Genomic DNA, 1,153,433 nt, shown 5'->3' with positions numbered 1-1,153,433 from the left:
AGTGACCCCACCACGGGCGGCAATAATCATTGCCACAGGAAGAGACTTCATATCTACATCTGGAGCATCTCAACTAATACCGCTTCAATGCATGCGCAAAGTTCATTCGTGATGGCTCTGGGTGTCCTGTGGCAGCTAGTCATCGTCCGACCAACAACCACATCTTTTTCGATGGGAGAGAGAACTGGTGAATCTGGTGAAAACTGGTGAATGTGCAGACCAAGGAGGCAATGTGATATAGTGTACGTCCAAAGACTACTGGATGATTTATGCACATATGGTCAAATAATGTTCTGTTAGTACAGGACCCCACGCTGGCCCTGAAGATATAGGATAACAGCAAGTCCCAACACCTCCATGGTATAATGGTTGCTTGTCAGTTTACCAGCAGTACGGACGAGGCGTGTGGGATTGGAAACCAATGGCACCCGATACCATAACTGTAGGTGCTGAGCTGATATGACTGCACATAATCAATGACTCAGCCAAGCGTGTACCACAGTGCTGCTAGAAACTGATATGGCTATTGTAGTGTTGGAAGCAGAATCAGATTTTACAAGTGACTATTTTCATTTTGACTGTATTGAAATTCAATATGTTAAAATTTTTACAATTAATTTACTGAGAAGCACCAATTCAATATGACAACCACCTATTCAATACTTCAAAGTATTGCAATACTCAATGAATCAGATTTTGTCGACGAAGACAACTGTATGCCATCCGTTCCTTCAGCCTCTGTGTTCCACTCACCAACGCAGCTGTAGTAGTGGATGCCTCGACAAGGAAGTTCAATTGAACTCCTGTTCTCACCCTCACTGGTGGGGCAGGGCCATTGGTTTCCCTAGCTCAGCCCTTCCCTCACTGATCCACTGATCCCATTCACTTTGCTGCAGTTGCATTTCTTCCAATGCAAGAATAAATTTTGCAGCAGGATAATCTACAATCCTGAGAGCCCGTGATTCCCCTGCAGTAAAGGCAGAAACTTGTTGAATGGTTGTCATGTTCTTTGACACAGCATGCAAAGTTCATCTGTGCACACTACTGGCGAGAAAACACAATGCCACTATCCCTCAGTAGTTCTCCTATCTCCACTTGGCTGAACAATTAAACACCTATTTTCATACCCCGCTCTACGAATTTCCCCCAATTAAGGGGTGCATGGAGTGCTATCCTCTTCATGGTGCAATTTTAATGGCCAGCAGTTTATATCCTTAATTAGTTAATTAGTAATATGGATATAATGAATGAAAACCTACAACCTGTTTTCCAGTCATTGACCGGGTCAGGGATGTAATGAATGAAGCAGATATAGGCTGTTAGTACGATGGGGTTGCCACTCCCAAAGTGATTTTTTAATGAATGATAGATGCTATGAAATGAGAATGGAAATGAAAGATGACAGGGAAAACCGGAGTTCCCGGAGAAAAACCTGTCCCGCCTCCGCTTTGTCCAGCACAAATCTCACATGGAGTGACCGGGATTTGAACCACGGTATCCAGCGGTGAGAGGCCGACGTGCTGAGTAATATGGATAATTAAATAAATAATAATTGTACCACGCATATGCAACTATCACTATACATGACACTCCCTCTGTAAGAGCAGTTGCTGAGGAAAGACTTGACAGGGTTATGATGATGATGATGATGATGATGATGATGATGATGATGGTGGTGGTGATCGGCATTTAAGGCAGTCGCCCAGATGGCAGATTCCCTATCAGTTGTTTACTTAGTCTTTTCAATAATTTCAAAGAAGTTGGAAATTTATCGAACATCTCCATTGGTAAATTATTCCAATCCCTAACTCCCCTCCCTATAAACAAATATTTGCCCCAACTCATCCTCTTGAATACACACATTATCGTCATATTAATGATGATGATGCAGTAGATGAGGGTGGATTTACGAAAAATCGTTCTTCATCGTCTTGAAGTTTGTTCACCCTCTAAAGGTCCTGTTCATTTTGTTTCACCCAATTTTCAACAGATATGTTGGCAGGATAGCCCTGTTACATAAAATCAGCTTCATGGTCCGTATCGCACTACAATAGATTCACAATTAAGTATTTATTTTCCACCTAGTCGATACAATGATTGCTTAAGGCTGAAGATGTTGATAATATACGAAACATGTACCACTTTTGACCATTAAAAATTGCCTTAAGCAATCATTGTATCGACTAGGTGGAAAATAAATACTTAATTGTGAAGGATAGCCCTGTGTTATTAATGTCTCCATATCTTTGGACCTGAGACATCTGTACAACTTTAGTTGCACCTATATCATTTCAAGAGAATTGAGATCACAATGGCCTGCAGGTAAATGAAACACAATAATACAACCCACACTTTTCTTGCCATTTCTTCAAGTTTTTTCTATATTTTCTCCTACTCAATCCTATGATGAGCAACAACTTACCCTTTATCATCCTATCCTCAGGAACATAGTTTTGTAAAAGGCATTGTTTAATGCGCCCCACATTCCAACTTTGAACTGGAGGAGGTTCAAACAACCTGGTGTAGTACAAGGCATCACCTAAAACAATAACCGCCCCTTTTGGCACATTAGATAGTAGCTGTTTCATTTCATCATGGACGTCAGTATGTTCTTTCTGCACAGAGTCAAATTAGCACTTTCAACAAAGTAATTCTCATTACCTGCAAACACGAAAGCAAAACATTTGCCTTATTTCTTAAGGAGTTGCAGTCCTGAACCTAAGGCCAAAAACATGTTGAAGTTGTTCACCTCGTCTTTCATCTTGCCGTATGGCGATGAGGGAACAAACTAAGTAGGAAATGACTCGAAACACACTGAAACCGGACACCTCGCCATGCATCTTGCCGTGCACCTTGTCGTTCACCGGGAATCAAATTGGTTTGATAATTCAGGCTGCAGCTACCTGGAACTAGCATCGTGATTGGTTGTCTCAAGGTCACCCTATTCTCTCCTCTATACGATCTCTCACTGTTGTGATATCGCTGGTCGTGCTGACATGTTGTGTCATAACCCTGACACCATGGATAAGAAGCAATTAATAAGTGAAATTTTCCGAAAGACTGCTATATGGGACCAGCGTCACAAATCGCATCATAATAGATGTGTCCTACATAAATGTTCAGAACAGGTTGCTCCCAATTGTGGGTCCAGAGGTAAGAATGATAAATAGCTACGGTATACTGACTTGCATGTATTCCATTCTGTTAACTACTGCATTAAATTAATAAGGAATGAAACAAGAAACTGTGTAAAAATATAAATTAAAATTAATCTAACTGAATGATCAGTTATAATGATACAATCCATTATACCATACTATTTCTATAGTAGATGCATCAAGCTTTTTCAAAATAATGTAATTATTAGTGACTTACATAATAACATGCATATTTGTCTCGGTAATACTGTTGAACACAGAAAACTGTAAATGGCTGCAAAAACATTTTTATAAGGTTTATCAAAATTCTGCCTGATAATTGTAACTTTCACACAATGGAAAAGAATAGATGAACTAAAATACATTCAATGTGAATTCTGAACATTCATTTAGAGTTTCAATGCATCACATCACTACTGGTGCGCAGCGAAGTAGTCTTTAAACGTGTTCCTCACTCATGGTTTTGTTCTCTAAACTTGCGAACGTGAGGCATCCCACTATCAGACGGAATCTCTGCAATATCCTGTGTTATATACTGAACCATTCCGTTCATTGTCTTATTGTCATGATTTTAGCCTGCAATATTTGGAATATTCGAGACCACTCTGAGAACCCTTGTACACTAATTTATAACATGAGAGAAGTGGAGTATGAGCAGTTCTCGTGGGAAGAAAGCAGCTATATAATTATGAAGTTTCTGGAATCTCATAAGATAAATTATTACCCAGCGAAGCTCTTAAATGTAGGCGGAGGACGCCAAACACGTCACCTATGTAGCGTGTCAACAAAGGATTTGGAGCGAAAACAGAAATTAATTTATATCTTTGAGGACAGAATAGATGCATTTGATTTGAAGAGAAAATTGCAACCTCCGTACTTGGCTCAAGATTTTGATATGTGGCATGAGCATAGTGAGAAGTGCATAAGGGAGATATGTATTTGGCGCGCATTATGCATGCAAGCCGCGAGCGGAAGAATGTCGCGGGTAAGTCATTAGCGTGGGTAAGCGAGCCGTATCATATATATGGAGCCGCAGAGCGCTTGAGACTCATTCTTTGATTGTCTTGCTGTCGGGACTGCGTGATAAGACGCCGAGCGAACATTGAGATTAACATCTGAGCTTCAAGCCGCAAACACCAGGCACGATTGATTCGGGAAAGAAATTTTCCCTTCACGGACCCAGCGGGAGCAATGACACGCTGAGAACAAGAAAGAAGTACGGCAAGTTGGAGAAGGCAGGAGCTGTCAAGACCCCAAGCATCGACACGGGAACACCAGGAAGGCGGGCTCATCAAGACGCCGAAGGAGACACCTCACCACCTTCGAGGAAGCTGCAGGAGAAGCCTTCATCAGCCATCATGTATCCAGTAATCTGCATACGTGTGCTGCCAGCGGTGACAACTGCCAACATGGAATAAAATACAGGGGTCCACAGAGGGGTGCCTCGCAATGCCATCGATACGTCCAGGTTAGATCGCTCCAATTGGTTCTAAGCATGTAAATTATGGCAGTTAGGTTCAGGGGGGCCGTAAGCCACAACAATAGCTGTCTGATGTAAATAACATATTGCTAGAGTAGGCAAGTACAGACCTCGAACTCGGGACTGTAGGATAGGCAGTAGGTTGTATATTCCCACTTGTATAATTTTGATTTTGTTTTATTTCTTTATGTTGTGGTATCTGTTCCGTCTGGGCCATGTTTGCTAGGTCTGTTAACCAGAGACGGTAGTTAGTGCAGCGTAGCTTATATTTATTTGTGATTGTACGTAATTTAGAGGAGATCTAGACTTACTCCTTGACTCCCAATGGGAATGGGGCTGGGTGTGTGTGCCCTGTTGCTTGAGAAATCTTTACATTAACTTCTAGGTGATTGCACGTATAGTTATTGTAATGCCGAGCGCAAGTAAATGTTGAATATTGTGATGTGAATAATATGCATTAGTCTGGCCATGGTAGCGCCAGGGAATTGAGTACTTGTATACTTATGGATAAGCCAGTGGAGGCAGATGTAAGAGAACATGATTTATGAATAAGCCCAGTGGAGGCAGAGCTAAGATAGTGATTGTATAATTTTGGCGCTAAGAATGGCATCTCATGTGATTATAGAAGAGAATTGAGGAACACGGCAGGTATGCTGTTATCCGATCAGCTGAGCGCTCCCAAAGGGAACGGGCCTGACACACATCCCGTTTTTTTTTTTCTTTCTTTTCTTTGTGGGGTTGAGGAAGTCAAGTTTTACGTCACCGGCTAGGGAATGTAATTTAGCTGTCTACGCTAGCAAGTGTTAGCAGGGAGAGCCTCGCCCGGCCTTGAAAGGATGTAGCCAGCCGAGATCGCATTTGGTCTGCATGGCTTTGTTTTCCTTCGCCTTGTCACTTGTTTACTTAGCTACCTGATGACGGAGCTGTAATTTCCATGATTTTATTGATGAGTCTAGGTGCCTTATGTATGACGGACTGCGAACCTCCATTCAGTCCAGGCCATGTAAAGTGTAGTTTGTTGTTTGATGATCTTGGGTTCGAGGTACTGTGACACGATAGTTTTCATGTGGAGGAGATGGCTTTTCTAACGTGTTTTTGTACAGAAAATTACCCTTTCTCGTTACTTTTGACTTATTCCGTGATTCATGCCTGTTCCAGCCTGGCGGTACTATCAATAGGTGACCTGGAAGTCTCCTGCCACAAAATATTGACAAATTTATTTAGCTTCTTGTAAAGATTTGGATAATTTTGCTATTGTAATAAACCTTTTTATATTAACTGTGAATGCAGCGTCGTTTCCTGTATTTTCATTTATATATATTTTTTTTTGGATTGTTTTTACCTTGCCTCTTGCATATCCACGTGTTTAATGTATCTAGCCCTTTTGTTTAACCCAATATCCCTGAGACATGTGCGACTGAGTTGCTGAGCAAGGATATGTAATGCAGGTAAGAGATGTGCATGAGCCCACGCTGGTGGGAGTTTGTTCACTATGGTGTGCTTGGTTCAAGCTCAGGTTTTGGCCTGATCGGAACCAAGGGCATTGTAGGGCACAATACCCTTCATCAATTATTGCATTATGGAGAACACAAATAGCTTTAACAATAGCTTCTGCAATTTCAGGACGTGTTTCTACGTCTTTGTGCAATATTCTCTACTTCGAAGATAATATTCTGAAGCTGCATTCCACTGTTTTTCAAGCCATTGACAGTTTCTTATTAAATAGCTCTTTCTTTTCATCTAGATGTTTGTGAGCATATGGTTTTAACAAAGTCTTTAACAAAGCGTACACCTCGTCACCAATGAAAACATACGGCATTCTTACATTCAAACCCAGAGAAATTCTTCAGCAAGGATATTTAGTGCTTGCTTTTCCATTAATTTGTAAAGTACTGAGCTCCAGAAAGTTCCACCATCACACTGATTTCCATGTGCTTCAACTTCAACAAAAATAAATTTACAATTTGCATCACTACCTGCCTGCAGAACAATCGAAAATTATTGTTTATAATTAAAATACATTGTTCCTGACCAAATCGGGCATGTAAGTCAAATATACTTTCCATCAATTGCACCCAGGCAGTTCAGAAAACTCCATTTATGATAAAATACTTTTGCAATCTCCTTGATTATCTCTTCAGTGGGTGGTTTCATATGCCATAGCAAATATATTAATTATTCTCACAAAACTGCATTAACTATCTTTTAATGTTATTCATAGGAATCTGAACTAAATGAGATTAGCAAGAGTTTCTGTGGTGGGGGAGGAGGATTACTTGCATTGAGGGATCAACATTTTATATTTGTCTTTTTTTTTCCACTAAGGATAATAAGCCAGGGAATTTGGAAACAAATCAAACAGGGTCTTCCTTAAAGTTAACGTCCCAACATTTGCACGCAGGTCAAAGCAGGAAAGCTCGATAGACTATTTCCAGGGCCTCTGACATGGAGTTCTTAACCACTGTCTCCCAAGTCCACATTTACAAGCTGGCACCTGAACACTTGTAACCTGGTCGCTGAGACTAGAAAGAAAATCTTTTGTACAATGTGTTGTATACTAAACTTGTATAAACCGAGCAAATGGCTATGCGCTTTATGTCATGTAGCTGTCAGCTTGCATTCGGGAGAGTGGCTTCGAACCCCACTGTCGGCAATCCTCAAGATGGTTTTCTGTGGTTTCCCCATTTTCACGCCAGGCAAATGCTGAGACTGTACTTAATTAAGGCCACGGTCTCTTTCTCCTCACTCCTAGTTCTTCTACCCCATCGTCACAATAAGACCTATCTGTCTCGGTGCGATGTAAAGTAAAATTGTAAAAATAAAAATTGTATACTAAATACTGTAGATTTAAATTTAAAATCTATCTATTTTATTTTTTCAATTGAACAAGATAAAAAAATTTGGGAAGTTCTGAGGCAGCAGTTCAAGGTTTACTTCAACACGTTACCCGAGCCAAAATCCGGCAATCCCGCACCCAAAGGAATGGTCCACTGGCCTTATTTCAAGAGTATGATGTTTCTGGAGGATATATTTGAAAAGCGACCAACTAGTAGAAACTTAATTATTAACACAGCGCAAGTATCTGAAGATGAAGACAGTTTTGAAATTGACAATGTTCAGAGCACTAATGATCATGACGTTATCCCCTCTCCTGGACCATCTTCAGAATCCACACCTGTTCTCCCCTCTTCATCCAGTACAAGCGATGCCCCTTCTCCATGACCTTACAGGCTTACAGGCAACTGATGCAATCAAATGACTCAACAGGCAAGAAGCTCTTGGAAATAGAGGGGGACAAGATAAAGATGATGAAAGAAAAATGTCTGGACTGGACAAAAATGAAGATGATGTTGCTATTCTTTACGTCTCTGTTACCGCACATTAGGAAGTTATCTCCAGTTGACAAGATGATGTTCAGACTAAATGTTCAGGAAATGCTTTTGGAAAAAATATATGGGGTGTCCAATACACAAACAATGCATTCAGCAATTCCTCAATGATCCCTAGTGCCTTTCCAGGGTCCATCAGAAGGAAATAACTCATACAGAAACTTAATAAATTAATGAAGCTATCAATGGCCTTAGTTAATTTCATGTTGTTCTAGTGCCAGAGGTTTATTAATTTTTATTTTTCATACTTTTTATTTCTCATTTTATTAACCTAGTTCATTTTAAACCTATCTAACTATATTATTTGAATTTAATTTGTCAGTTGCATTGATAGCTGCAGTATTTTTCATTTGCAAAGCAAATGTTTCTTCTGACATCACATTGTTTTTGATACACTGTAATTATTCATCACAGAATTGCTATTTTTTTATCCAGTATGATGGGGTCATGAGTGGAAGATTTTTGTTATTAATAGATTTCCTTTGTAATAAATTATGTTACAGTAAGTAATGTTATGTTACAGTAAATAATCATAACTATGAATTACCTGAGAGTCACCACCAACCTTTCTTCATCACTGACTGGTTGCTTAAGTACATTTGTGTACACTTTTTGAACTCTAGGTTCTAGTAGGTTTAAGATGTAATTATACATCAACTGAGATATTCTTAAATATTCATAAAATCTGTCCGGGTACATTTTAAGCTGTTGACACAATTTACAGAACTCTCCTTGTTCGGTCCATTCACTCACTCCTCTCAAAATTACGTTAGTACTGTCATCTGTACTGTTCTCTGAAAGGAGCTCACTCAATGAATATTACTACTCCATGCATTTAATGACTGGAAGTGAGGTGAAGAAAAATGCTTCAGTATGTTCTCCTAAGGCAAGGTGCGAAGGTGCATGGTGAGATGCATGACGAGATGAACATGTTTTTGGCCAAAGACTTCAATGACTGCCTGACAAGCACTTCTAATTTTTGTGTCTTTCCATTCTTTACTGACACCAAGTCCCAAATTTACCCACGAATCATCTGTGGAGATAATTGGCCATTCCAAATTCCCAATCTTTTTCACTTGTCTTAGAGATTTTTTTTTTTTAATTTTTAATTTTTTTTATTTTTTTTTACAATTGGCTTTAGGTCGCACCAACACAGAGAGGTCTTATGGTGACGATGGGACAGGAGAGGGAAACCACGGGAAACCATCTTCAGGGCTGCCAACAGTGGGGTTCGAACCCAATGTCTCCCAGATGCAACCTCACAGCTGAAACAAATAAGCTACAAAATGGTAAGATTTTTAATGCTCTCTGAGCCAACTCGCCTGGCCCTCATATGAGTATGGTGCCAACGAATGATATGATCTCGTCCTACAAATGCAGCTTTATTTCACCTTTTTATACAGTCGCAATGATTTGTCAATGTTAATTTAGCTAAATATTGCATTTAAAGTGTGAGGAATACTGTCAACGAAGAGGGTGTGAACAGTACCCTCTAACCCACTTTTTACAATACTGTCGTTAGTTCTCTGTTGTTTTTTCTCTTTCCTTTTTTGGTTTTACTTTTGCAGGCATTCTTTAATCACCTAGTTTTGTTGTTCCTACCTAATCTTACAAACAGTCTTTTTTTTGAACACGCTGTTGCACTACAAACTTCCTTCATTGCATTACTCACATCCATGGTGTTATGAAAAATATTTAAAAAATCTTTTAACACTATTTGTCTTTCCTTCTTTCATAGCCTACTAGTACTCCATATTTTATGTGATTCACCTTCCATAGTTCACTGTCCATTTAATAAACATTCAGATTAGAATGTTATAATGAAACAACGAAGAATTAACATGAGCAAAATTGATCATGTACATTCTGGACACGCCACTGTGAAAGACTGTAAACATTTTTTTTTTTTTTTTGCTTTACGTCACACTGATACAGATAGGTCTTATGGTGACGATGGGAAAGGATGATGATGATGATGATGATGATGCTTGTTGTTTAAAGGGGCCTAACATCGAGGTCATCAGCCCCTAATGGTACGAAATGAAATGACAACAAAAAGTTCAAAAAATCCACTGACCAAAATAAAAAAAAATCATGAAAAATAAATGGATGGACATGAACCCAAGAAAAAACAAAAACAAACAAGAAACAAACAAAAACTGGATCCGAATCAAAAAAGGTCATAAATAACACTATTACTGACCAAGAGACCACTTATAAAGCACAGTCCTGAATCGAGGGTGCTTGATGACTAAAGGGGTCCAAAAGTACTTGTCGCGAGTAAAGTAGAACCATGGTATTTGTCATGTTGGGATACTAATCAAAAGTAGAGAAGACTCACGGTGTTCCACACAAGATGGTACTACTCACAAGTATTGCACTTCGTATAGGTAACGCAAACCTATGGTGTTTCTCACACAATGGCGCCACTCATAGCCAATGCAAACCGATGAGGCACCTCACCTAGGTGTACTATCCCGAGGTGTTTCTCACATAGTGGGTACTAATCAAAAGCAACGCAGACCCACGGTGTCGCTCATATAGTGGTACAACTCACAGGCAATGCCCAGACCCGCGTTGCTCACATGGGTACGACGCACGGGTACTGGAAACCCACAGGAGAACTCCCTCTTGCTGCTACTAATCACAAACCTATTTCGTACCTAATGTAGTGATACTACTCGCAAGTACATGCAACCCATGGTGTTCCCCGCATGATGGTACGAATCAAAAGTAGTTTCATGGTCCTAATTCAATCATCCCTTGGTCGCCCCTTTTAGTCGCCTCATACGACAGGCAGGGGATACTGCGGGTGTATTCTACATGCGCGTCCCCCACCCGCAGGGGGTAGTGTGTTTGGTCCGCGAGAGGTATTTTATTTCCCTCAAGTCCGCCGGCAAGCCGGTTAGGACCCCCTATCCGCCACCTGGGATGGATGGGAAAGAAAAGGGCTAGGAAGTGGAAGGAAGCAGCTGTGGCCTTAATTAAGGTACAGCCCCGGCATTTGCCTGGTGTGAAAATAGGAAACCACGGAAAACCATCTTCAGGGCTGCCGACAGTGGGGCTCGAACCCACTATCTCCCGATTACTGGATACTGGCCGCACTTAAGCGACTGCAGCTATCGAGCTCGGTGTAAACAATATTAACCTTAACACTTTTCATACAGATCACACCACAGGGCATGCAACAAACTAGTTGAAAGAATGTTGTAGCAGAAAATATATATGTTCCCTAAATTATTATCATATCTCCAATATACACGGCCTGCAAATTAACATAAGCAGACAAACAAATCACTACTGACACAAGAGCGAGGAGTATGAATGCTGTGAGCATCAGTCCTTACTTCTTCAGGGCTACTAAAGCTACTGGGGCTTTATCTATAAATAAATTCAAGTCAATCAGAATATTTTTCACACTTTCATCCAACATTTAAAATGTTTTTTACAAAATCTTAGCAGAGTAACTTTTTGAAGTATGGGTTTGAAAATTGTTTTTATTTTTTAAACTGTGACAAGTTTATCCATTATATTTCTCTAGTTTCTCTTGTTATTATGAAAGTTTCAACTGGATGTGACAGGTAATTATGATGTGATATGTATTAGTATATGTATATATATTTATACTTTTTTTTTTTATGTGCAAAATTTCCTTTCCTTCAATTTTTCTATCATCCATTTGAACAGACTTTATGGCCTGAAAATGGCCTCATCAGATGTGACTGTTGGTGTTGTACTATGATATAATTTTATTCACTGATAATTCAATATTTGACATTTAAAGGAGAACACAACACAAAAACACATACTTCATTATTTATTACTAAATATAATTTGGGAATTTAATAACAATGCCGTTAATCCGGTGCCTCTACGTCCAACCATTCTCATGTTAACTGCGGAAGAAGTAACTGCTTGTGACGTCACCATGCTGTAGAGTCTACCTGGTAGCCTTGACACTGTGCATAAACTCGCGTGGTCTTTTCCTCCACACCATCAGTTACTGCTGTGTTCTTCTGTTGCCATTGTTAGTGAGCTTATTTTGACTTATACTGGATGGAAATAACATTCATCCGTATCAGTTCGAACAACGTTTGCCGATGTTCATTCATATAGCAATCTTGACATGGATAAACTCAACTCTACAGGCCAAGCCGGCACGCGAATTTGGTTTACATGTAATGAGTGTACCATCATGGATACAAATGAAAAAGTGTACGCTGTTGTGAATTAGGCAATGTAAAAGCAGTGAAATTGGAGAAATATATGTGCATAACAAGAAATCCCTTGTTTACAAGGCTTATTCTAGACCGTGAAGAGTTGACAACAACAAGGCATAACATGAGCTTAAAAACAAAGAACAGGGCAAAGAAACGTTTACTGAAAACTTTAAATCCATCAAATAGAACTTGGCATTTTATTTGTTACAAGCAGTTCACTTTCTGGGTATATTCATGGACTGCGTTTGGTAAAAAGAACAGAGTTACCATACCACCATGTGTTGTCAACATCATTTCCGTTACCCAATGGCACCTACATGGGATTCAAGCTGTAAATTAAAACAGAAAAATTATGTGAGAGTTTCCTAAGATTGTTAAATGTATGATAAATATACATAACTAGCAAGATACCCGTGCTTCGCTACGGTATTATACTGAAATTTATAATTGAATGCTTATTGTTTTATATATAATCCGCCGAAATTCGCGATCTGACTGGTTATCTGAGAGAATCCGCCAAAATTCGCGATCTGACTCGTTTTCTAATAGATTACGGCAAATTCCCTCCCATTTTACAATCTTTCTTTCCAGCAATCGATTTCGTACTTGCCGGGCTAGGTCCAGGTATTCCACCCGGTCAGTTGGGTCCCTAAATCTTTGCCATCTTTTCCTATAAGAATTTTTAATATGGATCAAATCCTTGAGGAGATCCGGCGTGGTGTCCTCTTGGGTGCCTTGGCGGTACTGAACCCGCGGCTGGACTGCATTCTTAGTCATTACCCGTCCAGGACCAGTTTCCAGCGCGGTCTGCACATTTGACGACGTTCCAGAACATTATTATTATTATTATTATTATTATTATTATTATTATTATTATTATAGATGTTCTGGACCCCACAGCAAGGTGCAAGACCGCTACTTGGCGGTAAATTACATCTGCTGCCACTGTCGTTGTGACCAGCACCATTGTCGCGCATAGCCAAGTGTGCGGGATTTCTGGTGATACGAATGACACATTCCGTGCATTAATACCTTATTATAAAGGTGAACAATTGGACGGTCAATCTCATTCCTATCGTTTGTTTCAAAGGTGTTTAAATTTGTATTTATATGCCATGAGAATGTACTGTAATCTAAGAACGTTCTCCGAAGAATAAGATGGTTCTAGAAAACGAACCCAGGAAAGATAAAAAATGATCGGTTTATGATCAGAATAAGTACATCGGAAATCTACAGCCTGTTTCCAGTCATTCGACAGGGACAGGAATGGAATGAATAAAGCCCCCATCTGGCAGCGGCAATAGGAACTGTGCCGGCTGCCGAACCCTGTCGCACTCCTCTGGGGCAATGGATAATGAATGATAAATGAAATGAAATGATATTGGACAGTGTTGCAGGAATGAATGATGACAGGGAAAACCGGAGTATCCGGAGAAAACCCTGTCCCGCCTCCGTTTTGTCCAGCACGAATGTCGCATGGAATGACCGGGATTTGAACCACATAACCCAGCTTGAGAGGCAGGCGCGCTGCCACCTGAGCAACGGAGGCTCCTTATAAGTACATTATGAACAGTAAAATCAACTATTCTCACCTCCTTTTATACCCCACCGCCGTTAAGTTTATTTACCCCCCCCCCCCACAAAAATAACAGAAAGGCATGTTTCTTTATGTTTAAAGGGGATTCCAAATACCAATGTTCACGTCTGTTACCTTCAGTTTTGAGATATAAGTATCCCCATAAAAATAATTCACTTTTTTCACTTCCTTTCACACTCCTACCCCCCCCCCCCCCCTAAAGAAAACGCGTTTTCTTTGTTTTTAAAGGAGATCCAAATACCAATTTTCACGTCTGTAACAACTTTAGTTTTTATTAGACGTAAGTATTCTCATACAATTAAGTCAATTAATTTTTCAATTCTTTCACCCCACCCCCCACCCCCTTCATTGGATTTTTCGAGAATACGTGTTTCTTTACTTTAAAGCAGAATCCAAATATCAAATTTCACGTCTGTAACATCTTCATTTTTGAGATATCAGTAGCTTAATTAAAATAATGGCATTCAACCCATTATTCACCCTTTTACACCCCTCCTATTGGGATTTTCCGAAAACAAAAAATACATGTTTCTTTATTTTTAAAGGAGGTTTTGAATACCATTTTTTACATCTGTAAACTTTTCAAGTTTTAAGATGTAGATACACTCATTTTAAAAATTCACCCCCCTTTTCACCCCCCATATTTGGATTTTCCAAAAACGAAAAAATACCTGTTTCTTTATTTTTAAAGTAGATCCCAAATACCAATTTTCAGGTCTGTAATATATTCAGTTTCTGAGATATAAGTATCCTCATTAAATGCATTCAACCCATTTTTCACCCCTTTCCACCTTTCCTATTGGGATTTTCCGAAAACAAAAAAATACATGTTTCTTTATTTTTAATGAAGATTCTAAATACCAATTTTTACATCTATAAACTTTCAAAGTTTTGAGATATAGATACACTGATTTTAAAATTTCACCCCCCTTTTCACACTCCCATTAATTGGATTTTCCACAAACAAAAAAATACATGTTTCTTTATTTTTAAAAGAGATCAAAAGCACCAATTTTCAGGTCTGTAATACCTTCAGTTTCTGAGATATAAGTACCGGTATCCTGATTAAAGGCATTCAACCCCTTTTTTTACCCTTTTTCACCCCTCCTATTGGGATTTTCTGAAAACAAAAAAATACGTATTTCCTTATTTTTAAATAAGATTATAAATACCAATTTTTACATTTGTAAACTTTTAAAGTTTTGAGATATAGATTCACTCATTTTAAATTTTCACCCCCCTTTTCACCCCCTTAGCGACGGAATATCCAAATATCCTCTCTTAGCGAGCACCTACATCTTAATATGAATGTATCCCCAAAATTTCATTTCATTATGTCCAGTAGTTTTGGCTCGGCGATGATGAATCAGTCAGTCAGTCAGTCAGGACAAGCTATTTTATATATATACATAATAAATAATAATGTTATTTGCTTTACATCCCACTAACTACATTTTTACAATTTTTGGAGGCGCTGAGGTGCCGGAATTTTGTCCTGTTCTTTTACGTGCCAGTAAATCTGCCAACATGAGGCCGATATATCTGAACATCTTCAAATACCACCGGACTGAGCCAGGATCGAACAGGCCAAGTTTGGGTCAGAAGGCCAGTGCCTCAACCATCTCAGCCACTCAGTCTGGCATTATAAATATATATAATATATTATTTTGATATGCCATACAGTACCCAATTTACTGTTCCAAGTGAAATCATGAGAAGTGCTTGCTGATCAGGTCGTACTTGGACGGTCAAGGTATTGGTGTGATGCTTTTAGGCAGTGAGAAATCCATTGCTTGAGCTTCAGCTTCAAGTTAGCCTCTACTATAGTCAGTGTGTAAGAGGTTTATTTTGTTCATTACTGCCTTCTTCCACTCATCGCTTGATGTCTCATATTTCTGTTTTATCATCCAGGCTTCTGTTGATTTTGAGTACTGAGTTTTGAAACCAGCTTTCAATTTATTGATGTTTCAATTACAGTCCAATGCAGCAATCATTGCCTGAGCCTTAAGCTACAGTATGAGAAATGAACTCTTTTAGGAACATATTTCAAACAAAGGTTGTAACAACTTTCTAAGCTTCCAGTGTGAACGCAGTGTTTTATATGATCCACATCTTTTAAAAAAGATTTATCTGAAATGATTTTCTTCAAAGCTTCATATGCACATGAATTTCCTTTGATCCAGATTTTCTATCTCTCTTCCTCCTCTGATAATGTTTCCTCTTGCAAAATTCTACCAAAATGCTAGACGTACGAGGCAACTTACTTTGATCTGGAAATCTATGGAAATGTATTTTTCTCTCTCTATAGGCCTAGTTTAAGTTTCTACTCATTGTGTTGTTGCTGCCGTACACACTAGAGGTAGGCATTTCGACAAACAGTCATTATATTCGATTATAATAAACAACACTTGAAATAAATGGAAGAGTTGCAGCGCGCGTACTGTAACAATCAGCTAGATGGAGCAGTTAGCTCGTTCAGCACTTACAGTAGAGTGACGTCAGAGTTACTCGCGTTTCCTTGGTTTACCGGCCTGCAGAGCAGTGCACAGCAAAAGCAAATATATAGTTGAACACTGTGCGAATCACTCTTTGTTTTTGAGGCTATTTGAGTTTTTTTGTTTTGGTCTCTAAGAATGAATGGGAGCAGTGTGCAAAAACACAATGCTAATGATACAATACGAATATTGGAAAGAGATATTGGGTAACCATTTAAGTGCATAGAGCAATCTAACGCAGAGATGTGCTGTAGCATAAAGACATGTGGCAGGAAAGTTTGGTATGCAGGAATAAAGAATGTTAAACAGCTCCTGAGGAAAACTGTGCCACAGCCATAGCCACTGACATACCAAAACCCTTGTATTTGAAACTGTTAGAAGGTATGGGAACTATAATTGCCAAGAAAGCATGCTGATATTTATTATGAAGGCAGTTGAAATACACCTATGCTGTGTGAAGATGGGCATTATCCTGTTGGAATATGGGATTCTGGAGCTGCTGCAGAAGGGGAAGCACATCCAGTTATAAAATTTCCCGATTTATCTTTGTACTGTCAGCATTCTATGGATCACTACTAGTGGGGGAAGATATTCCACACCTTGAAACTATTCATTCTGGTGGTATGATGTTCTGCAATGAACTCTGAACTTGTATGCATTTCCATACTCAGATTCAAAGGTCATCATCAACTATATCCAGACAAAACATGGCTTTAGGAGAAGCAGTAATGAACCCATTGCTGATGACGGATGCTAGAAGACAGCACATTGATATCAGTCTGATCTCCAAGAGATTATTCAGAAATGACTTGAAATGTGTCTTTATGATGACCAGAGTTGTCTGTGGATGTGTCACTGCTTGCTGGGGGGGGTAGTCTGACAGTGCCCTCATAACACTGCTGCACAGTGTAATTAGAACAGCCCAAGTGGTGACTCATTCACCTACCTTAGTCCGGTGATTCAGCCTCTCTTAAACACTCCTAGTTGTCGAAAACAATGTCAAAGGCACCTATGAGCATGTTGCATTCTAACCCACCTTCACTTTATCACAGGGTCCCACTGATAAGACTGCCTTCTCTCGTATTTCACAGTAGTTTACAATACTCATTCTGTAAGAAACTTACACCTCTGGTGGAGCTCTGCAGGAAAAGTCATTACCAAAACTGAATCAGTGACACAACTATCTATGACAATAATGTCTGCCAACTTTCACTGCTGTTTTACCTTTTGTTCTGGACATGCATTCTATTTTTTAAGTGAATGCACTTTGGTAAACAGAGATTATGGGGAAAGTAATGTTTGTGTGGGCTGTGTTAAGGGCTATAATTATCTGCCTGTGATAATACATCCTCATATGAAAACTTCTGTTGCTTTATTTACTGAAATCTCGCTAGAAAGAAATTCTGTAAATGAAATCCCATCATGATAACGTGTAACTTTGGAGAAACTAAGAAAAGCAAGGTAGACTAGGGAGATAACTGATCGAGCAGACTATCAGAATGCTAGAAAGGAATATAAATTTCTAATCAAACAAAAAAAGAAGTGAATACGAGAAAAGGCAAAATCTTGAACTAATAAAGCAAACTGAAGAAGATCCATATAAAGCACTCCGCACAAGACAATTGCGCTTTCCAACGGACATACCGGTGGAGGTTTGGGAAGCACACTTGGAACAAACACTATGCTACAATAACACAACACCTACAGTACAACCATTACAGATGATGAAATAGAACAGCGCATGCCCTTCTCAATAGCTGAAGTAAAAAAGGTTATTGAGGCCACGAAGAACCATAGAGCTGCAGGTCCGGATTAAATATTTAATGAACATCTGAAAGCCTCAGCACCACGCGTAGTGCTACTATGGACAGAGCTGCTGAACAAATGTCTAGAGACAGGGAAGATTCCATCATCTTAGAGGAAGTCAACCATAAAGATGCTCTATAAAGGGAAAGGAGAGGTGAATAGACCTGAGTCCTACAGAGTAATTGCACTGGAACAAATCGGTTTCAAACTGCTTACAAGATTGCTGACCAACGCATAGGCACAGCAGTAGATCCACTTTTACCAGAAGAAAGTATGGCTTTAGATCAGGCAGATCAACTTTGATGGCAGCTGGAAATCTACTTCAAGACATCCACTGAGCCACTGCTGAACAAGGGAAGATGTATGTAGTTTTCACTGACTACACCAAGGTCATTGACAGAGTAAACAGGACAAAGACGCTGAAGAAGCTCGAAACTTTAATTGGCAGAACATGGCTAACAAGACTAGCAGTAAATATATTAACAGAAAATTTCGTACAAATAAATGACAACCTTTGCACATCCAAATGGAACAGCCAAACTATTAGAGTGCTTCAGGGCAACCCACTGAGTCCATTACTATTCAATGTCCTAACGCATGATGTGACAGCCAAGATCAAGAGATCCACTAAGAGTGTAAACGCATACATATATGCCGATGACATGGCATTGGCCTCAGAGAATAGAGATGAATTGCAGACTGCGATGGATCTCATCACAGATTGGGCGGATGAGAATGAAATGGCGCTAAATATAAACAAAACTAACTTAGTAGTATTCAGGAAAGGTGGTAAATTAGCAAAACAGGACTTTATACAGTGCAAAGGACAGAGGCTCAGGAATAGCAACCCTACAAATACCTCGGAATCACAATTCAACGTCTTTCTCGATCACCTGAGGGAAAGAATAGCCGCAGCAACTGGGAACATCAACAACATCAAGCAGCTGCCACACCTGCCCCTGGAGACAGCCATGCGACTTTTCGTAATAAAGGTTGTGCCTATAGCCACATATGATCTATAATTAGTATGGAGAAACAACTACAAGAATTGGAAAGTCTGAAAGTGAGGTTCCTCAAGTGAGTTCTAAGCATCTCGAAATACACTCCATCTCGACTAGTCTATGTATTACATACAATTTACAAAATATTTGTTTAATGTTAACCTAGTCAATACTTACAAGGCTTAATGCAAGGCCAAAAATGAGGTAATGACTTGTAAAATACTCATGTATTGGCGAGGGAAATGTTTTTAGTGGAGGATGTAAGACTTCAACTACTGGTACCATCCACAACAAATTATCGGGAACTCTTACAAGAACTGAAAGAAAAAAGCAGATATTGGGATGGCTTTCTTCGGGACAGGCGCCATGATCAACCGTAAATGGATGCGCATAGGATGTGACTTACGGCATACAGTTATTGCCATACATGGGTTTCACCATAAAGTATGCCAGACCTTGAATTACCATAAACCAGGCCCGGATTGCATGTGCAGACTCTGTGATCAACACTGTGAGAAACATCATGCCTTACAGTGCAAGCATAGGCAACAAACAATCACCCAGCTTGCCAATGAATAATGGACATGACAATTATCAAAAGTGCAAACAAACTTGGTGACAATAAGTGGAAAGATATTATATTTACCATTTATATGGCCATTGGCTGCAATAAAATTCTTATAATGTGTAACATCAAAAGTGTAAAGAATTACTATCCATGAACAACTCGATCACTGATTTATAGGAGCAATCCTCTTACACCCACAAATACCTTGTTAAATCTATGCAACTGCTTCGTATCCTATATCATACGAGAATTTCCGGTTTGAATATTACGCATGGCAGTATTGCTGGGTTGCTGAGCTAGCTGGCAGGATGTGGTGCAGGATGCAAAATTTTTCTTGCTGAAGCCATAGCAGGGTGAGCTGGATGTGAGAGTGAAGAGCATGCACTTCAGCATGTAGTTTATGGCAGGATCGCTTCTGCAGACAAAAGCATCAAGCAATTAACAGCGTGGTTTTCCTTCATTAAAAAAATAAAATAAAAGGCTTTCTTAATTCTTGTGAAGATAATGTGCAGTGCAGCAATTGCTAGCAAGTGCAACGTGCAACTTAATGCAATAACCTCCAACTTCCAACCTCCTGTTACTTAGGTAGGCTACTGTGCCACTCAATATGAATATGTTAAATATACAAAACAACAACTCAAATATATTATGATTGTCTCAATATAGTATGATTGAAGAATATGAGGAATTTAGTGATTAAGAAACTGAACATTCGCTACAACATTCTTGAACTTCAAGATAAAGTACCTCAATAACCTTTTTGCAGTTTTCCAAGAAGTGTTGAAGTATATTACGGATAATAATTAATGGAACTTCCTTCAGTGCAACTGAAATTAGAAGTGATCTTGTACATAGTTTCAAAATATGAGTGACATCCAGAAAGTACATTCTGACTGACAATTTAAGACAGCAACAAATATTTTCAAAGGATTCTTTCAGTATATCTTGTACAACATCTATAAATGATTTACACCATTAGAAACACACTTTTAATACCAAGGCAACACTTCAAAATTGACACTTATGTCCTTGCAATCAAGAAACTGATGTAAGATCCTGTTACTTAGGTAGGCTACTGTGCCACTCAATATGAATATGTTAAATATACAAAACACCAACTCAAATATATTATGATTGTCTCAATATAGTATGATTGAGGAATATGACGAATTTAGTGATTAAGAAACTCAACATTCGCTACAGCATAATTACAGCACAGGAACCTTATTATTTGTATGTGGAACCTACTTTCTGGATGTTCTACAGAAATCTTGAAGCTCTACATCAATTGTGGTTCCTCAAGTAATTTTGAAAAGAACTGTCCAGAGATTTTTTATTTACCAAGGATTTCCTAAAAGACAAAAGTGTAAAACCACCACCAAAATCTAATGCCTCTTTCTTCCTAGTCAATCAAGATCCAGGAGTGAATGTTCTAAGTCCAACCTGATATTTAAAATCCTTTTCCGAGCAGGTCTAATATAACATCTCACTTGAACTAGAATTTTCATAATAGTAAATAATAATAATAAACATATGGCCTCGGCTATCATGTACTGCCTTTTTATTCTGATGCCTTTTGGCTACCTGCTCGCAACTTTGATATTCCCTTTTTTCTCTAGGCCCACTAGATGGTAGAATAAACCGAACCTCTCTTGGGCATCCGTGGCTGAGTTTTAATAAATGTTGTCACTTTAACACTTTACATGTCACATCGTGCGACATGGAGTGTTGAATGGACCTTTGAACTTCAAAAAACCAACTACCGCTGCCGGGTTTGGACCTGCTATCTTGGAATCCAGAGGCCGGCAGTCTACCACCAATCCACGGAGGCAGCCATTTTCATGATGCTCAATGATAAAATTCAAATTCTGTAAAATACACTGTGACTCTAGAACACAACTGATAAGGATACATATGGCTACCCCAACCCAACATCATCTAGTGTTCTATTTTTCAGCAAAGGCAGAGGGGGAAGAAACTCCACCAATTCCCAATGAATGGAGGCATGAGAAGAAAGCTTTACAGGACAAAGAAAAATATATTTTCTAGGCTTCATTTCTGAAAGGATAAAAAAAAAATTAAATGTGGAATAAAAACTGGCAAAAATATGTTGTTGATCATTTTTGGGGAACTTTGCATCATCTTTGGCTATCAACCACATGTATGGGTATTTTGCAAAGGCAGTTTGATAAGCTGTATCATGTGGGTTTAGTAGTAATGTGTAATTATTTAAGGCCTAGGATTGAGATAAGTGTCCTGAGATTTAAAACTAAGGTACAATCTCAATATTACTATAGAGCAAGGGAGATTAAAATCACGCTCAGGACAGACAGTCAGTGTTGGAATTCAAACCTTGATTCTATGAAATGTATCATTCTATTCATGAGGATGAATCTGCTAGGCAATGATAAAATAAGAAACTGCCCATTTATAATTGTCGATTTATTTACAAGTATGTTATAATGATTTAAGTATTACATTTTGTGTTTGAACAGACTGAATAGCTTATTAATTCTATTAACTGCATTGGAAAACAAATGACTTCCTTCTGAAGAAATGACTTCATTATAAACAAATTATTTTCACTCTTAAAAACAACCATTGCAAAATGTATGGAAATTTGGATAAATTTTTTTTTGTGTGAATTGTTAAATATTGAGACAGACAGCAGGAAGGAGGAGTTGTAAACAGAATGATACTATTCACCAATGAAGCATTTGCTGAACAACTGTTCACAAGAACACTAATCCCTCAACCCAGCATGTTATATGATAAAAACGCTGCTAATAGAGAAGCGAGACAGAAGAGATCATATTATACTATCATACTCTCTCTAATCATAAAAATCAGTGCAGATAAAAGCAAGACCATAGTGATATCAAGTAGGGAAAGACAAGGGAAAGGCATTTTGAAAATTGGTGGTCAAAGCCTCACAATTATTGACAGTTTCAAATACCTGAGGAGTGAATTAATGCAGAATACAAGGCTGGACATGAAGATTAGAAAGAGGGTGCAACAGGGGAGAGTGTAAGAAATCTGGTCTGGAATAAGTATCAAGGAAGTGTAAAGAGATAATGTAGAATGTATTGATTCATGTGACTGGGACCCGGACAATGACAAGTAGGGAGGAGAGTAGGTTTCAAGCCAGAGAAATGAAATACTTAAGAAGTATGATAGGAAAGACAGATTGAGAAACAAAGATGTGAGAAAAGAGGTGTGAATCAAGAAACTAAATGAAAGAATTGAAAGATGGTTTGGACGTGTAAAGGGGATGGAGGAGGAAAGAATACCAAAACAGATGGAGATAAAGTTCGAGGGAAAAAGAGTGAGAGGGAAACATACAACAAGGTGGATCGATTCGACAGAGAGGAGTGCAAGAAGAACAAAGACAAAATGATGAAAGAGGAATGGTGGAAGATAGAAGTGCCATAAATATCCCGACCCAGCAGAAACTAGATAAGGGGAAAGGAGGAGGAGGAGGAGGAGGAGGAGGAGGAGGATGACTCTGTCTAATAGTCACTAATTTTAATAAGTAAACCAGGGATTCAAAGCCAGTCATAGAAACATTGGTAAATACATATATTTTCATGGCCTTCACCTCAGATTATGCCCAATATTACTCTACACTACTGTCATATTACACCGAAGATTAATCACAACAAAACACTATAATACATAATAACAACTCACAAACTAGCACACGAGACACTAATTTTTGCAGGCCAAACCTGGGAGAAACTTACCTCATAAGATAAGCCGTTAGCCTCTGAAAATTTGGCTGAAACAGATAACATATGGTTAGAATCACTAAACACCAAAACTAAAACACTAATAAACATAATCAATTTTTATAGTGGTACATGTGGGAAGACTATTTCTGAGAGAGAGTACTTGTTTAAAATGTATTAAAGTTATATTATATGGTGAAACACAACAAGATTAAGAAAACTGAAAAAGAAAATGTATTAACAGAGCACAAGTGGTCCAATTCAAAGGTATATAACCTTTTATATACAGAAGAAATAAGCTACTTTCATATTTATTCCATTATTTTCATAACCATTTAGGTCAACAGGTCAGTCTGCTTGTTCTTACTGATTCAGTTCATAAGGCATTCACATTATGGTCAGTAGGACCATGGCTGAAAAAAGGAATTTAGAAAACAGTTCTAATATCTTGAACAATGAATATGTGTGGTGAAGGAAGAAAAAACACTTCAAAATTAAGAACACAGAAAAAACTAGATTGTGCAAACATAATATTAACAAAATCAGAAAAGAAAAGGAGTTAAAAATTGATAGTTGGGCAGAAAAGATCAAAGGCAGGAGCCTAGAATAAGTGTAAGAAATATCAGCTCAGCTGGGGTTCTGTTACTGTCATACATGTCAAAAAATGTGAGCACCTAGGAGGAGAAGCCAGGCCCAGTTGGTGGCAGAATTCAACCACCTTCCTCTTCAGTATGGAGGAAAGAATGGCTGTAAAAGTAAAAGGATTGGCAATAGAGATGAAATACAAATGCAAGGATTTTACACTGTCTAGTGAAAATCTCTTTCACAAATGTAGCACAAAAATTGGGGATAGAAAGAATAAAAAAAAGACTGCTGAACCTCTCACGCTACTTCAACGTAGTCCATATGAACCCAGCAATCACCTCTCAGGGGTGGTTCGATGTACAGTACACGCTACTAGCTCTGTGTATAAAATGTTTGCTTTCCTGCCATCTGTTGGCTGTCCATGCAAACTATTAGTACAGTTCAAACCATAGGATCTGTGTCCTTGGAGTGAAACTTCTTTCAATGGTATAGTGTTATTGGGTAGCAAATAACAGAAGTTATTTCATCAAGTTCACTTTGCCACCTTACTGTCAGCTGACAGTGACCAGCACAACCGGGACACTGCAAGGTTTACACTTCCCTGAGAACTTTGGTGAAGATATTCGCTAAAAGTAGTGATGAGACTGATTTTTTTATTTTTACAATTGGCTTTATGTCGCACCGACACAGATAGGTCTTATGGCGACGATGGGACAGGAAAGGGCTTGGAGTGGGAAGGAAGCGGCCGTGGCCTTAATTAAGGTACAGCCCCAGCATTTGCCTGGTGTGAAAATGGGAAACCACGGAAAACCATTTTCAGGGCTGCCGACAGTGGGGTTCGAACCTACTATCTCCCGAATACTGGATACTGACCGCACTTAAGCGACTGCAGCTATCGAGCTCGGTAAATTTACTATCAATCCTAATAATTTTGCTAACAACTGCTAGTACAACTTGAATAATTTCCCTCAATGTGGGAAACATCCTTCTGTAGATGATAATAACAATGTTAACAGCAAAACTACAGAATCTCAACTACAGCTTGGCGTTTGTTCCACTAACTTGTAACACAAGCCTCTGCCATCATCTCTGTTGTCTGACCTCTAAATGTGCTTGTTGGTCCTGACAAATGAGATTTTGCAGTATGGAGACTCTTTTATTGCTGTATTTTTCCCATCCTGATAGATGCAAGTGATATTAGGTTTCTTAAATGGGGGCGGGGGGGGGGGTCAGATACAAAAAATCTTTCCGTGGTACTGGTATTTTAAGAACCATTTCAGAACAAAATTCTTACATCATTGAATTTCTTAAGATCTATGGGAAATAAACAGTTTAACATAAATATGATTAACTAGATGTTAATGAACCAATTAAATTTTCACTTATTTTCACTGTATACAGAAAGGATCCTTCTCGCTATTAATTTTTTTTTACCTATCACCACAGTATGTTTTTCAGAATCTAACATCCATGTTTGAAAGTAAAATGTGTGTTGATGAGATATAATCTTCTCATACTCGTGGCATAAGATGATGCAGTTCTACCGACATTAAAATACCCCGACAAAGTCATACCAAGTTCACTGACAATGGCATATGGGCAAAGCTTTGGTAACAGTGAATTCACATTTGTTCCAACTAACATAAATTATCATCTAGATCATTAGCTATTGATACTTTCAGCAAACGTCATGTTGCTTATGGTAGGTAGGCCTATATTCTGAATTGGCTAGCAATGCTAAACATCTGCAAGACAATACAATGCATTGCCATAAAAGCATTCTTTCAATGGTTATATTAAATATTTACAATAATTCTGAGGAGAATCCATATGTTTACCTAAGCCTCTCCTAAAAGAATAAATCCAAATCTGCATTGACATAAGGACAATTATGATGACTACATTAGCCATACCATAGCCTACTCACGATTTGCTCTACATCACTTCATGCATATATTAATCAACTGATTGATGAAAACTGCCAAATATTTGTCTCAGTACGTATTAATCGTATAATAATAAATTTACTTCTTTATATCAAATAATCTAATAATTACCTTGCAACACACCTGCCAAAAATCCAACACGTCACTTTTCTAACCAATAGTTACTTTGGAGCTTTGCTTTGAAGTAATCAGACTTAATGAATATAAGATAAAACAGTTTCCTTAGGACTTAATTTCAACACAAACATCGTGATATATACAATAGAGCGAATTAAAATGTCAGTAACTGTGTTCGCGAAGCTACATGGCTATACGCAGGTTTTATAAACACAAAATAAAAACAACTCAGTAGGAACATCGACTTTTCCAAAGACGTTGTCTCCTACGTAAACAACTAGTAGTCGAATAATAACAGTATCCTCTCAGGCAATAAAAAAAATACGTACTGTCATACGCGACACGGCTTGAATTTGACAGATACGCCCACATGCGAACACCTCATGACATCCAGAACCACTGTGTTTTGACTGTCATTTATGATGATTTACGACAATAACACGCTTAATTCTTTTTTAGAAAAGAACAGGAATTCCTTGCATGTGACTTTTGCAAAAACTAACGTTTCTTTTCGTATACATACCACGCAAAATAGTCTAGGGATCAACAAATGCTTCGAAAGGGTTCACATACATCGCCATATTTGTGTTTATTGATTTTGAAATGCGTAATGATGGATGCGCATAAACACGTATGAGTCTATAGAGAAGTGACAACTGACAACTGTCATCCGAAGATGTAATATAAAAATGATAAATCGCACTACCGGTAAAAATTGACTTCCAAATGGCTGAATATATTTCGAAAGCTCTCACGAGTAGATATAGAAACATATGTACGTCGAAAATTCTAAGGATTTATTCATGGCAAGGAGGATGTTCATGGAAAGATGAGTCGGTTCTTCTTTGGTCAGTCCAGTATCAACTTCTCGCCATAGTTTGTGAAAGAGTTCGCCGCCATATTTGTTCCTAAGTTGGCATTAACCAATAGAGTAGCTGTTGCACCGCCATTTCTGAATCCACTTGAACGCCGTGTCTGCCATATTTTAAGCTGTCAAAACAAGTGGGCGTGGTGATGAAACAAGTATTCTACACAGGTTGCGGGAATCAGTCACGCAGTGACAGTGGTACGGTACACTACTCTACTTGTGCAAGTTCGAGGTGCAAGGTAGTGGTCATCACTTGTGTGTCCGTTCGCGTGTGGTGCGGGAATGCCAAGCAATGGAGACCGACAGTGGAGGAACATCAGTGGTAAATGGGACTTCCTTACGAGTGGAGCGTGAAATCGTAGTACCTATGGAAGAAGAACCCATAACCAATTCATCCAGTAATACGACACGACAGCAAGATTCTCAGTCCACTGCGTCTGACGTTCAGGGAAGTAATACCGAAGTGGTAGACCGGTCTAATTCTGAACAATCTAACAACCAATCCGAGACGCTCCAAGTGGCTCCTACCCCGGAATATTATAATCGATTTCATCACGGACCTTTCTTTGTCTTTGTTGAATCCCTAAACGAGCAAAACATCGGCAATTTGCATCCTATGGCACTTGGTCGCCGTTTTTATGAAACCAAACTCAATGTCAAGTCGATTCAACGTAAAGGACGTAATCGACTACAAGTTACCTTTCATACGGCTTCTCAAGCAAACGCATTTCTGAGTAATCCCATGCTTGAAACTCTCAAAATTAAAGCGTACATCCCATCCTCACAAGTGTTAAGAGTTGGCATTATTCGCGGCGTTGAAAAGAGTTTATCGAATGACGACATATTAAAGTACTTGGAATCCGAGGCACCCGTGAAAAGTGTGCAACGACTTAATCGCCGTGCCGTCCAAGATGGGGAAACCCAATACCTGCCTACGGGTTCAGTAAAAATTGTTTTCAGATCACAAGCATTACCCTCCCATGTCGCCTTATATAAGGTGTACATGGAAGTAGAACCCTACATCTTTTCACCGATTCGCTGCCGCAAATGTCAGCGATATGGCCACACCATTCGACAATGTCAAGCGAAAACTGCTCGTTGTGGGAAATGTGCTCAACATGAAACCCAAGCATGTACGGAGCAATTTACGCAATGTGCGTACTGTAAAAAAAAATCATGTCACAGGTTCATCAATTTGTCCAGAACATAAATATCAGGTCACCATTAAAAAATTAATGAGTACTGAGCACATATCCTTTCCCGAAGCCAAAGCCCGAATCGCCCTCCCCATTTATCATTCTGAGCAACAAGACCTTCAGTTCCCTCCTCTACCGACAAATCCCCCATCCCCTTCGACTCCCAATCTGCGTAAGCGCAAATTCACCCAAGTAATCATGCAATCTCCCCCTCCTACACCTGAACCCGGTTTCGATCGTCAAGGATACATGGCCATTCTGCGAAACGAACCGTCAGTTCCAGTACATTCGATTCCATCCACGAGTGCCATGCAACAACCCCTGTCAATAGCATATCCTTCCAGTGCGCCCTCATCTGCTAGGCAGCCACCCTCTGCAACCCCTCAAGATACACACTATCCTCCTTCCAAGGAACGCCTACAACACGAAATCCAGCAATTGCTGGTAATGTTAATTCAAAGTATGGGTCACGAGCCTCAACTTCACCATGTCTTATACAAGCTACGAGACTCTATCATGAATATCCTAGCATGATCACTTTACTTCAATGGAATTGTCGAAGTGCCGCCTCTAAAAGACATGAGTTACAAATTTTGTTGAATGAAACACGAGCTCATTTGATCTGTTTACAAGAAACGTGGTTTCAACCGCATATCCCTTTTCGTTTACGAGGTTATCAAGTTCTCCGACATGATGGTAACGGCTTTGATGGAGTTGCCACATGTGTACATACTTCCTTATCAGTTACACAATTATCTTTGCAATACATCATCCCGCACACTTATGCTGTAGGAATAGTACACCATAACACCTGTTTCATTAACATCTATTCCCCTCCCCACATTTACATCACTCAGAACCAATGGATGCATTTTATCCAACAATTTGACACATTTCCACATCTCTTTCTTCTCGGAGATTTTAATTGCCACCATACTGAATGGGGATGTATGGTAGATACAATCAAAGGTTCCAACTTACTTACTATTTCAACTCATCAGAATTTGTTTCTCTTAAATGACGGCTCTCCGACCCGTTTGACTCCGCCTGGATCTCCACCTAGCGCAGTAGACCTTAATTTCTGCCGCACCACTATGGCCCCTGTTACCACCTGGCATACATTATCTGATACGCACACTAGTGATCATTTCCCCATTATCATCACCTATGGTGTTCACCCACCACATTCCCAATTTCTTCCACCCTCCTGTATAAGTAACGTCCGATCTTATAAAAACTTCAATGTCTCTACTTACCAATCATACCTCAATTATATCTTGCAGCAGAAACATAAGTCCCCTCTTTCCTTTTCCCTTTTACTCCCTTATTTAACCCAATATTTAAACATGTTTCATCCGTGTCGACCATTAAAAGTGACGACCCATCCACAGCAATACGAACTAAAATGGTGGGATAAAGAATGTCATGATCTTATTCACAAGCGCAAACAATTATTCAAACAATATCGCCAATCGATGACGCAGCAGCATTATTTTCAATTGCGAAACCATATCGCGAAAACAAAACTCGTCTTTAATGCAAAAAAGCGAAAAGCTTGGCAATCTTTTATTTCTCAATTAACTCCACAGCTCCCAGCAACGAAATTTTGGAACGCGATCCGCATGATCACGAGAACTTTCCAATACCAAACTTCTTCTGCTTATCCGCGACAAGTTCTAGAAGATTTTTTATACACCCTTGCCCCTGTTACCGTAAATCCCCTCTTTCTACCCACCTCACAGAATAACTCTTGTTCTTTTCTTTCCCTTTTGAATCCAATTACATATAATGAATTACGCTCTGTATTATGTACCGTCAATAGCTCATCACCAGGACCTGATGCAATTACTTATCAAATGCTCACGGCCTTACCCCCCCACGTTCAAATTTACTTACTCAAATATTATAATAGTATTTTAGAGACATTACATGTACCAGCATCTTGGAACGAGTTTTTCATCACCCCCATCCTGAAACCAATGAAACGACCTACTGAACCTGATAATTTCCGAGGCATAGTTCTGGGATCGTGTATACGCAAAGTTTTTTGTAAAATCCTTATGAAACGCATGGCGTGGGTATTGGAAAATCACTCGTTATTACCCAAGTACCAGTTTGCCTTTAGACGGGGTATCAGTACACAAGACCCTATCATTATTTTCTTACTTGACATCTTACTTGCAAAATGGCGGAAACAATCTCTCGTAGCAGTGTTTTTGGATATTAAAGGTGCCTATGATGCTGTATTACTGTATATCCTCTGGGAGAAATTATTTAGTGCTGGAATCCCTTTCCAATTCATCTCTATTTTAAATCAACTATTTACTAACCGCCGGTTAACTATTAAATCTCATCAACACACAATTGATAGCCGTTACACATCACAAGGTTTACCACAGGGATCAATACTCAGTGGAATTTTGTTTGCCCTTTACATGAAAGAACTCGAATCTCTTGTGCTACCACACGCCCGTATTCTAGCTTACGCAGATGATTATGTTATTTATTGTGCTGACTCCCACATTGACTTTTGTAGAGACAAAATATCTCAGGTTCTAAGTTTAGTCATTCAGTGGCTAACGGCCCATGGACTTTCCCTTTCTCTACCTAAATGTGCAGCAATGATCTTTACACATAAACGGACCTTTGATAAAACCCCTATTAACTTTGACACCTATAGCATTCCCTTGGTTTCACAACATTTATATTTAGGAATATATATCGATCAAAAACTCACATGGCAACCTCATATACGACACCTGATTAGGAAATCTGATCGTTATATCACCATTTTACGAACGGTAACGAAACGTGCATGGGGTGCTGACCCTTTGTCAGCACTACAGCTATATCATGCAACCATTCGGTCCATACTTGATTACAGCGCCCATATTATTGATTTAACCTCTAAACATAGTTTATTAGCGTTGGACCGTCTCCAATTTTCAGCACTACGTATCAGTGTGGGTGCCCTCCGCACAACACCTACTAACGCTTTATTAGTCGAAACTACGGAAGAACCACTGTACATCCGCAGGATAAAACTTTCCAAAAAATTCCTACTTAAACATATTAGTAGAACGAACTCCCTTATTGTCCCTAAATTACAATTATTATATGAATATTATCAACAACGTCCTCCTCCCAATCATCGGTATCCTGCCATATATATGGCTTATGCTGAAATCCACCATCTTACTGAGACTATATTTCGTACACCACGTATTAATACGTATTCATACCACTATGATATTCAAACATTTCGTCCTTCTATTATCATTGCCCCTTCTGATGCATCAATCCAATCTATGTCTGCACCTTATCCCACATTATATGCTCATAAGAAATTTAAAAGTCCCATAACTACACCAGATTACCACCTATTTACCGATGGGTCAAAATCCGATACTGGAGTCGGAGCAGCATTTTACGACCCCCAACTACTCATCAGCTTTAAATATCCGTTACCTAATAATTTAACTATTTTTACAGCAGAATTATATGCCATATACCAAGCCCTTGTATATGCTCAACAGTTGCAATCCAAAAAATAAATATATTCAGCGATTCCCAAAGTGTTTTACAAGCTCTGCATTCACTCGCCCCTCATACAAATACATATGTCTACGAAGTCAAGTCTCTCCTATTTCGCCTTGAAACATCCGGTTTTGTTATAACGCTAATATGGATTAAAGGGCATAATCGGCACGTAGACAACGATATGGCCGATATAGCAGCGAAAGATGCTAGTGCAGATACCGCGAATATATTACAAATCAAAATCCCGATTCCCGACTTCTTTCCAAATATCAAAGCTGCAGCTCAACACACATGGTGCACACAATGGCGATTATCTGCTCATACGAAAGGACAATATTACTACCAACTTCAACCGAGTATTCCCACACTACCGTGGTTTGCAACTGGTACGTATACACGACGTCACATTACTAATATCATCCGACTACGATTTAATCATGCCTTAACCCCAGTATATTTAACTCGATTTCACATTACGAACGACCCAACTTGTTCCTGTGGAGAATCTGAGTGCGATAGTGACCACCTGTTCTTTCATTGCCCCCAATATGCACATCACCAGACCATTTTGATGCAGAAATTACTTAAAGTTCAAGTATCTTTCCCTACACGACTTTCAGTTTTGTTGCACCAACCTTCGCCTACGATCATTACTATTTTAAATGAGTACCTTGATAACACTCGCATAAAATTATAATCACGATTTAGTTTTGCAGTTGGTTTTGTTCCGACATGTTTGTGAGGTGGCACTTCTCAATGTCCCTGGTGAGTAGATACTGTTTCAAGGTTCTTATTATTTTCTGATCTCGTACAGCGTCACACGTTACTCCTATTCCAGCTTACTAAGTTCTTTGTGTCTTTGCTCAGTCCTGAATGTACTACCTCCATAATCCTCCTCATACCCGATATAATCTTACTTCCTTAAGTGCATCTATCTTCGTGTGATCATGCTACAATCGGACATTCGTGTTGTAAACGTGTGTTTTTGTGATATAAGTGTACCATATTACTGATCTTGTGACTGGGAAAAAGTCTTTTGAATCCCAAATAAATATCCGCAAGACAAGACAAGACAAGGTTGCGGGAATAAAGACCATTTCACAGTTTTCTTGATTAGGAAAGCACTCAGTGATGCATGATATATATTTTTAAAAGAGCATTAAAAGTACAAGATATAGGCTATGTCATATATCTTACGGTTAAGCAGTTATCAGATATCCCCTTTATCCTTTTTATTTAATCTATACTTTATTATTCCGTCCCATACTATGTGAACAGATCTTCAAAATACAAGTTTTTATTACAAAGAAGATTACACACTAGCTCCTCCCAAAGAGGTCCAAGAAGTACAATTAAAGTTCTGTGATACACGCTGGTGCTGCCACAACCTCCCACCTAATTTTCTGAAATGAAAATGACTAAACATAGTGATAATGTATCTTACTTTTCTACAAGTCTAAACGATGCGGCGCTTTCACCAGTTTTCCAGATCGAGTAACTTGAGGGTCAATACTAAAACCTGGCGGTACCTAAATGGCACTAGTGACTCAGTATGATCACAAGAATCTGAAATAGAAGCCGCAACAGGGTCCAACACCTCTTCACTATCCTTGTTAGACTGGCCTTCGATTGCCAAAGGAAATACACGTTGTAGCAGGCAAGTCATTGTTCTCTTTTCAGTTCTCAACCGAATAACTTGTATATTACCATCATGTCCCTGAATTATATTTTCTACTCGTGCAAGTGGCCAGTAGATTCTTTTGGTATCATCTGAACCAATTAACACGATTTCTCCTACTGAGGGCAGACGAGTCTTCTTGCGATAAATCCACTTCAGTGAGCCTAAGTATTCTGAACGGAACTGACCCTCAGCTGCTCCCTGAGTTTGTGTCGATAACGTAAACGACACTCCAAATGGTTCTTTTCAATTTTGTCGATATCCCCTGTTCCACTATTGTGAACAACTTGTTCATATTTGCTGAAGTAGCAATACAACCAGGCCTGGTCCTTGTGCGCAACGAGGAGTATAGTAGTTTCCTTAAGCCTTTCACTGATCACTTCTTCCTCAACGTATGTACAAGATGACAAAGGCCAAGAATTGTGATGTTGTCTCAACCATGGGGGCCAATCCCACCAATGTGAAGCAACAAGATGCTCAATTGCACATCCTCTAGAAGGGAGGTCAGCAGCATTCAAAGGTCCAGGAATGTACTTCCACTCAACCCCCTGAGTAAATTTTCGTATCTCCTTAACACGATTCCTGACAAAGACTGACCACTCTTCTTCTCTTCGGATCCAGGCAAGCACTGTGCTCGAATCACTTCATGCATGAATAGGTTCGGTGGTCCAACCAATGGCATCTTGAACAGAATTCAGCAATCTTGCCCCGATGGTAGCTGCCATCAACTCTAATTGTGACATTGCAAGTTTCAAGGATGGCACAACCCTCAACTTAGACAGCACCAAATTGACCTTTACATCTCTCCCTTCAGTTTCACTGCACAAAAATATGCACGCAGCATACACCTTGTAACTTGCCTCAACGGAAAGGTGCAGTGAACGATTGTGAGAAGTCCCAATATTTCGAGAGATGTTTATTTCTTTGATCAGAGGAACTCGTAGAAGCCAAGCTTTAAAAATATTTTCGTTTTCATCATCTATAGGGTCATTCCTGTCCAATTTCTTCTCCCATAGGTTCTGTAACATCAGCTTCAAACTCAAACTTGCAGGTCCACTAAAGCCAATTGGGTCGAATATTCTCTGTGTTGTGGAGATAACGTTCTTCTTTGTAAAGACAGCCCATCTGAGTAGCTTTCTCCCACCAACTGATGTTTAGACTGAGCTTGTCACTCTTACGATCCCATTTCAGTCCTAGCATAGGAGCCGACTCTTCAGAAGAGTCACCTAAGAACTGCCACCCTCTGAGATTAAATCCTGCTTTATCCATAACACATGTAGCAAGAGTTCGCAGATACTCAGCCTCTGAAGGACTAGCCACCGTATCTAGCCAATTCCAACTTCGGTAACCTAAGCCGATGTCTTCCCGAATCACATGACTTGGAAACAGATTGTGCCACATTTACTTGGGACTTCTTCAGTTCATCAACCTTGCCTTTCAGTGTACAATACTTCTCTTTATACTCACCAACACTGTCTCCAACTCTTGTAAGATTTCCTCGTTGGTACACTCGCTTAAATAAAGGTAATCCTGTATATCATTATCGAGAGCCACAATATCGTCATACCTGACCTCAAGTACAGAAAACTTAGGGACAGCTTCGTCTACAGTGACTTTCTTACTAATCAATTTTATGATGGCGTAATAGTGCTTCGTGAATACTGACCTTAAAATTCCACGCTTCTTCACGGCCGATTTCCAAATGTCTTCTTTTTCCACAGTCGTCATCGCGATGGCCGCAAAAGGAAAACTACTCCGAAAGAATAGACGATAGTCAATAACAACCGAACCTGAAGGCACAAACAAGGTTCAGTGAAACATCAACTCCAATACAACAGACATGTCCTGTCACGGTCGCCAAATGCCATACATCCTACGATTAAGCAGTTATCAGATATCCCCTTTATCCTTTTTATTTAATCCATACTTTATTATTCCGTCCCATACTATGTGAACAGATCTTCAAAATACAGGTTTTTATTACAAAGAAGATTACACACAGAAACAAAACACACTAGCTCCTCCCAAGGAGGTCCAAGAAGTACAATTAAAGTTCTATGACACACGCTGGTGCTGCCACAGGCTACATGCCTACATACGTACATATTGTATAAAGAAGTGATTACAGCGATGACAAAAGAAATCACAGTTCCGTACATTACCATTAAAGAAATGTGGCCTATTTACAGAGAATGAAAACATAGAACAGAAAAACTTGAACAAAATAATGTAACAAAATGGCAAAATTATTCATATCACTTGAGTAGCAACAACAATTATAATAATAATTTTCATACTGTAATGTAATTTCTTAAAGTACCATAAGTATTCTAGAGCCATGGAGTAAAGGTTTAAAGTGAACAATGGTGTAAAAATTACCCTAGAAGAAGAAGAAGAAGTTGTAGGAAAAACTATTTTAAATATTTTTGAAATAGGGGACAGTCCTTCTTGTGTTAATGATCTTAACTCTGACACTTACCTGAATAATTCACTTCCATATTTTTGGATGAAGATTCTGGTAATGCCCATTCTTTTTTATTTGCCTTATATTGCACCAACTTAGATATAGAAACATATGAACGTCAAAAATTCCAAGGGTTTGTTCAGGGCAAAGAGGATGTTCATGGAAGGATGAGTCGGTTCTTCGATGGTCAGTCCAGTATCAACCTCTCGCCATAGTTTATGAAAGAGTTCGCCACTATATTTGCTCCTACGATGAGATAGGATAAGGCTAGGACTGCAAAGGAAGTGGCAGTGGCCTTGATTAACGTACAGCAGCCCCCGATTTGGCTGATGTGTGAGAATCACAGAAAACCATCTATCAGGGCTTTCAACAGTTGGATTCAAACTCACTATATCCCGAAGTAAGTTAAGTCAAGGGGGATTGTATTGTATTGTATTGTATTGTATTGTAATTTATTTCGTCCAACTGATCATACAGTGATATGGGACACGTCAATAATCATATTTACAGTAATAAAGGATAAAACAGTAATATACATGCCATGATAAATAAAGAGAAATATACAATGTGGTAAAGAGGCACAGATTAAAAAAAAGTGATACATAAGTTAATTTTCAAGAGCTAAGTATTCTTCAATAGAATAAAAACAATGGTTAGAAACAAATTTGAATAATTCCTTCTTAAATTTTGAACTTGGTTTTATCTGATTAATGTAGTCCAGTAATTTATTAAATAAATGTACTCCTGCATAACTCAAACTTGACTCATATAGCTTAGTTTTGTATGGTTCTATGTGCAGACTGTGTCTATTTCTAGTATTATACCTATGTACATCAGAGTTTATGGTGTAACTGTTTACATTCTCCTTCATATATACAAGTGTCTGGAATATATAAAGGCTAGGCAATGGCAAAATAAAATAAAGTTTAAAGTATTTCTTGCAGCTTGTCCTCCTGCCGACACCGGCTATTCCTCTAATTATTTTCTTTTATAACTTAAAGATGACTTCGCTCTATCGTGAATTCCCCCAGTAAATGATTCCTTAGGTTAGTATGGGATGGACATATGCAAAATACATAATTTGGCAAGCCTCTAAATTAAAACTATTTTTCAAAGATATTATCATGAAATAAATTCTACTAAGCTTTTTCCCTATAAACTCTGTATGTTTTTCCCAGGTTAATGATTCATCCATCCACAAGCCAAGAAACTTTGTTGATGATGAGTACTCAATTATGGTCTCTCCAAATGATATTGGACTAATTTCCATATTTAAATTAATCTTATGATGAAATCTAATCACAGAAGTTTTCTGTTTACTTAAAATTAATTTATTATCTTCAAGCCAGCTCAGGATATTACTCACTATATTGCCTGCCTTTAATTCTAACCCTTCAGAACTTTCATCAGCTATAAAAACAGTAATATAATCTGCAAACAAAGTTAATTGCACTCCTTGAATATCATCAACAATTTGGACGATATCATTAATAAATACTAAAAATAATAATGGTCCTAAAACTGACCCCTGTGAAACACCAAGATCTATGTTTCTGGCACAGGAATACACATTCTTAATTACATTTTTACTCAAATCAGGACCCGTATATGATATTTCAACAATCTGTCTTCTATCCCCTAAAAATGATTTGAACCAGTCATAGGCCATTCCCCGAACTCCATACATGTATAACTTTTCTAAAAGCAAGCTGTGGTCAATTGTATCAAAAGCTTTTATTAAGTCCAAGAAAATATGCACCCTTCCCATCTAGTGTGTCATATATCCGTTCAATAAAGTTAATGAATGCTGTGGCAGTTGATCTATTTTTATGAAAGCCATTCTGGCAACCAGCTAATATATTATGCTTTTCTAAGAATGATAAGTCTGTCGTACATAATTATTTCCAGTATTTTGGAGAATACAGAGGGGAGGCAGACAGGCCTATAGTTACCAGCATCTTCTTCACTACCCTTTTTATGTATCGGAACAACTTTGGTTACCTTGAATTTGTCTGGAAATTTACCAGTGGTTAGTGACAAATTTATCAAATAACAGAAAGGCTTGATTATGTATTGGTAACAGCATTTAATAAGGTAGTTTGAATAACCATCTAAACCAGAAGACTTCTTTTTACCCAATCTGTTTTATTATCTTATCTATCTCTTGCTCAGTCACAGGAGTAAGAAACATGGATGATACATTCCTGTGAACTGTATTCAAGTTTGTTCTTGTTACTGATGTTTGAAAATTTTCCATTAACCTCAAAACTGCTTCTAGAAAATAGTTACTAAATATTTCTGCAACTTCTTCTGGATCACTGACTTCTTTCCCTGCATTTGTAAGAGTAATATTATTTTTTAATGGAACTAGAGTACCTTTCTCCCTTTTTATAATGTTCCACATACATTTAGACCTGTTTTTAGAATGTTTTAGCTCATTCTCGTTATGCAATCTTTTGGCAGCCTTCAAAAACTTCTCGAAATATATTCTTATATTTCTTATAATAATCCTTCAATTCAGATGAGGTGTTACTCCCTTTCACACATTTGCTTAACCCTCTTGGAGCCAGGAGCCGATCTGGTCGGCCGCTCACTAGCAGCTGGAAGAGGCCAGAGCTCCGCCTGCACTCTACTACTGTAAAGTGCCAGGCCGTTCTTAGTAGAATTACGTGCATTTTAACATTCGCGTATATCTACCGGTGTATGTCAAATACCGGCAAGAAATTTTCTACACGTCAACTACATAAAATAAAAAACTGATTTAGAGTGATATAAATAATTAAAAAGTATTATTGTTGATATTATGGTTGTCGATAACGTTTACTTTTAGGAAGAGAAAAACATTTTTGCACTTTCTCTCTCAATATCTACTTTGAAAATATCATCTACGATACAAAAGAATATACGTCTAAATGCAGAATTTATTTCCAAATATAATTCTATAAAATAATTATTTTGAACGCGAAAAATAAAAATATAAAAAATTAAAATTCAAACATATGTCCCTAATGAAAATAAGACAATTTTACTCACCGATAACATTCATGTATATATCGATGTATGGCAAACACTTAAGATAAATTTTATATATGTGGTGTAGATTGTATAAAAATAGTTCTGAGTTACTAAAAAGTAAAAAATAATACTTGAGATTATAGTTTTTATTTTATCGGAAATCCTCTTTTCTAGTTTTCTGTTTCAGTATCTATTTTTAAAAACATCTTACAATACAATACAATACAATATACGTAATTAAAACATCTATGGCACTAAAGCCCTGATGGGCCTTGGTCTACTAAGCGACCGCTGCTCAGTCCGAAGACTTGCAGTTTACGAGGTGACGCATGGTCAGTGAGACGAATTCTCTCGTTCATTATTCATGGTTTTCTAGACCAAGGTAGCTCTCTTAGCCTAAGATCTCTCCTCGATTGTCATCACATAGTTTGAGTGGACCTCGAACCAACACCCAGACCCAGGTAAAAATCGTTCACCTGTCCGGGAATCGAACCCATGACCTCCGAGTGAGAGGCAGGCACACTACACTTGACCCGTGGGGACCGGCATTTACGTAATGATAGAGAATTCATTTATGAACAGAATAATTGCTCTGAACGAGAAAAAGAAAAACAAAAAATGCAAACACAAATTTACTATGTCACTAGTAAAAAAGAAGGAAAATGACAAAATAAATTTACTCACCGAAAATTTTTGAGAAGAAGACTCGTCGCCGCTATATAATGTTGTTCAAAGTTTGAGACCACTGTTGAAGCACTTAAGGTTATTTACACTAACACTAATCACTTATCACTAACACTAATAGGAACAATAGAAAGCGTAACGCAACGTCATATAAAATCTCTGTTTTTTGTTCAAGTAGAACTTTAAATATATTTTGTTTATTTAGGGCATTTATGAAGAGCTGCACATTTAGTATGCAGGCCTTTATCGCACTTGATGCACACAGTTCGCGACCTCTTTCTCTGTTGCGGAGAGCTACATACAACGCACCGTCTTTCTAATGTACCTGACAAAAGTTTTACGCCACACACGGGAATATTCGTGATAATCTTTTGTCTATTCTCAAACCATTCAGTACTCAGAGATTCAATTATACTGGGGTAGAACTGGAGCCTAGTCATTTTCTTTCCGTTACAGTTTTCTAAATACATCAAATAAGCATTTAAGACCATTCTCGAAATTATATTGAATGCAACTTTTTTCCAGAATTTCAAAGTTCTACGTTCATCTAAATAAAAATACACCATCATGTCATTTGTATCAATGCCACCCATATAACGATTATAGTCTAAGATCACGTTAGGTTTCCTCTTGGGTTGATTAATGTTTCTAGCAGTTGCAGGCACTTCTGTTTCTATTGCAGCTCCGCGTGTACTTATAAGCACCACCTGATTTTTCTGAGATTTTTTCTGTTTGGATCCCACTAGTAAAATCGGCCCCTGTCTGAAATATTTATTACAAACTAATTTAAATGGCTTTTTCACAGCATCTGGTAGTCCCTTCCTGTTTCTTCGTATAGTGCCGGTAATAAATGTTCCAAGTGAGTATAAATGTTTTGCAAGGGGGATTGACGTAAAATAATTATCTGCGTAAACGTGAAAACCTTTCATAAAATAATTCCCTAGGGACATGAGTTTGGTCACTACAGTGTAGGCCAGTCCATTAATTCTGATTTCGTTTCTGTCTTCAGTGGATCTTGCTCCTCGGTAGGTATAAAAACCAACACAATACTTACTAACTGCATCACACAACATCCAAAATTTTATCCCCCACTTGTGATGGTGCTTATTCGGCATGTATTGGAGTAGTTGTGTATGGCATTTAGTTCCAACTAAACTTTCGTCTATGGAAAGTTGCTGATGAGGAGTATAATGATGTCTAAATAGCCTATTAGCATGATCTACAAGAGGCTGGAATCGAGCACAGGGATCGTAGTTTGGAGAGCCAGGAGGAGAAAGCTTACTGTTGTCAACTAAATGAAAAAATTTCAAAATAAGCTGGAACCTATTCCTTGAGAACATTTTACCAAACCAAGGGGTAATGAAATGGTCTACAGTACTCCAGTACGAAACAATGGTAGGTTTTCTTATTAGTCCCATATTCATGAAGACAGCTATGAACGCCCTTATTTCGTCAATTGTAGTGCGTCTCCAACATCGAGAGCGGGAATTAGGTGACAGTTCATTACAAGTAAGGAGTTGTTCAGCATAGCGATTGGTCTCGGTGACTATAAGGTTTAGCAGAGAAAAAGTGAAAAATAAATTGAAGTATGATATGGGCGGAGAATCAGGCGCAGGGGCATGTTTAGGTCCAGGAAGTTCCATGAACGAAACAGGAGACTGAGGGACGTTGTCAGGTTCATTGGGAGAAATTTCCACAAAATGTTCTCCAGAGACATCATCATCATCATCACCTTCGTCATCACTAGTTTCATCAACAACAGTATTCACAGTAGCCTTACTGCCATTAGAAACAAATAAACGCCTCTTCTTTAGCTGTGGTGATCCCGGGGGCGTGTCTGGTATAATTTCATCACTACTCTCTGAACTAAATTCACTATCGCTATCCGATAAATCATCCGCGTTCACTTCGCATTGTTCCAAATATTCCATTAATTTATCGTCATCAATACCTGCTGAAAATATATCACGTGAACTACTTGCCATTCTGCTGTCAAGAATCCACTCACTGCAAGGAGCAATCTTGTACTGACCGGTTAGCGGTATTTCTAAACACAGGAAACAACTCTTGTGAAAGCTAGAACACCCTCTTAGAAATTCCAAAGCAAGGTCAGGCACACAATAACTTGTAGCCCATTTACTACAGGTTGTCACAAAAGTATGCACGTCACTATAGACTGCCAAAAAAGTATGTATATCACAGAATTTCCAGCCGGCCGATGTAATCGGCTCTGGCAACTTCCGCACGGATATTTAAAGGCCGATCTCATCGGCTCTGGCAATTTAAAGGGCGGACGCTCGCAGTACCGCCTGGCTCCAAGAGAGTTAAAAACCTTAATCGTCTACTTGAATTTCTAATTCCTGTTGTAATCCACCCATTCCTATAATTCTTTACAATTACCCTTTTGACTGGTATTGCCACTTGATAATAATAATCGAACAAACCCAAAAACTCACTGAAGGCCTCATTAGTTGAGTTATTTCTATATACACTCTCCCAAGTTTCCTTGGCCAATAACTGGTTAAAATATGAAATATTTTCCTTGTTACACATTCTAGTTTCCCTATAAATTACATTGTTATTTTTTAAATTATGGTTTCCTATTACCCTAAAATTTAGATGCACAATTTGAGCTAAATGATCTGAAAAACCTGTATCATAAACTTCTATTTCATAGTTCCACTTTTCCTCATTCAATACAACTTGATCTACTGCTGACTTTGTATCCCCAGATATTCTAGTTGGTTGATTTACAACTGCCTTTAGACCGTACAAGGAAAACAACATTTCTAGCCTTTGCTTATCTCGCCCACCATTATCCCCTAAAAAATTTACCGGTACATTAAAGTCGCCCATGATTATTACATTTTTGTTCTTATTCTGTAGGTCATCTAAAATAATTTCAATATTATTATAAAAAGTTTCAACATTACTAGAAGGATTTCTATAAATGCATATAAGTATTAACTTATAATCCACTAGTTCAACAAAGCTAGCCTCGAAATGCTCCTCTACCTTCAGATACTCAAATTTATCCAACTGCTGACATTTCATATTATTATTCACATATATACATGAACCTCCACGCTTCATTTTCTTTCTACAAAACTTACTTGCAAGAGCATAACCTTCTAATACAAAGTTTGAAACCTCATCCTCTATCAACCAATGTTCAGTTAAGCATAAAACATCATACCCTTGTAGGTTATCTGCCAACAGAACCTCCATACTTAGAATTTTATTTCTTAAAGATTGAACATTCTGGTGGATCAAATTTAGCTCTCCCTTTAGATTATAACTATTGCTACCTTTTACCTTAAAAAATCCTGCTCTAGTAACACTGGTCATTTCCTTGTCCTACTTGACGTTCTTATTTCTGGTTGTTTAGCTTGCCCTCCTTGAGTTCGTCCTGATGGTGCTCCAACATCCAACTTCTCCAGTAACTCCTCTCCTTGTTCATCCAACTGACTGCTACTGACGATCTCAATGGTTTCCTCACAAGTTTTCCCTGAGTACTCGGTGCTTTCTGGTATTGCTGTCTCTGATGATTGTGGTAGAATCACATTAATCCCTTTCAGCTGATTTTCTTCTCCTAGGCATCCTTCTTTAGTGGTAGCACTCACCTTAACTACTTCCTCAACTCTTCTTACTTTCATTACCTGCAAATGTTCTGCAGCTTCCTCATCTTTATCAAACAACAATGGTATGGCATTATTCATGATATTTGCTCCTTACATAGCTGCTTTTTCCCTCTTCTGCTAAGATGCATGCCATGATTTGTGAAATATCCTCAATCCATATTGCTCATATCAATTATTTCTGTATTTTGAAAGTATTTGACAATCTTCTGTAGCCGCCTGTTTGTATCATCAACTAACTTATTTACACAAGACCATTCATTTAAATCATTTCGATGTGGAATATTACATAATATTACATTGGTGGTCTTTAATTTGCAAAGTGCTTTCTTCACCCCAGAAATCACATTTGATGCTTCATTTCTAGCAATATCATTCGTCCCTGCCATAATAACCATGTAGTCATTCTCATTGAGTGTTCCCATCTCTTCCATATCTGACTGAAGAACCTCTTTGAACAGAGCACCTGGCTTGACAAAACCTACAAATTCAGTCTCCGGTAGCATATCACCAAGTTCAACAGCAATACCCCAACCATGGCTATACCCGTACACAACTACCTTACATTCTTTCTTCCTCAACCCCAGCGCAGGCTTCCTTGTAATGGCTGGAACGTTATTAATCTTTACACATTCTTCTTCACTAGAGGTAATTGATTCATAGACCTGGAACTTATTCCTTAATTCAATACCTGGGCCTACGCCCCGATCATGATTAGTTTTAGGCCTACTGTTGCAACTCCTCGTAATAACATCCGACCCTGTTTCAGTTTTCACTTCAGTCACACCATTTAAACTAAGTCTATTATGTTTAATACTTTCAATGTCTTCCCTTAACATTTGAATAATTTCATCCCTTGAGGCCAATTCGGATAATAAATTAACACAGTCAACACACTTTCCCTCTTCCGCATGCACGATGTGTGCGTCACATACACAAACACTTCGCGAATTATTTTCCCTGTGGCCTATGATCTGATCCACACTTCCACTGGTATTTGACACCTTCTTCTTCCCGTCGATAAATTCTATGCACTCACTACTTTCCATTAAACTATTACATTTCTCAAAATTCTCAACAGCTTGAGGAGCAACACGACCCCAACTCGCTAGGTTGTAGTGGTGATATAGGATGAAAGTCCTCATATTACTCCATATCATAGGCAGAAGGGATGAGATGACAGGGAAATTCAAATGACTGTAGGTGTAGGGAATATCACTGTTGTTCACTATATGTTTATTTTTAAATGGCGAGGGATCTGTGCTCTGCAGAATACCATTTAATAGTATATAATGTTATTCGTTCTTCATCCTAAAAAATATTTTTATGGTTTTGAGAAACATTGTGATGCCAGATTGCTGTCCCACAGGCTTTCTTTTACTGCCCGGTAATTCTACTGATACAAGGCTGATGTATCTGAGTACCTTTAAATTCCACTGGACTGAGTCAGGATCAAACCTGCCAACTTGGTCTCAGAAAGTCATTGCTCTTCCCTCTGAGCCACTCAGCCAGACAGGACACATTCTTACATTGTCCATTCTTACAAGAAAAGTAGGTCTACTGTCCGCATGCTGGATTGTGTTACAAGCACAGGAAACGTAATTCTGCTAATCGCCGAAAAAAACTGTGTACTGGTACTTGATTACAAAAGTCTTATTTGAAATATGAGACATCCTTTGAGTTTTTTCTATGATTTGTGCAATTGCATGCATTCACACAGAGGGCATAATTTATGCAGTTAATTTATTCAATTTAATCTATTGAAAGTCATGCACTATAAGCGGAGGGAACTGTATGGATGTCATTTAAACGATGGCATCACTATTTCGCCTTGGCACCACCCAGACCGCTGTAGCCGTCACCTTAGACACTCTATTGTCTTCTTTCTAGCTCCTTGGCATTAACCCATTATATCAACGACCTATATTATACTATATAGACTGGCTGGACGGGCTCATACAGCACTCCTGGATGAGGAAAGTTGCAACACGTCCACCATGTCTTCTCAGGACACTCGCCAGCTGTTAGCTGTGAACAAGAGAAAGATGCCCAACTTGTGTTCTTGAATTCATTTCATGAATAGAGTGAATACAACAAGAAATATGTGTTCCTTGTTCCAAAAAGAATTAACTTCTATTCCATATCTGTTTAAATTGGTAACCATGTAAATTAATGCAACATGTATCTTAACAGAGCTTAATGGAAATACATATATAGCTTTTGTAGACCTGGAAAAAGCCTTTGACAATGTTCAGTGGAAAAGACTGTTCAAAATTATGAAGGATATTCATTTGGACTGGAAAGACAGAAAAGCAATACTAAACCTCTACATCAATCAAAGAATAAACATTGAAAGTAATGAAAAAGTATGCAAGGTGAGGATCAGGAAAGGAGTAAGACAGGGGTGTTCCTTATTGCCATTTCTATTTAATTTGTACATTGAAGAGGCCATGAAAATGTTTAAATCAAAGACACCTGGCATTAAAATAAATGGATCAACTGTACACTGTATTAGATTTGCCGATGATATTGCACTTCTGGCTGACAATGAGAAAAACATGCAGATCATGCTCAACAAATTAACATCCATCTTAAAAGATTTCCAACTTAACATTAATGTAAGTAAAACTAATGTTATGGTTGTAAGCAAATCTAAAATGAAACCAGAGACACATCTCAGAATTGGAAATATTTTAATAAAACAGGTTCACAAGTTCTGCTACTTAGGAGCAGTTATTACCGATGACAGCAGATGCACTGTGGAAATAAAAAGAAGAATTTCCCTGTATAAGAAAGCCTTTGAGGAGAAGAAGCAGCTTTTAATTAATAAATCCTTAGATAATGAACAAAGGAAATTGTTTATCAAAACATTCATTTGGAGTGTGCTGCTATATGGCTGTGAAGGATGTACTCTCTTGAAGGAGGACGTGAAACGACTAGAGGCAGTGGAAATGTGGCTATGGAGGAAGATGACAAGAACTAGTTGGATTGAGAAGAAAACTAATGAAGCAGTGCTTAGAGAAATAAACACCCAGAGACATTTAATAACAACGATAAAAAGGAGAAAAGCGTCAGTTTTTGGTCACATTCTCCGGCATAATGACTTCATAAAGAACTTGTTTGAAGGCAAGGCGATGGGAAAGAAAGGCAGAGGGAAACCACGGAAGAAGATCATTGAAGAGGTAGTTGAGATGATGGGATGCCAAGGTTATGGAGAGATGAAAAGGATCACAGAGAGAAGAGATCAATGGTTGCAGCGACAAGGCACAGCCTTTAGATAATGATGATGATGTATCTATGTCCTAACCGTTGGAAGTTAAATAAAGACTCTCTCTAGTTTGATGATAAAACTGGCACTCTCTGTATTATTGTATTCAGATTTGTTAACCCTGATCATTACTGTTCAATCCTTTCTACTGCCAGTAGTCGTAGAGATCTTGATCAATGTTTCTGTGTAAATTGTATAAAGTCAAACATGACAAAAACAAATGTTATTAACTTCAAAACTGTGTAGAACTAAAACATATTTGACAGCTTATTAAATAATACACTTACTGTGGTTAAATGTACCAAATTATAGTCATCATCATCATCATCATCATCATCATTATCATCATCATCGTTTCCCTTTATCCAGCTGTAGCTGGGTAGGGGCAAATATGGTTCCTCTCCACTTTCTTCGGTCTTTCCACCACTCCTCCTCCAACACTGTGTCCCAGTCCAGGTTTCTTTCTATAATACTGTGTTGGATTGTATCCTTCCATCTCAATCATGGTCATCCATGGCCTCTCCTTCCTTGCATTTGCATTTCCATCACCTTTTTTGGCATTCTTTTGTCACTCATTTTGCTTTATGTGCCCAAACCATCTTAGTCAACTCTTCTCTATTCTATCATTCATTTTTCCTACTCCAATTTCTTCCTGGATTTTCTCATTCCTTATTTTGTCTCTTCTACTCTCCTGTATCTCTTCAAGAACTTCATTTCAGCTGCCTGTATTCGACTCTTATCCTTCTTTGTCACTGTTCCGTAAGTTGTTATGGGTATGTAATACATCTTGTTCATAGTTTCCTGTGCTTCCATTGGCACATCTTTGTACCATTAAAGTATTAGAAGTAATTGTTGATGAAATCTTGAGATGATCTGACAATATTCAATATCTCAGTAGGAAGCTGGATGGTGCTTTATTTAATATGTCACGTATAGCTCAGATGACAATCATGGAAACCAAAAAGGTAGCAGCTATATTGTTTAATCATAGCATATGTCATAGCTATCTTTGATGTTACTACAGGATGAGAATATACTTTTAAAATCCAGAGGAATATTTTACATATAATGACTCATACACATTAGAGAACATCATCATCATCATCAATGCCCCACTCCAGTCGCCCGGGTGTGGTTAAGAAGCCTCCTTCACTCCTTTCTGTCCTTCCACTTTTCCTGCTCCATTACTTCCGCCACATCCAATCCAATCCACCTTCTCTAATGTCTTTCCAAATCTGATCCATCCACCTTTTTCTCGGTCTTCCAACTGGTCTCTTTCCCTTAACTTATCTTTCCAATTCCCTTTTTGCTACCCATTCCTTTCCCATTCTTTTTACATGTCTGAACCATCTCAGTCTTGCTTTCTGTATGTTCTGTACTAACAGTTCTATATTTAGCTCTTCTCTGATTCTAATACTGTATTTTGGATTCTATCTCTTGTCTTCTTAACCAATGTTCTTAAAAATTTCATTTCTACTGCTTGGATCTTACTATCTTGTCTCTTATTAGTTACCAGTGTTTCTAGATTGTATGGTACAATTGGTATGAAATACTGTTTATATAATGTTAATTTCGTTCTGTTGGTTACTTTGTCATCCCATAAAAGCTCTCTGACTTGATGATAAAATGTTGTACCTTTACTTAGTCTGTTATAATATTAATTTCAGGTTTGATTTCATTACTTCCATTAATAATGCTACCAAGATATGTAAACTGTTATACATTCTTTAACCGTTCTCCATCTATGTTCACTTGACTTCTCTTTTTCTCTTTCCCACAGTGCAAGACTACAGTTTTCTTTTTACTACTTATCATTCCAAACTCTTTCAGATTTTCATTCCCAATATCCAGTCTCCTTTGTACTTCCTTTTCTCTCTTTCCCCAAATCACCACATCTGCAAATACCAAAGCATTCACTTCATCACTACCGATACTCTGTTTTACACGTTTTATGATTTCATCCATCAATATAATAAACAATAATGGCAACAGTGCACTTTCTTGCTTGAGACCTTTTCTTGTATAAAATGTTTCAGAGTCAGCACTCCCCACTTTTACACTACTTTTACTCTCATGATACAAGATTTTTATTTTGTTAATTAATGATTTTGTACATTCCTTTTCCATAGGCATTCCCATACATGTTTTCTCTTAACTGTATCATAAGTTTTTTCCAAATCCAACAATACGAAGATGATTTCCTTGTTCCTTTCCAGTTGTTTTTCCATAATCGTTTGCACTGTAAATCATCATCATTATCATCAATGTGCCACCCCAGTTGCCTGGGTGTGGTTAACAAGCCTCCTCCACTCCTTTCTGTCCTTCCACTTCTCCTGCTCCATTATTTCCGCCACATCCAATCCACCTTCTCTAATGTCCTTCTAAATATGGTCCAGACACCTTCTTCTTGGTCTTCCAACTGGTCTCTTTCCCTTAACTTCTCTTTCCAATTCCCTTCTTGCTATCCATTCCTTTCCCATTCTTTTTACACATCTGAACCATCTCAGCTCTTCTCTGATTTTAATATATCTCATCTTGTCTTCTTAACCAATGTTCTTAAAACTTGCATTTCTACTGCTTGGATCTTACTATCTTGTCTCTTATTAGTTACTAGTGTTTCTAGTTCATATGTTACAATTGGTATGAAATACTGTTTATATAATGTTAATTTCGTTCTGTTGGTTATTTTGTCAGCCCATAAAAGCTCTCTGACCGGATGATAAAATGTTGTACCTTTACTTATCCTGTTATTAATTTCAGGTTGGATTTCATTACTTCCATTAATAATGCTACCCAGATATGTAAACTGTTCTACATTTTCTAACCATTCTCTGTCTATGCTCACATGGCTTCTCTTTTTCTCTTTCCCACAGTGCATGACTACAGTTTTCTTTTTACTGTAAATATCAAGTCTACTATTGATCTATTTGGTCTAAAGCCATATTGTTCTTCCTCTAACTGTGTTTCTATTATATCCCTCAGTCTTTTGTCTATGACTTTCTCCATTATTTTTAGCCCATGTGATAATAGGGTTATACTTCTATAATTTTCACTTTTCTTCCTATTTCCTTTTTTGAACAATGGTACAATGCTTCCTTGTTGCCAATCCTCAGGTATCCTTTTGTCCTTCCATATGGCATTGAGGGCTCTGTATAGCCACTGTAGTCCACTGCTTCCTGCTGCCTTAATCATATCAGCATTGAATTCGTCTTTTCCACTTGCTTTACCTTTGGTCATTGCTTTCACTGCCCTTTCAAGTTGAAAACATGTTATCGGGTTCTCTTCTTTTTCTCCATTTATTATTTCCATTTTCTTACCTCCCCCTTCCTCCGAGCAGTCATCCTCATTATAAAGGTTTTAAAAATACTTTGCCATCACCTTCTGAAGACCGTTTTCATCATGTACTCTACTATGGATCCATCTTCTCTCTCTAATGCCTTGATTTTTTCTTGATTTTTTCTTTTCAATTTTATTACTCTGTATAATAGTCTTTGATTTCCTCGACTACCTTGCTCAATTTTGTTTGTAAACTCTCTCCAACATTCTCCTTTTCTTCCTTTATACTCCTCTTTACTTATAGTTTCATTATTTTGTATTCCATATGTAACCTTTCTATTTTATTCCCATCCGATACATTTTTTGCTTTTCCTTACCCATTTCTTCCTTTACCTTGTTCCTTTCTTTTATTTCTTTTTTAATTTGTCTGCCCACCACCATGTCTCCTTTTCCTTAACATTTGCTTTTGTTTTCCCACATACATCAATTGCTGCTTCCATAAATGTCTGTCTTAAATTGTCCCACTCTTCTTCTCCACTTCGTATTTCCACGTTAGGCAACTTCCTTTTTATCCAATCTTGGAATGCCATTCTTTTATCCTCCTCCTCCAATTCCCAAATCCTGAACTTTGTTTTCTTCTTCAGTACAATTTTAGGGATTTTTACTTGTTTTAATTCCACAATTAATGATCTATGATCACCTTCCATACTTTCACTGGGGATTATCTTCATATTCATATCATGACGTATCTTCCCCATTCTCGGTCTGTTATTATAAAATCGATGAGTGTTCCATACTGTCCATCCCAGCTATATTGGCTGATCTTATGGCTATTCCTCTTCATAAATCATGTATTCTTTATTATCAGGTTATTTCTGATACAAAAGTCCAACAGTTTCTCTCCACCTTCATTTCTATCACCATACCCATGTGGGCCCAGAACATTCTCATACCCCATTCTATCAGTTCCCACATGGGCGTTCAGATCTCCCATTATCATGATCCCATCTCCAACAATATGTGTTTCCAGTTCATTGAGGAAATCTTCTTTTTCTTCAATGCTACATCCTGTCTGTGGAGTGTACACCTGAACTCTCTTCAGTATTTCCTTGTTTACATGTCTGTGCATTATTATAATTCTTTCATTTACATACTCAAGAGCATCAAGCAGACAATTATTAAAATATCTAGAAATATTCACTTTTGTATCTCAGTATCTGTATGCCATAATTATGAGGACGGTTTGAAAAGTTCTCGGAATCACGGCTAGATGTCAGTGCTAGAGCAACGAGGTTCCCGCGCAATAATCACACATCCTTTGTGAGTGAACGCGTGGCGTATCAGTGCTCTAGCTGCAGGAGTCTGGTAGTGACGACTCTTTGTTGTTGTTGTTGTTGTTCCCGCATAGTGATTTGTGACAATGGAAGAAACTGAGATTCGAGCAGTGATTAAATACTTTGTAAAGAAAGATATGAAAGCAAAGGAAATTCATGCCGACTTTCAGAACATAATACCAATATAATGGTCCGTTATTGGACATTATAAATTTTCCAGCTAACTCATACTTGGTTGCCCATTTTCAGTGCAACCAACAAGATTTTTTGCACCGGTTTGTGACTGCAGATGAAACTTGGGTCCACTACTATATCCCAGAGACAAAACAGCAGTCAAAGCAGTGGAAACATGCTGATTCACCACCACCAAAGAAAGCAAAGGCAGTGCGTTCAGCCGGAAAGGTCATGGCCTCAGTTTTCTGGGATGCAAAAGGCATTCTGCTGATAGATTATCTTCCTACTGGCCAAACAATTATGGGGCAATACTATGCAAACTTCCTGGACCAACTACAGGAAAAGATACATGAAACAAGGCCTGGTTTGGCAAGGAAAAAAGGTCATCTTTCATCAGGACAACGCTCCGCCGCACACAAGTGTTATTGCCATGGCAAAACTTCATGAACTGGAGCACGAATTGTTGCCACATCCACCTTATTCACCTGATTTGGCACCGTCAGACTTTCATCTATTCCCCAAGCTGAAAATTTTCCTCAGTGGACGGAAATTTTCTACAAGGGACGAACTGACAGCCGAATTGGAGAGGTATTTTTCAGGCCTGCAGGAATCTCATTTTTGAGATGGGATCAAGGCACTGGAACATCACTGGACCAAATGCATTAGTGTACAGGGAGACTATGTTGAAAAATAAAAGCAGTTTCACCGAGGTAAGATACTTAATTCTAGTACATTCCGAGAACTTTTCAAACCACCGGCATATGTTTATGACAATCGTGATAGCTATACCATCAGCCAGGCTGAACATGCTTTAGGCCTAACACAAGAAATAAACATTCATTGAAATATAATATGTACAGACTCTTGCTGTATGAAAAGTCTCCACATTACATGTCCTCCACCCAAAGCTGGTTGGAACCTCAACAAATTCACTATCAGCTGTCATAAATAGCCTAGGTGTTAATGAAGAGCTGTTACATGAAAATGAAGAGTGAGGTGGTTTCCTGTTCCTTTCCTCACAGGGACAGAAGTTGCTGTTTGTCTGCCTAGCCCACTGGTATCACCATAGCCATCAGTATCAATTTTAACAGACGAAGGATACCGGAGAGTCAAATCATTTTGACATAGCTGCACCAATCTGTGATCTCTTTGTAGATATGTTAGTGATCTATCCACTTCCATAGGGCATAGCAGTGCTCAGATGGAATATCATATATGTTTGCTATACTCTTTTAACAGTGTTGGGTCAGTAGTGAGTCCATATTAGAAATGGGCACTATCAACTGATAACCATCGAACTAGTTGATAGTTTAAACTATTGTAACCGTCGACTACTCTAGAAAACAAGTCGACTGAATTCAGTCGCAGTCCGCGTCATGGATCTCTCCATGTTTCACTGTCCATTCACCACAAAACAAGTTGACTGAATTCACTCACATTCTCCATCCCGAATCTCTCCATGTTTCACTGTTCATTCAGAACAAAACAAGTCGACTGAATTTGCTCGCATTCTCCACCACAGATCTCTCCACATTTCACTGTCCAGTCAGCACAAAACAAGTCGACTGAATTCAGTCGCACTCCCATCACAGCGATGCAGAAACGAACGGAACCATCGGTTTATGGTCACTTCGAATATGTATGTATGTTAACTTTATAGGTACCTACTTGATATGGCAATTTTCTCTTGTTCTCTTTGTTTTGTTGTATATTTGTTTATATTAATTACGTCATTAATAAATAAGACATAACTACAATAATAATCTAGAAAATACAGCAGTAGTGTCTTTGGCTATTTTCATATATATCCTGATTGTGTCCTACAGCAACAAGTTTTATACATTATCATTGTCCGGGAATAGAGCCTCATTGTCATCTTTCTATGTTTCACCGTCCAGTTAGCACCAGAAAAGGCCATTCGCATGATATGGTTCATATCAAGGGCACCACTCTATTTATTAGCCCCACGTATGGATGAGTGCGTAAATTGGATTTTAACCTGTGTAACTGTGAGTTCCTCGATAGTGTCTGGGATTGTGTCAGTGAATGGAATATGAACCTGAGATCTCCAGATGGTGCAACTTCTTATTCCTCATGTGGAGTGGAGTGGACTTCTCGGCTGCCAATATGGGTCCCTTTGAATAAATTTGGAAGTCACTCAATATAACATTTATTTTGTTCTAATGGGTCTCCATACAAGAGATTTCTAATTATTTGTAAATTGTGTTTAAGAAAAAGTCAAATTAGTGAAAGTACGACTCTCCATTTTTGATACAGAGAGTTTCGACTGGAAAAATTCGACGTTTTTCATGGAAGGACTGACTACTTGCATTATATGAATACTTTCATTTGACTGAAATCCTTTGATTATTCATTTCCCTCAACAGGAAGTAATGAATACTTTCGTTCAACTGAAATCTTCTTCTTCTTCTTGCTTCCGAATTTGGCCAACTGTGGACTGCGTGAAACTTAATGCTTTCTGGCCAGTCTTCTTCTTTTCTCTTCCCAGAACTTCTTCATTCGTTCACTCCTTATTTTTCTCTGCTCATCAGATATTACAAATTTGGGCCTGAAATCATTTGAGTATTCCATCTTCTCGGCAACTTTCGTTTGACTGAAATCATTCGACTATTCCATCTTCTCGACAACTTTCATTCGACTGAAATCATTCAACTATTCTGTCTTCTCAATAGGAAGTAATGAATACTTTTGTTCAACTGAAATCATTCGACTATTCCATCTTTTCAACAGGAAGTAATGAATACTATTCAATGATAGTTCAAAGGGACTACTGTCTGACTAGTTGATAGTGCCCATCTCTAGACTATACACGTGACACTCTTCAGCAGGAGATATCTTTGATTCAAAGAAAGCCAGTCTTGATCATCTGCTAAGTATTGTAATCTTCAAAGAGATGTTAGAATTGTTTATTTTTAGTGTAAATATGAACTTATCTGAAAGAAACTGCACGCTGATATTCAATGGCATTTATGTGGCTTCTAACAGAATAGCATTAGTTGGCGTGGTTTTCACAGATCCAAGGCAAATGTGAATGCAATGAAATTGAAGACCATCCAGTTTATTTAGTAGGCATTTATTTCCAATGAAATAAAACATGCTTCCATATTCCAGCTTTGAATGAATCAGCATGCGATATAGTACTAATAGTATAGATGGATGTGTTCCCCACCAAGTTTGAGTTAATGTGGATAGGATATTAATCCCTTGTTCAATTTTGAAATAATATGTTGCATATGAGCAGTCCACGTGAGTTGGGAATCATAAAACAGTCCGAGGAATTTGGTTTGTGATTGAACCAAGGTGTTGTGTGATCCCAGGATGAAGTTGTAAATTGGTGGTTAAATTCTTCTTCATGTGAATATTACTGCTGAGGATTTACTTGCAGAGAGGTCTAACCCATGTTGATGTAACCACTGATTTACAAGTTGCGTAGCATCTGCAAGATGACATTTGGCAGCAGGTATTGTCGTTGCTGAAGTAAAAATGCATACGTCGTCAGCATACTGAAGAATGTTAACTCTAGGAGGCAGAATATTTTCCAAATCTCAGGTATAAATGGTACATAGTAGGGGACTAAGTACTGCACCTTGAGGAAGTCCGTAGGTTGATTGTCGTGGTCCAAGAAGTGTATGGTTATGGCGAAAATAAAGCCATCTAACATGTATCATTTGATATAAACATGGCACAAAGGTTGGAGGCAATACAAGAGCAATCAGTTTGTCCATTAGCATTGGTATTTGTACATTGTCATACACAGCTGATATGTTCAAAAATCGAGTGGAAAGGTAGTGTTTATTTAGAAAAGCTGTATGAATTGCTGTGGTTAGCATGGCATGGTTATCATATGTGCCATGACCCTTGCAGAATCCATTTTGAGTTAGAAGGTATCAGAGATTGTGATTCTAGCCAACATTCCAAGTGATTTTTAATCATTCTTTGCACTGTTTTACCAATGCAGGAAGAAGGCAATAGCACGATATCCTGCTGGATCTCCCAGCTTTTTTCCTGGCTTGAGGATAGGTACTATAATTTGTGTCTTCTATGACTCAGGTATGCATTTTTGAAACCAAAGTTCATTGACAATCCTGAGGAAAAGCTGCGATGTTTCATCAGGAAGGTGTTGTAACATGGAGTATCGGATCTCATCTATGCCTGGTACTGTATTGGCAGAATTCTTAATGGCCACTCTGAGCTCGTTGATTGTAAAAGGAGAACAGAGAAAGTGTTCAGATTGCTCTTCATTAAATGTACACGGTGGATAACTAGGTGATGGTGGCATAATTCTATCAGCAAAATCTTCTAACCAAGAGGTAATCAGGTGATGAATCCTGAGCACTATATTTCTGTTGCGCAAATGTTGTATGCAATGCTATACTTCTGCTATTGAGATTTCCTTATTCAATGTGGAGCAGTATTTTTGTCAACTCTGTTTCTTAGTTTTCGTGAGAAATCACTTAGTTTGAGCAGAAATCTTCTGATAATGTAGGTATGTTTCTAGGGTAGGGTGTGTTCAGAATTCCTAGAAAGGAGAAAGGGATCTGCGCTCGGATGGCCTTCATTTAAACCGCAGTGGTACGTATAAGTTAGGAAATTTGTTTGGAAGGGTAATAGGGAGGTACATTCAGGGAAACGGGATGGCCTAGGGAGCGGTGATAAGGGAACAGGGAACTGGAAATCAAGTAGGGATGACATAAAATTGTTAGTGTTGAACTGTAGAAGTATTGTAAAGAAAGGAATAGAATTAAGTAATTTAATAGATATATATTTACCAGATATTGTAATAGGAGTTGAATCATGGCTGAGAAATGATATAATGGATGCAGAAATTTTCTCACGGCACAGGAGTGTGTCCAATTAATTGAAGGAACAAGAATCCACCTGATCGATACTTTCACTTTTATTTAGCCTTAGGCTATTTCAATAGACATTAGATTAAAAGTTTAGAACATGTTTCGAATGCGTTGCATTCATCATCAGCTGCTTGCATTTGGCAAAAGTAAAAATTAGCTAAAAACAGTCTCACAATTTTCTTAAAACCTTAAAAACAAGTGTTAGTAGTGCGTGTGTGAATGGATGGGGGGGGGGGGGGACTACTAACACTTGTTTTTAAGGTTTTAAGAAAATTGTGAGACTGTTTTTAGCTAATTTTTACTTTTGCCAAATGCAAGCAGCTGATGATGAATGCAACGCATTCGAAACATGTTCTGAACTTTTAATCTAATGTCTATTGAAATAGCCTAAGGCTAAATAAAAGTGAAAGTATCGATCAGGTGGATTCTTGTTCCTTCAATTAATTGGATCTTATAGTCGATACGGATATGAAGTGGATAGTATGTAACACAGGAGTGTGTATCGTAGAGATAGGATAGGAAAGGTGGGAGGGGGAGTTTTCATTCTGGTGAAAGAAGAATTTGTAAGCTACGAAAAAGGTAAAGATGAGACACATGAAATTCTAGGTGTAAGGCTCATTTCTAAAGATAATAGGCAACTTGATATATTTGGAGTGTACAGATCGGGAAAGGGTAGCTAGGATAGTCAGCTATGTGGGAAACGACATGGAAAGAAATGTGATTGTAGCGGGAGATCTGAATTTGCCAGATGTCAATTGGGAAGGAAATGCGAACGACAGGAAGCATGACCAACAAATGACAAATAAGTTAATATGGGAAGGACAGCTGATTCAGAAAATGATGGAACCAACCAGAGGGAAAAATATTTTGGGTGTGGTGCTGATAAAACCAGATGAGCTCTATAGGGAAACTGAAGTAATAGATGGTATTAGTGATCATGAAGCTGTTTTTGTGGTAGTTAAAAATAAATGCGATAGAAAGGAAGGTCTTAAAAGTAGGACTGTTAGGCAGTACCATATGGCTGATAAAGCAGGTATGAGGCAGTTTCTAAAAAGTAACTATGGTCGGTGGAAAACGGTAAATAAAAATGTAAACAGACTCTGGGATGGGTTTAAAGAAATTGTTGAGGAATGCGAAAACAGGTTTGTACCTTTAAGGGTGGTAAGGAATGGTAAAGACCCACCTTATTATAATAGAGAAATAAAGAGACTAAGAAGGAGGTGCAGACTGGAAAGAAATAGAGTTAGAAATGGCTGTGGAAGTAAGGAGAAATTGAAGGAACTTACTAGAAAATTGAATCTAGCAAAGAAGGCAGCTAAGGATAACATGATGGCAAGCATAATTGGCAGTCATACAAATTTTAGTGAAAAATGGAAGGGTATGTATAGTATTTTAAGGCAGAAACAGGTTCCAAGAAGGACACTCCAGGAATAATTAATGAACAAGGGGAGTGTGTATGTGAGGATCTTCAAAAGGCAGAAGTATTCAGTCAGCAGTATGTAAAGATTGTTGGTTACAAGGATAATGTCGAGATAGAGGAAGAGACTAAGGCCAAAGAAGTAATAAAATTTACGTATGATAACAATGACATTTACAATAAGATACAAAAGTTGAAAACTAGAAAAGCGGCTGGAATTGATCAGATTTCTGGGGATATACTAAAGACAATGGGTTGGGATATAGTACCATATCTGAAGTACTTATTTGATTATTGTTTGGCCGAAGGAGCTATACCAGATGAATGGAGAGTTGCTATAGTAGCCCCTGTGTATAAAGGAAAGGGTGATAGACATAAAGCTGAAAATTACAGGCCAGTAAGTTTGACATGCATTGTATCCCTTTCAGACCGAGTACGCACAATTGTGCGGGTTCGTATTTTCGTTATCCCTGACCGTATTTGATATTTTTTCGGTGCTACACCGGACTGCAGTGATTGTGCAGGACACGTGGCGTGTATTTCAATTGATTTTAGTATACGCTTGACCGCCAGGGTGAAGGAAGAAGAGTTTAAAAAGCACAGTTGATCGGCGAGATGGCAAGAAGCAGTAGTGCCGAAAGTAAGTATTTATTTACTGCGTTTATATTAATCTAGAAGCTTTACTGAATACCGGAATATATTCAATGAAGTGTGTACATTGGTTAGTGAATGTAAATTTTGAAGCTACACCATCGTACGTGATACAACGAGGTTTTGAATTTTGATACGCACAATTGTGTGGGTCCTGTTTTTCGGATGTTAGTTTTTATTTTGTAAAATAAACTATTAATATGTGTATTGAGGAGCATTTTAGTCAGTTCTTGACGTACAAACAAAAATTCACACCTCCAGTTTTCTTTCCGGTCTGAAAGGGGTATGTAAGCTTTGGGAAGGCATTCTTTCTGATTATATTAGACATGTTTGTGAAATTAATAACTGGTTCGATAGAAGGCAATTCGGTTTTAGGAAAGGTTATTCCACTGAAGCTCAACCTGTAGGATTCCAGCAAGATATGGCAGATATCTTGGATTCTGGAGGTCAAATGGACTGTATCGCGATTGACATGTCTAAAGCATTTGATAGGGTGGATCATGGAAGACTACTGACAAAAATGAGTGCAATTGGACTAGACAAAAGAGTGACTGAATGGGTTGCTATATTTCTAGAAAATAGATCTCAGAGAGTTAGAGTAGGTGAAGCTTTGTCTGACCCTGTAATAGTTGAGAGGGGAGTTCCTCAGGGCAGTGTAATCGGACCTTTATGTTTTCTTATATATATAAATGATATGAGTAAAGGAGTGGAATCGGAGGTAAGGCTTTTTGCGGATGATGTTATTCTCTATAGAGTGATAAATAAGTTACAAGATTGTGAGCAACTGCAACGTGACCTCGAAAATATTGTGAGATGGACAGCAGGCAATGGTATGTTGATAAACGGGGCTAAAAGTCAGGTTGTGAGTTTCACAAATAGGAAAAGTCCTCTCAGTTTTAATTACTGCGTTGATGGGGTGAAAGTTCCTTTTGGGGATCATTGTAAGTATCTAGGTGTTAATATAAGGAAAGATCTTCACTGGGGTAATCACATAAATGGGATTGTAAATAAAGGGTACCGATCTCTGCACATGGTTATGAGGGTGTTTAGGGGTTGTAGTAAGGATGTAAAGGAGAGTGCATATAAGTCTCTGGTAAGACCCCAACTAGAGTATGGTTCCAGTGTATGGGACCCTCACCAGGATTACCTGATTCAAGAACTGGAAAAAAATCCAAAGAAAAGCAGCTCGATTTGTTCTGGGTGATTTCCGACAAAAGAGTAGCGTTACAAAAATGTTGCAATGTTTGGGTTGGGAAGACTTGAGAGAAAGGAGAAGAGCTGCTCGACTAAGTGGTATGTGTCTCAAGTATTATTACAATATTATAAGTCCACCTGTTCAATACAATACAATATGATCCACTATTTCATATGGTCAAATATTTTTTATACATAATACATAAAAATATTTGACCATATGAAATAGTGGATCATATTGTATTGTATTGAACAGGTGGACTTATAATATTGTAATAATACTTGAGACATACGTTAACTTCAATACGGAACCAAAATGAGAATAGTTACTTGTAAGTGGTATGTTCCGAGCTGTCAGCGGAGAGATGGCGTGGAATGACATTAGTAGACGAATAGGTTTGAATGGCGTCTATAAAAGTAGGAAAGATCACAATATGAAGATAAAGTTGGAATTCAAGAGGACAAACTGGGGCAAATATTCATTTATAGGAAGGGGAGTTAGGGATTGGAATAACTTATCAAGGGAGATGTTCAATAAATTTCCAATTTCTTTGAAATCATTTCGGAAAAGGCTAGGAAAGCAACAGATAGGGAATCTGCCACCTGGGCGACTGCCCTAAATGCAGATCAGTATTGATTGATTGATTGCCAGAGAGCAATAGCTCGGGAATAATCAGCATTCCACCATACTGTTGGAGTGGTCTTCTTCTTCTTTTTTTTTGGTTGCTAGGGGCTTTATGTTGCACCGACACAGATAGGTCTTATGGTGACGAGTGGTCTTCTTCTGACCAGGAGGTTTTCTCAGGGGGACAGATATATGAGCAGCACATTCCATTCATCTCCACAAGGGTATTATAATTATCCATTGCAGATGTCTGGGTCGGGAAACAGCATGTTTCCTCAAGTATTCTATCTGTAAAAGGCGTCCAGTCTGCACCATTGATATTCTACTTGCTTGATGGATATTGTGTGTGGTTATTCGTATGAGAAATATAAATGTTAAAACAGTCAGTACAAACAATTAATGCTGATCTGCATTTAGGAGAGTCACCCAGGTGGCAGATTCCCTGTCTGTTGTTTTCCTAGCCTTTCCTTAAATGATTTCAAAGAAATTGGATATTTATTGAACATCTCCCTCGGTAAGTTATTCCAATCCCTAATTCCTCTACCTATAAACGAATATTTGCCCCAATTTGTTCTATCAAATTCCAACTTTATTTTCATATTGTGATATTTCCTACTGTTAAAGATACCACTCAAACTCATTCATCTACTGACGACATTCCACGCCATCTCTCCGTTGACAGCTTGGAACATACCAATTATGATAAAGATGTTGATTCTAATTAGTCAAACAGTTCATCTTCTTTCTCCCAGCTGTTCCCAGCCCAAACTTTGCAACATTTTTGTTACGCTGCTCGTTTGTTGGTAATCACACAGAACAAATCGAGCTGCTTTTCTTTCAATTTTTTCCAGTTCTTGAATCAAGTAATTCTGGTGAGGGTCCCATACACTGGAACCATACTCTAGTTGGGGTCTTACCAGAGACTTCTATGCCCTCTCCTTTACATCCTTACTACAATCCCTAAACACCATCATAACCATATGCAATGATCTGCACTCTTTATTGGATAGTAATTTGAACCAAACGGGTCTTTAAATGCATTGCAGTGAATGATTGTGGTAATGATGGGAGAGCACATTTTTATATCAACTACTGATGGACGGTGATATAAGAACAGAACTTGTGTTGGTGAGCCGTCATTCAATATGTAAGTGTCGACTTTCTCTAAAATATTGCAACCCTGTCGGTCAGTGAAGGCACACCCCCAGGTGGTACTATGTGTGTTGAGGTCTTCGCACATATGGTAGGGTGGTGCTAATTTGATTCCAAACTGCCGGTGTTATAATTCTGCCTGGTTGACAATATATTGAAAGACATGTGAACTCGAGCGCAGGTAAATGGATACGTGCTGCAACGAGTTGTAGACCGGGATCTACACCCGACTGTGACAGGCAATACCTTAAAAGGAACTACATTATGTATGAAAAGTGCTGCACCTCCTTTCCCATCAAACTGATCATCTCGTAGAATATTATAATTTCTAAATCTTATAAGTTTTGATTCGTTGAACCACGTCTCGGAAATTGCTGCCACCTTGATATCTCTGTGACCAAGTTCATGCTCTAAAATTTCCTTATTAGTAATGGAAGACCTAGCATTCCACTGCAGGACCTTAAAAACCCATTGAATTTATTTAATAAATTATGTATTAATTCCTGAATGACAAGGGGATTTTCTATGGGTGTTGTCTGAGATGAGGTGGTTATATGCATGATAAGTTTAATTAATTCTTCTATAATGAAGTTATTTTGATTGGTGGAATGATCAACAATGTTATGTTGATGAGGAGGATATGGGTTTTGTCTAATAGGTGTAATTGGTTTGGTAATTGTTGAGGAGCAAACACTCGTTGGTGTGGGGGAGGGTAAGCTGAGGAGGGAGAGGGAGTTTCATGGCGGCGAGTAGGACATAGAGTGGAAAGGGAAGGAGGTTATCGTTGCAAAGGTGCAGCACCATGCGATGAAAGTAGCCATTGCTCCTTCTATCCTTGATATTCTGGATGAGATAAGTGTTGTGATGATTGCATTGATGGTGGAGCTCTATGATACTGAGTGTTTATTACAGATGAATTTTGTAGTGGTTGTGTTGGTAGAGGAGGAAATTCTTTGTGACTATTGTATTGTGGTACAGTAACAACCACCTTAGAGTATCCCTGACTTTGCTGCTCAATTGATGAATGCATAGGAGGTGTGTTATAAGCATTTGCCCTTTTCATGTCACACTGTCTAATGTGCACCGGGCAGTTCTTATCTGAAGCAACATGTTGACGTCGACAGAAAGCTCAACAAACTTCCGTGGTATTATCACAGTTTTCTGTTAAGTGTGGTCCTGCACATCTATTACATCGTGCTACTCTTGACTTACATTGTCATTGACGATGGCCCAAACGTAAACATATGTCACACTGCACTACCGGGGCAACATACAGTTCCACAGCACAGCGAGTTCCCAATATAGGTATATGAGTAGGGAGGGACTGCGATCGAAGAGTTACAAGACACACTGGGATTGCTATAACTTGATCTTGGTTCATATGTGATCTTTTGGTATATCTCTTCATACGCACTGGATATGGAGAAACAATTTCTTCTAAAATTTCCTTCTCGCTTAACGTGGTGTTGACATTTCTGATTATACCCTGTTTATGTATTAGGAAGTTTGGATTGTATGCTTCTGAATTCCTTTGTTTAAAAACATAACATTGTATAATTAAAATTGCAGATCCTGCTGTACGAGCTTCAATTTTTAAATGATTTTTTTCCAATAGAGATGATGTTAATGACTTCCTTTTTAAAGGCATTGTTATGTTGAAAAAGCAGTTTACCTATCAACATAGGGTGTAGTTGGCCAACTTTACTGACCAAACTTTCCACAAAAATATATAATACGGGCCTATGTCTGTGCGACCATATCTATTTCTTTACTTTGATAGGTAGGCGTTCTCATATCGTAGCTTATTTGAACTTGATTGATTAATTACTGTCATGTCTTGGACCAAGGGATTACTAGATGTAGAAGTACTGGCGTCTGACATATCCATGTCTATCAACTTTTCTACTTCGTTTATGCTACCATTCAACTCTCCTACTATTTGTCCACAAAATTGTTTAGCTGGTTCATTAGGTACATCTACACTATTATCCAGTAAGTCATTTCCGTGATGATGATACGTTATTACCTTCAGATGTGAATCTCTCTTGTAGTGAGGGGGTATTAGTGCCTGTGTTCAGAACTCTGTGATATTTTTGTTGCTGCTGCTGCTACTGTTGTTGTTGTTGTTGTTGTTGTTGTTGTTGTTGTTGAGAATAGCATGCTAACTCTTGGTGATCATAACTGGCAGGTGCTGGCTGAAGTTGTGATGTTTCATTCGAAAGAGTATGGTTCACTGAGTGTAATTGAGGTAGCGAGTCATTCAGATAACATATCTCTAATGCCAACTTTATGGGCTGCCCCATATCTAGGGGTCACCCATTGTATAGTATAAACTAACTGATACTAAACTTGTCCATAATTCACCGTATTAAACTATAAACTATGATTATTTCACTAATGAATTGTTTATGTCCGAAGATGGTTTCACTGCCGCACTGACAAGTCCCACTAGCTATAGCGAAGTTGAGCTATGTTACAACCTGCCTGTCTGGCTGCTCACCATGAACTTTTCAACGATGTTCTTCCAATACCAATATGTCACCCATGAGTTACATCATAAAAAATGCAGCTTATGTCTGGGCAAGAACGACCTAAAGCCCAATAGCCTCGTGTTGAAGCTTTAGCTCATCGCCTAATCATCCCTTGGATGCAATAATATCTCTGTAGAAGGGATTTCTAGAGATTGTGATACTGAACAGACCTCTCTGATGACATATTACAACTGTGACCTGATTTATTATCCCCAGTCTTGAGGTCTTCCTTCATGACTGGAGTGTACATTTATTATTGTACACATCCGTAATACAGGCACAATTCATGATTTCCTTCCAAACTGCAGAGACCAGGGTTATATTTGATTCTTTTTCTTACATTTTTCCACTAAATTGTCTAAAAGGAATTACCGGTTCCCACTGTTAGTGGAAGATGATTTACGGGTAATGATAAAAGAAATGTTGGAATTTAGTGCGGAGAATAGTGATCTTAGTGATGTAAGATCTGCTGAAGGGGAATTGGTAACTGACAGGAATTTACCTGGAATAAGTACTGCAGACTCAAATGTTCAGGGTTCAGGCCCAGCTGATGCGAATGTTCAGCAGTCGCGGAAGAGACAACACGTGTTTGATTCCAGTTCAAGTAGTGATCATGTCAGAGACAGTGGTGATGACAATACTGATAACTTTCCAACCAGTGGAAGTTCTTTGTCAATTTAAAGTGAAAATTGACAAATAAGGTACCGCTTTGATCCAAAATTCCAATATGATGTAAAGGGAGAGTTTTTAGGGAAAACAAAACTGAGCGAAATATTTTAATTATTTTTTGATGACAAGATATGCCAGAACACAGCTGGACAGATAAAAGATGCCCAGCAGAAAATTGCATGTAAAACCCAGTTTGGTAAGATGAAACGAAGGAGTTGAGGTGAAGATTGGGTCCGGACAAATAAGGACGAAATAAAGCTTCTTATGGCCATACTGTTGCCACAAGGGGATTGTACAGGAACCTGAATTAGGATACTATATTTCTCGCAATCGCTTGTTGGCTACGCCTACTTTGTATGAGCTGATGACACAGAGGAGATTTTTCCTCGCTGGGCTGAGTGACTCAGACGATTGAGTCGCTGGCCGGCCTTCTGACCCCAACTTCTCAGGTTTGATCCTGGCTCAGACTGGTGGTATTTGAAGGTGCTCAAAATATGTCAGCCTCTAGATTTACTGGTGTGCAAAAGAACTCCTGTGGGACTAAATTCCGGTACCTCAGCATCTCCAAAAATTGTAAAAGTAGTTAGTGGGACATAATGCCAATATTATTATTATTATTATTATTGTAGGTAGCAGGTAGGGACCCTCTTCGGAGGCAGCCCTACCCAGGGAGTGGCGCCCCTGCCTATGCGAGTCCCAGAGTACACTGACCCGGTGTGTAACATCTGGTATGGGTCCCAGCTCAGGGTTACGAGTGAAGACCTCAACGGCATCTACGGCAGAGAAGGTGGACTTCGGTACGGCGGAGATGGCGGAAGCGGCATACCCGTAGCGTCTGTACTCCAGAGGAGCGGCTACGAAAGGCGTCTGTCTCCATGTTAGGGGCGGCCTAATTTTGAACCTGGCAGTAGGTATAAAATACCTTTGGGTGTGGCGAGCCCATCGTAACAATAGCCTATATGGACAAAGCAGATATGGTGCCTCGGAAAAGTTTAGGGCGTCCCCTGCTAAAAGCAACGCGCAGCTCTTCAGGTGCTGGGGGAACTGTGAAAAATGGGCAACCAGCACCAAACTACATCAAAATTGCAACAGTTAATGTACTGACACTGACGGGAAAGACAGAAGAACTGGTTGACTTCATGATAGAAAAAGATATAGCCATACTTGGACTGTGCGAGACCAAGAAGAGGGGTACAGGGGAGATCCCTCTGAGAGAAGGATACAGGCTGTATTACAGCGGAGGACCTGAAGCAAAAAATGGAGTGGCCATCATACTTAGAAGAGAAATCCAAGAATATCTGGAATATACAAAGTACATCAGCGATAGGATGATGATGATGAGACTCCAGTTTGAAAATGGTGTGAAAGATCTATTTCAGTTGTATGCCCCACAAACTGGTTGCATAGATGAACATCTAGAGGACTTCTTAGAGGAAGTGGAGAGACAGATAAGGAAGTACTATTGATGGGAGATCTAAATGCACAAGTTGGAATGGAAAGACAAGGAAAGGAAGATGTTGTAGGGCCCTTTGGATATGGAAATGTAAATCCAGAAGGCGAGTTGCTGGTGGATTTTTGCATGAGGAATCAATTGATTGTTGGAAACACCTGGTTTAGGAAGAAGAACAGTCAGAAGATTACAAGGTATGGCTGGGGAGACAGACGGACAAAGACCATGACTGATTATATAATCATAGAGAATGAAAACCGGAAGAACCTTGTAGATGTAACAGCCATGCCTGAAGAAGCCTTTGGTGGAGATCATAGAGTTGTGATAGGAAAATTGAAAGTTGGAAAGATTGAAAAACCCCAATTAAGAAGAGAGAAAAGAAGTAAAGTATGGAAGTTGAAGGAGAAAAGCATACAAGAAGAATTTCAAAGGGAAATAATACCCTTGGTACCCAGGACAGAGGTGGGGAATGTTGAAGAGGAATGGAAAAGATTTAAGGAAGCACTGGTTGGATGTGCAGAAAAGGTGTGTGGTAGAACATCAGGAAATGTGAAAGACAAAGAAACACACTGGTGGAATGATAGGGTAAAGATTAAAGTGAAGGAAAAGAAAATGGCATGGAAAGCATGGAAAACATCTAAGACTGAAGAAAGTAGAAGAAAATATGTGGAGGCAAAGAATTTGGCCAAGAAAATAGTGGAGGAAGAAAAGAGGAAAAGCTGGGCCTTATTCACACAGACATTGAGAGATGATACGCAGGGCAGCAAGAAATTACTGTATGGTATCTTAAGAAACAAAAAGAGAGATCAAGTAAACACCAGATTAGTGAAGGATGAAGGTGGCATAATTTTAACAAAGCCAGAAAAATAAGAAATAGATGGAGAGAGTATTTTCAGAAGCTGCTGAACATAAGAACGGATGACAGTCATTCAATGGACGACCAGGAAAGGCAATTAGTTGATGAGGAAATGGATAAAGAAATTACAATGAATGAAATTGAAATGGCAGTAAGAAAGATGAAGAATGGAAGAACTGCTGGAATAGATGAAATTTCAGTGGAGATGATAAAGGCAGCTGGAGCTGTAGGCCTGCAGTGGACATATCGGGTTCTCAGGAATGTCTGGGAGAATAAGGAGGTCCCTGAGGATTGGCAAAAAGGAATAATCATCCCAATTTTCAAGAAAGGTGATAATAAAGTTTTGAAGAACTACAGGGGAATTACTCTAATATCCCATGTTGCTAAGATAATGGAAAGGATACTGGAAAGTAGAATAAGGTTGAGGGTTGAGAAGCAGATACAGGAAAATCAGTTTGGTTTCAGAAGTGGAAGGTCAACAAAAGAGCCCATTTTCATTATGAGACAACTATGGGAAAAGCATTGGGAGTACGGGAATGATATGGTGATGACATTCATTGATATTGAAAAGGCATATGACAGTGTCCCTAGGACAAAAGTTTGGGACAGTCTGGTGCAAAAAGGAATTGGACAGGGATGTAACTTCTGAAATTATTGAAATACTGAACAGATAAACGTTGACTCAAATAAGTGTAAATAACAAGGATAATGGGCGCCACCTGCAAAACAATTGCAGGAATATTTAATTATGTAGAGCAACGAGCCACTCCCTCTCCCAAGGCGACGGTCATCAGGCTGACGAGGCTCCAGACTTGCTTTGTAACCTTACCTGTTGCTATATAACCCCTGAAATTAAATTTGGGTAACATGCCAGGTTCAGCCTCACTCCACTGACAAAAGACTCACTTAAAGTTTGATTCTATGACTTTACTCCCAGAATAAGAACGAATATGTGACAAACACCAACAAAAATAAACACTTATGCAACCCACTTAGTGCTTGCTGTTTACATAGAGCTAATATACACAATACTACCCAACAAAATCATCTCTTCACGAGATTTATTCGTTTGCCATCTACAAAGGCAAATTACACATCATTAAACTCACCCATAAAAATAGAACATCGAATAAGAACTAATATGTGACAAACACCAACAAAATCAACACTAATGCAACCCACTTAGTGCTGGCCGTTTACATAGAGCTAATATACACAATACTACCCAACAAAATCATCTCTTCACTAGATTTACTCGTTTGCCGTCTACAAAGGCAAATTACACATCATTAAAATCATCACTAAAAATCGAACATCATTATACTTTTAACATACCTCCAGGTAAGAGCCCCACTGCACTCCACTGTTACCGTGAATCCTAATCTGGTAGAGAAAAGTACGACGACTATTTCTCTACACATGGATGCAACCTTCTTTACTAACAGCATCCCTAACCTTATTTACACTTCTTCGTCGTCTTGAATTCTTTACAATTGCTGGCTGGACAGAAAGCGTTACATGTCCGGAGGCAACCAAACAGCAAAATTCTCCACCAACTGAAGCTGCATACTCGGGTGACAAGTTCCAAACAAACACTTTCTTTTACAGAAAGTCCACTGCAAAGCCGGTAAGTCGTTGAGATTATACCATGATCACTCCGTAACAGATACTCACGTACAATAGCAGATCGTATAGCAAACTGCGCAAATACGTCGCTTCCGCAGACCAGTACAAATGAGAAACACACAGTATCAGCATCAGAGTCAGAAACACAATGAGAATCAGAATCAGAATGACTCTCCGCTTTTTTTTTTCTTCGGGGGGGCCCCCGAAGCCCGCTCCCCCAGCGTGACCAACGACTCAATCTACATGGCCTCCGACATGCTATTATTTCTAAGAAGAAGAAAGAGATAGCAGGGAAGAGTGGGAAGTGATACAAGGAGTATCTGCCGGTTTCCGAGTCAGACTCGCTACCACGGCAAAGTTTGTGTTGGTTGGATAGTGTTAAGGTATGGTATTGAAGGGTCAGGGAAAAACCACATAGGCAGAAAGAAGAAAGAGCCTACATGTAAAACCTGACATCTTGTGATAGCACATGCAAGGATGTGGGCTGGAAAAAGACCAGAGGTTGTGTTAGTTAGGAACAGGTAACATGCACAAAACATAAACCAATTCCTCGCCATTCCATCGCCTGGGGATCAGTCCGTCTGGGCACTGCTGGGACTAGCGCGGTCCTTGCCGGCTGCGGAGCCATGCGTCAAGTACCACTAGGGCCTGTCGCACGACTCCACCTCCTTGGGGTACCTCGTACCCAGTCTCCGATCCCGGAGAATGAGGCCAAGCCCGCCGAGGCGGGGGCCTCCTGGAATGGGGTGGGTCATGGCGCCGGGCCTCCCTCCTCTCTGCCCGCGCCATGGCCCTGTAGACTGGGCAACTGCGGTGGGAGGCCGGGTGGCCCCCCGCGCAATTGGCGCACACCGGCGCCTCCTTAAGTGTTGCGCAGGCCGTGTAGTGGTGATCACCACCACAGCGGTTGCACTTCACTTGGAGTCCACAGCTAACTTGACGGTGGCCCCACCTCAGACAGCGGAAACACTGCAAGAGCTGCTGAGGGGGACGTTTGTCTCTCACCTGACTGCCGCTACCCGCTGAGGTCCTCTCCTGATTGGCTCCTCGGTTGACTGCTGTCCTGGGAGCAGTCCTGGGTTGCGGCTTGGCGGTCCTCTCCTGGTGAGCCAGCGACGCCTTCTGCTTCCTGGTGCGGCGTCGTCTTCTTCTTCTTCTTCCCGGGGGTTGCTTCTCGGCGGGGGAAGAGGCCTCGTCCTGGTGGCCCTCCTCCCGGCCTGGTGACCCCAGGGTAGCTGGTGGTTCCGCTGCGTCGCCATCTTCTTCCTTCTCCTGGCTGGCAGCGGCGGCGTCGGTCGCTGCTAACGCTTGACTGCGTTCCCTGTCCTGTGGGGCGCACATCGAGGTCTGCAGCTCGACAGACGTGCTGTCAGGCTGGGCCTGGACAGCAACCTCAGAACGCCAGGGGGCGTCCTCCTCCACAGAAGTCGCACAGTCGCGACGCCAGGGGGCGTCATGCCCCACCTCCATGGTGGCGTCGCTGGTCGCCGGCTGGGTGGCCAGGACTAGGTCGGTATTAACCGCCCTATTCCTTAGCCTCCTCGGCGTCTCCCTGGTCTCCAATTAAAAATAGGAGAGGATTTCCACCAATCAATACTTATTTATTGTACACATTAAACTACAGGACCGGTTTCAACCTCATATTCAAGGTCATCTTCAGCTGAACCATATATACATATTAATATAATGAAGCTTTGATTAAGATTGTGGTGTTGAAGGAATGCCATATGATGATGATGTACATTTAGTTACATACAAATGGGGCACGTCTTAGCGTGAGCTGGCGTATATGTCATTCTGTGCAATATTGCAACTGTATGTCTAAAATGTTGAAGGTCTTAAAACTAGTGTATAAAACACGTCTTTTCCTAAACTAACTTATGTATATGTACAAGATAAAAACAATACATAAAAACACTTCATGTACATGAACATTCGTTCTTGCTTGGTGGTCAATACATAGACTAACTTCCGTATTTAAGTCTTATTCACAGTTGTACACTTCAGCTGCTATTCATAGAGTTTGTAAAATTGCATGGATAAAAGTTTTGTCTTCCTGTGCGTATGTGAGATAAAACACTTTCAATTTAAAAAGGGGGCCAAATGTATGGATGAAATTCAAGTAAAATATGTTCAGCTCTGCTGTGTGTGTTGCCCTTTTATAAGAACCAGTTCATGTTTACTTATTGGCGTCCGTAAATCTGGGTGACATTGGTTTCAAAGTAGTGGCTCCTTTCCCATTTGTAGCTGTGCAATGATGTTGTGTTTATCTGTGGAAGATAAGATTGAGTTATAAATGATATTGTGCGGAGGAATGTCTAAGGGTTATGTGTGTGAATTGGAATATGTACTTACTGTTGTTGGTGTAGCTGAGTTGTGTTTGACATGCGAGCTTGTAATGTACTACTTCATGTTCTTCTTGGGCTTATGCTAGCTGCTGTGAGGGGAAGGAAAGGAGAGGTAGGGAGAGTTGTTGTTGTAGGGGTAGGGATGGAGCTGGGTGTGTTGTTTGGTGTTTTTCTGTTGCTTGTTGCATTGTGTTTATCGATTAACTTAAGGTAAGGGTTTTTTAAGGCGGGGATAACTGTATTGAAGATGATGTTAGTTTTTTCTGTGATTTCATTTATGTTGTAATTTGGATTGGTGTACTGATCCAAAGTGATGTAGAATTCTTCTGTTATGTTGAGCAGGGGGCCTTTGGGGTTTATGTTTAGGATTTGCATATCGTTATCGATGTTTGTGAAACTGTGTTTATAGTCTGCGACATGTTGTCCTATTGAGGAAAAATGATTGTGTTTCACTGCATTTATGTGTTCGTTATATCGGGTTAGGAAGTTTCTACCGGTACGTCCGATATAGCTGGTCTCGCAGTTATTACATTTGATGCGGTATACCCCTGAGTGGTTGTATTTGTTGTTGCTGTTGATTGTCCTGATATTGTGTATGATGTTGGTACTATTGTGTGTAGTTCTGAATGCTATTCTTAGGTTATGTTTTTTAAAAATGTTAGTTATGGGGTATATGTGTACATTGTTGAAAGTGAATAGTGCATAGTCTTTCTTGGGTTCGTTTACTTTTGTTAGTTTGGTTTTGGGTTGGGATTTTATTTTGTGAATGATTTTGTTAACCATGTCTTTCTTGAATCCATTGTTTTTAGCTATGTCATGAATTAATTGTAATTCTTTGTTTAGATCTTCTTTTGTTAACGGTATATTGAATGCTCTGTGTATCATGCTATAGTAGGCTGCTCTTTTGTGTATGTTGGGGTGAACGGAATCCATTTTAATTGTATTTGAGGTACGGTATGCGTGGGTTTTCTGTATATTCTGTAAGAAAGGTGGTCATCATGTCTAGTAGTCGTTATGTCCAGGTAGTTCAGTTTGTGATTGTTTTCGGATTCCATGGTAAATTTTATATGGGTATCTATTGCATTAAGTTTATCTAATATATCAGTTTCATTTGTGGACCTATTGTCGAGGATAATAAAGATATCATCAACAAATCTACACCAAAAAAATATATGGTCTATTTTGTTGATGAATGTGTGCTCTAAATAGTCTATGTAAATTTCGGCAATTATACCAGAAGCGGGAGATCCCATTGGTAAACCCTGTTGCTGATAGATAGTATCATGGAATTTAAAGTAGTTGTTACTAATGGCAAAATTAAGTAGTTTAATGAACTCTTCTATTTCCAAAGTGCTTAGATTGCTATGACTTTTTAGGTTAGATTCAATGATTTCTATTGTTCGTTTTGTGGGAATATTTGGGTACATGTTTATTATGTCAAATGATGCGAGTTTGTGATATGGTTCAATCTTTAATCCTTTTGTCCTATTACAAAATTCTATTGAGTTCCGTACTGTTTTATTAGCTAAGAATACGTAGTGCTTTTTGAGAAATCGTTGAATAAATTGCGAAAGTTTATAGGTTGGGCTTGCTCTGTAGTTAATAATGGGTCTCATTGGAATATGTTCTTTGTGTATTTTGGGATAAGCTTTAGCAGTAGGTATTTGAGGATTCATTGCTATAAGTTTAGAGGATTCTACTTCTGTTAAAAGAAAGTGTGTATTTTTTAATAGGGTTTTGAGGTTCCTTTGTATGTTATTGGTCGGGTCTTTACGTTTGATGAGGAAAGTGTTATCTTGAAAACATTCTTTGGTTTTCAATATGTATTGGTCTTTGTCGATAATAACTGTGGTATTGCCCTTATCGGCTTTCGTTATTAGTAGATTATTCTGTTTTATCTTGTCTTTGAGTTTGTTTATGTGTACTTTGTTGGTTGATTTATTATTTTGGGAGTTACTGTGAATTTTGTCAATATATTGTGGGAGCCTTTTTTTAATATCATATCTGACTTCGTCTCGTAGCTCATGTGGGATTTTCTGTATGGCGTTTTCTATTTCGGTGATAGTAGTTGTAATGTTCTGGAAAGTTGATGTGTTACCCCAATTGTGCTTGGGTCCCTTGCTCAAGATAACCGTTTCCATTTCGTTAAAAGACGTATTTGTGAGATTTTTTACGGGTGGGTGGAATTTGTGTTCAGTGATTTCATTGGAAAAGGTGGCAGAGTTCGTGTTCGGAGTTTCGGTTTTTGGGTTTGGTTTGGATGGTTGTTTAAGTGCTTCTAACTTCTTATTTAGTGTATTCTGTTTTTTGGTGGCTAAGTTCCTGATTTTTTCTGAAAATTATCCCAATAGCTATGTGGTAACTCGTTAGATGCCTTTAAATGTATTCGGTATAGTTCGTTGTTAAGATGTTGTTTTTTACGGTATAAAAACTTAATTTCTTCTTTCAGCCAGATTTTGTTTGTTCTTTTTTGCGTATTTTGAGTTTGTTTAGTGTGTTTGTGTTTATTGTTATATTTTCTCAGGAATTTAGGCGTTAAGTCATTTTTTAGACATTCCTTCAGAAAAACAATGCTCTTAATCGCATTCGTTAGTTTGATCTTTAAGTTTCGAAATCTATGTGCGCTCCATTTTGCCTGGTTGGCTACGATATCGATATGACTTAACACCTAAATTCCTGAGAAAATATAACAATAAACACAGACACACTAAACAAACTCAAAATACGCAAAAAAGAACAAACAAAATCTGGCTGAAAGAAGAAATTAAGTTTTTATACCGTAAAAAACAACATCTTAACAACGAACTATACCGAATACATTTAAAGGCATCTAACGAGTTACCACATAGCTATTGGGATAATTTTCAGCAGATCACGACAGAAAAAATCAGGAACTTAGCCACCAAAAAACAGAATACACTAAATAAGAAGTTAGAAGCACTTAAACAACCATCCAAACCAAACCCAAAAACCGAAACTCCGAACACGAACTCTGCCACCTTTTCCAATGAAATCACTGAACACAAATTCCACCCACCCGTAAAAAATCTCACAAATACGTCTTTTAACGAAATGGAAACGGTTATCTTGAGCAAGGGACCCAAGCACAATTGGGGTAACACATCAACTTTCCAGAACATTACAACTACTATCACCGAAATAGAAAACGCCATACAGAAAATCCCACATGAGCTACGAGACGAAGTCAGATATGATATTAAAAAAAGGCTCCCACAATATATTGACAAAATTCACAGTAACTCCCAAAATAATAAATCAACCAACAAAGTACACATAAACAAACTCAAAGACAAGATAAAACAGAATAATCTACTAATAACGAAAGCCGATAAGGGCAATACCACAGTTATTATCGACAAAGACCAATACATATTGAAAACCAAAGAATGTTTTCAAGATAACACTTTCCTCATCAAACGTAAAGACCCGACCAATAACATACAAAGGAACCTCAAAACCCTATTAAAAAATACACACTTTCTTTTAACAGAAGTAGAATCCTCTAAACTTATAGCAATGAATCCTCAAATACCTACTGCTAAAGCTTATCCCAAAATACACAAAGAACATATTCCAATGAGACCCATTATTAACTACAGAGCAAGCCCAACCTATAAACTTTCGCAATTTATTCAACGATTTCTCAAAAAGCACTACGTATTCTTAGCTAATAAAACAGTACGGAACTCAATAGAATTTTGTAATAGGACAAAAGGATTAAAGATTGAACCATATCACAAACTCGCATCATTTGACATAATAAACATGTACCCAAATATTCCCACAAAACGAACAATAGAAATCATTGAATCTAACCTAAAAAGTCATAGCAATCTAAGCACTTTGGAAATAGAAGAGTTCATTAAACTACTTAATTTTGCCATTAGTAACAACTACTTTAAATTCCATGATACTATCTATCAGCAACAGGGTTTACCAATGGGATCTCCCGCTTCTGGTATAATTGCCGAAATTTACATAGACTATTTAGAGCACACATTCATCAACAAAATAGACCATATATTTTTTTGGTGTAGATTTGTTGATGATATCTTTATTATCCTCGACAATAGGTCCACAAATGAAACTGATATATTAGATAAACTTAATGCAATAGATACCCATATAAAATTTACCATGGAATCCGAAAACAATCACAAACTGAACTACCTGGACATAACGACTACTAGACATGATGACCACCTTTCTTACAGAATATACAGAAAACCCACGCATACCGTACCTCAAATACAATTAAAATGGATTCCGTTCACCCCAACATACACAAAAGAGCAGCCTACTATAGCATGATACACAGAGCATTCAATATACCGTTAACAAAAGAAGATCTAAACAAAGAATTACAATTAATTCATGACATAGCTAAAAACAATGGATTCAAGAAAGACATGGTTAACAAAATCATTCACAAAATAAAATCCCAACCCAAAACCAAACTAACAAAAGTAAACGAACCCAAGAAAGACTATGCACTATTCACTTTCAACAATGTACACATATACCCCATAACTAACATTTTTAAAAAACATAACCTAAGAATAGCATTCAGAACTACACACAATAGTACCAACATCATACACAATATCAGGACAATCAACAGCAACAACAAATACAACCACTCAGGGGTATACCGCATCAAATGTAATAACTGCGAGACCAGCTATATCGGACGTACCGGTAGAAACTTCCTAACCCGATATAACGAACACATAAATGCAGTGAAACACAATCATTTTTCCTCAATAGGACAACATGTCGCAGACTATAAACACAGTTTCACAAACATCGATAACGATATGCAAATCCTAAACATAAACCCCAAAGGCCCCCTGCTCAACATAACAGAAGAATTCTACATCACTTTGGATCAGTACACCAATCCAAATTACAACATAAATGAAATCACAGAAAAAACTAACATCATCTTCAATACAGTTATCCCCGCCTTAAAAAACCCTTACCTTAAGTTAATCGATAAACACAATGCAACAAGCAACAGAAAAACACCAAACAACACACCCAGCTCCATCCCTACCCCTACAACAACAACTCTCCCTACCCCTCCTTTCCTTCCCCTCACAGCAGCTAGCATAAGCCCAAGAAGAACACGAAGTAGTACATTACAAGCTCGCATGTCAAACACAACTCAGCTACACCAACAACAGTAAGTACATATTCCAATTCACACACATAACCCTTAGACATTCCTCCGCACAATATCATTTATAACTCAATCTTATCTTCCACAGATAAACATAACATCATTGCACAGCTACAAATGGGAAAGGAGCCACTACTTTGAAACCAATGTCACCCAGATTTACGGACGCCAATAAGTAAACATGAACTGGTTCTTATAAAAGGGCAACACACACAGCAGAGCTGAACATATTTTACTTGAATTTCATCCATACATTTGGCACCCTTTTTAAATTGAAAGTGTTTTATCTCACATACGCACAGGAAGACAAAACTTTTATCCATGCAATTTTACAAACTCTATGAATAGCAGCTGAAGTGTACAACTGTGAATAAGACTTAAATACGGAAGTTAGTCTATGTATTGACCACCAAGCAAGAACGAATGTTCATGTACATGAAGTGTTTTTATGTATTGTTTTTATCTTGTACATATATATAAGTTAGTTTAGGAAAAGACGTGTTTTATACACTAGTTTTAAGACCTTCAACATTTTAGACATACAGTTGTAATATTGCACAGAATGACATATACGCCAGCTCACGCTAAGACGTGCCCCATTTGTATGTAACTAAATGTACATCATCATCATATGGCATTCCTTCAACACCACAATCTTAATCAAAGCTTCATTATATTAATATGTATATATGGTTCAGCTGAAGATGACCTTGAATATGAGGTCGAAACCGGTCCTGTAGTTTAATGTGTACAATAAATAAGTATTGATTGGTGGAAATCCTCTCCTATTTTTAATTGTGCAATTGTCAATACGGAAATGAAGATTATAGATTACGATATCCCTGGTCTCCGTCGCGGCCCTGACTGCGCCGGTGTTCATCCCTGGCACTCCGTCCCTCCCTGGTAGACGGATGACCTGGAACAGAGAAGAAAACTCCCTCTCTGCGTCGCGCGTCCGCTCCTGGTCGTGATGCCTGATGATGAGGCCTCCTGGTAGGAAGCTCTCGACGGCCATGGTTGTCGAGATGATCCTGCCTCCTCGGCGAGGGCGCCGCATTCTGTCCAGGACGAGGCCCCGTTCAGAAGTTACAGGGCGCCCCGGCCTGTAGTACACGAGCAGCGCTTCGTGCGCCGGGTCGGTGTAGCCTTCGGAGAAGAAGAAGCCGTTAGGGGGGTCACACCCGTCCCTGTAAGGCTCCGTCTCCACCTCGATCTCCGGGTCCTCCTGTGGCAGCTCCGGCACAGGTTTCAGCGTCTGGGGCTCCGTGTTGCTCTCCGGTGTCGGTGTCATGCCGGTGAAGAGATCTCGGAGCAAGTGCCCGATCGCCACCGCCCGTTCCTGGGTCGTCATCGTATCCGCCTGGTTGTCCATCCTGGTCCTCCTGTAACAAACTCTGAAAGAGAAAGAGCGAGCACTGAGAAGTGCTCAGCTCAGACAATGCTCTTTAGAAGATGTACTAACAAGTACAGCTGCCTGACTAGTACTGGGAAAGTACAGAGCGCCTGGCAAGGAGAGAGAGAGCGAGCGGGAGGAACACGTCCTTCCACTACGGCTGTCGAACTCGTCCTTATGACTCTCCGCACACGCGTACCCACTTATATGTGCTTGCTACACGTGGTAATCGCGTCCTGAAAAGTTTAGTGGTAGCAACGCTCACACCGGCACTTCTTCCCGTGTCACTCTGTCAACACAAACCTCGCTCAAAACAAAGCCCTCGCATTGGCTATCGAGTATATGATGTGACATAGACCGTCCACTCATGTCCACATTGATTCACTCCAATTCTTCAACCGATACAACCTGCCGTACCCCGTGTTTTCAAGCCACCTGTTGCAACACATCCAACTGACTTCAACCGTCCTTCCCGATATAGTCGCAGTTTTCCCGGTTGCACAATCCTTACGGCTAGGCCATATTTACAGACTCTTACCCAAACGGAAATTTATACAAAATATAATGATGAACATATGCAATATTCCCTAACTATACATTCTTCTTATAATATTACGTTTTTACATGGTAAATAAACAAAATTACATGATTTTAACCTAACAAACTATATACGAAAATTTCCTAACCTAAAAACTCGGGGATCGTACATACGTACGGTTACGGGGATTAATAAAAATGATCATGGCATTGTATAAGGAATGTTGTAGTTGCGTGCAAATACAAGTTGGCAGGACAAGTTGGTTCAAAATAACTAGTGGGCTGAGACAGGGAAGTGTTCTATCACCAATCCTGTTTACAATAGTAATGGATGACATCATGAGAACGGCAAAAGCAGCATATGGAGGAAGAGAAATGAACATGATGTTATTTGCAGATGATATTGTGATTTGGGGAGAAGACGACAGGAAGGTTCAAGAACAGTTAAATGTGGTGAATGGGAAGATCGAAGAATGTGGATTGAAAATAAGTGCAGAAAAGAGTAAAACTCTTGTTATGACTAGAGGGCAGAAAGAAGGGAAAGGTCAGATTAGACTTGCAGACAAGCCCCTGGAAGTAGTGGAAACGTTTAAATACCTGGGGAGTGAATTAATGGAGAATGCTCGACTGGATGCTGAGATTAGTAAAAGGATTCAAACTGGAAGTTGTTTCTATCATAGTGTAAGAAATATGTTATGGGACAAAGATGTGCCAATGGAAGCAAAGGATACTATGTACAAGGTGTATTACGTACCCATAACAACTTACGGAGCAGAAACTTGGACAATGACAAAGAAGGATGAGAGTCGAATACAGGCAGCCGAAATGAAATTCTTGAGGAGTATGATACAGAAGAGTAGAAGAGACAAAATAAGGAATGAGAAAATCCGGCAAGAAATTGGAGTGGAAAAAAATGAATGATAGAATAGAGAAGAGCCGACTAAGATGGTTTGGGCACATAAAGCGAATGAGCGACGAAAGAATGCCAAAAAAGGTGATGGAAATGCAAATCCAAGGAAGGAGAGGCCGTGGACGACCACGATTGAGATGGAAGGATACCATCCAACGCAGCATTATAGAAAGAAACCTGGACTGGGACACAGTGTTGGAGGAGGAGTGGTGGAAAGACCGAAGAAAGTGGAGAGGAACCATATTTGCCCCTACCCGGCTACAGCTGGATAAAGGGAAATGATGATGATGATGATGATGATGATGATGATGATGATTATTATTATTATTATTATTATTATTATTATTATTATTATTATTATTATTATTATTATTATTATATTTTTCCTCCATAGATTTTTACATGAGGCTTATAATGGACAAATTCTTCCCAAAATATACAACATAAAGCCAGTATTTGACCATCTGTTAGCAATATTTTTGGAAGCTTATAGCCCTGATGGCAAAGTGTCAATTGATGAGAACCTCTTTTTATGCCCCCCTGTGGGTGGGGGCGGTAGAATAACACCCACAGTATCCCCTGCCTGTTGTAAGGGGTGACTAAAAGGGGCCCCATGGGCTGTGAACTTTGGAGCGTGGGTTGGCACCACGGGGCCCTCAGCTGAGTCCTGGCATTGCTTCCACTTACTTGTGCCTGGCTCCTCACTTTCATCCATCCTATCCGACCTCTCTTGGTCAACTCTTGTTCTTTTCCGACCCCGACGCTATTAGGTTTGCGAGGGCTAGGGAGTCACGCCCTTCATGGCCCTTCTCTTCCTTTGGCCGATATCTTCATTTCTTGAAGGGTCGGTCTCTTCCATTTTTTCTCTCTGATTAGTGTTATATAGAGGATGGTAGCCTAGTTGTACTTCCTCTTAAAACAATAATCACCAATCACCACCACCTCTTGTTATGGAAATGGCGGCTAGGGTGGAAAGTTTGCATACCAAGAAAACGATCGCATTTCAGAATGGAATCACACAAATTATGGGAAGCTGGGACAGGGTATGTATAAAATGATGTGCTTCTGTGCGTATCATAGTGAACACCTGTAAAACACATAACACTGTGGAGACGGTAAATACTGTAAATGTTACCTGTAGTGTAGTGTAATATAGTCTGTGTGTATCACTTATGAATTGTAGGTATATAAACTGGATTCCTCAAAAGCGCTAACCAACATAACAGAAAATTTGCGAGTATAATAATTTATTCCATTATAAATCTTTTAAGTACATGTAAACTTAATAAATCTACAATTTACACATACAAAAACATTTATTTCCAGGCAGAGATTGTAAGTAAATTGCCTAAAATATTCAGGTAAAAGTTACTGTATAAATGAAAACCAGAGCTTTGCTATTAGGAAGAAATAGGCTTGGTATCACAGTGTGAAAGCACTTAGTACATTCTTGCACAAAGTATAGAAAAATTAAAATAATGGGATCTTTCAACAATTTTTTTTGTTTTTTTTTTGCTAGGGGCTTTACGTCGCACTGACACAGATAAGTCTTATGGCGACGATGGGATAGGAAAGGCCTAGGAGTTGGAAGGAAGCGGCCGTGGCCTTAATTAAGGTACAGCCCCAGCATTTGCCTGGTGTGAAAATGGGAAACCACAGAAAACCATCTTCAGGGCTGCCGATAGTGGGATTCAAACCTACTATCTCCCAGATGCAAGCTCACAGCCGCGCGCCTCTACGCGCACGGCCAACTCGCCCGGTTTTTCAACAATTAAATACATCATATTTCTCTTAGGATCCTTGTATAGTGTACCAGGAAGGCATAGGCCCTGGCACATCAGATTATAAAATCTTTAATTATGAAAGAATGGCCGAGTTGTGACATAAGGAACAGCTATCTGAGGGAATGTTCTCGTCTCTACTGCTCCGTGTGTGTGAGGGAGATAGCAAGAGAGGGGAGCAAGGCCAAGTGACGTCAGCACCACATGTATCTCACCTCCCCATGGAAACGTCTAGAAATGATTTTTATAACTTCTAAAAGACTTGACGGATAGAAACGAGACAAACACCAACATGTAGCCCACATTTCAAATGCACAATGTTAAAAATTTGAAATCAATCCACCTAGTAATTCAAAAGATATGACGAGTAGAAGTTTGGAATGCATAACCACCCCTCTGTCACCTGACCCAGTGAGCTTGTTTACAGCAGAATATAAATAGGTCAACGACTCAAGGGTATAGTCAGTTGAAATCTAGAACTCGATCATGGCTAGAAGTCATACTGCTCTGTCGCGCCTCGTGTGAGATGTGTAAGTCTAAGTTGGGTAATTTGGCCTCACATCTTTAACCTGCTCTGGCCTTGGTGACTGAGGCTTGTCGATGATTATTTTAATTATCATTTTACTTTTAATTTGCCACTAGGGCTAATATGCAAATAAAGTAAATTGATTGACTAATTAACTGATTTACTTTCTGGGGTCTACAAGCACTTTCAAACACTTTCAAAGTGTAAGGCTAATTATATTTTGGGATTGCCCCAAATTTTCATACTTACTAGCACTGACGGTCAAAGAGTTCCCCTCCCCAGTGGTGACTCATGGATTCATGTGGTGGGGAGGCCAGAGATAATAAAATAATAATTAAATAATAATAATAATAATAATAATAATAATAATAATAATAAAAAAATTAAATTCCATAATACTGTTGAATGGTAAATTAAACACTGGTATCCTCGAGATTCATTAACTCAGTGGATACAAGCACCATTATTAAATATTGAACATTAACCAGTATTGAATAGGTGGTTACAATAAATTAATGTTCAACATTTAATAATTGATTTTCAATACGGTCAAAATGAAAATAATTACTTGTAATACAAGCACCATGTCGTCCGCGTATGCATACAATTTGACCTTTTCTGTTGCAATGCTCCAAGTTATGTCTGCAGTTATTTTGTTAAATAGGAGAGGGCTAAGCAGATCACCTTGTAAAACTCCATTAGTTTGTTCTATTGTATCTGATATTGTAGCCAACAGGGCATGAACCAAGGACTAATGGTCAAGTTTAATCATCTAAGTCACAGAGGTACTGCTATTTAGGAACACAAACTTGAAATAAATAACTCTCAATATCCTAGCATCAATAGGAAGAAAACCATACAGAGACAAATAAAATGATTGAGGAGAATTGCAGTGAATTAGCAGAGAAAATTCAGACGGTCCAGCAACAGTGCGAGAAAGGGGCTTAGGAATTAAGCAACAAAATAGATGCAGTTTCGGAGCTTAATGCCATAGTTAAAATGAAAGTAGAGGGAATAGTTGAGCGATTGAATCAGCTTGAGACCAGGCGCCTCATGTCCATCGTGATGGTCGCTGATTTCATATGCTGACTGCAGTGGTTAATCTCCATCGTCCTTGGCACTGGAAAAACTTCAGTAATCTAGGCACAGATATGCATAGAGTTAATACACGTACCACACGACTGCTTCAACACGCACAAACCGACGCGGTCTTTGATTGAAACCGATGACGTTAAAGATGATATGAAGCAGGTCAAGATTCAGGCAGATAACCATGAAGCTGGAATATAAATGAAATTTTTCAATAATTCCACTAAATCTTGTTTACCTGTCAGTAAAGGACTGTCACATTGTATTTTTAACTCAAACTACTATTTTAGTTATAAGATGGTTTAATACAAATGTATCAGGATCCTGATGACAATTGATTCTGAGGCTGAGAGATAGGCTGACAATGCCCAAAACAAGGGTGAAACATGCCCCAATTTAAGTGTCATGCTTAATTTATAAACATTCTCATGAATGTATTGTATTGAGTAGGTTGACCACTTCAATAAAATTAAATGTTTCAAATTAATACACAATTTTCAATATGGACCAACCATGAAGATTATTACATACAGTATCCAGTATTCGAGAGAAAGTGGGTTCAAACTCCACTGTCGGCAGCCCTGAAGATGGTTTTCTGTGGTTTCCCATTTTCACACCAGGCAAATGCTTAGGCTGTACCTTAATTAAGGCCACGGCCACTTCCTTCCCACTCCTAGCCCTTTTCTGTCCCATCGTTGCCATAATAATAAAGTTACCTGGGCATAACACATACAGACTTCAACCACTTGATATTTCATTTTGTTTTGTGCCTCTTTAAAGGTATTTCATTCAAACAGGGGACAAATTGTTACATGAAAGTGTAGCAAAAATGATAATGCAGATAATGCAGTTTCAGACAAAGCCTATGGTTGAGCAGCTCAGTTCGGGCAGCAGGGGGCTGCCTTCTGCTCAGCAGGAATTTGGCCTGTGAATAGGAATGTGTTTTCAGATCATTATTTTCCACCAGGGGATTGCTTGACATCTGATGAGAATTTGATGCAAACAATAGCAGGGAGGAATCTTCTTTACAAGATATTTCAAGTGATTACAACTGTACAACACCTAGCAAGTAATTCAAGAAGATTGTAAAGGTGACACCCCCATCCATGTGCAATCAAGAATCCTAGTATTTGAGATAGACGAAAAGCACAAAATGACACTGTAATCATGAGCAACGATTAGAACAGTCAAAGGGTCACTTTAAAGAGCAAAAACCTACTAAAACAGCTTTATTCCTCAAAGAACAGAAGAAAAATGACAGGTCTAATTCAAGCTAGTTCTGGGTTTTGTGTAAGACATGATTTATTGTATCTGCTATAAATTATGGGTTCACACATGGTGTGCCAATGTGAAGTCATCAATGATCTGCATTTAGGGCTGCCCCCATGGAGTAGTTTCTCTATCAATTGTTTATCTAGCCTTTTCTTAAATGTTTTCAAAGACTTCGGACATTTATCAAATACCGGTACTTCCCTTAATAAATTATTCCAATCCATTAATCATCATTAAAAAACAATTAATATTTGCCCCAATTTGTCGATATCATATCAAGTGTGGGTCGCATACACTGGAACCATACTCTAGTTGGGGTTTTACCAGAGACTTACATGCCCTGTCTTTTACATATTTGCTACAATCCCTAAATACCCTCATAACCAAGGGGCGTATTTTAATGACATGTCATATATTTGCTTGAAAAGCTATACATTATTTTGGACAAATTTAAGATATTGGTCATATTTCTGCTTGACAAGCAATAAAGTCATATTTCCTGTCATATGCTAAAAATTTTCATATTGAGTGAATTATTGTGGCAAGCTATTCAGCGAGGGGATCTCGCTGTATATGTAGTTAGGGAATCTATTTGTGGACTGAATATTACTCTGTATGCAGGAATGGCCAGGTAGCAGGAAACTAGAATTATAAACAAGGGATCTTCTTAGAATTTCCTAATGAGGAGTACATAGTGATTGACAATACTCAGGAGAAAGGCATCCTGGGGTACATATGTAGCTAATGAACTGGTATTTCTGTTTCCTAGAAAATAGAGATCTGTCCAGCTTGTTATTTTGAGGCCACTTCTTCTGTGTAGTTTCAACATGCCTAAACCAAAGTGTTCAGAGAGGGTGAAATTAAGGCAGTTTGTTAAGGAATTTGGAGAGTAGAATTTTAGTAGTGATGGTGTTATTTTATAGGTAACAGGTAGGGACCCTCTTAGAGTCAGCCCTGCCCAGGGAATGGCGCCCCTGTCTATGTGAATTCCAGAGCACACTGACCCGGTGTGTAACATCTGGTAAAGGGTCCCAGCTCAGGGTAACGAGTGAAGACCTCAATGGCAGCAAAAGTGGAGAATATGATTCGGTACGGTGGAGCTGGTGGAGGAGGCAACCCATTCCTCTGGATGTAGTACAGATGGAACCCACTGCCTTTTGGGATGAGAAGGGATCCTCAAAGGCTAAGGGTGTAAACCCCAAAAGAATATCCTCAATTGCGTTAGGCCTAGCAAGCCAGCGAAAGAGCTTATTTTTAGCTGCTTTTAAAACACATAAGAGCCTTGGAACGCATTTATCAACTAAATTAAGATGCCAGCATGAGCAGACTTATTGCCAAAGGATGACGGTTTATGCCTTTATGATAGACAGGGTCTTGCAAAAATGCAAAAATCCTTGAGGAGACTAACATGGATTGGGACCATTAACTTATTCAGTCTCACAGGAAAATGTGAAGAACTAATGGACCTCATGGAAAGGAAGAAATTAATGATACTGGGACTGAGTGAGACCAAATGGAGAGGGAAAGGAATGAAGAAATTAAGAAAACAGTATACACTGTATTGGCATGGAAATGACAAAGAGATGAGGAATGGTGCTGGTTTCATCATGAGTAAAGATGTAGAAGGAGTTGCTGACATTTAGTATGTTAGTGAGATAATAATAAAGGTGATTGTGCAGTTAGGGAAAGAAAAACTAACTTTGGTACAGGTGTATGCACCTCAAACTGGATGTTGTCAAAGGATAAGAACCAGTTTCTTGATGATTTGGAGAAAGATATTGGTAAAGCGAGAGTAATCATTATAGGAGATCTGAATGCACAGATTGGGATAGATAGAACAGGATATGAGAATGTAATGGGACCTCATGGATATGGTGGACGAAATATAGAAGGTGAACATCACCTTGACTTCTGTATGAGGAATGGGTTGGTGGTGAAAAACAGTTGGTTCAAGAAGAGACAGAGCCATAAGATAAAACAATACAGTTGGGATGGACTACAAAAGACTGTAATTGATTATGTCATCTCAGATGAAGAAAGGAGCAGAATGGTAACAGATGTCAGAGTAATAGCCTACCCAGCAAAAGCCTTGACAGTGACCACCATCTATTAGTAGTGGACCTGAGAAACTTCTATGTGCCAAAAGTTCAGAAGAGGAAAATGCCAAAAATCAAAGTATAGGAACTCCAGAAAACAGATAAGAGAACTGAGTATCAGAACCGTATTAAAACGCTGCTACCAAGAGATGAAAGGAAAAATGGAGAGACAGAATGGACCAGACTAAGGGGTTAAGGAAGCAACTGAAGTTTGTGGAAAGACAAGTATGAAAACAAGGGAGAAAGAAACACCTTCGTGGAATGAAAGTGTGAGAGCAGCAAACAGGGAAAGAAATCTCTTGCAGAAAGAAAGGAATCAGGTGAAAAATAAACCAGATCTTACTAGAGATGAGGCACCACGGTCACACTACGTACAGGGCTTCGGTGACCACTCTTTTTCACATCTCCACGCTCTTTTTCCAGCTGGGTGGCGCTCTTCTCCGCTCAGTCGGCCCAAGAACAATCAAACGGGCAGACGCCTAGTTGGCTGTCGCCCCCCCTCTCCACGATGTACTCTTGCCTCATCAAGGGCGTGGACACATCTTATTCTCTGACTTCCATCCGTGAGGAAATCTCTGCTACTTCCCCATCTCTCCTACCATACCTCCCATCGTTACCCACTCCACCCCCACATTTACTACTACTACCACCACCACCATCACCACTTCTGACAATTCTGCTCCGTCCACTTCCACCTGCACTGTTTCGTCCTGTCACCCCTCTTCGATCATGTCTGCCCCCGTTCTCTCCCTCCCTGCTCACTCCCAGCCGCCCCCTGCTCACTTCACTGATGCCACTGTTGCAGCTCCGCCACTCTCACCCACCACTGAAGACTCCTCCGTACCAGCTCCGGACCGGCCTCCATCATCGAGCTGTGTCATCCGTGGCCTGGACCCAGCACTCACCGAGCATGACATCCTGGCTGAACTGACCTCCGCCAGCGTTCCAGCCCGTCGAGCGCTCCGCATCTTTAACTCCAGCGGCCCGACCTTCATGGTTCGTCTCCAAGTCTCCTCCACAGCCGACGTCGACCACCTCATCGCCACTGGCGTCCGCTTTCGCGGGCGAACATATAGAGTGGAGCCTTCTCGCTCCCCGCCCTGCCCCGCTCGTTCACCGCCTCTTACCACTTCTCATAGCCCACCGTCCGCCCCGCCACCCATGCCGCCACCGCAAGCAGTCCTCTTACCAGCTCCACAACCTAACTTCTTCCTACCACCCCTCCCGACCCTGGACCTCCTCCGCCTTCTTGCCACCTCCCTTACCAACATTACCACCTCCCTTTCCTACCTTCTCTCTCAATCCTACCCCCCACCTTACAACCAATTTCTCCCCACACCGTATATGTAATCCGATTATGTACAAATCTGTAAATAAATGTCATTCTCTGTAACGCGCGCCCGAGATACATCAGTTTTCAATAAAGTTAATAGTCTCCGTTTTACCCTGCTGTTCGTAGGGGTTTGCCTGTGCGGGGTGCTTTGCGGGTTCCGCCCTGGATTCCAACTTGTTGTGCCGGTGCCCTTACGCCAGATTCATTCATTCTTTTCCCCTTCTGGTGTGTACAACACACACCCCCTACATTTTCTCTTTTCTGTAACAATTTTTCCTCAACACGGCTGAAGAGCTCCTTAGTTGAGCTGATGGCCCGCCCCTCCTCGTCTGAGGAGAGGGAATGAAATAACTTGTTTTGACTTCGCTTCGAGATGAGGCAAAGATCAGAAACCTCGAACAGTTATACCAAAATAGGAAACTGGACATTAAAAGAACAGTTACAGAAGAAAACACCAAGGTGTGGAATATATTCACTCAGAAACTGGAGGAAGACAGCAGAGGCAATCAGAAACTACTGTGTAGTGTTATCAGAGGCATCAAATTGAAATGTCTGCACACGGTAGCTGAGGCCATACGATTATTATTAGTATTAGAGGTGAAAGGAAACCAATGAATACCATAAAGGCACTTGAAGATGAAAATGGAAATTTGGTTAGGACAGAAAGTGACATGAGAGAAGTCCCGAAGAACCATTTCGACCACCTACTGAATAGAATAGTTCAAGAACAAAATACAGAACCGGAAATCCAAGCCTACAATGAAGAACCTCCCATCACCTGGACAGAAACAGAGAAAGCCTTAAAATCTATGCCTATAGGAAAATCTTCAGGTGCAGATGAAGTGAATGCGAACATGTAAAAGACAGCAGGCATCCAGGGTATACAATGGCTGCACAGAGTATGAAATGCTGTATGGACAGACAGCAAAATACCTGCAGATCAGAGCAAGAGCATTTAAGAAAAGCAGCAGACAGAAACCCACCAACTACAGAGGAATACCACTGCTGCCTCATTGGCTAAAAATTCTAGAGAAGATCATAGAAAAGAAATAGAGAACCACAGTTAGAGGAGGAGCAATATGGATTCAGAAGTAACAGATCAACAATGGATCTAATTTTTAGTACCTGCATGCTGATGGAGAACTATTGGGAGAAAGGCAAGAACCTGGTCATTGTATTCTTGGATATAGAAAAGGCCTTATGATAGTGTTATAAGAGATAAGATCTTGGAGTGCCTGAGAAAAAGAAATGTGCCTGAAGGACTGGTAAGGAAAATTCAGATGTTGTACAAAGACTGTACTAGCCAGGGGTTTGTAACTCGCATAGATCCTATGCTTTCAAGGTTCCCGCTCAGACTGAGTACTTCAACCCTCCACTTGCCATGCGCGCTGTTGTACCTCACGTCACCTCACCGAACTCCACGTGACAAATACAGGAGCTCACAATTGCTATTGGTCGATTTCGAGTTTAGAATTCCTGGTCTATTGGGCGGTTTATTGCTTCGGTTTTCCGCTTTGATAGTTTGTATTATGTGTTTTAAACTTGTCAACCCATTTTTAATTTCAATTTCACTATATGCGAGTATGTTATTAATAACAATAACATGTGTATCATACATATTTATGTCACTTTATGGCCTTTCGGCTGAAATAAATTCTTAATTAATTTACCTCCTCTGCGAACCATGTGACCTTGCCATGGTGGGGAGGCTTGCGTGTCCCAATGATGCAGATAGCCGAGCCGCAGGTGCAACCATATCGGATGGGTATCTGTTGAGAGACCAGACTAACGAATGGTTCATCGAAAGGGGGGTAGCAGCCTTTCGGTAGTTGCAAGGGCGGCAGTCTAGATGATTGACTGATACGGCCTTGTAATAATACTCAACATGGCTTAGCTGTGTTGATACTGCTACATGGCTGAAAGCAACGGGAAACTACAGCCGTAACTAACTCCCGAGGACATGCAGCTCTCTCTGTATGAATGATGTACTGATGATGGCTTCCTCCCGGGTAAAATATTCCGGAGGTAAACTAGTCCCCCATTCGGATCTCCGGGTGGGGACTACACGAGAGGGGGCGATCATCAGGAAGATGGATACTGACATTCTGCGAGTCGGAGCGTGGAATGTTAGAAGTTTGAATCGTTGTGGTAGGTTAGAGAATCTGAAAAGGGAGATGGATAGGCTAAAGTTAGATGTAGTTGGCATAAGTGAAGTACGTTGGCAGGAAGAACAAGATTTTTGGTCAGGCAACTACCGAATTATCAACACAAAATCAAACAGAGGAAATGCAGGAGTTGGTTTAATAATGAATAAGAAAATAGGACAGCGGGTAAGCTACTACGACCAGCATAGTGAAAGAATTATTGTCGTCAAGATAGACACCAAACCAATGCCCAACACAATAGTGCAGGTCTATATGCCTACTAGTTCAGCGGATGATGAAGAAATCGAAAGAATATATGAGGAGATAGAAGATTTAATACAATATGTAAAAGGTGACGAGAATCTAATTGTGATGGGAGACTGGAATGCAGTGGTAGGCCAAGGAAGAGAAGGTAGTACAGTAGGAGAATTTGGATTGGGACAAAGGAACGAAAGAGGAAGTCGGCTGGTTGAATTCTGCACTGATCATAATTTAGTCCTTGCCAATACTTGGTTCAAACACCACAAACGATGGCTGTATACGTGGACGAGACCTGGAGACACTGGAAGGTATCAAATAGACTTCATTATGATTAGGCAGAGATTCAGAAACCAGGTGTTGGATTGCAAAACTTTCCCAGGAGCAGACGTGGACTCTGACCACAACTTGTTGGTCATGAAATGCCATCTGAAGTTGAAGAAATTGAAGAAAGGAAAGAATGCAAAAAGATGGGATCTAGACAAGTTGAAAGAAAAGAGTGTGAGGGATTGTTTCAAGGAACATGTTGCACAAGGACTAAATGAAAAGGCTGAAGGAAAGACTATAGAGGAAGAGTGGAGAGTCATGAAAAATGAAGTCAGTAGGGCTGCTGAAGAAATGTTAGGAAGGAAGAAAAGATCAACTAAGAATCAGTGGATAACTCAGGAGATACTAGACCTGATTGATGAACGACGAAAATACAAGAATGCTAGAAATGAAGAGGGCAGAAAAGAATACAGGCGATTAAAGAATGAAGTGGATAGAAAGTGCAAGATAGCTAAGGAAGAATGGCTGAAGGAGAAGTGCAAGGATGTCGAAGGCTGTATGGTCCTGGGAAAGGTAGATGCTGCATACAGGAAAATCAAGGAAACCTTTGGAGAAAGGAAATCTAGGTGTATGAATATTAAGAGCTCAGATGGAAAACCACTTCTAGGGAAAGAAGGCAGAGCAGAAAGATGGCAGGAGCATATCCAACAGTTGTATCAAGGTAAAGATGTAGATAATTTGGTTCTGGAACATGAAGAGGCTGTTGATGCTGATGAAATGGGAGACCCAATTTTGAGGTCGGAGTTTGACAGAGCTGTGAGTGACCTAAATAGGAACAAGGCACCTGGAATTGATGACATTCCCTCTGAATTACTGACTGCCTTAGGAGAAACCAGCATGGCAAGGTTATTTCATTTAGTGTGCAAGATGTATGAGACAGGAGAAGTCCCATCCGATTTTCAGAAGAATGTTGTTATACCTATTCCCAAGAAAGCCGGTGCTGACAGGTGTGAAAACTACCGCACCATTAGTTTAGTATCTCATGCCTGCAAAATTTTAACACGTATTATTTACAGAAGAATGGAAAAACAAGTTGAAGCTGAGTTGGAAGAAGATCAATTTGGCTTCAGAAGAAATGTAGGAACACGTGAAGCAATCCTGACTTTACGTCTGATCTTAGAGGATCGAATCAAGAAGGACAAGCCCACGTACATGGCATTCGTAGATCTAGAAAAGGCATTCGATAATGTTGATTGGACCAAGCTATTTATGATTCTGAAGATGATGGGGATCAGATACCGAGAACGAAGAATTATCTACAATCTGTATAAAAATCAGTCTGCAGTGATAAGAATCGAGGGATTTGAAAAAGAAGCAGCAATCCAGAAAGGAGTGAGGCAAGGCTGCAGTTTGTCCCCTCTCCTTTTCAATGTTTACATAGAACAGGCAGTAAGGGAAATCAAAGAGAAATTTGGAAAGGGAATCACAGTCCAAGGAGAAGAAATCAAAACCTTGAGATTTGCCGATGATATTGTTATTTTATCTGAGACTGCAGAAGATCTCGAGAAGTTGCTGAATGGTATGGATGAAGTCTTGGGTAAGGAGTACAAGATGAAAATAAATAAGTCCAAAACAAAAGTAATGGAGTGCAGTCGAACGAAGGCAGGTGATGCGGGAAATATTAGATTAGGAAATGAAGTCTTAAAGGAAGTAGATGAATATTGTTACTTGGGTAGTAAAATAACTAACGATGGCAGAAGTAAGGAGGACATAAAATGCAGACTAGCACAAGCAAGGAAGAGCTTTCTTAAGAAAAGAAATTTGCTCACTTCAAACATTGATATCGGAATTAGAAAGATGTTTTTGAAGACGTTCGTGTGGAGCGTGGCATTGTATGGAAGTGAAACATGGACAATAACTGGCTCAGAAAGAAAGAGAATAGAAGCTTTTGAAATGTGGTGTTACAGAAGAATGCTGAAGGTGAGATGGATAGATCGAATCACGAATGAAGAGATACTGAATCGAATTGGTGAGAGGAGATCTATTTGGCTAAATTTGACGAGAAGAAGAGTTAGAATGATAGGACACATCTTAAGACACCCAGGACTTGTTCAGTTGGTTTTTGAAGGAAGTGTAGGGGGTAAGAACGGTAGGGGTAGGCCAAGGTATGAATATGACAAGCAGATTAGAGCAGACGTAGGATGCAATAGTTACGTAGAAATGAAAAGGTTAGCACAGGATAGAGTGGCATGGAGAGCTGCATCAAACCAGTCTATGGACTGATGACTCAAACAACAACAATTAATTTAATTAAATTCAGTTGATGTAATGTTATATTATTTCTGATAAGCCACTATTGTTTTGATGGTATTGAAATTAGCAGTAAAAATATAAAATGATGACAGTGCCTTTAATTATTTTCTTCTATTTCTTTTTATGTCTCAGACCATGCATGGAAAGTGCCAAATTTGTGGTATATACACCGATAGCAAAGAGGTCCGGCAGCAGGGAATCTTATCTTATTTCACCATTTCCCTGTTCCTAGACGTGATATTTGCAAAGAGTGGCTGGACACTATGGGAATCCAAAGGTTGCAGCAGCTTTCTTCGCAGCTGAGGAACCACACTATTTGTTCGAGACATTTTTGCCACTCTAGCTATCCAGGACCTCTATCAAAAGATACTGTCCCAAATAGAAGTAAGTAATTATTATCATTATTAATATTATTAATGTTCACAGTACTATGAGCTATCAAATTTTTCTGTGGTTCATTTAAAATTGCTCTCCAGAGGTAATTATGATAAATTCATCAGTGGCAGACAGGGTGAATCTTGCTTCTCATAATGAAAGTTACTGTGATGCCCATCATACCTAGTCTTGCCTTACCTACTAAGGTGAAATTTGTACATCTCTTAGAGGCAGAGTGTAGCTGAAATTCTGAACATTTGAATGTACCTTTTTTAATTTTTGTCCATGTTCCTCTCAGCATGTATGGACCTATTTTTGGAGTCAGTGAATATCAAATTTGCAATAACAGTAAGATTTTCTTCATAAATTTCAACCAAACATGAACAGAGCAAAATCACTCCTTTAATATCCCTCAATACAGTCAAGTGCTTAATGAATTTAGGTGAACAATGTGCTCAATGTAATTTTATTCCTGTTTTTCCTACCTTGAGAACTGTGGGGGGACCATAACAACCATAGATGTTTATGAATGAATGATGATGTAATGAGACTTGAAAATCAATACCCTACATTCACTGTAGTAGGGGAGGAAAAAATTCATACCTTACTGGTCCTTGGTCAGGTCCTTCAGCTGCTACGAGTTCTGCTGCTGCTGCTCCCACTGTCTCCACTCCTGCTGCTACTTCTACCACTGCGACTACCACTTGTAGTATTGCTGTTTCTACTATTACTGCCAATAGTGATACTGTTGAACCTTTACCAAAATGCTTTTCTTTTCCTACAGGCATTGGCAAGTCTTTCTTCAAAGAGTTAGAATCTCAAGACAGAACTGTGAGTAGGCTACTGATCAAAAAGTTTGGTCCCTCATTTTTAATGAAGTTTCTTTGTCTGCTGGATTTCATTATAATGTGACTTTGGATTAAATTGATGGGTACAAAGACTATGGACACCTAGGACATACCAACAGATTTGCTGATCATGCCTTGGTGTTCATGGTTAGAGGTCTTCTCAGAAAATGGAAGTAACCTGTTTTGTTAAAGGATGTCATTCGTGCTTTGTAGAAAACTGGCTAGGAAATTATGGCAAGTGTGTGCTACCAGGGTCCCACAAACAGCAAGGTAATATGAGAGCTGTGCAGTGAGACTTGCTCTGGCCATTCTGGTCCATTCTTCATAGTAGGAGGGAAGGAGATTGTTACAATATTTGATCCTCCCCACATTCTGAACACGACAGGAAATAACCTGTTTTGTCATGGAGTGTTTTATGAGCCTGGGAAGAAAGCGGAATGGAAACATCTAGTCAGATTGTTCAAATATGACTTGCAGAGGACGTTCTGCTTTTGTCACAGGCTCACAAAAGACCACATTCACTCCACAGGTTATAGGGCCATGCGAGTGAAATTGGCAGCCTAAGTATTCAGTCATGCAGTAGTAGCTACTATTGAATCATTGTTGGATGTCCAAGCCAGAGTCCAGGAAATATGTGTTATGCTCTCTTCCTCTATTTGCAGTTTCTACACAGTAGTATCTGTTCAGTTTCCAAGTAATTTATGTTTCTGAATTTTGTGATGGTAAGTCATTCATATCATCTGATGGAAAGAGTTGTACAAACTTCAGTACCTATCTATATATATATAAAATAAGAGTTTTTTCTGTACATTGCCCAGAATTTAAAAAGAATGGTATTTCTCTATCGGTCATGTCCACAGTAACAAGGAAAGGCACTTTTTAATTTTCCTTAATTTCTCTCTGTCTGTCTGTATGTATGTACACGCATCACGAGAACACGGCTCAAGAGAATTGAAAGAAAATCAGTATGTAAAGTCAGGGAAAAGTCGCTACAATCTAGGCCATAAATAATTTTAATCACAATGTGTGAAATGGTGGTTTAGGGGAAGGCCTAAAATGTAAATCTCAAATATTTATTTTATTGATAAATACTACATATATAAAGTTATATAGTATTAAATTTCCAATAATTTATGTCTTATAAATTTTTACCGTACTGGCTATGATAACAGAGATATTGATGAAATTGTATTTTTGTTTCTAAGTCCGTATCAGCCCCGAATCATGAGAAAATGGGTAAACAGAATTTAATGAAATGGTATGTAAAGCCAAGGAATAAGGAACTACAGTCTACGCCATAATTTTATAAGATGCCCTAATATCACAAAGTCGGAAGAAAACTAAATGTGAAGGCCTACAATATAGAAAGCTCATAAAATTGATCAACAGTAACATTACATTGACCATTGTTTGTTGTGATGTTTTCATCTCTTATGGTGTCACTCATCTCCGATAGATGGGATTACTGCTGTGTACCAAGTATAACAGCCTGCCTGAATATTGGTGGCAAGTAGATGGGGAGTTAGATCTTTCTCTTCTTTAGCATGCCATTCCTCTGGTTCATACATTTTCTGATACTACTGGTATGTAACACACTGGTTCATCATAGTATTCCAGCTAATCAATCCCTACTCTGAGGCACTGATTGGAATGACCAGTGTACACATTTAACGGAAAAATGTCAGAGTAGTGTTCACGGCTGTCTGTGGTCTGGTCATTCCAGCACTGGAACTATGGACTGTTAGATCAGCACCGTACAATTGTTTGTTAAAGGTGAGAAAATGTGCACTTTTCATTTGATCGAGTATTTTATATGATGGAAATTCTTAATTCCCATGGAGGGAATTAGATATTTTTCCACCGATAGAGCATATCAGAGTTATCAGACTGTGCCTCATAAATAGGCTTCTGATAAGTTCACCTGCATACACCCCAGCATCAGTGGGTAGGGTCTGACACATCCCACTCTGACGAGTCTAGTGTCAGACCTAGGACGAAATGCTGGTTAATAGAGCAAACGCCTGATAAGCCATACATTTATATGATAACATTGATTTTAATTGCTACATTCCTCCTGAAGTCATTGTAATGACCTATGATGACTGCAGTTGAGAAAACCACAAAGAACAGTCTTTCTGAGAATTCCGTAACGAAGCACGGGTACATCAGCTAGTAATTACATATGTCCAAATTCATTCATGATGTATGCAGTGTTCTCCTCAGAAATTTTCATTACCTGTGTGGCAGGAATGAGTAGCCAGGCAGGGAATACTACGTAAAAAATAAATATGATAAAATTTCAACTTATTTCCCTCAGGCCATTAACAATAATATTAGAGAGGTAAACATTAACTGCAAAACTCAGCTATTTTAGTGTTATCACAAAGAAGACTTAACAGAGTAGTTTGAACTTCTAGTGTTCTACTGCTCGTTCATAATCACTCGGTTGCTGTGGAGAGGCAAATGGGTTTGTTATGTCCCACAGAATCGAGTGCTCGCATGTGATTCCACTAGTGAAAATTTAGATTTTATAATTCCACCTTTACAATACTGTAATTGTCTTTATTACAAAGACTACATTAAATTACACTCGTGAAACATGTTTCGTCCTCTTATAGGACATCTTCAGTCACAAATACAAATACATAACATTAAAAATAAAGCGAGGACACATTAAAATAAGTAAAGGCAAAGTCTTTGTATATTGTGACGCGGCGTGATAGCGTCTTGTCAATCTTCAATGTTAAAATGGTGCGGTGTGAACTTGATATGAAGCATGAAGTCCAATTAAAATCATATGTTAAAACTGTTGTTCAAAACAACGAATTGTCAATTATAAAACTCTGCAAGTGGCTATGCAAATAAAATTATGTGCATATTGTACATAAAACAGTGTTCTGGTGATGCCACATTGTGATAGATTTCTTGATTAGGAGGTGGAGTTATACTGATGCAAGTTGAACTTGATTGTGTGTTGACAATAGGGGCCTAAAAAGAGAAAGAAAATATGAATGAACTGAAGAATAAAATGCCGTTAAATGTGAACTAAGTGCCCATCCCGTCACTCACCTCCTTGCCCGTCCTACATCGACCACTCCACCTCAAGTGCTAAGGCTAACTGAGTGACGTCCTCGAAGCTTGTTGATGACTGACTGTGAGGGGAGGTTGAGAGGAGTTTGACGTAAGGGGAGAGGCGTGAGGTGACGTATTACTCACGCGCCTTCGTGAAAAGAATTTATTGATTAACTCCTCGAAAAGTATATTGATATCCTCCGATATCTCACTAACATTATAAATCGGGTTGCATTTTTGATCAATATTTATAAAGATGTTTTCTAAAATATTCAATAGATTTCCTTTCTTACATAAATGGAGAATTTGTATTAATCATTGCCCTAGAGGAATGCATCAGGCTTCTGCAGCCGGCACAATTCCTGTCCTCGCCACAAGATGGGGACTCACTCATTCCATCCCTGACCCAGTCACTGACTGGAAAACAGGTTGTAGGTTTTCAGTGACTGAAATATGTTTTAATATTATGTAAACTGAGTGTGTTAGGAGCGCAGAGCTGTGAGCTTGCATTCAGGAAATAGTACGTTCGAACCCCACTGTCGGCAGCCCCGAAGATGGTTTTCCGTGGTTTTCCATTTTCACACCAGGTAAATGCTGGGACTGTACCTTAATTAAGGCCATGGCCGCTTACTTCCCACTCCTAGCAGTTTCTTATTTCATCATCGCCGTAAGACCTATCTGCGTCGGTGCAACGTAAAGCAACTTGAAATATCGTGTAACTAGCAGATATCTAGGTCATGATAGCCGGGTGGTCTGTGAAAGGTCCTAGGGAGAACACTGTGTATGGATTAAATATTGTTGAAGACTTCAAATTCAACAATTTCAATTTGTAAAATCCTAATGATTTTTGGTAAAGAGACAAAGTCCCTCATAGTGCATTGGCACTGCCGGTGGCTCCAAGTAGCTTACGCAGTGGCCTCCACGGTATGCACTATCCAGCGTCTTGGTAGGTGTGCTAGGTACCAACTGATGAGCCCAACCTAGCACATGAGGGCAAAACGCTGGCAACTAGGAATGAGTTAGCTGGAAAATTTATAATGTCCAATAATGGACCATTCATATTGGTATTATAAATTTACACATTCGGGACATATATTTCAGATTCCCTATGGGAATCAACATCTATATCATCTGATAGCCAAGCAGGCATCAATTTTTAGTAAAGAGACAACGTCTCTCAGAGTGCATTGGCACTTCCAGTGGCTCCAAGTAGCTTACACAGTGGCCTCCATTGTATGCACTATCCAGCGTCTTGGTAGGTGTGCTAGGTACCAACTGATGAGCCCAACCTAGCAAACAAGGGCAAAATGCTGGCAACTAGGAATGAGTTAGCTGGAAAATTCATAATGTCCAATAACGGACCATTCATATTGGTATTGTAAATTTACTCATTCGGGACAAATATTTCAGATTCACTATGGGAATCAACGTCTATATAATATCTTTCTTTATTTCAGTCAATAACACACTGGCTACTCCATCAATAAAATAATTTTGTATTTGATGTGAAAGACCTGTGAACACCGTTGCTTTCTGCAAATGATTTGCCAGTGTGTCGTCATACTTGCTCAGCACCGTTATGAGTTCTATATAATTTCCACGATTTAAGGAACTTTTATCTTCTGCATCCGCTCTGAGAGGAAGTTCTTTTCTTGCAAGGTACATTACAATGTCAATCAGTCATTGGATCACCTTTCTATTCTGTTTTACCAACTCATTATGTTTTATTGTCTCCAGTTTTTGCTGCTGATTGAGTTGCAAATCTATTCTGGTCGTTCCAAAAGTTGTTAACAGAATTTCAGCTCGGATATGTGTTTGTGATTGCTGATGATGCTGGGATGCTTTAAGCAAGTTATTCATGTCATCGAAGCCTACACCGTTCCACACCCCCTTTTCATTTGAAAACAGAACGCAAGGCCAACAGTAGAGTTTTGATGTTTTTTGACAACCACATAATCAGCCTATTTTTCCATACTGCTAAAGTGTCGAACACAATGTTTCGTTTTAGTTTTTACACCCAGTAAATCAGGCATTGTTCTGACACAGGAAATTATATTACTCTTCTCTTGAAAAGCCCTTGAACTCATGCCCTGGATTAAGAGAGATTCTAATACGCATTCACACTCCCCTCCGCTCTCCTCACTCGAGCCATAAGTTGCCATGCTTTAGAGACTCAAAGCGGGGAATGAGCACAGTCAATGCATTCCCTCCTAAGCCGGCAGATTCACAGTATTTCGTGTAATTTTCACAAATAACTCAAAGTAAATTAAATGGTACAACTCACTGTACGATATTTCACGTTAGTTGAAAACACAAGCAAAATTAAACCTTTTTTCCACAAGTTTTATCATATACAAATACTCTTGAATGGAATGAGTAATCAGATGCATTCCCTTAGCTCGCCCCTCAGAGCTTCCCGAACCCAAGCGAATAATAACAAAGGGACCAGAGTGAAGCCAAGGTCAAGTCTGGCAAGCCACTTGCCTGATGAACGGCTTTGATAGCACATCCTTGCGTAGTTCATGGAGACAGACATATGTTTGCAACTCTCAACTGTCCATGCATCACTGTCACATTAAAATAAAGTTAATTATATATTATATAAAACATCACAAACAAAAAATAAGTACTGGCTGCAATAACATGCTTACATATATTTTTTCTTTGTGTAATAATTTTTAAGGGAATGACTCATTCCCTTCATTCCATGGAACAACCGCCCCTGTATGCGATCCATATTGACAGCCTTAAACATCTACTGGACCACAATAATAATAATAATAATAATAATAATAATAATAATAATAATAATAATAATAATAATAATAATAATAATAATAATAATAATAATAATAATAATAATACCGGGCGAGTTGGCCGTGCGCGTAGAGGCGCGCTGCTGTGAGCTTGCATCCGGGAGATAGTAGGTTCGAATCCCACTATCGGCAGCCTTGAAAATGGTTTTCCGTGGCTTCCCATTTTCACACCAGGCAAATGCTGGGGCTGTACCTTAATTAAGGCCACGGCCGCTTCCTTCCAACTCCTAGGCCTTTCCTATCCCATCGTCGCCATAAGACCTATCTGTGTCGGCGCGACGTAAAGCCCCTAGCAAAAAATAATAATAATAATAATAATAATAATAATAATAATAATAATAATAATAATAATAATAATAATAATAATAATAATAATAATAATAATAATAATAATAATCGTATGGCCTCAGCTACCATTTGCAGACATTTCGATTTGACGCCATCTGGCTGTCTGCTCATCAATTTCGACGTTCCGTTTTACTCTAGGTCCGCTAGATGGTAGACAGAGTAAACCGGATCTCTCTTGGGCATCTACTGTATGGCTGAGATTTAATTAATTTTGTCGGGTAAATACCGAATGTATCACGAGAGATCTTTTACATGCCGACATCGTATGACATGGAGTGTCGAATGGACTTTTTTCCGCCCTTCAAAAAACCAACTACCTCTGCCGGGTTTGAACTTGCCATCTTGGGATCCGGAGGCCAACACTCTACCATGGATCCACAGCGGACCACAATTTCCACTGCACTAATCCATAGATTTCCCCCTCAGCTAATTTTTAATTTTACTATATATTGTCATTACAAGTTACAGTATAAATCAAGATTAAAAGTAATTCCACAATGTGACCGGTACAGTGCTACTAATTTAATAAATATTTCTTCTGTTTATCATTTTATGACTGATGGACATGGTGCCAAACTTCAAGATATATTTCACCACAGACTCATTTTTAAAGTGTTTTCCTTTTTAGATGTTTGATTTGTTTCAATGTTTTCAATGTGCCAGTTTGACTATGTAATTGCTGAAGATGACCCAAGCAAGGTTGAAACTAGTACCATGAATTAATGTCTTAATGAGAATATAAACGATTTTAAGAAATATAGTTATATTTGACATTAATAATTATGTACAGAATTAGAGTAGAGTAGAGTACAACGTAAGAACCACTATTACCTGCCGCATTAGACAATCAACAGTGCAGTCAAGCACGTTAAATTATATTTACTACTGTTTTATTTTGCTAGTCATTTGTTTTATTGAACTATCAACATGTATATTTCTACATTTAATGTAAATTATTGTTAAAACGGCTATAATACTGATTATTTCCAATTGTTCAACTAAGTTCATTTCATACAGGACTAAATATTCATAAGATTAGAGATCAATTAAACTGACTAGGCAAATGCCTATGTGTAAAAATACTCCGACATACTCATCACACTAAAGAAAAGACAAATTCATATTAGATTCTTACATATGTACATTGATTGTATAAGAGCAATTAATTTTTGTAATTGTATAATATTGAATTCTCAACATGGGTATAACCACTTTAAAATCGTTGAATTCTAGAGTATGTCATTAGCTCTCAATATGAGGCATAATATGTAAATGCAATTCTAGTGTAGCTGAGAATGACCTTTTGAGAGGTCGAAACCGGTCCTACATGTGACAACAAAATAGTATTGATTAGGTGGAACTTTTCTTTCATTTATGACTTATGGTGATGGTGACTATCAATACGGAATAAAAGTGAAATTTATCAATCCAGTGTATGGGACCCTCACCAGGATTACTTGATTCAAGAACTGGAAAAAATCCAAAGAAAAGCAGCTCGATTTGTTCTGGGTGATTTCCAACAAAAGAGTAGCATTACAAAAATGTTGCAGAGTTTGGGCTGGGAAGAACTGGGAGAAAGGGGACAAGCTGCTCAACTGAGTGGTATGTTCCAAGCTGTCAGTGAAGAAATGGCGTGGATTGACATTAATAGACAAATAATTTTGGATGGTGTCTTTAAAAGTAGGAAAAATCACAATATGAACATAAAGTTGGCTTACAAGAGGTCAAATTGGGGCAAATATTCATTTACAGTAAGGGGAGTTAGAGATTGGAATAACTTACCAAAGGAGATGTTCAATAAATTTCCAATGTCATTGAAATCATTTAAGAAAAGGCTAGGAAAACAACAGATAGGGAATCTGCCACCTGGGTGACAGCCCTAAATGCAGATCAGTATTGATTGATTGATTGCATCATTATGAATTTTAAGTCCTATGATGAAAATCCATATCATGCTTCTGGAAGCTTCTTTTCCCATAGCTATTCTGCTTAAATCAGTCACTACTGATCTGCATTTAGGGCATTCTCCAGGTGACAGATTCCCTGTCTGCTGTTCTCCTAGCCTTTTCTTAAATGATTGCAAAGAAATTGGAAATTTTTTGAAAATCTCCCTTGATAAGTTACTCCAATCCATAACTCCCCTTCCTCTAAATGAATATTTGCTCCAGTTTGTCCTCTTGAATTCCAACTTTATCTTCATATTGTGATCTTTCCTACTTTTAAAGACACCAATCAAATTCATCTATTAATGTCATTCCACGCCATCTCTCCAATGACAGCTCAGACGATACCACTTACTCAAGCAGCTCTTCTCCTTTCTCCCAAGTCTTCTCAGCCCAAAGTTTGCTACATTTTTGTAACGCTACACTTTTGTCGGAAATCACCCAGAATAAATCAAGCTGCTTTCCTCTGGATTTTTTCCAGTTCTTGAATCAAATAATCCTGGTAAGGGCCCCATATATTAGAACCATACCAGAGACTTAAATGCCCTCTCCTTTACATCCTTGCTACAATCCATAAATACCCTAATAACCATGTGTAGTGAACTGTACCCTTAATTTACTGTCCCATTTATGTGATTACCCCAATGAAGACTTTTCCTAGGTACTTACAATGATCCCCAAAAGGAACATTCACCCCATCAATGTGGTAATTAAAACTGAGAGGACTTTTTCTAATTGTGAAACTCACAACCTGACTTAACCCTGTTTAACCCTACTGTCCATCTCACAACATTATTGAGGTCATTTTGCAGTTGCTCACAATCTTGTAACTTATTCATTGCTGTACACAGAAAAACATCATCTGCAAAAAGCCTTACCTCTGATTCAACTTCTTTACTCATACGATTTATATATAAGAACACATAAAGGTCCAATAATACTGCCATAGGAATTCCCCTCTTAATTATTACAGGATCAGATAAAGCTTTGCCTACTCTATTTCCTTGAGTTCTACTTTCTAGAAATATAGCCACCCATTCAGTCATTCTTTTGTCTAGTCCAATTGCACTCACTTTTGCCAGTAGTCTCCCATGATCCACCCTATCAAATGCTTTGGCCAGGTCATTTGCCCTACAGTCCATTTGACCTCCTGAATCCAGGATATCTGCTATATCTTGCTGGAATCCTGCAAGTTCAGCTTCAGTGGAATAACCTTTCCTGAACCCAAACTGCCTTCTATCGAACCAGTTATTAATTTTGCCAACGTGTCTAATATAATCAGAAAGAATGCTTCCCCAAAGCTTACATTCAACTGTAGAAGTATTGTAAAGAAAGGAATAGAATTAAGTAACTTAATAGATATATACTTGCCAAATATTGTAATAGGAGTTGAATCATGGCTGAGAAATGGATGCAGAAATTTTCCCACGGAACTGGAGTGTGTATCATAGAGATACGATAGGAATGGTGGGAGGGGGAGTATTAATTCTGGTGAAAGAAGAATTTGTAAGCTACGAAAAAGTTAAAGATGAGAAACGTGAAATTCTAGGTGTAAGGCTCATTTCTAAAAATAATAGGCAACTTGATGTCTTTGTAGTGTACAGACCGGGAAAGGGTAGTGCTGACACGGATTCAGAATCATTTTTTTTTTTTTTTTTGCTAGTTGCTTTATGTCGCACCGACACAGATAGGTCTTATGGCGACGATGGGACAGGAAAGGGCTCGGAGTGGGAAGGAAGCGGCCGTGGCCTTAATTAAGGTACAGCCCCAGCATTTGCCTGGTGTGAAAATAGGAAACCACAGAAAACTATTTTCAGGGCTGCCGACAGTGGGATTCGAACCTACTATCTCCCGAATACTGGATACTGGCTGCACTTAAGCGACTGCAGCTATCGAGCTCGGTCAGAATCATTTGATAAGATAATCAGCTATGTGGGAAACGACATGGAAAAGAATGTGATTGTAGTGAGAGATCTTAATTTACCAAATGTCAATTGGGAAGGAAATGTGAATGACAGAAAGCATGACCAACAAATGGCAAATAAACTAATATGGGAAGGACAGCTGATTCAGAAAGTGACGGAACCAACTAGAAGGAAAAATATCTTCGATGTGGTGCTGACAAAAGCAGATGAGCTCTATAGAGAAACTGAAGTAATAGATGGTAATAGTGATCACGAAACTGTTTTGTCGTAGTTAAAAATAAATGTGATAGAAAGGAAGGTTTTAAAAGTAGGACTATTAGGCAGTACCATATGGCTGATAAAGCAGGCATGAGGCAGTTTTTAAAAAGTAATTATGATCGGTGGAAAACGGTAAATAAGAATGTAAACAGACTCCGGGATGCGTTTAAATCAATTGTTGAGGAATGTGAAAACAGGTTTGTACCTTTAAAGGTGGTAAGGAATGGTAAAGACCCACCTTATTGTAATAGAGAAATAAAGAGACTAAGAAGGAGGTGCATATTGGAAAGAAATAGAGTTGGAAATGGCTGTGGAAGTGAGGAGAAATTGAAGGAACTTACTAGGAAATTGAATCTAGCAAAGAAGGCAGCTAAGGACAACATGATGGCAAGCATAATTGGCAGTCATACAAATTTTAGTGAAAAATGGAAGGGTATGTATAGGTATTTTAAGGCAGAAATAGGTTCCAAGAAGGACATTCCAGGAATAATTAATGAACAAGGAGAGTGTGTATGTGAGGATCTTCAGAAGGCAGAAGTATTCAGTCAGCAGTATGTAAAGATTGTCAGTTGCAGGGAATATGTACAGATAGAGGAGGTGACTAATGCTAAAGAAGTATTAAAATCTACATATGATAACAATGATATTTACAATAAGATACACAAGTTGACAACTAGAAAAGTGGCTGGAATTGATAAGATTTCTGGGGATATACTAAAGACAATGAGTTGGGATATAGTACTTATTTGATTATTGTTTGGTTGAAGGAGCTATACAAAATGGATGGAAAGTTGCTATAGTAGCCCCTGTATATAAAGGAAAGGTTGATAGACATAAAGCTGAAAATTACAGGCCAGTAAGTTTGACATGCGTTGCATGTAAGCTTTGGGAAGGCATTCTTTCTGAGTACATTGGACATGTTTGCAAAATTAATAACTGGTTCGATAGAAGGCGATTCGGTTTTAGGAAAGGTTATTCCACTGAAGCTCAACTTGTAGGATTCCAGTAAGATATAGCAGATATTTTGGATTCTGGAGGTCAAATGGGCTGTACTGTGATTGACCTGTCTAAAGCATTTGATAGGGTGGATCATGGGAGACTACTGGCAAAAATGAGTGCAATTGGACTAGACAAAAGAGTGACTGAATGGGTTTCTATATTTCTAGAAAATAGATCTCAGAGAGTTAGAGTAGGCGAAGAGGGGAATTCCTCAAGGCAATATTATTGGACCTTTATGTTTTCTTATATATATAAATGATATGAGTAAAGGAGTGGAATCAAAGGTAAGGCTTTTTGCAGATAATGTTTTTCTCTATAGAGTAATAAATAAGTTAAAGATTGTGAGCAACTGCAAAATGACCTCGATAATGTTGTGAGATGTACAGCAGGCAATGGTATGTTGATAAACGGGATTAAAAATCAGGTTGTGAGTTTTACAAATAGGAAAAGTCCTCTGAGTTTTAATTACTGCGCTGATGGGGTGAAAGTTCTTTTTCTTATGCTAGTTGCTTTACGTCGCACCAACACAGATATGTCTTATGGCTGTAACTACCGCAAACTACTGAAATACTGAACAGATAAACGTTGACTCAAATAAGTGTAAATAACAAGGATAATGGGCGCCACCTGCAAAACAATTGCAGGAATATTTAATTATGTAGAGCAACGAGCCACTCCCTCTCCCAAGGCGACGGTCATCAGGCTGACGAGGCTCCAGACTTGCTTTGTAACCTTACCTGTTGCTATATAACCCCTGAAATTAAATTTGGGTAACATGCCAGGTTCAGCCTCACTCCACTGACAAAAGACTCACTTAAAGTTTGATTCTATGACTTTACTCCCAGAATAAGAACGAATATGTGACAAACACCAACAAAAATAAACACTTATGCAACCCACTTAGTGCTTGCTGTTTACATAGAGCTAATATACACAATACTACCCAACAAAATCATCTCTTCACGAGATTTATTCGTTTGCCGTCTACAAAGGCAAATTACACATCATTAAAATCATCACTAAAATCGAACATCATTATACTTTTAACATACCTCCAGGTAAGAGCCCCACTGCACTCCATTGTTACCGTGAATCCTAATCTGGTAGAGAAAAGTACGACGACTATTTCTCTACACATGGATGCAACCTTCTTTACTAACAGCATCCCTAACCTTATTTACACTTCTTCGTCGTCTTGAATTCTTTACAATTGCTGGCTGGACAGAAAGCGTTACATGTCCGGAGGCAACCAAACAGCAAAATTCTCCACCAACTGAAGCTGCATACTCGGGTGACAAGTTCCAAACAAACACTTTCTTTTACAGAAAGTCCACTGCAAAGCCGGTAAGTCGTTGAGATTATACCATGATCACTCCGTAACAGATACTCACGTACAATAGCAGATCGTATAGCAAACTGCGCAAATACGTCGCTCCCGCAGACCAGTACAAATGAGAAACACACAGTATCAGCATCAGAGTCAGAAACACAATGAGAATGAGAATCAGAATCAGAATGACTCGCCGCTTTTTTTTTTTTTGTACGGGGGGCCCCCGTAGCCCGCTTCCCCGCCGTGACCATCGACTCAATCTACATGGCCTCCGGCATGCTATTAATTTCTAAGTAGAAAAGAGATAGCTGGGTAGAGTGGGAAGTGATACAAGGAGTATCTGCCTGTTTCCATGTCAGACACGTTACCAGGCGAGATTGTGTTAGGTATATGGTGTTGAAGTATGGTATTGAAGGGTCAGGGAAAAACCACATAGGCAGAAAGAAGAAAGAGCCTACATGTAAAACCTGACTTCTTTTGATAGCACATGCAAGGATGTGGGCTGGAGATAGACCAGAGGTTGTGTTAGTTAGGATTATGTGTCATGCAAACATAACCATTTCCTTGCCATTTTCTGTTATTGAGGGGATCAGTCCTTCTTGTCACTGCCTGGTGCGGCTCGGGTCTGGTAGCGTCTGGGCTCTGGGCCACAGGTTCGTCCCATTGCCCAGCAGCCAGCAGTCCCTGGTGCCAAGTCTCCTTTTGGAGAGGGGGGAATAAAGCCAAGCCTTACGTAATGCAAGGGGCTATCTTCTTCCGCCTGTCGATGTCCCTCTATGCGGTGTTATTGGAACACACTTGTCTCTGCAACAATTTGTACATATATACATTTAATACTTAAAACTTTAGAGTGCGGGCCGCTCTCCTCCGCTCTCGTGTCCTGTGAAACATGTACATCGTAAATTAAATGATATTATCAGGGGTGGGTTATCTGTCCACTCCCTTGTCGCTGGCTGGGGGCGGGGGTGGATTGGGTCGTCCCTTATTAAGGCTGAGTTGCCTTCGTCTAGATGTATTTCTTATCTCAATCCTCCCTCGCTTGATTACCGGTGGTGGCTAGATCTGTAACATAACATAGCAAAAACATAACATAGCATAGCAAATATTATTAGTATAGCTTAATCTAGGATATAGGTGATCAGGTATGTACATATATACAGGTGCTGCAGTGTGGTGTGTGGGCGTAGTGTTAAGTGGAGCGGTGTAGTGGGTAGGTGTCAGCTTAGGGGCGAGGGCGGCTTTGGCCCCCCGGCCTCCCAACCCTGTGGCTGAACAGAATGTGTTTCGGCGTGGGGTATTTTGTGTATAGGTCGACGTCATAGCGTCCGATTCCACTAACAAGTGGGTTGACCTTACTACCCCATGACTTCTTGTACATTCGGAGTGTTTGCTTTCGAATGTGTTGCCTTATCGAGCTGACTTTCGCAATAGAGCGTAGTTGGCGTATTGGCGTGTCGTACGGGAGTCTAGCCGCTGCTCGAATGCATTTGTTTTGTATTAGCTCCAGCTTATCCAGATTTGTCTTAGCAGTGTACCCCCAGGCGGGGGCTGCGTACGTTATTATTGGCCTAATTAGGGCCTTGTACATGTTGATTGCTACTCTTTTGTTAATACTGGATCTTTTGTTCAGTATGGGATAGAGCTGTGACAGTCGTGCGTGTGTTTTCCGCTGGATCTCTTTAATGTGATATAGCATGGTTAGTTTTCTATCTAGGACTACACCTAGATATTTGCCCTTGTCGTGCCATACTATATCTCGATTGAACAGTTTGAGCGGTTTTATATTGGCTGGCATGTGTGTGCATCTGTTCTTCCTAGTGAACATTACAGCTTGGCATTTGTCTACATTGACCTTGATACGCCATTTGGTTAGCCAGGGCTCGAGGGTTCGCAGTGCTACTTGTAGTCTCTTTCGGGTGCATGCTAGTTGAAAGTGTTGTACTGTGATAGCAGTGTCATCCGCGTAGAGGTGCGTGGTAGTGAGTTCCGCTGTCGGCATGTCATTCGTAAATAGAATGAACAGGATTGGTCCTATTAGTGACCCTTGGGCTACGCCCGCCCTGATCGGTCGCGTGCTTGACAGTGTGTTATGAACGTCTACTTGGAACTCTCGGCCTTCCAGGTATGATTTAATTAATCTTATGTACCCTGGGTGGAATTCGAGGTCTATTAATTTCGCTAATAGGCCTTCGTGCCAAACTTTATCGAATGCCTTCTGGATATCAAGGAATACCGTGCCTGTGTTCCTCCGCTTGTTTAGTCCGATGGTCGCTTGTTCTAGGACCCGGGTAAGCAGTTGTGGGGCGGAGTGGCCGTTCCTGAAACCGAATTGTTCGTTTCGAATGATTCCTCTTTCCTTGATATGTGCTATTAGCCTTTTCAGCAGTATTTTCTCGAATACTTTGCTGAGGGCGTCCAGGAGACTGATGGGCCTGTAGTTATTAGGGTTAGATTTGTCCTTGCCTGGTTTGCCAAATACAAGGATTCTCACCTTTTTCCATTGTTCTGGATAATACTGCAATTGGAACATTGCGTTGTATATTTTAGTGAGTAGTGCGAGGGCTTTCGGAGTTAGCTTTTTTAAAATTATGTTCTGTATCTCGTCTGGGCCGGGTGCCTTCTTCGGGTTAAGGTGGTCTATTATCCACTTAATTTCGTGGATATTAGTCTTCTTAACCTCGGGCTTAGGTGCGTTTGCTAGGAATTCCGCTACCTTGGCCTCTGCTTGCCTAATGAAGGCGGGATCTGATGGTTCGTCATTGGGCGAAAAGGCCTCTTCCAGTGAGTCGGCTATCACCTCGGCTTTATCTTGGTTTTCGTATACTGGTCCGTTAGGTCCCTTAATTGTTGGGATCACGTGTGGTTCTCGCGTGAAATATCTCGCTAAGTTCCACACCGGTCTGGTATTAGTGTCAAACGTACTCAGTTTGTTATTCCAGATCTGAGACCTATACTCCACTATTCCGGTTTCGATTTCGACCCTGAGTTCATTTTTGCGTATCCGGTCTTCATCGCGGTGGTATCGGGCCCAGTTGCGCTTGTGTCTGTTGCGCTGTCGTATTAGATCTTTAATGTGGGCCGGTAATTCGATGTTAGTGTTTTGCCTAGGTTTGTGAACCGGAATACTCGCAGTTGTGGCTGCCTGGATCGCATTTATGAGTGTTTTTAGGGATTCATCCGTTTGGGCTGGGTTTACTATTTGTATGTCCTCAGTCCCCTGTAGGAGTGTATCGAGTTTTCTTTCAAATTTACCCCATTTGGCTGCTTTATAGTTGAGTCGGCGCTTGGGGTTATTCTCATATTCCTCCGGGTTCGCTTCCAGTGTAAATATTACTGGTTGATGCCTCGACCCTAGGTCGTTAATGACCTTTATGGTGTGTCTTTGAGGAATATTTCGCAGTAGGGCTATGTCTAGAATATCATCGACCTGTTCGTTTGGCGCTAGGAACGTGGGTTCGCTGGGGGCTGTTACCACATAGTCCTGGGATAGCATGTGGTTATACAGCCTTGTGCCGTCTGGGTTAGGTTTCAGGCATCCCCAGCTGGCGTGTTTCGAGTTTAGGTCGCCTCCTAGTATCGTGTTTCGATTTAGCCTTAATACTGATTCTATGTCTTGTGCGTTTAGATGTTTAGGTCTGGAGTATGCCGATATGACATTAACGAGTGTTCCTCGCACTGGCATGGCAATTCCGCATGCCTCCAGCTTGACCAGTTCTGGTAAGTCAATTTCCATATGTTTAATGTCCTTCCTTACCAGAACTGCCACTCCTCCGACTTTGTTTGCCTTGTCGCTACGGTGTATTTTATAGCCTCTTATGGTGAACTTCTTCCCCGGTGGGAGGAAGGTTTCAGTTAGGAGGGCTACGTGTATGGTGTTCGCGGCTAGGAATGCTTCGAGTTCATATTTCCTAGACCTGACGCCCTGGCAGTTCCATATTAGAACTCGAAGCTCCTGCGTGTTGTTATTATTATTATTATTATTATTATTATTATTATTATTATTATTATTATTATTATTATTATCTTCGTTGGGTTCTTCAGCCATCCGGGGTTAGGAGTTCGGAGATTGCATTAGCCAGGTCCCTTAGCCAGGGGTAGGGGAGCATGTTGGCCATCATAACACCAGTGGTTATGGCTACCGAAAGGTTCAGGTTCGGAAAGAAGGTTTTCAGGATTTCTTCTATCTTTTCCCTGAACGCCTTCACTGCCATGTTCCCCGCTGGCTGTTGTGCTTGTAGCTGTGTAGTTGGTGAGATTGGTGTGGTGAGAGGGGGGGCGAGGGGGGTGGTGGTGCGGATGACGGCTGACTATCGGCAGGTTCTCTGCGGGGGGGTGGAGCTGTCTTGGGGCGGGCCCTCTAGCAGCTCGGGAGGTGCTGGCGTGGACTTAACCTGCCTTTGTTTATTTTCGTGGGGCTGGGCCTTCCTGTTATTGTTGTTATTTGAGGTCTTAGTTCGGACGGTGGTGGAGACTGGTTGGGCTGAGGGCCCGGGGTTGTGTTTACCTACCGTCCATACGGGCTTGAAATTTAAGATGCCTCCGCCTGATGGGCGCTGGTTGTCTGAAGGACCTAGTTTTCGGCCCTGTGTGCCTGACGGGCCTGTGGGACCTGAAGGGTCCTTTTTACCTGAGGGGCCTAGGTTCTTTTTGCGTGAAGCGCCTGAGCCTGAAGGGCCTGCTTGGGCCTTAGGGTTGCCACGCTTGTTACCCCTTGGTCCTTTGCCTTGATGGGCGGCTTCGTAGTCCTTGCGGCTAGGACAGTCTTTAAAATTGGCCGCGTGTTTTCCCCCGCAGTTAGCGCACTTGGAGTACGCGGGGTCGTTGCCGTGGGGGCAGTCGCGGGACAAGTGGGAGGCGGCGCATCTGCGGCATCTGGGCTCCAGTCGGCACGCCGCCCCTGGATGGCCATGCCTCTGACACACTCCACATTGGGGGCCAGCGGCTGGGGGGCGGTATGGCTCGACCGACACCAGCATGTTCGCGAGCATCCGCATTTTCCGCAGATTGTCCGCGCCTGGGGTGTCCGCCACGGCAACTAGGAATAGGTTGCCCTTGGCTGGCCTATTTCCTGCTCTCATCCGCACAACGGAGAATGCGGGGATATCCTGAGCCTTCAAGGCTAGCTGGATTTCGTCCGCATTGCTTCCGTTAATGGGGGTCCTCACTACGAACCGCCTCATAGTGCTATTGGGCAATACTCTTACGAAGTTAATATTTAACCGTCTTAGCACCTCGATAGCGGTTTCATAGCTCTCAAAGCTCGTCATATGTAGCCGGATCGCTTCATGTGCGTCTACTCTCGGCCTGGAGAAGTAATATTTTCTCTCTTCATGCGGCAGCTTTTTGAGGAGCTCCATTTCAAGTGTCTTCGTGTCTTTGGTGTATACCGTAAGGGGTGGGGGGGTTGACCCCTTACGGGTGACCTGTTTCTTTTGTTGTGGTGGTGGAGGTGGGCTCTGACGAGTCTGCCTCTTGTGTGTGGAGTGCTGGGGTTGGGTTGAGCCGATAGATGTTTCGGTGCTACTATCGACTCGGGTACTTGGCTTATTTCTCCCACCTGCCTGGGCCTTGCGGCTCGGGGGCTGGGTTACTTTCCCTTTCCCCTTCCCCCTCTTCCTCCCCTTTGCCTCCCTGAAGCCGTCGCCCTGGTTTCCCGGCTGGGTGGCTGGGACCTCGGGTTCGGTCACCCCGTGCTGGCTGGGTCTCTCTCCCTCGGAGCTCTCAGATTCGGCCTCCTGGGATGCGCCTGTAAGGTCGATCACCAGTGAGGCCTCGTCCGACTCCGAGTCCGAGTTTCCCGCTCGCCCGGGTGGGGGTTGGACTTTAATTGGCGCCATTCGCCGAGTCCGCTTCTTCATCCTCCTCCCTCCCTTGTGCGCTGATGCCTCTACGCTCAGGTTGGCGGAACTGGGTCCCGCTTTCCCGGCGTCCGGCTGGCTGACCACTGGGTTGGGTGTGAGGGTTCGGTTCTTGTTAGGGGGAGAGGTAGCCTCCAGTTTGTGTTGGTGTTGCTCCACAGTCACTGCCTCAGCGGAGGCATGTGACTGTTCCTTCCCGTGCTCGGGTTCCGGCACTTCGGGGCCTAGCTCCGGTTCCCGTTCGACCGAGCACAACGTCACGCACCCCAGCTCAGCTTCCAGGCTTCGCCTGCTCTTATTTCGGGGTTCAGCCCTGCGGCTGGCCGACCGAGTGGGGAGCGGCTGCACTGGTATGTGCGAGCTGGCCTGTGCTGACGGGGTGGTTATTGGAGATGTCGTGGTGGTGGTAGTGATGGTGGTGGTGGTGGTGCACGCATAGTTGCGCATAGCTTGCCCCGTCAGGTAAACGTTTCCCGTCAGGTTTATTAGCTGTGAGTCAGGGGTAAAGTCTGCTCTCAGCTCCTGCACTTTTCGTTCCCTGCTCTCGGAGCACGCTAGGCGCTGAGTCATCCCCAGCTGTCGCTCGGCCGGGTCATTGACCGGAGCGAGGGCCGGTAGCGTGACGCTATGCGCGCTGGTAGTGTTGAACCCTAAGGACGTGTTCAGTACATTGCTACTGAAAAATAATATATTGCCCGTGGGTGTTATTGGCGGGGGGGCAGCGCTGTGAGAACTGCGATTTGCCCTCCGCTGAAGAACTGTCGGCCGTAGAGTGAGAGCGCTGTGAGAACAGCACTTCATTCACGACCGGCGAAATGACGCCCGCTGTTTGGGTAGAGTGCTGTGATAACAGCTGCTCCTCCTTAGCGGTCATCTCTGGACGTTCTCGGCGATCGATGAGTGTCTGTGTGGTCCCAGGCTCATCGACAAATTGCTCTTTCGAAAGATTGCTCTTTTGGAAAGAATGAACCTGGTCCCGTGTGTGTAGATGTGGGGAAGAGCTAATACGAGCTAGTGAACGCGGGGTGATCCGACACGAACGGGCCCCTGGCTCACGGCAATCCCTGACTAACCCTAGGCACCGAGAGGCGGTAGCCGGTTGGGGCGAATGTGTGTCAATCTCGAAGTTCTTGACGGTCTCGATGTGGGGCGAGTAGTGCATAGCACTACCCGCAGCCGTTGAGAGGGGAGAGAGAGCGGAGCGATAGGCACGTAGGTCCTCTCGCTAGCGCAGTCGAACTCGTCCTCATGACTCGCCGCTTTTTTTTTTTTTTTTTCTTCGGGGGGGCCCCCGAAGCCCGCTCCCCCAGCGTGACCAACGACTCAATCTACATGGCCTCCGACATGCTATTATTTCTAAGAAGAAGAAAGAGATAGCAGGGAAGAGTGGGAAGTGATACAAGGAGTATCTGCCGGTTTCCGAGTCAGACTCGCTACCACGGCAAAGTTTGTGTTGGTTGGATAGTGTTAAGGTATGGTATTGAAGGGTCAGGGAAAAACCACATAGGCAGAAAGAAGAAAGAGCCTACATGTAAAACCTGACATCTTGTGATAGCACATGCAAGGATGTGGGCTGGAAAAAGACCAGAGGTTGTGTTAGTTAGGAACAGGTAACATGCACAAAACATAAACCAATTCCTCGCCATTCCATCGCCTGGGGATCAGTCCGTCTGGGCACTGCTGGGACTAGCGCGGTCCTTGCCGGCTGCGGAGCCATGCGTCAAGTACCACTAGGGCCTGTCGCACGACTCCACCTCCTTGGGGTACCTCGTACCCCGTCTCCGATCCCGGAGAATGAGGCCAAGCCCGCCGAGGCGGGGGCCTCCTGGAATGGGGTGGGTCATGGCGCCGGGCCTCCCTCCTCTCTGCCCGCGCCATGGCCCTGTAGACTGGGCAACTGCGGTGGGAGGCCGGGTGGCCCCCCGCGCAATTGGCGCACACCGGCGCCTCCTTAAGTGTTGCGCAGACCGTGTAGTGGTGATCACCACCACAGCGGTTGCACGCGTACCCACTTATATGTGCTTGCTACACGTGGTAATCGCGTCCTGAAAAGTTTAGTGGTAGCAACGCTCACACCGGCACTTCTTCCCGCGTCACTCTGTCAACACAAACCTCACTCAAAACAAAGCCCTCGCATTGGCTATCGAGTATGTGATGTGATATAGACCGTCCACTCATGTATGTCCACATTGATTCACTCCAATTCTTCAACCGATACAACCTGCCGTACCCCGTGTTTTCAAGCCACCTGTTGCAACACATCCAACTGACTTCAACCGTCCTTCCCGATATAGTCGCAGTTTTCCCAGTTGCACAATCCTTACGGCTAGGCCATATTTACAGACTCTTACCCAAACGGAAATTTATACAAAATATAATGATGAACATATGCAATATTCCCTAACTATACATTCTTCTTATAATATTACGTTTTTACACGGTAAATAAACAAAATTACATGATTTTAACCTAACAAACTATATACGAAAATTTCCTAACCTAAAAACTCGGGGATCGTACATAGATACGGTTACATGGCGATGATGGGACAGGGAAGGGCTAGGAGTGGGAAGGAGGCGGCTGTGACCTTAATTAAGGTACAGCCCCAGCATTTGCCTGGTGTGAAAATGGGAAACCACGGAAAACCATTTTCAGGGCTGCCGACAGTGGGGTTCGGACCTACTATCTCCCAAATACTGGATACTGGCCGCACTTAAGCGACTGCAGCTATCGAGCTCGGTAAAACTGAAAGTTCATTTTGGGGATCATTGTAAGTATCTGGGTGTTAATATAAGGAAAGATCTTCATTGGGGTACTCACATAAATGGGATTGTAAATAAAGGATACAGATATGAGGGTGTTTAGGGGTTGTAGTAAGGATGTAAAGGAGAGGGCTTATAAGTCTCTGGTAAGACACCAACTAGAGTATGGTTCCAGTGTATGGGACCCTCACCAGGATTACTTGATTCAAGAACTGGAAAAAATCCAAAGAAAAGCAGCTCGATTTGTTCTGGGTGATTTCCAACAAAAGAGTAGCGTTACAAAAATGTTGCAAAATTTGGGCTGGGAAGAACTGGGAGAAAGGAGACGAGCTGCTCGACTGAGTGGTATGTCAGATCAAAAATTAGATGTATGGTTTTTCAGGCGTTTGCTCTATTAACCAGCGTTTTGTCTTAGGTCTGACACTAGACTCATCAGAGTGGGATGTGTCAGACCCTACCCAGTGACGCTGGGGTGTATGCAGGTGAAATTAATCAATCAAAAGGAAGAGAGTTGTGAGAGTGAAATATACTTATATACATATGTATGTCTTGTACATACCGTAAAAGGAAAATTGATATATATGAAACCTGTAAGCGCACAGGGATAGCCGTGACAACAGAGCGGACCCCAAGGGAAGCCCACAGAGCACCCCACCCAGGATATAGACCCGCAAATACCCCGTTTATTGATCAGAAAACACAATACATAATAGACATGAGACAATATTTACAAACAGAGCATGGGTATGTAAAAAAAAAAAAAAAAAAAAAAAAAAACAGAGGATTGGTTGGCCTTGATCTTGCTGTGGCCATGAAAACAAGTACTGAGTCCAGAAAGTAACGTAAACAAAGAATGAGGTCATTGACCACACTGCACATAAGTTCGTAAGCGTCCTTTAAAGCAGATACATCACAAGGTCAAAACGGAATAAATGTACAGAAACTGAGATTACGCGGTGACACAGAATTAAAAACGGCTAATACACTGTACCGTAGGAAAGTAGCCTTGAGGATGGACATGAGCACAAACACCGTGACTAACACGTACTGTGACGAAGATAGTCAAGAAAAATCACTGTGTCACTTAAGGTAAATAAGTAATTGAAATGAACGATAAATACAGTAGATGGTTTAGCCTAAAAACTAAGAAAAACTAAAAGAACGATAACTGTAAGAGTAAGTAGTAATAACAAGAGAAACAATAGGATAAGAAGTAAATAGAAAAGTAGGAATAAAACAGGATGAAGATATTGAAAGTAATAATAATAATAAGAGTAAGTAGTAATAACAAGAGAAACAATAGGATAAGAAGTAAATAGAAAAGTAGGAATAAAACAGGATGAAGATATTGAAAGTAATAATAATAATAATAATAATAATAATAATAATAATAATAATAATAATAATAATAATAATAATAATAAAAAGACGGGCACGATTTTACGGTCATCTGAAAAGAATGGACGGAAGAAAGTTAACTAAAGAAATCTTTCACTTTTTTGATTCAAACCCCAAAACAACAATTCCCTGGTTTAGAAATACCAAAGAAGACCTGCAAATGCTATATACCTCAGCTGAAGACGCCCTTAATAGAGATCTCTTCCGCAAGAAAATATTGACGAATGGGCTAAACCAAGATGAGCAACCGAAGAGAAGACACGGTGCCCCTTGGACAGAGGAGCGCAAGCAGGCCCACTCACAAAGAATGAGGGAAATTTGGGCTCTAAGGAAGGCCAAGTTCAGTGTCAAATGCAACAAGACTTAACGTGGTCCTTGATGGCCCCAGCGAATTATATATAATAATAATAATAATAATAATAATAATAATAATAATGATAATGATAATGATAATGATAATAATAATAATAATAATAATAATAATAATAATAATAATAATAATAATAATAATCCCGTGTGGGGATTTACCGGTTACCTCCATCGGGCACGTCCCAGTGGAATTGGGGAAGCTCGCTGGCTCCGCCGCCAGCAGAGTCAGAGGGTAGTAGGGAAATAAAATACCACCGTGGAAAAAAAACTGGTCCCTTGCCAGGGTTACGGCGAAGACTGGTAAATGACCAGAAGCCAGAAAACATCTTGAGGCAACCTCTAGGGCTAACAACCCTAGTTGTAAAAGGATGGGTACCCGTCCAAAGCAAAGTCAAGTCAAAAAAGCATGATGGCATAACATTTCAAGAAATATACCCCAGGGGGTAAATCTTCGGATAAATCCCTCGTCGTGAACGCCACGGCGCACGAGTCTCGTTCAGATTCTGGGGGAGTCTCAGGCCAAAATCTAAAACCTTTCTAGCAACTTTCAACATAAATTCACTTACACAAACTGGCAAGCTGAAAACCTTCACCAAAGCTCTTAACGAAAATCAGATATCCATAATGGCCCTACAGGAAACAAGGTACCCAGATGAAGAGATTTTTGAATCCGAAGGCTACCGATTTTTCAAGACCAAAGCGCAAAGAGGAATCCTCAATGGAGCTGTGATGCTTGGAACCGCGTTTGCTGTTAGAACCAAGATCCTTAAATCGGTTGCAAATTTCGAACCTGTGAATGACAGATTGTCTATACTCACAATTAAATGTGCAAAAAAAACCTACACAATAGTTAACGCACATGCTCCTACAAACGATAAGAACAAGTCTGATCCAGACGAAGTTGACAATTTCTGGGACCTACTGGATGAAAAATTAAACAAAATCCCCAAACACCATGTCAAGCTTCTTTTGGGTGACTTCAATGCCCATCTAGGTCGTGAACAGAAGTACAAGAAAGTTATAGGAAATTACCCTGCTCACAAAAGAACCAATCCCAACGGCAAAAGACTGGTGTCCATTTGTGAAAATCACAACCTGCAAGTCATGTCGACCCTCTTTCGCCATCTACCTAGAAAGCAAATGACTTGGCGTTCTCCCGTCCAAGCTCTCGGAGAGTTCCAAATTGATCATGTTGCAATCTCCAGGAGAAACAGCCCTGAGATTATGAATGTCAAGGTAAAGAAAGGCATCAATGTGGCCTCTGATCATTATATGTCTCTTATCAAATTCAAACAAATTTCCGCAAACACAAGGAAGACAACCAAACAGATCACACGCTTCGACAATGATAAACTTTGGCAAAGGGTCGAGGAGTTCCAGGAGAAGGCTAGACCAAATGACTGTGACTTTAACAACGCCAAAAGTCTCCTTGTTGAGGCCGCCAAAGACGTTGCAGAAATCACGAGAAGCAAAAAGCATGCCTAGCGGAATAGTACCTGCGAATCAGTCCTCCAAGAAAGACTCAATGCGTGGAAACAGTACTACTCTATGAAATCAGAAAATGATTGGGAAACCTACAAAACCCAACGTGCCCAAGCAGCTAGGGTGTTCAGAACTGAGAAACGTAAATACGAAAAATCTCTCATTGAAAAGATAGAACAAAACTTTAGGAAGAATGAAAGCAGAGAGTACTACAGAGCCTTCAAACGCAAACTCACTGGCTATAAACCACCATCTCTATGCTTTGAGCGAAAGGACGGCACACTGGTGACATCAAATGAAGAAAATTGCAGCATTCTGGCAGATTACTTCAAAGAATTTACTTAATTGCTCTAAACCGCAAAGCGCCATCGAGACCAAGGAACCCTTACTCAGGTACCCAGATTCCAGACCACCCGACAGAGATGAAATCACCCATCTCAAAAATAACAAGGCACCGGGGGAAGACTCAGTAGTAGCAGAACTATGGAAATATGCCCCAGAGGAATCACTTGATATCTTGCAAAAGCAAATAGAAGAAATTTGGAACAAGGAGACCCTACCCGATGATTGGAAAATAGCTTTGATCCATCCATTGCACAAAAAAGGCAGGATGAAGGACATCAACAACTACAGAGGAATATATTTTCTATCCGTGACTTACAAAATTCAATCACTTGCCATCCAGGAGCGTTTGGAAGCACAAGTCCAACATCAAATAGGTGAATACCAAGGAGAGTTCAGAAAAGGCTGCTCAACAGCTGAACAGATCCAAAATCTCAAAACAATCATCAGATATTGTACACTAAGCTCCAAGCAGTATGTGTCTGTCTTTGTGGACTTTCAGAAAGCATACGACTCCATTGACCAGGAAGTCCTGCTAAACATCTTAAATGAATTTGGAGTTGATTTGAAACTGCTGGCATTAATTAGAGCCACCCTGACTGATACAAAATCCAATGTGAAGTTCCACGGATGTCTCTCGCATTCCTTTGACATCAAAACAAGAGTCCGACAAGGTGATGGGCTATCCCCGATACTCTTCAACTGTGTTCTTGAAATGATCATCAGAACCTGGCGGGTGAGATTACAGGAAACCAACTACAGTACATTGAGAATAGGAACCAAATACAAGGGGATCGCAACAGACTGCTTAGCATTTGCCGATGATATTGCTGTTCTCTCAAACGACATAGAAACTGCTAGAGCTCAAGTTGAAATTTTAAAGGAAATTGCCGAACAAACTGGTTTGCAGATATCGTTTGAGAATACAGAAGTAATGACTAACATCAAAGAGGCTCCACCAAAACTCCATACAAAATACGGGGACATCACCCGAGTAGACAAATTCAAATACCTGGGTGAGATCATCATGAAAAATGGACTGGACAAAGAAGCACTTCAGGAGCGAGTACGCAAACTGGAAATAGCCTACCAAACATCCCGCACAATCTACAACAAAAAATGCCTTTCCCAAAACACCAAGATACGTCACTATGAAACAGTTCTGAAGCCAGTAGTTCTATATGCAGCCGAAACCCTGTCTCTAAATGCCAACAAAGGACTCCTTGAAGAACTGGAGCAAAGAGAACGCAAAATTCTGAGAGGAATATTGGGATCAAAGTACAGAAATGGAATCCATCCAAAGTGATCCAACAAGGAAGTCTACAGCAAAATAGAGAAAATTACCGACACAATCAGAAAAAGACGGGCACGATTTTACGGTCATCTGAAAAGAATGGACGGAAGAAAGTTAAGTAAAAAAATCTTTCACTTCTTTGATTCAAACCCCAAAGCCACAATTCCCTGGTTTAGAAATACCAAAGAAGACCTGCAAATGCTACATATCTCAGCTGAAGATGCCCTTAACAGAGATTCTTCTGCAAGAAAATATTGACAAACGGGCTAAACCGAGACGAGCAACCGTAGAGAAGACCCGGTGCCCCTTGGACAGAGGAGCGTAAGCAGTCCCACTCACAAAGAATGAGGGAAATTTGGGGTCTAAAGAAGGCCAAGTTCAGTGTCAAATGCAATAAGACCTAACGTGGTCCTTGATGGCCCCAGCGAATATAATAATAATAATAATAATAATAATAATAATAATAATAATAATAATAATAATAATAATAATAGAATTAAACAGAGTATTGAAATGGAAAAATTAATAGGAATCAGAACAGAGTTGGGAGAATAATAATAATAATAATAATAATAATAATAATAATAATAATAATAATAATGACAATAATAATAATAGTTAAAGAAATGAAAATCACGCCGTACTACAAGTGTGGTGTGCACCACTGTACTCAGGAGCAGAGACAAGTTGATTGAAAAGAAATCTATATAAATATAAAGTGACAGTGGTGGGAAAGTGGGGAAGCTAAGTAATAGGAGGAGGGAAGAGATGTAAAGTAGGAGGGATATGGGTGTCGTTCAAAATAGCCATGGCAAAGGGGGAAAGGGATAGTGATTCGGTGATGAGAGGGTGGTTTTGAAGTCGGTCTGTGGTGAGGTATTTCAAACGAAGAGAATGAAGATGTTCGAGAATGGTAGGAAAAGAGTGAATGGGTTGCTACATTTCTAGAAAATAGATCTCAGAGAATTAGAGTAGGTGAAGCTTTATCTGACCCTGTGATAATTAAGAGGGGAATTCCTCAAGGCAGTATTATCTGACCTTTATGTTTTCTTATATATATAAATGATATGAGTAAAGGAGTGGAATCGGAGGTAAGGCTTTTTGCGGATGATGTTATTCTCTATAGAGTAATAAATAAGTTACAAGATTGTGAGCAACTGCAACGTGACCTCGAAAATGTTGTGAGATGGACAGCAGGCAATGGTATGTTGATAAATGGGGTTAAAAGTCAGGTTGTGAGTTTCACAAATAGGAAAAGTCCTCTCAGTTTTAATTACTGCGTTGATGGGGTGAAAGTTCCTTTTGGGAATCATTGTAAGTACCTAGGTGTTAATATAAGGAAAGATCTTCATTGGGGTACTCACATAAATGGGATTGTAAGTAAAGGGTACAGATCTCTGCACATGGTTATGAGGGTGTTTAGGGGTTGTAGTAAGGATGTAAAGGAGAGTGCATATAAGTCTCTGGTAAGACCCCAACTAGAGTATGGTTCCAGTGTATGGGGCCCTCACCAGGATTACCTTATTCAAGAACTGGAAAAAATCCAAAGAAAAGCAGCTCGATTTGTTCTGGGTGATTTCCGACAAAAGAGTTCGTTACAAAAATGTTGCAATGTTTGGGTTGGGAAGAATTGAGAGAAAGAAGAAGAGCTGCTCGACTAAGTGGTATGTTCTGAGCTGTCAGCGGAGAGATGGCGTGGAATGACATTAGTAGACGAACAATTTTGAATGGCATTTATAAAAGTAGGAAAGATCACAATATGTAGATAAAGTTGGAATTCAAGGGGACAAACTGGGGCAAATATTCATTTATAGGAAGGGGAGTTAGGGACTGGAATAACTTCCCAAGGGAGATGTTCAATAAATTTCCAATTTCCTTGAAATCATTTAGGAAAAGGCTAGGAAAGCAACAGATAGGGAATCTGCCACCTGGGTGACTCCCCTAAATGCAGATCAGTATTGATTGATTGATTGAGAGTATAGGGAAGTAAAGTTGGTGGAAGGTGTATCAAGAGGAAGGTGATGAGCAATGCGTAGAGCGTGGCGGTCAAGTTTTTGTAGATGGAAATACTGTGGTACGTCAGCTGTGATCCAAGTGAGGGAGTCGTATGTAATGATGGGACGATTAAAGGATTTATAAATATTTATGATGTGAGTGGGTTTGAGAGCAGGTGAACTTATCAGAAGCCTATTAGGTCTGACACTAGACTCATCAGAGTGGGATGTGTCAGACCCTACCCACTGACGTTGGGGTATATGCAGGTGAATTGCTAAGCGGGCATTAATTCCATTGTGGAGTTTTATCTCCCGTTTGCAGTTATCAGACTGTGCCTCTTAAATAGGCTTCTGATAAGTTCACCTGCATACACCCCAGCATCAGTGGGTAGGGTCTGACCTGTCCCACTCTGATGAGTCTATTGTCAGACCTAAGACGAAACGCTGGTTAATAGAGCAAACGCCTGAAAAGGCATACATCTAATTTGTGATATGGTCTATTGTTGGAATAATATCTAAATCCCTCCATGGGAACTTAGAATTTCCATTGAGTGGTATGTTCCGAGCTGTCAGAGGAGAAATGGCGTGGAATGACATTAGTAGACGAATAATTTTGAGTGGCGTCTTTAAAAGTAGGAAAGATAACAATATGAAGATAAAGTTGGAATACAAGAGGACAAATTGGAGCAAATATTCATTTATAGCAAGGGAAGTTAGAGATTGTAATAACTTGCCAAGGGAGATGTTCAATAAATTTCCAATGTCATTTAAATCATTTAAGAAAAGGCAAGGGAAACAACAGATAGGGTATCTGTCACCTGGGTGACTGCCCTAAATGCAGATCATTGATTGATTGATTGATTGATTGATTGATTGATTCAATGCGTGTCAAACTGACTGGCCTATCATTTTCAGCTTTATGTCTATCACCCTTACCTTTGTACACAGGGGCTACTATAACAACTCTCCATTCACTTGGTATAGCTCCTTCATGCAAACAATAATTAGAAAGTATTTCAGAAATGGTACTATATCCAAACCCATTGTCTTTCGTATATCCCCTGAAATATTGTGAATTCAAGCTGCGTTTCTAGTTTTCAACTTTTGTATCTTTTTGTAAATGTTGTTGTTGTCATAGGTACATTTTAATACTTCTCTAGTATTAGTCACTTCCTCTATCTGGACATTATCCTTGTAGACAACAATATTTACACACTGTTGATTGAATAATTCTGCCTTTTGAAGACGCTTCTTACTTGTTCTGCACAGCTTCCATTCCATGTTAACACACTTCCCAATTATCTGATTGATTATACTCGTTCCAATTTCTTTTCCTCTAGTGTTATATTAACTGCAGTTTCCTCTTTTCCTGTTCTCATCACCTTAGTCTTGCGAATGTTGATCTTCAAACCTTTTGCTCACTCTTGAAATATTTTCCAACACGACTTGTAGATCTAACTCTGATTCTGCTAATACTGCCACATCATCTGTTTGTTTTATGGCATTCAGTGGTTCTATAGTCTTTACATTCATTAGCATTACATTTCTTTGGTAAGGGAACCATACTGGCCTTAAGAACATCTTCTAGCCAAAAGCATATGTCAAATATTGTGTTCACTACATCGTAAGAAAGGCGTCAAATTTGAGTGGGGACCTTATTAACAAGCTGCTTTTGAAGACCTGAAATTAGCTCTTTGTAACGCCCCCGTCCTTGCTATGCCTGATTTATCGAAGAAATTTATCATTCAAACCGACGCCTCGTCGTCGGCGGTGGCTGCTGTACTTCTTCAAGAAACGGAACTCAGAAGGCGGCCCATCGCTTATGCATCTAGGACACAATCGGCTCAAGAAGCCAAGTATTCCATCTATGAACTTGAGGGTTTGGCAGTCTTATTTGCACTAGAGAAGTTCCGCCTCTATCTGGAAAATGTCAAGTTCGACTTAGAAACCGATAACCAAGCCTTAAGTTGCGTCTTAGCTAGGCCGCGTCGTACGGGTCGTATAGCCCGATGGGCCATCAGGATTTCTACCTTCCATTTTGACGTTAGGCATATAAGAGGATCTGAAAATGTTGTTGCGGATGGATTAAGCCGCATGTTCGCTCAGGATGTAGAGACCTCCGAATTGGAAGAGAGTTTTCCCTTCCCACGCCCATACCTTCGGGCATTAATGCCATTCTAACAGATGCCCCCATGTTGTTCAGGGATATTGAAAAATATAAACGTGAAGATCCTGTGCTGGCCCCTATTATGGAAACCCTTTCTTCTGGGGAACATGTCGTCCCTTATGTGTTGAGGAATGGGGTTTCATGTTGCCCGTCGAGGCATGATCAAAAGATGAAAGTTGTGGTTCCAGCTGTTCTTGTACCTATGATCTTCAAGTACTACAATGAGACCCCATTAGGGGGGCATTTAGGCATCTTCAAAACTCGAGAAAAGATCCAAGAGATGTTTATCTGGAAAGGTATGGACGGTGAAATTCGAGAATTAGTAAAAGCTTGTAAATCTTGTTTGCTCAGTAAACCCACCTTGTCCACTGAGCTCGGTCTATTATCTTCTCATCAAGCATCGCGCCCCATGAAGCATCTCTATATCGACTACGTAGGACTCTGTAATTAATCTCATAATAGAACCGTATTGAGGACAATATATTAAAATTATAAAATCCTTTTAATAACAACCTCCTACTCAATACATTATATTATTCATTGAATTATAAAATAATCATGAGGTGTCTTAAATAAAGGAACATGTTTCGTTCGACATAGCGAACATCATCAGCCTTAATTTACAAAGATTAGGTCAGGGCCCTGAGCTGAATGATAAAAATTGTTAAAAGAGTGACAATGCCATAATAAAAAGTAAAATGATAACATTAGACTTGAAATTATAACAATATATACAGATTAACAGCAAGTATTTGTAGAGGAATACTTTGAACGATGGTAGTCTATAAAGTTAAAACAAACATGAGGTTGTTAAAGTAAAAAGATATAGATATAGTGGATCTTAATATATCCATAGTTTGGGAATAGCCCCTGTTTCATCGGCCTAGTGCCCCTTAAGTTTTCAGACTTCATATCTTGGAGTGCAGATACACGCCTCCATTCTATTTGTGTTTTGGGCCATTTACTTAACCTGTTCTTTTCTACTACGGCCCAATAGGTTGGGTACTAGATACCCCTGTTTCAAATTTTGCTGTGCCTTGATGGCAAGTAATTGTAATTTTCTGATATCGCCTTGCATAGGCTTGAAAAAACTGAGAGCACTTCTGCTCTTTTCTAGTGTTGTAAAAGTGCCTCTGGAAGGCTTGATATTGTGTGTTGGGAGCAAGCGCTCCAGGTATTTTTGGGATTTCTGTCCTTTTGTAAATTTATGCCCTTCTGTAAAGTTTGAGCTGGAAGCTCAAAATTGTAAAACTATGGGCTTGTAGCCCAAGTGTGTTAAATTTTTTTGACATCTTGGATTTTTCTAAGTCTTGTTTCAAAATTGCTATGTCATTGTTATCTCACTAAGTGAGAACTTGTTAACTTGTTGTTTACCGGGCGAGTTGGCCGTGCGTGTAGAGGCGCGCTGCTGTGAGCTTGCATCTGGGAGATAGTAGGTTCGAATCCCACTATCGGCAGCCCTGAAAGTGGTTTTCCGTGGTTTCCCATTTTCACACCAGGTAAATGCTGGGGCTGTACCTTAATTAAGGCCACGGCTACTTCCTTCCCATTCCTAGGCCTTTCCTATCCCATCATCGCCATAAGACCTATCTGTGTCGGTGCGACGTAAAGCCCCTAGCAAAAAAAACTTGTTGTGTTTTGAAAATATAACCTTCTATTTCAGTTTAAATTCTTTCTTGGCTTAGTAGTTAGACCCATTCACCCCGGCACCTTCTTTCACCTCTGCTGGTCCACGGGTAACCTCGTAACAAGTGGTAGCAGAGCGTGGTTGAATGGGTCTCAATTAAGTCCCTTTTGACGGCTAAACATTGGATTCGATTTGTACTCTAACAATTTTCTCAGTCGCTGGAATTTTCTTTTCCTGTTTTCTAAATTTTTAAATTTCTGTCATCATGTCCGGTCCTCGCGAAGTCCTCCATCCCGGCTACTTGCGCAAGGAGGAATTGATTTATGAATTAGCTATTAGAAATTTTCACTCTGGAGGCATGGTTGCAGCAGATACCACCAAACTGAAAGAGTCATTAGAATTACCTATTAGCATCCCAACGTTGGGAGAGAAGGACATAGATGGGCTCGAGCTATGTCATCACTAATTCAAAGGTACTAGTACAGAGTACAGCGACTGGATGAAAATCTTGCCGACTTCATCCAGGACATTAAGTTCTACACTAGGGTATTTGCTCTTCATTTCCCTGATGATCAAACTGTGCAGGCCATTGTTGAAGGTATTTCACCGCCTTATCGGTCATATCTGTGTTTCGCGTCACGTTCTCAAACGTTTGCTGAATTAGAGGCTATGGCGGTCTCAGCCGAAGGAGTTAGGTATGCCGACACATTAAGACTCGCTAAGGAGCCCCCTCCGTCTTCGAGTAACTTTCGGCCTGAACCTCGCCGAACCTTCACAACCCGTAAATGTTATGCTTGTGGGTCGGCAGATCATCTCCGGAATAAGTGCCCTTTGATTAAATCCAGTGGGACAAAGAATGGAGCAGGGTCATCCCAAGGCTGTTTTAAATGTGGCTCGTTTTCTCATATTGCCAAGAATTGCCCTAATGCTAATAGCACCCCCTCCTGTTCAACTTCTGGTGCAACTTCCACCAACTCGAATAATCGAAAGTGACTAGTGGCAGCGGCTGAGTCGGCAAATTCATCTTCCCAAGGCTCAGTCCCAGTTAAAACCTCCGAAAGCTCGGAACAGGGTAGAAATTCTTCCAACCTCGCATTTGAATGCCCTAAAGAATGTCTTAGGATTGCGGTGGAGACCCCCGCACTTGTATCTTTTCTCGAAATTAAGTTGAGCAATGAACCGATAACGGCTCTATTAGACTCTGGGAGTGTTTGTTCTATATTTCGGCTGACTGGTATTCTAAATTAAAGTCTGTTTGTAAATTTTCTGATTATTGTTCGTCTTCGGTTCTATGCGTTTCAACGAACTCATCACCATTGGAAATTTTAGGTTTCATCTTTATCAAAATTCGGATTTCTAAATTTACCTGGAAAGTGAAATTGTTGGTGGCTAAGAACTTGTCTTGCCCGGTAATATTGGGAGCGGATTTCATGTCATCTACTGGCCTAGTGCTTGACATTCAGAGCAAGTCGTGCACCTTCAAATTTGCTAATAATTGTAACATTCCCTTGCTAAAATGTAATTCTGAGTCATATTCATCTGTTTCGCCTACCCAGGATGTGATATTGTTAGATCTTAGACATCTACCTGAGGAGCAGGCTGAATGTATTCGTAAGTTGTGTCAGTCGTTTCCAGATGTTTTCTCCGATACTCTTGGTGTTACTGACCTTATTGAATACAAGATTGAGGTTACTGATTCGATCCCAGTTAGGTTTCAACCTTATACGCTATCTCCTCCTAAAATAAAGGCCCTCAAGGAGATCATCGATCAAATGTTAAAGGATGGTTTCATTCGATCCTCTAAGTCGGCGTATTCATCGCGAATTTTTCTGGTTCCGAAACCCCAAGGTGGCTTCAGGCCTGTGATTGACTATAGGGCTTTAAGTCGGAAGGTGGTGATACAATCTGTGCTTCTCCCCGACCTACACTCTTGTTTTTCATGGTTTCGGAAAGCTAAGTTCTTCACCAACTTAGACCTTAATCAGGCGTACAATCAGATCCCTCTAGCCGAGGAATCAAAACATCTAACAGCTTTTGCCACAGATTGGAACTTGTATGAGTACAACCGCATGCTTTTCGGGCTCCCCATGGGAGCAGCTGTGCTTAACAGATAGGGTCTTCTCTGACATCAAGTTTGAATACTTATAGCATTACCTTGATGATGTCGTCGTATTTCCTGAGACCTTTGAAGAACACTTTGATCATTTGAAAGAGGTCCTTAATCGCCTTCGTAAGGCAGGGTTAACTGTGAAGTTATCTAAGGTAGCCTTTACTAAGCCTTCCATGTCATTTCTAGGGCATATTGTGTCACCCGATGATGTTTCCATTGATCATTCTAGAACACAGGCCATCCGTGATTTCAAACCTCCTAAGGACATCAAAGGTATTGCCAGATTCATAGGCATGGTGAATTTCTTCAGAAAATTTATTCCTAACTTTGCTAACAGAGCGGCGCCCTTGTACTTACTTCGTAGGAAAGGCGTCAAATTTGAGTGGGGTCCTTATCAACAAGCCGCTTTCGAAGACCTGAAATTAGCTCATTGTAATGCCCCCGTCCTTGCTATGCCTGATTTCTCGAAGAAATGTATCGTTCAAACCGACGCCTCGTCATCGGCGGTGGCTGCTGTGCTTCTTCAAGAAACTGATCTCGGAAGGCGACCCATCGCCTATGCATCTAGGACCCTATCGGCTCAAGAAGCCAAGTATTCCATCTATGAACTTGAGGGTTTCGAAGTCTTATTTGCACTAGAGAAGTTCCGCCTCTATCTGGAACATGTCAAGTTCGACTTAGAAACTGATAACCAAGCCGTAAGTTGGGTCTTAGCTAGGCCGCGTCGTACGGGTCGTATAGCCCGATGGGCCATCAGGATTTCTGCCTTCCAGTTTGCCGTTAGGCATATAAGAGGATCTGAAAATGTTGTTGCGGATGGATTAAGCCGCATGTTCGCTCAGGATGTAGAGACCTCCGAATTGGAAGAGAGTTTTCCCTTCCCACGCCCATACCTTCGGGCATTAATGCCATTCTAACAGATGCCCCCATGTTGTTCAGGGATATTGAAAAATATAAACGTGAAGATCCTGTGCTAGCCCCTATTATGGAAACCCTTTCTTCTGGGGAACATGTCGTCCCTTATGTGTTGAGGAATGGGGTTTCATGTTGCCCGTCGAGGCATGATCAAAAGATGAAAGTTGTGGTTCCAGCTGTTCTTGTACCTATGATCTTCAAGTACTACAATGAGACCCCATTAGGGGGGCATTTAGGCATCTTCAAAACTCGAGAAAAGATCCGAGAGATGTTTATCTGGAAAGGCATGGACGGTGAAATTCGAGAATTAGTAAAAGCTTGTAATCTTGTTTGCTCAGTAAACCCACCTTGTCCACTAAGCTCGCTCTATTATCTTGTCATCAAGCATCGCGCCTCATGGAACGCCTCTATATCGACTATGTAGGATCATTCCCCCAATCAAAAGGGAATGCCAACAAATTCATTCTTGTGTGTGTAGATGGATTCACAAGATTTTCCTGGTTATTTCCGACTAAGCTTTCAACCGCTCAGTCCACCATTTCTTGTTTAAATTCCATCTTTGCTTCTTTTGGTCCGTGTCAGTATTTGGTTTCTGATAATGCTAAAGCCTTTACCTCCAATCTCTTCCGTAAATTCTGTTTTGATCTGTCCATCTCTCATGTAACTACTTCAGCGTATTATCCTCAATCATCTCTGGCTGAGCGGATCAATCGTAATCTGAGATCGGCGCTTACCACATTTCATCATGAAGATCATTCCAGGTGGGATACGTCCCTGCATTGGTTGGCCTTTGCTTTGAATTCGGCAGTTCATGAGTCCGATAAGTTTACTCCTGCTTCTCTGATGTTTAAATTTGTACCTAACACGCCGCTCTCTAACCTTTGGTCACTTAATGATATTCTATCAGAGACAATAGATCCCGATAATATTAGAGATCTGTAGAAGAAGGCTAAGGCCAATCTTAAAGTTTCTCATGAAAAGGTGAGGGAAAGATATGATTGTGGACGGAGGCCTACCAATTTAAAAGTAGGAGATCAAGTCATGGTAAAAAAACTTTGTTCCCGCGGGCAAGCTTGCCCCCAGATTTCATGGGCCGTGCATCATTTTAGTTTTCCTGACTCCTGTCACATTATTGGTGAGCAATACAGCCACCGAGAGAATCTTTAGGGTCCACATCTCCCAGGTGAAACCTGTGTAATGTCATTGTTAACCTTGCCAGCAACGTTTAGTAGCAGTTCGAAGGTTATATTTTTGAAAGGCCTTCTGCCCCAAATTATTTGATTTTGTGATATATATTTTTGTATGTATGATCTTCCTCACTGATTTTCCTGCGATCAGTTACCGAGTGGCCATTACCAAGCCCCCGTCTCCTACAAATCCACACAATTGGCAAATGCTTTCCACGCCCCAAATTATTTGATTTTGTGATATATATTTTTGTATGTATGATCTTCCTCTCTGGTTTTCCTGCTATCAGTTACCGAGTGGCCATTACCAAGCCCCCGTCTCCTACAAATCCACACAATTGGCAAATGCTTTCCACGCCGCAGGCCCCTCAGCATCACCAATGTTCTCAAGTCACCAACAACTCTTTTGTGTCGCCGAGATCTTACTGTTTCAGTGTCCCCGCAGCCGTGCGTCGCCGTACCACCACTGAGGTGGGGTACGGGCCCACTCCACTCCCGTTAAGTCTACTTGTGTACGGCGCGCCGGAGTCCATCTCCCTGCAAAAGCTGATGTGCGGCGCCCCTTCCGCCAATTCATCTGGGGACCGGACATATACTTCTGATCTGCGGCGTCCTTCACCACGACTACACCTCTCATAGTAGCGGGAGAAGTGTATCTGAGGGTATTTGAGGGGTCCAGGCGACCTCAACTGGATATCGGCAGCGGCGGCAGTACTTCCCGTCAAAATGATCAACATGTATTCCACATGCTACGGCAACAAAGACACTCTTAAGCTGGAGTTAATCTACCTTCCACCTGTCTACTTCAAAAAGTTAGAAACATTTTTTCTTCAAAGTTTAATAATATTTTTTTCAAAATTATTCTGTCTCACCCTTTCGAAGGAAATTGGGGGGGGGGGGAGGTCTGTACCGGAAGGTACAACTCTACGCTGCACATTTAAATCTTGCGCCTAAAAGAACTCCTCTACAGGAGAAACAGTGAACTTGAAACTAGACCTACTTCAACCATTACTCTGAAGATGTCACTACAGTAATTGGACGTAATTTGGTATTGTGAAGTTTCCAGTACTGTGTAAACTTTAACTTGTTTTTGTTTTCCGTTCATCAAGAAGTTTGAACATTCTCTCATAGATGTCACTGCTAGAAAACTATGATCATGCACCCTGGTGCGAAGTGAAAGAACTGTTTTGAAGAAGTTTTGCATTCATAAGTTATTTTTTACTAAATTATGTTCATTCATTTTTGGGTTGGCAATGTTGATCTTGTCTTTCCGCCAGTTTTAAGTCCAGCCAATCCCTGATTTTTGTAATTAATTTCCAACCAATCCCGTATTTCTTCTTCGATTCTGAGTGTCACTTTAAATTTGACCAATAAAACCCTGTGGGTGTGTCTTGATTATTCATGAAAGGTTTCGAACTTTCCCCGAGGATTTATAAACTGCGGATTTTCACGTCTCTTGGCCAATTGATTGTCATCTAACTAAGTGTATGTGTCAAGCAGGAGGCGGGAGGCGCCTCTTTCATCAGGCAGCAGTTCTTCAGCAAGGTAATGGCCATCTAACATCTTACTTTTTTGCTAGCTCCGCAGTTTAACCTGAGGGAAAGGTCCGAAACCTTAACTAAGTAACCAACTTCTCTAAAATGTAAGTTCTGCCGGCTAATGTATAATCTTCATAATATCTTTAACTGTAAATCGGGGATAGAGTGTGATGCACCCTCTCGAGCTCCCCTTCATACTGGTTTGAGGTGACTACGTTTTGTAACCGGTTTTCTTCCTTTCCGTAATGTCTTAAATTATTCTTATACGAGTCACCTCCATAGTTTGGGAATAGCCCCTAATTCATCGGCCTAGTGCCCCTTAAGTTTTCAGACTTCATATCTTGGAGTGCAGATTCTCGCCTCCATTCTATTTGTGTTTCGGGCCATTTACTTAACCTGTTCTTTTCTACTACGGCCCAATAGGTTGGGTACTAGATACCCCTGTTTCAAATTTTGTTGTGCCTTGACGGCAAGTAATTGTAATTTTTTGATATCGCCTTGCATAGGCTTGGAAAAACTGAGAGCACTTCTGCTCTTTTCTAGTGTTGTAAAAGTGCCTCTGGAAGGCTTGATATTGTGTGTTGGGAGCAAGCGCTCCAGGTATTTTAGGGATTTCTGCCCTTTTGTAAATTTATGCCCTTCTGTAAAGTTTGAGCTGGAAGCTCAAAAATTGTAAAACAATGGGCTTGTAGCCCAAGTGTGTTAAATTTTTTGACATCTTGGATTTTTCTAAATCTTGTTTTTAAATTGCTATGTCATTGTTATCTCACTAAGTGAGAACTTGTTAACTTGTTGTTTTTTGAAAATATAACCTTCCGTTTCAGTTTAAATTCTTTCTTGACATAGTAGTTAGACCCATTCACCCCGGCACCTTCTTTCACCTCTGCTGGTCCATGGGTAACCCCGTAATAATAATAATAATAATAATAATAATAATAATAATAATAATAATACATATTAAAGTTCTAAATACAAGTTAGGCAGCGAGTGGTTTAGGGCGTGCATTTTTGACGCTTTCTTTGTTGCAAATTCGTCGATGGGAGAATACAGTAGTTGCTGTACATTTTATCTGTGCTCCACATCTGCTCATAATCGGTAATTACCACACATGAAGAAAATATCAGTGCAGTTTTTCATTCTTTACTTATTCTTTTTTCGCTTGCTGTAGGAATGTATGTATCATTTTGGCCATACTGTATACTGTTAACCATCCCACCTTTACCGCACACTGATATCTTAAACTGTCTCCGACATTCTGTCTTTGTTCACTTCCGGATGGTACCTAGTTACGTATTAATAGCCCCAAACTATAGTAGCATATAACAAAAACTATAATATATGCTAGCACTGCATTATTTTAGTCAATGAAGTTTTGTCCTCGTTTGAATTACTTCTAAATCTGCGCTGTAGCTACTCAGGCGCAGCAAACTACTATCCCTCTGGTAACATTATTCATATAACGAACTTGCCGAGCTTTTACGAGAAATACGGTGATTTATTACATGGTCTTAATATCTGAAAGCAAATTACCGGTAGTTGTTAATTACAAATTAAATAGTACCTTCATCTCGTTTACATCGGGCGTGGTGATAACAGGCCCTAATGGAGGAGGAAAGCATCGAAATTACTCTGACTATTGGAAAATAAATGCTTTCAAAGATTATGTGATTTCCTTTCTTTCCTTTTCTTCGTTTTAAAGTCGATTAGACTAAGCTTTCTTTTCGAAGCCAGCCCCACAAAGTTAATAACATGTCCTCAAGTTTTACACTCCCTTTGTGTTCTTTCTGCGGGTTAGTAAATGAGTTTTGCCTTGAGGGATCTTATTATTTATAAAGTACATCAAACGAAGGACGGGTGAAGGGGAGGGGAGGGTGAATATTTTAAGTAGATGGATAAGAACTTTAGCTGAAGAGTTTAATGCCCGAGCACTTAGACTCCCTGTCCGCTAATACCGTACGTCTTTCTTTGAAAGCGGCTGCCATTCAGTCTTGGTTTACACAGTCTAGACTAACACAGCCCCAGAGTCCGCTCTCATTTTCAGTAATGTATTTCTCCAGGTGTTCCCTTTCGCTTACTTTTCTTCTCGGAGCTAAAGAAGATAGTTCAGAATAATGTACTAGTTAAGCGTTTTCCTATAGAAATTACCTGGAATACTTGGCAATTGCGTCACATAACGCTGCAATCGTTGTAGTACTGTATATCACTTACGGCAAACAACATGACGGTCTGTTGTTAGTATTAACTGGTGAAGTTTAGTCTTAAGATGTCTTCTTCCAACATTAGTGTGTGCGGGTCGAAGTTTATAAATGCAGTCTTATTAAGCCCTTGAATTACAAACCCTGAAACCGATATGAATACGCATTCATTTTAATTTTTGACCCACACGTTTTCAAGTATCAGAAGAAAAGTAGAGTGGAATGTCGATTATCCGAACCTCATTCTTTCCAAACCTGACTATTGTTCATGGTTATCAGACTATTTAATGAAGATGAAACTATAAAATGTCGGATGCTACGGATAAGGAAAGAAATGGACGAAGATGGATGTGATGGTGACGATATTATGAATCTAATGGTTGCAGATGGTCTTTCTGCCTTGGAAACATTGATGATGTGGTATGAAAGACAACCTCAGTACTGCTCTACTTAACTTCTTCTGCTGAAGAGAATTAGAGACCTCGCCGCTACAAAACAGAGGACTACGTTCAAAAAACGAAAGTTCATTTCTATTAATGACCGCTTAGAACTTAAGTTTACGGTACAGTATTTTTATTTTCTTCACAGAACATCTTCATACGTAGGCTGATCACCTGCCTCTGTTCCTCCGATAACACTCTCCGAGGTTGACATCGAATTTGCAAAAGCGAAAAACGCGCAGAAGCGATTTGTCGCCGGATAGCCACCCTGTTATTTATAATGCTACGTGCACGATCTTCAGTCTTTGTAGATCCCGTCGTATCTCTTCCAGCCACCCGGTGGTGTGTATTAATTTGGAGATGTAATAAAAAAGCCTGTCCTCGTTCATTCTGTGAAAGTGTCCATAAAATTGTAGTGTTCGTCTTTTAATTGTGTCTGTAATTTTCTCTATATTGATGTAGAAGGCACACTAAAGAAGTATTAAAATTTACCTATGGTAAGGAGGACTTTTACAATATGATACGAAAGTTGAAAACTAGAAAAGCAGCTGGAATTGATAAGATTTATTGGAATATACTAAAGACAATAAGGAGCTATACTAAATGATGGAGAGTCACTGTAGAAGCCTCTGTGTATAAGGGTGATAAGGAAAGGGCATTAGACATGAAGCTGACAATTACAGGCCAGTCTGTTTGACATGCATTGTATGTAACCTTTGGGAAAGCATTCTTTCTGATTATATAAGACATGTTTGCAAAATTAATAACTGGTTTTATAGAAGGCAGTTTGGGTTTAGAAAAGGTTATTCCAGTGAAGCCCAACTTGTAGGATTCCAGCAAGATATAGCAGATATCCTGGATTCAGGAGGTCAGTTGGACTGTATCGCGATTGACCTGTCTAAGGCATTTGATAGGGTAGATCGTGGGATACTACTGGCAAAAATGAGTGCAATTGGACTTGACAAAAGAGTGACTGATGGGTGGCTCTGTTTCTACAAAATAGAACTCAGAGAATTAGAGTAGGTGAAGCTTTATCTGTCCCTGTAAAAATTAAGAGGGGAATTTCTCAAGGCAGTATTATTGAACCTTTATGTTTTCTTATATATATCAATGATATGTGTAAAGAAGTGGAATCAGAGATAAGGCTTTTCGCAGATTATGTTATTCTGTACAGAGTAATAAATAAGTTACAAGATTGTGAGCAACTGCAAAATGACCTCGATAATGTTGTGAGATGGACAGTAGGCAATAGTATGATGATAAACGGGGATAAAAATCAGGTTGTGAGTTTCACAAATAGGAAAAGTCCTCTCAGTTTGAATTACTGCGTTGATGGGGTGAAAGTTCCCCTTTGGGGATCATTGTAAATACCTAGGTATTAATATAAGGAAAGATCTTGATTGGGGTAATCACATAAATATGATTGTAAATAACGGGTAGAGATCTCTGCACATGGTCATGAGAGTATTTAGGGGTTGTAGTAGGATGTAAATGAGAGAGCATATTTGTCTCTGGTGAGACCGCAACTAGAGTATGGTTCCAGTGTATGGGACCCTTACCAGGATTACTTGATTCAGGAACTGGAAAGAATCCAAAGAAAAGCAGCTCGATTTGTTCTGGGCGATTTCCGACAAAAGAGTTTCGTTACAAAACTGTTGCAAAGTTTGAGCTGGGAAGACTTTGGAGAAAGGAGACGAGCTGCTCGACTAAGTGGTATGTTCCGAGCTGTCAGTGTGGAGATGGCGTGGAAGGACATCAGTAGACGAATAAGTTTGGATGGTGTCTTTAAAAGTAGGAAAGATCACAATATGAAGTTAAAGTTGAAATTCAAGAGGGCGAATTAGGGCAAATATTCGTTTATAGGAAGGGGAGTTAGGGATTGGAATAACTTACCAAGGGTGATGTTCAATAAATTTCCAATTTCTTTGCAATCATTTAAGAAAAGTCTAGGAAAACAACAGATAGGGAATCTGCCACCTGGGCGACTGCCCTAAATGCAGATCAGCAGTGATTGATTGATTGATTGATTGATTGATTGAATGCTGCCTTTCCGCAGATCTCACACTCCTTGTTGTACCAACCATCACCTTCCATTTTGTCCTTCTGCTGCGTTCGACTGCCCGTGCCACTCTCCTTATAGGATATTCTATTAACTCCAGTGCTCTATCTATATTCTTTCCCTCCAACGCCCTTTTCCAACCAGTTGTAATGAAATGTATCCCTTAATCCACAAGTGCGTCTGGCTCTCGTTTTGAGTTCTCTGTCCATATACATGCTCTACCTCATGGGTGACGGACGTGCGTAAGATCGGCTCCTCAGTTTAAGTTAATTAGAAGGTGTAATTCTAAAGGGAGGTATATAATAAGTGGTACACGAGTGTGTGATACAGTATTGAGTCAAACCAGCGAGTATCAGTCATTGTAACATTCAGTTCACCTGATTCAGTTCGCCTGATTTCTCAGGCAATATGGGCCGCAGCAAGCGCAACACCAGTGACTCGAGCAGTAGTGCCAACCGCAGCAGTGTCAACCCTGTTGAAGAGGCAGTCACCAAGATACTAAACGAAACCATCAGCTCTGGTAAGTTCCTTGAAAAGATAGTAGCCGCCATATCGGAGCGTGTGACAGAACTCGTCATAAAGGAATTAGAAAAATCTCTCCAGTTCAATCCTGAAATTGTGGCAGAATTGAACGCAAAACTCGAGAGCAGGGATAAAGAATTCCGGGAGATGAGGGAAGGCTTTGCTGCAAGATGTGACTCACTGGAACAATACAGTAGAAGAGCTAACGTTAGAATTTGGGGGGAACAGGAAAGTGTAAGTGAAAATACGAACGAACTTGCGGTAAATGTTTTTAGGGAGATAGGTGTGAATATGAATTTGCAAGACATTGATAGGAGTCACCGAGTCGGGCCTAAATCTCCAGGGAAACCTCGGCCAATCATTGTCAAAGTCACATCATATCAAACAAGGCAGGAAGTGTTTCGCAATAAGCGAAATCTGAAAGGTACCCCAGTAACTATTCGCGAGGATCTAACCTCCACTAGATAGTCAATTCTTAAGGCTGCTATTCTCCGCTTTAATCGGAGCAATTGTTGGACCTCGTGTGGAGACATCATTGTTACCGTGGTTTGGTGGATTAGCAGAGGTGAAAGAAGGTGCGGGGGTGAACAGGTCTCAAAATACGAAATTAAAGTTAAGATAAAATTTAACAAGGTTATATTTTCTTTTCAAGATTAAGAAATAACAAATAGAACAGGTACTCAGTAGCCGAAACACAATTCGAAAATGTACAATTACAGTGATTACAGGATTTGGGCTCCGAGAGCCAGACACACAATTCTTGAGCTATAAGCCCAACCTTACGATATACAGAATTCAACAAAGGGCCAGAAGACCCCAATCATGCCTAGGAGCACTTGCTCCTCTTTACACGGTAAAGCCTCCTCGAGGCATACAACAACTCAATTTTCAAGAAAGAGCAACTCGCTCTCAAAATTTAAGCCTATCAAAGGCCACACCAAACTCCACATTCAAGTTGTCCTCCAAGGACATGAAAACAGGGGTAAAAATACCCAACCTACTGAGGCCTATAAAGTAAAGAAACAGGTAAATTACATGGCCTCTAAAATACCAACTTGAGAGGAGGCGTTCTTGCACTCCTAATACACTTTATATAAAACCTACTTGGCACTAGGCCGTTACTGCAAGGACTAATCCCATACTAAAGAGGTGACTTTTAGAAGGAAACAATTTACATTACGTTAAGGAAGAAACGGTTGTGAAAATAAGTTCACCTCAATGCAATATGAGTGGGAGCTCGAGAGGGTTAAGCACTCTCTATCCCAATACGTAGTTTAAAAGATAGAATTGATACTAAGTGTCTTTACATTTTAGGGGAAAAGTTACATGGTGGAAAGGCTTCGGACCTGCCCCGAGAGTTAAACTGCTGAGCTGACAAGAAAAGAAGTTATTAAACGGCCATTACCTGGTGGCTGAACTGCTGCCCGAAGAAAGAGGCGCTTCCCGCCCCCTGCTACATAATTTACACAATGATAGGTGTTACTGAAGTGGCGCGGAGACTCGAAAATCAGAAGTTTATATACCCTCGCGGAACATTCGAGACCTTTCATGAATGATAACACCCGCCCACAAGCATTTTATTGGACGACCAAAAGATTACATGTCAAGACTGAAGAAGAAAACCAGGATTGGTGGAAAATTAATTACAAAAATTACTCATTGGTCGAATTCAAAACTGGCGGAAAGAGAAGGGTTATACAGCCAACCTAAACAATGACTGAAAGAAATTTAACAAAGAACAAACTTATGAACACAAAATTTCTCCAAAAAACAGTTCTTTCACTTCGCACTAGGGTGCACAATTATAGTCCTTCAGTAGTGCCATCTAGAAGAGAATGTTCACACTTCTTACTACAGGGAAAACAAAAATACATCGAAAACGACCCAGTTCAGAACACTTCAAAATTTACAAGTAGTGACATCTTCTGAGAAACTTGAAAATTAACACAGTAGATAAAGTTCAGACTTCCTCCAGTAGAGGAGTTTCAACTGGCGCAAAGTTTGAATTAGCGGCGTGGGGGTGTACCACCCGGTACAATCATTATTAAGAAACCAGATGGCAGTAAAATTATAATTAACCGACTAAGTGACATTCCTAAGGACAGTGACAGCAGCTAAATATAACAAGTCACTGAACTGAGTGCACCGAACTGAGTGTTTATATTCCTAGATTAGTCCATATTTATTTCTCTCAAGATCGTTGAATTTTATCTTAGAATAGTTTAGTGAATTATCATTTATTTTCGTTTAGCTTAGTTAAAATTTCCTTTTGCAATTATTTATCTATATATTTTACTAAATAATTGCATTTACTTTCTTGTTTCTTTATGATTAATTATTCATTTAACAACTTTCATTTTTAAATACTTTTAATTTTTATTTTATCAATTTAGCCGCACTTTAAAATAATAGGTAATTCTAGGCACAGTTGATTATATTCCTGCACCCCACTACTTCAATTAACGTTAAATTCCTCCTAGCCCTTTGTGTTTACTGTACATTTTGTTAACTTTCATCGTTCCAAGCTGGCAAGCGTTACAAGTGACAAAACAAATTCCTCTAACGTCACTAGTCGATTTCAACAGCTACCTTATGTCGCCTCAGACCAGCTACCCTCTCCCGTATTTCTGCTGTCCCCACTCCCCTCACACTCTAGCGCAAACCTTGACCAAAGTACCGCTAGTATCCTCAAGAATTTTGTCTTGCAACATCCCAGAGCCTTACACGTCTGTCATATAAACGCGCAAAGTATATTAGCAGCCAACCGAATGGACGAGGTTGTAGAAATATTCACTCCACCTATTTTCCATGCCCTGCTACTGTCTGAGTCATGGTTAACAGTTAATAGCTATTCTTCTTTGTGTCATCTTGAAGGCTACTCGCTTCTGAGAAATGACCGCATTCACAAACGGGGGGGGGGGGGGGGTATGTGGCTATTTCCTAACCAGCCTCAAACCTAAGTTGTTAGTTAATTCACCAGACAGGTATGAGTGAAAACTAGAATACATGTTCGTAGAAATAACAACGAACGGGATTAAAACCCTTGTAGCAGTAGTTTACAAACCTCCGAATACAGGTCACTTAGAAGATTTTGAAGCTGACTTAACTAAACTACTGCCAGACTACAGTCTAGCTTAAGCCAGTGAGGAGGACGGACGTGTCGTGTGGCGTGCGCCTGCTGAGTGGAGTGGATTAGGAGTGAGGAAGCGGTAAGGTCAAGCGGTCGGCAAGGAGATAGATACGATGAATTGGGTAGACGTAGAGGTTATGAGGAAAGTAGTAAGAGAAGTAATACAGGAGGTATGCCCGTTTGAACAATTAAAGAAAATGCTTCAAGAACAAGTCCAGGAGCAAGAAAAGACGAGACAGTGGATCCAGGATTATATGAAAAATACGAAGGCGATGATAGAAGGCAGCGAGAAAGAACTGGTGTCACTAAGAGAGAAAATAAAAAATATGGAAGAAGAGATGGTAAACCTGAAGAAAGAAATTGAAGTCTGCAGACAGGAGCGCAAGAAGAAATCCATATTTATTTATGGGGTGGAGGAAGAAAAGGCAGGATCTAAAGTGGACATTATTTACAAAGTGGTAGATGTTATACAAAAAAAAAAAAAAAAAAATAAAAAATAAAAAAAAATTTCAGTGAGGTAGATATAGACAATGTGGAGAGAGTTGGTAAGTTGGGAGGGCACAGGCCCATAAAAGTGTCGCTGCTATCTTCATTGATGGCAGATATAGTGATAAGGAACGCTGGTAATCTACAGTGTGAGAACATTAGAATTAAGAGAGATTTCGGAAGAGAAGAGAGTAGAAATTTTAAAATTCTTAAGAAACATTTTGTGAAAGCAAAAATTCAGGGATTGATTGCGTATATTAGTGGTCAGATACTTGTGGTGAGCGACAGGAATTGGACCCGAAAGTGGACAATATCGAAACTGAAATTAATGGATGAGAGTTTGAGGCAAGAAGAAACTAGCAGGGCTGAGAGTTCGAGGCAAAAGAGTTTGAGGCAAGAAGAAATAAGCAGGGCTGAGAGATTGAGACATGAAGAAACTACCAGGAATGATGTGAGGCAAGAAGAAAAAAGCAGGGCTGACAGTTCGAGGCAAGAAGAAACTACCAGGGCTGATGCACATACTGTAAATGAAGGAACACTGAGTAGATGGGGTTCCTGGGAAGAGATCATGAAAAGAGCTGAAGAAAAAGGAAATGCAAGGAGGATGGAAGTAGCCAGGAAATTAATGGACGAACTAGTGTCGGAGGTCTGCGCGAGGGAAGAAAAAGAATCACAGGGGAAGACAAGTGGACAGAATCGGAGCGAGAATAATGGATTGAGGGAGGAAGCAGAAGTAAGAAGTGCCGTGATCAAAGGGAGAAGCTTGAGTTTGAAGGACCTATGGGACAAAAAGGGAAAAATGGAAGGAATAATTACGAGAAGTAAAAAGTCAAGTAACAGTAGTAAGTAACATAGTTTGCCTATGATGGAGGACAAGAGAGGAAGTGTAGTTTATGGTGATGTCTGTATGTGTGTACTTATTCAAGTAATGGTGCCTGTATGTGTAGTATAATTAGAATTGAAGTGATGGTGTCTTTAGGTAAAAGATGGATGGATTAATTATATGGTATTCATTCAAGTGATGATATGACGACTGGATTTGAAGTGTTAAGAATGGAAGGTGATGATGAGGGATGGATGATAAGAGAGGTAGCGAAGCTTAAATGGTATTGATGTTAAGAAAGGTAGCGTAGTTTAGATGGTATTTATTCAAATGATGGTGCCTGTATATATGGATGAAAGATAAGAGAGGTAACGAGGTGATAAGGTGTTTATGTGTATTGTAATTGTATGGTATTCATTTAAGGTCTTTAGGTACAAAATGGATGAATTGTGGAGTCGATAGATGGATGATAAGAGAGGTAGCGAAGTTTAGATGAGGGATGGAAATGAGGAGAGGTAAAGAAGTTTAGATGGTATTATTCAAGTGATGGTGTCAGTATGTGTATCTAATTGTTGAAGTAATTGTGGCCTGGAAAATGATGGATGGCTGTGGAGTTCGATAGATGGATGATGTGTAGTATAATTGTTATTGAAGTGATGGTGTTTTTAGGTAAAAGATGGATGGATTAATTGTACGGTATTTATCCAAGTGATGATATGACGACTGGATTGGAAGTATCAAGAGGGATGATGATAAGAGAGGTAGCGAAGTTTAAATGGTATAGATGATAAGAGAGGTAGTGAAGTTTAGATGGTATTTATTCAAGTGATGGTGTCGGTATATATGGACGAAGGATAAGAAAGGTTACGAGGTGATAAGGTGTTTTTAAGTGTATTGTAATGGTATGGTATTTATTCAAGTGTTTTTAGGTATAAGATGGATGAATTGTAGAGTTCGATAGATGAATGATAAGAGAGGTAGTGAATGTTTAGATGATGGATGGAACGAAGTTTAGATGGTAATTATGCAAGCGATGATGTCTGTATGTGTATGGTTTGTGGAGTTCGATAGATGGATGATAAGAAAGGTAGTGAAGTTTAGATGGAGGACTCTAATTGAAGTGTCAAATATGAAAGGTGATGATGGATGGATGATAAGAGAGACAGCACAGTTTAAATGGTATTGATAAGTGATGCATTAATTAAGGGTAGATTGGTAAGCAAAGTTGGTTGTATTTGATTATTTAAATTAGACTAAGAATGGCTGTATAAGACGAGCAGGAACAGATAAGTAGTGCAGTGATAAATTTGCAACGTGTGCAGAGTACGTTGTAGCAGAATGTGTGTGCAACGGAAGTAAGGAATCAGCAACTCAGAGGGAGTCAAGTAGAGGAAATGTAGGAGGAATGGAATGTGCAAAGGTTCGCGTGTTTACTCAGCAGGGGCACGAAGGTCTGTGACATACATAATACAGCTTAAATTGCATATCCTGGGAAAACAATAGAAATATTGTTCTATTCATATTTGTTCATTCCGTACATTATTTTTTTTCTTTTTCTGTACAACACACAGAGTGTGATATGTTTTTTTTACAGTTCATAGAGTGTGATTCTGGGAAAACAATAGAAATATTGTTCTACTCATATTTGTTCATTCCGTACATTATTTTTTTCTTTTTCTGTACAACACACAGAGTGTGATATGTTTTTTTTTACAGTTTATAGAGTGTGATTCTGGGAAAACAATAGAAATATTGTTCTACTCATATTTGTTCATTCCGTACGTTATTTTCTTTTCTTTTCTGTACAGCACATAGAGTGTGATATGTATTTATTTTTTACAGTTCATAGAGAGTGAATTTTGGCTTAGGTTGGACATTGTTATTTTCTCTTTAACGGATCAAATAGGTATTCTTACTGTAGATCTGAGAAAATAACAATAAATAAATTAAATAAATAAATACTGCCAGACTACCTTCACACAATAATTATGGGAGACTTCAATACAGACTTAACTGACGCAACTTCTTCCACACGACTCAAAACATTGTTTCAAGCCAATAATGTGGAAATCTTACCTCTCCAACTCACCATACATCTCATTCGCACACACTATTAGATCTTATAGTTACCAGCAACTCAGACAGAGTTCTCAATGTTGGTCAAACCTCTGTACCAGATATATCTGCACATGACGCAATATACATCTCGTATAACCTCCGGCCACCGAAACCCTCCCAGAAATTTATCACCTATCGACCATTGAAAAATATAAATGAAGATAGACTCTTGGAGGATGCAGGCAAAATACCCTGGCATGACATAACCCACTATAACAATCTAGACGACAAAGTTGACTTCTTTAAGAGCACAGTAACGGAACTATTTGACAAGCATGCCCCAAAGAGGTGAGCGAGAATATCGAAAGGACCCTCCCCGTGGTTAAATGAAGAAATTAGACAACTAATGAAACAAAGAGACCGCGCTCACAGACAGTACAAAAATGACCCTACCGTACAAAACTTTGACGAATATAGGAAGTTACGAAATAAGACAACACAACAAATACGAAATGGTAAACTGCGACACGCTTACAGTTTAATTACGCCTGACGGTAGAACAGCGACGACATTTTGGAAATCTATTAATAAGCTTGGACTTACGAAGAACAAGAACAGAGAAGAAATTACAGTACCTCTGGAGACTCTTAACGAGTACTTTACTGCTTATTGCTCCGCAGTATGACGTGACGACAAACAGAGACTTATGAATTATTACGGTACACACCCTACCCCTGACAGAGAGAAATTCTATTTCAGTCACGTGACGCCTCTCCAAGTCATAAAAGAACTCCTCAGAATAAGCACGAAAGCAAAAGGAATTGATGACATTGGGACTGAGATGGTCAAACTAATTCTTGATTGTATATTACCAACCTTAACTCATATAATCAATTTCTCTCTTCTATACTCCACATATCCAACTCTCTGGAAGAAGGCTATTGTGCTACCTCTTTCGAAAAGTCAAATGCCTTCGAACGAGGGAGACTATCGTCCAGTCTGTATTTTATCAGCTTTGTCTAAAATCTTAGAATATGTAGTCCATGCACAAATGTCTGAGTACTTTCGAACGCACAATCTCGTTAATCCTCTCCAGTCCGGTTTCCGACAAGGACATGCTACAACTACAGCCTTACTTAAAGTGACTGAGGATGTTAGACAAGCAATAGACAGAGGACGATTCACAGTTCTGGTACTAGGTACTAGATTACAGTAAAGCTTTCGACAGCGTAGACATTGACATTTTGTAAAACTGAAGGCTCTACATTTTTCTCAGAGTACGATTGTTTGGATGCATTCTTATCTTCACGGACGTCAACAATGTGTGAAAGGTAATAATGGAATCGTTTCCTCGTGGCGTCACGTGAACAGAGGAGTTCCTCAAGGCTCTGTACTTCGTCCTCTTCTTTTCGCACTCTTTGTGAATGACATATCATCGAAATTAAGACACTGCAAATACCATATGTACGCTGACGATCTTCAACTCTATACAGACTCTACAGCACGAGACCTCCAAGAAAACATTGACTACCGAGCTCGATAGCTGCAGTCGCTTAAGTGCGGCCAGTATCCAGTAATCGGAAGATAGTGGGTTCGAGCCCCACTGTCGGCAGCCCTGAAGATGGTTTTCCGTGGTTTCTCATTTTCACACCAGGCAAATGCCGGGGCTGTACCTTAATTAAGGCCTCGGCGCTTCCTTCCACTTTCCAGGCCTTTCCTATCCCATCGTAGCCATAAGACATATCTGTGTCGGTGCGACGTAAAGCAAATAGAAATAACATTGACTTACAGGCTGTTAGTGATTGGTCTGCTGGACACGGCCTGAAACTGAACCCTACAAAGTCGCGAGTAATCCTTCTTGGCCATCAAACTCAAATAACAAGTATAACTAAACGTCCGTTGCCAAGAGTAATCCTTCAGGATGTTCCAATTCCTTTTGTATCGCAAGTGAAGAATCTCGGTGTTATCATGGATGAACGCATGACTTGGTCTGCACATGTCTTACATATCTGTCAAAAAGTTTACTCAGCTTTACATTCTTTATATAAATATAAACATATATTTCCAAAAAAGCTTAAAAAGAAATTAATTGAAGCTCTTGTAATGCCACATTTTGACTATTGTGATGTTGTTTTCAATGACGTGAGGTCGCAATTTCCCTAAGGCTACAGCGTGGTCAAAATGCATGTGTGAGATATATACGCAGTTTAACAAAATATGACGACGTGTCACCATCTTTCCTAAAATTAGAGTGGTCGCGACTCCATGTTCGTCGTAACCATCATCCTTTGTCTCTCTTCCATCGAGTTCTTACTACATCTTCCCCATCTTACCTTTCTTCGCGTTTCCATTACTTCTCAAATTTTCATGACAGACATACAAGGGCTCAAACATCCAACCTCCTCATGATCCCTCACCATCGAACTGCCGCATATAACAGCTCATTCTCTGTGTTTGCTGCACGAGAATGGAATCTTTTACCGGACGACGTCAGAGATATACCAATTAGAGTGTCATTTAAAAGAGCGTTAAGAGGTAGAGCAGGATGCGAGTGACCTGTGCATTTCTGGCCTTTCAGTGATCGTGCTACTACAATATCATTACTAGCTATTATTATTATTATTATTATTATTATTATTATTATTATTATTATTATTATTATTATTATTATAGTTTCATCATTATCATTATTGCTGTTGTGTGTATGTCTCACTGCTGTGGAATTTTATTTCATTTATATTTTAATTGTGTTTAAATTGTGTCTTCCAGTATTAATTACGGTAGTATTACTTATGACTTTAATGTATACTAATTGGTTTAGTGTAAAAGAAGGCCCAATGGCCTTAACTACGCCAATAAAGACATTTATCTATCTATATAGTAAAACGGCTACACCCCTCTACAAGACTTTTTCTGCCTTCATTCATACATTCCTCTCTCCTTCTCACCAGTCTAACCCATAGCGGAGCGTGGTGCGATTCGGTCCAGGCCTCCACCCGTATCATTTTGATGTTCTCTAGCAAGTCTTCCGAACTCATTACTGCGTCAATAACACTCCTCTCTTTTTCAGTAATATACCGGTAGGTCATTTTGCCTTCTCTGTCCCCCTCCCAGTAACCGTTCAGGATGAAAAAATTCCCGACTTCACAGAATTCTAAAAGTTTTCCACCGCAGTTCACTCGCCTTCTTTACTAAACCTTGGGATTCGCTCGCCTATTCTGGCATTTCAATCTCCAAATAATAATACTCCGTCCTCCTCATACCTCACTCTAACGATACTGGCTTCTACTAGTAGTTCCTCAAAGAACTTATCGTTTGCATATGGAGTGACAGTAGGCAAAAGCCAAGCACACATGTTTCTCTCTCCCTGCCTCTCTCCTCATGTTATATCTTATCCACATAACCCTTTCAATGTCGATCTCAATATACTCTATAAATTCATTCAAAGCACCGCTATTCCTCATGGTGAACGACCCACTTTACTTTATCATTTTCTTGACTTGTGCCTCACTGTAAATCCCCCCCCCCCCCAAGTTATCTCCCTGCCTACTTCTAGCCATGTTTCCAAAAGTGCTACGATGTCAAAACTTCCTATTAAATTTTTCACTTCTATGTTACCTATTTTACCCAATAATCCTTCAATATTAACAAAGCCTATCTTCCAGTCTAGTTACAACCTTTTTTGCCTACCTTCCCACCTGCCATCTTTGTTCTTGCTTCTCGTCACTCTCTCGCTCTCTCCTTCTGCCACCATTCTATCATTCTTTGACGTTTTATTGTCATCCTTCCTTTCCTTATCTTCTAAACCTTTATTTCCTTTTCCCCAAAGGTCCTTCAGGCTTTTGCTTCTCCCCTTGATCATAGAATCTATCCCTTTCGTATCCTCCCTCAGGTCAACAATCACTGTATCTGTTTTTTCTTTCAGAACACTATCTGCTAGCCCTTCCTGAACCTGCAAACCTGATTTTTCACTCACACTACACTGCGCTGATTTCTTGCCTCGACGCCTCAGCCAACGTAACCATGTGTCCTCCCTCCTCTTGGGTGTTCTCCTGTCTGTCTTTTGGCCGCTTCGTCCGTTCCTCTTCCTGTTTGAGCTCTTCCTCTATGCCTTTTAGTTTTGTTACAACCAAACTCTCCACCAGACACCATTTGGTACCACCAGCCTTTGATCCTTAATAAATGTTCCAAAGCATTGGTGTCTAGCTCGACCTAAATGTTTTTTCAGGATTTTCATGTTCTCGATCTCTTCTCTTCCCAAGTCTTTGTTTACCCAAATCCTTTCACCTTGTAAGTTCCTTGCGTTTTTAAACACTATTTCCACCATTATGGTTGACATTAACTTCACTTTACTTGGTCTCCTACTTTTCAGTTTCCCTACTCTTTCAACACCGTCTATATCAACTTCACTGAAGTTTATTTTCAATTTATTTTGGACGAGGTCCACCACTTTATATATAAGGTTCACTCTGTTTTCACTCTGTTCTTCCTGTAACCCATAAATATATATACATTTCTTCATACTTTCTTGGTTAACGTTACCTAACTCCTTCTTTAGAGAAACCACCTCCTTTTCCAGATTTTTCAACTGCTCCCTTAGCTCTCCAGTTGCGCTCTCATTATTTTCTATATTTTTTGGTGACTCCCCACTGTTCCTTGAACCATGCCTTCATATCTTCAAATCTGTTAGCTTGTTCCTTTCCCATGTCCTTTACCAGTGCATCTCCAGCATTTGCTTTAACAGCGTCCCCTATCAGCTCCTTAATTCTCTTCCAGTCCTCTCAGCTCATGTCAGGGCCCGGATTCATCTCCACTCCTCCTGTAATTAGTTGCATGGTTATCACCGCCGCTACCAAGATAGCCTCGCCCATCTGCGTTTGCTGCCAGCTCCCGATCGCCGCCCGATATTGCTCAATGCCTGTCATGTTACACCGCACTCACCATTCGACACGTCCACTGTGGTTGCTTGCTCAAGTTGTACTGATGTTAGTAAACAGCAGATGACTTGACTTAACACTTTTGTGTAACGTGGTTGCCTTGACATTTGTTTTTTTTTTTTTTGCTAGGGGCTTTACGTCGCTCCGACACAGATAGGTCTTATGGCGACGATGGGATAGGAAATGACTAGGAGTTGGAAGGAAGCGGCCGTGGCCTTAATTAAGGTACAGCCCCAGCATTTGCCTGGTGTGAAAATGGGAAACCACGGAAAACCATTTTCAGGGCTGCCGATAGTGGGATTCGAACCTACTATCTCCCGGATGCAAGCTCACAGCCGCGCGCCTCTACGCGCACGGCCAACTCGCCCGGTCCTTGACATTTTTGTGGAACGTGAAGTGTGGTACATCCTACAGACTGTGGAGTGTTTAGGCGCTTGGTATAATGTCACTTGTGGCACTTTGGTGTCTTAAATCACCAAGTGTCGTATATGTTGGTGAAAGCTATGGAGTACTGCATTTCAGACTTTCTATTATTTATGGTCTGGAACAACAGGCGTGTGTTGTTTAAGTGAAAGTATCTTTAAACTAAGTATTAGCATCAGTGAACACTGAATTCTAAAGGTTCAGTATCAGTGTGATATAACAAGTTCCGATAGTGAGAACCTGCAAGTTGTGTTGATACACAGAGACAGTGAAGGGCATTTATCCATATATATATATGGATATATATGTGGATAAATGCAGTTAGTGCTTATCGGGCGAACTACAAATGGTAGCTTGGTCCTCGTTTTCTGTTTCTCCACTGTTTTTTGTTGTTGTTGGATAATTGTGTAAATATGGCGTCTTCCAGCAGTATGTTGTGAGTGTATTCTATGTGTAAGTTGGTGTGTTGATGAGGTGCTCATGCACGGATATCATTCAGAATATATTGAATTATTTTAGAATCAATGGAGTTATTTATGAACTTAGGTGCAGTTCCTACCTATTGAGTCTTTTTCAGAAGGTTAGGTAAGGCCTGAAGCAGATGCACCAGTATGCAGCTTTATATACACGCCCTGGGAGAGAGAATTATCATGCTCTATTAAAATTCGAGAGATCCATTTAAGTGAACTCTGGTGCCCATATTACGGACATTTCGATTGTTTTATTTATTCAGATGTCTTATATATATATATATATATATATATATATATATTACAAATGACGCCCGAGGGTGAGGTGATTTATTGTTTTATTCATATTTTATTATTTTAATCATATTTCAATTGACACCCAACAACGGGGAAATGGTTATTAATTGTTATTTTAGAAATATTTCAGCGTGTGCCCGGGGACACGATTTTATTAACTGTGGGAGTGCGTAAATACATCATCCAAACATACATACAATCTTAAGTCATTATATGTACAATAAAATGTGGCTAAGTGACAAATACAATGCTTATAAAGTTAAAGGTTTCCACCTATTCAATACATTAACATAATAATTCAATTTAAAACATCACATGTTTATTTAAAGTATCATGGTATACATTATGGGACCGGTTTCGGCATCCAATGTGCCATCATCAGCCATTGAGATATTGATTGCAAGGTATATTCGAAAAATAAAAATATAATACTATTAGTGCAGTGTAAAATGTATGCTTATAATACTATACTAACAACAAATCTTAAGTCATTATATGTACATTAAAATGTGGCTAAGTGACAAATACCAATTATCCTGTAGAAAATAATATGTCTTAAAAACACAATATTATCTTGTGCGTCCAAAATTATTGAGGGTGATTAAAAATGTCTATAATTTGGCCTAGCGAAAATACAAGGATGTCCATATAAAACTGATTATTAGTTCTTCAAAACATCTGTCATGTTGATACACAATTTCTAGAATGTTGTATTATGAGGAACCAAAGAACAACATTCTAGAAATTGTGTATCAACATGACAGATGTTTTGAAGAACTAATAATCAGTTTTATATGGACATCCTTGTATTTTGCTAGGCCAAAATATAGACATTTTTAATCACCCTCAATAATTTTGGACGCACAAGATAATATTGTGTTTTTAAGACATTATTTTCTACAGAATAATTGGTATTTGTCACTTAGCCACATTTTAATGTACATATTGTACCGGGCGGTACACCTCCACGGCGCTAATTCAAACATTGCGCCAGTTGAAACTCCTCTACTGGAGGAAGCCTGAACTTTAACAACCACATTAATTCTAAGATTTCTCAGAAGATGTCCCTACTGTAAATTTTGAAGTGTTCTGAACTATGCCAGTTTCGATTCGTTTTTGTTTTCTCTGTAGCAAGAAGTGTGAACATTCTCTTCTAGATGGCACCACTTAAGAACTACAATTGTGCACCCTAGTGCGAAGTGAAGGAACTTTTTTTGAAGAAATTTTGTAGTCATAAGTTTGTCCTTTGTTAAATTTCTTTCTGTCATTGTTTGTGTTGGCAATGTTAATCCGTTCGTTCCGCCAGTTTTGAAATTAGCCAATCCCGAATTTCTTAAATTAATTTTCGACCAATCGGGGCTTTCTTCCCCAACCTGCTCTGTAACTGTGTTCGGTAACCAATAAAATTTTGTGGGCGGGTTGTAATCATTCATGAAACGTCTCGAATCTTCCACGAGGATATATAAACTGCTGATTTTCTGGTCTCGGTGCCACTTCAGTAACATCTATCCTAGTGTGATTATGTAGCAGGGGGCGGGAAGCGCCTCTTTCTTCGGGCAGCAGTTCATTCATAAGGTAATGGCCTTTTAATAACTTTTCTTGCTAGCTCAGCAGTTTAACTCTCGGGGCAGGTTCGAAACTTTTATCATGTAACCTTCCTTTAAAATGTAAAAGACACTTGATATACACTGACTGACAGAGCAAATGCAACACCAAGAAGGAGTGGTCAGAACTTTATGCCAATTGCAGGGTAGACTGACGTCACTGAGGTATGCTCATGATGTGAAATGCGCCGCTGTGCTGCGCACGTAGCGAACGATAAATGGGACACGGCGTTGGCGAATGGCCCACTTCGTACCGTGATTTCTCAGCCGACAGTCATTGTAGAACGTGTTGTCGTGTGCCACAGGACACGTGTATAGCTAACAATGCCAGGCCGCCGTCAACGGAGGCATTTCCAGCAGACAGACGACTTTACGAGGGGTATGGTGATCGGGCTGAGAAGGGCAGGTTGGTCGCTTCGTCAAATCGCAGCCGATACCCATAGGGATGTGTCCACGGTGCAGCGCCTGTGGCGAAGATGGTTGGCGCAGGGACATGTGGCACGTGCGAGGGGTCCAGGCGCAGCCCGAGTGATGTCAGCACGCGAGGATCGGCGCATCCGCCGCCAAGCGGTGGCAGCCCCGCACGCCACGTCAACCGCCATTCTTCAGCATGTGCAAGACACCCTGGCTGTTCCAATATCGACCAGAACAATTTCCCGTCGATTGGTTGAAGGAGGCCTGCACTCCCGGCGTCCGCTCAGAAGACTACCATTGACTCCACAGCATAGACGTGCACGCCTGGCATGGTGCCGGGCTAGAGCGACTTGGATGAGGGAATGGCGGAACGTCGTGTTCTCCGATGAGTCACGCTTCTGTTCTGTCAGTGATAGTCACCGCAGACGAGTGTGGCGTCGGCATGGAGAAAGGTCAAATCCGGCAGTAACTGTGGAGCGCCCTACCGCTAGACAACGCGGCATCATGGTTTGGGGCGCTATTGCGTATGATTCCACGTCACCTCTAGTGCGTATTCAAGGCACGTTAAATGCCCACCGCTACGTGCAGCATGTGCTGCGGCCGGTGGCACTCCCGTACCTTCAGGGGCTGCCCAATGCTCTGTTTCAGCAGGATAATACCCGCCCACACACTGCTCGCATCTCCCAACAGGCTCTACGAGGTGTACAGATGCTTCCGTGGCCAGCGTACTCTCCGGATCTCTCACCAATCGAACACGTGTGGGATCTCATTGGACGCCGTTTGCAAACTCTGCCCCAGCCTCGTACGGACGACCAACTGTGGCAAATGGTTGACAGAGAATGGAGAACCATCCCTCAGGACACCATCCGCACTCTTATTGACTCTGTACCTCGACGTGTTTCTGCGTGCATCGCCGCTCGCGGTGGTCCTACATCCTACTGAGTCGATGCCGTGCGCATTGTGTAACCTGCATATCGGTTTGAAATAAACATCAATTATTCGTCCGTGCCGTCTCTGTTTTTTCCCCAACTTTCATCCCTTTCGAACCACTCCTTCTTGGTGTTGCATTTGCTCTGTCAGTCAGTGTAAATTCTGTCTCTTTAACTACAAATTGGGATAGAGAGTGCCTAACCCTCTCGAGCTCCCACTCATATTGTTGTGAGGTGACTACATTTTTATAACAGTTTTCCATCTCTTCGTAATATAATAAAGTTTTATTTCGTGTCACCTCCGTAGTATGGGATTAGCCCTTGCATAAGCGGCCTAGGGCCAAATTAGGTTTTAATAAAATGTATTAGGAGTGCTGAGTACGCCTCCACTCAAGTTGGTATTTTGGGGCCATGTCATTGTCCTGTTTCTGTACTGAATAGGCCTCAGTAGGTTGGGTATTTTTACACCTGTTTTTATGTGTCCGGAGGACAGCTTGAAGGTGGAGTTTGTTGTGGCCGTTGATGGGCTTGAACTTTGAAAGCGGGTTGTTCTTTCTTAAATTTGGTTTCTGTGTGCCTCGAGCAGGCTTTACTGGGTAATTGGGAGCAAGTGCTCCTGGGCATGATTGGGGTTTTCCGCCCCTTTTTCAAACTTTGTATTTGGGTAAAGTTGGGCTAATTGTTCAAGAATTGTGAGTCTGGGGCTCGAAGCCCAAATCCTGCAGCAAACTGTAATTATACATTCTTAATTTGTTGAAATGCTACTGAATACCTGTTATACTTGTTATTTCTTGATCTTGAAAAGAAAATATAACCTTGTTAAATTTTAAATTAACTTTAATTTCGTAAGTTGAGACTTATTCATCCCAGCACCTTCTTTCACCTCTAACTACCACGGAAATCTCCGTAACAAGTGATAGCAGAGCGTGGTTGAATGGGTCTCAATTTAGCCCCTTTTGACGGCCAACCATTGTTTTTGATTCGAACTCTAACTATTTTCTCAGTTGCTGGAATTTTTTTTTATTTTTTCAAAATTTTTCTGTCATCATGTCCGGCCCTCGCGAGGTTCTTCATCCTTTCTATTTGCGTAAAAAGGAATTAATTTATGAACTATCTCTGAGAAACGTTCAATCTGGAGGCACGGTTGCGTTGGATGCCAATAAACTTAAAGATTCCCTTGATTTGCCTATTACCACCCCAATGTTGGGAGAGAAAGAAATTGACGATGCTCTCTCCACGGTCAATGACAATATTACTGTGCTAGCATCTGTAGTTAGTTTTTTCGAAGAAGGGAATCCATCCCCTAACCAACTTAATCGGGTACAAGCTCGACTATTCCATTTTTACAATAGGCTCAATGATTTATTGTCTTTAAAGTTGAATGACATTCAGGGAAAGGAGGCTAGTGCCCTCATTGAAAATATTTCTAAATTGTCCAGTACTGTCGGTCAATTGTTATCGGGGGTAACGAGTTCCAAGGCCGACCTGCCCAGGGCGGTAAACACTGTCAGTGAGGAAACTTCTTCCAAAGGGGAAGAAAATGGCACATCTGCAGTTGCTCAAAAGACTCCTGCCCATTTAGAATCCGGCCCTGTTCGTCGGCCCTCTGTTCCGCCTTTCTTTTTGAATAATGCTCCCTCCGAGCCTCCGTCACCCCCTAGGCAAGTACTTACTATGTCACCTGGGTTCAGTAGTTTGCCTCACCCATTAGCCATGTTACTTAGGGGTATTTCTAAGTTTTCGGTCAACTCTACCAGTGATGTAATTTCTTTTTTGAGATTCTTGGTCGAATTCCAGGATCATGCTCTAGTGTTTTCCCTCTCTGCTTCGCAAATCCTTCAGATTATATATCCATATGCCATAGAGGTCCTCTCAGACAAGATAGTTAGGGCAATTGCTGAACAGTCATCCATAGAAGACTTCCACGCCCATTTGTTAGCTAATTTTATTCCGGCTCGAGCTAGGTCATCTCTACTTCAGAAGTACTGCTATAGAGTGCAGCGACTTGATGAAAACCTGGCAGACTTCATACAAGACATCAAATTCTATACCAGGTGTTTCCTCTTCACTTCCCTGAAGAGCAGATTGTTCAGGCGATTGTGGAAGGGATTTCACCATCCTACAGGTCATACTTGTGTTTTGTGTCGCGTCCTCAAACTTTTGCCGAGCTAGAAGCATTGGCTGTGTCATCCGAAGGAGTCAGATACGCCGATACCTTGCGTGTCGCTGAAGAACCCCCTCCATCCTCTAGTAGTTTTCGGCCTCCACCTCGCCGACCCATCACACCCCGTAAATGTTACGCTTGCGGGTCGCCCGACCATCTTCGCAATAAATGTCCATTGATCAAATCTAGTAGGACTAATAATGGACCAGGTTCATCCCAAGGCTGCTTTAAATGCGGCGCGTTCTCCCATATTGCCAAGAACTGCCCTAATACTAACAGCACCCCCTCTTGCTCAACTTCGGGTGCAATTTCCGACAACAATCAAAAGTGACTAGTGGCTTCGGCTGAGTCAATCAATTCTTCATTCCGAGGCTCAGCCCCAAGTAAAACGGCCGAATTCCCAAGGAAAACTCAGGCTTCAAATTTATCTTTTGAAGGTCCCAAAGAATGTCTTAGGATTGCGGCGGATACCCCCGCACCTGTGCCTTTTCTCAAAATTTAATTAAATAATGAACCTGTGACTGCTCATTTAGATTCTGGCAGTGTTCGTTCCATTATCTAGGCCGAATGGTATTCGAAATTGAAATCTGTTTGTAAACTTCCTGCCTATTGCTCGTCTTCGGTTCAATATGTTTCGGCTAATTCTTCTCCATTAGAAATCTTAGGCTCCTTAAATGTCAACATTCGTATTTCTAAATTTACTTGGAAAATTAAACTGTTAGTGGCTAAGCACTTGTCTTGCCCCATTATATTGGGAGCAGACTTCATGTCTCACACTGGTCTGGTGCTCGATCTTCAGAGTAAGTCGTGCACGTTCAAATTTGCTTCTAATTGTAAAATCCCCTTATTGAAATGTAATTCTGTATCATGTTCATCTGTTTCGCCTACCCAGGATGAGATGTTGTTAGACCTTAGACATCTACGTGAGGAGCAGGCTAATAGTATTCGTAAGCTGTGTCAGTCGTTTCCAGAGGTGTTCTCGGATACTCTCGGTGTTACTGACCTTATTGAATACAAGATTGAGGTTACGGATTCGATTCCGGTCCGTTTTCCACCTTATGGGCTATCTCCACCTATAATGAAGGCGCTGAAAGAAATCATAGAGCAGATGCTAAAAGATGATATTATTCGGCCCTCTAAGTCGGCGTATTCTTCGCCTATTTTCCTAGTCCCGAAACCCCAAGGTGGTTTCAGGCCTGTAATTGATTATAGGGCTCTCAATCGGAAGGTGGTGTTACAATCTGTGCCCCTTCCAGACCTTCACTCGTGTTTTTCATGGTTTCGTAAGGCTAAGTTCTTTACTATTCTAGATCTTAACCAGGCTTATAATCAGATACCGTTAGCAGAGGAATCTAAACACCTGACGGCTTTCGCCACTGATTGGAATTTGTATGAGTACAACCGCGTGCCTTTCGGGCTCCCCACGGGAGCAGCTGTACTTACGAGACTGCTAGATAGGGTCTTCTCCGACATCAAATTTGAGTGCGTGTACCACTATCTGGATGATGTCGTCGTATTTTCGGAGACCTTTGAAGAACATCTAGATCATCTAAAAGAAGTTCTCAATCGCCTTCGTAAGGCTGGGTTAACTGTGAAGTTGTCCAAGGTCGCCTTCGCTAAGCCTTCAATGTCATTCCTAGGGCATATTGTGTCGCCCGATGGTGTTGCAGTCGATCACTCTAGAACACAGGCCATCCGTGATTTCAAGCCTCCCAAGGACATCAAAGGTATTGCTAGGTTCATTGGTATGGTGAATTTCTTCAGGAAATTTATTCCAAATTTCGCCAATAGAGCGGCCCCCTTGAACCATCTTCGTAGGAAAGGCGTCAAATTTGAGTGGGGACCTTCTCAACAAGCCGCTTTTGAAGATCTCAAATTAGCTCTGTGTAATGCCACTGTTTTGGCTATGCCCGATTTCTCCAAGAAATTCATCGTCCAAACCGACGCGTCGTCGTCGGCGGTAGCTGCAGTCCTTCTTCAAGAGACTGAACTAGGGAGGCGACCCATCGCCTATGCATCTAGGACTCTATCGGCTCAAGAAGCCAAATATTCCATCTATGAGCTCGAAGGTTTGGCAGTTTTATTGGCTTTAGAAAAGTTCCGTCTCTATCTGGAACATGTCAAATTTGACTTGGAGACCGATAACCAAGCCTTAAGTTGGGTCTTAGGTAGGCCGCGTCGTACTAGGTGTATAGCCCGGTGGGCCATCCGAATTTCGGCCTTCCAATTTGATGTTAGGCATATCAGAGGTTCTGAAAACGTAATTGCTGACGGACTAAGCCGTATGTTTTCTAATGATGTAGAGACTCCTGATCTGAATGATAGTTCTTCACCTCCCGTGTCCATACTATCTTAGGTTAATGCCATCTTAACAGATTCTCCCATGCTCTTTAGGGATATTGAGAAATATCAACGTGAACATCCGACGCTGGCTCCGATCATGGAAACCCTTTCTTCTGGGGAACATGTTGTCCCTTATGTTCTGAGGAATGGTGTTTTATGTTGCCCGTCTAAGCATGATAAAAAAATGAAAGTTGTAGTTCCAGCTGTTCTTGTGCCAATGATCTTCAGGTACTATCATGAGACCCCATTAGGGGGGCGTTTAGGCATCTTCAAAACCCGAGAAAAGATTCGTAAAATGTTCATTTGGAAGAGTATGGACGGAGAAATCCATGAATTGGTAAAATCTTGTAAATCATGTTGGCTTAGTAAACCCACTATGTCCACTAAGCAAGGGCTTTTGTCTTCGCATCAAGCGTCGCGCCCCATGGAACGTCTCTACATCGATTACGTAGGACCCTTTCCCCAGTCAAAGGGAAATGCCAACAAGTTTATCCTTGTATGTGTAGATGGTTTTACAAGATTTTCTTGGTTATTTCCGACTAAGCTGGCTACCGCTCAGTCCACCATTACTTGTTTAAATTCGATCTTTGCTTCTTTTGGTCCGTGTCAATATATTGTGTCTGACAATGCTAAGGCGTTCACATCTAATCTATTTCGTAAATTCTGTTTTGATCTGTCCATATCTCATGTAACTACTTCTGCTTATTATCCGCAACCATCTCTGACTGAACGGCTCAATCGTAATCTGAGGTCGGCGCTGATTGCCTATCATCATGAAGATCATTCTAGGTGGGACACGTCCCTGCATTGGTTAACTTTTGCTTTGAATTCGGCGGTTCATGAATCTCATAGGTTTACTCCAGCTTCGTTGATGTTCAAGTTTGTTCCTAACACGCCGCTCTCTAACCTTTGGTTTCTGAGTGACATTCTACCTGAGACAATAGATCCAGATAATATTAAAGATCTTTGGAAGAAGGCTAAAGCCAATCTTAAAGTGTCTCATGAAAACGTTAGGGAAAGATATGATCGTGGACGGAGACCCACCAATGTGAAGGTAGGTGACCAGGTGATGGTCAAAAATTTTGTTCCCGTGGGCAAGCTTGCCCCCAGATTTCATGGGCTGTGCATAATTCTAGATTTTCTTACGCCGGTTACGTTGTTATTAAGCAATCCAGCCACCGAGAGGATATTTAGGGTTCACCTGTCCCAGGTGAAACCTGTGTAATTTCCGCACTAACTTAGCTCGTTTTTATTTTATTTTTTATTACGTTTGGAAAGAAATATGAAGGTTATATTTTGGTTTCAGTTTGAGGCCTTCTGCCCTTGGAATTATGTTCTTTTTTTCCTAATGTTCATTGTACAACCTCCCCCGACCAGCTAAACCGCTATCCTGTCCTTGCCATGGCCATTACCACGCTCCCGTCTCCTGCTCAACAACACAAGTGGCTAATTAAAATGAAATACATATTTCCACGGCGCAGGCCCCTCAGCTCCACCACGAGTACTGTACCCGAAAGTCATTATGGTCCAACAAATTCTGCCGCCGAGATCTTAATGTTTCAGTGACCCCGCAGCCGCGCGGCGCCGTGCCCCTACTGGAGTAGAGCACGGGCCCGATCTACTTCAGTGAGGTCAACCAGTGTACGGCGAGCCGGAGCCCTCCTCCCGGCTAAGGCTAATGTGCGGCGCACCACCTGCAATTTGCCCGCGGTCTGTAAACGTTCGCCGCGTGTGCGGCGTGCTTCAGCATCACTACCCCTCTCATGGTGCGGGAGAGCGGTATCTCAGGGTACTTGAGGGGTCCGAGCGGCCTCATCTGGACACAAGCAGCGGCGGCTGGTCTGGCCGTCAAACTTAATCAACATTTAATGTACTTAATCAGCTACATGGACATTTCATATCAACAATTAGTACATTTTGGATTCAACTGCTATATTTGGTGGACTTAGAAATTTTTTTCCTTTCAAGAATTAAAAGTTTTTCCTTCTGAATTCAACTACTACATGCATAAAGACATTACATCAAAAGTTACTACAAAAAATTTTGAAACTGGATCCCATCAATTTAAGAAAACTTGTTTGAAAATCCTTCTGCAATTAATTTCTATATCAACATCATAACTTGGACCTCATTTTAAAACAAAAGTTTGTGTTCTTCTGTGTTTCCCCTTGGCGGGATTTTTTTTGGGGGGGGGGAGGCTGTACCGGGCGGTACACCTTCGCGCCGCTAATTCAAACATTGCGCCAGTTGAAACTCCTCTACTAGAGGAAGCCTGAACTTTAACAACCACATTAATTCTAAGATTTCTCAGAAGATGTCCCTACTGTAAATTTTGAAGTGTTCTGAACTATGCCAGTTTCGATTCGTTTTTGTTTTCTCTGTAGCAAGAAGTGTGAACATTCTCTTCTAGATGGCACCACTTACGAACTACAATTGTGCACCCTAATGTGAAGTGAAGGAACTTTTTTTGAAGAAATTTTGTAGTCATAAGTTTGTTCTTTGTTAAATTTCTTTCTGTCATTGTTTGTGTTGGCAATGTTAATCCGTTCGTTCCGCCAGTTTTGAAATTAGCAAATCCCGAATTTCTTAAATTAATTTTCGACCAATCGGGGCTTTCTTCCCCAACCTGCTCTGTAACTGTGTTCGGTAACCAATAAAATTTTGTGGGCGGGTTGTAATCATTCATGAAACGTCTCGAATCTTCCACGAGGATATATAAACTGCTGATTTTCTGGTCTCGGTGCCACTTCAGTAACATCTATCCTAGTGTGATTATGTAGCAGGGGGCGGGAAGCGCCTCTTTCTTCGGGCAGCAGTTCATTCATAAGGTAATGGCCTTTTAATAACTTATTTTCTTGCTAGCTCAGCAGTTTAACCCTCGGGGCAGGTTCGAAACTTTTATAATGTAACCTTCCTTTAAAATGTAAAAGACACTTGATATAAATTCTGTCTCTTTAACTACAAATTGGGATAGAGAATGCCTAACTCTCTCGAGCTCCCACTCATATTGTTGTGAGGTGACTACATTTTTATAACAGTTTTCCATCTCTTCGTAATGTAATAAAGTGTTATTTCGTGTCACCTCCGTAGTATGGGATTAGCCCTTGCATAAGCGGCCTAGGGCCAAATTAGGTTTTAATAAAATGTATTAGGAATGCTGAGTACGCCCCCACTCAAGTTGGTATTTTGGGGCCATGTCATTGTCCTGTTTCTGTACTGAATAGGCCTCAGTAGGTTGGGTATTTTTACCCCTGTTTTTATGTGTCCGGAGGACAGCTTGAAGGTGGAGTTTGGTGTGGCCGTTGATGGGCTTGAACTTTGAAAGCGGGTTGTTCTTTCTTAAATTTGGTTTCTGTGTGCCTCGAGCAGGCTTTACTGGGTAATTGGGAGCAAGTGCTCCTGGGCATGATTGGGGTTTTCCGCCCCTTTGTCAAACGTTGTATTTGGGTAAAGTTGGGCTAATTGTTCAAGAATTGTGAGTCTGGGGCTCGAAGCCCAAATCCTGTAGCAAACTGTAATTGTACATTCTTAATTTGTTGAAATGCTACTGAATACCTGTTATACTTGTTATTTCTTGATCTTGAAAATAAAATAAAACCTTGTTAAATTTTAAATTAACTTTAATTTCGTAAGTTGAGACCTATTCATCCCAGCACCTTCTTTCACCTCTAACTACCACGGAAATCTCCGTAACACATATAATGACTTAAGATTTGTTGTTAGTATAGTATTCTAAGCATACATTTTACACTGCTCTAATAGTATTATATTTTTATTTTTCTAATATACCTTGCAATCAATATCTCAATGGTTGATGGTGGCACATTGGATGCCGAAACCGGTCCCATAATGTATACCATGATACTTTAAATAAACATGTGATGTTTTAAATTGAATTATGTTAATGTATTGAATAGGTGGAAACCTTTAACTTTATAAGCATTGTAAATCTCGAGCCAATAGCACAAAAAATGAAATTCTTAATATTAAATACATACATACATACATACATACATACATACATACATACATACATACATACATACATACATACATACATACATACATACATACATACATACATACATACATACATACATACATACATACACTAAGGTTCGTTAAGGTTCATTTTCCTTTACACATAAGCGTAAAAATATGAACACAATGGAAATTATTTTGATGGTGTGCATATCCATATGTGGCTGGGAGGCGTGAGCAGCCTTAAGGAAAATAATGGATAGGAAGGGCATTGTGAGGCACGCGGCATTCTTTCTTCAGCGACCATTTACTTTCCGTCGCGAACTATTTCGTGGAATATTAAAGGAATGCCTACACAATTATTGAATTCACTACGAATAGTGTACTCATAGTGGAGACACGTAACTTGCCTAAATAGGCTATGCTGTAAACCTCCTTTGGTGTCCTCCTTGAAGTAAAGTGGTGGTATCCACTATAACTATATTGTTCGGGCGTTATCGGGTGTTCCAGAATCTAGAAATGCCGTTCGTGCATAGGCCTAAGGTGTAGGCTTTATATCCTGAAAAGTTACTCTCGGGATGGGGCATTCTGAAATAAAAATAACCCGGAGACATACGCTGAATTGTGGGGCAATATTACATGTGACAGACATTTGAAATTACAATAGGCCTATGTGCTGGCATTATCAATTGCCCCTAAAAAATTTCCAAATTAAGTTATTTCTGATCCGTAGTGAAACATGGATACTATAGCTAGTCCGGTATTATTTAAGTGAGAGTTGATTCGGTGGCTCAATGCTGGTGTTCCACTAATGATTCCAAATTAGCGGGTTCGAACCCGACCGAAGTCATTGATTTTTGATGGGGCTAAATAATCTTGGTATTCCATAAAATTGTTGACGTCATTTCATTGGTTATATTATATTCTCAACTCTCTTTATTGACGACGTACTGAATTAAAATTAGAACGGATAAATCTTCGCCCATTAGAACATTCGGGGGATATGGTTTTAATGCATTCAAAATGCGAGAGAAGCCTGGGACTCGTCTGAATTGGCAACACTGGAAAGCAAAACACTAACATTTATCATCAGTCCTAATAATCACCACGGTTTGATTTTATAGCAGTAATTAAGAAATAAGCCACCTTTTTGATGTAGTGCTTAGCGTGATTAGCTGCCACCCCTGGAGGCTCGGGTTCGATTCCCGACTATGCTACAGTTATTGAATTCACTATGAATAGTATACTCATAGTGAAGCCGCGTAACGTGCCTAAACAGGCTATGCTGTAAACCTCCTTTGGGGTTCCCCTCATTGAAATAAAGTGGTACGAGGGCGGAACGCGGTCTACTCAGCCTCGGGAGGTCAATTGAGTAGAAGGGGTTCAATTCCCGCCTCAGTCATCCTCGAAGTGGTTTCTCGTGGTTTCTCGCTTCTCCTCTAGGCAAATGCCGGGATGGTACCTAACTTAAGGCCACAGCCATTTACTTCTCTCTTCCTTGTCTATCCCTTACAATCTTCCTATACCCCACAAGGCCCGTATACAACATACCAGGTGAGGCCGCCTGGGCGTGGTACTGGTCCTTCTTTCGAGTTGAATTCCCCAACCCAAAGTCTCACGTTCCCGGACACTGCACTTGAGGCCGTAGATGTAGGATCCTTCGCAGACTCCGAGGGAAAAACCAACCTTCGAGGATAAACGAATAAATAAATAAATAAATACCTTATTTACGCGAATAATCCCCGCATATTAAAAAAATGAGCCACGAAATTGGGGTGCGGGTTTTATTTGCGTCAAGATTGGCAAGTTTTCGATGTTGGATGTACAGTTATGCTTTGTGTAACAGAAGATGAAAGAAAACTGCCCCCATATGCCATATTTAAATGGAAAACAATTCAGACTTTTAATTTAAAACTGCAGTGGAATCGGAGGTAAGGCTTTTTGCGGATGATGTTATTCTCTATAGAGTGATAAATAAGTTACAAGATTGTGAGCAACTGCAATGTGACCTCGAAAATGTTGTGAGATGGACAGCAGGCAATGGTATGTTGATAAACGGGGTTAAAAGTCAGGTTGTGAGTTTTACAAGTAGGAAAAGTCCTCTCAGTTTTAATTACTGCATTGATGGGGTGAAAGTTCCTTTTGGGGATCATTGTAAGTATCTAGGTGTTAATATAAGGAAGGATCTTCATTGGGGTAATCACATAAATGGGATTGTAAATAAAGGGTACAGATCTCTGCACATGGTTATGAGGGTGTTTAGGGGTTGTAGTAAGGATGTAAAGGAGAGGGCATATAAGTCTCTGGTAAGACCCCAACTAGAGTATGGTTCCAGTGTATGGGACCCTCACCAGGATTACCTGATTCAAGAACTGGAAAAAATCCAAAGAAAAGCAGCTCGATTTGTTCTGGGCGATTTCCGACAAAAGAGTAGCGTTACAAAAATGTTGCAATGTTTGGGTTGGGAAGAATTGAGAGAATAAGTGGTATGTTCCGGGCTGTCAGCGGAGAGATGGCGTGGAATGACATTAGTAGACGAATAAGTTTGAATGGCGTTTATAAAAGTAGGAAAGATCACAATATGAAGATAAAGTTGGAATTCAAGAGGACAAACTGGGGCAAATATTCATTTATAGGAAGGGGAGTTAGGGATTGGAATAACTTACCAAGAGAGATGTTCAATAAATTTCCAATTTCTTTGAAATCATTTAGGAAAAGGCTAGGAAAACAACAAATAGGGAATCTGCCACCTGGGCGACTGCCCTAAATGCAGATCAGTATTGATTGATTGATTGATTGATTTACATTTTTAAATAATAGTAATTTACAGAGTAAATTAAATTCAAAATTTCTGCATGTCACGATAGAATGCGTCTTCCGGAACGTGCAGGGGTAGATTTCCGCACTTTCTTTCACTTCGGTTTATCGACAGTATGTCTCATAGTTGCTAAGTTCGAGTGAAATCATCATTCTTTTGTATTCAGCGTTTCACGGAACGCCACAATATCACGTAACAAGCAGTGTGCGGAGAAGCAGAATCCGCGAACACTGGCGATGCGGACAGTTGGCGAAAAAGCGTGACTCATAATTATAATCAATTCCTACGCACCGAACAATACTGTCAATGCCAATGAAACTGCATTTGTTTATGCCTACCCAAAACGGATGTTTGTAAAGGAGATGGGGTCACTGTACTGTGTTGCAATGCTCCCCTGGTCTTGGGAAAGCTCGGTAAGCCACGATGTTTTAAAGGCGTCGAGTACTTTCCATGCAAGTACAATGCTTCTAAAAACGCAAATAGTACTGTAATCCGAAAAATAAAGCACTTGCATAGGGGAGCCAGCATAATTTGTCCTCGTCTTGAATCGTGTTTGTTCTTTCGTTGCGTGAGGTTATGTGTACCACTGATTTATCCAAGTGCATTATTTGAATACTGTAAATGCACCTTGTTGGATTTGGATGTTTTTTTTATGGCATTTGAAAGGTTTAAACTGTGAATCAATGTCAGTTGCATGCAGTAACGGGTCTTGAATATTTTGTGACGTGGCAAGGGTTGGCATTTCTGAAGCACGAGTTGGCAGTTAATTCGAAATCACGCAATTCGAAGTCAGATTTTTGCGTTCCAAAGAGTTCGAATTAACGAGGTTTTACTGTATCAAAAAACTAACATCAGTGTTCGCCGGTGTGTCTGTTTCAAGTGTTTACATTTCACGAAAAGAATTATCCACCATCGGTCGTGTTAATATACGAGTAGAAAGAGACCGCGTGTGTTTTAGATGTGGAGGATTCTAGTGATGTAAGAGACATCGATTTTTCCGATCTACAGGGAATCGAGACCATTGCAAGTTCAGATTAATGAAATACCTAGGCCTACTTGCTAATTTTTATGGCAAATATATTTTATAGTAGTGATAATGTATTTTTATTATCTCAAATGTGTTCAGGCAAAGCACCTATATCCGTAAATTTATACGTTCATACTTGCGTAAAGACCACGTGGACCTCGCGGTGTGATATGAAATGTTTGTTTATGCCTACTTTACTCCTTCGATGGGAAGAATTTTAATTCATTTCACTTTTTTCAGTATGATCATTCCTAAAATTAGGGTGCGGAGATTATTCGGCGGTAGGGATTATTCGCGTAAGTGCGGTAAATAAATAAATAAATAAATAAATAAATAAATAAATAAATAAATAAATAAATAAATAAATAAATAAATAAATAAATACTTTACTGGTACTTAGCTTTACTTTTAAAGATGATATCGTCCAAAGGAGACAGCTGTCTGAAGGTTCCACTAGAAAAAGAAATCGTATGTTTCTAAGATTGAAACAGTGGCTAAATTCCATGTCTTACACTCGCCTCCCAAGACTTCGATTGTTCTTTCTGTCGCACGTGCCCGGAATTGATTCTCTCGTGTATCAGTGGAGAACGTCGTGAATTCACGGGATGACGGTACGACATATTACATCCCAGCTCATCTTTACCAGTCGTTAGTCATTTGTTTCAGTTGCCAAAGTATCTCAGTATGAGTAAATATTATACAGTGAATTTACACGCCTCACTCCATTCCGTGTGCAATACGTCCTTGGATCCTGAGTTTCAGCAGCTTTTAGTATTTTACGGATAATTCTAAAATTACAACCGAGAAATGCTGGTTTAACACCTTCATTCAAAACCGCAATTCTAAATACAACTAACATAACGTATAGAAAACAGGCTGTATTTGTCGGATCAACAGATGTAACCGAGATGGGTTACTTTTGTTAAGGTTAAGATCTCTCAGCTTGACGGAGTACCTCCTCGATCGTGACATGGGATCTTGCGATACATTCACATTTCAAAGGCCTCCAGGCGGTTCACTGACGAAGCCCATAGCGCCCATACTTGGACACCATAAAGCAGCACTGGTAACACAACACATAACGAACTGTGAATCGGAGGTCACCATTGCACACAAGATGTTTTACTTTCAGAAATCACTCCTCGATTTTAGTTTTGATTTCTACACCTGCATCCCATTTTTGTATTAGCCAGCCCCCTGGGCATTCTTTTTACACATTGCCTGCAACGACAATTGAAGTTAGGTTTCTCCAGGGGCCATTCTCAACGTTTACTTGTAATGTGACAATATGTTACTTGTATAATTTGGGCAATATATATATATTATTTGTAACAATGTGATAATAAATATGTTACTTTATAATTTCTACAATATTATTACATCCGTAAAATTTCTGGTATATTTTCTTCTGTTAGCCATGAGGGATCACGAAAGTTCTGCCAAGAAGCTACATCTTCAGTCTGCAAAGTGAAATACCCCTAGTCAGCAGCCAAGTGTGATTGACAGGCTTTCCCTGAAACGAGAGTGTCTGTCTGATGTAGCTTAGCAATAATACACCGAGCTCGATAGCTGCAGTCGCTTAAGTGCCCCCAGTATTCACTATCTATCAATCAATCAATACTGATCTGCATTTAGGGCAGTCGCCCAGGTGGCAGAGTCCCTATCTGTTGCTTTCCTAGCCTTTTCCGAAATGATTTCAAAGAAATTGGAAATTTATTGAACATCTCCCTTGGTAAGTTATTCCAATCCCTAACTCCCCTTCCTTTAAATGAATATTTGCCCCAGTTTGTCCTCTTGAATTCCAACTTTATCTTCATATCGTGATCTTTTCTACTTTTATAAACGCCATTCAAACCTATTCGTCTACTAATGTCATTCCACGCCATCTCTCCGCTGACAGCTCGGAACATACCACTTAGTTGAGCAGCTCTTCTTCTTTTCTCTCAATTCTTCCCAACCCAAACATTGCAACATTTTTGTAACGCTACTCTTTTGTCGGAAATCACCCAGAACAAATCGAGCTGCTTTTCTTTGGATGTTTTCCTGTTCTTGAATCAGGTAATCCTGGTGAGGGTCCCATACACTGGAACCATACTATTCGGGAGATAGTGGGTTCGAACCCCACTGTCGGCAGCCCTGAAGATGGTTTTCCGTGGATTCCCATTTTCATACCAGGCAAATGCTGGGGCTGTTCCTTAATTAAGGCCACGGCCGCTTCCTTCCTTCCTTTCTTATCCCATCATCGCCATAAGATGTATCTGTGTCGGTGCGATGTAAAACAAATGGCAAAAAAAAAAAAGCAATAAAACAGTGGCACCAATTCCACATGACTGACGTGGCGGACAATGGGTAAAATGCTGAGGCCACACAGAACACTACGCTACGTTCGCTACTCCACTGCTCAGTCTTGGCTAACAGTGCGTATTGCTGAGCAGCGATGACCCCAACGATGGACTATTGTTGTTACTTTGCGTATGTAAGCGTAAAAGGAAGTGGATGTATGGTGTGAACTTAGATAGCGAAGTTTCGTGAATTTCATCATTTAATAAAGCAGTTACGTAATGATGAAGTTAAATTTAAAAAATCATTTAAAGGATCATTTTAAAATACTGTAAGCGAATACTACGCTAAATGAGGGGTAATAACTCGAGTTGTAAGTAGAGTGGAAAATAATAATATGCACGCAATGACACCTTGCAGCTATATAGACCAGAGCGCATGCCCTTCCAAATATAGCTGAGAATCATACACTGTGTGCTCTTAACATACCGAACAGCACCCTGTTTCGCCACACGCCACAATAACAGAAATTATTAAAAAGGTTCGCAAATGAAATAATAATAATAATAATAATAATAATAATAATAATAATAATAATAATAATAATAATAATAATAATAATAATAATAATAATAATAATAATAATAATAATAATAATGGGAGAACAAGAGAAATGCACAACAAAAATGTATGTCTCTTCATGTTAAGATTAAACATTACAATACTGTAATCAAACCTTAGGCGTTATATGCAGGGGAAAATCTGACGCTTCATAAAAAGGGCGAGCTCGAAAATATCCTGAAAGAAGAGCGAAAAATCACGAGGAAAATTTTAGGACCAAGACACACGAAAGAAAGGTACCGCTTCCAATCTCGAAAATCCACGGAAAAGTTATCTAATATTGCGGCAGACCTCAGGAAATGAAGGCTAAAATTTTATGGACATGTTAAGAGGCTTCCAGAAATCAGACTAACCCACCAAATTCTTGAAAGAGTTGATAAATCGAAGAATTTCCCTTGGACACAACAAACAAAAGTGGACATGAAGAACCCACAAATTGAACCTGAAGAAATTTTGAATCGAAATAGATGTAGAAAGAAAATGGACGTTTGGGAAGTTACTCCAGAGATTGAAGTACCAAAAGGAGCAGGTACTAAGTGGACGCAAGAAAGGAAGAGGATATTTAGTGAACAGATGAAAGCATCCTGGATCCTCCGCAAACGAAATCATAAATAAGCTTCGTGTGTTCCGAAAGGGACCATTCACGCTTAATAATAATAATAATAATAATAATAATAATAATAATAATAATAATAATAATAATAATAATAATAATAATAATCTAGTAACATCATTCAGTTTTTTTTACAATTTGCTTTACGTCGCACCGGCACAGATAGGTCTTATGGCGACGATGGGATAGGAATTGACTAGGAGTGGGAAGGGAGCTGCCGTGATCTTAATTATGGTACAGCCCCAAATCTTTAATCATTACGGGTAAGACATTTGGGTACCGATTCCGACGTTCCCTTTTTTTTTTTTTTTTTTGCACAATCGTAGTTCGTGTTCGGTTTGGCGCTCTTTGTAGTGAAACTACAGACTCAAGGTACACAATTGCAAATACTGACAAATGAAATTAGTTCAAGAACACCTAAGGTATGTATAACACCTTTTCTCAATAACGGCAGACTTAATTAGTACGTCACGACATGAACATCTAGGTGGCGGATTCCCTAGTCTTTTCTTAAATGATTTCAAAGAATTTAATAATTTATGAAACATCCCTCTTGATAAATTTATTGCATTCCCTTAATATTCTTCCTATAAACGAAGATTTGTCCCAATTTGTCCTACTGAATTCCAAATTTTTCATTTGCACCACATTTCAAAGCTTCACTCTAATTATTTTTCTACTAAAATGTTATCCCAAGCCATCACGTGATTTGAACAATGCCGCGTACATTTATGCATGCGGAGTATGCAGGTTTTATAAAAAGAAATGGTCTTACTGCTTGCAGAGAATATCGTAGACGGTTTTCTAACCGTACACTTTCAATACACTTCCTCAGAGTGGTGTATTCTCCAGTCATCGCATTGTCGCAGTGAGCAACTTGTGGATGCAGAAGACGAAGACTTCTTTAGACGGTCGAACGTAGTCGTACCACTACAAACATCTGAAGAATGTCTGCACGTATGGGTGTTTAACATACACAGATGTAACTGTTTATATCCTTTTCATCAACGACTGGTGCGAAACCTTGACGCAGACGTGAAGCTACTACAAAGAGCGCCAAACCGAACACGAACTTCGACTGTGGAACAAAAAGGGAACTTCGGAATCGGTACCCTGTCTTACCCGTAATGATTAAAGATATTCCGTTCGTGGTTTCCCAGTTTCCCATCAGGCAAATGCTGAGGCTGTACCATTATTTATTCCATTAATGCTGCTCACCTATTAAACTATCGGCAGCCCTGAAGATGGTTTTCCGTGGTTTCCCATTTTCACACCAGGCAAATGCTGGGGCTGTACCTTAATTAAGGCCACGGCCGCTTCCTTCCAACTCCTAGGCCTGTCCTATCCCATCGTCGCCATAAGACCTAGCTGTGTCGGTGCGACGTAAAGCCCCTAGCAAAAAAAAAAAAAAAAAAAAAAAACCTAATTTTACTCATGATGGTATCAACAATCTATATATATACAATAACTTGTCCTGACTGACTGACTGACTGACTGACTGACTGACTGACTGACTAACTGACTAACTGATTCATCATCGCCGAGCCGAAACTACTAAACATAGAGAAATGAAATTTTGGGGATACATTCATATTAACATGTAGGTGCTCGCTAAGGGAGAATTTTTGGATATACCGTCGCTAAAGGGGTGAAAAAGGGGGTGAATTTTTAAAATGAGGATATCTATATCTCAAAAACTTAAAGGTTTAAAGTCATAAAAATTGGTATTTGGAATCTCCTTTAAAAATCAAGAAGCACATACCTTTTGTTTCCGGAAAATCCCATGAAGGGAGGGGGTAAAGGGGGGTAAAAGGGGGGGAAAGGTTGAACACCTTTTATGAGGAGACTTATATCTCAAAAACTGAAGATGTTACAGTCATGAAAATTTAAATTTGGAACCTCCTTTAAAAATAAAGAAACCTGTATATTTTTGTTTTTGGAAAATCCAAATAATAGGGATGAAAAGGGGGAGGGGTGAATTTTTAAAATGAGTGTATCTATATCTCAAAACTTTAAAAGTTTACAGATGTAGACATTGGTATTGTAACGGTTCAAATCCCGTTACAAGATGATATCTGTATTTTTATTATTTTATCTGTATTATTATTATTATTATTATTATTATTATTATTATTATTTATTATTATTATGTCCGTATTATTATGTTATCTGTGATATTGTTACTATTATTGTAATTATCCGTTTTATTCAATTCGATTTTGCAATTGCCTGTTGCTTGCAAGATTGTACTTAGATGTATGCATATATACGTATGTGTAGAGTAACACTCAATACCTGTACAGTGAGAATTGTTGTATATATCAGAGATTGGAAGTGACGTTCTTATATTGCTAGACCACTGGCGATTCTGCCAAGTCATCGCCGCGCCATGGCTACGGCATTGTATTTATTTAGATATGCGCTCACGGCTCAGTCGCCGCGGGGCTATTTCACCACTGTATGTAATAGCTGTCGCGTAGGTGGGAGTATGTCAGTGTTATTTTTGGAGATTACGTAGCTGTGTCAACCAACGTCTATATAAGGTGGATGCATATTGTAGCGTCAGTCATTACTTATACGGATGCAGTACAGTGAAGTAGTCTACTAGATCAAGAGGCCTTAGTTGGTCAGTCAACCAGTGTGAACGAGAGATGGTGAAGACTCAGTGAGCCATTATTGGTCATTGAGAGAGTGAGACCAAATGGTTGGTCCGTCACTTAGTGGAAGACGCGGACGCAAGGCTTACCAAGGAGTCAGAGAGGGCAACCCTGGACCTGCCAAGAGGTCATACCATATTGACTTACAAAGAAGTCAGATGATATGGAGAAGAAGCAGTCGCAAGGATGTATCACCACGTTAGGCGTGACACATCTACAGTAAACACCAGAGCAATGGATTACGTCGTAATTACACTCAAAGTGTTGAAGGTACAGTCAAGTGAATCAGTGAGGAAAATATTTCGTATAAATTGTTAAATGTCCGGTCAAGAAGAATTCAAATTCATGCCTAGTTTCTTTCAGTTGCAATGTCATAATTTCATATTCTCATCTGTTTTATCGCAACAAAACTCACTATTTTTTGATATATTATTTAAAGAATATATATTGTTCTATCAAACGAATTCATAGTTTCATTTCATTGACAGTAAAATATCTTAACCTCAAAATTAATGGGGAAACCGAACGCCAATATCCTTTTCCCAGAACTTATATGGTATGTTGTCAAACGTAAGCTTATTACCCCACACCCTAGAGATGGTCAAGAGTCTCATTCTATTATTGCTGTACTGAGTGACAGCTGGCGCCCTTCAAATAATGTATGTGTAAGTAAGCAGGTAACAAGTAAGTGTGAGTACAAGGTTCAACAAGTGTGTATTTTATTTAATGAATGTTAATTTTCATATTTTCCATTTTTTAAATGCAGTTTGATATAATATTTGTAAAGTTAGTCAGCAATTCAGGAACATGCTCACAAAGTGGCGCCCAACGTGGGGCACAAAGAAATTCAGAATTTGTTCTGAATGGCAGCATATCATAGGTTAATTTTGAGAGGAGTATGCACAATTTAAGCCAACAGAAATTATTACCGGTAAATTTCAGGACTATAATTTTGTGATATACATTTGTATTTTGGGTTATGTCAAGGGATTTGAAGAGGGAAATTAATTTGAGATCGCGTACTATTACTAGTGAACCAAAGATGGACAAGGAAGACAATAACAAGTCATGTGACGACGAGGTCATTGCTTCTGCGGACATCCAAGGTAAAATTCAGAGTAGGGAACAGGTGAATACGATGGAAGCTTCTGAGTTAATTCAGGAAAGTGCAGAAATTGAGAAGCAAACTGAAACTCAAAAGGAAATCGCGGGGGGAATGACCAAAGAGCTTTTGAATTTGTGGATGACCAAAATGACCGAGTTTAGCGAAAATCTAAGCAAACAGATAAGTAGTAGAATGGAGGAAAAGATTGATATGAGTAACGAAAATAGTAAGGAAGAGATGAAAGAATTAATTAGTACCGATAATGAAAATTGTAATACACAGATTAACGCTATAAGTAGTAAAATCGAAGAATTGATTAATGGTAACAGTGCGATTAATGATAAATTAGATAGGTTAAGTAAATCACTAGATTCTAAAATAGATACTAAGATAGTAGAGGTAACTGGTCAAATATACAAGTTAGAAAATAAGTTTAATAAAGTGTGTGTTGACCTTAGAGGAGAAAGGGAGTTGAGTCGGAGCGGTTTTCATACTCAAATTGAGCATGTCAAAGGAACATGTACAAACAAGATCGTACTGTTATGTAATAAAATTTCGAGTAATAGGGAAGAAATTCATGAGGTAGTCGAGAAGAGATTGGACAAGAGTTACAATGCAGTTGGGGAAGATACGAGGGAACAGATTAGTAGAAATGAGCAAGTTGAAAGCAAACTTGTGGAGGTCACTGAACTACGGAACGAACAGGAAATGCTATCACAGCAGGTGAGAGAGAGAGAGGAAGAATTGCAGGAAGACGTGAGAATAGTGGAAGAGAATTCTGAGAGAGCAGCGGAAGCAGAAGAAGAAGAAGAAATTTTGAGTTGCCAGGAAGTGATACGGCAAGAAGGTACAGGTGAGATGGCGAGAGAAGTGGTAATAGCGAGTGGTTTGTTCAGTAGGGATCGTGATTTAACCAAGTTTTCTGGAGAACAGTTCAGTTCTGTAGAATTTGTAGAAGTAGTTGAGAAAAGATTTGCAAGTAAGTTGAGGAATAATATTATTGAAAGGGAATACGTGCTGGAAGTCTTGTCGAATGTTTTTGCCGGTGAAAATAAAACATGGTTTCGAGTGTACTGGGATAATATGTCTAATTTAGGAGAATTGAAAGACAAGTTCATTGATAGGTTTTGGAAGGAATGTGTGGAAGGGCGCGCGCGTGAGAGAGAACGCATGATGTCTGGGGAAAGTAGTATAGTAGAGAGAAGGGGGGAAATGTTGGCCGTGTATCAGAGGAGAGGGGGTGATCATGATGAGCAGAGGATTAATAGTTGTGTCGATGGTGATAAGGGACAGAAGAGTAACCAGAGAGAATCGGAAGATGGGAGGCGTATGGATTTGAGTTATGAGAGAGAGGATCAGAGGAGTAATCAGAGAGAATCGGAAGATGGGAGGCGTATGTATTTGAGTTATGAGAGAGAAGGTCAGAAGAGTAATCAGAGAGAATCGGAAGATGGGAGGCGTACGGATTTGAGTTATCAGAGAGACTATGATAGTCTTAATATGAATGTTATCAAGGTGTCGTTATCGAGCCAGAGTATTTCAGATTCACAGGGAATCGGGTAAGTTAAGTGGACAGGCCGAAGGTAGAAGATGAATAGGTATGTAGTATAAGTAGTTATGTAGTGAAAGTAGATTTAAGAGTATAGTGTGATTGTGACCTAAGTAATGTTAAGTGAGATATTTAAGTAATGACGTAGTCGAAATTATGAAGTAATTAATGGTAGTAGTAAGGTAGACGTAAGAAGTGTTCTGTTAAGTGATGTAAGTACTTGTAATGCCGAGAATATGACGTAAGTAGTGAGATAGTAACTCCGATGATGGAAATTGTGATATGAAGAAGGTAAGTGAAGTTTCTATTAGATATAATAAAAGCTGTTGGGTAAGTCACAGAGAGTGAGTAAATAAAATGATAGCGGTACCAATCATAATTGAAGATAATTGTAAGTTTCAGCCACGCCTTGTTGTACCAAAACTTGTGTATTCGCTTATTTTGGGGGCTGACTTGGTTGCAAATCATGGAAGTAGAGTAGTCTTTAATTTAGGTAGTGTGTGTTTGTTCTATGAGGAAACTAGCAAAGAAATATGTGTTAATTATGATGGTCTGAGGTAAGTGTGTTGGTGACGTGTGTTCTTTGAAATATATGAGAGGTAAGTGAAGTTGTTCCTAGTGAGAGGAAATGTTTTGTTGGGTGAGTTACGTGCCTGTACGACCAGTATCCGAGGGATAGTCGGTATGAGGCAGTGACGTGAGGTAATTTGGGTGAATTACAGGAGGAGTAATTGTGTTCGATGTTAGGTAAGCATCGAGATGTATTTAGTGGTAAGTGAGGAAGAACACGTATATAAACAAAAACTTGTAGTACGTGACCATTCATCGTTTGTGGGAGGTAAGTACCCCATTCAACTTAAAAATGCTAGTGACGTCTACGAACAAATAAACATTATGCTGGATTACGGAATAATTGGACCATCTTGTAGCCATAGTATTGATTCTTTATTTATTGTTGCCAAGGAGGATGTGATCTATTGTGATATGTAAGTTAATGAGGGCAAAATTGATTCAGTTTGAGTGACAGAGTGCTACTCAGAGTTCCATTTTCATCATCTGCAGAGGCGGGAAATATGTTGAAGTTATTATTTTGTATCAGGGGTAGTTCACTATTGTGAACCGTATCGGGAAGTGTGCATATTCCTTAAAAGATCAGGAAGGGGATATTGTCGGTATTTGTAGTATTATATATATAAAGAAGTATTTCACGTGAGATTTGTTGAAATAAGAGTAAGATGATTAAACTTTGTGAGAAACTGGCAAAATAAAACTAACATCTGCGATTTGCGTGTGAACCAAGTGTCATATTGGTGTATTGGAAGAATAAGTGCTACATTGTCATGTACTGTGTGACAAAAAACGGAGAACAGGACATTGGACAGTTATCTACGATAACAATATGCGAGAAAAGTTCTCATATAAGTGAATTTTCACAAAATATTTTGATATGTTAAAAAAGGAGAAGAATGTTGTATATTGATTGAAAATTATTTGTGTGTGTTAAATTAAGGGCTATGCTCTTGTGAATTGTATGAGAATGGGACACTGAACAGTTATCTACGATGGCAATGTGCGAGAAAAATTCTCATATGTGATGTATTATAAAATGTATGGATGCTGAAAAAGAAAATTATTGTTGTATACTTATTTAAAGTGTTTATATGTGTCAGTGTTACATTTATATTATGTTGTTCATAAATCAATCGATTCTTTGTTCTTCGATTTATTTATGAGGGAGGCGAATTGTAACGGTTCAAATCCCGTTACAAGATGATATCTGTATTTTTATTATTTTATCTGTATTATTATTATTATTATTATTATTATTTTTTATTATGTCCGTATTATTATGTTATCTGTGATATTGTTACTATTATTGTAATTATCCGTTTTATTCAATTCGATTTTGTAATTGCCTGTTGCTTGCAAGATTGTACTTAGATGTATGCATATATACGTATGTGTAGAGTAACACTCAATACCTGTACAGTGAGAATTGTTGTATATATCAGAAATTGGAAGTGACGTTGTTATATTGCTAGACCACTGGCGATTCTGCCAAGTCATCGCCGCGCCATGGCTACGGCATTGTATTTATTTAGATATGCGCTCACGGACTCAGTCGCCGCGGGGCTATTTCACCACTGTATGTAATAGCTGTCGCGTAGGTGGGAGTATGTCAGTGTTATTTTTGGAGATTACGTAGCTGTGTCAACCAACGTCTATATAAGGTGGATGCATATTGTAGCGTCAGTCATTACTTATACGGATGCAGTACAGTGAAGTAGTCTACTAGATCAAGAGGCCTTAGTTGGTCAGTCAACCAGTGTGAACGAGAGATGGTGAAGACTCAGTGAGCCATTATTGGTCATTGAGAGAGTGAGACCAAATGGTTGGTCCGTCACTTAGTGGAAGACGCGGACGCAAGGCTTACCAAGGAGTCAGAGAGGGCAACCCTGGACCTGCCAAGAGGTCATACCATATTGACTTACAAAGAAGTCAGATGATATGGAGAAGAAGCAGTCGCAAGGATGTATCACCACGTTAGGCGTGACACATCTACAGTAAACACCAGAGCAATGGATTACGTCGTAATTACACTCAAAGTGTTGAAGGTACAGTCAAGTGAATCAGTGAGGGAAATATTTCGTATAAATTGTTAAATGTCCGGTCAAGAAGAATTCAAATTCATGCCTAGTTTCTTTCAGTTGCAATGTCATAATTTCATATTCTCATCTGTTTTATCGCAACAAAACTCACTATTTTTTGATATATTATTTAAAGAATATATATTGTTCTATCAAACGAATTCATAGTTTCATTTCATTGACAGTAAAATATCTTAACCTCAAAATTAATGGGGAAACCGAACGCCAATATCCTTTTCCCAGAACTTATATGGTATGTTGTCAAACGTAAGCTTATTACCCCACACCCTAGAGATGGTCAAGAGTCTCATTCTATTATTGCTGTACTGAGTGACAGCTGGCGCCCTTCAAATAATGTATGTGTAAGTAAGCAGGTAACAAGTAAGTGTGAGTACAAGGTTCAACAAGTGTGTATTTTATTTAATGAATGTTAATTTTCATATTTTCCATTTTAAATGCAGATATTCAGATTTTTCAAGTTAAATGCAGTTTGATATAATATTTGTAAAGTTAGTCAGCAATTCAGGAACATGCTCACAGTATTTAGAATCTCCTTTAAAAATAAAGAAACCCATATTGTTTTGTTTTCGGAAAATCCCAATAGGAGGGGTGAAAAGGAGTGAAAAATAGGTTGAATACCTTTAATGAGGGTACTTATATCTCAGAAACTGAATATTTTACAGACCTGAAAAAAAGTATTTGGGATCGCCTTTAAAAATAAAGAAACGTGTACTTTTTGTTTGTGGACAATCCGAATAGTGGAGGGTTGAAAGGGGGGTGAATTTTTAAAATGAGTGTATCTATATCTCAAAACTTTAAACGTTTACAGGTGTAAAAATTGGTACTTAGAATCTCCTTTAAAAATAAAGAAACAGGTATTTTTTTTGTTTTCGGAAAATCCCAATAGGAGGGAGTGAAAAAAGGGTTGAATGCCTTTAATAAGGATACTTATATCTCAGAAACTGAAGATGTTACAGACCTGAAAATCGGTATTTGGGATCTGCTTAAAAATAAATAAACTTTGTTTTTTGTTTTTGGAAAATCCAAATAGTAGGGGGTGAAAGGAAGGGGGGGGGGTATTTTAAAAATGAGTGAATCTATATCTCAAAACTTTAAACGTTTACAGATGTAAAAATTGGTATTTAGAATCTCCTTTAAAAATAAAGAAACAGGTATTTTTTTTGTTTTCGGAAAATTCCAATAGGAGGGAGTGAAAAAAGGGTTGAATGCCTTTAATAAGGATACTTATATCTCAGAAACTGAAGATGTTACAGACCTGAAAATCGGTATTTGGGATCTCCTTAAAAATAAATCAACTTTGTTTTTGTTTCTGGAAAATCCAAATAGTAGGGGGTGAAAGGAAGGGGGGGGGGGTATTTTAAAAATGAGTGAATCTATATCTCAAAACTTTAAAAGTTTGCAGATGTAAAAATTGATATTTGGAATCTAATTTAAATATAAAAGAACACGTATTTTTTGTTTTCTGTAAATCCCAATAGGAGGGGTGAAAAGTGTGGATAAAGGGTTGAATGTCTTTAATGAGGATACTTATATTTAAAAAACTGAAGATATTACAGACCTAAAAATTAGTATGTGGGATCTCCTTTAAAAATAAAGAAACATATTGAACCCATGACCTTTGTGCCGCAAGAATATTATGCATAAATTGACAAATCATTTAGAAGTTCGATTCTTGATAGCATGGATTTGACACGTGACGAGGGGGTGATTACCTTCGGTCCCACGCTCTGGGGTACGTGACGTCAGCCACACGTGTCGTTGGCGGAAGAATCTCAAGTCATTTTTGTGAACTATTTCAAAGCGCGTGTACATGGCGTGACCCAAGCCAAGTCAAAAATATATAGTGCCTATCAAAGGGGGTCAATCATCTCACAAATCGAACCCCGTATAAATTTTAAATGTCCATGAACACTACCGCCAGAAATGTAGCAAGCATGTAGTCACTTTCAAAACTCTTGAAATTACAGTTTAGTTAAGTCGGAAAATTTATAGAAATTTTCTTGGCGGCAAAGGGAGATGCCCGAAGAGAGGGGGTAACTGCTATAAATATGAAGGGACGCCATGACGAAGTCTCCTTCGCCGGCATTTGTGATACAAAGCGGACGAAAAATTGTTGAGCTGCTCTGCGAAATCAAACAACAAAAGTAGACTGAGTTCAACTGCAGATTTTAGCCATTGTGACTAGGTCTTGACTCCATGAGGAGATAGTTTTCTTGAGTGAAATAATTGTACCAGATAGGACGGTCAAAGTACTGAATAAATTCTAATGTGATTAAGTAATTCGTGTGCGGAAGTAATTCCCATCGTGTGCGCTCAGCAAACAAGTGAAGGGTATTTTCTTTTTTTTAATGCTTTATTCCAGGAAACCTGAAGAAATATAATAATGATCTGTAAAGCCATGAATGTAAAAATGGCTAAATAAAATGCCAGGGTCACAGGTGAGCCCTATGACGACTACATGAGGTAGGTGACTTTCCATCTTACTACCTATTATATCTTGTTTCATGATCTCTAAAAATGTATTTGAATGGGGATATACGACGCAGTGGTCACCCCTACTAAGTTTTGTAAATGTGAGAATACGACTAAAAGAGTCATTTGTTTTATTTTCCACTTGGATAAATTTTTGAAGTCTTGCGAGTGCCGTATAATGTTGTAAAAAGTTATTGAATAGGGTTCCGAAGTGATATCACGTCCAATGCAGATCGTCATCGGTCTGAGTGTACTGCCTATATTTTGTGATGTCAAATTAAGATGTTCATTCGACGTAAAATTTTTCTGTCTGCAATTTGACGTTAATAATGTAGGAATCCATGGTTACTCATTTTCAATCGAGTGGAAGCGCGCTGTCGGGTGAGAATCTAGGGTGATGAATTTGGTCACGGAGAGAAACGTTTTTCTAGGCCCATTTTAAACTGTGTCTGACTGACAATAAAAGGATCTAGTAGAATGTTTCAGTCATTTTTTTCGTAAAAATCAAGTTATTAAATACGATATCATTTATGCGAAGTTATTCATGATTAATGCATTGTGCGATATTAGACGTCGAGATTTCTAGTAAGGATTTTATTCCAGTTCTTTGTCGATGATAGTTGTGGAGCTGGGAAACAGAGGTTAGTTTTGTTGATATGAGATTTGTGAATCAGGTTGGACCTGTCATTGAAGCCGGGACACGATAGCCCGAGGAATATTTTATAATGTTGGGAATGGAAAGAAATACATAGAAATCCATAGCGGCATTAATTTGCGACGCGTATAATTAGTGTGGGCATCTTGAAGCATAATCTGTGCATTTTTGGTGGTTAGAATATCGTATTTGTTTAATTATGTCGGCAGAGTTTAAAGGTGAGCATTTTGAGAAGCCAGTCAACTGGAACAAACCAGGTGTTTCATGTTACTGCCAAGCGACCTTGGGGACGAGAGGCCTCAGCTGTGAGGGTTACACCACATGATAACGGGACAGGCGTGGAATTGAGATTGTATTCTCGGCCGGGGAGAACGTTAAAATGCTGGATTTAGTTGAAATTCATAGCCGGTAATAATCTGAGTATTGTGGAATACTGTAAAATTTGTTTAATTGGGGACGTAATGAACATTTGAAATCACGAACTTCGAGTATAAGGAACAGTGTAACCAAATTCAAAGTTGTCCAAAATATAGAGCGATGGTTGTGATGATTGGTTTGTCTGTGAGGGGTGCGCAAAATTTATAAATGGTATGATGAGATATGACATCGTAATTATATGGCGAGTTGTTTGGTTTGTACGTAGATTATTAGGATATCCAAGTGTTAATAACGGTTAGGACTAGATTAGATTTAAAGTGTGTGATCATGAGACAAGATATATAACTGGACATGAATTATGTAAAAATTCTTTTCCAGCCAGATAAATATCACAAGATTGAATTTACATCACAGCTGCGTAGGAATTTGTGAAGAAACCAGAGTCCGCGGAGATAAAATTTACTGTTCTTTAACATTTCGTTAAATCATTTAAATTTATTTAATTATTAAATTCAGTGAAACCGCATTTGAAATAACTTTAATCAAGCGAATAACTTGGAGATGCATTCTGAAAATTTTAGTTTGTTTTCTGGGGAATATTTAAATGTAAAGTAACGATTAAGGGGACATATCCGAAGGAAATGGATTTTACTGCCACAAAGTTTGTGAGCACTGCTATTGTTGTAATTATTGAACTTTGATTGATTGAGCAGTGAATGTGCTGGGGATAGTAAAGTGGAAACTTTGGTCATCAACCGATGTAACTTAATTGTGTTTAGCCTTCAGCCTAGAAACTTGGATGGTCAGGGGGTCATCAACCTCAGTGACTTAGTTTAGGGCCATATGCCATTGTAGCATCATTTCCTTGCGGTCATCATCCACAATGACTTTAAAGTAACTTAGAAGATTAGATGTCGGTCCATGACATAGACGCAGGTCACATCGATTCAATTAGGGGTCCATGCCGTAGAACCACTGTGTGGCACACACCGATTGGACGGCCTTAATTATACCCAGAGTCCAGAGTTCGTGTTACGAGGGCTGGACCATAACGAATCACTATGATGGTACATGTGGTCTCACATGGAAGCCGAATTTAAGGATTTCCAGACTTTCCTTTCTTAAATTATTAATAATTGAGACAATGGTTTCTAGTATGAATGCCCGTCAGGCAGTTACGTTAAAGTCTCACACCAGTGTTCTGACCTTTATGTAAAAATGATTGTGGTGTCCAGTGGACACAATTGACTATGACACCGTTGACATATCAGATTGCTTCAGAATTTTCCTGAATAAATAGGAATCATTTAAATAGACCTTTCATTCCAGTAGATAGATTAGAATTACTGAATCCTACCTTTACTTCAGCAAGTGACGAAGAACCCGATATGACCCAAGAGACAGATCTCATGAACTTTGCTGATAGGTAAGAAAGGTAGGTATCCCTCAATATGGACCAAAGGGTTCAATATATTTTTTGGTTTTTGAAAATCTAATTAATAGGGGTTAAACAGGAGTAACAAAAATTGGGGTGAATTTTTAGAAAGACTATATCTACAGTATATCTCAGAAACGTAAAATGTTACAGACGTAAACACTGGTATTTGGAATTTCATGTTAAAATAAAGAAACAGGTATTCTCGGAAAATCCAGTGAAGGGAGGGGGGAGGTGAAAAAATGGAAAAATTAATTGTTACGGATGTAAAAATTGGTATTTAGATATTCTTTAAAAGTAAAACAACGCGTTTTAGGGGGAATAATCATTTTTTAGGGGCGGGTGTGAAAAGGAGTTCAATTCGTTTCATGACTACACATATCTCAAAAACTGAAGATAATCGGTATTTAGAAGATCCTTTACTATTAAAGAAACACATATTTTTTGCCTAAAATTCACTTAAGAGCGTGGGGGTGGGGGGAGTGTTAAATAAGTGAAAAAGTTAATTATTTTTATGGGGATACTTATATTTCAAAACTGAAGGTAACACACGTGAACATTGGTATTTGGAATCTCCTAAAGAAACACGCCTTCTTTTTTCGGGGAGGTGAGACCAATTGATTTTACTGTTCATAATGTACTTATAAGGAGCCTCCGTGGCTCAGGCGGCAGCGCGCCGGCCTCTCACCGCTGGGTTCCGTGGTTCAAATGCCGGTCAGTCCATGTGAGATTTGTACTGGACAAAGCGGAGGCGGGACAGGTTTTTCTCCGGGTACTCCGGTTTTCCCCATCATCATTCATTCCAGCAACATTCTCCAGTATCATTTCATTTGTCATTCATTAATCATTGCCCCAGAGGAGTGCGACAGGCTTCAGCAGCCGGTACAATTCCTATTCTCACCCCTAGCTGGGGGCTTTATTCATTCCATTCCTGACCCGGTTGAATGGCTGGAAACAGGCTGTGGATTTTCACTGTACTTATTCTGATCATAAGCCGATCATTTTAAATCTTTCCTGGGTTCGTTTTCAAGAGCCATCTTTTCCTTTTTAGATTACAGTAGACTCTCCTGGCATATAAATAAAAAATTAAACACATCTATATATATATAAAATAAGAGTTTTGTCTGTACATTGCTCAGAATTTGAAAAGAATGGTATTTCTGTATCGGTCATGTCCACAGTAACAAGGACATGCACTTTTTACATTTCCGTAATGTCTGTCTGTCTGTCTGTCTGTCTGTCTGTCTGTCTGTCTGTCTGTCTGTCTGTCTGTCTGTCTGTACACGCATCACTAGAAAACGGCTAAAGAGAATTTGATGAAAATCGGTATACAAAGTCGGGGAATAAGTCGCTACAATCTAAGCTATAAATAATTTTATTCACACTGATAGAAATAGTAGTTTAGGGGAAGGCCTAAATTTTAATTTTCAAATATTTATGTTATTAGTGGACCTATCTTAATAAAATTGGTATGCAAAGCCTAAGTCGCTACAGTCTAAGCTATAAATAATTTTATTCACCCTAAGTGAAATTGTATTTTAGGGGAAGGTCTAAAATTTAATTCTTAAATATTTACGTCATTAGTGGCCCTATCTCATTGAAAACTGGTATACGAAGTCGGAGAATGAGCCACTACAATCTAGGCTATAGATTATTTTATTCACGCTGAATGAAATGGTAGTTTAGGGGAAGGCCTAAAATGTAATTCTCAAATATTTATATTATTAGTGATCCTGTCGATAAATACTACATAACCAAAGTTATATAGAATTAATTTTCCGACCATTTGTGTCTTATACGTTTTTATCATACCGGCTATGATAACACAGATATTCATGAATTTGTATTTTTGCTGCTAAGTCCATATCGACACCGAGCCACGAGAACATGCGTTAACAGAATTAAATGAAAATCAGTATATAGAGTCGGGGAATAAGAAACTACAGTCTAAGCTATAAACAATTGTATTCACTCTGGATGAAATTGTAGTTTAGGGGAAGGCGCCTAAAATTTAATTTTTAAATGCCTATGTTTTTGGTCCTATCGAAAAGTACTACATAACAAAAGTTGCAGGAATACATTTTCCGATCATTTATGTTTTATTCAGTTTTACCGTACCGACTATGATGAGTGGTATTTCAGAGCCGGAAGAAAATTAAATATGAAGGCCTGCAATGTCGAAAGCGCATACCATTGATCAACAATAACATTTACATTGACCATTGTTTGTTGTGATGTTATCTGTCTCTTATGCTACCTCTCAACTCCGAGAAATGGGATTACTGTTATGTGCCTGGCTGAATATTGGCGGAAAATAGCCTGGGAGTTAGAAAACTTTCTTCTTTAGCATGCCATTCCTCTGTTTCATACATTTTCTTATACAGCTGGTACGTAACACACTGGTTCTTCATAGTATTCCAGTTATTCGATCCCTATTCTGACACACTGTTTTGAATGAGCAGTGTGCATACTTAAGGCAGAGGCTGACTTAGTAGTAGTAGTAGTAGTAGTAGTAGTAGTAACAGCAGCATAGCCTGGTCTAGAATAACAAGGCCTATTCCAAATTATAGCACCACAATTCACTAAATAACTCAAAATTCAACCCTGAAAAGAGCCGTTTCTTAAGAAAAGCTTCTTCCTCTTCACTTTTATTAAATTCTACGTTCATTTTATTCCAAATTTTCAGTGAAGAGGGGTTTTATCCTCTGGCTTGGAGGAAAAATTTGCCTCCAAGTCAGATATATTTTTCCGCCACCAGTGTAGTGAATTGATATTTTCCGACTCATCGGGTAATCCTAGGAAATAGATTAGTAAAAGGGCATAGTTTTTGCTCCGGCAGTCTCCATTATTCAATCCCCTCCCCGCCGAAAAATGACGAAGAGTGTTCACGAATCACGGCTGTCTGCGGCTTGGAATTCAAGAGGACAAACTGGGGCAAATATTCATTTATAGGAAGGGGAGTTAGGGATTGGAATAACTTACCAAGGGAGATGTTCAATAAATTTCCAATTTCTTTGAAATCATTTCGGAAAAGGCTAGGAAAGCAACAGATAGGGAATCTGCCACCTGGGCGACTGCCCTAAATGCAGATCAGTATTGATTGATTGATTGTCATTTCAGCTCTGGAACTTCGGACTGTTAGATCGGTAGTGTAGTCCTGTTCGTTAAAAGTGAGAACATGCGTGGTGTTTCATTTGATCGAGTATTTTATATGAAAGCATTGCCTTGTAATCGCGCCATTCCTACTGACGTCATTGTAATGTATGTTCATTTAAGTTGGGAAAACCACTAAGACAGTCTTTCTGAGGATGTAAAAAGGCAGGTGGAGAGTGAGTGTCTACCATTATAATGAAAACTCCCCAACCTGATTGTGACTGATGGTATGCAAGCGGGTCTACCATTACAGTGAAAATTCCCTAACTCAGTCTTCATATGAGAAAAGATATTTGGTGACTTCCCCGTCACGTTTCTAAGGTAAAGTTAAGAGCTATACAATTTAATACAATCTTGCTCATAATGTGTAAACTAGATTTTCGTATACAATGTAGAATTCGGTAGGGAAGCACGGGTACATCGGCTAGTATGAAATAAACGATAGGAATGAAATTGACCGTTCAATTGTTCACCTCTATAATAAGGTCAATAATGCACAGAAGTATGTCATTCGTATCGCCAGAAATCCTGCGCACTTGCCTACGGGCGACAGTGGTGCTGGTCATATTGTCATCAGTGACAATGGCAGCAGATGTAATTTACCGCCAAGTAGCGGTCTTGCATCTTGCTGTGGGGTCCACAACATCAATACTAATACTAATAATAATAAAATAATAATAATAATAATAATAATAATAATAATAATAATAATAATAATAATAATAATAATAATAATAATAATAATAATAATAATAATAATAATAATAATAATGTTCTGGACCGTCGTCAAAATGTGCGGACCGCGCTGGAAACGGGTCCTGGACGGGTAATGACTACGAATGCAGTCCTCCCGCGGGTTCAGTACCGCCAAGACGACACCACCCCGGATCTCCTCAAGGATTTGATCCATATTACAAATGCCTATAGGAAAAGATGGCAAAGATTTAAGGACCCAACTCACCGGGTGGAATACCTGGACCTAGCCCGGGAAGTACGAAATCGATTGCTGGAAAAAAGATTGAAAAATGGGAGGAACTTTGCCGTAATCTCTCAGAAAACGAGTCAGATCGCGAACTTTGGCTCTATCTCTCAGAAAACGAGTCAGATCGCAAATATCGTCGGATTAGATATAAAACGTTAAGCATTCAATTATAAATTAAGTTTTACTATGCCGATCAGTAAACGAAAATGAACCTTACATGCTTTATACACTAGGAGTGCGTAAATACGTAATGCGAACGTACATTCCTATAATACGGTACAGTAAGGTTAATTTTCCTTTACACATGGCCATAGGAAAATGAACACAACAAAATTTGTTCTGATGGACTGCATATCCATATGTGGCTGGGAGGCATGACCAGTCTTAAGGAGAATAATCGATAGGAAGAGCTTTGTGGAATACAACGTTTTACTGGTGAAGCGACGATATAAATTTCTCCGCTTCACGAAAAAGTATAGAATCATGGATATAGTTTTGGGCTTAGAAGACGAGAGACTGAGTTACATGGTCTTTGTTTGCTCCCCTTTTAGTAGCCTATTACGACATAGAGCGGTACATCCTTTCACTCTTCCCACAGGGGAGCTAAAGAATTCCGATAAATCGAAAGAAGCATGTATCACCATGATCTATCCAACAGAATGGTCACTGATTTAGAACAAAATTCTTGGGCTAGAAATGTTCACAAGAATACGTATTATGAGAAAAATTCTGCGGATTTCGATTACCTTACTGTATTTAACCTGTTCGCTGCCACCATTTTCTAAAATATCTTTCTCAGGAACTGTTTTGGCAGTATCGGTCAATCCTAATAAATGGCACTAAATTTTATCGAAAACGTGTCCATCGAGTTAAAAAATAAATATTACGCATTTTGAAACAATATTTATTTTTTGACGCTTTAAAGCGTCAAGCAGTACGTTTCTTTTGTACAGATTATTTGTATTTGTAATGCACAACGTGATGGGTCAGAGAGCAAATTATTGTAAATAAACATCCGTTTGTCCCAAATTGTGACGAAATATAGTTTGTTGATTGCACATTTTTACGAACACTGTCGTTTTCATTCAGCGCACTGTTGTCAGTTTCACTTTCACTACCAGAAGTCTTCCACTATCGTCCTCACTACCTTACAGTATATCAGATTCGCTGTCAGAAACCTCTAACATTTTAATTAAATCTTCATTAGTATAAAATTGTCTCTCATACTTTAATACTGATTGTCACCTAATTGCACAACAATGGAACTGCGCACAGCAAATTGTTCTAAAGGTAACCTTCCTGCAGTGCCGACATAACCACAAGCATCAATAGCCAAGCCGGGGTCTTTCTGTGTAGCTTTAGAAACATAGGGCTCTGGACACTTTAAAGCGACAGCGGCATTGCAGCATAATATCACCTTGACGCTTTAAAGCGTCAGTGGCAGTGAACGTGTTAAGAGGCTTTGCTGTGATCTAGACGAAACGCTGGTAAAAGACAGTGGAAAGTCGTTTAAAACAAGGCGCTATTTGTACCTACTGTGTATAACGCGAGGAAGACGATGACGAACACTGGTTGCTACTGTGTAGGTTTCTGTCCACGCAAATTCTCTACTATAAATTGATGATGCTAACTCCATATCTGAACCCCAGCCCAAGAACACACCATGTTAGGACAGGTTCTTGTTGTACTGAAATACTCAACTAATTTTTTAATTGCTGATTTACCATGATGGAAGACGTTGGCATAGTTTACGCATCGATAGCCTACTTGTAAAGGTTGGATTTAAGAAGAAATCGTTTCGAGAGTAACATTTCTTTGTATTGTGACATTTCGTTGGCTTCCACCAGCAAAATATTGATCAGCGTGGAATTCAACAATCCAAAGCATAATCTGATGGTCTGATGTTACAGCATATCTTACATACTAAAGACACACTGTGGCGCATTGTTGAAGAACAGAGCGATCATCGCTCTATAGGCCTAAGTGCACCTGTCATCTGCGACAAACAAATCAAATAAGATTCATGGTTCGTGTAACTTTCATTAAGAAATAAGTGATACAGGGTCTCCATATAACGTTCTTGTATAGCCTACATGCATTCCAGTAATTTTGTTTTGGGCTGTAGGCTATAGGGAATGAAAATCCAATATATTGTTGGTAGTATGTACCTTAATTTCTTGTGTGATTACACTATGAAGGAAGATTTATTCCGTGATTGGTCAGGACCAGTTAGGAAGATCAACCGAGCGAGTCTTTCTGTGGCCGGACTATCCAAGAATTTAATAATAATTTTATTGGCTTTACGTCCCAATAACTACTTTTTCGGTTTTCAGAGACGGCTTGCTACCGGAATTTTGTCGCGCAGGAATTATTTTACGTACCAGTAAATCTACCGACACGAGACTATTGTATTTTAGTACCTTCAAAAACCACCAGATCGAGCCAGGATCGAACCTGCCAAGTTGGGGTCAGAAGGCCAGCGCCTCAATCGTCTGAGCCATTCAGCAAGGCTATCAAAGAACTTGAAGACGAAGCATAAACCCACTCAAAATCTGAATAAGAACTTTAATTGATAGAGGAAATAATTTAGCTACTGTAAATTCACTACATAGATCTCGCGGTAAAGAGGACGTGGTATGTAACCTCGAGGAGCCCTTTTTTTACTATCCATGTTGTGTTGACATCGTTCATTTACAGTCCATTGGCACTGTACGTTGTAAATGAAGGGAATATCTCCTTCAGGGAGAGCTAGCGCTTGCGATTTTCTGCGAGTATCTATTTGTTCAACGACATTATCGTACATTTCACAAATATAAAAAAATATACAATTAAGTACGCAATTTCGCACGTTTGCAGAAATTTAATAATAATTTGAGAATTTCAGGAAGATGAGAAGGAAGCAACACGACGTACGTCGTCGGAGGAACAGAAATTACAACAGTCGATTAAAATGAAGAACTATTCGGCAAGGAGGAAAGTTCAACGAATGTTGATTCCGCGTGCTCCTAAGAGAGCCATTCGCGCAGAATAATAATAACAATAATAATGTATAAAGAAAGGAAAATTCTCCGGAAAATGTATGGGCCCACGAGAGAAAATGAAATGTGGATGAAGAGGAGAACAGCGGACCTCTATTCATTAAACGACAGCTTCACTGATGCCGTAAGCAAGATACGACTGAAATTCTATGGCCATATCTATAGAATGGACAGCGACAGACTCACCAAAAGATTATTTAAAGTAATCAACTCAAAGAACGTCAAAATAAACTGCCTAGAAGAAACTAAAGTGGACCTCCAAGGAATTAATATCACGGACGACATCACAGAAGATTGTGGAGCCTTTAGTGCAACAGTAGCCAAGTACAAATTCGTGGAGAAACTTAAAAAGAAAACTGGTAGGAAGTGGTCCAGAGAACGCAAGATGGAACACAGTGCAATCATGAAGAGATTTTGGGAGCATAAGAAGGCGAAAACCATCAGGCCAATGAACAAGTTCAAACACGCTCTTTGAATGGGCAAGGTTATACATTCCACTATTGACTTTTGCAGTTTTTGAGACGCTTCGACTTAGTCTAGGATTTTAGTTGCATCTAGTTTATTGTTATTTATTCTGGAATGACGAATATAAGGACAAGTGTGAGGATTCAGCCATTATAGCATGGTAGTTTGTGGTCCCGCAACTGCAAGCACTGCAAGCGATGATGTCCAACGCCGTGGCCCAGCAGTTCCGGCAAGCCGGGTATACAAAAGTGCGGGAGACGTTTTACTGTGCGAGATATTTCAGTTAATAAGTTGAATTTTCTTTGCTTTCAGTTCCTAAACTCAGTTCATTGTGTGCTGTGTACTTCAAGCATTTATCTTACATGGCGTGATTAATTTAATAATTCAGCATGCCGTCTGTTTTATGCCTGGCTGTAAGTCAGGTTATGGTAGAGTAGTTGATGATATGCAATTTTTTTTCACCACCGAAGGCCCGAGCTATTCCACGGAAGGATACTGAGTTAACGCGTAATGACAGAATTTGTCATGTTCATTCCTCTGGTGATTTGATAGTAAAATTATAAAATTTTATAGTGAATTGTGAAAATGCGGATATATCTCTTGAGAGATGGAATTACATCCAGGAGCAGTGCCTCACATTTTCCCTGATTCGACGAAAAACCTTTCAAGTGAGATTACCTCCCCTGAAAGTTCCAACAGGAAACAATAACCTAGACACCATCAGGAAAAGAAGAAAGAAGATTGAAGACGGGAGTGCAGCAGCGAGTGGGGAATTAAATGGTCAGTCTAACGTTGATCAAACTTTGTGATGCCCAAAAGACAATATTATCGTTGAAACGGCGCCTGAAAGAATGCTAATCGGAATTTAATTCGAACTAGGTCCAGTCTCAACTCAGCAAAATCGAGAATTATTTTGCTGGAGAAGCAGGTTAGAAATATACAGGCATTTAATTATAGAGATAACACACACCTTAGCAAGAAGGAAAAGATGATAATCGTCACCAAGAAGAAATGCCAGGTGAAATCTTCTAATGGAATGAGGTACAGCAACGGATTCACTTTAGAGAGTTTATAGTTGAGAATAAAATCACGGAAAGTATTCCGTCATTGTCGGCAACATAACCTCTTGTCTCTGTCCTCAGTAGAGTATTACCTTTAAATAGGTCATGGGTGTTTGTTTTAATATGCTGGGAGTTATGTGCTATTTATTTCTATATGTACCGCAACATGTGATGAAGGCCATATTTCTTATTTGCATGTATGATTTTTCCATTGTACCCTGCCGTGGTATTTTGATTGTAATCTCTCATTGTTTTTTAAATGCAGTGTATATATTTATTAAAGGCCAATTGATCGGTACTGTGGAGCTTGTCCACTCTAGCGCTGCCTGGCGGGGCGCGCTTGGACTCGAGGAGTCCTCACACTAACTTGTTCTTATATTCTTCATGATTCTGGTTTAATTTTTCAAATTATGTACTCGATTACATCACACCACCGACCACGACAGAAACATACAACAGTGAATTGGTGTCATATCCTACCACATATAATACCCCATCAAGGTGTGGGAATAACTACAGAAGAGGGAGGAGAAAAAGAAAAAGATTCGCAGTGTTGGAACATGGTTTTGGAGATAAATAGTTGCTGTGACATACGACGTCTTGTTTCTACGGGTTAAAAGGAGAACACTTGTTATTCTTTTTTAAAAAATGATTATGGATATTTCGTACCCCGTTGGTCTTTTAAGAAATTATGTTTTTTTGGATTGCTCTACCGAATGGCCTTGCACTCCTGTCACTATGCCTTTCCTTTCACTATTAGACCTAATCTCACCCAGGATCGCATATTAGTGAGTTCTTTAAATTCGATCAGTTCACTGCACAGAAATCGCTTGTATTTCCTTTCAGACTTAGAGGACCATACATTTTTTCGTCATCTCCTACAATGGAGGTCGGAGAGGCAACCCGGATTTCCGCTCGTTCTTTTATATTACACACAATAGCAATTGGACCAGCCAGCTCTGCTAGGCTCTGAATGGGCGGGCTCTCTGCTCAAAGGGGGTTGGAGGACATGCTCTTTGTTCGTGAAGTGTTCAGACTGTGAAATAAAGTTCATGAAATACCATTTAAAATAATCGAGTATGGATGATAGAATAAAGTGAGAAATAGCTAAAAAAGAGAACAAATACAATGGACGGTTCACTTTCATATGTTACCATGGTATCTGTTAGCAGCGGACCAACGGTCTGCTTAAGATATTTTCTGTTCCGGCCTATCTTTGAACTCATCTTCATCTCATCTTCGCTTTTCCCTCAGGGTTTCTCAACTAACACACCAAGGAGAGGCGACCAAGAGCTGAGTGTGATATTACTTTTACTTACATGTATCGGATCGTCACTTTCCAATGTGGCCTCCCAGGGTCTTCCGACTTCCGATGGTATTGTGTTTGTGAAGCTTAAAGAATGTTTACGGGTAATAATAATAATAATAATAATAATAATAATAATAATCGTATGGCCTCAGCTACGGTGTGTAGACATTTCGATTTGACGCCATCTGGCTGTCTGCTCGTCAATTTCGACGTTCCGTTTTACTCTAGGTCCGTTAGATGGCAGACAGAGTAAACCGGATCTCTCTTGGGCGTCTATGGCTGTGATTTAATTAATTTTGTCTGGTAAATACCAAATATATCACCAGAGATCTTTTACATGCCGACATCGTACGACATGGAGTGTCGAATGGACTTTTTTCCGCCCTTCAAAAATCCGAATACCTCTGCCGGGTTTGAACCCGTTATCTTGGGATCCGGAGGCCGACACTCTACCAATGATCCACTTCTTTTAACGATACCTTTATTCTTCGGAGGGCAGACCTCTTTCACCTACAATAAGAGAGGTCACCTCTTAAATCAATGATCACCACCACTACCAAAACTCCACCTTCTCTGTAGTTCAGAGGAAATGTCATTAGTCTAGGGAGCTAGATTCCTCATAGTTTTGTGATTGGAATCTTAGTGAATACCACCAGCTACTGTGCCATTTTCCTCAGATTTTTCAACACTGCAGGGAAATCATCATTTCAGGACAAGTTATTCTTTCCCAGATCCATCTTCAAACTTAGTTTACAATTCTGTACTCCGATACAGTTTGTTGTCTGAGTCATTTTAAGGACATATTGCCTTAATTTAAGTCAAGCAGAAGACCTGCGGGGTGGATATGTTAACTGGAAACAATTACTTGTTGATAGAAATTGCCTCTAGTTACAACACAAAGTGATCGAGTGAGTTAGCTAAGCTGCGTTGTAAGTCCATATTCGGGAAATTGTGGGTTTTGAACTCATGCCCGTGGTGCTTCAGGCTGTTGTGCTCGCGTCCTGAGTTGTTGAGTGGTCGACGTTTCGCCATCGTTACAGCAGGCATTGTCAACGTCGACACTGCCGTGAAAATGTAACAATCACGCCCTGAAGACGATTTTCAGTAGTTTCCAAATGTTTAGTTACTGGCCGACTTGTCAAAGCCTCCTTCTTATTCAACACCGAGTACGGTAGGCTTGGTCTTAACACCGGCTATGCAGCTCTATATTCGGGAGGTGGAGGGGGTGCTCCACACCATCGGCCGTCCTGAGAATGTTGTCCGTGTTTTTCCACTTACCAGCAATAAGGTGGAAGACGGGACGGCCACGGCCGCACCCGCCTCACCTTCTCCGTACGACGATCATCACCACAAATCTCATGGGCTGGGAGAGGGTTTACCTGTAAGACACCCGCCGTACGCATTCAGGGCATGGCAACTTTTGTAATTAGTTAGTTAGGAATCGTGTTACAGGTGTCTAAAATTGGCTCCTATATTCAATGTCTTCTCAGTGTAGACGATTTTATTAAGTGATATGCCCTGTTTAATTTTCAGCCTGAGATTGCTCGCTTTCAGTTCTATATTATTATTATTATTATTATTATTATTATTATTATTATTATTATTATTACACAACGTTTTGCCGAACTAAGGAGCCCGATTGAACTTACTTAACAGATGAATTTGCTTTCTTCTCTTCCCAGAATCTCTTCATGCTCTCGCTGCGTGTTTCCTTCCGTCCATGCAATCAATCAATCAATCAATCAATCAATCAATCAATCAATCAATCAATCAATCAATCAATCAATCAATCAATCAATCAATCAATCAATCAATCAATCAATCAATCAATCAATCAATCAATCAATCAATCAATCAATCAATCAATCAATCAATCAATCAATCAATCAATCAATCAATCAATCAATCAATCAATCAATCAATCAATCAATCAATCAATCAATCAATCAATCAATCAATCAATCAATCAATCAATCAATCAATCAATCAATCAATCAATCAATCAATCAATCAATCAATCAATCAATCAATCAATCAATCAATCAATCAATCAATCCTGATCTGCATTTAGGACAGTCGCCCAGGTGGCAGATTCCCTATCTGTTGTTTTCCTAGCCTTTTCTTAAATGATTTCAAAGAAATTGGAAATTTATTGAACATTTCCCTTGGTAACTTATCCCAATCCTTAATTGGGAATGTACTGAAACCAAAGCAATTACAATGAACGGTAATGCCATCCCCGTTCGATCTCTCCCCGGAAAGACCCATAACACAGGAGATGCGACCAGTTCGAAACCTTACTTCAGGTATAGATTTCTCAATGTCCTCGTTAACGATCGGCGACTCAATCGTTAAACATAACCCCCCCCCCCCCGCCGACAGTAACCAGATGTATGCCTGTCTACAGTCGCCTCTGTTGTGGCCAACAGCAGATGGCTCTTGACCAATAGCATTGCTTGGTTTGTCAGCCACTGTCCACGTGGAGTACTTCAAAATCGTACCGGTCCTGAAGCCGGTTTACTTGTCAGGTCTCCAGTGCTGCACACCTGCACACAGTTCTGTCCAGTCTCGCTGCTCGCTCATAGAGGCTGAGTAGTTGACAACGCTGTGTCTCAAGTTGGGGAAACTCTGGCACTCCACGGACAAGGAATATAAACACAGCCGGCCAGCTAGGCTTCAGAAGCTTGCCGCTCGTTAACGAGGAAATTGCAAGAACTATATCCAATGGCGTAGCGTGAGCTAAATAAGGGGTTACACAGAGATTTTTAAAAATTTAAACTATTTTATTCATATTATATATGGAATTTTATTTTCGACGCATACAGATCTGTATTCAATATTATATTATTGAATATGAAACTAAGACAAATCCTATAACAACCTACAACCTTACGTGCACCCGATTAATTTCTAAATATGGACTAAATAGGCAGCGGGAGTTGTAAAATAACAACATACTTTTAGAATAAAAAATAGCGATATATTTCATTATCTGTTAGTTCCGTCTTGAAGTCAGGCGTCTTGCTAAGATGCCCCAGCAGTTCCTTCTCTATAGCTAGAGTTCCCAAGTTGGGTAGTCTCTGGTTGGTCATTGAATTCCTTAAATAGGTTTTAATTCGTTTGAAGGCACTCATAGCGCGTTCACTAGCAACTGACGTTAACGGAATATACAGCATCAAATTAAGCAATTTTGTTGTTTCCGTATGCACACACTGGAGTTCATTATTAAGAATGTAAGCCAATAGTTGTTGGGATTATAATACCGTAACTAATAATGGCGGAAAGATAATAAATGTACTTGAAGGGTTTTGATGCTCTTATTCATTTATTAGGTGTAAGTTTGCTATACTTCGTATTGCATATTATTATTTTATTTTTAGATGTGTCTTATAATAAAGTAAATTCAAATCAATTACATTAAAAGCATGTCTGATATGTTAGCCAATAAGAACACTTTTATAACTGAGGTCCAAATACTAGACATTGAGAGAAAGAAGAGACGCTGGTAAGTCTGTCTACTGGGCTACAGGCTATAGAAAAAAGAGTGACTGAATGGGTGGCTATATTTCTAGAAAATAGAACTCGAAGAATTAGAGTAGGCGAAGCTTTATCTGACCCTGTAATAATTAAGAGGGGAATTCCTCAAGGCAGTATTATTGGACCTTTATGTTTTCTTATATATATATCAATGATATGTATAAAGAAGTGGAATCAGAGATAAGGCTGTTTGCAGATGATGTTATTCTGTACAGAGTAATAAATAAGTTACAAGATCGTGAGCGGCTGCACGGTGACCTCGATAGTGTTGTGAGATGGACGGTGGGCAATGGTATGATGATAAACGGGGTTAAAAGTCAGGATGTGAGTTTCACAAATAGTAAAAGTCCTCTCAGTTTTAATTACTGCGTTGATGGGGTGAAAGTTCCTTTTGGGGATCATTGTATGTACCTAGGTGTTAATATAAGAAAAGACCTTCGTTCGGGTAATCACATAAATGTGATTGTTAATAACGAGTACAGATCTCTGCACATGGTTATGAGGGTATTTAGGGGTTGTAGTAAGGATATAAAGGAGAGGGCATATAAATCTTTGGTAAGACCCCAACTAGAGTATGGTTCCAGTGTATGGGACCCCCACTAGGATTACTTGATTCAAGAACTGGAAAAAATCCAAAGAAAAGCAGCTCGATTTGTTCTGGGTAATTTCCGACAAAAGAGTAGCGTTACAAAAATGTTGCAAAGTTTGGGCTGGGAAGACTTGGGAGAAAGTAGACGAGCTGCTCGATTAAATGGTATGTTCCGAGCTGTCAGTGGACACTTGGCGCGGGAGGACATCAATAGACGAATAAGTTTGAGTGGTGTCTTTAAAAGTAGGAAAGATCACAATATGAAGATAAAGTTGGAATTCAAGAGGACGAATTGGGGCAAATATTCGTTTATAGGAAGGGGAGTTAGAGATTGGAATAACTTACCAAGGGAGATATTCAACACATTTCCAATTTCTTTGCGATCATTTAAGAAAAGGCTAGGAAAACAACAGATAGGGAATCTGCCACCTGGCCGACTGCCCTAAATGCAGATCAGTAGTGATTGATTGATAGGAAAGTCACAGTTGCACAGTCAGCACCTACAGATAGCGTTAGTGTTGCTCTATCTGAAATCTTTGAAAATCAAAGGGAACATACACAGAATGGACAGCGTCTACTTTCGTCTACGTGCTTCGTGTAACTGACGCGAGCCCTAGCATTGCCGAAGGGAGACGAAAATAAGTAAATCGGAGAATACAATAATGTCATGAATGTGGAAATAATTAATGTTCTAAAAATAATTGAACTAACTAGACAATATTTATTTCACAAAATGTTAGGGGTACATGCTGTCTACCCTGTCTCCCCTGACTATATCTCCTCGTTGGAGACATGTTCTAGCCACAGGATCTGGAGGAATCTGCGATACATCTCCATTTCAAAGGTCCGCAGGTAGTGCATTGATGATGCCTCCAACACTGTAAAGCAGTATCAGTAACACATAACACTTCACGACATGCCAATGAGTTTCAAATAGGAGAACACGCTTACACCCGAGATGATTCAGTATCAGAAACACACTTCCTCCAGTGCCGATTCTGGTTTCAGTGTGTACATTCGTGTTAGCTAACATCCTAGGTGAGTACTTGAAACATGACCCTGTTTTGAATGGAGATTCCGTCCGAGGTGGTACCAGCGTTTTTGACTTTCTGCTTGCTGATAAACAAGAATTTGGTTTCTTGAATGTTCATTTTAAGGCCAAACTCCTTTGCTTTCTTCGTTAATACTGCTCAAAGGGAGTTGGAGGTTTCCTCTTCTTTTATATTTTTCACAACTTGCTTTACGCCGCACCGATACGAATAGGTTTTATGGCGGCGATGGGATAGAAAAGGGATAGGGGAGGAAGGAAGCGTCCATGGCCTTAATTTCTCTGGTGTGAATATCGGAAACCACGGAAAACTATCTTCAGGGGTGCGGGCAGTGGGGTTCGAATCCACTATCTCCCGGATGCACGCTGACGGTTACGTGACCGAAACCGCGCAGCCAATCGCTCGGTGAAGGTATTCTAATTTGTCAGCCAAGTATCACGGTATCATCAGCATAGCGGATGGTGTTTATTTGCTTCCCGTTCATTTAGATCTCTTTATCAACTTTACTAAGTGGATTCAAAAATATCTTCAGGGTATAAATTAAAAAGAAAGGGGGTGGTCAGAGGATACAGTATTGGATCAAAACTTTTTTATTATTATGAGGAGATAATTAAATCATGATACTTATTTGTTATCATTATTGGACCTTAAGTGTCCGATTCCTTGGTTGAATGGTCAGCTTACTGTCCTTCGGTTAAAAGTGTCCTGGGTTCGATTCGCGTTCGGGTCGAGGTTGTTAATCGCTTCTGATTAATTCTTCCGACTCGGGGACTGGGTGTTTGTGTCTGTCCCAACACTTTCCTCTTCATATTCATACAACGCAACACACGACCGACCACTACAGAAACACACAATAGTGATTACATCCCTCCATATAGGGTTGGCGTCAGGAAAGGCATCAAATCCACAAGTGCGACGCAGTTCGCATCCGTGACCTCACATGTATGGAAAAAGCTGTAGAAGAAGACGAGACCTTAAATGAAGAAGAGATAGTGATCATAAATGTATAAAACGCAACTTGAATGGAATGCGAAACATGTAAACTCATGTTCTTAAAAAAACAGAACAACACCTTGAAAGACTAGAGGTATTAAGTTCATATTCATAGGACAAGTTCATTAGTATGTTTTGCAGAAACGATTAGCGTTTCAGTCACCTAGGTTCAGCATATGACCTGTTCCCTAGTAGGCACCGGGTCCTCCATGGGCACTGATAACTTGTTCCATGCGTGATGTCATCGACGCTTATAAGGCGCGAATGGCGTCATGGGGTATAGGCATCCATGCTGCATTTACCTGGTCCCACAGCTGTTCATCTTTGGTGGTTGGCATTAGGCCACAGCGCTGCACCCGTCGATTCACCATATCCCACACATTTTCGATTGGCGACAAGTCCGGTGATCGGGCGGGCCAGGGCAAGAATCTGGCATCCTGTGACAACAAGAAGGTACGTGTTCGTGCAGTAACATATGGTCACACATTGTCCTGCTGAAATATGGCGTCTGGGGTGTCGTAGAGAAAGGGTATGGCTACGAGTCGCAGGATGTCATTCACGTAGGTCAAACTGGTCACAGTGCCCTGGACACGAGCCAACTGTGATTTGTGGTTGTACCCAATAGCACCCCACACCATAAGGCCTTGATTTGGCGCTGTATGTCTTGTGCGAATGCAGTCAATGTTATGCCTCCTCCTCCCCCCCCCTCCTCCCCGTCTGCTGCGAACCAAAATGCGGCCATCATTTTCAAACAAACAGAACCTGGATTCGTCCGAAAACACTATCTGCTGCCATTCCTGTCCCCAGTGACGTCGTTCCGTACACCATCGCAGACTATCATGTTTATGCACATTAGTCAAAGGTAGGCGGAGAAGTGGACGACGCGCCGGTAAACCAGACCGTAATAAACGGCGACGGACTGTCACTCCTGATAGTGTACGATGTGTTACACTGTTCCACTGTTGCGCCAGAGCCGAGGAGGACGCAGATCTGTCCTGCAAGGCCGTTCGGATGTATCGATCTTCTCAGGGGGTTGTCTGGGTGGTGCGACCAAACCCATCTCGTCGCCTTCTACGCCCTTCTGTGAACCATTATGCACACACCCGTTGCACTGCCGACACTCTTTGTCCCACACGAGTAGGAATTTCCCGGATGGATGCATCACGTTCTCTCATGCCAATAATGCACCCTCCTTCAAACTCACTAATTTGACGGTACGTTTCTAGCATACGTCTGCGAGGCATCCTGCACCTATGCTCAACTCGCACTGATTCATTACCTTCGGTTTATAGCGATTAGAGCCGCAGGCACATGTTACCAGTCGGTGGTTGTGCGCCGAGCTATCGATGTGGACCTTGAACTTGAGGGCCGACATGGTTCAAATGCTAATCATTTCTTCAGAACATACTAATGCACACGTGCTGTGGATATGAACTTCCCATCTCTCGTCTTTCAAGGTGTTCCGGTTTTTATGAACATGCGTGTATTTTGGCCTACGTGCGGGAGTAATTTCGCCGTGTTATGTGAAAGCTATTGAAAAATGACGGATCTTATGAGTTACTACGGTCGCTATACATATTTCTCTTCTGTGTGACTGTTTGTCCTCTCTGTTAATGTTTGAATGACTGACTTTTAATATATACGAACTTCATACGGTGAAAGAACTGCTTGCAGACCTTACAAGTTCATGAAGTTTAATTAATTCTGTGCTCTTAACTGTAAATTAACACTGCACTATTTCAATTTCAGAGTTCTCATTGAATAACTTGCCAATAATGACTCAATTACCACAGGAGGAAGAAAGTTACTCAGAGCCAGACTTTTGAAATTACCATTGCTGCGAAGGACAAATGGAGTGAGTATGAATTTTTTCCATCTCTCTGTGAATAATTCTGAATTTCTGGTCAGATATTGATCGACATTTGCTGCTTATATACTGCGAAGGGCTAAATATACCTTATATGTATCGTGTGGCAATATGCACAAATATTTACGTTGTTGAATGATAATGAGGACTTATTGCCTCAGACCTAATGTACGGATCTACTCTAGGGTCAACAGAAAATCGGACATTTCCCTTTGATGTGCCTTTTCTAAAATTCAGACACAATATGCTGAATAGTCTGTGTGGGAGTAACACAGTTATACTGACGAGTTGGAATTTTACCCCACCTGTAGATCAGTTCAACACAGATTCCCTCATTGGTCAGAATCCTGTTAAGAGCAGTCCGTATTTTCCTTGGCAGATCCAAACCCGAGTCCGGCGCTTTGACTGAATGGTCAGCCACGGCCGACTTGATGCGTCGCTCTAGCTAGGAGCGCAGCGAGGGGTCCAGTCGGCCGTGGGTCAGCGTACTGGTCTTCAGTTTAGAGCAGAGATGCTCACGCTGGGCATTCCGTACATTCAAGTGCTGACCCCAAATAATTGGGAAATGGTCAGGAAATAATAATAATAATAATAATAATAATAATAATAATAATAATAATAATAATAATAATAATAATAATAATAATAAAAATCAAATTTACACCACGTGTAAGGCTGTTTCTATTTCTGTCTCTTATGTCATCAGCCCGGGGGGGGGGGGAGGTAGTTGGATCCTCGAATAGCACCACCAGAGGTTTTATCTCTATAATAATAAAAAAGGAAGTGTTTGTTTGTCTGTCTGTCTGTGCGCGATGCACAGCCACATCTACGGCACGCAGAGATCTGAAATTTTGAACATAGATAGATGGAAGGCGGTCCGAATGCACCTCGAAGGTGGATTTTTAGTTTTCGCTTTCTTTGGTGAGTTATGAACGGAAAACCGACGGGAAACGTGTATTGGGATATGACAATCCAACGTGCTGTCACCAGGATTAAATGAATAGAATCACTGTTGCTATGCAACGTAGGTAAGATAGGTAGAGGACACAAGTCAAGGAGCCTTTTAAGTCTATGGCATTGGAAGCCATTTTTGGTCCCCGAAACGAAGATTTATATTCAGTATGTAAAATCCGAAACTGTTTGTGTGTATGTGTGCGACGACCAGCCAAATGCACAGCACGCAGAGATCTGAAATTGTTAACAGAGGCGTATTCTTAGATAAATTTTTATGCCTTCATTATTTTAGTATTTTTATCGTTTCAAATATTTATTTCATATTTATCTGACATTCAGTTATCTTTTAGTTGCAACGACACAGCAAATAAACACTTGGAATTGCATGTAAGGGCAAGGCTCAACATTCACTCGATATTCTTTTCATTCACTTCACGCATGGCTGTCAGAGATCAATTCTTGCCCCGAGAAGTGAAGCTGTAAACGTCATCAACAAGCAACTTTTACGTGTGTAAGTGCGCGATGCCCAGCCAAAACTACGGCAAGCAGAGGGTTAATACAGGCTTATTCGTAGATCAGTCTTTATACAGGTAAAGGCGTGCCTTCATTAATTATTCTACTATTGTATCGTTTCAACAATGGGTCACGACTTCCGGTCAAGAAACTGATGGCGAATATTGTTGGAGGCTAGACATGCTGCAGGTGAAGTATTATTCATTCCTGGGATGCAGATCAAACTTTCGGGTATACCATTACAATTTAGACGTTCCCCGTTCGTTTGGGTTTCCCTATACGCATCGAGGTACAAGGACAATCGCTTAAAGTTGTAGGACTCGATCTTCGGAAACCGTGCTACTCCCATGGTTAACTGTACGTTGGTTATTCAAGAGTTGGAAAGACAAACACACCATACACCATACACCATACACACCATAGTTTGTCCGGAAGCTGTATAAGGCCAAATTAGTTCTTTTATTCAATATGGTCATTTATATTATTTTAATATTACTTGTGCAATCCACAAACCCGGTTTCTTAAGCAGTGAAAGTAACAATATAATTGAAAATAATGTAATTAATACAATTTATGCAAAAACCATGTGTGTAATTAAATTTAATGCTTTTTTATTTTGCTTTCAAATAAATGGTTTAAAACATCTAACGGTTGAATTAATAAACGCGGGCGAAGCCGCGGGTACATGCTAATGCGGGTATAAAGAAACTGAAAAATCCGTTGGTGGTGCCAGAAAGAGGCGTACACGCAAGAAGAGGGGTATAGTTTGCCATTGCCTTCCTCACTGGGCCAGACACCGCTATTGCAACACTACTGACCGTATGAGCAACACCTCTCATAACACTCAGATACACTCGTTGCGCTCTGAATGTCACCACCCCCACGTCAGCAGCTTCCACATTGTCACAAGCATGGATCAAACTGGGACTTCGGTGGAAACTGTATTTTATTTTGGTCTGTGCCAAGATAAAAGAATAAACATTAAAATGCCGGGCTGAGTGGTTCAGACGGTTGAGGCGCTGGCCTTTTGACCCCGACTTGGAAGGTTCGATCCTGGCTCAGTTCGGTGGTACTGTATTTGGCGGTGCTTAAAGACTTCAGCCTCGTGTCGGTAGATTTACTGGCACGTAAAAGAACTTCTGCGGGACAAAATTTCGGCATCCCGGCGTCTACAAAAATCATAAAAAGGAGTTAGTGGGACGTAAAATAAATACCATTAACATTAAAAATAATGCACCCATAAAAAGAAGGGCAACAGGTGGCTGTTTCTATTTAAATAAGACAAAAGCTAAGGGTTAATGTTCAATTTCCTTTCTTCTCTCCACTGGACATTTGGATCAAAATGGGTCTCTTTTAAACTCTTAGCCATAAACGATTAGCGCGTATTTGGACTTCAGCCGATTTCTGTTGAGATCAGGATGTCGACATGAATAGGCAGGTGTGGTTTTCGTACGATTTTTTTATATTCTCGATTCAGAGAAACATTTCCTCGGAAATGTAGTGGTATGATATCAAGGACTGGAAGGTAGTAGGTGGGAGTCAGTCTGAATAATTATGACTAAATACGAGAGCTGTTGAGTCAAACTGGCATGGCGCACAATATTCAGCCGTAGAGAAGACAAATTTTAAAGCAGAACACCTTAGAGTTGCTGTTGCTGCTGAAACACCTCTAATTGTACCATAAAGCTTCTTCTGTATTCACTACGGGGAATTTTTCAGCAGTCTGCGATGAATCCGATCATTGCTGGAGAAATTTGGCGTGATGAAAAATAAAAACAAAAATTCTACCATGCCTAATATCGTCAGCAACTGGGAAGGAGTGATTAGTTCTTTATCGAGGTTGAGTGAACCTCAGGTGCTTGTGCGATGGAAATACCACTTCTACATTTGTCGACTTCTTAAAGGTGAATCGAACCAAGGACCTTGCGGCTGAGCCAAGTAAACCTTCACCGCTTCAGCTAGGCAGTCCATTGAAACCCACCAAGGGACGTTCGGTTAAATTTTGTTTGAAGTTTTCGTGACATTACGATCAAAACGTTCACTGAGTGTTTCTTATACAGTAGACTTTCATTATCAGTGATATCACATCTGTCAATATCTATAATAGGCCTACACAGCGACATTTGAAGAGGCAATAGAATTCCAATCAAACCTCTGTCTGCCGATTGATAGACGTGAATAAGGACATAACCTGCAAAATTGCTGAGAATTTCACTGAAGCTAGTTGTCTACAGTTGACGAACATTTCGTTTCGTGGATTGACCATTTTTCTTGATCATGCATGGAAAGTTCTGGTTTATGCCCGGAAGATATTGGGTTCAAGCTCCAAATCTGCCATAAATTTAGACTGGAAGAGGGGTAGGTAAACACAGCCCCTGAACGGAAAACGGCAGAGCAGTGTTCACCGGATCATCCCAGCTCTGGGACTTAGAATTGCTAGAACGCCAGCATAGTACTGTTGGTGAAAAGTGAGATACTGTGCTGTTTTTGTTCGATCGAACATTTCATATGATAATATTGCTGTTAACCGTAACGTTCCAATCGGCTAATATTGCATTCTGACAAAAGTACATAGGTCATTGTAATGACCTATATCGAGTTGAGTTTAATATTTGTCTGTGTCTCTTACAGCACGGGTAAATGGAAGAATTGGTCAATCGCGCTACAGTCCATTTGACCTCCAGAATCCAAGATATCTGCTATATCTTGCTGGAATCCTACAAGTTGACCTTCAGTGGAATAACCTTTCCTAAAACCGAAATGCCTTCTATCGAACCAGTTATTAATTTCACAAACATGTCTAATATAATCAGAAAGAATGCCTTCCCAAAGCTTACATACAATGCATGTCAAACTTACTGGCCTGTAATTTTCAGCTTTATGTCTATCACCCTTTCCTTTATACACAGGGGCTACTATAGCAACTCTCCATTCATCTGGTATAGCTCCTTCGGCCAAACAATAATCAAATAAGTACTTCAGATATGGTACTATATCCCAACCCATTGTCTTTAGTATATCCCCAGAAATCTCATCAATTCCAGCCGCTTTTCTAGTTTTCAACTTTTGTATCTTATTGTAAATGTCATTGTTATCATTCGTAAATTTTATTACTTGTTTGGCCTTAGTCTCTTCCTCTATCTCGACATTATCCTTGTAACCAACAATCTTTACATACTGCTGACTGAATACTTCTGCCTTTTGAAGATCCTCACATATACACTCCCCTTGTTCATTAATTATTCCTGGAATGTCCTTCTTGGAACCTGTTTCTGCCTTAAAATACCTATACATACCCTTCCATTTTTCACTAAAATTTGTATGACTGCCAATTATGCTTGCCACCATGTTGTCCTTAGCTGCCTTCTTTGTTAGATTCAATTTTCTAGTAAGTTCCTTCAATTTCTCCTTACTTCCACAGCCATTTCTAACTCTATTTCTTTCCAGTCTGCACCTCCTTCTTAGTCTCTTTATTTCTCTATTATAATAAGGTGGGTCTTTACCATTCCTTACCACCCTTAAAGGTACAAACCTGTTTTCGCATTCCTCAACAATTTCTTTAAACCCATCCCAGAGTCTGTTTACATTTTTATTTACCGTTTTCCACCGATCATAGTTACTTTTTAGAAACTGCCTCATACCTGCTTTATCAGCCATATGGTACTGCCTAACAGTCCTACTTTTAAGACCTTCCTTTCTATCACATTTATTTTTAACTAAGACAAAAACAGCTTCATGATCACTAATACCATCTATTACTTCAGTTTCCCTATAGAGCTCATCTGGTTTTATCAGCACCACATCCAAAATATTTTTCCCTCTGGTTGGTTCCATTACTTTCTGAATCAGCTGTCCTTCCCATATTAACTTATTTGCCATTTGTTGGTCATGCTTCCTGTCGTTCGCATTTCCTTCCCAATTGACATCTGGCAAATTCAGATCTCCCGCTACAATCACATTTCTTTCCATGTCGTTTCCCACATAGCTGACTATCCTATCAAATAATTCCGAATCCGCATCAGTGCTACCCTTTCCCGATCTGTACACTCCAAATATATCAAGTTGCCTATTATCTTTAAAAATGAGCCTTACACCTAGAATTTCATGTGTCTCATCTTTAACTTTTTCGTAGCTTACAAATTCTTCTTTCACCAGAATGAACACTCCCCCTTCCACCCTTCCTATCCTATCTCTATGATACACACTCCAGTGCCGTGAGAATTTTTTTGTATCCATTATATCATTTCTCAGCCATGATTCAACTCCTATTACAATATCTGGTAAATATATATCTATTAAGTTACCGTATTCTATTCCTTTCCTTACAATACTTCTACAGTTCAACACTAACTATTTTATGTCATCCCTACTTGATTTCCAGTTCCCTGTTCCCTTATCACCGCTCCCTAGGCCATCCCGTTTCCCTGAATGTACCTCCCTATTACCCTTCCAAACAAATTTCCTAACTTATACGTACCACTGCGGTTTAAATGAAGGCCATCCGAGCGCAGATCCCTTTCTCCTACCCCTCCATTAGGATCTAAAAATTTCACTCCCAATTTCCCACATACCCACTCCATAGTCTCATTTAAATCCCCAATCACCCTCCAGTCAGTATCCCTCCTACACAGTATTCCACTAATAACAATCTCCGCTTTCTTAAACTTCACCCGTGCTGCATTTACCAGATCCCACACATCTCCAACTATGTTGGTACTTATATCAGCTTGCCTTACGTTGTTGGTACCAACGTGAAACACTACCACCTTCTCCTTCCCCTCCTCCCTCTCTTCTACTTTCCTCAACATCTGCCTCAACCTAATTCCTGGATAACATTCTACCCTGGTTCCCTTTCCTCCACACACTTTCCCCACGTGTCTAACGATGGAATCCCCCATGACCAGAGCCTCAAACCTACCCACCTCATTTGATCCCCTCCCCTCCTGGTCAGTCCTATCTTTCCTGATAGCTGCAGAAGCTACTTCCTCCTCCCTTTTCTCCTTCCCATGACCCTGTTCCACCTGTCTTTTCCTATCCTCTACTCTACATTTCCCTTTCCTACCTTTTCCCTTCCTCCCACTTCCACGCATCTCAGCAACAGTTCCCTGTCCCTCATCTTCCCTCTGTTGTTCTACCTGGAGTGACTAGTACCGATTTCGCACAGACACCTGTCCTGAATTCTGATCCTGAATAGAGCCCTTGGCCTGCAATCTCCTTCCCCTTAGAACATTAGACCACCTGTCTTCTACAACTCCTCCCTTTCCTTCCCCTCCCTCTTGTACACCTACTGTAACCTGTACATTGTTTGAGGGAGTCCTATCTTCCTTCCCGTCTTCTGTGAGAATCCTAATTATCTCCCTCAAACTTTCCAACTCCTCCCTCATACCCCTCAATGCCTCACCACACCCACAATAAGTACACTCGCGCTCCTTAGCCATTCTTTACGGGGGGAAAATTTTAAATTAAAAAATAAAATAACTTATTTGCAAAAAAAAATAAATAAATGAACGGAGGGATATATTGTCTGGGATAGTACACAACAATAAGGTAATTAATATGCGACTACACTACTACACTACTAGTCCTGTCCTGTCCCGTAAGTTCCCCAGCCAAGAGCGTTTCCTTCGACCGCGACCTCCACGTCCATCAGTTTAAGTAGGTTGTACTATTGATTCCTCATTAGGTAGGCTGACTTTCTTTTCATGATTGTACACATCAATATTCGTTCCCTCCTCATGCGTCTGTGTACGCCAGCATTGGAGACGTGGTCAGTCCTCGAGATCCATAACATCCTTCGGAACACCCACATTTCAAAGGCATTTATTCTCCTAATGGTGTTTCATTTCAGAGTCCATGTTCCAGCGCCGTACAGAAGCTCCGAATGTACACAGCATCTGATGAAGCTGTGATGTGTCATCAAGCTGAGGCTTCTGTCATGCAGTAGATTCCTCATTTTCAGAAAGATCGCACGAGCCATTTTTATGCGTACGCCGATCTCTAAACCCAGGTCTAAGTCCTCAGTAATCACCTGCCAAGGAACTTAAACTTCCGTACTTGTTCGGCTTGTTCCCTATACATAGTCATAGGAATGTCAGCATTTTTTAATATTAACCCGATACTCGGCTTTCTTGCGTACCGGAAGGAAGTGATCAAGTCAAGATAATAAATAAATAAATAAATAAATAAATAAATAAATAAATAAATAAATAAATAAATAAATAAATAAATAAATAAATAAATAAATAAATAAATAAATAAGGTACGTTCAGATTGGACAAAAGCAGTAAATGCACCTATCTATAAGCAAGGGAACAGGAAGGATTGCAACAACTATCGAGGTATCTAATTGATTAGTATACCAGGCAAAGTATTCACCGGCATCTTGGAAGGGAGGGTGCGATCAGTCGTTGAAAGGAAGTTGGATGAAAACCAGTGTGGTTTCAGACCACAGAGATGCTGTCAGGATCAGATTTCCAGTATGCGCCAGGTAATTGAAAAATGCTACGTGAGGAATAGGCAGCTGTGTTTATGTTTCGTAGATCTAGAGAAAGCATATGACAGGGTACCGAGGGAAAATATGTTCGCCACACTGGGATACTATGGAATTAAAGGTAGATTATTAAAATCAATTAAAGGCATTTATGTTGACAATTGGGCTTGAGTGAGAATTGATGATAGAATGAGTTCTTGGTTCAGGGTACTTACAGGGATTAGACAAGGCTGTAATCTTTCACCTTTGTTGTTCGTAGTTTACATGGATCATCTGCTGAAAGGTATAAAATGGCAGGGAGGGATTCAGTTAAGTGGAAATGTAGTGAGCAGTCTGGCCTATGCTGACGACTTGGTCTTAATGGCAGACTGTGCCGAAAGCCTGCAGTCTAATATCTTGGAACTTGAAAATAGGTGCAATGAGTATGGTATGAAAATTAGCCATTTGAAGACTAAATTGATGTCAGTAGGTAAGAAATTCAACAGAATTGAATGTCAGATTGGTGATACAAAGCTAGAACAGCTCAATAATTTCAAGCATTTAGGTTGAGTGTCATCCCAGGATGGTAATAGAGTGAGATCGAATCAATGTGTAGTAAAGCTAATGCAATGAGCTCGCAGTTGCGATCAACAGTATTCCGTAAGAAGGGAGTCAGCTTCCAGACGAAAGTATCTTTACATAGGTCTGTTTTCACACCAACTTTGCTTTACGGGAGCGAAAGCTGGGTGGACTCAGGATATCTTATTCATAAGTTAGAAGTAACAGACATGAAAGTAGCAAGAATGATTGCTGGTACAAACAGGTGGGAACAATGGCAGGAGGGTACTCGGAATGAAGAAATAAAGGTAAGTTAGGAATGAACTCGATGCATGAAGCTGTACGCATAAACCGACTTCGGTGGTGGGGTCATGTGAGGCGAATGGAGGAGGATAGGTTACATAGGAGAATAATGGACTCTGTTATGGAGGGTAAGAGAAGTAGAGGTAGACCAAGACGACGATGGTTAAACTCAGTTCGTAACGATTTAAAGATAAGAAGTGCAGAACTAAATGAGGCCACAGCACTAGTTGCAAACAGAGGATTGTGGCGACGTTTAGTAAATTCACAGAGGCTTCTACACTGAACGCTGAAAGGCATAATAGTCTATAATGATAATGTAATAAATATATAAATAAATAAATAAATAAATAAATAAATTAAACTGCAGAGGGCCACAGAGAGCAAGGAAGAGAGTACGTCACGACAAGCCGCTGACAGGCGTGTCTGGGGATGGGGGTGGACAAAAATGTCACTATGCACGTGCTAAGTGTTTGTCCCATTAAGAGCAGGTTCTACAGCTGGTCCAACATGAAGCTGGAGAATTACGTGTTTTATGTACTTATTTGCTTTACGTCGCACCGACACAGATAGGTCTTATGGCGACGATGGGATAGGAAAGGGCTAGGAGTGGTTAGGATGCGCCCGTGACCTTAATTAATGTACAATCCTAGCATTTCCCTGGTGTGAAAAATGGGGAAGGATTGAAAACAATATTCAGGGCTTCTGACAGTGGGGTTTGAACCCACTATCTCCTGGATGCAAGCTCACAGCTGCGCGCCCCTAACCGCACGGACAACTGGCCCGGCGGAGAATTAAGTATGGCAATATAACGCACATGAATTCGCTGAAAAGACATATTTCTTAACTTGGCTTTAATGCTCGAGGAGTGCAAGATTGAAACCCGTGTGCTTTTGCAGATGCATTAAAACTTACCGTTGTTCAGATTTTAGACATAGAGACGTTTATTTAAAAATATTTTAAATATTCCATGATGTTAGAAATATAAAACAAAATATTCAATATTCAATCTCTGTAACACGCCTGTAACAACTTCTAAATAACTAAAGAAGAGTTATTGGAAATATCGATGATGGATTGATTCTTCCAGTGGTAGAAAAAGAAAGACGCAAGAACAGAAAGGTAATGTGCAATATTCCACTTATAGGACATCTATAGTTTTAAAATAGAACTGAGTGGAATAATTTACAGATACGACCCGGGACTTGGCCAGAATTCCCAGTCAAATCCATTATTCACTCTAGTATACACATGCTGTTGACGAAGCTCAAGGTTTCGCACTAAAAGAACGCGGCGCCAACTGGGAAAAGGGATTAAGCTCTCAGATTCTGTTCTTAGTGGGTTTGTCAAATGTCAGAGATTATCTCTGGAGGAACAAAGTCTCAGCTCGGATCTGTTTGGGATGATTAAAAATGAAAAGGCACTGCTGTAAATTCATTCCGAGACTACTGCCAAATACAATGAAAAAAGAAAAGAAAGGGAAATACACATTATTATGAAATTTTTGTAGCCGATCCTTGAACGTTCAAGGAGTCATATTCTACATGTTCTGTAAACAAAGTAGACTCAGAATAAATCTTGACGTTGAGTTTTCTCAAGGATGATCCTCATTGTCCGTTCCCATTCACACAACCATTCATTTATACCTGCTACCATACGTTCTTGAAACTCAATACGAGCTGGAATAGAGATATAATCAATCCGAGGCTATTCGAAAGAAAACTATAAAACTATAGAAACTCTGTTTCAAAAATATATTACATTTTTACTTATCAGTAAGAAATATAAAACTGTAGAGAGTTTGTTAATGATATTTAGAAATATGTTTGAACTAAAGATTACAGTATTTTATAAATTATATGTCGTTCATAGCCAAATTCTCACCGTATAAATAAATAAACAAATAAATAAATACATAAATAAAAAATAAAAAAAGTGAAGATCACAGCAGAACAGGGGAAAGGATGCCAGAGAGAGAATGGAACAATACTGGGCTGCAAAGAATGCTTCTAAGAATGTGCAAGTGTTGTTTATTGTGGTCTCTAACGGCCGTAAATAAATTAAATAAAAAATAAAAATAAAGAATGCATACATTCCAGCAGTTCAATACCCATCCTCTCTCTCTCTCAAGTGTGCTGACAAGAGCGGCACTTCAATCAATGTGCACACCCCAATTAACTAGGACAATAGGCGGAACCTGAAATAATGGAAAACTTATGGGAAGATCTGAAGGGTATTCTCTTCAAAATTCAAGTGAGACTTACTACCATACTGCTGGCGACTTCAATGCCCAGTTGAGGAGAACGAGAAAGTAGTGGGGTTAGGGCGCACAAGCGAACTAACCGCAACGGAGAACAATGTGAGACTTTCGGCCTTCAGACACCTACCTAGTGAAAGGTAGATCTATCTGCCCCAATACTATGTTGGTATGTAGAGGAAGTCCCAAAGGGAAATACAAATATTCAGAGGTACTGAGAGAAGCCGACCTGGATTGGGATCACTAGCTGTAAAAGACGAAACTGACATTTCTTCCCAGAAACACCAGACGGCATGACAATCAAATTCTACACAGAACGACTTAAGAACAACCAAGAAGTAGTGTAAAAGGTTTAACCACGCAGATTTGAATCATTGGTACCATCTGAAGGAGGTCCTAGGAGAGACGACAAGTCAAATCGCCCATGCCTCACAAGAAGAAGGAAGCATATCAGTGGCGAAACGTGCTAGTATCCACTGTTACAACTGGTAACAGTTTGAAAATATAAAAGTCGAATATTCTTTAAAATATTTAATATTTTTTTCTTTGCCGGGACGTGTCGCGAGAACTCTATTGCAGCAGTCTGCCACCGTCAAAGCTGAGCGAGAGGCTGTTACCACTGCATGCAGTGGTTACGCTTTGAATCTCTTCTAACTGCTAGGCGAGTATTACTGCGCCTGCGCCAAGCAAGGCCCCTTTCCCCTCGACAATGACATGTATCCTGCTACGTTCTCCGGTCGTGTTAGCACAGTGGAAAGTGGAAACAAAAGCTTATAACGTCGGTGCTGAACTATTCCGTCGCGCTCAACAGCGCAATGTTATATTATTGTGTTATTATTTTCTATTATAATACGATGTAACTTCCCTAGTTAAAGTGTGAATTTATATTTAATTTATGTTAGGTAAGGATAGCCTATAGGGCTGCACAACGTATTAAACGTTAAAACGAGTACTGTCGCTTCCACCTCGAAAATAAGTGAGTTGGCGGGCCCAGAATGTTCGTGTATAATAGAAAGCTTAATGAATGCGCCATTTTCGTTAGGAACTTTTAGCATATGTTGTAGACTGAAAACTATGACTACACAAGAGCCCAATGACAACCAGAGTGGCTGAGATGGAACTCACAGAACAAGGAAAAACTGAGATAAATTCTCGGAGTAGAGGAAGCTGGTGATGAAGGTAATCCGAGGAACGGAACGAAACTTCACACACAATCAACTGATCTAGATCGAAGTGAACTTCACTAATTATAACTCCAGAGCAGAGCTTTTAAGCAGAGTGTAAGTAAATGCACTCCACGGAGCCTTCAATTCAGAAACTCACAGGGCAAGCTGGTTTACTAAAACAAGGACAACTGCCATCTCCTAGCCGAGTACTTTAAGAGCCTGCTCAAGTGTGATCCTCCGAGCGAAGACTGATTACCAGCAGAAGACACCAAACTACGACTCACTACCTCTTTTACTGAAGAAGTTAGACAAATCATCCAACTACTCAAGAACAACAAGGCAGCTGGAGAGGACTCCATTGTTGACGAACCCTGGAAGCGTGCCGGTAGCAAGGTAGTGAGAAAGCTCACCGAGATCATTCCGAACATCTGGGAAATGGAGTTGCCATCTGATTGAAACTCAGCTTAGGTCCACCCCGTTCATGAAAAGATGGAGGTCTCCCATGGCAATGATCACTGAATCTCTGGAAGAATTTGCAATTCAGGTCAATTGTCTCATAAGACAGGCGGCCAAAGTGGGACTCTAAGTGTCACTGGCGAAAAACCAAGTACGATACCAACAGCAAGTCGTGAATACTTATCGAGAGATCTCTCTCTTCCTAGTAGCGTACAGGATCCTGAATAAGACCTCACTAACAAGGACAGAAAATCAATTGGGGAACAAATTGAGGGAATAACAGAAAGGGCCGATTCTGTGCTGAGCAAATTCTCAACCTGGAAATAGGACTACTCTACTCCACGATTAGAAGCCACCAGGTGGTAGTTACCTTCGTTGATTTCACGAAGACTTAAGACTCCTTTAATACAATTCTCTGAGATCTAGGACTAGACAACAAAGCCTGAAGAATCATTCCACAGACCCTAACTGACACAAACTCCAAGGTTACATTCAGAGGCGAGATCTTAGAAAGCTTCTAGAATAAAATAGGTGTAAGATAAGGTTACGGAATGACTCCGTCTATCTAAGTGACAAGAGGGAAAGGTTGACATGAGATCGTATGGACTTTGCAGAAGACATGGCAATGATCGCTGAACTCTGAAAGAAGCTGTAATTCATGTCAATCGTCTCAAAATTCAGATGACCAATGTAAGACTCCAAGTGTCACTGGACAAGAGACAAGTGTGTTATCAACAGGAAAGAGACCAACAGAGAGATGCGACTAGAAGAAGTAAAGTCAAGCTAGTGGAGAAATATAAGTACCTCATCGATTAGATTGAAGCCAACTTGTCGGAGAAAGCAGGCCTTACCACGAGAGTTAACACGCTAGAGCTGGTCTATCGACTGATTGATAACACCTACAACAAGCGATGTCTATCACGTAGTATCATCAACAGCCATCCTCCCGGAAGTCCTGGGCGCCATAGAGTGTCTCTCACAAAGTAGAAAAAGTCTGATTGAGAAAATGGAAATAAGAGAAGAATTTCAAGAAATCCTAGGCCCGGTGTTTACAGATGGGGAATACCTGAGAGCCACAATTCAGAGCTCTACTTCAAGATAGAGAGGCTCTATGACTATGCAAGGGAAAGACATTGTATGGTCATGGATCAAGATTGTCTCCCAATAGACTGAACAAGCGCCTGTTCACCTTGTGACGAAACAAGAGTCGGCACCACCTGGCTGAGAGAGACTGAAAATGACGTAGAAGAGCTGGGTCCGACAGACGTACAAGACGAACAGTTTGCGAGGTACATCCTCAAAAAAGTCCGTGATTTACACGAAAATCCTCCGCTGAAGACAGGTACTTCTTAGTCAGTAGAAAGAAAGGAGCCATATCGGGAGAAGATGCGACTGGTCAAAGATCAAAGTACAACGGTTGAACAAACGTGGTCCTAAGTATGCTCATTCGAAAAAAAATAAATAAATAAATAAATAAATTAGTTAATAAATAAATAAATAAATACAGAGCTTTTACAGAACTGCAGGAAATACTGGCTTGAAGGTCAACCTACAGAAGACGGAGTTTACTGCTAATATAGAGCAAACTCCTTCTACAGTCCCACTAGGAAAGAATACCATAATTAAAGTTTCTGCGATCGAATTCTTAGGAGAATGGATCTCAGCAAGCTAGACCAAAACTTTGGTCATAGACACCAGGTGCACCAAGTTAGAGAGGGCCTATCATTCCTATAAAAGCATCCACACCTCCAAGTACCTCTCCAAGAACCGAAAACTGAAGCACTACAACTCAGTAGTGAGACCCTCTGTGCTCTACGCCTCTGATTGCCTCTTGGTGAATCGAAAGGGCCCACTCAGGAAACTAGAACTTAAAGAGAGGAAGAATTTAAGAAGGATACTAGGATCCGTAAGCGAGGAGGATGACACCTACAGGATCAGGCACAACAACGAGCTCTACGAACATCAGGAAGACATAGTCACATGTACGAGGAAAAGGCAACTGACCTTATATGGGGATATAGCCCGCATGAAGCCCTGCAGGCTCACCAAAAGAATCCTCACAGTGAGAAGTAGGGGAAAGGCTTCCAAGACCAAGTGGATCTCAGTAGAATCAGACTTAGAGGGACTTCAGATCCCATTAAGGACCATAGAGAACCGATCTCAGTACCGATAGGCAATCCTACATGGAGTCTTTCCACTGCCCCGCACAAGCAAAAATAGTACAGGGGCCACCAGACCAAAGTGGATGAATGGGAGGAAGTAGGCACACAGGCAGAAAATGAAAGCGTACTGGGCCAAGGAAAAGCAGAAGACCATAGTTAAGAGATAACACGAGCCCCGTGGTCCCTGGTAGGACAAAACAAACCGAAAAAAGAGTATAAATGAGGAAAATATATTACTTTTTCGTGTAATTCTAGAAAATCAATAATTAAGTGTAAATTAGGAAAATACATTAATCTTACCTGTTATCCTTGAGAATTTCTGCAGTTCCGATCTCGATGGTAAAAAATACCAGTAATGTTCCTGAAAGACAGGGTTAAAAATACATTTTCAATTATACATAACCCATTTATTTACAAAACGACTCTTCCAAATTGCACATGTGCTATCATTTTCATAAGTGGATGACAAAGATATATTTTTCTCAAGGATGATAATGTAGCCCGAATGATTTTCTTCACTGAAAATTGTGGAAGATAAACACTGTCCTCGTATCAGAGATTTCCTTCACTACACAAGGTTCATGACGAAATAGTTTCATGCAAATCCACATACTGTTGACTGTCCGCATCGAGCATGACTCTGGCTAAGGTCCAGTCTCAGTAATGTCATGTTTTTTTCTATACAAAATGAAATGAAAGCAAATTATACTTAGTCTGCGCCGACGGCGACAGTTCATTTCACCATTCCACTATGTCTTTGTTATTTCTCTGAAGTGATCAATCACATATCAAGACACCGTTTGTTCAGGAGGATACTTTTTATTTTTATGCTTTAAGTCAATCTTTCCATTGGAGGAAATTTAAAAAAAAAGTTGGAACTGACCTGAAACTTTCTTTGGACAGTCTGATATAAATTATTTATCTGTCAATATTGTCTACCAAGCCCGATTGATTCGTGATGTCTATTTGAAAGGCGCTAGATTTCGATTTTTGACTGATAAAAATTTAGAATAAAGTTCAGAAATTTAAAATAATTTGATTAAGATTAATGTAATTTCGTACTTGCTTTACTTATAGCATGAAAACGTTTATATTAAACCTGATATGATAATATGATTCTTCAAGGACCTGTGTTATCCCCGTTTCTATTTACGTTGGTTGACCGAAAAAAAAAAAACATTAAATAATTCTGTGACAACGGGAGCGTGAGAGTAAAATATCATTAAGATCTCGATACTCTCAAGTATATCTTAGATGCTAGAATTTGTTCACTTGCCACTACCTCATTCTGTCAATGATAATTTGCAATACAGATTATTTTCAGCTGTCATAACCAGTGTTTATTCCAACTGCCTTCGGAATCGGAATATTATACAAGACGAGCCGCATTTGATAATTGCGGCGATCGACGTAAAAAGGGCAAGTAGGTGCAAACTCCTTTTGGAGAAAAACTGAAATGAAATATTTCTTTGTTTTTCTTCGGTGTTTAATTCTTTTCCATACTGTAGTGTTTGTTATTATTTAGAATATTTAATTCAGATATGAATAATTCCCGTAAAATACGACTTAAATGCCTCATGAAATAAACAAGAATTTTTAAATCAATATTATGAGCCATTTATACGCAGAGAGCTTTTTCGGTGGTAAAATTCAATAAACACGACTTAAATACAATCTTTTAAATTCAATGTAATCCAATATTAATATCAATGATTGAGTTTGTAGAAGTCCGCCTCTGTGGTGTAGTGGTTAGCGTGATTAGCTGCCACCCCCGGAGGTCCGGGTTCGATTCCCGGCTCTGCCACGAAATTTGAAAAGTGGTACGAGGGCTGGAACGGGGTCCACTCAGCCTCGGGAGGTCAACTGAGTAGAGGTGGGTTCGATTCCCACCTCAGCCATCCTGGAAGTGGTTTTCCGTGGTTTCCCACTTCTCCTCCAGGCGAATGCCGGGATGGTACCTAACTTAAGGCCACGGCCGCTTCCTTCCCTCTTCCTTGCCTATCCCTTCCAATCTTCCCATCCCTCCACAAGGCCCCTGTTCAGCATAGCAGGTGAGGCCGCCTGGGCGAGGTACTGGTCATACTCCCCAGTTGTATCCCCCGACCAAGAGTCTGAAGCTCCAGGACACTGCCCCTGAGGCGGTAGAGGTGGGATCCCTCGCTAAGTCCGAGGGAAAAACCGAACCTGGAGGGTAAACAGATGATGATGATGATGATGATGAGTTTGTAGAAAAACTAAGTGGCAACAACAGATCGGTATCGTCAGAGAATATAATTTTCTGTTCAGTCTTGGTTTATTAACATTCTCAGAGATTAATACCAAAAGGCCCTGCATCATTTACTGGTCAGTCTTGGTTTATCATCCCCTCAATAAACGCAACATCGTTTACAGACAACAATTTGTCCAGACTTCTTATATCCTTTACTTTCTTTTGGTTGATGTCCGGGGAGCGGTCTTTTCATGGTGAAGTTTTGTTCATTGTATTCTTTGTATTGTTCGTTTTTTCAGTTAATATTTAGTAGTGTAATTACGGTATTAATTGTACTGTACTGTATATTGTGAACGTTGTAATTGGGTGAGAGGCTGTTATATTCCTCGTGCAATAAATAAATAAATAAATAAATAAATAAATAAATAAATAAATAAATAAATAAATAAATAAATAAATAAATAAATAAATAAATAAATAAATCACCGGCCAAGAAGTGATATTATGGATGCGAAACTTTTCTTTCGGAACTGGAATGTTTATCGTCCAGACAGGATAAATCGAAAGGATGTGGAGTATACATTCCGGTGTAAGACAAATCTTTCAGCTGTAAAAAAAATGTTAAGGATGAGAAACATGAGATTATTGGTGTAAGGCTCATTTATAAAGATGATAGATTTTATATTTTTGGGGTGTCCAGACCTGGATAGGGTGACGATAATGTGGAATTATTTGATAAGGTGATCAGATATTTGGGAAGTGACATTGAAAGGAACATGATTGTAGCAGGTGATTTATCAAATGTTTATTGTTACGATAGGCGGCCTCGTGGTGTAGGGGTAGCGTGCCTGCCTTTTACCCGGACCCCCAGGGTTCGATTCCCGGCCAGGTCACGGATTTTTACCTGGACCTGAGGGCTGGTTTGGGGTCCACTCAGCCTACGTGATTAGAATTGAGGAGCTATGTGACGGTAAGATAGCGGCCCCGGTCTCGAAAACCAAGAATAACGGCCGAGAGGAATCGTCGTGCTGACCACGCGACACCTCGCAATCTGCAGGCCTTCGGACTGAGCAGCGGTCGGTTGGTAGGCCAAGGCCCTTTAAGGGCTGTAGTACCATGGGGGGCTGGGGGTTTATTGGGACGATATTGCGAATGAACGAAAGTATGACCAACAAATGGTAAATAAGTCAGGGAAGGACCGCTTAATCAGAAAGTGTTAGAACCAAGTAGAAGGAAGAATATTCTAGACATTGTTCTGATAAAACCAATTGAGCTCTATAGAAAAACCGAAGTGATAGATGGTATAGGCCTAAGTGATCACGAAGCTGTTTTCGTCGTAGTTAGTCGGGCTGAGTGGCTCAGACGGTTGAGGCGCTGGCCTCCTGAGCCCAACTTGGCAGGTTCGATCCTGGCTCAGTCCGGTGGTATTTGAAGGTACGGAAGGCAGAAATATTTAGTCAGCAGTATATATAGACAGTTGTCCGACTCGTTGGCTGAATGGTCAGCGTACTGGCCTTCGGTTCAGAGGGTCCCGGGTTCGATTCCCGGCCGGGTCGGGGATTTTAATCGCTTCTGATTAATTCTTCTGGCTCGGGGACTGGGTGTACTTGTCCGTCCCAACACTCTCCTCATCATATTCAGACAACATACTACACTACCAACCACCACAGAAACACGCAATAGTGCTTACATCCCTCCATAGAGGGTTGGCGTCAGGAAGGGCATCCGGCCGTAAAACAGGGCCAAATCCACATGTGCGACACAGTTCGCACCCGCGACCCCACAGGTGTGGGAAAAGCGGCAGGAAAAGAAGAAGAAGAAGAAGTATATATAGACAGTTGCATATAAGGTTAATGTCCAGGTAGAGGAGGTGACTAATACTGGTGAAGTAGTGGAATTTTCCTTTCATAATAAAGATATTTCGAATCCCATCGTTGACACCCCTTAAGATGATTTTATAGTGGTTTTCCGTTTTCAGACCAAGCAAGTGATGGGGCTGTACTTTAATTAATGCCAGGGACGCTTCCTTCCCAATCTTAGCCCTTTCCCATCCTTGCGTCGTCGTGAAACTTCGATGTGTTAAACCACTAGCAAATAAATAAATAAATAAATAAATAAATAAATAAATAAATAAATAAATAAATAAAGCCAATGACTTCTTTAGGACATTGCAAGCTGAGTACAGTGCCTGGAGCCCCTGGTAGACGTTGGCAGTGATGTGATGGTGATGCTTGTTGTTTAAAGGGGCCCAACATCTAGGTCATCGGCCCCTAATGGCACGAAATGAGACGAAATGTAAGGACAATTAAAAATCCATAATCCTCCACTGACCAGAATTCAAAACGTCAGGACGAAGAATGATTCGTTGGCAGTGGAATACAACCATAGAATGCCCTGACAGTAGTGAGATGTGACTAAAAGAGGATTCCGGGGGCTCTTAAGTAGAAGCCTCGGTTAGCGATCACGGGACCCTTAGCTGAGTTTGACGTTGCTTCCACTTACTTCTGTCTTATTTCGTCTTTCCTATCTGACCTTAAACGGCTGATTCTCTTTCGAGCACAACGTGTCAGGTCTAGGGAATATTTCATTCATCCCCTTTGTGGCCCTTCTATTGAATTTTCACATACCTCCATTTTTCGAAAGTTTGGACCTCATCCCTATTTCCTTTGATTAGTGTTAATAGAGGACAGTTTCCTAGCTGTAGCTACAAACCGTGCTTGAGAGGGAGAGAAGGTGGCGAGACCGCGGCGCTAACTTAAAGTTACTGCAAGTTCGTAACTGTCAGCTGTGCTGTAAGTCTGACGGTACGGAAAGCTTTGGAACTACCGAAGAGAGAGAAGGGGCAATTTAATTGAAGGTGACAGCATGGAACGGAATGTCCGTTAGTGATTAAGTAATCAAACCGAAAAGACAGAGTTTCGACAGATTCAAGAACCTTCATACGAAGTTTGGAACTTAAATAGTGGCAACTATTTATTTACAACAAATACAAAAGAGTTACATGTTAGCACCTTTATTGTCGTCCAATATAGTCACCAGCGTTGTGTATAACCCGTTGCCAACAATGTGGAAGTCGTAGCATGACGAATAGAATACCTATTCTATTCGTCATGGTCGTAGTATACCTTTAGCAGAGCCTGTTCTGTTGATGGTGCGGTCTACTGCCTGTCGAATCTCTGCAACAGTTCTGAAGCAAATGCTCACGAATCGTCTGGTTTCGATCACTGTCCAGTAACACGGTGAGAGCATGCACTTCTTCTTCACTCGTAGGACGACCTGCCCGATGAATGTCCGCCATAGTTTGCCGACCATCGTTGAGGCTTTTACCCAACGTGCCATTGTTCTGTAAGACAATGCAGATTCCCCGCAAGCCTCTTGAAGACCTTGATGGCACTGATGTGCTGTATGACCTCTGGCACATTCAATCTTGATCCAACTCCGTTGTTCCTGTTTGGAAAACAGAGTGGCAACGTTACGTTAGACCGCTAGCTCACAAGTGACTTTCTCTCGCTTGGGCGCACGCAGGTGATGTGGGAAGGTCGAGTACATTTGCTCTGAGGTAGGGTAGGTACGTAACCAACGTGTGCTATCAGCGACAATATGAGATTCCGTTGCACAGCTTCTCCACAGCAGTGTTGCCACTATTTAAGTTCCAACCCTAGTATTTAGAGTATACTCATCCAGGAACAGATTTGATGATGATGATGCTTGTTGTTTAAAGGGGCCTCGAAGGCCATCAGCCCCAGGAGCAGATTTAGATACGCATCTGATTTGACTGAATTGACTGGGGGTTTACAGGAAGACCAGAACAGGCTTTTCAATTTTCTCTTGTACTATTGATTTTCTGTAAAACTGAGGACTATATGTGAAACTTCCTTTCTTAAAAAAAAAACAAAAAAACAACCTTTTATTATGTACATAATTTCGCTTACTCTTCAAATGAAGGAGTACTATTTTCTGCGGGTTTCATGCTCTGCATTGAGTGACCGACAACGAACCTGCCGGTTACCATGGCAACGTCTCTGGCTGCTTGCCAGCCGGAAAGTGACGTAATGCCGTTTTCGTCGTTATTCCTGTAAACTCGTGGTTGTTCGTTGGGTAGAAGGCAAGAGAGACGCCAAGCTGCCATTCTACCGTGTTTTTTATAATGAAAACTCCCCGTCTCCATTGTGAATGGCGTTAGGCAAGTGAGCCTGCCGTTATAGTAGAAATTCCCGAACTAGATTTTGAATAGCAGTAGGAAACGTGGTCTGCCATTATCATCAAAACTTCCCACCGCGCACTGTACATCGGAACAACGTTTGCGGTCCTCCCCGTGGTGTTTCTCGGACAATGCCAAGAGACATGTAATTTAATATAATCTTTCTCACTGGGTGTACAGTAATTTAAGTAGAAATCTTTACATAATGTAGAATACCGTAGCGAAGCACGGGTACATTTGCTAATGGAAAACAAAAAACATGAAGACTGTAGAATTTCTATGAATCGATTCTCTCGTTGTTTCAGGGATACTATTAAGAGGGACATACGCCTTCCAGGGTGAAATAGGGTAAGTTTAAATTTTTACCAAATTTGACAGAAAATACCTTCGCCTACATATCTGTGAAAATATCATCTCTCAAGCTGTCCTCTTGCATTTGAGCCTGAGCAGACATTGCTGTCATCCGAATCGCGGACTCGTTTAGACTGCATCTGCACTGCTCGCTGCGGAGAATCATTTCTAACGCACTGTGTATGTATATAAATAATTGGCACAAGTATTAATATGCACCCCCATATAATCCCAGTTAGTGGACAGTCTGCAGCCAGTGTTTTCAGCAGTCTGTAAGTTTACATTTTTTTCTCAAAGCTGTATTTCTTGAACCATTTACATTATAACTTGTGCAGTTTTCAAGATGAAGTTTGGCATGGCTGCCCTTCAGTTCTCTGTAGTCAAAACTTTAGACTAAAATTAGCAGCAAGATTGTTATAAAATAATTTTTGACGAATGTCGTAATTTCAGAGTTCAAAAATATATTTTCTTCTCTTTACAGTGCAAATATCTTAAACATTGACGTTCAGGTTGACTTTTAGTTAAAAAGAAATAACTACAGATTGTTAAGATCCATGGAAGTAATTTTTAAAATAATGGTTTAGTGCAATTTTTACAATGAGAATTTTGAAAATCTAGCAATCAAAAAACTTTAAAATGTAAAGAGTAAGATTCAAATATAAGTCTGACCGAATGCCATTGTGATAGGGTTTATAGAAATGGTGGAACAAAATTGATAAAATGTTCTAATTTTCAGCGGTGGTGCCCCCTTAAAAGGAGTACAGTGGGAAGTAAATGACTACCTGGTATAGTCGGGAAAGGTTCATCCTACAGGATTCCTCATCATAAACGGGGTTAAAAGTCAGCTTGTGAGTTCTACACATAGGAAGAGTCCTCTCAGTTTTAATTACTGCGTTGCAAAGTTCGGGCTGGGAAGACTTGAGAGAAAGGAGACGAGTTGCTCGACTAAGTGGTATGTTCTGAGCTGTCAGTGGAGAGATGGCGTGGAATGACATTAGTAGACGAATAAGTTTGAGTGGTGTCTTTAAAAGCAGGAAAGATCACAATGTGAAGATAAAGTTCGAATTCAAGAACACAAATTGGGGCAAATATTCGTTTATAGGAAGTGGAGTTAGGGATTGGAGTAACTTACCAAGGGAAATGTTCAATACATTTCCAATTTTTTCGCAATCATTTAAGAAAAGGTTAAGAAAACAACAGATAGGGAATCTGCCACCTGGGCGACTGCCCTAAATGCAGATCAGTAGTGATTGATTGATTGATTGATTGATTGATTGATTGATTGATTGATTGAATCCAGCATAATTCTGAGAGTGGTATCCACAATGCGTTTTTCCGTAGTTGGTGCTTGTGTGGCGATATTAATTATTTACACTTTTGTGTTATTATGTCCACTGAGACTTCCAGAAAAAGAAAGTCTTCGTAAAGCATGCGTTCCCGAGTAAGCAATGAAAATAAAAGAGGCATGAGCGAAGAAGTGTTTAAACTTCATTGCTCCGAGTAACCAAGTATGTTTACCGTGCATAATGCAAGTTAAAGCATTCACGAGGAGAGCGGCAGTTCTAGCTTCGAAATTTTACTTATGTGTTACAGCCTTAAGGCCCGATTTTAAGTCTTTATTGAACGCCCTGACAGCATGGCAACTGAGACCATACGACTTTTATTTCAATTCGGCCGCTTATGGACACGCCACTTCCACTGGATTTTTCTTCTTCTGGAGCCTTTTTCCGGAGTTCATGCATTCTTGTTGGCTGAGCAGTCCACTCCTTGCTTGTTTTCAGGTTTGGAATTTGTTTTGATGAAGATAAAAGTTAAATCATCTCATAAGTCCAAGATTTACACAACCTTTCGTCTGTAGGCTTGCATAAAAGTTAATGATAATAATAATTTTATTTGCTTTACGTCCCACTAACTACTTTTACCGTTTTCGGAGACGCCGAGGTGCCGGAATTTTGTCCCACTGGAGTTCTTTTACGTGCTACTAAATATACCGACACGAGGCTGACATATTTGAGCACCTTCAAATACCAACGCATTGAGCCAAGTTGGGGTCAGAAGGCCAGCGCCTGAACCATCTGAGCCACTCAGGTCGGCTGCATAAAAGTTTATCCTCTGGTTTATTATACTAAAATTCCCCCTCGTGTGTGCTTCTAGGGGGCTAACCCTGGTTACCCTCTTCAATTGAAGATCCTCTTCGTGGTGAGGGGGACTAGTAGCTCCTTTCTTGCGATGCCGAATGGAGCCCCTTTGGGTAACCGTTCGGTATACAAGGAGGAGGAAGCCAAAGCACCGCCCAACCCTAAGGTGTAATGCGACCCGTGCCGATGGGGTGCATGGCACATGGGAGATGTGTCTTGAACGGAGCCTTCGAGATACTTGGCGCCCTCTCGAAGTAAGTAGCCTTACTCAGGTACGCGGGGCTCTGCCTGGGCGGACATATATTTCCCTAGCTACTCGTGGGACTTTAATGAATACGGTAGCCATCCATAAACCAGAGAGCTCTTCTGGGGCCTCCGAGAGAAACATTACAACAACAACAACCGAAGGTGACTCTTCGGAGATACCCTCGGATAGTTCATCTTCGACAGTTAGAGGGCTCACTGAAGAGGTGGGCAATCTACAGGTCCAGAAGAAGAAGAAGAAGAAACAGCGCTCTGGCGCTGAGAAGAGGAGATATAAGAAGGCCTTAAAGGCCCGGGAGCAGGCCAAAGAGGGCTTAACTCCGGGAGCTGAAGGGCCTTCTAATACCATGACAGTAACAACTGGGGGGGGAAGGGATCCAATGGGCACAAGAGGCGGGACCCTGAAAAGGGCTCTGATTCTAGGGCACAGAGGACCCCACCCACCAAGATGCCAGCGGGGAAACGACTTCTGTCGGGGGCAACCCCAGAAGAAGACTTGCAGACCCGCAAAAAACCTAAGGTAGAATATGCTAGGATAGCTAAAGCTGGGATCAGGATGGCCATAGTACCTGTAGGATATCCTGACCAGCAGCTAACCGAGAAACAGGTGGAAGCTGTGGAAGAGGCTATCACCAATCTGATAGATGAGCTTCCGGAGCAGGGGCCCATTAAGCCTCAGTTCCTGGACTGCTATCTGTCGAGAGGTACGGCCGTCATTATCGCAGAGAATGATGAGACTGTAGCATGGCTTTCCAGTCTTGTTACAGGTATACAACCGTGGGAAGGAGTCTGGCTCACAATTGTGGGCATGGATAAACTTCTTTCCTACAAGAGAGTCATGGTCTGGATACCAGGACAACCAAAGGACAATAATGTCCTTTTGGGAAGAATGGCACGCCAGAACCATGGCTTAAATCCCACTATCTGGAGGGTCTACGACCGCAAGGAGGAGAAGAGAGGTGTCCGACTTGTGATCAGCATGGACTCCAGAGACGTGGAGAAAGTGGTGGGGAAGAAGATCTTCTGCAGGGTGCATGTGGCTACCTTCACCTTGGTGGAGGGCAAGCGTGATAAGCAGAGGACCAACCCCACCACAGACAATACCGAGACTAACAGGGGCGAAGAGCGGGAGCCCGGACAGGAACCTGGGCCAGCCAAGCCTCAAGACACATCGCGGGAAACGGAGCAACACGTTCCGGAGACCGCATAAGGTAAAGTATTGCATGAAGGTAAGAATGATTACTTTCATACAAGCAAATATACAACATTGTATAGCGGCCTCTAGGGCACTTATTAGAAGTATCCAGAAGGGCAGGTTTTCGGTCGCCCTGATACAAGAACCCTGGCTCAGACAGGGGCATATCATGGGACTAAAATGTGCATGTTTCACTTTATTCAATGGAATAGCAGAGGAGAAGCCTAGAGCATGTATATTAGTTAAAGATCACAACGCCTGGGCTATACCAGGCTTCATTACTAGAGACCTGGTGGCAGTCCTAGTGAGATATGAAGAGGGCGGACAGCCAAGAGACTTGGTTGTCTGCTCTGCATATTTCCCAGGAGACTCTGAATCTCCACCCCCGCTGGAGGAGTTCAAGAGACTGGTGATATACTGTAGGAAACAAGGATTAAACCTCATAGTAGGATGCGACGCTAATGCTCATCACAGCATTTGGGGAAGTAAATATACAAACCGAAGGGGAGAGCACCTCATAGAATTTCTATGTACAACTGATCTTGAGATCATGAATATTGGTGATACTCCTACCTTCATTAATAATAGGAGTGAGGGGATCATAGATCTTACCCTGGGTTCCATGGGAATCATACAGGAATTTAAAGACTGGAAGGTTTCTTTGGAGCCTTCCTTGTCAGATCATAGACACATTGTGTTTTATATAGAGGGCTCCCTCGAGGTCCCGTCTTATAGAAACCCTAGACGAACCGATTGGACGTCTTTTAGGGAGGATGTGAGGAGGGGACTGGAGGGAGGACCCTCAAATATAATTACAAATAAAGAGGAGCTGGAGCTCAGTGTGAGTTTTCTCACACGGACACTGGTTATCTCTTATGAATTAAACTGCCCTATTGTTAAGGCAAAAAGAGTAACAGGAAGTTTCAAGTGGAATAGTTATCTTGAACACTTGAGGAGAAATACACGAAGGCTCTGGAATAAATACAGGGAACTTCAGGATCAAGAAAGCCTACATTCTTACAAAGAATCACAAAGAAGGTACAAGTCAGAAGTCAAAAAGGCTTCTAGGAAATCTTGGAGACAGTTTTGTGACTCCATTGAAAGTCAACATGAAGCGGCAAGGCTTCATAAAATTTTAACCTTGGATAGAAGGGCAAGGCTGGGCTCACTGGAGTCTCCTTCGGGTGGATATACATCCACAGAGAGGGAGACCCTAAACTTACTGCTTGATGCCCACTTTCCAGGTTCAGTAGTCACGAATAGTGAGGTAGAATTGAGCGGATCCTTCAGACCCGATAAAAGTGGCTGGAAGGAAGCGGCAGAGATTGTTACCCCAAGAAGGGTCAAGTGGGCATTAGAATCCTTTGCCCCTTTACAAAAGCCCAGGGGTGGATGGGATCTTCCCGGCACTTCTTCAAGAAGCGAGGGGGGGGGGTATCCTCATACCATACCTGGTCAGAATATTTAGAGCCTGTCTCACTATGGGGTACGTGTACTCCTTGTGGCGTCAGGCGAAGGTGGTGTATATACCTAAACCCGGAAGGTCTTCATATACTAGACCTAAGGATTATAGACCCATTAGTCTAACGTCTTTTCTACTTAAGACCTTGGAAAGACTGCTGGATAGACACATCAGGGAGAAAGTATTAAGAGACTTTCCCCTGCATTCTCATCAACATGCATATCAACCAGGGAAGTCGGTTGAGACGGCACTACACCAGCTAGTTTCTAGGCTGGAGAGTGCCTTGGATCAGCAACAACTTGCTATGGTTGTATTCCTAGATATAGAAGGGGCCTTTAATTATACATCTTTGGGCTCCATAGAACGTAGTCTAGAGAGAAGAGGAGTGAGCAGTATGCTCATAAAATGGATTATGGCCTCACTGCAGGGCCGTCAAGTTCTGTTTACCCTCAACGCTGTAATGTTGAGAGCTAATATAGACAGGGGGTGTCCACAGGGAGGAGTATTATCACCAACATTATGGTGTCTGGTAGTGGATGAACTACTTACCAGGTTAAATGTTGGAGGAATATACGCCCAAGGCTATGATGGCGGTAGGAAATTTCCCCAGCACGGTTTCCGAGCTCGTACAGAGCTCTCTACGTAGGGTGGAAAGATGGTGCCACGAGACAGACTTGTCGGTTAACCCCGATAAGACGGAGCTCGTGGTATTTACCAAGAGGAGGAGGCTAGACGGACTGTCAGAGCCTTTCCTATTTGGGAAAAAAACTAGCTAAGACAACCTCAGTTAAGTACCTAGGGGTAATCCTTGAGGCAAGACTGAGCTGGAAGAAACATATAGATTATAAGGTGGATAAGGCTCGCAAGATTATGTGGGCCTGTCGCAGGGCCGTCGGGAAGACTTGGGACCTAAGACCTAAGATGGTTCAGTGGCTCTATATCTCTATTGTACGGCCCACGATCACCTATGCATCTTTAATCTGGTGGCCAGGTTCGGAGAGTAAAACTGTGACCACCAAGTTAAACAGTGTCCAAAGACTTGCGTGTCTAGGAATAACAGGGGCATTGGATACTACACCATTATGTGCAATGGAGGCCATCCTAGGTTTTCCCCCCTTACATTTATATGTTAAGGCAATAGCGGGAATGAGTGCCTATCGCCTCTGGTCACTCGGAGGATGGTCCTTCAAAAACCCGAATAGAGGTCATGCCTCTATTCTTACAAGGCTTCACCAGACTTGCCCTATGACAATGACGATCGGGGATCTGATGAAGCCTAGCTTTACTTTGGATTATAAATTTACAGTGGTGATACCCACAAGGGAGGAGTGGGCCGCGGATGCTGGGGCCCGTCTTAAGTCTGGGGGCTGTACATGGTACACAGATGGCTCGCGGACGGAGACGGGCACAGGCGCCGGGGTCTGGGGGCTTAAGACAGGGCTCTCCCTTCCTATGGGTAAATATGCTACTGTTTTCCAGGCTGAAGTATACGCAATACTAGCCTGTGCTGTATATATATGGAATATGCCTGGACACAGAAGACACATCACTATTTGTAGTGATAGCCAGGCAGCACTAAAAGCACTTTGTGCAGTTAAAACAACATCAAAACTGGTATGGGAATGCCAAAGGATGTTAGATCAGCTGTGTGAATTTAGCTCAGTTACCCTATTATGGGTCCCTGGGCACACAGGTATCAGTGAAAATGAAGAAGCTGACAAACTAGCGAAACAAGGCTCAAAAGGTTCTTTCACAGGACCAGAGCCTTTCCTGGGAGTGTCACTCCGAAGCATGAGACTGGTAATATCCCAATGGACAAACCAGTCTCACTTAGATATTTGGAAGAGGTTAACTATAGCAAGGCAGGCACGTGAACTTATCAAAGGGCCTAGCCAAAGTTATAAAAAGGTCCTAATGAATTTGAATAGGACCAGAATGAGAATGGTAGTTGGACTGCTAACAGGCCACAATACCTTACAGAGACACCTACACATCATGAAAATCACTCAGGATCCTATGTGTAGAAGATGCGGTAAGGAGGAAGAGACCTCCGCGCATGTGTTATGTCAGTGCGAGGCTCTTGCTAGCACTAGATATCGATACCTTGGCTCACATTTTGTGAGCCTGGAAGACGTCAGGAATGCCAATATCCGGACACTGGTATCCTTCATAGGAGTACTAGGGCTGGACTAGGCAAACCTGTTTAAGGGACACAAAGGGTCTTCATAGACCTACGTGTGGAGCTCTGCGAAGACAGGGCTCGCCCATTTCTTATCTATCTATACTAAAATTATGCTAAAATCTTCACGTAATATTTATACCCAATTAAGCATATGTTATAATCATGATAAAATAAAAAAGCCATCTTAGTAACAGTGCTGATGGTAGTAATTGTAATTATTATTATTATTATTATTATTATTATTATTATTATTATTATTATTAATCACATACACTCGTACCAGCACACTAATTTTAATTCAAAACCGGTCTTCGGACTCTATAATCCATCTTCAGTGTCAACATTTAAAACATTTGAGATGAACATAGGAAGGGCTGACTTTTACTCGTGCTCAGGCTGTACTCGAGTGGAATTGTTCCCCTGCCTCCAATCATCAGACCCACTATGTCGATTTATTCTAGCTGGTATTTCTCCCTGTAGTAAGGAATTGTTGGTAGGTAAATATTCCTCTTCTCGAGGTTAACATCTGAAGGCTGCGACTTATGGCTTTCAAAGCGAACTGTGAGGTGAATATGCAACCTCTCTTCTTATTCTTGAAAGCAATAATGTCGATTCTTCTGCGGCTTTCGTTGACCGCTAAGCCATGAACCTCTTCAAGTACCTGGAAACCATGGTCTTTCAGCGTTTCCGCAGTTGACGAGCGGATGTTATGATGACGCGTATTCCTCAAAAGTTCACCATGAGTACAAGATCCTAGAACATGCGCAAGAGTTTCAGTCTCCTTAAGGCAGCGCCTACAAAGGGAATCGTTCTAAGATCTTCCTGGCACTGATCTAATTGCTGAAATGTTTGCTGTCATCTTAATTGCGTCACACCATTCACTACATGATAAGCCTTGATGGTATCGAATCCAGGAGGTGGCAGGAGTATATTCATTGTATAAACATACCACCGCCGTCTCAATCCTGAGACGGCGGTGAAACATACACATCTTCCTTTCTGCTGCAAGCTACACCACTCACTGAATGCCCTTTCTCTCAGTACTCTTCTCACTTTTCTGGCATCAGTTATTTCTAAGCGAAGATGTAGCAAATCGTCAGATGAAGGGACACTGAGAGATTGTAGTGAGAGTTTTTCTTCTTTCAGATTTCTTGTAGCATGGATGTATTCGTCACCTCAGCTTAATAGTACCTTAAAGATGTTAATGTTAATGTGCTCTTTCTAGATTAATGTTCCTTAATTAGCAATTGCTCACTTCGAGCTTCTATGCCATGAGTTTACGGAGTTCACTGCGATCTTTACTTATCATTCTGACGATGATTTTTGATTAAGAATTCTTTTTGCACTGACAGTAATATTTCCAGTGTGACATTGACAATATCAATATTTACAAAGTGGGATTGTGGACGAGTAATCCGGGGAATTAAATGAAAAAGTTTGCAAACGAATTTCCTCTGCGGGTAGTGAATAAATGAACGTTGACTGAACCACATATAAAGGTGTGGTTATCAAAACGGTACAATTAAATTTAACTGTGCAAATCCCATAGCGCACTCGAGATATCTAGTCCTGATTTATTTATTTATATGTGGTAAACTGTCGAACAGTAGAGTAGTGGTCGTCGAAAGTGTTTAATTGGTTTTTCGATGGGATTACTGAGCCTGAGGTAGTGACATTTCTCCGTTGTCTGTGAACTGTCATGTTCTAGTGAGGCCATTGAACGCCTTATGGTGGTTTTCGATGTGGTGAGAGGTTTAGGACGTATGTACTTCATGTTTGTACTTGATATTTGAATTGAAAATTCAACTCCGAGTTTCAGGTGTTCGAACTCATGTTAACTCAGACTAGTCCATTGTTCGATTACTACCCAAAAAAGATCACCTGTTAGTTAATAATGAGTAAAGGATCATGAATGTCGACGTGTACGTATGCTTCATCGACTATCGAAAGGATTTCGATTGCTTACCTCATTTCAAAGATTTAAAAAAACTAGTGGTGTTGATGCTGGTAATCTACATATCATCACTCGGTTGTACTGGAACCAAACAGCGCGGGTCAAAATATAGATTGCCTTTTGTCTAAAGGAGCCTAACATCTAGGTCATCGGCTCTCAAAATAGAGCGAGACGCAAATGAGCACATAGCTATACGGAGAGGCGTGGGCAGGGCTATGCCCTGTCCTTTCTCAGTTTCTAATATCTACTCTGAGGCTCTTTACAGAGAAGCTGTCGAAGATGTTAACCTAGCCAATAGGATCAATGGTAATGCCATAAATAACATCCGCATTGTTGATGATACGGTTGTGTTAGCCAGTGACCTTACCGATCTCTGAATTATTATTAATAACATTGTAAAGATCAGTATAGCACTTGGTTTGTTCATGAATATTTGCAAGACCAAGCTGATTATATTTTTGAAAACACCTAAGCAGGCCTCCCCGCATGTCAACAACACAATTGTTCAAAAAGTGACATCCTTCTAATGTAAGTTTTTATTGAACATAACAGGCATTTAGCCCGGATACATGTTCACAATGCCCGGTTACATGCCCAAACAACTTACAACGAAAAGAAAAACACGAGAATCCTTGGCCATGCCATGAGGTACTTCAGATACTCCGGAAACGTGACACTCCCTACGGAGGGTCACCACAGTAGCCATCCTCAGTCCCTACATGCCACGTCCATCGTCTCCACTGCCATCCTTCCAATATATTGCGACCATACTGACTGAGCATTGCGATCCCAAGAATGAAATCGTATCTAGGATTGGACAAACCAGAAAGTTGTTCAACAGCATGAGGGCCCTATTCACCAGTAGAGACATCAACTTTCAGGTCTACCGAGCTCGATAGCTGCAGTCGCTTAAGTGCGGCTAGTATCCAGTAATCGGGAGATAGTGGGTTCGAGCCCCACTGTCGGCAGCCCTGAAGATGGTTTTCCGTGGTTTCCCATTTTCACACCAGGCAAATGCCGGGGCTGTACCTTAATTAAGGCCACGGCCGCTTCCTACCAATTCCTAGCCCTTTCCTATCCCATCGTCGCCGTAAGACATATCTGTATCGGTGCAACGTAAAGCAAAAAAAAAAAAACAACTTTCAGGTCTGAGTTCGGATGTTGCGGTGCTAGGTTTCTCCTGTCCTTCTGTATGGTTTTGAAGGCTGGACATTCAGCCGTTTGCGCGAGAGTAGATTGAAGCTTTTGAAATGTACCCTACTTGTACAGAAGAATATTTCGAATATCGTGGGCAGAAAGGAAGGCCTCAACTTGTTCAGTTAGATCGGCCACATCGTGAGAGGTGAAGGATACGGAATTCTCCAACTCAACATCGAGAGACCAATTGAAGGACAACGATCTGTGGGTAGAAAGAGAGATTTCTGGCTTAAGGACTTGCGCCACAGGCGTGGATGAACTTGTACTGAAATCCTTCGAGCCGCTGTTTCATGAGTAATCAATTGGATCGCCAACCTTCGTAGAGAGACGGCATCCAAAGAAGAAGAAAAAGCCATACACAAGAAATCAGGCACTTTATTGAATAGTAGGCTATATTTACTTGTAAACCGTAGGTACAGGGACACATGGAGTTGTTCATCACTTAAGAAAATTTTGTGTAGTAAATTAATGTTTCTTTCACTCAAAGTTCGTTGAAACCCCTTGTAACGGGGACATTTTCATGCATGGTCCATTTAGGTCATCCCGTACTCTAATGAAACTTTCCGGCTAATAAAGGACAAGATACGAATGAATAAATGGAAAGTGTTCGGATTAGTATTCTATTTAGAACAGTAATAATTCCGAAGTGTCCAAAACGTTCCTTTCACCTTGCTTCGGGTACATTGGGAGCCCTGTTTGTATTTTGACGAATTATTCGAGCCAGATATAACAACGCATCATTTTGCCAAACTTGCTTTATGACTTACTTTCCCCACAGGCAAAACAACTGAATTAGTCGAGGAGACAAAAGTAACTGAGTTCTCAGGAGTCAGATCCGTGGTGTTCGGGTAGCATGTCTGTCTCTTAACTGGTTCGAATCTAGGTTCTTCTAAGGTAAAGAAAGTTAACAATAAGCCGAGGATGCCGTGAAGCTGACAGTGTGACAACTGCAGGCCATCACCCAGTACCACGAGTGAGTGGGGACTCGGAATATGGTGAGTTGAATGATGAAGTACTGACATTGCAATTAACGAACGTAGACCGGGAATTGGGGTGTTGGAAACTTCCACAATATTATCAATTAAGTTATTAGGAGATGAATAGGGGAAGTATGATACTGTATCTGAATTACCCTTGTGCCCAACACATTTGATAGACCATGGTCGGTAGCTGTATTTACAAACCACAGAAGCATGAAAAAACACAGCAAAACAGTTTGTGAAACTTTTGACTTTTGACAGGAGCCTGTTGAAGAAGAAAATAATCACTGGTTTTTCTTCAAGTCCACTCAATCCGTGGAATTTTGTAATAAAATATCATGCTTTTGTGGCTTAGATTTAACGCAATACTGGGCTTCTATCAGTTGACCTGAATGGTAGTGTAGTGTTCATTAATATAAAAGAGTCTGTTTGTTAAGTCATCTGATCAAAGGCAGACGTGAACCGTAAAGAGTACCACCTACGAAATAAAAATCCCCAGAAATTAAAAAATGTACAATAAGGATGCATACTGAGTAAGGTGCTATTCTCAATAAGACAAAAGTGGCTACTGCAGCACCACGCACTCAATGAGAAATTTCTTTCAAAATGTCCACAGGCATTGTTTATTTTCTTTAATGTCATTACTTAGCATCATTCATATCTCTGGAGCTTCCATTTTACCACATCCATTAATGAGAATGAAACATTATATTTATGTCAGTCGACAGATGTGAAAGTACTGCTATCATTCAAGAGACGGTGTCAGGCTTGAGGAGGACGAAATAGAAGTTATCAGCGCACAAAACGCAATTATTCCACTCAAATGCTACACATGATCTCATAATCTACCATTCTGTATTACACCTTGAGACAATAATTACCGGCACAAGGGGCTAAAACACGTTCTCGTTTTCTTTTGATAACAAGTTTAGTTATGTTTCATTATTTGCAAGCAATCAAATCGATAGAAATATTTTCTTAAATCTAGATCTAGTATGTATGTTTAAGATTTGATGTTCTCCAGGTTTATCATGCGATCTTACTAATGAAAATTCCACCCTCAAAATCCCGAGATTCCATTCAGTATAAAGATATTTTGATTAAGCATCTGGTTCTAGTCCACTGTATAATCCTACCCACAAATAAACAAACAAATAAATAAATAAATAAATAAATAAATAAATAAATAAATAAATAAATAAATAAATAAATAAATAGGATAATGTTTGCAAGTTAACATATTCTACAAATGTAAATACTCCATTAGTTGTTAATTAGTGGACGAAAATGCGGACATTTATTGGAAGTTTTACTGAATGTTAATATAGTTAAATATTGTTAAAGTCAAATTGGCCGTACCGACAAGCTGTTAGGGAGTAATTGAGAATTATGTCTTTGTGGTATTATACGATGGGGCCATAGCGTATTTCAATTTTGGCGGACAGGAAACGATCCAATGAAATCCTGTATCAGGAATATAAAATTGACTCACAAAGAGAGCTTTAGATAAGTATTATTTGAAATCTGGTGAGTGGACATAGAAAACGGTTGTCATTGATATGTGATTGATTGATTCATATGATAAACTTAAAGAATCGCATACATTCTTTACATTCAATGTCAATGTGACAGTCCTCACAACGGGTAATTAGAATTCACAATGTTAACGATGATTCCATGGGAGTTTTCATTTATTTAGAAATAAAACATTCGAAATGTTTGGAGCCGTGCATTCACAAATACTTTTGCTCTATTTAAATTGTAACAAATATTGCAGTCTTGTGTGAATTATGAGTATTAAAAATTGACTAAACTGGTCATAATCATATTGAGTCGACGTCTGTTTGAATAACTGATACACAAATGCAATACAACATTTCTCCTGTACGATACATACTTCAACAAACGTTTTTAAAACCAGCTTTTGAACAGGGTCTTCAATATTGAATCAGCACATCAGAGTTGACTTCAAGGGAAAATTGTGGGAAGAGAACTTGGTCTCGCTTCTGTTGAACACCTGATTTTAGGGAAACTGGAAACACGCTTGTATAAGTATTCTAAACGTTTGTTGAGGTATCTAACAACAGTGTGTATCGCGCGATGAGTACATTTACACATTTACGTGTGGGATTGCCACAATTAAAAGAACGAAGTATTGGTGCACAATTTGCTTGTTGCGATTGGATTATACTAACATATTTAGGGTGGTCGAAACATAATGCGCATCGTTTAAAGGACATACTATTTGTTTGATTCTGCATCGGTTTAACTCATCCTTCTTCAAACAGTTACTTGCTGGTAAGATGTTGATATTTTCTGCTTAGTTGGAAGTTCACAAGAACCAAACTGGCCGTCTCAGAAGGCAGAGGTTTGATATTGATGCCAGTCCGTTATTTTTAGTGGCTGGAGGTTATCAGTGCCATATTCCCTTACTGTTCATCAATATTTCGGATATACTACTGTATGTTATTGTGGTGCCTATTCTAGCTTGTGTACCTGTAGTTATATGGGGTAGGAGAAGGTGGTCTACAATTTATAAAGGCTAAGAAGTACCTACCAATTCAAAGTTCTTTTTCAAGATTTTTTTCCATGAGGGGTGAAATACCCAGGAGGAAAACTAGCTCCGCTGGTATGGTCATGTCAGAGGAAGAAATGAACACCATTTGGTACCGAATGACACCGAAGATCCGACGAGAGGGAGCGGGCATCCTAAGGCAACATGGGAACCAACTGCTGAGGCTGTCTTAAGGAAAAGTGAATTGCCATTTGTTCTGCTGCAAGAACGTCGGACATACTCTCTCCGATTCAGAACAGCTGACCCGTTTTATGGGTACACATACGGCTAGGAAAGAAGAAGTTGAAATCCCCGCTAACCGGAGTAGTATATTGCAGCGATAGATTCTTACTTCTTGCAGCCAGATATGAAGGAAACTTGCTTTCGAGGCAAAATTTGACAGTTAGTTATAGACAAGAGGATGAAGTATTATGTTTCTAGATATAGCTCAGGTGTAATATTTTTCTTGGGATTCCACATCTTTTTCTGTCAGATCTGAACACCTTTAACAGCAGAAGAAAATATAGTTGCACGACTAAACACCAAGGAGTGTTTATCTAGCTGTACTCAACGTCAACTCAGTGTTTGTATACGAACTTCCTAGCTTTAAGTACATGTGTTAATGATAATGTTGTCTGGACCTCCCTCCCCTATAAAACAACCAAGGAACCTTGAGAAATGTGCAGCTCAAATCTTCGTTCTCATATTAACATTGGCGCTTTCACGGTCCGTACTTGTAGACATGTTATGGGCTTTTGGGTTTATGCCTTGTCAAGAAAATAAGGTGAAACTCTTTACGTTTCGCAGAGAACTTTGCTCTGCGTCTTCAGAAGAAAGTCTTGACTGTTCACGAGGAAGACTTCTACAATAATGAGGGTTTGAATTTAGACGTTAGTAATAGAAGTGTAAATGGTACGTTCATTCGTCACCAGATGGCTCACCGTACAGCGCTAGCATTTGAAGCGGAAGCTGACGGCACCATCAGAATCGGTCTACGAGAGAGGTATAACTGGTATACACACAATCTCTGACACAATCCTGGAATGAAACATCTGGCGATAAGGAACGTACAAATTTGGAAAACTACCTTGGTAGTTCTCTTCCTGTCCTTTCACTGTCGTTATTTTGTTTCGGTGTTTTCCAAATTCATACGTTCTTCACCACCAGATGTTTTCATTCTAGGATTGTGTCGGAGATTGTGTGTACACCAGTTATACCCCTCTCCTAGACCGGTTCTGATGGTACCGTCAGCTTCCGCTTCGAATGCTAGCGCTGTACTTCGTACGGTGAGCCATCTGGTGACGAATCAACGTACCACTTACACTTCTATTACTAACGTCTAAATTCAAACCCTCATTATTGTAGAAGTCTTCCTCGTAAACAGTCGAGATTTTCTTCTGAAGACGCAGAGCAAAGTTCCCTGCAAAACGACCTAGTTTTCTTGACACGGCATAAGCCCAAAATCCCACATCCTGTCTTAGTTCTCATAATTCTTTCACCGCGCGTCATTTGAAGACTGCTACTCAGGAAACAAATTGAAATTAAATTGAAGTGTGAGGATAATTCATCCAAGACTGAACAATATTTGGGAGTTTCTGAGCTTCTTGGCCACACTGTACGTCCGGCGCTGGTCAGTAGGAACTGGCGCGCGTTTCGCCGGCGCTGGCGCCGGACGCATAATGCTATACCGAAATTTCTTGGATTTGCACTCGCTTCTTGATAGTGCCACCGGGATTGCTGGACGTGCGAACTGGCGGTACAGGAGCCGAGCCGGGAGAGTGTTGCTTGTGCTTAGGGGGTGGTGGGGGATCAGGGATGGAGGGACTCTTAGTGACTGTCGTGTAACAAGGAGGTGGCTCGTGAACTTTGATGACGTGCGCCGTGGCTGTTGGGGACGGGTGTGACGACGTGGCAGCACCACCAGCAGGTGTCTGTGGTCGGTGGGAAAGTGGGATGCCTTCCGATGATGATGATGACGATCCTGAAGATGTAGCATGACGACGACGGTCACGGTCTCGCTGGTAGTAGATACCGGCAAAGATTAGCATGTTCAGAACGAGCAGCAGGCAACCGACTCCAACAGTCACTCCTAGAGCTGCGGTGTAGCTGTAGTAGTGGCGGGTAGCCAGGCGCTGCAGTAAGCCTGCCTCGTCCTCCATCTCGTCCTCTCCGTCTAGGTCACCTTCGTCATCAACTCCTATCACATCTTCGTCTGTTGTCGCGTTCGGGATACACTCAGTTGCTGGTGGAGAACCACTAGATGTCCTAGGAGCAGTTGGAGTGGCAGGGTGCAGAGGAGGAGGCAGACGAGTGAAGGACTCCGCCCGAACGATACCTGAAACAGCAAGCATCTTCATGTTACAGTGAGTTCTACTGCACATAGTAAACATTTGTCTAACAGCGAATTAAATCCAAAGAAGTATACGTTGCTGGGGCAGAATACAGGTAGGTATCAAGGGCGGTGAGTGGTACTGTTGCAGTTTTGCACAATTCCCAATCAATTTTTACTTCATTTGTCCTGTTTTATTCTATTTTTTTTAGTTTAACAAACTAACATATACTCTAAAATATGTTCAAACCATCGTTTATCGTTCGGTGAATTAATGCTTAGTAACGGTCCATAAACGCGCCGGCTTCGAATCAACCTCAGAGGGTTTGCTTTCATACGGCAACTCCCAACCGGACAGCGCAGCGCAATGCACTTTCAGCAGGGACGAGGCTACGCCTGTACGTAGCATGCTCGCCAGTATCGGTCCTTGAGTGTTGCAGGATATCAGCACGCCCCCTATCGAGAAACAATTCCAAATGTCCCCTGCAGAGATGACGTCATTCCTGCTTTCTCTCCTCTCCTTTTCCACGTCACTAGGGTACGCCGTACCACAACACCCACAATGATGCCAACATTGGTATTTCATCAGCAGCCATAGTCATACTTTCAAAATAATGAAACATTATTAAAGAGCTCTAGGACCTAGGAATTATTGTCGGCCTTTGTCTGTGATCGCAGACTTCAATCAACGGGTGACTGACAAGTTTGCATGAATGAAAAACAGGAGGGAAAATGTTCAATTCAAGTGAGGTAAGAATAACTGTAGTTGTACTGTATAATTTTCCTCTTATTTCCTGTGTTTGAATTGCTGGATATATTTCAGTTTAGAGAGGAATACAGTTCATTACTTAACGATAGGGTTTCTTGTTATTTATGTAAGCTTATCATATAAAAATGCGACATTGAAAATGTTGGTGCAACACCCAGCTTCAGATCCCACCAGCCGCCACTGGTAGGTGTAGAGAATAGCGGAAGACCGACAACAAGAGATTATTACAAGCTGATTGCATTACTATACAATGCTGTATAGCAATCTGAGTGGCCTAGAGCTGATTCTTATAAGTGATGTATGCAGCCGCGAGGTTGGAGACCTACATACGATAAATTCTAATGTTGAAGACGACACACGCCCAAGTACCAAACCCAACGGAAGTAATCATTTAAGGTTAAAATCTTCTTTCCAGATGGGAATCGGACCTGCGACCTCTTGCGCCGAAGGCCAACACGCTAAGCATTTAGTCATACAAATTCGTGCCTTCGTCCAGAGGTGGTGCAGCTTTTTTTCACGTGCACACCAAATGGCGGTTAGTTTCATGTGCCTTTTTAACCATTGAATATATTTCCTTTATATTAACACCTAGGTAGTTACAGTGATTTCCATGAGTTAGCGTACCATCACCCCATCAACACAATAATTAAAAGTGAGAGAACTTCTTTTCTAACATGTCCCCATTTTTTTCATAACATTGTCTGCTGTCCGCCTCACAACTTTGTCGATATTTTTTTGCACTTGCTCACCTGTTATAAATGCTTTACTTTGACATAATTTAATTTCACCCATTGAGAACATATTACCAGAAATAATTGGTGAAAGTATTCAAGCTCTTCAAGATGTCTTCAGTCGTGAAATTACCGGCCTTTATATGCTTCATGATTATTCACCAACTGAGTGATATGGAGTTCTAGAAAAGATCTGGCCGATCTCCCGCCGATATATTGCTTGATGCCCGCTTTAGGGATGGGGCTGGGATGGGGTGCATTGAACACTCCAAAACAACAGAGGCTCTATGGAAGATCTTTTACGAGTTACAGACTTGTCAACTTTGTACGGTAAGTATTGGTAATAGCCTCTCCTGGCACATCCCATGTAGAGCAGCTGTTGGTGTACCAGCAGGAATACTGCATTCTAATAAAAGAAGCGCTCAAAATGTCCACCATGCGCTTGAATGCAATCCTAAACACATCACCCCATTGGTTGTCGGAGACGTTCGAACACTTCAGGCATATATTTAATTACGTATGTATGTATGTATGTATGTATGTATGTATGTATGTATGTATGTATGTATGTATGTATTTATTTATTTATTTATTTATTTATTTATTTATTTATTTATTTATTTATTTATTTATTTATTTGATTTTAGCAGTGGCGTAGTTAGGGCTCGTGGCTCTCTCTTACACTTAACCATGTAAATTACATTTTATTACATATGTAAAATAGATGTTCTATTCTATTATAACATCAAGAATAACTAACCTAAATAACACATACGGAAAACATATAAAGGATACAGATCTCTGCACATGGTTATGAGGGTGTTTAGGGGTTGTAGTAAGGGTGTAAAGGAGAGGGCTTATAAGTCTCTGGTAAGACCCCAACTAGAGTATGGTTCCAGTGTATGGGACCTTCACCAGGATTACCTGATTCAAGAACTGGAAAGAACTGGAAAAAATCCAAAGAAAAGCAGCTCGATTTGTTCTGGGTAATTTCCGACAAAAGAGTAGTGTTACAAAAATGGTGCAAAGTTTGGGCTGGGAAGAACTGTGAGAAAGAAGACGAGCTGCTCGACTAAGTGGTATGTTACGAGCTGTCAGCGGAGAGATGGCGTGGAATGAAATTAGTAGACGAATAGGTTTGAGTGGCGTTTATAAAAGTAGGAAAGATCACAATATGAAGATAAAGTTGGAATTCAAGAGGACAAACTGGGACAAATACTCATATATAGGAAGGGGAGTTAGGGATTGGAATAACTTACCAAGGGAGATGTTCAATATTTCCAATTTCTTTGAAATCATTTAGGAAAAGGCTAGGAAAACAAAGAATAGGGAATCTGCCACCTGGGCGATCGCCGTAAATGCAGATCAGTATTGATTGATTGTTTGAATTCCTGCATGGTTTGTAAACGTCACAGCTCAAAGAGGCTGGCAACTCGTCCTTCACCATTACCTGAGAATAGAGTGCGTGACGCAAGAATGTTTGAAGTTACTGGAGTTGGTTTTGCTGGACCTCTCTACATCAAGGCCAACTGGTGTCTTAGTTATCCACAGACAGCTTTCTACAAGCCTTCAGAAGTTTCTGCAGCAAATAAGGAAGACCTGTCATTATCTACAGTGACCAAGGGAAACATTTTGTTAGGTTTTAAGAACTGCTGTCACAAACTTCATTGGAATGTAATCTCACAGTACAGTTCAGCGCGGAAGACAGTTTGGCGTTTTAAGCCTCCACCTTCGCCATGGTGTGGAGGTTGGTGGGAACGACTAGTGGGAATGCTCAAAACTATTCTCTGTCGAGTGCTTGGTCGATCATCTGTCAGTTATGAAGAGATGCAGACAATCCTCTGTGACTGCGAAACCGCCATAAATTATCGGCCGTTAACCTATTTGTCTGACAACCCATCAGATCTGGCTGCTATGTTTCTATACGACATAGAAGGAGATGAGTATCTGAGTATGACCTGCTCGAAGCCACTGATCTTCGGGAAAGGCTGCAGTATCGCCATCAGTTGAGAAACAATCTTAGAGAAAGATTTCGTACTGAGTATTTACGTCAGTTGGAGGTATTTGCCAGCAAGGATACGCCACATGACCTCAAACTGGGATAAATTGTTTTGGTTGGCAACGATGACACTAGACGAATGGATTGGCCATTGGAACGAGTTGTTGAGCTTGTTAAGGGAAAGGATGGAAATGTTAGAGTAGTTCGTGTCGTCACTGCTTCAGGCGAGCTTTCTAGGCCAGTTCAAAGAATCTACCCATTAGAACTCGAGTTTCAGCCGCCTGAGGATACCCAGGAAATCCGAAACCACCTAAGGAAAGACTTTGTTCCAGGTGAAGAAAATATAAAGGATAATCACGAGGCAGGAGCATGTGACTCTTCTACTACTCCTGAAGATGGTCCTCAAGTTTCAGAGCAGGCAGTGAAAGTAACTCGTCTAGGATGATTGGTTCACAAGCTCAAAAAGTTAAATTTGTGATGTGTGTGTTACTTAGCATATTTCTTTGTGTTCATGTTATTGAATTTTATCATTTTGTAATTGTTTCAGGACTATGATAGTGGAAAGGTGTAGGTCAATTCATGTCAACAATCATTTGACTTAGGTGAGAGGATGTGGTGCGAGTTCGGTGAGTGTAATCTCTTTTATTCTTTTGTAACTTTTAAAATTTGTTTTCGAGGACTTTGAAATAAAAAAAAGTAACGCACTTTAGGAGAGTAGATTGGGATATTTTGTTAAAAACTAAGAATCATTGTACGCTGCTAAATTGAAAATAAATGCATATTGATATTGTAAGTATTAAGGAGTGTTTAGTAGCAAGAATATATGTAGTTTCTTCCCACAGGGAGAACAGCATCAATAGTATTGCGTATAAAAGTGATAGGAATATCATCGACCCCACTCGTCCTAGATTTAATAGAGTACAGGACTTTCTTTACTTCATTAGTGAACGAAAGGCAAAACAAGGGCGATTTTGAGGAACAACTGATGGGCCGTTATCTGTTTGCCATCTGTTAAGAGGATTAGACTGAATCATGCCTTCTCTGAAATACGCGTTCATCTCGTCGAATGCTTGGTTGTTTTACCTAGTTCTACCATTGCACATAGCTCGGAGATGCTTCCAGACACTAGCCGTATTTAAGTTACTTACAGAATCATGAACGTACCGTATTTACGCGAATAATCCCCGCCGCCGAATAATACCCGCACCCTAATTTTATGAAGGCTCATTTTGAAAAAAAAAAAAATATGAACGAAATTTCTTTTCCGTTGAAAGAGTAACATAAGCATGAAAATGTCATATCACTCCGCGAGGTCTACGTGGTCTTTACGCAAACATGAATGTGTAAATTTACGGATATAACTGCTTCGGCTGAACATATTTGAGAAATACATCATCACTGCTATAAAAATCCGGTTCCATGGCTGAATAGTTAGCATGCTGGCCTTTGGTCACAGGGGTCCCGGATTCGATTCCCGGCAGGGTCGGGAATTTTAACCATAATTGGTTACTTCCGCTGGCAGAGGGACTGGGTGAATGTGTCGTTTTCATCATCATTTCATCCTCATCACGACGCGCAGGTTCGTCTACGGGCGTCAATTCAAAAGACCTGCATCTGGCGAGCCGAACTTGTCCTCGGACACCCCCGGCACTAAAAGCCATACGCCATTTCATTTAATGCTATAAAATATATTTGCCATGAAAATTATCAAGTAGGCCTAGGTATTTCATTAATCTGAACTTGCAACAGGCTCAATTCGCTGTAGATCGAAAGATTCGTTGTCTCTTGCATCACTAGAATCCTCTCCTAAATTGCTTACAAATTTGTTATATTCCACGTCTAAAACAGTCTTTTCTTGACGCGGATATTAACACGACCGTGCAGTGTCAACAGTTTAAACAGACACGCCGGCGAATTCGTCTGTTAGCCTCGTGATTTCGGATCGTTGCTTACGCTATTATACAAGGCTGGGAAATGAACCATGAGAAGTGGGGGCACCGAATTTAGTTTTCAGTTCTCCCGCTAGGATCGCTTTTCTTAGACACAAGTTTTGAATGTCTTCCTATGTTCAGCATGGATTTTATGACAAGTGCTTGTGGAAATTCGCTAATATATAGCCAGTTATGATACTTACGGAGAAACCAAGTGTTTTGAATGTTGCTCGCGATCCATTTCTGTTGTAGTGCAAATAATCCCGTCAATATGATATTAACGTGTCCTGTTGGAAACTCATTTACATCAGTATCTTGAGTTTATGAGTCGTCGTAGTATGGACCCACACTCAACACGAATTTATACATATTTACAAATGTGTTTTACAGTGTTTGGGAAATATATAGTCAGTTTATACTAATGTAAAAGCTATTACTTAAAATGTAGCATTTGTAATGGGTCTCCAGTTCAGAGTCACCATTTAAATCTTACATCACTGCCTAACCTAACTTAAATTTAACGCTTTTCTGTTCAAAGGTTTTTGGTCCAGATTCGGAATATTTTCGCACTTTGCTGAAATATTCCTTGCAATATTGTCCAACAAAGGCTTGAGCAATTTCTGTAGCAACAATAGTGGCAATGTTTCGTTATTGCAGGTCCTGTACATGAGTTCCCTTAAAAACCTGTCTTTCAGGTAGTGGGTACAGATCAGTAGATAGTGTTTTTTTTGGGAGATAGTGTACTGCTTCAATAACAAAATCGTAACATATTTGTATCAAAGCCCTGAAGAAAGTGTTAGGGTACCTTAACCGTCCCCTGTCTTGAAAACGGATTAAGCATGCTGCAGGACTATCAGTTGCAGGTAAGGATATTATCTGTAGACAACTGTCACAGCTAGTTTCTTCTTCTGCTACATGTATCAAATATCCAGCTATCGTTGCCAGTGAAATTGATGACAGAGTAACTACAGACTTTGAAAACAGAAAAAAGTAATTATCACTGCTGAGTTAAGGATCAAATCATTTGTCAGCTCTTTTAAAAATGTTTGTTAAATTAGCCTGTTGGACAGTAATATGCAGACCGTTATAGTGTCCTCTCTGAATTTACACTTTTGTTTACAAAAAGCCTGAATCTGCTCAATCAAGAAATTTGCTTTCAAATCACCTTGTTCAGCTAGTCCTGTAAACTTATTTAGTTGACTGTCAAGTCCATGTTTATTTTTTCATTTTTGAGTTGATGCACCCTTTCTTTTAAAGTTGTAATAATTTGTTTCTGCTTTGCTTTAAGTGCTCTTTGTTTCCTACATTTCCTGGCTATTGTTTTTCAGTTTCAAACCTAATTTAGTGCAGTATACTGGTAGTTTATGTTTAATAGAACACTGTGTGGCTGTGGTTTTATATAATGGTTCACTGATAAGTACAGGTGGAGGGTCATTCTCTTCACCTTCCCCTTAAGTGGTCTTCCTGTATGTGATTGTGTTTGTGTGTGTCCGGGAAAGTCTTGAAATACGGATGGAATGACGTTCGGAAGTAGGATTTTTAGTGCTGTGCTCACACTGTAATGTGAGTCTTTGAAATGCCTACTGCAAACAGTGGAATGTACACTAGGTTTCCTCAGAGATCTCAGTCTATTTCCCTGACGAGAAATTGCCAAACACTATTTAGTTTTAAGTTCCTCGTCTTTCGGAAATCTATGAAATGAAATACCACACCTTTTTGAGATCTTTGATTTGCAATAAGGAACACTACAGTATTCCATTTTTTTTAAGTTTATGCGATGTTCACTTTACGTAAATACGGTCATTAATTTCAATCGCTCAGTTATAATCACCTGCACTAGCAAAATAAAGCTCATAAAATACAAAAATACGTCTTGACACGCTTGTGAATGTTTGAATGAGTACCTCACCCGCGCAATTTTATGTCTAAGATGCGCGCACCTAGCGGCAAAACGATGCGATTCGCAAGCCCATGCGGGAACCAGTTTCACGACCAGCGAGGCCTTGTATTTCCCAGCCTTGTATAATAGCGTAAGCAACGTTTCGGATTCACGGCCAAGTCATAATTCAGAAATGCCAACCCTTGCCGCGTCAAGGAACTATATAATGTTTTGCCGAACTTCTTGAATAAGTCCCTCTCGATGGAACTTCCAAAAATTATCATTTTTCGCTATCTATGCTTTCAAGTGTTCTAAAAAAACATTATCGATAATGTCAAAATGTATGCCATGATATTCGCCATAATGTTGGGAGTAGTAATATCGGGATTGCAAATACATATAATTTATTTAACCAATTTAACTTCAGCATTCCTCTTTTTATATCGCAAAAGATTTTCTTCACCATTACATATAGTCAGTTTACTCAGTGTATATTATACAGTATCACAGATTTCTATGATCGAGTAAACACGGCACCGACACAATAGAAATCAGGCCATTGTCCTCTACTCAAGGATGAGGAAACTAAGAGGTGTGGACGACTGCGATCACCGCGTCATCTTGCGATGAACATTTTTATCTTCAGCTGTGTAATGGCGGAAAGGGGCGTGTCTTTGAACAGATGTTTTCTAACAAGCGTCTCGGTATAACCAAGACCAACTACAATTACATCAGACCGTAATCCAGGAAAAACATGGCGGACATCGGTGGGCGATATGAGAGGTTGAGGGTAAGGTTATGCGTGTTTATTCCGAGTCACCTAAAGAAAAGATCACAAGTCGAACGTCATGAAATGCAACTCATTAACTCGAAATGTGAATAATTAAACACCAAAAGTAGCGTTATCGCGTATTGTAAGTCTAAATGTAATTTCAGAGGGTAAATTAACGAAGGGAGAAGTATTGTATCAACGTCAGGTTGAAACAGACACAGGGTATTGTATAAAAATATTTCACATATGAATCTCCGGTCAGCAAATACGATATATAGATGTCAACAAAGAACATTATTAACCTTACATGAAATACTATGTAACACCACCATTAACCACCGCCCATTATGTAAAACACGCAAACAAATTTCTCCAACAATATTTCAACCCTCCAAAATCCACCTGTGTTGTTGAGTAGGTACAAGCGATATTTGTATGATACACTTGACCATCTAAAGAGCTCGTTACCTTATAACTCACCAGAATTGACGGCAAAATTGTATATTATATAAAAAAGAACATAATCCTCATGTTCACTCACGGGAAATGGGGTTAGGTTTAGTTTACGCACGTTCATTGTAAAACGTTGAAAATTAATTACGTCATTCTTGCACCACCGTTTAATTTCGTCTCTAAATCATAAATCTTAGTCATGATTTTCCGGATGTTTCTGGGACTGATTTAATTTTCTTTGTAGTAAGGTACGTTAGCTGATAGGGCAAATGCTAGGATAGGCATCATTAGTTTTAACTTCGGAAGTTTGCGCGGCACTCGAATTAGATCACCACCTTGTATGGGTATATAATGTTTTCCCTAACAATACATTTGATTTCAAAAATGATAAAATGATTAATGTACACAGCATTATTAGGCCTATGATTCGGTTCGAAGTTTTCCTTACGAATGCTCTTAACCCAATTTTGCCTTAATATTAGGTCTTTTGGAAACGGGAACACTGAAACTCTTACTTACATCCAGGCACACAGCACATTAAACTATAAACATATTGCATAGGTAACTAAAAATGAAGAAAACACTTTGAGAGAAGGACACGAGAATGAACGTTAACCTAATCACCGCCGATATTGTTGGAATAAATAACCTCTTTGGGAACAAACAGCTTCTTACGGCACTAAAAGAGGATCTATAACCTTCTTAAGACTATAAATGAATATAATGTACGATTAATAATATTCAAATTTCCGTAAATATTTGGTAACAACACGACTTTCACAAATCAAAACAAACGCATGCTAGCACTCCAGCTGCCGCCATTATGGACAGTTTCGATAGGTAGGTTAAGGTCTGAGATATTGTAGTTGGTCTTGGTATAACCGTTGCCTACGTTAAGGCCTCAGCATGGCAGCTTACACTACACGTTCTAGTTCCAGACTCGCCGCTAGACTTCGTGTTAGTCCTCCACTGTTTAACACAGACTTACACGATAATAGTGGAGCAAAATGTTAAGTTAGTGAGTTTTTAGGCGAGGTTGACCATAAAAATATTTATATAAGTTGTTGATTTGTGTATTCAGCTTGTAGGAAGTATGTAGTTCCTATTTAAACGTAAGTTTAAGATAATTTTTGGTGCATAGTTATAAATATGCGAGGTTTTGTATTTACCGCCGATGAAACGTCTGATTCCTTGGCTAAATGGTCAGCATTGAGGCCTTCGGTTCAGAGGGTCCCGGGTTCGATTCCTGCGCGGGTCGGGGATTTTAATCGCGCATTACATATTACATTCTTCTGGCTCGGAGACTGGGTGTTTGTGTTTGTCGCAACACTTTCCTCTTCATACAAAATACCACACTACCAACCACCATAGAAAACACGTAATAGTGGTTACATCCCTCCATATAAGGTTAGCGGTAGGAAGGGAATCCGACCGTAAAACAGGGACAGATCCGCATGTGCGACACAGTTGGCGACCCCACAACTGTGGGGAAAAGCGGTAGAAAAATAAGAAACATAATATTTATTGTAAACATTCTATTTACAGGATGGTTATTGCGCGTCCTCAACAATTGTTTATTGCTGTGAAAAATTATGCGAAAGTAAACTTCACAAAGGTAGCGGAATTTCTTTCCACGAGTTCCCAGAAAATACAGAATGACGAGAAAAATAACGTGTGACAACCTTCCTCGAAATCTGTAGTATGTAGTGAACACTTTGAAAACACGAACTTTAGCATTTGCTAAAAGCAGACGATTTTTTCCAACTTCAATTTTAACACTTCTTTCAGGGTATCCATCGTATTTGCATAATAAAACGCGTAAGCTGCCCAAGAAAAGAAGCTATGGAGATGCATTCTCGCAGGCAAATACAAATGTTTCAAACGACGTACAAGTAGAGCGAAGAGAGTGGTGGTGGTGATTATTTTAAGAGGAATTACAACTACGCAACCATCCTCTATATAACACTAATCAGAGAGAAAAATGGAACGTAAGGACACTTCGAAAAATGAAGGTATCGGTCAAAGAAAGACAAGGGCCACGAAGGGCGTGAAAATGAAAGACGCCCTAGGCCTCGAATACTCTAATACCGTCGGGGGGAAAAAAGAACAAGAGTTGACCAAGAGAGGTCGGATAGGATAGTTGAAAGTGAGGAGGCAGCGCAAGTGAGTAAAAGCAATGTCAGGATTCAGCTAAGATCCTCGTGGTTGCCAACCCACGCTCTCGAATGTAGAGCCCCTTGGGCCGCTTTTAGTCGCCCCTTAGGACAGGCAGGGGCTACCGTGGCCGTTATTCTACCGCCACACCCACAGCGTTTACTACCCGAAGCAGAGAGGAATGAAATTTAAGAAGGTGATAATAGAAAGGTATATACAGACATGAAGAAAAATGAGCACAGACACCTCTCAGGTCACCTTGTTAGTCTGGCCCTACTTTCCAGTCGCAACTGTATGATCAGTCTCGTATGGAGCTCTTCTTGAATTACTGTGTGATATATTTATTTTTCTTTATTAAACGTCATAGAAATATCACTTTTCTGGTCAAAACGCAATGTTTTATCTTTGTAATGTGCTTCTATGTGCAAGTTATTCTCGTAAACGCCAATTGGAATCGTGCTGAGGAATGGAGGGCTAGCCTGACATCTGGCGGCTCTATTTGAACTACTGCTACTCTGCCAATTTAATACTTGAAAAGACCGCGCATGCAGAGGCCTTTACTTATCTCGTAGGCAACGGTATAACGAAGACCGACTACAAGGCAGAATACGATTCCTTTTGCGTTTTACTGTGAATGATTTCAGGTATAGTTACTCAGAAAACCGTGGCTGTATTTTTATTGTCCACGTTAATAATAATAATTATTTTTTTAGGTTGTTACACAGAAATCTGAGTCAGTACTTTAATTTGTCCACGTTTAAAACTACAGTACGTAACCTTTAGCTTTGCTTAAGGTGTTAGCTGAAGATATGAGGATTAGGGGCGTTGTTTTACTCATTATAATACAATTGTTGAATTATGAAGGATTCTATGAAAGCAATGATCATTGATCTGCGTTTGGGACTGTCTATACTTCGAGGAATTCATGTCGGTGCTTTCATTATTCACATTTAAAATTACATAACCTGTAGTTTTGTACAAGTTATTAGAGTTTTCAAGGTTTTTTAGAAGAAAGAATGAGGATTACGGGTGTTCTTTTACGTGTTATAATATCATTGATCTGCAATTAGTGCTGTAGCCAAGTTGGCAGATTCCCTATCATTTTACCTAGTTTTTCCTTCAATGATTTCAAAAGAACTTGAAAATCTATCAAACATTTCCTTCGATAAATTGATCCAATCCGTAATTCCTCTTCCTACAAATAAATATTTGTCCCAATCTGCCCTCTTGAACTCCAACTTTATCTTCATATTATGACGTTTCCTACTTTTAAAAGATCCCCTCAAGCTTATTCGTTTACTATTGCCATCAGCGTATGGGAGGAGACTTATAGTTACAAAATGATGAGAGATCATAATGAAGGTGGTTGTGCGTGTGCGGTGCACGCATGCATGAGTGTCGTCATAAAGACATTAATAAAAGGGAATTATGTTGATATTCAGATTGCAGTACACTACAGAATATTACATAAAATACAGAAGAACAATACGATCAAGTTCAACAGTTTTACAGCGAATGGTCTGTTCAGTTTACAATATAAAATCCAACTTTCGAGGCTTCTTGGAAAATAGATTCAAGAGATCTGCTGGTTTTACAATTGTGTCTGTGTGAATGTTCAAAAGAGCCTTTCACTTGTTTATTGTCAATTTCTGTTTACTTCCTTTTATAAAATTTCCATTTGGAGGGGCGAGGGGTTCCACACCCCCTAGTATACCCGCCCCCCCCTGGCTACGCCCCTATTACACGCCATCTCTCTTCTGATAGCTCAGAGCATCCCGCTTAGTCGAGCATCTCGTCTCCTTACTTCCAGGTCTTCTTCTTTGCAACGTTTTCGAAAATCTTCTCTTTTGACGGAAAACATTCAAAAGAAATTATGCTGCTTTCCTGTGGATCTTCTCGAGTTCTTGTATCAAGTAATCCTGGTGGGGTCTTACCAGACACTTACGATATATGAACTCTGGTTTACCTCCTAACCACAACCCTCAAATACCCTCGTAACCATGATGTACTATTTCATTAATGAATGAAGATCTTTCCTTATATTAACACCTAGACCGTGATCCTCATGAGGTACTGTCACCTGATCAACAAAGCAAAGGAGGAGTTTTCCTCTTCGTGGAAATTACAAACTGACTTTTCATCCCATTTGCCACCATACCCTCGTCTGCTGTCCGTCTCACAATATTGTTGATCTCTTTTTGTAGTTGCTTTCAATCCTGTAACTTATTTAATATATACTGTATAATATCATCAGCAAAAAAGCCTTATCTTTGATTACAGATTACCTTTTCAGGATCAGGTAATGCTTCAACTACTCTAATTCTATGAGTTCTTTCTAGAAATTTAGCCACCCATTCAACCACTCTTTTCTCTATCAGCCCTTATTTTCGTCAGTAGTCCCTAATAATCCATCCTTTCAAAATCCTTGAATTGATACTTCCTGTGGGTGAGGGCGGTAGAATACGCCCATGGTATCCCCTGCCTATCATAAGAGCAACTAAAAGGAGCCCAGGAACTCTCAACTTGCAGGCATGAATGCATGCATGGGTTGGCGGCCATGGGGACTTTGGCTGAGTCTTGGCATTGCTTCCTTTTACTTGCACACCAGGCTCTTCACTTTCATTTATCCTATCCGATCTCCCTTGGTCATTTCTTGTTCGTGATGACACCAGGGGTATTACGTTTTCGTGGTATTGAAAGACTTTCACTTTAACAGACTTCCTGGCCTTCATCTTCCTTCTCTCTTCGAAGTGTCAGACCTCTTCATCATCATCATCATCATCATCATCATCATCATAATTACCCCTTCTCCAGCTCCTGCCAGGTCGGGGTATTTATGGTACTTCTCCATCTTCCTCTTTCCTTCCACCATTCCTCTTCCACGATCTTGTCTTTTTATGCCGCTCTTCACTTATTCAATCAATCTTGTTCTAGGTCTTCCTCCTGCTCCTTCCTGGAACTTGTACCTGCCTTAAGGTACCTGTACATTAGTCCCTAAAATTCAAATGCCTGTCAGTTATACTTGCCATCATGTTAACCTTAGCTGACTTTTTTTTTTTGCTAAATTAAATTTCCTAGCAAGTTATTTCAGTCTCTCCTTACTTCCTCATATAATCCTATTTCGGTTTCATTGGCATTGCCAATTGATTATAATTATGAGCCACGCTTTTTCGCAAACTGTCGGCATCGCCGAAGAGAATTGCCAATGTTCTGCTTCTCGGCACACTGCTTCTTACGCGATACTGTGGCGTTCCTTAAAACACAGAATACAAAATAATTATATTTCACTCGAAATTAGCAGCTATGAAACAAACTGTCAACACACCGAAGTGAGTGAAAGTGTGGAAAGCTACCCCTGCACCTTCGGGAAGACGCATTCTATCGTGACAAGAAGTTTTGAATTTAAATTACTGTGTAAAATATACTTTTTTAAATGTAAAGGCAGTTTATCTTAAAAGTATGAATTGTTTTCCGTTTCAATATGACATATGGAGGCAGTTTTCTTCCATTTGCGGTTACACAAAGCATAACAGAACACCCAACATCGAAAAATAGCCGAGCCAGGAGCGTGTTTCCAACATTCACGCAAATAAAACCCACACCCCAAATTCGTGCCTCAAATTTTAAAAAATGCGGGGATAATTCGCGTAAATGTAGTATTTAATTTTAAGATTAAGTATCACTTGTTTAGTTGTATTCCTAATTATTCCCTACTGCATCCGGGAGATAGTGGGTTTGAACCCCACTTTCGGCAACCCTGAAGATGGTTTTCCGTGGTTTTCCATTTTCACACCAGGCAAATACTGGGGCTGTACCTTAATTAAGGCCATGGCCACTTCCTTCCTACACCTACGCCTTTCTTATCCCATCGTCGCCATAAGACCTATCTGTGTCGGTGCAACGTAAAGCCACTACCAAAACCAATTCTGTAATTTTTGTAATCAGTTTGGTCACAAGTACATTTTGTAGCGCTGAGAAAGAGAATCGCGCTGGGACATCATGTTTTTAATCTAAGAGGTTAACCATGGATTAGGTTTCCGGGAGAGACTAATCGGTGCAAGTTTGTTATATAGGCTATGCATTAATGAATTAAATTGATTGATTTTTGTGTCTATATCGTCTAGATTTATGATGCCATGCCACGGAAGGTTGCAGGCATCATATCTTATCTGATTCATGTCGATGTCTTTCAAATTCCTGCGTGTTACATAGCTAGGTTTATATTCTGGAATACGAATCGACTAAGCGAGGAATATAAGGTCATGGGTGGACACGGCCGGCACTGAAATTTGACCATGAGTTACAACTTTCTGGGTGTTATTAGTCACGTTTAGATCAATTAAGATATGCGAAATGTAGTCAGAAATATACACTTGGTTAGTCGGTTGAGAAAAAGGGTCGTCACATCACATATCGAAAATAGGTCTACTAATCTAGCCATTGATGCTTTCACGGCCCGTACTTATAGACATGATACTGTACAGGCTTTTGGGCTTATGCCGTGTCAAGGAAATAACGTGAAATTCTGTACGTTTCGCAGAGAACTGTGATCTGCGCCATCACAAGAAAATCTCGACTGTCCACGAGAAAGGCTTCTTAAACAATGAGCTTTGAAATTTAAATGTTATAATAGAAGTGGAAATGGTACGTTCATTCGTCACCAGATGGCTCCCCGGACGTGGTACAGCGCTAGCATTCGAAGCGGAAGCTGACCGAACCATCTGAATCAGTGTAAGAGGGTCAGATAACATGTGTACGTAACATATGACATTGACAGGTGTATGACATTGACACAAGCCTGGAATGAAACATTTGGCGATGAGGAACGTACGAATTTGGAAAACACCGAGACGAAATAACAATAGTGAAGGGACAGGGAAGGGAACTACCTACGTAAATCCTTAATGCCCGGCAACCAGGTATTACTTAATTGGTAGCCAGTGTCCCTGTTGAAATTGTTAGGATTTCTACGTCTTTCCACAGCTTCCCATATATACCTGGACTTGTAGTGTCTAGTGTGGGTAAGAACTCGAGCATCTTGGAACATGACATCATGACCCGACGATAGAGCATGCTCAGCTATTGCCGATTTGTCTGGCTGGCTGAGATGAATGTTACGTTCATGTTCATTGATACGGGTACCAATGGACCGGCATGTTTGGCTGATGTATACCTTACCGCAAGTACAGGGAATTTCGTATACCCCCGGATGTAAAAGTGGGGACAATTTGTCCTTGCTTTTACTCATACTGTGAGCAATTTTAGTGGCAGTGCCAAACACGACTTTTTATATTGTGTTTGCGGAGGACCTTGATAATTCGATCTGTGGTGTTGTGAATGTAAGGCAAGTAGGCAGTTCCTTCACTTCTTCCTTCTGTGAGCTTAGCTTCATCGTTTCTCTGAGATGCAGGGATCTATGAAGCTGCAAATCAAAATCAAAAATTCGTCTCGCCATCTTGGCGAGTGTCGTGAGAATGCCTTGTTTTTTGTGCTGGATGGTGGTGAGAATCTGCATGAAGAGAGCGATTTGTGTGGGTAGGCTTACGATAAACGGTATGTCGTAAGGAGCCGCCCGGTTTCTTTCTTCCTAGAACATCCAAGAACATTTCCATAGTGAATTAAATTGAAGGATGTTGCTGATTTAGGTGGTTTAGAATTAGATGAAGTTTCTCAGGACCTTCTTTCCAGACCACAAATGCATCATCAACATACCTCCACCATATAGGTTTGACGGGCGCCGAAGCAATAGCCTCCTCCTCAAAATGCTCCATAAAGAAATTAGCCACTACGGGTGAAACTGGACTTCCCATAGCCACTCCATCCGTCTATTCGTAAAAATTCCCACCCCACAAGAAATAGCTGGAAGTCATGCAGTGATAAAATAGCTTAGTAATGTCCTCAGGAAACAGGTGTTCAATGAGGGACATGACAGATTCAATCGGATACTTAGTGAACAAGGACTCCACATCGAAACTCACCGAAAGTGCATTAGATTGAAGGGTCATGCTTGACACCTTGTTGACGAAATACCGGGAGTCGCTGACGTATGATTCAGTGCGTCCTATGTGTGGCTGAAGCAATTCGCTTAGGTATTTAACCATAGCATACGCAGGAGAACCTATCGCACTAACAATAGGTCTGAGGGGAACAACTTTTTAATGGATCTGTAACCGGGGGATGCAGTGCCACCTAGATTATATGGACTGCCTAAGATCCATAAAAAGATGTTCCCCTCAGACCAATTGCTAGTGTGATAGGTTCTCCTACGTATGCTCTGGATAAATACCTAAACAAATTACTTCAGCCACACATAGGAAGTACTGAATCATACGTCAGGGTCTCTCAATTTCGTCAACAAGGTGTCAAGCATAACCCTTCAACCTAATGCACTTTTGGTGAGTTTCGATGAGAAGTCCTTGTTCACTAAAGTGCCGACTGACTCGGTCATGTCACTCATTGAACACCTGTTCCCTGAGGACATTACTAAGCTATTTTAACACTGCATGACTTCCAGCTATTTCTTATGGGGTGGGAAATTTTACGAACAGACGGACGGAGTGGCAATGGGAAGTCCACTTTCGCCCGTAGTGACTACTATCTTTGTGGAGCATTTTGAGGAGGAGGCTATTGCTTCGGCGCCTGTCAAACCTATGATATAGTGGAGGTATGTTTATGATGCATTTGTGGTCTGGACAGAAGGTCCTGAAAAACGTCATCTATTTATAAACCGCCTAAATCAGCAACATCCTTCAATTCAATTCACTATGGGGATGGAGTCGGACGGATGCCTTCCTTTCTTGGATGTTCTAGTACGGAAGAAACCGGACAGCTCCTTAGGACATACCGTCTATCGTAAACCTACCCACACAAATCGCTATCTTCATGCAGATTCTCACCACCATCCAGCACAAAAACAAGGCATTCTCACGACACTCGCCAAGATGGCGAGGAGAATTTATAAGCCATCAAATATCCAGGTGCAGATGGGCACGCTCAAAATCTCGTTCAAGGGTAATGGTTACAGCGATTTGCAGATTAACAGAGCCCTGCATCCCAGAGAAACGACCAAGCAAAGCTCACAGAAGTGAAGGGAACTGCCTATTTGCCTACATTCACAACACCACAGATCGAATTACCAAGGTCCTCCGCAAATACAATATAAAAACCGTGTTTGGCACCGCCACTGAAATTGCTCACAGTATGAGTAAAAGCAAGGACAAATTGCCCCCACTTTTACATCAAAAAATCAAAATCTCTTTATTTGCAAATGAGGTGTCTACCTCGGTGGCAAATGGTACACTAAAATACATTATTGTCAAGCACTAAATTTTAAATTAACAGGAGACGAAGAAAATTTTCCTAGAATACAATATTATACAATTTACGCTAATAATTTTTTCTATTGAACACACACATCATCCTTAATAAATTTATATTGTTTACAAAATTCTACTTATAATATCTTACAAACATAGTCATCTCATATACAGTACGGTATGTGAAATTACTTCTAATAATACTATACAACTGGTATAAGATTAAAATTAACACTGAATTTATTTACATATTTATATTTTACCCATTTTGGAACCTAAGTAGCATAACGACCTGCTGCATCTTAACCAGAGCCCCTTTTGCCACTACTTTTCAGAGTTCCTGAAGGGCCTTCACAGCTACTGTAGCGGTCCCAGGGCCCTCGAAGTCCCCACTGTACTTCACCCCTACAGGCAGTCCCCTACTTGGGCTGTCCAAACTCCTTAGACCAGGGGATGGAATTAATTTAATCACACACATTTATTATTTACAATATCCTGTACTGGTCGAATGCCCTCTAACATTTAATTTATTATCTCTGTTGTTGTTTATTCTCTTCTTGAATATCTGTACAGATTTTGGAAAAGGATCAAACACTACCCCTGGTAAACTGTTCCACTCCTTCACGCCCTTCCCAATGAAAGAAAATTTACCCCAATCGCTTCTGCTAAAATTCCTTCTAATTTTGTACTTGTGGTCAGTTCTACCAATATAATTATTTTCCAACTGAAGCCTCTCACGGATATCTCCCCATGCTTCTTCTCCTGTATAGGCTCTATATAATCCTATAAGTCTAGTTTTCTCCTTTCTCTTACTTAAAGTTTCCCACCCAAGTTCCTTTAACATTTCTGATACACTACTCTTTCTCCTGAAATCCCCTGTTACAAACCTTGCTGCTTTCCTCTGCACACCATCTAGTTCTTTTATTAGGTATTCTTGGTGAGGATCCCAAACACTGTTTGCATATTCCAATAATGGACGAACCATACTTAAGTAACTTTTTTCTTTTAATTCTTTGTTGCATCCTTTAAGTAGTCTCATTATGACATGTAACGATCTGTATGCTTTCTCAACAATGTCATCAACATGACCCTTCCAGTGCAAATTACTTTCAAATCTCACACCTAAGTATTTGCACTTGCCATCTTTTGGGATAACTACCTCATCCAAAGTATATTCAAATTCAGTTTTAAAGCTCCTGTTCGTAAATGTTGTAACAGTTGATTTGCCTCCATTAATCTTCATACTATTTTCTTCAACCCATTCTTGGATACTGTCAAGGTCCCTTTGTAATTCTGAACAATCCTCAATGTTATTTATTTCCCTATAAACAATTATGTCATCTGCATACAATCTTATTTTCGATGTTATATTGTTCCCTAAATCATTTGCGTATATTAAGAAAAGTAACGGACCGATTATACTACCCTGTGCAATTACCTACCAGACTTTCTCTTCCTGTGATATATTATTTCCTACTTTGACTTTCTGAACCCTTGAATTTAGAAATGTTCTTATCCAACGTATAACCCTTACATCCAATCCTATTCCCTCCAATTTCTTTAATAATATTCCATGTTCCACTCTATCAAAGGCTTTGGAAAGATCTATGGCTATGCAATCTAACTGGCCTCCTGAATCTAACTGATCTGATATGTCCTGCTGAAATCCCACCAGTTGTGCCTCGCAAGAAAATTTCTTTCTAAATCCATACTGGCTCCTCATGAACCAATTTTTATCATCACATATCCCTCTGATGTACTTTGCTAATAAACTCTCCAGTATTTTACAAACTATACTGGTCAGGCTGATTGGTCTGTAGTTCTCTGGTTTCCTTTTATCACCCTTTCCTTTATAAATTGGTATTATTATAGATTCCTTCCATTCCTTTGGTATCACACTATTATTTATGACATAGTCAAAGAGAAATTTTAAATAAGGCACTATATACCACCCCATTGTCTTTAATACCTCCCCAGTAATTTGATCACTTCCTGCTGCTTTTCCTTGCTGAAGCAGTTGGATTTCTCTGAAAATATCTTCATTTGTGAATGAGAAGCTTCTTGTTTCCCTCTGTGTCCCTCCCTCTCTATCTTCTGTTACGGTTTCCAAGTCCTGACAATCTCCTACTGAATCTCGGAATTCCCTACTAAAGAGGTTTGCTTTCTCAGTATCTGTTAAATAGTGTTCACCCCCTTCTCCCACCATTGTAGGAATTTGGATTCCTTTTCCTTTTTGATTCCTAATATATGAATACAGCTTTTTCCATTTCCCTTTGTGGTCATTACCCTCTTGAAGAATGCCATTCATATAATTCTCTTTTGCTTCCTGCGGTATACGAAATTCCCTGTCCTTGCGGTACGGTATACATCGGCCAAACATGCCGGTCCATTGGTACCCGTATCAAGGAACATGAACGTAATATTCGTGTCAACCAGCCAGACAAATCGGCAATAGCTGATCACGCCCTATCGTCGGGTCATGATGTCATGTTCCAAGATGCTCGAGCTCTTACCTACACTAGGCACCACAGGTCCAGGATTACACGGGAAGCTGTGGAAAGACGTAGAAATCCTAACAATTTCAACAGGGACACTGGCTACCAGTTAAGTAATACCTAGTTGCCAGCCATTAAGGATAGTTCCCTTCCCTGTCCCTTCACTATTGTTATTTCGTCTCGGTGTTTTCCCAATTCGTATGTTCCTCATCGCCAGATGTTTCTTTTCAAGCTTGTGTCAATATCATACACCCGTGAATGTCATATGTTACGTACACATGTTATGTGACCCTCTTAGACTGATTCAGATGGTTCGGTCAGCTTCAGCTTAGAACGCTAGCGCTGTGCCACGTCCGGGGGCCATCTGGTGACGAATGAACGTACCATTTCCACTTCTATTATAACGTCTAAATTTCAAAGCTCATTGTTTAAGAAGCCTTCCTCGAGGACAGTCGAGATTTTGTTCTGATGACGCAGAGCACAGTTCTCTGCGAAACGCAAAGAATTTCACATTATTTTCTTGACACGGCACAAGCCCAAAAGCCTATACAGTATCAGGTCTTCTAATCTATTAGTGTGATAGGTCTTGATAAGTAAACTGAGTCCCCTAAGATCATAACATACCGGGCGAGTTGGCCGTGCGCGTCGAGGCGCGCGGCTGTGAGCTTGCATCCGGGAGATAGTAGGTTCGAATCCCACTATCGGCAGCCCTGAAAATGGTTTTCCGTGGTTTCCCATTTTCACACCAGGCAAATGCTGGGGCTGTACCTTAATTAAGGCCACGGCCGCTTCCTTCCAACTCCTAGGCCTTTCCTATCCCATCGTCGCCATAAGACCTATCTGTGTCGGTGCGACGTAAAGCCCGTAGCAAAAAAAAAAAGATCATAACATGTTCATACGCTGGTAGTAAATTACGGAGATACGTCTCAAATTAGACGATATCAGATATTTTAGGTGGTCGATAAACTGCTCCAATAAGTATTTTCTGTCCACCCGCAATTACTTCAACTAACATGAATTCTGTCTCGGTACCTCACCGGTCGATGAGGTGCAAATAACACTGCTCTTGAGGTCGTCTCTACAGTAAAGAGCGAGATCTCCATCCCTCTCATTTGTACGATCATGGCGATGGAGCCGTCAAGGTGAACCATACTATTTGAAACTGAGAGAGACAACCAACTTTCACCGATACCTCTCAAATGGACGCAATTTTCGTGAAATATACCCTTAACTTCGTCCAAGTGTGCGAGTAATGCCTATTGCTCACGGTAAAATTTGTTGTACAATTAATTTTATAAACATTTGGTGAAAACAAGTTGTGTTGCGCACGGTAAAATTATTTTATAAAATCCGTGGAAACATCAGGATGGCCATCTATGAACGTACTTCTGAACTAAGATATGTATGTGCTGCCATGTATCGATAAACTTTTAAACCAAGAATCAGCTGTTCAACTTACAATGTTTTTGAGAGTGTGGCTCCAACAAACAAAGAAAAACTTGCTGCTTTAGCTGCAATTATATGTTGTACAGTGGTAAAAAGGAAGAAAAGAAATGCCAGGAAATGCTGGACACGGGATTGGTTCAAAAGAAGAGAAGAAGGTCCTTGGTCGAAAATTAATTGAGGTTAGAAGACCAGTATTCATATAGGAATTTGCCGATTGTGTTTTTGCCTCTCTTCTTGTATTTCTGTTGTGGTTAAGTGGCGTTTAAACTTCGAACAAACAAGGATATTTCTGGTATTCGTCAGTAAAACACTAACAGCTTCCTTAGTCCACCCGGATCCTGCCATTTTAGAAAGAAGTCTTTGTTTACAGTCGAGCTTCGCAATCTTCTCACGACGTAGCGCCACTATCACCGTGATGTCAGCTTCGCTGATTGGTTAGTTCCGTAAAATTTACGGAATAGAACATGTCCTATTTTATAAGAAGTTTTAACAAATGTTTTATAAAACTTGAATTTGAGCGTGAGCAACAGAAATTTTATAAAATTAAATAATTGTACAATAAATTTGACAGAAAATTTTACCGTGAGCAACAGGCATAAGCTTAGATTGTTCAAGTGACAACACTGTAGAGCGTGAGGATACAGAGGTTCAGAAGGCTACGGGCTGGGATGGAGCTACGGTTACTGTCGGAGGGTGGTTCCGGCCATGCTTGAACTAAGACAGAAATCTTACCTAGATATCCCAGGGATACTGTCTGGAAGGTGATCGTGGATTTAAATGAGATCATGGAGTGGGTATGTGGGAAACTGGGAGTGAGCTTTCCAGATACTAATGGGTAGGTAGGAGATAGGGATCTGCGCTCAGAAGGCCTTCCCTTAAACCGCAGTGGTTCGTATACGTTAGGAAATTTGTTTAGAAGGTTTATAAGTAGGTACATTCAGGGAAACGGGGTGGCCTAGATAGCGGTGATAAGGGTCCAGGGAACTGGAAGTCGAGTAGGAGTGACATAGAAAGGTTTGAGGCCATCTGTAGAAGTATTGTAAGGAAATGAATAGAATTAAGTAATTTAATAGATATATACTCACCGGATATTGTAATAGGAGTTGAATCGTGGCTGAGACATGATATAATGGTTGCAGAAATTTTCTCATGGAACTGGAGTGTGTATCGTAGAGATAGGACTGGAATGGGAGGAAGGGGAGTATTCATTCTGGTGAAAGAAGAAGTTGTAAGCTACGAAAAAGTTCAAGATGACAAACATGAAATTCTAGGTGTAAGGCTCATCTCTAAAGACAATATGCAACTTGATATCCCTGGAGTGTACAGACCGGGAAAGGGTAGCGCTGACGCTGATTCAGAATTATTCGTAATGATAATCAGCTATGTGGGAAACGATATGGAAAGGAACGTGATAGCGGGAGATCTAAATTTACCAACTGCCAATTATTGTGATGGTAGTGGGAAAGACAGGAAGCATGAACAACAAATGGCAAATAATTAATATGAGACGGGCAGCTGATTCAGAAAGTGATGGAACCAACTAGAGGGAAGAATATTTTGGATGTGGTGCTGGTAAAACCAGATGAGCTCTATAGAGAAACCGAAGTAATAGATGGTATTAGTGATTACGGGGCTATTTTCGTAGTAGTTAAAAATAAATGTGAAAGAAAGGAAGGCATTACAATTGGGACTATTAGGCAGTACCATATGGCTGATAAAACAGGCATGAGGGAGTTTTTAAAAAGTAATTATGGTCGGTGTAAAACGGTAAATAAAAATGTAAACATACTCTGGTATGGGTTTAAAGCAATTGTTGAGGAATGTGAAAATAGGTTTATACCTTGAAAGGTGGCAAGATATGGTAAAGATCCACTATATTATAACAGAGACGTAAAGAGACTAAGAAGGAGGTGCAGGTTGGAAATAAATGGAGTATGCCTGTGGATGTAAGGAGAAATTGAAGGAACTTACTAGGAAATTGAATGTAGCAAAGAAGTCAGCTAAGGATAACATGGTGGCAAGCATAATTGGTGGTCATACGAATTTTAGTAAAAAATATTGGAAGAGTATGTATAGGTACTTTAAGGCAGAAACAGGTTCCAAAGAGGATATTCCAGGAATCATTAATAAAAAAGGGGAGTGTGTATCTGTAGTGTACTATCGATATATAGGAGATCGATGTGTGTGTTGTAAGATCAGAGAGAAGAGAATTGTTGTTTATGCTTTGGATGTAATGGCGACGGTCAATAAAGAGGTTGTTTATTTCGTATAAATCGCTAATTATTCAGTACATTGGCGCAGTCAGTAAAATCCATTGGTTAAAACCGTAAACTAAACCTTCATAAGATATTAAAATGGAAAGAAGCAGCACTAGCCCTATACCGATTTTCGATGTAAATGGAGATGTCACCAGCCTTGCTTCTAGATGGAAAAAATGGAAACGTTCGGTCGAACTGTATATTGCCGTGAAAGGAATAACAGATTCTGCTAGAAAACAGGAAAATTACCTACATTCGGGTGGAGAAGGCTTGCAAGACATATTTTATTCCATCCCTGAACACAACACTATTTTTTTCCGAAAAGCAATCCGCTATTTGAGCGGCATATTATGAAGTCTATGAAACAGGATGCTAGTGAAACATCTGACGCCTTTATATCTAGGTTGCGTCAACAAGTTGTCAAATGTGATTTTAAAGATACCACAACAAAAAAAGAATTAGAGAACATGTTTATATGTGACCAGTTCGTAGAGGGTTGTAAATCAGCTTAAGTCAGAAAGAGAATATTGGAAAAATCCTCTGTCACAGTAGATGATTTGGTTGACATTGGACGGGCTCACGAAATGATAAACATACAGACATCACATTTTAGTAAGGAAGACGGTTCTGAGCAAGAGGTGTATAGTATGTCGAATAGGAAGAAATATGGGATTTCACAAAGAACTATTTCCAATAGTGGCAAAAAAAAAATGGTGCTCCGCCAAAAACTAGTTATAATAGTTATCAAAATAGACGAGAAAGGAAATGTTATCGCTGCGGGGAAACAAATCACTTAGCAAGTGACCCCCAGTGCCCTGCAAGAAACAAAGTTTGCCAGGCTTGTAATTTAACGGGGCACTTTCGGAAGTGTTGTATAACAAAAAGGATATATACGTTAGAATTGGGGGAGTCAAATGTTGATGACGAAGTTTCTTACGTGGGCAACGTCAAATATGAAGTCGGCCCTGGATGTAGTAGTGATTTAGACTACACCTTTCTTACAAATAACGAAAACAACGGGAGACAACGGGGAAGACCACTTGTCTATTGTCAGGGGTACCCTTCGTTTTTATTATTGACTCAGGCTCTACTTGCGATGTTACTGACCAAGAAACTTGGAAGGAATTTGAAAGGAAACAGGTAACCGATAAAGTAAAATTACTAAATAGTTCGAAAAGACTTTTTACTTATGGTAGAACCGATCCGTTGGATATTTTAGGAGAGTTCGAGGCGGACATAACGCATTCCAATAGAAAAATTAGTACCACTGTTGTAGTTATTAAAGGTAGGGGACCACCTATTTTGGGACGTTACTCGGCTACAAAACTAGGAATATTACAAATTTCTGAGCATGTTAACCAGACGGTGGTTTCTGACACATCGAGGGTGGGCAAAATAAAGAATTTTCAGCTTAAATTACCAATCGATCCGAAAGTCCCACCAGTTATTCAACCTCTGCGGAGGGTGCCATTGGCATTGAAACAAAAAATAGCAGAACGTATCCTTGAGCTGGAGCAAAATGACATAATTGAAAAGGTTGAAGTACCGTCAAGATGGGTCTCCCCTCTTGTACCAATTCCAAAAGGTGACAGCGTTAGATTGTGTGTCGATATGCGAATGGCAAATAAAGCTGTACTAAAGGCTAGTCATCCATTACCAACCATGGAAGACCTACACCCTGAAATTAGTGAAACAAATACTTTTCAAAGTTGGATGTTAGGTCAGCTTTTCACCATGTGGAGTTGCATCCAGACTCACGGGAGATTAGCACATTTAGCACACATTTAGGCTTATATAGGTTGAAGCGGCTAATGTTCGGTTTGAATCGGGCAGCTCCTGAGTTCCGAGAGATAATGGAGCATCTGATAAGGAACAAGAGGAGTTTACGTATTTATTGATGACATTCTGGTGTATGGGGAAACTAAAGAAATACATGATTCAAGATTAAGAACGGTTCTTGAAGTTTTTCGCGAGCACGGTATTGAACTGAATGGGGAAAAGTGTGAATATGGTAAAACTTCAATCAAGTTCTTGGGTCACACAATATCAGCTAATGGCATTAGGCCTACCGAAGACAGAGTGGCGGCTCTGAAGAATTGCAGAAGACCACAAAATGTGTCTGAGCTGAGAGGTTTTCTAGGGCTACTGAACTATGTAAGTAGATTTATTCCGAGCATATCAACCATGACAGAACCACTGCGACAGCTTACACATAAATCTGCACAGTTTTTATGGAAACAAGTACACCAAGAAGCTTTTAATCAAATAAAAAAGTACTTACATCTAGTTGAGTTTTAGGATATTTCAACCCCAAGGACGAAACGATAGTGATGGCAGACGCTGGCCCAAAAGGACTTGGTGCGGTGCTGATACAACGGAACAATGAAGGGATCCCACGCATAATTTGCTACGTTAGTCGCAGCCTGTCGGATGTCGAACAAAGGTACTCTCAGACGGAGAAAGAAGCATTTGGGATTGTCTGGGCGTGTGAGCGTCTAAGGATTTTCCTGACGGGTAAGCAGTTTTGCCTGTATATGGACCATAAACCACTAGAGGTAATTTTTGGGCCTAGATCAAAACCCTGCACGAGAATTGAACGTTGGCTCCTGAGACTCCAATCTTTTGACTTCCAAGTGAAGTATGTAAAGGGGAAAAATAACATAGCATATCCTTTATCACGGTTAAGTGAGAATTCAATCGGTGAAGCCGAGAAGGACAATTATCCGATGCACTTGGCTACGTATTTGGCACCAGTCGCATTATCTTTGGAAGAAATAGATAAATGGGATCGTAATGACGTTGACCTCCTTCTATTTCGGGCGATGATGTCGCAATTATGCGTCATGGACAATATATTACTGAAAGAAACTAAGTTGGTAATTCCGAAAAGTTTACAAACTAGGGTCCTTAGTTTGACACACGAGGGTCATCCGGGAATTTTGGAAATTAAAAACAGACTCAGATCTAAAGTATGGTGGCCTGGAATGGACAAAGCAGCGGAACGGACAGTGAGAACATGTCTGGGTTGTCAGATTACCAGTAAACCCGAGAAGCCCGAAAAACTATCTCCGACAATAATTCCTAAAAAGCCTTGGGAACGAATAGCTGCTGATATTCTGGGTCCTTTCCCTAATGGGGTACAACTATTGATCGTGACAGATTATTTTAGCCGTTTCATGGAAGTAACAAAACTAAGTAGTACTGACTCTAAAAGCATAATAAAGGCCCTAGATGCTATTTTTGCAAGATACGGGTATCCTGAGGTTCTCTCAACAGATAACGGCACGAACTTCGTTAGCGCAGAGACAGAAAATTACCTACAACAGTGTGGAATTCATCACCACAGAGTTACCCCGTTACACCCACAAGCAAATGGCACGGTGGAAAGACTGAACCCAGGGATAACTCAACGACTACAGATTGCCAATGCCATGAAATTAGATTGGGAGTTAGAGTTAAACAAGTACCTACTGATGTACCGGAACCATGAGCACCAGACTACAGGGGTTAGTCCGGCGGAGTTACTTTTTAACAGAAAATTGAGGGACAAAATTCCCGGTCTGGCCCCATAAAAGACAGAAAAATTATTAGAGGAGGTGGTGGAACGAGACCTTATTCAAAAGTTTAAAAAGGGAGAATACGCGGACATTAGACGTGGGGCCAGAGAAAATAAATTATCAGAGGGCGACAAGGTTTTGATGCGTAACCCCAAAGTAAACAAATTTTCAACCACATTTGGACCCGCACCCTTGAAAGTCGTCAAGAAGAATTGCAACGCTGTGACAGTAGAGACTTCGGATGGTAGACAAATAACTCGCAACTCTACCTTCTTCCGGCCTTTTCATGAGCTGTTGTCTGAGGACGAGTCGGAGAGTGTGAAAGAGCAACCAGAGGAACCAGAAGAAGAAGAAGAAGAAGAATATCAACCAGAGAAGAAAGAAGAAGAAGGGAGTCAAGAATCGGGACCGAGATGAAGTCAACGGGAGAGGAAACCACCAGGATTTTTGTCAGACTACGATTTAAAGTTAAAAAAAAGAAAAAAAGAAAAAAAGAAAAAAGGGAGTGATGTAGTGTACTATCGATATATATGAGATCCATGTGTGTGTTGTAAGATCAGAGAGAAGAGAATTGTTGTTTATGCTTTGGATGTAATGGCGACGGTCAATAAAGAGGTTGTTTATTTCGTATAAATCGCTAATTATTCAGTGCAGTATCCGAGGTTCTTCAAAAGGCAGAAGTATTCAGTCAGCAGTATGTAAAATTGTTGGTTACAAGGATAATGTCCAGATAGAGGAGGTGACTAATACTAAAGAAGTATTGCAATTTACAGTACCTATGACAACAATGACATTTAGAGTAAGATACAAATTTTGAAAACTAGGAAAGCAGCTGGAATTGAAAAGGTTTCGGGGTATATACTAAAGACAATGGGTTGGGATGTAGTACCATATCTGAAGTACTTCTTTGATTATTGTTTGCATGAAGTAGCTGTACGAAATGAATGGAGAGTTGCTATAGTAGCCCCTGTGTATAAAGGAAACGGTGATAGACATAAAGTTGACAGGCCAGTCAGTTTGACATGCATTGCATGTAAGCTTTGGGAAAGCATTCTTTCTGATTATATTAGACAGGTTAGAAGGCAGTTTGGGTTTAGGAAAGGTTATTTCACTGAAGCTCAACTTGGAGCAATCCACCAAGATATAGCGGATATCTTGGATTCAGGAGGTCAAATGGACTGTATCGCGATTGGCATGTCTAAGGCATTTGATAGGGTAGATCATGAGAGACAACTGGAAAAAATGTGTGCAATTGTACTGTATAAAAGCGTGACTTAATGGCTGGCTATATTTCTAGAAAATAGAACTCAGAGAATTAGAGGAGGCGAAGCTTTATCTGACCATGTAATAATTAAGCGGGAGAATTTCTCTAGGCAGTATTATTGGACCTTTACGTTTTCTTATATACTGTATATCAATCCTATGTGTAAGGAAGTGGAATCAGAGATAAGGCTTTTTGTAGATGATGATATTCTGTACAGAGTAATAAATAAGTTACCGGATTGTGAGCAACTGCAAAATGATCTCGATAATGTTTTGAGATGGACAGTAGGCAATGGTATGGTATAAACTGGGTTCAAAGTCAGATTGTGAGTTTCACAGGTAGATAAAGTCCTATCAGTTTTAATTACTGCGTTGAAGGCGTGACGGTTCCATTTGTGGATCATTGTAAGTACCTAGGTGTTAATGCAAAGGGTGTATTATTTTACAATTTACTTTTTATACGTTCGGGTATGGTACACATTTCACTCTTGAAGGTGGTGACGTCACGGGTAACGTCACGGCCGACTTGATGCGTCGCTCTAGCTAGCTCCTTACCGGCCTTGACAATCGGGTCCACGCACTGTAATCGGAGTAGTTACACAACTCGACACGTGGCGCTGGCGGCCGACCTATTTGCTGTAGAAATGCATACTTCTTTATGGAAAATATATTGACTTTGGTTGCCGATTTATCGTAATTTAGAGTTATGGAGAATATTACATGGATTAATACTGTTAAACTGATTAATCCTAAAGGTTACTTTCCTTGATATTTTCCAAAATGATGTCGTGAAATGAAACTGCGGGGAGATGGCTTAGTCGAGCTGACGTTCTGATATTGACTCTGATTGCCGATGTATCTTAATTTAGGGAATAAAATAGTATGTTACATTGACTAATATTGTTAAAATGATTAATCCTAAAGGCTACTTTCATTGATATGTGCCAAAACAACGTCGTGAAATGAAACTGCGGAGGATGGAGTAGTCCAACTGACGTTCCTTAATTGTGAGGAATAATAGTAATCGTTTTTATTATCATGGCATTTAGATACATAGCAGAAATTACCACAATGCTTTTGTCTTCTGATGCTAATATTGAAATTAAGAGTCATTGTTCAATTAGAGTTTTAAAATTCTTCAAGCGCTGCTCTCAGGAAGGGGGCTGGACAAAACATAAGAGTCTTACTTTTCCATATTCGTTGTATGCAGGACATAAATATTTTGACTCAAACATGTTTAAATGTTAATTTCAATATATATAGTTTCAGATTACATTTCATTCATACCTTTCACTAAAATATTAAATACCGGGCAAGCTGGCCATGCTAAATGCAGAAAATAAATTTTACTTGAAATGCAGTAGGGTGGAACAAGTTGGCCGCGCGGCGTGGAGCTGTGACCTTGCATCCGGGAGATGGTGGGTTCGAACCCCACTGTCGGCAGCTCTGGAGATGGTTTTCCGTGGTTTCCCATTTTTACATTAGGCTGTACTTCAATTAAGGTCACGGCCGATTCCTTTCCACTGCTAGCCTTTTCCTATTCCACCGGCGTCATAAGACCTGTGTCGGTGCGACGTAAAACAAATAGCGAAAGAAGAAGAATTTTAAATAAAAATTCAGTGAGAGAAAAGTATTTTGAGTAAATAAAATGTAAACTGTTCTCTGCTCGATGATGATGATGATGATGATGCTTGTTGTCTAAAGGGGCCTAACATCTCGGTCATCAGCCCCATTGCTCAGGTAACAACACTTCATACGCTGGCCTTACCGTTATAGCAGTAGTGATTCTTACTTGTCAATGTTTAAATGTTAAAGTTCAGATTATCTTGAACAAAAATGTGTTGTGTTGCTGTCATATGGCAAATACGACACCGCCTAAAGGATTTTCTATGAAAGAAAATTCATGGGTAAAAATACCTGATTAGCGTGATTAGCGGCCACTCATGGAGGCCCGGGTTCGATTCCTGGCCCTGCCACGAAATTTCAAAAGTGGTACGAAGGCTGGAACGGGGTCCACTCAGCCTTGGGAGGTCAACTGTGTAGAGGGTGGTATCGATTCCCACCTCAGATATCCTCGAAGTGGTTTTCCATATTTTCCCACTTCTCCTCCAAGCAAATGCCGGGATGGTAACTAACTTAAGGCCACGGATGCTTCCTTTCCTCTTCCTTGGATATGCCTTCCAATCTTCCCATCCCCGACACAAGGCTCTGTTCAGCATAGAAGTTGCGGCTGCCTGGGCGAGGTACTGGTCATCCTTCCCAGTTGTATCCCCCGACCCGCAGTCTCACGCTCCAGGATACTACCCTTGAGGTGGTAGAGGTGGGATCCCTCATTGAGTCCGAGAGAAAAGCCAACGCTGGAGGGGTAAACAGAGTAAGAAAAGAGAAAGAAAGAACGAAGGTAAATACCCGACATAGAAACGGAAAACTAAGACGAGAGTGTCACCTGCTTTTAGCCACTCCGTAGTTTTGTCCTGGTCTACAGAGAATTTGTAAAATGATAGTGTCCCTTTGCTTTTATTTCCTGTTCGAAATACAAAAAAGGCACACAGCAATATATATTCGAATATTTCCTAACACAGTTAAAGAAAAGCAAATCAACACAATATTAAAAAACGAATTAGCACATAAATTAAAATCCTTGTTCAGGACGAAGTTACAGCGAGAAATCACGTTGTTCTTGTTTCCATAAAATTTCTGCTCGAAGTTCAAAAAGGTGCACAAGAATGTCTCAAAATCCAAGATTTGTAAACACAATTTAAAAAATATAATCACCACACTACACAATAAAAAATAAACTCACTAGCGCATAACTATCAGAATTCACTATCAAGCCAATAAGCACCTCACTGCGAACACATTGCCAACATTTACGACAGCAAAACCAAAAAATAAAACTGGAAATGCGGCAATTTGCGGTATACAGCTTCCTGTCAGTGGGTAGTAGGCCAGCGCTCCAGCGGCATTATAGTGAAACTTTCCAATTACACCTTTATGCTGGGCTTCACAAGCGATTGTCAAGGCCGGTATAAGGAGCGCAGCGAGGTATCCAGTCGGCCGTGGTAACGTGTAACTAGTGTCTTGTTCCACCGTTTGGTAGCAGCACACGCACAGGGCCGAAAAGGGGGGTAACACTTCATAGGGAGCGTTAAAGCTGTTCCGAGATGGGTGCCTGAATCTCCGCCAACTAGTGAAAAATAAAATTCCCTTTTGGAAGGTTAATTTAGAAGGCAGTGGTTGGCATTACACATGCAGTTGAGCACGGTACAGGAAATTCAAAACACCGTTATCCTGGGGAACTTGGTTGTACAGCAAGTAATAGGGCTCACCGTGCTTGTTAGACGAAAAATTGTTGTGATTCTTTCACATTGAACGAGATGTTTGATCCAGTATGCCACATCATAAACGGTGTGTTGCTCCAGGATGTCAAGAATACGCTGACAGTTAAAAACTACAACGCCTTTTAGATTTCCGAAGGACTCTGCTAGGTAAGCGAGTTTTATTTAAGATACAATTTAAGAAGAATTTTGAAGTCAATTACAATATTCAGGAGTCAAATTATTTCGTACATTGAATTGAAAATAATTCTGATAAGTTGTCTGAAGACAATATGTACTATTTTGAAGTGTACTTTTCTTAGGTGCCGCACATGGGTCCAAAATTGTGGAAATAGGGAATTATTGCAGCTCCCTGTGAAGAAGCTTTATGGAAATCAGAGGACAACATTGTCATCTTCAACTTTCTTCCGAATGTAGGGAGAAATCATTCAATGAAGTGATTTCATCGACCCCAGGCTGCGGGGTATGTATGATTCAGTAGTGTAATTACATCTGGATTCTTTTTTGTTTGTATTGGATTCGTTTGGTGCGATGTTATCTTTATTTTATATAAGGCTTATCTGCCTAACATCTTACTGGATTTGCTATCCTCGATGCCAGTTTCACACAGGGAGAAGATTCCCAGCTATCTTCCACTGAGAGTAAGTTTCATTGTACATCAGGAGGAGCAGGAACTATGGTCATTTGATTGTTATCCGTACTGTTATTTTCTGTATTAACTTCAAGGGACAACATTTTATTAAGGGTGACAGAATGTAATGTAGCCTTGTCTAAAACTTTTGAGATGACTAGTGGGTTATTGATGCTTGTGTTACTGCTCTGGATGTTTTGTTTTAACAGGATTAGCTTTCTCATTCCTGAATGTATTTTTGATTCAAATGAACTGTTAGAGAGGTAGCAATAGGCTTTTCTCTGAAGTAAATCCACTCAGTTCCTTGCATTAATGTCAAACATTGAATTCAGCATCCAGTGGTCCAATGGGGTATTTAAGAGTAACTTTTTGTATCAGAAGAGGAAAATTGAATCCTGGGTTTCAAATACTTAATGGGCAATTGTATAAATTATATAGCTCTACCTGTAGGGCAAAAATATAATATCCCTGCTGGGCTCAGTGGCTCAGACAGTAGAGTGCTGGCCTTCTGAGCCCAACTTGGCAGGTTCGATCCTGGCTCAGTCTGCTGGTATTTCAAGGTGTTAAAATATGTCAGCCTTGTGCCACTGGCATGTAAAAAACTCCTGTGGGACAAAATTCTGACACCATAATGTCTCCAAAAACCAAAAAGTACTTAGTGGGACGTAAAAACAATAACATTATTATAATATCCCTCTATCTCTTCAAATCTGTGGTGACTGGTTTTGCAAGTTTTTCATACATGAATTAGGCTATTTGCAAAGTAATTAATCAGCATTATGAATGTTGTCCTTTCATTTGCATCAGTTTAAGGACCTGTTCCTGAAGAGGTTCTCAATTTAAAGGATAGGGCACAGCTCTAGGTATTAAAAGTCAAGTACACAGTCTTGTTATTTGTAAGAGAACATCTTTATGACTCAGATGTTTAATTATTTCATATAATGCCTCTTGAGCTCTTTTGAATAGAACACCCACTGCCCCGTCATGATCTTGATGGAACTGCTCTCGGTAACTGGTGCAGTAACCACCTTGACATCACACGCTGTATCCTTTGGCACACAGTGTTGTCAGGGCTGCTGATGGTAGAAATAAGTGTGGCCTATGTTTTATAGCATTATAATGTATTTGAAATATGTAGTGCTAATTTTATGTTGAATACCTTGTAGAGGAGGGATGTGTTTACTGCAACAGCCAGGGTCCCACCTGCCAACCCCCTTAAGTACATTTACTTTTATAACTTAATGTAATTTACAATGCGCCATTCTCCATAGCTCAAGCACACAGTACCATTTTTGATGGCTGAGGTACAACAGGATCATTCCATTCAGTCAAGTCAAATACATTCCATTACCAACCCACGCACAATATAAACAAACTAAATTCAATCTGTCACGAAACAATGTACAATACAGAACAGTAGCGGAGGATATAGCACACTCACAGCCTTGAAAAATTTGTACACAGTCGTGTTGTCAGGCAAGGATGTCTTGAAGAGGAATTCCGCCAATTACCCTGCAAAGTACGCTTTCTTCCTGCCAAATCTCGTAATGGAGTACATGCCGTGCTTTAAAATGTCAGTGTCAGCTGTTCGCCACTGTCCAACATAGAATGTACTATGGAATGATAGAGGCCTGGCAGCTGCTTATGCCTCCACACCCTGTTTACTACATCACAGACCAATGGTTTTGTCGCTAACAGTAACCTAACCAATCCAGACCAATGGCTTTGTCACTAGCCGGCATGATAAATTAATTCACCGCTGTTCAACATTGAATGCGCTGCTGTACGATCGTTTCTCAAGTTCAAAATTTGGCACTGCGCTGAAACAAAGGCCACATTAACTGAACATATGCCCTACCAACAAGTGATGATACTCCCTGTGTGACCCATTGGTTGCTCCATACTGTAGTGCTTTAATGGAACCTGCCACTCTCAATAATTTTGTCATTAATTCATCCAACCCTCCCTATCAGTAATTTTGATACTGACAACGAGTAGGGTACACTGCTGCACGACCTAAACCAACATTGTCATTAAGTGATTTCCGATGAACCAGAATCTTAGCCTGTCACTACCAGTAACCATGGGAGATGGCATTAGGGGGCCTACGGCCACCTAGGAGACATTGTGACTTAACAGTAACACTAGCCAACATGATATTGCGGTAAAATAGAAAATATGTAATTCTTATAGAAATCGCTGCCCTGATTCCGAAAATGATGCTATTTTATTCCTATCACATCTAGTTTTGACGCAATTCGGTGTTTTAGTATCTGCATGAATTCGTAAGATGTAATGTTGAGAGATGTTCTCGCGCAACTTTTTTTAGAATACAATTATGTGATTTGATTTGTTATTGTTTGCATTTTATTATAGGTTTATTGCTGTCTACATTTTCATTTTGTAGTTGGGGATATCCTGGTAAATTCATAACAAACTCCCCCAGATACGCAATAGACCGCGAGGTATGTAGGATTGAAGATAAGACAGTTGAGAGTTTGTCTTTCATCTCAGACCACTTGAATAATCAGACGTGTTAAAAGCCCCAGCCCTTATGCAATGTTTATGATGGACTAATAAAGCAGTTTCCTTTCAAAGATAACTGTCCGAAAGTATTATAACTTACTCAAGAAGATGAACTTGTATTTTGTACGGATATTTCAAATCTTCTACGTCGATTGGAAGAGAGAGAGTATGATCCTAGTAACTGGCGTGTTTTTATTGACTCTTCCAAAATAAGTTTAAAGGCTGTTTTGCTTCATAATACAAATGTTCTGGCATCCATCCACTTGCACACTCCACAAAAATGTCTGAAACATACGAGACCTTAAAGTTGGTGCTTGAAAAAGTTAAATATCATGAGCATGGGTGGCAAATTTGCGGTGATTTGATCATTGGATTGTTGCTGGGACAACTAAAAGGCTATACAAAATTTCCCTGTTTCCTATGCGAATGGGATAGCAGGGCACGGGATAAATATTGTGATACAATGAATTGGACAGAAAGGAAACAACTACAACCAGAATCCAAAAATGTCTTGAATGTAAGTCTTATTGACGGTGAAAAAATTATACTTCCACCCTTGCACATCAAATTTGGATTGATGAAACTGTATGTCAAGGCATTAGATAAAAGTAGCCTATGCTTCCAATATTTATCCACTAAATTTCCCTCATTATAACATGCAAAAATCAAAGAAGGCGTATTTGATGGACCACAGAAGAAGGATAAAATTTTCACAGACACGATGACCAAAATTGAGAAAGAGGCATAAAACGCATTCAAAGATGTAGTGACTAAATTCATTGGCAACATTAAGGACCCTCAATACAAAGAAATTGTAAGGAAAATGTTGGTAAAGTTTAAGGAACTCGGTTGTAATATGAGCCTTAAGCTTCATTTCTTAGCTTCGCATCTGGATTATTTCCCTCTAAATTTAGGAGCTGTCAGTGAAGAAGAAGGTGAAAGGTTTCACCAGGATCTAAAAGATGCAGAACGACGCTATCAGGGACGTTGGGATGTGAATATGGTGGCCGATTACTGTTGGTCGATTTCACGAGACGACCCTTCTATAGAGATCATTCAAGAACTTCAAAAACCCGGAAATTCCACGGAAAACGGGAAAAGACGGAGGTGTGAATCTAACCTGCACATAATGTAACAAAACTATGTATGTTTAACCATGTAATTTTTATTCAAGGTACGGTTATATTAATTTAAAAGTAACTGTACAGTCGAAACTAAATAGGCGCTTTATGCTTCAGTTTCACGACTTTCAATATACATTAAAAATATAATACATACTATCTACTTGCTTACAAACCAGCATTTTATGTGTATTCAATGCATGAAAAATATGATTACGTTTTGCAAGCTGAAATTTACATTAATACATCAAATTTAATCAATACTAAGTATGAACAATTTTACGTACGAACAAAATAATATTTTGTAAAATTGCCACCAAACCAGACGTGATTCGCCAAAACTAATTTTTTTCTCGAATTCTGCGTTAAGACATTCATAAAACCCACCTAGTTTCGTTTTCACCGCACAAAAAAGTTTTAATTTGCAGGCTAGTGTAATATTTGACTACACCATGGTTAGTGCTTTTTTACACTTGCTTATACTGCCAACTATGCTGAACCATTGTCAGTTAACAGCCACTTCCTTCCAACCCATAGGCCTTTAATATCCCATCATCGCCATAAGACTTATCTGTGTCGGGTATGACGTAAAGCCACTAGCAAAAAAAAAAAAAAAAAAGAAAAAAAGAAGACTGTTATGCCTTTCAGTACTCATTCTGCAAACCTCAGTTAATTTAAAACATCTCCACATTCCTCTAGTTGTGGCCTCGTTTACTTCCATGCATCTTATAAATCATTACTAACTGACTGCACCGCGCGAGTTGGCTGTGGGGTTAGAGACGCACAGCTGTGAGCTTGCATCTGGGAGACAGTGGTTTGAATTCCACTGTCGGCAGCCCTGAAGATGGTTTTTTGTGGTTTCCCACTTTCACACCAGGAAAATGCTGGGGCTGTCCCTTAATTAAGGCCATGGCTGCTTCCTTCCAAATCCTAGGCCTTTCCTATCCCATCGTCACCATAAGATCTGTGTCGGTGTGACGTAAAGCCACTAGCAAAAAAAAGCTGACTGTAACCATAATCGTCTTGATCTTCCTCTACTTCTCTTACTCTCCATGACAGAGACCATTATTCTCCTGTGTAACCTATCCTCCATTCGCCTCACATGACCCCACCAACGAAGCCAGTTTATCTAACTCTCAGCCATTGATTGCACCTTCCCTTCCAAAATGCCTGTGAAAATCTTACTGGGTATAATGATCCTAAACCTTTTTAGTCTCTATTGCTTGGAACGTTTCTTAATTATATCTATGTTCTGTATAATTTTTTTGACGGGGAAATTCTGTGCTCTAATTTGTCTCCAGACCAGAGGTCACTTTCTGTATAATATTGCTATCCTAGGTGTACAGATGCTTAGGTCACTACAGGTCAGATAGTGGTGTATCAACAAATTCTAAACAGAATAACCAAAGGATCATCCATGCACTAACATTTCCAGGCCCACTTCATGACTACGAAATGAATGTATGCTTTTTTTTTAACACTTGTCTTTTGGGTTGGTACACTGAATATTAATTCTTATTCCTTGGTTTCTATCACTGAGGATCAAGTCAAGAGACGGATGAAGCGGAGAAAGGTCTGGCCAGTGCTGCAGAATTAAAATGAATAAAGATTATGTAATGGTTCCACCTTTTCAATACATGTAAGCTTAGTAATGTAAGGTTACATCACTAGATGATCATAAACGGTACTGGTTTCGACTCAAATTCTGGGTCATAATCAGCCCATCACTTAAAAACAGAAAAAACAATGCACAGATTAATAACCAATAATATATAATTTATTCACCAGACGTAAGTTCGAGTGGAGCAGTATAACGTATGTGACTGTGACACTGTGTTTTAAAAGTTTCTATAATCTTGAAGAGAAGAATAAATATCTCCAGGAAACAATCTGGGAATCGTTACCAGACGTAAGTTCGTGTGGAGGAGTATAACCCCCTGTGAATGTTAGTACTATTTTGTAAAGGTTTTTAAATCTTGAAAAGGAGAAGAATAAATAGCTTGAGGATCAATCTTGTAAACGTTGCCAGACGTAAGTTCGTGTAGACCAGTATAATACGTGTGAGTGTAGCACTAGGTATAATTTTACCTTCCGCAACCCAGAGTTTAAAACATTATAAGGAAGCGAAAATAATGCAATTCTTACTTGGAATATCTTTTAGAGGAGGGATGTGTTCATTGCGATGTCTAAGAACCCACCATTCCGCCGCAAGAAGTACATCTACTTTTATAACCTAATACAGAACAGCACCTGCCATCGGCCATGGCTAAAGTAGCTTCTTGTATTCCCATTGGTCAACGTGAACAGAATGTGACGTCATTGCCATCAGTGCTAATAAATACATTGCGTTACCCACCCCGGCTGAATAAAACCACAAACAAAAAACACCATGTAAAATAGCAATGTGGCTTGTAACAGTCCAGACCAATGGTCTTGTCCAGGTCCTGTCCTAACCGTCCGCACGGCAAGCACCAGTCTAGACCAATGGTCTTGTCCAGATCCTGTCCTAACCATCCGCACGGCAAGCACCAGTCTAGACCAATGGTCTTGTCCAGATCCTGTCCTAACCGTCCGCACGGCAAGCACCAGTCTAGACCAATGGTCTTGTCCAGATCCTGTCCTAACCGTCCGCACGGCAAGCACCAGTCCAGACCAATGGTCTTGTCCAGATCCTGTCCTAACCGTCCGCACGGCAAGCACCAGTCCAGACCAATGGTCTTGTCCAGATCCTGTCCTAACCGTCCGCACGGCAAGCACCAGTCCAGACCAATGGTCTTGTCCAGGTCTTATCCTAACCGTCTGGCAAGAACCAGTCCAGACCAATGGTCTTGTCCAGGTCTTATCCTAACCGTCCGGCAAGAACCAGTCTAGACCAATGGTCTTGTCCAGGTCTTATCCTAACCGTCCGGCAAGAACCAGTCCAGACCAATGGTCTTGTCCAGGTCTTATCCTAACCGTCCGGCAAGAACCAGTCCAGACCAATGGTCTTGTCCAGATCCTGTCCTAACCGTCCGGCAAGAACCAGTCTAGACCAATGGTCTTGTCCAGATCCTGTCCTAACCGTCCGGCAAGAACCAGTCTAGACCAATGGTCTTGTCCAGGTCTTATCCTAACCGTCCGGCAAGCACCAGTCCAGACCAATCGTGTTTCTACACAAAACTAGGGACCTAGGGCTGCTTTGCGGCTGAGCATGTACACAAACGACGCGCTGCTGAACGTAGTGAGTACTGGGCTGCGGAATGTAAAATTATAATTGGCACTATGTTATAAAGCTTTTAAAATCTTGAAGAGAAGGGAAATAATACCTCGTGGATTAGTATTGTAATCGTATGATTGATGTATGAAGATGTCGTTGATTAGTCTTCTAATCACCTTGTGTCTTGTGTCACCTGGAGTGTGGTTATTGATACAGGGCAAACTCCAGAATTTTTGCTTTGCTCACATGATGTTTAGGAATTAATTGAACACCCTTTTCACATACTCCCACACAATACTTCAAACACCATATAACATTCCCCGAAAAATTCAGGTCTTAGCGTGTGTTCCAATATTTGGCAACTCGATGGAGGTTAATTCTTTTTAATTTCGTGTGGCTATTTCTAGCCGAGTGCAGCCCTTGTAAGGCAGACCCTCTGATTAGGGTGGGCGGCATCTGCCATGTGTAGGTAACTGCGTGTTATTGTGGTGGAGGATAATGTTATGTGTGGTATGTGAGTTGCAGGGATGTTGGGGATAGCACAAACACCCAGCCCCGGGCCATTGGAATTAACCAATGAAGGTTAAAATCCCCGACCCAGCCGGGAATCGAACCCGGGACCCTCTGAACCGAAGGCCAGTACGCTGACCATTCAGCCAACGAGTCGGACGATGGAGGTTAGGTACTGTATATTTTCAGTTTTGAAGTATCATTTCATTGATCCCGTTTGTTGCGCCTTCTAGTTTGTTCGTAGAGTGCAAACATTTGCAGTTGGTGCTGTTATATATATTTTGAGTTATTTTAGTTATTTTATGCGATGTGAGTATCCTGCTTGTACAAGATGAAATTATTTCATTCCAGGTTTAGTTTTTCAAGTTTTACTTGCTTTTTGACAGTATAGAGTGAATTAGAATTATACGCTTTTTTATTGTGAAGAAATAGTATTATGATCATGAACTTACCTCACACTGAACTACCTAGCTGTTGTGAGTAAACTTGTGTGTGTGTGTTTGTGCTTCTTACCTGTTGTTTGGAATAAATAAACTCAAAATATAAACTGTGTGCATTATGCTGTGTTTTACTTCCTTTCCTTCTCCTGTTTTCCATTCCCATACATAAAAGAAGGGTTCAACGAACGAGCAAAAGAATGAGGTTATGTTATGTCGTGATTTAGGTAAGTATGGTGGTTTTGGGGTTTTATATGAATTGCACTAACTATGTCGTGATTTAGGTAAGTATGGTGGTTTTGGGGTTTTATATGAATTGCACTAACATTTTAAGTAATCAATGTTGCATTTATTGTTTAATAGATGCAAATTTACATTAAAATGCGAACGGTGAAACGACGATACAAGCTAGCGTAATAAAAGGATTGCCAACATACAAATACGGTAATTGCAATTTACTTTTCAAGTAATATAGGCTACACGACAAAAGCTCGTGATACAACTTTCCTACCGAAATGCAATCATTATCTCATATCACAATTAAAATTTTAACAAAGTAACAACGGTCATGAAGTTAATTACGAGGTGCTATCGTGGTAGGTATTTATTACCTTATGTTGGCGGAGAAACAAGGGCCACTATAGCTTCCATGACCTATTTTCTCAGCGTACTTTATTATACAGGAGTGACAGATCTATTTCTCCTACATGATCCTTGGGGCTGAACGAATGCACTCGTCATAGCCATTTCATATCAACACTGTCAGCTTAGGAGCAGACAACATGGAAAGCATCCGTCAGGGACAGCGCTATTCGACTTGGTTCCTATGGAAAGAAGGCGTGACCACTGCAGACACCCAACTGACGGCACTGTTCGGTATTTCTTTGGCGGTGGGCTGCCCCTATGCTTCCATTGCATCGATTGTTGTTTCGTTTGTGGCTCAGGGTTATGGAGCGATGTCTTATCACCAGTTACAAGCCTAGCAATGAAGTCGGCTGGATCTTGATCTTGGCGTTGTAAAAGTTCTCTGCACATGCCCACGCGCCTCGGCTTTTCGTCTGCAGATTCGAGGCACCCACGTGGATAACACCTTCCCCAACTGTAAGTGTCCGTGTACGATCCTCTGCAGAGTGTTTCGGCTGATTCCCGGGGCTGCCTCCATTTCCGTAAATGTGATGCATTTGTTTCTTTGGATGGCATGTTTAACCCCGGCAATGTTGGCTGGTGTTGACACTGTCATCTTCCTTCCAGAACTGGTTCCCTTGTCAACCGGTATGTGCCCTGTTTTCCAACCTTGCACACAGTTGTAAACTGTTTTCCGTGACGGCGCATGTTCTGCCACCAAGCGCTGATGAATTTCTGCAGTGATCAGGCCTTCTTTCCGTAGGAACCAAGTCGTATAGCGCTGTCCCCGACGGTTGCTTTCCATGTTGTCTGTTTCTACGCTGACAGTGTTGTTATGAAATGGCTATGACGAGTGCATTTGTCGGCACCTGTGCGTGTGATGCTACCAAACGTCACCACGTCACCACCTTCAAAAGTGAAATGTGAACCATCCCCGGATGTACAAAAAATTAAGTGTAAAACAATATAGTATAAGGTAAGATCCTCATTGGGGTAATCACATAAAAATGATTGTAAATAAAGATCACATGGTTATGAGGGTATTTAGGGGTTGTAGTTAGGATTTAAATGAGAGGGCATATAAGTCTCTGGTAAGACCCCAACTAGAGTATGGTTCCAGTGTATGGGACCCTTACCAGGATTACTTGATTCAAGAACTGTAAAAAATCCAAAGAAAAGCAGCTCGATTTGTTCTGGGTGATTTTCGACAATCGAGTAGCTTTATAAGAATGCTGCGGAGTTTGGGCTGGGAAGACTCGGCAGAAAGGAGACGAGCTACTCGACTAAGTGGTATGATCCGTCAATGGAGAGATGATGTGGAATGACATCAGTAAACGAATACGTTAATATTCGTTTATAGGCTGTTCTGTTAGGGATTGGAATAACTTACCAAAGGAGATGTTTAATAAATTTCCTATTTCTTTCCAGTATTTCATACACACGTCCGTGCTCCCTCTAGGAATAACAGGCTCTTAATTTGAATGATGCACTGACTCAGCTCAACATGAAAAGTGAATCCTCCTTTTATACTTTAAAAGTCGGTAAGGTCACAATATGAAGATAAAGCTGGAATTCAAGAGGACAATTTGGGGCAAATATTCGTTTATAGGGAGGGGAATTAGGGATTGGAATAACTTACCAAGGGAGATGTTCAATAAATTTTCAATTTCTTTGCAATCATTTAAGAAAAGGCTAGGTAAACAACAAACAGGGAATCTGCCACCTAGGCGACTGCCCTAAATGCAGATCAATAGTGATTGATTGATTGATTGATTGATTGATTGATTGATTGAAGTGGACCACTGATTGGTTAACACTTCACACACACATAATAAACCTGATAAAAACAATAATATTGTGAGGGCACATCGCAACGGTTTCTTCACTCCGATAATCCACCTAGTCGCCTCAAGTGTGAATTTAGTTCACAAGGGGAAATAGTCTGCAGCTTCTTTCCATCGTCTAGATCAGGCCTTTCCAATTCGAGCACTTTGTGCTGGGGCGCACCAGCGCTGCACCCAGCAGCACCGTTCCCCTCCTTTCCCACATACTGTGCTCCACGCAGTACATTGTATTTTTCATCAAGAACAATTACGTACAAAAAACTTCCGCAACTTTAAATCTGTTATGGATACTATGTCAAATTGTGTAAAATTCTGAAGAAAGTAAGGTTTGAATCATCCGCAGTTCAAAGAATTTTTAAAAGACCTCGAGGCAGAATGTAGCGACATTCCTTTTTATTGTATTGTGCGCTGGTTAAGTTGGGCGAAAGTGCTATCAACCAACCTCCTTTGCAATAATTGAAGAAACTGCTCTGTTCATGGAGATGAAAGGTTCTCCACAACCAACTTTGCGGAATAAACAATGGGTAGCTGACCTCGCTTTCTTGGCGGACATAACGTCTTATTTTAATGATTTAAATATTTCATTGCAAGGGAGAAACACATTGATTAGCACCGTGTGTGATAGAATTATGGCTTTCAAAATGCAGAGTTTGTTATTGAAAAGTCAGCTTGAAGCTGGACATTTTAACTATTTTACGTCATTAAAATCATTACATTTGTCTACTTACAAACATCTTAGAGACTATCAGACGTCGTTAGAGACTTTGCACCATGAATTCAATTCCCAATTCAAAGAAATTAATTATATGGCACCTCAACTTGAAATAAGTATGGCCCTATTTTCAGCGCGTCCTGAAAAACCATGATATATCCAAACAGAGCTGATAAAACTACAGTGCAACGCAATCCTAAAGGACAGGTACTACCACTAGAGCGGTGATTTAATTTACTTAAAATTTACGTCAATATTCGGTACAACTAATACATGCGAACAGATGTTATAATTCTGAATTTAAATAAATGGAGAACTAGGACTTCTCCGTCTGAGGTTGTCTTAGAGGCTATGCATAGAATTTCTACTGCCAAATCCATTGTACCCATTATTGGTAAATTAATGAATAATGTTATTTGCTTTACGTCCCACTAACTACTTTTTAAGGTCTTCGGAGACGCCGAGGTGCCGGAATTTAGTCCTGCAGGAGTTCTTTTACGTGCCATTAAATCTACCGACACGGGGCTATCGTATTTGAGCACCTTCAAATACCACCGGACGGAGCCAGGATCGAACCTGCCAAGTAGGGGTTAGAAGGCCAGCGCCTTAACCGTCTGAGCCACTCAGCCCGGCTATTGGTAAATTAATTGCCGCAAAACGATGTCAACAATCGACTTAAACGCTAAAATTACATTATGGCAAACGCAATGTATGTACAGAATAAATTGTTTGTTTATGTGTTGACAGAATTGTCATAAATAATATTGTTTTCGTAAGCTGCACGCTGACTTGACGACCTGTGGTTCTGCCTCTGCCACTTCCCCTCCACCTCAACGGGGCTACAGCACAGCACCGGGGCTGCTGCCGGGGCCGGCCGGGGCCATGGGAGCACCTCAGTTGGAATCGCTCAATCAATCAATCAATCTAACAATACTGATCTGCATTTAGGGCAGTCGCCCAGGTGGCAGATTCCCTATCTGTTGCTTTCCTAGCCTTTTCCTAAATGATTAGTAAACTCGTGTCCTCATCCCGAGGTGGTGCAGCTCTTTTCAGGCACATCCCCATTGGAGGTGAACTGCATGTACCATTTTAAGCACATACCAGCCCTCCTGCCATTCTTAAATTTCTGGCAGTACCGGGAATCGAACCCGGGCCCCCGAGTACGGCAGCTAACAACACCTACCGTTACGCTACGGAGGCGGACAACTCGGCCATCCTGGGTCGAAACCCGGCGCATACCCCAGAAGACCCGTGCTTTAGCAGTTCCTTCCGTGTGGACGTCAGGGATTCCATGATGAGCAGCTTTTGGCACGCCAGATGCGGTCTCGTTCTTGGTACCTGAGGAATTATATCATCATCATCATCATCATCATCATCTGTTTACCCTCCGGGTTCGGTTTTTCCCTCGGACTCTGCGAGGGATCCCACCTCTACCGCCTCAAGGGCAATGTCCTGGAGCTTCAGACTCTTGGTCAGGGGATACAACTCGGGAGAATGACCAGTACCTCGCCTAGGCGGCCACACCTGCTATACTGAACAGGGGCCTTGTGGAGGGATGGGAAGATTGGAAGGGATAGGCAAGGAAGAGGGAAGGAAGCGCCCGTGGCCTTAAGTTAGGTACCATCCCGGCATTCGCCTGGAGGAGAAGTGGGAAACCACGGAAAACCACTTCCAGGATGGCTGAGGTGGGAATCGAACCCACCTCTACTCAGTTGACCTCCCGAGGCTGAGTGGACCCCGTTCCAGCCCTCGTACCACTTTTAAAATTTCGTGGCAGAGGCGAGAATCGAACCCGGGCCTCCGGGGGTGGCAGCTAATCACGCTAACCACTACACCACAGAGGCGGAGGAATTATATTATAATAGGTATATTCCCCGCAGACACCACCTTAGCCGCCATCCTCTTCATACGGCCCAGTCAGTGACACCGATCTATGCTGTCCGTAGACAATTGAATGTTCAGCTTACATTTCAAGGTTTCTAACACCGCAGCATAAGTATCCTCGCTGGGTGTTTCTCTTACGCCGTGAAGGAGGAGGCAGTTCCTTCTACTGTACTGTCATGCCTCCTCAAGCGGAATATCCAGCCGATCTAGATGTTCTTGTAGCTGGCCTACCTCCTTTTTCATGTCGCTCAATCCGCAGATATAATTTCTCGGAAGTCTCATGAAAGGCCGGTTAGAGTGTCCCTGGGGTTTACAGCACTTGGCGCACCAGCAGAAATCAATCATTCAATACTGATCTGCATTTAGGGCAGTCGCCCAGGTGGCAGATTCCCTATCTGTTGTTTTCCTGGCCTTTTCTTAAATGATTTCAAAGAAATTGGGAATTTATTGAACATCTCCCTTGGTAACTTATTCCAATCCCTAACTCCCCTTCCTATTAATGAATATTTGCCCCAGTTTGTCCTCTTGTATTCCAACTTTATCTTCATATTGTGATCTTTCTTACTTTCAAAGACGCCACTCAAACTTATTAGTCTACTAATGTCATTCCACGCCATCTCTCCGCTGACAGCTCGAAAATGAAATGGCGTATGGCTTTTAGTGCCGGGAGTGTCTGAGGACATGTTCGGCTCGCCAGGTTCAGGTCTTTTGATTTGACGCCGTAGGCGACCTGCACGTAGTGATGAGGATGAAATGATGATGACAACACATACACCTAGCCCCCGTGCCAGCGAAATTAACCAATGTTGGTTAAAATTCCCGACCCTGCCGGGAATCGAACCCCGGACCCTTGTAACCAAAGGCCAGCACGCCAACCACTTAGCTATGGAGCCGGACGACAGTTTGGAACATACCACTTAGTCGAGCACCTCGTCTTCTTTCTCCCAATTCTTCCCAGACTAAACTTTGCAACATTTTTGTAACGCTACTCTTTTGTCGGAAATCACCCAGAACAAATCGAGCTGCTTTTCTTTGGATTTTTTCCAGTTCTTGAATCAGGTAATCCTGGTGAGGGTCCCATACACTGAAAACATACTCTAGTTGGGGTCTTACCAGAGACTTATATGCCCTCTCCTTTACAGCTTTACTGACTTGTTCCAAGTGAACTTGAAAATCGGACATCCGTTTTTCAAACTTCGTCAGACGTTCGTTCACGGCCTTCAGCGTCATAGCACTTCATTACTGTTCAACCTGACAATTAGAATGATACACTGGAATATCCTTGTAATATAATATGATGGTGTACTTGCTGATATGGTAGGTGAATTGCGGAGATCGTTTACTTGTGCTGTGCGGCGCGCGCCATCTTGAAACAGACGAATATTCCCTGGTTTGTTATAATGGCCGCTATATTCTATCACGCCAGGAACTATACCACAGTCCAGTATTTCGTACACATATTAGTGCCCACTCTAGGAATAACATGCTCTTAATTTAAATGCTGCGCTGACTCAACTCAGCATGAAAAATGAATCCTCTTGTACATGAAACTAAACGTGTTCGATGGTAACCTTGTTCCACAGGCTGGTGAAGTACTGCAATGTCCTTAATGACATGCCTGACTCTACACTTCATCCTAAATACAAACTCTCTGCCCCATTCTAGCTGGTATCAAGAACAGGTTTAACTGATAAATGATCTACATAGGACATGTTTTTAGGGACTTTTCATGTTGTTTAAGGGTGTACTAAGAACCCCGCTGTTACTTTCCACATGTTTAGGAATATCCTATTATAAGAGATCAGTTATAACGGAAGGACTGAAATTAATTCATCTAATTATCATTTTATATGAAATATGTACAGTTAATTACGGAGAGCACTCTACTCGTAATCTAACAAGGTGTGTGATACAACTAGCTGTATTTTTATAGCATTAATAAAGCTCTGAAGGTGGAAATCAAAGCAGAAATATATGGAGCTAGGTAGTTGAATAATAACAATAAAATGATGATCTTTTACGAGCAAATGTTGTCAGTAACTATGCGGAAAATGACGAAGTTCACCATAAAACATTGTCCTATAACGTCGTAAAATTCTCATTCAAGCGCAATATACTGCGCCAAACTGCTTATACTTCTTATTCATAGCAATGAATCCATTTCACGGGTGTATTACACCATACCTATATGCAAGGAAAAGGATGCACATTTTTCAACCTAGTGTTTACAGTGCATTATGTCTTTTGGTATAGGCTAGACCAATTTTGTTACTTTCATTGACCTCTCTCAGTCTCATCCTTGGCTTTATATTTTATTAAGTGCGCAAAAATTTTGCATTACAAAATCGAATATTCACAGATACTTTTTGATTGTAATATACAAATTAAAATGTGCTAGCGTTTACAGCGTCCATTACAAAGTTCATACACACAATGACTGCTGGGAATGTGATACTTCTTATTTATGCACAATTTGGTATGAAACACGTGCACCGCCATCCTCGTCCCCAGGTGTCGTAAAATCTGGTTTGCTTGTCTCCATTTGGTAGTCGTCACTGCTTCTGTTGTATGTAAGTCTTCCCATATTATTTTGATCTTCCTTCTCCCGTCTGTTCCGCAGAGCAGTCTTCACTGCAGGTGTCTTTGGTAACAAAAGTTAGATCATCTAACAAAAATGTTTCTTTTGCCGTAACATAAACTAGTCGAGACGGTGTGTATTTTGATAAGCCCATAGTTCTTTTCAACAATGTGGCTTTTAGAGCCTCGATATATTGCAGTGTTTTACAGTCAGATGTTCCCAGATGATCTCTGTTCCGTATGTTAACGTGGGTAGTATTTTGGTATCGAACAACTTCAAGGCAGTTACCAGGGAGAGAAACTGTAGATCCTTTGCTTTGACAGCATGAAAATGACTGAGGTATGAGCGATGCTAGTAATGCCATTTTTTATGCAGCCAGTCCCTGTTATGAACGATGTGAAAATGTTGCTCAGTTGGCTTGGCAGATTGATATGTAATAGCAACTGTTGGCTCAGTGAGGAAAGTAACGGGAAACTGCTCATTTCTCATTACCCTAGTATGCCTCTTCAGTGGTGCCTAGGCCATCTATGACAGGTAGAGTTCGTGGTTTATAGCATTTAAAAATCAGATATTTAGAGTTGATTTTCAAATTTAGCGTTTTGTAGCATCTATAATTCTCAAATTTAGCGTTTTGAAGCAAATTGGTTAAAAATAGGCATACTTTGATTGCAAAGTCTACTCATCAATATATCAGTATCGCTTACATAAAAATGTTGCGATTTGTTACTCTCGGCACGCTGTTTGATTAACACTTCGCTTCTACCCACGGCTACCAGGCAATAAATCGCTGCCGTACTTTAAAACAGAAGTAGTACTCAACACCTACGTCAAGAATAACCGTATGATCAAGGGTCAACACAAAGTAAATGAACGCTTGTGTTTGAAAGTGTATTAAGCTGTGTGATTGGTTGTTCTTTGCACTTCTCTTTGGCCGTTGAAAGATATTCCATACATTGAAAGATTTAAGGAGCCGTAATAATTCTTTCCCCCGAAATAACTAACAACACAGCCCATATCTTATTTTTCTGTCTTTCTTAATCTGTTTATTGTCTAGGGTTGGCTTTTCCCTCGGACTTAGCGAGGGATCCCACCTCTACCGCCTCAAGGGCAGTGTCCTGGAGCTTCAGACTCTTGGTCGGGGGATACAACTGGGGAGTATGACCAGTACCTCGCCCAGGCGGCCTCACCTGCTATGCTGAACAGGGGCCTTGTGGAGGGATGGGAAGATTGGAAGGGATAGGAAAGGAAGAGGGAAGGAAGCGGCCGTGGCCTTAAGTTAGGTACCATCCGGGCATTCGCCTGGAGGAGAATTGGGAAACCACGGAAAACCACTTCCAGGATGGCTGAGGTGGGAATCGAACCCACCTCTACTCAGTTGACCTCCCGAGGCTGAGTGGACCCCGTTCCAGCCCTCGTACCACTTTTCAAATTTCGTGGCAGAGCCGGGAATCGAACCCGGGCCTCCGGGGGTGGCAGCTAATCACGCTAACCACTACACCACAGAGGCGGACTATCTTATTTTTAAGAAATATATATGTTTATTTTGCATAAAACCGAGTATTTTGCATCTATTTCGCATAAATGATATAATTTCGCATTTTATCGCTAATTCGAAATCGCTAAAAACCACTCGCAGGGGTCATATAAGTTGAAGGCACATACACTGACAGAGTTTCAACGTATTTCGCTTTTATTGGAAATGCTAAATACCACAAACTCTAATGACAGGTAATGGTGGAACTGTTGAGGATCCAACCAACCTTCGGGCTGAGGACTGAACATACACAGAATGGTGTAGCCTACTGCAGCCCCTGTGGTACGAGTTGAGACGAAATGTCATGAGAAATAAAATTCCGAAATTCATCCACTGACTGAAATTTAAAAAAAAAATCGTCGGTGAACAATGGTTATGCACTTAAAACAATAAGTGGATCCGGCCCACTACGCACCTTCTTCATTACTGTTGACACTAGATGTCCTTTACACACAAAATAGGAAACATGATTACTGGGCCTGCATGATGTTCGCCAACATTCTGTGAGGAGAAGACAGAAGAAGAACAAGAAGAAGAAGAAGAATAGGAAGAAGAAGAAAAATAATATTATGAAGAAGAAGAACGAATCTTCAAGTACTTTTGGGAAAAGAAATCAACCACCACCTGGATTCAAAAATCAAAAAAGACCTGGAAAGGAACAACATACGAGAAGAAGAATTATTGGAAAGAAAGATTGTTAGGAAGAAAGTCTTACAAATAGAAGGATTCGAAGGGAGGAGGAAAAAGAAAACAGGTACAAAGTGTACTGAAGACAGGAAAAAGAAGCACAGTGAAACAATGAAAAATTACTGGAAGAAAAGGAAAGAACAACTAAGGAGGAAGAATTGAATTTGCAACGTGGTCCTTAGAAGGCCGGAACGCAAGACAAGAAGAAGAAGAAGAAGAAGAAGAAGAAGAAGAAGAAGAAGAAGAAGAATTCTGCAGGGCTGAGTAGCTCAGATGATAGAGCGCTGGTTTTCTGAGTTCAAGTTGACGGGTTCAGTCCTAGCTAAGTGCAATGCTATTTGAAGAGGACCAAATAATACGGGAGCCTCATGTCGGTAGACTTACTGACCCGTGAAAGAACTCCTGTGGGGCAAAATTCTGCCACCTCTTAAACTGTATAAAGGTTTTACTTGCTAGCTCGGTCTCCGGATACTAAGATTCGAAGACGTACTCTGCTCTCAGGAAACTTTTAAGCCTACGAAAACTAAGGGTCATCAATTTGGAAAAAGTCCCACTAGTTGAAACAATGCTTACGCTAGAGGACTTGTACTGTTTTGCTTCTGAGCCCCTAATTTAAACCCGCCAACTCGGATCCCTCACGGAGTACTGGGACTTTTTCTAAGAATATTATGGTTATCAGCTTTTCAGCTACAAAGCGTTTCTAAGTTATCCTATTAATTTATGTCTGTTTTAATTTGTATATATACCTTTACTTAACGCTACACTTCGACTGCCATTTACTAACCTTTGATCGGGCGCAACTGATAGGTACGGTAATCTTCACCACCACAACCACTTTCACACTCGAACTTCTCTCTGCTTTCGAAGACGACAGTGCCACTAGTGCTACTGAATAGCTGTGAATTTCTTAGTACTTTCTGCGTGTATTTTGATCAGTTTTAGATTTTCTTATTGCATTTTGTCAATCTTTTGTATTACATTTTTATATTATTTCATGTGGATGCCCAAATCTCGCAAGAGTTTTAGATTGATATTGTAATTAACATACCATTGTTTTCAATAAACTATACATATTATTTCTTAAAACACCTGCAAATGTTTTTTAAGTAAAGGGTAAATGAATTGTGAGGGCTTTTGTGATCATAAATAGCTTATTTTTAGAACGTTTATACTGTATTTTTGGTACTAAGGCAGAACCAGATATGTCCAAAAACCTGATTTTTCAGGACACGCATTTTAAAGTTTGCGAGATTACCCAAAATTGGTTTTAATTCCTATTAGCTCGTAATTGATGGGGAGCGAAGATACTTTCACTCATTGGACATATCGTGCTTTGTCTCCGTATATTCAATACAGATTGTTCATTGTGTTAGCGACATATACATTGTTATCCTTATAGGGTTTTGCCATCTTAAACCTCGTTACTCTATGTACATATTGGTATCAAAAAGAAAAAAAATCACGTTTTTGTACATCTGGTTCTCTCTTAGTACCGCATATATTGTGCTCATTGTACTGGTTGATCTGACTTAAGTTACTCCGCCCGACCGAATGGTAGGAACTTCCATTGTTCCCAACATTAAATGAAAATGAAATCAAATGACGTATGGCTTTTAGTGCCGGGAGAGTCCGAGGACAAGTTCGGCTCGCCAGATGCAGGTCTTTTGATTTGACTCCCGTAGGCGACCTGCGGGTCGTGATGAGGATGAAATGATGATGAAGACGACACATACACCCAGCCCCCGTGCCAGCGAAATTATCCAATTAAGGTAAAAATTCCCGACCCTGCCGGGAATCGAACCCGGTACCCCTGTGACCAAAGGCCAACACGCTAACCATTTAGACATGGAGCCGGACAACATAACAAAATATGTCCGTCTATAGAATACGGTTTCCTCCGGTCATTTCGGTGGACAAAATACTGCTTGAAATGAGTCACTTATCAAGCCTCATTTACACAACGAAAACAAACGGTTTGACATATTTGATTTCGCAGCATGAAAAACATAATGTGAAAAAAACTACACGAAACCGCATTGAATGTACGTGGGTGAACATACAGTTTGTAACGCTAGTCCTCGGATACCCTCAATTAACTTTCACATGGACGCATTCATTTCTCTTCCTGTAATTATTCGATACATCACATACATGTGGGTGGCGTTCGCCACTCTGCTGTACAGAGTATTGTACAAGGATGTAGTTATTACAATCCTATACGAGAGGATCAATAAATTTCATTAAATGCGCAAGCCGAGGGATGAATGCTCCACACGAGGATGAGTTTGACCCGCAGGCTTGGCGAGATTTTCATAAGTTCGGAATTCCATGAGTATTGCCAAGCTTGAAGTATTGAGCTCTAGGGAAATATCCCCTGTTTTATATTGGAACAGAGAGCCATCATCAATAACCGTGTGAGAATGCATGTGAATGGTCGCATGGGACAGAAGTTACCCATGCGAGATGGGAGACACGCATGCTGGGAATACTCCAGTTATCATGTGCTATTGCAGGACACGGGGCAGTGGAGTATACAGCAATTTTTATCCCCCTATTCGTATTTAGACAATGTAACACAATAAACTCAGGGTTATTCGTTCTAATAAAGGGGGGAACAAAACGAAAAATAGAAAAAAAAAAGGAATAACTTGACTTTCTCTGTATATATTGTACTCAGAATTACCAAATCTCAGGGTTGGATCCTGACTCTGGTTGTCTTGATTCCTCATATTTGGACTCCAGATTCAGCAGTAATTTCTCCGAGTAAAATGTTCCAACGTCCGCCTCTGTGGTGTGGTGGTTAGTGTGATTAGCTGCCACCCCCGGAGGTCCGGGTTCGATTCCCGGCTCTGCCACGAAATTTGAAAAAGTGGTACGAGGGCTGGAACGGGGTCCACTCAGCCTCGGGAGGTCAACTGAGTAGAGGTGGGTTCGATTCCCACCTCAGCCATCCTGGAAGTGGTTTTCCGTGGTTTCCCACTTCTCCTCCAGGCGAATGCCGGGATGGTACCTAACTTCAGGCCACGGCCGCTTCCTTCCCTCTTCCTTGCCTATCCCTTCCAATCTTCCCATCCCTCCGCAAGGCCCCTGTTCAGCATAGCAGGTGAGGCCGCCTGGGCGAGGTACTGGTCATTCTCCCCAGTTGTATCCCCGACCAAGTGTCTGAAGCTCTAGGACACTGCCCTTGAGGCGGTAGAGGTGGGATCCCTCGCTGAGTCAGAGGGAAAAGCCGAACCTAGAGGGTAAACAGATGATGATTATGATAATGATGATGATGAAAATGTTCCAACAATTTTCAAAGACTTTACACCGGGCGAGTTGGCCGTGCAGTTAGGATTGCGCAGCTGTGAGCTTGCATCTGGAAGATAGTGGGTTCGAACCTCACTGTAGGCAGCCGTGATGATGGTTTTCCGTGGTTTCCCATTTTCACACCAGGCAAATGCTGGCTCCATGCCTTAATTAAGGTCGCTTCCTTCCCACTCCTAGGCCTTTCCGATCCCATCGTCGCCATAAGACCTATCGGCGTCGGTGCGACGGAAAAGGAAAAGCTTTGCAGTACACACGTGACCTCAAGTTTTACGTAGAATTCGAACCACTGGTACGTGACATTTTATTCCAGAACTCTCAAATGCATTGGCAGTGGTTGTAACCGCGGCCATCTTGGTGCCAGCACTAACAAGCCCGCAGCTAATACTGCAGATACTTTCGACACTTTGGTACGGTGCATCATCCTTGGTTTCATTTTCTTCCATCTGAGGTGTCTCAGCCACATGCGCTCTTTTTAAACAAAGGAAAGGCTATGAAGGTCCCTGAAAAAGTAGAATATACATGTTTCTATTATTCTTAACCTTGTGGTGCACGATAACTGAGTGACACCGCCTTTTCTTCTTGATACTTCTTAGGTCACCTTGGAGTTGACCTGGGTTCAATTCAAAGAGGAATACCAACCCCCAAGCTGTTATACCATCACACCCCACTAACGACAACACGCATACTAAAATAAAGTTTGTACCTTTATAAGTTGCTGTACCTGAATAGTAATGTTCTCCTCTTTCATGGAAGTGATGATGTCGCATGCTGACGTCGTCATCTCCTGGCTGGTGTAGTTGTGGGATGAGATTGAGCCAGACCGCCATTTTGTGTCCTCTGTAGTGGCTCTTCATCTTGGGTTTTAGCGCTGTAACAAGAGAGAACCCCATGTACAATGTCAGTTGAGCAACCTCCCTCAGCAAGTTATACAGGGTGAACAAAAAATGCCGCACTTGGAGGTTGGCATGCGATTCCTCATCCCATTGCAAGACAAAAGTTTCTATAGCCAAATCGGAACTGGTGCTGTTGGAAAACAAGTCGAAAACGAGAAGCTGGCAAAACTGTCACATACTGCAGTGCATCGGAATGTAATAGAGAAACGTGCATCATCCCGCTCGACCGTACCCGCCATCGCAGCTGCCTGAGTAGACGGCTGGGTTATCAAACCCACATGCAACATGGAGCTACGGCTCGAATCTACGTCAGTTTTTGTGTATGTGTGTGTGTAACGTCAGGTACCTAGTTCCTGTCGTGTAACGGCTTTTGTAAGCATGGAATCCTGTTATCACATGACAATAGTCGAACGCATGACAGTGTGATCCATTCAACTGAATGGATGAGTCGACTATCCACGCAGTGCACAACCATAACTGGTCCTGTCAAGTGCATGTAGGGGGGCTTCCTGATGGAGTACATAAACGGCGAATACGTCGATATGCTTTTAGTGTTGGGTGCATCCGATAAGCAAGCTTCTGCTGCTGCTCGTGAGTATGCAGCACGGTACCCTCAAAAGCGCTATCCCGATAAAAATGTTTTTCGTCGCCTTGAGCAATGCCTGCGGGAAACCGGTAATCTTCGTTCACAAGTAGTGGACAGAGGTCGTCCAAGGACTAGACGTACTCCACAAACTGAGGACGACATTCTTGAAGCCGTTCACCAGTCACCTCGGCGAAGTACCCGTGATATTGCAAGGCGGTTCCAGGTATCTCAAACACTGGTTGTTGACGTGTTGCACGACGAAAAACTGCATCCATATCATTACACGTTAACTCAACACCAGCGGCCAGAAGACCGCATTCAACGAGTACATTTCTGTGAATGGCTTTTGCAACAAGTTGAAGATAACGAATATTTTATAAAGAATGTATATGGAGTGACGAATGTAACTTCACTCGGGAAGGTATTTTCAACCATCACAACAGCCGTTATTGGTCTGACCACAACCCACATGTCACCCGTGAACGTGGCTTTCAGGCACGCTTTGGCATAAACCTGTGGGCTGGAATCGTGGGAGGAGTGCTTTTAGGCCCTTACCTATTGCCGGACAAGTTGAATGCGCTCCTCTATCGTACGTTTCTGGGTAATACTTTGCCTGACGCTTTAGAAAACGTTCCACGACAGCTATGGTTTCAACATGATGGTGCACCGCCTCACTTTGGAATGAATGTGCGTAACTGGTTAAATGAAGCGTTTACAGGGAAATGGATTGGTCGTGGAGGTATAATGTTCTGGCCTTCACGTTCCCCGGACCTTAATCCACTAGATTTTTATTTGTGGGGACACTTAAAGGAACATGTTTATAGTACTCCACCCATGGATGTACAAGACCTAATAGCTCGCGTGCATGCTGCATGCAGGTGTGTTGCGCAGGGTCCGGTTCTTGTCACGACATAAGCCCCAAAGCCCATATCATGTCTACAAGTACGGGCCGTGAAAGCATCAATGTTAGTCATGAAGTATTCAGTATATTATGTTATGATGAACAGAATTAAGAATCTTCGGAGAGCATTGAGTTTCGTTATTGTCCATTAACATATCATTTAGAGGAATTGTACGTGTCGTATGATATTTATATGTTGGTGTTAGGTCAACGTCAGATTGTTCAAGGAATGCTAGGGTCATCCAGGTAAAATAAGTACGTATGAGATATGGTTTACCTACGTAGATCAATTTGCTTATAGACAAGTTATCCGTTTATGGGAATGATTATGAGTGTGATGAAAGTGCAATTGTACAGAACATTTGATCATCAGCGAATATGAATGAGATGGTGGAAGAATTCGAACATCTTGAATCCATCATATACAGTATGCTGCCCATTGTTCTGCAGACACATTCTTTTATTTCTTGTTGTAACTTACATGAATATCAACGTTGGAATGCGATTGTTTTATTTCGGTTATTTTCCCTACTCAAGTTAGGGGAGGATAGTCTGTGATTTGCTATAGTTTTAAATAATACTGAATTGATTAAAGGAGGAATGATGTGAAGAGAAATTAAAGAGGGTCCAGTGAATTACATGTAAATATTGCATGAAAATCGATAAATAAAATGACTGTGTTTTAAAGTTAATTTGATTTAATAATTGTTTTATGAATAACGTAAATTAGTTCAGAATTACGTTCATCTCTGTGGTGTAGTGGTTAATGTGATTAGCTGCCACCCCCGGAGGCCCGGATTCGATTGGCGGCTCTGCCACGAAATTTGAAAAGTGGTACGAGGGCTGGAACGGGGTCCATTCAGCCCCGGGAGGTCAACTGAGTAGATTGGGGGGAGGGGGTTCGATTCCCTCCTCAGCCATCCTTGAAGTGGTTTTCCGTGGTTTCCCACTTCTCCTCAAGGCAAATGCCGGGATGGTACCTAACTTAAGGCCACGGCCGCTTCCTTCCCTCTTCCTTATCTATCCCTCCCAATCGTCACACACTCCTCCCACCACAAGGCCCCTGTTCAGCATAGCAGGTGAGGCCGCCTGGGTGAGGTACTGGTCTTCCTCCCCAGTTTTATCCTGACCCAAAGTCTCACGCTCCAGGACACTGCTCTTGAGGCGGTAGAGGTGGGATTCCTCGCTGAGACTGAGGGAAAAACCAACCTTTGGGGGTAAACGGATCAAGAAAGAAAGAAAGAAAGAAAGAAAGAAAGAAAGAAAGAAAGAAAGAAAGAAATAATTATTATTTGTTTTTACATTTGAACATTAGATAATCTGCAACATACATAATTTGATCGTAGATTTGAACAATACCTTTGTGCTTGGTTCGTGACATATTTATGGAAGTCACGAGATTGATACCAGGCTATCACTAAACAGAGACACACATGTTACATATCGATATTGTACGGACGACAATGTATTTGTTTTATACAGTATATGTGTGATTAATGTCCGTGGAAGTTGTATCGGGCGAGTTAGGGGTTCGAACCCCACTGTCGGCGGCCCTGAAGATGGTTTTCCGCGGTTTCTCATTTTCACACCAGGCAAATGCTGGAGCTGTACCTTAAAGCCCATGGCCGCTTCCTTCCCATTCCTAGGCCTTTCCAATCTCATCGTCGCCATAAGATTTATCTGTGTCGGTGTGGCGTAAAGCAAATAATATATCCAAGTTGTATCTATCTTAGAATTGCGTAATTTGATTTAAATTTAGGTATCTCTCGAAGCATAATCACTATCGTGTTCTCATTCAAATGCAGTCAATTGAACTCATTCAACATACGATATAACCACTACGTAAATGAGCTACATATCCGCAAACACATCCACAGGAGTGCGACAGGCTTCGGCAGCCGGCACAATTCTCAACAAGTGATGGTCACAGAATGGCGCGACTATCTTGACGCGCGTTTTTCAGCAGATCACAGTGCAGCAATGAATGAAGGAAGATTATCGTTTGAGCAACGCAAGGCAGTATTGATGTGGTACTGGAAGTACGAAAACATGATGGAGGTACAACGGCAATGGCGTAATGTGTACGGAACTCAGACACCAACACGTACAATTTATCGCATTCGGAATAAATTTGTAGCCGACGGCACTGTTCAGGATGTGCATAAGAAAAGGTCTGGCCGACCAAAAACATCAACAAGGCCAGCTTCCAGCACTGGTGTGTTGCAACACTTTACTAGGTCACCTCAAAAATCTGTGAATCAGGGTGCACGTTGAAGCGGGGTAAACCGATCAACAGTACGACGAATTCTGAAGGCTGCAAGGTGGAAAGTGTACATTCCAAGATCGCTGCACGCTATGAACGAGGACGACCCGGATCGAAGGATGGAGTACTGCGAGTGACAGTTCAGCGGCTGCTAATGGGGGTCACTTTGAACACACACCCGTGCAAGAATTGTAACGGTATGTCATTTTCTTCCATTAATACCATCAAAGAGTGTCTACATTTTTCTGGACCCCTCTGTATAGACCTGTTTTTAACATTTTTTACATGTCATAACTAGTCAAGTCAGGCTCCTTGGCTAAATGGTTAGCGTGCTGACCTTTGGTCACAAGGGTCCCGGGTTCGATTCCCGGCAGGGTCGGGAATTTTAACCATCACTGGTTAATGTCGCTGGCACGGTGGCTGGGTGTATGAGTCGTCTTCATCATAATTTCATCCTCATCACGACGCGCAGGTCGCCTATGGGAGTCAAATCGAAAGACCTGCACCTGACGAGCCGAACTTGTCTTCGGACTCTCCCGGCTCTAAAAGCCATACGCCATTTCATTTCTTACTTGTCAAGTGTATATAATAACTTTTGCCTGAAGTAGTCTTACGAAATCGAAACTAGTCCCAAATTAATGTAGTCCTTATATAATAAAAAGTATTGAATAGGTGGAACATTTTAGAATTTTGCTCCGGAAAAGAACTATAGTTGAGAAGCGGAGGTCAAATACGAATGATTAAAGCGAAGAGACTGGCACAAGTAAGTGGAAGAAATGCAAGACTGAGCTAGGAGCCCTGTGGTCGTCAACCCACTCGCCCAAGTCCCTTGGTTCCACTTTTAGTCACCTCTTACGACAAGCAGGGGATACCGTGGAAGTATTCTATCTCACCCACCCTCAGGGGGAATGTTCTTTGAGGCGCCAAAACTATGTGGTGATGATGCCCTCACTATTACGTGTTTCTATGGCGGTAGGTAATGTAGAGTGTTGTGTGTATACGAAGGTGAGTGTGTTAAAACAGACATCAAATTCCGGGTCAAAGGAATAAACCAGACGCGCTTAAAATTCTCGATCCCACAGCGAATCGAACACGGCATCCTATATTTTGTCGCTGCTCCAAGAAAAATTGCTGTGTGAAATAGTTCAGCTTTGGAGTCTGGCCAAAAATGTTCAATATTGTACGAGTATGTTCAGTCCTCAGCCCGCAGGCTGGTTGGATCCTCAACAGCTCTGCCATTAGCAGTCATAGATGGTCTAGGCATCGCTGAGGAAGCGTACTAGGGAAATGAGGAAGGAGATAGTTTCCCGTTGCTTTCCTCACTGAGCCAGAAGTTGCTATTGCATATCAGTCTGCCAAACCCACTGAAATGCATGCACCAACCGACCCTATAGTAACATTTTCACACCATCCATGGCAGGAACTAGCTGCTTGAGGAATGACATTACTAATATCGCTCATACCAACGTCACTTTTATATTGTCAAAGTCAAGGATAAGACTGTGACAGGTCAATGGAAGTAACAAAATTGCTCTAGCCTATACCAGAAGACATAGTACACTGAGAACACCAGGTCTCGCCAGCAGAGGAATAGCATAGCTACTGTTTTCGTTCTTAATTATGTGTATGGTGCGGGTAGGTACTTGTTCGACATCATCATTACAATGCACTATTTTCAGGCACAACGGCGATTCGTTTTCGTTGAACTTATGACCTTTTTGCCTTCCTCTTGTTTTCCTTTCTAACCATCACTGATTTACATTGCGCTTGGTGCTACACATGTCAGTGTGTGCCATACAAGGAGATGTGTACGCCTGCAGACATCCTCGGACCTTTAGCTCCTGAATTATGGATACCTTGTGATCGATGATCTGTCTGTCACAAGTAGGAGACGTTCAGTCTTCACTTTCAACAGCTTCCGACTGTAACGAGGAGGAGGATATCGCTATGGTGAGCAACAAAAACACTGCAAATGACTGTTTAATTAGAACATGACGCTTTTAAAGCTGTCACTTGATAAGGTGAACGATGTCTCTTTCCCGAAATAGCATGAACCAAATTCACAGCCTGGTAACATCTTTGCTCCTTAAATTATTGTTTAATTAATGGGTGGTGTTATTTCCTTTTTGCGAAATATCATACTAGCCACCAGTACATGCAGTAAAATCACTCCAGAGAAATGATACCACGGTAATGTATTGCAAATCTCCATGTATTTTTGTCAATCCTCCATTTGAGTTCAAAAAAAAAAACAAAAAAAAAACCATAGTTCTAGACCTTCAGGCAAGCAACTCAATGTTGAAAACATCGTAGCGATATGAGCTACGAATTTTAGGTAAGTAAAGTAGAAGACTATATTCTTTATTTAACCTTAAAAAATTACAATCCTTTTCTTAATCATCGTTATCCGGTCGATTAGATTAGCAGTTTGCGTTTTCATACCACTACGAGCGCTAATGTGAGTCAATACATTGTACCACTTAAGCATCACTACGAGCGCTAATGTGAGTCGATACATTGTACCACTTAAGCATCACTACGAGCGCTAATGTGAGTCGATACATTGTACCACTTAAGCATCACTACGAGCGCTAATGTGAGTCAATACATTGTACCACTTAAGCATCACTACGAGCGCTAATGTGAGTCAATACATTGTACCACTTAAGCATCACTACGAGCGCTAATGTGAGTCAATACATTGTACCACTTAAGCATCACTACGAGCGCTAATGTGAGTCAATACATTGTACCACTTAAGCATCACTACGAGCGCTAATGTGAGTCGATACATTGTACCACTTAAGCATCACTACGAGCGCTGATGTGAGTCAATACATTGTACCACTTAAGCATCACTACGAGCGCTGATGTGAGTCAATACATTGTACCACTTAAGCACCACTATGAGCGCTGATGTGAGTCAATACAGAGTTTCACTTAAGCATCACTACGAGCGCTAATGTGAGTCAATACATTGTGCCACTTAAGCACCACTATGAGCGCTGATGTGAGTCAATACAGAGTTTCACTTAAGCCCTTGTAACCACATCTGGTGTGGACATTTAAATAAAAAGAGCCTCAGGGTATTGAACCAAGGAACACATTACAGAAAGAATTATGTAAATTGATTTAGCTAGGATTTGAACAGAAAAAGAAAAGGAGTAAAGAAAGAAGCGATTTTACGCTGATTTTCCAGAACTACAATTTCAGCCGGAAGTGATCTGAAATTTGCATTTTTAGTTTGATAGAGCTATTTTTCGGGCCCTTTAGCCCTTCAAGTTTTAGTTGAGGAATTTGCTTAATTTTACGCTTTTCGTAGTATGTGGACCCCTACTTTTGTCTGCTAAGAAACATTTTCAACATGAAAACAAACGCTATTCCGGGAATTAACCGGAACGACTTATAGTTCTTGATTACTTCATTTTGCATATGTGTACAACGTTTAATTAGAAACACTTTTGAGAATGGATGGACACTTCATCGACGAGGGCGGTCGTACGTTACAGACAGGTATTATGGCGACGATGGGGTAAGAGTGGAAAGGAAGCGTCCGTGGATTTAATGAAGGTACAGCCCCAGCATTCGCCTGGTGTTAACATGAGAAACCATAGAAAACCCATCTTCAGGGCTCCCGAATGCAGGAAATTTTAAGAGGATGATAGCTAAAACCATCTGGGAATGAAGATAATCTATTTTAGATTTTTTGAACACTATTTTCTTCTTTTGAACTCGTATAACATAAAGATCGTAATAAAATGAAAGGATATTAAGGGGAGGAAAGTGAAGCATTAAAAAAAATGCGGATACCCACGCAAGTTGGAGAACAACACTAAGCAAACATGAACTTGTCTCTCGAATTGTAGTTCTGCTTATCACAGGCCGTACGAAGTCCGTTAAGGTGCTATCAGAGCCACCGTGGCTCAGGCGGCAACATGCCGGCCTCTCACCGCTGAGTTACATGGTTCAAATCCCGGTCACTGCATATGAGATTTGTGCTGGACGAAGCAGAGGAGGCACAGGTTTTTCTCTGGGTACTTCGGTTCTCCCTGTCATGTTTCATTCCAACAACACTCTTCAATATAATTTCATCTGTCAGTCATTAATCATTGCCCCAGAGGAGTGCGACACGCTTCGGCAGCCGGCACAATTTCTATCCTCGCCGCTAGATGGGGCTTCATTCATTACATTCTTGACCCGGTCGAATGACTGGAAACAGGCTGTGGATTCTCATAAGGTGCTCCCACCTCTGTCATAGTAGATCAGATTCCAGTCGATGGCTGTCGCGATTAATCACAGTATGGTGTAGAACTTCAGGCAAAAGTAATTCACACTTTTCTCATTTTCTAATACGCCAATACCACCACGTAGTTTGCGCACCGTCCAAGTGCGACTAGCGCCATGCGGTGACACGATGTACGACGGTATCTGTTCCTCCACAGTGCCGGCAGATTTCGTCCTCAGCCAAGTGGCACTAGCTGCTTCCACTGTGTTGGTAGGCTGCAGTGACTAACATTAATTAGATTAATTTCAATTGCCTTTGCAGGGATTAGCTTCCTGTCGAGGCTCCCTTTGATCATACAGCATGTACTTGTAAACGTTCTTTGTTATACACTGTATGATTTTTGTTGCTCTTTCTTGTGGTATAAAAACTCCGAGTAGAGTGGGCTTTGGTTAAACAGCGGCCAGTTAAGAACTCTGTATTCGGGAGGTGGTGGGGCTGGCCCGACCGTCGACTGTCCTGAGAATTGTTTTCCGTGGTTTCACATTCTCCTGTACTCGGAGAGATCCGCCACCTCGCACCTGATTCGCATCTCAAATCACCGCTTTCAATTCTCCTCGGCCCTAGTCAGGGTGTAACCCTCTGGAAGGCCTACCGTACCACTCTAGGCTACGGAATGAAGTCATTTGAGTAGTAGTTTGTTTGTTTGTCCAGTTCTTGTCCAATTTCTCTACGGGGTCGGGTATGAGGTGAGATGAATCTGTCGTGGCGGGTTTTTTGTGACCGGATGCCCTTCCTGATCAACCTCATCAGAGGAGTTAATAAGATGAAACGATCACGTGATATATGATAGTAGGAAGGGAGGGGGTGAAACCCGGTGCCGGCACACAGCTTGCTCCTGTCGAATAGTACCCAGGGGTCTGCTCAAGGCTTAATGTCCCCATACGACGGAGAAATCACCATCGACAGCGTCATATGCTTCACTCCATATGAGCACTGTGGAGAGGTTTGGGATTTAATCCAGGCTTTTGACTGGCAACTTAGTGATTAGAAATTGTATACCACCATCTCCCCTACCCTGCCGGCTAAAATTCTGATGGTGAAAATGTTGTCAGACCGCTTAGACTTCAACGCCTGAGCGCACGGACAACTCGCTCGGGTAGTAGTAGTAGTAGTGGTAGTAGTAGTAGTTTTCTTGTGTGGCAGGGGGAAAATCTTTCAAAGACACCACTTTGTGTGGTAGTTGGATTTCCACCAACTAAAACCCCTGCCCTCTTCACTCAGCCCACTCTACAAGTACTTGATGGCATGACATCAGAATGGAGTGATTTATATTATTATGCTCTTCCTTTCTCTCCTTTCTCCTTCGTCCCCATAATGCATGTCGCCATTGCCTTTACTGTGTTCCAGGCAAGCGGGCTCTCCGACATGATCTGAACCAGATTCCCTGGCGTGAGTCGTCGACAAAGTTGTTGGCAGGCTTTGCTTCGTTCTTCTTCCCATCGAACACAGTAGAACAAAGTGTGTTCTACTGTATCCCTTTCAGAACGGTACCAACAACCATCTCCCTGAGTCTTTCCCATCTTCATGACGTATATGCCAAATCCTCCATGTCCTGTCAGGACCTGCGACAGGAAGTAATCTACCTGCCGATGTCTACATTTAAGCTAGCCTCCTATGTCGGGTATTAGCTTTTTTGTCCATTGGCCAACATCGGTTGTGCCATCGCATCGGCCTTGCCAGTCTAGTAAGAGTTGGTTCCTCAAGGCTTTCTTTTCTTCAGCAGATATATCCGCACTCCTTTCATGCCAAAGTTTTCTCTACCACGAGCAGGTTAATGGGAATACTTGGAGCTACAACTTGTAAAGCTGATGTCGAAACAGTTCGATATGCACAGATATCTCTGAGCAACATTTTCCTCTGTACTCTTTCCATAGCTCTTCGGTGAATCTTCCTCCTGAGTGCATTGTGCCAGATAGGTGCAGCATAAAGTAAAATGGAATATACTGCAGAGCACATAATCTGTCTCTTAACTGTTCTTGGTCCTCTAATGTTAGGCATAAGTCTGGCTAATGCCGATGCCTTCTTCTCTGCCTTTTGAGTTACTGCCTTCACATGTGCTCCAAATGTGCAATTCCTATCAATAAGAACCCCAAAGTATCGTACAGACTTCCCTGGGTCAATGTCTGTATCATTTAATAAGAAGCGGACACCCTTCCAATTCCTAGAACATTTCAAAATTACAACCTCAGTCTTATGTGGTGCCAGTCTGAATTTATTATTTACCATCCAAAGATGAAATCGTCTCAATGACGCGGTTACTCGGAAGAGGTAGATGCCATGGCATTATACCGGAGTTTTCATCACGACTTTAACAGAGAGAGGGAGAGAAGGTGTGATAAACCGCGAATCCTATGTATTTTGATTAATGGCCACGCATAATTAATATAAACTATTAGATTATTTGTTTTGCCTATGTCGGCCTATGCGGCCTTTTGATTTTTCTCTCCTTAATAAAGTTATGTTTGTGCCCTTATTCCTGTCCTACCTTAATTTCTTTGTCTCTTTTACATGTGTATTATCTGTCTAAGAGTCTTTGGCAGTCTTTGCCAGTTCTGACCAAATCCAATGTATTGGGTCTTCGTTGTGTTCTTAGTGGTAGTCCTAGCAAGCAGCCAGATGGCGTCAAATTCAAATGCTTGCACACTGTAGCCGAAGCCAGCATGCGGTTATTATTATTATTATTATTATTATTATTATTATTATTATTATTATTATTATTATTAGACGCGAAAAAGACCAGAAAACTGATCACGCAAAGCTCACTTAGAAGTTGTGCATTTGCTTCTTTGCCAGGCAGCCTTCAATTTTTCTCTCATCGTGGTTCTTCGTTCTTCTGTCCACTTAGCTCCTGTCTTCTTCTTGTGGTTTCTCTCTGACTCTACTTCCCACTTGCTGATTTTCGTTCTATTTGTTTTGATGTTTTCTGTTGCCTCAAGTAAGATTCTTGTCAGTCTGTTTTCTGGAAGGTGTTTGATGTGTCCGTAACATTTCAGGCGTCTTTTTCTGATGTCGGCCGCAAGGTTTGAGAGCTCCTCGGTTTTTGTACGAGACTGCAATCTGTATCCTTCATCAGTCCGTTTTGAGCCCAGAATTTTTCTGTTGATTTTACGTTCCTCTTTCAGGATGTCTTCGAGTACTGTTTTTCTGTGGAGATCCAGTGTTTCACTCGCGTATAGTATTTCAGATTTGATCATAGTGTTGTAATGTCGAATTTTGGAGAAGATTGAAAGGCATTTTTGTTGTAAATGTTTTGCGTTCGGCCGAGGGCGCTCTTCATTTTCTGGATGCGGACCTCAAGGGCCTTCTCTTCTTTTCCTGTTGGTACTACAATTTCTCCGAGATATCGGAACTCAGTTACTTTTTCGATTATACCAAATTTCGTGTTCAAATTCTGGAGGCTGCAGTGGTTGCACATGACCTTGGTTTTTGAGAAGGAGATTAGTAGGCCGAATTTTTCTGAGCATTTCTTGACGGTTTCGATTTGGCTGATTGCCTGTTGTTCCTTTGTTGCGAGGATAGCGAGATAATCTGCGAAAGCGAGACAGGAGATTTTTACATGTTTTCTTGTCATACTTAATGGTTGCCAATTTCCTTGAGCTTTTAGATCTTGTTCCCACTCTCTCATGATTTTGTCCTGGGCTATGTTAAATAATAGTGGGGAAAGCCCATCTCCTTGTCGGACACCGGTTTTTATCTGAAAATTTCCAGATATATGTCCCATGAATTTTACTTTGGAGGTTGTGTTGGTGAGAGTTAGTCTGATGATTTTTTGAGTCTTGTTGTCCAGTCCGTATTCACTCAGTGTTTGGAAGAGGGATTGCCGGACAATGGAGTCATATGCTTTCTGGAAGTCCACGAAGGTGAAGATTGTGGGTTGTTTTCTTGTGTGTCGTAGTTTCACGATGGTTTTCATATTGAGTATCTTTTCTGCACAGGATCTGTGGGGCCTGAAGGCCGATTGGTATTCGCCTATGAATGGTCCTAGTTGTTCCTGCGTTCTATAGAGGAGGTCTGCAGAGAGGATTTTGTATGCGACTTGCACCAGGGAATTCGCCTGCAACTGTTCACATCTGTTCGGTCACCTCTTTTGTGAAGTGGAACGAGGAGGGCGTTTGTCCTATTTTCTAGTAGTTTTTCCGTTGTCCAAATTTCTTGTATGATTTAAGAAGCTCTTATACGATGCCGTCGTCTCCGGATGCCTTGTTGTTTTTCAGTCGCTGAATGTGTCGGTGTATTTCCTCTTGTGTAGGTGGGGATGAGTCTGGGTTTGGGTTAGGGTGGGGTTTATGTGGAAACCTTTCTGTTGGTTCTGGGCAGTTGAGTAGTGACTCGAAGTATACCGCGAGTTCCTTGGTGTTTTCGGCATCTGTAAGTGCCAATTTTCCGTTTTGTTTTCTGAAGCAGAGTTTCTTGGGCGTGTACCCATTTAATCTGTTGCGGAAGACGCTGTAAAAATCTCTGGTGTTGTAGTTTCGGAAGTCCTGTTCGGCCGACTTTAGTTGGTCTTCCAGGTATTTCCTCTTGGTTTGTCTGATGAGTTTAGAGGTCTGTCTGCGGACTTCGCGGAATTTTGCTTCGTTTTCAGGTGTACGGTTGCTGACGAACTTCTGGTATGCATTTTTTCTATTCAATATGGCCTGGTCACATTCGGTGTTCCAAAACAGGTGTCTGCTCTTTTTCTGTAGTGGGATTTACTCTGATGAACTCTTCATGATTTTGTCGTGGAATTCGTTCCAAGTTTTGGCTGGGATTTATTTCCCACGTTTCTCTGAGATTTGATGTTTTTATTTGTGTTGTGTCCAATTTTTTGTTTGCTTTGGATTTCTGGTAGAAGCGTTTTCGGGTAAATTTCACTTTGATTCTCGTTAGATGATGGTCCGAGTCAATGATGGCTCCTCTGTGGACTTGGACGTTGTGTACTTCTTTTTGTGCTGGGAAGGAGATGGCGACATGATCGATCTGGTGTTTGCCGCAGCAGGTGTTGGGTGATTCCCATTTGAAGAGCTTATTGGGGTTTTTCCGTAAAGATGTTGACATGATTTTCAGGTCGTGCTATTGACAGAGCTCGATGAGGCGTTTGCCGTTTTTGTTGGTCTTTTCGTGTGCTGAGAATCTTCCTGCGGTTGTTCTGTAGCACTTTTCTATATCAATTTTACCGTTGAAATCGCCGAGGAGAATGATTGTGTTTTTTCGGGTATTTTGATGAGTGTGGTTTTAAGTTTGTTCCAGAAGTTTTCTGTTTGTTTCTGATCTTTGCAGTCGTTCGTGGGTGCGTGGGCATTTACAAAAGTGTAGTGGCGATTTGCACAGCGAAGTCACAAGGTCATTAGTCTGTTGTTTATGGGTGTGATCTCTTCTGCGGAGTTCACGATCTTTTTGTGTACGAAAAAAGCCATGCCTAACATTGGTGTGGCTTTTCCTACTGTTCGTGCAGTTTTGCTCTTGAAAATGTGGTAGTTACCATATTCTGATGTCTCCGACTCAGTGAGTATGGTCTCTTGTACGGCGAGTAGCTGGAATTTTTGCTGATGTTAATCTGAGAAGCTTGCCTACTTGCAGGAATGTGTTTATGTTTAGCGTGCCGATGTACAAGGGCGTTTTAGTGGGAAGTTTGCCAGAGAGCTCCGACTCTGTCTTTCGTGTCAGCCCGGCTCCTCCAGAATCCGAGTGGCCAGTTGCCGCCTGCATTTTCAGTTGGCGGGTGGATTGGTTACCACCTGGAGTAATGTTGTTCTTACTTGCATGATTCATGGTGTGCTTATTCTCAAGCGACTGGGTTGATCCCGAGGGATCGGAGTACAATCAGATGGGTGGGTTCCTGAAGGTTTTCTGAGGCAGCCGCTCCGACTCGGAGTACAGACGCTGACCAGTTACCGCACCAAATAGGTGAACAGACGCTACTGGATTTATTATTATCCTATGCCGTAGGCCATCTAGTGGCTCTTCCGCCGTTAGGGGCAGTTTCCCACCCCAAGGGCAAGAGAGTGCCCTGAACCTCTACCCGCTCATCCGCCCTCCGAAAAGGCCGTTGGCACTTGGTAGAGGAGGACCACTTACACTGGTGGTCACTCGGTTTGTGGACGCAGTTTAACGTCATGCCCGGGACATGCCATGCGGTTATTATTATTATTATTATTATTATTATTATTATTATTATTATTATTATTATTATTATTATTTACACCTTATTTACAATTACCGTAACGAGACTAACGATCCGAGCAGGGGAAACAAAATCCGAGATATCTGTCATATTTCTGGACTTTCAAAGACCCTGTGAATCATTCTTTCTAGGGGATATTGCTGTAGTCACCCTAGTAGTATAATTGGATGGTTCGGGCGCCACCACCTCCTCCGGCTCCCAGATGCCTCCTCCACCATCACCACAGCCAGAGGCCTCCCAGAGGCCTCCTCCACCACCACCACAGCCAGAGGCCTCCCAGAGATCTCCTCCACCACCCGCGAGAAATTTGAATTTGTAAACAAAGCCACGTGCTTTTTGACAGCTATCATCGACAACAACGCATCGCTAACCTCACTGCTGCCATCTTGACGGGCCTAAACCTCAGTAGTACCAACTTAACCTAACTAGCGCGAGATTTGAATTTGTAAACAAATCCACGTGTTGTTTTGACAGCCACGTGTTTTTTGACGGACAACAACGCATCGCTAACCTCAGTACTGCCATCTTGACGGGCCTAAACCTCAGTAGTACCAACGTAACCTAACTAGCGCGAGATTTGAATTGGTAAACAAATCCACGTGCTTTTTTTGACAGCTGTCATCCGCCATCTTTAAACTACAGAGCACCGTGCTGCCCTCTTTATCGCAGCAGCTGCAAATTCGTCACCTGTCATCGGCAGTGCTGCCATCTTGGCGGGCCTAAACCTTAGTGCTACCAACTTAACCTCACTAGCGCGAGATTTGAATCGGTAAACAAATCCACGTGCTTTTCTGACAGATGTCATCCGCCATCTTCAATCTATAGAGCACAGTGCTGCCCTCATTAGCTACTTACCTTTGAAATGTGGTGGCGGATAATTTGAAAAATGCTTTTTGACAGCAGCCATCTTTGAGCACCGTGCTGCCCTCTTTAGCTAGATATCTTTGAAATGTGGTGGCAGACAATTCCACGTGACAGCAGCCATCTTTGAGCACAGTGCTGCCCTCTTTGTGGTGGCGGATAATTTGAAAAATGCTTTTTGACAGCAGCCACCTTTAATCCAGAGAGCACCGTGCTGCTATCTTGCGGGTAATTTTTACGTCACAGCTGTCATCCGCCATCTTGCATCACAAACATCAGTGCTGCACTCTTTAGCTAGATACCTTTGAAATGTGGTGGCGGCAAATTATATGTGCTCTTGTTTGGAAACAAAGCCACGTGCTTTTTTCTGACAAGCTGTCACCCGCCATCTTGCATCACAAACCTCAGTGCTGCACTCTGTAGCTAGATACCTTTGAAATGTGGTGGCGGCAAATTCCACGTGCTCTTGTTTGGAAACAAAGCCACGTGCTTCTTTTCTGACAGCTGTCATCCGCCATCTTTAACCAATAGAGCACTGTGCTGCTATCATGCGGGCAATTTCGTTAGCTGTCATCCGCCATCTTTAATCCACAGAGCGCCGTGCTGCCCTCTGTAGTAGCGGGCAATTTGAAAAGTTCTGTTAGCTGTCATCCGCCATCTTTAATCAAGAGAGCACCGTGCTGCCATCCTTAGCTAGATACCTTTGAAATGTGGTGGCGGCAAATTGAAAAATTCCACGTGCTCTTGTTTAGTAAACAAACTCACGCGCTTTTTGTCAGCTGTCATCCGCCATCTTTAATCTATAGAGCTCAGTGCTACACTCTTTAGGTATGGTGGCGGATAATTTAAAAAGAAAAATTCTACAGCAGCCATCTCTCGACGCTAATTGCACAAGATGGTGGCTATATATGATTCCTTAAAGGTGCTTATGCAAGATGGCCGCTATACATAGGTTCTTATGAGACGCCCTTGGGATGCTTGCGCAAGATGGCGGTTATACAAGGCTCCTTATGAGACGTCCTAGGGATGCTTGCGCAAGATGGCGGTTGCTCTTATGAGGCGGCTTAAGGGTCCTTGCACAAGATGGCTAGATACGCCCTAAGGATGCTTGCGCAAGATGGCGGACGCAAGATGGCGGCTACACACGACTCCTTATGAGACGCCTTGCGGGTGCTTGCGCAAGATGGCTGCTGCTCTTATGAAGAAAGCTAGCTTAGTGGCTAACGTGTCATGCTAGTTCGATTCATTAAATTTGGGGCTTAAATGCAAAATGTTAAATATATCTCGAAAACGGTGCATCGTAGAGCAAAACGGACAAAATTTTTCTGCCCAGTACCTCTGTTCGCAGTATAAGGAACATGATAGCATAAGAAAAACATAGTCTAATGATGAGATCAACGGTTCGGTTCCTACTTAGGCCCTTTGGCATTCGCTCTGTTTTAGCTTGTATTGAAGCAAGTCTTCGTAACATGATCAGGTCTAGCTATGGTAGAGAGTATAACGTACCGTGCAGGTTCGATTCATTAAATTTGGGGCTTAAATGCAAAATGTTAAATATCTCGAAAACGGTGCATCGTAGAGCAAAACGGACAAAATGTTTCCACCTAATACCTAGGTTAGCAGTATCAGGAACATGATAGCATAAGAAAAACATAGTCTAATGATCAGATCGACGGTTCGATTCCTACTCAGGCCCTTTGGCATTGGCAGCTATCTAATTCTACAAGATGCCGGCTATACATAGCTTCTTATGAGACAGCTTAAGAGCGCTTGCACAAGATGGCTGCTGCTCTTATGAGACGCCCTAGGGGTGCTTGCGCAAGGTAGCAGCGATAAGACTGTGACTATACACAGCTCCTTATGATGCTGCCTAGAGGTGCTCACACAAGATGGTGGCTGCTCTGATGAAGAAAGCTAGCTTTGCATCGTGCAGGTATCTTTACAGCACTAAACCTCATACCTTTGAAATGTGGTGGCGGTTAATTTGAAAAATTCTACGTGTTTTTTTCTTAACAGCAGCTATCTTTAAACAATAGCGGCTATTCATAAGCTGTTGAGGCCTCCTCTTATGTCAAGGCATAGCTCTATCGAACAAGTTTAAACCTGCATCGGGAGAGCTAGAGTAAGTACGTGCTGCAGTGATGACGTCATTATGCATGTTTAGACTTGCAAATCACTAAAGAAACATAACAAGACTAGAATCGAACACTGCACTCTATCCCGTTAACTTTATCATGTGATCGGAACATTGATTGAAGTGTTTAGAACACTAAATAAGTGATAAAGACTAAAATAAAACACTGTACTCGATACAACATGTGTTTAGAACATGTCAGGGGATACCTTTGTTCTAAGAAGATTAGATTACCGCACATTCCTTGTAGGGCTAATAGGCTAAAGGGCTAATGGGCAAAAGGGCTAAAGGGCTAATGGGCTAAAGGTCTAGGGTGCCTCTCCTCTCTTTATCCGGGCTTGAGACCGGCTCTACAACTAGAGGCGGAGTTAACACCCTAAGGAAGGGAAATGTTGGGAAATAATCTATACGAATATAGCTACTCGATCGACTATATACTACAGATGGATGACTTAGGTGAGGGTAAGCGCTTCCTTAATAATACCTGCACGACGTAATTCATGCTCTATTTCAAAAATATCTTCTTTGTACTGTGTGTAACCAGCATCATGATAGGCTCTTAGCAATTGTAAACGTTTTACGAGTACGTTGTTTTCTTTACAGTATCTTATATCTACATAGGGTAACAGAGGCTTGTTGTGAACTTTGAGTCTATATGCAGACAGTTGATATGTAGGGACTTGTTTTGATGTAATACGTGCTTCAGCAGTAGTGTTTCTAGGTACAAACTTAACTTGTTTCGATAGCGATGAAGCGTTGAAATTTCCTTCTTCTTTACCTTGCATCTCTTCCTGAGATGTTTGAACTGCGATAGAACGTGTAGTAGGCTTAGGAAATGAAGTAAAATCATCAAGCTGTAATGGCAATGAAACATTAAGATTTTCTTCTTCTACTTTCCCTTTACTACTGTTTTGATCAACATCATTATCCTTATTATCATAATCATGATCTTGCCACTCTTTATCTTGAAGTTTGTGCTTAGTAACAGAACTTGTACCAGGCCTAGACAACAAGGGTGAATTAAAAATCTCTCGCAGAGGTGTACTTTTTAAACATAAATCAGCGTTCGCTTGAATATGGTTGAGCTCTTTGTATTTTGTTCCCGATGAAGCTACATTACACGTGGCTTCATGACGTTGAACGTTGTATGCGTTCTTCAACTCTCTTCTACAATGTTTGCATTGAAAAATTGTCCTAAATGATATCTCATGACGTCTCTTGTGATAGCTTCGGGAAAATGCTTTTCCACACTCTTCGCAAATATACCTAGGAATAGGTTTTTCCATGACGGACTTTTATCTTCTGCTAACATAGTCTTCTTTAAATCTACTTGACATTTGTTACTCTCTACCTCGATGATGCGAACAGCTTAGCGATTAACAGTAAACTAACACAAAAACGTATTGCCAAGGTAGCAACAGTAAGGTTTAAGCCCATCAAGATGGAAAGAGTGAGGTTAGCAATGTTCTGTTGTTGGATTTTAAATTCCGCACTATAACGTGCATAAGGTGGCAGCCTTGAGGTTTACCGCCGTCAAGATGGCAGCAGTGAGGTTAGCGACGCTCTATTGTCCTTCAAAGTGAGGTTAGGGTCCGTCAAGACGACAGCTGTCAAAAAAGCACGTGGCTTTACAGATTTTAATAAACGCTCCAGTGACAGAATTTTGTCGTAAGGGACTTCCTTAGCGAGCTCTAAGCCTAATACACAGACAGAGTTGTCGCACTTAAAGCACCCTCAAATTCCATCGGCCTCGGACAGGGTTGAGTTCGCTATCTTAGGAACAAAATGACACCTAATCAGCTGCGTCACTGAGGTATGGTGGCGCAACAATCTTAAATTATGAATAAATGTCAGCATTGCAGATCATCATCACCACCACCATAATTTTGTGGAGAAAACAACAATTTTGTTCAATCATATCCGGCTGGAACTAGGATTTATTATTAAATTATCATTTTATTATTAAAAAGCAATCTGTACAAGCCTTGTTGTCGTATCTACTAATTATTTCCATTATTTTCTTTAATTATTAACAGAATTAATGTCGTTCGTCGCGGCTAACCGATTTGTATAACGCCACAGCAAGTAATAAAGATTTTGCATTTTCTGTGAGAAGGGTAGCAGGGGTATACGTTTTTGCCTTGGTCATGGACACTGGGGTATGATTCACCCGCTTATCGTGCGCATTCTCTTTAGTGTTTGTTAGTTTCTTAGTATGTAGTTAAATAACTTACTAAATTATTTTAATTGTATAATCATACCGTACTTCTATTTAATTGTAATGCATGTGTAATTATTATTCCATAGGTGATAGTTTTATTGTATAATATTGAATCAAAATCTCAAGAAACTATTATCGCCGCACTTAAGTTGGCAAATTGTCAACCTTTACTTCTCTGTCAAAATTCGTTCCGAGAACATCTAAACGATTACCACGTTGTAGTTTTTTTCTTCAGTTTTGATTTATATAGCCCTCCCCCCCACCATCCGCCAGCTATATACCTGAAATTCGGCTACTTTTTGCTGTCTATACATTTTTGCCCCACCTGCCCCAAACTTATAATTCCCAATCGCCACTACTTTAGTTCCATTTCAATAATCAAGTCTTTCATTGTAGACAAAGCCATGAAGTAGAATTATCTGCTTCTCTTAACTGAGAACAGAATACGGTACTTCGTAAAAAATAACATAACTTAAGTTTAAAATTTTCTTGTACTCCGTTCAACACATTTCCATTACATATTTTTTGAAATAAACATAATGTCTGTCTTAAAACCATGAGAGCTTTTTTTTTTATATTCTACGTTCCGACTGAACACAATCCTTTGCCTTCTGTCAATTTGAATTATCATTATTATCAATACACGTGCGAACAATTTATTCTGAATGGTACGGTGTGCGATGTAATGCAATAATAGGTAGTCATGCAGGGTGAGCAGTGCCATGTGAAACCTAATAGGAGCACGGAAGCCTGGGAATGAGCTGTGATTACAGCCAGTCTTTTGTGGGATTACCTTAATCTGCACCAGATAATCCGCGACTCAATGGCTCCATTCGAATTCCGAACAATCTATTTTCATTTCATTAATCGGGACAGGAGAATTATTGATGTCAACAGAGAGTGTTCCGCGTACACGCACTTCCACAAGTCAGAGCGGAAGTTTCTAATTTCCAGTCGACGAACATACAAAAGAAAAACCTACAATATATTTAAAAAAAGCGGAAATCTATAGAGTATTGATGTAACTGATTGACATTACTACACTTTTAAATTAATTTCGTAATTATGGGGGCCAATGACCTAGATATTCGGCTCCTTCAAACAAAAAGCATCATCTTAATCATGGAATAATAATAATAATAATAATAATAATAATAATAATAATAATAATAATAATAATAATAATAATAATAATAATAGCGCAGGTATACCAACTCCGTACATTCAAACTAAGCGCCCTTTAGAAGGTCATCTGTTATATGAACAGTGAAACTCATTTTGGAAGAAGTTTGAATGTTTATCGTCAGATGTCTCTAATGTCGTCTGATGTGCTCCCTCTGGTGCGAGGATGAACAATGAATTTTCGAAGTAATTTTGTTGTGTCAAGGTCTTAAAACTGAATTGTTTGTATTTTGTTTTTTTACGTTCTAAGGTTACTACCACTTGTATCTCTTCCCGCCCGCTTAAAATTGTAACCAATCAGGAATTTTTGAGATGTATTGAATCAACCAACAGAAATTGAGGGTGTATGCAGGGCTCCGGTCCAGATAATTCTGGAACCTTCTTCTCCGCTGTAAAAGCTTGGACCTTTTGGGCGATGTTGTCTTTCGATTGCTCCAGTTAAGAGGTTTAGAATGTGTTCATAGATGAGGCAGGGTCTTGCGTCGTCCATCTCCGGAAGGCCCACCAACTCAAGGTAATGGCAGACATCTTTTAATCATGTGGTAGTCTCAGAAAGCTGACCCGAGGGGAAGGTTTTGAAATCCTTTCTTCATATAATCTTTCAATCTAAATTTTCAATCAGGTCTAAGACCTTAGCCTAACCTAGGGAATAAAGAGTGTGATCCCTACTGTATTCCCCTTCAGCTTGGTATTGAGGTGACTATAATTTCGTAAACTTTAAACATTTCCTTTCTCTCCATGTAGTCACCTCCGTAGTATAGGCTTAGCGTGGTGTATTTCAAGTGTGGTGTATTTCAAGTGAACTTCAAAGGAGTGCAAGTTCGCCTCCTAACATTTTGATTTTCGGCCAATAACTTTAACCTTTTCTGTTTCACTAAGGCTATGTAGAATGAGTACTTATTGCCCCTGTTAAAGTTAACTTCTCTTATTCAAGTCCCTATTTAAATGTAACTTGGAGTGCTGAGCGCACAAGACAGTGTCTACTCTGTGTGTTTTTTGTTAGACTGTCCCTAGGGGAGGCCTCAGGCTTGTCAATTTTGGAGAGTAGTCTCCTAATTAAGTGTGTGGAACAAAGACGCTCTTTGAATGTAGTAAATTTTGGAGGAGTGGTGTTCTTGTCAAATTTGTAACTTGGGAGCTTGAAGCTCATTCTGTTAAATCGTTGTTGTCTGATTGTTCTAGGCTTTTCTAAAATTGTTACTCGAGCTTACGAGCTAATATTATTCTATCCTATTGTTATTTGTTATTGTCTAACAAAGTTTAAAATATGAAAAGAAACAAAAAAAATAAGGAAATAAATAAAATTTCTAATTTTGGAGTTTTAAACTATACTCTGGTCTTTTCTCTGTCCGCCCATTCATGACCGCACCTTTTTACACTTCTGCGTGCCACAAAATCCGCGGAATAATAATAATAATAATAAAATTACTTGTAGGAAAACATGTTTAATAAGGCGAGAATTAACTTGGAATATAGAAAGTACAATGTACACTCCCAGACATAAAAACTCAGCGGATTATTGTATAGCACTTGTCACGTAAGACTGTACACTAAAAGGCAAATATCGCCGCCCTATTCTCTCTCTCTTTTTTTTATAGCTCATCACTGCTGCCAACTTGACTAGTTACATATTGAAATCACGAGACATATCCATCAACAAAACTAACCTCAATGTAAGTATCAATAATGGAGGATCCCTTACCCAAATAGATGATGATAAATGATCAATCAAAATATTCATAATTAAGTCGGTTTTTCTTGCTAGTTGTTTTACGTCGCACCGACACAGATAGGTCTTATGGCGACGATGGGACGGCGAAGGGCTAGGAGTGGGAAGGAAGCGGCCGTGGCCTTAATTAAGGTACAGCCCCAGCATTTGCCTGGTGTGAAAATGGGAAACCACGGAAAACCATTTTCAGGGCTGCCGACAGTGGGATTCGAACCTACTATCTCCCGAATACTGGTTACTGGCCGCACTTAAGCGACTGCAGCTATCGAGCTCGGTAAGTCGGCTTTCAAGCTTAATGAGGAATTAAGGAAATGCACACTCTCTGACCCTCATTCAATTTAGCGTTACATATTTCCGACTTTATTTTGATACCCGTATTACTATAACCGTATTCTTCAGTGTTTGCTTCTTGTAAATAATTCAGCTGCCTTATTGAAATTTGCTGTTGTTTGTCGTACTGAAGATAAACCATGCTGTAATAATACACACAAGCAAATATATTACATGTACTGTACATATCCCGTAAATCAATAAGAATACACAAAGGCTAAGTCTTCAAACCGTAACAAAATCGTGGCAAGACAAGGTTAGGTTAAGTGAGGTAGATGACGAAATTTCCTTCCATTTGAACTGAACTGATTTTTCCCTTTTAGGAGGAGTTCTTGCAGTTTTTCTTGCTTCTTAGACACCCTAATGGAATTCTATACGTAAGTATTGGATAAGACCTCAATTAATAAAATGCTGCGTTCGTCATTTCAAACCAACTACGTTATTAAGTGCATAATTCGAACATACTACAATTCCAGTTACCTGCTATTATCCAAACAGATTTACAATCCTACAGAAAAATAATATATGCTTTAATTACACCCACAAATCTAACACTAGCGATTTTAACAATACGGCAGTGACAATACGTAATTCTCGAAATCACGGAATAGTCCTTGACTGTACAATGCCAACGTGCCACGTTAACAGTTACTGTAGGATCTCCAAACTGTACGGTTAGCAACACTGAATCAAACCCAACAGTTAGAAAATAACTACCTTCGGTATTAACAGGGGAAAATAATGAAATGGTGTATGGCTTTTAGTGCCGGGAGTGTCCGAGGACAAGTTCGGCTCGCCAGATGCAGGTCTTTTCATTTGACGGCCGTAGGCGGCCCGCGCGTCGTGATGAGGATGAAATGATGAAGACGACACACACCCAGTCCCCGTGCCAGCTGAATTAACCAATTATGGTTAAAATTCGGGACATCGCCGGGAATCGAACCCGGGACCCCTGTGTACAAAGACCAGAATGCTAACCATTTAGCCATGGAGTCGGACATTAACAGAGGAGAAAGAGTAAAGTTGTACCTTAGTGTGTAGGCTTACGTGGCAGGGCGTATAGGCAGCGTCAGCCATTACAGACCTCATCCCGTGCTATCGTCTTTCGTAATTCAAACATTTCTTATCCTACTCTTTAATAGAGAGTACAGTTGTTCAGTACGCACTTTGCCAATAGACTTGCGTTGTTCTATTGTGTTAGAAAAAAATAATGACAAGTGGCATTTAGCGCAATATGTAGCGAATGTTTTCATTAGACTCGCTCTAAAAGCATACACATTAGTGAGTGATTTGTTAACAAAATGTAACAAAATCTCTGTGTTTTAAACCTTCTTCGATCGCGAGCCTCCAGATTGGTGCAAGAGGTTATGGCGAGAACAGTCATGAAGCAGATATTAGCTGAATTTGTAATGTGTTGGCCTGCTAGATAGCACTGGAGGAACGTGGTGGTGACATAAATTCCCATTTTACTCGATATATTGATCCAGTAGTCCCACGATAAGTTTTAATTTAATTTTCGAAAAATAAAATAATTTATGTTCGGCACATCGCAGGGTAGTTCGAAGTTGTCAAGGAATGGATGTTTTTTCTTGCTTAGGATGACATTAATTTATTTTTTCTATGGATTTAATTTAGAACTTTGTTTCATTTATATTCCATGTGTTAGGAGTTTCTCCCTGAACAATAATCTATGTAAGTTCTATACAGGGGCGAATTTACCTACTTTGCGTCCCTCGGTAAAGGAAAACACTCCTGGACCTTACCCCTTATTCCGACAGGAATATAAACTACATCAACAATCACTGAATTTACCACTACTTCTACTGAATACATGCATATTGTATTGGACTCGCCTGATTCACCGACCACTTGATTTTCTCAGTCTGCGATGAAAACTTAAACTATGTGTTCGGCTCAGTTGAGCTTCATTGCTATTCCCGCCCGCAACTACACCTAAACACTTTTCTAACCTTGCTTTTTGCCTATGGAAAATTCTCGATCTATCTCGTGCTTGTGGCCAAGCACTCGTCACCTGACATGTTCTCTCGACGTTTCCAATGACGAAACCAGTCTGGATTGGCTCTCCATGTGCCCCGCTTTCTCTATCGTTTATAACTTGAGCCTTGAACTCTGCTCATCGTTCATTCTCTGAGTGTGCTATGGTGATTTAACATCGTATCATCTGCCTGCTTCTAAGATAGGACACAGTCCAATTCCTTATTTCTATTCTCTTTGGAACTTGTTTCTGCCAGGCTATTATGGATTCCTATACTTTTGTACTTCTGTGAGCTTAACTGATTCTTCTGTCTTCATGTAGAACTTTCTGCCCTGTCATGTTTTTGAGGCTTATTTTTCATTGAATGCGGACGGGATAGCGCGGTAGTGCGTGATGTTCCCTAACCAGCAAATTCTTTCTTCATTAGTCCTACCTTTGGAAGTTACAACATGCTTGTTTTGCACTGTGGCTATGGGACGAAATCCTGCGACTTTCACTTGTTTATGTCGTGAATGCATGGAGTTAACTTAGCCACATTGACATTTTCTAGTGAGCTGGACTTCCTTGTACATAGAAGATGTAAGGTGCTAGTATTAACATTGCTGCTTTCACGGCCCGTACTTGTCGACATGATGTGGGCTTTTGGGCTTATGTCGTGTCAAGAAAACAAGATGAAACACTTTACGTTTGGCAGAGAACTTTGCTCCACGTCTCCAGAAGAAAATCATGACTGTTGACGAGGAAGACTTCTACAATAATCAGGGTTTTGATTTAAGAATGCTTTACTGTTGGAGCTGTAGTGGTACGCTGGTTCGTCACCAGATGGCTCGCTGTGTGCCGGCACAGCGCTCCAAGCGGGAGCTGACGACAACATTAGGCTCTAATTAAGATGTTCTTATCATATCGTGCGTGCGTGAGACGTGTCAGAGAGGCATCAGACGAATCAGGGACGAATGTGATGGAAGAAATAAAATAAAATAAAATAAAATAAAATAAAATAAAATAAAATAAAATAAAATAAAATAAAATAAAATAAAATGCAACGAAGGACACCAGCATATAATATAACAGAGCTGAAGAATGGAAAGAAAGTGTGTGGAGAAAACCAGAGGATGATAATGATGTCTTGACTGTATGCCAGTCCTCCAGTCCAGCGTCCTCTTGGGGGTAGCCAGCACGCCTCTGGCAATAAGATTCATTTACTTCATTTGTTAATTTGGAGATTACCTGCAGTAATGTTCGCATTGTCATACGATTGACCCCTACATTAGGCATGTGATCGTCCACATAAAGAGTACCTGCTGCACTGCTGTGCCCTGTTTCTACTCTCAGAACCTGCTGCTGTTGCGACATCAGCTCTGAACTTCCACACTAGCTGTGTATGCGTTATGGTGGCATTTGAACCTGCTATAACCCATTTGGATATGAAAATTCTATATAATCTAAGAGCTATTTCGGATGTTTGGAGTTTCGAATGTTGTCTGAATATTACAGAAAACTAGGATCAGGTGGTTTAATATTAACTTTGTGCAGGAAAGTGAACTTATGACGTAATAGCAGCTGTTTTCTGTGCTCAGCTAATCGAGATTAACCTGTAACTACGTTAAATACATGCTGCAGTTTTGACGGGATATCAATTAACAGAGGCTCGTTGAGAGAGACGACTTGTGCTCAACGTGCTTTGTTGTTAGTCAATCACTCAGCGTAATTGCTTCCGACAGAAATAATTAGTTTGGAAAGCTAGCAAACTTAACGCTTATGTATCTTCACGTACAAATTGAAGTGCTGTTCCATACCTTGAGACCAGGTGAAGCTCCTTTCTTCCTTCCTCTTCTTCTTTAGCTTTTTAGTTTAACACAGTGGTTGTATTAGAATTCCTAATCAGAAACACGAGCGTTCACAGCTCCACACTCTAATCGCTCGGCAACTCGTTCGGTGCCAAAACATTACTAATCTATGTCGTGGACACTAAATGTTAGCTGGGTATTTAAGGTCATGATCTGCAAATGTACCACTATCGTACTCTATTTCGTTACATACTTTTCCGGACTTAAAAATGGGTATGGACGCATAATAAAATAAAATAATCAATTTTCCCCAGTGAGACTCCATTCCAACGTAATGCGAATTAAATTCCCTGCGTTGAACATGATATTGCTCTGCCGTGCATACCAATCTAATTTCAGTGCATATTAAATATAGTTCATTTCCATTCAATCTCATTTTCATGATTATCAGCGGATGTTTATGACCCAAAATGTTAGAAATATGTAAGCATTTATGACATAAAAGTATTAAAATATGGCAATAAATATAACTTCAAAATTTGTTGGTAACGTTCTCGAAATCTTCAAAATCTTGCTGCTGTTTAAGTTAACATTATATTTAAAATATACGTTTAAAATCTAACAATTCAATAATAATAATTAATAGGCAAAAAGCAAAACAAAGTCGTCTCCGTACAGGCTATGGAGGCCCTTGGAGGGGTGGAAGGTAAAGGCTTCCACTATCCGTAACCTTGGCACTTGATGGTGTAGAGTGATTAGCTCTACGCCCGCCCGCTTTTACCCCTGGCACTCATTTTTGGTGTAGGCTGAGTGAACCTCAGAGCTATGTGTACCTCCAGAAGTGGAAATCTCGTTTCTTACATTTTTCGACTTCCTGACGGTGTAACCGTACAACAGGGTTACAGATTCCATTCTGTATTTATTATTATTATTATTATTATTATTATTATTATTATTATTATTATTATTATTATTAACCCGATTCATTAGATTTTATATATTCTGTTTCTCATCACTTAGACTGTAATAATTAGGTATCACGTATATTATTATTAATCATAGGTTAAGTGAAATTTGTTTGTAATTATTCTGTATTGTAGTAAGTGAGATTTGTTGGTTTCATATTGTCATGCTGTGGCTTGTAACTCTGGCTAGATGAGCTGGCATAGTATTTTGCAATCGAGGCTATGTTTAACTGGGAATGTTATGTGCAAGTAGATTTCCCGGTGACGCATTCAGCATAGTCATCCTCAATCCGCTTGGGCACGCTTAGACAACACTTGACTGATGACATCGGTGCGTGGGCTCGTGATTGCGACCAAGTGTCAGTATTCGCCAGCTACTGTATGTTGAAGTGGAAGGGATGAACAGATGGTAGGGTGATGAGTCGTCATCGCGAGGTTGTAAAAGTTGATGCGACGGTGGTGAGAGGTATAATATCTTTCAGATCATATCGAGTCAGATCATATCTATCAGATCATATGTATCAGTCAGATGTATCAAATGGAAGAAGTGGTCTTAGAGTGATGGTCAGAGCTAAGAGTAGTGTTTGAAGAAGTAATAATCGAGAAGGTCTACAAATGGTGGTTGTATCCGAGCAGAGACGGGTACTATGCTGATAAAGAAACATCATCTTTTTGTGAGGATGGACTTCACAAGATGTTTCAATAATATTTTCCAATTTCTTATAATATATTGAGTGGACGTAATTACATTGGAGCTCCCTACACGCGCACATGGTATGTAGGCCAACTCCTTGTTATATAAGAATATAACAGCAGACGGCTCCCGACTTCAGCTCATAGGTTTTCCCAGGAATTTCAAGTTCAACAGCGGTGTATGCAGACATCAGGTAATTAAAGCATCAGACATGTTATGCATTCATAACATGAAGAAGAATGTAATCAGCGGCGATATCACATCTCACTTCAAGTTCATGCCAATAGCTTTTTTTTTTGTGTAGATTAAATTTTCTTTTTCATATTACCGAAAATCTCACTAGATATATTTTTTGTTAAATTAAAAGACGTCAATGCTTGTTCATTGTGACGTAAATTATAGTCATAAACTCAGTTTTATTTTAATTATAATAAGTGATTCCAGCTCCATGTACAATCCTCAATTGTGGAAATGCAACAGTAATTTAATATTGTCCAGATCCATATCCCTGTATATTGCCAGATATGTGAGTTTATCACCTCACGCCTTGAGATAATTGATATAAGAGGTATGCTCTACCGAATTTTGTTGTTTTTCTTAAAAAAGCAACTGGCGCTCAAACAAATGTTATTTATATTGTGTGGAAGATATGAAGGTATAAGAGTAGTGGTTGGAGTAGCAACAACGGGGAATCGATCCCACGTCCTTCTGGGTGAACCGAGCATGCCTTTACAGCCTCAGCCAGGCAGCTCGTATAATAAATAGGCCTAAGTAATAATATTAATTTTAGTATACGGTTTTTTGAATGTATTCAATTACTCAATTCCAGAGGTAACTCTCGACTCTGCACAGAATATAAATGTCACATTTTGATGGACGATCAGAAAGCAACTTACATTCATTTTAAACTTTTCAAATATGAACGATATTCTATTTTCACGCAACATCGACTTGTAACGGGAAAAGACCGCCCAACGTTGGAGGATGTTACTGGGCCGGATTTGAAGTACGTCAAGTCATTAGAGTTCAATTGACGCTCAGCTTTCTGTCACTTTCTACTCATCTGCCTCTTTCTCTACAGCTTTCTCTCCTAATTCACATACATATATATTTCTAAGAAAGATAATTGTAAGAAATTACAGCAAACGAGTAAGAGATGTGAAAAATCAGTCCTTGAGACGAGTGCAAGCAGGAATGCGAAAATTGAATAAAAAGATAAAAATACGACAAAAATACGAAAATTCACAGGGAAAAATTACAGTAATATGAAAAAATTGCCGGGAAATGACAACAAATGTTAAAAACACAAAATATGACTTTATATGACCCATAAAAAATAATAATCGTACGGCCTCAGCTACCGTGTGCAGACATTTCATTTTGACGCCATCTGGCTGTCTGCTCGTCAATATCGACGTTCCGTTTTACTCTAGGCCCACTAGATGGCAGACCGAGTAAACCGAAACTATCTTGGGCGTCTATGGCTGAGATTTAATGAATTTTGTCGGGTGAACACCAAATGTGCCGACATCGTACGACATGGAGTGTCAAATGGACTTTTTTCCGCCCTTCAAAAATCCGACTACCTCTGCCGGGTTTGAACCCGCTATCTTGGGATCCGGAGGCCGACACTCTACCACTGATCCACAAAGGCAGCTTATGTAACTCATGAAAATTGCATAATATTAGTCACCGAAGGGAAAATCATGCTTAGGTTGTATTTTCCATGGAAAGGATATAAAGAAAAAATGTGACATGTTGTAAACATCCGGGCCTCAGTCATGATCTACACCGACTAAACGTTATTTATTCATATACAAAGGATTAATTCACTGGAGATGGACACAGATTAGAACCTGAACATACTGGCTTTGAATGAGCAACCTTGCGATGAAGACCGGGGGTGAATTAACTGCTGGTCACTTCAGTTCTGTAAGTCAGTGGCAGCAGGTGTGAGTCAAATGATTACTGACTTCTGATTGAATCCGAAGGTCAATCGAGACATCATCAGTGTATAAAGTTTCATAATAGGAACAATAATGAAGACTCTGTGCCAAGTCTTGAAGGAATTTTTTCCTCGGTCGTCCTCGGCCTTTCTTCCCCGTGATTTTTACTTCCTGCAGATTGGTAAAAAGGTGTTGTGTCGCAAGATGTGGCCAATGAATTTAGCTTTTCTTCTCTGTATCGTAAGCATCAGTTCTCTTGCCTTGAATTTCTTGCAGAAGGCTTTTGTTTGTTCTCTTTTCAATCCATTCAATCCGTAGCATTTGTCTCCAGACCCACAACTCAAACGCTTCTAATCGTTTTCAATCCTCATCTCTGATTGTCCAAGATTCAAAGCCATACAATAGTAATAGTAATAGTAATAGTAATATGTTTTATTTATCCTGGCAAAGTTAGGGATGTACTCCCTTTCTTACACTTAACCAGTCTTAACTTAGAACACTTAATAATAACTACTGATGACAATAATATGATAATATGGACAATAGTAACAGTAATACCATTAACAAAAGTAACCACACTTTAAAAAAAAGATCATATCATCTATATAATATAAATCGTACGTAAAGTCCAGAATATAATTATGAATAATGAGTACTAAGAATATAATTATGAATAATGAGTACTAAGAATATAACTATGAAAAATGAGTACTAAGAATATAACTATGAAAAATGAGTACTAAGGATATAATTATGAATAATGAGTACTAAGAATGTCATTATGAATAATGAGTACTAAGTTATAACAACTACTTAAGAAAAAGTTTAGAATATATATACATTTCTACAGTACACCGAAATATCGCCTTCAGTTGAGAGGTGAAGAGAAGGATTAGTAAGAAGTAGAAGAAGAGGAAGAAGAAGAATATCTGTGAAAGGAAGAGGGAAGTGATGATGAAGAGGCGGTAGGAGTAGGTGTTTTCAGGTCATAATTTGATGATTCATGCATGTTTACCTAGTATTTCGACACAGGCATGTTTAAAAGCTAAGCTGCTGGACATGCTTCTGACGTCCACTGGTAAGAGATTCCATTGTCGGGCTGCGGTAACGGTGAATGATTTCGTGTAGATTGCTGTTCTGTGTACAGGAAGGGATAAACACATGGTGCTGCAGGATCGGGTATTTTTGTTATGGTCTGTGGAGAGGAGCTTCATTCGATCACGGAGATAGGCTGGTTGAGAACTTTTAAGAATAGTATGCAAGAAGCAAAGAGTATGAAGTGTGCGTCGTTCTTGCAGGCGAAGCCACCCGAGCCGCGTGTAAGACGGTGTGACGTGGTCAGCGTAACGAAGTCCACAGATAAATCTTACACAGGCATTCTGAGCGCACTGTAATTTCCTTCCCCAGTCTACTCCTAGGTTGTTGTAAACTATGTCGCAATAATCAAAATGAGGTAATGCGAGTGATTCAACAAGAATTTTCTTTAGTTTAAAAGGGAAAGTGAATTTGAATTTACTGAGACAGCGTAGCGTTCCGTATATTTTCCTACACACAGATATAGTTTGGGCAGACCAGGACAGATGTTCGTCAAATATTATGCCAAGATTTCTTAGATTTTGGCTATACTGTATGGGAGTACCACTTATGGACAACTGTGGTAACGCTGTTCGATTGAGCTTGCAAAGTAATTTAGGGTAACCAATAATTATTGCCTGGGATTTTGATGGGTTTAATTTTAATCCGTGATTTCTGGCCCATATATCTATGGTCATCAAGTCTTCATTCAAGTGACGTGTTTCTGAGTGTAGGTTTTCGGGTTTGCTGTGTATATATATCTGTAGGTCATCAGCGTATAAGTGGTATTTACAGTGTTTTAATCCGGATGATATGCCATTTATATACAAAGAGAAAAATAGGGGGCCCAGTACAGATCCTTGTTGTATTCCTACGTCGACCGTACGCCAATTTGAATATTCATTGTTGTTGTTAAGTACACACTGCTGGCGACCGGTGAGATAGGATCTGATCCACTGAAGTGCACTCGCGGAGAAATTTAAACTATTTAATTTGGATATAAGTATGTCCCTGTCAACAGTGTCGAAAGCTTTACTAAAGTCCAATAACGCTAGAACTGTCAGTTGTTTGTTGTCCATAGCTTGCCTTTTGTCATCAGTCACATGTGTTAATGCACTGCAGGTGTTGTGTTTCGATCTAAAGCCGGACTGGTGGATATCAAGAAGATTGTGTTGAATAAGATAGTCGGTAATTTGCTTGTGAACTATGAATTCTAAAGCTTTTGACAATATGCATAAGATGCTAATCGGCCGATAGTCACCGACATCCTTCGCCAGTCTTATTTTCGGAAGCGGGCGAACTATGGCCATTTTCCATATTTCCGGATAAGTCCCCTGTTGCAGTGCGTAATTAAAAATATTCACCAATGGATAAATGATGTGGTGGAGAATTTTCATGAGCATTTCATGGCCTATATAGCACACTCCATACAAAAGAAATCGCAAATTTCTTCCTAATTCCAAAATCTGAGTTTACACTGAAATGCATCGAGGCATGGAATTTGAGAAGTGAGGAGGAAGAATTTTTAATGCCTAAGAAGGTTTTACCTGCGTCCATGTCGACAGGTCCTGTGAATCAAAGCAATTGTGTCGAAATAGATTTGAATAAAATCTTGTAAACTTCGACTGTCAGATGTTAGAGGAAAATTTCTGGGAGCTAATACTTTCAGTGTTGACTTACGTTAAAAATACGCAGCTGTTTTTGTTTGAGTTTGTTTGTGTCACTCATTGACGAGATATTATATTTCCGAAAATATAGAAGTTCGAGTATTATATTATCAGCTTTCATATTACACCAAAATAAAATAGGACAATATGATCCACAATAACAATTGTTATGGGAAACCTTGCAAATACATAATGTAAACAGACTCTTTCAACATTAATTAGGTGATTTAACGGCTACTGTGAAAACAATCTAGTTATAGGTTTCTTTGTAAAATTTAACCAATTTATGAATGTATACTTCGAATTAACCTAACATAAACCAAATATGTATTATGTACAACACTTGATAAAACTGGAATTGTAAATATCCCAAATGAATAGGAATAAAATAATAAGAAATACAGAATAAAAGAGAAAAAAGGACAAATACGATTATCCAATAGGCCAAACTCCTTCCATCTCATTATTTCCACAAATCCCTTACCCAATTCTTCAATCGTTCACTTCAGGTTTAACTCACCCGAATCTTTTGGTCAGAGAGAAGGCGTTGCCTTTAAAGTGGCCTACCTTCCCCTTCAGCGGAGGAATGAAAAATTGCTTAATAATAAAATATAATATTATAATATGACATATAATAATAAAATATTATTATTATCATTGTCTGAAATTTATTAATATAAACTTTAGTCCTCGTCTCCACTTGCATGAGGAAAATGATTCTGCCCCCGTCATTACTTTGAAATTGATTAAAACTAATTTGGTTCACATAAGCGAAGTGGTGGGAAAATGGAGCACACACATGTGGTCATTTATTTATAAAATGCTGTTTGTTCGGGGCGTCGGCCTATGAAGTTTTTTACCCCTACTTGCACCATATGTGAGGACAAAACTATCCTTTAGTCTTCCCTAGTCCAATTTTGATATTTCTTTACTCACTGGAGGCGTTTCTCGTTTGACGGTTTGACAAATATGGGACGAGAGTTGAATCATGGATGGGAGTTCCTGAAAGTGCCAAATCTTTCTAGGAAACAAAACTACTCGTCTGAGGGTCAATTCTACTCGTACTGAACAAATACGAGTCATCTTTAACTGTTGTGGCTCGTTTCGTCCACATTATTCTTTCCTTTGAGAAGAGACCGAACCTGTTTTATTCTTCATCGTAACCATATTACAAACACTGAGTTCAGATGTCACCTCACGCATTGTCACAATAGCCCGTGGATTTCTAGGATCTGTATCCAATCTTCAAATGCTCAGTAAACAGATTGAAATAAGTTGTTTTTACTGAAACGTAAAAAACGCATTGTCATCTCCGTATAGGTCACGAAAACCCTTCGAGGGGTGGAAGGCAAAGGTTTCTACTATCTGTAACCTCGGCACTTGTTGGGGTAGAGTGGTTAGTTGTACGCCTGGCCGTTCGCCAGCAGATATTAACCGGATACTGATTGTTGGTGTAGCGCCATGTGCACCTCCGAAAGTTAAAATCCTGTAAAATATTAGAAGACCTTAAAAATAGCTAAGCCACAGCATAGACAGTAAGATTAAAGTTAGTTGAAATAATTAGTATGATTGCAAATCAACTGATTGTAGCAAACGGAGTGCTGCGAATAGTATGACCAACTACGAAGAAAAAAAAGGAGAAATTTACTCATTTGATTCCATTAATTTGCACCAGGTTGTAGGTCTCAAGAGATGATTCACGGAAATGCATGATTGTGTAGTGCAAAACAACTGTATTAAAATTGGTAAAAAGACCATTTATAATATATACGAACTATTTAGCCATTTTATTTTCTCAACAGATAGCTAATACAACACCAAGGCAATAATAATAATAATAATAATAATAATAATAATAATAATAATAATAATAATAATAATAATAATAATAATAATAATAATAATAATAGTAATAATAATAATAATAATAATAAATCCGGGAGATAGTAGGTTCGAATCCCACTATCGGCAGCCCTGAAAATGGTTTTCCGTGGTTTCCCATTTTCACACCAGGCAAAATGCTGGGGCTGTACCTTAATTAAGGCCACGGCCGCTTCCTTCCAACTCCTAGGCCTTTCCTATCCCATCGTCGCCATAAGACCTATCTGTGTCGGTGCGACGTAAAGCCCCTAGCAAATAATAATAATAATAATAATAATAATAATAATAATAATAATAATAATAATAATAATAATAATAATAATAATAAAACCGAGTTTGATAGCTGCAGTCGCTTAAGTGCTACCAGTATCCAGTATTCGGGAGATAGTGGGTTCGAACCCTACTGTCGGCAGCCCTGAAGATGGTTTCCCAATTTCACACCAAACAAATGCTGGGGCTGCACGTCAATTAAGGCCACGGCCGCTCCCTTCCCACTCCTACCTCTTTCCTGTCTCATCGTCGCCACGAAACCTATCTGTGTCGGTGTGACGTAAGGCAACTTGTAAAATAATAATAGTAATAATAATTAAACATCCAACGAACTAACTACTTTTACAGATTTCGGGGGACGATGAGTTCACAGAAAATTTGTGTTTTATTATTCAGACTTTTTAGCGATCTTCGGGCTGATCCGGGTTCGAGTCACGAATGCCATCAAATTTTCAGACCTTTCACTGTTAAGACCACTCTTTGGGAAGCTAACCTTTAAAGTAATATTTTAAGCCCGACACGTATTAACAGACGAGAAACTATAAGATTATAATAAAAATGCTATAAACTTCCAATATTTTTCACAATGATCCTCATGATGATGATGATGATGATGATGCATATGCTTCTTCATCGAATCCTACGCATATTAAACAAAATACACGAGTACTAAATATTGAGCAAGTACAGTCAACTCGCTATTACTCTTTTTATGGAGGGTGTTTCAAAATACACAGGTCAGGGTTCGATTCCTCACACACAAAGAAGGAAAATATCTATATAAACTTGGGTTCGGTAACTCGTACTTATCGAGATATCAGACTGTCGTGGGCTAGAACCTAAAGTGTTGTGGCTATCGTGCATATAATGGTCGTTACTTCACAAGAGGTGTACAAAATGCCCGCCTACAGTACTACAGACTTATGTTAGACATCACATACAGTTGCCAATACACTCGAATATATCCAATCAATCATCAATCAATCAATGTTTGAAAGGACCTTACAATACTTACAATTTCATGAGTCATTATAGTTGCCTATAAAATACCAGTAGATGAACTAATTCTGTTTCTGTAATATTTATGGTGACTACAGATCACCGTGCCTCATGGTTACTTCTATTCGAGAGAGAGTTGTGCTTCCTTTCTTTTGTAGGTAATTTATTGTGGTTGTGAAGTTTCTTCCAATTTGTATTGCTTTCTTACAAAATGCATTTATTCTCTTCCCACTGGCATAAGCCGAAATAAAAAAAGCAAAAATAAAATAAAAATGGCAATATTAAAAATTATGCGGGATTTTAGAACAATGCTATTTTTTCAGTTTCACGTTTTCACAAGTATAAAATATACTACGTGCTGCAGATCTGATGCTTTTTTCTTGTAAATTAACATGCATGTTGCTTAATACTTTATCAATAAACATATTATATTTAGGATTGCAGTTTCTGGTTTGCCAGTAAAAGATTTTCAAACCATAAAAATGTCAAGAGTTTCACAAAAAAAAAAAAAAAAAAAAAAAAAAAAAAAACTTCGATGTGGGAAAAAATTTCTATCTTCATTGTAAATAATACAATCTCAAAAAGGATGCACCGTTTGATTTACATAAGAATACAGTTCTAGCTAATTATTAGAAAAATGTGTTCTCTGTATCGGTTTGGAACACTTGACATTTAGAATATTTGAATAAGTTGCGTATACGTATTGGAAAATAATGAATATCTATAAAAGTAGTAAAGCAACATTGTTGAAATTTGATAGATATATGCATACTGCCACTTACTTTAAGCCATGGTGTATTGGTATTTACAGGAATTAGAAATTTCAGTCCCATTGTCCCTTAAGTTTGAGTGAACTGCGTTCAAAGTAACAGTGGTTGTAAACCTTAGTGGCGCTGTTGGTTATTGGTTGGCCTTTAATTCCTCTGATAGTGGGTTCGCTTCTGGATGAGGCGGATAGCCTTTGAGGTTGTTCAGGTGCGACATCTCCAAATTGGCAGCTTTCAGAACGTTAAATAACTTATGGGACACCGCTTCGTATTATTATTATTATTATTATTATTATTATTATTATTATTATTATTATTATTATTATTATTATTATTATTATTATTATTATTATTATTATTATTTCTTCGTTATGCCCGTTTACAGAGCGCGTTGGAACTTGTTAGCTTGATGATGGTTTTCCTTTCTTCTTCTCCTCCCAAAATCTCTTCATGAACTCGCTATACTGTTTCTTGCGTTCTTCCGTCCATTGTTTCCCTGTGGTTCTTTCAGCCTTTTCCGTGAACGTGTGCTTTGCAACCAGATTCCCAAAAGCCTTGCGATCTCTGATGATATCTTCTGTGATATTAATTTCTTTTAAGTCCTGCTTTATTTCCTCTAACCAGCTTATTTTGACTTTCTTTGATTTAATTATACCAAGCAGATTTTTTTTTGCATACCTAGTGTCGTCCATTCTACAGATGTGGCCATAGAATTTCAATCGTCTCCTGCGTACGGTAACGGAGAACTTTTCGATTGCTTTGTACAAATCTACAGTTTTCCTTTTGATCCATACACCATTTACATGAACGAGGCCATACATTTTCCAAACAATTTTTCGTTCTTGTTTTTCAATTTCATCAATTTTAGAGTGGCTTCCTAGGGATGTGGTTTCCGAGGCATACAAGGCTCCCGTAAGAACAACAGTCTTGTAATGCCGAAGTTTTGCATTTCGTGACATCACTCTTTTATTGTAGTGGTTCCATGTTATTCGGTATGCTTTCAGGAGTTTTATTATTATTATTATTATTATTATTATTATTATTATTATTATTATTATTATTATTATTATTATTATTATTATTATACTTGAATCGAACGGACGGCCTAATGTAGCCTATAGCAGTTGGCAAAGATAGTCAGAAGATTGTAATGACAAAAATACTGAGCATATAATTTAAAGTTTATTCCATCTACTCAATACTGTACAATAATTGCAATGTGTATAAATACATTACAATATGTTATCAAGGTACTAGTTTTGACCCTATGTGAGTCATCATCAGCCTAAGATACACTTATGGATTTGTCGAAGTCCTAAGACAAAATTACATTGTGGAAGTAAAATTTTAAAAAATGAACTGTGTATGTAATGCGATAATGTGCATATAAAATGGTGGAGTGATGACATGTTATAGATAAAATAATGTATTGATCAAAGACAAATACAATTTTCAGAATTTTCGACAGTTACATTTAAAGAGTAGGAATAGTATCACGCAATTTTTACAATGATGATTAAAATATGCCTTTGTTAGTGAGTACTCTAAAATTGCACTGAGACATAGAACGAAACTTCTCCTTCAAGATACCTTGTCTCTTGATGAGATATAACTGTGCAAGCGAAAGAAAGAAACTATCACCCATTCTTCTGAGAATTTCGCTTTACCAACGGCAAGAATTGAAATAAATTTGTTGCGACATAATTAATTACTTTTCATTTTCCAGTTCTAGGAACTCATTTATTTCTACAAGAGCGAATTATTTCAGTGTGCTAATTAAGTCGTGCTTTTCTTGCCTGCTTGTCTGTATTCGCTGCTCTCTTCGTTGAGTTGACGAGTTCAGTTTTTTGGGATAGTAGAGAACGAAAAGTAGCCTTTTAACGATTTCCTCTGTCTTAAGACACAGTTCCCTTTTGGGCAAGTCGAAACTTGGCAGAGCGGGAAAGTGTTAGTGAGACAGTCACGAAGATGTGTACTGCTGGCTAGTTGTAGGCTGTGAGGTTGGGGGGAAGAAATAAAATATTGATGGCGGTTCTTGTTTTTGTTTCGGTCTTCTATGTCTCGCCCTCGGAGCGTTAATAAAATAACACGCTGCCTAGCACCGCGCCAGCCTTCTTCAGTGTTAAGCCCTACTGTTTCTTTCATAATACAGCCTCGTTTGAACTGCAATTAACACTCTCTGCTTCGCTCACGTACATCATATATACAGTTGGTCTCGGTGGTGCGGTCGCAAGAACGCTAGCTAGAACCCGATAGAGAGAGAGCTGATACTTTAATGAGAACTGACCTGCTTTAATAATAATAATAATAATAATAATAATAATAATAATAATAATAATAATAATAATAATAATAATAATCTCTTCTACATGTATGAAGGAAGTAGGAATTCAGTGGAAAGGTAGGAGGCTCATCTGGATAATTTACAAGAACCAGTGTACAAACGTAGTGGTGAATGGATGTACAAGAATGGAAAGAATTAAGGAAGGGGTGAGGCAGGGTTGTTCACTCTCACCATACGTTTTCAATTTGTTTATTGAAGAAGCAATATGTGTTTTAAAGGAAAGGACTAAGGCAATATAGATAATGGGAATTCACAGTATTAGATTTGCTGCTGACATTTACATAGCAGCAGACTCTGAGAAGGAATTAAATAGAATGTTGACCGATCTCTGTGGTACTTTGAAACATTACAAACTTAAAATCTAGGTAGTTTCTTTACGTCGCACTGACACAGATAGGTCTTTTGGCGACGATGGGACAGGAAAGGCGTAGGAATGGGAAGAAAGCGGCCATGGCCCTAATTAAGGTACAGCCCGAGCATTTGCGTGGTGTGAAAATGGGAAACCAAGAAAACCCATCTTCAGGGCTGCCGAAAGTGGGGTTCGAACCCACTACCTCCCGGATGCGAGCTCACAGCTGCACACTCCTAACCGCACGGCCAACTCGCCCGGTAAACTTAAAATCAATAGTAAGAAAGCCAAATTTTAGTTGTGAGCAAAGATGGCAGCGGAGTTAATACAAACATTAGAATAGGAAATTCCAAAGTAGAACAAGAGCAACATTTCTGTTACTTAGAAAGCATTAAAACTGAAGATGCACCGAGCGAGTCTAAGGTCTTACTAAACAGGCATTTCAAAATGAAAGAAGTCTTTTAACAAATACCCCTATAAGTTTAGAAACAAGAAAGGCATTTTGTAAAATCTTTTGTCTGTGAGAGCTGAAAAAAAGGAAAAGAGATTCATAAGAAGCAACTAAAATGTGGATTTCGTGGAAAATGACGAGGACATGCTGGACTGAAAAAAATACGAGTCGAGATATTCTAAAGGAAGTGAATAAGCAGCGGAGACTGATAAAGGATGTGGAAAGAAGGAAGTTAAAATTCGTCGGTTATATCCTGAGACATAATGACTTCCTAGTAAACGTCTTTGAAGGAAAAATGCAGGAAAGAAAGGAAGACCAAGACCAAGTAAAACATACTTGATGGGATGTAAAAACTACAAGGAAGTGAAATGAACAGCAGGATTGAAAGGAGAATGCTTGTAGCGACAAAGCTTAGCTTTTAGTGCATGATGATGGACTCTTCCAAAGACCTTCATGATATGTACTGTTACTACTCCTACCATTACTCTTACTATTAATCTCCTTCACACAATATACTATTAATTGGTTGAGCGCCAGTTGCTGTAATAAGCAACAGAATTGGGAGAGCATGCCTCTTATCTCAATTATTCTTAAGGCGTAAGGTGATAAACTCACATATCTGGCAATATACAGGAATATGGATCAGGAAAATAGTAGATTACGATTGCATTTCAACAATTGAGGATTGTACTTGGAAACATAATCACTTATTATTATTATTATTATTATTATTATTATTATTATTATTATTATTAAAATAAAACTAAATTTATGACTATACTTTACGTCACAATGAACTAGCATTGCCGTATTTTAATTTAACACTTAAAAATTACCCTGTGAAATTTGTTGTTATATATACAGAAAATTTGATCTAAATAATAAAACCTATTGGCATGTACTTGAACTATGATAACCCCACTGATTACATTCTTCTTTATGTTATTTATGCATAACATGTCTGATGCTGTAATTAAATTACGTGTAAATTACGTGATGTCTGCACACATTACTGTTGAACTTGAAATTCTTGGGAAAACCACGGGTAGAAGTCGGAAGCCGTCTGCTGTTATCTTCTTGTAACCTGGAGTTGACCTACATTTCCTGTCCGAATGCAGTAAGCTCCAGTGCGGTTACGTCCACTCAATATTTATTGTTAGAAATTGGAAAACTTAATTGAAAGAACCTGTAATATCCAGGCATACTATCTAGTTTCACACGTCCTGATAGCTAATATGGAGACTGTTGAAATAAATACAACATTTCTCTGCGATGTTAGATGTATCTACGTTAGATTCAATTCTCGAACAAAGTTCGCGAATTGCTGAGTAGAATTCAATAAATAATTCGAAGTACCATGGCGAGTATTAACTGCATATATCGGTTAAATTCGATATATAAATATATATACACTGACTGAGCAAATGTCATGGGATAGCTGAGCACTGATGCGCTGGTGTGTTGTCTGCGCACCACACGCCCCCTGTGCCAGCGGCAATTGTATAGGAGACCTTGTGAGCAGTGGCTGTGCATGTGACAGGTGTAACATGGAACGTCGTCGTGAGTTGACACTGATCGAACGGGGTATGGTGGTCTGTGCCCGACGGATGGGAAGTGCGATTTCGGAAGTGGTGCGGGAATTCGGCTTCACACTATCAACCGTGTCCACGATGTATCGTGAATGGTTGAATGCGGGTGTCACCGTCCACAACAGATTAACGACCGGCCGTCCAGCCACCCTCGATGACCGTGACCGGCGATATCTGAGACGGATTGTCAATAGTGACAGACGGGCAACCGTGCAACAAATCTCGGCTCAATTCAACACAGGCCGCGCTAGACACGTCTCCCAGTGGTCAATCCGTAGGAACATGGGTTCTATGGGGTATGGGAGCCGGCACCGCACACGGGTGCCACTGTTAACCCAACGTCATCCGGCACAACGACACGCATTTGTCGCCAGTCACCAGGGATGGACACTGGAACAATGGCGTAACGTGATATGGTCGGACTGCACCATGCCGATGGGAGGCACTCTGTATGGCGCAGAGCACATGGAGCGATGGATCTCTCCTGCCTCGAAGGTGTAGTCCAGGGCGCTGGTGTCTCTGTTATGGTCTGAGTGAATTTTCCTGTTATGGAATGGGCCCCCTAGTTGTTCTGGAAGAGACTTTGAATGGTACGCGGTATGTTGAGCTGCTCGGAGACCATCTCCACCTATTTTTGGCCTTTCAGCGCCCAGACGGTTCTGCGGTGTTTCAAGATGATAACGCGCCGCCACATCGCTCCCACGTCGCCCGGGAATGGTTCCAGGAACATGCAGCGGAGGTCCAACGACTGCCATGGCCAGCCAGGAGCCCCGATATGAACCCTATCGAGCATATCTGGGATGTCCTGGAACGCAGGCTCCGTGCCATTGATCCTGCACCCACGAATAGACCAGCATTGGCGGCCGCTCTTCAAACGATTTGGTGTCTGCTTCATTCAGGGACTTGTAGACTCACTTCCACGGCGTCTCACTGCAGTTTGCAGGGCCAGAGGAGGCCCCACACGCTATTAGGTGACTATCCCATGACATTTGCTAAGTCAATGTATATCCTATACCTCTACAGACCACGACACTAAATCTCTGGTGAATCTGCTGAAATAAACGTACATCCCAAAGTTCTACTCACAAGTAGATGCTGCTGCTTCACTAACAGTCAGTACCAGTCTCTACTCAGACACTCTTACACCTCTTCGACGATTTTTAGACCTCTTCAAACACCTCTTAGAACACTTAGAACACCTAGACCACTTCTTAGCTCTGACCACCACTCTTAGACCGACTTTTATAAACTCGTGATGACCACTCATCTCCCTACTATCTGGTCATCCCTTCCACATCGGCACACGGTAGCTAGCAAATACAGACACACTATCAAAACCACGTGGCCACACACTATACAAAAGTAAAAAGGTGTCTTAAAGCTTGACCACGCGTACAAACGATGACTATATAGCATGTGTCAGCGGAAAACTGAGTTACCTAATACAGTCTCGGTTAAGCATAGCATCGGTTGCAAAATATTATGCCAGCTCACCTACCCACAGTTACAAGTCACAGCATGATCATTTCAAATCAACAAATTTATGTACAGAATCATTACAAACAAAATTCCCTTATCCTATCATTAAATGACATAATATGCGTGATACGTAATAATATTACAGTCTAAATGATGAAAATCAGAATATAAAATCTAATGAATCGGGTCAATTAATGGTAATAATAATAATAATAATAATAATAATAATAATAATAATAATAATAATAATAATAATAATAATAATAATAATAATAATAATAATAATAATAATAAATGCTGAATGAAATCTGTAACCCTATTGTACGGTTACAGTACGGAGTAAGATTTGCTGCCCTTGCGAGATTAAGTATTTCTTTCCCAGGTTCAAACACACTCATAATTTCCCAACCATTGTATAGCTTACCATTTTCTACTTAAAAGCTCTTCACAAATATTAGATTATGTTTCAAACTTTCTATCACGTACAGTGGTCTCTCCTTACCATGAATTTTGTATCACTCCCTGGTTACGTTCTCTCTAGTAACATAATGATGAATGAACTCTCTCCAAGATTATTCGGGCGAACAGCGGTTCCAATTCATTATTTGCATTGGAGACAAAGGGCCTTGTCCCATGTGCACAGCGTTTTATTGGTTCGGATCAGAAAAATACGAATGGCTTTTATGTGAAAAAAGAGGGAAAAGAGACTAAAATCTTCCCTGAAAAAATAACTCCATCCTTTACGGATAGTCTAAATTACAGCTATAAATACAGAAGTGGGGATTAGTAATTGGTTCGAGCGACTGGAAGATTATTACTTGACTTAAAAGCGCTCCTCCTGCTTTCACGCTTCCCCACTTTGTTACAAACACTTTGTAACTGAGGGAGAACGTTCACACTGGCCTGGCCCGGGTCTCATACGGAGATTTAATTCATCACGTCCTATGTATCTAAAGGCTAAACCGTAATTTCACTCGGTCCCATCAACTTCGCATTAAACGAATTTCCACCGCTGATGAACTTGGCCAAACATTTCAGAGCTACACTATTTACAGTTCACTGTAATTCTCAAACCTTTAGTTGGGCACGAACAATGTAATGAGGGTTTCTCTATCACGGGAGGGGGAAAATAATACAATCGTAGCGGAAACAAAACGCAATAAACGCACATACGGGCAGTTTGTGTTTACTGCTGAACCAAGTTATTGCCCCGTATCATTTTCAGTCTAAATAACATTTTGTGAAATAAAACAGCAAGATTTACCGGAACAATCTACATTCTATTGGGACGGAGTAAAAACTCATTAGTTCTCTTTGTTTAATTGTCGTAAATATTGGCCAGCTGGTTATATTCGCTTAGGAGAACAAATATGTTATAAGTTACGGCTAATAGGAAGTAGCATCGTCATGTAAATGGAGAAACATGCAAGGTTATGTAGCCTGAAGCCACCGACGACAAATGTAGCAAATGTGAGAATAAAAATCTATGAATAAATCACTTCAACTTTAGAATATCACTGCCTGTGAAACCATTGCCATAGGTGCGAAATATTTTAATCTGATTCAAGTAAATTAAATTGTTTTACGAGGATTGACATATAGCGAGCAGCATAACACTAAGATTTTAATGTAATGCACGTTTATTGGGCGATTCTCACGCTGATTTTGAATGTAATTCAAGATCAATTTAGTTTTAATAATAATAATAATAATAATAATAATAATAATAATAATAATAATAATAATAATCATCATCATTACGTCTCACTAACTACTTTTACGGTTTTTGGAGACGCCGATTTACCAGAATTTTGCCATGCAGAAAATTTTTACGTGCCAGTAAATCTACTGACACGAGGCTGACGTATTTGAGCACCTTCAAATACCAGTGGACTGAGGCAGGATCGAATCTGCCAAGTTGGGGTCAGAAAGCCACCGCTGAACCACTCAGTCCGACACAAGTATACTTTACATCCGATTGCTCTTAATATAAGATCACGTGTATGATAATGAGTACGACGTCATGACGAGAGAGCTGAGAATTTCCGAAGTATCTGCGTTAATAATCTATGAAAAGTGGCCTATGTCATTTGTCAAAAAAGGAACTGAAGATCCAAAATAGACTGAAAAGTCGATTACTAACACGTGATCACAGTTATGCCAGGACATGAAAAATCTGGGTCATATTTTGAGAGGCCTGGAATCAATATTTAAAAGTCCTACACTTGCACCTGTGAAATGCCACAAACTGTTAATCACCCTTAATTTTTCAGTTGCATATTTGAACTAAGTACTTGTGAATTAGTAATTCATTTAAGTTATGTGTTATAAACAATATCAATCACCTTTTATTACTTTTTTTTTTTAAATTGCTTTATAATTGTTAGCTAAATTTCTCAATTTTATTTACAAGTTTATTCAGTTCTAAGTTTTAGTTGTTATTTAACGTATTGACTTGGTTTTATTATCTATAGGCCTAATGTACCAACAATAAAATACGGATTTGTATTTCGATAATAAAAAAGTAATAACGCTAAGATCAATTTTTACTCGAAATTTCGCTCGAAACCAATAAAAGCACAAAAGATTCATGACTTGGAACCACAATTCTTCGTTATTTTTAGGTTTATTTTTCTTTAATTTTGTAGGCCATTCATTTACAGAGGTTCTGTGTAAGGTTCAGGTCACAGGTTCTTGCAGACCATATTAGTACCTCGACATTCATTCAGTTGTGACCTTGGATTTGTGGCAAGGGGCTTTGTACTGCTGATAAATGAAGTTGTCTCCAGCATTCGTGTTGCTGAAGGCAGAATCACTTCTTCAATTATCTCAAAATATCTCATTGTTCATTAAACCAACAGCAATCCTGCATTCTCCTGCTCCTTCGGAAGTGATGCAAGGCCATATCATTTTCCAATTGCCACGCAGAAAGGAGGAAACTTTTCAGTTTTTTGCTCTCTGAACTCTGTTCTCTCTTCTTGGAAACAACTTAAATCGACATTCATTTGGAAATTTAACCCTTATCCATGTTTTACTTAGCCAATACTTCCTTTAAGACACCATTTCCATTTCCTTTTTTTGTAAGTTGTTCACTAAGGGCCTACATATCATGTAAAACGATTGGAGCCCTACTTATTGGAAACTGTTCTTATTTCGATGTTGTACAATATCTTAATATTACTCTGAATTTCACTACTGGTAGCATTTCTGTTGGCTTTAATTACTTCAATTATTGTTTTGTCAAGTCTAGGCGATGTCTATCTTAATTAACCACTGCGAACGGTGTTAAGCACGGTTCCGGAGGCATTAAATCCTTTTGCAGTCTGTTCAGCACACATACTTGAAACACCAAAGCAAGTTGCAATCTCCCTGTAAGTCTTAAGGGCCTTATGTATCCCAATAATCTGCCATTTTCTCTGTATTACGCACCCATTATCACAAAAAAAGTACTTTCCACAATAATTTAATCTCAAATCATCCGAAGGAATAAATAGCTGTTCGCTATACCAAAGAGCTGCCTAGGTCTTCATACCATCTCTCCTTGGGTCAGGGCAGTGTGATAGAAGGTTTCGCATGCACTGCTGATCGTACGGAGGGAAATTCAAAATAATGTTTCTGTTTCCTACATTTTATATCGTTTTTCACTAAAATAAGCAAACATTCAACCACACTAAATTTTCACACATATTGTTTAATAATATTTAGCAATGACCGGTTATTTTGCTTCTGCAAAAATTCAGAAACATCTCTCACACCATTTTCGAGATATATAATTCTGCTGTATATAAATGGAGTTTTTAAAACCGTGCCTTAACCTAAAGGACCTTAAATTCTGTATGGGTAGAGTTAAGAGACCCCTGGTTTTCGTTAATGAATAGCATTTCTACTGCACTTTCAGGTCTAACACCAAAATGTGTACGCTAGAACGAAGTTTACGGCCTCTTGATGATTATCAGATTATGAGGGCTGTCCTTAGACTTTTTGCCGACACAGTACTGGCGTAGTTTGTTATGTTTTTCTACTTCTTTAATGTGGCATTAATACTTCGAAGGTTTCTGGCGACGGAACGATGACTTAATTAAGGTACATGCCGAGGATTTGCCTGGTGTGAAAATGAGAAACCACAGCAAACCATTCTCAGGGCTACCGGCGCTGTGATTCGAATCGACCACCTCCTGAATCCAAGATCACAGCTGGGCGATCGTAACCGCATGGCCAATTCGTTCGGTAGTCATCTAATCAACCGGTTCCATTTCAACGAATTCGAAGTCGACCACTCTTCAGTAACAATGGATGATTATTATTATCATATGGCATTACAAGCACAATGTGTAAAAATATACAATTAACATACAAACTAAAATATAGAGGTGATTAAACTAAACTGTCCAGCTTCGACAACCAGTCCACTACACTTGGTGTCAATTCATGCAGAGCCCGTAAACCGTCCTTAAATGCTGACAGTGTACAGCTCTCAACAACATGCGGCAATGTCTGCTTTTCAGCACCACACTCACACGCAGCACTTTCACAATACCCGTTCTGAAACAGTTGAGTTTTGACCACTCCTGTCGAGGAAGATCGAAACCTAGCACTTTCTTCGTTGGGTCTTTAATCAGAAAGGCGTTGGTGGGTGGACATTGTTCCCATCGCTGTCTCCATTCTGCTGTTACACTGAATTTTTGATAGGAGTGTAGATCAGTCCAGAGTGGATTCCTGAATTTTAACCTCATCACATGTGGATCTCGTAAGGCACTGAACAAAAGCGAGTTCCTCTGTGTAAAGGTCTTCTTGAGCAACTGTACTTTTGCTGCTTTTCTCCTCAGATCTGGAGAAGCAATGTTTGCTAAAACAGGCAGCCACTGAGTAGGAGTGGACCTCACTGTACCAGTAACAACTCTCATGGTTTCATTGAGCTGTACGTCAATCTTGCTCGAATGTACGCTGTTTTCCCACACAGGAGCGCAGTACTCACCAGCCGAGTATACTAGAGAAAGTGAAGCAGTGCGAAGAGTGTTTGCATCTGCACCCCAGTTGCTGCCCGCTAGTTTATGCACTAGATTTACTCTTGTACTCAGCTTCTCTGACAGATTCGAGCAATGCTGTTTGAACGACAAGGATCGATCCAGTGTGACACCCAGATATTTTGGGAAGAAGTTGTGGGAGACTTCTGTTCCGTTAAAAAACACATGTAGCTTCCGATTAGCTTCCACGTTAAGCAAGTGGAATGCTTTTACTTCCGTTTTACTAGGATTTGGTTGGAGTCTGCATTTGTGAAAATAGTCACACATGGTAGCTACGTCCTTTGTAAGTACATCCTCACAGTGTGCCAAATCCGTACTTTGAGTAATTAAAGTTAGATCGTCTGCAAACTCTATCTTCTTTTAAGTTGTTCTTGGCAGGTCATGGATGTAATGATTGAATAGAATGGGAGATAACACTGACCCTTGGGGTAAACATGTTGTTTAGTAAGCATGCTAGCTTTTGACAAGGGATGACTTGAAAAAACCTGAACAACAGTCCCTCTCTCCAGACTGTGTCATAGGCTGATGTAAGGTCGATAAAAGCTGCAGCAGTCTTCAGTCTTTTCTGAAATCCTTCTTCAATCTCTGTTGTCAGTGTTAACACCTGATCGAAACAACTACGATTCTTTCTGAAATCCCCTTGCTCAACTGGGATGAGTCTTTCTATTGCTTCCTGGATACGGTTAAGTATCATTCTTTCAAGCATCTTGTAGATTATGCTAAGGAGTGAAATTGGTCGATAATGTGAAGCATCAGTTCCTTCCTTTCCTGGTTTCAAGACTGCAATTAATTTGGCTTGTTTGAACAACTTAGGTAATTTACCAGTTCGTAGAATTTCATTGAAGAAGTTGACTAGCCATTGTTTTGTACCAGGACCTATGGCCTTCAGAAACTCAGGATAGATTTCATCCAGACCAGCAGCTTTATTTATCTTCATCTTGGATAGAGCCTTGTCCAGTTCTTCAGTGCTGAAGTCACAGGAATACTCCGGATGGGATGTCAACTGTGATCTTCTCGTTCTTAGTTGCTTCTTAACACTCCTTGCGTGTACCTTGTCCATCTTCGCTCTAGATATTTGTGTTAGTCTGGAGGCAATGATGTTTGGGTTCATTGGCAAACTTCTGCGTTTCATTGTAGGGTCACTACCAAGTTTTCTTATGAGGTTCCAGGCTTTACGACTAGAGTGTCTGAAGTCCATCTCTGCTGTAGTTCTGTGCCACTTCTCTCTCCTAGATTTATTTAGAGCCCTTAGCAATTCATCAGCTGTTGTTTTATTAGGAGAGTTCTGATATTCGGTGTAGAGCTGATTACATTCTTCTGACCATCCTGGTATATACGTCTTACGATATCCCCGGGGGAATGAACTTCCTAGCATTAGCTTTTATGGCGTTGACAAATCTGTTGTAATTTTCAGGAACTGGTGGTATCCACTGTACAGTGTTATCAAGCCCTTCTGCAAATTTATCCAACTTTGCCAGTCGAAAATTCCAACGAGGTTGTGGTACTGAAGACACAAGAGGGATCTCAGTGCCATAGTAAATAATAACTGGTCTGTGTTGATTGTGGGGAAAGGAACTGATGACCTTTCGTTGTACCGTGTGTTGATTCTCAGGAGTTGACTGTGACACTATGCACAGGTCAAGAGAGTATGAAATATGCCAGGATGTTTAGCATTGTGGACGAGTTGTAGGGAGTTTGCTTCAGTCCAGTTATTTAGGTTGGACCCATTGTCATCTTCGAATTCGTATCCCCATGCTGGGCTGTGACTAATGAAATCTCCGACGTACAATGGATGATAATAACGAAACATGAAACTCCTCAGCCTGTTTCGAGTCATTCGACCGGGTCAGAAATAAAATGAATGAAGCCCCATCTAGCGACGAGGATAAGAATTGTGCCGGCTGCCGAAGCCTGTTGCGCTCAGGGACAATGCTTTATGACCGACAGATGAAATGAAAAGGTATTGGAGAGTGTTGCTGGAATGACATATGGCAGGAAAAACCGCAGTATCCGGAGAAAAACCTGTCCCGCCTCCGCTTTGTCCAGCACAATTCTCACATAGAGTGATCGGGATTTGAACCACAGAACCCAGCGATGAGACGCAACTGCCGCCTGAGCCATGGAGGCTCTCGATGATGATTTAAATGATGGTAATAATAATAATAATAATAATAATAATAATAATAATAATAATAATAATAATAATAATAATAATAATATTGTTTCCCGGCCCCTTTTCTTAGTAACACATTCAGTTTCTCACATTCTCCCTGTTCTCCCCCTGTGAGTGAGGGCGGTAGTATAACACTCACGGTATCCCCTGCCTGTCGTAAGAGGCTATTAAAAGGGGGCCCAGAGGCTCTGAACTTTGGAGCGTCGGTTGGTAACCACGGCGCCCTTAGCTGGGTCCTGACATTGATTCCACTTACTTGTGCCAGGCTCCCCACTTTCATCTATCCTATCCGACCTTCCTGGGTTAACTCTTTTCCTTTTCTGGCCCCGACGATATTAGGTTTCCGAGGGTTAGGTAGTTTTTCATTTTCACGCCCTTCGTAGACCTTGTCTTTCTTTGGTCAATAGCTTATTTTTTCGAAGTGTCGGATCCCTTCCTTTCCCCTCCTCCCCCTTCTGATTAGTGTTAATAGAGGATGGTTGACCAGTTGTACTTTCTTTTAAAACAACAATCACCACCAACATCAATCACGTATGGGGATGTTTAGTAACGAAAATTATGTGATGCCGTCTTCCGGCCTGCTACAGAGCTCATGGCGACAGTCCGATGTCTCTTAAAGCCTTTGAGAATTGAAAGGGTGTGGAACAAAAACACTATCAATTGATTATATTTGTGACAGCTGTTTGAGAGGTCCGTGTTCAGGAAAGATTGCGCCGGAAGTGATATGCACTTTGTTTAAAGTGCAGATGCCGTCGGCCAACACCATTGTTCTTTACACAGTAATATGTTATTATTTTAGTTTCTTATTAACATACTGCCATGCTGCCTTATGCCCTGGCCAACAGACCACCATAAGGGTTGATCTTGGATCAGGCGACACTGTTTATCCTGCCTCATTGCCATTTTATTATTATGATTATTTATATTATTATTGCATTTTTACCTTGTTTTCATTTATTGCTGTATTATCATGGCTATTGGCTCTCCGTGAGGAAGTGTTCCGTGCACCAATTGGCAGCAGATACCGATTATGTTAGTTCTATTTATTTTACGAGAATTATTATATGTGTATGTCAGCTTAAGCTGCCTAGGTTGGGCATTATTATTTTTCTCTTTTAATAGATCAATAAGGTATCAATACTGTCGATCTGGAGAGAAATAAAATAAAGATATGATATGACAGCTGTTTAATGCTGCTTTAACGTAGATAGTAAATTTAAGGTGATGCTACTGCATGTTGGGAAAGAGCTCCGACTGTCTATATACGGGGTATTGGGTGTGGAAATTAGAAATCATCGAAGGCTATCTTGAGAGGTGCTGATGGTACAGTTCGAACCCATCATCTGAATGCAATCTTACACCCACACGACCTATGTTGCGTTGCCAGTTCGATCGGCAGATCTCGGGTAGTATTGTCAAAAGTAAGCTTCATCCCAATTTTTCTCTTCTATTCTCACGCGGCTTGTAGCATTCTGTTTCGTCGTATCAGGATTTTATTTCGGTCCAACTTCATGGACAGTCAAACCTTTCGAACAGACGATAGTGAAATCTTTTCAAATAAAATCCTCGAGAATGAGTTATTATTATTATTATTATTATTATTATTATTATTATTATGATTGCCCATCTCTGTGGTGTAGTGATTAGTGTGATTAGCTGCTACCCCCGGAGGCCCGGGTTCGATTCCCGGCTTTGCCTCAACATTTAGAGAGTGGTTTGAGGTCTGGAACAGGTTCCAGTCATCCGCGGGAGGTCAACTGAGTGGAGAAGGATACGATTCCCACCTCAGCTATCCTTGAAGTGCTCTTGCGTGGTTTCCCACTTCTCCTCCACGATGGTAGGGGCTACCTAACTTAAGGGCACCGTCGCTTCCATTCTTCTTCCTTGTCTATCATTTCCAATCTTCCCGTCTCCCACAAGGCCCCTCTTCAGTATAGCAGGTGAGGCTGCCTGGGCGATGTACTGGTCCTATTCTCGAGTTGTATCTCCGATGCAAAGTGTCAAGGTAGAGGTGGGATCCCTTACTGAATCCGAGAGAAAAGCCAACGATGGAGGGTAAACGGATCAAGAAGGAATAAATAAATAAATAAATAAATAAATAAATAAATAAATAAATAAATAAATAAATAAATAAATAAATAAATAAATAAATAAATAAATAAATAAATAAATAAATAAATAAATAAATTTTATAATTATTATTACTATTATTATTATTATTATTATTATTATTATTATTATTATTATTATTAAACGACACGAAAATGCAGGCGCAGATGATGTCATTGATGTTTAAATGGTTGTACCACTCTAACTCATCAGTAACTGTGTACAAGTGCACAGTCTGGGTATGTAGTCTCCGAATATTATTCCCTTGTCGAAGTTTGCACCAGAGAAAAAAAGAGTGTTAAATATCTCCTTATCGATTCACAGGTTTTGTACAAATTATTAGGATATCAAGTTCCAGTTACCCAATCGATTATGAAAATTAGTTCTTCGGGTCTCTTCCTTTGTAACTGAATGATTCTGAGGTAAAGTCCTACCTTTCTGCTATTTAATTTTTCTTCAGACATCTTTCGATACAATTCAATACTTCTAATTACATTTTCTTCCTTATCTGCATTCGTGCCGAACCTCTCACACCAACCTAAGAAAAACAAGACTCATGGAAGAGTGCTGATTGTCAAAGTAGCCAGTCGACTTGATGAAAGAGATAGTCTTTGTTCTTAAAGTAGGAGCCAGCTACAGAGACAAATGTGCAAACTGTCATGAGAGAAGAGGGCCAGGTAATTAATGAGAAACTCGACTTGAGGGGTCACTGAGAACGACGACTTGACCTCATAATAAGGTCTACGGAGTTATATCAAGTTCAAACAGTAAAAGGGAGTTTGTTTCACTAAAGTGTTCTTTTATTTGTTTGTGTTTAAGGTTGAATGGTCAGAAGATTGTTCGTCTGGTAGTTTATTATTCTTTTGGTAGTTTCGTTGGATGGTGGTTTGTTTGTCGGTAGTTTAGAAGTTAATTAATTCGGTAGTTTGGTTGGTTGGTTGGTTGGTAGGTTGGTAGATAGTTTGAAAGTTTCGTTGATTAGTTAGTAGTTTAGTAGGCTGGTAGTTTGTTTGTTACCTTATTTTGTAAGTAGCTTGTGTTTTGGCTGTCTGGTTAGTAGTTTAGTAGATTGCATGGTTCAGTCCGCAACCGAAGGTCAGTTCAATCCAAGTTTCACCATAAACGGTCATATATGGCTCAGGCGTTCAAAGTTCAGTCAATACTGATCTGCATTGAGAGCAGTCGCCCAGGTGGCAGATTCCCTATCTGTTGTTTTCCTAGCCGTTTCTTAAATGATTGCAAAGAAATTGAAAATATATTGAACATCTCCCTTGGTAAGTTATTCCAATCCCTAACTCCCCTATCTATAAACGAATATTTGCCACAATTAGTCCCCTTGAATTCCAACTTTATCTTCATATTGTAACCTTTCTTACTTTTAAAGACACCACTCAAATTTATTCGTCAACTAATGTCATTCCACGCCATCTCTCCACTGACAGCTCGGAACATACCACTTAGTCGAGCAGCTCGTTTCCTTTTTCCCAAGTCTCCCCAGCCAAAACGTTACAACATTTTTGCAACGCTACTTTTCGTCGGAAATCACTCACAACAAATCGAGCTGCTTTCCTTTTGACTTTTTCCAGTTCTCAAATCAAGTTATACTGGCGAGTGTCCCATACACTGGAACTGGTGTTATTGGAGTGGTGTAATAGGGAAATTAGGAGCGAGTTTCCCACTGCTTTTCCGATAGAGCCAGAGTGTGTTATCTCATCTTAGTCTGCAAAACCCATTTCAATGTAAAGGTTACTCGACCCTATGAGCGAACAATTCACACTATCATCACAGGGACCGGTTGTATTAGAAACATTACAGTGTGTTATGATTTCAGCTCGCAGAATGGTTGGATAACAAAACAGCACCCCCAAAGGGAAACCGAACAATCCAATGGCGGCGCTTTGATGATGCGAACAAGGTGTGATGAGGAGTGAGGTAGTATGCCATTGCTTTCCTTGCTGTGCGATGGAGCTCGATCAGCCGTATGAGTAACAAATTTTATACAATCCTTCACACTCCGAATGTCATCAAAGAATACCACCCATACTTCTGCAGCATCCATACTGCCACAGCCAGAAATGGAACAGAAACTAAAGCAGTAGTTAGACATGGAGAAGGACTTTCGCCACTCTTGTTCAGCTGCGTGTTGGAAAAGGCATCAGATACTACAAGATACTACAACGTTTACAGTAAGGATTGGGACGAAGGAGAACGGAGTGGAAATCGACTGCTTAGCTTTCGCGGATGATGTTACAATAATGGCAGAGAATTTTGAAACTGCTATAGAAGCAATAATGTGCTGAAAGAAATAGCTGGACAAACAGACTTGCAGATACCTTTCGAAAATACGGAGTAATGCCAAACATAAAATAAAACAATAAACCTGTGCATAAGTTTAAATACTTTGTTGAGTGGATCCAGTCAAACAGACTGCATACAGACGCCTTTGCAGAAGAAAATAAAAATAAGTACGGTATGGAGGTAGCTTTCCAAACCACGCGGATCATGTACCACAAGAACGGGCTACTGAGAAGAATCCGGACAAGAAGCATCCTCTAAGATAATCAAGTTCATGGACACAATGCCCATACGCAGAACTCGATTCTGTGGTCATTTACGACGATAGACGACTCCCGATGGGCAAAACACATTAAAAAGTTTAATCAGAACCAAAAACAAATATATTCCTTGGTACATTAACATCAAGAAAAATCTCGAAGGAACAGGCCTCCGACTAGAAGACGCGCATAAACGTGGCCTCTTCAGAACAAGTGTCGTGAATCTTGGTATTTTCCGAGCTGAAAAATGGACAACTCGTGAAAAATGGTCGGATGAATGCTAGACACAGCGAAATAATGAAAACTAACTGGATCAAACGGAAGTTATACTTATCGTGGTTCCTAGTTGGTCAAATAATGATGATGTTTTATCTAAACAGTGAGTATAACAACAATTATAGAATATCTATTTTATGTTTTCTTATCGTTTATGTCTCATACGTTCAGACACAATCAATCAATCAATCAATCAATCAATCAATCAATCAATCAATCAATCAATCAATCAATCAATCAATCAATCAATCAATCAATCAATCAATCAATCAATCAATCAATCAATCAATCAATCAATCAATCAATCAATCAATCAATCAATCAATCAATCAATCAATCAATCAATCAATCAATCAATCAATCAATCAATCAATCAATCAATCAATCAATCAATCAATCAATCAATCAATCAATCAATCAATCAATCAATCAATCAATCAATCAATCAATCAATCAATCAATCAATCAATCAATCAATCAATCAATCAATCAATCAATCAATCAATCAATCAATCAATCAATCAATCAATCAATCAATCAATCAATCAATCAATCAATCAATCAATCAATCAATCAATCAATCAATCAATCAATCAATCAATCAATCAATCAATCAATCAATCAATCAATCAATCAATCAATCAATCAATCAATCAATCAATCAATCAATCAATCAATCAATCAATCAATCAATCAATCAATCAATCAATCAATCAATCAATCAATCAATCAATCAATCAATCAATCAATCAATCACCACTGATCTGCACTTAGGGCAGTCGCCAAGGTGGCTAGTTGCCTATGTCTTTTCTTAAATAATTTCAAAGAATTTGGAAATTTATTGAACATCTCCCTTCGTAAGATATTCCAATCCCTAACTCCTCTTCCTATAAACGAATATTTCCCCAATTTGTCCTCTTGAATTCGAACTTTATCTTCATATTGTGATTTTACCTACTTTTAAAAACACCACTCAATGTTATTCGTCTAGTAATGTCATTCCACGCCATCTCTCCACCGACAGCCAATTAGTCCAGCAGCTCGTTTCGTTGCTCTCAAGTCTTTCCAGCCCAAACTTTGAAACATTTTTGTAACGCTACTCTTTTGTCGGAAATCACCCAGAACAAATCGAGCTGCTTTCCTTTGGATTTTTTCCAGTTCTTGAATCAAGTAATCCTGGTGGGGGTCCCATACCATGGAACCATTCTCTAGTTGGGGACGATTAACGTAAAATAAATAAATAAATAAATAAATAAATAAATAAATAAATAAATAAATAAATAAATAAATAAATAAATAAATAAATAAATAAATAAATAAATAAATACACTACTACTTCCATTATGTTTTTAACGTCCTTTCAACTGTTATAGGATTTAAACTACCCAAAGAGTAAGCAGAAACAGTAATAACGAGCTGCACAAGATGTGGGAAGAAATGATAAAAGAAAGGAAGGGAATAAAACAAGAGACAAGATAATATATGGAGTAAGGGAGGAGATGTAAGAAATGAAATAAAGAGAAGTGAAGGAAGGTGAATGAAGAATGCAGTTAAAGAAAATAAGAATAAATTGGAGTCTGAGAGGAAAGAAAGTAAGAAAAAAAAAAAAAAAAAAAAAAGTGAAGATTGCATTGAAGAAGAGGAGCAAGCAGAAGCAAGCAAGAAATGCCATGGCAGTGATACGGTACTTGAAGAGCACATGAGAAAACAAACGAAGAGATTCAAGAAAACGATACAGAAATGGATGTATAGAGAAGTGGTAGTAAGGGTAGGAGAGGAGAAAGTAGAACGTAAAAGTGTCTCAGGCGTGAAGAGATATCCAGTTATCGATATCAGTCCCAAGTGATACATAGTCTCCTCGGGATATGAGTAGGAAATTACCGTGGGGGTTCACTTCTTGGAGTTGGATGGGGGCAGGCGATTAAAACAGGTCTTAGGTGAACCATTCATCACCGCGATGTGTGGAGACACGGGGTGATGTATGACGGTGTCACGTGACTGGCTTACCGCTAGCGGTCACTCAGCTGAGCTGATACCACACAGGAGGAATGTGGAAGGCCGAGCACAATAACCGTGTAAACTCTGAAATGTTCATTCTACAAGATCATTCATGTGGTCAGGCGCGCAGGTTGCCTGTAGACATCTCTGGAGGTCACACGCGATTATTTATTAGTTACTGTTTTAGATGTTACAGACTTGAGATATCATGGTCATGAACTCCGTACACTTAGTGTGTATGAGTGAGATGTACACAGGCACGGTGTGGTGTTTGTGCTGGTAGATGACGTACAGTATTTGTGATTTACTAGGGATTTGGATTATTTAAGGCCATTATTATTATTATTATCAGACTAATATACTTTGGCCACGTTATGCGATCAAGTTAATAGGAAAAAAAACAGTTATGCTTGGAATGATCTGCGAAGTAAGAAGACCTGGCCGCCAGAGGATACGTTGTATATTCACCATTAAAGCAGACACCACGTTCAACCTGGGACAACTAAAGGCGGCAGTTTGGAACAAAACAACTTGGAAAGCTCTGATGAATAGTATCGCCTGAACGGATGACATTATTATTATTATTATTATTATTATTATTATTATTATTATTATTATTATTATTATTATTATCGGTCGTTTTATGGCAATTACTTAAAGCTGATATACAGGAACAACGACAAAGCAATAAATTATAGGGCGACCGAGAGAAGGATTTTAACAAACTTTTAACAAAGCGGACGCAGGTGCAAGTTTAATAATTGTTAGCAAATTGAAGGGACATTGTTTCAAGTTCTTCTGTTCAAACTGAATTTGAAAGAACTAGTCCACTTATTAACAAATCATTCAGGACCGTTAGCATGTAAAATCTATTTCTTAATATCGCAGGATGACGTTTTAACTTTTCGAGCAGCCTTCTTTTTGCACTAAGTAATGTGGACATTAGTGAGTATATTGGCAAACATCATGAACATATGGTGTTTACTAACCTTTTAATTGCTTCCGAATTTGGCCATCTATGGAACATAATAGAACTTATGGCTTCTTGGCCTTCATTCTCTTCTCTTCCCGAAACGTCTTCATTCTTCCATTCTCATCTTTTTTCTCTCCTCTTCGGAAATGATCCCTTCGTGCCTCCGTGTAATGATTTTCGACTGTCGACTCTTCTTCTGAATTTCCTTCTATTGTGGATCATCCGTAATGAATTCCAACTTCTTCCGCCTCCCTCTTGACCTCTTCTTCTCACTTGGAGGTGAAGATCTTTCTGGTCTGTCCTTTGCCATCGATTATTACTTAGTGTTTGCTAATATTATAATCAAAATTCAATATCTACATTCCTTAGCACAATTATCCTTTCGGAATCCACTGTTCCATCTGATGCTGGGTTATCTTGTTGCAGCTGATTGTATAACTACATTTCATTTTCTCCCCCACACACTTTTTAGCCAGATAATTTCAATCCTTGAAATTCACAGCTTTGTGATGATGCTTGTTGTTTGAAGTGGCCTAACTTCTAGGTCATCGGCCCCTAATTGTACGAAATGAGACGAAATGCAATGACAGTTAAAAAGTACAAAATTCATCCACTGACCAGAATTCAAAACGTGATGATGAAGAATGAATTGATGAATATGAATTTAAAACAATCAGTGGATCCGACCCGCAATGCCTCACCTTCCAAGAAACTATATAACTGACCAAGGGACTGCTTCCAAACCACAAACCAGAATCGATGGTGCTTGCTGTCTAAAGGGGTTCAAAATCCAGATCAACGGTCCCTAGTAAAGTAGAACCATGGTATTTCTCAAGTTGTGGTACTAATCGAAAGAAGCTTAAACTCACGGTGTTCCAAACATTATGGTACTACTCACAAGTATTGTACGTCGCACAGGTAACGCAGACCTATGGCGTTTCTCACATAATGGTGCCACTCGAAGGTAACGCAAACCCATGGTGCACCTCACATAGGTGTATTATCACAGTGACTCGTACTATCCCGTGGTGTTCCTCACATAATGATACTAATCACAGGCAACGTAAGCCCGTGATGTTTCGCATATAGTGGTAGTAATAACAGGTACTGAAAACCCAGAGTGAACCGCTCTCTGCTGCTACTAATCACAAACCTATTGGGCATCTAACATAGTGGTACTACTTGTCCGGCTCCACGGCTAAATGCTTAGCGTGCTGGATTTTGGTCGATTGGGTCCCGGATTCGATTCCCGGCCGGATCAGTGATTTGAACCGTAATTGGTTAATTGCAATGGCTCGGGAGCTGGGTGCGTGTGGCGTTTTCAGCATTAGAAATCATCCTAAGTAGGGTCCTCATCTTAACAGACATGCAGGTCGCCTAATAGACCCGCACCAGGCCTCTCCAGAGGCCATACGCAATTTTTAGTGGTACTACTCGCAAGTAAAGGCGACTCATGGTGTTCCCCATGTGATGGTACTAATCACAAGTAGTTCTAACTGAATCATCCCTTGGTCATCCCTCTTAGTCGCCTCTTACGACAGGCAGGGCATACCTTGGGTGTATTCTTCGTCTGTGTTCCCCACCCACAGGTGGTAATTCACAGGTAAGCTGGTAATGATTTCTGATAAGCAAGTTGAAGATTATAGAATGTCATGGTAAGTGTCTCAGTTCCAGTGTCTGACATCTTCGCTTCTTGCATTATTTGTAATCGAACGATGTCACTGAGTACACCCATTCCTTGCTACATGAGGTCGTCTTATACAAAGAAGCTGTCTTCTTCTGGCATCAGAAGTAAATTCGTACTTTTGCAAGCTGACGGCTGCCTACGTGACCCATAAATAATAATAATAATAATAATAATAATAATAATAATAATAATAATAATATCCGCCTCTGAGGTGTTAGTGTGATGAGCTGTTACCCTCGGAGGGCCGGGTTCGATTCCCGGCTCTGCTACGAAATTTGGAAAGTGATCCGTGGGATGGAACAGGGTCCACTCAGCCTCGGGAGGTCATCTGAGTAGAGGGGTTCGATTTCTATGTTAGCCATCCTCAAAGTGGTTTTCCGTGGTTTCCTCACTTCTCCTCCAGGCAAATGCTGGGATGGTTCCTAACTTAAGGACATGGCTGCTTCCTTCCCTCTTCCTTGTCTGTCCCTTCCAATCTCCCCATCACCCCACAAGGCCCCTGTTCAGCATAGCAGGTTAGGCCACCTGGGCGAGATACTAGTCCTCTGCCTTAGTTGTATTCCAAAAGTCTCAAGCTCCAGTACACTGCTCTTGAGGTGGCAGAGGCGGGATCCCTCGCTGAGTCCGAGGGAAGAACCTACCCTGGAGAATAAACGAATTATGAAAGAAAGAAAGAACGAAAGAAAGAAAGAAAGAAAGAAAAAGAAAAAGAAATAAAGAAAGAATAATAATCGTATGGTCTGAGGTACCGTAAGCAGGCATTTTGATTTGACGCCATCTTCCTGCTTTCTCGACGTTTCCTACTAGATGGCAGACCTAGTAAACCGAATCTCTCTTGGGTATCTGTGGCTGAGATGTAATGAATTTTATCGGGTAAACACCAAATGTGTCACCAGAGATCTTTTACATGCCGACATCGAACGACATGGAGTGTCGAATGGACTTTTGTTTTAAGTATTGAAGTTATATAAGAACATAGGAAAGTGTTATTTAAAACACACCAATCATGAGTGCTACACATGGCAAAGAATTTCTTCCTTACTTTGGGGGGGGGGGGGGGGGGGTGAGGGAGGGAGTGGGGTTCATTCCATACCCTTTTGAGGTGAGGTGAAGAAGCCGTGGCCTATAAAAGGAAGTGTCCAGGCATTTACCTTGGCGAGGCGAAAGAGAAACCACGGAAAAGCGTTCTCAGGACAACTAACGGTGGGACCAGCCCACCGTCTTCCGAATGCACAGCTCTCTTTCGAGCGACTACGTAGTACCTAGTCAACTCGCTTGTTCCCCATCTTAATGTAACTCACATCAGTATCATACTAGAAATGAACGGAAGCATGATAATTGAGATGGTATTCCCTGCATTTTAACAGTACGGAAATCTTTGTACTCTTTGTTTCCACAAAGTACTTCAAGAAATGCTGAGTTAAAAGATCTATATTTCTTCCAATCTCTTTCAGTCATATGATGATTGTTGTGACGTACATGGCGTGAGATTAAAAAGCGGCACGGCATGTTGTCGAGGGAATATCATGATTGCTTTTCCCTCGTGCGTTGTGTTTATTTCTTCCTCGCCATAATTCAGCCCCGTTCCGATAAGAGGTCTGCAAGAGTAATGGAGAGTGGGCGGCTACTTTATCGACTTCACGTAGAAGTCTTTTCAGTCACTCTTTTGTGATAGAATGAAAAAGAGGTTTGAAATTTTACGAGGATTAAAGGTTTCGGTATCAGTAAATTAACACGTGATAAATGACCACCATTGCGCGCTCTCTCCACTTGCAAATTAACTAATGAAAAATAATGTCCATGAACCGCAGGCCAGACGCATTGAATATTCAGCGGATAGAGTCAGAGTTCCATTGAAAAGTACAAGAACTGTGATCTACAATTTGTATGAGAATTCTATACATATTTAATACAAATTAATACAGTAGATGTTCCCTTGGGACTATTCAGATTTTTAGATATTCGTGCAAAACGCAGCTCCTCTGTTGAAAACGGCATTATTCTACTTGAACTACGGAAGGAGAGTAGCAGTATTCTGTAAAATAGGTAACAATATGAGAACGCGGACCGAAATATGAACAACAACGAAAATAAATAAAGCTGGGCTGAGTGGTTCAGACACTTGAGTCGTTGGCCTTCTGACCCCAAGTTCGCAGGTTCGATGCTGGCTCAGTCCGGTGGTATTTGAAGGTGCTCAAATACGTCAACCTCGTGACGGTAGATTTACTGGCATGTAAAGGAACTCCTGCGGGAAAAAATTCCGGTACCTCGGGGTATCCGAAAACCGTAAGGGTATTTTTGGGACCTAAAGCCATTATTATTATTATTATTATTATTATTATTATTATTATTATTATTATTATTATTATTATTATTATTATCGAAATGGAAAATGATAGGCATTAGTGGTTGGTGGGAGTATATAAGAATAAAAGGAAAATCAATGCATTTTGTTCAATAATCTGACTTATTAGCTCAATACTCTGTGGACTAGCCTTCGGTTCACAGGGCCTTGTGTTCAATTCTGGGCTAGGCTGGTGGTTAATTCCTCAGACGTGGAGACTGGTTGTTTGTGTTAGTCTTAATACACTTCTCTCAAATTATATACAGCACACTACAACCACCGCAGAAATGTAATAGGGAATATATCCCTCCACATAGAGTTGGTATCAGGAAGGGCATCCGACCGTAAAACTGAGCCAAATCCATATCAAGTGCTGGCTTGAATAAACTGGGAAATTGAGATCGTGGTGATTATTGTTTGAAGAGGGGGTACAGATGAGAAACTATCTTCTATTAACACGAATGTTCTAAAAATGAAGGTATCGGCCAAAGAAAGACAAGGGCCACGAAAGGCGTAAAAATGAAAGAGTTCCTAGAATTAGACACCTAATTTCGTCGTATTGGAAAGAATAAGAGTTGACCAAGCGATGCCGGATAGGATGGATAGAGTGAGGAGTCTGACAGTAGTAAGTGTAAGCAATACCTGTACCTGTGGTAACCAACAATCATCCCTCTTACGACAGGCAGGGGATACCGTGGATGTCATTCTACCACACTCACCCACAGGAAGAACAAAAGAAAAGCAATAGTGGATTTTATCCAGTAAAGACGTGGCACTGGCACACCTACTAGATGGCTGCACAAGCAACTCACATCCTAGAGATATGAGCTACGAAGTTTAGGTACTTAAAATATAATAAGGTATATGAATATATTCTTTATTTTATTCCTAAGAATTGCAATCCTTTTCTTGATCAATGTTCTGTCGATCATTACTACATTTCCGTCTGATTGTCGACTAGATCCCGGTTCATAGCTGAATCTTATTGTTGGTGCATTTGCGATTAATTTTCGTCGTTTTTTCGACCTTTCCAAACGCAAAGGACACACTAAACGTTTGTTACGATGTGCCGACATGATGCCATATAATAAATATTTAATTGCGCGCAATGTGCATGAATATACATACAAGTATACTATTATACTGACTCACAAACGTTTCTCAGAGATTCTGTTCTCAATTTGCACTTTAGTACAGGGTATCTCTCGCAGAGTTCGCCACATCTTTTGCACTTACAGTCATGGCAGAGGTCATGGAATTGCTTGGATTCACACAGTTTATGGTGAAATCTATGCACGACGAGCCTTGTTACTATATGTCTTAATTCATAACCTCCTTGCATCCACTCTAAGTTAATCATTGCGTCACTGAGGTAAAAATCGTCCGATATGTTGTTCCTCTTTTGATAAAGTTCCTGCAGTAGTGCCTTATACGCTGTGGCGGTGGGGACCACGAACTTCAGACGCAGCTCTTCTACTTGTCAGCACGTAAGCGAGGCGCGAAGGAGTGTACTTGGATAGACAACTTGATCTCTTACGAAATGCTGATTTTACATTCTCTAAACTTTGCAATTGTGTCTTGGTAAGGTACACCCATATGTTTTCTATCCCGTAGGACGCAACTGGACTAACTTTGCGATGAAATAACTCTATGGCCGTCGTCAGCGACAGCTGCTGATAAGTGTTATGTAACCCATTGCTTTAATGGCCACGTTTAGTCTTTCTTTGACATGAAGGGGAAATTGTTTTCCAGCTGATTGTTATGTTTTTCCCAAGTACCGGAAACTTGATACTTATTTTAACAGCCGGTCCCCATAGTAGAATGTTCCCTTCTTGCCTCACCTCCTAAAAGTCATCGAGACGGTCATATCCTCATTCAGTGTCAGCTTAGTTTCTTCATCTATTGGAATATATTCACATAAGACCGAAATAAGTTCATCTTCACTTAATTCTTTTGTCTTAGGCTTAAACATTTTCAACATTTCATTCGAATTCTAACTTAAACAATGTGCATAATTATTAGCGACCTCCAACAACACTAAAGCATGGAACAAGACACTCACGACACGAGTGTCACTAGCTGCCCATCGGGACTTGCAAGTCCCTTTTAGAAATATGCGAATATTTATGATATTACGTATTACAAGCCTTATGCAGTAATATAATTAAATTCCTAAATGCTTCATAAGTATAATCTCATAAGTTTGTTTATACTGTTACACAAGTAATAAATAATTTGAAAACTGATTACACTTTTCTCTACGGTTGCCTAGATATCACAGCTGAGATATAACCATGTAACTGCCATCTGTTGACCAGTAATAACACTACAAGTATATTGCCTCCTGTTCAGAAGTGGGACTAGCAAGTCCCAATAGTCAAGTGCCTTCCAAACTCTGCCAATAAAATGTGAATGCACTTTTATAAAGGTGGGACCTGTAAGTCCCAATGGTCAAGAAGGGGAGCGCCACTACGAGCGCTAATGTGAGTCGATGAATTGTTTCATTTAAGCGCCACTACGAGCGCTAATGTGAGTCGATGAATTGTTTCATTTAAGCGCCACTACGAGCGCTAATGTGAGTCGATGAATTGTTTCATTTAAGCGCCACTACGAGCGCTAATGTGAGTCGATGAATTGTTTCATTTAAGCACCACTACGAGCGCTAATGCGAGTCGATGAATTGTTTCATTTAAGCACCACTACGAGCGCTAATGTGAGTAAATGAATTGTTTCATTTAAGCACCACTACGAGCGCTAATGTGAGTAAATGAATTGTTTCATTTAAGCACCACTACGAGCGCTAATGTGAGTAAATGAATTGTTTCATTTAAGCACCACTACGAGCGCTAATGTGAGTCGATGAATTGTTTCATTTAAGCACCACTACGAGCGCTAATGTGAGTCGATGAATTGTTTCATTTAAGCGCCACTACGAGCGCTAATGTGAGTCGATGAATTGTTTCATTTAAGCACCACTACGAGCGCTAATGCGAGTCGATGAATTGTTTCATTTAAGCACCACTACGAGCGCTAATGTGAGTAAATGAATTGTTTCATTTAAGCACCACTACGAGCGCTAATGTGAGTCGATGAATTGTTTCATTTAAGCACCACTACGAGCGCTAATGTGAGTAAATGAATTGTTTCATTTAAGCACCACTATGAGGGCTAATGGGAGTCGATGAATTGTTTCTTTTAAGCACCACTACGAGCGCTAATGTGAGTAAATGCCTCGTTTCACCTAAGCCCTTATAACTACATTCGGTGAGGACATTTTTCAAAAATCAAAAAATGCACATTACGGAAAGGATGACGTAAATAATTTGACTAGAATTTGAATAAAAAAGAAAACGAGTAAAGAGATAAGCGATTTAAGGCATTTTTCGATACTGCATTTAGGCCAGAAGTGATTTTCGAAATGTGTTCTTTTTAGTTTGATAGAGCCGTTAAGACCCACAATTTGAAACCTTTCCGGGCTCTTTAGCCCTTCAACTTTCGGTACAATTGCTTCATTTTGTAGTAGGGGGCCCCTAGTTTGTCTGCTAAGAAATGTTTCCTACATTAAAACAAATCGGAGAAAACTGTGTTGTATGAAAGTGACCTTGTATTTTACACTGAAATAGAGGAAGGAAGAACTCTGAGAGGAATGTCTGTCTAGGTTGTCATCGCGGAGGCTGGTCAGGTCCAGACGTTATGTGGTAATAGGGAAACCGTAAAAACCGATGGCGCCAAAATGAAGCTTGTTAGGCAAGATGGAGAGGGGAGTAGTTGGTCACGGCTTTCCTTACTGGGCCAGAAATGGTATTACAGCACGGGCTTTCATAACACTCAGGCGCACAAATCGTCCTCCGAATGCCGGTACTCAACATCACCCGGGCGAGTTGGCCGTGTGGTTAGGACCGCGCGGCTGTGAGCTTGCATCCGGGAGATTGTGGGTTTGAATCCCACTGTCAGCAGCCCTGAAGATGGTTTTCCGTGGTTTCCCATTTTTATACCAGGCAAATGCTGGGACTGTATCTTAATTAAGGGCACGACCGCTTCCTTCCAACTCCTAGGCCTTTCCTATCCCAGCGTCGCCATAAGACCTATCTGTGTCGGTGCGACGTAAAGCCACTAACAAAAAAGCAACAGCATCCCTACTTCAGTAGTTTGCATATTGTCACACCCATACATGAGACTGGAACTTGAGTGCAAGCTATATTTTCATCTGGTCTGCATTAAAAGGCAGATGCAAAAGCAGAGGAATGGAGGAAAGAAAATTTAAAGAAAGTGTAAACGGGAAAGGTTGTTGTAGCTAGTAGGAGGAAGTAAGGCAGATTTTATGAGAAAAAGTCTAGGAAATAGCTTATCAAGTCTAAGTTTGGATTAAGAAGTCCGGCTCCATGGTTAAATGGTTAGAGACATGGCCATCGGTCTAGGGCAGGGATGGAGAACCTATGACACGTGTGTCACTAGTTGAAACGAGAACGTGACTTTCGTGGCACGCAGTACAACTACTAACATATTATAATGTTTGAACACGTAATAAATACACCGAGAATCTAGCAAAATAGCATAACTTATTTTAATGTTACGCTCTAATAAAGAAGTATGTCTCAATTAATTATAAGACCATAATTTTTACAAATTGTATTAGGTTAAAGCGAAATATATTCTTAAAACTTTATTTGTTCTTTGAAATGTAATTTTCAGTGATGTTCGCAAATCAAAGTCATGAAACCTTCTGTCGAATGTAATGCAATCAAATGAGGGGTTTTCACGATGCACACTAGACAGTAAAAAGTGACCTTAATTGACACGCTACTCGGAAAAGGTCTGCCATACCTGGTCTAGGGGTTCTCGGGTTCTATTTCAGGCCGGGTCAATTCCTCTGGGTGGATGTGCCGTCTTCATCATTACCATTCATCTTGATTAGTAAGAAAGTGCAGGAGCAATGTATTTGTGTTTGAAAGTTATTATCTTTACAATATTAAAAATGATTATTTAATATTATGTTGCCCGTATTTCCTTTAGGGTCGCGCAGGTGTAAGCTTGCATCCGGGAGATACTGGCTTCGAACTCCACTGTCGGCAGCCCTGAAGATTTTTTTTTTTTTTCCCGTGGTTTCTAATTTTCACACTAGACAATTGCTGGAGCTGTACCTTAATTAAGACCGCTTCTTTCCCACTCCTAGCCCTTCCATATACCATTGTCGCCATCTAAGACCTATCTGGCCGGGCTGAGTGGCTCAGACGGTTAAGGCGCTGGCCTTCTAACCCCAACTTGGCAGGTTCGATCCTGGCTCAGTCCGGTGGTATTTGAAGGTGCTCAGATACGACAGCCCCGTGTCGGTAGATTTACTGGCACGTAAAAGAACTCCTGCGGGACTAAATTCCGGCACCTCGGCGTCTCCGAAGACCTTAAAAAGTAGTTAGTGGGACGTAAAACAAATAACATTATTATTATTTAAAGACCTATCTGTGTCGGTGCGACGTAAAGCAAATTGTAAAAAATGAACTTTTTCGCATATTCTATAAAATAAGCTTGATGACGCAAAGATTTTAGAGAATATATAAGTGCATACTTGAACATTTTATAGTACATATTTTCATGCATATTTTGCAATTTTCGTACATATCATCTTTAAATTATTGATTACACAGCAATTACGTTAATTTTCACATAATACTCTACCTTCTAGAAATTTTTAAATTTTCTACCTGAATGTTCTCTAAGTTGAACAACAAAAAAGAAAAGGAGGGACGGTATCTAGCATTGGAAAATACCTCGCTGAATTTTAGAACTCTAATTTCAGCTGGAATGCTTTATTTAAACACAGACTTGTCCTTAAATATTTTTATTTGTTGGAGAGTTATTATTTACTGAATTCTTCCCTGAGGTTTGACCATCAAGGGAATTGTGTATTCTCATGTCTCCCAATCCGGTCAAGAGCAAGTGTTTGAGTTAAGAACCAACTAATTCCAGCGGTAATATCATTATATGCGGTATAGATGCATGTTCAGATTACCGAAGTAGTCCGGTTAGTTCATCCTGTGTAAATCATGTAATAGGCTTAGGGATTAACTTCTAAACCGCAGTGGAACATTCAATTTATATTAGAGACCGCTGGTTTCAGATGACGATTTGCTTTTAGCATGCATCACAATCGAAACTCTCATAGCATGGAGTAGGAAGTACTGTGGGATTAATCTGTGCACGTATCCTACTAAACTCATTAACTGCCGAACTTCCTTCTTGATATTAAGTTGTTTTATACGTTTCATAAGGAACATACTTATTGTGACATTTTCTTCACATAGATTTTGAATAAATAATCCTTGAGTCATGGAGAACATAATTTATAGTAATAATAATCGTTGAATGCGGCGTAACGACAACATGTAAACATGACAATTTCATATAAATGAATTGATACTAGAACTTAAGAAGATGGAAAAATATCTCATAATGTATTACAATGTTACCACAGCGATACTTAAAAAAAGTTTATGGAAACTCAGAATTCAAGATATGACATGACTGGAGTGGTACAAGCGCGGCAAGAAGGTACTACCTATTGTTGCTAATTCTCACTCTTGCTTTGGATGTAAAGGAGACCGGACGCGAACGCTGACCCTTGATATAACCGCCGTGTATAGGACAGAGTGGGTCGCGACTGTCGTACGGTCGGAGTGCTGAATTTTGATATTAAAATAAATTTATTAACTGTGATTCTTCAAATATTATTTCTGAAATAATTTCTCGACCGCGTGTATTTTATATTAACAAATACTTAATTTGCATGTACTTGGCTCACATAATAATGTGTAATATCATTTTTCAGTGCGCGGTGAATATGAAAGTTTTCTTAATTTGTGTGTACAACATCAAGATGGAGTAGACATGTGAGGCACCACGACGACGCCAGGATAGATTAGGACACATCACCAGATCCCGGTGGTGGCCCGCTCATCAAAAAGATAAGTCCTTACCTCATTATTTTACTCACTGGTATCCTCTTCCAGGCCTTGAATTTATTTTTCGTGATAATGAGCAGAACATGCAGAATATTTAGAAATATGAGAGTGATATCGTGTCATCGAGTGAAAATAGAATCTCCAGGGATGTAAATATTCATTTAATAACATAAATCTACGTGATTTCATTAATTTAATTCCACCTCAGTATATAGTATTGAATTTCTGGAAGTCATTCGTCAACATGTATGAATTTTAATGATGTTACATTGGTCAGATTAATTAGGATCTTCGAGATGATAGTTACTCATAGTAGAATTACTTAATTTTGTACCGATATTGCTATGTAGAGCAGGACTTTTATTTCAGTGTAGTGCAGCTGAATTATGGTTGAATAGTACGGTAATTTTGTTATAGGAGCGGCGAAGACAGTGTTAGCTACAAGTTATTGTAAATCTACGGGTTATTTTCAGGCTAAGTGTTTATTATGAGTCTACTTATTTATTGATATAGTGAGGAATAGTATCTTCGCATATGAAAATGAGTCGTTCGTTTAGAGCTGTTACGGAGTTATCCGTGGTAGTTAGAGGTGAAAGAAGGTGCTGGGATGAACAGGTCTCAACTTACGAAATTAAAGTTAATTTAAAATTTAACAAAGGTTATATTTTCTTTTCAAGGTCAAGAAATAACAAGTATAACAGGAACTCAGTTGTATATCAACAAGTTAAGAAAGTACAATTACAGTTTATTAATGGATTTTGGGCTTCGAGCCCCAGATTCACAATTCTTGAGCAATTAGCCCAACTTTACTTATGTATAAGGTTCAACAAAGGGGCAGAAAACCCCAATCATACCAAGGAGCACTAGCTCCCAATTACCCTATAAAGCCTCATCGAGGCACACAGAACCCTAATTTAAGAAAGAGCAACCCGCTCAAAAAAGTTCAAGCCCATCAACGGCCACACGAAACTCCACCTTCAAGCTGTCATCCGGACACATAAAAACAGGGGTAAAAATACCCAACCTACTGAGGCCTATTCAGTAAAGAAACAGGACAATGACATGGTCCCAAAATACCAACTTGAATGGAGGCGTACTCAGCACTCCTAATACACTTTATTAAAACCTAATTTGGCCCTAGGCCGCTTATGCAAGGGCTAATCCTATACTACGGAGGTGACACGAAATAAAACTTTATTACATTACGAAGAGATGGGAAACTGTTATAAAAATGTAGTCACCTCAAAACAATATGAGTGGGAGCTCGAGAGGGTAAGGCACTCTCTATCCAAATTTGTAGTTAAAGAGACAGAACTTTATACCAAGTGTCTTTTACATTTTAAAGGAAGGTTACATGATAAAAGTTTCGAACCTGCCCCGAGGGTTAAACTGCTGAGCTAGCAAACAAAGAAGTTATTAAAAGGCCATTACCTGATGGATGAACTGCCGCCTGAAGAAAGGGGCGCTTCCCGCCCCCTGCTACATAATCACACAAAGAAAGACGTTACTGAAGTGGCCAGGAGACAAGAAAATCAGCAGTTTATATATCCTCGCGGAAAATTCGAGACGTTTCATGAATGAGAACCCACACCCCCCTCAACTTTATTGGCTAGGATCAAGCAACATATCCATATCGGAGAAGACACACATTATTGGTTAAAAATTAATTAAAGAAATTCGGGATTGGCTAAATTCAAAAGAAGCGGAAAGAGAAGGGTTATACTGCCAACCCAAAAACTGACTGAAAGAAATTTAACAAAGAACAAACTTATGAACACAAAATTTCTCAAAAAACAGTTCCTTCACTTCGCACCAGGGTGCACAATTGTAGTTCTTCAGTAGTGCAATCTAGTAGAGAATGTTCACACTTCTCACTACAGAGAAAACAAATATAAATCGCAAAAGACACAGTTCAGAACTCTTCAAAATTTACAGTAGAGACATCTTCTGAGAAACTTTAGAATTAACATGGTTGTTAAAGTTCAGGCTTCCTCCAGAAGAGGAGTTTCAACTGGCGCAATGTTTGAATTAGCGGCGCGGAGGTTTACCGCCCGGTACAAGAGCAATGAATTAATGTGAAGGATACAGAATATAGCGATCTTTGATATGAATCAAAATAGGTATTAGAAGCCGTATGTCAAGTTATGCTCACGTTATTTCTTTTAGGTGCATTTCTACGGGAACCTGTCCAGATCCTGCGACCAGTAGCATCATTGTAGTGTTGAACATGTGCATGATTTTCTAACAGATATTTGTGAGGGAGTGATCCAGAATCATCGACGCAGTTTGGCTATACAACTCAGATGTGTTTTGGGAATGAATTTTATCCATTCTAGGAACGAGCCGATGCCACGTTTCTATCTATTTCTATTTCTATTCGCATCTTGGTGCGTAATCCTTTTCTTATTTTGAGATGATATTATTTGTATACCATACCTTCAAAATGAATTCTTTCAATTTCACGATATCTGCATTTCATTGAATTATGTGATTTGATATAAGGGAAAAAGCTTTTTCAGATTTTAATGAAGTTCTGTATGTGCTGCCATTAATGTAGTGTTAATTTATATTTGTTTTTAATTGAACAACCTGAAAGCGTGTACTAATATTGGCGTGAGGATTTCTCTTAGAACCCTGGGCGAAGGAACAATAATTCACTAAATCATACAAATCATATATTTATATTTCAAGTCGTATATTTATATGGACATTTACGCGAAGATTTCTGATGGAATTCCAAGTCTTTCTAAATATTTTTAAATATTCAATTTGAGATTGTCATAATTCATTGATTTAATAATGGAAAGAATTATTTTAAAATTTCACATGGATTAACTTTAGTAGGATAATTTTGTAAATTCAATTGTATCTCAGGCCAAGTTGTTATCCATTGTTAAAGATCAGTACAGCCATTATAGTTAACCTCTTCTCTTCAACAATGTAGTGTTGCGCCTCCACAACAATGGCAAAGAACGTAAATAATCCAGCCATCCCGTATTTAATTTTATCAGTTGTAGATAGGAAATCCTTTCATATCCTTTCATTTAAATTAAATCTCTACCATTGCACGAGACGCCTGTCTGTCTCAGGTATTGTTCTAGTTTTCAGTGGTGATTGTCGGTCGTGAGAACTTACCCTTATGTGACATGAATCTTATGATTTGCTGGAGCTATGATACGATATTTACATGCTTATACGCCAACCCTACCTGTGTAATTAAAGCTGACTGATGACATCCTATTTTAATAATAATTCATATTCAATTATATTTAAGATGAACATATTTATTGATGATGACATTTTGCTAGGATGCCATCGTATAAGTAATATCGGTTGCGCATTATGTAATATTTCGACGCCCACTTTCAATCATCACATTTGTTACATTTTGACGTCCAACTTTAGGGCTGTGTTGTCGCATGTTTTGGTCCACCAACTTTGGGGCAATTATATGACTGTATATAATGTTGTTACGTATTTTGGCACCTAACGTGGGGAAATTCCATGACCGTATATAACATGTTGTTAGATATTTTGGCGCCCAACGTGGGGCATTTAAGGGGAATTTTGTCGCGTTTTTAGTCGCCCAACTTTGATGCAATTCCATGACCGTATATTACATGTTGTTATAGTATCTCTGAAAATGCTACTGTTCGAGGGATTTCCTTGAAATTTAGCCACATTATACGCTGTTGCGATTGGTTAGTAAAACCTATCTTTCTATGGAATGAACCACCACGATATTACCAAACATATTTATGTAGGTTTTAAAACATTATACGTTCAATTTGTAAAAAAAAATGTGTATAATGTTTTGGTGGTTTTTGCCTGTAACTCCCAGTTTTAATGAATGCTATTAGTTTGGTTCATATTCGGGAACATATCCATCTGAAGAATTCTGAACGTCTTAAAACGGGTCATCTATTTATACTAGCAAATATACCCGTGCTTCGCTACGATATTCGACATTATATACTGATATCGAAGTAAATTACTGCTCATGCAGTGAATAAGATTTCTTTTAAATTGTATGTCTCTTGGCGTTGTCCAGAAACAGCATGGGGAGGTTCCCATACGTTGTTTCCGATGTAAAGTGCGAGTTGCGGAGTTATGATGATAACGGCAGGCTCATTTGCCTACTGCTATTCAAAATCTAGTAGGGACGTTTTCATTATAATGGCACACCCCATTACCTACTAAACGCTCACAATCGATTTGGTGCGCTTTCGTTACAATGACAAGCTCTTTTCCTACTTCCAGACAAATTACAGTTGAGAAGTTTTTACTATAATGACAGACACCTTCCTTACTGCCAGTCAAAATTGAGTTGTGCTGTTATCGGTATAATGACAGGCCCCTTTTCTCTATGGCAGTCACACCAAGTTGTTGAGTTTCCATTATAATAGCAGACCACTATACCTATTGCCAGTCATATTTTAGATGGGTGAATATGTTTATAATAGCGGGAACGCATTCCTACTCCAAAACACAATCGGTTAGGGGAGTTTTGAACAAAATTGCATGTCCCTTGACTTCTGCCAGTCAAATCATGAAGGGAATTAAAAAAATGAGAGTCCGTCCTTACTAATGGCAGTTACACAGGAGTTGGAGAAGGATCACATTCCTACTGCCAGTCAAATTCGGTGTGGAGTGTAATGATTACAATAGCAGACGCCCTACTGCTGAAAGTCACTATCGATTTTTAAAATATTAATTATAATGGCAGACACACCCTTTCTACATCGCTACAATTCGACTTCGATGAATATATATATAGATCGACATAGGAAGTTTATGCATGCTTACAATATTGCAAATCTTCATTTACAGATTAACTGATGCTAAACGATACACCATATCGACAAAAACCATGTGACGCCCCATTTAATGGTCTAAATAGCTCGTCTTATGCTATTTTCTCGCATCTCATCTATTTATGGATGAAATTGAGTTAGAAACGTTGAAAAGGGTGAAATTTGAGTAAGGTTTTCTCCCAGTGCATTACTTTTGGATACTTACGTGACAGCTACAAACATAGAATTTGGCTCACATGTGGATACTTGGTGGACCATTGTTCTTGTAGAATTAGATGATTCTGCCCTTCCTATAAGTGATTCATACTATGAATTATACGTGTGCTAAGTGCAAAATGTACGCACAATCGAGAAATAGAAACAATCTAACGTATAAGGAATAGAGATACGACCAAACGTCATAGGTTCAAAGTAGTAGATCACTCCAAATTGAACACCAATCGTGCCATCCATTTTGTGATGCGACTTACCGTTTAGCCACGAAATACTTCGAAATGAATGTCTGCACCAACATTAAAATTGCCTCAATATTACGATGTTTTTCGGGGATAAAAAGTGAAATATTTAAAGATCTTGGAAGCTTTACGTCGGTTACAGGCTAAAACATTTAATTTTGAATAATTTCAATATTCTAGCTCGTCTGGCAGATTGTGTCGCAATCTTGCTTTGGGGGAGGGGATGGGTAAAATGAGGACCTTCTGTAAACTAAGTGTAACAAATATGCAGATGGTCGTTATTACACCTGAAACGGATAACTGTACGATTTCCATTAAGGCAGATAGATTTCCATAAAGTTTGTTTGTGTATATTTCGTGGGAATGCAAAATCATGGTTTCGGTTCCGTGTAACCCCAGTCCGTTCAGGGATTTAGAAACAATATTGGCCCTAAAACCTCCCAAGGGCAGGTGGATTCTAAATATGAAATTTGGTGGTACATTTAGTAGTTTTCAAGTTATAGACAACAAACAAACAGACAAAGAGACATCAAAGCTAAAAAGTATGCAGATAATAATTATTACACCTGAAACGGATAACTGTACGGAAATTTTGCCAAAATAGTCAATGTACAGACACACGGTCGTTACGATTTTATTTACATAAATTATGAAATATTAGGTCAAAAATTAGTTAATTCTTAGTTTATTACTTGTCCGAGACCAAACAGCAAGTGTCTTGCCAGGTACCGATCAGTTTGTCTGTTGGTCCCGTTTCTGTACGGGGTCGTGTATGAGGTGAGATAAATCTGTCGCGGCGCGTTTTGATAACCGGATGCCCTTTCTGACGTCAACATCATCAGATCATTTAATGAGATGAAATGAATGACGTGATATATGATAGTAGAAAGGGAGAGGGTGAAACCTGGTGTCGGCACATAGCCTTTACCTGTTGAATAGCACCAGGGGGTCTACTCAAGGCGTAAAGTCGCCATCCGATGGACGAATAACCATCAACAGCGTCAGATGCCCCACTCCATACGAGCACTGCAGAGAGGTTTGGAATTTAATCCAGAAATGACACACTACTACCTCTCCTACCCTGCCGGCCCTCTCCGAAGGACACATCTATATATTAAAAAAAAGTTTACAAAAGTAGAGTTGTCCAGTTCGCTCGACTGTTTGCTTCATTCCTGTTTTATTATATCCAAAATTAGCCGTCGGTGAATTTTCGGGTGTTGATAGGTCTCTAAGATCAGTCAAATTTGAGCTATACTAAAGTCAAGTCACTAAATGACTGTACTTGGGGGGTTGCACACAGTTGAGGAGTAATACCTTTACGTAAAGATATGGGCGAAGTAAAGCGATTAAAAATGACAGGCATCTATGGGCAAACCTGCAGTTTCGACCAACATTTGTACACGCATGACTTAATGCTATTTGGAGAGGAGGTAGCACCCCTGGAGTTGGAGTCGGGAGGGAGTGACATACAGAAACTGACCTAGGTCTATATTTGTGTTGAATCAATAGTTTTCGGGATCGATGACATGAATAATGACAGTCCGGATGCCATTGGTTTCCGTTGGTATTGGGGATGAAAAGGGGTGAAAAAGAAAACGTACAACATGACCGAGATTATAGATGTAGCTGTATGTATGTTTCAGCATGGGTCTTAACAAAACTTGGTACACATCCAACATACTATCTGTATATTAGTGTCGAATCCATAGTTATCGTATCAAAACACGTTATCTACATATGTATAAAGAATGTTACGAAGCAGCACGGGATCTCTGGTAACTTACCGAAATCCAAAACAAAAAAAAGAAAAACAAAAAACTACGAGCATTTTTGCATTGAAATTGGTACAGAAACGAAGGAAGATGTGATCTATCATGCGAACGTAGTAAATGAGAGCCAATAATTATTAGTGTGTAAAATCCCTTAAAGTGTCTGATAACAGGAAAAAGAACACTGAACACACATTTTGGACAACTATAATTTATTATGTTCCCTAAATGGAGATCAGTCTTCAAATTGCGCAGTTGTCACAAAAAGATGTTATTAGATATCATCTGCAGACTCTAAGGAACGAAATAATAATAGTCGTAACTGACAGACTGCCTTTATAATAATATTACCAACACCTTTCTGAAAACACGCGGATGAACAAGCCTACAGGTAACATTCCGCAACTATTTTAACTATTGACATTTAATGCATAGACTTGAAAAAGTGACACGGACATAATAAATTTGCACTGCTAAATTAAGGATTGACTAAACATTTCCGCAGCAAAAAAGCCCTAAATTCGGATCGTATTTAATGGAGATTTTCTGTAGAGAATAACCGTAAGTTGAAATTAATGTACTGTACATGGCTGAGATGGTGTTTCACATCTCTCTTTTGTGTTCTTTTATTATTGTTTCAGGCTATGTATGATGCTATCATCGGCTCTGTTTAGCCACGACGTGAACGTTGAGCGATAAAGAAAGAGTAGCATTCACCCAGATTACTACGTCATCTTGTAGTGACATATCAGATATACTGCCGACCTTACTGCACCATTTCCTTCTCATCCTGCACGTTACTGATTTCCTACTCATTTTCCCGAGACTTCTGATCTCTAATGCAGAAAATATGTGCTTTAGTGTGTGTGTGTGTGTGTGTGTGTGTGTGTGTGTGTGAGAGAGAGAGAGAGATGGTTGATAGTCGACATCATTATGAAATACAACCGGTTGTAAAACACACTGTTAATGTTGCTAAGATCGTAAAAGCAGTACAATAGCCGAGCTGCCCAACAGATGTGAAATATCGCGGATTTTGTACGTTGAGGCATCCGCACTTCTACTCCTCACTCGGGCTGCCTGCCATGTTCCCTGAAATAAAGTTTGTCACGATATATTTCCTAGGATACCGATCCATCAATTCGAGTTTAGCTTTCAATGCGGAAAATCCATCTTCACCATTTATTTATATAAACCTTTATATCTAAATTAGCGAAAAGTTCTATTACACATTTTTCTTTTGTAAAATGTCGCGTACCCATTCTAAGGAAAATTATGAAAACTTTACTCACCTAGGAAGACCTTCTTGTACTCTTTCCATCACTGAGTAGTTTCTGTAAATTTTATGATTGTAGCCTTTACTTCGAATCATCATGATCTGACAGGTAACCCTTAGTATGTACTATACAATTTGAATACCGGAAAACGATTTTTCAGAACACGAAAAGTGTTTGTACCACAAAGTTTGGAGTTTGCCAGTACTTTGAATGAAATCCATTTGGTATCATTCAAAGTGCCGTTAGATACTGTAGCTATATAAAATAAACTAGAGGACAAAAGGAGAAAAAACTGTACGGACAATTGTAACTGCGTTGTTTTGCGGTGAACAACATCTCGGACTTCGAGGACATAGGTTTTGTGAACGAATAGGAAGCGATCGAGATTATTGATGATGGTGATGATGATGATGATGATGATGATGATGATGATGATGATGATGTTTGTTGTTTAATGGGACTTAACATATAGGGCATGGGCCCTGACCTGATTCTTCGACAGCTCATTAAATAACTTTATGCCCTCCTAGTCGACAAGACTTCAGTTGTAGCAAGTGTGTAAAAATTTATCACTGATCGCTCGTTATGTTTATAGTGAACAATTCATTGAGAAAAAAAAACTTCTTAGAAGTTAAGGGGAGTCGGCAAGCCCTATCTTGATAATGTTAATTTGACGGAAAAAATGCCCCGTTATCTCAGGAAGTATTAAGTTTAGAGCTTTGATATTTTTACTACTTGTATTTACACCCTAAGTACTGAACCAGGATGGAATGGTTGGAACAAACGATTGTAAAGTTATGAATTTGTTTAATAAGTTCCAAATTTTTTCAACAAAAAATGCCATTAAAAATATATGTAAATCAGAAACTATACATGTGAAGTGCTTTTATCTACTTCAGTAGCTGTATCATGGCACAAGGTGACTCTCTGCAAACAATGAACTGCCTATCCAGTGTAGTTTCTGATATAGTGGGTCAAACATGTGAGAAAAAGCATTTTAAAGAATATAATTTCAAAGTAAAACAGAATGTTCTCTCACACACAACAGTGCCTAAAATCCAACTCTATTTAATCGAAACTATTGAAATGTTTGTTATGGTAGTGCCGGAAACCTCTGCGCATAACATTCAGGAATAGAACAGCGAAACCACAGCCTTCTAGATTAAAGGGTTCCAGATATTTATATTTTCAAAACGAAGCATGTCTAAGTTGCCCAATTTGACAGTTATGCATTGATATTTTAAAATATTTCTCTAAAATGCTGCCATGTGCCGTATTAAAATAAATTATACACCATTTTAATCAGCAGAGTCCAAATAATCGAATGAGGCCACATTTGGAAAAAGTCATTTTTAAAATTTTTTTGGTTTCCGACTCCCCTTAAACCACTGTATGCGGTGACCGGAAAAATTATTATTATTGCTATATTAGATAAATTGCTTTAATAAAATAATGATGTAAATAAAATTCGTGGCCAAAGTTATGACGGACCTGCATCTATGTCTAGTTCAAGTATATTTGAAGAAAATAGTTTTCGTCAGAGTTAAAAGTTCCCTATTCTTCTCAGAGCCTTATATTAGCTGTATCCAATGCCTGCGAAGCAGCTGCTATCAGAAACTGCGTAGGTTTCTTAACTCGTCTGGGAGACAACATGATTTCAAATTGGTGATACATGATATGTTTCACAGCGTTAAGGGAGAGATTCGTTCATGTAAACTCACACTCTGATTCAGAATGTTATTTGTACAATAGAATGTTTCATTTCTTTTATGTTACCGTGAATGGAATATCAATTATAACTTTGAAATGTCATAAAGGGTGTTTTGGCCAGATTGAGAGCGCGTCTGAGCTTATCAGTAGTAACAAAATATCATTTCTGCCCATTGCTGCACATAGGAGATTTTTTCCCGGCAACAACGATATTCTCAAATCTTCACTTGTGCTTTCGAAGTTTTGGAAAGGTTGGGGTTCTCCATTCGAATCCTCCGCACAGTAGCACGATAGAGAATCAAGTGAACATGAACTTATTCGCTTAATGAATTAATGAAGAAAAGCCGCCAATTGGACATTACATTGTGATTTTTCATGTTTAGTGATAAAAGAGGTACATATACGTAGAGTATTACAGTATGTAGATTTCGCTAAGTACTGGAACTTCTTTAAACACATACAGAAATAGCTAACAGATTAAATTGGGAAGGAGCAGTATGTAAGAAATCTTCAGAGTGAGAATACATCATCCTGAGCTAGCTTCATACTTTCATTATACCGGGTGGTCCACCAGGCGCTTGCGATCCAGTTTTATGCATCCCTTCACATTTACTACAATTCTGAAAGACGTCGGTCCTTCTCCCTAAACCGGGGTAATATAACGAGATGTGTGTTTCTTCTTCTTCTTCGTCTGTTTACCCTCCAGGGTCGGTTTTTCCCTCAGACTCAGCGAGGGATCCCACCTCTACCGCCTCAAGGGCAGTGTCCTGGAGCGTGAGACATTGGGTCGGGGGATAAAACTGGGGAGGGTGACCAGTACCTCGTCCTGGCGGCCTCACTTGTTAATCTGAACAGGGGTCTTGGTGGGGGATGGGAAGATTGGAAGGGATAGACAAGGAAGAGGGATGGAAGCGGCCGTGGCTTTAAGTTAGGTACCAACCCAGCATTTCCTGGAGGAGAGATGGGAAACCACGGAATATTACTTCCAGGATGGCTGAGGTGGGAATCGAACCCACTTCTATTCAGTTGATCTTCCGAGGCTGAGTGGACCCCGTTCCAGCTCTCGTACCACTTTTCGAATTTCGTGGAATCGAACCCCGGCCTCCGCGGGTGGCAGCTAATCACACTAACCACTACACCACAGAGGCGGGTACCTCAAATGAACCCGTAAAGGTCTCCAGTGTTGCACAGCTTCACACAGTTCCGTCCAGTTTCACTGCTCGCTCTCAGAGGCTAAGAGGTTGACAACGCTGTGTCTTGAGCTGGGGACATCCTTGCACCCCACGGACAAGGAATGCAAACACAGCCGGCCAGCTAGACTTCCAAAGTCTGCCGGTCGTTAACGAGGAAACTGCAAGCACGATACCATCACTATCGGTCTGAACTGTACACCTTATGTGGTTGCCCTGCCATCGCCGTGTACCAACTGGTACCACGGCTCATCTGTCTAGGCGACCTTTGTCCATGCATCGAGCGTCTAATGGTAGTGTTATGGTAGTGTGCCTTATGCCGGATTTTGAGCAGAGGTACTCTCGTGGAACGTTTGCTTCTGTGCACCATGGTGAGGAGATGGTATGGCTACGTACACGTCGCTTATGTCCAGCACTGAACTGACGAGTGGCTCCAAGGTGACTCCTGCCATCACCACACCGTATACCATGACAGTTGACTCTGGCGGCGGTGGTTTAGCTCGAATCCACGTACGGTGCCCTCTTGACACGGTGGCCCTTGGAAAGCTCAGACCCTCCACCACTTCAGATATGGAGTGACCCATACGTCCCCCTGTGGGTGGGGGCGGTAGAATAACACACACGGTATCCCCTGTCTGTCGTAAGATGCGACTAAAAGTGGTCCTAGGGGCCCTGAACTTTGGAGCGTGGGTTGGCGACCACGGGGCCCTTAGCTGAGTCCTGTCATTGCGTCCACTTACTTGTGCCAGGCTCCTCACTTTCGTCTATCCTATACGACCTCTCTTGGTCAACTCTTGTTCTTTTCCGACCCCGACGGTGTTACGTATGGAGACCTATGGAGTCTTTCATTTTCACGATCTTCGTAGCCCGTGTCTTCCTTTAGCCGATACCTTCATTTTTCGAAGTGTCTGACCCCTTCCATTTTTCTTTCTGATTGGTGTTATATAGGGGATGGTTGCCCAGTTGTACTTCCTCTTAAAACAATAAACACCACCACTACCATCTGACCCATACGTCTTGCGCTGACAATCTTGCCACAGTAAAATGCGCTGGAGTCTTGTCTCTTACTCACCCTGTAGTCATCTGTTCCTCACACAGCCCGTACGAGGTCTGACGTCATCGCTATTACATGCCACGCCATCCCATTACATTCGCTGAGCCGAGCACAGCGCCATTTCCTAACTGCGGCAGCTATCTCCAATTGAAATGCTCATGAGTGTATTCACACGTCCATCTTTTTGCTGGAAAGTCTTGGAAGTAAGGAGACGAACTGCTGGACTAAGCGGCATGTTCCGGGCTGCCAGTGGAGAGGTGACCAGGAATGGCATTAATTGAAGTATAAGGTTTTAAAGTAGGAAATCATAATATGAAGATAAAATAGGAGTTTAATTGGGAGAAATAATATGGGCGATAATTTGCAGCCCTGTTTCAGACCTACCTTACACTCTATAAGTTTGGCTCAACCGATTGTCCTCCAATCTAACCCTACAATATACCTTCCTATATATAGCTTCAATCGCCAAGATCATTTTCCTAGATACCCCTACGTTCCCTAATTTTTCTCATAAAGCTCTTCTACTAACCGTATCAAATGCTTTCTCAAAGTCTATTGCAACTATGTACACTTTCCCCCCTTTTCTATCCAGATATTTTTCTATGATCATCTTGACAGTCATTATGCTATCTGTTGTTCTGCGACGTCTCCTACACCCCCCTTGGTAGACTGACAATATCGACTTACTCTCCGCCCAGTCGCTTAGCCTATTCGCTAGTATCGCTGTGTACACCTTACTCAACGAGTCTAGCAGTGTTATTCCTCTATAATTCTTTGGTAGATTTCTATGTCCTTTCTTTTTGTAAATAGGACATACTACCCCAACTTCCCATTCTTTTGGGTAGTTGCCTCCTTCGAAAATCTTCTTAAAAAGTTTAACTATACCATCTACTATCTGAACGTGTTTACCTATTTCCTTCCAAAAAAAGTTATTTATTCCATTACATCCTCCGGCTGATTTACTCTTAAGATTACTCAGTACCCTCATCACTTCTTCCCTCGAGATCTCTTTATCCAGTTCCTGGATACGTACCTCTTGATTTTGTCCTCCTGCGATTTCCATATCTGCCTTTTCCCATTTATCTTCACCACCCAGCAGCTCGCAAAAACAATCCAACCATTGCTCGTCCGCTATATTCGGTTTGCAAACCTTTTTCCCTCCCTTGTTAATTTTATTAATTCTGTCCCATACTCTTTCCACTTGATTCATTTTACATTCCTTGTTTATTAGCTCTGTTTGCTCTTTCATCCATATTCTTTTTCTCTCTGCGATTTTTAATTTGTATTTTCTTAGGTTAACGGCCGTAGCCGTGTTGAAACACCGGATCCCGTGAGATCTCCGAAGTTAAGCAACATTGGGCTGGTCAAGATTTGGATGGGTTGCCACGCGCTGTTGGTGGGGGTAAGGGAATGGAGGAGCGGAAAGGACCTGGCCACCCTACCGTACGTAAACTCCGGCTCAGGCATACCTCTGCGTAGGTTCGGACCTGCCTTCGGGCAGAATACACCCTTACCTTACCTTCTTAGGTTGCTGAACGCTATTCTTTCTTGGCACCCTTCCTTCTTCCTAAACTCTTTTAGTGCCACTATTACTGCTTTTCTTTTTTCTTTACATTCATTGTTGTACCAGCACTCTTCATTGTTCTTCGATCTTTTAGGGACTCTATTCACCTTTGCCACTTTTTCAATTGGGTATTCGATTAATTCAAGCGCTTTATCAGTCTTACCTTCTCTCAGTGCCTCTTCCCATCCAATCCTAATTATATCCAGCTCCTTTTCTAAAAGGGCATTTAGCTCCTGTGATGTCTTTTCCGTCCACCTGTACATAGTGAGTCTAGTGCCCTTCCCCATGCCTCCTTTTACCTCCCCCTCGTCCTCTATTTACCCGTCGCTTCTTTCTAACATTACCCATACTGGTGCATGATGGGACTCGGCCAGTGCCCAATCTGTAAGCTAACCTTCATTACGGAACAGGGGGGAGTGTGATTGATTTAATATTGTGCTCAGAGGACATGTTAGAGTATTCATTTATAGGAAGACGAACTCGGGACTGAAATAATTTACCATGGGAGACGTTCGATAAATTTCCAAGTTCTTTGAAATCATTTAAGGAATGACTAGGTAAGAAGCTACCGAGGGGACAGTCCTGGATGCAAATGAAATAATTAACCTAGTTTAGGTATTTCGAAGCCATTTTCTTCTTGTTCTTAACAAGTGATTCCCTGTTTTGTTTCGTACTTAATAAGCACGCTGGAAACAAATCGGTCGATGCCATTATCACAAGACGCACCGTTGACTTACAAACTCCCTAATGGACTCTTTTAAACTTTAGAAGCTATCGTGCCGGTCTTCATTAAGCTAAGCTCTTTAAAACAGTAAACCACAGAAAGTAATTAAAATAAACACAGGGGGGGGGGGCTGGTGTTCTATAAAGTTTGTCATCTAACGAGCCCTCGGAGGAACGGGGCTTTATAAACACAAGCACCCGCGTGTCACATTAGCATAACGAGATGTGCTGTGAGAACACGTATGGGACCACACTGGATCTTTATTCACTTTTATTTGCCTGCATATTAGCATGGGTAGTCTCTGAGTTTCGTGGTTGCAAGCCCCTTAAATAACTCCTGAGGCACAAAAATCTCGTACATCGACGTCTGCAAGAGCAAAAATAAAAGTAATTACCAGCACAAAAATCATGAACATTTTTGTTATAATTTATGACGAATCTCATCATTAGGAAAAATGTGGTACTGATCCACCAAGATAGCCAATCATTCTTTGTGCCAGCCGAAGTGACCGCTGTATTAAACAGAGGCATTGTTAAGTTTGATTACCTTATTACAATCGATCGTCTTTGAAATGATGTTAGTACCAAATGTATCTCCCATTTGGCATGACAATTTTATTTCTAATTTCCTCCCCAAACCATCCAATTTAACTTCCATAATACTGCTTTTTACTATACAGTAACCAATAATATTCCAAAGTAATTCTGGGATAGTGATTTCGGAAATGGTTTCTTATGTAGTTCCAGTGTGACATCCGTAACAGTACTGATAGAAGGAAAAAAGAAATAATTAAAAGCATTTCGGTTTCAAAATACAGTCTCGCGATTCAGCTCGAGGTCTTATGATTACTAACCGAACAGAAGAACATGGCTCGGAAAGACATTTTTTAATTTTTACAAAATTTATCAAGGTATATTGCTTGGTTAAAATAATCGTCCATCGACATAATAAAAACAATTCGCAAATTTTCTCGACTTTTGAAATACATACGTAAACTATATTCGTACATTACAGACTATTTTTTCTGAAAGCCTCTCTGAATTAATTAAGCAGCTTCACAATAACCTGTTTGCAACTATAGTCCATACCAAATTGGAATCTGTTTCCGGTTCGGTCGATTTTATGAAGTCAAAGCTCTTGGCTGGCGCAAGCGATATTCATAGCAGTGAAAGTTTCTGTGGAGTGGGTCAAATAACGCGACAACATGGCAGACACTTGGTCGGTAGCCTCTTGAGGCGATTTGACACATAATATAACTTCGCGGCCTCATTTAGTCACACCAATTATCTTTAAGTAATATAAAAATGAGTCTAACCATCGTCGCCGTTATTTCTGTCTGTTTCTATTACCCTCCATACCCGAGTCCATTATTTTCGTTGGTAATCTATCTTCGTTTTGAAAGAAAATAACGAATCCGTCTTACAGAGATTATGCAAACAAAACCCTGTCGTGTAAATCTCCCCAGAATATGGAGCCTCACCTGAACGATCTTCGTTCCCTATTCTTCGGAGTTTCTTAAATTAACTTTACCAGGATACAGCTGAAGAGGAATGAGCGGAGTCCGACAACTGTTTTGATCTCAAATGGTTTCAAGATCTGTTTGCGTGTTTTCATGGTAGTTTGTAGTGTGGAGTGTTGTGTGTATATGAAGAGGTATACTAGGACAAACACCTAGTCCCCAAGTCACATAAATTTACCAGACGCGGCTAAACAGCAGGAAACTGAAACCCGGACTCTCTGAACCAAAGGCTTCGACGCTGACCATTCAGCTAGAAACCAGTAACTTTGATTATTATTCCATCTGGAGGCCATGATCGTTAGAGCGTTGAAGTCTAAACGGTCTGACACCGAGGTTAGCCAGTTCGAGTGTCGTTGGTCGAAAAAATGTCAGTATCAGAATGTTTGCCTGCAGGGTAGAGGAGTGGTGGTATACAAGTCCTAAGCACTAGATTGCGTGCCAAAAGCCTGGATTAAATTCCAAACCTGTCCACAGTGCTCATATGGATTGAGGGCACATAACGCTGTTGATGGTGATTCGTCTGTCGGATGGGGACGTTAAGCCTTGCGCAGACCCTTTGGTGCTGTTAGACAGGAGTAGGCTATGTGCCGGCACCGAGTTTCACTCTCCTCCTTTCTACTGTAATATATCACGTCATTCATTCCATCTCATTGACTCCTCTGATGAGGTTGACGTCAGGATGGGCATCCGATCATAAAAACCCGCCACGACAGATTTAACTCACCTCATACCGGACGCCTTAGAAAAACCGGACAAGGGTTGGACATACAAACAATTATTATTATTATTATTATTATTATTATTATTATTATTATTATTATTATTATAATGCCAAGAACGCTGATTAGATATGGACAAATGATTAACCAGGATATAGTGTAATAGTTGGAAACGTATATTCTATTCAAATATAACCGGCGTATTGCAGATTATAGTGCAAATCCGAACTTTCTGCTATGTGGATAGCCGTTCCGCGAGAGAGAAGCATATTCGTAGATTCAGATCTAGAATAAAGCAATTCCTGTGATAGCAATCTTCTGCCATAGTGACGTTCCTTTTATCTTGGACACTGGGAATAATAACGGTGACGTCACGTATTGCTGGCTACTCGGCATGCAGCGTACATCATGCGCATAATATTGCCGTATCATAACTTAGCTGTTACGTGGGGCGGAGGTTTGCATTACAACTTGCCTGCTTGCTATCTTGCAGACATGACGGAATTAATAATAATCAGTATTGTTTCGGTAGGAAGTACTGTACTGCACAGTTTCCTTCCTTCCGGTATCTTTGGACGTATTTGACAGCCAGTTGAATCTCTTGTAGTTGTGCTACAACTGCTCTATGTGTGGGTGGTGTGTAGACTAGAACGACACAAATGGACATAACATTTGTATAAGGAGCTTATTTCCGAGTTTTAATTACATTGAACTACGTGATGAAGTTAGGCTTGCAGATGCACGATTTTAGCTGAAACATTACGGAATTTTCATTTTTTTGTTTCACGGCCAGTGAAAATCATAAATCATAAATCTGGTGGCAAACTTTCTATTGCGTTGACGACACAGTTTCTGTTGTACTCGACAATGTGATGGCAGTTGTGACGGATGTGACGTTATCCTACCACGCGAGTTTTCTTCGTCATGAACAATAAATGGAGCGCTGAACCGAACATCTACACCCGAGGTGTGGAAATTAATAAATCTGTTAAAATAATACAACAGGCCTGGTACCTGGCACCCTACAGTCAGAGGTTTATGAAGGATTTCCTCTTGCGACAACTATGACATAATGAACGGCTCCCTTTCCGAAAATTTGCTCCGTCCTTCCACTAATTGAGAACAGGAGCCAGTTAGGCTTAGGTCAGATTTACGGCTTTATGGTCTCAAGACTCTTTATATATCACTACTATCCTATAAAAAGTCAAGGGTCGGCTAATCGCAAGAAAAAATAAGAGTATACTTAGTGAAAATCAATAAACTTCATTCTTTAGAAATTATCAGTAAAATTATCTGCACGGCCATACGGTTTGCATACGCCAGGACACTAAGTTCGTAGATATCCGCAGGGCTCTGCCGATGGGAGAGGAAAGGGTTAGGAGGGGGAAGGAAGCGACCTTGGCTTCAATTAAGGTAAAGCGCGGCATTGCCTGGTGTGAAAATGGGAAACCACGGAAAACCATCTTCAGGGCTGCCGACAGTGGGGTTCAAATCACTATATCTGAAATACAAGCTGATAGATACGTAACTCAAACCGCGCACCTACCTACACGGTTCTTTGAATTTTTAACGAAGAAGCTTCTTTTCTAATTAAATTTATATTTCCCAAAGTTTGTGCCCGAAAATTACCCTATAAGAAGGCTTTGTCCAATTTAAAGAAGTCAGTGCACGCAACAAACCGCTCAGCTCATTATTTCTAACCACTCACGTCTGCGCCAATTATTCATGGAGTCGCTTGACAAACTTACATTAGCTGTTCTCTAAAGGACTTTCTACGCTTGACATTTTAGATGTATTCAAACATGTTTATAATGTCTTCCTCTCTAGTTTCATCTTAATAGCGGATATCCAAATTCAGAAACAGCAATAAAAACAAGTGTTGCTACCATCACAGAGACTTCATATCCACACAGTAATTAGATGGCGCAGATTACTACAATGTTTAGTCCCGCTAAACTAGCTAGTCCAATGAGAATACACCGATTACGTTCGCTGAGCTGGCTTAAGTCGCTCTTGCTACAACTGCCGTGCGGATTGCCAGCTGAACAGGCGAAGTGAGATTCAAAGTCCACCTCCCTGTTCATTGCTAGTTTCCTCATCTCTGTACTCCTAACTAAAGAGCTGATACAAATGTAACGGTGGGGAGGGGGCACATGCTCTCGGGTATTATTTCCAAGTTTGTTTGAAATAATAGACTTCCTAATCCTATTAAGTCTTAGAGGTTCAAGTATCGTGCAATGTGAGGGAACAAAGAGGGTTCTTAAGATTGTCTCCGCTGCTGTGGAGCAGAGAGCTAAGACAACAGAATTCGCGCAAGTTGTAGAAAGGCGAACGCAACAAGAATCCCAAGTTCAAGTTCCTTCGCTCATTTGTATTATTCTGTAGCTGGTTACTTACCGCCAGACTTAAGTACAACTCTTAACCTCCTAGGTCCCGAGAAGAATACTGGGTAATATCTCTTAAAATATTAGCGATATTATTGTCTGTTAGGTCAATGATTCGCAGGTAGAATAGTGAATGTTATGACAAAAGTAAGCTTAATAAACTACCGGGCGAGTTGGCCGTGTGGTTAGCGGCGCGCGGCTGTGAGCTTGCATCCGGGAGACAGTGGGTTCGAATCCCACTGTCAGCAGCCCTGAAGATGGTTTTCTGTGGTTTCCCATTTTCACAGCAGGCAAATGCTGGGACTGTACCTTAATTAAGGCCACGGCCGCTTCCTTCCACCTCCTAGGGCCTTTCCTATCCCATCGTTGCCATAAGACCTATCTGTGTCGGTGCGACGTAAAGCCACTAGCAAATAAGAAACTAATGGTTTCATACTTCGATTATTTTTAATTTCTATAAATCACTGGAAGATCTGACTCATTTACTCTTATCTGAGATACTTTTGTATCATAGCCAGCACAAATTCATCGTCAGCTCCTCAAGCTCTAAAATTAAAATATGAAGTTGCAATATACTTACTGAAAAAATGTTATGTTTGCGTTAGAATGACTAAGCTTACAGGTATATTTATTTGGGAGATGTTTCATTTCTAGCACATTATTTATTAACTTGTTTTTATTTATTATTTTGGGAACACTAACCATTATATATAATGCAACAGGATTTGAACGAAAAAAATGGACACGAAGTCGTAGCATAGGACTGAAGATGTTAAGTAATTTTTAAGGCGATTTAGGTAGTCTCACCGAGGAAGTCCATTCTTTAAGAGAAATAACAACACTAAATACATAACCTGCGAAAAAAGCACCGAAATACATCGAAACAGATTCTGCCAAAAAAAGTATAAAGAGTACATTTTAAATACTTCGATGAAACAATTCAGAATCAAATCGAAATTCAATGAAATTAGGTGCCAAAAGGAAAGGTAAACATCCCATGGATCCTCCAGGAAAATCTACAACCAAAAATGCATTTTCAATCACACAGAAATAATAGATAGCAATTTGTTTACCGAGCTCGATAGCTTAAGTGCGGCCAGTATCCAGTAATCGGGAGAGCCCCACTGTCGGCAGACCTGAAGATGGTTTTCCGTGGTTTCCCATTTCACACCAGGCAAATGCCGGGGCTGTACCTTAATTAAGGCCACGGCCGCTTCCTTCTACTTCCTAGGCCTCTCCTATCCCATCGTCGCCATAAGACCTATCTGTGTCGGTGCGACGTAAAGCAAATAGAAAAAAAAAAAAAAAAAAAAAAAAAAAAAAAAAAAAAAAAAAAAATGAAAAGCAATTTGTTTGTTAAAACAGAATGTTTCTGTGGATTCGAAAGGGCAATTTTGAGCTGCAAAACAGACATCGAACACACTGAGAGGAAGGAATACAAGATTATAACAAAACGTTTGAACCAAAATCTCATCAGCGAACAATACAAACTCAGAAATAAACAGGAAAATAAACAATGCAGATACTAATATTAACATTATATAAAACGCAAATTAAAATCTTTCGGACACATCAAAAGAACAAACCTTGACAAACTCACAAAAACCGGGCGAGTTGGCCGTGCGCGTAGAGGCGCGCGGCTGTGAGCTTGCATCCGGGAGATAGTAGGTTCGAATCCCACCATCGGCAGCCCTGAAAATGGTTTTCCGTGGTTTCCCATTTTCACACCAGGCAAATGCTGGGGCTGTACCTTAATTAAGGCCACGGCCGCTTCCTTCCAACTCCTAGGCCTTTCCTGTCCCATCGTCGCCATAAGACCTATCTGTGTCGGTGCGACGTAACGCCCCTAGCAAAAAAACTCACCAAAAATATTTGCTATGAAAAGAAGAGTAAAGACAAAGCAGACACTATGGGATTAGTGTCAACCTTAAAGTGGTAAGAATCACACAAGTATACATTCAAAACAGGGAGATATTTAGACCCAATATTGCCGGGCTGAGTGGCTCAGACGGTTAAGGCGCTGGCCTTCTGACCCCAACTTGGCAGGTTCGATCCTGGCTTAGTCCGGTGGTATTTGAAGGTGCTCAAATACGACAGCCCCGTGTCGGTAGATTTATTGGCACGTAAAAGAACTCCTGCGGGACTAAATTCCGGCACCTCGGCGTCTCCGAAAACCTTAAAAAGTAGTTAGTGGGACGTAAAACAAATAACATTATTAGACCCAATATTCATGAATGGCAAGTTAACCATGAGGTTAGAGCGAAGAAAACGACTGGAACAACTTGAACAAAAGAGAACAAAATGGATCCACAGCAAAAGTATAGAAGAAACAGGGGCTCAAATAACGGCAAACTAATTCCTAGAATTACTGTACTTTGCGTAGGACTATTCGCAAATAATAATGGTTGAATAAAGAAAAAGAAATTCAGATATTTTGGAGAAACAATGCAACAAAACGATTTGGAAAATTCCGTTGCAGAAGAAAGGACACACAAGATGGAAAGAGCTTACAGTATAACCGTATATCTAAGACAAAAAGTGTTTATCTGAAATCCTCAGAACACAATACGTTAGTCAAACCGGAATGCCTATAAGCGAATGAATGTCTAGCACTGAACCAGAAGCTGAATTATTAGAGGTACTGGAAAGAAGAATTACTCGGTCCGCTAAGAACTACATATGTCTGGAAATCAAGAAGTAATGATACAATATATCGGAATATAGAAAATGTAACAGATACAATGCGGAAGAGCCGATTGATATTTTTTTGGACATTTATACAGAATGGTTGACAACAGGTTAACCAAACAGATCCTTGGAACAAGAATTCAAGAAAAGCCTGGATTCACGCAGTCAAGAAAGATTTGGAAATAAACAACATAAGGAAATAATCAAGAGAGAGAGAGGTTTTTAGAACGGAAGTGTTAGAAATGGAAGAATATCATAGTGGGAAGGGAAAGAAAACAAGCTCAAAATGGTCCGAAGAGAGGAAAATGAGACGTGGCCCCTAGAAGGCCCTAACGGAGAAATAATAATAATAATAATAATAATAATAATAATAATAATAATAATAGTAGTAGTAGTAATAAAAATTGAGAGAACCACCTTGGGCAAAACGCCTGAAAGAAGGCATCATCCAAATCCGCCAGGACGTGAATCACCTGCAGCAATACAAGAATGGAGTAAGAGGGAAACGCCTAAATAACAAAATTATTCGAATTCTGAAAATCAGTTCAAGGCAGAGTCTGGAGGAACCTGGAAGCACAGTACTACAAGAAACCCTCGAAACCATGAAGCAAAAGTTGGTCGCATTATCCAAGCGCCTCAAAAGATACCAAAACACCACAGAGAGAAAATCACAGAACGCAATGTTCGAAAGAAATGAGAAACAGTTCTACAACAATCTGAACGAGAGAACACAAGATGCAACACAAGATGTAAATATGCCCAGCGAAGAAAAAATTCACAGCTATTGGTCGGGAGTATGGTCGAACCCAATAGAGCACAATGCGGAAGCCCATTGGATCAGTGAACTGAAAGATAGAACTAATGAAATGAAGCATATGGCAACCAAGGCTATTGAGATCGGAGAAATACAACAGAGCATCAAGAAACTGCAGAACTGGAAGGCCCCAGGCATTGATCGTATACACAATTATTACTACAAGAAATTTACATGTACTCATTTCCTTCTGACTCAACATTTCCAGAAATTTTTAGACAACCCGGCAACATTCCCAGCTTTCCTGTGCACTGGCATCACATATCTGAAACCAAAGGATGAAAATCTGAAAAATCCAGCGAAGTATCGGCCTATAACACGTCTATCTACTCTATATAAGATATTTACATCTATAATAGCCAACAGAATTCTGAAACACTGCGAGGAAAACCACATCATTGCCGAGGAGCAAAAGGGTTGCAAGAAGAATACCAAGGGGTGCAAGGAGCAACTGATTATCGACACTGTGGTCCTGGAACAAGCACACCATAAATCCAGGAACCTATACACGTGCTTTATTGACTACCAAAAGGCCTTTGATTCAGTACCACACACTTAGCTCATACATGTTCTGGAACTATATAAAGTTGACCCCTCAATCATTCACTTCCTGAAGACGGTAATGGCAGACTGGAACACCTCACTTCACGTTTCTCTAAGAAGCTGCAGTTTTGCAACAAGACCCATACCAATACGACGAGGGATCTTCCAAGGGGACTCACTGAGTCGATTATGGTTCTGTATGGCATTAAATCCACCATCCTACCTGCTGAACACAAGTGGGTATGGATTTAGCATTAAGAATAAGCGAGAAGAGCTATTCAAAATCAGCCACCTACTCTATATGGATGACATTAAGCTGTATGTCTCTACCAAACCCCATCTCCAACATCTCTTCTCAATTACCAAGACGTTTTCTTCAGATATACGCATGCGGTTTGGATTGGACAAATGCAGAACCCAAACTGTCATCAGAGGATCCTACTCAGCACAGGGGACACCTTTGAGTTTAAGCGACGAATCCATACAACAGCTGGAGGAAGAAGAAATGTACAAATATTTCGGTTTTCATCAGAGCACTCGTATGAAACATGCCGACATCAAGAGAAATGTCACGCAGCAATATATAACACGTCTCAACAAGGTACTATCATCAAAACTGACAGCTAAACATCTTACCAAAGCAGTCAATACGTACGCCGTACCACTGCTCACATACTCCTTTGGTATCATAAAATGGACCCAAACAGAACTTCAGCAGTTACAAACGAAAACAGCAGTTTCACTCACCCGGTACCATATGCACCATCCTAAATCTGCAACTGAACGTCTTACACTCCCGATATCAGAAGGTGGTATGGGCTTCTTATCCATTGTCAATTTACATAGCAATCTGATATCAAGTCTAAGAAAATATTTCCACTCGAGAGCTGATACATCGTGTCTTCATCATGCTGTTTGCAGAGCTGATATAAACTATACACCTCTCAATCTGTCGTCACCAGAAATGCCTGTTTCTACCCCACCTACAAAAGAGATGAATATGGCCATGTGGAAGCAAAAACCTCTTCACGGGAAATACCCCCATGAACTGGATCAGCCTCATATCGACAAACCTGCGTCGCACGCTTGGCTGACCTACTCCGGTCTTTTCCCAGAAACAGAAGGATTTGTTCTGGCCATCCAAGATCAAGTAATTGCTACACGGAACTACCGTAGATTTATCATGAAGGATCCAACAGTTGTCTCAGACAACTGCCGCCGCTGTTCCAGAACTACAGAGAGCATACAGCACGTCATCTCTGGTTGCCCACACTTGGCCAACACCGATTATAAGCACCGACATGATCAGGTAGCAAAAATCATTCACCTGAAACTTTCTGTAAAATGTGGATTTCTTCAGTCATCAACTGCATATTGGAAATATACACCTCCACCCACTCTCGAAAACTCTTCATATAAACTACTATGGGACCGAGAAGTCATAACCGATGTCACGCTCAGCAACAATAGGCCAGATATTATTCTAATCGATAAATCAAAAAGATCCGCATCCCTTACAGAAATTGCTTGTCCAAATACCTCCAATCTGCAAACAACAATAGCCACAAAGATATCAAAATACACAGAACTGGCAATAGAAATACAACGCCTGTGGAAACTAGAGTCAGTCACTACAGTTCCAATTGTAATATCATGTACCGGTGTTATTCCAAAATGCTTGCACAGCTCTCTGGCCGCATTAAACCTGCATCATCACACATACGTAGAACTACAGAGTGCCACCCTCCTGAGCACTTGCCACATTGTGAGAAAGTTCCTAGGAACGACTTTTCCTCTGACTCACGCCAAACAGCATGAAGTTCCAGGCCGCAGTTCCAGTAATACTGAAGAACAGATTCCCAAAACGGGGACATAAGAAGTCTGAAGTTGTTTGTATTTATTGTATAAATGTATATGTTGTAATTATTTCTGTTGTAAATATTTGTACATATATGTACCTGTAGTTTCATAATCAAGAGGGTGACTCCTTGCTTAGGCCGAGTCAGCCCATTATGTTACCGGCACAAGCCGAGCCTTCCTAAATTGATACAAATAATCATAATAATAATAATGTTGAACGACGCAAAGCACCACTATCGGCCTTAGAGACTCCAGAATGCCGGATTTTTGTCCAGTAATGGGGTACTTTGATGCGACTAGACTGTGGATTCCAACAGACACTGCTGAAGTTCGATGTCGTAATTCTGAGCAGAAAGTACAAAAATGTTTACCTCCATGTTGTAAACTTTCAACAAACATTGCTCAACGTCTGTTAACCGGATATGATTTTTGCCCATGATCTCCAGAAGAGGACCGGAGAAACCGAGGTGGCTATTCAGATAAAGTGGGGGAAGAGTAGATGGAGTGGTCATGCCGTGAAGAAGCCATCGGAAGACAGACACAAAATTGTAACCATGTGGGTGAAAGACGGAGAGGGGGTCTAGATAACGTAGGCAAGATCCGTCTATAACGAGGTGGTCGAAGGAAGAAAGACCTACAGACAAGTGGAATAAAGAGAATGGATGTCAATAGGAGATGGTATTATATGCCTTGTGTCCCACAAGGAACAAGAATTTATGTGAGCGATTTACAAAAAGTTAAGAAAGAAATACTGTCTGCAACGAGGCACCCGAATGAGCAAAGATCTGTCCACAATGAGGGTCTCTAAGGAAAGACCTGTCCTGGAGTGGAGTCAAGATAATAGTAATCAACAGGACAAAATTGAGATACATTTGATGTCCTATATCTCACAAGGATTAGCAGAAATTTAATCCACGATTTGCGACAAATGAAGAAAGATTCGTCTATACTGAGGCACTCGAAGAAGCAAAGACCTGGAGTGGAGTCAAGAGGGCAAACTTTATATGCGTTCTTGATGTGCCATGTTCCATAAGGAGCAATAATAATAATAATAATAATAATAATAATAATAATAATAATAATAATAATAATAATAATAATAATAATAATAATAATAATAATAATAATAATAATAATAATAATAATACTTGCTATGTCCCACTAACTACTTCTACGGTTTTCGGAGACGCCGAAATGACAAAATTTAGTAAATCTACCGACACGAGGCTGCCGTATTTGAGCACTTTCAAATATCACCGGACTGAGCCAGGATCGAGCCTGCCAGTTTGAGGTCAGAAGGCCAGTGTCTCAGCTATCTGAGCCACTCTGCCTGGCGAAACAAGAATAAAACTACTTACAAATAAATTAAGGTAGACATTTCTATCATCACTAAATCTCTCGAAGGAAGAAGAACATGAGACGAAGTAAAATGTAGCTATAGAGTATAGACATCAACAGGACCAAAAGGACATACATTGTTGATGTACTGTGACCCACAGGGGACAACACAATTAAGTCAAAATTTACAAAAGGGATGAATGACGAAGAATCCTTACTCCTTTCGTCGATTTTCCAACACGATACTTCAAAATACTATAGTAGATATATTTTTCCTTCTTTTCCAGAAAGAGATGGGTAGAAGGTTTAGAAGACGTGATTCCGAGGAAGAGATTCTGTAGGAACGTACGCCGACTGATACCAAAATGCATCCTAATACTTCATTTTTCGTTATTATTTTTAGGAAAAAACAATGAGTTTTAATATTTACCTGCTTTTGCTCTGTCAGCTTGCGTGATTAAATGCGTCTGCTGTATTATCGCTTAATACTTGCTACTTGTCCCTAAAGTATTTAAGACGTATTATACTTTTTTTGTCATATGTAACTAGTTTTTAGGGCATATTTTGGACTCTATTAGGTTATAAACTTCCGAACCGTAGTGATCACTGCAGACTGTTTTTTGTACAGGGTGTACATAATTCTCCTTTTTCGGTATCTGATTTCGATCACCTTCAGAATCTCAAATAGCTTAGTCCAATCATCTATCTATATATATAAAATTTTTCTCTGTACATTGCTCAGAATTTAAAATGAATGGTATTTCTGTATCGGTCATGTCCACAGTAACAAGGAAATGCACTTTTTAATTTTCCATCTTCTCTGTCTGTCTTTATGTATGTATGTGCGGGTAACACGAGAAAACGGCTGAAGAGAATTTAATGAAAATCGGTATGTAAAGTCGGGGAATGAGCTAATACAATTTAGGATATAAATAATTTTATTTACGCTGGGGGAAATGGTAGTTTAGGGGACAGACTAATATTTAATTCTCAAATACACCCTGTGACAATAAAGTTCGATGAATAGTCCTGTACTATCAGCATAGATGAAAAATGCACAACAGTGACCTTACTGTCCTTAGAAATAGTCCCCTCTCATAACTATGCACTGCTGAGACCGGCGATACATGTCCTGGAAACTTTGCAAGAAGGCTTCCTTTGGGATGGTGTTCAAAAGCCTTGTCACGTTTCGTTGGATGCCAGGAATATCGTCAAATCGCTTTCATTTCAAAGCGAGTTTGAGTCGTGGGAATAGGAAGAAGTCTGGAGGATTGAGATCTGGCGAGTATGGGGAATGTTCCAGTTGCACCACCCTATTTTTTGGCATGAACTCTTTGACGATATTGGCTGTGTGTGGGCGATCGTTTTCATGGACAGAAAACCGTGAACCTTGTTGTGCGTACTGGGGTCGTACCCTGCGTAGACGTTTCATGAAATGGGTAAAAGTTTCAATTTGCCGTGCAGCACTCAACGTCGTTCCCTCCGGTAGAAATTCCTTGTGGTTAATGCTTTGACTATCGAAAAAGGTGATGAGCATCATTTTGATGCGTGACTTTTCGACTCTGACCTTTCTCTGATGAGGGGATCCCGGAGAACGCCATTCCATACTTTGCCGTTTCGTTTCAGGGTCGTACCTGAGACACGAGGTTTCATCCTCAGTGACAATGCAGTTCAAGAAATTTGGTGTCGCATCCACCGTTTCGACAACATCCTGCGTGAAGTCTCTAAACGTGCCTGCTTCTGATCGTCAGTCAATTATGTGGCACAAGACGAAAACACGTATTTCTCTTCCCTAACTTCTGGGTAACGATCTGACGCACGGATTCACGGTTAATCTGCAGTTCATCCGCTATCATGAGCACAGTTAATCGCCGATCGTTCGTGATTAATGTCCTCACCTTCTCAATGTTTTCGTCACGGACGGCGGTAGCCGGTCTTCCGCTTCGGGGGTTGTCTGAAACACTTTCCCGGCCTCCTCGAAAACGGGAGAACCACTCGTACACACACTTCAATGACAGTACTTGATGTTCATAAACAGGTACCAGCATCGCATGCGTTTCTTTCGGTGTCTTTCTAAGCTTAAAACAAAACTGCACATTGATCTTTGGTCGTTCATGTTCCAGTTCGCAGTTCAAAACCAACACACAGTGTCAAACAGGTCTTACACGGCACACATACACACGATGCTCAACTGAACAACGTTGGGAGCAGGTGGTCAAAACCGGCTGCTAGGCAGATGCAGCGTTGTGTGTCGCCAGTGTTCCTGGATCGACCGTTCTGACTTCATTCATCGAAATTTATTGTCACAGGTTGTATTTATGTTATTAATGATCCTATCGATAAATACTATACGAAAGTTATAGAGAATTAAATTTCCGATAATTTATGGCTTATACAGTTTTACCGCACCGACTGTGATAATAGAATAATAACTTTAGACTTTTGTTGCTTAGTCCACATCAACACCGAGCGTTGTTAACACGGAAATAATGTTTAATCCTGTTAACTGGTGACGGTTTTGTTATGACTGTCTTACGGTGTAAAACAGCGTGATACTCGACCGGTATCGACAAGGAAAGATGTGAAGATGATTACAAAAATGAGAAAAAACTTAAAGGAGCGATCGCTTGAAGAATGATAATCATCACCACTTAAAGATTGATAAGACAAGAGAGAGACATGAAAAAAGGAAGGAATGCCTTTACATTAGATGGTCTAATATCCCAGAGTCGGAAAAAACCAACGAGCTAGAAAGAGGATTCTAGCTCGTTGGAAAAAACTAAATGCGAAGGTCTACAATACCGAAAGCTCATAAAACTGATCAACAATAACATTCCTTGATCATTGTTGTGATGTGATTTATCTCTTCCGCCGTCACTCATCTCCGATAGATGGGGTTACAGCTGCGTCCCAAGTAAAACAGTCCGCTTGAATATTGGTGGCAAGTATCTGGGGAGTGAGATAACTATGCACATTCTATACGACTTTCCATCAACAACAGATACTGCAGCTAGTCTGTATATATAAAATAAGAGTTTTGTCTGTACATTGCTCAGACTTTGAAAAGAATCGGTCATGTTCATAGTTACGAGGAAATGCACATTTTACTTTTCCGTAATTTCTGTCTGTCTGTCTGTCCGTCTGTCTGTCTGTCTGTCTGTCTGTCTGTCTGTCTGTCTGTCTGTATGTATGTCTGTCTGTATGTATGTATGTATGTATGTATGTATGTATGTATGTACGTATGTACACGCATCACGAGAAAACGGCTGAAGAGAATTTAATGAAAATCGGAATGTAAAGTCGAAGGATGAGCCACTATAATCTAGACTATAAACACTATAAACTATTTCACTCACGCTGAGTGAAATGGTAGTTTAGGGGAAGGCCTAAAATTAAATTCTCAAATATTTATATTATTAGTGGTCCTGTCGATAAATGCTACATAACTAAAGTTATATAGTATTAAATTTCAGATCATTTATGCCATACATTGTTACCGTATCGGCTTTGATAACAGATATTCATGAATTTGTACTTTTGTTGCCAAGTCCATATCAACGCCGAGCCACGAGAAAATGGGTAAAGAGAATTTATTGAAAGTCGGTATATACAGTCGGAGAATAAGAAACTACAGTCTAAGTTATAAACAATTTTATTCGCCCCGTATGAAATCGTAGTTTAGGGGAAGGCGAATAAAATTTAATTTTTAAATACCCATGTTATTGGTCCTATCAAAAAGTACTACATGACAACAGTTATAGAAAATACAATTTCCAACCGCTTGTTTAATTCAATTTTACCGTACCGACTATGATAAGAGTGGTATTTCAGAGTCGAAAGAAACTAAGTGTGAAGGCCTACAATATTGAAAGCGCATAACATTGATCAGCAATAACATTACATTGACCATTGTTTGTGGTGATGTTCTTTGTCTCTTATGCTGCCGCTCAACTCCGATAGATGGGATTACTGCTGCGTACCTATTATAACAGCCTGACTGAATATTGGAAGGAAATAGCTGGGAATTTAGAAAACTTTCTTCTTTAGCATGTCATTTCTCTGGTTCATACATTTTCTGATACCGTACTGCTGGTACGTAACTCACTAGTTCATCGTAGTATCCCAGCTATTCGATCCCTACTCTGACGCGCTGTTTGGAATGAGCAGTATAGACTCTTAAGGCAGAGGCTCACTTAGTAGTAGTAGTAGTAGTAGTAGTAGTAGTAGTATGACATGGTAGTATGGCACATTCCAAATTATAGTACCACAATTCACTAAATAACTCAAAATTCAACCCTGAAAAGAGCCGTTTCTTAGAAAGAGCTTTTTCCTCTTTACTTTTTATTAAATTCTACATTCATTTTATTCAAAATTAGCAGTTAAGAAGGGGCTCTCCTCTGGCGTGGAGGAAAACATTGCCTCCAAATCAGATAGATTTTTCCGCCGCCAGTGTAGTGAATTGAGGTTTTTCCGACTCGTCGGGTACTCCTAGAAAACAGATTAGTAAGAGGGCATAGTTTTTGCCCTGGGACTCTCTACTATTCGAACCCCCACTCCCTCTGCCACCGGCGAAAAAAGACGAAGAATATTCACGGATCACGGCTGTCTGCGGCCTGGTCATTCCAGCTCTGAAACTTCGGATTGTTAGATCGGTAGCGTAGTACTGTTCGTTAAAAGTGAGAAAATGTGTGATTTTTCATTTGATCGAGTATTTAATGTGAAATCATTGCTTTTACTCGCGCTATTCCTACTGACGTCATTGTAATGACCTATGTTCATTTCAGTTGGGAAAACCACTAAGACAATCTTTCTTAGGATGCAAAAAAAAAGCAGGTGGAGAGTGAATATCTGCCATTATAATGAAAACTCCCCAACCTGATTGTGACTGATGGCAGGCAGGCGGGTCTACCATTACAATGAAAATTCCCTAAGCCAGTCTTCATATGAGAAAAGACGTTTGGTGGTTTCTCCGTCGCGTTTCCAGGGTAACGTTAAGAGCTATGCAATATAATACAAACTTGCTCACAACGTGTACCCTACCTTACCTAGAATTCTGTGTACAATGTAGAATTCTGTAGTGAAGCACGGGTACATCAGCTAGTATAGAAAATATAATTAGGATTTTAATGGGTTAACTAAGGCGAAACCTGGAATTTTCTAGAATGAAAGTGAAAAACCACTAAAAACCATGTTTATGGATACGGATGGTTCGTTTATTTCACGCAAAATACTGTCTTATCTATGTCAATTGATGGTATATTAAATACATAGCATTATCACTTTTTCACTTAATGTCAATTTTACGAAAAGTGTAAGCGTTTGCCTTTCCCCTCCTAGGCTCGTCATGGCTCGTTACGGAGATTGTGGTAATAGCAAGAACTTAATGAAAACGCACCTGAAAATGAAATGTTTAGACGCCTTAATGTGTGTGTGTAATTCAAGGAAATTGTACACTAACCTCAAGTGATAGTATAATGGATGGGGTACATCGCAGGTTAGCGCGAGAAATGGGGAGATAAGTGCGGCTTATTGCTGCTGAAGCGTCTTCGCCTAATGGGTCCTTCTGCACCATTAGTCGCCGCTAATGGTGGTCTAATTTTCAACGTGGAAAAGAATATGGCCACAAACCATTTCGCTCGTATTAATAAAAATGTAAAATTGTATATCACTGTAGGAAGGTTGGTATTACTGAATGTCATTTGTTACATTTTGTGCCCTACTACTTGTATGTATGGAACGACCACACTCACACACACATACCATGTGAATTTCAGCCAAACACATTTATTTAAATTACAGTGTAGGAAGGAGGGGGGAAGAGAGGGGGAGAGGATTTGAAGAGAGTCCCCCCCACCCCATATTCCTGTTTTTGTTGTTACAGGGTCACAACCGCTAGGCAGGCTTGGCTGGCACCAACCGTGGCACAGTGTTTTGTAGCCGCACTTAGCACTAGAGTGCGTCTTGATGGAGACAAATCGCAACGTGCAAAGAAAGGAGAAAGAGAGCGAGAGAGAAAGGAAATAAGAAATAGAAACGAAAAGCAGAAAAAGAAGAAATCCACTTTTGTTCGGCGATGGGAATTAAGAAGACAAGTTCACGCGAAACTAATTGCTACTGGGAAGGTGAGAAATTAGTCTTCGTAAATGAGATTTATGAATCGCACAATTCATTACCTGGATAGTGGAAACTTCGTTACGACCTTGAAACAAATACTTTTCTGCCAGTACAGTATATTTTGAGAGTCATACTGTCATGTTAAGTGAGTTATGTTCTAGCTTCTTGATCTGCATTACTGCAGTCGCCCGGGTGGAAGATTCCCTATCAAACTGTTCACCTAGACAAAGACAAAAGAACAAAGACAAGGTCACCTCCGTACAGGCCATTGATGGCCCTTGGAGGAGTGGAAGGTTAAGGCTTCCACCATTTTTAACCGCGGGTAGAGTGGTTAGCTCTACGCCCGACCGCCTTTGCCCCCAGGAATTAACCTGGTATTTAGTTTTGGTGTAGGCTGAGTGAACGTCAGGGCCATATGCACCTCCGGAAGTGAAAATCTCGTTTCTTAAATTTTACGACTTCCTGACGGAGATTCGAACCCACGTCCTTCAGGGCGAACCGAGCACGCCTCGGCCACGGAGCCCCTGTTCACCTAGACTGTTGAAACAAGTTGGAAATGTGTCGAACATCTCCGTTAGTACATTATTCCAATCCCTAATTCCTCTTCTTATAACCGCATATTATTTGCCCCACTCTATCCTCTTAAATTCCATCTTCATCTTTCTTATTTTTAATTACTTCACTCAAACTTATTAGTCTAAAAATGTCATCCCACGCCATCTCTCCACTGGCAGCTCGGGACATACCACTTAGTCGGACAACTCGTCCCTTTACTCGCAAGTCTTCCCAGTCTAAAGTTTGCAACATTTTCATAACACTAATCTGTTGTCGGAATCGTGCTCCTCTGCTCATAACCGTATGAAGCGATCTGTAACCTTTATTTATAATGTTAGTGTGATTACCTTAATTACGATATTTCTACATATTAACAGCTACGTTCTTACAGCAGTCCCTATGAGATACTTTCACTGTATCAATACATAAATTATAAATTAGAGAACTTTTAATCTTGGCAAAACTTATAGTCTGACTTCTCATCCTGTTTACCATCATATGATTGTCTACCGTCTATCTCACAACATGGTTGAGATCCTTGTGCTCTCACTCCCAGCTCTGTAATTTATTAATTACTATATAAAGTACAACATCATATAGCCTGGCTGTGATTACAGTTCTTTACTGATAACATTTGTATATTTAAAAAAACAAAGGACCAATGATAGTGCCTTGAGGTACCCCTCGTAATCAATACAGAATCTACTATACTTATCAAAGTTCAATTTTCTAGAAATTTAGCCATGCATTCAATTACTCTGTTGTCTAGTCCAGTAAACTCATTACTATGGGTAAACTTGTAAATTATTACACATATGTGTTGCAAATTGTACGAATGCTGTCATAGATGACCGATATGGTGCAGTAAGAAAATGAGGAGTGATTAGTTTCTTGTTTCCTCACTGAGGCGGAAGTTGCCATTACAGATTGGTGTCTTTCAAGCCCACTAGAATGCATGCAGCCACTGACCGTATTCACAACATTCATAACAGGGGCTGGCTGCACTACTAGCATCACTCGTGCTTCATTCCCTGCCATGAGACGGAGACACACCAGGCGAGAGGTTGCGTGCTTTCAGTTTGCACTCGGGAGCTAGTGGGTTCGAACCCCACTGTCGGCAGCCATGAAGATGGTTTTCCGTGGTTACTCATTTTCAAAACGAAGCCGTACCTGATTTAAGGCCACGGTCGATTCCTTCCCACTCTTAGCCCTTTCCTAACCCATTGTCACTGTAAGATCTATCTGTGTCGGTTCGGCGTGAACAAAATTATAAAATAAAAAATTAAAAAAGGGCAAGGTACTTTGTAAACATTTGGTACCGCCAGTAACGAAATTAAATGGCGTATAGCTTTTAGTGCCGGGAGCGTCCGAGGACATGTTCGACACACCATGTGCAGGTGTTTTGATTTGACTCCCGTAGGCGACCTGCACATTGTGACGAGGATGAAATGATGATGAAGACGACACATACACCCAGTCCCCGTACAAGTGAAATTAACCAATCATTGTTAAAATTCCAGACCCTGCCGGGAATCGAACTCGGGACTCCTGTGACCAAAGGTCAGCACGCTAAGCATTTAGCCATGGAGCCGGACGGTACCACCAGTAAAGGCATGCTGCAAATTAGCCGCGCTAAAATGGCTCAGATGGCAGAGCAGAAGATTTCTGAGTCCACGTTGGCGCGATCGATCGTAGCTCAGTCCGGTAATATTTGAAGGTGATCATTACGTGACACGTAAAGTAATTCTTGCGGGATAAAAGTCTAGCTCCACAGAAACCGTCAACATAGCTGTCGGGACCTAAAACCAAGAGTAAGAAAAGCAGTATTTCAAATTAACAATCTCATGTTCAGCAAGCTTGTGTTCATAACTCAAGCTCTCACATGCACAGGAGGTTCCAGAGGTCGAAGACCACTTTGCCTCCAGTTCTAAAATAAACGAAAAATAAGGTAAAGTGTACGATCATTGCCAAGAAGGGAATTTCCATTCTCTAGTTACAGCGTGCAGGCTTGTTCCACCGGGAATCACAGAGGGTTCGATTTCCCGTCAAAAAGTCTGGATATGTGACTTCAACTTCTTAAGACACATATAAACCCGAAGTTCTCTCAGCCTGCAACAGAAATGAGTGCTATGAATGGCATGCTAATTTAAAGTGTAAAAGTGGCTGGATGTACTGCTAACCAATCTAATAACCTGTTCTGTGGCGATGATAGGCCCCCATGGCCTGTACGGATATGACCGTACAGTACGTTTAGGTTTAGTAAACAGACTATCCAACATTCTGTACAAGTTTTTGAAACATTTTATAAAATAAAACATTCTATATACCAATCATTTAAGCTACCCATCATCCGCCCAGAACTGGTGGTTCATAACTAGACCTGGGATTTTTATGTGCTAAAAATTTGCTTTGGTCACCTAAAATAGGCTCTGAAAAAAGCTTCTAAAATATATGTTAGGCAGTGCATTTATCAATTATGCCGGCCCCGCGGTGAAGGGGTAGCGTGCCTGCCTGTTACCCGGAGGCCCCGGCTTCGATTCCCGGCCAGGTCAGAGATTTTTACGTGGACCTGAGGGCTGGTTCGAATTCCAATCAGCCTACGTGATTAGAATTGAGGAGCTATCTGACGGTGAGATAGCGGTGCCTGTCTCGAAAGCCAAGAATAACGGCCGAGAGGATTCCTCGTGCTGACCACACGACACCTTGTAATCTGCAGGCCTTCTGGCTGAGCAGCGGTCGCTTGGTAGGCTAATGCCCTTCAAGGGCTGTAGTGGCATGTGGTTTTGTTTTTCGGCATCCATCAATTAAAATAGAATTTGTATTTTTATAAATTGATAATAACTAGGGCCCGGATGTTTATGTAGTCTAACCGCACAACGGTAATGCTAGGTGGTTTGCATAAACATTAGGGGTTCGGCCTATTTGAGCCCCTAGAATTTATGTTACTCCCACTACACTACGTTAGAGCGGGATTTCCTAATAAGTAATTTTGTTACTGTAACATATATTCTAGGGGTTCCAATGGGCCAAACCCCTAATGTTTATGCAAACCTCATAGCATTACCGTTGTGCGGGTAGACACTACTTATTACTCGCTACAGTGAGTTTGCATTCTAACCTATTACTGCATAAACATCCGGGCCCTAATAATAACTCTTTATGGGAAATATGGCTCCATGTTTAAATAGTTAGCGCGCTGGCATTTGCTCACAGGGGTCCCGGGTTCGATTGCCAGTGGGTCGGGAATTTCTATCACATTTGATTAATTCCGCTGGCACGGGGGTTGGGTATATGTGTCGTCTTCATCATCCTTTCATCCTCATCATGACACGCAGTTCGCCTGAGGGCGTCTAATGAAAAGCCCTGCATCTAGCGAGTGAACTTGTCCTTGGACACTCCTGGCAATAAAAGCAATTCACCATTTAATTTTTTTTATGGGAAATAAAAAGGAAATTCAATTTTCTACTTTGCTGTAAACGTCACAGAATATTATTTTAAAACCGATTTGAAATGGGAGAGTAAGCGACACTTTTGCTCACACTGAACAAACGGACAACTGAAATGTTCTCAGAGAAAGAAATGAAGAGTTTTGTTTTGCAGCAGATAAATGGATACCGTCTACCGCCTCGCAATACACAGACTACTGCGGGAGGTTTACAGCTTCCCGCTTTTAATATTTTGTTTGAAGAGCATTTCAAGAATATCCCCGTTATTGTTTAATCTTGTTTTGGATAAAGTGATTAGGACTTGGGAAAAGGAAGCTAAAAGAATAACCCTTGGCAGATTATGTAGAAATAAAATTAATTTGCTGGTGGCTTTACGTCGCACCTACATATGTAGGTCTTATGGCGACGATAGGATAGGAATGGCCTAGGTGTTGGAAGGAATCGGCCATGGCCTTATTAAGGTACAGCCCCAGCATTTGTCTGGTGTAAATGGGAAACCACGGAAAACCATCTTCAGGGCTGCCGACAGTGGGATTCGAACCCACTATCTCCCGGATGCAAGCTCACAGCTGCGCGCCTCTAACCGCACGGCCAACTCGCCCGGTCAAAATTAATTTACAGCGTTTGGCCTTTGCTGATGACTTAGTGGTGTTGTCCAATAACAGACAGGAAGCGACTGTATCAATCGAAAAACTCCATGAAATTGCAGCCAGAACAGGACTTCAGGTCTTATATCAGAAAACTCACTACATGGGAGGATGCCTTCGGGACCATCAATGAAAACCCAATATAGCAAAATACCCCTAGTGTCTAAATTGAAATACCTGGGAGAAGTTATCCAGCCTTCAGGACTGAATCGTGAAACAAACAAAGAACGTGTCTCTAAGCTGCAAAGAGCATTCATGCAAAATTAAGACATTATACCACTGTAATCAACCCTGAAGCACTATACGGATCTTTGGCGGCAGATCATTGATTAAAGATGAACAAAAGCAATAAAGAAAAATCTTAATGAACTTTTTTGGACCAGTCTGTATAGGGGGAATTTGGATCATAAGGAAATCTCATGACTTGTACCAACAGTTGGAGAAAATCTGAGACACATTTACGAAGAAACGTTTGAAGTTTTATGGACATATTGTCCGAATGAGTAATCAGGGATTGGCCAAAAGAATTCTGAACCTTTCCCTAACAATGAAAGTAAAAAATAAGCAATTGGCTGCTCGAAGTTGGTAAAGATCTCTAGGAAATAGCCATCTGAGATGACATTGTGTTAGACAGATCTAAGTTCAGAAAATTAGTCGACATTCACTGCTTTACAAACCATCCAAGCACTACCACTAACAAAAACTGATCAGAAGATCGCAGGAAAAGCCACACCGAGAAGATGAAGAGATTTTCGGAGAAGAAAAATGCAACATCAGCTAAATAAGTTCAGTCGCGCTCCTTAATCGAGCATAACGAAGAAATAATAATAATAATAATAATAATAATAATAATAATAATAATAATAATAATAATAATAATAATCAGTTAGGTAATATCTGAGCATTTCGACTACTATCCCGATGAACAAGTGTTAACAATTTTACTCATGTATTATACATCATTTTAATTATATTAAAATATCCTAGAAGTGTTGAGATACTGAGAGCAATTTTATGAAGCACATAAAGTCAACGAAAAGAAAAACCCTGGGCAATGAGGCTAATTATCGCGGATCAAAGGGAGGTATTTAAGTTTTTTTTATAATGATTATAACGATGTATTCGAAACGTTAGCAATCTGTGCATAAGGTGTCGTATTTACTGTTTATGTGGAGCTGATAGATTTAAATGAAACTTGGATAAATGATCAATTAACACACCGCAAATGTAATGGCAATGGTCATTTCCCCGTAAAATCAACGGTAGTGTTGTAATTAATTGCTGGGAGTCTCGGGGCAGTGAGCTGACCATCATGTAGAATGAATTCACATATGTACTGTTGAAATATACCAGTAGTTCTATTTCAAAGTTACATAAAACACTTCATACCAAAAATGAGATTTTGACAACACAACAGAATTTCACGGACTACAAGCCTATTTAACTAATATGTAAAATATATAAATGTATCAAAACATAAGGGTTATATATTTTACAATTTGTTTGTCGCTCCGACACAGATAGATCTTATGAAAACGATGGGATATGAAAGGGTTATGAGTGGAGAGGAAGCGGCCGCGGCCCTAATTAAGCCACAGCCCCAGAACTTACCTGGTGTGGAAATGGGAAACTATGGAAAATAATCTTCAGGGCTGCTTACAGTGGGGTTTCAACCCACTATCTCCCGGGTGCAAGCTCATACACTAGTTCCGCGCTTCCAACCGCACGGCCGTCTCACTCGGTATATGGGTTTTCATACTTGTGCATCGTTAATAATTATGATGTTTTACCGGGCGAACTGGCCGTGCGGTTACCGGCGCGCGGCTGTGAGCTTGCATCCGGGAGATCGTGGGTTCGATTCCCACTGTCCACAGCCCTGAAGATGGTTTTACGTGGTTTCCCATTTTCACATCAGGCAAATGCTGGGGCTGTACCTTAATTAAGCCCACAGCCACTTCCAACTCCTAGCCCTTTCCTATCTCATCGTCGCCATAAGACCTATCTGTGTCGGTGCGACATTAAGCCACTAGCATAAAAAAAGTATTACAACATTATTAACTATTTCAATCTCATTTCTAAATTGTAGTTTGTTTTTCTTTAAAATTGATTTATTTACTCATTTATTTTGTCCCAGACATTAACAGAGTCATATAGTCTAGGACACACATGTACCTTACGCTCTTTAATTTGTATTAGTCCTTACTTTTGTCTCACTTAGTGTTACCCTACAACTACAACATCAATTTTGAATGAATTGAATGACTGGAAGAATGACTGAGTTCCGATATGAATTGGTGAGTGAATTGATTTTATGATTTAATTGTGCTTGTGGATGAATCAATGAATAAACACTCTTCTCACTCGGACACAGATAGCCACCAACCGGGAAAAGAGTTTCATGAATGAATGGATGGATTGAATTTAATGAATAAGTGAATTAATGAATTCTCACTAATTCGATTCAGCACTTCACTTGAGATTCTTACACAGAGTTCTACTGCCAATCAATTAATGAATGTATAATTCGAAGTAGTATAATGATTCATTCAACTGCACAAGTGAATCGACTCGCAGCAGCGCCAAGCTCACGGCACACAAATCAGATTACTATTTTTAGAAAATTATTTTTTTCCTATGGCAAAGAAAATGATATATGAATAATTGCAGTACTGCTTAAGCCGTCTAAATGTTACAAATAAACATCAGACACAAAAACTACAATCAACAGATCATCAGAGATGCACGAACAGTAAGGATATCCAGGTTCAAAGAAAATCACACATGATCTATCACTTTAAAATAAAGAACAGAAAGACTCTTCAGCTTCTCCTATGTCCTATAACTACTGTACAAGTACATAGTCAAATTAAATAATTAAATGATGGAACAGATAAATGCATACATAAACAAAATATTATATACGCGTGCTCTACCATCACAATTTAAGAACATAAAGTCCATTGAATTTCTTCTGCGCTCCAGAACTACTATACAACGTCAGTTTTTGTCTTGTTGTTTTCGGACACTGTCTAAAACATTGTACAGAACATTTATCTTTGGTCTACGCATAGTGAAGAAAACCCATTCCAACTCGGAGCAGTTAGTGCTGAGTGGCACACTCGTGGATCAGTGAGACGCAAGACACACACGGTTCATTATCGGAACACTGGACACTGACGGAGATTCTCGCTCTCAGCTCATTTGAAAATAATACTCAGTTGCATTCACTGTTCTTTTCTTACAGGAAGGTTTAAAACAATAGTTGGATTTATTTGCAGTGTTGAAACAGAAGCCAAAATATAATTCCAAACTAGCTAATGAGTAGGTAGTCCCTTAGGTTATTGTATTTATTAGTTTAATAATTCTTGGTATTATAACTTAAGTGATATTCGACAATTAATTCGACTAAGCTCTCCAGCCTACCCTGTGCATATGAGTCATGTTCATGTCGAATCACAATTATCTGTTTTATATTTCGAAACAGAACTCTTCAGAATTCTCTCAGTTCGTATGATTTAGATTTATTGAACCTCACAGGTTTCCACCCAATACATGGTTCAAATTTGGTGTAGCCTAAACGACATACAATAAAAAAACCATCCAAATAAAATAAACTGACAATAAAGGGCAATCATTCCCCATATGCACTGCCATATGGCCATGATCAACCCTTATTAGTGATCCATAGACCTTGGCATGCAATGGCATAAACGATAAAAAACAGGGTAAATAAACAAAATAATAATAATAATAATAATAATCAAGGAAAAGGAAACATGATTCTCCTTGGACATGCCATGAGGTCCTTCGGATACTCCGGAAACGGGACCCCCAAGATGCAGGTCACCACAGTAGTCATCTTCCGCCCCTCATGGTATGTCCAATGTCAGCGACCTTCTTGTCCCTCCTGTCTCGTCACGCAAACCTTTGTACATTTCATTCCTCACTTGACCCACTCTGTCTAGCTGAGTCAAGACTTACATCACCAGCCGCTTATGTTGCAATTTAATCTTACACTACTACACTCTGGTACAGTTATCGTATCTCATAATGCTTATTCTCATTTAAATACCCAGCCATTCTCCACAATATATTTGCCATTACCAACTCCATAAAATAAACATAATCACACTACCTATAAACAAGCACCACTTATCAAATCCCCTCCCTCTCAGCACTTAAATTCTGCCATTACGTATTTCATCACTTCCATAAACATTTCAACGTATTCCCTCCATACAGATAACATTGTATCACTAACATACTCTCTCCAACATTTGCCGACTCAGTAATATATACCTCCCGCTCCACCTCATCCTCACCCTCTCTCTCCCAATGACACACCTCCAAGACATATTTCACCAATACTTTCACCCGGCAACAATTTCATCATACTTCCCAAACACATTTATTCATATTTTTACCAAAAACCACCGATCACTTACCAAATACATCTTACTCAAAATACCAACACCTACCTCCATAAACCAACAGTTCCCTCCATTCTCATCCTCTCTCTAACCATAAACACATCTCCAGAACAAGTTTCACCATCAATTTCAACATATCCACCATACGCAGTCTCTACATACATTGACCGACTAAATAATATATACCTCCAGCTCTACCTCTTCTTCACTCCCTCCCAAACACACCTCCAGAACACATTACACCAACAATTTCATCATAATCACTCCTCCAAAACATATTCCTTCCATACTAATATCATCGACTCACCATTACTTCCACATCACAATTACCATCCAGTGCCATTCTAAACACACCTCCAGAGCATATTTCACCAACAAATTATCATCACCTCATCCTACATTCACCATAAACCACCGATCACTTACATACCAAATACAGCTTATCCACTATAGGCACACCATCATATCCACTGTAATCTCTCCTCCAAACATATTAACTACAACTACTTTCTAACATTATTAGATTTTTTTACTTCTTGTTACAATACCCTCATCATTTCTTTTTATTCCCCATAGGTCCCTTAAGCTCTTGTTACTTCCTGAGCCCAACTTGCTTCCTCTGCTCAAACACAGTTCAGTTCTCTGCCTGGGTACCTCTGCGTTATTCTTTTCACTCTGCACATCCCTTACTTCACTGCTTTCACTTCTCTGATTTACCTCTTCACTTGCTCTGCCCGCAGCAGCATCCATAAACCTTCCTATTCCCACCCCATTGTCCACCGCTCTTCCATTTTCACTATTCACGATCACACTTTCACTAGGCTCCACTCTCTGTCTTTCTTCATTCACCCTCCTTTTTTCCTTGGCATTTTCCTTATCACCTTGTCCATCTTCTCCAACATTGCTGTGTATAACTTGCCTTTCTGCCACTCTCTTCCCCATACTTATCTCCTTATCTTCCTCCTGTGTCATCTTTTCCTCCAGGTCCAGTAATTTGGTCACGGTCCAAATCCTTTTCCAGCAGCCATTTGTCACTACGAGTTCCTGTCCCCTGATAGAAGCTCCCAAATCTTGGAGTTTGTTGGCCCGAATCATATGATTCTTAAGAATTTTGGCATTCCTGATCCCTTCACTTCCCATGTCTCTCCTGATCCATATTCTTTCCCTCTGGATATTACCCGTATTTCCCATCACTATATCGGCCATCAAACAGTTGCACTTTAATCGGCCTATTTCCTTTTACTTTCCCTATTCCCGCCACATCGTCTATGTCTACTTCACTGAAATTAATTTTCATTTTCCCCTGAATTAGGACCACCACTTTATACATTGTTTGTCCTCCCTCTTCTCCTCAGGCACACCATATATAAATAGGCATTTCTTTCTCTGATTTTGTGTACTGATTTCTACTTCTGATTTCAGCTTCAGCGTTTCCTCTTCTAGTCTTCTTATTTTCTCCCTTAATGATGCCACTTGTTCGGTGTTGTTTCTCACTTTGGCTGTTGTGTCATCTGCCTTTTCTCGAAACCATTTCTTCATTTTCCCGAACTCCTTCGTTTGCACTTGAATCAAATTTTTAAGTTGCTCAAATGGGCACACCTCTTCAATTACCTCTTTTACAACTCTTTTGATTAGCTCCACGTCTTTCCAGCTCACACTTCCGCTGGAGTTCGGCCCGGGGTTCAATTCAATTCCTCCGATACATAGAATTACTATAATCACCGCCGCTGTCAGCATCATCTCTCCGTTCATTCCCAATACCATTCTACTCCCTCCTAATTTTACTTCTTCTTTCTTCTTTCTCCCCAGTCATCTTCCTATTACTGCCCTATATTGTTCAACATCAATCATCTCCTTGATACTCCTCACTTCTTTTTTACATTCCCCTCCGGCACTCCCCTCCTTCACTTCCGGGACCGTTTGCTCAATACGTCCTCGCTTGTCGAGCGCTTAGGCTATACTGCTCTCAGTTCGTATGTCGCATCATTGCACAAGACTTCAATCACCGAATCATAAGATAACCGGTGTACGTGGACAATAAGTGAACCGACTCACGCAATCATTTAACCGCGAACAAGTGAAATTTCCAAGTTTTTGAAATCATTTAAGATAAGACTACGCAAAAATTGATAAGGGATCTGCAGGCAGGGTGACAGCACTAAAGGCAGATCGCTAACGATTTTGTGTACAGATATTTTTCGTCTAATTCTGTATACTTATGTAATTGAGTTGTTACTCTGGGAATACCTCTCTAACATCAAAACTTGATGCGAAAAGGTGGCTCCAGGCGAAACTTCAATCTGAATGCATTGAATGCTGTTGTTGCTGTCTACCAGTACACACTATACAGATGTAATACGTGCCGTGAACTGGACTATATCGATTCAGCAACTTGAACGGAATCAAATGAATCGACTAAAAAAATAATGGACGGAATATTCCATCACTAGACCTTACTGATGATTGTTCTTTAAAGGGGCCTAGCATCTAGGTCATCGGACCCACTAGACCTTACTCTTGTAGGTATTAGACAACATTCAAGGTTGGGTGAATATTTTCAAATACAGAGCGAGTTAACCACGCGGTTTGGGTCACATAGCTGTGAGGTTGCATTCGGGAGTTAGTGAGCTCGACCTCGCACTCTCTGCAGCTTTGAACGTGGTTCCCATTTTCACACCGCTGGGACTTCAGCTTAACTAAGGCTACGGTCCTTTCCTTTTCTGTCTTAGCCAATTCCTGTTTGTGTCGATGACACGTTAAACAAATACAGACGAAACCGTTTTGGATAAAACGCTGAAATCTAACGGTCACGACGAATGAACGCTGTATTTAAAATCTAGCGTCGTATGTCGTCGCTTATCACGCCATATCTTATAAAGCGACTTTTAAAAATCACATTTTCGGAGAAATGTACCAGCTATAACGTCCAGTGTTTGGGGGTTGCTGATAACAATATAAAGTTTTTATTGTAGATTTCAAGTCACTCTGTCTGTTAAACACTCAAGGCTGTGAGGACGTCGCAAAGTAAGAGGAGCGTGTTTTGTATTGAACAAAAGTTACATATTATAATATTGCGATTAGAAAATTGTGTAAGAAAACGTCAGCAACGCGAAGAATTTGTGTGGATCACACTGAATGATTTCTACAATTTCGAGAGAAAATCCAGTCTCTTTTCTAAGAAAATTATTTAAAAACCAAGCGTGCCAGAATATCCGAGCACAGAGACATTGAAGAATCTTAACTTAGATGGTTTAAGTAGCAAAGAACAAATAATGTGCCGATCAATGGACCTGTTCTTCAAGCGAAAGCCAATGAAATTCCTCGCAGTCCAACTCCACAAATACTATACTGTAAATAAAGTGTCCTTTCAGCTACGTTTCTTGATGATTTAACTTAATTCTGTTAATGTAATTGTGCAGCCTATAACTTATAGCAAAACAAAACAGATTTTTGCAACTACCGCTTATAACGACCGTTCATTGACGGTCCTTTCGGTGTCATTATAAAGGATTTCCACGGTAGCAGTTTCCCAACTGTGGGATCATTCGTGAGAGAAGTCATAAAGGTGTAATACTCGGACAGAGAATTGAACCGATGTCTTGGAGTGAACATCTCATTGCTCTTTGAGCAAGCTCTTAATATTAACCCTCACGAACAAGGGAACAGCTGGAGAACCCCGCTACGAACTTCATGTGGCAGTGATAACTAGTCAGCCCTTCAGACAATGTCTTCATATTCAACCTGCGATTGTTCTTTACATGTGACGCCGGTCATAAGGTCACAATGCTATGAACATGGTTTTCAGTTTCTCTCTGGTAAGTATTTATTTCCGCTCAGAAATCGGCGGTCAGCAATAGCAACAAACAAGCCGACTACAATACAATGCTATCTTCAGACTAGGAGATTATACCTCCTGCAATTCCCTTATCATGTAATAGTCATTATTTGTTGTGCGAAACAAGTATTTTGGGCGCTCTCGCTGGGAACATTAAGAGTAACAGGGAGAGATAAAAGAAATCAATTCTTCTATCTGTTTAGTTTCCTCTCCCTCTCTGCCTTTATGACCTAAATACCCACGACTTGAAACGGCTTTTTCAAACATTCCCTTTAGATCTACCAGCCTTCCCTTTCAAGAACATGATATTACCTTTTCATTTGGGCACAAAACTGCCGAGCAGAGGGGATGGGAAAACTCTCTCTCTCTCTCTCTCACTCTTCCTCAGGAGCTCTTGGATGGCAGACACCCGCGGCGGGCGTCAGCTGTGTGTAAGTAACTACGTGTTATTGTGTTTGAGTATGGTGTTGTGTCTGGTCTGCGAGTTGCAGGCAGGTAGTCACTGCACCAAGGGATTTAACCGTTTAAAGATTAGTATCCATCGACCCGGTCGGAAATTGAACCCGAGGACCGAAATACAAGACGCTCATATAAATATATATTGCAATTTGCTTAACGTCGCACCGATACAGATACGTCTTTTGGCGACAATGGGATAGGAAAGGGCTAGGGGTAGGAAGAACGTGGACGTGGTCTTAATTAACATACAGCCCAAGCATTTTCCTGGTGTGAAAATGGGAAACCACGGAAAACCATTTTCAGGGATGCCTACAGCGGGGTTCGTGATAATAATGCTTGTTGTTTAAAGGGCCTAACAAAAGTCACCGGCACCTAATAGTACGAAATGTAATGCCAATTTAAAAGTACAAAAACTCATCCACTGCCCAGAATTCAAAACGTGATGATGAAGAATTAATAGATGAATATGAATTTAAAATAATCAGAGGACCCAGCTCGCAATATTGAAAGTTGAAAATAATTCCAAAATTAATCCACTGACCAGAATTTAAAATAAAGAGGCGATGAACAATGATTATGAACTAAAAACAATCCGTGGATTCGACCCGCAATGCCCCACCTTCACAGGAACTATCTTAAAACAATAGTATATACCGATCAAGGGACAACTTCCAAAGCACAATCCTGAATCGATAATGCTTCTTGTCCAATGGGGTCCAAAATGCTGGTCAATGGTCCCTCATAATCGTACTTACCGCTACGATAGTAACAACCATGTTATTTCTCATGTAGTGGTAGGTAATCATGAGTAACGTAGACTTACCGTGTTCCACATATTATTGTACTATTCACAGGTAATGCAATACGCGCATTTCTCACATTACGGCGCCACTCATAGGCAACGCAGACCTATCGTGTTCCTCACACAGGTGTATCAATCAATCATTCAAAGCGGTTATTTCATTCCCGTCCCTCATGCGAGGAAGGGCGGACCATCAGCTCAACTAAGGAGCTCTTCGGCCATAGAGAGGAAGAAAAACAGAGAAAATGGAAATGCAGTGGGTATGTGTCGTACATACCATAAAAAGAGATTGTGTAGTGAACTGGCGTAAGGAGACCGGGCCAACAAGTCGGACCCCAGGGGAGACCCGCAAGGCACCCCGCACAAGCAAACCTCCGCGAACACCAGAGGGAAAGGGGATGAGAACTTTACTTATTGTTGGATCAAAGCATCTCGGGCGCGCATTTCGCAAAAGACAATGTTACATAGCGTTACAGAGATTTACATTACACATACTGAGCTGGAGAAATAAGGGGGTGCGGGAGGAAGTTGGAGGCAGAAGGAGGGTAGTGTTGTGAGAGAAGGTGGGACAGGGTTATGGTCATGTTGGTGACGGAAGTAGCGAGGAAACGGAGAAGTTTCAAGATCGGGAGGAGTGGTAGAAAAAGTATGGGTGGGGGAGCGGGGACGTTGAGGGGCGGCGGGGGTGGGGTGGGTGGCGTGACCGCAGTGGTCGAGGAGAAGTGTGGGGCGAAGAAGAACGGACATGGCGGGGCGGGGAGCGGGAAGGTTCCACTCGATAAGTTCTTCCGCGGAGACGGACGCCGGTGGTGATCAGCTGGTCAACGTCGGCTGGAGATGAGAGCTGAAGACGGACCATGAACGTGGGGCCTTGGTCGTTGAAGATCCGAAAGGCTCGACGGGTCGCAACACCAGCCAGTTGAAGTTCGGTCTGGATATCCTGTTCCGGGATGGCCGGGTCGATGCCACGGACTACGCAGCTCAGAGATGGGTGGAGAGGCGGTGCTGCCGCGTCGGGCGTTGATCTACGGCGAGCAGCTGGAGCCGCAGAGGTGGTAGCCGAAACGTTGGCAGAGGGAAGCAATGGACTCGGGAGAGAGGCAGGTAAGGAGATGAGGGGAGTAGACATGATAGGAGAAGAGTGGCTAGTCGTGGTAAGTACTGGCGAAGTAGTCAAGGGAGTAGAGGCAGAAGTAGTGAAGGTGGGTGTGGTGTTGGTAAACGTAATGGAGGTTGGGGTTGGTGACGTCGTCAGGCGAGATGAACGTGGTTGAACTGTGAGAGGAGGGTCTATAAGGGATCGCAGGTCACGGAGGAGATAATCGGGAGTAGGAATCACCTCGTGCCGTCGACCAGCGATGATGGCGCCATCTGCGATGAAGTTCTCTACTTGGGCTTGTTCCCGGAAGAAGGCGAGGACGTCCGGTGAGGTCTGTCCAGAAGATCTGCCCTGAAGCCGGGCAACTTCCCAGATTGAGTGGCCGTGTCCATCAACTTCATTACAAATGAACCAGTCGGAGAAGGACGTGTCCACAGGTGTACATGGTGGGGGATAGGCGACAGCCAACTAGGCGTCTGCCCGTTTGATTGTTCTTGGGCCGACTGAGCAGAGAAGAGCACCACCCAGCCGAAAAAAGAGCGTGGAGATGTGAAAAAGTGTTGTCACTGAAGCCCTGTTCGTAGTGTGACCGTGTGTGAGGCATAGGTGTACTAACCGCAGGGACTCGTACTATCCCGTAGTGTTCCTGACATAGTGGATACTAATCACAGGCAACGAAAGCCTGTGGTGTTCCGCATGTAGTGGTACTAACCACGGGTACTGTAAAACCCATTCTGATTCACGCTCTGTTGCTGCTGATCACAAACCTATTGTGTACCTAACATAGTGGTACTATTCGCAAATAAAGGCGACTCATGGGGTTCCTCGAGTGACGGTACTAATTACAAGTAGTATCATGGTTCTAATTCAATCATCCGTTGGTCGCTCCTTCTAATCGCCTTTTACGACAGGCGGGGGATACCGTGGGTATATGCAAGCTGTTAGCTATATGACGCAAACAGTATGGTTCAGTATGGTTTATTAATGAACAACACAGGCGATTAGCCCCAATACATGTTCACAATAGAGCATAATATTAACTAGCTACTACTACTACTGTCCGGCCATGTCATCACCCTTGGTGAGAGAAAGGCCACCCTCCCGTCGATGACATGGCCGGCCCTCTCCCTGGGGTCTAACTATGGACCCCCATAATCCTCACAGGTGACAATGTGATTCCCTCTCACCAATCCAATGCGGCCCATCCACTTCACTGGCGCCGCTCCCTTCTCCTATTCCTCTATTCCCATCTTATCTTCTTAACTCTAATCTGCGTGGGCCCCTCCCACCCCCTTCTTCATTTGGAATGGGCCCACCCCCACTCCGTCTTTATACATGACTAGGGAGAGAAAACCACATGCCATCCTGCACTCCTTTGGGCGCGCCATGGAGTCCATCAGATGCTCCGGAAACGTGCCTTCAAATATAGGTCACCACGGCAGCCATCCTTTTTTCCCCATGGCACGTCCATGCTTCCCTTCTAAAAAATACTCAATTCCTAAGCCACTCTACACTATCACGTCATATAAATAATTATTTGAATAAATAAATAAATAACTAAATATAAAATACCCCCTACCCACATATAAAATAATAATAGTGATGTCAATCATAATAATAATAATAATAATAATAATAATAATAATAATAATAATAATAATAATAATAATATAATAAAATAATGATAATAATCATAATAATAAAGTAATAATAATATTAATAATCAACTGGCCAACGGTAGATTCCCTCTATGAACCGTTTGCCTTACTTGCAGTAAATAATAAACTTAAAATATCACATATGCGATCCCGGAGCAAGACTACACCTTCCACCAACTCTTTCTTACTCAGCACATTCCCACACCGCCATTGTTTTTCTGTTTGACCTACTCTGCTTTGGTGTGCTCAGGCCAACCATGCCTATGTTTACCTTCAGCATTTTCATCACCTTTATTGTTCCCTGACCTACTCCAAAATAAACTACCACAGCAACATTACACGATTGCATACCAAACCAGCCATAATAACAACAATATTCCGTCATTACATTCCAATCCACCATACCACAACTTTTACAAATCCTCGGTAACATTGCTTCATTTCCTTTCATTCCGTCATAGCACTCCATAATAAAATTACCTCTCCATCTCCAAAAAAAATTTCGGTAATCATATACCAACACCTCTCCAACATCATATTTCTTCGTCCCTTCTACACAAACAAACCAAAATTTACAAAATGATAATAAAATCATCTCTCTCCAACTCCAAAAATTCAGTACTCATACCAGACACCAATACAATAATACCACCTCCCAACTCCTACGAATTCAGCCGTAAATAAACCATCTCAATACCAAGCCATACATCACCTCCTAACCACATTTCCAACACCTCATTTCTATATATACCACTTCTACTTCTCCGACAATTACACTCACCTTCTGCCTTCCACTATCTTATATCACCACTTCTCCCACACCACATAACACCTCATACAACACCAACTCCACATACAAATAGCCAAATTACATCACTACATCTTCATACTTTTCCAACACCACATTTCAACATCTACAAATACCACCCACTCATATACCATCACATTAGATACAACTTACTCATGAGTACACCCTCACTTCTCCATACCTTTCCAACACCACATTTCAACATATACCACCTCTACTTCCAACACCACATTTCAGCCCTAGCACACACTCGTCTACCATCAAATAAATCTCCATCTACAAATACCATACACTCATACATCATCACAACCTTCAAAATATCACTTCATCTTCACCTACAAATACCAAACACTCATTCCTCAACACTACATTATTTACTTACTCGCTATATTATTGTTTTTTGCTTCTTGTTACAATACCCTCATTACTTTGCGCAACTCTCCACATGTCCCTTAAGCTTCTATTCCTCCCTCCGCTAAAACTCTGGTTCTGCTCTAAAAACTCCCGGGTTAACACTGGCCTTACTTTTTTACCCTGATCTTGCCTTGCTACACCACTACACTCGGCTCTCTCAGCTTCTTGCTGCTCACTCTTCTTGCCCCCATCACCCATTTGTTCTTCAGCCTCTCGACTGCACTGTCCGTCCACTGCTCTTTCCTTGCCGTTAGCACTTGGCATTTCTCCCTGCCTCTCTTCACACGGTACACTGTTACTTCTGGTATTTTGCCTATCCTCTCCACCAATCGCTGCACTACACTCTTTTTCTTCGGCCTGTCTTGACTTCTCTAACTCCATCAATCTATCCGCAGACCAGATCCTCTTCCAACTTCTGTCTGACACCACTAGATTTTGACCTCTAATAGTTGCCCTCAGCCCCTGTTTTACAGCCAGTATCTTGTGTTTTCTGAGAATCCTCTCATTTCTGATCGCGTCGCTTCCAACGTCTCTCTTTATCCATATTTTCTCCCTCTGGACGTTTCCCGCATTTGTTAACACAACATCCGCCATCAACGTTGAAAACAATTGTAGCTTTATAGGCCTGTTGCCTCTAGTTCTCCCCACTCTCTGCACATCGTCAATATCTACTTCACTAAAATTTATTTTCATTTTCCCCTGTATAAGGTCCACTACTTTATAAGTAGTAAGTACTTTGCCTTCTCTCAACTCCTCAGGCACTCCATAAATAAACAAGCACTTCTTCCTTCTGTATAAAGTATTTGCTTCCACTTCTGCTTTCAACTTGCAATTCTCCTCTTCAAGTCTTCCTACTTTTTCCCTTAATGCTACCACTTCCTCGGTGTTATTTCTCGCCTGTGCAACTATGTCGTCCGTTTTTTCTCTTATCCATACTTCCATTTCTTCAATCTTCCTGGTTTGTTCTTCAATCATCTCTTTTATTTGCCCAAAAGGGCAAACTTCTGTCAACACCTCTCTTACAGCTCTTTTGATTGCATCCATATTTTCCCTATCCTCATTTCTGCCAGATGACGGGCCTGGGTTCAACTCGACCCCCCCCCCAATACATAATAAAATTATAATCACTGCTGCCGATAACAATAGTTCTCCTTTCCTCTCCATATCCATTTTACACCCACCTGGCTTCTTTTCTTCTTTCTTCATTCTCCTCTGCCATCTTCCTATCGTCACTCTGTACTGCTCTATGCCAATCATTATCGGCCCACTTCTCGGCGACCTTCCAGCACTCCACACTCTCGAACTCCACTCCCCCTCCCGGGACCCACAGCTCACTGCGACCTCCTTCGTCCGTGGCTTAGGCAAGACTGTGACATGACGCAAACAGCACGACCACTTGCTCCGTTTGATGTAATAACCCAGTGAACTAATCATTTAAAGACGTCTGTAGGTGCGGAAGCAAGCAGAGATTGGAAGGAACAATGTCCGTCACTAAGGCAGTTGTATTTAGAATTAATAATCGATATTATATTATTTTCCATTGAAGCCAATGGCACGTAATACATTAACTTACCTTGATGACACACAGCACTCTTGTCAGCCTGAGCGATGAACCATCATGTCACTGTGCAAGGCCGATGTCGTTATTTTCAGCCCAGATACCCCCCCCCCAAGTCCCATTCTACTCTGTAAATTTGTTCCTTCTCAACTGTTCTCATAACAGAAAATAGCATAAAACTGTAGCGTATATGTATAAAACAATCAAGATGAAGTAGACAAAAAGGGAAGGTTTATGTGCCCTGTCTGAAAAAATAAGACTGAGAACTGTGAGAAACTAAGAATACACAGTCTGGAAGCAGTTTATGATAGGGAAAACAACAACAATATGAACAACAGTTGGGCATAATTCATAAATATTTTGAAAAAGTTAAACAATGATTAACGTGAATATTATTGAAGCCGGAGTCTGAGTCTGGAGTAGTCTGGGCACAGTTGTGGTGACTTGGCGATTTAGTCTTCCTAGCCACTTCGCTAGAACAGCGGGCATTTTGTACCCGGCTGGCTTCCAGAATCGCAAGCTTTTGACTTGGGGTCTTACATCCCGTGTGAGTTCGCGAATAGTCAACAACACGGATTGGTGGAAGTACATAATATACTATGTACTGTACGTTATTTGCCTGAAGTATGGAAGTTTCTTGAGGATTATTATTCTTCTTATCGTCTTTCGGATTTCATGAAAATACCATTGTTACTTTACTTAACTTCCTTGGAACATAATTATAACCAATCGAATTAATAAATAATTGAACGAGAAATAAATGACTATTATAACGTAAATTTGAAAAAAAGTATCTTAAAATATTATAATTTCGTCTAAATGTAGTCGTTTTGTGAGATGAAACTGAACTCCCTAATGATACAACTGTTTCTGCGTACCACTTGTGCTAAGACTAGATTAAATGAGTGGTTAGAATCTTGGAATGGTAGTTTGGTGTCAGGTAAATGTAGCCAGAAAATCAAACAGTAAACAGGAATAGAGATTTAGCGATGGGTTGAACCAGTTCATTCGTATGAATTACTTCACTCATTCACACTGTTTACTGTGGATGGTTCAAATGAAGTAGTTCGTTCATGAGGTAATGAAGTGAGACTTTCCTGCATCATTTACTTACTTTATAAACATAAAAATCTGAATTTAAATGAAAAATATGAAAAGTAATATTCACTAGCAAATGTACCCGTGCTTCGCTACGGTATTCTACACCGTATACGGATATCGAAGTAAATACTGTACATGCAGTAGGCTAAATAAGATTGTTTTAAAATGAATGTCTCTCAGCGTCATCCGAGAAATAGCATGGCGAGGTCCCCACACGTTGTTTGTGGATTGCGGAGCTGTGATGATTACGGCAGGCTCACTTGCCTACTGCCATTCACAATCGATTTGGGAAGTTTACATTAAAATTGCAGGCCTCATTGCCTACTGTGTGGTCACAATCGATTTGGGGAGTTTTCGTTACAATGGCAGGCCCCCTTTCCTACTTCCAGACAGATAACAGTTGAGGTGTTTTTATTATAATGGCAGGCAACTTCCCTACTACCAGCCAAAACTCAATTGTGCAGTTAGAATTATAACGACAGGCCCTTTTTCCTGCTGCCAGCCGGCTTACTGCCAGTCAAACAAAGTTGGTGAGTTTCAATTAAAATAGCAGGCCACTATGCCTAATGCTAGTCACATTTTAGATGGGTACATTTGTTTATAATGGCGGGCACCTTGGCCTACAGCCAAACAAAATCGGGTAGGGGAGTTTTGAACAAAATTGCATGCTCCCTTGCCTTCTGCAAGTCAAATCGAGAAGTAAATTATTCATTACAATGGTAGGCCCTCCTTACCAATGCCAGTTACACAGGAGTTGGAGAAGGACCCCATTCCTACTGTCACTCAGAGTCGGTGTAGGGAGTACTGATTACAACAGCAGACACACCCTTTCTCGATCGCTACAAATAGACATCAATTAGTATATATAGATCGACATACGAAAGTATCTGCATGTTTACAATATTGCAGACATTCATTTACAGGTAACTGCTGCTAAACGGTACAACACATCGACAAAGGATTGTACCATTACACGCAGCATTTAGCGGCCTAAATGACTGGTCCTATGATATTCTCGTATCCCATCTATTCATGGGTCAGATTGAGTTAGAAACGTTGAATAGGGTGAAATTTGTGTAAGATTATTTTACAATGCATTGCTTTTCGGATAATTATATGACATAGCATTTGTCTCACAAATGGGTACTGGGTGGGCCAATGTTCGTGTAGAGTATGATGGTTCCTATAAGTGATTGAAAGTATAAATAATGCTTGTAAAAAGTCCAAATTTACTTAAAATCGAAAAATAGAGACGAATCTAACGTATAAGGGATACATATATGACAAAAAGTCATAAGACCAAGGTTGAAGATCGCTCCAAATTGAACGGTGATACCTCGAAACGAAGGTCTGCACCATCATTAAAATTGCCTCCATATTTTGATATTCTTCGAGAGAAAAAGTGAAAAATTTAAAGATCTTGGAATTTTTCCGTCCGTTACAGGCTAAAACGTATAATTTTGCCAAATTTCAATTTTCTTGCTCGTCTGGCAGATTACGCCGCAATCTGCTTTTGGGTGAGGGGATAAACATTACGACTTTCAGGAAACTACACCAAAAATATGCAGATGGTCATTATTACCCCTCAAACGGATAGCTGTACGAAAATTTCATCAAAATAGGCAATGTACAGATACACATAGTCGTTACGATTTTATTTATATAGATATATAAGGAATCTGTTCCGCGTACAACACCTTTTGGTTTATGTCCGCTGCACTTAACCTGCAAAACCTACCGTTCATGATGTCTCACTTATTAATCCTCCTGTCGAAAACATGCACATGAGAATAGTTTTAGAAACGGATTTACATCAAGCTTGGTCGATTTCCAGTCAGGTTGGTCTTGTACTGTATATATTACGGGAGAGTAAAATCACCATTCCGGTTCCCTATAAATCTCCAGTTTATTTCGGGAATTTGAAATGGTATTGACCTTAAAACCTACCCTTGGATAGGTGGATGCTAAATATAAAGTTTGGTTCAAATATCTTCATTAGTTTTCAAGTTGTAAGATATACACTTTACACGCACGCGCTCTTGCGTTATGTCCGGTGTGACTTGTACCGGAAAACGGTCCGTTAATGATATTTCCCTTATTAATCCTGGTATCAAAATGATGCACATGAGAAAAAAAGGTTTAGAAATTAATTTCCATTAAGGGACGTAGTTTTCCATTTATGTTGGTTGTGTATATTTTGAGGGAGTGCAAAATTACGGTTTCAGTTTCGGATAAACCCCCAGTTATTTCAGGGATTTAGAAACAATATTTGCTCTATAACCAATCCAAGTACAGGTGTATTTTAAATATGAAATTTGCTGGAAATATATCCAGTAGTTTTCAAGTTATAGAAGGACAGACAAACAAACGAACAGACAAACAAACAGTCACCAAAGATAAAAAGTATGCAGATGGTCATTATTACACCTGAAACGGATAACTGTAGGAAATTTCGCCAAAATAGTCAATGTACAGACACGCGGTCGCTACGATTTTATTGATATAGATTAAATAAAACACCCAATCGTCGGACCTTGTACTCACTTGTTTTTACCTGATTACTTACACATACAATATTTGATGGGCGCCAGCTACAACTCAGTGCAGCAATAATAGAATGATAGTCTTGACTATCTCTAGGGCGTGGGGTAATAAGCTTACTTTTGACAACATACCATCTAGGTTCTGGGAAAAGGAGATTGTCGTTTTGTTTCCCCATCAAATTTGAGGTTATCTAATTCTACCATTGAAATAAAACGATAAAATAATTTGATAGAACAAAATAAATTCTTTAAATTATATAGAAAAATAGTAAGATTTGCTGCGATAAATCAGATGAAAATATAAAAGTATGACATAACACCTGAAAGAAACTAGACATTAATTTGAATTCCTCTTGACCGGACATTCAAAAATTATACAAGAAATTTATCCCTCACTGGTTCACTTGACTGTACCTTCAACACTTCGAGTGTAATTACGACGTATTCCTTTGAGTTGAGTGTTTGCTGTAGGTGTATCAAGCCTAATTTGGTGATGTATGCTTTTTGTTTCACTGACAACTAAGTATCCATGACTGCCGCTTCTCCATCCAGATGACTGACTACTATCATCTCAGTACAACACTTCTTGGCAAGTGTATCCATACATATGACTTCTTGGCAAGTCTCTCTGTCTATAAGACTTCAACTAACTGACCGACTGAGGCCTCTCCTTCCAATTGACTCATTCACTGTTCACCATCCATTTGACTGACGGTATAAGACGCTGGTCCTAGTATTTATACCCTTTAGTTGACACACCTACGCAATATCCAGAAATAACTATAATATGACTCCCACACGGCGACAAATGTTGCACACAATGGTGAAATTGCCTGGGGCGGCTGTAGGTATCTCCAAAAAGTGAGCTCACCGCTAAATGCACACAATGACGGGGCGATGACTCGGCAGTTACGCTAGGAGTATTACCCAATGTTGTAATGTCACAAGTTATTACACACAATACTTCCACATCTGATATAATACAGGATATCTCACTGTACATGTCTTGAATGTTAATCTACACACTTTTATATACGTAACAAAGAAACTACAATCACGCAAGCGATCATCATTGCATAATTGAATTGAACAATAATAATAATTACAATAATAGTAATAATAACACAGACATGTTAATAATAATAATAATAATAATAATAATAATAATAATAATAATAATAATAATAATAATAATAATAATAGTACCGGGCGGTACACCTCCACGCCGCTAATTCAAACCTTGCGCCAGTTGAAACCCCCCTTCTGGAAGAAGTCTGAACTTTGTCTTATGTGTTAATTTTCAAGTTATCCTGAAGATGTCACTACTTGGAAATTTTGAAGTTTCTGAACTGTGTTGTTTTCGACGTATTTTTGGTTTTGCTTGTAGTAAGAAGTGTGAACATTCTCTTCTAGAGGACACTACTGAAGAACTACAACGGTGCACCCCAGTGCGAAGTGAAAGAACTGTTTTTTTTGGAGAAAATTTAATTTCAAAAGTTTGTTTTTTGCTAAATTTCTTTCAGTCATTGTTTAAGTTGGCAATATTAACCCTTTCTTTCCCCTTGTTTTGAATTTAGCCAATCCCGAATTTCTTTAATTAATTTTCCACCAATAATGTGTTTCTTCTTCATCTTGTGTAGGGGTTTTGTTTATCCACCAATAAAATGATTGTGGGCGGGTGTTTTCCTTCCTGAAACGCCTCGAACTTTCTGCGAGAGTATATAAACTGCTGATTTTAGGATCTCTGCGCCACTTCAGTAACATCTTTCAGTGTGTAAAGTACATAGCAGGGGGCGGGAAGCGCCTCTTCCTTAGGGCAGCAGTTCAACAACAAGGTAATGGCCGATTAATAACTTCTTTTCTTGCTAGCTCAGCAGTTTAACTCTCGGGGCGGGTCCGAAGCTTTTCCACCATGTAACTTTCCCTAAAATGTAAAGAATCTTTGTATTTATTCTATCTTTTAAGCTTCATATTGGGATAGAGAGTGCTTAACCCTCTCGAGCTCCCTCTCATATTGCATTGAGGTGAACTTATTTTCACAACCGTTTCTTCATTAACGTAATGTAAATTGTTTCCTTCTAAAAGTCACATCTTTAGTATGGGATTAGCCCTTGCATTAACGGCCTAGTGCCAAGTAGGTTTTAAACAAAGTGTATTAGGAGCGCAAGTTCGTCTCCTCTCAAATTGGTATTTTAGAGGCCATGTAATTAAATTTTCTCACTTAATAGGGCTCAGTAGGTTGGGTATCGTTACCCCTGTGTTTACGTCCTTAGAGGACAACTTGAAGGTGGAGTTTGGCGTGGCCTTTGATAGGCTTAACCTTTGAGAGCAGATCGCTCTTTTGAAGTTTGTTTCTGCGCGCCTCGAGGAGGCTTTATGATGTAATGGGGAGCAAGTGCTCCTGGGCTTGATTGGGGTCTTCTGCCCCTTTGTTGAATTCTGTATATCGTAAAGTTGAGCTAATTGCTCAAGAATTGTGTGTCTGGCTCTCGGAGCCCCAAATCCTATAATTGTACATTCTCGATTAGTGGTTTTGCTACTCTGTGCCTGCCATTATTGTTATTTCTTGTTTTTTGCTAAGAAAATATAACCTTGTTAAATTTTAAATTCACTTTAATTTCGTAGCTTGAGACCTGTTCACCCCCCCGCACCTTCTTTCACCTCTAACTACCACGGAAAACTCCGTAACAAGTGGTAGCAGAGCGTGGTTGAATGGGTCTCAATTTAGCCCCTTTTGACGGCTAAACATTGTTTTGATTCGAACTCTAACAATTTTCTCTGTTGCTGGAAATTTTGATTTTTTCTTTTTCAAAATTGTTCTGTCATCATGCCCGGCCCTCGCAACTATTTGCGCAAGGAGGAGTTGATCTATGAATTAACTATTAGAAATGTGCAATCTGGAGGCACGGTTGCAGTAGACACAAACAAGCTTAGAGAGTCCCTTGATTTGCCCATTTCCATCCCCACTTTGGGAGAGAAAGAAATTGACGACTCTCTTTCCACGATCACCGAGAATACTACTGGGCTAGCATCTGTAGTTAGTTTTTTTTGACGAAAATGATCCTTCTCCTAATCAAATTAAGCGTGTGTAAGCCAGGCTATTTCATTTTTCAAATAGAGTTAACGATCTGTTGTCTCTGAAGTTGAATGACGTTCAGAGGAAGGAAGCTAGTACGTTGCTTGAAAGTATTTCTGAATTATCCAGTAAGGTTACCCAATTGTTAACTGGGGAAGTTGCTCCCAAAATCGATCAACCCACCACGGTGAATGTAGGTAGCGAGGAAGAGCCTCCTAAGGGAGAAGTCAATAGGATAACCGTTGGAGCTCAAACGATCTCTGCCCCATTGGACAACGAGTCTGAACGCCGTGCATCGTTGAATAATGTACGTTCTGAATTAACTTCTTTGCCACTGAAACCTTTACCTACTATGTCACCTGGGTTCAGCAGCTTGCCTCATCCATTGGCAATGTTGCTCAGAGGTATCTCGAAGTTTTCGGTTAACACTACCAGTGAAGTTATTTCTTTCTTAAGGTTTTTAGTTGAATTTCAGGATCATGCCCTTGTTTTTTCTCTTTCTCCATGTCAGATTTTGCACATCATCTATCCCGATGCAATAGGTATTCTCTCAGACAAAATAGTAAGAGCCATAGCTGAACAGTCATCTATTGAAGATTTTCACGCACACTTGCTTGCAAATTTTATTCCTGCTCGCGCGAGGTCATCTCTGATTCAGAAGTACTATTATCGAGTACAGAGATTGGATGAAAATCTGGCTGATTTCATACAAGACATTAAGTTTTATACTAGGGTGTTTGCTCTTCATTTTCCTGAAGATCAGATTGTACAGGCTATTGTAGAAGGAATTTCACCATCCTATAGGTCATATTTGTGTTTCGCGGCGTGCCCGCAAACCTTCTCTGAACTTGAAGCATTGGCCGTCTCAGCGGAAGGAGTTAGATACGCCGATTCTTTGCGTGTCGCGAAAGAACCCCCGCCTTCTTTTAGTAATACTCGGCCTCCACCTCGCCGATCAGTCACACCTCGTAAATGTTACGCTTGCGGGTCGCCTGACCATCTTCGGGACAAGTGTCCATTGATCAAATCTAGTAGGGCAAATAATGGAGCTGGCTCATCACAAGGCTGTTTTAAATGTGGGGCTTTTTCACATATCGCCAAGAATTGCCCAAATTCAAATAGCACCCCCTCCTGCTCAACTTCTGGTGCAACTTCCACCAATGTCACTAATAATAAGTGACTAGCGGCTTCGGCTGAGTCGACTAATTCTGCTTCCCAAGGCTCAGCCCCTGGCAAACAGGTCGTAAATTCAGGGAACGTTCAGTCTTCAAATTCATCTTTTGAATGCCCCAAAGAGTGTCTTAGGATTGCGGCAGATACCCCCGCACCTGTTCCTTTTCTTAAAATTGAGTTAAATAATGAGCCTATAACAGCTCTATTAGATTCAGGCAGTGTTTGTTCAATTATTTCGGATCAATGGTATTCAAAATTGAAATCGGTTTGTAAACTACCTGACTATGGTTCATCTCCTGTTCAATATGTTTCGGCTAATTCATCTCCATTAGAAATTCTCGGTTCTGTAAATGTCAAAATTCGTATTTTTAAATTTACATGGAAAATCAAATTGTTTGTGGCTAAGCACTTGTCTTGCCCCATCATATTGGGAGCTGACTTTATTTCTCACACGGGTCTTGTGCTCGATCTTCAGAGTAAGTCGTGCACATTCAAATTTGCTTCCAATTGTAAAATCCCCTTGTTAAAATGTAATTCTGCGTCATGTTCATCTATTTCGCCTACCCAGGATGAGATGTTGTTAGACCTTAGACATCTACCTGAGGAGCAGGCTGATAGTATTCGTAAGTTGTGTCAGTCGTTTCCAGAGGTGTTCTCTGATACTCTTGGTGTTACTGACCTGATCGAATACAAAATTGAGGTCACGGATTCGATTCCTGTCCGTTTTCCACCTTATAGGCTATCTCCACCTAAAATGAAGGCTCTGAAAGAAATCATCGATCAGATGTTGAAGGATGGTATTATTAGGCCCTCTAAGTCGGCGTATTCTTCGCCTATTTTTCTAGTCCCGAAACCCCAAGGGGGCTTCAGGCCGGTCATTGATTATAGGGCTCTCAATCGGAAGGTGGTGTTACAATCTGTGCCCCTTCCCGACCTTCATTCTTGTTTTTCATGGTTCCGTAAGGCCAAGTTCTTCACCATCTTGGATTTGAATCAGGCCTACAATCAAATTCCCCTAGCGGAAGAGTCTAAATATCTTACAGCGTTTGCCACGGATTGGAACTTATACGAATACAACCGCGTGCCTTTCGGGCTCCCCACGGGAGCAGCTGTACTCACTAGGCTGCTAGATAGGGTCTTCTCCGACATCAAATTTGAGTACTTGTATCACTACTTGGATGATGTCGTCGTATTTTCGGAGACTTTTGAAGAACATCTAGATCATCTGCGAGAAGTTCTTAATCGCCTTCGTAAGGCTGGGTTAACTGTTAAGTTGTCCAAGGTTGCCTTTGCGAAGCCCTCTATGTCATTCCTAGGGCATATTGTGTCACCTGATGGTGTTGCCGTCGATCATTCTAGAACACAGGCCATCCGTGATTTTAAACCTCCCAAGGACATTAAAGGTATCGCCAGGTTCATTGGTATGGTGAATTTCTTCAGGAAGTTTATTCCTAACTTCGCTAATAGAGCGGCGCCCTTAAACCTTCTTCGTAGGAAAGGCATCAAATTCGAGTGGGGACCTTCTCAACAAGCCGCTTTTGAAGATCTTAAATTAGCTCTCTGTAATGCCCCTGTCCTTGCTATGCGTGATTTCTCAAAGAAATTCATCGTCCAAACCGACGCGTCATCGTCGGCGGTAGCTGCAGTCCTTCTTCAAGAGACTGAACTAGGGAGGCGACCCATCGCCTATGCATCTAGGACTCTATCGGCTCAAGAAGCCAAGTATTCCATCTATGTGCTCGAAGGTTTGGCAGTCTTATTTGCCTTAGAAAAGTTCCGTCTCTATCTGGAACATGTCAAATTCGACCTGGAGACAGATAATCAAGCCTTAAGCTGGGTCTTAGGTAGGCCGCGTCGTACTGGTCGTATAGCCCGTTGGGCCATCCGTATTTCTGCCTTCCAATTCGATGTCAGGCATATCCGAGGTACCGAAAATGATGTTGCTGATGGACTCAGCCGTATGTTTTCCAACGAGGTCGAGACCCATGATCCGGTCGATAGTTCTTCACCTCCCGAGTCCATGCTATCTGATGTTAATGCCATCTTAACAGATGCTCCCATGCTCTTTAGGGATATCGAGAAATACCAACGTGAAGATCCGACGCTGGCTCCGATAATGGAAACCCTTTCTTCTGGGGAACTTGTCGTCCCTTATGTTCTGAGGAATGGTGTTTTATGTTGCCCATAAAGGCATGATAAGATGATGAAGGTTGTCGTTCCAGCTGTTCTTGTACCTATGATCTTCAAGTACTATCATGAGACCCCATTAGGGGGGCATCTTGGAATCTTTAAAACCCGTGAAAAGATTCGTGAAAGGTTCATCTGGAAGGGTATGGACGGTGAAATCCGTGAACTAGTAAAAGCTTGTAAATCTTGTTTGCTTAGTAAACCAACCATGTCCACCAAGGTAGGCCATCTGTCTTCGCATCAAGCGTCGCGCCCCATGGAACGCCTGTATATTGATTATGTAGGACCCTTCCCCCAGTCAAAGGGAAATGCCAACAAGTTCATCTTTGTATGCGTAGATGGTTTTACAAGATTTTCCTGGTTATTTCCGACTAAGCTGGCTACCGCTCAGTCCACCATTACTTGCCTAAATTTTATTTTTGCTTCTTTTGGTCCGTGCTAATATATTGTGTCTGCTAATGCTAAGGCGTTTACATCAAATCTTTTTCGTAAATTCTGTTTTGACTTGTCCATCTCTCATGTAACTACTTCTGCTTATTACCCTCAACCATCTCTGGCTGAACGGGTTAATCGTAATCTCAGGTCCGCGCTTATTGCCTATCATCATGAAGATCATTCCAGGTGGGACACGTCCCTGCATTGGTTAGCTTTTGCTTTGAATTCGGCGGTTCATGAATCTCATAAATTTACTCCAGCGTCTTTGATGTTCAAGTTTGTTCCCAACACGCCGCTCTCTAACCTCTGGTCTCTGAGTGACATTCTACCTGAGACAATAGACCCGGACAACATTAAAGATCTTTGGAAGAAGGGTAAAGCCAATCTTAAAGTGTCTCATGAAAAGGTTAGGTAAAGATATGATCGTGGACGGAGACCCACCAATTTGAAGGTAGGCGACCAAGTGATGGTCAAGAATTTTGTTCCCGCGGGCAAGCTTGCCCCCAGATTTCATGGGCCGTGTGTCATTCTCGATTTCCTGACGCCGGTTACGTTGTTATTAAGTAATCCAGCCACCGAGAGGATATTTAGGGTTCACCTGTCGCAGGTGAAACCTGTATAATTTCTGTGCTAACTTGCTTCATATAATCTTGAAAGGAATATGAAGGTTATATTTTTTTTGAGGTTTTCACCTTTAAGGCCTTCTGCCCCATCTATAATATTTTGTTTTATATGTAAGCATTTTTGTAAAACCTTCCCCGAACCGTTAAACTGCCATCCTGTCGTTGCCACGGCCATTACCACGCTCCCGTCTCCTGCTCCACTACACACAGTGGCTTGCTTATATAAAATGCCATGGATATCTGCACGCCGCTGGCCCCTCAACCTCTCCACAAAGCCTGTGCCCTCAAAAAAAAATGATGATGGACCAACAAAATTCTGCCGCCTAGCTTTAATGTTTCAGTGCCCCCGCAGCCGCGCGGCGCCGTGCCGCGACTGGGATAGAGGAAGGGCCCCCTCTACTCCAGCGAGGACGACAGGTGCACGGCGAGCCGGAGTCCTCCTCCCGGCCAAGACTGATGTGCGGCGCACAACCTGTAACTGGCCCGCGACCTACATGTTCACCGCGGGCGCGGCGTGCTTCAACACCACTGCTCCTCTCATAGTGCGGGCGAGCGGTATCTCAGGGTACTTGAGGGGTCCGAGCGGCCGCCTTTGGACACAAGCTGCAACGGCCGGTCTGGCCATCCAACTTAATCAACATCGAAATATTTAATCAACTACATGGACATTTACTATCAGCAATTACTACACTTGGGAATTCAACAGCAATATCTGGTGGACTTAGAAGATTCTTTTTCCTCAACTTCAAAAACTAAAATTTTCCTTCTGAATTCAACTTCTACAAACATAAAGACATTACTTCAACAGTTACTACAAGAATTTTGAAACTGGATCAGAATAAATTTAGACATTTTTTATAAATTCTTCTGCAATTAATCTCCGTATCAACATCATAACTTGGACCTTGTTTTTAACGAATTTCTTGTGTCACCCCTGGATGGGATTTTGGGGGGGGGGGGAGGTCTGTACCGGGCGGTACACCTCCACGCCGCTAATTCAAACCTTGCGCCAGTTGAAACCCCCCTTCTGGAAGAAGTCTGAACTTTGTCTTATGTGTTAATTTTCAAGTTATCCTGAAGATGTCACTACTTGGAAATTTTGAAGTTTCTGAACTGTGTTGTTTTCGACGTATTTTTGGTTTTGCTTGTAGTAAGAAGTGTGAACATTCTCTTCTAGAGGACACTACTGAAGAACTACAACGGTGCACCCTAGTGCGAAGTGAAAGAACTGTTTTTTTTGGAGAAAATTTAATTTCAAAAGTTTGTTCTTTGCTAAATTTCTTTCAGTCATTGTTTAAGTTGGCAATATTAACCCTTTCTTTCCCCTTGTTTTGAATTTAGCCAATCCCGAATTTCTTTAATTAATTTTCCACCAATAATGTGTTTCTTCTTCATCTTGTGTAGGGGTTTTGTTTATCCACCAATAAAATGATTGTGGGCGGGTGTTTTCCTTCCTGAAACGCCTCGAACTTTCTGCGAGAGTATATAAACTGCTGATTTTAGGATCTCTGCGCCACTTCAGTAACATCTTTCAGTGTGTAAAGTACATAGCAGGGGGCGGGAAGCGCCTCTTCCTTCGGGCAGCAGTTCAACAACAAGGTAATGGCCGATTAATAACTTCTTTTCTTGCTAGCTCAGCAGTTTAACTCTCGGGGCGGGTCCGAAGCTTTTCCACCATGTAACTTTCCCTAAAATGTAAAGAATCTTTGTATTTATTCTATCTTTTAAGCTTCATATTGGGATAGAGAGTGCTTAACCCTCTCGAGCTCCCTCTCATATTGCATTGAGGTGAACTTATTTTCACAACCGTTTCTTCATTAACGTAATGTAAATTGTTTCCTTCTAAAAGTCACATCTTTAGTATGGGATTAGCCCTTGCATTAACGGCCTAGTGCCAAGTAGGTTTTAAACAAAGTGTATTAGGAGCGCAAGTTCGTCTCCTCTCAAATTGGTATTTTAGAGGCCATGTAATTAAATTTTCTCACTTAATAGGGCTCAGTAGGTTGGGTATCGTTACCCCTGTGTTTACGTCCTTAGAGGACAACTTGAAGGTGGAGTTTGGCGTGGCCTTTGATAGGCTTAACCTTTGAGAGCAGATCGCTCTTTTGAAGTTTGTTTCTGCGCGCCTCGAGGAGGCTTTATGATGTAATGGGGAGCAAGTGCTCCTGGGCTTGATTGGGGTCTTCTGCCCCTTTGTTGAATTCTGTATATCGTAAAGTTGAGCTAATTGCTCAAGAATTGTGTGTCTGGCTCTCGGAGCCCCAAATCCTATAATTGTACATTCTCGATTAGTGGTTTTGCTACTCTGTGCCTGCCATTATTGTTATTTCTTGTTTTTTGCTAAGAAAATATAACCTTGTTAAATTTTAAATTCACTTTAATTTCGTAGCCTGAGACCTGTTCACCCCCCCGCACCTTCTTTCACCTCTAACTACCACGGAAAACTCCGTAACAATAATAATAATAATAATAATAATAATAATGATAATAATAATAATAATAATAATAATACAGATATCACATTGTAACGGGATTTGAACCGTTACAAAAGCTTGACGAAGCTACTCACTGTATGTCATTCACCAACAACTTCCTTCACAGTGACTCACTCACTCACTCACTAATTTTAGCTTCATAATACCTAACCATTTAACGTCTTATCCGCTTACAGCATCTGGATGATGGTTGACAGGGACAAGGAAGAGATAAACAGAGAAGCCTGTTTCAGATAAAGAAGGAAATAAGTGTGAAAACACAGCTGACAAGTAGGATGGGCCTCGGAATGAAGGGGTAATGAATGACGCAGATAGTGGGAGGGGGAAGAGATCGAGCGACAAACGAATCGAATGAGTTGTTATGAAGTATATGAACTTTGAAGGGTTTGAGCCACCAGTTCTTTCAAATTGATTGGTTAGTTTACACTTCACTGGAGCGAAGCGTTCATTTTGCACGACTCATTCACGAGCTACCCATCACTAATAACACAATATAAGCCTATCCCTTCTCGAAGTAAACCAGAAATCCTAATCCTTACGAAGGTGAGGAATGGTGAGAACTGGACACCTTAAATCTGGGTTATGTTAGTTTAAATAGGTAAACATTAAGGAAAGGGGCTGCTTAGCAGAGGCGCAAAAGGCGTGCTTGGTTCACCTGGAGGGACGTGGGTTCGATTCCCCCCCAGGAAGTCGAAACATTTAAGAAAGGAGAAACGAGTAAATGTGGGAGCAAAAGTGGCCGGGCATATCCCGCCAAGTGTCGAGGTTACGGGTTCTAGACTAGACGGTAGGGGTTATTAACTGGATGCACAGTTCTGACGTCACGCGGTGACCAAGCCAACCGCTGTTAGTGTTGTGATATACCGCGCGAGGTGGCCGTGCGGTTAGGGGTGCGCGGCTTTGAGCTTGCATCCGGGAGATAGAGGGTTGAAATCCCACTGTCGACAGCCCTGAAGATGGTTTTCCGTGGTTTCCCATTTTCACACCAGGCAATTGCTGAGGCTGTACCTTAATTGATGATGATGATGATGCTTGTTGTTTAAAGGGGCCTAACATCTAGGTCATCGGCCCCTAATGGTACGAAATGAAATGACAAATTAAAAGTCCCAAAACATCCACTGACCACAATTCAAAACGTGAGGACGAAGAATGAATAGATGGATGGAAATGATTTTAAAACGATCAGTGGAACCGACCCACAGTGCTTCACATGCACAGAAGCTGGCGTAGAACAATAATAGCACTGACCAAGGGACTGCTTTTATAGCACAATACTGAATCGAAGATACTTGTAGTCAAAAGGGGTCCAAAATCCAAGTCAGCGGTCCCTCACAATGGTACTTATCGCTAGAAAAGTAGAACCATGGTATTTGTCATGTTGCGGTACTAATCAAAAGTAGCGTAGACTCGCGGTATTCCACACATTGTGGTACTATTCACAGGTAATGAAATTCGCACACGTAATACAGACCTACGCTGTTTCGCACATTGCGGCGCCATTTACAGGTGACCCAAACCTATGGTGTTCATCACATAAGGTTACTAACCACAGGGACTCGTACTATCCCGTGGTGTTCCACATATAGTGGGTACTAATCATAGGCAAGCCAGAACCATGGGTTCCCTCATCTCATGGTGTCGCTCATATTGTGCTACTAATCACAAACCTATTTGGTTGTACCTTAATTAAGGCCACAGCCGTTTCCTTCCAACTCCTAGGCTTTTCCTATCCCATCGTCGCCATACGACCTATCAGTGTCGGTGCGACGTAAAGACACTAGCAAGAAAAAAGTGTTGTGATAGTGTTTAACTTTGTGGCAGTGTACGAGTTTAATTTTTCTGATATCAGTCGCTCTAACCACATTACATTTCATTGTTTTCGGAAGAACTGTGAAATTAAATAAAAGTGGATTGATGCCTGTATTCGGGCTGACTCATTTACCGTTGAGAGTGCTCGTTTGTGTTCTGAAACAAAGCCCAGTATGTAGGGAATCCAAATTAACAACATTTCTCTCTTACCCAGGAATTGGCTAGAAACTATTTCAAGGGGGCACTTAATGAAACCCGCAGACGAGTGCATTAATGCTATCATTAAAATGGAAAGTGAATTTAGTGCCTTCCATGGAAACTCTCTTAAGAAATGTCAAGGAATGTTTACATTATTAAAGGAAAAATTATGAGGTGTTTGCAACACAACTTAACACCAACAGACCACCAAAACAACTCTAAATCGCAAGCCCGGGTGATTGGTAATGTTTCTTTAATTTTTAGTGAATTGATTTAGAAATGAAACAAGATATAAAATCGCTCTCAGAATCACTGGTTGGATAAAAAGTACGAAACTGATTCGTAAACACTTTACCTGCGAGGCGAAAGATTATTTAGTACTGAGAAAGCTAGTGAAATAATTCGTGTTAAGCACAATTGTATTATTCTGAAAAATGAATAAATTATAGGACAGATAAATGCACAGATAGGAAAACTGACAGATATGTTTGGCAAAACCGAAAAATATTAAGCAAGTGGTGAAATCAAGCCAAGCAAATCATTAAGAGAAACGCACGGCTGCAATGGACTATGTAGAGTACCAGCCAGCTGAGGTCACCAATCCTACCGTCTAGTCTGTGGTGCAAGCCTTTACTCTATCCCACTCTCTTAAAGAGATAATAATAATAATAATAATAATAATAATAATAATAATAATAATAATAATAATAATATAAACATTTTAAGCACTATTAAATAGCTACTGACTGTACCGGAATTCAACTTTGACAGAGAAAGCTGTCAGTAGAGGCGGCTACTGTGAACTGAGGCAATAGATGTTCTTGGATGTGCTTAAAACGTTTCTAGAAGCTTATGATTAAATCGTGAAAGACATTAGACTACACCCGGAGTTGGCAGCGTGGTTTAGTCCATACAACTATTAGCTTATATTCAGAAGGCGGTGGGTTGGAACGCCCCTGTCGGCAGGCCTGTCTGAGTCAGTGCGACGTAAAACTAATAGAAGATACATTTTGTGACCTCACTTCCGTTACACATTTTTCGGATGACCCCCCCCCCCCCCCCAGGCCCTAAGACATATTCATGTCAAAAATCCGGAAATGTCACAGCTGAAGTTTTGCTGATAAAGAGAAAAATGAAAATCCACAGCCTGTTTCCAGTCAGGACTGCAATGGATGAAGCCCCATCTAGCGGCGAGGATAAGAATTGTGCCGGCTGCCGAAGCCTGTCGCACTCATCTGGAGCAATGATTAACGACTCACGGATGGACTGAAATGATATTGGAGAATGTTGCTGGACTGCAAGAAGACAGAGAAAACCGGAGTATCCGGAGAAGAACCTGTCCCGCCTTCGCTTTGTCCAGCGGGATGTGAACCACGGAACCCAGCGGTGAGAGTCTGTCTACCCGATCCATGGACGCTTACTGTTTAAGACAATGCTTTCAAAATAAGGATGGTAGTCTGTTTCTCTGCTTCCCCAAACAACAAGCAAAATGCACAAATAGAAAAACACACACACAAGAAAGAGCTGTCAGTACCATCGATCCAGGCTAGTCAGAAGCGCAGGGTCCCAGTGATACTTCTATACCTCGTACCCTCCAGGGACTATATATATCATGCTTATTTAATGCGTCAGTTTTCCAATAGCGCGTTTCGTGATGTGCTACACCGAGGCATACTCCGGGGATGTGCAATGCAATCCTACTACAGCGATCCTTCCGGAGCGTTTTGTACACATCCGGCTGAGGTGAAACTGGTAACAGAGATTATTCCACTTTGCTTCACAAGTAAGAGCAAATGTGAGCAACAGAAACTTGAGGTGAAACTCAGTAAAGAGAAGGGGTGTACAGTTCTTTAAACCTGACAGTAATACGATTCCGATAATATCTCAAAAATTATAACTTGTAAGTAGCATACAAAAGTAGCGATAAAGTGATTTACTTAAGACTAAGTGATCAAGCATTTAGTACGCAAGCATTCTATATTCCCAAGTCAGGTTCCTTGGCTGAATGCCAGTGTAGTGATTCAGGGGTTCGCTGAGTGGATTCCTGACGTAGCCCAGAATGTTAGCAGCTTCGTCTGCTCATTTCATCTGGTTCGGTGACTCGGGGGCTTGTGTTCTTTTACACACAATACACCATCCTGTCTACTATCACAGAAACATCCAATGCACATCGATCTACATATACAGGGTGACCCAGAAGGAAAAGACAATGTTCTAGGATGTGATAGTACAGGTCATCGTGATCAAAAAAGTTCATATGAAATGGGGTCGAGATAGCCCTGTTGGGATGTAAACATAGATAACCTGGGAAAATAGCATATATGCTTCTCCTGTTCTACATAGCAGATTACCTTTATGTTTCATGTCGTATAAATTTTGTGGTCCAGTGACAATGATTTCACAGTAAGTTCCCGAAGATCCCACCATTGACGTCAATGCATTTGTCAATTCGCTGAGGAATATGACGCGTTGGTCTGCGAAGATCATCGTGACGTTGCCATACGCCAGCAGAAGCATCCATTATGCAAGCGAATGTTCGTGTCGTGTATTAACTTTCCTTCTGTAAACTTGACTCTTTACCTAACCCCATAAACAACAATCTAGGGGGTTGAGGTCGGGGGACCTTGGTGGCCAAGGAATGATACTACCACAAATATGAAGAGAAATAAAACAATTAATTTAATATAACAAGTAATCAATGTTTACATTGAAACAGGACTAACTCGACAACTGTCTCAAATTGAGCCCATGTTCATATTATTTTTTTTTATCACAATGACCAGTACCACTAACACACCCTAGAATATTGCCCTTTCCTCCCGCGTCACCCTGCATACATCGTTTATTGAAACTTTTATATGAGGTGAAAAGCTATAAATATTTTATTTTGTTACTGTTTTTATGTTCTGAAAATGTACAATTGTAATATTTATTCTGAAAGTAAGAATGATCCGACCAATACTACTACTACTACTACTACTAATAATAATAATAATGCCCGCCTCTGTGGTGTAGTGGTTAGTGTGATTAGCTGCCACCCCTGGAGGCCCACGTTCGGTTCCCGGGTCTGCCACGAAATTTGAAAAGTGGTCCGAGGGCTGGAGCGGGGTCCACTCAGCCTCGGGAGGTCAAATGAGTAGAGGTGGGTTCGATTCCCACCTCAGCCATCCTTGAAGTGGTTTTCCGTGGTTTCCCACTTCTCTTCCAGGCAAATGCCGGGATGGTACCTAACTTAAGGCCACGACCGCTTCCTTCCCTCTTCCTTGTCTGTCCTTTCCAATCTTTCCATTCCCCGACAAGGCCCCTGTTCAGCATATCCGCCTGGGCGAGGTACTGGTCATTCTCTCCAGTTGTATCGATCGACCCAATGTCTCACAGTCCAGGACACTGCCCTCGAGGCGGTAGAGGCGGGATCCCTCGCGGAGTCCGAGTAAAAAACCAACCCTGCAGGGTAAACGGATTAAGAAGAAGAAGAAGATGAAGAAGAAGAAGCTCCACTTAAAGCGGATTTCGGTTTATGCTTTACGACGCATTAAAGCTTAACCGTGGCAAATGATCTATAAAGCGATAGAAGATTGGAAAAGAAAACAGTAGGCTACAAGAGAACAAAATTTAACAAAAGACACTGTATCTTAAATACACACATTCGATACTTCAATCTTCAAACGATCGATTATGCTCAATTTATCGATCACAGAGTACGCTTTTCTTTTTCGTGACATCACAACACCTGCACCGAACTCTGTACTTAACTAGGAGATCGTCTGACAGAAGCTATAATCCAAAACGGTCACTTGTTTTGTAAGATGGGGTCCAGGCAAACAACTTATAGTTGTTGAGGAGGATGGGAGGAGATCAGCTTAACACAAAAGTTTGGCCAATTCACGTACCGAGTGAGTTGGTCGTGTGGTTAGGGGCGGGCTGCTATGAACATGCTATGGGTTCGAACTCCACGATCGGCAGCTCTGAAGATGGTTTCCCATTTTTACATCAGGCAAATGCTGGGGCCTACCTTAATTCAGGCCACGACCGCTTCCTTCCCACTCCCAGCACTTTCCTTTCCCATCGTCGCCATACGACGTATCTATGTCGGTGCGACTTAAGGTCTATTGTAAACATAAATAAATGTTCATGTCCCGTTATTTCTGTGAATAGTTAGGCACGCAGTTTCAGAAACCACATCCAGCCTTCCCTTGAAGTTCTGTTTAGCGCGGAGTCGGTAACAGATTGTAATGCGGAATTCCTCTATGCAGTTCGCTATTACATTTAAAGTTCGGATCCATGGCACACAGAGTTAGCATGCTGACCTTTGGCCACAAGGGCCCCGTGTTCGATTCCCGGTAGGGTCTGGAATTTTAACCATCATTGGTTAATGTACCGGGTGGTACACCTCTACGACGCAAGTTCAAGTCTTGCGCCAATTGAAATTCCTCTACAGGAGAAACCCTGAACTGTAACAACTGAATCAACTCTCCTGTTTATCAGAAGATGTCTCTAGGTGTTTTTGATTTGCTTTTGTTGATCAAGAAGTGTGGACATTCTGTAACAGGTATCTGTACTAAAAACTACGATTATGCACTCTGGTGGGAAGGAATGAACTTTCTTGGAGAAATTTTATATTCATAAGTTTTGTCTTTACTAAATTTTGTTCTTTCATTTGAAAGTTGGCAATATTAATCTTCCTTTCCACCTGTTTTGAATTTAACCAATCCTAAATTTCTGTAATTAATTTTCCACCAATAAGGTGTTTCTTTATCGATTTGTATGTATCTTTTGCTGGTAACCAATAAACTTTTGTGGGCGGGTCTTAATTTTTCATGAAAGGTCTCGAATTTTTCGCGAGGGTATAAAAACTGCTGATTTTCTTGTCTCCGCGCCACTTCAATTACATCTAGCTTAGAGTGTGGATATGTAGCAGGGACGGGAAGCGCCTCTTTCTTCGGGCAACAGATCTTCAACAAGGTAATGGCTATTTAACATATTTTCTTGCTAGCTCAGCAGTTTAACTCGCGGGGAACGTGTAACCAACCTTTTAAAAATGTAAAACCCATTTCAGTCTATGTAAAAACTACAAATTTCTTTAACTGTAAAGCGGGGATAGAGAGTGCTTTCCCTCTCAAGTTCCCCTTCATTTTGAAGTTGAGGTGACTACGTTTTCATAACCGTTTCTTCTCTTCCTTAATGTATTAAAGTTTTCTCATACGAGTCACTTCCCTAGCTTGGGATTAGCCCCTGTGTAATCGGCCTAGCGCCACTTAGCTTTTAAAATGTGTATTTACGAGTGCTAATTCACGCCTCCATCCCTTTTGCGTTTTGGGCCATTTAAATTAACCTTGTATTTGCCCACTAAGGCCCAGTAGGTTGGGTACGAGATACCCCTGTTTCTTTATAAGTTGTGCCTTGATGGCAGTTTAGTGTAATAGTCTGTTATTGCCTTTATGGGCTCGAAAGATCGAGAGCGGGTCAGCTCTTTATGGTGTTGTGGTAAAAGTGCCTTAGAGAGGCTTGAGATGTGAAGTTGGGAGCAAGTGCTCCATGTATGAGGGGTTTCTGCCCTTTGGTAATTGGTGGTTGTGAGCTGAGAGCGCAGACTTCGGGGCTCGTAGCCCAGAATTTGTAATATACTCTTAACTAGTGCTTTCGTTTGTAAAGTTGCATTGTACCTGATTTTTCTTTGTTATTTCACCCAGTGAAAATTGTTAAAATTGTTAATTGTTAAAATTGTTATCAGTTGGAAATATAACCTTTATTCAAATTTTAAAATTCATCTTCCGGACTTGTAGTTAGACCCATTCCAGCCCACACCTTCTTTCACCTCTGCCTTCCACGGATAACTCCGTAACAGTTAATTTCGCTGGCCCAAGTGTTGGGTGTATGTTTCCTCTTCATCACGACGTGCAGGTTGCCTACGAGCATCAAATCAAAAAACCTGCACCTGGTGAGCCGGGCATATACTCGGACACTCCAGGCACTAAAAGCTATACGCCATTTCATTTAATAATTTTATTGATGCCTTTTACGGAGACATTCTTTGTAGCGTTGTCAATCCGAATCCGCGGTGAACCGGACAGCGTTTAACCGGGAATCCAATATATTATTTGTATTCAAGGAACCCTCAGTTGTTATAGATTTTAAGAGGTAAGGTGTCATAATATTTCCCTTAGGAGTTCTTGACTGTACTGGAAGCATACGGCATCAAGTTGCCATGATCTCAGCCGAGATAGAGCCGACTACCTTCGAAGGAGGTGACAACAACCAGCCGATTCTTGACACTGAGGTCGGTTGACACTATACGCAACAAGAAAAGCTACCATTTGAAAGAGACAAAGCATTGGTTATGTCGGTCGAAAGAATGTTATTATTTTACGTCTCACTATTGTTTCTACGCCGCACCGACTCGACAGCTCTTGTAGTGACAATGGGATACGAAAGGGCTAGGCCTGAGAAGGAAGAAACTGTGACTTGATTAAGGATCATTTCAAGATTCCGTATGAAAGTTCGGTAAATAATCGAGGTGTTTTTGTACATGAGAACCTAACTTGGAATGAACATGTCACTTGTACCTGTAACAGAGTATATGCCTCATTCCATCCTCTGAAATACCACCAACACATTTTACCATTAAATTAATATGAAAGGCAGGCTTATAAAACATTAGTTCTTCATATATCCTATTATTGTGATGCTGTATTCATAGACGCAACGAAAGAACAAATTGCAAAGATACAAAGCACCATGAATTCCTGCATCCGATTTATATTTTCCTTACTTTAAGACACACATTTCACTCCTTATTCCAAGCAACTTTCCTCCTGAAATTTGAAGAACTCAGAAATCGTCTTGTAGCCACCTTGCTGTTCAGATAACTAACTGAGAGAACTCCCCGGTACCTATAATCGAAATTTACATACCTTTCCTCTTTTAATCAGCATAATACAGGCTTTGTTTCTACCCTTGCCATTCCCCTTAGCAGGTCAGCTGCCTATAATCGCCTCCGTGGCTCAGGGGGGGCAGAGTGCCGGCCTCTCACCGCTGGGTTCCGTGGTTCAAATCCCGGTCACTCCATGTGAGATTTGCGCTGGACAAAGCGGAGCACTCCGGTTTTCCCTATCATATTTCATTCCAGCAACACTCTCCAATATCATTTCATTTCATCTGTCATTCATTAATCATTGCCCCAGAGGAGTGCACGGCTTCGGCAGCCGGCACAATTCCTATCCTCGCCGCTAGATTCCTGACCCGGTCGAATGACTGGAAACAGGCTGCGGATTTTCATTTTCATTTTTCATAAAGCGACGGGAACTAAATTATGGAACTCTATTCCAATTAACATCTGCAGCAGTAACTCTTTTGAGTCTTTCAATCAATCAATCAATCAATCAATCAATCAATCAATCAATCAATCAATCAATCAATCAATCAATCAATCAATCAATCAATCAATCAATCAATCAATCAATCAATCAATCAATCAATCAATCAATCAATCAATCAATCAATCAATCAATCAATCAATCAATCAATCAATCAATCAATCAATCAATCAATCAATCAATCAATCAATCAATCAATCAATCAATCAATCAATCAATCAATCAATCAATCAATCAATCAATCAATCAATCAATCAATCAATCAATCAATCAATCAATCAATCAATCAATCAATCAATCAATCAATCAATCAATCAATCAATCAATCAATCAATCAATCAATCAATCAATCAATCAATCAATCAATCAATCAATCAATCAATCAATCAATCAATCAATCAATCAATCAATCAATCAATCAATCAATCAATCAATCAATCAATCAATCAATCAATCAATCAATCAATCAATCAATCAATCAATCAATCAATCAATCAATCAATCATCTGCATTTAGGGCAGTCGCCCAGGTGGCAGATTCCCTATCCTTTTCTTAAATGATTGCAAAGACATTTGGAATTTTATTGAACATCTCCCTTGGCAAATTATTCCAAACCCTAACTCCTCTTCCTATAAACGAATATTTACCTCAATTTGTCCTCTTGAATTCCAACTTTATCTTCATATTGTGATCTCTCCTATTTTTAAAGACGTCACTCAAACTTATTCGTCTACTAACGTCATACCACACCATCTCCCCACGGATAGCGCGGAACATGCCGCTTAGTCGAGCAGTTCGTCTCCTTTCTCCCAAGTCTTCCCAGCCCAAACTGTGCAACGTTTTTGTAACGCAAATCTTTTGTCGGATAACACTCAGAACAAATTTAGCTGCTTTTCTTCTGATTTTTTTCAGTTCTTGAATCAAGAAATCCTGGTGAGGGTCCCATACACTGGAACCATACTGTAGTTGGTGGTCTTACCAGAGACTTATATACCCTCTCTTTTACATCCTTACTACAAACCCTAAATACCCTCTTAACCATGTGCAGAGGTTTGTACCCTGCCGAAAGTACCTCCTAGATACATAAATCAACTGTGTGGATCTTTATGAGCGAATGATTGTGAATGTGTGTGTGTGTGTGTGTGAAATGTAGTTAATTAAATTTTATTTTGTATTTTGACGAATGATATGTACATATTGGTATATTTATTATATGGCATTTATTTTGAATTTATGCTAAAATGAATTTCTTAAAAAAAATAATATTCTCCTCAATTTTTCTGGACAATGATGTGGTTAAGCGTGAGAGAGGTCCATAAGTCCGAACTTTGCCACTACTAAAGATAGATACATCAAAATTAATAATAAAATAGAAAACCCCGAATAAAAAGCATCTTCAGGACAGCCCACAGAGGGTTTCGAACTAGTGTTGGCTACTGAGTGTATGAATGGAAGCAGTGTATCGATTCATTCAAGTGTCCGAGTGAATCGATTCGCAGGAACGGCGAGCTCAAGGAACACGATTCAGCTGACTCGCAGCAGATAGTGGTGAGTGACGCACTCACGGATCAGTGAGGCACAACGCACACACGATTCATTAACGGTACACTGGACATTGGCGGAGAGCCGAACTTCCGCTGCAGCGAGAAATACAGAGCCATAGCACACTGGAAGAATCGTACGCTATAACGCTCTCCCGCGTTCAGCTCATTTGGAAATAACACCCACTTGCATTCACTGTCCTCTTCTTACAGGGACGGATTTATTTCCAGTGTTAGAATGATAGTCAAAACATCATTCCAAAGTACCTAGCTTGATAGTAGGTAGGCTATTTTAGGTTATTCTATTTACCGTATTAGTTTATCACTCAGTATTTTTATAACTAGTTGACATTCGACAATTAATTATACTCAGCTGTCTATCCTAACCGCCTGGCTGAGTGGCTCAGACGTTTGAGGCGCTGGTCTTATGACTCCAACTGGCTGGTTAGATCCTCACTCAGTCCGGTGGTAGGCCTATTTGAAAGTGGTCAAATATGTTAGCCTCGTGTTGGTAGATTGAATGACACGTAAAGTATTTCCTGTGGAACAAAATTCCGGGACCTCGGCGTCTCCGAATACCGCAAAAGTAGTTAGTGGCACGTAAAGCCAATAAAATTAATATCTATGACAAACAGTCATGCTCATGGCCACTCGAAATTGTCTGTTCTACATTGGGAAGAACCGCTCGGTATTCTCTCAGTTTGATGTCTCATCAATGAACGATACTTCCATAATCGAATCACGATATCACCGGTGTATGTGGACAGTGAGTATGTGAGCCTACTGATGCAATAGCCTAAATAAAAATATGTTTAATCAGAAAACCAGTGGGCTACTGTACATTTCGGGACGCCTTTACAAAATATGAAGATTTAAAAAACCCTCTACTGGTAAAAAATAGATTTTCAAAGACGACCGAGCTAGTTGGTCTGCGTTTAGGGTCGCGTAGCTATGAGCTTGCATTCGGGGGATGGAGAGTTCGAATCCTATCGTCGGCAGCCGTTAAGATGGTTTTCCGTGGTTTCCCATTTTCAAACCAGGCAAATGCTGGTTCTGTACATTAATTAAATCGCTTTCTTCCCATTTTAGCTCTTTCTTATCTCATCGTCGCCATAAGACCTATCTGTATCGGTGCGACATAAAGCAACTTACTTGATTTATGTTTAATATATAGGCTACTTATTGTGGACAGGTATTTTTTACATCTAATTCTGTATACAGGATCGTGTATTATTCTGGCAGTTAACCTTTCAAGGTGTCTTTTCAGAGTCTCTCACCAGCAGACAGAGTACAGGCACCACCCGACCGAAGTGGACCGAGGAAAGAAAACAAGCACACAGCCAGAAGACGAAAGCTTTCTGGGCAAAGAAAAAACAGAATTTTCATACAAGGAGTCGAAACGAGCCCCGTGGTCCTCAGTAGGCCCAAACGACAAGAAGAAAAAGAAAAAGAAGAAGAGTTGTGACTTTCAGAGAACTGTGGAAAACCACAAGGTAGTGTATAAAATTTTAGTTATGTCAATTATGATTATTATTATTATTATTATTATTACCTATGTAAGTTTTGTGCTGTAATATAATAAGCATGTATAGTACTGCACAAGTACCGTTTTTCCCTGCATTTCAATTTTTAACTCATTTCTTTTGTATTATGTACTTACCGTGAATATAATGAAATTTCCACGTTCTTTGAAATCATTAAAAAATACTAGGCAAACATTTGATAGGGAATCTCCCACCTGCGCAACAGTTCTAAATGCAGATCACTGATGATTGTGTGTACAAATACTTATCATCTAACTCTATATACTATATAATGGACTTGTCACTGTGTGGGGAGGGGGAGGGGATTTGTAACATCAAAACTTGATGCGAAGAAGTGGCTGCAGGAGAAATGTGAATCTGAAAGCTAGATGACGCATAGGAAAGCAGTACATAGAATGAAGACCAGATGACAGCAGGAAGCACTGAATGTTGCTGCTGCTGTCTTATCAGTACACACTACACAGATGCAATAGGATCGATGACTCTAATGAGTCGTGAATCGACTCACAGTATCGATTCAGTAACGTGAACGGAATAAAATGAATCGATTCAGTAAAATTAATAGAATATCCCGTCACTAGTTCGAACACACAGCTCCATGACCTGAACCGTCCAGCCAACTAGTTTGATGGAATGATATTATTATTATTATTATTATTATTATTATTATTATTATTATTTGCTATTTGCTTTACGTCGCACCGACACAGATATGTCTTATGGCGATGATAGGATAGGAAAGCCCTAGGATGTGGAAGGAAACGGCCGTGGCCTTAATTAAGATACAGCCGCAGCATTTGATTGGTGTGAAAATGTGAAATCACGGAAAACCATCTTCAGGGCTGCCGACAGTGGGGCTCGAACCCACTATCTCCCGATTACTGGATACTGGCCGCACTTAAGCGACTGCAGCTATCGAGCTCGGTGGAATGTTATTTAAGGCGCTACATGAAACAATGTATAATACTGCGAGTTGAAACGTGAGAAGGAAAATGAATAAGATATAATTCCTACGTACTTCCCTCGATTCTCATCACACACCTGGAACAACACTCAGGAGCAACTGGATGCCTCCACTCACATGGCGGGGAATTGTTCTGATTTTACTGAGGCCAGTTCTTTCGTTTTTTATATGATAATAAATTGTACTACACCGGTACATTTATTCCTCTTTTGAGTCCTGTTTATACTGGACCCAAGGGAAAGCACCTCCATTAGAAATGTGATTGTAACAAGCCCAGCTTAGTCAACATCATACTGTTGCAATGGCTTTATGGCTACGATAATCGTACCCTTGAGATTTGTGCAATTGTATGCCTCCTCGTTTGTTCCTTTCGTCTTGTGTTTGCATATCATAATACAAGAAATAAAATATAACACAGCCACCGGAGAATAGCTTGAATCAAAACATCGTAATAAATTCTGAAACCTTGTTAACTGCGCTTTACAGTGACGTAATTTGAGAATGGTTTATGCCTAAAACTTTGACCACGTTCAAAGGTTCCATATACTATACTGTACTATGTGTGAATGTTAAGAATTGTCTAATTATTTTCTCGTAGGTAGATGTATTTGAACTATTTTAATGGGAGTGAAAGTCGTAAAAATATGAAGATCATATATTTTTAGATTTTGTTCAACATAATATCTTAAAATTTCACGATAAGTATAGTTTATCTCTTTTTAAGAAGCTCGTACTGGAAGCAAGTCCCTGACGTATACCTACTGAGTTATAGTAAAAAATGTATTTTCACGCTCACTTGATTCTAGTGGAATATCTCCATTTCCTGAACCAACAGATACAGAAGGCTTTGATGTTCCTGAATTTAAAGGGACAGCTTAATTCTTTACGTTGGCAATAAGGTCACCGGACAAAGAATTAGTAGCCCCTGGATAAATCATTACAAGTACAATTTAATACCGTGGAACTCCGCTTCTGGACTTGATAACCGCCTGGATTCGGTTAGGAGCTGAGTCCACAATGTTGTCCACTCGCTGGCGATTTGATCGCACAATTGGGATGCTGATGTCGCCGTTTTACCCGCTGTTCCAACATATCCCACAGATGGGATTCAAGTCGTGTTATTTTTCAGAGCAATCGAGATGTAGTAGGTTGTGGGAGTGTTCATAAAACTAGTCAGATATGCGTCCAGCCCAATGAACTTTGTTGTTGTCATCTTGAGAAAACAGGGTATCGATGATACAAATATTGACTGAAAGGTAAAGCCTATTCATCCAGAATGTTCAAGAAAACATGCTGGTTCATGTTAGTAGTCACCTCAGAGAGCGGGCTCAATCCATGATGCGAAAAACGCACCGGAAACATCACAGACACACCTCCGGCTTGAACCTGACCTTGCACACATCCAGGATGAAATGCTTCATTTGGCCTTCGGTGCACTCGACGACGTGCGTCATTAGTATACAGGCAAAAAGGTGTCTCGTCAGACCAAATTAAGTTCCACCAGTCAGCTACTGTCCACGTTCGACGAAGACGCGCGGGTTTATGTGCCTGTGGGAGCCAATGGCCTCTTGCGAGGTGATCGACTCCACATGTTCCCGTCGCAACGTTCTCTCGCTAACAGTTCGGAATGGACCTTCATTCACTGACCGTCGGGTTTGGAAGCGATTTTGATTCCCAAGCCGTGAAACGTGTCTCCGGTCTCTCTCAGTCAGGATCTTTTTCCAACCACAATCCTGAAATCGTGTTTCGTGGCCACGTGTAGTACACCACAGCTTGTAGACACGTTGAACAGTCCGGTGCGAAACACTAACAAATCGAGCAACTTCACGCACCGTATGGCGATTGCCCCTTTTTGCCACTCTGTCACATCCTTACATCTACTCATGCTGACATACATTGTCAGCTTGAAACATCAGTATCTCACTGATCGCTACCGCCTTATGCTCTAGTAGAGGCAGTGCGCGTGGGGTTGACCACGGAACTCGTTCGCTGTGCCATCTATACAGGCTTAAGGGCTCCATTTGTGCGTGCGCACTAGGGGGGACTAAATTTTGTCCGATGAGCATATTATAATAATAAGTACAATATTTGGTTAGAAAGGCGGTGTTATGCAGTGTGGGTATTACTTCTGAATTCATTAGACAGTGGCTCCTAGCATTTCACATTTTTAAGATTGTATCTCTACTTGAAAACCACAAAAACTACAGAGCGGGTAATATAACTTTAATTAGCTTCTTAATACAGTAACGAATATCCACTGTAACAAAATAAAAATATCTTTCTCACTGTATGAATTAGAGAGATATTTAAAATTTGTTTTCCTTAAATGTGGCTTTTAAGTAAATAATAATTCTTATTCAAAGCATGAGAATCCCTCAATTCTGGTACACTGAACTTAAAACAGATGTCAAAAATAGCTCCAAAATTTTTAAAGTTTAAGCTACAGTATTTTATAGGTTTACAAACAAACAAACAAACAAACAAACAAACAAACAAACAAACAAACAAACAAACAAACAAACGAACGAACACATAAACATACAAACCGCATGGTGCTACAGCCCTGTTAGATCTTGGCCTTCCGTGCGATCACTGTTCAGCTCCAAGAACTGCAGATTACAAGGTGAAGCGTGGTAAGCGCGACAAATCCTCTCGGCCGTTATTCTTATATTTCTAGACCAGTACCACTATCTCAATATCACATAGCTGCTCCATTGTTCTCACGCGGGCTGAGTGGACCTTGAAACAGCCCGTAGGTCGAGGTAAAAAAAACCTTGTCCTGGCCGGGAATCTAATCTAGGGACCTTTCGGTAAGAGGCAGACTCGCTACACCTAGACCACAATGAGGGCTCATTGAGATACAGGGACACGAATTTGGTAACGAGGCAGGACATATCCACTGCTCTTAAATTTCTCTTGAAACGTAGTGACTGGACGTTTTGAAAGGTTTCATTGTACGATAAAACGATGTAGACTTTTTTAAACACCAAGTCCCCTGATTTCACCGAAGTTAAACAACACTAGGTGTAATATGCACTATGAATTCTTTTCTTAGAATTTCCTTTACGTCGCACCGACACGGATCAGTTGAGAAACAACGGAAAACCATATTCAGCGCTGCCGACAGTGGGGTTCGAACCCACTATCTCCCGAATATAAGATCACAGCACTGCCAACTCGCACGGTGGATGGAGGAAGGAACTGGCCACTCACTGGCTTTGAGTTGAGTGCGCGTCCGACCTTCTCACCCTGACAGCGGGTTGACGGAGTGACATGCTCCCCACGGCCTTACTTCTAAATTGACAGTTCGCACACCACGTGACCAACGCCCTTCCTATGTTGCTGCGTCAGCAGCTGATGCAATATGACCAAGGCACACAGTCCTCGTAAAATGTAATACTGTACTCAGAAAAACTAATGAATCACGAGTAAAAATGAACTCTCGAAAATTAAAAATGCTCTTCGGGCGCTTACTCCACACTAAAAAACGACATGATGATGATGCTTGTTGTTGAAAGGGGCCTAACATCTAGGTCGTCGGCCCCTAATGGTACGAATTGAGACAAAATGTAACGACAATTTAAAATTCCAAAATCATCCAATGAACATAATAGAAACGTGATGACGAAGAATGAATGCCTGGGTGAATATGAATTTAAAACAATTAGTGGATTCGACCCGCAATGCCTCACATTCCCAGAAACTACCGTAGCGTTAAACAATAGCGTTACTGACGAAGGGACTGCTTCTAAAGCACAATCCTGAATCGATGATGCTTGTAGTCTAAAGGGATCCAAAATTCAGGTCATCGGCCCCTCAATAATGGTACACATCGCTAGCAAAGTAGAATCGTGGTATTTGTCATGTTGTGGTACTAATCAAAAGTAGCGTAGACTCGCGGTATTCCCCACAATATGTTACTATTCACAGGTAATGTAATACGCGCATGTAACGCAGACCTATAGTGTTCCTCACTTAGTTGTACTAATCACAGGCAACGCCCAGACCCGTGGTCTTTCTCACATAATGGTACTAATTACAGGCGACGTAAGCCCGTGGTGTTGCGCATGTAGCGCTACTAATCACGGGTACTGTAAATCCCATCCTGATTCACACTCTGTTGCTACTAATCACAAACCTATTGTATACCTAACATAGTGGTAGGCCTACTACTTGCAAGTAAAGGCAACCCATGGTGTTCCACGCGTGATGGCACAAATTATAAGTAGTCTCATGGTTCTAATTTCATCACCCCTTGGTCGCCCCTTTTTGTTGCCTCTTAAGACAGGCAAGAGATACGGTGGGTGTGTTGTTCGTCTGCATCCTCCAACCACAGGGGGTTGTGTGTTTGGTCCGCGAGAACTATTTTATTTCGCATAAGTCCACCGCCAAACCGGTTAGGACTCCTCTATCCGCCGCCTCGGACGCACCACGTGGCGGTATCACCTCTCCCCCTGCTACGACAGCGTAGTAGGTTCGTGGTAAAAAGCGAGAAAAGTAAATTATGTATATAAATATATACGAATCCATAACTTTTCACCAACCTGAACCTAATTTTGTAACCCCATCTACAATAAATGTTAGCATCCTCCGCATTGCATAGATTTAGGCCTTTTGGCACATTAGGCTAATATAGGTGAAATATCGAATTTGTAGTACAAGGACGAGACAAAGCTCATTTTATGCCTCACGACGAAAGAACAGAGCTCGGTAAATTCCTGCAGGACTCAAAACCATATTTTAAGGCCCTAAAAGCAACCGTCATATAGATATTGGCACCACATTACCCCCGGTTTAGGAAGACTGGCCGTAACCTTGGCAACGCCAGCTCAAGGATTCTGCAGTAGAATACAGGCCTGGTGTTCGAAGTAGGCACGCGCGTGAATGTAGGCTAGGCCGGGGAGAGATTGTGGTACACGCCTACTGTCTGGAAGAAAGCACTGTTGGGGTAAGCCATCCCTAGGGTCGAGGTGGGGAGGCGGTGGCATATGAAAATGATCGAACACAGTGTCAAATGCATAGTTTTTGTATACGATCTATATCTCTGAAAGGCTTCACAACGCAACAAAGGAGTTGGGCGGCATGCTGATATTTGTGTAGGATGCTGCTACCATACATCCAAAATACATAGTGTTCTAATTACGCGATAAAGTGATTCTCTAATGAGAGGGACGGGTTTGAATATTCCGGAATGACCTGACATACAGTAAATATGTCTCATAGTTGGAGATCATCCGAAAATTTTTGTAAACCCTCCAGGGTCGTTTTTCCCTCGGACTCAGTGTGAGTTCCCACCTCTACCACCTCAAGGGCGGTGTCCTGGAGCGTGAGACTTTGGATCGGGAGATACAACTGGGGGAGGACCAGTACCTCGCCCAGGCGACCTCACCTGCTACGCTGAACATGTGCCTTGTGGAGGGGTGGGAAGATTGGAAGGGATAGAAAGAGGAGATGGAAGGATCGGCCGTGGCCTTAACTTAGGTACCATCCCGCCATTTGCCTGGAGCAGAAGTGGGAAACCACGGAAAACCACTATGAGGTTGGTTGAGGTGGAAATCGAACCCACCTCTACTGAGTTGACCTTCCAAGGCTGAGTGGACCCCGTATCAGCCCTCGAACCACTTTTCAAATTTCTTGGCAGAGCCGGGAATCGACCTGGGCCTCCGGAGACGGCAGGTAATCACACTAACCACTACACTACAGAGGCGGACACGAAATAATACCATGTAACAAAACGTGTGATGCGATGTTACCTAGCAACTGCTTGAGTACTACACAAGCCGTGGATCTGTATGTCATGGCCATCCATCAATACTTCACATCACAGCCTGCACGGTTGCTAGGTAACATCGCGCAACACTTTTTTTGAAAGACATATTTATGATACTTTGATTTATAACGTTATGTCTGGTTCATCTGTTGGAATTTTCGATGGTACGCTCGGTTCAATGCATGGTTTGCTTCGGTACTCACTCCGGAGACAAAAGTATTCTCACAGCTGTTATAGCCATGTCAGTGATAAGTGGTGTTCCCTCGCTGCACGACTGGACAACTTTTCACACCACAGGCCTTAATGCACAGAAAGTTGGCGATGAAAACATCGGCCTGTTCTGGCAAACTAAACGCGATGCATTGGATATTATGATATCGCTAGGTTACAATTAATTGACACAATGATAAATGGATGGTATCGACTGTAATGATACAGCCTCCTACAAGTATATCTCTTCGTAATTCCTCCTTGCAGTACAATCCCTATACCGAGCGCATGGCTGCGCGGTTTGATCACGTAGCTGTCAGCTTGCGTTAGGGAAATAGTGGGTTCGAACCTCACTGTCGGCAACCATAAACATGGTTTTCCGTGGTTTCCCACTTTCGCACCAGACAAATCCAGGCCTTAATGAAGGCCACGGTCGCTTCTTTCCCACTGCTACTATATTCCTATTCCATCGTTGCCATAATACCTGGTGCGACGTAAAGCAAATTGTGTGAGCAAATTGTAAGAATCCCTTTCGATATAACGGGTACGGCAACCTGTCCCTCTCTCCACTTGTGTGCGTCTGGTCGGAGCACATTAAATTATGGTTCGTTCCTCGGAACTTAATTCTTGATATAAAAGCCAAAATGAGGCATTTTTAACAAGTAAAAGTGAGTGTGTACTGTCACTGCATTGTCCTACGAAGGAGGCTTTCAATGGTTTCTTAACGTTGAATTAGCCAAGAGCATCTTGGAAAGGTGTTACAAACTAACTGAGGAGCCCGCTGTTTCACTGCAGCAAAACGTAGGCAATTCTACACGTTGAAAAGGCGTGAAAAGCTGGAATATTTTGATATTAATTCTGTTCTGAGGGCTTGTATACTTCGTATTTTTGTTTTTGTATTTATACTTGATAATATTAGAAGTTATGACCGAATGTTGTAATTGGACGACGTCTGTACGTTGGAATTAAATAAATAAATAAATAAATAAATAAATAAATAAATAAATAAATAAATAAATAAATAAATAAATAAATAAGCTGAAGGAAAGGAAGATCCTGAGAAAAATCATGGGCCCCATTAAAGAAGAAGGCAAGTACAGAATCAGGCACAACAACGAACTGTACCAACAATTGGAGAGCATTACAACATCTATGAGGAAGAGGAGATTGAACTTCTACGGTCATGTCATGAGAATGGACAATCAGAGGCTCACCTCCAGAATCTTCCACACCATCTCTAGAGGGAAAGCGACTAATGCCAAGTGGGCAAGACTAGTCAGAAAAGACCTTCAAGAATTGGACATTGCTCCCAGTGAAATTTATGACAGGAATAGGTACAGAACGTTGATCAGAACATCAGACTCTCTCCAGTCACTAACAGAAAAAACAGTACGTCCGGGAGGAGGTGTGAAATGGACTCAGGAGCGAAAAGACATTCACAGTGCAAGAATGAAGGAGTATTGGTCAAAGAAGAAAGCTGCTAGAGATAAGAACCACGTGGTCCATAGCAGGCCCAAACGGAACTAAAAAATAAATAAATAAAATAAATAAATAAATAAATAAATAAATAAATAAATAAATAAATAAGTAAATAAATAAATAAATAAATAAATAAATAAAACCAGAAGCCTTTTGAATGACCTGTGACTGGTTTTAATAGATTTTTCACGTAAACAGTGAAAGTGACTCCAGATATTCTTTATATGGTGACATCGTACAACAGAGTTTCTCCAACCTTAAAATTTCCAACTTCTTCTATTGGATTGAACCCCTGGTCTTAGGATACTGAAGTGCATCCATAGGGGAGCTATGCAATGACAGTTGCATGATCCATATATTAGTGTGAATAAAAAGGCCTTCTTGAAAGTTAAATATTTTTCATAAGCACCGATAAGTCCTGCTCGTTCGTTGAAGACGTGTGAGAGTATTGAGATTATGGTTCGCTTCACGATGCAAGAGTGACGTTTGTCATAGTGCATTGATTTTTATGAAGTAAATTTCCTGTACTCATTCGTACAAGTTCTTGAGGAGGAAACCCGCCGGCAGTATTTCCTTTGAAGGCGGCTTCCATCTCGAATTTCTTTCCTTTGCCAGGAAAGATGGAGAAAACGGAACCATTCGAGGGGAAGAAACCAGTGAACTTTGGAAAGAAAATTATTCAGTGACTGAGACGTATTATATTTCTGAATATAGGAAATAATGTTCGGTTGAGTAATCAAGTGCTCAAAGTATTAATCTGTTTTGAGAATGGAAGTTCAATTCCACTAACTTCATAGAGTGAAATTATATCATACATTTCTTACTCGATATAAGCGATAATATATAGGTCAAATTTAAAGATGTAAATTAATAATAATAATAATAATAATAATAATAATAATAATAATAATAATAATAATAATAATAATAATAATAATAATAATAATAATAATAATAATAATAATAATAAGAAGAAGAAGAAGAAGAAGAAGAAGAAGAAGAATAAGAATAAGAATAAGAATAAGAATAAGAATAAGAATAAGAATAAGAATAATCTGACTACCCATGGTAGAATCAAGAAAGTGGAAAGATTCAAATATCATGGTGAATGGATTGGAACTAACGATTCTGAGAAGTTCGCCGTCTTAACGCGGGTCAACAAGTTAGAAACAGACTTCCGACTCACTCAAAACATATATAACAAAACGTCTACCTGTCGAAATGTAAAACTTCTACATTATCAAATTGTAACTAGAATTGAAGTATGATGTGCAGCAGAATATTTAACACTTCGAACACATAGCCTCCTTGAAGAACTGGCAATTAAGGAAAGGAGGATTATCAAAACAATTCTTGGTCCAAACCTCAAAGATGGTGTTTACAGACTTCGGAGCAACTTAGAATATACACCCCCACCGAAAAGGAATCAAGAATAATTCGGAAAAGGAGGATAACTTTTTACGCTCACCTATTCAGATTGCCAGCTGAAGGAATCCTACTCAGAAGTCTCAAAACGATTCCTCCTTAGTTGGTGCAGATCGATAAGGATATTTTAAACTATGGAATCTCAGAAACAGACATTCAACTCCGAGCACGACTCAAACACGAACTTATACAAGATCATCAAGAAGAAGTCCCAATTTGACTGAAGCATGACCATTCTGATGCATGGAAGAAAGCACACTCCTAAAGGATGAAAACCTGGTGGGTCCGCAAGAAGCCAAACAGTTGAGATCTCGCGGTACTTAGTGGCCCTAACGATGAATAATAATAATAATAATAATAATAATAATAATAATAATAATAATAATAATAATAATAATAATAATAATTTTCTACATCCCATGGGTCTGAATAGTTTGCTCACAATTGTCTATCGTCTACCTCTTTCTTATTGAAACTTCTGGTTCATGCACCGTCGAACAGTTTCCCAGATTTTTCACATTTTCTGCTACCATTATTTTCAAAATCTAGAAAATTCTCTCATCTGTCAACCATTTCGCATGTCTGAACCACTTCTTTCTTCAGTCACGTCCAATATTTTATTTTCTACCTCCATAATTTATCTGAGTTTGGTGTTTTATTTTATTTTATCCAACCTTAACTGTTTTTTAACTGTGTTTTTGGCGTGAAAGTACCTCATGAGGATTACTGTAAGCACCTATGTGTTAATATAAGTAAATATCTTCATAGGGGTAATCACATCAACGGTATTGTAAATGATGGTTACAGGTCTCTTCATATGGTAATTTAGGGGTTGTAGTACGGATGTAAAGGAGGTGGCATATACGTCTCTGGCAAGACCACAGTTAAATTATGGTTTCTGTGTTTGGGACACTCACCAGGACAACCTCATTTGAGAACTGGAAAAATCCAAAGTTTTTTTTCTATTTGCTTTACGTCGCACCGACACAGATAGGTCTTATGGCGACGATGGGATGGGAAATGCCTAGGAAGTGGAAGGATGCGGCCGTGGCCTTAATTAAGGTACAGCCCCGGCATTTGCCTAGTGTGAAAATGGGAAACCACGGAAAACCATCTTCAGGGCTGCCGACAGTGGGGCTCGATCCCACGATCTCCCGATTACTGGATACTGGCCGCACTGCGACTGCAGCTATCGAGCTCGGTAGAATCCAAAGTAACGCAGTTAGCTTTATTCTGGATGATTTCCAACAAAGGAGTAGCGTAACGAAAATATTACAATTTTTGGGCTGGGAAGACTTGGGAGAAAGGCGAAGAGCTGCTCGACTACGTGTTATGTTCCGAGCTGTCAGTGGAGAGATGGCGCAGAATGTCATTATTAGAGGAATAAGTTTGTTTGGTGTTTTCCAAAGTAGGAACGATCACAATATGAAGATACAATCTGCGAGCATGCTGTGTGTTGGGGCTGTACCTTAATTAAGGCCACTCCTAGGCCTTCCCCATCCTATCGTCGCCATAAGACCTATCTGTGCCGGTGCGACGTAAAGCAAATAGCATAAGACTCGTACAAGAATGTATTTGAGAAGGCGTCTTTCTTCACTCTGAATTGTCATCTAAATATCTCTCTACATTTGGCTACGCCCATTTCCTGGATAAAGCATTTCTTTATTCATCTTATATTCGGTTCCATTGATGAACTGTCGCGGTCACTCTCGGTCAAAATTTCTTGGTCTGGGAAATTGTTTCTGAAATATAAAGGTACTCTTGCCGACCTCGCAGTCTAAGGGTAATGAGACTCCCTCTATTATTTCATTTTCTTTGTGAATATTGTCATTGTATAGGAATGTTTTCATTAATAGTTTTTCCTCATTTCACATGCCTGTATTCATGTTTATCATTCCCTCCCCCCCCCCGCCCCACAATAATTACCCGAAGTCGGTGCGCCTGGTCTTCAACTTATGGTGACTTAGTGGGTGCAGTTGTGGAGGTAGGCTTCACTCTTACGGAAGCAGTTGTTTGGACAGTCTCAGAAAATAAAAAAAAAATACAATAAAATTGAATGAACAGATGCTATTGTGTAAGTTACTCGCAGATACACTCTTGTCAGAAACTATTGAACGTACAGATATAACTTACTCTTTTTATATATATCCACAGGGTTTGCATCTATACGGGAGATGAATTATATTTTATTAATAATTAAAATTAAGTCTGATGAAATATTAAATGCGAGGAACGTACAGTACCATGGGCTTATCATTTATGTGAGCGACTATAAAATATAGGCTGGCTGTAAGGCTGCACATTTGTAAATCTAAATACATGACCTTTAAATATCGGTGATATGTCAACTGTTTCTCTGCTGTAATTTAATGCACATGTAATATTTGTATTGACAGTCAGACTATAAATTCGTACACCAACAAATATTGTCTTTCTTATTTAACAGTAGATTTATATGTGCTATTGTCCTCGTGTTTCAATGGAATATTGTTAAACAAGCACAATGGCGATGAATGATAGCCAGCGCTCGAAAATATACGACGCAAGCAAATTGACGATATTTCTGCAAGTAAGTTTAGTATCGACAAGAAGAGGTCAGGTCACTAACAACATTTTTTGTCATGCAAATTATTTGAAGGAATAGGAATAGACTCATGTCTATAAATAAAATTTACCATTTAATGTATATCATGAATATGATAATTTTGTTTGACTAAAATCCGTTTCCATGTTCTATACAGACCTTAGTGACAACGTATATATGTATATAGACTATGTATGTATCTTTGAGTATACTTATTTACCTTTATGAAATTAAGCATATACAAGGTGTATAAAACATTCAATACTCAACCTTCCGCTAGATGGCACTACTTCTGCTACTGTACAAAACGTAACACGTCATTGATGGGTTCATCAGCAATTATTATAAACACACAAGGCTTGCAAGAATAGAAATGTTGTCTGTAGTGTTATCATACTTAAGAAATGTCTCTTTTAGGCCAACCCTTCGTAAGGGTGTAGTGACATCACGCGACAATCATTTTGGTGATCTTCCTTCAGCAGTCTCTGCTTTGGACATGGTGTTTTGCTTGCAGTAAGCTCATCCTAGTCAAGCTCTTGAGCTGGTCCATCCATCGAAACGGTGCACGTCCTCTAGGTCTTCGGCCGTCGACTTTTCCCTCTATGATAAGTATTTCCATTGCCTCCTGTCTTCTGGCAATATGACCAAAATATCTGGTTGATAAAGGTCGACAGTCTTGTTCTGATGCCGAGCTGTTGTAGGATCGATTCGTTAGTACGATGGGCTGTCCATGATATTCGCTGTAATCTCCTATAGCACCACATTTCTAGAGAATCAATCGTGCGGTGATCCGCCATCCTCATCGTCCAAGTTTCTGCTGCATTGGTCGCGATAGGGAAGATCAGAGTTCGAATGAGGGTTAGCTTAGTCTTAGAAGTGATGGAGGTGTCCTTCCAGATGCGAGTAAGTTTTGCTGTTGAATTTCTAGCAATCGCAATGCGCTTACGAATCTCAAGCTCACAGTCTCCGGTATTTGTGACAATAGATCCCAGATACTCGAAGCGACTGACAACCTCATAATCAGCAATTCTTGTTAAGGCAGGTCTGTTGTTATTAAAACGGTCTAAAATCATCACTTTGGTCTTTTTATTGTTGATTTCAGACCACATTATCTGATTCGCTCGTCTAATCTACACATGATGTCTTCGAGTTCATGATCATCTGTTGCAATTATCACAGTGTCATCCACATATCCGAGATTGTTAATTTTCCTGCCACCAACTGCGATGACGTCACTCCAGTCCTCGAGAATCTCTCTCATAATGTTCGCACTGTATACATTAAATAGGAGGGGAGAGAGAATGAAACCTTGTCACACTTCAGCACTAGTAGAAATGATGTCTGAGAAGTCGCCATTAACTCTCACTGTCGCAGTGTTCGAAGAGTACAATTGTTGAATCAGGTACACTAAATGTCTTGGCGTCCCCATCTCAATGAGTATAGCCCAGAGCCTTAACCATTTTACCTTGTTGAAGGTTTTCTTTTAGTCCACGTAGCACAGGAACATCTTGATATTGTACTCCCTTGTCTTCTCTATGATCTGCTGGATGTTTAGGATCTGCGCACGAGTTCCTTGCCTGGAACAAACCCGGCTTGTTCCTCTGAGATTTGTGGAAGTACGAAGGTCTTCAGCCTCTCATTCAGCATGATTTTACTGGCATGGGAGATGAGGGCTATCGTTCGATAGCTGCACAGTCAAGTGGAAAATCTTTCTTGAACAGTGGTACGAAGATGGAGTGCACCACTGGTCCGGTCAATTTCCAGATGTCCATATCTTCTGCCATAACTTGTGGAGGATGTCGACACCTAGGTCACCCATGTTCTTTGGGATTTCAGCAGTGATTCATCTTAGCCTGGAGCTATCCGGTTCCGGAGCATTTGTTATTGTACGTTCCACTTCTTCTCTAAGGATCATTCGTTCAAAGTCTGTTCGGTTCTGGTGACCTGGCATTGGTTGTGGGTTATCAGTGAACAGCTTGATGCAGTATTCTCTCCAAACTTTGGTGATGCCCGCTGCATCTGTGATGATATTCCCTTGGTCGTCTTTAATAATCTGAGTCTTAGGCATAAACTCTCGTGGTAAGTATTTCACCTTGTCGTACAGTTCTGTGTTGTGATTTTTGGTCGCATGTGCCTCTATTTCTGCACACACTTTATTAATATGTTCATTCTTGTCTCTTCTACAAGCGTGTTTGATATCATTTTACAATTTTTTCATTAGTCGTCCTTGTTGTTCTGGATCTGTAACTGTGAGCCGAATATTAAAGCTCATTTCAACTAGTGCCAAAGTTTCGTCAGTCATCCAGTGTTGTTGCTTCACTACGGTGTTCACCTTTGGTACCTTGCTCGGTGCATCTCTGATCCATTCTTCAATTCTCTTCCAAGCCATGTCACAATTTCCCTCTAGGTTAGGAGCCCCAGTGCTTCGGAGTGTTTCTTGGAACGTAATTGGTTTAGGGGCCGTTAGATTCTTCAAGTTTATTTTGACGATTGGTTTGCTCAATTTGATTCTAAGGCAGGCCCAGAGTAGACGATGATCCGATCCGCATTCGGCACTAGGTTTTCTTTTCACATTACGGAAGGAAGTTCTCCATTTTTTACCGACTAGGATGTAATCAATTTGTTTCTTAAAATGCCCATTCGGGGAGATCCACGTAAAGAGACGACTTTTGTGATTTTTAAACATGGTATTCAGAATGGAAAGACTGTTGATTAGAACTTCAGTCTATGTCACGCAACATTAGTACCATGGTTACCGCTTGCATCGGCAATATCTACGCGCGGTAAGACTGTCCTATGTTTATTTTTCTCGCAGACGACTTGCACGACTCGCCGATGCTGCCAACCACTGTACTTAGGAACTAAATGGTATTGAGCCCTGGACCACAATTACATTTGTTGAGCCCTGGACCAGAATTACATTTGTTTTCACATAGGTTAGGTTAGGTTAGGTTAGGTTAGGACTATGTTTAATTTTATCGCAGGTTAGGTTAGGTTAGGTTAGGTTATTTATTTTTCTCGCAGACGACTCGCGGTTAGGTTAGGTTAGGTTAGCCCTGGACTATGTTTATTTTTCTCGCAGACGACTTGCACGACTTAGCCCTGGACCACAATGACGTTTCTTTTCACATTAATACACCACGGCATTCTATGTCGCTTACTGGTCACGAAATGATAGGATTGATAGAAGCAAAGCCTACTACTTCTTTCTTCGAACATAGCGCATCCAGTGCATCTGGCCATTGTTGATACAGAAAACATATCTAATTATATTGACATGGCATCGTACGATGGATGTGTTATTAATGTAACAAGTTTTTCAGCGAATTACAAGAACAACTTCAATAATTTACTTCAATTCTATGTACGTCACAATTTGATTTCAAATAGCAGAGTATGTGAATGGTGTGGCCGTCACGTCAAATTATTAGTGAATGAGAAGTTCTTGTTTTTTCATGTCGTCGCCTAACCTCCACTACATTAAGGTTGGTTCCATTTACATACATTCTTCTTCTCTATTATACATTGTTTATCATTCACGTTACATTTCCTTGTGATTTTTTCTTCCGGTGTCGGGAACGCTACGTACTACTAATAATTAGGCCTCTATTTCTTTTTTATATTCAATCACAAGTCGCGCGGATTTAAGCCTCTATTTCGTATTCATATTTAAGCATAACTAGCGCTATCTATGGTTTCAAGTATTCAGAATCGTAATTACTGCATCGAAACGTCTTAACTATTTCATCACGTTGTTATATAATCGTGGCTGGCGTTGGCACGAATGGACTCTGCATCGCCTGAAGATTTATCCTGTGAAATGTCACTACCATAGTTCAACATAGCCAGATATTCTTACTCTTATTTGTTTCATATGGTTATTCTTTGACATTGCCTCACTCTTAGGTCTTTTCATCGCGTAAGTTGGTCATAACTTCTGTCTGTATTGAATTATGGGAACGACATTTCACTGGACTAGCCTTCAACCAATGGCAGTGTCCATTGGCCCACCGTCAGCCATGATTACTATGATACAAATTTGCGTGACAAGGTCTGAAGTTTTACAGACTGTTGTCGGTTGGAAAGTGAGTACTTACAGTATATCGAATACATTCACGGTTGCTCGATTTTCTAATCCTCCCTACGAAACGGGGTGGGGGTAGGGGTGGGGCGGTTATCTACTTAATATCCTACTTAATATCATACCATTATAATATACATATAACTTCACAAACTGAATCGTTGGAATTGCCTTTTATTTATTTTTTATTTGAAAAGAGGCACATGCGTCAAGGCCCATAACGGTGGAGTATAATTAGTTACATTTGACAACAGAGACTAAAGTAAGCATAGGACAAGGTAGCATACTGTATATTGGATTTTAATGCTTATACATTGCAGTGATAGAAACCGAATGCAAACAGAAGTAAAATAAAGTACTTACGCAGAACTTTATAGTAGCTTTCGAGTGTGCTCAGGAGGAGTATTGAAAAATTTGACGGAGTAATGCCAAAAAATATTACTGCCATATTACTATATTTTGTTGATTTACAGTGAAGTTTGTTAGCTTATCTTGTGCTGTTTGCATGTATTTCAGAATATTCAAGTTGCACAGAGCGTTCAGTTACTACTGATCTGCATTTAGGGCAGTCGCCCAGGTGACAGATTCCCTATCTGTCGTTTTTCTAGCCTTTTCTTAAATCATTGCATGAAATTAGAAATTATTGAACATTTCCCTTTGTAAGTTATTCCAAACTCTAAATCATCTTCCTATATACCAATATTTACCCCAGTTTGTCCCCTTGAATTCCAACTTTATCCTCATATTGTGATCTTTCCTACTTTTAAAAAGACACCACTCAAACTTATACGTCTACTGGTGCCATTCCACACCATCTCTTCACTGATAGCTCGGAACATACCGCTTAGTCGAGTAGCTCGTCTCCTTTCTCTCAAGTCTTCCCCGCTCAAACGTTGCAACATTTTTGCAACGCTACTCTTTTGTCGGAAATCACGAAGAACAAATCGACCTGCTATTCTTTGGATTTTTTCCAGTTCTTGAATAAAGTAATCGTGGTGAGGGTCTCATACACTGGAACCGTACTCTAGTTGAGGTCTTACTAGAGACTTATATACCCTCTACTTTACATCCTTACTACAACACCTAAATATCCTCATAACCATGTGCAGAGATCTGTAACTTGTATTTACAATCCAATTTATGTGGTCAACACCTAGGTACTTGCAATGATCCCCAAAAGGAACTTTCACCCCATCAACGCAGTAATTAACACTGGGAGGACTTTTCCTATTAGTGAAGCTCACAACTTGACTTTCAACCCTGTTTATCATCATACCGTTGCCTACTGTCCATCTCACAACATTACCGAGGTCATTTTGCAGTTGCTCACAATCTTGTAACTTACTTATTACTCTATACAGAATAACATGATCCGCAAAATGCCTTGTCTTTACTCACATCATTTATATATATAAGAAAACATAAAGGTCCGATAATACTGCCTTGAGGAATTCTGTTCTTAATGAACTTGTCTGTTTTTCAGTTTATACAACATAATAACTAAAGATTTCTTTCTACGAAGACCACGAAGTGGTAGAACATTACAATATCGGTAATAACTTGATCACTATATCGACGTGGTATTTACATTTTACAGAAATTTAAAATGCTTTCCAGTTAATTGTATAGATTCTCACCATGTTCAATATTTTTCTAGCACTTACACATCATGGGCGCCTATACGGCATTTTGTAGGGGGGGAGGGGGGGAGCCTAGACCTGAGGGTTCGTAGTATTTTTAATATTTTGGAAGATAAATGGCGACTTGTGTTCTGCGGTAGAATAATCCACGGTATCCCCTGCCTGTTGGTGGGAGACGGTAATACCACTTCTACGTAATACTGACTTTTAAATCATTTTCTTGAAAGGAAAACACCTCACAACATTAGATTTTTGCCTTTGCCTGAGAGCTAGACGGGGGCCGTGGCCCCACCTTGCCCCCGTGTATGGGCGCCCTTGTTACACATGTGAAGCAACGTTTCGTTTCATTGAAGCAAGTAGAATCTGAGAACAGAAGAAGTGCTTCAGATTCCATGTTTTCGCATATTCTTCGAGTGGTAACCTCACATTTAGAAGTGGATTTTAAATTATTGGTTTCCAATGGCGTGTATACGAGGATGTTAGTAAGGAATGTATTTTATGACCATACGATTTTTGTGCTCATTTCTGCAGAATGAAAATTTATGCTATTGCTATTTTGCGGTGATTATTGACAAATTTACAGACATGTGACATTTGTTTGTTAAATTATATCTACCCATCAAAGTTGTAATTTTTCTCCTCCATGAGTAAGACAACATTTAATGCATGATATGACCCCCCCCCCCATTGATTTACAAAATCTTCGTACTAATCCATTTTCCCTCCTACAGAGCAAAAGTATAGAATCATGGATATGGGTTTGGCCTTAGAAGACGAGATAGAAGTTTCCCTCTTAGTAGCTTCTCACCACGTGCAGCGGATACAGATGATGCATCCTCTGTCTCCAACCACGGGGGTGATAAAGAGTTCCGAAAATCGGAAGAAAAATAAGTTTATCTACAAGTGTGAGAAAATGAAGGACATTCTAGTCCACGTATTAACATAATAATAATAATAATGATAATAATAACAATCCAGCCCTGTGGTGTAGAGGTAGCGTGCTTCTCCATCATTCCAAAGCTGTGGGTTCGCTTTCCGTCCAGTTCAAGTATTTTGATTCTGGACTGAGTAGTAGAACAGGGTTCCCTTGAACGAGCTTTTCTCCAGCTCCTAGTTTCAGTTTGCAGTTTTCTGAGTGTTCATTTTTATCTTGTTACCCTGTGCTCAACTGTCTAGATTGTCAATGGCTTTTTGCAATTCAGGTAGGGAACTCGGACCAATGAACATATCATCTGCGTACAAGAATATGTTAACATTTTCTGTTCCAAGCTTAGTTGCCATTACCATGTCGTATGTCGTTATGTTAATGTGCATAGGGCTGAGTGGGTCGTCTTGCAGTACTCAGTCAGATTCGAAGTTGTAGCTCGGTCATCAATTTGTAGGTCAAAATGTTGCCAACCAGTTTCGGGAGTTTCATCCATTATGGCTTCCAGTTTCGCACTTATTAACCGTCTGCTTAATGTGTCAAAGGCCTTTCCATAATCGACGAACGTTACCTGAAATTTGCATCTTGGACCTCGTAAGGTTTCGTCAATGTCATTGACCGGGTTGTTAATGGCATGGAGGGATACTCCGACCTTTGCAGAATCCAAACTGTTCATCTAGGTGTTTATTGTGAACTGCTTCTGTGATCCTTTTCGTGATAGCCTAAGCTTTGTCGAAATCTTCAACGTGTTCTTTTCTAAAGCTATCCCACTGTAGGAGCTAGGATCCGATTGTTCACCTTTCCGTTTGAACATTACTTTGTTAGTCGGAATTCTCCATGCTCTGGAGATGTTACACACTTGGAGAAATAATAATAATAATAATAATAATAATAATAATAATAATAATAATAATAATAATAATAATAATAATAATAATAAATAATAATAAGATTGGTTCCAGGAATTATCCTGGTAGGAGTCATTGTGACTCTGGCAAATGGGAGTGAAGTGTGTCGTTGCCAACATCGGAAACATTAATATATTTTGTTCAGCAAGAGAACCTAACTAGCCTCTTTCACTCCAACTCCAGCACATAACCTACAAGAGGTGCCCCTGTTAATTCGAGCAACCTAGTGGAAGGTTGGGTAACCAATCCCAGCGGGAGAATGGGTCGACAAGCCGATCAATGCTGGGGGGTTCCAAGGCTCATAGCCTCGGTAGTAAAGAGAAGCAAGAAAACATCTTGAGGCAACCTGTAGGGCTAATAACCTTAGTTGGAGGATGGATGCGTATGCGTCTAAACCAAATTCAAGTCAAGTAAGCATGAGGGAAAACATTTCAAGAAAGCTACCCCTCGTCGTGAAACACGCGGCGCACAAGTCTCATTTGGATTCTGGTGGAGACTTGACATCATGCAAGAGATGCGTCGGAGCGTCTCGGTGTATCCCAACCAGTCAGAAACTCAGAACCAAATAGAAAACGTTTCTAGCAACATTCAACATAAACTCCCTTACACAAATTGTCAAACTGAAAACTCTCACCAATGTCATACATGGAATTAGATATCCATTATTGCCCTACACTAAACACGTTACACAGACGAAGATATTTTTGAATCTAAAGGTTACCGTTTCTTGAAGAGCAGAGCTCAGAAAAGAGTCCTCAATGGATCTGTGATGGTTGGAACCGCGTTTTCTGTGAGAACCAAAATCCTTAATCGGTTGCAAATTTCGAACCAGTAAATGACAGATTATCCGTATTAACAATCAAATGCTCCAGAAAGACATACAGCCTAGTTAACACACATGCCCCCACAAATGATAAGAACAGATTTGATACGGACGAAGTGGATAACTTCTGGGACTTACCGGACGAAAAGCTCGCCAAAATTCCCAAACACCATATGAAACTTCTTATCGGAAATTTCAATGCCCAACTTCGCCGAGAACAAAAGTACAAGAAAAGCTTGGAAACTATCCTGCTCACAAAAGAACCAATCCAAATGCAAGAGATTGGTCTCCATTTGCGAAAACCATAACTTGAAGATCATGTCAACCCACTTTCGCCATCTTCTCAGAAAGCAGACAAACATGACAACATCTCAACCATTGGAGTGTTCCAAATAGACCACGTCGAAATCTCTTGGAAAAACAGTCCTGAGATTATGAATGTTTAGGTTAAGAAAGGCATAAACGTAGCGTCAGACCACTGCATGGCTATAATTAAATTAAAACCGGTACCTGTAAACTCCAGCAAGGCTCACAAAAATAGCATTCGCTTTGACAATGATAAACTCCGACAAAAAGTCACGGAGTTCCAGGAAATGGCTCGACCGATCGACTGTGACTTTAAAAACACCATAACCTCCCGACTGAGGCTGCAAAAGGAGTTTCTGAAATCAAAAGAAGCAAGAACACGCCTGGTGGAATGATATCTGCGTTCCAGTTCTCAAGGAAAGGCTCGACGCATGGAAACAATATTATTCAACAAAATCGCAAACTGACTGGGAAACCTACAAAGCCCAGCGGGCCCAGACAGCTAAAGTGATCCGAGCTGAGAAACGAAGACATGAAAAGTCACGTATTGAGAAAATCGACGAAGACTTAAGAGAAATGAAACCAGTGAGAACTATAGAAGTTCAAAAGGAAACTTATTATTATTATTGCATATCCAAAGCAGTTTGGAACCCTCTTTTACATAGTATACTAGGGTTATAGTTAAAATACATATTCAGTTGTACAATGAAAATGAATTCATTATCTAATTGACGGAAAATGAAGTGGATGAAATTGATAAAATATTTGTAACAGCATGGCTTCTTAAACAGATGATACAGGGGTTTTGATAATGCGATGTTGCAGATAATTCAAATGAGAGTTCAAGTCAAGTCTTCTTCTTTCAAATGCAGCACATTCAAACAGTAGGTGGTCCACTGTTTGTGAGGATCCGCAAACACACACGTAGCCATCAGGACGATTGATTCCGAATCGATGAAAATAATAACCACATTTGCCATGACCAGTCAAAAATTGAGTAATTTCGGAGCTTGGCACCAACACATTACTTTGCAGGCGGTTGAAAACCTCAGGGAAGAATATTTCTCTGGTGACTTGACCTCTAGTGGAAGAAGTCCAAATGATGTTCCATTGATTGATTACGTGCTTCTTTATGATTTTTTAGCGTAGCTAGGTGACGTTTTGTCATAAGGAATTTCCAAATTAGATGTAGTCACTGCTTTTGCCAGAAGATCAGCTTTCTCGTTTCCAGATATTCCACAATGACCATGAATCCAGTCAAAACGGATGTGCGGACTATGTTGAACTGTTGTTCTAATAGCTACAGTTATTGGATTCAGATTATATTTATTATTTATCGCATCCAACGCAGCTTGCGAATCACTTAATAACCGAGATTTCTTATTGTTAGATTTGCACCATTCGATCGCAGATTGATCGTCCACAGTTCAGCCTGGAAAAGAGAGAATGTGGAAGAGAGTTGTGTACTGGGATGAGAACACCTCAGAATCGTTTTCGTGAACAACGAAGACGCATCCAACTTTGTCCTGTTCATCTGTGCTTGGAATGCTTGATCTATCTGTGTAAATAAAGCAGTCTCAAAAGGAAACTTACGGGCTGTAAACCTCCGCCGCTATGCTTTCAGCGAAAGGACGGTTTTTTAGTGACCTCAAACGAAGAAAACTGTACCATCCTCGCCCGACTACATTAAGAACTTACTAAATTGCGATAAACCCCAAAATCCAATAAAGGCCGAAGAATCCATATTCAGATACCCAGAATGGAGATCATCGACAAAGTAGAAATCAAGTGTCACATTGCCCTACTCAGAAACAACAAAGCGCCTCGAGAAGACTCTGTCGTTGCAGATCTTAAGAAATATGCCCCTGAAGAAGCAGTTGAAATCTTGCAGAAACAAATAGAACAAGAAATCCTACCCGAAAACTGGAAAACGGCGTTGATCCATCCGCTACACAAAAGACAGCATGAAAAACGTCAACAACTACAGAGGAATATCCCTGCTACCGGTAGAGTAGAAAATTCTTTCACGCGTTATCATGGAGAGTTTAGAAGCCCAAGTCAAGCATCAAATAGGCGAATACCAAGAGGGCTTCAGGAAGGGTCATTCAACTGCTGAACGGATCCACAACCTCAAAACGATCGTCAGGCATTGTAATCTCAGGTCCAAACAGTACGTGTCAGTCTTTGTGGACTTTAAGAAGTCCTACGATTCGATAGACCGCGAGGTTCTGCTAAACATCCTCAACGAATTTGGGGTTGACCTGAAACTGATGGCATTAATTAGAGCCACCCTGACTGACACAAAATCAAGGGTAAAGTTCCTAGGATGCCTACCGGATTCCTAGGAGGTCAAAACAAGAGTCAGGCAAGGTGATGGGCTCTCTCCGATGCTTTTCAACTGCGTGCTCGAAAAGATCATTAGGACCTGGTGAACAAAATTATTAGAAGCTAATTATAGTCCTCTGAGGGATGTAAACTATCACCAATACTGTTTTTGCTTTTTATTAATGATGTAATAGAATGCCTAGCGAAAGAGAATAGGACTAGCCCTTGCTTATACAATAAAGAGATCCCCGGTCTAGTCTTCGCAGACGACATCCTGCTGCTCTCACTAACAACAGTAGGTATGCAAAGTAACCTAAAAAAATGGTGGAATACTGCAGTACATGGAATTTGAAAATAAATACCAAAAAAACAAAAGTAATGGTTTGTAAAAGAGGAAATAAATTAAAAAGAAATGAAAGGCGATGGTGGTTAGATGGTGTTGAATTAGAAGTTGTAAATAAATTAGAATATTTAGGAATGATATTAACAAAGAATGGGTTGTGGAAGGAACAGATACGCCATGCAAAAATAAAAGGTGTGGCCGCCCTATCAAGTATAAAGGCCTTAGAAAAGAAGATGCCTAATTTGCAATACAAACTACATAAAAATGTTTTTAATGCCCTTGTGGTATCAAAAGCACTGTATGGGGTTGAAATATGGGGTATAGAAGTTGATAAAAAAGAACTAGATGTCATAAGTAACAAATTATGTAAAATAATAATGGGCCTACTAGAATGTTCAGCAAATAGTGGAGTGAGAACTATATGTGGAGATATCAGCATCCAAGCAGACATAAGTAAGAAAATAGTAAAATATTGGTTAAGATTAAAAAGAGGAGAGGGAATGGTAATATTAAACCTAGCCTACCAGCACCAGATGAGACACTTGGATGAGAATTATTGGTTATCGAAAGTAAAAAGTATGTTAGACAAAATAGGAATGGGGCTATATTGGGATAAGGAGATGAACGGTAAAGAAAACAGCTTCATTAAAATATTAACGATTAGAGTAAAGGACATAGAGAGACAGACGATTAGGGCAGAATGTGAAACTAAAATAACACTAGTAGAATTTTGTGGAATTATCCAGAACATGTCAATAAGAAAAAATAGAATCACAAATAGGGAACTAAGAGGTGTGTTGTGGTGGTTTTTGGGTTTATACAAAAATAAGGGAATAAGAGAGAACCATAACGTAAATCAGTGTTTATTTTGTGACGACATAATGGGAGAAGCCCATTTACTGAGAACATGTAAGGGAACGGAGGCACTGAGAACTAAATACCTTGGAGATGAATATAAATTAAAAGTAGAAAGAGAGAAAGAATTTTATACAATAACCAAATTGTTAAATAAAGAATGGATCACCCCAGGAAAACTAGCTAAATTTTTCTGTAGTCTAAGAAACATGTGGAAGAAAGAAATTAAAATGAGATTAGTAATAACAGAAAGTAATAACAGTACTGGTAAATGATAGTAAATGTATATCAGATATGTATTCATTATAGAGTTTAAGTCGCTAAAAAACTAAGGGCGACTATAGTTACAGTTTAGCACTATGTTTATTTTATAGTTGTTCAGTGTTCCTTCATGTATTAGATATTGTATATTTCTAAGTAGCAGATTTACGACAGTCTAGCTCGAGCGGTCGAGGAGAGAGGTTGCGTAGCGAAGTGCGTGCTGTAAACATGGTCGGCATTGAACAGTACCGGGCCGCTATTGGGAAATGGCAGGCAAGGCAGAAGAAGGAGGCCAGGAGTGGATTGGTGACGGACGGATTGAAAATGAGTGAAGCGGTGCTGGTGGTGACAGTGATAGCAGTGTTACTGGTTATTGGGGGGGTGGAAGTAAACCCAGGCCCAAATACCAGTGGAAAATATAGTACGGAGGATTTGGCCGCACTCAGGGTGGTTGTAAGTGAAGTTATGCAGGAGAAGTGTCAATGGGATAAGGTGCAGGAAATAAAGGACATGTTGGAGGAGCAGAGAAGGGAGATAGGGAACATGAAGAAATGGCTTGAAACGAAGACAGAGGAATCGAGCAGGAGAGTGGTCAATAACGAGAAAGAAATCGAGTTATTGAGAGGGGAAGTGAAACATCTGAAAGATGAGGTGATGAAGATGAAGAAAGAAGCGGAGGGGTACAGGCAGGAGAGATTGAAAAAAGCCATATTTATATATGGAATTGAGGAAGGGGCGAGAGAGAGCAAGATTGAGCTGATATTTAAGGTGGTGGAAGCTATACGTGATGTTATGAAGATAAACTTTAGTGAGGTAGACATTGATGATGTAGAGAGAGTTGGTAAAATCAAAGGTCGGAGGCCAATTAGGGTTAAATTGTTCTCAACCTTAATGGCAGATTCTGTGTTAAGGAACAGCAAGAATTTACAAGGGCGGAAAATAGGGGTGAAAGGAGATATGGGAAGAGAAGGAAGTGAAAACGCGAAGATCTTGAATAGGCACCTATGGAGAGCGAGGAACCAGGGGCTAAAGGCCCGAATAAGAGGTCTGAGGTTGGAGGTGACAAACGGGCGATGGGTCAGAGTTCATTCAGTGACTAAGCTAAAGGAAATGGACGAAAACGAGAGGGTTGAGAGTGGTGAGAGGACAAGGCAAGATGGGAAGAAGAAAGAAGAAAAGAAGAGGAGGAGGGACGTGGCAGGAGAGCAGGGCATCTCGGAAGAGAATGGGCAGTGCAGCCGGGAGACAGAAGACCAAGATAGTGAAGTGGACGGTGAGAGTGGGCCGCAAGAAACTGGGAGAGGAGAGTGTAGAGGTGCAGTGAGCAAGAAAGGACAAAGGGAGGTGGATTCAGAAGTCCAAAATAGTGAGGGGGAGAGTGGGGGTGAGCAGCAAGAAGGGGTGAGTGCAGGGTGCAGTGGTGTAGTGAACAAGAAAGGTCAAGAGGAGACAGATCGACAAGAAGGTAAAAAAATTATGAGTAAAGTCAGGAGTAAGAGCTTAAAAGACATATGGGGAAAAGTACGTAAAGGGATGGAGGATACAGAGGGAGAGAGGTCGATAAATACTAGAAGTAAGAATAGAGGGGGAGACCTAGAAGGGAGGGAGGGAAAGTTATAACAATATTGGAAGATAGGATGTGTGAATATTGAAGGAGTAAGGAGCAAATTAGGAAACAAGAAAGTTAGGGAAGTAATTGAAAGTTTCGATGTTGTGGCACTCTTGGAGACGTGGTTGGAAACAGGGAGGGAGATTGCATGGAAGGGGTTTGAGATAAAATATAAATATAGAAGAAAAGAGAGGAATAAGGGACGAGCACCAGGAGGGATGATAGTTCTAATTAGGGAAGAAATTAGTGAAAGAGTAGAGGATATAGAGACCGATATGATGGAAACCATATGGCTGAGATTGAATTTGGGAGGGAGAGAGGGATGGAGGAAGAAAATAAATCTAGCTTTTGTTTACTGCCACCCTAGTAATTCAGAATATGCAAATAAATATTTTTTTGAAGAGTTATTGGTAGATATTGGTAGGATAAGGGGAATGTATCCAGGGGAGGAGGATATGTTGTTATTTGGGGATTGGAACGCGAGAATAGGAGAACAGAGCCCAGTTTATAGTAGGGAGGATGGAATGTGTTTGTTAGAAAGCAGAAGGAGTGAGGACAAAATTACAAATAGTTATGGAGAGAAGCTCCTAGAGATGTGTGCTGTGGGAAACTTGTATATTCTGAATGGGTGGATAGAGGGTGACAGGACGGGGAAATTGACATATGTTACGGAGAAAGGGGGTAGTGTGATAGATATGGTTTTGAGCTCGGAAGGGATGATTGAGGAAGTTGTAAGTATGGAAATAGGAGATTGGATTGAGTCACACCATTTCCCGGTGAGGGTTATGCTGAAAAGAGAGGAAGAGAAGTGTACAATGAAGGAAAATGAGACAAAGGATAAACGAGGGAGGGGTTATAATAAGTATAAATGGACAGAGAAGGTGGGCCGGGATTGGAATAGGGTAGTAAAGGAGGAGCTACATCTTCTGAAATATGGGTGGGAAGGGGCGTTAGAAGAGAACGATACTGATAAAGCCTTGGAATTGTTGCTACATCCAATAAAGATGATAGCGCAGAAGGTGAAAGCTAGAAAAGGAAATAAGAAAGAGGGAGAAGAATGGTTTAATAGGGAGTGTGAAGGATTGCGGAGGAAGGTGATGGACGCGTTAGGAGAATATAGAAGGAAAGGTGGGAGCCAAGAAAGGGAGTTTTTCTGTAGATTGAGGAAGGAGTATAAAAAGAAAATCTCTGAGACAAAAAAGACGTGGTTAGAGGAACAAATGGAAGCCATAAATAATGACTGCAAGACTAACAATTTTGAGAGAGTCTGGGATAAGATTAATAGAATTATTAAGGGTTTAAGGAATATGGAGAGAACGAGTATTGAGGAAGTGCAATGGGTCAGGCACTTCGACGAATTACTAGGAAAAAAGGGGGGTGATAGATGGAGAGGTTCGGGAGAAGAAGTAATTTGGAGGAATAGGGGAGTGGCAATTTATGACTTGGATAAAGAAATCACAAGAGAGGAAATCCGGGGAGTGATAAGCAGAGCCAGAGCGAAGTCGGCCGGGGGGTGTAATGGTATAAATAATAAGTTTTGGAAGGAAATTAGTAAAAATGAGATAATGATAGAGGGCATGGTGAAACTATTCAATAGGATATTCGAGGGAGGAAATTACCCTAGGGAATGGGAAACAGGAATTATATGCCCTATATACAAGGGAAAGGGTAGTAGGAACAATGTGAACAGTTATAGGGGTATATCTCTGTTGGATTCTTTGAGTAAAATATATACTGGGGTGCTAGCGAACAGAATAAGCGGGTGGGCGGAAGAAAATGAAATTTTGACAGATTACCAAGGGGGATTTAGGAAAAAGAAAAGAACAGTGGATAATATAATGATAGTAAAGACTATTTTAGAAAAGTATAAGAATATGGCTAGAAGTACGGTTTATGTAGCAACAATAGATTTTGAGAAAGCTTTTGATAAGGTAAATAGAGAGGCCCTACTAGAGAAATTAGGTAGGTTAGGGATTTCGGAGAAGATGTTGAGGGCAGTGGAAGGAATATATAGGGACGTCAGGTTTTGTGTAAAATTGGGAGAAGGGAGAATGAGTGGACCATTAGAGTCCAAGGTGGGTTTAAAACAAGGATGCAAGTTATCGCCCATACTGTTTATTTTATTTATCAACGATATTTTAGAGGGGTTTGGGGCAGAAAATTGGGCTGTACCAGTAATTAATGGTTTGGAAGTGCCAGGACTGATATTTGCGGATGATGTGTTATTGATGACGTTAACTTCAGGGGCGATGAATAGGGCCTTAGAGTCAGTGATGCTATTTGCGAGGAAATGGGGATTGAAAATTAATGGAAATAAGTCTAAAATATTGGTAGTACAGGTGAACAAAAGAAGAAAGATAGAAGGGAATTGGGTAATTCAGGGAGAAAGATTGGAACAGGTAAGGAAGCTGGAATATCTAGGAGTTATTTTTAATGATAAAGGAACTTGGAGTGACCAGATCAAAAGAATGAAATATAGAGGATTGGCAGCCTTAGCCTCAGTCAGAAATTTGCTACTCAAGTACCCGGGGATCAGTTACAAAACACTGAGACTCGTGTTCAGGTCGGTAATCGTGGGGAGGGTATTATACGGAGCAGAAGTTTGGGGGCTGGATGAGAAAAGAGAGGAACTAAGAAGGATTGTTAGTAGTTTTGCCAAGTTAGTGATGGGCTTACCGAGGTGTACAGCAAATGTAGGGGCGGAATTAATGTGTGGGGAGGATTTGGAATCAGAGGGTGTGAAAAGAATAGTTAGATATTGGATGAATCTAAAAAGACAGGAAGGTGGGAGAGTTTTACGGGCAGCATATGTACAGCAATTTAAGAGCATGTATAAGGGTGGATGGTTAGAAAAAATAAAGGGATATTTGGAGAGGATAGGATTAGGACACCTGTGGGGGGAGGTTTGGTCAAAGACAGAAGTGAGAGGGATGAATATACTGGAAAGGAGAATTAGAGATATCCATAGGCAGAAATTATTGGGGGAAAGCAGACTAAGAAATTCGCTGACTGTTTTGACGAAAATAGAGGAGATAGCAGGGTTGAATATTAGATACGTCGATAGGTCAAAACGATATGGGATGATGTGGTGGCTTTTAGGTCTGCCAAGGAATAAAGGCTGGTTACAGGGCAGGGATAAGACAAGGTGTGTACTTTGTGGAGATGTGAATGATGAGTTTCACTTGCTAAGAGACTGTGAGGTAACGAGGGGGTTAAGACATGGATTATTGAGTGCCGAGCATCGGGAAATACTGGGGAGAGGGGATGAGAACGCAATACTGAGATGGATTATTAAACAATGGGAAAAAGGGGGTGAATTGAACAGGTATTTTTGTGCGACAAAAAAGGCCTGCGAGAGTAAAATGAAGGAGAGTGAGTTAGAGGGTGGGCAGGGGAATAGAGGGGTGGAATAGGTATCTGTATAAGGGAAGGGGATAGTATGTTAGGTGTTGATGGCTATTTAATTTTTGGAGATGGAAACAGGTGAGTTTATTATCATTTTGTATTGTATTGGTGACTGGTATAAATGCGGAGTGATGGCAGACGAGTGTGTGTTAGGGCTGATAGCCTAGTATTTATGATTAGGTGATGTATGGTTTGCTATTATGTGTATTGAGATGGTTTATTTACGGATGATTGCGTGGGAGTTGGGAGGTGGTATATTGTATTGGTGTTTGAATTTTTGGAGCTGGAGAGAGGCGAGTTTATTATCATTTTGTAAATTTTTGGTTTGTTTGTAATATAGCGAGCAAATGTTGTGATGACGAGTGTGTGCTAGGGTTGAAATGTGGTGTTGGAAGTAGAGGTGGTAAATGTGGAAATGTGGTGTTGGAAAGGTATGGAGAAGTGGGGGTGTACTCATGAGTAAGTTGTATTGAATGTGATGATGGTATATGAGTGGGTGGTATTTGTGGATGTTGAAATGTGGTGTTGGAAAAGTATGAAGTGTAGTAATGTAATTTGGCTATTTGTAAATTTTGGTCTGGTGGAAGATGGAGTTTTCGGTAGGTAATTATGATGGGTAATAGGAGGAGTATGAGTGTATGGTAAATTGAATAAGTTATGATATGTGATATGTCTGTTAAATAGATTGAAATTAGAGAAGTTGGAAGTGGTGATATGAGATAGTGGAAAGCAGAAGGTGAGTGTAATTGTCGGAGAAGTAGAAGTGGTATATATAGAAATGAGGTGTTGGAAATGTGGTTATGAGGTGATGTATGGTGTGGTATTGAGATGGTTTATTTACGGCTGAATTCGTAGGAGTTAGGAGGTGGTATTGTGTCTGGTATGAGTATTGAATTTTTCAGAGTTGGAGAGAGATGATTTATGATCATTTTGTAAATTTTGGTTTGTTGGTGCAGAAGGGTCGAAGAAATATGTTGTGGGAGAGGTGTCGAAATTTCAATGTTATTATGGAGTGGTATGACGGAATGAAATGAAATGAAGCAATATTACCGAGGTTTTGTGAAAGTTGTGGTATGGTGGATTGGAATGTAATGACGGAATATTGTTGTTATTTTGGCTGGTTTGGTATGTAGTCGCGTAATGTTGCTGTGGTAGTTTATTTTGGAGTAGGTCAGGGAACAATAAAGCTGATGTAAATGCTGAAGGTAAACATAGGCATGGTTGGCCTGAGCACACCAAAGCAGAGTAGGTCAAACAGAAAAAAAACAATGGCGGTGTGGGAATGTGCTGAGTAAGAAAGGACAGTTGGTGGAAGGTGTAATCTTGCTCCGGGATCACATATGTGATATATTGCAAGTAAGGCAAACGGTTCATAGAGGGAATCTACCGTTGGCCAGTTGATTATTAATATTATTATTCCTTTATTATTATTATTTTATTATATTATTATTATTATTATTCCTTTATTATTATTATTTTATTATATTATTATTATTATTATTATTAATATTATTATTATATTATTTGTTTGTTTATTTATTCAGCTATTTATTTAGTTGTAGGGTGGCTTAGGTAAGACTCTATTGTGAACTTGTATTGGGGCTAAACGCCTGTGATGTTCATCAATAAATTGTAATTGTAATTGACATTTAAAATGGGATCTTCGAGGTTTTGTTGGGGTTGTGTGCCGTATGATAGATGAAACAGTTAAATTGTCCATTTTACTCTTGATGATCTCACTTCTGCCGAAGTAAGTGTGCATCTCTTACCTCGGTAGAAGTGACAAAACTGTTTTATCTATCATGTGGCTTGCAGTTTTGACACAGTTTCGAGGATATTATTTTAAATGTCGTTTATACATCAATAAAAAAAAAAAAAAAAAGTAGCAGATTTAGTTCATCAATATGTTAACAGTAATGAGTTCCTTACAATGAGGTCGTTTGCTGTGTGTTAGCCTGTTTTATTTGCTGTGGGATTGTTAATTAGTTTGTTTTGGCTGCTGTAGTACAGTAGAGTAGGGAGAGGAAGAGATAGGCCTAACCTATCTCAAGCCCAGTGTTGACTCAGCACTTCTGCATGTGTAGATTAGAGTAAGGTGTGATGACAATGAAAGTTACAAGCGCAGCAGAGAGATAATATGATGATTGTACAACAAGTGATCTCGGAAATAGCAGATATGTATGAGTTAATAAGATTTCAAGAAGTATATGGCAGAAGGAAACGAAAATATATTAGCAATAACTACAAGTATTGTTACTGTTAAACAAGCACTTGCGTCAAATATAGTAATGGTAAGATACATGGTGGCATTTAAGCATGCAGTGGAACAGATTGATATACCTGTAAAGGTTATTTAAATGCCTGTGAAGGCGCTTTTGTGACTTGACTGAAAAGGTTTCACATAATATGTAGTATCTGCTGGAAAGTGGGTATTCACACTTATTTAATTTATTTCTGCTATGAAGTAGAAGTGTGTGCTTTTTGTTAGTTTGCCGCAAGATGAGCAGTTATATTGTTTGATAATGATCATTTTTTCGTTAATTTAAGTGTATAAATAAACTAAGGTAAGATACATGTTGTCCTAGACAATATAGCAATGCTAACGTCTAGGACAAAACAAATTTTATTCAGTATAGTTAAACAAATGTAAGAGGAAAAATGTTAAATGTTAAGCATGTATCAAAATTGAACAAATTGCAATAAAAGAGTACTCTCTCCCATAATTCCTGAATCTGGAACTAGGGGATGGGCGTACTCCATTCATTCATTCATTATAGTCCTCTGAGAACGCGAACAAAATCCAAGGGGATCGTGATCGACTGTCTAGCGTTTGCTGCTGACATCGCCGTTCTGTCAAACGACGTAGAAACTGCCGGGATGCAAATCAACATTCTAAAAGAAATTGTTAAACAAACTGGCTTGCAGATATCTTTTGAAAAAACCGAAGTAATGACTAACATCAAAGATGCACCAGCAAAACTCCAGGCAAAATACGGGAAGATCAACCGAGTAGAAAAATTTAAGTATCTGTGTGAGATCATAATGAAAAGTGGACTGGACAAGGAAGCACTTAAGGAACAAGTACACAAACTTGAAACTGCCTATCAAAAGTCGCGCTTGTCCCAAAATACTAAACTACATCATTATGAAACTGTTCTGAAGCCAGTAGTCATGTATGGAACCGAAACACTATCCCTAAATGCTAATAAAGGACTCCTCGAAGAACTGGAGAAAAAACAGCGCAAAATCATCAGAAGTATCACGGGATCCAATTACAAGAATGACACCCATTATTAAAAAAGCAACAAAGAAGTGTACAGTAAAATAGAGGAAATTACAGAAACAATCCGCAAGAGACGGGCACGATATTACGGACATCTCAAATGAATGGACGGAAACAGGCTGATCTTTCACTTTTTTGACTCCAAACCCCTAAACCACAAAGCTTTAATTTATGAATACCAAAGAAGACCTCCAAATGATTCATATATAAAATTCGAAGACATCTTTAATAGAGATCTCTTCCGCAAAAAGATACTGACGAATGGGCTAAACCGAGACAAGCAACCGAAAAGAAGACAAGGTACCACCTGGACAGAGGAAGGCAAGCTGGGCCACTCACACAGAATGAGGGAATTCTGGGCTCAAAGCGAAGCAAACTGCCAAATGTAACAAGACTTAACGTGGTCTTAGATCGCCCCAGGGAATAATAATAATAATAATAATAATAATAATAATAATAATAATAATAATAATAATAATAATAATAATAATAATAATAATAATAATAATAATAATAATAATAATAATAATAATCATAGTTATTGGTTTAGGTCCCCTTTAACTAAATTGTTTACAGAGACCCCGAAAGGCCGGAATTTTATGCCAAATAAGTTCCTTCATGTGCCAGTAAAACTTCTGCTACTAAGCTGGCATATCATTAAGTACCACCGGACTAAATTAGAATCGAACCATCCAATTTGGGCTCTGGATACCTGTATTCCAATGCTTGAGCCACTCAGTCCTGAATAACCTTCGTAACACTAAATTCCCTCTCAATTATCTCCTTCCCTCACGCAATCATTCACCCAATCCATCAACTAATTATTCAATCAATCAGTAATACAGAGCAAATCATCTGTATAAAGCAATACCGATACTCATAAAGCCCAAACATATCGCAATGACAAACAATAGTTTCAACTACTGAATGGTGAGAAATTGGAATGTGCAAGCACACCATATTTGTGGAACACAGAACTCAATTTTGTTAAATACACATTGAATATTTGAATGATATTACATTCGACTCTTCAGCCATTATTCAATGTTATATGAAGTTTGGAACAATATACGAGTCAAATGTTCAACCAATATATACGATTTAAATGAGGTCAATTGCAATGGAAAATGTCAAATTAAAATGTTAATGTTGTTCCAATCGAATAATATTTAAACAAGAACTGAGCAGTCCGCCAACAGGACCATCGACCGTACGGGCTACCCCCTGTACAGCAAAACACTTAGCAGCGAGTGCTTTAACCCCTGGATGCCTGAATATTGATATCGCCAGCATCTAGATATATTAGGTTCTTCTTCTTTCTTCCTTTTCTACCGCTTTTCCCACACCTGTGGGGTAGCGGGTGCGAACTGTGCCGCACATGTGGATTTGACTCTGTTTTACGGCCGGATGCCCTTCCTGATGTCAATCCTATTTGGAGGGATGTAATCACTATTGTGTGTTACTGTGGTGCTTGGTAGTGTAGTGTGTTGTCTGAATATGAAGAGGAGAGTGTTGGGACAAACACAAGCATCCAGTCCCCGAGTCAGAATAATTAATCAGAGGCCATTGAAATTCCCGACCCGGCTGGGAATAGAACCCTGGACCGTCTGAATCAAAGGTCTCAACGCTGAGCATTCAGCCAACGAGTTGTACATCTACATATTATATTAGGTTCTCTCTATATGTTTTCACCTCTACTCCATTATTATACACCCAATAAAATTGAGACTTTACACTTACAATAGCCTAAGCTCACACAATACAGAGCCTGTCACATAAACCCAGACCGTACGCACGGTGTTTGCACTCTGCGCTACGGCAGCTGCCTCAGCCTCGCGCGGCCACCCTGCTTAAAGCGTGTATACAGTCTTATATGAGATATTACGTTATAAAAGATGCTGTAAGTGCCGTGCTTCCTGTGTTAAACACGCATTGTATCTGGGAACCACATTCTGGCTGACACGAGTTAGTTCTGCCACTCTCATGATTCTGTTTTCATTTGTAAGGTTTTCTTTCAGTTCCTCCAATGTGTGAGGATTTGTTCGATAGACTTTTTCTTTCAGTTTACCTCACAAGTAAAAATCAGACAGATGTGGAGAACAAGGTAGAAATAGACCAACACCGATCACTCTCTCTGCGAACACTTCGGAGATTTTAAGAAGGGAATGTTCCGCTGTATGAAAAGGGCCTAAATCTTGTTTGAATCACCCAGGCGAATTTTTCTTCTTCCGTTAACTTACGGAAGAACGGCGTCAAAATGTCGTCATGGCACCTCTCTGCATTTACTGTCGTCTCGTAAAGAATACGCCCAATTATTCGTCTTGCACTAAAAGCACACCAAACACCAACCTTACTGTCATAATAAGGGACTTCATAAACACCATTAGGATTTTCTGCACACTGATAGCAAGAGTTATGACTGTTCACAAGATCATTAAGATGAACCAGAGGTTTTACATACGTAAATGCGGTGTTGCAATGATAACAGTCTCACCATGTTAACAGCTGAGATTCAGACTGGCGACTGGTGCTTGTCAGGTCAAACGCGTGCAGGCTGCTTGCAAGGTCAAGAACTATGCGTGAGTCCCCACACTGCAGCTGCCGTAGCGCAGAGTATAAACACCCTGCGTTCGGTCTGGATTTATATAAGAGATCCTGTAGATATCTCTTAAAAGGTATCCCCTAATCTATCACCAGTCAATTGTAGAGGAAATATTCAGTAGAAATTCATATTCAAGACAGTGAATGGATTAATGGGAACTATCAGATTTTGAACTTTATCGTAAAAGCAGGTCTGAATTTATTGTTCACTAGCAAATGTTCCCGTGCTTCGCTAAGCTATTCTACGTTGTACACGAATTTCTACGTAAATTACTGCACATGCAGTGAGTAAGATTATATTAAATTCCAGGTTTCTTAGCGTTATCCGAGAAACACCACGGGGTGGACTCTATACGTTGTTTCCGATGTGAGGTACGCGTTCGGAAGTTTTGATGTTAATGGCAGGCCAAGTTTCCTACTGCCATTCACAATCGAGTTTGAAAGTTTCTACTTAGGCTCACTTGCCAACAACCATTCACAATCGAGATAGGGAGTTTACATTATAAAGACAGGCCCCTTTTCCTAATTCCGGTTAGAGAGATTTGGTTATAATATTGAAATGCGGCTCTATCTAACGTATATGGGATCGAGATATGACAAAAAGTCATAGGACAAACCTTGTGGATCTCTCTAAATTGAGCGACGATTGTGCTACCTATTTTGTGATACGACTTACCATTTAGAAACCAATTAGCCTGAGACGTCAAGCTGCCATTCTGGGGATATTTGCAGAATACCGTTGGAGGTTACAACCGTCTTTACGCCAACTCAAGACCGTCTCAGTAGTTTTTAGTTTTCAAGCCTGTTTGTTTGATGTCTGTTCTATCAGCACGTCGAAACGGCTGGATAGGTCTCGAACAAACTTCATATTTAGTGTATACTCATCCAGAGGCAGGTTTAGATATGCATATGATTTGAAAATTAATTAAAAGACCGGGGGTTTATAGGAAAACCGGAAAAGATTTTCTCAATTTTGTCTCATACTATCCATTTTGTGGAAAATCCGTAGACTGTATGTGAAACTTACTGTCATTTTAAACAACTTTTGTTATGAACATAATTTCGCTTACTCTTCAAATGACCGCTAGAACGCTGCACAACGGAATAATCTATACTAAATTTCCAGAATAATCAGGAATGCATCAATCCTGTAAAGTACATACATCATTTGTGACGTGACATGACGTGACGTAAAGTGTGCTTAAATACTGTGATATTCTTTTTAACTGATATCGATATATATTATTAATTGCTACTTTATGAAGTACGGGCCATTTTATGTCATCCATGAGTCAATGAGTGCATCCTTTTATTGTCGTAATCGTAAGTGCAATCATTTGATTCTCAGGCTAAAGGGAGGTTGGATTTAAAGTAATTTACTGTCTCAGTGTGGGAAATATGAAGACAGCCTGCTGTCCTATGTGAGCTTGAGCCTATAATCTGTGAACATTATTCCTTCCTAATTCTATCGTGGGGCGTTAGTTAAAGAGTTTGGTTACCCGGGTGGTTGAGTGCACGTTCGTCCTCGGAGTGTTTCCGAAGTCTATAGTGAAATTACAGCAAAATATTTAATACGAGCAGACTAATTATTACAATTATGAAATACTCGTATCTTCAGGAAACTTACATTCTCTAATATAATTTAACATATTTTCCTAACTGTATCTACGAAGCATTGTGACTAGTTGTACGGTAAACAACAAACCAGGCACAGAAGGATGGACTCTGTATCTGGTCTCACACCTTGCCCATGCCTTCAAAACTTGGCCGGGGACGACTTTGGCGGTGTTTTGGATATCTTCACTGTTTGTATGGTTCAGGCGAGTGACTCTCAGAGACCTACGCAGCATGCCCATTTTGAAGTGTGCGCATCTGTTCATTCTGTTTTGTTCTAGGCCAACATTCTGACCAAAGCTCACAATAAGGGGCAATAAAAAATAAGTATATGAAACAATTGAAGGTAAATAGTAAGACATCCTTGAAGGTGCTAAACATCAATTATATTTCCCAATACGTTCATATCACTGACAACATAAGAGATTTTACACTTTAAAATGATCAACAGAATTACATGATTTAAGTTCACCTGGGAGACTGACACAGTTCTTGAACAGGAAGTTCTGCAAAGTGAATGTACCATAACTAGTGGTGTTATGTGATTGGCGTAGATGATTTCTGCGTTTAGTGTTATATTGGCTAACATTAATGTCATGGTGTAGACACAAGTTATTATTGATTATTTTATGAATAACATTATATATATATATGTACGTAGGAAATTACATATATTTATAATACAAAAATTAACACTAACAATAAACAGGCACAAAATACATCACCATCCTCCTCTTGTCTTTCGCCCTCGTGTTTTATGTTGTATTTTTCCGTACTGCCAACACCAACGATGCAGAAGATATAAGATAAACCAGGGGATACTACAAGTTAGATGAATTCAAGACTTCAATGAAGAATCTGTCACAAGACGAGACCAATGATATATATGAAGCAAAGTGCGAGATGCAGTTTGGAAGTAGAGGATAGGAAGAAGACGAAATTGCATCAGGAAAATCTGTTGTGAACAAGAAAGGAAAACATCAAGCGGTGTGTTTAGAACAATATATCCACATGTAACGTTGACAGTCCTCAGCACAAAGGCTGGTTGGATCCTGAATAGCTCAACCATCAGCTGCCATAGGTGGTCTAAGTATCACTGAACAGGAAATGAGGAGTGTGGTGTTTCTCCGTTGCCTTTCTCACTGAGCCAGAAGTTGCTATTCCATATTATATGCCAAGCCTATTGAAATGCATTCAACAACCGACTGAATGAGCCAAATTTTGACACCATTCAAAGCAGGGACTTGCTGCATAAGGAATGGAATTACTAGCATCGCTCATACCTTGGTCACTTTCATATTGTCAAAGCCAAGGATATGACTGAGACAGGTCAATGAAAGTAGTTATAAAAATGTTGTAGTCCATACCAGGAGGCATTGTGTATTCTAAACACAAGATCTCGCCACGAAGGGCATTATATGTACATAAGCAATGATATTTCAATTTGGTCGCGTTTTAACAAAAGATTGTTCTTCAAACAATCAAGTTTTCCTGTTTTGGTTGTAAATGTTAACAAAATTTGATTAACGTTTTACACAAATGCAGGCTCATGTACTGAATTGTATGCCATTATATACTGTTCTATGAACTTTGCTCTATTACGTTTTTCAAAATAAGCGTGATTTTCCACCATCAAAAAATGAAAATTTAATTTGATTAAAGTTAAATTGTTTGCATTGAAGTTTGCAATGTAATCTGAAATCAATACATTTTTATTTTCCTTATAACGATAACAAGCAGTCAAAATCAGGGAATAAAAGTGCATAATCATTAAAAGTGGCATAATAATTAACGATCGATTAAAATAAATAGGTTTTCTTTTGGAAACTGTTAAGAGTTAATCAGTGGACATTTGCCTACGTTCAAGTTAATCTGCAAATTTGAAAAATATTGGCCAGTTAGAAAAAATAGTTGTCCGCCTCTGCGGTGTAGTGGTTAGTGTGATTAGCTGCCATTCCCTGAGGCCCCGTTTCGATTTCCGGCTCTGCCACGAAATTTGAAAAGTGGTACGAGGGCTGGAACGGCGTCCACTCAGCCTTAGGAAGTGAACTGAGTAGAGGGGAGTTCGATTCCAACCTCAACTATCCTTAAAGTGGTTATCCGTGGTTTTCCACTTATCCTCCAGACAAATGCCGGGTTGATACCTAGTTTAAGGCCACGGCCGCTTCCTACCCTCTTCCTTGTCTATCCCTTCCAGTCTTACCATCCTCTACAAGGCCCCTGTTGAGCGTAGGAGGTGAGGCCGCTTGGGCGAGGTACTGGCCCTTCTCCCAATTGTATCTCCAGACCCAACGGCTCACATTCCAGGACACTGCCCTTGAGACGGTAGAGGTGGAATCAAAGAAAGGAAAATAGTTCCAGAAATAGTTGAGTCACCGGGCTTAGCGGCTCAGACGGTTGAGGCGCTTGCCTTCAAACTCCAACTTGGCAGTTTCGACCCTGGCTCAGTCCGGTGATATTTGAAGGTGCTCAGATACGTCAGTCTCGTGTCGGTAGATTTACTGGCATGTTAAAGAACTCTTGAGGCACTGATTCACGCACCTCGGCGTCTCCGAAAACAGTAAAAGTAGTTAGTGGGACGTAAAGTGAATAACATTAGGCTATTATTAATAGTTGAGTCGCGTCTTAAGTCAGTTTGTAAGCACTTAGCCAGGTTTGTAAGTGGCACAAATTGAATTATATTTAAATATACCATCACGAGGCTCTCGCGAAATTCGACCCAGTAAGTTTGAGCAGCTGAACGAATACGCAACGCAGCCGATCATTTCATCCTTTGATCTCACTTGTAATATATCCTAGACAATAAACATGTAGACTATTTGGGATGTCCTGAAATGGAGGTCACTTTTCCGATGTGGCACCTTAATATAACTCGTGTGGTGAGCATTGTGCGGAGGTTTATCGCCGATATCTAATGTAGCCAGGGTGAGTTATACTTCCCGCTTATCAGCTCTATCGTCAATGCTGCTAGCTAGTTTAATGAAGCTATCACCAGACCGCGTTGCATTCAATTTGCTGTCCGTAAATTACTTTTTATTTCAACGTGCAATAGTTGATTACCTCGGCGTCGCCTGTTAGAATGGGCCGTATAAAGGGTGGTTAACACGTCGTTTCCACTATTAACGTTGTCAGTTTATGAACAAATCGCAGGAATAAAAGCGGTTTCCAATTGTAAGTGTGTATATGCTACACTTGAGTGCTGACATTGTGTGACTGTTGTTGGGATTTTAAATTTTTCTCTCTTTGAGAGAGAAATAGCAGTAAAAAAGGAGTGATCTATTGATCCGTGATAGGGGACTGTAAATGCAGAGATACGATTTTTTATTGGGAAATATTTGACAATATAGATAGTTCGAGCTTGTAAAAGCATGGCCATACGTTGGAATTATCGTGATCTTGTGATTATTTTGAATACACTGTTATGTTTTCGCTAGCTAATAAAGATAAACAGAAGTGAAAAATTGCGCGCTGTGTACTCAAACACAATCAAATATATCATTTACCACAGAATGAGTCCAGTAAAATTTGCTGTCAGCTCACAAGCGAAATAAATCAGCCGCAGCAGTTTGTGTTGGAGTACTTGAAGCTTGCACAATGGATGGTTTATATAGTACATCATTATTTTCACGAGTTACATAATCTAAATTTATTATAAATTGGTTATTCAACAATTAAAAATAGCGAGTTGCACAATTGTTTCTGGAGGCTAAAATGTGCTTCAGTGCAGATATTAGTGACAGATAATGAGCAGTGTTTTTCGAGGTCGCCAAAAGTGAGAAACTGCAAAGAGTAGGTGGTAATGATGCTGTAAAATGTTAACTTATGTACTGCAAAATATAGAGATTCAGGAAAGGGTAAAGTGCAACTGCGTTGTTAATTATTTCAGAAAAATATCTACTTCACTGATATTCTCATCTAAGCCAAGGAATCGCTTCTGGCATTCGTAGGTTGAAAAGTTCATAGGTGTGGAGAAAAGGTTCATGAGATTCAACATAAAATAAGGAACAAAATACGATGACTTTTAATTTAAGGAAATATAATCTTTTACTATTATGATTGCCTCATTTATTGAGTTGAGACTCCTTGACGAACGGTTGTTTCAGCACAAAACATTAAGAAAAAGGAATAAATGATCAAGGAACGGAAAATAGATAGCAACCCAAAACTAAATCAAATGGGTGATTATGACCGGTATCAAAAGTATTACACAGTCAGCAACACAAACCGTACAGAAAAGTTAGATAATCAGTTAGACAAAGGGAAAGAATGGACACACCCACTACAAGGGGGACAGCTGTCATGTAACAAACTGATAAGAACGCAGGACCAGCATCACGTGTTCCTTTCGCATAGTGATTCCGAGTTCTATGGAATGGTTATTTGGTGTAACATAGGAGCAGTCTAATTACAGCACGTCCCTAATGTTGGAATTGAAACTACAAGCTTTTTTGTTTGTTTTACGTTCCAGCATATCTAATGAAAACAGGTTGGTGAATCTGAGAACTTTCAATAATTACATCCAAACTGAGCCGGGATGAAACTGCCAACTTGGGTTCAGAATGTCAGCGCTCAACCGTCTGTGACGCTCAGCCCAATTGTACTTGATTTTAAAATTTTATTTTGAGTGACAGACTGTGGATTTTCTTCAAATATATAACCTCCCCCTAAAATTAGCCCTGAACTATAACAGTGCGTAGTATCCGGATCATCTTGACTGAAAAAACTTCCATTGGGGTGTAGTTTCGACCCGATGGGATCGAGTTAGTTGTAAGTATATAATGCGCAACTGGGGCTGGCTTACTTCTCCAAATTAGAGGACTTGCCCAGAAATGAGCCCATCATATTACAGCCTGCTGCCCAACTCGAATATTCACGGATTAAGTGGCTTGACGGCCTGAATATGGAGATCTGGTTGTGCAAACTTATGACCTCAGTAGTTCCTAATTTGTATATATTGTAAATTTGGCTTACTTTTGGCCATACTGACTCGAAATAAATGTAATTTGTGTGAACATCTTATCTACATTAACGGCATATAAGCTTGTAATGTTTAGAATTGTATTATTATTATTATTATTATTATTATTATTATTATTATTATTATTATTATTATTATTATTATTATTATTATTATTTTCTTTTAAAATTTGATTAATTAAGGTTCATCCCCACACAGTATCTGTCTGGTGTGAAAATAGGACACCACGGGGAACGATCTTCAGGGCTGCTGACAGTGAGGTTCGGACCCACTATCTTCCAAATGCAAGCTCACAGCTGCGCGACCCTACCTGCCTGGCCAACTCGCTCGTGTATCTTTTATAGTAAGACTTTATAATTAAATAGGAAAATTTACGTTCCATGGCTCTTATCTTAATTTTTTGCTATTTGCTTTATGGCGACGATGGGACAGGAAAAGCCTAGGAATGAGAAGGAAGCGGCCGTGGCCTTAATTAAGGTAAAGCTCCAGCATTTGCCTGGTGTGAAAATGGGAAACCACGGAAAACATCTTCAGGACTGCCGAAAGTTGGGTTCGAACCCACTTTCTCCCGGATGCAAGCTCACTGCTGCGCGCTCCTAATCGTACGACCAACTCGCCCGGTTTTTCCTACTTTCCTTCTAATCATCCCCCTGTGGATCGGTGCTAGAGCGTCGCCCTGTGGATCTCACTATAGTGGGTTCGAACCCGGCAGAGGTGGTCAGATTTCTGAAGGGTGGAAGGGAGTCAATGAGACACTGCATGTCGTTCGATATCCGCATGTGAAAGATCACTGGTAACACATTTGGTGTTTACCCGAGACAATTCGTTAAAAACTCAGCCATAGACGCCACCTAGCCCAATCAATGTTAAACCCGTAAATATATGTTTTCGAGCAGCCTTCACTTTGCAGCGATCGATCAGTTCAAATCGTGTGCCGGACGTTCGGAGAAGTTCTAAAGGAGAGATAGTTCATTTTTCCTCGTATTTACGTTAGGATTTTGTTTCCCAGAGATGATGAAATATGCATCTTCTGGGCTTCCGACTGCAACAACAAAAATGGCTGCGCCGCGAAGGAGGAGATGCCTTGGCAATGATGAATCTGAACAGTTTTTAGTTGATTGTGACTCGGATAATGACTTTGTGGACAATTAAACTGACAATCAATATGAAGTTTGAGATGATGTGATAAGAAACGACGGTAAAATTGCCGACAATGACACCAGTGAGGAAGACGAAGGTGAAAAGAGTCGACGTCCGCCAGTCAAACGGAAATAAATAAATAAATAAATAAATAAATAAATAAATAAATAAATAAATAAATAAATAAATAAATAAATAAATAAATCTTGGATTGCTGGTCAGTTAATTCCAATACTTCACACTTCCTTTTCACGTAGTTCAGATGTTGTATACAGTGTATAACATGATCATTCTCCAAAAATAGATTGCTTTCTGTGTTCGTTCAGTTCTGTACTGCTTCAGATTATTGAGGAGACTACCGTTGGATATTACTAGAAGGCCTAAACAGTTTACCCAATTTCTACAAATAGTAGACTTCAGAAGTGGAGTGAACGAAATTTATGTGTTTCATACTTACAATGCTCTTGATAAGCTGAAAACAGTTATATGTGTGTACCATGTGACGTAGGGTTGTGTGCTGTACCATGCTTTGAACCATAGCCCGCTGCCTCGGCAGTTCGTCGGATCTTACGGGAGTTAACGAAGGCGAGTTGTTCTATTTCTTGTCGCTGGGAGCTCTGATAGCCGTACTCTCCTGGAAGCACGCGCCAGTACATCGTGATGAGGTTTACCGTGATCTACGTCTATACGTGAAATAAAATTGTCGATACTTGAGAGTTTCTTTGTTTTTAAATCTATGTTTCCCTGTACTTCTTAAGTTTAGCTAAATGATTAAGATTATATTTTTCAATAGAAATATTCTAGATCGTTCGTATTGAATTTTTCGGACAGTTATCTCTACTCATAGTGACTACCAATACCACACTGAAGACATACAATCTCATTCTATTCAGATGCTGTACTGCTGAGCTCAATTTTATGAAAATAAAGAGCCAAAAATTCACGGTACCGGTATAATTTACTAGGAATTTCATGTGGATCCGGAACAGAAAGCGAAATGGATAATTTCTTCAGATAAGTTTGAGCCAAACACGAAGTCTTAACTCATATGTAATCTGTAGTGAACATTTTTAGGAATACGATTGCAAACCAAAACCTTAAAATTCGAGTTTTAAAACCAGGTAGAGTATCAAGTATTTTCTCAAATCATCCACACCTTAAAGCGACTACAAAAGTAACACCAAGACAGGAATTGATATAAAAAATAAACAAAATATGCCGGTGAGAAACGAAAAACGAACGAAAGCGCAGTCCTGCCCAGGAACAACACAATTATGGATCTGCTCCTTGTTCACTACTGCAAATGACTCAATCCAACAAGGGAAATGACCTTCCTAACGTCAGTTCAGTTGCTGTACATACAGAAGGAAACAAAAGAGGGAAAACAGTGGCCTGAGTTGTAAACTGTAGCGGTCCAATAACAACCTCAGAGACGTCTTAAGAAAGCATGCGGAATCAACTAAGAATTTGAAGTATTTCGCAGAGAATGAGTAACACAAAACTGTCGATTTATGGCTTTCGGAATATTGTAAAGAGAATTTCGAATGTTTATGTTTATTGGACGATGTACTAAAATTTTTGAGAATTTTGTTTTCTTTACGGGGTGCTTTACGTCGCACCGATACAGATAGGTTTTATGGCGACGATGGGATTGGAAAGCGCTAGGAGTTGGGAGGAAGCGGCCGTGGCCTTAATTAAGGTACAACCCCAGCATTTGCCTGGTGTGAAAACGGGAAACCACGGAAAACCATCTTCAGGGCTGCGGACAGTGGGATTCGAACCCACTATCCCCCGGATGCAAGCTCACAGCCGCGCGCCTCTAACCGCAAGGCCAACTCGCCCGGTGCAAACGTTTTCATAAACATTTCAGAAAACGTAAACTGACTAATACAACGTGGAAATTACAAAGGAGAGATATGAGGTAGGCTGATAGAGTACGCAAAGTGTAGCACCGGTTCTCTTCGACAGCTAAACGACCGGCAAGCGCGGGGAGAGGGGAACGTGCGGTGGCGAACCAATGGGAGCGGGGAAGGGGAGGAGGTGCAGAGGCGTGTCTCCAGATACGCAGTGTGCCAGCTTAGCATTGGCCAGCAGGTATTCATCGCTGATCGCGTGGAATTTGAAAAGTCGCAACTTTAAGGCCCCGTAGTTAACGCCCTAATGAATGTTGGCACCCAAAATTGATGCCGACATCATTTTTACGTGCTCCTCAATGTGTTTTCCAAGTTTCATTGGGATCGGCGACTTACCCATTGCCGATGTTCCCTTGTTAGTAGCAGTAGTATTATGACCTGGTCTAGGATTACAATTTAGGCCTATTCCAAATTTTAGCACCACAATTCACTAAATAACTTAAAATTCAACCCTGAAAGGAGGTGTTTCTTAAGAAAAGCTTCTTCCTCTTCACTTTTATTAAATTCTACATTCATTTTATTTCAAATTAGCAGTGAAGAGGGTGTTTCTCCTCTGGCTTGGAGGAAGAATTTCCCTCCAAGTCAGACAGTTCTTTCCGCCGCCAGTGTAGTGAATTGTGATTTTCCGATTCACCGGGTACTCCTAGGAAACAGATTAGCAAAAGAGCATAGTTTTTGGCCTGAGACTCTCCACTATTCGACCCCCTCAGCCGCCGAAAAAAGACGAAGACTTTTCATGGATCATGGCTGCCTGCGGCTTGGTCATTCCTGCTCTGGAACTTCGGACTGTTAGATCAGTAGCGTAGTACTGTTCGTTAAAAGAGAAAATGTGCGGTTTTTCATTTGATCGAGTATTTCATATGAAAGTATTGCTTTTAATCGTGCCATTCCTACTGACGCCATAGTAATGACCTATGTTCATTTCAGTTGGGAAAACTATTAAGAAAGTCTTTCTGAGGATGTAAAAAGGCAGGTGGAGATTGATTGCCTACAAATTATAATGGTTGATTGTGACTGGTAGTAGGCAAGCTGGCCTGCCATTACAATGAAAATTCCCTAACCCAGTTTTCATATGAGTAGAGACGTTTGGTGACTTCTCCGTCGCGTTTCTAGGGTAACGTTAAGAGCTATGCAATTAAATACAATCTTGCTCTCAACATGTACACTACTTGACCTAGAATTCTGTATACAATGTAGAATGTCGTAGCGAAGCACGGGTACATCAGCTAGTTAAATTATAGAATGTTAGGTCAGAATAGTTTGATTGTTTGCTTATTCACTGATCAAGCATTAAATAATCCACACCAAAAATCGAACGGGAGGGACAGAGCAGTATCGTGCTCAAATGTTTCGCCAACTATTATGAATGGAGGATACACCTTCTCCATAAAATGCAAATATTTAAATAAACAATGAAAATTCTATCAGCAGAACATTTAAAGACATCAAAGCCTGAAGAATATTTTCCTGTGAAAACCTCTTAAACTACAAGATTCCTGTTTATAAAAGCATTTTCATTGATTTAGGGAAGTCATATCCTTGCAATGATTCTCTAACTTGGCTACTGTATGTCATCACAACAGGTGGACTACAGCTCTCGAACAAGTCTGACGTACAGGGTCAGTATCGTAAGGAGAGAGTGAGATTGAAAATCTCACCTTTAGGCTTCCTCAGTCTTTGTTCAAATCAGCTGTTCGCCAAGCACACGTGCTCTTGATCTTCCTGCAGATTTGTCCCTAAACCGCGGCTTTCTGCTGTCAATTTCTGATCCTGATTCTCCTGATTGATGGGAATGTTCGGGGATTACGTGAGCGTGTCGAACGGGAGTTGGAGGGAAGTCGCTTTACGGAGAAAGTGGAAGGGGTAATTCCGGTAATGTGAGGGAACAGCTTAAGGAGCACAAACGAAGGCGATATTTGCATTTATTTTTATTCGTAGCAATCTGTTTTCATGAGCTGTGTAGGATGTAAAAAAGCTTAAAGTTGGATTCTCATTTCTTTGTTGTTTGCATAATTTTTTTCTCTACGAGCATAACATGATTACTCGAGCAATTTAAAGATTTGTGAGCAATCCGGATTCCACTTCTATATAACTTATCAGAATAAAAATGCTAGCCGATTATATTGTGCAGGTGTATCTAAAGACAACCATCGTGCATCTACCTCTTGAGTTGGAACGAAAATAAAAGAAAATCTTATATGAATTGAATCTCTTTCTCTTGTTAATGCTGCTGGCAACTTCGCCTGTGTATTGGCTGGCTCCTTATTTTGGTTTCTCGTGAACCGCTCTCTGATCCGTATTAGTCATTCATTCTCAGTTTAGTTCCTTCTCAGTTATTTAAGCATTCTTTCAATTCACTATCCCACCTGTTATTGATATTGCTTACGTTCTTACCAGATATTTCCCATATTTGAATTTCTTATCAATGATTAAAATCGTCTTTAATTTAGCTTATAATTTATTGAAATGTTTCCATATTATTATTTACTCACTGGGGTATCGAGAAACACGCTAAGTCTTCTTACATTTGGCAGCAAACATTTCTTTCTTTTGAGCCCAGAATTCCCTCATTCTTTCTTGCGTTCCCCTGTCCAAGGGACACCGTGTTTTATTTTCGGCTGTTCGTCTCGGTTTAGCCCGTTAGTCACTATCATTTTTGGAAAAGACCTCTGTCAAAGGCGTCTTACGATTTGATCTGTAGCACTTGAAGATCTTCTCTGGTGTTTCTAAATCAAGGCATCGTAGTTTTAGGTTCTGAATCAAACAGGTGAAAGTTCTGTTTGGTCAACCTGTTTCCGTAATTTCGTTTGAGGCGACCGTAAGATCGTGGCAGTCTTTTGCGGATCGTGACCGCAATATTCTCTACTTTGCTATAGACTTCCTTACTGGATGCCATACTTGTATTTGGATCCCGTGATTCCCCTAATTGTTCAGCGCTCCTTTTTCTCCATTTCATCGAGGAATCCTTTATTGTCATGAAGGGATAGGGCTTCTGATGCACCGAACTAACACAATTGATAGATCTTGGGGAGGGAATTACAATGTCGCAAGTTTGAGATCTGTAGCTTGCATCGTCCTTGAGGAAAGTGGTGTTTTGGGAGTTGCAACGCAGCGGCTGGCGGTACGTACAGATGAGGCTGCCGGGTTACGTGTGCGAGTGTTAAAACCGGTTGCTGCCTGCTGTTGTGACGGTGTTCGGATATTTGCGGTCACCACAACAATCAGGAACACTTGCCATCACTGAGATATATGTGCGCCTACTCACAGAAATTCCCCACCAGTTACAGGAGATTTTTGGTCACTGCAGCATGGAGTGGGACCCGTTAGCTTAATCTCGGGGTATCCCCGCTAACCTGCCTGACCTCCTGTTCGCTCGTTCTAGATCAACATTTTTCTCTCACGTGCATTTTTTAGAGACTGATACCTTCCGCCACAAACATCAGTCTATATCAAAATTTCCTGGTGTAAGTATTTACTGCTGTGCACTGTAATGGACCGTGTGTCTGAAGGAGAAGACCCAGGTGACGATTGCATGTTGACTTTCCCTAGACTTCCCGTACATAAAACCACTGTAATGCGCACTATGATACAGCATACAGCAGTAAGTACCTACATTAAGAAGTTTCGATATAGAATGATGTTTGTAGCTAAAGGTATTAGTCATTACATAATGCGTGGGAAAGTAGAATATTGATCCAAAACAAGCAAGCAGAAGCCCAGGCAGGTTATCGGGGATACCCCAAGTTTAGGCAAATGAGGTCCACCCCCTGTTGGAGTGACCGAAATCTCCTGTGACCGCAAATGTCCTGCAACCGTTGTATCTTCATGTTCGAGTGCCCGCTGTAAAGAAAATCAATAACAACATGCATGTCCTCCTTCCAGTGGAAAGTCAAACATTACACAACCCGGCTATTCTTCAGTTCCGAGAAATTCTGTTAAGTCGTTGTCCTGAAATATCGTAACAGACAGACAGACAGACAGACAGACAGACAGACAGACAGACAGACAGACAGACAGACAGACAGACAGACAGACAGACAGACAGACAGACAGACAGACAGACAGACAGACAGACAGACAGACAGACAGACAGACAGACAGACAGACAGACAGACAGACAGACAGGCAGACAGACAGACAGACAGACAGACAGACAGACAGACAGACAGACAGACAGACAGACAGACAGACAGACAACTTGAACGAAACATTATCTCCAACTTTTCTCTATCTAATCGGAGATGAAAACGAAGTATGGGTCAAGGCATTTAAGTGCATAGACAAAAGTGCAGTTGCAAGATTATTAAGCTTCTAACTGGACAATCGTGTTTCAGTCTCTTGTGTGTGATTTTGTCATAAAATTTATAAAATTCTGAAATTAAACGCTAAAATAACATTACGTTTTACCGTTTTATCTAGTTCACTGTATCAGAATCCGATATTGATTTTAGTGTAACATTGTGTTGGAAATGTAATTTGATATTCTATCTGCATGTCACATTCACTTATCGCGTTTCCTTGTAATGGTGTTCATAATTTTCTCGATAGGGATCACCGTCAAAAATATTACATCAATCCATACAGCGTGACATCTAGGTGCAATTACGGACCACGTTATAAGCACAGGCCTACCAGAAAGTCCGAACACAGCAATACATCTGCAAGGATGAAATCAAGATTTGAGCAAGGGTCTATTAGAAGTCATATCATTCAGCTTTGTTAAGAGGGGACCTACACTTTTGAACAGAGAAAAATGGGGTATATTAAACTTATATCCACAGCAATGAGAATGCATAATAAAAGGACACTTAGTATGACAAACACATTATTCTTTAATAATATGCCTAAATATTTAGAAATCATATAAACCTATGCCATTATATATAATTAACTAGCTGTAACACCCTGCGTTGCTCGAATAGTGTTTGAATGTTTATCTTTAAGTTATTGATGTGTGAAGTGAATTTTTATAGCATTACTTCTTGAGCTGTTGATTTATATTTCACGATCTATTATGCAGTTTTAGAGTTATTTAGATGTGTTTAATTTCAAGTTTTAGATTATTTAATTTTTAAGTAGAACTTTGTCCTTGTGGAAAGCTCAAAATGACCGGGAATTATTTGATCATTTCAAATAATAACAGGGGATAACTATATACACGATGTACACGATTTCAACTGTTATTTAAACTGTCACCAATCAGCCTTTTTACCCCAAAAGTGGATTGAACACAAATCTCGGTCATTTTAGATTGTGTCCTTTTAAGCCCCTCTCAGCACCCCCCGTCTCAATGGAGGCTGGACGTGGATTTAAACGGTATCCAGAGCGTCAAAATTCGTATCAGCGACACATAATACTACTACTAATAATATTATTATTTATTCTGATCTAAAAAATACCATTTTTGAAGTGGAAATTTAAGTACAGCGCTGTATTGCTGACATGTAACTAAGCTACATGTTTTGTTTCGATTCATAAACAATCCCTGTGGCAGTCTCCCTTCAAATGTTCACGGAAGCAAGATTTTAACCTATTTGAAATTACTTGAACTACTGTACAACGTTTAGCACATCATGAGATGATACCAGTATTAGTTTCAAATACCGCAGACACCAGAAGGCCATTCAATAAAAGATAAACTTGAATACTGTAATTATTTGGTTTGGTTTTTCGAATAAATATTTCATAGATGACAAGTTCAGTTTTTAACACTATCTCAATACCATTAAAAACATACATACATCATTATACCGTTAGGCCTTTCTGCGTTCAGTCTGCAAGCCTCTGTAAATTTACTAAACATCCCCACAATCCTCTATTTGCAACTAATTCTGTGGCCTCATTTAGTTCTATACCTCTTATCTTTAAATCGTTAGAAACTGAGTCTCCCTCTAATTCTCTTACCCTCCATAACAGAGTCCATTATTCACCTAGGTAACCAATCCTCCTCCATTCGCCTCAAATGACCATACCGCCAAAGGCGGTTTATGCCCACAGCTTCATCCATCGAGTTCATTCCTAACTTAGCTTTTATCTCCTCATTCCGAGTACCGTCCTGCCATTGTTCCCACCTGTTTGTACCAGCAATCATTCTCGCTACTTTCATGTCTGTTACTTCTAAATTATGAATAAGATATCCTGAGTCCACACAGCTTCCCCTCCCGTAAAGCAAAGTTGGTCTGAAAACAGACCGATGTAAATATAGTTTCGTCCTGGAGCTGATATCCTCCTTACAGAATACTGTTGATCGTAACTGCGAGCACACTGCATTAACTTTACTACACCTTGATTCAATCTCACTTACTATATTACCATCCTAGGAGAACACACATCCTAAATAATTGATATTATCTACCTGTTCCAGTTTTGTATCGCAAATCTAACATTCAGTTCTCTTGGATTTCTTATCTACTGATATCAATTTAGTCTTCGAAAGGCTAATTATCATACCATACTCATTGCACCTATGTTCAAGTTCTAAGGTGTTAGACTGCTGGCTTTCGGCACAATTTGCCATTAATCCCAAGTCGTCATCATAGGACAGACTGCTTACTACTTTTCCACCTAACTGAATCCCTCCCTGCCACTTTATACCTTTCAGCAGATGAACCATGTAAACTACGAACATGAAAGTGAAATATTATAACCTTGTCTAACCCCTGTAAGTACCCTGAACCAAGAACTCATTCTGCCATCAATTCTCACTGCTGTCCAATTGTCAACATAAAAGCGTTTGATTGATTTTAATAATCTACCCTTGATCCCATAGTCCCCCAGTATGGTGAACATCATTTTCCCCGGTACCCTGTCATATGCTTTCTCTAGATCTAAGGAACATAAACACAACTGTCTATTCCTCTCGTAGCATTTTTAAGTTACCTGGAGCATACTGAAAATCTGATTCTGACAGCCCCTCTGTGGTCTGAAACCACACTGGTTTTCATCCAACTTCCTCTCAACCACCGATCGCATCCTCCCTTCCAAGATGCCACTGAATACTTTGCTTAGTATTTTAATCTCATAGTATTGCAATATTTCCTGTTCCCTTTTTTATAGATAGGTGCAATTACTGCTTTTGTATAATCTGAGAGTACCTTACAAACACTCCATGCTTATCTTATTATTCTATGAAACCGTATCATCCCTGCCTTTTCACCATACTTCACCATTTCAGGTCTAATCTTTTTATCTATTCCTGCTGCTCTATGACAACGGAGTTTATTTACTATCCTTTCAACTTCCTCAAGTGTAATTTCACCAACGTGACTTTCCTCATCCCCATGAACTTGATTGTTCGCGACACCATCATGAAGAGTTCCTTTTACGTCGAGAGGATGTTCAAAATATTCCCTCCACCTTTCCAATGATTCCCTGGGATCTATTATGAGTTCACTTGAATTACCTAAAACACGGTTAATTTCCTCTTTCCCTCCCTTCCTAAGATTCTTTATTACTGTCCAGAAAGGTTTCCCTGCTGCTTGACCTAGCCTTTCCAGGTTCTTACCGAAATCTTCCCTCGACTTCGTTTTGGATTCAATAACTATTTGTTTCGCTCTGTTTCTTTCAGCTACGTACAATACCCTGTCCACATCGGACCTTGTTTGGAGCCATTTCTGATAAGCCTTCTTTTTTACGCTTACAAACTTCTCTCACTTTACCATTCATCCATATTTACACACTGTAGTTCCTAGGCATTCCCTTGCTGTTTCTACTAGAGCATCCCTGTATGCCACCCATTCTCTTTCTATATCCTGAACGTGTTTACTGTCCACTCTTCGGAACATCTCACTAATTCTATCCATGTACTTCTGTCTAATTTCCTCGTCTTGGAGATTTTCTGCCCTTACTCGTTTGCAGACAAATTTCACTTTCTCTATCCAAGGTCTAAAGATACTTAGTTCACTACAGATCAAATAGTGGTCTGTTTCATCGAAAAATCCCCGGAAATCCCGTACATTCCTAACATATTTCCCGAATTCGAAGTCGTTTAAGGTATAGTCTATTATGGATTTGGTACCCCTAGCCTCCCATGTGTGGCGGTGAATAGCCTTATGCTTGAAGAATGTATTCGTAACTGCTAAACCCGTAGTAACACAGAAGTCCAGCAGACGCTTCCCATTCCTATTAGCTTACATATCGTCCCGATATTTACCAAACACCCTTTCGCATCCTTCAGTTCTATTTCCAACTCTCACGTCGAAATCACCCATTAGCCCTATTCTATCCTTGCTGTTGACCATGGCTACGATGTCACTCAATGCTTCATAAAACTTGTCAATTTCATCCTCATCTGCTCCTTCACATGGTGAATACACTGAGGAAATTCTCGTCCTTATTCCTCCGACTGCCATATCTATCCACATCATTCGCTCGTTTACGTGCAATAGTATTCCTGATAAACAGTCCTACCCCATACTCTGCCCTTCCCTTTCTAACACCCGTCAAGTACACTTTATAATCTCCTATCTCTTCCTCGTTATCTCCCCTTACCGTAATATCACTTAGTCCTTGTATATCCAGATGCATCCTGTTTGCCTCTCAGTCAGTTCTACCTTCTTTCTTCCATAAATCCCATTAATATTGATAGCTCTCCATCGAATTCCATTTCGTTCGCCAAGTTGTTTCCAAGGAGTCCCTCGCCTGTAAGAATGAAGTGGGACTCCGTTACTCCCATAGGTTCGAGGCTTGTTTAAAATGTTTTGAGCTCGGTAAATTCATGAAGCAGGATGCTAACCTACTTGCACATAGTCCAAGTGAGGATCTCTCCTCTACCAGGTTATGGACCACCGGTGGATTGTATAGTGCTAGCCGCCTGAGCACAAGGAGGGCCACGACTCAGAATATGTCCGAGATGCCCACTCCCATTCCGTAGCAACTGGTATCCCGACTCTCAGGACCACTTACTAGGCCACTCAGCCGTTGCCCATGGTTCACGAACTACGACGTGACTACAGTAACCCACACCATGAACCATCAATAATAATAATAATAATAATAATAATAATAATAATAATAATAATAATAATAATAATAATAATAATAATAAAATAATAATAATAACATTGACGAACGGGATAAATCGAGGCGAGCAACCGAAGAGAAGACACGGTGCTCCTTGGACAGAGGAGCGCAAGCAGGCCCATTCACAAAGAATGAGGGAAATTTGGACTCTAAAGAAGGTCAAATTCAGTGCCAAATGCAAGAAGGCTTAACGTGGTCTTTGATGGCCCCAGAAAATGATATAATAATAATAATAATAATAATAATAATAATAATAATAATAATAATAATAATAATAATAATAATAATAATAATAATCCAATAGCACGGTCAATAAAATACCAGAAATGCACAGTCGCTCGTATCCTCTGTTAAGATTAGACGAGTCTAAAATTTCAGATACCTGAGTGAGATGTTTCAGCAGAGGAGGCTATTAACGTCAGGACACAGCAGTTAGAAGAACACGTACAACAAGAGCACGATGAGTATAGAAACAACGCTCGGGCACTACAACACAGTTGTTAGAACGGGGGCATTATAAGCATCAGATACCTTGACGATCTGTGGACAGGGACAAGTCGGTCAACTGCAAAAGAAATGCAGGATATTGGGGGAGATTCTATGTAACAGATGGGTGGATGGGCAGATTGATATGCAATGGAGAGAACCAATAACAGCATCCATAAAGAAGAACATACTGCTATTATACGGACACATTTTCAGAGGACCGAGTAACTGAGGGAATATGGAATGTCATCAAAAGAAAGTGAACAAGTCCGACGTGGTTCCAGGAATGTGGAAAGGATCTGAGGCGGATTGGTACCCCAGAACGTACAATTAACGACAGGGTCAAGTTTATACAGATGGTAAACAGTTAGCTAAGCTTTAAAATGGAATCATAACCTAAAAGAAAAACGGAGAGGACCCCTACCGGAATAGTGAAAAAAGGCGCTGTGGCTGATGTGCCAAAGAAATACTGGGAGATGTCAAAGTCTGGAGAGGAACGAGAGGTGGCGGTGATGATTATTAATTTACGATGTACACGTAGAGATCTAGACACTGAAATGAAGTTGGTTGTTATAACGCAGTCCATAGAGACTCAAGTCGATACAAAAATAGTTTTTCGTCCCACTGACTACTTCTACAGTATTCCGAGAGGTCGTGGTGCTAGGATTTTGTCTCGAAGTAGTCTGTGTGCTACCGACACGCGACTGGCATTGAGCACTTTCAAATATTACCGGTCTGAGCCGGGATCGAAACTGTCATTCTTCTCGCCATGTCTGTGATGATTATCACGTCCATGCTGTACATTCAACATATATGTATATATTTAGTAAATTTACTTAATATTTCGCCCTCATTTGAACTAAATTATCAATAGACTACTGACATATTCTAAACAATGAACATTCGTTTTAAGTACTGATAGCAGTAATTCCGATTGTTACACAGAACAGCCTGTTCAGTTTGAATGTAATCAGAAGGGAGTGCTGAAATGGCTTGGGATTAACTTACAAGTAGAAGTGATACAGCTCACAAAGATTACAATGACGGTTCCCCAAACAGAGCTTAAGCTATCCCTGGAAGCATGCAACATCTGAATGAAAAATAAAGTAATTTATACGAAGTGCTGGGGAAAGTAGCTTCAGAAGAGCTCCCTTTTAAAGTATTTCTCTTTCATTGGAACGAACACACTTCTCTGACTGGATGGATTGGCTGAAGCAGCAGCTGCACATCAAGCGGGACTGCTTTAAGACACAGTTCGTGGGCTCACTTCATTGACCAGCCTCTCTAATGGAGCTAAATAAAGTAACAACGTAGCCTTCTTTAAAGGATTAAACAGAAGAGAGTTCACTTAAGACGGTAATTTTTATACTGAATTTGGAAGTTTAAGAGGTAGCGAGGCTTATTCCCAGAAACGAGCTTAATAAGGCGTGCTGATGAGAATTTCCTTTGTGGATCAGACTAAACGCTTTCAGTGGAGACCTGTATATATGCGTGTGGTACAGTAACAGCATTGCGAGATGTTTAGAAAAATGTACGTTTCGGAACGTTTATAAATAAGTAAATAAATAAATAAATAAATAAATAAATAAATAAATAAATAAATAAATAAATAAATAAATAAATAAACAAATAAATAAATAAATAAATAAATAAATAAATAAATAAATAAATAAAAATAAATAAATAAATAAATAAATAAATAAATGAATGAATGAATGAATCAATCAATCAATCAATCAATCTCAACTGATCTGCATTTTTTAAAGCGCTGTAGGAGAATTCCTACCACAGAGCTCGATAGTTGCAGTCGCTTAAGTGCGGCCAGTATCCAGTAATCGGGAGATAGTGGATTCGAACCCCACTGTAGGCAGCCCTGAAGATGGTTTCCCATTTTCACACCAGGCAAATGCTGGGGCTGTACCTTAATTAAGGCCATGGCCACTTCCTTCCCATTCGTAGGCCTTTCCTATCCCATCGTCGCCATAAGACCTATATGTGTCGGTGCGACGTAAAGAAAATAGCAAAAAAAGAAAGATTTCCTACTAACTCTTTAGCTAGTCTTTTCTTAAAAGGAAAACATCTTCCTTAGTAAATTATTCCAATGCTCAATTCCTTATCGAGGGAATTGCCCGTGCGGGTAGGGTCGCGCAGCTGTGAGCTTGCATTCGGGAGATAGCGGGTTCGAATTCCACCGTCGGCAGCCTTGAAGATGGTTTACTGCGGTTTCTCATTATCACACCTTAATTAAGGCCACGACAACTTCCTTCCCTCTCCTCGCCCTCTCCTATCCCATCGTCGCCGTAAGTCATATTTGTGACGGTGCGACGGAAAGCAAATTGTAAAAATAATGAAATAAATAATATATATTTAATATTGGCATGAGGGCTGGTATATGATTACGAATTACTGTGCGTGCAGCTCACCTACATTCGGGGTGTGCCTGAGAAATAGCTGCATCACCTAGGGAGGACGGGAATTTACTTTCAGGCTTATCCCTGACTTAGAACGTTGAGGACTTCACGATATTCATGCTGTATATGGTATATTGTGCACGATGCATGTTTATTGGAAAACTTTCTCATATGCTTCGGTAGCCGTATAAAGAATCAACTCTTGCTCAGGAGCTTGTTTTATTCAACAGCTACTCTCGTGTCCAGGGATACGTTTTTCATATTCTTGTCTAGAGTCCTGTAAACAGGCACCATACACCACTAGAACCACGACCTGTTACTTTTCTTCAAGTAGACGTATCACCGAGAGTTCGTTCCACCATGAATGTGCCTGCACACGTTTTGAGAGGAATAATTTCTTGATTTCTTAATCCGTTTACCCTCCACGGATGGTTCTTCCCTCGGAATCATCGAGGGATCCCACCTCTACCGCCTCAGGGACAGTGTCCTGGAACATGAGGCATTGGATCGGGGATACTGCTGGAATGGAGGACCAGTACCTCGCCCAGGTGGCCTCACCTTCTTTGCTGAACAGGGGGCTTATGGAGGGATGGGAAGATCGGAAGGGATAGACAAGGAAGAGGGAAGGAAGCGGTCGTGGCCTTAAGTTAGGTACCATCCCGGAATTTGCCTAGAGGAGTGGGAAACCACGGAAAAACCACTTCCAGGGTGGCTGAGGTGGGAATGGATCCCCTCCCGAGGCTGAGTGGACTCCGTTCCAGTTTTCATACCACTTTTGAAATTTCATGGCAGAAACGTAAATTGAATCCAGGTGTCCGGGGATGGCAGCTACACCACAGAGGCGGGCGACAGGGAAAATGGCCATTCATTCTCGGTACAATTCAATTTCATTCCAATTTCAAGCCTCAAGGGGCTTTTCACACAAAAATCGCCGGGCTGAGAAGCTCGGACGGTGGAGTGCTGGCCTTGTGAGCCAGCATGGCCGGTTCTATCCTGGCTCAGTCCGGGGGTATTTGAAGGTGCTCAACTACGTTACCCTGGTACGTAAAATAAGCCCTGCGGGACAAAATTTCAGCACCTCGGCGTGTCCGAGAACCATAAAACATGTAGGTAGTGGGACGAAGAAACTAATATAATTATTACTGTGCACTAAAAATCTCCATTTCTTGCCGTGTTAAGTCCATCTGATAGACCACACCTCTCTTTGCTCTCAACCAATTTATGCAAACATTTCTTAGTTGATATTTGCATTTGAGTGAAGAGGTAGGAGAATGACACAATCATCAGAACAGTGGGCACACCACTTATTGTATACTGTAAACACGTCATTACAGTACGGTGCTGTAACCGTTTACACACATGCATAAGAAAATGTAAACACTAAAATTGTTCTGATGGACTGCATGTGACCAGTCTCAAGGGATGAGATAAGCATTGCGACCTACGGGGATGATGACGCTATATTACACTGTATTTCATTACAATAATTCCCTTCTTGATTCGTTATGCCCAAATAAGGAACGCGTTTGAACTTATCAGCACTTTTCTTGGTTTTTATTCTTTTCTTCTCCTCATCCTCTCGCTGTGTTCTTTTTACGTTGTCCATTCCATCCTATATTTAGTGGGGTGAGCTTTACAGGAAAGTTGTGTTTGTGAATTAAGATTCTGAATTTTATTTTATATTGAATGGTTTACTCGTTAACACCAATTTCATTGAGGTCTTCGCTTATTTCTTTTAGCCAATTATTGCGATATTTCATTGATTTATTACAATAATTAAATGAAATAAAAATTAAATTAATATTTTAAGTAAGTTAAAATGATCAAATTAAATTACACGAAAATTAAATCATATCAAATAAAAACAAATTAAATATAGTAAGAGTAACAATTCTTAAAACTAATAACATATATGTAAAACATAGGTAGTGTATACAGTTCAATAATATTTAAAAACTAATTTTAAACTAATCTTCTACCAGACCATCCGTGACAATAGAATGGTTGCGAGTAGCAGCACACAGTAGAATCCTTATTCGTGCATAAAATTTCTCCAAAGAGCACTTATCCTTCTGATAGTTTCAGTAAAGAGCTTCCACTCACGGTAGGCAAGTACTGTGAATTAATTCTCGTAAATGGCAGCTCTAAGGATAGGTAAAGCAAAGATGAAATTATTATTAGATCCAGTGTTAGACTGTGATAGAGGGAGAGGTATTTGAAATACGAAGTAATGGCTGTGGAAAACGAAGGTCTTTATACATACAGGGGTGTGTACAGTGCGACGGACAGGTGGTTGTGTAAGGAAGTTACATGATCATAGAACCGTGGGTTCCAGATGTACTTCACACGTGCACTTTGGCCACGTTGCAATCTGCTCAGCAACTTGCGCCCAGCGTCTCTAAATCGGATCACTAAAGTCGAAAAAAGAGGGAAAGCTGGAGCTTCTACCAGAATTTTTTAAATGTTTGCAGGAAATATGTATTTATACCCGCGTAGTAGAACACTTTGAAGGCAAAATATTTTATTCCAGAGATTTTAAGAGAATAATTTAAAATTTCTTGTACCACAAACCATAAGAAAGAAAAGAAACATAATTATGGGTCTTTCAAATATCTAATTAGGGGCTGCCTGGCCGAGGCGGTAAAGACGTGCTCGGTTCGCCCGGAAGGACGTGGGTTCGAATCCCCGTCAGGAAGTCGTAAAATTTAAGAAACGAGATTTCCACTTCCGGAGGTGCATATTGCCCTGAGGTTCACTCAGCCTACACCAAAATGAGTACCAGGTTAATTCCTGGGGGCAAAGGCGGCCGGGCGTAGAGCTAACCACTCTACCCCATCACGTGCCGAGGTTAACAATGGTGGACGCCTCCAAGGGCCTTCATGGCCTGTACAGAGGTGATTTTGCTTTGCTTTGCAAATATCTAATTAGAAAGTAATAATAATAATAATAATAATAATAATAATAATAATAATAATAACATTTGCTTTACGCCCCACTAACTACTTTTACGGTTTTCGGAGAGGCGGAGGTGACGAATTTAGTCCTGCGGGAGTTCTTTTACGTACCAGTAAATCTACCGACACGAGGCTGACGTATTTGAGCACCGGCAAATACCACTGGACTGAGCCATGATCGAACCTGCCAAGTTGCGGTCAGAAGGCCAGCGCCTGAACCGTGCGAGCTACTCAGCTCGGCAGAAAAGGAAGTAAGATCCATTCGCAGATTTATATTAAAAATATTAAATGCACCGTTAGGTAAATTTAGCACACATCCTTTACTATTTCTTTAATAATAATAATTATATTAAAATTAAGCCAGCCCCTTGGTGTAGAGGTGCGTGCCTGCGTCTTACCCCGAGGCCCGGTTTCGTTTCCCGACGTGGTCAGGCAATTTTACCTGGACTTGTAGGGCTAGTTAGACTTCTACTAAACCTACGCGATTGAATTTGAGCATCTATCTGACAATGATATAGTGGTCGCGGTCAAGAAATCCAGCCCAGAGGATTCGTCACGGTGACCTCGCCTTACCTCGTAATCTGTCCGACTCGTTGTCTGACTGGTCAGTGTACAGGCCTTCGGATCAAATGGTCCCGGGTTCGATTCCTGGCCGGGTCTGGGATTTTAACCTTCATTGGTTAATTCCAATGGCCCGGGGGCTGGGTGTTTGTGCTGTCCTCAACATAATCCCTGCAACTCACACACCACACATAACACTATCCTCCACCACAATGACACGCAGTTACCTACACATGGCAGATGGCTGCACTCGGCTAGAAATAGCCACACGAACTCATTATTATGACCTCGTAATCTGCAGGCCTTCGGGATGAGCAGCGGTTACTTGGCAGGTCAAAAGCCCTTCAGGGCTGATACTGCCAGGGGATCATTAAAACTAAAATGTGAAATTCCTAGGTATAATAAGATTTACTATATAAAAATATCGTCCGACGTTACTATGTTCAAGTATTACGAGAATTCCTTCCAAAATAACTGTTCATCAGTTAGTTTGAGTTATTTGACATCATAAATCCAATATAAATATTGGTTATCTTTGAACACACACTGAAGCACTGTAAGAGAACTCAAAAGCACTTGACCTGGGTCCCAAAGGAAAACTAAGGCAATGTTTATAAAATAGAATGTCCTGAAACACGGTTATAGCTCTCGTGGCAGTGTGTCCCAGGAGACCAAACTGTTTTCACACAATTATTTGTAGTCAACAAAATAATATTCCTACTAAAAGCGAGTTTATATTGTTCTGAAAGTCCTAAGTAACATGGAATACATTTTAAACATTGAAACGCATCAATCCAAGAATTCCTTATCATCATTGGGCTAGGAGTAACTACTACTGTCGTGGAATTATCTGTGAAATTTTGTTGCAATGTTATACTTGTTGGTCTTTAAAGGATGATTTATGAACATGAATGATTACATGTCCCAGGTCTAGTAAGGCACACCATCCTCTCGTGGAAATATTGTTATTCTGTTACTATGGGAAACAAAGAAAGATCTGAGTCTCGCGGTGCCGTGAAGGCAGGTATGGAACAGATCTAGTTGCAAATAGGGGATTATGGAAGCACTTACTTAATTCGCAGGGGCTAGGTGACTGAACTACGGAAGGCGTGGCACACTATTATGGATGATATTCGTTGTTGTTTAGTCATTCGTACAGACGGCCTGTATGAAGCAAAATGCCTTGCATTGAACAGGAAAACATTAGAAGCCAAAGAAAGAAAAATCTTGAGAAATATCGTAGGACCAATGAGAAAAAAGTGGTGAGTACAGGAGACTGCATAACAATGAACTCTACCTGCACGTTGAAACGAAAACGAACACCATTCGAAAATGGAGGATTAATTTGTATGGCCACGTAACACGTATGAGCTCGCAGAAACTGACCAACTGAATCTGTTCCTACTTTGTAAACAAGAAAACAAAGCGACCCTGGTTCACTGATGTTAAAGACCTTCAAGAAATAGGGATCACACTTGAACGTATTCCTCTCCAGAAGAATGTTCGAGAAGACCACTGATTAAAAAAGGCCGAAGTTGAAAACAGGAACTGGTGAAGGAAAGGTGGCTCACAGAAAGCGAATGTAGGAATACTGGGAAAAAATTAAAGCTCAAGAATGCAAACGGTTGAAAAATAACCTGGTCCATGGCCGGCCGAAACGAAGCAGACGAAGACATGGTTGGGTCGTATAGATGTAAGCCTTCATTCGAGAGTTGTTGGGTTGAAATCCTACTGTTGGCAGGTGATATTGCGTCATTAAACGTCTCTCACTGATAATGATCGTAACGATGGTGATGGTGACTATCATATGATCTCTATTTAGGTTCCAGAAGTGTCAATTCCGACGTTCAGTTTTCTCCAGCACATAGCAAGGAATCTAGAATGCTATTGGGTGACCTGTTACTGAGTTGTAACTAATTTTGTCGGGTAAACAATGAATGACTAGAGTTCTTTTACATTGCGATATCGTACAATACGGAGTGTCATATGGAGACCTTTCTGCCCTTCCACTACGTTAGCATAGTATTATCTATTGACCACAATTCCGAACGTAAATATGGAAGGACTAATGAACAAGGGAGATCTACACTTATAAAATATTTCCTAGACCGATGTTTTAAAATTAGATATTATTTAAAATATTTACACCGTGAAGAGGTACTGAAACGAATTGGTGAGAGATTGAGTTGGCCAGAAGAAGAGATAAAATGACAGGACACAACTTAAGACACCCAGGAGGACTTGTTCAGTTGGATTGTGAGGGATGTAGGCGGTAAGAACGGTAGGGGTAGACCAAGGTATTAATATGACAAGATGATTCGAGCAGACGTAGGATGTGGTAGTTACGTTGAAATGAAAACTTTAGCACAGGAAAGGATGACTTGGAGAGCTGCACCAATCCATTCTATAGACTGATGACTCAAATAACAACATTTACATGGTTTTCAAAATAATAAAATAATTATTCCTTTAAACAGAATATGATATTTTTAAACCATTCAGCACTAAAAAAAAATATAAATGCATATATCAGAACTTGTTTCGGTCAATTTGAACTTCTTCACCTATTAATTAGAATATGTTTAGTTAATAAAATTAATAAATTTAATAGGTCCAACATGGTATTCATCAATTGTGGTATGAAAAGTACATAAATGTATACAATAATTTGTCACTGCTTATTCATTTTCTCAATCAACAGTTCACGAGTCAGTTTACTCACGCGTGTGCTCACATGCTCCTTTCGCTCTGTCAACGTCTAATTCACTCAATCCCTCACACGCTCACAGATATGAGCAGCAGTTATTTTAAATAATATTTCCTTCAAATACATTTTCCATTTGTTGAAGAGGCAAATTGACAATATCGAACCCGGTATCTTGAGATCCGGAGACCATCGCTCTTCCACTGATCCCCAGAGACAACTAGTAAAAAGTCCTATTCTATCGTCTATGGCGATCTCTATAATGCTTCTCTGCACTATAGCGTACCGCGATAAACGGTGTTGGTAGAATATTGACTAAAGGTGCTAGTCAAGTGATCACAGAAGCTGGGAGTTTATTCCTCATTCTCTCGGAGTTGTTTACGTCAGGTGTCACGCCATTGTTGCCGTGTCAGCGGAGTAAAGCCCCCCGGATAATATGGGTACATCAGATCAGGGTATTAAGCGACAAAGCCAATATACATTTAACTTTTACACAAATAATCCCCTCGGAGCTTATAGCCAACCCCAGATTGAAGTGACACGCGGGGGGAGGTTCCACGTTATTAGTATACCGAGGATTTGCTTATAAATGCATGTTTGAATTGAAGCGGCATATTTAAGAAATATTTAAATATCTTGGTGTTTTGAAAGAAATATAATGAAAAAAAGAACAATTTTACTTTGCATATTTTGAGAGTTTTGAACAAATGCTATTTTGTTTTATTTAGCATATCATTGCATATTTTGCCATATTTTACATCTTTCATACAAATTTAACACGGAAAATACTTTTTTCTTAGGTCAACATCTATAAACATGAACATTTGTCATATATGAAGTATAATTCTTAGTTTAGACTTTTTGTATACTGGAGAGAGAGAGAGAGAGAGAGAGAGAGAGAGAGAGAGAATGATATTGTATATTACTGGCATTTAATATTTTTGTCAGATTTAACATTCAGAATTAATTAAAATATAATTCACCTCCCATGTAAAGAAAAAGTTTGCGGATACCCACATTGACCGAACTTGGCGCTGCGTTAGGGTCGCTCAACTGTGAGCTTGCATTCAGGAGATAGAGGGTTTGAATCTCACTGTCGACAGTCTTGAAGACGGTTTTCCGTGGTTTCTAATGTTAACACCAGACAAGTTCTCGGGCTGTACCTTAATTGGACGCTTCCTTCCCACTTCTAGCCCTTTCCTATCCCATCGTCGCCATAAGACCTATCTGTGTCTGTGGGATGTAAAGCAACTTGGTCAAAAATATACCCACAACAAACATTATATCTATAAGTTGCAGAATAGTGTACCGGAAAGGAACTTATAGTGCTCATTCGTTTTTAAGCGACTGTACATACATTAAGAAGTTGTAAGGGAAAAGTATTTCTGTTATACCCATGGGTAATTTTAGTCCGATGGAAGCTCCTGTAAAATGAGTTTAAAGGCAGTTATTAATTGATATAGTTATAAATTGTTTTCCAAATGCTTCATTTTTACATCTAAAGTTCTTGTGGCATATTCTGGACCTTCGTCATCATCATCATCATCATCTGTTTACCCTCCAGGTTCGGCTTTACCCTCGGGCTCAGCGAGGGATCCCACCTCTACCGCCTCAAGGGCAGTGTCCTGGAGATTCAGACTCTTGGTAGGGGGATAAAACTGGGGAGTATGACCAGTACCTCGCCCAGGCGGCCTCACCTGCTGTGGTGAACAGGAGCCTTGTAGGGGGATGGGGAGATTGGAAGGGATAGGCAAGGATGAGGGAAGGAAGCGGCCGTGGCCTTAAGTTAGGTACCATCCCGGCATTCGCCTGGAGGTGAAGTGGGAAACCACGGAAAACCACTTCGAGGATGGCTGAGGTGGGAATCGAGCCCACCTCTACTCAGTTGACCTCCCGAGGCTGAGTGGACCCCGTTCCAGCCCTCGTACCACTTTTCAAATTTCGTGGCAGAGCCGGGAATCGAACCCGGACCTCCGGGGGTGGCAGCTAATCACGCTAACCACTACACCACAGAGGCGGCCATCTGGACCTTCGTACTAAATATAAATCCTTGGTCTAGTTATTAGTTACCTTCTTCTGCACACAGAACATTGAGGATAGAAATACTTAATATGTAAAGTAGTATCATTGTAATAACTTCTAATAGATTGTGGTATAGTCGCTGCCTTGCATTCAATGTAAAATCGGAGTTCCCGTGACTGAAAAAAAGGGAAGTTCACTTGGATTAATTTATAATGTTAATGGAGAAAAGATTCTGCTCAAATAACTTACATAGCTCCAGTGAAATACAAGGTGGAGTAGATGTCTACAAATTCCTTAGGATTCAATCTCTTATTGTCTACCTCTAAAGCAAAAATGTGTGTGTAATTAAGAGTTAATCTGCTGTCTCGACGGAGCGTTAACTCCTGTGAAGGTAAGAATTTTTGACTTCTCTCTTATCTTACAGAGATTCCTGGTCAAATAATCTATTGTAAAGATGAACAATGGAGGGAGACTATTTTCCATTACTTTTCTAATACATTATAAATTTATTTCTATTTTAGTGGTTTCCTACACTTAGGAATATACAATTCCGTGCAGAAAATCTGGTCCATACCCAGTCTGTGCTTTTCTTCTGTAAGATTTCCAAATTTACGTAATTAACATTTGACTTCACACAACCCTTACTGATTTTCTCTATGTCTAACATGATGTAAATCGGGAGAAATAAAAATGGACCAATGAAGGATGTTATTTTTGGTGTGAAATGACGAGGTGGCCAGAAATAGCCTCCATTAAAAAAATTACTTGACATTTTATTTTTGCTTATCTCCTCAAGCTTACGGGGTTGGTGGGTAGCACTGCCCTCCTCACGACAGAGGTATTCTCTCCAATTGAAGGGATGATAACAGGAAAACGAGGAAGAGGAAGGAGATGATATCAGTTATTAGACAGCATTAGAAAAAGAAAGGAAGATTGTGCAGAGGTCACAGCCATGATTGGACCTGCCGGATGGCAGAACCGATGATGATGATGATGATGATGATGACGATGACGATGTGTACGGTTGTACATTCTTGCTCTTTCTCTCCTCCTTTGGCCTCCATCCTTCCCTCCATCAGACTGGTGCACCAGGTTGAATCTACGACTCTATTCCTTCTACTTTGTAACCTTTTTACCAGCTGGTATTTTTCATTCAAACTTTTCAGCTCTTCTTCACTGCTCACCTTACTGGTACAGGTAGTTTTAGCATGCGATGCCAGCACCACATTTCAAAGGCCTGGATTTTCCTCATATCCCTCTATTTTATTTTATTTTTGATACTTTATTTACCAATTTTAATACATTTACTACCCATAAGGACAGTGAATTATAAATCATTTCCCACCATTGAGGTGGTTGATGCGCTCGGCTGGGGCTACAGAATCGCGGAACTAGCCTCACCAGCCGCTTTATTTTTTCGAACGTGATTTCGATAATTTTGAAGCCATTTACTGTCCTAATTTGACGGCATTTACGAAAGGAAAAGCATCACACTCAAACATCGCGGAGAAGCATAGAATTATGGATACGTTGTCCCGTTCCATGGCTGAATGGTTAGCTTGCTGGTCTTTGGTCACAGGATTCCCGGGTTCGATTTCCGGTAGGGTCGGGAATTTTAACAACAGTTGGTTAATTCCGCTGACACAAGGGCTGGATGTTTGTGTCGTCTTCATCATAATTTCATCCTCATCACGACGGGCAGGTCGCCTCCGGGCGTCAAATCAAAAGACCTGCATCTGGAGAGCGAAATCTGACACTTCCGGCACTAGAAAGCCATATGCCATTTCTTTTTTCACGGATATGTTTTAGGGCATGAGAGCTAGCTCACATTCACAATTCCATGCTTTTCAATTCAGCGGAGAAAATGTGAGAGTGCGAAATGCGAGTATCTACAGGAGTGTAGAGGTTCAATTAGGCGTTTATCTACTGAGGCGAACTTGACAGGTTCAATCCTAGCTGAGTCTGGTGGTATTTGAAGGTGCTCAAATACGCGAGCCTTCTGGGAGTAGATTTACTGGCACACAAAGGAACTCCTTCGAGATAAAATTCCAGCACTTCAGTGTCTCCGAAAACCGTAAGAGTAGTTATATAAAACTGTTGTGTCCCCGATAAGATAACAATTAAAAACACGTATAGATTAATTACAAAGGTAAGGCACATGTGATACAACTATTGTTCTGATGACATCCAGAAAACGACTTAAATATGAACTAAATCAAATATTCTTCCCGCTAAGAGACTTCTTGTGTACGCATTCGCAGCGGTGGTCTAGTGCGACTCAAACAGGCACCACAACAAAAACCAAAGCATTGTTATTAATATTACAATTATTATTACCATCATCATCAACATTGCTGGCCCCGCGCTGTAGGGGTGGCGGGCCTGCCCCTTCATTGTTTATGATGACTGCGACTATCAGTAGGTTCGTGCATTGTCTCCGATGGCTGCGAATATAAGTAGAGGTGTTCATTATGTCTGATGGCTGCGAATATCAGTAGAGGTGTTCATTATGTCTGATGACTGCGAATATCAGTAGAGGTGTTCATTATGTCTGATGACTGCGAATATCAGTAGAGTTGGTCACTGTGTCTGATGGCTGCGAATATCAGTAGAGGTGTTCATTATGTCTGATGTGTGCGAATATCAGAAGAGGTGTTCACTGTGTCTGATGGCTGCGAATATCAGTAGAGTTGATCACTGTGTCTGATGGCTGCGAATATCAGTAGAGGTGTTCACTGTGTCTGATGGCTGCGATTATCAGTAGAGGTGTTCATTATGTCTGAAGGCTGCGAATATCAGTAGAGTTGTTCATTGTGTCTGATGGCTGCGAATATCAGTAGAGTTGTTCATTGTGTCTGATATCTGTGATTATCAGTAGAGGTGTTCATTATGTCTGAAGGCTGCGAATATCAGTAGAGGTGTTCATTATGTCGGATGGGTGCGAATATCAGTAGAGGTGTTCATTGTGTCTGAAGGTTGCGAATATCAGTAGAGGTGTTCACTGTGTCTGATGGCTGCGAATATCAGTAGTGGTGTTCACTGTGTCTGATGGCTGCGAATATCAGTAGAGGTGTTCATTATGTCTGAAGGCTGCGAATATCAGTAGAGGTGTTCATTATGTCGGATGGGTGCGAATATCAGTAGAGGTGTTCACTGTGTCTGATGGCTGCGAATATCAGTAGAGGTGTTCATTATGTCGGATGGGTGGGAATATCAGTAGAGGTGTTCATTGTGTCTGATGGCTGCGAATATCAGTAGAGGTGTTCATTATGTCTGATGGGTGCGAATATAAGTAGAGGTGTTCATTATGTCTGATGGCTGCGAATATCAGTAGAGGTGTTCATTGTGTCTGATGGCTGCGAATATCAGTAGAGGTGTTCATTATGTCTGATGGGTGCGAATATCAGTAGAGTTGTTCACTGTATCTGATGGCTGCGAATATCAGTAGAGGTGTTCACTGTGTTTGATGGCTCCCAATATCAGTAGAGGTGTTCATTGTCTCCGATGGCTGCGAATATAAGTAGAGGTGTTCATTATGTCTGATGGCTGCGATTATCAGTAGAGGTGTTCACTGTCTCTGATGGCTGCGAATATCAGAAGAGGTGTTCATTATGTCTGATGTGTGCGAATATCAGTACAGGTGTTCACTGTATCTGATAGCTGCGAATATCAGTAGAGGTGTTCACTGTGTTTGATGGCTCCCAATATCAGTAGAGGTGTTCATTGTCTCCGATGGCTGCGAATATCAGTAGAGGTGTTCATTATGTCTGATAGCTGCGAATATCAGTAGAGGTGTTCATTATTTTTGATGGCTGCGAATATCAGTAGAGGTGTTTATTAAGTCTGATAGCTGTGCATATCAGTAGAGGTGTTCATTATGTCTGATAGCTGCGAATATAAGTAGAGGTGTTCATTATTTTTGATGGCTGCGAATATAAGTAGAGGTGTTCATTATGTCTGATGGCTGCGATTATCAGTAGAGGTGTTCACTGTCTCTGATGGCTGCGAATATCAGTAGAGGTGTTCATTATGTCTGATGGGTGCGAATATCAGTAGAGGTGTTCACTGTGTACGATGGCTGCGAATATCAGTAGAGGTGTTCATTATGTCTGATGGGTGCGAATATCAGTAGAGGTGTTCATTATGTCTGATAGCTGTGCATATCAGTAGAGGTGTTCGTTATGTCTGATAGGTGCGAATATCAGTAGAGGTGTTCACTGTGTTTGATGGCTGCGAATATCAGTAGAGTTGGTCACTGTGTCCGATGGCTGCGAATTTCAGTAGAGGTGTTCATTATGTCTGATGGGTGCGAATATCAGTAGAGGTGTTCACTGTGTCTGATGGCTGCGAATATCAGTAGAGGTGTTCATTATGTCTGATGGCTGCGAATATCAGTAGAGGTGTTCATTATGTCGGATGGGTGCGAATATCAGTAGAGGTGTTCACTGTGTCTGATGGCTGCGAATATCAGTAGAGGTGTTCACTGTCTCTGATGGCTGCGAATATCAGTAGAGTTGTTCATTATGTCTGATGGGTGCGAATATCAGTATAGGTGTTCACTGTCTCTGATGGCTGCGAATATCAGTAGAGTTGTTCATTATGTCTGATGGGTGCGAATATCAGTAGAGTTGTTCACTGTATCTGATGGCTGCGAATATCAGTAGAGGTGTTCACTGTGTTTGATGGCTCCCAATATCAGTAGAGGTGTTCATTGTCTCCGATGGCTGCGAATATAAGTAGAGGTGTTCATTATGTCTGATGGGTGCGAATATCAGTAGAGGTGTTCATTATGTTTGATGTGTGCGAATATCAGTAGAGGTGTTCACTGTCTCTGATGGCTGTGCATATCAGTAGAGGTGTTCATTATGTCTGATAGCTGCGAATATCAGTAGAGGTGTTCATTATTTTTGATGGCTGCGAATATCAGTAGAGGTGTTCATTAAGTCTGATGGGTGCAAATATCAGTAGAGGTGTTCACTGTGTACGATGGCTGCTAATATCAGTAGAGGTGTTCATTATGTCTGATGGGTGCGAATATCAGGAGAGGTGTTCATTATGTCTGATAGCTGTGCATATCAGTAGAGGTGTTCGTTATGTCTGATAGGTGCGAATATCAGTAGAGGTGTTCACTGTGTTTGATGGCTGCGAATATCAGTAGGGTTGGTCACTGTGTTTGATGGCTGCGAATATCAGTAGAGGTGTTCATTATGTCTGATGGGTGCGAATATCAGTAGAGATGTTCACTGTCTCTGATGGCTGCGACTATCAGTACAGTCGGGTACGATTCCTGGCCAGGTCAAGGATTTTTACCTTGTTCCGAGGGCTGCTTCGAAGTTTTTGTTTATTATTATTATTATTATTATTATTATTATTATTACCCTTAAGAAAATGGAAATTGCAACGCCATGAAGGCATTGGTCGTTTGTGTTGATTTTCAAGATATGGAACGAAGCCATGTAGCTATGTAAACGATCGAAGTTTTACACCCATTGGATTGTTGCTACAGGTCTTCCTACGTGATTGGTCGCGGAGGAATCAACTTCAGTATACGGACTCTGGTGTAACGTAGTTGACTTGCAGTCTGTGCAGTGAAGTGTTCCCCGTCAAACATGCCTCGACGACAGAGAAGAACACGCTATCGACAACTGTCGGTGTTTGAGAGGGTTCAGATAATTGGGCTGTGTGAGGCTGGATTATCGGTAAGGACTGTCGCTGCACGTGTTGGCCGATAGGCATCTACGGTACAACGTGTATGGCAGCAGTGGTCAAATGAAGGTGCTCGCACTCGTAGATCTGGCACAGGCCCAGCGCGACGGACAAGTGTGAGAGAGGATCGCCGCATCATTCGGATGGCCCGGATGGAACCCCATGCAACAGCAGCGCAAATTCGAACAGCCGTGGCACCCCACGTTACACAGCAAACAGTTGGTAACCGCCTGCGAGCAGCTGGCTTACGAGCCTGTGTCCCTGCAGAAGGTGTTCCATTGACCCCACAACAGCGACGTGTAAGGCTGGCCTGGTGTCGAGAAAGATCGACGTTGGTCGACGAATGGCATAGGGTCGTCTTTAGTGATGAATCGCGGTTCTGTCTTGCCCGCAGTGATAGCCGGAATCGTGTGCGCCGACGTACCGGGGAGAGGGGCCGCCCAGATCTTATTGCCGAGAGGCACACAGGGCCAAGACCAAGCATTATGGTCTGGGGAACTATTGGCTTTAATGTGAAATCACAATTAGTGCTTGTTGAGGGCACTATGACTGGTCGGCAGTACGTTGATAGGGTACTCAATCCAATGGTTGTCCCTATGATGGCGAACATTGCTAATGGGATGTTTCAGCAGGACAATGCCCGGGTTCACACTGCACGTATCTCCAGAGAATCTCTCCACGACATGACAACCTTAGAATGGCCCGCCAGATCCCCGGACCTCAGTCCTATTGAGCATATGTGGGACATGATGGGTCGACAACTGGCCAACCGTCCCACAACTCTGGAACAACTGACCCATGCAGTGCAATAAGCATGGACCACAATTCCTCAGGAAGCGATCCAGGGCCTTATTGACGAATTCATCAATGTATTGCAGCTCGTGGTGGGCATATCCTGTATTGACTGTTGTCCGAACTTGCGGTCAGAAGGACCTGAAAGTGTGATCATCGAATCACAACCGAACACTCGTCCTACAAGTTCAATTGCAGTAATGTAGCATCACTCCTTCTGGGTGTTGCAATTTCCATTTCTTCAGTGTATTATTATTATTATTATTATTATTATTATTATTATTATTATTATTATTATTGTTGTTGTTGTTGTTGTTATTCGTGAAGAAGGATGCAATACTAATGGAAAACCAATCCAAACCAAACCCCATGGCACTACAGCCCTTGAAGGGCCTTGCCCTACCAAGCAACTGCTGCTCAGCCCGAAGGCCTGCAGATTACGAAGTGTAGTGTCGTCAGCACGACGAATCTTCTGGGCTGTTATTCTTGGCTTTCTAGACCGGGGCTGCTATCTCACCGTCAGATTGCTCCTCAATTCTAATCACGTAGGCTCAGTGGACCTCCAAACAGCCTTCAGGTCCAGGTAACAATCCCTGACCTGGCCTGGAATCGAACCCGGGGCCTCCGGGTAAGAGGCAGGCACGCTATGCCTACACCACGGGGCCGGCAATACTGATAGAATGATATATTTATTTACACATTCATGTAGGGACATATGTTTGGGTACATTAGCTTTACTCAGTAATGGACGGTGATACGAAACATTCTGTTGGGGTGTAAAATGGTGTACGTGGCGATTAAACACAGCATCGGTTTACGAACTGCTCGGACTGAAAGTGACTGTGGAGTTGTTTAAACCGATGGTGAATGTACCACGCATGAAGGAGTGAAACTCTTGACGAGGTGCTGATGTTCATATCACCAGCGAACACGCCAGGTAGTAAATGATACTCGTTCTCACGATGCTTGCGCCTTAGAGCAGCATGAAAATTGCGCTACTACCTAGTTAACAGAAATTGTTGACGCTAGCCCCGACCAAAAATATTATCGCACTTCTTCACAGAACCATTTGCTTGACGTCCAGCTAACTACTTGTACGGCTTTTGGAGAAGCTAAGGTGCCGGAATTTAGGATCAAACCTGCCAACTTAGGGTGAGAAGGCCAGCTCCTCAGCCGTCTGAACCACTCAGTACGGCTAAACAAAAGTACTTTTTCCGTAATTCGAAGTAATGCAGAATATTAAGCTGATGCTACTCGATTATCTCCTCATAAAATTAATTTCTGTAGAAGGAACCCGAATTGAAATCGTTTTCTTTTATAAGAATAAACATTCTCTATATTTTAGAGTGTATTGTTAGATTAGCCGCATACCATAGCAGCTTAAAACCCTCCTTTAGGCCACTACGCAACCCTCAGCACACGTTACAAAGAAAACATTAGGAAAACGACGAACTAGTTTTCAAAGTTATGGATTTGTAAGTATCCGAAAATGAGAATGTTCCTCCTTAAGGCACAATGAAACTGGTTTTAAGAACACTGACTATAATACGACAGGCCTATCTAATAATATTAAAATTGTAGATACAGGAAATAGGGAGTACCATTGGTGACAACAGTTTAGTAAGTACGTCTGAATTATTATTATTATTATTATTATTATTATTATTATTATTATTATTCATCGTTAGGGCCATTAAGGACGGCGATATCTCAACTGTTTGTCTTTTTACGGGCCCAACAGGTCTCGATCCTTTGGGAATGTGCTTTCTTCCATGCATCAGAATCGACATGCTTCAGTCGAGTTGGGACTTCTTGGCGAACTTGTGTTTGAGTGATGCTCGAGGTTGAATGTCTATTTATGTGAATCCATACTTTGAAAGATCCTTATCGATCCCCACCAACCCAAAGGGAATCGTATTGAGACTTCTGAAGTATGATAACAAACGCTTACAGATTCTTTCAGCCGGCAATCTGAAGAGCTGAGCGTAGAAAGTTATCCGAAGTCTGTAAACACCATCTTTGATGTTGGGACCAAACATTTTTCGGAAAATCATCCTTTCCTTACTTGCCAGTTTTTCAAGCAGGGTATGTGTTCGAAGTGTTAAATATTCTGCTGCATCTAATGCGCCAAGTATAATTTCAGTTTGATAATATCTATTCCCTGCATTTCGAAAGACAGACCTTTTGATGTATACGTTTTGAGCGAGCTGGAAGGCGGTTTCAAATTTGTTGACACGGGTTAAGACGGCGAACGTTTCAGAATTGTTGGATTCAACCAATTCAGAAAGGTATTTGAATCTTTCCGCTTTCAATATTGAACCGTGGGTAGTCCGATGATGTGCTGGAGCATGTACAATAATTTTATTATTATTAGAGTAGTAGTAGTAGTAGTAGTAGTAGTAGTAGTACTAGTAGTACAGTTTTGCCGGGGGCCAGGGAGAAGAAGTTGTATGCACGTTTTCCTGTACATCAAATTTTCGATTACTCGAAGTATTTTCGGCCTCCGGAACCACTTCGAGATATAGAAGTTCAACTGTACATATCGAACATGTTGCTTAGAAATTATTTCGATTTTAACACATTCACGTATATCTTTGCTGCTTGTTTAAGGTCGCACTAACACATCGAAGGTTTTCGGTGACGGAAGGATGGAGAAGGACTACGACTGAGAAGATAACGGCCGTAGCCTTAATGAAGGCACAGTCCCAGTATTCGCCTGCTGAGAAAATGGGAAACCACGGAAATCCATCTTCAGAGTTGGTGACGGTGCGATTTGATCCAACTATTTCCCAAATGCAACCTCACAACTGCGTGACCCTAACCTCGCGGCGAACTCACTCAGTCATTCATGTTCTTGTGACTGTGACCGGCCTAAGGACGGTTCCAAAACTAAAAACGTAGCGTATGTGAATTTAAACATTATTTGAAGAAAATATTAAATGGCTCACGGCTTTCCGTGGCGGGATTATCCGAAGACATGTTCGATTCAGCAGGTGCAGGTCTTTTGATTTGACACCTGTAGGCGACATGCGCGTCGTGATGAGGATGAAATGATGATGAGGACAGCATACCCCCGGCCTCCGTGCCAGCGAAATTAAGCAATGATGGTTAAAATTCCCGACCCTGGCGGGGATTGAACCTGGCGCCCCTGTGACCAACGGCCAGCACGCTAACCATCTAGCCATGGAGCCGGACATTATTATCTTCAAGTGTTAAAAGGGGGTTAGGACAGAACTGTTACAATTTTTTACTGAAAATCGAATTTTAAATTTTAACTTTAAAATCCCTCTCTCATTTCTCTTTCAAATCCGTTCATCACATTTCCCTAACGGCATTTTTAAATCTCTAAATGCATGGTTTTAAGGGTGATATTCGGCATATATAGAGCAACAATACTTACCTTTCTCTCAGGTTGCCAGACAATATTGGCTTCAAAGTTATTTCTGACCACTATTTCAATAATCCCACTAGAATTTTTATACCTTGTAGTAGGCCTAGGATGTGCGTAAGAAGAGACAGAAGTCCGTCACAGTCCAGAGCAGTTTTAAGACAAGTATGTTCTTTAATAGTTTCAATTGCATTCTTGTAGCTTAAAATATGAACAGCTCATTGCCATGTTCCATACGACACAGCTCTTATCAGATTAACCTGAAAATTGTTAACACAGTTTCAGTGTGTACAACAGTTAAAAGTAGTTCTGCATTTCATTAGCAGTTGAATATTCCTAAAATAGCACCAAACTAGAATTTTTCCTTCTCTATGAATAATGAAAAATTGAAAACCTTATATCTCCAATAGTTTGTGTCTGATTGCAAAAACCAGAGTTATTAATAAGTATACGGATATTTTTGAAAAGTCACTCAAATTATAACCAAAAAATAACGAAAAGTTTGCCACAAGTTACGAAGAAACTCAGTGTTGAAAACATCCTGGGGATATGAGCTACCAATTTTAGGTAAATAACATATAATGAAGTGAAACGATGGCTCTTGAACAAAGGAAAAACAAATTAGACAAGGCCTACCATGCCTGCAGAAAACTGTATGCCTCAAAGCATTTATCAAAGAATGTAAGACTGAGACACTATAATGCAGTAGTCGGACCATCAGTCCTCTACACAGCTGAATGTCTATACCTAACTGAAAAGACCCCACTGAAAGCCCTGAAAGTGCTAGAACGGAAATTCCTGAGAAGAATAATAGGGCCAAGGATCCTACCAAATTGAAGGGGATGGTACAAACCCAATAATGAGCTCCACCAGCATCAAGAAAATCTCATAGATGCCATCAGAAGAAAACGTCTGACTTTCTATGGACACGTACACAGAATGGATCCTTATAGATTATCCCATAAGATCATCAAGGTTACTAACAAAGGCTAAGCTACTGGATTCCCCTGGACCAAGCAAGTGGACAAAGATCTTGCAGAGCTTAATATTAATCAAGACACCATAACTGACATGCATGCATACCGTTTAATGGCCAAAACTAAACCTTTCCTAACATCGCTTACATCAGCTAGCAACAAAGAAGCCGGGAATTGGTCAGAGGAGCGCAGGAAAGAATACAGCGAGAAAATGAAGGAATACTGGGCCAACAGGAAGGCTCAACAGGCCGCTAAGAACACAGTCCAGTACGCCAAATGTGGCAGACGACGACAAAAACGCAGCTACAACACAAGCATCGTGGCCTAAACGCAAAGAAAAAAAGTACGAGAATTTATTATTCATTTATTCCTAAAAATTACGATCCTTTACTTAATCATCGTTATCCGATCGATTAGATTAGCAGTTTGCATTTTTCTTTCACTACGAACGCTAACGTGAGTCAATGCAGAGATTTACTTAACCCCTTATACTACATGCGCTGTGGAAATTTATTCAAAAAATCTAAAAACGCTTGCGGGTATTGAACCAAGGAACACATTACAGAAAGAATTGTGTAAGTAGGTTAATATGGCTAGGATTTGAATAAAAAAGGAAAGGAGTGAAGAAAGAACAGATTTTAGGCTGTTTTTCCGGAACTGCATTTAGCCGGGATCTGATTTTCTATATTAGCTTTATATTTTGGCAGAGATATCCAAGAATCACAATTTGAAACACTTACTTTTGGCAAAATTGAGTAAATTGCTTAATTTTACGTTTTTCGTAGTATGGGGATCCCACTTTGTCTGTTGAGAAATGTTTTGAACATTAAAGTAAACATTATTTGTTAGTAACTTTGCAACAAATTAACTAATCAACTTCAAATTCTATTAATGTATGGTTGTGTTTTAAATTTTGTTCTAGTAAGTGGTACATTGTAGATGTTCATGACTCCCCTAAGACGTGTCGAGAATCTCAGGTATCGTATCTATTTACTACTGAGGACAAAGGATCTGGAAGGAAGAAGTAGGTCCATGGCTTACAGATACAAGTGATATTATTGTGAAGCAAGCGAGGTTGCAGCAGAGAGCCGCGCCAGTCTGGTACCAGTAGATCTACGATCTCTTGCCAGAACGACACTTCCTATTAACCCAGGGGCCGGGTCGATCGGAGCTCAGTCCGCGGCCAGTAATTCAATTTGTACATCCAGAACGTCACTCTCGTTCATCATAGCCGACCTCTTCCGGTAACACAGTTTCAGTCCGTACAGCACGAGAATCAAAACTCCAATAAACTCCCATTAGAGACACGTAATAGAAGTTTTCAGTTCTGCATTTCTTGGGTGTCCGTCTCTATTGTCTAGTTTCCTACACATCTGGTGTGTGGTTCCATTCCTAGTTCTGTCATGAATTTTAAAAATTGGCGGTAGTGAGCCACAAATGAAACGGCCGCAGGGTTTGAAGGGTGTTGTACACTTACTTTCTTTTGCACCTTTTTGCCAAATCCTAATCAAATTTTTCATTTCCATTATTAAATTTGTTATACTATACAACTGACCACGATGTATTCACGACGACAGCTACCCTCCAACTGAGTGCGGTAGTCAAGCCTTCAAAGAAGAGAGACAGATGGAACACTTATCTCGCAGGCCAGCTCTATGTTGGAATACTTACTAAAAAATCACAAGTTAAATGCAGTTTTCACATTCAAATTCAGCATTCGAGCAGCTAGTGCAAAATATGCTGCATCTGCAATGCAATAAATACATGGAGAAAGATGGAATACAGTTTCGACGTCTGTTGCGCCATTAATGGTGCGCATTTCGAGGTGTATTATTATTATTATTATTATTATTATTATTATTATTATTATTATTATTATTATTATTATTATTATTGCCTTACAAGGGCTGCACTCGGCTAGAAATAGCCATACGAAATTAAAAATATTATTATTATTATTATTATTATTATTATTATTATTATTATTATTATTATTATTATTATTATTATTATTATTATCGTTTAGGGCCATTAGAGACCACGTCAAGTAACTATACGTAATTTCTGGAAGCCTTTTTTATAGTCAAAAAAAGTAGCATTTTTTCTCTGGCCGCCTGTCAAACCGCTGCTCTGCTTTTGCTAATGGTAAAAATCCTTAAAGTAGTTGATCACTGATGTGTAGTCCGACTCGTTGGCTGAATGGTCAGCGTACTGGCCTTCGGTTCAGGGGGTCCCGGGTTCGATTCCCGGCCGGGTCGGGGATTTTAACCTTCATTGGTTAATTCCAATGGCCCGGGGGCTGGGTGTTTGTGCTGTCCCCAACATCCCTGCAACTCACACACCACACATAACAGTATCCTCCACTACAATAACACGCAGTTACCTACACATGGCAGATGCCGCCCACCCTCATCGGGGGGTCTGCCTTACAAGGGCTGCACTCGGCTAGAAATAGCCACACGAAAAAAAAACTGATGTGTATTTTGATCGCTTAGAGATGTCCTCCTGATTCAGTCCCATGCTCTTGAGGTCCTTCCTTACTTAGTTGAACCATTTATCTGAGACGGTAGGTCTGTTGTGCAGCACATTAAAAATCTGCTCAGTTAGTCGGGTCGTATCCATCCTGAACAGATGTCCCTAGAAGTTGAGTCGTCGTTTCCTTATTAACTCCATCAGCTGTTCATTATCCCCGTATAGGTCTTCTCTTCCTCGGAGTCTTTACTGTCCATTTGTTATTTTAGGACCCATTATTTTGCGAAGGATCTTGCTCTCATACTTCGTTCAGTCCAGCCTTTCCTGTAATTCTGAGGCATTCACTTCTGAGGTGTATTAGGTATGTAAAAAAACCTAAACACTTAGTTTCTCTACCTGTAGAAACAAACCATCAATAATTATCTCTATTAATTTTCAAGATATTAATATTTATTATAATACACATTCAACCCCGAGACTCTGTATATAGGCTGTCGGCTTCACCGGATTAAAGAGTTATGTAAATGTATTACTGAAGACAACTGAAGCATAGCATTAGAGCAGGACAGCTATTAATATGTTTTAGTGCGATTTTCTGATGAATGTATAGGAAAATCAAGAGCACGCAGGCGCATTAGTACGTCAATGATAATACTGAGGCGATAAACAGCTGTTAATTGGTTGAAGTTCCCGATATTGCTATTCCATATTTGTTATTACAGCCATGAGACAAATAGTCAGAGGTTTTTTGATTTGTTAATGCCAATAACAGAATTTACTTCTATACTTTTAGAACTATTATTAAAGTGTATAAGCTTAAAACATATTGAAGGGTGAGACAGGAAGTATCTTATTAGTAAATAATTGAACACTGCACGAGCTGTTGCAAATTTGACATTGATATCTCCATGCAAGAGTCGGCTCAGTTTTTACGTCAGGAGGTGTCTAAAGTAATAGAGTTCATCACAAGGATGAACAGACGTGGTCAAAGACACGACCCAACTGTAATATCAGCGTTATGAGACGCCTGTGCACTGACTTGGACGTTGACACAAAAGTAACAGACAGATATAACTTGAAAACCATAGTCCTTAACCCATGGGTAAATATTGCAAGTGTTGAGATCAGATTATTATTATTATTATTATTATTATTATTATTATTATTATTATTATCATTTACTTCATATGTACAGACGGTACGATCGTATTATTTGTGAGGTTATGTCATGAAACATGTGCTGTATATATTTATGGACCTGTAATTAATAATATATAATGTTTTATTGCCTGTATCTATGGTGTGTAATCCAGTACAGTATTGTGCAACACATTGTAATATCCAGAATAACACTGGGTAAGACGAATTCTATGGAAAAACGTCCTTACAATTGTAACTATGTATTAAGCACTCTAGAATTTATTAGAAGATATGCTGTGACATATCCTTCTAGAAGCCTGGCCAAGCGACATATATAAGGAGGCGGCCTTGATGGTGGAGAGGAGTTATTGCTTAGTTGGAGTTGTTTTCGTGAGCACGTGTTGCGTTTAGGCCGACACGCTTATGTAAGCAGTCAGCAGTCAACTGTTTCAAGGTTACAATCTCCATGTGCTTCGTGATAGGCAGTTGTTAAAGATGGGGGTTTGTCGATGTGTGTGTTTGTTTGTGACGGCAGTTGATTAGGTTATGTGTGATTAATGTGAAAATTAATTTTAAATAACAACCAGTTTACGAGAGTTGACACCACTTTGTGTGCGTCTATGTGACTACATCAACGTACGGTAGTTTCAAGGTACTTCATAAAAATGCTGCACCCAGACAAAAGTTCTCCTGGACACTGTGTTGACGAAGTACCTGTCGAATTAAGTCATAAAAGCAATAATAATATTATTATTTGCTTGACGGCCCATTAACTACGTTTACGGTTTTCGAAGACACCGAGGTGCCGGAATTTAGTCCAACAAGAATTCTTTTACGTGCCAGTAAACCTACAGACACTAGACTGGCGTATTTGAACACCTTCAAATACCACCGGACTGAGCCAGGTTCGAACCTGCCAAGTTGTGGTCAGAAGGCCAGCGTCTCAACCGTCTGAGCCACTCAGCCCGGCAGTCTTGTATGCACGCAATCAAATACTTTCTCGAGGCTCAAAGAAGCCAGATAGAGCGGTTTTTTTCTTCTCACTGTGCTCCTCAATTAGGAGTCGTTAACATGGATTGCGTCACCAGTGCTGTTCTTCTTCACAAATCCTGCTTCATTCTCGGTTATTTGATGATGTTACCAATACGTTTGCACTGAAGGCATTCGAAGATCTTTTTTTATGACTTTCCTCTCTTTTATTTGGATCCTTTCTATCTCACTGTGGTGAATGAGTACCAAGGATTAATCAGCAGGCTTCAGGACATACTACTGTTATTTAGTGGCGGCATTTTGCTTACCATGAGATCGGCTTGGACTGATGAGTGGGTTTCCAGAGGTGAAAAGCTGTTTTCATGCTTATTTCGCTGATGAATTAGATGAAATGGTCTCTTCAAGCTACTTAAAGTGAATCCAACCTTTGGTTTTTTAATATTACTGTTGCAAATATTTCTTACCAGACAATGTAAGGTTCTCCATACAACAAAATAAGTAAACTTAAGCACATTCTTCAGTTGTGCTGGACTTTGAAGGGCTAAAAGGTCCGGAAGGGTTTCAAATTATGAGTCTTAGATATCTGTATTAAGCTAAAAAACAAATTTCTAAAATCACTTCATGCCTAAACACAGTTTCGAAAAAAAGTCTAAAATCGCTTTTTTTTTTACTCTTTTCCTTTTTGTTTCAAATCCTAGCCAAATTAACTTATTTACATAATTATCTGTGTAATGTGTTCGTGTCTTGATTGATTCGATACCCTCAGGTGGTTTTAGATTTTTGGAAAAATGCCCACACCGAATGTAATTATAAGGGCTAAAGTGAAACTGTGAATTGACTCACATTAGCGCTCGCAGTGGCGCTTAAGTGATACAATGCATTAACTCACATTAGCGCTCGCAGTGAAAAAAAGCACATTGATAATCTAATCGACCGGATAACCATGATTAAGAACAGGAATGTAATTTTTAGGAATAAAGAATCTATTCTAGTATTTTATTATATTTTATTTACTTAAAATTCGTAGCCCATATCCCTAGGATGTTTTGAACATTGAGTTGCTCGCGTGAAGGTCTAGAACTGCGGATTTTTGGTTTCGAGGAATGCAGTGAAATTATGACGATCAGGTACCATTACTTCAGTTTCTTTCAATAGAAAATTGGAGAATTATTATTATTATTATTATTATTATTATTATTATTATTATTATTATTATTATTATTATCGGGCGAGTTGGCCGTGCGGTTAGGGGCGCGCGGCTGTGAGCTTGCATCCGGGGGATAGTGGGTTCGAATCCCACTGTTGGCAGCCCAGAAGATGGTTTTCCGTGGTTTCCCATTTTCACACCACGTAAATGCTGGGGCTGTACCTTAATTAAGGCCACGGCCGCTTCCTTCCAACTCCTAGGCCTTTCCTATCCCACCGTCGCCATATCATCTATCTGTGTTGGTGCGACGTAATGCCGCTAGCAATAATAATAATAATAATAATAATAATAATAATAATAATAATAATAATAATAATAATAATATGTTATATTATATACATAATAATAATAATATGTTATATTATATACATAATAATGTAGGCTATTATTATTATTATTATTATTATTATTATTATTATTATTATTATTATTATTATTATTATTATTATTATTATTATTATTATTATTATTAAGGATGTTCCAGTGATAATGTTGTTCAAAGCACGAATGATATTCAAAATTAATTCCCCGTAAATCGCTCTTGTTCTTTAATTGCCCACGCAGAGCACGTAACATGGGAATAAACTAGGTTGATAAAAAATATATGTAACGTACTGAGAAAGGTTTTCCATCCAGTGCGTGCTGTTCAATTTTTCTGCGAAGGATTACTTACAAGAGCATTTCAATTTTATTTCTCGTACGACGAGGCACTTCACAATTCTCTCTCTAGACGCAGTCGAGATGTGGATGGCTGTAGACTGGATTGCGAACGGAATAACCTTTGTGAAATAATATATGAACTGCAGGGGAAAGCTAAGTGTAGAGCGTATCTTAGGTCACTGTCGGGATTAGACTGGTCATTACACAGTATTTACTGTTTCACATGCAAAGGTTCACAAATATATATACACGTTTTAAGGTGTTCCGGTATGGTGAAAAATATTGAAATCTATCATTTTAGTTCTTTTTGCTGATTATTTACCATTGGAATGTCCTCTACAATTTGGTGTGTGAATCTATCTATATATAGGAAATTCTTCTGTACATTGCTCAGAATTTATAAAGAATGGCATTTATATATCGGTCATGTCCACAGTAACAAGGAGATGGACTTTTTAATTTTTCGTCATGTCTGTCTGTCTGTCTGTCTGTCTGTCTGTCTGTCTGTCTGTCTGTCTGTCTGTCTGTCTGTCTGTCTGTCTGTCTGTCTGTCTGTCTGTCTGTCTGTCTGTCTGTCTGTCTGTCTGTCTGTCTGTCTGTCTGTCCGTCTGTCTGTCTGTCCGTCTGTCTGTCCGTCTGTCTGTCCGTCTGTCCGTCCGTCTGTCCGTCCGTCCGTCCGTCCGTCCGTCCGTCCGTCCGTCCGTCCGTCCGTCCGTCCGTCCGTCCGTCCGTCCGTCCGCCCGTCCGTCCGTCCGTCTGTCTGTCTGTACGCGCATTACTAAAACATGACTGAAGAGAATTGAATGAAAATCGGTATGTAAAGTCAGTGGATCAACGAGGCACTACAATCTAGGCTATACGTAATTTTATTTGCGCTGAGAGAAATGGTAGTTTAGACAAAGGCCTAAAATGTAATTCTCAAATATTTTTGTTGTTAGTGATCCTATCGATAAATAATAAAGTTACATAAGTAGTATAATTGGACAGTTCTGCCGCCGCCTCCTCCTCCCGCGGGAAATTTGAATTCTGGTGGGAAATTTGAATTTTGGCGGGAAATTGGAATTTTGGCGCGAGATTTGAATTTGTAAACAAAGCCACGTGCTTTTTGACACCTGTCATCGACAACAACGCATGGCTAACCTCACTGCTGCCATCTTGACGGGCCTAAACCTCAGTGGTACCAACATAACCTAACTACCGCGAGGTAAACAAATCCACGTGCTTTTTGACAGACAACAACGCATCGCTAACCTCACTGCTGCCATCTTGACGGGCCTAAACCTCAGTAGTACCGACTTAACCTAACTAGCGCGAGGTAAACAAATCCACGTGTTTTTTGACAGCCACGTGCTTTTTGACAGACAAAAACGTATCGCTAACCTCAGTACTGCCACCTTGACGGACCTAAACCTTAGTGGTACCAACTTAACCTCACTAGCGCGAGATAAACAAATACACGTGTTTTTTGACAGCCACGTGCTTTTTGACAGCTGTCATCCGCCATCTTTAAACTACAGAGCACCGTGCTGCCCTCTTTATCGCAGTACCTGCAAATTCTTCACCTGTCATCGGCAGTGCTGCCATCTTGGCGGGCCTAAACCTTAGTGCTTCCAACTTAACCTCACTAGCGTGAGATAAACAAATCCACGTGCAGCTGCCATCCGCCATCTTTATTCCATAGAGCACTGTGCTGCCCTATTTAGCTACTTACCTTTGAAATGTGGTACGTCACAGCTGTCATCCGCCATCTTGCATCGCAAACCTCAGTGCTGCACTCTTTAGCTAGATACATTTGAAAAGTAGTGGCGGCAATTTGAAAAATTCTTTATGCTCTTGTTTGGAAACAAACCTATGCGCTTTTTTTGACAGCTATCATCCGCCATCTTGAATCCAGAGAGCACCGTGCTGCCCTCTATGTGGTGGTGGTAAATTCTACGCGCTCTTGTTTGGAAACAAACCCATGTGCTTTTCTGACAGCTGTCAACCGCCATCTTTAATCCAGAGAGCACCGTGCTGCCCTCTTTGTGCCGGTGGCAAATTCCACGTGCTCTTGTTTGGAAACAAACTCACGTGCTTTTTGACAGCTGTCATCCGCCATCTTGCATCACAAACCTCAGTGCTGTACTCTTTAGCTAGATACCTTTGAAATGTGGTGGCGGCAATTTGAAAAATTCTATGTGCTCTTGTTTGGAAACAAAGCCACGTGCTTTTTTGACAGCTGTCATCCGCCATATTTATTCAATAGAGCACTGTGCTGCTATCATGCGGGTAATTTCATCAGCCGTCATCCGCCATCTTTAATCTACAGAGCACCGTGCTGCTCTCTATAGTAGCGAGCAATTTGAAAAGTTCTGTTAGTTGTCATCCGCCATCTTTAATCAAGAGAGCACCGTGCTGCCATCTTTAGTTAGATACCTTTGAAATGTGGTGGCGGCAAATTGAAAAATTCCACGTGCTCTTGTTTAGTAAACAAACTCACGCGCTTTTTGTCAGCTGTCATCCGCCATCTTACATCGCAAACCTCAGTGCTACACTCTTTAGTTGAAATATGGTGGCGGATAATTTAAAAAGAATAATTCTACAGCAGCTATCTCTCGACGCTAATTGCACAAGATGGTGGCTATACATGACTCCTTAAAGGTGCTTATGCAAGATGATCGCTATACATAGGTTCTTATGAGACTCCCTTGGGATGCTTGCGCAAGATGGCGGTTATACAAGGCTCCTTATGAGACACCCTAGGGCTGCTTGCGCAAGATGGTGGTTGCTCTTATGAGGCGGCTTGAGGGTCCTTGCACAAGATGGCTAGAGACTCCCCTAAGGATGCTTGCGCAAGATGACGGACGCAAGATGGCGGCTATACATAGCTCCTTAAGAGACAGCCTAGGGGGTGCTCGCACAAGATGGCGGTTACTCTTATGAAGAAAGCTAGCTTAGAGGCTACTGCGCAAGATAACGGTTGCTATTATGCATGCGGTGGAGAGCAAATTGAAATTCTATGTGCCTAATCAACAGAGCACCCTGCTGCCCTCTTTAGCTGAAATGTGGTGGTGGATAATTTGAAAAATTCTTTTGACAGGTGTCATCTTTAAACAATAGCGACTATACATAGGCTGTTAAGACCTTATCATTCTCCTCCTCCTCCTTCTCTACCTCCTCCTCTTCCTCCTCCTCCGCCTCTTATGTCAAGGCATAGCTTTATATCGAACAAGTTTAAACCTGCTTCGCGAAGGCAAGCGTGTGCAGCGATAACATTATTGTACATGTTTAGACTTGCGAAACATAAGAAGAGTAGAATCAAACGCTGTACTCGATACAACATGCGATCAGAACATTGATTGATGTGTTCAGAACACAAAATAAGTGATCAAGACTAGAATCGAACACTGTACTCGATACAACATGTCAGGGGATACCCTTGTTCTAAGAAGATCAGATTGAAACATAACAAGACTAGAATCGAACACTACACTCGATGTCGTTAACCTTAACATGTGATCCGATACAACATGTTGGGGGATACCTTTGTTCTGAGAACATTAGATTAAAACATAGCAAGACTAGAATCGAACACTGTACTCGATACAGCATGTGATTAGAACATTGTTTGATGTGTTCAGAGCAAAAGTACAACTTCAATGATTTACCTAGTGTGAAAATCAAAAACACACACTGTGCACATATCGCATAGCTATCTCGCCTATCACTTGCATAGTACGAAAATCAAAAACACACTGTGCACATATCGCATAGCTAACTCGGCAACACTTCAAATGATTTGCGTAGTGCGAAAATAAAAATTCTATACCGCGTAGCTAACTCGTTCACCGCACTGCTAAGACGCTTAGTAATTGCAAATACACTGATACATGTCATACGAAAATCAAGAAAGCACTCTGCGTAGCCAACTCGCTCGGTCACTCGCTTAGTAATTGCAACACGACTAGAACACTGATACAAGTTACTCTATTTTTCTCGAAACACACACACTCGGATAAGAATGTTGCAAGATACTTCATACTTACATGTTTAAAAAATAGGGGGGTGAAAAAATCATAAATTATATGTACACATGTTGTCTCCTCCAAGTTGTAAGACGAAATAGACGCAGTACTGCGAGTTTCCGCTATAGCTGGCGAACGGAAGTAGCATGATATCTCAGAAAAAAAAATACGCGTGAGCTTGCATACACGCAAGTCAGACACAATGATGGATACCGCGATTCAAATCCTGGCAACTTATGCCGTCAGGAAGGGCATCCGGCTAGATCATGTAATTACACGTTATGACGATCGCGCAGGTCCCTCGCCTAGCATTTGCTATTTTTTACGGCTTCCGACAGTAGGAGTTCGAACCTGCTATCTCCCGAAGTAGCGAGAATGATTGCGGGTACAAGAGTGTTGATGGTGTTTCATCTGTCAGATGGGGGCGATCCTACTGTTACATATTACATTCTCAGGTAGTTTCGAGGGTGTGCAAAAAGCCAGCATTAAGTAAGGGCTTTTGATGGGGACGTTAAACCTTGTGCAGACTCCTTCGAAAATGATTGTGAGTATAAGATGTTGATGGCGATTCATCTGTCGGATGGAGGCGATAAGCTCTGTGCAGGCTTCATCGGTAGGAGTAGGCTATGTGCCGGCACTGGGTTTTACCCTCTCCCTACTGTTGTATATTACATTCTTAGGTAGTTTCGAGGGCGTGCAAAAAGCCAGTATTAAGTAAGGGCTGTTGATGGGGACGTTAAACCTTGTGCAGACTCCTTCGTAAATGATAGTGAGTACAAGATGTTGATGGCGATTCATCTGTCGGATGGAGGCGATAAGCTGTGTGCAGGCTTCATCGGTAGGAGTAGGCTATGTGCCGGCACTGGGATTTACCCTCTCCCTACTGTAGTATATTACATTCGTATGTAGTTTGGTGGGCGTGCAAAAAAGCCAGCATTAAGTAAGGGCTGTTGAAGGAGACGTTAAACCTTGTTCAGGCTCCTTCGAAAATGATTGTGAGTATAAGATGTTGATGCTGATTCATCTGTCGGATGGAGGTGTTAAGCCTTGTGCAGGCTTCTTCGGTAGGAGTAGGCTATGTGCCAGCACTGGGTTTTACCCTCTCGGTACTGTAGTATATTACATTCTTAGATAGTTTCGAGGGCGTGCAAAAAGCCAGCATTAATTAAGGGCTGTTGATGGGGGCGTTAAACCTTGTGCAGACTCCTTCAACAGGAGTAGCCTATATGCCGGCACCGTGCAGGCTCTTTCGATAGGGGTAGGCTATGTGCTGGTACTGGGTTTTAACCTCTCCGTACAATCATAATATTTTATGTTAGGAACTTACACGAGCTAAATGCTACACGGTTAAGAAAACGTTCCGTGAGCTACAAGTGGCTTATATGCACGCAGTGTCCTCGTTCAAGGTTACTACAGCCGGAAGATGAGTGTACAATTTCAGTCAACGCATGCATTCCGCACCTCGCTCTGACTGACTGCGCCGATACAACTTCAAAGATAGTGTTCTATGTGGTAGAACAAGAAATGTAACCTATAGCCTGTTCCTAAAGCTTAACACTGTAAATGTTTGGAGCTCCTGTTTTTACAGCTAGATGTGGTTTCTAACGTAACAGAGCCAGGATTAAAAATATGTTTTACAGCCGAGTGCCCCTTCCTAACATGAGATTTCAAATCGCAAGAATCTGTTTTACGGCCGGTTGCCCTTCCTTGCGCGAGATTTTAAATCACAAGAATCTGTCTTACAACTGGATGCCCTTCTAGGATTTTAAAAAGCAGTATCTAGCCTCTTACATCATACACTATTGTTTTACGGTACGGCCGGTTGCCCTTCCTGACGCGAGATTTTTAATCGCAAGAATCTGTTTTAGAACTGGATGCCCTTCTAGGATTTTAAATAGCAGTATCTAGCCTCTTACATCATACACTATAGTTTTACGGTTGGTTGCCCTTCCTGACGCCAAAGAACTGGGATTAAGAATCTGTTTTACAACTAGATGCTCTTTTTAACACGAGAATCGGGGTTTTACAGCTAGATGCTCTTCTTAGATTTTAAAAAGCAGTATCTAGCCTCTTACATCATACACTATTGTTTTACGGTACGGCCGGTTGCCCTTCCTGACGCGAGATTTTAAATCACAAGAATCTGTTTTACGAATGGTTGCCCTTCCTGACACAAAACTAGCAGTATCTAGCCTCTTACATCATACACTATTGTTTTCGACCGGTTGCCCTTCCTGACGTCAAAGAACTGGGATTAAGAATCTGTTTTACAACTAGTTGCCCTTTCTAACACGAAAATCGGGGTTTTACAGCTAGATGCTCTTCTTGGTGCAGGAACTAAGATTTTAAATCGCAAGAATTTGTTTTAAAACTAGTTACCTTTCGAGATGCAAGAAATAAGATTTTAAATTACAGTATCTAGCCTCTTACATCATACACCATAGTTTTAGGGCTATTTACTCTCCTTGACGCGAGGACTATGATTTTAACTCGCGAGAATCTGTTTTACTGCTAGATACCCTTCTTAACGCGAGAACTAAGATTTTAAATCGCAAGAATTAATTTTACAGCCGGGTGTTATTTTTTGATGAGAGAAACAAGATTTCAAAATGTGTCCCACACCACAAACTATTGTTTAATAGCTAGATGCCCTTCTTGGCGCATGAACTATTAGTATCTAGCCTCTTACATCATACACCATAGTTTTACGACCGGTTACCCTTCCTGACGTTAAAGGACTAGGATATTAAATCGCAGTATACGCGACAAATCTGTTGTAGCAGGTTTTATAACTAGATGTCCCGATACCGGCACATAGCCTTCTCCTACTGAAGAAGCCTGCACACAGCTTATTGCCTCCATCCGACAGTTGAATCACCATCAACGTCTTGTACTCACAATCATTTTCGAAGGAGTCTGCACAAGGTTTAACGTCCTCATCAACAGCCCTTACTTAATGCTGGCTTTTTGCACACCCTCGAAACTACCTGAGAATGTAATATGTAAGAGTAGGACGCCCCCATCCGACAGATGAATCACCATCAACACTCTTGTACCCGCAATCATTCTCGCTACTTCGGGAGATAGCAGGTTCGAACTCCTACTGTCGGAAGCCGTAAAGAATAGCAAATGCTAGGCGAGGGACCTGCGCGATCGTCATAACGTGTAATTACATGATCTAGCCGGATGCCCTTCCTGACGGCATAAGTTGCCAGGATTTGAATCGCGGTATCCATCATTGTGTCTGACTTGCGTGTATGCAAGCTCACGCGTATTTTTTTTTGCTGAGATATCATGCTACTCCCGTTCGCCAGCTATAGCGGAAACTCGCAGTACTGCGTCTATTTCGTCTTACAACTTGGAGGAGACAACATGTGTACATATAATTTATGATTTTTTTCACCCCCCCTATTTTTTTAATCATGTAAGTATGTAGTATCTCGCAACATTCTTATCCGAGTGTGTGTGTTTCGAGAAAAAAAGAGTAACGTGTATCAGTGTTCTAGTCGTGTTGCAATTACTAAGCGAGTGACCAAGCGAGTTGGCTACGCAGAGTGCTTTCTTGATTTTCGTATGACATATATCAGTGTATTTGCAATTACTAAGCGTCTTAGCAGTGCGGTGAACGAGTTAGCTACGCGGTATAGATTTTTTTCGCACTAAGCAAATCATTTGAAGTGTTGCCGAGTTAGCTATGCGATATGTGCACAGTGTGTGTTTTTGATTTTTACACTAGGTAAATCATTGAAGTTGTACTTTTGCTCTGAACACATCAAACAATGTTCTAATCACATGCTGTATCGAGTACAGTGTTCGATTCTAGTCTTGCTATGTTTCAATCTAATGTTCTCAGAACAAAGGTATCCCCTAACATGTTGTATCGGATCACATGTTAAGGTTAACGACATCGAGTGTAGTGTTCGATTCTAGTCTTGTTATGTTTCAATCTGATCTTCTTAGAACAAAGGTATCCTCTGACATGTTGTATCGAGTACAGTGTTCGGTTGTACTTGTTTAGTGATCTGAACACATCGATCAATGTTCTGATCACATGTTGTATCGAGTGCAGTGTTCGATTCTAGTCTTGTTATGTTTCAATTTGATCTTCTTAGAACAAAGTTATCCCCTGACGTGTTGTATTGAGTACAGTGTACATCAATCAATGTTCTGATCACATGTTGTATCGAGTGCAGTGTTCGATTCTAGTCTTGTTATGTTTCAATTTAATCTTCTTAGAACAATGTTATCCCCTGACGTGTTATATGGGTACAGTGTTCAATTCTAGTCTTGTTATGTTTCAATCTGATCTTCTTAGAACAAAGGTATCCCATAATATGTTGTATTAAGTACAACGTTCGATTCTACTTGTGTAGTGTTCTGAACACGCCAAACAATGTTTTAATCACATGTTGAAGTTAACGACATCGAGTACAGCGTTCGATTCTAGTCTTGTTATGTTTCAATCTGATCTTCTTAGAACAAGGGTATCCCCTGACATGTTGTATTAAGTACAACGTTCGATTCTACTTATGTAGTGTTCTGAACACACCAATCAATGTTTTAATCACATGTTGAAGTTAACGACATCGAGTACAGTGTTCGATTCTAGTCCTGTTATGTTTCAATCTGATCTTCTTAGAACAAGGGTATCCCCTGACATGTTGTATCGAGTACAGTGTTCGATTCTAGTCTTGATCACTTATTTTGTGTTCTGAACACATCAATCAATGTTCTGATCGCATGTTGTATCGAGTACAGCGTTTGATTCTACTCTTCTTATGTTTCGCAAGTCTAAACATGTACAATAATGTTATCGCTGCACACGCTTGCCTTCGCGAAGCAGGTTTAAACTTGTTCGATATAAAGCTATGCCTTGACATAAGAGGCGGAGGAGGAGGAAGAGGAGGAGGTAGAGAAGGAGGAGGAGGAGAATGATAAGGTCTTAACAGCCTATGTATAGTCGCTATTGTTTAAAGATGACACCTGTCAAAAGAATTTTTCAAATTATCCACCACCACATTTCAGCTAAAGAGGGCAGCAGGGTGCTCTGTTGATTAGGCACATAGAATTTCAATTTGCTCTCCACCGCATGTATAATAGCAACCGTTATCTTGCGCAGTAGCCTCTAAGCTAGCTTTCTTCATAAGAGTAACCGCCATCTTGTGCGAGCACCCCCTAGGCTGTCTCTTAAGGAGCTATGTATAGCCGCCATCTTGCGTCCGCCATCTTGCGCAAGCATCCTTAGGGGCGTCTCTAGCCATCTTATGCAAGGACCCTTAAGCCGCCTCATAAGAGCAACCACCATCTTGCGCAAGCATCCCTAGGGTGTCTCATAAGGAGCCTTGTATAACCGCCATCTTGCGCAAGCATCCCAAGGGAGTCTCATAAGAACATATGTATAGCGATCATCTTGCATAAGCACCTTTAAGGAGTCATGTATAGCCACCATCTTGTGCAATTAGCGTCGAGAGATGGCTGCTGTAGAATTATTCTTTTTAAATTATCCGCCACCATATTTCAACTAAAGAGTGTAGCACTGAGGTTTGCGATGTAAGATGGCGGATGACAGCTGTGACGTACCACATTTCATAGGTAAGTAGCTAAAGAGGGCAGCACGGTACTCTCTGGATTAAAGATGGCGAATGATAGCTGTCAAAAAAGCGCATAGGTTTGTTTCCAAACAAGAGCATAAAGATTTTTTCAAATTGCCGCCACTACATTTCAAAGGTATCTAGCTAAAGTGTGCAGCACTGAGGTTTGCGATGCAAGATGGCGGATGACAGCTGTGACGTAAAAATTACCCGCCACCACATTTCAAAGGTAAGTAGCTAAAGAGGGCAGCACTGTGCTCTATGGAATAAAGATGGCGGATGACAGCTGCACGTGGATTTGTTTATCTCACGCTACTGAAGTTAAGTTGGTAGCACTAAGGGTTAGGCCCGTTAAGATGGCAGCACTACCGATGACAGGTGACGAATTTGCAGCTACTGCGATAAAGAGGGCAGCATGGTGCTCTGTATTTTAAAGATGGCGGATGACAGCTGTCAAAAAGCACGTGGCTGTCAAAAAACACGTGTATTTGTTTATCTCGCGCTAGTGAGGTTAAGTTGGTACCACTAAGGTTTAGGTCCGTCAAGGTGGCAGTACTGAGGTTAGCGATACGTTTTTGTCTGTCAAAAAGCACGTGGCTGTCAAAAAACACGTGGATTTGTTTACCTCGCGCTAGTTAGGTTAAGTCGGTACTACTGAGGTTTAGGCCCGTCAAGATGGCAGCAGTGAGGTTAGCGATGCGTTGTTGTCTGTCAAAAAGCACGTGGATTTGTTTACCTCGCGGTAGTTAGGTTATGTTGGTACCACTGAGGTTTAGGCCCGTCAAGATGGCAGCAGTGAGGTTAGCCATGCGTTGTTGTCGATGACAGGTGTCAAAAAGCACGTGGCTTTGTTTACAAATTCAAATCTCGCGCCAAAATTCCAATTTCCCGCCAAAATTCAAATTTCCCACCAGAATTCAAATTTCCCGCGGGAGGAGGAGGAGGCGGCCGAATCCCTGTATTATACTACTTACATAGAATTAAATTTCCGATCATTTATATCTTATGCATTTTTACAGTACCGGTACCGGCTATGGTAACAGAGATATTCGTGAATTTAAATTTGTGTTGCTAAGTCCTTTATCAATGCCGAACCACTAGAAAATGGGTGACTATAATTTAATGAAGATCGATATGTAAATTCGGAGAATAAGGAACTACTGTCTGGGCTATAAATAACTTTATTCACGCTGTATGAAAAGGAGTTAGAGGAAGGCGCCTAAAATTTAATGTTTAAATACCTGTGTTATTACGCAAGCCTGGAAGAAACCTATCAGGACGATCCATATGACCCAAGTTTTGGTTCCCGAATGCATAGAAACTTTGACTGCAATTTTTCGTATGTTTAATTTTTGAAAGATTTAGTGTCTCTGAAACTACCTGCATGAACTTCTTGAATCTTTTACAGCCTTAAAAGTATGTTTTCGGGAGTATTATAACACCGGCATACTGTATTATACAGTGAATTAATGACTGTAGAGCTGCTTCAAAGTGCAAAAAAATGGAGTATCAAAAAAGTGAATTCTGCCAAAACGGTACTTTTCGATATTCCTGTGTTAAAGTATTAGTAAATCATCATAGGTTCACCTTATTATTTTTCAGACATATACCTTAAATAGTTGTCGAGAAAAGGTGCAATGAAATTTGGGGAAAAAATATGCATTGAAAAATACACCCTACCGGAGCCCCTATTATACCATTGAGCGTTCGGTTTATAAAGCTGCATGAATAATGTAAGTGCATTAATAATTTTGTATTTGCTGATCGCTCTGTGGTATCGTGTTTTTTCGCACCTCTTACATTTACATTAAAAACGTAGTCTTGATATCTCTATGCTTCTCCTGTTCTACAAGACCGAGTTTATGATTCTAGAGGTAATTTATCCTTACCCATTTATCTCCAACACCGAAGGCTGAAAGGCTGGTGCTTACTGTGATACGATATGCAGTGAGATATCTTCTACAAACACTGATTATTTATACTATTTACATGCCTGGCACATTCTTAAGAACACTACGTTATTGTTTCTATACAGCGTATTTACATCTCCACATCTCTCCCGTAGTATTAATTAGCGCGAGATCTCGAATGTTGAATTATTACACTTATCGATTCATAAAGGCCGCACCACTGCAGTAGCAATCTTGAGTATTAATACACAAGCGATCAGTGACGCAATTAAGAAATGAATAATATGGAAGTTTCTGGACATGATGCAATCCCATCAGACCTGGAACTCGAGAGAACTGCAGAGAACGGCAATAAATTGGCTGGCGACCTTATTCAATGCAGTTCTCGATGCTGGTCACATACTAGTAAACTGGCAGACAAGTCTCTAAGTTATAGTTAGAAAAAAAGTGATCCAGCAACACACAAAGTTTTCCAAAGGTTCATCGACAAGCGCTTGCGTGACATATAGCTCAATACGAATCAATCTGGATTTGTTAAAGGATGTGGAAAAACAGATGCGATATTTACTACTCAGAAACCCAGTTAAAACACACAGGGAGAAAAAACTTCATGCTTGACGAGATTACAGAATACCGGTACCAGAACAGTTCATTACTTGGGCTCAGATGCTCTACCTAAATACCAGCAATCAAATGAGGTGTGTCGTTGGCGTATCATACAGTATTCCCATTAAGGTTGGTGTTCATCAAGGCTCAGCATTATCACCATTACTTTTCGTATGTAGATGGATACGATCACCGGAGATTTGCAGCGCGACGCTCCTTGAAACTTGCTTTATGCTGATGATGTCAAGCTAGCGACCTTCAGAGTGGATAACCTGTAGCGTCATGTTCAAGCTTGGAATGACAGATTTAGCAGATATGGTTAACGACTTAACATCATATAGGCTATACAGAGTACTTGGTGACATGCCCAAGTGACAGTAACTTCAAAGTTGATGACAAGTATCTACTAAAGATGCTTTCGGATATTTTGGGTCTTGTCTGCACGGCTACACCAACGTAAGAAAGCAAGAGTGATTGCTGGATGGACTGAAAGGAGTTACTGGTATACGCTGTGACAGGCGGATGCCAACACACCTAATATATATACCGCAACAGTAGTTCGTCCAGTAGTCTTGTATGGAACTGGGTGGTGGCCAGTAACCAAGAATGTGGAGCACCAGTGACACGTCTTGCAGACAGTTGTTTATTATTTACCACGGTAGCTAAAGAGAGACGGTAGGTGTCACGCGAAGCCGTCCAGGAGCGAGTGACGTCAGCGGACTCTAGTCTGCAAGGCGCTGTTACTTACTGCAAATCAGTATGCGTTTAAGTTGCAATATCATATTTTCACATGTAAACCACTAAGATATTGAATAAAACTATTATTATTTTTTGTTTGCTTGTGTGCTTTCGTAAATATTGCAGACCTACGTTAAAAGCCTTTTGTTAATATGTTTTAAAAATGATTTTTAATGTTCCGCAAATTTTAGTATTTACAGTTAATCACTTGAAAGAATTTAAAATAAGTGGCCTATACACGAACATATTAAATAAATCATAGCTTAACAATCAAGAAATAATATTAACCGATAAAGGCTAAATAAAATAAAAAATGGCGTATAGTTTTTAGTGCCAGGAGTGTCCGGGGACATGTTCGGCTGGCCAGATGCAGGTCTTTCGATTTGACACCCGTAGGTGACCTGCGCGTCGTGATGAAGATGAAATGATGATGAAGACAACACATACACCAAGCCCCGTGCCAGAGAAATTAACCAATGGTGGTTAAAATTCCCGACCCTGCCGGGAATCGAACCCGGGACCCTTGTGGCCAAAGGACAGCACGCTAACCATTTAGCCACGGAGCCGGACAAAGGCTAAATAAAATACACAAGACTAAATACCGCATGCTTTTACCTTTCCTGAAAATAGTAAGTACTGTACTAACATTATTGCTTTTTATTACCAACAAAAATTCTGCAATAATAATAATAATAATAATAATAATAATAATAATAATAATAATAATAATAATAATAATAATAATAATATTGATTATCCAGTACAGCATAGAGCCCTATTTCACAAATTTATCTTAGTTTATAATCACAAAATATTTCGAAACAAGAGTTGTACACGAGCTGTACACTTTCTCTTTGGTAAACATTGTTTTTGACATTTAGAAAGAAATTCCTCAGAGTTTTTAAAAATTTCCCCCAATTTATTTATTTTGGTTTGGGCTTTTTTAAATCTTCATTAAGTAATTTTATTCTTTCTTTTAATTCTTCATCTTCGACCATCACATCAGTTAGTTCACACTTCAAGAGCAAGGTGTTCGTTAATTTGTCCTTCCTGAGAAAGGTGTATATACTATACGCGCACTTTATCTTGAGCCCGGATCTCCATAGTAACGAATGGGAACTAGGGCTCAAGAAAAAGTGCGCGTACTGTACGTACAATTTAGAGTTAAAAGCATATTTTCTTTTACAAAAATGTATCCATTGTTTTGTGCTTAAATCCCACTTCTAGACTTTTCCGATCCCTTCGTCGCCAAAAGAACTATCCGTATCGGTGGACGTAAAACAAATCGCAAAAAAAAAAAAAAAAAAAAAAAAAAAAAAAACAGAAAGAAGAAAAGTGTTTTGGGAGTCTGTAAAAGGATAGCCTACGATTCCTTGTGTTGTTGGGATGGTTTGTACAGCCTGCCAACGCACAGCACAACATTTTAACAGCACAAACACGACATATACATTGGAATTCACTTCACTCACGAACGATACGCACCTGTTCACGACTTTCAAAACATTCGCAAGCCTCGAAAGTAATTAAATAATTAAAGAAACAATGTACAGACCGCAGACGAACAGCAATGCACCGAACGTCACAGTTTAGAATGAAAACACCGACAGCAAAGAGTTACAGACTGATATTAACGCGCCAAACAATGCGTAGTGTAATGGGAGTGACGGTCCAGTGACGTCACCTACCGTCTGTCTTCTAGCTACCGTGTTATTTACAATCTGCTTTACGACGCAGACAGGTCTTACGGCGACGATGAGATAGGGAAGGGATGAGATCTGGAAAGAACGGACCGTGGCCTTACTCAAGATACAGCCCCACATTTCCCTGATATAATATTAATAATAATAATAATAATAATAATAATAATAATAATAATAATAATTGTTACGGATATATCCGTGGTAGGTAGAGGTGAAAGAAGGTGCGGGTGTGAATGGGTTTCAAGCTACGAAATTAACGTGCAAGGTAAAATTAATTTAAAATTTAACTAGGTTATATTTTCTTTTCAAAAACAAGAGATAACAATCATAACAGGTACAGAGTAGCAAAAATGTAGGTACAATATTACTGGGTTCGGGCTCAGTGCCCTTACTTCATAACTCTTGGGCAATCAGCCCCGCCTTACTCCAAAAAAAATTTTAGCCAAGGGGCAGAAAACCCCATTCATGCCCAGGAGCACTGGCTCCAAACATTACACATAAAGCCTGCACGAGGCATACAGAAACAAATTTCAAAGAGCGATCCGCTCTCAAAATTGTAAGCCTATCACAAGGCCACACCAAACTCTACCTTCAAGCTGTCCTCTAAGGACGTATTTACAGGGGTAAAATACCCAAACTACGGAGGTCTATTACATGAAAAGAAGGTTGATTACATGACCTCTAAAATAACAATTTGAGAGGAGGCGAACTTGCACTCCTAATACACTTTGTTTTTAAAACCTAATCTGGCTCTGGGCCACTAACGCAAGGGCTAATCCCATACTACAGAGGTGACTTAGAGAAGAACACTTTACATTACATAAACGAAGAATAGTTTGAGAAAATAAGTTCACCTCAAAACAAATGTGAGTGGGAGCTCGAGAGGGTTAGCACTCTCTATCCCAATATGTAGCTTTACAAGAAAAAGATGAAAAGAGTAATTACATTTTAGGAAAAGGTTACATGATGGAAATGCTTCGAACCCGCCGCGAGTGTTAAACTGCCGACCTAGCAAGAAAAGAAGTTATTAATAGGCCATTACCTGGTGTTGAACGGCAGAAGAAGAAAGAGGCGCTTCCCGCCTCCTGCTATGTACTTAATACACTGAAAGATGGAACAGAAGTGGCCCGGAGACCCCAAAATCAGCAGTTTATATACTCTCGCGGAAGTTTCTAGGCGTTAGGGGAAAGAAAACACCCTCCCACAAAATCTTTATTGGCTCGGGAAAAGAAACCCCTACATAGAGGAAAAAGAAACACATTATTGGTGGAAAATTAATTAAAGAAATTCGGGATTGGCTAGATCCAAACTAAGGGGAAAAAGAGGGGTATACAGCCAACTTAAACAATGACAGAAGGAAATTTAACAAAGAACAAACTCTTGAAATAAAAATTTCTCCAACAAAATAGTTCTTTGACTCCGCACTAGGTCGCACTATTGTTGATCTTCAGTAGTGTCCTCTAGAAGAGAAAGTTCACACTTCTTACTTCAAGCGAAACAAAAACACATCAAAAGTGACACAGTTCAAAAACTCAAAATTTTCCACGTGGTGACATCTTCTGAGAAAGTAGAGAATTAATAGAATAGATAAAGTTCAACCTTCCTCCAGAAGAGGAGTTTCAACTGGCGCAACTTTTAAATAAACGGTGTAGAGGTGTACCGCCCGGTACAGACCTCCCCCCCCAAAAGTTCCTCCAGGGGTGACACAGAAGAACATAAGCTTTGTTTCCAAAATAAGGTCCAAGTTTTGATGTTGATATTAAGATTAATTGCGGAAGCATTTATAAGATTTTAGTAATTTGGTTGGTTGCAATTTCAAAATTTTGTTGTTGCAGGTGCAGTAAAGTTTTTCTGTTGTAGTAGTTGAATTTCTGAAGATAAACCTTTAATGCTTAAAAGTGAAGAAAAGTTTTGCAATGTCCACCAAATATTGTTGTTGAATTCCCAAGTGTAATTATTGCTTATGGTGACTGTCCATGTAGTTGATGTAGATTGAGTCGGATGGCCAGACCGGCCGTTGCAGCTTGCGTCCAACGGAGGCCGCTCGGACCCCTCAAGTACCCTGAGATACCGCTCGCCCGCACTATGAGGGGAGCAGAGGTGTTGAAGTACGCCGCGCCCGCGGTGAACAGATACAGGCTGCGGGCATGTAGTAGGTCGTGCGCCGCACATCAGCCTTGGCCGGGAGGAGAGCTCCGGCTCGCCGTGCACATGTCGTCCTCGCTGGAGAGGAGGGGGCCCATCCCCCTCCCCAGTCGCTGCACGGTGCTGCGCGGCTGCGGGGGCGCTGAAACATTAAAGCTAGGCGGCAGAATTGTGTTGGACTACCATCTTCTTTGAGGGTACAGGCTTGTGGAGAGGTTGAGGGGCCAGCGGCGTGTAGATATCCATGGCATTTACTATTATGAAGCCACAGTGTAAGGTGGAGCAGGAGACGGGAGCGTGGTAATGGCCGTGGCAAGAACAGGATGGCAGTTTAACGGGTTGGGGCAGGTTTTACACAAGGCTTACATCTAAAACCAAAATATTACAGAAGGGGCAGAATGCCTTAAAAGTGAAACTCAAAAAAAAATATAACCTTCATATCCTTTCAAAATAATATGGAGCAAGTTAACACAGAAATTACACCGGTTTCACCTGGGACAGGTGAACTCTAAATATCCTCTCGGTGGCTGGATTACTTAGCAATAAGGTAACCGGCGTAAGAAAATCGAGAATGATACAAGGCCCATGAAATCTGGGGGCAAGCTTGCCCGCGGGAACAAAATTTTTGACCATAACCTGGTCACCTACCTTCAAAGTGGTGGGTCTCCGTCCACGATCATACCTTTCCCTAACCTTTTCATGAGACACTTTAAGATTGGCTTTAGCCTTCTTCCAAAGATCTTTAATGTTATCCGGATCTATTGTCTCGGGTAGAATGTCATTCAAAGACCAGAGGTTAGAGAGCGGCGAGTTGGGAACAAACTTGAACATCAAAGAAGCTGGAGTAAACTTGTGAGATTCATGAACCGCCGAATTCAAAGCAAAAGCTATCCAATGCAGGGACGTGTCCCACCTGGAAGGATCTTCATGATGATAGGCAATAAGTGCGGACCTGAGATTACGGTTAACCCGTTCAGCCAGAGAAGGTTGAGGGTAATAAGCAGAAGTAGTTACATGAGAGATGGACAAGTCAAAACAGAATTTACGAAATAAATTTGATGTGAACGCCTTAGCATTATCAGATACAATATATTGACACGGACCAAAAGAAGCAAAAATAGAATTTAAGCAAGTAATGGTTGACTGAGCGGTAGCCAGCTTAGTCGGAAATAACCAGGAAAATCTTGTAAAACCATCTACACACACAAAGATGAACTTGTTGGCATTGCCCTTTGACTGGGGGAAGGGTCCCACATAATCAATATACAGGCGTTCCATGGGGCGCGACGCTTGATGAGAAGACAAAAGGCCTACTTTAGTGGACATGGTGGGTTTACTGATCAAACAAGATTTACAAGCTTTTACGAGTTCCCGAATTTCACCGTCCATACCTTTCCAGATGAACATTTCACGAATCTTTTCACGAGTTTTAAAGATACCCAGATGCCCTCCTAATGGGGTCTCATGATAATACTTGAAGATCATAGGTACAAGAACCGCTGGAACAACAACTTTCATCAACTTATCATGCCTCGAAGGGCAACATAGAACACCATTCCTCAGAACATAAGGGACAGCATGTTCCCCAGAAGAAAGGGTTTCCATTATAGGAGCCAGCGTCGGATCTTCACGTTGGTATTTCTCAATATCCCTAAAAAGCATGGGAGCATCTGTTAAGATGGCATTAACACCAGATAGTATGGACTCGGAAGGTGATGAACTATCGACCGGTTCGTGGGTTTCGACGTCGTTATGAAACATACGGCTGAGTCCATCAGCAACAGCATTTTCGGTACCTCTGATATGTCGTACATCAAATTGGAAGGCAGAAATACGGATGGCCCAACGGGCTATACGACCAGTACGACGCGGCCTACCTAAGACCCAGCTTAAGGCTTGATTATCTGTCTCCAGGTCGAATTTGACATGTTCCAGATAGAGACGGAACTTTTCTAAGGCGAATAAGACTGCCAACCCTTCGAGCTCATAGATGGAATACTTGGCTTCTTGAACCGATAGAGTCCTAGATGCATAGGCGATGGGACGCCTCCCTAGTTCAGTCTCTTGAAGAAGGACTGCAGCTACAGCTGACGACGACGCGTCCGTTTGGACGATGAATTTCTTCGAGAAATCAGGCATAGCAAGTACAGGGGCATTACAGAGAGCTAATTTAAGATCTTCGAAAGCGGCTTGTTGAGAAGGTCCCCACTCGAATTTGATGCCTTTCCTACGAAGAAGGTTTAAGGGCGCCGCTCTATTAGCGAAGTTAGGAATAAACTTCCTGAAGAAATTCACCATACCAATGAATCTAGCGATACCTTTGATGTCCTTAGGAGGTTTAAAATCACGGATGGCCTGTGTTCTAGAATGATCGACAGCTACCCCATCGGGTGACACAATATGCCCTAGGAATGACATAGAGGGCTTAGCAAAGGCAACCTTGGACAACTTGACAGTTAACCCAGCCTTACGAAGGCGATTCAGAACTTCTCGCAGATGATCTAGATGTTCTTCAAAAGTCTCGGAAAATACGACGACATCATCCAAGTAGTGATATAAGTACTCAAATTTGATGTCGGAGAAGACCCTATCTAGTAGCCTAGTGAGCACAGCTGCCCCCGTGGGGAGCCCGAAAGGCACGCGGTTGTATTCGTATAAATTCCAGTCCGTGGCAAACGCTGTAAGATGTTTAGACTCCTCGGCAAGGGGAATTTGATTATAGGCCTGATTCAAGTCCAAGATGGTGAAGAACTTGGCCTTACGAAACCATGAAAAGCAAGAATGAAGGTCGGGAAGGGGCACAGATTGCAACACCACCTTCCGATTGAGAGCCCTGTAATCAATGACAGGCCTGAAGCCTCCTTGGGGTTTCGGGACTAGAAAAATAGGCGAAGAATACGCTGACTTAGAGGGCCTAATAATACCATCCTTCAACATCTGATCGATGATTTCTTTCAGAGCCTTCATTTTAGGTGGAGATAGCCTATACGGTGGAAAACGGACAGGAATCGAGTCCGTGACCTCAATTTTGTATTCAATAAGGTCAGTAACACCAAGAGTATCAGAGAACACCTCGGGAAACGACTGACACAGTTTGCGAATACTATCAGCCTGCTCCTCAGGTAGATGTCTAAGGTCTAACAACATCTCATCCTGGGTAGGCGAAATAGATGAACATGATACAGAATTACACTTTAACAAGGGAATTCTACAATTGGACGCAAATTTGAATGTGCACGACCTACTCTGGAGATCGAGCACAAGACCAGTGTGAGAAATAAAGTCAGCTCCCAATATAATGGGGCAAGACAATTGCTTGGCCACAAACAATTTAACTTTCCATGTAAACTTAAAAACACGAATTTTGACCAGTAAGGAACCTAGAATTTCTAATGGAGATGAATTAGCCGAAACGTATTGAACAGGAGAAGAGACATAGTCAGGGAGTTTACAAACAGATTTCAATTTAGAATACCAATCAGCCGAAATAATGGAACAAACACTGCCTGAATCTAAGAGAGCTGTTATAGGCTCGTTATTTAACTCAATCTTAAGAAAAGGAACAGGTGCGGGGGTATCCGCCGCAATCCTAAGACACTCTTTAGGGCATTCAAAAGATGAATTTGAAGGCTGGTCGTTCTCTGCATTTACAACCTGTTTACTAGGGGCTGAGTCTCGGGAAGATGGATTAGTCGGCTCAGCCGACGCCACTAGTCACTTTTTATTATTGGCATAGCTGGAATTTGCACCAGAAATTGAGCAGGAGGGGGTGCTATTTGAGTTTGGGCAATTCTTGGCGATATGTGAGAAGGCCCCACACTTAAAACAGCCTTGTGATGACCCTGCTCCATTCCTTGTCCCACTTGACTTGATCAGAGGACACTTATTCCGCAGATGGTCAGGCGACCCGCAAGCATAACATTTACGGGGATTGACTGGTCGGCGAGGTGGAGGCCGAGTGTTACTAAAGGAAGGCGGGGGTTCTTTCGCGACACGCAAAGAATCGGCGTATCTAACTCCTTCCGCTGAGACTGCCAATGCTTCAAGTTCCGAGAACGTTTGCGGGCACGCCGCGAAACACAAATATGACCTATAGGATGGTGAAATACCTTCCACAATAGCTTGCACGATCTGATCCTCAGGGAAGTGGAGAGCAAACACCCTAGTATAAAACTTAATATCTTGGATGAAGTCTGCCAGGTTTTCATCCAAGCGCTGTACCCGATAATAGTATTTCTGAATAAGGGAGGACCTGGCCCTAGCCGGGATGAAGTTAGCTAGCAAATGGGCATGGAAATCCTCAATAGAAGATTGCTCAGCGATGGCTCTAACTATTTTGTCAGATAGAACACCAATAGCATAAGGATAGATAATTTGCAAAATTTGACATGGGGAAAGAGAAAACACAAGGGCATGATCCTGAAATTCCACTAGAAATCTTAAAAATGAAATTACGTCACTGGTGGTGTTGACGGAAAACTTAGAGATACCTCTAAGCAACATTGCCAAAGGATGAGGCAAGCTGCTGAACCCAGGTGACATAGTCGTTAAAGGTTTCAATGGCAAAGAAGTTAATTCAGAGCGGATGTTACTCAATGACGCACGGCGTTCAGATTCGTTGTTCGATGGGGCAGAGATAGTTTGAGCAGCAACGGTTATCCTATTGACTTCTCCCTGAGGAGGCTCTTCCTCGTTACCTACATTCACCGTGGCGGGTTGATCAGTTTTGGGAGGAGCTTCGCCGGTTAGCAATTGAGTGACCTTATTAGACAATTCAGAAATAGTTTCAAGGAGCGTATTAGCTTGCTTCCTCTGAACGTCATTCACCTTTAGAGACAATAGATCATTAACTCTATTTGCAAAGTGATACAGCCTGCCTTGCACACGCTTAATTTGATTAGGAGATGGATCGTTTTCATCAAAAAAGCTGACTACCGATGCTAGCCCAGTAATATTCTCGACAATCGTGGAAAGAGAGTCATCAATTTCTTTCTCTCCCAAATTGGGGATGGAAATGGGCAAATCAAGGGACTCTCTAAGCTTGTTAGTGTCTATTGCAACCGTGCCTCCAGATTGAACGTTTCTGATAGTTAACTCATATATCAACTCCTCTTTGCGCAAGTAGTTAAGGAGGAGAACATCTCGAGGGCCGGGCATGATGACAGAACAATTTTGAAAAACTCAAAAAATTCCAGCAACTGAGAAAATTGTTAGAGTTCGAATCAAAGCAATGTTTAGCCGTCAAAAGGGGCTAAATTGAGACCCATTCAACCACGCTCTGCTACCACTTGTTACGGATATATCCGTGGTAGGTAGAGGTGAAAGAAGGTGCGGGTGTGAATGGGTTTCAAGCTACGAAATTAACGTGCAAGGTAAAATTAATTTAAAATTTAACTAGGTTATATTTTCTTTTCAAAAACAAGAGATAACAATCATAACAGGTACAGAGTAGCAAAAATGTAGGTACAATATTACTGGGTTCGGGCTCAGTGCCCTTACTTCATAACTCTTGGGCAATCAGCCCCGCCTTACTCCAAAAAAAATTTTAGCCAAGGGGCAGAAAACCCCATTCATGCCCAGGAGCACTGGCTCCAAACATTACACATAAAGCCTGCACGAGGCATACAGAAACAAATTTCAAAGAGCGATCCGCTCTCAAAATTGTAAGCCTATCACAAGGCCACACCAAACTCTACCTTCAAGCTGTCCTCTAAGGACGTATTTACAGGGGTAAAATACCCAAACTACGGAGGTCTATTACATGAAAAGAAGGTTGATTACATGACCTCTAAAATAACAATTTGAGAGGAGGCGAACTTGCACTCCTAATACACTTTGTTTTTAAAACCTAATCTGGCTCTGGGCCACTAACGCAAGGGCTAATCCCATACTACAGAGGTGACTTAGAGAAGAACACTTTACATTACATAAACGAAGAATAGTTTGAGAAAATAAGTTCACCTCAAAACAAATGTGAGTGGGAGCTCGAGAGGGTTAGCACTCTCTATCCCAATATGTAGCTTTACAAGAAAAAGATGAAAAGAGTAATTACATTTTAGGAAAAGGTTACATGATGGAAATGCTTCGAACCCGCCGCGAGTGTTAAACTGCCGACCTAGCAAGAAAAGAAGTTATTAATAGGCCATTACCTGGTGTTGAACGGCAGAAGAAGAAAGAGGCGCTTCCCGCCTCCTGCTATGTACTTAATACACTGAAAGATGGAACAGAAGTGGCCCGGAGACCCCAAAATCAGCAGTTTATATACTCTCGCGGAAGTTTCTAGGCGTTAGGGGAAAGAAAACACCCTCCCACAAAATCTTTATTGGCTCGGGAAAAGAAACCCCTACATAGAGGAAAAAGAAACACATTATTGGTGGAAAATTAATTAAAGAAATTCGGGATTGGCTAGATCCAAACTAAGGGGAAAAAGAGGGGTATACAGCCAACTTAAACAATGACAGAAGGAAATTTAACAAAGAACAAACTCTTGAAATAAAAATTTCTCCAACAAAATAGTTCTTTGACTCCGCACTAGGTCGCACTATTGTTGATCTTCAGTAGTGTCCTCTAGAAGAGAAAGTTCACACTTCTTACTTCAAGCGAAACAAAAACACATCAAAAGTGACACAGTTCAAAAACTCAAAATTTTCCACGTGGTGACATCTTCTGAGAAAGTAGAGAATTAATAGAATAGATAAAGTTCAACCTTCCTCCAGAAGAGGAGTTTCAACTGGCGCAACTTTTAAATAAACGGTGTAGAGGTGTACCGCCCGGTACAATAATAATAATAATAATAATAATAATAATAATAATAATAATAATAATAATAATAATAATAATAATAATAATAATAATAATAATAATAATAACGTTATTTGCTTTACGTCCCAGGAACTACTTTTACGGTGTTCGGAGACGCTGAAGTACGGGAATTTAATCCCGCAGGAGTTCCTTTGCGTGCCAAAAGTCTACCAACAGGAGGCTGGCGTATTTGAAGCACCGTCAAATAACAACGAACTGAGCCAGGATCGAACCTGCCAAGTTGGGGTCAGAAGGTCAGCACCCCAAACGTCTGAGCCACTCAGCCCGGCGGTGTAACATGGGAAGCCACGGAAAACTGCCTTCAGCGCTACGGACAGTGGGGTTCGAACCCGCTATCTCCCGAAGGCAAGCTAAGAGCCACGTGACCCAAACCAGGCAGCCACTCATGATCATGAATATGCGTATGCTGTGGTGGTTAATGGGAATCCCATGATTTAACCGCATTCTGAATGCTATCAGCAGACGGAGAATTAGCATCGCCCCGATTTATTTATTTCATTTCGTGTGGCTATTTCTAGCCCAGTGCAGCCCTTGTAAGGCAGACCCTCCGATGAGGGTGGGCGGCATCTACCGTGTAGGTAACTGCGTATTATTGTGGTGGAGGATAGTGTTATGTGTGGTGTGTGAGTTGCAGGAATGTTGGGAACAGTACAAACACCCAGCCCCCGGGCCATTGGAATTAACCAATGAAGGTTAAAATCCCCGACCCGACCGGGAATCGAACCCGGGACCCTCTGAACCGAAGGCCAGTACGCTGACCATTCAGCCAACGAGTCGATCGCCCCGATTAATGAGAAAATGGAAAGAAGCGCCTCCAGCTGTGTGGTCATATCCTACATCCGGTAAATACCTGCGTGCAGCCTTTCCAGCTCCATTTGGACAGGCTGCCACTTTCAGTTCATCTAATTCCACCCTTTCTTCACTCCTGGACAATGGTCTGCTCCTCCACGCAGTGTTGACATCTAAATGTGTATTTTATTCAATACATCGCGTTAAATTTTCTGAAGGTTAATGGCAGACGCTCCTTTCTAGGCCGTGAGGAAAACTGTAAATGCCACGAGCCAAATCTGGTGAATAGGAAGAGATTATAGATCACCTTCTTACCAAACCACGTACAGTGAGAGGACGTGTTGTCAACTGACTCTTCTTCAGGAGCAGTCCTTTTCTCACAGTCATCGTGATCCAGCAAGTGGCTCTCTGCTTGCATGCGGTCGACAGTGAGTTAGAACCCCACTATCGGCAGCCCTGAAGATGGGTTTCCTTGGTTCCCCGTGTTCACATCATCGCCATGAGTCTTATTTGCGTCGTTGTTACTTAAGGCAAATTGAAAAAAAAATGTAAAAATAAAAGAAGTCCACATTTCTAGCCTTTTAGGCAAGCAACTCACAATTGAAAACATCCTAGGGATGAGCTACGAATTTTGTGTAATATATAATAAATTATGAGAATATTCTTTATTTATTCCTAAAAATTACAAACATTTTCTTAATCATCGTTAACCGATCGATTCGATTAACAGTTAGCCTTTTTCTCCCACCACGATTTTAGGCTGTTTTTTTTTTTTTTTTTTTAAAGTTCACCGGGCAAGTTGGCCGTGCGCGTAGAGGCGCGCGGCTGTGAGCTTGCATCCGGGAGATAGTAGGTTCGAATCCCACTATCGGCAGCCCTGAAAATGGTTTTCCGTGGTTTCCCATTTTCACACCAGGCAAATGCTGGGGCTGTACCTTAATTAAGGCCACGGCCGCTTCCTTCCAACTCCTAGGCCTTTCCTATCCCATCGTCGCCATAAGACCTATCTGTGTCGGTGCGACGTAAAGCCCCTAGCAAAAAAAAAATTAAAGTTCATTTAGGCCGAAAGTTGTTTTCTAAATTTGAATTTTTAAGTTTGATAGAGCTTTTAAAATATCACAATTTGAAGCCTTTCCGGGGCCTTTAGCCTTTCAAATTTAGGCACAATATTGAGGAACTTGCTTAATTTTACGTTTTTTGTAATATGAGGACCCTTACTTTGTCTATTAAGAAATGTTTCAACAATAATAAGTAAATAAATAAATCATCTGTCGTGAGAAACAATTTTAGTACCTTTATCTGCAGTCTCGCATACCTATTTCTTAATAGTTTTGCCTTATGGATGAGTTATCGTGACTATCATAATTCAGGCATCTAGCTGATGAACCCTTCACTCTGGTTAGTCAGAGAGACGTCTGTAAGGGGTCATTCATTCACCATGTCGACCCACCGTTTTTGTACTGGTTCTCGTAGTCTGGTTCCTTGGACTCTCCCATCAACAAACAAATTTTGAAGACTTTCTCGGCGCATTATATGACCAAAGTAGTATATGATCCACTGAGAGATCTTGCACGACAGACAAACTTTTTTTTGAGATACTTCAGAATCCAGCACCACGTTTCGAAACTTTCTATCAGTGCACGATAGCGTCGTAGTATTGTTGACAGTCCTGCCTCATACAAGAAATAGAGATTCAACGAGCCTTCTTTTTGTGTTGATGGTGATTTCGTCAATTTCCCAAATTTTCGGCAGTTTTACTGCTTTGATGGTGGTGAAACAACAATATGGGGATCATTGTAAGTACCTAGGGGTTAATACAAGGAAAGTCCGGCTCCATGGCTAAATGGTTAGTGTGCTGGCCTTTGGTCACAGGGGTCCCGGGTTCGATTCCCGGTAGAGTCTGAAATTTTAACCATAAATGATTAATTCCCCTGGCACGAGGACTGAGTGTATGTGTCGTCTTCATCATCATTTTATCCTCATCACGACGCGCAGCTCGCCTACGGGATCAAATCAAGAGACCTTCACCTCGCGAGCCGAAGTCCTCGGACACTCTCGGCACTAAAAGCCATGCGCCATTCCATTTTCAATACAAGCAAAGATCTTCATTGGGGTAATCACATAAACGGGGGATTGTAAATAAAGGGTACAGATCTATGCACATGGTAATGAAGGCATTTAGGGGTTGTAGTACGGATGTAAGGGAGAGAGCTTATGAATCTCTGGTAAGACCCCAACTAGAATATGGTTCCAGTTATGGGATCCTCACCAGGATAACTTGATTCAAAAACTGGAAAAGAAACTAAGAAAAAACAGCTCGATTTGTTCTCGTGATATCCGACAAGAGATTAGTGTTACGAAAATGTTGCAAAGTTTGGGTTGGGAAGACTTGGGAGAAAGGAGACGAGCTGCTCGACTAAGTTGTATGTTCCGAGCTGTCAGTGGAGAGATGGCATGGGAGGATATTAATGGACGAATATGTTTGAGTGGTGTCTTTAAAAGTAGGAAAGATCAAAATATGAAGATGGAGTTGGAATTCAAGAGGACAAATTGGGGAAAGTAATCGTTTATATGAAGGGGAGTTACGGATCGGAATTACCTACCAAAGTAGATGTTCAATAAATTTCCAAATTCTTTGAAATCATTTAAGGAAAAGCTAGGAAAACAAAAGGCAGGGAATCTGCCCTAAATGCAGATCAGTGTTGATTGTTGTTGTTTGCTGTTTCGATCCTTACGTTTTATTTAATCTTTGGAACAACTAGAATTGGATAATACTCGCGTGTAGAAGCCGAGCTTGGCTCAACCTTCCCATTCCATATATCGTAAAACTAGCGGAACACCTACGTACAGCTACACATTCATCAAAGGATTTCTTTTATAAGTATCGGTACGCTTCTATGAAAGCTTTTCCAAATATTTAGAAACAACATTTTAGCTCATTGCTTCACGGCATAGTGCTCGAGCCACTTGACTTGTAGACTTCTCGAATTATGGCTGCCTCTGATTCATCACCTCGCTCCACACTTCCACCTCCAACAGTGATGAAAATTAAGAAAATGTTCAAGAACCATCCTTTAAATTACACTGTTATACACACTTTCTATTTCTGGGATGAATATATGTAAAGCTAACGGAATTTACATTGCTAAATTCAAACGTGAAATCATAATTGCGCTATCAGAGATAGTTTTCATTGATCTGAACATATACCGTATATCATATGTTGTATCATTGTTTGGGAGAAATATGGCACTTTTATTTAAAAAAATAGTTGTTAATATTAACTTCACTATTTCTGATTATTTTTCAGACATTGATGTTATTGTTCGGAGAGTGTGGCAAGTTAATCTAAAGTTCTTCAGATATACCAAGCGAGTTTTACTGTGAATATTGTCTTCTTTTGTATCCTAGAAGTAGAAGAGTCCCTTAGTATAAAGTGTTTGTGAAAGAAATGATCAAAGTTTATACAAATTAGGTTGCAATATGTCCCTGAAAGTACGTTTCATGGACTCTCATTCTTTCCAGAGAGCTGTAGTGATGTATCAGATGAGCATGGAGAAAGTTTTCATAAAGATGCCCATAATCTTAGCCAATTATTGCTGGAGTATATATGGGACCAAGGAGGATGCTCAATACGAAAGGGAGGAATAAGACATGAACGTTTGTGGTGGCAAATTTCTGTCCATATTTTCCATTTTAATAAAAATATATAAATATTCCTGTGAATAACTGTTAAAAAGTGAGTACATTATGTGAGCACTTCAACTATCACCTTCTGTACTACGCTAATGTTTATAGCCCCCTTAACTGAATTGAATTTATGTCAGTATGACTCTAAATCAAAGCTATATATAATGATTAGGGCCCGGATGTTTATGCAGTAATATGTTAGAATGCAAACTTACTTTATGTTACAGTAACAAAATTACTTAGTAGGAAATTCCGCTCTAACGCAGTGTAGTGGGAGTAACATAAATTCTAGGGATTCAAATAGGCCGAACCCCTAATGTTTATGCAAACCTGCTAGCACTACCGTTGAGCGACTAGACTCTACTTATTACTCGGTTCAGTAAGTTTGCATTCTAACCTATTACTGCATAAACATCCGGGCCATAATAATGATATGAAAATATTAAAGGAAATTAAAAATTTTATTACTCTTAAACTATCCCTGATGTATGAAAACTAAAACCAGATTTGAATTCAGCGTTAAAATGTCTATAATAATCACACATTTTCCCTCCAGAAGTAGGACTTTTTAGAACAGTTTCTTTTCTTAACGAGTCACTTTGCCATTGTGAAAGACTAGCTCATTCGTCGTTTGGCCGTGGCTGTAGAAGTCTACATAATGTATGTTGCATAACAAGCATCTCTATAGGTTTCCTTCGTATGATATCCATACGTAGATGTGTCCGCTTGGGGAGAATGAACTCTACATACATTGAGGCATCACTTAAATTCGTCCTCATATTAACGCACTCAGTGTGACGCAAACATAGGAAATGGAGCGATTGCTTTGATGTCTCGTTTTAATTAGAATTTGCTTGTGTGTGCAGTGACCTAATACGTCAGACAGTGTTTCGATTTAGTTGCTACAATGATGACAATAAATTAAATTGAATTAATTAAATTTTGAAAATATCTGCGCAAAAGAAACTGAAATGTCGGAATTTAAAATATTGGTTTGAAGACTGCTAACTTGAGAATTTTCGATCCAATGCAGTTCGCCCACTAGACATGTTTTACACTATTTCCGATGGTTGTACAAGTTCTTAGCAGCGGGAACGCATGGCAAAGGACCTGTCAGTGTTCAGTCTGCTGGTCTATCTTAGCGAACTATAGGAGCCTCTTCTTGCTCCTAGCACCGTGCTCCGTCCATTTACCACAGTGTTTATCTTGAAATTATTCCATTCCCAGTCAGATGTGTGCCCTATAAAGACCTTCCTCTGCTTGCGTTACTGCCAATACAGGAGTCCATTATTCTCCTGGGTAGACTACTGCCTTCCTCCTCCTCCATCTGCCTCACATTACTCTACTACGGAACCAAATAACTTGATTTTCGTTACTATTTAGTGCTGTTTTCTTTCCCTGCACAAATCTGGGAATAGGTTCAAAACAATTACATTACCGGTACTCAGGTTTCCTTCCCAACGTTATTATAAGCGTACTTGAGCTTACGGCCATAGGCACTGGCTTTAAAGGGTTATGTCCCTATTGGGATCATAACATATTCATTACGTGAAACTGGGCACCGATGTAAGGTAAACGCCGCTTATACTGTTTTATTCAAAGATATACATGGCGTGCACTTTGTACATTGTTCCTCAAGGTTTAAAACTAGCAGAGTTTGTAATCGAATATGAAGATAACTGGCAGTAAACTTAAATTACCCTCCTCACATCAAGTTCATGCATTGAATCTGGACACAAACACATGAATGCCTGAGATACCTTTCTGATATTGAGAGACTTACAGTACATTGAAAAACCGTAATCTCTCGTTTCCATCTGTTAAAAATAGGCTACTCTCATCGGCTGTGCCTGTCAATTTTTCCGTTTACTTACACTAATGCTTCATGTCACTATTTCACTTCCTGTGGGGGCCGAATAAGTCCACTCAGGGGAACGGTCCCACTTTATTCATGGTGATGTTTCACTTCTGTATTATACTGCTTATATCTTCATAATCCTACAAGATATTCTTTTCCTGGGTGGTGGAAATTAGGAGGATAACCATGGTCAAGAACATCATAAGTCAACGGTCTCATATTTGGAAAGATGGCTCCATTTCTCCAAAGCTTGGAATGAGACAAATCCAGAAAAGTATTATCAGTCTCCATCAACGGTGTTGAAACCTGGACCCTTCGAGCTGGACATTCTTTGAGATGGGGTGGAGAAGAAAAATGCTTAGCTTACCACAGACATCATTTCGTGTCAACCAGCCAATGCTGAAAGAGGTGAATATTAATAACAGGTTACAAGCAGTATGCAAGCAAGGTATCCCCCAATTCTTTGGTCACTCCATGCGAAGTGGCGAAAACACAGCATTTATTAAATACACCATGTAAGAGTGAACGTGGAGAGCCTCTATACGTTCGATAGATTGTACAAAACGCACGACGAAGATGCAACGCGTCTGGCAGAACGCTGCAAAGGACGGCGACGAACAAAGAACACGATCCACAGAGTTACGGGAACGATAGAAGAACGGAGAGTTAATCTTACTGATTGAACCATACGTCTCATTTATCAACTACACCATTTTAATAACCCGATATTAGGAGAGTGTGTAAATTAATTGCTAAATTAAGCGACATACTTATCTATTTCAAGTGGATTCGTTTTGAAAATGTCTGCAACAAGACAGGTTGAAATGTTGGCAGTGCTGGGCTGAGTGGTTCATAAGGTTAGGGCGGGTTTGATCCAGACGCAGTTCAGTGATATTTGGTGGGTGTCTCTTCAAAAGCTGCTATTTCCACCTTAAAAAATTTGTGGGAAAACCCAAGAAAATGTGTAATAAATGGTGCATTGAACGAACCATGATCAGGTATGGTACAACTTTTAAGGAATCACATCATTCCAGTAAAGTCTACGTGGCTCAGGGGACAGCGCGCCGGCCTGGCACCGCTGGATACCGTGGTTCAAATCCCGGTCAGTCCATGTAACATTTGTGCTGGACAAAGCGGCGGCGGTGCAGGTTTTCCCTGTCATGTTTCATTCCAGCAACGCTCCCCATTAACATTTTATTTTATGTGTCAGTCATTTATCATTGCTCCAGAGGAGTGCGACAGACTTCGGCAGCCGGCACAGTTTCTATTCTCGCCGCTAGATGGGGCTTCATTCATTCCATTCCTGAGCCGGTCGAATGATTGCGAACAGGCTGTGGATTATTTCACATCTTTCTGGTCTATACTGTTTATGACATTCGATAGTGTTAAACTAATGAAATACACGTGGACGAAACACTTTTAAGAATGATGTGGAAATAGCACCTTTTGAAGAGGCATTTATCATATGAAGTTGTTCAAACACGCCTTAGTGTCGTCGGTAGGTGCACGGCTCGTAAACGAACTCCTATGGGACTAAGTTCCCACTCTTCGGTGTCTCCGAAGACCGTAAAAGTTGTTTGCGGGATGTACAACGAATAAATATGTTATTAGGCCTACATTGCGAAAATGATGTGTTCACTTGGAATAAAGCACAAATTCTTGGATAGTTCTACCATTCGAAACTAACCAACAGACTATTTTTCAAAAATGTAATAATCCCTACAGAAAACTCAACATCTATCTTGTCGTGACCTCGAAGTCAGGACAAACGTATTGACGGAGGTTAAAACATAAAAAACAACACAGAGCTGATAGTGAAGTAAATAAAATCTTACAGGATAACTTATTGCTATCAGTCAATCAATAAAAAATGTTTATACATAAAAATTATTATTCTATATTCGTTGGGATGAAGAAGGTAATTAGAATAGTCAAATCTCACTCCATTGCATAGACATGAGAGTCAGGTGAAAAAAGCACACACAGTAGTTGACTAACGGAGTAGTAACGCATCACAGGATTGATCATGCCTGAACTTACTTATTGCAAAGGCAAATATCCAGTTCCTTTAAACATAGGTTAAAGCCGAATATAGCTATGTCGTCCATTGTTAGAAGTTTTCACACTAGTTTTAAGGCTATTGATTGTCTCTAATATAAACGTTGGATCTTAGGGGACCAATACATTAAGGTCACTAGATTCGGGGCCCTGACCAAACTTTAGGCTAAGGTTTATTTTGGCTGAGGATGCTTACGACAGTTAAGCGAAACATGTCCCAACTTATAACACTAGTGTTATGTTTGCATCCTAAATATAAGGAATGATAAGCATTGGAAAGGTGGTGTATATTATTGTTCTTATTTTAATGTTTATAAGCAAAGTTGTCTCCATACAGGCCACGAAGGTCTTTCTTCTACCGCCTTCCCACACCTGTGGGACCGCGGGTGCAAACTGTGGATATAGATTTGGCCCTATTTTGTGGTCGGATGCCCTTCCTAACGCAAAACCTTTATGAAGGGAAGCAATCAATATTGCGTGTTTAAGTCGTGGTTGATACTGTGGTGTGATGTCTGAATATGAAGAGGACGGAGGAAACACCCAGTCCCCTAGCCAGAAGAATTAATCAGACGCGTTTAAAATCTCTGACCGGTTGAGAATCGAACCCGGTACCCTTTGAATGGAAGGCCTCAACGCTGAACATTCAGCAAAGGAGTCAGACAATTGAGGTTAGGCCTATATTATTTCATTTTTTATTTATTACTATTTTATAATTTTGAATGGGAAAAGACCAACTTAAATCTTAAAATCACATGCTGACTTCTTCTGTCATAAATGAACAGCGTTGTGGCCTTCAGTTCGGAGAGACCTTCCGAACCCCAGCTGGGTAGGGATTTTTAATCATATCCCCTTAATTATTCTGGCTCGGGGACTATGCGTTTTTGTTTCTCTTAATACACACCTCATCATTTATAAATTTCGTGGTTCGAGTCCCAAACAATGCATGTGAAATTTTTGAGATGAAAAGTTAAGTCCTTGTGGTTTGAATTTCACGTAAATCTGAAAGTCATGTGGCTATAATTGCTATATAAACAATGACGAAAAAGTACAAGCTCGCTTTAGAAATCCTCAACAGCGAATACATCCTCCACATAAACTAAGAAAACTACATACCGCGACGCTAATTATTTTTTGCGATTTCTGAAAGAATCTACACTTGAATACCTATCCTCACATTTTAATTTCCACTCCTCTATCCGTGGACATAATACCAGATCGACTTCTACACTTACGATACCGGCCAAGTTGGCCGTGCGCTTAGGGGCGCGCGGCTATGAGCTTGCATCCGGGAGATAGTGGATTCGAATCCCACTGTCGGCAGCCCTGAAGATGGTTTTCCGTGGTTTCCCATTTTCACACCAGGCAAATGCTGGGGCTGTACCTTAATTAAGGCCACGGCCGCCTCCTTCCAACTCCTAGGCCTTTTCAATCCCATCGTCGCCAAAAAAACTATCTGTGTCGGTGCGACGTGAAGCCACTAGCAAAAAAATAAAAACAATTAAACTCACTTATGATACCGGTTAATCACTCAACTGTATATGTCCACTCATTCCAGGTGTCTGGGACAAGGCTGTGGAACAGTCTCCCTGTCAGCATACGTAATAGCTATTTTATAGCCTTATTTAAGTGGTCTTATCCATATTTCCACTTAAATACGTGAACAGTTTGTATGGAAGTTAGTGTGAATGAGAGCAAGCGTGACTTAGGTGATGTAGATATATAATATTAACGATTAACAAAATAAATGTTACAATACTATTTTATTGCATTAATTTAGGTAGTTTCTAGAGACTGTATACAGAGTATGTTGTGTTTAAATATAAGAGAGGGCCGTGAGCCCAAACTTCGCCACATAAAATAAATAAATAAATAAATAAATAAATAAATAAATAAATAAAGAAATAAATAAATAAATAAATAAATAAATAAATAAATAAATAAATAAATAATCTGGAGGAACATCCGGCCGCAAAATTGGGTAACCCCGATTTAATGTATATTATATTATATTATATTATATTATATTATATTATATTATATTATATTATATTATATTATATTATATTATATTATATTATATTATATTATATTATATTATATTATATTATATTATATTATATTATATTATATTATATTTTAAATGTGTTACAACATAAAAATACTGAATTTCATGACAGGTCAAGAAACAAAATGAGAGGAACCCTGTTGTCAGTACTACATAATATTAATAAAGCCTTAAAGTTAATGATCAAGATGCCTTCTTTTTCTCCACAGTAGCAACAGTATGAGCCACTGTAACTTTAAGACCGTCCGTTAGATAAAACCTATGCTGCACCTGGTGGATGATAACTCCCCCTCTCCGAAAAGACTACTTCCACGTTTTATTTACTAAGACTAGAACGTCTGCTCCAATTTCTCTTGATTCGTATTGTTTATAGTCTGTCCGACGATGTTGACGATCCTTTCTATTGAAGAGGTAAATAATTTTAAAAGAGAGTGTGCTAGGACCAGCGGCCATTAACAATGACAGGATGCTAGCTGTCAGCCGCACCCGGGACACGTCACGTGACTATTCCCGAACCTTCCTCCCCCGCAGCAGCCTGATCGCTCGATTAGGAGCGACTCAAGTATCGACACCCGGAAATCGAGACGGGGGCGGCTTCGAGGGTGAGAGTCGTGTTCATGTTTTCACGATTATCCTTCTCCGAGAATTGAGATAATAAGAATAAGAATAAGAATAAGAATAATAAGTACAAAAACCTGTTGATGATTTAGTTGTTGAGAAAAGTAACAAGCCCAAGTTTGCTTCCGGTCAAGTAGCTGTGAGTTTGCATTTTGGAGATGGTTGGTTCGAACCTCACTGTCGGTAGTCCTGAACAAAGCTTTCCGTGGTTTCGAATTTTCACGCAAGGTAACTTTACTAAGGCTAATGTCACTTCCTTTCCAGTCCTGACCCGCCCTATCCTACCGTCGCCATAAGGCCTGTCTGAGTCGGTGTAACGTAAAAGCAATGTGGAAAGAAAGAAGGTAACAAAGGGGATGGCAGTAACGTATGAAAAAAGTAGAAACAGTGATGTATAGTGTTTTCACTTCACAGGTTTGAGACAAGTGTAACATGGAAACTACCGGAGTGAGTAGCGCAGTCTGAGTCCAACGTGGCAGGATCGATTCTGGCTCAGTCCGGTGATATTTGAAGGTCTCAATTAAGTCACCGTCGTGTAGGTAGATTTACCGGCAAGTAGAGATTCCTGCGGGACAAAATTCCGGTATGTCGGCGTCTCCGAAAACCGTAGAAGCAGTTACTGGGATGTAAAACATTATCATTATTATTATTATTATTATTATTATTATTATTATTATTATTATTATTCATCCATGAGGAACGTCCCTCCCTAGTGGTAGGCAACACCTTAAACGCTTGGGGATGGCAAATTCTCAAGGAGACATCCTAAATTTTCAGATAACCACATTTTCACGTTTGTTAACAGATGTCACTACCTCGGTTTGGCATGCCACCTGGGGTCTTGGAGTAAACTCTCTTTAGTGGAGTATTGTAACTGTTAGGGGTTGGCACTCTGCGTGTCTAGTTAAGAGAGGCATGAAGGTCTTTGACATTCTTAATACTGCTGATTTTAATTCAACTTTATTATGTCCTTTAATTATGTTTATTTAAACTTCACATTCTGGGAAGACAACAGGAATATTCAGCAAAGACGATGGACGTGGCATGAAAGGGCCGAGGATGACTACCGTGGTGACCCCCACTTTGGGGGTTACGTTTCCGGAGTATCTGAGGAATTTCATGGCATGTCCATGGAGTACGTTTGATTGTTTTTTTTCTTTCTTATTAATATTGTTTTGTTTGCTCATTTTTGTTCTCTGCGTGTTTTCTTTTTCTTTTCTTTTCTCTGTAGTTTGAAAGAGTGAATTTTGGCATGGGCTGAACATGTTATTTTTCTCATTTAAAGGATCAAATGGGTATTATTACTGTAGATCTAGAGAAAAATAATAAAGTATCTATCTATCTAGGGGTTGGGACTCGCTAGCTTATACTTCCTGTTTCTAAGTTGCCACAACTGGAATTTGAAATTAAATCAACCATTCATCGCCCAGTTCGCCCTTACAGATTAGAGCGATCTTGGACCTTCTGTATCTATATGATCAGTGCCACGACTGGTGAGGGTTCTGCTCGAATAAGGCTGCAGGCGATCTCGGGCAGCATCTAAAGGTAGGCGGCTAAGAACTTATCATGTGAATTTGCTTGCGTGTGGTGACGGTAGGATACTAGCATTCCCATGCAGTTTGTAGCGGTTAGCGTTGACCCACGGTTGCCTTGCTCTAATGTAAGGCTTTCTTCTTTTAGCTTAGTTTGTAAAATGTAGATTTCTAAATTTTCTGGCTACAAGTGAAAACACTCTAGCGGGTGTAATGTGTTAACCATGCACGAGTGTGAACTCTAGTTTCCTTAGTCAGTTTGTGTTACTGCGGCTAAGCTTTTCCAATTTAATGTTATTACTTCTTGCTTTCGGACATTAAATTCCTGTTCTTCAGTTGCAATGCAGTATGGCTTATCCCCTGTGTCACCGGGCTTTCAGCCCCATTAGATTTTATTGCAGTCATCTCACTGGATTGCTTTGGTGGATAAAGCATCCCATTCTATTTTGTTTTTTCCTTTTCTATTAATCATTCGATTTATGTGTAGTATGATGTACGCCTTCTGCTTCTTCCGAATCCTTCTCATTCAATAAAAGAATAAAAATAATGTAATAACCTGAGTAGTAGGGCTTGGCGTGTTCCAAAATAATGAGAGTTGAATCAGCATTTTCCCACGAGGTCATTGACGCAGGCCAAAGTCACTGACGGCATGACATCATGATCACGTGACCGTGACATCACATTGTTTCCAAACAAGGCCACGTGCTATTGACAGCTGTCATCTTGACACACCCTAACTTCACTTTTTTGAACAAGGGAACCTCACTAATCTCACTGCTGCCATCTTGGCAGGTCCTGACCTTACTTTTTGTGAACAAATGAACGTGGCTAACCTCACTGCTGCCATCTTAACCACGTGGGCGCGGAATTTGAATAAGTGACAGCTGTCAAGATGACAGCTGCCATCTTGATGGGTCCTAACCTTACTTTAATGGCCACATGGGCGCGGAATTTGAACAAGTGAACGTGGCTAACCTCACTGTTTCCATCTTGACAGGTCCTACTTTTTGACCACGTGGGCTCGGAATGTGAACAAATGAACGTGGCTAACCTGACAGCCGTCATCTTGACAAGTCCTAATCTCGTGCACTTGTTTTGGCGCGGATTTTCAAAAAGGGTGCATGGCTAACCCCACTGACGTTATCTTGACAGGTCTTAACCACGTGCATTTGTTTTGGCGCGGAATTTTGAACGACCCTAACCTCTGCGGGGCTTAGCCATGTGCGACAACATCTTAGAGGGGCATAACCTCAGATTATCCTAGCTTTATGGTTAGCTGCCCTTCTCGACACCATCTTGGAAGGGCCTAAGTAGCCTAGTTTTAAGGCTAGATGCCCTTCTCGTCATACCCCTTTCCGACACCATCTTACTGAGGGGCCTAAGCTCAGTGGACTCTAGTTTAAGGTTATCTGCCCTTCTCGACATGGCACCACTTTAGGAATCTAAGGACCTTCTTAGTTACAGAAGGATGTTAATAGTATTGGTTTACAGGTGCTGGGAAGTCATGCAAAAATGAAATAAACTACTGTTATTGCTATTTATGTTGTCCACTAACTACTACTATGGTCTTCGGAGACGATGAAGTGCTGGAATTTTATCCCATAGGAATTCTTTTACGTGCGTCCTTAAAAATAGGATTGAGACGAAATCCATAAATAAACTAATTGTGTTATTTGCTTTACGTCCAACTAACTACTTTTGTGGTTTTCAGAGACACCGAGGTGCCGAAATTTAGTCCGGCAGGAGTTCCCTTACGTGCGAGTAAATTTATAGACACGGGGCTCCCGTATTTGAGCACCTAAAAACCACCGGACTGAGCCAGGATCGAAATAATTAAACTAAGGGGCGTCGCAGTCACATAGTGTTTCGTCTAGAGGCAGAAGTCATCGTGGGCATCAGCCTTGTGGTTTGTTCGGAATCGTTCTTCACCGATTCCCGAGTAAAAACCGTCATTTAACTTTTGGGACAGCCAGCGCCAGCGATCGAGTGGCTATGCTACTCAAGATCGCGCATTCCATGCAGCCGAAGTGGATGGAATTTTCGAAGATGGATAAATCCACAGCACGCCATGTCGTTCTTATCAGGATACAAAGTAAGCTGGTGAACTTATTAAGAGTTCATTTGGGTTAATTTTCTCAGCAGCCTAAATGTGTCTCTATACTCTTAAGAGTGCTGAATAATTTTTTTTTTGCTATTTGTTTTACGTTGCACCGACACAGATAGTTCTTACGAAGACGATTCCTAGGAAAGGCCTAGGAATGGGAAAGAAGCGGCCGTGGTCTTAATTAAGGTACGACCCCAGCATTTGCCTGGTGTTAAAATGGGAAACCACGGAAAACCGTCTTCAGGGTTGCCGACAGTAGGGTTCGAACCCACTATCTTCCGGATGCAAGCTCACAGATGCGCGCCCCTAATCGCACAGGCAACACGGCCGATAGTGCTGAATATTAATCACAGTAGCGCGATCTGTTGACAAGAACGGATCGTAGAAGTTGACATTACAAGTTCTTCTGTTGACGTCAACAAATTTTGACCGCTGTTACCGTATGTTATTTATTTATTTATTTATTTATTTATTTATTTATTTATTTATTTATTAACGCAGAGGAAGTATTTTCGGGAATCTACTGAGTCAAAAGTGACACACGGAAAGTGTTATCTGTGGTTTTATGTTTGAGTTCGGCCGCGGTCATATTCCCTACGAAACTGGCTACGTGGTCCTCATACTGTCGGGAGCAACGCACATTTCCCTCTACGACTACGACATCGCCTTCCTCACAGTAACCACGACCTCTTACCTCGTCGAAAGAATGCAAGTTCCGCAATTCTAGAGGAAGGTTTCCGCTCTTGCACAGACTGGCTGATAAAATCTTCAGTATTGCTGGCTTCATTCATATACAGGGTTATTCACCTAACATGTAACACGAAAATAACTTCTAAACCATTAAAGATATCGGCATTATATTTTCATATTCGTAAATGGTACCCATGGTCTTGTAAAATAACGTGCGATTTAGTCTCGTGGTGTGATTAATAACCGAGATATTGATATTTACTCCATATTTTTAAATGGAACGGCACACATTCATACAGCTGGACTAAACGTTCACTTGCGTATAAGTTCATATATGTAAGTATTTTCAAAATCGGATAATTACTTTTTGAGATATAAATTAGAACAGCAAGCGGGGTTTTGCATGCCGCATTAGACGGCGTGAAGTCGGGCAAGCAGTTCCCTGGGAGTGAGTTCAGCCACAGAATGGATACCAGGCATGTAAGCACCTCGTACACATGTGATGTGTTTGTAAAGTGTGTATGACAGGCGAACAGGGAGGGTTGATGTGTTTAAAAGGAACAAAATTAGGACTTTGCCTTAAAAGGAACATAACGAAAGCTACAATTGTCACTGGTTTTAGTGTACAGTACATAAACATAACACAAAACACCGGAAGAGCTCCTTCTAGAAAAGCAAACGAATAATGTCCGAGATAGACTTCATTGGAAATGAACCTAAGAGCGTAGGCACGGGAACGTAACAACGTCTCGTCAGTGTAATTGTTATGAGGCGGACATTTCGTACGTAAAGATCGTGTTGGCAACGAGTTCAGTACTGTATGTGGCTAAACCACTCATGGCTAATCGTTCATTGACTGGAGGCTGAATTATCACAATAAAGATACGAGGTAGGTGATGTCCCAGTGATCCGCGTACACAATGTGTCTACTTAATTTTGTGCTCGAAATGTTGACCATCAACGGCAATGCACATTTGCAGTGTATGTACTGTATGTCAGTGAGAATGTGTATGATAACCTGTGTTATTGTGGTGTCTGTAGTAGTGTACTGTATTTGTAATTCAGGTGCGGAATTGGGATGGAGGCAGCCGTTGTCGTAAGTAAGGAACTATCCCTGCATTTGCCTGGAGTAGCGGTGGGAAACCACGGAGGTGGGTACCGAACCCACCTCTTCTCCGTTTGTCTCACGAGGCTGAGTATACCCCGTTCAAGCCCTCCATCCAGAATTTAATTGCTTATCAGAGGCAGGAATTGAATCCGGACCACCGCGGCGACAGCTACGAATGCTAGCCGCTACACGTGATTAAGAAACTCGACAGGCTGCGGAGAAGAGTGGCTGTTTCTTGTTATTTCATTTCCGGGGATTTAACAGCGTGGTCATTAGCCCCGTTTGCTTGGGTGTGTATGCAGTACAAAGCGCACCTCGTTTTGTGCTGCGTTACTTGAGTCGGAGGAGCAGAGTTACTAATGCTGGATTATTTGGGTTAGACATTAGGAGACAAATAGCTCGAATTCTTATGTGGGATGTTCAGAGCTGATCGTGGTGAGATGGCAGCAACACTATTATTTATGTATTTTATATGCATTACTCACCGCGGAGCTCAAGCGCCACTGTAGTAGCGTGCATTCGGGAGAGCGCAGATTCGAGTCCTGCCTCGCCCAACCTGAAAGTGATTTTCATGGTGTCTCATGTTCAACACCAGGCAAATGCCGGATGGGCATAGGGATAGGCCACGGCCGACGTCCTTTCCAAATCCTTCCCATTCCCATCCATGGGAAAATACGCTACACTGAGCGCAACCTATTACACATGGACGTCAAAATAAAACAAAACAAAATAACTTTAATCTCCCTTCCCCGTTGTGTGTTTGCCAGTCATACAATAACGTAACAATGTTACGGTATATCAGATTAATTTTACAGTACATGCCTGGTATCCGTTCTGTGGCTGGAATCAATGCCAGGAAGCGGCTTGCGTGCCAGTTACACGCTGTCTGATGCGGCACGCAAAAGCCCAAATGCGGTTTTTATTGATATCTCAAAAAGTAACTGTCCGATTTTGATAATGTAAGTCTTACATATTTGAACTTTTACGTAGGTGAAATTTTAGGCCAGCTGTATGAATTTGTACCATTCCGTTTAAAAATATGGACTTAGTATCAATATCTCGGTTATTAATCACCCCATGAGACGAAGTACAACGTTACTTTACAAGACCCTGGGTACCATTTACGAATATGAAAACAGAATGCCGATATCTTTAATGCTTTAGAAGTTATTTCCGTGTAACATGTTAGGTGAACAACCCTGTATTTAAGCATTGTTAGGGCAAATAATTGCCATTTAGAATAAAGTAGTAATAGTAGTATTAACTTAATCACATTGTAATTACACTACACAAAGTTACGTAATGTTAATAGAAATATAAAGTCCGAACTTAATTTCTTATTGACTGATAGCAGGGAAAAGAGAACGTTCCCTTAAGAAGGGGAAAATAAGTTCGGATAGAAAACAAAATTCTTCTTTTTTCATCAGATGTTTACATGAAAACTGTTTACGAGGTTCCTGTAGGGTAACATCTCCATTCTTTCATTTTTGTTCTGAATCATGACTTTTGAGTTGTGCTCAATAATTTGGTATAAAATACATAGTAAATGATTTAAAAGGAAGCGGTGTGGGCGTAGTAATCTTCATACCGTCGAATATTACACTGTAAAAGGCATTACAAGCTTGACAGAGAAATAACTAGGGCTTCAGAGAAAGCATTAAAGGAACTGGAATAAAATACAAGAGGAAAAATGAGAAAACTAAAGAGAATGCTGCAAGAAACCTAGCGGTAGGATCCAGATGACCCATATTTTGGTGCTGGAATGCACCGAAGCTTTGACAGCAGTTTCCTGTAAGTCCATTTTTTTGATAGACTTTGTACCTTTTCTTGAAAACTACTTGTATGAATTTCCTGAAACTTTTACAGCTTTGAAAGTAGTTTAACACAGAGACATTGTATTATACTTTATACTTAGTGAATTATGGACTGAAGGGCACCTTACAAAGTTAAAAATGAAGTATTCTAAAAAAGAAATTTTTCTCTCGAATGAATATATATTTTTGGTAATCCCTGAGTTAAGGTATTAAACATCCATCATAGGCACACCCTATTTTTAAAAATCTTAACTTACCTCGTTTATGATAATAGGTGCAATGAAATTTGTAAAATTTGCATGGGAATCATACTTCTTACTGGATTCTCTTAAATTCTTTATTTATTTGTACTTTAGGAGGATATATTATTGTAAGCAATTTATCTAAAAATGAGGAAAGAACAGATCAGACACGGTGAGAAAGAAAAGAAAGTTTGTATTCTTTCATTGTTATACAAGAACGCTTTCTATGCTTGATGTTTCAAAAAATGTTTATATTAATTATTTTATTTATATTTTAGAGGGAGTTATTTTATATGTTTTGAGTGTTGCGTTCATAGTGTGAACTTCGTATCAAATGTAACAGTCCTACCCCTGCACGAAGAGATGCCTATTCTGAAAGGGAAATTCACAGGTAGCGATGCCAATTTTGATCGCAAGACGGTATTATACGTTAGTTTACTGTATTACGTGAACTCTTATTCCCTGTCCACGATAAGATGAAGCCTTTCATACAAACTGAATAAAAAAATGTGTGATGTACACTGGTTGACCCAGATTGAATTAGTGTTCTTCGTGTTTAATGTTGTTAACGGGCCTTGTAGGGTATACGAGGGCTGTGAACAGCGTCAGATGTTGAGTGATCACTGTGGAGGACGCGGAGATGCTGCGTACTCGTGTGAGACAGGACAGCGTTTTCAGCACCTGGCAGAGTTTGATAGTGGCCTCATTATGGGTCTCAATTTGGCCGGCTGGACCAATCGTGCAATATCCATATTCGTGGGTCATTCAGATGTAACAGTGGCCAGATGTTAGGCTGTTGAAGAACGTGAGGGCAGGCATACTCATCGTCAAGTTTCCGGTCGGCCACGTCTGACCACCACAAGGAAGGATCGTGCACCAAGCACACCACATTTGCGCCTGCCATCCGAGAACAAGTAATGGACTCCTGCAACATTCTGTGTCACCCCACACTAGCAGCAGCCGGACTGGGGAATTACCGTCGCATACGTAGGCTCCCGAAACGGCTGTATTTGGAGTGATGCTGTGACCGGGAAGCACGGAATGCTAATGAATGGCATCGCATTGTGTTCGCGGCTCTGCACTATCCCGGGTGACCATGGCGGTGACCTGGGGAGAGGCCCCATTCTTCTAATGCTTTGGAAAGGCACAATGGTGTTACTCCTGGCATCATGGTGTGGGGAGCCACCGGGCATGTTGCGTGTGAGGGCACTCTGACGGTTTCAACGGTACGTCACGGACATTACGTTATCTTTCATCATGGTGCAATTTTCCAACAGAACAATACTCCTCCACACAGGGCACGTGTCTCTATAAACTGTCTGCGTGATGTCGAGTACTCCTGTGGCCAGCAAGATCCCCAAATCAGTACCCAGTGTGGGACCAGCCCGTACGTCAACTCCGTCTCGTTGTCAGCATGCAGGATATCAAGGACCAGTAACAACAGCTCTGGGCCAGCTTGCCTCAGGAGAGGGTACAACATCATTCTGATGAGTGGTCTCGTACTGGCAAGTTCTTTGTTAATTTGACTCGATTTTATAATCATTGAAATAACATCACATACCCTTTCAACAATGGAGTCTCATTTCGGCTCCTCCTCCTCCTGCTTTCTGAATGTATGTACACATTTTAGGAACGTAGTCTGCTTGCAGTGGTAAAGTTACTGAACAAAGTTCGAGGTTTTTATTACCTCGGTCCAATTAAATTATATTTTTCTGTATACTATGTAATTTACTTTTCTCTTTGTTGTAATTAAACTTTGTATGGAATATACGAATAAAGACTGCTCTTTTACAATCTTAGTGAAATAGGATTACTTGATTAAAGTTAAGCTTTCAAGAAGAAGTAATTATCAAAAAACCCAGCTGAGATTACGGAACATAATGAATAAAAGATGGCTTAAGAAATAGCAAGTTTTAAGCAAGGTCAGGGATTACTCGACAACTTCCCTGCCTCTGACGTATTCATTAATATTTAATAACGTTAAGTTCTCGGAGCATGGATTTAATCCCCTGTGACGCTATTCCAATACTCTTCTCAGATTGGTAGCGCCGTGGAGCCTTGAGGCTTGGGATCAGCGCATCTTGAGAGACTCTCTCGATGCGGCGGATTACCTCATTTCAGGGGAACTAGGCTATCTCCTTCTAGAGGTTGTGATTGGCTGAAGGGGGATCTCCAAGATGCACCGTATGCAAAGTGTGAGATTCACCTCTCGGAAGCTACAGCAAGTGCTTGGTTCAGAGGATTTCAGGTCGCTGCTGGAAACTAAATCTCCTTCAGCAGAGAACCTGACAGTAACATAAATACGCATTAACCAGAAATATTACGATTCTTATTCTCTTTAAATTACTTCCGTTAATTACTTTGTTAAGGGGAGGTATGACCGAACTTCACAACTATTAAAATATTATATAAATCTTTAATGATAATAATAATATCATATTTTGGCACTCACCCACTTCCTATATAGGCGAATATTTTGAAGCTGTAGGAATAGAGACTCAGAAGTTACTAGAAACTAGTACGTAAGCCTGTCTTCGGCAGAAAATGTTACTATGTAAAATGTAACTGGAAATTTGAAATTAATATGCTAATATATCTTGGGAACAAAAGTTAAACTTCCTTTGTTACATACATGTCAGTTGTATAGAATCGTAAAAAGAATTATGAAATTTCATCATAATCATATTGAGTGCACTTGTAGAAGGCAGTTGTATTTAACGGTTATGGATCTGGGAACTCTTGAGAAATGTACAGTACATACGCCTATAATTATCCATGGGTAAACACTAGAGTGTAGAGATTCGTCCCAAATCAATGCAAAGTTTAGTAAAGTTTTTCCCTGTGCCTTGTTACCTGTGATAGAGGAAATTGCCTCCTGTTAAGAATCAAATGTAAAAATTTCCAAATTTATTCTTGGCATAAAACAAGTCCTTCCTGAACCTAAACCTATCATAATTTCTGTATGAACAATAATATTTTCTAACTTAACCACGGTCAAACTCGTCCCGCCATATAACTGTAGATTTCCGATTTCTTCCCAAGTTGGAACCTTCACTTTTGTTGCTACTCCTTTCACCATCTCAATAAAATGGAATAATAACATACATACATCTTCATTATTGACTGTTACACTTTTCAGTGTTCAGTCTGCAAGCCTCTGTGAATTTAATAATCGCCGCCATAATCCTCTATTTGTAACTAGTTCTGTGACCTCGTTTAGTTCTGTTTTATAACCGTTCATCGTCAAATCGTTAGAAGATGTGTCCAACCATCGTCGTCTTGGTCTCCCTCTACTTCTCTTACCCTCCATAACAGAATACATTGTTTTCTTAGGTTTCGGCTCACATGACCCCACTACCGAGCCGATTTATCTGTACAGCTTCGTCCATCCTATGAAAAACAGAGTCTTGGTTAACATGCAGTTCAATAACCTCCGTCTTTCCTCGTACTTTCTTAAATCCTTGTGGGCCGGGCTGAGTGGCTCAGACGGTTAAGGCTCTGGCCTTCTAACCCCAACTTGGCAGGTTCGATCCTGGCTCAGTCCGGTGGTATTTGAAGGTGCTCAAATACGACAGCCCCGTGTCGGTAGATTTACTGGCACGTAAAAGAACTCCTGCGGGACTAAATTCCGGCACCTCGGCGTCTCCGAAGAGCTTAAAAAGTAGTTAGTGGGACGTAAAGCAAATAACATTATTATTATTATTAAATCCGTGTGAATTACGCCCCGTTTTACAGCACAGCCTAATGCAGTACTAAACTATTGCAATAGTTCATACTCACAACGTCAGTCCTCTTTATTAATTGCCGCACCTCATTTCTCTAGTATAACACGGGAAGAAGGAAAGAAAATAGGGAGAAAGGAAAGGAAAATTCTGAGCAAAACGTATCAACCATTGAAACAAAGAAATGGGAGTTTAGTAATAGAAGGAATAAAGGTCTATAGAAGGGTGCAGAAAATGCAAGGTCAGACACGATGAGTAAAGGATATTGAGTTCTTTGGGATCATAATGAGAATGGATAACCATTTTTACAGAAGCAAGAATGACAACAAGTGGACACAAAGTATATAGAAAGGTAATGCACAGATTTGGATGACAGAAGATATAAACATAAAACTGATAAACTTTTGGAAGTCTGATACAAAACTTCAAGCATTTTCGGGAGAAGGATAAGAGAAAAGGAAATAACCTCTGGACGGATGGACGGAAGGAGGAAACAGCAAAGTGAAAGGACGAAGAGCTCATGAAAAGGAAAATGAGTACTTGTGGCACGAAGGTGAATGTATATTTATTAATTTATTATTTCCACTTTCCCCATCTGGCGATCGCCTCTGAGGACAAATTATACAAAAGGACAAGATGAATATTGAAAGTAATTGTGAGTTAGTTAGCAAATTATGTTGTTGCACTAAACATTTTGGGAGATATGGTTCTTCCGGATTTGGATGGATTTCTTTATTAATGCCTAATTGAGGTTAAATGATTTGCAGATCTGGGCGAAAAAGAGAGGAATTGTTCCTCTAGCGCCAGCCATAAATACTAAGACTTCGATATCATCCAGAGGACCTTACATAGCCAAAATCGATGATAATAATAATATCACAGCGGTCTTGTCAGTTGTCAATTTTCTCAAGCTGCTTGTCAATTTCGAAGATCTTTTTCCAGCATCAGGTGGTACCACTGGTCAGTTACGAGCAGCTCTTGTATCAGTTAGATTATTGTTATTATTTTGCTATTTGTTTTACGTCTCACCGACACAGATAGGTCTTATGGCGACGATGGGGTAGGAAAGGCCTAGGAATGGGAAGGTAGCGGCCGTGACCTTAATTAATTAAGATACAGCCCCAGCATTTGCGTAGAGTGAAAATGGGAAACCATGGAAAACCATCTTCAGGGCTGCCGACAGTGGGGTTCGAACCCACTATCTCCCGGGTGAGAGCTCACAGCTCCGCGCTCCTAACCGCACGGCCAACTTGCCCGGTAGTTAGATTATTAAACCGAATGAATGTGTAATGGGTCAACCTTGTGGAGGAAGGGTGGCGTGTCTACCTCTTACTCGGTCGTCTATGGTTCGATTCTCGGATCATTCAAGGATTTTAATCCTTGACTGAGGCCTGTAATATGGTTCATTGAGGTCCATGAGATCATCTGATATACTTTCTGATATGCGAAGCAGTGGACGAGGCAATTCGCTAGAGGAGTCCCTCAAGCTGATCTTGTAACACTTCAGGCCATTTGACTAATTCATCGTTATGGAAGTCTTATGCTCCTAATGGTTTGTATGTGCTACGAACTTGTTTGGTTATGAACATACAATGTGTCCAGCACGGTTCTTTTACAAGTTCGTATAAAGGCATAGTCATCTCGGCCAAAGTTCATACTGCAATCTAGAGTGAAGGAAGTGATGATAATGGTGATTGCTGTTTAAAGGGCCTAACAGATAGGTCATTGGCCTTCAATGGTACGAACTGCAACAAAATGAAACGATAATTAACACTTGAAAAATGTGTCCTCAGACTAGAATCTAAAACAAATGATGATGAAAAAAGACCAAGAATAGAAAACAATCTGTGGATCCAGTTTAGAATGCCTTATTTTCTGAGTTGAAGCTCGTAGTAGAAAGGGTTCCAAAATACAGGTCACCGGCAGTTTATAATAGTACCAATCACTGGTGAAGCAGAAGCATGGTTCACAGGTAACATAGACATGGTGTTCCTCGTATGGTGGTGTTGATCACACGACCCAGGGTATGTCACCACTCACTAGCACGGCAGATCCATGGTGTTTTCACATAATTGAACTACTCTTAGACGACGCAGACCTATCATTTTCCTCATATAGTAGTAAAAATCACGGGTACCAGCCAAACCCGTGGTGTTCCTCACATAGTGGTTCTAATCACAGCTAACGAAGACTCATGGCGTTTCTCATAAAGTGGTACTGCTCTTAGGTAATTCAGACCCATTGTGACCACAGTAGAACCGACTGGTGGAATGCATGCGATGACACTTATCACAAGCAACGCCCAGACCCGTAGTGTTCCCCGGTTCTATGTAACGTAGACCTATGGTTTTCCTTGCAAATAATATCGCTCATGGTGTTCCGTACGTAATGGTACCAATCACAAGTAGTCTCATGGTTCTAATGTCACCATCCCTCAGTCTCCTCTTTTAGTCGCCTCTTACGACAGACAGGGGATACCGTGGATGTATTCTTCTTCTGCGTCCTCCACCCACAGGGGGCAAAAAAAGGTTTTGAATTAAATTAAAATTTCAATTAAAATGCCGTAATAATTAGGTACTGATATTTTTTAAACCTATCATTTAGGGATTTTTGGTGGGGGTACATCGAAATGTTAGGCATGAATGAGGGGTACAGTCTCATGATAGTTATAGAACCTCTGCAGTAATTGCAGCATGTTTATGTTTTCTTTTGTATGCTGGTGACGTTCTTCTCGCATCTGAGACTTGTTCGGAACAAATACAACGTTTCGACATCAACGGAATGTGGCGTCATACGTAGAAATCCGAGTGTGTAATGTGGATCCCATTCAAATGACACCGTCAGCGTGGATGAAGTACCACTCAATAAAACAGTAAAGTTCAAACACGTCGGTTCCGTTGTGAAGAGAACATCCTCTCTCTAGTGCAGCATGGACTAAGTGGTGACAGTTCACCAGAATGAATTAATAATAATTCATTTTTAATGTTATTGTTTGTACATGCCACTAACTACTTATGAAGGTTTCAGAGACGCCGAGGTGCAGGAGTTTTGTCCCGGAATTATTTTACGTGCCAATAATCAACCGATACGAGGCTAAAGTATTTGAGCTCCTTCAAATACCACTGGTGTGATCGAGGATCGAATCTGCCAAGTAGTGCTGAGAAGGCCAGCGCTTCAACCGTCTGAGCCCCCGAGCCCGGAGATAGTTCATCAGATTTACCTGTGATTGGCATATTCCTGAGAGCCTCAGGGAAAAATCTATATGGTCGTTGTACATTCCATTGCTCTTTATGGTACGGAGCGCTGGCCAGAGGCGTCGAAATACACGAAAAAGAACTCAATGTAATGGAGATGCGGATGCTTAGTTAATTGTTTATTATTATTATTATTATTATTATTATTATTATTATTATTATTATTATTTACAATTTGATTTACGTCGCACCGACATAGATAGGTCTCATGGCAACGATGGTATACAAAAGGGGCTAGAAGTGGGAAGGAAGTGGCCGTGGTCTTAATAAAAGGTACAACCCCAGCATCTGCCTGGTGTGAAAATGGTAAAACACAGAAAACCACATTCAGGACTGCCGATAGTGCTGTTAGATGGTGTGGAAAAGTCGTTAGTTGCTGCTCAATAGATTCAAATTTCACCACAGATCATACCCAGTGGATTGCAATCGTGCGAAACACCGAAGAACCGGCTGGATTCAATTTCATTTGCTATGCTACGATCCTCGGAGAACACATGCCAAGTACTTGAAAATGATCCACCTATTCCAATATCGCAGGTACTTACGCGTTGTAGTAAGCAAGTAATGGAAAGGACATATAAGTCTCTGGTAAGACCCCAACTAGAGTATCGTTCTAGTGTATAGGATCCTCACCACGATTACTTGATTCAAATACTGGAAAAAATCCAAAGAAAAGCAGCTCGGTTTGTTCAGGATGATTCCTGACAAAAGAGTAGCGTTAAAAATGTTGCAAAGTTTGGGATGGAAATACTTGGGGGAAAGGAGACGAGCTGCTCGACTAAGTGGGGTGTTCCTACCTGTCATTGGAGGGATGGCGTGGAATGCCATTAGTAGACGAATGGATTTTTTAAAAGAAGGCAAGATTACAATATGAATATAAAGTTGGAATTCGAGAGGACAAATTTGGACATATATTCGTTTATAGGAAGGCGAGTTAGTGATTGGAATAATTTACCAAGGGACATTTCAGATGAATTTCATATTCTTTGTTATTTAAGAAAAGGCAGATAACCAACGGGGAGGGAATCTGCCCCTTGGGCGACTGCCATAAATGCAGATCAGTGGTGATTGACTGACGATATGTGATTGATTGATTCCTACCGGAACCCTATTCTCATAGGTTTCTTCCGTACTGACATCGTTTAAGTCTCGGAAACTCTGATTTTCATAACATAGGCACTGCACCTCCTTCAAGCTCCAAGATATTAGACTGCATGCTTTCAGCCCAGTCTGTCATTAAGACCAAGCCATCGACATAGCACCTTTGTTGTTCATAGTCTGCATGGGAGGATTCAGTTGGGTAGAACTGTAGAAGGCTGCAGGCACTATTCAGTGATCTATGCACCGCCGATGCAACCTCTGTAATGAAGTAGAATGTCGAAAATTCGAAAATATTTTGTAATTTACTAGTTGCTTTACATCGCACCGACACAGATAAGTGGGAAGGAAGCAGCCGTGGCCTTAATTAAGGTGCAGCGCCAGCATTTGTTTGGTGTGAAAATGGGAAACCTCAGCAAACCAACTTCAGGGCTGCCGAGAGTGGGGATCGAACCCACTATCACCTGAATAGTGGTGGCACTTAAGCGACTGCAGCTATCGAGGTCGGTATATGCTACTTTTGTTGGGTTGGTGGAGATTTCTTGACAATATGTGTAACGTACACCCTACAGCGCCCAAACCACGTATTTCCTGACATGGGCTTCCCGCACAACATACACACCACCACCGGTGTTTCCTTGTATCTCTGTGCAAAGTGTTAAAATAAGTATAAACCACAACGGTTCATCCTAATCGATACTGGAATAAACAGTATCGATCAGATGGAACCGTTGTGGATTTTCTTTCTTTCACCAGTGTATTACATCGATACGGACAATGCGGGTGATTGCTTGCTTCGCTATGCAAATTCTTTTTGTAGCATATTCCACTTATTTCACACAAACTGATAATTCGTCCTGACAGCCCCTCTGTAGTCTGAAACCACACTACAACTTACAACTTACTCTCCATCATTGATTGCACATTCTTTTCCAAACAATTGTACAGATATACTGATAAATGAATAATCACGGCAGTTGTTGCTTTCATCTTCACGTACAAATAGATAGGTTCAGCTACTGACTTCGTACTATCAGAGGATATCTTACATACACAACAGCCTTGCTATGTAACATTACTAGATTCTAACCAATTATTTTCTGTGATAAAAGATATTTCACCCTGCCTCCCCGTTATATTTCATTATTTTATGTCCAACTCTATCTATTCCTGTTGCTTTATGACAATGTACGTTGTTTACCATCCTCTACAACTGCACGAGCTTAAATTTACTGCAATCGGTTTTCTCTTCCCCATGACCCCCATTGGTAGCGACTTCATCAGAAAGATTTATTTTTATGTTGAAAAGTTTATCAAAGTTTGTCCAATGAATCGTTACGATCAACAATTATTTCACCTGATTTATTTAATGCACTCTTCAGTTTACTTGCCCGTCGCTTTCTAAGATTTTTTTACTAAAGTCTAGAAGGGCTTTCCTTCCGCTTGACGAAAGCCTTTCCAGGTTATTATTTCCATTTCCTATTCTCGCACTGAAATCGCCCATTAGCACTATCGGATCCTTGCTGTTGATACTGACTACTATGCTACTCAGTGATCCATGCACCTTTACAACTTCATCCTCATCTGCACACTCACATGATCATTACACTGAGACAATTCTCGTCCTAGTTCATCCAACCGTTTCATTTATCCACATCATTCGAATTCACGTTCATAATAGAAACTATGTTCCGGGTTTTTGTGTTTCTGACGAAAGTTACCATCCAGAGTTTGCCCTTTCTATTTTCACATCTGTTAGGTACACTCTAGAATATTCACTCCCTTCCACGTATCTTCCCTTACCCGAACATCACTAGTCCTTGTATGTCCAAACATGTTCTCTTTTATTGACTCAGACAATTATAATTCATTCCTTCCATAAGTACTATTAATATTGAGAACTCCCCATCGAATTTCATCTCGTCCTCCTCTGTGGTGTAGTGGTTAGTGTGATTAGCTGCCACGCCCGGAAGACCGGATTTTCGGCTCTGCTGTCAACTGAGCGAGTTCGATTCCCGTCTCAGCCATCCTCGAAGTGGTTTTCCGCGGTTTCCCACTTCTTCACCAGGCAAATGCTGGGATGGCACCAACTTAAGGCCACGGCTGATTCCTTCGCACTCCTATGCCATCTTTGCCGTGAGACCTATCTGTGATGGTGAGACGTGAGACGTAAAAAATTGTAAAAATATCACTCACCAAAATGTTTCCGAGAAGTGGCCTGATAAATGTTAGTGGGACTCCGCCACTCTGATATGTAAGAGGCTTACTTAAACAGTTCTGAGCGTGCCCCATAATGTTTCTACTTGCACATAGCGCCAGTGAGAATCTATGGGCTAGGGAGCATGTGTGGATCCTGTAGTCCTAGCTACCTGAGCAAAAGTACCATGACTCAGAATGTGTCCGGTATGCCCACTTCTGTTCCATAGTAACAGGCATTTTGTCTCTCAGGAACCTTAGTAGGCCACTCAGATTTTATTCTTAGTTCACGAACTAGGACTTAAGTACAGTAACCCAGACCATGAATCATAATTCAGGCATGAAGGCTGAAACAAAATAAATTCGCAAGGAAGGGTAAGTCTAAACAAAAGCATAAAATGGGTTAATATTGTTTAAATTTAAGTCAAATTGGAATCATCTGCTTCCGTGCTCACAACCTTTAAATGCTGACAATGTACTCTCTGCCGAATTCTCAGATGAGTTCAACATTTTGTTTTCACGAAATTTTCCAATATAGGCCTAGGTTGTTCTGTTTAATTTTTAAATTAAAAAAAGTGCTATTTGTTCTTGGCGTCTACCTCTGTAGATCTTTTGCCACTACTTGCACCATATGACATGAACCTGCGTGTAATTGCAATTGCGGAAGTGTAGAGTGTTTAATGTGAAGAAAGGGACGTTAAGGACGACACAAACACCCAGTCCCCAGGCCAGGGATATTAATCATTTACAAGTAAAAACCCCTGACCCGGCCGAGAATCAAACCCGGGGCCGCCGAGTGACAAGCGGACGCGTTGCTCCCTACTCCGCGGGGCCGGACTTGTTCTGTTTAAAATCGAAACGTATTTTTCTAGCTATGCCTGTTAGGATAAAGTTAAAATATACTCCTCATATGCCAGTTATATATAATCAACGATTTCCTTTACTTCGCACTGACACATATAGGTCTTATGGTGACGATGGGATGGGAAAGGGCTAGGAATGGGATGGAAGCGTCCGTGGCCTTAATTAAGGTACATTCCCAGCATTTGCCTGGTGTGAAAATGGGAAACCACGAAAGACCGTCGCCAGGGCTGCCGACAGTGGGGCTCAAATCCATTACATCCCGAATGCAAGCTCACAGCTGTGCACCCCTCTCCACACGGTCAACTCGCTCGGGAAACATTTACAGTAAGTTACCGTACTGGATGAGATAAGTGAAAGTTGTATTAATTTCTAAAATGTTTCCATGTTAGTGATAATATAAATCATCAGTTGATTCGTAAGTCATGATTGACCAATAAGCTTGATGTAGGTGAACTTGCATGCATGCATGAAGTGGTTTGTGGCAAAAATATTAACCAAAGTGCACATTAATTGGTCGTATGTTTTATTTCATGGTCGATGTACCTAATAAAGGTATACTACAAACGAGACGATTCATTTTTACTATGAAAGAAAAATATTCACGAGTTACAAATAGCTGAAAAGTGAGTTAGGGGATGGACTTCAGTAACTTTAGTGTATTTATGCATTCCGGAGTGCCCCGTGACATGTACTGCCCGGACTATCCAAATGCCATGTGTGAATATCGGGTTACGTCATACAACTTGTAAATTGCAAACTACCCATGGTACCGACCTAGCAGAGACAACATTTAATTGTGTCGTGATACTGATTCGTCTATTGTAATGTAACTGTGGCATGAAAGGAGAAAGGGTGATCATACGAGTTGTTCTTAAAACCTGATTGTGGCTGGCATAATCACTGGCATAGTATAGACTATGTGTAAATATGAATATTGAACTTTCACGACCGCATTTTAATAGAAATTGACTTTCAACTTATTAGGTCGTGTTACGTACATTTAGTACGTGTTGAAGGGGTGTTAAGTTGAGAACAAAAATGGCCAACCAGACACCAGTGATATCCGAACGCACAACCTCCCTATTTCGCGTCGGTTGCTCTACCAAATGAGGTATGGTGGCCTAGGTCATCTTTGTTCTGTTGGAAAGGATCTAAGCTACAGATCTGGCACTACAGCCATCACACTGTAGAGTGCGTTTAAGTCTCCCGTTGAGGGCCAAGTCAATGAATATTGAATTTTCACGACCGCATGGTAATCGAAATCGACTTTACACTTATTAGGTCGTGTTACGTACATTTAGTACGTGTTGAAGAGATGTTAAGTCATCATCATCATCATCATCTGTTTACCCTCCAGGGTCGGCTTTTCCCTCGGACACAGCGAGGGATCCCACCTCTACCGCCTCAAGGGCAGTGTCCTGGAGCTTGAGACTCTTGGTCGGGGGATACAACTGGGGAGTATGACCAGTAACTCGCCCAGGCGGCCTCACCTGCTATACTGAACAGGGGGCCTTGTGTGGGGATGGGAAGATTGGAAGGGATAGGCAAGGAAGAGGGAAGGAAGCGGCCGTGGCCTTATGTTAGGTACCATCCCGGCATTCGCTTGGAGGAGAAGTGGAAAACCACGGAAAACCACTTCCAGGATGGCTGAGGTGGGAATCGAACTCACCTCTACTCAGTTGACCTCCCGAGGCTGAGTGAACCCCGTTCCAGCCCTCGTACCACTTTTCAAATTTCGTGGCAGAGCCGGGAATCGAACCCGGGCCTCCGGGGGTGGCAGCTAATCACGCTAACCACTACACCACAGAGGCGGTGCAGAGATGTTAAGTACAGAACAAAAATGGCCAGCCGATGACCAGTAGGATCTGAACCCACAATCTCCCGATTTCGAAGGTCTGAATTATGGAGTGTTATGAATTTTCACGATGATATTTTCGCTTCAATATCTTCATGATTATTTGAAAACAAATTCTTAATTCTCCTAGCTAGCATCATTCGTATCAATTTGGAGGTTTCAATGTAAGAGATTAAAATTAGGTCTCGTTCAGTCCCATACTTTCTTGAGTAAAGAGAATTAGAAGTTAGTGCACTTTCATTATAGAAGCTGGAAAATGGAACGAAATGTTGTAGGATTTATGTGTTAAGAGCTCTGTGATATATTTTTAACGTACCACTCAAACAGCAGTTATGGTTTACGTCACACGGTTAGCACCTACTAAATATTTCAAGATCAAAGAATATGCTCGTCTGATAATAAATGATACTTGTAAATGGTTCACAGAAAGGAGTAAGATTTAAAAACTTGTCTTGAATACACAAGTTAATCGTAGCACATTGCAGATTTCGATACGATTTAATTGAAGAAGGGGGGATTATTAGTTAGAATCATAAACCCAAAGTGGTTGATTCTACAGAAGAAACAAGTCGAAAACAATACCCTTGAGAAAATTCCATTCACCATTAAGATGATCTAGTTGCTAGTAAATCAAATATAAATTTCATTCACGAACAAGGTGACCTAGTTGCTAGTAAATAATATATTTTAAGAATATAAACGACCTCTGTTTTTCTTTCTTCTTTTCTTGAATATTTCTATAAAACTGTGTACACATCTCCAGTAAGTATCAGTATTCAACGAAGAACGATTGGGCTGTGCAGAACTTTGAAGAGAGCGTAAGGTATTACGTTTCTGAAGCCAGTGTAGGAATTCAGAAGACAATGCATTAAATAAGATTATAAGATTATCCTAAAAGAATGTTGGAATTAAGTGACTTACTTATACTGAGGTATAGTTGGCTTCCTGTCTCGTATGTCTCCCAGTTGAGTCCTCGATATCGCGTCTTCTCCTTCACCGTTCCGTAATCCGTCTTCTGTACGCGAGGCTCGTTTGGGTCCCTGGATAGAGAGAAGAAAAGGGAGAACGTTATTCTACCCAGTGTGTACAGTTGCCAGGTTAGTCCGCAGTTGCTTGTTAAAGGGAGATATGATATGAAATGTAATGACAATTTAAAAGTCCAAAATTAATCCACTGTCCAAAATTCAAAACGTGATGACAAAGAATGAATGGATTGATATGAATTTAAAATAATCAGCGGATCCAACTCAAAATATTGAAAATTAAAAATAATTGCAAAATCGATCCACTGATTAGGATTGAAAAAGACGATGAACAATGTTTATGAACTTAAGAAAATCAGTTTTTTTTTTGCTAGGGGCTTTACGTCGTGCCGACACAGATAGGTCTTATGGCGACGATGGGATAGGAAAGGCCTAGGAGTTGGAAGGAAGCGGCCGTGGCCTTAATTAAGGTACAGCCCCAGCATTTGCCTGGTGTGAAAATGGGAAACCACGGAAAACCATTTTCAGGGCTGCCGATAGTGGGATTCGAACCTACTATCTCCCGGATGCAAGCTCACAGCCGCGCGCCTCTACACGCACGGCCAACTCGCCCGGTAAGAAAATCAGTGGATCCGATCCGCGATGCCCCACTTTTCCAGAAACTGTCTCATAATAATACTATTACTAACCAAGGGACAGCTTCCAAAGTACAATCCTGAATCCATGAAGCTTTTTGCATAAAAGGGTGCAAAATCCAGGTCAATGACCGCTCATAATGGTACTTATCGCTAGGATAGTAGAAACACGTTGTCATGTTGCGGTACTAATCAAAATAGCGTAGACTCACGGTGTTCCACACATTATGGTAATACCCACAAGTATTGTACGTTCCATAGGTAACACACACCTATGAAGTTTATCACATAATGGCGCCACTTTTAGGCAACGCAAACCCGTAGTGTTCCTCACATAGGTGTACTTATCATGCGCGCCGGTATTCCCGTGGTGTTTCTCACATAAAGATACCAATGACAGGCAACGCAGACACGCGGTGTCGCTCATTTATGGTGGTACTACTCACAGGCAACGGCTAGACCCGTGGTTTTTCTCACATAATGGTACTAATAATAATAATCGTATGGCCTCAGCTACCGTGTGCAGACATTTCAATTTGACGCCATCTGGCTGTCTGCTCGTCAATTTCGACGTTCCGTTCCACTCTAGACCCACTAGATAGCAGACCAAGTAAACCGAAACTCTCTTGGGCGTCTATGGCTGAGATTTAATGAATTTTGTCGGGTGAACACCAAATGTGCCACCAGAGATATCGTACGACATGGGGTGTCGAATGGACTTTTTTCCGCCCTTCAAAAATCCGACTCCCTCTGCCGGGTTTGAACCCGCTAATTTGGGATCCGGAGGCCGACACTCTACCACTGATCCACAGAGGCAGCTATAATGGTACCAATCACAAGTAACGTAAGCCCGTGGTGTTCAGCATATAGCAGTACTAATCACAAGTAACGTAAGCTCGTGGTGTTCAGCATATAGCAGTACTAATCACAAGTAACGTAAGCTCGTGGTGTTCCGCATATAGCAGTACTAATCACAAGTAACGTAAGCTCGTGGTGTTCAGCATATAGCAGTACTAATCACAATTAACATAAGCCTGTGGTGTTCAGCATATAGCAGTACTAATCACAAGTAACGTAAGCCCGTGGTGTTCCGCATATAGCAGTACTAATCACAAGTAACGTAAGCTCGTGGTGTTCAGCATATAGCAGTACTAATCACAATTAACATAAGCCTGTGGTGTTCAGCATATAGCAGTACTAATCACAAGTAACGTAAGCCCGTGGTGTTCCGCATATAGCAGTACTAATCACAAGTAACGTAAGCTCGTGGTGTTCCGCATATAGCAGTACTAATCACAAGTAACGTAAGCCCGTGGTGTTCAGCACATAGCAGTACTAATCACAAGTAACGTAATTCCGTGGTGTTCAGCATATAGCAGTACTAATCACAATTAACGTAAGCCCGTGGTGTTCAGCATATAGCAGTACTAATCACAATTAACGTAAGCTCGTGGTGTTCAGCATATAGCAGTACTAATCACAAGTAACGTAAGCCCGTGGTGTTCAGCATATAGCAATACTAATCACAATTAACGTAAGCCCGTGGTGTTCAGCATATAGCAGTACTAATCACAATTAACGTAAGCTCGTGGTGTTCAGCATATAGCAGTACTAATCACAAGTAACGTAAGCTCGTGGTGTTCAGCATCTAGCAGTACTAATCACAAGTAACGTAAGCCCGTGGTGTTCAGCATCTAGCAGTACTAATCACAAGTAACGTAAGCCCGTGGTGTTCCGCATATAGCAGTACTAATCACAAGTAACGTAAGCTCGTGGTGTTCAGCATATAGCAATACTAATCACAATTAACGTAAGCTCGTGGTGTTCAGCATCTAGCAGTACTAATCACAATTAACGTAAGCTCGTGGTGTTCAGCATATAGCAATACTAATCACAATTAACGTAAGCTCGTGGTGTTCAGCATCTAGCAGTACTAATCACAATTAACGTAAGCTCGTGGTGTTCAGCATATAGCAGTACTAATCACAAGTAACGTAAGCCCGTGGTGTTCAGCATCTAGCAGTACTAATCACAAGTAACGTAAGCCCGTGGTGTTCCGCATATAGCAGTACTAATCACAAGTAACGTAAGCTCGTGGTGTTCAGCATATAGAAGTACTAATCACAAGTAACGTAAGCCCGTGGTGTTCAGCATCTAGCAGTACTAATCACAAGTAACGTAAGCCCGTGGTGTTCCGCATATAGCAGTACTAATCACAAGTAACGTAAGCTCGTGGTGTTCAGCATATAGAAGTACTAATCACAAGTAACGTAAGCCCGTGGTGTTCAGCATCTAGCAGTACTAATCACAAGTAACGTAAGCCCGTGGTGTTCAGCATCTAGCAGTACTAATCACAAGTAACGTAAGCTCGTGGTGTTCAGCATATAACAGTACTAATCACAAGTAACGTAAGCCCGTGGTGTTCCGCATATAGCAGTACTAATCACAAGTAACGTAAGCCCGTGGTGTTCAGCATATAGAAGTACTAATCACAAGTAACGTAAGCTCGTGGTGTTCAGCATATAGCAGTACTAATCACAAGTAACGTAAGCTGTGGTGTTCCGCATATAGCAGTACTAATCACAAGTAACGTAAGCCTGTGGTGTTCAGCATATAGAAGTACTAATCACAAGTAACGTAAGATCGTGGTGTTCAGCATATAGAAGTACTAATCACAAGTAACGTAAGCCCGTGGTGTTCAGCATCTAGCAGTACTAATCACAAGTAACGTAAGCCCGTGGTGTTCCGCATATAGCAGTACTAATCACAAGTAACGTAAGCCCGTGGTGTTCAGCATATAGAAGTACTAATCACAAGTAACGTAAGCCCGTGGTGTTCAGCATATAGAAGTACTAATCACAAGTAACGTAAGCCCGTGGTGTTCCGCATATAGCAGTACTAATCACAAGTAACGTAAGCCCGTGGTGTTCAGCATATAGAAGTACTAATCACAAGTAACGTAAGCCCGTGGTGTTCAGCATATAGAAGTACTAATCACAAGTAACATAAGCCTGTGGTGTTCAGCATATAGCAGTACTAATCACAAGTAACGTAAGCCCGAGGTGTTCAGCATCTAGCAGTACTAATCACAAGTAACGTAAGCCCGTGGTGTTCCGCATATAGCAGTACTAATCACAAGTAACGTAAGCCCGTGGTGTTCCGCATATAGCAGTACTAATCACAAGTAACGTAAGCCCGTGGTGTTCAGTATATAGCAGTACTAATCACAAGTAACGTAAGCCCGTGGTGTTCAGCATATAGAAGTACTAATCACAAGTAACGTAAGCCCGAGGTGTTCAGCATCTAGCAGTACTAATCACAAGTAACGTAAGCCCGTGGTGTTCAGCATCTAGCAGTACTAATCACAAATAACGTAAGCCCGTGGTGTTCAGCATATAGAAGTACTAATCACAAGTAACGTAAGCCCGTGGTGTTCAGCATCTAGCAGTACTAATCACAAGTAACGTAAGCCCGTGGTGTTCAGCATATAGCAGTACTAATCACAAGTAACGTAAGCCTGTGGTGTTCAGCATCTAGCAGTACTATTCACAGGTACTGTAAACCCACAGTGAACAACTCTCTGCTGCTACTAATCACAAACCTATTGTGTACCTAACCTAGTAGTTCTACTCGCAAGTAAAGGGGACCCATGGTGTTACCCGCGTGATGATACTAATAAAAAGTAGTTTCATGGTTCTAATTCGTCATCCCTTGGTCGCCTCTTACGACAGGCAGGGGATACCGTGAGTGTATTCTTCGTCTGCATCCCGCACCCACAGGGGTTACAGAGTCGGCTCCATGGCTAAATGGTTAGCGTGCCGGCCTTTGGTCACAGGGGTCCAGGGTTCGATTCCCGGCAGGGTCGGAAATTTTAACCTTAATTGGTTAATTTCGCTGGCACGGGGGCTGGGTATATGTGTCGTTTTCGTCATCATTTCATTCTCATCACGTCACGCAGGTCGCCTACGGGAGTCAAATACAAAGACCTGTATCTGGCGAGCCGAACTTATCCTCGGACACTCCCGGCAGTAAAAGCCATACGCCATTTCATTTTCAGGGGTTATAGATAATCTGGATGTAACAAACGTATTCTTGGATAATGAATATTGCACAAGAAAAAATCTGATGCAGTGGAATAAAATCAGTTGTGTTGCAAATATTAGACTTGGAAATAACGTGTTAAAAGGCACTAATTACATCGGGAGGAGACGGGAACAAGGATTGTCTAAGGGAGGTGGGACAGGTGAAATGAAAGCGAAGGACCTGGCGTATGTAAGAGAAAAGAATGCCAGAACCAGCAAAGTGAAGGACACATCCCAGAGATTATATTTGTAGTTTTTAGTTATCACATACGAGTATTTGCGGCTTTTTCGTAGATAACGTCGACGTGCGGGAGTCTCGACTACAAACGTGCTTTGTTCGAGAACTAAACACTTGGCGCTCTGCGATAGCAGTCATGGCTACAAAACGGAAGAACGTGCTCTTAACTTCAAAACAAAAGGTTGATTTAATTGAAAAGTTAAAAAACAGGAGAATCAGTAAAGAAATTAGCAAGTAGAAACTCTTAGAATTCACTTTTTTAAACTCAAGGGTGTTTTACCAACAATACACTTAAGTAATTTTTATATTGGCTTGTTTTATTTATAAAAGTGGTTATTGAATGTGTTAACTGTTTAACATTGTTGCATTTTCAAACATAATTGTATGTTATATATATTATTAAAAGTTTCGTTATGCATTAAAATGCACAAATTCGTATTATCCGTTCGTATTGTCCGGTGATTAGCTCGGATAATAGAGAGTTTACTGTATTTGTAATAAATATGTTCAATCGAAAATTATATCCAGGATCATGTTAATAAAGAACCGTTTAGATTAAATAATCTACATCTATTGCACAAGTGTTGCCTTGACTTCTTCCCTGCGAAAGTTAGAATGAAATCTAGTGCTTCCTGCAGTGCTTGACACAATTTAAAACTTCTGGAATTCTCGACACTTTAATGGCGTGGTAATCTCAGAGAAGCAAAATATTGCGCAGAATTCTACATCTTAGAGTCATAAATCGTCCTTCCTTTCCAAGAACTCGCTGTAGACATTGTGTCTCCTACAGAGACCTGGCAGATATGTTAGCTGCCTTCACACAAACGTGAAGTAATATAATTACATTGCATTCGGTACATCATCGTCTCAGTTCTAAAGGGATCTTACGACTAACGCAATGTTAGTCATACGGTTACATTTAGGAGGACTGGACATCATTTGGCAACATCCATATGCACTTATGGCATTATTCAAGGAATCCACTGTGGCATCTCTTCAAGAGTGACATTAATTCAATCGGGGCTGGAACTAGTAAGGATTAATCTTAGAGATTCTTCTTCTTTCTTCAATTTTGGCCTACTTTGGACTTTGACTTTCTGGTCAGTTCCCCTTCCTCCCCTCTCACCACAGGTTCTTGGACTTTTCATTTTGTGTTTCCTGGAACCGCTTGAACTTATCTCTTTTAGCTTGAAACATAAATATTTCTTTTGGATCGATGCCAAATTACTCCATGTGTTTTCTTGTTTCTTCCACAAACTTATCTAGTATTAGATTATGATTATTATTATTATTATTATTATTATTATTATTATTATTATTATTATTATTATTATTATTATTATTATATATAATTTGCTGGGGCCATCAAGGACCACGTAAAGTCTTGTTGCATTTGACACTGAACTTGGCCTTCTTTAGAGCCCAAATTTCCCTCATTCTTTGTGAGTAGGCCTGCTTACGCTTCTCTGTCCAAGGGGCACCGTGTCTTCTCTTCGGTTGCTCGTCTCGGTTTAGCCCGTTCGTCAATAATTTCTTGCGGAAGAGATCTCTGTTAAGGGCGTCTTCAGCTGAGATATGTAGCATTTGCAGGTCTTCTTTGGTATTTCTAAACCAGGGAATTGTGGTTTTGGGGTTTGAATAAAAAAAGTGAAAGATTTCTTTAGTTAACTTTCTTCCGTCCATTCTTTTCAGATGACCGTAAAATCGTGCCCGTCTCTTTCTGATTGTGCCGGTAATTTTCTCTATTTTGCTGTAGACTTCCTTGTTGGATCTCTTTTGATGGATTCCATTTCTGTACTTTGATCCCAAGATTCCTCTCACAATTTTGCGTTCTCTTTTCTCCAGTTCTTCAAGGAGTCCTTTGTTGGCATTTAGAGACAGGGTTTCGGCTGCATGTAGAACTACTGGTTTCAGAACTGTTTCATAGTGACGTATCTTGGTGTTTTGGGAAAGGCATTTTTTGTTGTAGATTGTGCGGGATGTTTGGTAAGCTATTTCCAGTTTGCGTACTTGCTCCTGAAGTGCTTCCTTGTCCAGTCTATTAATATTATTATTATTATTATTATTATTATTATTATTATTATTATTATTATTATTATTATTATTATTTTACAACAGCCATGCATTTAGGGGCGCGCAGCTGTTAGCTTGCATTGGGGAGATAGTGGGTACGAACCTCACTGCTGGCAGCCCAGAAGATAGTTTTCCGTGTTTTCCCATTTTCACACCAGGCAAATGCTGGGGATGTACCTTAATTAAGGCCACGGCCGCATCCTTTCCATTTATTGCCCTCTCCTATCCCATCGTCGCCAAAAACCTATCTGTGTCGGTGCGACGTAAATCAGATTGAAAAAAGTAAGTTTTACATCCCAATAAGCGAAGATTTTCAGATACAACAAGGCGCCGAATTTTGTTCGCACAGGAGATTCTGCGGATACTACCACCACATGAACAAGCAATAGTGAATAAACCCGTCCACGGAAGGGCACCTGGCCGTAAATTGGGCAAAATCCACACGAAGTGCTGACCCCTAAATATCCATGATAATAATAATAATAATAATAATAATAATAATAATAATAATAATAATAATAATAATAATAATAATATCAATAATTACAGAGGGCAGCTGAGGTAGAGAGAAGAAACAGCAGGGCTGGAAAAAGAAATGGAGATATTAAAAGGGACTGTTATATATGTATTTTATAACTGTTTTCTCTTTTCTTTCTTTTCGGTTCAAGAATTTAATAATTTTAAAAATCAGGTTCAACAATTTAGCAATTATAACAACTGTGGTAGATCCCATTCAATAACAACTTGTAGGGAATACAAAAAACAAATAAAATATTAGAATGTTCTGTAATAAACAAAAGCTCTCAGAGCTCCATTCTTGTCCAGGAAGAGTGAACTTCGAAAGTTACAAGGCGTGTGAGCTTTTGTCATGCGAGGAAGAACTCTCTCAAAATATTAACAATTAGGGAGAATGAGCTCCCAACTTCGTCGACCCTTTTGACATTCGTTTCATTTTATTCCACAGGGAAGCCAACAAAATATGTAATATCGGAAGAATCCGAAATGACACAGGGCAATGCTTAGACTACACAATTGGCCAAAAGAAAGTTGAATGCAAAGAGAATAGAAAAATAGACCAAGCACAAGAAGAAATGGATGAAAAGCTACTTCTATCACGTCCATTAGCATAATGAAACCTAAACGGAGCTCGATAACTGCAGTCGCTTAATTGCAGCCAGTATCTAGTATTCGGGAGATAGTGGGTTTGAACCCCACTATCGGCAGCCTTGAAGATGGTTTTCCGTGGTTTCCCGTTTTCACACCAGGCAAATACTGGAGCTGTACCTTAATTAAGGCCACGGCCATTTCCTTCCCACTCTTAGCCCCTTCTTGTTCCATCGTTACCATAAAACCTATGTGTCGGTGCGACGTAAAACAACTTCACAAAACTAACAAACCCTAATGTGGTAGAAGAAACAGTGACACGGACGATAAGCCATACCATGCTGTGACGAAGGTAAGGAGAAAATTAAGGACCGAAAGTTGTAAGAAAATTTATATTTTTAGAAAACACAGTCACAAGAATGAAATCGAGAAAGGGAAACGAGGGTCCACACTCCTGTTTCTTTTAGTAGATTTCACCCATTAGGTGGCTACGTACGCAGCTTGAAAATTTAGAAACCTACATAATAGAAATGAAATAATGTTAGAAACTCCTTACGTTAAATCACGGTAGGTACGGCACCACCCTAAAGTTTATATGCTAAGTGGAACGCTATTATCCTCCAGTCATCACTAGATGATTCTAGAATTCACATAATTGGGATGAAGAAGCTGCCTACCTTATGTGTTTCCCCAGCACACCAGCTGTCTTAGGTGAAGATTGCCCTCACTAGTCGATTCACCAGTCGAGATAAATTCTGGGAGGCCTTATTTATATTGTTGAGTTGGGCTTGATTGGTTGATTTAAATTTAAAAGTTCAGTAGGAGCAACTCACGAATTAATGGAGTGCCAACCCCTGAAAATAATAATTCTCTTTAAAGATGGCAGTAATTGGAAAGTTTAAGTAGCAGCTACGGTGGCACCCCTAACAAAAAGGTGAATCTACTGGTAGGCTTCAGAACTACATTTAACGTAACGATCAGTTTTCTCCAAAAGACTTCACAGTATTTCGATGTTTAAAGTGTTGCATAATTCTAGGGAGCAGCCATCTTCCTGCCATAGTCATAATAATTGTTTTACGGGGTCTAACATTTAGTTAAACAAACATAATTTTAGAAAATTAATTAAGGTACATCTCGCGCATTTGCCTTGTGCGAAAGTGTTGGAGTCCGTTGGAAAACCGTCTTCAGACTGAACCCTCTATCTACCAAATGCAAGCTACCAATTGCGTGATCCCACAGTGTATCCAATTCACTTGATATCTCTTAATAATATTGTTACTGACTTTACGTGCCACTAACTACTTTTACGGTATTTGGAGACGCCGAGGTGCCGGAATTTAGTTTTTCAAGTGTCATTTTACGTGACAGTAAATCTACCGACGCAGGAATGACCTATCTGAGCACTTTATAAAACCATCGGACTAAGCCAGGATCGAACCTGCTAAGTTGGAGTCAGAAGGCCTCCCTCAACCGCCTGAGCCACTCAGCCCGGCAGCACCTCTTTATAACAGCCAGCTTCGTTTCTATATTGCTAGTCCTCATAGCAGACAACCAAACGTCGTCCTTGAAGGTGATACAAATGTACCTTTACCCCATCGGCTAGGAAGCCACCCTTTCTTTATACACACTCCATACATGTCCAAGATTGAATAATAATTGTACCGGGAGGTACACCTCTACGTTGCACATTTAAATCTTGCGCCTAAAAGAACTCCTCTACAGGAGAAACACTGCACTTGAAACTAGACCTATTTAAACCTTTACTCAGAAGATGTCACTACCGTAATTTTGTTATTGTGAAGTTTCCAGTACTGTGCGAATTTCAACTTGTTTTTGTTTTCCGTTCATCAAGAGATTTGGACACTCTCTCATAGATGTCACGGCTAGAAAACTATAATCATGCACCCTGGTGTGAAGTGAAAGAACTCTTTTGAAGAAGTTTTGTATTCATAAGTTATTTTTTTACTTAATTATGTTCATTCATTTTTGGGTTGGCAGTATTGATCTTACTTTCCAACAGTTTTCAATTTAGCCAATCACGAATTTCTGTAATTAATTTTCAGCCTATCACAGGCTTCTTCTTCGATTTTGTGTGTAACTTTTATATACACCAATAAAACCCTGTGGGTGTGTCTTGATTATTCATGAAAGGTATCGAACCTTCCCCGAGTGTTTATAAACTGCGGATTTTCACGTCTCTTGGCCATTCGATCAACATCTAACTAACTGTGTGTGTGTCAAGCAGGAGGCGGGAGGCGTCTCTTTCATCAGGCAGCAGTTCTTCAGCAAGGTAATGGCCAGTTAATATCTTTATTTTTTGCTAGCTCCGCAGTTTAACCTAAGGGAAAGGTCCGAAACTTTAACCATGTAACCTACTTTTCTACAAATGTAATTTTCTGCCGGCTTATGTAAAAACTTCATAAAATCTTTAACTGCTAATCGGGAATAGAGAGTGATGCACCCTCTCGAGCTACCCTTCATTTTGGTTTGAGGTGACTACGTTTTGTAACTGGTTTTCTTCCTTTCCGTAATGTCTTAAATTTCTTTCTTATACGAGTCACCTCCATAGTTTGGGAATAGCCCCTGTTTCATCGCCTAGTGCCTTTTAGGTTTTAAGAATGCATACTTAGGAGTGCAAGTTCACGCCTCCGTTCAATTTGTGTTTTGAGCCATTTACTTAACCTGTTCTTTTCCGCTACGGCCTAATAGGTTGGGTACTAGATACCCCTGTTTCAATTTGGAAGTTGTGCCTTGATGGCAAATGATTGTAATTTTCTGATATCGCCTTGAATAGGCTGGGAAAAGGGAGAGCACGTTAGGTTTTTTTAGTACTGCTAAAGTGCCTCTAGAAGGCTTTATTTGTAAATTACGGAGCATGTGCTCCAGGTAGTAGGGGATTTCTGCCCTTTTGTATACTTTTGTTCTTCGGTAAAGTTGGAACTGGAAGCTCAGAAATTGTAAAACTAAGGGCTTATAGCCCACGTGTATTAAAGTATTGAGATCTTGAATTTCTTCTAAGTATTGTTTCTAAATTGCTATGTCATCGTTATCTCACTAAGTGAAAAGTTGTTAAAGTTTTGTTGTTGATTGTTGAAATTCAAAGAAATATAACCTTTGTTAAAATTTTAAATTAACTTTCATTTTGTAGTTAGACCCATTCACCCCGGCACCTTCTTTCACCTTTGCTGGTCCACGGGTAACCCCGTAACAATATTATTATTAATAATAATAATAATAATAATAATAATAATAATAATAATAATAATAGTAATAATCATAATCATAATAAAAATGTATAGGCCTTCTCTCATGCGAATCCAGCAAGAGCTCGGACTGGGCCAGAAGACCCACAGCCTCATCCAACAGACTCTGTGAAACACCAGGTCACGAGTGAAATTCAGAGGAACAATCTCAGAAAGTTTCGAGGTCAGGACAGGAGTCAGACAGGTTCATGGTCTCTCCGCTATTCTCTTTAACTGTGCAGTGTAGAAGGTTATCAGAGAGTGGTGGAAGGAACTGGATAGACAGACTATTCCGAGTGGTGGTGATGATGATGATGCTTGTGGTTTAAAGGGGCCTATCATCTAGGTCATCGGCCCCTAATGGTATGAAATGTTATGACAATTAAAAGTCCATAATCCTCCACTGACCAGAATTCTAAAACGTGAGGGCGAGAACGAATGGATGGTTATGAAATTAAAACAATCAGTGGATCCGACCGCATTGCCCCACATTCCCAGAAACTAGCGTTAAATAACAGTATTACTGAACAAAGGATTGTGTCTAAAGCATGCAGTATACTGAAATATAATAGTCTGTCCTTTGATAGTCACAATTATCAAAATATTGCTCTCAATAACTATGTATTACTTTCACAAGTACAAGCCCTAATCAATCAGCTGATGGGCTTGCGCGCTTCCTACATCACGAAGGCAGTGTTGATACTCCCGAAATTGATAATATTGTATTTAACCCCAGACGTGGTCGGTAGGTTTGAAGAGGATATGCATATCTCAGTTTCAAACAGATGTTTGAGTAGAACTTGAAACTTGTACCTGACGCGTTAGCACAAAGAACAGGACTGATAGAGAAACTGCACGATTGTTATCGTACATCAAGCATTTCTCTTCAAGAACTCAGTTTATGAAAAGGGGTAACTGTATGAAATATTTTAGAAGCATACCTGCTCTTCTGTACAATACCGTATAGTTATAACTCTGGTCTGTAATCAAGTGCACCAGCTGCATAACAAGCTAATGGAAACTCGCATGAGTTAGATGCGATATTGCGTCGAGGAAGGCGTAGCGGGTGGGGGGAGGGGACTGGACCGTTAATGAGCACCAGAGAATTTTGCTCTCTGATCCGCAGCGAGTTGTTCAGCTTCGGTGGAGGTCATTTGATAAAGATAGCATTGGAGTCGAAGTTAAAATAAATTCCTTTTCTTCTTTTCTTTCTGGAGTTGGTATGATGTATTTGATCGAGTTTTTCAGCCGGGTGCCCTTCCTGACATTAACCTTACGCATATTCACTAGTGCATGTCTCTGTGGTGCTTGGTAGTGCACTGTGTTGTACGTAAATAAAGAGAAGTGTATGAAGAAAAACGCAAGTATCTACTCGCCAAGCCAGAGGAACCATACACAGTTAAAATCCCAAGGTCGGCCGGAAATCGAACCCGGGGTCCTCTGAACTGAAGGTCGGCAAGCTGACCATTTATCAACCGAGCTGCACTGATGTTAAGTAAAATACATCAGAAAAAGTACAAATTATAAAGAAAAGGAATTTCGTCACACACTCACTCACTCACTCACTCATTCACTCACTCAGTCTTTTTTGTCGATACTCATTACTAGTATAAGTTTCGTCTCGATACTTCGATATTTTCATTTTTGAAATAAAATAGTAAAATACAAATTTCCAAACGCTGTATTATTTATTAAATGAACATGTTTTATGTTAACTCTTCAACATCTCCATAATTGTAAATTGTAAATTAAAACATATTGAGGTGTACAGTTCTAGTCAGTAGTCCCTCCACAAACAAAATTACAAACGGTATTCAAGACGTTTGAAATTTATGAAATGCACGATAAAACAGTAACTTAAAAAGTGTTTAGCCGGGCTGAGTGGCTCAGACGGTTAAGGCGCTGGCCTTCTAACCCCAACTTGGCAGGTTCGATTCTGGCTCAGTCCGGTGGTATTTGAAGGTGCTCAAATACGACAGCCCCGTGTCGGTAGATTTACTGGCACGTAAAAGAACTCCTGCGGGAATAAATTCCGGCACCTCGGCGTAATTCATTCCAATAATAATAATAATAATAATAATAATAATAATAATAATAATAATAATAATAATAATAATAATAATAATAATAATAATAATAATAACTTTTCTTAATCTGTTTACTCTCCAGGATTGGTTTCTCCCTCGTACTCTGCGAGGGATCCAATCTCTACCGCCTCAAGGGCAGTGTCATGAAGCGTGAGACTTTGGGTCGTAGAGATACAACTGGGTAGGAGGACCTGTACCTCCCCGAGGTGGCCTTACGTGCTATGCAGAAGAGGGGCCTTGTGCAGGGTGGGGATTGGAAGGGACAGGCAAGGAAGAGGGAAGGAAGCGGGCGTGCCCTTCATTTAGGTATGGAGAAGTGGGAAACCACGGAAAATCACTTCTAGGATGGCTGAGGAGGAAAGACTTCCTGAAGCTGAGTGGACCTCGTTCCAGCCCTTGAACTCGTGCGTTCAGGGGTAGGAGCTAATCACACTAACCACTACACCACAGAGGTGGAATAATAATAATAATAATATTAATAATAATAATAATAATAATAATAATAATAATAATAATAATAATAATAATAATAATAATAATAATAATAATAATAATATCTTAGCTAGCGTGCGCAGGAAATTAATTTTTCCCATATTTAGGCTAGCCGCATATCACTTCTGACGTTCTACTTTGCTCTGCCAGACGGTAAAGGAACTGATACTCTACTGGTGACCTCTTGCTGAGTATTAGTTAATTCTGTCGGGTAAACAGCAAATATATCACCAGGAATCTTTAACATATCTTTCAGATATTAGACTACCTTTGCCAGGTTTGAACACGTGGTCTCGAGAACAGGAAGTCAGTACCTTAGAGTTGGTTCATAAAGAGAGGTAATTTTTCAAGTGTCAGCTGTTAAGTGTTTCACGAACTTGATCGAATACAGTCAGTCAAGGAGAGAACTGAAGGGGAAATTCTGAATGCCATGTGCCACATCCTATGGATGTAATTCACCACAGAATGGAGAAATTATGCATTTCAAACGTGTTCCTTAGCCCTGGCATGCACTTGTGTTACATTTTCGTGGTTCATAATAGTCTACATTTAGCCAGCAGCACATGACATGATGTCTGACATAACGACTGTCACATACAGAAAGGGGTTGTAGAGACAAGCCGGGCGGACGAGTTATTCAGTTGGCTAAAAAAGATAAAAAAGAATCTCAGACGCGCACATGCATAGTATGGGGCAGTCCAACTCATTGTTACATTCATTCACAGCATCCAAGATCCAAACATATTTAGGACTTTCAGACTGTCGGTTGAACAATGGCATTATTATAAAAGTATGCAGAGCAGCCTAAGTCGTCGTTATATTGATTCGCAGTGCGCAAAATTCATCAATCAATCAGCACCGATCCGCATTTAGGGCAGTCCCTTGCCTGTCAGTCGTTTATCTGGTCTTCAATAATTTCAAATAATTTATTGAGCATTTTCTTTGGTAAGTTATTCCAATTCCTAACTGCTGTTCATATAAACGAATATTTACCCGAATTTTTCCTCTTGAATTACAGCCTTATCATTGAATTGTGATCATACCTACTTTTAAAAGCACCACTTAAACTTATTCGTCTACTAATGTCACTCCACGCCATCTCTCCATTGACAGCACAGAACATATCACTTAGTCGAGCAGCTCGTCTCTTTTCTCTCAATTCTTCCCACCACAAACTTTGCAATATTTTCGTAACGGTACACTTTTGTCGGCAATCATCCAGAACAAATCGAGATGTTTTTCTTTGGATTTTTGAAGTTCTTTATTCAAGTAATCCTGGTGAAGGTCCCATACACTGGAATCACTGCAATTGGGGTCTTACCAGAGACCCATATGCCGTCTACTTTACATCCTTCGTGTAACACATATACGCGCACATAACCATATGAAGAGTTATGTAACCTTTATTTAAAATCCCGTTCATGCGAATACTCTAAAAGGTTATTTCCATATATTGACACATACGTACACATTGGCCTTTGCTGGCGGGACCTAGTGATTACAGTCTTCTGGTATGGACTAGAGCAATTTGTTACTTTCATTGACCTGTCTCAGTCTTATCCTTGGCTTTGACAATATGAAGGTGTCTGAGGTATGACCGATGCTAGTAATACCAATCCTTATGCAGCCAGTCCCTACTATGAATAGTGTGAACATGTTGCTCATAGGATCAGTTGTTGCATGCATTTCTGTGGGCTTGGCAGAATGACATACATACATACATACATACATACATACATACATACATACATACATACATACATACATACATACATACATACATACATACATACATACATACATACATACATGAGGAAAGCAACAGGAAATCACCTCACTCCTTATTTCCCTAGTACGCCTCTTCAGTGATACCTAGGGCATCTATGACAGATGATGGCGGAGCTGTTGAGGATTTAACCAGCCTTCGGGCTGAGAATTGAACATACATACATACAGGTACATATAGTGGTCCCCATGAGGAATTTTCATCCCATCGACGCAGTAATTTAAACTTAAAAGACTTAACTCTTTGTATAACTCAAATCGGACGTTCCACCCTGTTTATCATCACATATTTTCGAGGTATTTTCGTGGTACTCTCATTATTGTAACTTATTTCTCTATACCGTACAAGATCATCAGCAAGGAGCCTTATCTCTGCTTCAAGTTCTTTACCCATACCATTTATGTAGTATACTGTGTATATGAAAATATAAAGGTCCAATAATCCGTCTTAAAAAATTCCCCTCTTAAAGGTTAAAGGTCAGATCATGTTCTCTGAGTTCTATTTTATGGAAATACAACCTCCAAATAAAGGACATTTAAATCGTCATTTAAACAAAATACTTACTTCGCACCGAGACAGATGGGTCATATGGTGACGATGGGACAAGAAAGGCCTAGGAGTCCTTAATTAAGGCACAGACTGGTGTGAAAATGGGAAACCATGGATAACCATTTTCAGGGCTTCCGACAGTGCGGTTCGAACCCATTACCTCCCGTCTGCAGGTGCGCCCCTAACCCACGGTCAACTTGCCCGATAATCGTCGGTTTATATGTCTGCTAAAGAGCAGCAAGTGTCTACAAGATCTCGTGCAGCTGGGGCCAGGTGTACATAGGCACCACAAAACTCAACATCGCCACTCGATTGACGGAGCATAACGAACACAGCTGGCTGGGACAAGCAAACACTCGCTGCCAGAAGGCTATGACTTAGTCCTGAATGCCTTAAAACCTGCAGGACACGATGGCCGCGGCAGACCAGAAAAAGCAACGGGTGATCAGTTACATGTCTCCGCCAAGGCAGGTCGACGTACATCAGGCTCCCTAATACTTAAATCATTGGCCGAAGAACAGCCAATCACCGACAGCCCCTCCAGCAAGGTGGGCCAATAAGGGAGCAGTGCACCATAGGCTGCACTATATAATGAGATGAATCACCACTCCATTCAAGTGAGAACGTCGCTGCTATCGAAGTCAGTCGGAACCCTTGACAATGCCGAATGCAGTCTTCGGTGAAACGTCAGGACCACTACGGCCTACAAGCCCGGGAAACAATGACACGATTTGTAATGCCAACCGTGAAATTCTCATTTGATAAGCGTTCTTACTGTTATAGAATACTAGCAGCTCGTGCAGCAAATACTGAAGAAAAATCATGTTTCCATGCTACCTGGGTGAAACTCTGGGCAATGTTTGTGATCTAAATGTTGATTTTGGATCTCTGTGTGCTCTATTTACCACTGATGAGTTTCTGTAGGATCTTCCACGTATACCGGGAATTCCCATAGCATTAATGGCAATACTGTGTCGGGTACCGGGCGAGTTGGCCGTGCGCGTAGAGGCGCGCGGCTGTGAGCTTGCATCCGGGAGATAGTAGGTTCGAATCCCACTATCGGCAGCCCTGAAGATGGTTTTCCGTGGTTTCCCATTTTCACACCAGGCAAATGCTGGGGCTGTACCTTAATTAAGGCCACGGCCGCTTCCTTCCAATTCCTAGGCCTTTCCTATCCCATCGTCGCCATAAGACCTATCTGTGTCGGTGCGACGTAAAGCCCCTAGCAAAAAAAAAAAAACTGTGACGGGTTATGAGAGTGCTCAAATCTAATAAAGTTATTTATACCAGATATATGCGTAAGTCTTTTCCGGTTTTACTAAGAGATGGAGCCAGCGAACAGAACACAGTGTATGAATTTGACACATAGGTCAGTTTGTTCGTCTGACATTAACCTACCAACAACACAAGTTTCGTCCGCCAAACTTTAGCGCCTGTTTTGTATCGTTCAGTGATCATGTCGACGTTTGTGCCTGAAAAAGAACATTCGCGGCAGGCATTGCTTTTCTTATTTAATCAAAAGAAACAGGCTGCGGAAAGTCACCGTTTGCTGGTAGAAACATATGATCACGCTCCGTCGATAAGAACATGTGAGACAATTTAAACGTGGTGCTTTCAATGTGAAAGCCAGTGCGCGCTTTGGTGGACTACAAAAGTGGGAAGACGAGCAATTGCAGGCGTTACCGGATGATGACCAATTCAAACTCAACGCTATCACCAAAAAATGATTACTTTAAGTCACTCATTGATCGAAAAACGACCGGAATGGGCCACAAGACATGGCAAAGTGATTTTCTTATGCGACCATGCGCCGTCTCACACAGCAAAACCAGTGAAAGACACCTTGAAATCGTTCGAATGGGACATCATTCCACACCCGCCGTACCGCCCCGATTTGGCGCCATCTGACTATCACCCCTTCGCATCAATGGGGCACGCGCTCGCAGAGGAACACTTCAGCAATTTCGAGAAAGCTGGAAAATGGCTGGACGAATGGTCTGTCTCAAAAGACAAGCCGTTTTTCTGGCAGGGTATCCATAACTTAAAATAAAAGAATTTCCCTTGAAAATTACGTGTTTTATTTACCACAAAACCTGACAAAAACTTATGGATACAACTGGTAAACGTATCTTGTTTTACTATCGATTGAATGTACTAAAACTTCTGTGTACAGTATTATACGAACGTAGCCTACACGAGTTGCAGTTTTCCACTTCAGGCAGTGTGTAGTAATTAACATGACCATCAACACAGACCTCAGCTCTGCAATAAGGCCTCTGTAAGCACAGTGTCGTCCCCAGAGCAACTCACTTCACAACACAGCTATGCCCACAGACTCGATCCAAAAGCACCACAGAATTTCGGTTAGGTAATTGACCCAATCGTCACTGATGACTTTCGACTGACTCAGCACGGATTCGATATACAGTAGCTCTTTAAATGGACCCGAGAAAGATTCTCGATAAAGGATGTCGCGGTTTTCCCTTCCATATCTTTCCAGCACCCTCTTCTTCGTTGGCCGTTTCTAGCATCTTAGAATGAGCTCAACCAACTTCATATCGCGTGCCTTAACCCTGGAAATACATAGCGGAGTTGCCCATGACTCTGGCATCCGAAGATCATCTCTACAAGCACATTAAATGTTATTAGCGTACTGTTATTCACTCTTCCTTCAGAGTTCGGATTATAGCTGGGGTTCCAACAGTAATCTAACTCGTTTTTCTATTTATTGTAGGGTACTTGTGCGTTCAGGTCATATATGACACCACATTGTAATGGTTTAACGTCGCAATAATACATTTAAGACCGAGCTCGTTAGGTGTAGTCGCTTAAGTGTGGCCAGCATCCAGTAATCGGGAGATAGTGGATTCGAACCCCACTATCGGCAGCCCTGAAGATGGTTTTCCGTGGTTTCCCACTTTCACACCAGGCAAATGCTGAGGCTGTACCTTCACAACACAGCTAAGTCCACAGACTCGATCCAAAAGACCACGGCCGCTTACTTCCCATTCCTAGGCTTTTCCTATCATATCGTCACCTTAAGACCTATCTGTGTCGATGCGACGTAAAGTAAATAGAAAAAAGTACAATTAAGGTTTCCGATGACGGAGAGATGGGAAGGTCTAGGACTGGGAAGATAGCGGCCGTGGTCTCAATTAATGTACTGCTCCAGCAATTACCTGGTGTGGAAATAGGAGACCACGGAAAATCATCTTCAGGGCTGTCGACGGTGGGATTCGCACCCAGTATCTTCCGAATCCAAGCTCACAGCTGCACGTACGGCCGACTTGCTCGATAGTGTGGTTTGTGTAACTATTTTTGGTGACATTTTCTTTACACACTACATATATTTACATTAAGAATAATATTATTGTTTTTACGTCCCGCTAACTACTCATTTACAGTTTTCGGAGACTCCGAGGTCCTGGAATTTATTCCCGCAGGAGTTCCTTTACGTGCCAGTAAATCTACCGACACGAGGCTAACGAATTTGAACACCTTCATATACCACCGGACAAAGCCAGGATCGAACCTGCCAAGTTGGTTTCAGAAGGCCAGCGCCTCAACTGTCTGAGCTCAAGCTGTGGTCTTTCGACAGACGAAATTTACAAAATGATGAATTATGAAGGAGGACATGGAATCAAATTGTATCATAAGCTCAGTGATTTTGATGAATACAGAATGTAAGCAATTGATATAGAGCCAGTGAAGATGTAACAGTTAAAGGTGATGTCGTTGACGAATTTTAAGGAGTCTCTGCAGATGATGAAAGAAAAAGGACAGTTTTTGGAAAATAATCGACGGTAAAAAGGGTCACAGTTCGACTACTAGTCCTTTCAAGAACAATGATGTAAATTTGGTAGCCCGCTATCCAGGGGACAGTTAACAAGGGTGTACTATTTTGTGATGTTATTCATGTGTACGCAAAATACCGTAGTTATAGGTAATCATATAACCAATTTTAATATTATTAAAAAGTATTGAACAAACTCATATTCGACGAGACAAAAACTCTTGATCAATAAAAAGAGAAAATATTTCAACATGAATGTTTACATTTTAAGAGGGTTATTGGCAAAACCTGAGTGCGGTTTGTGTCACGAAAGTGACAGGGTGTTGTTCAAGCGTTACCAGTTCATCGGAGATATTGCCCAGCTCCCCGCCAAGCCTCCCGCCGGGTCTCTTACTCCCTCTCTTCATTGTCATAATATACAATTTTAACTGTTTATTACATTCTGTATAGTGAAGGTAACTCCATTAGTTCGTAACAGCTAAGCTTCAAGTCACAGCTTGTAGTAACTTCATACTACCGTCTTAACAGTACGTTAACACATTACTGCATCAAAGTGACGATTCTCCCGCTATAGCGCTTGTAGCGACGACACCAGTTGCTAGAGAGTAGGTTACAGGAGGCGCTTGAAAATCAGCAGCTGCACGGAAGTCCTTCGAACTACCTACTAGAGTATAAGAAACTTGGAGCATTATGTAGGAAAATCTGCACAGGTTGTAGCATGAAAGTAACAGGTTGCTCATTGAAATCTGATAACCTGTTTTCCCACAATTTTCATGATCGGAAATCGTTGACGAACCGTTTTTTCATACTGGCACCGACTTACGCCTCTGAAATCATAGTACATGATTTCTAGGCAACGATCAGTGAGACATAACTCACGAAAATGAACCATTAGATGGCAAGGTAACGTCACTTGTTAGTTGGACGTGAAATCTTAGGACAGGCCAAAAAAGTGCGCTGTAACTGCAGGTTCGCTCCACAAGACGGTCATGCGTGCGCGCAGTTCTCGTCAAGAAGCTGAAGAAGTCTCTAATCAATCGGACAGAATGGTATGTGGTGTCTCCTGGCATGAATTCGATATAACATGCCTGGAGACATCTGAAGGATTCATTGTTAATATAGAGTAACCCACCTCTCACACTGAACGACCTCCAGAGGGCTGCTGTCCAAGACAGGACAGACTCAACCACCCGGTGGGCAGCGTGCAACGAATGTTCAAAGCATGCCTTAACACACGGGGTGGAGCAATACGTAATACTATAAAAAGTCCGGCCTCGCGGTGTAGGGGGCAACGCGTCCGCCTGTCACTCGGCGGTTCCAGGTTCGATTCTCGGCCGGGCCAGGGTTTTTAATTGTACTGATTAATATCCCTGCCCTGGGGACTGCGTGTTTGTGACGTCCTTAATCTTTCTTTCCTCACATACAACATTCCACAGTACTGTCATTCCAATTACACGCAGGTTCATACAATATGATGCCAATAGGGGCAAAAGATCCGCATGGGTCGACGCTCCGAACAAACAGCATTACAAAAAATACCATAATAAGACGCAGGGTGTAATTCCCGGGTTTCATAAATGGATGCTTTGCCCAATAATGCGTCGTGTTTTTCGTAGGTTTATGTGTATTTTGAAAAGCAATTATGTGAATCGTTACAGGAAGTGTGTATGACTCTCCGCTACTTTATGCTGGGTCATAAGCAACCTAGCATTGTACCTCAGCAACTCATGAGGTGCAAAAGTTTCTGTTTTGTTTTGAGGTGAGTATGTATATCAGTGCATCATGAAAATGGTTGTCCAAGGGAAACAAAAGGCTGGTGACCCACTGTGGGTTGCGTTCGTGGAATACATGGGTATCCCTGCCTGCCGCAAGAGGTGATCCACCTAGGGTCGAGGGGTTCCGAACTTGGGAAGGTGGGTAGGCGACAACAATTCCCCTATCCGTGCCTGGAATTGATTCCACTTGAGTTTGCCATTCTCATTAATTTTAGCTCTCTTATCTGACCTCCCTCGGTCAGCTTTTGTTTTCTTCTAACTTCAAGGCCAAGGGTGTCTTTCCTTTTAACCTCCTTCGTGTCTTCTTCCTTTCTTTCACTAATGCCTTCATTATTCGAAGTGCCTGAACTCTTTGTACGAATCACTCGATGACTGCATTGTTTTTATGTTACGATGCCTGTAAGGGAATATTTATTAGTTATTTTCCGTACACCGAGCTCGATAGCTGCAGTCGCTTAAGTGCGGCCGATATCCAGTATTCGGGAGATAGTAGGTTCGAACCCCACTGTCGGCAGCCCTGAAAATGGTTTTCCGTGGTTTCCCATTTTCACACCAGGCAAATGCTGGGGCTGTACCTTAATTAAGGCCACGGCCGCTTCCTTCCCACTCCTAGCCCTTTCCTGTCCCGTCGTCGCCATAAGACCTATCTGTGTCGGTGCGACGCAAAACAACTAGCAAAAAAAATATATATTTTCCGTGCCTTTCGAACGAATTGCTATGTGATTGCTTCTAATTGTTGTTACACTACCCAGAAATAATATTTAATTTTCACGCATTTTTATTTCATGTTTTCGTGCATTTCTGTTTTATTCACCTTCGTTTTGATGAAATTTCACGTTCTGATGTCATATCTCGTAATATTTTGTTTTCATGTAATTGGTTCCTGTAATGTTTGTGTTATATAATTTATGTTTTCATTTAATTTTGTTACTATGCTGTAGTAAGTACAAATTACCACCAAATTGGAATGTATTTGTTAATAAAAAGCCGTGATGAGTTACCTCAGACAGTAGAGCACTGGCTTTCTGAACTCAAGCTGCTAGATTCGATAGCGGTTCAGTCGTATGACATTTGAAGACATTTTGTTGATAAGGAAACCATATTTTCCAGTGTTGATTATCTTTTACTTCCGTCGTCCACTCCATGCTTTAAGATTTAGTTAACTAAACTAAGGCCTTCAAAGCTAGAAATAAAGACAGAGATGTTTTAAGCCTTAGTAAGTATCCTACTTCTTTAGAATTTCAGTCTAATGTCATTATTGACTATAAAGCATGGCAGGAGAGAAAATTTTCCTTAATAAATTTACAGTTTAACGCCTTATAACCTCGGCCATCCTAACGCAACAGTGACTTTTATCAACTAATCATAAGGAAATTGGAAAATTATATTTCATCTTTGGTGCCTGGACAGGAATAGTTGGCACGTCACTTAGCTTGCTAATATCGGGCAGAGCTAGGACAACCTGGATATCCAATTGGTGATGACCAAATATATATGCAATTTTACTCATACCCCCACAAAAAATACTAAAATCAAGACAACTCAACTTATAGTTATCACTAGAGCCCGGAAGTTCAGGTATTTATTTTTGCTAAAACAGCCAGGCGGATAAGCACTGAACGTTTAGGAAATAGGCAGTAAAGTAATTAAAATAGGCATTTATAATGGCAAAATGGGCACTGAAACAAAAAATGATGCTGTAATTTCAGCTGCATAACACACATCTGCTTGAAATGTTACTACTTAATCATACATACGTCTGTGGGTAGGGATGATGGAATAACATCAGCGGTATCGCCTGTCTGTCGTAAAGGGAGACTAAAGGGGTGAAACAGAGCCTCTCAACTGGGTTGTGTGGGTTGGCTACTGAACCCAGCTGGTGTCAGAAAAGGGTTCAGAGCCTTACCTACACCGAGCAAACGAAGGCAAAGAAATATAATTATTTACAACAAGTGAATCACAATAACATATGAACGATTTAAATATACTGTACTTTTACCACCCATCCGGAAGGACGCGTGTTCGATTCCCTGTCAGGAAGTCGAAAATTTTAAGAAATGATATTTCTACTTCCGGAGGTGCATGTGATCGTGAGGTTCACTCACCCTACACGAAAATATGATACCAGGTTAATTCCTGGGGGAAAGACGGCCTTCCGTAGAGGTACCAAGTGCCGAGGTTACGGATAGTGGAAGCCTTTACATTCCACACCTCCAAGGGCCTTCATTGCCTGTACGGAGATGACTTTGCTTTTCTCTTTTACTTTTACCACCGTTTATCTCACTACGAACCTAGTTGGTATGAAACCAGCAAGCGGTCAGGTGATAAAGTTTATTCCCCCTCAAGTAAGATGACCATACACGCATTCTGAATCGATTTCTCATCCTAGTTACGGTTAGGTGGGGCCCTCTTGGTGCTTAAAGGTGACCTACCGGTCGAATATTGTACTGTTGACAAGGGCGAAATATGACGGTTATGCCATATTCAGACGTGCCAACTCCTCCTATTTAAGCGGAGACTTCCTGTTTTTAGTGCTACCCCTCTCTCCTGACCGCAGAGACTTATCTCCCGATTTCGAGAACAGATTTAGTGTTCCTGTATTTTTTCAAAATCCCAGGTTTTTAGCCGTTCTTTAAGTAACTTGACAGAATTGATGTTTAGAGGGCTCTGGCAAGACAGATGCAACCAGATGGTGGTGTTATTACATGTTCTAACATAATGCTTTTTATTTTATCATTTACACATAGCAATATCGACGGTGAGACTAATTGTTAGCACATTTACAAGGACAGAAACTCAATTCAGATCAATGTTTCCCGAAAACAAATTCTGAAAACAAATTAACCTTAAAACCCGTTCAACAATTCTTGGGGATCGGTTTATTGCATCTGTCTCCAGGGAGATAGATGATTGTGAGGTACCGACACCGGTGCGCTATTCCGCGCTCCTCAGTCGATCTGTAAGTCTTTTGAATTATGAGTGTTAAGTAATAGTTATAAGAATTTTTGTTATATTAAATAATAGTTATCGTTTATGTGTTAGATGCCAGTTGTGTGCATTACGTGTAAGGGTGTCCCGGACAATGTTTCCTCATTCATGTTTGCTGACACAGAATGTATGTTATACAATATGGATTAGCCTGCATGGTTACTCATGAAGGTTCATCCTACCTGACGTTGCGTTTTGAGATTTGCAACGCTGCATTGTATGTATTTGGTTTGTGGCTGACTTATTTATTAATGTTAATTCATTAATAAGTGTATGTGGGTGGAGTTATTTTGATTTTACACCATAATAGCAGCTATAGCTTCTCGTAAAAGGTGGGTGTGCGGTGACGCAAAGCGGGTGACCACGCCCAATGTTGCTAGTTGATTTACGTCGCACCGACACAGATAGGTCTTATGGCGACGATGGGACAGGAGAGGCTAGGAGTGGGAAGGAATCGTCCGTGGCCTTAATCAAGGTACACCCCCAGCATTTGCCTAGTGTGAAAATGGGAAACCACGGGAAACCATCTTCAGGGCTGCCAACAGTGGGGTTCGAACCCACTATCTCCCGAATACTGGATACTGGCCGCACTTAACCCAATTTTCCTTAACTGCGGGAAGTGAGAATCTGGGTGGTAGCACAGAGGATGCAAAAAACGTACCTTATCTTGTGTGGTAGTTGTCTGTTTAGGGGGTCATATCTTTATGGTGTGCATTTATGTAGTAATCTTAGTTTTGTTTGATTTCTTTATGTGTGGGGGTCTAGTCTGTATTTATTAGAGTGTCTTTTACTATTAATATGTATTAGGATCGTCTGTGAATTGTTTCTGCTCTGATCTGGGTCGTATTGGCCATGTGTGTTAATTAGCGGGTTTTCATGTTGTTGTGAGGTATTGTAAAGGTTATTAGTTGTTTAAAGTGTGGACATACTCTAGTATGTAGGATATTTTTGTTATGTCGTGTAATTGCAATGTGGACACTGCCAGTGCTTTGACCATAAATCTAGTTCAGAAGTTTATGGAGAGACCTCAGGCAGTTACAAAGAAGAGTCTTGTGTTCTAAACCTCAGATAGGCTACATGCAGTATTTCAGTATTTAAAAATCAATTCATTAATAACAGAAATTACATAATTGAGTAGTGAAAATGAAAACTTACAATCTGTTTTCCAGTCAGTGACCGGGTCAGGGATGGAATGAATGAAGCTCCCGAGGCCTGTCGCACTCTTCTGGAGCAAGGATTAATGTCTGACAAATGAAATGAAATGATAGTCGAGAGTGTTGCTGGAATGAAAGATGACAGGAAGAACCAGAGCACCCGGAGAAAAACCTGTCGCGCTTCCGCTTTGTGCAGCACAAATCTCACATGGAGTGACCGGGATTCGAACCATGGAACCCAGCGGTGAGAGGACGATGCGCTGCCGCCTGAGCCACAGAGGCTACAATTGAGTAGTAAAATGTGTTAAACATTGTTCAAAGTTACGTCATCAATGATGTGACATAACATGACGGGATATGCTGCAAGAAACCTCCCGAGTTTTACTTTTGAGAGTTGGCACGTCTGCATATGATGAACCTCTGTCAAATCGAACATCAGAACTCACATTCAGTCTGTCACGCACTGATATACAGTAGGTGAGACGGTAGACTCGTTCCACTCTCTTTTGACTTGAAGCTTGTTCGGCAGTTTATAGACAAAGTGAGCGTTAGAGGGTTGGTGAAACTGATAAATGATTTGGAAAACATAATTGTGCCGTTATCACTTTATCAGCTGCTGAAGTCAGCCTATCAGAGCGCTCCACGGACGAATTCAGATGAGTTATGCGAGACGGTGTTTCGAAATCTGCACGTGACTTATGACCGGCATCAAACACAAACACACCGTGGGTTTTCAGCCGGTGTGACCGTAGAGTGCTTACTAAGGCACAAATCTATCAGCTCGGAAGTCCATGTTCAAATCCGACCCCCGGTGAAGTTTTTTCTGCGAATGGATTCAAGATTAACCTGGTCCATTGAAATGGACGATATCTTCCTTCTCTTCACTTTTCAAGTGTCTGCTTCCCAGCATCTCAACTTCCGAGTGTAGCGTAGTTATCACGTGATTTCAGCTAAGTATAAAGTTGATTTCTCTTACGCCCTTTCGTTTCTGATCTCAAATCTCCCTTGATGAGCTCCCGTTCTTCTCTGACACCGTCTGTATTAGGTTTCCAAGGTCCAGTAGTTCTTTCCGTTTCCTGTTGTTCGGGACCCTTACGTTGGATTCGCAGATACCTTCACTTCAAGTCAGCACACACATACTCGTATTTCCTCGCTTGTTTAGTGTTAAAGGAGCAATTTCCACCACCGCTGTCGCCACCACTTGCAACACTAGTCCCCAGAAGACCTTTTCCTGGCCGTATAGGTCTACCACCCTCTTCACGGTTTCTTGTAAGATACACTGTGGACTCCCAACAGAACATTGTTAACTACAATATGGCATCTCAATTCTGATTGTCAACTCACCACAAACGCAAATAATCAAGATTTATCCTTTCACCTTCAAGACTGAAATTTTAAAGTAAACATATTTTCATTTTTAAACGGAAGGAAATTTGAGAATTTGTAGGTTTGATTACAAAAAGTATTGGTTATCTGTAGAAGACAATAGTAAATTATTCTTGTATAGTTCATATCTATGCCTTTGCTGGCGGGACCTAGTGTTTATAATGCACTATGTCTTCTGGTATGGGCTACAGCAATCTTGTTACTTTCATTGATATGTCTCAGCTTTATTCTTGGCTTTGACAACATGAAAGTGATTGAGGTATGAGTGATGCTAGTAATGCCATTCCTTCTGCAGCTAGTCCCTGCTATGAATGGTGTGAAAATATTGGTCATAGGTTCAGTTGGTGCATGCATTTCAGTGGGCTTGGCAGACTGATATGTAATAGCAACTTCTGGCTCGGTGAGAAAAGCAACGGGAAACTACCTCACTCCTCATTTCCCTAGTGCGCCTCTTCAGTGATGCCTAGGCCATCTATGACAGCTGATGGCGGAGCTGTTGTGGATCCAACCAGCCTTCGGGCTGAGGACTAAACATACATACATACAATTCTTATCTTGAACAAGCATTATACACAGGTGGAAAACAAAATCCCAGCACCAAGACGACATCAGGGGGAATTCAGTTTTGGCTAAGCAATTCTCTAGGTAGGTAACATTTATTTGATTAAAGTTTCCAGGCCACAGTTTCAAGTATGTGCGAGCAGGCATGTGTCATGTTGGTACATTAATGACCGCTGTAGTCGAAACGATTTTGAATGCAGTCATGTAAAAGTGTGTCGTAGAGGTGCCGTATGTCATTTTGCTGAATGGAGTTGCACTTGACCAGTCAAATCAGCAACGGTTAATGATGGTACTGGATGATGCTGGATTTGTCATCTCTATGGGAGAAAGGTCTAGTGACCTCGCAGGCCAGGGAAACAGTTGACACTCTGTAGAAGTGACAGAAGCGGTATAAGGACGAGTGTTATCCCTGTGAACACTGCGAATGAATGGCAGCACAACCAGTCTGACGTACAAATCCACTGTCAAATATCTTGGGATAAGACAAGAGTGATTCTGCTGTCAAATGAAATCACACCCTAGATCATAACTCCTGGTGTAGGTCCAATGTGTCGACGTCACAAACAACTTGTTTCCAAGCGTTCACATGGCCTCCTTCATCACTCGCAAAAAGACATAAACGGCTATCATGTCAAAACACAACAGATCTCCACTCCACCCTCCAGTCAGCTCTAGCTTGATATTACTGAAGTTTTAGATGGCAGAGATTCGGAGTGCATGAACGCTACAGGACGTCTATTTTGGAGCTGTTGGTCAAGTAATAGATTTGTTACAGTTGGCTGTGTCACTCTGCTGCCAACAGAAGCTCTAATGGCTGCTGCAATCCACCAGAGCAATGCAGGGAATACGGCGGTCTTCCCTCTCCGTAGTGCACCGTGTGCGGCCGGGTTCCAGTCTTGTTAATATAGTGCCTTCCCGCGGCCCGCGATGCATTGTGGATACATCTCTGCCAAGTATTTCTGCAATATTGCGGGAAGAACATCCACCTTCTCATAGCACTATTTCACGGTCTCATTTAACTGCCTTCTTCGTCTCTTTAGAGGCATATTTAACTCACACCTACCTCACAATGTCAACCCCGGACAGTGAATAACACTCAAGAAGTGTCCAGCGCGTATTTAAAACAAACTTGGTTTGCAAGTCATAACGGCGCTACTAGCACCACTCGTCGTCGACTATCCCGCAAATGTGAGTAGGCATCACCTTTCAGATGTGCAAACACGCCTCCCGAATTTCATTTATCTATCACAACTCCTTCTTAGGGTTGGGATTTCATTTTCCGCCAGAGTAACATCTAACATATCACAAAAAATATTTGTTATGTGTCGAAAATCTTGGTTATTTGCATGTGGCAGAGCTAACACTGTAAGAACTAAGATTCTGTGAGGGAGCTAACGCTTTGCCGAAGTTAACACAATCTTTGGAAATATTTACTGTACCGGGTTAGTTGCCCGTGCGGTTATGAGCGCGCAGCTGTGAGCTTGCATCCGGGAGATAGTGGGTTCGAACGCCACTGTCGGCAGCCTTGAAGAGGGTTTTCCGTGGTTTCCCATTTTCACACCAGGCAAATGCTTGGGCTGAACCTTAATTACCACTCTTTGCCCTTTCCTCTCCCATCGTCACCATAAGACCTATCTGTGTCGGTGCGACGTAAAGCAAGTAGCAAAAAATAAAAAATAAAAGGATATTTACTGTGATGGGGATGAAAACGGGCATTTCTCCTTCTGCCGTGCAGATGAATGGAGCGTGAACAATATTAAGGATTCAAGAAATATGTGGCCGTTAGTAGAATATATCTGTCAAACAGACTTCACGTCAATGAAACTTACAAGGGGAAAAAAGCACATGATACATAATAAATACTGAACTCGTACGTTATAATATAGAGCTGGCCGTTATTTTAGATTGCTTGAAATATTAGGTGAGGGTGACGTGAACAGATTCCACATCACTTAGTTACTAATGTCCCTGAACCACGGAAACAAAATGGAAACAAGTTTAATGGAACCACAAAAACAAAACGTGCCTTCATAATACACCATTAAATATTTACAATTTAATGGTGATTTGTATGAAGTTCCGACCAAAGTTTTTACGGTAACACACTCTACGATAAAGCTAATGAAATCAATGAATTGAATTCCAGTTATTATTATTATTATAATTATAATTATTATTATTATTATTATTATTATTATTATTATTATTATTATAGAAAATTACCCTATTATCTAAGTCTACAGTACAATAGTTTTATTCGGTAATATCTGCCGGTTGGACAGCCGACCAAATCATCAGAGAATTTAATTTTACTGATTATTTGAACGTACGTATCGTACAGGGATCACTGTTCTAGTTGCAACAAGTGCTGAAGATCTCCAGACATTAACAGAGTGCTGCAGCAGGTCTGCGTTTAAACACGAAAAAGACCAAAATAATGGCCATAAGCAAACATGTCATTCAACGTGTTAACTTGACAGCAGCTGACACATCACTGGAGCTTTAAGTATCTCAGCAGCTGGAACAATGCTGTTGAAACTAGGTCCCGGATTGAACAAGCAAGGACTGCATTCAAGAGAATGTACCAACATTTCTGTAACAGGGACTTTGAGATCAATCTCCTTCTCCGTTTACTTTGGTGTTATGTATTTTCTGTCTTATTTTACGGTGCCGACACTTGGACTTTAACAGAGAACACCACGAAAAACGATTTTTTTTTTTTTTGTTATTTGTTTACGTCGCACCGACACAGATAGGTCTTACGGCGACGATGGGAGAGGAAAGAGCTAGGAATGGGAAGGAAGCGACCGTGGCCTTAATTAAGGTACAGCCCCAGCGTTTACCTGGTGTGAAAATGGGAAACCACGGGAAACCATCTTCAGGGCTGCCGACAGTGGGGTTCGAACCCACTATCTCCCGATTACTGGATACTGGCCGCACTTAAACGACTGAAGCTATCGATCTCGGTAGATAAAAGAATAGAGAATGCTTTGCCAGTAGTACTTGTTAAAACAATAATTGAGGTGGATAAGAATCAAATTTTTTAAATTATTTTGTTCACTTAGGATATGGAGAACATAAATGCGTTGGAAAATCGCTTCTACCTTATTAACTGGTATAGGAAAATCTTGCCACAAGAGAACGTTGGAAGTTAATTTATGTGCGGTGTGACAAGCATCTGCTTCCAAATACGAAGCTGTTGTATAGGAGACAGAAATTAGTGAACGTCAGAGACCTCAGAGTGGTGAGAGTCGACCTTTAACCTCGCAGCATGAGCATGGAATGTAGAAACAGAAATGAACTCCTGCGGTGCGGTTTAAAATTAGCATGTATAACGACATTAAAACGGACAGTGAATTATGTGATATATAAGTAATCACTACTACCATCAAATATATGGGAAATGTCTTCATCAGACCCAGTTGTTCTAGAGGCGTATAAGCCGCTGGTGAACTCTTTTCTTCCATGTCGATTTATTTTCATTTCTGTCCTCGGTTCCCCTTTCTGTTGCTAACTTCCTCCGTATTTACCTCTCATATTTACGTTATTATGTGTTCCTACTAATGTTGCTATCTTTCTATGTACGTAACTTCATTTCTCCTCCCATTACTTATATTCACCCTCTGGGGATATTTTACTCCTGTGGTTGGCCTGTGACTATAACACTCTATCATCTGTATTTATCCTTAAATTTGTCTCTTCCATTTTCTTGTAACCGGGCGAATTGGCCGTGCGGTTAAGGGCGCGCGACTGTGAGCTTGCATCCGAGAGATAGTGGGTTCGAATCGCACTGTCGGCAACCCTGAAGATGGTTTTCCGTTGTTTCCCATTTCACACTAGGGAAATGGTGGGGCTGTACCTTCATTACGGCCACGGTCGCTTCCTTCCACCTCCTAGGCCTTTCCTATGCAATCGTTGCCATAAGACCTATCTGTGTCGGTGCGACGTAAAGCCAGTAGCAAAAAAAGCATTTATCTGGATTTATCGGTATCCTGCACTTCCAACACCAGTATGCCAAGATGGTCCATCGATAAATGTTCAAAACCTGCCCTCGTGATGCGAAGCCAAAATAAGCTCGTCGGTGTCTTAGAAGAACTCGAGTTGATGAGGAAAGAGCCCATGTATTTAAAGACGGCAGTGCATGAAGATACGGATAGTGTTTTCATGTTCGTCCTTGTCTACTCTTCCTATTGTTCGGATCCAGGGCTAAATGGTTAGCACGCTGGCCTTTGGTCCAGGGGTTTCCGGGTTCGATTCCCGGTTGGGTCGGGGATTTTAACTTTCATTGGTTAATTCCAGTGGCTCGGGGGCTGGGTGCGTGTGCCGTATTCAGCACAGACGCACAAGACCTGCACCACGCCACACGCCCTTCTTGCTCTCCCTATTGCTCCTGTATCACACACTGACTTGACATTTTGTTTGCTTTTTATATATTTATGTTCATATCATTCCAAGTACTTGCTTGAATGGTCAGCAAATCACCTTCTGTCCATACGACGTCGGATTCGTTCCTGGGAAGTTCGGGGATTTTAAAAAGGGTTTGGTTAACTTTTTAGCTCTGGGGTTGATTTACACGCAACGCACCACTGTACCAACTACACGCAGTAGTCAATACATCCTCTTAGGCTTGGCCTCGGGAAGGTCATCGGCCATCCGACCCGCAAAAATGCGCTTAAAACACATGAATGCAGATCCTAGATAAAACTGAGAAAGTAATGAAAGAGGAAGTAAAAGTTCCTCTGAATTCTCTTGTTAATCGAACCCGGGACCCTCTCAAGCGAAGGCCTCAATGCTGGCTATTCAGCCAAAGAGTTGGACATTCCTTTGAACTCTATACTTGACAATGGTGCGTGCTTGTACAGAAGACTGTCAACTCCATCCGTTTAACAGATACAATTCAGCTCTTTCTCCTTTATGAATACCCTGTTTTAAGTTTTAGAACTCATTCCCTTTCCACGGTGTATATATATATATTTTTTTTTTTTTTTGCGAGAAAGACATAATTTTGCGGCCGAAATGTGGCTAACTTGTACAAGGGTTAAACTTCAACAGTCATCGTCGACAATAAAGCGGATCTATATTTTCTTTCCCTACTTCACTGTGAAAAAGGTCTTTGTTCTGAGGAGAACAATAGGAATATATCGTAATTTAATATAACATTGCGTGGCCTCAGTGACAAAGAAAAGCCTTACATAAAAGCTGCGTATAATGCTCTTTCATAAATGCATGGCTGACCAAAATTACAAGACTGCTGAAGTTACGGAAGAGTAACTCAAATGTCATTGAAGGCGTTCTTGAGTTAAAAAGCAAAAGGAATTCATAAAGCATAACTCCCAATTGTGACACGAATGCAAGACTAAAATTGCGAATTACCTCATTGAAACACAGAATCCCAGCAGCTGACTGTTACATCGTCCTTCACTTGCTAGTATGCAAATGCTTGACTGTGTAAGAATTATGCATATTTATACAAACTGCAAATGTATCAGAATGACGAGAGAGAGAGAGAGAGAGAGAGAGAGAGAGAGAGAGAGAGAGAGAGAGAGAGAGAGAGAGAGAGAGGGGGGGAGATTGATTACATTTATAAGGGATTTCTGTATCATAACAGAACTTATACTTTTCTTCTGCTTCCTTCTTTAAATAGGACTATCATTTGGCGCGGCTTCGCACGTGTAGAAATTGATTTTGTGGCCACTATACAGAATTTACATAAATATTATTGGATGATTATTATAATTATGAAACTGTATTATTGCTAATGAGTCTCAGTGGCTAAGACGGCAGCGCACTGGCCTCTCAGCGCTGGGTTCCATGGTTCAAATTCCGGTCGCTGGATTTTAGATTTGTGATGGACAAAGCGGAGGCGGGGCAGGTTTTTCTCCGGGTACTCCAGTATTCCGCATCATCTTACATTCCAGCAACACTTTCGAACATAATTTCATTTCATCTGTCAGTCATTAAAAATTGCCCCAGGGGAGTGTGGCAGACTTCGGTAGGTGGCACAATTCCTATACTCGCCGCTAGATAGGGGCTTCATTCTTGACCCACTCAAGTAAATGGGAACGGGCTGTAAACTATTATTATTATTATTATTATTATTATTATTATTATTATTATTATTATTATTATTATTATTATTTCTATTATTATCGCTAATACTGAACTGTTTGGACAATCACGGAGTTTTACGTGGAACACATCTGTGATGTATTATTTAATTTAATTTTCGGGTTGAACCATGTTGTACTTGAACGCATATCACATCCGTGATGTGTTTACAATAATACTTCAGATGGTAACAAAATTCTTCTGATGAACGTATGTTGTGTATTCGGTTCAATAAATAAAATTCGTGTCCTCATCCCGAAGTGGTGCAGCTCCTTTCCGGCACACTCCCAATGGAGGTGAGCTGCATGTACCGTTTCAAACACTTACCAGCCCTCCCACCATTTTGAAAACTCTGACACTTCAGGAAAATGAACCCGGACCTCCGAGGACGGTAGGTAATTGCACTAATTAAAGAAATCTATCTGATTTATTACGTCGTATGGCGATGATGGGATAGGAAAGAGCTAGCAGTAGGAAGGAAGCGGTCATGATCTTAAGTTAGGTACCATCCTGGCATTTGCCTGGAGCAGAGGTGGGAAACCTCGGAAAACCAGTTTGAGGATGGATGAGGTGGGAATCGAACCCCCTCCTCTACTCAGTCGACCTTCTGAGTTTGAGTGGACCTCGTTCCAGTCCTCGTACCCTTTTTAAATTTCATAGCAGAGCCAGGAATCGAAACCGGGCCTCCGGGAGTGGCAGATAATCACAATAACCACAACACTACAGAAGTAGACAAACAATATCACTGGCTCTTACGCTACGGATATGGGTCTTCAGTTCAATACTTGATGAAATATATTACAGAAACTAGTAAATTTTTGACACAGTATATAACTCAGGAACTCTAAAATGTGCTGAATTATTCTGAGTGTTGTTGGAACATGGTCGGCTTCTGTTGAGTTGTTGAAGGGAAAGGGAAGCAGAGAAACAATATATCGTTGTTGCGTTTCGAAATATCGTTATGTGGCAATGTTGGGGAGGGGGAGAAATACTGACCCGCAGCACGTGTATCACTTATGGCGAAAACTCGTTGAGGTAGTTCATACAATACTGAACCTTTCTGGTCAGAGTTCTATGCTGAAATATTATACATAGCGGTCTTTCTAGGTGCAACGAGGGTATATTTCCAGACTGCTACTTTAACTCTCTCTCGTCACTGGAAAGTACATGCAGCCTTAGTAGTTTTACTCATGTTCTTTCCTGTGGAAATGTACAGATTTGTATACATGCTCACTCGTGTGACAGAAACTATATCCAGCGTTGTTAGCATAAACCACCAGTGGACTTGAGCGTGGCACCAGTGGCCCGCAAGGAAGTCCCTGAACTCATTGTTTGATTCCCTCTGGCTGCGATGCGGTAGTCTCTAGGTTGAAAATGTAATTTCCCAACTCCTTCTAAATTGACTGAGATAAACCTAAACGTAAGGGAAATCTGGGTGTCTCTACTTTAATTCAATTTACTGGCACCTATAATAATTCTTCGGGACAAAATTCTGACACTTCGGCGTCTTTTATAAACTGTAAAATTAGTTAGCGGGATATAAAAAATCAGTATTATTATTCTCTACTGTAATACTGGCAAGTTGCGTGGTAAACTAATTAGCAGTTTTTGCGTTTATCCAGATTAGACAGACAGATAGACAGCCAGACAAGCGATTTTCAGAATTGAGTGATAACATCTTCATTTCGTGTCTAGTATCAAGAATCTCAAAATTGCGACAATAAGCGTATGTGAGGACTGATTCTACAGGGTGTCCAATAAGTAACTGTATAGTGCAGTGTAGAGAAAATGGAAGAATTACATGGCGGTTTTGTGTGTCCAGATACGTTAACAGTCACTGACAACCCACACGAGTGGAAGGATATTCCTCTCGATGATCAGTACATCGGGGTATTGCGAGCCGTCAGTAGGCAGCGTGCTATTGGGCCATTTTTTTTCCAACGACACTTTAAATGCAGAATGTTACCGCACTGAAATTATGAAAACGTTTGTAGCCCAAATCAGTGAGCATGAGATTCAAGAAAGCTGGTTCCACCTGCACCCTCCAGAAAGTGTTTAGCAATATGCAGCGTCGGGTGTAGACATGCCATAAGGCTACAGGAGGTCAATTCCAGCATCTCCTGTTGAGAAAACTGCACTGACGTAAATTTGAGTTTTCAGTTTATTCAGTTATATAGCTCAAATTTGAAATATAATTTTTTTACTGGAGAATTACCTTTTGAATACTCTGTATATCCTAATTATATGTAGTAGGGTCATTAAGTTTGTGAACTGGCCGTCTAGTGTCGCTGTGGTGCACCATCCCACAGAATGTTGCCGTGAGAGTTGTTCGCTAGTCTCAGCAAGAGGCAGTGTCGTGCGCACACTATAAGCAGAACTATGGTCTCTGTTGTGAAGGATAGTTGATTGTCAGCGGCGGAACTTGAGGATGTCGTAGTTTGAGCAACGGAAAAATTTCAAGTTTTTGCAAAAAATAGGCAAATTCGCTAGCGAAACCTTTGTGATCATCAGACTGAAGTCGTTCGGATTACCACGACTGGAAAAAGAGGCGAAATGTCAGGTCAAATGACTGTGTGATCCTTGAACTGTTAGCGCCAATTCACGATCATACTGACTGTAGTACGTACATAAATGTACACTGTGTTGCCGCACTGTAGGCTAAGCGCCAGTCTAACAAGATATTTAGTGTTGCTTGCTTGTTGTTTTAAGGGGCCTAACATCGATGGTCATCGGCCCAAGATATTTAGTGTAGCACACGATTGTGCACTGTGTTGCCCACACTGTAGGCGCCAGTCCACGAACTTATTGACTGTCATACGTACATGGCTGTACACTGTGCAGCCTACACTGTACGCGCCAGTCCACGAACTTATTAACTGTAGTACGTACATAGCTGTACACTTTATTGCCTATACTGTAGGCACCAGTCCACGAACTTATTAACTGTAGTACGTGCATAATTGTACACTTTATTGTCTATACCGTAGGCGCCAGTCCACGAACTTATTAACTGTAGTACGTACACTAACTGACAGAGCAAATGCAACACCAAGGAGGAGTGGTTCGAAAGGGATGAAAGTTGGGGAAAAATCAGAGACGGCACGGACGAATAATTGATGTTTATTTCAAACCGATATGCAGGTTACACAATGCGCACGGCATCGACTCAGTAGGATGTAGGACTACCGCGAGCGGCGATGCACGCAGAAACACGTCGAGGTACAGAGTCAATAAGAGTGCGGATGGTGTCCTGAGGGATGGCTCTCCACTCTCTGTCAACCATTTGCCACAGTTGGTCGTCCGTACGAGGCTGGGGCAGAGTTTGCAAACGGCGTCCAATGAGATCCCACACGTGTTCGATTGGTGAGAGATCCGGAGAGTACGCTGGCCACGGAAGCATCTGTACACCTCGTAGAGTCTGTTGGGAGATGCGAGCAGTGTGTGGGCGGGCATTATCCTGCTGAAACAGAGAATTGGGCATCCCCTGAAGGTACGGGAGTGCCACCGGCCGCAGCACATGCTGCACGTAGCGGTGGGCATTTAACGTGCCTTGAATGCGCACTAGAGGTGACGTGGAATAATACGCAATAGCGCCCCAAACCATGATGCCGCGTTGTCTAGCAGTAGGGTGCTCCACAGTTACTGCCGGATTTGACCTTTCTCCACGCCGACGCCACACTCGTCTGCGGTGACTATCACCGACAGAACAGAAGCGTGACTCATCGGAGAACACGACGTTCCGCCATTCCCTCATCCAAGTCGCTCTAGCCCGGCACCATGCCAGGCGTGCACGTCTATGCTGTGGAGTCAATGGTAGTCTTCTGAGCGGACGCCGGGAGTGCAGGCCTCCTTCAACCAATCGACAGGAATTTTTTCTGGTCGATATTGGAACAGCCAGGGTGTCTTGCACATGCTGTAGAATGGCGGTTGACGTGGCGTGCGGGGCTGCCACCGCTTGGCGGCGGATGCGCCGATCCTCGCGTGCTGACGTCACTCGGGCTGCGCCTGGACCCCTCGCACGTGCCACATGTACCTGCGCCAACCATCTTCGCCACAGGCACTGCACCGTGGACACATCCCTATCGGTATCGGCTGCGATTTGACGAAGCGACCAACCTGCCCTTCTCAGCCCGATCACCATACCCCTCGTAAAGTCGTCTGTCTGCTGGAAATGCCTCCGTTGACGGCGGCCTGGCATTCTTAGCTATACACGTGTCCTGTGGCACAGGACAACACGTTCTACAATGACTATCGGCTGAGAAATCACGGTACGAAGTGGGCCATTCGCCAACGCCGTGTCCCATTTATCGTTCGCTACGTGCGCAGCACAGCGGCGCATTTCACATCATGAGCATACCTCTGTGACGTCAGTCCACGAACTTACTGACTGTAGTACGTACATAGCTGTACACTGTGTTGTCTACACTGTACGCGCCAGTCCACGAACGTATTAACTGTAGTACGTGCATAGCTGTACACTTTATTGCCTATACTGTAGGCGCCAGTCCACGAACTTACTGACTGTAGTACGTACATAGCTGTACACTGTGTTGTCTACACTGTACGCGCCAGTCCACGAACTTATTAACGGTAGTACCTACGTGGCTGTACGCTGTGTTGCCTACACTGTACGCGCCAGTTCACGAACTTATTAACTGTAGTACGTGCATAGCTATACACTGTGTTGCCTACACTGTACGCGCATTTCCACGAACTTACTGACTGTAGTACGTACATAGCTGTACACTGTGTTGGCTTCACTGTACGCACTAGTCCACAGTAGAGACAATACGCGACACTCAGCGAGATTTCGAGGGACAGCTATTAGAGCCCTCTCTAGCGGGTAGACCTGAGAACTACTGATTCTGTCATAACAGCACGTGTATTTGTGTGTGAAGTTTTTGGTGTTTTTGTGCGTTTTCAGTGAGCTGACATAATTAAATAGTAGCGTGTGTCATTCCTTGATATCTCCTCTCAACATCAGGGGAAAGGTATGTGCTGTGTTTGGCTGCAGTAACTATGAAGTAGAGAAGAATGCGCGGTCTTTTTTCCGTTTGCTTTGTGAGAAGAAAGTGTAAGTAATATTGTGTTTGCATATCCTATTCTTCCAGTGACAAAGAGATTTTTATAGTACTTCATTATCTTCTGACCTGCTCGACCCATATTTTAACTGGCTTAAAATATAATACGCATATTTTATTGTATAGTGCAGCAGTTAACCTTCAATACCGATGTGTTGTTGTAGGTGTGATCTGTAGGTTTTAAAATGTCACAGAAGTGATATGGATAAGGTGTACAAGAAAGAAAGGACGTTACGCTTATATAAGAATTATAAGATCTGTTCAGAACATTTCCAGGCCAGCGACTTTAGAAATCCTCGACTATACAGCCAAGGGTATGTAACATTTCTACTCTAATTGTACGTAAATATTCCTCAAAGCATCACTATCGACAACATTTTCATACTTTTCTTTCTTTTATCCATTTTCTCATATTAAAGCCGGGATTTTATAGATTTTCTTTCTGTTAGTAGGCTTCATGTTAAGAGGAAAATTGTCCAGTTTCTAAATGTTAGTTCATTACATCCTGTGTGTAAGGAATGTGCCGATATTTTTATTGACATGTGTCTTAATGTGATGATACAATGTTTTTTAAATGATAAAGAAGACTAATCTAACCGTAGAAGTTCATGCAGGAATGCTAAAGCAAAGAAAGTAATGCGTAAATGGAAGATCAAGCCATTTCACAGCAGTCCATTTCACATCTTGTTTATATGTCTTATTTCAGTCTTTAAATAATAACCTTTTAAATAATTCTTCCTTCATTTATCCAGAATTGCTTTAGCAACGTCGAAGTTAATATCTATAATACTTTCTTTCTAGACGTAATTTATTTATCGATTTTCGTATATGCACTTCCATTGATATTTGAATTTAGCGCGATTTTTCAGGTCAAGTCACTAGGAGCGCCACCGTCGAATTGCTTCCAATTTCAACAAGGCTAAATCCGTAAGTTTCGCGTATTGTCTCTACTGTATTTGGTAGTACCTGCATAGCTGTACATTGTGTTGCCTACACTGTACGCGCCTGTCCACGAACTTACTGACCGTAATACGTACATAGCTGTACATTGCGTTGCCTACACTATAGGCGCCAGTCCACGAACATACTGACTATAGTGGAATTAGTAAGATAAGCATCTGTTCTCTGAGGATCAGTGTTGGAGGGTTGGTCTCACGAACCCAAATTATGGGTGTAAAACCCGGCGGGGATTGTAACAAAGAAATTATGTCGTAGGCTGTGCTAGGCACAGCCGATACCGTTATCTACGTAAGATGACTATCGGGTATAGTCGTTAGAGATAATAAGTAAGTCGAAATTTTCATATCATTATTTTCATTCACTAAAATTAACGTTTTCCTTTGCACAAGGTTCAGCAGTTGTCTAAATGTTATTGAACGAGAATGAATGTTGTGAGAAGTAAGAAATATATGATTTACAATGTCGTTTCTTTTGTAGTTTGTTTTACAAGAGAGGGTCTGCCTGGCCGATGCGATAAAGGTGTGTTCGGTCCATCCGGAAGGGCGTGGGTTCTATTGCCCGTCAGGAAGTCGAAAATTTTAAGAAAAGAGATTTCCACTTCCAGAGGTGCACATGGCCCTGAGTTTCAATCAGCCTACACGAAAAATTAGTATCAGGCTAATTCCTGGGGAAAAGGCGGCCGGGCGTAGAGCTAGCTGAGGTTACATAAGGTACAAGCCTTTACCTTCCACACTTCTAGGGTCTTCATGGAGAGGACTTTGCAATATTTTTTACAAGCAAAACAGCAGCCTGCGAAGCTCCTGCAGCAGTCTCATTTGTTTGGCAGGCGCATGTTTGATCTTATTCGACATACTATTGACTAGTTTCCTCGTGCATACCAAATGTACTGAAACCCACTTGACATTTTTGTAAAGTGTGGTAACATCTGTCAATTTTCAGTCACATATCAATCTATTTTTATTTATTTACTGTCAGGTCTCATTGCCTTAACTACGCGATGATAAACAAGGCAAATAAATAAAAATAATCAAATTTAAACATTTTAATTAAAAATAAATTTTCGATTGCCAGGTTCTATAGCGGCACTCATCTGAAATATTAACAAAGATTTTTATGAACTGAAGAATAAAGTAAGAAATATTGGTTTCTACATTTCAGAACATGTATCAAAGTTTAAAAAGGAATATAGAATACTCGAGTAGAACATGAGCGCCACTCACCCAGTCTTGGCGAAGTTGGTGAAGAAGTTGAGTACAGCCTCTGCCACTCCCATGTCCTGGCGGCTGTAATTCTGCGGGAAGTAGGGCTGACCTCCAACCAGGGGCAAGCCGAGAATGTATGTCACATCTTCGCCGCGTACGCTTCCAAGACGCTGTGTGAGAGGAAAGATTCATGTATTACCTTCAGTGGTAAACAAAGGACTCTCCACTTAAAATACTGTAAGAAGAAAGAAATATTATGTAATATATCAAAGAGAGAAATTTAAGTACACTATAATATACAGGCATAATATGCAGGCACCTAAGTTTTACGTCTGAAATATCTTTTTGAGATAGCGATAATCGGTTTTTGCCTAGGTGAAAAATAATAAGGAACTATAAAGAAACAAGAAATACGATTGTGTCTCTTAGTTTAACAGGCATCGATGCAGCGATAGTATCACCTGAGAACAGAATGAAGAATTAAAAAAGTCGATAGCCTGAGGTACCTCTATTAGATTGTCCAGATGGAAAATAGTGGAACAGAAGCCATTAAGGCAGAGGAGAAAATATATTTACTGCCTTCCACAGCCCAGAAATTTGAGAGAAAGATGCTTTGCTAGATATTGGGTCCGAAGATGACAGATGGGCGATATACAGTAGGTTTAGAGGAAGCGGAGAATTGCATCAAGAAAACGAATGGGCGATGGAGTTAAAATAAAATGCATAGTGAAATTCTAAGAAAATCCATTCAGAATGGGGGCGAAAAGGGGCTGAGAAAACTTCCTCAGAATGCTGGACAATAGACCTGAGGTTTCTGAAAAGTGGTTTCACGAGATCAAAAAGAACTTTAGCAGGGAGGTCTCAGGCAGGAACACATGTCAAGCCGAGTACGGCACAGATTACACTTCAAGGGTTTTCACGCAGAAAAGAAGCGAAACAGAGGATGGACGGAGGAAAGAATACAGGCTGTGAGAAAACACAAAGCAGCGATCTGGGCTGGAAAGAAAGCCTTCAGTAAGTATGTTATATAAAGTGGTTACCAATAACCAATAATAATAATAATAATAATGGTGTGTGGCCTCCGAAGTAATCTCGTGCAGGTCTTTCGAGATGACGTCGTATAGGCTACCTGCTTGTCTATGAGGATGGGGCCAGACCTATGATGAATTCTAATACTGAAGGTGGCATATACACAACCAGCCCCCGTGCCACGGGAATTAGCCAATGAAGGTTAAAATCCATTACACTGCCGGCAATCGAACCCGGAGCTCCCTGGACCAAAGGCCAGCACGTTAACCACTTAGCCATGGAGCCGGACAACAAAAATAATAATAATAATAATAATAATAATAATAATAATAATAATAATAATAATAATAATAATAATAATAATAATAATAATAATAATAATATCTATTATTTTGTTGTCAAATTCCCTTTTACCGAGAGAGTTGGGTGTGCGGCTAGGGTCGCGTAGCAGCGTGCTTGCATTTTGGAGGTAGTGAGTTGGAACCTCCACTGTCTGCACCCCTGAAGATGTGTTTCCGTGGTTTCCCATTTTCACATCAGCCAAATGTTGGGGCTGTAACCTAATTAACGCCACGGCCGCTTACTACCCTCTCCTACCCCTGTACTATCCCATCTTCGTCATAAAACCTAGATCTGTTGATTCGACGTAAAGCAAAATTGTAAATAAAAAATCAAAGCCCACAGCAATGAATAAGGTATCGGTGGATCGGAATGTTTACAGAGTTCTGAAATAGCATAATCAATTTATATTAAAACACATATTCTATTTAAACCAACCAACCAACCAACCAACCAACCAACCAACCAACCAACCAACCAACCAACCAACCAACCAACCAACCAACCAACCAACCAACCAACCAACCAACCAACCAACCAACCAACCAACCAACCAACCAACCAACCAACCAACCAACCAACCAACCAACCAACCAACCAACCAACCAACCAACCAACCAACCAACCAACCAACCAACCAACCAACCAACCAACCAACCAACCAACCAACCAACCAACCAACCAACCAACCAACCAACCAACCAACCAACCAACCAACCAACCAACCAACCAACCAACCAACCAACCAACCAACCAACCAACCAACCAACCAACCAACCAACCAACCAACCAACCAACCAACCAACCAACCAACCAACCAACCAACCAACCAACCAACCAACCAACCAACCAACCAACCAACCAACCAACCAACCAACCAACCAACCAACCAACCAACCAACCAACCAACCAACCAACCAACCAACCAACCAACCAACCAACCAACCAACCAACCAACCAACCAACCAACCAACCAACCAACCAACCAACCAACCAACCAACCAACCAACCAACCAACCAACCAACCAACCAACCAACCAACCAACCAACCAACCAACCAACCAACCAACCAACCAACCAACCAACCAACCAACCAACCAACCAACCAACCAACCAACCAACCAACCAACCAACCAACCAACCAACCAACCAACCAACCAACCAACCAACCAACCAACCAACCAACCAACCAACCAACCAACCAACCAACCAACCAACCAACCAACCAACCAACCAACCAACCAACCAACCAACCAACCAACCAACCAACCAACCAACCAACCAACCAACCAACCAACCAACCAACCAACCAACCAACCAACCAACCAACCAACCGACCGACCGACCGACCGACCGACCGACCGACCAACCAACCAACCAACCAACTAATCTTTGTTTCCTAGACCGGGTCCGCTATCTCACCGTCAGATAGCTCCCCAGTTGCAATCTCGTAGGCTGAGTGGACCTCGAACCAACCGTCAGATCCAAGTAAAAATCACTGACCTCGCCAGGAATCCAACCTGGAGCCTCCAGGTGAGAGGCAGGCACCCTACCCCTACACCGCTGGGCATTCAGACGTGTCAATACAAATTAATTTTGAAGTAAAATATTGTTGCCAGGTTGATCAGAAATATAATTATAAACCGGGCGTAATCAATGGGACACTTCCGTGAATACTTTGTCACTCCTTGATTAATTAACTCTGGAAAAAATTGTTGTTAGACCACGAATTGACTTCGCCCCATCCGATCCCCAGCATATCTTTCCGAATGAGCAGAATATTGTCTGAATTTTGTGTATGAAAAAGCTATCAATAACTCTGGGGGACAAACGCTTCAAAGAGCTGGATTATACACTGAGTGGTCAAACGTCATGGAAAGACACTGAATGTGATATTAACAACGACATGATCCTTCGTGAGCCCACAAAACGGTATACATACGGCGAGGCATCGAATCTAAAAGGTGTTGGGGTAGTTTTTGACTGATCTGGACCCACGCTACCCGCCATTGGTGTTGTGTAGTTTGTGCGGGGTTCATGGACCGTGCACCAGCATCGACTGCATCTCATAAATTCTCGATTGGATTAAGATCGGGCGATCTGGAGGGCCAATCCAGGGTCGTAACTTCACTGGAGTGTTCCTCCATCCACGTGCGTGCCACCACAGAGCGGTGACATGGCGCATTGTCTTGTTGAAACATGACATCTCCATCAGGGTACTCTAGGGCCAGAAAGGGATGCAGATGATCTGAAAGGATGTGCACATGTCAGCGCTCCCTGCAGCCGGATAATGAGGCCTAATTGCGACCATGAGAACACCGCACAGATCAAATCTGGACCATCTCCCGCCTGAACACACACTTGTTCACACGCAGGATCCATAGCTTCATGGGGCATACGCCACACCCTGACGCGCCCAGCAGCTCGATACTACTGAAACCAGGATTCACCGGGCAATATCGCACGCCGCCACTCTTCCATGGTACATTGCCGGTGTTTGCGGGCCCATGAACGTCGGTGAGCTCTGTGTCGAAGTGTCAGGAAAGGGACACGAGTTGGTCGTCGGCTGGTGAATCCTATGCAGTGTAGTTGCCTCCTTACAGCCCTGGTAGAAATGGGTTTCTGACTCCCAACATTCAACTGGGCGGTGATCTGACTCACAATAGCTGTCGAGCGCCAGTGTGGTTCTTTGGTGCCGACGGGATGACAGTTCCTTAAACAGCTGTGATCTACCCGTGCGGCGGTTTGCGCGAGTGGTAACATTCTCTCTGCGATATTGAAGATCCGCCCTCTACACTGTTGACCCCGGAAACCAGAATTCGCGTGTAATCTCCGCAATGCTATGGCCCATGCGTCATGCGCCGATGATCATCCCACGTTCAAAGTCCGTTAACTCGCGACGTGTTGCTATCTTCACGACACTGGTATTCGTGATAGATTGCTCAGTAGTAATCGGGAGATCGTGGGTTCGAGTCCCACTGTCGGCAGCCTTGAATATGGTTTTCCGTGGTTTCCCATTTTCACACCAGGCAAATGCCGGGGCTGTACCATAATTAAGGCCACGGCCGCTTCCTTCCAACTCCTAGGCCTTTCCTATCCCATCGTCGCCATAATACCTATCTGTGTCAGTGCGACGTAAAGCAAATAGCAAAAAATAGATTGCTCAGTTACGTCGCAGCTAGCCGCAACGCTCAGGGGTCATACACGGCACATTTTCTAATGTGACACCTCTTCCAGCGACTTTTGGCCAAATACTTATCAAAGTGTGTCGTGTACACGGCATAACATAGATTGTATTTACGCTACAACAGGCTAGATAATTTATTTAAAGGAGGCGGGGAGGTAGAGAAAGATTGATAATTTTTGCTACTTGCTTAACGTCGCACTAACAGATCCAAGGGTTTCGGCGACGGAAGGATGGATAAGGGCTAGGACTGGGAAGGCAGGGGCCGGTGCCTGAATTAAGGTACAGCCCCAGTATTTGCCTGGTGTAAAAATTGGAAACCACGGAAAACCAACTTCAAGACTTCCGACTTTGGAATTCAAACCCACTATCTCCTGAATACAAGCTCACAACTGTACGACCCTAACCGCACGGCCAGCTTGCTCGGTGGGAAGTTTGAATGTGCTTAACTTTCGCACGGGTTTACTATTAATGATGATGATAATGTTCAGTTCTCCGTTAATTAGGGTTTCAGGAGACGCCGTAGTGCCGAAATGTTGTCCCACAATAATTCCTATTCGTGTCGGTAAATCTACTGACAAGACACTGCCGCATTTGGACACCTTGAACTGTCACTGGGCTGAGCTAGGACCGAACCCACAGGTTGGCTGTAAGTTCGAATGATCTCCTGCTTGGACTAGTTCACTCAGGAGAACGATTTTTAGTGTAGCTACTCGGACGGGCGACATGTTTTGTCTCCTACCACCAACTTAGTTTTCTGTTACATGGGTCAGCAATTTATAATGTCCTCGCTTGCACACCAGACCATTTCATTTGAGTCAATTTCCGCTCTATACCCGATCTGTCATAAGCTCTGTTTTTCTACGACCCGAAGTGCACACACTAGTCTTGCTGACTTGCCAGACCTGGAACGAGATATTGGCTATCGATGATTCGTAAGCGATTCCCATTTAGAATGCTTTATTAATGTTTCATTAGCTCTATACATCTCAAGCAAATGGATAACATTTTGAGACATTTTTACTTCCTTCCTCTTGATTACTGCAACTTTGAGATTTAGGAACCTTTCATTTAACAAGAAATTCCATATTTTTGAATGGCCTGGAGATATCGTTGGTGCTATTACTATTCGGGAAGTTTGAATCTGGAGTTTGGGTGATTCTTTGAAATTAGCGTCCTAAAGCTGGGTGTGTACCTGTAATTATGTATGCTTCGGAGTTGGATAGGTCCTCCGAGACTTGAAATTATTTTCTACCGGATACAATCATGGAGTAATTGCTAAACTGATTACGTTCACTCAACGCCTTTTACAAATATCGGTCTAATAACGACTAGGCGAATGTTGTCAGCTAATGCAAGTGATCATTGGTCATCCTCCTTCACGTGGTATTTCCTATAATATAGGATGTACAGAAATTCAATTCTGAACCATCTGGGAACGATAGAAGGGACAAACAGATCGTTTTATTAACACAGGATGTATCTCTGATGATGTTACAAACTGTCAGCGATGGTGGAGGAGGGGAAATGTTCGAGTCTAGGGTTATTAATAATTAATAGTTTCGATAAGTTTTTCTTCCTCCCCGCCTAAATGCAGCACTGTACACAGCGTTGCTCACTGATGTACCATCCACGTTCGTAGAACACATCCCGCTTGCCCTTCGTCAACGGATAAGGTTCCAACATGGAGTCCCACCTCACTTCGGACTGAGGGTTCGTAAAAACTTGTATCAGACATTCCCTACAAAGTGGATAGCGAAAAGAGGCCCTGTTTCGTGGCCTACTAGTTCACCTGATCTTACCCCCAGTTGATTTCTTCTTGTGGGGCCATATGAAAAGCCTTGCGTATGAGACATCTGTCGAGACTGCAGAGGATCTCTTCGCAAGAATTCTCGCTCCTGCGATGCTTTTCAAACGATACCGGGATATTGGAACGGGTACGACAGAACTTTGTGTCCGCATTGACACAGGGGGATGCCATTTCGAACATTTGTCGTAAATGGAGCAGCTTGTGAAACTTGTGCAGGTAAACGGACTTTAATGAGTAGAAATTTGTTTAACTTTTGACTCGATCGTTTTCGGACTACGACTCCTTTGTCGTCCTCCATCATACCTGGAACTTTGTAACATCGCCACGGTACACATTGTATAATCATAGCTATGTTAGTGTTTCTGGAAGTTTTATATTTTTCGCAAACCTATGTTAATTTCTCTAAATTTTTCCCTTTCTGATTTAGATTTGATACACAGTTTTTACGCTACTTTTATTCAAAATTCAAAGTTATTACTTGCGTTTGTGGTATTGCTTTCCCTCACTTTTAATCAACCTTTTGAAGTGACGTCCCTTATCCACGGTTCACTCCTTACTGCCTCGCCTGTCTGCTTGGCAAATACGTCTTTCTCATGTCATAATTACTTAATTTTCCTATTGGATATCGCTTACCATGTCAAACTGTTTCATCAACGGAAACTACACTTGTTGCTAGTTACGGATGACGTCAAGTATCCTTACGCGATTCTTTTTCTGGGCCTCCATTTCTGATTGGCTATATTATATACGTATTCTTCGCTGATTATTTACTTCAATTCTTATTTAGATACCCTCTGAAGGCCTACGTTTGATTTTTTAAACATTTGATATGGTTTTTCTTCTACTTCTGTTTGGTAATTCTAATCTACCTTCTTGTACGTTCTTCGCGTCACCTCTTCGCGGCTCATCATGTCTCTCTCAACAGAACCACAATTTAGAACGCCTCTCTTCAGTATTACTTCAGCCAGCAGTATGATGATTACTTTGAAACCAATCGTGCTCCGGCACTCTACACTTCCCTTCCCTTCCTCTGTGCGCTAGGATACTCAAGGACGTCTCACTGTATCTGATACTCGCTAACGAGGACATTTGGAAATCTTAAGACTTTAATTGGTAAAACGCCTTATCAACGGGGGAAAATCTGCTCTTTGGACGGCTAAAAGAAGAAATGGATTTATGTTTTTATTTCAAAATAAAAAAAGGCGTGAAGAGTTCTGGTGGCAGTTTCTTCATTAAACCATTGGCATGTTGATTTTATAGACCTTTGCATGCCCACGATTAGTATATAATTTATGTAAGTCACGGTTCACGAGTACTTTAGTAGTTATTACAGTTTTGTTATGGAAAATTTAATTTGAGAAAATGAAAATCCACACCCTGTTTCTAGTGATTCGATCGTGTCAGGAATGGAATGAATGAAGCTCTCATCTAGCGGCGAGGATAGTAATTGTTGCGGATGCCGAAGCCTGTCGCACTCCACTGAGGCAATGATTCATGACAGGCAGATGAAATGATATTGGGAAGTTTTGCTAGAATGAAGGACGGCGAAAAACCGGAGTACCTGGAGGAAAACTTGTACCTCCTCCATCTCACATGGAGTGGCCGGTATTTGAACTACGAAACTGAGTGGTTAGATGCCAGCGCGCTGCCGCTTGAGCTACGATGGCGCGCAAACGTTGATTTAGAAAATGAAAAATAATAAATCTTAAATTTGGATATTTTGGAATTACAGTAGTTTTCATTTTTCATCTCTTTAGCGCTTTCATCGTCCGGCAATTCAATATTAGGAATATGCTACCACCATCAGAATTTTCTCGGATCCGCCACTGTTACTAAATGACACTTCACAATCTGACATTTCATTATCGCTTCTGTTCAGAATATACGATATATCATCTCTAGCTGACAACTGCCTTCTACACACCATGATGCTCATCAACTCACCATTACCATTGCGAAAAAGAGCGACTCTTCCTCTTTCTAACGGTACACACCGTGGTAGTTACGTCCCTTGATGTATGTCTGAAATACGCGCCCAAAATCTACGGCTGCGCGTCCACGAGCTACGTTACATCCCGCGAACAATTGCACAGCTGGGAGCCGTCAGTATATGCCAATGAGTGAAAACTTGATGATTTAAAGGACTTTTAAAGGATTGTATTACAATCACTTTATAATAATTATGTCACTTTGCCGTTTGCTTATTCTGTTTATGTAAATATTAATGTCATTAAGGCTGTGTCCATTCATTTTTGAGTGCTTACTATTTCAATATTCGCAACCTAATGTTGCATCTTGTATTTGTAATATTCATTAGCTAAGTGTTGGCATATATCCAATACTAAGAGTTGCAAACTAGCGTTGCATTTAAAATTCAGACTTTGGTCTTATCTTGATTAAAAATATGTATCTCCGATCAGTGGTTTTCAGCTCAAGGTCAGGAGAATGTATATGATATAGCTATTCCTTAGTTAATATGTATTAGTAAATTATTTAATAACTTGTAATTCTCTTTAGTTATATCTACAGTTCCAACATTCCACTGCCTTCTCCATCCTATTATCCGCTACTTGATTCCTACCCGATGGATCTTCCATTCTATATCCCCTGCGGTATTTTCGGTTCAAACCTATCCAAAAACCCCTGGGGTGTGAAAACAATAGTTAAGTCTTAATGATCATTCTATCCGAAACGTAAACACAAATTCATCTGAGGCAAGAACCCTCTCAAACTAATTTAGTAGTGTGGAATGAAGAAGCTCCACGGACGCATCTGCTTGCACTCACAGAGGAACTTCACAAGGATCTAATCGAGTGTGTTGAACCTTTCAGTGGTAAAGTAATCCGGGATTTTAGGGATTTTAATATTGAAACCATTTCTTAGCAGATAAAGTAGGGGTTGTCATACTATGAAAAACGTAAAATTAATCTCTTTCCTCAATTGGGCCGAAAGTTGAAGGGATAAAGGGCCCGGAACGTTTTCATCTTATGAGTCTTGAATAGCTCTATCAAATTAAAAAAATCGAAAATCACTTCCGGCCTGAATGCAGTTCCGGAATAACAGCCTAAAATCGCTTATGTCCTTTCTGTTTTTTTGAGTTTTTGAAAAATGTCCATACGGAATATAATTATAAGGGCTTAAATGAATCTCTGCACTGACTCACACTAGCGCTTGTAGTGCTAGAAAAAGGCAAGCTGCTAATCTAATCGACCGAATAACGATGATTAAAATGCTATATCTTCAGGGCGTCGACCTGTAGAGATCTTTTGCCCCTACTTGCACCATATGATAAACCTGCGTGTAATTGGAATTGCAGAAGTGTATAGTGTTGAGTCTGCCTATGTGGTGTAGTTGTTAGTGTGATTAACTGCCACTCCCGGAGGCCCGGGTTCGATTCCCACCTCGGCCATCCTGGAAGTAGTTTTCCGTGGTTTACCACCTCCTCCAGGGTTGGTTTTCCATCAGACTCAGAGAAGGATCCCACCTCTACTGCCTCAAGGGCAGTGTCCTGGAGCGTCAGACACCGGGTCGGGGATACAACTGGGCAGGGGCGCCTCTATTGCTATGCTGAACAGGGACCTTATGGGGGATGGGAAGATTGGAAGGGATAGACAAGGAAGAGCGAAAAAAGCGGCCGTGGCCATAAGTTAGGTACCATCCCAGCATTTGCCTGGAGAAGTGGGAAACCACGGAAAACCACTTCGACGACGGCTGAGGTTGGAATAGAACACACCTCTACACATTTGACCTTTGGAGGCTGAGTGGACCCCGTTCCAGCCCTCGTACCACATTTCAAATTTCGTGGCAGAGCCGGGAATCGAACCTGGGCCTCCGGAGGTTGCAACTAATCACGCTAACCACTACACTACAGAGGTGCATTATTATTATTATTATTATTATTATTATTATTATTATTATTATTATTATTATCATCCGAGCCCGGTATCTATCTATTCAATAATAAATGCTGCTGGAAGGTAACAGATTCCCCAACAGAACTTCGATAAGCACTTATCATAGCAACTAATTCCAGATTTACAAGTTCCTCTGAGGAGTTGTGTCCCCGTGGGAGCTGTTCTTAGGGACCAGATTCCGGCTGGCCCTGCCCCTCTCATTCGCACGGCCACAGGCAAGTAACGAACTCTTCGGACTGTGTTAGCAACACAACCTAATTGGCCGTATACCTTCGTGCATCGTCTCCCGAAGGACACAGTATTGAGCACACGTAAATAAATAACGAACACTGGCATTATTCTAGAGGGCTGACCACAAGAGAGCACTGTAATTTGCTGTAATGGAAAACACTAATTTAACAATTCTCTACAGAACAACACATCGTTATGTCTTGAAAGTCTATATGCACTGGTAAGTCGGAGGAGTGGATGAATTCAACTGTCCTCTTTAAGGAAAAGTGCAGCGTTTGTAATAATAATAATAATAATAATAATAATAATAATAATAATAATAATAATAATAATAATAATGCAGTTTTGATCCTAAAAGATTCGTGAAAAACATTTAACCATTGATCCAGAACAAGACCTAATCATCACTTGAACTACACATTCAGAGGGTTATTAACAAGACACACAGCTGGAAAACTCCAGGAACATGGGCCTTATTTTGTTCAAAATCTATCCTCAAACATTGTGGTCTTATTCCCGCAGACATTTCCGACTTGTTCCCGTGGCGTAGTTGCTAGCGCATTGACATTAGAAACTGACGGTTTTGAGTTCGAGTCCGACGTTGGTCAGCACTTATTTCCCTTTTACTGATACATCCCTCATTTCCTCTGACTTTTTCAATATTTTTTGCTATGATCTGTTTTGTTTTATAGCTATTTGCAATATTTTAAATCACTATTCGTCCATGTCGCTTGAAAGTGTCGGAAGTGTAGTAATGAATCAATTTCATTGTTAGGCGAAGAGTAAAATGTAAGGAATATTGTAAATAATGTAAATATTAATATTGTGCATGCAAAAAAAAAAAAGGATTTGTTGTAAATTTATTTCCTTTTCAATCTGTTTACACTCCAGGGTTGCTTTTTTTCCCTTGACTCAGCGAGCGATCCCACCGCTACGGTCTCAAGGGCAGTGGCCTGGAGTGTGAGACTTTGGATCGGGGGATACGACTGGGAATGAGGACCAGTACCTCGATAAGGCGGTATCAGCTGCTGTTCTGAAGAGTGGCCTTGGGGGGAAATGGGAAGATTGGAAGGGGTACACAAGGAAGAAGAAAGGAAGCGGCCGTGGCCTTAAGTTAAATTTCATCCCGGCATGCGAAGCCACGGAAAACCACTTCGAGGATGGCTGAGGTGAGAATCGAACATCCCTTTACTCAGTTGACCTTCCGAAGCTGAGTGGACCCCGTTCCAGCTCTCGTACCTCTTTACAAATTTCGTGGCAGAGACGGCAATCGAACTCGGACCTGCGGGGATGACAGCTATCACATTAACCACTACACCACAGAGGCGGACCTTTAATGTAATCTAACAAATAAATATTTTAACAAAAATATTAAAATAAAAATAAAGCGTAAGAAATGAAACAAGGTCAAGGTCGGATTCGAATACTGAAACTTCATTTCCCAATTCCAATGCGTCAGCGACTACCCCACGGACACAAGTCGGAAATATCTGCGGGAGTAAGATTTAAATAATTGAGGATAGATTTTAAATGTTAAATTTTGGACAAAACAATGCCAATTGAGAAGAACGCTTGAATAGGGCTAAAATATTTTTAATTAACGACAAATCCTGAACATTTGAAGACTTTTCTGGAAAACCTCATGGTGCCCTCCTTTTGTTAGACATCATGCGCCTCTTAAGAGAAGGATTCGAATGCGAGAGCAGAAGCGACCTGTAGTTTTCAGACAATGATGATGAATTCGAATAACTTACCTGTGGATAGTCGCTTTCTTTTGTCTGGTAGCCGAAGTGGAAGAAGTATGTCTTCGCTCCTCGGCGCGCGTGCAGGTAGCCCACTTTGACCAGAGGGGACACCGTGTGGCCATCGCTGAGAGCCTCCATCGTCGAGTCGCGGATGTTGATCGGATGTTGGATAGGTTTGTCCCAGTCCGTGTACTCGTTCCGAACTGTCGAGAAGATCTCGTTCAGGTGGTACACGTAGGCATTGCGGATGTACGTTCTCAGCACTCTGTTCCGCTGGTCCTCCTGAAACAAGTATCACCAACTTCAGAGCAAACCCACGCACAACAAGAAGAGAGAATTAGGTATTTTTAGATTTATAAGCACTACTTCTTCGTTATAGACCCATTTTATGTCAATTCAGTACTTTCAGAGCAACCCATACTTCGCGCATCACCTTTAAACTCGACAACTCGAAGGAATTTAACATGTTCCCTACACTCTAGATGACATGATTTCCAAAGTCCTTCTCTATTTTTTGTTTGTGTTAATGATTTAAAGTCGCCCCAACACATCCAATGGTTCCGGCGATAAAAGGATTACAAAGGGCTAGGATTGGGGAGGCAGTGGCGAGGTCTTAATTACGGTTCAACCCCAAAATTTGTTTGCTGTATGGAAAACCATCTTTACGACTGCCGATGGTGGGATTCGAACCGACCATTTCCCAGTGCTAGCTCACAGCTGCGTGACACTAACCGTACTGAGAAATCGCTTGGTACTCCTCTTCTTGATGTCACACATTGTTCAGCCTTTCTAGTAGAATAATAATAATAATAATAATAATAATAATAATAATAATAATAATAATAATAATAATAATATATAAATGTTTGTATGTATTTAAATGACACATCTCCTCCTAAACCACTGGAGAAATATCAATGAAACTTGGTACAGTCATAACCTACTATCTGGAGACGAGCAATGTGGTGGTGAGTCATCCCTAGCACCTTTAGGGGTGGGGGCCAGGGGGTTATATAAAATTAATCGAAAACAGTGTCGAATATATAGATTTCAAGACCGCTGAGATGAATAGTGACACTCCGGAAGTTTTTAAAGTCCAACTTCATTCCCCTCTGGGGTGGGGGTGGGGGGGCGAGCGGTTAGTGATATATAAAAATACTCGAAAATAGTGTGGAATCCATACTTTTCGGGGTTGCTGAGATAAATAGACACTCCGAATATTTTAAAGTACCAGTTCGGCCGTTTTGTGGTGGGAGACGTACAAATATTAACTAGTATCTGGAAAATATACTGTGGTGGCAAGACGCCCCTAAAACCTTTAGGGAAGGGGGTGAAATATAATCTATAATATAAATGGAAGGTGTTAAAATTAAAATATAAGTGAATTAGTGAGTCACTTCCTGGCACCTTAGAAACTTTAAACTTGGTACCAGAGAAGCTGATGACTTCAGGATCCCTAGAAAAATCAAAGATTTTCAAAATACCTTGGGCGGGGCGTCGCTGGGAGTCTCAAATTTGGGGCTCAGCATAAGGACGCAGTCGGATATGTTAATACCGAAACGATAACCTATACGTTTCATGGGCTTAAAACGTTCCTGAAAGTCCTAATTTTAACCCCCTCCCCCAAATCAGTATGGTGGAAAATTCTGCCAGACGAGCTAGAAATTAACATTTGCCAAAATTATACCTTTGAGCCTGTGACCGACGCAAAATTTATGAGGTGTTTAAATCTATCACTTTTACTCCTGAAACATATCGAAATATAGAGGCAATTTTAATGACGGTTCAGACCTTCCTTTCGAGGCATTTGCTGGCTAAACGGTAAGTCGTATCACAAAACGGATAACACAATCTCAGTTCAATTTGGAGTGATCTACAACAGTGGTTCTATGCATTTTTGTCGTATCTCTATCCCTTACACGTTGAATTTCTGGATTCCACGTACATTTTGCACTTCTTACACGTATAATTGATGTTTTTTTTGTTAGGGGCTTTACGTCGCACCGACACAGATAGGTCTTATGGCGACGATGGGATAGGACAGGCCTAGGAGTTGGAAGGAAGCGGCCGTGGCCTTAATTAAGGTACAGCTCCAGCATTTGCCTGCTGTGAAAATGGGAAACCACAGAAAACCATCTTCAGGGCTGCCGATAGTGGGATTCGAACCTACTATCTCCCGAATGCAAGCTCACAGCCGCGCGCCTCTACGCGCACGGCCAACTCGCCCGGTAATTGATGGTTTGAATCACTTATAAGACAGATAGGGTCATCAAATTCAACACGAACATTAGCCCACCCTGTAGCTAGGAGTGAGCTAAATTATATGTTTATATCTGTCACGTAAGTATCCACAAAGCAATTCACTTTAAAAGAAAACCTTACCCACATATCATCCTATTCAACGTTTATAGCTCAATCTTACCCATAAATGGATGAAATACGAGAAAATACCAGAGGACCAGCAATTTAGACCGCTAAATGTGGCGTCTTATCGTACAATCCGGCTGTCGATATGATGTACCGTTTAGCAGTAGTTTCATTTTAAATGGAGGTAAACATGCAATTATGTTCTTATGTCGAAGTAAATTTATTCACTGAAGTCGATTTGTAGCCATCAGGAAAGGGTGTGTGTGTGCCATTGTAATTAATAGTTTACAAATCGGTAATGCCTGTCAGCAGGAGGGCGTCTGTTATTGTAATCAGTATTCCCCACATCGACTTTGACTGGCAGTAGGGATGGGGTTCTTCTCCAATTCCTGTGTACCATTGTAATTAATAATTTCCTTCTTGATTTGACTGGCAGAAGGCTAGGGAACATGGAGTTTTTTCAAAATTCCTTTATCCGATTGTGTTTGGCAGTAGGGAAGGTTGCCCGTCATTATCAACAGATTTAACTATCTAAAATATGACTGACGTTAGGCATAGTGGCCTGTTATTATAATGGAAACTAACCAACTCAGTGAGACTAGTAGAAAGCTGACTGGCATTAGGAAATGAGCCTGTGATCATAATGGTAACAGCACAACTCAATTTTGACTGTCATTAGGGAAGTTGTCTGCCATTATAATAAAAATTCCTCAACTGTCATATGTCTTGAAGCAGGAAATGGGGCCTGCAATTGCAAAGAAAACTCCCCAAATCGATAGTGACTGCGCAGTAGCCAATGGGGCCAGCCATGATAATGAAAGTTCCCAACTCGATTGTGAATGGCAGTAGGCAAGTGGACCTGTCGTTATCATCACAACTCCACAACTCGCACTTTACATTGGAAACAGCGTATGTGGACCCGGCTATGCTGTTTGTCGGATAACGCTAAGAGACTTGGAATTTAAAAAATTCCTATTGACTGCATGTACAGTAGTTTACTTCGTTATCCGTATACAAAGTACAATACCGTAGCGAAGCACGGGTACATTTGCTAGTAATAATAATAATAATAATAATAATAATAATAATAATAATAATAATCAACAGTATTTTGTAAGAAGGAAGTCAGCTCCCGGACGAAACTATCTGTACATCTGTCTGTTTTCAGACCAACTTTGCTTTACGGGAGTGAAAGCTGGGTGGACTCAGTATATCTTAGTTCATAGGTTAGAGGTAACAGACATGAAAGTAGCGAGAATGATTGCTGGTATAAACAGGTGGGAACAATGGCAGGACGGTACTCGAAATGAGGAGATAAAGGCTAAGTTAGGAATGACCTCGATGGATGAAGCTGTACGCATAAACCGGCTTCGGTTGTGGGGTCATGTGAGGCGAATGGAGGTGGATAGTTTACCGAGGAGAATAATGGACTCTGTAATTGAGGGTAAGAGGAGCGGAGGGAGACAAAGACGACGATAGTTAGACTCTGTTTCTAACGATTTAAAGATTAATAAGAGGTATAGAACTAAATGTGGCCACAGCACTAGTTGCCAATAGAGGATTGTGGCGACGTTTAATAATTCACGGAGGCTTCCAGACTGAACGCTGAAAGGCATAACGGTCTATAATGATGATGTATGTATTTACAGTAATCATCTTCTTGTACAACTTTTCCCACACCTTGTGGGGTCGCGGGTGCGAACTGTGTAGCACTTGTGGATTTGGCCTGTTTTACGGCCGTATGCCCTTCCTGATGCCAACCCTACGTGGAAGGACGTAATCAGTATTGCGAGTTTTTATGGTCGTTGTAGTGTGGTGTGTTGTGCGAATATGAAGAGGTTAACGTTGGAACAGACACTAACAACCGGTCCCCGAGACAGAAGAATTAAACTCCCCAACATAGCCGGAAATTGAACCCAGGACCCTCAACCGAAGGGATGCTGGCCATCCAGCCAAGAAGTCGGAGAATAATAATAATAATAATAATAATAATAATAATAATAATAATAATAATAATAATAATAATAATAATAATAATAATAATAATAATAATAATAATAATAATAATAATAATAATAATAATAATAATAATAATAATAATTGTACCGGGCGGTACACCTCTACTCTGTTTATTTAAAAGTTGCGCCAGTTGAAACTCCTCTTCTGGAGGAAGTCTGAACTTTATCTACACTATTAATCTACTAATTTCTCAGAAGATGTCACTACCTGGAAATTTTTTGAGTTTGTGAACTGTGTCATTTTTGATGTGTTTTTGTTTCGCTTGAAGTAAGAAGTGTGAACTTTCTCTTCTAGAGGACACTACTGAAGATCAACAATAGTGCGACCTAGTGCGGAGTCAAAGAACTATTTTGTTTGAGAAATTTTTATTTCAAGAGTTTGTTCTTGGTTAAATTTCTTTCTGTCATTGTTTAAGTTGGCTGTATACCCCTCTTTTTCCCCTTATTTTGGATCTAGCCAATCCCGAATTTCTTTAATTAATTTTCCACCAATAATGTGTTTCTTCTTCCTCTATGTAGGGGTTTCTTTTCCCTAGCCAATAAAATTTTTGTGGGAGGGTGTTTTCTTTCCCCTAACGCCTAGAATCTTCCGTGAGAGGATATAAACTGCTGATTTTGGGGTCTCCGGGCCACTTCTGTTCCATCTTTCAGTGTATTAAGTACATAGCAGGAGGCGGGGAGCGCCTCTTTCCTCGGCGGCGGTCAACAATAAGGTAATGGCCGATTAATAAATTCTTTCTTTTCTTGCTCAGCAGTTTAACTTTCGGGGCGGGTTCTAAGCGTTCAACCATGTAACCTTTTCCTAAAATGTAAAAACAACTGGTATCTATTCTATTTTAAAACGACATATCGGGATAGAGAGTGCTTAACCCTCTCGAGCTCCCACTCACATCGTCTTAAGGTGAACTTATTTTCTCAACCAATTCTTCCGTAATGTAATGTAAATTGCTATTAAGTCACCTCTGTAGTATGGGATTAGCCCTTGTAATAACGGCCTAGTGCCAAAGTAGGTTTTAAAAAATCAAAGTGTATCAGGAGTGCGGTTAGCCTCCTCTCAAATTGTTATTTTAGAGATCATGTAATCAACTTTCTTTTTCATTCAATAGACCTCAGTAGGTTGGGTATTTTACCCCTGTGAATACGTCCTTAGAGGACAGCTTGAAGGTAGAGTTTGGTGTGGCCTTTGAGAGGCTTAAATTTTAAGAGCGGATCGCTCTTTTGAAAATGGAGTGTCATATGCCTCGTGGAGGCTTTTCTGTGTAATTCGGAGCCAGGGGCTCCTAGGGATGAATGGGGTTTTCTGCCCCTCTGTTAAAACTTGTGTTTGTGGTAAAACTGAGCTGATCGCTGAAGTCAGGGCGTGAAGCCCAAAACCTGTAAATATTGTAACTCCCCCTTGTTTTGCTACATTGTACCTGCCATGTCTGTTATTGCTTTGTTTTTGAAAAGAAAATATAACCTTGTTAAATTTTAAATTAATTTTACATGCACCATAATTTCGTAGCTTGAAACCCATTCACACCCGCACCTTCTTTTACGCATAACTACCGCTAAAACACGGTAACAAGTGGTAGCAGAGCGTGGTTGAATGGGTCTCAATTTAGCCCCTTTTGACGGCTAAACATTGCTTTGATTCGAACTCTAACAATTGTCTCAGTTGCTGGAATTTTTTGAGTTTTTCAAAATTGTTCTGTCATCATGCCCGGCCCTCGCGATGTTCTCCTCCTTAACTATTTGCGCAAAGAGGAGTTGATATACGAGTTAACTATCAGAAATGTGCAATCTGGAGGCACGGTTGCAATCGACACCAACAAGCTTAGAGAGTCCCTTGATTTGCCCATTTCCATCCCCAATTTGGGAGAGAAAGAAATTGATGATTCTCTTTCCACGATCGTCGAGAATATTACTGGGCTAGCATCTGTAGTCAGCTTTTTTGATGAAAACGATCCGTCTCCTAATCAAATTAAGCGTGTGCAAGGCAGGCTGTATCACTTTGCAAATAGAGTTAATGATCTGTTGTCTCTAAAGGTGAATGACGTTCAGAGGAAGGACGCTAATACGCTCCTTGAAACTATTTCTGAATTGTCTAATAAGGTTACTCAATTGCTAACCGGCGAAGTTCCTCCCAAAACTGATCAACCCGCCACAGTGAACGTAGGTAACGAGGAAGAGCCTCCTCAGGGAGAAGTCAATAGAATAACCGTTGCTGCTCAAACTATCTCTGCCCCATCGAACAACGAATCTGAACGCCGTGCGTCATTGGGTAACATCCGCTCTGAATTAACTTCTTTGCCATTGAAACCTTTAACAACTATGTCACCTGGGTTCAGTAGCTTGCCTCATCCATTGGCAATGTTGCTTAGAGGTATCTCTAAGTTTTCCGTCAACACCACCAGTGATGTAATTTCATTTTTAAGATTTCTAGTGGAATTTCAGGATCATGCTCTTGTTTTTTCGCTTTCGCCATGTCAAATTTTGCAAATTATCTATCCGTATGCTATTGGTATTCTCTCTGATAAAATCGTAAGAGCCATTGCCGAGCAATCATCTATTGAGGATTTCCATGCCCATTTGCTAGCTAACTTCATCCCGGCTAGGGCCAGGTCCTCCCTGATTCAGAAGTACTATTACCGTGTACAGCGCTTGGATGAAAACTTGGCTGATTTCATACAAGATATCAAATTCTACACTAGGGTGTTTGCGCTGCACTTTCCTGAAGATCAGATTGTGCAGGCTATTGTAGAAGGTATTTCACCATCCTACAGGTCATATTTGTGTTTCGCGGCGTGTCCGCAAACCTTCTCTGAACTTGAAGCATTGGCCGTCTCAGCGGAAGGAGTTAGATACGCCGATTCTTTGCGTGTCGCGAAAGAACCCCCGCCTTCCTTTAGTAACACTCGGCCTCCACCTCGCCGACCAGTCAATCTCCGTAAATGTTATGCTTGCGGGTCGCCTGACCATCTGCGTAACAAGTGTCCACTGATCAAGCCAAGTGGGACTAGGAATGGAGCTGGTTCATCACAAGGCTGCTTTAAATGTGGGGCTTTCTCACATATCGCCAAGAATTGCCCAAACTCAAATAGCACCCCCTCCTGCTCTGGTGCAAATTCCACCCATGCCAATAATAAAAAGTGACTAGCGGCTTCGGCTGAGTCGAATAATTCTGCTTTCCAAGGCTCAGCCCCGGGCAAAAGGGTCGAGAATTCAGGGAATGAGCAATCTTCAAATTTTTTTTTTGAATGCCCCAGAGAGTGTCTTAGGATTGCGGCGGATACCCCCGCACCTTCCTTTTCTTAGGATTGAGTTGAATAACGAGCCTATAACAGCTCTCTTAGATTCAGGCAGCGTTTGTTCCATTATTTCGGCTGATTGGTATTCTAAATTGAAATCTGTTTGTAAACTCCCTGACTATGACTCATCTCCTGTTAAATATGTTTCGGCTAATTCATCTCCATTAGAAATTCTAGGTTCCTTACATGTCAAAATTCGTGTTTTTAAATTTACATGGAAAATCAAATTGTTTGTGGCCAAGCATTTGTCTTGCCCCGTCATACTGGGAGCGGACTTCATGTCTCACACTGGTCTGGTGCTCGATCTTCAGAGTAAGTCGTGCACATTCAAATTTGCCTCTAATTGTAAAATCCCTCTATTAAAGTGTAATTCTGCATCATGTTCATCTATTTCGCCTACCCAGGATGAGATGTTGTTAGACCTTAGACATCTACCTGAGGAGCAGGCTGATAGTATTCGCAAATTGTGTCAGTCGTTTCCCGAGGTGTTCTCTGATACTCTTGGTGTTACTGACCTTATTGAATACAAAATTGAGGTCACGGATTCGATTCCTGTTCGCTTTCCACCGTATAGGCTATCTCCACCTAAAATGAAGGCTCTGAAAGAAATCATCGATCAGATGTTGAAGGACGGTATTATTAGGCCCTCTAAGTCAGCGTATTCTTCGCCTATTTTTCTAGTACCGAAACCTCAAGGAGGTTTCAGGCCTGTCATTGATTACAGGGCTCTCAATCGGAAGGTGGTGTTACAATCTGTGCCCCTTCCCGACCTTCATTCTTGTTTTTCATGGTTTCGTAAGGCCAAGTTCTTCACCATCTTGGACTTAAATCAGGCCTATAATCAAATTCTCCTAGCCGAAGAGTCTAAACATCTTACAGCGTTTGCCACGGACTGGAATTTATATGAATACAACCGCGTGCCTTTCGGGCTCCCTACGGGAGCAGCTGTACTCACTAGGCTGCTAGATAGGGTCTTTTCCGACATCAAATTTGAGTACTTATATCACTACTTAGATGATGTCGTCGTATTTTCAGAGACCTTTGAAGAACATCTAGATCATCTGCGAGAAGTTCTCGATCGCCTTCGTAAGGCTGGGTTAACTGTTAAGTTGTCCAAGGTTGCCTTTGCTAAGCCCTCTATGTCATTCCTAGGGCATATTGTGTCACCCGATGGAGTAGCAGTCGATCATTCTAGAACACAGGCCATCCGTGATTTTAAACCTCCCAAGGACATCAAAGGTATCGCCAGGTTCATTGGTATGGTGAATTTCTTCAGGAAGTTCATTCCTAACTTTGCTAATAGAGCGGCGCCCTTAAACCTTCTTCGTAGGAAAGGCATCAAATTCGAGTGGGGACCTTCTCAACAAGCCGCTTTTGAAGATCTGAAATTAGCTCTCTGTAATGCCCCTGTACTTGCTATGCCTGATTTCTCGAAGAAATTCATCGTCCAAACCGACGCATCGTCGTCAGCAGTAGCTGCAGTTCTTCTTCAAGAGACTGAACTAGGGAGGCGACCCATCGCCTATGCGTCTAGGACATTGTCGGCTCAAGAAGCCAAGTATTCCATCTATGAGCTCGAAGGTTTGGCAGTCTTATTTGCCTTAGAAAAGTTCCGTCTCTATCTGGAACACGTTAAATTCGACCTGGAGACAGATAATCAAGCCTTAAGCTGGGTCTTAGGTAGGCCGCGTCGTACTGGTCGTATAGCCCGCTGGGCTATTCGTATTTCCGCCTTCCAGTTTGATGTTAGACATATCAGAGGTACCGAAAATGTTGTTGCTGATGGACTCAGCCGTATGTTTCATAACGACGTAGAGACCCACGAACCGGTCGACAGTTCATCACCTTCCGAGTCCATACTATCTGGTGTTAATGCCATCTTAACAGATGCTCCCATGCTTTTTAGGGATATTGAGAAATACCAACGTGAAGATCCGACGCTGGCTCCGATAATGGAAACCCTTTCTTCTGGGGAACATGCTGTCCCTTATGTTCTGAGGAATGGTGTTCTATGTTGCCCTTCGAGGCATGATAAGTTGATGAAAGTTGTTGTTCCAGCGGTTCTTGTACCTATGATCTTCAAATACTATCATGAGACCCCATTGGGGGGGCATCTTGGAATCTTTAAAACTCGTGAAAAGATTCGTGAACTGTTCATATGGAAAGGTATGGACGGTGAAATTCGGGAACTTGTAAAAGCTTGTAAATCTTGTTTGATCAGTAAACCCACCATGTCCACTAAAGTAGGCCTTTTGTCTTCTCATCAAGCGTCGCGCCCCATGGAACGCCTGTATATTGATTATGTAGGACCCTTCCCCCAGTCGAAGGGAAATGCCAACAAATTCATCTTTGTATGTGTAGATGGTTTTACCAGATTTTCTTGGTTATTTCCGACTAAGCTGGCTACCGCTCAGTCCACCATTACTTGCCTAAATTCTATTTTCGCTTCTTTTGGTCCGTGCCAATACATTGTATCTGATAATGCTAAGGCTTTTACATCTAATTTATTTCGTAAATTCTGTTTTGACTTGTCCATCTCTCATGTAACTACTTCCGCTTATTACCCTCAACCATCTCTGGCTGAACGGGTTAACCGCAATCTCAGGTCCGCACTTATTGCCTATCATCATGAAGATCATTCTAGGTGGGACACGTCCCTGCATTGGTTAGCTTTTGCTTTGAATTCGGCGGTCCATGAATCACACAAATTTACTCCAGCTTCTTTAATGTTCAAGTTTGTTCCCAACTCGCCGCTCTCTAACCTCTGGTCTCTGAATGACATTCTGCCCGAGACAATAGATCCGCACAACATGAAAGATCTTTGGAAGAAGGCTAAAGCCAATCTTAAAGTGTCTCATGAAAAGGTTAGGGAAAGGTATGATCGTGGACGGAGACCCACCACTTTGAAGGTAGGTGACCAGGTTATGGTCAAAAATTTTGTTCCCGCGGGCAAGCTTGCCCCCAGATTTCATGGGCCTTGTATCATTCTCGATTTTCTTACGCCGGTTACCTTATTGCTAAGTAATCCAGCCACCGAGAGGATATTTAGGGTTCACCTGTCCCAGGTGAAACCGGTGTAATTTCTGTGTTAACTTGCTTCATATTATTTTGAAAGGATATGAAGGTTATATTTTTTTGAGTTTCACCTTTAAGGCATTCTGCCCCTTCTGTAATATTTTGGTTTTAGATGTAAGCCTTGTGTAAAACCTGCCCCGACCCGTTAAACTGCCATCCTGTTCTTGCCACGGCCATTACCACGCTCCCGTCTCCTGCTCCACCTTACACTGTGGCTTCATAATAGTAAATGCCATGGATATCTACACGCCGCTGGCCCCTCAACCTCTCCACAAGCCTGTACCCTCAAAGAAGATGATAGTCCAACACAATTCTGCCGCCTAGCTTTAATGTTCCAGCGCCCCCGCAGCCGCGCAGCGCTGTGCAGCGACTGGGGAGGGGGATGGGCCCCCTCCTCTCCAGCGAGGACGACATGTGCACGGCGAGCCGGAGCTCTCCTCCCGGCCAAGGCTGATGTGCGGCGCACGACCTGCTACATGCCCGCAGCCTGTATCTGTTCACCGCGGGCGCGGCGTACTTCAACACCTCTGCTCCCCTCATAGTGCGGGCGAGCGGTATCTCAGGGTACTTGAGGGGTCCGAGCGGCCTCCGTTGGACGCAAGCTGCAACGGCCGGTCTGGCCATCCGACTCAATCTACATCAACTACATGGACAGTCACCATAAGTAATGATTACACTTGGGAATTCAACACCATATTTGGTGGACATTGCCAAATTTTTCATCACCTTCAAGTATTAAAAGTTTATCTTCAGAAATTCAAATTCTAAAAACAGAAAGACTTTACTTCACCTGCAACAACAAATTGTGAAACTGAATCACACAACATTCTGAAAATCTTGTAATCTATTTTCATATTCACTTTATAACTTGGAACTTGTTTCAAACTGATTTCATGTGTCACCCCTGGAGGAACTTTTGGGGGGGGAGGTCTGTACCGGGCGGTACACCTCTACTCTGTTTATTTAAAAGTTGCGCCAGTTGAAACTCCTCTTCTGGAGGAAGTCTGAACTTTATCTACACTATTAATCTACTAATTTCTCAGAAGATGTCACTACCTGGAAATTTTTTGAGTTTGTGAACTGTGTCATTTTTGATGTGTTTTTGTTTCGCTTGAAGTAAGAAGTGTGAACTTTCTCTTCTAGAGGACACTACTGAAGATCAACAATAGTGCGACCTAGTGCGGAGTCAAAGAACTATTTTGTTTGAGAAATTTTTATTTCAAGAGTTTGTTCTTGGTTAAATTTCTTTCTGTCATTGTTTAAGTTGGCTGTATACCCCTCTTTTTCCCCTTATTTTGGATCTAGCCAATCCCGAATTTCTTTAATTAATTTTCCACCAATAATGTGTTTCTTCTTCCTCTATGTAGGGGTTTCTTTTCCCTAGCCAATAAAATTTTTGTGGGAGGGTGTTTTCTTTCCCCTAACGCCTAGAATCTTCCGTGAGAGGATATAAACTGCTGATTTTGGGGTCTCCGGGCCACTTCTGTTCCATCTTTCAGTGTATTAAGTACATAGCAGGAGGCGGGGAGCGCCTCTTTCCTCGGCGGCGGTCAACAATAAGGTAATGGCCGATTAATAAATTCTTTCTTTTCTTGCTCAGCAGTTTAACTTTCGGGGCGGGTTCTAAGCGTTCAACCATGTAACCTTTTCCTAAAATGTAAAAACAACTGGTATCTATTCTATTTTAAAACGACATATCGGGATAGAGAGTGCTTAACCCTCTCGAGCTCCCACTCACATCGTCTTAAGGTGAACTTATTTTCTCAACCAATTCTTCCGTAATGTAATGTAAATTGCTATTAAGTCACCTCTGTAGTATGGGATTAGCCCTTGTAATAACGGCCTAGTGCCAAAGTAGGTTTTAAAAAATCAAAGTGTATCAGGAGTGCGGTTAGCCTCCTCTCAAATTGTTATTTTAGAGATCATGTAATCAACTTTCTTTTTCATTCAATAGACCTCAGTAGGTTGGGTATTTTACCCCTGTGAATACGTCCTTAGAGGACAGCTTGAAGGTAGAGTTTGGTGTGGCCTTTGAGAGGCTTAAATTTTAAGAGCGGATCGCTCTTTTGAAAATGGAGTGTCATATGCCTCGTGGAGGCTTTTCTGTGTAATTCGGAGCCAGGGGCTCCTAGGGATGAATGGGGTTTTCTGCCCCTCTGTTAAAACTTGTGTTTGTGGTAAAACTGAGCTGATCGCTGAAGTCAGGGCGTGAAGCCCAAAACCTGTAAATATTGTAACTCCCCCTTGTTTTGCTACATTGTACCTGCCATGTCTGTTATTGCTTTGTTTTTGAAAAGAAAATATAACCTTGTTAAATTTTAAATTAATTTTACATGCACCATAATTTCGTAGCTTGAAACCCATTCACACCCGCACCTTCTTTTACGCATAACTACCGCTAAAACACGGTAACAATAATAATAATAAAAATCACCATCATCATCATCATCATCACAATGTGGCCTCAGCTACCACCATTCAGCTGGCGCCATTTAGGCGGCTTGCGTGTCAATTTCAACGTCCTCTGATACTCTCCGGATGGCGTGGAAATTATTCTCGGTTGGACGATCTAAATTGAACTTTTATAACTTTTTTTCGGAAAAACACCAAACGTGTCTTCAGAGATGTCAGCCCACTCGAAGTCGTGGGTTGTGGGCTGAGACAATGTACGTCATAAAGTAGAACTGGACTGACCCCACTCCAAGATCCCGAGATGGCCTGTGGAATGGTGTTTGAGAGGAGCGATATGCACTGCTCGTCAAACGATATACCATCTTTGAAAACTAAAGATGCAAGACATTATGACGTAGTGTTCAGATTCGTTGTTACTGTTCAACAAGCTCGCCCACACGAAAAGTCTGCACTGGGTGGATGTACAGTAAATAAAAATACAGCACTCGTACCAACTGTGACAACTAAGCCAGAGCCCTCATGAACGCCGCAAGCGAGATTTTCTTACTGTTGTTAATTTCCTAGGGTAAAATAGAGATAATTATGTGTTGTGTGATTATTCCAGCACTATTCTGAAATTTCCTACTAGAAAAATAATTGTCTACGTTTTTACATCTTAACATTTTTTATCTGCTAAACTAAAGAATAATCCTGAATTGGGGTCTAGATTGTCCGAAGTAATGAAAGTTCGTATTAAACAAGACAACTTATGAAATGAGCTAAAGTATATATACAAACATTCTGATGAGTAAAAACAACGAGTGAAGTACAGTGTTATAAATTTAAGGAATATAAAGGTTATTTGTTATACAAAATATAATCATCATCATCATCATCATCTGTTTACCCTCCAGATTCGGACTCAGCGAGGGATCCCACCTCTACCGCCTCAAGGGCAGTGTCCTGGAGCTTCAGACTCTTGGTCGGGGGATAAAACTGGGGAGAATGACCAGTACCTCGCCTAGGCGGCCTCACCTGCTATGCTGAACAGGGGCCTTGCGGGGGATGGGGAAGATTGGAAGGGATAGACAAGGAAGAGGAAAGGAAGCGGCCGTGGCCTTAAGTTAGGTACCATCCCGGCATTTGCCTGGAAGAGAAGTGGGAAACCACGGAAAATCACTCCCAGGATGGCTGAGGTGGGAATCGAACCCACCTCTACTCAGTTGACCTCCCGAGGCTGAGTGGACCCCGTTCCAGCTCTCGTACCACTTTTCAAATTTCGTGGCAGGGCCGGGAATCGAACCCGGACCTCCGGGTGTGGCAGCTAATCACGCTAACCACTACACCACAGAGGCGGACATACAAAATATAATACAATACAATATTCGGCCCTACAATAAACAGAATAACTAATGCGGTACAGAATTAGCAGGTGGCAATCAAGGCACACCTTCACTGACCACACTTGACACGCTTACTGGTTTGAAGAAACTGCTGAAATTTTGCTGTCTTCCTTTGACATTAATTTCTTTAAAAATTAACTCACGCAGATGGAAAAAATCCAAAGAAAAGCAGCTCGATTTGTTCTGGGTGATTTCCGACAAAAAAGTAGCGTTACAAAAATGTTGCAAAGTTTGGGCTGGGAAGACATGGCAGAAAGGAGACGAGCTACTCGACTAAGTGATATGTTCCGAGCTGTCAGTCGAGAGATGGTGTAGACAGACATTAGTAGACGAATACATTTGAGTGGTGTTCTTAAAAGTAGGAAAGATCACAATATGAAGATACATTTGGAGTTCGAGAGACAAATTGGGGCAAACAGTCGTTTATAGGAATATGAATTGGAATAACTTACCAAGGGAGATGTTCATTATATTTCCAATTTCTTTGAAATTACTTAAGAAAAGGCTAAGAAAACAACAGATAGGGAATCTGCCACCTGAGCGACTGTCCTAAATTCAGATCAGCAGTGACTGATTAACTGATGCCTCAAATGTTCGTTATATGCAGGTATGTTTTCATCGTTGTTATATTCGACGAATTTATTGACGATGTTTAGACGGTCTTTAATTTCCCTAACTTTTCGCTTAGGGTCCAACACGCAACCGGCATATTCATCATGTAACCCGTGCGCGCCTAATCTTACAACAACGCTCTAATGTACCTTGTTAACTCACTACCCGATATCGGTATATTCACACCCTTCGCATCCTGCAAACACAAAATTAAAAGATTCCTTTGAAGTCCTCTCCAGGTTTCCATTGTCTTCCGCCCTTCCAACCCACGACTTTGCCAAGTCTGTAACCGACACTTGCCATTCTTGTACATTAGCATTGTTGTTAGTTTTCTGTTGATACTTAATATACTTAATTTTTTAAAAAGAAGACGGAATATATGACGTCAGATCCACAAGCAATCGGAACCACTGAGATAGACGGTGAGGACTCGCCGCGAGTGACAAGATTGGAATACCTTGGTTCTATGACCACTGATGATGGCTGAGTTGTCGAAGAGGACAGTGCAAGCATATCCGCAGCCTGGATGAAATGGAAAACAATAACGGGCAGCACTTGCGACCGGAGGATGAAAGATAATCTCAAATCAAAAATCTATCGTACTGTCATCTGACCTGTTGCACTGTATGGTGGCGAATGTTGGCCGACTACGACAGAGACAGAGCGTCGAGTGGGGTTCATGGAGACTAAGATGCTGGCGTCACTAGACTGGATCGCATCTACCACCCTTACGGAGAGATTTAGCGTTATACGGATTCAAGGAAAAATGCGCGAGAGTCGTCTACCATGGTTTGGACATGGACTAAGGGCAGACGCCAACACTATCGCGAAGTCAAAAGTCGCCGGTAGGAGACGAAAAGGACGATGTGCCGATACTCTTCACAAAGATATGAAGAACGTCACTCTCCATCCTGACATGGCCCAAGACAAAAGTAAAGTAAAGTAAAGTAAAGTAAAGTAAAGTAAAGTAAAGTAAAGTAAAGTAAAGTAAAGTAAAGTAAAGTAAAGTAAAGTAAAGTAAAGTAAAAAATAAATAAATAAATAAATAAATAAATAAATAAATAAATAAATAAATAAATAAATAAATAAACAAGCAAACAAGCAAACAAACAAACAAGCAAATAAATAAATAAATAAATAAATAAATAAATAAATAAATACCACTTTCTTCATCCTGGTCATATTGATCAGTTTCAGAGCTTTCTGCAGCGATCTCCTACTCCGCGTAGTTTACAACTTTGCGCTCGTAACTGAGCTGTATACTGTAATTGCATCTATTGTATTAATATTAAACGGATGTCCGAACTAATGAGGTTCCACTGTATTAGAATTTAGAGTAAGGTATATTAGTGTAAAACTCAACATGGGAAGAATAACGCGGACAACTTGTATCTGTCAAATTTATCTATGTTTTTCCGGAATTGTTCTTCAAATAAAGAATGAATAAGAATATATAGTGTGGTGGTAGCAACCACTTATAGTACCGGTAATATATATTTCTGCCAACCCATAAATACTGTTGTATTTTATGAACCTTTATTGCTCTCGCAAACTCTATGATAAGAAGTCAATAACCAATATATTCCATTTATGACATAGGATGAATATTTCTACTCAGTATATGAATAGCGGATGGGAAGAGAAATTTAACTTCATCAGATTTTCGAGAAAATATATTATGCCATAAATTAGGCTTGTACAGTGTTTCCTCACGGAGTTCTGAGGCTGTTAGTTTGCAGAATTTGACTATCTTTGTATCAAGTTTCTCTAGGATAAAATCTATAACTCAGTCTTAAAGCAATGTCCTTTTATTCCTAGATACTAGAGAGAAGTCCAATTCGAAAATCCTATTATGTTTACATAATTAAGGAAAGAAGTCACGGCGTGAGTTGGTCATGCGGTTAGGGTAGCGCAACCGTGAGATTATATTTGATGATTTTCCGGGGTTTCACATTTTTACACTAGGCAAATACGTAATGAAGGCAATGCCAGCCCTTTCGTATCCTCGCGTCGTCGAAATCATTCGATGGGTTAAAACTAGTAGCAAAATCCCCTAGCTGGCTCAATGGCCTTACTAACGGTCTCGGTTTGCGAAGACAATTGTCGCCTAGCCTGATGGCCTAAACACCAAGTCGCTTCGTTATACGATGCCTATAATAAGCATGAAGATGACGGAAACACGAATCTAACTGCGTGCATTAATCAAGTCTCACGCATTGTTCATAATTAACCTGTACATTGTTGAATATGTTCCTGAACGGAAGATGCTGGCAAGACTCAAAATTCACTGAATCTTTCCTCCTAATTCGGGAAAATTCCTAGGTGGAACCTCTCATAAAAATGCTTCATTTCAGCATGTCCTGCATGCAGACCGCGAAATCCGCAGAGAGGGGAAGGTACGGAAAATTAAGCAACCTCCGAATTGTTGTTTTTGATAAAGGGAAAGTGACCCCTTCGGGGTTTCGGCTGTAGCTCCATCTTGCAGGATCCACTGTCGTTGCAATGACAGGTTTCTGGTGACACTCAGTACTATTTGATTTTCTGACATGTCTGTAATTTCAGTACTTGAATACCACGTAGTCACCGATTTCATTTCTAGTAAATCACTTAGCGTTTTCAGTTCCCGCCGTTCTCTAAAGGAAACAGAGCTTCAACGGAACATGTCCATCTGGTCGTACTGACTTCGCCTCCTGCTTTTCTTCCTTCCAATTCTTCACCAGGTTTGTCCAGTTCTCCTTCCCCTTCTTTTTATCTACGGGTTCTACCAATGACTCTCTCTCTATGGATTTATCTCCCTTCCTCACCATATAACCAAACTATAGTACTTCGCCTTCCAGCGGACTAAGCAATTAATTGTGTATAGCTATAAGCCTATAAACATTTATATTCACATAAATAGTTATAGGCTTACAGCTATACACAATTCATTGCTTAGTGCAGTGATGACGGCAGAGAGGTAACAGAGGGCAAAGATGAAGAAATACATGAATAAACAGAAAAGATCACCTATTGGATCATCATCACCATCATCATCATGCCATTATACTCTTTGCTGAGAAACGTCACCTAATTTTTTACATCCTTAATATTGCGTCCAGGATAAAATACCGCATATAGAACGGTCTTCAGTTCTTTCTTAGGTGGAGGGATGGACTTTCCCTTCCTTCTTTGCCTGATTTAACCATCCACTCGCTGTTCGTCCTTAAGGCCTTTTACTTTACAGTGTTAAGTAACAATTTCTAAATTTTGCCCCCTCCCCCCCACACGCGCGCGCGTACGCTGTAGATGGTTAAAGCAGGGATCTGCTGGGACAGTGACGAGGGAATTCGGGAAAAATTTCCTGGAGCACAAGTGCCAACGCGTTACGGCATTAAAACAATTGTGAATAAATTCAAAGCTATGGCCAAACATAACACGAGTTAAACGACTGACTCTCTTGCAGACATGTTACGACCGCACTACTATGTATTACCTTCTGCCGCATTCTTCTGCTTGCTCGCCCAGCTGTTCACTAACTGGCCTGCTATCTCACACTGCTGCTTCCTTGTTGTGACGTCACACCTACGTATTTTTCATCGAGTAACTTCTCGAATATGTTCTCCACCTATATAAGCAAGCTATTCCTTACTCTCGGCGGTCAGACATTCAGTTGGAAAACAACTCGAGTGGAGAGAGCGGAACTGTTCTCCAACGGCTGGTCCGTTGCGACGTTTTACCTACTTTTATTTGTGAATTGCTGCATTGATTTATCAACAGACTGGGTGAGCAAAAGTTACAACCTTTTTATATCTTTCGCTCTCAACATCAAGATTTGAACTTTGAATGTTAAATTATTTGGGGTTTCGTGGTTTCAATTCTACCTAAGTCCTTCAGACTGGAACCTTTTATCAACCTCATACGCCAGAATCAACTGTGCTTGGACAAGTGAGAGTAGTGTTGCCACACCTTGAACTTTTCACTGACCCGAGTGATCGTTTACATTGCCAACGTGATAGCGTCTAAGCAGCCTGGAAGGACCCCCCCTCTTCATTCCTTTTTTTTTCCTTCTTCCCTCCTTACTCCGCTTTCTTTTTTTTTCCTTTTGTTCCTTTCGGATATTGAGTACTAAAAATTCTTGTCATCCGATGCGCTATAACCTTCCTGCCCTCCTTTGGGTGCAAAATCGAGATTGTAAGGGTGGCCTTAAATCATTGTTTATATAAAGATTTAGTGGCTTTGTTTCTTAATTAAAGTGTTTGTGTACTTATATAGGTGTTGATTATAGTTTTCCCTGTCGAACCTTGCTCTTGGGCTTTTCTTGAAAGTCACAATAATTGATCCCAAGAAATCTTAATAATTATTACTCTTGATTGTGTCTTGGTTGTCAAACGGGCTGAGCCCTTATCAAAAGTTTGTAATTCCCCCTCTTTGCTTGTTGTACCCTGCTTATTCTAGTCATTTGAAGTTTAAAATACAACTTGTTTTAAAACCATTCTCGTCTTCTTACATTTGGTCAGTTGTGCGTTCTCTCTCATTCTTTACCTTTCCCTTTTCCTTTCTTCTTTTTAAAACAAAAAAAAAATTGTACTTACCACGGACACCCCTCTCGGGTAGCCCGCCGTGGCGTCCACTGGCTCTGCTGATTGGTGAATGATAAAATCTGATATACTAGGTTTCACCCAACGAGGCATTGACCGCAAGTCTTTCCGTGGTCCGACAAGTCACCACCAGTGAAATAACTTTGGTTTACCTTGAGCGTTGTGGTGTCCCAATGATTATCTTTTGACGATCTTTGTTGTTGTGGGTCGACCATCTCATTTTCTATGCTAAGGTTTCCGTTCCTTTTGCCACTGGTATGAATACAATATTTATTGGTACCCCACATTGACCTATCACGCCACAGACATGATGTGGGCTTTTGGGCTTATGCCACGTCATGAATACCTTAGGGACTCTCCGTATTTCGTCAATAAGTTGTCAACCATAACCCTTCAACCCAATGCACTTCTAGTCAGTTTTGTTGTGGAGTCTCTGCTCACTAAAGTGCCGAATGACTCAGTCATGTCTCTCATTGAGCATCTGTTCCCTGAGGACATTACTAAACTATTTCACCACTGCATGACTTTGAGGTATTTCTTGTGGGGTGGGTAATTTTTACGAACAGGTGGATGAGGTGGCTATGGGAAGTCCGCTCTCTCCGGTAGTGACTAATTTCTTTATGGAGCACTTTGAGAAGCAGGCTATTGTTTCGGCGTCCGTCAAACGTATGATTTGGTGGAGGTATATTGATGACACACTTGTGGTATGGATAGAAGGCCATGAAACACTTATTGTACTTTAAAACTTTCAATTAATTCACTATGGAGTTGGAGTAGGGCGGATGCCTTCCTTTCTTGGATGTTCTAGTAAGAAAGAAACAGGACGGCTCCTTAGGATATACCGTCAAACGTAAGTCTACTCAAACAAATCGCTACCTCTATGCATATTCTCACCACCATTCAGCACAAAAGCAGGGTATCCTGACGACACTCGCCACGAGAGCGACACAAATGTGTGAGCCATAAAATGTCCAGGAGGAGATGGACACACAAAGTCACGTTTAAGGGTAATGGTTACAACGATGTAAAGATTAGTAGAGCCCAGCATCCCAGAGCGACAAATAATCAAAGCTAACAGAAAGAAGAAGTGAAAGGAGCTGCCTACCTGCCGTACATTCACAACACCACAGTCCGAATTGGCAGGGTCCTCGGCAAGCACCGTGTTTGTCACCGTCACTCACAGTTTGGCTAAAAGCAAGAACAAATTGTCCCCACTATTACACCCTGGAGAGTACAAAATTCCCTGTATTTGCGGCTAGGAATACATTGGCCAAACATGCCTGTCCATTGGGACTCGCATCAAGAAACAGCAAAGAAATATCCGTCTCATCCAGCCAGACAAGTCAGCGATAGCTGAGCTCGCTCTATGTCGTGTCATGATGTGTTTCAAGACGATCGAGCTTTTACCCACACTAAACACTACAGGTTTAGGATCACTCGGGAAGCTCTGTAAATACGTAAGAATCGTTAAAATTGGCTATTAATACGTGTTTGCCAGCCATTAAGGATTACGTAGGTAGTTCTCTTCCCTGTCCTGTCTATATTATTTCGTTTCGGGTTTTCCAAATTCGTACGTTCGTAATCACCAGTAGGTTAATTCCAAGCTATGTGCTGTGTGTTAACTGTCATACTTTCATAACGTGTATACACCGGCTATGACCCCATCTCTCACACCTTCTCACATCATCATTCCCTGGTTTAACATACTTTTTTCCATTCTTCAGCTCTGTTCTATTCTATCCTGGTGTCATTCGTTGCATTTTTTTAGTTTCTATTTATTTCTGATATCACATTTGTCCCTTACTCGTCTGAAGTCTTCACACAAGGTGTGATAGAACATTTTGATTGGAGCTTAATGTTGTCGTCAGCTCCCGCTTGGAGCGCTATGCCAGCATACTGCGAGCCATCTGGTGACGAACGAGCGTACCACTACAGCTCCAACGGTAAAGCATTCTCAAATTCAACCCCTCATTATTGGAGAAGTATTCCTCGTAAACAGTCGAGATTTTCTTCTGAAGACTCAAAATACATTTCACTGCGAAACGTAAAGAGTTTCACCTTGTTTTCTTGACACGACATAAACCCAAAAGCCCACATCATGTCTACAAGTACCGCCGTGAAAGCATCAATGTTTAAATGTTAACAAAAGTGACTGTCTTATCTGACATTCAGCATATTTGTTAAGGACTTGAGCGACCCCGCGAAAATCGAGTGTCCTACGTAATTTTTCCTTTAGAAACACATTTCTCTTTTAGGATCCATAATGCCTTATCCTTTGTTCAGTTTAGGAGAGCGAGTTGTATTAGTCATGATTATCATTCATGCTTGTGACTTAGCTAACCGCAATACTTTTCCCATTATGTTTCATCATAGTCTGATATAAACAATGAACAGAAAGCTCATTTCTCTTGGTGCCAATGTATAGAATGTTCCAACTGAGGCAACGGAGAGAGAGAGAGAGAGAGAGAGAGAGAGAGAGAGAGAGAGAGAGAGAGAGAGAGAGAGAGACCAATAGAGATCACAAAACGTACCTAACTCAATTACTCCTGCCTCGTATTACACTTAAACATAAAGCTATCCTAAACGAATACAAAACCGGGCGAGTTGGCTGTGCGGTTAGAGGCGCTCAGCTGTAAGCTTGCATTCTGGAGATATTGGATTCCAACATCACTGAAGATGGTTTTCCATGGTTTCCCATTTTCACACCAGGTAAATGGTAGGGCTGTACCTTATTGAAGGCCACGACCGTTTCCTTTCCACTTCTAGGCCTTTCCTTTCCCATCATCGTCGCCTTAAGACCCATTTGTTTTGGTGCGACATACAGCAAATTGTGAAATAAAAAGTAAAACTAATTTACTTAACTCAATATTACTGATATGGTGACATATTCCTTTTCATAATACCCGAATAATTTGTATACAGAGTGGCTTAGCTAAGCTTTTCACCTCTGACTAACTGAAAATAGCGGATTTCCTCGAGGTGAATGGTCTTCGCCTGAATGATTGTACAACATCTGACCCAATATTTAATAATCACCGAGGCAGCCAAAAAGGAGTTGCTTACTATTAATGGCTTTAATCGAACGTTCCAGCACAGTCCACTGTCACAACTCCCACCGCTCCCCTGCCAAGTGAGCTATTGCGGGGCTCGACATGCAACGGGCAGTTTCCAGCCTATACAATACCTGCTCCTGGTCTGTTTGTGCACCTCCTGTCGTAAGGTACATTTTTTTCGTATCTGTGCTCACTTTACGGGTTCATTCGGGGTTTTAGCCCGTAATCAAACATCTCTTTATATTATATTATCACGGTTTAAGAGGAGGTACCGCTGTATTTCAGAATTTTGTGATAAACGCGACAGTAGGCGTACAACTAAATCGCAAGGGGTTAGGGAACGACTCGGCAGAAGCAGTCTCTGGCGCATGACACTCATCATGTCTTCCCTGTTGACATCAGACGTGACCGTCGACTATTCAGTACCTACACCTTACTACATTAGTTCTGTAAAAGACAATGGAGGATACGTTGTACAACGTTTCTTAGAAGACAATGATACACATATCTTGGGTCAGAATTTACATTCAGAAGTCGGTATAAAGCAAATTACAAAATTCTCACATTTTCAAGTCCCACATAACTTTATGCCCAATGTTGGAAGGACAAATACTGCGATACTATCATATTCGGCTCAAGAAGAACATTCCAATGGTACCACACATGAGAGGTAGGAAATGCTATTTAGACGGTCAAATGACCATTTATTTCAAAATAGATTCCAACTTAAAAACTAGAGCCCAACGCTTGTGGTGTTATTATTTTGGAATTTTAAAAAAAAATATGCAAAATTGATGCGTCAAATGCTCTATCCTTAAATATTTAGCCACTTTCTGATGACTTTTGGTTTCAGGGTTTTCAATCGCAAATTACACCAAATATCTCAAAGTCCTCTCCACCCCACGCAGTTGACTGAGACCTACTGAGAGCCATATTGTTTCTTATTTCCCCCTTTACTATCAAACGGTAGATCTACCTCTCCGATTAGATCTCAAGTTCCGGAGCTGGAAGTCTGAATGTGAGTAAATGATTTCGTCCCTCTACGGTTCCAACATATGTGGTCTAATTTTACACGCGTTGGCACGTCAAAATTTTGTATTACAAGTGTTCAGGTGAAGTACGAGGAATTAACGATGTGAATCAACGAATGAGAAACGGGTGTAGTGATTTTTGCCGGTAACATATCGCTGAAATGTCAGATACTAGTTCGTCTCTAACTTTCATTGCAATTTTGAGTACTATGTGCCAAGGTTGACCAGTATATCCGCAACAGAAATAAGTGAATAAGCTTGGAAAGTAATACCAGTTCCAGAGTCTTCAATCTTACTTTTGTTTACAGTCTTCTTAAGCTCTCTAGGGAAAATGTGTCGAGTTAACGCACATCGCCACCAGACGCTCACGGACAGGTATTCTAATACTTGAACAGTATGGCGTTTTGTTCTGAAATAAAATGACTTCTTATAGAGTGCATTATATTTAATATAGTTCGTGTCTACGTCTACGTCCATCGAGTTTGCCTCTAACAGGCAGGTTAAGTGTTCGATTTGCGTCAGTTTAGAGACTTTAACCGGGATCTGAGGTCTGGTTCGAGGTCCAGGAAGATAATTAGGAAAGTGAGATAGGCCTTAGAATAGTGACAGGGAGGATTCGTCTTATGGCGACGATTGGATAGTAAAGTGCTAGGAGTGAGAAGGAAGTGGCCGTGCCCTAAATTAAGTTATTGCAGCCCCAGCATTTACCTGGTGTGAACATGGGAAACCACCGAAAATAATTCTCAGGGCTGTTGGCAGTGGAGTTCGAGCCCACTATCTCCCGAATACAACCTCACAGCTGCGCCAACTCATAATCTGCAGGCCTTCCGGTTTAACAGTGTCCCTTTGTATATCAAGACCTAACATTGCTGCTATACCACGGGATTTGATATGGTTCTTACCGATAATAATTATAGTCATTCAAGTGATTTGTCAGTCACCATTTGTAGAGTACGACATAGTTAGTAATAAATGCGTCCATTCGAGGATAGCTGTCTCTTTAGAAGAATCTTGAAGAAATGAATCAATAAATAATAGACAATGTAATTAATAAACAATGTAAATTAAAATTCGTGTGTTGAGGCATATCATGGCAGCTGCTTTTCCTCGCATTTTCAGGATGTAACTATACAATAGTTATATGTCCTGGAAATCATGACACTCGTAGTACATGCATACAGCACGAGATGGACCAGTAGCACGCTCAGGGCGATGGGACTGCAGTAGTAAGTCAGTCTCCGTGCAGAATGGATGTGACGAGGCAAGAACAGCGTAGGCTCAGTCCGGTGGTATTTGTAGATTCTCAAATACTTCAGCCTCGTGTCGTTAGATTTACTGGCACGTAAAACAACTCCTGCGGGACTAAATTCTGGCGTCTCGGCGTCTCCGAAAACCTTCAAAAGTAGATAGTGGGACGTAAAAACAATAACGTTCTTCCTATTAGTAATAAATAATGGCCTTACACTGACTACCTATTGTTATCTCTGTCCCTTCTGCTGCAGCTCGCCTCGCTAGATGACATTAGTCACTGCTGAAGGAATGATAGAGATACAGTTTATGCAATTATACGACGGCTACAACAGCCAGTAATTAAATAAAAAGTTTCCCTTGTAACACAATTGTAATATAACCATTCTCTCCAGTTGGTTTCGGATTTCATGACGGAAACTCTGACTGAAAAATTACAAACGCGACAGGTAAAAAGGGCGGAGGGCAGGAACAAATTGGCAGAGCCGGGAGGCTACATGCACAGTAATAGAAAGAGACATAGCGTCATGGCGATGTACGAGGTGAAGGCAACGACAGAGAGAAGGCGAGATTCTTGCCCGATATGATTTAACACTTAGTTCCGAAAAGTTAATTTAAATACATTTTATGACAGAGGTTATTTTTAAGGGAACATAAAAATTAGAGCTTGCTCATCTGCAATTATTTAACTTGATTTTCTCAAGAACTTTCCATTCGATTCTATCGAAATTTGACAAAATAATAAAAAACAATCCGGCACAGCTTTCCTGTTAAATATCACTGACCAACAGTAAACCGTTCAGTTTAAATGCAGTACAGCAGTTTTCAAAATACCACATTAATAACCCGATTTAGGTGCTTTTTTCAGAATGTATTTCATTAAGCAAATTTCATACGCCATATATTAATATGTACATAATATCATCCTACCACATTTATTGATTTGGAACAAAACATAAATAAAACGTGATATTTAATAGTATTGCATTTTCTCCAAGCATTTAAAATAGAAGCACTTACAGGCTTTAGTCTTTCACCTTTGTTGTCCATAGTTTACATGGATCATCTGCTGAAAGGTATTAGGTGGCAAGGAGGGATTCAGTTAGGCAGAAATGTAATAAGCAGTTTGGCCTCTGCTGATGACTTCGTCTTAATGGCAAAATTGTGCCAAAAGCCTGCAATCTAATATTTTGGCAACTGATGACAGTTACAATGAGTATGGTATGAATATTAGCCTACCCAAGACTAACTTAATGTCAATAGGTAAGAAATAGAAGAGAATTGAATGTCAGATTGGTGATACAAAGCTGGAACAGGTAGATAATGTCAAGTATTTACGGTGTGTGTTACCCCAGGATGGTATTATTGTAAGTGAGATTGAATGCAGTTGTAGTAAAGCTAATGCAGTGAGCTCGCAGTTGCGATCAACACTATTCTGTGAGATGGAAGTCAGTTCCTGGACGAACCTATCTTCACATCGGTCTGCTTTCAGACCAACTTTATGTTACAGCAACAAAAGCTGGGTGGACTCAGGATATCTTATTCATAAGATAGAAGAAACAGACATGAAAGTAGCGAGAATGATTTCTGGTACAAAAAGGTGGGAACAATGGCAGGAGAGTACTCGGAATGAGGAGATAAGGGCTAGGAATGAACTCGATGGATGAAGCTGTCGGTTAGACTCAGCTTGCAACGATCTAAAGATAAGAGATATAGAGCCAAATGAGGCCAAAGAACTAGTTAAAAGAGGATTGTGGCGGCGATTAGTAATTCACAGAGGCTTGCAGACTGAACGCTGAAAGGCATAATGGGCTGTATGTATGTATGTATGTATGTATGAAGTATTTTCAACTAAATCAATTCGTTTTGGTGCAGAAAATATAAAATGTAAATTAGTACCTTCCATTAAAATCGCGTTTTCAAGAATACTTTGGGAGATGAAAGTACCTTTTGTTTGTAAAACATCAATTTTAGGGGAAAAAGAACATTTATGGCCATTTACTCTGTAGCAGCTGACTTTACACAAAACTGTACAAATGAATCAAAAGGAAACTATTTCCTAGTTTGGGAAGTGTTCTTGTACACGTCGAGAAACTGCAAAATGAAATGTTGGCCTATTTCTGACGTCTGAGTTCCCGTACAGTTTGGATCTCATTTATGGAGGTCGACTTTTGGTACACACCTCGAAGCCATACTGAATGTCCGCTGCGTTGAAGTCGAGGTAGCTCTCGGTGGTGGTGGCCCCGAGCATGAGTTCGCACGTTATGAAGGCGTCTGTGGCATGTTCCATGGCAAGTGAAGGTTCGGTGCCTGGCACGGACGGGCCGAAGCGAGGGAGGAAGCGTGGGGGGTCGATCCGCACATCCAACAGCGCAGACAGAGGCTTGGTACGCAGGCATGGCGCTATGTCGTCCATCGACATGTGACATCCCATTTGTTGAGCAACAGTGCTGCGCAGGTTGTCTGGCTGCTGTACCATCGCCCAGGGGCTGAGCGCCGACCCGCTCAGCAGCACCACTCGGTGGAACAAACCTGCAACAACAAGAAAGACCTTTATGTTGTGTGGGGAAAGACAATGAGGTTATGAAACTCAGTGTAGCAGAGAAGTTTTAGCCGCCGATCTGTTGCAAATACGACACAAGTGCTCTGCGACACTACCCCTGGATTAAAAGAAAATCATTGGATCTGCACCACTACTCGCTGGCATCGACCTAAGTAAGAAGGGAACATTCAACTGAATTTCACTGATCGCTGGCACCAGCCTGCATTTGAAGAAAACCATCAACTAGCTGGCAAACTATTCACTGGAAGTGCTGTATAAACTCAATGATATTCAAGAGCACTTGTAGAAGAATAGGAAGAATTGGAAGAAGTGATTCAAAAGAAGAAATGAAACAATCGAAAAGATAGAGTGTTTGTCTGATCCAGCGAACAGACCAATGGATATGACATTAGAAGAGGGAGATAAAGTATACAAGGATGAGAAAGACTATTCTATACTTGAGGGAGAAGTAGATCTTACCTTTAAAAGGATGAAAAAGGGAAAGGCATGTGGAGTTGATGATTTGCCAGTGGAAATGTTAAAAGCTTTAGGAAATAAGGGTATAAAAATAGTAACACCAATATGTAACAGAATATACGAGACAGGAGAGTAGCCTGATGACTTCCTCACTGCAATTATGGTACCTAACGCAAGGAAGAGTAACGCAGTTAAATATGAAACTGTAAGTCTCGTTTCCAATAGGCTTACAGCAAAAGTATTACCCTGACACCGTACAATAACTTAGATGAATTAATTATGGAAGAGCAGTGTGGATTTAGGAAAGGAAAAGGGACAAGAGATGCTACTGGGTTATTAAGAACCATTGTAGACAGACATACTGAAAAAGGAAGATTGTTGTTTGTGGTTTTTATTGATCTTGAAAAAGTACAATGGGAGAAATCAGTCGACATTCTAAGGAAAAAAAACAGTAGATTGGGAAGAAGGAAGACTTACAGAGAATATTTACATAAATCAAACAGTTTGGGTAAGAGTGAAACAGAATTTGTCGGAAGAAATCAAAATTGATAAAGGGGTTAGACAAGGTTGTTGTCTTTTTACCAACCTTGTTTAATATATAGGATGGGGAAATTATTTGAAGTTGTTATCAAGGTACGCCAGGTGTTAATGTGGGAGGAGAGAAAATGAAATGCATCATATTTGCTAACGACACGGTGGTTCTAGCAGAAACTGAGAAAATCATGAATATCATGCTGGAAAATTTGAGCTGATCGTGTGAAATGAACTGAAAGAACAGTAAGGCAATGATTATGAGTAAGAAGAAGGATGTAACAGCAAACAGAGTTCTCTCAGGTGATGAAATAGAACAAGTATCTGCACTCAGGAAGCACAAACAGAAGTGATCTATATTGTTTGGATGATGTGAAGAGCAGGGCCGCAAGGCAAAGGAAGCATACATGAAGCAAAGGGTACTGGTGAGTGGGCCACTGAATATGGACCTTAACAAGGGGTTAGTGAAGTGCTTTGTATGGAGCGTTGCTCTTTATGGGTCTGAGACTTAGACTTTGAGAAGGAGGAAGAAAGAAGACTGAAAAATTTTGATATGTGGGTTTGGAGAAAAATGGAGAAGATCAGCTGGTAAGAAAAAATAAGGAGTGAAGTACTGGAAAGAGTAGTTGAAGACAGGACGACAGTGCTGGAAACCATCCAAAAGACAAAGAAGAATTGGTTAGGTCACTGTTTACGAAGAAAATGTTTATTAACGCAGGAAGTGGGAGGAAAAGTTGCAGGGAGAAAGTTGAGAGGAAGAAAGAGTTATCAGGAAGATACTGGATCGGCTTGGAAAACGCTTGTGGAAACCTGCTGATAGGCAAAGAACCGATGATGATGATGATATATCAAAGGAAACAACTTATGATGAAACTAGCGGGGTGTGTAGTGGTGGAATGTAAACCTTCCTTGCATGGCAGGCGCTTCATTTACTTTACTTTTCAATGTTTCGAAAGATGAAATTTACGACCAAGTAAAAAATATACCCTAGATCGTGTAGATGTAACAATTTGCTTTACGTCGCACCGACACAGATAGGTCTTATGGCGACGATGGGATAGAAAATGTCTGGGAGTGGGAAGGAAGCGGTCGTGGCTTTAATTAAGGTACATCCCCAGTATTTGCCTGGTGTGAACATGGGAAACCACGGAAGCCATCTTCACGGCTGCCGACGGTGGGATGGAAGGTCACAGCTGCGCGCCCCTAAACGCACGACCAATTCGCACGCTAATCAAGATATGTGAAAGGAAAGTGGAGAGAAAATTTTACACAGTTTAGCACAAAATGGATAATAATAATAATAATAATAATAATAATAATAATAATAATAATAATAATAATAATAATAATAATAATAATAATAATAATAATGTTTGTTTGTTTGTCCAACCCTTGTCCGGTTTCTCTACGGAGGCGGGTATGAGGCGAGATGAATCTGTCGTGCGGGTTTTTATGACGGGATGCCCTTCCTGACATCAACCTCATCAGAGGAGTTCATGAGATGAAATGAATGACATGATATATGATAGTAGGAAGGGATAGGGTGAAGCCCGGTGCCGGCACATAGCCTAGTCCCGTCGAATAGCAGCGAGGGGCCTGCTCAAGGCTTTACGTCCCCATCTGACGGACGAATCACCATCAACAGCGTCATATGCCCTCACTTCATACGAGAACTGCGGAGACGTTTCGAATTTAATTCAGGATTTTCTCACGCAATCTAGTGATTAGAAATTGTATACCACCAGCTTCCCTACTCTGCCGGCCAACATTCTGATGGTGAATTTTTTCGACCAACGGGATTCGATCGGCTAACCTCGGTGTCAGACCGTTTAGACTTTAGCGCTTTAACGATCACGGCCACCAGGCGGCCAATAATAATTATAATTATAATAATTATTATAATGATAATTGTTGTTGTTGACTTTTGCTGGCGCTATGTGTAAAGTTGGGATGTGTCCTGAGTTATCACGATTTCTTGTAGGCATGGAACTCACAAAGTGACGACTGCAAATTCGGGGATGTTTTTCAACAGTAATTCTCTTCACAGCTCTGATCCAAGCTTATCTTCTAATTCTGCGCTGTATCGCGGTAGGCAAACACTCGAGCTGTTTGGATGAACATAACTGCGTCGAATTTTTAAAGGGCGTAATTCCCTCTTTCGTCTATTTTCTTTTTTTCCGCATTTCAGAAATTTTAAACATAGGCCTACCACTTACTTTTAAGTGGGCTTTTGGATTAGCGATTGCAGTTTGTTTTAAACGGGCGTATCTCACTGACGTTTCCTGATTAAAGACGATCAATTTGCCGCTCATTTCTACTTCGTGTTATACAATCTTTGTTTTTATCTCTGTTAATTTCACAGGAAGTGAAATAGCAGTATATGTGTAAATTACATGGATTGTGCGTGGTGGCAATTACCAGCGGAAATCACATAAGAGAAAAAGTTGCGGAGATCCTTCATCATATAAAGTGGACGAAAGTAAAAGCATCCCATCTAAAAGGACACAGTTATGTTAACCATAGAAGCCAGGATTTTGAGGCTGGAAAACCTGAATTTTCTTGCTGATATTCTGCCTTTCGTTCATAATTTCATTCATTCTATTTTATGAATGTTTCATTAATATATACTACAGTAGTATAATAATTTTTAATTAAGGCCTATATACAGTATTTCTTTCTACAGGTAAACAAGAAAATGTTTAGAGAATTTTGGGGAAATAAATAGCTTGTTCAGAACAATTGTTTCTACAAAGCTTGAATGTTATAGGTGAAGTTAAGCAAAGACAATGTCTAGTTTTGTTTGATCACATAATGGTGGGAAGTGAGTCAGGGTCCTCGTGGGGTACGGTGGCCAATTTTTTAATGCTCCTCTAGTGAACAACAAAGCCGGCCATTCACTCGATGTCAGCAATACTCAAATTTATATTTAGCAATTTTACTGTAAGAAATGTTCCACTATGGTATGCCTACTCGGGAAACTCGATTGGTGTAGAAGAGAAATTTCCTACCTTTGGCTAGGCTGGAGATGAGAAGCAGGTTGGCGAGGGCTGCTCCAGTGTCGTGGCCCAACACCGTGACACGGCTCGGGTCACCGCCAAACGCCGCCACGTTGTTCTGTACCCACTGCAGAGCCGACACTATGTCCCACAGGCCGAGGTTCGAGCTGGCAGCATCCTTCTCCGGTCCTGTCTTCGTCCTTAAGAAGCCTGGAACAATAGAAAGGGAGGGAAACATTAGCTATAGCAGCGAGAAGTTTCGAGGCTGAGAGAATGTTCCAGGTTCAGTTCATAATGTTCGTGTGAGTGTAGGTCGGTTTAGTGAGCGCGAGTTGAGTTGAGGGACGTGTTTTATGTTGTAAGTGAACTGCAGAGAAACATCCATTCTCTGAACAACACGCGTACATTTCGAAGGGGAAGCATGGCAACATGGATGGATGTTTAGAGACATAGCTGACGTCGAACGTTGGTATAATTAGAAACGTGTTCTTGAAGACTTTCGTATGGAGCGTGGCATTATATGGAAGTGAAACACGGACGATCATTAGCTCATAAAGAAAGAGAATAGAAGCTTTTGAAATATGGTGTTACAGAAGAACGCTGAAGGTGATATCGATAGAACGAAACACGGTTGAAGAGATACTGAAGCGAATTGGCTAAACATGACGAGAAGAATAGATAGAATGATAGGAAAAGACAGCCATGACTTGTTCAGGGAAGTGTAGGCGATGGGGGTATACCAAAATATGAATATGACAAGCTGATTATAGTAGATGTAGGATGTAGTAATTACGTAGAAATGGCAAGAGTAGCACGGGATAGGGTGGCATGGAGATCTGTGGACTGATGACTCGAACACCAAAAACGACAACATTTTATCTTAGTTATTTGTTCTTAGTTTCCAGAGCTCACTGGACAGTTGTTTGTAGTTATTTTCCTTACGTCTGAAATAATACAGTATTTCAGCTTATTAGTTCATCTTGAGTACATCTGGTACCTACCGAAGAGCTGTTGAAAAATGGCCAAACGTACACCAGTGGGATGTAAATCACTATCCCTGTCAGACGTTCTACCGATTGATTTGAGGTGGCCTAAAAGACTGGCTGCCAGCACAACAGGACTTGTCGCCCGCTGTGGGCCAATGTACTGTATGAGAATATTTAGTTCTTTCTATCGCATTGTATTTAAAATAATCTTTCGGTTTATAAGGGTTGTTGATTTTTCCAGGAAAAATGTACCTTCCTAGAACGATCTCACTTAAGGGAATAAAAGATTTACTTCCTTTGAAGGTCAGAAAGCTGTTGGTTTCTACTGTGACGTCGTGTACTGTAGACTAAATGGCGCCGTCTTTAACAGACTTCACATAACTCAGAATACTTATGTCCTCTTTATACTGAACATTCCAACATTTCATCATATAACTTCTTCATTCCATGACCAAAATTGGCTTGAACTAAACCAGCGTTTTAGCTATCTTCCATTGCTTCTACTCTACAAAATAATATACAGATAGGCATCCTATTATCTAACAGATTCTTTACAGTTGCTCTCAACCATTCGTAACATCCCGACTAGAGATATATCTTACCTAACACTCAAAATACCAAATCACAGATGCACTCTCCACAGTAATTCTTTTGTTGTCAATACAATTAGAAAGCTGAATTCGTTGCCCTATGTGACCTAATGGATATCCGATCTGAATAGGTATTTAAAATAAATGTTGGCAGCGGTACTTGGATAGGCTATATACGAAGTAATTAAGGAAAAGAGTACACTGGCGGAAAAAGATATCCAAACGCCAAGAAGGGGTTGTGCTGCGTTAACGAACATTAGCAGGCGTGTTTATACATATGAAAGATGACGTTGATTCAAACTTCCCGCAAATCGCATTAGCGTAGCGCTAGTAGCGGCCCGATGACTTTGCACATCAGGTTTGTTTTAAATACGGGCTGTACTGTGCGATAGCGTTAGTTACCTGCGAGATTGGACGGAGTGATTGTGAATGGGTCAAGAATGCCTTTGCGAATACGAAGAGGCCAGTATCAACAGTTCACTGCGGTTGAACGAGGCCGTATAAAAGGGCTACGTGAAGGTGGATTTTCCTTCCGCGCTATTGCAGAACGACTTGACAGGAATGTATCCACTGTGCATGCGTGCTGGTATCAGTGGTCACGAGCAGGTATGCTCGCAAGAAGACCGGGCTCCGGACGTCCCCGTGACACCACGGAGAGGGAGGCCCGCTGTATTCGGCGTATGACTGCGGCGCAGCGGACTGCGTCTGCAGCAGCAATTCAAGCGGCAGTTGGCACCACAGTGACGCAACGAACTGTTCGAAATAGGTTATTTGAAGGACATCTCTGAGGCGTACGCCCCGCGGCGTGCATTCCACTTACCACAAACCACCACCGTCTGTAACTTCAGTGGTATTAAGCGAGAGCTTGTTGGAGGATGGAGTGGAGGTCCGTTGTGTTTTCAGATTAATGCCGGTTCTGCCCTGATGCCAGTGATGGCCGTGTGTTGGTTAGGAGGAGGCCAGGTGAGCGCCTGCATTCCATCTGTCTGCGGTGGCGACACACTGGACCTACACTGGGAGTTCTGGTCTGGGTAACAATTTTCTATGACAGCAGGAGCACTCTCGTGGTTATCGCACGCATCCTGTGCACGACCGTCTGGTGATTCGACCGGTTGTGCTGCCAGTCATGAACAGCATTCCCAGGGGTGTTTCCCAACAGGATAATGCACGCCCCTATGCCGCTGTTGTAACCCAACGTGCTCTGCAGAGTGTCCACCTGTTTCCTTGGCCCGATCGATCTCCCGATCTCTCCCTAATTGAACACGTATGGGACAGTATTTGGACAACTCCAGCGTCATCCACAACTGGCATTAACCGTCCCTGTATTGCCCAACTAAGTGCAACAGGCATGGAATTCCATCCCACATGCTGACATCCGGCACCTGTCCGACACAATGCATGCACGTTTACATGCCTGCATTCAAAAGTCAGGCGATTACACCGGTTTTTAACGGACCAGCATGACATATTTGCAATGGTTGTTTTCACGCGGATATTAACCTGTAGTCTTGTACCTTTAATCAATTAAATATGTTACCTCGACAAATATATTGACAAAATGTGCATAATTTACATTCTTTATTTCATGGTGTTTTTTCCACCAGAGCAGCACAGGTTGCCTCAAACGGATTTCTACGTAAATTAATGTACACGCAGTGAGTAAGATTATATTAAATTAAATGTCTCTTAGCGCTATCAGGGAATCAAAATGGGGAGGACCCTATACGTTGTTTTGATGTACGGTGCACTTTGGGGAAGTTTCATTGATAATGGAAGGCCACATTCGAGTTCAGGAGTTTCTACTATAACGGTAGGCTCACTTGCCAACAGCCATTCACAATAGAGACGGGGAGTTTTCATTATAAAGACAAGCCCCATTCCCAATGCCCGTCAAATTCGAGTTGGAGAGATTTTATCATAATCAAGAAATGCAGCGCTATTTAACGATTGTACTATCTATTTTGTTATACGACTTACCGTTCAGCCACCAATTGCCCTAAAACAAAGGTCTGCACCTTCATTAAAATTTCCTCGATATTTCGATATTTTCTGGGGCCAAAAGGTTATAAATTTGAACAGCTTGGAATTTTTCCTCAAGGATTGAGATTTCAGGATTAGCACTCGCACGAACCTACTACGGTGTCTTAGCAGGCGGAGAGGTGATACTTCGACGTGGCGTGTCTCAGGTGGCGGATAGTGGTGTCCTCACCGGCTTGCCGGTGGACTTGAGCGAAATAAAATAGCTCTCGCGGACCAAACACACAACATCAAGAAATCCACTAGTGTCTGTTCTGGTATCCAGTGACTAGTGGTCTGCGTCTGTTCCCCTAGTTGGTGCGGCACTGAAATTTGATTTGATCTCAACAATCAAGTCTGTAATTATTCACCTTGAAGTAATCATGATGGAACAAGAGGAAAGAAATCCGCTACCCCAGGCTCTAGTCAACGCACTGGACTTTCCTGGTCATCGGCTTCTGGGGGACCAGGAACATCATGAGGACAAGAGTCGGAGCTTCTCAAAATCTCTTCGCAACACTACATTGGCACTCTCAATGCAAACTCTCTCTTCAAACTTGGAAAATTAAAACACTCGCAGACATGCTAGAAAAGTTTCACATCGAAATTCTTGCCATTCAAGACACTCGCTTCATAGATGAAAATCATTTCGACACAGAAAATTACAGGTTTTACTAAGGTAAACCTGCTGTAAGAAGAGACACACCACTATTTTTTGGTACAGGATTTGTAGCACACAGATCAGTCGTGGATAACATCATAGACTTCAATTCCATATCAAAACGTACACTCTCCTTCAAATCAGGTAACAAAGAATACACAATTATCCATGCACATGCATCTACAAATGACCATAGCAGAAAGAAGGCACAAGAAATCGAGGACTTATGGGAAGACATGGAAGAAGTAACCAGTAACGTACCAGAAAGACATGTGAAAATTTTAATGGGAGACTTCAATGCGCCATTAGGTAAGGAGAGAAAATACAGAAAAATAATAGGCCCGTACTCGGTACAAATTCGCACAAACAAAAATGGGGAACACCTCATAAAATAATGTCAAAATTTTAACCTCAAAATTATGTCAACGCAATTTCAAAAGCCAATAACAGTAGTGAAGGGACACAACATAAAAACCGTGTTTGGTACCGACGCTAAAATTGATCACAGTCTGGGTTAAACCAAAGACAAATTGTCCCCACTTTTACATCCTGGGGTATACAAAATTCCCTGTACTTGCGGTAAGGTGTACAATGGCCAAATATGCCGGTCCATTGGCACTCGTATCAAGGAACATGAACGTAATATTCGTGACAACCAGCCAGACAAATCGGCAATAGCTGAGCACGCTCTGTTGTCGGGTCATGTTGTCATGTCCAAGATGCTCGAGCTCTTACCCACATTAGACACTACAGGTCCAGGATTATACGGGAAGCTGGGGAAATACGTAGAAAGCCTACAAATTTCAACAGGGACACTGGCTATCTATTAAGTAATACCTGGTTGCCAGCCGTTAAGAATGTACGTAGGTAGTTCCCTTCACTACTGTTATTTCGTTTCGGTGTTTTCCAAATTCGTACGTTCCTCATCGCCCGATGTTTTATTCCACGCTTGTGTCTATGTCATAACTTCATATGTTGCGCACATCTGTTATGTGAGCCTCTCAGACTGATTCTGATGGTTCCGTCAGCATCCGCTTCGCACGCTAGCGCTGTATTGTGTCCGGGGAATCAACTGGTGACGAATGAACGTACCACTTCGACTTCTATTATAATTTCTAAGCCCAAGAGCCTATATCATGTTAATAATAATAATAATAATAATAATAATAATAATAATAATAATAATAATAATAATAATAATAATAATAATAATAATAATATCATTAAAAATATCGGATCATTTATTACTTGCCGTATGCGCGGATTATTTCGGGTAACGTATCTTTCAGGAACTGAAAGCCTTATCCAGTACGATCCGTTGCTTTTACGAAATTTAATGAAACATTCTTGATATAAACCTTCTTCGGCATCAAAGTTGGTCCAGTTACATTGTTTTCGCAATTTGCCTTACGTCGCACCGACACAGATAGGTCTTATGGCGACAATGGGATAGGAATGGTTCAGGAGTGGGAAGGGAGTAGTGATGGCCTTAATTAAGGTACAGCCTCAGCATTTGCCTGGTGTGAAGATGGGAAACCACGGAAAACCATCTTCAGGCCTACCGACAGTGACGTTCCCGGATGCAAGCGAACAGCTGCGCGCCCCTAACTCACTTTGTTCCTGATTTCAAGTGCAATAGTTAGTCCTCCTGTTTCTATCGTCACACTATCGAGGAAAGCAACAAAACACGGCGTAGTCCAATCAACCGTGCCAAGACATTGAGATTGTCACAAATGTAGCATACGAAGATATCGTAAGCACTCATGCCTCATTTGATTTCTTCATATGCGCATTATAAGCAGAGGGAATCGATGTATACTGCTTCCCACTGCGAAGAAGGGCTTTGTTCGAAGATATTCAATTTTTTTTAAAAAAGAATAAAAAAAAAAAGCCGCCGTTCTCCAGATTGTATTATTTTCCCAAGTTTTGCAGTACACAGTTCACATCACTAGCGTAAACAAAATTGACAGTTGATGTGAGAAGAGGTATTCAAACTCATGACACCTTTGACGAAAAATAAATGCACTTGTATATTGGTGAATACAGTTCGTTCATTACCTTGAGTCCATTATCTCAGCCTGTTTTTAAAAATTACGAAACACTAATTTAATTTAGAAATGAAATAAACTAGGTTCAAAAGAAGTGTATTTCTTGGAGAAGCTTGGGTATTCTTCACCTCAGTCTGACGTTGAACAATGTTCGCCTCCTCTCGTTCAGTGTTCCATACCTTCTGTCTTGCAGAAATTGCACGCATCCTTTTGTGAGCCGTAAGCTGAACGAATATCAGGATAATGCCAACGGTGTACCTAGTCCTTGTTGTATTTTTGGAGTTTTTGTGGTAGAAAAGTAGTTGCTTAATTCGTCGAACGGTTGTCTCTCTTAATTTTTGTACGACAATTTTCATTTTCTACAGAATTTACCGGTGAAAATTATGCTCACATGTAAGGAGATTAGCGAGATGCTTCTACTTTCAAACAAGATTGTTCCCTTTGTGTATAATCCTGGAGGCAGTGAGACGTGTAATGTTGGCGTGTTGAATGCTCTCTAGTTTGTATGAATGCCACGTCCGCAAGGGCTGTTGGATGTATGTCACACAGCGCGGCAGGGTCACCGGACTAACATCAGACAAACCCCGGCCTAATTGGGTAATTATCTCACAATCATCTTGTGAGTTCTCTCTGTGTCGTTACGGCTGTTGAGCTTAAGAAGGCAATTCAACAGCTTATTTCCAAATTTTACTTTGGATTTCTGGCCAGAGGGCGGTTTCACAATGAAGATAGTAGATTTCCACAGCCAAATACAAGTTTCTCCTCATAAATAATTTGAAAGAATAATTCTTTATCTTGTGCCGTTGTCATATTTTCAGCTGTTGAAGTTAGCCTATCAGATCGCTCCGCGGGCGAATTCTAATGGGCGGTATTGCTAAATCTGCACGTCCTGTCTTCTGTGACGCTGACCACTCTGTCTCTGTTTGATTCTGCCATTTCAAGAAAACCCGAAATTCAGCTGAACAACACCTCAAGGCTGATTTCGCGAATGCTACACAGTAGCTTCCTATTTCCAGCCACATCCATCCACTGTCATTTCATAGACTTATTGCTCACACTAGAGAGCACCAAGTTGTGATGTGAAGTTGAAACTAAAGAGGAAACATTGGGTCAAATATTAGTTGTTATTATTGATACCTCGTAAGCCACAAAATATAAACTTACTGTCTGGTGAATAAACCAGAAATTATTTGTAAACTTTTCTTGTCTTTGAGGATATATAAATTCGTGTGGCTATTTCTAGCCGGGTGCGGCCCTTGTAAGGCAGACCCTCCGATGAGGGTGGGCGGTATCTGCCATGTGTAGGTAACTGCATGTTATTGTGATGGAGGACAGTGTTATGTGTTGTGTGTGAGTTGCAGGTATGTTGGGGACAGCACAAATTCCCATCCTCTAAGTCATTGCCAATGAAGGTTAATGTTGTATGTCCGGCGCTCCCATCTCGCTCCGTCAGCCAGCTGCACGCGCGCCTGTGTATCATTCTGCCAGCTTCGACGCGCAGCCCTCAGTGCGCGTGCCTGACCATCGAGTGTACTATAAATAGGAGCTCCCTGCCTGCTCAATTGCCCACTTGCCCGGTGTCCAGCTCCAGAATACACCCTACGTCGAGCACGGAGGCTACTCCTCTTGAAAATGTGCTTCGACCAGGTGGACTGAATTTCTGGCAGTACGAGGTTTCACCTCTGGTCACCGCTCCCTTACCTGTTTCCGCTGCCTATGTTCCGTAATTCTTTTACAAGCCATTTTCATTCCCTAAGTTATGCAAGCTCCCTTAGTTTCGCTAGGTGGAATTTCTTCAATCAATTGAACTTGCTTTTTAGGAATTCAGGCACTTCAACAAACAAGGACTCTCAAAGACATTCATGTTAGTGTGCCAGATAGTTTTCGACTATCAACGTGTCAATTCACAAAGACTATCTTTTCAAGATAGAAGTGTATATAAAGACTGTAAACCTGTACATATTGTATAAAGACAGACTTTTCTCAAGATTCAATATTCCTTTTTGCTTCAAAATAAATTTCAGTTATTTGTGTAAATATCATAAAGTGAAGCAATAAAAGTTGTGTTCTGTAAACTTCAACCTTGGTTACAACACAACTCTATGGCGACGAGGTACAACAGCGACACTACACTTCATCGGCCCCAGTCGCCAACTCTATGGCGACGAGGTAAAAAAGCACCAAAATACAATTCATCGGCCCCAGTCGCCAACTCTATGGCGACGAGGTAAAAAAAGCAACACACTACACTTCTTCGACCCCAGTTGCCAACTCTATAGTGACGAGGTACACACGAAGCCAACACTACAATTCAACGGGCCCAGTTGTCAACTCTACGGCGACGTGCTAAACAACAACGACACTCCAACCAGCTCTGACACACAGCGTACCTTACTCTTGCTTGCACGCATCTCGCAATGGCTACTGCGGAACAACTAGCTACGGTCTTCCAAGCCTTACAGCAGCAACAACAACAGTTTATGCAACAACAACAGGCAGCATTAATTCAGGCTATTCAAGCTATTTCTGTATCTACACAGCCATCAGCTATTCCTCCGTTCTCTGCTTTTGATCCAGCTAAGGAAGAATGGTCAGTTTATTTAGCCCGCTTGCAACAGCATTTCATCTGCCATTCTGTCACAGATGATCAACGCCGCCGCGCACTATTTCTTAGTTCGGTTGGCAATGCTACGTGTGAATTACTACGTAAATTAAGTCCGGAAGAACACTTATCTGAGGTACCCTTCACGCAGCTCTTGGCCCGTCTCACGGAACACTATGCCAAAGCTCCTCACATAGTGGCTGCTCGCTATGAATTTTTTCCGAGCAGAAAGCAACCCCATCAGACACATACTGAATGGATAACTGAATTGCGTGGTCTAGCTAAACCCTGCCAGTTCATCCGCTCCAAGGACGGTTGTGGTTCATCCTACACTGATTCTCTCATTCGGGACATGATAATTTTACATACTCCTGAAGACAAAATACGTTTTGACGCTGTCAAGCAGAGTAACCCTTCTTTAGAAGACGTCCAGCGTATTGCTACGGTTTATGAGCTTACTACCAAGACTGCCGCAGCCATAGCTTCTCCACACGAAGTTGCACAAGTCTCGCCTCAGGCCCGCAAGTCCTCTGCTACAGTGCACCGTACGGATAAGGCGCTCTCCACCAAGCATTCTCGCCAGGTTCCCTCTCGTAATGCTACACGGAAGCCCAATTCTAAAAGCACCTTGAAACTCCTGCCTTCCTGCCGAGGTTGTTTCAAGCATCATGAACGTCGTGACTGTCGTTTTTTCAAAGCTACTTGTGAACGATGTAATAAACTTGGACACATTCAGACTGTCTGTCAAAGTTCGCTCCGCCCTGCTAAGACTACTGCAGCGCGCCGGAAGCATATACAGCCCCGCCAAGACATGGAAGTTGATCAGATCAATCTTATTCTTCCCACAAAGGATTCTCACAAAATCATCATTCCTCTCTCATTCTCTGATCGATCTGTCGATTTTCAATTAGACACTGGATCACCTGTCTCTATTATTAACCTGACTACGTACCACGACTTAGGTTCACCTTCATGCTCTCCAGCTGACATCCAGCTAGTGACATTTAACAAGAAGAAAATTGACATCAAAGGTCAAATCAAGCTTCAGGCTAGTTATAAAGGAATTCAGAAGGCCATTCCTCTTCTCGTAGTTAACAACTACACTGCATCAACCATTATGGGCATGGATCTATTTAACTTATTTGGTTTCCAGATACATGACAACATTAACGTCGTATCTACATTGCATCCTACTTCTGACGTTACCGCTCTCCTAGCGCAGTTTCCTGAAGTCTTCGACTCTCAGCTCGGAACAGCCAAAGACTATACAGCTCACATACAGCTGAAATCCGGAGCTAAGCCTCGCTTCCTCAAAGCTCGTCCAGTACCCCTAGCACTTCAAGACCAGGTCACGAAAGCATTGGAAAGATGGATACAAACTGGAATTGTTGTACCAGTTACTTCTAGTCAATGGGCTACTCCACTCGTGGTAATCAAGACACCTGATGGTAATGTTCGACTTTGTGGCGATTTTCGATCTACAGTCAACGCACAACTCGACACAGATATCTTTCCTATTCCACGTCCAGAAGACTTATTCCGTCGTCTCTCTGGTGGACAATTCTTCTCTCGAGTTGATCTTAAAGAAGCATATCTCCAGCTACTTTTAGACGCAGAATCTAAGAAATTTCTCACACTCAACACTCATCTCGGACTGCTCCAGCTCCAGCGGCTCCCATTCGGTGTTTCATCCTCAGCGGCTATTTTTCAGCGCTATTTGGCTCAACTCACCGCCTCCATTCCCGGTTGTGCTAACTACCTGGATGATATTATTGTTACTGGAAAAGATCATCAGGAACATCTAACCAATCTACGCCTCCTTCTCCAGAAATTGAAAGACAATGGCCTACGAGCGAATCTCGCTAAATGTACCTTCTTTCAGCCTCAAGTTCACTACCTAGGACATATACTTGATAAGAATGGAATTCGTCCTAGTAAACAGAATGTCTCAGCGATAGTAAACATGCCAGCACCTCAGAACCTCAAGCAGCTTCAGTCCTTCATAGGCAAAGCGAACTATTATAATAAGTTCATTCCACGCTTCGCTACAGTGGCAGCTCCATTAAACGCTCTACGTAAAAAAGGTGTTAAGTTTCAGTGGACTCCGCCATGCCAACAGGCATGGAAAACAATCAACAACGCCTTAATTCAAGCTATACAACTCACTCATTTTCAGCCCGACAAGATCATCACGCTAGCTACTGACGCTTCAGACTACGGTGTCGGTGCCGTTCTCTCCCAGAAGGATCGTCATGGACAAGAACGCCCCATCGCCTTCGCTTCGAATACACTTAATGACCATCAACGTCGTTACTCACAGATTGAGAAAGAAGCTTTAGCCATCATCTTTGGTATTCGCCATTTCAATGAATATCTCTATGGCAACCATTTCCTGATCATTACCGATCATAAGCCTCTCGTTCACTTATTCCATCCTGGTAATAAGATCCCAGAGAATTCCCTCAGAAAGCTTCAAAGATGGTCCATGTTCCTTTCTGATTATTCCTATCAGATTGTATATCGAGCCACATCCCAGCATTGTAATGCTGATGCCCTCTCCCGCTTACCCGTTGGTCCTGATACTGCCTTCGATTCTCAAGAATCTGAATGTCTTCAGTTGGACATAGAACTTGAAGATACTGTATCCAGTTTTCCTATTGATGCTACCTGCATAGCTAAAGCTACGGATAAGGACAGTACACTTGCTACTGTACGTACTTACATCCGCAACGGTTGGCCTCTTCAGAGCACACTTCCTGCCCACCTGGCACCTTATCATCGTATGCAGCATCGTCTCACGACTCGTGCCGGAGTTGTATTACTAGAAGCAGGCACCATCTTCCGAGTGGTTATCCCACTTAGCCTACAGAAACAAGTTCTCGGATTATTACACCAAAGCCATTGGGGTATCTCCAGAACAAAGCAACTCGCCCGTCAACACTGCTACTGGCCCGGTATTGATGCCGCCATCGAAAAGCTAATACGTCATTGTGAGCAATGTCAAACGAATCAGAACGCTCCGTCTTCGGATCTTGCTTCATGGCCTCCTGCTACTACTCCATGGGAACGAGTTCACATCGATTTCGCAGGTCCTTTCCTCAATTCCATGTGGTTAATAGTCATCGATTCACTGTCAAACTTTCCATATGTCGTGGATATGCATTCAACTACTACAACCGAAGCTACCATTCGTGCTCTCCAGAAAATCTTTACTACAGAAGGTTTACCGCAAGTACTAATTTCAGACAACGGACCTCAATTTACAGCTACTGCTTTTCAGAACTTTTGTACACATAATGGCATTCGTCATATTCTAGCACCACCTTTTCACCCTCAATCTAATGGTGAAGCTGAACGCTTCGTACAAACATTTAAAAGAAGTATGAAGAAAGCTGTCTCTTCAGGCTTAACTAAAGACCAAGCCCTGCTCCAACTCTTAAACAACTACAGAACTCTACCCGGCGCTGATAATATCACTCCTGCACAGAAGCTCCATGGACGACCTCACAGAACTTTACTTTCTCTGTTACAGCCTCTTCCGGCCCAGCATAAGACATCACCAACGAAGTTCTCCCTCAACGACAAGGTCTACACCAGGACATTCAAATCCAACCCACTCTGGATACCTGGAGTCATCTGCAGATCTTTGGGTCATCGTCTATACGAGATACAGACTACGGAGAAACGTATCTGCCGCCATCAAGATCAGATACGTCTGCGCTACCGCCCCTGTCCAGCTATTGATGCTATTGCTAAACCTGATAAATCTATTGCTGAACGCGCTTTAGATCATTTAATAACAATGGGTTCCTTTCAGGACGAGACAGCGCCACTCCGCCCAGTTCCAGCTCCGGACAATACAACAGAGACATCCGCAGCTCCGCCCCAGCATCGCAGTCGCCGCCAGCGCCGCCGCCGTTTCACGCCGTACCGGCGTATTTAGGAGGGGAGGGTGTTGTATGTCCGGCGCTCCCATCTCGCTCCGTCAGCCAGCTGCACGCGCGCCTGTGTATCATTCTGCCAGCTTCGACGCGCAGCCCTCAGTGCGCGTGCCTGACCATCGAGTGTACTATAAATAGGAGCTCCCTGCCTGCTCAATTGCCCACTTGCCCGGTGTCCAGCTCCAGAATACACCCTACGTCGAGCACGGAGGCTACTCCTCTTGAAAATGTGCTTCGACCAGGTGGACTGAATTTCTGGCAGTACGAGGTTTCACCTCTGGTCACCGCTCCCTTACCTGTTTCCGCTGCCTATGTTCCGTAATTCTTTTACAAGCCATTTTCATTCCCTAAGTTATGCAAGCTCCCTTAGTTTCGCTAGGTGGAATTTCTTCAATCAATTGAACTTGCTTTTTAGGAATTCAGGCACTTCAACAAACAAGGACTCTCAAAGACATTCATGTTAGTGTGCCAGATAGTTTTCGACTATCAACGTGTCAATTCACAAAGACTATCTTTTCAAGATAGAAGTGTATATAAAGACTGTAAACCTGTACATATTGTATAAAGACAGACTTTTCTCAAGATTCAATATTCCTTTTTGCTTCAAGATAAATTTCTGTTATTTGTGTAAATATCATAAAGTGAAGCAATAAAAGTTGTGTTCTGTAAACTTCAACCTTGGTTACAACAGTTAAAATCCCCAACCTGTCCGGAAATCGAATCCGAGACCCCTGTGACCAAAGACCAGCACTCTAACCATTTAGTCATGGAGCCGGACGTCTTTGAGGATTAATACTTATAAAAAGACTTGATGGAAGTAGGATATGACGTTTTATTTTTTATTAACTTTGCCTATAGATCAGTTTAAAATGTGACTTACTGGATTTTGAAACCAAGTGAAAAACACTATTATTGACTTAGATAAAACCAAAATTCATATCCATATGCACAAAAAGCTATAAAAATTTACAGTACCAATAAACTCCACCGAAACTATACAAGAAAATGTATAATATACATATTTTAATACATAGTGATACATGAAACATGCTTCTTAAATGAAAGTGAAAATTCCCCATTCACCCCTTGTTAGTGGTGGTCCAGTTGTATACAGTATTCTAGGAAACAAATTAGAACGGTTGGAGAAGTTATTTTCAACTTTTTTTTGCTTTACGTCGCATCGACACAGATAGGTCTTATGGCGACGATGGCACAGGGAAGGGCTAGGAGTGGGAAGGAAGCGGCCGTGGCTTAATTAAGGAGCCTGGTGTGAAAATGGGAAACCACGGAAAACCATTTTCAGGGCTGCCGACAATGGGGTTCGAACCTACTATCTCCCGAATACTGGACACTGGCCGCACTTAAGCGGCTGCAGCTATCGAGCTCGGTTTCAATTAAATTACCGTATGAATCATTAGTAAATAAATATTAGGTTAAATATCAAACTACCTGCAAGGTACATTAGTATTTCGTCGATACACTTCTTTGTCATTGTAACCTCCATATGATTTTGTTTCACTCTTCCTGTACGACGTTCAGAAACGCTTCTATAACAAACGCAAAACAATGTGCTTCTCGCGATTAGTGAAATTCGTGTTACCAACAGCTGATGCTGTCAGCACACTAGCAGTAAATCACTGTCACCTTGAGAAACCCCGCAAGTCAGTGACTTACGGAGTTTTAAAAGCAAACTAAATATTGAAGGTCCCTTCATGGTCATTGTATACAGCAGACTTGCAGGGGTTCCACAGAAAATGCTGTATCTACCCTTCAACATTCATTTTGTCACATAAACCGAAATTGTCAAAAAATTTGACTTGCGATGTTTTAAAACTAACCGATTCAATTAGGGGTTGGAATAATTTACCAGGAGAGATATTGGATAAATTTCCAACTGCTTTGAAAGAAAGAAACCAAGGTAAAGAGCAGGTAGCGAATCTACCACCTGGGCGGCAGGCCTAAATGCATATCAGTGATGAAATCCGTACCAAATATTTCACGCTGATCTTGGCGGCTAACCGTCCACCATCAAAGCAATCACGTATTTACACAGCTCAATAATTGGTATCTGAAAACCTTTGTTTGATAAGACAATAATAATCTGATGGGAGGTTGTCCATTCCTTCGCAACTGGAACTCAGAGCACACTTTTATCCCCATGAACGTTCGTGGATGTGATCTGTCCAAGATGAATGCAATTCGGACCATCCTGAGGGTGTTTAAAAGTGCTGAATCCGTGTTCTTGGCTTCCCAAACATTAAAAAAAAAATCCATTGTGACAAAACGCCGATCACCTGATGTCTGCTAAAATATATAGCAAATGAAGAAACGTATATTTATTATTACTATTATTAATACGTGATCACCATCAATTTGTCCCGCTCCATGGCTAAATGGTTAGCGTGCTGGTCTTTGGTCACAGGGGTCTCGGGTTCGATTCCCGGCAGGGTCGGAAATTTTAACCATCATTGGTTAATTTCCCTGGCACGAGGGCTGGGTGTATGTGTTGTCTTCATCATCATTTCATCGTCATCGCCTATGGGAGTCAAATCGAAAGACCGTCCTGGGATCTCCCGGCACTAAAAGCCATACGCCATTTTTACCATCAATTTATCACGGCTTTCACGCGGACACAATTTCAGCAGATAATTCTTCATAAGAATGACAGCATTATTTTCCTACCCATCCACTGAGTTAATTCCTAACTCCTAATTTAGGCATTATATCCTCAGGGCGAAAGACCTCTAGCCATTGTTCCCACCAATTAATACCAGCATCGTTACTTTCATGTCCAGTACTTGGTTGTCTTTATTTGGCCAATGCGAATAATAATAATAATAATAATAATAATAATAATAATAATAATAATCATCTTATAATTTGGAAACATACGTCTCCACGGGCAGCTGCAGTGAAAGAGCATACGATCGGTGTCTGTAAAGAAATAAGTTAATAATAAGAAAAATATTACTGTTTTTCTCGTCCCACTAACTACTTCTGACCAAACCTGATACTGTAGATGCAGTCGCTTGCATGCGGCCAGTATCCAGTATTCGGGAGATAGTCGGTTCAAAGCTCGCTGTCGGCAGCCTTGAATATAGTTTTCCGTGGTTTGCCATTCTCACATCAGACAAATGTTGGGGCGGTATCTTAATTAAGGCAACGGCTGCTTGCTTCCCACTCTTAGCCCATTCCCTTACCATCGTCGCCATAAGGCTTAACTGTGTCGGTGCGACGTATAGTGAAGAAAGCTACTTTTGACGGATTTCAGAGATGCCGAGGTGCCCGAATTTAGTCCCGCAGAAGTTCTTTGAAATGCCAGTAAGTCTACCGACACGAGGCTGACTTTTTAAATACTACCCGACTGAGCCATGATAGAATCAGCCAAGCTGAGGTCAGAAGGCCAGTGCCTCAAACGTCTGAGCCACACAGTCCGGCTCAGGAAGGAATGTCAGGATTTCGATATGGGATATTCCGAGAAATATGACAAGAAGAAGTGGCAGAAATTGATCTGAAGAATGGACATGGAGCGAGTTAGTTGGCCGTGCGGTTAGGGGCACGCAGCTGTGAGCTGGTATCTGGGAGATAGTGGGTTCGAACCCCACTGTCGGCAGCACTGAAGGTGGTTATCCGTGGTTTCCTATTTTAATACCAGGTAAACGCTGGGGATTTACCTTAATTAAGTCTACAGTCGTTTCCTTCCCACTCCTAGCCCTTCCCTTTCCCATCGTCGCCATAAGAAGGTGCGACGTAAAGCAAATTGTAAAAAAATGAAGAAGAAGAAGAGTGAAAAAATCCAGAAAATCTGCTAAGTGTGAACCATGCTCTTAAGCGGCAGAAATGGTATAGAATAGTGCTGATGATAATAATATTAATAGTGATAATCGACTATTTTTATCCTTCTATTAAGAAGCATGAGCACTTTTTATATTTTTATTAATCTTTCTAAACCACAGTTGTAGTACCAGAGATTATTTTGTGGAATACAGAATAACCAATGCATGAGAAAATCTACACTTCGCTTTTTTGCAGCTTCTCCTTTTTCTTTATTTATGAATGAATGCCTGAAGGACACAGAGCTAATTACGTAGTGTAGCGGAGAGATGCGCTATTTGAGACACAACAAGACTGCTTGAGGATTCACAACAGCAAGGGAAGCTCACTAATGAAAAAATAGAAAAAAAGGCATAGAGTAAAAAAAAATATACCTGGACGTTTTACGAATATAACGGAGAAGAGACGGGTATATTCAGGGATATTCAAATGAGAAATTAAATCTGATACTTAATGAGAAAAATATGAAATGGAGAAGCAAGAAAGACAGGAATGGAGGGATACTGTTCGGAGACAGGCAAGGAGAACATTAGTTGCTGGTGGGGAGGAAATTGAAAAGAAAATGCGATGCGAGCTGTCCGGAGTACGCCTGTTGTATTGATTTTCCATTAGTAGATAGGTCCACAGTACTGAAGTCGCTGTTTATTAACATTCTAGAGCCAATTAATCGTGCCGTTAACGACTCGTCTGATGAAGACTTCATTAAGAGAACGAAGCTACAATACAAGATGATGCTTCAAGTAAGATTTACTCAGCTAATGAGCATGTTGCTTACACTTAATTACAATCCACATTGCACCTAGTCACGCATTGTGGAGGTTCTCGTTTAATTACATCACCTCTCCCCTCTAACCGCGCTCAAAAGGGTAAGACTTGTGTGAGTTGTGGAGATGTAAGGAGTAAAATTATTCAATAATAGCAGTACAGGATGGTATATCTTAATCCACGTGGTGGCTGTTACTGGAGTCTTAAATGGGAACAGAGAACCTGTAAACACTTCTTAAAGTTCGACCTAAGAAATGTCCACATAATAATGGCAATAAGGAACACTCCATGACTCCATTGCTCTGACGGGCCTTGGCCTACCAATTGGCCGCTGCGGGTTACGAGGTGACGCCTGGTGAGTGTAAAAAATTCCCTTGGCAATTATTCCTGGTTTTATAGACCGGGGCCTCTATCTCACTGTCAGATAACTCCTCATTCTTATGTAGGTGCCTTGGACCTCGGACCAGAAATCAGATCCGACCGGGAAGAGAACTCGGGGCCGGAGAAGTGGCAGAGGTGTCTCATATAAACTCAGACAGAACGCACAGTATTTGTACACTGCGCTTCCGCAGCTGCCTGAGCCGAACCTATGTCGCGCGCGGCCGCCCTGCCTTAAGATTGTATAGAGTCTCATATGAAATCTTACCTTATAGAAGATGCTGGAAGTGTCATCCTTGACAATGTATCTGGTAACAACATTCTGACTGACGCGAATGAGTTCTGCCACCGTGATCTTTCTGATCTAATTCGTAATGCTTTATTTCAGTTCCTCCAATGAGTGAGGAGTTGTTTCGATGCACGTTTCTTTCAGTTTACCGCACAGTAGAGATCACACACTGTTAGGTCTGGAGAATGAGAGGGAAATAGACCAACACTGATCACTCTGTCTGTAAACACTTCCGAGATTGTAAGAATGGGATCTTCTGTTGTATGAGCAGGGGCTGAATCTTGTTGAAACCACCCACGCAGTTTTTCTCCTTCTTTTAACTGATAGAAGAACGGCATGAAAATGTCATCTTGGTAGCTTTCTGCATTTACTGTCATCTCGAAGAAATAGACCCAATTATTCGTCTTGCTCTAACAGCACAGCAAACACCAGTCTTCCTATCATAATAAGGAACTTCATATAAACACCATTAGGATTCAGATGAAACCAGAAGTTTTAATATGAAAATGCGGTGTTGCAATGTTAACTGTCTCACCATGTTAACAGCTGAGATTCAGACTGGCGACTCATGCTTGCCAGGTCGAACACGTGCAGGCTGCTTGCAAGATCAAGAACTATACGCGCGCCTCCTATACTGCAGCTGCCATAGCGTAAAGTACAAAGACCATACGTTCGGTATGAGCTTTCATGAGAGACTTTGTATTTATATTTAACAATTTGTTTTACGTCATACCAACACAGATATGTCTTATGGCGACGAAGGGATAGGAACTATTTCGGATCGAGAAGGAAACAATTGTGGTATAAATTAAGGTACAATCCCAGCATTTGTCTGGTGTGAAAATGGGGAAATAACGGAAAAATATCTTTAGGGTTGCCCAAACTGGGATTTTAACCCACTGTGAGCTGATAAGTTCGTGACTCTAACCACACAGACACTCGCTTGGTAGGCTTGATACCACTAGACCGCGGCGTCAGAAAATAATAATAATAATAATAATAATAATAATAATAATAATAATAATAATAATAATAATAATAATAATAATAATAATAATAATAATAATAATAATAACAATACACTAGATTTCATAATGAACATCGACGAGATGTGCAGAGAGTTCGAGGAAAATGAGAATTACCAAAATATTCAAATTCCTGGACGAATTGTTATCTCGGGTCAGTGAAATGGGAATGACATACCAACTAACCTGATGTACCGACAATATATGAGCATTGCCGCTTGTTCGAGGACAACTAATGACGTGTGATCTGGAGTAATGAACCATTCTGTAACTTGTGGCTATCTGATGGGAGGGCTTGGGTTTGATGAGTTTCAGACGAACGATACATCGCGGGGTGGAAAGTATTGTAGGGATTTTGGTTCCATTATATACCTAGCTTCAGGCAGTTCTTGTTCTTGTTGATATTTCGTTGGTAGATTTCACAGACATGTAGATAATTGTAAGTAAGTTCCATATATTGCAGGTAATTAAACATGAAATGAGAGATTTTTATGAGACTGTTTGAATCTAGGTTAAGTGTTTCTAAGTCGAGTCTCAATTTATGGATTCTTACAGCAAAGGCACATTACGTCGAGTTTTGCAGAGATAAAGTTATTCGATTTCAACCGACTTCAATAAATCGAAGAACGTCCAATTGACTCATGTTGTTGTTTGAGTCATCAGTCCATAGACTGGTTTGATGCAGCACTCCATGCCACCCTATCCTGTGCTAACCTTTTCATTTCTACGTAACTATTGCATCCTACATCTGCTCTAATCTGTTTGTCATATTCATACCTTGGTCTACCCCTACCGTTCTTGCCACCTACACTTCCTTCAAAAACCAACTGGACAAGTCCTGGGTGTCTTAAGATGTGTCCTATCATTCTATCTCTTCTTCGTGTCAAATTTAGCCAAATCGATCTCCTCTCACCAATTCGATTCAGTATCTCTTCATTCGTGATTCGATCTATCCATCTCACCTTCAGCATTCTTCTGTAGCACCACATTTCAAAAGCTTCTATTCTCTTTCTTTCTGAGCTAGTTATCGTCCATGTTTCACTTCCATACAATGCCACGCTCCACACAAAAGTCTTCAAAAACATCTTTCTAATTCCGATATCAATGACTCATATCGATTTAAAAATCATACCGGTCCCAATTGATCGTTTGAATTTTAGTTTGCATTGAAATTGTGTGTTGTGGTAGAAAGTTTTGATTTTAAATAAGTGAAAGAAGGTGTATTATAATTCCTACGCAGTGAATTTCGAACCTCTAAGAAAAAGCCGGAATAAAAGAATATAATGGAAATGTTTGAAATGCATAATTTTTTATTGCTCTTCAAATGAGATCTTGTTATGCGCAAGATTCTTATTTTAAGACCGAAAGGCGCTGAATGGACTCTAAGCTGTGTATTGGTATCTTCTTGATGAACGTATGTACTCTCATTGTGGAGACGGTATCTGTTTTGTACAACATTCATACACAACATGTCCGTCTGTCCTCCAACTCTTCTCGAAACTACTTTCTACATACTGTAACATGAAATTGTATTTCCACTCGTTATTATTTTATTTTTTACAGAATCTGAAACTCACATATGCAAGGTTTTATTTGAAATTGAATACAACAATTGCGCGTTCAGAAGCGACTAGTCTCTATAATAATTGTATAAAGGAAGAAAAAGAGGGTGATAATGTTCTGGAACAAGAAGAAGCTGTTAATGGTGATGAAATCGGAGATCCAATTTCTAGGTCAGAATTCGATAGAACTTTGAGAGACGTAAATATGTAGTCCTTCAAGGCAACTGGAAATGATGTCCTCAGAAATACAGACCTCCTCAGGAGGAACCTAGCCCATATGGGTGAGGGACGCAGACGAAGAACATACTCGCGGTATCCCTTCCCTGTAGTAAAAGGCGACTAAGAGGGGCGACCAAGGGATGATGATTTTAGAACGATGAGACTACTTGTGATTAGTACCATTACGCGAGGAACACTGTGGGGCGACTTTTCTTGCGATTAGCCTTCAACTGGTATCATACGTCTGTGAGACGGCTGAAAAATTTCCCAAGTTCATCCCCTCTCCTTTCCTCAGCCTACTGCTTTCTTCCCTTGTGTACCTCTCAGTTGGAGTGTTGTTTCCCTGCAGGGAAGGTGATGTACCGTTTGCTTTGTTTGACCTTGAGTAAGTGCATTGTAAACTTATTGCGCCGTCTGACAGACGTATGATACCAGTTCCGTGACTATTGTTCGCAAATGGCGGTATTCAGTATTGAGTGTTTATTGTGATTATTGTGAGTCAGTACAACAGTGTTGTTACTTACAGTGAGTTTAATTCCTCTAAATAATAATGGAGCCACAATCAGGACCACTTCGGCGAGTTTTACGACCTAATGAACCAAACTTTGAACTGACATTCTGCATGAACTGCCTGAATTTTTCGGGGTTTGTAAAACGTGTTACTTTTGCGATCCTAAACTGAAAAGGAGAACGAAGTACCCGTGCCAGAAGTGCGGAGGTGGAGTGCGCCAAAAGATCTGCTTTGCGGATAAATGAATGAACGTATGTGGGTGTGTGAAACATTTTTTAAGTCTAACAGGATTTTGTATATATTTTGAAAAAAATAGCTATATCTGGACACAAAATGTTTTGAGTTTTAGTTATATACATGTAAAAATAAGGTAACGTATCCTGTGATGAGGAAAATTGTGCTTTCTAACAAACAGTGACTTTCAACCTTAAAATTGAAATTTTTGTTTTGAGTTTTCCAGTAATTTTATGTTTTATTTGTTTGCATGGCCTTTGTATAACACTGACATATCAGCGAAATGATCGTAATAATCATATTGACAAGATTTTTAAGAAAAACAGAAGCGTCTACATTTTTGGAGCATCATTCTAATAAAAAAAATTTTCTGGATTTTAAATTTTTTTCTACCTTTTGCACTGACGTGTTTGAAAACATACATTTAAAGGAATTAAGTTGAATAAATAACAAAAAATTAAAAACACATTGTTTAATTTAAAAGTAAATATCTGGAGTCTGACAGACGTATGATACCAGTTGAGGGTTAGTACGATCATGTGAGGAACATCTTGGGCCTACAGTACCTAGAAGTAGTACCCGTATGTGAGGAACACCACGGGTCTAGGCGTTGCGAGTGATTAGTACTATCGTGTGCATTCCACCGAGAAAGAGAGTGGGGGAGGGGGACGGGCATTCGGCCGCGCGGACTAATGTCCATGTGCCGTAACGCTGCACTGGAATGTGTCGGTTCTCCCGTGTTCAGAATGGGTCTGTGCTACCTATGAGTAGTACCACTATCTGAGAAACTCCGTGGGTCTACGTTGCCTGTGATTGGTAACACTACGTGAGAAACACCACGGGTTTGGCTGGTAACCGTGATTAGTACCATTATGTCAAGAAAACCGTGGGTCTGCGTTACCTGAGAGTAGTTCCATTATGTGAAGAACACACTGGGTTTTGTTACCTGTGGGCGTTACCATAATGTGTCATACACCGTGGGTCTACGTTGCGTATGATTAATACCACTATGTGAGCAGCACCAGTAATATACGTGGGCTGGGATTAATTCCACGAAGTCAGGAACAGCATGGCTTTGCGTTGTTTGTGAGTAGTATCCTTTTGTACGAAACACCATAGGTTTATATTACCTGTGAGTGATGCCATTGTGTGTGACATACCATCGGTCTACATTACCTTTGATTAATATCACAATCCGAGACACACCACGAGTGTACGCTATCTATGATTAGAACCACTATAGTAGGAACACCATGGTTCTGCCTTTCCTGTGATTTGTACCATTATGAGGGGCCGGTGTCCTGGATTTTGGACCCCTCTAGATAATACGTATGATCCCAGTAGTTAACCCATGACCTAGTTTTTAGGCTCCTTTAAACAACAACAACAATCATCATCATCATCATCATCATCATCATCATCATCATCATCATCAGGAGTAACCGGCATTTGGAGGTTATTCCGTTTAGTATGTACGGTATATGATACAGGAGAAGTGCCATCCGATTTTAGACAGAATATTGCTATACCTATTCCCAAGAAATCAAGTGATGACAAGTGTGACACCGCACCATTGGATTAGTATCTCCCTCTCGAGAATATATAACACGTGTTATTTACGGAAGAATGGCAAAGAAAATTTGAAACCGAGTTGGTTGATGATCAATTTGGCTTCAGAAGAAATGTAGGAACATATGAAGCAATGTTGACTTTACGTCTGATCTTAGATGATCGAATTACGAAAAACAAGCCGATACACATCGTATAAGGCATTCGTAGATCCAGAATAGGCATTTTGTAATGTTGATTGTACCAAGCTATTTGGCTGTGACAATATGGAAGTTGCTGGGGTATGGGTAGTGCTGAGTAATGACTTTCAGAGCATGACTAGTCCATCTGAGTGTTATGAAAGGTTCTGCTCATAGGGTCAGTCGTACTGGAATAGTACTTTCTGACCCAGTGAGGAAAGCAATGGCAAACTACCTCACTCCTCATCTTGCCTAGTACGCCTCATTTTGGTGCTGCCATTGGTTTTGGGGTTTCCTTATAACCACATAACCTTTGGTGGTGCTACTTGAGGATCCAACCAGCCTCTGGGCTGATGACCTATCAGACAGACAGATCACTCTCCCATTGCCCCCCACCACGAAGGGGGCTGAACTTTAGAAAATTCCGGAGTGTCACTATTCATCTCAGTGACCCCGAAAAGTATGGATTCGTCATTACTTTCGATGATTTTTTGTCCGAGCCCGCTCGCCTTCTCCCCCGCCCCTAAGGTTTCCTGGGGTGTCCTACCCCTACGTGGTTTGTATCCTGATACTAAAAATTCGAAGTGTACAATTCACCTCGGCGACCCCGGAAACTATGTATTCGACACTATTTTCGATCAATTTTATATATCACTCTTCCCTCGCCCCCCACCCCAAGGGGGATGAACTTGGACTTAAAAAATATCTGGAGTTTCACTATTCATCTCAACGACCCCGACAACTATGGATTCGACACTATCTTCGATTATTTTTATATATCACCCTCCCATCCCCCCCACCACGAAGGGGGCTGAACTAGGACTTTAAAAAATTTCGGAGTGTCACTATTCATCTCAGAGACCTCGAAAAGTATGGATTCGACACTATTTTCGATGATTATTAAATTTCAGCCCCCTCCCCTCCCAGCCCCTGAGGGTTCCTGTGGTGTATTACCCCGCGTGGTTTGTCTCTTGATACTAAAAGTCCGGAGTGTCACAATTCATCTCAGCGACCCCGAAAACTATGGATTCCGCAGTATTTTATATTATTTTATATATTACCCCCATCGCCCACCACCCCGAAGGGGGCTGAACGTGGACATTAAAGATTCCGGAGTGTCACTATTTATTTCAGCGACCCCGAAAAGTATGGATTCGACACTATTTTATAATCACTCCCCCATCGCCCTCCACCACGAAGAAGGATGAACTTTGACATTAAAAATTTCCGGAGTGTTGCTATTCATTACAGCGAGGCCGAAAAGTATGGGCTCGACACTACTTTCGATGATTTTAATATCTTCGCCCCTCGCCCCCGTCCCCCTAAGGGTTCCTGGGCTGTCTTAGTCCCACGTGGTTTGTCTCCTGATACTAAAAATCTGGAGTGTACAATTCACCTCGGCGACCCCGAAAACTATATAATCGACACTATTTTCATTTAATTTTATGTATCACTCCCTCCTCGCCCCCCACTCCAAAGGGGGACAAACTTGGACTTTTAAACATTCCGGAGTGGCACTATTCATCTCAGCGACCCCGAAAAGTATGGATTCGACATTATTTTTGTTAATTTGTGTATCTGACCCCCTCGCCCCCCACCCCTAAGAGTTCCTGGAATGTCTTGACCTCACGTGGTTTGTCTGCTGATACTAAAAATCGTGAGTGTAGAATTCACCTCGGCGACCCCTAAAACTATGTATTCGACACTATTTTTGTTTAATTTTATTTATCATTCACCCTCGCCCCCCACCTAAAAGGGAGCTGAACCTTGACTTCCAAAAATTCGGTAGAGTCATTAATCATCTCAGCGACCCCGAAAACTGTGGATTCGGCACTTTTTCGATTATTTTTATATCTTGCCCCTCGTGACACCCCACCTCTAAGGGAGCTACAGATGGTTTAACTCCACAGTGCTCGTCTCCGGATAGAAAGTCATAAGTGTACCAAGTTTGGTTGAAATTGCTCCAGTGGTTTAGGAGGAGATATGTCATTTACACACATACATCCATTTTTATATATAGTAAGATAAGATTTCTGGTCATATTTTCTGCCAGTGAGTTATCACGGCCTAATAAATACATATTCTTTGTTAAGAAGGAAGCCATTTCTTTCAGTGATTGCACAGCTTAATAGATCTTATGAGCTCTTAGGTGCGCCGAAACACTTAGGACACTCTTCTGTTGTAGTTAGAATTTGCTTCACGTCGCACCGACACTGAGATTTCTTATGGCGACGATGGGATAGGAAAGGGCTAGGAGTGGGAAAGAAGCGGCTGTTGCCTTTTAAGGTACAGCTCCAGTATTTCCCTGTTGTGAAGATTGGAAACCACGGAAAAAATCTTCAGGACTGCCGAGAGTGGGGTTCGAATCCACTATTTCCCGAATGCAAGCTGATAGCTACGCGCCCCTGACCGCATGGCCAACTCGCCCGATAATAATAATAGTAATAATAGTCGAACACATAGCCTCCTTGAAAACCTGGCAATTAAGTAATTTTCCGAAAAAATCTTGGTCCCAGCCTCAAATATGGGAGATTTCGGAGTAGCTTAGAACCTTCACCCACATCGCAAATATATCAAGCGAAATCCGGGAAAGCAGGATAACTTTTACGCTGATCTCTTCAGATTGCCAGTTGAAAGAATCTGTAAACGTTTGTTATCCTACTTCAGAAGTCTCAAAACGATTCCTCCTAGGTTGGTGGAGAAAAGAATGAAATGCAAATATGTCCAGAAATTTATGTATAAAATTTCATTCAGTACTCACCTGAACATTTAAGAACTTCATCTTCACACAAGAAAACATTTCACAATGCATAAGTAGATATTTTAATTTAAAAATATCACTGAGACAGATTTACCGTAGTAAATTTCTTAAAGTATGGAGTCACAGAAAGAGACTTTCAACTCCGGGCACCACTCAGACATAAAATTACACAGGTCGCGAAGAAGAAATCCTCTCGACTGAAGCATGTCCATTCAGATGCGTGGAAACGCACACTCTGAAAGAATGAGAACATGATGGGCTCGCTAAAAGACAAACAGTTGAGATCTCGCCGTCCTTACTGGCCCTAAAATTGAATAATAATAATAACAAACGGTATAGCCGACAATGTGCAAGATCGCGAAATATCTGTTTGCAGCCAAGAAGGCCTACTGCAAGTCCGTCGTCTGGCCTGGCACCGAAATTTATTATTGAGTTTCATCTCCATAATATTATATCCTCTTTGCGTTACATTCCAGCCCGTACAGTGAAATTTAGCGAATGTGGGTTGACGATGTGAGAGAACAGGTTATAGTCGCGTGCTGTCTGCTGTAGAAGACCAGCTCGGAGATTATCACTGTGAATTTAAGCATGATAATGCTCCCTGCCATAAAACGTGCTCTGTTCCTGAGTGGTTTGTGGAAATGGACTGGCCATCTCAGAGCTCCGACCTCAATCCTTTTCTCCAGACCCCAACAACACGCATCACTTACTATCACTACACATGCTACAGCACTGCAAAAAGAATGGTCTGCCATTTCTTCGTTGACATTCCGACACTGTGTAATAAAGACCAAGAGTAGGAGTGAGTCCAGTCCGTGTGTTCATTATTAGGAACACTTAAAGGGCAGTGTTGACTAGCTGTTTAGATATCTTCGATCAGGTAATGTGGTTGGTAGTTTGTTTATTATTATTATTATTATTATTATTATTATTATTATTATTATTATTTACGAAAGATAAAAGAGGATCGTATAAGCGTTATAGTAGAGTGCTGGGCAACGAGAGGTAAATCGTGGAATGTACAAATGGGGAAGATTTAAACAGCAGTGCACCAGCAGTCATCAAAATACAAGGACACTAGGGGATGAATAAGAATTGAAAAGTTCAGATGAATAAAAATATATGTATTGAAACGCAAAATACAACAAGTTAAGAATAACAAATCACCAAAATATCGAATGATTAGAACAATTTTCACAACAAACCACAAAGGAAATATTGCAAAGCTCGGTGATAGGAACAGTTTGGGTTTCATCCGAATGACATTTACAATTACATGCTTTAAACAGAACAGATGTTTCTCAAACAACAGTACAAAGTTAAATAAAAGAGATTAGGGAAGATAGAAAAAAAAAACAATATAATAGGAGAATGAATAAAAGATCAGCATTTCTAAATTACAATATCCGGGCATACTATAAGAACTGACCTGACTAGAAAATAGTGCGCTATTTCAATATCGAGTTCCAGAAAACACTGTGTGTAACAATGAAGCCCAGCAGGATACATGTAAACCAGTTCAAGGAAACACTGTGTGTAACAATGAAGCCCAACAGTAAACCAGTTCAAGGTAACACTGTGTGAAACAAGGAAGCCCAACAGGATACATGTAAACCAGTTTAAAGTAACACTGTGTGTAACAATGAAGCCCAACCAGTTTAAGGTAACACTGTGTGTAACACTGAAGCCCAACAGGATACATGTAAACCAGTTTAAGGTAACACTGTGTGTAACACTGTGGCCCAACAGGATATATGTAAACTAGTTCAAGGTAACACTGTGTGTAACACTGTGGCCCAACAGGATACATGTAAACCAGTTTAAAGTAACACTGTGTGTAACAATGAAGCCCAACCAGTTTAAGGTAACACTGTGTGTAACACTGAAGCCCAACAGGATACATGTAAACCAGTTTAAGGTAACACTGTGTGTAACACTGAAGCCCAACAGGATACATATAAACCAGTTCAAGGTAACACTGTGTGTAACACTGTGGCCCAACAGGATATATGTAAACTAGTTGAAGGTAACACTGTGTGTAACACTGTGGCCCAACAGAATATATGTAAACCAGTTCAAGGTAACGCAATTATGCAGCAGAAGAATGTAAACAAATTTTGAAGTACCAGTCATTTTCGAAAGTATTGACACACAGAAAGTTCATCATCAAAGGAATTAGACATCTAGTCCCCTTATGGATATATAATCGAGTACAAGCACTCAAGGACATAGCCATGTGAAGTTTACTATATCTCATGGTGGAAGAATAAATCCCACAGAGGTGTGAAAATTTACAACAACGTAACACAAATATGTTGCCCTCTCTCTAACTGGCGAAGAACTTCTCGAAGTATCAAACAAAAAGAGCTTGTTATATAGGCCAGTTGAAGAGGGGAGGTACATGGAAGTCATGACACACGGCACTAGAAACACTGAGAACATGCACGAAGGGTGTAGAGTCGATGACGTCATCCAGTCCCGTAGCTGTGGCAGTGTGCGGCTGTCAAACATTTGAAGAAACAAAAGCAGCGGGAAATGACGAATGCGGCGGAGGTGAGTTGACAAGGTTGCAGTAGTGTGAACTGAATGTTTCCAGTTAGGTGCAGCCGAAGGATCACAAAATCAGATCATTGCTCAAATATTCTATATTATATTGAACGAATTCTCCTGGTGAGTTAAACTGACATAAAGGCACTTACGTACTGCACAGGGAACAATCTGAAACAGTAGTTCTAATTTAATTATTTAGTGTTATTATTTTAACAGCTGCCTCTGTGGATCAGTGGTAGAGTGTCGGCCTGCGGATCCCAAGATACGGGGTTTAAACCCGAGAGAGGTAGTCGGATTATTGAACGGCGGTAAAAAAGTCCATTCGACACTCCATGTCGTACGATTTCGGCATGTAAAAGATCTCAGGTGACACATTTGGTGTTTACCCGACAACATTCATTAATACTCAGCCACAGACGCCCAAAAGAGTTTCGGTTTACTCGGTCTGCCATCTAGTGGGGCTAGAGTAAAACAGAATATCGAAGTTGACGAGCAAACACCCAGATGGCGTCAAAATGAAATGTCTGCACACGGTAGCTGAGACCATACTATTCTTCTTCTTCTTCTTAATATTATTATTATTACTATTATTATTATTATTAGTGTTATTTGTGTAAAGTCCTACTAAGTATTTAAACGGTTTTATAAGACGCCCAGGTGCCAGAATTTCGTCCAACAGAGGTACTTTTACGTGTCAGTAAATAACGGCACGATGCTGCCATATTTGAGTCCTTTCGGATACCCCCGGATTGATACGGGATCGAATCCGCCAGATTCAGCTTAGGAGGCCAGGTCTCTACCACCTGAGCTATTCACCCCGGCAAATAGCAGTTCTCAAATGGTAGGTCGTGTGTATGTGTGTTCGTGTGATCTTGGCAAGACCGCAGTCAGAGTATGGCTACACTGGAACTTTTGAAAGTAGGAAAGATCACAATACGAAGATAAAGTTGGAGTTCGAGAGGACAAATTGGGGCATATATTTATTTACAAGACGAAGGATAAGGGATTGGAATAAATTATCAAGGGAAATGTTCGAGAAATTTCAGAGTTCTTTTGAAAATGTTTAAGAAAATGGTAGGTATTATTGATGGGGCGGGAGGCCTAAATATCATTAATGACTGAGTGTTTGGATTGAATTTGACGACGGGATCACGGGAGTTTGTAGTAACGTCGTCGTTAGTATAATGCCAACTGTTGAATATCACTTCTTTCACTTTAAGAGTCATCCAGTGTAACACATACAGTTGCACCATTCCCATCCAGATTGGCTGATATGGTCAAAGACGGTTTGGTTTGAGGTACTGTGAAGGGAATGGTAGAAGATTTTCATGTTTCGTGAAAATAGGATCTTATCTCTCGAATCCACAGGGACGGAAATGTTGAACCCAACCACATGTCTTTGAATATGAGTGCCAGTCGCTGCACCATCGGTGTAGGCTCTCTAATCAAGTTGGAGGGCGATAATTCGGACACCTTTTGTAATTTGTTGTACGGTATGATGCTCGTGTTAGGTTGGTGGCAAAATACGTAATCCATCGTATCACGATATCCAAAATGTTGTCGAACTTTAATAATGTAGCTCAGCACTCAAATCATGTGTTTCCACACCTCCCGTTTACCGTCCCTTACATCACTCTGTACACATCACCATCACCTTGTCTGAAAACGGCCACCTTGGTGAGGAGCAAGTCACGATACCACACAGCTAGCACATCTCATGCAGGTATGATTCACTTTTCTTAACTGCCGTCTATTTCGAGATTTAGTCTTAACAGGTTTCATACTCTATAGTATTAATAGTTCACGTTCTTTCAAAACACGTTGAAATCGATCATGCATTACCGAGAAACAAATTTGTAAATATCTTGCAAAATAATGCCGAGATTTAATTTCATCGCAGTTTAAGAGGATTTTTTTGGCAACCAGAAAAATAATATTTCATTAAAACTCACCTATTATCACGGCTCTCTTATTAAGATTATATAACTATGCATTATGATTATTTTTTCACTTATACAGCAATTCAACAATGATTCATGTATTGTATTATTACCATATTGATGAAACGTGTGCGTCAACTTGTAGATTACTAAGGTAGCCATGATTTGAAAGAACACTTATCCATGATTTCGAAATCTTTTATCTGTAATTTCTATTAATGTAATGAGAATACTCTCAAATTATCAAGTAAATTGTTCTTGTATTTTCTGAATCATGAAATATTTTTGATACGATACAAAAATTCCCCCGTGAAACGTATTTTTTATGAGATTCCTCGTTATCTCCCCTTACCCGAATATCACTTACTCCTAGCACATCCAGATGCATCCTCTTTGCTGACTCAGCCAGTTCTACTTTCTTTCTTCCATAAACTCCATTAATATTGATAGCTCCCCATCGAATTCCATTTCGTTCGCCAAGTTGTTTCCAAGCAGTCCCTCGCCTGTCAAATGTGAGTGATACTCCATTACTCCCATAAGTCCGAGGCTTGCTCAAAGTGTTCTGAGCTCGGTAAATTCATGAAGCAGGATGCTGCCCTACTTGCACATAGTCCAAGTGAGAATCTCTCCTCTATCGGGTTATGGACCACCGGTGGATTGTATAGTCCTAGCCGCCTGAGCACAAGGAGGGCCATGACTCAGAATATGTCCGAGATGCCCACTCTCACTCCATAGTAACTGGTATTCTCTCAGGACCACTTACTAGGCCACTCAGCCGTTGCCCATGGTTCACGAACTAGGACGTGACTACAGTAACCCACACCATGAATCACGATTTAAGTATACAAAAGAAAATTTCACGACTTTTCTTATGTATGCACTGGCTTTTTTATAAGAAGATAAGTTGATATAACAGTCCAATTCACTATTTATAAAAATGATCAACATGTTAAAACAGCATATAGTTAGCACTTACAGCTGAACACAGTATAAATTAGCTAATCATTAAATCCGTACTGTATAGTATTACCAGAACCATTTGTTGTTATATTTGCTTTACGTCCCACTAACTAATTTTACGGTTTACGCATACGCCAAGGTAGCGGAATTTAGTCTTCAGGAGTTCTTATACATGCCAGTAAATCTACCGACACGAGGCTGATATATTTGAGCACCTTCAAATGCCAGCGAAATGTGCCACGATCGGACCTGCCAAGTTGGAGACAGAAGGCCATCGCCTCAACCGTCTCAGCCACTCGTTGTTATGAGAATAAGTACTTCCTCAAGAACAAATTAAAGATGTACATATTGAAGCTTTGTTCCTTCATTAATTCATCAATGAATGTTGCACTGAGGAAAATGATTCGATTCACAGGTTAGGATTGAGATCCTTGGAACAGCTGGGTATCAAACCAGGGACCAAGGTAACAAGCAAGGATATTGCCCCAACATTATGCGGCTGGTATCTGTCAGATTAGCTAAATACATTTGTAAAACTGAAAATTATTGTTACTTAATGTTGTTACAGTCATACACTTGGAAATGAATGGTATGTTCATATCGACCTCCAGTTCAGAAAGAGGATATCTGTTTCCTTTTACTGTTGTGATCAATAGAATTCTTGCTATCGAATACGCAACAATATGATCATACATTCTGGAAGCGTAACCGTATGAAGCTTGGGATTTAGTATTGACAAGTAATATATTTCCTGATACTGCACATTAAATGGGCAGTTTTAACTGGTTCAGTTTATTGCAGGCTATGTTAACGCATTTACACTTAGGTGAAAATACTGGAATATCCAGTGCCACAAATCCGTCCACTCTATAACCATGAATTGCTGTTAATATGAAACGATGATCCCGTTCGTAATGCAGATGTATCAAGGGTGAATGGCTATGGAAATTCTGAATGTGAGAATGTATTCAACAACACTCTTTTTCAGCAATGGCTCAGTAAATCATTGCCTCTGAGTAGCTATGCTGATAGGACGTTCAATCATCGTTAGCGCATGACAGTACCCCGCTTCGCATTTCCATATATTTCTTTGCTACTAATATTCGAAAAGATTAACACCAATGCAACTATATTTTACTACCAGACATCGGATCGCGGATAATCATGTACTATGAATGTAATATACGGAAAACATAGGTTGAAAGCTATCACCATATACTATCTGTACGGCGGACGATGGGGAAAACTAGGAGAGCGGGAGGGGCGTAATATAGTCATTTACCGGTACAAAAGCTCCTGTGTTCGAAGAAGAAACCGTTTTATTCGAGCGAAATTATGATTAAACAACAAAAGAAAGGTGTAATTACAGTATCATAGTATTAGGACGATATTCCGCCTGTCTGTGGTGTAGAACAAAATCAGCTAATATCTACATCAATAGCATCCTTCAGAAACTGATAAATCTACGACAACATGATTTTCATTTCATCCTTATGTGGATCCATTCTCACGGTGGAACGTCATGGACAAGTCGATAAACTCGCTAAACAAGTGGCAGGGTCTGGTCACTCTCTGCACAACTGTTCCATACTTATTGGAGTTCGTATATTCTTTAGAAAGGGAAGAATACCAAATAGGTGGAAGGAGTGGATTTTCTCCAAACATGAAACAAGGACTAGTGATCAAGTGAACACGAATTTTATTTGTCTGGAAGCGTGGAACTCCAAGCGAAAAGCTTGGGTATGTCTCCACCAAGCTGAGCGAGGGATACCCACAACGAAGTAGGACTGGGGTTATCTCAACCACAAGTTGTCTGTGAAAGGGAGAGCGAAAACTTTTCATAATGGTAATCTCGAGCCCACCTTTAAAACAGCATGGCCAACTTCGTTTTTAATATCAAGGCAATTAATAATATTGCATTGCACAGAGATCCAAAAGAGCTGTTCGTCATCATTGAATTTTATTAGGGTTTGTGACGTCCTTTATGGTGAAAATTTCCTACAAAAGAAGGAATACGTGGTTATATAAGAGTGGAAAATTACTGAGACCATGTGTTTATTTTCTCGACAGCCACTCGACAGCGGGGAAGTTCCTTGAGTGAGTTGAAAATAAGGACAGATACTTATTTATTACTCTAGATTGTGCGAACAGATTTCGTCAAGGAGAATCTTAACCATCTTATACGAACACTGGTCACTTGATTATCGCACTATTCCACGTCTAAGACCCCGTGAATAAGTAGCATACAAATTTTACGAGGGGAAATCTTCCTAGTTGATATAAGAAGCGAGAGGCGTTACCCTGGAGCACTCTTCGCTTTTATCTCGCGAGGGACCAGTGTCGGGCTACAGTTTTCTTTGTGTGTGAACTTTTAATGAAGATAATAGTGTATGAGTAGAACTAAGGACGGGGATAAAATTGAGTGCGCGGTTGAATTAAGGATACGATTAAATGTACCCTGTATTAATATATTTGATTCCAGGACATTTAATCAGAAATCGGGTTGGTTAGTGCGCGGTGACGCAGACGAACGGAGCGGGTATAAACTGTGTGTATATCTGTGCCATACATACTGAAGATTTCCAGTGCCTAGTACTATGGAGTTTTGCTGTATCATTAGCAGTTAGGAAATGGAAGCTACAGCTATCAACATGGACCTGAGTCAACACTAAGAGCAGGATGGACGCCCCGTACTAACCGAGGTATCATAGAGGATCAATGAGGCTGAATAATACCATTCCATGATGTATAATGCGAAGGGTACGGAGAATTCATTTTAAAATACTTTAGCTAGTAATTGATAGGGATTTCTAGTTTGTTAAATTGTAAATGTGCAAAGGCGTGGCACAGAGTTTATTTTCGTAACAAGTCTGAGTGACTTAATTTGTAGATACGGGGAGATTTGTTTGTGGCAATGTTTTTCTTTATCCTTCTATTTGGGGAATACTGCTAGTATCCGGTTGGGGTTACTTTTATGTGTAGTTTATTTGGATAAAATGGTGAGTATCATTAGTTTTGGGGATCGGTTTTGTGAGAGGGCTGGTACTCAACCGGCCGAGCTATCATGCATGCCGAGTAGTTTTAGTGTAGCTTATCCTGTGTGAATGAAGAAATTTTGTAGTGAGCCACACAGAGAGCCGAACCGGCGATCTCTAGTGAAATATATAGATAGGTCCCATTTTAAAAAAAATTGTGATTGACTATAACGTGCGTTTTCGATAACAGTAGGATCCTAACTACACTTTGATTGTGTAGAGTTACGATTGTGCTTGTTTGTAATTAACGTGTGAATTTCTATCGTCATGAAGCAAGTGTAAAGGGAGGACTTAGTGACCATATAAGCCACGTACGTCCATCAGGTAGGTGTTGGGACTTTTTTAAGATTAATAATAATATTATAAGCCGGTGTTTTGTCATTTCGATTTCTGTGTCTGCTAGGAAAAAAGGGGGAACAATGTGCTGAAAATGCGTCAGGCGACGATGCTAGAATGAAATTGAAATCAGAATTCACGGTGCGAATTTTGGATGTCAGATTCTGGGTGGACACATGTGAACGCTTATTGAATTGAGAAATAAGAAATGAGTTAGGAATCACCTCGCTGAAAAGTGTGTTATTATTTGAAGCGAACTGATTGTGGAAAGTGATATTTAAAAGGGACGAAATTGGTCTCCGCTTGACAGCGTAAAGTTGTGTCCCGTTTGCCCCGCCTGCGGTCGAGAGGGTGTCCGAAGGAAAGTTCGTATCTAAGGGTGAGCTGTTTGTACCTTTTTGGTCTGTGACCCCAAGACGTGAAATTGTGGTCCGTATTGTGACATGTAAAATATTTCTAATATTGTTCCTTTGTGGAATGCTAAATGATTCATTTCCTCAGCGGACTTAAATAAATGTCAGAAATCAATAAACATGTTCCTTTTTCGTTATTGTTTTCATGGATATAAAATTATTAGTTGGAATTTCAGCTCCTCTGCAAACGTCGAAGATCCTGGGTTCGGCTCTGGGTGTGCAACCGGCAGACCCACAAATGTTAGGACTAGTTGTCAGGGTTCATCTGTGTTGTGTGTAAATTTTTTTTATGTCTTGTGTGTTTATGTGTTTATTGTATTGTGATGCCATTCAGGGAAGATATTGGTTTCAACCAATGGTACGATCGGGGTCGTGTGTATATGGGTGGAGTTCGATTTCGGCCCAGGACATCTGAAGTTTGTGCTTTTCTTTTACGTTATATTACATAAGGTTATTCCAGTGGGAAATTTGCTAATGTTAGATTAGGTGTCACTGAGATTTGTTTATATTTCAGTACCATGGTTTTGTTTTCCCAGTAAATTTGGGAGTAGCTTCCGCGATTAATATTTCATGTTCAGTACCCGAGAAGTTATGAAATAAATTGTTCTTGAATGGTTATACTCTGTCTTAATCCCGAAAGCTTGAACAATGCTCAACATTTCTATGTTTAATTTTGTGAATTTCAATTATTTATTCGCCATGTATATTTGAGTAATTTTTCATCATCATCAGTAGAATAATACACCCCTTTTATTTACAAACTTCAAATAATGTTCTCATTCGTTTTTAGTTAGAATACACCCGTATTCTCCTTCCCTTCAAGCCGCTAAGTTTATATATTTATTATGCTTAATAGATTTAAAACTAAGTTTACGATCCTGTAGATTCATCGCCAGCATATCTAAATTACTAGGTATAAAGTGGAATGCATTCCATCATGCATAAATGTACGAAGAATACGGATCTTAGACTATAAATCTACTCCCAGAAGAAACCATTCTTCTCAGCTATCCCTTAAATGGATTATCGAAAGAGCACCATTGATTTATGTAACTGTCGATATTGCAAATGCTAGACTTGTTGCATTTATTCTGAATATGATTTGCTGGAAATTGTGCATTGATGGAACTAGCTGTGTGGCCCTCATCTGGCCAAAAGCTATTAATTTTAAAAAATAGGTTAACGTTTTAGTGCCTCATCCAATCTTATCCTATATGAATAAACACACTGATACAATTAAAATGTTTAAAACCGGGCGAGTTGGCCGTGCGCGTAGAGGCGCGCGGCTGTGAGCTTGCATCCGGGAGATAGTAGGTTCGAATCCCACTATCGGCAGCCCTGAAGATGGTTTTCCGTGGTTTTCCATTTTCACACAAGGCAAATGCTTTGGCTGTACCTTAATTAAGGCCACGGCCGCTTCCTTCCAACTCCTAGGCCTTTCCTATCCCATCGTCGCCATAAGACCTATCTGTGTCGGTGCGACGTAAAGCCCCTAGCAAAAAAAATGTTTAAAACAAATTTTCTCACAGTCATAAATTATTCCTCAAAATACGAGCTCCCGAAAATGGCGGAAGCTAATGTCCCATTTCGTCTAAAACGTTACTTGATAGACGAGTAATCAGATAATTGGGTTAGCCAAGGAAGTGCTTAATCATGATGTAAACGCTCATGGAATCTCCGACCTGTGTGCAAAATTCTGGAAAACGACCCTTACGCACTCAATAAGTCGAACCACAGGATTTCTTTAACGTACAATTATGCAGCGAATGACCCTCGAATCACTACCAGAGATAAGCAACGATCGTATACAGGGCTGGTAGTTTTCAAATCTTCCTCGACCCATACAAACCAAGGTAGTTACTCACGCACAGACGCCACTTGCTGTGTATACTCATTCACTGAGTCAAATAACTGTGTATGTACTGTAATGTTTTAGTCGAAATAAATCATGTAAAAAGGATAATGAACTGAATAACAAGAGTTAATGATCTTTGTCCTGGATAAGAATGTAACCGAGACAGCTAGGGTAAAATGAACCCAGGATCTATGACTTGCAAGGAAACTAAACCACATCAATTGATATCGTTTTCCTGAATGTGACCGAGAGTGTGGAAGGTTAGAACTCAAGTTAGACTCTTGCCATCGCCATGGTCTGTGACTGAACCAAGAACATCTGCCCCACTGCTCTTCATTTGCTAGCTTAAGGCTGGGAAGGTGGGATTAATTCTGTCTGTTCTCGCTCGTCGGTGACATGTTCAACCACTATACGGAACAACTTGCCCTGTTTGGAGTCTTGTCCACAATAAATAATAGATACATTTATGTCTGGGTCAGATAAAAGAACGAAAGTGAGGCAAAGTGAGATTCACTGGGGAAATTAAGACTTTAAGTGGCTCACAAACCAACAGTACGATAAGGCAACCACCTAGAACACTCGAGGCTTTCATAAAAGAACACTGATAGCTTCAACAACTAGTTTTTATAACTCCGGAATGGAGTCGTGAAACACTATTACTTCCATTTTATTTCATCCCTCTTCTGTCACGAGGTAAGTGTATTATCTAGTGGCCGTAAAGAACCTCCACTAAGCAGTGCTCCATATGAAGAGTCTGGAGCTTCCTCTTACAGCACCACACACCGGGTAAAGCTTTCAGTCGTAACCAGAGATTCGAGGGAAACCTGAACTGATGATGGTGATGGTGCCTGTTGTTAAAAGGGGCCTAACTTAAATTAATCAGTGGATCTAATTCGCAATGTGTTATTTACTTATAAAGTGATATAACAATAGACTGAAATAGGATAGGGCTTTTCCTTTGAAGTAATATCATATACCGGATTCAAACTAAAAGTTAAAATAAAACATGAAAATACACAAATAACTAAAAAGAGTCAATAGAATAAAACGTAGTTAACAATAAAACGAAAATTAAAAACGAATATAAAAACAATTTTAAACACGATAAAACAGACCACAATCCCTCATAAAATGAATGGGAAGGTCTGCTCGTCATGTCGTAGGGTACTCTGAAGTTTTAGACCACGGCGCAGATCGACCAGGACCGTAAGGGTGTGTACCTACCACGGTAAGACGACCACCACACCGATGGGAGCTTCTTCCTTCAGTCAGTAGGAGTGAGTCACTATACCGTGGCTGATCCGAAGACGACATAATACCACTGGTTCTTTCCGAGAAACCAGAAGAAAAGTCTTCGAAACCTGGACTGTTTTATATCTACATTTATTAACTGGTTGCATACTGGTTTCTTGATTTTTATTATTAACAAATACATTGCAGTCGGGAGATATACCGGTGCATGATACTGACACCATCGGGTATGTAATCAAATAGATTTATCCATAGTTGTTGTAAATTATGCTGAAATTTGGATAGTCATAAGTTATAGATATATTTATGTCTGTGTCAGAAAATGGAATGAAAGTAACGCAGTATGAGATAAATTAGGACTTTAAATGGTTCTCGAGACCACTGCACGACAAGGAAACCACTTAGAATACTAATACCAGTATACAATGACTTACGACAGCTTAATTTTGTATTTACCAGCGTCTCGCACCTAGGTCCTTCTATCATTCCTAGAATTGAAATAATTAAGCACAAACCTTTTGCTTGTACCATCTCTACTCTGCTTATAATACCAAAATAACAATTGAATTTATTCATGCTCGTGTCGCTGCAACGGCAGACTTCTGTCTTGGGCAGTTCGCTGCGGCTCTAGATAAGAGCCGCAGATCATTCTGGTGGTCAAAATTTCGAAATAAGACTCACTTGATCGTCCTCTTATCCTCTTGCCAACAAATTTTTGTTCAGATATGTTGAAAAGAAAGTCATCGCGTCTAAAAGTGTGACCCACAGTTATTGCCTTCCTTCTTTCAATCTCTTTAATGAGACTTCGTCTTTCAGCTTCTTCTTCGATGAGCGGCGCGTTACTGTTCTTCTGCATCTAACGTACGGGTCATTACTCTCCACATTCTCATCTCCATTGCTTCCAATCCCTCATTTTCGCGTCTACCACGTGTTCAGCTTTCACACCCAGACGTAAGGACGCTCCAGACAATAGATCAAAACAATAGTGCCGAATTCTCTTTGGGAAAATAAAATGTTCATAAATATGTATTTCAATGCCTCACATCACAGCCTGCAAGATCACATGGAACATCTATACCCCAAACTGCCTCTTTAATAATATGTCTCTCAGTCATGGCCATCCACGAATCTTTCACATCACAACCTGCAAGATCACATGGAACATCGATATCCTAAAGTGACTCTTTAATAATATGTCTCTCAGCCATGGCCATCCACGAATCTTTCACATCACAGCCTGCAAGATCACATGGAATATCTATACCTCAAACTGCCTCTTTAATAATATGTCTCTCAGTCATGGCCATCCACGAATCTTTCGCATCACAACCTGCAAGATCACATGGAACATCTATATCCTAAAGTGACTCTGTGATAAAATGTCTCTCAGTCATGGCCATCCATGAATCTTTCACATCACAAGTAGTATAATACAGGGATTCGGCGGCCTCCTCCTCCTCCGGCTCTCGGGAGAGGCCTCCTCCTCCCGCGGGAAATTTGAATTTTGGCGGGAAATTTGAATTTTGGCGGGAAATTTGAATTTTGGCGGGAGATTTGAATTTGTAAACAAAGCCACGTGCTTTTTGACAGACAACAACGCATCGCAAACCTCAGTACTGCCATCTTGACGGGAATAAACCTTAGTGGTACCAACTTAACCTAACTAGCGAGAGGTAAACAAAGCCACGTGCTTTTTGACAGCTGCCATCCGCCATCTTTGAGCACCGTGCTGCCCTCTTTCGTCACCTGTCATCGGCAGTGCTGCCATCTTGACGGGTCTAAACCTTAGTGCTACCAACTTAACCTAACTAGCGCGAGGTAAACAAAGCCACGTGTTTTTTGACAGCCGTCATCCGCCATCTTTAATCCATAGAGCACAGTGCTGCCCTCTTTAGCTACTTACCTTTGAAATGTGGTGGCGGATAATTTGAAAAATGCTTTTTGACAGCAGCCATATTGCATCGCAAACCTCAGTGCTGCCCTCTTTAGCTAGATACCTGTGGTAGCAGACAATTCCACGTGACAGCAGCCATCTTTGAGCACCGTGCTGCCCTCTATGTGGTGGCGGCAAATTTCACGTGCTCTTGTTTGGAAACAAACTCACGTGCTTTTTTGACAGCTACCATCCACCATCTTTAATCAACAGAGCACAGTGCTGTACTCTTTAGCTAGATACCTTTGAAATGTGGTGGCGGCAATTTGAAAAATTCTATGTGCTCTTGTTGGGAAACAAAGCTACGTGCTTTTTTTTGACAGCTGTCATCCGCCATCTTTAATCAATAGAGCACTGTGCTGCGGGCAATTTCGTTAGCTGTCATCCGCCATCTTTAATCCAGAGAGAACAGTGCTGCCCTCTATGTGGTGGCGGCAAATTGAAAAATTCCACGTGCTCTTGTTTGGAAACAAATTCACGTGCTATTTTCTGACAGCTGTCATCCGCCATCTTTGAGAACAGTGCTGCCCTCTATGTGGTGACGGCGAATTCCACGTAGAAACAAAGCCATGTGCAGCTGTCATCCACCATCTTTAATCACCGTGCTGCCCCCGGTGACGGCAAATTCCACGTGCTCTTGTTTGGAAACAAAGCTTTTAATCCAGAGAGAACAGTGCTGCCCCGGTGGCGGCAAATTCTACGTAGAAACAAAGCCATGTGCTTTTTTGACAGCTGTCATCCGCCATCTTTAATCACCGTGCTGCCCGGTGGCGGCAAATTCCACGTGCTTTACAAACCTATGTGCTTTTTTGACAGCTGTCATCCGTCATCTTTAAGCTGTAAATCCCCGATTCTCATGTTAGAAGTTGTAAAACAGATTCTTAATCCGAGTTCTTTGACGTCAGGAAGGGCAACCGGTCGAAACAATAGTGTATGACGTGAGAGGCTAGATACTGCCAGTTTTGCATCAGGAAGGGCGACTAGTCTTAAAACAAATTCTTGTGATTTAAAAATTCTTAGTTTTGCGTCAGGAAGGGCATCCGGCCGTAAAACAATAGTTCGTGATTTAAAATCTAAGAAGTGCATCTAGCTGTAAATCCCCGATTCCCCGTGTTAGACGTTGTAAAACAGATTCTTAATCCGAGTTGCCAGGAAGGGGCAACCGGTTGAAAACTATAGTGTATGAGGTTAGATACTGCTAGTTTTGCATCAGGAAGGACAACTCAACACATTCATGTGATTTAAACACATTTTTATTCCCAAGCGAATCGAACCCGAGACTACCGGGTGAGAGGCATGCATACTGTAGGCTATAGATTTGTTCTACAGTCCTCGAAGTATCGGCACAGTCATTCTGAGCGAGTTGTGTGGAATGCATGTGTTAGCTGAAATTGTACACGTATCTTCCGGCTCGACCTTGAGCGAGGACACTGATAAGCGACTTGTAACTCGCGAACGTCTTCTTAGCTGAGCGCCATTCAAGCTCTTAAAACACAGTACTAATTAAGGTTGTAAAATATTCTGAAATAGTCCTCCTCTGTGGTGTAGTAGTTAGCTGCTACCCTCGGAGGTCCGAGTTCGATTCCTGGCTCTGCCACGGAATGTGTAGCATTTAGCCTATGTAAGTTCCTAACGTAAACTATCATGATTGTACGGAGAGGTTAAAACACACACAGTGCCTACTCCTATCGAAAGAACCTGCACGGTACCGGCATGTAGGCTTCTCCTGGTGAAGGAGCTTGCACATGGTTTAACGCCTCCTATCAACAGCCCTTACTTAATGCTGGCTTTTTTGCACACCCCGCCTCACACCATACGACCGGCTGCCCTTCCTGACTAGGATTTTAAATCGCAGTATACGTGATAAATTTGTTGTAGCGGGTTTTATAACTAGATATCCCGGTACCGACACATAGCCTACTCCCGACTAGAAGAAGCCTGCACAAGGCTTATTGCCTCCATCCGACAAATGAATCAGCATCAACACTCTTGTACTCAAAAAAAAAATCATTTTCGAAGGAGTCTGCACAAGGTTTAACGTCCCCATCAACAGCCCTTACTTATTGCTAGCTTTTTTGCACACCCCGCCTCACACCATAGTTTTATACGACCGGCTGCCCTTCCTGACTAGGATTTTAAATCGCAGTATACGTGATAAATTTGTTGTAGCGGGTTTTATAACTAGATATCCCGGTACCGATACATAGCCTACTCGACTGAAGAAGCCTGCACAAGGCTTATTGCCTCCATCCGACAAATGAATCAGCATCAACACTCTTGTACTCAAAAAAATCATTTTCGAAGGAGTCTGCACAAGGTTTAACGTCCCCATCAACAGCCCTTACTTATTGCTAGCTTTTTTTTGCACACCCCGCCTCACACCATAGTTTTATACGACCGGCTGCCCTTCCTGACTAGGATTTTAAATCGATATCCCGACATAGCCTACTCCTACCGAAGAAGGCAGCTTAACGCCCCCATCCAACAAATGAATCACCCTCAAACACTCTTCAATCATTCTCGCTACTTCGGAAGATAGCGGGTTCGAACTGGAAGCCGTAAATGCTAGGCGAGGGGCCTGCGCGATCGTCATTACATGATCTAGCTTTAGCTCAATACCTACAGGTAAGGAATACCGCGGATGTACCCTCGAGAAGTCGAGGATCACACGCTAACTTTCCAAGGATCGAACTCTTAAATTCTGACACCTCGGTATCAACAGGAGGTTTGAATACGTCAGCCTGCAGGTAGGAGCTCTTGTTTGCATTCGTTCCGACTGTACCGCAGTTGTCAGCTCAGCGATTATCATATCCGCTTGGTAACAAGCAGAATATTTAGCCGCAGCAGTCTGCGCGAAGTGCTCACAGTTCTCTGTATGCGTTTATCACGTACACATCTCCCGTCTGCAGTGAATATTATTCTTCAGCCTTTATCTTAAGGTAAGGTAGAACTGTTAATTACCTTTTTTTTATTTGCAAAGCAACTTCTACGCTAGACATCTACATTCATATATGTTTGTTCTTTTTTTAGGTACCGTTCGAAAGTACGCAACAATTTTATTCATCCCAGTAACAGCCTGCAGCACGTGCATTTTTTTTTAAAGGTATGTTTTCGAACTTTGAGTTGTAAAGATAATTAGGTTAGATGATGTACCCTACACTACATTCATATATGTTTCTTCTTTTTTTTAGGTACGACCAGAATATTATCATTCGAGTTTCAGGCTTGAACGCACGCATTTTATACATCCGAGTAACAGTTTGCAGCGCGAAGATTTTAAGGTATGTCTGACCTCTATTCGTTGAAACTTGGTTTCTTCTAAAACATCGTAACTTTAGTCTATTGATAAATAGTTGTTCTCTTTAATCCTCACGCTATAGACGAGGTGCGTACATAGCTATGTCTGCCCTCAACAGGCTGAAACTTGGTTTCTTCCGTAACTTTAAGCTAATCATAAATAGTTGTTCTCTTTAATCAACATACTATAGACGTGGTATAATTTCAAACACGTACACATAGCTATGTCTGCCCTCAACGGGCTGAAACTTGGTTTCTTCCGAACATCGTAACTTTAGTCTATTGATAAATAGTTGTTCTCTTTAATCTACATACTATAGACGAGGTGCGTACATAGCTATGTCCGTCCTCAACAGGCTTAAACTTGGTTTCTTCCGAACATCGTAACTTTAGTCTATTGATAAATAGTTGTTCTCTTTAATCCTCACGCTATAGACGTGGTATAATTTCAAACACGCACACATAGCTATGTCTGACCTCAACGGGTTGAAACTTGGTTTCTTCCGAACATCGTAACTTTAGTCTATTGACAAATAGTTATTTTCTTTAATCTGCATGTCATAGAAGAGGTTAATCTTATAATTTCAAACACGCACGCATAGCTATGTCTGACCTCAGCAGGCTGAAACTTGGTTTCTTCCGAACATCGTAACTTTAAGCTAATCATAAATAGTTGTTCTCTTTAATCAACATACTATAGACGTGGTATAATTTCAAACACGTACACATAGCTATGTCTGCCCTCAACGGGCTGAAAGTTGGTTTCTTCCGAACATCGTAACTTTAAGCTAATCATAAATAGTTGTTCTCTTTAATCAACATACTATAGACGTGGTATAATTTCAAACACGTACACATAGCTATGTCTGCCCTCAACGGGCTGAAACTTGGTTTCTTCCGAACATCGTAACTTTAGTCTATTGATAAATAGTTGTTCTCTTTAATCCTCACGCTATAGACGTGGTATAATTTCAAACACGCACACATGGCTATGTCTGACCTCAACGGGTTGAAACTTGGTTTCTTCCGAACATCGTAACTTTAGTCTATTGACAAATAGTTATTTTCTTTAATCTGCATGTCATAGAAGAGGTTAATCTTATAATTTCAAACACGCACGCATAGCTATGTCTGACCTCAGCAGGCTGAAACTTGGTTTCTTCCGAACATCGTAACTTTAAGCTAATCATAAATAGTTGTTCTCTTTAATCAACATACTATAGACGTGGTATAATTTCAAACACGTACACGTAGCTATGTCTGCCCTCAACGGGCTGAAACTTGGTTTCTTCCGAACATCGTAACTTTAGTCTATTGATAAATAGTTGTTCTCTTTAATCTACATACTATAGACGAGGTGCCTACGTAGCTATGTCCGTCCTCAACAGGCTTAAACTTGGTTTCTTCCGAACATCGTAACTTTAGTCTATTGATAAATAGTTGTTCTCTTTAATCTACATACTATAGACGTAGTATAATTTCAAACACGCACACATAGCTATGTCTGCCCTCAACAGGTTGAAAGTTGGTTTCTTCCGAACATCGTAACTTTAAGCTAATCATAAATAGTTGTTCTCTTTAATCAACATACTATAGACGTGGTATAATTTCCAACACGCACACGTAGCTATGTCTGTCCTCAACAGGTTGAAACTTGGTTTCTTCCGAACATCGTAACTTTAGTCGTTCTCTTCAATCCTCATGCTATAGGCCTAACTCACAGCCATGTCCAACCTCTATAGGTTGAACATCGCAACTTTAGGCTAATCTCTATTGGTTGTCCTCTTTTCAGAACTTGTTGCATACGCTGTTCACCTAAACACTTTATTCGAAGAAAGAGAAGACACTATGTTCCCATGCGAGCTGTGTAATAGACTAAAGTTGCGATGTTCGGAAGAAACCAAGTTTCAGCCCGTTGAGGGCAGACATAGCTATGTGTACGTGTTTGAAATTATACCACGTCTATAGTATGTTGATTAAAGAGAACAACTATTTATGATTAGCTTAAAGTTACGATGTTCGGAAGAAACCAAGTTTCAGCCTGCTGAGGTCAGACATAGCTATGCGTGCGTGTTTGAAATTATAAGATTAACCTCTTCTATGACATGCAGATTAAAGAAAATAACTATTTGTCAATAGACTAAAGTTACGATGTTCGGAAGAAACCAAGTTTCAACCCGTTGAGGTCAGACATAGCTATGTGTGCGTGTTTGAAATTATACCACGTCTATAGCGTGAGGATTAAAGAGAACAACTATTTATCAATAGACTAAAGTTACGATGTTCGGAAGAAACCAAGTTTAAGCCTGTTGAGGACGGACATAGCTATGTACGCACCTCGTCTATAGTATGTAGATTAAAGAGAACAACTATTTATCAATAGACTAAAGTTACGATGTTCGGAAGAAACCAAGTTTCAGCCCGTTGAGGGCAGACATAGCTATGTGTACGTGTTTGAAATTATACCACGTCTATAGTATGTTGATTAAAGAGAACAACTATTTATGATTAGCTTAAAGTTACGATGTTCGGAAGAAACCAAGTTTCAGCCTGCTGAGGTCAGACATAGCTAGGCGTGCGTGTTTGAAATTATAAGATTAACCTCTTCTATGACATGCAGATTAAAGAAAAAAACTATTTGTCAATAGACTAACGTTACGATGTTCGGAAGAAACCAAGTTTCAACCCGTTGAGGTCAGACATAGCTATGTGTGCTTGTTTGAAATTATACCACGTCTATAGCGTGAGGATTAAAGAGAACAACTATTTATCAATAGACTAAAGTTACGATGTTCGGAAGAAACCAAGTTTAAGCCTGTTGAGGACGGACATAGCTATGTACGCACCTCGTCTATAGTATGTAGATTAAAGAGAACAACTATTTATCAATAGACTAAAGTTACGATGTTCGGAAGAAACCAAGTTTCAGCCCGTTGAGGGCAGACATAGCTATGTGTACGTGTTTGAAATTATACCACGTCTATAGTATGTTGATTAAAGAGAACAACTATTTATGATTAGCTTAAAGTTACGATGTTTGGAAGAAACCAAGTTTCAGCCTGCTGAGGTCAGACATAGCTATGCGTGCGTGTTTGAAATTATAAGATTAACCTCTTCTATGACATGCAGATTAAAGAAAATAACTATTTGTCAATAGACTAAAGTTACGATGTTCGGAAGAAACCAAGTTTCAACCCGTTGAGGTCAGACATAGCTATGTGTGCGTGTTTGAAATTATACCACGTCTATAGCGTGAGGATTAAAGAGAACAACTATTTATCAATAGACTAAAGTTACGATGTTCGGAAGAAACCAAGTTTAAGCCTGTTGAGGACGGACATAGCTATGTACGCACCTCGTCTATAGTATGTAGATTAAAGAGAACAACTATTTATCAATAGACTAAAGTTACGATGTTCGGAAGAAACCAAGTTTCAGCCCGTTGAGGGCAGACATAGCTATGTGTACGTGTTTGAAATTATACCACGTCTATAGTATGTTGATTAAAGAGAACAACTATTTATGATTAGCTTAAAGTTACGATGTTCGGAAGAAACCAAGTTTCAGCCTGCTGAGGTCAGACATAGCTAGGCGTGCGTGTTTGAAATTATAAGATTAACCTCTTCTATGACATGCAGATTAAAGAAAAAAACTATTTGTCAATAGACTAACGTTACGATGTTCGGAAGAAACCAAGTTTCAACCCGTTGAGGTCAGACATAGCTATGTGTGCTTGTTTGAAATTATACCACGTCTATAGCGTGAGGATTAAAGAGAACAACTATTTATCAATAGACTAAAGTTACGATGTTCGGAAGAAACCAAGTTTAAGCCTGTTGAGGACGGACATAGCTATGTACGCACCTCGTCTATAGTATGTAGATTAAAGAGAACAACTATTTATCAATAGACTAAAGTTACGATGTTCGGAAGAAACCAAGTTTCAGCCCGTTGAGGGCAGACATAGCTATGTGTACGTGTTTGAAATTATACCACGTCTATAGTATGTTGATTAAAGAGAACAACTATTTATGATTAGCTTAAAGTTACGATGTTTGGAAGAAACCAAGTTTCAGCCTGCTGAGGTCAGACATAGCTATGCGTGCGTGTTTGAAATTATAAGATTAACCTCTTCTATGACATGCAGATTAAAGAAAATAACTATTTGTCAATAGACTAAAGTTACGATGTTCGGAAGAAACCAAGTTTCAACCCGTTGAGGTCAGACATAGCTATGTGTGCGTGTTTGAAATTATACCACGTCTATAGCGTGAGGATTAAAGAGAACAACTATTTATCAATAGACTAAAGTTACGATGTTCGGAAGAAACCAAGTTTAAGCCTGTTGAGGACGGACATAGCTATGTACGCACCTCGTCTATAGTATGTAGATTAAAGAGAACAACTATTTATCAATAGACTAAAGTTACGATGTTCGGAAGAAACCAAGTTTCAGCCCGTTGAGGGCAGACATAGCTATGTGTACGTGTTTGAAATTATACCACGTCTATAGTATGTTGATTAAAGAGAACAACTATTTATGATTAGCTTAAAGTTACGATGTTTGGAAGAAACCAAGTTTCAGCCTGCTGAGGTCAGACATAGCTATGCGTGCGTGTTTGAAATTATAAGATTAACCTCTTCTATGACATGCAGATTAAAGAAAATAACTATTTGTCAATAGACTAAAGTTACGATGTTCGGAAGAAACCAAGTTTCAACCCGTTGAGGTCAGACATAGCTATGTGTGCGTGTTTGAAATTATACCACGTCTATAGCGTGAGGATTAAAGAGAACAACTATTTATCAATAGACTAAAGTTACGATGTTCGGAAGAAACCAAGTTTCAGCCCGTTGAGGGCAGACATAGCTATGTGTACGTGTTTGAAATTATACCACGTCTATAGTATGTTGATTAAAGAGAACAACTATTTATGATTAGCTTAAAGTTACGATGTTCGGAAGAAACCAACTTTCAGCCCGTTGAGGGCAGACATAGCTATGTGTACGTGTTTGAAATTATACCACGTCTATAGTATGTTGATTAAAGAGAACAACTATTTATGATTAGCTTAAAGTTACGATGTTCGGAAGAAACCAAGTTTCAGCCTGCTGAGGTCAGACATAGCTATGCGTGCGTGTTTGAAATTATAAGATTAACCTCTTCTATGACATGCAGATTAAAGAAAATAACTATTTGTCAATAGACTAAAGTTACGATGTTCGGAAGAAACCAAGTTTCAACCCGTTGAGGTCAGACATAGCTATGTGTGCGTGTTTGAAATTATACCACGTCTATAGCGTGAGGATTAAAGAGAACAACTATTTATCAATAGACTAAAGTTACGATGTTCGGAAGAAACCAAGTTTAAGCCTGTTGAGGACGGACATAGCTATGTACGCACCTCGTCTATAGTATGTAGATTAAAGAGAACAACTATTTATCAATAGACTAAAGTTACGATGTTCGGAAGAAACCAAGTTTCAGCCCGTTGAGGGCAGACATAGCTATGTGTACGTGTTTGAAATTATACCACGTCTATAGTATGTTGATTAAAGAGAACAACTATTTATGATTAGCTTAAAGTTACGGAAGAAACCAAGTTTCAGCCTGTTGAGGGCAGACATAGCTATGTACGCACCTCGTCTATAGCGTGAGGATTAAAGAGAACAACTATTTATCAATAGACTAAAGTTACGATGTTTTAGAAGAAACCAAGTTTCAACGAATAGAGGTCAGACATACCTTAAAATCTTCGCGCTGCAAACTGTTACTCGGATGTATAAAATGCGTGCGTTCAAGCCTGAAACTCGAATGATAATATTCTGGTCGTACCTAAAAAAAAGAAGAAACATATATGAATGTAGTGTAGGGTACATCATCTAACCTAATTATCTTTACAACTCAAAGTTCGAAAACATACCTTTAAAAAAAAATGCACGTGCTGCAGGCTGTTACTGGGATGAATAAAATTGTTGCGTACTTTCGAACGGTACCTAAAAAAAGAACAAACATATATGAATGTAGATGTCTAGCGTAGAAGTTGCTTTGCAAATAAAAAAAAGGTAATTAACAGTTCTACCTTACCTTAAGATAAAGGCTGAAGAATAATATTCACTGCAGACGGGAGATGTGTACGTGATAAACGCATACAGAGAACTGTGAGCACTTCGCGCAGACTGCTGCGGCTAAATATTCTGCTTGTTACCAAGCGGATATGATAATCGCTGAGCTGACAACTGCGGTACAGTCGGAACGAATGCAAACAAGAGCTCCTACCTGCAGGCTGACGTATTCAAACCTCCTGTTGATACCGAGGTGTCAGAATTTAAGAGTTCGATCCTTGGAAAGTTAGCGTGTGATCCTCGACTTCTCGAGGGTACATCCGCGGTATTCCTTACCTGTAGGTATTGAGCTAAAGCTAGATCATGTAATGACGATCGCGCAGGCCCCTCGCCTAGCATTTACGGCTTCCAGTTCGAACCCGCTATCTTCCGAAGTAGCGAGAATGATTGAAGAGTGTTTGAGGGTGATTCATTTGTTGGATGGGGGCGTTAAGCTGCCTTCTTCGGTAGGAGTAGGCTATGTCGGGATATCGATTTAAAATCCTAGTCAGGAAGGGCAGCCGGTCGTATAAAACTATGGTGTGAGGCGGGGTGTGCAAAAAAAAGCTAGCAATAAGTAAGGGCTGTTGATGGGGACGTTAAACCTTGTGCAGACTCCTTCGAAAATGATTTTTTTGAGTACAAGAGTGTTGATGCTGATTCATTTGTCGGATGGAGGCAATAAGCCTTGTGCAGGCTTCTTCAGTCGAGTAGGCTATGTATCGGTACCGGGATATCTAGTTATAAAACCCGCTACAACAAATTTATCACGTATACTGCGATTTAAAATCCTAGTCAGGAAGGGCAGCCGGTCGTATAAAACTATGGTGTGAGGCGGGGTGTGCAAAAAAGCTAGCAATAAGTAAGGGCTGTTGATGGGGACGTTAAACCTTGTGCAGACTCCTTCGAAAATGATTTTTTTTTTGAGTACAAGAGTGTTGATGCTGATTCATTTGTCGGATGGAGGCAATAAGCCTTGTGCAGGCTTCTTCTAGTCGGGAGTAGACTATGTGTCGGTACCGGGATATCTAGTTATAAAACCCGCTACAACAAATTTATCACGTATACTGCGATTTAAAATCCTAGTCAGGAAGGGCAGCCGGTCGTATGGTGTGAGGCGGGGTGTGCAAAAAAGCCAGCATTAAGTAAGGGCTGTTGATAGGAGGCGTTAAACCATGTGCAAGCTCCTTCACCAGGAGAAGCCTACATGCCGGTACCGTGCAGGTTCTTTCGATAGGAGTAGGCACTGTGTGTGTTTTAACCTCTCCGTACAATCATGATAGTTTACGTTAGGAACTTACATAGGCTAAATGCTACACATTCCGTGGCAGAGCCAGGAATCGAACTCGGACCTCCGAGGGTAGCAGCTAACTACTACACCACAGAGGAGGACTATTTCAGAATATTTTACAACCTTAATTAGTACTGTGTTTTAAGAGCTTGAATGGCGCTCAGCTAAGAAGACGTTCGCGAGTTACAAGTCGCTTATCAGTGTCCTCGCTCAAGGTCGAGCCGGAAGATACGTGTACAATTTCAGCTAACACATGCATTCCACACAACTCGCTCAGAATGACTGTGCCGATACTTCGAGGACTGTAGAACAAATCTATAGCCTACAGTATGCATGCCTCTCACCCGGTAGTCTCGGGTTCGATTCTCTTGGGAATAAAAATGTGTTTAAATCACATGAATGTGTTGAGTTGTCCTTCCTGATGCAAAACTAGCAGTATCTAACCTCATACACTATAGTTTTCAACCGGTTGCCCCTTCCTGGCAACTCGGATTAAGAATCTGTTTTACAACGTCTAACACGGGGAATCGGGGATTTACAGCTAGATGCACTTCTTAGATTTTAAATCACGAACTATTGTTTTACGGCCGGATGCCCTTCCTGACGCAAAACTAAGATTTTTAAATCACAAGAATTTGTTTTAAGACTAATCGCCCTTCCTGATGCAAAACTGGCAGTATCTAGCCTCTCACGTCATACACTATTGTTTCGACCGGTTGCCCTTCCTGACGTCAAAGAACTCGGATTAAGAATCTGTTTTACAACTTCTAACATGAGAATCGGGGATTTACAGCTTAAAGATGACGGATGACAGCTGTCAAAAAAGCACATAGGTTTGTAAAGCACGTGGAATTTGCCGCCACCGGGCAGCACGGTGATTAAAGATGGCGGATGACAGCTGTCAAAAAAGCACATGGCTTTGTTTCTACGTAGAATTTGCCGCCACCGGGGCAGCACTGTTCTCTCTGGATTAAAAGCTTTGTTTCCAAACAAGAGCACGTGGAATTTGCCGTCACCGGGGGCAGCACGGTGATTAAAGATGGTGGATGACAGCTCTGTCAGAAAAGCACATGGGTTTGTAAAGCATTTAGAATTTGCCGTCACCGGGGCAGCACGGTGATTAAAGATGGCGGATGACAGCTGTCAAAAAAGCACATGGCTTTGTTTCTACGTGGTATTTGCCGTCACCGGGGCAGCACGGTGATTAAAGATGGTGGATGACAGCTGCACATGGCTTTGTTTCTACGTGGAATTCGCCGTCACCACATAGAGGGCAGCACTGTTCTCAAAGATGGCGGATGACAGCTGTCAGAAAATAGCACGTGAATTTGTTTCCAAACAAGAGCACGTGGAATTTTTCAATTTGCCGCCACCACATAGAGGGCAGCACTGTTCTCTCTGGATTAAAGATGGCGGATGACAGCTAACGAAATTGCCCGCAGCACAGTGCTCTATTGATTAAAGATGGCGGATGACAGCTGTCAAAAAAAAGCACGTAGCTTTGTTTCCCAACAAGAGCACATAGAATTTTTCAAATTGCCGCCACCACATTTCAAAGGTATCTAGCTAAAGAGTACAGCACTGTGCTCTGTTGATTAAAGATGGTGGATGGTAGCTGTCAAAAAAGCACGTGAGTTTGTTTCCAAACAAGAGCACGTGGAATTTGCCGCCACCACATAGAGGGCAGCACGGTGCTCAAAGATGGCTGCTGTCACGTGGAATTGTCTGCTACCACAGGTATCTAGCTAAAGAGGGCAGCACTGAGGTTTGCGATGCAATATGGCTGCTGTCAAAAAGCATTTTTCAAATTATCCGCCACCACATTTCAAAGGTAAGTAGCTAAAGAGGGCAGCACTGTGCTCTATGGATTAAAGATGGCGGATGACGGCTGTCAAAAAACACGTGGCTTTGTTTACCTCGCGCTAGTTAGGTTAAGTTGGTAGCACTAAGGTTTAGACCCGTCAAGATGGCAGCACTGCCGATGACAGGTGACGAAAGAGGGCAGCACGGTGCTCAAAGATGGCGGATGGCAGCTGTCAAAAAGCATGTGGCTGTCAAAAAGCACGTGGCTTTGTTTACCTCTCGCTAGTTAGGTTAAGTTGGTACCACTAAGGTTTATTCCCGTCAAGATGGCAGTACTGAGGTTTGCGATGCGTTGTTGTCTGTCAAAAAGCACGTGGCTTTGTTTACAAATCTGTCAAAAGCACGTGGCTGTCAAAAAACACGTGGCTTTGTTTACCTCATGCTAGTTAGGTTAAGTTGGCACTACTGAGGTTTAGGCCCGTCATGATGGCAGTACTGAGGTTTGCGATGCGTTGTTGTCTGTCAAAAAGCACGTGGCTTTGTTTACAAATCTGTCAAAAAGCACGTGGTTGTCAAAAAGCACGTGGCTTTGTTTATCTCGAGCTAGTTAGGTTAAGTTGGCACTACTGAGGTTTAGGCCCGTCAAGATAGCAGTACTGAGGTTAGCGATGCGTTGTTGTCGATGACAGCTGTCAAGAAGCACGTGGCTTTGTTTACAAATTCAAATCTTCCGCCAAAATTCAAATTTCCCGCCAAAATTCAAATTTCCCGCTGGAGGAGGAGGCCTCTCCCGAGAGCCGGAGGAGGAGGAGGCCGCCGAATCCCTGTATTATACTACTATCACAGCCTGGAAGATCACATGGAACATCTATATCCTAAAGTGACTCTTTGATAATATGTCTCTCAGTCTTGGCCATCCACCAGTCGTCCACATCACAGCCTGCAAGATCACATGGAGAATCTATATCCTAAAGTGACCCTTTGATAATATGTCTGTCAGTCATGGCCATCCATCAGTCCTTCACATCACAGCCTGTACGGCTGCTAGATAACATGTCACACAGTTTGCATCACTAATTTCATGGCACAATTTCAGATTACCTCCTGCCATAAGACATTTACCCTATATCGTCCCCTGTGAACCACGCGAGCTTGCCGCGGTAGGGAGGCCTGCCCGTCCCAATGAAGCAGATAGTTGAGTCGTAGGTGCAACTATATCAGATGGGGGGTGGTAGCACCCTTTCGGATGTTGCCGGAGAGGCAGGCTGGATGATTGACTGAAATGGCCTTGTAATAATACTAGCATGTGCCCGCGGCTTTGCCCGCTTTTAGTAATTCTACCACCGAACTCGATAGCTGGAGACGCTTAAGTGCGGCCAGTATCCAGTATTCGGGAGATAGAAGGTTCGAACCCCACTGTCGGCAGCTCTGAAAATAGTTTTCCGTGGTTTCCCATTTTCACACCAGGCAAATTCTGGGGCTGTACCTTAATTATGGCCACGGCCGCTTCCTTCCCTCTCCTAGACCTTTCCTGTCCCATCGTCGCCATAAGATCTATCTGTGTCGGTGCGACGTAAAGCAAATAGCAAAAAAGTAATTCTACCGTTAGATGTTTTTTAACTATTTATTTAAAAGCAAATTAAAACTTTATATTTATTAACTCACATCTTTTTGACGTAAATTGCATGAAATACATTATTTTATTTTTATTATATTGTTACTTTCAATGTTTAAGATACCGGGTTGATGGATGGTACAGATAATATTAAAACCCCGGAAAAGACCATGTTATATAATACAAAATATATTGTTTCCTTATAGAGCTTCGGAATAAAGTATATTAATGTCCTTCTATTTGGAGGTAAGATGTATACTGTATTGTGTTTGCCTTTCGAACTCCTGAACAATCCGCGTACAGTTGACAATGGCAAAAGCACCGTTTTCGAAGATGGAGTCTTACAACTTTAAGCGATTGTCCTATGTTAACATTTCAGATCTCTGTCTGTCGTAGGTTTGCCTGGGCTTCGCATACAAACACACAAATACTTCCGAATATTACGGGCTGAGGGCTCCTCGTGTCGCGGGCCGAAAATGGCTTCCTACTCAATGGACTTACAGTCCGAGGAATACTACTTCGCCCGCAGCATGCTCAGTCATGATGGTGGCTTCATTAATATTCGTCATCTGTTTCAGAGCCGTGTTCATTGCAGAGGGAAGGATTCATATTCCTGAGAAGGATAATCGGTGCCACATTCGTCTACCCCAAGATGTTCGACGGTACTTCAGGTGACTCCAAATTGTTCAAAATCTCTGTCGTGTAGTTGACAGCCTCATCTGTATGACATGTCGTGTCGATAGACTTTTCAATTTATAGGAAACCGGATAATTCTTGTGAGTGTTGCTTTGTTAATGACGTTGACAGCTTCATGTCTTGGTGCAAGAATTACTCTCAGACACAGCCATTCGTCTTAAGTGAAAACTTATGCCCACCTATGACACACATTTTTTTTTTGCTAGGGGCTTTACGTCGCTCCGACACAGATAGGTCTTATGGCGACGATGGGATGGGAAAGGCCTAGGAGTTGGAAGGAAGCGGCCGTGGCCTTAATTAAGGTACAGCCCCAGCATTTGCCTGGTGTGAAAATGGGAAACCACGGAAAACCATCTTCAGGGCTGCCGATAGTGGGATTCGAACCTACTATCTCCCGGATGCAAGCTCACAGCCGCGCGCCTCTACACGCACGGCCAACTCGCCCGGTTACACACATTTTAGATCTCTGTTTGCCGTGGATTTGGCTGAGCATCGCACACATGAACACAGACAGACAGACAGACAGACAGACAGACAGACAGGCAGACAGACAGACAGACAGACAGACAGACAGACAGACAGACAGACAGACAGACAGACAGACAGACAGACAGACAGACAGACAGACAGACATCATGGATTGAAGGAAAATGGCTTCCTATTCCACGCACTTACAATGGCATCCTGACTGATATATTTATTATTCCTTGTTTATTATTATCGTCTATCTTGTGTCATATATGTTTTCTCTAAATGCATAAGTGTCCAACCCTTGTCTCCTTTCTCTACGGGGTTTGGGTATGAAGTGAGATGAATCTTCGTAGCGAATTTTTACGACCGGATGACCCAATCAGATGAGTTAATGAGATGAAATGAGTGACATTATATATGACAGTAAGAATGAAGAGAATGAAACCCGGTGCCGGCACTTAGCCCACTCCTCTCGAATAGCTCAAGATTTTACGTCCCGATCCGAGGGACGAATCACCATCAACAGCGTCATATGCCGTCACACGATACAAGACCAAAAACTTTTTCCTACGCCCTGGACGTAGAATGGCTCCTTGAATATTGTGTTCTCTACCTACCTTATGTACGTTGCCTAGCGACGGCACGCTGGATTGTCATATCCCAATGCACGTTTTCCGATGGTTTTCCGTTCATAACTCAGCAACGAAAGCGAAAATGAAAATTCTGGCTTCGAGGTGCATTCGGACCCCTTTCCATCTACCTATGTTCAAAATTTCAGATCTCTGCTTGCTGTAGATTTTGCTGGGCATCGCGCACAGACAGACAGACAGACAGACAGACACTTCCTTTTATAATTATAGATTTAACATGGTTTAGATGTGTTGATCTTGCTACTTGGATGAAAACAACGGGAAATACAGCTTTAACTAACTCCCGAGTAAAACAGCTCTCTCTGTATGAAAGACGTGCTAATAATAACTTCCTCCCGGCTAAAATATTCCGGAGTGAAAATGGAAGACCATGAAGAGAATGGCTCGAAACTACCACCTTCCGAGTGCAAGCCTACCTGAACTATACCGCAAAATACACTGAATCGTTTTGAGCCTGTGGGATGAATAATTAATAATAATTCATGTTATTGGCTTTACGCACTACTAACTAATTTTACGGTTTTCGGAATTTAGTCTCGCAGGCGTTCTTCTACGTGCCGCGAAATCTACCAACACGAGGCTCACACATTTGAACATCTTCAAATACCACAGGACTGAGCTAGGATAGAACCTGCCACGTTGGGGTCAGAAGGCCAATGCCTCAACCTTCCGAGCTACTCAGCCCTGCTAGGCCTTGTTTTATGGCAGATTCCCTTCCCGACGCCAACCCTACGTGGAAGGATATATTCACTATACCTGTTTCTCTGGCAGTTGTTAATGTGATGTGTTGCGTTGAAATGAAAATAATTGTATTAGGAGAAACAAACAGTCCCCTAATCCCAGAAGTAAATCAGGCACTATTAGGATCATCCCCGTTCTGACCGGAAATAGAACTCGCACCCCTCTCTGCCGAAGGCTTTAACACTAACCGAGTTCGAATCCCACTGTCGGCATCCCTGAAGATCGTTTTCCGTGGTTTCCCGTTTTCACACCAGACAAATGCTGGGGTATACCTTAGTTAAGGCCACGGCTGCTTCTTTCCGACTCCTAGGCCTTTCCTATCCCATCGTCGTGATAAGACCTATCTGTGTCGGTGCGGCGTAAAGCTCCTAGCAAAAAACAAAAAACAAAACACTAACCGAGTAGGCGAACGAGGGTGTTACTGCACATGATTCTCATTTCTAGTAGAAGGTCTCATCTTTTGAACAATTGCTGTTCACTAATTAATATTCACAAGATAATTTAAAATCCATTTCTGAAGATGACCACAGATACAGTTCTGTTAAGGATCACTTTGGAAAAGCTTTCAAAAAGAAAACAAAAACTAATATATTTTAAGTTCCTGATATAAATAAAAGACCACCCTCTTCTTATGACCTTCAGATGTCTCCGTAGTTTGCCAGTTCAACGTGGAAGAAGTTAATGTGTTTCCCATTTGTGCGTCGGTGATCGAACCGCTGTCCCCAGAGCAAAGAATTTGTATTCTACTCCAAAAGCTGGAACACGTTATCAGCCCTTCGTGAACTACAAGGGCCATACTGGAAGTCATGAGCAACATTAAAAAATGTTTATTAGTTTCTATACACTGAATAAATCATTGCAGAGTATAGGCCTACACTTTTGCTTACTTTTTAACTGTCTCCATTCCTTTGGACACACGTTTTCCACCGTTGTGTAAGTTTGATAATCTTTCTACGGTAAAAGTATGTCCCAGCACGCCGAAGGAGCTGACGCACTGCTTCCTTCGTAATTGATGTTGGCCGTTTTGGAGGAGAAATATTCCAACCGCAGTCGGAGGAACGTGCTGTAGCATTTGTGCAAACTTTGATGAAGATGAAGTGATTGGACTATTGAATTCAGAAGGATGAAAAATGCATGAAAACTTCAAAAATGGTAAAACACATTTAAAAAAAGTGAACAAAAAGGGAACCTACTCGAATACTTACTGCGAAATTATGGAAATTTTGTCAATTTAAAAAAATATTCTATCCCACGCTGTGGTGTTGGAGTGGTGTGTGTCTGCCTCTTCACTAGAGTTCCTCACTTTGATTCCATCTAGCCATTTCAGTCCTGGGGCGAGAGCTGGAGAGATGGTGGTGGTGGTGGTGGTGGTGATTATTGTTCTAAGAGGAATTAAAACTGGGTAACCATCCTCTATATAACGCTAATCAGAGAGAAGGGGTTCTACGCTTCGAAAAATATAAAGGCCAAAGAAAAACCACGAAAGGGTGAAAATAAAAGACTCCATACGCCTCAAATGCTCTAATACGGTGGGGGTCGAAAAAGAAGAAGAGTTGACCAAGGATAGATGGATGTGAGGAGCCTGAACAAGTACGTGGAAGCAACGCCAGGACTCATCTAAGGGCCGCCTGGTCACCAATCCACGCTCCCTGTTCAGAGCCCCAGGAGCCCCTTTTAGGCGCTTCTTACGACAAGTAAGATATGCCGTGAGTGTTGGCTGGAGAGGGCTTCACCCAGTCATGTGGAGGTAAACTCTGGAGTAGTTGATATGAAATTCAAAGGAATCACTAATTAAGCAAAACGAAGTGAAACTATCGTCAGGCATACCTCGTTGGTATCGGAAATGACCAACTGAAGCATACGGTTAGACAATGTGTACCATGTAAACCAACCGAATAGGTAAACTCTTCAATATGGGAAAGATTTTCAATCGTTGTACCAAAATTATTTTTCCAATCCGAATTGTTATTTCTTGTCAGTTCCAAGATTATAATTTGCCTTGAACATGGCAGCAATGTGTGGAATGAATTTAATGGCATTGGATACTGTGTTCATGTTTCATTCAGCTGGGTGTCACCTTTAGCAGTGAACACCCTGTTAGGCCACAGAGGACTGTGGTATTCTGGAGCTGCGTAAACTAAGGAGCGGGTGGTTTACAGCAGTCAAATTTACTTCCCTGTCTATGCCACTGAGTTTATTCAGAAGCATTTCCTCTCTCTTAAACTTTATATGCCAGAGGCCCGTCCAATAGGCACCCAGTTACTTTGGGTGAAACTTATACTTTAAGAGATGACCTCTGAATGCAATTGGTTCACCTGTTGTCCAACTGGAAGCAGCTAACCTTGGTATAGTTGAAGTTTGGTTTAAGCCGTCAGGACTTTAAGTATTTAGTTGGATTATGGAGATCCTTCATAAGTATAGCTTCGACTGCTTTAAAACCAGTGCATGTGCCAAGTAGAGCTGTATCCTCAGCGCATATACATTTTCTGGAAATAATAGCTAGAATGCATAGAATACAGGGTCTCCCGAATGAACGGTGTTAGCACTCTGCGCTGTGGCAGCTGCCTCAGCTGAACTTATGTCGCGCGCGGCCGCCCTACTTAAAGCGTGTATGAAATTTTACCTGAAATATTACCGTATAAAAATGCTGGAAGTGCCGTCCATTATGGGTTATGCAGGCATTTGTATCTGGTAACCACATTATGACTGACGCGAATTAGTTCTGCCACTGTAATTTCGTAATAGTTTCTTTCAGTTCCCCCAATGTCTGAGGATTTGTTCGATACATTTTTTCTTTCAGTTTACCTCACAAGACAAATTCACACACTATTAGATCTGGAAAACGACGGGGAAATAGACCAGCACTGATCAATCTGTCTGCAAACAATTCGGAGATTGTAAGAAGGGAATCTTCTGTTGTATGAGCAGAGGCTGAATCTTGTTGAAACCATTAACTGATGGAGAAATGGCGTCAAAATGTAATCTCGGTACCTCTCTGCATTTACTGTAGTCTCAAATAAAATAAGGCCAATTATTCGTATTGCACTAAAAGCACACAAAACACCAATCTTCCTATCATAATGAGGAACTTCATCAATACCATTAGGAGTTTCTGCACATCAATAGCAAGATGAAACCAGAAGTTTTACGTACGACAATAAGGCGTTGGAATAATAACAGTGTCACCATGTTAACAGCTGACGTTCACACTGGAGACTCATGCTTGCCGGGTCGAACACGTCCAGGCTGCTTGCAAGGTGAAGAACTATGCGCGTGGCGACCATACCGCGGCTGCCGTAGCGCAGAGTACAAATACCGGGTTTATATGAGAGACTCTGTATATAAAGTTTAGATTAAGGAAAGGAGTAGTTCAATGACTGAACCCTGTAGTAAACCATCATTTAGTGAGTGAAATTTACTCACACTGCCATTTAAATATATTTCGAATATATTTACCCTTGTCGGTAAATAGTAATACAACTATTTATTGTACATAAGATTTTCTTGGAGATTAGATTTTAAAATGTTGCTAGTTATTTATTTATTTGTGACAACGAAGAAGAACCCGGCCTTGTAGGGTGAAAAGTTAGTATTCTAACCCGCAAACCACAACAGTGGACCACTTGTGAAGACTAAAATGAACTTGCAGATGAGGCGTATTGTCTCTATTTTCTATCTCTGACATCAAAATATTCTTACTTTGAAAACATGGTTTGAGTGAAAGCATTAAACACTATTCAGTGTTCCTTTTCTTCCTATTTGTTTTACGTCGCACCGACACAGATAGGTCTTATGGCGACGATAGGATAGGAAAGACCTAGGAATGGGAAAGAAGCGGCCGTGGCGCTAATTAAGGTACAGCCCCAGCATTTGCCTGGCGTGGCAATGCGAAACCACGGAAAACTATCTTGAGGGTTGCCGACAGTGGGGTTCGAACCCACTATTCTCCCGGATGCAAGCTCAGCTGCGCGCTCCTAACTGCACGGCCAACTAGCCCCGTCCTTTTATTTCTTGGAGTTTCTTAGAGATAAAGTGTACTTAAATGAGACTGTGGTTCAAGTACTCAGCCCTAAGGAATCTCTCCTAGAACCCTCTTTACTCGGTGATGCGCAGCAGCACACAGAAGTGTGATTATCATAATGACAGCTATATCCTCTCGGCAAAGCCGCGCATGTGAGGAGCTAATTCGTGGTATTTGAAGCCAATCTCTTTTGTTCCATGTACGTGTAGGGTGCTCGAGGTAATGTCGACGGCAGCGCTCGTACATGTTGACCACGTAAGTCACTCAGTCCAAAATTCGCTTAAAGTAGGATGTACCCGGAATCTTCTGAATGTGGACATGAAAAGCCGTGGTTTGCCGTATATATTAATATTTTATTGTTCTATTATACTACCTGAAAGCCTGGCTACAACAGGAGGGAGTACTTCGAGAAAGGCTTACAAGAAAATGTAGCCAAGTGAATGAATATCAGAAAATGCCAACTATCAGTTATGGATAAATGAAGTACGGCATGTAGTAAAGTATAATAATTACAGCTAAAGACTCAGTATCCCCTTGAAGACAATGTAGCAAATAAAACGAGTACCACAAAGCGTCAACGTTCTGTTCTGTATGTAAATAAACAGAACGAAAATGAATTAGAATTGCAGCCTCGATCTCCACGTAAATAAGACAAGGAGAATGACTATTGCTAGCCCCACTTCTGCCTGATACACATGAGTGCTCACAATACATGAGCGACGAATGGGACACAGAGATATACACGACATTTTTATATTATTTAAGGAATTTATGCCAAGCTCTCAGCAGTGATAGGAGGGATTCCAACAGTGATGTACGAACCTAGTATTCCCCGAGTGCAAGGTCACAGCTGCGTGACCCAAACTACATGGTCAACTTGATTCGCAAATCTGGTCTTATAAACCAGAAAAAAACCCAACCTGATCCCAGAAATTACAGGAATATTCACAAGAGGCTTGCATTTTATCATTCCTTCTTAAATGACACTAACATTATAAAGATGAACAAAAACAAGTGTTTTATTTACTTATATTTATTTATTTATTTATTTATTTATTTATTAGATACAGCCTATTCAGGGCCATTTTACAACAATAATAATAATAATAATAATAATAATAATAATAATAATAATAATAATAATAATAATAATAATAATAATAATAATAATAATAATAATAATAATAATAATAATAATAATAATAATAATAATAATAATAATAATAATAATAATAATTGTACGCTGCAACTGACGAGTGCAAGCATTTGGAAATTAATCCATTTAGGCTACCTGCGTGGCAATTTTGCTGTTTCATTTATTTTCCAGACTGCATGTAAACCAGAACTCTATTCGTCGAGAAAAAAAAAATTGAATTTAAAATACTTATTTGAATCACCGGGGACATGCAATTCCGAATGGACATTTTTCTGTACTTAAAAATGTGACTACTTTTGCCAGATTTGAACCCGTCAGCTTAAAATTAGGAATTCGAAGCTAGCTCTCTATTATTCACCTTCCGACTGAGTTGTTTAGAGAATTGCTGTACCTATTATTTGCTCGGCACTGCAGGAAGTGATATTTTTTTAAAAATTAAACCTAGAATTCATTTCTCTATGTGCAGGAATTTTGCTATCCATCAACTGGAAAAAATTTTCCTTCGAAAGTTTAGCAATTTTAAGTTGCACTCAGGTTCGCCCTAAGTGTGAGATGTTCATAACAGAAAGTTGCCATCCATCAATGTCTCACACCGAGCCACAGCTGTTGTGCAATAAGAATAGCGGCGTGTCAATACACTCTGGGGAACAAGAGCAGTAAAACACCTGGCAAGAGCAGATTTACGTCAGTAATACACTATTATTATTATTATTATTATTATTATTATTATTATTATTATTATTATTACTAGCAAATGTACCTGTGCTTTGCTACGGTATTATACGTTGTATACGGATATCGAAGTAAATTACTGTACATGAAGTGAATAAAGCTCTTAAATTGCATGTCTCTTGGTGTTATGCGAGAAACAGCATAGGGAGGTCCGCAGACGTTGTTTCCAATGTAAAGTGCGAGTTGCGGAGTTGTGATAATAACGACAGGTCCACTTGTATACTGAAATTCACTTTGCGTTACGTCAGTCACATTTTGATGGGTAAATTTGTTTATAATGGGGGTACCCTTGCAAGGGGGCACCTTTGCCTTCTGCAAACACAATCGGTAAAGGAGTTTTGAAAAAGTTGCACGCTCCCTTGCCTTCTGCTAGTCAAATCGAGAAGGGAATTATTCATTACAATGGAACACAGGAGTTGGAGGAGGACCCCATTCCTACTGCCAGTTAAAGTCGTTGTGGGAAGTGCTGATTACAATAGCTACGCCCTCCTGCTGACAGTCACTATTGATTTGTAAATTATTAATTACATTGGCAGACAAATCCCTTCTAGATCGCTGCAAATCGACCTCAATGAATAAATATAGATCGACATACGGAAGTATATGCATGTTCACCTTCATTTACAGAATAACTGCTGCTAAACGGTGAATCATATCGAAAAACAGGTTGTATGATAAGACGCCTCTGGCCTCATTTAGCGATCTAAATGGCTGGTCCTCTGATATTTCCTCGTATCTCACCTATTTAAATGTAAGATTGTTTTAGAAAGGTTGAATAGGGTGAAATTTTTGTAAGGTTTTCACACATCGAATTACTTTTCAGATACTTATGTGACAGTTTCAAACACAGAACTTGGCTCACATATGGCTACTGGGTGGGCCAATATTCATGTAGAATTTGATGATCCTACCTGTCCTATAAGTGATTCAAACCATCAATTATACGTGTACAAAGTGCAAAATTGAGATAAATCCAGAAATAGAGCCAAATTTAATGTATAAGGGACAGAGATACGACAAAATGTCATAGGAACAAAGTTGTAGATCACTTCAGATTGAGCTGAGTTTGTGCCATCCGCTTTGTGATATGACTTACCTTTTTAGCCATGAAATACCTCGAAAGGAAGGTCTGCACCGTCATTAAAATTGCCTTCATATTTCCGCATTTATCGGGGTTAAAAATAAATCATTTAAACATCTCGTAAATTTCCCGTCGGTTACAGGCTAAAAGGTATAATTTTGCCAAATTTCAATTTTCTAGCTCATCTGGCAGATTGTGCCGCCATCTTGATATGGGATAATGGGTTAGAAATTAGGACTTTAAGGAAACTTCAAGCCCAAGAAACCTATAGGTTATCGCTTTGGATAAATATATCCGACTGCGTCCGTATGCTCATTTGAAACTCCCAGCGTGTCCCCCTCAGAAAATGCTAAGAATTTCCGACTTTCCTAGCGATCCAGAAGTCATGAGCTTGTCTGGTAAGTATTAAGTTTCTATGTTGCCTGGAAGTTTCTCATTAATTCGCGTGTGTTATCATTTTTATGCCATAATTTATTTATATACAGTACAGTATATATTGATCGCTAAATAATGACTTCCATTTATTAATATAGATTATATTTCACCCCCTTACCTAGTGGTTCTAGTGGCGTCTTACTCCCACAGTATATTTTAAACGTAGTAAGTCATACTGGAACATACACAAGTCCATTATCTCGGTCATTTTGGGCAATTTATGTTTTCACCCTTTCTCAGCCTCTGTACCAAAGGGAGCTGAACTCGGACTTATAAAAATCTGGAATGTTACTATTCATCTTAGCGACCCGGAAAACTATGGATTCGACGCTATTTTCGATTATTTTTATATATCAATCCCCCTCGCCCTCCACCCCAAAGGGGGATGAACGTGGACTTATAAAACATCCGGAGAGTCACTATTCATCTCACTGACCCCCAAAACTATCGATTCAACACTATTTTCGATTATTGTTGTGTATCACTCTCCCATCGCCCCCACCTCGAAGGGGGCTGAACTTGGACTTCAAAAAATTTCGGAATGTCACTATTCATCTCAGCGACCCCGAAAAGAATGGATTCAACACTACTTTCGATGATTTTTATATCTCAGCCCCCTCGCCCGACCCCGAAAGTTTCCTGGGGTGTCTTACACCCACGTGGTCTTTTTCCTGATACTAAAAATCAGGAGTGTACAATTCACTTCAGCGACCCCGAAAACTATGTATTTGACACTATTTTCGATTAATTTTTATATATCACTCCCCCCTTGCCCTCCATCCCAAAGGGGGCTGAACTTGGAATTTAAAAAATTCTGGAGTGTCACTATTCGTCTCATCGACCCCGAAAAGTATGGATTCTACACAACTTTTGATTTTTATACCCAACCCCATGACCCCCTACCTTAAGGGCGCTAGGGATGGCTTACCCCACAGTGTTCGTCTCTAGATAGCAAATAATAAATGTCAAAATTTGATTGAAATTACTCCAGTGGTTTAGGAGGAGATGTGCCATTTACAGACACACACATACATCCTTTTTATATATAGTAAGATATAGATAGAAGATAGATAGATTTTTATATCACACTCCCCCCTCCCCTCGCAATGATTTGATTTTAAAAATGCCGAGTGTTACTATTCATTTCAGCGTCCTCCAAAACTATGGATTCGACACTATTTTCGATTATTTTTATATCTCACTGCCCCCTCCCCCTACCACAAAATGCCCCCTCGCCCCCCATCGCCAATGGGGCTGAACTTTGACTTTGAAAAATCGGAGTGTTACTATTCATCTCAGCGACCCCGAAAAGAATAGATTCAACACTACTTTCGATGATTGTTATATCTCAGCCCCCTCGCCCCCCCTCGCCCCCTACCACAAAGAGGGCTGAAATTGGACTTAAACAATTCTGGAGTGTCACTATTCACCTCATCAACCCCGAAAACTATGGATTCGACACTATTTTCGATTATTTTTATACCTGACCCCGGTATTATATCACTTCAGTCAGATCCAAGCAGGTCTGATATTTTGCCGTTCAAATTCAAAATTCAGTTGAAGACAAACCGTCATATCAAAACGGGGGCCAGTAGAGAGCTCGGTGGTTTCCCGACTTTAACGGGCACAGCCTTCCCCTATAAAAGCATGTGAGTCCGCCATCTCGCCCTCATTCTCATTCGTTCATTCGCATTTGTATTATTCTCTGAGTGTGCCTCGCGTACGGCTTGTCATAAACTTTAAGACCACGTGCTTTGTCTATCTGCTTGAACAAAGTATTTGAACTTAATACTAAGAGAATGTCACTTGTTCATCTGAGTCTTGAATGTGAATAAAAATGGAATACGAGTGTTAACAGCTCATCCGAGCTTTGACGGTGAGTTCGAGTTTTATTTAAAAGAAATCAAGTTCGCGGATTTTTAGTGCGGTTCACGCTGATTTATGCCTTATGAACTTGACTGTGGCTGGTTATGGGCTCTACTTTTAACGAACTAATTTAAATCGTAGGAGATTTGTCAACTGATCTCGCTGAGGTCACAGCAACCGTGCGTAATTACGTGCAAAGCAAATATAAGGAAGAGTCCTCATCTTTGCAGCCGCCAGTTCCAGAACGACTCTTCGTTCAAGCAAGAAGCAGATGACATCGCAGAAGACCATCCAGGGAATTGAGTGCCAGTGTTCCAGACCTGAAGTCCACGGCAACATGATGGCTTAAGTCAACCACGAGTCCCGGCCGGGAGCCGGAATCGATGATAGCAGAAAATGAGATGAGTTGATCTACACTTTTTGAGCATGATAGACAAGGTAAACTCGTCTTGTGCCCTGTTTCACTTCAAATTTTAAACCTGTAAATATTCATTTTCTTTACGTAATTTATATGCCTTAGGTATATTGTTTCTAAGCTATGTAATTCAACTTAGGGCTGATGACGAGCATGTGCATTAAAATTTCCTATTTTCACTCTTCCGACTCAACGAAGAAGAAAGCCAATTCACTCTAATAATAATAATAATAATAATAATAATAATAATAATAATAATAATAATAATAATAATAATAATAATAATAATAATAATAATAATAATAATACCGGTTGGTACACCTATACGCCGCACATTTGAATTTTCCGCCTCAAAGTACTCCTCTACAGCTGAAACTCTGAACTTTAAAACTGAATTAATTCAACTGTTTATCAGAAGATGTCACTGTGTTAATTTCGAATTGTTTTTGTTTACTAATTATCAAGAAGTGTGGACATTCTCTCATAGATGTCTCTACCAAAAACTATGATCATGCACCCTGGTGCGAAGTAAAGGAACTTTTCTTGAAGATATTTTGTATTCATAAGTTTGTTCTTTACTAAATGTTGTTCTTTCATTTGTGGGTTGGCAACATTAATCTTTCTTTCCGCCAGTTTTGAATTTAGCCAATCGTAAGTTTCTGTAATTAATTTTTGACCAATCGGGTCTTTCTTCTCCAATTTTGATGTGTAACTGTAAGCTACCCAATAAACGACTGGGGGTGTGTCTTAATTATTCATGAAAGATTTCGAATCTTCCCCGAGAGTATAAAAACTGCTGATTTTCCTGGCTCTCGGCCACTTCAACAACATCTAGCTTAGTGTATGGAAGTATAGCAGGGGGCGGGTAGCGCTTCTTCCTTCGGGCAGCAGCTCACCATCAAAGGTAATGGCCTTTTAACATCTTTATTTCTTGCTATCTCGCAGTTTAACCGTCGGGGAAGGTCCGAAACATTTTCAATATAACCTACCTGTCTAAAAATGTAACTCAGTGCCGGCTTATGGAAAATTTTCTTATTACGTTAACTGTAAATCGCGGATAGAGAGTGCTTTACCCTCTCGAGCTCCCCTTCATTTTGATTTGAGGTGACTACGTTTTCATAACCGATTTTCTTCTCTTCTTAATGTGTTAAAAATTTTATACGAGTCACCTCCCTAGTTTGGTAATAGCCCCTGTTAAATCGGCCTAGTGCCCCTTAGGTTTTATAAGGTTTCATGTAGGAGTGCAAGCAACGCCTCCATTCATCTTGATATCTTGGGCCATTATTTAACCTATTATTTTTCTTTTAAGGCCCAGTAGGTTTGGGTACGAGAAACCTCCGTTTTATTTGATGTAAGTGGTGCCTTGATGGCAATTTGTGTAATAGTCTGGTATTGCCTTTAACAGGCTTGAAAAATTGAGAGCGGCTCAGCTCTTTCTTGTGTTTGAAAAGTGCCTCTGGGAGGCTTGAGGTTAAAAGTTGGGAGCAAGTGCTCCTTGAATGAAGGGGTTTTCTGCCCTTTGAATAAATGAGTGTACCTTGGTAATGTTGGGCTAGTAGTTCAAGGATTGTGTAACTGAGGCTCGAAGCCAGAACTTGTAAAATCCCCGAAACTTGTGCTTTCGTTTGTAAAGTTATCATTGTACCTGGGTTTTTATTGTTATTTCACATAGTGAAAACGGCCGTAGCCGTGTTGAAACACCGGATCCCGTGAGATCTCCGAAGTTAAGCAACATTGGGCGTGGTCAGCAGTTGGGTGGATTGCCACGCGCTGTTGGTGGGGGTAAGGGAATGGAGGAGCGGAAAGGAACTGCCAACCTACCGCACGTAAACTCCGGCTCAGGAACACCTCTGCGGATGTTCGGACCTTCCTTCGGGCAGAAAAACCCTTACCTCACCTAGTGAAAATTTGTTAAATCTTGTTGTCTATTAAAAATATAACCTTTATTGAAATTTTAATTCATCTTTCGGACTTGTAGTTAGACCCATTCCAATAATAATAATAATAATAATAATAATAATAATAATAATAATAATAATAATAATAATAATTATAATAATAATAATAATGTTATTTGCTTTACGTCCCACTAAGTACTTTTACGGTTTGCAAAGACGCCGACGTACCGAATTGTTTCATAGGAGATCTTATCCGTGCCAGTAAATCTACTGACACGAATCCAACGTATTTGAGCACCTTCAAATACCACCGGACAGAGCCAGGTTCGAACCTGCCTAGATAGGGTCATAAGGTCTCAACCGTCTGAGGGACTCATCGCGGATAAATTCACTCTAAAACAGTGAAGTAAAAGTGACAGACCATATTTCGGTAAGTTACTTTCTAATTAAAATTGAGTAGATCTGGAAACTGGAAAATGAAGGAATAGTTTATTGAACGAGCTTTTTCGTTGACTGATTCAAGAGGCTGAAAACTAGATGTTCGAGGACCAAGCACTCCCCGTCTGCTCCACAATAAGAAGAGCAAGTGAGCTCAATCGAATCTTCGTCTCGACCCATGCTGCCCCCGGGGAACGCACAGCCGGCTCATGGTTTACGACCTAGCCGCCTGTATGGTTGCAAGCCGCGCGACAAGAGACACTGATTAGTTCCCTTCCCTAATAGCCATGCAACACGCGCCACACGTCCGCACCACCGATTGGGTATACATCAGGCGCGAAGTCGTGATCTACGCAGTTCCAGAGAAATAAGACCTTTTATTAGTCGGGAAATATTTGACTTTTTTTTCTTTATCGCAATTGCTTATGTCAATGTGAACAGTACTTACATTAATACTAAATTAATTCGGCATTTTATTGTCTTAAGGAGATCTTCATTATTAGTTCTTCGCCAATTTCCCTCCAACAAACTACTGCTTCCTGTGTACAACCCTCTCTTCTTTCCTCACCATTACCCAGTTACATGTCATAGGTAATATATATGTGGATTTTTTTGCTAGTGGCTTTATGTCGCACCAACACAGAGAGGTCTTATGGCGACGATGGGATAGAAAATGCATAGAAGTTGGAAGGAAGTGGCCGTGGACTAAGGCACAGCCCCGGCATTTGCCTGGTGTGAAAAATGGGAAACCATGGAAACCCATCTTCAGACCTGCCGATAGTAGGATTCAAAACCACTATCTCCCGGATGCCAACTCGCCCGGTATATATATATGGATTAATCCAGTTTTAAGACTTGATGTCCTTGCTAACGCCAACCCCGTGTGAAGGAATGTATTCACTATTGCTTGTTTTTCTCCTGATCTGTTTTGTAATGGTTTGTATATAAATGATGATGTGTACTGATGCGAACGAAAAATGCAAGCCTCCGAGTTAAAGGAGTTAAAAAGATGCGGCTAAAATCGCTCACCCCTCCGAAAGCCGAACTCGGGGATCTATGAACTGAAGGCCAGAACATTGGCCATTCAGCCGCGAAGCCCGTCAACCAGATGCTAAAACTATGACCAATATTTACTTCAAAGATATGCCTGAATGAAATTATCACGTGAACCTATCTATCTATCAATCAATCACTCTGTATCTTAACAGTGATACCGAGCGAGTGGCCACGTGGTTTGGGGCACGTAGCTATCACGTTGCATTCGGGAGACAGCGGGATCGAATCCAACTGTCGGCAGACCTGAAGATGGTTTTCACACCAGGAATATACTGGGTTGTGCCTTAAAAGGACACGAGGACTTCCTTGCCACAACCTATGTATTTCGGTGCGACGTAAAGCAAAATATTAAAAAAAAATTAAAAAGTAATATTATTTACTTAACGCATGTTTGATTGCTATAGGTACAAAAACATGTTTGAGCGTATTTCAATGTCACACAACATACATTAAAGCTTCTTATGATCATATCGAGTAGCACTGGACAAATTTTGATGCCACAGAATCTCAAGTATTACGTGGAGTTCAAACCACAAGGTACTTCTCATTATTATTGTTATCATCATCAAAAACTGACATGCGTTGCCCGGGGTTCGAACCCTAGCCTCCTTAGTGACAAGTCAGTGACGGTATCACGCAGCTATCAAGTTCGACTATAGGAAATCATAGTGACAAAAAGAGGTAAGTAGTTTTGGTTTTAGTGGAACAGACAAAGATCGCTTTCCTCGCTTACGCTGTCAAACCTTGTCACCCCCTTTCATTCGAGTAGCAAGCTCGCATTAAAATATTTACGTAACAACGCACAGTGCACTGAATCGAACATCCTGGTGCAAAAAAGTATTAATTTGCGTAAAAAGGTCTTGCTTCCTTACGACGATTCTGTTGTGTGATTTCGAGGTCACTAAATTTATTTAAGGCAACGTTCATAATGAAAGGTATATATAACAATTTTATTTGCGTAAGCCTAAAAGTATGGTAATGAAACAAAGAGCTCTAATGCATAAAAATATACAATTTATTGGATCTCTGTTTCTTCGATACAATCTGTGTATATAAAAGACAATGTCCGGATTGGACGTCAGTCAACGCCCAGGAAAATATACTTGACATAAAGAAATTACATTTTGGGGGATACATTTGTACTACAGTGTAGGAACACACTAAGGAAGAGTTTCAAAAATTTCGCCTCGAAGGGGATAAAATGGGGATAAAACCCTGAAAACCGTTCAACGGACAAAGTTGAAATTTCACTCTATGATTTCTTTTCTATGCACTAGATGTTAAGATGTTTAGGAATAAAATTCAGCCCTTAAGGGTTGAATGGAGGTTAATATACGAAAAAAACAAGTTTCATTTCTCTAAAAATGTTTGGCTTACGAGGTTGAAATTTCACATAACGGTTCTAACTAAATGTCTTAGATATTAATAAAAAGTGGTCCTAATATAACACACCCCTAGCGGATTTTGACTGGGAGGGTAAAACATAAATACTCATATCTTTGAAATGTCACACGACATTTGTTCCATATGTGAGAAATTTTAAATTAAAATTGGTTTTAAAACAATACACCCCCGGGGGGGGGGGGTGAGGAATGATGACAATATTAATTTCTATGAAACCGCTTGAATTACTAAGTTTAAATTTCAAATGATATCCTAGGTGTTAAATAAGAGAAGATTTGAAACAAATTTAACTCCTCATAGAGTTAAATGGAGGTTAAGGTCCAAAAACAAGTGTATTTAATTCCTTCCCCCTAAAACGTTCAACGTGAGAAGAAAAGTCTGTCCTAAACTTTATACCCATAAGGGCTTAAATGGAGTTAGCTCCGGAAACGAAATTATTCATTCCTCTAAAAGTTCTTCTTTCATATAATAGTTTTAAAATATCTTTTACTTCAAAATATTTCTCCCCTAAGGGGTTTAGATGGTGGTTGACTCACAAAGAAAACCACAATATTCATTCTTCCAAAACTGTTTCAGGCAAGAACATAAAATTTTACATGAAGGGTGGTCTTCTCTGTCCTAGATGCCAAACAAATTTGTAAAAACGTCCCAACTCTAAAGCATTCATTCTTCCATTCGATGTTCAAAGTCAAAATTTCACAGGTTGGTCGCTTTTAGGTCCTTTGTGTTAAATACGACAGGGTTTAAACACATTCCATTTCTTCTTTAAGGGGTTCAAATGAGTTTTAGATTAGAAAATATATAATCATTCCCTAAAATCGCTTGATGTGCGAACTGAAGGTATTTCATAGGCTCAACCGACAATGGACTGTCCAAAATTTAATAACTTTTGAAAAATAACTCAGTTTTCAGCCGTAGCAAAGCACGCGTATCTTGCTAGTATATGTTGTAGTTGTTGTTTGAGTCATCAGTCCATAGACTGAGATGCAGCCCTCCATGCCACCCTATCCTGTGCTAACCTTTTCATTTCTACATTACTGCATCCTACATCTACTCTAATGTGTTTGCCGTATTCGTACCTTGGTCTGCCCCTACCGTTCTTACTGCCTACACTTCCCTCAAAAACCAACTGAACAAGTCCTGTGTGTCTTAAGATCTGTCCTATCATTTTATCTCTTCTTCTCGTCAAATTTAGCCAAATCGATATCCTCTCACGAATTCAATTCAGTATCTCTTCATTTGTGATTCGATCTATTGATCTCAGCTTCAGCATTCTTCTGTAACACCACATTTCAAAAGCTTATATTCTCTTTCTTTCCGAGCTAGTTATCGTAGTACATAATGACACAATAATCATAAAAGTCCGTACTTGAGGGGGCAGCCAAGTATTATTGGGTTGGAAGGAATGTTTAAATCATAGATTGTGTCATTACAGACTTCACTGTTGAATAAATCAACACATTCCTCGCCATGTAACTGATTTGCTAACGTACTTCTTCTTCCAGTTCTTGCCGCTAATTTTAATTGATTTCCGTGGATATTTACGTTATGTTGCTTTTTATTTAGTCATCTTGCGCATCAGAGAGCCATGAAATGTTGAATTTTCCCTTCACTTATTTCAAATGGCATTTCCTTTCAGCGATTTTACATCATTGTTAGGAAATCTTACGCCAATTGTAAGTGTTCCCGTACAGTAGATTTACAAGGAAATTTCGTGAAGTGCCTAACGGGTATCTCAACCTTTGTAAATTAATGTAAATGAAAGTGAAAATCTCTAGGCTGTTTCCAGTCAGCCCCCAAAAAGCGGTGAGGATAGGAACTGCGCCGGCTGCCGAAGGCTGTCACACTTCTCTGGGGTAATCATTAATGTCTGACAGATGAAATGAAATGAAGTGGAATGAAATGAAATGGTATTGGAGAGTGTTACTGGAATGAATAATGACAAGGAAAACCGAAGTACGCGGAGATAAACCTGTCCCGCCTCGGCTTTGTCCAGCACAAATCTCACATGGAGTGATCGGAACCCAGCGGTGAGAGGCCGGCGCACTGTTGTCTGGGTCATGGAGGATCAGCATTTGTAAATAGGCAGGTATAATGATCTACAGGATAGCAGTAACGTAAATTTCAGCTGTTCATACTGAATCGTTCATTTTAACCCCGTCAACAAAATCCCTTCGTAATTCCGGAGAGGCACATGCAGCTAACCACAATTCCACCTGATGCGATTTCCCTTGTTCAAAATTTCGTGTATGGAAGAAGTTCGTCATACGTTTTTGTGAGTTTTACTCGACGAAAATGGTATTCACCTCCAAAACAATAACGCTCTGACCAACGTTCATGCGCTTATCCGTAACCAGTTCATTTCAGACAGATTTTCGTGACTTTATTTGACAAAACTTGTGTGATTCTGATAAGGCAGTCTAAAAGCTTGAAGTATATAAAGTCAACTTAAATTTAACAAGAAGATATTAAGAAACTTATGGCAGATCATTGAAAATCCACAATTTGTTTCCAGTCATTTTAGCGGGCCTGGAGTAGAATGAATGAAACCCCCATCTAACGGCGAGGATAGGAATTGTGCCAGGTTCCGATGCCTGTCCTACTTCTCTGGGACAAATGATTAATGACTGACAGATGAAATGAAATGATGTTGGGGAGTTTTGCTGGAATGAAAGGTGACAGTGAAAATCGGAGTACCCGGAGAAAATCCTGTCCCGCCTCCGCGTTGTGAATCACAAATATCACATAGAGTAACCTAGATTTGAACCACTGTACCCAATGGTGAGAGGCCGGCACGCTGCCACCTGAGCCACGGAGGCTCTGTGTGACAGAGCATTACTAATTTAAAATTACAAAGTGTACACATTAAAAATATCTTTGGCAGAGTAGCACCACAACTAGCAGATTCACACTTATTAAGGAGGGCTTTTTTAATACCCTAACTCACGTCAGAAATTTTTTATCAATATTAGGCAATATAAAGCGATGTTCAACTCTATTTCACCTACATCTATATTGAAATACCGGCGCAAAATAGGTCGGCAATTTCATGGTCACTGGATATACAGTACAAAATTCCCTACACTACACAACGTATAGGGTGTGCATTCGGCACACCGTGGGTTCAAACTGCACTGTCGGCCGCCCTGAAGTTAGATTTTGGTGGTTCCCTACTTTCACATAATAACATTCGGTTCTATAGCTTAATTAAGGCCACCGAAATTACCGTCCGTCTTCTCAACGTGGCGGTTGGTGAGTAGCATGGTCATCTCCTCCAAGGGCTCGGTAGTGTTGGGGGTCGTCCTTTAATGTCATTCGGGAATCCTCATCTTGGTCTGCCTCTCCTAACTTTCCCTTACACCAGGGTGGTACCTATATATCCGATCCTAGCCTTTTCTTATTCTTGCGTTCTAGATCCACCACTTCTCTGGGCGTCATGGATCCACCGGTAACCATCAATACAGCTGCCGACGGTGGAGTTCTATTCCATCATCTTCTGAATTCAAGATTACAATTTCTTGTTCGGTATTTAGTGGTAGTATTAGTAGTAGTAGTGTGTCCTGAGAAGAGGCTTGCTGCATGTATTTAGAGCTGACGTCCATGACGATGGGGTCCTACTAATACTGAAGACAGCATACTCAACCAGCCCCAAACCATCGGAATTAACCTCCGGACCAAACGCCAGCACGCTACCCATTTAGCCATAGAGCCGAACAACATCAGTAGTAGTAGTAGTAGTAGGAGGAGGAGGAGGAGCATCAACAGCAGCTCTAGTAGTAGTAGTAGTGTTAGTACTCGTCCATCATCTCTTCGTGCTCCCTTCTACCGTATATAAAATTAACTGTACGCTGTTATCCCAACAGCATATATCAGCAGAGGACAAATTCGATTTTATCCACTTTAAAAAATCCGGAACAATTTGTTCTAGAAATATACAGCCGAGAGGAACGGCAGGAAGGAGAGGAAATAACAGACTTTATGAGAAGAGGTAATAATAAAAAAGTCCCGCTCACTACGCGACAAATCCAGTAATATCGTAAAGTGCGTGTGGTAAAATATCACCGCACAAACTTCGTTATATGCTACACATTCAACACAGTGAGTACATTTTTAGCCTTTCCTATCCAGGAGCTCCACTAATCCCTGCTGATTGAGTTGGCCGCCTGTACGCAAGTGAGAGACGAGAAATCTGAATCAATTCTCTGAACCACATTTTCCTAACCGCCCTCACCGGCTGCAATACTGAAGGCGAAAAAATATATCTCACTATTAGCAATCTGAGCGGCCGAGCTCTGACTTGGACTACGGCTTTATGCTTGAGTGGTCACCGTCTTGGCGTCCGATCCTCGGAGTGACGGGTTTGATGCCCAGACGTATCAAGGGACTTTAATTTTAAATTGTTAATTCTGTTGTTTCGGATAATGGGTGTTAATGCTAACCCGATTTTTTTTAATACTTTGCTTTACGTCACACCGACACAGACAGATCTCAAGGTGACGATGGGAGAGGAAGGAGCTAGGAGTGGGAAGAAAGCGGTCGTGATCTTAATTAAGGTACAGCCCCAGCATTTGCCTGGTGTGAAAATGGGAAAGCACAGAAAACCATACTGAAGGCTGCCGACAGTGGGATTCGAGCCCCACTATCTCCCGAATGCAAGCTCTAACAGCACGGTGACTTGCTCAGTGTGTCCCGAACTTTACCGCACCTTAAATACCTCAGACAACACTATATTCTACTGCATTAATAATTCGTTTCCTATACATTTCAGGATCCACCCACCCTCATCGGAGGGTGTGCTTTACAAAGGAAATACTAGGCTAGCAATAACCACGCGCATTTATTATTATTATTATTATTATTATTATTATTATTATCATTATTATCATTATTATTTCCGAAACACTGAAATTCCAACTGAACACAGTGGCATTAATAATAATAACCATTATAATAATTTGTTTAACGTCCGAGTAACAAGCTCTATTACTTTTCCAGAGTTTGGTTTTCTAGAGTTCTTCTCTATGCTACTAAATCTGCCAACACGAGGCTGTTTTATTTGAATATTTTCATATGCCATCATAATGACCCAGAGTCGAACCCTCAAACTTGAGGTCAGAAGGCCCGCGCTCTGCCACCTCAGCTGCTCAATCAGACACTGAATTGCATTTCTATGACTTTGTGTATATAAGGCAGGGACCATTCGGGGTAGATTACGCAGATGGCCGTTGTTGGAAATATTTCATCTATAAGTAGTATTTATAACCTGTAATCTATGTACTAGATGTTCGGCCTCGTGAAGAAACAACAACAATCATAAGTTTATTAACCAAGGGAGACATATACCTGAAACAACGCGCAGAAAACAGCTTTCCTCCAGCGGTATTCTGTCAGCCTGTTGTTATCCAATTACACCCGGCTGGAGGCATAATAGGCAGCATTGCATTTCTCTACTGGGAGTTAGTAGCCCGGTCATTTAACTCCCATACATGTTCCGTGAACCATTCAGACCCAACAGCAATGCGATTCTCACAGTCTACTGCCTTCTGTTATCTCCCGCTGTCCACTGAGGGTCATCGCAAGAACTACGTAAAGTTTGCCTCTGGTCACAAGCTTACAGCTGTAATAATACAAAGAATAGAGGTTTGAGTGAATGGTTGATACTGCCTCGATTCTCCATGTGGCATTCTTAATGCTGACAGAAGTACAGATTTGAATCATATCTCCGGAATATTAAACGGAATGTTATTCATTTTACGGTCCACTAAGTATTTTTACGGTTTTCGGAGACACCGAGATACCTGAATTTTGCCACTCGCGAACTTTTTACGTGCCGGTAAATTTAAAGACGCGGACTGTCGTATTTGAGCACCTTCAAATACCACCGGGCTGAGCCATGACCTTGCAAATTAGGGTTCAGAAAGCCAGCGCCTTACCCTCTGACCCATGCAACCCGACAAAACGAAAGACGTACCCGTTATGTTTCAGTCCATAAACGTCTTGGCCTGCGAAGACGATTGCTGTGGAATAAGATTTTCAGCGGATACTGCAGTGATACGCGGTTCTCAGCTTGGATTTCTTGATCAGTTTCACTGAATTCCGGTGTCATCCAAGAATTAAAACCCTGGAATGGCCGGGAATTGAACACGAGGCTTGTAGGTAAGAGGCAGATACTCTACTCTCTAACGTTCATTTTCAATACCTTTACCAGTAGCTGGGTAACTATAACAGTGATATGTTTTTCGACCGCTGGTCTATCTGGAATTCATAAGTTTCCCAGCAACCATGTTACCATGGCAACCACTCTTCTTAGGTCAGTAGCGTCCTCTTCTCACTGTGCGCTCACTAAGAGCTTGTATCAAGTGAACCCCGTTCTACTCCTCAGTCTAGAATTAAAATACTCGAAGTGGTCGGAAAACGAACAATGTAGGGTCTGAGATAAATTCTAGGGATTATGGGCTTAAATTTTTCTCACTATTACTGTTTTCTTGATTACTTAGAGCTAATCTGTACATGTGTTTATTTACGTATAGATGTTTTATTACATTTATTACTCGACAGTACAAAATCTTTGACAAGTCTGAGTTCATTTACCATTATTTCTCTCTGTACTTGCTCAAAATGACGGCCAACAACCTAAACGCAAGCTGTAAATAACCTGGAAAACCGTACAGATGAAATACTCTACATGTTCAAACTCTTATCTCCTTAAGCTTTATTCTCAAACTCAAGATTACCTATTCCAAAATGATATTCTTTAATTTTTGCATGCTTTTATTAAATATTTTCTATATGAGATATTATCCTAGCAATACCTGGGAATGAAACGTCTAAAGTGTCCTAAACTAATTCCCTTTCTCAACCAAGGCTGAGTACATCCCAATCCAGTTTTCATAATTACTACTGAATTCGAGGAAAGGTCAGAAAAAAGTATTTGGGACAACCGAACAAGAAGTATTTAAGCTAACTCCTAGACCATGGCTGCGGAAAAACTACTTAATATTTTACCTACTAATTTATTTATTTATTTATTTATTTATTTATTTATTTATTTATTTATTTATTTATTTATTTATTTATTTATTTATTTATTTATTTATTGCATATCGCAAGAGTTTGAACCCTATTTTACAAGAGTATATTAGGGTTAGAGTTTTGATCAGTTAATTAATTATTGGTCCTTGCCACAAAATTAGGAAACTAAATTATTATAACCTAATATTTTACAGTAAATACTGCATCTTTACTCACCCAGAACTCCGAGTCTGAAGTTGAGGGTAACAACGATGACATGCCCGAAGCTGGCCAACACGCTGCCGTCGTATGGGTTTCCGGAGTTCCACTCGAAGGATTCTCCATGAATGTACACCATTACAGCGTACGGCGCTTCCAGTCCACGGTTCCCTGGAACAAAAAATATACAGTCCATATAAAGATTGCTTAATATGCAAAAAATATACATCTAAACAAACAAAATATTATAGTGCGCTTCGTCTCACAGAGTAATTGTGAAAAAGAAAGGAATACTATTCATTAGAATTCATACACCATTTAGGATGCTTGTATGTCAATTATTTGTTTTCTATTTTACTATACGAGACAACTGAGAAAACGAGACTCCACTGGCTGATCAGTAATGCAGCTTATTTAATTTCTTCGAGTAAACCCAGTTTGTTTCACAAGAGATCTTTATATACCAACATCAAACGACTTGGCTCGCCAAAAGGATTTCATTTCGCTTATACAAATCCGACTACCTGTGCTCGTTTGAACTCATTATATTGAGATATGGAGGCTGATACGTTTTAATTCTTGGTGCATCAATTGAAAAGTTTAATAAGAGAATAGCTTTCTCGTCCCCAGATTACATGGAATTAATTGTACTTTTAATATTAAATACACTGACTGACAGAGCAAATGCAACACCAAGAAGGAGTGGTCAGAACTTCATGCCAATTGCAGGGTAGACTGACGTCACTGAGGTATGCTCATGATGTGAAATGCGCCGCTGTGCTGCGCACGTAGCGAACGATAAATGGGACACGGCGTTGGCGAATGGCCCACTTCGTACCGTGATTTCTCAGCCGACAGTCATTGTAGAACGTGTTGTCGTGTGCCACAGGACACGTGTATAGCTAAGAATGCCAGGCCGCCGTCAACGGAGGCATTTCCAGCAGACAGACGACTTTACGAGGGGTATGGTAATCGGGCTGAGAAGGGCAGGTTGGTCGCTTCGTCAAATCGCAGCCGATACCCATAGGGATGTGTCCACGGTGCAGCGCCTGTGGCGAAGATGGTTGGCGCAGGGACATGTGGCACGTGCCAGGGGTCCAGGCGCAGCCCGAGTGACGTCAGCACGCGAGGATCGGCGCATCCGCCGCCAAGCGGTGGCAGCCCCGCACGCCACGTCAACCGCCATTCTTTAGCATGTGCAAGACACCCTGGCTGTTCCAATATCGACCAGAACAATTTCCCGTCGATTGGTTGAAGGAGGCCTGCACTCCCGGCGTCCGCTCAGAAGACTACCATTGACTCCACAGCATAGACGTGCACGCCTGGCATGGTGCCGGGCTAGAGCGACTTGGATGAGGGAATGGCGGAACGTCGTGTTCTCCGATGAGTCGCGCTTCTGTTCTGTCAGTGATAGTCACCGCAGACGAGTGTGGCGTCGGCGTGGAGAAAGGTCAAATCCGGCAGTAACTGTGGAGCGCCCTACCGCTAGACAACGCGGCATCATGGTTTGGGGCGCCATTGCGTATGATTCCACGTCACCTCTAGTGCGTATTCAAGGCATGTTAAATGCCCACCGCTACGTGCAGCATGTGCAGCGGCCGGTGGCACTCCCGTACCTTCAGGGGCTGCCCAATGCTCTGTTTCAGCAGGATAATGCCCGCCCACACACTGCTCGCATCTCCAAACAGGCTCTACGAGGTGTACAGATTCTTCCGTGGCCAGCGTATTCTCCGGATCTCTCACCAATCGAACACGTGTGGGATCTCATTGGACGCCGTTTGCAAACTCTGCCCCAGCCTCGTACGGACGACCAACTGTGGCAAATGGTTGACAGAGAATGGAGAACCATCCCTCAGGACACCATCCGCACTCTTATTGACTCTGTACCTCGACGTGTTTCTGCGTGCATCACCGCTCGCGGTGGTCCTACATCCTACTGAGTCGATGCCGTGCGCATTGTGTAACTGGATGAATAATAGCTAGGGCTTGGTACAGGAGGCAGGGTCCTATCTACAAGAAAAATTTGAATCTGATTTAATAAGGGTTTATTCATGTAATGCATGTTAAATTGCACATCACCTCATGGTAGATAGGGGTTGTCTTCCACATTATCATTTAAATGGCCCGGGTCTCCAGCTCACCAGGCCGCACAGGCCGGAACACGTTCCATAAGATGCCCAAGTACTCCATCAAGATGCGGACGGACCATCCAGGTTGGTTGCACGGAATACGCCTCAAGTTCCCGATGCTCGTGATGACCTCCGCTGGTTCCTGACGATGTTGAGGGTAGTCACATTACCCAAGTACAATGAGGTTGGTAGAATCCGTGCAAACTCCGAAAATGTGCCCTTCGTCACTCGCAGAATAAATCAAATTTCATGAAAACCTTGAGTAATGAGTTTTCTCACCACTAGTAAAAATCACGAGACAATGTTCATAATGACTTTCAAGAATCCACTCTTTAACACTCATGGAAGTGACAGGTCCGTGGTCATGAAGACTTTCAATAATGTTGTAGTTCATCAATGAAAAAAAAATTACAAGTCTTTAAGTAATCACTGGCAAAGGTCACAAGTCTAGGCTCACGGAAACTTCGAATAAATTTAGAGTTCATCACTCGTGAATATTACAAGTCTCTGAATAATCACTGGCGAAAATTTAGAGTCCATCACTGCTAAATATGACAAGTCTTTAAATAATCACTGGCGAAAAGTTAAAGTCCATCACTGCTAAATATGACAAGTCTTTAAATAATCACTGGCGAAAAGTTAAAGTCCATCACTGCTAAATATGACAAGTCTTTAAATAATCACTGGCGAAAAGTTGAAGTCCAACACTGGTAAATATTACAGGTATTATTTATAAAGACTTTGAAAAATTCAGAGTTCCTCAACATTCGTAAATATTGCAAGTCCCATTTATAAAGACTAAGAAAATTTCAGAGTTTCTCAGTGATACTATAACCACACGAAGATAGCTTCCGACGATAATGGCAGCGAGTAGGGCCACGTTGGCTACTCGACTGTCACTGATAGACTGAGATATCAGGCTATATTGAGCCCTCCATATTTGGTGAGGGGACATTACGTCACATATGCCGTGAAGATGGTTATCTCCTGAATCCCTCGACGGATTTTCTTGAAATTCAAGCATTGCGACGTTTATGTAATTCCCTTTAAGATGACATGTTGATCAAGTCGCTACCCCAATTATTATAGGAGTTTTAATTTTTTTCTCCATCGAATGTTCTGGAAGGCGTGACGCTTGAATCCGGAACATACGAGTTCAGGCTAGCTGCACGTGGCATGACAGGCGGGTGATCTAACTGGCCCCTGCAGCTACGTCACGCATACAGCTGTTCTCAGCTTGCTCGCTCGTCTTGCTGAATGTAAACAAACCAGGCTTGCACGGAGTAATACGCGTGGTGATAAAATACGATCAACTCTCAAAAAAATATGCATGTACAGGTCGTAACCGGTACAATACATATACTGTGTTCCTGTTGCGGTCGCTAATCTACTGTACTATATGCAAATAGACGTATGGATTAAGACACACACACACGCACCCAACCACCGAGCTAGAAGAACTAACCATGCGCGCTTAAAATCCCTGGTCCAGCCGGTAATCGAATCCGGGGCCCATTGAACGGAAGAATACTACCCGAATATTCATTCAAAGAGCTACTAAATTTACTAAACTACTATTTACAGTTATGAAGAAGTGTACTCGAGTTAGAGATTTTCCAGTTCACGTTGCTTGTACTTACGCAGATGGTCGAATACAGAGCCCTCTTGCTCTACAACTCGGCCTCTCAGAGAGCGGTGTCATCCTCAGAGCAGTTCACTTTACAGCTCGACTCTACATCACATAGCTTCAACTCAGAGCGAAACAACTTCCCACTCTTGAGCAGCGAGAGCAGGGGAGCAAACATGGAGGGGAAGTGCATGACAAACTGAAGGCCAGTGGGGATGCACGTTATTCTCACACCACACGACGTTCGAGCCTGTATTTTCTTTAAATAAGAGCATGTATCCGCAAAATTTAGTTACATAATCGTGAAAATGTATTTATTCAGGCCGTATTGCACACTGCTGTATATTTAGTTTGTAGATTAATAATTTTCTTGCCCTGATATACTCTACAAACTGTGTCTTGTTCGTTGAGTATGATCTACGCTTCAAATTATTATTCGTGTGGTAACATTATGTCCGCGCGGTTGCTGCAATACCGCTATGGTATGCCAGGCGTCCCGAGCGAAGCAAGCAGCGGCTGCTCTCTACAGTAACTGCTTGATGACGTCTGCTCTACGTAATCGTGACTCACTACATTCTGATGCACTCCCGAATGTGTCGGAAATGACTCGCGATAGTTTCTTTACAGGCCTGTCGAAGATCCTCCCAATCTCCACTTGCAGATCGTTCCAACCACGCTTTCATTGTTGGCCGTCTCCAGCATCTTCTAAGCAACTTTCTCATCGCGTGTCTCAACAGCTCGTCGGAGCAATTGTCTTGATCGCCCCTAGTGACGCTAAAATTGTTGCCACTACGCTTGCATTATAGCATTCTATACGTCCCTGCACAGTCGGCCTTCATTGTTACAACACAACATTATTCTTATTGTTCTTCTTATTATAATTACTATTGTGAAGTGTATGATTTGTAAGGGTATTTCACAGAATGACAAACAGTTTGATGGATCTTATTCCAGTCTTCGCTTTCTTACATTGCAGGGCGAGGAGCTATTCTAAATCTGAGGGGATTGCTTTTATCCCCTCGCATCACGGTGAACGCGGCGTGTTCTCTATCAGCGTGTGAATTCTTCAGTCAAGAACATTATCTTCACTGAAATATCCCAGGAATGTCTTTCTGGTCTCAGGATGTTAACGACATTTATCATTGACATGCGTTAAAGCGTTCTAGATACCCGAGTACCACAACAGCTTCAGCTTTCCCGCAGCTCACCCCACGACTTTCATTCTAGGGTTATTACAATCATTATTCGTTGCTGGACCAGTGAGAATTTCGAGGTCACGTTCGGTTCAAATACTGGAAACTTTTCAGTCTCCAAGGGAGATATCAGCTTGCGAACAATAAGTGACCTCGGGGGTCCCGGAACAAGAGTACAATTCCTTTCATTGTCGAATATCAGTATGTATAGTTTAAAAAACGGAAGGACGTGGTTTCGAATCCCCGTCAGGAAATCGAAAATTTAAGAAACGAGATGTCCACTTCCGGAGGTGCATATGGCCCTGAGGTTCACTCAGCCTACACTAAAAATGAGAACCAGGTTAATTCCTTGGGGCAAAGGCGGCCGGGTGTAGAGCTAAACACTGTACCCCATCACGTGCCGAGGTTAACAATGGTGGAAGCCTTTACCTTCCACTCCTCCAAAGGCCTTCATGGCCTGTACGGAGGTGTCTTTGTCTTTTATAGTTTAAAAAAGGATTAACTCCCTATCATGCGAAATACAAATGGTGAGGGATAATTTTAGTTAATCCTTAATAATGTTCAAAGTGATGCAATTTGGGCAAGTTCAAAACAATCCGAGGCTTTTTATATGTTTCCATGTCAAGAGTCACATAACACCAATATTTTCAAACAGCAGTCCTATACCACACCAGTTTTTCAATGGAACATGGCAGTAATCAGAGAGATATAGTAGACAGGGTTCGTAGATGACTTCTAGTCCTTGCTGACGTCAAAAGCCTGATGTTGCCTCCTTTCAAAGTGAATTGTTGGATCTAATACCACAGCTTTTCCGCTGTGTTTTTAGAGGACTCAGAGTGTACTTCTTCACAGCTTTACCATCCTAACAGTATCCGGGATGAGGCTGAAGCACTTCTGTCTTTGTGATATCTTGCACTTCCCTGCAGTTCACCTGCCGAGCATCAACCCAGCACGTGTCCAAGAGCTTTAATCTCGTCGCAGTCTGGAAAATGGTAGTAAGTTTTGCTGGAACATCGGCCTGGTACGAACAGCTGTAATGTTGCATGCCATATTCAGAACACTGGTCCCTTCGGAGCATGAAATTTCTTTCCTGTTGCCCATACGTGAATTATTTTGAGGGATATCTTTGTACAGATCGATTTCCTTACCTCTCAAGGTATGCCTTGTCCAGATCTTAAAGGTACGATCTTGAAGCTCCTTCCATATTCTTCTACCAGTCTGATCAATGGGTGTACTCCTACAGGTGTGAATTTCAAAAATGGAACAGACTCCCTGAAGGTACACAGGTTTCATTGAACCATTGCACGTGTACTTGTTCCGTACTTACAAGAATTTCGTAAAATATATCACAGATTCTGCAATATGAGTTCTGGAAGCGGGGAAACTTCTTTAAGCTTAAACAGCTGGCGCACTTCCAATTTTCGGCACCAAGATTCGAACTACTCCTCGGAGAATGCATAACATTAGTGAAGATCTTGCCATGAAAGCCAGGTGTACCAAACTGGAGAGGGTTTTCCACCTGTGTAAGAACGTTTACATGAACAAATCCCTTTCCCTTCGCTTCAAACTTCGACACTACGAAACCGCATAAGACCTTCGGTATTGTATTGACTCAACATGCTGAAAAAGGGGCAGCTCAGGAGTTTCGATCTGAAAGAACGAAAGATCCTGAAAAAGAAAATCGTCCGACCCGTTAAAAGAGGGAGGTGAGTACAGAATCGGGCATAACAGCGAGTTTTACCAAGATTTTGACGGCATAACATCAGCCACGAGAAAGAGGAGACTTAGCTTCTAGGGTCACAGTCAGAATGGATAACAAGAGACTGAGCTTAAGAATCTTCGACACCATTTCTACAGGGAAGGGGACAAATGCTAAATGGGCGAAACTGGTTCGAAAAGACCTAGAATATTCAAAAATTTATCCCAAATATATAATTAACAGGGATAAATTAGAATGCACATCAGAACATCTGACACTCTCCAGTCACTGACAGCTGAAACACTGCGCCCTGGAGTGGAAGTGAAGTGGACCCAGGAAAGGAAAGCAATCCACAGTGCAAGGATGACGGAATACTAGGCTAAGAGTTAGGAACCACGTGGTCCAACGGGTCTCAACGGAAAATAAATAAATAAATAAATAAATAAATAAATAAATAAATAAATAAATAAATAAATAAATAAATAAATAAATAAATAAATAAATAAATAAATAAATGTTATAGTAATACTAATTTGTGGTAGAGGGCGTGGTTGTTACAGTCGTGTAACAACAGGCTTTCCGCACAAAGGGCCGAGGTTGGAATTCTGGTGATTTTCATTGGGTGGAATTTTCACCACAACAAGCACACGGTGTTCACAGGAACGTCCATATTTAATCAGCCGCGGTGTTTTCAGTGATCCCAAATATAATACAAATATAATTACGTGTACGTACGTCTTATATCTGTATAATGAGCTTCTCAGATGAAAAAGTTTTCTTACGCACTGGAAGTAGTGGAGAAAATTTATTGCCAATAGCAAATTGAATTTATTGTCAACAGTAAATTGGAGGCAGAAGGAAAGAATATTGAGGCTAATAAATACGCCCGTTTTCTGCCGTTAGTCACATTCCGTAAGCTGTTGTTCAGTTTGAAACTTCATGGGTGTATTTTATCAGTGATCGATATAGCAGGTCATAAAACTTTTATCATCATCCGATGACGACAGTGCGATATTACATGGGATTTCCCGCTCTCTCAGTTAAGTAGCATTCTATCCGTGTATAATACTGGTCATTAAACAAACTATTTCCACAGCTTTTAATGGCCTCACATTCCGAATAATGTGTAGTAAAATATTCAAGAGCAGGAGGTTATTTAAATCCCAAAAGACTAATGGAATTGTAAAAATGTTCAGCATCACTGTATACTAAGTAAGGATATCATGGATTTAGCAATACCATGGATTAGAGTTACCTCTTTTCGCGGTCATAAAGGTGATATTAAGTTGTGATATAGGATTTTGTTCAAGGTTAAATTTAGTCCCGACACGTTTTATTATTATTATTATTATTATTATTATTATTATTATTATTATTATTATTATTATTATTATTATTATTATTATCAAAGGGAGAAGCTTGAGTTTGAAGGACCTATGGGACAAAAAAGGAAAAATGGAAGGAATAATTACGAGAAGTAAAAAGTCAAGTAACAGTAGTAAGTAACATAGTTTGCCTATGATGGAGGACAAGAGAGGAAGTGTAGTTTATGGTGGTGTCTGTATGTGTGTACTTATTCAAGTAATGGTGCCTGTATGTGTAGTATAATTAGAATTGAAGTGATGGTGTCTTTAGGTAAAAGATGGATGGATTAATTATATGGTGTTCATTCAAGTGATGATATGACGACTGGATTTGAAGTGTTAAGAATGGAAGGTGATGATGAGGGATGGATGATAAGAGAGGTAGCGAAGCTTAAATGGTATTGATGTTAAGAAAGGTAGCGTAGTTTAGATGGTATTTATTCAAATGATGGTGCCTGTGTATATGGATGAAAGATAAGAGAGGTAACGAGGTGATAAGGTGTTTAAGTGTATTGTAATTGTATGGTATTTATTTAAGGTCTTTAGGTACAAAATGGATGAATTGTGGAGTCGATAGATGGATGATAAGAGAGGTAGCGAAGTTTAGATGAGGGATGGAAATGAGGAGAGGTAAAGAAGTTTAGATGGTATTATTCAAGTGATGGTGTCAGTATGTGTATCTAATTGTTGAAGTAATTGTGGCCTGGAAAATGATGGATGGCTGTGGAGTTCGATAGATGGATGATGTGTAGTATAATTGTTATTGAAGTGATGGTGTTTTTAGGTAAAAGATGGATGGATTAATTGTACGGTATTTATTCAAGTGATGATATGACGACTGGATTGGAAGTGTTAAGAGGGATGATGATAAGAGAGGTAGCGAAGTTTAAATGGTATCGATGATAAGAGAGGTAGTGAAGTTTAGATGGTATTTATCCAAGTGATGGTGTCTGTATATATGGACGAAGGATAAGAGAGGTAACGAGGTGATAAGGTGTTTTTAAGTGTATTGTAATGGTATGGTATTTATTCAAGTGTTTTTAGGTATAAGATGGATGAATTGTAGAGTTCGATAGATGAATGATAAGAGAGGTAGTGAATGTTTAGATGATGGATGGAACGAAGTTTAGATGGTAATTATGCAAGCGATGGTGTCTGTATGTGTATGGTTTGTGGAGTTCGATAGATGGATGATAAGAAAGGTAGTGAAGTTGGAGGACTCTAATTAAAGTGTCAAATATGAAAGGTGATGATGGATGGATGATAAGAGAGACAGCACAGTTTAAATGGTATTGATAAGTGATGCATTAATTAAGGGTAGATCGGTAAGCAAAGTTGGTTGTATTTGATTATTTAAATTAGATTAAGAATGGCTGTATAAGACGAGCAGGAACAGATAAGTAGTGCAGTGATAAATTTGCAACGTGTGCAGAGTACGTTGTAGCAGAATGTGTGTGCAACGGAAGTAAGGAATCAGCAACTCAGAGGGAGTCAAGTAGAGGAAATGTAGGAGGAATGGAATGTGCAAAGGTTCGCGTGTTTACTCAGCAGGGGCACGAAGGTCTGTGACATACATAATACAGCTTAAATTGCATATCCTGGGAAAACAATAGAAATATTGTTCTATTCATATTTGTTCATTCCGTACAGATTTTTTCTTTTTCTGTACAACACACAGAGTGTGATATGTTTTTTTTTACAGTTCATAGAGTGTGATTCTGGGAAAACAATAGAAATATTGTTCTACTCATTTTTGTTCATTCCGTCCATTATTTTCTTTTCTTTTCTGTACAGCACATAGAGTGTGATATGTATTTTTTTTTTACAGTTCATAGAGTGTGAATTTTGGCTTAGGTTGGACATTGTTATTTTCTCTTTAACGGATCAAATAGGTATTCTTACTGTAGATCTGAGAAAATAACAAAAAAGGAATAAATAAAATAAATAAATAAACTGCCATGAGTATGATATAAAATTTAGTCTTTCCAAGACTAATGTGATTTCAGTAGGCAAGGAAGCTAATAGGATAGAATTCCAGGTCGGAATACAAAACTCGAACATGTATTTAGGATGTGTATTCTCGCAGTATAGTACGTGAGATTTAATCAAGGTGCAACAAAGCTCATGCATTGAGATTTCAGTTGCGACCAACGTTATTCTGTAAGAAAGAAATCCCAGACAAATCTATCTCTACGACAGTCTGCTTTCAGACCGAATTTGCTGCGCGGGAGTGAAAACTGTGTGGACTCAGGATTTGTAAGTTGGAAGTAACAGACATGAAAGTAGCAGAAAGATTGCTAGGCGACAAATAGGTGTGAACAATGGGAGGATTTTTTCTTGGGCCGAGGGGATAAAAGCTAAGTTAGGAATGAAATCGATGTAAGCCTAAAACTATTTCAATGGTTGGGTCATATGAGACAAGTGGAAGCCCATTTGAATTCGTCTGCGGAGCTATCTGACTGGCCAACTTCAGCTTCTGATAAAATAACAACGCCGTGAGATAAGGACACGCTTGCACTTTGCTTCTGACCACACTTCTTCTTCTTCTTATTATTATTATTATTTTCCTTCTCGTTCTTTGTTGTTTGGGCCTACTAGTACCACGGGGCTCCTATCTTCTCGTCACTTGGGCCTTATCTTTCCTCCTCTTCCAGTACTCCTCCATTTTCTGGTTGTGTGCCAGCTTTCTTTCCTCCGTCCATATAAGTCTGCTGGTTCTGTCCTCTTCCTACTCCTATGTGACGTTGGAAAAATTCCCCGCTGGATGGCTTGCCGAAACTGTGGGCAGTCATGCAGGATCCCCACAAGTATCGATGTCTTTCTGATGTTTGTACGGCTCATCGTTCTGCCGAATTCTGTACGTGCCTCCCTCTTCTCTTACGGCTCCCATAATCCTCCTCAGAATCTTCTTTTCTTCGTGTTCTAGTTTCCTGAGACGGCCTTTCCTGGTCATCACGAGACACTCGTAGGCTTAGAGAACTTATGGTATTTCTACCGCATAATAGTTCTTCAGTTTGAGATTCTTGGAGAGGTACTTTGATGCGTAGATGTTTCTGCAGAAGTCAGAGGCCCTCTCAAACTTTGTGCATCTGGTTTGCAGAGATCCACACTCCTATGTACTTGACCGCCGGTCCCTTTCTGATGGTGGTGTATTCTAGTGTAAGTGGCTCCCTTGATATTGGTCATGAATTCAGTATGTTCTGTAGGTTATAGGTAGACTCCTCTATACTGTTAGTATGGTGAAGTCGTCGACGAAGGCTAGGCATGATACATTAAGTTTGTGTTTCTTGTACCCTAGCTTCAATCCTGCTCCTGGTGGCAATGTTACCCTCCATTTCCTTATGATATTCCCCAGGATGCACTTGAAGAGAATGCAAGAGAGTCCATCTCCCTGTCTGACTCCGACCACCCTGTATATAAGACTTATCCTTGTCAAAAAATCGGAGTATGTGATAGAACATCAGCATACTATTTTACTACTGAATAATGTTCCACCGATTTTTCAGTTTTCGTTTTTATACTGTAATTCAAGTTGATAAAGTAATCTACAGTAGTTAGAATTGTCTGTTGAATTACAAATATTGAAACAAATGTAACGTGTATGACAAGCGGCGAAAGATCTACATAGGTCGACGCCCCGAATAAATAGCATTTTATATAAAAACCTGTATGACTGGGCGGTTTCGTATTAGTGTTTAGCCACTTCAGGGAATACGTTTACAAATGAGATCAAAGAGCATTCCACTGCGACACTACAATATAATGGAATATGCAGGATTCATTCGTCGTACCTCGCCTCTTTGATCCATCCAATGCTCTGTTCCCTTTCACCCTGCACCCTTGATGCAGCCACATATGTGGTAGCAAGAGCGACTAACTCCAGCGCAAAGCGATTGATAACATATACGCCGAGCTATCTGTAATACTAGTAACTTCCGTGCTCTCTACGTGGTCACTAAAAGGGTTTGGACTGACAGCAATTTATGCTGAGTGAATAAATGGCTGTTTTATGGTAATCATATTACACTAGTGAACACGTGTGAAACGTTCGCACTACGTCCCGTTTTTATTTTGAAACACATTTCTTTATAATTGCTTTTGATACGAAACGGTATTTTCGTCTCCCTCAGTTTCAGCTCGATTTTTACCTTGTTGGACGTAACCGATTTCGGAGATTTCGAGACGACACTAAGAACGTCGAAAAGAGATTAGTTCGGGAGTTATGAACCAACGAATTCGGGACTCGAAAGCCATACCCTTATTTTCTTTTTAGGCCGAACGGTAGAATGGATGAATTTCGGAAATATTTTAGAAAATCAATTATAAGTAAATGGTGCATGGAATCTGAAAATATTGGTTTTTCTCGTAAGCACGTGCCGAGGATGAAAAGGTAAAACCGGTTACATTTTTTTCAAATTTCCGCCGCACGTACAGTGCCGTTCGAATTATTTTCCTGTGTTCATTTGTTCCATTTTCGCGTGACATTTAACTGTTTTCATTCAACACTGACTTGGTAAATGAGATGAGCGATACTAGTGTTGTGTTTTGTTGTTCAATTTCAATTTCGCCTCCCAATGGAGGAACATGTTTTCCATGCCAAACAAGTCTTTCGACAAGGCGATAAATACATAGATTTAGTTCGTGGGGCATTTGATGACAAATCTCCCCCCCCCCCCCCAAAACAACACAACTGTACCTCATTGCACTGCAGTTCATCGACTTGCTGAGAAAGTTTGAGAAACAGACACAGTGTTAGAGAGGACGTCCTATACTGCGGGGACCATCAAAATCATTGCGCAGGATGGTGCGAGAGAAAATTATGACACTTGGAACAGCGCATACAGCGGTTCGGAAAACACTGAAAATCTTTCCCGCGCAGGGTAGCAGAGGTTAAAGGATTAAAAGTTGCGGATCGTGGAAAGGGAATCACTTACTCGTGTTCAAAGGAATGGTCAGTGGTATTTGACCACAGACTCGTGTTGTGGATTTAGCAGCACTTACATGGTATCCTGCGTGACAAACTTTCGACACCTCGGCAACTCCGAAAACTGTAAATGTACTTTGTGGGATAGCTTGCTGGGCTGAGTGGCTCAGACGTTTGAGGCGCTAGCCTTCTGACCCCAACTTGGCAGGTTTGATTCTGGCTCAGTCCGACGGTATTTGAAGGTACTCAAATACGTCAGCCTCGTGTCGGTAGATTTACTGAAACGTAAAATAACTCCTGTGGGACTAAATTAAGGCACCTCGGCGTCTTCGAAAACCGGAAATGTAGTTAGTGGGATGAAAAATGTAACATTTTCATTAAGCGTATTTTTGCAGAGTTATCACCGATTCTGTAGCAATACACAGATCTCAATTCATTTTGGGTGGCTATTACTACCCTAGTGCAGGCCTTGTCAGGTAGACCCTCCGCCGAGGGTGGGTGGCATCTGCTGTGTACGGGAAATTGCGTAGTAGAAGATAATGTCGTATGTAATATGAGACTTGCGGGGACGTAAAAATACCTTGTCTCCGAGCCAGGGGAGTTTACTATTTAAGGCTAAAATCTCCGATACGTCCGAGAATCGAAGCTGGAGTCCTCTGAACCAAATGCGACTAGGCTGATAATTCAGCCATGGAGCTTGCCAGCTATACAGTTTATGCGAATCACCATTGGTATATAATATCTGGAGGGATCTTCAAATTGCGAACCGTTAGAGTGACTATGTATTCCCCTAACTGAATATTATACATCTTCCAATTAACATTAAGAGGCTTCTGAGTGTCACTAATTTTGACAACAGTTGGTCAGTTCGTCTTCTGTCAATCTTGATGCCATTTCATCCCGTAGTTATTAGACTCTCTGTCTCTTCTCCATTTAATTACTGGACTCTCTCTCTCTCTTCTCCATTCAGTATTGATGGATTCATTTGCCTGATTCCAGTTTGGTTAGATACTCTCTAAATTGTGGAATTGAAATACTAAGGGATTGTGCAGAGTGCGGTACTCTTTGTAAAATGTATAAATGCATTTGGTGGTTGATTGCGGCTCCACAGTTGAATGTTGATCGCAATGGTCTTGGTTTGAGAGGGGCCCAGGTTTAATTACCGGAATGGTTCATTCCCCTTGTTTGGGGGTAGGGTGTTTGTGTTCGTCTCAATGCACTTCACTTCATATATAGGGTGTCCATGATTAAGATCCAAATACTGAAAGAGGTGGTAGCACGCAACAAGAAAGGTCCTATAAACAAACCCGGTATCTTCAGAATTATGGTCCGCTAACACTTCCTCCAATTATCACGATCATCCAGTAATTTACGTAGGGTTATGTGTAACAGAAGACGGAAATACGTTCCTACGTATGAATTCGTCGTAAATGACTGCAAATGTGGTACATGTATGATGGCTCTCTTGCCGATTTTCATCCTGGATTTAGGCTACACCTAATACGGATCTTGCGTTAGCGATGGATTGATCGGAAAGGCCCAATACCTTGGTCTGCCCGATCGCCTGACCCTAAATTTTTAAATTCTTGTCTTTGAGGACATGTAAAGGCTATGGTGTATGAGGTCCCCATAAATGATTTTGATACACTACGTGAACGTTTACTCAATGTCTGTGATGGAACACGGCAATAGAATGCGCAATTCAATGCGACGTAGGGTGGAGGGCTGCATTACAATGGATGGCGTTCACATGTTGTGAGGAGTAGATCAAAGAAAGTGTGATCACTGATGATAGTGATAGCGAATGATAACTCCGGGTTTGCGACCAGTGTTTACAGGACCTTTTCCCCTTCGTTTGTTGCGCACTGCCTCTTCTACAAACATTGGAACCTTTTTATATACCAGCTAGCGTCAACTCAGAGCGAAACAACTTCCCAGCCAGTTTGCTCCCAGCTGTTGAGGTACGAGAACAACTAAGCGAGCATGGAGGGGAAGTGCATGACCTAACACGTACTGAAGGCCAGCGGGACGAAAGTTATTCTAACACCACACGACGTTACTTAATCGTGGACATGTATTCAGGATACATTGCACAATAATGCCTTTTTTCTTGGTCGATGAATACTTTTCTTGCCCTTTTATCTATACTATTATATAAAGAGCTAAAGTTTGTTTGTATGTAATGGCTAATCTCAGGAACTACTGGACTGATTCTCAACATTCTTTCACTAATAGAAAGATACGCTATCCCTGAGTGCTATAGGATATATTTTATTTTCAAAACAATTTGAGGGAGGCGGGGGGGGGGGAAATTAAAAATACTAGGCTAACACAGGTGAAATATTGAATTTGTCCTACAAGGACAAGACAAAGCTCAGTTTAAGACTCTTGACGCGAAGAACAAAACTCGGTAAGACTTACGGTCCCGAAAACTATGTTTTAAGGCCCTAAAACCAACCGTTATGGAGATATTGGTACCACACTACCACTGCTCTAGGAATCGGACAGAGAAATGAACTGCCGTAACCATGGCAACGTGAACTCCAGTATTCTTATAGCAACGAGATTTCCTACAATATATCACAAAAACCTAACATGTTACAGACATCAAAATTGGTATTTGGAATCTCCTTTAAAAATAAAAGAACACACATTTTTGTTTTCAGAAAATCCACTTGAGGGGTGAAATGACGGAGGAAGGATTTGAATTCTTTATATGATACACACACCTCAGAAACCGAAGATGTTACAGACGTTAAAACAGGTTTTAAAAACAAATGAACAAACTTTATTTTGGAAAATCCACTTAAGCAGGTGAAATAATTTGAAAAAAGGAGGGTGAATTTTTAAAATGCGTATCTTCTTCTTCTTCTACCGGTTTTCTCACACCTGTGGGGTTGCGGGTGCGAACTGCGTCGCACATGTGGATTTGATGCTGTTTTACGGCTGGATGCCCTTCCTGACGCCAACCCTATGTATAAGGATGTAATTACTATTGCGTATTCCTGTTGTGGTTGGTGATGTGTCTTGTCGAGTGAATAGAAGAAGAGAGTGTTGGGACAAACACAAACAACCTGTCCTCGAGCCAGAAGAATTAATCACACCCCACCCAGCCTGGAATCGAAACCGGAACCCTGTGAATCGAAGGCCTCACCGCTGAACACTCAGCCAAGGAGTGGGGCAGTTTTTAAAATGAGTATATATACAGTATATCTCATAAACTTAACATGTTACAGGCGTGAAAATTCGTATTTGTAATCTCCTTTGAAAATAAAGTAACAAGTACTTTTTGTTTTCGGAAAATCAACTTAAACTGAAGATCGAAAATAAGTGTAGAAGGAGTTTAATTCTCTTTATGAGGATACTTATATCTCAAAAACTAAGATGTTACAGACATGCAAATTGGTATCTGGAATCTCCTTTAGACATAAAGAAATCCCTTTTCTTCGACTTAAAAGACAACTGTTTCTCACATGAAGAGTTCCATGTCGCATGTTCCAGATTTAGCTCTGCCAGTAGCCTGGTCATCTTAGCCGCAAAAGGTAAACGTGGTTTAGACAGAGGTTCTTAAGTGAAATGCAAGTTTTCGGTGAGTTTTTATTGTAAGCGTTCATCAACATGCCTATGCCTATGTCTATGGCACGGTGATGAACGGTTACATTATACTTTAGGGATTTTCAGTTAATGTCTTAGTGCAGTACCGAGGAACAATTAATTTTTATTACATTACGAAATCTTCGCGGGCGAAACCGTGGGTAACAGCTAGTACTCTATAAAACCACTTTTCTACAATTGTTCTATTTGTGGGATAGAAATATGTAATTCTAAAGGAATTTACATTGCTAAATTAACATCTGAAATCAGAATTGCGTTATCCGGGATAGTATTCCATTTATCTGAACATCACCTGGTATCATTGTTCGCGTAGATATGGTACTTTTGTTTTAAAAAATAATAGTTGGCAACATCACTTCAAAATCAGAGTAAAAAGAAATGGCCATGTTCGGCTCGGCTGGTGCAGGTCTTTTGATTTGACTCCCCTAGGCGACCTGCGCGTCGTGATTAGGATGAAATGATGATGAAGACAAAACATTCACCCAGCCACCTTTCCGGCTAAATTAACCAACCCTGCCGGGAATCGAACCCGGGACCCCTGTAACCAAAATCCAGCACGCTAATCATTTAGCAATGGAGCCGAACAAAATGACTGTGAAAATGCACCGATTTCTACCAATTTATTTGGCTTCTTCAGTTATGCCAATTGAATATTTCTGCGAATATTGTCTTCTTTTGCATTTCTGTTCGATATGTCTGGATGTCTGACAAAGAAAAGCGAGCCTGGGTTTCAAGAAAGTATCACAAAACTTCCTTGTAAGTAGAAGACGCACTAAATAAAAAGAGTTTGTGAAAGAAATGATCAAAGCTTATACAGATTTAGGATGCAGTGTTTCCTGAAAGTAGGTTTAATGGACTCGCATCTAGACTTCTTTCCAGAGAGTTGGAGTGAGCAAGGAGAAGGTTGTCATAAAGACATAGCTTACCGTAGAGAAGCGGTATGAAGGGAATTTAATGCCCAGAATGTTGGACGATTACTTCTGGACTATAATTCGGGACAAGAAGACGCTCAATACAAAAAGATATGAATTTTTTGTGGTGGAAAATTTCTATCCATATTTCCCATTTTTTATAAATATTTATAAACATTCCTGTGAATTACTGTTAAAAAGTGAGAACATTGTGTGAGCATTTCAGCTATCATCTATTCTAATGTTTATAGCTTCCTTATTTGAATTTCTGTCAGTATGTCTATGGCTCTAAATTAAAGCTATGTATAATGATATTATAATGATATGAAAAATTAAAAGAAATTAAAAATCGGATTAGTCTGAAACTATCTCCGATGTATGAAAAATAAACCCAGATTTGAATTCAGCGTTAAAATTTCTATAAGAACCACATATTTTTCATCCAGAGATAGGATTTTTTCTTTTTCTAGAACAGTATAATCTGTTTCCTGTTTGTTCTGAATAATTCATGCTGCAAATTATTATTACGGCAGAATGCTGAAGGTGAGGTGGGTAGATCGGATCGCAAATAAAGAAATACTGAATCGAATTGGTGAAAGGAATTCGATACGGCAAAATTTGACCTCAAGAAGAGATAAAATGGCCCGTCTCTGTGGTGTAGTGGTTAGTGTGATTAGCTGGCACCCCCGGAGGCCTGGGTTCGATTCCCGACTCTGCCACGAAATTTGAAAAGTGGTACGAGGGCTGGAACGAGGCCCACTCAGCCTAGGGAGATCAACTGAGTAAAGGTGGGTTCGATTCCCACCTCAGCCATCCTGGAAGTGGTTTTCCGTGCTTTCCCACTTCTCCCACAGGCAAATGCCGGAATGGTACCTAACTTAAGGCCACGGCCGCTTTCTTCCCTCTTCCTTGTCTGTCCCTTCCAGTCTTCCCATCCTCCCTCATGGCCCCTGTTCACCATAGCAGGTGAGGCTGTCTGGGCGAGGTACTGGTCATCCTGCCCCGTTGTATCCCTAGACCCAGAGTCTGAACCTCCAGGACACTGTCCTTGTGGTGGTAGAGGTGGGATCCCTCGCTGAGTCTGAGGGAAAAACCGACCCTGGAGGGTAAACAGATTAAGAAGAAGAATTGATAAAAAGATGGGACATATCTTAAGACACCGAGGACTTGTGCAGTTTGTTTTAGAGGCAAGTGACACATTGGAGTAGAATGAAGAATATGAAGATAAAGTTGGAATTCAAGAGGACAAACTGGTGCAAATATTCGTTTACGTGAAGAAGAGTTAATGATTGGAATAATTTACCAAGGGAGATGTTCAATAAATTTCAAAATTCTTTGCAATTATTTAAGAAAAGACTAGCTAAAAAGCATACAGGCAATATGCCATCTAGGCGACTGCCCTAAATGTAGATCAGTGGTGATTGATGGATAGATGTAGGACGTAGTAGTTATGTAGAAATGAAAAGGTTAGCACATGATAGGGTGGCATGTAGAGCTGCATCAATCCAGTCTGTGGAGTAATGACCCAGCAGCGACACATTAATGTTATTGTTGTTCATGGTAACATTATCTCCGTGCGGTTACTGCAAGTGCCACCATGGTATGCAACCCGAGCAATTAGCGCCTGCTCCCTCGAGCAAGTACTTGTAACTTTAACCACCCCGAAAACCTTCAATAGCGAATACATCCCTCTACATAGGAATGGCGTCAGCAAGAGCATTCGGCTGAAAAACTGGGCTGAATTCATACATAGTGCCAACCCCAATAAACTGAAATGAAGGCCAGGAAGAAGTTTGGTGGTTAAAATTTATGCGCTAGATTGTCGTTATTTAAAATGACACTAACATTTTCTATACAGCAAACTCCATCTGTGATCAAACAGGAAAATGCAATATGGTGATGTTCTGACTCAGTCTTATCATAATGAGAATAAATTAATTCTGGACTGACGGAGGAGCTCATACGAGAGGCAGCGGACCGGTCACGGAAGCCAAGCAATAGAGCTGAGGTGTTCGTCACGCCGAATTGCTTATGGTTGAGCGTCTGCAAGCAATTTGCAGACCATGTCCTTAATGGCTGTTGCATCATAGTTTTATTTATGTATTTGTTCGTTGTTTTGCAAACTCTTGAAGAATATCTTTTGTTTACAATTCCCCTTACGTCGCACCGACACAGGTAGGAATGTGAAAGACCCAGAAGTGGGAAGGAAGTGACCGTGGCCTTAATTAAGCTACAGCCCCAGCACTTGCCTGGTGTGAACAAATCTTGTCTTGCAATAATTAAAGAATCTCACTGTGCGGTTCGAGCACTATACAGGGTAGCCGAAGAAAGTACCTATTTAGAAGAAGAACATCTACGAGCCGACAATGCCTTTCTGTAAGCACAAGTACTAGCTTGATAATATTCAAGTTTTCGAACAGATGGTTTGAGCACATAGAACAATCCTAGACTACTTTGTAAAATTCTGAAAAGAGTTTCAGTGCCTGTGAAGAGCGCCGATCATTGCTGCGATTCGAGGATCTGTTAACAAATCCAGCCTTATTTATACGGTACTGTTTGATTTCATGATATAAACGTTATAAAAGTTCTGCGTTATTTTGTCAGTCTATTAACCTGTTCATGCGGGAAGTTGCTAATATTGTCAGCAACTTGCTAATTGAGATATAAAAAATGCCAGTCTGTCAAACAAACAAAATTTCATTGTAAATTGTAACACTATGAACATATCTGTAAAAAATACACACTATTATACAAAGAATGACATGTTTCGTTCTACAAGAACATCCTCAGATTTCTTCAAATCAATTAATTCATGCGTATATATGTACAGTATTGCTTACGTTTTGCAAACTTCTCAATGATAGAGAGTTAGGTGGTAGTATGAACAAATATTAACAAATAATGATGATTTTATAAGAAACTAGCTGATGTACCCGTGCTTCGCTACCGGATTCTCAGAAAGACTGTCTTTGTGGTTTCCCTAACTACAGTTAACTTAGGAATGTACGGATTTAAAGCAATGTTGTCATATAAAATACTCGCTCAAATTAAAAAACCGCATATTTTCTCACTTTTAACGAACAGTACTACGATGCCTATCTAACAGTCCAAAGTTCCAGTGCTGGAATGACCAGGCCGCAGACTGCCGTGAACTTCTCTGCCATTGTTCCGTTAAATATACACACTGCTCATTCCAATCAGTGCCTCGGGGTAGGGAGTGAATAGTTCGAATGCTATGGTGAACCAGTGTGTTACGTACCAATAGTATCAGAAAATTTATGAACCAGAGGAATGGCATGCTAAAGAAGAAAGTTATCTAACTCCCCAGCTGATTCCTACCAATGTTCAGGCAGGCTGTTATAATCGGTAGGACCGGGCGAGTTGGCCGTGCGGAAACGTGAGTTTCCATCCGGGAGGTAGTGGATTCGAAAACCACTGTCGACAGCCCTGAAGATGGTTTTCCGTGGTCTCCAATTTTCACACCAGGTAAATCCTAGGGCTATACCGTAATTAACGCCAGAACCGCTTACTTTCCATTCCTAGCCCTTTCCTATGCCATCGTCGCCATTATAATACCTATCTGTGTCGGTACGACGTAAAGGAAATTAAAAACAACTCGGTATACAGCTGTAATCCTATCTATCGGAGATGAGTTGCAATAGGGACACAAAGCACATGGTCAGTGTAATGTCACTGTTGATCAGTGTCATGAGCTTTCTGTATAGGAGGTTTTCACATTTAGTTTTATTTCGACTCTGTGATATTAGGGCATCTTACGAAATTATTTATAGCGTAGACTGTAGTTCTTTATTCCCCGACTTCAGATAACGGTTTCCATTACATTCTGTTTACCCATTTTTTCGTGACTTGGCGCTGATATGGACTTAGCACTAAGAATACAAATTCCAAATCCAAGGGAGGGGCGAGTGGGACGTTGTGGATCCTACTTACTCTATACAGGAGAGCAGGTCAGTTCCTTCTCCATATTATAATCAGTTAGTGTCAGTTACTGTACCGTGGAGAGGGGATGGGGAACCAGGAGCGGTGCGATGTGTGTGTTGCGGAACTTCCCTTCATCTACTGGAATGGGTGGGGGGAGGGGAGGTTTTTTAAAATTCTTCATGTTCAAATGTACTTTATGTATTAAGGATAAGTGCAAGTTAATGGATTTGTGTCAAATAAACTGCGGAATTGAAATGGAGAGTATCCATTAGACGTTATTATTTTATGATAAACCATACTCCAAAGGCTGTTAAGGGCTAGAATGTCTTATTGAAATGTTTTTAAAGATTATTTGGCCACGTTGCAATAAAAAATTATTAATACGCTCATATTGCAATGGGTCATTCAATGACTCTCTTTTCATCCCCCTGTAGGTGAGTCGATTAAAAGGGGTAACCTCCAGGAGTTCTTAACTTCTGAGCGTGGGTTGGTGATTACTGGTCTGCTAGCTGAGTCTAGAAGAGCTTCCACATACTTGTGCAAGAATTCTCATTTTCATATTTCCTTTTCTACCTTTCATTTCCAATTCTTGTTCTCTTCCCAACACGACGGTTACTTTGGAGTCCATCGTAGCCTTTCCTTCCTTTTGTCTATACCCTCATTCATCGAAGAACCTGGCTTCTTATATGCTTTCTTCCGATTAATGTTAAGGGAGGTTGCTTTTCCAGTTGAACTTCCTTTTTTCTTTCCTAGTCATTTCCCAAGTAGTTGCGGCACTATGTGTGTCCCTGCTAGGAATTGAATCCAGGACTCTCAGAATGGAAAGTCACTGCGCTGATCATTCAGTCAACTTCAAGCCACCGGCACCAATATCAATCACTCACTCTTCACCAAGAGAGAATGATCAGGAAAATATTGGCACGATGATAACGGCCGCAGGTTTTTGAGCATTCCGTAGACTTACTTATTAGGAATAAAATACAAATAGTTTGTGGATAATAAGGTTTATTCAACATGACGTGCTACACTTGGAATGTGTGTAATAACTCTGCGTAGGCTAGTATGGGTCTATAATATGAGAAATAGTTTAATTTCTTTTATCATTCACTTTCCGCATTTCAACTCTTTTGTCCCTTCGCTCGTTCTTGACGAATTCTAATCAAACCTTTCGTTTCCATTATAAAATTTGTTATTTGATACAACTGATGTATTGACAACGACAGATAACCTGCAACTGATCGCGCGAGTCAACACAACGCCATCTTGTAACAGAGTATGCGTGTGACTGGTCATATTTAACCACACATTTTGCCTTATTTTGAAGCGCTATTTCACGAAAACTACCATTAAGATATTGAGAGAGGTTTTCGGTAACAGGTAGCCTCCATTGGGACTTTAAACGTAATAGTAAGTTAAATATTCTCGGCGATATACGCTTCTTTCTAAACTAAAAGATTCTGAAAATATTTTTTTCAATGTACCAGTTGTCGAGGAACCTAAGTCTACGTTAAAGGAAATCAGCGCGAGGGATCGCCTCCCTTGCCTTTGTCTGTCCACGAAATGTGTCGAACTATCCCCCTTACTTGCATGAAAGTAACATAAATTAAACACAAAAGACAAGGAGATATTTAACTGGGTGACATCTCCGTGCTCTCATTTCATGGATGCGCTCTGTTAAGATATTTGACTTTCCTAGTTTCTGTGTGTCTACCAATTCCCCTCCTCCTCGCACAGTTTACATGTCGACACTGTCTATCGATAAAATAGAGTTCCCTGGAGATCAAGAGTTCCATATGGCAGAACTTAGGGTTTGTATTGCTGTTGAAGTCAAATGGAAAGCACAAAGTGTACGTTAGAGCCTGTACATTATTGGGAAGATGCTTCTAATGCCGTGTAAACCAACGATTTTAAGATTTCGAAAAGTTATTTATAATACATGTTGTCCCTATTGTCTAAGGATAATTAGCCTGCCTCCGATCCCAATGCCTCAGATTCGATTCCCCTTCAGGTCGGAGATTTCTACCCCAATCGTAGGCCTAGTTCGAAGTCCACTTAGCTTGCATAGGAAAAATTGTAAAGCTATTTGGTTAAGTTTCAATGGTAAGCAGCACAGTTTGGTGCGGGTGGTTTTAGACAAAGGAGTTGTGTTTCGAAAATATTGTAAACGTTAGTCTGGGAAGTCTTGGGAGGAAGGAGATGACGTGTTCGGCTAAGTGGTATGTTCCGAGATGCTGGTGGAGGGATGGTGTGGAATGATATTCTTAGAGAAAAATCTCGAGTAGACATTTGAAAAGCAGGAAAGGTAATAATATGAAGATATATTTGGGGCAAATATTGTTTTATGCAAAGAGGAATTAGGGATCGGAATCATTTATCAATGGAAATGTTCGATAAATTTCAAGTGCTTTGAAATCATTCAAGAAATGACTAGGCGAACAATTGGCAGGTAATCTGCCAACTGGGCGGCAGCCCTAAATGCAGATCAGTGATGATGGATTGATTAATCTGACGGCGATACAGCACCCCCGGTTCATAAGAGAGGGTTTGCTACGCAGACTACGTGTCGCTTCGTAACTTGCAGGCCTTTGGATTGAGCGCCAGTTGCTTAATACCTCAAGACCCATCGGGGTTGTAGCGCCAGGTTTCTTGTTTCTTTAAATATCGAATACCAGTATTATCAACTTCTGCCAGCTTCGTGGGTGTGCAGTGTGTGCCTGACTTTTGTGTTAAATTCCGGGCTCGTCCAGGGATTTTAGTCCTTAACTGAAAGCTGGAACAATGTTCACTCAGCCTCGTGAGATCAACTGAGGAAAGCTGTCTAATACGAGAGGCACCGAGCTCGGTCATGCGATCAATAAATACGACTTAGAATGCATTCTCGCTGACCATTTGGAAGCAATCTGTGTGAACAGCTATGGTCTTGGCAGGCCAAGACTCTTAATGGACACTATATGCCGGAGATGTGTTTTGTTCTTGGACCTTCTTGTTTTATTAATCCGTCTGAAAGTTCAGGTGACCACAAAGATTCAGAATACTAAGGCAAGTTAATAAATGAGTAGCGCACAGGAATTTGTGATCGAAGGAAGTGAAATACGCTGCCTAAACGAATGAGTGGAACGCGTTTTTGAACTTACGCCACTCTGCAGAGAACAAATTTGGTGATGATGATGATGATGATGATGATGATGATGATGATAATACTTGTTGCTTAAGGGGGCTAACATGTAGTTAAAGATAATCCCCTGACTAGAATTCAAAATACGACGATGAACGATGATTATTAACTTGAAGCCGTCAGTGGTCCGACCCTTCCCATACAATATCTTAAAACAATAGTATTGCTGACTACTGGACTGATTCTAAAGCACAATCATAAATCGAGGATGCTTGTTGTCTAAAGGGGTCGAAAATCCAGGTCAACGTCCCCTCATAGTGCGTATCGGCAGTAAAGTAGAGCCAAGGTATTTCTCATGTAGGGATACTAATCAAAAGTAACGTATACTCACGGTGGTCCACACCTTATGGTACTACTCACAATTAATTTACGTCGCACAGGTAACCCAGACCCATGGTGTTCGGATCCTCTTCCCGACCACTATATGATTTTTCACGAGAGTTTAATCCTGATGTAAACAAGGCATGTCCACGCCTTAGTCAAAGAAAGAGTTGTGATTCGCTGAGCGTGTAGTATCGACCTCCGCCCCGTCTCGTGTTCGGACATACAGTGCTACGCATATGACCTAAACTAGACGAGGAACAGTTTTTGAGCTGTGTGAAACTAAACGGAGGGGTTTGAAGGGACATCTACTGCTGATGATTAGGGCCTACGTTATTTATTTATTTATTTATTTATTTATTTATTTATTTATTTATTTATTTATTTATTTATTTCTGAATATTAAAGAAAGCTATCGTAGGCTAGAGCACAAAATTACACACGTAGGAAGGTTTATCTTAGGACAGCGGTTTGAAATGTCCGCCCGGTAGACTGTAACCTAATAGAATACCAGCTTTCGAATTGAAATGTATATCTCTTATCTTGTAGAGTTCCTATCATGATAGAGCATATAGGACGATTGGATATGTCAGACGGAACTGTTGATAATTCTGTAACAACATCTATCGAAAAGAAACAACTCAAAAAAGACAATACAATATCCTTCGTATCCATTAACACAGGTTAACGTTCTATTTTAACAAACTGGAACCCTATGTCCTTTAAAGTCTGTACAATGTAGTTAAACTGAAGGTGGGTAAAGTTTTATCTTTATTTACACTGTCTAATACTTTGCGTAAAGTAGGTGGTACATTCCGAAAAAAAAACAAAAAAACTGAATTTTCCTTCTAATACAACTTTTGACAATATCGTCATACTTCTCGATTCTTTGAGGTCGTTTACGTTCCTTTCCCGGCGTTGTTAATTTCCCTGTCTTTCTAAACTCTGTCCGTATGTTATGAACCGAACTAGCTGACACACCACACAACTCTGCACTTAGTTTCTCTACCTCTTTTACGGCTAAACCTGGATTCTGTTCACTTATTTTATTAAAAGAAACGCAACGCACTGCCTATGGTCACTTCTGAGCGGTTTTCCTCTTTTGTGCTTCACTACACGGGATGGTCCTACGTCTTGCTCCATTTCTCTCGCTATGAATACTGACACTGACTGCTGCTGCAAGATGCAACACCTTATCTCCACACTGTACAGCTTGGGACTTCCCTCACTACGAGAAGACTTCCTGCATTACACCGCGCCTTCTGCCTTCATATCTCGTTATTTAATCACTGTTTTATTTTAAAAAGATATATAGAAATATACCGGTACATATGACAACCATATATTAATTTGATTACGTACCCTTTCAGACTATCTAAATGTAATAAACTAAGATAAAATTAAATTAATGCGACGTACTAATTTTGTTCGAGCTCGTATAGAGTCGAGTGAGTGGGACTTTTGCTTCTCCAATCAACTACGTCTATGTCCACGTGCAAAGCCAAGGTGCTCCGCCTATTTGTTTACATCAGGATTAAACTCTCGTGAAAAATCATATAGTAAACTGCTCGCCAGACCGCAGATCCCCTGGTTTATACAGAAGCCAGGCGGGTGCGTGTACAAGGAAAGGAATGCGAGAGCCGCGGCGGCCGAGAAGGAGGAACGTCGAGGAGTGCCCTCCGAGGGGCCGGGACGTCCAGCATAGCATGTTCGAGGCAACCACTATCCAGGCATGCTACCTGGAGGGACCGACCAAGTCGGAAGATCCTCTCAAGTGGTTTATTCATAATTTCAAATATTTACAGGCCAGGGTACAGGACACAGATTGTTAACCTATTATACACTGACTGACAGTGACAATGCAACACCAAGGAGGAGTGGTTCGAAAAGGATGAAAGTTGGGGAAAAAACAGAGACGGCACGAACGAATAATTGATGTTTATTTCAAACCGATATGCAGGTTACACAATGCGCACGGCATCGACTCAGTAGGATGTAGGACCACCGCGAGCGGCGATGCACGCACAAACACGTCGAGGTACAGAGTCAATAAGAGTGCGGATGGTGTCCTGAGGGATGGTTCTCCATTCTCTGTCAACCATTTGCCACAGTTGGTCGTCCGTACGAGGCTGGGGCAGAGTTTGCAAACGGCGTCCAATGAGATCCCACACGTGTTCGATTGGTGAGAGATCCGGAGAGTACGCTGGCCACGGAAGCATCTGTACACCTCGTAGAGCCTGTTGGGAGATGCGAGCAGTGTGTGGGCGGGCATTATCCTGCTGAAACAGAGCATTGGGCAGCCCCTGAAGGTACGGGAGTGCCACCGGCTGCAGCACATGCTGCACGTAGCGGTGGGCATTTAACGTGCCTTGAATACGCACTAGAGGTGACGTGGAATAATACGCAATAGCGCCCCAAACCATGATGCCGCGTTGTCTAGCGGTAGGGCGCTCCACAGTTACTGCCGGATTTGACCTTTCTCCACGCCGACGCCACACTCGTCTGCGGTGACTATCACTGACAGAACAGAAGCGTGACTCATCGGAGAACACGACGTTCCGCTATTCCCTCATCCAAGTCGCTCTAGCCCGGCACCATGCCAGGCGTGCACGTCTATGCTGTGGAGTCAATGGTAGTCTTCTGAGCGGACGCCGGTAGTGCAGGCCTCCTTCAACCAATCGACGGGAAATTGTTCTGGTCGATATTGGAACAGCCAGGGTGTCTTGCACATGCTGAAGAATGGCGGTTGACGTGGCGTGCGGGGCTGCCACCGCTTGGCGGCGGATGCGCCGATCCTCGCGTGCTGACGTCACTCGGGCTGCGCCTGGACCCCTCGCACTTGCCACATGTCCCTGCGCCAACCATCTTCGCCACAGGCGCTGCACCGTGGACACATCCCTATGGGTATCGGCTGCGATTTGACGAAGCGACCAACCTGCCCTTCTCAGCCCGATCACCATACCCCTCGTAAAGTCGTCTGTCTGCTGGAAATGCCTCCGTTGACGGCGGCCTGGCTTTCTTAGCTATACACGTGTCCTGTGGCACACGACAACACGTTCTACAATGACTGTCGGCTGAGAAATCACGGTACAAAGTGGGCCATTCGCCAACGCCGTGTCCCATTTATCGTTCGCTACGTGCGCAGCACAGCGGCGCATTTCACATCATGAGCATACCTCAGTGACGTCAGTCTACCCTGCAATTGGCATAAAGTTCTGACCACTCCTTCTTGGTGTTGCATTTGCTCTGTCAGTCAGTGTAATACGAGAACAGAAGCGACAAAGCTTGGATACAAACTATAACAATGCTGAAAAGACAAGTAGAAAGAAAACAATGGAAATAACCTAGGAACCATCCATGCAGCTCTTTGGTGGAGGAGATGTCCTTCCCGCTCTATATGACCGCTGTAGCTTGACTCCCTAGAAGTGTACGGAGGTCACTCTGCGGTTCCTCGAAGAGAACTTGACCCTAGAAAGTCTGTGAGCAATAGGACGAGCACGACCACGTATGTCAATCATGGTCCACACGTGCTCAATGAGACTCGGTCTGTCCGTGCTACTGGACCGATCTGCTTCATTTTCCTATTATTCTTTCCTGGATTTCCTGCTTGTGAATCATGAGACATTGATAGGTCTCTAAGTTCAGTCAACGTTCAGTAATCATAAAATAAAATTGTGGCATTATTAGGACAGCAGTGAGAATTGATTGAAAGTTCTTAATTTATTGTCTTAATTATTTTTTATCTTGTATAAGATTTATTTTTCTTTGAACCTTTGGATTTGGAATGAATTTTGATTTTAGAAACTCTATGTGTTGTATCAAAATGATAATTTTTCTGTGAATTTTAATATTTTTTTTTTGTTGTCAAAATTTGTGAAACGGCCTGTGCCTTCACGTGCAGTTCTGAAAACGCGTTTCCTTTTGCGTAAAGGAATACTTTCTTCGAACATTTGTCAGCAAGAACGAAGAGACTTTGGATAGGACAAAATAAGATCAAATGTAATTGGTGAATGTGTAAGTCGAAGGTACATATCTGTATTCTGATTGGTTATCTTTGGTGGTGGCACCATTTCCAGTTTCCGGATCTTACCCTGCTCCTTCGGTGAGAGCGAGGTAGGCCATGGTAGCGAGCCGTCGTGCTCCTCCTTCGGTCCCCTCGTGGGAAAACCTGGTCTCAGGGTAAACACTGTTTCTACGCTAATTTCGGTTTTCAGCTTCATTTGAATGTAATAGTTTCTTTTCCTTACGCATGAGTTTATCCTCGAGTTACACGTTCACCGCTAATTTTGTCGAAATGACTTAGCTTTCAGCTAAGGTCTTGTAGCGCTTGTTTCGGAGGCAATGCCTTCTTTTCTTAACTTTGTAACTAATTATCCCTCGGATTTGCCTCCCCGTCGCCTTACATAAGGACTGAAAACCTATGCACGTTACCTGATGTGTTTTAGGTAGCGATGCAAGTTTTCTATACCTCTATGTTTGGTCTTATTTCTACTTTTGTTTAGATTTGGATTAGATCTCATTTAATCATCTTGTATCATTGGATCAGTTTTTAATTCAAACTGAATGATTAAATTTATTTTAGCATAATTCGAATGTCTACAGGCATGATTAACAACCATTTCATTTACGTTTGTGAAGATCTTTCTCTTTTGATTTTTGATGTGTTTCCTTTGTCCTAAAATATATGTGTGTAACCCAAGGGCAATTACTCTCTACGGTTTCTTTCTTCACAAAAGGCTACGTTCCGTTACCTTTCGCGGTTCCCTGCCGATTTTCACATCCATTCTGTCACGTTTCCTAACTGGTAGTTTAAGTTTTGTACTGCAACTCTTTTATTGAACCTTAAGTTTATCTTTTACTGTGTTTAAAGTTTCATAAATTTATTAGTTTCATTATTTTATTTGTGTAATCAAGCCCAGTTGCGGTTACACAAGTCATTAAATGATCACACCAATAACTGCAGGCGAAGGATTACCCTAGCCCGCAATACATTCTGTACTTTGCAGGTTAATAAGCGACTAACCCTTTCAATAATATTCTGATATACGTGATTTTCATCCCCAGTAATGTGGTTGCATGCAGCCATGTTTGATTACTAGCTGTCAAGCCAGAGAGTATACACTTCCTATGATCACGGAAGAACACTATTTCCTGCTAGATACTCCTTGATTATCTAAACTTTCCCAGTTTCTAAATATATTCAAGAGATGGCAGAGCGTTCCTAGAAACTTACATGCTGCTAGGAAGAAAGGACCTATGTACTGTACAAGCAAACCCCATCATGACATACGCCTTAGACATTATCTGGGAACACCTATCGAAGGCTACACTAACTAGACTAGAAAGAGTGAAGGCCATGCACCTTAAAAATGTTGTCTGTCTGGCAAAAAAATTCTCCTTCTGGACTGAGCTCATAAGATAATGGTTCTATATGGAGAAACTGCGATTAAAGATACAGTTGGCTTCCACGACACAATACCAAGGTTTGCATCAAGAACTGCAGGATAAACAACAAAATATATGCATAGATTTTGACCAAACAAACGACATTATGGCGTCAGCATGGATGAATTCTGACTACGAGCTATGGCATACCATAACACGCTTCCTATTAAATGCCATAAAACCATTGAAAAGGGCAGGCAAAGCAATATGACTACGACAGGTATATCAAGACGAGTCATCAGACCTGTGTATAACGAATGCTGCGGAGAATATAGAACCATGTATGGTAGGAGGCCTATACAATTTCAGATCTGCGAACCCCTAGATATCCTTGTACACATTCAAGCAGAATTCTACGTTCAATCCGTAATAAACTAGGCGATGTACTCGCCCTAGTTATATCAATTTCCATTCTTCTTATCCTTCCATCCTATTATGATCAATGATATCGATTGTGAATGAACGTGAAGCCTCCTAATGACGTCCCTGAATGCACCCTGGCATTGCCATACGTGAGAAGAAATTCAGGGCCAACACCGTATGCAGAAACCACCACATGGTCTAACTAGTTCTGGATGATGTGCTCCCTGGAGGTAAGGCGAACATGGACAACGACAACGACACGGTTTGTACGGATGTCAACACTAATACCACCGGGCCGATGACCTAGATGTTAGGCCACTTTAAACAGCAAGCATAACCAACTAAATCCCCCCTGCACCATCACAGATCCTTACCTGAATCTATCCACTTGTTGTACAACATTTGCCAACTAACGGTCACCAAGGCATCTTCTTGCACGTACACGGCCATCACTTTCTGTCACGGGAAATCGTGACTCGGCTTTGAACAACACAGCTCTCCAATGGCGAAATTTCCAAATGGGCATGATAAGGGGCGAAAGGAAGGTGAGCTGCTTGATGGTGCTGCGTTAAGCGAGCCGCTCAAGTAGGTCGGCTGGGTTCCTCTCGCGTAAGCTGTTTCTTACTGTCTGATCGGATACTGTGACTCTTGTTACCCTTCTGAGGCCCTGTTGAATTTTCTGCTCCTCGACATATGACGAAGCAATGCCGAAATGTTCTGATATTGGTCGTTATTTTGGGTTGAGGTATGTTGACGACTTTATCCAACCCTCGTGAAATCACTTTTCTGGTTGTACCGGTTCCGTAACCGGTGAATGAGTGACAGGGAGACATCTAAATCCATGGAGAAACGACGGAAAGTCCACACATCCTGGATCAAAGTAATTACTCTTGCAACTTGTATGTCTTTAAGATGTCTTATTGTGCGTTCTCGAAGGAATACTATCAATATCAACTTCAGCCTGCTTACCTCGATGAGACACATGGGCATTCACTTTACTTTGAGGAGTCTCGTGGCATTACACTGCACAACACTTTAGAGACAGTATGAATTAGATGTTTGATGCTTTGAATACATAAAATCTCAGTCTATGCTATACAATAAAGGAAATGGTATAAATAATATTAAAAGCACTTTAACATACCAGACGTTCAAACTCCGGCTCCGGTAATTTTCTCGGATTTCTATTAAATATCAATGAAAACGATTTGTGCTTTGTAGCACACTGTGTACATTATCTCGAGCGATGCATACAAAGTATGTCCCAATGTCATGATTGATCCCTTCAGTGATGTGAGAGTAACGGAGTGGATGGAATCATTCTTGATTCTGATTGTGTTGCAAAAGTCGACGAAGAATGAATCATGTCTTTGGCTCCGACCACAAGTCCCACAATTTGGAACATTTTGTGGTAATGTATACATTTGAAACACTAGGCTGATTTTTGAGAGAAAGGCGGAACCGATTGGCATCGTAAAGCATTGTGATGAAAGTGCTTGGCCTGTATATGTGCAGTGTCTTCAAAAGCATAAAAAATATTGGCGTATATTTTTAAATTGTTAAGGAAAAGTGTAGCATTCTCAATGGTGAATGCGTTGACCAGTACTTCAAGGCCGCCTTAACCGTGAGAACATTGGGCAGGTGGCACGATAGGTTAGGTGGAAGGGGGTAGGCACGCATGCGCGGTCAGAGTTCAGCAGTACTTCGTGGAGAGTAATAGTCGCTGTTTTGTTCCGCAGATGTTGAACAATGCACATTACATCCAATATTCCCCTATATTTAAAAGCAACTGACGGCATTCGATCAGCTCGGCTCAATATATTGCATAAAGCCCTTATGGCAAATAGTCATTCATTCGTGTGTGTGATACGTCTTATAAAAACATATCATAGGTGACGACATTCCATTCTTCCTGGTGTGAAAAGTTTTGTTCTTGGCGGAGATTTCATAAAGGTTTTGCCTTTTTTTGCCACATTCCTATGAAAATGGAAATCCACAGCCTGTTTCCAGTCAGTGACCGGGTCAGGAATGGAATGAATGAAGCCCCCATCTAGCGGCGAGGATAGGAATTGTGCCGGCTGCCGAGGCCTGTCGCACTCCTCTGGGGCAATGATTAATGAATGACAGATGGAATGAGAGAGTATTGCTGGAATGAAATATGACAGAGAAAACCAGAGTACCCGGAGAAAATCCTGTCCCGCCTCCGCTTTGTCCAGCACAAATCTCACCTGACGTGACCGTGATTTGAACCACGGAACCCAGCGGGGAGAGGACAGTGCTCTGCCTCCTGAGACACGAAGGCTCTCCACATGCTTATCACCGAACTATTACTTAGATATCTCCTCTTTGACCCTACTTCAAAACATGCACCTTCCGTCAAAATATGCGGAAAAAACACATAAAATAAAATTCACTGATCTTTCGCAAGAAATAGGTAACGGCGAGTACCCATCTGTAGATGGTGACGGATCAAATATTATTTAACTACGAGCCAGAATTCTAGCACATGAAATTTACAGCAAAACGTTCACGTCTGCGAGATATGACATCTTTTTTTCGAAAGTTGGCATTCTTAATTAATTTTAAAGTCATTGGGGGTAATACCCGGTAGTTGAAAACCATATAAGAGATTAATACTGAAGATGAAAGCTAGCTACTTCATTTTCCTGCATAACTCTTTAATTCCTTCCAATTAATGGTTTGCCTCCACATACTCTTATTGTAATTACTGTAGCCATAATGATGCTCTTGAGAAATAGGAAAGCTTCCCAATGGCTCCTAAACAAAACCATAATAGGGCCTAATTCTGTGAAGTATGTACGAGAACTGTTTATATTCGGAAATAATTAGTGGCGATAAAGCTGGATAGAGAGCTCTAATGCCTCGAACTGACTTGACAACATCCGATAAAACACTTCCATTTTCTTTTCAAGAGGCGCTTGGCCGCGATCAATACCTTAAGGGACGTGAGGGCCAGTTAAATGTTGCAGTGTCAAGAGAGCGATATTTTAAAGTTGCAGTAGTGCTGAAAGGTAATTGTACAAATAGTTGCGAGGTTTGAGTTATGTAGTTAAAAGCTTGCACTCGGGAGATAGTAGGTTCGGCAGCTATGAAGATAATTTTCTGTGGTTTCCTAATTTCACACCAGGCAAATGCTCGGGCTGTACCTTTAAGGCCATGGTCATTTCCTGCCCATCGTCGCCAAACGGTCTATCAGTGTCGGTGCAACGTAGAGAAAACTGTAAAGTAATAAATAAAGTACAAGGAATGGCGTATATAAGGAAGTACTTAAAAAATATTTGCCCCATTGACCGTCATGACTGGAGGGGTACATACTCTGTCTATTATTATTTCCTTTCTGACTTCTACTTGCCGCGTCGCACCAGACTCGAATCAGTCTCTTGGGTTGATTATATTCCCGCGTTTTGAATTTTCGTAGAAGGTGATATTGTCTATATAAATAAAATCTTAACGACCGCGTGTCTCTTCATTGACTATTTTTGTTAAATTTTCTTTCAGTTATCTGTTTGAGGTGTAAAAATGTCCACCTCCATATTTTTCAGCGTTGGTGTCGGTTTGTTTGTCTGAGGTCTTATAACTTGAAAACTACTGCATATATATTTCTACCAAACTCCATACTTAGCTTCCACCTGTCCAGAGGTAGGTTCCCGGAATGGACTGGGGTTTGTAGGGAAGCGAAACAGTGATTTTTCTCACCCACAGGATATACAAGACCAATCTGACTGGAATTTGACAAGCCTTGATGGACATCCATTTCTAAAACTTTTCGCAGTGCATGTTTTTCGATAGGATGATTAACAAGGGAGGTATCATTAACGGACGTTTTTCAGTACAAGTCAAACCGGTCTTAACTCAAAAGCGGGTGCGTGTAAAGCGTACTTCTTATAACTTGAAGACTACTGCATATATATTTCTACCAAACTTCATACTTAGCATCCACCTGTTCAGAGGCATGTTCCCGGAGTGGACTGGGGTTTATAGGAAACCGAAACAGTGATTTTTCTCTCCCACAGAATATACAAGACCAACCTGACTGGAAATTGACCAACCTTGATGGAGTTCCATTTCTAAAACTTTTCCTCAAGTGCATTTTTTCGATAGCATGATTTATAAGGGAGATATCATGAACGGTCAGTTTTCCAGGCGAATTCCAGTGGACATACCCCAAAAGGTGTCGTACTTGGAACAGATCCCTTATGTATATTAACTATTTTGGCGAAGTCTTTTACAGTTATCCGTTTCAGGTGTATTAATGAACATCCGCATATTTGTTAGCTTTAGTGTCCTGAAAATCCTCATTTTTATCCCCCCCCCCCTAACCCCTCCTCCTTCCACAAGCATGATTTCAGGACAATCTGCTAGACGAGCTAGAATATTGAAATTTGGCAAAATTGTATCTCTTAGCCTGTAACCGATGGAAAGCTTCCATGATCTTTAAATATTTCACATTTTACCCCCGAAATATATCGATTGTGAATGGCAGTAGGGAAGTCAGCCTTCCGTTATCATCAGAATTCAGCACCTCGCACTTTACATTGGAAACAACCTATGGGAATCTCCTCTCTGCTGTTTCTGGAGAAGGCTAAAAGATATGCAATTTAAAACAATCTTATTCACTGCATATACAGTAATTTACTTCTGTATTCGTATACATTGTGGAATACGGTAGCGAAGCACGGGTACATATTCCAGTTTATTCTATTAATGCAGCCATATATGGGAATGCCGTGAAAGTTTTCGTGGACAACAGAGCCTGAAACTTTCAAGCTCTTGGCCAAACGAAATTCGAACATTTGCGATATATTAATGATCTCAGGAAATTCTTCGACGGGCTCCTTCAATAGTTCTAAGGAATCAAAAAGATATGTTATTACATGTCACAGAGGTCAATGGAGCTGTGGAAATAAAATATTTCATCTGCTCGTAATCGAATAATATCAGTCTTCTCCCTCTACCGCTTTTCCACACCTCATGGGATCGCGGGTGCGAACCGTGTCACACGTGTGGGACTGGCACTATTTTACGGCGGGATGCTCTTCCTGACACCAACCCTGCCATGTAATCACTACTGAGTGTTTTTGTAGGTGGTTGCTAGTTTGGTGCTTTGTCTGAATATGAAGAGGATATTGTTGGGAGAAACACAGACTCGGAGACAGAAGAATTAATCACATGCGATTAACATCCCCAAACCGGCAGGGAATCGAACTCAGGACCCTCTGAACCGAAGGCCTCAACGCTGATCATTCAGCCAAGTAATCGGACTTAATGGAACAATAATACTAATAATAAATTACTTCCCACTAACTACTTTTAAGGTTCTTTCGGAGGCATACTGGTGTCGGAACTTTATTCCACAGGAGTTATCTTACAAGCCCATAATTTTGCAACACGAGAATGGCTTATTTTCACGACCTTCAAATACTCGTACCATTGGACTGAGCCGCGATCGAACCCGCCAACTTCGGCTCAGAAGGCCACTTTCTATTGTACAAACGACTCAGCCCGGTATTCACTTCACTTTTAGGCTAAGTAAACCTCAGAGCCACTTGCTTCTCCATTGGAGGTCCTCTCGTTCCTAGATTTTACAACTCCCTTACGGGAAGTTGAACGTACACATTTACCACCGCAGTTAAGCCCCCTCCCTCATTTTCTCTGGGCATTAGTGCTCTCTGTTTTATTAACTACTGCAATCAATCACAGTCAAAATTAGAGAAGTGACATGTTCCAGAACGAAGTTTGTTCAGCAGTAGTCAGGGGACAACCGCTACAGGCGTGTCTGTGGTGAGATTGGAACATTGACCCATGTCCACAGGCCACAAGCCGTTCCGTTCATTATTTAGAAATGTATGCCACAATACAGTACAAGGACCTCTTGTCAGGGCTTTCCACTGTGAAGGGTGGGAGGTCATTGACCGCCTTCAGGAGAAAATACAAAAAGAGTCGCTATTCTTGGTATTGAAAAATAAACACTTCTCCACGTGTTACCTAAGGTATGGTTTTCCGTGGTTTCCCACTTTCGCACCAGGTAAATGCCAGGGCTGTACCTTAATTAAGGCCACGGCCGCTTCCTTCCCATTCCTAGGCCTTACCTGTCCCAACAACCATAAGACCTATCTGTGTCGGTGTGACCTAAAGCAAGTAGCAAAAAAAAAAAAAAAAAATTAAAATTGACTTAAGGTACATTCATGTACAGTCCCAAAGGAGGTGATCGGGATGAACCTTTGTAATATCAGCACTTGAAGCAATCGTACGTGTCTAGTAGTACCGGAAATCGAACCCAGGACTCCGAGGGTGGCAGCTAATAGTGCTAAGCTAATCATTACGCTGAGGAGGTGTAAAGACCCTGCGTTCAATAAACGAACACTTCAACGTCCAGAACAGTGGGCTTACTCACCGGTGTTATTATTATTCATTATTAGGGCCACTAAGAACCGCGAGGTGTCAATTGTTTGTCTTCTTGCGGTTCCACCAGGTTTTCAATCCTTTCAGAATGTGCTTTCCTCCATGCTTCAGTTGGTTTGGAAATTCTTCTCGATGGATCTGTCTAAGTTTGTATGTGAGTACTGCACGGAACTGAATGTCTGTTTGTGAGATTCCATACTTTAAAAGATTCTTATCGATCTCTACCATCCAAAGAGGAATCATTTTTAGACTTACGAAGTAGGGTAACAAACGTTTACAGGTTATTTCAGCTGGCAATCCCAAGCGGTGAGCGTGAACAGTTATCCTTATTTTCCGGATTACGCTTGGTATCTGTTCGGTGTGGGTGTATATTTCTAGGTTTCTCCAAAATCTGTAAATATTTGAGGCTTAATTGCTAATGTTTCAAGCAGGTTGTATGATCGAAGAATTAAATATTCTGCTGCTTCAGGTCTAATTACAGTTTGATAATGTCTAATTTTGCATTTCCAGAGAGTAAGTAAGTGAATGAAAACTAAACAAATATTACGCATTATATTTTTGCTCGTGAACATTTTTAGTTACATGAATACATTAATATTATTATTTGTAAGTGCATGTGCCTGTTAAAGTTTCTCGATGGATGTCGTACGTTTCATCTATTTCTTTGCACAGGCCGGAGCAAAATGTAGCTTCCACCCAGTCCTGGTCTCGTTTATGGCTTTGACTGTAGTGAACACGCAGCAGTATTAGTGGTATTCGGGATACGATGTCATAGGGTCAGTCGTGTTGCAATAGCACTTTCTGGTTCAATGAGAAAAGCAATGGAAGATTATCTCACTCCTCATCATTCCTAGTACATCTCGACGTCACCATCAGTGTTTGCTGCTTTCCTACCACTACATAACCATCCGTTGCGCTATTTGAGGATTCAACCAGCCTTCGTACTGACGACCTAACACAACTGCGTTTATAGCACATGTATGCGTAAGTATTGCGACGAAGATTGTCCTTATTGATAAAATAAATATTACTAAACAAACTAGGTAGGAAATTAAACTGTTTAAAGATTTTCGTTTCAAAATAACTCAAACAACGAATATTGATTTTCTTAGTTGTTTGACAAGTTGCATGATGAACTCACAAATTACACCATGATGCTGCATACATGCGGTTTACTCTGAATAACTATAAGTAAGTAAGATTGCGAATTACTTCTGTCTTAATCTTTATTTGTTTTAGTATTTCAGATCATAACAGGAGGTCGTCACTTATTAACCCAGTCCAACACAATTAACGTTATCATGCTCCACAGGCGTGGCCTTACCTCAGGGTATCATTACTCTTAGGAAAGCTTTAGGAAACGTTATTCCACTAAAGCTGAACTTGTGGGATTCCAGAAAGATATAGCCGATGTCCTATATTCGAGAGGTCAAATGGACTGTGTCGCGGTTGACATATCCAATGAGACTACTGGTAGAAATGTGTGCAATTGGTCTAGACGAAGTAACAGAATGGGTGGCCAAATTGAAGAATTGGAGTAGGTGTAACCATTAAGGGGGAAATTCCTCAAGGCAGTATTACTGGAAAAGAACATGGCGGCCGCGTAAGGATACTGCGAGATCGTTGCTCTGTTAAATAAGTGATATTTGCAGATAAAATAAGCGTTTCAGACGTGAATAGTGTTGTGAAGACGCCATAAGATAATACATTTCCTTTTTACGGAAGTGAAGGTGATTTGAAAATCGTTATACTTCGTAGTGAATAAGTACTCAACGTATGTGCATCAGTGTGAGGTAGGATTCAATTACGGAAGTTGGACAAGAACTTCAGCCTATCGCACAGTTCGACAGAAAACTACATTTTTTATTAGAGCAACACTTACTAGTTATTAGACTATGTTAATTTAGCAGATAATGCCTGAAGATAAACCCTGAGGATCAGTGAACTTTCCGTTAGCCGTTATTAGTTATTTAAACGTGACAGGAGATGACTATTAATGAACAGGCTTTTCCCAATAATAAGAATAAACCTATCCTCATTGCCACATATTACCGAGTGTAATTTCAGACGTAAATAGTGGCGTCAAGTCGCCATAAGGCGATACATTTTCTTTTCACAGAAGTGAAGGGCGAGTTGAGAACCGTTATGCTTCGTAGTGAATAACTACTCTACGTATGTACAGTCAAAACGAGCTAGAATTCAATTACGGAAGTTGAACAAAGACTTCAGCCCATAGCACAGTTCGACAGAAAACTACGTTTTACTAGCGCCACACTTAGACCCTTTATTAAACATTTTATATTAATTTAGCTGATAGTGCCTAAAGATAAATTCTCAAGATCAATGAACATTAAGTTATGCCGTTATTAGGTATTTAAATGTGACAGCAGATGATTATTAATGAACACCTATCTTCATTGATACAGAGGAACAACCATCTAACTTTGAGCAAAATCACTTCCTATGTTCTAAAAACGAGGTGAAGATTAAGAAAGATCCACTTACTACGGTTGCTGATTCTAATTTGGAGGATGTAGATATAAAAATGGTTAAGGAGTCGTGTTCTGTCAAGGATGAGGTGGAAGAAGTCCATGATGAAGGATGTGACAACAGAGGAGGTTAATCTCGCTAATTTGCTTGTCAATGGGTATGGAGGAGCCCCTGTTCATCAAATGTGAGCCATCATGCCCTTCGGATACAGAAGAACAACCTTCTAACTTTATTCTTCAAAACTAATAGAGCCATGATTTTAGCGAGGATATTTCCATATTCAATTCGACATATAATAAGAGATAACTGTTAGAGGAATATGTAGTGTAGTTCGTTATTTTGATCGAGACGCAAGTCTTACTTTCAAACGGGGCGGTCTGCAGGAGAAAAGTGCTCCTCACAGTCAAGTGAAGCTGAAGGTTACTGCTGCAGATCTGAGTCCAGAGGAGGTTAACATAGAACTTTGTTCTAATGAGGATGAGATGGAAGAAGCCCACGATGGAGACAGTGACACCAGTGGAGATACATCTACCGATCTGAAGAAAGATGCAGTGCCAATGCATTCATGTGCTACTTGCGAGAAGATATTTAACAGGAGATATGATATGAAGTGTCATCTGCTAACTCACGAAGCTGATAGGCTACACCTATGTAACATCTGCTGGAAGGCGTTCATCCAATGAGGTCATCTCAAAGCCCACTTCTTCATTCATCCAGCGAGTAAACAGTTTGATTGTACAATTTGTGGAAGTATTTTCAGAACGCCTTCAAGTCCTCGAAGTCATACTAGTACGCACTCCGAGAGTAGGCTATTCCATTGTACGATTTGCCAGCGAAATTTCAGAACAATATCTCCTCTAAGGCGACATCGAAATAAACATACTAAAACCAAGGCTTTCTCTAGTTCAATTGGTGGGAATTCCTTCCAGAACTCAGCGTATCTCAGAAAACACAATATCGCGCATAATGATAATAAACCATTCAAGAATTCAGTGCAAGACAAGCAACAAGCAACATTGATTGATGTCTTAGCCTACTCATAATTAATGAAAGTGACAAACTAAATATCGAGTGTCGACCTCAAGAGTAGGAAGTGTGTTAACCAGTATTCATTACCGAATGACCTGTTGGAGTGACAGATGTTCAAAGTGATACATTCGAGCATGGAAACCACTCACACATCCCTTGAAACATTTCGCAACATGATCGCCCTCATTGCGCATATATCTATGCAAATTTCAATACACATTATTTTATATTTCCATGGCAGTTTGCTTATGAATGAGATTTAGGTCACTCTAATTAAATTAACTTTCCCTAGGCCATCTATTATAGTCTTAACGTATAACATATATGTAGGCCTACTGCTGTTGGTCCCAATGAGTCCGTGCAAAGAGAAACCATCTACGTCATCTGGGGCGACAGCTGACCATGTTGATTGTAAACTCTGTGGGAAGACCTTTACTAGAAATGGTATCAACATACATTTGACCAGAAGTCATGCAATGTGGTCCCAAACACCTAAACAAGGTCCAGATACCGTGATGCCCAATCCTAAATGCCCACATTGCGAAAAAATCTGTCAGTCCGCACATTGTGTTAACATACACATTAGTAGAGCTCATCCAAAAGCCCATCAGGCGAACCGTCACCAAACGCACAAGCGCGATATTTCGCTACACTCAGATCAATCTACCTCAATACCCAATATACAGGTTATTGATCCAGTTCATGCTGAATCTCCAAATAAGTCATTTCAGGCCATACTATCAAATTGTAAAGACAGTATAATAATTTTAAGACGAGTTCCAAAAGGGGTGAGAGCTATAACTGCGGATAGACTATCAAAGTTGATTGAAATATGTATTTCCCAGAACTCTTAGGAATGCTGACAGGATCTAATGCTTTTTGCATACATTGCTCTTCGTGTCCCCGAGATATCTAATGGAAAGGCTACTTCGCTAGTATCTAAAATAAAGGAAAATATACGAGAATTCCAACTACCAGAACCTGTGACTAAAAAGAACACCGCGCCTTCTAAAGTTCGTTGTATAGAAAACAAAGTAGCAGATGGGGATATTCGGGGAGCAGTTAGGATTCTTTCATCAGAAAGTGGGATAACAGAACGCACCCTTACCACCTTCGAATCCTTGGTAGATAAACACCCTTCGCCGTCACGCCCATTGTCGTTTCCCGATCCCCCTGATCTTAGTGACAATTATATCAGCGTGACACCGGAATTGGTGCTTGAAGGAATAAAGACGTTTCCTAACGGTTCTGCTTCGGGAATTGACGGTATCCGTGCTCAACACCTCAAAGATCTTACCTCTAAATCAGCTGGAGATGCCGGGAGAAGACTTCTCCAATCCATCACATTACAACAAATTCCAGTCTATCCTTGCTTGGATCACCGCTTACAGTCGAGGCCGTGGAGGAAATTGCGAAGCAAAAGCTAACAGAATTAATGAGACTGTATGATGGTCTCCAAGGGATCAATTCTCACATGGCATACTTCTTATTAAAGAACTGTATTTTTATTCCAAAATTTAATTACTTTCTGCGGACCACACCTCTATGGTTATTTCCTTCGTTCCTTGCTCAGGCTGATGATTTGACAAGAAGTTGTCTCGAGTCTCTGCTAAATATACCGTTTGAGGAACATAACTGGACTCTGGCGTGTTTACCAGTAAGATTTGGAGGCCTCGGAATTCGTAGATTAAGTGATATTTCCATCCCCGTTTTTCTTGCTTCCGCTCATGGAGTATCTGACTTTATCAAGTCTCTGTTCTCTGATTACGGTGATAATGTCGAGATATGCCATCTGGTTGACGCAAGATATCACTGGAATATCATGACCAATAACTTGAGTCCTCCAGTATCCCTGGATTCACAAAGAAGTTGGGATATGATAAACACCCGTCGAATTTTCGATTCTTTGATTTTGTCATGTCCAACAGAAACTGATCAAGCACGACATCTTGCTATCCAGGAAAAGGAAGCGGGCTCATGGCTTAAGGCTTTTCCGTCACCCAATGTTGGCACGCTTATGGATAACATGTCGTTTAAAATAGCAATCGGCTTACGTATTGGTTGCAAACTATGCCAGTCACATAAGTGCATATGTGGAGCGGAAGTCGACGTTTATGGACGCCATGCTTTAAGTTGCCCTAAGAGTGCTGGCAGATTTTCAAGACACTGTTCAATTAATGACATTATCAAAAGAGCTTTTACATCTATCGATGTCCCTTCTGTCCTAGAACCGAGTGGAATTAGCCGCACAGACGGAAAACGCCCTGATGGTCTGACTTTAGTCCCATGGAACAAAGGCAGATCTCTCCTGTGGGATGCCACGTGTGTGGACACATTAGCACCATCGCATTTGCCTCACACTGGCAAGGCTGCTGGTTCTGCGGCAGAAATGGCCGTGCGCAATAAAAGGGCGAAATACAGAGCAATAACGGACAACTACATCTTCGTGGTATTTGCAGTCGAAACGATGGGGACGTGGTGTCAAGAAGCTAAAAGTCTGATTTCAGATATTGGCAAACGACTAACAGCAATCACTGGAGACACCTCTTCAACAGAATTCCTCAGACAGCGGATAGGAATTGCTATCCAGCGAGGAAATGCTGCCAGTGTTATGGGCACTTTTCCAGATAACGCTCCACTGGACGAAGTTTTTTATCTTACACCTTAGACTCTCGACCTGTTTACTTAGTTGATTGTTAGCAAGTAAGTTCTTTTCGATGATCGAGAAAGAATATGTAGGCGACATCTTAAACTCTAAGACTTATAAGTTGATGGACAATCAGCTGAAGCAAAGGCAGCCACGGGCCTCGTAGTTTTCCAAGTCCATGTTTGCCATGTTACTTGCTGTAATCCATTGGTAGACGACACATGAATATCTTTCTTCTGATACTATCGCAGATTATAATACAAATAATGATTGTATAATTAACTTATTAACATTTTCACTGCTCAACTTGTTAATGATGCGTTTCCTCGGTGCACATCTGTTTCAAACTTGTTGTCAATGAAAGTAAACCTCTTGTGTAAGGACCCGGTGGCTTCGCCAACTACCTGCTTTTTTGTCTGGAACTTGATCACTGTTTTAAATACAAAATGATACGAGTAAATAAGTGGAATCAGAGATAAGGCTTCTTGCGGATGATGTTATCCTGTATAGAGTAATAAATAAGTTACAAGATTGTGAGAAACTGCAAAACGACCCCGCATAATGTTGTGAGATTTGTATGATGATGAACGGTATTAAAAGTCAGGTTCTGAGTTTCACTAATATGAAAAGTCCTCTCAGGTTTAATTACTGCGTTGATGGGGTGAAAGTTACTTATGGGGATCATTGTAAGTACTTAGGTCCTAATATAAGGAATGGTCTTCATTGGGGTAATCACATAAATATGATTGTAAGTAAAGGGTACAAATATCTCCACATGGTTTTTGAGGGTATTTAGGAGATGTAGTAAGGATGTAAAGGAGAAGGAATATAAGTCTCTGGTAAGACCCCAACTAGAGTTTGGTTGCAGTGTATGGGACCGTCATCAGGATTACTTGATTCAAGAACTGGAAAAAATCCTACGAAAATCAGCTCGATTTGTTCTGGGCGATTTCCGACAAAAGAGTAGCGTTACCAAAATGTTGCAATATTTGGGCTAGGAAGACTTAAGAGAAAGGAGTCGAGCTACTCGACTAAGTGGTACGATCCGAGCTGTCAGTGGAGAGATGGTGTGGAATGACATCAGTAGGCGAATACGTTTGAGTGGTGTCTTTAAAAGTAGGAAAGATCACAATATGAAGAAAGTTGGAATTCAAGAGCACAAACTGGGGCAAATATTCGTTTATAGTAAGGGGAGTCATGGATTGGAATAATTTACCAAGGAAGATGTTCAATATATTTCCCCTTTGCTATCTGTTTTGCGTCGCACCGACACAGATAGGTCTTATGGCGACGATGGGACAGGAAAAACTAGGAATGGGAAGGAAGCAGCTGTGGCCTTAATTAATGTACAGCCCCAGCATTTGTGTGGTGTGAAAATCGGAAACCACGGAAAACCATCTTCAGGGCTGCTGATGTTCCAACCCACTATCTCCCGGATGCGAACCCACAGCTGCGCGTCCCTAACCGCATGGCCAACTCGCCCGGTACAAATTCTTTGCAATTATTTAAGAAAAGACTAGGAAAACAACAGGTAGGGAATCTGCACTGCCCTAAATGCAGATCAGCATTGACTGAGATTACTAATATTGCAACTAGATTCTTTTGATTCTCTTGGTGTATCATTTTGAAGTCGCATGCACTTATAAGCAGCCATTTATATTTCCATTCGGCTTTTTCGGAATTCCAGTCTTGTCATACCATCCGTGAAGAGACTTAGAATCTATTAATTTAAATCTCAATTTAAGAGAAGAACGCAGTACAATCGCGCTGCAAGGAAAAGAAGATATACCACTCTAAACTCATGACGTTGTGAGTATGACTGTAGACAGTAGACGACAAAGCGTAAAATTAACTGTCATACACAGCAAAGTAAAACGACCTTCCTTCTGTAATCTACTTGATCTGCACATTATGGTGTATTTCACGATCAGGAGATCAGTTGAACCACTCGAACGGGGCAGATACAGAGTGAGACTGAAACTAGAATGGGATTACCCAATGGAAGTTGGTATCAAACGGATTACGAGGAACGTCTGAGTTACAAAGGGATGTTGCAGACAAGTGCAACAAAAGCACGAACTTGCTCATTACCTCTTTTGTTGCTAGAAATCGAACTGAACTCTCAAGTTATGGAACGTGACAAGAATCGCAGGTGAACAGAAATAACTGATACAGGAAGGTCTCCTTTTGTAAACCATTTCAGCATTATTGGTTTCATGTTGAACATACGCTTCTTGACCTTTCAAGAGTATTTTTCTAAATCGTGTGCGTGTGTGTTTAGTCTGTATACATTCTATGCAGGGTGAAACAGTAAGATAGGACACATTGTCAGGACGCTTTCCTCACAAGCAAAATAAGAACATGTCCTATATGAAAATTGTAGCCCACTACCTCTCGAATGCAAACAGGTAGCTACGTGACTTTACCATGTTGTGAGGACCTTAAAACGGATAAAGAAAACAAAAACAGAAGTGGTTGATGTGATGATAGGTGTCAGAGGGACAATACCTAAAGTAATTCTTGACTTTCTGAGGAAGATTGAAAATATCTGAATTTTCCATCCAGGCTATAGCAGACTCGGTGCTAAACATTCCTTATCAGTGATAAGATATCACCTGTATTTCACGAATTGAATGCTTGTGTAAAATGCTTAAATTGGTTTTTATGTTTTGTTCTTTGGGAAGATATCGACAAAATATTTGATACCAATTTATATACCCTGTACATACGTATATGAAGTGCCCCTCACCATCACGTTATGGTGCAGAGTGTCAGGAAGCAACAAACCAATGAGAGTGAAATTTAACGTAGAGGTTTCCCTTAGGTCACACGTAACAGCAAAGAAACAACTAGAAGCTATGTTTCGGAACGATAAATCACGGGATTTTGTTTGGTAGCGTTCATATTTATTACAGTGGTAAGGAGAACAAACTTCGAAATGGAAACTCCACTTAAGTTTGGTTGAATTTGAAGGGATTGTGCGTGTTTGATCCTGCTAGAAATGTGGTAATCCATTATCGAAATATGCTTGTGAAATATGTATTTATATACGGGCAATGTTTCCCTACTATGTTGTGGCCATCAGGAGACACGTTACTTGTCTTTTCTCTCGCTTTCTTCTTTCTTCTTGCTAGGAAAAAGGAGTACAGGCAAAAAAAATGACACAAGGGTTTGATACGATATACCAGATCCTAAAAACACACTGATACATTTATTTTAAAGAAATTAAAATTCTACAATGAACTCGTATTTTATTAATACTTCAGTCTTAACGTGTGCTATTCAATATATGACGCATACCATATTACTTCTTGTTTTGTGATGAACAACTACTCTCGGTTTTACTGTTTCAAACTTCGAAATAGATGGGAATAGAAAGGTATGTAAGTGATTTAAGTAGGTGAACTTATTAGGCAAACACTGGTTTACTGAAACTTTCCTTTGGGTCAAACAGGAAATATTCATCATGGACACCGAAGATAAGACCATTCAGTCATTAAGATATTTCTAATCTAATGGTAATTTTGGATGAAGTTACGGTTTACGGCCGGAATGTTGTCTATCAAGTGTTAGAAATCATGGAATATTGGACTTACCAGAAAAAGCAAGTCCTTCTTCTTCTTCTTCTTCTCGGCGACCAGTACTATACTATTGTAAAGAGGTGGAGGAAGGAGTTTAGGCAGAAGATTTTCCTTACCTAGCAAAGCTTTATGTCTCGAAGTTTTCTCTTTCATCAAGAGTTGATTCATATACTTTGTCCGGATTTTTCCCCTTAACTTTACTCATGACAACGGTATTTCTTTAAGAGGAGAGAAAATATGAATGGCTTTGCAACAAATTTTCTTTCCGTACTTACTACGTGTTCCAAATAATGTCAGTCATTTGTATGTGAACATTTTTCTTCTGTGTTTCGATAAAATTATAGTGAACATCCCATTAAAGTTGGTTATGATCAGTAACCATGAACACATGGTCAGTCTGTTTCTACTGGCTGTTTACTTCCGTGAAAGCAAGGAACATTACAGGTAAATGCAAATACCTGTTTTGTACTCCAAAATTAACAATATAAAGAAACAAGGGTAGCAGTTTGAGGCAGTGGGACGATTCCTTTATACAGGTACGTGGATACTGGATTTACACCCTTAGATCCCCTCTCCTTCACGCCATATGTAGCAAATTAAAGCATTAGTTAGTTGTGAAGAGTGAAGTCCATAAATATTTCTTGTAAAATTCCACAGATAACTTTAGTTAGAATGTTGGGATGCATTGGTGTAAAACAAAGGTGTAGCATCTGTAACAATTTATATAAAATTTCCCAAAGTCTCTACCACGGTTTTTTTATAATTAGGACTTTACAGATTCCGTGTGAAGTCCACATAACTCATCTTCTCGGAATCATTCTTTACTTCGAATTCATTTAAAAAGTATCACTCCTGTGTAAGGTTTTTACTGTCAATCAATCAATCAATCAATCAATCAATCAATCAATCAATCAATCAATCAATCAATCAATCAATCAATCAATCAATCAATCAATCAATCAATCAATCAATCAATCAATCAATCAATCAATCAATCAATCAATCAATCAATCAATCAATCAATCAATCAATCAATCAATCAATCAATCAATCAATCAATCAATCAATCAATCAATCAATCAATCAATCAATCAATCAATCAATCAATCAATCAATCAATCAATCAATCAATCAATCAATCAATCAATCAATCAATCAATCAATCAATCAATCAATCAATCAATCAATCAATCAATCAATCAATCCTGATCTGCATTTAGGGCAGTTTGTCCAGGTGACAGATTCCCTGTCTGTTGTTTCCTATGCTTTTCTTAAATGATTGCAAAGAAATTGGAAATTTATTGAACATCTCCCTTGGTAAGTTATTCCAATCCCTAACTCCCCTTCCTATAAATGAATATTTGCCCCAATTTGTCCTCTTGAATTCCAACTGTATCTTTATACTGACATCCTTTCCTACTTTTAACAACACCACTCAAACTTATTCGTCTACTGATGTCATTCCACGCCATCTTTACAGTGATAGCAGGTGTGCTGCCGGAGCGTGTGTGGTGGAGGGAGGATAGTTTATTCAGTTTTGAAGATAAGTACTATGGGATACTCTCGTTTAATACTTGAAAGATTAATACTGCCACGTGGAGGTACACAGCACTGCAAACCTTGCATGAAGAACGATGCAGACACTAGCCGAAGTATCTGTTCTTCTTAAAAAGCTTTTAAGAAGAAACTCGTTATATTTTGTATTTGCCTATCTGGAAAAGTAAGAAATCTTTTCGGTTTATAGGATGTCCAGATTAATACCACAAGAATGGGGCCAATGACTTCCTTATCTTTTAGAGTTCAATATAACATTCCTCTTTGCTGTCTCAGCCATACACTCGCTCTTGCTCTGTAGGAATCTCAAGCCCGTTTAATGAATACAGTTCGAGCCTACGCCAGTTGAAAGACAAGTGGTATGCTACTTTCCCTCTTGTCTACCTTTGTTGCGAATGGAACTAGAATATGGAACTCTCTCCCCCATAACATTAGAGTCATAGAAAGCTTAAATTCCTTTAACTCTTCTGACGTGAGCATCTCCTTAATGTTTGCTGGTAGGCTGAATGTTCTTGTGGTGTGAATGCTAATGTTACTTTTAGTTTGAAAGTTAAGATTATGGATATTTTTGTGATATGAACAATGTTAAAGAAGTGTGGTTTAGTGTAAGAGAGGGCCATGAGTCTTAACTTCGCCACTACGAATAAAGGCAAATACACAGAGTGGCCAAATATCACGGGAAGACACTGAATGTGATGTTAATAACGAATTGCTCCTCCGCGAGCCCTCTGAACGGCAACAATACGGTGAGGCATGGACTCTACAAGGTGTTGGAATTGTTTTGGAGGAATCTGCACCCATGCAGCTTGTATCGCTACCCACAATTGGTCTTGGTTAGTTGGTCGGAGTTCATGGAGCGTACACCATCATCGACAGAATACCAGAAATGCTCGATTGGATTAAGATCGGGCGATCTGGAGGGCCAATCCATGGTCGTAACTTCACTGGAGTGCTTCTCCGACCACCTGCGTGCCAACACAGAGCGGTGACATGGCGCAATCTCCTGTTGAAACATGGCATCTCCATTAGGGTACTCTAGGGCCAGAAAAGGATGCAGATGGTCCGAACGAAAGTCCATATAACGTGCACCTGTAGGCACTCCCTGCAGCCGGACAATGGGACCTAATTGCGACCATGAGAACTCCGCCCAGACCAGAATTGGGCCACCTCACGCCTGGACGCAGCCTTCATGGAGCACACGCCACACTCTCACGCGCCCATCAGCTCGATACAACTGGATCCGGGATTCTTTGGATCATACCACACACCGCCGCTGTTCCGTGGTTCATTGCCGATGTTCGCGGGCCCATGTATGTCGTTGAACTCTGTGTCGAGGTGTCAGCAAAGGGACACGAGTTGGTCGTCGGCTGGCGAAGCCTATGCGGTGCAGTTGCCTCCTTACAGTCCTGGTATAAATGGGTTCCTGACCCCCATCATTCAACTTGGCGGTGATGTGACTCACAGTAGCCCGTGGAACGCCCAGTATCGTTGTGCGTGATGTCCGTTCGTTAAACATGTGTGGTCTTACCATGCGGCTGTTTACTGGGGGGTAACATTCTTTCTGCGATACTGAAGATCCTCCCTCGACACTGTTGACTTCGGAAATGCTATGACCAATGCGCCATGCATTGATGATCATCAACCCACGTTCAAAGTATGTTAACTCGCAATGTGTTGCCATCTTCATGACACTGTTGTCTGTGTCAGACTGTTCAGCTACGCCGCAGCTAGCCAAAACGCTCAGGGGTCATACGCAGCACATTTTCGGATGTGACACCTCTTCCCGTGACTTTTGGCTACTCAGTGTATAATAATAATAATAATAATAATAATAATAATAATAATAATAATAATAATAATAATAATAATAATAATAATAATAATAATAATAATAATAATAATAATAATAATAATAATCTGTATACATATGCAAAATAACATGTCCTGGCTGACTGACTGGCAGATTCATCATCGCCGAGCCAAAACTACTGGACGTAAAGAAATTAAATTTTGAGGATACATTTATAATACAATGTAGGTGCTCACTAAGATAGGATTTTTGGATATACCGTCGCTAAAGGATAAAAAGGGCGTGAATTTTTAAAATGGGTGTTTCAGTTTAAAGACGTGAACATTGGTATTTGGAATCTGCTTTAAAAACAAGGAAAGACGTATTTTTTATTTTCGGAGGGTACATAAATCTCAAAGCCTGAAGTTGTAACAGTGATGAAAATTGGAAACTCCTTTACAAATAAATAAACAAGTAACTTAATTTTTTTGTTTTTGGAAAATCTACAAAAGAGGGGGTAAACAGGAGTGAAAAATGGGTTGAATAAAAAGAGATTATATACAAGTGTAACATGTTACAGACGTGAAAATTGGTATTGGGAATCTCTGTAAAAATAAAGGACCACGCATAGCCTAATTTGTTTTCTGAAAATCGACTTTAAGGGGAAGTGTTAAAGGGGAAAAATTTTAAAATAGGCATATCTACGGTATATATCGAAACCATAACATATTACATATTATCTTTTAAAAATGAAGAAACACCTATTATTTGTTTTCTGAGAAGACAATTGGGGGTGGGGGTGGGTTAAAGTTACTGAAAAAAAAAAGGTTTGAATTATTTTTATTAGGATACTGATATCTCCAAAACTGAAGATATTACAGACTTGAAAATTGGTATTTGGAATCTCCTTTAAAAATAAGGAAACGTATTTATTTTTGTTTTCGGACAATTCACTTAAGGGGTTGTTGAAACTACTGCAAAGCGGTTAACTTATTTTTATGAGGATACTGATACCTAAAAAATTGAAGATGTTACAGATATAAAATTTGTATTTGGAATCTTCTATACAAATTAAGAAACTCGATTTTTACTTTTTGGAAAATCCACTTGAGGGGGTGAGATGGGTGAAAAGAAGTGAAGGAAGTCTTGAGAATTATTTTTATGAGGATACTTATATATCAAATACTGAAGATGTTACAGAAGGGAAAATTGGCATTTGGAATCTCCTGTAAAGGAACACGCATAATTTATTTTCTGAAAATCCACTTAAGCAGAAGTGTTAAAGGGGGTGAATTTTTAAAATAAGCATATCTACAGTATATGTCAAAAACTTAACATACTGTATTACAGACGTGAAAATTGGTATTTTTAATAACTTTTAACAATAAAGTACATATTTTTTCAGAAAAGCACTCTAGGGTAGGGTTTTTAAAAATGACTGAAACATATGTTGAATGCCTTCTATATCTCGAAAATAGACATGTTGCAGAGATGAAAATTTGTATTTGGTATCTCCTTTAAAAGTAAACACGTATTCTTTTTGTTTTCGCAAAATCCAATTAAGGGAAAGGGGGGATAAATGAATTGAATACTGAGTTGAATTCTTTCTTTGAGGATACTGATATGTCGAAAACGAAGGATGTTACGGACGAGAAAAATGGTATTTGGAATCTCATTTAAAAATAAAGACACACGCATTTTGTGGGAGGGGAGGGAATGGTTGAATCAATTTAAGGGGAGGTGTGAAAGGAGTTGAATTATTTTTAAGAGGACACAAATAAGGAGTGGACTCAGGGTGTTTTGACTGGGGGGTGAGGGATGATGACAAAAATATGCATTTATATGGAACCGTTTGAATTACGAAGTTAAAATTTCAAATGATATCCTAGGTGTTAAATAAAAGGAGGTTTGAAACAAATTTAACCGCTCAGAGGTAAATGGAGGTTAAGATACGTAAACAAACATACTGCGAAACGGTTTGCGGTATGAAGACAAAATTCCAAAGAGCGGTATATATGTTAAATCCTAGGTGTGAAGTAGGAAATACTGTAAACGTTCCATTCCTAAAGCGGTAAATGAGTTTAGCTCCGTAAACGAAATTATTCATCCCTCCAAAATCTTTTGACGTACAAAGTTGTAGGTTTACGAGAAGCGCCTTCTTTCATGTCCTAGGTGTGAAACATCGTATACTTCTTCCCTAAGGCGTTTAGATGGTGGTTGACTTTCAAAAACACCACATCTTTTCTTCCTAAACCGTTTCGGCAACGAACGAATATCCTAGATGTTAATAAATATTTAAAAACATTCACCTCTTCATTCCTTCATTAGTGTTCGAGGTACAAATTCAAAATTTCACAGGTTGTTCGCTTTTATATTCTAGAAGTTAAATAAGATAGGGTTTTAAACTTTCAAATTCTTCCGTATGGGGTCCAAATGAGTGTTAAACCAGAAAGTAAATAATAATTCCCCCAAAAACCGTTTGACGTACAAACTGAGGGCGTATTTTACAGTGGACTCTCCAAAATGTAGAAGTTTGAATAATAACTTTGAGTTTAAAACCGTAGCGAAGTACGGGTATCTTGCTAGTAATAATATAAACTCGAGTGTCGTTGGGTGGTGTCGCAATCCAACTGAAGAGTCCACTGCCACACTGGGGAGGAACTGTGGTAATTTCACGATAGAAAAAGCCTTAAGTGCATAATGTTTTCAGTCCTTGTTCATGTTAATATAATTGTTTAAATGTATTGTGTAACTGTCTTAATGAAGATTAGTGTATCGGAAAGTGCAAGGAATGAGGTCAGTACGTTGAAGCAAGTCAGTTAAGTTTCTTCGTACCCTGTTGTGATCAGACCACTGCGCACATCAGCTATTACGATATAACAGAGAAATGTATTCTGTTTTATTCCTATTACAGCTCTAAGTATAATGGTGGGTATTAAAAGTTTTTCTTTGCCACCAATTAAAGTTATGAGGTGAGCTTCCTTTCTTGGCAGCCACCCAAGTGGCAGCTCTCGTCTGTCCACTTGGCTAACGTACTTGACCAGCGGCCAGTAAAGTGTCGCGCTTTCTCGCCAGATATTATATTTTATGAAGTGCAGGTAGAGAGGACAGTTCATTTAACGGAAAATGTATGATAGGAAGGTTGTACTTAATTATTTTTCTCACTAGGTCTGGCTTGTCCATAATATCCTCCATAGAGTTACAACAAGTTATCTGAGGACAAATCTCATCTGCAACATCTCTTCTGAGGAAGGCCTACATTTCTACCAGGTATGTTTATAATTACAAGTGGAAGGGAATACCAGGGATGTATGGCTCCACATACGAATGACTTACCGTAACATACCGTGAGGTAAGTTGAAAATTCAGCAGGGAATAGGTTTCTAACCTTTTAGGATTACAATTTGGGGATGAAAATAATATGCAAAAATAAGCTTTGAAAATTTCAAATATGTAGCTGGGATAGGTTTTGTAAAATCGTTCCCTGTGTCAAGCATGATTTAACATTGTAAACATAAAGTGTTCCGTGTTTCCGTAAGAAATTAGCATATAATTTTAACACGTAGACGACAAGAATCTAGCTTTCGTCTATAATATATTATTTAGTTATGATTTAATTAATCTGGACCCATGGCCTAAGTACAGCGTGCATGCTTCTAATCGGGAGGCCCCGGGTTCGATTCTCGGCTAGATCAGTGCTCACATCTGAAGGCTGGTTCGAGACCTGGAAGAACTGAGGCACTATCCGATGGTAAGATAAAAGTCCTGGTCTAGAAAGTAAAGGAAACGAGCGAGAGGATTCATCGCACTGAATAGCTGCCTCCTCTTAATCCGCACGTCATCGGGCTGAGCAGTGGTCGCTTGGTAGGCCAAGGCCATTCGGAACTTGGTTAATTTAATTAATTAGACATAGAAGTAAGAAGTTTAAGGCGTTGTAGTTCGTAAAATGCAGTACCGTATGTGTATAGTTATGATGTTTTGACATTATAGCAAGCTTCACAGTGTGAGCCACACCATAAGAATCTTACTGGTTTGACGTCTAACTAACTACTTTTATTACGGTTCTCAAATTCACCGAGGTTTACGAATTTTGTCCGCACGAGGTTGACGTAAGTGAGCACCTCCAAATACCATCAGACTAAATCAGGATCGAACCTACAATTTTTTTTTCTTAGAAAGCTAGTGCCTTAACCGTTTGAACTACAGAGCCCGGCTAAGGTAAGTCAAATCCTCTTCTTATTGTGCCACTTTTCCCCCACACTGGCGGGTACCTTTTCTAACTTAAAACCTATATAAACCCCATCGTGTGTTCCTGTGTTGATGTACGGTAAGAGGAGTGTTTGGGAATAAACACAAACACCCAGTCTTTGAACCAAAGGAATTAACCAGGTGTGAATTAAATCCCGACCTGGAGGGGAAACGAAGGTGGGACTCTGTAAACGGAAATCCTCGAGTCTGACCATTCAATCAAGGAACTAAAACGGCAAACAAACAAACAAACAAACAAACAAACAAAGAAACAAACAAGCAAGCAAATAAATAAATAAATAAATAAATAAATAAATAAATAAATAAATAAATAAATAAATAAATAAATAAATAAATAAATAAATATTAATAAACAAGTAAATAAATAAATAAATAAATAAATAAATAAATAAATAAATATTAATAAACAAGCAAATAAGCAAATAAAGTTGTGCACAGTTACTCTTTTACGATAATTTATTTATGATATTCAGATGTCATCCAGTGAAAGTAGACGTTCTTTCTGTCTTATATGAAAATAAGAACATATGGAAAATCATATTCAAGGTAACCGACGGTAGAAATTGAAACCATCGATGCTAGGTGACTCGTATCTCGCAGCCGTCTCGCTCGGAGAAAGTGTTAATTGATGCTGTTGATGGAGCGTTGTGGGAAAGGAAGTTAAGGGAGATAGTGGAGATTTTGAAGAAAATTTAGCGTTCAGAATATTTCTATAATATACAATTTTAAGCAGTGACGAACCAAATTTTAGGAAAAAGTTTCTCAGCGTAGCGCAAATATTATGTGATAGGCTGTGCGAGTTGAACCGCTTATACGACTTGACAAATTTTTTCAACCCTGAAACCTATCTAAAAAAGTTTCTTGCTCCTCTTTATGAGAAACATTTAGGTTCTCCAGAAACTCTACATTCGGAGCAAAGGAAGAGACGATAAACCGATAATCATAATTATTATGAAATTTCTGCCCAGATATCTTTAGCAAATCCGTGCAACATCAAATAGATTAGAATCCACTGCTGGGAGGCGCACTGTTGACACTTCCCCTATAAGCAAACCTCACACAGTGCATTGCTGTATATTCTAACTTTGTCTGATACAAAAAACATTGCAGTCTTATTCTTACTGTTATCTTTTATCTTCAAATATACTCTGCACTGATGGACTACTTGAATATATAGTTAAGACGTTTAAATTTGCAATAGGAGTAAACGGATTTATAAGTATACCGTCATGAATTTGGTGATCGGAACTATGATCACTTTAAAATAAAATAATAATAATAATCTAGGATGGATTCATTCAGAATGGAGACAAGCTATCATAGTTTTATGATCCTTATCTAACGAGAAAATGGGCCATACAATTCCATAGCCTGCATACCCTGTGGCAATTCGGGTGTGCATCTCTGTGACAGCGCTGGTATTGTGGTCATCGTCTGTGACACAGCTGGTATTGTGGTCATCGTCTCTGACTTCAGGTTAGAGGTGAGCGAAGTTCTTACTTTTATCCAATCCCTTTTACTATCTTATCTTTCATATGTTTTTTCTTCGTCCACGCAGACTAGTATATACATATCTTAAATATAATCTGTGTGATAAATTCTTTTGCCACTAACTTTCTTCATTATTGGCAAAAAGGCGTGGAGAAAGCAAGAATAAGGTACTACAAATTAACTTGCAACCTACGATGTTAGTTAACCAGCTTGAATTTGACCTTCGCATTTCCTAGTCTGCCTGGAGAAAGGAAAGAAAATCAACGAAATAAAATGTAAGGCGTGGGAGAGCCTCGAACCAGGGATGCTCGTGTGGAAGACAGTCACTCTAACCACTGGATGAGAGGTGTTAGAAACACTCATATCCAAACTGGACACAGGTATAAAGAGTGAACAATTTAACTCGTAATTTTGTCGTGAAATAAATGCCTATCGAATTTAATTGCCGTTAGATAAGCCTTTCAAAGTTTAATTGAAATCGGTGAACCTATAGCTGTAACTTCCCCTTGTAAGTAGAAGTTGTTTGGTAGGCCAAGACCCATCAACTCTGCAGCACTGAGGCGTTTTTATTGGATTAGTACGCAAATGTTTAAAAAGTTGAGTTTCTTGCCTATGATGATTACTTCACATGAAATATACATCAAATCACAATAAAAATTAAGCAATGGTCCCTTTATTGATATGAAATGATTTAAAACATAAAGATTTGACGGATGAAAATATTCTATGCCTTAAGTATCTATAGAATTATTGAAAATCTATTCAAAGTAATACTTTTCAGTGAAATTTAACTGTGTTGCAAAACGATCCTTATGTAACAAATACTCCATTTCATGCAAACTAGGGCACGAAATTACACAGGGGACCGATTGCAGTGGTTATTAAATAACAATAAGAAGAATACCTGAGCTCAGATCCTTAAGAATTTATCCAGACAGAGCTCTTTTTCTCAGCCACTGTTGATAGGATTCAAATAACCTAGATAAAACATTGGCAGCTAAGCTGGAGAGCCATTTCAAGCTGTAGCCATCTTAAAGCACTTCTCCGGAAGTCGTCTCTCTTCTTACGACGTCAGAAGTTTCATTTCCTCCTCTTAGGGAAAAAGAATAGGCTACTCAAGAGTTCAGATCGTCACTCACCCCGCAGTTTCAAACTTCGCGACTGGGGTCTGTGTTGTCAACTTCACCTGCCAAGAATTCAATATTTCATCTGTATTTTCACGCATTCCCTCACATAAAGACATCTCATTGCTACATTCATCCAATTCTTCCATGCCACTGGAAGTCGAGAAAGTTTTCTCTTTTGTTACTTCCCATTTCAAAGATCATCTTTGTCTTTTTCTCACAATTGTATCCTTTAAGCCATTCACATCGGCTCTCTTCTTTCTACTCAGGTCTTTTATACACAACTTCTGCTTGGTTTATCCCCGACACTAGAGCTTTATAAGTATAGAATACGTTTAAGTGAAACTAAAACCATTTAATGAAAACGCTTAACTTGCTATAATAACTAGAAACAGTATAATGATGATACGCGAAAAACGTTTGATTACGGGTAAACTGGGGCTATTCTCAAACAAATGGTTTATTCTGGAAACAGATCGATTTTTGCTGCCTCTTTGATTTACGTATTTATTCTTTGAAACTTGTTTTCGCAATCCTACATTTGGATAACACGAGAAAGATAGTATATTATAACTACTAACAATTTCCTTTTAATAATTTCCAGTAATCGCCAGGCTGAGCGGCTCAAACGGTTGAAGCGATGGCCTTCTGACCCGAATTTGGCAGGTTCGATCCTAGCCCAGTCCGGTATATTTGAAGATGCTGAAATACATCAACCTTGTGCTGGTAGATTTGCTGGCACGTAAAAGAACTCCTGGGACTAAGTTCCGGCAATTTGGCGTCTCCAAAAACCGAGAAAGTAGTTAGTGGGACGTAAAGCAAATAACATTATTACTTACAGTAATGCACTATCCGCTACATTAAAACATTATTTTAACATGTAAAATAAGTGCTTATGGTGTTAATAGTTTCATCAGCGGGCGAGTTGGCCGTGAAGTTAGGAGCGCGCAGCTAGGAGCTTGAATCCAGGAGATAGTGGGATCGAACCCCACTGATTATTTCACACGAAATATGTATCAAAAGGAAATAAAAACTGAGCAATGGCCCCATTCTTGATATGAACTGATTTAAAACATACCGATTTTACGGATGAATATATTTGATATATATCAGCAAGTTCCTGTGTATCACCAAACCAGTGTCTTACCTTTACTGTGTCACCACTTTACCAGAACATGTTCCAAATAATCAATAGTAGAACCATCTAACACACCGTTTACACATCCCAATGTAGAAATGAAGAGATTCTCGATGTTAACATCAATTTGAGTTATCGAGTTCCCATTTGCCTGCTAAGAAATGCTGTCTTCCAGTTTCATTTCCAGGATTAAGCCAACATTATCGCCCAAAAAGGAATCACTTTTGTTAATTAGTAGTACTGTAATAAGAGTTGTGTTTGTGGAGATGAAGAAACTGCAACTCACCTTAGTTTTGATTGACCATTCTTCAGAAAAGCTAGATATATTTTGGAACAACATTTAAATTGTTGTACAGTTATGTTAGTCAAACCTATTTTTAGGATATTTCACAAAACCTGTTGTTTAAATGATTTCTTTTTTTTGCTAGGGGATTTACGTCGCACCGACACAGATAGGTCTTATGGCGACGATGGGTATAGGAAAGGGCTAGGAGTTGGAAGGAAGCGGCCGTGGCCTTATTTAAGGTACAGCCCCAGAATTTGCCTGGTGTGAAAATAGAAAACCACAGAAAACCATATTCAGGGCTGCCGGCCAGTGAATGAATTTTTTTTAATTTAAGCAGTTTATTTTAGAAAAAAATAAGAATAGTTTTTCATTTTCTCCCAGTTTAGTTAATTCATCATCATCATCATCATCATCTGTTTACCCTCCAGGGTCGGCTTTTCCCTCGGACACAGCGAGGGATCCCACCTCTACCGCCTCAAGGGCAGTGTCCTGGAGCTTCAGACTCGTGGTCGGGATACAACTGGGGAGAATGACCAGTACCTCGCCCAGGCGGCCTCACCTGCTATGCTGAACAGGGGCCTTGTGGAGGGATGGGTAGATTGGAAGGGATAGGCAAGGAAGAGGGAAGGAAGCGGCCGTGGCCTTATGTTAGGTACCATCCCGGCATTCGCCTGGAGGAGAAGTGGGAAACCACGGAAAACCACTTCCAGGATGGCTGAGGGGGGAATCGAACCCACCTCTACTCAGTTGACCTCCCGAGGCTGAGTGGACCCCGTTCCAGCCCTCATACCACTTTTCAAATTTCGTGGCAGAGCCGGGAATCGAACCCGGGCCTCCGGGGGTGACAGCTAATCACGCTAACCACTACACCACAGAGGCGGACAGTTTAGTTAATTTGTGTGTCTAATCACTCACTTCAAAAATTTTGTATTATATGTTTTGTACTATTTAAGGTAACTAGTTGTAACCTACAGCCTTAATATGCTAGAGAGAGAAGGACATTTTCATGGATAATAAATAAATAAATAAATAAATAAATAAATAAATAAATAAATAAATAAATAAGATGTTTTCAGTGGATTTCCATTTTCACATCAGGCAAATGCTGGGGTTGTACATTAATGAAGGCCACGGCCGCTTCCTTCCCACTCTTAGCTCTTTCCTATCCCATCGTCACTGAAAGACCTACCTGTGTTGGTGCGTCGTAAAGCAAATAATAAAAATAAGTAGTTTCGTCTGTATGATTCTGTTTTTATAAAACAAATTGGTGAATTTAAAATACTTTACAGATAACTTCCGAAGAAATTTTCAAAAAGTATGACCTTTTACGTTAATTTGACAGTCACTGTAAATAAAAAATATGGTGTGTAAGAAGTCTAACTACTGTAATCCGAAGGTGTTATCTACTGGAAATATCCTTCAGAATAGCCCTTACAAGGAGACGTTCCCTACTCGTCACCACCGATTTCGCTCAAATTTATAGAACATGCAGGGCTTGGCTAGAAATGAAAGTACCTGAAGTGGGAACTCCAGATGGCCAAGTGTATAGAAAATAAAAATAAAAATAAAAATGTTGACGCGGCTCTCGCACCGTATAAGCCACTTACGTTAGTGCGCACGCCGAGCAGTAGTTTGCGTAGCGGTAAGAACTCGGACTGGTAATTCGATGGTCGTGGGTTCGACTCCCTGTGCGGAAACTGTTTCTTGTCAACTTTTATATTATTCATTTTCCAATTAAGCAAAGAGGTGAATAATTCATTTCATTTATTTATTTATACGCAAAAGGCATAGAAAAGAAAAAAAATTGGGATTTCATTGTCAGACTTTTTCTACCTGCGCCAAGAATCTATTGTTTGTGTACAGCCGCCAGGAGCAACCTTTACTTGTCAGGTGAAAACGAATCTTACAGCGAAACGACAATTCACATTTATGGCACATTCGCCAAGGACGGGAGATAGCCAATCAAGGAGAATAAAGAAGACTTTCTGTTTGAACACGTCGGAAAAGTTCGCAACTCCAAATTTTCTACAATTGTGTGCTCATTAAAAAATGACGTCCTATATGCCTTTTGCATATAAATAATTAAATAAAATCAATGAAAATAAATGAATGTTTGTCCAACCCTTGTCCCGTTTCCCTACGGGGTCCGGTATGAGGTGAGATGAATTTGTCGTGGCGGTTTTTTACGACCGGATGCCCTTCCTGGCGTCAACCTCATCAGAGGAGTTAATGAGAGATGAAATGAATGACGTGATATATGATAGTAGGGAGAGGGTGAAACCCGGTGCCGGCACATAGCCTACTCCTGTCGAATAGCACCAAGGGGTCTGCTCAAGGCTTAACGTCCCCATCCGACGGACGAATCACCATCAACAGCGTCATATGCCCTCACTCCATATGAGCACTGCGGAGAGGTTTGGAATTTAATCCAGGCTTTTGGCACGCAATCTAGTGATTAGAAATTGTATACCACCACCTCCCCTACCCTGCCGGCCAACATTCTGATGGTGAAAATTTTTTCGACCAACGGGACTCGAACCGGCTAACCTCGGTGTTAGACCGTTTTTAGACTTCAGCGCCTTAACGATCATGGCCACCAGGCGGGCTAAAATAAATGAATAATATAAAGATTTAGAAAAATGTTCTCCACACGCGGAGTCGAACTCACGATCGTCGAATTTCTAGTCCAAGCTCTTACCGCTACGCCAACTACTGCTCGGCGTGCGCACCAACGTAAGTGGCTTATACAGTGCGATAGCCGCGTAAACACTTTTATTTTTATTTTTATTTTCTATACGCTTGGCCATCTGGAGTTCCGACTTTGGGTAGTTTCATTTCTAGCCAAGCCCTGCATGTTCTATAAATTTGAGCAAAATTGGTGGTGACGAGTAGGGAATGCCCCCTTGTTAGTCACACACACAAGGGCCTTGCAATTAAAAGATTTGTATTTTAGAATAGCCCAAACTACGGGGCAATTCCGATAGGCAATATATTTATTTTTGTAAAGAATCTTCGACATATAACAAAGGAAATACCTCCTTGCATAGCTTCCCCCAGTCGCCCCATTCAAACCAGTTTAAAATTAAATAAAACAGAACAGTTATCAAAATAACAGAGAAAAATGTTTCGCACTTTTCCGAATAGCTCCAGTTGGCGGTACTGCAATCTTCTTCATTGACGGGGACATCATATGCTCAGCTACAAACTCACGTATTACTCAGATGTTTTAACCACGGTGTCCTAAGTCTCTCACACGAAACAACAATAGGAACAGAAACAATAGAGTAATCCCACTAATTTATTCCTGACACATAAAGGCGCAGGTATGGGCAACTTTCAGTTGTTTCCTTGTCCACGTCCGGAGGGAAAGGGTAAAAGTAATTAACTGCCGTCCTCGGAGTCCCGCATTCGATTGTTGGTATTGTCAGAATGTAATATTGTCAGTAGAACTTGTATGTGGTTAAAAATATACATATAGCTGAAAGAGAACTTATATTTAACTTCTACGTTTCACAGTCTCAGATATAGCTTTGACAAAATGAAAGTGACAAAGGTTTGGGCGATATTCCCAATGCAGCTAGTTCCCAGAATGAATCACTTGCTCGGTACTGTTTATTAAAAGCAACTAATACCAACTGGTTAAATTTAACTTCAAGTTTCAATTCGAAGACGCCGATGTTAGGGAATTATATCCAGCAGGAGTTACTGTATTCTACGTACTGGTAAATTCACCGAGACGAGACTGACGTATTCGAGCACTTTCGAATAGCACTGGACTGAGCTGGGATTGAACACCCAACTTTGACTGAGAAGATCAGAGCTTCCAGATGAGTCACTTAGTTTGGCCTGCCATATGGAACTCGGTGACGCCAAGACTGTCTATGAAACCTGATAGTGAAATCTATTGACATACTACCAAACTTCGAGGTGATGTATTGACATGTTGTACGTTACATCCCCAACAAAAAGCAAAAATGAGCCAGGGGGGCTCCAGCGAACCCAGACATAACTGAGATATCTTCACAGTGTGCTTTTTAATCAAATAAATCTATTAACATTGATCTGCAATTAGGAGAGTCGCCTAGGTGGCAGATTGCCTATCTATTGCTTTCCTAGCCCTTTCGTAGAGGATTCCAAAGAATTTTAGAAATTCATTGAACATCTCCCTTAATTAGTTATTTCAATCCCTAACTCCCCTTCCTCTAAACGAATATTTGCCCCAGTTTGTCCTCTTGAACTCCAACTTTATCTTCATATTGTGATCTTTCCTACTTTTAAAAACACCACTCAAACTTATTCGTCTACTAATGTCATTCCGTCATTCCACGCCATCTCTCCACTGACAGCTCGGACATACCACTTAGTCGAGCAGCTCGACTCATTTCCCCAAAGTCTTTCCAGCCCAAACGTAGCAAACGTTTTGTAACGCTACTATTTTGTCGCAAGTCACTCAGAACAAAACGAACTGTGTTTCTTTGGATTTTTTTTTCAGTCCTTGAATAAAGTTATCCTGGTGAGGATCCCATACACTGGAACCATACACTAGTTGGGTACATACAAGAGATTTATATGCCCTTTCCTTCACATCCTTATTACAACCCCTAAATACCTGCAATAATCTTGTGCAGAGATCTGTACACTTTCCATTCATGTGATGACCCTAACACCTGGGTACTTGCAGTGATCCCCATCAGCAACCTTCACCCCATAAGCGTAGTAATTAAAACTGAGAGGACTTTAGTGAAACTCACAACCTGACTTTTAATCCCATTTATCAACATACCATTGCCTGCTGTCCATCTCACAACATTATCCATGTCTTTTTGCAGTTGCTCACAATCTTGTAACTTATGTATTATTCTATACAAAATGACATCATCCGCAAAAAGGCCTTATCTCTGATTCCACTTCTTTAATCATATCACTTATATACATAAGGAAACATAAAGGTCTAATAATATTCTCTTGAGGAATTCCCATCTTGATAACTACAGGATCAGATAAAGCTTTACCTACTCTAGTTTTCTGAGTTCTGTTTTCTAGAAATATAGCCACCCATTGTCACAATTTTCTGTAGTCTTATTGCACTCATTCTTGGCACTAGTCTCCATTATCTACCCTATCAAATGCCTTAGATAGGCCAATCGTAATTGTTGTGTAATACCATTACACGCAGAAACATATTTAAGGAAGTCTTACAATTGGTTTGCACTGAATTTAATGTTAGAAACACTTCTTTATACAGCTCACATCACTTTACAAAAACATAGCGGCCATTACTCGCTTCCAATGTGTTTTTTTAAGTGTCCAGCAGGTGGCACTGCCGGCAAATGGCTGACAGTGTCGACAGCAGTCTGATACAACATACTCCCACCTTGAGTAGCAGAAGGCTACTCAACAATACTAACAAATACAAACCTGCTGCTTATAAATCAAGTCTGTCAGGAACTCTCACCGCTCGACCACTTCGAGTAACAACTGGATCACCACTGTTTTCACCTTTTGGTACACCTGAAGAATCATAGATTCCAGAGAGCACAATAGGATCATCAGAAGACACTTCCAAGGGATAAATCCTTTGTATTGGACGTAATAACTCGCCCTGACCAGTTCTGAGCTGCACTGTTCGGATGACACCATCCTTACCTGGTATAACTTCAACTATGTATCCCAATGACCAGTCTATACGCTTGAGATTGTCACACCCAATCAACACAACGTCCCCCACTGTTACAGTACGGGTGCCCTCTTTTTCACGAGGTAACACTAACTGCCCCAAATATTCACTTCTGAATCTTTTCCTCAAATCCCTTTTCAAAGTTTGTCGGTACCTATACCTCCTTTTGAGGCTCTGAGTGTCTATCGTATCGAGATCAGGAACATCAATCTCCCTTATATCTTGCAGGAATAAAGAAGGGGAGAAAGGCACTAGCTCAGAACCTTCTTCCATGATATAAGTCAAAGGTCGAGAATTCATCAAACTCTCACAGTCACATAATGTAGTCATCATCTCCTCGTAAGTAAGACATGACCTACCCAATATCCTCTTCAATAAATCTTTGAGGAGGCGTATCAAGCGCTCCCACCATCCACCCCACCAAGGTGCACTGGGGGGATTAAAACGCCATTCAATACACCTGGCAGTGCTGAACTTAGAGATATCCTACCAGTTCAGAGTTCGAAGCAAATTAGAAGCCCCAGTGAAGTTCGTCCCATTGTCACTGTAGATAACAGAACATCTTCCTCTGCGAGCCACAAATCGACGGAGTGCTTGCAAGAATGCTTCTGTCGAGACTGATGATACCAATTCCAGATGGACAGCTCTAAACACCGCGCAAGTAAAGAGGCACACCCACATTTTAATCCCACCTTGTAGATATAAGGGCCCGGTTAAATCCAGTCCAACAATCTCGAACACGGCAGCATCCCGTACTCGACTGGATGGAAGTGGAGGTGAAATAACTTCAAGATATCTTTCACTGTGTCTCTTGCATATGAAGCACTTGGACAAAACCGACCTGATAGCTTTCCGACCGTTTAAAATCCAATAGCGTTCCCTGAGGTTATTTAGCAGCATTTGCAATCCTACATGTCCTTGTATCTTGTGTTCCGTCATGATTAACCTCTTCACTACCTCGTGTTGTGATGGAAGTACTGCAGGCTGACGAAAGTCTTCATGGTCATCTCGGTAGGTGATCTTAGTTTTCAGCCTAATTATTCCTTCATGGTCTTGAAACACTCTGAGCGTTCGCAGTCTGTCGTCCCTTGACCCAGAAAAGGAGTCCTCTTGAATAAACCGAACAACTCTTATTTCTGCAAAGGCATACTCTTCCACAGTTAATTCACTTCTCTGATGCAGATCTGTAGGTAAGCGGCTATTGCGTATAAACCTTAGCAACCACCCCAACATGCGGACAATTCTTGTAAAATTAGAGAAGTATTTGAAATACCAGTCCTTTTGATCCTCTGAAACCAAACAGTTAACATTCACAACAGCTGGGGATCTAACCTTTTCCATGTTGATCTCATCTTCTTTGGGATCATCATTGCAAGCAAACCACTTTCCTGGTGATTCCTTCAACCATGCAGGTCCCTCCCACCATCTAGAAGCAACTAATTGTTTAGCTTTGCAGCCCCTGGAAGGTAAATCTGCAGGGTTAAGTTCCCCTGGGACATACTTACAAGATTCAGAGCAAGTGATTTTCCTTATTTCATCAACTCGATTTCTGACAAAGGCTGTCCATTTGTCTCCCCTGGCAATCCATGCAATTACTGTAGTAGAATCACTCCAAAACAAAGTCTTCACATTTTTCCATTCCAATCCGTCCAGAACAGACTTCGCAAGCCTTGCTCCTATAGTTGCAGCCATAAGCTCCAAACGAGGCATAGAAATCTTCTTTATAGGAGAGACTCGTGTCTTGGCCGCCAACGTTGTCGCTTGTCTCTACCCTGAGGAAAACTACTGCAGCATATGCCCTTTGATTGGCATCACAAAAGGTGTGTAAAGTGCATTCCTCTATATTCACAGGTTTTTGTACCCATCGGGGGATGCCAATTTCTTCTAATTGAGGGAGTTCTTCATACCATGACAGAAATTCATTCTTGATAGCATCGTCAACTTCTGTATCCCAATCAAATTCCATCTTCCACATTTTCTGCAGGAGCAATTTAGGACACAACATAACAGGGCAACTAAAACCTATAGGGTCAAACACTTTGTGAGAGATCGACAGGATTGTTCTCTTGGTAATGGTGTCAAAAAGAAAATCTCGAATCCAACTCATGTTAACTTTGAGTTCATCACTTTCTCGATTCCACAACAAACCCAGTACTGCAGAATAAGAGTTATCATGAGCACTCTGACACTTGTCACTTGTCCATTCCCAACCCCTAAGCTCGAATTTGGCCTTTGCCATGACTTTGATCGATTCTGACATAAATGCATTGAGCTCAGCTTCAGTGTCCACACTAGAAACAACATTATCAACATAAAATCTGTGCAGTAACTTTTCTTTAAGAGAATGATTTGAATCCTCTTCTCTCAATAAGTGGTGTTCGATTACAGATCCTAAGAGGAAAAGACTACACTTTACACCAAAAACCACTCTTTCGTGCCGGAATACCCTAACCTCCAGTTTTTCATAACAGTTCCACCATAAAAAACATAGAAAGTTCCTATCTTCAGGGTGGATACCAATCTGTAAAAATGCACGTTTAATATCAGCAACCACTCCTATCTTCTTTCCTCTAAATCTTAACAGAACATTTGGGATGAGTTCAATCAGATTCGGACCAGTTTCAAGACATTGATTTAAAGATGGAGAACTGCCTAGTTTTGCTGACGCATCAAAAAGAGGTCTGATTCTGGTAGTTGCACTATTTTCCTTTACAACTGGTCTATGCGGTAAGTGGTGATAACAATGAACACGTTCAGATTCAGGCACTTCTTCTATAATTTCCACAGCCAACCAATCTTCGAACACTTCATTGTAATCTCGAAAAAGGTCTTCAGATAATTTCTTCCTCATCAAACCCTGTCTTCTTTCAGCAAGATTCAGGTTTGATGGCAAGGCGGGATGCCCCTCAGTCCAAGGTAGCCGAACTTGGTATCGACCTTCTTCTGTGCGATGAACACTTTGGAGGAAATGATCTTTCACTGCAATTTCTCGTTCCTTCTTCGTAACTTTCTCGACAGGGTCCGAAATGCCTATTACATCCAACCTCCACAAATCAGTAATACTTGCCTCTTTAATAAACATGGAAGTTACAAGCAAGCCTTCATTTTCTACACTTCTCTTGGTATTAGGAATCTTTCCCATCAAAGTCCAGCCTAACAATGTCTCTACTGCAACTAAACCACACGACAGCACTTATCTTCTTCCTGTTAAAAGTTTGCCAGCCACCTCCGCCCCAATAAGTATTTCTATAGGCCCCAAACTTTCCTCATTATCGGTGATATCTATCTTCAATTTCTTTAGCTCGTTCATCCATTCCCCTTCCGTAACATGAGAAATGTCTCCACAGATCACTTCTTGGTCTAAAGCCTCAAAATTACACCGAAATTCATTGTTCAGGTCCCCTACACGCACCCTGTAAACTTCATGCTCATTCCGTTGCGTTGTTACACCACCAAAATGAGAATGTGAGATGATCTCCTTTCGTAGTGAAGTGTAACCTATCTTTAAAGCCGTCTTTCGCAAAATGTATGACTTCTGGGAGCCTGTATCCATCAAAGCACGAACACATTCAGTCTTTTTATCAGATCTTACATTTACACGAAGAGTTTGTAACAACACCTTGGGCGAAGCGGAAACATTTGCCAATGTGATTTCCTGAGTTGCATTTTCTTCACTGTTGCTAACTGCTTTGGGGACATGTTTTTCTAACAACTGTCTGCACATTAAAACAACATGCTTCCCACAACAAATTATACATTTTATGTTTTTTCCCTTGCAATTCTTTACCATATGCCCTGACTTCAGACACATATAACAACACCCCTTTTCCCTTAACAATTTCTGTTTACTTTCCATTGACATTTTCTAGCGGAAAAGCAATCTGCACTGGTATGATGACCCTCACAAAACACACATTTGTCATCCTTACGTTGATTTTATGTTAATAACCCCATAGCTGTAGGAATGTTGTTGTCTGAATCGTTCCCCTTGTGCTTCAGTTTTTCTTTTGCCCCTTCACACTTTAAGTCAAACCCAGATGTAGCAAGGTTTATTCTCTGTTCACTCTCCACCTCCGACTTCAGGAATTTCATTAACCCCTCCAGACGGTCTTTCGCATTTGTAGCAGAGGTGAATGGAATACTACGTTGCCAAATTCTTAATAAGTCTTCGGGGAGGCACGATTCAACAAGGGGAAATAACATAGAGGCACACTTGTCCGTTGTGACACCAAGCGATTCTAGTGACCTCAACTGTGTTTCCAACTGATCATAAAGTTGAGACAATGCAATTCTGGATTTGGATTGCGAGGCCTTGTGTAAAACTAACCTCAACAGTTCACGTACATAAACCTCCACAAGAAGATCTTCTTGGCCAAAACGAGATTTTAGGCTTTCAATTGCTTTGCTGTAATTTATTCGTGTTGGGAGGAAGCTCTCAACCACCTGCCTAGCACGTGATCCTTTTACTGTTGCCTGTATTAAATATTGAAATTTATCCTCCACAGCTATTTCGGGATCTTCATCTTTTTTTGAGAATTGACTCCAGAATGGTAATCACTCCTTTAAATCCCCTCCAAAAGTATGGAATTCTAACTTCGGCAACTTGAATTTCTTGGTTTGTTGGTTGCTAGACCTACTAGCAACACTACCTGCTTCATATTCAGTTTGCTGAACCTGTATTCCCGAAATACGCAATTTAAGGTCCAGATACTTTTTCTGATACTCATCAGCCCCTTCCATTTCCTTGTCAATATCAGCCTCGTCATCGTCTAATAACAGATCGAGCACTTTCGAATCTAGTTCGTTCAAAATCGCTATCTTACTTTCTAACAAGGTAGATAATGATTGAAGTTCCGTAATATTAACATTTTCCTCTTCAGTCAAATCACTAACCTGTTCAGCAATTTTCGTAAACGAAGTCCTTGTCGCTCTCCTATGCTTCAGTAATTTATCGAGGCTTCCGCGTTCCATGTTCCTCGTGGGTACGATGATTCTTCCTTCTTCAAGTCGTAAATGTCCTGTCACGGTCGCCACTAACTGTTGTGTAATACCATTACACGCAGAAACATATTTAAGGAAGTCTTACAATTGGTTTGCACTGAATTTAATGTTAGAAACACTTCTTTATACAGCTCACATCACTTTACAAAAACATAGCGGCCATTACTCGCTTCCAATTTTTTTTTTTTTTTTAAGTGTCCAGCAGGTGGCACTGCCGGCAAATGGCTGACAGTGTCGACAGCAGTCTGATACAACAGTAATACAGTCTATTTGACTTCCTAAATCCAAGATATCTGCTATATCTTGCTGGAATCCTACAAGTTGAGCTTCAGTGTAATAACCTTTCCTAAATCTGAACTGCCTTCCGCCCAACAGGTTATTAATTTCGCAAACATGTCTAATATAATCAGAAAGAATGCTTTCCCAAAGCTTACATGCAAATCATGTCAAACTGACTGGCCTGTATCACCCTTTACTTTGTACACAGGGGCTACTATAGCAACTCTACATTCATTTGGTATAGCACCTTCATGCAAACAATAATCAGATAAGTACTTCAGATATGGTACTATATCCAAACCCACTGTCTTTAGCATTTCGCCCGAAATCTTATCAATTCCAGCTGCTCTTCTAGTTTTCATCTTTTGAATCTCATTGTTTATTTTCTTATTAATTCTTAAGTAATATTCAGAATAATGACATTAAAAGTACATTATTTTTTACCCAACATATGAAAAACGCGTTATTACAAAATAAATAAGAAGAAAACTTTCTATTTAACCTTAGTTTCATTATCCGAACTTTAGAAAATATCATGGAAAAACGAAAACGACATTTGTAACAATAGAAAGGAAGAAACACCCAGTCAAGACTTTATGTACTGTTTATTATAACGTATGTTCGAATCCGTGGCTAACTAGGTGGCATGCTGGTCTTTGATCCAAGGGATCCCATGTTCGATTCTCGGCTGGATTAGTGATTTTAAACCTCCACTGTCTAATCCTCTGGCTCAAGGACCGGCGCTTTGTATTCGCAACAATACATTCCTCTTCATATACATCAGGGCCTCTTATAATGCATTCACCGGTGCATTGCTCGGCGCAAGGTGCAAAAGACGACTTCCCTAGATTGACCAGAGTACAGACCCCACTCCACAATTTGAGCAATAGCACCGTCTCGCTCGTTTCGCCAGTCTCCCCCCTTCCTCACTTGCTCTGCAGCGCTCCACAACCCGAGCAGAATTGAGCTGAGCTTAGCCGAATCGCCCCGAGACAAAACACTGGTTCGAACAGAGCCGAGCTTGAACGAGGCACTGTGCACAGAACCGCTGCGCCTCTCTTTGCACGCGTGATATTTTGGGCGTTCGAGAGGCCCAGATCTACATACAAAGCAACACATCATGCTGTATCCACAGAAAGGCGCAATGGTGAAGAATACGGCATATCATTCCACATGGGGGTAACGTGATGAACAACATCCTGCCGTAAAACTGGGATTTTTTTTTTGCTAGGAGCTTTACGTCGCACCGACACAGATAGGTCTTATGGCGACGATGGGATAGGAAAGGCCTAGGAGTTGGAAGGAAGCGGCCGTGGCCTTAATTAAGGTACAGCCCCAGCATTTGCCTGGTGTGAAAATGGGAAACCACGGAAAACCATCTTCAGGGCTGCCGATAGTGGGATTCGAACCTACTATCTCCCGGATGCAAGCTCACAGCCGCGCGCCTCTACGCGCACGGCCAACTCGCCCGGTGAGCTCAATTTAGCTCCAAGTTCGATGATGACTCAGTCCGGTAATGTTTGAAGTTGCTAGAATATGTCAGGCTCGTGTCAGTAAATTTACTGGCACGTAATAGGCACTCCCGCGGGAAAGAATTCCGGCACATCAGCGCCTCCGAAAGTAGTAGTAGTAGTAGTAGTAGTAGTAGTAGTAGTAGTAGTAGTAGTAGTAGTAGTAGTAGTAGTAGTAGTAGTAGTAGTAGTAGTAGTAGTAGTAGTAGTAGTAGTAGTAGTAGTAGTAGTAGTAGTAGTAGTAGTAGTAGTAGTAGTAGTAGTAGTAGTAGTAGTAGTAGTAGTAGTAGTAGTAGTAGTAGTAGTAGTAGTAGTAGTAGTAGTAGTAGTAGTAGTAGTAGTAGTAGTAGTAGTAGTAGTAGTAGTAGTAGTAGTAGTAGTAGTAGTAGTAGTAGTAGTAGTAGTAGTAGTAGTAGTAGTAGTAGTAGTAGTAGTAGTAGTAGTAGTAGTAGTAGTAGTAGTAGTAGTAGTAGTAGTAGTAGTAGTAGTAGTAGTAGTAGTAGTAGTAGTAGTAGTAGTAGTAGTAGTAGTAGTAGTAGTAGTAGTAGTAGTAGTAGTAGTAGTAGTAGTAGTAGTAGTAGTAGTAGTAGTAGTAGTAGTAGTAGTAGAGCAGTTGAAGAGCTGAAAGCTTTAAATACCTGCGAAGTTCAATTGAAGAAAATGGAAGAAACAGGATGGAAATCATTGAAAGTGGAAGGTGTACAAATGGATTCTATAAGGTTTGGGAGGATTGATATGAAACAGATATGTAGCAGAGAGATGTAAATAAATTATCTACAAGAGAGTTCGGGAAATTGTAAATGAGGTACCCCTACAGAAGAAGATAGAAACATCAAGGCTGCAGTGGCATCGACATTTTAAGGGAATGGGAGAATAAGGGATAAAAATGAAGATGGTAGAAATTGAGTTGAAGGGAAAGAGTCCTAGAGGAAGACCGAGGGACAGATGGCTGAGAGGTGTAAAGAAGAGTATCGATGCAAGAGAAGGGAACTGGACGATAGTGAGAGAAGAGAAGTGGTGGGTGGAGAGGCTATATGGTTGGAAACAAATCCAGATGATGATGGTGATGATGATCCAGATGAAGTGCTGTCTCCTATAAACTGGGAAAAAGGCTAGGAAGAATAAAACTAAGAGGAAGGGGAGGAGTTGCCATTACCTTTTATCCATCACATGTAGTTACACCATGAACCGACCAGGGAGCCATCTACACAAAATATAGTGTAATTCTTTTGTTCCTTCAGCTGCTGTATCCAGTAGTACAAAGTAGCCTATGTTGTTAGATGCTCGTCTACTGTGGTCAAAGTTGCTGGATGGAATCTCGACACAGAAGGTTTACACTGAATGTTCAAATTCGAGAGGTCTATAGCACTACATGTATTAGTGCGGTAAAGAACAATTCTCCTTTCCTACTGAAAAATAAGGAATTAAGCAAAGTTATATTAAAATTTGACATAGTTCTATCCATTAATTTGTTTTGTTATATACCGGGTGAGTTGGCCGTGCGGTTAGGGTCGCGCAGCTGTGAGCTCGCATCCGGGAAATAGTGGGTTCGTATCCCATTCTCGGAAGCCTTCAAGATGGTTTTCCGTGATTTCCCATTTTCACACCAGGCAAATGCTGGGGCTGTATCTTAATGAAGGCCACGGCCACCTCCTTCCCATTCCTAGGCCGTTCCTGACCCATCGTCGCCATAAGACCTATCTGTGTCGGCGCGACGTAAAGCAAATAGCAAAGAAAATGTTTTGTTATAATATTGTCACCATTATTGTTACCGTGACTTAATATTTTCATTATAATTTTATGTTTCATTATTATAAATGTAAAATTTGCTGGAGGGAAACCGAGATGAGAGATACGTCAGCGATTTAGCTATTTTCTTGCTATTTTAGCTATTTGTGGTAAAATGTTGAATTACCAGAATCTGACAGCCCAGCGAGTTGGTCACAGGTTGTTATTTGCACCCCGCCCAATTCATGTGGGAATTTTTAAAATGAAGAATCACGTCTCTGACGTTCGAGGTCGACGAAAAGTTAGATGTCTCGTAGAACTACAAGTCTACTTGTTTATATCGAATTATGAATTAGAATTTTAACCTGAAAAAAGTCACTTCTCAACACGAATAGAAGAGCAAAGTATGTTCTAAGACAATGAGTGTTGGGTCAGCATTTTTTTACTTACCATTTTGAAGTCAGTTGCCTTATAATTATTGACGACTTCTGTCATTCATAGTTGTAACATAACTCTATTTAATCAATACTGATCTGCATTTAGGGCCTTTCTATTGCTTTCCTAGCCTTTTCTTAAATGAAATTGGAAATTTATTCAAGTTTGGTAAGTTATTCCAGTCCCTAACTCCCCTTCCTATAAATGAATATTCCAACTTTGTCTTTATATTGTGATCTTTCCTAATTTTAAAGACGCCACTCAAACTTATTCGTCTACTAATGTCATTCCACGCCTTTACCACGCTTTTGGTGGGAAAAAATAATTTTTGCTGAGTCAGAGTTATTTTGGTGCACGAAAGGTCATTGACCCCAGGCTTATGTAATAGCAGCTGTAGACTAGTGAAAAATTAACGGGAAACTGCCTTACACTCTGTGAAGAAAGCAACAGGAAACTAATTTTCTCTCTATTTCCCTAGTTATTCATTATATAGAGAAAGCTCTTAATACTTAAACTAAGCAGCTGTCGATAGGAGGATTTGAACCTACGATCACTTAAATCTATGCGTACAGTAGCATTGGCGATGATAGCCAATGGTTCTGAACTCGGGACTTGAAGGGTGAAATCGATATGCAGGCTATTTAGATGACACTTTTTCAGAAACTCTAGCAGCTGAGATTACACTTGCATTGCAGTACGCCAGAATCAGCTAGACGTAGCTAAGTTACAAGACACAGCATTTAACACACCTAAAATTTACACCACCTACTTTTTTTTAAAATCTAAGGTTGTGGAAGTTTTCTCTCAGGTGAGACCTTCTAACGGTACATGGTCAAAGAATATTGAGATACGACTCTAGCATACCCCCAAAAAGAGTAATAGCGGTGTCGGTCAGCGTAAAACTAGAAATTAAACTCAAGAGTCTATGAAGACTCATTATATATATATTATTTATTTATATTTATTTATATTTATTTATATACATATTGTCGCTGATGAGGTCGAGATCAGGTAATTCAGTTAAAAAGGAAGAGACGTTCGCGTGCTGATTGTTAAGGCAGAAATACCTTAGCATTGCAGTCGTCCAGTAAACATGAGTAGGGGCGAGCGTGTTTAGATCTCGGGACAATAAGAAACTTTCAATAAGAAAAGATCCCTGGAAAATTAAACTACGGTAAAACACAGTGTGAATAAGAAAACTTTCATTTAAGTGAATGGGAGAAAAATAAGAATCGAGGAATGAAAAGAAAGTAGGAGTCAGCTTTCGCAGAGGTGAACATTGCGGTATCTGAGTGATTCTAATGTGTTGGAGCAAAGAAACTATTATTGAGTGGGCCAATGTGGCAAGAAATAGCGTGAGAAATCGGAAATTATCTGAAAGCTGATGTCAATTGAATAAAGAATGTGCGTGTGACGCTGGATCGTTATTCCCTTTTCCAGAATAACGCAGTAAAGAATAATGGGCTAAATTTGTATACCCACCTGAATTATTGCTTCCCGAAGCTGTAATGAAGTTAAAAGCTGTAAAATCACTTGTAATATCTCCCAAGTTATTATTGAATTATTAATTATTTAGAATAATCAAAATAAAGATGAATGCTTATATTTAAGGTGGACGTTCTTTGCCGTTAAAACGTTCGATTAATTTTTACACTTTAGTTATTTCTTAAAGCAAGTCTTTGTGGCTCAAACGGCAGCGCGCCGGCCTCTCACCGCTGGGTACCGTGGTTCAAATCCCGGTCACTCTATGTGATATTTGTGCTGGACAAAGCTGAGGCAGACAGGTTTTTCTCCGGGTATTCCGGTTTTCCCTGTTATCTTTCATTCCAGCAACACTCTCCAATATCATTTCATTTCATCTGTCAGTCATTAGTCGTTGCCCCAGAGGAGTGAGGCAGGCCTCGGCAGCCGGTACAATTCCTACCCTCGCCGTTAGATGGGGCTTCATTCATTTCATTCCTGACACGGTCGAATGACTGGAAACGCTGTGAATTATCATTTTAAGTTATTTCTTGAAACGTTGTGTTAATTATTGCACTAAAGTCTTCAGGTGATGAAGACGGCGAGCCGTAGGACATGTTGATGGAACTTGGTACTTGCCATTTCCAATAATGAGTTAAACCTCTTCTAAAGGAATGAAAGCTATTTGCGATTATCGATGTTTACCTGCCCCATTCAGGGAGTAAACAATCCCGCAGCTAATTACCAGGTTTGTTCATGTAGGGGTGGCCAAATGGCCCAGCTTGCGTATCTCATGGAAATCCTTGCTGTACGAGTAATTGTCTCATATTTATACCTCATCAAAATCATATTCACGAATATGAACCAGACACCTGCACTAGCAGCAATTAAATATTTTCCACAATGCGCGACGTGGGAAGTTATACAGGTTCGCAGCACACAATTTAACAGGCTATGTTGTATTTTGCATGAATGTTATTTTGTCGTTCATGACGAAAGAAGATGAAATGGAGCACTTGCCCAGAGATCAAAGTAAAAAGTATCAAGTTTCTGTAAGTAAATACTCACCATGTAGAAAGCTAGTTTCATTGTATAAAAATTGAGTCGAGTTTTGAATTTTGTTGCTGTTGTTGCATATAAAGGGGATTCATGCCGTTAACATTTGTAAATACTTCTTCTCTTGCTAGTGCTTAAACGCATTCGTGATATACTTATAAACATCCCTAAATGGTCTCTGCAGTTGCAAATTCCGGAGCCTTAGCAGAAATTACAGGTTTTAAACCAATGAAGATGGGTCGGTACCTTATAGATCCATATTTTAATTATACATGCAAAAATAATACATTTATTTTGATAGCACGTAAAAGGAGAATTGTTTAAGTAGGGAAATAGTACATCTCTTTATACGATAAAAGTTTAAAACTATCAAAATAATTTTCCAAATGCCCTGGAATTATTCCGCTTGGAGAGAGAATTTTCTTCACGGGCGTGAAAGCTGTGAACATGGAGTAGCTACCTTTTAAGCGGCTAGGATGGTACAAACTGGTGGAAAATCTATTAGATGTCTTATGGTCGATGGAGAGTGTCGCGTTTACTTCAACAGCACAGTTTACAAACACAGGTTGTGATTGGAACAGAAGGCCATAATTCCCAACTCCATAACCTTACCTCACACCTGCAGCACACAGCGTCTCAATACTTTAGCACCATTTTACTGGCAGCACAAGGAAGACGTGAGCCCCTCGACCAACATAACGAGAGGAATAAACATACTAGCTGAAGCTGAGTGTGTGGACTTTCTAGTTTATACGGTCGTGTGAGGCGAATGGAGGAAGATTGTTTACCAAACCAACATAACGAACTTCTGGATGGAGGTCAGGAATGTCACAGAGAGAGCTGGTATACCAGAGCTACGTTCTTTCCTTTTCTCCATTTTTTTATAATTTGCTTCACGTCGCACCGACACAGATAGGTGTTACGGCGACGATGGGGCAGGAAAAGCCTAGGAGTGGGAAGGAAGCGGCCGTGGCCTTAATTAAGGTACATCCCCAGCATTTTCCTGGTGTGAAAATGGGAAACCACTGTAAACCACCTTCAGGGATGCTGACAGTAAGGTTCGTACCCACTATCTCCCGGATGCAAGCTCACAGATGCGCGCTTCCTACCGCATGGTAAACTTGCCCGGTCCACAGCTAAGTAGACTCTGCTTTTTGAATGATTTTGAGACGAAGAGGATAGAAGCAAATGCAGCCACCGTTCTAATTAGAAGCAGGGGAGTATGGAGGTGCTTAGTTGATTACCAAGCGTTGGGAACTCAGCACCATCCCTACGGACTCTCAACTTATGGGCATGGAATTGTGATTCCAGCTAAGTCTGGTACAGCTTGTTCTTACTTTTGATTCCCTGGTCAATTCTTGTTATCACCTGAGACCCATAATATCAGGTCATAAGCAGCCAAAGGAGCCCTCGTCATCCCTTAATTCTTCAAAAATTCGATTAACTTCCTCGTTCTCCCAACATTTTAAATAATCAATGGTCAGATAAACACTTCAGTTTTCATTTATAGAATCCGAATATTTACGCAGCAATAGCTTTCAATGAAAATTTATTTAGCGAAGGGCAAGAGTCGTCTAGAGCACTCCGCAGTTATGCGCAGCCCGTTACATAAATCGTAGGAGTTTTAATGAGCCGTGTATGTAAACCTCATTGAGGAACTTACGGGTGGACTACCTCGTACCTGCTACCCACTTCATTACAGCCTATTACCGCATACATACCTGCCCTATGTACATATGATAAGGGAGGCCTACCTCCAGATTGGGCAAAAACAGTAATTGCACCCATCTATAAGCAAGGGAACAGGAAAGATTGCAACAGCTATCGAGGTATATCATTAATTAGTATATCAGGCAAAGTATTCACTGGCATCTTGGGAGTGTACGATCAGTGGTTGAGAGGAAGTTCGATGAAAACGAGTGTGGTTTCAGACCACAGAGGGGCTGTCAGGATCAGATGTTCAGTGTGCGCCAGGTAATAGAAAAAAAGCTACGAGAGGAATAGACAGTTGTGTTAATGTTTCGTAGAAGTAGGGAAAGCATATGACAGGGTACCGAGGGAAAAGATATTCACCACACTGGTGGACTATGGGATCAACAGTATTGTGCCAGAAGGAAGTCAACTCCCGGACGAAACTATCTTTACACCGGTCTGTTTTCAGATCAACTTTGCTTTACGTGAGGAAAAGGTGGGTGGACTCATGATATGGGATTAAGGCGTTTATGTTGACAATTGGGCTGCACTAAGAATTGATGGTAGAATGATTTCTTGCTTCAGGATACTTACGGGGGTATACAGCGCTGTAATCTTTCACCTTTGTTGTTTACATGGATCATCTGCTAACAGGTATACATTGGCAGGGAGGGATTCAGTTAGGTGGAAATGTAGTAATCAGTCTGGCCTATGCTGACGATTTGGTCTTAATGGTAGATTGTGTCGAAAGCCTGCAGTCTAATATCTTGGTACTTGAAAATAGGTGCAATGGGTGTGGTATGAAAATTAGCCTTTCGAATACTAACTTGATGTCAGTAGGTAAGAAATTCAACAGAACTGAAAGTCACATTGGTGATACGAAGATGGAACAGGTAGATAATTTTTATTTAGGTTGTATGTTCTCCAAGGACGGTAATAGTAAGAGAGATTGTATCAAGGTGTAGTAAAGCTAATGCAGTGAGCTCGCAGTTGAGATCAACAGTATTGTGTGAGAAGGAAGTCAACTCCCGGACGAAACTATCTTTACATCGGTCTGTTTTCAGACCAACTTTGCTTTATGGGAGCGAAAGCTGGGTGGACTCAGGATATCTTATTCATAAGTTATAAGTAACAGACATGAAAGTAGCGAGAATGATTGCTGATACAAACAGATGGGAACAATGGCAGGAGGGTACTCGCAATGAGGAGGTAAAGGCTAAGTTAGGAATGAACTGGATGGATGAATATGTACGCATAAACCGGATTCGGTGGTGGGGTCATGTGAGGTAAATGGAGGAGAATAGGCTACCTAGGAGAATAATGGACTGTGTTACGGAGGGTAAGAGAAGTAGAGGGAGACCAAGATGACGATGGTTAGACTCAGTTTCTAACGATTTAAAGATAAGAAGTATAGAACTAAATGAGGCCACAGCAGAAGTTGCAAATCGAGGATTGTGGGGACGTTTAGTAAATTCACAGACGCTTGTAGACTGAACGCTTAAAGGCATAACGGTATATAATGATAATGTATGTATATATATCAGAATTGAAGCACAAAAGTAAATATAAATTGGGCAGGCGAAGAGGGAAGAAGCAGAAAAAGAAGACAATGTTATCCCCTCTCTCCGTATTATTTAATGTGTTAATTATGGAGAAAGCTACTCAAAACATGAAAGAGGAAATGAAATATTAAAAATTATTCAAGAAGACTAATCACTAGATAACCTGATATAGCTATTCAATCCCTTCTGAATGGTTGAAATCAACCTTCATCCTTAATCCAAAGGAAACAATAGCTGAATCTTATGGAGATTGCAGAATCATAAGCCGAATGAGCCATGCTCTCAAAATCTTCCTAAAAAGTAATCCATGCAAGAATATACTGCAAATGTATGAAATAAATCAAGGTGTGAGGCAGAGCTGTGCTCTGTGTCCACTCCTCTTCAATACTTACTCCGAAAGGGTATTTTTTGCAGGACTAAAAAGGAAAACAGGAGGGAGAAATTACAGGTTGTCTGCTTTGGTCCCCTCAATTGTCGCTAAGCCACTGTATAATAATCCAGTACTATTGTGTATATAGCTTTGAGAAATACCCTTGAACTTAAATGCCTTATTTCGAAAATTTCTATTTAATCGTCATTTCGTGGTGCTCCGACAACCAAACAAACAATCCGGCAAAATTTGAACTGATTTTCAATATTTCCACTTCTAATCCTAGGAAGCAATCTCATTGTTAGGTTAAAATTAAGATTGTATTTATAAATATGTTATCTCTCACATTTTTGCAGATTTTATTTTCATTTCTTACTAGTTGAATAAGTGATCGCACTTAAATATTTGTTTTAATCACCTCTAAGTGGTTTTACTATTTATTAGTTTGATCACTGTACTTATTTCACTGAATATACAGAGAGATGCAAGTTGTTATATCAACTCTAGCTAGGCAACACTGTAAATTATGACTTTTGAACAAAGCATTACCATGAAACCAATAGCCGGAACACACTGTTATAAATGTTATTTTGTGTTGTGGTGGTATATATTTAGCTCCATTTGAACGACGTACTTCAAAGCTGTCCTGAATTACAATTACAGACGTGAATGATAGACGCGAGGGAAATTCACATGCGGCAAAAATATCTGTGCAAAGTAACCAGTGAAGTCTTTCAATTAAATGTACAATAGCACTTTGTACAGTTGCATCTTCCTGAGAGCAAAGACGAAGACAGATAAGGGAAAATTAATTAGCATTGTTATTGTTTCCGTTGTAAATAGAGTAGGCCTTAGTTTCTGTATCGCATTTCAATGAAGAACGTGATTAAATTGTTAAGGAGGAAATTTCGGTTTCTATAATCTCCATTTCCGGACCAAATGCCTTTCTCTAACGACACAGTGAATGAAAAATACAATTAACTTAATACAATTCATTCCATTCTATATTAGAATCCAGCCCATCTTTGTGACGCTATTCTAAGATGTAACAAGACTGGTTTCCTCAAGAGAGACAATCACTTTGTGAACTCGACAGTAGACAGCAGTACGAATCCTTTTATTAAAATATAGGTACGTTTTCTATTACAGTTTTGTTGTAATGTATAAAGGAAGAGGTTAAATGAATTAAGTTCCAAAGTTTCAGTGTACCGGTAAATTAATGAGGTTTTCAAACAACTATGCGGAATATTATTCATTATTAAAGGTAAAGAAAATATTTGAGCTGGCTATCGTTCTCCGTAGATAATAATAATAATACTAATAATAGTAATAATAATCTTCTTCTTGTTCTTCAGCGTTTGTCCGCCTTGCTGGCGGGGTCTGCTACATGGATTCTTTGTCCCCATGTAGTTCTGTCTTGGGTCATGACAAGGTGGAGGTTGATGCTCTACAGGTCTTTTTGAAGGGTATGGTCCATTCGCTGTTTTGGTTGTCCTTTTCGTCTCCTACCAGCGCCTTCTAATACGTAAACCCTCTTCGCGGTAGTGTCGGTGTCTGTCCTTAGCACATGTCCAAACCATCGCAGACCACTCTCGCGCATGTTTTCTAATCGGTGAAACGCCAAATCTCTCTCTGATGGATTCATTGGAGAGGCGATCCAGCTTAGTGACGCCAGCTGTCCACCTCAGCATCCCAGTCGACGCTCTGTCTCTGTCGTAGATGGCCAACATTCGCAACCATACAGTGCAACAGGTCAGATGATAGTAATACGTCGTGCTACCTCCTCTCATGGTATACTTTGTCCTGCAGGGGTTATTCTTGTTTCGGGGGTAAAGGCGTACTCGGTTCATCCGGAATGACTGGGTTAGATTCCTCATCACGAAAAGAAAGAAATATGAATCGATATTTCCATTTCTCGAGGGTCATATGACTTTGAGGTAGTAGTCACCCATCAAAACAGAGTACCAGGTTAATTCGTGGGGTCAAAGGTGGTCTACTTACAGCCATTCCGGCTGACATTGGCTTCATGCTAACCAATACCCACAGGTCATGCAGGTGGGCAGCAGGAGTCTTGGATAGTCTAGTTTAGAGGGTTCCGTTTTTAGTTCTTATTATCAGTATTCACAGCTGATGGTTTGCCATGTTTCCACTTTAGTTATCTTTTCACCTGGGCACTGCAAACATATGACAGAAAACTATAAATTATTTTGATATTGACAAGATTAAATATTTGACTTTGTTTATATATACCTACGTATCAATATCGTCGATTAAGAAGAAATATTTTATGTTTTCAGACTAGTATAAACTCGGGAAATGTTTGGTAGTTTCTCATTTGAGTATCTGGGATTCCGTTTCTAGCGTTGCCACGTTGTAATATGGCCATTTGAGAGAGTGGAAAGCACGCATCGTCAACAAAATACAGCTGGGAGGAAAACAGAAAAATAATGGAGTTTTAAATTCTCACTGATGGCCATCATGGAGTTGGCGTAATATTTTACCTCCACTCGAGACAAATGCCCGTTTATGCCTAACATTTAGGCGACGACAGCCTCCTTTCTATACCCAACGCGAAATAATTAAAATTAATTACAACATTAATAATGATAATGATATTTGTTTTACGTCCCATTAACTACTCTTTTACGGTTTTCAGAGAGGCCGAGGTGCCGGAATTTAGTCCCGCAGGAGTTCTTTTAGGTACCAGTAAATCTACTGACACGAGGCTGACGTATTTGAGCACCTTCAAATACCACCGGACTGAGCCAGGGTCGAACCTGCCAAGTTGGGGTGAGAAGGCCAGCGCCTTAACCGTCTGAGCCACTCAGCGCGGCCATTACATAATTGCAGACACCAAACTTATCACATAATAAATGAGCGGGATGTTTTACACCAGGATATTCCCACCGTTTTTACATTTTAACACACAAGATTTCTGACAATATCTCAGCATAGTCTGTGGACGACAGAGTAATGCATGGTACATGATACTGCATTGCAATGACATGGTAATACTGTACGATAGTAGTTGGCCGATCCACCTCAAACGGATGGTTCACCGAGCAACTATGCGTCCTGTAATACTGTGTGCAACGGAGTCCTGACCCATTTCAAAAGAAAATAAACCGTCGATTCGCTTCTGCAACATGAAGGTAAAATAATTAATAATGTTATTTGTTTAGTGTTACGGGTTTATTCAGTGTCCCGATTTTATGATTTTTAAGCCAGACTAACTTTAATCACTAGTAAATCTACTAACTCAAGGCTGGCGTATTTGAGCGCCTTCAAATACCACAGGCCTGACGCTGAGTCGAGTACGTCAATTTGGACTGAGCCAGTTAGCCGGTCACCATGAGGGTATGCACGGTTCATTGATCTTCAGCGGTTGGGTTTCTGTTCTTGATCACATCAAGGAATACACGATTCGGACTTAGAGAGGGGAAAATAGCGGGCTTGGTGTCGGTGAGAGTGTCTACCAATATGCCACCCAGCTAGGGAAACCTGCTTTTAGCTTTACGAAACTGTTGATATCATTTTACTCGCACCAGTACTTTGAGTTTTAACTCATTGGCATATACTGACAGTTCCCAGCCGCACGATTGTTCGCGGGATGTAACGTACGTTCACGGCTCGCAGCCGTGGAGCCGAGCGCGTGTAGGCCATATTTGAGCGCGATTTCAGACGTTCATCAAGAAATCGAACTATCACGTTATATACCGCCGGAAAGAGAAAGGGTATCTATTTCTCTCAATGGTAATTGAGTTTCAATACTTCGAAAAGTTAGCATTATAATCGATTTTGAAAAGTTACTCCTCGTTGTCTGTCCATATCCAAGGTGAGTAGATGAGTAGCGTGGCGGTAGAAGACCATGGAAGTGAAAGTGAGTCTGAAACTTCAGATTTTAAAGAATTATCTAGTGTCAGTGGTGATAGTAACAGTGGCGGAACGAAGAAAAGTGACAGCGAATCAAAAATTTCTGATGGTGATAATGAGGTCTCTAATATTGAAGTGCCGGATGCTAAAAGCGCTGAAGAGATGAAAAATGAAAACTACTGAAATGACAAAATATCCTAATTTCGTAAATTAAAGTTTGGGAGACTCCGTGGTCAAGCGGCAGCGCGCCGGCCCCTCACCACTGGGTTCAGTGGTTCACATTCCGGTCACTCCATGTGAGATTTGCGTTGGACAAAGGGGAGGCGGGACAGGTTTTCCTCCGAGTACTCCGGTTTTCCCTGCCCTCTTTCATTATACCAACACTCTCCAATATCATTTCATCCTCAGCCATTATAATTGCCCCAGCGTACTGGCCTTCGGTTCAGAAGGTCTCGGGTTCGATTCCCGGCCTGGTCGGGGATTTTAACCTTAATTGGTTAATTCCAATGGCACGGGGGCTGGGTGTATGTGTTATCTTCATCATCATTTCATCCTTATCACGACACGCAGGTCGCCTACGGACGTCAAATAGAAAGACCTGCACCTGGCGAGCCGAACCCGTCCCGGGATATCCCGGCACTAAAAGCCATTCGAAATTTCATTACATCATTGCCCTAGAGGGGTGCGACAGGCTTCGGCAGCCGGCACAATTCTATCCTCGCGGCTAGATGGGGGCTTCATTCATTCCATTCCTGACCCGGTCGAATGACTTGAAACAGGATGTGGATGTTCATATTTCCAAATTAAAGTTTGCATAAGAAAATAGTAATAACTAATAAATTAAAGTTCTCATGAACTATGATTTACGTAAATTAAATAGTAATTGTGGCCATGCGAAGGGCTAGGAAATCAATATGTCAATGGGTTGAATGGAATGCGAACTAGTGTGAGGTGAATTTTTATTTAACAACTCCCACGTTATTTGGCCGGTACTTTAACTTTGGTCGCCTTTGTGAGAGGCAAGCGTCGATGAAGAGCTCAATGGGGGTTCGATCCTGGTTCAGTTCGGTAGTATTTAAAAGAGCTTTAATACGTCAGCCTCATGTCGATAGATTTACTGGCACGTTAAAGAACACCAGCTGGAAAAAATACCGCAACCTCAGCTTCTCCGAAACCGTAAAAGTAGTTGATGGGATACATAAACCAATAACGTGTACATTATAGACTGTTACGCCTTTTAACGTCCAGTCTGCAAAACTCTGCAATGAACTACGCGACTCCAGTGTCTTCGATTTGCAGCTACCTCATTTAATTCCACGCCTAGTATATAATAAAAGACTGACCCAAAACAATGTCACCTTGCTCTTCCTCTATTTCTCTTACCCTCGACGGACGACTGTATTACTCTCCTGTGTAAACTATTCTCTACTATTCGCCTCAAATGACTTCGCTACCGAAGTCTGCTTGTTGGTACTGTTTCATCCATCGCGTTCCGCCTTCTTTCCGAATACCCCACTGCCGTTGTTGCCACCTGTTTATAACAGGGATCATTCGTGTCCGTTCATTCTAGTTTATGAAACATATATCCTGAGTACAAAAGATCGTTGGGGATCTCTGGTGACGAGTTTGAAGGTCGCTGGTGGCGCTGTTATCAACCTGAGCACGTCAAACCGCGGAGTGATGATTCACGTCAATACTCAGAACGTGTGTGTATAGTTTCGTGCCGTCAGCTGCAACGATGCCGAAGCGGATTGACCCTTACAGGGAAGGCGACATAACAGCCCTTACCGATGCTAATTATAGCTATTCTGTAATCGAAGGAATCTGCACGAAGCGGGATATCTTGATATCAAAGAACATGAACAGTGCTGTATTGATTAAAATGGAAAAGGTCGACTGGGCTTAATTCCAGAGGGGAAAAAGCAGGCAAATCGACGACCAATCACCAGCTGTACACCAGAAGTGGGGAGGAAAGTGAAGGACCTTGTCTCAGGTAGAACCCTGCTTCTCAAAAGACTATCGGACGTATGTTGGGAACGTCTGTTTTAACAGTTACCACTATAACATGTATCCACAGGGGTCTGAAATTAGAAAATTAGCATAAGCGCCGAGTTCACGTCGCACTAACGGAAGAAAGCTGTATGAGCACTATCCGGCAGGGGACAGACGGAAAAGTGTGGTGACATTGGACGAAACATATGTGTGCCTTAGTGAATGTAACAAAGTCCGCTCGATTTACTACATCCCTAGGGACAAAAACAATGATCAAATATTGCATAAAAATACCAGGAAAGTTTTCCAAGGGTTTTTATGATCGCTGGATACAGCTACAATGGTAAGTTAACCATTCGCCGTGTCGCTAATAGTGTGAAGGTGAACTCTACAGACTATCAACAAGAGATCTTAACACACATTTACAACACAGATATCCCAGCACTGTATGGGAGGGGAAAATCAGGCATGGGTACATCGAGGTAAAGCATCCAGCCACACCTCTCCTTGGTATTCATCTGTTCTTAGAGAGAATGGAGATGGAAATTGGTATCCGTACAATTCCTTTTAATGATATTCCGATGAAAGCACTCTATGAATCAGCCATGGGCTTCTGTGAGTTTGGACTCCTGGAAAGGGCCTTAGGAAAGAGAACTTCCACGCACTATCAGTGACATCTGTAGGAGTCTGCTGCAATGGAAATTACTTTGTCTGGTCATAGCTAGAAATGCTGGCTTTCCAATTGAGGGTGATCGTTGGTGGAGACATGGCATGTCATAAGCTAATTACCCTTCAAATATCGTCCCCAGAGATCGCGAACGATTCTGTTCTCCCTGCTTTCACTTACGTAAGGCAACGTTGGTCTTAAAACTGATCTACTTTAGTATCGTTTTGTCCCTGAGCTCACATCTTCGTAATAGAACGCCTTGATTGAAACTGCCAGCTCTCTTGAATACCTTTGCTAAATCTTGATACTTTTACTTGTTAGTATATTACCATGCCGAGGGAATGTACAATACATCCTAAGAACTTGAAATGATTCACTTGATTTAGTTTTGTATTCCCTACCTATCATCGAATCGTCTTGGGATTTTTCCCCTTCCGGCATCGCTTTATTTATAAAAATACCACAGTCGCCGCTCCCCTTATCAATCTCCAAGGTATTAGATAGCACAGTCTATCATTAAGGCCAAATCGTCGGTAGAGCCAAACTGTTTAAGACCTTTCCACCAACTGAATCCCTCCCTGATATTTTATTCCTGAGGTAATTAATGTATACTCTGAACAAGACAAAAGTGAAAGATAGCATTTTCTGTGAATACTATACTTCAACATGGAAGGTAATCAAATGAATAAGAAACAACAGCAGCAGAAGCATAATTTAGTTTGGTTATTATGATGAATGCCATACTGCAAACGAGGTGTAGATTTAACATCCAGCTATTCAGTTTGATACATAGGAGTGCACTGTTCTTTCACCTTAAAGTTATGTGTAAATGGAGAATGAGAAAAGGAAAATTAAGGAAAGGGAGAAGCAGGAGAAGAAGAGAAGCAAAGGAACTTCTATGTCTCTACCATAACATTCAGACTGTAGAAGCAGTTTTACTTACAACAGATTTATATATCGAGATTCACAGTATATTAATATACGTGCGCCTGCATATTAAACAACAATTGACTACCAGTTCCTCTTGCCTTTCTTAATAACGGAAACGCTAAGGAAGCTATGAAATTATTTCTTCATGTCCTTATTATGAATGTGATTTTGCAGGATGAAACCTTTTATGAGCACATAAAATCTTCACTTCAGATTCCTATTGTACACTGCCAGGGTTGCTCATGTTTTATTGTCGCACGTTAACCATGATATGGAACACAAAACACCACATAAGTAAGCCTGGTATTCTTCTAATACCACATCCGCGGGGTCTCGGGTGCGAACTGTGTGGCACATGTGGATTTGGCCCTGTTTTATGCCCGAATGCCCTTCCTGACTCTAACCTTATAAGGAAGAATGCAATCAATATTGCGTATTTTTGTGATGGTTGGTAGTGTAACGTGTTGTATGAATAAGAAGAGGAAAGAGTTGAGACATACACCCAGTCCCCAAGTCAGAAGAATAAATGAGACGCGATCAAAATCCCGGAAACCGGCCTGGAATCAAACCCCGGATCCCCCGTACCGAAGCCCTCAATGCTGACCATTCAGCCAAGGAGTCGGACAAGTAGTCCTAATAGTTGTTCTGGCAGACATTTTTTATTCATTGAGAGGCATTCTGCTGCATATAGAGCTTCAGGTCGAATTACTGTACAGTAATACAATTAGCTCTACGTCGCTCCGACACAGATATGTCTTATAGCGACGATGAGACGGAAGGGGCTACGAATGGGAATGAAGTGTACGTGTTTATTTAAGCTACAGCTCCAGCATTTGCCTGGTATGAAAATGGCAAACCATCTTCAGGGCTGCCGACAGTTGGGTTCGAACTCACTATCTCCGCAATAGTCATATGGAGTAAGTTCATATGACGCTGTTGATGGTGATTCGTTCGTCAGGTGGCTACGTTAAGACTCAATCAGACCCCTTGGTGCTATTCGACAGGAGCAAGCTATGTGCAGGCACCGTATTTCACCCTCTTCCTTCCTACTATCATATATAACGTCATTCTTTTCATCTCATTAACTCCTCTGATGAGGTTGTCGCCAGGAAGGACATCCAGTGGTAAAAACTAGCTACGAAGATTCGTCCCACTTCATACTGGACCCCGTACAGCAACGGGACAAGGGTTCGACATGCGTTAGTCAGGTACCTACTTCGCGAACATTCCTTCTGAGTAGATACTATGAACGTGATGGGAGAATGACCTGCACAAGTTCCTCTATTTTTATATTTTATTCGTCCAGTCCTATATTCTAAACTATAATTGGTTATTAATTAATTAATTGTAATACTTTATAAAATGTTATACTGCGAACTATTTCGTTGACATCAAAACCACTCGCGAAAGTGTAGGTCTCTCTCTTTTCTGGCATATGTGTAACGAGAATAAAGAAACGCTACTTCCAATTTTATTCAGAATCGATTCTTTTAACTCTCAGAAAGTCCGTTCTGGGTCTTTTTTTTTTTACAATTGGCTAAATGTCGCACACACAGGTCTTGCGGCGACAATGGTATACGAACGGCCTGGGAAGGAAGCGATAGTCGTCTTAATTAAGGTACATACCCAGCATTTACCTGGCGTGAACATGGGAAAACATGGAAAACCGTCTTCAGCCCTGCGAAGTGAGGTTTGAAGCCACTACCTCCCGGGGACAAGGTCACAGCTGCGCGCCCGTGACCGCAATGCCAACTCGCCCAGTGTTTTGCCTCTTGTGACAGTTGTTGTAATTCCCCATTTCTTCCTCACGGTTGCTTCTACTGATCGTCTTCACATCACTTTTGAAATGCCCTGGTTCTCTTAGGTTCATTGATCGTAAATCTTTCTGTACGAGCTGTTTTCACCTCTTTTTTGAACATACTCACTGTTATTTATAGAGTATGGCTGCCTAGTTGTTCTTCCTCTTAAAACAATAATCACCACCACCACCTCACAGGTATTTATCGTGTATTTTGTCACTAATAGGAATTACTTTAAAGGTCCTCGTTCATTTTCATTTCCCATTCGATCTCGCGATATAAATCTCTTCTTCCATCACAGCATTCGCATACTATCTGCGTCTGACGACAAGTCGCAGCAGCTTGCAGGTACACAGGTAGTACACTCTTAACTACAAACATTAGTCGTGACAGATAATGCGAGCTCCTGTATAGTCCTTATTAAAATATTCATTATAGTAAATGTTAACTAAAGCACAATGTTGTACTAGCACTTAAAGTGTCACAACATCGAAATCGCGGACGGAACCGATGTTTATTGTCAGGCCTTGAGACTTGAGATAGGCGCAAGCGCGGCGGCCATGTTTACCTCTCGCACCTACCGGACTTCTCGTCAGTCGAGTACAGTACGTGTGACGGGAAGTCTCGCCTAACATTTGGAGCCGTAGCTGGGGACAGACCTGGCAACTGTCTTATTTGCTCTGACAATAAACTTGATCGCCATCCATTTGTCACGTCAGACCAAACCCCATGGCACTACAGCCCTTGAAGGACCTTGGCCTACCAAGCGACCGCTGCTCAGCCTGAAGTCCTGCATATTACGGGGTGCCGTGTGGTCAGCACGACGAATTCTCTCGGCCGTTATACTTGGCTTTCTAGACCGGGGCCGCTATCTCACCGACAGATAGCTCCTCAATTCTAATCACGTAGGCTGAGTGAACCTCGAACCAACCCTCAGGTCCAGGTAAAAATCCCTGACCTGGCGGGGAATTGAACCCGCGGCCTCCGGGTAAGAGGCAGGCACGCTACCCCCTACACCACGGGGCCGGCTGTCACGTCAGACACCCGACAGTAACCACATATAACTGATACTGGTGAGGTGCTTCTGTTTCCTTTTCAGGGTAGAACTAGGTATATCGTGCGAGGTGGCCGTGTGGTTAGGAGGACCCAGATGTGAGCTTACATTCGGGACGTAGCGGGTTCGAACCCCACTGTCGGCAGGCCTGAAGATGGTTTTCCGTTTTTACTATTTTCACACCAGGCAAATGCTGGGGCTCTACCTTAAATAAGGCTACGGCGGCTTCATTCCCAATCATAGCCCTTTCCTATTCCATTGTCACCATACGACCTAACTGTGTCGGTGCGACATAGAACAGCTTGTAAGTAAAGGAATTAGATATCTGAAAGATTCGTCGAATTATTTTCATTTTCAACCCTCACATTGTACACATCTTACAATGCACACAGCCTATTGGACAAAGGAAGAGTTTCAGAAAATGTTCAGTTCTGGAATCAACCACACTCAAGAAACCAAACGTGTAGAAACAGAACAATGACGTACTGATATGTGCCAATCCATCAGTTCCAACGAGACAGCTGTTAAATACGCCTCAGGACGTGAAACAGACGGCACATTTACTAAATGTCAGGACCGCTACAGCAGTGTTCATTGATATCCATGTTGATTGGAGGATTTGTGTTCATAGGGCAAAGTAGGATTACACCAATAATCGGATATTAACTCGAAACGAATTACGATAGGAACACAATATCCGGTAAGTGCTACTGTTGTCTACGCGACTGTCAATAATTGCAGATCATAAAGGAGAACATAGAGTGAATACGCGTACTAGAAAACGAATAGCTCAATGGTACTAAATCTATTTTATAAGGCATTATCTCATACTGGTGAATATTTGCAATGAGTGAATTAGTGGGGTGAATCGAAATTGTCCGCCTCTGTGGTGTAGTCGTTAGTGTGATTAGCTGCCACCCCCGGAGGCCCGGATTCGATTCCCGGCTCTGCCATGAAATTTGTAAACTGGTACGAGGGCTGGAACGGGGTCCACTCAGCCTCTGGAGGTCAATTGAGTAGAGGTGCGTTCGATTTCCACCTCAGCCATCCTGGAAGTGGTTTTCTATGGTTTCCCACTTCTCCTCCAGGCAAATGCCTGGATGGTACCAAACTTAAGGCCACGGCCGCTTCCTTCCCTCTTCCTTCCAATTTCCCATCCCCCACAAGGCCCCTGTTCAGCACAGCAGGTGAGGCCACCTGGGCGAGGTACGGGTCATTAACCTCAGTTGTATCCCCGACCAAGAGTCTGAAGCTCCAGGACACTGTCCCTGAGGCGGTAGAGGTGGGATATCTCGCCGAGTCCGAGGGTAAATGATAAACAACAAAAAGAAGAATAATCGAAATGATTAACATGGTTAACATTATTATTAATAGTATTATCATACTGTCTCTTCCGAACTAGGCGCACTCTGAATTTCATTATGATTTCTTGAACATTCCACGACATTATTATTTAAGCTTTTCATGCGTGCATATTTCAGTACATACAGCAAAAGCATGTTTTTTAACAACTGGGTACGGGGAATACGCTGAATACTTTACATTAAAACTGTTATTTATCACATTAATTCATTCAATTTTTGATGTCCATACTAAGCCACTAATGACCTCTATAGACCTTCTTCTGCTCCTTGGCCCGTAGCAGGGGCACTCTTGTGTTCCAGTCAGGTTGGATTGTGATGATGGTGATGATTGTTGTTTAGGTTATCGGCCCCTAATGGTACGTGATGAAGTGGGATTATATGATTATCAAAATTTCAAAGTCCATCCACTGACTAGAATTTGAAAAGACGACGATGAACCATGATCACAAACTTAAAACTATCAGTGGATCCGACACGCGATGCCCTACCTTCCCATAAAATAACTAATTACAATGGTATAAAAGGAACGAGGGACTGCTTCGATGATGCTTGTTGTACGAAGGGGTCACCGGCCCTTCATAATTGTATTAATCACTGGTAAAGTACACCATTGATGTTCCTCAAATAATGGTATTAATCACAGGTGTCGCTGACCCGTGGTGTTCTCACATAATGGTACTACTCATAGGTAACGCAAATTCATGGTGTTCTTCACTATAGTGGTACTAATCACAGGTAATTTCATGGTTCCAAGGACATCATCCTTTGGTTGCCCATTTTAGTCGCCTCTTACGGCAGGCAGATGATAACATGAGTGTAATTATTCGTCTGCGCCCACCACCCCCTGGGGATACTAAGGTTGTATACGGGACCCTGTGATTCATTTCTTCGTGAAGACAGCTTCAGCTGTTCACCACCACGTTACTCTGCCTTTTCTTGCTTCTGCGATGGCAGTATCTTTCTGTACAGGATGATCTTCATCACGTCGTTTGATGTACCTGCACCAGGTTCTCGCTGACTGTAGTGATAGCGAACGATCCTCGCATGCTCATCCTGAAGACAACCCCAGTTCTGTCGCGAGCACTTTTCTTCCTGAAAATCTTCATGTTGCGGAAGATGAAAAAGAATAGTGACAAGATTCTCTGTGACAGTGCTCAGACATGGATAGGAAAAAATAAATACACAATTTACATTAAGCTGAGTAGTTTTGGGCTTATGCCGTATCAAGAAAGCAAGGTGAATCTCTTTACGTTTCGCAGAGAACTTCGATTCGCATCGTCAGGAGTAAATCTCGACTGTTCACGAGGAAGACTTCTACAATAATGAGGGTTTGAATTTAAGAATGCTTTACCGTTGGAGCTGTAGTGGTACGTTCGTTCGTCACCAGGTGGCTTTCTGTATGCTGGCACAGCGCTCCAAGCGGGAGCTGACGACAACATTAAGATGTTCTATTACACCGTGTGTGCGTGAGAAGTAACAGAGATGAGTCAGGGACGAATGTGGTAGCAGAAATAAATAGCAACTAACTTAATAAAATAAAGTCCAACGGGAGACACCAGGATACAATACAACAGAGCTGAAGAACGGAGAGAAAGTATGTGGAGGATGGCCTCCACCACAGCTCCAACGGTAAAGCAGTCTCAAATTCAAACCCTCATTATTGTAGAAGACTTCCTGCGGAACTGTCGAGATTTTCTTCTGAAGATGCGCAGTAAACCTCTCTGCGAAATGTGAAGAGCTTTACGTCGTTTTCTTGACACAGAATAAGCCCAAAAACCCATATGATGTCTACAAGTATGGACCGTCAAAGCATTATGTTAACATCAGAATGAATACTGTTCAACCGAATGAACTGGCCGTGCGGTTGGGGTCGCGCAGCTGTAAGCTTACACTGCGAAGCTAGTGGGTTCGACTTCCACTGTCCCTGAATATGGTTTTCCGCGGTTTCCCATTTTCTTATCAGGCAAATGCTGTTGCTGTACGGCCGCTTCATTCTAACTCCTAGCCCTTTACTATCCCATCGTCGCCGTAGGACCAATCTGTGTCGGTTCGACATCAAGCAAATTGTAAAAGTTCTGTAATTAGTGGAATAGAGGTGATTCAGAATAAATGTTGAAACTTCCAGTGTGCAGATGTTGAGGCTGAATTACTTCTTCAAACCATACAGCGAAACATCTCATGTCATCAGAAGTTTCACGGCCGACTTGATACGTCGCTCCAGAGCGCAGCGACGGATCCAGTCGGCCGTGGGAGTTTGGAACCAGTTTTCCCTGTTTCCAGCATGAACGCTATGACCGCGATGTCTCCTAACCTGTATTATTGACCTAGTAGGATTGGATGGCAGACACATATTTTACCTTCCTTCCTTCATCATCTTTCGAAAGTTGTTTTATGTAGATGTAGAATCTTGTGGTTGGATCGAGAATGAAGCATGTTTGCTCACCAGGTTTTAATAGAGTTATATCGATTCTTGTAGTCCCACCGCCAGTTGCTAGACTGTGAACTACTTCATTCTCTGAACTGCGAACCAATTCCATTTCTGTTGCTAACTTCTAAATTCAGATTTCATTCTTGGAGACTTTCGAGACTTTCTTCTGAAGACGCAGAGCAAAATTCTCTACGAAACGTAAAAATTTTCACCTGATTTTCTTGATACGGCATACGCCCAAAAGCCTACATCCGGTGTGTAACTTCGACGGATAAGTAAGGGACACAGTAAGCCAAGAAGAATGAAATGAGGCATGTTCAATATAGAAACTGGCAATGTAGCAGGAAGTTTAGTTCAATCTCGTTCGCTGTTAATGACAGTCACTGCTCTGATGGCACAGTGTGGTTAATAAGTAATGATGATGGCGAGAGTGCCCATTACATAGTCCGTTCCGTAACTCGCCCATCATGGTTGTGCGAACATTAAGCTTAATATAACGCCTACTCCTATTTACATTCTAAATGCTTCGGCACAGATCGGTGCAGGCCGGTGGTCACCATGTCCGGGTCTCAGTACCGATGAATGCTGATAGAATGTATCAGTTGCTAAGAATACCGACCTAGTTGCAGTACATCCGGAAGTCATGATGGAGTATCTGCCGTTCAACATATCTGAAATGATACATTGACTGACAGAGCAAATGCAACACCAAGAAGGAGTGGTCAGAACTTTATGCCAATTGCAGGGTAGACTGACGTCACTGAGGTATGCTCATGATGTGAAATGCGTCGCTGTGCTGCGCACGTAGCGAACGATAAATGAAACGCGGCGTTGGCGAATGGCCCACTTCGTACCGTGATTTCTCAGCTGACAGTCATTGTAGAACGTGTTGTCGTGTGCCACAGGACACGTGTATAGCTAAGAATGCCAGGCCGCCGTCAACGGAGGCATTTCCAGCAGACAGACGACTTTACGAGGGATATGGTGATCGGGCTGAGAAGGGCAGGTTGGTCGCTTCGTCAAATCGCAGCCGATACCCATACGGATGTGTCCACGGTGCAGCGTCCGTGGCGAAGATGGTTGGCGCAGGGACATGTGGCACATGCGAGGGGTCCAGGCGCAGCCCGAGTGACGTCAGCACGCGAGGATCGGCGCATCCGCCGCCAAGCGGTGGCAGCCCCGCACGCCACGTCAACCGCCATTCTTCAGCATGTGCAAGACACCCTGGCTGTTCCAATATCGACCAGAACAATTTCCCGTCGATTGGTTGAAGGAGGCCTGCACTCCCGGCGCCCGCTCAGAAGACTACCATTGACTCCACAGCATAGACGTGCACGCCTGGCATGGTGCCGGGCTAGAGCGACTTGGATGAGGGAATGGCGGAACGTCGTGTTCTCCGATGAGTCACGCTTCTGTTCTGTCAGTGATAGTCACCGCAGACGAGTGTGGCGTCGGCGTGGAGAAAGGTCAAATCCGGCAGTAACTGTGGAGCGCCCTACCGCTAGACAACGCGGCATCATGGTTTGGGGCGCTATTGCGTATGATTCCACGTCACCTCTAGTGCGTATTCAAGGTACGTTAAATGCCCACCGCTACGTGCAGCATGTGCTGCGGCCGGTGGCACTCCCGTACCTTCAGGGGCTGCCCAATGCTCTGTTTCAGCAGGATAATGCCCGCCCACACACTGCTCGCATCTCCCAACAGGCTCTACGAGGTGTACAGATGCTTCCGTGGCCAGCGTACTCTCCGGATCTCTCACCAATCGAACACGTGTGGGATCTCATTGGACGCCGTTTGCAAACTCTGCCCCAGCCTCGTACGGACGATCAACTGTGGCAAATGGTTGACAGAGAATGGAGAACCATCCCTCAGGACACCATCCGCACTCTTATTGACTCTGTACCTCGACGTGTTTCTGCGTGCATCGCCGCTCGCGGTGGTCCTACATCCTACTGAGTCGATGCCGTGCACATTGTGTAACCTGCATATCGGTTTGAAATAAACATCAATTATTCGTCCGTGCCGTCTCTATTTTTTCCCCAACTTTCATCCCTTTCGAACCACTCCTTCTTGGTGTTGCATTTGCTCTGTCAGTCAGTGTATTTTAAGGTTCCTTTTTCATGCTCAAGAAAGGCTTGGAAAGTACCTTCTTCAAAGTGATGATCTTTTCATTTCCAGTTACTATTTCCAGACATACATAACCCAGAACCCTTTTTAAGGTAAACGTGAAGCATTGATTACTAGACGCTCCCATAGTCTTTTTAAAGTCTAAGAATAGAAACTGTGTTAAAATAATACAAAATGATATAAAAGGGACAGGTGCTATAAGGAAAAAGAAGGATCGAACAAGAGGCTCCGCGTATTTCGGCAGACTGAAGAACTATACGAAGTATTGTACCAAATTCTTATTACACAGTCCATACGTCTCACATGGAGATACGAAATATGTTCTGCAATTTTCTTTACGTCACTCCAACACGGATAGGTCTTATGGTGACGATGGTATAGAAAAGGGATAGCAGTGGGAAGGAAGCGGCCGTGGTCTTAATGAAATTACAGCCAGAGCATTTGCCTAATTTAAACATGGGAAAATATACATAATATAATTAAATTGTATAAAATCACGATATTAATTAATTATAAAATATGAAATTCGGTTAATGTCTAATATTTGTGCTCGGTGTACAAGATTATCTTCGTGCGAAGGATTGAATATTAACTTTTCAAGCTCTCCTTACACGGGGGAGTAATATCCGAAAGGTCGCGTAATTTATTCACATGCCTACTGCAATCCAGAACTTGTTGGCGCCGTTTAGTTAGGCCGTTGAGCTTTCGCACTTGCATGTAATTTGCTAGGTATTTACATCTAATGATCTTTTATGTTACAAGACACTGCCGTTGGGATGAAAAGTTGACTCATGAAGGATCAAAGAAAAACGAGTAAGTCCACTTCTTGTCATGATCGAGTTAGCGGTGATATACTGTACCGGCCATTGGACCAAACTTTATTCAGTTTGCTACATTTTGAACTTCAGTTATTCAAAGCGTATGAATTTGTAACTTATTTTGATTTGTTGATCTAGTAACGTTTTGAAGTTAAAATTTCGTTTTTCTGAGTTTTGAAGGAAGTTGACTTATATGTTTTTCTCCTGGACCTTAATATACTTCCACTTGCATGTATTTGAAATCGTAGTTAATAAGCTCTTTCAGTGGGCCACCTTGGTAGAAGACCTCTGTGTAAGAATGGTGGCTGATAGAACAGTTAGGAACCTTGTTCATGACAAGACAAGACAAATGAAATTTTCAAGAGGAACTTCCAGAAGGTTAAACCGGAACATTTGATTATTCATTCATTACGTATCGAAAAGCGCATTGTTTACTTGCGTAATCAACCTGCGTATCATAGAGTAATTATTCATTCATTACGTATTAACAAGCGCATTGTTTACATACGTAATCCACCTGCGTATCATAGAGTAATTATTCATTCATTACGTATTAACAAGCGCATTGTTTACATGCGTAGTCCACCTGCTTATCATAGAGTAATTATTCATTCTTTACGTATCAACAAGCGCTTTGTTTACATGCGTAATCCACCTGCGTATTATCGAGTAATTATTCATTCATTATGTATCAATAAGCGCTTTGTTTACATGCGTAATCCATCTGCGTATCATAGAGTAATTATTCATTAATTAGGTATCAACAAGCGCATTGTTTACATGCGTAATCCACCTGCGTATCCTACGGTAATTATTCATTCATTACGTATCAAAAAGCGCATTGTTTACATGCGTAATCCACCTGCGTATCCTAGGGTAATTATTTATTCGTTACGTATCCAAAAGCGCATTGTTTACATGCGTAATCCACCTGCGTATCCTAGAGTAATTATTTATTCATTACGTATCAAAAAGCGCATTTTTTACTTGCGTAATCCACCTGCGTATCCTAGGGTAATTATTTATTCATTACATATCCAAAAGCGCATTGTTTACATGCGTAATCCACCTGCGTATCCTGGAGTAATTATTTATTCATTACGTATCAAAAAGCGCATTGTTTACATGCGTAATCCACCTGCGTATCCTACAGTAATTCATTACGTATCAAAAAGCACATTGTATACATGCGTAATCCACCTGCGTATCCTAGAGTAATTATTTATTCATTACGTATCAACAAGCGCTTTGTTTACATGCGTAATCCACCTGCGTATTATAGAGTAATTATTCATTCATTACGTATCAACAAGCGCTTTGTTTACATGCGTAATCCACCTGCGTATCATAGAGTAATTATTCATTCATTACGTATCAATAAGCGCATTGTTTACATGCGTAATCCACCTGCGTATCCTAGGGTAATTATTTATTCATTACGTATCAAAAAGCGCATTGTTTACATGCGTAATCCACCTGCGTATCCTAGGGTAATTATTTATTCGTTACGTATCAACAAGCGCATTGTTTACATGCGTAATCCACCTGCGTATCCTAGAGTAGTTATTTATTCATTACGTATCAAAAAGCGCATTGTTTACTTGCGTAATCCACCTGCGTATCCTAGGGTAATTATTTATTCATTACGTATCCAAAAGCGCATTGTTTACATGCGTAATCCACCTGCGTATCCTAGAGTAATTATTTATTCATTACGTATCAAAAAGCGCATTGTTTACATGCGTAATCCACCTGCGTATCCTAGAGTAATTATTTATTCATTACGTATCAAAAAGCGCATTGTTTACATGCGTAGTCCACCTGCGTATCCTAGAGTAATTATTCATTCATTACGTATCAAAAAGCACATTGTTTACATGCGTAATCCACCTGCGTATTATAGAATATATTAAAAGGAATACTGTGATACAAACCCGCTCTGGCTGACGGCAGAGATTACTTTAGACAATGAACTCACAAAATTGGTGAAGGCCAGTTCAGTGGTTGTCATCCATGCTGTAGAGTTCAGACGTAGAGTGCTGGCCATTTAAGTATCCCAGTTCGAACCCGGCTCATCCCCATGTTATTTGAAGATGATCAAATACGCTTGCTTCTAATTGGTATAATTACTGGCACACAAAAGAACTGCGAGGGGAAATTTCATCCCCTTAGTGTCTCCGAAAGTCGTACAGGTAGTTAGTTGAACGAAAGATAAGTAAAATAATAATGATGATGATGACGGTATCAATAATAATTATTGTGGGGCAAGCCGTAGGCATATACAAACAGTAACTGTTCAGTAAGGTCAAAGTTCTAATGGATTATTCTCAATAATACTACAAAATAATCATGTCCTTCTTCCTCTTCTTGTTGTCCTTACAGAGAGTCGGCTAACATTATGAAGTAAATATTCTTCATTGCGCTTTCCATGTAAATAATAATAAACACTTTATTAATCATCATAATTAATAAAGCACACAAATTGTGCATTGTATAAACAAAGTTTGTCATATGTACTGTCAGTTCTCACTATTACAGAAGTTCACAATGGATAATCCTCGGTTTTTGCATGTGATTACGTGATATCGACTGCAATGTTCATTGCACAGCTTGCAAACACAGGTTTCGTCGAGGTCATGGAACTACTCGGTGTTGCACAGTTTATGGTGATACCCATGGACCGCCATCGAGTTAACGAAATGTCGCATGTCTTGATTGGTCTTTGTCCATGCTCTATTCATCATCACCTCCGTTGAGTATAAATCGAGCCAGATTTCTTCCCTCTTCTTCACACTTTCCTGCATTAATTTTTCACAAGCATCTGTGGATGGAAACCCTCGCTTCATTCGGAGGTCCTCGATGAAGAAGGTTTCCTTTGCAAGCTCATATGCAAGCCTTGATTTTGTGTATTTTGATATTCCCAGTGTAGCTTTCAGGAAGCGCGACTTGACTACTTTAATTGTCTTCAGCTCAGCCAGACCCGGTATAACCCATATAATGTCCAGTCCATATGTGGCAATTGGCGCAATTTTCGCATCGAATAGTTTCATAGCAGTTTCTAGTGAAAGCTTGGTAATTATTTTAATATCATATATTGCTTTGGTGGCCACTGTTGCTCTAGACTTTATTTCAGTTCTATAGGTTGTTGCTGTTGTCTGCATGGTCAGTCCTAGATACTTAAATGTATTGAAAGTCTTGAGGACTGTAGATCCTAGGTATATCCTGTCACTTGCGGCCTCTCGGCCACCTTTCCGAAATGTCACTTCCACTGTTTTCTCTCTGTTAATTTTGTTCTTGTTATCTTTTGCCCACCTGTCTAGATTGTCTACAGCGTTTTGCACATCATGTAGGGCACTTGATCCAATGACCATATCGTCTGCATATAAGTATATTTTCAAATCCTCTATTCCTTGCTGAGTAACCTTTACCACATCGTACGTCGCAATGTTAAACAGCAAGGGGCTTAGTGGGTCTCCTTGGAGTACTCCGTTGGTCTGCATGATCAATTTCGAAGTTGAGACTTGGTCATCAGTTTGTATGTAATTTGTCGTCAGTATGTTACATATCAGAGTCGTGAGCTTGTCTTTCCCCATTATTGCTTCCAGCTTCGCGATTATTAGTGGCCTGCTTAGCGTGTCGAACGCTTTTGCATAATCAACAAATACTGCATGGAATTTGCCTCTTGGATGTCTGAGGGCTTCTTCAATGTCATTGATGAGGTTGTTAATGGCATGGAGGGTGCTCTTTCCTTTACGGAATCCAAACTGTTCCTCTGGGAGTTTGTGTTCTACTGCGTCTGTAACTCTTTTTGTGAGAAGCTTTGTCATTATTTTCAGCATGCATTTTTCTATAGCTATTCCTCTATATGAGTTAGGGTCTGACTGGTCGCCTTTTCCCTTGTACAACATTTTCATAGTCGAGGTTCTCCAAGATGTTGGGATGTTGCATACTTGTAGACAGAGGTTCATTAGGTTTGAAATCACCGGTAATAGTGTTTCTGATGAGTCTTTTATGTGTTCGATGTATATGCCATCGGGTCCTATGGCCTTCTTATTTTTAAGTGACATAATAGCTTCATACACCTCTTCCTTTGTGAACGGGTCAGTTACTTCTTGGTACGATCCTGTTATCGCAGCCTCAGTATTGACGTCCTCATCAATATTTAGTATATTCCGAAAGTGATCTTCCCATGTATCCACTGCTTTGCATTTTCCTAGCCGTATCGTGAATGTCGATCCATTATCTGAGATTTTCGGCCACGGATAACCTACAAACCTTTGCGGGTGAGGGACTCAGGCAATGAATACACCCACGGCATCCTCTGTCGTAAGAGGCGACTAAAAGGACCGACCGAAGGATGATGAAATTAGAACTGTGAGACTACTTTTAATTAGTACCATTATTTGAGGAACACTGTGGTTAGTGCCATCGTGTGTATCCTACCCAGGACGGGGAGGGGACACTCAAGGTGCTGTACGCTCTGCTGAGTTCACAATGGGCCTGCGTTACCAGAGATCAGTAGTATCAAGGGGGAACGGTGACCAGGATTTTGGACTCCTTTTCATAACAAGCATCAGATCAGAAAAGGGGGCATTGAGAATTGTGTAAGCGGCTTTCAGCGGTTACACGATGCACAGTTAAAAAAGGAGGAAAATAAATCAAATTACACGGTACTTTCAAACCTTAACACTCAATAAACATCAGATGAACTGCGCCAAATACAAATATCAAGTGGGGTAACGTGATGACTAGAATAAAGGAACGTGGAACGGGGCTGGGAAACCTACCAAGGCCATAGAGATACGAAAGTTGCGCGTTTCCAGAAAAATCAACGGTGATCACTTGATTCAAGACATTATTTTGCGAAATAAACTTTACAAGGTAAGTTCCGAACAAAATTCATCTATCCACACAATCCAGATAAAAAATGTACGAAATACAAATTAGTTGTACCTTGCCAAGACCTTTGCTATTAGGTCAAGAGGTTAACTAAATATATCTTAGCATAATCCAAGTTCTACTCTACAACACTGAGGGTAAGAGAAACACAAGGTAAATATTAAATGGAAGTTAACGTGTTTTCTAAGATATCTGAGAAATAGAGTGGTGAGTCTGGGCGAATAGGGCAAACTCCTATGTGAAAACACAAGCGAACATTAAATGTAAATCAAAGTGGAACTGTCAATCAATCACTACTGATCTGCATTTAGAGCAGTCACCGAGGTGGAAGACTCCCTATCTGCTCTTCTCCTAGCCTTTTCTTAAAAGATTGCAAATAAATGGGAAATTTATTGAACATCTTCCTTGGTAAGCTATTCCAATCCCTAACTACCCTTCCTGTAAACGAATATTTGCCCTATTTATCCTCTTGAATTCCAACTTTATCTTCATATTGTGATATTTCCTACTTGCAAAGACACCACTCAAACTTATTCGTATACTGATGTCCTCCCACGCCATCTCTCCACTGACAGCTCGGAACATACCACATAGTCGAGCAGCTCGTCTCCTTACTCCGAAGTCTTCCCAGCCCAAACTTCGCAACACTTTTGTAACGCTACTCTTTTGTAGGAAATCGCCCAGAACAAATCGAGCTGCTTTTCTTTGGATTTTTTCCAGTTCTTGAATCAAGTAATCCTGGTGAGGGTCACATACACTGGGACCAAACTCTAGGTGGGGTCTAACCAAGGAGAAATATGCTCTCTCCTTTACATCCTTACTACAACCCCTAAATACCCTCATAACCATGTATAGAGATCAGCACCCTTTATTTACAATCATATTTATGTGAATACCCCAATGAAGATCTTTCCTTGTATTAATACCTAGGTATTTACGATGATCCCCAAAGGAACTTTCACCCGATCAACGCAGTAATTAAAACTGAAAGGACGTTTCCTATTTGTGAAACTCACAACCTGACTTTTATCCCCGTTTATCATGTTGCCATTGCCTACTGTCCATCTCACGACATTATCGAGGTCATTTTCCAGTTGCTCACAATCGTGTAACTTATTTATTACTCTCTACAGAATAACATAATCTGCAAAAAGCCTAATCTCTGATTCCACATCTCTACACATATCATTGATATATATATATAAGGAAACATAAACCGGGCGAGTTGGCCGTGCGCGTAGAGGCGCGCGGCTGTGAGCTTGCATCCGGGAGATCGTGGGTTCGAGCCCCACTGTCGGCAGCCCTGAAGATGGTTTTCCGTGGTTTCCCATTTTCACACCAGGCTGTACCTTAATTAAGGTCACGTCCGCATCCTTCGAACTCCTAGCCCTTTCCCATCCCATCGTCGCCATAAGACCTATCTGTGTCGGTGCGACGTAAAGCAACAACAAAAGAAAAACATAAAGGTCCACAGTGCTTACCCCAAGGTAGCCCATCTCGGGAGCGAGGTTTCGCGACGTACGTCAAAACGCTGGACTGGCGAGAGAACGGAAGACCACGAAATCCTGCCTCGTTCACTTAAAAAAGGGAAGTCTGGCCTTGGTGCGATTACCGAGTGACCAATCAGAGCACAGGAGCTTGCCTATCGCCACCCGGATGCGCCAATGATAACCCTATATCCAGTCGCGATATTTTGACTATGTTCCAGAACATATACAGACACTAATCGCAAACTGTCCATCTTCCAGAATTAGTAAGGACATACTTCTAGAATCGACAATCGACAGGGGCCAACGTACCCTCTTCTAATAGTCCGCGTCGCAACCTTTCTGGACTGTTCCAGCATTTACAGAACAATAATTTACAATCTAGTGGTTACTTAAGTAGATAAAGGGAATAAAAATACTCCATACAGGCTAGGTAGCCAAATATTCTACCACAACATTCCACATCATACAGAAAACATTTAAAAGAGATTCTACACAGGTCTCAAATTGCATCCATTGATTGTTTTGGATAGCCGGCCCTGCGGTGTAGGGGTAGCGTGCCTGCGTCTTACTCGGAGGCCCCGCGCTCGACTCCCGGCCAGGTTAGGGACTTTGCTTGGATCTGAGGGCTGGTTTGAGGTCCACTCACCCTAAGTGATTACAGTTAAGAAGCTATCTGGGGGTGAGATAGCGGCCCCGGTCAAGAAAGCTAAGAATAACGGCCGAGACGTATCATCGTGCTGACCCCACGACTTCTCATAATCTGCAGGTCACCGGGATGAGCGGCGGTCGCTTGGTAGGCCTAGACTCTTCGGAGCTTTTGCACCATGGAGTTTGGTTTTGATTGTTTTGAATGTATGGTCATGTTTGATCATCATTTGTGTTATATTTTAGTCAGTGAATACACTATGATCTTTTAATGATCTTCTATTTTATTGCATCTCAAACCATCAGTGGCTGATGATCTATTTGTAAGAACCACCACCACAATCATCCTTCTCATCATCTGAAGTCTTACCTCCTGTGGTTAACTGTATTTGTCGTTTTGGATGATGCAATCGAAGTTGGTTACTTTCCAAGGTTTGGGAGGGTAAGACCCTCGTGAGATTTCCAGACACAACGGAGTACATCATCATTGGAGATGCGGTATGAACATGTATTTTCGACATTCTCGAGCACATGTTCGTTTCCAGGATTTGGAGTCGATTCGTCGGAGAAGCTTGCGACACCATGAGACAGTACCGATAACACAAAATACATCACGACCAGGTTGCAAATACCTAGACTCAAGATATAGGCTTTTGGGATTCAGTCGAGATTTTCTTCTGAAACCTTGAAACATAAAGAATTTCACCTTATTTTCTTGAAAAGGCATACGCCCAAAAGCCTATATCATGTAGAGCGTCAATGGTAACATTCAAACGATCTATTTCAATGCTCGTCCTGATTTCCATTTCGACATCCGGCTGTAATTCCTGTGTTGATTAATGTCTGAGGTATTACGCCCTTTCTGGTGTTATTTGCCTCCAGGGCGATAAAATCGAGTTCTTTCTGCGTCCTGATTAGCATTATTTTTTTTATGAATATTTGTTTTAACGGTGCAATATATGTTTATTTCTAGGCTTTTTGACAACATTTAGCTTGAAACAATTTAGAGCACTTCTCTTATCCAGAACTGCGACGAGATTCCAAGTATGTAATTATTGAGTTATTTGGAAAATCTGAATAGTTCGCTTTGATTAGACGAAACATGTCGTTAACAGAATTTAACAGCATTCCTATTTCATGTTTTCATATTACCTTGAAATGTTTGAAATCGTGCTCGATCAAATAATAACAGAATGCATTGTCATAAAGTGCTAAACACTTTACAACGTTCGCTCTTGAAGCAAATCTTCATTTTAGCTAAAATAATGGCCGGATGCCCTTCCTGACGTCAACCGTATGTGGAAGGATGTATTCTTATTGTGATGGTTTGTAATCTGAGGATTTGTTTTAAGATAAACACAAACTTTCAGCTCCCGAAACGGAGAAAATGATCTGAGGATGCTAAAATTCACGGCCCAGCTGGGAATTGAATCCACATCGCTCTGAACGGAAACGTAACTATGCTGATATTTCAGCCAATGAACAGAACAAACTAGTGAAATAATAATAATAATAATAATAATAATAATAATAATAATAATAATAATAATAATAATAATAATAATAATAATCCTATCGGAATGTTTCGGGATACAAACAGGGGTCAGACAGGGAGATGGATTATCTCCCCTTCTATTCAATCGTGTTCTTGTCAAAGTGATTGGAGAGTGGCGCCGCAAAATGCAAGGAAGGGATAACAGGTGTACGAATGGGATGCAAAAGTAAAGGAATTGGAATTAACTGTTTAGCCTTTCTGCAATAGTCAATAGAGGAGGCACGGAACCAAATTGTCCAACTCCAGGAAAAACAAGTAAAGCAGGCCTACGGATCTCCTTCGAGAAGACACAATACATGACCAACTTCAATACAGAAGCCAGATGGATGAGAGTTGAGAGAGAAAGGATTCAGCAAGTGGAGAAATTCAAATATCTTGGGGAGTGGATAGACAATAACCTGTCACAAAGAGAGGCACTGTTATCGAGTCAAGAAGATGCAATTGGCGTATAAACTATGGACACTTACAACAAGAAGAAAATCTAATCAATGGAAAACTCGGACACTGCCAATCTTTATATCCAGCTGAATGTCTGAACCCGATAAAAACAGGATTGTTCAAGAAGTTGGAACAGGTCGAGGGAAAGATTCTGTGGAAGATACTAGGACTCCAAAGAACAGAGGATGGATCATACAGAAAGAAAGGAAACCAAGAATTATATCTCAAGGTGATAAAGGTCTCGGTACTATCTGGAAGGGTAGAGCCATGTTCTTCGGACATATCTACTAAATGAACCCAGAAAGACGGACCAATCAGATAATAAGATTTTTGAGACCAGGAAACTATAGTGCGCTGTTACCAGGAGGTGAAGTAGGATCTGGAAGAAATGGGAATACAAGGAACAGGAATGCTTACAAGTCGACGATCAAAGCCACCAAGATTTACATCCCGTACCCAAGCGCCGTGGACAGAAGAAAGGAGGAGACTGCAGAGTGAAAGGATGAAGGAGAACTGGACGAGGATTAAAGTTCCGAAACAGATGAAGCTGAGTTCGAATTAACGTGGTCCCTACTCGGCTATGCCTTTGCTGGCAGGACCTAGTGTTTACAGTGAACTATGTCTTCTGGTATAGGCTAGAGCAATTATTTTTACTTTCATAGATCTGTCTCTGTCTTATCCTTGTCTTTGACAATATGAAAGTGACTAAGGTATGAGTGATGCTTGTAATGCCAATCCTTATGCAGCCAGTGCCTGCTATGAATGGTGTGAAAATGTTGCTCATAGGGTCGGTTGGTGCATGCATTTCAGTGGGCTTGGCAGACTGATATGTAATAGCAACTCAGGCCCGGTGAAGAAAGCAACGGGAAACTACCTCACTCCTCATTTCCCTAGTACGCCTCTTCAGTGATGCCTAGGCCATCTATGACTGCTGATGGCGGAGCTGTTGAGGATCCCACCAGCGGAATCGCTGACGGACTGAACATACATACATACTCGGCCAAAACGAAACAACAACAACCATAATAATAATAATAATAATAATAATAATAATAATAATAATAATAATAATAATAATTTTCGACAGATACAACATTTCAGTAACTTGGACTTTAAAAGTCTTTACTATCATATTTCGTATTTTTCCAGTTTTTACGATGTGAATTCTATGAATAGTAGGCTGATGAGCTTCTTGAATGTGCTTAATAGCGCAGTAGAAGCTTGTGATAGAAGCTCGCTCTGCTCCGTGAACCGTGCTTAACGTAGTCTGGACATAAACAGCTGCGGTGTAGTCTGTGGTATAGGCTCCTCTTTATTGAAAGCCAACACGTGTCTGCTCTGTTTTTAAAAACAGGCGGTAAAATATTCTGCTTTAACAACCACACAAACTTTACGTCATCTGCGGTTACTTTTGTTCCCACCAAATATATGAAGTTACCGATATTTTTTTAACAACCACACAAACTTTACGTCATCTGCGGTTACTTTTGTTCCCACCAAATATATGAAGTTACCGATATTTTTTGTGTTCAGTTGCATCCCAAATCAAAGTGGAGACAAGTTTTTTTAGTCAGCATGCCTGAGCTCAACGTGGTTAGCTGGATCCCGGTTTAATGTCGTGTTACTTGAACGGGTCCAGAAACTCCATTCTGGAGTCGGTGGATTTACAGATACCTAAGAGGACTCCTGTCGTAAAAAAGGATTTTGGCTCCTCTTCGTCTCCGAAAACCGTAAAAGTGTTTAGTGGGGCTTAAAATACATGAAATTAATTAAAAACAATTAATTATATTATAAAGGTCTCTTTTCTTTAGTTCACTGAACTTAGACCAGATGTCGAAAAATGATAAGGATATCCATGACCGTCGTCCTGACCTTCTCATAAGAACCTCAATATTTTACAAGTTCCTCCAATGTTTGTGTTTTTACGAGGACAAATGCTATGCAGGGCAACTCTTGTGTCAATTGGTGGTGCGGGATTCTTTGAGTGACCAAATGCGTGTATCTTCCTACAGTTCTTGAGGCACTTTTGATAAATTTGTACAGTCCTGAAAAACGGAACCTGTTCCGTTGTTCGTGGAAAAGGATGAAACTCATTTCAGTATGGAAGCTCTCGATATAGAACGTGATTCGGGCATTGTAATAGCCACTCCAACAACCCTACTCCATCTCGCCCATAAACTACATCCTCTTGATTGAATTATTGTTATTATTATTAATATTATATAATCATAATAATAATCTGTGCGCTGTAACTGTGAACAAGATGTGGAGAAGACAAATGGTGCTGCCCCTGCAGCATTTGGACGACCATCACATCGGGTGTTCATGAATAAAGACCTGATCGTGAAGACGAAACTCATGGTGTAGCACGCTGTTGTCGTCACAACTTTGCTGTATGGTTGTCAAGTTTGGACCCTTTACCGACGTAACATGAAACGGCTTGAGCGTTTCCACCAACAAAAACTTCGATGCCTTCAGTAGTATAATTGGATGGTTCGGCGGCCTCCTCCTCCTCCGGCTCTCGGAAGAGGCCTCCTCCTCAGCCAGTGGCCTCCTCCTCCTCCTCAGCCAGTGGCCTCCCAGTGGCCACCTCCTCCTCCTCCTCAGCCAGTGGCCTCCCAGTGGCCTCCTCCACCTCAGCCAGAGGCCTCTTCCAGTGCTGCCAACTTAACCTAACTAGCGCGAGATAAACAAAGCCACGTGCTTTTTGACAGACAACAACGCACCGCTAACCTCAGTACTGCCATCTTGACGGGCCTAAACCTCAGTAGTGCCAACTTAACCTCACAAGCGCGAGGTAAACAAAGCCACGTGCTTTTTGACAGCCACGTGCTTTTTGACAGATTTGTAAACAAAGCCACGTGCTTTTTGACAGACAACAACGCATCGCAAACCTCAGTACTGCCATCATGACGGGCCTAAACCTCAGTAGTGCTAACTTAACCTAACTAGCATGAGGTAAACAAAGCCACGTGATTTTTGACAGCCACGTGATTTTTGACAGATTTGTAAACAAAGCCACGTGCTTTTTGACAGACAACAACGCATCGCTAACCTCAGTACTGCCATCTTGACAGACCTAAACCTTAGTGATACCAACTTAACCTAACTAGCGCGAGGTAAACAAAGCCACGTGCTTTTTGACAGCTACGTGCTTTTTTGACAGCTGTCATCCGCCATCTTTAAACTACAAAGCACTGTGCTGCCCTCTATATCGCAGTAGCTGCAAAATTCGTCACCTGTCATCGGCAGTGCTGCCATCTTGACGGGTCTAAACCTTAGTGCTACCAACTTAACCTCACTAGCGTGAGATAAACAAAGCCACGTGCAGCTGTCATCCACCATCTTTGAGCATCGTGCTGCCCTCTTTAGGTACTTACCTTTGAAATGTGGTACGTTATCCGCCATCTTGCATCCGAAACCTCAGTGCTGCGCTCTATGTAGTGGCGGCAAATTCCATGTGCTCTTGTTTGGAAACAAAGCCACGTGCAGCTGTCATCCACCATCTTTGAGCATCGTGCTGCCCTCTTTAGCTACTTACCTTTGAAATGTGGTACGTTATCCGCCATCTTGCATCCGAAACCTCAGTGCTGCGCTCTATGTAGTGGCGGCAAATTCCATGTGCTCTTGTTTGGAAACAAAGCCACGTGCAGCTGTCATCCACCATCTTTAATCACCGTGCTGCCCTCTTTAGCTACTTACCTTTGACAGTTGTCATCCGCCATCTTGCATCGCCAACCTCAGTGCCGCACTCTATGTAGTGGCGGCAAATTCCACGTGCTCTTGTTTGGAAACAAATTCACGTGCTTTTTTGACAGCTGTCATCCGCCATCTTTGAGCACCGTGCTGCTATCATGCGGGCAATTTCGTTAGCTGTCATCCGCCATCTTTAATCCAGAGAGAACAGTGCTGCACTCTATGTGGTGGCGGTAAATTCCATGTGCTTTACAAACCTATGTGCTTTTCTGACAGCTGTCATCCGCCATCTTTAATCACCGTGCTGCCATCTATGTGGTGGCGGTAAATTCCACATGCTTTACAAACCTATATGCTTTTCTGACAGCTGTCATCCGCCATCTTTAATCCAGAGAGAACAGTGCTGCCCTCTATGTGGTGGCGGCAAATTCCACGTGCTCTTGTTTGGAAACAAAGCCATGTGCAGCTGTCATCCGCCATCTTTGAGCACCGTGCTGCGAGCAATTTCGTCAGTTGTCATCCGCCATCTTTAATCTACAGAACACCGTGCTGCCCTCTTTATGGCTACTACCTTAAGCACGTAGTAGCGGGCAATTTGAAAAGTTCTGTTAGCTATCATCCGCCATCTTTAATCACCGTGCTGCCATCTTTAGCTAGATACCTTTGAAATGTGGCGGCGGATAATTTGAAAAATGCTTTTTGACAGCAGCTATCTTTGAGCACCGTGCTACCCTCTATGTAGTGGCGGCAAATTCTACATGCTTTACAAACCCACGCGCTTTTCTGACAGAGCTGTCATCCGCTATCTTTGAGCACCGTGCTGCTCTCTGTAGTAGCGGGTAATTTGAAAAGTTCTGTTAGCTGTCATCCGCCATCTTTGAGCACCGTGCTGCCATCTATGTGGTGGCGGCAAATTCCACATGCTTTACAAACTCACGCGCAGCTGTCATCCACCATCTTACATCGCAAACCTCAGTGCTACACTCTATGTGGTAGCGGATAATTTTAAAAAGAAAAATTCTACAGCAGCCATCTCTCGACGCTAATTGCACAAGATGGTAGCTATACATGACTCCTTAAAGGTGCTCATGCAAGATGATCGCTATACATAGACGCCCTCGGGATGCTTGCGCAAGATGGCGGTTATACAAGGCTCCTTATGAGGGATGCTTGCGCGAGATGGTGGTTGCTCTTATGAGGCGGCTCAAGGATCCATGGCTAGAGACGCCCTAAGGATGCTTGCGCAAGATGGCGGATGCAAGATGGCGGCTATACATAGCTCCTTATGAGACAGCCAGTACAACATGTGATCAGAACATTGATTGATGTGTTCAGAACACAAAATAAGTAGAATCGAACACTGTACTCGATACAACATGTGATTAAAACATTGTGTGGTGTGTTCAGAACACTAATCGAACGCTGTATTAGGGGATACCTTTGTTTAGATTGAAACATAACAAGACTAGAATTGAACACTGCACATTGATTGATGTGTTCAGAACACAAAATAAGTAGAATCGAACACTGTACTCGATGTCGTTAACTTCAACATGTGATTAAAACATTGGCTGGTGTGTTCAGAACACTACATAAGTAGAATCGAACGCTGTATTAGGGGGATACCTTTGTTTAGATTGAAACATAACAAGACTAGAATTGAACACTGCACTCGATGTCGGAAGATCAGATTGAAACATAACAAGACTAGAATTGAACACTGCACATTGATTGATGTGTTCAGAACACAAAATAAGTAGAATCGAACACTGTACTCGATGTCGTTAACTTCAACATGTGATTAAAACATTGTCTGGTGTGTTCAGAACACTACATAAGTAGAATCGAACGCTGTACAACATGTTAGGGGATACCTTTGTTCTAAGAAGATCAGATTGAAACATAACAAGACTAGAATTGAACACTGCACTCGATGTCGTTACATGTGATCAGAACAATGATTGATGTGTTCAGATCACGAAACAAGTAGAACCGAACACTGTACAACATGTCAGGGGATACCTTTGTTTAGATTGAAACATAACAAGACTAGAATTGAACACTGCACTCGATACAACATGTAATCAGAACATTGATTGATGTGTTCAGATCACGAAACAAGTAGAACCGAACACTGTACAACATGTCAGGGGATAACTTTGTTTAGATTGAAACATAACAAGACTAGAATTGAACACTGCACTCGATACAACATGTAATCAGAACATTGATTGATGTGTTCAGATCACGAAACAAGTAGAACCGAACACTGTACAACATGTTAGGGGACACCTTTGTTTAGATTGAAACATAGCAAGCCTAGAATCGAACATTGTTTGATGTGTTCAGTACAACTTCAATGATTAACACACACACTGTGCACATATCGCATAGCTAACACTTCAAATGATTTACTTAGTACGAAAAAAAAAATCTATACCGCGTAGCTAACTCGTTCATCACACTGCTAAGACGCTTAGTAATTGTGAATACACTCATACGAAAATCAAGAAAGCACACTGCGTAGCCAACTCGCTCGACTCACTCGCTTAGTAATTGCAACACACACGGATAAGAATGTTGTGAGATACTTACATGTTTTTTAAGGGGAGGGTGAAAGATCATAAATTATATGTACACATGTTGTCTCCTCTAAGTTGTAAGATGAAATAGACGCAGTACTGCGAGTTTCCGCTCTAGCTGGCGAACGGAAGTAGCATGATATCTCAGCAAAAAATAAAAATACGCGTGAGCTTGCAAGTCAGACACAATGATGGATACCGCGATTCAAATCCTAGCAACTTATGCCGTCGGGAAGGGCATCCGGTGAGCATCTAGCTGTAAATCCCCGATTCTCGACAGATTCTTAATCCGAGTTCTTTGACGTCAGGAAGGGCAGCCGGTTAACAACAATTATCGAACACGCATCGCGAAGGCAGGAGTGTGCAGCGATATGCATGTTTAGACTTGCAGATTACGAAAGAAACATAACAAGACTTGAGTCTTAAAACAAAATTCTTGCGATTTAAAATCTTAGTCGGGAAGGGCATCCGGCAGTAAAACAATAGTTCGTGATTTAAAATCTAAGAAGAGCATCTAGCTGAAAAACCCCCCGATTCTCGACAGATTCTTAATCCGAGTTCTTTGACGTCAGGAAGGGCAGCCGGTTAACAACAATTATCGAACACGCATCGCGAAGGTAGGAGTGTGCAGCGATATGCATGTTTAGACTTGCAGATTACGAAAGAAACATAACAAGACTTGAGTCTTAAAACAAAATTCTTGCGATTTAAAATCTTAGTCGGGAAGGGCATCCGGCAGTAAAACAATAGTTCGTGATTTAAAATCTAAGAAGAGCATCTAGCTGAAAAACCCCCCGATTCTCGACAGATTCTTAATCCGAGTTCTTTGACGTCAGGAAGGGCAGCCGGTTAACAACAATTATCGAACACGCATCGCGAAGGCAGGAGTGTGCAGCGATATGCATGTTTAGACTTGCAGATTACGAAAGAAACATAACAAGACTTGAGTCTTAAAACAAAATTCTTGCGATTTAAAATCTTAGTCGGGAAGGGCATCCGGCAGTAAAACAATAGTTCGTGATTTAAAATCTAAGAAGAGCATCTAGCTGAAAAACCCCCCGATTCTCGACAGATTCTTAATCCGAGTTCTTTGACGTCAGGAAGGGCAGCCGGTTAACAACAATAGCGTATGATGTAAGAGCTTAGATACTACCAGTTTTGTGTCAGGAAGGACAACTAGTCTTAAAACAAAACAGATTCTTAATCCGAGTTGTCAGGAAGGGCAACCGGTTAAAAAACTATAGTGTATGAGGTTAGATACTGCTAGTTTTGCATCAGGAAGGACAACTCAACAATTTCATGCGATTTAAACACATTTTATTCCCAAGAGAATCGAACCAGAGACTACCGGGTGAGAGGCATGCACGCTGTAGGCTATAGGTTTGCTCCACAGTCCTTGAAGTATCGGCACAGTCATTCTGGGCGAGTTGTGTGGAATGCATGTGTTAGCTGAAATTGTACACGTATCTTCCGGCTCAACCTTGAGCGAGGACACTGATAAGCGGCTTGTAACTCGCGAACGTCTTCGTAGCTGAGTAGCATGTAAGCTCTTAAAACACAGTACCAATTAAGGTTGTAAAATATTCTGCAATAGTCTTCCTCTGTGGTGTAGTAGTTAGCTGCTACCCTCGGAGGTCCGAGTTCGATTCCTGGCTCTGCCACAGAATGTGTAGCATTTAGCCTATGTATGTTCCTAACGTAAACTATCATGATTGTACGGAGAGGTTAAAACACACACAGTGCCTACTCCTATCGAAAGAACCTGCACGGTACCGGCATGTAGGCTTCTCCTGGTGAAGGAGCCTGCACATGGTTTAACGCCTCCTATCAACAGCCCTTACTTAATGCTGGCTTTTTTGCACACCCCGCCTCACACCATAGTTTTATACGACCGGCTGCCCTTCCTGACTAGGATTTTAAATCGATATCCCGACATAGCCTACTCTTACCGAAGAAGCCAGCTTAACACCTCCATCCAACAAATGAATCACCCTCAAACACTCTTCAATCATTCTCGCTACTTCGGAAGATAGCGGGTTCGAACTGGAAGCTGTAAATGTTAGGCGAGGGACCTGTGCGATCGTCATAACATGATCTAGCTAGATGCCCTTCCCGACGGCATAAGTTACCAGGATTTGAATCGCGTACCCCGACTAGAAGAAGCCTGCACATAACTTAACGCCTCCATCCGACAAATGAATCACCCTCAACACTCTTCAATCATTCTCGCTACTTCGGAAGATAGCGGGTTCGAATTAGAAGCCGTAAATGCTAGGCGAGGGGCCTGCGCGAACGTCATTACATGATCTAGCTAGATGCCCTTCCCGACGGTATAAGTTGCCAGGATTTGAATCGCGTACCCCGACTAGAAGAAGCCTGCACATAACTTAACGCCTCCATCCGACAAATGAATCACCCTCAACACTCTTCAATCATTCTCGCTACTTCGGAAGATAGCGGGTTCGAACTAGAAGCCGTAAATGTTAGGCGACGGACCTGTGCGATCGTCATAACATGATCTAGCTAGATGCCCTTCCCGACGGCATAAGTTACCAGGATTTGAATCGCGTACCCCGACTAGAAGAAGCCTGCACATAACTTAACGCCTCCATCCGACAAATGAATCACCCTCAACACTCTTCAATCATTCTCGCTACTTCGGAAGATAGCGGGTTCGAACTAGAAGTCGTAAATGCTAGGCGAGGGGCCTGCGCGAACGTCATTACATGATCTAGCTAGATGCCCTTCCCGACGGTATAAGTTGCCAGGATTTGAATCGCGTACCCCGACTAGAAGAAGCCTGCACATAACTTAACGCCTCCATCCGACAAATGAATCACCCTCAACACTCTTCAATCATTCTCGCTACTTCGGAAGATAGCGGGTTCGAACTAGAAGCCGTAAATGCTCGGCGAGGGGCCTGCGCGAACGTCATTACATGATCTAGCTAGATGCCCTTCCCGACGGTATAAGTTGCCAGGATTTGAATCGCGTACCCCGACTAGAAGAAGCCTGCACATAACTTAACGCCTCCATCCGACAAATGAATCACCCTCAACACTCTTCAATCATTCTCGCTACTTCGGAAGATAGCGGGTTCGAACTAGAAGCCGTAAATGCTAGGCGAGGGGCCTGCGCGAACGTCATTACATGATCTAGCTAGATGCCCTTCCCGACGGTATAAGTTGCCAGGATTTGAATCGCGTACCCCGACTAGAAGAAGCCTGCACATAACTTAACGCCTCCATCCGACAAATGAATCACCCTCAACACTCTTCAATCATTCTCGCTACTTCGGAAGATAGCGGGTTCGAACTAGAAGCCGTAAATGCTAGGCGAGGGGCCTGCGCGAACGTCATTACATGATCTAGCTAGATGCCCTTCCCGACGGTATAAGTTGCCAGGATTTGAATCGCGTACCCCGACTAGAAGAAGCCTGCACATAACTTAACGCCTCTATCCGACAAATGAATCACCCTCAACACTCTTCAATCATTCTCGCTACTTCGGAAGATAGCGGGTTCGAACTAGAAGCCGTAAATGCTAGGCGAGGGGCCTGCGCGAACGTCATTACATGATCTAGCTAGATGCCCTTCCCGACGGCATAAGTTGCTAGGATTTGAATCGCGGTATCCATCATTGTGTCTGACTTGCAAGCTCACGCGTATTTTTATTTTTTGCTGAGATATCATGCTACTTCCGTTCGCCAGCTAGAGCGGAAACTCGCAGTACTGCGTCTATTTCATCTTACAACTTAAGAGGAGACAACATGTGTACATATAATTTATGATCTTTCACCCTCCCCTTAAAAAACATGTAAGTATCTCACAACATTCTTATCCGTGTGTGTTGCAATTACTAAGCGAGTGAGTCGAGCGAGTTGGCTACGCAGTGTGCTTTCTTGATTTTCGTATGAGTGTATTCAAAATTACTAAGCGTCTTAGCAGTGTGATGAACGAGTTAGCTACGCGGTATAGATTTTTTTTTCGTACTAAGTAAATCATTTGAAGTGTTAGCTATGCGATATGTGCACAGTGTGTGTGTTAATCATTGAAGTTGTACTGAACACATCAAACAATGTTCGATTCTAGGCTTGCTATGTTTCAATCTAAACAAAGGTGTCCCCTAACATGTTGTACAGTGTTCGGTTCTACTTGTTTCGTGATCTGAACACATCAATCAATGTTCTGATTACATGTTGTATCGAGTGCAGTGTTCAATTCTAGTCTTGTTATGTTTCAATCTAAACAAAGTTATCCCCTGACATGTTGTACAGTGTTCGGTTCTACTTGTTTCGTGATCTGAACACATCAATCAATGTTCTGATTACATGTTGTATCGAGTGCAGTGTTCAATTCTAGTCTTGTTATGTTTCAATCTAAACAAAGGTATCCCCTGACATGTTGTACAGTGTTCGGTTCTACTTGTTTCGTGATCTGAACACATCAATCATTGTTCTGATCACATGTAACGACATCGAGTGCAGTGTTCAATTCTAGTCTTGTTATGTTTCAATCTGATCTTCTTAGAACAAAGGTATCCCCTAACATGTTGTACAGCGTTCGATTCTACTTATGTAGTGTTCTGAACACACCAGACAATGTTTTAATCACATGTTGAAGTTAACGACATCGAGTACAGTGTTCGATTCTACTTATTTTGTGTTCTGAACACATCAATCAATGTGCAGTGTTCAATTCTAGTCTTGTTATGTTTCAATCTGATCTTCCGACATCGAGTGCAGTGTTCAATTCTAGTCTTGTTATGTTTCAATCTAAACAAAGGTATCCCCCTAATACAGCGTTCGATTCTACTTATGTAGTGTTCTGAACACACCAGCCAATGTTTTAATCACATGTTGAAGTTAACGACATCGAGTACAGTGTTCGATTCTACTTATTTTGTGTTCTGAACACATCAATCAATGTGCAGTGTTCAATTCTAGTCTTGTTATGTTTCAATCTAAACAAAGGTATCCCCTAATACAGCGTTCGATTAGTGTTCTGAACACACCACACAATGTTTTAATCACATGTTGTATCGAGTACAGTGTTCGATTCTACTTATTTTGTGTTCTGAACACATCAATCAATGTTCTGATCACATGTTGTACTGGCTGTCTCATAAGGAGCTATGTATAGCCGCCATCTTGCATCCGCCATCTTGCGCAAGCATCCTTAGGGCGTCTCTAGCCATGGATCCTTGAGCCGCCTCATAAGAGTAACCACCATCTCGCGCAAGCATCCCTCATAAGGAGCCTTGTATAACCGCCATCTTGCGCAAGCATCCCGAGGGCGTCTATGTATAGCGATCATCTTGCATGAGCACCTTTAAGGAGTCATGTATAGCTACCATCTTGTGCAATTAGCGTCGAGAGATGGCTGCTGTAGAATTTTTCTTTTTAAAATTATCCGCTACCACATAGAGTGTAGCACTGAGGTTTGCGATGTAAGATGGTGGATGACAGCTGCGCGTGAGTTTGTAAAGCATGTGGAATTTGCCGCCACCACATAGATGGCAGCACGGTGCTCAAAGATGGCGGATGACAGCTAACAGAACTTTTCAAATTACCCGCTACTACAGAGAGCAGCACGGTGCTCAAAGATAGCGGATGACAGCTCTGTCAGAAAAGCGCGTGGGTTTGTAAAGCATGTAGAATTTGCCGCCACTACATAGAGGGTAGCACGGTGCTCAAAGATAGCTGCTGTCAAAAAGCATTTTTCAAATTATCCGCCGCCACATTTCAAAGGTATCTAGCTAAAGATGGCAGCACGGTGATTAAAGATGGCGGATGATAGCTAACAGAACTTTTCAAATTGCCCGCTACTACGTGCTTAAGGTAGTAGCCATAAAGAGGGCAGCACGGTGTTCTGTAGATTAAAGATGGCGGATGACAACTGACGAAATTGCTCGCAGCACGGTGCTCAAAGATGGCGGATGACAGCTGCACATGGCTTTGTTTCCAAATAAGAGCACGTGGAATTTGCCGCCACCACATAGAGGGCAGCACTGTTCTCTCTGGATTAAAGATGGCGGATGACAGCTGTCAGAAAAGCATATAGGTTTGTAAAGCATGTGGAATTTACCGCCACCACATAGATGGCAGCACGGTGATTAAAGATGGCGGATGACAGCTGTCAGAAAAGCACATAGGTTTGTAAAGCACATGGAATTTACCGCCACCACATAGAGTGCAGCACTGTTCTCTCTGGATTAAAGATGGCGGATGACAGCTAACGAAATTGCCCGCATGATAGCAGCACGGTGCTCAAAGATGGCGGATGACAGCTGTCAAAAAAGCACGTGAATTTGTTTCCAAACAAGAGCACGTGGAATTTGCCGCCACTACATAGAGTGCGGCACTGAGGTTGGCGATGCAAGATGGCGGATGACAACTGTCAAAGGTAAGTAGCTAAAGAGGGCAGCACGGTGATTAAAGATGGTGGATGACAGCTGCACGTGGCTTTGTTTCCAAACAAGAGCACATGGAATTTGCCGCCACTACATAGAGCGCAGCACTGAGGTTTCGGATGCAAGATGGCGGATAACGTACCACATTTCAAAGGTAAGTAGCTAAAGAGGGCAGCACGATGCTCAAAGATGGTGGATGACAGCTGCACGTGGCTTTGTTTATCTAACGCTAGTGAGGTTAAGTTGGTAGCACTAAGGTTTAGACCCGTCAAGATGGCAGCACTGCCGATGACAGGTGACGAATTTTGCAGCTACTGCGATATAGAGGGCAGCACAGTGCTTTGAAGTTTAAAGATGGCGGATGACAGCTGTCAAAAAAGCACGTAGCTGTCAAAAAGCACGTGGCTTTGTTTACCTCGCGCTAGTTAGGTTAAGTTGGTATCACTAAGGTTTAGGTCTGTCAAGATGGCAGTACTGAGGTTAGCGATGCGTTGTTGTCTGTCAAAAAGCACGTGGCTTTGTTTACAAATCTGTCAAAAAGCACGTGGCTGTCAAAAACACGTGGCTTTGTTTACCTCATGCTAGTTAGGTTAAGTTGGCACTACTGAGGTTTAGGCCCGTCATGATGGCAGTACTGAGGTTTGCGATGCGTTGTTGTCTGTCAAAAAGCACGTGGCTTTGTTTACAAATCTGTCAAAAAGCACGTGGCTGTCAAAAAGCACGTGGCTTTGTTTACCTCGCGCTTGTGAGGTTAAGTTGGCACTACTGAGGTTTAGGCCCGTCAAGATGGCAGTACTGAGGTTAGCGGTGCGTTGTTGTCTGTCAAAAAGCACGTGGCTTTGTTTATCTCGCGCTAGTTAGGTTAAGTTGGCAGCACTGGAAGAGGCCTCTGGCTGAGGTGGAGGAGGCCACTGGGAGGCCACTGGCTGAGGAGGAGGAGGAGGAGGTGGCCACTGGGAGGCCACTGGCTGAGGAGGAGGAGGAGGCCACTGGCTGAGGAGGAGGCCTCTTCCGAGAGCCGGAGGAGGAGGAGGCCGCCGAACCATCCAATTATACTACTGCCTTCTTAGGATCAAAAGGGAAGACCATGTCACAAACATTGCTGTTCTTGAGAAAGCGCATGACAAGAGCACAGAATCGTTGATCACTGGTCATCAGCGTAGATGGATTGGCCAAGTCCGTCGGATAAGTGATACCACATTTCCACGACAAATCCCGTATGGTGAATTTCATTCTGGTACCAGACATCGTGGAGCTCCCACGAGGCGCTACAAGGACCAGCTTAAACACACTCTGAAGATGACAGGTCTCAGTCCACAATCCTGGGATACGCTTGCTCAAGACCGTACAATTTGATGCCGGACCATCCCTGCTGCTGTCAATCTGTGAATGACGCAGATGTGAAGAGGCCAGGAGGGAAGCACGAAAACTCATTGCAGGACAACTACGCCATCCTCCAACAATTCTGTGCAATCTGTGTGGACGCTTATACAATGCTAGAATTCGTGTGGTCAACTATGGGAAGTTCATCCACAGACAGAAGTGAATTTATTGGAAGAAGTTAATTACTCGGAAAAGAGTTAAAGCCGACGACGACGATGAATAATAATATTATTAATAATAATAATAATAATAATAATAATAATAATAATAATAATAATCGTATGGCCTGAATTACCCAGGTAGATAACTTAGGAAGCTGTGTCATCTAGGTGGCTTGCTTACTAATTTAGACATTCCGTTGCTATATAGCAACGAAAGCGGAATTCTACTGGAACAGATACTGCGGCTGAATTAATTTAATTATTTCGGTTCACACTCAGTGAGCCGCCACAGATCTTTTACATGGCAACAAATATGAACCAAGTGTGTCAATATTTGTGTCCGCCCTTCAAAAATTACCCACTCCAGCCGGATAAGACCCATGAAATTGGGATTTACGAGTAGGACACTCTACTATTGATCCACCCAGGTAGCCACCTCTACTGAGTTGTGGTGGTGGTGATTATTGTTTTAAGAGGAAGTACAACTAGACAACCATTCTCTACATGTCATTAATTAGAGAGAAGAATGGCAGGGATCCGACACTTCGGAAAATGAAAGTATCCGCCAAACGAAATACAAAAACCACGAAGGGCGTGAAAATGAAAGAATCCCTAGGCCTCGACTGCTCCAATGCCGTTGGGTGAACAAGAGTTTACCAAGGCACGTCGAATAGGATAGATGAAAGTGAGGAGCCTGACACAAGTAAGTGGAAGCATTGCAAGGACTCAGCTAAGGGACCTGTGGTCACAACTAGCGCTCCCAATTTCAGAGCCCCTGAAACCACTCTTAGTCGCCGCTTACGACAGGTAGGGGATACCGTGGGTGTTGATCTACTGCCCCCACTCACAGGGGGTCCTCTACTGAGAGGGAACAGATAAAAAATTATAAATAATTTGCTGTTTAGCTGGTGGAGTTTAGATACTTCTACAAAAAATACGTTTGTCCAACCTCTCCGATTAATTTGGGCTGCGAAGGGGTTAAATTTCTTCCCAGTGGCATTCTGTCATCGTTTATGCAAACAATAATTATTGTTGTACTACTCACGAAGGGAGATATTTTGAATTAAACCATCAACGAAATGAAACTGCTATTATTGAGTTTACTGTCAACTTCATACCAAAACTAATGTATCATTCGGCTGTAATTTCGGGAAAATTTCATGTATTTAACAGTATAATCAACAACTGTTCTCCCCCTTTTTTTTGTCCTTTCAAATAATAATGATAATTTGCAATTCCAGGAAACGAGTGTTGTGAGAGTGAAATATTACAAACGCGCAGAGGCCAGCCAGCAAACATTGTACTTGTGCCAGACACAGCATGCTTTTTGTTGACGTTATGACGTTATATAGGCTTAATGGTAACATAATGCCAAAACAAGTGGTGGGAGACATTTGCATTTAAAATTAATTATTGTGGTGATCTAACATTGAATGATTCATTCTGTAATAATAATAATAATAATAATAATAATAATACACCTCTCAATCTATCGTCACCGGAAATGCCTGTATCTACCCCACCTACAAAGGAGCAAAGACCACTCCCCATCCCCGAACTGGATCAGCCTCATTTCGACAAACCTGCGTGGCATGCTTGGTTCTTGGTTCTTTTCCCAGAAACAGAAAGCTTTGTTCTGGCCATGCAAGTTCAAGCAATTGTTACACAGAACTACCGTAGATTCATCATGAGTGATCCAACAGACAACTGCCGCCGCTTTTCCAGAACTACAAACAGCACACGCACACTTGGCCAACACTGATTATACGCACCGACATGATCAGGTAGCTAAAATCATTCACCAGAAACTTTCTGTAAAATGTGGATTTCTTTAGTCATCAACTGCATATTGGAAATGCACACCTCCGCCCGTTTTCGAAAACTCTGCATACAAGCTTCCATGGGACCGAGAAGTTATAACGACACCTCCAATCTGCACAAAAAAATGGCCGCAAAGCTATCAAAATACACAGAACTAGTGATAGAAATACAATGCCTGTGAAAACTAGATTCAGTCATCACAGTTCCAATAGTGATAACATGTACAGGCGTTATCTCGTAAAGCTTTATGAGCTCTCTGGGCGCATTAAACCTGAATCATCACACCTACGTTGAACTACAGAAAGCCACCCTCCTGAGCACCTGGCACACTGTGAGAAAGTTTCTAGGAAGGACGTTTGCTCCGAATTACACCAAAGAGTATGTGATACAAGACGCAGTTCCGGAGATCCTGAAGGACAGATTCCCAACAAGGGGAGATGGAAAGGTGTTTAGAGACAGAATCTGTGCACATTTGTTGTCTGTATGTTATAATTATTTATGTTGTAAATGTTTGTAGATATCTCTATAGTTTCATAAACAAAAGGGGGTCCCCTTGCTTAGGCTGAGTCGCCCCGTTATGTTACCTTCACAAGCCGAACCTTCCTAAATGGATGTAATAATAATAATAATAATAATAATAATAATAATAATAATAATAATAATATTTTGCTAGGGGCTTTACGTCGCACCGACACAGATAGGTCTTATGGCGACGATGGGATAGGAAAGGCCTAGGAGTTGGAAGGAAGCGACCGTGGCCTTAATTAAGGTACAGCTCCAGCATTTGCCTGGTGTGAAAATGGAAAACCACGGAAAACCATTTTCAGGGCTGCCGATAGTGGGATTCGAACCTACTATCTCCCGGATGCAAGCTCACAGGCGCGCGCCTCTACGCGCACGGCGAACTCGCCCGATAATAATAATAATAATAATAATAATAACAATAGCAAGTTCATTACTGTTCAATCTTGTGCTAGAGAAAGTACTTCGAACCTGGGAAAAGGAAAACAGTTGGCAAGATAGTTGAAGATAAAATTCACATGAAATGTTTGGCCTTCGCAGATGATCTAGTAATCCCTGTCCAACACTAAGTAAGAAGCAATTTAGTCCCTGGAGAATCTTCATGCAATTGCATATAAAACTGGACTCCAATCTCATATGAGAAAATAGAATACATAGAAGGATGTCCTTGATAATTTGAAAAATGAACTCTGGCAACTCCGTTTCGCAAAGTCCCTCGGGTAAGTAACTTCAGATAGGGGAAATCATCCAACCATCCGGATTAAATCGTGAAGGAAACAGAGAGCGAATTATTAAACTACAAAATGCCTAGAGAATCACATGGAAAAGGTACAACAAAAATCAATATCTCGGAACGGTAAATTAAAACACTATAACACTGTAATCAATCCTCAAGTATTGTACGCATCAGAAACCTTGGTCATTGGAGGCAGACCACTAATTAAAATTTCGGATGTACAAGAAAGGAAACTCCACAGGAAAATATTTGGCCCATTGTCCATAGAAGGAGTGAGGGTGAAAAGGAGTTTTCCTCAATTATACCAATAATCTGAGGAAATATCGGAGAGTATTAGAAAAATTTGATGGCTATATTCAAAGAATGGACAATGAAGGACTTACTAAAATATATTTAATTATGTTTGCTTACTAAAAGTCCCAGAATAACTGGATAATCGAAAGACCTTCAAGACATAAGCATGACAGTTGAAATCATATGCAAAAAGCCTAGCTTTAGAACGTTGGTGAACAAACATTTTGCTGAAAAACCCAAGATGAGAATCACCGCTGCATGAAGAGGAGAAGGGCATTGCGAAGGTTTACCACACTTCAAATAGACTTCAGCTTATTACATCCTGTGGAGCACATGAAGTACAGTACGCGCTGAAGAGATATTAAGCACGGAAGAAAATGGCCAAATGAACATCTGTGGAGATCAATCTTACAATCTACGGGTTTTGCGTCCGATTTTCACCCGACTGAGCTATGGCGGCCTGGGTCATTCTTAATCTGATGACAGGGATCAGTAATCAATTGTTCCTACCACTTTCAAACGTTCAGAAAATCTGATTCGGGATTTGTAAAATAACCATAAAAGCTAAATTACATCAAAACTTAAACAGTACTTAAGTTTACTTCGTTAAAAGTCGCTACCACACTTTGTTTGAAACCATCTAATGAGTCGAATAAAGATCTCTTCCTTCGCTATCCACTCACCTCTTCCCGCTATCTTTATTATTATTATTGTAACATCCAATGTTTATTAAACAAATCTACATACACACAGTTCTGCTAGTCTAGTTATTGGTAATTCTGAGTACGTTTGCATATGTGTTTGTTTGTTTGCGCTCTTTTAATTAATTCGTTACGCACCACAATCAGTGCGTGTGTATTACAGGTAAATTTATTTTGGTGTCGCACATTTACATTAGAGAACTGGATTTTATTAAATGCTTATTCAGCCCTTTTGTCCTGTTCATAATGATTATAAGACCAATGTTCGATTATGATTATTATTATTATTATTATTATTATTATTAATAATATTAATATTAAAGCATATGTACGGCCTATCCATAACCGTAGGCAACACTTTAAACGCCTGAATGTGATGAAGTATCGTGGAGACAGTTTGAAATTAATGAAGACCATATTTTCCTCAACTTTAACAGTTTATTCCTTTGGCGGGCCGATGACCTCGATGTTAGGCCCCTTTAAAGAACAAGCATCATCATCATCTATTACTTTGGCATGGAGTGCTACCTAGGGGATGGATGTGAACATTGTTTAGTACAGAATTGCACCTGTTAGGGGGATTGGCGCTCCTTATTTACTTCTTTAGTTTTTAACTTGGCGTTACTGTAATTTCAAATTAAATCAACCAATTATCATTCAGCTCGCCCCTATTCATAGAAGCAATGTCGGACCTTACGTGTTTATCTTGATCAGTGCTGCGCAGAGTGGGATTCTCCACACACCAGGCTACAGGCGTACGGAGGCAGCTTCTAGGGTAGACGGCTAAAGAATGTACTCTATCACATGAACTCATTGCGTGTTGCGACGGGAAGGTACGAGTGTTCACCTCCAGCACCTAACGGTTAGGTTTGAGCCGCATTTGCCTGATTTTAATTCAGGCATAGATTTCCCAACAATTTCATCTTTAAAACGTAGGTTTCTAGGCTTCTTGTTACTACGTGTAACCACCCAAGCGGGTGTACAGTAATGCATTAAGGATGCACAAGTGTGGACCGCCATTTCCCTTGCTCACTTTGCATTTTTCTTGTCTACATTGTCCCCAAATTTTGAAACGTTTCTTCTTGCTTTTCGACCATGAATTTTCTTTCCCATCTTACTCACCGGGATGTTTTATTGTTATTCATGTCATGGAATTGCTTGTGGGGTTCCAGCATCCCAGTCTATTTTGTTTTCGGCCTTTACTACTTATCTTCATTTTCGTCATTCTTGGCCGTGTAGTATTAGCTACTGCTGTTGCTTCTCCTAGATTCTTCTGACACGTATGATGTGTTCTTGCTTTCCCATGAATTAAGGGCAGCGAGCGTCAAAAACGTCTAAAAGCTGTTAAGCTGTTAGTATGCTGAATGGTACCTGGAAGTGAAATCTAGGACCGTTCGGCTTTCGATTATTAGGTTTGGGAGTTCTAGTTAACTATTGGAAGCTAGAGCTTGTTGAACCCTTGGAGAGATCTCGCAAGTAGGGAGTTACTTCTCCCTGATGTACATTTGAGCTCTAAAAGCTTGAACAATTAAATGTTATATTTTATTGTAAATATCCATTCCACCAGAACAAAAATAATTTAGGAAATACATTCGAAATTTTAAGTTCTTTTGTGGTCATTCGTGCACCTGCCACTTCTTCTCTCCTACCTTTCTTGGTGTAATATATTATTATTATTATTATTATTATTATTATTATTATTATTATTATTATTATTATTATTATTATTATTATTATTATTATTATTATTATTATTATTATTATTATTCACATTTCGCTCACCATGTTGTTTCATCGTTCAGAACACGGACTGTCGTCAAGTTCTTATGACTTCTAATACTGTGATAAGGAGGTACTTGCCACGCGGCAGGTGTTCAGGTTTAACATTCGTGTAAGTGTGTAGGCCATGTCCAGATCCTGTAGGTGTTGTTACAGCTCACTGCGCACAAGTCCTGTGGCGAAGATGAATAAAGATCTTTCATCACAGCCTGCACCGTTGCTAGGTTACATTGACCGGATATCAAACCGCAACTTACGCCGCACCTTGCACGCTTGTTGCCAGGTCCATTTCGCACAGTTTTCGAACTTCTGCCGCGAGGTCAGCGTACTTTTCAATCTTCTGGAATTACTGTAGTCTTGGTGGACATTGTGATCTGAAGGGACCGTCACATGCAGAAGATCAGTTCTTCTGAGCTGTTCGTCAATAAGGACAATATCCGGCCGGTTGTATTTTATGGCCCTATCTGTCTGCAAATAATCGATTGCAGTACAGCTAGAACCTTTCATTTTCGAGCACATCACATGATATAGGCTCTTTCCATCTGTAAGTTCCGACTTTATTCTCAGTTCTTGCTGCACAATTTTAGCTACCTCATCCGCCGATGGGTATTCTTTACCTGCCATTGTCTTACATTCACCCACAATACCTTCCACTGTCTCTTTTCTCTGTACCTCCTCTATTGGTAGTTCACATCTTCCATTAAGATATATTTGCAGTAGTTATAGGTGTTTATGACTCTATCCTGGATTTCTATCAAGAATCTTTCTTAGATTATTATTATTATTATTATTATTATTATTATTATTATTATTATTATTATTATTATTATTATTATTATTATTATTATTATTATTATTATTTGTTCTAGTGTTATCTCGTTACAGGGCCAGCGGGGTAAATAACTCACTCCGATTGCGCCCTGAACTTAGCCTCACCTCCATGAAAGGCTATTAATTCACTGACTTTTGTTTCCATGGATCGCTTTCTACTCCACATGCATCCACTCTACTCGTATAAAATGATCGGTAATTCTTATCTCGACGTTACGGAGCGAGTTAGCCGTGCGGTTAGGAGCGCGCAGCTGTGAGCTTGCATTCGGGAAATAATCAGTTCGAACCATACTATCTACAGCCCTGAAGGTGGTGTTCCGTGGTTTACCATTTTCACATCATCCAAATTCTGCCCACGAGCGCTTCCTTCTGAAACCTACCACTCTCCTGCCCCATCGTCGACATAAGAGCTATCTGTGTCGGTGCGACGTAAAGCGAATTGTCTCTCAACATTACCCCACCACTATTCAAACTATGCACGATGCCTTCTTGGAGAGAAACGAGACCTTCGTATTACTTAAAGAAGAGATTCTGGTCAAGAAAAACTATTTATAAAGGTGATATGAATTAATAAGAAATAAAATAAATAACTATATACCCTACGTACAAAAGAAACCATTTTTCGCTACAACTTCTTGTTTGTATGGTCTTGACAATAACTGGGCACAAGAAAGATGTGAATTATGGTTTTATCCTCAATAACATTACGAAGCCCCTCTCTAGTTTATCATCGCACTGATGCAGAGCTGTTAATTCAATATATCTTCATTTTTAGAATGAAAGTAATGGAAATATTAGCAACAGTAAATTTCTTTAGAGTGTTCTATAAAAACTGTTCTTTCTGGGAAGCCAAGTTTAATTAATATCTCTCATCCCTAGAAAATAAGAATAGAAGGTAATTAAAACTGCTCCAAGGAAAAAAAGCAAGAATTTATAGAATAAAGTACATTCATCTGAAGCAGGAAACAGTAGTGGTTTTCATCTTAAGGGTGTAAATAGTGACCAGTTTAAAAGTTTGTTTACTAAGTTTTTATATACAAATTAAAATAAGGATTAAAATATAATATCAAGAAAGGAATGTGATATCCGAAATATTTCAATCAATGGCTATGAAGTCCTGATGCTTATAGGACATTATGCAAAGTATGCTATATTTGCCCACAACAAGGTGCTTAAGACTCATATTAGAAAAGAGTAGTACTCTCCCGGACAAAATTATTATTGCCCTCAGCACTTCCTCAGTGTCTGATGGTAAAAACTAATTTGGACTTCAAGGAAGCGCTTAATCCCATAAAAACCATAGGTCGTCGCTTTGGAATTTCGTGCCTCCAACTCCTACCAGCTCGACCCTTTAGGGGTACTATGGATTTTTTTACTATTTGCTTGACAGCGCACCGACACAGATAAAAAATACGGCGGCGATGGGATAAGAAAGGACTAGGAGTGGGAAGGAAGCGGCTGCACCATTTGCCTGGTGTGGAAATGGGAAACCACGGAAAACCATCTTCAGGGCTGCTGACAATGCGCTTCGAACGACGAAAACTTACAGCTGAGCGCCCCTAACTGCACCGCCAACTCGCCCGGTTTTTATATTTCCTGCCATTTTAGCCGTATTACGTTCTCCGTTATTAAGTTTTAAGTTCCTAGACTGCCAGCAAATTCCTCGACTAATATCTGCCTCGCCTTTACTCTGTTTCAATACTGCGGCCAGCACTGGGCGTGGCTGAGCCGCCCTCTGCTTTCTGTTCTGTGATATTGGTATCACGTCTACTTTACATAGGCTACATCCGAAAAGTTGTTTTTTCTCGCGAATATCGTATCATTGATTGAATTCACACAAGCTAATAACGTGATAAAGAGTACGTTATATCAATACTCAGAGTCAACATACACATGGAAGACATTTTTGTGGTCTTCCTTCGAAGGTCATATACATTTATTCATTAACATATTTCACTTTCGAAAACTGAAGTGTGTGCAGATTGTGCCGCTAATAAGAAGCATGAGAATAGAGTTTGGAAACCCTTGTTCTAAACAATTCACGTAGAGATCTCTCTAGTGTGCTGTGAGTCTAGATGTGGGATGATGATGATGTAGGGAGAAGGTGAAACCCGTTCAGGCACATACCTTACTACTATAGGGTCCACTCAAAGCTTAACCATCCATCCTTCTGACGAATCACCATCAACAGCGTCATATGCCTTCACTCCACCTCTGAAGAGGTGTGGGACTAAATCCTGGCTTTTAGCGATAAAAAATTATTTACCGCCACCTCTCGCACCCCGCCGCTCAACGTTCTAATGGTGAACTTGAACCGGCTAACCATGATATCAGAGCACAATAGACTTGACGCCATATGCTACCACATGTGCAATTATTATGTTTTACGCCGTACCGACATACGTAGGTATTATGGCGACGACGGGACAGGAAAGGCGTAGGAGTAGGAATGAAGACGAAGGGGCTTTGATTTAGGTACAGCAACAGCATTTGCCTGGTGCGAAATATGGGAAACCACGGAAATCCATATTCAGGGCTGCTGACATTGGAGCTCAAACCCACTATCTCCCGGATACAACCTCACCGCTGCACTCTCCAAACCTACGTGCCAACTCGCCCGGTAATGATAATAATAATAATAATAATAATAATAATACGCAATCATTTCTTTACCTGATCCCGAATCACTAAAACGAATACCAGTCATTTCGGTTTCATCATAATTTTGTATGATTACTACCGTTTAAAACATTATTCCTTTTACTAAAACAAACTGCCTAATGTGTACTAATATGGAAGTGAAGAAATACACAAGGATTGAAACTAAAAGTAAAATATACATGAATGATTCGCTGACAGCACTGAACTCAATAAATGATAAATACAATATGAACCCAACAGTTCCTGACACAAGATCAATAACTCAGCGAGGCTTCCATGCGTGTATTTCCTGGGTTTGTGGATACACACAGACAATCGGAAACGAAAAACCAGGCCTTCTAGCAAAAGAAGCTGCGAAATCTATGATGGAAGTTTCATATAAACTGCGCTCGATAGCTGTAGTCGCTAAGTGGGACAGTATCCGTTATTCGGTGAATAGAGGTTCGAACCCCACTGTCTGCAGCCCTGGAGATCTTTTTCTGTAGTTTCTCGTTTTCACACCAAGCAAATGCTGGGGCTGTGGCTTATTAAGGCCACGACCGCCTCCTTCGAACTCCTTTCCCAGCGTCGCCATTAAAACTTATTGAGTGGGTGCGTTGTAAAGCAAACTGTAAAAAGAAAAAAGACTCATATGTCCAATATGTTACCTGAAGAGAAAGATTAAGAAACACAGAAATTTTCGGAAAATCATCTGGACCGCAACATGTAAAGGTCCCGTTTACGAGATAAATATTAATTCCCTAGATCTGGAATCAATATCAATGTAAAATACTTGCGCGGGAATGTTTACTTATTCAATTCGTATCCAGCCAGAGGAAGGTTAATTCATATTTTGAGCAATTTAAGATCAGTGTTCCAGATCATTATTCATGTTTGTGTAGAGCGCCTCAAAATATAGGCTACTCCACTGTTTTTTGTATGTCCTGTGTTTGCAGGTGCGGGACATGTTCTAGACTGCCACCTGCAGGGGCGCGCAGTTGTAAGCTTGTATTCGTGAGATAATGGGTTAGAACCCCACAATCGGCAACCCTGAAGATGGTTTTCCGTGGTTTCCCATTTTCACATCATAAAAATACTGGGGCTGAACCTAAATTAAGGCGACGATTCCTTCCTTCCCACTCCTAGCCCTTTCGTATCCCATCGCCACCGTAAGACCTATCTGTGCCGGTGCGACTTAAAACCAATTGTAAAACTATTGTGACAATGATATGGGAAACCTCTATATCATTTACTCACAAACCAATGTTTCTATTCTCATTTTCTAACATCAATTCGCCATATTTAAATAATTCGTTATCATTATGAAAGATAAAAGCCATTGTAAACAGTGCTGATTGCTTGATACCCTTCTTAAAATCAACAACAGTTTATATCAGCAAACAATAAAGTACAGAATATTAATCAGAACCCGTTTTCAGAAACTTAGTTCCAACATCAGTGGGAATAGAAAATAACAATAATAAAATACACATAATTGTGTCGTCTTTGTTTTTAAGATGTGGAGGACAGTTGAGCAGAAATGAAAATAGAAAATCGATTAAGAAAGCTAACCTAACGAAAGTAATTACAACATAACACGTATGCTAAAAAACATACCTCATAATAACAGGAATGACCGATCGGAAATTGTCGTATTCGAATTTATATTTAAATCACAGCACAACTGTCCTCTATATTTTAAAATTGTGTCCGTCCCAGCTCACGATGGTCCCATTCGGTACACCATAGCGTCGTAAGCAGGTGACCAGTAGTTTAGGAATGGTGCCCCTTGCACCCAGGATGAGCCCTATGACCTCTAGGTTGTACTTATTGAGGTAACAGGTATGCTTCCTGAATAGATCATACCTTTCTCTTCAGCGGGCTTCATGGGCCTTGACCTACTAAACGACTCCTGCTCAGCCGGAAGACCTGCAGATTCTAACGTGCTGTTCGGTCAATGGAACGAATACCCTCCGCCGTTATTCTTTGGTTTCGGGACTGGGGCAGGTTCCTCATCGCAAGATAGCTCCTCACTTGTTCTCACATAGGATGGGAGGATCTGGAACCCGCCCTCACATTCAGGTAAAAATCCCTGCCCTGGTCAATAATTGAAACTAGGGTTCCTCTGGACATAAGATAATACAAACATTAAATAAATGATTTTAAATTTACTTTGTTGCTATAACGAAAAAATACTTTGTCAATTTAATTTGAAAAACGCTATGAACCTACTTCACCTGTTCATTAACACTGTGTAATACGGTTCATTCCATTTATAATATGCATTTATCGTTGAGTTTTTTCTTACAGCTCATTGCTATTTGTTCGTGCAGTGAAGCGCACGAGTACAGTTAGTAAACAAATAATTAAATACATACATATATTTTTAAAAATAAAATTATCACACGAGCCATTAGCATTCCGACCTTTATACGCCAGAAAATTTGTTATGTATTTAAATAAACGTATTTGTTCATTGTTGTCCATAAATATAAGTATGTCTAGCCTTTGTACTTATACTGAATCACCTATCAACAATTATACTATTAAATTTCATCAAGTCATATTTGATAATGATCAGCGTCGTGGCCTTCGGCTCAGTGAGCCCTGGATTGGATTCCGGACCAAGGTGGAGATGTTATCTGGAATTACTGTGACTCGGGGAATGGGTATCTGTGCTTTTCTCAACACACCACACTCCGAAATACAAAACAGTGAATACATCCCCCCCCCCACATAGGATTGCCGTCAGAAAGGGCATCGGGCAGCAACACTGCACCACGTTAATATGAGCGATACTGCTTGCACCCACGTCCTGATCTTTGTGTAAGAAAAGCTGTAGAGAAAGAAATACCTTAGGTTGTCAACACCATTGAATCGCATAGATTTCCGAAAATGGCCGGTTTTTTAAAAATCGAAAATCAAGTCAGTGATGAAAACAATAAGAGTGAGATCAACCAACGATCTATAAAATATTAAGCAATCCCGGACAATGTGCTGAGAGTCACACCGACTTTTAAGGATGGGTAGCGAGTGGTTAGGCAACCAATTAACGCAGACGGATCCTAAGTGCAATAACTACTGCATCGTCTCTTGATTTATTTCGTTTATTCATTTTCCTACTTTTAAAAGCATAGTTAAGACAATGTAGCATACTCTCGCACTAAACCGTGCTTATCTGAACCCCCTCTCTTCAATTTCCAAAGCATGACAATCTACCCCCTGATTGGAAGTTTCTTCTCTCTCTATTTTCAAGATCACTAGGAGCCCTTTCCGTGTTGAAATGTGTGAAGGTGGTTTTTTGAGTATTGTGCGACTGCTCATCAAGTGAACATTACAGCATGAGTTGATGAGACTGCTAGTTTCTCCAGCAGCGCCAAGTGCCTGGCACGCGGCCAAGGTCCTAACTAACGATCTGGGACCCTCTCATGTAGTCCTTGCGACAAATGATTTGATTAGAATCTTTGCCACGCCAGATTACAGCAGATACTCTATTTTATAGGTTGCTCGTTTTGCATACGGACACTGGTGGTGGAGAATCTATACGCACTGCTTTTGTTCTCAAGAGAATATACAGCAAACTTATGCAAATGAGACTTCAACGGAAACCACGCTGTGTACTATATATCCACGTCGCCCACAAAGCAGGCAATCTTCCTAATTGGAAGAAGCTACACAGTAAGTATTCGTATTTCACGTAGCTACTCGGGTCAGGTAGGTTGCACTGCTTTGTTAAGACCGAGCACTCTTAGCAATACAGATTACAGGCCCAATAACAAAGCGCTCCTACTACACAATATGTGGAAACTTTAAGGACTTTCAGGAAAGATGTACTGGTAAAAAATAACTGAAGAAAACTGTATGAACGGAAATGGAAATCCATGTATATCTGTGCAAGTAAAGCACGGAGAGTGGATAATCCGCGATTGAGCTTTCTAAATCTGACATTATACGACAACTTAATATCATACATGGAGTCGGAATTTAAGTGTGATCAAAAATTAGTTTCTGTATTTCCATTTACAATTTGATTTACGTCCCATCAACACGGATAGGTCTTATGGCGATGACGGGATAGGGGGAAGAGCTAGTGGTGGGAAGGAAGCGACCATGACTTTAATTAAGGTGCAGTCCCGGCATTAACGTTTAATGGTAACGTTAATCGAAGTAGGAAAATTAAGGCATCCGAAACCAAGGAGAATGATATCTTAAGAGTTGAAGTTCCTACAGTGTGGTGGTGGTGGTGATTACTGATTTAAGAGGAAGTACAACTTGGCAAACATCATCAACCATCCTGCAATGTTATACACGGGTGTCAATCCCTACGCGCCGTGCTCGCTGAAGCAAGTATCTTCTCTCTGTCGGTTTGTACTTCCCCACGTTGCTGATCAGGGCTGCGAAAGGCTCCAGTTACCTGTTTTGGTCTACGAGTGATGGCTAAAAAATTCAACTCCGTATGCGCTGCCATAAGGATTGAAACAGTCATTTGTTAGTGTGTGTTTGTATTTATGTACCCTTGTATCAATAAGCTTACTCGGAGGCCCCGGGTTCGATTCCCGGCCTGGTCAGGGATTTTTTCCTGGACCTGAGGGCTTATTCGAGGTGTACTCAGCCTACGCGATTAGAATTGAGGATCTATCTGACGGTGAGATAGCGGTCCCTGTCTAGAAATCCAAGAATAACGGCCGAGAGGATTCGTCGTGCTGACCACACGACACCTCGTAATCTGCAGGCCTTCGGGCTGAGCATCGGTCGCTTGGTAGGCCAAGGCCCTTCAAGGGCTGTAATGCCATGGGGTTTGGGTTTGGTTTTTTTGTATCAATAAGGTTATTTGAGGAAATGCTATTTTTATCGAAGACTATTTTCCATAGTTCAAGTTTAGAAAATCATGGCGTTTTGCTACTGAAGCATTGTATTCGGTATTATTCTGCTTTATAATTGTTTGCTTTACGTCGCACCGACACATATGTCTTATGGCGACGATGGGATAGGAAAGGCCTAGGAATGAGAAGGAAGCGGCCGTGGCCTTAATTAAGGTAAGCCGACAGTGGGGTTCGAACCCACTATCTCCCGATTACTGGATACTGACCCAACTTAAGCGACTGCAGCTACCGAGCTCGGTTTATAATTGTTCAAAGGACAGTCGAGCATGGTAACGGCCTAAAATATACACGCCGTTTACTTTGTACTTCATTGCTTATGGCAGCCTTTAAAACAATGGTTTAATTTCTAGGTACACGGCGATTACAAAACATGTTTGATTGCGAATGTCTTTAGATGAAGGGATATACATTGCAGAGCATCTAATGTACTGTACACCCCTCCAGGTTGCGCTAGTGCTCGTTACAGGTGTTTTTCGTGCACGCAGAGCTGTCAGTCAGCTGCCATTATGCCGAGCTCGAACCTTGCCATATATCTATGTACATTATGTTCAGGTAGCCGACGTACGACCAGTAGTTTTTACAAGTTGCTTTAAGGTAGGTCTAATGGCGACGATGTTACAGGGAAGGGATAGTAGGAGTGGGAAGGGAGTGGGCGTGGCCTTCATTAAGGTACAGCCCTAGCATTTGCCTTGTGTGGAAATGAGAAACCACAGAAAACATTTTCAGGGTTGCCGACAGTGGGGTCCGAACTAATTACCTTCCGAACGCCGAGGTCAGTAGTAATCAAGATCCAGCCCAAGGACATCCTATTAATACGAGAATGACATTGGTCGATAAAGCAAGCAAGAGGCCATAAATGGCAAAGAAGTGAAGGTATCATGAAATGATCGTGTATGGGTTAAACAACACAAACATGTAAAAGTAACTGATTTACAATATGTTATTCCGTAGAGGAATTTTTACTTACTGTATCCCAAGCATAAACTGCCAAGGGATTATGCTTGTGTCTTATCCTTCACTGAATAACTATTTACAATGTGTTTTGAATTATTACTACAGCCCGGATTATGGGTAATTATATATTCGGTTCTCATATACTGTAGGTGGCTACAAGAAAAGCTAAAATGTAGGCGAATCACGAATCATTATTCCAGGAGTTTAAAATTACATATTTTTACATATTTCGATGCATAATAAATATTTTGATACATATTACATATTTTAAATGTTTTGAAGGATGTAACGCATTTGAAAGTAAACGCAACTATTTTTCTCACTAATTTTACAGTGATTTAAGTTTTATAATTAAACATTTGAAAATAGTTTATAAAGCCTGTAAGTCTCTAACATATAAAAATAATTTAATAATTTAAAATGAGGTAATGTGTCAAAGAATTGCATCCCTTGGCTATGTTGTCGGTGCAAGTCTCGAGCTGTGTCTATCAGTCTTGCCTTGCACATACTTCATCACATTGTTCTCCCCTCAGATTTATTTTGTGATCCCTTCGCCAGTCCTCGGTTTAATATCAGATGTCAAAAGCGCCCTTTCTCTTTCTTTCTTTCTTTCTTTCTTTCTTTCTTTCTTTCTTTCGTTCTTCTTCGGTTATTGCCAATGATTCGCTTTCATAAAAGGCTACACTCCATACAAAAGTCTTCAAAAACATTTTTCTAGTAAGCATATTCGTTTTTTATGAGATCAAATTTCTTCTCTCGTAATAAGGACCTTCCTTGCTTGAACAAGTCTAAATTACATATTTCTTTTCCGGGTAATTTGAAATACGCCCGTAACAAATAGACGGCATAGGATGACCGCAGAATATTAGGAAAAATAGTTACTAATTGTGCCTCCAGATGAAATTTAGAGGTTGAACAACCTGTAGAGTTTTAAATTTTTAGGTTTTGTTTCCTTTTCTCTGTACAGGAATAGATCAAATACAGCGTAAATATTAAGTTACATTCTCTTATTTATTACATATTTAACAACAGATTTCGTTAATTTTAGCTACATATTTATGTACATACTTCTCATTTTTATATTACATATGATCCGAGATCTAATTATTGCTGTTATTAATATTTAATTCAAATAGAAAACTGCACTGTCTTCGCAGTATATGGGTAGTGAGCTTGCCTCTTTTCCGGAGCCCCAGGTTCGATTTCCGGCCAGGGCAGGTTTTTTAATTGGATCTGTGGGCTGCTTGGAGGTTAGCTCAGCCTACGGGATTACAATTGAGGAGCTGTCTGGCGGTGAGATAGTGGATTCTGTGTAGAAAGCCACGAAAAATGATCGAAAAGACTCGTCGTGGCAAGCACACGGCACGGCGTACTCTGCAGGCCTTCGGTATGAGCGGCGGTACCTTGGAAGGCCATAGCCCTTCATGGCTGTTGTACCATGGAGTTTAGATTAATAAGAAAATATGTTTATATCCCATAACAGTGTATAAAATTCACAAATAGATTAATAAAACCTTCAGTAATCAAGAGGCTTATTTTCCGCACTCTGAAGTTATAACCAATGGTTATAACAGCTATTGATGAAATCTGTCCGCGTGCACATTTTGACCAAGTAAGTGCTGCAAAAATAAGTATTCTACGCCTGGTTTGATAGAGAAGAAAAGCAGGACGGATAAGAAGGATAATCATAATTGATCCCTGACTTTCCACACACGTCTTAGAAGTTATGAACAATGCAGAGGGTTTCTATGTTCATGTTTTATATTCTGGTAGTGTGATAATTTATTCTCACGGGATGAATAAATAGAAATATGGTATCGTTTTAACTTGTGGAATTGTATTTTCAGATAGTCTCGTCGCAAGTGTCGGAGAGAACTTGAACATTTAATGAAATACAATTTTGGATATATGTCCGTACCACATGTGAGCGCTAATGCAAATTAGTGCAAGCATTTGAAACTGAGAGAGGTACTCCCACATTCACACACAGTGGATCTGGAGACAGGAGAGAAGTTTTCATCGTAATGCAAGGGACGTAATCTACTGTATTCTATGTCAAGTCTGACAGAGAGTTCTGTGCATCGTTAAGTGAATGCATTGTAACTGAGTTCGTGGTCGGCAGGAGTTCCTATAGACAGAGACCTGAACACAATAATATGTGTGTGCCATTCTCATAATAACGAAAGCAAATACACTGGTCCCAAGAAAGAGGGATGCAGATATGGGTCCCGAGGTTTCATTCGCCCTGGATAGAGGTATGGTGATGGTGGTTGATAATATTGTGTTAATTCGACATACAAGCGGGTAGCCATCCTCTCTTGACACTAAGCAAAGAAGGAAATGATAGAGGAGGTCTAAATCTTTGCAGAATGAAAGGCAAAAGAAAGGGAATGGCCATAAAAGGCATGCAAATAAGGACCGGGTAGGCTGCACTGTCGAGGTCGGAAGAGGGAGGTAGCACGTGAGAGTTGAATGTTAGCAGCCAGCAGAAGTAAGTCGATGCAATGCCAGACTCAGATCAAGACCTCATGTCCGCCAGCCCACGCTTCGAAATTCAGAATCCCTGGGGCGGTATTCACTGTCAGTCGCCCTTTACGACAGGGAGCTGGTACCGTCGATGCACTTCAGAGAGCTACACAGTAGACCGTATCACTGCTGTAAATTCGGCCGATCAGTGAGCAAGAACATGAACAATTTCTGCTGTATAAAACTCAGAATTATTTGGAGAAAATTCACATTTTGATGATGATGATGATGATGATGATGCTTGTTGTTTTAAGGGGCTTAATATCTAGGTCATGGGCCCATGATGGTGCGAAATGAAATGACAAATTAAAAGTTCATAATCATCCACTGACTAAAATAAAAATGGCATGAAGAATGAATGGATGGATATGAATTTAAAACAATGAGTGGATCCTACCCAAAAACTACCATAAAAATTAGTATTACTGACCGAGAGACCACTTCTAAAGCACAATCCTGAATCGAGGATGCTTGTTGTCTAATGGGGTACAAAATAGAGGTCAACGGCCCCTCATAACCATGGTATTCGTCATGTTGGGGTACTAATGAAAAGTAGCGTAGACTCGCGGTGTTCCACATAAAATGGTACTACTCACAAGTATTGGACGTCGTACAGGTAACGCAAACCTATGGTGTTTCTCACATAATGGCGCAAACCGATGGTGTTCCTCACTTAGGTGTACTAATCACGGGCGAGGGTAATCCCATCGTGTTCCTCACATAGAGGGTACTAAGCGCAGGCAACGCAGGCCCACAGCACCGCTCATATAGTGGTACAACTCACAGGCAACGCCCAGACCCGTGGTATTGCTCACATGGGTACGACTCACGGGTTCTGGAAACCCACACTCTGCTGCTACTAATCACAAACGTTTTTCGCACCTAATATAGCGGTACTACTCGCAAGTACAGGCAACCCATGGTGCTCCCCGCGTGATGGTACGAATCAAAAGTAGTTTCAAGGTTGTAATTCAATCATCCCTCAGTCGCCCCTTTTAGTCGCCTCTTACGACAGGCAGGAGATACCGTGGGTGTATTCTTCGTATGCGCCCCACCCACACGGGGTAGACAAAGGGAGAAAAGAAAGAAAGTGGTGATCCGTCAGTTCGAAAAATGAAGTAACGGACAAAGAAAGGCAAGGGCCACGAAGGGCGTGAAAATGAAAGACTCCCTAGGCATCGAATGCTCTAGTACCGTCGGGGTCGGAAAAGAACAAGAATTGACCAAGGGAGGTCGGACAGGATAGACAGAAGTAAGGAGCTTGGCACAAGTAAGTGGAAGACTCAGCTAAGGGCCCCGTGGTCGCCAATCCAAACTGCCAAGTCGAGAGCCCCTTGGGCCCCTTTTAGTCTCTTACGACAGGCAGGGAATACCGCGGGTGTATTCCACATGTGCGTCCCCCACCCACAGGGGGTAATTCACATTTTGACGTCGAAAGTAGGCTATTGTACATATTATACAATTGCGTGTGCTTTTTCTGCCCACATAACTGCTCTTCACACCCTCTAATGACGTACGTGATTACTGATTTTGATTGCCTTAATTGACGCCAACATTTCTTAACAGGTCAGGTATGCTACCTGCATTACACAGACGTTGTGTGTACTGCCTATAGCACACGGCGTTCCATACTGGTTCACGATCTGAGCTCTCTCAACGGATTACCGCAGGTCTCTGATGTATTCGATCCCCTCACCGTCAGTGGGAAGACAGGGGTATATATTTTTCTAAATGGAAGATAGAGGTGTGATAATTTGCCATTACAGCAAGCAGTTTAAAAATTTTAACAAATAACAAATGAACCAATTGTAGTTTAAAAGTTAAACTATTTGATATATGTGATAAACATGATACAATTTTTAGATCATTGTGCACTGAAATTTTATTCGAAAGTAATTTCTCTTTTTTCTTCCATTTCCATCTTTTTCGCTTTCTAACCGGTCACCACCCTCTAGGACCCCGGTAACATCCTAGCGGTGATGAGGTTAATAACCTTACCCACCAGTTGAGGGAAAAGAAGGAGATAGAAAAAGAGAGAGAGAGGGAGAAAAAGAGAGAGAGAGAGAGAGAGAGAGAGAGACTGGTGTGAAGGTTGCTATTGTGTCCGCCCCAAGAGGGTAGATTAAGCGAACACAAGAGAGAACAAGGGCGAAAAAGAAGCAACAAGTCACAGTACATCAAAAAAATTCAAGGATAAAAACGGCACCAGCCAACAACATGATACTAAAATTACCCAAAAGGAAGAAAGAGAGACACTTACCCAAAACGTGGAGGAAAAGCGATTTAAGGTCCGTGGACAACCAAACAAAGAAATAGTTGCAGCGCTGCACCAAATGTGGTAAATGAAAACCAACTTTTAAGTGATATGAAAGAAAACTTTAATAGACTTTTAAAAGAGAGGTAACATTTCAAGATAATATCAGGAGTAGACCTAGGTTCATTATTAATTCAGATAATACCTTGAACCATATTGTTTAAAAGAATGTAAATACTCGATTAACAATAATTGGATTAACCTGCAAGAAATTAATATGATTAATAAATAAATACCCAATGAGGCAGCTTTAAATAAGAAAATGCAGACTTCATTTAACAAAAATAAAGGAACTAAATCGTAAAAATCAACAAGAAAAAGAAAAAAAACAACAGTGACCTCCATACCGTCCAACAAGATAATTAAATGTTGATTTAAATGTGATCGATCACGCGTTTAAGAGAAAAAAAAACAAATACCATGTTTAGTAAACAAACCGTAGTTCTATGAGCTTTAGGCCGGTTGCCTTTTAACTTTACCACAATTCGTTCCAATTTCTACCAAGGGCAATTTCCAAGGGCACACGAAAATAAAGGAAGAAGTTACACATTTCGCCCAGCCAAAGAACGAGACGAAATGACAAAAGGTAGGCCGAAATAAATCACTTAATATGAAAGAAATGCCAACGATACCAGGCAACAAAAATATTTTCAACCCAGAAGCACACACCAACAACAACAATCGCGGTAAAACAAAAGCCACAACAATTACCCAAACACACGTTGACATAGTAACGGACAAGCAAAGCACGGTCTACAAATGAGAAGTAAAACCAACGGTTTTAAATCAAAAATAAAACAGAGATCCCAGAAACAATGCAAAAAGAACAAAAGGAGAAATAAATCCCAGAAGGCAAGGAACCCGAAGGAAAGCTAACCCCGCTACCTTGGAAACTGCGCCTTGGTTCACACCTTATTGTACAATCAAGTGCAAAAAAAAACTTTTACAGAATTTTACGATAAACATACTAATTTTTTTTTTCACCGTGCGAACTGCATTCTAAAATGATTAATTGCCGAAACCGTTTCCTAAGGTTCACAGACGCACACGATATCCAGCACAATTTTCGAAGAGGAAGTCTTAATCCAAATATTATTATTATTATCATTACAGTATCTTGAAGTACGCCGAAACACATAAATCTTCTTGCTTCCCCAGAATTACTTTAATCCAAAACAGTTACATACCTTTGAGTCCAGAAAAATTAAGAAGTTCAAACCTTGGCCATTGTTATTGAAGACCGGCAACCACGAGGCCGTGAACTAAAGTTGTTCACCAAGGATCCTGGAGGATTATCGTAGCAAAAACATAATCCCATGAAACAGTAGGAGGCCAGCAACTAATAGAATAAGGGATAATCCCTCTTAAGTTGGCTTCATGGGGGTTTCAGCACCACCACCCGCCGCATAGCGGAACACTCACATACACGTCTATCCATGGCGGCTACAGCACGCCGACTCCTTCGGAAGTAGTAGCTAGGGGTCAACACTAGACTCGCCTCACCGCTCGCTCACGCGCAGTAGGCGCAGACCAAAACTCCGTTCAACAGCGCGCGGCATATCATAACAAAGGAGATATTGGCGAAAGCCGATTGACATAAAATTTCCAAATGGCAACACACATGCCAGTTCGAAAAGAGGTTACCGGGGGGGGGGTCTCAAACTACTTAATACTGTCTCAGTCCTCCCGCCCCGAAAGACGACAAATCTGGAGCATAACACGATGATGATGTTGTGGTCACATATATACTAAATTTGGGCGAAGTAGTCCAACAGGAAACGACCACCAAGATTAACTAATTTTAGTTAGGCGTTCACATGACCAGGTTAATAGTCCAATACACAGTTCCATATCACATAGTTTTTAGAAATAATTGGCGGGGTGCGATCAACATCAGTGTCCAGAAACGTTAACCGAGCACTCGGAAAATCACCAGAGTAAAGTTTGTCATCAAATAGAGAGCACAATGACCAGAGTTCGCCAAATATTCAGTTTCACCCAATACACATTGTTTCAATGCATCAAACAATGATATAGTTTATGACACATGACGCAGTTCACCTTGAGGTTTGGCAACTCTCACACTAATCACAGATATACTGACCAAAATTAAACAAAAACCACATGATTATAAGTCCACGCATCCAGGTTATTTTCTCAAGCACGGTGGTAAATTAATTTTTAATGCACGAATACCTTTACAAGTCTCCTTTGATATTAAGGGAATGCATGATCTCGGGTTGCAAAAGGGTGACAACAGGGGAAAGAAACGCACAACGGGATCAGGGGAGGACCAAAGAAGGCGCAATTGGTGAATGTAAACTTCAAAATAAGTGAACCGCCAATTTTAGATCAACACAGTTTTGTTACGCTTGATTGAGTCAGGGCCACGGTACACCACTCAAAACACAGCAGTAGGTAGTCAACGAGGTAAGCACCAGTTAGTACACGGAGTATCCATAATACCAGAATGGAACGAGCAACCACACCCATCACCATAACCAAACAAGACCTCAAACTTCAACACTCGATTCGGTTAGCAATCAAATACCCAGGATAAAAATTACCGCAACACAACAACCCAAACACAAGAGCATCAACCATAACATAAGGTGCCATGACCGCAGTGCAAAATAGCAATATTCCACAGAAGTACAGATCAGAAGCTCTGAGTGAAACAACACCTAGCCCATAAGTACCATCACAACAGTACAACGGCTTACCACCACAAACTAAACATAAAAAAATATGACATAGGTCAAGAAATTTTTCCTCTAGACGAAGGTCAATACACAGGCATACTCCAATGAAAGCAAGTTAAGACCAAGATTTTGAATTTAGTAGATACAGGGCTACGACACAGTGAAGAATCGACCACTAACAGATCCCAAGATCCACTGAGAAGAGCATTAGGGCAAAAAAAAATTTCAAATACAAGTTCAACTTCCCACATCAAAATACACCACCTAGTTGAGTAAGAGTGAGGACAAGCAACCAAGATGCAATAGATAAATCCAGCTTCAAGAAGTCAGAGTTAGGATATTAAATATGGGAAAATCCAAGGCTTAAAAGGGTAAACATGTTTAGAGCAAGGGAAGGATTGACTGGACCGGTTGGAGACTTCTTAAGGTATCAGATGGAGGGTTCGCGAACAGTCTGTCATCGACAACAGATCAGCCAAGCAACACCAAGCAACCGCACACATCATTAGTCACAAATAAGCAACATGGACTTAACGGAACAGAAATAGGGATAGAAGAAACACAGGAGGGAACACAATCTGGAATCAGTAACCAACCTACTACACAGAACCTTAAATACAATTAATTTCACAATGGCCAGCCAATCAAATTAAAAGGCAAAGTAAAACCTCAGATCGGAAGACCAAAATGGAAAATATCGAGCAATGACGCACACAACGTACACCACCGGATACCCAATAGGGTCTCGGCATTACCCGGTCTACAAATACGTGACTTTCCCATCACACTGTCCCAATACGGCCACAGGTACTTTCTCCTATCCACCAGGAGAGCAAGCAAATAAAACATAAGTGGCGGAATACGAGGCGGGTCCATGGAAAATGCTCACAGTAGCATGAAGAAGGCAGTACTCTACAAGAAGACCCCATAATCTACTCGCAGGAAGATTCCAGTACCGACCAAGGGAGCACTACTCCGTCCCATACCAGAGTAGCAAACCCAGAGCACGGTAAGATGACAAACACCAAAGTCAACAGACACCAAAGATCCACTGTGAACAATGAAACACCATAGAGTGGTAGGTAAAATTAAAATGAGCATTACAGTAGAAGAAGTTACAGACACGACATCAGATCAATAGGAAATGCATGGGAGACAGGGAAAGAAAACCCGAGCAAACCAAACAGACACATTACTGAAAACCAACAAGCTAATTCTGAGAGTAGTAGATTCATGTAGAAGAAATGGCCATATCCACTGAACACGGAGGTAAATCAAAGACAGACACGAACACTGCCCATACCAAGGTGCCAACATCACCAAATAATACAACACAAACAATAACCCAAACCATGACCAACCACACCGGACATGTGTCAGCTCCACAAAGGGATCAAAGGAACACAAACATCCTCAACAACATGCCGTGAAGTTCTCATGCCACCCCAAAATAAATCCCCAAAAATAATCCACGGTACCGTCACAACACAACCACCTTACATATGTCCAAAGCCATCCCAATGAAGGTTCAAAAGGGCATATACCACCCCTCAGGCAGAGGATCATCAACAACAACACAAGACCCGACAAGTAGATATGGTAGGGAATACTTGAACCCACAACTCAAAGGAATTAGATAAGTACCAATAGGTTAACAAAATTTTGACAACACATATTCTAGGCCAATAATTACCACGGTAGTGCACGATACCAAAATGGAGTGAATAATCGGGCATAAGAAACACTAAACCACCAAGTAATGTTTACAGCAGGATGAAATCCAAAGCAGTAGTTCAGAAAAGGTCAGTCAGATTAATTAATACACAGCAAGACAAGTTACGAGTAGCAAAACTTGAAGTGGCCCAGACACCAGATAAATATCCTTGAACTAGTTGATAGGTTACACGAGGAAGATGGTTCACGACACACCAGAAATAGTGAAACACGCTCGACCAAAAATCAGGAAGGAAAAAACCAGTTAAAACTATAATAGCTCAGGCACAAGGCCATCCAGTTATCCCAACCTAATACCGGCCAACATGGCCCAACCATAACTAATGACTGCCTCACAACCAGTTGACAGAAAAGGTAACTCCAATCACAAACCAAGATCAGACATACATACATATTCACGGATGGGATGATGAAATGAAAAGACACTCAAGCCAACAACACACAGCACTCAGCCAAGGCACAAACACACAAAGCTCGGTAATGATTGAGGCACATCATATAGGCAGATTCAATATACCAAATTCCACACAAGGATGGGAACACGTCTCTATAATAACAGGTCAAATAAACCAGACATGATCTCACAAGGGTGCATATTTAACGCCACACTAAAAGCCAACTACACCACAGATAACAGAAACCTAAACCAAATTTAAAGAAATAACAATAGACGAGTAAGGTTAAGCAATTTCCAAATTAAAAACCAACCAAAGAGCACAGAAACATTACAGGCTTGAAAAGTTTCAAAATACCAAGATGTTGCCCACTAGATTATCAGATACTAACAGCCAAGAACGGTTACTGGCATGGAAACAACAGAGGTTAGCCATAAGTTAGTAGGGGCAAATAACTTTACCCACACAGCCCCAATTAGATGAAAAGCACATACAACCATCAATACCATAACACCAGGTCACATTTCAAAACCATGAAAGGGCATAACACATCACCGTGCACTTCAGCACATAACCGATTACACATATAAGTAGGCATATTTGGGCATGCATAGTGGCCAGGTCAAATTATAATCAGAATCACACACTAGAGTTAACGCAGTAAGAAGGTATTAAAATTTAGAAGACCAATAAACGGTTAGCATGTACACCACCGAGGTACCATACAGGAAATATACTAGAAATGATAGTAACATCATTAAGTCTCGGAGCCCAAGGCAAGGCCAGAACAGATAACCCAATAAGGTGATCCCAGGACACACAATGTCACACTCCAAAGCAACCGAGCAACCTTCACATAACATAATGATCAGAAAAGCTCTTCACGATAAAACCAGATTAATTCCCACCGAACTTGCAACCACAGTATGCAGGTAGGCAGCAAAAATACAAGGTTGACAGCCAGTACACATAATACAGGACATGTACTAAGCGGTAGTACACCAGGAGCCCTGAGTCAACCAAGTCATACTCCATTACAAGTTGTTCAATTATTACAACTTCCACCAACCCAGAATAATTAATTACATGCAGTCACTCACCAAATCCGCCAGGAAAAAGGAAGAAAAATTTACAGGTCACCTCGAAACAGCAAGGCAGAAGCAGAATTCACAGCACAGATACCCAAAGGTTTTCAAAATCATAATCAGCAAGTAGATAAGTCCATACAGCTCAGCATAAACACAGTTGAAAGCAACAGGGAACTCCAAAACACAGGTACATGAAACAAATAACATAGGGAATTACACGAGATCCTTGCATTTCCTTTTACAATAGTTATTGACAATAACACTTTTTGTTTCTTAAGTCTTTGATTTTTCATCCACCAACATTCGCCAAAGCACTGCACCAAACAAGGATAGAAAGGGAGGAAAATTAGGCTGCACAAGGCAGAAACAACAGAGATTAGGCAGCAGAGCAACAACAGTGGAACAACAACCAACCACCGCTCTGCTACCACTCTAACCGGTCACCACCCTCTAGGACCCCGGTAACATCCTAGCGGTGATGAGGTTAATAACCTTACCCACCAGTTGAGGGAAAAGAAGGAGATAGAAAAAGAGAGAGAGAGAGAGGGAGAAAAAGAGAGAGAGAGAGAGAGAGAGAGAGAGAGAGACTGGTGTGAAGGTTGCTATTGTGTCCGCCCCAAGAGGGTAGATTAAGCGAACACAAGAGAGAACAAGGGCGAAAAAGAAGCAACAAGTCACAGTACATCAAAAAAATTCAAGGATAAAAACGGCACCAGCCAACAACATGATACTAAAATTACCCAAAAGGAAGAAAGAGAGACACTTACCCAAAACGTGGAGGAAAAGCGACTTAAGGTCCGTGGACAACCAAACAAAGAAATAGTTGCAGCGCTGCACCAAATGTGGTAAATGAAAACCAACTTTTAAGTGATATGAAAGAAAACTTTAATAGACTTTTAAAAGAGAGGTAACATTTCAAGATAATATCAGGAGTAGACCTAGGTTCATTATTAATTCAGATAATACCTTGAACCATATTGTTTAAAAGAATGTAAATACTCGATTAACAATAATTGGATTAACCTGCAAGAAATTAATATGATTAATAAATAAATACCCAATGAGGCAGCTTTAAATAAGAAAATGCAGACTTCATTTAACAAAAATAAAGGAACTAAATCGTAAAAATCAACAAGAAAAAGAAAAAAAACAACAGTGACCTCCATACCGTCCAACAAGATAATTAAATGTTGATTTAAATGTGATCGATCACGCGTTTAAGAGAAAAAAAACAAATACCATGTTTAGTAAACAAACCGTAGTTCTATGAGCTTTAGGCCGGTTGCCTTTTAACTTTACCACAATTTGTTCCAATTTCTACCAAGGGCAATTTCCAAGGGCACACGAAAATAAAGGAAGAAGTTACACATTTCGCCCAGCCAAAGAACGAGACGAAATGACAAAAGGTAGGCCGAAATAAATCACTTAATATGAAAGAAATGCCAACGATACCAGGCAACAAAAATATTTTCAACCCAGAAGCACACACCAACAACAACAATCGCGGTAAAACAAAAGCCACAACAATTACCCAAACACACGTTGACATAGTAACGGACAAGCAAAGCACGGTCTACAAATGAGAAGTAAAACCAACGGTTTTAAATCAAAAATAAAACAGAGATCCCAGAAACAATGCAAAAAGAACAAAAGGAGAAATAAATCCCAGAAGGCAAGGAACCCGAAGGAAAGCTAACCCCGCTACCTTGGAAACTGCGCCTTGGTTCACACCTTATTGTACAATCAAGTGCAAAAAAAAACTTTTACAGAATTTTACGATAAACATACTAATTTTTTTTTTCACCGTGCGAACTGCATTCTAAAATGATTAATTGCCGAAACCGTTTCCTAAGGTTCACAGACGCACACGATATCCAGCACAATTTTCGACGAGGAAGTCTTAATCCAAATATTATTATTATTATCATTACAGTATCTTGAAGTACGCCGAAACACATAAATCTTCTTGCTTCCCCAGAATTACTTTAATCCAAAACAGTTACATACCTTTGAGTCCAGAAAAATTAAGAAGTTCAAACCTTGGCCATTGTTATTGAAGACCGGCAACCACGAGGCCGTGAACTAAAGTTGTTCACCAAGGATCCTGGAGGATTATCGTAGCAAAAACATAATCCCATGAAACAGTAGGAGGCCAGCAACTAATAGAATAAGGGATAATCCCTCTTAAGTTGGCTTCATGGGGGTTTCAGCACCACCACCCGCCGCATAGCGGAACACTCACATACACGTCTATCCATGGCGGCTACAGCACGCCGACTCCTTCGGAAGTAGTAGCTAGGGGTCAACACTAGACTCGCCTCACCGCTCGCTCACGCGCAGTAGGCGCAGACCAAAACTCCGTTCAACAGCGCGCGGCATATCATAACAAAGGAGATATTGGCGAAAGCCGATTGACATAGAATTTCCAAATGGCAACACACATGCCAGTTCGAAAAGATTACCGGGGGGGTCTCAAACTACTTAATACTGTCTCAGCTTCCATCGGGTCAGCATATCTAGTGAGCCTAATCCACCATCATCGTTCCCAAACGTCATGTTCTACGAAACTCCTTAGTCGCGTTCCTTCTCTTGCACCAATTCATCCGCCGTTTCTTTGTAATTCCTCCCCTCCTACCCATGCTCACATTTATTTCAAATAACATCCCCCTACATAATTTTCATCTAGTCACAAAACATTTGCATACCACGGCAGCTGTCTTTGCTGCGAAAACCAACCAACCAACCAACCAACCAACCAACCAACCAACCAACCAACCAACCAACCAACCAACCAACCAACCAACCAACCAACCAACCAACCAACCAACCAACCAACCAACCAACCAACCAACCAACCAACCAACCAACCAACCAACCAACCAACCAACCAACCAACCAACCAACCAACCAACCAACCAACCAACCAACCAACCAACCAACCAACCAACCAACCAACCAACCAACCAACCAACCAACCAACCAACCAACCAACCAACCAACCAACCAACCAACCAACCAACCAACCAACCAACCAACCAACCAACCAACCAACCAACCAACCAACCAACCAACCAACCAACCAACCAACCAACCAACCAACCAACCAACCAACCAACCAACCAACCAACCAACCAACCAACCAACCAACCAACCAACCAACCAACCAACCAACCAACCAACCAACCAACCAACCAACCAACCAACCAACCAACCAACCAACCAACCAACCAACCAACCAACCAACCAACCAACCAACCAACCAACCAACCAACCAACCAACCAACCAACCAACCAACCAACCAACCAACCAACCAACCAACCAACCAACCAACCAACCAACCAACCAACCAACCAACCAACCAACCAACCAACCAACCAACCAACCAACCAACCAACCAACCAACCAACCAACCAACCAACCAACCAACCAACCAACCAACCAACCAACCAACCAACCAACCAACCAACCAACCAACCAACCAACCAACCAACCAACCAACCAACCAACCAACCAACCAACCAACCAACCAACCAACCAACCAACCAACCAACCAACCAACCAACCAACCAACCAACCAACCAACCAACCAACCAACCAACCAACCAACCAACCAACCAACCAACCAACCAACCAACCAACCAACCAACCAACCAACCAACCAACCAACCAACCAACCAACCAACCAACCAACCAACCAACCAACCAACCAACCAACCAACCAACCAACCAACCAACCAACCAACCAACCAACCAACCAACCAACCAACCAACCAACCAACCAATCAACCGACCGACCGACCGACCAAGTATTATTATTATTATTATTATTATTAAATTCTAATTATATAATTCACGAGATTTCAATGATTTAATCAACAGTTCGAGTCTTGGTTTTCTTGATAAAATGTTATTGGTTTTACGTCCCACTAAGTACTTTTACAGCTTCTGGAGATGCAGATGTCCCGAAATGTTGTCCGATAGAAGTACTTTTACCTCTCTGCTAATATCCCGACACGAGGCTGACCTAGTTTAGTATCTCTATATGCTAATAGACTGAGCTAGGATCGAACCCACCAATTTGAGTTCAGAAAGCCAAGTTTCTATCACCTGAAATACTCATCCCGACTCTTGGAATTACCGTATTTTTTGAATTTGGTTTAGCCCGTCCGGTGGCCATGATCGTTAAGGCGCTAAAGTCTAAAACGGTCGGACACTGAGTTTAGCCGGCTCGAGTCCCGTTGGTCGAAAAAATGTTCACCTTCAGAGTGTTAGCCGGCAGGGTAGGGGAAGTGGTGCTATACAATTTCTAATCATTAGATTGCGTGCCAAAAGCGTGGATTAAATTCCAAACCTCTCCGCAGTGCTCATATGGAGTGAGAGCCTATGACGCTGTTGATGGTGATTCGTCCGTCAGATGGAGACGTTAAGCCTTGAGCAGACCCCTTGGTGCTATTCGACAGGAGTAGGCTATGTGCCAGCACTGAGTTTCACCGTCTCCCTACTATCATATATCACGTCATTCATATCATCTCATTAACTCCTCTGATGAGGTTGACAACACGAAGACCATCCGGTCATAAAAACCTTCCATCTCACCTCATACTCGACCCCGTAGGGAAACGGGACAAGGGATGGACAAACATTGTTTGAATTTGGTTGGAATCGTTACTCATGTAAATATTACAACGCAGTATACATGCTATTACATACATATATATGGTTAACTTGGGAGTATTCTGCGACAAGTTTAGCTTTAATTTAAAATTAAAGAGATCCGTGGCAGCTGGAGTTGCACGTTGTACTTAATGTTATTGTTTTGAATGTCAACTGATACGACACGCTTTTATCTTGTGCGAGATAAGAAAGTAATGGCTCCCATTACTGCCTCCCGAAACAACACGGCTCACAATGTACTGCGTACGCGGAATTTACTCTTACCTAATTAACGACAGTTAGGCACCCTACTTTGATTTACTTGAAGGAATGAAGTTTATTCATTGTTAACTGAAGCTTCTGCCAATTAAATAGAAAGCATGTTTGATACGTCATCTAGACTTCATAATTCAATCCTGATATGTTAGAAGGGCATAAGTCACCATTTTAGCAATTTTCAGTTTATGATTATCTTGGAAACTATCTTAGTGGGACCATGACCTGCTAATATAAAATCATTTTGTACAATTTGCTTTACGTTGCACCGACACAGCAGATAACCCTTGTCCGGCTCTATGGCTAAATGGTTAACGTGCTGGCTTTCGGTCACAGGGGTCCCGGATCCGATTCCAGGCAGGGTCGGCAATTGTAACTATAATCTGTTAATTTCGCTGACACGGGGGCTTTGTGTATATGTTGTCTTCATTATCATTTCATCCTCATCAGGAGGCGCAGCTCGCCTACGGCCGTCAAAACAAAAGACCTGCATCTGACGAGCCGCACTCGTCCTCGGACATTCCTGGCACTGAAAGCCATACGGCATTTCATTTTAGATAGGCCTTATGGTGACGATAAGATAGGAAAAGGCTAAGAGTGGGAATGAAGTGACCGCCTGCTTGATTAACACTGCATTAGGTGCGTCCTAAAAGTAGAATCAATGCTCGCGTCGTATCTGAGAGATACATAAATTAAGTCATCTATAAAATCCCAATATAATTTGTGGAAGATAGAAACCAACATAAAATGCACTTTAAGGTTTATTTGCAACATATCCGTTGAAATATAAAGAAAGGACACTGGAATGTTTGAAACAATAAAAGTAATAGTCTGACTGTTCTTTTCACAGATTTCAGGATCCTGAGAGCGTAATGTTACTGATTAGTCTAACAACTCACTGAAGACAATACAGTTTAACAAATCAGCTTTATTTTCAATTTGAAAAGATCTTGAGATGCAAGCACTAGCGCAAACAGTAACGAGCTAATTCGCAGGCAAATTAAACGCATTAGAGGTAAAAATGTATACTTTAAAAATGTACTCGCTTTGTATCTGTGAGATAAAGCTGCAGCACGTTGTGACAGTTGTATTCAATGACGGTCACAAAACTACTTTATGACACCACATCCAAGACAGGAAGCTAGGATGGGAGATGGGCTTCTAGCCACAAGAAAGCTGAAGTTACAGGAAATAATCACCACCGTGTATCTCCCATATAGCATATGAATATTAAGTTTTAATGTACATTCTTTTATTCCTGGTGTGAAAATGGGAAACCACGGAAAACCATCTTCCGAGCTACCGACAGCGTGGTTCGCCCCCACTTTCTCCCGAATGCAAGCTGACAGCTTCGTGACCACACCCCGCAGCCAATCCCTCGGTTCTTTCTACATAGCGGCCTGTAACAGGGGAGTGAATATTGGGTCTTTTATTAAAACGGCGTGTGTCAGTGATATTGTATACAAAACTAAAGAAGCCATTGAAATTGCTTTAAATTGTAACTAGCCATCACGCTTCGTCATCAAGAAAGTAAAGACTTCTGAGGCTTTGAACTTCAAATTGCGATAGAAAGTGAAATACAATTTTCTTTTAAATTGCCCTTACGCCGCACCGACACAGATAGGTTTATGGGATAGGAAAAATCTAGGAATGGGAAAGAAGCGACCGTTGCCTTAAAGAAGGTACAGCCCCAGCATTTGTCCAGTGGTGAAAATGGGAAACCACGGAAGACTATCTTCGGGGCTGCTGACAGTGGGGTTAGAACCCACTATCTCCCGGATGCAAGCTCACAGCTGCGCGGCCTTAACTCCACGGCCAACTCGCCCGGTGAAAATGATATACAAGGAGCAGTTTGTTCTTAAGAAATCAAGAACAAAGAAAGGAAGAAAAGTGCAGTCAGTAACTTATTTCGCTCTATTTTGTTATCAAGAAATGTGAGGGTACATCAACGCCATGCGGCATATTAACGACGTCGTATTACACACACAGTTCGTAGACTTTCAAACAGGACTGGTTACTATACCACAGAGGTACCCATGCCCAAGTGATACTTACAACAAACACAGATAAATTGAGAGGTTTAGTGAAACAAGCAATAGGTGCCAAGAGATCATACTGAGTTATACGCAGACATTCCTCAGTGGCCAGATACATAAGAAGACAATTATAATTAAGAATTACAGATTTCTTAAATTTACTGAGCATTGTTCGAATGTTATTTTGTTGGTTACAAGCAACCGAACAATGAAATAACTAACGATTCTGCGAATATTTCGATAAAAATGATGTTATTTCAGCTTCTAGTGCCGAGCTGGTTACCACAGACGGTGGAGCCCAACTTGGCAGGTTCGATCCTGGCTCAGTCTCGTGGTATTTGAAGGTGCTCAAATACGTCGGCCTCGTGTCGGTAGATTTAATTGCACGTAAAAGAACTTCCGTGGGTAAAATTCCGGCACCTTGGCGTCTCCGAATATCATAAAAATATGTAGTTAATGTGACCTAAAAACAATAACACTATCATTATTACAAATTCCAGTTCACACTGCACTGGGTGTCAGTCTGTACATTTTATGCCACATGGGAAAGGTAATAACGTATAAGGTAAAGCATTTTATCTTTCCACATTGTCAACTAATGCTATACGCTAAATATATTACAATATTCACCAAAAGGCACTTGAGGAATAAAATATGTTTCTCTCATTTTCCCAAAAAATTGCTACATGTGACTTACGAACTTTTCACAGATCACGACTGGGGAAGGTTTGGCATTTTGTTTGGTTGCTTCCAAGTGGTTGCTTGTTAACAGCGCTGTCATGAAATAAAGTTCCAATTATTAACAACAACATTTAATATAAAGAAAAAGTTGAGAAATTTGAGCCGAAATAAAATATATAAATGAAAGAGCATGACCCTCCTAATCAAGTTGATACCCTAAAATTAAATTTACCGACAGTTTTTTAAACAGTCAAGGGAAAATTACAAAAGGTGGCTCTTATTTTATATGGCCCAGTTGAACAACCATTTCTGTGTGTCACACTGTATAGAACTGTGTCTTGTAAATCGCAACTCACAAAAACTGCCGCTAAACTGAGACTTTGTGGAACCACTTGGGGATCATCTGCGACAACCCTGCCGACTTTGCATTCACCCTGGTATACTCTGTGGCGGAATATTGTGCACCAGTATGGTAGAACATTGTCTATGTAAACAAGATTGACGTCGAACTTAGTAATACTATGCGTATTATTCCAGGAACACACCATCTCGCTGCCTGTCCTAAGTCATATATCACTCCCAAATCTTCCAAGAAATAAAGTATTGACTAGGGAATACAATAAGATCTTAGCATGCCCTGCATTCTCATGTTATTGGCCTCAGAATCAACAGACTTCTCACACTCTCCAGTAACATGTCTTACATCTCTAACACGGCCCCTGAGTTTGATCTACCTCACAGGGTATGGACAACACTCAATAGGTTGGGAACAGGACATGGAAGATGCGGAAACTCACTCTTCAAGCGGGGAGTGCATGTGACTGCGGCGCACCACGGCAGACTATTCAACATGTTAGGGAAGACTGCAAAACAGAACTTACGGAGGAGAGTATGAGGAATTCCTAATGGCAATCCCTAACTCCATCAGATACATCCAAGAACTAGATGTTTGTTTAAAGTGATGAATGTATTTATGTTTCTGAGAAAGTATACAAAGAAGCCATAAGCTAAATCAATAAATCAATCAATCAATCAATCAATCAATCAATCAATCAATCAATCAATCAATCAATCAATCAATCAATCAATCAATCAATCAATCAATCAATCAATCAATCAATCAATCAATCAATCAATCAATCAATCAATCAATCAATCAATCAATCAATCAATCAATTGTTACGGTGTAACGCAATTTACTCTACCCTGTGAACCTATTTTGAACTGGCAATATCGCCGTAGAAAATTTTAATCTTTCTATATGTCTAAGCGCACGGATTCCCTCGTACTACTACGTGCTTTGGTGATACTAATCGAACTTATTTATAATTCTTATTGTGGACTGATGGCAACGTCTTTGGATTATCGCATTTCTGAATTGTACAGACTGTTTCATTTCTCTTACAATAAGTGCTGCAATCTTCTGCCAGACACCCACAATGAGTTTCCCCTCCCCTAGCGCGCTTCTACCTATCAGAGCGCGGCTACTTCCTCATGGAGAAAACCTCGCCATTTTGTCCCCGACAGTACGCATTGAGAAGTCATGGCGTGCGGTTGTGTTTATTGGATCCTTAAGATGTTGGCGTCGTGTTGGTGTGAAGACCCCGGCTGAGAGTCTCGAGATGGGGGTTTTAAACCCAAATTACTTTGTTTCCTACATCGTCCTATTTTGATACCTTTCAACTAATTCTGACCAGGGAAAAACAAACTCATCAGGAAGCATCTGTAAGTATGTGAGGAACCAGCTCATCATGGCTAAGCGTCAGCTTCACCCAAGTAAGTGGCTTCATCATTTGGCAAGTTATATCCTGTGAATATGAAACGGCAAGGAAATTCGTGTGATTCGTGACTTGAAAATTAACTCCTTCAAGGTGGAATTTCGTGAAAATAATTATTTTGGAAATTACTAGCAGAGGGACGTGTGTTAAATTCTAATAATATAATTATTGGTATGTAACAACTACAAAAAAGAGGAAAACCTTTTAAAATTAACTATCATTTTCACCCGTTAATGAACTTCATTGATCATGTAAATTCAAATTGTGTCGGGCACTTAATGCCATTTATACTGCGTGAGGTTCCGCAGAAGCATATAATTCTGGTTTCCTTGGTTTAAAAAAAATGGTAAACCCTTGCTTCTATTTTTCTGGTAATTTAAACTTTTGTGTTTCCTGATTTTATTTTGTTTCCTGCCTTTGTTGTGCTTGTACCATGTTTGGTTTGGCGGGCGTATGTTTTCGTTGCTATGGTAACGATTTGTTTTCGGGAGATGATGGTGATTGTTGTTTTGTTTTGCGTGTTTTATTGTGGAGCCGGAGTTTGCTTAAGAATTTCCGCTTTCGGTGGAAAATTTATTTGCTCCTCACTTGATCTCTTTCGGTTTTCTCCCTTTTCCCCTTGTTTACTGTGTGTGTTTTCCGTGCGCTAATCTTATTTGACCCCTCGTAGTTTATTAATTTGGCTAGAGTTCTATGCTCCTGCGAAGCCTCCTCTTATTAAGAAGGTGCAATGAAACTCGTTGATTGAGTGGCTTTCCCTAGGTTTAATACGTTAGTTTTAATTTCATTTTAGTTAGTCTAACAAACGGGCCCCGTTTAAACCTTCTGTGAACAATTTAAGTTTTAATTCGAATCATTTTCTGTTATTATAGTAATGTTATCAAGGTGTACTGTTTCTGGTAATGATTTAGTGTCTTTAATTAGTACATCCTTCTGTTTTTAAACTAATGATTTGCATCAGTATCATTTTCTGAAAAGGACTACGTTTTTCAGTTTCATCCGTGTATTTTCTATTATTCACTAATTGTTTTGAACTACTTAAAATACTTTTATTCCCTCAGATAGGACGATGTTCTTTTGATTTCATGTTAAGTTTTCATTCTTTAATTAAAAGTTTATTTCATTGAAACCAGTGTCTCCTTTATTATCTGTGTGGTTCAGCGCCGAAACAAGGAATTTTATCCATTTCCTCTGGGAGTTTTATTTGGGCCTTGCTGGGTAAGTAACTGTTGGATGTTATTTTTCTATCCTTGTGACTGATTTCCTTAATTTGTTTAATAAACATTGTTTATTTAACATCGGTTTATAGGTAGTACCGACCGGTGCATGTTTGCTAACCGTTAGTGTAGTGTCTTACTGCGCTGGTGGCTTAGTAAAGTGGTAGCAGAGCGTGGTTGTTTTTTTTCTTGAGGGCGCTGCTAACCATTGTCATTCTTTCCCCTTTTTCCCCTGGGTTATTGTACTTGTGATGGCATTGAAGCGCTGGATTATGAAGGATGACTGTGTATGGTAATTATATGCATAATTGTGAAAAGAAATGCATTCATCTTGTTTAAACGTATTACCTTTTGTTTCATGTGATTATCTTCATGGAGTTCTGTATCTTTCGCCTTCGTGGTGTTTTGGTGTTTCGGGTCATGTGTACAGTTGGTAGCTCTCCTCTACCAGCTGTTTGGTTCTGGTGTTGCTGCTTCCTCGTTTCCTGCTTCTCAGGTGACCTGTAACTTTTCCTCTCTTGTTTCTTCATAAATTGGTGAGTACGGCATTATTGATTTAATTCGGAATTTGGTGTATTATTGTAAACCTTGAAACTGTTGCTAGTGTTTATATTTGGATACAAATCGATTGAGCTTGGGCTTTGAGCATGGTACGGTTTGCAGTGTGCTCTCCGTGATTCGTGTGGCATATCTGTTTTAATATTTTAAAAACAACGTGTGTGTTCTCTATACTACTTCGGTGTGCATTAATTGTAATTTCTACTTGGTAAGCTCGTGGGATTTTATTTTCCGAGTGAAGTGCAGTTGGTTTTTGGTTTAAAGTATGATGTGATAGTTCGTGATCTGGGAACACTTTATTGAATTATTGGCCCTGGTCTTGTTTTGATTCCCAGATTTAATATGGTGATTATTATTATTATTACTGTTTCCTGGCCTGTGTATTTGTCAAGGTGTGTACCTACATTTAATATGAGAAACTACTGTTTCTTAATGTGTTCTGCTGTGCTAGTACTGGCGTGTGAACGGAAATTTTACTTAACCTAAATTTAGGCCTAAGCATCGTGTGTTATTCGTTTGTGCTACTGGTATTGTACCATCATATATTGGAAATTATCTTCTCCTAGCATCGTTATTACCTGGTGCCACGTATTTTAATTGTTTCTGGTGTAGTGTGATTTCCCTGGCGGTCGTGTTTTCCGTGCCCTTTGTGCATATTTATGTATTAAATCGACCTTGACTTGCTCGTACGGTTTTCATGCTAGCTCTGATTTTTCTAAATTAAGTGAAACCTATCCGGTGCTGAATTATTTATGCTGGTTTTGGATTTAATACGCTCTATTGAGTATCTGTAACCTTGGCCCGGCAACCTTATTTAACCATTATTATTACATGCAGTGTCTTGTGGCCAGTTACGTTATTTACTGGTGTGATAGCTTGGCAAGCCTGTTATGACTATATTAACCTGTGTAGCATCTGTTTTGATTATTTATGGCCTGTTGATGTGATGGCTCTGCTTTTGTTGCGTGTTTGCTGATCTGTGGTAGCTGTGAGGTTGGGGTTTGCAAAATTGCATGAATGAAGTATTTCATTTTTACCCTGTCTCACGGTTGGTATGGATTGGCGAACTGCTGGGCAGAGGTTTGAGTCGTTCACCCACCTCGTCCTTAATGTTATGTGTTATGGGGAAGGCATTGGTTACGGTTGTATACGGTTAACTTGTGAACCTTTTACCTGCGATATATGTGATAATGTACTGTTGGAAACTACCTTTGGCCGAATTAATATCATTCTTATGCTCGCCTTGCTTCCTTTGAAAATTTATTGTGATCTACGGTTGAAAATTGTTGAATTAACCTTATATTTGGTATGAGCTGCTATGTATTAGTGACTTATGACTTATAATTATTTCTGAGTTGCTTGTTTTCCGTTCTGGGCTACTTGAGGTTCAGTCATGCCTTCTAGTAGTGTCATCTTAACTTGATTTTGAAATTATATCTCCTGTATGATTTATTTTGGTAATCTGGGGCTGTCGTTGGTGATGTGTTCGTGTACCTGCTGGGCGATTCCTGGCCTAGGCTGATTGTGGGACTGGTGTTCGCCTATGGCGTGAATATGTATTATTCTTACCCTGTCTCGCTGTTGGTGTGGGCTGGTGAGTTGGTCAGGGGTCACTCGATTCATTTCACCAAGGATTCTGTTTGTATGGGGTTATTGTGTATACATTCGTTAAGGTTGAATTCTGTCAGGTCGTAACTGTGTGGATGTCTTGTGGACTATGTGTCTGGACCTATTCAGGTCTTTACTAGTTCATCCGTGCTGGTTATTGGTTGCTGGTAGTCTTCTATTTCTAACGGATACCGTGCTCTCCTATTAATTTAACCTGTTCCCTTGTTGTAGTGTGGTCACTTAGTGTGTGGCTTTCCTCAAGTTTCTGGCTCATACAGTTTGGTCTTGTTTTAGTTAACTTGTGATTTCTGGAATGGTTGTCCTGTTAACCTCCTTGCGGTTAGGTCTGGTTCATGTGTGGATATTCTTAGGTGGCTAGTGGTTTCCTGTATGGTTTGTGGTACTCTGCCTGGGTCATTGTGTTCATGGAATTCCTATGTTGTGAAAATTTATAACCTATTCTTATTTTATTGTATTCCATTTTTGAGTTGTGGATTCCATCGGCCTCCCTACCATTTCTACTGTGTTGGATTGCTGTTGAGCTAATGTGGTCTGTAGCCTGAGGATGGAAAAGCCTCTTAACCTAATAGGATTGGGTGCAGATCGGTGTTGGGTGATGATATTGGTACCAAGTATTTGTTGTTTGAGGTTTATATTTCGGGGTGGGCATGATAGTTTCGCAGCATGTCGTTGAGGGTTGTAAGTGTCCCTTTATCCCTATTGGGTCTGGCGCATGCATGTTGGAGCTAGTCATGGTTATTTTTTTGGTTTCTGTGTTGTTGGCTCATTATGACATGTCAGGTATGGACTGGTTGTTGGTCTTTTTATTGTACCTTGTGTCTTCGTAGATCTGGAAATACCCTTCGGTGTGGGTCTATTGCTCTGATGGAATGATTTTAACTTGTGTTATGTAACTTGTTGGTTTTGTGAGTCCTGGTTTCTTCACTTTTGATCTCACTGCGTTTCCTGTTGATCTGACGTTATCTTGTGTTCTTTTGGTACTTCTTGTTAAAGCTCAGTTAATGTTTACCTGTCACTCTTTGACATTTTTTTCTGTTCAGTGAATTTAATTTGTCTTTTGACAAGATTATTTGGTCATCTTGCCGTTCTATGGAATTATTAATCTGGTATGGGACGGATTGTTAGTTCCTGGGCGGTACCGAAGTCGCCCAACTGTTAGATTATGGGATCTACGTGTTGAGTTCCTTTATTCTTCATTATCATTGAGCATTTGCTAACGTCCTGCCATCTTTTCTGCCATGTATATTTTATTTTACCTTGTTTCCTGGTTGTATGGAAGGGTACCTGCTTAGCGGTAATGCGGCAGTATGAATCTGCGGATGTCATATATTATTAGTCCGGCTAGCTCCGAGGTCTTGCAAAAGACAACCGGTAGTTTAGGTTGCGTAGGTCATTGCTCTAATTTCCTGACGGTCACTTGGTTTGAGGTGGATTACACCATCTTTTCTTACTTGATCAGGTGTCCTGTGTGAAAGCATGTTGTTGTGAATTCTATGAAGTTTGAGGTTTTGTGACTTCGGATTGATTTTCCCTACTGAATTTCTTTCATCCATTTTCTATTCCGTTATTCCTATGGTGTTACCGAAGCAACCATTATGTATTTAATATTATCCATCCCAAAATTAATCTTGGCTTGGTATTGTTGTCGCTTGTTCGGTTGTTGATGACAAACTTTTGCGCACCTCACCATCTTATTGAATCAGAAGTCTCCTTCCGTACTGCCAACGTTATCTTGTCTCGAAGACTTTTCCTCTAACCCTAGGATATTTTCATTTTCCTAAACTTGTCGTAGGTGTGTGATATTGTTGAGCTGAAGTTCTGTTTCCTCTCAGTTCTCTTGTTCAATCTGGTAATGTGTTGTGATTGGGAATGTTGAACCAGTAATGGGTGCAAATTTACTTGATGTCTGTGATAATGTCTTGAGAAATTTTAAAATGCATTAATTGCTCATCGAGCGGTAGTATTGAGGTGGTTTTGTTCTAATAATCTGAAATTAAGTGTACCTTCGGAATGTCCGCTCCTGTAATGTGTTATGGTTAGGAATTTGTACCTCTGAAAATACCGAGGGTTATTTTATGTTCACTGTGATGTGGTCGGTCGTGACCTAGTTTGGTAAGTACATGCGATGTATGCCTTAACTGTGTGTGTTACCTAGTGTAGTGTTCTGTGGTGGTACTGTTATTTAACTTGGCGTTGTGTATTTTTTTGATATTCTGATCATGTTAACTGGTAACGGACTTCCGCCGTGTGGTGAAGCGGAAATTGACTATTGCGCTGCTTATTGAAATTGGCGTCGAAATTTCTATTTTCTAAAATTCGGACGTGTGCACTTAAAGTGTTGTTCATTTTGTATGGGTGGTATTTGTCGAATTGCGCATGTTTGTGCGGTTTACTCTTGTACTACTCCGTAGGCAAACCTATGCTCTTATGTGGTATGCTCTGGCCCTGACTCAGTCGATTGTAGTTGAGATTTTAAATTTAATTGACTGTTGGATCTTAGTATCCGTCGGGACGTAGTCACCAATTTAACCCATTCTTTCTCTGTTTTCCTTCTTTGCCCTTGTGCGGTTATGGTAAATTTTAATTTTGTTTATGAAACGAGAGGCTGCATTTCTTGATAATCTAGAGAATATTTATTTCCTAACCTGTAATGAAGTACTTAATCTTAATTTTCTGTAAACGGGTGAATTGTAATATGTAACAGGCTTTACTAGAAGCGCACTGCCTAAAGAGTGTAAATTCAGCTAAAGCTAGCTGTTTTAGACGTTAGATAAATGGAACCCTGTTTGAGGGAAGCGTGATCTCTTTACTAAACTCTTGCCACCACCAACTTGAACTGAAGTGAGGATTGTGATATTAGAATGACTCAAGGTCGGTGTGTTATTGTTATACATACATGAAGTCAGTTGTGGTCTCTATCTAATGTGGACACGATTGGAAATTTAGCTTACTTCTTGACCACTAAACTGAGCTGGAAGCTATATCAGTGAATACACTAACCTTCGGGGGGGAGAGGGCTGTTACGGTGTAACGCAATTTACTCTACCCTGTGAACCTATTTTGAACTGGCAATATCGCCGTAGAAAATTTTAATCTTTCTATATGTCTAAGCGCACGGATTCCCTCGTACTACTACGTGCTTTGGTGATACTAATCGAACTTATTTATAATTCTTATTGTGGACTGATGGCAACGTCTTTGGATTATCGCATTTCTGAATTGTACAGACTGTTTCATTTCTCTTACAATAAGTGCTGCAATCTTCTGCCAGACACCCACAATGAGTTTCCCCTCCCCTAGCGCGCTTCTACCTATCAGAGCGCGGCTACTTCCTCATGGAGAAAACCTCGCCATTTTGTCCCCGACAGTACGCATTGAGAAGTCATGGCGTGCGGTTGTGTTTATTGGATCCTTAAGATGTTGGCGTCGTGTTGGTGTGAAGACCCCGGCTGAGAGTCTCGAGATGGGGGTTTTAAACCCAAATTACTTTGTTTCCTACATCGTCCTATTTTGATACCTTTCAACTAATTCTGACCAGGGAAAAACAAACTCATCAGGAAGCATCTGTAAGTATGTGAGGAACCAGCTCATCATGGCTAAGCGTCAGCTTCACCCAAGTAAGTGGCTTCATCATTTGGCAAGTTATATCCTGTGAATATGAAACGGCAAGGAAATTCGTGTGATTCGTGACTTGAAAATTAACTCCTTCAAGGTGGAATTTCGTGAAAATAATTATTTTGGAAATTACTAGCAGAGGGACGTGTGTTAAATTCTAATAATATAATTATTGGTATGTAACAACTACAAAAAAGAGGAAAACCTTTTAAAATTAACTATCATTTTCACCCGTTAATGAACTTCATTGATCATGTAAATTCAAATTGTGTCGGGCACTTAATGCCATTTATACTGCGTGAGGTTCCGCAGAAGCATATAATTCTGGTTTCCTTGGTTTAAAAAAAATGGTAAACCCTTGCTTCTATTTTTCTGGTAATTTAAACTTTTGTGTTTCCTGATTTTATTTTGTTTCCTGCCTTTGTTGTGCTTGTACCATGTTTGGTTTGGCGGGCGTATGTTTTCGTTGCTATGGTAACGATTTGTTTTCGGGAGATGATGGTGATTGTTGTTTTGTTTTGCGTGTTTTATTGTGGAGCCGGAGTTTGCTTAAGAATTTCCGCTTTCGGTGGAAAATTTATTTGCTCCTCACTTGATCTCTTTCGGTTTTCTCCCTTTTCCCCTTGTTTACTGTGTGTGTTTTCCGTGCGCTAATCTTATTTGACCCCTCGTAGTTTATTAATTTGGCTAGAGTTCTATGCTCCTGCGAAGCCTCCTCTTATTAAGAAGGTGCAATGAAACTCGTTGATTGAGTGGCTTTCCCTAGGTTTAATACGTTAGTTTTAATTTCATTTTAGTTAGTCTAACAAACGGGCCCCGTTTAAACCTTCTGTGAACAATTTAAGTTTTAATTCGAATCATTTTCTGTTATTATAGTAATGTTATCAAGGTGTACTGTTTCTGGTAATGATTTAGTGTCTTTAATTAGTACATCCTTCTGTTTTTAAACTAATGATTTGCATCAGTATCATTTTCTGAAAAGGACTACGTTTTTCAGTTTCATCCGTGTATTTTCTATTATTCACTAATTGTTTTGAACTACTTAAAATACTTTTATTCCCTCAGATAGGACGATGTTCTTTTGATTTCATGTTAAGTTTTCATTCTTTAATTAAAAGTTTATTTCATTGAAACCAGTGTCTCCTTTATTATCTGTGTGGTTCAGCGCCGAAACAAGGAATTTTATCCATTTCCTCTGGGAGTTTTATTTGGGCCTTGCTGGGTAAGTAACTGTTGGATGTTATTTTTCTATCCTTGTGACTGATTTCCTTAATTTGTTTAATAAACATTGTTTATTTAACATCGGTTTATAGGTAGTACCGACCGGTGCATGTTTGCTAACCGTTAGTGTAGTGTCTTACTGCGCTGGTGGCTTACAATCAATCAATCAATCAATCAATCAATCAATCAATCAATCAATCAATCAATCAATCAATCAATCAATCAATCAATCAATCAATCAATCAATCAATCAATCAATCAATCAATCAATCAATCAATCAATCAATCAATCAATCAATCAATCAATCAATCAATCAATCAATCAATCAATCAATCAACCAATCAATCAATCAATCAATCAATCAATCAATCAATCAATCAATCAATCAATCAATCAATCAATCAATCAATCAATCAATCAAAATAAAGTTGTAGGGGTCCGCAGTCTGTAATTTCGTTTGTTTTGCCAATTTTTCAGATACATAACTGTTTTAGGTCAGCTCAAGAGCGTATTGCTGGTTTTTATTTTTGGTATCTCTTTGTCTGTTTGTTCACCATCACGGTGAAATGGCTGGGTATTTAGAGTATACTCATCACGGCAAAGATTTTGTAAAGCATATGATTTAAAAATCTTTGAATATACGGGGTTCTTATAGGACAAGCAGAACAGTTTTCCTACATTTTCTCTTATACTATTGATTTTCTCTAAAATCTGTGGACTGCATGTGAAACTTCTCTGCATTATAAACAACTTTCGTTCTGTTCGTAATTTAGCTTAACCATCAATTGACGGAGAAAATTACTACTTTGTGCTGGTATCATGCCCTGCGTTGAGTGACCGATAGACTGACAACGACCCTACAGGTTACCATGGCAATGTCTCTGACCATTTTCGTTATAATTCCTGTAAACTCATGGTTATCCTTTGGTAGAAAGCAAGAGAGATGTCAATCGGTCATTCTGCAGGATATTGGCGGAATACCTTTGGAAGTTACAACCATCCTTGAATATTTGTCATCTTGTTATCGATTGATCTAAGAATCCCTGCGCATACATTTCTCCTCTATTACCGTTTTCTTATATCCGAAACACATACCATTACAATTTACTGAGGTGCATTCGATTATCCAATACATCCACTTGGTATTGTCCTATCCCGCTCTCTTCAGTTATAATCCTATTTTCTATTAATTTCAACTTTCTTCCTTAATTACTCCGTAGCCTATGTATGCAAGTGCTAACACCGATATCCGGACACTCTTCTCTTTGAGGAAAATTTCGAAGCAGTTCAAGTAAATAACTTTTGGACCCGGAAAGTATCGAAATATGGATGCATTTTAATGACGGTGTAGACGTTCTTTTCGTGATAATTGGTGACTAGGCGGTAAGTCGTACTACAAAACAGATAGCACAATCGCCGTTCTATTCGGAGAGATCAAAATCTTTGATCCGATGGCTTATCGTCGTGTCTCGATTGTTGATACTTTATTTAGCGCTGCAATTCTCGATTATAATAAAATCTATCGAACTCGATTATGACTTGCGTTAGGGGAAAGGGTTTGTCGTTATAACGAAATCTCTCCATCTCCATTGAGAATGGCAGTTGCCAAATGAGCCTGCCATTATAGTAGAAACTCCCGAACTCGATTGTGATTGGCAGTAGGAAATATGGCCTACCATTATCCTCAAAAATTCACCAATGCCTATCTCACATAGGAAACAACACATTGCTTCCTCGCTGATTTGTTTCTAGAATAGCTCTAAGAGGCATGCAATTTAATATAATCTTACTCACTGCCTTTACAATAATTTATAGAGAAATCCGTATACAATATATAATACCCTAGCAAATCACGGGCATATTTGCTAGTAATAATAATGACAATAATAATAACAACAACAATGTTACAGGCTTTAGGTCCAACTAAATACATTTACAGTTTCTTGAGCCGCTGAGGTGCTGGAATTTAGTCCCGCAGGAATTCTTGAACATGCCAGAAAATCTACAGACACGAGGCTGACATATTTGAGCACCTTCAAATACCACTGGACTGAGTCAGGATCAAACGTACCAAGTTGGAGTCACAACTCGGTCACTAGGTGTTTCTGCTCGTCTTAATACTAAACTTCAGTTAAATAAAGTACTTTAGACTACCAACCATCACTGAAACATGCAACAGTAAATAGCCTACATCCCTCCATATAAGGGTAGCGTCAGGAAAGTAATCCGGCCGAATAACCGGGCCAAATCCACACCTGTATTGAAGAAAATATTGATGTTACGTGACAATAAATATACTTTTTCATTTATTTCACGTAACTATCATGTGGAGGTTTCAACATATAAGCCGTGTGACAGTTCTGCTCCTCAACTGAATTTTATTTTTCCTCCCACTGTGCAGGCCTGCGTGCCCGGATATTTATCGTTACAAAAATTAGCCTTTATATCCAAGACTGCTTTGGCCAAACTACGAGTTGCACATTCAAGATTTCGGTAAGTTAAGATGTCAGGTAAATGGCACAATGACAAATTTATCACTGTGATGAAACCTACCTCCGTACGAGCCTCGTGCTTCCAGTGCTCGATTGCGCTCACCCAGTGCATCTTGGAGAACTGTAATGATGAACTAGTGATGGGTAGCTCGTGAAAGAGTCGTTCAATATGAGAGCTTCACTCCTATGAAGTGTGAACTAACCACTAAATTCCAATGAACTGTTAGTTCAAACACTTCACAGTTCTTACACTCATAACATTCACAACTCATTCGGTTCGTCTATCGCTCGCTTTCGTCCCTCTTCCACTATCTGCGTATTACGTATTTCCTTCTTCATAAGAGACATGCCTCTCTGTTTATCTCTTTCTTATCCCTGTCCACCATCATCTAAGTGCTGTAAGCGGGTAAGCCATTGGGTGTCCATAATTACATAGCTCTGCCATCTGTTAGTAATGAAGCTTTACCAGTGAGTGAGTCACTGTGAGCAGCTTCGTCAAGCTTCATTACTTCATAAACGAACTACTTCATTTGAACGATTAACAGTAAAGAGTGTGAATGAGTGAAGTAGTTCATACGAATGAAGTGGTTCGATCTATCGCTAGAGTGAACGCATCGACCGATTTAAAAAAGTCTGGGATCACTTTGTTAAGAAATTGACAAGCTGACGAATATAAGTGAAATTGTAGCAAGATTCACTCGAGCAATACTTGTCGGATTTTGGAAATGATTACATTCCTCTAATAGCAACATCCATAAGTCTAATGCAAGGTGTTGACAACAGAACAGTTCCAATTAGGAATACAAAAATACTACCGTTCTCTCGCGGGTGCTGACACTCTGGAAGAAAACTGCAAGTTCCAACATATCCTCCTTAAAAGCATAACTGGAGATGAAAGCAGATTTTCGATATTTTGTCTGTTTACAAGATTTTTGAGGGAATCATGTTACCTAACCCACACTGTGAATGCTATATGCAATTTATTTTACTCACATTCAAGGGATATCTGTTTGTTTCTCATTCACATTAATGTAAATTGCACCCTTTGTAACGGACAGTGTTATTTAGCAATGCAACTCGCATGCGATCAATGTATTGGCATCACCTTGTGAAATAGTTTCCATTCCAGTCGCAATAACGCATGCTCATCGGGATCCTGAAATATTTACGATTACTATGGGTGAACAGAAAGGTAGTTTTGCCATGTATTCTAAGCTTGTTAGCTGGAATTCATAACTAGTTCCAGTGCTCTAAAATCCGCTTCCTAGGCATGGGAAATGAATGGATGTACATGAAGGTGAAGAGGCTATCTATACAGATATATAAAGAGAGACTGAAAGTTTGCTTGACGTAACGAGTAATCTCAGAAACTACTGGGCATATTTTGAAATTTCTTTCACTATTTGAGAAACAATATCATTCCAGTAACCTAGGCTATGTATCATCCCAGAATATCAAAGCGTTCTCGCGAGAGCAGTGAGTGAAGGCAAGAAATGGCAGCAATAATTAATCTTGAAGTTTGTATGTTCGCCTGTCTGTGCGTAGATAGTATTTGACTGACGGAGCACACAATTGACAAGCTTATAGCAGACCAGCTGGTGTACGTGTGCTTCGCTACTGAATTGTACATTGTATACAGCATTATAGATGAACTCATGTACACATTGTGAATAATATTGTATTAAATTGCTTACTAACATAGGTATGTAAAAATTAAATTTTGAGCGACTTCCCCTATTCTACCATCTCATCCAGCGTAAATAAAGTTGTTTATATCCTAGACTATAGCGCTTTTCTCCCTCACTTCACATACTAACTTTCTTTGTTTAAATTCTGTTCACTCATGTTCTTGTGCCTCAGCATTGATATGGACTTACCAACAAAAATCGAAATTCATGAATATCTCTATTATCATAACGGGAACGATAAAAATGCATAAGACATAAATGAACGGAAATTTTATTCTATGTAATTAAGTTATGTGTTATTTATCGATGGGACCACTAACAACATAGATTTTCAGAATTGAATTTTACGTCTTCCCCTAACTACCATTTTACTCAGAATGAATAACATTATTTGTAGCCTAGATTGTAGCGCCTTATTTCCTGACTTTATATACAGACTTTTATTAAATTCCCTTCAGACATTTTTTCGTGATACGTGTACAGACAGACAGACAGACAGACAGACAGACAGACAGACAGACAGACAGACAGACAGACAGACAGACAGACAGACAGACAGACAGACAGACAGACAGACAGACAGACAGACAGACAGACAGACAGACAGACAGACAATTAAAAAGGGCATTTTCGTGCTACTGAGGACATGACTGGTACAGATATGCCATTCAATTCTGAGCAATATACAGACAAAGCTCATTGGTTAACTCATGTTCTACTTGCTACCACGCTATTATTTAACTGGGCTATGTAGCAAAAAGTAAACATGGAGCAAGTCAGAAGAATACAGAACCTTGGGACCCTTAAAATTTTGAATACGCTGCCTATTGCACAGTGGATAGCACAGCGTGCACTTGCAATTCCATTTCTCAGAAAAGCGCTTTATGACTTTCCTTCGTATCTCCAATAATTTTCGAACAGTTACTGCGTTTTGGCTAATGCTCTCTCCTTGGTCGCTTTGTCTAGATTTCTTTCTCGAAACACTGCTTAACGGACGGTGCTCAAATTTTGCAAGGATTCAACCTGAACTTTTGGTTAACATAAGGGCTGATTACTAAAGGGGGTCATTCAGGGAAATAAAATGTGAAGAAATTCATAGGAAAATGTACGTCTGGGAGCATTAAAAGTGAATACTATTACAAAATGGAGTCAGCGAGTGTACATACAATTCGATTTTCTAGCAAAAATATAAAGGTTGTAAGCTTTCCTTCTCTGTTTTACCGTCGCACTATCTCTTCACCCGGAAGAGGGTGAGCCGCGGAGAAAATCTCCACTTTGACCAACTCACACGTGCGCTTGTCTTATTGTTCTCGGGGGTTTTGGAAACCAATTGTCAAGGTTAGTTTATTTCTGTCCCTAACTCTGTTGCTGTGGCGATTGTTACTGTTGGGTACTGTCTTCGATGCGGAAGTATTCTCCGCGCGCGACTCTTGCTGACACAATACATTTTTGTGTTTCCATGTGACTGTGTTAGATTTAGTGTATGATATTATTTACTCGTTGTGCTATTTTCACTAGCATAATGGGTATAATCGAGGAGGAAAGGATTAGTAAACTACTTATGAGTGTAAAAAAAAAGAATTCGATCGAAATGACTCACTTTTATGGGCGCAGATTTCGGCTCGTCGACTTAATTTTGATGAAAGCGGAGATGAACTTGATGAAGGTACTGAACTGACTGTAGATTCAGAAGAATAATGTGAGGCAGAAGAAGATAAAGTTGAAGGACGTGTTCCTGAGACGGATATGGAGAATCAGTTGACTCGGAATATGGAGAGAATATTCCACTACATAACACTGAAGCTACCCTACAATACACCGGCAAAGACGGTGAAACTGTTTGGAATATTCATTGTGCTAAAAACGTGGTCGTGCAAGGAGACTAAATATTGTAATTCATTTACCGGGCTCTAAAGGGGAGGATAGGAATATTCATACCGTTTTACAGGCGTGGGAGTAACGTAAAGTAACGTGATAAATTTCAAAAGCACCGTGATACGAGAGAGACTAATCTTGTAGAAATTAAAGCCATAATTGGACTTTTGTATCTGGCTGGAGTTTATAAGGCAACCTTTCTGATTTATGGAGCACAGATTGATCTGGAATCAAGCTGTTGCGAAATACGAGATTTCTGGAAAGGTAGATGTAGTAACAAGCAATACATTTTGAATATGACCGACAGCACTAAGATCGAAAAGTTGTTTAATTTAGGAAACATACTTGATATATTCTAATAACGAGCCAGTTTATGTAGTGTAGTTTATAATGATAGAACATGAGACGTTTATAACAAGAAATATGATACAATTTTCTTTGCCTAGATCATGTACAAATAATCCGCATACTGTACCCTAATGCGTGCAAATATGTGGCTAAATATTACACCTATTGCGCAAAAACAGTGTTGTTCTACTTATAGCCGAATAACTATGGCTTGGCTCAAACGCAGCAGCCTTTATTGCGAGCTCATACCCACGAGGAGTAAAGTTCCACGCGCGCCCTTTCGTGTAATCAAACATTGCGCGGCCACTCCCGCGTTAAGCAGGCCATGTAGCGAAGGAAATGGTGAAGCAAGTTTGAAGAATACGTACGCTTCGGACACATAAACGCGAATAAACTGCCTGAAAAGTTAGTCCTGTTAAATACTGGAGCGTATCATGTGTACTTAAAACTCGGGCTTCCCAGAAAAAAATACTGTATATGAATATTCTTCTTAACTCTAATAATTTCTGAGAAAAGAAGGATTTTCTGTGTTTTGGCCCATCCCTTTGAGGGTTGGAGTATTATTTACTTATGTTTAACAAATAAAATAAGCCACAAAATGGTGGATGATTCAATATTTGTTTCGAGAACGGATACACCCATTCGTACGGTGCCCTCTCAAGCTCTCGGCGTTTCTTTACTTTTCGTCTTAACGAAGCAAAAATGTCTCTTCTCATCCATTCTAAATAAATGCCCATATAATTTAAGTCTCTCTTTTCTCATGGACTCAGTTAGCCTTTCATTGTCTCGGTAAAGTTCTTCCCTTCCTCGCAGCCTATACTGTCCATCCACAATCTTTGGACCCATTATTTTGCGAAGGATCTTTCTTTCGAATTTCTCAGCTTCTCTCAGTCCTGCTTTTCCTGTCATTTGGGGGCATTCACTTGCATACAGACATTCCGTTTTAATCACTGTATTGTAGTGCCTTAGTTTAGCTCGTCTGGAGATAGGATTTGTCCTACGAAAAGCCGCAGCCATCTTTTCCCGTCTCGTGTTGTTTGCTTCTCTTTCATTTGTTTTCAATTGCACTATTTCAGCCAAGTACCTAAAGCTATCAACTCTTCCTATTTTACTGTGTTCTGTCTTCAGGTACCGAAGGGCTATTTTGATGTTTGTTATATATTTATTTTTTCCGAAAGAAATCTGTAGTCCTGCTTTTTCTGCTTGTAGTTTTAGTACATTCAGCTGTTCTATTGCTGTGTCAGTATTCCTAGATTGCAGCGCAACGTCATCAGCAAAGGCAAGGCAATTAATCATGACACCACTTTTTGACCCTCCAATGCATGCTTGGTTAAGTAATCCTTTTTTGTCCAGTTCTAATAAAAACATTAATATTTGGTCACATCATAATCATAATAATATTTCCTTCGAATTTGTTCGCACGCAGATATGTATTAAAAAGTTGGTTTATTGCGTTACTATTGCTGTAATGCTGGTTTCCTGAAAACTGGCAGATCCGTTAAGAGTTTGAGAAAACCGCACAGACAGTATTTCTGAGGATATAAAACGGCAGGTGGAGAGTGAGTGTCTGCCGTTATAATGAAGACTGCGGAACTCCATTGTGACTGGCAATAAGCAAAGGGGCCTTTCAATAAAAAATGAAAACTCCCTAAACCTGTGTTCTCATGGTAAACGACAAGCGGTGACTTCGTTGTCTTTCTGTGGTACCGCTAACAGCTATTCAATTTAATAGAATGTATGTAACGTGGATAACAAACTCTATTACTTGGAGCATATTTAACCTGTGTATTGGGAAACTATTCCTTTTTAACCTTCCATTATTTGGTACGCATGTTTAATTGGTGTAATTCTACAGTTTCTAATTATCTAAAATAAGTGATATGTAACAGTTGTATCCCTGGTGAGATGCAGCGATTGGCCTCGCAGAAAAATCAATACTGGCGCGCATGCGCTGAATGCCTTTCCTTGCTTGAGCGAGCTCGTTACTGCTCATTTCGCTCGTGTCTGCGATCCAAGATGGATGTGCATATGTACTGTATATGTCCTTTGGGACACGTCCTGTGGTCTATGGAATGGAGTTTGATACTCAAGGATAGACTGATTTACGCTATCACACATGATTTTCTGTATGTAGATCGATTATTATTTTTTGGATGTGGATCGAAGTGTTCTAATGTGTTCAATTTACAAACGGCTGTGTGCTGATCCTGGTGAGAGTGATATCACAAGGTCTGGATTACCTTCTTTATTTTCCTCTTGGCTGTTGTAAGTAATTTCAATTTCTGTCCATGAACTAACCTATACTGCAGCCCGGTGGATTTTTCCTCAAGTTTGAGTTAAAAAAAAGCCCTTATGGTGTCTATCCAAGCTATTAATGACGCCAAGGGAAGAAGAAACGATTGTTGATTTCATATGACTTGAAAAGACTTTCGCCGGCGATTTTAACTCAACATTTATTCCGAGAATCATTATATGAATGAAATATTCTACCACTTTGTTCTGGACTTGATATTTGGATATTGTTCACCGAGGAAAATCGTTACGTCCAAATTTCATAAACGTTTAGAAAGGTGTAAATTGTAACTGAGATGATTCGGAATTGGGCATGTGAGTGTCAAGGTTACCCTATAAGTCTTTTTATTTAATTGTCATTCTTGCTTGTGTTTGATATTTTCTCCTGAGTTACTTTTTGGTGTATCTTTATTCTTATTCTTATTATGGTGTGTTTTATTCTACCTAATTCCTATGCTTGTAAAGTGAACTCTGTTTGTATTATTACTAATTGTGGGTTTTGCCTGTGTTTGGTATTTTCTCATAATGGGATGGTTCTTCTTTTTCTTTCTCTGGCGTTGGATGTTTAAATTTTACCTAGTAAGTCCATCATGTCGCTTCCAAGGGCACCTTATATTAAATTCAATAACCAAGACTTTTTCCTCTGTTACATAAAATGAAAACGCACAAAAAGTTTAAATCATACCTTCTAGCGTAATTCTTTTTATTATTACCATCACCGCCGTGATATGCAGATAGTTGAAATTTGATTCCCCCAATCAATAGTTTTTATTTTCCTTGCCACTCATCATTCTGATCTACATCTGTGGTTTTCTTTCTTCATTTTCATTATTACTAGCGTAGATATTTTTGAGTATGCTTTGGAAAAGCAGGCCGTGCCCGTTGTTAGTAGTAGCTTGGCTTGGTCAACTTGACTCCCTTTCTTGTGTTATTTTCTTCTGCACTTTTGGTGGAAATCTCATATTTTCTTTAACGTTGTGTGATTATATTGGGGAATGTTATACTATGATTTTATATTTAATAATCTAATTTGAAGGTTTAATTAGATTGAGATTAATTTCAATTTCCATTGAGGTCGCATTTGATGCGCATATTTAATTTTAAATTGTTACTATGATTATAATTTAACCATTTTTATATGAAGTTTAATTAGGTTGAAGCAAATTTCATCTTTCATTAATTTCTCTATATAATATTCATTTTCAACTGGATCCAATTAATTTAATTGTAACTATCAAAAGGAACTATGTTAAATATATTTACTGGACAGTATTTGAGCTTTATATAAAATTTGTTTTCCCTTATCTATAAATATACTTTTTCATCTTTGCCAAACACTATTAATATTTGAAACATCTTCCAGTTGATTAATTGTTAAGTTAAATTTTTACTACTTATTTAATATTTTCCTTCCACCTTTCAAAGGACTAGTTACTTGTCAAGTGTCTATTTTCATTTGAGTCCTGGCCTTTTTACCTATAATTAATTTAATGGGTGCTTCCAAATTTTGTTTATTAAATTCACTGTGGGCAAGTTAAGTAATATTTGTTTCATGTTATTGTGTTTGATCAGTTGTGCCGTGTTTGCATTTTTGGTGTCCCTTGTGCCTGTTCACATTACTTTACCTAGAATTCTCTGTGAAATGTAGAATTCCACAGCGAAGAACGGGTACATCAGCTAGTTGCTTTAAAAAGAAGCAATTTGTTCGAAAATACGCATTTTATTTGGTTGGTGTGCCATCAGTTCTTCTATTGGTGTGACGGGCATTTCTTTCCACCCTAAAAATTCGGGGCTATTTTGTTTTTCGTCATGCCAACGTCAAATGGTATTATGGTGTTAACATTGATGCTTTGACTGCCCGTACTTGTAGACATGATGTGGGCTTTTGGGCTTATGCAGTGTCAAAAAGACGACGTGAAACTCTTCAAGTTACACAGAGAAATTTACTCCGCGTCTTGAGGAGAAAATCTTCACTGTTTACGAGGAAGACTTCTGCAATAATTCGGATTTTAATTTAAGAATGCATTACCGTCGGAGCTGTAGTGGTACTCTCATTCATCACCAGGTGGCTCTCTGTATGCTGTCACAATGCTCCAAGCGGGCGCTGACCGCAACTTTAAGCTCCAATCAAGATGTTCCGTCACATCGTGCGTGCATGAGAAGTAACAGAGAGGACATCATTGCGACTCATTAATTTCGCTATATAATATACATTTTCAACTGGATCCAATTAATTTAATTGTAAATATCAAAAGGAACTATGTTAAATATATTTACTGGACAGTATTTGAGATTTTATATAAGACTAGCAAGATACCCGTGCTTCGCTACGGTGTTATACTGAAATTTATAATTGAATTCTTATTGTTTTAGATATATACTCCGCCGAAATTCGCGATCTGACTCGTTTTCTGCGAGAATCCACCAAAATTCCAGATCTGACTCGTTTTCTATTAGATTACGGCACGTTTCCTCCCATTTATCAATCTTCTTTTCCAGCAATCGATTTCGTGCTTCCCGGGCTAGGCTCCGGTATTCCTCCCGGTCAGTTAGGTCCGTAAATCTTTGCCATCTTCTCCGATAATCATTTTTAATATGGATAAAATCCTTCAGGAGATCCGGCGTGGTGTCATATTGGGCGCCTTGGCGGCACTGAACCCGCGGCCGGACTGCATTCTTAGTCATTACCCGTCCAGGAGCCGTTACCAGCGCGGTCCGCACATTTGACGACGGTCCGGAACATTATTATTATTATTATTATTATTACTATTATGTGTTGCTGGAATGGCTGATGACAGGGAAAACCGGAATATCCGGAGAAAAACCTGTCCCGCCTCCGTTTTGTTCAGCACGAATGTCACATGGAGTGACCGGGATTTGAACCACGGAACCCAGCTGTGAGAGGCCGGCGCGCTGCCGCCTGAGCAACGGAGGATCCTTATAAGTACATTAATAACAGTAAAATCAATTGGTCTCACCTCCTTCTACACCCCACCGCCGTTAAGTTTATTTACCGCCCCCCCCCCCCAAAAAAAATTAAAAGAAGGCTTGTTTCTTTATGTTTAAGTAAGATTCCAAACAACAATGTTCACGTCTATTACCTTCAGTTTTGTGATATAAGTAACCCCATAAAAGTCATTTACTTTTTTCATTTCATTTCACACTACTCCCCCCCCCCGCCACCTAAGTGAACTTTCCCGCAAAAAATACTTGTTTCTTTAATATTAAAGGATCTTCTAAATACCAATTATCACGACTCTAACTTCCTCAGTTTTTTATTTATGTGTCCTCATGAAAGGAATTCAACTCCTTTACACTCCCGCCCTCCAAGATGGTTTCCCGCCCAAAACGCGTTTTTCTTTATTTTTAAAGGAGATCCAAATACGAATTTTCACGTCTGTAACAACTGTAGTTTTTATTAGATGTATTCTCATACAATTAAGCCAATTCATTTTTCAATTCTTTCAACCACCCCCACCCCCCCCGCTTCATTGGATTTTAAGAGAATACGTGTTTCTTTACTTTTAAAGCAGATTGAAAATATCAAATTTCACGTCCGTAACATCTTCATTTTTGAGATATCAGTAGCCTAATTAAAAGAATTCAACACCATTTTCAGTCAATTTTACCGCCCCCCCTCCACCAAAGTGATATTTCCGAAAACTAAAAATACACGTTTCTTTATGTTTAATAGAGATAAAAAATACCATTTTTCACTTCTGTAACACGTTAAGTTTTTTTAGATATACTGTAAAAATTCTCATTTTAAAATTTCACCCCTTTTGAGTTCCCCTTAAGTGGAGTTTCCAAAAACAAATCACCTATGTTTCTTTACATTTACAGGAGATTCCAAACACCCACTTTTTACGTCTGTAACATTCTACGTTTCCAAGATATTCTGTAGATATAGTCTTTCAAAAAATTCACCCCAATTTGTCACTCCTGTTTAACCGCCATTAATTGGATTTTTCAAAAACTAAAAATTACGTGTTTCTGTATTTTTAAAGGAGATCCCATATACAAATTTTCAGTTCTGTAATATCTTTCGTTTCTGACATATATGTATCCTCATTAAAGGCATTCAACCCATTTTTCACCCTTTTACACCCCTCCCATTGGGATTTACAGGAAACAAAAAATACGTGTTCCTTTATTTTTAGAGGAGATTCCAACTACCAATTTTTACATCTGTAAATTTTAAAGTTTTAAGATGTAGACACACTCACTTTAAAAAATTCACCCCCCCCCCCGCTTTTCACCCCCCAATACTTGGATTTTCCAAAAACGAAAAAATACGTGTTTCTTTACTTTTAAAGTAGATTCCAAATACCAATTTTAAGGTCTGTAATATCTTCAGGTTCTGAAATATAAGTAGCCTCGTTAAAGGCATTCAACCCATTATTCACCCTTTTACACCCTTCTTATTGAGATTTTCCGAAAACTTAAGAATACGTGTTTCTTTATTTTTAAAGGAGATTCCTAATACCAATTTTTACATCTATAAACTTTAAATGTTTTGAGATATAGATACACAATTTTTTTTAAAATCACCCCCTTTTCACCCCCCCCATTAAGTGGATTTTCCAAAAACAAAAAAATACGTGTTTCTTTTTTAAAGGACATCCCAAACACCAATTTTCAGGTCTGTAATATCTTCAGGTTCTGAAATATAAGTAGACTCATGAAAGGCATTCGACCCCTTCTTCAACCTTTTCCACCCTTCCTATTAGGATTTTCCGAAAACAAAATATACGTGTTTCTTTATTTTTAAAGGAGATTCTAAATACCAATTTTCACATCTATAACCTTTAAAAGTTTTGAGATATAGATACACTCATTTTAAAATATTACCCCCTTTTCCCCCCTCCCTTAATTGGATTTTCCAGAAACAAAAAAATACGTATTTCTTTATTTTTAAAGGAGATCCCAAACACCGATTTTCAGGTCTGTAATATCTTCAATTTCTGAGATATAAGTAGCCTCATTAAAGGCATTCAACACTTTTTCCACCCCTTTTCACTCCTCCTATTGCGATTTTCCGAAAACAAAAAAATATGTGTTTCTTTATTTTTAATGAAGATTCTAAATACCAGTTTTTACATCTGCAAACTTTAAAATTTTGGAGATATACATTCACTCATTTTAAAAATTCACCCCCTTTTTACCCTCCCATTAATTGGCTTTTGCAAAAACAAAAAAATACGTGCTCCTTTATTTTTAAAAGAGATCAAAAGTACCAATTTTCAGGTCTGTAATATCTTCAGTTTCTGAGATATAAGTACCGGTATCCTGATTGAAGGCATTCAACCCATTTTTCCCCATTTTCATCCTTTTTCACCCCTCCTATTGGGGTTTTCAGAAAACAAAAAAATACGTGTATCCTTATTTTAAAAGAAGATTCTAAATACCAATTTTTACATCTGCAAACGTTTAAAGTTTTGAGATATAGATACACATTTTTTTAAATTTCACCCCCCTTTTCACCCCCTTAGCGACGGAATATCAAAAAATCCTCTCTTAGCGAGCACCTACATCTTAATATGAATAAATCCCCAAAATTTCATTTCTTTATGTCCAGTAGTTTTGGCTGCGCGATGATGAATCAGTCAGTCAGTCAGGACAAGTTATTTTATATATATAGATTTGTGGTAGGAGAAATAAATAGAAGCTAATAAAATAAAGTGCAACGAGATACACCCAGGATAGATTAGAACCGAGCTGAAGATTGGGAAGAAAGTGTGTAGAGAAACCCAGAGGATGATGTGAGACGGTGAGGGGGGGGGGGGCATAACCGGTGTACACACTTTTTGAAAGTATGACACTTAACACATAACCTAGAATGAACCATTTGATGATGGTGTTATGGTAACGATGAGATAGAGAAAGGCTATAAATTGGAAAGAAGCAATCATGGCCTAAACTGAGGTACAACCCTAGAATTTAACTGTGTGAATATAGGGAAACCACGTAAAAGAATCTTCAAGGCTGCCAACGTGGAATTCGAATCCACGGTCTCCCGAATGGAAGCTTACAGCTATGCGACGTTAACCACGTGGCCTACTTGCAAGGAGAATGGGGAAATTTTGGAACGAAGATTTATGGGAAAGAATATATTATAAACAGCATATCCCATTTTTGAACTTCGCGTCAATTTATTTCTTGTAACTCCCTTCATCTACGTAACCACCCCCTCTCCAAATTTATGTTTCGAACAGTCTGCTAGGGATATTCCGAATTACCTTACATGGAATTACAACATTAATACTGGACATTTCCTCTGCATTCAGTTTTCCGTCGCAAGCAATGTGGCTCAATCTCACCTAACATTTGCACTGTATAAAGTGGAAGATGAACGCGAGGAGGATCGACCAACGTGCACTATCTCGTAACTAGGAAAACAACTCTTCAAGAAAGATTCGGAGAGTGATGGAGAAAGATAACGTGATTCCGAAAACTGCATTATACTATTTTTCCAAGCTGATTATTGTCAGTGTCAGGCTAGTTCCAGGCTAGTTCTCGCAGAGTATAGACGTTCCAATCTCTGATGGCGTACCATCGTAAATATATGGTGCTACAGTAGAACTTATGATATGATTACCTCTGTAACAATCTACCTCTATTATTTTTCTGTAGTATGAGAGGATCCATCTCAGCTACACTTAGTATGATAAATCGAGATTAAAATCCCCAAATCGGACAAATATTACTTACGGGATGTTGTTTCTTATTGGACGTTAGACTATGCTTCTACAATGAGTTCGTCGTGCAATTCGTCAAGATAATTCTACTTGCTCTACGTCCCACTAACTACTTTTAAGGTTTGCGTTGATGCCGCAGGAGTTGTTTTACGAGCCATTAAATTTTCTGACAAGCGGATGACGTGTTTGAGCACCTTCAAATACCACCGGACTGAGTCAGGATCATACCTGCCGAGTTGTGTGCGATTTGTAATATTCCTGGTTATTCTTGTAGCATGCGATTGATGTGGGGTCCATAATTTTCTGGATATACTGTATCTAAATTATATGGTGATAGGGAAATATTAGTTTAGGCCCTCGGCATTATGGCTTTCGGTCCAAGGTGTCTTAGGTTCGTTTCCTTGCTGAGTTGACGAGTTACACAGGATCTGGCTAATTCTTTAGATACCGGAACTGCATATGTTTGTAAGAACACACACTTCAACACAGCACTCTCCCAATCACTAAAGGAACATATCCCTTCACATAAGGTGTGCGTCAGGAAGGGCATACAGTCGTAAAACACGGCCACTCTACACGTGTAACGCACTTCACATCCGCCATCCCACAAATGTATCGGAAAAGTGCCGGACGAAGAACAAGAAGAGATAGTAAATTATCTGAATTTATGTATTTTACGTGCAAATTAACTAAATCCCAGAGTTGTAATTTAATTTAACCATATTACTTTTTAAAATGTTCCCCTGCTGTCAACCTCTTATGCCTATCCCGTATGAAGAGTTGCATGCAAATTACATCCTTCAATTAGTACATTTTTCGCTATTTGATTTACGTCGCACCGACACAGACAGATCTTATGGCGACGATATGATAGGAAAGGCCTAGGATTGGGAAGGAAGCGGCCGTGGCCTTAATTAAGGTACAGCCCCCAGTATTTGCCTAGTGTGAAAATGGGAAGCCACGGAAAACTATCTTCAGGGCTGCCGACAGTGGGGTTCGAACCCACTATCTCCCGGATGCAAGCTCGCAGCTACGCACCTCTACCCGCACGGCTAACTCGCCCGGTACAAGTATTATTAGCGGGGTTTGAATCTTCAACACGTGTAACACACGATTAAATTAAATTACAACTCTCGGATTTAGCTAATTTGCACGTAAAAATACGTAAATTCAGATAATTTTCTCTCTCTTCTTGTTCTTCGTCCGGCACTTTTCCGATACATTTCTGGGTCATATTTCGAATTTTAACGAGTTTTATCAACAGAACGTCATCATATACAGCTATATAGGGCGTCAGGATTTAGTTTTTGCCTTCTTTGAATGGGTATGTCGGGAGCGAAATATTTAGAGTGACTGCGTGGGCGTTGGGGAGAAGGGAGATTGGTATACCAACTAATTGATAGGCAATTCAGGAAGCACCTGTGCTATGAGGGTAGCAGCTGTTTCAGGCTCTACTCTTGGTTTGGGTAACGAGTGAAGGGCGTATTAAATTGGAAATGGTCAAATGTACCAAGGAATTCAGCATTTTAATTTAGAATTCCTTTTTATCAAATGTATAACGAACATTGGAATAATTATTCACGTTATACGGCTGAAAGTGAAGTTTGACGTACGAGTTCAGATCTTCGGGAAAAAGGAAGGAAAAAGTGAAACATTTTCGTCCCAGTAATGTAAACTGTTTTATTTAGGTTAAATTTCGTTATTTTTGTACATGGATACATTGTGCTCAGTTCGGGATATACTGACTTATCCCACATGATGCAGTGTAGTCATGCGGTAGGCCTCAGTGTTTTACATGCAATGAAGAAGGTTTCTAATGGTAAGTTTCCATGTTGATAGATGATGAGTGCCACGCGTTACTAAGCACTGTGTAGTAACATTCCACTTCGCACATTATTTTGAAGAACGTACAAGAATGAAATTGGACATAGTATGAAATGTAATATATTATGTCCTCGTGTTTAAAATTACGCTTTTAAACGATGTGTCTTTCTCAAACACATTCCATTTCTCGGCAAAATATACGCACCCGTGTTATAAACTGCACTTCAGAGCCATTTGTTTCAGGCTTCATCATCTGTCTTAGTCTACTTCTCTGTACTTGGTATGGCCAGCTTCTTTTGTTGATGTTAAGAGGGAAGGCATTCTTTTTAAGTACAGACTGAGCAGTCTTAAAGTGCTTTACAGAGGTACGCTATAACGTTCTAAGTGTTATAGAAAAGAATACTCCAATCTGCTAGTTCTGGATTGCAAGGAACTGGGGAGATAATAATAATTTATTGCAGTACAAATTATTTCATACACGAATGTTTTTGTTAAATTTCTTTATCTATCTACTACACTAAACATTACAATTACACCTGATCTCTAATTTGTAGTCTCTATGATTTTTATTTATTTATTTTTGTTCTAGACCTTAACATTTTTATATAGTCTAGGACAAGATGTATTTTAACATTATTAAGTTTTGTTAGTTATAAGTATTTAATTGTGTCACGAGTCTGAAAAATGTTATCCTTAGCTTGCAATAGACATTATGAATGAATGACGAATGCATTGATTGGGTTATATTAGTACACTCATGACTCGCTGCATGATGGATAAATGATTGAATGAATTAATTGTGTGAATGAATTGCATTTCGTGAGTGTTATGTTTGCAGAGACTGGACAACTTGAAAGTTTTTGTCAGCTTTTGTCAAAACCTTTTGCTCTGCCAGTTTCACCACATCCTTTCAGTACTTAGTACTTATCCTGTTGTAGTAGAACATGAAAAATACCTCCGTTAACAGCTTAAGGAAAAAAGCGTTACCTCCTTTTACTTCTTCCTCTTAAGATTCTTTTCTTCGACATAATAAGCAACAAGATGTATTGCTGTGAACACTAATATTTATATTCCACTGACTCTGCCTGCATTAATACACTCAACATTGATACCTAATATTCTTTTCATTTTTGAAATTGTCCCTTCTGGTCTTTTTATTAATTAATTGTATTGTTCTAATGACTTTCATTTTTTGTTATTGCATTCTGGTGAGGTATTTTAGATGAGAACAGGTACAAAATAGGCGTGATGTTCAGCTGTTTTGGATTTAGGGGATATTTTGCTGTCCCAATGTAAGTCTCTGACTTGACTGTGACAGTTAGATTCCTTCTGGATCCTGTTGAGTATTTCCTTATGACGATTTATATTTGTAGTAGAAAAAATATTTTAGTTAGGTTCCATCCAAATAGATGTTTCAATTAGTTCCTTTCCTGTTCAAAGTAATTTTCATTATCTTTGTTTGCTAACTTTCTGTTCCAGTCCTTAAAATCTGTTCCAATAAGTCTAACCACTCGTCCACGTCACCAGAGGGGGAGTGGACGTGAAGTACAGTGGGGACTTTGTGTGCCTCAGGACCACTGTGGTAACTCTGATGGTTCTAGAGGAACCCTGGAAAATGGCGGCTAACGGGGCTGTGATAAATCCATATTACAAGAGACTGGCTAATGGTCGATAGAATTATGCTTTCAGAACTAAATCAAGTCAAATATGTATAAATAACACTCATAATTATAATCTGGATCCTCTTCCATCTTACGTATGAAACATTTAATCTGTTACTCTAGTATTTATAATTTACGTAATGCATATTTTGGAACGATAAATTTACTATTTCCAATGCTGTGTGGGATACATCGGCGAGCAACGTTGAGAGAAAACGAAAAACATTTTTTCCCTCTACTGTACGTGGGTTTTGAAATGGAATATGTGGTAGCTGCTTCTGTTATTAATTGTGCTGGGGTTCTCTGGTAACTGCATTGCTGTGGCATACTAATAACAATACAATGTTACGGCAATGAATGTACATCAAATGCAGTACAACGCCTCGCGGTGTTGGAGCGGAGGTCAGTCAGTAATCATTCTCGTGCCAGGATCTATTACTGTATGTAACCTCCAGGCGGTAATTTCAGATTTTGCTATACATTTATTTGTAACGAAATGCCATAATATCGCAGCAGAAAGTATTTAAAATTATTTGTTGTTCGAGAATTACTATATACCCTTTCAAAAATTGCCTACTACCCAGATAGCTAGTCCTAGAAATGGGATGCTCTCTTACTGTATCTGAAAGTACAGAGTACATTACCAGATCCAGATGGGTGGCATTCAGAATTAAATTTAATGGAATTTCGTATGTGAATCGATGGTTGTTACCTTTAACACTTTCACAATCTTCAGTTTATAGTTTGAAAAATATAGTATAATTGTTCCACCAAGTCAATGTATTGTGTTTGAATGTAGTGACTATGTGAAATAATTATACTATTTCTTTCAACTTATGCTGCATAACATAATCGTCAATACGGATACAAAATTAAATTTATTTCGTGTAATATTCAGTCTGCCACTCCTGATAACCTTGTTATTTTTCTTTCCTTTTCTTTTCCCGCTCATTCTGGATCCATATTTCTAGAGATTCGCTGCCACACATTTTCCTTTAGTCCTTTCTAAATTAAATCCTTCTTAATGCAGTCCAGTCATTCCCTTCTTCGCCCTCTTGTACTATCAACATTCATATAGTACTGCCTACCCTTCCATCCATTTGGAAAAAGTTGATACTTTAGTATTACCGCGTATTCTCTCGTTTCTGATCTGGCATAACACATCCACCTCGGAATACCATCTGTGACATTTACAGTCTCCTCTTCTATGCTGTTTAATCGCCCATGCATCTAACTGTACCAAATCGCACGTCTTACAACTGACTTTGATACCTTTCCTTTGAATTTCATATTTATTCTTCTATAGCAAAGCACTCCCGATATTATTCTCTAGTTCATATATCCAACATTTTTCCTGTGAGTGATTTCTGAGTTTACGCTACCACATGGAGTCAAGTAAGATAGTAGACACTTGAAGGTATTCACCTTTCTTAAGACTTCTACCTTTCATTATTATCATCCTTCTCTAACTCTCTCAGAGTCTAAGATAGGTGTCCTATTTTTCCTCTCCAACGCGCAGTCCTCTCTCTTCCAGAACCCTCATCAACTCTCTACTAATATTGCCAAGCAGTACACTGACTTAGCAAATGTCATGGGATAGTCACCGAATAGCGTGTGGGGCCTTATCTGGTCCTGCGAACTGCAGTTGAGACGCCATGTAAGTGAGTCGACAAGTCCCTGGTATTCGTCTGGACGCAGCTGACACCAAATCGTTTGCAGAGCGGCCGCCAATGCTGGGCTGTTTGTGGGTGCAGGATCCATGGCACGGAGCCTGGGTTCCAGGACATCCCAGATATGCTCGATAGGGTTCATATCGGGGCTCCTGGGTGGCCATGGTAGTCGTAGGACCTCCGCTGCATGTTCCTGGAACCATTCCCGGGCGACGTGGGAGCGATGTGGCGGCTCGATATCATCTTGAAACACCGCAGAACCGTCTGGGCGCTGGAAGGCCAGAAATGGGTGGAGATGGTCTCCGAGCAGCTCAACATACCACGTACCATTCAAAGTCTCTTCCAGAACAACTAGGGGGCCAATTCCATACCACGAAAATACACCCCAGACCATAACAGGGACACCAGCGCCCTGGACCACACCTTCGAGGCAGGCGGGATCCATCGCTTCATGTGGCCTGCACCAAACGGGCCTCCCATCGGCATGGTGCAGTTGAAATCGTGATTCGTCCGACCATATTACGTTACGCCATTGTTCCAGTGTCCATCCCTGGTGACTGGCGACAAATGCGCGCCGTTATGCCCGATGACGTTGGGTTAACAGTGGCACCCGTGTGCGGCGCCGGCTCCCATACAGCATAGAACTCATGTTCGTACGGATTGTCCACTGGCAGACGTGTCTAGCATAGCCTGTGTTGAATTGAGCTGTGATTTGTTGCACGGTTGCCCGTCTGTCACTATTGACACTCCGTCTCAGATGTCGCCGGTCACGGTCATCGAGGGTGGCTGGACGGCCGGTTGTTCGTCTGTTGTGGACGGTGACACCCGCATTCAACCATTCACGATACACCCTTGACACGGTTGATCGTGTGAAACCGAATTCCAGCACCACTTCCGAAATCGCACTTCCCATCCGTCGGGCACAGACCACCATACCCTGTTCGAACGGTGTCAGCTCACGACGACGTTCCATGTTACACCTGTCACATGCACAGCCACTGCTCACAAGGTCTCTTATACAACTGCCACAACACACCTGCGAATCAGTGCTCCGCTATCCCATGTAATTTGCTCAGTCAGTGTATGTTATCAGCGAAAGGCATGCTGCGTGGGGACTGAGACAGCACATCCAATACCATATCAAAGTTCAGTAAACATCCTGGTGCAATCCCACTTTTATAGGCAACCGTCTGGTCAGTGCAATACTTGTTGTTATTCTACTCTTAGCTCCGTCACCAAACGCGGTTAAAATACCTGACCTGATATTAAATGATTTTAAATCATTCGACGGATACAGTAGAACAAATATCCATCCGCTTGTAGGTAGTAGCCCTTTAGTGTCAACGGATTGTCTGGTTGGCGATTGATTCGAGTAGGATGGGCCACTGTTGGCGAATGAAGCACGTTTGAAGGCATTCCATTTTCTAAAGAAGTACTTAACACGTTTTGAAAGCAACAACACCCTTGTATTTGCAATGCTCATAACTCTAATGCTAGATGTGCAGAACTGCGTAGTTACACTTAAAAACAAAACTGGTACCGTTATTATTTTTACGTATCACTAACTACATCTGCGGCTTTCCGACAATCCAAGGTGCCAGAATTTAGACCCGCGGGAGTTCTTTTAAGTGCTAGTAAATCTATCTGCACGAAGGCGACATATTTAAGCACCTTTAAGTAGCACCAAGCGCACCTTGTACATTTATATTCGTAGATATTGCTAGCCTGAAAAAAAGTATTGCAAGTTCCATTATGAGAAGGTATTTTTCGATCTTTTTAGCAGTTTATAAGTTATTTCGTACGAATGGTATGGACGGAGTCTTGGACAAGGAGAACAAAGTGAAAATAATTAAGTCCAAAGGAAAAGTAATGGTGCGCAATCGAACGAAGTCAGGTGATGCAGAAAATATTAAATTAAGAAATGAAGTCTTAAAGGATGTACATAAATATTGTTACTAGGATAGTAAAATAACTAACGATGGCAGAAGTAAAGAGGCGATAAAATGCAGAGTAACAAAAGCAAGTAAGGCTTTATTTAAAAACAAAGAAATTTGTTCACTTCCGACATTGATATAGGAATCAGAAAGATGTTTTTGACGACTTTCGTTCTGGAGCGTGGCACTGTATGCAAGTGAAACATGGACGATAACTAGCTCAGAGAGGAAGAGAATAGAAACTTTTGAAATGTGGTGTTACATAAAAATGCTGAAGGTGAGATGGATAGATCGAGTAAGGAATGAAGAGTTACTCAGTCGAGATAGTGAGAGGAAGAAGAAGGGATAAGACACATGTTATGACATCCAGGACTTGTGCAGTTGGTGTGTAGGCGGTAAGAACGGTTGAGGTAGACCAAGACATGAATATGACAAGCGGATTAGAGCAAAATGTGGGATGCAGCAGTTACGTAGCCATGTCGACCTTTATCAAGCCTGTCTGTGGACTGATGACTCAAACAACAATAACAACAACGACAACAATAACAACAATAATAATAATAATGGCGTGTGACCTCTGGAGAGGCCTGGTTCAGGTCTTTCGGGTTGTCGCCGTATGGGCGATCTGCGCGGCTAAGATGAATTCTAATGATGAAGACGTCACAAACACCCAGTCCCGAATTAAAGGAATTAACTCATGAACGATAAAATACCCGACCCATTCGGTAATCGAGCCCGGGACCCTTTGATTCAAAGGAGAGCATGCCAACCATTCACAATTATTTGAGACGAAAACCTCAGCTGATATGCCCTGTATATTGACGCTATTTCCAATAAAACTTGTATTTCTCTGATGTGTCATACTGCATAGAAACATCCCGGTTCATCTGCTTCTTCTAAGCTCGGAACTAAACTTCGTGGGAATGCAGGTATAGGATGCTGCTTCCCACGAGTTGTTTACCCCTGTATGCCCCGGGCAACCCGGTGGGATTTGCGACAGGTGGGGTCCACGGGGAGAAGGCTGGACTACGTCAAACACAACGTTCACGGTTATGGTGCGTAGCCTCACATCCACTATCAGCACAAAAACATTTCACTTCGCATTTCCCCTTTTCCTTTCACGCTACTCCACATCTTTAGTAAGCATGAGTTCAATTCCTTTTATTCAGTAGCAGCGATTGAGAATTAGAAGTTGGGATGGAGGGAAGAAAAAACGTAGCCAGATTTGTGGGATGTAGAGGGCCGGGGGTAAGGGATATATATACACCAGAACAAAAAATATCTACAAGTGGTGAGTTTTTGACGATATCTGAGTGAATTTCGAGAAAGAGATGAAGGTTGAGAGTTTACCATTTTAAGTACGGTAATGATAGTTTTTCGGATTTTGATTCAGTACTATACATCTTTCACCAAAGGGACAATATTACACAAATATTACAATTAAATAGAAGCACGGCGCGATTATACAATTCAAAATCGTTTCGTATCTAACTACACACTAACAAACTAACAGACACTAATGCGACTGCCATGTTGATGAATCTGCACGGCAAGCTGGTGAATTATACCTCAGTGTCCATGACCCCTGCTACCCTTCCTCACAGCACATACAAGGTCTCCACTACTTGCTGTGGCGATGTACGAATCGGTTAGCCGCAACGACCGACATTTTGTGCATATTTCCGCTGATAAGTTTCTCAATAATTAAATAAAATAAAGGGAAGAATTAGCTGATAAGAAAATAGGGCTTGTACATATTGCTTCTATTTTAATCATTCCAGTTATTCCTAGTATCAGCCGGGTATAATGGAAAAAAATGTAGTTCTTCTCGACAAAGTGGGGGGGGGCGAATGACCCCTCCCCCCTCTAATAGCTGCTAGTGCTTCTATTGATAATGACACTGTTCCTAAATCTCACATTTCCCCAAGTATTTCCTAATATTATTTAAGACAAAAGAGCTGAAAGTATATTCTCAGTTAAGAACCTCTCCCACCTTAGGATGGGTGCCTCAACACATTCCGCGAAGACGGTTGACTTAAACCAAAATCCCAATGGATTCAATAATAATAATAATAATAATAATAATAATAATAATAATAATAATAATAATAATAATAATAATAGTAATTCTATACGGCTTTCAAGTTTATTAACAGATTTCACTACTTAAAGTCACCTAGGGGCTTGGCGTGATGATTGATTGGTAGAGAATTGTAACTATTAGCGGATTGCCACTCGATAGTTTATTTCACCTGTTTCTAAGTTGCGACTACTGTGATTTAAAATTAAATCAAACAATCATCAACCAGCTCGCCCCGGTAAATGGAAACAATCTTTGACCTTACGTAAGTATCTTGATCAGTGCTAAACACAGTGAGGTTCTTCTTACACCAGATTATAGGTGTGCTGGGGTAGCTTCTAAGGTATACGGCTCAGAATTTACTCTATCATGTGAACTTACTTGCGTGTGGTGACGGGAAGATACAAATGTTCATCTCTACCATGGAACGGTTAGGGTTAAGCCACGTTTACCTGATTTTTATGTAGGTTTTCTCTTAACTTCTTCTGTAAAATGTAAGCCTCCAGACTCTGTTGATACGGAGTGCAACCACCTACATGGTGTCCAGTAGTGTATTAAGGACGTACGAGTGTCGACCCTCGTTTCTCTTCTTGCTTAATTTGAATTCTTGCTGACTAAGGTTTTCGAAATTTCGAAATTTTTCTTCTTGTTCTTCAGCCAGTAATTTTCTTTCCAGTCTTAGTCACATCTAGTATGGCTAATCCTTTGTGTCCTCGGACCTTCTCTTATTGTGATCATGTCACGGGAGTGCTTGACTGAGTTCAGTATCCCAGTCTATTTTTTGTTTCCGTCTTTCCCATTTCCTTTAATTTATATTTTTCTCGGCCGTGTAATATGAGCTACAGCTCCTACTTTTCCTGGATCCTTCTAATCCTTACGTTGCGTGTTGCTTCCCTATTAGTAAGGTCAGCGAGTGTCAAATAGGGTAGAGCTTTTGTAACATTGTCGACTCACTTCCGCTGCTTTCTTCCCGATGTTTGACATCCGCACACTGCCACAGCTGTCAGACGATTAACTGCGTCAAACCCTGGATGACCGTCATCAACTTGTCGACTCTACCCTCTGTACTCTTCATGGACGTTCTCGCGTTTCTAGTGCTGTGTGTCACGATTGCTCCTGTACCTCCCCTCTCCAAGTAGCCTATATAAACAGCTCTTTGCCTACTACTTTGAGGCGTTCTTCGGCTGTTTGAGAGTGGGGAACCTCTCTGTGGCATGATGGTGTAACTTTTTACCTCTACGTGGGACTTCATGAGGTATTGTAAACCTCTCATTTGTAAACTTCGCATGACTATGTTTTCGGGTAGTTTCACGCGATATGAGATGCGAGTTGATATTCACCGAACATTCAAGAGGGATATAAATGTCGTATTATTAAAGCTTTTGTTATACCCTCCTAAATATACTTGTTTACTGTTATTCTTTGCGAAGAGAAACAGAAAATAAGGAACATAAAGTTATTTCGGGAATACATTCCAAATACCATACGGGAAGCTGTGAAAATACATGAAAATTCTAACAATTTCAACAAGGACACTGGCTATCATTAAGTAATACGTGTTTGGCAGCCATTAAGGATTTACCTAGGTGGTATTCTTCCCTTTTCTTTTTCTATTGTTATTTCGTTTTGGTGTTTCACAAATTCGTACGTTCGTCATCACCAGATGGCTCATTCCAAGCTATGTGTTATGCTTTCATAACGTATGTACATCGGTTATTTCCCCTCACCCTCTCCCACATCGCCTCACATCATTATCTCCATCTGGTTTTCTGCACACTTTTTTCCCAGTCTTCAGCTTTTGTCCTTCGCTGCGTTTTATTTTATTTTATCAATTTCTATTAATTTCTGCTACCAAATTCGTCCCTGATTCGGCTGATATCCTCTCTGATACTTCTCAAGCACAAGCGGTGTGATAGAATACATGATTGGAGCTTAATGCTGGCGTCAGCTCCCGCTTGGAGCGCTGTGTCAGCATACAGCGAGCCACCTGGTGACGGATGAGCGAACCACTACAGCTCCATCGGTAAAGAACCCTCAATATTGTAGAAGACTTCCTGCGGAACAGTAGGGATTTTCTTCTGAAGTCGCGAAGTGAAGTTATCTGCGAAGCGCTAAGAGTTTCACCACGTTTTCTTGACACGGCATAAACCCAAAAGCCCATATCTTGTTCACATTCAAAATGTGAAGTTTCTTGTGGTTATTTGTCCAATAGCCTGGACCCTGTCGTTTCTTCCCCTCTCCCGGCCTTGTTGGTGTAACAGTAATAATACAATATTCCTTAACAGCTGAGCCAGAGATATTGATGGCCGGGCTGAGTCGATTAAGATGCTGGTCTTTTGACCCCAACATGGCAGGTTCGATCCTGGCTCAGTCCGACGGTATTTGAAGGTACACAAATACACCATCCTCTGTCAGTAGATTTACTGGAACTAGAGGGACTCCTGAGGTACTTAATTCCGACACCTCGGCATCTCCGAAAACTGCAAAAGTAGTTAGCGGGACGTAAAGCAAGTAACATTATTATTAGATATTGATGATGATTGCGATAATAGTTCATTACCTAAGCGGACCCTTTATTATAAGTTAGAATCGGATTCATTTAGATTGATACGATGTAAATAGGGTGATATACATGTGTAACTACTGTAGTTCGCTTTATTTCTCCGTTGTGTTTAATTACGTTTTCAGGAACGTTAGATAGTGGTAGAGCGAAGGACATGGTGGGCGGGGAAAGTTAACACGACCTCAGCCCCGCAGTATAAACAGCGGCGAACCGAGCATGTGTTTTCCGCTGTTGGCGGGGCTCCAGCACTCTGCAGAAACAAGATCAACAGCAATCAAGTGGGGTCACTGCCCGAGTTTCCACCCGAATAACAACAGACCTTCAAAGGGTCTCCGTAACTCTGTTATTTGCGTTAGATACCCTGGCGGTGAGGATGATATTCTGCGAAGACTCAACGAATGAAGTTAGCTCGTTGGTGTAATATATAAGAGGGAAGGTCACAAATTGATTATTGCGTCTTCTCCAAACAATGGTAACGAATGACAATTTGAATTAACAGATCGTGATTAGTCAGTGTGGAGCGAGATTAGCGCATTTCTTTAGCTCCTGGCTTTCCACCCGGACGACCGAGATTCGATTCCCGATAGATATCGGGTTGGAATTTTCACATGAAAAATCATGTGGTGTCAGGAACTGCCGGCCGAAATTCGAAATGATACAGGTGGCTTCAGACTCACAAGAAATCCTAGGATACGCAGAATAAAGTTTATCCGGCGTCTTGGTTGAATAGTAAACGTGCCGGTTCCGATTCCCGGTCATTTCGTGGATTTTAATCGCGTCCAGTTAATTTCTTTGACTCGTGGACTGGCTTTTGCGCTTGTCTTAACACTCTCCTGTTCATATTCACACAAAATACCAGATTGCCAACCATCATGGAAACACTCAACAGCGAATACAATCCATCCACATAGAGTTTGCGTCAGGAAGGGCATCCGATCGTAAAACAGAGCGGAGTCCTCGTGTGGTACAGTGCGCACCCGGGACTCTAACAAAATAGGGGATTTCCTTATCGTATGTGTTTGATATTTAAAGGTGAATTTATTAATTTCCAATAATTTTTCTTTGTTAGTTTTTCAGTATATATATAGGTATTGTATTGTAAAAATGGCTACTGGTAAACAACATTCTCGTTCATTTAGATCCGGCTCGGAGGAACAAACTCAACAAGAATGTTATTAGTTGCCATTTTTACAGTACAATTCTTTTGTACATACTGACAACTTTATAAAGAAAAATTATTGGAAATTAAAGAAATTTACCTTTAAAAATCAACAGTATTGCTTTTGGTGCTGGGAGTATCAGAGGACATGTGTGACTTGCCTGGCGCAGGTATTTGACCCCCATGGATGACTTTGCGCCTGGATGTGAAATGATGATGTGCTAGAGACAGGCTGAAACCCGGTGTTGGCACATAGCCTACTCCTGTCGAATAACACCAAGGGGTCTGCTCAAGACTTAACATCCTCATCCGTCCGATTTATCACCATGAACAGCGTTATTTGCCCTTACTCCGTTTACACACAGCGATGAGTAGCAGAAATGTTTAACACTTCTTGTTGAGTGACGTAGCTTAGTAGCGCTAGAATAAGGATGCCCGAAGTAAGATGTTCCAGTACAACTTTGGTATATCTTTAACTCGTGAGCGATCGACATTATGACATGTATATGTCCATAGGGACGTTTTATGTTGTTTTGGAGTGTTCAATTTACACCCCGATTACTTCCCAAATTTTTTGAGCACTCGTCTTATAATATTCTTAGAAAATTACAACATAGGGAAGAATATTGAATGTCCCTTGCATTATTTTCTGTTAATGCTATCGTTTAAGATATCCCGATGTAAAGGAGATGGATACTATACTAATTTATTCCCGCCCACAGCGAAAGTAAATCGCCATACACATTTCCAAGCCGTTAAACTCATAGGTTATTGGCCAGAAGCGGCGAGAATGATAGCAAGCCTGAGCATCTTATTCATGCCACACGATTTAACTTTGCAACGCGAACGCAAGCTGGATGACTGACCATTATTGCTATGTGAGAACGAATTAACGAGCCTGTTTGTTTGTTTAAGATAGTTTGTTTCCGATGAAACGAACAGTTCTATTGTTGCATGTTGATATACGAAAGCATAATCCTTACCACGTTTAAAACATTCCTATGGAAGGAACTTTATTAACAAAAACCTTACAAATTAATGCGTCACTTCACCAGATTTCCCTTCTACCCCATTTCGTTAGAATAAACCTTACAAGACGTTTGTATACGACAATATATCATTATGTCAATTTTCTGACTGCCCTACTGTGCGGTTCTTCTTCTTCATAGTACCGTATCAGGTCCCCCTGACGTTGGCGATCACTGTGGCGAATGCAGAACGATCTCTAGCTAGGTGGAAAAGTTTTTCAACACTGTGAATTCCAGTCTATTCTTTGATGTTTCCAAGCCATGATGTTCGCCTCCTCCCGACACTTCTTCGACCCTGTATTTTGCCTTGTACAATCCGCTGTAAGATGAGGTAACGGTCATTTCTAAGGATGTGGCCAAGGTAAGAGATCTTCCGGAGTTTTATTGTTTGAACGAGTTCCCGACTTGCTCTTGCCCTTCTGAGTACTTCTTGGTTCGTTAGTCGTGCAACCCACGAAATCCTAAGCATCCTACGGTGGATCCACATTTCAAAGGCTACCAAGCGTTTCACTGACATGTTCTTGCGAGTCCATGTTTCCACACTATATAGCAAGGCTGACCATATATAGCACTTGACCATCCTCTGTCTAAGTTTTAAATTGAAGTAGTCATTGCAAAAGAAAGATTTCATTTTTGTAAATATTTTTCGTGCTATTGCTATCCTCTGTTTCACTTCTTTCTCGGGATCAAGTTGTTCAGTGACAATGGCACCCAGATATTTAAAAGTGGTTACTCGCTCAATCTGTCGGTTGTTTAGTTGTAAGATTGCCTCAGCATTGGCACGTCTGCTGAAGATCATGAACTTGGTCTTGTTTACATTTATTTTTAGTCCCATGTCCTCACTTACTGCACTGATATTATTGAGCAGGAGCTGGAGACCTTCAAAATTGTCACACAGGATGACTGTATCATCCGCATATCTTATGTTGTTAATTATGCCGCCATTTACTTTTATTCCATATTGTTGATTTTCTAAAGCTGTTTTGAAAATTTTATCTGAGTAAAGGTTGAATAACAATGGAGACAAAACACAACCTTGTCTAACTCCTCTTTGGATGGCTATCTCGTTTGTAGTTTGATTTCCGATTCGGACAACGGCCTTTTGTCTCCAGTAAAGGTTTTCAATAATGCTGATATCTTTGCTGTCAACTCCTATATCCTTCAGGAGTTCTACAAGTTTTGGATGTTGTACTCTGTCAAATGCCTTTTCAAAATCAATGAAACAAGCAAACACTTCTTGCTGTTGATCTAGACTGTTCTGAATTAGGATATTTAGCGCAAACAATGCTTCCCTTGTATCAAACGAATTTCTGAACCCAAACTGTGTTTCGTCGAGGTCTTGTTCACACTTAGTCTTGATTCTGTTATGTATTACACGAAGGAATACTTTAAGTGTGTGGCTCAAGAGGCTTATTAGCCTATAATCATTACACTTGCATGCCTTTTGCTTCTTTGGCAACGTGATGAATGTAGATAACAGCCAGTCAGATGGGATGTCTCCAGTATTATATATAGTATTGAACAACTTTACCAAGAATTGGATATTGTCTTCGTCAATCATTTTAAGAAGTTATACAGGGATGTTATCTGGACCTGGTGATTTCTTGCTTTTTGAAACTTTCACAGCATATATCACTTCTGATTTAAGAATGTCAGGGCCTTCCCAATTAGCTCGTTGGTTAGATTCCTCACCTCTCTGATCACAGAAAAGTTCTATCAGATAATTTTCCCAAGTATTTAAAACTTCTTCTTCATTAATAATAGGCCTGTTTGTAACATCAACCAGTACAGAAAGGTTACGTTTTCTGTACATGCCAGCTATTTCCTTTAATTTTCGATGTATATTGAACAGATCATATTTAGACTGAAAGATTTCCATTTCCACACATTGTTCTTTCATCCAGTTCTCTTTCGCAGCACGTATTTCTTTCCTTATGTGGCGTTGTAATTTTTTGTATTCCTCTGCATCATTTTTTACTAATCTTCGTTGTTCCATTAGTTCAAGAATATCATCTGTCATCGAGATGATATACATGAAATAGATAACTGATGGACAATTTCTTAACAAACAAAAACTAGCCCAAATTTCATCGCGGATTCAAAATCGTCTGGTCAATCTTAACTAAAATAGGCTATTGGAGAAGAGCATCGATGATGTCAAGTGGAGAAAGCTTTCGACAGACTTTGCGTGAGGGAAAACATTAGTAGACAAAAGTGTATTGTGGTGTAATGTTCGTGATTATAGATTTAAGGAGAAGTTCAACTAAGGAACCATTCCATGCTAACTCTCAGAAGGAAGAAATGAATGGTCCTTGCGCTGGAAAAGGAAGGTAATGATCCATGCAGGGTAAGAAACTGAAATACTCCCCAGGCTGGGAATATAATGCCGTGGGGGTCGGGAGAGACATAGAGTTCACCAAGGAAGGTCAAACGCGACAGTGAGGATCCTGCTGAAAGTAGGTGGAAGCAATGCGGCATTCATGGGTATTTACTGTTTCAAGAACCTCAAGTGGTTCTTGAACTTCACACGCACTGCAGGATGTCAGTGTTCATTCGCCAGTTACACTTTCGTATCGTAAAGATCAATATAGGTCAGCCAGTAATTTTACTTTTTTTGCCTTGCTGCAATTCCTTCCAAAGAAGGGATTTAATAAATATATTTCCTTATTATTATTATATAATTTCAAGACTGAATTCACAGGAAATAGATTTGCTGATTTCAAAATTCCTGAACCGTTTTTTTAAATTCTATGGACACTGCCAGGTTTTACGGCGAAGATGGGAGAGAAAGAGACAGAATTGGGGTGGAAGCCATCGTACAATACCAATACATGTCTTGGTAAGAATGCGAGACCGCGGAAATCCATCCTCAGTGCTGCTGACAGAGAGTTTCGAACTCACCATCTCCAAAATAAAAGCTGATAGTTTCATGACTCAAGTCACGTAGCCAACTAACTCTGCAGGCACTACATGCTTGTGTTCATTCCAGTGGTGCATTTCGAAGTTCGTGGCATTTTATGCCTTTCCGGTTTATCCATCTTGTTGCTGGATTTGTCCATACATGCAATACGGGCTCGGCTAGGAGACGACCCACGTTCCAAATCATAGAGCCCCTTTACTCCTCTTCGGTTGTTTCTTGTCACTGAAATGAGATACGGATGTCTCTCTGTGTATTTTGCTTATAAAAAAGATTCTTTCCTAATAAAAACTCGTTTCTTGAAAACAATTCCCGTCCATGTATTACGTTATTATATAAGCGTTTATTATGCTATATAAATTTATCTATATAAATACAGTTGAAGGGGCCCACGATTTTATTCTATTTCCTCTTATACTATTGATTTTCTGTAAAATACGTAGACTATATGTGAAACATCTCTTCACTATGAACAACGTTTTTTATGTACATAATTTCGCTTAATTTTCAAATCACGGAGAAAATTAATATTTCCTGCGGGTCTCATGCTCTGCATAGAGTGAGCGACAGATCGACAGTGAACCTACAGGTTACCATGACAACGTCTCTGACTGATTTCCAGCAGGGAAGTAACGTATTGCCATTTTCGTCATCATTCCTGTAAACTCGTGGTTGTTCTTTGGGTGGAAAGCAAGAAAGACGTCAATCGGCCACTCTGCGGGATGTTGCCGGAATATCGTTGGAGGTTACAATTGTCCTCGAATAGCAGTAAGGGGCGTTGTTAATACCTGAACAGAACCGCGGAGTTCAGCCCATTATTTCACACCATAGGGAGTTTTCTGGTATTTGCTGTAACTTTTACTGTATTGCTAAAATACAATATATTAGTCTTTTCTTTAACAATATAGTTAAATTGTTCTTGTTACAACTCGTATTATTAAAAATAAATGTATTTCGATTTTTGTTATATTTAGATAAATGTTCTGTATTTGGTTGCATATCATAAAGTGCCTAATTCTCTATATACTTATTTACCTCCTTGTTCTATTAAAGGAGCTTTTTATTCGAATTTTTCTAAGATAACTCTTTTTCTATATACAGTTAAGAAACCTTTAAGGATCTGTTTCTTATTAAAATATTACTCGTTTTCATAAATACATATTAGAAAGTGGAATTTTTGCGTGGGCATCGAATAACCAACGTTGTATATAAAGTTAAAAACCCCTAGAATTGTCTCTTTTTATTATAATTTTACTAGCATAAGCGTCTTTCTACAAGCTGTTTTTTTAATTAAAATATTATTCGTTCTTAGTTAGATTTAGTTAAATGTTTCGTGTTTGGTTGCATAATATAAGGGGAGTCTACTGGACTCTCCATATTTATTAGTACTTCTTTGTCTTCTTGTTCTATTAAGGAGATTTATATTAGAATTTTACTAGGATAACTTTCTATACATAGCTAAAAGATCTTAAACGAGCTGCTTTATATTAAAATATTAGCAATAAATATAGAGTTCTGGATACATGTGTAAGGTGAACCATCGGTTCTTTATAATTTTGAATGTATTTTATTTAAATTTAAATTAAATTAAATTAAATTAAATTTAAATTTGGTTGCATATTAGTTAATATCTATTTTTGTTAATAAATGTATAAATTGATATTACCTAAATATATAGCTCCTAGAAGTTCCGATGTAGAAATGTATATAACTAAAGATAAGATAGAAGGTAAATTATGTTTGTTGTTATTTACTTATTTAGATTATAATGTTTACCAAATCTATAATAAAGAAGGCGTGAGATGTTTAGTTCATTGGTATCCGAGTGGAAAATATTATATTAAAAATTATATAAGATCTTTACATAGACTTCCTATAGATTATCCAATAGGGATTTCTTCCTATTTTAAAGAAAAACTTTATTCCAGAATTCAAAGTTGTAAAAATCTAAAAAGTAAATACTAATATTTCTTTTTTAATTTTTTGGAGTTGCTTTTATTTTATTGAGTTTAACTTTAATCTTATAATTTAAATCTATTTTTCTATCCTGTATGTTTTTCTCTAACCAATAATTAGATACATAACAACTTAAAATATTTTCGAATTTAAATATACTGTATAACTTCCTTTACCTCTAAAATCTATTTTAGATAATCTAGATATAATTAATTCTGTTCCTTCTTCTAAACATTCTAATCTTTTACACACGGGCACTTCTACTTTTCCTATGTTATCTATTTGTTCTCTTATTTCTTCGTTATACAAATTATTTTCTAATGCACCTAGGAGTTTATATTCCTGTATATTAGGATAAGAATGTCCATTATAATGTTTAGTTCCATTTACTTTTATTTCCATAAATGTTTTTTTTTCTGCTGGATAAAATATTTCTCACCCATTATAAGGAAAAAAAATCCTTCTTTCCTTAAGTCTTCTCTGTTTTTACTTGTAACACTTAGTTTAATTTAAGTGTCCCGTGAATTGAATAAACCGACTTAATTCCATCCTTTTCACATAATTCTCCAACATATGGAAATGTATTTTTATTATTTACTAAAGAAACATATATAACTACAATTGTTTATATTTAAGTCTTTCCAAAGTTTACTAAAATAATCTCGTAATTCTTATTCTGCTTCTTCTATTTGGTGTTCTTTTCATAGTTCTTTCTTATATTCCTCTTGTAAAGATCTTGTTTGCTCCAAATAAGAAAGTTGTTTGTTAACTCCTGGGCTTGTTGATTGGCAAATAAATTTATTGTATATGAATATTGAATTTTCACGACCGCATTGTAAATTTATTGTATATTTTTGCTCTAGAATTAGATTTTAACCAAATTCGACAATCTCTTCCAACATAATTATTATTATTAACTATTACATTAAAATATTTATATTCTCCTTGCGTTCGAAATTATTTAATTGTTTATTAAATGTTTGCTCATTTCTTCTTTGTTAAGGATACCTCCAAAATCTTGATATATCTAAATCTGAGAGATAATAATGTTCTTTGTTAAGTTCTTTTAAAATATCTGGTAATTCTGTTGAGAGGGTATTTATTTTTATATCTGCTAATTCTATTTTATATGGAGTAACAACTGGATTCGAGTATATTTTATTTATAATATCTATATCTGTTTTGAAAATCTGTTTAACAACTTTAATTGTTTGTGTATTGGAATTGAATAAATATGGCATTTTTGCTTTAACTCCATGTCTTGCTAAATTAAAATTAAAATTAGAGAAATTACTTCTTAGATAACTATTAAAGGAACTACATGCCTCTTTTATTACTAGAACTTTTCCATTTGTTAATTCTCATTGGTTGTTGCCTTCGCAATCTGTAGAATCTTTAATTTTAACAATCATAATATTATCACAAAAAAGGTTCTGTAATTGGGTTAAATTCTTGTAATTTTTGTTCTCCATTTGTGTAATTAATATATCCAATGTTTGTAATAAGAGTCGAGTTATTTTGTCTGTAAGTAGCCATAATCTAAATCTTTCGTTTGTTGGTTTTGCTTCATATTGGCCAGTAACTCTGTAACAGAGTATTTATCTGTTGCAGAAGAATTTCTGATTTCAACTTCCATTTATTATGGAGAAAAAAGTAGCTAGAATATTTTTAGAAATCTTTGTAAACTTGTATTTGTTAGAACTCTTAAAGGAACCTGCAAAAATAGAGGTAGTTCAAATTGGGTAGTTGAAAGCAAAGCAAGGTGAAAATTTTGCGTATATGATGATTATAATAAATGTTTGAACGAAGAAATAAAGCGATATAGAACAATAAATTTAATCAGGATTATAAACACGAATTCTGTTCTGTTGAATGTAATAAAATAGTTTTAAGTCTTGATGATGGTACATTACCTTGGGTTCATTATAAAATAAAATAAATTGAATATAATTTTATCTACATAAATGAGTCATATAGGTAAAAAAGCACCTTGCTTTGATTTCAGATAGGTAAGAAAAACACTTCGCTATGCTATCAAATACCATGGTTTTAGCTACCTTTGGGGAAAACTGATATTAATATTTTTTAATTTTATAGAAATATTAACTTTTGTGATTTTTTACTGAAATAGGTCATTTTTATTATATTTACTGAAAATTTACTAAAAATTATTTTCTTATTTTATAGAATTATAAACTTCTGATATATTTCCTTAAAACTGGTGATTTTTGGGGGAAAATGTATGGAATTCTGAGAAAAAAAATACGTGAAATTATGAAAAAGTTAAAAAATGTGTGAGGCAGAATCCGCAGAATCTACCTACTATCATCTTCTTATCACTTTAGCTAAGAATTCCTGCTCCTAACATTCTCCCCTGTTACCGCCTTCTCATATCCGTAACTCATACCATCACAATTTATTGAGGAGCCTTTTTATTTTCAAATACGTCCACTTGGAATTTACACAAATTGTCCTATACAGCTGTCCTCAGTTTTAATCCTATTTTCTATTTATTTCAACTTCCTTAACTGTATTACTTTCTTCCTTAATTACTCCGTATGTATGCGAGTGCTAATCCCGAAACCTGGGTCTTCTTTCCTTGAGGAAAATTTCCAAGCTGTTCAAATGTATAACTGTTGGCAGCAGAAAATATCGGAAATATGGATGCAATTTTAATGACGGTGCAGACCTTCGTTTCGTGTTAGTCGGTGGCTAAACGGTAAGTGGTATTACAAACCACATAGCACAATGGTCGTTCGATTTGGAGAGATCTAACACTTTGGCCCTATGACTTAATGTCGTGTCTCGATTGTTGATACTTTAGATAGGGCTGCATATCTCTATTATAATTAAATCTCTCCAGCTCGATTGTGACTGGCATTACAAAAAGGGGCATTCCTTTATGATGGAAGCTCTCCATCCCTACTGTGAACGGCAGTTGCAATGTGAGCCTGCCGTTATAATAAAAACTCCCGAACTCGATTGTGATTAGCAGTAGGAAATGTGGCCTGTCTTTGTCGACAAAACTTCCCCAATGCCTACCTTACATAGGAAACAACGTATGGTGTCCTTCCTGTTTTGTTTCTTGGATACCGCTATGACATGCAATTTAATATAATCTTACTGACTGCCTGTACAATAATTTACGGAGGAATCCGTACACAGTGTAGAATACCGTAGAGAAACACGGGTACATTTGCTAGTTATTATATATAATAATTCAGAACTTACCATCAGAGTGCTGCAGTTAAAACTGAATTTGCAATTCGAATCGCTGAAATTCGTTCTCGGCCATGTTTGATCTTCAGCGGAGGATTGCGGCATGTTTAATGAGCCCACTAACCATCATTCACCTTGTTGAGCGCGATGAAATATCGATTGAACGGGAAGCGTTTCGGTAGGTTAACAAAGCCACGAATAGTCTCTGTGGGTACCAGCATATGACGGAATAAAATCACAACTAATGAGAACCACAAACGAATTGTTTCAATATGTCCCTGGTTTCAAATTTTCGGCTAGAAAAAATGAAGCATGAAGATTAGTGGAATGGAGCGGAAATATAAATGCGATCTTTCGTTCCTACAGGTCTCTGCATCAGCTACGATATAATACACTGCCCTCTATTAATAACGTTCCAAGTGTTCCTCGCATGTCAAACATTAAGCAGGTGTCTGTTTCATTTACAACATCAAGTGCCTTAGCGATCCTCGAATAAATACAGAGAAGTTACGTACCCGTTGTCATTCAAACTGCCTACAGGTGCAGAAGTATTGTAACTGAAACGAAAATATCAAAATCATAAATGCCCTGAAGTAGCGAGGTCAAGGGCCCCAGCCAACATTCATCTCAAGAATATTCTACGTGCTGGGCCCTTACAGGTCATCACCGGAAGAGTCACAAAACAGGCGGAGTGTAATAGCATTAATGTGAGACTACACTGAAATAAAGACAAACTAAATTATTCGATATTTAAACTCCGTGCCTCAGTGTTATTCGACACGAGTAGGCTCTGGGCTAACGACTGTTTCCATATTCTCCGTATTGGGGGAAGCACAATATATATGCTTGGTCGCAGTGGAAGGTCGTGCAGTGACCTCCGCATCGAAACCTGACCTAATACCGCCGCCCGTACATTCTAGGAGGAAATCGACCAAACCGCCCTCCCAAGAACCAGCGCCTTGATCGTCTCAAAGAATTCATGAGAATTACCTGATAATGTCCTAGATGGACTAAAAAGTGATTGCAGATCCTGAAGTGTCGAGAGTAAAGCGCTAAGAGTTTACCGATAATCTACGTTGCTTGGGGCAATCAGTACATAGACTGGTTAGACGGCGCGACGTAAAGAAAAAAAAGACTAGTTTGATGTAGCTTTGCATGCCACCCTATCCTGTGCTAACCTTTTAATTTCTACGTAACTACAACATCCTAATCCTACACATGTTCTAATCTGCTTGTCATATTCATACCTTGGTCTTCCCCTGCCGTTCTTATCGCCTACACTTCCCTCCATAAACCTACTGAACAAGTCCTTTGTGTATTAAGATATGCCTTATCATTCTTTACCTTCTTCTGGTCAAATTTTACCAAATCATTCTCTCTCCACCAACTCGACTCAGTATGTCTTCTTTTGTGATTCGATCTACTAATCTCACCTTCAGCATTCTTTTGTAACATGGCATTTCCAAAGTTTCTATTCTCTATTATCGTTTATGTTTCACTTCCATACAATGCCACGCTCCAGATGAATATCTTCAAAAATCTCTTTTTAATAATGTTACTTGCTTTACGTCGCACTAACCACTTTTACGGTTTTAGGATACGCCATGGTGCTATAATTTAGTCCCGCAGGAGATCTTTTACAAGCTAGTAAATCTACTGTCACGAGGCTGACGTATTTGAGCACCTTCAAATACTACAGGTCTGAGCCAGGATCGAACCTGCCAAGCTGGGGTCAGAAGACTAACGCCTCAACCGTCTGAGCCACTCAGTCCGGTACGTCTTTCTAGTTCTGTATACATGTTCGAAGCGAGAAAATATGTTTTCTTAAGAAAGGCCTTCTTTGCTTGTGCTTGTCTGCATTTTATGTCCTTACTTCTGCGATCCTTGCTTATTCAGTTATCGAAGTAACAATATTCTTCTACTTCATTTAAGACTTCGAACCCACTATCTTCTGAATACTGGATACTGGCCGTACTTAAGCGACTGCAGCTACCGAGCTCTGTTTGTCGAAGAACAGTCGGAGATACCATCTCCAGGATAAATTTCTCTGTCCTCGTCCACGATTTCCTTCCATCTTGCCTTTTATGATCCAAGATGTATGTGTTATTTCGGAAGATGTGACCGGTATATGATGTTTTCCACTGTTTTCTTACTGGTGAGACTTTGCATATTTTACCCAGGCAATCTAGAAAATTTTGAGGTACAGTACATCCAGATAATAGGCCTGGGGTCATTTCCTTTACAAAGTCTTTATTATCCATCATTTGACACCATAAATTGGCATCGATAACGCCCAACACTTGATGACAGAGTTCCGAGTTACAAATTGGAGGTCATGATTACTACTACTACTACTACTACTACTACTACTACTACTACTACACTATTACGGTGACACCTTCTCTCAGGCCAAGAGATTTGTATCGGAGGAGAAGGTGAGAGGGTTGGCGACCGTCATCTGTACTAGGAAGTGTCCTGGCATTCCCCTTAGAATGGAAAACCACGGAGAACCATTCTCAGGACAGCCGATAGTGGAGACCAGCCCTGCTCCGTTTCCCCAATACAGATATGTAGAACCACGGTAGAGCCATGGCCACCCCTCATCTGTTCGGTTGGTCGGTCAGAGTGCAGAGCTGTCGGACCATGGACCAACCGTGGATATCGGTAGGCCGAATCGCAGCCAGCATCCGCCGACCGGTCACGGTTATATAAAAGAAGGCTTAATCAGAGAAAATCATTTCTTACAATGCTGATTCCGGTTTGGAATTCTGCATCTGGATTGTAACTCCATCTCCTGGAGGATGATCGTATCGATACTGCTGGCTTCAGAACATTAGATAACCTGTACCTACTTTAAAAACTCTACAGCATATTTCCAGTCATTTGTCCGCGTCAAGAATGCAATCAATGAGGCTCCCAGTTAGTGACGAGTAGAGGAACTGTGCCGGCTGCCGAACGCTATGTCACTCCTCTTGAGCAATGATTGATGATTGACAGATGAAATGAAATTATATTGGAGAGAGTTGCTGGAATGAAAGATGACAGGAAAAACCGGAGTAGCCAGAGAAAAACCTCCACATTGTTTAACACAAATCTCATATGGAGTGACCGGGATTTGAACCACGGTATCCAGCGGTAAGAGGCCAGCGCGCTGCGCTTGAGCCACGCAGGCTTCTTGTACCCACATTTTACAAAGCAGAAATACGATATACAAGGCGGAAGCGAAGTTCTTAGTCTGAAGCCTGGAGCACAGGAGCACTGTTCTTGCTTGTGACAGCTGCTAATGTCTGGCATTGCTTTAGTTTCAATAACAATGGTACTTGCATTTCACGGCTGATGGAGGAGGAGTTAAGTGCGTCGCAGCGCCGTATCCACTGCTGGTTGTTTCCCGTGACACGCTTAGTCACCGTAAAAAGCGAGAACATGTACTAACGATTATAGCAAGCCACGTACAGTGAGTACGTAAAGTGAGGTAAAACATTTATTAATTTATTAAACATAACCTACAAATGATACAGCATTCATATGTATATAAGGATTCAAATGGTTTTCTTTTCCGTGTTTGATGTAACAGTGACTAAACAGGGGTACAAGAGTATAACTCAGCATACGTCTACACAGTAATCAAGCACTTGCCCTGACCTGCTGGACAGGAAACTGTCGGAATCTCCTTGCATTAGTGGGAACAACCATTGCTCTACGAATTGAATTCTTCCGAATTCTTATGAATGCCTCTCTCACACGGCTAACGGTCTCTTCACTCACTGAAGCACGACCACTTTTTTCCATGAGAAGGAGCGACTTGGCCGTGCGGGCAGGGGCGCGCTGCTGCGAGCTTTCATTCGAGAGGTAGTGAGTTCGAACCCCCTGTAGGCAGCCCTGAAGATGTTTCACATTGGCTACCCATTTTCATACCTGGCAAATGCTGGGGCTGTACCTTAATTAGCTACGGCGGCTTCCTTCCCAATCCTAGGCCTTTCCTATCCCATCGTCGCCATAAGACCTACTTGTCTGTGGGACGTAAAGTTTAAAAAATAATCTTTGTTGGGTCAAAATCAAACAATACTAAAAATTTGGCATGCCAGACGGAAATAGCCTTCCTTATTCACTGTACTTAGTCTTAAACTTCCGTTGCACATCTGTATCGCTCTTAGATTTGGAGAATTTCAACTCACAGAAAGCGCTAACTTCACCAGAATCACCATCTTTACAAAATGCCAACTGTAGTTAATGCGCGAACTATCATCATTGCCTGTATGATTCAACAAACTGCGCTGATTGCGGGAGCTACGAGTATATGAGTACTGTCTGTACCAATTAAACTAAACCTTTTGAGTTCATCTTAAAATTATATACATATATATAGGAAAGCTGTATTATTTATATCATTTGTGTAATACATTAATAAATGTGCTACTGAACTTTAATAATAATGATATGTACCACTAACTACATTTACGGTTTTCGGAGACGCCGAGGTGCCAGAATTTTGTCCTGCAGGTGTTATTTTTTTATGCCAGTAAATTTACTGACACGAGGCTGATATACACTGACTGACAGTGACAATGCAACACCAAGGAGGAGTGGTTCGAAAGGGATGAAAGTTGGGGAAAAAACAGAGACGGCACGGATGAATAGTTGATGTTTATTTCAAACCGATATGCAGGTTACACAATGCGCACGGCATCGACTCAGTAGGATGTAGGACCACCGCGAGCGGCGATGCACGCAGAAACACGTCGAGGTACAGAGTCAATAAGAGTGCGGATGGTGTCCTGAGGGATGGTTCTCCATTCTCTGTCAACCATTTGCCACAGTTGGTCGACCGTACGAGGCTGGGGCAGAGTTTGCAAACGGCGTCCAATGAGATCCCACACGTGTTCGATTGGTGAGAGATCCGGAGAGTACGCTGGCCACGGAAGCATCTGTACACCTCGTAGAGCCTGTTGGGAGATGCGAGCAGTGTGTGGGCGGGCATTATCCTGCTGAAACAGAGCATTGGGCAGCAGCCCCTGAAGGTCCGGGAGTGCCACCGGCCGCAGCACATGCTGCACGTAGCGGTGGGCATTTAACGTGCCTTGAATACGCACTAGAGGTGACGTGGAATCATACGCAATAGCGCCCCAGACCAAGATGCCGCGTTGTCTAGCGGTAGGGCGCTCCACAGTTACTGCCAGATTTGACCTTTCTCCACGCCGACGCCACACTCGTCTGCGGTGACTATCACTGACAGAACAGAAGCGTGACTCATCGGAGAACACGACGTTCCGCCATTCCCTCATCCAAGTCGCTCTAGCCCGGCACCATGCCAGGCGTGCACGTGGCACGTCTATGCTGTGGAGTCAATGGTAGTCTTCTGAGTGGACGCCGGGAGTGCAGGCCTCCTTCAACCAATCGACGGGAAATTGTTCTGGTCGATATTGGAACAGCCAGGGTATCTTGCACATGCTGAAGAATGGCGGTTGACGTGGCGTGCGGGGCTGCCACCGCTTGGCGGCTGATGCGCCGATCCCCGCGTGCTGACGTCACTCGGGCTGCGCCTGGACCCCTCGCACGTGCCACATGTCTCTGCGCCAACCATCTTCGCCACAGGCGCTGCACCGTGGACACATCCCTATGGGTATCGGCTGCGATTTGACGAAGCGACCAACCTGCCCTTCTCAGCCCGATCACCATATCCCTCGTAAAGTCGTCTGTCTGCTGGAAATGCCTCCGTTGACGGCGGCCTGGCATTCTTAGCTATACACGTGTCCTGTGGCACACGACAACACGTTCTACAATGACTGTCGGCTGAGAAATCACGGTACGAAGTGGGCCATTCGCCAACGCCGTGTCCCATTTATCGTTCGCTACGTGCGCAGCACAGCGGCGCATTTCACATCATGAGCATACCTCAGTGACGTCAGTCTACCCTGCAATTGGCATAAAGTTCTGACCACTCCTTCTTGGTGTTGCATTTGCTCTGTCAGTCAGTGTATTTGAGCACCTTCACATACCATAGGACTGAGCCAGGATTGAACCTGCAAAGTTAGGGTGAAAAAGTCAGCGCCTCAATCGTCTGATCTACTCATCCGGCCTTTACTAAACTTTAGGGATTCACTGTATTAATGTCAACAATGGGAGTATGACCAGTTTTGTTTAGACCAGGGTCGTTATAACCAAATTGCGTAGCCATAAGGCGGGAACAGTACCAATACTGGTCGCTGTGACCAAAGGCCGGCACGCTAACAATTTAGCCATGGAGCCGGACTCCTCACGATATATTCCTATGAATAGTACGTTTAATTGTTGCTAAAATACGGTCAAATTAATATGTATGCCACGTGATCCGTAATGGTAAGAAGTTAAATGAACACTGTAAAGTGGCCAACATTTCGAACACTTGTTACCCGAAATATTCAAAGCACCCTACTTCCCGGTTGCGGATCATCATGTAGCAGTCCGACTTGGCTCTGTAACATACGATAAAAATGGTTCTTTTCAGGACCAAATAAAAATTCACTCTTTGGATCAGGATGATATGCGGCCAGATTACAGTCAATGTAAATTACGTTAATCGGAAAACAAGTGCGCCAGCCTGTGAACTGAACCTACTAACACACAGCTTGGCTGATGCTACAGCAGTAATGCTTGAACTTAGCTACCGCAAGCATCGCTGTGTTGTCAGTACGTTGTAGTTCTTATAGACACTTTCTGTCCGAACGTAAGATAGTGTTATTCGCAGCTGTGATCGTTTTACACATTCATTATTGTTTTATGTAACAGAAATAGCGCTGCCGTTAATTATTTCCACCATATTTGCGAGCATTATTTAAGCGGTATGTTTTTCGGATGACTATGATATGCGAGTTAGTTGGGTTGCCTACCTCCGATGAAATTAGGGGGCTGGTGAACCGCACGGTATATTATTTCATCCTTCAAATAACCCACCGGCCATAGTTTGGGGGTCGAACCCATGATCTGGACACATTATGTTACCTAGCTCGACATTTGTATTTCACTCTAGAACTGCAGTATCTGTTCTTCAGTTTATCCCTTCCCGAATCAAATAATGTATGAAATATTTTCCCTGGTGTTCAGCCGACCTTCGACTGTCGAGCTCACAGCATTTCATTAGGGATGAACGAGTCCGCGCTCATATCTGACGTTTTTGTCTGGTTCTAAAACCCCTAGCGAACAGGCAGACCCGCATAACACATGCACTTCTGACGCATAAGCCTCGTAACAAGGCTCAGACTATGTGAACTCCAACGAGTCCCATATAATCCTGACTGCATTGTGATCTCGGATTACATTTAGGAGACGATTTCGTTGTTTCGTTAACTTAGAAATTAGTGACGCACTCACTTATCCGGGTATAGGGTGTGAGGATAGTAGGAAAGGAAGCGGGCACGTGGTGAGACTTTCTTACCCATGAAATAAATGAAGATCATCTTTAGAGTACAGTTATAAATTTAACTAGTTAATGCAAGTTTTCTGTTATTTTCGTTTCCATCGTCTATGTTCCACGCTTGGCAATCTTTACAGCATTTTGAGCCTCCTCTGCCTTTACCCCATGCGACCGTCTTTTCATCCTTTCTCTAACTTCCTTCTTCTGCAATTCCGTATAGGACCTCCCTTTCTTCACTAGCGCTTAACCTGTCCCCTGGAAACTACGGAACTTTGTCACGAGTTGTGTAAATTGATTTTAGTTCATGATATAATATTTCTGTATTTATTTCCATAAGAATTATTGTAACTTTACAATATTTTAGTTTCAACTCTAGGGTATTCCTCATTATCAGTATCTCAAACACCCCTTTCACGTGTGATACTTTTAAGCATCTCTGAAAATTTGTAATTGGTATAATGCACAATTTTTTTTATAGTGTCTTCAGGGGAAAATAAATGCTATGCTTCCATTGCAAAACTTACATTTCGTACTTGTACTCTGGCATCTGGTAGATGTCTCACGAGATGTCCATGCCTAGTTTTATGTGTCGTATCTTTACTGCAGGGTACATCCCATATGGTAACTCAATCTTTCCCTGAGTATATGGCTCTATTTCGTACCACATGGTTAGATTTTGCAACTAAAGGTTCCGTTTGAATTACCGAACACTCACTTTTGCCATTTTATTCAATTTTTGAACATTTTTTTGCAATTGGAATTTCACCTCACCGACACAGGTAAGTTTTAGAGCGAAGATGGGATAGGAAAGGGCTACGAATGGGAAGAAACCGGCGGTGGTATTAATTGGGGTACAGCCTCAGCATTTGCCTGGTATGGAAAATGGGACAGATTAACATTATCACTGCACATGTCAATTATATAATCTGAATCTTCACCTGCTTCTTCTCTCCAGTTAATATCCTATTCCACTTCATCTGTCCACACTTACACTTCCTGTGCAGCCTCATATATTAACATATCTACATAAAGAAATTCGTAATGACCACGTGTCTGTATATCGACTATTTTGGCGAAATTTCCGTACAGTTATCCTTTACAAGTGTAATAATGACCATCTGCATAATTTTACGCTTTGGTGACCGTTTGTATGTTTGTTTGATTTCTTGTAACTTGAAAACTACTGGATATATTTCTACCAAACTTCATATTTAAAATGTACCTGTCCATGGGTAGGTTTCAAGGTCAATGCTTTTTCTGAATACGTTAATTTTCTGAGGGTTTGTCTGAAACCGAAAACTTAACTTTGCACTCCCACAAAATACGCATATTCTTAATTAATGGAAATAAACCATCCTTAAAGGAAATAAATTTCTAAATGCCTAAAACTTTTCTATCATGTGCATCATTTCGATTGTAGGGTCAATAAGGGGGATATCATTAACGGTCGGTTTTCCAACACAAGTCTCAACTGACTTAATTCAAAAGCGGTTGCGTGCAAAGCGTATTTGTTACAACTTGGAAACTACTTAACATATATCAACGAAACGTTATATTTAGCAAAGGTATGTTTAAAGATCCATACAATGTAAAATTCCTTAATAGACTGGGGGTTTATAGGGAACCGAAACTGCGATTTTACTCTCCCACTATATATGTACGACCAACCTGCCTGGAAATCGACCAACCTTGATGCAAATCCATTTCTAAAACTTTTTTCTGATGTACGTTATTTTCGACAGGAGAATTGATAAGGGAGAAATCATGAACGATCGGTTTTCCTGGCCAGTTCCAGCGGACATAGCGCAAAAGGTGCTGTACGTGAAGCAGATTGCTTATTTATCTCTATAAATAACATTGTAACGACCGTGTGTCTCGACATTGACAATTTTGGCGAAATTTTCGTACAGCTATCCGAAGGGGTATTCATGACCCTCTGCATAATTTTTAGCTTTAGTTTCCAGGAAGTACTACTGTAAATTTTACTCCCTCCCCCAAAGTCAAGATTGCGGCACAATCTGCCAGACGAGCTAGAAAATTTAAATTTGGCAAAATTATACGTTTTAGCCTGTAACAGACCGAAAACTTCCAAGATACTTAAATCTTTCACTTTTTTATACCCAAAGAATATTGAAATAATGACGATGCAAACATTCGTTCCGAGGTATTTCGTGGATAAACGATAAGTTTCTATAGAACAACGCTGATGCAATTCCCGTTCAATTTGGAACGATTTTCAACTTTGAAATTATGACACTTTGTCTTACGGTTTCTCTATTTCTTATACGTTTGATTTGTCTCTATTTCAATAAATAGTGAGGCGGATGATCCACCTAGTCATTACTATGTGTTAATTTTTTATTTACGTCACACTTAACATTATGTGAAAGGTAAATAAAAAATTATCACATAGTATTGACTAGGCGGATCGTCCACCTCTCTATTTATTGTGATTAAGTGAATACGGACCCAATACTGGCCATTATGGTCAAGATTATTAATTGTCTCTATTTGTCAATTTAAGTAAATTTTGCACTGTTTGCACGCATAATTCATACTTTGAATCGCTTATAGGAAAGATAGAATCATCAAATTCTGCATGATCATTCGCCCACCCAGTAGCCATGTGTGAGCCAAATGCTATGTCTGCAGCCGTCACATAATTATCCGAAAAGTAATGCTTTTTGAGGAAATCTTACGTAAATTTCACCCTATTTAACTTTCCTAACTCAATCTGACTCGTGAATAGATGATATGCGAAAGAATATCATAGGGCCAACTATTTAGACCGCTAAATATGGCGTGTTATGGTACAATCTGTTTGTCGATTTGACGTACCGTTTAGCAGCAGTTAATCTGTAAATGAAGGTCTGCAATATTGTAAACATGCATACTTTCGTATGTCAATCTACTGTATATATATATATATTCAGTGATGTCAGTTTGTAGCGATCGAGAAAGGTTATGTCTGCTATTGTAATCAGTACTCCCCACATCGACTTCGACTGTTAGTAGGAATGACGTCCCTCTCCAACTCCTGTGTAACTGGCATTAGTAAGGAGGGCCTACGTTTGTAATGAAAAACTGTCTTCAGATTTGACTTGCAGGAGGCAAGGGAGAATGAAATTGTATTCAAAACTCCCCTACCCGATAGTGTTTAGGTGTAGGCAAGAGTTACCACCATTATAAACAAGTACGCCCATCTAAAATGTGACTGGCATTAGGCATAGTGGCCTGCAATATTAATGGAAACTTACCAGCTCGGTGTGAATGGCAGTAAGCTGGCTGGCAGAAGGAAATGGGGCCTGCCATTCTAATGATAACAGCACAACTCAGTTTTTACTGGCAGTACGGACGATGCCTACCAACACAAGAAAAAACTCAACTGCAATGTGTCTGAAAGTAGGAAGTGGGCCTGTCATTGTAACGAAAACTCCCAGATCGATTGTTAGCGCACAGTAGGGAATGAATCCTGCCATTATAATGTAAAATTCCCAACTCGATTGTGAATGTCAGTAGTCAAGTGAACTTGCCGTTATCATCACAACTCCGCAAGTCACACTTTACATTGGAAACAATTGGGACCTCCCCATGCTGTTTCTCGGATAACGCTAAGAGACACACAACTTTTAAAAATCTTATTCACTGCACGTACAGTAATTTACTTCGATATTCGTATACAATCTAGAATACCGTAGCGAAGCACGGATACATTTGCTGATAGTAATTATATATGTATATATATTATATATTGTGACGTTTTCCTCATATCGATTTGGAATAATCTTTGCTTCATGAAGAACATAATTTGCTTCTATAATAATCTTGAAATACGATGGAACGACGATACGTCAGTATAATAATTTATTAAAATGAAAGTATTGTTTGTAACATCTGAGGAAATGAAATAATATTACGTAATTCACATCATGATTTATGATATAATCGCGACATGGATAGTTAAAGAAACTGAGTATCGAAACTCGATATTCAAAGTATGACACGACTGACGTTGTACAAACGCAGCAAGCTTATACTGCCCATTGTTCTTACCTTGGACGTGGAGAGGAACAGACGCAAAGTGCTGAGCTTTGATATACTTTATACATTTATCGCCGTGTTCCACACTGAGGTATCATCGCCGTTGTATATGACAGACACCGAGTGAGCTGGTTGTATATGACAGACACCGAGTGAGCTGGTTGTATATGACAGACACCGAGTGAGCTGGTTGTATATGACAGACGTGACCGGTAACTGTCATACGGTCGGACTTATGGAATTTAAAATTTAAGATGAATTACTAGCTGTGATAATTTCTTGAAGACAGAAGTCAATCAATTTCTCGACAGCGTGTACGTCAAATCAAAAGGTCTGCACCTGGCGAGCCGAACATGTGTTCGGACACTCCCGTCACTGAATGCCATACGCTATTTCATTTAAGTAGATCAGATACCTTATATCCAATTTAAAATTTAATACGTGTACGATTGTAATTTTATGAGAAAATTGGACCTGGAGAGACGCATGCGTGAAACGAAATTAAATTCATGTGTTTTCAAAAAATCCATTGCAGGTGAACTAATAACATTAGGGTTGTTTAAATGTATCATTAGAGTTAGGAATATTCTACATGTATGTGGTGAAAATTTCAGTAGTCTACTGTGAATAGGAGCCGAGCTGTGTTAGTTTGATTTTCGCCCAATGCAGGTTGCAAAATGATAGCAATTGCCTACCTTCTGTCCTTAAGGCATTCTAGGGGAGCTGCATATTGGGTAGTGCTAAGTAGACTTGTCAAAGACAAAACACCTTTACAATTAAAATATTGGATTAAGTCTGCAAGCCAAACATACACTGACTGACAGAGCAAATGCAACACCAAGAAGGAGTGGTCAGAACTTTATGCCAATTGCAGCGTAGACTGACGTCACTGAGATATGCTCATGATGTGAAATGCGCCGCTGTGCTGCGCACGTAGCGAACGATAAATGGGACACGGCGTTGGCGAATGGCCCACTTCGTACCGTGATTTCTCAGCCGACAGTCATTGTAGAACGTGTTGACCTGTGCCACAGGACACGTGTATAGCTAAGAACGCCAGGCCGCCGTCAACGGAGGCATTTCCAGCAGACAGACGACTTTACGAGGGGTATGATGATCGGGCTGAGAAGGGCAGGTTGGTCGCTTCGTCAAATCGCAGCCGATACCCATAGCGATGTGTCTACGGTGCAGCGCCTGTGGCGAAGATGGTTGGCGCAGGGACATGTGGCACGTGCGAGGGGTCCAGGCGCAGCCCGAGTGACGTCAGCACGCGAGGATCGGCGCATCCGCCGCCAAGCGGTGGCAGCCCCGCACGCCACGTCAACCGCCATTCTTCAGCATGTGCAAGACACCCTGGTTGTTCCAATATCGACCAGAACAATTTCCCGTCGATTGGTTGAAGGAGGCCTGCACTCCTGCACTCCCGGCGTCCGCTCAGAAGACTACCATTGACTCCACAGCATAGACGTGCACGCCTGGCATGGTGCCGGGCTAGAGCGACTTGGATGAGGGAATGGCGGAACGTCGTGTTCTCCGATGAGTCACGCTTCTGTTCTGTCAGTGATAGTCACCGCAGACGAGTGTGGCGTCGGCGTGGAGAAAGGTCAAATCCGGCAGTAACTGTGGAGCGCCCTACCGCTAGACAACGCGGCATCATGGTTTGGGGTGCTATTGCGTATGATTCCACGTCACCTCTAGTGCGTATTCAAGGCACGTTAAATGCCCACCGCTACGTGCAGCATGTGCTGCGGCCGGTGGCACTCCCGTACCTTCAGGGGCTGCCCAATGCTCTGTTTCAGCAGGATAATGCCCGCCCACACACTGCTCGCATCTCCCAACAGGCTCTACGAGGTGTACAGATGCTTCCGTGGCCAGCGTACTCTCCGGATCTCTCACCAATCGAACACGTGTGGGATCTCATTGGACGCCGTTTGCAAACTCTGCCCCAGCCTCGTACGGACGACCAACTGTGGCAAATGGTTGACAGAGAATAGAAAACCATCCCTCAGGACACCATCCGCACTCTTATTGACTCTGTACCTCGACGTGTTTCTGCGTGCATCGCCGCTCGTGGTGGTCCTACATCCTACTGAGTCGATACCGTGCGCATTGTGTAACCTGCATATCGGTTTGAAATAAACATCAATTATTCGTCCGTGCCGTCTCTGTTTTTTCCCCAACTTTCATCCCTTTCGAACCACTCCTTCTTGGTGTTGCATTTGCTCTGTCAGTCAGTGTATATAGAAAGGAAGCCTTCCTTGTGCACAAAAATGCAGCTTCTGCGTCTATATTCACGAAAATATTAATTAACTCATACAGTATCAAAATATTAATAAGTGTTCATATGAAACAAATTATTCAGTTAACTATTGCATTAATCTACCTCGCATTTCGATATTGCTACAGCCATGTATGAGACTGGGACTTCGGTGGAAACTACATTTCGCTCTGGTCTGTGCCAGAAGACAGACGAAAAAGTACTGCATGGCAGTGCTTGCCAGATATTTGACAGATACAGGGTGAACACGTTGTCTCCCGGCAAGTAGTCCGTTACAGCAGCGATAGTGTTATACAGGGTCAGACCGTTGCGTCTGACATTTTCTGTTGTCAGGCATCACAACGAACGTCACTGGTGGTGTGATCGTCGATTCTCCTTTGCCGTACATCAAGAAAGAGTCGCCCTTACTCACTAACTGCACCATCACCTTTTAAAACATGTATGCGACAGGTATTAACACAATGCATCAAAATGTCATACAGTTAAGTAAAAAGTACCCGCCACTTATAAGCTTTCAGCAGGGTATGAAATAGACGCCAAGAACAATAGCATACTGATCGAAAACGTGTGTGCATTTGTGAAGCGGAAGTCGTTGTCCATCTATAGAGCGTTCCAACCTTAAATTGCAGTACAGCAGTAACGGGATAATTCCGTCTCTTTCCTTCTCCCGTGTTTTGCGGGTAGCGCTGTCCTACTCTAATGCAGCGGGTTTGCCAAATATCCGTAAATCAGAATGTTATCGTTTAAAATGGGTGAATATCGTGTTGTGTACAGAATTTCAAGGCGCATTTGATGCCGTTAACAAAAAAAATGTAAAAAAATAATTTAGTGTGAAAATGCCAATATAATGGAAAGTTTCGCCAAATGCAAAATCTTCATTGCATAGAACTTATCATGTCATAACTCCTATTTTATATTCATAATTTTCCTAATTTTTTCACTGCTGGTAAAGAAACATTTCAGCTCGATGTAGATAAGTTTATTTTTACATTTAAAAATAACAAAATGCAGTTATATGCGTTTATTTTCAGTCATGTTCCGGGAATTTTATGTGCAGGCACGAAAAAGTCAGTCGCTGGCCAGCGCCTTTCCTATTGAATTTACATGGGGGGTCAAAGCGAGGCAAATGGTCTTCAGATATGGAAGTTATTTTTAAAATAATCCCGAAGTTCTTATCTTGCTTAGTTCTTAATTTGTGATAGGAAGAATATATCCTTGAATTTTGGTTTCGCGCGTGACTCGGCTGGCTGCCTGGCTGGCTGGCTGGCTGGCTGGCTGGCTGAAGTACGGTAATGATCTCCCAAATATGAGCTTTTAACATTTCCAGACAGTCGCATGCAGTGCAGTGCTCATTTCGTCAGTAGTATGTATAATAGTGATTAAATACATATCAGTGACGTATGTACAATTCTTGAGGGCAAGTGTATTTCGTTTGTGTGGTTCGTGAGTTAGTGCTCGTGCGTGGGGATCTAATTTCTAAGAAAAAGTGCAGAAGGATCATGGCGTGGTTAAAGCAAAGCAAACGGTCTTCGGATATGGAAATTATTTTTAAATCATACCTCAAGTCTTTATCTCGTTATCTCTTAATTTATGACAGGGAGAACGTCTCGTTTGTTTACGTTTCACGAGTGACTCGGCTGGCTGAGCTGTTAAATATACTGACAGCCGTGTGCAGTGGTGTTCATTTAATCAGTATTATCATCATCATCATCATCATCTGTTTACCCTCCAGGTTCGGCTTTTCCCTCGGACTCAGCGAGGGATCCCACCTCTACCGCCTCAAGGGCAGTGTCCTGGAGCTTCAGACTCTTGGTCGGGGGATACAACTGGGGAGTATGACCAGTACTTCGCCCAGGCAGCCTCACCTGCTATGGTGAACAGGGGCCTTGTAGGGGGATGGGAAGATTGGAAGGGATAGGCAAGGATGAGGGAAGGAAGCGGCCGTGGCCTTAAGTTAGGTACCATCCTGGCATTCGCCTGGAGGTGAAGTGGGAAACCACGGAAAACCACTTCGAGGATGGCTGAGGTGGGAATCGAACCCACCTCTACTCAGTTGACCTCCCGAGGCTGAGTGGACCCCGTTCCAGCCCTCGTACCACTTTTCAAATTTCGTGGCAGAGCCGGGAATCGAACCCGGACCTCCGGGGGTGGCAGCTAATCACGCTAACCACTACACCACAGAGGCGGCCTTAATCAGTATTATAAGATTGATTATATAAAGATCAGTGATATATATATAATATTTAATGGCATGTGGCCTCCGAGGAGGCCGAGTGCAGGTCTTTCGAGTTGACGCCACATAGGCGACCTGCGCGTCTATAAGAATGTGGCCCTACCTGTGATGAATTCTAATGCTGAAGACGACACACACACCCAGCCCCCGAGCCATTGGAATTAACCAATGAAGGTTAAAATCCCCGACCCGGGCGAAAATCGAACCCGGGGCCCTCTGGACCAAAGCCAGCACGTTAATCATTTAATGGGGCCGGACAAGATCAGTAATAAATGTATAGTTCTTGAGGACAAGTGGATTGTGTTTGTTGTGTTTGTGTAGTCTGTGTAGTTGTCAGTTTGTGCTCTTGCGGGGGGTTCTTAGTTCGAAGAAAAAGTGCAGAAGGATGTACAATGGATCGTCAACTTAAAAAGAAACGTTCCGTAGGTAAACTCAGGGGAAAAGAAAGCAATATTATAATGAGTGTCCTGAATTATTATTTAAATACTATGACTATGAGCAGCGCAGTCAGTGAAACAGCTAAAGCTACAGGTTGTTCCAAAAGAACAATCTATGCTATAAGGAAGGAACACACACACATGGTCCTTTGCGAACTCCCGCAAAAAAAGCAAAAAAAGAGAAGGGCGGCAGAAAAATGCAAGGAAAATGCGGGTAATGAACATGGTTTTGTTCATAATGCTGAACTAACATTTTTATGCCATAAAAACATAAGACAATTGGGCAAATTACGTGAACGAAGTAAAGAAAAATGAAAGAGATTTGTGGAAAGCAGACGAATTACAGGACGATGTCGACGATGAACATTTTTTAATACGACTTTCTTCATCGTCCGTATCATCCTCAAGTTCATCTCCCGAAGCCGGTTCATCCAATGCGGGAACATCAGGCCTTGCAGAAAGGATAGAAGGTGTACGCCCAATGTCTGAGAGCAACGCCAGTGATTAAGGTACGTTGTATTTATTTTACCACCCTACAAATATTAATTTATGAATGAATGAAGTTAAAATTACAAAATTACAAACGAAAAATGTGGAACTGTGACGCTCTGTTTGAGTCACACTCGAGCGTGATCTTCACGAGTCGATTTCGCAACAGCACGATCCATCTACGCTGTACTGCAATTTAAGGTTGGAACGCTCTATAGTACCCTTTCCGGTAAGTCGCAGGCTGGGGTCGCCGTGGTGTTGTAGGTTAACTGCGGTGCTGGTAATACAACTGCGTTTGGTAGGTGGGTTCGAATCCCACTTGAGTCTCATTATTTTATTCGCAATTTGTACTTCGAGAACCATCCACAATGGCGACAGGTACAGGCAGTGAAGGCACAGATCGTGGGTTATTTATTTATTTATTTATTTATTTATTTATTTATCTATTTATTTATTTATTTATTTATTTATTTATTTATTTATTTATTTATTTATTTATTTATTTATTTGTTTTAACCCGTTTACCCTCCACGGTTTATTTTTCCCTCAGACTCATCCAGAGATCCCAACTTTATCGCCCCAAAGGCTGTTTTCCTTTTTCGCTATTTTGATTTACGTCGCACCGACACAGATAAGTATTATGGTGACGATGGGACAGGGAAGTTCTAGAAGTGGGAAGGAAGCAGCAGTGGCCTTAATTAAGGTACATCCCCAGCATTTGCCTGGTGTGAAAATGGTAAACCACGGAAAACCATCTTCAGGGCTGCCGACAGTGGGGCTCGAACCCACTATCTCCCGGCTGCAAGCTCACAGCTGCGCGACCCTTAACCGCATGGCCAACTTGCCAGGTCCCAAAGGCTGTGTCCTTGATGTTGAGACGTTAGGTCGCAGGATACAACTGGTGAGGAGGACCATCACCTCATCCAAGTAGCCTCACCTGCTACGCTGAACAGGGACCTTGTCATCTCAGTACACTTGCAGCTGAGTCTTGTGATACTTTTTTTGCACGTACGCCATGCGCCAAAATATACAGTACTTATTTTCGCGCAGTGCGCATGCGCACACCTGAGCGTCTGCGTGTTGCTACATCGCCATGATGAATTGTTAGTTGTGTAAAGAATGTTGTGCTCTGTGATTGGAAGTGACAATGGCTCTCGCGACGGAGGAAAAAGTCTTTATAGTGGAGTATTATTTTCGCTCGTACGGAAACGGCTATCACGGTGGGCCGAGTTTAAAGCTAGTGGCGGAACAATATCGTGAACACTTCAATAAGCTAGCACCTAGCAACACAGTTAATGCTATCTATTGTTAAAAAGTTTCGTCGTACGGGTAGTGTATTGTCTCAACGCAGGGGAAGGTCTGGTAGACCAGTAACTGTGTCCACAAATGAAAATCATGGACCTGTCCTCAATCAGGTGTTGCAGTCTCCAAAGCGCGAAGTCTTCGGTGAACGACCCTGAAATTAAACATCATCCCTACGACACTTCGACGATTGTTTAAAGACACAGGCGGATTTCCGTACCGAATATAGGTTGGGCAACGATTGACGGAGCACGATAGGCATGTCAGGGTGGAATGTTGTGCACGATTTTTCGGCATGGTGTACGACGATCCAGATTTCTTGTTCAACGTGTGGTTCTCCGACGAAAGTCACATTCACTTGGACGGTTTTATCAATCGCCAAACAACTCGCTTTCTTGGTTTCGAGAGGCCAGACACTATAGTCCAGAAACCGCTACATCGTGTGCGTGAGACGATTTGGTGAGCAGTGTCAGGAAACGGTGTGCTAGGTCCGTATTTCATAGAGAATGATGATGGTACACCTCCTACTGTTAACCAGGAACGCTATAGGAACATGGTGATCAGGCCATTTATTCAGGATCTAAGGAGGTTTAGTCGCGCCAGGAACATGCAGATGAATAGACAGTGGTTCGAAGAAGACGGGGCGACCTGCCACACCGCTCGACAGACTATAGCTATGCTACAAGAAACCTTTCCAGGACGAGTAATTTCCAGCGGGGCTGAGTTCCCCTACCCATCACATTCCCCCGATCTCACACCACCTGATGCTTACGTGTGGGAATTGTTAAAGGAGCAAATTTTCAATTGTCCAGATCCTCAAAAATCTGTGCCTGCATTACGTCAGAAGATCGTCTCGTTCTTCAGGACTCTGCAGCAACCTATGTTCCAGAATATGTTGCAAAATCTGCGTGATCGTTATGAACACTGGCTACAGCGCAGTGGAGCACATTGTGAACATTTTCACTATCATCTCGATAAGTAAGGTATTGACAATAAGACTAACATAATTTGCAGTACTGACGATGGGATAAGAAATAGATTGAAGTGGGAAGGAAGTGGCCGTGGCCTTAATTTAGGTACAGCCACAGCATTTGTTTGGTGTGAAAATGGTTCTACGTGCGCTATAAGCCATAGGCGATGACAATTCGGCTCAATGAGCAGCGTTCCAGTTCATGCAGGTTAAGGAGCAGAATATTCGCTCTGATAGAAGACACAGCCTAGCAGCTGCTTGCATGGCTCTCAGTCACATCTAATGAAGGGATGCATATCTATCTACTGTCACCATTTAGTCTCTACAGCACCATCTACACTGCCGAAAAAGAAACATGCAGCATCCACAAGGACAATGTCATTTTATTCACAAGCGATATGACAGGTAGTTTCTCATTTCAGGAGTATAACAATTTCAGACCAAATGAAATACACATGTCTCAGTAAAAGGTGCTTAATCAGTCGCATCAATACACAGTGTACCACCCTCTGGCGTCGATGCCGGCGTGTGTTGACGCATACAAACGATCGTAAGAGTGTCGAATGGCATCCTTCAATAGATTGTCCCAAGTATCTTTCGCCTTTTGATGCAATTCTGCAGTAGTCCTTGCAGTCTCTGGAAAACGTGAAAGATACCCGCTTAATTACGTCCAATAAGTGCTCAATTGGCGAGAGATCCAGTGATATTGCTGGCCAGGACAGTTGTTGTACTGCATATAGAGCACGTTGCGTCGCAGCAGCTGTATGTGCACGTGCACCGCCTGCTGAAAAAGCGCATCACCTTGTTCTCGAAGATATGGCCGTGGAACGGGAACAACAACCTGTGCAATGTAGCAGGCTCTGGTTACGTAACTCTGCAGAAACACCAACTGTGACCGCGAGTTTTCACTTATGGTCCTTCACACTTGAAGTCTGGGGTGGGACCTGGGTGTCGTGGGAGAATGCACTCTGGAATAGGCCGCTCACAAAGTACAGGTGTACGTCCATCACTTACTCTCGTTACTGAAGACAACAGAGCGCCATTCCCCTCTTTCACGACACCAGAGTAGCCATGCTTGTCAGTGGTAGCCTGGCCAGAGGCACACGGGATCGTAATCCTGCCGCAAGCAGACGGTTCCCAATGGTCCTTGGTGACACAGCAGGTGCAACATGTGACCGGATGTCATTCCTGCTCGCTAAATGCGTCGATCTCGACGTGCGTCTGTACTATCCAGACGTCGGAAGCCTGGCCTACGGGTGTGAGAATATTCCACAGACCACTGCTGAAAGCAGCGACACGCCAGAGATACACTGTGCCTAACATGTGCAGTAATCCATGGATATATCCATCCAGCTTCTCGCAGGCCAAACATTGAATGCCGTTCAAATGGCTGCACTTGTTCAACGGGATCACGTACCCGTCCTTGGGGCATGGCTGTACCCTAGAATGAATGTTGCAAACAGTGTTCATCTCTAGCCTCAGCACAGTTAGAGTCAAAAAGGCTTCCTGAGCGCCTTCTGATCGCTGATGTTCGCGACAAATGAAGCAGTAACACAACGCGCATAGTACACCCAGGTTCCACTGAACACAGCCCTTGAGGACGTTGCATGATTTTTTCGGCAGTGTATTAGAAGTACGGTGCTCTCGCCTCTTCCCGCGCTCATACCGCTTTGTCGTTGTCCACCTATGCTATAAACAGTACAAGAGAATAATAATGGCTTTGTAAAATAATGCGTGTTTTGGAGCGACGCTTGTATATGTTGATATTCCATGAGAATTTGAATTACTTCCTATTTTTGGCAGGTGTATGGGACATGACGTCAAATCCAACAAATAACAAAGTGAATAATGGGTTATGCAATAAAACCCTGTGTCCGAATATCTGCAATCTACTAGAGCGCAAATTCGCGAGATATTCTTTTCAATAATGAAGATTATGACATCAGTCTTTACAGTATTTTGACATGCGGGACGGCCGCGCTATTCATGTCGATGTCTGCGTTTGTGAGGGACATCCTGACGTGCCTACAATAAATATCCACTGCTCACGTTAGAGGGACGGATCGAAAGCGTCAATTCTCTTCACTGTACACACAAGCTCTCTAATGAATACTTGGCTGGACCATTTCCCCGTCTGCTCGGCGCTTAAAGGGGAGAGATGAAGAGAGGGAGGGAATTTGAGAATTTAATTTTGTGCGTAGTAACTAAACTTGTAAACTAATTTGTGCTGTGAGCGATTTGCAACAAATTAAGGTCCAGGCAAGTAGATTATTAACAGGAAGTTCCAGGTAATTGCGCACCTTATACATATTCAAGGGAAGTTAATTTCTGTTCGTCATGCTGATTAATCTTCATTTTATTTTAAATGGGCTTGCTTAAATATCACGGTTGTCATTTTAAAGTAATCTTTTGAAATATAATTTTATATCAAATTATGTTCTCTGTAAAATAGTTAATTCATTCATATGTTTTTTCTAAATACAAATTAGGTAACCTTAGTGACGCAGTCCTACCATTAGGATGAAAGTGTATTTGGTTTTGTTGGATTTCATTGGCAGTTGAAGACGTTGAAATGCGAAAAATCCATGTCGTTGGCCTCCGACGCGTTAAAAAGTACTGTAAGATAATTTCTCGCAATCTGGAGTCCTTTAATATTTATGATAATTTAGTAATAATCCATATCTATACTAATATTATAAAGAGAAAAAAATTGTTCTTTGTAATGAATAGACTCAAAAACTACTGAACCGACTTTAAAAAAATCTTCACCTATATAAAGCTACATTGCTAGTAAGTAACATTGGCTGTATTTTATTTTCAAAACAATTCGAGGCGGGGGTACGGGGGGGGGATATAAAAATAATAGGCTAATATAGGCAAAATATCGAATTTGTCGTATAAGGACGAGACAAAGCTCAATGTAATCCTCTTGACGCAAAGAACAAAACTCGGTAAGCCCTACGGGCCCGAAAACCATGTTTTAAGGCCCTAAAACCATCCGTTATGGAGATATTGGCACCACACTACCCCTGCTCTAGGAATCGGATAATGAAATGAATTGCCGTAACCATGACAACGTCAGCTCCAGGATTCTACAGCAGCAAAATTATCTACAATAAATCACAAAAACCTAACATGTTACAGACATGAAAATTGGTATTTGGAATCCCCTTTAAGAATAAAAGAACACACATATTCGTTTTCAGAAAATCCACTTAAGGGGGTGGGGGTGAAAAGAAGTGAGGAAGGAGTTGAATTATTTATATGAGGTGAGAACTTCCTAACTTGCTGACTATCTTTACAAACATATTAATCTGAATTTATATTGATAATCTGAATATCTTCATTTAAAATGGAAAATCTGAAAGTTAACATTCATTAAATAAATTACACACTTGTCGAACCTTGTACTCACACTTACTTGTTACCTGCTTACTTACACATACGTTATTTGAAGGGCGCCAGCTGTCACTCAGTACAGCAATAATAGAATGAGACTCTTGACCATCTCTAGGGTGTGGGGTAATAAGCTTACTTTTGACAACATACCATATAAGTTCTGGGAAAAGGAGATTGGCGTTCGGTTTCCCCATTAATTTTGAGGTTAAGATATTTTACTGTCAATGAAATGAAACTATGAATTCGTTTGATAGAACAATATATATTCTTTAAATAATATATCAAAAAATAGTGAGTCTTGTTGCGATAAAACAGATGAGAATATGAAATTATGACATTGCAACTAAAAAAAAAACTAGGCATGAATTTAAATTCTTCTTGACCGGACATTTAACAATTTATACGAAATATTTCCCTCACTGATTCACTTGACTGTACCTTCAACACTTTTAGTGTAATTACGACGTATTCCTTTGCTCTGGTGTTTACTGTAGATGTGTCACGCCTAACGTGGTGATACATCCTCGCGACTGCTTCTTCTCCATATCATCTGACTTCTTTGTAAGTCAATATGGTATGACCTCTTGGCAGGTCCAGGGTTGCCCTCTCTGACTCCTTGGTAAGCCTTGCGTCCGCGTCTTCCACTAAGTGACGGACCAACCATTTGGTCTCACTCTCTCAATGACCAATAATGGCTCACTGAGTCTTCTCCATCTCTCGTTCACACTGGTTGACTGGCCAACTAAGGCCTCTTGATCTAGTAGACTACTTCACTGTACTGCATCCGTATAAGTATTGACTGACGCTACAATATGGACGTTGGTTGACACAACTACGTAATCTCCAAAAATAACAATGACATACTCCCACCTACGCGACAGATATTACACACAGTGGTGAAATAGCCCCGCGGCGACTAAGTCCGTGCGCGCATTGCTAAATAAATACGATGACATAGCCAAGGCGCGGCGATGACTTGGCAGAATCGCCACTAATATTGCACAATGCCCCAACGTCACATCTAATCTCTGATATATACAACAATTCTCACTGTACAGGTATTGAGTGTTATACTACACATACGTATATATGTATACATCTAAGTGCATTCTTGCAAGCAACAGGCAATTGCAAAATTGAATAAAACGGATAATTACAATAACAGTACAATATCACAGATAACATAATAATAATACTGACATAATAATAATAATAATAATAATAATAATAATAATAATAATAATAAAATACAGATAGGCTCCGGGAATGAACCTGGGGGGAGTCCATGTGACTCCGGACAAAAGGGAGTGAAATGCGTCGTTGCCGGCCATCTGCAACATAACATATTGGATTCAGCAAGAGAATCCAACTAGCCTCTTTCACTCCAACTCCAGCACGTAACCTGCACGAGGTGTCCCTGCTAAACTGAGCAACCCAGTGGAGGTTGGGTAACCAATCCCAGCGGAAACTGGGTCAGTGAACCGATCAGTGCTGGGGGCTTCAGGGCTTACAACCCTGATAGTTAAAAACTTGTTACCTTCGGGTGACCTAACCTAATCACTTGTGTGATAGACTGTATCAAACATGAAGTACAAACTTAATGAACATAATACCTCAGGTGGTAGACGATCCACAAGTAGGTCATCGGATTCTGGGGGACCTACACCTTCATGTGACCCAGTCAGATCTAAACGAAACTTGAAACGAAATATTACGTATCTAGCCACAATCAATATAAACTCCTTGATCAAGACCGGAAAGCTTAAGCATACACTTGATGTACTGAACGACAAGAACATCAGTATAGCAGCTCTCCAAGAGACTAGGTTTCCGGACGAAGAAGCCATAGAGTCTCAAGGATATAGAATATATAAAGGGAAACCTGGTAATAGAGTAATGGAAAATGTACCATTCCTTGGGACTGGTTTCGCAGTACACCATCTACTGGTTAAAAGCATACTTGACTTTTCATCACCAAACGATAGAACATCGGTGCTTTCCTTCAGATGCAAGAATAGGGGATACTCAATGATTAACTTCCACGCTCCTACCAATGACTCTAACAGGAAAAACCCAGAAATGACAAACCAGTACTGGGATGCCCTTGAAGAAACCCTTGATAAAGTACCAAATCATCATACGACTATATTGTTAGGAGATTTCAATGCCCAGATCGGTAGAGAACAGAAATACCGGAAGATTGTCGGAAGGTATCCTGCCCATAAGAGAACCAACAAAAATGGGGAACGCTTAATCAGTGTCTGCACCAAGTATGGATTACTTTTGATGTCTACAGCTTTCAAACACCTTCCCAGAAAGGCAATGACATGGCGATGCCCAAATAGCATGATGGGTGAATTCCAAATTGACCACGTAGCAATAGACAAGCTGCACCACAGGGATATTATGAATGTCAAAGTGATACGAGGAGCCAACATTGACTCTGATCACTACCTGTCTCTGGTTAAAACGAACCTGAAACCACTAATAAAGACCACGGGTATGTTAGCAAAAAACACGAAGATCCCTAGGTTTGATATCACCAAACTCAAAGAAGACAGCACTAGTTACCAAGAGAGGCTGATTCATAATACCAACAGGATTAACACATCTACAAAATGGGATCAACTTAGGGATGCCATAACAGTAGCGGCTCAGGAAACAATCCCCAATAGACCTAAAGGGAACAAGCATCCGTGGTGGTCCAGCGAATGTGATAAAGCTATAGAAGCTAGGCGGCTAGCGTGGATCAAATGGAATGTACATAAGAACGAAGCTAATTTACAAGCCTTCATTGCACAGAGGAAAACTACGTCGAGCATCATAAGAGGGGCCAAGAGGAAGCACAACCAGGAACTGATTAAGCAAGCAGAGGAGGATTTTGTAAGGAACAACTCTAGAGATCTATACAAGGGCCTCAAGCAACAAACAACCCAATTCGCTTCCCCTGCTTTACATCTCCAGAGACCAGATGGATCGCTGTGTCTTAATGACAGCGATTGTACCAAGACCCTAGCTAACTACTTCAAAGGACTCTTAAATGCAGAAGAACCTATTGAACGTCTCCAAGTTACAGAACCAACTAACCCCAATACTGAGTTTATCCCTCCTCCAACGTATGAAGAAGTCAGAGATGTAATTAAATTACTCAAGAACAATAAAGCTTCTGGAGAAGACGGGATAGTAGCAGAAATGCTAAAACATGCCGGAGAACACACCTTCAGGAGCATAGATAAAGTAATTCTGGACATATGGACTAGTGAGAGGCTCCCAGATGATTGGACGTCAGCCATTATCCATCCAATCCACAAGAAGGGAAGCAAAACAGATCCCAGTAACTACAGAGGAATATCACTCCTTGCTGTTACCTATAAGATATTTTCCAAGATTCTGGAACGCCATGTCACAAGACAGTTGGATAAAGAGTTAGGAGAATATCAAGCAGGGTTCAGAGCATCGAGGTCCTGTACCGAGCAGATACAAAATCTGAAGAACATCCTTCAATACAGCAAATCAAGAGCTCGACAATGGGTAGCTATATTTGTCGACTTCCAGAAAGCATACGACTCAGTAGATAGAATTACTCTTTACAATACATTAAGAGAACTAGGACTTAACGACAAGATCAACAGGCTGGTGCAAGCAACCTTGCACAATACCACAGCCAGAGTAAAGTTTAGAGGACAACTCTCGGAGAGTTTCGCCATTAAAACAGGGGTGAGACAAGGAGATGGCATCTCATGTATATTATTTAACTGCGTTCTGGAAAAGATAATTAGAGAGTGGATGAGATTCCTTCCAGAGAACACTGGATTACGGATGGGGATTAAAGCAGACAACCTGAGGATACCATGCCTAGCCTTTGCAGACGATCTGACTTTATTGGCAAATGACATACAGGAGGCTACTACTCAGCTCCAAACACTGCACTCAATAGCGGCTAAAACGGGTCTTTTGATCAACATAGGAAAGACCGAGTTTGTTACTAACATCAAAGATGCCCCTGGAAAGATGAGAGTCAGTGATAATATCTACATCAAGAGAGTCAAAAGTGTAAAGTACCTTGGGGAATGGTTCTCAGAGGACCTCAGCGAAACAATGGCTCTTGAACACAGGAGACTCAAACTAGATAAGGCTTACCATGCCTGTAGAAAGCTGTATGCTTCAAAAAATCTGTCGATGAATGTCAAACTAAGACACTACAATGCAGTAATCAGACCGTCAGTCCTCTATGCAGCAGAGTGTCTATATTTAACTAAGAAGACCCCACTAAGAGCCCTCGAGGTACAAGAAAGAAAGTTCCTGAGACGGATAGTGGGACCAAGAATTTTACCAGATGGAAGCCGATGGTATCAACCAAATCGTGAGCTATATAAACACCAAGAAAATCTCATAGATGCCATCAGAAGAAGGCGACTGGCTTTTTACGGACACCTATCCAGAATGGACTCAAATAGATTATCTCATAGGATCTTCAAGGCTGCTAACAAGGGCAAAGCTACTGGGTTCGTGTGGATGAAGCAAGTGGAGAAGGACCTTTCGGAACTCCACATAAATCAAAACGACATAGCTGATCGGAGTAACTATCATACAACTCTTAAAACTAAATCCTTTGTAACATCCCTCACAGAAGTTACCCACAGACCAAAAGACGAGACCAGGAAATGGTCTGAGGAACGTAAGATTGAATTTAGCCGGAAAATGAAGGACTACTGGGCCATCAGGAAAGCTCGAGGTACCAACAAGAAAACAGCTGCCAAACCAGCCGCTAAGAACACCAATTGTTTCAAACAACGACGATGACTTCAAGAAACAGCTAAAACACAAGCACCGTGGTCCATAGATGGCCCTAACGAATTAAAAAAAAATACAGATAAAATCATACAATAATAAAAATACAGATATCATCTTGTAACGGGATTTGAACCGTTACAATTCGCCTCCCTCATAAATAAATCGAAGAACAAAGAATCGATTGATTTATGAACAAAATTATATATATATATATATATATATATATATATATATATATATATGTAACACTGACACATATAAACACTTTAAATGAGTATACAACAATAATTTTCTTTTTCAACATCCATACATTTTATAAAATATCACAAATATGAGAATTCTTCTCGCACATTGCCATCGTAGATAACTGTTCAGTGTCCCATTCTCTTTTTCTCTCATACAAATCACAAGAGTACAGCACTCAATTTAACACATACAAATAATTTTAAATGATTACACTACATTCTTTTTTTTTTAACATATCAAAACTTTTTGTGAAATATCACTTATATGAGAACTATTCTCGCATATTGTTATCGCAGATAACTGTCCAATGTCCTGTTCTCCGTTTTTTTTGTCACACAGTACATGCCAATGTAGCACTTATTCTTCCATTACACCAATACGACACTTGGTTCACACGCAAATCGCAGATGTTAGTTTTATTTTGCCAGTTTCTTACAAAAATTTAATCATCTTATTATTACCTCAACAAATCTCACGTGAAGTACTTCTTTACATTGATTATACTATAAATACCGACAATATCCCCTTCCTGATCTTTATAAAAATATGCACACTCCCCGATACGGTTCACAATAGTGAAATACCCCTGATACAAAAGAAAGAATTTAGACATATTTCCTGCCTCTGCAGATGATGAAAATGGAACTCTGAGTAGCACTCTGTCACTCAAACTGAATCAATTTTGCCCTTATTAACTTACATATCTCAATAGATCACATCCTCCTTGGCAACAATAATTAAAGAATCAATACTATGGCTACAAGATGGTTCAATTATTCCGTAATCCAGCATAATGTTTATTTGTTCTTAGACTTCACTAGCACATTTTAAGTTGAATGGGGTACTTACCTCCCACAATGATGAATGGTCATGTACTATAAATTTATGTTCATATACGTGTTCTTCCTCACTTACCACTAAATACCTCTCGATGCTTACCTAACATCGAACACAATTACTCCTCCCGTAATTCACTCAAATTACCTCACGTCACTGCCTCATACCGACGATCCCTCAGATCCTGGTCGTACAGGCACGTAACACACCCAACAAAACATTTCCTCTCACTAGGAACACCTTCACTTACCTCTCATATATCTTTAAAGAACACACGTCACTAACACACCTTAGACCATCATAATTAACACGTACTTCTTTGCTAGATTACTCCCAGAACAAACACACACTACCTAAATTAAAGTCTACTCTACTTCCATGATTTGCAACCAAGTCAGCTCCTAAAACAACTGAATACACAAGTTTTGGTACCACAAGGCATGGCTGAAACTTACAATTATCTTCAATTGACTGGTACCGCTATCTTATTTACTCACTGTGACTTACCCAACGGCTGTTATAATATTACCTTCTTCGCATCACAATTTCCATCATTGGAGTTACTATCTCACTACTTACGTCATATTCTCGGCATTACAAGTACTTACATCACTTAACAGAACACTTCTTACGACTAGCTTACTACTACTATTAATTACTTCATGATCTACGACTACGGCACTACTTAAATATCTCACTTAACATTACTTAGGTCACACTCACACTACTCTTAAATTTACTTTCATTACATAACTACTTATACTAAATACCTGTTCATCTTCTACCTTTGGACTGTTCACTTAATTTACCCGATTCCCTGTGAATCTGAAATACTCGGGCTCGACAACGACACCTGAATAACATTCATATTAAGACTATCATAGTCTCTCTGATAAGTCAAATCCGTACGCCTCACATCTTCCGATTCTCTCTGATTACTCCTCTGATACTCTCTCTCACAACTCAAATTCATACGCCTCCCATCTTCCGATTCTCTCAGATTACTCTTCTGACCTTTTCTCTCATAACTCAAATACATACGCCTCCCATCTTCCAATTCTCTCTGATTACTCTTCCGACCACTATCACCATCAACACAACTATTAATCCTCTGCGGATCATGATCACACCCTCTCCTCTGATACACAGCTAACATTTCCCCTTTTCTCTCTACAATATTACTTTCCCTAGACATCATGCGCTCTCTCTCGCGCGCGCGCGCGCCCTTGCACACATTCTTCCCAAAGCCTGTCAATGAACTCTTTAAACTCTCCTAAATTAGACATATTATTCCAGTATACTCGAAACCATATTCTACTTTCACCGACAAAAACATTAGACAAAATCTCCAACACATATTCCCATTCAATAATATTATCCCTCAACTTACTTGCAAATCTTTTCTCAACTACTTTTACAAATTCTACAGAACTGAACTGTTCTCCAGAAAACTTGGTTAAATCACGATCCCTACTGAACAAACCACTCGCTATTACGACTTCTCTCGCCATCTCACCTGTACCTTCTTGCCGTATCACTTCCTGGCAACTCAGAATTTCTTCTTCTTCTTCTGCTTCCGCTGCTCTCTCAGAATTCTCTTCCACTATTCTCACGTCTTCCTGCAATTCTTCCTCTCTCTCTCTCACCTGCTGTGATAGCATTTCCTGTTCGTTCCGTAGTTCAGTGACCTCCACAAGTTTGCTTTCAATTTGCTCATTTCTACTAATCAGTTCCCTCGTATCTTCCCCAACTGCATTGTAAATTCTGTCCAATCTTTCCTCGACTACTTCATAAATTTCTTCCCGATTACTCGAAATTTTATTACTTAACTCTTTGATATTCTCTGTACAAGTTCCTTTGACATGCTCAATTTGCGTATGAAGATCGCTCCGACTCGACTCCATTTCTTCTCTAAGGTCAACACACTCTTTATTTAACTTATTTTCTAACGTAGATATTTGATTAGTTACCTCTACTATCTTAGTATCTATTTTAAAATTTAGTGATTCACTTAGAGCATCTATTTTCTCATTGGTCACATTAAAATTTTCTTTATTACTGCCAATTAATTCTTCCATTTGTTTCTTATTATTTTCATTACTAATATCAATCATTTGTTCCATTTTATTACTTAGAGAGTTAATCTGTTTATTACAATTTTCATTATTAGTACTAATTAAATCTTTCATCTCTTCCTTACTATTTTCGTTACTATTAATTATTTGTTCCATTTTATTACTTAGAGAGTTAATCTGTTTATTACAATTTTCATTATTAGTACTAATTAATTCTTTCATCTCTTCCTTACTATTTTCGTTACTACTAATTATTTGTTGCATTCGTTTATTACTATTTTCGCTACTAATATCAATCTTTTCCTCCATTCTTTTCTGACTATTTTTACTACTAGTATCAATCTTTTCCTCCATCCGTTTTTGACTATTTTCACTACTACTACTAAAAAAAATTGTCATCTCTTTATTATTTTCCTCCATTCGTTTCTGACTTTCATTACTGATCTCGGTAAATTTGGCCATCAGCAAATTTAGAAATTCTTGGTTCATTCCCACCGCGATTTCCTTTTGGGTTTCAGTGTGCTTCTCAATTTCTGCACTTTCCTGAATTATCCCAGAACCTTCCATCGTATTCACCTGCTCCCTACTCTGAATTTCACCTTGGATGTCCGCCGAAGCAATGACCTCGTCGTCACATGACTTGTTATTGTCTTCCTTGTCCATCTTTGGTTCACTAGTGATAGTACGCGATCTCAAATTAATTTCCCTCTTCAAATCCCTTGACATATCCCCAAAATACAAATATATATCACAAAATTACACTCTTAACATTTACCGGTAATAATTCCGTTGGCTTAAATGTGCATACTCTTCCCAAATGAACCTATGATATGCTGTCATTCAGACCAAATTCTGAATTTCTTCATGCACCACGTTGCGGGGCCAAAATGAGAACTTCCTAACTTGCTGACTATCTTTACAAACATATTAATCTGAATTTATATTGATAATCTGAATATCTTCATTTAAAATGGAAAATCTGAAAGTTAACATTCATTAAATAAATTACACACTTGTCGAACCTTGTACTCACACTTACTTGTTACCTGCTTACTTACACATACGTTATTTGAAGGGCGCCAGCTGTCACTCAGTACAGCAATAATAGAATGAGACTCTTGACCATCTCTAGGGTGTGGGGTAATAAGCTTACTTTTGACAACATACCATATAAGTTCTGGGAAAAGGAGATTGGCGTTCGGTTTCCCCATTAATTTTGAGGTTAAGATATTTTACTGTCAATGAAATGAAACTATGAATTCGTTTGATAGAACAATATATATTCTTTAAATAATATATCAAAAAATAGTGAGTCTTGTGGCGATAAAACAGATGAGAATATGAAATTATGACATTGCAACTAAAAAAAAACTAGGCATGAATTTAAATTCTTCTTGACCGGACATTTAACAATTTATACGAAATATTTCCCTCACTGATTCACTTGACTGTACCTTCAACACTTTTAGTGTAATTACGACGTATTCCTTTGCTCTGGTGTTTACTGTAGATGTGTCACGCCTAACGTGGTGATACATCCTCGCGACTGCTTCTTCTCCATATCATCTGACTTCTTTGTAAGTCAATATGGTATGACCTCTTGGCAGGTCCAGGGTTGCCCTCTCTGACTCCTTGGTAAGCCTTGCGTCCGCATCTTCCACTAAGTGACGGACCAACCATTTGGTCTCACTCTCTCAATGACCAATAATGGCTCACTGAGTCTTCTCCATCTCTCGTTCACACTGGTTGACTGGCCAACTAAGGCCTCTTGATCTAGTAGACTACTTCACTGTACTGCATCCGTATAAGTATTGACTGACGCTACAATATGGACGTTGGTTGACACAACTACGTAATCTCCAAAAATAACAATGACATACTCCCACCTACGCGACAGATATTACACACAGTGGTGAAATAGCCCCGCGGCGACTAAGTCCGTGCGCGCATTGCTAAATAAATACGATGACATAGCCAAGGCGCGGCGATGACTTGGCAGAATCGCCACTAATATTGCACAATGCCCCAACGTCACATCTAATCTCTGATATATACAACAATTCTCACTGTACAGGTATTGAGTGTTATACTACACATACGTATATGTGTATACATCTAAGTGCAATCTTGCAAGCAACAGGCAATTGCAAAATTGAATAAAACGGATAATTACAATAATAGTACAATATCACAGATAACATAATAATAATACTGACATAATAATAATAATAATAATAATAATAATAATAATAATAATAATAATAATAAAATACAGATAAAATCATGCAATAATAAAAATACAGATATCATCTTGTAACGGGATTTGAACCGTTACAGAGGATACATATATCTCAAAAATGAAGATGTTATAGACTTTAAAATTGGTACTTGGAATCTCCTTTAAAAACAGAGCCTGATTAAGGCCTAATTGTAGGAAGTATGTACAAAAATTGTTTAGATAGGAATATATTAAGTGAAGATAAAGCTGGACAGAGAGCTCTAAATCCTAGAATTGACTGAACAATACCGATAAAACACTTTCATTTTAATTCAAGAGGCATCAATTTCTAATTCGTTTGGTATTTTGATCAACAAACCTCAAGGAACGTGAGCCAGTTTCTAGCCAAGGCCAGTTAAAAGTTTCAGTGTCAAGAGAACGATGTTTTACGTTCGTAATAGTGCCAACAGATAATTGTACAAGGAATGCACCGAGCACATAGCTGTGAGCTTGCTTTCAGGGGATAGTGGGTTCGCACCCGACTGTCGGGAGTCCTGGAGATGGCTTTCCATGATTCCCGTTTCCACACCAGGAAAATGTTGGGCTTTACCTTCATTAAGGCAAAAGTCGCTTCCTTCCCACTCCTAGCCCTTTCCTTTCCTATTGTCACCGTAAGACCTATGTGTGCCGGTGCGACGTTAGCAATTTGTAATAATAATAATAATTTATTTATAACTTATGTAAAATACATTTGCAAGTATGTAGTAGGATATTGTTCATTATCTTTGCAATTATTTACACCTGAAAAGCACTTAATGTGCTTATCCTTTGGTAGAGTTGTTTCATATTTTTGTACATTGTTGCAATCTTTACCGTTTACAACATCGATAAGGTTTGTACATTTGCATTAGCAATATCATGGTCCTTTGTCCTGTAGTGTGTATTTTTATCAATCCCCGAAAGTATAATTCAAAATAAATAATTCTGAGGTACATTTTTAATCTACAAGCAGATGTTTCAACTGTAATTTAATTTTTTTATAATCCATAGTTTCACATGTTCTTTTAACTGATATTTTGTTCTCAATTGTGTCAATACTCAGGGTAACTTGTTCAAAAACTTACGAAATACAACTTGTAGTGTTTTGGATCCATATTATTTGTAGTACCTCGTGAACTGAAGATATCTTCTATGCATCAGTCTTGTTGCATGTGTGTGTTCATTTACAATTCTATATTGTGGCTTCCACTAATTTTCTTTAATTATGTTGTACATAATTTACTCTCAAAGACCTTTCCTTCTGGTACATCACTGTTATCATATACTAACTTGAGGTAAGTATTCCGCTGTTTTTGTGCCAAAAGAATGTCTTGACAATACGATCTTTTAACATTTGCACCATGTTTGTGTATAAGAAGCTGATCCCCATGCATTTACACTATATGATATAAGTGACCAAAAAGTGAATGGTAAACCATAATAATATTTGTACCGGAGGTACACCTACTTTTTTCACTTAAAGTGAGCGCCTTTCAGAAGGCCAACTATCATATGAACAGTGAAACTTATCTCCGAAGTTTCGAACTTTGTCTTCAGATGTCTCTACTATCGACTTATGTGCCCTCTCTTCTGGGGCGATGGACAGTTGATCAAGAGAATTTGGGGTCTTTATAAGTTTTCTAAACAGAATGGTAGATTGTTTTCTGTTTTCTAAGGTTATTAGCACTTCTATCCCTTCCCTCCTTTTTAAAGTTTTAGCCAATCAAAATGTGGGGATATTTAAATTAACCAATCACAATTGGGGATGTGTACAGGGCTTCGGCCCAGATAGTTCTGGAACCTTCCTCTTCACTATAAAAGCTAGGACTTTTTGGGCCATGTTGTCTTTTCATCGCTCCAGTCAAGAGGTTTAGTGTGTGTTCGTAGAGGAGACAGGAGACATGCCTCACCCATAGTCGGAAGGCCTACCAGCTCAAGGTAATGACCGACATCTTTTGATCATGTGATAATCTCAGAAAGCTAACTTGAGGGGAAGGTTTCAACATTCTTTCTTAATGTAAATTTCAATCTTTCAATGTAAATTTTTAAATACGTCTAAGGACTTTATTCTGACTTAGGGAGTAAAGAGTGTAAACCCTCTTTCATTTCCCATTCAACTTGGTATTAGGATGACCATAGTTTTGTAACATTTAAAATGTATTTCTTATTTTGGTCTTAATATATTTCTCCTTCTAGTCACCTCTGTAGTATAGGCTTAGCCTCTGTAACTTCGGGCCATAAGCCCATAAAAGGTTTTAAGGAATTATCAAGCGTGTTTCAAAAGAGTGCAAATGTTCGCCTACTAGCATTTTTAGTTTACTGCCGATTACTTAAACCTTTCTTTTGACGTCTAAGGCAGTGTAGAATGGGCATTTATTGCCTCTTTTAAAATTTAACTATTTCAATGTAACTTAGACTGTCGAGCGAGTTAGACAGTGAAAACTGTTTGTATTTGAGCTGAGGTAAAATTTAGATTATGCCGAGAGAAGCTAGATTGGAATATATTTTGGGCAGTTAATTGTGTGGGGCAAAGACCCTCTTTCGAATATTGTAAATTTTGGAGCCCCGTCTCCTTACTTGTAATTGATTGAAGCAGTGGTACTCTTGGTAATAGTGTAACGTTTGAGCTACCTAACTCATCTCTCAAAAATCATTGTGTCTATTGTACCTGCTTGTTCTTAGGTTTCAAATACCTATTGTTGTAAGAGATGAAGAGCTCCCCTTCTGTCTATCTAACTGTTATTTGTTGTTGTTTAACAAAGTTTAAAACCTGAAAAAAAGGGGAAGAACTGCAATTTCAAGTATTAGAGTTTTAAATTAAGGTTTGATCTTTTCTCTGTACACCCATTGAAGCCCGCACCTTCTTATTCCTCTATTCTCCATGGAATGTCCGTAATAATAATAATAATAATAATAATAATAATAATAATAATAATAATAATAATAATAATAATAATAATAATTCATCCTTTACATAAGAAAGGAGACAGAACAGACGTAAATAACTACAGAGGAATCTCATTGGTATCTGTTGCCTACAAAATTTTATCTCAGTGCCTTCTCGATAGAGCCCAACAGCAACTAGAACCAAAAATTGGAGAATATCAAGCAGGTTTCAGACCAGGCCGTTCATGTCCAGAGCAAATTTTGAACCTAAAGTTAATCCTAAGGCATCAGAGAATTTGTAGCAAAAATGTAGTTTGTACTTTTGTTGATTTCAAAAAGGCCTATGATTCAGTTGATCGTCAATCACTGTTTCAGATATTAAAAGAACAGGGTCTAGACCGGAAAACACTCGCAATTGTAAAAGAGACATTGACAGACACAAAATCTAAGGTTAAATTCATGGGGGAAATCTCAGACACTTTTCCGATCAAAACAGGAGTAAGACAGGGAGATGGGCTCTCTCCACTACTCTTCAACTGCGTCCTTGAAAAGGTAATACAGGAATGGCGCAAACAGAAGTCTGCCCTCAAGATTGACCAACCAATCACTCTTGGTAGGGGCAAATTAGCAGTAGACTGCCTGGCATTTGCAGACGATCTGGCAATCTTAACTCGTGACGTTTCAACAGCCATAAACCAGATCGAACTCCTGAAAGAAACAGCGGAAAAAGTCGGCCTCCGAATATCGTTTGAAAAAACTGAATACATGACCTGCAGCAAAGAAGCCCCTAAATTCATGGAGACAAAATATGGCAAAATAAAACGGGTCCAGCAATTCAAATATCTCGGTGAAATAATTCAGGAGAATGGAATGGAAACAAAAGCCAATGAAGTTAGATGCCAAAAAATGGAAACTGCGTATAGACTCACCCAAAATATCTATAACAAAAAGTGTCTCTCCAAGCATGCTAAACTAAGACACTATAATACAGTTATAAAACCAGAATGCCTCTATGGATCAGAAACACTAATTTTGAACAGGAAAACTGATCTAGAAAATATTCAGAAAAAGGAACGCAAGATCATTAGAAAAATTTTAGGCCCGAAACTCGTAGATGAACAGTACCGCCTTAGAGGGAAACAGGAAATCAAACAATTTTCTAACATTCACAGCGACATCAGAAAACGCAGATTAAGATTCTTTGGACATATAAAAAGGATGAACCCAGATAGACTTACCAAGCAAATAGTTGAATTTTATGAAAACCGAAGTAAAGCTAAAACGGACACAATAAAATGGATTGGCGAAATTAAAACAGATCTCAAACTGGCAGGAATTACACCTGAAGACATCCAAAGCCGGCTTATCTTCAGAACCAAAGTTCATAAGTGGCAAGTTGACCAAGAGGGAAAACCAAAGAAGAAGACCGGAACAACATGGTCTCAAGAGAGAAAAGAAGCACACAGCAAACGAATGAAGGAAGTGTGGGCACAAAGAAAGGCAAATGCCTGCCTCTAAGTACTTTGCGTAGTCCTAATGGGCTCATTCGCAATATATATATATATATATATATATATATATATATATATATATATATAATAATAATCAACCTACTGCCGTGAGATCGAAACTAGAGGGCATAAGCTACAATTCTGTCGTGAAAGAGAATTGCAAAGGAACGCTCGCCACCACAATGTGAGAACAGCTTTGGCCTCTGCAATGCGGGAATCAGCTTGGCAAGCCTCTGTCTATTTGCTACAGGATCTGTAAGAAGATTAGATATCGCTGCGATCCATGGTCAATCGTACTGTGCCGTGCTGGTCGATCCAACTGTCCGTTTTGAGACATGTTGGAAAAGCTAATGAGATCACTCTGAAAAGAAGAACATCTACGAACCGTGCATCCCGCAGCTCAGTAAACACTACTACATTCGTCCAGACAGTTCATCTACTAAGGCAGTTTAATCAAGTACACATGGAGTCTCCATCGTTAGAAAAGGATCAGGGTCTCTCAATTGGGTTGGCGTCCACGGTTCACCTAGCTGAGTCACTTACGTGTACCACGCTCCTCACTTTCGTCTATCCTATCCTATCTAGAGCCCTAGAGCCCTTCGTGACCCTTGCCATTCCTTCATCGATAACTAACTTTTTCGAAGTGTCGGATTCCTTCCATATTTTCCCTTGATTAGTGTTAATAGGTAATGGTTGCCTACTGGTACTTCCTCCGAAAGCAATCACCACCAACACCACCTATGTTAGAAAATTTCACAGTAAATACCATAAAGGTCTCAGGCAGTATCCTAAATCACCATCTATCTCATGCATTTTACACGTTCTGATTTGTGATATTATTTTTTAGAATTCACTGTACGTCGCACTGACGCACATAGGTTTTACGGCGACGACGGGACGCAAAAGGACTATGAGTAGGAAGGAATCAACTGTGGCAGCCATAGCATTTGCCAGGAGTGAACATTGGAAACAACGGAAAAACAAATTCTGGGCTTCGAACACACTATCTCCAGAATACAAACTGACAGCTACGTTACCCATATCGTTCAGCCACTCGCTTGGTCACAATATTGTTGCTGTCATTTTATTCTTTTGAGTGGTATATACCTCTCGAATAATTCGGCTTACACTTCGAAATCAGGAGTGATGTCATCTTGGAAATAATCACGTTTCTTCTTGGTATTCGTTTTAAAACGCATCGACACGGACATTTCTTATAGTGGAAATAAGAGAGGGATACGAGTGGAACGGAAACGTCCGTCTTCAAGTACTGCCTGGTGAGAAAATGGGAAAACATGCTAATCCCTCTTGAGGACTGCCAACAAATGGAGTTTTAACCCACTATCACCCGAATGCCAACTCACAGATACATGAATCAAACCGCGCAATCAGCTCGCTCGGTAACAAGAAGAATAGTTCTTCTTGACCTTCTTCCTTTCCTTCTTACTATTACTTGTTCGGCCTCTTGGTTGAATTGTCTGCGTACTGGTCTTCGGTTCATAAGGTTGAAGGTTCAGTTCCCGGTCTGGACGGAGACTTAAACTGTGCGTGTAATTTCTCTCTCTTACGGATTAGCTGTTCGTGTTCGTCTACATACACATCTCCTCATCCACATACAACACTCTATACCACCAGGTACCACAGAAATATGAAATATTCACAATCACTGCAGAGGCTAAGGATTGAAAATACTAAACAGACAGACGTGCTTCTCCGGATAATGAAAAACTATGAGATGACACAAAATAACATGATTGCCTCCTCCTGAGGCCTGGTGTCCTTTTAAAAGGACACTGTTTAAAAATGGAATATCCCGTAAGAGAAATATTTTAAAAATAAAATAAATAAAAATTGACCTTTTGTTTGTGTTCCATTTTTTGGGGAATTCATTTACCTAAGTGTGATATGCTTTTCACTTCACCGTCTCCCACTAAGACACCGTTAAAGTAGTATACACTTTTATGCCATTTAACCAAGAGAGAAATGTTCTGGGCCTCAGGAGGCTAAATTTTGCCACGCATATTGCACCCGTCCACCTCCCGAGTCCCAGACTAGCATTTATCTCAGGGGTGTCGGTTCATTATTTAAGTCATCAAATATAAATATAGCGGCATAAATGAACACGGGAATGAACGGAGCAATTTAAAATTAATATGGGGAAGGCTTGATTGTAAACTTGAATTTAAGGACTCCATGATAGGACTAGGAAGTGACTGTTAACTTTAAAAAGGGCATCAACTAACTACGATAAAAAGATTATGAGACTGGTTTCCTTTGAAATAATTGCCAGAAAGAGCAGTTTATTACGCCATCCGACGTACGAAATTTTGATACATTTGGCAACGATATTTAAGTTTTCCACACATGTTACATAAACAAATCACTTGGTATACCGCAAGTGGTATCAATATCGTGCTGGGTTGCTTCTGAAATAAAATGACATTTTGAGGTATAATTTACGGATCGATTCCATTTGAATCGAACCGTTGTTCAAGGATATAGCTTCCTTTTATCGGGAGCCCGAGCATAACCCATGTTACGGTCGCCTTCTCGATTTAACTAAGATGATGTACTCCGGCTATATACATTTTCCCGAGACCGGTACTCGGACTGGGTAATGTTTCTCGTGAATTACGAAAAATGGATTCCACGGACAGTTCCTATCTTACGATGTCCAGCTGATGCCATACCAATGAATTAGCATTTACACTTTATTTACACATGATCTGAAATGTTACAAAGTAGCCTCAGTAGACTACTGCCACAGATGAGATAACGAGAAGCGATGGGAAATACCGTGCGGAAACCGTACGATAACGAGATAACAAATGACTATAATTTATCATTCTTATTATTGAAACATAAGAGTCGAGGGATGTTGTCACCAATTAATTTAATCCACAAAATTATCATCCTTGAAATTATTATTATTATTATTATTATTATTATTATTATTATTATTATTATTATTATTATTATTATTATTATTATTTATATTATTATTATTATTCAACGGTTCCTGGCACTGTCACGTTTGATTAATATCGTCATTATTATGCGGGATGCAAACACAAATGGTTATTACTGTTATTATTATTATATCCCTCTTGTGGTTATTATTATTATTATTAAATAGGTGACTCCAGATTTTATTATTATTATTCACGTCACTCAAGAGGTTATTATTATTAATGAACCGGTCACTTCCGCCAAATATATTAAGATATCGGTCGCAATTATAATTATTTCACTGATCAACCAACGGCATCATTACTGTTATTATTATGACAATTATTATTAAGCTGACCGCGATGATTTAACATCGTCCTTACATGATTATTATTATTATCGGTTGCATATTATCATTTAGATTCCCGTTTAACATCTTTATCAACGCTCAATTAATTAAAGCGGTCCAATCCTTTATCTGCAATATTTATTATTATTATTATTACGACATCATGATTGACATCACTCGTCATTACAATGATTACACTATACGATCATTTATGTGGACTCTGAACTCTCACTATCCTTAGATCCGTAGTATCTCGACGAATAGCTGTGCAGTCTATTTATTTCGTACATGCTGTCACGGGTTCGAATTCTACCCGCTACGTAACTCAGTATTTCTCTGTGACACTGCCCGTACATTTTACACTCATTTCAATATCCTAAGTGTCTCTCGTACGGAATTTATTTCCCTTTCTATCACAATATTCCTTGATTCATTCATTTCTCACAGAATTATCAACTGAGTTATTTATTCCACTTCTGACATCGTACGACCTTTTATTATCTGACTGCAGATTCTTTAACATTTTCTATCTCATTTTGATCTACGCCTTAGTTCATTCTCCACAAATAATCGTAACATCTTGAAATTATATTTACCAAAATTTGACAATCATGGTTTCGTAATATTAGTCCTACGTGTTCCGGCTAATGAATTGCAAATTTAAGACACGACATTTATACGTAAAAATATATTGGACCGTAATTTAAACCACACGTTCATTAACATGTACGGATTATTAGCACCGATCTTAAATTTCAATATTATTAATTTATCAAGTTAAATTACCACACACTTTAATTCCGAATTAAAAACGACATCCCGTCATTAAATGATTCCTGACAAACTCAACACCTTATTACGCATTGATCACTAAACATTTGCAATATCACATGAATTATTATTATTTCCAAATTATATATAAAAAAATAACCCCTCTCACAAATTCGATTCATTCTGGCACTAACCAATCCCAGATACGATTTACTTGGAATATTATTATTATAATCGCTTCTCCCAAATTTGAACAACTTCACTTTGAAAATATGAACATACTAAGCACAACAAAACACAACTGGTATGGCGAAGCTGGATTTTCCTTCAATGTCATTACATAGCTCGTTAAAATGACAAAACAGAAAAACACATATCGGGTCTTATTTAACTATCATAACCAAAATCAAATGTAAAGAAAATTATTGACTACAAAGAAATATGAATGCATGACTTAACGTACTACACTATATATACAAATTTTACATCTACACCAAACTGAATACAGGAAAAGACCCGATTATTTACATTGTTATATTTACTACTGTCCGTGCTACAAATTTAGGATAGGGTCGTTAAGCGACTCATCTTGTTACAGAAGGTAACCAAGTATAATCAAATTATTCCCATTTTTCCCAATCACGATAACATTTCCCAAATATATTTTACATTATGTACTCATCTTAGTTTCTCGGTATTCCATTACAGCTTTGCAGATGAGAGGCTCCTTTCGGCCCCTCTCTGCATTTTACTCCTCCATTCTTGATGGCGTAGTTCCACAAAAGATTTCCTGGCACATTACCATTTTACACTAATACCTTAATTATCACCAAAACTTCACCATTGACAACGTTAACACTGAATACTTTAACTTTTATACAACAAATTAATATCCTAGACCCAAAAATTTAATATTTACACTATTTTAATCTTCGTCCAATTACCGCACAATGGACCTGGACACGTACGACGAGGTGTAAACTTTTACGCCCGTCGCGATTTATGTCGTCCGACGCGATACGCCCGTTTCATACGGCACTCTTGAAGTGTTCATGATAGCGGTTCGATATTGCAAAGTACAGGCTATTATTCCCTTAAAGTACTGTTCGTCACACAGTGTGTTATGTACGTACTTATTGTGGTACAATTTATATTACTCTCCTACAGTGCAATTAATTTACTTCACTGATATTTATAACTGACAAACACTGTCCTACGTTAACTATTTCCAGTTCATGTTGCTTGAGCGCGATCACATTTTACAAACACTGGCGGATGCTCGCGCCATTAAATGTTGAGTTACTGTATGCCCGTAAAATTCGAAGTTAGCTGCGACCGACGGTTCACCTCCAGAGATTCATTTCAAGTGTGCTGGCGAGGATCCCTTGTCCCGTATATATGGATGAAGCTTTCTCCCGCGGATTCATTGACGTCATACCCCTGAGGGAGGGGGTGGATTTTTAATATCGGTACTTGCACTCCGAATTGGACGTTAAAATTTACATCAAATCAATCCACTCCGCTAGCATATTTGCTGGATTAAATATGAACTCCTAGCGATCACAGATTTAGGAGATACGGGTGGATTTAGCTCCTCACATTTCGCGCCTTCCGAAGCGTCCCTTACAACGTGGTCTTTGTCCAGCCAATGAGATTCAAGCTGTCTGGTTTCCAAGAAATCCAGCCTTCAATTTATTTAATTTGCCAATAATTATTGATTATTTTTCCATGCGTGACATCTAATAAATTCATTACATCGATCCGTGTACTCACAATAATTTATTACTGATTAATTTTGAAGTTACGAGAATATCTCATCCATCATTCCTTAAGATGGTATCCCTGAGTCTTCCATCAAAATTTTTACGATTGGCCGACAAGCGGTCACGTGATTTAAATCTCCACCTGCCCGAACCTAGGCTAGCGAATGTACTCGCAGCCGCTGTAGCTTTCCATGACGGCACGGTAATCTCCGTCCTGCCAAAAATATCCCAACGTATTACTCATGTAGCGAGCTTCCTTTGTCAAACTATCCCTTTCTCTTTCTGACCAAGACTTATTTGTGGACTCTGTTTTTTCTTGTTCGCCAACTAATGAGATCCCCTGCTGTGAAGTAGCTAAATGTTGGTGTGTCGAGCTAATCCGTCAGGCTCCAGTCTGTCGTCCTTCCTTCGCTCCTATTTCGACACAGATGAAATATTTTCAACTACACTTCTGTATTTCAATAAATGTACCATATATTATTTTATCGATCAAATCATGACTGACAATGGGCCTAAGTCACTCGGGTTCAATATAACAGGTTTAGTCCGCCTCTGTGGTGTAGCGGTTAGTGTGATTAGGTGCCACCCCCGGAGGCCCGGGATCGATTCACGGCTCTGCCACAAAATTTGAAAAGTGGTACGAGCGCTCGAACGATATGCATTCAGCCGTGGGAGGTCAACTAAGTAGAGGTAGATTCGATTCCCACCTCAGCCATCCTGGAAGTGATTTTCCGTTGTTTACCACTTATACTCCAGGCTTCCTTCCCTCTTCCTGATTTATCTCTTCCGATCTTCCCAACGCCCCAAAAAGGCTCCTGTTCAGAATAGCAGGTGGGGCCTCTTGAGCGAGGTGCTGGTCCTCCTACCCAGTTGTACCCCCAGGAGACTGCCATTGAGGCGGTAGAGGTGCGATCCCTTGCTGAGTCTGAGGGAAAAAACTATATTGGAGGGTAAACGGATTAAGAAAGGAGAACGAAAGAACTGTTCCCATTTTAATAATAGTAAATATATTTCAGAAATAATCTGTGTTTGAATATGAACAAAATCACATTTCTTAAAGCAATACATTAATAAATTCGTTAAAATATACCTAAAGGGCCACAATAAACATTCCTTCTAATTCTTTAATTAATATAATTAAGTTTAAAAATAATAAATGCAAATGGCTTGTTCCTACAATATTAAAAAGGTGGACACATTTCTTTTAAAAGCCATAATATCGGAAACAGAAGCCTCCGTGGCTCAGGGGGCAGCGCGCCTGCCTTTCATCGCTGAGTTCCGTGGTTCAAATCCCGGTCACTCCAAGTGAAATTTGCGCTGGAAAAAGCGGAGGCGGGACAGGTTTATCTCCGGGTACTCTGGTTTTCCCTGTCATACTCATTTCAGCAACATTTTCCAATTTCATTTCGTTTCATCTTTTATTCATTAATCATTGCCCTACAGAGGTGCGACAGGCTTTGGCAGCTGGCACAATTCCTATCCTCGCCACTTGATGGGGGCTTCATTCATTCCATTCGTGACCCAGTTGAATGACTGGAAACAAGCTGTGAATTTAAATAACGGCAATATGCTTTATTCTGGCAAAATATTAACGGTTTCTTAATTACGGTTATATTAATTTACTTGTGTTGAACCTCGTTAAGTCAGTCCTATTTAACTCGTATCTGTAGATAACTTGGATCGATTTAGATGAACTTAAATGAGATGAAATTAAATAAAGGTCAAGTAACCTTGCACGGGAAGCACAGGAAGAGCTAAAACTTATAAACCGTATTCCGGACATAGTGGGTTCGAAGTCCACCGTCGGCAGCCCTGAAGATGATTTTCCGTGCTTTCCCATTTTCTCACCAGGCAAATGCTGTGGCTCTACCTTAATTAAGGCCACGGCCGCTTCCTTCCCAGTTCTAGCCCGTTCCTGTGGAGACACAATACCTATCTGTGTCGGTGCGACGTAAAGTAAAAACCTTATAAATAAACATTTTAGTATATACTCATATTGAGAGAGAATTACAGATAGAGATATTGCTTAAATTGATGCGCACTGTCGTACTGTAGACCTAGTGTACTATTCAGAGAAAACCTTAAGAATTAAATTTCCAAGATGTAGACTTTACTGTGCATGTGTTTATTATATGTGATAACTTGTTTATAATCTATAAACATGTTACATTCAATATAAAATCCATTTGTGAATGTGTATATTGTATTTTATTGATTTTTGCAACATTCTCCAGTTAACCCGGATTTTCGTTGTCCAGGATCAACTCCGTTCCCAATTGATATGACTGAACAGGGTTCAGCTCTACTTATATTTCATGAAGATATAATTAAAATTATAGAATACATACTACGAGGAACTCCCCTTATGGTGTCAAACATGGATATTTCGGAAATGTTCCTGTTATTCGTTAAACATCAGTTGTTGCGATCACACCCACTGTCCCTGATTTTACCGCTTTTAAAGTTGTACGGTCTTTGCCCATGTAATATTTCTAGTTAAACGCACTACTAGATAATGAGACACTCACACTGCCAAACTATGAGTCACTACGGATTCTTCAAAAGATCTTCTAGCTTTTTACACCTCATAAAATGCTCTAAGTCTTTTCAAATTATCTTCAGTGCTTTACTGAAGATCTCTCAGTTGTACAGTTATATGACCAAGAATCAGGTGCCTTTCCCGCCAATAGAACTGGATATCTAATTGTGATTGGTATCCATTTTAGCCAAATACATCAACACCTTAACAACAAGAATAAGCTAATAGTTTCTTCACTTTTAAATTTATGATCACATGTGTGTTTTTGACACACGATAAATAATAAATACTGTCCAGCTCCTTGGCTGAATGGTTCGGAGGGCATCGGGTTCGATTCTTGACTGGACCGGTGAATTTTAACAGCGTACGGTTATTTCCTCTAACTGGGAGACAGTTATCGTCATCTGCATAAAACACATCGCAATACGAACCACCACAGAAATACATAACATTGTAAAAATTCCTCCGTGTAGGCTGGCATCAGGAAGGGCGTCTGGCCGCAAAACTGAACCAAACACACAATGATTTTGGGAAAAGGGGAAGAAAAATAAGAAGACACTACGAATTAGTTTCAGAACGTCCGGTACCACAGCTAAATGGATAACATTCTAGTCTTTGGTTTAAGAGGTTCCGGCTCTGATTCCCGGTCAGGTCAGCGATTTTAACTTTCCTTAGTTCATTCTTACGGCTCGGGGACTGAGTGTTTGTGACGTTATCAGCATTAGATTTCATGTCAGGTATGGCCCCATCCTCACAGCGCGCAGTTTGCCCATACGGCGTCAAATCAAAAGACCTGCACCAGATCACACACCATTATTATTATTATTATTACTTTCAGAACTTTAAAATACTTTATTCATAGCGAAGAGTCTAGAGCATGCTGTTCATGTTAATAAAGAATGATCCCTTGGAATTATTTTATCTGCCTCACTTTGATTAAAGTGACATTGCATACAAGGACGCAGGTATATGATAGTATATAATCGACTACAACGAGAAAGGAACGCAAGTGTGTGTGTGCTACATATGCAATCCGGGCTGTTTCGACGATGTATCACCATCATTTACACACTCATCTTTTCCACGGGTATACGTGTGACGTACCTACAACTCCCTAAACATCCATCATAAAATACCAGATCCTTTACAACACATCTAATTGAGAAACTCCTTCAATTACCTCTCCTCACACCATGACAGAAATACTCGACCACATAACAGCACTCTTTTTGCACTGTCGACCTACAGAATTACTTAGTTCACCAACTCCTTCACAGTTTTCGCGTCTCGCAAATGGAACAACATTCCTGAAAATAGCAGGGCTATACAAAGTGGAAATGCGTTCAAAGTAATTGTTTGTGACTTCTTATGTAACCAATTGATAACCGTACTAATTCAATTATTTCTCTGTGATATCCTCCTATTGTAACTCTCTGACTATTGTTAAAATCATACATAATAATGATTCAAATAAATTTGTTTCCTTTCATTATACTTTTAGTTTAGTTTAGTTACTTAAAAAGTATTTATTCATTATCTAATTGCTAATTAATTATTTCTATTTTACACTCAACTCAACCTCGTACAGTAAATATGTTTAGCAGCTAAAGCCCTATATTCGTATCAAGTGTATACAACGTGAACGGCGTGTATGAGCGCTAGAGGGTTGGTCATACTGATGAGTCTAGAAGCAGACAAAATAAAGACTGAGGGAGATGTACCATGGGAGTGTCAGTTTCGTGAAAGTAGGAGAGAGGACAGACTGGTTTCAGAAAAAATATAGATTATGACAAGGAATTACTCTGTCATCTTTACTCTTCATTGTCGTAATGGACGAGCTACTGACGAAAGTGGCAAGGAAATCTGAGGAAGGAAAAATGAAAGTGATAATGTTTGCAGATGACTTGTTTGTATGGGGAGAGAGGGAAGAGGATTTCCAGGAGCAGATGCATGGGAAGATGAGGTGGAACAATATAGAATGAAATGTAATGCCAGAAACAGCGGGATTAGAAAGAAGGAGAGACGTACGAACGGGATAATGCTTGGAGGGGAACCGCTTAGGAAGGTAGAGAGTTTCAAGTTCTTAGGAAGCATCATAGAGGAAAGTGAAAGAAATTATAAGGAAATAATCGGGCATGGAAGCGTTTCTGAAAAGTGTCAGAAGCCTGGTTTGGAGCAAGGACGTCCCTCAGAGAAACAAAAGAGGGATATACTGGACGTACTATCTACCTGTTCTGACGTATGCAGCAGGAACTTGGGTAATGAGACAGAGAGCCGTAACTAGGATACAGGCAAGTGAAATGACATTTCTGAGAAGCAGGATAGGGTTAACAAGAATGGATAAGGTGGGAAATGAGAAGGTTAGATATTTATTGAGGTCGACTTAGATGGTATGGACACATGTAGGGAATGACAGAAGAAAGGCTACCCAGGAGGATGAACGAAATGGAAATAACAGGAACAGGACCCAGAGGAAGACCAATAGACAGGTGGATAAAAGGAGAGGAAGAGTGTGTATAGAGAAGAGGACATGACTGGGAAAGAGTGAAGAGGGAGAAGAGAAGAGGTGATGGAGGGACTTATGTTCCAAGAAGACATGGCCAACAGCTGGGAACTGCAGACGACGACGATGATGATGATGATGATGATGAATTAGATCTCTCGCTGCCTTGTCGCTTTATTAGCCACCTACGGATTTAGCAAACCTCGCCCCGCCAAGCCCTTTTGAATTCGCCCACGAAGCGATCTGATTGGCTAACTTCAGCAGCTGATAAAATGACAAGGCGGCGACGTTCCGATATATTTTCAAATTACTTATCAGTATGACCAACCATACAACACTCATATACACTGTTCGGACCACTTTGTGTAGGTGTGCTACTAGTTTAACGTCTTACTAACACATGGAATATTTTGTGCTACGCAAGGTTAGTTCAGGTCGAGGAATGGGAAGGATGCGGCCGTAGACTTAAGGTACAGCCTGGTGTGAAAATGGGAAACTACGGAAAACTATCTTCATAGCTACTACCACTGGGATTCGAAACCATCATCTCCCGAATGTAAACTACACATATGGTTATATAAAACTGTTAAATTCATACTTAATCATGCCTCACATGCGTACTTCTATTTCTTTTAACGTTGAAAGACAAAGTAGTGGTCCCCATACTACGAAGAACATGAAATTAAGCAATCTCCTCAATTGAACTTCTATAGGAACCGAAAGTGTTTCAATATGTGAGTCTTAGATTGCTCTATCAAACTAAAAAGAAAGTAAAAGTCACTTCCGGCCTCAATGCCAAAACACATACAATCGCTTGTTTCCTAACTCGTCTTCTTATTATAATCCTAGTCAAAGTAACTTATTTACATAATTCTTTCTGTTCCTTGGTTCAATACCCTAGGGCACTTTTTGATGTTTTGAAAAATGTCCACACCGAATGTACTTATAAGACTTAAGTCAAACTCTGCACTGACTCCATTAGAGCTCGTAGTGGTACAAAAAGGCGAACTGTTAATCTAATCGACCGGATAACGCTGGTTTAGAAAAGGATTGTAATTTTTAGGAATAAATAAAGAATATACTTTCATACTTTATTACATTTTAGTTACCTAAAATTCGTACCTCATATCCCTAGGATGTTTTCAACATCGAGTTGCTTCCCTCAGCGGCCACGACTGAGGATTTCTCTTACACCTTTAGTTTAGTTTTTATTAATTTTCGTTTCGGCCGTGAACGGACCACATTCCACAATCTTTCAGTATTTTTGTTTGCTGACACATAACTAAGTTATTCATTACTAAATAATTGCTTATATTTATTGTTGATTACTGTTTTACACCACGCATAATCTTGTAAAAATGTTTAGCAGATAAAACACAGTATTCATATTTGTTTACTAGCAAATGTACCCGTGCTTCGCTACGGTACTCTACATTGTATACGGATTCCTCCGTAAATTACTGTAAAGGCAGTGAGTAGGCCCGTAACTTGGCAGGGTGGGCTCGCGACCACGGACCCTTAGGTGAGTCTCCAAAGCGACTTCAATTTATTAATATATATATTATATTTCACCCCCCTACCGAGGGGTTCTAGGGGCGTCTTGCTCCCACAGTACTTTTTCCACATAGTAGGTTATATTTGTACGCCCCCACCGCAAAGGGGGCTGAAGTTGAACTTTAAAAAATCCGAAGTGTCAGTATTCATGTCAGCGACCCCGAAATCTATGGATTCGACACTATTTTCGATTATTTGTATATATCACTCTCCCCCTCGCCACAAAGGGCGTGAAAATGAAAGGCCTCCACACGTAATACCGTGCGAGTTGAAATAGAACGAAAGTTGACCAAGGGAGGTCGAAAAGGATAGATGAAAGTGAGAAGCCTAGCACAAGGAAACAGAAGCAATGTCAGGACTCAGCTAAGGCCCCGCGATCGCCAACCCATACTCCCTACTTAACAGCCCCTGAGGTTGCTTGTAGTCGCCTCTTATGACACGGCATCATGATAGCACTCGAATTCGACTGCGACTGACAGTAGTAAAGGGAACGTGCCATTATAATGAAAATACCTTCCCTATTTCCAGTCATAGTGTAGTTGGGGAAGTATCATGAAATCGCAGGTGGCCTTGGGTGTTAGCAATCAAAAACGTGATGGAGTTTTTCCGTTTTAATGCCAGGCCACCGTGTGTACTTCCAGTCGCTGTCGAGTTGGAGAGTTCCCATTACAATGGGATATCTTGTTTCCTTTTTCCAATGATAATCAGTTGGGGAGTTTTAACTATAATGGCAAGCGGACTTGTCTACCGACAGTATTAGTCCAATTGGGGAGTTCGAGTAGAAGTCAGAGTCGAGTTGGGAGTTTTAATTATAATGACAGTTCTGCTTACTTATTTTTTTGCTATTTGCTTTAGGTCGCACCGACACAGATATGTCTTATGGCGATGAATGGATAGGAAAGGCCTAGGAAGTGAAAGGAAGCGGCCGTGGCCTTAATTAAGGTACAGCCCCGGCTTTTGCCTGGTGTGAAAATGGGAAACCACGGAAAACCATCTTCAGGGCTGCCGACAGTGAGGCTCGAACCCACTATCCCCCGATTACTGGATACTGGCCGCACCTAAGCGACTGCAGCTATCGAGCTCGGTTGCTTACTTAGTGCCGGTCACAGTCGAGGTGGAGGGTTTCCGTTATTACGGTAGATCATTTTTGCTATTCCCAGTCAGATGAGTTGGAAAGTTTCGGTTAGAAAAGAAGGCCCATTTGTCTACTGTTAGCGAAATGTATTTAGGGTTCTTCAATATAATGGCAGGCCCACTGGTGGGCAGGCGGTCACAATCGAATTTCAAGGTTCCCATTATCATTATAGGTCGTCTTTGCTATCCCCAGTCACTGTTGATTTGCGAAGTTTTCATTGAAATGGCATATCCGCTTGCCTATGGCCAGTTAGTATCAAGTTGGCGACTTTTCATGACAATGTCAAGCCTTCTTGCCTATTACCAATCAAGAATGTGTTCGGGCGTGTGGGTTATAAAAGTAGGTCCCCTTGCTACTGCCAAACCCAGTCAATTTGGGGGTTCCCATGATAACGGCAGATCTTCTTTCCTATTTCCGGTTATCGTGTTTTGATTATATTGCCAGGCCCCCTTGCGTATTGGCAGTCACAACGAAGTTGGACAGTTTTCATTGTAATATTATTCCAGTTTGTCTACTGCGAAAAACATTGAGTTGAGGAGTTAAAATTATATTGGCAGGCCCCCTTACCTTCTGCCAGTCACAACCGACGTGGGGTATTTTCATTACAGTGGCAGATCCTCTTGCCTATTGCCAGTCACAATCGAGGTGGAAGGTTCCCTACCGCTACAGACAGTAGATTTGAGCAGCTTTGGTTATGATGACAGCCAACGGCCGTAGCCGTGTTGAAGCACCGGATCCTGTGAGATCTCCGAAGTTAAGCAACACTGGACGTGGTTGGGTTGCCACGCGCTGTTGGGTGGGGTTAAGGGAATGGAGGAGCGGAAAGGGACTGGCCACCCTACCGTACGTAAACTCCGGCTCAGGCACACCTCTACGGAGGTTCGGACCTGCCTTCGGGCAGAATACACCCTTTAGTTATGATGTCAGGCATACTTTCTCTTATTGCCTGTCACAATGGACTTGCGCAGGTTTCATTATAATGGCCGGCCCACTTGCCTATCGATAGCCACAGCCCTCTTTCCTATATTCAGTCATAGTGTAATTGGCGAGGTTTGGTTATAATGGTAGTCCCGCTTGCCTACTGCGAGTCAGAATCGAGTTGAGGAGTTTTAATTATAGTAGCAGTTCCCCTTGCCTACTACCAGTCACATTCAAAATGGGGAGTTTTCATCATCAATGCTGGTAGAGTTTACCAGTGCTAGTCACAGTCGAGTTTGAAGTTGCTATTATAACGGCCGATCTCCTTTCCTATTTCCAGTCATAGTCGAATTGGGAAGGATTTTTATAATAGCAAGCCCCTTACCTACTGCAATTCACAATCGAGTTGAGGAGTTTTAATTATAATAGTACTCCCCCTTGCCTACCACCAGTGTCAATCAAGCTCGAGAGTTTTCATTTTAAGGGCAGACCCCCTTACCTAGGGCCAATCGCAGTCAATTCGGAGAATTCCCATTTTAACGTAGGTCTTCTTCCCTATTCCCAGTCAGTGTCGATTTGGCCAGTTTTCATTATGTTGGCATGCCCCCATTTCTACTTCCAGATAATCAACAGTGTGCTTGGAAAAATTAAGTAACACTGATGATCTTCCCATAATTAGGAGTCTATTCGTTTATGGGATCAATTTCATTTAATTTGTCACCAGTACACGTACTGAAGCGAAGGAAGAACAGAGTCATTGAAGAACCTCTTGATAAACAATGTTTCGTGTTTTATTTTCTGGTGCACATATAAACAGGGACTTGCTGCTGCTGATTCGGGAACATGCGACGTACAGTTGCCCGTGGGAAAAGCAGGGTGATCTGAGGTCAAGTCCAGCAATACTCAACGTCTGGCCTTGGGATTTATTAATAGTCATCGCAAAGCAGAGGCTGACTGGAAACTGCAGACGCTTGAACTCAAACGGGTAGTTGGTTGGGATTAGTGGTATCCGCGGGATAAGAACTGACTCTCCCTCACCGCATCCAGTCATGATAGTTGCCTCTATCACATGTTTGTGGAGGGCGTTTACCTGAAGTCTTGTCCCATTGCACAAATGAGGTGGGCTGAGATTGCGCATGAGTATGATTGGTGCGCCGATCTTTAAGGTAATTTTGTGCGATGGAAGCCCCGGAGCCGTTATAGAATTCAGGAACTCAGGAGGATAGTGAACTGCGTCGTCAGAGTTGATTACTTCATTGACAGACGTATAAACTGTCTCCTCGCCGTGGAACATTGTGAGGATAGTCGAATTAATGTACGCCGCTTGTTCATTAGTTGGAGTTAAGATCGCTCTGCAGCAGAGCCATGAGATGGGTTTGCTCCTAATATTTTCTACGTCCGGGTACACCGATGAAATGAGAGCTTCAAGGTTAGAAAGCGACAAACAAAATTCATCAGAAAGAGTAATGATCCCGTTACTGTCTCCCAGTGAGCCGTTCCCAATCGACAACAATATTTCAGTGAATGTATGTATGTTTTCATCACCACCTAGATGTACCCTCATATTCTGTGTCAGAGACAGTTTTTTGATATTTGGCCAAAGTGATGATCTCCTTAATGAAGCGTTCACTTCATCTGCTCTGCTCCCTCTTGGAACAACCGGTAACGTTTGACGAAAATCACCAGAAAAGAGGATAGGGACACCTCCAAAGAAGTTATCACTGTTTCGGATGTCCCGCAGCGTTCGGTCAACTGCTTCAATCGCCTTTCTGTGAGCCATAGTGCATTCATCCCAAATTATAAGACTGCAGTCTTGCAGAACCTTGGATATGTTACTTTGTTTTGTGATGTTACATATTGGTGACTCTGTGCAGTCAAGATCTATAGGCACTTTAAACATCGAGTGAGCAGTTTTGCCACCGGGTAAAAGAGTGGCTGCGATCCCCGAAGAGGCTACTGCTACAGCAATCTTACTATCCTGTCTGATCTTAGACAACAGTAAGTTAATCAGGAATGTTTTTCCAGTTCCGCCCGAAGCGTCTAAGAAAAACATTCTACTTTCCTTATTTCTAACACAGTTTAATATTTCCCGATATACTACAGTCTGTTCATCTGTAAGTTTTGGTTCATTTAATAGAACAAAAGACCTTAACGCTTCTTTATTTTAATTTGTTTCCCTGAGATAGTCAGCATTTAACGTTTGTAAGATCTGAGGGGAAGGAAGGCCGTAAATGTTCAAAGGCTGACCGCCAATCGATAGAACGTATTCTTCGAGGTCTTGAAGACATCTGTCTTCCACATGGGCGATCATTTCATGAGCAGTACCGTCGTTACAGGGGGAAAGTTGTCGTAAGAAATCTTCTGCTAGGCTCTCCTTATATTTGTTCCACAGATCCAACGGATCAGAGAGACTGCAAAAGACTAACAATATGCCAAAAAGCCGGCGAAGTTTTGCTGGGCTTTGTGAAACTATCGCCTCCTTCAGTGTCTCTTCCCATTGAGAGTCATCCAGGAGTAATCCATGGGCTTTGCATGCACTCCGATATGTAGGGTGAAGTATGCCATTGACGGTGCGAAGGTCAGTGAAGGATGTTGGTCCCCTGACAGTGAACAGAAGCATGCGTAAATAGAAGCACTCGGAATTATTAGGATGGACTGCATACACTCGGCTAATTACGTGCTGCTTTCTAACGCCCGAAAATGCTACCACAGGTACTCCTTTCTTCCTTCTTACAAATGTACCTTGCTGTTTGTTATACGTATAGTAAGAGGGAACGTCTTCATACAACAGTGTCTTAGCAAAATCATCTGTCTGACATAAGTTAAAGAATGCCATTAAGGTGGTGTTACGTGGATTTTCTACTATGTCATGAGCCGTTTCTGCAGTAAAGACAATTCTTTGAAAATTTTGTAGATGAACATCTAAATGCATTACTGGAGGATACCTTTCATGGATAGGAAATGAAAGAATTCGCCAAACTGCTTCTGAGCTGGATATGTACCTTCCGCTCTGATACTGGCACACTTCATCATTTTTGTCTTGCAAACCTAAGACTGCCTGATCGCTTCCTTTGTTGATGTACTTACAGATGTATTTGATGGACTTAACACTGCTACAGTATTCAACATTGATGTGTGTTTTGAATACCCTAGACAAAACAGGACAGTATGGCACTATCCATCTATTATCCACTTCCATATCCTGTCCATTTATCATAAGGCGTGCAGTGAAGCCACCCATAGAAGGAATCCTGCGCTTGTAGGATGGGTACCCATCGTTCCCTGTGACAGTTTCATTGACGAATGCTCGTGGGTATCGTTTTGAGCATCGTCCACCTTTCATACATGGTGAGCCTACGTTGAAAGATCCGCATGGTCCATGGACCATGTGACATTTAACTATGTTAAAAAGCTGTGGATCTTTATCAGGATCTGGAAATTAAGCACTAATAACCTTATCAATATCGACGGGTCGTATCTTGTCCTCAAGCCATAATAATATGTGGGCGTGAGGCAAGCCACGCTTTTGCCATTCAACAGAGTACATAAAACAAAGAGTTGGCCCAAATATTTGTTCTCTGGTTAGTAAGTCCATGAGAGTTTTTTTTTTTTTTTGCTAGGGGCTTTACGTCGCACCGACACAGATAGGTCTTATGGCGACGATGAGAGATTTTAATTTCATGTGAAATACACGTGTAATAATGTCGTGACGATCATTCGCTGACTGACCATTATATACGGCATTACCAATTTCTTCCCATTTTGGATTAGTTGTAGCTGTAATAAAAAGATCTGGACATGAGTATTTTCGCACATAACAGAGTGCATCTTGAGATCGCTCGTGCATATATCGGGGTCCTCCAGTGAAAGTGGACGGTAAAATGACTAACCGTCCCAAATCTGCCATGTTACCCTCGTCCTTCCTCAGGGCGTCTTTAAGGTGAATGTAGCTCTCAGCCCTTAATTCCCTTTGGTGTGTTCTGATATAGACTAACCTTTCAGTCTCTATTTTAGCATACATGTCTACCCAGAACTGATTGGACAGTTGACGGTAACAATGTAAGTAGTTTACCTCGCCTTGTCTTATCATTATACGATAAGAATAAAACTGAAGAGAAGATGTTTTCTTGAGAGGGGTCTTTAGTTCTCCGGTTCGTGGGTCTACGTGGTACAGTAGGAAGTGGTAGCCATCATCTCCACGAGGGAACATCAGGGGATATTGAAGAGCGTCGTATGATCGGTGGGTTTCAGATATTCGTCTCAGGCCCTGGTCTCTTGTCCGAAGCACGATGTCTCGCTTATCACATTCGTGTCCAACCAATATGACAGCTATCTCGTTTGTTGTCGGCTGATTATAACAGCCTCTGTGCTCACCAGCAGGAACTCGGTCGGCGTGGATCACAATCTTGTGGGTGTCACCGTCCGGCATTGTCTCTAGAGTTGTCTTCAGTTCCTTGACATATGGGTTCACATCATGTAACATGCCCTGCAAATCATTAACTAAATGGGTTTTTAAATTTGGTATTATTGCTGTTCTTTGATCTACCTGTGTTTTGTGGTCTGCAATGAAATATATTTGAAGATATTTAGAATTTTCATTGTTTGCAGGGAGAAGTGAACCTATTAAGTGGTATACTTGTCCTTGAATTTTGAATGTTGGCATAAAATTTCCTTCCACTACTTTAGTAGCTCCAAAGCTTGTCATTTGGAATGCGCTGTTGTAGGCTCGCACAAATTGAAGAAAATGGCGAGAGTCAGTATGCGTCCCATTTAACAGAGAAATAAGAAGTTCCGGTAGAGGAGTTACATGATTTAATTTAATTTTTCCGGAAGAGCAGCACATTCCCTCTGGCTCTTGCTTCCATTTGAGAGCCCTACAGAAAGGGCACACTTTACTCAAAGACCCTATATGGGCTCTTGGATGGTAGTCGATAAGAGGGTTATAAGCAAATGCACTTCGCTGCTTTTCATGCCATGGAATCATATTAGGACACCTAGATTCAATTGACGTTGAATGTAATTCTCTAACATTGGCATGTCTCACTCTATCTTCATCTGACCGTCTGAGATATTCATCAGTGGTCTCTGATGAACGTCTTTCTGCTGCACGTTGTCTTTTCTCTTCGCGCTGGACATTTTGCATTTCGTTTAACGATGCGTAGGTACTTCGTCGTTGTGTTAACGCCTGAGAATATTCCTCCGCAGCTAGGTTTTCGCGTGTGAGGGAATGGTGCTCTCTGTCATGCTCCATTCGAGCCACCCGCTGATCCTCTGATTCTGTTTCTCTTAAACGCATCTGTCTAAATCTTTGCGATCTGAGTATTGCCTCGCGGTCTGAAGCAGTCTCAGAAGCCCTAGATGTGGACTGGCGTGCTCTCTGTGAGCGAAGCCTGGCCTCGCGCTCAGAAGCACTCTCCGAATCACGGTCAGTGCTCTTCCTCAGTCTGTCTGCATTGAGTCTGGCTTCGCGGTCTGAAGCAGTCTCAGACGCCCTAGATGTGGATTGGCGTGTTCTCTGTGAGCTAAGCCTGGCCTCGCGCTCAGAAGCACTCTCCGAATCACGGTGAGTGCTCTTCCTCAGTCTGTCTGCACTGAGTCTGGCCTCGCGGTCTGAAGCACTCTCAGACGCCCTAGATGTGGACTGGCGTGTTCTCTGTGAGCTAAGCCTGGCCTCGCGCTCAGAAGCACTCTCCGAATCACGGTGAGTGCTCTTCCTCAGTCTGTCTGCACTGAGTCTGGCCTCGCGGTCTGAAGCACTCTCAGACGCCCTAGATGTGGACTGGCGTGTTCTCTGTGAGCTAAGCCTGGCCTCGCGCTCAGAAGCAGTCTCCGAATCACGGTGAGTGATCTTCCTCAGTCTGTCTGCATTGAGTCTGGCCTCGCGCTCAGAAGCACTCTCCGAATCACGGTGAGTGCTCTTCCTCAGTCTGTCTGCACTGAGTCTGGCCTCGCGGTCTGAAGCAGTCTCAGACGCCCTAGATGTGGACTGGCGTGCTCTCTGTGAGCTAAGCCTGGCCTCGCGCTCAGAAGCACTCTCCGAATCACGGTGAGTGCTCTTCCTCAGTCTGTCTGCATTGAGTCTGGCCTCGCGGTCTGAAGCAGTCTCGGAAGCCCTCAATATCTTAACTTTTTTAGCTTTTGATATGGACCGTCCAATGTTAATTCGCTTCCTAGCAGGCATGGTCAAAGGAACAGTCACAAAAGTGTCGAAACCCAATCAGTAACTCTGTAATAGGCAGCAAAGTGCATGTGGTGGTGATTATTTTCTGTTGGTGACGGTGGTGTTGGTGATTATTGTTTTAACAGGACGTACAACGGGGCAACTATCCTCTATTAACACTAATCAGAAGAAAACTGAAAGAGATCCGATACTTCGAAGAATGAAGTTATCGGCAAAATAAAGGGAAGGGCCGCAATGAGCTCGAAAATATCAAAAACAGAAACCCCTCCCAGAGCAGAAACTGGGAAGGCAGGAAGTACTAAGGGGTAATAGTCAACAAAATAGAGGTAGTTGTGATTATTGTTTCGAGAGGTAGTACAAATGCGCAACAATCTTCTGTTAACACTAATCAGAACGAAATATGAAGAGATGCGATACTTCGAAGAATGAAGATATCGGAAAAGGAAGATAAAGTCCACAAAGGGGTTAAAAATCGCAATCAGCAACAGAATTGAAATGGCCGTATTGGTGATTGTTTCAAAAGGAAGGACAACTCCTCAACAATCCTGCCTTATCACTAATCAGAACGAAATTGAAAGAGATCCGATACTTCGAAGAATGAAGATATCGGCAAAAGAAAGGGAAAGGCCGCAAAATGCTTCCAAATAACAACCACAAACCCCGCCCAGAAAAGAATTTCAGATGCAGTGGTTCCCAATGAAATTAGAGTATCCGAAAATTTCTAAAGTGGAAATAAATTAACGTACCGTCGCAACACTTCTGAAACAGGAAACAATATTTCAGATATTTTTAAACGCAATAACTGACATGAACACATAGATATGTTAACAATCTCAGTTAGAAAGTAACAATGTAATACAGAGAAGAACTAAGCGCCACCAGTGTGAATACCATTAAGCAGTCAAGTTCCTTTTGCTCAGAGCAATATTGATTTCGGTTACGCTTATCGACATGGATGATATAGACTGCTGAAGCTGACCGAAGTAGCTGTTGCCTGTGACTCACGGGTGGCCCAGATTGGTTGCGCAGTAGTGTCGTAGGACAGGTATCCTAATTAGGATAAAACCTTCAATACTGGTATTTTGAAGGTTTATGATGAGCCGAAATTATTATGTTATTATATTTATGTTTCGTGTCCATGGACGTATAACGTACGGACGTACGGCACACAGATTTCCAATATGGCGTCAAGGAACAGCACCATTAGATCTCTGATGTAAAACATGTATAAATTCTATGTAGATTGTTTTAGAGAGCGATTGTTTTCTTTTTTGTATTCCGAGAGAGGCACTGAATGTTTTCTTCTATCTGACAGGATAAGTTCGTAGCGATAATAAAGTTGCTTTTAGAATACGTAAAAGTGTTCTCGTGTGATATTTTTATTGCGTAAAATAGAAAATCGCATATAGAGAACGACAGTAGATGTTGGTTTTCTCCACAGGAGCACCGTGACTGTGTAGCACACAACCGCACGTGTATCTTATTTCTTTGTTTATAGCTGTCTCTCTTATAAAGGAAAGATTTCCATGTAACATCTGTACGTAATTTCTTTCCTTATATTGCTGTTGGTGTATATAGTGACCTACTGTATTTTGCGTAGCGTGTGCATCGTAGTTCGTTTCTGTGAACCGCCTGTTGCGTGGTGAAGGTGGGAGGGGGGGGGGGAGGAATACATCCGGGTTATTCCCTGCCTGTCGTAACAGGTGACTGAAATCGCCCCAGGGGTCCTTAACTTGGCAGGGTGGGCTCGCGACCACGGACCCTTTTAGGTGCACTTACTTATGCCACGCTCCTCACTTTAGCTATATTATCCGAACTTCCGTGGTCTATTCTTGTTCTTTGCAGACTCCGACGGCATAAGAACATTCGAGGCCTCATTTCCACGCCCTTCGCGGATAACTTAATTTCGGAAGAGTCGGATTCCTCCATTTTTGTCACTGATTACTGTTAATATAGGATGGTTGCCCCGTTGTAGTTCCTCTTGAAACAAAAATCAGCACCATCACCACTCTCTTCTCTCATCCGACTTGTGTTCTTATGTTTGAGAGATCTCGGGAGTTGGCCCAATTTTAAGATCGTATGGCGTTCCTGAGGCCAACCGAATGTGGAGGATTGTATTGAACAATTACGCCTTTCTGCTGGGATTCAATCAATCAATCAATCGATCAATCAATCAATCAATCAATCAATCAATCAATCAATCAATCAATCAATCAATCAATCAATCAATCAATCAATCAATCAATCAATCAATCAATCAATCAATCAATCAATCAATCAATCAATCAATCAATCAATCAATCAATCAATCAATCAATCAATCAATCAATCAATCAATCAATCAACATACATACGGAGTAATTAAGGAAGAAAATAATAGTTAAGAAATCTGACATTAATGGAAAATAGATTATAATAACTGAGGAGAGCCGGATGACGACAAATATGTAAATACCAAGTGAATGTATTGCTCTTACTTATGCCCCTCAATAAATTATGCTGGTGTGAGTTATGGATATAAGAAAGCCGTAACAGAGGAGCAAATTAGGCGCAGGGATTCTTAGGTAAACATATAAGATGACTAATGGTGTTATTACTGAAGCTGTTCGAGAACGGTTATAGGCCTAACCTCCAACGATATTCCGCCATTATCCCGCAGAATGGCCGATTGACACCTCTCTTGTTATTCTACCGCCCCCACCCACAGGGGGACGTTGTCGGTCTGTCGGTCACTCAATGCAGAGCATGGTACCAGCAGAAAATTGTAAATTTCTCCGTCATGTGAAGAGTAAGGTAAATTATGAACATAACGAAAGTTGTTTATAATGAAGAGACGTTTCACGTACGGTAAACGAAGTTTACAGAAAATCAATAGTATAAGAGAAAAAGGAGGAAAACCATTCTGGTTTTCCTATAAACCCCCCATCTATTGTAATATTTTAAAATGATATGCACATAGAAACCTTCCCCGGGATGAGCATACTCTAAATATGAAGTTTGGTTGAGATCTATTTAGCCGTTTCGACGTGATGGCTTTCGTATAAACACCCCGTGTATTGAAAGATTTTAAAATGATATGCATATCGAAACCTTCCCCGGGATAAGTATACTGTAAATATGAAGTTTGGTTGAACAGACAAACAGACAGACAAACAGACAAACAGACAAACAGACAAACAGACAAACAAACAAACAGACACGAAACGTAAAAACCACCGATTAGGTCTTGAGTTGACCTAAAACGGATAAATATCTGAAAAATTGGCAAAACAAAAGAAATTACAGACAGCGGACCCCCTACAATTTTATTTATATAGATAATTTCGCTGCTGTAGAATCCTGGAGCTGACGTTGCCATGGTACGGTATTCTACATTGTATTCGAATATCGAAGTAAATAGTGTACATGCAGTAAATAAGATAGTTTTAAAATTGCATGTCTCTTAGCGTTATCCGAGAAAGAGCATGGGGAGGTCCCCGTACGTTTCCAATGTAAAGTGTTTGTTACGGATTTGTGATATAACGGCAGGCTCAGTTGCCTACTGGCATTCACAATCAGGTTGGGAAGTTTACATTATAATTGCAGGCCCCATTGCCTACTATGCGGACAGAATCGATTTGGGGAGTTTTCGTTAAAATGGCAGCCCCCCTTTCCTACCTCCAGACAGATTACAGTTTTTATTATAATGGCAGGCAATTACCCTACTATCACTCGAAATTGAGTTGTGCAGTTATCATTATAATGACAGGCCCCTTTTCCTACTGCCAGCCAGCGTACTGCCAGTCACACCAAGTTGGTGAGTTTCCATCAAAATAGCAGGCCACTATGCCTAATGCCAGTCACATTTTAGATGAGTACATTTCTTTATAATGGCGGGCACCCTTGCCTACTGCCAAACACAATCGGGTAGGGGAGTTTTAAACAAAACTGCATGCTCACTTACCTTCTGCAAGTCAAATCGAGAAGGGAACTATTCATTACAATTGTAGGCCTTCCTTACTAATGACAGTTACACAGGAGTTGGAGAAGGAACCCTTTCCTACTGCCAGTCAAAGTCGGTGTGGGGAGTACTGATTACAATAGCAGACCGACCCTTTCTCGATCGCTAAATCGACATCAGTGAATATATATAGATCGACATACGAAAGTATATGCGTGTTTACAATATTGAAGACCTTCATTTACAGATTAACTGCTACTAAACGTACGTCATATCGACAAAGGATTATACCATAAGACACGCCGGATTTAGTGGCCTAAATGGCTGGTCCAATGATATGTCATCTATTCTTGGGTCAGATTTAGAAACGTGGAACAGGGTAAAGGTTTTGTAAGATCATCTCACATTACATTACTTTTCGGATAATAATGTGACAGCTACATACGTAGCATTTGGCTCACATATGGCTACTGAGTGGGCCAATTTTCGTGAAGAGTTTGATGATTCTGTATTTCATATAAGTAATTGAAAGTATGAATAATGCATGTGAAAATTCCAAATTGACTTAACATCGATTAATAGAGAAAAATCAAACGTAAAAGGGATACAGATACGGCATAAAGTCATAAGACCAAGGTTGTAGATCATTCCAAATTGAACGGAGATTGTGCAATCCGTTACGTGATAGGAATTTCCGAAGGTCTGCACCATCATTAAAATTGCCTGCATATTTCGATATTCTTCGGGGATAAAAAATGAAAAATTTAATGATATAGGATTTTTCATTCGTTACAGGCTAAAACGTATAATTTTGTCAAATTTCAATTATCTTCTTATTCTTCTGGCAGATTATGCCACAATGTGGATTTTGGGCGAGGCGGGTAAAAATTAGGACTTTCAGGAAATCAAAAATTATGGAGATTGTTATTATTACCCCTTAAACGGAAAGCTGTACGAAAATTTCGCCAAAATAGTCAGTGTAGAGGTACACAGTCGTTACGATTTGATTTATATAGATAAGGAATCTGCTCCATGTAAAACACCTTTTGGGCTATGTCCGCTGGACTTAACCTGCAAAAGTGACCATTCATGATATCTCCCTTATTAATCCTCCTGACGAAAAAATGCACATGAAAAAAAAAGGTTTAGAGGTGGAATTCCATCAGGTTTGGTCGATTTCCAGTCAGGTTGGTCTTGTTCTGTATATATTGTGGAAGAGTAAAATCACCATTTCGGTTCCTTATAAACCGCCAGTCCATTCCGGAACATGAAATGTTATTTACGTTTAAAACCTACCTTTGGACAGGTGGATGCTAAATATAAATTTTGTTTCGAATGTCTTCAGTAGTTTTCAAGTTGTAAGGAATACGCTTTACACGCACCCGCTCGTGAGTTAAGTCCGATGGGACTTGTACAGAAAAACGGTCCTTTAATGATATCTCCCTTATTGATCCTCGTATCGAAATGATGCACATGAGAAAAAAAGGTTTAGACATTAATTTCTACCAAGGTAGGTAGACTTCCATAAACTTTTGTTGTGTATATTTTTTGGAAGTGCAAAATCACTGTTTCGGTTTCGTATAAACCCCCAGTTAGTTCAGGGATTTAGAAACAATATTTGCCCTGAAACCTATCAAGGACAGGTGTATTCTAAATACGAATCTTGGTGGAAATGCAACCAGTAGTTTCTAGCATTCACGTACATACGGCGTAATTAAGGAAGAAAATAATACAGTTAAGAATGTTGAAACTAATAGAAAATGGATTATAACTGAGGACAGCCGGATAACGACAAATAAATAAATGCCGTGAGTTATGGATATAATAAAGCGCTAACAGAGGAGAAATTTAGGTTCAGTGATTCTTAGGTAAACAAATATGAAGATGACTAATGGTGTTATTACTTAATCTATTCGAGGGCGGTTATAACCTCCAACGATATTCCGCCAATATCCCGCAGATGAGCCGATTGATGCCTCTCTTGCCATCTACCCAAGGAACAACCACGAATTTAAAAGCATGATGAGGAAAATGGCAATACGTTACTTCCCTACTGGCATGCAGTCAGAGACGTTGCCATGGTAACCTGTAGGTTCGTTGTCGGTCTGTCGGTCACTAAATGCAGAGCATGATACCAGCAGAAAATTGTAAATTTCTCCGTCATGTGAAGAGTAAGGTAAATTATGAACATAACGAAAGTTGTTTATAATGAAGAGACGTTTCACGTACGGTAAACGAAGTTTACAGAAAATCAATAGTATAAGAGAAAATAGAGGAAAACCACTGTGGTTTTCCTATAAACACCCCGTCTATTCAAAGATTTTAAAATTATATGCATATCGGAACCTTTCCTGGGATGAGTATACTCTAAATATGAAGTTTGGCTGAGATCTATCCAGCCGTTTCGACGTGATGGTGGGAAAACCACTCTGGTTTTCCTATAAACCCCCCGTCTATTCAAGGATTTTAAAATGATATGCATATCTAAACCTTCCCCGGGATTAGTATACTCTAAATACAATGTTTGGTTGAGATCCATCCAGCCGTTTCGACGTGATGGTGGAAAAACCATTCTGATTTTCCTATAAACCCCCCATATATTCAAATATTTTAAAATGATATGCATATGGAAAACTTCCCCGCGATGAGTATCCTCTAAATATGAAGTTTGGTTGAGATCTATCCAGCCGTTTCGACGTGATGGTGGAAAAACCATTCTGGTTTTCCTATAAACCCCCTGTCTATTCAAGGATTTTAAAATGATATGCATATCAAAACCTTCTCCGGGATGAGTATACCCTAAATATGAAGTTTGGTTGAGATCTATCCAGCCGTTTCGACGTGATGGTGGAACAGACAAACAGACAGACAAACAGAAACAATTTTATTTATATAGATTTTTACACTCGTTCTTCACCCCCTTTCCATCCCCGCCCAAAAGAGTCCTATGAGTGCCTTATACAACAGTATATTTTTTTCCCAGATATTAAGTCTTATTTGTACCTATTTTGGTTGACAGCTATGCCCAAACGTACATGCATAATCTCACTGCTCTAGAATCCTGGAGCTGACGTTGCCATGGTTACGGCAGTTCATTTCTTTATCTGATTCCTAGAGCAGGGGTAGTGTGGTGCCAATATCTCCGTAGCGGTTGGTTTTAGGGCCTTAAAACATGGTTTTCGGGCCCGTAGGGCTTACCGAGTTTTGTTCTTTGCGTCAAGAGGATTAAATTGAGCTTTGTCTCGTCCTTATACGACAAATTCGATATTTTGCCTATAATAGTATAAGAGAAAATGGAGGAAAACCGTTTTTCCTATAAAACCCCCGTCTTTTCAAAGATTTTAAAATGATATGCATATCGAAACCTTCCCCGGGGTCAGTATACTCTAAATATGAAGTTTGGTTGAGATCTATCCAGCCGTTTCGACGTGATGGTGGAACAGACAAACAGACAGACAAACAGACAAACAGAAACAATTTTATTTATATAGATAGATATTTAAATATTTCCTTAATAATTTCAATTAACAAATGATTTTAATGCAGATATGTACGTGTAGTCGTGGCCATATTGCTGTAAATAGCGCACCAAGATGTTCAGATGTAACAGGAGGCCACCTCGCCAGGATAAATGAATCGGTAATCAGTTAATATTTCAATACGTTCCCCAGCTTTTGAATTATGATAAATAACGTTTAAAATGAAGGTTTTGGAATTTGCGAAAAACCTGTAGAATAGGGTGAGACACTTTTTTTTTCTATTTGCTTTACGTCGCACCGATACAGATAGGTCTTATGACGACGATGGGATAGGAAAGGCCTACGAGTTGGAAGGACGCGGCAGTGGCCTTAAAGTACAGCCTCAGCATCTGCCTGGTGTGAAAATGGGAAAACACGGAAAACCACATCTTCAGGTTTACCGACAGTGAGATTCGAATCCACTATTCAAATCCTCTATCTCCCGGATGCAAGCTCACAGCCGCACGGCTAACTCGCCCCGTTTGAGATGTTTTACATAACCTACTGAATTTCACATTTTCACCATTCTTACTGTCTAAATCTGGACGTTAAATCTTCAGTTGAGATGATGTTTGGACCAGTAATAATTACGTGGTTTGAGGGAATCGTAAAAAGCCATAATGAGGTCTAAGGCACGATTAGGATTGAGATTGTTTGCCTGGGCATGGCAGAGCGAGTGCAGTACAACAGGCCTGGGGAGTAACCACTCAGAGGCGCTAGTCGTGCTGCGAACATCAGCACCAGCAACTGTCGCGACCATAAACGAGACTGAGATTTCCCTTCAGATTTGTCTGTCATTTGGCAGCAGGCAGGCGCAAAAATAGTGCATCGATTAGCAACAGGCTAACACGAAAGGAGACTTCGTTAAGTTACTGTTAAGACCCCAACTAGAGTATGGGAACACGACCAGTGTCACTTGATTCGAGAGGAAACGATCAAAGGCAAGTAACACGACTTGTACTTGGCGATTTCAGACAAAAATATAGTGTTAGCCAAATCAAACTCCGGGCCGCGAGAATCGGAAGTAAGGAGATGAGCTGTTCGGCGAAGCGGTATGTCCCGAGCTGTCAGTGGAGAGATGGCGTGGAATGACAGTACAGGAGTAAGATTTTCTTAAAGTAAGAAATATCATGATATGAAGATAAAGTTCGAATTCAAAGGGAAAAATAGGGGCAAATATTGGTTCATAGGTTGATGAATTATGTATTGGAATAATTCTATAAGAGAGATGTGCGATCTTGGAAATACTTTTAGACAAGACTAGATAAATATTTTGTATCGAAGTTGCCATCTGAGAGACAGCGTTCAATGCAGATCAGTGGTGACTGAATGTGAACAATTACAAACACATATTTTGAAATAATGGAGTAAGTTATTTTATTACATCAAAGAGGAAAGGATACACATTTTTATTTATTGCAGTTATTTATGGGTTCACTGGAACTACCCGGGTTTATTTTAGTTTCGGCCGGACACGACGTGACTTACGGAATGAATGGCTCAACCCAGAATCGACTGGAATTCGATCCTCAACCATCCAGGTTGGAAATCATTAACTAAGTTACTGAGCTGATCACACCCCTATTAATGAGGAAATAATACTCAGTAATAACCCCTAACGATGTGTCTCATCTCGCCCCGTAATTAAGGTCATGACCGCTACATTCTGAAGCCTGCTTTTGTCCGTGTCATATTTACGAGCAACAGAAACAACAAAAAGAAGGTATTACTTATAAAAATGAATGTACTGGGTCTCTACCGAATACTTCCCAATCGTATGCTATATTACATGAACAAATTCGGGGTTGGTGCAATACCGTATGGAGTTTTAATCACTTAATTTTTAATTGCGCGCTAGTACCATCTGCAGTTGACAGGACTGACATGTAAACCAATATACATAATTACACCCATTCATACATTTCAATTTGGTGAATGACACAAATGATGTAACAGGCGTATTCACTTAACCTGTGAGTGATTATGTGAGGGTGGTAATAATTGGAGTCCGCACTTTTAGGCAGTAAGAGGTTACGATACAAACTTATTGAAGAGGGTAACAAGGATAGTGCACCCTGCATAACGCTTATATTATGAGCCTTGCATAAACTTCGGGGGCACAGCCCATCAGAATCCCCTAGAATTTATGTTACTCTTGCTATATAATGGAGGGACGGGCTAGACAACACTTCGTACTAATCTGTTACTGCCTAGAATTCTGTGGTCTACCCATAATACACCAGCAAGTCCTGAAGATAGGTTGGATCCGCAACATCACCAGCATACGATGTCACAGAGAAGCTAGGCGTTACACAATGGATATACTAGGATATGGGAAATATAATGCCACTGATCCTTTTATTGTGAAGTGGCAAAGGAACTCTCTGAGCTAGACCACATAAATGTCAACGAACTTGAGTGAATGACTGACACATTGGTTATTTGATGGTGGTAATAATTTTACCGTTAAGGCAATGCAAGGCATAACTGCGTAAGTTCGGTTACTGGGCCACTTTTCAACGGGGATATCTAGGCCCGATTACATTTTCTTTTGTTTCTTTCTAGTGGGCTCCTCGCGGTCGACGTGATTATGCGGTTTACAAGGCTGCTAACTCTTGAACGTGAATTGATCATTCGGGCTTGTGACAACTCCATTGGTCTGGATTTGTTAGGTACGGTTAGTGACAAGACAATTGAACTGTGATCAACCAAAGGGGGTTAGGACCGCCAAACGGCTGTCAGGGTTCTAGCATTTCGTAGGACGATAGCAGCGTATTCTATGTTGGATAGTGACGAAAAGCAGATTTAAATTATCATTAGGGCTAGTGACAAAACTATTGGTATGGGCTGGTTACGTCCGGCTAGTGACAAACCTTTCATTGTGTTCTTATTATGCGCAGGTTGGTAATGGAATGTATTTGACTTGATTGCTGGAAATGAAGTCATATGCGATTGTGTCTCATTCAGTGGAAATGCTACTGCGTGCTAGCTTATGAAAGTAAAAGTAAAATAATCGAACTCATCTCTCCTCTACAAGGTATTCCATATAAGATTTGTACTACTTCAAATCCATAATAATGTTTATAAAATTTAGGGCTCTGTTACTGAATTTCTGCCGGCATAACTAGTTCCTAAAATATAGCAGCATCGATCGGAACAATCAGCTGATAAATAAGGGGAATTGCTTAGCGTATGCACTGTAGAAATTACCGAAAATTCCAGGTTTAATTATTTCTTGAAGTTTAATTAAGCATTTTACACCACAGTTATGATTTTGACAACACGAACGGAATTTCACACCCTGCACACTTATTTTACTAACGCATCTGATGGGGTACGACGGACCTCCTAGAGGGTAACGGTTTCTCTCAGGCCAGGAGGTGTGTTGCGGAGATTTGTGGTGAGAGGGCAGCTGCCGTGGCCTATAAAAGGAACTGTTCCGGCATTTTCCTTAGTGAGGAGAATGGAAAACCGTAGAAAACCATTATTAGGACAGCTGACAGTTGGACCAACCCACCGCCTCCCCAAAGCAGAACTGTAACCGTGAAGTCATCATTAAGTTGAGATTTTACAATGCTAAAATGTCTGAGCCATATATAATGGAAACTAAAACATGAATTAATATGAAATTCTGGTCATCTATCGCATATATAAACGTACAAGAAAAATATACTGCACTTCTCACAACTAGGTCTACGACTTTGTACATGTTAAAGAAAAATGCATTTCATTCAGCGAAGTAATCGTCTCATATTCGCCATGATGACGTTCACAGGTATACCTATCGGCGTTAGTTGAACTACGTACATTCTGACTTTAGTTTCCTTCCACAGGAATACTGGGAAAATGGGAGCATATGAGAGGCTCAAATTGGTAGCAGATATGGGTTAGATGAACGGAGTAATAATGACTATCACGACTGAACAGTTAAGTGAAATACTGCACTATATTTCAGAAAACTTGGCATGCCTAATTCTTTCTCGATAAAATGCCTCTCTTTCTGCGAGGTGAGATTACCATTTTGTTGAACTTAATAACATCAACGTCATCTATTGAAATAAGACTGAACTAAGTCCTACCGCTTGAATTGAAGTTTTGCGTATTGAAAGAGATGACTGACAAACGACAATCTTAATGCCTCTCATTCAGTGCCGTGAGGTTGTCAATTTGGATCAAGCAGGAACATTAATACAAATCTAATGGCGTCAGACTGAACCATGAGTTGATGCCTGCTTTGAAATGTTCGCAATACAGAGAATGATATTAGCAATACCAATCATTCAGTAATCAATATATTTGTGTTCTGTACACTTAAGAATCTACGCGGTAGACATTGCAATGACAGATTCAATGAGTGAATTAGAATCTAGTGATTTTTATCGGGTGATCGTGAATACATAATTTCATTTGTTTTGTGATAATGTGCCCAGGAAAACAAATTTTGGACCACAATTTATTCCATTGGATCTCTGAGCTTTGTTTAACTGGTTACACGTCTACACTGACAGAGAATTAGTTGAAATGTAAAAAGCACTGAGTACGACACGCATTGAATATAAATATTTACGACAGTTTAAGCACAAATACGTTGTTGTCCAAGCGGCAGAATTTTAAAGAAGGCTGTTACCACTGTACAGATCGTTATCCTAACATGATTTTGCAGTTACATCAACGCCTTTGCCATATTTTTCATCTTCAGCAGACGTCCATCGGAAGCAAATTACGTCCATGAAAGCATGAGGTCTCACTTGAAAGGAATATTCAGTCATCAAAGGTTCTGTGAATTTCCTGTGTTAAATCAATCAACGCATTTCAAATGAGTCTACCATCCACGTACTAAAATTAATCCACGAGGGAGTCCAAAAAGAGTAAAAAAGTTAAAAGTGACATAAGAAAGATATGCAGTTGCACTTAACAAGATATAACGCTAGGTTGTAAGAGAGATGAACTGAGTACGGGCAATGCTAATACACAGTAAAGATAGAATAATGATTCTAGGTTCATGCCTAACATGAGCATGACTTCAGAAGATGCAGATCAAATGAGGCAGGTAGAAGTAATCACGTCAGATAAGCAAGTATGGTCCTTGATTATGCTCCTTCACGAGTAGATCAGCAGCTGAAAAATGTAATGGAAAGCGATTTCGCTTGGTTGAGACCTCCGACAGTGCCTGCCAATAATTCCTCTCAGTCAAAGAACAGTTGTAGAGTTGAATTTAAAATATTGTATTACATTAGTCGGCCCAAAATTAAGACTTGGCTTCAGTGAATGGGCATCTTATTCTCGGCAACGGAGAACTAAGCCAAAATGGCATTATTGAAATTCAACAAAACCAGACAGCAAAAATATTGTACGAGATTTATTGAAGTTTCTCTTTTCATCCAAATGAATGTTATTGTAATTTTGTAATTTTGTGCTAAAAAACTAAGGAATTTTACGTAATCATCCAACACATTCTGTCCAGTATGATAGGTGGCTAAATGCAATTGGCTCACATATTGCGTTCGGATGAGGAGATAGGTCGTTTCGTCTGTGAGTTATGCAGAGACTAGGGAATTAGAACGACTGTTATTGAATGTGTTAAGAGTATTCAATTTTTAATTTTGAAGCAGTGTTATGAACTTACGCATTTTGTGAAGATTCAGATATATTTTGATGTTGTTGTTTTGGTTGTTGTTGTTACGTAGTTCGTCAGAAGCTACGAAACTATATGGAAGGACTGTTTAATTCGTTCCTGTGTTCCTTTTTTAAAATTGTTGTATTACATAGTTTCATGGTATCAGTACATTGTCATAATAATTTATTTAATTATAATGCTATCATATTCAGTAGATAGATTACAAATAAGCAAGTCGAGACTTGTCACCTCCCCACATTACGAACTCCGGTTGCCCAATACAGGGAAAGAGTATTATTGATTTGACATTAATATCTGAAGTTTTTACAACATAAAACATACTCATATTTTTAAAATGCAAAATATATTCCTTGGTGTTTACATTAGTGTTAAATTGACAATGCTCTGTAACGTCTTACGGCTAATAAGAGCACTGTAAGGAAACCTCCCCATGTTTGGCGACTTTTCCCTACATTAGCATCGGCTCTGTCTAGTGCGAAAGTATCAAGGAAGTGAATACATCGGGTTTCATGAAGAAAACTCCTGGAAAGCATTTCACCTCATTTTTGTCATATTCCCTTATAGGGGATTTACTGTAGAATTTCTATTGAAGTTGGTTTATGCAACGGTAAGAGATTGACTGTACTGAAACTAGGCAAAAATATCGTTCATGCAGAAATGTCGACGGGTGAGCTTCACGTAGAGCGATTTTTATTGCGGGGAAAAAGTTGAGCATCTGTTAATTCTGATATACCATTCGTCACAAGGTCATATTTTAGATTAAGTTAGAATAAATCTCTACATTCCAGCGTTTATCCAGGGACTATGTAGAAATCTCAAGACTACACATATTCTTAGATATCAAATTACAACTTCCGTATACAGCTACAACTTATATGGTTTGCAAAGAAATACTATAATATCTGTTCTGATTCCTTTCAATATGATGAAAATAGTAACGTTTAATCATCAAGTATGTTAACGGTAGGCCTACAAGTAAATTGAAGTTCAATTACTTCTTAGATAGTAATTGTGATTGTCGATCTTGATGATGATGACGAAGATGATGATGATGCTTGTATTTTAATGTGCCCTAACATCTACGTGCCAGTAGCCAGTATACAGTAATCGAAGGATGGCGGTTTCGAACCCCACTGTTGGCAGCCCTGAAGAAGAATTCCGTGGTTTCCCATTTTTACACCAGACAAATGCTGGGGTTGTACCTTAATCGAGGCTGCGGCCGCTTCCTTCCCACTCCTGGCCCTTTCCCATCGACGCCGTAAGACCTACCTGCGTTGGCGCGACGAGGGGCAGCTTGTAAAAAAAAAAAAAATTCTTGGCCATTGGCCCCTAATGGTACGAGATGAAACGAAATATAATGATAATTAATTTTTTTTAAATTCTCCAAAAACTAGAATTTTAAAAATGATGAAAAATGAATGATAATTTATAATAATCAGTTGATCTCATTCGCATTGGCTTATTTTCTTAAACAAATAATTTAAAATAGTTTAAAAATGAATAAAATGAAAAGAAAAAGGCATTGCCTTCGAAGTGAAATCGCGACACCAACTGCGGAGCTGGCTGAGAATGCTGTTGATTTGCTTTTTTTTTTCGAAATATATTTATTTGCTTCGTTTACGTCGCACCAAGTCTTATGGCGACATTGAAATACGAAGATTGTAAATATAGGTCTGGCAACGTAGTCCAGACACTCGCAGGAGATTGCGGTCAGGTGGCGCTGTTGTCGATGGGTAGTGTGCATTTGACTTGCATCCAGTTGAGAGTGTTGTTGCTGTGTGCCATTGAAGTGAAGAGTGTCGATTTCAGTGCTCTAAACCATGTTTTCAAAAGGTGATCAGCAGGGCCCGGATTCCGATGATGGATCACAACAAACGTTGCCAACTTAAACACAAATCCTGTTCATGACCCCCATAATACAGAAATGCATATTTATTACGTCATTTACTCGTCATTCTGCTAAGTATTCTACTTTTAGGTGATTTTCTCTCTTTTCGCGCCATTATTATATCATTTCATGTAATTTATTAGAGTATTTTATACGATTTGAGTCATTTTCTCACATCCTTAATGGTTTATGATGCATTATTTGCGTATGGTACTGGATATTTTTTTAAGTTGCTTTACGTCGCACCGACACAGATATGTCTTATGGCAACGATGGGACAGGAAAGGGCTAGGATTGGGAAAGAAGCGGCCGTGGCCTTAATTAAGGTACAGCCTCAGCATTTGCCTGGTGTTTAAATGGGATACCATGGAAAACAATCTTCAGGGCTGCCGAGAGTGAAGCTCGAACCCACTATCTCCCGAATACAGGATACGGGCCGCACTTAAGCGACTGAAGCTATCGAGCTCGGTATGAAAACAAATTTCAGTTCCTTTTCGTCCATTATTACGCATCTTCGGGAGACAAGCGTGGCTCTGGAAAAAAATATCATTTTATTTAGAATAGCCACAGAGGAATTAAAATGCTTTCCTGGCGATTCTGGTGTGGTAGTGTCAGAGAAACCGAAACGTGTTCTTGACAAGAATTCGGGTTCTAATATCTTATGATCCATCTCTCGGATTTTCGCGGGTGATAATTTCAGCGTTATTGGCATTGAAGAAGAACTTACATCCACTGATGTTGTGCACTTCAAGTATGCTCCAATAGCATGCATAGGCGTAGAAAGGAGCTCTTCAACGTACTAAAACGTGCTGTTCGGCAATCGTCATTCTTTTTCGCGTGAGAATCTACAAATAGTCGAAGGTATCTACTGTAACGCGGAGTGAGGTGAGCCTGTATAGCCTGTCATGTATTTTAAGTGCACATTTTTCTTATTAACCCTAATCTGATAAAGAATTCGAGTACCAAACGGCGAAATTCTCTCTTTTTCGTTCTTGAGATGTTGCAGTTTTCAAGTTGCACATACCATGAAGTGTTATTTTCCCTTGAATAAAAAGAACTCAGAACATTGGGTGCCAAACACTAGACTGAAATAGTGCAATTAATTCGTATTTCTCAAATAATAATTAAATTATACTAAGTATCTACTAAATTGTTTCAATATACAATGACGTAGTCTGTTTGCATTTTTTTTGTGATGACATTATGTCAGTTTCATTAAAATGTTTAGGTCATTTTTTAAGTTTTCGGTTTTTTTATGGGATGTTTGGAGTCATTTTATAGTCATTTTGTAACAATTTAGGTCGTCAAAATCCGGGCCCTCATGATCAGCATTCGTGGATTAAAATTGAGATGTCATCGAGAATCACGTGAAGGCTACGGCAAGAGTGCATTACCGTGTGAGATAGGTTAAGGCGTTTCACGCGGATCGGAGTGAGACTGGATTTGCACCGCTCAGGTCAGCCGTACTCACCAGATATGAGTCCGTGTGATCTCGGCTTGTTCCCGAAGTTGAAGGAACCCCTCCGAGGCTGCCGATTTCCTGACGTATTGTCTGTACTCCGCGCAGTGAGGCGCTCCGTCACTGTCATCAACAAAGAATTCCTTATTATCGGTCCCCTACAGCTTCCCGACATTTAGCAAAAGGTAATAGAATCTGCGGGTGACTGCACTTCCACGTAATGCAACTATACTTGTTAATTAATTAAATATTGCGTTCTACTTTATTGACAGCCCTCGTAGAACAGGAAATACCAGGTCTGAGAACATGAAACTACGGAGTACCATATTCAGTGACGCTGAGAGTGCGGTTTGAATCAACCACGTTTAAACTCAGATAATGTGACACGAACAGCTCCGAGCATTTCTAATAAAAGGGACGTTCACTTCCGAGAAAGCCTAAGAGTGTATTACTCAAATTTGATACATTTTCCATGTGTATCGTAGATCAAATTCAGTTACAATATTTATTAGTTTTCTACTAATGGTGTTAATTACAGTCCGGACCATCAGCCATCTGTTACAATTTCCGCGCCGTGAAATGAATATATATGCAATGTACACGTTTCAGCTGTGACATGTGATGCTGCAGCTCTGTCCTCATTATGCCACATTTTCTGGTCACATCAGCAAATTATATTCCCATGAAACAAGATTATACGCATTTTCTTTCTAAATCTAACACTATTACGTCTGATATTCGACGCACGCTCTCTGCAATGAAGGCCAAGATAACGGGTAAACTGTTAGTCTTAACGCTGTCACTTTCACGACACAAACCATACTCTGCGGTCGCAGACAACCCACTATTTTAGGCAAGTATTCTTTTTTATGCTATTTTTTACGTCGCACCGACACAGAGAGGTGTTATGGCAACGCACGTATTTTAAAAGAATGTTGATTTTAATGTTATTTCTCTTTGAATTGATCCCGACTATACCATTAAAACACTATTTCCTGTTAAATGTGAGTTTGTACAGTAATTAAGTTACTAGCAAAGTAGGATAAATCATTACCATGTTCCACATTTTAAGTATGTAGTGAATAAGTTATTTCCTAGTTACCATTTCAGTGAATATTATCTCATAAGAATGCATTGTTGTTCGCATTATTCCTTCTGTGTGAGACTATATATGAAGGCAGCAAAGAAACTGGTGGCAATATTGATAGAACCCAATATTTAATGAACTAACAAGTACAACTGCATTACGTCACTTAAATAGAGTCACCCGCAAAGTCTATTACCTTTTGCCAAGTGTCGAGAAGTCGTTGGAGATTTTTGGCAAGGCGACCTCTGTTGTTGACAGCGACGGAGCACCCTACTGCATGGAGTACAGGCGCAACAATAGTTCTAATCATATCCAACGGCCAGAACCATGGTGTTCCTCACATAGTGGTACTAATCGCAAGTAACGTGGACCCATGGTATTCCTCACGTTATGCTACTAATCACAAGTAGTGTCATGGTTCTAATTCATCATCACTTGGTCGCCCCCTTTAGTCGTCTCTTACGACAGACAGAGGATGCCGTGGGTGTCGTATTCGTCTGTGTCCCCCACCCACAGAGGTCCAAAATTTTAAAAGTACCTGTATAAATCCTTCAAATCCAGTATGCATGTATAGTCTTGAGGCAGCTGCGAAGAATTATGCTCAGTTGCATTAGGTGAGCTTTCTTCATTCTGGAGTAAATCCTGTGACGGCCTCAACGTTGGTGAAGTACCTGAGTGTACATTTAGTGGAAATTTACACAACTCTCTTCATGAAAATGCTAGCGCAGTGCTTTGTTTATAAAGCAGGAATTGTCATTCCATAATTAGATTATAACTAGCTGTCGTGTATGGTTAGCTTTATGTAATTACATCTAGCGGAGGTGAGTGGATGTAGCGGGACAGCGCACACCTCAGCCAACAGCAAGTCTTTATTGTTGAAGAGATTTAGGGGCATCACATTTTATTTTATTCCTACTCCGTGATGTTAGTGCATTCGAAACCAACTGTAAACTCTCAATCCACGATTTTATAATAATTCCTTTCTTACCTCACTCTTCGAGTGACTGTTCTCTCACGTTCTTCTTCCCCTAATCTTCGTGATGAAAATCGGTTAATGACCACGTGGTTGTACAGCCTATGAATACACCACCACCACCACCACCACCACCACCACTCAGTTTTACGATAACGACAGGACGATATTTTGCTCACCGCTGATGGACTCAGCAATATCTTACTCATTCGGTCAAATGATATCAACCACAAAATAATATATTGCAGTTCCTACTAGGTTTTGCATGTACACGATTTAGGTAGAACTGTTATTTACAGACATTTTCAGAAGTTTGTGGACGCACAATAATTGGGAATACCTCCGTTTTCATTCCTCATACGGTAAAAAGCATGGCATATCGGCAATTGTAATTTCTACAACTTTTATAATGTACAGTTTTTCATTACATTTGAAAGGTACTACTAAGGGAGAGTTTGGGCAGACTGGTTCCTTCATAGGGCTACGTAACGTTGCCGTGACACCGGTGGTTGGTGGTGATTATTGTTTTAAGAGGAAGTACAACGAGGCAACCATCCTCTACATAACGCTAATAGAAGGGATCCGACACTATCAGCCAAAGAAAGACAAGGACCACAAACGGCGCGAAAATGGAAGACTCCCTAGACCTCGAGTGTTCTAATACCATCGAGGTCGGAAAAAACAAGGGTTGACGAAGGCAGGTCAGATAGGATAGATGAAAGTGAGGAGCCTGGTACAAGTAAGTGGACCAATGCCAGGACTCGCTAAGGGCCTCGGGTCGAAAACCCACGCTCCCAAGTCAAGAACCCCTGCGACATTCGCGTCTTACGACAGGCAGTAGGTACCGTTGCTATGACACCGTACGCTAATCAAATAATATATCGTATATCACAACCCGGCTAACTCTGAACTTCAGCACCTAGTTTCCATAAATTCTCTAAAGCCGTTTTCTCGCGATGTTCAAACAAACAAACAAACAAACAAACAAACAAACAAACAAACAAACAAACAAACAAACAAACAAACAAACAAGCTTAAATTTATCGAAAGTGTTGTAAACAAGGTTGAGATTTACAAAACACAACTTTATTATTCGCTTCAAAAGCAAAATACACTATTTACACAAATAAAATGAAAATTTAACTTGAAGCAAATGAATTAGGAATCTTGAGAATGAGTCTATCTTTTGGTACACTATATACAAGTTTACAGTATGTACATCCACTTCTATCTCGAAAAGATAGTCCTTGTGATAAGAAAAGTCGATAGTCGAAAACTATCCGAAGTACTGACATAAATGTTTGGAAAGTCCTTCCTTGTTGAGTTCATAAAGGCAAGTTCAATGTTGGAAGAATTCTTACTTGGCGAAACCAAGGGAGCTTGCATTAATTAGGGAAATATAACGGTATGTAATAGTATGACTGGATATAGGCAGCGGAAAGAGGAGCGGTGACCAGAGGTGAGACATCGTACTGCCAGAAATTCAGTCCACCTGGTCGAAGCACATTTTCAAGAGGAGTAGCCTCCGTGCTCGACGTAGGGTGTATTCTGGAGCTGGACACCGGGGCAAGTGGGGGATCTGGACAGGCTGGGGTTCCTCTTTATAGTACACACACGACTGTTCAGGCACGCGCACTGAGGGCTGCGCGTCGAGGCTAGAAGAATGACACTTGGCGCGCGTGTAGCTGGCTGGCGGAGCGAGAAGGGAGCGCCGGACATACAACACCCTCCCCTCCTAAATACGCCGGTACGGCGTGAAACGGCGGCGGCGCTGGCGGCGGCTGCGATGCTGGGCCGGAGCTGCTGATGTCTCTGTTGGATTGTCCGGAGCTGGGACCGGGCGGAGTGGCGCTGTCTCGTCCTGAAAGGAACCCATTGTTATTAAATGGTCTAAAGCTCGTTCAGCAATAGATTTATTTGGCTGAGCAATAGAATCAATAGCTGGACATGGGCGGTAGCGCAGACGTATCTGGTCTTGATGGCGGCAGATACGTTTCTCCGTAGTCTGTATTTCGTAGAGACGATGACCCAAAGATCTGCAGATGACTCCAGGTATCCAGAGTGGGTTTGACCTGAATGTCCGGGTGTAGACCTTGTCGTTGACTGAGAACTTCGTTGGTGAGATCTGAGACTGGGCCGGAAGAGGCTGCAACAGAGAAAGCAAAGTTCTGTGAGGTCGTCCATGGAGCTTCTGTGCAGGAGTGATATTATCGGTGCCGGGCAGAGTTCTGTAGGTGCTTAAGAGTTGGAGCAATGCTTGGTCTTTAGTTAAGCCGGAAGAGACAGCTTTTTTCATACTTCTCTTAAATGTTTGTACAAAGCGTTCAGCTTCACCGTTAGATTGAGGGTGAAAAGGCGGTGCTAGGATATGACGAATGCCATTATATGTACAAAATTTCTTAAAAGCAGTAGCTGTAAATTGAGGTCCGCTGTCCGAAATGAGGACTTGAGGTAAGCCTTCTGTAGTAAAAATCTTCTGTAGAGCACGAATGGTAGCTTCGGTTGTAGTAGTCGAATGCATATCCACTACATATGGAAAGTGCGATAGTGAGTCTATGACTATTAACCACATGGAATTGAGGAAAGGACCTGCGAAATCGATGTGAACTCGTTCCCATGGAGTAGTAGCAGGAGGCCATGAAGCTAGATCAGAAGACGGGGCGTTCTGATTCAGTTGACATTGTTCACAATGACGGATGAGCTTTTCGATGGCGGCATCAATACCGGGCCAGTAGCAGTGTTGACGTGCTAGTTGCTTCGTTCGGGATATACCCCAATGGCTTTGGTGTAATAATTCGAGAACTTGTTTCTGTAGGCTAAGTGGGATAACCACTCGGAAGATGGTGCCTGCTTCTAGGAGTACGACTCCAGCACGAGTCGTGAGACGATGCTGCATACGATGATAAGGTGCAAGGTGGGCGGGAAGATTGCTCTGAAGAGGCCAACCGTTGTGGATGTAAGTACGCACAGCAGCAAGTGTACTGTTCTTATCCGTAGCTTTAGCTATGCAGGTAGCATCAATAGGAAAACTGGAGACAGTATTTTCAAGTTCTATGTCCAACTGAAGACATTCAGATTCTTGGGAATCGAAGGCAGTATCAGGACCAACTGGTAAGCGTGAGAGGGCATCAGCATTACAATGCTGGGATGTGGCTCGATAGACAATCTGATAGGAATAATCAGAAAGGAACATGGACCATCTTTGAAGCTTTCTGAGGGAATTCTCAGGGATCTTATTACCAGGATGGAATAAGTGTACGAGAGGCTTATGATCAGTAATGATCAGGAAATGGTTGCCATAGAGATATTCATTGAAACGGCGAATACCAAAGATGATGGCTAAAGCTTCTTTCTCTATCTGTGAGTATCGACGTTGATGGTCATTAAGTGTTTTCGAAGCGAACGCGATGGGGCGTTCCCGTCCATGACGATCCTTCTGGGAGAGAACGGCACCGACACCGTAGTCTGAAGCGTCAGTAGCTAGCGTGAGGAGCTTGTCGGGCTGAAAATGAGTGAGTTGTATGGCTTGAATTAAGGCGTTGTTGATGGTTTTCCATGCCTGTTGGCATTGCGGAGTCCATTGAAATTTAACACCTTTTTTACGTAGAGCGTTTAATGGAGCTGCCACTGTAGCGAAGCGGGGAATGAACTTATGATAGTAGTTCGCTTTGCCTATGAAGGACTGGAGCTGCTTGAGGTTCTGAGGTTCTGGCATGTTGACGATAGCTGAGACATTCTGTGCACTAGGGCGAATTCCAGTCTTATCAAGTATATGTCCAAGGTAGTGAACTTGAGGCTGAAAGAATGTACATTTAGCGAGATTCGCTCGTAGGCCATTGTCTTTCAATTTCTGTAGAAGGAGGCGTAGATTGTTTAGATGTTCCTGATGATCTTTTCCCGTAACAATAATATCATCCAGGTAGTTAGCACAACCGGGAATGGATGCAGTGAGTTGAGCTAAATAGCGCTGAAAAATAGCCGCTGAGGATGAAACACCGAATGGGAGCCGCTGGAGCTGGAGCAGTCCGAGAGGAGTGTTGAGTGTTAGAAATTTCTTAGAGTCTTCGTCTAAAAGTAGCTGGAGATATGCTTCTTTAAGATCAACTCGAGAGAAGAATTGTCCACCAGCGAGACGACGGAATAAGTCTTCTGGACGTGGAATAGGAAAGATATCTGTGTCGAGTTGTGCGTTGACTGTAGATCTAAAATCGCCACAAAGTCGAACATTACCATCAGGTTTCTTGATTACCACGAGTGGAGTAGCCCATTGACTAGAAGTAACTGGTACCACAATTCCAGTTTGTATCCATCTGTCTAATTCTTTCGTGACCAGGGCTTGAAGTGCTAGGGGTACTGGACGTGCTTTGAGGAAGCGAGGCTTAGCTCCGGATTTCAGCTGTATGTGAGCTGTATAGTCTTTTGCTGTTCCGAGCTGAGAGTCGAAGACTTCAGGAAACTGCTTTAGGAGATCGGTAACGTCAGAAGTAGGATGCAATGTAGATACAACGTTAATGTTGTCATGTATCTGGAAACAAATAAGTTAAATAGATCCATGCCCATAATGTTGGATGCAGTGTAGTTGTTAACTACGAGAAGAGGAATGGCCTTCTGAATTCCTTTATAACGAGCCTGAAGCTGGATTTGACCTTTAATGTCAATTTTCTTTCTGTTAAACGTCACAAGCAGGATGTCAGCTGGAGAGCAGAAAGGGGAACCTAAGTCATGGTAGGTAGCCAGATTAATAAGAGAGACAGGTGATCCAGTGTCTAATTGAAAATCGACAGATCGAGTAGAGAATGAGAGAGGAACGATGATCTTGTGAGAATTCCTTGTGGGCAGAATAAGATTGATCTGATCAACCTCCATGTCTTGGCGGGGCTGTATATGCTTCGGGCGTGCTGCAGGAGTCTTAGCGGGGCGGAGCGAACTCCGACATGCAGTCTTAATGTGTCCAAGTTTATTACATCGTTCACAAGTGGCTTTGAAAAAACGACAGTCACGACGTTCATGATGCTTGAAACAGCCGCGGCAGGAAGGCAGGAGTTTCGAGGTGCTTTTAGCATTGGGCTTCCTTGTAGCATTACGAGAGGGAACCTGGCGAGAATGCTTGGTAGAGAGCGCCTTATCTGGACGGTTCACTGTAGCAGAGGACTTGCGGGCCTGAGTCGAGACTTGAGCAACTTCGTGGGGAGAAGCTATGGCTGCGGCAGTCCTGGTAGTAAGCTCATAAACCGTAGCAATACGCTGGACGTCTTCTAAAGAAGGGTTACTCTGCTTGACAGCGTCAAAACGTATCTTGTCTTCAGGAGTATGTAAAATTACCATGTCCCGAATGAGAGAATCAGTGTAGGGTGAACCACAACCGTCCTTGGAGCATATGAACTGGCAGGGTTTAGCTAGACCACGCAATTCAGTTATCCATTCAGTATGTGTCTGATGGGGTGGCTTTCTGCTCTGAAAAAATTTATAGCGAGCAGCCACTATGTGAGGAGCTTTGGCATAATGTTCAGTGAGACGGGCCAGGAGCTGTGCGAATGGTACCTCAGAAAGGTTTTCTTCTGGACCTAATTTACGTAGTAATTCACACGTAGCATTGCCAACTGAACTAAGAAATAGTGCTCGGCGGCGTTGATCATCTGTGACAGAATGGCAGATGAAATGCTGTTGTAAGCGTGCTAAATAAACTGACCATTCTTCCTTAGCCGGATCAAAAGCAGAGAACGGAGGAATAGCTGATGGCTGGGTAGTGACAGAAATAGCTTGAATAGCCTGAATTAATGCTGCCTGTTGTTGCTGCATAAACTGTTGTTGTTGCTGCTGTAAGGCTTGGAATACCGTAGCGAGTTGCTCAGCTGTAGCCATTGCGAGATGCGTGCAATAAAGAGCAAGGAGAGCTGTGTGTCGGAACTGGTTGTAGGCGCGACCTTGACCGGTATATGCTGGGAGTGAGAGAGAGCAAGCAAACACGCTGGAGCGTGCCACACAGGTGGAGCGCACGACAGAGAGCTGTGGAATGTCTGTTAAGTGGGCGACACACTGGGCACTGATTGACTTCGTCGCCAATGTCTAAGTGTATGAGGGCACTGAGTTTGCTGTACCTCGTTGTGAAGGAGTGGATGAATAGCAAGTTAGTATCCTGTCGCCACAGAGTTGGTGACTGGGGCCGATGAATTGGAGTGTATGTTGCGTTCCTTTTTTTTTTTACCTCGTCGCCATAGAGTTGTGTTGTAACCAAGGTTGAGATTTACAAAACACAACTTTATTATTCGCTTCAAATGCAAAATACACTATTTACACAAATAAAATGAAAATTTAACTTGAAGCAATTGAATTAGGAATCTTGAGAATGAGTCTATCTTTTGGTACACTATATACAAGTTTACAGTATGTACATCCACTTCTATCTCGAAAAGATAGTCCTTGTGATAAGAAAAGTCGATAGTCAAAAACTATCCGAAGTACTGACATAAATGTTTGGAAAGTCCTTCCTTGTTGAGTTCATAAAGGCAAGTTCAATGTTGGAAGAATTCTTACTTGGCGAAACCAAGGGAGCTTGCATTAATTAGGGAAATATAACGGTATGTAATAGAATGACTGGATATGGGCAGCGGAAGAGGAGCGGTGACCAGAGGTGAGACATCGTACTGCCAGAAATTCAGTCCACCTGGTCGAAGCACATTTTCAAGAGGAGTAGCCTCCGTGCTCGACGTAGGGTGTATTCTGGAGCTGGACACCGGGGCAAGTGGGGGATCTGGACAGGCTGGGGTTCCTCTTTATAGTACACACACGACTGTTCAGGCACGCGCACTGAGGGCTGCGCGTCGAGGCTAGAAGAATGACACTTGGCGCGCGTGTAGCTGGCTGGCGGAGCGAGAAGGGAGCGTCGGACATACAACAGAAAGCACTTTAAAATATTGTATACTTACCTGTACTATTATTTTTAAAGAGAGAATGTTTGTTGTATGTTTGTTTGTTTGTTTGTTTGTTTGTTTGTTTGTTTGTTTGTGAAGGGTAATTCCGGGAACACTTAACGATTTCAGCACCAAATTCCTGGTTGTGAGAGTTTCGTTGTATTTTTCTTGTAGAGAAGAGACAACAGCATATGATATCTGGTGCCAGTTTCAGCTGTTGAAACAGTCTCGTATTTTCATAATCGCTGTGAATGAGAGACGCAATAGGCATTTGATATTGAGAGATGCTAGCTTCTCTGGGGGAATAGGCATGTAGAACAAATTGAAAATCTTGTGCATCCCCTTAAAATGGAGCCGGCAAGTTCACTTAAAATTCAATTTTCTACAAATAAGTTCGTAAGCATTATTTTTATAACTATAGCAGTTCTCCAGGAAAACTTAAATTTCTGCGTTTAGGCTCATGTTTTATGTGGTAAAAAGTAAATGATGGGTAACTGTGAACCTTATCAGAAAAAAGTAGATACAGAATTTAGAATTAACTTTCCTATAAAAATATCCACATGCACTTTGTTCGTGGCTGTAACGGTTTGCCAGAAAATTGCAATTTTGCGTTTTAAAGGAGAAAGCAAATCTACACCAAGACATTGGGAGAAGAGAAAGAAGGATAACAGGAAGTAACAATCACTACTAGTATTTTAAAATACTTTATTCAAAGCAAAGACTCCACAGTATGTTCTTCATGTAAATAAAATATACTCTTATGCAATTACTACTGTGTACCTGCCTCATTTTGATTGCACTAACATCGTGCACAGTGTGACCCTACAAAATCGGCTACAATGAGGACAGAACGGATGTGTACGCTACGTATTTCGACAATATATCACTATCACTTAAACACTTGTCTTGGCCAGCTCTATGCGTGTGACGTACTTAAAACTACCTAAGCATCCTTCATAAAATACTAAATTCTTCCTCCATCTGAAAATTCCTTCAATGACCTGTCTTTACTCCATGGCAGAAATACCCGAGTATGTAACAACACCATTCTAGCACTGCCGACCTACGGGCTTACTTATCTCACCAACATTCAATAACATTCTTTGATCCTTATTGTCCTTTTGTGGATAAATAAATTTATATTGGTATAACGAGGAATCTGTTGCTAGCATGAGATGCTGATAACCAATTCATGAGAAAAATGTTGCCAATATTTGTTAGTAACATAAGTTGGCAACACAGCTGTGAACACGGTTGAAGAAGTAAATTCCCCTCATACAGAAATTGACACGCCAATGATGTGCAGGCTGAGGACAGATGATTAGTGACAGAGAATTTGATCAGGGGTAAAGTATTCTTGGATTCTTCACTGCTGTTACCATCGCTGTGCAAAATTAAACGTCAATAAATAGCGCGGATGGAAGCGCGGAAACCGCTAGTATGAAATACAAACAAAAGATGAGCAAACATTTGAATTGCACATCCAAACTACTATATTATTTTTATTGTTAGATATGCAAAGTTCATAACACTTGCTGTTTCACACACATACAAATAAGACAGGTAGAAGGTAAACACTCAGATACTGTCTCTATACGAAGCTCATCATGATCGTACCCTTAAAGGGAACAACATTAAAAAGTCAAATGATGAGTCTTTAATACTCGCTAAGTTGCCCTTTAGGAATAGCTGATGAGCTATCGAGGAGTTTGAATGATTCCCCAGGGTGCCATACCATCTGATGGCGAGGATTCTACTTGTTCCTCTGTAAGTCATTAAATGTAAACTGGCACACTATTTTCATGATATAATTAACTTCATTTTACTGAGCCATTATCACGTGTAGAAAATAGCTTATTGTCTTTAAAAGTTGCTCACAATCATCGCGTTAATAAGACTTACGAATTTATTTAGTATACACCTTACAAAAATTACTCAACTAGTGTATTAGTGCATGGTGTTATATAAGTTCCTCACCGATCCCACCAGAAATCTAACCTGAGTACCTCTCAACCGAAGGTCAGTACGCTGACCAATCAGATAAAGAAAATGTTATCGTAAGTTTCAATCAACTAATCCCAACAATTGCGGTAAAGGAATAAAACGTGGATCTTTTCACGTATTTAGGAAGTGTGTTCTGTTGTGGAGACTTTCGAGGTGTGGAGCGTGAACTTGGTAGGCCAAATTCCTTCAGAGCTTTTACGCCACGGGGTTTGGTTCATGTATATTCTCCCAGGATGGCAGTACTGTGTACTATGCGAAATTTAAACAAGATGCAGCATAACTAATACAGTGAGCTCGTACTTGCTATCGACAGTGTTTTGTCAGAATGAAGTTCCCTTCCAGAAGAAAACTTCTTTACATAGGTTTGTTTTGAGATCAACTTTACTGCACAGGAGTGAAAGGTGGGTGACTCGGAATATTTCATTCATAGGTTGGAAGTAAGGGATAATACTTGCAGGTACGAACAGATAGCAGCAATGGTGGGAAGATGAAGAGATAAAGGCTTAACTGTAAGGATGAAATCAATGGATGAAGCAGTATGTATACGTCCACCTTAGGTTAATAGAAGAGAATAAGTTAAATGAGAGAAAAATGGACTTAATGGAGAATAAAGGGAATAATGGGGGACTAAGATGATGATGATTATACTCAATTAATAAGCATGTTAGAAGAGTTTGGGATGGATAAAAAAACTAGAAACTTAATCAAAGAAACCATCACTGACACTACATCACAGGTTAAGTTTATGGGTATGTTGTCAAAACCATTCAAGATCGAAACAGGTGTCCGACAAGGGGACGGGATGTCACCACTCCTGTTTAATGTTATACTTGAAAAAGTGGTCAGAGAGTGGAGGAAGAGACTGACGGAATTAGGGGTGGAAAATGGAATATCACTGGGAAGATCTGGAGTCAAAATTGACTGTCTAGCATTCGCAGATGATACGGCAATACTGGCAGAAGACACTGAAACAGCCAAGGTACAAATTGAAACACTTCAAGAGACTGCTGTAAAGACGGGACTTCAGATATCCTTCGAAAAGACGGAACTAATGATTCAGGACAGAAAGGATCCGACACAAAATATTGACACCAAATATGGAACAATTAAAAGAGTACAAAAGTTTAAATATCTGGGGGAATGTATAACCCCAACAGGACTACCAGGAATAGCATTAGAGGAAATGGAAAGAAAGATGGAAGCAGCATACCAGTTATGTCGAAATGTCTACAATAAAGAATCAGTTTCATTCACTGCAAAAATCAGACATTACAACACTGTCATCAAACCAGAAAGTCTATATGCGATCGAATGTATTCCACTGAACAGGAAGGGCTTACTAGAAAACATTGAAAAGACAGAAAGGAAGATCTTGAGGAAGATACTAGGGCCCAGGAAAGTGGGTCAAGAATTTAGACTGCGACCAAATGAGGAACTATACAAAAGGACCGAAAAAATTACAACATCCTTCAAGAAGAGAAGACTCTGCTTCTACGGACACATTAAAAGAATGCCACCAGAGAGAACAGCCAAGCGAATTCTGGAATACATGGAGAACAGGAAGACACAAACTAGCTGGCTTAAAGGGGTCAAGGAGGATATGGAGGAAAATAATATATCACAGCAGGTAGTATACAACAGACAGGAATACAGAAAAATCATCAACAAAATTAAGGGATTCCAAGATCAAAGTAGCAAAAAACGGACCGGCAACAACTGGTCACGAGAACGTAAAGAAGCCCACTCCGAAAGAATAAAGAAGTACTGGGTCGATCGAAAGAGGAAGAACCGTAAATGAATGATGCTTAACGTGGTCCATAGTAGACCCATTCGAAAACAATAATAATAATAATAATAATAATAATAATAATAATAATAATAATAATAATAATAATGATAATAATAATAATAATAATAATAATAATACCCGTGTGGGGATTTACCGGTTACCTCCATCGGGCGCGTCCCATTGGAATTGGGGAAGCTCGCTGGCTCTGCCGCCAGCAGAGTCAGAGGGTAGTAGGGAAATAAAATACCACCGTGAAAGAAAAACTGGTCCCTTGCCAGGGTTACGGCGAAGACTGGTAAATGACCAGAAGCCAGAAAACATCTTGAGGCAACCTCTAGGGCTAACAACCCTAGTAGTAAAAGGATGGGTACCCGTCCAAAGCAAAGTCAAGTCAAAAAGCATTATGGCACAACATTTCAAGAAACATACCCCAGGGGGTAAATCTTCGGATAAATCCCTCGTCGTGAACGCCACGGCGCACGAGTCTCGTTCGGATTCTGGGGGAGACTCGACATCATGCAAGAGACGAGTCGGAGCGTCTCGGTGTACCCCGAAGAGTCAAAAACTCAGGCCAAAATCTAAAACCTTTCTAGCAACTTTCAACATAAATTCACTTACACAAACTGGCAAGCTGAAAACCCTCACCAAAGCTCTTCACGAAAATCAGATATCCATAGTGGCTCTACAGGAAACAAGGTACCCAGATGAAGAGATTTTTGAATCTGAAGGCTACCGATTTTTCAAGAGCAAAGCGCAAAGAGGAATCCTCAATGGAGCTGTGATGCTTGGAACCGCGTTTGCTGTTAGAACCAAGATCCTTAAATCGGTTGCAAATTTCGAACCTGTGAATGACAGATTGTCTATACTCACAATTAAATGCGCGAACAAAACCTACGCCCTAGTTAACGCACATGCTCCTACAAACGATAAGAACAAATCTGATCCAGACGAAGTTGATAATTTCTGGGACCTACTGGATGAAAAATTGAACCAAATCCCCAAACACCATGTCAAGCTTCTTTTGGGTGACTTCAATGCCCAACTAGGTCGTGAGCAGAAGTACAAGAAAGTTATAGGGAATTACCCTGCTCACAAAAGAACCAATCCCAACGGCAAAAGACTGGTGACCATTTGCGAAAATCACAACCTGCAGGTCATGTCGACCCACTTTCGCCATCTACCCAGAAAGCAAATGACTTGGCGTTCTCCCGTCCAAGCTCTCTGAGAGTTCCAAATTGATCACGTTGCAATCTCCAGGAGAAGCAGCCCTGAGATTATGAATGTCAAGGTAAAGAAAGGCATCAATGTGGCCTCAGATCATTATATGTCTCTTACCAATTCAAACCAATTCCCGCAAACACAAGGAAGACAACCAAACAGGTCACACGCTTCGACAATGATAAACTTCGGCAAAGGGTCGAGGAGTTCCAGGAGAAGGCTAGACCAAATGACTGTGACTTTAACAACGCCAAAATTCTCCTTGTTGAGGCCGCCAAAGACGTTGCAGAAATCAAGAGAAGCAAAAAACATGCCTGGTGAAATAGTACCTGCGAATCAGTCCTCCAAGAAAGACTCAATGCGTGGAAACAGTACAACTCTACGTAATCAGAAAATGATTGGGAAACCTACAAAACCCAACGTGCCCAAGCAGCTAGGGTGTTCAGAACTGAGAAACGTAAATACGAAAAATCTCTCATTGAAAAGATAGAACAAAACTTTAGGAAGAATGAAAGCAGAGAGTACTACAGAGCCTTCAAACGCAAACTCACTGGCTATAAACCACCATCTCTATGCTTTGAGCGAATGGACGGCACACTGGCGACGTCAAATGAAGAAAATTGCTGCATTCTGGCAGATTACTTCGGCAATTTACTTAATTGCTCTAAACCGCAAAGCCCCATTGATACCAAGGAACCCTTACTCAGGTACCCAGATTCCAGACCACCCGACAGAGATGAAATCAAGCGCCACATTGCCCGTCTCAAAAATAACAAAGCGCCGGGGGAAGACTCAGTAGTAGCAGAACTATGGAAATATGCCCCAGAAGAATCACTTGATATCTTGCAAAAGCAAATAGAAGAAATTTGGAACAAGGAGACCCTACCCGAAGATTGGAAAATAGCATTGATCCATCCATTACACAAAAAAGGCAGCATGAAGAACATCAACAACTACAGAGGAATATCTTTGCTACCCGTGACTTACAAAATTCTATCACTTGCCATCCTGGAGCGTTTGGAAGCACAAGTCGAACATCAAATAGGTGAATACCAAGGAGGGTTCAGAAAAGGTCGCTCAACAGCTGAACATATCCAAAATCTCAAAACGATCATCAGATATTGTACACTAAGGTCCAAGCAGTATGTGTCTGTCTTTGTGGACTTTAAGAAAGCGTACGACTCCATTGACCGGGAAGTCCTGCTAAACATCTTAAATGAATTTGGAGTTGATTTGAAACTGCTGGCATTAATTAGAGCCACCCTGACCGATACAAAATCCAAGGTGAAGTTCCACGGATGTCTCTCGCATTCCTTTGACATCAAAATAGGAGTCCGACAAGGTGATGGGCTATCCCCGATACTCTTCAACTGTGTTCTTGAAAAGATCATCAGAACCTGGCGGGTGAGATTACAGGAAACCAACTACAGTCCATTGAGAATAGGAACGAAATCCAAGGGGATCGCAACAGACTGCTTAGCATTTACCGATGATATTGCTGTTCTCTCAACCGACATACAAACCGCTAGAGCTCAAGTTGAAAGTTTAAAGGAAATTGCCGAACAAACTGGTTTGCAGATATCGTTTGAGAAAACAGAAGTAATGACTAACATCAAAGAGGCTCCACCAAAACTCCATACAAAATAAGGGGACATCACCCGAGTAGACAAATTCAAATACCTGGGTGAGATCATCATGAAAAATGGACTGGACAAAGAAGCACTTCAGGAGCGAGTACGCAAACTGGAAATAGCCTACCAAACATCCCGCACAATCTACAACAAAAAATGCCTTTCCCAAAACACCAAGATACGTCACTATGAAACAGTTCTGAAGCCAGTAGTTCTATATGCAGCCCAAACCCTGTCTCTAAATGCCAACAAAGGACTCCTTGAAGAACTGGAGAAAAGAGAACGCAAAATTGTGAGAGGAATCTTGGGATCAAAGTACAGAAATGGAATCCATCAAAAGAGATCCAACAAGGAAGTCTACAGCAAAATAGAGAAAATTACCAACACAATCAGAAAAAGACGGGCACGATTTTACGGTCATCTGAAAAGAATGGACGGAAGAAAGTTAACTAAAGAAATCTTTCACTTTTTTTATTCAAACCCCAAAACCACAATTCCCTGATTTAGAAATACCAAAGAAGACCTGCAAATGCTACATATCTCAGCTGAAGACACCACTAACAGAGATCTCTTCCGCAAGAAAATATTGACGAACGGGCTAAACCGAGACGAGCAACCGAAGAGAAGACACGGTGCCCCTTGGACAGAGGAGCGTAAACAGGCCCACTCACAAAGAATGAAGGAAATTTGGGCTGTAAAGAAGGCCAAGTTCAGTGTCAAATGCAACAAGACTTAACGTGGTCCTTGATGGCCCCAGCGAATTATATATAATAATAATAATAATAATAATAATAATAATAATAATAATAATAATAATAATAATAATAATAATAATAATAATAATAATAATAATAATAATAATAATAATAATAATCATAATCATAATAATAATAATGCCGAGTTAGTTGGCCTTGTGGTTAGGGATGCGCAGATGTGTGCTTGCATTCGGGAGATGGTGGGTTCGAAACGCACTATCGGCAGCCCTGAAAAGAGTTTTCCGCTGATTCCCATTTTCATACCAGGCAAATACTGGGGCTCTAACTTAACTAAGGCCATGGCCGCTTCCTTCCCACTCCTAGGCCTTTCCTATCCCATTGTCGCCACAAGACGTATCTGTGTCGGTGCGACATAAAGAAAAGAAAGAGAATCGGATTCTTCTTACTCCTCTACCTAAATCATCCGTTCTTTTTACGATATAATTAAATTCCATTCAATTACATTTCTGAAAAAAAAGCATTAACTGCTAATTGCCCAACACACAAACAACAATAAATGACCACCAGTAGTTGTAGCTGTAAGAAACGAGGTAGCGCTCGTTACCGCACGCGGAATTCAGCTTCGCGTTTATGCACCAGTCAAATAAAAGAAGAAATGCTCCCAACCAGTCCGACCAAGAACGAAAAGTTCTTATTGTAACCTCCCTGAGTATCCCTTCCAATCATCCGAGCCCCCTACGAGGCCCTTGTTCAGCTTAGGTGTGAGGCAGCCTGGGGAAGGTGTCGGTTCTCCTCCCCAGCTGTATCACCCTGTCCCAAAGTCTCACGCTCCTGGACACTGCCCTTGAGGAGGTGGAGGTGCGATCCCTCGCTGAGTCCGAGCGGAAGACCAACACTGGAGGGTAAACAGATTACGTAATAAATAAATAAATAAATAAATAAATAAATAAATAAATAAATAAATAAATAAATAAATAAATAAATAAATAAATAAGTTAATTATTGTTATTATGATAATTATTATTATTATTATGTGACTATACATATGGTAAGTACAATGTGATTAAATTCCGTATATCATTAAAAGTATAGACTACCTGCTCGTAGCTAATTTAAGATTTCTTGAGTGTTATGTATCTGTAAATGTGTTGTTTAATACAGCATATAATGTCTTCTAGAACTACGCCAAGGGCCGTAGCTGTGTTTAAACATCGGATCCCGTGAGATCTCCGAAGTTAAGCAACATTGGGCGCGGCCACGATTTGGATGGGTTGCCACGCGCTGTTGGTGGGGGTTAAGGGAATGGAGGAGCGGAAAGGAAATGGCCACCCTACCGTACGTAAATTCCGGCTCAGGCACACCTCTGCGCAGGTTCGGACCTGCCTTCGGGCAGAATACTCCATTACCTTACCTCTAGAACTACGGATTTTTTATATGCGTGTTATATATGCTCGTATAATACAATGCACGTGTAAAGTTGTTGGGTCACTTACGCAGCCTGCGTTTCAATTTTTAAAAGCTAAGCTTATGTTTCATAGCCAGCTTGGTTCATTTCATATACACAAGTCATACTGTTAGGTAACTATATGTGATAGGTGGGATGAGGTGAAGGGAATGAACTCAGTACAGAATTTTACAGCATAGCCGAGTCTAGCTGAGTTTGTCTAAGTTGCTCAGTTTCTGAAAAGGCTGGCCTGCGTATCAATGCATCCGCCCAGTACATAGAAATAACTCTTGCGGGACAAAATTCCGATTTCACTGGAAATACAATTTTCAATCAATTATCATGTGTTGTGCGTTTTTGGCCTAAATAGTATAGAAAGTATGGTTTCATACGTAAGTTTGAAGCTTATATTCCAGTTCCAAGTCTTATCAATGACGTAAGTATAACAGATTTCCCAATGTTTTCTGCTGCTAGAAGGGGCTCAAACCGGTTAGGTCACAAGCCCCTTTGGAAGATTCGAATATGATGTGACTCCATTGAAGCAGCTGAATTGGTTAGGTGACCTGCAAGTAAGGTTAATACGTGTCGTTACCTAACCTAACCTCACGCAGGCTCTTTACTGTTTGCTTTTAGAAAATGCGTAATAATTTCAATGACATGTGGTTGAGGTTAGAATGTTATTATGACATTATAACCTAACTTTGTTACTAGAAACGCTAACCTAACCTCACACACGAACTTTATTTCCACCCCGTGAAGGAATTGAACCAGTAAGGTTTCTTGTAGGTGAGGTTAACTCTCCCTTTAGAAGTGCCTCAATTACCGACTCTTCTTAGTGTTAAAATGGTGGGGTTTATTCACAAAAAGTAAACATATAGATGTTCTTTTTCTGTTCAGAACACAAGGAGTTGTATGCTGAATGTTCAAATATTTTCTGTTCATTACAAAATATATATATATTTGAAATTTATGAACAAGTTAATATAAAAACAGACATCATATGTACAAGACAAAATACAGGTTGTACGCATTCAAAATTGCCAGACATGCCGCCATTTTTCTCACTTCCGCTACTGCATGCTGTCCGCTTTCCTCCCCTACCTGACAGACCTCTCTTTTCCTACGAAAAGGATAACAAAGTTAGGGAATGTGTCTGTTTAAACACATACAAATTTGAAGAAAAAATGTGTCTACTTAGCAAGCAAAAAAGTGAATTTTTATGTCATACAAATATGTTTCGAAAGATTATGTACCTGATATACTGTATAAGAGAGAAATGTATAAAAGCCAAGTGTAAATTTAACATAATTCAAACAATACTATTTTATTCTCCTCATCCTCCTCCTAACAAACTTAGTAGTTTATGACAACCTTTTCCTGCTCCTCATAGTTTTCCTCTTCATTCCCCTCATAGACTTATTTCTATAACGAGAGAGGAAGACCTCCTCATCCTCCTCCGCCTCTTCCTCCTCCACCTCTGGAGTCCTCTCCCCTCCACCCTTCCACACACTGAGCCAAGATCGAACCGGCAAAGTTTGCGACGGAATTCGAGCGTCTCAACCGTCTGAGCCATTCTGCCTGGCAGGGTAAGGTAGGTGGTGGTATACAAATTACTAGATTGTGTGCGCCAAAAAAGACTTGATTAAATTCCAATCCTCTCCGCAGTGCTCATATGGAGTGAGGGCATATAACGCTGTTGACGGTTATTTGTCCGTCGGATGGGGACGTAAAACCTTGAGCAGATCTCTCGATGCTATTCGACAGGAGAAGTGCATGTGCCACTACCGGGTTTTAACCTCTCCCTTCCTGCTATCATATATCTTGTCATTCATTTCATCTTATTAGCTTCCCTGATGAGGTTGACGGCCATCTCACCGCAAACCCAACGCCGTAGAGAAACGGGACAAGGAATAGACACACGTTAGGTTATAACGTCATGCACCCTTAGACAGTAGTCTGCATTTCAAATCACCCACGCTGTGACATCACAGCTCTGTCAGGAGAGAGGCATGAGTGTTCGGTTATCTAAAGATAAGCATGCATTTTGAAATCGCCCGCGCTTATTGCGTCACAGCTCCGTCTCTACCCCAAGGGAAAGACGATAAAGAGCCCATGTGAGGTTAGTTTACCGTTCTTGGCCAAAGTTAGGTTAACACATGTGTTAACCACACCTATAGGTCACTTCAATAGTTCGTGTCCTCTAAGGAGAATCCGTCTGAGGTTAGGTTAGCGTTCCTTGTAGCGAAGTTAGGTTAACACGTCATAACTTCAACTACCAGTCACCTAACCAATTTGACTCCTCCAAGGAGAGTTAGGTTATCGTTCTTGTACAAGGTTAGCTTAATACGTCATCATGCCTTCTTACCCTCATATACAGGCCACCTAGCCGATTTGTGGCTCTTCCATGGGCGCCAGATAGATTCGGCTCCCAAAAAGTGTCTGTGACCTTTTCGACTCGGTTCCTCCAAGTGGGCCTGTCCGATTTGGCTCCTCCGAAATCGGCCGTGAGGTTAGCATTGTCCTCGTACGGAAAGGTATGACGTCATAACCTCACCTGGCGGTCAAAACCACTCCGGGTTGGCCAGGGAGGTTAGCATTGCCCTCGAACCTATATGTATGACGTCATAACATCACCTAGGAGGTTTAAAACACCCCAGATCATTCCCTGACCAATTAGGCCCCTCCAGTGGTGTTTGTGAGGTTAGGCTTGCTCTCGTACGCAAGGTTATGACATTATTCCGAGTTCAGAGGTCTAGAATCTACATAGCCTTATTACTCAACTAGGGGTGAGCCATATCTGCATGGCAAATTCCTAAATATTACTGTTCGGTTATTGCTAATGGCCTCTTCCGGCGTCAAATTGGATGACTTGACAACTTCCATGATTATACTAGAGAGGGCAGCTCCCTCGATATTGGGCACTGATGGTCGTATCTTTCCGACAGGAATTAGGTTAAGGCAGATGTTGAGGAAGGTAAAAGAGAAGGAGGAGGGAAAGGAGAAGGTAGTATTGTTTCACGTTGCTACTAACAACGTAAGACAAGCAGGTATAAGTACCAACATAGTTGGGGATGTGTGAGATCTGGTAAATGCAGCAAGGGTGAAGGTTAAGGAAGCGGAGACTTTTATCAGTGGAATACTGTGTAGGAGGGATACTGACTGGAAGGTGATTGGGGATTTAAATGAGGCTATGGAGTGGGTATGTGGGAAACTGGGAGTGTGATTTCTAGATCCTAATGGCTGGGTAGGAGATAGGGATCTGCGCTCTGATGGCCTTCACTGAAACCGCAGTGGTACATATCAGTTACGAAATTTGTTTAGAAGGGTTATAGGGAGGTACATTCAGGGAAACAGGGTGGCCTAGGGAGCGGTGTTAAGGGAACAGGGAACTGGAAATCAAGTAGGGATGAAATAAAATTGTTAGTGCTCAACTGTAGAAGTATTGTAAAGAAAGTAATAGAATTAAGTAATTTAATAGATATATACTTAGCGGATATTGCAATATGAGTTGAATCATGGCTGAGAAATTATATAATGGATGCAGAAATTTTCTCACGGAACTGGAGGGTGTATCGTAGAGATAGGATAGGAATGGTAGGAGGGGGAGTATTCATTCACGTGAAAGAAGAATTTGTAAGCTACGAAACAGTTAAAGATGACAAAAAAGAAATTCTAGGGGTAAGGCTCATCTCTAAAGGTAATAGGCAACTTGATATTTTTGGAGTTTACAGACCACGAAAGGGTAGCGCGGATGCTGATTCCGAATTATTTGATAAGATAATCAGCTATGTGGGAAACGATAAGGGAAGGAACATGATTGTAGTGGGTGATCTCTATTTACCAAATGTCAATTGGGAAGGTAATGCGAACGACAGGAAGCATGACCAACAAATGGCAAATAAGTTAACATGGGACGGGCACCTAATTCAGAAAGTGATGGAACCAACCTGAGGGAAGAATATTCTAGATGTGGTGTTGGTAAAACCAGATGAGCTCTATAGAGAAACCGAAGTAATAGACGGTATTAGTGATCACGAAGCTATTTTTGTGGTTATTAATATTAAATGTGCAGGAAAAGAAGAGATTAAAATTAGGACTATTGGGCAGTACCATATGGCTGATAAAACAGATATGAGGGAGTGTTTAATAAGTAAATATGATCGGTGGAAAACAGTAAATAAAAATGTAAACAGACTCTGGGATGGGTTTAAAGCAATTGTTGAGGATTATGAAAATAGGTTTGTACCTTTAAAGTTGGTAAGGAATGGTAAGGATCCACTATATTATAACAGGGAATTAAAGAATCTAAGAAGAAGGTGCAGGTAGGAAAGAAATAGAGTTAGAAATTCCTGTGGAAGTAAGGAGAAATTGAAGGAACTTACTAGGAAATTGAATCTAGCAAAGAAGTCAGCTAAGGATAACATGATGGCAAGCATAGTTTTTGACATACGAATTGTAGTGAAAAATGGAAGATTATGTATAGGTACTTGAAGACAGAAACAGGTTCCATGAAGGACATTCCAGGAATCATTAAAGAACGAGGGGAGTGTGAATGCGAGGAACTTCAAAAGGCAGAAGTACTCAGTCAGCAGTATGTAAAGAATACTGGTTACGAGCATAATGTCCAGATAAAGGAGGTGACTAATACTAAAGAAGTATTAAAATTTACCTGTGACAGCAATTAAATTTACAGTACGATACAAAAGTCGAAAACTAGAAAAGCAGCTGGAATTGATAAGGTTTCGGCGGATATACTACAAACTATGGGTTGGGATATAGTAACATATCTGAAGTACTTGTTTGATTATTGTTTGCATCAGGGAACTTTACCAACATAATGGAGAGTTGCCACAGTAGCCCCTGTATATAAAGGAAAGGGCGATAGACATAAAGCTGAAAATTACAGGCCAGTCAGTTTCACATGCATTGTATGTAAGCTTTGGGAAATCATTCTTTCTGATTATATAAGACATGTTTGCGAAATTAACAATTGGTTTGATAGAAGGCAGTTTGGGTTTATGAAAGGTTATTCCACTGAAACCCAACTTGTCGGATTCCAGCAAGATATAGCAGATATCCTGGATTCAGGAGGTCAATTGGACTGTATCGCGATTGAACTGTCTAAGACATTTGATAGGGTAGATCATGGGAGACTACTGGCAAAAATGAGTGCAATTGGACTAGACAAAAGAGTGACTGAATGGGTGGCTCAGTTTCTAGAAAATAGAACTCAGAGAATTAGAGTAGGTGAAGCTTTATCTGACCCTGTAATAATTAAGAGGGGAATTTCGCAAGGCAGTATTATTGGACCTCTATATTTTCTTATATATATATATATATATACATATCAATGATAATGTGTAGAGAAGTGGAATCAGACATAAGGCTTTTCACAGATGATGTTATTCTGTAGAGAGTAATAAATAAGTTACAAGTTTGTGAGCAAACTGCAAAATCTTCTTCTTGCTAGGGGCTTTACGTCGCACCGACACAGATAGGTCTTATGGCGACGATGGGATAGGAAAGGCCTAGGAGTTGGAAGGAAGCGGCCGTGGCCTTAATTAAGGTACAGCCCCAGCATTTGCCTGGTGTGAAAATGGGAAACCACGGAAAACCATCTTCAGGGCTGCCGATAGTGGGATTCGAACCTACTATCTCCCGGATGCAAGCTCACAGCCGCGCGCCTCTACGCGCACGGCCAACTCGCCCGGTAAAACTGCAAAATGACCTCGATAATGTTGTGAGATGGACAGTGGACAATGGTATGATGATAAACGGGGATAAAAGTCAGGTTGTGAGTTTTACAAATAGAAAAAGTCCTCTCATTTTTAATTACTGCGTTGATGGGTTGAAGGTTACATTTGGGCATCATTGTAAATACCCAGGTATTAATATAAGGAAAGATCGTCATTGGGGTAATCACATAAATATGATTGTAATTAAACGGTGCAGATCATTGCACATGGTTATGAGGGTATTTACGGGTTGTAGTAAGGATGTAAAGGAGAGAGTATATTTGTCTCTGGTGAGACCCCAACTAGAGTGTGGTTCCAGTGTATGGGAGCCTCACCAGGAATACTTGATTGAAGACTGGAAAAAATCCAAAGAAAAGCAGCTCGATTTGTTCTGGGCGATTCCGACAAAAGAGTACCGTTACAAAAATGTTGCAGAGTTGGGGCTGGGAAGACTTGGGAGAAAGGAGGCGAGCTGCTCGACTAAGTGGTACGTTCCGAGCTGTCAGTGGAGAAGGCGTGGGAGGACATCAGTAAGAAGATAAGTTTGGGTGGTGTCTTTAAATGTAGGAAAGATCACAATATGAAGATAAATTTGGAGTTCAAGAGGACAAATTGGAGCAAATATTCGTTTATAGGAAGGGGAGTTAGGGATTGGAATAACTTACCAAGGGAGACATTTTAATAAATATCCAATTTCTTTGCAATCATTTAAGAAAAGGCTTGGAAAACAACAGATAGGGAATGTGCGACCTGGGCGACTGCCCTAAATGCAGATCAGTAGTGATTGATGGATTGATTAATTTTATCTCCCTGACTCGAATCTTTGGCTTTTGCTTTGAGGGAAGAATATAAAAGGGGCTCCACGCATATCGGAGTAGCGTTTTTGACGTACGGAAAATTCTTTAAACGCTTCAAACTTACCCTGTACTACCATACTTCTCCGTTATGTGACAGTTAATATACTCCAGGCATGGGTATTCGTTCCTAATATTTGTTCAGTCATATAAAGGTGATTGAAATGTGATGTTCGCTCCGAAGTACGAATGGAGTGCATGTTTTTTCTTGTGGTTATTGAGATTACGATATGTTGATGGTACGGTCTCATATTACTTGTGTGTATGTGCGCTGTATTTTTATGTAATTCGCCATCTGATGACTGTTTGCCCTTTGCGTCGGCGCGAGCTTCTACTCGTGTTGTACGAATTGCGAACCTTGATGGGTTTGTGCATGACTGCGGGATTTCTCTGATCCCACAGCTGAATTCGTTTGACCTGTGCACGCAACTTCTCGAATAAATGAGACCTCGTTTGTGGCCTTGGGGTCATGTTACATGAGTTTGTGTTCGTCGTTTAATTGACGCTGCTGCTCGTATTGCTTGCCGATCCCGACTGTGTCTGAATGTGTGCACGAGTGTTATTTGTAAACAAGGACGTATCAAACAGTTGAATTTGTATTTTGATCTTGTTTCAGTGTTTCATTCATGCATTTTCATATGGTGCTATTTCTTTTGCTTTCGCACCTGTCTTGGCCGATAATTTACCTACAGGGCCGCCATGTTTTATGTTACGTTTATTTGGACTATGGGCATGCCTGGGATTTTCCCGTTTTGTTATATAATATTTCCTTGGTCCAGAGTCATTTCTCTTTTATCCCATACTGAAATCCTACGTATTTTATTTCTTTTCAACTCGGGTTTTTTTTCTCCTTGATGCGTGGGAGCTGGAAGATCTGGGGTGATTGCTATTAATGAGGGTGGTGTCTGAACGTTCTTGAGTGGAAATGATATGGAATATACTCGTGGAAAGAACTATCTCTCTTTTGATCTGTTGTGCCATTTGAGATATTTAAATACTGGCACATTTAAAAGGTATTGTACTGAACTGAGTGAGCCCGCCGAATGTTTACATTTTTTTGTGACTTGATGCTCGCGGAATAATGTCGTGCCAACAACTCGGCCTGGACTGATTATGTATGTACTCGTTTTTTATCCTTTTTATTTGGATTAATTTCTTTTCCCTTTACCTTCATTTCTTGATTTGAATAATCCCTTATTTCATGTATTTTGAATTTTATTACTTACAGATTTAGTCTTTTACTATTACTTGACAAGAGGCTCGTTTCAAGTTCAAGGCTGTTTGCATTTAGGCCTTTCCTATTCGCGATCCACGCCTCAACCTTCGTTTTGTATTTATTGGTACTGGGATTGTTTCCGCGATGCAAGGGGGTGTGGCTCAGGGGTCAGTGACTTCGTGTTAAAATCGACATTGCCTTATTACTCAACTAGGGGCTAGTGACCTCGTGGGAAAATTCTGACTGAGCACCCATTGTTCTAGAACATAGATTAACCCGTATCAGTTATATTAAAATAATTTTTATATGTTTATGGTTTACAATATAACTTCAAATACTTGAATATTTTATATAGGACTGCGTATTATAGAAAAGTGAAGTATTTTAAAGAATACGTGGACATGGAGTAGATCGGCTTCGACTAGAGATAAGTGACTCTCGACCATCTACCGCTTAGCCGTTCATATATCTGACAGCATCGCAGGTTTCCGCTGTTTCCATTATTCTTATTATTACTAGAGGACCGTGCTGCAGTCAGATAACTCGTCTCTATATGCCTGTCGTAGACTTTTTTTGTTGTACTGACCCTTTTAATGGATTTTATATACATTATTAAGAAGTGAGTTATGGTTTACCGCAGTTCGTAGTCAAAATTCATCCATTCTGACGTCACCATGCCGTCTGTTTGGTAAAAGTTTACCCGCATATTCGCCATTTTTATCCTGCAGTTCTTGATGTAAAGCTTCGTGTTGAGTTGTAGAAGCCAATGGTATTTTTAATCGCAGTTATGCTATATAGAGCTCATAGGTTAGTCTCTAAGGAGCGTTTCTTGCCAGACAGAGACTCTTATGATACATGGCCTTCATTCTTTCTAGTGTAGCTAGGTTTTCCTTCGTAGGTGTTCCGAGATAATGTCTAAGGCGTATGTCATGATGGGATCTGTTTGGACTTAGACGTTTTCTCTTAGCAGCATGCACGTTATTAGGAATGCTCTGCCATCTGTTGAATGTACTTGGAAACTGGGGAAGGTTACAGAATCGAAGGATATCTAGTATTATTGCCGGATCGGAGGATGTGAACACTCTCTGGCTTGACAGCTAGTAGTCAAACATGGCTTCATGCAATGTAGTTACTTAGGGTGAAAAGTCACATATATCATAATATTAATGAAAGAGTCAGTCGCTTGGCAAACCGCTAAATGCAGAATGTATTGCGGGTTAGAGTAAGCCTACGCCTGTAATTATTGGAGTGATGATTTGATTTTATGATTACTCGACGTTCGCTGAAATTACAGACTTATCAGTGTCTCATGATTCACAGTCAGGTAATTCCGGAGAGAATAAAACAGAAATGAAGCAAATCGGTCCACTAGAAAATACAGACGGATTTGTCGAAGCGGTTTTTAGTAAACTATTGTAATATACGGATTATTATTATTATTATTATTATTATTATTATTATTATTATTATTATTATTATTATTATTATTATTATTATTATTATTGTACCGGGAGATACAACTAAACGCCGCGCATTTAAAATCAGCGCTTATGAATCTCCTCTATTGATCAATAAGTGAAACTGATACTACACGAACTTGGAACTTCAATCAGAAGATGTCACCACTGAGATATTAAGTAATTGTTTTGTTGTGAAGTTTCCTATACTGATTGAATTTCTCCTTGTTTTGTTTTGCTATACATCAAGAAGTTTGGATATTTTTCTAGAGATGACACTACTAAAAGCTATGATCATGCACTCTGGTGGAAGAACTTACAACTTAAAGAAGTTTCATATTCCTAGGTTTTCCATAACTGATCTATGTTAATTTATACTTGGGTTGGCAATGCTTCCTTTTCTTTCCGCCAGTTTTGAATCTAGCCAATCACGAATTTTTGTAATTAATTTTCAACCAATCGCGCATTTCTTGTTCACTTTGAATCTGCCAATAAAAATTAAGAGGGTGTGTCCTGATTAGTCTTGAATGATCTCGAACCTTCCCTGAGGGTATATAAACTGCGACATTTTATGTTTCCTTGTCAATTGATTCAACTGATCACCGTCTATATAAGTGTGTGTGTTAAGGCAGGAGGCGGGGCCGCCTCTTTCTTCGGTCAGCAGAACATCTATAAGGTAATGGCCACATAACTTCATTATTTCTTGCAAACTCCGCAGCTTTATTCGAGGGGAAGATCCGAATATTTAATTATGTAACAGTACTTTTCTAAAATGTAACTTTTCTTTTGGCTAATGTAAAAATTTCATTAAGTCTTTAACTGTAAATTGGGGATAGAGAGTGAGTTACCCTCTCGAGCTCCCCTTCATCTTGGTTTGAGGCGACTACGTTTTCGTAGCTGTGTTCTCCTGTAATGTAATTTCCATGCGAGACACCTCAGTAGCTTGGGAATAGCCCCTGTTTTATCGGCCGAGGATTTTAATTTTTTGTCATCTCGGAGTGCAGTTTCGCCTCCATTCAGTTTGTGTTCCGGCCGTTTATTTAACCTGTTCTTCTTCGCAAAGGCCCTGTAGGTTGGGTACTAGATACCTCTGTATTAAGCAGTTCAGTTTGTAAATTGTGGCTTGAGAGGCCAAAGATTGTAAATTTTGATGTCATGTTGCCTTGAGTGGGCCGTAAGAAACTGAGAGCCTGTTAGCTCTTTTTCAACGTTTGTAAAAGTAACGTGTGCCTCTGGAAGGCTAGATATTGTATTTTGGAAGCAAGTGCTGTTGAATTAGGAGATCTCTGCCCTTAAATAAACAATTCCACTTCCATTTGTAAATTTGTAACCTAGGGGCTTGAAGCCCAGAATTGTCAAGGTCTGAATCTTGAAATCTTCAATTTATGAAATTGTCATTGTACCTGATGTTTCATTGTTATGAAAAAATGTTAAGTTTGAAGTTCTAAAAGAAATATAACCTTCAGTTCAAGTTTCAAATTAATTTTGATATTGTAGATAGACTCACTCACCCAGGCACCTTCTTTGACCTGTTTCTGCTCCACGGGTATCTCCGTAACAATTATTATTATTATTATTATTATTATTATTATTATTATTATTATTATTATTTTAGACAGTCATTAATGATATCCATTGTGCGTTTCATTCCGTCTAAGAGAAAGTGACTGGTGAAATTTAATTCTCCAGAAAGTAATTGGAGTATGTTTTGTGAATGAATAGGTTGAAAATGACGGTGAAGTTAAACACATTTCCTCTGCAATTGAAGAGTGAAGTTTGTATTGGGAGCTGTTGGCCTTATTTCTTGTGAGCAAGGCTGGCTCCATTAATCTCGAGGTGCCATGGTGCTGACAGCCGGCTGCCAAGTTGATTTTCACGATAGAGGACGTGGAGGGGGTTACAATTGAGATCATCCTCCAGAACTCTCTCATACCAGGAGACTTGGGAGTTTTACTGACACTAACACAATTTAACTCTCTCCAAGATTACACTCCCACGTCTTGTTCCTCCTTATATTCTTAAATCTAGAAGTAAGCAAGTAAGTAAGCAAGCGTGTTGTTGCTCCTGCATATCAAGAGTCTTGGAGCAACTTTGTCGGAAGTTCTGTGTACTGTGTGCATGCGTGAATAATAAATATACAACAAAAAAGTTTTGCATCAACCCTGTGTGTCATTTAACTGTTTGGCTATCTTGGTCTATCCTACACAGACAAAAAGAACCATTCTGAAGATGTTCGTAAACATAATCAAAACAGTTCGTAACCAACGTCCAAATGGGAGGCAATATTTCAGTTAATAATTTCGTGTGACTATTTCTAGCCGAGTGAAGCCCTTGTAAGGCAGACCCTCCGACGAGGGTGGGCGACATCTGCCATGTGTAGGTAACTGCGTGTTATTGTGGTGGAGGATAGTGTTTTGTGTGGTGTGTGGGTTTCAGAGATGGTGGGGGCAGAACAAACACCCAGCCCCTGGGCCACTGGAATTAACCAATTAGGGTTAAAATCCCCGACCCGGCCGAGAATCGAACCCGGGACCCTCTGAACCGAAGGCCAGTACGCTGACCATTCAGCCAACGAGTCGAACAATATTTGAGTTAAAGTTGTAGCACTAGCGCTGAAGCATTAAGGCGCGTCCACAATATTGTATCAGATCACCGTATCTCTATCATGATCCACCTTGTGAAAACAGAGTTCTGTATTAAGATCGGGGATGTTCCCATCGAGAGTCAGTCTTTTGCCGTCGCGTCAAATGGGAGATACTTACTACAAATATGGACAGGGAGGTCGGAGATCAGCGCTCTGTATCATCGTCTCGTGTTCTGCACATGTTCAGAGCCCCCGACCATCTTCCCTATTCACTGTCCTATCGACTTGGTTTAGTTTTTCATCAACCTTTTCTGGGGGATCTTCCTATTTGCTGATGAATGAAAACTGGATGCGGAGTAGTCCAGGAAAATACTTCATCAGTTGAGAAGTTATTCTCAATAAAAGTTCGTTCTGAGGGGCCCAAAGGATCCGCACCATTGTAATCGGTTGAAAAATAATGGCGCATGAGAAGAAACCGCGAATGATGTTATAGCCCAATCGAATAGTGCAAAAAGGAAATGAAGTATCTTCTGGCGGATCTTAGAAGATATACCATCCGCCAACTGTAGCCGGGCAGCCATTGTCACCACATCGGAACCACATTAAATTGGTGATACAAGAACGATGGGTAAAAACTGACAGATTCACATAGGTGATAGAGATGGGGCAGCCTTGTCAAAAGACGGCTGTATCATGATCACGTATCACTTCTTGATGCAGATACGTTGAGCTGATGAGAGTGTGTATGCTCCTTAAAAGGTGAACGCATGATCACATAATGCCTAAAAAGGATGGCCAACGGGAGCAGTTGTTCTGTGTGATGGGCGTAATCAAAGTGTTGAGGTTAGAAAATGGAAGCAGTACAGAGAATGAGGAATTGTTGATAACTTGCCTTTCACAGGTCGATTGCACTCGATGACGGTTACCTTCCAATTTCAGCTCGAAGGAAACCTGAACGCAATGCCACAATGCTGAATAACGATCCTTAGGCAATCCTAGGTTGCCACGTTTCAAGCGAAACTGTGAGGAACAAGTTGAACGAGGCACGAGTTCACTCTCTGCGCCCATGGCGATACCAGCTCTCAAATCAACACATTATTGGGCTCGGTACATATGGGACGAACATTATGGTGAATGGTCGCTTCAAAATCGGCATAAATTCCTTTTCACAGGCGGGTGTCGCATAAGCCTTGTTTCTGAAAATCATCCGGAAATTGTTTGGAGAAAATCTGGTAGCCTTCACGTCAGACACATTGTCCATCACGTGCAGCAAGGTGAAGAATCTCTGACGTTTTATGGTGGCATTATGCAGGGCCACCGTACGCCACATTTCTCCCTTAATCCGTTTACTGCCTAGGGTTGGTTTTTCTCTCGAACTCAGTGAGGGATCCCACTTCTACCGCCTTACGGGCAGTGTCCTGGAGCAGAGAGAAGGAGGACAATTGTCTCCCCCAAGTGCCCTCACCTGCTATACTCAACAGAGGGCTTGTGGGGGGTAATGGACAGACAAGGAGGAAGCGGTCGTCGTCCTAAGTTAGGTACCATACCGGCATTTCCCTGGAGGAGAAACCACGGAAAACCACTTCGAGGATGGCTGAGGAAGGAATCGAAACTTCTTCTATTCAGTTGATCATCCAGCCGTAATACCACTTTTAAAATATCGTGGCCGAGCCGGGAATCAAACCCGGGCCTCCGGGAGTGTCAGCTACACCACAGAGGTGGACTCACTCCTAGTCACGCTATTCTGGACAGGAACGACATCCTCCGTCCCAGACGTAGTGAAACGGGACCGTCTGCAATTTAGAAGGGAATAATCCTCGCATCCATTGCGTGGTTCTCGTAAATGATCACGATATTGCTCGACCAACAATATTTTTACAATTTGCTTTATATCGCACCGACAAAGATGGGTCTTATGGCGACGATGGGATAGGAAAGGCCTAGGAGCGTGAAGGAAGTGGTCGTGGCCTTAATTAAGGTACAGCCTCAGCATTTGCCTGCTGAAAATGGGAACCCTCGGAAAACCATATTCTGGGCTTCTGACAGTGGGGTTCAAACTATCTCCCGGATGAAAGCTCATAGCTGCTTGCCTCTAACCGCACGGCCAACTCGCCCATCGCTCAACCAGAGGGACCGCCGTATTAAACGGACATGAGCCCTATCTAACATGCTTGGAATAATTTACAGAAGGTTGTTTGTGAACGTCTCGACCCACCAACCACTCTGCAAGATCTACGCCAAATCATCGCCGAAGATTGGGTCAATTTGGCGCAACCTTACCTTGATTAAATTGTATACAATATGCCAGATATACATCGGTGCAAGGGGATCAAATGTACTGGTGTAACTAAAATTTAGAGAGGAAAACTTGTTTTTTGTAAAGGCTCTAATTTATTGTCTTATTGGGCAATGAATGACGCTGATAAGCCACCAGTCAGCGTGTTTCTGTATAGATTCAAGAACTGTTTGGACCGAGGTGTTGCAATATTTTTATGAGAATCTTGTAATACGCGCTTTAGCTCTTAAAAGATCTTAACACGTCGCAATTTTGTCGTATAGAATCTTTTTAACCAGCAGGAGTCGAATGATAATACATGTATTTTTTCTTTCAATTTGCTTTACGTAGCATCAACGCAGATAGGTATTTTGGCGACGACGGGATACGAAAGGTCTAGGAGTGGGAAGGAAGCGGCCGTGGCCATAATTAAGGTACAGCCCCAGAAGTTTCCTGGTGTGAAGGTGGGAAATAAAAGAGAAGGGTTACCGATTGATGGTTTCTGTCCCGAGTGTTGCTGTCGGCTGCGAGACCCGAACCACGCTACTGCCCATCCTCATCATTATCTCAATTTAGAGAGAAATCAAGATGAAACTATTGTTGTCCCGCAGCACTAACTAGTTTTATGGTTTTCGGAGGAGAAGGAGAGATCACTTGTGAAGTGGTTCCTATACCGGTGTCTTGATTTGCAAATTATATTTCTACAAAAGAAACGTATTTTTAGGATGTGACTGTTACTTCTCCAGCGTTCAAATATGGAAATTAGAAAACTGCTACTACGAGAATGAAGTCACAACCCCCTCAGAATGAGTAATCCTCGTTCCAGAGCTTGTAACCGAGCTGATGTCTGCCGGCCAAAAATTGTAAGTTAACTCATACTTAATTACAAGTACCTGTCACCAGTTGCTTTCAGGTCGTCTTAGGACCACTGCTACTCCCACCTCGTTCCACCAGAATTTTCAGGGAGCCACTGGTGAGAATGTGTCAAACGAAATAGTGTGAAATAAGCTTCACGCTGGAGCTCTAATATCAAAGAGTCCTGCGCCCAGATTTTATCTTAAACCAACCAATAGAGCCGCTCATGTGAGGTGAGTAAAAACTCATATCCCATGGCATCTAGAACAGCGGAAGTGTGCGCCCTCTTCTGAAGAGATCACCGTAAGCTCTCACCAATGCAAGAGGAGCATTACAGGCTGGAGATTATCCGGTGAGAGATGGAACGATCCCTACATCTCGCAGTGCCATCAGCAACAAAGCTGTTCTGTCATGTTTGGTCGACATACGCTTCTCATTCATATCCAGGGTAACACGACTGGTCGGAAACACAGAGACAACTTCCCCCAATCTGCACTTAGAGAATTTGCTGCTACTGTACGCGAGGGCTTTACACTAGTTGATAATGCTTATGCCCATCGAGACTGAGTGGTCAATGGGTTCATTGAAACGTATGGCGATTTGCGGGGAAGTTATATTATGCGAACGTACAGGGCGTGAACTGAAGAGATCAGCACCTTACCGTCCTGTTAACTATCATCAGCTGATTGAAGCTATTATCCGAGAGTAGGATAATCTGACCCAAAACAATTTGGTTCGTTTTCAAGCATGCCTCAGCGCTTTACACGGTATCCTTCTTCCACACAATGAACGATAATTTTGTATACGAAATCCAGCATTACTATGTGCTTCTTGTGTTTCGGCTGCATTTGGACAGCTGACTGGATGCCATTCCCTTCATAACGTGTGATTACGTGCCTATTACATGATAAGATAAATAGTACACTAAACCAGAATATGCAGTAAATAATTAAATGGGTCAGATATCCGAACCCTTTGAAGTGAAGACAGGCGTAAGACAACTGTGTCCTGTACAATGTCATCAAAGAATGCAGTAAGGACCAAGCAAAGGTAGAAGGAGGAAAACATCGGTATCAAGGGTAATATTCGCTGATGTTCTTGTTTTGCTGTCAGAGAACATCGAATAGGCTATAAAGCAAGTTCATACTTTGAAAGAGGTAGCAGTGAAAACTGGCCAGCAGATATCGTTCGAAGACCCATTCCATGACCAAGATTAAAAAAGCCCGGAGATAAATAATGACTACAAATGAGAATTAAATAAATGAAGTTGTTTAAATCAAGTACCTTGGTGAGAGCCAGAAAAATGGATCTTGAATTCGACGTTAGGAAAAAACATACAACAAAAAAGCGATTTCTATAAGGACTAAACTAAGACACTATCAGACAGTAATCCAACCAGAGTGCCTGTACGCTTCCGAATGTCTAGAACTAACAACCAGAAAAGACAGTGAATAAATCGAGAAGAAGGAAAGAACGATTTTAAGAGAAATTATCGGACGAAATATATGCTGACACACTGATTTCGCAGGAGCAAAGAAGTATATAAAATATCCAGCAGGATTTCAGATACCGTACGCAAACGAAGGGTTAAATTATCTGGACATATTTAAACATTCCCGACGCCAGACTCGCTAAGAAAATTTGTAACTATTTCAACAAGCCCAATGGGAAAGGTAACTCTTATGATGAATTATTTATTAACACCAAGAAGGATCTGCAAGAAATGAACATCATGGATCAAGACATCAACAAAGGAACTACTTTCGGGAACAGCACACACACACTTGAGGGATTCCTGGAGGCATAAATAGCCACCAAGAAGAAACAACATTGGATGGCTGAAAAGAAAGAAGCTGTAAGCAAGAGAATGAATGAATATTGACGCGAAAGAAAACTGAAATCACGAGGAGTTATTTACGTGGTCCATAGATGTTTAAAATCGACTAAGATGACGAAATAAATAAATAAATAAATAAATAAATAAATAAATAAATAAATAAATAAATAAATGAGATCTGTGTAACAGTGTTCAAGAAACCTTTTACATAACGTTAATAATGTCATTAGCTTTAAGTCCGATCCTTGGCTTAACAGTCATCTTACTGGATTTTTATTCAGAGCGGTCCGGGTTCTAGTTTTGGAAGGTTGATGTTTTAACTGTGCATGGTAAATTCTTCTGGCTTTAGGACTGGGTGTTTCTTGAAGAATTGGTAGTGTTTGAACGTCACTCTTACTTACATAGGTTTTCGGCGTCCATCGCGTAGTAAAAGGCCACTAGTGTGAAGAAAGTGCCCCAGCATTTATCGCGGTGTGGAAATGGGAAGCCTCGCGAAACCATCTTCAGGGCTGTCGATGATGGAGTTTGAAGCCAACGTCTCCTGAATAACTAGCTCACAGTTACCTGCACGCTTCACGAAGCAGCTCACTCAGTATAGCTGTTATGGTTCGGTTTAATACACATCTACATAGAATGCACCTCACTTCAACCACCACACACGAACGAAGTAGTGAATCCATCCGTCCACACAAAGCAGGCGACAGGGAGGGCATCCGACCATAAAACAGAGCAAAATCCACTTTAGTTACCAAGGCCAATAAATATGGTAATATGCCAGAAGATGAGGATTATTAATTATACATATATCACTAATTGCTACGGTTTTCGGAGAAGCCGAGGTGACAGAATTTTGTCCCTAGGAGACTGCCGATCATACGTAAAATTTAGCACACATTTCACTTCATATCCCAACATGTGATGTATTTTATGCGCTACGCTCTGCCTGCACCAAATATTGCATGAAAGATAGTCATAACAACGTGACACGATTGCATATAAACGAAGTGTTATAATGTATTGAAATAAGTAGTTCATTCTGTTCGACACTTTCCTATTAATCTTAGTAGTTCTATTACTTATGTAATTAATAAATTTATTTATTTATTGTGCTTGTTTTGCGAGGCATATTGGAGGTAACCGAAGATTAATTATTACATAAACGTCATACAATCTTGCACTTAGCGCAAATTAATTTTAAAAGGAAACTTATTTTTTAACTTTTTATTTACAAGTTGCCTTACGTCGCACCGACACAGGTAGTTGTTAAGGCGACGATGGGACAGGAAATGGCTAGGGGTGGAAAGGAAGGGGCCGTGCCCCTGGTATGAACATGGGAAAACACGGAAAACTATCTTCAGAGCTGCCGACAGTGGCGATCGAACCCACATCTCCCGAATGCAAGCTGACAGCTACGTGATCTAAATCGCGCTGAAACTACCGTGAAGGAATAAAGAAGTAAACGCGTGTCCTTGCCCCGAGGTGGCGCAAATCTTTTCAGGAACACACCTCAACTGGAAGTGAGTTGCATGTACCATTTTAACCACATACCAGTGCTGCCAATCTTAAATTTCTGGCAGTATCGTAAATCGAACTTGGGTGTCCGAAGACGGCACCTAATAGCACAAACCGTTACGATACGAAGGCGGACACTATTATTTTGGTGGTGTATGAGAGGATGATCATGTTGTGAGATCGAGTTCGCTACTGAAGTGTGCGTTGCGCAACAGACACTGGGAATAAAGTTTCCTTCTCATTCGCAGGGTTTGCTCTAATAGTTGAATGAGTTGGACGTGCTTTCACTCTGAAAGTGGAATGAATGTAGGAATCTAGAGCTTTTTGCTGTTTACTGGCTAACTGTGAGTTAAGACCGCATCACATTAGTCGAATAGGAGCATTGTTTGCATTATTTCTTATTACTGGAGATAAATGACTGTACAGAATAAATAGAGTTATCAAAACGAAGGTATTTTAAATGTAGTGAAGGAACATACCTCAGGTGTTTAAATCCGAGTTTTGTATCTACATATTTTCTGCTCTTCTATACAAATGTACATTTCGTTCAGCTCTAAAACCGCTCAGGACAGTGCTAATTAGAATAATCATGTGTGTTAGCAGTCTACATAAAAAAGAAGTGCTCTCACACGTTCAACAAAGCCTTTTCAGGCTCTTCATAATTAGTCCGCTTCCCTTAGCATTTGCTTTGACTAGCAGAACATTACAAATGATTTGTTTAAGAATGGCGATTATAATTTAACGAAAATAAACTAATTAACAAGTCCGACAGTACTGGTTAGAATTTTTGAATATCCTTCATACAACAATGGGTGTAGTGCTGTAACAGTCTAGGTTTGTTTTATAAGAAGCGGGGCAGCAACTGTACAGGGTAATTCAAAACAACATCGAATTCCTTAGTATGCTATAAGAGACGGCAAATTGATGGGGCTTGTATCCCGAAATGCAGGGCGCTGGAAATTGATAACACTTCGGGTATGTTAACGGGCGGGCATGACATATTTTGTCATCCTAACAAGAACATCATCTCATGCATGTATTAAATTTAAAAAATGTGTTCGGAGTGTCTACATCGAACTTCATTACAGAGTCGACATCGCAGGTGCAGAGATGATCAATGAAGTGCGGCTATGTACTCAGTCTTTCAGTCACTATATGAATTCCTGTGATATGTCCTCCTTTGATGAAAATGGAATATCGTACATCATAGTAAAACTGCGCATTGAGATAGTCTGATCTCATCCCATCTCCATTTCGCCTGCCCAACTCGTTTGATCAGAGAACTAGCGTGCTGCTAAAAGGAACAGAAAGAGACTCATCAATGAACGAGTCCCGATAGACTCGAACCGGTCTTACTGCTGCTCAGCCAAAGTAGGCGATGTTTGAAGAATGAGCTCACAGCGACAGCAAATCCTGTATAACTGCACATTGGGAGAAGTTGTCTCTATGTTAAATAATGCTGTTTGCTTTTCGTCCCACTAACTACTTTTACGGTTTTTGCAGACTTGGAGGTGCCAGAATTTAGTCCTGCAGGAGTTTCTTTTACGTGCCAGTAAATCTGCCGACACGAGGCTGACGTATTTGTGCACCTTCAAAAACCACCGCATTGAGCCAGGATCGACCCTGCCAAGTTGGGGTCAGAAGGCAAGGGCCTCAACCGTCTGAGCCACTCAGCCCGGCTTGTCCCTGTGTAGTAGATCAAACAATCAATCAATGATCTGCATTTAGAGCTGTCGCCAAGGTGGCGGATTCCCTTTCAATGTTTACTTTAAACGTTTTCGAAGAACATGGAAACTTATCGAACATTAACCTTGATAACGAATCCAAATCCCTTTCTCCTCCTCCTATAAATAAATATTTGCCTCAATCTGTCCTCTTGAAATCCACCTATATCTTCATGTTATGATCTCTCATACTTTTAACAGCTCCACTCAAGCTTATTCTTCTACTAATGTCATTGCACGTCATCCCTCCGCTGTCAGCTCATAGCATACCACATACATACAGGGTCTCCCATATAAACTAAGACACTCGCGTCAGCCAGAATGTGGATCCCAGGTACAATGTCAAGGACGACACTTCCACCATCTTTTATAAGGTAAGACTTCATATAAGATTATACACACTAAAATATGGTGGCCGCGCACGTCTGAGGCAGGTACCGTAACGAAGAGTACAAACACCGTGTGTTCGGTCTTAGTTTAGAGCGGAGAACTTGTCTCGTTACTCCCAGGTCGTTCCAGACCAAAGTTTACAACATTCCAGTAACACTACTCGCTTGTCGGAAATCGCATAGAACAAACCGTGCTGCTTTTCTTTGAATCTTTTCCAGTTTGCGTAGTAAGTATTCCTGGTGTAGGTCCATTACGCTGGAACCCGCACATGCATTAGAGGCGTACGGCGACCGCTGATGGCGCTACAGGATGGAAGGCTCGTTCCATTCTTCACCAGTCGTCTCCAGACTATTATGCACCGGTTATATTGGTGAAAGCTTACGGTATTCTCATCAGAAAAGGGCGTACACTCTGATTGTTCCTGATGCCATCGGCTATGAGTTTTTTACCCACCTCACACGAGCTACCTTATCGTTTGGTTTTAAATAAGATCTTGACACAGCCCTCGTTGATATTACCCTCCATCGTGAAGGGCCTTTCGCACTGCCTCATTTGACACATTCAAATCGGTGGCTCTCCGAAGATTCTGGCAGAATGAAGAGGCACCAGCAGTGGGCCTACAACGTGATACCATTGAAGAGATATATATTCCGTAATATCTTAAATATTAATTCAAAGCAAACAAAACTTCTTAGTTCGAGGCAAGGGGCTCGTATACTTTTCCACTCATCGGTGAGTGATCAATTTGCCAGTTTTTCGCATGTTTTTGCTAGGCATTTGGGCGTTATGAGTGTTATATGCAATGACTGTAGAAAGAGAGATTTTCGGAGAACTAATGCATGTGGCATGAGTGACTTGAATTTCGGTAGACTCATTTGTTCAGGCCAACGGCCGTAGCCGTGTTGAAACACTGGTTCCCGTGAGATGTCCGAAGTTAAGCAACATTGGGCGTCGTCAGGAGTTGGATGGGTTGCCACGCGCTGTTGGTGGGGGTAAGGGAGTGGAGAAGCGGGAAGGAACTGGCCACCCGGGAGTAGGAGTGGGGAAGCGGTCGGGCCAAGTGGACGGCAAAGAGATGGATAGGATGAGCTGGGTAGACGTAGAAGTTATGAGAAAAGTGGTAAAAGAGGTAGTACAGGAGTTATGCCCGTTCGAGCAATTAAAAAAGATGCTTCAGGAGCAAGTCCAGGAGCACGAAAAGACGAGACAGTGGATCCAGGATTACATGAAAAATACGAAGGCAATAATGAAAGATAGCGAGAAAGATCTGGTGTCACTAAGGGAGAAAATAAAAAAATATGGAAGAGGAGGTGGTAAACCTGAAGAAAGAAATAGCAGTTTGCAGACAGGAGCGTAAGAAGAAATCCATATTTATTTACGGGGTGGAGGAAGAAAAGTCAGAATCTAAAGTGGACATTATTTACAAAGTGGTAGATCTCATACAAAATAAAATGAAAATTAATTTCAGTGAGGTCGATATAGACAATGTGGAGAGAGTTGGCAAGGTGGGAGGGTACAGACCCATAAAAGTGTCACTGCTATCTTCATTGATGGCAGATATAGTGATAAGGAACGCTGGTAATCTGCAGAGTGAGAAAATTGGAGTGAAGAGGGATTTCGGAAGAGAAGAGAGTAGGAATTTCAAAATTCTAAAGAAACACTTAGTGAAAGCGAAAATCCAGGGGCTGAGAGCGTATATTAGTGGTCAGATACTTGTGGTAAGCGACAGGAATTGGACCCGGAAGTGGACAGTATCGAAACTGAAATCAATGGATGAGAGTTTGAGGCAAGAAGAAAAAAGCAGGGCTGAGAGTTCGAGGCAAGAAGAAACTACCAGGGCTGATGTGAGGCAAGAAGGAAAAAGCAGGGCTGAGAGTTCGAGGCAAGAAGAAACTACCAGGGCTGATGTACATACTGTAAAGGGAGGAACACTGAGTAGATGGGGTTCCTGGGAAGCTATCGTAAAAAGAGCTGAAGAAAAAGGAAATGCAAGGAGGATGGAAGTAGTCAGGAAATTAATGAACGAACTAGTGTCGGAGGTCAGCGCGAGTGAAGAAAGCAGGATGCAGGAAGAGAGGATGGAAGAAGAATCACAGGGAAAGACAAGTGGACAGAATCGGAGCGAGAATAATGGTTTGAGGGAGGAAGCAGAAGTAAGAAGTGCCGTGGTTAAAGGGAGAAGCTTGAGTTTGAAGGAGCTATGGGGTAAAAAGGGAAAAATGGAAGAAGGAGTAATTACGAGAAGTAAAAAGACAATTAACAGTAGAAAGTAACATGGTTTGCCTGTGTTATGAAATAGATGTCTGTAAGGGGCGGTGTTAAGTATAAGTGATTGTTGTGCCAAAGTTGAAGTGAATGATGGTGGAGTTCAATGGATGGATGATAAGAGAGGTAGCGAGGTTTAGAGGGTATTCATTCAAGTGAAGGTGTCTTTATGTGTATTGAGATCGTATTGGTGAGTGATTTATTAGTTAATGATAAGAGGTATATATGTAAGGATATGTGGTATGGAATTGAAGAGAATGATTGTGGAGTGCGATGGATGGATGATAAGAGAGGTAGTGAAGCCTAGAGGGTATTTATTCATGTGAAGAATGATAAGAGGTAGCGAAGTTTAGATGGTACTTACTCAAGTAATGATATCTATATGTGTAGTGTATTTGTTACGAGTTTGGAGATATAAAGGAGGTTGGATGGTATCTACTGGAACTGAAGTGTTAATTATGAAAGGTGATGATGATAGATATATGATAAGAGAGGTGGCGAAGTTTAGATGGTATCTATTCAAGTGATGGGGTCTGTATGTGCACTGTAATGGTTAAAGTAAAGAAGTGATGGTGTCTATAATTGTAATGGTTAAAGTAAAGAAGTGATGGTGTCTGCATGTATATTGTATGATGGATGAATGATAAGAGAGGTAGCGAGGTGATAAGGTGTTTTTAAGTGTACTGTAATTGTATGGCACTTATCATATAATGGTGTCTTGAGATATATAAGATGGATGGATTGTTGAGTTCGAAGAGCATTGTAATGGTTAAAGTAACCAAGTGATGGTGTCTGCATGTGTATTGTATGATGGATGAATGATAAGAGAGGTAGCGAGGTGATAAGGTGTTTTTTAAGTGTACTGTAAGTGTACTGTAAGTGTATGGTACTTATTCAAGTAATGATGTCTTGAGATATAAGATGGATGGATTATTGAATTCGAAGGATGGATGAGAAGAGGGGTAGCGTAGTCTAGATGGTATTTATTCAAGTAAAGATGTCTTAATGTGTATTATAATTATAAAGTAAATGAGGACTGGAATTGAAGTGTTAAGTATGAAAGATGATGATGGATGAATGATAAGAGAGGTAGCGAAGTTTAAATGGTATTGGTAAGTGATTTATTAGTTAATGGTAAATCGGCAAGCAAAGTTGGTTTTAGATGATTATTTAATTAGATCAAGCATGGTTGAATAAGATGAGCAGGAACAGACAGGTAGTGCAGTGATAAAGTTGCAACATGAGTAGAATACGTATTAGCAGAATGTGAGTGCAACGGAAGTATGGAATCAGCAACCACGAGGGAGTCAAGTAGAGGAAATGTAGTAGGAATGGAATGTGCTAAGGTTAGCGTGTATGAGGTCTGTGACATTCATAATACCGCTGAAGCATGGAATCAGCAACCCTGAGAGAGTCAAGTAGAGGAAATGTAGGAGGAATGGAATGTGCAAAGGTTTGTGTGTATACTCAGCAGGGGCATGGTGGCGAATGGATGATAAGAAAGATAGCGAAGGTTAGTGGGTATTTATTCTAGTAAAGGTGTCTTTATGATAAGAGGTAGATATGTAATGATATGTGGCATGGAAATGAAGTGAATGATTGTTGAGTTCGATGGATGGATATTAAGAGAGATAGCGAAGTTTATAGGGTATTTATTCAAGTGAAGGTGTATTTATGTGTATTGAGATAGTATTGGTGAGTGATTTATGAGTTAATGACAAGAGGTACTAGGATATATTTAGTATAGATTTAATGTTGTAAGTAATTAGTTATAGGCTTAATTTAGATGTAGGGGGTGCCCTAGCATGTGAGCTGGTCATCCGTCCATGTTAGAGGCAGCTTAACAGATTTAGCTAGGGGTGGAACCTTGCATGGTTGTCTGGTATTCCGCCTGTGTGGGGGTCCACCAAGTTAGTGGTATGAAATTTGGCTTAGGCTGGACATTGTTATTTTTCTTTATAACGGATCAAATGGGTATTATTACTGTAGATCTAAAGAAAAATAATAAATCTAAATCTAAATCTAAAACTGGCCACCCTACCGCATGGAGGTTCGGACCTGCCTTCGGGCAGAATAACCCTTACCTTACCATTTGTTCAGTAAAGTTAAGTTCCGTTTACAGTTTGTACCGTCCCAACACTCACTGAACAGGTTGCTCGACAGGAAGCTCTGGACGAGCCTATGTTGAGTAGGAATCACGTCTTATAAATGAGATTGAGCGAGTTTACAGCTCGTTTAGCTCAGTTCTACACCATAGCCTTGAAAGTACCTCGAAACAAGAACGTCTTTTACCGTAAGCCATGAGTTCTGCACCACCGATATAGACATTGTAATCAAGTTGGAGGTCGACAGATCGAACCACTTTTCTCATATAATGCGCGAGGTGATGGTTTTCCTGGGTTGGTGGAATATTTCTGAATATGTGAAACGCACGCCCACCATCATTTCGGAATGGTTTCCAAACGTTTGAAGACCCGGATCAGTAAACCTATGAATGCACGGAAATAGGTCCTCTCTTCAGTTGGTCGTCCTAAAGGCGATGCCGATGTTATATTCTAAATAGAACTGAAGAGCTTATTCCCTAAGTTCCTTAAATTCATAAAGCAAACTACAGATGTTGTTATATTTTCGGATAAATAATTTCAAACAGGTTTATCATTATAAATCATTATGATTTATACCTCTATTGCCAATATTGGCACCGACAAACAGAAGTTGCACTAACTGTCACATTTAAACCGAAAATTCAATTTTTGACGAATCAGTATCTGGGTTAGCAGCACATCCGCATATATAAAAGAACATGTCCTGACTGACTGACTGACTGACTGACTAACTGACCCATTCATCATCGCCGAGCCAAAACTAATGGACATTAAGAAATGAAATTTTGAGAATACATTTATATTACAATGTAGGTGCTCGCTAGGGAAGGATTTTAGAATATTCCGTCGCTATGAGGGTGAAAAGGGGGGTGGAGTGAATTTTCAAATTTAGTATATCTATAGGGTATCTCAAAACTTTAAAAGTTAACACATGTAAAAATAGGTATTTAGGATCTCATTTAAAATAAAGAAACTCGTATTCTTTGTTTTAAGAAAATTCCGCTACGAGGGGCGAAACGTGGTTGAATGCCTTTAATAAGGATACTTATATCTCAGAAACTAAAGCTAATACAGACCTGAAAATTGTTATTTGGAATCTCCTTTAAAAACGAAGAAACACGTATTTATTGTTTTTGGAAAATCCAATTAATGGGGGTTAAGCAGGAGTGACAAAAGGGGTGAAATTTTAGAAAGACTATATCTACAGTATATCTCAGAAACGTAAAATGATAAAGGCGTAAAAATTGTTACTTGGAATCTCCCGTAAAGGTAAAGAAACATAGGTGATTTGTTTTCTGAAACTCCACTTAAAGTGAACTGAAAAGGGGTGAAATTTTAAAATGAGCATGTCTACAGTATATATCAAAAACATGTTACAAAAGTGAAAGGTGGTATTTCTATCCCTATTAAAAATAAACATGTATTTTTGTTTGTTTTCGGAAAACCCACTTGGGTGAGGAGTAAAAATAACTGAAAATGGGGTTAAATGCTTCTTGTGAGGGTACTGATATCTCAAAAAATTGAAGATGTTACAGAAGTGAAATTGGGTATTTGGGATCTCCTTTAAAAATAAAGAAATACCTATTTTTTGTTTTTGGAAATCCACTTAATGGGGGAAGAATATAAAATTTAGTTGAATTATTTGTATCAGGATACCACTATCTCAAAGACGAAAGATGTTGCAGGCTTGAAAACTGGTATTCGGAATCTGCTTTAAAAGCAAAGAAATACAAATTTGGGGGGAAAATCATCTTGGAGGCGGGGGCGAAAAGGAGTTTACTTCCTTTTATGAGGGCACATATTCGTGATAATTGGTATTTAGAAGATCTTTTACTAATAAAGGAACAAGTATTTTTTCCTTCAAATTCACTTAAGGGGGAGTGTGGAAGGAAGTGAAAAAAACGTGAATTTTTTATGGGGATACTTATATCTCAAAACTGAAGATAACAGACGTGAACACTGGTATTTGAAAGCTCCTTTAAACATGAGGAAACAAACCTTCTTTCTTTTTTGTTGGGGGGGGGGATGGAGGGGAATCAACTTAACGGCTGTGGGGTGAAAAATGAGTTGAGACGAATTGATTTTACTGTTCATAATGTACTTGTTTCTGATCATAAATAGATCATTTTGAATCTTTCCTGGGTTCGTTTTCAAGAGCCATCTTTTCGTTTGGAGAACTTAAGTTTCTCCTGGCATATAAATAAAAAATTGAACAGATTTGAAATAAACGATAAGAATGATATTGAGCACGCAATTGTTCACCTCTATAATTAGGTCAATAATGCACAGAAGTATATTATTCGTATCGCCAGAAATCCCGCGCAATTGCCTACACGCGACAATGGTGCTAGTCACATTGTCAGCAATGACAATGGCAGCAGATGTAATTTACCGCCAAGTAGCGGTCTTGCATCTTGCTACGGGGACCAGAACATAATAATAATAATAACAATAATAATAATAATAATAATAATAATAATAATAATAATAATGATGATGGAAACCTACAACCTGTTTTCTAGTCATTGACCGGGTCAGGGATGGAATGAATGAAGCACCCATCTTGCAGCGAGGATAAGAATTGTTCCGGCTGTCGAGGCCTGTCGCACTCCTCTGGAGCAATGATTAATGACTGACAGATGAAATGGAATGATAATGGAGAGTGTTGCTGAAATGGAAGATGACAGGGAAAACCAGAGTGCCCGGAGAAAAACCTGTCCCGCCTCCGCTTTGTCCAGCGCAAACCTCACATGGAGTGACCGGGATTTGAACCTCGGAACCTCGCGGTGAGAGGCAGACAAGCTGCCGCCTGAGACACGGAGGCTTCATCAATAATAATAATAATAATAATAATAATAATAATAATAATAATAATAATAATAATAATAATAATAATAATAAATTCAATTAATATTGCCCAGCCTAATAATAATAATCTATATATTAAAAAATTATGAAAATTAAAGTCAGTCAGTCTGGCCATTCTATCCGGTCGATTTCCTTCATTCTTTTTTAACTGAAAGATATTCATGCACAGATTTGTCATCAGGTACTATAAATCACTTAACCTCCGCCTTCCTCAAATTATTTGATTTTTTCAATTTTTTGTCTCTTTGAAGCAATCATATCTTTGGTTCTAACTGAGGTACGGAGTTCGTTTTGGCCTAAGAACACTCAGTGGATCAAGCGCTTTCTTTGCAGGTAATAACTACTTAAATTGATAGATTCTGAGAAAAGTTATGAGTACATTTGTCTCCGTGACGAAGATCCTTGAAGGACTTTTCAACAGTACGGCGCGTATTGTTCGAAGGAACGTTTAATTCAATTTCCTTGTGTGATGTATTTTCAAGTGTTTTGTTGATATAAAATTACATTCTATTACCACAGCAGATCATGTGCTTTATTTCATTAACTCGAAACTTCGCAAATACATCCGTGAGGATAGTTACGAACAACACCATACTTTGTACATTGCGGGCGGAGCCAGCGGGAACCTGTTAATAATAATAATAATAACAATAATAATAATAATAATAATAATAATAATAATAATAATAATAATAATAGTATTCTGGACCGTCGTTAAAATGTACGGACCACGCTGGAAACGGTTCAGTACCGTCAAGGCACCCAAGACAATACCTCGCCGGATCTCCTCAAAGAGTTGATCCATATTAAAAATGATTACAGGAAAAGAAGGCAAAAATTTATGGACCTAAGTGACCGGGCGGGATACGAGGACTTAGCCTGGGAAGTACGAAATCTATTGCTGGAAAGAAAGATTTAAAAAATGGGATTAACTTTGCCGTGTGATCGTGAATTTTTGTGGATTACATATAACATATTAAGCAATCAATTATAAATTTCAGTATAATACCGTAACGAAGCACGGGTATCTGGCATACAAATTTAAATTTGGAATCACCTTTAAAATAAAGAAGTACGTGTCCTTTTGTTTTCGGAAAATCGAATTCAGGGTGGCTAAATCAATTGAAAAATGAGTTTAATTCTTTGTACGATGATACTTATATCTCAAAAACAAAGGATTTTACGGATGTAAATATTGGTATTTGAAATCCCCTCTTACATAAAGATACGCTTTTTGATGAGGGGGGGAATCAACTTAGGGGTGGGGACAAAAGAGTTGAATTTTTTATGAGTACACAAATAAGAAGAAGAATTAAAACAATTCACCCCTAAGGGGTTTTGACTGGGGAAGTGGAATGATGACAAAAATATACGTTTGTATGAAACTGTTTGAATTACGAAGTTAAAATGTCAAATGATATCCTGGGTGTTAAATAACAGAAGGTTTGAAACAAATTTAACCACTCAGAGAGTTAAATGGGGATTAAGAGCCGAAAACAAACAAGTATATCCTTCCTTCCTCTGAAACGGTTTAACGTACCCAGACAAAATTCCAAATAGCGGTATATATTTTAAACCCTAGGTTTGAACGATCCACAGCTCAAGTGTTAAATGAAGTTAGCTACGTAAACTAAATTATTCATCCCTCGAAAACCGTTTGGCGTACACAGTTTTAATTTTACGAGAAGTTTCTTATTTTATGTACTAGGAGTAAAATACCGTATACTTCAAAGTATTTCTCCACTAAAATGCTTAGATGGTAGTTGACTCTCGAGAACACAATGGGCGTATCCTTTCTTCCTAAACCGTTTCAGGCACGAATATAACTTTCTAATGAAGGGTGGTCTTCTGTAATCAAGATGTTAATAAATATTTCAAAATTCACCCCTTAAAGCAGTATTCATTCCTCCATTACTGTTCGATGTACAAAACAAAAATTTCAAAGGTTGCTCGCTTTTACGCCCTAGATGTTAAATAAGGTATGGTTTAAAACATTCAAATTCTTCGGTACGGGGTTTAAGTGAGTGGTAGATTATAAAATAAAGAATTATTCCCGCAAAACCATTTGACGTACGAACTAAGGACGTTTTTTACAGGCTCGGGCCGATGACCTTAGATGTTAGGCGCCTTTAAACAACAATCATCATCATCATCATCATCATCATTATTATTTTACAGGCTCAGCTGACAGTGGACTCTGCAAAATGTAAAATATTGAATAATAAAATTAATTTTAAAGCCGTGGCGATGCACGGGTATCTTGCTAGCTTATTATATAGGCTTTTATTTCGACTCCTTAGGAGAGTGATTACCGTACTGTCCTTCGGTTCACAGGATCCCATGTTCGATTCCCGGCCAGACCGAGGATTTTGACTGCTTATGGTTAATTCCTTTGGCTCTAAGACTGGATTTTTTTTTTGTATTCATACACGTCTCAGCATTTACATACAACACACTACACAAACACGCAATAGTAATAAATACCTCCACAAAGGGTTGTTTAACAAGAAGATAAAGATATAATGCAGGCTTTTAAAATCTTGAATGTAAAGCATGGAATGTGTCCAAGCAATGATATCGGTGACTGAGTGTCAAGATACGGCCACCATTGTCTCGAGGTAGGTTCAACTACCACCCTATACTCACTGAGGCTGTTTTGATTTCCCTACCGTGTACATTCCACAATTTCCTACCGTACTATACACATCCTATGTATAGATTTATAAAATGTCATGACTTTAGTGTAGCCTAACCTGCTTCACCGTGTGCAGGACAGCTCTGCTATGAGAATTAATGAAATCTGAAATATGACAACAGAGGGCAGTGTCCCCGCGAGCACTGTTTGCTCTCTAGAATAGTTGATATTAAATACTCTTTAAACACGCAGGGCCTGCGGGCTGGTGGCGAGTCCTCCCTTCCTTTCTTTTGAAGTGTTCTCAAAGAGACTGTCTAACGACCTTCCACTCCTGCTCATTACGTCCACGGCGTCATCGCTGGAGAAGGAACAAGGAGCTTCATTTAGACACGTGTGCAACGCGATTTTCTGCATTCTCTTGCCAACCATATTCGTTCTCTTCCTACTGAGCCCATTTTAAGGCAGAGAAGGTATTAATATTGCCTTATTTAAAAAAATATATATTACGGGTGACAATGTGTAAGTATTTAGAACAATGTGCACAACAGCCATATATTGCCAAATAATCGGAAAGTTACGAGGGTCGTCCAAAAATTAAGTTGTCTAAAAGAAAGGAGACAACATAGTTACATAAAAAAATGTTGGAACCCTATACAGCAATGTTGGAGCAATGTTTAGACGTAATCAGCACCAGAATTGAGACACTTGTCATATCGTGGGATCTATTATTGTATGCCGTTGTCGTAGAAGTCTGCCGCCTGGGAATGGAACCAGCATGTGACATTCGTCTTCAGCTCTTCGTCCATGTGAAATTGCTGACAGGAGGACTGGAATTTGCTGCGGTGCAAGGAAATCAAGATCAGGTGTGGACGGTAGATGATCGAACATCTCCCAGCCGAACTCCTGCAGAGCGCCTAGCCGTATGTGAGCGAGCCTTGTCATGGATCAGCATAAAACTTGCACTCAGCATTCCACACCTCTTATTTTGAGTGGCCCATCACAATTTCGTAGAAAGAAACTTTATCCCAGACCGAACCTCGCAGGCGGCGCTACTGACACCGGCCGGTATATGACTGCTACGTAATAGATCTTCGCGCATGCTCATATTCCAGGCCAAGTAAGTTTACATTACAAGGAAAGAAATAGGGAAACTTAATTTCTGGATGGCCTACGTATAATTCAACGCATAGAATATCCTCTTTAAAGAAGTATCAATAGGCACTGTCAAAACGTTTTATTAATTTAACTACGCATGTCAGGTTGGGGAAAAAAATATTGGAGAGGTTGATAATTTCAAATATTTAGGATGTGTATTCCCCTAGGATGGTAGTGTAGTAAGTGAGATTGAATCAAGCTGCAGCAATGTTCGAAGTTGCGATCGACAGTATTCCGAAAGGAAGTAGTCAGCTCCCGGACGAACTATCTTTACACCGGTCTGATTTAAGATCAACTATGGTTTACGGGAGTGAAAGCTGGGTGGTAAAATGTGAAAACAATGAGAGGATGATACTCAGAATGAAGGGGTAAAGGGTGAGTTAGGAATTAATTCGATTGATGAAGCTTTAGGCATAAACCAACTTCAGTGGTACGGCCATGTGTGGTGAATGGCAGAGGGTCGGTTACCCAAGAGAATGATCGACTCGGCCATAGGCGGTAAGATAAGTAGACGTAAGACAAGTAGACGATGGTTAGACTCAGTTTCTTTACGATTAAATGATAAGAGGTATTATAAACTAAACGAACCCACAGAGTTAATTATAAATAGAAGATCGTGGTGGCGTTTAGCGACTTTACAGACTGAACGCGTCTGCTGAATGTATTTTGAATTAAACTGTTTCAGAATTTAGGTTGGTATTATATTGTTGGTTGAGGTAAATATGTTTTCAATTTCGTAGTCTATCAAAACCAAGAGCATCAGTTATCAGCAGATCTTCACTGCCCAATTCGTAAGTTGTCCAATTATTACTCAGGTCATCACATAGATGGAAACAACATTCTTCCGGCAAAACTGCCCTCTGTTTCACAGTTCTGATAAAATGCTTCTGTCTACAACCAAACCTTGAAACGGAAATCCTGGGTGGCTATTCATTTCAAATGATCAAACATTTACTGATTGTATTTAACCCATCTGTATCCTGAGAGCCTCATATAACAAGCAGCTTGTCTGTTCATTTGAATAATAATGTTATTGACTTAACGTCCCACTAACTACTTTTTCGGTTTTGGAGATGTCGAGGTGCCGGATTTTGGATCTGGAGTAGTTCTTTTACGTGCCAGTAAATCTATCGACACGCGGCTGACGTATTTGAGCACTTTCAAGTACCACCGGACTGGGCCAGGATCGAACCTGCTAAGTGGGGGTTAAAAGGCCAGCGTCTGAGCCACTCAACCCGGCTTTGTTCATTTGAAAATGGGACGTAAATTATTGCTGAATGAATGAAAATGAGAACGAAATCATCAATCATACTTCAAAAGAAGTTTCATATCAGCCCTAAAAGTAATATCAATGTGATATCTTGAATGTCTGCCTGCTGTCATTTCTTGATGGATACAGTACTTTTGCATCCATCTCTTGGCCCAGGCCAGAGTAAAGTGTAGCTTCCACCGAAGTCCCAGTCAACATCCATGGCTGTGACAATATGGAGGTTGCTGGGGTATGGGTAGTGCTGAGTAATGACATTCAGAGCACTAGTGCATCTGAGAGTTATGAAAGGTTCTGCTCATAGGGTCAGTCGTGCTGCAATAGTACTTTCCGACCCAGTGAGGAAAGCAATGGCAAACTACTTCACTCCTCATCTTGCCTAGTACGCCTCATTTTAGTGCTGCCATTGGTTTTTGGGGTTTCCTCATAACCGCATAACCTTTGGTGGTGCTATTTGAGGATCCAGCCAGCCTCTGGACTGATGACCTAACAGACAGACATCTTGAATGTTCACCTACATATCACCTGTTAACGTCAGAATCAATCTCCCTGAGTGTGGGGGCCAGTCATAAATGGTTCGTTCTCCTGGGGCTGTATCCTTCCTTTCGCTAGATGTCCGAACTCGAAAAACCAGGATAAATTCACCCCAACTCCCTCTGGCTCAAGGATCTGTATTTATCCGCGTTGCAACCCTCCTTAACTCGTTATCTGCTGACAGGAGAGTGGACTTTTTTATTAGTATGCCTCCTTTAATCGAATCTTCCTTAACTTAACCTAGTCATTTTCCTTCAAATTCAATTCCTCTCTCGTCACTGATGTCCGCTCTATTGTATATAACGTAATATTTATTAACTTTTTCCTGCACTCTACTGTTATTTAATGTCATATCTGTATTTATCTTACCGTGTATGGCTATAAGTTCTTCTCTTGGTTTCACTTTTAATCTTTTCATTTGCCATTATTTTTATTGTTTTTCTACACTTCTTAGTTTTTAATTTTTCCGCTACTTTTGTTATTAGTGATTTTTCCTCGTTGCTCCTTCATTTAATTTTTAAGTTTGCATTGTGCTTAGTAATAAGTGGTCACTAGTGGGATTAAATGATTAATTAATAATAATAAGTATTATTATTATTATTATTATTATTATGTGCGTATGGACCCAATGGATCACGCAAAGCTCTAACGATTCTGTTTTCTGAGTTGCCAAACAGCTCTCATCCTTTCTCCGTGGATCCTTTTTCGTTCTTCTGTCCACTTTGCTCCAGTCTTCTTTTTCACTTCGTTCTCTGGTTGCACTTTCCATTCATTAATTTTTTTCCTATAAAGGTTTCTGTCCGCGGTGTCATTTGGGTTTATCTGGGCTTTTTCCAGATCCTTCTTCACTTCTAGTACCCATGGAATGTTTTTTAGATGTTCTATGTAAGTGAGAATCTTGTGTGTCAGTCTACTTGCCGGCAATCTGTGGACGTGCCCATTGAATTTCAGACGTCTTTTGCGGATGTCTGCTGCAATGTTGGAATGCTCTTCTGTCTCTTTGCGTGACCTCATTCTATATCCATCTTCTGTTTTTCGGGGGCCGAGAATTTTCCTCAGGATTCTTCTTTCTTCTTTTAAAATGTTTTCTAGGTCACCTTTCCCGTTCAGTGTAAGGGTCTCGCTGGCATATAAGACTTCGGGCTTTATTACTGTATTATAGTGTCTGATCTTTGCATGGCGGGACAAGCACTTTTTATTGTATAAGTTGTGAACCCTACCGTAGGCTTTCCGAAATTTTTGTAGGCGAATTTTCTGGGCAGCCTTCTCGCCTCCCGTTGGTTCAAGTATTTCTCCCAAGTACTTGAAGTGTGGTACTCGGTTGATTTGCCCATGTGTCGTGTTCAAATTTTGGATGTCAAATTTTGAGCAGAAGAACTTAGTCTTTTCAAAGGAAATTTGTAGGCCAACCTTTCCAGCACATTCGCTAAGGGTTTCAATTTGTTTAACGGCTGTGAATACATCATCTGTAAGTATGGCCAGGTCATCTGCAAAAGCGAGGCATGATATCTCAATACCGTCTTTGGGTCGTCCTAGTCGTATGGGGCGCCAGTATCCCATATCTTTCAATACCTTTTCCCACTCGCGGATGACTTTGTCTAGGACGAGGTTGAAAAGAAGCGGAGATAAGCCGTCACCTTGTCGGACGCCAGTTTTAATCGGGAATGGTTCAGAGATCTCCCCCATGAATTTAACTTTGGAGATAGTGTCAGTGAGTGTTGCCTTGATGAGGTTGAGGGTCTTGGAATCAAGTCCCAATTCCTCAAGAACAACGAAGAGAGACTGTCGATCAACCGAGTCGTACGCTTTCCTAAAGTCAACAAAAATGCAGATGACCGGTTTGTTCCTCAATGCTTTGTATTTAAGTGTTGTCTTCAAGTTGAATATTTGTTCTGCGCACGAGCGACCAGGGCGGAAGCCTGCTTGATATTCGCCAATACTTTGTTCAAGTTGTTCTTGCGTTCTCTTCAAAAGGCAAGCTGAAAGAATTTTGTAAGTCACTTGGAGAAGAGAAATGCCCCTGTAATTATTTACGTCAGTCTTATCTCCCTTTTTGTGTAATGGGTGGATGAGGGCGCACTTCCAGTCCTGAGGTAATTCTTCCGATTGCCAGATATCTGTAATGATTTGAGTGAGCTCCTTGAGGGAGTTAGGTCCAAGATTTTTCAGAAGTTCCGCAATGATGCCATCTTCTCCGGAGGTCCTATTGTTTTTAAGTTTGAGGATGTGGCCGCGGATTTCTTCCTCTGTCGGTGGTGGAGATTCTGGGAAAGTGTGCCTTGGGGGTTCTTGAGGGAATCTTGTGAGGGGCTCTGGACAGTTGAGGAGATCAGCGAAGTAAAGTGCTAATTCTTGACAATTATCCTGATTACTGAGTGCAAGTTTTCCCTCTGATCTTTTGAAAGCCAGGTTTTGAGGAGCGTACCCACGGACTTGTCCTCCGAATTCCCTGTAGAAATCTCGTACATTGTAGTTACGAAAGTTGTCTTCAATCGAGTCCAGTTGTTGCTTCAGGTGTTTTCTCTTGACCTGCCTGATGATTTTGGCTACTCGTTTTCTAGTTTCATTGAAATATGTTTGGTTTTCTGGTGATTTCTTGCTGTTGTATTTCTGGAATGCTTCTTTTCGTTCCTTCAAGGCACGTTCACATTCAGAATTCCACCAAGGGTGTTTAGTATTCTTTTTCAGGGGAATTTGCTCTCGAGCTTTCTGGATGATTTTGTTGCGGAATTTCTATAATATAATATAATATAATATAATATAATATAATATAATATAATATAATATAATATAATATAATATATTTATTATTAAAAGTGCATGCTCCCCTAGCACGTAGCAGCTCCACTGTAGAATGATAGCAGGACAACTTAAGGGAAACTGATATGCAAACCCGCGTATCAGCATCTCTGGGGGAACGGTTATACAGTCCCGCCTGTCACCAGAATTTATTTACACGATCTACGTAAATCGTATCTCGCAAAAGATTTATACATCACGGAAAAAGACATTCCGTTTACTTGTTATCTTGACAAAAGGTAAATATTTTCACTGCGAAACTGTTTAATTCGAAATCTCGCTGTTTCGGTTTCCCAAATAAATAAATTGAACAGCTTGTTTTCTACTATATCCAAAGAAATAAATACCGAAGAATTGAGATTTACAAAATAAATAAATAAATAAATAAATAAATAAATAAATAAATAAATAAATAAATAAATAAATAAATAAATAAATAAATAAATAAATAAATAAATAAATAAATAAATAAATAAATAAATAAATAAATAAATAAATAAATAAATAAATAAATAAATAAATAAATAAATAAATAAATAAATAAATAAATAAATAAATAAATAAATAAATAAATAAATAAATAAATAAATAAATAAATAAATAAATAAATAAATAAATAAATAAATAAATAAATAAATAAATAAATAAATAAATAAATAAATATACTTGAGATAAAAAGTAATGTTTACGATATATTCAACTAAAGTGTGAGGTTGTCTAGTTATAAACTAGCACTTCATTGTTTACTCCACCTGCAGCGTGATTGATATGAAGTATTTGCATAGTGGCTCAGTAAATGTTGTGATATTCGTAGAGGAAGAGCCAAAGGCAAGTCGGCATAAGGCTCACACAACTTGTGTATAGGAAGTTTACTCAAGCCGTGCTCACAACCTCATTTACACGAGAGTAAGGCAGAACCGGGGGCGGTAGTGCGGAAATCAATCACATTATTGGAGCCAAACATCTTGCTTTACCATGTTGCTTGACAATTACACGCACACCTGCCCTCGGAATTTCGTCTCTCTCTTTGAAGGCACTCGGGACAAAATGTAATTTTCGATTAACTCACTACTTTGAGTGAAACAACGTTTGTAGCTGTATTTTAAAGAGTGTAGTATTCCTACAATCACGATCTGTATTTTTCTCAGCTCTTCATGTTTGATGATGATGATGCTTATTGTTTAAAGGGGCCTAACATCAGGATCATCGGTACGAGATGAGACGAAATGAAATGGCAATTATAATTTCGAAATTCATCTCCTGACCAGAATTCAAAACAGGATAATGAAGAATGAATTGTTGTTATATACATTTAAAATAAACAACGAATCCAACTGACGATACTGAAAGTTAAAATAAATAAAAAATCCTTACACTGACTAGAATTAAAAAAATACGACGATGAAGAATGATTATGAACTTAAAACAGTCAGTTATCCAGCGTGACAAAAACTCGTTCAGGATTGAATAAATTATAAAATACCTGAAAAACATTAAATGACATACTATAGCTGAAAAATAAACCATTAATTAAAAACGTAATGTAATTAACTTGTGAAAATCCTTACAACAAACATTCCACTTCTATGATACCATAAATTGAATTGAATTGATTTGATTTGATTTGATTTGATTTGATTTGATTTGATTTGATTTGATTTGATTTGATTTGATTTGATTTGATTTGATTTGATTTGATTTGATTTGATTTGATTTGATTTGATTTGATTTGATTTGATTTGATTTGATTTGATTTGATTTGATTTGATTTGATTTGATTTGATTTGATTTGATTTGATTTGATTTGATTTGATTTGATTTGATTTGATTTGATTTGATTTGATTTGATTTGATTTGATTTGATTTGATTTGATTTGATTTGATTTGATTTGATTTGATTTGATTTGATTTGATTTGATTTGATTTGATTTGATTTGATTTGATTTGATTTGATTTGATTTGATTTGATTTGATTTGATTTGATTTGTTTATTTATCATCAACGGAGTTATTGATTCTCCAATTACAGATGATATAATACATTCAAATAAAAACAATATTAACAGAACTTACTACTACCACTAATTATAAATAAGCAATATATAATATATACATATTTACAAAACACATTAGGAAGGAAAAAAGACATGTTTTGAAATGACAGAAAGAAGGAAGTAGAACTTTCAGTTACTAAATAGGCAGAACAAGATACAAGGAACACTCTGTCTATGAAGCGTCCATAAGATATCTGCGAATTTCACTAGCTGACGAGTGAAATATATCCACTATCCCGCTAATTTCGTTCAGGGATCTTAGGGCCTGCATAAACCAAGAGCTCCTGTGTGATTCCGTTCTGCACCTGGGTAAGTACAATACCATGGTATTGTAAGGATGGAATATCTATTTTAAGCATTTTTCACAAGTGTTGACAACACGGGCTAAAATAAGAAATTTATCACGTGTTCGGGCCTACCGTCGGCTGTCCTGAGAATAGTTTTATCTGGATTCCCATTTTTACTTCCACGTAAATACCGGGACAATTCCAATGCATATGGCACAGCCGGTTTCTGCCTTCTCCTTACCCAATTTACTTCACCATAATTTCATATTCATTAGCTACTGATCTGAGTTTTACATCAGGAAGGGCATCTGACCATAAAACAAGCCTCATAAATTCCACCCACGTCATCCCCGACCGCACACAGAGAAACGAGACTAAGAGGTAAGCAAACAAATTATGAACTGATCAATATCTGTGGTTAACAACGCCGCACTGAAGACTTTAAACTCTACAAATTGATCAAGACTTATTTAAATATTTTTAATTGTTTTTCCCCTTCTGTTTTACAATTGACCAATAAGTCCTCAACTTGTGTAAATATTTTAAGAAGACTTTCTCCTTAATAATCATCACACTTTGTATTTTATCTAACCCGTTGTTATTTTACTATTAATGATTTATAGATTGTATTTTAAAATGTGTATATCTTTGTTTACTTGCCCAATTTTGGCTGATGATGACGTCCAATACGTTGAAATTGGTACCAAATAAAAAATGTTGTGATTTTAAATTATCAACATACTTTGTATTGAAAAAGGTGGATCAATTGCTCTCTTCTTTATTGTTTGTTAATCTCCATTCAATACGGGCCAAAGATGAAGTTTTTAATATTAAATATTAATTTTGAGTTGTATTGGGAATTTTCTGTGGTTGAGGATCGAGCTTATTAATTAACCCAAAAGTAATTTATGTTTGATTGAGTTATAAACGTTCGATCCCATTATTGTACTCCTGGATATTGATCACCTATTGTACTATTTAATTCCTTTAACATAATTTGAGCATTTTATTTCTATCTACTGGGGAGTGTGTGTTAATGTACCTTGTGAGAACTCCTCCCATAACAATCTACTAAACGTTTAAATTTTGTTTAAAAGCAAATAGGTACTTCTATGAAACTATTCTTTCTTAACGAATTTCAAGCGAACGTTATATCAAGTTAATTGTTAAGATTGAATAAAATTAAAACCAAAGGCTCCGAGTTCTATGAAGATTAATTTGTTGGTAAAATAAGCTATAAGCAATTTGTTCCTAATTTTATGGATCAGGATCCACCGATCACTAAGAAGGTATTTGTTAGTTTGCTTAATATTCTTCTTCTTCTTTGGTTTCTTGAAGATGATCAGTATTTAATTAAGAATTTACAAAAGAAACACGGTGTTGTCCTTCTTGTTGATTTTTTAAAATTCCATACAGTGACACAGTTTACTTATTTCTTGCACGGTGTGATGTCACCTGTACACTTTAGGTAAGTACCTTCTGTTTTTCTTTGGTTGTTGTGCATTTTTAGGTGACGTTCGCTTCCATTCCTTGTTTGATTATGCTCTTACTCCTTGTAAGGTCAGTATTATTTATGCTGGCAGTCTGGGCAACTTGGGGTATTGCGCGACTATTGCAAACCTATCTGTGTCGGTGCGACGTAAAAAATTAAAATTTTCTCTCTCTCGGGTATAATTATTATTCCAGGAATGTCATTATTAGTTAGGCCACTTTAGGCTTAATGGTGACACCATCTACCAATCATGTTTACACCCTGAAAACCGCTAATGCGACTGTATTAACTATAAGAGGTAAAGTAAAACGTATACCTGTACAGCTAGATTATTTTTAAAAACCCTCTGGCTCCTTGGCTGCATAGGTAGAGCATCACCCTCAGGTTCTGAACACTCCGGCTTCTATTCTCGACCGGGTAGGGGATTTCATTCTTAAAGTACTAATTTCTTTGGCTCAGAGACTGGATGTTACTGCTTTTCCCAACATTCCAGCAACTTGAACACCATTCACAATGCTATCCTCCTCCGCGAAAGTTCGCAGTTTCTCATGCATGGCAGATGATGTCCACCCTATTCGGAGGGTGTGCTTGAGAGGGGTGCACCAGTTTGTCAAGAGCTAAATGAAACTATAATCGTTACTTGAAAGCCACGCCCACCTTACAACATCAAATTCAAAAGCCCACAGCATGAAAGCTAATAGACGATTCAACAAATCACCTTATTTAAATAGAACAATGCATGAGCTCTAAAACATGACAAAATACTGTTAAATGCCAGACCCGTGGTAGCCCTTTCGGTACTTTTTGTATGGGACTAGTGGCAAGGCTGGCATTTCCGTGTGTTGTTTTCGTCAGCTGGCTTACCTGTAAGTTTCCTGGAGATGTAACTAGAATGTTCCGTCTCTCGTCAATCGCGAATATTCTGATGCACATCGCGCGAGCTATAAGACGGGAGGCTAGCCGCGGACAGTCAGTCAGTGTTGGGTTCTGTGGTGGAGTCAGAGATGGTGCTGGTCTCGGAGTCAGTGTTGCACTCGGGGTCAGCCAGTGTGAGACTCAGTGTGTTGGGCTTTAGTGGCTAAGCTGAGGGAGGCAGAGATATTGCCTGTCGCTAGTGTCCCACCGAGATCTGAACAGGAGCTGTTGTTGGTATCAGAAAGTCTAGACAGTGGCTGGACTGAAGACGCGTGCGAAACGGAAAACTGTTCACTATCCGAGAGTACTGTGTGGACTGAAGATCACCGCGAGTCAGCGAGGGAAGTCGGTAGCGTGAGTGTGAGGGTGACTGGACCTGTGTAAATATTCGCTGTTGTGAATATCGTCTTGCTGCTTGAAAATCGTGAGCTGTTGCTGTTTAGAGTCGTTTACTACATGGGACTGTGTGAAGTACTGGATTTTCTCCGGAGTCGAACCAAGGAATAGTCATCGCATGTTGTGTAGCCCATAGCCCTGTGTTCAAATCCAGTGGTCTACACACAGCTGCTGTACGAGGTGACTGAACTTTGGAAAGTGAAAGTAAGGATTAGCCGTCCCCAGGTATAGCAACGGGCCCGACCACCTGCTGTGCCATAAGGAAGAGAGACAGCAATCAGTAAGTGTGGCCATACATGCTGAATTAGAATTGTGTGTGTATAAATGAGTGTGTGGGCATTTATTAGGTCATCGTGAAATAAATTATAGTAATAAAACAGAAGCTGGAGGCCTTTGAAACATGGCTTTATAGGCGGATCCTGAGAATATCTTGGACCCAGAGAATTACAAACGTGGAAGTAATGAGAAGGATGAACACAACACCTCAGTTGATAAAGATAGTGAAATGCCGAAAGCTGCAGTATCTGGGACATATAATGCGCAACACAGATAGATACAACCTACTCCAAAAAAATACTCCAGGGGAAAATCAACAGCAAAAGAGGTCTTGGAGGAAGAAGAATATCTTGGCTTGACAATCTTAGAGGTTGGTGCAATATGTCATCAGTTGAACTGTTCCGCGCTGCCACAAACAAGACGAAAATAGCCATCATGATCGCCAACATCCGAAACGGATAGGCACCGAGAGAAGAAGAAGAAAACAGACAGTGTTTTTTCGAACAGTATTATCTACTTTTGAACGTGCAATCTCGCTTAGCTCCCACTTTCATAGTCTCTCATGCATGGGCCAGTTTTTTTAGCACAACTTCATTGTTTAGAAACTAGTAGCGATGTGTTAACTGTGGCACATTCCCTTTCATAGAAACTTCATTTGAACATTTCCATTCTAGTGTACACGGAAGGACACTTTCTTTTAATTAAAATCTTGAATCCTAAGGAGCAAATTTCCAATTTGAAACGGATTCCTACCTGTTCTCATATATCTTAAGACCTGTCGAATACTTGGCGTATATCTTTCTCTCCAAAAGCAATTAGAGGGGTCAGAGATAACAAGCCAGCAGACGAGACTTGGCGCATAGAGAACCAGTTCCGAACAGAGCGTGCTGTTAACGAGTCCGCGACTCCGAGTTCTCAACTCCTTGTCTTTATTAAGTTAATTACAGTGGCACCGCCACGTGTGTGTGTGTGTGTGTGTTCCCTGTGAAGTTGCCACGGCCAGAACTTAGACAGGTTCAGAGTGGGAGAGAGTGCTGTGAACCTGGTATTCCTCTCACACACGAACATACCCAGCACGAATAAAGAGAGAACAACTTTCTAATTTCCATTCATCCCGGTAAATAATTGTGAAGTGCTTGAGGTATAAAACTCATCACTCCAATTGGATTAAAACATACTAAGTTGAGTTGAATACACGAGTAATATTTCGGCCGAACTCCGGGAGATTTTAATTTAAATGAATATACAGTATAATGACCCCATCGAAGTCCCACAGACGGCTTTTTAGAAGAAATATGGTAGAAATAAACAGCATAGAAATAATGCAGTACAGAACGAGCTGGCAGCTGTGAGCTTGTATTCGGGAGACATGTCGGCAGATTGTTTGCCATGGTATCCTCATTCTAACAACAGGCAAATGCTGGTACTGTACCTTAATTAAGGACACGGCTGGTTCCTTCCCACTTCTAGCACATTTTAGTGTTGAAAAAATTTCTTGGTACGAAAAACGTAAAAGTATACTATTTCCTCAATTGTGCGGAACGTTGAAGAGATAAAGGACCTGGAAAGGTTTCAAATTGTAGTTCTTAGATAGCTGTATCATACTAAATAAACAAATTTATAAATCGCTTTCAGCCTGAACGAATTTCCGAAGAAAGCCTAAAATGGCTTGTTTTATTACTCATTTTCTAGCCAAATTAATTTATTTTCATAATTCTTTCTGTAACATGTTCCGTGGTTCAATACACTCAGGAATTTTCTGATTTTTGTAAAATGTCCACACCGAGTGTACTTATAAGGACTTAAGTGGAACACTGCATTGACTACACTAGCGATCGTAGTGGTGCTTAAGTGAAACAATGCCTTGACTCACATTAGCGCTCGTAGTGGTAGAAAAAAGTAACCTGTAAATCTAATCAAACGCATAACGATAATTAAGAAAATCATTTTAAATTTTAGCTAGAAATAAAGACTATATTCTCATACTTTATTATACTTTATTTACCTAAAATCCGTAGCTCATCTACCTAGGATATTTTCAACAGTTAGTTGCTTGCCTGGAGGGCTAGAACTGTGGATTTCTATCCCATCGTCACCATAAGATTTATGTGTGTCGATGCGATGTTTCTTTAATACTTGCTTTACGTTGCGCCAACACGGATAGGTCTTATGGCGACGATGGGATAGGCAAGGGCTAGGAGTGTGTAGGAAGCGGCCATGTCCTTAATTAAGGTACACCTCCAGCATTTGCCTTGTGTGAAAATGGGAAACCTTTGAACACTATCTTCAGGACTGCCGACAGTGGGGTTCGAGCCCACTCGCTTCCGAATACAAGTTCACAGCTGCGCGCCTCTAACCGCGCGGCCAACTCTCCCGGTTGATGCGACGTAAAGCTGATTGTAAAATAAATAAAAGAATGTGTAACAGTTAATTTTATGAAAATGATAAGTAACGGATCGCGTATTCATTGCATTCAATACTCTCCTTAAATTACTTATTTAAATAATACGTTGAAAGCAGTATGACTTATATAAGCACAGCTTGCAATTTCACATTCTAAAATAGTGCAAACGATACATTGCATCATAATGAACTAGCCAGGAGTAATTACTGGCTGAAGATGAAATAAAAGTCCGTTTGAGGTTTCCCTTTGTGGTTTGTGAATCGCCAGGAAGTCGTTGTCTTTTGAACGAAAATGAATTATTCTGTCTGTTTGCTTTAGATTCATTTTTTGAATAAGATGTTTTGACGTATTCTTTCACTAGTAACCAAACCAAGTGACATTGAAAGTTCTACATATACTAATCTGGTCTACATATAATCCTAGGCAAGAAAGTTGGGAACACTTTTTTACGGAATAATTAGCGTCAATATTCGTGTACATCGTTCTGTGCTACGGTGATTCGTAATAAAGTATGTTTGTCTTACCACTAAATATATTTTTGTCTAGTACAAAAATAATTAGTCCGCCTCTGAGATGTAGTGGTTAGTGTGCTTAGCTGCCACCCCAGAGGCACGGGCTCGATTCCCGGCTCTGCCACAAAATTTGAAAAAGTGGTACGAGGGCTGGAACGGGGTCCACTCAGCCTCGGGAGGTCAACTGAGTAGAGGGGGGTTCGATTCCCACCTCAGCCATCCTGGAAGTGGTTTTCAGTGGTTTCCCACTTCTCCTCCAGGCAAATGCCGGGTTGGTACCTAACTTAAGGCCACGGCCGCTTCCTTCCCTCTTCCTTGTCTATCCCTTCCACACTTCCCATCCCCACACAAGGCCCCTGTTCAGCATAGCGGGTGAGGCCGCCTGGGCGAGGTACTGTTCATCCTCCCCAGTTGTATCCCCCGACCCAGAGTCTGAATCTCCAGGACACTGCCCTTGAGGCGGTAGAGGTGGGATCCCTCGCTAAGTCCGAGGGAAAAACCGACCCTGGAGAGTAAACAGATTACGAACGAACAAAAATAATTAACTTGCGTAGTTCATATTATAATTGCATCCTATCACCTGTAAATTGTACCCAAACACCCATGTATTATTTAACCCGACATTCTCTAGGATATTCAACTTGTTTCATCACATTTCTGTAATATAAATGTGAATTCAAGTTTACAAATAATTTTAAATTATTAGAAAAATACTTTATTCGATAATGAATTTATTTAAGGCAATCGGACATTTATTTAATTCCAAGCTTCAAAATACTAGCTAAGATAGAGTCACTGAATAGTTAAAAATACTTTTATTGTGTACTAATATTGGTAGAGGTAGGTTTCAATTTAATGAGAAGGTTTATTTAAAATCGTCCTGCTCCCTATTCAGGACGGAAGAGATATTTGAATCAATAAATAATGAAAAAAGAAGTAAACAAGGAATAGAATTCGCAAGAGAAAGTAGTATTCTACAGAATCTAGAAAGGAAATGTGACCTAAATTCTCGGTCTTAGGTGAGAATAAAAATATAAGCTTCAAGTTATAAATGAAACATAGATTGCCTCAAAGTGAACAATCATTTGGCGGAGTTACCAAATAATTTAATTGGATATCTCTCATTGCCGGAGATGAAATGAAATGGAAGTACAAAGGAGAGTTGAAGTTGGCAAGACAAAAACTTCGATGTGCCTTTCACGTACAAACACACACATTAAGCATGAAATGAAAAACCTCTCCAAACTCCATTTGACCTCCGTAAATAACCCCGGAATGATTAAGGATTAAAACTCTTCACTCTAATTAGATTGCGCCGGGTGGAAACTGCGATTGCTGAAACTTTACGGTGAACCAAACTTTGCAAGGGGAAATAGGTTACTGCATTCAGTACTAAAAACAGCGGAATTGCCCCGTAAGTTCTATGAATAAAGGAGACTTTAAAAGCGGTCCTTAGAAATTAAGTTATCACTACTCTAAATTGAAAATCACCGAGAATCTGCCAGATGTAAAACCTACTGCGTGCCTGTGGCTAAAAGAAATGTTTTGCATCTGATGCGGAGAGCTTAAGAGAGAGAACGTAGTGTCCATTATTATTATGTTTATGATTATTATTATTATTATTATTAATTACTATTATTGAAAATGAAAGCCTACAACCTGTTTTCCAGTCAACGACTGGGTCAGGGATGGGATGAATGAAGCCCCAAACTTGCGGCGATGATAGGAATTGTGGCGGCTGCCGAGGCTTGTCGCACTCCTCTGGGGCAATGATTAATGACTGATCGATGAAGTGAAATGTTAATGGAGAGTGTTGATGGAATGCAATATGACAGGGAAAATCGGTATACGCGGAAAAAACCTTTCCCGCCTCCGCTTTGTCCAGCACACATCTCACATGGACTGATCGGGATTTGAACTAGCGGTGTGAGACCGGCGCGCTGCCACCTGAGCCACGGAGGCTCTATTAATAACACTAATTATTATTAAATTAATTTATTTATTATACTTCCGCTTCTATGAACTTGTGAACAGACATCGGAATGTCGAAATTTTGTCACTTAGAATTTCTTCAGTGTGTCGGAAGCTAACAACACGGAGTTGGTTCAGTGAAAAGCCTCAAATGATATTAACCTCGCCCGGGATCGAATCAGCTACTTTCAGACCAGAAGAATGACTAACCGTCCACATCAGTGAGGTATGTCCTTGATATATTCCTTCTTTGCTTCTATGGACAACATAAGCCAGTAACAATCTTTTCGTACTCAATTTTCAATAACATTACTACACATTGCTCATTGATCCACCATGTCACTTTCAAAACGAATAATAATAATTTTATTGGATTTACGTCCCAATAAGTACTTTTTTCGGTTTTTATCCCGCTGGAGTTATCTTACGTGCCAGTAAATCTACCGACACGAAACTGGCATATTTGAGCACCTTCAAACACCACCGTACTGAGCTAGGATCGAACCTGCCAATTTGGAGTCAGAAAGCCAGATATAAACATAATCTTATATATAATTCATGGTTAAACTTTTTTTAATTGCTTAAAAGGTTTCTGCACTGCATTACGTAACTTATTTGAATAAAGCTTAATAATTATAACAATCTTAAGTGTACGTTATTTGGGCGTCAGAGTTCACCAACAAGGATCCCTCGATTTTAAGTACAGCATGATAAATTCTCTCGTCCCATTCAGGGAGTGTACATGAAGCTATTTACTGGTGTGTATCCTCCATAGACCTTAACTAACCCTCTGAAAGACAATAAACATATGGATGAACTGAACCAAAATTATCTACCTCAAGTAAAATACCCATAACGAGTTGTAATAAAAGAGTTATATTATAACATGACATTATTCACGGGGACCTGCTCCATCAATCTCTTGTAAAATAAATATAAACAGTCCTTGAAAATAATCAAGTGGAATACTGGAAGTTTTCGAGTACAAAAGTAAACCTAAAGCTGAAATAAATGCATCGGAAATGATGTACTACAATTTTTAGTAATCGTATAGTCAATGACAAACAATGATAATGGCAAGACACTCAGTATGTTTTGCAATATACGCAATTTTTAAAAATAATTGTACCAACATGTGACATCTTAATTCAGATCATCTGCGTTATACTGCACTTTCTAGCCACGTAATTATTTTAACACTAGTACAATCATACTGTTCTCTTTTGAGAATTGTGTTCTTCAGAAGACTCATCTACGTCTTGAAACCAGATCGTTGATGGTACAAACTATCAGCCAACAAACAGTAGCGACAGATTTGGACCACACATTGCCCACGAACTCTGTGCAACGGGCAGCAGATAGTAGTCCCTACACAGTTCATAACAGACGATACAGGGCGAAGAACATTTGCGAATCAATCCGTCATCATATACGCTTGATAATAAAATGGTGTTAAATGCATATTGATAATTTGTTTTTAATATTGGACCGAATACCAGGGTGGACAGTATTATAGAGAAAACCCGCTCGTTTGAGCATATTTTTACTCGAATCCAATATTATCAATAAGGAGGACTAGAGCAATTAGTAATATTTTTAAAACACACTTCAGTCTCTCGTGATACTCTAATACAGCATGTCCTTTAAATCCAGTAGCTATGTATAGAGAAAGAGTTAACGAGTAGCTGTTGAGCGCGCGTGACGGACAGGCCAGCTTTACACAATGAGCAAGGGCGGGATTGAAAAATTCAATATTGTCCCCCAGGATTGTGGTTCTTACATGATCCGCTGCCAATACGCGTCATGTACGGCTTAATTTTACAAATCTGACAGCGGCTCTACATCTACTGCACCGTGCTCGCGTGGTTTTGCCCGGTATTTCCCTACATGAATCGTGAGAATGTCTCCTTTGAAGGAACCCTGCCTAGAATTCTGCAAGGTAATTGATGGACTAACTATACCGGGTGGAACAGTTTTATACTCTCCACAGGTTATAGCCTAACCTAGAAATATTGACAAGAATGTCTTGTTTTACTATGCTTTCTATAATTCGTTTATTCGTGTCAACCAAATCAGCATTAATGATAAAAACATATCGAATGATGGTAAAGAATTGTGAAAATTCTGTATCACAGAAATGTCATTTACAAAGAATATGATCGATAAATAACTAGCAGTAGTAGTGGCATAAGAGTGACATCCGAACGTGCTAAAAGTTAGCCAGAAGTTCGAGTCCGATGTAGGATGAAGATTTTTATTTCAATGTTTAATAACGATGCGAGTCACGTTGTTGAAGAGAAATTTAAATCATGATCAGTTCTTATATTACAGTTACTTTTCTATGTTTGCTTTAAGTAGTTCTTCAAAGAACTATTTCCAGTAAATTAAGCTATTACAGACAGAAGTGCAATAGGCTTGTGTATGGCCATTCGATTGGTGAAGCAAATGTTCAAAATGACCAGCGGTCGAGTTGGCCGTGCGGTTAGGGCGTGCATCTGTGATCTTGCATCCGGGAGATAGTGGGTTCGAACCCCAATGTTAGCAGCCCTGAAGATGGTTTTCCGTAATTTCCCATTCTCTCGCCAGGCACCTTAATTAAGGCCACAGCCGCTTCCATCCCACCCTTTGGCCTTTCCTATCACATCGTCGCCGTAAGAACTATCTGTGTCGGTGCAACGTAAAGCAAATAATAATAATAATAATAATAATAATAATAATAATAATAATAATAAATGACCACCTCCTTCGTAAATGCAAATCTGAGACCGGTGGAAGAGGGACATTCTTGCTTCCTGCAACATATGTGGTCGAATCTGCCTGCAGGCTTCAGTGATGATCCACTGTAAATGATTCGGATTCTCTGGCTTCTGTTCATAGAAGCTTTCCTTTAAATAACCCCAGAGGAAAACAACTAGTGCAGTAAGTTCAGGTGATCTAGCCGGCCATGAGACGGGACACCCTCCTCCAATCCATCGTCCAGACATACGAACAATGTGGTCTGTCCAACGGAGTTAGTGCTTGATGATTATAGCTTTAATACTAGCGGAGTCTGTTTTCTCTAGAACACTGATGTTAGGCGCTGATCTTGCCATTTCAGTGTCGGTATCGTTCTAAAGCAGCGCTGGTGATATTTTTTCAGGCATCGTATGTGCCTTCCTAAGGTAGTCCGTGTTTCATACCCTTACGCAAGAGGTGGTATAACAGTACACCAATAAAGATCCATGAAACATTTCACATTTCACTCATATCAGTAATACTGAAAGTAACATTATGTGTAAAAATATAAGAATTAAAAGCAGAAGAAGCCTAAGCATAAACATATCCCGCGTAGAATATGAACGATTAGGAAATACTGATGTGAAATATATGCAATTTTCCCTAGAACACACTAACTAATTGCCTCCTTATTTCCTTCGAAGATGGGAACGGTGTTTGAAGCTTAATTTACATTCAAATTCAACCCTAAGATTGTTCTGTAAAGTCATTTCTTGGCAGTCACCATCGAAACATTTTCTTATTATAATTACTCAGTATGATATTCCCTGACAATCCACTTCACGAACGACTTCGACTGAATCGACAGAACCATGCCGGTAGAGAAACTACTAACAACTAGGCTTCGCTGAGCTTAGCTCTTGTACGATTCAGTTGTCTTGGTAGCTATGTGTACACGATGTGCTGCGTACGGGAGTACATTTCCTGCCTGAAGCTTGCAACGAGTTACGAGCAGTCTAAACAGTGGGAAAGTGGAATAGGAATGTTCGTCATTCTGTTTATTATTTCAGACAATACGCAATTCCCTTCATTAATTCCATTCTGTTTATTGGTGAACTAAGTGAAATAGAGTAATACAGAGCCTGAACCATGACGGTCACATCAGGTGGCCTAAGAGACTATCTGCAGAGTACGACTGAAATAATAGTGAAATCGATCGAGATGTTTTATTCAGATTAATATGAAACTCTAAATGGAAGTTAAAATCTGTCTCAACCCACGATTTTCCTAACCCCCACCAACCACATGGCACAACAGCCTCGAAGGGCCATGGCCTACCAAGCGACCACTGCTCAGCTCGAAGGCCTGCAGATTACGAGGTGTTGTGTGGTCAGCACGATGGATCCTCTCGGCCGCTATTCTTGGCTTTCTAGACCGGGGCCACCATCTCACCGTCAGATAGCTCCTCAATGGCCGGAAATCGAACCCGGGGCCTCCGGGTAAGAGACAGGCACGTTACCTCTACACCGCGGGGCCGGCAATTTTCGTAAACGGGGTCTCCCTTATGTGTCAGACAACCAGTAGAATTGAAGTACTAGTGTAAAGAAACTTCCATCCCAGATAAGTGAGCTATTTATTAACAATGCGGTAAATAACAGGGAAACTCATAATTCACACTTCAGTTCACCCGGAAGTCAGCAAGTATATATATGTGTGTATTTACATGTTCCTTTTCGTCGCACCGACAAAGATAGGTCTTATGGTGACGACGGGATAGGAAAAGGTTCGGAGTAGGTAGGAACCAGCCGTGGTCTTAATTAAGGTACAACCCCAGCATTTGCCTAGTGTAAAAATTGGAAACAACGGAAAACAATCTTCAGGGCTGCTGACAGTGCTATTGGAACTCACCATCTCCCGAATGCAAACTCATAGCTACGCGCCCCTAACCACACGGCCGACTTGTTCGATGCATATTTATATCTACCGTACACATGTGCTAGTGGAACATTAAGTTCACAACGCAATTCAGTGCTTTAATTGCCAACGTTACGGTCACATTTCTACAACATGTAAAGGAAAACTCAGATGAACATCGAGCGGTTATCACCGTTCTTCTCATGAATGTTCTTCACCTGATGTTCACAGATGCATATATCTTGTCCCGAGTACCAACGATAGAAACGAATATAACAGCAGAGCAGGCTTTGGAGCTAGTACGTTAAGGTACATATGACAATACTAATCGTCAAAATATTTCACCTTCGACTCAAGACCCAGCTCACGAGTTCTTGCCTTTCACCTCAGATGCTCACTGTTTGGCCCCTCATATCTCATTAACGACCTCACCAGTACAGGACCCACAGTATGTTAATGCACCAGCATCTGCTATGCGTGCTATTCCAAAGGTAACGACAAACAGTTCGTAATTCATGGAAAACGTTTTGCAATGGAGAAAGAAACGTTTACTAGTGGGATGTACCCCATACGTCCTTCTTTATAATACACCCAGTAATGTAGTTGTGAGAAAATTGATACAGTGCGTTACAGAGATCTCTCCGAATATTATTTGTGACGTTATCACTCCTTTATTATCTGAAGACCAAAATCAACGTGTGATATAATGGAACTCTTGGTCGGTTCAATCGATTATCATAGTTTAAAGGTTTGTTTACAAGAACATACAGTGTCTGTCTGTAGTGTGCAAGAAGCATGGCTGGAACAAACATCCACTGTTCGCTCTCCTGATTACAAGTTCATTCTGTCTGAACGGACCGACGGTTATGAGAGAGTGGGCATACTCTTCGGATGATCACTGATGTATTATTCTTTTCCTGTAGACATGACAAACAACAATTGAAGCATTTGCAATGAAACACAGAATTTGTGGTGAGCCTGTTACTCAGGTCTCTGTGAGCCGTTCATCAGATTTTCAGATTGCCAAAGAGGATTTCCATCCTCCTTTTTAAGAATCCTTCAACAGTAGATTTTCAGTAACTTCTGTCCAACTCGCAACGGATATTACCAGCAAGTATTCAATGACATCCTTGGTTCAGATAATTCCCCACTATTTATAAAATTACACCGTACTTCTCTTCCTATGTCGATCACTCTTGCTTATCGCTAAGAAATTCGTAGGGAAAACTGTGGAGAATATCAGGAGTGTCTTGCTGACATAATTGACTAATACGAGACTAATTGTCACAGGTAACAATGCGAGTTGTGAAACCTTAAATTGTGCAGCGTAATTTGAAATTCCACAGAATAGACCATTTATACCTAGAAAATGAAAATGCACTCTGTGGTGAGATGATTGATGTCAGTTTTCTGTGAGTGAGAGACGGACGTAACGCCCTCAACAAATATAAAGCCGCACCAACCGAAGCCAAGTTTTTACTTGTACACAGGGCCCAAGATTAAATAAAACCATTGCTGAAACATAAGAAACTTCAGCGTTGGAAACAATTTTAAAGCGCACCCTCCCTATTGCCACCTGTTTCTACTGTATGGAATAACAGTAAACGTTTGGAGGACCTGTTAAACTGGATTCACTATGCAATCTGGCTCCTCCTTTCGTGGACTTGGCATTTCTAGTTTCCCAGGAAACATTTCGACCTTGAACGCTAGAAGAACTTTTTATAGCATCGATAACAAGTTCTAACACTGTCCCCGGTGCCGGTAACATCAATTTCGAATATCTCTCGAAGGTCATAAATATACATTAATTGCATAAATATATTGTGGTCAGGCCACTTATACCCGAGTGCTTTCAACTTAATTTGTCCACTGCCTATTCTGAAGCCTGGCAAGGACCCTTGCCTGTTCTCATTATATCGAGTGCTTTCCTAAACATCTTATGTAATCAAGACAACAGTACGAATGATCAAAGAAACCAGAACCGTGGCTTGAACATTATCGTTTCTTAACAGACAGCCAGCTTTGAATTCGCCAACATAAAGTAACCATGGACACCTTAGTTCGACTTATGACCAACATCCAACTAACTCTGACAATCAACGACTACATCACCGTATTACACATAGACCTCTTCGCGGCCGTCTATAAATTCTTTTAACTGTCATAGCATCAAAACTGCGCACTTTTGGGGGTCTAAAACATTCACAGGAAATCCATTTGCTCTGCAAAGCGATGATGTACGCTTATTCAAGGTACCCAGATCTATTGAACGATGCCAAGTAGAACTGCCAGAAACATTGCTCATCTTTCAGATATGGCTCTCTAAACATGATTTTATTGTCTCACCAGACAATTCAATTCCCGATGCTTCGTTCCAGAATTCCAGAGCTTGAAAATGGACTTTTATAACTTTTTCTACCAAAAACAATGAAATATTTAGGTCTTTGGATTAAAAATAAGTGAAATATGACCCCGCTCTGAATTTACTGCGAGCAATCACCTGTTCATCTTGGGGTTGCGATACCAGAACAACGATCCTGTTCTATAGAGTTTTGTTGCGCCTCACTTGATGATGGTAACGTATGCTTTGGCTCAGATTCTGATACTGTATTAACTAAACATGAAAAATGTCAATGTCGAGCTCTGAAAATGTGTATAGGAACGATGAATTCCACAAAACTATCTTTCTACAGGTGGAAACACTGGAGTCGCCATTGCACCTACGTAGAGAATTCCTCACATCCGAGTAACTTAAATGATATCAGTTCAGTAACGACGTCCTAGTAAGGAAAATATACAACTTAACCTATGAGTTACGGACAACAAGATCGTAGAAGATCCTCGTTTAGGGATTCATGATGCCTAGTGGGTTCAGGAAAGCCATTCCCACTTCGCCAACTCACACAATGTGAATACTGTCAAGAAACTCCTTGTTGGACGGGATGTACTTCAACCACATATTCCTGTAAAATTATTATATTCCAACAGTCCCCTGTCTCAGTATTATCTGCCAAATACTAGTGGTTCAAAATCTTCGAACGGTGTTGGAAGAGCATTTGTGCACATAATGCGCAGAGATTAAAATGACTGGTATGAACTCAATAAATACCGCGGAACTAATCACAGTTCTAGCTGCATCGCGTCGTGCAATGAGAGTACAACAGTCATCACTTTTAATACTTTGAGACCCTCAAGCAGCATTGCAAGAAAAGCAACCATTCTACTGGTCCTAATAACTCGTCTTTCTATTCTATGCCGCATGTCGTCTTTAGCTTACGGGGAAGTGTGTAACATATTGGTCTTCTTGGCAATGAGTGGCCCGACAGACTGGCCAAGTCTGCCTCCAGCAACGGAAGACAGGATTATATCACGATCTCACCTACCGACTACGTACTTCTTCTGAAGGAAAGGTTGGGACCTCTTGTAGATCATATCATCACAAATACGAGAACTCACTATTCCCTAGTGTAGCCCATACTCCCACGACTGAAATTTAATCATGGACGATTCCACCTGGCGTTTGCACTGAATACGGCTTGTTATGTCACCTTTTTACTCGAACTGAAACAGCGTTGAAGGGGACATGAACAACATTATATTCTACTGTAGCCATCATTTTGTGCAGTTTAGAGCCCTATTGCGCAGTCCGTCAACAATCCCGGTTACACTACATATGAACTCCTGTGAATAATATTCAAATGACAGTGTGGGTGGTTTATGATATTTTGCTCGCCTATTTCTCTTTTCAGGTTTGGACTTACACAAAAGGACTAACTATGTGTGCGTTTAATTTTGTTATGTTGCAGGAAAAAAATCAGTTTACAGAAGCGTTTTTGCATGAATGGGAATGACCCCGATAGCCATACATTTAAAAAACCAACATCAATACTCACTAAAGATCAATAGACAATTCAAAGGTTACTGTATGTAAACAGGTTTAGAATTCGTAGCCATATGATTTGTCGTCATTCAGATAGGATGGTGCACGGCTGGAAAATGAAGCAAGATTGATGACATTCCATTTCCTCGAGAACTACTTGCTGGGTCTTGAAAATAATCACGCCTGTATTCTTTTTCTTTTTGCAATTACGGTCTTATGGCAACAATCGGATGGAAAGATCTACAATTGGAAAGAAAATGATCGCGGCCTAAATAAAGGTACATCTCCAGCATTTGCATGGTTGAAAAATGGAAAACCACGGAAAATCATTTTCAGGGCTGCCGACAGTTGGGCTCGAACCAATTATAGCTCGAACTGCGTAGCCATGTCGCTCGATAAATCTATGAATTGACAACGCGCATGACTCTAATCACATAATGCAGAAAATAGAGTAGGCTAGCTCCATTTAAAAGCACAAAGTCGGAACAGATGTCTCGGAAGATATTCCTATCATGAAACCACACGTCACTAAAGTGACGTGATTTATAACCTGTATTCAGGCAGCTAAGGAACTTTACCTCTCTACACTCTACGAATTTCCGGGGAAGAGTTGAAGGAAATGAGGCTGTCTTGCAGTGTATGGTAATTTTCAGAAATTAATTTTCCGTGAGAATTTCTTTTTGCGTCGCACTGGCAAAAATATGTTTTATAGTGTTTATGGGATAGAAAAAGTACAGCCCCAGCATTTTCCTGATGTGAAATTCGCGAAAATGTAACCAAGAATGTACGACATGGTTATTATGAAAACACTGAATAAAGTGAAAGCATGTAAACATAATGTAAGACGTAAAGGTTTAAACTTACATAGTGTTCTGTTTGTATGCTGCACCTTCGCAAAGTGAGTCAGTATCACTCATTTCGTTGTCACTACAATCTGCACTATTGAAGAATCTAGCATCCGTATCACTATCAAGATTTATCACAATACGCTTTGATGTTTCATATAATATGTGGTCACTCTTAATGTAGTTCAATCGCATGTCTATATCAACTTGTCCTCCCCTCTGCTCCAGTCGATGCTATTTTCTTCGCCCATGCACCATTAAGTATGAACGTAACATTCCTTTGGGCTACATAACTTTTAGTATGAGGCCAATGCACTTCAATAGGGTTCAAGTTCAAGTCTGGAGAATACGGTGGATGACGGAGAACGGTTTGTCCATGTTCGGCGAGTGGCCTGTCAATCTGAAAATGTTGCAGTGGGATTCGTGGAATTCAATTAAAGCATACAATTCTACTTTTAGCATATCAAAACAACATGTAATACCTCGGTCAGTCAGTCAGTCAGTCAGTCAGTCAGTCAGTCAGTCGGTCGGTCAGTCAGTCTTGTGTTACGTTCTTCCTGGAGGAAGATGTAGGAGTACGGTTACATTCAACATTGTGGTAAGATGCATTAAAATGACCAAATTGAGTGGTCAATTGGGAATTAATTTCTCATTAAAGTAGTTTTCATAGTTAATTTTCATAGTCCCTACCGTTGGTTACCTCCAACTTTCTCCTTAGATATTAAATAATACCAATATAATAGGTCCGTTGTTGGACATTATAAATTTTCAGGCCAACTCCTTCTTGTTGCCAGCGTTCCGCCACAGTGTAATAATCTGGGCACGTCAGTTGGTTAACAGCACACCCACGAAGACGCATGGCTAGCCGATAGCATGGAGGCCACTGCATGGGCTAGCTGGAGCTACCGGCAGTGCCAGTGCACTTTGAGAAACTTTGTCTCTTAAAAGAATGGAAAATTTCCAGAATATAAGATGACATGGATATAGATTCCTTTGTAAAGCAAAAAATCAGTTGGAATATATCCTTCGTTGAAACAGGCGTGTACGTAGTACCGCTACTAATCATTGTCTTTTAAGATCGGGGATTTCAGTCCGTGTGGAGAGCCATCACTCCACAAGTTCGTTTCAGTGTGTGAGCTATGCAGATAGATTAATCCGTATAAACAATAAGCCAACCTCCACTTCCGTAACATCTGGCGGCATTGAATACGTAACATCCTAATGTCATCTTTCCCAGTTAGTATTCTATGTATATCTTCAGTTCTTTTTCACTGAAAACCAGTGCTCAAACTGTGGTACTTAGCGTAGGCTTAGTTGTACAACCTTTGAAATGTACATCTTCAACCAGTTTCCTGTGAATCATTTCCATTGTTGCTCTCACGGCGTTGGTTCTGACCAAGTTGTGAATGGTACAGCTAACTACACACTTATCAATGTCATCTAAGTCAGGCTTCTTAACTAATTTTGATATTATTTTCTCGCGCATGGAAAATTCTTCTTCTTTACCGCCTTAAACGCTCCTTACTTGTTTTACCACGTTGTTTATAGACTAGACCAGTGGCGTGTGGGATGCCACGCCCATCCGTCCGGCAGTAGGAGCAGTCAACGGGAGAGGTCGGAATATGGTTTGTGCGCAAGCTACAGAATGGCAGAGTTTCGAGTCCACTATTTTCCTAACGTAAACTCACGGCTACCTGACGCAAACCAAATAGCCAACTCGTTCGGCACAAAAATTCTTGTTTAGTTTTGCAGACAAATTAGAATTGTGGCACTTTCTCCGGCCATAGGGTCAACTAGCTTAAGGTTGTCCAATTGTAGTTGAAATATATTAATTTACAAGATGTCGTGGCTAAAATCCTAAAACAAAACATCGCTCTAGTTCACCGATATTATCAATGAAATTTACGAGACTTAAAACTTGAAACAAAAGCTTAATTATTGTAAGCTATTAAGGTGCGAGATTTCAAATTTTATACACGCTGAAAAGAATGTACAAATATAAATTAAAACTGAGTCGAAACTCTCTTAGTCAGTACTTAAAGTTCTCTTTCCAGGAATGTCACATCCAAGGAAAAACTTATATTTTCTTCGATTTGTATGAACTATTTTTCAGACTAATGCACAACAATCTAAAAACATGATCCAATTCCGTAATTCAAACTTGATTGATGCAGTAGTTTGAGAAATAACGTACAATGGTCTTCGAAAAGTTTTAGCAACATTGAAATACAAATTGTAATAACTTAAATTGTTTTTACAGGAAAATTATAATTTAAATATTAACTCAACCTTGGGGTAAATCCGTGCCATACAGTGAATTCTGATATTTTTCACACAAAGTTAATTTTGTGTCACTTTAACCATCAACGCTTGTTGTTAACCAAGGAATAATAAGGAAGTTCAAATTCATAATATTGAGAACTCACCACTATATAACGTCGTATCAATTTTTTTATCAGATTAATGCACGACAATCTAAAAAGGTAATCTAATAATTCGAAGTTGATTGTTGCAGTAATTTGTGAAAAACATACAGTTGTGGGAAACGGTATTCGAAAAATATCCAGCAAAATTTAAGCACGAACGGCAATAATTTAAATAACTTTCCAGGAAAGTTATGCTTTAAAAATTAACTTAGCATTAGAGAAGAACAAAGTACTCACCACTTCCAGGCACGTACAGATTGAGGAAAAGGCAATCTTCGCTCTGGTTGACCAGGAGCGGCACCAGTCTCTTGAGGTAATGATATCTGCCCTTGGGCATGTGGAGAAGGGCAGCTGTCCGATTGCTCACGTCCGGGCAACGTTGAGGACAGACGGCGCCGAAAGTGTCCGCTAAGCGCGTTCCTCTCCAGACCAGTGGAGGCTCGGGTGGCCGGTACCGCAGCTCGCCCACGGGCGGTGCGGCGTACGGTATACCTCGAAAAGATTCCACGGGTTCTAAGTGTCGAGAGTTTAGTTCTAGGATCACACCTCGGATCGCTCCAGTTTTGGTTTCCACGATACGAGAACTGTACCTGGGTCCCGCACGAGTCACGTGTGTCAGCAACAGACCTACCGTTACCAATACAGCGGTGTAATGGTGGCAGCATCGCGGACGCATGGTAACGATGACGACGCCTTCACCACTCGCCGACGACTACGACGACGAGGACGATGACGACGACGACACGAGCCCGTCATCTGCAAAGAGCATTACAAAGAACGCACAGCTGGAATTTACTACGACTTCTAGGTATCGGTATCTTTCGTCTTGCACGCATCCTGCATCAAGAACAACCTATTTAATTACCGTCTCTACAGTTATAAACTTCAAAAATTATTAAATTAAGATTCTAAAATTACATTTCCAAACTATTTCACTGAAGTTAAAATCACTTTTTTCACTGAAAAAGCACACGGGTATAGTTCAACACTTATTCCATAACGGCTGCATACACACTCAGATCATATCGATACAACGCACACTGTCGATTAATATTTATTCCAAGCAGAATTTCCGTATTTACTGCCATAAAGATCCACACGATCCACGTTCGAACTTTAACATACACTGCACTGTAAAAGTCCTCCAATTACTGCTAAGCCGAGGAGATGTGGTGGCGACTTTCCAGTATCTCGACAAGTACCTGGAAAGAAAGAAATGACAATATTTAGTCAGTAAACTCTTAACAAAACATCTGAGCATGATGAAAAGACAATAATTTGATAATACTCGTAACCACGAAGTTATGCACTCGTTAGTTATTGAGTTAAGTCAGCCCGAGGATTTACTTTGTTAAAAACCTGAAATTTACCACATTCATATTTGTGAAAATTACAACACCATGGATGAATCTTGATACCAGAATCAAATTTATTCCACAAGTAATGAATTAATGGTTAACTAGCTGAAACTTGTCTAAATATGACGGTCTATGTGGTAAATATTGAGTGGAGAATTATACACATGATACATTCTTTGTACAATTATTTTTGGCAGTATTGCAAATTTAAAGACGTCAAAATTTCGCACTGTTTACATTGCAATATATAACATAGCTGAAACTTGCAAGTTGCAGTGTTTCCCGTGAGCTTTATTGATCGTGATAGGAAATGTCAAGCGAATTGGAAATTGGTACCACTTAAAAAAAATGGAAGTGTTTCATCTGAACGAGTTAAATCATCTCGAGAGATTACAGATCTCTGCTTATTCTGAATGTAAAGAGCACTGCCTAACTGCTGGGAAGCAAAATGGTGACTATTCCTCTTCACGATAATAATAAAACACGAAGCCCTAACTGGAAGCAGTTTATAATTAAGGATACACGGTTTTCCAGTGCGCAAGGAACCATCGATGAAAAATGCATTCTTAACATTTGTGTTGTTTTCTTGGGGCACGTTAAGCATTCAATTAATATAAATGAAAATTCATCCTGGTTTGCTATAACACCTGTACAATGTCAGCCAAATCAGATTTGAAAATTGGCATATGAACAGTTTGCTCGTAGTAAAGGTTCAATCCTTCGGTTTTCCATGGCGTAAATTATGACACTAAGATTCAACTCGTTTTCCTAACTACCGCAGTGGAAGAAATTTACAGCCTTAGTGTTAAAATTACGACGCGGAGAAAAGGACTATTACATTTCTCCGACATCATTTCAAGCTAGCAAATGTAGGCAGAGCTACAAAGAGACAGTATCATCGCGCCGAATAGCTTCGTCTCTATTAAGCGACTCTCTGCAGGGTTACGTCTCAAAAACTCACGAGTCTCAAAACTCACGACTACAAACTGGTAGGTAAATAAACTTTGTAACGAGTCTCAAAATTCACGACTCCGGACAGGAGGTGATTGCGATGACTGCAGGAGGGATGAGGTGCGCGGTGACTCACGCACCATTATTATAAATTAATGTCAAAGGGACAAAATACGTTATATTAGCTTTAAGATCACAGAAAAGTTTAATAATAATAATAATAATAATAATAATAACAATAATAATAATAATACACCTCTGACTCCTCCATTCACTAACAATTACTTCCCCCCCCCCCCCCTGGGTTGAGGTGGCAAAATAACACCCACAGTATCTCCTGCCTGTCGTAAGAGGTGACAAAAGAGGGCCCAAGGGGCTCTTAAATTATTTAAGAAAAGGCTACATAAACAACTTTTACGCAATCTGCCACCATGGGGACTGTTCTAAGTGCTTATCAGTGGTGATTGATCGAGGGAGACGACCGCGGGGCCCTTAGCTGAGTCCAAGCATTGCTTCCATTCACTTTTGGCAGGCTCCTTGCTTTCGTCTACCTTACCGACTTTCCTCAGTCAACTTTTGTTCTTTTATCAACCCGGGGGGTATTAGGTTTCCACGGTCTGGGAAGTATTTCGTTTTCACGCCCTTCGTGACCCTTGCCTTTCTTTGTCCGACACATGCAGTTTTTGAAGTGTGGGACACCTTATACTTTTTCTCTCTGTTTAGTATTAATAGAAGATGGCTGCTCAGTTGCACTCACTCTTAAAAGGGTAATCACCACCACCAGCATTTCCTTCATTGTTTGCAACCCTTATTGATTTGTATTGATCATTTGCACATTTTCTTGTCAGAGGAAAAACCACTGTCACAAAATATCATCATCATCATCATCATTAGCGCTCTGGAGTCCTTTTGAAGTCATTTGGAGACAAATTTTCAAAAATAGCGACTAGCTTCTTCGCCGTATTATAGATAAAATTCTAACGAATTTTAATTTATTGCTTGATAAATTTGGTGAGCCAAGTAGTCAATACTATATAACATTGCATTTCGTGTAACCGCGTGGGAACGTGATGCAATATTTTAATTTATTAACTTCAAGTAATCGAATATGAGAGTAGATTTATACGTGTGAAGCATGAGTTCATATTGTTTCTTACTGGCTCACTTCCTGTGAGGAAATTGAGATAAGTAATTTTAATTTCCCTGTGATGAGGTTGATGAGTTTATGATAACATCAGGATTACTTTTCATTCAATTATTTTTAAAGCATTCACTCTTCAATTGCCCCAGTGATTCTAATGGAATGTCAAATGAATAATAGAAAAGGTTTATTCAATGGAAAAATCGAATAGCCATCTTCTGGCCGCATAATGGAACTAAGCCCCAGTAGCGTACAACCAATTGACGATTCCTTTTAACTAGCGGCAGGCAATACATCTATAATGTTATGACGTCCGGCTCCATGCATACATACTTAGCATGCTGGCCTTCGGTCCAACGGGTCCAGGGGGTCGCGGGTTCAATTACTGGCCGAGATTTTAACTTTAATTTGTTAATTCCTATGGATTGGAGACTGGGAGTTTGTGCCGTCTTTAGCGTTAGACTTCATGGATTGGAGAAAAGGCGTATTTCTATTTTTCGCAAGATTTCATCTCTTCGCTTACTTCAATCCACACGCTTAAGTCGAGAAATTTATTCATGACGCATCCGTGAAATAACTGAATGATATTTGAATCTAATTCTATTATTTGATTATTTATTCGACTATTTAAATAAGCTCTCGATTATTAAAAGTATTCGATTATCCCATCACTAATAGGGTGGGCATTTATCCATTCAAAAAAATCTGGCACTGCTCGTGAGTTTTGAAACTGGACCAGGTAGAGAAACCTACTCTTACTAATTCTCTTATTAGAATTCGTGAATTTGGAGACTCGTGGTGAACCCGAACTGTGTGCATGCGGGGCCTGGGTTAGTTGCTTTGATCGACTACGATCCATCATTCCAGATTCACAAGTTGAAAGTAAGTAGTTTGAGCGAACACTTTATATTATCACATGATTACAACTCGAGTGTTTAGATTGCGAGGTGCCACTTGATTCAAACATAAAGCAGAAACTACATCCTGCAACACGTTACACTAAACAGTCATATTCACTCTCCTTCATGCATCCCATTTACACTCAAGAAAGACTGGAAGTGCTTAGAAGATAACGCTGGCAGAGGATTTTAAACTTTGCCTTGGCTTTAGTTTCTCTGTTATCATGAACTGCCAACTCGTGGCGGTGATCGTGAACGATCTGTTGCAGGTCGATGTTCAGGAATTTCTAGCGTGTGGCCTGACTGCCTATTGAACAGGTTTAGTGAGGTAAGGTAGTGGAATCTGGTGGACAGGTAAAGAGGAATGTATTCGGAAAGCACTCTATACACCAAAGTAGTCGCATGGTCCACGTCTGTCATTCAGTCGTAATCAAGATAACTGTCTGTAGTAGGGGGATACGTGGGCATATGAATGTATGTGGAATATACACCTGATACATGCATTTTGGGCACGGTGCAGTATCATGCCTTGCTCACTATTGGTATCAATAAAAACTGTATCGCATTTTTCGAGAATTGGAAACAAAAGTGACTGAATTAGCTTTATTTTGAGGGAAAAAGTAAATATATTTTAAACCACTTCACGGTATACAGGCTTTGATATACCGATCAATACTTCACATCACAGTATGTACTTTCAGCAGGAGAAGGGTCTGTAATTGTAATCAAAACTCCATTCATCGACTGTGACTAGCAGTGGAAAACGGGGCCTCACTTATGAATGGAAACTTGCGAACTCCATTGTAAATGGTATTAGTAAGTGGTGCCTGCCGTACCAGTAAAAGTTCGGGGCGTAAGGCATGAGAAGGATCTCAGGTAGTGGAAGTTGGTTTTTGGAGCCGGTACAGAGCAGGATAGACTCGCAGGGCGAATAATAGATGGTTATACCCTTTTTCAAACCATTTATTAATAATGTTAATCAATTCACCACCCTGCAATGTCGATGTAGAATGCAAATAATTTGTTGAAATCAAAAGGGTTAACGTAAATCTTCTTGAATGCAATTTGTAAAAATAAATAAATCTCACAGATCCAATAGTCTTTTGCGAAAACATAAAGTGTCAGTTTTTTACCTAAAGTCTTTCTAAGTATTATGACATGACATGAAGACACTTATAATTGAAAATAAGAATTTGAACTTCTGTTGAGAGTTTCTCAGTTTGTGAGCCTTGAAACATAGAACACTTGAAACTCCTAGAGTCTTCCTTATGTGAAATAGATTTTGAAAATAGATTTATCATTAAAAGATGAATTTTGAGTAATGGTGGAAAACTACGAAGTATCGTCACACGCAGCACTGGGTAAACCACTGTTCACGATTGGTAAGAAAGAAAAAAAAAGAAAGTCCGTTTGTGACTACTCACTTATTAAAAAAGAACTTGGCTTACGAATACTGATGAGAATCTGGAACATTCCGCGGGCGCGGAGGATGACTCGAACTTGAAGTTCCACGAAGAAACCACGTTGATGTCATAGATGAAATGATGTTGAAGGTAGTTGGATCTTGTAGAATTTTCTGAGGATTTCTGCTGCTCGTGGAAATGATCTTAACACACGGAACATGCAAGTGGTATTTACAGATACTATGTTAATTTTAGGACGTCCAATGAGTGATCACAGTCCTTGTTGCAAAAGAAAACACTAATTTAAACTGTCACTGAGAACGTCCAACACAGTGCAAACACGTAATATTTCTCATGACCGTCTCTAACCACAGTCTTTAAATCGTTGTCCTGACAGATAACACTGATTCTCTAATGTTGATAGCGCTATCTTATTTTAGAAAAAGTTCTTAACTTTCACTAAGTTTATCACTGTAACAAATCAAGTCCTAATATGGCACATAAATAAAAAGACATAGTCCAAGGATGTGCTATGTTAAAAAATAAGTTCTAGAGTAGTTAAAGTTACTGTACACGACAGTTTCTGTTGGTAATTTAATATTGTGTGCAATTAATTAAGTCCACACGTCATGTTGTGAATGTCCAATATATAACTTCGAACTTCACTGATTCCGTACGTATTATACTTTGAAATGTCTGTAAGTTATATCGTAGTCGCGGCACAATAGACTACTTACGGTGCGACGTCTTTTTTTCAAGTACGATGGCGATTTACTAGCCCGTAATTTCGTCTCCGCGAAACACGACGAAAAGTACTGTCTTTGAGACTGTACGAACATACTATGTGAGGGTCAGTCTCCCCTCTCTCTTACTCATACACATACTGCACTGCTAGACTGGACTGCTTGCAATGAACTGAACTCAACTCAACACACAACTACCTGTTAGCCTTGACCCAGTGGCATATATAGCTGGCGCTGGAAGGGGTAGTTTCTCTCGGTCATGTGACCGTGAGTACGTAATTTCTGTTAGATTTTAAATCATTGTAACTCAGCAACCATAGGATGGATTAATTTGGAATTTATAGAGGTTAGTTTTCATGACGTCCGCTACCATTTAGCGTTTGTTCCATTAAAATTGGTACAGGCGTTGAAAACTTGCGAAAATAAAGATATTTTCGAGAAATATCTCTAGGGGAGGTGAGCTTTGAACGACAGGTGACGTCACTTGACTCCGCTTAGCGCACTCGTGGAGTCTGGTACATACTGGAACATTCTTTTACTTAGATGTTCGTACGTCGGACGGATCTTATATGCTGGAACAACATTTCTTTTGATAACTATGGACCAGGACCTAGGCTTTCCTGGTACATCTTCCCCTTGGTTGGACGAAAAGAAAATACGCAGGATTTTCTTTTCCAGGCTTGTCATCGAATACACATGCAAATTTTTGTAGAACATCATTTTTGGCCTCCTCCAATTTTCCTTTAATTTCTGGATCTTCAACCACACTCGCTATAGACATTATATAATCTGGACCTATAATGGAGTTCTCATTGAATAGGGACTCTGCATCGTACCCGCTTTGGTCACCCTTTCTACCTTCTGCTTCGGCTGGCGCAACCTCGCTTACGGCGGGCCCAATAATGTCACCACCGGCTTCTTCGAAACTGGTTCCATTCTCTTGAACTTCCAGGTCACTTCGTCCTGCCAGCTGTAGTCCTACGGAACTATTCTTTAATCTTACGAGGTTGGCATCATAGTCAATGGTTCCTTTATATTTGATCATAAAATCTGATCCAAGTATTAAGTTGAAGTTAAGACGTCATACTACCAAAAATATGTGTTCGAATGACTGACTGTTAATTTCAAATTCTAAAAATGCCTGGGATTTACACTTAACAATTTTATCAGGAACTATTCCTCTTACTTTGATCTGAGCTACAGGCAGTAACAAAACATTTTTCTGATTTTTAAGTGAGTCTACAAGCCTATCAGAAATTAAAGAAGCTTGCGCTCCAGAATCGATGAGCGTAATCACCTGTAGGTTGCCTGTGCGTACTGTTATGACAGGTAATGAAGGTGTAATAATTGGCCTTGGTGTTTGTGCGTCTTCGAATAGTAATTCGGAATCGTCAATGTGCCAGTAATTGATAACAGCAGTACAATAGTTTGAAATCTCGTCCTCATCGTGTTCTGTAGTCAATCTCCCTATTGTGGGATCGGCGTTTTTTTAATAGCGCCTGTTGATTCAGGATCAGGTGGTTTTTGTTCTCTTGGCCCGTATTGACGTTGGTATACCAGGGATGTTGCTCCAAGCTCATCAGGATTACGATTTCTCTCCCTGATGTATTCCCGTGTATCCTTCCATCTACTTTCGAGTTCTCGTCGCCTGGACTCACGATTTTCTTCAGGAGTGCTTTCATGCTGTCTCCATAAATTCCTAGGTTGGTAAGGGTGTCTATCCTGATCCTTCTGACGTCTAAAATTCCGGAATCTGGTTGGGTTGGTAGGGCTTAATCTGCCTTCTTCACGTGTCCTTGGTTCCTCTCTCTCCGGCGGTCTTATTTCCGCAGAGTTCTTATTTATTTCTCGACTCCTGTTAGTTTTCGGACTAGATTGGGTATTAGCCGTATCTATCCTACGCAAAGTAGCGTCGAAAAGTTCCAATGTTTTAATGCTGGCAGCGACTAGTATCTCTTGAACATGAGGCGGATATTGAAGTGTCAGGATCTGAATGAGTTCGGTATCTGGCAAAGGTGGATGTAAGAACTGTAGCTTCTTTAATTGCATTAGGCAATAATCGGAATATCGGAAAGTATTGACTGAAGTATTGTATTTACTAGAGTAGAGTTGCATTTTGATGAGGTGTTGTCTTTCTGAATCCCAAAAGCGTTTGAGAAGTGCCTTTTTAAAGTCGTCATAGTTTTTAAAGTTGCTCTTAAAAGCTATGAACCATGATAAGGCTCGTCCTTCTAGAAGTTTGGATACTACTCTAAGTTTTCTATCATCACCTACCCTATTCTCCTCTAGGTAATCGTCGACATTTAACAAAAATTCCCGAGCAGTATACTCGTCACGTCCTGAAAATTTGACTGGTTTGTCATCTAGTACTTTAATGAGGGTTGTTGTGCTATGTACTTCCTTCGAAGAACCAGGAATTGTGACGTCAGTCGTATGTCTTTTGAGTTTAATTTGATTCATTTCTTCAGACAAATTTACAATTTTAGAATGAATTGAGGTGTCTAAATTTTTTATTTCATTTCTTAAGTCAGTTTTAATTACTTGTACGTCTTTACAGAGAGCAGCTATCTGGGTATGCGTGTTGTCTAGCTGTCCTGTAGTACGGTTGTCAAGTTCTCCTTGCGTGCTCTTAACTAATTCTATCTCGCTACGTAATTTGCCCACATCGTTCTTTAATGCATCTCGCAGGTTTTCCTGCACCTGAGCTAACTTTGCTTGAGCTTGTGAGATGTTACCATGGGATTCTTTAATTTCAGTTCGTAAGTCTTTGAGTTCGGTTGAAAATGCTTGAACAGAAGGAAGAACATTTCTAAGATCTTTGTCTAAAGACTTGACGACCTCTGTCTTTATTTCTTCCTTGATGGACTCTAAGTTTTCAACAAACTAATCCCGCATGTCTTTCAATGTGGCTTCGACTTGTGTACTAGAATCAATAAGTTTCTTTTTGAGGCGAGTTCCAGCTTCACGGAATCGTTGCTCGATAGGGGCACTGGATTCAGTGAGCCTTTTATTAATGACTTCATCGGCCTCTGCAAACTTAGTGTTCAAGGTCCTATCAATTTTAGAAGTTAAATCTTCGACTTTGCTATTTGACTCAGTTAACTGCGCTTGTAGTTGTGACTGTAGTGCGGTTATTTGTGTGTTCATTTGAGCCTGTAATTGAGTATTTTGTGCTTGCAATTGGTTATTAGACTCTACCATTTGCGCCTGTAATTGAGTATTTTGTGCTTGCAATTGGTTATTAGACTCTACCATTTGCGCCTGTAATTGGTTATGGGACTCGACCATTTGCGTATTAGACTTATCGATCTTAGCATTCTGATCGTTAATGCTAAGCCTGAGAGCTTCGATTGCTGCAAGTAAGTTATCCATGTTTCCAGAATATTCGAACAAGTTCTTTGAATTCGTTATAATTGCTGTCGAATCCTGTACTTAAATTGCAATGACTTGAATCGAACCCTGAATATTGCGATGATGTCTATTATAACTGGCGTATCATCTATTATTATGGCACGGCTCCAAATCGAACCCCTGGAGTTGCGGCGCCATCTATTATATATTCTATCCTCTCTGTACCAGTAAAAGTTCGGGGCGTAAGGCATGAGAAGGATCTCAGGTAGTGGAAGTTGGTTTTTGGAGCCGGTACAGAGCAGGATAGACTCGCAGGGGGAATAATAGATGGTTATACCCTTTTTCAAACCATTTATTAATAATGTTAATCAATTCACCACCCTGCAATGTCGATGTAGAATGCAAATAATTTGTTGAAATCAAAAGTGTTAACGTAAATCTTCTTGAATGCAATTTGTGAAAATAAATAAATCTCACAGATCCAATAGTATTTTGCGAAATCATAAAGTGTCAGTTTTTCACCTAAAATCTTTCTAAGTATTTTGACATAACATGAACACACTTATAATTTAAAATAAGAATTTGAACTTCTGTTGAGAGTTTCTCAGCTTGTGAGCCTTGAAACATAGAACACTTGAAACTCCTAGTCTTCCTTATGTGAAATAGATTTTGAAAATAGATTTATCATTAAAAGATGAATTTTGAGTAATGGTGGAAAACTACGAAGTATCGTCACACGCAGCACTGGGTAAACCACTGTTCACGATTGGTAAGAAAGAAAAAAAAGAAAGACAGTTTGTGACTACTCACTTATTAAAAAAGAACTTGGCTTACGAATACTGATGAGAATCTGGAACATTCCGCGGGTGCGGAGGATGACTCGAACTTGAAGTTCCACGAAGAAACCACGTTGATGTCATAGATGAAATGATGTTGAAGGTAGTTGGATCTTGTAGAATTTTCTGAGGATTTCTGCTGCTCGTGGAAATGCTCTTAACACACGGAACATGCAAGTAGTATTTACAGATACTATGTTAATTTTAGGACGTCCAATGAGTGATCACAGTCCTTGTTGCAAAAGAAAACACTATTTTAAACTGTCACTGAGAACGTCCAACACAGTGCAAACACGTAATATTTCTCATGACCGTCTCTAACCACAGTCTTTAAATCGTTGTCCTGACAGATAACACTGATTCTCTAATGTTGATAGCTCTATCTTATTTCAGAAAAAGTTCTTAACTTTCACTAAGTTTATCACTGTAACAAATCAAGTCCTAATATGGCACATAAATAAAAAGACATAGTCCAAGGATGTGCTATGTTAAAAAATAAGTTCTAGAGTAGTTAAAGTTACTGTACACGACAGTTTCTGTTGGTAATTTAATATTGTGTGCAATTAATTAAGTCCACACGTCATGTTGTGAATGTCCAATATATAACTTCGAACTTCACTGATTTCGTACGTGTTATACTTTGAAATGTCTGTAAGTTATATCGTAGTCGCGGCACAATAGACTACTTACGGTGCGACGTCTTTTTTTTCAAGTACGATGGCGATTTACTAGCCCGTAATTTCGTCTCCGCGAAACACGACGAAAAGTACTGTCTTTGAGACTGCACGAACATACTATGTGAGGGCCAGTCTCCCCTCTCTCTTACTCATACACATACTGCACTGCTAGACTGGACTGCTTGCAATGAACTGAACTCAACTCAACACACAACTACCTGTTAGCCTTGACCCAGTGGCATATATAGCTGGCGCTGGAAGGGGTAGTTTCTCTCGGTCATGTGACCGTGAGTGCGTAATTTCTGTTAGATTTTAAATCATTGTAACTCAGCAACCATAGGATGGATTAATTTGGAATTTATAGAGGTTAGTTTTCATGACGTCCTCTACCATTTAGCGTTTGTTCCATTAAAATTGGTACAGGCGTTCAAAACTTGCGAAAATAAAGATATTTTCGAGAAATATCTCTAGGTGAGGTGAGCTTTGAACGACAGGTGACGTCACTTGACTCCGCCTAGCGCACTCGTGGAGTCTGGTACATACTGGAACATTCTTTTACTTAGATGTTCGTACGTCGGACGGATCTTATATGCTGGAACAACATTTCTTTTGATAACTATGGACCAGGACTTAGGCTTTCCTGGTACACTGCCATTGTAATAAAAACTTCCGTTCTGAATTTCACAGCCACTAGGAAAGTGAACCTAGAATTGTGGTCAGAACTCCCTTACACGATTTTATCTGTCAGTACGCATAGCTGTCTGCTATTACAAACAAAATTCACCAAGTAGATTATGACGTGTAGTAGGCAAAGTGGTCTGCCATCTTAATTGGAACTCCCCAACTCGAATGTGACTGGCAGTAGGAAAGATGACCTGTCATTACAATGAGTACTCCCCATCTCGACTGTGGCTGGCAGTGGGAAAGAGAAGCTCCCATTATAATGAAGACACGCCAATTCTTTTGTAACTCTTAATACGCTATTTTAATGAAAGCACCCCAAATCTATTGTGACTGGCAGTAGACATGTGTGCCTGACCTTATAATCAAAACTCCCCAACTCGGTTGTGAATGGCAGTATGAAACGGGGCCTTCCCATCGCGCGCCTTACATTGGAAACAAAGTATGGGTTCCTCGCTTTGGTATTAATCGGATAACGCTAAGAGACGTACAGTTTCATAAAATCTTACCCTCTGCGTGTACGGTAATTTACATAGAAATCTGTACACAATGAACAAACCACAGCAAAGATGGGGTACTGTTGCTGGTTTCAGGATATTTCTGATTCTTCTGAAGAGAAATTTAAGAACACTTTCAAAAAAAAATCCTTTCATTCTTGAAAGAGAGCTCTGCGTTCGGGAGGTGGTTGGTAGGTCACATAGTTTGATGCCCTGAGAATGGTTTTCCGTGGTTTCACATTCTTATCACTAAGGCGAATGCCCAAGCAGTTATGTCACGGTCTCTCCCCGCTCAATTTTTTACGTACCTCAAATCACCTCTAGGAGGCCCGCCATATCCAATCAGAAAGTTTTAGTAGTCGTAGTCTCATTCCTCGAGTGGTCATTTCTCACCGTATCTCTTCACATTTCGTTGAATTTATTGCAGATCAATAGAATGACCAGTCGATTTCGCTTCTCATGGGAAATCACAAACACGACCACTAACAGAAGTTAGTTCGTTATCACGAAGACAGAACAATATTTACACGTGAGCGATGTTCGCCTACTAAGAGAAACAAAAATCTGAATTCGTTAATATTTACACTATTACAAATCTACTGACCAAAATTTGTGGTTCGTATTTCAAGATCCCTTTTAAATGATTTAATAATCGTTGATATTTACATTTGATCATTAATTTAGAAATAGACTAGCAATTCGGACACGGAGTGGATATATATATGGTTTCCTCTTTTTTGCATGGGAACACAAATATTGGAGTTCAAATTTTCCTTAAAGCCTGTGCTTTGAGCGTCACTATTCTTATGGTACGTGTCGCCATTTCATTATAGCGCGGTATGAAATGTGACCCATGAGGAGCACTTCGTATTCACGTTGGAACTCTGAGCCAGCAGAGAGAAAACTACGGCGAAAGAATACAGATATAAATGTGGGTTGAAAATAATCTTAAAGGACCACTCCTCCCCTTTAAAAATCTGCATTTACATTTCAAACATAAAATCTCCCAAGTAACTGGGTCCAACCGTGACACGTCTTACTTTAATACGGTTAACAGTTTGGCCATCAAATTCTGGCTTTCGAATTTATGAAGAAGTTCATGTTCATGTTTGGAGTCGGTAATGGCAATATTGCCCGGTTTTTCCAACTCTGTGTTAAAATTTACTTAACAAATGTTAAATGCGAGCAACAATTCTTATTAATGTAACACTTCTGTAAAAAGTCCCCTGTTTCACGAACACATTTTCAACATTTATTACGAAATAATTGTTAATGCCAACTTAATACGTATCCTTGAGATTTCAGAATGCATTTGGCAGTGAGTGTCCTTTATTTGTCTACGTACGGCGCTCCGAGCGTTGTACTCAAATGATAATTTGTCACACCTGGTTGACATTATTATAGGCTATCGTTAGCTCATGCCGCTAAGATATAAACATTAGCAGTAAGAGGCTAAAGGAGCGTTATATAATGAATACAAGACACACGTTATTATAAATTTAATTTGATTGTATGCGAAAGTGCTTCAAAAACAAATGGATGGTGGGTTATATCACAACACTCAATATAATATTATAAGCGTGCAATCTAAGATTCCTTCAACACCGGGAGATGTGATAATTGATATAAGTCTTGAATGACTTTGGGGCATCGATTTACTGCGGGGAAAGTAATGTAATACAATGCGAATGCCGTCAAGGGAGCAGAAACTCGTCACAAAATTCTACACACTTACGAACTCTAGGTGCTACCATTTTGCAATTTTAGCAGCTGTTAAAAGGTTTAACACAAGGCTGATGTCATGTTAATTTACGACAAGTGTTAAGGGTTTGTTAGCCTTAACAAGTCTTGATGACACAGCGAATTTGTTAAATTGTGTGTTAAGTCTACTTAAGAAGAGCGTTAACAGTTAACATTCTTTGAAGAAAGTAGGCCTAAGTTTCTGAATATGCCATGAAAAATCTAACAAGTAAAAGTGCGTAATGATGGAACAGTTACCCATAAAAATCAAAGAACACAGAGAACATATGAATATGTGCATTTGCTAAACGAGTTTGAACCCTCACGGGGCGAGTTGGCCGTATGGTTAGAGGCACGCAACTGTGAGCTTGCGTTCGGGTGATCGTGGGTTCGAAGCCCACTGTCGACAGCCCTGAAGATGGTTTTCCGTGATTTCCCATTTTCACACCAGGCAAATGCTGGGCTTTACCTTAATGAAGGTCACGGCCGCTTCCTTTCCACTCCTAGCCTTTTCCTTTGTTTTCTTGCTGGTGGCTTAACGTCGCACCGACACAGACAGGTCTTATGGTGACGATGGTAAAGGTCTAGGAGTTGGAAGGTGACGGCCGGTGCCTTAATTAAGGTACAGCCCTAGTATAGCCCTTTCCTATCCCATCGTCGCCATAAGACCTATCTATGTCGGTGTGACGTAAAAACCAATAGCAAAAAAATAATAATTTTGTTAATAATTAAATAAAATAAGGGTAGGAATCAGCTGATAAGACAACACGGCTTGCACAATTTTTGTAACAATTCCGTTAATTCCTAGTTTCAGCCTGCTAAAAGGGAATAAAATTGTAAGGTTTTTTCCACAAAGTAGGGGTGTCTGTACCCCCTTCTCCCTACCTAAGCGCCGTTACTGGATACAGCTGAAAGACTCGAAAACCCAAAGTTTCATAAACTAAACAAATATCCTTAAATCAAATAATTTTTATTCTTTGACGAATAAAATAAGTTAAAATATTTACTTCTATTTAATTTACATCTCCTCAGTTGTTAAGGAGATCCACGAGTAAAGGAGAATATTCTCTTATCATGGTAATTTTAGGAAGGAACGAAAGTCAAACTCACTTGCTTAAAGAAGGCTGTAACGGAAAAAGGTTCAACAGGTGTTTATTATCTGCTTGGCCTCATTTTAAAAATTACTCCGAAATATTACCTTAACGTAAATCAGGAACAAATTGTGGCTAGGAGGGTGAAAGTATGACAGCGAATTATTTTTCATGTTTTAAATATTCCGCCAACGCTCTGGTTATGGAAAGTCACTAAACATTGGTAATGGAAATACGGTCATCCCCTCCATGTTATCAATAGAATCCGGATTTTTGTGCATTAATAGTTTAGAATGCAAACTTAGTGAAGCGAGTAGCAATTATAGTCTACCTTCACAACGACTATGCTATGGGGATTGCATAGACATTAGGGGTACGGCCCATCAGAACTCCTATGATTTATGTTACTCTTGCTACAATAGGGACTGCCTGGCCGAGGCGGTAAAGGTGTGCTCCGTTCGCCCGGAAGGACGTGGGTTCGAATCCCCGTCAGGAAGTCGTAAAATTTTAAAAATGTTATTTCCACTTCCGGAGGTGCATATGGTCCTGAGGTTCACTCAGCCTACACCAAAAATGAGTACCAGGTTAATTCCTGGGGGCAAAGGCGGCCGGGCGTAGAGCTAACCACTCCACCCCATCAAGTACCGAGGTTACGGATAGTGGAAACCGTTACCTTACTCCCCTCCCAGGGCCTTCAGGGCCTGTACGGAGAAGGCTTTGCTTTTTTTTCTTGCTACAATACGGAAGAGCGGGTGGCCGATACTGCCTACTAACCAAACTAGTTTGCAACCTAACCTGTTACTGCATAAACATCCGGGCTTTAGTTATCAATATACTTGTAACCCATTGTGTAAATTCCTGGAACACCAGAAAGCCCAGTTGTTGACATGATTTCTCACTGTATTGTTCAGTGCTGTAAATTATCATATGTAGAAACCGTTGGGTGCGAGATAGTGTTAAGAAGCTAAGAGACCCAGCTCGATAGTTGCAGTCACTTAAGTGCGGCCAGTGTCCAGTATTCGGGAGATGGTGGGTTCGAACCCCACTGTCGGTAGCACCGAAGATGGTCTTCCGTGGTTTCCTATTTCAACACCAGGCAAATGCTGGGGCTGTACCTTAATTAAGGCCGTTTCCTATCACATCGTCGCCATTAAATCTATCTGTGTCGGTATAACGTAAAGCAACTTATACAAAGAGAATGCTAAGGGAATAAGTTGAAGTAAATATAAACATCATTTTCTTGTGTGCGATAGTTTCCTTCCTTCTAAGATATCACACGGAGTTAATTAGTATTTTATGAAAAGAGAGATTGAAAGGATGATTGTGATGACTCGTTTTCCTGTGACAATTTCACCGCAAGTTTTGTAATTCCGTTTATAAACCGTATGCAATATTTATCTCGATTGCTTTCACTTACGGAAAGCTATTAACGAAATAACTTATCAGCTAAAAATAACACATTTCGTGTAAAATATCTGGAACTAATATAAAACGTTGCAAACGACTGTCTTGGTTTTCTGCTACTCTGTTGCATGGTGTGCTTACCCTGTTTGATATAGATCCAACCTTGCCAAACAAGAAGGCACTTCTCAGAATGAAACATGTCTCCTTATCACTGGCTGTAATTGTACCATTGTATATGAGGAGTACTAACAAGAGGAAGCCAACCTTCTGGTTGTACAGGAAGTATACAAACAATGGCTACTCTATTTATACAAGGATTATGCACACTAATAAGGAAAATTTCAAGTCAGCTGGTCGACAATTTGTCAGTGTAGTCGTAGTAGGAAACAAAAGAACGGTCTACCAAAAGTAAGTGGTCTAGTTTAAATACTCTATAATATTTATACGAAACATCAGCCTACTCTAGATGGTACTGTACCCTACAGGGCACATCAACGCTGCAGGATCATACCTACATGCTCACCTGCTCTTGCATACGGGCACCAGCTCAGCTGCAGTCGGCAGAAATGGTCGATAGTTGGGTTCTTGTGACGAGAGGATCATGGGGGCTAGTACAATTACATTAAACTACGAAATGAGGAACACTTTCGCTGTGATCAGAATTTTTGAGCATAAGTTTGTATTCACAACACAAGTTATTTACAAGGATTGCACCTGTAGTGCCAAAATAAATGCCCCAAAGGCTCACGTCTACAGTTCAAAAGAAAACATAATCTGGGTTATGACGTTGTGCTGAAGTTTGTCGATCTGTGAACCAGGAAACGAAACGGATGTGTCCCCAACATGGAAAACATCATCACTATGCCTAAGACATAAAATGACATGATGGTAGAATGAAGGATACCCGCAGAGATTACCGCTATTATTAAAGTTTCCTCCCATATCGGGATATTTATATACACAAAAATAGCAGCACAATAAGTGATAAAAATAATCTCAGATAACCTACTCTAGCGCCCTCAATGACATATTTACACGGGCGTGAACCCACGTCCACCAGGCAGAACTTTGTGTCAACAGGGCAATCATAACAGTAGCATAGTGCCAAGATCACATTAGTAAAATACGCAACCCTAAGAATGCGAATCACACAAGAAAGGAAAAGGAGGTAAAATGGTTAAAATAAATGACGCACTGTGTTTGCAAAATGCTTCTCTGCCAAAGGAGAATGACCTACCTCCAGAGCGATTTAAAAATGGCCGAGCTCACCCCAACACAGAGCAGGCGAACATTGACCCGCAGTCTGGTCTGGAGCCTCCCCCTACATAAAAAAAGAACTTGTAAAAAAACTACCGCTAGACGTCTTACCCTACATTCTTTCACAAAGGGACTTTCAAGCTTCTACTCATAGCAGCAAATGGCCACAAAATAAGTGAGGAAAGACACATCTCACATTACGCACCTGACTTCAGTTAACCACCCACTCGGGTCGCAGTTGAATCACATAAAGTGTTCTACCATACTATCACATCAAACCATCACCGTCAATATACGGCGCGTCAAAAGTAACCTTGGGGGTCAGAGGTTCAAACTCAACGTTTGGCAGAGTAGCACAGAGTCGAATAGCGTTAAAACCTGCGCCTCCGCTATAGTTTACGCCCGTCTAAGGCACGTAAATAGAGCCACTTAACTAAATAAATACCATCAGCATGCATGCTTTACCTTACGCAGGTATGACTGCCCTTCCCCCAGGGATATAATGGGAATTACACTAGTGTATACAACGAACCGACCCAAAAGAAAAATGTCCGGTCTATCGTACTCAAACAATATGTATCAACTAGGCACACTACCTCTTGCCGCGTTAACAAATTTACATCATTGTCTGCTTTACATAAAGAAAAGAAAACCTATCAACACTTACCCTTTAGATATATCCAAACTATCTTAATATGCAGCCTGATGGGCCACAATCAAATCCTATGTTAATATTTAGAAGTTTAATTCTACCATCTCTGCGTGACACCCTAACTCTACTACATGTCTAGTATCTCATGGTCCACTTATCTCATTATGAGGATCTCCTCCCCTCTCCCTCCGGGTAGGCTGTCATGATTTAGCCCATCATGGTAGAGGTCTCGGCCAGGGTCGATTCTTGGAGTCCGGTCTTCCCGCCCCGCTGGTCCATGGTGCTGTCTTCTTCTTGAGGGATGCCTCGTTCAAGGTAGCGTCTTCGAAGCCACGTTCTGAAGTTCTTGCACCTCACTTCCCTCGGAATATCTCGACTTCTTACTACAATGAAATATTCACTTTAAACACAACGCAATATTCTGGACTTCATTTAGGTTGAACTAGCACACAGCGCTAACACTTTGCAATATACATTCCTCGTCCTCCATTCTCTTATAACTGCATACTCGCTAACTTGTGCACTATGCCACAAACTATTTTCTGCTCTAGAGACTATCCACTCGGTTATTGCGTTTTTATGCCCGCTTAATTTGGATTCAACAGTCTATCAGAGGATAAATATAGACCTCCATAGCCGATCGTTCGCTCTTCCTCGGCACTTCGGGAACTTCGCCCCTACCATTATTTATCAGAGTCTATAAGTACGGCGTTGTTTTGTTGCTGATACAATTAACCACACGCGATCTCACTGATAGGTATATGATCATCGCCCCACCTATAAATCCACCACCTGTAACTCTGTAAGTCACCGATCCACTGGATCAAAGTTATCGCACTGCAATAATTACTCACTGTCTTTGTTCTAAACAAAAGGTTTCTGGCGCAATCTAGGCAGACTTGCGACGCGTACTGGCAGCAATATGATCGTCGACTGGATGATCTCCCCCATATCACTCAGCTTTTATATGAGGCAACATACCAAAGGACGCCAGGGAAAGCCCCGAGAAACAACTTGAGTCTGGAATGTGGCCACTACAGAGCTTCCCACGGTGGTTCTGCTTGCTACATTTTTATTGATCTAATTCTATGTTAATAAAACTAGAGGTATCTGTAGCTTCGTAAAATTCTGGCCATCATTTCCATATTTTTATTTTCCTGGGAAACCTTCAATTACGGGCATTACAACTCAATTTCCGTAATGTGGTGGGCCTGTCTGCTCCCGCTAAAAATCTCTGTTAAGATGGCAGGTCTCTCCCCCAGACAAATTCCCATCTCACTTTCTTTCTTCCTCACATATTCTTTCTTCGTCACACATGACCACGCCTTGCCTCGGGAAATCACCTTCTCATTTCCCGCGTTCCATATAGCATCACGCCTTCACAAGCGGCGTCCTACTGCAAAATTTTTACTGCGTTAAATATCCATTCACGCGGTTAAATAGAATGGTACAGTACCTGTTTATATTACACCGATGATCGTGTCAGTGTGACTCAGAGAACCAACTTTGAGTGTGTGTAAGAAACCCTTTCATATGCTATTTGAGCGAAAATAGCAAAGTATGTACTTTCCACCTCAAGAACAGACCGGCTTCAAAGAGATTGCAATGAATTCTGGAAGGCAATCAGTTAGATTACTGCCTAAAATATATGTATTTAGATGTAACACTGGACCGTGCTTTCACTTACGGAAAGCAATTTACAAAATAACTTATCAGCTAGTAACAACACATTTCGTGTAAATTATGTGGAAGTAATGAAATAAATTACAAACGACTGCCTTGGTTTTCTGCTACTCTGCTGCAGGGTGTGCCTACCGTGTTTGTTATTGTTCCAATCTTGCCAAAGAAGAAGAAGAGACATTTCAAAATGAAACATGCCTCCTTATCATTGGCTGTTTAAGACAAACGCCGGGTGATAAAATGTACTGCGTAGCAGATATAACTCTAAGATTTATCAGAGGAAACACAGATGCAGGAGTGAGAAATTCGAAGCAGTTGCTTCAAATGTGCACTAATTTTACGGGTATCAACTTGCCCAACAACGGCTGAAGTAGGTGTTTCCTTTTACACGAAAGAAAATACAGATGAATCAAGCCCGGTTATGTTATGGAGGACAAGGGTCGATGTTACCATTTAATCAGCTGCCTCCAGGTCATGAAGAACATGGAAATCGCTTAATAAGCTCCTTATTGGTGTCCGCAGCTACAGAATCAGTATGAAGAAGTAGGACTTCCGTAGTTTGACCAGGCTTTGTGAATGTGGTTAAGATCAAACAACGGCTCAGCTCATGAACTACACCAAATGTCCTTTAAATTTAACAATTCAAGACATAATGGATGCGAAGCCAACACATATTAGGAAGGTGCCATTTACTGCTCTATGTTTATTTTGATATTGGTAGTCGCTCGGTTAAGTACCAGTACGTAATAATTTATTTTTTGAAAGCTTTTATCAATATTGTACAGTGTTTACTTCCGATAAAAACGGTGATAGAGTGCCCACGCTGCTGGAAGCCACCAAAGCGTTTGATCTCCAAAAATTACCGTTACATAGTGTCTTTATTATTTTGTATCTGGAGGAGTGAATGGATAGACTACATAATCTCGTTCCAGACCTAGAGAAAAACAAATTTACACGTAATTCTAATTGAGTGAATTGTTTTAGAGACTTAAACGATGGTTAAAGAGTAAAGATGATGTGAATATTTAAATGAAAACTTTTGCTGATATGTCCCTGTTAATTTTCGATGGAAAGTCATTCGATCACACGGTAAATTCTCAAGCAAATAGGATGGATGTGACAGGCAGCCTAGCAAAGCCTCCATTAAACGGGGCAGTTTGTAGAATGTGAAACACTCAGAAGCAATGGTCTGAAACACGCCAAAATCAGAGGACGTGTAGAACAGTGGAACCATAATAAGTGTTTTAAATTGCAGAGAGATGGCGTGCACGTAGGCCCAGTAGTGCCCTCCTGCGTGTAACCGGCCAGGGCAGTGTTACGCAACGCTCAGTCAGTGCGGAGCCGTTATACGAAGTGAAAACGTGTACCTAAGTGCCACTATGCCTCGCCGACATCACAGGAGGGAATATCAGCATGTGAGTGCGTTCGAACGGGGCAAAATGATAGGGCTCCGGGAGATGGGTCTGTCGTTCCGTGACATTGCGGCTCGTACAGGGTACGCTGCTTCAACAGTGAGGCGTATGTGGAACTAGTGGAGAGAAGAGGCTGTACAGAGCGCCAACAGGGTACTGGACGAGACAATGTGACCACAGCGCGAGATGACCGCCATCTTGTCCGCTTGGTCGCAACGGACAGAACAGCTTCGTCCTCGGTGTTGGCTCGACGTTGGAGTACTACAACGGGTGTGGGGATGTCTGCATCGAAGGTTCTACGCCATATTCTCAGGGCTGGACTGGTGGCACGCATGCCATTGCGCCGGCTTCCATAGACTAGGAACCACCAACGCCGTAGACTGCAATGGGCACACGAACACTGACACTGGCATACTGAGTGGCAAAATGTAGTGTTTTCGGACGATCCCGCTTCAACGTGTCCTACAGTGATGGCCGCATACGCGTTAGGCGATGCCGTGGTGAACGCAGACTGTATTGTTGAGCGGCATAGCGGACAAACGCCAAGTGTGATGGTTTGGGGCGCAATTGCCTATAACATGCGATTTCACCTCCTACATCTTGAAGGAAATCTGAACAGCTACCGCTATATCAGGGAGGTTTTACAGCCCGAGGCACTGCTCCTCCTGCAGGCCGTTCCAGACGCCATATTCCAGCAGGACAATGCCCGGCCGCATGTGGCGAGGAATGTGGAATCCTTCTTCGAAGAACTACGGATACCACTGCTTCCCTGGCCTGCCCGTTAGCCGGTTATGTCACCCATTGTACATGTCTGGGACATGGTCGGTCGGCACCTTGTTCGTTCAGGTCCTCCTGCAGCCACTGTTGATGATTTATGGACGCGCCTACAAACCGCGTGGCAGAGTATTCCCCAGCAGCATATCCAGGCGCTCTTTGATTCCATGCCACGACGTCTAGCGGCTCTGATTGTAGCGCGTGGTGGCGCTACGCCGTACTGAATTTCCACGGTCACCGTGCATGTACAGTTCTGTAATTATATCTTGTCATGTCTCTAATATGTGGAATAAATTGCATTGTGATCACAGCTCTCGATCTTGGTGTTTCACTTTCTACAAACAGTAGTGTACATCATGGCGCTGGTATGTCCGCCTTTCTCCGCGATCCGCTCACTGAGACGAGAACTGTAGCGCTATATTTTGACCATTCTAAACACTACATCAGTGTCGTGAGACACACGCATTCTTACCCATGTTATTGGCCCTGGAAATATCAGCCTTGTCACTGTAATATGTCCTTTATTTGTAAAGATTTGTTCGTTTCAGCTTTTCTCATTTTCATGACTAAACTGTTCAAGAGGCAATTTATCCGATGGGAGGTTTGGCATTCTCCACATTCCTGATGGTAGCGGGTCATAGTTTATGAGAGTATCAATCAAGGAGGGTGAGAGAGAGAGAGAGGCTTTCAAAATGTGATGCAGGCACATAACGTTTCAAACCTTGCCACTGTATGTTCTTTATATGAAAGGCCACACTACCATTATCTTATTTGAACCCTTCCTCATTCCTTACCTCCAATGTGCAAATCACTCTCTGAGAGTTTAATACGTACTTTTACGTCTAGATGAATAATACTGCAATATTCTTTGCTGCGAGGTTGTGTTTTATTAATTTTCTTCGTGAACGCTACCATAATGTCACTGTATATAAGTCCGTATTGTGGTTCATTAAGAATTCGATTTCCTAAATAATGTTGCGTGCTGGGCTGAGTGGCTCAGACGGTTGAGACGCTGGCCTTCTGACCCGAACTTGGCAGGTTCGATCCTGGCTCAGTCAGGTGCTCAAATACGTCAGCCTCGTGTCGGTAGATTTACTGGCACCTAAAAGAACTCTTGCGGGACTAAATTCCGGCACCTCAGCGTCTACGAAAACCGAAAAAGTAGTGAGTGATAAGTTTAGCAAATAACATTAATATTATTATTATTATTATTATTGTACCGGGCGGTACACCTCCACGCCGCTAATTTAAAATGAGCGCCAATTGAAACTCCTCTGCTGGAGGAAGTCTGAACTTTATTGACGGTATTAATTTTCAAATTTCTCAGAAGATGTCACTACGTGGAAAATTTGGAGTTTTTGAACTGTGTCATTTTCGACGTATTTTTGTTTTGCTTGTAGTAAGAAGTGTGAACTTTCTCTTCTAGAGGACACTACTGAAGATCAACAATAGTGCACCCTAGTGCGGAGTGAAAGAACTTTTTTTTTGGAGAAAATTTAATTTCAAAAGTTAGTTCTTTGCTAAATTTCTTTCAGTCATTGTTTAAGTTGGCAATATTAACCCTTTCTTTCCCCTTGTTTTGTATTTAGCCAATCCCGAATTTCTTGAATTAATTTTTCACCAATTATGTGTTTCTTCTTCATATTGTGTAGGGGTTTCCTTGGTTAGCCAATAAAGTTTTTGTGGAAGGGTGTTCTCATTCCCCTAACGCCTCGAACTTTCCGCGAGAGTATATAAACTGCTGATTTTAGGGTCTCCGGGCCACTTCTGTTCCATCTTTTGGTGTGTAAAGTACATAGCAGGGGGCGGGAGGCGCCTCTTTCTTCGGCGGCAGTCAACAACCAGATAATGGCCGATTAATTACTTCTTGTCTTTGCTAGCTCAGCAGTTTAACTGTCGGGGCGGGTCCGAAGTTTCTCCATTATGTAACCTTCCTTAAAATGTAAAGAAACTTGTATCTATTCTATCTTTTAAACTACATATTGGGATAGAGAGTGCTTAACCCTCTCGAGCTCCCACTCATATTGTTTTGAGGTGAACTTATTTTTTTTCTCAACCTATTCTTCTTTAACTTAATGTAAATTGTTTCCTTCTTAAGTCACCTCTTTAGTATGGGATTAGCCCTTGTAGTAACGGCCTAGTGCCAAGTAGGTTTTAAACAAAGCGTATTAGGAGCGCAAGTTCGCCTCCTCTCAAATTGTTATTTTAGAGGTCATGTAATTAATCCTTTCTCACTTAATAGACCTCAGTAGGTTGGGTATTTTACCCCTGTGTCTATGTCCAGAGAGGACAACTTGAAGGTGGAGTTTGGTGTGGCCTTTGAGAGGCTTAAAGTTTGAGAGCGAGCGGCTCTTTCTTGAAATTGAGTGTTGTATGCCTCGAGGAGGCTTTTCCGTGTAATTTGGAGCAAGTGCTCCCGAGCATGAATGGGGTTTTCTGCCCCTCTGTTAATACTTATTTTGAAGTAAGGTTGGGCTGATTGCCCAAGCATTGTGAAGTCGGGGCGCGAAGCCCAAATCCTGTAAATATTGTAACTACTTCTGTTAACTTGCTACTCTGTACCTGCCATGCTTATTATTTCTTTATTTTGAAAAGAAAATATAACCTAATTAAATTTTAAATTAATTTTACTTTCGTAGCTTGAGACCTATTCACCACCCCGCACCTTCTTTCACCTCTAACTACCACAAAAACACGGTAACAAGTGGTAGCAGAGCGTGGTTGAATGGGTCTCAATTTAGCCCCTTTTGACGGCTAAACATTGTTTGTTCCGAACTCTAACAATTTTCTCAGTTGCTGGAATTTTCTGATTTTTTCAAAATTGTTCTGTCATCATGCCCAGCCCTCGCGATGTTCTCCATCTTAACTATTTGCGCAAGGAGGAGTTGATCTATGAGTTAACTATCAGAAATGTGCAATCTGGAGGCACGGTTGCGATAGACACCAACAAGCTTAGAGAGTCCCTTGATTTGCCCATTTCCATCCCCAATTTGGGAGAGAAAGAAATTGACGACTCTCTTTCCACGATCACCGAGAATACTACTGGGCTAGCATCGATAGTTAGTTTTTTTGACGAAAATGATCCTTCTCCTAATCAAATTAAGCGTGTGCAAGCCAGGCTATATCATTTTTCAAATAGAGTTAACGATCTGTTGTCTCTGAAGTTGAATGACGTTCAGAGGAAGGAAGCTAGTACGTTGCTTGAAAGTATTTCTGAATTATCTAGCAAGGTCACTCAATTGTTAACTGGGGAAGTTCCTCCCAAAATTGATCAACCCACCACGATGAATGTAGGTAGCGAGGTAGAGCCTCCTAAGGGAGAAGCCAATAGGATAACCGTTGCTGCTCAAACTATCCCTGCCCCATTGGACAACGAGTCTGGACGCCGGGCATCGTTGAATAATATACGTTCTGAATTAACTTCCTTGCCACTGAAACCTTTACCTACTATGTCACCCGGGTTTAGCAGCTTGCCTCATCCATTGGCAATGTTGCTCAGAGGTATTTCTAAGTTTTCCGTTAATACCACCAGTGACGTAATTTCATTTTAAAGATTTTTAGTTGAATTTCAGGATCATGCCCTTGTGTTTTCCCTTTCCCCATGTCAGATTTTGCAAATCATCTATCCCTATGCAATTGGTATTCTCTCTGACAAAATAGTAAGAGCCATAGCTGAACAGTCATCTATTGAAGATTTTCATGCACACTTGCTTGCAAATTTTATTCCTGCCCGCGCGAGGTCATCTCTGATTCAGAAGTACTATTATCGAGTACAGAGATTGGATGAAAATCTGGCTGATTTCATTCAAGATATTTAATTCTATACTAGGGTGTTTGCCCTTCATTTTCCTGAAGATCAGATTGTGCAGGCTATTGTAGAAGGCATTTCACCATCCTATAGGTCATATTTGTGTTTCGCGGCGTGCCCGCAAACCTTCTCTGAACTTGAAGCATTGGCCGTCTCAGCGGAAGGAGTTAGATACGCCGATTCTTTGCGTGTCGCGAAAGAACCCCCTCCTTCTTTTAGTAATCTTCGGCCTCCACCTCGCCGACCAGTCACACCCCGTAAATGTCAAGCTTGCGGGTCGCCCGACCATCTTCGCAATAAGTGTCCACTGACCAAGTCGAGTGGGACAAGGAATGGGGCTGGTTCATCACAAGGCTGTTTTAAATGTGGGGCTTTCTCACATATCGCCAAGAATTGCCCAAATTCAGATAGCACCCCATCCTGCTCAACTTCTGGTGCAAATTCCACCATTGCCAATAATAAAAAATGACTAGTGGCTTCGGCTGAGTCGACTAATCCCTCTTCCCGAGGCTCAGCCCCTGGTAAACAGGTCGAAAATTCAGGGAATGTTCTATCTTCAAATTTATCTTTCGAATGCCCCAAAGAATGTCTTAGGATTGCGGCGGATACCCCCGCACCTGTTCCTTTTCTTAAGATTGAGTTAAATAACGAGCCTATAACAGCTCTATTAGATTCAGGCAGTGTTTGTTCAATTATTTCGGACCAATGGTATTCAAAATTGAAATCTGTTTGTAAACTACCTGACTATGTCTCATCTCCTGTTCAATATGTTTCGGCTAATTCATCTCCATTGGAAATCCTAGGTTATGTAAATGTCAAAATTCGTATTTTTAAATTTACATGGAAAATCAAATTGTTTGTGGCTAAGCACTTGTCTTGCCCCATTATATTGGGAGCTGACTTCATTTCTCACACTGGTCTTGTGCTCGATCTTCAGAGTAAGTCGTGCACATTCAAATTTGCGTCCAATTGCAAAATTCCCTTGTTAAAGTGTAATTCTGTATCATGTTCATCTATTTCGCCTACCCAGGATGAGATGTTGTTAGACCTTAGACATCTACCTGAGGAGCAGGCTGATAGTATTCGTAAATTATGTCAGTCATTTCCAGAGGTGTTCTCTGATACTCTTGGTGTTACTGACCTTATTGAATACAAAATTGAGGTCACGGATTCGATTCCTGTCCGTTTTCCACCATATAGGCTATCTCCACCTAAAGTGAAGGCATTGAAAGAAATCATCGATCAAATGTTGAAGGATGGTATTATTAGGCCCTCTAAGTCGGCGTATTCGTCACCTATTTTTCTAGTCCCGAAACCCCAAGGAGGCTTCAGGCCTGTCATTGATTATAGGGCTCTCAATCGGAAGGTGGTGTTGCAATCCGTGCCCCTTCCTGACCTTCATTCTTGTTTTTCATGGTTTCGTAAGGCCAAGTTCTTTACTATCTTGGACTTGAATCAGGCCTATAATCAAATTCCCCTTGCCGAAGAGTCTAAACATCTTACAGCGTTTGCCACGGACTGGAACTTATACGAATACAACCGCGTGCCTTTCGGGCTCCCCACGGGAGCAGCTGTTCTCACTAGGCTGCTAGATAGGGTCTTCTCCGACATCAAATTTGAGTACTTGTATCACTACTTGGATGATGTCGTCGTATTTTCGGAGACCTTTGAAGAACATCTAGATCATCTGCGAGAAGTTCTCGATCGCCTTCGTAAAGCTGGGTTAACTGTCAAGTTGTCCAAAGTTGCCTTTGCTAGGCCCTCTATGTCATTCCTAGGGCATATTGTGTCACCTGATGGTGTAGCAGTCGATCATTCGAGAACACAGGCCATCCGTGATTTTAAACCACCTAAGGACACCAAAGGTATCGCCAGGTTCATTGGAATGGTGAATTTCTTCAGGAAGTTCATTCCTAACTTTGCTAATAGAGCGGCGCACTTGAACCTTCTTCGTAGGAAAGGCATCAATTTCGAGTGGGGACCTTCTCAACAAGCCGCTTTTGAAGATCTTAAATTAGCTCTCTGTAATGCCCCTGTACTTGCTATGCCTGATTTCTCGAAGAAATTCATCGTCCAAACCGACGCGTCGTCGTCAGCAGTAGCTGCAGTCCTTCTTCAAGAGACTGAACTAGGGAGGCGACCCATCGCCTATGCATCAAGGACTCTATCGGCTCAAGAAGCCAAGTATTCTATCTATGAGCTCGAAGTGTTGGCAGTCTTATTTGCCTTAGAGAAGTTCCGTCTCTATCTGGAACATGTCAAATTCGACCTGGAGACAGATAATCAAGCCTTAAGCTGGGTCTTAGGTAGGCCGCGTCGCACTGGTCGTATAGCCCGTTGGGCCATCCGTATTTCTGCCTTCCAATTCGATGTACGGCATATCAGAGGTACGGAAAATGTTGTCGCTGATGGACTCAGCCGTATGTTTTCCAACGACGTCGAGACCCACGAACCGGTCGACAGTTCATCACCTCCCGAGTTCATACTATCTGGTGTTAATGCCATCTTAACAGATGATCCCATGCTCTTTAGGGATATCGAGAAATACCAACGTGAAGATCCGACGCTGGCTCCGATAATGGAAACCCTTTCTTCTGGGGAACATGTTGTCCCTTATGTTCTGAGGAATGGTGTTCTATGTTGCCCTACGAGGCATGATAAGATGATGAAGGTTGTCGTTCCAGATGTTCTTGTGCCTATGATCTTCAAATACTGTCATGAGACCCCATTAGGGGGGCATCTCGGAATCTTTAAAACTCGTGAAAAGATTCGTGAAAGGTTCATCTGGAAGGGTATGGACGGTGAAATCCGTGAACTAGTAAAAGCTTGTAAATCTTGTTTGCTTAGTAAACCAACCATGTCCACCAAGGTAGGCCTTTTGTCTTCGCATCAAGCGTCGCGCCCCATGGAACGCCTGTATATTGATTATGTAGGACCCTTCCCCCAGTCAAAGGGAAACGCCAACAAGTTCATCTTTGTATGCGTAGATGGTTTTACAAGATTTTCCTGGTTATTTCCGACTAAGCTGGCTACCGCTCAGTCCACCATTACTTGCTTAAATTCTATTTTTGCTTCGTTTGGTCCGTGCCAATATATTGTGTCTGATAATGCTAAGGCGTTTACATCAAATCTTTTTCGTAAATTCTGTTTTGACTTGTCCATCTCTCATGTAACTACTTCTGCTTATTACCCGCAACCATCTCTGGCTGAACGGGTTAACCGTAATCTCAGGTCCGCGCTTATTGCCTATCATCATGAAGATCATTCCAGGTGGGACACGTCCCTGCATTGGTTAGCTTTTGCTTTGAATTCGGCGGTTCATGAATCACATAAATTTACTCCAGCCTCTTTGATGTTCAAGTTTGTTCCCAACACGCCGCTCTCTAATCTCTGGTCTCTGAGTGACATTCTACCTGAGACAATAGATCCGGACAACATTAAAGATCTTTGGAAGAAGGCTAAAGCCAATCTTAAAGTGTCTCATGAAAATGTTAGGGAAAGGTACGATCGTGGACGGAGACCCACCCCTTTGAAGGTAGGTGACCAAGTAATGGTCAAGAATTTTGTTCCCGCGGGCAAGCTTGCCCCCAGATTCCATGGGCCGTGTGTTATTCTCGATTTCCTTACGCCGGTTACGATGTTATTAAGCAATCCAGCCACCGAGAGGATATTTAGGGTTCACTTGTCGCAGGTGAAACCTGTATAATTTCTGTGCTAACTTGCCTCATATTATCTTGAAAGAAATATGAAGGTTATATTTTTTTGAGTTTCACCTTTAAGGCTTTCTGCCCCTTCTATAGTATTTTGTTTTATATGTAAGCATTTTTGTGAAACCTGCCCCGAACCATTAAACTGCCATCCTGTCCTTGCCACGGCCATTACCACGCTCCCGTCTCCTGCTCCACTCTACACAGTGGCTTAATTAATGCCATGGATTTCTGCACGCCGCTGGCCCCTCAACCTCTCCACAAAGCCTGTGCCCTCAAAAAATGATGATGGTCCAACAAAATTCTGCCGCCTAGCTTTTATGTTTCAGTGCCCCCGCAGCCGCGCGGCGCTGTACCACTCCTGGAATTGAGGAAGGGCCCCCTCTCTGCCAGCGAGGTCGACCAGTGTACGGCGAGCCGGAGCCCTCCTCCCGGCCAAGGCTGATGTGCGGCGCACGACCTGCTACTTGCCCGCAACCTGTATATGTTCACCGCGGGCGCGGCGTGCTTCAACACCACTGCTCCCCTCATAGTGCGGGCGAGCGGTATCTCAGGGTACTTGAGGGGTCCGAGCGGCCTCCTCTGGACACAAGCTGCAGCGGCCGGTCTGGCCATCCAATTTAATTAACTACATGGACAATTACTATCAGCAATTACTACACCTGAGAATTCAACAACTATATCTGGTGGACTTAGAAAATTTTTCCTCAACTTTAAAACTAAAGTTTTCCTTCTCAATTCAACCTTCTACAAACATTAAGACAGTACTTCCGCTGTTACTACAAGATTTTTTGAAACTGAATCAAACCAAATTAAGAAAATCTTAAAATACTTCTGCAATTAATCTTCATATCAACATCAAAACTTGGACCTTTCCAAACAAATTGCATGTGTCACGCCTGGAGGAACTTTTGGGGGGGGGGGAGGTCTGTACCGGGCGGTACACCTCCACGCCGCTAATTTAAAATGTGCGCCAATTGAAACTCCTCTGCTGGAGGAAGTCTGAACTTTATTGACGGTATTAATTTTCAGATTTCTCAGAAGATGTCACTACGTGGAAAATTTGGAGTTTTTGAACTGTGTCATTTTCGACGTATTTTTGTTTTGCTTGTAGTAAGAAGTGTGAACTTTCTCTTCTAGAGGACACTACTGAAGATCAACAATAGTGCACCCTAGTGCGGAGTGAAAGAACTGCTTTTCTGGAGAAAATTTAATTTCAAAAGTTAGTTCTTTGCTAAATTTCTTTCAGTCATTGTTTAAGTTGGCAATATTAACCCTTTCTTTCCCCTTGTTTTGTATTTAGCCAATCCCGAATTTCTTGAATTAATTTTCCACCAATTATGTGTTTCTTCTTCATATTGTGTAGGGGTTTCCTTGGTTAGCCAATAAAGTTTTTGTGGGAGGGTGTTCTCATTCCCCTAACGCCTCGAACTTTCCGCGAGAGTATATAAACTGCTGATTTTAGGGTCTCCGGGCCACTTCTGTTCCATCTTTTGGTGTGTAAAGTACATAGCAGGGGGCGGGAGGCGCCTCTTTCTTCGGCGGCAGTCAACAACCAGGTAATGGCCGATTAATTACTTCTTGTCTTTGCTAGCTCAGCAGTTTAACTGTCGGGGCGGGTCCGAAGTTTCTCCATTATGTAACCTTCCTTAAAATGTAAAGAAACTTGTATCTATTCTATCTTTTAAACTACATATTGAGATAGAGAGTGCTTAACCCTCTCGAGCTCCCACTCATATTGTTTTGAGGTGAACTTATTTTTTTTTCTCAATCTATTCTTCTTTAACTTAATGTAAATTGTTTCCTTCTTAAGTCACCTCTTTAGTATGGGATTAGCCCTTGTATTAACGGCCTAGTGCCAAGTAGGTTTTAAACAAAGCGTATTAGGAGCGCAAGTTCGCCTCCTCTCAAATTGTTATTTTAGAGGTCATGTAATTAATCCTTTCTCACTTAATAGACCTCAGTAGGTTGGGTATTTTACCCCTGTGTCTATGTCCAGAGAGGACAACTTGAAGGTGGAGTTTGGTGTGGCCTTTGAGAGGCTTAAAGTTTGAGAGCGAGCGGCTCTTTCTTGAAATTGAGTGTTGTATGCCTCGAGGAGGCTTTTCCGTGTAATTTGGAGCAAGTGCTCCTGAGCATGAATGGGGTTTTCTGCCCCTCTGTTAATACTTATTTTGAAGTAAGGTTGGGCTGATTGCCCAAGCATTGTGAAGTCGGGGCGCGAAGCCCAAATCCTGTAAATATTGTAACTACTTCTGTTAACTTGCTACTCTGTACCTGCCATGCTTATTATTTCTTTATTTTGAAAAGAAAATGTAACCTAATTAAATTTTAAATTAATTTTACTTTCGTAGCTTGAGACCTATTCACCACCCCGCACCTTCTTTCACCTCTAACTACCACAAAAACACGGTAACAATTATTATTATTATTATTATTATTATTATTATTATTGTTATTATTGTTGCGGAGTTTTAGATCCAGGTTCCTTCATAAAGAAAATTATTATCTTCCTACAATTAAAATTTTGCCTCATTTTACGGTTAGCTTTCGAATTTCAGTCTGTATGCTGGTTTGTTTCCTTTGTCTTTGTTTTTACACCAGAGGAAAATCTTCAAACTCTGTCCGCATTACATACCCGCTCTATATATTATTTGACTTGTAGGCGTTACAGCTGCGCAGCAATATTAACGGAACCAAAATATGAAACCAAAATTATTTTTCTCTTTTTATTGGCCGTATCGAAAAAATATTGTAAATAATAAATGTAGTAAAACATATAACGTTTGAAGTTATACATTTCGCGCACTTTAATCATAACGAGAAAGTATGTTTTAAATAATATTTATCATACTTCGCACCGACACAGAAGGATCTTATGGCGACGACAAGATAGGAATGTGCTAGGAGTGGCAATAAAGCGATCGTGGCCTTAATTAGGATTAATTCACAGTATCTTCTCGTATGAAAATGGGAAACAGTAGTATAATTGGACAGTTCGGCGGCCACCGCCACCGCAGGCTCCCAGAGGCCACCTCCACCACCACTACAGCCAGAGGCCTCCCAGAGGCCTCCTCCACCACCACCACAGCCAGAGGCCTCCCGGAGGTCTCCTCCACCACCCGCGGGAAATTTGAATTTGTAAACAAAGCCACGTGCTTTTTGACAGCTATCATCGATAACAACGCATCGCTAACCTCAGTACTGCCATCTTGACGGGCCTAAACCTCAGTAGTACCAACTTAACCTAACTAGCGCGAGATTTGAATAGGTAAACAAATCCACATGTTTTTTGACAGCCACGTGTTTTTTGACAGACAACAACGTATCGCAAACCTCAGTGCAGTCATCTTGACGGACCTAAACCTCAGTGCTACCAACTTAACCTCACTAGCGCGAGATTTGAATTTGTAAACAAATCCACGTGCTTTTTGACAGCTGTCATCCGCCATCTTTAAACTACAGAGCACCGTGCTGCCCTCTTTATCGCAGTAGCTGCAAATTCGTCACCTGTCTTCGGCAGTGCTGCCATCTTGGCGGGCCTAAACCTTAGTGCTACCAACATAACCTCACTAGCGCGAGATAAACAAATCCACGTGCTTTTTGACAGCTGTCATTCGCCATCTTTTGCCTATAGAGCACAGTGCTACCCTCCTTAGCTACTTACCTTTGAAATGTGGTGGCGGATAATTTGAAAAATGCTTTTTGACAGCAGCCATCTTTAATCTAGAGAGCACCGTGCTGCCCTCTTAAACAAACACACGTGCTTTTTTCTGACAGCTATCATCCGCCATCTTGCATCACAAACCTCAGTGCTGCACTCTTTAGCTAGATACCTTTGAAATGTGGTGGCGGCAATTTGAAAAATTCTACATTCTCTTGTTTGGAAACAAACCCATGCGCTTTTTTGACAGCTATCATCCGCCATCTTTAATCCAGAGAGCACCGTGCTGCCCTCTTTAGCTACTTACCTTTGAAATGTGGTGGTGGCAAATTCCACGTGCTCTGGTTTGGAAACAAATTCCACGTGCTCTTGTTTGGAAACAAGCTCACGTGCTTTTTTCTGACAGCTGTCATCCGCCATCTTGCATCACAAACCTCAGTGCTGCAGTTTTTAGCTAGATACCTTTGAAATGTGGTGGCGGCAATTTGAAAAATTCTATGTGCTCTTGCTTGCAAACAAAGCCACGTGCTTTTTTGACAACTATTATCCGCCATCTTTAATCATTAGAGCACTGTGCTGCTATCATGCGGGCAATTTCGTCAGCTGTCATTAGCCATCTTTCATCCACAGAACACCGTGCTGCCCTCTTTATGACATGTAGTAGCGGGCAATTTGAAAAGTTCTGTTAGCTGCCATCCGCCATCTTTAATCAAGAGAGCCCCGTGCTGCCATCTTTAACTAGATACCTTTGAAATGTGGTGGCGGCAAATTGAAAAATTCCACGTGCTCTAGTTTAGCAAAGAAACTCACGCGCTTTTTGTCAGCTGTCATCCGCCATCTTACATCGCAAACCTCAGTGCTACACTCTTTAGGTACATACCTTTGAAATACGGTGGCGGATAATTTAAAAAGAAAAAATCTACAGCAGCCATCTCTCGACGCTAATTGCATAAGGTGGTGGCTATACATGACTCCTTAAGGGTGCTTACGCAAGATGGCTGCTATACACAGGTTCTTATGAGACGCCCTTGGGACGCCTGCGCAAGATGGCAGTTATACATGGCTCCTTATGAGATGCCCTAGGGATGCTTGCGCAAGATAGCGGCTGCTCTTATGGGACGGCTTAAGGGTCCTTGCACAAGATGGCTTGAGACGCCCTAAGGATGCTTGCGCAAGATGGCGGACACAAGATGGTGGCTATACACAACTCCTTATGAGGCGCTTTAAGGGTGCTTGCGCAAGATGGCTGCCACTCATATGAAGAAAGCTAGCTTAGAGGCTAACGTGTCGTGCTAGTTCGATTCATTAAATTTGGGGCTTAAATGCAAAATATTAAATATCTCGAAAACGGTGCACCGTAGCGCAAAACGACAAAATTTTTCTGCGGAACACCCAAGTTCGCAGCATGAGGAACATGATAGCATAAGAAAAACATAGTCTATCAACGGTTCGGTTCCTACTTAGGCCCTTTGGCATTCGCTCTGTTTTAGCTTGTATTGAAGCGAGTCTTCATAACATGATCAGGTCTAGTTATGGTAGAGAGTATAACGTACCGTGCTGGTTCGATTAATTAAATTTGGAGGCTTAAATGCAAAATGTTAAATATCTCGAAAACGGTGCATCGTAGAGCAAAACGGATAAAATTTGTCCGCCTAATACGTAGGTTCGTAGTATCAGGAACAAGAAAAAACATAGTCTAATGATGAGATCAACGGTTCGATTCCTACTTAAGCCCTTTGGCATTGGCAGCTATCTATTTCTACAAGATGGTGGCTGCTCTTATGAGACACAAGATGGCTTGAGACGTCCTAGGGATGCTTACGCAAGATGGCGGACACAAAGTGGTGACTATACATAGCTCCTTATGAGACAGCCTAGGTGTGCTCGCACAAGATGGCGGCTACTCTTATGAAGAAACCTAGCTTAGAGGCTACTGCGCAAGATAACAGCTGCTGTTATGCATGCGGTGGAGGGCAATTTGAAATTCTATGTGCTTAATCAACAGAGCACCCTGCTGCCCTCTTTAGCTGAAATGTGGTGGAGGATAATTTGAAAAATTATTTTGACAGCTGTCATCCTTAAACAATGGCGACTATACATAGGCTGTTAAGGCCTTATCATTCTCCTCCTCCTCCTTCTCTACCTCCTCCTCCTCCTCCGCCTCTTATGTCAAGGCATAGCTTTATATCGAACAAGTTTAAACCTGCATCGCGAAGGTAAGCGTGTGCAGCGATAACATTATTGTGCATGTTTAGACTTTCGAAACATAAGAAGAGTAGAATCAAACGCTGTACTCGATACAACATGTGATCAGAACATTGATTGATGTGTTCAGAAAACAAAATAAGTGATCAAGACTAGAATCGAACACTGTACTCAATACATCATGTGTTTAGAATATGTCAGGGGATACCCTTGTTCTAAGAAGATCAGATTGAAACATAACAAGACTAGAATAGAACACTGTAATCGATGTTGTTAACTTCAACATGTGATCAGAACATTGATTGATGTGTTCAGAACACAAAATAAGTGATCATGACTAGAATCGAACACTCTACTCGATGCAACATGTGATCAGAACATTGATCGATGTGTACAGAACACAAAATAAGTGATCAAGACTAGAATCGAACACTGTACTCAATACAACATGTGTTTAGAACATTTAGGGGGTACCCTTGTTCTAAGAAGATCAGAATGAAACATAACAAGACTAGAATCGAACACTGTAATCGATGTTGTTAACTTCAACATATGATCAGAACATTGTTTGATGTGTTCAGAGCAAAAGTACAATTTTGATGATTTGCTTAGTGTAAAATCAAAAACTATGGAAACACACTGTACACATATCGCGTAGCTAACTTGCTCAGTAAGCAATATTGCAAAACTACAACTTCAATGATTTGCCTAGTGTAAAAATAAAAAAACACTGTACCCATACTGCGCAGCTAACTCGCTCGGTAAAGGATATAGCAAAAGTTTAACTTCAAATTATTTACCCGTCGCCATAAGACATATCTGTGTCGGTGCGACGTAAAGCAACTAGCAAAAAAAAAAAATTATTTACCTTCCATCATTCGTCTCGTGTGAAAATCAGTCGAACAAGTTATCGCATAATCATGTAACATGAAATATCAGTCAATCTGTTGGCATGGGTTACAAGCATGTAGCTTATGCGGGAAGTAAAATTAAACAGAACGCTAGTGCTATAAGAAATACTCTGCTTACATTTAAGTCCCCAGCTGTTGAACAAGTTTCATATTGTTTCAATCTGTTGACACAGATTACAAGCATGTAGCTTGTGCAGGCGAGGGCTACTATGCAAAATGCTAAGCCGAAAAAAAAATCGTGATAGGGTATGGAACCCAGGGGTTACATCTTATCAGAAGGGCAAAAAGGATGAAAGGACTCTTCCTCCTCCTTACCGCACATTCCTTGTAGGGCTAATTGGCTAAAGGGCTAATAGGCAAAAGGAATAATGGGCTAAAGGGCTAATGGGCTAAAGGGCTAAAGGGCTAAAGGAGCAACAACCTAATCGATCGCTATGAGCAAGAACGCTTGTACTTTGTTAAGTGTAGAAAATTAATCTTTATTGGTAAATGGTTTAATATTCAGAACAAGAAATGGAAACTAGGGGTTACGTCTTACCTAATAAAATCCCCGAGGTGCGATGAGTTACGTTTTTCTAACTAGTGTTTGGAACACTGAACTTTTCAAGATGGCAAGAGTGAGGTTAGCAATGTTCTATTGTTGGATCTTAAATTCTACGCTATAACATGCATAAGGTGGCAGCCTTGAGGTTTACCGCCGTAAAGATGGCAAGAGTGAGGTTAGCAATGTTTTGTTGTTGGATTTTAAATTCCGCGTTATAACATGCATAAGGTGGCAGCCTTGAGGTTTACCGCCGTAAAGATGGCAGCAGTGAGGTTAGCGACGCTCTATTGTCCTCCAAAGTGAGGTTATGGTTCGTCAAGGAGACAGCTGTCAAAAAGAAGAACCTAGCTATGTTTACCAAACAAGAGCACGTGGCTGTGACGTCACGGTCACGTAGTATGCTGCTTCAGCATGCAAAGTTCAATGTCTACACCTACGCAGTTAACACTCTGCTATGTTCACAAGATGTTTACACATAACTATTCTTTATGCTTTATGTTCCTGCACATAGGTTATGTTAAGATAGCAGCACAAGTACAAGCGATGGTCGCACGCTCGCGTAGAAGTTGTTTAGTACGATAGTTGATGTATGCATTATCAAGAGGTGATATATACACTTTTTTAAACCTTGCTATTCTTACTGCTACTATGTTCGCAAGATTTTCAAACATCGCTATTATTTGTGCTTTAAGTTCGTTCGATTAGGTCATGCTAAAGTAGCAGCGCAAACACATGTGAACGTTGTACATTCTAGCGGGATGTGTTTAGTATAATAGTTGATGCATGCAAAATCGGTAGGTGTTGTGTACACACTTTGAAACTTAACTATTCTTCGTGCTTTAAATCCGTGCACATAAGTTATGCTATGATAGCAGCACACTCTAGCGGGAGAAGTTTTGTACTCTAGTTGATGTATGTACAATGGATAGGCAATGCGTACACGCTTTTAAAACATTGCTATTCTTACTGCTGCTGCTATGTTCACAAGATTTTTATACATCAGTATTCTTAATGCTTTAAGTTCATGTGTATAAGTTATACTAAGTTAGCAGCATACTTATAAGGTTGTCGCACACTCTAGTGGAAGAAGTTTAATACGAAAGTCGATGCATGCAAAATCGATAGGTGATGAGTACACGCTTTGAACTTGGGTATTCTTTGTGCTTTAACTTCGTGCACATAGGTTATGTTAAGATTGCAGCACACACAAGCGATGATCGCACGCTGTTGTGGAAGAAGTTTAGCACGATAGTCGATGCATCCATCATCGATAGGTGATGTGTACACGCTTTGGAACATAGCTCTTCCTTGTGCTTTAAGTTCGTGCACATGGGTTAGGGATACACAAAAGCAATTGCTACATGCTCTAGCGGAAGAAGCCTAGTACGATAGTCGGCGCATGCATCACCGATACGTGATGTGTACACGCTATTCTTTATGCTTTAAATTCATGCACATAGGTAGCAGCACACAATTGTGATCGTTGTACACACTAGCGGGAGAAGTTTAACTTTATACACATACGTTAGCGATACACATATGCGATCGTTGTACGAAAGTCGATGCATGCAAAATCGATAGGTAATGTGTGCACGCTGGAAACATAGCTATTCCTTGTACTTTAAGTTCTTGCGTATAGGTTATGCTAAGATAGCAGTACAATCTAGTGAAAAAGTTTACTATGATAGTCGATTCATGTAAAATCAATAGGTAATGTGTGCACGATTGATAGTCGATTCATATAAAATCAATAGGTAATGTGTGCACGCTTTGAAACATGGCTATTCTCTGTACCTTAAGTTCATACATATAGGTTATGCTAAGATAGCAGTACAATCTAGTGAAAAAAGTTTAGTATGATATTCGCTTCTTGCAAAATCAATAGATAATGCGTACACGCTTTGAGACATGGCTATTCTTTGTACTTTAAGTTCATGCGTATAGGTTATGCTAAGATAGCAGCACAATCTAGCGGAAGAAGTTTGGTACGAGAGTCGGTGTATGCAAAATCGATAGGTAATGTGTACACGCTTTGGAACATGGCTATTCTTTGTACTTTAAGTTTATGGGTATAGGTTATGCTAAGATAGCAGCACAATCTAGCGGAAGAAGTTTAGTACGATAGTCGATGCATGTAAAATCGATAGGTGATGTGTACACGCTTTAAAACATGGCTATTCATACTGCTGCTCTGTTCCCAAGTTTTATAAACATAGCTAATCCTAATGCTGCTCTTAACGACGTAGAGCTAAGGATTGATTACGTGACCGTGACGTCACAGCCACGTGCTCTTGTTTGGTAAACATAGCTAGGTTCTTCTTTTTGACAGCTGTCTCCTTGACGAACCATAACCTCACTTTGGAGGACAATAGAGCGTCGCTAACCTCACTGCTGCCATCTTTACGGCGGTAAACCTCAAGGCTGCCACCTTATGCATGTTATAACGCGGAATTTAAAATCCAACAACAGAACATTGCTAACCTCACTCTTGCCATCTTTACGGCGGTAAACCTCAAGGCTGCCACCTTATGCATGTTATAGCGTAGAATTTAAGATCCAACAACAGAACATTGCTAACCTCACTCTTGCCATCTTGAAAAGTTCAGTGTTCCAAACACTAGTTAGAAAAACGTAACTCATCGCACCTCGGGGATTTTATTAGGTAAGACGTAACCCCTAGGTTCCATTCCTTGTTTTGAACATTAAACCATTTACCAATAAAGATTAATTTTCTACACTTAACAAAGTACAAACGTTCTTGCTGATAGCGATCGATTAGGTTGTTGCTCCTTTAGCCCTTTAGCCCTTTAGCCCATTAGCCCTTTAGCCCATTATTCCTTTTGCCTATTAGCCCTTTAGCCAATTAGCCCTACAAGGAATGTGCGGTAAGGAGGAGGAAGAGTCCTTTCATCCCTTTTGCCCTTCAGATAAGATGTAACCCCTGGGTTCCATACCCTATCACGATTTTTTTTTTCGGCTTAGCATTTTGCATAGTAGCTCTCGCCTGCACAAGCTACATGCTTGTAATCTATGTCAACAGATTGAAACAATATGAAACTTGTTCAACAGCTAGGGACTTAAATGTAAGCAGAGTATTTCTTATAGCACTAGCGTTCTGTTTAATTTTACTTCCCGCATATGCTACATGCTTGTAACCCATGCCAACAGATTGACTGATATTTCATGTTACATGATTATGCGATAACTTGTTCGACTGATTTTCACACAAGACGAATGATGGAAGGTAAATAATTTGAAGTTATACTTTTGCTATATCCTTTACCGAGCGAGTTAGCTGCGCAGTATGGGTACAGTGTGTTTTTTATTTTTACACTAGGCAAATCATTGAAGTTGTAGTTTTGCAATATTGCTTACTGAGCGAGTTAGCTACGCGATATGTGTACAGTGTGTTTCCATAGTTTTTGATTTTACACTAAGCAAATCATCAAAATTGTACTTTTGCTCTGAACACATCAAACAATGTTCTGATCATATGTTGAAGTTAACAACATCGATTACAGTGTTCGATTCTAGTCTTGTTATGTTTCATTCTGATCTTCTTAGAACAAGGGTACCCCCTAACATGTTCTAAACACATGTTGTATTGAGTACAGTGTTCGATTCTAGTCTTGATCACTTATTTTGTGTTCTGAACACATCGATCAATGTTCTGATCACATGTTGTATCGAGTAGAGTGTTCGATTCTAGTCATGATCACTTATTTTGTGTTCTGAACACATCAATCAATGTTCTGATCACATGTTGAAGTTAACAACATCGATTACAGTGTTCTATTCTAGTCTTGTTATGTTTCAATCTGATCTTCTTAGAACAAGGGTATCCCCTGACATATTCTAAACACATGATGTATTGAGTACAGTGTTCGATTCTAGTCTTGATCACTTATTTTGTTTTCTGAACACATCAAACAATGTTCTGATCACATGTTGTATCGAGTACAGCGTTTGATTCTACTCTTCTTATGTTTCGAAAGTCTAAACATGCACAATAATGTTATCGCTGCACACGCTTACCTTCGCGATGCAGGTTTAAACTTGTTCGATATAAAGCTATGCCTTGACATAAGAGGCGGAGGAGGAGGAGGAGGTAGAGAAGGAGGAGGAGGAGGAGGAGAATGATAAGGCCTTAACAGCCTATGTATAGTCGCCATTGTTTGAAGATAACAGCTGTCAAAAGAGTTTTTCAAATTATCCGCCACCATATTTCAGCTAAAGAGGACAGCAGGGTGCTCTGTTGATTAAGCACGTAGAATTTCAAATTGCCCTCAACCGCATGCATAACAGCAGCTGTTATCTTGCGCAGTAGCCTCTAAGCTAGGTTTCCGCATAAGGAGCTATGAATAGTCACCATTTTGTGTCCGCCATCTTGCGTAAGCATCCCTAGGACGTCTCAAGCCATCTTGTGTCTCATAAGAGCAGCCACCATCTTGTAGAAATAGATAGCTGCCAATGCCAAAGGGCTTAAGTAGGAATCGAACCGTTGATCTCATCATTAGACTATGTTTTTTTCTTGTTCCTGATACTACGAACCTACGTATTAGGCGGAAAAATTTTATCCGCTTTGCTCTACGATGCACCGTTTTCGAGATATTTAACATTTTGCATTTAAGCCTCCAAATTTAATGAATCGAACCAGCACGGTACGTTATACTCTCTACCATAGCTAGACCTGATCATGTTATGAAGACTCGCTTCAATACAAGCTAAAACAGAGCGAATGCCAAAGGGCCTAAGTAGTAACCGAGCCGTTGATAGACTATGTTTTTCTTATGCTATCATGTTCCTCATACTGCGAACTTGGGTGTTAGGCAGAAAAATTTTGTCCGTTTTGCTCTACGGTGCACCGTTTCCGAGATATTTAACATTTTGCATTTAAGCCCCAAATTTAATGAATCGAACTAGCACGACACGTTAGCCTCTAAGCTAACTTTCTTCATAAGAGCGGCAGCCATCTTGCGCAAGCACCCTTAAAGCGTCTCATAAGGAGTTGTGTATTGCCACCATCTTGTGTCCGCCATCTTGCTCAAGCATCCTTAGGGTGTTTCAAGCCATCTTGTGCAAGGAACCTTAAGCCGTCCCATAAGAGCAGCCGCTATCTTGCGCAAGCATCCCTAGGGCATCTCATAAGGAGCCATGTATAACTGCCATCTTGCGTAAGCACCCTTAAGGAGTCATGTATAGCCACCACCTTATGCAATTAGCGTCGAGAAATGGCTGCTGTAGAATTTTTCTTTTTAAATTATCCGCCACCGTATTTCAAAGGTATGTACCTAAAGAGTGTAGCACTGAGGTTTGCGATGTAAGATGGCGGATGACAGCTGACAAAAAGCGCGTGAGTTTCTTTGCTAAACAAGAGCACGTGGAACTTTTCAATTTGCCGCCACCACATTTCAAAGGTATCTAGCTAAAGATGGCAGCACGGGGCTCTCTTGAATAAAGATGGCGGATGACAGCTAACAGAACTTTTCAAATTGCCCGTTACTACATGTCATAAAGAGGGCAGCACGGTGTTCTGTGGATGAAAGGTGGCGGATGACAGCTGACGAATTTGCCCGCATGATAGCACAGTGCTCTATTGATTAAAGATGGCGGATAATATTTGTCAAAAAAGCACGTGGCTTTGTTTGCAAGCAAGAGCACATAGAATTTTTCAAATTGCCGCCACCACATTTCAAAGGTATCTAGCTAAAAACTGCAGCACTGAGGTTTGTGATGCAAGATGGCGGATGACAGCTGTCAGAAAAAAACACGTGAGCTTGTTTCCAAACAAGAGCACGTGGAATTTGTTTCCAAATAAGAGCACGTGGAATTTGCCACCACCACATTTCAAAGGTAAGTAGCTAAGGAGGGCAGCACGGTGCTCTCTGGATTAAAGATGGCGGATGATAGCTGTCAAAAAAGCGCATGGGTTTGTTTCCAAACAAGAGAATGTAGAATTTTTCAAATTGCCGCCACCACATTTCAAAGGTATCTAGCTAAAGAGTGCAGTACTGAGGTTTGTGATGCAAGATGGCGGATGACAGCTGTCAAAAAGCACGTGGATTTGTTTATCTCTCGTTAGTGAGGTTAAGGTGGTAGCACTAAGGTTTAGGCCCGGCAAGATGGCAGCACTGCCGATGACAGGTGACGAATTTGCAGCTACTGCGATAAAGAGGGCAGCACGGTGCTCTGTAGTTTAAAGATGGCGGATGACAGCTGTCAAAAAGCACGTGGATTTGTTTACAAATTCAAATCTCGCGCTAGTGAGGTTAAGTTGGTAGCACTGAGGTTTAGGTCCGTCAAGATGACTGCACTGAGGTTTGCGATACGTTGTTGTCTGTCAAAAAGCACGTGGCTGTCAAAAAACACGTGGATTTGTTTATCTATTCAAATCTCGCGCTAGTTAGGTTAAGTTGGTACTACTGAGGTTTACGCCCTTCAAGATGGCAGTACTGATGTTAGCGATGCGTTGTTATCGATGATAGCTGTCAAAAAGCACGTGGCTTTGATTACAAAATCAAATTTCCCGCGGGTGGTGGAGGTGACCTCTGGGAGGCCTCTGGCTGTGGTGGTGGTGGAGGAGGCCTCTAGGAGGCCTCTGGCTGTGGTGGTGGTGGAGGTGGTCTCTGGGAGCCTGCGATTTCGGTGGCCGCCGAAATGTCCAATTATACTACTGGAAACAACAGAAACTATATTTAAAAACTGCCGGGAGTGAGGTTTGAACACATTATCTCCCGAATGTAAGCTGACAGCTACGTGAAAAACGTAGGCACTCCCTTTGTAATTATGAGGAAATTTTACTGATTATTGTAAACTTCAGAAAGTTCCAAATTCCTGCCGATTTATTTATTTATTTATTTATTTATTTATTTACTTATTTATTTAATACTTTATTTATTTTCTTCATTACTTATTTATTCTCAATAAAAGAGACATCCATCCGCAATTGCGGGTTCTGTCTATATATATCACAAGTACTGCTGTATAAAATAACATTTCCAACGTTTCATTAATTTTTTTTTTTTTTTTTTTGCAATTTGTGTCTCCTCGAACCGACACACTTAGAGACCGATGGGGTAGAAAAGGGATAGCAGTGCGAAGGATGCGGCCGAGGCCTTAAATGAGGTATATCTCTCCAGCATTTGCCTGATGTGAAAATAGGAAACTATGGAAAACCATCTTCGGAGCTGCTGACAGTGTGGTTCAAATCTACTATCTTTCGAATGCAAGCTCATAGCTATGCGCCCTTAACCTCACGGACAATTCGCCCGGTGATACAATATTTAGCAAAGCTTACCTGAAGACAGATAACTTTACGATAGTCCCCTCTCTTTCTTTATCAGCTATGTTAGGCTCTATCCACTCACCTAGTTATTTGAGGTTATTATTATTCATTGGACAATGTTCGGCTCCATGGCTAAATAGTTACCTATTTTTTTTGCTATCTGCTTTACGTCGCACCGACACCGATACGTCTTATGGCGACGATGGGTTACGAAAGGCCTAGAAATGGGAAGGAAGTGGCCGTGGCCTTCATTAAGGTACAGCCCCAGCATTTGCCTGGTGTGAAATTGGAAAAAAAACCGCGGAAAACCATCTTCAGGGCTGCCGACAGTGGGGTTCGACCCACTATCTCCCGATTACTGGATACTGGTCGCATTTAAGCGACTACAGCTATCAAGCTCGGTGCTAAATGGTTAGTGTGCTTGCCTTCGGGTTACAAATACCCCGGCTTTGACTCCCGGTGGGGTCTGGAATTTTAACCATAATTGGTTAATTTCGCTGGCACGGGGGTTGGATGTATGTGTCGTCTTCATTATCATTTCATCCTCATCACGACGCGCATGTCGCCTACGGGAGTCAAATCAGAAGACCTGCATTTGGCGAGCCGAACTTGTCCTCGGACACTCCCGGCACTAAAACCTATACGTCATTTCAATGGATAAAGAAAGACAATCTTTTAAGCCGTATACTAAATATTTATCTCCAAAGCTTAATCACCGTAGTATGATTGAGGTCTGTTACGAAACTCTGATGTTCTGACACTAAATAATCATGTGGATGCGTCCCGTGCCCCACGAACCTCCGGGGAATAGACGAACAATATCAAACACAGGTTTGAACTCTCACTGTTAATCGAATGTTGGCCGCGCACATGCCAGTGTACTTACGAGCCACACTCTTTGATATACGGACGAATTAGTTGTCCTACAGACACAATACAATTACTTGACTGCTTGAATGACTTCCTAATTATCCATTCAGATGTCAAAAAAATTTACCTGTTTGCCATGGCAACACTATTACGTTTTATTATTTAATTTTAACTTTTATTTTTCACACTGACTTCCACAAGGATTGATTCCACCAAAATATTTTATCCTGAGCATTATTACACCACGAATTGGTTGTCGGATTTTGAAACCATGTGCTGTCTGCGTGAAACAGAAATGGCAACAGGAAGTGACGTGCAGGTCAGCACAGTAGCGCCATTCATTTAATAATGCGAGGTCTGTACACAAAGTACTGGCAATATTTCATGAATTAAGAAGTACACTGACTTAGCAAATGTCATGGGATAGTCACCTAATAGCTTGTGGGGCCCGCTTTATTGACAATTTGGGCCCTTGTAAAATTAACTTTAGGCGATTCTACAAAAGTAAATATTCGCATATCTCAGATTGGGTACACACACTACAACTTCACGCAAACACTGCTATTCTTCCATACTGTTACATTATCCACGAATAGCTCTATATCTTGTAATATTTCCTGAATAGGGTTTAAAATTCTTTGGCTCAATCTCGGAACCTAATATTGAAGATAACCCGTATGATGTTATTTACAGTGAAATTGAAATTAATGACCGTGATTATCAGGCAGTACCAAGTTGTATGGCTTTCGCTATTAATCACCAGCAATCTGTTAAGAAGTTACAATAAAAAAGAGCTACTTTGAATGTCTCTTTCAAGGAGAAAGCGTAGATTACTTTTTGTTTATTTGCTAAAGTGAAGTTTCATTATCTTTTCTAAAAGTGATTAATCCTCTCGTCGACATAGAGACATCAATTCAAGCAGAACAGGCTCGTCTTCGTCTAATGAAATCACTAGCTCTGCTTGCTACCCCGCAGCATGGCAGGGGCTGTCCAAGTTAGCCGCTTTCTTCCTTTCAACTTCATAAAAATTAAGCGACCACTTTGTTCCTACATTCAAAGATGTACTGAGTAAGATTTACCCTAGTTTAAAACTTATCGTGAAAAAATCTTCGTATTTATATCCATAAACAGTGTAAAAACTTATTTTGAAATGCAGTACTGACTACTTGTGCAATAGTGTGTATTGGCCTGTCATAGGCGACTTAAACGAAGCAGTTACCCAGCCCTAGGTCAGAGATATCATGACATTTATCTAACAGGAATGAAAAAACACAGTTCTAGCTCTTCAGGCAAGCAACTCCATGTTCAAAACATCCTAGCGATATGAGTTACGAATTTCAGGTAAATAAAATATAATGTGAGGGTGCAACCCATAAAAAATATAAAAGTTATAAAATATATCAAAGACTGAACCACCCATCAATAATCAATTAAAAACATAGGGGGATTAAAAATACGATCATAAATATAAACTTTAACATTGTAATACTCTAAATGTTTGAAAAAAATCATTACCATGAGTTCGAATTATAGAAACCAACACAGATAATCCTAAAGCCCCTTCACAAACAGAAAATGTTAAGAAAACTATACTAAAATACAATTCATAATCAAAAAAATTCAAATATAAATAAAGTAACGCAAATAAACTCAATACAATAAATTCCAAACTCAACAATATAGACAACAAATGCTTACATTTAGAACAAAAAGTTCACGCTCCTACTAAAAATACTAGAATCAAGACAACTCAACTTATATTTATTACCATTGTTTTAGTAGTTTAATAAAAACACTGGTCTTGTAAACCAATATTAAGATTTTCTTCTAAAACTCAAAGGAAAGAAAAATTCTTTTCACTAATCCCCAAAATTAATATTTTATATTTAAACTACCCTCTGAATTTTGAATTTAAGAATTCTTGTCTTCAATCTCCTTAATAGTATAATTTTTATACAAGCTAATCACCCTCTGGCTATAACCCTCATCATTATTGTAAAAACATGTATTATCTCCATAACTGTTGGGTTAATTTATTCCTAAAAATTACAATCCTTTTTTTAATCATCGTTGTCCGGTAGATTAGATTAGCAGTTTGCCTTTTCCTACAGCTACGAGCGCCATTGTGAGTCAATGCATTGTTTTACTTAATTGCTTATTACTATATTCGGTGTGGACATTTCTGCAAAAATCAAAAAAAACCGCCTGAGGGTACTGAACTAAGGAAAACATTACAGAAATTATTATGTAAATAAGTTAATTTGGCTGCAATGAGTAAAGAAACAAGCGATTTGAGGCTGTTTGGCCGGAAATGAAATTAGGCTAGAAGTGATTCTCGAAATGTGTTTTCTTTAGTTTGATATCACTATCCAAGACTCAAAATTTGAAACCGTTCCGGGCCCTTTGGCCCCTTAAAGGTCGGCACAATTGAGGAAATTGTGCAATTTTACCTTCTCCGTAGTATGCGGAGGGCTAGTTAATCTGCTAAGAAATATTTCTACATTAAAATCTAACCGTCTAAAATCGGAATACTGTAAAGAAATCTGATCAATTCTACAAAAGCTAAGCCTTAAGAATTTGTTCAGATTTTTGTTTAAAGTTGCTCTGGTTCATGGTGTGGGTTGCTGTAGTCACGTCCTAGTTCGTGAACCATGTGGCCTAGTAAGTGGTCCTGAGAGTCGGGATACCAATTGCTATGGAATGGGAGTGTGCATCTGGGGCATATTCTGAGTCGTGGCCCTCCTTGTGCTAGGACTATACAATTCACCGGTGGTCCATAACCCGTTAGAGGACAGATCCTCACTTGGACTATGTGCAAGTAGGGCAGCATCCTGCTTCATGAATTTACCGAGCTCAGAACACTTTAAGCAAGCCTCGGACCTATGGGAGTATCGGAGTCCCACTCCCATTTGACAGGCGACGGACTCCTTAGAAACAACTTGGCGAACGAAATGGAATTCAATGGGGAGCTATCAATATTAATTGGGCTTATAGAAGAAAGAAAGTAGAACTGGCTGAGTCAGCAAAGAGGATGCATCTGGATGTGCTAGGAGTAAGTGATATTCGGGTAAGGGGAGATAACGAGGAAGATATAGGAGATGATAAAGTGTACTTGACGGATTAGAAAGGGAAGGGCAGAGTCTGGGGTAGGACTCTTTTCCACGAATACCATTGCACGCAACATAGTTTCTGTTAGGCACGTAAATGAGCGAATGATGTGGGTAGATTTGTCAGTTGTAGGAATTAGGACTAGAATTGTCTCCGTGTATTCACCATGTGAGGGTGTAGATGAGCAAGAAATAGACAAGTTTATGAAGTATTGAGTGACATCGTGGTCAGGGTCAACAGCAAGGTTAGAATAGTGCTAATGGGCGATTTCAATGCGAGAGTTTGAAATTGAACTGAAGGATACCAAAGGGTGATTGGTAAATGTGGGGAAGGTATGGAGGCTAATGGGAATGGGAAGCGTTTGCTGCACTTCTGTGCTAGTATGGGTTTAGCTCTTACGAATACATTCTTTAAGCATAAGGCTATTCACCGCTACACATGGGAGGCTAGAGGCACCAGATCCATAATAGACTATATCTTAACCGACTTTGAATTCAGGACATCTGTTGGGAATGTACGAGTTTTCCTGGAATTTATCAATGATACAGACCTCTATCTGATCTGTAGTGAACTAAGTATCTCTAGGCCTAGGGTAGAGAAAGTGAAATCTGTCTGCAAACGAATAAGGTTACAAAATCTCCAGGACGAGGAAATTAGACAGAAGTACATCGATATGATTAGTGAGAAATGTCGAACAGTGGACAGTAAGCAGGTTCAGGATATAGAAAGTGAGTGGGTTGCATACAGGGATGCTATATAGAAACAGCAAGGGAATGCCTGGGAACAACTGTGTGTAAAGATGGAAAAAGGCGAGCATGTTGGTAGAATGATGAAGTGAAAACAGCTTGTAAACGTAAAAAGAAGGCTTATCGGAAATGGCTAAATGGCTCCAAACAAGGGCCGAGGCAGACAGGGATTTGTGCGTAGATGAAAGAAACAGAGCGAAACAAATAGTTGATGAATCCAAAAGGAATTCGTGGGAAGAATTTGGTAATAACCTGGAAAGGCTATGTCAAGCAGCAGGGAAACCTTCCTGGACACTAATAAAGAATCTTAGGAAGGGAGGGGAAAAAGGAAGTGAACAGTGTTTTGAGTAATTCAGGTGAACTCATAATAGATCCCAGGGAATCACTGGAGAGGTGGAGAGAATATTTTGAACATCTTCTCAATGTAAAAGGAAATCATCCTGGTGGCGTTGCGAACAGCCAAGCTCATGGGGACGAGGAAAATGATGTTGGTGAAATTACGCTTGAGGAAGTGGAAAGGATGGTAAATAAATTCCATTGTCATAAAGTAGCTGAAATAGATGAATTAGACCTGAAATGGTGAAGTATAGTGGGAAGGCAGGGATGAAATGGCTTCATAGAGTAGTAAAATTAGCGTGGAGTGTTGGCAAGCTACCTTCAGATTGGACAAAAGCAGTAATTGCACCTATCTATAAGCAAGGGAACAGGAAGGATTGCAACAACTATCGAGGTATCTCATTGATTAGTATACCAGGCAAAGTATTCACTGGCATTTTGGAAGAGAGGGTGCGATCAGTGGTTGAGAGGAAGTTGGGTGAAGGCCAGTGTGGTTTCATACCACAGAGAGGCTGTCAGGATCAGATTTGAAGTATGCTCCAAATAATTGAAAAATGCTACGAGAGGACTAGGTAGTTGTGTTTATGTTTCGTAGATCTAGAGAAAGCATATGGCAGGGTACCGAGGGAAAAGATGTTCGTTATACTCGGGGACTATGGAATTAAAGGTAGACTATTCAAATCAACCAAAGGCATTTATCTTGACAATTGGGCTTCAGTGACAATTGATGGTAGAATGAGTTCTTGGTTCAGGGTACTTGCAGGAGTTAGACAAGGCTGTAATCTTTCACCTTTGCTATTTGTAGTTTACATGGATCATCTGCTGAAAGATATAAAATGGGAGGGAGGGATTCAGTTAGGTGGAAATGTAGTAAGCAGTTTGGCCTATGCTGACGACTTGGTCTTAATGGCAGACTGTGCCGAAAGCCTGCAGTCTAATATTTTGGAACTTGAAAATAGGTGCAATGAGTATGGTATGAAAATTAGCTTCTTGAAGACTAAACTGATGTGAGTAGGTAAGAAATTCAACAGAATAGAATGTCAGATTGGTGATACAAAGCTAGAACAGGTCGATAATTTCAAGTATTTAGGTTGTGTGTTCTCCCAGGATGGTAATATAGTAAGTGAGATTGAATCAAGGTATCGTAAAGCTAATGCAGTAACCTCGCAGTTGCGATCAACAGTATTCTGTAAGAAGGAAGTCAGCTCCCAGACGAAACAGTCTTTACATCGGTCTGTTTTCAGATCAACTTTGCTTTACGGGAGCGAAAGCTGGGTGGACTCAGGATATCTTATTCATAAGTTAGAAGTAACATACATTAAAGTAACAAGAATAATTGCTGGTACAAACAGGTGGGAACAATGGCAGGAGGGTACTCGGAATGAGGAGATAAAGGCTAATTTAGGATTGCACTGATGGATGAAGCTGTACGCTTAAACCGGTTTCGGTGGTGGTGTCATGTGAGGCAAATGGAGGAGGATAGGTTACCTAGGAGGATAATGGACTCTGTTATGGAGGGTAAGAGAAGTAGAGGTAGACCAAGATGAGGATGGTTAGATTCGGCCTCTAACGATTTAAAGATCTGAGGTATAGAACTAAATGAGGCCACAACACTAGTTCCAAATCGAGGAATGTGGCGATGTTTAGTAAATTCACAGAGGCTTGCAGACTGAAGGGTGAAAGGCATAACAGTCTATAATGATAATGTATGTATGCTCTTTACGTCACACCGACACAGATAGGTTTTGTGGCGGGCATTGGATAGGAAAGGGATAGCAGCGGTTAGGAAGCGGCCGTGGCCTTAATTGAGGTACAGCCCTAGCATATGCCCGGTGTGTAAATGGAAAACTACGGAAAACCATCTTCAGGACTGCCGACAATGGGATTCGAACCCGCTATCTCTCCAATACTTGTTTCTTGCCGTACTTAAGCGATTGAAAACATCAAGGTCGGTTGTCCAGAAACTTACCTGGATACCAAATAATTTCAATAAATTAACCTCAATAGAGACTGAACATGGATGTACTGGAACTTTTCCCGATATTTCAAATGCTTTACTAAACATGTTTTTCGCCACATGAAACTGAGCTGTATAGCGTAGTGGTGTCCTCAAATGTGGAAACTGAAGAGATTTAAACGACTGCAGCAGAGAAATGGACGCTCGGTCTGCCGACATATGTGAAACAAAGGCCCTAGTCGGCATGCTGTACTTATGAGCTACAAGATAACCAGAAAAATACCAAGGACATTTGAGTTAGCGATAAGAGTGGTATAGAACTGCCCTGCTTGGTTGTGTCAGAGAGTTTTTTTACCTTATATCCATCATAACTTATATCAATAAATTAGATTCATCATTTCCCGAACCTGGGATAGCATAATTGCCTCGGAAACGAAATGGCGTCTCTCGGATGCCACTCAGCCTTCTATGTCATATACACTCCTGTACTACTAAGCAGTTGGTTATAGTTGGGGGTAACGTGCCTGTAATCTCACCCGGAACCTCCGAACTCAGTCCCCGGCCATGTAAGTGATTTTTACCTGGACCTGAAGGCAGAAGGCTTCGGTCAAGCGAGCAAAGGATAATGGTCAAGAATATGCATAGAACTGACTATGCATCACCTCATAACCTGCAGTGTAGTGATCGCTTGGTAGGCCAGAGGTCACTCTGGGTCGGATGATAGATGATCACTGTACATTTTTCTTTTCTCTACAGGGTTTTCTTTCTCGATAACATGCCAAGTTCAGTTTTTTAAATGCACGAAGGTTTGCTCATTACGAGACTTCTTTGTCCCGTTAATCACGTTGTGGGGAGAGTCCTTTCATGTTCCTTGCTGCTCGTTACTGTGCCTTTGTACCGAATATTTTGCTAAATACTGTATCCTCTGTCTGCCATCTCGGTGTCAGACAAGCATGTGCCTCGTCTTTGATGTTTTTATCACGCCATTACACTAGAATCGCTTTTCGTTTCAGGATAAGTCTATAAAGCCTCAACAATTACGAGGGAATAAAAATGGTAAGTTTTAACAAAATAAGAAGTATGCATTTTGAACTCCCTATCACTGTGCTTTACCACGGAGTACGTTTTGACCGTGATTTTCAATATCACAGTCCTTATTTTGGACACTTTGTGCTTCAGAAAACAGTGCAGACAAAACCCATATTGAACGACTTAAATTAAGCTATTCAGTTAAGACACACCCGTGGCACATTGACCATTAGGTACCTGGCTTTACAAGGTGATTGCTGCCCAGTCACGTGGCCGGCAGATACCTGGGTCCCACGTCGCTACACAATGATATCCTCCACCTATTGCTTGCCTATCTTCACCGGCTTATATTTCCAGAGAAATCGGACTAGTATTCTCAAGTTCTGACAGAATACTAGTACTGGGAAATAGCTGTAAACAACAAGATATCTTTTTTAATCTGTTTTTAAAATTGTCCCAATAAATTATAATTTTATCCACTGTTTTCTTCTAATAGATTAACTGGTTTGAAAATGACAAGCATAACTTCTAAAATTATACAAATTTATTTTATAAATGCTTCTTACTTTTAAAATTCTGATATGACAAATATTACGAAAATTAGAACATTGGTTAACAGTGAAATAGACAGTATTGATTTAACTTGTCAACTCCTACTGTATGCACCTAGAAAACCAGCAGGTAAATTTAAGAATTTGTTTTTCTTGCTAAGAGTTAACACAAACAATCATGTAAATTCACCCCTATACAGAATGATGTCACTGTATAATTAATTACATCCTCTGAATATAGATTTATTTCAAAATAAGAAATCAGAATTTTTGAAATCTTGTAAGCATTTATAACAGATAATTAGCTAGATGAATGATGTCATATTTCCTCTTTTGTTTTGTTCTTATTCTTCCTTTTATTGTATTCTTTATCTTTACCACTGCTGTTATACTGTAGTTGACCGTGATTTATGTCATGCTCTCTTTTGTGATTATCTTATTTCTCGTATTTTTAATTATATTTTATACGATTACAACTTATGAGCAAATATTGTAATTGGGGTATCGCATGTATATTTGCATACAATAAATAAATAAATAAATAAATAAATAAATAAATAAATAAATAAATAAATAAATGAAAATGAAAAATTGTAATGTTTCTTTACCTTACGTTAAAGGACAACATGCACTCCTAATAACAATACAGTTTTAATAAATTAAATCAAAAATATTCAGAAAGGACTGAAATTGGTAGCAGCATGAAACTGAGCTTTTCTACAATAAATTAAGTTATTTAATAAGATTGATAAATTCGCATTTGAAAAACAAGAATCATCTTCACTTTCAGCTTCCCGGGCTGGGTTGTGAATCAAGGACCTCCATCGCTGCCTCCACCCATTCTTCTCCTTTTTAAGGTAGGCCTACATCATCTGGTTTCCTCCCCTCTTCTCTATGCATTTCCACACTGAATCTGTCCACCTCTTTCGGGGTCTTCCTCGTGGTCTCTTTCCTGTTAACTTCTCTGAAAAAGCCACTTTTTTGCACTTTTCTCCCATTCTCATGATATGCCCATACCACTTTAGCTGTCCGGCTCGATGGCTAAAGGGGTAACATGCTGGCCTTTGGTCACAGGGGTCCCGGGTTCGATTCCTGGCACGGTCAGGAATTTTAACCATAATTGGTTAATTCTCCTGGCACGGGGACTGGGAGTATGTGCCGTCCTCATCATTCATCATCACGACACGCAGGTCGCCTACGGGAGTAAAATCAAAAGACCTGCACCAGGCCTCTCCGGAGGCCACACGCCATTATTACCGGGTCCACTGAGTCTCGTATGAGCCAGCACCTCAGTTGGTCCCACGATGCTGAGAGACCGCTTTTCTAGCCAATAAATAAAACCTATGGAACAGCTCGGAGTGGAAGCCGTGGACTGAGTGTCAGGGAGAGGAACACAACTACTACATTACAGAGGTAGCATTAAGCTGGTCCCAAATGACACACATTTAATCGTTTATCTAATTTCTGCAACTCATTAAGTAAATAACGTATATCTGACATACGGAAATTCTCAGATAATTATGGATTCCTCATTCGTAGAAAAGACACACAAGTTATATCGACATGGGATCGAAAATGCCTGGTTGCCGCAAAAGTAAGGCTTACAAGTAGGATCAGTGTGCACTCCATAACCATTGCTTGCGAGACAAAAGTTATGTATTCTTCTATTTTGTATTACTGTTTACGTATATTGTTAATGATAAGAGCTTGATTACCTTAACGCCTGCATACGTATTTCAGTCCTGTAATCAAACACGCTCCTGTACTTGCAATCAGGCAGGTACATTCAGGGAAACGGGGTGGCCTAGGGAGCAGTGTTAAGCGAACAGGGAACTGGAAATCAAGTAGGGATGACATAAAAATGTTAGTACTCAATTGTGGAAGCATTGTAAACAAAGGAATCGAATTAAGTAATTTAATAGATATATACTTACCAGATATTGTAATAGGAGTTGAATCATGACTGAGAAATGATATAATGGATGCAGAAATATTCTCACGAAACTGGAGTGAGTATCGTAGAGATAGGATAGGAATGGTAGGAGGGGGAGTATTCATTCTCGTGAAAGAATAATTTGTAAGCCACGAAGAAGTTAAGGATGAAAAATATGAAATTCTGAGTGTAAGGCTCATCTCTAAAGATAATAGGCAACTTGATGTCTTGGTGCGTACATTGCGGGAAAGGGTAGCGCTGACACGGATTCAGAATTATTTGATAAGATAAACAGCTATGTGGGAAACGATATGGAAAGGAACGTGATGGTAGCGGGTGATCTCAATTTACCAAAAGTCAATTTTAAAGTAATGGAACCAACTGGAGGGAAGAATATTTTGGATGTGGTGCTGATAAATCCAGATGAGCTCTATAGAGAAACCAAAGCAATAGATGGTATTAGTGATCACGAAGCTGTTTTTGCCGTAGTTAAAAAAATTGAAAGAAAGGAAGGTATTAAAATTAGGACTATTAGGCAGTACCATATGGCTGATAAAACGGGCAAGAGGGAGTTTAAAAAAAGTAAATATGATCGCTGGAAAATGGTAAATAAAATTGTAAACAGACTCTCGGATGGGTTTAAAGCAATTGTTGAGGAATGTGAAAATAGGTTAGTACCTTTAAAGGTGGTAAGGAAGGGTAAAGATCCACTATATTATAACATAGAAGTAAAGAGACTAAGAAGGAGGTGCAGGTTGGAACAAAATACAGTTAGAAATGGCTGGGGAAGTGAGGAGAAACTGAAGGAACTTACTAGGAGATTGAATCCAGCAAAGAAGTCAGCTGAGGATAACATGATGGCAAGCATAATTTGTGGTCATATACATTTTAGTGAAAAATGGAAGGGTATGTGTAGGTACTTTAAGGCAGAAACAGGTTCAAAGAAGGACATTCCAGGAATCATTAATGAACAAGGGGAGTGTGTATGCGAGGATCTTTAAAAGCAGAAGTATTCAGTCAGTAGACTGTTAAGATTGTTGGTTACAAGGATTATGTCCAGATAGGGGATGTGAGTAACACTAAATAAGTATTTACCTATGATAACAATGACACTTACAGTAAGATACAAAAGGTGAAAACTAGAAAAGCAGCTGGAATTGAAAATATTTCTGGGGATATACTAAAGACAATGGGTTGGGATATAGTACCATATCTGAAGTACTTATTTGATTATTGTTTGGTTGAAGGAGCTATACCAAATGAATGGAGAGTTGCTATATTTGCCCCTGTGTATAAAGGAAAGGGTGATAGGCATAAAGCTGAAAATTACAGGCCACTCTGTTTGACATGCGTTGCATGTAAGCTTTGGGAAAGCATTCTTTCAGATTATATTAGACATGCTTGCGAAATTAATAACTGGTTTGACAGAGGAGAGTTTGGGTTTAGGAAAGGTTATTCCACTGAAGCTCAGCTTGTAGGATTTCAGCAAGATAAAGCAGATATCCTGGATTCAGGAGGCCAAATGGACTGTATTACGATTGACCTATCTAAGGCATTTGATAATGTAGATCAAGGAAGACTACTGACAAAAAAGAGTGCTATTTGACTAGAAAAAAAGAGTGACTGAATGCGTGGCTATATTTCTAGAAAATAGAACTCAGAGAATTGGAGTGGGCGAAGCTTTATCTGACCCTGTAATAATTAAGATGGGAATTCTTCAAGGCGGTATTATGGGACCTTTATGTTTTCTTATACATATCAATGATTTGTGTAAAGAAGTGGAATCAGGGATAAGGCTGTTTGCAGACGATGTTATTTTGTACAGAGTAATACATAAGTTACAAGATTGTGAGCGGCTGCACGGTGACCTCGATAATGTTGTGAGATGGACGGTGGGCAATGGTATGATGATAAACGGGGTTAAAAGTCAGGTTGTGAGTTTCGCAAATAGGAAAAGTCCTCTCAGTTTTAATTACTGCGTTGATGGGGTGAAAGTTCTTTTTGGGGATCATTATAAGTACCTAGGTGTTAATATAAGGAAAGATCTTCATTGGGATAATCACATAAATATGATTGTTAATAAAGGGTACAGATCTCTGCACATGGTTATGAGGGTGTTATTTTAGTGGTTGTATTAAGGACGTAACGGAGAGGGCATATAAGTCTCTGGTAATACCCCAACTAGAATATGGTTCCAGTGTATGGGACCCTCACCAGGATTACTTGATTCAAGAACAGGAAAAAATCCACAGTAAAGCAGTTCGATTTGTTCTGGGTGATTTTCGACGAAAGAGTAGCGTTACAAAAATGTTGCATAGTTTGGGCTGGGAAGACTTGGAAGAAAGGAGACGAGCTGCTCGATTAAGTGGTATGTTCCGAGCTGTCAGTGGAGAGATGACGTGGGAGGACATCAGTAGACGAATAAGTTTGAGTTGTGTCTTTAAAAGTAGGAAAGATCACAATATGAAGACAAAGTTGGAATTCAAGAGGACAAATTGGGGCAAATATTCGTTTATAGGAAGGGGATTTAGGGATTGGAATAACTTACCAGGAAAAATGTTCAATAATTTTCCAATTTCTTTGCGATCATTTAAGAAAAGCTAGGAAAACAACAGATAGGGAATCTGTCACCTGGGCGACTGCCCTAAATGCAGATCAGTAGTGATTGATTGATTGATTGATTGATTGATTGATGGATTGATTGATTGATTGATTGATTGATTGATTGATTGATTGATTGATTGATTGATTGATTGATTGATTGATTGATTGATTGATTGATTGATTGATTGATTGATTGATTGATTGATTGATTGATTGATTGATTGATTGATTGATTGATTGATTGATTGATTGATTGATTGATTGATTGATTGATTGATTGATTGATTGATTGATTGATTGATTGATTGATTGATTGATTGATTGATTGATTGATTGATTGATTGATTGATTGATTTCCAAAACCCGGCAACCAATCATTTCGATGCTGATATATCTCCCTTTTCACCCCTACATATGAGGAACCGATACCTGAAGTCCAGCCCATATTTTCTTTTGCAGCCTGTGTACCTCAGCATAAAATTAGTGACCATTATAATGCATAGTATTCCTTATTAGGAGCTAAATGAGTCTATTCCTTTGCAGTACACTTTAATGAAAGTGAAAAAATCCACTACATGTTTCCAGTCATTCGACCGGGTCAGAAATGGAATGAATGAAGGCCCCATCTAGCAGTGAGGAGAGGAATTGTGCCGGATGCCGAAGCCAGTCGCACTCCTCTGGAGCAATCATTAGTGACTGACAGATGAAAGGAAATAATATTGGAGTGTGTTGCTGGAATGAGAGGTGCTTTGTCCAGTACAAATCTCACATGGAGGGACCGAGATTTGAACCACGGAATCCAGCGGTGAGAGACTGGTGCGCTGACGCTTGAGCCACGGAGAATAACATGGAAATCCGTTTATCGAATTTCTGTCAGCTGCGAGAAGTATGCTACGGATAATTGACTGTTCCATCAAGATATATTGAGAAACAGGCATTACATTACAGCGAGTTTGATAAGAAGCTAAGGAAGCACCAACCTACCCTTCATTGAATTTCAGAAGGAATAATACTTATCATTAATATTGTGGGTTTAACAACTAAAAGACCTTCACGTGCTGTGGTGTGTGATTTAGAGAGTGATGTCGATATCTCTAAGGAGGAACATGCCTATCAAATGGAAGTTGCACTTCATCACTCCCATTAGCTCGAGGTTTGCTAAACCCTTTTTTGTTGCTATTTTGTCGCACCGACACAGATAGGTCTTACTGCGACGATGGGATAGGAAAGCCCTAGGAATGGGAAGGAAGCGGCCGTGGCCTTAATTAAGGTACAGCCCCAGCATTTGCCTGGTGTGAAAATGCGAAATCACGGAAAACTATCTTCAGGGCTGCCGACAGTGGAATTCGAACCCACCGTCTCCCGGATGCAAGCACACAGCTGAGCTCACAGCTAACCGCACGGCCAACTCGCCCAGAGTTGAAACATTTGAGCATTCTGTGAAGTAGGGCACTAGTCTTACTTGCACGTAGTCCCAATGAGAATTGTCCGTTCCAGCTGTGGTGAGTTTTGTGATCCCTAGTTGTTCTAGCTCAAGGGGGCATAACTTTAAGTAACTCCGATATGCACATTCTTAATTCATATCAAATGATATCCTGACGCTCGTTGCCACTTACTAGGAGACTTAGCTGCTGCCCGTGGGTCACGAACTGGGGTAAGATTACAGAGTCCCACGCTACGAACCTCAAATGGAGGAGATAGGTTACCTACGAGTGTAAGACTTGGTAATGCAGAGTAAAGAAGCAGAGTGTGTCGATGATTACACTCAATCCTCTAATGATTGGAAGTTAACAGATGTGGAACTAAACGAATCCACATAGGAAGTTCTGAATGGAGGATTGTGGAGGCACTTAGTTAATTCACTCAGTGGTGCAGACTGAGAGGCATAAAGGCATAATATTCTGTACCAAAGATGCATGTGTGTAGTCAGTCACAGCCACAGTCGATGTGGTAAACCCTTGTGTTCAAGTGGGCACGCTTGTGGTTTGTGCAAGTTGGGACCACCAACCTTGTGAGGTCCTATGGACCTTGAGAACGTGGGGGAGGGGATTATTTGCTCATGATTTTATACTACGTGTAAGACTTAAGAGTCATTGATATATGGTATTTGATTTATTTCTACTTCTTGAAGTTTGTTGTTACTACTACAGTAGCCTATAATATTTCGTGATTGTCGGCTATATAGGCAACCTGCTTAGTTTTCTAGTGCTGCATGTTGCCTATTGTAGCCTGTCATTTTTCATCGGGTTATTTCGCCTGTATCATCACGTGTAGTAGTGTTCCTTCGTTGTCTGCAACCCGCCAATTACACGATGTACTGCGGGTTAGTGGCAGAGTATTCCAGTGATCTTACTGGAGTGATTGTTACCAGTCCGCATCGTATTGTAGTAATGCAGTTAGGTGCGACCCTCATTCTACCATGATTTAGTGATGAGTTTGGAACAATTACTCCTATAAATTGAACAACCAGCAATGCGACATTTTTCGCCTTATATTTGACGATAGCGAAACAATATATTGCATACACATGACGAGTTTACTAATACATAGGAAATTTAATAGGCACTTGTAAATGGAATTATACTTGTAAATGTTTAATAATCCCAATTTGCATAACAATCTACGTAGGTCTCATTAAGAAAGGTAACCTAATCTTTCACTTGTGTTTTGTTCCCCCTTTAATTACAGTTCCTTACAAAACCAGGGAAGATACACCATTACTTACCCTCGAACAGAATATACCTTGTAAATCATGCTGTATCACTAGTAGTTCTGCTGGAGGAAATAATGTTAAACATTGAGGTGAGTTGTGTAATCATATTTCTGAATATACCAGCACCAGAAGAAATATCTGATAACGACCGAAAGTGACTAAGCAGGCTTGATAATGCTGTACGACAACACTAGGCCTCACTCAGACTACCTGCCAAAGCGTTGTTAAGGCGCTCTTACTTCCTCTATGCTGAAGTACAATGTCTAAAACAGTCAGCGGAACACAATAATAATAATAATAATAATAATAATAATAATAATAATAATAATAATAATAATAATAATAATAATAATAATAATAATAATAATAATATTGTTAGTTGCTTTACGTCCTACTAACTACTTTTAAGGTCTTCGGAGACACCGATCTGCCGGAATTTAGTCCCTCAGGAGTTCTTTTACGTGTCGATAAATCTACCGACACGAGGCTGTCGTATTTGAGCACCTTCAAATACCACCGGACTGAGCCAGGATCGAACCTGCCAAGTTGGGGTTAGAAGGCCAGCGCCTTAAACGTCTGAGCCACTCAGCCCGGCTCAGCGGAACACGTTTCTGAACGTATGGCATCGGTCTACTCCATATAACAATAAGTGACAATTAGCAATGCCACAAAATATCATTTCTTTATATTTTGTTGTAATTTTGCTTCACATGGCACCGACACAGGCAGGTCTTATGGTGATGACGGGATAGGAAAAGGGTTGGAGTGGGAAGGAAGCGGCCGTGACCTTAATTAAGGCACAGAC

At 40.6% G+C, this 1,153,433-nt stretch overlaps 1 protein-coding gene and 1 long non-coding RNA gene across 2 annotated transcripts; both read right to left on the bottom strand.

Moving 5' to 3' along the window:
- Nucleotides 1-19,387: 19,387 nt before the first annotated feature.
- LOC136877154 (uncharacterized) lies at nucleotides 19,388-26,721 on the bottom strand. The gene is made up of 3 exons (XR_010860729.2): nucleotides 26,614-26,721; nucleotides 23,458-23,492; nucleotides 19,388-20,129 (listed from the first exon to the last, which is right to left on the bottom strand). It is a non-coding gene; the product is annotated as an uncharacterized lncRNA (long non-coding RNA).
- A 208,774-nt stretch (nucleotides 26,722-235,495) lies between these two features.
- LOC136877835 (neuroligin-4, X-linked-like) lies at nucleotides 235,496-1,092,786 on the bottom strand. The gene is made up of 9 exons (XM_067152034.2): nucleotides 1,092,348-1,092,786; nucleotides 741,350-741,502; nucleotides 662,500-662,697; nucleotides 658,124-658,473; nucleotides 630,886-631,158; nucleotides 618,643-618,794; nucleotides 577,267-577,385; nucleotides 290,818-290,964; nucleotides 235,496-236,148 (listed from the first exon to the last, which is right to left on the bottom strand). The coding sequence occupies exons 1-9, from the start codon at nucleotides 1,092,784-1,092,786 to the stop codon at nucleotides 235,496-235,498; spliced, it is 2,484 nt and encodes an 827-aa protein (XP_067008135.2).
- Nucleotides 1,092,787-1,153,433: the final 60,647 nt, after the last annotated feature.

The sequence above is a fragment of the Anabrus simplex genome, chromosome 7, assembly GCF_040414725.1.
Source record: "Anabrus simplex isolate iqAnaSimp1 chromosome 7, ASM4041472v1, whole genome shotgun sequence".
In the NCBI taxonomy this organism is placed as follows: domain Eukaryota; kingdom Metazoa; phylum Arthropoda; class Insecta; order Orthoptera; family Tettigoniidae; genus Anabrus; species Anabrus simplex.
Note: the sequence above shows the minus strand (reverse complement) of the source record. Positions and strands in the feature narration are given on the sequence as shown.

Coding starts and splice junctions, on each gene's coding strand:
- LOC136877835 (XM_067152034.2), bottom strand. CDS start 1,092,786: ATGCGTCCGCGATGCTGCCACCATTACACCGCTGTATTGGTAACGGTA. Junction 658,474..662,499: donor CATCTCCAGCCTAGCCAAAG/GTAGGAAATTTC, acceptor TTGTTGTTGCAG/GTTTGTTCCACCGAGTGGTG. Junction 236,149..290,817: donor AGGAGAACATTACTATTCAG/GTACAGCAACTT, acceptor TTGCTGTTTCAG/GTATCGTTCGGGCGGAGTCC.